This window comes from Ciconia boyciana, chromosome 3, assembly GCF_034638445.1.
Source record: "Ciconia boyciana chromosome 3, ASM3463844v1, whole genome shotgun sequence".
Taxonomy (NCBI): domain Eukaryota; kingdom Metazoa; phylum Chordata; class Aves; order Ciconiiformes; family Ciconiidae; genus Ciconia; species Ciconia boyciana.
In genome coordinates, this window is record NC_132936.1 from 58,796,113 (window position 1) to 59,949,545 (window position 1,153,433).

Consider the following 1,153,433-nt stretch of genomic DNA (forward strand, 5'->3'; position numbering starts at 1 on the left):
GAGAAATGGGGCACTTTTACATTTCTACCTTTGTCAAACACAGTTCATTACTGCTTGTTTTGCCTCTGCCTCATGGAAACTTTTTCCAGGTACATGTGTCCAAGTGGATCACATTCTTGCAATGCAGAGTACCACTGTAACTACTGTGGACCTCAGCAGAAAAGATAAAGTGCAAAATGTGAGTGATCACAGGACTCAGTTTCTCTACTGCCCTGGTTTCCTTGTCTTTTTCTTGGAAGTCTTAGAGTGAGTCTTTTCTTCCTTGTTTGAAGGGGGGTTAGCGGGAAATTGCAGTCCAAATCCATTAGGTCCATTTAGGAAGACACATTGAAAGTAGCGGACAGGAGCTAGGAAAACAAGGAAGAGATGGTTAATGTTAATGGCCTCCAAACTGGCACTATGAGTCTATTCCATGTTCTTTCAGAAAGCATCTGTAAAATTTTATTCCCATTAACTGAGTTCTAACAGCACAAATCTCTAGTATGATCACAAGCCAGGTTCGACATATCAACAAGATTTTAACTAAAAGGGTCAACGAGATATCTTTGTAGCACAAGATTAGAAATTATTGACAATTTCATATTTAAATCCGTTATTCCACTCAGTGTTATAGTCCTACTTCTCCCAGAATATTTTCATTTTGGGATAGCTGAATGGAAGTTCCTGAAACTCATATGTATATTTTCTGATTTTATATTTCATAGCCACTTTCAGATACATTGAGGAGTTCCAGAAGGACTCACATCTAATGGTGGTAATGGCATATTTTATTAGGTTTCAAATGAATTATCTTTTATTATAAATCATAATCACAAATGAGGGTACATCTTTCTTAGTTTTACACAATCAGGGAGATTTTGTCCCTTTCAAATTTTGAGCCCTAGCCTGTGTAGTCACACTTAGTTCCATTATGTTTTAAAGGCTTTCAAGAACACTTACTTTCAACATGGACAGAATTGACCCAATTTGTTTCAAAAGTTATGTTTTGCACTCTGAGATTAATGTTGACAAGATTTTAAAAGATAACTACTAGTTAGTTATGTGTTTAGGAAAATGACTGGAGAAATGTTGGCATCTGAAACAAGTTAGTTTTCATGCAATTGATTTTCTGATGCCTTTTTCTTTCCTCTGCTGTTCATTCCGTATTAAAAAAATTAACTGTTCCCTGTGATAGTTCTAATCTGAGATGGACTCCAGGGCTCCCTGTGTTATAAACTGAGGTGCAGGGTTTATCTATTGACTGCCAAGTCACAGAAAATGGTGGAATACAGAGCGGTGTGACAGAAATGCCGGTATATTCAATCCAGTTATATTATCCTCCGTGGTCATCTTGCCTGAATCACATAAAGGTTAGTCTTTGTTATCTAAAAAGCACACTTGAAAATGGAGTTGGAAATCAGATCCTCCTGCAAATGACTTACTGCTTTCCCACTAAATCTGAGAATGGAAATAATTTTTTCCCCAAAATTTTCAGTGTTTCTGATATTCCTCTGTGAGATGAATCTGAGATTTCTTCAGAAAACAGAGACAAAGTGACTCCCATGACTAGAGCTCACAGCCCAAATATGACAGACCAAGGCTCCCCTGCAAGGCCTGACAAGCCACGGACTAGGTGCGTGGTGTGGATGTGCTATGTCCTCTACTGTTGGCCATTTTACAGGGGCACTTGGGCAGGACCAGGAAGTTTCTGGGATATGTTATAGTTTCAACAAATAGACTTATTCCATCCTTAAACTAAGGTAACTTTTGTGAGTAAAGCTAACAGCAAGCAGTATATTGCCACAAAAACTGCTATGACCGAAAACAATATTTTCTTACCAAAGTACTCTGTCAGAGATTTCTCAATCAGATCTTCTTTAAAACAAAACAAAACAAAACAAAACAAAACAAAACAAAACAAAACAAAAACCACAATCCCCTAAAATTTACTCGCAGTGGGTGGTGGTTTGATAAAGAGAAATACCTTCCAGGAAGAAAGCTGAAAATTAAGAACTCACCTTTCTCTGTTTAAATGGAAATTATTTCTGCATACTCCTCTTATGGATATAAAAATGAAAATAAAAAAGTCAATAACTCTCTCTTGTTTATGAAGAAGGCAAGTAGGGTATTGTGCATTTGCTAGCCCAAATAAATACCAATAAATAGTTTACTTAAAGGTAATAAGAATGGTTGACCCCCCTGTATTTTACATGTAAGCAGAATGCAAAAAATTAGCTCTTTTTCTTTACATACATTCACAATGTCCTGATACATACTAACTTACATAGCTACATACTTACAAGCATTTTAAACATGATTGTATATTGTAATTATAGCATGCCTGACACCACAGCATTTTCCAGAGGCATTAACTGAGCATCATTCTAAAATCACCAGTATTACTAGCCAATGCAACCATTTCACTTGAAAAATCTGGCTTACAGTCTATTATTAAAAGCCACTAAATTCATGGAGGGAAAGGGCAAACTTTCAGATTTTTGCACTTGGCCAACAGCTACAAACTAATTACAGTGGGCCGTAATACTAAATTTGAAAAATAGGCACAGAAGATAATTGTTGTTTTAAAAGAAATCTAAAATGTATGTGTATTTGGAATGTGTAATGCTAAAGATCACCCTTGATTGTGTTATTTCTCAGATACCTGTAGTGTTTGTGAAGTGAGCCCTGTTGTTTGGCTAACATGTACTATGTTGAATGCAACATTTTGAAGTGACATTCAAATGTTTATATAGCCTGTCACTTATCATCTGTCTTCAGGAAATATCGGGAAAATATCAGAAAAATCAGGATAAAGAAGAAACTCAGGAGAGATAGGAATGGTAGTAATGACTTTTTATTGTTTGCCTGCTACTTCCTTTCATAAGACTCTAATTCCAGTAACTTAATTTGTTACCATATTTAACTATCTGTGGTGAAACTTTCAGTGCTGAAATTAGCTGCAGGCTGAGCTTGTTTTTTGGCAAAAAACTCCAAAAGAACAATGTAGGTATATTAAAAAAAAACAAACAACAAACAGCTAGGAAAAAAAAAGGTTTTCTTTTCTTGGTATAAAAAATCTTTTCTTTAAAAAGTGTCAGTATCCTAGGAGGCTAGAGGGGCAATGCTGAGGGCAGAAGACATCTGGCTTTTGTGTCAAGGGTGATGAGACTGAGATGGGAAGCCGTGATGGAGACCGTGACTGCTCAAGCAAAAAAAGTGGTCTGCTATGGTAAGAGACCAACACTAATCCAGCAAAGTGCATTGGCCAGGTGATTCTTGGGGTGACTGGAAGAAAAATAAGTGATGTACAACTTGACCAAAGAGCTTGAGGAGAAAAATGGACATAGCTGTGTCAAGAGATTGTGGGCAAGTGTCTGGAAAGTGATAGGGGAACCTCATGGTAAGAAGGGAGACAAGGGCTGGAGATTACCACAGATAAGAAAAAAAAAAGAGTAAGAGTTACTTTGTGGACAATTTGAGAGTGGGAGAGCCTGAAGAGTGGAATTAAGATAGGATAAACACTGCAAATGGGATGGGAATAAGAACAAGAGGACTAGAAAAGGCAGGACAGGTACAAGAATTTTTAAGATAAGGAGGAAAAAAAAAATCACACTTTTTCCAGGAGAAGTGTGTAAGGGGTATGAAGCTCAAACACCTATGAATATTGCAGCATACTGTCTTCCAAAACCAGTGTTTTGGACAATTGTTCTGCTGTCAGCCAGCAGTCAAAACCACTGGTAAAACACTTTATTCCTCTTCAGTGCTCCTACATTTTGAGGATGACAACCTAATGCTACTGACAAATTTCCTTTAGTGCAAACGACAGGAGCCCTTGCTAAGCATCCAGCCCTTAGGGTCTGTGTGGCCTGTAACATCTGGCTCAGAACTGGCATGTATTAGTTTGCAGAGCCAAAGGACCCTTCCACACTGACATGGACAGAGGTCTCCTCTTCTTTATGGTATGAGTGAAGCAGTAAGAGGAATTAACCTGTAGAAGTTTCTTCTTGTCTCTGAGGCATAGGCAAGACTATAGCCAATGAGAAATTCAGCTGTAACAACTCTTCACTGGAGAAAAGCTTTCTGACAAAAGGGAAAGATATAGATTCTGCTTTAAAAAAAATAATCCAAGTCCACAAAAGAATCAATTAAAACCCTTTGTCAACTGTTTCATCTTGAGGAAGGATAAACTGAAAAAAAACAAGTGCTTTTTTCATCAATAGTAAACAGGCGATAGCAGAGGATTTAAAATATTGAAATATACAAAAGCAATATTATAAATAAAAAGTGATATCTGAAACAAAAATTTGGAAACTCTATCTTTTGATTTTAAAAACTTTTAAATAAAACTTTTCTGAAATTCTTTGAAAAATCTACAAATACCTGAAAAAAGTTTAATTTTTAACTGGAATGTCACTGGAATGAATCTGAAATATCTCATTCTGAAATGAAAAGTCCGCATTTTCTTCAAAATTTTTTTTTGGGGGTTAGACAAACTAAGGCACAATGCTTCATGGATTTATCCTAATATTAAGGCAATGTTTATACCTGAGAAAATGAAGCAGATTCCCTTGCTAAAAGACTGAACTGTTTTGGTACATTGTATTGTATGTGAGATCTAGTAGCTAGTGTTATCAGAGTATAAGATTTGGTAAAGAGGGTGTTATGCTTCCAAGTGTAGGTATAGGAAGAAGGCATCTTCAGGTTTTGTATGATATTCAAACTATTAAAAAAGGCCTTTTTTTCTATACTATCTTTGTAGATTGCTTCTTACTAATTCTCCCAGTACAAAACTACTCATTTATAAAAGAAAATTCCATTAGCATGCCTTGCTGGGATGGATCTTTTATATTTAACCTAATCAAGCATAGTGCTTTTTGCTATGTGCTCTTTCAGTATTTCCCTTTCATATTGTCCTTCTTAGGCTGCTTTATCATGCAACCCTGAGCTGCAAAACATGGAGATGAAAACTTTATTCAAATGAATACCAACATCTTTGGAACTGTGTCTGTATCAGAATCTGCAACAGTGTTATCATACAATCCATAGCTGGGAGAACAATTTGAATTTTGGCATGCCTACAAGACTACAAATGCATCCCATTCTGCCTTCATAATTCCCACATTCAATGTGAATACGGAATGTGCCTTTTAAACTGAAGAGGGTTCTCACTTTCAGTGTATTGTCTCATATCTTTAGGGCAAATGTTACCAAAAAAAGATGAACAGTAGGAGTAAAACATGTGGTTTAACACTAGTTGTCTTTTGTCAGCTTAGCTGAGATAAAAAAAGCCTTATATCTGGCCTTATGCTTTTGTTTAGGATGCAATTTATGAGAATACATATAATTACTTAAATTTTCTTATGAGTATTACTGAGGAAACAGAAGAAAGTCAATGCTGGAAAAGTGTAGAAATGTTTTTTTTTAACAAATTGTAATTAATGCTGTTATATAAGGACACCTGATGCTTAAGACTAATTTGTTTCTGAAAGGCTGGAAGAGGGGGTATTTGCTTCTTTGCTTTTCACTTTGTGAAAGGAAAGGGCACTTTTTTTCCCTCACAAAAAGGGAAATCTTTTAAAGTATTTTTGATCTTTTAAAATGATTTTTGCCTGGATGGAAATCCGTTTGGAGTGAGAACAGCCAAGATGAGTTCCAGAAAGCAGAGAAACAAACAAACCCCCTTGGATTCAGGTTTGTGTGAAGCTGTTCAGGTCTAGTCAAGATGAAATGCTAAGTACATTCCATAGATATCAAATAAATTATACAAATATTCCATGGAGCTTATGTATGCTCTTGAGCTCTAAGTGACATGCATCTCACACAGAGGGCTGGTTTCAAGAAATGTGAGGAATACTGCAATAGCACTCTCCTGGTTCTTTCAGTTCTTCAGCAGAAAGGAGAAAATCAGCCTGCTGAGATCCCTTTGGATGGCAACATGACCCTCTGGTCCATCAGCCATTCCCCCCAGTATTGTGTCATCTGCAAACTTGCTGTGGGTACACTCTACTGCATCATCCAGATCAGTAATGTAAATGTTAAATAGAACCAATATTCACCCCTGGGTTACCCCACTAGTTACTGGCCTCCAACTAGACTTCCTGACACTGATCACCACCCTCTGGGCCTGGCAGTTTAGCCAGTTTTCAATCCACCTCATTGTCTGCTCATCCAGCCCATACTTCATCAGCTTCTCTATGAGGATCCTATGGGAGACAGTGCCAAAAACCTTGCTGATGTCAAGGTAGACAAAGTCCACTGCTCTCCCCTGGTCTACCAAGCCAGTAATTTCATCATAGAAAGTTATCAGGTTGGTCAAGCATGACTTTCCCTTTGTGAATCCATGCTGACTCTTCCTGATCAACTTTTTATCCTTCATGTGCCTGAAAATGGTTTCCAGGATTAGCTGCTCCATCACCTTCCCAGGGACCAAGGTGAGGCTGACCAGCCTGTAGTTCCCTGGGTCCTTCTTCTTGCCCTTTTTGAAGACAGGAGCAACATTTGCTTTATGCCAGTCCTTGGGCACCTCTCCCAATTGTCATGATTGTTCAAAGTTTATTAATTTTGCTTTGAGGATCTAGTTTAACATTTAAAGAGCTAGAATGCAAATTACATACTATTTGTTGTTAATTGTTCTCTTTAAGCCTATTGAATGGAAAAGGTAACAGGTAACAGATAAAAGACAACTAGCTGACACAAGTCCCAGTAAGGGACTAGATGCTAGAGAACAAAGACAATGCCAAAGCCATAAGATTGTTGGAAAAGTTAAACAGTGATTTTCGACACTCTTCCATTTCCACATATTCACGTAAGCCAAAGATACCAGCAGAATTGACTTGGCTGAGAACCAGCAGACAGGCTCACAGAAGTCCAATTACATCCAAGAATCAGATCTAACTTTCAAAGCATGCACATCTATCATATCCCCTACAGGTACTATTATGGTGTCATCCACAAGTCCTTTACCATCCCAAATAGATTGATTACTCTGTGTCTCATCCCTGGCAAAGGCAGTGAAGAGTTAAATCCATCTGTATATGGCATAAATAATCAATTTATGTGAGTCTGTATAGAATATTAGAATCAATGTATAAGAAAGCTTCATTCTCAGGTTTGACTATTGCTTAACAGGTGGTTACAGTTTTTTCCCTTATGGTGGCTTATATTGGTTAACAGTCTTTATTTACTGTCTGGGCAGAAAGATTCACACTCAACCATTTACATTTCCAAAGCATGAGAAAGCAGACACTGATGAAGTGACAATAAGATCCAAAATCTCTTCGGGCTGAGAGAAAGATTAAGAAATTGCTGGGAAAGAGAGGAGTTTCAAATCTGAATAGATGACCAGAAGAACCTTCCATACAAGGGGAATAAAGGGAACCTCAACCAAGGGTCCCCTTCTGTGACAAATCTGGATAGAGAAAGATTTTCATGAGAAGCCCAGTCAGCAAGCCAAAGATTATTAAGCATCTGTCAGCTACTTAAATGAACCCTGTAGTGGAAAAGACACTATAAAAACTCAGTGCTAGATAAGTACCAACTTCTTCATTTACATTCTGCATATTTATGCCTTTATAGATCCTTATATCCTAAGCATTATATTTGGAATTGTTTCTGTGCTCATTTAGCTGAAGTAGTTCTTTAAGAAAACTGATGAATATGAGGGCACTCCATCCTTAGAGATGTAATGGATGTTAAAAGTCAAGGTGCTGGGACACTGGAAAAGAGTTTGGCTTCCAATGCATTGATCCAGAATTTCCAAAGGGTGATAGGCTCTAGCTCCACTTAAGCAGCATGTCTGGTTTGGGAACTGGTAATTCACGAACTAGGTGGAAAAACAATTTTCATTTCCTCCTTCAGCTGTGTGCAGTCTGATTGGGAACATATTTAAACTCCAAGGATGTCCAAGGACCTTGTGATAATTTTAATGAAAACTTCTCCTGAGTTAATATCATTTAGTATCATTTTAAAGAAGACTACTTTTGTGTAGCTTTCCACCATTCAAAGTGCCAAACTACCACTCAAGTGCTTACTCAAGCAATTAATGGGAGTTTCGTGTAACGAATTATGGTGATCCAAGCAAACAAATAAATGTATTTTTTCTCGATAGTCTTTTTTAAAATTAATCTTATAAGGAAAGAGGGTAGAAAATTCAGAGAGGAATAAAATTTACTAATCCTAAAGAATGTAAAGGTATTCCTGTTTATGCGTTACAATGGTTAAAGTCCCATTTCTACAAGGCTCAGATAGCTGTTTTTTAGGCAAGTCACCAAATAAAATATTCATTAAAAAGCAATAGCTTTTAGCAATAACAGTTTGGTTATTAGGGAAAAATTACAGAGAATGTGTGAGGAAACAATTTTTATTACTGGTGTTTTCTAGTTTGAATCAAATTTCTTCACTTAGAGCCTTTCCTAATAGAACTAAACAATTCAACAAAGCACAAAAATTCAGGCAATCATAGCATTAGAAACAACTAATTAGTAAGCAATTATAAGTAAGAGAAAGCATTAACAATTGCACTCATTCCTTTCTGATTGCTTCTCAGGAATGCACATACTGTGTTTTGGTTCAGCAATCAAAACTGAACCACACAAGAACAAATAAAACTTGTTCCAATGACTGAGGAGCTGAACTTTTTTTCACTTACTAAAGGGCAAGGAAGAGAAGCAGGTGTTTTCCCCTTTGCTCTGCTTCTTTCCCTATCAAGCAATGTGGGCTCTTTCCTTAACATCTCAGTAAAATTACAGTATGACAAACTGATCAGAGAAAGCACAGGGGCAGATGGGGAAGGGAAGTGGTGCGGAATCCTTGCTAAATATCACAAATTTTTGCCTTCACACTTTCTAACACAAGTATGTAAGTCTTTGTGCTTAGCTGCACTGTGTAACTGACATTTAATTAAATCCCATTTCTCTGAATAGCAAAGCTGAATGTTGAGGGCCTATGCATAAGACCAAATACTGTTTTCTTAAATTCACAATATGGTCCGTGTTGAGATACTGGCTATTCAAAACAATATGGTTTGCTTCAAAAATTACATTTATCTTTTTTTGGTAAATCCTTTTCAACTCCTTTCTCATTATTGAGCATGCTGTACAGCCACACGACTGCCATTCTCAGGAAGTACAGTGGGAAGGAGGAGGGGGAAAAGAAGAGGAGAAAACTTTTATATGTCCATTACAAATAAACAAGAAATATCACTACCAGTTTAAATCAATTCTATATGTCTAAAAACATCCCCTTAGAATCAGATTTTTCTAGCATTGTATAGACAATGTGTAGACAGTAAAGGGAAAAAAAGAAATTGTCCCATGAGGCAACTTCTTTTGCATCTTATTTTGTGTCTTGAATAAGGAAAGAAAATGAAGAATGGTCAGAAAGTAGCTCTCAAAGCTACTTTCAAAGTGTCTGTGATATAATGCAATTAATTGGCTCATCTTTGCAAACACCATGCAAGTTTTTATATCTATTTTAGCAGGGGGTCTGTCAGATAATAAGTTATTTAATAAAAAAATATTAAATGTGTTTGAGTAGCAGAGTTAAATACTAGCAACAACATTGTTATTAAAGCCATGAGAACTCAGATCACATGTTCTCCTTAACAGCTCTTTTTCAAGCATCATGGGACTGCAAGGTCTGGAGAAGGTAAAATAGTTATACTTTAAAAGAATGAATATACACCTCTTCGCAAAAATAGTGCTCAACAGTGAGCAAAAAACACCCAGAAGATTGTTCCATTTCTTAAGTGTGTCTGCAGTCCCAACACTCTCAGGAAAATTGCTAAATACACAAAAGAAACCAGCCCTTACCAGTGTTTCAATCAGTGGGACAAAACCAGTATCAGTACAAAGTCAATAGTACATGTCTTTAATAACAATTTCTTGGTATAAAACATGTTGTAAATGTATCAAATCAATAGTGCTAGAAGGTCACTCTGGTCATATATAATGCCATTAGAGGGGAAAAAAATCACCACAGTAAAAACATATATACGATCCCAAGACCAGAACTGGTTAAAATGAGTTATGATTTGTTACTTATCAAAGTCAGTGGTCTTTTTGAAACACAACAACAAAGCTCAATGAATGAGATCTTTATTCTAACAAAACTGATTTTTACAATAAAAAGTGAAACATTATTTCTATCTTTCACCTTGAATGTGATAGATGACACCTAACAACCATTTTAGGGAGCAAAAAATTATGTATTTTGCTAAATGGCTCTTGCATTGTCTAGTAAGAAGGCTTAATGGATAAATAAGCTGTGTGTTTAAGTGTTATATTCCATGTTATGATCACTGCACACAAACCACCTAAATCTCACATAAATGTGTTAATATACCCAAAGTGTGACGATCTCCCAAAATTATTAAAAAATTATTTTTGTTAGACAGTGAAACCATGCAAGATGTAACAGTGCGACACATATGTGGTAATACAGACACTTCCAACAAAGCATAGCGGTGATCAGAGTACACAGTCTTTACAATTTTGCTAGCACTGAGCTTTCAAAGGAGTCTGGTACTGCATTATGTGTTTTTTTAGTGAAACATAGGAGCAAATGAATGAATCATTCAAGGAATGATATTTAAGAGGGACCAAAAATTAATGCAGGCCTGATGCAAAGTCTATTAAAATCCGTTGGATTTTTTCACAGTCTGCAGTGGTAATTACGTCAGACTACAGTGGTATTTGGTGGGCAGCAATATAGAATTGGATTTTATTGTTATTGCTTAATAAACAATGACAGTGTCTTGATAGGATGCACTGTGTGCTGATCATGTACCTTAGGCATGTTGAGGGGACATGGTCTCTGTTGACTCATTCCTATGGCCAGCATGTTCAACTAATGTAATTACAACACATTGCATTAAAATAATTGTTTCTAAAGAACAGTCAGTCACTAAAAGATTGGTTTAAACCTTACCTACAAACACATTTATGCACACTAAAAACATATAAAGCCAAAGAAGAAGGTAAAAACGATCAGGGATCTGATTATGTTAACAAGAATGGATAACACATACTGGAAGTTAATACCAGATATTCATTCTGCTGTGAAGGCATGTGATGGAGAGAGGAGGGGAGGAGAAGGGAGGAGAGAGGAGAGGAACAGTGAATGATAAGTCATTGAAGCAACTAACGAAAGTGAAGCTGGTATTATTTGAATGATACAAGTGCTTTCTTTGTTTCAGTTGTCATTCTAACTGAAATCTGTATTAAATAAAGTTTCTCTTTTTTTAATGTGTGTAGTATTATGTGTACCCATTTATCTTCTTCAGTGAGAACTTCTCTACTGGGAGTAGCAGCACTTCTTTATGACAATAAAAACTCAGGAAAGAGACAGTGCTTGAATGTGCTACTGACAAACACTGATAGGCCCAAATTCATCCTGCTTAACGTCAGACGCTAGAGGCACTACCTTCTGGATTTAACTCTAGCCACATGATGTAGTGCTAGGACGCAATTCAGATTTTGAAGGGATGAGTAAAGCATAGGAGAAGTTCCTCTCTCATTGACCACGGAACTTGTGCAAATATGCCCTTATTTAAGTGCTTATGATTAGGAGGATCAAAACTGTGCCTGTGTGTTAATTACAATGAAAAATGAAGCTAAATTAGAATGTCTTCCTCACTCTGCATTTGCACAGTTCTAGGAACAAGGAAAAACAGAAATAAACTGTAGGAGCTCAATAGGCTGGCTTCTGTAAAATATTTCACAGCATCTGCTGTCAGTTCTAGTTTCACTAATTAAGAATTTAATCACATAATTACGATTTGTCCACTGGATTTGACTATACTGATGATAACCTGGAAACATGAACTCAGTCCAACATCAGGATGCCTGTTTTTCATCTGATAAATGTCTAAAAACAATATCTATGTTGATAAAATGTAAGACAGTTGCTTTGTCCTCTAAACAACATCCCTGTTAGAAGAGAAGGAATATGACATTAGAGGAATTACTTTCCTCAAGTTCAAGAGGGATTTGAAGAAATGGCCATTTATCTGGAACAAAGATAAATAATCTCTGACTCAGAAAACTGTTGAAGAATTACATTTTGTATAGAACTATGCTTCCATGAGATATGTCATGGAAATATATAATATGTACTTTTCTTCTCTTTTCTTGCAGTGTGATTTAAGAAGATATACCAGTCAAACTAAAGGGCAAAACCAACTTACCAATGAGAAGCATTAAGATACTAGTTATTGATATTTCATTTGTGGCAAAATAATTCAGAGATTTATACTGAGGTGGTTTTTTTTCATTTGACTTGGCACAAATTTTGTACATACTTATAAATGCTTGGAGCTACTTAGTTTAATTTTAGCGAAATGTTTTGACCTAGTTAAGAGGAAGGGAATGAAATCATTGTCCAACAGGCAGAAATAATATTACTAATTGGATTCATTTTGCAAAGTTAGGCAAATCAGATTCTTATTACTGGATCTAAACCAGCATGCTAAAAAATAATACTTTTTTTTCATAGTCTTTTTTTTCAGTAGGCTGAAACCCTCATATCTTGTTTAGTTAGACCTATTTGTCTCTACATTTATAGTAAATATAAGTGTGTCTCTGATAGCTTGCTAGGCAAATCATTTTTAGGCTTAGCATGAGAAGTAATCAATTAATGAACTAATTGTAAAAAACCCAACTTTTGACTACCTTGTCCGTTGTCAATTTCTGCTCATCCTCCAACTCATTTTTTCACCAAAGATGCCTCTTTGTTTTTGGGATCTCTCCCTGGGCTCTGAGTTTTCCTGTATATACCCTGGTAGAATTTTGCTCATTCTCTTTTGATGTAAACAGTCATTCCAAGCTCAGAGGGCAAGTGTAATGGGAGAGGTCCAATAATGTTTGTGGACCAAGATTTAGAGTGGACTTCAGACACCTTGAACATGATTTAGGTTGAATGACTGCACCTGCATTTGAAGTCATGTTCACAAACCAGGTCTCCAATGACAACAGAAAATATCCCTCCCTTATGGACTGCAAAACTGTCCAGGTATTAAACTTAGTGCTGTACATGTGCATGAGCCACAAGAGCTAGGTAAATACATTACTAGATGTGCCTGATAGTACAAGAATTAGTCCAGAATTATTTCTAAATTTTACTGACTGTTTTGAAGTATTTTACCTAAAGAAGTATCTGAAGCAGAAACAGACTTTTATATCAAATAGATAATAGTGGAAGGTATAAAGTTGAATCTTTACAGGTAAAGAGGGCTCTGAATGAGTGTCAGCTAAATCCCTTGGAGACTACACAGTGATTATAGGAAATAGAGTTACATCAGGCTGGCAGCCAGTCACCAGTGGGGTTCCCCAGGGCTCAATTTTAGGGCCAGTTCTCTTCAATATTTTTATATATGATCTGGATGCAGGAATCGAATGTACATTAAGTAAGTTTGCCAGTCATACTACATTAGGAGGAGCTGTAGAGGGGCCTTACAGAGAGATCTGGATAGACTAGAGAGCTGGACAATCACCAACCGTATGAAATTTAACAAGAGCAAGTACCTGATTATGCACCTGGGATGGGGTAATCCTGATTATACATACAAATTAGGGGATGAGAGGCTGGATAGCAGCCCCGTGGAAAGAGATCTGGGGGTGTGGGTTGATGGCAAGTTGAATATGAATCAACACTGTGCCTTGGCAGCTAAAAGGGCCAACCACGTCCTGGGGTGCATCAAGCACAGCATAGCTAGCCAGTGGAGGAAGGTGATGGTCACACTCTACACTGCACTGGTGTGGCCCCACCTCGAGTACTATGTGCAGTTTTGGGTGCCTCAATATAAGAAGGACATCAAGCTATTAGGCTGTGTCCAGAGGAGGATGGCCAAGATGGTGAAAGGTCTCAAGGTCAAGACTTACACAGTGTGTCTGAGGTCACTTGGTTTGCTCAGCTTGGAGAAGAGAAGGCTGAGGGGTGACCTCATCACAGTCTAGAACTTCCTCAAGGGGGGCAGCGGAGAGGGAGGTGCTGATCTCCTCTCTCTGGTGACCAGCGATAGGACATGTGGAAGTGGCATGAAGCTGTGTCAGGGGAAGTTCAGATTGGACATTAGGAAAAAGTTCTTCACTGAGAGGGTGGTGAGTCACTGGGACAGGCTCCCCAGGGAAGTGGTCGTGGCACCAAACCTGTCAGAATTCAAGGAGCATCTGGACAACACTCTTAGTCATATGGTTTAGTTTTAGATGGTCCTGTGAGGAGCAGGGAGTCGGACTTGATGATCCTTATGGGTCCCTTCCAACTCGAGGTATTCTATGATTCTATGATACACAAGGATAGAAAAAGTACCGTCTCCACCATTTTAGAAGCAAAGCAATTACAGCTGCATTTTGTCAAGGGCTTGATGTTGCTGATGCATTAGTTGTGCTCAAAGCATGTCTGGCAGACAGGAATTGTTGGAAGTTTCTGAATCCTAATGAAGTTTTTGTAGGAATTGGGCTCTAGGCCAGCAGTTTTCCCTCTTTCAAAAACAGGGATGTAGGGGCCAAAAAATTCTGTGCTTGCATGGGAAGGTACTTTATGAATGTAAAAACCTTAGGCTTTATAGAACCTCTTTGGCAGACTATTTGGGATGTTAAAATCCTCTAAAATAATGTCTTGGGTCTGACCTTATATTTTTAACAGTGGTTTTCACTGTTGATTGGCAGGAACTCTCTCTGCTCATTAATCTTCGGGATTTATCTCATGGATTTTAGATTAGAGTCTATCAATGTGGTCTATAAAGCACATTCACAGTTGCAGCACAGCTAAAGCTTGCATAACAATAAGAAAAGGTTCTCAGTAATTTGAAAATTGAGCTAGTAAAGTTCAAGTGCTATTAACATGTAGCTAACATTTAGGTGCTACATAGAAATTGAACTGAATCAACCCTTCTTTTGTCACTGTGTTGATTACTTTGAAAACTTATGATTGTTTATTGGGGAGGTGGACTTTAAACTGAGTCCAAGTAGCTCTCATCATAATGCAAAGCTGATTGAGAATCTCTCTCCGTAATTCCTAATTGTAAACAAATCTTGACAACAAATAAATTCAAGGTAAAGTAATGGAATTACCAAATATAGCCAAAGACAAAAAAAGGAGATGAGTTTAGAGCTAGGGATAGATGTCCCTGTAGAAGACACAGCAGGAACCTAGAGATTCACCCCATGAAGTTCTTTGTTTCAAAAGATAAAACTTACCCTTTGGGCATTTAAATAGATTGTCTGTAATTCATAATTTAGATTGCAATGTCACTATGCTGACAAGCTATTTATAAGCTTATAATTAACATAAAAACTGATGTTTTGTTCTGATTTGTGGTGTGTATTTACAGATTTTGAGTTTAAAACCTTATTGCAATCTGTAAGAAGTTTTCCAGTGACATTTAATCAGCTTCATACCAGACCATAAAGCTTTTATTTTACCTGTCTACCACAATATATGTCTGATATTTTTCCCTTATATGGCTTTTCTATGTAGAAACAATCAGGAAGATTAATTCAAGTTAACTTTAAAAATGGATTAATTAGGCCATATAAAAGCGTTGTGTGGGCACTCATTCAGAATTAAAGCAGCCTCAGTGAAATTTACGTTAATTCAATTTCAAAATAGGTTAAATCAAGGTCACCGTAGTTCTTAATAAGTGATCAGTCAAGCATTCAGCACTATTTAACTGAGCTCTTTAAACATACACCTCTTGTTAATGCACAGTATGCCTCTGGTTAGACAAGCCTGCTGAGATTTAGTCTCTAAGTATTTATTTAAAAGTCAACATCAGAATAGTAGAAAAACGAACAGCAAGTTGTTGAAAAGTCTGCATATGCAGCGTTGGTCCTCGCAATTCTAAAAAACATGAAATGTTGAGACATTCCTGTATATCTGCAGAACAGAGGCTGTTCTATAAGGACTCTCTTGCAAGCAGCCTTAGTGCGCAGCTCGTCCTGCTCTCAAGCTGAGCACTTGTACTGCAGAGCGATGAGCACCCTGGAAAATCTTACTGAATGAGAATATCCTGCATAGACACAGGTCTTGTAAATTAATGAGTACAGATCTTATACAAAAAAACCCCTGAAACTTGTTAGAGTGCCAGTTCCTTCTATTATTTTCCAGCCAACGGCACACTTTCTTATGTCTGGAAAACACAACATTAATATTAGTATTTATTGCTGAATTCTGGTGAGAAAAAAATGATGAATCTCTAATATAAATTGTTTCAAGGATGCTATTACTGTTTTCATTATTACTTTCAGAGACACAGCTGTTAGAGTTAACGGTCCATTCCTTGATCTATATTTCTATTTTGAGAAAGGACATCATATCTTTTCTCCTCAACATTTTTGTTCAGCTTCTTTGATCTAGTTGCATTCAAATGGTCAGCTTCAGGAGTATGAGTTTATACAGAAGTTATTCCGGAATTTCTGGAAGAAACTGCTGACAGAATAAGAGAACCATCATACATCTGAGATACACAGACTACCTGGGTGACAAGGAGAGTAGAAAATATAGTAACTTCAGTTCATCACCTATCTATAGATGAGAGCTACCTGTCCTGCAGTGATGAAGTTCTTGCCTTCTCCTTTGAATATTGTGCACTATTTTAAAAGTAGTTCTATGCTTCTATTTTATAGAACAGTACCAATATGTTTGTGCTTAATGAAATTGACAAAAACTGCTACTTCAGAATAATGAAAAAGATCATATTTTCCTCCAAAGTCTTCAAATGCTTCAGAACCAAGGAAAAAATAAAGGCAAGCGGTCTCATTCTCTTTCAAAGTAATGACCCATGGAAAAAATCTTACACATTGCACTGCTGATAAGTTTATGTTCCCTCAGCACTGAGGAAACATCCTTGATGGTCTCTCAAATGGCTCTCGTATCAAATCTCACATTAAATAGAACTTTCTGCTTTTGCAGATTTGGAAATTGTCTTTGCATTGGACAATATATTACAGGAAGACAGAAATACAAAGCAATAAAACAACCTTACAGTAATAAGCCAATCACCACATGCTAATACAGACATGTAATGAATTAATCCGCTGGAGTTGCTGAGGTTTTCATGTGGTGATCAATATGTGCCATTGAATACCTTTTGGTGATAATATGATGAAATGATTCTTCTTTATGCTAGAAAACATCTGAGAAACTGTATTGCTCTCTATCACTGCAGAAGCAGAGGAAAAATCTAGCCGAGAAATGCTTTTTTTCATAAAAGTGCTAGCATATTATGTTCATATAAACAGTGTTCCAACTTTGCTTAGTGATAATTTTAGTTTTCCCAGATGTACAACTTCTTTGACTAGACAGTAAGTATAGAAGTTGTCGTGTTCAAGAAAGTGTTAAACCTCTAATAATGTATGAGGGTAGATGCATGAATTATGTAAGTCTATTTACAACACACCTATTTACATGGAAGTTAGCATGACTAGTTTGATTTCTCTTAACCTTGAGAATAATCCACATATTTCTCAAATTTAACAAATAAATGTATATGGGATTAGTATCAATCTCATTATTTCTCACTTTTCATGCTCTTCCATCACAGCCTCTCTTTATTTCTGCCACATTTCCATATCTGTGGGCACAGTAAAAACATCAACCTCTTCAACTAGCTGTATGACAAATGCAACATACATTGTTTCCTGAGTTTTCAGCCATGAGGACAGTTACAAGGTAATTGCAATAAACATAATCAACTTTTGATTAATTTAGATTTTCATACTCTGGTATAAGCCTTGAAACAAACTAGGACTTATATAAAAGTATACAGCTGTTCATATAAAGGGTGTGGTAGATAGTCCTCACCACAGAGCTGAATTTGTACACTCCTCAAATTTTACTCCAAGAGTTGAAAAATCTGCTTCTGGATGCATACAAATACATTTGTTATAAGATAGAAGAAAAAAAATGGAGTTCCAAGAATTCCCTTTTTTTTTGCGTGGGTAAGTTTCAGTCTGGGTACACGTGTCAATTATGACATTTAGGACAGCAGAAAGAAGGAGAAAGAATTCTAAGTAAATGCTTGCAGCTCTACAAGGGAGTGAAATTTAGTGTCTACTGCACATATTACAATTGTTTAATGAAAGGTACAGTACTGCTTAAAATTCAGTTTAAATGCAGAGCATTCTAAAATTGAAGATATATACAGCTTTTTAAGTTGTTTATTTGTCTTTATTTGATTGCTTTTTAGTATCAGGGAAAGGTGGAAGGACTCTGATTAAAATCTAAGAACTCGTGAATCTATTCAGCTTTTGAAAGCTGAAAGAAGATTTCCTATTTAAATTTTCAGATTAGCTCAGAATGTGTAAATCCTTTTCTACTTCCATTTATCAGCAAAAAGTATTAGTATTCAGCGCACTGGGGAAAATGTACTGGCTTCATCTGCAAACAGAACAGGCAAAAGCTATCAAGTTCCAACTCAAGTGTACATGACCTAGGATTTGGTCTCAACTTTTAAATTCCCAGTGTGAGCAAATAGCAAAGAACAACATTCATAAAGAGAAATCACTTTGATGTTTTTCTGCAAACCTTTCATCCATTGTCTGAAAACTAACTTATTCTTTTTAGTGGACAAAGAATAGTCTGAAAATAGTAAGTTCTGTTTGCAAAGCCAGTTATGAAGAACTGTTTGCACAGCCAGTTATGAAGAACTGTTTGCACAGAGCTGCTTACGATCTGGGAAACATCCCAGAATAATCAAGAATAATTGCACAGTGATAACGCACAATTAAATTAACCAATCATAACAATTACTGTAAAAAAAAGCCACAGTAACACAGTTTTTGAATGATGTAAATTTTACAGGAGTGTGGTGCGCAGGGGAAAGTTCACAGGCAGACAAGTTTTGGTCCATTCCTGTTTTACACTGAATTTGGAATTTTGGTCCATAAGATAATTCTTTTATCTACGAACAAAATCTTTGGTTTAGCTTACTGGTTATTTATTATGATTAGCACTACTTGATCTGTATGAATTCTATATTAATAAAATAATATTAACTTTTTGCTAGCATAGATTCTACCTTCTGTATCTATCAGTTAACAACAGAAACATTAAGAGGAATTAAAGTCTATATCTGACTCTATAACTCTGTATTCCTGATTTTAAAAAAAGATGAAAGTAAAAGCGAAGCCATTCTTATATGTAAATGTAGTCACCTTTACACAACGAAGGCTTGTGAGCCATGTGTGTAAATATTTTCATACAAATACACATGCTAACATTTGGATGCTTGATCTTAGCATTTCATTTGCATTTTCTCTTCCTTGATGTCAGATTACTCTGTACTTTTTTTATACTTAGCTACCTTTTTTATTATTGTTCAAATATTTTAAGTTTATACATATGGATAAATAGATGTTTCTAAATACACAGATACATATAACTACACATATATTGCACATTTTATGTCATGTATATAGGACTTTAAAGCATTCTACATATAGTACAAGAGGTAAGAAAATTGTATACTGCAAAACAGTCTAGATGATTAGAGGTGAAATTCTTTTCTCAGTAGTTTAAGACAACAAAGTTGCACTGGGAGGATCCATATTAATATTTAGTTCATATTTTCTGTGTAAACCAGTTACACCTCACAGGTGAGATTAAAGACTTTGATCCTTGTCTGTCATGAATCAGTGTAGTCCCACTGAAGTTACAGGGATTGATTTATACTTGTCAAGAATTTGGAACATATCTTTATTTTTACCATAAACTAGGAAAAACATGGAGCTAGCTGGTGACACAATGCAGGGACATTTCCTCCTAAGATGCCCTAGCTTTACTCACCTTTTTTGTGGGGGGTGGGGTGTGGGGGAGGGCACACAGTGATGGGAGACAATATTTATTAATGTGAGAGAAAATAAATTGAACATGCTTCTCCAAATGTGGCTTTCTATGAGGAACAGATTTTCTATGAGCAGTATATATTTGTTTTAAATAATGCACTGCCAAATTAATTACAGGCCACTTGGTTTATAAAAAGTAATTAGCTGAGTATATGTTTAAAAGTTTAGGAAGGTGGTAAAGCAATACCATTTGAGCAAATCATTCTCCACAGGAACAATATTTATAGATTGGATTTACTTGGCTCGCCTCACATCTTGTCCCCTAGACTTGAGTGAGAGATGTGAAAAGATTGCAAGAATTATCTCCTTTACAAAAAAAACCCAAACCAACAACAAAAACCCAACCACAAAAAAACCCACAAACAAAACCAAAAACAAACAAACACAAAACCAAAAAAAACCAGACAAAAAGGAAAGTTTTGGAAAGCAAAAGGAAATTCCTTTACAATAAAGGAAAATAATATACCTGATGTCAGGTTGTGATGTCGTGGAGCTTCTTTTACTGGTGGGACTCCTAGAGAACAAAACAGATGACAAATTAATCTTCAGTTTCAGGCCAAAATATTTAAATAAATTTCAATAAGAAACCTGCTATTTTATTGGAATCGACTCACAGATAGGAATCTGTATAAAACAGATTGGCTTTTTAAACATGACTTTCCTAGTAAATTATTCAAACATAAAAATTTTATGTCTAGTAAAACCATAGAAGCAAACTGCTTCTGGATACTAGTTTAGCAAACTTGCACCAGTACAACTAATTAACTGTTATCCTTTGAGGTTCCAAGACTTCAATATACAACGTTTATATGCATGTCACTGTCTTTAACCAATGTAGAGAAGACATTTATGTCTTAGACCACTAACTTAATAAATTAGTGGAACTTATTACTATTAATTATCTTCAGAGGTATAGCAGAAACAGTTTCTCTGTCTGCATATTACTGTAGGGAAACAATCAAGACAGTGCTGTGTCCAACAGATTAGACAGAATATAGGTGACCACGAAGTCTATCATATGTATAGAAAGCGCTTCTTGTTATCAATGTAGTTATGCTACAATATGAAGCTGGTGATCTAAAGCGTCACACAAGCTATGGAGATGAACTTTGCACTACCTCACTAGGAAGCATAACAGCAGACTAAGTGGGGACTACTAATCCACTCGTCTGTGGATACAGTGCTGGAGGACCCTACAGAGAGGCTAATGTGTTACCAGCCAGGGAGGGTGACAGGCCGGGCTCTGCTGCAGCCAGATTGGATGTGCCGATGTAATCCTTCATGCTCACGTGCAGAGGAGCCATCACACATTCAATTACTGGGGATTTATGCACAATTTCATCATTTCGTCTTACTTGCACATATTTATAAAGACTAACAAAGCTCTTCTTTCCAATCCCATGAAAAAACCTAATGTTTGCATTTTCATTGCTGTTTGCAGATATTTTAATCCCTTTATTACCTTTGGTTTTTTCATCTTTCAGATGTTTCTTCTCAATTGGTTTTTCTAGCAAAGAAAAAGTAGCACAGTTCAAGGTTGGTAAATTGACTGCTGAATAGATTATTACCTAGAGTTTTCAAGTAAAATTATTTGAAAATTAACACAGATCTTTTAGGGGTTGTTTCAAATACATGCAAAATTGTAATCTCATACTATTTTTATTGTGATCTTCTACATATATATGCACACACAGAGTAAATTCCTACCTTCTTTTTCCTTAGCTGTCTTTGGTTTTTTTGTGGCTAGAAAGATTTGCAAGGAAACAACATTAAGTGATAGGCATCAAAAATATGGGGCTCTTACAATAAGTACATTGCACAAAGCTGATCTCCCTAGTAATGTCCCTGGAATAATAACTGTGCTAAATGTGTCTCATGGCATGCATACAATGTATCTAATATTACAACAGTGGCTGCTACCCTCAGTGGCAGTAGCAGTTCTGGGCTTTCTGAACAGTCATTGGAAATTGTTTGAATATTGCTGGTTGCAGAGTAGTTTGGAAACTCCTGATAAAGGCATTAGGCACTAGAATTCTGTAATTCCCTAACTACTGCCAGAATTCCCTAATTACTTGTTCCCAAAATACATCAGAGAAGGATCCCTCTGCCTACTGCCTGCTTTTTACCCTCTTTCCTGGAGCAATCTCAATGGTCTGAAACAAATAAACAAAATACCCCCCCCCCCCCCCGTATATGGAGCTAGATGGACCTTTAGAACCAACAAATGTGACCATTCTGAAGTCCTGCAGTACTAGATTCTGATTTATTTAGTTTATTTTTCTCTAATTGTGCATTCACTTAGAACATGTTCTTTTTTCTTTTTCGCATCCTTTCCCCAGCCCGCAAACACAGACATTTGGTCTGTAACCATTCAAAAAGGCAGTCTGAAATTAAGGTGTATTGCTTAGGCATCTGAGCTCATTTCAATATTCCCTGTTGACTACAGCAGAGAACTGGCAGGCTGCCTTCGAATTGTTCATTTTCTCTTCATATCACCCAACTGGTTGTAATAATGCTTTGTTCAAAGTCTTCTGGTGCATGTGTTATCTGATTAACACTAGCTTGCTCAGTGCTGATCACCTGTGTCTAGCTCACCAAAACATGCTGCAGAAGATGAACAGTGAAAATAACATAATCAGCCGATCAGAACAGTCTTTGGTAGACAACTGCATAGCTGCAATGCTGTCAGTTTACCAATGCTGGTTTACATCAGCATTGTTCATTGTTGATGAACAATATGTATTAATCAACACTGGTATGTTCATTAATTCTTTCCATAAGACATATCAGAGAAATGTAATATTTACCTGTTGTTGGGATTTCACCTGTTGGCTCTCCAGGAAAATAATCAGAAATGAAGAGGAAGAGGGGAAGGAAAAGAATATGAGGTTCAGTACCATGTTTTTTCAAGGCAAGTAACCATTTAAATATATCTCTTTCATCTGCCACTTTTCTGCAGGATATTAATTTGCAAAGAAATGTGCCTTAGCAATGGGCGTGTACACAAAATTTCACACTGAAAGCTAAGAGTCCCACTCTGAAGTACTATAATCCAGCATGCAATGGTTCCTGCAAATGCAAACACTGTGCCAATCAAAGCTTTCCAGCAAGCAAATATTTAAAGAGAGTTCTTTTTAAATGTGCATTCAAGGTTATAGCTGACTATGCTATTTTCAAAAAAATTTATTCAGTTTAATTGTTACCTCTCTTTTCTTATCATCCACACATCCCAACCAAAGACTGACACTGACCTTGAATAGCTGGCATTCACCCCTGTATAACATTTTCTCCTGCATTATCAATTTGCCTTGCCTTTTAAGAGGAAAGGTTCTTGAGAGCTGGAAAAATTTTGACTACATCTTTGCACAGCACCTAGCACAAAAGAAGCATATATTCCCATGCTATTGTAATACCCATAACAATAAATGAAAATTGATCAATGAGATGGGATAGAAATTCCCTGGTAAAACCATCATTACGCTTTTTAAATTGAAGGAATGAATTATATTGTGATTTGGAATCCAAGAATTTTTTACACATCGTTACTTCATTAGTCCCAGTTTTATTTTAGAACCCAATTTTAAGGAAAGAGAATAACCTTACTAGCCAGGCAAACCCTTTATTCTTTGAACCTAGAGCTGGATAAAAAAGGAATATGCTCACAAAACATTTCAAGGTCCCTTTTGATTGAATCGTCTTTGTGTGTTCTTCATGCAGAGTTTTGGCTTCAGATGAACATGAGGTTCTACAGCTCACACCAACGTGAAAATGTTTCAGTCAATGCTTTTTCAACAGGGAGACTGAGCAATTAAGCATGGTTTTCACTAACACATCCCAGGAAGCTTTAATTCAGGTCTTCATTCATAAGGAGATTCATAAATGTCAGTGATAAATACTTAGGCACCACAGCCATTCAGCAAAGGCCAGGTTTGCTGCTATTAAATGTGAGCACACTTAAGTCCTTTAATATTTACATTTCTGCTTATGATCATGCTCATACTTGCTGAAAGCTGATACATTACTGCATCATGACCCATGGATTAATATGCCTCCTCATTTTCACAAGGAAAAAAAATTGTCTGAGGCACCAAATCTAGGAAAGGGGTTCATGACCTTACTCCTTAACTGAGGAGTTTTTCCTCTTGTTTGCAAAACATGGTTTGGTATTACTTCTTGCATGAGTAAGAAATGCCACCAGTTTTGTCCTCTGTTCAAGGTAACCTTTCATAATTTGAGAGTCTTTAGTCAGTATCCAGGGAGTAAATTCTGAGTTTCATTGCACATTCAAATTTGATACAGGATCAATTGCTGTCAAAGACCCCCCTGCGTGCTAAAACAGAAATAGTGAAAAATAAGATAGTTTACTAATTACTTTTATAATTACATGGTAATTCACTTAGCAGGGTACTGTAAAAATGTATTTGTTGTTAATTTGGGGACTTTTCAAACTCAAACTTGTATTTCTGTTTATAACCTGTCATTCATTTAATGATACAATCTCTCTACTGATTTAAACCCCATTTGCTTTTACAGTAAGACTGCACAGGGTGTAATGTGTGAATAAATTTGGCCCAGGAAAAGTGTATGGATTTATTTTGCATTCCTACTAGACCTGAACTCCAAAATCAGTGAGTATTTTGTGTCCATGGCTACGTCTTATGCTGAATTACATGATAGCTATGTTCATGTTATGGCAAGCATACTGTACACCTGACTGAGAAATATATGAAGCAAAGCTATAAGAGCTCTAGAAATAAAGAAGGCAGTGATCCAACTAAGTGTTCTTCTTTGAGTGGAAAAAAGTAATTTAAAATAGATAGCTCTGGTGCTTAAAATTTTGAACTAGATATATTCAAGGATGGTTAGCTCAAAATAGGCACTGTAAACTGTACAAAAAGAATTACTTTTGTATATGATCATAGGTCTGCTTGTTACTGTTTTTTATTTTCTCTAGATTTTTTGCTTTTCTTTTTCTAAAGGCACTGTTAACCTTTATAATGATTTCAAGCAGCAGGATATAAGCTCAAGTATGTGCTACAAATATCCCTCTGCAAAGGTCAAGGGAAAATATCTTGGCTGTTCCTTATATTCACAATATGCCAGGGTAATATAGCTCTTGATAAAAAAACATTGTAGACAGTGATTTTGAATTAAAATGACCCTTACTGCAGAAAGCATGAGGAATTAGTCACTTAAATCTTTGATGGTTCTCTAATAGAAGAGAGTGCCATCAGTGGCTCTCTCAGATAAATCAGTGCAGAAGACATAAAATGTCAGTGAACAGATCCAGTGAACATAAGACTGAACAAATCTGAATAATGGAATCAAATAGAGGAAAATGTACTTAAAATACTGGCAAAAATGGAAATAAAACCCACCAGTAGCTTCACAGGAAGTAATAATTTTACAATGATGACTTGAAAACTGAATACTGCAATTCAGGACTGCAGGAAATCCTTAAATGTTGGCACGTTTCATATGCTTCGTGTTCCCCCTTTCCCTTTGGAGCTCAGGTTCAGAATAGCACTGTGTCTTGTGACAGGTGTTTAAGAGCAAGTATTCATCTTGTCTAACTTCATAGTCTCCTAACATAGGAGACTAATTTAGGAAGCTTAATGGAATCAGTTTGCCTTGCCTTGTTGTCAGCTTCTGACCTGGAGCAGGAAGAGGTCTGTGTCTCATGGGGCTTGGCCTTGGTTTTGGATACTCTTTATAGATTACTTTGCATCAGAATAACACATGGTTTGGTCTTGATGTGCCAGGCACAGTACAAAAAAAGAAAACAAAGATCCCGTGCTAAAGAAGCTACAAGTAATTAATCTGTGAAGGTCCATACTTCAACATTTTCACAATTCAAAGCATGCAATGTAAACACTGTCCTTCTGATTGTTGTCTGATCATGATTTGCAGTATGTAACATGCAATGACTTGCCACAATAAGCATAGAACCCAGTCTTTATCTATTCAGAAGTCTTACCGACCTTAACAAGGACATTATCCAATGACTTCAGTGGAAGTCTTTGTTATGCAAGAAATTCCCCTTGAATCCTCCTTAAAACTCATCTAAAATGGAAATATTCCTTTCTCTTCTTTAATTTAAATCAGTTTTTTATTAAAGAAGGAAAAAAAAGCGTATTGAACAAGACCAAGAATGTGCTTAGTGAATTAATGAAATAAGTCATTTCCAAATGGTAAAAGAAATAATGAAAAGGTTGTCCAATTCAGTTATGCTACATGCCATTTTGTTATTTTTAGTAAACCATATATTTGCATAAAGATAAATCATGTGTCTACACTCATCTAAAATCACCAGAGCATCAGTTATGCTACTAGCATAATTTACTTTGCTTTTATAAAAAGTAAAAATTGCAAACAGAGTTTGCGTGTTGCAGCTTCACAATATTAAATTATAAATGTACTTAGTTTTGGTGTGTTCAGCCGTTACTAAGCAGACTGAGTGCAAGAGTATCTGTAGTATAAGCAAGAAAATAGCATTATCTAACATGACAAAATGGCAAAAATGCAAATTGAGACAACATGCATCTGAAAATAAGGTTTATATTCCATAGGGACCAAGACATGACACATACTTGCAGTGTTTTTCTGTTTGGCTGGGAAGTAAAAAGAGGAAAGAAAAATGGTCAGAACAGTCAGGCACAGCATAATACTGTTACAGCGGAGAATGGCTTTATTTGTTTTTATGTATTTACTGCATATCAAAACATAATTTTTAGTAATCTCACAGTAATTAATAACAATCTAATGAGGGATAATAAAAGTAGGGATATTCTCATCTACACATGATAATTGCTGTGCTAGAGTTAAAGATGAATAATGCTAACAATAAGAATTTTAATTCTTCACTAATTTCCTTTCACTGAGAAGCATGGAGAAGACATTGTTTAAAACCCATGGTGATTGTTTCACAGTGAAACTGAACAGTGCTGCTTCCTATACCTGCAGTAATTTTGCTCTGTCTTGTACAAGTGAGGCTGCATAGGAGTTATGATATGCAGAGACATTGATCATAGACGATGGATAGTGCCTGGTCATGATCTGAATAGTATATTGTATAATACCTGCTATAGAGGAAAATTAAACTGTTGCTGTCCTGAGAAGTTGACTCATACAGAAAGGCTGTGAAGTCCAAATAAATGGCAGATACCCTCAAATAATTAGCAAAATGAAGCTATTTAAAGCAAGCACTTTCAGAATACAGTTCAAATTCTCTGCTGGCATAACTTCTTTAACATCAGTGGAATTACAGAAGCAGAAGTTTGACCTTTGATATATATATCTACAGAAAATGACATCAGGGATTGCAAATACGTACTGTGCTACCTTAGCTATGGCATGACACGTCAAGGCCATTCTATACAGTAAATAGATCAAAGGGCCATGATTTTGACATTTGTCATATGCAATTGTATTTTGCAATTTCTTCAAATAACAGTTTCAAAAGTAACGAAAGCATAAAATGCAGGAGTGCCTACCTGGTTTTGTAGGCGGAACGTCTTTTTCATGTCTGACTGCTTCATGCTCTAGATAAAAGGAACAGCATAACAAAATTGCTTCTAAGTTACATTTTGTATGTCTTTTTTTTTAACTAAGAAGGATTGCATGTGTATTTTTCAGGAACAAACATTCGTTTTCTCTTGCTTCATGCTGTTATTTTGGAAAAAAGCCACATGACTAGTTACTAACAGATTATCCACTAAGGGGTCTGCCACAAAATAGCGAAGTTCAGTAGTACTGCACATAGCTCCATGCATATAGCTACTGTTAATATTACTAAGAGTTATACATGTATCTTATGGAAGAAGTCAGTTATCCTCAATTTCTGAAATGTGATTTGTATCTACTCTTCATTTTTGTTATTTGAAAGGAGAGTACAGAGCAAACTCAGCAACCATTGACTTGACCTTTATGTTGTTGAATCAGAAATACTTGAGCTGAATTCCCAAAGTCTCAAACACATCCTATTCCATATGAATAAATCATATCTAACTGTGGAAAATTAGAGAACTAGCACTGCTTGGTAGGCAATGCAACTTCTTTTTTTTCCTGCTTTCCTTTCTACTTCATAATTATTACTGGAAAAAAATGAGAATTTATGTTAGGTTGCTGGAAATAGAAAAGATGAAGAAGCTTTGTTTTAAAAACAAGGTCTAGCACTACATAATTTATACAAAAGTCACACCTGCTTAAAAGGAATTGAAAAAAACCCACACCACAGATCTCATAGCATAGTAGCAGCTATGCCAAATGCATGCAAATAGGGGCCACAGTACATTTTAGAGCTGAGGAATCAATGGACAGCTATGCTGGCCTTGTTTCCAGGTGATGTTTCCCACAGCTAAAAATCTGTCCATCAGGTTCTTTTTGAGTAAGAAGAAGGACACAAAGGTGGGCTGTAAAGTGGAAAATGCTCAAAATGTGAGTAGCCCCTGAAAAAAGGGCAATATGCCTCAGCCCTTCTGCTACTTAGATGAATAATTGAACTCCTAGCAACTGTGATTTCAGATGAAGATATATGCCGGGAAATGCCAAGATGAAGACATGATAGGGAATTTCAAATGGGAAACAGTTTTATGAGGTGTGAATTAGAACTTGTGTCAGTGAAGAGTGATATTTTTCCCATATCTGAGCTTTTCTTGAGTGTGGGTATTTGGAGGCTTAACTGATTTTTTTTTTTTTTTTTTTTTACTTTTGCACTTTACCTTGTGTGCTGAAGGCATAAAAGATATAGAAAGTTAACAAGCAGTCTGCATGGTAAGTTAAGGTATGGACTCTCTTCAGTTCTTTTTGACTTAGAAAAATTCTAGATGCAGTTATACTAAAATAATAAATGATTAGGAAGAAAATGTGATGATGTCTTTCTTCTTCTCTTTTTCATTCAGCAGTATTTATTCAACCCAACTAATTGTTAATAGTGATTTTTTAAAAACTTGTCACTCTTGTATTAATTTTTTTTGTTGAGACTTGTGACTATATGGGAAGCATAGAATAAGTTGACTCCTGTACTGAAGCAATTGGTTATGGCAAATGGACTTTTAAATAGCAAAGACAAGACAGTATGTTAAATGAAAGTAATGGAAGGCATGGTGATAAAGACACTATAGTTTTAAGCAAAACTAGAAATTGCTGAGGGACAGTTTCCATGTGTTAAAGTCAAAAAAGCTACACATATCCAGCTATATTACAGGAATTTTTCTGATCAAGGTAGGTACCACGTACTTGCTGGCTTCTTTGCCTGGACTACAGAAGACAAAAGAAGGTAAATTGTGATATTTAGATATAAAGAGAAAAAAGATTCTACTTTTGTTTCTTTTTAATATTCAGATATTTTTATGGCAGTCAGTTCTCACTTGTTCTTAGCTTCCTCTACTCATGTGAAGATGCACAGCATTCAGGCCCCTAAAATGCAGGTAGGCTCTAAAACGTTTAGACCTTTGCAAGTCCCACTAGCTAACAGCTCCTGCTGAAATAATGCACTATCCTGTCATTTAGCACAGTAATACATTTATGTATTCCAGGACCATTTCTCCCTGTGTAACAGTGTAAATCAGAAGTAGCTCCAGACCAGTCAATAGATGACTGGAAATTTTGGCTGGGATTCAACTAATTTGCAACATCAAGAAAACATTCGTCTACATTTTTAGTCAGGAGAGCACTAGTCATCTCCAGAGGGTAATTCATACAATTATAAAATGCTTGTTAAAGAAAGATGGGATGACTTACCCACTGTTCGAAGTTGCCTGTTTCAAGCTCAACAGGTATTGGTCTGAAAACTTACAAGTTATTTTTGTAGTGGCTTATGTTATGATGGCCAGCCTGAAATACTGCATTTTCAGTTTGGTTCCAACAAACAGGAAAAAGACTTGGCAAGAACCTGACTCAAACAAATCTTACAAAAAGTAGTCAAGTCATGATATTTCCAGCAGTTTTGTTTCCAACCACTGCTGAACCACAATTTGAGCCTTCTGATTTTGCTCACAAACTAAGAGTCAAGCTTAGCTGACCCTAAAAATAGTTGTGAATTTAGGTGTGAAAATCCTGTAAATTCAAAGATTTCATTTCTTCCTTCTCCAGACTTGTTTGCCTATCAGTAATTGCAAACTCATTAAATGTTCAGGTTAGAAATATACTGAAGTGTTTTGCAGTAATTTCTCCAATTCTATTAACAGAGTCATAATTTATATGGTTTTGAACAAGCTACAGCAGTATATGATCAGATAAAAACTATCAAAACAATATTTTTATTGGATAAACAGAGTGCTGCAAAACATCACTTCATAGTAAAATGATAAATTATCATGAGAGTTCTTATAGAAAGCAATATAAACTTACAGATTATATGAATGTTCACAATTAGAGACAGAACCATACTATTCTATACAACATCTATTCTGCTACTGAAGAGAAGAAAAAACATATACAAAATAAGAATAGAAATGAGGTAGTAAAGAGCACCATTCAGCTTAAAACAAAACAGCATTTTATTTTATTGAAAATATTCATCATCATCATATCAAATGAAAATCTGTTGTTAGCATCATTGTCTAAGATTTGGCAATCTTTCATTTTATGTTTGGATCAAGGCTACCCCCAGTAGAAATCAAGAGGCTGATATCCAGAAAAAGCCTTCAAAACAACTTTATGTAGACTGTCAATGATGATGAGAATGTTCTAATTCCTTGGGTGACCCTTCAGGGCTTCTATAACAGTCAATATTACTTTAATCTTTTCTGTCAGCATTATTATTACAAAACCTACAAGGTATAAATCATAGAAAAGACCCAAAGACTTAGAAGCTAGTTCCAAAAACATTTTCCCCATGAGAAAGCCCATTTAAGACCCATCCAAGTCGCTAATCCAATTGGTGATTCACCCTCCTGCATCACTCCCTACTTGGGCACTGGTCTCTGTGCTGTAAATTCAGTTGCTTGAAAGATCTGAGTTTTTTTTAAAAAAAAACAAAGCCAGCAATGCCTTACAAGGATATTTGGGATCATTTCAGAGATCTGATTTACAGCTCCACCCCATTTCATTAGCCCAGCTCTGTCAGAGAGGCTGGAACAAGCTGTCCAAGAGCTGAAATGTCTTGACCTGGCTTTGTCGTTGGCAAGATTGTTCATAGAATGGTATCTGCAGTTGCCACTCTGCTGGATTTGCTCTAAGAAAGCTTTATCAGTCACATATTTGAAAATACTGTAAAAAATGATTGCAATGCAAATGTACTACATTAGGAGTCCTGAATAGTGTTTAACACCCCCTCTCCCCCCCCCATAAATCAGGAGAGAATGACTTATTCCTACCTGACTTCTCAGTGGGAGTTGTCTTTTGTTGTTTAATTTTCTCCTCTGTATTGTGAAAGCAGCATTAAAGTTAGAAATTCACACTGTGTTAGCAAAGGTGCATATAACTGGAAAAATATTTCTATATGTGATGTTATACATATGGTTCACAATGACAAAATAAATGCATGTCTTTAGCATCACTATCCCACTGTGGCACTGTAAAACAGCACATACACATTATAAATTCTGACTGCATGGTGAGGTCATACTCCATGGAAAAAATAAATTACTGGGCCTAATGTCTCAGCCACCAGAACACAGCCACATACCTGGTAGTGTCTTTCAGGTAGGCAGTCAGGTAGAAACTGTGTTCTAATAATACAACTATTATAACTTTGTGGACATCACCTTGCTAAGTGTTTAAGTTCAACAATTTGGTATTACACAACACTGAGAACTTCTGCTCAGATACTGCCTAACCACAATTATGTACGGATGTATCCACGTGTATCTACACTCTGAAGATGAGAAAGGTACAGAGACCCCCAAGCACATGCTAACTCACAGAGACATCTCCAGGTAGGACAGTGCCAGTCTGAATGCCAGTTCATACCACCTGCTGCTGGACAAGCTTACCTAGACCCAGCTGGACATCTGTCACAAAACTAGAGCAGCCCTGAGCTTCTGCTAATCTCATGGGAAAAGCTGCCCAAGTTCACATGCTCTTGAGCTGCCTGTGGCTTTGCTCAGCACAGTTCTCAGATGATGTGGACCCATGTCAACATCAGCCACCAGATCTGAGCTGCCTCTCCTCCAAGCAGGCTGGTGGATGAAGCTTCAGGCAGAGGTGCAGGCAGGACAACACTTTCTGATCAGGTGGGGTTTGTCTTAACTGCCCAATGGCCCAGTCAGGTGGGAATTGGGATGTTTGTTTTTGGATCTCTACTCAGCCCAGTTTGGTTGACTTGAACTTTCCCCTTTCCGATCCTTTCATAGCTCTGCTCCCATTTTCTCTTTTCCTTTACCTGAATTCAAACCCCTCTCCTAACCCCTACCTTTCAACATTCACATACATCACTACTTTTCTTTTTAAATATGTTTAAGACACATTCAGAACATATTTCCCCTTCCTGTCCCTGATGGAAGCAGTTTACCATCACATGCCTCTGGCCCCTTCCTTTTTCCCAAGACCTCTGTGACGCATCAGATTCAAGCTGACAACAGGTGGGTGGAGGTCTGGTCATGCAGGGATGTCTTGTACCCTGAAGCCATTCAACTCATCTGAGTAGTAGTTGGCTAGAAACCCTCCCGGGTAGTCTGTCCCTGCATGCACAAGGCTGCTTGGCTCCTGAATGTGAGCAATGTTTCCAGCCTGGCAAACTTGTTCTTAAACGAGCTGATGGAGGGAGGTACTGGGAAGGTGATGAGTGGCTAGAGCCATCTGTGAATTAACAGATCCCTCGTTTACCCATCCCCGTACCTATGTACCCTCAAACAGTCAACCTCAAGAACTGCTGCTTTTTTTGTGGGGGCTATTTCTCTGGAACCCAAATGTCCAAGTTTGGATCCTAAATCCTAATCTGCACTCTGACTAAATATGTGGATAGTACAGTATTTAGAAGAGCAGACTGTTGAGTGGTCTCACCATACATGACATTTCCTTTGAATTTAGCATGTAACTTCCAGAGGATTTTTTTTCTGAGGGCAGAGAGCAGATTTATCTTCTTCTCTGTGCTGATTTCTTTTTAACTTAGCTCTCTGAGATTCCCAGAGGTATACACTTGCCAAAGAGGCCTAAAAAGACATTTATCATATGTCAATAGATGGAGAAACAGCCTCATTGCTGTACAGTCCATGTTTCTCATCCATAACACAGCAATATCCAGCAAAGCTACAGTGCACGTATGGACATGAAACATACAGCAATTGTGGTTTGGGTTTTGTTTGTTTGGTTTGGGTTTTTTTGGTTTGTTTCTGGAAGGAAATCAGTACTGATGGGGGAAAATACAGGGAGGAATAAAGCTCCATGGTTACAGATCTTTTCTATTCTTTGGAAATAAAATATAGCCCTGCATTGCTATGCTTTTCAGTTGTCATCTGGTAGGTGGCAATTTAATTTATCTTCCCTTGTATTAAGTTTAGGGCTTTTTTTTCCCCTTACTCAGCTGTTGTTATTGTCAGCTTCTTATGAAAGCAGTGAATTAAAAAAATCTCATCTCCATTTCATGGCTGTCTGTGAAGCTAGAAGTTTTTTTATAGCACAACCAGCAGCTTGAAGATGCAACTTCTTGAGATAAAGTGTCCTCTTTCTGCTCTTAGATGAGCTTTAGCATATAACAGTGCATTTCACTGATTTAGATTCAGGTATTAAGTTTTCCATGTACCAATATACAAAAAACCCCAGCGTGTTGACTTTAAACATAGGCCCTGTACCATCCACTGGATTAATGACAAGTAAAGCTCAAAAGGTTAGGAGCTTCTCTTTCTTTGGCTATTATCCCTGCTCTTTTGAACACTAAATAGCATATTTTTGCTTTTTCTAATTCTGGTGAGAATTTACAGCAATGTTTGCTCTGTAACTCTAGGAGTCAATCAAATAAATCTGTGAGTAGATGGCATGTCTGATCAATTTAAAAGTATGGGAGGGATTTTATTTTCAAAATTAATTCAATCCTGAAAACAGAGTGTCTTGGACAGGCCTGTGGACTTGCATTCATCTGGGAATAAATACAGTAATTCTTTGGTATTAATCCACCTACGTATTCTGCAACCTAACCATGCAGCAACTATTGATCTGCTGATTCCACTGGAGAACACCCTGACCCGTTTCCTAGCAGATCTCCAGGAGGTGCCTGTATGGCCTTTTTCTCTGAGTTTCTATCCATTGATTGTAATCAGAAGAAAAACTGAAGGAGCAGATTATCAAAATTTAAGAACACTCTCTGCAAGGGAACACACTTCAAGACATCAGGAAGCTTCACAAAATCATTTCTATTCACCAGAATTCAGTATGAAGAAAAGCAGTGAAAAAAATCTGGTAATACATAGTATTTTGGCAAGAACAGAATAAATATTTCCAATTTCTTATGTACTTTTTGTTTACTATATCATGAGGAGTCTGGAAAAAAAAAAAAAAGAAATTTCAATGACCTCATAAAGCTACAAAAAGTCCAAAATATTTTTTTTGGTGAATATTTCAGAAAAAATCAGATTTTGTTCCGATTTGGAATAAGCCAGAAGTTTAAAGTTCTGAAATCTTTCATTGGAGAGAATTTCTTTCCTCTGCAGAGCTCTAGTTTTGCAGCACAACAAGCATTAATATTCATTTTTTCCCTCATGTATCTGATTTAAATGGAAAAATATTAAGCTGTAAACATTTCTCTGTGTATTTCAGGCAGTTTCAGAATAATTACATCAGGAATTAATCTCTTGCTTTACTTGTTCTCACACACATACACAAAACATTCTTTAATTTAAACGTTTCCCTACAGGATCACTATATTTTCTGAAATTCTCTAGTTTCTCAGTCATGTGATACTTCTAAGTCTGATGGCGGGAGGCAGAGGAATAATAGTTTGAAGCTGCTCTGCATCAAGGTGAGAAAGGAGGCCACCGCTTTGTACAGAATGAGGCTTTTATAATTCAGTCTGCTAACTCAAGAGCACTCATTGGCACACAGCAGGCAGAAGCACTATTACCACCAGTGCTTGCACATTAATACTTCCAGTCATCAGCTGAAACTCAAAACAGCCACTGCTCTCCAAAGCAACCATTAATCACTTGAGAAGACATCTTTTATGCTAAAGGAAATTTAGCAAGTCTTTTTTTTTCTTTTTTTTTCTTTTTTTTTAATCCTTCAAGCATTTAAATTCCCAGGGCTTTAGTGTGGAATATACTGTGCTATACTAGAGTAAGCTCCTAATCAGTCTAATGTACTGGTTTGTGACATGATGCTCTGACGTTTGCAAATGCCTCACCTATAAATTTACTTTTATACTGCTATCTGGATGAGATCAGGCTGATTGTGCAGCAAGACTGATTTCATTTTGCAGGAAAGGTGAGTGTTCGTGCCACCTGCCTGGGCAACCCACCGTTTGCTCACCACTGACCCTTCTCAGGATGCACAGAGCTGGACAGGGTGGCTTCCTCACTAGGACGTTCCTGCCTTGGCTGAGCCCATCCACACCCACCTGCTGGCTGAAGCACTCTGCTAGCTGTTAATACGCAAAAAGTGGTCAATGAGGCAAAAAAAAAAGCTTGGCCTCTCTGTCTTTGAAGACTGGAGTGAGAAACACTGCTTTTTTTTCCTCTGTTGACTCAAAACCAGCAACACAACTTCACTAAATCAGCTACTCAAGGCTTGCAGGAAACCTCAAAATATCTATGGAAAGACTTAGCTTATGAGTAGAATATTGTATTATAAAAACAAATGAGAAAAATAGTAAATGCATAGGAGAAATTGTTTTCTTTCTTTCAAAAAAATAAAAGCAGGAAAAGCAGCATAATAAAAAGAAAGCTTCCTGCTTATCATTGAACACATAAGGTTTTAAGTGGTTTATCCAATCACTTATTCATGAGCACTTCATTTTTATGTGAAGTTCAAACAGCAGCACTGCCAGCAAAGCTCGGTGGGACGCTGCTACTTGCTTTTCAGTGCCCACTGCATCTGGTAAGACCACTCAGGAGCGATGTAAGCAGAGCACCAATACCTGACTTTTCTATGAGGATATCCTCTTAGTCTTGTTTCTTCACACCAGACCCAACCGTGGATCCCTGAGTGTCTTCCTCCTCAGAAAGCATGATGAGGCACAAAGCCCTGGTTTGAAAGGGGACTCCTGTCCTGCTCACTGCAGTCAGTTGTCGCTGGTTATTACGTACAGTTTACCTGAGTGCATAGTCAGCCCAAGATTTTTTTTTTTTAATTGTTCAGCCTCTGTTCTTCTAAGATTCAGAAACTGGAGGCTGCCTCTGTGCAGGCTATCATGTACCTGGTGAGATTGTAGCTCCTCCTTTTTGGGGACCAGATTCACTTTATGTAACAACTGGTATTCAGAAAAGGCTGAGATGGCCTAACTCCCAACATTCCTCTTTGATGTACTGAAGGACAGTAGAGAGCTCCTTCCCCAAACTCTGGAAAACGGGTTTTCCTAACTCTTTATAAACTGTACTGCACCAATGAGAGTCACAGGAACTACGAAAAACTGTGAAAGCTGAATCTTTTTAGTTAAATTTCACCCTCATTTTTGCTCCTCTCCCAATTCTGAAAAAGCCAATGACATAAAGCAAAAAGAAAAAAACAGTGCCTAGCTCAAGAAAGTCTCCCAGTTTTACAAACCACAAGTATCCTTATTGAATGGAGCCTGGAGTAACTGGAAATTAAATTACCAAACCTACCTGGCTTAGTCTGAGAGATAGTTTTTTCATGTTTAACGCGTTCTGGCTCTGCAAATAAGAAGAACCCTTACATTAGAGGGCTTTTTAATTTTTAGGAGATTTTAAAAAGAAGAGATTCTCTTTATGATTTTAAAAGATGACTTTGCACTACATATTCACACTAGACTTGAGAAGAATTTTTGATAAATATATTTCTTGAGAAAAGGTATTTAATTTTTTTTTCCTAAAAAATAAAAGTAATGCCAAAGAAAAATAAATTTTTAGTTTTTAATGTGGTTTAAGAAATCACAAAATTCCATTCTGTGTTTTTTAGAAATATCATAGAATGTCTAAAATTGTGAAATGCTTCCACTACTAATTTTGATTGCTGTCACCTATTTTCTATATAGAAAAATTCTCCTTGACGTTTAATATAGAAATCATGGAAGTATTTTAATACAACACAAGTAGAGTTGTCTCGTATAGAATGATAAATGAAAGTTCACTATACTGCATAAAGCAAAAACAGCTTTCCATATTTCTCTGTTAGCCTGGATCCCATAGCTATATTGTGAAGCAGTAACAATAATAAATACTATACTGTATTAAAATATAAGCTGTGTGCAATTTTGTGCTATTTAAAAAGAGTGTGAGAGCCAAAACCCAACATTATGAGGCAGAAAAAAGAAGCTATGGAATTTCAGAGGAATGTTAAAAATATGTTTCATTCTGATTTATAGCAGCTATGTCTAAATTGTGTAGCAGGTGAGGGCTGCAGCATACCAAGAGATAAATCTCTCTATTGCCTGGATCAAGCCCTAACCAGAAAATTGCAATGACCCTTCCTCATCTGTGTCTCCCTTGATTTTTTCCAATGAGAAGCTGCCATGGAGGCAGAGGACACAGGCAGGTCTTACCCCAGCCTGAATTGGAAAATAGCTTCCACGCACACTGGGACCTGTGAAACACACCTGGTCCTGCATTACAGAGTAATTGAAAACCATTTTCATAAGTCAAAATTTCCTGTGAGCTTGTGTTGATGAATCTCATCTTAAGCTGCTAAAACTTTGGCGACATAAAGGAATACCTTCCTCCTAAAAGCTGAAGTAACAATATTCTTTATCAACTTGATACTTACTGTGTTCGTGAGGTTTCTCTGAGGTAGCTAGAAGTAAAAAAAAAAAGTGTATTTTACTATTTTTGTACCTGTAATGCAGGATTTAATGCATTTATTCATGACATTTGTACACAAGTAAAATAAATGTTCAGTGAAATCTATATTAAAACGTGCAACGGTTAGCATTGCTTCACTCATACTATCCACTTCGACTGAGACACTTAATTTAGGAACCCGGGCACCCTAAATTCCTCATTTAGCCAATGTTTGGTACAAATACCCGTGGAAGGCTCTGCGCCTCCTCGGTGGGCTGAGTCACCCTCACTAAATAGTGACTGTGTATTAAACCTAGGGCAACTACCTTGCTAAGTGAGGTGCTCAGTTCAGTGCAAACTAAGAGACAGGACAAGTTCAGACCACGAGGTGTCCAATATTGGACAAAGCCAGACAATTTTAGGTTGAGTGAGAAAAAGACACCTAGGGCAGTCTAAATGTAAGAGTAAGAGTCCCTGACAATTGCACCTGCTCTAGTGAGGTCAGTGAATTTCAGATGGATTCAGTGATACTCCAAGGAGCAGAAGGACGTATTTGAAAATGTAATTAATGTAATTAGGGCACATCTAAACAAAAGGACTCAGTCTTTCAGTGCCGCAGCTCCTAAACCTTGCGCTATTTGATTTTCCACTTTTTTCCAGAAAAAACAGATGAGGCAAAACTGAAAACTGAGCTAATACTTTCCACAGACCTTAAGAGAACATTTTTCAGGTAAAGCAAGAGCTCAGGGAGCTGTACCCAATGCCACTATTGGTGCTACAGAAGGAAATGAAATGCCAAGGCATAGCCCACCAGCTGGATTTTTCTTCTTGACTTTTACAAGGCAGCTGTTGTTTTTAAGAGAATAAAGGCTCTACCACCTGCATGTAGCAGTCCTCTGTGTGTGAAAGAGCGTAATCCCACAGAGAGATGCAGCAGGGCTGGGAATGAGCTGCCTTTGCAGGCTCAGCACCACAAGCAATAATTCTGCTGCTGTGAGCTCCCGGGCTGTGATTCACTGAGCTCCCGAGCTCCCACTCAGGGCAAAAAGTAAGTAACTGCTGTGCAAGTGGGGTTTTGTTTTGCTTGTTTTCCCTGCAGTATAAAAATGCTCCCATTTTATATCCAGTCTCTATTTAATCCAAGTTGTTGCTGTGCATGTAAGAAGACAGCAACTGGAGATGGTGTGCAGAGCAAAGCAAAAAGAACGGAACATTTTTGGGGGTAATAGAGACTAAAGATACAAATTAAGTGTATGTACTTGCTCCTAAGTGAGGAATCAGAAATAAGAAACAGCAGGAAAAGAGGGATCCTATAACGAAGCCACATTTGTTATCTTTATGTGTGTAAGAAAAACTGCTTGTAAATTTAGGCTCAATTGTTTTGCCTAAACACACTGCAATCCACAAAAAATAGTTCCAAAACCATCATAAGCTTAGGTAAATTCTATTGTAACTGAGTATCCATTTCTGAAATGTGTAGAGGAAGTTAATTTTGTATTGTGTCAAAAGACTTAGTGAGTTATGCTCATGTAGCTATGAATTTCAAGTTGCAAAAGGAAATTCATGGGGCAAATGTTAAAAAAAATCTGAACTTCAGGGGCTGGTATAATGACTTACATAACTATCACAGAATATTGTGTGTCACATAACACTTTCAGTAACCATTAATAATGATCAGAGCTGGGCCACATATGAAAAGTATTAATTTAAAGACTCTTTACTGACACTGCTTAATGAATTTTACAAACAAACTTTTTTTATAGCATCCTTATCTCAGATCTGCAATTTGTTTTAAAACACTAAAATCAAAACAAAACCATTATGCCTTAACTTTCTATTGAAGCCAGTGCAGTTATTTCCTTTTTTCTGCTGGTGAATATGAGTCACAGAGAATGTTTAAAGCAATAGGAACTCAGCCCAGGTCTGGTCCCTCAAGTTTAGGAAGGCATCTGTGTTGCCTTTGTCCATATTTTCTGTGGAGGTATTAATTAGCCAAACTTGTATAGTGTCAGTATCCAGCCAGAGCTAGAACACTGAGATTATTGCTATCAGAGTTTTGACTAAAAGCCCAGCCTTCTTTTTTCTGGCATAACACTCAGAGATATTTCTACCGCATATTTTGATGAAATAATGAAGATCTTCCAAAGTTAAAAGTTCTTACAGGATGTGTTGGCTATTCTGAAACATATCTATATTTTGTTGGAAAAAAAAAACCTGAAGTGAAATTTTGAGATGGTTTCTAAGCCATGAAGATAAACTTTTATGTTTTGCCAAATCTGCTCACTCTGATTTCAGTCCATTCAATATTAATCCTGTCCTTCTTATGTGTCATATTATCTCATCAAATGTGTAATTCAAATGACTTATACAGTAAGCAGAAAGCTGAAAAATGAAATCCCAAGACCCTTAGTTTCATTTTTACAGTATCACAATTGTCTGTAACACAGGTATCCTGATTTTTAGTCTACTTAGTGAAAATGGGAAGAAGATAAAAGCTAGATGTCAATGACCTAGTCAGACTTTCCAGAATATTTAATGGTATATTATATGGTATTTAATCTAAAGGGTGAGAAATGAACAGCTGTATTCTGCTGCTCTCACTCATTTCATGTAGTATCTTGCACTGAAAGTAAAGCAGCTCTATTCAAATTTTGTGTTTAAATAATATTTCTTTATACACTGCCTAGATAAGCTGTGAAACTCCATGCTGCAAAATGTGCGGATGTTGAAAATTTTCACGATTTCAAAAAGTGACTGGGCAAATTAAAGAAAAATCTACCAAGTGCTCTTAAACATGAAGATACAGTTTCTGGCTTAGGAAGTTCCTGAGCTGAGATTGCAGGAGGTCACAAGGTGATCTCTGTGTGGCTGTTTTATTCCTGTACTCTACCCTAGGCGTTTGCTGGTTTGGCCATTGGTGGAGAGAGGGTGTTGGGTTGGATGAACTCTTGGCCTCACTTCAAACGGCTGTTCTGATGTTATTAACTAACAGGACTACCTTTTGGGTAAATAACCGCTTGTTGTTCATAATGTTAGAAAATTCAGTCCTAAGTAAGTACTTTATCTTCATTTGTTTAACACTTAAACTACATTAGAGGAGGAAAAGGGTCAGATTCGGATCTAATGAAAACAGATGGATCTTTGATGAAATACTTGAAGCTACATAAGATCTGAACTGGATCAATGAAATTATCTGGTTCTATCCTCAGCAAAAATGTTTTTGAAATTTTGCTTGTGTCATTCTAAATTAAACTTGGTAACCAGGCTTGGTAGTTATCTTGCTGTTTTTCACGTTCACTTCAAATTTTATTTGACTCTTGCCTGCTATTCTGAATGCCAGAAGGGTATTAATTATATACAGCATATTTTTGTAAATTAGCTTCTGATATGGGTTCAGAAAAGAAATCCTCTGGTTTATTGAACCATAAATTGGTGAGGCTAAAAGCAGAACGTGCTTTTTGATTATAACATGTCTATTTTCCATCTGGATAACAGTCATTTGCTGTTCAGACAGCAAATATGTTCGTGAGTGTGCACACTCTGTAAGAAAAGAACATGTTGTGCAGGAAATGAAAGCAATGCCATAACTATTTGTTTTAGTGAAGAATAACAAAATAATAATACATGTTGTAGCTGAGAAAATTATTTCTAATTGGATAGTTACATGTGTATTATAAATAAGAAAGTTATTTTCCATTAGGCTAAGTAAGAGCCTGGTTCATCTCTCATTAAAGAGGGCACAAAGACTCTTTAACAGGATTTGGACTGGGCATTAAATGAACACACCCATGACGTTAATCTGTAACAACATTACAGGCCAAAAGAAGAATGAAGATCAACAGGACTCTTTTAATGGAATTTGCAAGATTTATGCCTTAACCTTCCAGTTTATACATCATGACAAAGGATAAATCTTTGATTTCCTTATTCAGGCTAACTAAGTCCATTTTCCCTGAAAATGAACTCTAGACAAACTCACAATTTGGCCCTTAGACAAACTAATGGACATAACTCCTTCAAGATTCAGTGGGAATACTGTAGTCTGCAAGAATTTCAGATGCCACATCGTTCTGCCTAATCGTCAATGCGCTTGTAATTTAAGGTTGAATAAAACAGTTTTGTTCTAGTCAGTGCAAAGTTTTTCGGACTGTGGAGCAACTGTGTTATCAAAAAGTCAACCAGAATAAAACATATTCCTTACATTGGGCCAGTTCAGAATGTCTCAGATGATAATAACTTCAGAAAAAAAAGGGATTATTAGGATTTATCAGTGTTCAAGAGCAACTCCCTGCCTTTGTGAAGTTATTGTCTGTACTCTTTATCATTCAAAGGAGAAGTCAAATGTTCCCACAAGTTTTCTAGGTCAGCAGACCTGATCCCTCACATCTGCCTGTGTCCTCCTTAAGTCCTGCTGGCTGGCTGAGCAGCTGGCAGACTGATTGCAGAAAAAAACATCCAATGAGCATATGCCTAAAAAAATTATTCCTCACAAAACAGATTAGCTGCAGCAAGCTTCCTATAAAGAGAATGGCTTGTGCTTGCCCTGACCCCTGCTCTATGTTAGGAAATTGCCTTGACAGTATATGGCCAATATGGATGGTTTAGAGTAAAGAAAGCAAGAAGAGTGTGATGGTGGCACAAATAGAGGAAGCTAGAGTATGATTATTTTAACATGCATGCTGTGCAAGCCTTGTCCTTACAGAATCTCTTAATTCCCTACAGCATCCATTTTACATTTCTGGTTTACTTTGAACCTAGCATTTTCCAGGGTATTTGTCCGGGTTTCTACATGTTAAGGAAGTATTCTTCCAAATTAACATGACAGGTATGAAATACTAAGCTATTTGTCTAAGGCTATCTGGAAGGTTTGCAGGGAAGCAGAGAACTTGAGCTTCTAGCTAGCGGTCTCACTCTTATTCATTATCAGGGAGTGCTTGTCTGGGTCTGTGCAGCACCACACACTTCCTTGGACCACTGTCAGCAGGTAACTTGTGACTAATGGTGACAACAGGGTAAACGGTTAAGGCAAACCCTCCTAAAATGCCATGGTTTGCCATTATAATTAATAATTAACAATTAACCACTGATATTAGAGCCTGTAGGGTATTCACTTGCAACAGACTGATCTTTCTGTTGCCACTTTCCACCAAAAAAGCTCGCAGTCTGCTCTCACAGTTCCTTCTGCTTTATTTCCATTACCAAAGCAGCCAGGTCCAAGATATCTGCCTTCATACAGTTAGCATGTTTGTGTCCTTGCTGTTTGGTTTGCCTTATACCTCAGGGCTGCCTAGTGAAGAATGAGCTGGCTCTTGGTTTTGGGGGATTTTGCTGTTGTTGTCTAGAACAACTTGTTTTTTAAGACTTATTTTTAACTGGCAATTCAAGAGTACTTTATATAACTGGGAAAAACAAAAAAGTTCAGAAACAGGAGGGAAGGGAGAAGCTTTAGCATGGGGTAAATATAGTAGAAGTAGCAAAGAAGTACAGACATTTCCAACATTTTAAAATTATTTTTAATGAGAGGAATTTCTTCAACTTGAATCTGAGATGCATGCCTGTAGGGAGCATCAGTAATGATCCCAATCTTTCTCCGTTTCCCAGTTTGTCAGTTAAACAATAGAAATGTACTGGGAAATGTAAGTCTTGTTGAAACAGTGATCTTGTATGATAGCACTGAAAGTTAATGTCTTTAAAATACTATAAGTTTTAAAATCCTAGGAGGACAAATCTTCCATCGATGGAGCTGGAGAGACTAAAATTTCAATCAAATGTAGATTAGGTACATGTGTTGCATTAATGCATTTCATCTTTAGGCACATGTGGTGAAAGACCTGAAGAGCTTCCTTTCAATATCATCCTCAGCTTCTGACGTTTTCATCTGCTCTTCCCTGAAATTATGGGATGGGAACATACAGATGAGGGAGAATATACTTTCACTTTTAGTAATATCAGTTTTACATTTGCATATAGCTAAGACAAAACACAGCCAAGCTCAGGTCATGCTTTACTGCAACACAAATTATTGACTCATAAAGGGTAACTGAGTGCAATCGGACAGACTGAGGTATGTAGGATGTTAGAGTGATGACATTTTTTTCTGAATGTTGACTTTAGTTTATGCAAAAATAGTGTTGTTCACCATTCTGTGTAAACAACTGGAGCCAAACGGAGCACCTCTTGAAGATGTTAATATTCATTAATATTTGAATCTTCAGTCTATTTCATAATTGTTTGTTATTGTGAAATGTTATCTGTGAAATGTGCCAAACTAACACCCTGGGTACAGATTCCATGCAAATACTTTGAATATGAACTTCTTTGTTGAACTCCTTCTTAACTATGACTGGATTTGTAAAAGTATAACATGGTTGAATACATATTTACATACGCTATTAAATAAATGTAAAATAATCATCATTAAGACAGGAATAAGATGACCTAATGAAAATCTAGAAAAGAAAAATTTTGGAGCAGTGATTAGTTGATATTAAGAGTGGAGAACAATAAAAAATAATTAGCTTTTGAAAAGATGGACTTTTCCCAGTGTGATACCCAAATTAGTATGGTGATTAAAGCAGAGGGCTAATGACTAGCTTCTAGAGGCAGAACATCCTGAGCCATCTTCGTTCCTCATGAAATGCTTCTGATCACTGCTTTTGCTTTAATTACAACTTTGTAAGACCACATTTCTGAAAATTATGTTTGCGTAGATAAAAAAGCAAATGAAGATTACCACTAGAAGGACTGTTAATTCTGGAATTGCACCTGAATAGAATGCCTCTGAGCATTCTTTTGCAGACATCTTTGCACAGAGCAATAAAGTAATAGTTTATCCCATGGGGAAATTTTTAGCCAATTAGCCATGTGTTATATGGATAACCAGGTGTTTAAGCATATTATGCTGATTGACAAGTGAGAGTGTTGCTGACATGATGCCAATATACATGTATTACACCTGACTTATAGTAACAACACAGGCCGCCAATTACACAGATCACTCTTTCTTCAGAAATCACAGCTGTTTCATAATCATTAAAATACTAGTTTAACTGTCTCCATTTATTGGTAGTCAGGGCTGAATAAATTACTGTTGTACTTTAAGGCAAGTAAGAATGATTAACACAACTTGTAATCATAACTGCAATTGAAATGCTATGCCAGATCTATCAATATGAATTGTTTTGCAGGTTTGTTATCACATAAGACATACAAAAAAGTATAATCTCAATTTTACCTTGAATGGATTACAAAGGTATAACCCATGACAAGGTTTAGATTAAATCCTGTTGAGAATAAAATTGTGGGTATTTTTTAAAAAACATTGATGCAAGATAGCATCATTAGTTTTACGTGTCTTAACTATGAGTACACTGAAAATGAGGTGCTAGGGAGCTAAACATGGATTTTGCAGCTTAATGTTAAGAATTCTAGATTAAATATTTGCATTAGCCCCTCCATCTAAGTACAACGAGAGTGGATATTCAATCAGCTATTAAGATCTATAAATGACTTCCTGCTTTTTCTCACCTTTCTTCTCTTTCAATGTTGTATTCTTAAAAGAGAAAAATTAATTAAAGGTTTAGGGCGGGTTGTTAAAATAAGTAACAACAAACTATCCTGATGTTCATTACAGTTTGTTTTCTGTTTTTGTTACTAAACCTAAACTATGTTCCTTGTTATAGTCAAGTCAGAAGTATAGGTATCTCCAGGGGGCAACTCTTTGCATTCTGACAGATATATAAGACAAACAGATGAAACACTCTCTGCAGATGCTTATTTCTCTCCATTAACTCTAAAGGGAGACTAAGGTGAGTAGCTTCAGTGTAGATGACTAACTTTAGACATCTAAATTTGTATGAGTTAAAGGTTCTTAACGATTAAGTTCATCTGAGGATCTAAAAAAGTTCTTTAAATTTATGGATTCAGTGAAAAGTGTTGAGCCCACGCACTCACCATTCCTCTGCTTACTTTCTACTTATATTGAATGGGTACTCTGTAGGGTTTTTTCTGGTCATGTCTTATCCTAACTGAAATATCTGCAACATGGAAAGTACATGAGCCTGGTCCCTCAAGATCTGGCCATCACTTAACAGAGGTTGTACAGATCATTAAGTCTCACATAACCCTGCAAAATGGACATAAATTATTTATACCCCCCCAAGATAGCTGAGACAAGGTAAACAGAGGTCAAACAAATTTCAGCTAATGGATATAGACTTTTCAAAGCATTTTCCGTATTTCATGCAAATTCTTCATTTATCAATTATTCCTTGAAAATCCCAGGGTTTTGTTGCTTCAGCATGGGAAGTCAAAGCTCACCAATGTATGGCCAGTCATCTATTAAATGAAAAATATCTTTAGGCAGGAGTGGATTTGCATTGAAGAATACCTTGCCTGTAGCTTAAGACTCCTGCAACGTGTTCTGTAAAACCACGTTATTTAGTTCTTAACCTGATTCAGGAAGGCAATGTTAACTACTGGCTCGAAGATCCTTTGGGCTCCATCTCGTGGCTAATTCAATGACTGTTACCTCTTGAGGGAGATGCCTGCCTTCAACTACGGTCAAAATAGCACTGCTACTTTAAACAGCGTAGTGGCATGTGACTGTTTTAATTTTCTCATACATAATACTGAATTTTTGACACTATTTTAAGAAATGCTTTTAAAAGTATTTCTACTTTTTTTCCCCTCTGTTTAGGAATACACATTCTGTTAGGGGGCTGTGTAATACACTTCGCACTTATAGAATTAGGTAGTCCACTTTCTTATCCTTTCAGGCATGTTAGAAAACCACATAATGAAGGTGTTGATCCATGTTGCAGCAGTGGCATTTGCAGCTGAGCAGAAATCCCATGCTGCCGCGCCCATTTGCTTTATGAATAAGAAGGCTGCCTTCCAGTTTTTCCGGTCAACTCCAAAGTTAAGCAGTTCTGAAATGCACTACTGTCCAGTTCTTTTTCAGTTTGGAAAGCATATTGATTTTTATATACATTGAAATGGGACACTGCTGTGCCTTGGCCAGTTTATACCACGCTCTGTATGCAGAGCAGCAGTTTCCAAGCGATGGATAGGGTACCATTACCAGGAGTAATTGAAAGAAATTGTCCTTTACTGGATTGGAAAAAAGATGTACTTTGGAGCTGGAATGTACATGCCTTGCCCATTTTCTGCATTTGTTTGATATTAGCTGTGCTCAGACTATATGCAGTTTTTTACACCATGATGTGTTTATAGGGAAAAGGTCAAAATGCGATCCTGCATACTCTCCTGTCAATTTATTATTGATGAAACTTGTCAGATTAATGTGTTTTTTGGCTTTCTAAAAAGTATCAAATGAATTGAAGAGCAAGCTGCCAGAGCGATAATGCTGAAAATCAGAACAGGAGTCATGTTATCGACAGGGAACTAGCTTCTGCATCTCACTAGCTTACAAGTACTCATAACATCTAACTGTAGGCAGCCTATGTAGGAGATGAGACTCCCAGAAGACAACTTCCCTGAAATAGATGCTCACTCTAACTTGCTCTCAGAAGCAAGCCAGAGCAGTCTCTCTCTCTCTGTGTGTCTCGTTCATTAGCTGTAGGGAGCCTGGAGAAACCAACATCCTGGCAACATCCAGATTTGTGATTCACTTTAAACAATGAAACGGTTCTTCTTACATCTATGTATGTGAATGTGTAACCCACAGGGATTATGTGATGGTTAAATCCTGTTCGGGTTCACTAGAATCACAGAAGTAACAAATCTTCAGGCAAGCTTTCCTGAGACTGACCTGGAGAGAGAACTTACTAAGCTTGTTAAGGTTGCTTGCTTGACACCCCCATCTCAGTCCATGCCCTCTTCAGTCAGAAATCAATAAGGTATGGGAGCTATGAACTGAAATGAGAAATTCCATTTCATGCAGAACTAGGAAACCTGGAAATTGGCTTTAATCTGTCTCCATTTCACACAAAACATTTTTGGAACTCTATAATTATGAACTATTTTTGAAATATAAAAATACTGGTTTGGTTTAAAAATATTAACATTTTCTTCCTTTATAAAGGGCACTTAAAATTGAAAAAATGCTGAAATATTTTGGTGTTACAGCTCTATTGTTTGGTGGAGATGCCCTGAAGCTGATGGGCTTTATCTCACATCACCAGTACCTGGGTCTATTGTAATTCACTTGAATCGCTGCTTGCAGTGCTTTGAATTATGAGCAAGAGTTAAAATTTTTTGTGTACTGGCAGCCGGATTTGCTCTTGGGGATTGTAGGAAATGCCTTCCTCATGCAAAGGGTTGCTGCCTCTTGCCCTTTAGGAACTGACAATTTTTTACACATTTCTATGACAGGTCCTCTATCCCACACACGTTGAAGGCATAACATGATGCTGGAAGCTGAAGCTGACTATTTTCTAGGACTTCAGTCACAAAGTCTTAGAAAGTTAGCCTTTCAAATAGAAACGGTTAATGCATAAGTTTCATGCATAAATTGTGCCTTAAGGTTCCTGTTAGCATCACTCATATTTGGAGAAATCAGTGAAATACGTAAGCTTTCTCCATTTTAATTTTGTTCTTTTCTGTCTCTTTCAAACTCCTTCATGTCTGATTTATGCTATGCACAGAATGTACCGTCGATAGAAAGTATCATTCCATCTTCTTCTCTTCTCTTTTTATGATGGCTTGTCACTCTCTATTTCTCATTATTCTTGTTTTTCTACATGAGGGGTGTGTATTTGAATAAGACAGAATAATTGGAGAAAGCTTTGTATACAGTACAGTGCATATGTGGTGCATGATTCGCATGAGGAATGATAAAGTGGTATTGGAACGGCGTGTGCTACTACCACAATATATTTTGGATAATGACCCAGTCAATTTAGAGCACTGCCTGGCTACTTCTATTATTTTTGCAGCTGGGCAAAAAATACTGTCTCCTTAAGCAAAACCGGCAAACATTGCCCCTTTTTATTGCAAGTCAGAGGAATACACATGCAGCCTGGAACAATTTTTGATGATAACAGAATAAGCAGAAATAAAATAAAACCTGACGATTCTGGGAGTTAGCTAGTAACGTGCAATATTTTCTGTGTGGAGCCTGCAGAGACTGTGGAGCTAGATAAGAAAGCTAAAGCATGGTATGTTCATTTTTGGGAAGAGGCCTTGTTACTTCACTCCAATTGTCCAGTTTAGTGCATATCTACTGAAGACAGTAACATTGTTGAGCCAGTTTTCCTTAGTTACTGGACAATTTCATTGGACTAGCATGTTTTTCACTACAATCACTGCCTTCCTTGCTGACAATGTTGGTTATGATCTCAAAAAACCAGAGGGAGATTTAGTCCAAAAATAAATAAAATCATGATATCAGAAGAATGACCAAAGCTGACTTTCAGTTCACACTCCCATGTTTCTGTGAAGTAGGTTGGTGGTAATCAGCAGGACGAGGTATACCCTGCCCTGAGCCAGGTGCTTGAAAGTATCCTACCTATACTTGTTGGCAAAATCCTTTCAACAAATTAAGAAATCAGAGGAAAAGATTTTTTAGCAGAAAATATATAAAAAGGAAAATGAAATTGAAAAATTGATCCAACTTCAAAGAATGTTCATTAAAAATGCATTTTTAATCAGTTTTGTTGGAGAAGATTATGGTTAAGGAGGAAAAAAATCCTAACCCATGAAAAATGAACCAAGGGCAAGTGCTAGGTATTTCAAACAAATTCCTTTGATGTTCTTCTGTAAATGAATGGACCCATAACCTGTGGCAAGGCTGACAGACATAGCACCCTTAGCAAGTACCTCACTCTTTTCTTTCCATTAAGGATGTAACAGTCCATGTGATAAATTCAAGACTGTGAAAACAGCAGGCATTTTGATGTCTGAAAACCAATGTCTGTAAGCATAGCTGCCAGTTTTCTGATGCTCCCTCCTTTGTGTGCTACCTTTCATGCCTCAGTTGTTGCAAATTAATCTTTGGACAAAATATTCTGCTTAATACCTATTAAGCATGGTTGTTTTCAATAACCAAAATGAATTTTATTATTCTGTTAAACACATGAGGTGAAATTTTGGCTCCAGTGGAGTGAATGGGAATTTTGCCACTAACATCAACACAGCCAAGATTTCACTCATGAGCTGTTAAAACAGTTGAGACTATCATTTTTTTCCAGTTCAATTAACAACTCTGTATAGGGATAACAGAAAAAAATAATAAATTAGAAGGATTGTAAATGTCTTCATGTATAGACAGCAAAGGTCGGCTTCATTGTTCAACTATGTGAATCACAGAATGTCCAAACCTTTTGGAAATTACAAAAGACACCCCCCCCAATTTACCCCCCCTCCCCCCCCAATCAGGAAACTTCAGAAATAAAGGGCCAATTTTTTTCTCACTCAATATTAAATCTCAAATAATCCTCTGGAATCTATGGAAAAGTTTTGGAAATGTTCCCAGTTTAGTGAGCAGGATATGGTTTATAAACCAAATAATAAAGTTGAACAGATTAAAGAAAAATATCATCTTAGTGCTAATATTTCATTATTTTTGCAGTTGAAATAAAATTGTCAGATTACAAAAAATGTTTCAACTCAGCAAATCTTATTCTGAAAGACATCATTATAAATAGATATTTAGGGACTGATAGATACAGTATATTTATCTTTAAACATTTTAAGTAATGTTTTAGGTTCTGATTCAGGGCAAATTTCTCTACTAATCTGTTAGTAGAGAAAATACCAAAGAATGACTTCAGCAAAGCTTACATTCATGCTACATACATATCTGAAAAGAGGAAATTAAATGTCCCTAGGAAAACACCTTCTGCAGAGAACAAACAGCCAGGTCAGCATGCACGGTGCACTGCAAGTTTTGTTCTCTTTGACAAATCCTAACACGGTAACAAAAGCCTTTCATTTTCTTCCCAGTCAAAACGATGAAGTGTCTGATACTGGGCTGTGTTGGCCTGTGGTAAAAAGGAGCTAACAATACTGGAAATGACAACTGTGTTATCACAGTAGGACTAGATAAAGCCGGCTGATGGTAGCACATGAGGTGGGGTATGTCATCACAATTGTATCACTGAATGAACGAAACGTTTCTCACAGCGGTCACAGCCTGAAAGATGCTTCAGTCAAGGGAAAATAATTGATTTACCTTTCTTTTCCTCTTCCTTTTTCACCGCAGCTGAAATGGAAACAAAAATACTGTATTTTCACAACCAAAGTTAGTAACATGTACTATCAGTAAAAATAATTCAAACACTTGTATATGAGCCTTTTGTGTACATATCTCAAACCATACATATATTATGCAATATAGGAATAGATTTATTTGCGAGATGAAGAAACTGATAATCAGAAAGATAAAGTGTTTCATCACAGACACCCAGCTCTGCTATTGATGAGAACAAATTCCAGCTTACTAGATTCTCACACTTAACTTTAGTCACAGTCATCGTTCCTCCCAGACACTAATACTGGGAGATAGAGGCACAGAGTGAATATTTAAAAATCAACAATGAAGAAGGAGCATAGATTGGAATGGGAAGGCATGAAGGAGTAAGGGGAGGCTAGAGGAAGGTTATGAAGCATCACTTGTTTGAGAGAAACATGTGCTTTTTTGCTATTAAAGCTTGTAGTGGCAAACAAATGCATAAAATAAGAAGTAAAAAACCACCTGAAGTCACGTTCAGGTTTCTAAGCCTCTGCCTAACATGGAGAATTACAAGACCTGATCAAGCAACAATCCCACCTCCAAATCCCACAGCGTGAGTTTTGTGGGAAGGAAGATTGGACAGAGACTGGAAGGAAACTGTTGCGTATCGCCCACTTTAAACAACCTGGAATCAGTTCCCCAGAGCAAGCTGTGCTGTGTGACCAGTATTCAAACTCTAGAGACAGAATAAAAGTCCCCCAAAAGCTCAGCCTGGGATTCCAATAAAACATTGCATGTATCTGCAACAGGTACTATGAAAACATATCAAAATTTTACTAAAAGGACTGTCTCAAATGGGAGAGTTACCTGCATTTGCAGATGACTGCTGCAATCCTGATGGAGCTGAGCCAAGATCATACCTAAGTCCATTTGAAATCCATGCACTACCCATTCCCCAGCCTACATTGATAAGACTGACCCTTCTAAAATGTAGTTACAGATGTTACTTTATTTTGAAACATGTCTGCCAGAAGAGGTCATAGTAAGCCTCTGCCTTAGGCTAGCATTTGCAGTGAAAGAAGACAGAGGAGTTTAAATTCAGAGCTCTTATCCCCCAGAAAAGAGCAGTTGGCACCAGGCTGGCTGTATGAACAGAACTGATGTGGCACTGGAACTTGAAAGAAAAGAAGCAGAAGCAGAGCTCTGTCCTTCCATTGGAGAATGTGCCCTGGTGCAGGACAGAAATCAGGGTCATGAGGCCAAAAGAGGGAGTAGGCACAGTCTCAGGTGTTTGCATTTTGGGTTTGGGTGCTGATCTCTGCCTCTTCAGTGTTCTTAAAATGAAAAGTCCTTTTATTTCAAACTGTTAGTACATTTGGATAAAGCAGATCAAAAAGGAAAAAGTAAAACCTGAAATTACTGAAATGCTATCAATGGCCTGCAGCAAAAAAAGATTCTGATTTCAATGATTTTTCAAGGTTTCTACCACTTACTCTCCTTTGAGAATGAAATACATTTTTAGTATCTCAAGAATGTGCTCAGTGGTGGAAAAAAGGTTTCATGCCTAGAATTAGTGAAAATCAGGCACAAAGTTTCCAGGATCTGGTCCTCTTTGCAATCACTTTGCTTTCATAGGTGATGTGCATATCAAAGCTGTGAAGTGGGCCTTTTGCAAAACTTTAATTACAGAGGATTTAGTATTTTTTCGCCCAGAAGCTGCTATAGAAGCCTCAGTGGCTTTCAAAAGGCATACTTACTTGCCACTTGAAATATGTTGGAGGGACTCCCAAATCAGCAGAAACCCCAAATATCAAGATTCTGTGTAGGGCTTATAAGCCAACATGCAGTGCATCTCTGGGCTCCTCCTGACTTCTGTCCTGCCAGCTTATGGGATGTGGCTCACCACAGTTCTGGTACCAAGGCAAGCACAGGCAGAGCAAGGTCTGTCTGTGCCTGCCACTGCACTTATGGCTAGCTAATTTCTGTTATTATGCTATTATATCCTGTTGTGACATCTGTTCAAATTTTCACCTTGGCAATGTTTTTTCTGATGGAATGTACTGTAAATACTAGACAAATCTTAAGAGACAGAAGAGACCTCTTTCTGACTACTGTTGCCAATAGCATTGCTCTGATCAAATCCTGTTATTCAAACTCAAAATGACAAGGAATAAGTGAAAAAGAGCACAAACACCATCATTTACATTGCTCTTTCAGAAGCTGAGAAATGTGTTTGTATCTGAAATGCAGCAAAAAGATGGATAGATTAGCCAAGGAGTTTGGTCTACAACTGATAAAAAGCCAGATTACCTGCTGAGAACAAATATGAGTAGTATATTGTAGCTGGTTAGGGAAGGACATGAAATAACGTAAAATGATGAAGTAGAAACTGTGATGCTCAGATACAGGAGATGCTCTTGGCTGTGTTCTTTTTTGCCTTGATTATTTAGAGAAAGAACAAATTCTTAAGCCAACTTTTTTTGCACTGTACTGATGAGAGGTATCATCTAGTTCTTGAATTAGGAGTTTGTACCTACAAACCTGTTCAACTGGGTTAACAGCTTTAAATCACAGTGACTTCAGTTAGCCACCTGTCTTCCTTTCGTAGACCTATCCAAATCCAACCATACATTTCCAGTTAATATAGATATGATACAAAGCAAAATATGTTTATCAAGGATACACAACCCATTTTCAGGAATCATGAATCCAGATTGACAACTAGTCCAGAAACCAGAAGTGAGCACCATTGTCTTCTATGGTTTGGGAATGGGAAAAAAAAATCATTATGAACCAGACTCATGGCAGACCTTGTTCAAAAATTTTTCAGTGGGGTGGGAAAATAAAGACAAATTTCCAGTGGTAGAAAGGTCACAAAAGTGTGTCAATGTAGTAAGTATTTTGATGGAGAAAAAAAAAATCAGATTCAGCATGGTTGTATTGTTTTTAATTTGTATCAGAAACTTGAATGTAGATCACCAGCAGTCCTTTGACCCCATAGATAGTGATGGTTCTGAGACACTTTTTTCCTGAGCTGTTCAACAAACAGAAACATTTCTGAAATCTTGAAAATGTCTTGAAAACACCATTTCCTGCTCAACAGTAGTCCGTTCCATGTAGCTTTATAACTCAGTAGTAGCCAGGAACATATATTTAGTTGAATACTGTCAAAGAAGTGATTTCTTCCACAAATTCTCCTGTTATTTTCTTGTAACAAGCAATTGGTTTCCATCCTGAGGCATGAAATTTACTTCCTTTCTAAATTTACAGTAATTAATTATGAAAATTTGGGCTATGAAAACTGCATTTCCATATAGATATCCAGTTCTTCTGTGGTGTTTTTGAAGAGCCCTTGACTTAGATTTGTGATTTTCAATCTTATCATGATCATACTAATTAATCACAAAGGTAATCTGAATCTTTCCTATTTCTCCTTCTATGAGACTTTTGTTGCTCTTTCCTAGCCCACTCCAGTGCCGCTTTATCATGTAAGAGTTTTGCACACAACACTCTAGACAAGATGCATCTTTGATTTACGCAATGGCCTTAAAACACTGTATGCATTTTTCCTAATGCATCTGCATATGGAAGAAAGTTCTTCACTGATTTATCTGCAGTAATACTTAGGTCCTTTCCTGAATTTATGTAGTAAATTCAGAGACAAATTCTTCTTTAATATTTTCCCTCCAGTATATATTACCTTCTATTTAGTGACACTAAATTTTCTTTGCCATCATGCTGTCCATTCAGCTTCTAAATTCAGTGTATCATAGCTCCTTCTGATCCTGAATTGTTTAACTAATTTTATGTCATCTGAAAATTTCATTACATTACTATTTCTATCTTTTCCTGTTAATTAAGGAATATAACATGAGTCCAGATATGGAATCATAAACAATTATTCTGTAAACGGGCTGTAAGATGAAAATGAATCAATTGCTCTCTGCTTCCTAATCAGGTATTTATTTCCTTCAATACTGTGCCTCTTAGGCAGCAGCTATTTAGTTTCTGCAGTAATTCCTATACTGGAACTTTCCAAAGGCCTATTTAAACCATCCCATAAAGGCTGTGCTTATTACTTTATTAAGATCTTCAAAACACTTATTACTAAGACATAATTTCCTTTTACAGAAATGATGCAGGCTAGATCTCTGTCATGTGATTTTCCAGATATTTGGTTTTGTTCTAATTTTAATTATGATTTCACCAATTTTATGACTGATTTTTAAATCTCTGAATAACCCTGGAGTTATTTAAAATATTGTATTTACCCTAACACACTTTGAGACAGACAGTAACTGATTTAGCTGAAGTTGGTGGAAGTTTTGACTAAGTTCTTGGTTATAGATGAACTTGGTTATAGATATGTAAGTTATGGTAAAACAAGATCAAGTGCAGGCTCATCCCCTGTGTCAGGTACTCTGTGATAACTGTTCACATGCATGCCCTCATGCTGAAGTGAAAACCACCTCATGTAGGCAGCTACAGCAAAGCAGCTGGCATTCACTAAGTTGCTACTGTCTTTGTCCATCTCACCAGAAGTTGTCCATCTGTTCATAGTTTGAGAAGAAGGTACTGTTTTAAAATATTTAAGAACTGTATAAAGTGATCTTTCTCTCTCAGGTCTTCCTAACAGATATTTTATCACTCTGTTCAAGTCTTTCTGAGTTCAGAATTTCTCTTATGCATGTCAAGAGAAATTTCAATCATGTTAAGAAACCACAGTTAAAAGAGCCAGTAGAGTGAGCAACAGAGAGGAGAAATTAGCCTTTGAATTGGCTGAAGCATGTGTGTTTACAATGATTCTCATTCAGTAGCAGGAAACACCTTTCCTGCCCTTTTCCTCATCTGGTCCAGGTTTTAATGAACAGGTTTGGAGAAATAACTTCTTATTCAATTATCTTCATACATTTTATTATTAATGGGCAAGGAAGATGTTGCAGTTGAAATTCCCTGCATAACCTGACTATCCCTTTTGTCCTAATTTGTAAGGCATAGCTCTCAGACCTACTAAGAAGAATTTAATTCACTAGATAACCCCCCCAAAAGTTTACAGTGGTTTTTTCATCATTACCAGCAATGCCTTAATGAGAATACACAAGCACTTTTTGTCTAGAATGAAGCAAGTGTGCAAGTTCTGCTTCAGACTATCAGGATTCACACTATATGTATTATCAGGCCCCCTGTAAAGTCACTGGGTAGAGGCGGTAAGAGTGTGGTTATATTCCTGAGCAAGTCCCCTTTGACTGTGTGTGGAGTCTGGTCCAGCCTCTCATCATCAACTAAGGAACAGGAAATACTGACTACTGGCAGAAGCCTGACTTCTCCCATCCCTGTCTGAGTCCTTGAAACTCAATACCTAAAACGCATGAGGATTAATTCAAGCACACTCCCAAAGATAGGCACAAATCTCTGTTTGAAAATACCTCAAAAGGCCAAGGAGTGGGGCTGAGCTACCCAGGGATCTGATCTCTCTGCCACGTCAGAAGGCGCAAATCTCTCTCTGCCAATCTCACTTTTCAGAGGGAGTGCCCAAAGTACAAAGTGTTTTTGGAGAGGGACAGCTTTTCACTGGATCTGTGCAGAAAAGAGTGCAATTGGGCCATAAAATGGCAATAAACCAGAAGGAGCCTGATTCAGTGAGCTGTTGAGAAGCACATTGTCCCAGTCAGAGAGAATCCTGGTTTCTGATCTCAAATATTATGTGGAACAATAACATTATGCAACAAGAATTTTGTTTTATTGCATAAGTATGTATAAATAAAAAGTTATAGATATACATTCAGAGGACTTCTCAGAGTGCTATTATGGAGATCTGTGAGTCCCAGCATGTAGCAGTCCCTACCTCCAGGAAAGATCTTAAGTATCAGTAAACATACTTTCATTTACAAACCTCTTTTGACTACTGAATGTATATTTCTCCATATATATGTAGATGCTACTTATTCATCTTGAATATTTTCCTTAAAAGAAATAATTAAAAAATCAAGTAACAAACCATAAGGGCAATGTTACACTTCATAGTTTGCCATAAAACATGCCTCATCTTTAATTTATATAAACTACTTTTTGGAATTAAAATTTGATCTCCTTCTTTTTATAAAATTATATTAATTCATATTATGTATGTTATTTCTGTTCTTTTGCTCTTATTTTCTAATGTCTAGTGAAGATTTTTTACAGAGGAGTGCTGACTCACAATGGGAATTTTATACCTCCCACTACGACTCGGTCTTGGTATTTATATATCTGTCATTATCTTAGTGTCTGACTTTTAAAGCTCTGATGTTTTCTTGAAGTATTTCTTATCGACAGTGTTCAGCATTGAGGTTCTGTAATGGATGGACCATTTGAACAGGCTGATATAGCAATTTTTATACACCTAATATATCTACCTTACATTTAAGTTCTCTATTATTCAGGATTTTCTATTGCAATTCTATATCCAGCTTGTGTGAATTCAACTTGGACATTTCAAAAATGTAGTTATCTTAACAAAGGGGTTACACTGTGGCCGCTTCTATTAATGCAATTTACACTGGATTTGAGAGATCTCTGTAAAGTGGCAAGTGCTAATCGAACCACTGCTGCTTCTCAAGGTGCTTTTTGGTTGGCTAGTTTAAACTGAGATCTCCACTGAAAAAGCTCCCTGTGTACTCTCAGTTGGCTAAAAAAAGTACCAGTGCTCATAAAGGTGACCTCCTGTTTGCACTTCTTTACAGGGCAATGGCCACAAAATTTGTGGAACCCTTTTCCCTACAGAGGCTTTTCTCAAACTGTCTGTCTGATCTACATGACATGTCACTTATCATTGTTAAGAAAGAGAGGTTCAGTGAAGCACAGCATCCCACACGGATGCTTAAAGCCACTTTATGCATTGGGGTTACACTCTTCTGACAAAACGTCAATGTCTTGTCATACATATTCAGTGTCACTGAGTTAGTTGTATTTGCTTTTGGAAGTGCTGCATTCGTATGAATCCCAGCAGCTAAGAAATGGCTTATGAAGACTTGTCACATGGAACAGAAAAGACAGAAACAACTTTTAAAAACCTGCAGCCACTGAGCTGAACTGCCTTCAAAGTGAGCTTGTATAAGATTTGCTGTGTCATGGACTTTGGTGACTAGAAAATGACTGAATCCTGTTGTACACACTAAAGTGGTTTCACTATACACACGTATACAACCTGAGATCTTCTCGCACTTTCCTGTTGCAGTCTTGCTCCAGGGGCCTTGAAGGATCTGTAGTCCTGCTCAGACCAGCCACTTTACAGACCTAACTAAGATACACAAGACTTAAAAAGAAGGCAGTTGGCCTGATCATGTATCTGACAGCATCTAATCCGAATATTTTAAGTTCTTAGAGCCAGTTAGAGTCGGAGAAATGCTCTCACTGCTGTGAGAGATCAGTTGCTCTCAGTGAGCCGTGCAAGGCAGCAAGTACATTCACAGGTGGCATGCAAGGTTGTATGCTAGCCACTAGGAAAAACTGAAGGCAGTAGTGCTCGTCTCACTTGGGAAGCTGGTAAAGGCTGTGCATACTCAGCACTTTTAGTCCCCACTAAACTACAGCATTGCTCATCCAAATATCTTGCTGTTACTATAAAAAACAATCAGTTCTAGTTCAGACTTCATCCAAACCATTGTTCTTTATCAGAATAATCACAGGTGTGTCTCTAATGTGACCTTGTACTGCAGTGGAGTTAAACTCAGCATACTCTGCACTAAACATTCAGATCTTGGTTCTTGTGTCTTGACAAGTAGGAAGCTATAAGACTGTAAGATGGCACAACAACACAGAACCTTTTACGCCTCTTACAGTGTCTAACAGTGTTTTAATCTATAGGTTAAAAAGTTAGCCTGTGTGGAAAAATTCTGTGTGATATGAATGTTCACTGGGAACATAGCTCATGTTTTCTACTGCCATAGTACAAGGAAAATCTTGCATGTGTCCTATCATCTACTATGGGAAGAAGACTTAATTTTATAAAAAAAAGAAAGATAGTGGAGTTAATCACTTTGGGGTACTGAGTTTCATTCTCAAATATACTAAGCATAAACCACTTCAAGTGCAGTCAGTGAAATTCTCCCATGTTTAATTAAACATGTCCTTTCTTGAAAGAATTTGATTTTGGAACTTGAAAGGAGCTGTTATTCACCAGTTGTTTCACAGCCTGATCAAGCTGAGTTAATTAAGTCCTTTTTAAATACTTATTTTTTTTTATAGTTCGGTGGGTTTTTGACACTTTACTGAAGATTGTTACTTTACTTGGGATTGTTACCTTTTTCCTTAGTTGTAGTTGAAGCCTTAATTTCTTTTCCTTTTGAAGAGTCTGGAAAAGATATCAAACATAAAAATGGAAGGAGAAAGTTAGTAATATAAGTATACGCTGTGTCCATCAGTACTATAACAAATGTGCATAATAGCAGATTAAGCAAAATGTGCAAAAGAGGTAAGTGTTAAGAATTAGAGTTTGTTTACTTCAATAAAAGGCTCAACTTAATATTTGATAGCAAACCAAAAATAATTCCTGCTAAATTAGCTGGCAAAGTTTCTGCAGTTCAAACTATGCACTCATTCCTGTGCAGTCTATCATTTCAGCCTGTCATGTGAATTCAGTAACAGCTCTGTAACTAATTCACTCAGAATAGACAGGCATTCCTGCTGCAGTATTGACTGTGCAGGTCAGACAGCAGTTAAAGAACACAACAATAAGGGTTATGATTTTATTATATCTGAATCGTGTCAGGCACTGGTCCTTTCAGTATATCAGATCTATTAAGTGAGAAGAAGCTAGGTTTAGTTCCTTTTCACCAAAAGCATGTAATTCAAAATATATTGAAACATTGAGATACCAGCAGACCCTTTCATGAAGATGACTTGTTATTTCCCAACCACATAATGACAAGACATTACCCTTTTCCTTTAAGGCTGCTGGAGGCTTCACATCTTTTCTTTTACCAGTCTCTAGAAAGAAACATTTATCACAAGTCAGGTTAGAGATATAAGATGACACTTGAAAAGAAAGCAAGTCAAATAATTTGATATGTAGAGAGCACAAAAGATGTGATAATTAAATGGATTTAACAGCACAGAAATAAAGAACAGGACAAAACAATGAGGTCATTCATTTATCCTTTTAGACTTGGATATGCAAAATAATAAGCCTTCAATATGTCATTAGTTTCTTTGCATTTTGAGGAAACTGTTAAGCTGTCTCTCAAGTAGGCAATGAAGAATAATAACTTACAAAGAGAAAAGCAATTTGATAGAGCAGTTGGCATCAATGGATTTTTCTTTTGCTGAACCCAAATAAAAAATTAATCTACATTGATACAATTAAAATATTAGGAATACTGGTCTTGAAAGCCAGAGGCTGCTGATAAAGGTAAGTGGGAGTTTTCTTTATTCAGGAGTGACAAAAGGACCAGTTACTCATTCAGGGCTTCATTACTCTTTTAATATCAAAGAGGTCATATGGGTATTGCCTGTGAACAGAATTTCACTTCCTGCATATATATAGCCTTTTAAAATGACAGGCAAGCTGGGTATAAAATAAGAGCAGTGCTCATCTTTTGAATGTACATTCATATATTTTACGTCACAATGAATAGTCCAAGAACATAATTGTGTCTTTAATTTTTCTGCAGTACATGACAAAGTATTAAGGGTGATGAGAAAAAACTTTGAAATTCTAGTTCTCTCTTTCTTGTACCTGACATGGCAGAACCCAAGGACAAAAGAAAATCCAGAAGCTGGCTAAGCACAAATAAAGGAAAACTATGATCTTGTTGTGGTGCACCGGTGAGACGCAAGGACTGACAACAGTGATGACGTGGAGAATCCTGAGCCCCAAATGGCTTCATTCCCTGGAGTCTTCACAAGGAATAATACATTCCTCCCAGAAGACCATCACTTTGCTGTATGTCTAGTCAGTACCCTGCACTATGCCAGCTGTTATCTGGACTGCACTGAATATCTCCAGCTTCCAAAAATATGGGACTTTGTCACAATTTGGACCTCAAATCTGCCTTTATAGCTCAGGAACCATGCACAGTTCTGCTAGCCTTTGCAGTTTCCCTTAAATTTTTGAGCTGTTTCAGTACTCTTCAGAAAGTCATCAGTGCCCATAAATCCTATAATTCTTTGTATTAGTGTTCAATGCATGTCACATTGCAACAAATAGGGTTTTCTCCAAATAAACACTATCAAACAATCTGTCACGTCGGTGTGCACAGCTAGCAGGCCATCCTCCTGCAACTGAAAAGATTAGATGTATGTGTCCGTGTTGCCAACAAATTAGGAAGAAGACCTGACTTGTATCAGTCACCCTCAAACACCTGGATCTGTCAGTAGCCTCAGGAGTCTCATTCTCAGTCAACCACATTCTTGAGCCATAGCCACATGGACCAGATTTAGTCTAATTCCCTGCAGGAATGTCCCCACTGTGGGATTTAGACAACTTGTTTTTGATAGACTAACATCCCAAGGTGGTATAAAAATATATTTTAGTATGTTCCCCCAGGATGCAAATTAAAATCTCTGCATTTAAAAGAAGCCTAGGTAGTTACTAGGATCCCTACTGGCGATCTGTACAGCACAAATGTTAAAAACAATATCATGGATAAAATAATCTAAACATGAACCAGGGTGGGTTTGGTTTTCCATTCTCGTATATTCCTACTCAAGACCTGTTTCTAGCATTGACTAGCTGTTCTAATATTCAGTTCTGAATTTCTTAACTTCTTCACTTACCTTTTTCCTTTGACCCCTCTGGATTCTTGGGATTTTTTCCTTTCAGAGAATCTGTAGGGAGATAATTAAGTTTTTGAGACTTAGAAGATAGGACTGCCCTTCTACACTTAAAAGAAAAACCAACAAATATTTAAAAATTAAGATTAAAATTGTGAACATAAATGGAGGCAACCCTGACCTGTCTTTACATCCTCTCTAGTGACCACCTTATATTTTTTAAGGTGCAATAATTTTAGTAGCAAATGCAAGAGTAGAAGTTACTATAGATCACTCTGTCTGTAGAGATCTCACAGAAGGGAGAAATTGGAAAGAAGGGGAAAATGCAAATAATGACACAGGATTAGAAATTCTTAGGGCCTTATCCAAAACTTCATGAAGACAGAAAGGATTATTCTGTTTTCTCTGATGGGCTGAAGCCTAATTTTTTGCCTCAGTCCTTCCGGGAGCACACATTCAGCATCAGCAAGAACAGGAAAAACATACATTATGTTGTATAAACAAGTAATATTTAATTTCTTTTTTTTTAAAGCAATACCCTCTTGACCTCCTGAGTGTATGTATCAGGGAACATTAGGAGGAAATTGTTTTTTCCAAAGTGAGGAAGTAATTTCATAGGCTTATGAATGTATGTGGTCTGAGTGAAAGAATATCACAGCTTGCAGGATGCTGAGTAGACTCAATTGCAATCCATCTGACAGGATATAGCACCTAAGCATCTAGAAAAAAACATGCCATTTATTCCAAATAAAAGTTAACCAAATCTTCAGTAAAACAGATAAAGCTAAAAGAAGATCCTTTCCAAAATAAGTTTAACTGTGATCATCCCCCTGGCTGTCATGGTACCAGGAAGCGATCCCACTTATCCATCTGGCTTTAAGTGTGAGTTGTAACAGAAAAAGTTCACTTCCAGAGTGGCTGAAGCCGTTGGAGGAAACACACCATTCAGGGATAGGTACTTTAAATTAGGAGCCTGGTCTTCACAGCAGCAGGTGGACTCCTTCAGGGGACTGAGAGAAAACTTGCAGTGTGAAGACTGCAACCCTTTGAAGGAGCCTCTGTGTTGACTATATAGGAAGCCTTGAGACAACTGCTACCCAACTTGACCATTTTACTCTGTGTGCACGTTTGTGATCTCAAAGATCAGCAGCCACTGTTACAGGCACAGGCACAAACCATTGCCTTTGGCCTAGTGGGTTTGGTGGCATTTGACCATGAGGCTTTTTTTGTCATCCATGCAGCAGGTCTCCCTGAGATTTCCTACGATTTGTAGCTCCTAAAGCAAGTTCAGCACTTTTGACTCTTACAGCTTTTGGATGCAGCTATCAGTGCAGGGCGCTTTCCATGGTGCACGGACTTCCCCACCCTCTGAGCCAAGGCTACTGAGATCACCAGTCCTGCTTCCCTTCCAGGGAGCAGGTTTTCATGTTTAGGGGTTTAAACAGGGACTCACTGAAGACTTTTCAAACTTTTGCTCTTGACTGACCACTTTCCTGCTGGTCCCAGAAGGGGAAAACCAAAGTTGGCTTAAAGCCAACATTCACCTTGCTGCTTTCCTCCCTCATCCTTCTCCAGGGGTGAAGCTGGGTCAGGTTAGGAAGATGGTATAGAAAGATGCAGCAGCAGCAGTAGCAGTATGTGAACTCTTCAGGATAAAGATCTAGTTCGCATGCAAATTACAATAAATAAGTAGCTGGAAATGGGAGGAAATATTGACTGAACAGACACTACTTTTCTGTAGGTGAGTCTCACAACATAACTTTCTACTTTTAAAGAAAAAAATGTGTGTTATAAGTTAAGACAAAAAATGCTACAGGCAAGATGTTATTTCATTTTACTTTTACTTTAAAGGAAGCACAAGCATTGCATAGCAAGTGCAAATCAGCACATTTGTTTCTTTAATGGCAATGTGCTATTATGTATATGGCAAGAAAAATACACACTACTGACTTATTTCCCCTACCAATCTGTGCATAGAAATAAATAGGCTTATTATCCACACATAACTGACATAAGAAATGATGCAAAGATATCCCAAAACATGGCAAAAGCAAACAAGAGGGAAAAAAGAAGCATTTGTTTGGAAAACAAATCATGGAACACAGGGTAAGAGTGAATTTACATGATCTATACAGCACAAATGCTGTCACTTTAATAACTCAGCATAGTGCTATTCTCACAAATTTCTTAGAAAAATTCAGTGAGGAGTTATATGTGATATATCGTGAGCTTTTAGTGCCACTGTTAGAGACTCTGGATGAATGAGCTTCTAGTCTGATTAGCTGGGTAAGATATCTACCAAAAAAACACATGGCAAATTATACTTTAGAGCTTAATTGGCCTCACATTATTTGAATATGCTTATGTCAACAGAAAATCAGCTTTTATATTCATTATTGTAAGTGGGCTTCTTTACTCTTCTTTACTTCAGGAAAAAGCTGAAAAGCTAGTTATAAATTCAGAAGGAATCTTGAGATGTCCTTTATCACAAGACAATGGAACGTATATTCTTCCAGTGTTCTCCTTAACTACTGCCAATAAAATTAGACTCTAAGATTGAAGACATTTTATTCCCTTCATAAAATAGATAAGGTAACATTGTAAGGTTGTGATCTATAAAGTATCCCAGCGATAACTCCAAATTCAAGGATTTGTTTTTCCTGTCTCTGCTTTAAATAAAAACACTGTGCATCTGTTTATGAAAAATAGCCTGCTTTATGATAAGGTTTTTGGTCTGGTCATCATCCTTGTTCATAGAAACTTAGCCCATCCTTCAAACAGAATGAGGTATGATGATGCCTCTTTTATTGCATAAGGTGCCAGGCAAACATTAATCATCACAAATATTTAACAGCTCAACTAAAAATGTTCCTTTATTTGGTTTTACATGAACAGTAACAAATTCCTAAGATACATAATTTGCATGTGTATGCAGTCTTAAAAAAATCCTTACTTTCCTGTGTCCTTCAATATATTCTTATTTGCCAGAAACATCCACTTTAAGAAACAGATTGTAAGACACCAAATTGCAAAGAGTGAAAACAAGGTCCCAATAACCTGGTCAACCTTACAGAGGCCCACTGAGGAGGCTCAAAGAGGTGATGGAGAGGGGAAAGAGTGGCATGCAAATAAGGCTTTGATTAATTTATGAGCTACAGTTTGGGAAAATATGGTCAATTTGGGAATTTATAGCGCTAAATATATGTTTATGTAGCAGAGTAATCCAGAATGCAATAGGGAAAGCACATAGCCCAGAAAGGCACCAAGATTTCTAAGGGTTTCTCCCATGCAGTTTTATAAGTTCTTCCTATATAGCCTTTGCTGCCAATATCTTTTGAACTGAGCTATTCAGCTCGCTAATCAGCACTCGCATTTTCAGACACAGACACTGAACTGTGCAAGGGATTAATTAGTGATTGCCCAATTAAACAAAAGTGAGTGAATGAACACAGCTTCCAGAATTTTGAAAATACGTCTAGCAATAAGGTTATTCCTCCTTTCATTTTAGATTTTTTTTTCCATCTTTCCATAGTGCTTGAACTAAACTCTTCATTCAGTTCTTTGTTTGAAATAACATATAATGACTATAATTTAGAATAAATATTAATATGTTTATCTATATGGTAGATCTTTCTATCCTGAAGAACCTAAAGAACATGTCAAATAAGACTTATCCATAAATCACTTCTCCTTTCAAATACAGCTATCTCTAGAAAGGAGGGAAGCAATAAGACAGGTAAAAAGCACCCAGCAAAATAATGGATGAAAGGAAATTCAGCTGAGCTAACCATCTACTTTGACCAAATTAAAAAAGACATGGGAACTATCTGATAAAAAATAAGGAATAAAAGAAAGATTCAGACCAACTCTCATGTTGCAGGTGGTTGACTGGATGAAGCTATGGGGTTTTAATTACAGCTTGTACAGAGCCCAGAAAGCACATTACCCACTCATATGCTCATAAACTTTACTTTATTCCTATTATGTCCACAGATTTATGAAAGCATTCAGTTCAGACCTTGTTAACTGGCTTCTATTAAACACTTTGCATTGTTCAGAAGAGAAAGTTCTTAGGAAAGTTCTTAACCATTACTCAGAGTGGTTTTGTGATATTTATTTAATTAATTTTGAGACTTCTGAATGTTAATTGGCTCACCGTATTCTATTTATGTCCTTTTCTCCCCCTTTTTTTCATGCTATAAATCCTGTAGAATATTTTAACCAATTAAATGTTGATTGGTTAAGATTTATAATGGGAAAGATTTATAATGATTATTTTTAAATTAATCTCTTTATTTTACTTTGTGTGGTTTTCAACAAGTTTTGTATTCTATTGCGTATTCTTACCTTTATCTTTTAAAGCTGTAGGATTCTTTCCTTCCTTTTCCTTAGCATGTTCTGTAAAAAATAATTTATTAATCTTCAAGCTAGAGTGATAAAAGGTTAACAGTGATAAAACATCCAATACCTCTGGAATAATGATTGATTGAATAATTGGTGGTTTCTAACTGAGCCATGATACCAATTAAATGTATAGTACAAAACTGTTTTTCATCAGTTTTAGCATGCTCACAAAATGAAACCATGAATTTTTCTTAAGTGTGATTAAAGAACAAAGATCACTCAAAACTTGTTTCATTTTGCAGCTTGTAATAGCAAATGTTAACAAGTGTTCCTAAATTCTGAGTTTGGACTTCTAAGTTTTCATACAGAGGCTTTGTATTACCATGGCTCTGTTTGCACTTCTGATCCAGGTAATGTCAGTTAAGTTTTATCATAAATTCACTGAAATAGTATTATGCTTATCAATTCCTGAGTAAACTATAGCATAAAAACAAAAAGGCCAATGCATTGCAAGATTTTTTTCTTGATGTACATAGATCTTATGTTTTTATACAATTTTGTCCTGCTGTGTTACCTTTATCTTTTGTAGCAGCTGGAGATTTCAATTCTTTCTCTTTTCCAGGATCTGTAAAAGAAGTATTCACACCGATGAAGTGACAGTCAGAAGCCATAACTGAGAGAAACTATGAGATTTAATCATAAGAGAGAATGAAGCATCTAGATCATATGAAAGACTGCAACTGTATATTGGAAGAAATAGTGAAAAACTGAGTGATTGGAAGAGTGTATGAAATTCACCTGTTTTAGTTCAGAGTTTGGTCCACAAAATGTGTTTTATCGATTTAACTATGAAACAACCCTATAAAATTTGCAAGCTTCGACTTAATATGGGATAAGGATAGTTTTTCAACTTTCTTAAGCAGAAAGGACAAAACTGACCCTTTGCCAATTTTGACTATCAATCAGAGCTGGTTGTGGCCTACTTCCCTCATCTGGGATTGTCCGTTCTTGCTGAGCAAGTCCAAGAGTCTCCTTATTGAAGCTATTCTTTTCTAAGGGTCAGTTGTGTATCAAATTGAGAGCAACACAATAGTGATAAATAGGAGGATGAAGAGTTCTTTTTATTCTGCCTACAGACAAGTAGTGAGGACGGTTAGGCCACACCATCCTTGATGGATACTGTATGAGGAAGGGCAGTCGCCTGTAAAAGGCATAAGAAATAATTTCAACCAGACAGAAAACAAGAAGTCTGTTTCAGACAAAATGTGAGATCATCATTCTGGGCTGATGAAATCAAGGTCTCTAAAGCTTTTCCCACCAATATAAAAAAGACAAATGAGATTGTCCCAAAACAGGCTAGTCAGAAATAACAGAGACTTGGATTTTGAATTCTTGCATGTTAAATCAGTGTTTTAACCATCTGACTACTGGTTACACTGGTTTATACATGTTATCTAAGAAACACTAATTAACAGGTATTTAATGAAAAAAAAAACCAACAATGTTCTCCATCAGATATGAAGCAAAAAATTCTTTATATTGAGAAACTCAGCAGAAATTCAGTGCCAGAAGATCTTAAAGAACTCTATTAGAAGACCCTCTTAGTCTCTGCACGTAGGATAAGAGGTCAAGACTCCTAATGAGGAGGAGGTTGTGTTTAGCAGGTAGATAGATATGAAACTTGCAGTAGCTACAGCGGGTAGCTGGAGTGATAATTGCTTACTCCCATAAGCACACAGAATTCACAAATGGCCACTTTTGTTATAAAAGCATGGAATGTGTCCAATAGTAATTTATCATGGTATCAATAAAGCTTCTTGTTCATGATTTAGTATTCATCTCTGTGTAAGACAAACTGAATATGAATTGAAGGAATCCAGATATAATAAAATTTTATTTATGGTAGAAGTAACTCCCAAGTGGAAAAACTTAATTTACTGTTGACATTGAAACTCCTGTTCTGCTGGGGCTGACATCAAGGGATAAATGTTTCATTATTTTTCTCTTTCTACACAGTGCTTCTAAAAAGGCAATACTTCCAGATGATATAATTTCTAAAAGAGAAGACTTGGGAAAGGAATTTGTTGAACAAGGTCAAAAGTGTAATTTTATTGTAATAAAGCTCTCTCTTTCCATCCTCACTACATCCCAGACATCTGCTTCAGAAGCTACCCCTGCTCTCCTGCTTCTGCCTTCAGGTTTTGTACTCACCAGTGTATGATTCAGTCACTAATTTTCAAAGCAAGAAAACAGTTTACTGAAGAAGTCTGTGAAACATGCACAGTGGAACTAATTATCTCTAATAGTCCTAATAATAAGTCAACACCAATTTTTAAATATTAAGTTAATGACAGAAATCTGTGCTAACAGAAATAAAACTGAGTGAGAAGACTGAAAAACTTGTACTTCTGTGCTCAAGAGTTATGAAAAATTCCCAAGAGAGATTCCATGTTCAGTGCAATGGTCTAATGGTCTCTACAAAAAAAAGAGGAGAGTGGAAGACACAGACTTTTTTTTTTTTTTTTGTGATTCGCAATTCAAATAAAGATTTTGTGATTAATACAAGAATACAAGTAACATAGCTAAATACTACACTATTATGCCTTTACCAAAATAAATCATTTAATGCACAATATAAACCCTTTACTTTCAGGAGCTTGCCTGTAAGAACTTAAAGTTGTTGTGCACCTCCATTAAGAAGAGTTACCCAAACTGTTGCAGAAGGTGTTACCTCAATGATGCATTTTCAAAACAAAAAAAGAACATTAAACAGTTCTGAACTGAAAGCTTAAGTCATTACTTGACAAAACTGACTTCAAACAAACTTTCTTTGTTTTATCCCCAAACAAGGAAACCTTTGGGAAGGTGCTTCAGAGCCTGTTGTCATCTCCAGGAGAAAAAATGCCTTTTAGGATGGTGTGGCATGTGACACAGATGCTGAAGAATTAAAAAAATTATCCAGGACTGACCTGGAAATGGGAAATTAAAGTGTAAATAAACACCAGCGATATTCTGTAGGACTGAACTTACTGAGGCCTGTTAGAAAGCCTGCCATAACTTGACAAAATGACAACCTGTAGCACAAATCCCATGACAAGAGCCTTGTATTACTTGCTCTCTATTGATTTGCAGTGTTAAGCTCATATTGACATCAGAATACATAACTGAGCCCCGTAGTGAGCCTAGTAGGTGTGGAGAGAAGAATTTTGTGTGTAAAACAATAAATATAAACTTTATAAATAGGCTTTTCATGCTGGCATTGCACAAGGCTCTTCCTTTTGTCAAGGAAAAATATACAGTGTTGGGATGAAACTTCTTTGGCTTAAACAGACTAGAATTTCTCAACATATCAATTTTTACTATTATCAGCTTTGTTGTGTCAATTCTAGTCTGTCTAATCAACCATAATGTACAATTCTGAGTAGCAGCTGGAGCTTTTATACATTTTTTTTCTCATTTATAGATCTGACATTGATTTATCAGTTGTAGGGAGAAACAATATGTAAAACTATAGCTTACTTCCTTGTTTCGTCTTTGGTTTATCTGAGGAAAGAGAAGAGAAGGGAAGCAAAAGTGAAAAGAGAAAAGAAAAAGCAAATATTAGAATACATGTTCATATAGGAAATTATTTTTAATACAATCAGCTAATGAAATTGTATTTAAATATATGTTGTCCCTAAGTGCTTAAATATATCTTGAAAGTGATTTCCACTCCATTGTCGCTTGACAGTGTATGTGAAAAAAATTCATGGTTCCTACCTAGTACCTTGCAGATGTGCAACCAGAGCATAAAAAACCCCAGTCTCATATGACCTGCTTTAACTGATGGTAATTAACTCCTTTGTTACTACTACTGGATGTCACAGGAAAAAATCTTTGCCTTTTCCTCATTTCTTTTAAGTATTAATTCTCAGTTACCTTAATAACAGGCAGTAACTCACTGGTAACCATCTGACACTTGCTCATGTCAATTCAAGCAAATAGGGCAAAGAGTTAAAGCACTGCCTTTTCCCAGACACTTCTGGCGGTTCTCTGCTTTCTTGCTCTCCTTTTAACAGTTGAAAATGTCACATGCAACTTTGCTTTACTACCAATGAAGGATTAGTGAACTGAGATGTTGTTACAACCTTTTAGCCCATTTCTAGCCTGTAGGGATTTGAGGTCAAAGCTGCAATAGCATGTTTGATCACTAAAACCTTCAGGTTTGAAGCAATGAAGCTATGTCCTGAATGCTAAACTAATAGACCAGCCAACACTCAAAATTTTTCTGCAGGTCTCCTTATATTTAGTGTTTTTCTTAAATCGCAAATCCTAGTTTTGACCAGGTCAGTCTATCTACTTGTCAACATCTTTCCTGGTGTACAATAGCTAGCAGAAGAAATTATTTCATTTCTCAGCCTTAAAGGCTCAAAAATCCCTTTCAGTTTAAAAACTATTTCCTGGTGCATTCATACTTTCCTGATTAAGAAAGAGAGTTGTCATTTTTTCTCAGAGCTTCCAGATACCTGGGATCAGCGAATTAGGTAGTTTTCTCTTTACTCAAAACATAACTCAGAGCTGCTTCCATCATCTTATTTTTTTACTCTTCTACAAGAAATGTAAGTACACGCCAATATTCAAAGAACTTCCTGAAAGTTTTTTGGCTCATTTGTCTTTGAGTGATCAATGTGTTGTCACTAGCTCTGTACATATAGGGCGCAGAAATGAGAAGCAGAGGCAATTGCTGTCTGAAAGTGTTTATGTTCGCTTCTGTGCAGCAGAGGAACTGAGCTGCTGCCAGTTCCTGGAAGAATCTGCAGAAATAATTGTGATAGACATTACACGTTGCTCTTATTCCTATGACTTGCAGAAACTAGCTAGCTGCTGGCATGGGGAGATAGTGCTGCTGCTGCTGACTGCTGTCATGGGAAATAGCTTATCCCCCTTTTGAGCTCCCTGGAGATCACAACCATTGGTTTAGAAATCCCTGCTCAATGCCAACTACGTGAAACTATGGTTTGTACTCAGTCTGTGCTCTTTATGGCACAGTTAAAAAGAGCTCAGTCTGTGCTCTTTATGGCACAGTTAAAATATTTTGCAGATGAAGTCCCATCTAATGGTGGGGGGACATCATTGTAGAAGGACAAATCTTACAGCAAACACCACCTTACTGCTGCAAGAGATAGCCAAACAGGAGGAAGCAGTGCACATGGCTGGGAAAGCACTTGTGCTGGGAAAGCACATGGCAGTGGAAAACAGTGTGGAGATACCCAGAATAACAATGACTGAAATCTAGGCCAAGGCCCACCTAATTATAACGTTTTCCATGACAACTAACAAGCAGCTGACAGCTGCTGCAAGGTGCCTGCGCTGGCTTGAGTAATGCTGAGTAAAGCTGAAGCTGAAAAACTGGAGACAAGAAAGAAATAATAGCTCAACTGACCAAAACTACATTAGTAAATATGTCTTATGCGTTACTCGAAAGGTTACTGGCAAATTTGGAAAAACTCCAATATGATAAGACTGAAAACGCCAAATTCATGAGGGCTCTAATTGCCAATTTGAGCATGAGTAAATACAAAAGCACCTTGGTAGACAGTAACAAGACACAATAGATTAGGATGTGTATCAAGTAAAAGAAGCCAGGGCTGATAAGCTTTGGGTATTTACGCCACTGTTTTACTACTTTGTTCCTTACCATACTAACCTAAAAAAGTATGGATTGCTTTTAACAAGTGTACAAGAAGCAAGTATGCAGGATATAATGCTGAACGTAAAAATAATAATAAATATAAGTGTATATAATGGGAAAAGGCACATCTTTATCTAGATGCTTTAAGACTCCAATCCTTTTCTTTTTATGTTCACCATCATCACTCAGTGGCTTGAGTTTTGCTTTAGCCTGGGTGTAGACTGTCCCTTGGTGTTCCTGCTCTGGTTGGCTTGGGAAACTGTATGTAGACTTTGTGACCTTCTGAACTATGTGCCATCAACATCAATGTGCCGTCAACATCAACATCAACGTGCGGTTCTTGTACCCCTTCTTCTTCCAGTGTTCCCACTCCCAGACGTTCCCATTCATGCCTCATCCATACCAGTCCTAAACTTTTTGCTACAAACATCTACAAGTTCTGGTCTCAAAAGCTTTTGAGTTTCTCTGCAGTGGACCTTCGTGGCTTTTCATGGGGCTTGTGTTTCATTTGGGGTAAGAAAGACAGCTCAGCTGACTTTAGGGGGCCTCTGCCCCTTTACCTCATTGCAAGTCACTCTCTAAGACTGAATAGTAAAGGCTGATCCCTGCCAAGGCTACAGGGGCAGGAAGCCTCTCGCAGGATCTGTGGGACACAAAGTCCCAGCACAGGACCTTTAAGCTGAACTGGGTGGTCTGTTCACCTGAAGCTTTTGTGGGGGCTGCAGTTTTGTGGAAGTGGGACAAAGCCAGTTTCCTGGTGGAAATTCCCTGTTGCTCTGATAAACACAGCAGAGCTCTGGCAAATACTAACAGAGCAATGGATTTAAAGGTTGCTGTCACCCAGCTGTCTGAATCCGAGGTTTTTGTTTCTGTGCCATTGTCTTTTAAGAGAGATAATGCCTACATGCTTTGTTTTCTTTCTACCTTGCTCTGCTGCCTTTGTTGCTTTTTCTTCCTTCTTTTCAGGTACTGCTGCAAAACAAAGATAAGGTTTAAGTAAGATTTCTAGTCTGAAGTGTTGCTCCAACAGACAAAGCTTTTCTTAAATGCTTACAGATTACTTTGAGGCAAATGATTTCAAAGACTTGCAACCATGAGATACCTTTTCCCCCCCCTATATATGACTACATAATAAGTATTTTTTACCTATCTTAAAAAGAAAGGAGAAAGAGCAAACAGGGAACTTTTTTCTTTCAGAAAATAAATAGCAACATTGTCTTCTAGATCTCAGGTGCAACAGGGGCTGAACTGCATTGCATACCACATAACGGAGGAGAGAGCAAAGCAAGCAGGTCTCGACTTTGCCAGCCACATGAGGGTTCCCCATGCGAGAGTGGTTTTCTGTCTGCACCAGCAGAAACCTCCACTCTGCATCTCTGACACAGCAAAATACTTCCACATAGCCTTAATTTTAAGCATGTAGTTAGTCTCAATGAGGATAGTGGGCCACAGTCGGACTGTATATTACAGACACCTAACCTAGTCCTTATGAATACTGCCATTTCTGCATGCAAGAGAGGAGTGAACCAAACCACTTGTGCAGCAGGGCTGCTAGGCATTTACTGATGCCAGGGGAAGCAGCTGTTAACAGCCCAGGTCAGGATGTCTGAACATATCCAACTGATTATTCGCAAGCTTTAGCTTGCACAGTTGCTAAATTGATTTGCACAGCTTGAGAGACAAGGGACAGAGATTATTTGTTCACAGCTCCACGGTAAGGATTAAATGATCTAAGAGGAGGACGTGCAGGAAGGAACCTCTTCAGGCTTTGCTCTCTTAGGAAACTTACATAAATATGGGTATCTTTTATAGTTTCTGACAATTTACTTGGCAGGTTTGTCAATATGCAAGATTTCCTGTAGATTGCTGAATATCTTTAGGACGACATATATATTTTCTCATCTAACTGAATTATTCAGGGTTAAGTCTTGCAAATATGTAAACATATTTGTTTAGCTGTAAATGGCACTGCCAACACTTCACTTTTGTAAAACCAAGGTTTTGTAGCCATAATTTATAACTATTATGCTGCATGAGAAGCGTTGCTGTAGTTTAAAAAGGTATCCTCTTACAGTGTTTGTGACAAAAAATGTGTCATTAAGAAAATAAGCCTCACTGTCATTGCCTAGTTTAAAAGTAATGCAAAGAATAAACAATCAGCATAAATGGCAGGCTATAAAGTGGATGCTGAAAATTAATTTACATCAAATGACTGATAAGTATAGAAATGTCTTTGCAGCTACAGAGTTATCAGCACATAACATCCCCTCAGCTTGTTATTTCAACCTGTCAAACACAGAAATAATTTCAACACAATGTTTTATTACAGCAAATCACAGCTGTAAATTAAGAGCTTGGCTTTTGGAGCCAAGGTAAATACTGAGGGTCATGTTCTGTTGTCATTATTTATGCTGAGAAATTCAGGGAATTCAAAGGACCTATGAAGTGCCTCCAGGTGTGCTCGCTGCTCTTGGAAGGATGTCATAGTGGCCCTGGTGGGGCTGTGGTTGCAGCCCAGGCAGCAAGGAAGCCTTCTGAAGCTGCTGGGCATGATGGCCCAAGCAGGCCAGTTGAGTTAATAAGCCTGTCTGCAATGTCTGCAAGTGGGCTGGAGGCCAAAAGAAGCATCTTCTGTTCCCAGCAGGAAACCTTTCCCAAGATTCAGTGAAATGTCAGGTATGGACAGATGAACTGCTTCACACTGAGTGGGATGGACCAACTCACACACACCAATTGCTCCCTTGCCACTTGCTCTTGTTTATCCCAGGATGCTGTAGGGTGAGTGGGTGTTTGTGAGCAAACTCCATGAAAACAGTGAAATATTGCACCTCTGCACCTCAGTTACCTCAGGTAACTTGTTTTATTGAAGATAATCTTCAGTTTGCCTGAAAAATCAAGTCTATGCTGAAAGGATGACTGACTGGATCCACAGAAAAACAAAAGTGAGTACTCTGTTTCCATCCAAGTACCTAACTTTGGTGGTTAGCACCTTGAAGAATAAGCTTATTTTAATATGGAAAAAAGGTTATGAAAGGGGGCACCAGAAACCAGTCCCATATGGGTTCCAAAATGTATTTTTAGTGTCTAAAGCTGCAAAAGCAGCTATGATAAGAGTAAAATGAATTCTTGAGAACTGTTTTTTCCTCCAAAGCATGTTTATCCTTTTCAGCTAAAACTAAAGCAGTTTTCTTTTGTTTAGTTTCCAAAAACCAGAATACTGATGGCATAGAAATTAAAAGTATTTTCTGGATACTGAACTGCAGGCTAGAAGACCAATACAGCTATCTGAGAAGATCAGGTATTTAGAGTAATCAAATTCATGTGGTGGTGGTAGACCATGAGTGCAGTTATGATGAAGGAACCAGCCATCCTTGAGAAGTATTAAGGCTACTATTTAAAAATAACAGCTAGTACTATTAATAGTATTCTGGCTATCAGTGCATTCAGTAATGCTACAACACTTCTGTGAGTGTTTGTAAAGAAGAACTTGCTGAGACAGATCAGAGCTTTAGTAACTTTTGTGAACTGCCAAGTAGCATCATCTGGACATGGCAGAGCAGTATCTGGAAGGACAAACAGGACATTGCATTATTCCCTTTGCTTTTTGAGAAGGGAAGTGTGAGCTACTTTGATGATGCTGAGAGGTAGTAATTGTCACTTTAACAGCCTGTATGAATAGAAAGCCTGCACACATAGAGTTGGTGTTTGGAAAAAGACTCCAAAGAAGGTTTTGTTTTGTTTGTATTTGAACAGGGACAAGTTTTCTGAGTAGCTCAAGATTTCATCCCCTCCACTCAGCATTTTCAAAGTTATTGCCACTTTTGAGTGGCAGCCTGAAAGATGATCTCTTTGTAAAAAAATGGTTCCAGTGCTGGTGTTCCCAATTTGAAAAGCTGATCCTTTAGCCATATAACTTAAATAACATGGATGTATTATAATTTTCTCCTCAGCAGAATATCAGTGTTTAAAAAAAAAAATACAACAAAAAACCCCCCAGAAAACCAAAACCACCAAAAAACCTCTGCCTGAAATAATACAAAATGAATGCACATAAAGGCAAAAGTAGAAAATTGTCAGGAATCCATATTTTCAGTAAAGTCTAGTTAAAAAAAATAGATGAAGTAAATGCAGTCTGGACTCCCATTTATATTTTGTCATTTCTCAGCAAAATTCTTGACAACTTGGCATGATGTAGATCAAACGGATGGTTTCTATGATAATTATTTCTCTGATTCTATCATAAGGTCTTTGGAATCAAATGAGAAAGAGCTTAGCAGACATTGTTTTGTGCTGAAAGTAGCCAGGAGAGCAATTCATCAGTCAAATATTTCTGCAGTCTTAATAGTTGTAGGCTACAATCAAATTTGTCAGAATATTTTTATCACAAGAGAGTCAGGTTGCATAACTAACATCTATATCAGAAATGTGCATTCCAAAATGTCACTGATTTTAAAGCTATTTTGAGATGTTTGCTCGGTGTGAAGGAAAGCTAAAAGAAATCATTCTGACTGGAGACAACAAACACTTCACTCACTGAACCCTGAGGTCAGAGGCAGGAGCTCCTCATCGTGACATCACTAATATCAAGAAATCATGAACCTAAGAAGTGTCTATTATGATTTAGAAATTGTTCTGTTACATGGAGAAATGAAAAAATTCCCTGCCATGGTGGCACTGCAGAACCTTTTGTGAGAAAATGCAACAAAACTTCATATGAGCTTGATAGTTCATCAGAAGTACAAGCCAGTGGGAATGGCCCAGACCTCCTTCTATGCCAGCAGATTAATTTTTTTTAATTACCAAAGAAGCGAATTTCATCAAAAGCCTCACTTGTTTTCAGAACAGGACTGTTTGCCTTCCATGAATATGCTTAAAAATTTTAAAATTTACCAACAGCTACTGAATATTGGAAACCACATCGCACCCAGAGAGCTGCTAAGTCTAAATGGATTAATAACAGAAAAACGGGAAACAAGTAAATAAAGAGCAGCAATAAAGAACAAACAAATACAGATTGAAAAGCAATGGTTTTGTTCAAACTTAGTGAAAGGTATAGCTATTAAAGACAACGAGAATTTGTCTGTCATCATAAAAAAATATATTTAGAAGAAAATAACAACATTCTTTTGTGATTCTCACTAAGAGGCAAAAGGAACAGCTGTAACACTTTAATATAAATATAATTTTTCCCCTGGAGTACAGGCTATGTTTGAGTTTCAAAACTCACAACATAAAGTTAAATTTAGATCACTTGTTAACAAGTAATTTTTCAGAAATTAACCATTACTCCAGAGCTAACTACATCTATTTCTGTTTAATGGGGATTGGTGACTGATTAAAACAAAATTGTTATTTACTTAAATACTGGAGAATAATTTTGGACCAACTTTTTCAGTAGTGAGACTGCTCTTTTGACAACAGAAATAACAGAATGATTCTTGCTTTATATGATAGAAACCTACAATTTCTATTTATCCTTAATGAACTGTGAACTTCCCACAAAATTTTTTCAAGTGCCCCTTAATTCAATAACTCATAAGGAAGGGTTCACTTCCATCCTGCAAAATGCTGGACAGGCGATGAAGACCTACTACATATACAAATGTTTGCTTTTTATCTAAATAAATATGAAATATGATATTCACTAGAAAGAGTTGAGGCTACTCACAGCAATAAAGCATAGAGGTAAAGGCTCTGTTTTTTCAAAAACCCTGCTAATTCTGTTCATAAACTTTACAAGTGACTTAAACAAAATAACTTCTAATAAAAGGGTAAATATAATCAGTGGGAATAACATTTTCAAAAGGTATATGACAACATTTCCCAGTAGTGGCCAAAGAAAACGTCAAGTTTGCAGAAAGGGATTTAATTTTGCAAGAAACAACTGCTTCATTTCTTTTCAGACCCTGATGGACTCCGGCTTGGCAGAAATGGGTTCACAGATGTTGAAACATTGACTTCACACGCACAGTACAGCGTTACAGAAGAGATAATAATGTATCAAAAAGATTTGCTTAGAGGCTTCAAGCAATAGAGGAAAGCTTTATCCAATCACCCATAGCAGTGAGACTACCTTTATTTTCAGCTGTGGCTGCCTAGAATTTGCTAAAAATGCAAAAGCTTAACTCAACATACTTTTTTTTTTTTTTCCCTTTAGTTTCTCTGTTTTGTCTGGTGGGAGTATAAAGAGAACAAAGGTCTAAATTACTTTGGTTCCTGTTTTGCTCAATACAATTAGCTGCAGAGCAATGACAGCATTATGAATTTAGCCCATGAAGCAGGGAACTTAAAAACATCCAATAAAGGGAATAATGTATCAGCTTTGATTTCCTTACATTAATCTCCACAGTTGCAATCCTGCAACCCTTCCTCATGCTCCAGAAGAGCACGCTACTGCCTTGCAATTCAGCCTGACTACTTGGGTCAGTATTTACTGCTTAATGTGAATGAGGCTTCAGAGATGAACTCTAAAGTAAAAGAAGATGCTTGAATGATAGCAGGGCATTAAAACCTGGAAAATCTCATTTTCCTGCCTTTGACTTGTGGTGGATGTCTCGGAGACCACAATTCACAAGTCTGAGCAGTTGATACATGCAGTCCCAGTTGTTTGAAAGGGAATGTTTATAAAGCAAGGTGGTCAGTGATATGAATAAACATGGACTGAGAGTGAAGTGCAGTTTGTAACTTGCCATCCCATTTTCCATTTGCATCTAGGATACAACTGGCATCTGTAATGTTCTTGAAGGCAATTCAGAGCTAGTATCTTGCATTGTATATATGTAAAAAGTCAGACACTGACATGAACAATTAAATATTTGCTCAGCTTGAACTTAAGCCCTTGAGGTTTCTCACCAGTCCCAGTTCCCCATGCCTTCAGGAAAGGAGCAACCTTTGGAGCAAGCACTGATGCTCCCACACCTCCCACCTTCTCACATCAGCAATTCTTGTATGAAAGAAAGGCAAAAACTCTTTCACGGAACCTCCCTGTAAAACTTCCTGGACTCAGTAAATAAAACAACTGTTCAGTTAGTGGGTTTGTGCTGCAGCTGGACTGGCAAAAAGAGAAATATTACTCTCTGTGTCATGACTCTGTAGAAGGTTGGTTACTTCTCCTTTCTGCCTTTCACAAAAACCTTATGGTTTCAGTTAGGCTTAGAAACTGAATTTGATATAGTTGAGAATTAGAGTTTGTTAGTCTATGGACAACTCAGGGAAAAGACACCTGTCTTCTAGATATCTTCTGAGGTGCTGAAAGGAAGGAGCCATTATAATTTCAAAGGTCCACTTTATTTTAGGTAAGTCACACCTGTTAGCAGTTTTGTCACAGAAGCTTTTTCATTAACAGTGGAGTCAACAATAGCATTCTTCCATTTTAATTTTAAAAACAAAAAAAGTTACCCACCTTTTGACTTCAGAGTTTCCACAGATGCTGTAAAATAAAAGAAAACATTCCAGAAAACAAATTTTGCAAATGCATAAAGAAATTAAGATTGATCCTAACCCCTCTTCCCTTGGTCAGTATGCTACCTATCTATGCAGAGCAGGCATTCATTTTTTTTTATGCAGAGGAAAACCAACAGACACATATGTTGCTTGTTTGGATAGTCTCATGGAAGATGACTAATTAACCTGCTGATTAAAAGCAATGGAAAACAAGGTCAATAGGTAAGTTATATATGGAGCTTCAATAGCTCTGCTCTTTTCAAGTAATGAGGATAAGAGAAGGTATAAAAACAGGTTTCAGAATAGGCACATATCAAACATAGGTGGACGGTAACGATAGAAATCACCTTTTAACAATTTCAGTAATTTGGGCAAGTTAAGCATATTTCTTTTTTGAGTTTATTGAAAAACTCAAAGTACAGAACTCTTCTAGCACTGATACAGGGGAAGATCCACTTTCAAAAGTCTTCCTTGAACATATATTTTTTCAGTTTGTTTATTATTTTTCATAATTGCATTAACTAAATCCAAATTAATTGAACTAACACATTTCTCTTTCTTTATTATTTACACCTTCATTCAGAAGCACCGTGACAGGTTTTTATGCTGTAGAAAAGGACAGATTCATTTTTCTATAAATTGACTGTCTACTGCAGGTATTTTTTGCTCAGAATTTATATCTGAGAAAATAGAGTCATCTGATGAATGAGTCATCAAGCTTGGCTGTAAAAGGAGTTGAAAATCTTTATGCTCTCCCAAATTTGGATAAACTGGAGAAGTAGATTCCAGGCAGGAATAAGAAAAGCATCTAGCTACAACAATAAAATACAAGGGCATGGGTGCTTGGAATAAAACCAAAATAAAACAACCTACATTTTTCCTCCCCTCCACACTCTGAAGCTCCTATTTTGTGTTTTGTTCTCCATCCATTTACTGTAACCTCCAAGCAGGATCCCTTCCTCCTTGAAAAGATAAACCTTTTAAAAGCTGAAATAAAAAATTCTCACCCTCATTGTTCTTCTCAGCAACATTTGATCAATCTCAGTTCCAGAAGACCAAATGGCTGCATGCCTTCTCCACAGCCATTCATTTGCTCAAGTAATTTTGATTAAACCAGCAAATCTTTATCTCTGGCTTCACTTTTTTGTCCCTTTACCTAATCCTGTCTCAACTTAAAATCAAACCAAATAAACGAGCCTTTAAAACTTACTGTATTTCGCAGGTCTTACCATGTACTTTTACTTCTTTCTTTGCTGTTTTGGCTGTAAAAACAAACAAAAACCAAATATTGACTTCTGACATGAATTAATTTAAAACATTAGGACAATTGAAAAGTAAGATAAAAAGAGGAGAATATTCACCAGTTTCCATAATTTTTTCTTTCTTGTGTGGTTCTGAAAAAGAAAAAAATCAAGTACACTTTTATCTTCTTGTAATATTTTGTTTAGTTGCCCTGGACAATGATTTTCATGTTACTAGTGGCTGTTGGATGTGCCGTATTCCTTTGGACTCTCAGTTCAGGTGAGCCCTTCCCTACTTTCCCACATGTCAAAATAACACCTTTATAGTTGCGATCAGTCTCTTCAGTGGTTTTCACACTGCGCAAACAAGGTCAGATTAGCTGTTAATAATGGACACCAAAGGATATAACTCTTATAATAAGGTGCTAGAAGGAAACTCTAGCAACAATGTAGGTTAAAATAGCTGCAGTTTTACTTCAGGTTGGTCTAAATGGAGGCCTGTGAAACAGCCTTATGTGCCTCAGGACATCCGTGATACAGTCCTTGCCTTTCTTCCCAGATACTGGAGAATAGGCAGAGCATCTGGTCCGGCCACTGCCACTCTACAGCCGTGGACGAAGGGGAGAGGGTCCTGACCTCTTTTACATGAAGGCACAGCATGAGGGGAGCCATGGCCCACAGGACCTAATCACCAAAACAGGATCTGGGACCTGAAGCTGGAAAGCTTCATCCACCTAAACCCTGTACCCTCTGGCAAACTATGACTGGGATTTACAAATTTGTAATGATAGTTTCTGTAACAGCTCTTTCCATCTTGCCAGGATGTGCTTCAAAACCCCCTCAGAGAAGGAGTAGGCGGCTTACCAGAGGGAAGAGGGAGAGACTGAACATGTCTCTCAGAAAGTGCGCGTGATCTACCAGCCAGGGCTGGCGTTCACAGTAGCAAAAATATAGATAAGCTTTTGCTGTCTGCAGATGATGTCTGCAGATGCTTTTAAACAGCATATGTAAAAGTTCCGTGTGCAGGTTTGGATACACACAGGCACATTACCTAAATTCAAGAGTATCTGAGCTGACTGATTACAAGCCAAAGGCAGTTTCTATTACATACATACATTCGCCCGTGCTCGTTGCTTACTGGTATCTGATGATTATATTTTCTCCATGCTTATTATAGGATATATTTGTATTAATGCTGTGCTATACAGTTGAGGAATATTAATGTTTAAACAGTTTCCACTTTAGAATCAAAATATAAAGTTCCATGTTCAAAGTCATTCTGAATGTTCTGCCCTCACTAAAAGCAAGCTTATCCTTAAATTTGAGCTATCCTTGAATTGAATAAGCAAAAAGGAACAAGAACTGCCAATAGGAATTAAATATGCTGATCAATAGCATTAATATGAGTAATAGTCACATTAAATATTAATTCATAATCAGTATTAATACTGAATGCAGAGCAGACATCTAAAAGAGGTATACTACATGCAGAGCTAGGAAAATAATTTATATTAGAAAGGGCAGGCTGATCTGAAATATGAAAAAAAACCCTCAATTGCTAAGTTTTAAACAAAATATGCCATTGCTCCATACTCCCACTCCCAGTAAGTTTGTATTGAGCAAAGCATCTATTTCTACCTGAAATAAAATATTCATTTTTGTCTGAGTTTTTAAATCTGAGGAACCAACTTATATATATTTTAAAGCAAAATGTAGTTTCTAAAATAAAGTTTTGCTCTGAGTTTCTAAAAAAAAGAAAAAATAATTTGATTTTTATTTTTCTGTTTTTACCAAAAATATTGATGGAATTTCATCACACTTTCATAAGCAATATCTTTCAGCCAAAACATACACTTTAAAGCATCAAGACTAGTTGACTGAATTCAGGGACTCAGCTTTAATATGGTTATATAAAACACATTTTAATGTCTTTATTATATAAAGTATATGCATTTAAAATATCATAGGTGCTTTATAGTCACATTATACACGAGACATGAGATTCAGTGGAAATGGTCATGAAGCAGGTTGATGTAATCAAAACAATGAGCCAGGAATATGATTTTCCCGGCAATATGGAAAAGTGATGGAGCTAGAGAGTAAGCTGGTGTTAAATAGTTTATTGCCTGAATAAATGTTACATTTTCTTGAAGGCATTCTGCCTTGGGTGGCAATCCTAGTACAGGTCAAGGAGGAGAAACATAGCAAAAAGTGAGAGGACAGAAGTTTGGGACTCAGTAGTTTGGCTGACTCAATGAGTTTAATCATAACAACAGCTGCAGCTTTGGTTTTGTGTAGCCCAAGTGCTCTTCAGAGTGTCCAATTTCATATAGATATTTTAGGAGTCATTCTGTGAAATGAGAATTTTGATTGGTTTCGTGGGGTTTTCTGTTTTGCTATTGCTCAGGATTGCTTCCTGGAAACTGAAGGAAATGTAATTATGACTTTAGTGGTTCTGAGGCAATTATTTTTCCCCCTCATTTTAAGATCTGTCAGCTCTCATGAGATCAGGGAACAGTATGACATTAACAATACTCAGCAAGTGTTTTTGCAAAGTATAAAATTTTCCATTTATTTAGCTTTATTTCCTGTTTTTCAAAACTGCAAACATTAAGGAAGTTCCATAGAGCTTCTTTTATAATAGTTTTACTTCCAGAAGCATATGAAATAAGATCCTTTCCCATGGGGAAAAGAAAAAAAATAATAACACAGAATTTGACATCAAGCATTTCTGGTGAAATCTGATATGGTATGAAATTTCAGGTGATTCCTGCTCTGATATTTTAATGGAATGAACTGAAACCTTTCATTACATGAGCTGCAAACTTCAGACCTAGATCTTTCCTTTTTGTTACAGGTTATCATTGCTTGATCTCAATGTCTTTTTTTTCTTTTCTTTTCTTTTTTTTTTTTTTGTTACTTATGAGTAGTTACTATGACACATGAAAGGATATTGCCAACTGTAGACAAATTAGGCATTTGCCATGACATTTGTAATTCTTTTTATCTTTAACCATTTTTGTATGTATATGAGACTACACAACATGATTTTATTCAGGAAACTTTTCTGGTAATATATTATTTTTCTACCATGCATGGAACTGAGATTTGATTTAGTTTGACATTTCACTATCTTTATAAGCTCTGATGCTTTGAACAAATGATTTTCTTTTTTATGAAAATTGGCAAAGTTATGTACAACATGCCCATAAAACCATATAAATGTATTTTTTGTTTCATTACTAGTGACACACTCCTAGACACCCCTGGAGCAGATGGGAGACAGAGGAGAACCTGAACCTGCCTCTGCAGTTCTTCCCTAAGCCACACTCTTCCCTAAAGTGCAAACAGTGCTGAAAAGCATCTAGGCTGGCACGTTTGCTGTGGTGCACTTTAATCTTTACTACCAGGATGGATAGTCACAAATCGCAGACCCTCTGCCATCTGCCAGGAGACAACAACTTATATCCCATCCTAATTTGTATAGCTATGTGTGCACATATATGTGTGTGTGCGTACATGTGTTATTTCCTAATTCAGATAAAGCATTCATGTCCAAGAAGTGTTCAGAAAAGTAAAAATTATATATGGAATCACACAGATTGAGAAAAAGTTTAAATAAATGGCATTTCAAGTGGATTTGCTGTTCTGTGGTATGCACCACATGTTAAATAACCAACACCATTGTTTGCACTCAGTAGCTGCATAAAAATGGTGTTTTCTGTACTGTTGTTTAATTTTTGCCACAAGTATTTCAATGAATCTAGTTTTATATTCATTAAAGCCTACTGTTGTTGTATTCCATGCAGTGTCTTGAATACTTAAATCCTTAGAGAGTAGAAAGTTAGCCTGGTCTTACAGTCTTGTAACCTTGGTTTTATAGGCTATATGCCTGTCATTTCCCTTCTCAGACCTTCATATCATGTCGGTTAATTAAAACCAGATGAGACAGGATGGTAAAGCTCTCCAAGATATCCTTTCATTAAGAATATTGTGAACATAGCAGCTAGATATAGAAAAGGTCCCTTTAGTCCCTCCTGTTAAAGGGAAAGGTTGCAATATGAGCTCAGTCACGTTATTAGACCTGAGATAACCCACATGAGAAAGTTTTGCATCAAACTAGATTTTTCCAGTTCTCCTGTTCCCAAGAAGTACTTGTTCTGTTATATTTGACTGCCATTCTACTTACTGGATCAATGTAGAAAAACTCACTACCACCATATGCTTTGATTTATAAAGAAAATGGACTGGACAAATATATTACTTTCTGGAATAAGAACACACCAAGGAAACCCCTTACTTGGTGAGATCATGCCATGCATATACCTGCTCCTCTATGAATGAACATATTTTGAGGGGGGTAACAAACAGTTTTTCTGATGGATTTTTGTGAAGAAAAGGAAAGCATGAGACAGTTCTCTGTATCAGTATCCTTGTATTAGAAGTCTGCTACTATGTTGGGAAATATTTGGGAAAAACATTGTGCAAAGAAAAGAAAGAAAACAGGCCTGGATGAAATGCAAATGCTTTCAGTCCAATCTATTGGATCCGTAGCTTTTCTTCACAGACAGAAAGCAAGGGCATCAAAACTGAGGATGGAAGTCTTTACCACTGAGAAATGTCTCAGAATCCCCAAATAAAGTAGAAGCCTCCAAAAGGATTTAAAGACTTTTCTGCAGAGGATTATGCTTTTATTCAAGCTTTTGATACTGGAGGGTTATACTTGGGTCATTTTGCTTAACAAAATAAATAAGTAATTGGGGGGCAGGAGATGAAGATGTTGCCTCATATCAAAACACTTGCTTTCACTAGTTGCCTTAGCCTCATTTTAATACAGCTCATTTCTTGTTTAATACAGCTCATGCATCATTCTGGATACATGACTGAAACTCAGAGAGGAAGCTAGTATTAGGATAGACACCATCACATTGGCCAAGGTCTGAAATTTTGGGTGAATGGGGTCAGTCCTCAGCAAAGGCAAGCTAGACACTTGTGTTTTCAAAATCCTCCCACATCACCATATATCAGTTTTGCTAGAAAAGTCGTTATGAGGAAGAGGCTGAACTGGTCATATCTTGGTAAACCCCTCTTTATGTTTTAAAGGAGTCAACAGGCTCTGCCTTTTCCTCAGAAGGTGTATACAACCAAAAAACCCCATCTTGAAGTTAGAATAACTGCAACAGTGCATGGTCTTTCATGTTATGTAGACATACTTGAACACAGATTGCTAGAAACCTTCATTCAAGTCTAGTACACCTTTTCTTACTCATCGGCAAGCTAGATGGAAAAAAAAAAAAGAAAAAAGAAAAGAGGTGATCAAAAGAGGTGCATTGAGCATTGTCCCTAGGATGTGAGACTAGAAGCTGGGGTCATTCTTAGATTTCAGATCCTTCTTTGAAGCTGATGGGAACTGTCTTCCTATACTTGAGAAGGCAGAAAGTCTATCTTCTTTTTTTAGAACATCAGGTTGCATTAACACAGAGGGAAAGCAAACACCTTTTTTCCACAAGGCTCCAGTATAATTATACTGAAGCCTAAAGACAAAGCTGTCTGTTAGAAAACAGACAGGTACTTTTTCCTCTCCAGAGCCTGAAATGATCTGTTAGTTTCTGCAAAAGTTGCGATAATCAAGAGAAAAGGAACCATCATAAAGAGGAAATGGAAAGAATGCAGATTTCTGTCTGTCCTGCCAGCCTGGCAAAGCTCCTCTCAGAGGAAGAACGTTCCCCAAGGACTCAAATCACAGGCAAATCAGTTAGTTGCTCAAGTCAACACTCTTGAAGTGCATACTTATGTAAATGTAGAGTGTATTTGATCACTCCTAGGAAAACCCCACACTTTCATCACTTTTGCCATATGAGAATGGGAAGGTGTGCGTCTTACGGTTTCCTATAAGAAGGAGCAGAACCAGTACACAGTGTGGATGTATTCATAGACATTCACAGATGCCTAATTTCCCATTGAAATAAAAATCTTTTTGATTTAGAATCCCTAAAAAGAAAATTAGGTTAATCCTACAATTCTGACTAGGGAACTACCTGTCTTCAAAACTGATGTACCACCCATGAACAGCATTCTGTGAAATCCTTACACGTTATGAACAAAGCCCTTGTGAAAAGATCAGTTCTTAATGCCTATCGCTAGCACTAATTTGTTTTAAGAACAAATTAATTTCACTAGTCTCAGGATTTCTGGCATGGCCATTCAGGCTAAGGCTCAGCTGGCAAAACAAGTAATTTAAAGAAATGTGATTCTTTAATGCAGAGAGCTAGTGTCTGCCAGTAGATCTTTACTTGTGAAAAAGCTTAAACTGTTATTTCCTTTTAAATAGGGATCTAAGGAGTACTTCCAGCCTTTTGAGGGCTAAGATGGCTAAGCTGCTCAGATGCAGAGTATTTCCAGTCAATCCCCAATCAGTAGAAGGAGACTTTATTGGATTTAGAAAAATCCTGTGTTCAATCACACCTGTTTGAACCAGGAGCCCCTCTAGGGAGGCATGTCTACATCTCTCCAGGTGGAACTTTTCAAAGGAGGGCAACAAACAAAATGACACATTACAGAGCATAAGATCAGGTGCATCAGTTATACACATGCTCATAAACCACAGCAAGGTGAAAGTAATTCAGTTTTCTTAATAGTCTCTCATTGAGAGGTAAAATGAGTCATATTGGTTTGTAATTGATTTATGACAAGAGCATACCCACTGAGGGTGGTCATAGCTTGGGTGGCTACTTGCTCATGCTTTAACTTGTTCATACTCCACCTTCTTTTGACAAGGGAAGGACTTCTGCTTCAAGCTCTGTAACCCATTGAGAATATGAGTCTGGAACAGACATTGCAGAAGAGAAAGAAAACTTTGAAGTAAATACCAGTTCTAGGTTTTGCCTGTCATTAGGCAAATATGGTGTGCAGATAAATTAGCTAATTCAGCAACAAAAACATTAGACCCTAAAAATTAATGCAATGAGATCCTAAAGGAATAGATTTAATTCAAAGTTAATGGACTTAGTACAGGAACTCTAACTGTAGCTCCTGACTTAGAGCTGGGTACTGATGTCATTTAGCCCAAAGGAGTAGGGTAGAATGAGGCAGTGAGCAAAAGCTTTGGTATATTTGCTCTCAGAACATAAGTCAAAGGATGGGCATATGGTTGAATATTTCAAAAGGCTTCTTTGACTGCCTTAACCAGGACAAGAGCTTCTTCAAAGGGTATTTGCAGAGGCAGCGCCATGAAGGAGGACATTGACACAAAGCGCTAGAAGTGTGCAGCTCAGACAGTCAATAAAATGCTGGGAGGAGTCTACTGTATGCATGAAAGAAACCCAGCAACCACTATTTGTGAAATATGTAAAGCTCCAAACTTGGGCACTCTGAGCAGCTGTTATAGAAGAGAAAAAACAGATTATTTGTGGCACCCTGCAGACTAAAGTGGTACTGTGCATTGGTAATGACTTGGTTTGTACTTATGATACTGGACTGCAACTTCTTAATACAGAAACTTTCAAATCTGTAGTTGATATAGACCTGTATGATGATATGAGAAAATTTATATTTAAGAAACACCACAGTGAAGCATATTGTGTTTTCACGTGCTCTCTCTCTAAAACATAGCACTGCCATATCCAAGAACATCATAAATTGTAGATGTCATATAATCATATACGGTATAGAAAACTGTAGTCCACACCACTGCTCCCTTGAAAATCAAGTGCTATTTTTGTAATGGTCTCAATGATCAAGAGGAGGCCCATTTATTCCCTTTCTAGCAAAGTGAAGGTGATACCACTTCCAAAAGACTAACGCCAGGGAAGATAATCATATATATAGTGTATGTGATAGTCTGGATTCAACAAAGCTTAAGCATGCACTTAAATGCTTTGCTGACTCAAGATAGAGTTAAAGATATGTTAAAAGTTTTGCTGAAATTGGGCCAAATTCTTGCCAAAAGTGCACTTAAATCATGAAACAACTTCAGGGTTATGAAAGATTGCCAGGCTCAGAACAAAACACTTTAAAATATCTTTTCCATAAAGAGTGGACACTTAAATAATCCTTTTAGCTCTGATTTGTATTTAAATAGCATTTAATTTTGACCCTTTTTTATCCTTATTATTGTTACTTTCATGTATTAAATAATTTCTTTTTTGTAGTGAACTTGCTCCCCCTGCCTTGCTTTTAAAGTAATGCCATTTTTGTGTTAGTAATACAACAGTACTTTGCTGCATTGCATAGACTGAACTGTGGCTTTTAATAATGTCTGGTAATAACAAAAGAAACAAGGCTGCATTTTTAGTACAAGTGTCTTCAAAGTTCACTATGATGTGAAAGGAAGTATAGGAAATTATTTTAACTCTATATGATCCTGAAACAGGGGACACTGTAAGGAAGGTATAAACATAACAGTAGTATACCAGGCTATGAGACTGGGCATTTCAACATCCTAGCAAAAGTAGCAAAAGTATCCTGAATTCTAGGCCATTTACTCAAAAAGATTTTAAAATTGGTGAATAAAAACTGGATTTCAGATTAGAAAGCTTATTGTAAAATAAGCTATTTCATTCTCCATTTAAATAAATCCTGTATGTAAAGAATTCAAGGTTGTAAAGTAAAATCTTCTAACATAGGAAAATTCTTCCCCTTTGAGGGCATATATTGTGACATTAGTCAAGAATTCATGTTTCCTTTCCCATTCAGAGTCAGATAACGATCCAGTTTACATAATCCTGTGGACAATTTAAGACGTCCTAGTTGCAATAGTTTCTCAGACTTGAGCTGGGATGAAAAGGTCAGTGGGTTGGAATGATTTGTGGAATTGGTCTCCATCCACATAATGGATTCCTGCAGATATTAAGAAGTGGCTGAGTGATGGACTACTGCAATAGCAGCAAGGTTTTAGCTGCTGAGGGTATAGTGCATTCCTGGCAGACCAGGACCAGAGTCATCTGCGAGGCTTCACTAAGCCTAATGGAAGCTCTCTGGGACAAACAGGTGAGAACCAAGACCCAGTTTCTCCTATCCTTCTACAGGTTGCTGGGGACTGAGATCAGATAATTTCCACCTACTGTGCAAAGACAGCCAAGCCTGTATCTCTCCCTTTAAAAGCAGAAAGAAACTGAGAAAGTCAGAGAAGATAGGATATTTAACTACCCAAAGAGTTAAAGTGGGAGAGAGGAAGAATTATGTAAACCTGGACCAAAAGGAAAGCCTCTGTGATTCAAAAGGACTATAGAATGATCCTGAACCTAACCCCAAGGACCCTGAGCAGCAGGATTAATACAAGTAGGGTTTCATTATTTTGTTTACCACTGCATATTTATCTGCTACCTGAGTGAAGATTTATTTTGTCTGGAAATAAACTGCAAAGCCTATCCTTATGCATGCAATAAGCTACCTCTATCATTTGTCCCTGAAGAGTTAAACTGTAAACCCAGAAAATAAAGCCTGAGAATGGCTGTGCTTACTTTATGAAAAACTCTGAGAGGGTTAACAACAGGGACTAGAAAACTGAACAGAGTATGCCAACTACAAGAAGAATTTGCTGGGTAACAACTATACCACAGAAATACATGCAGAAATGCAAACCAGGGGCAGTGGCTGCTTATAAAGAGAAATTTCAGGGCACATAGGGGCACTCAAACATAAGATCCTGAAAAGACTGCAGGATGGCAAATTGTACTAGGGCCATGTTCATGTATGGTGAAAGAGAAAGAAACACTGTTCCTCTCCTTTTCCTCTTTCCAAAAGTACTTATACGGGGGTGTGTAACATACAATTTATACTGGGTTTTGATGCCTCTTCTCTTGGGCAATATACCTACACAAGAAGAGAATAAGTAGGTGGACGGATGATGGAGGGGGTGTCGTGTTGTGAGCAAAATATATCCCTGATGTGTGACTTAAGAGAGCTACCTGACTGTGAGAAACCCGAAAAAGAATCCATGGTAATTTTGCTTGTGCCACTACGTTGGTAAATCATTCAACAGATGTGCTGAATTTTATTAATCTTTTGTAACATTTACATGGTTTTAGCATCCTTTCTACCTAATTCTGTCCTGTAGGTGATCATTAAAAGACAACCAATGAGCCCAGCTCTTTAACAAACCTTTCCTCCATTTTAAAGCATACCTGCTGTCCCATAAACTTTGTGTTATTTCTTTCTTTTTAAGTAGAATAGCACCGGTTATACTGTATGGCAAGTACAAAGATTCTTCCCTGTTCCCATTTTAGTTGCCGTTGCTCACCTTGAACCAAGAATTAAAATAATTTGTATGTTAAGTAAATACTTCCCATCATCAGTAGATACAGTTCTTCTTGCATTAGGCAGAGTGATCTGAACCTCTTAAACCAGTCTTCTGACCAGTTTTTTCAGTATAGCGTGCATTCTAATATTCTGTACTTACCTCATGAACTTGTTTCCTAGATAATGTCCTGTTTGTTTTTTTTTTCTTTCTGCTTCTTACCAACAGTGGAAAAATCACAGACACAATAATATAATAATAATAATAATTCCAGCACAACTGACAGAGTCAGTTTGAGAGGTTGGATGCAGCTGACATCATAGAATCATAGAATGGTTTGGATTGGAAGGGACCTGAAAGATCATCTAGTCCAACCCCCCTGCAATGAGCAGGAACATCTTCAACTAGATCAGGTTGCTCAAAACCCCACCCAACCTGGCCTTGAACACTTCCAGGGATGGGGCATCCACAACTTCTCTGGGTAACCTGTTCCAGTGTCTCACCACCCTCTCAGTGAAGGATTTCTTCCTTATATCTAATCTAAATCTATCCTCTTTCAGTTTAAAGCCATTAGCCCTTGTAATGAGCACTTAAAACTGGCTATTTGTCTGTCATACTTATTTTATTCTTTCTGAGTCCAAACTAAATTTCACTGATTTTCAAAGGGGAAACGGTGCTCAAAAAAGCGTTTCTATTATGAACCCAAAGGGAGTAATGAATGAGATTTTTTTTTTCACGTGTATGGAGAGGAAGATGGTAAAAATTAGGCATTAAATACCAGTAATTAGGCAGTTAAGTGACAGTACAAAATCTGTTAAACATACTGTAAAATTAAATTAAAAATTGCAAGACCATTCCAGGGAAATTCTAAGCTGTAATTAGGATTTAATTTTTACAGTGTTGAAAAGAGTTAGATCTGATTTTTAAATCAGGCAAATCATCAGGGAAAAGCACTATCACTGGTGCTTAAAGAAGGTGCAGGAGTGTTGTGTATAATGTGAGGTTATCCCATGAGAGGACCCACAGACTTCAGCCACAGTTCCCATCCCTGACCCTAGCTAAGGGAGCGTGCGGGGCTCGGTGGCACCGGGGTTCCTTGCTGCCTTGACTGCCAGGGAACACAGTCACCCTTCTGTTAATTCAGTTGCAAACACTCCCTCCAGGGTTTGAGCCTGTGCTCCCTTCTCTGCCCTGCACCGCCATGCGCTTGCTTTCCTCACGGTGCCAAAACAGACCCAGCAGACTTACCAAGCTGAGGTGTAACGTGTCAGTGCCCCACCGCTGACACCTGGACCGCTTACCCGGCAGAGAGTTAGCGATAGCTGCGGGGTGCGATATGCGGCGCGGTGTGGGAGCTTTTCCCGGGGACGGGGGCAAGGGGGGAGGTTTCCCTCCCAGCCGCCTGTCCTGCCAGAGGATGGCAGGATGACTCAGGTGGTCACCACCTACATCCCAGGCTCTGAGGAACCCTCCAGTGAACGTGGTGGGCCCAGCACACACCGAGTGCCTGAGGAAATCCTGTGAAGGAAACCTGTGCTCCTCCTCAGGGAAAAGAGATAGGTATTTTGTAAGGCTAGGTCACTCTCAGACCTGTCCTGCTGGTACAGCTGGGGAGGCAATGCACCGTGGTGAAAGAAGAGGAAATGGCAGCGGGATTTGGGATGGGGACATCATAAGACAGCGTAACTGAAGATGACTAGTGTCATTAAATATCTTCAACTCTGGTTTCTCCCTTCAGAATAGCATCACTTGCATAAATCTGTTTGCTTTAAAGCCAAATACTATGCTCTCCAGCCCAGCTTCAGATGGGTGCCAGAGAAGTAATTTTTTTCCAGTTCGAGAAAACACTACATTTGAAAATATCCACTTTGAAAATCAAGTAAAAGATATTCATTGAGGCTGGTTTCCTAGAGCAGCCATCAGTTTCCAGATGCAGAAGTTCTCATAGATTTGCAAACTCCACATTCACTTTCTTTGCTTTCTCTGTATAAATATATGGAGATAAAAATAGTGCACAGTGTATTAGGCAGGGTTTTCTTCACCAGTGACATTAAGACCAGGAACATACGCGATGTAGAAGCACTGGAAGATGACCAGCTGTGCTCTCGGTCTGTTCAGTCTGTTAATAGGACTAAACCTTCAGCTTTAGGCATTCTGAGGTACAGGTTGTGATGTACTAAGATATGTGGAAGAAAATGAAATATGAAATTGGATAATGTATTTAATTTACTGTACTAATAGGCAGCAGTCTAGTTACGATATTGCCAAACAAGCATATTTAATATTTTGCTATGGTGAGTTATTCTGGGGGTAAATTAATTTTCAGAGAACAGTGCCATTTAGGGAGGGGAACAAAAATGGAAAAGTCAAAACCTACTGCTCTTTATCACTTTTAAGGCAAACTAGATATTTAGAAATGTGTCAGAACAGACAAACTAATTTTATTTTTCCATAAGAAGCCATGCCAGTTTTTGCCCTTTTCTTTATCTTAAGCAGATTACTGTCATCACCATTCTTGCCAACAAGCAGACTCATTGGAATATTTTTCAAAAATGAGCACCAATATTGGATGCAAGCAGGTGGAATGAATTAATTATAAGCATGTGGTTCTAACAATGATTTCTGCAGTGTACTGTCAAGACATCTAAGGGTCTAGCTACACAATGCACTTTGGCAACAAAGCTGCTTTAAGAAATTATCAGTTACATGGATATAAATGTTTGTGGAGCCAGACTTACTGAAATGATCCAGACTGAACACCCTGGCACACACACACACATTTCTAGGACAGTTTTTAGCTCCAAGCCATGACAATGGTGTGGTTTACACTGTTTTCCCAGTTGTGTTAGCACAACTGAACATGGTGTCAAACAAACACAGCAGGCAGGGACTGGGAGCATGGGTGGGGAAATGGCGCTTCTAAGGCCAGCTTCACACAATACATTGTACAGCTGTACATTATGCCCTATGCTAGCCTATATCAACTGCAATTCCAGGCTACAAGTCCTTTTGTGGTAGAGGCAACTGAAGATTGCACTGATCCTTGACCAATTCCCAATTTCCCCTACTGATGCAAGTTATTATTCCCTTATTCGGTGGAGGTGATCTCTGAGATAGATCACCGAAAACGTCTGAATTAGAGAAAGACAACTAGAGAACAATCTTAAAGAAAGAAAAAAGAAAATAAAAAGATTCCAGATCCACTTAGATCCAAATAGCCACATATAGTGGGATCAGCTGGAGGCAAGAAGCAGCAGAGGGGGTGGGCTGGCCACTCCTGTGGTGCCAGCACCAGGCACAGCTCAGCAGCACAGACCCTGGTGCAGCAGCGGCCGCCCTACTTTGGAGTAGAATAATATTATGGGTTTATATTGATCACATTTGACATGAAAATTCCCATATTTTTGTTAGTTAATTTAAAATGTAGTAAAACTACAAATATCCTGAATATTTAATTGTTATTCATTATATTGGGTTTTATTAAATTATGCAGAAATGTGACTTGGAATTTTTGAAGATGGTTGTGAAGCAAAACAGATCAGAAATCAATAAAAGCTTGTAGATTTTTACAATCCAATCTGAATTCAGATATGAATTTATGTCATTATTTTGTTTAAAAAAGTTTGCTTGTCTTTTCAGAGCATATTTATGATTATCTAAGAGCTCCATTTTTGTAAAACCTACTGTGAGACCAGCACTTTGAAAAATCAGTTCCCCTTCTTGAAAGGCTCGAATACAGTTTCACATGGAAAGTAATTTCTGTAAATACTTCTTTTTAAAATCAGTCTTTAGATTCAGGTTCATTTCTTGGTCTCAAGCCCTGCAGAGTGGCCCAATATGACACCTTGCAGCTGCCACGAGAGGACAAGCAACCATAACATTAGAGATCAGTGCAAATGCTGTTGTTCTTAACAAAGATTTCACATACAAGTTATCACAATAATTTAGAGCAAACAGACAAAAAACCCCAAACCACTGGCTTTTGTATAATCCAGCAGATGGTGCTATGATGCAATGAACTGGTTCAAGAATACAAGAAATACACTGAATGTGAACATTTTATTTCTTTACCTGGCGCTGCTGCTTTTTTGGTGGCTGGTTTGGCTGCAGGAGCTTTTGCTGGCTCTTAAAAAAAAAGAGAACAAATTAAACCAATTACTACAAAGCATTGTATCTTAAAAAAACCAGAAATCTGAGGAAAGGCTTCCAATGAGGTACAGCCTATAGCAATTATTTCACTGGAGAGTGAGACAAAGAGATTACCCAAGGAGAAAAAAGCTGAGTTGCCTTCAATAAACTCAAAGGCATCAACAAAATAGCCAGCCGAAGGGCTAATAAACTCTTGCCTTTAGGCACTGACTCACTTCTTTTAGTCTTTTCTGTCTAGTAATTCAATATCTATTGGCAAAGCAGAGTAAAGAACGTATCTAGGGGTTCGGGCACGGCCTCGCTGCTCAGGCGGCAGCTACGGGCTGGGAGCCTCCACATTTGATCTTGCAGCTGTGAGAGCAGAAGGTCCTGAACCGGCCTACAGCAGCTGGCAGGGATTCACTGCTGTGAATTCAGCAGTGGTGTTTCTTGGGATCCCACAGCTATTCAGGGTGGCATCCTTTCCCCTAATCTGAATCTCTCCCTGATGAGAAAAGGTACAATTGGTCTACTTCTGCAAAGTATATTCACAGACATGGCTACACCAGGAATCTCTCTCCATCCTGAGAACAACTTCATGTTTGATCCTCCACTTGAAAGAGCAACTGCTGTGTTCTCCTAGCAGAGAAACAGGCCCTCTCAGGCTGCTTAACTGTAGTTGGTCTTTTCATGAAACATTTGCACTATCCTCTCTTTGCTCAGGTAGGACATTTCATTGCAGAATGAAGGTCAAAATGATGACAGGTATGTGCATCCCCAAGCAGACTTGGAGAATCTCAGCCCTGCATAGAAGAACCTAACTAGCCTACTGGATTTATTTACTCTTTACTAGTTTTTAGTTAATTGTTTTTATTCTCGGGAGCTATTAAAACAGACTGTACTTAAACCATGATAATTTAACAAATATCCATAAGCTAAACTCCACCCACTTCCATAATGGATTTTTTATATCAACTAGAAAATCTTCTAACTTAAAATTCACATTTCCATTCTGTGAGAGGAAATAATTAATCATTTTAATCACAATCTGAATTACAGAATGCCAAAAAAATGTTAGTTAATCCTTCACATCTGTCACTGTGTTATTACAAAGAAAAAGAATATGGCTAAATCAGGAATGTAATTTTGAGTTCTTCCCCTCCAGTCTTTTGAGAAGTTCATAAAAAATGCATCAGATTGTCTCATGAAACAGAATGAAAACAAAATATAGTTTGCATGTGTGGGATTGTTTTGTTTCCATCCATTTAAAAGTCTGTAGCAGACAATTATAACCTAACTTAGTTATTATCACAGCATTGTAATTACTTGGGGCGTTCACCCCTCCTTCAGGGAAATATGTAGAAGACCTTGAAGAATAGTTTACTTAGTATTACTTTCCTGAGTGCCTGTTCTTGCAGAAGAAACAGGAGATCCAACAGGCATTCTACAAGTGACAAGATGGACTTAATACAAAACTGCAGGACTCCTGCATTTGTTCCTTTCTGAGCTCTCAGCTAGAGCTTGATGGCTAGTGAGACTTTTTTTTTACTTTTTGTTTGTAATATCTGTGAAAAAAAATTAAGCTAGGATTTTTTTTTTGTACCAAGATTTTTATTTTCATTTTAAATATTTCATTTCTGAGCAGCTAAAATAATTTTAATTGAGGAAAAAATTTAAAATTAAGGATATTTTTGACAAAAAAATTCTGTAATTTATTTATTTTTTATTTAAATTTTCAGTAGCATTGAAACAAAAGTGCCAAATCTTTTAAACTTTCTTTCATAAGTATATGCTTTTTAGTTTGTAATTCACAAATTATTTCAGAGCTAATGACTCTGCATCTTTATATGAACAAGTTTCAGCTGAAAATTTCACCCTGCAAATTCCACTCATGTGATGGAGCTAGGAAATTTTGCCATGACAGCTGCTGGGGAGTTCTCCCATGAGAGGAATCCTGTGCCCAAATCAATAGATCCTTTAAGACCTGCTTGTAAACAGGCAGTTATTTCACTAACGGGGCATTACTTGTAGAGTAAGTCCATTGAGTCTTTTATTCAATGTTTCTGCAAAATTTGAGTAGGAAAGCAATGTATAAGCTTTTCTTGATTGCCAAAAGAAATCTTTTAATAAATTCCTGCAAAACTAAGGATGGCAGGGAATTCTTCTGCCATACAGGTCTGGAAAGATCATATATAGAGACGGGAGTCAGTGCATTCTTTAATCATGAATTTGAATAAGATTTCAAAGCCCCATAGCTTTCCTAATTTTTCTTATATACTATACTTTCAGAACAGATATCTGAGCAGATGAAGTCTTGCCAGTGAAACTGTCTTATTATCCTTACTGTGTTGAGGCATTGATGCTTGCAAATTTGCAGAAAAGGAAGGTGTAAGAGTTCCCTTGTTAATACTACCATGTTCTCAGCACATTCTTTGGTTATTTACACAGAAGAGTCCAGACCCTACCTCTCTTCTGCCTCAGAAGTCTATGTCTGAATCTGAGGTAACTAGATAGGCAGGGCCCTTGTTTTGCATTTGTGAAGATAAATTTGGTGGTCCTCAGCATGTTGGACTCTCAGTCTTCTCAGCCCATTTACCAAAATTGCTGCCACTGAGCGCATGTTCAGCTGAGACCTCATGTGACATTTCCTTCCCAGTGAAACCTTTGTTTTTGAAGACAGTGATAGAAAAGAGGGGAAGGCAAAACTGTCAGTCACAAAGAGGAGTGTGGAATTAGAAGCAGGATAAGAATGGATTTAGAAAGTAGGAGGCAGCTGAAGTCTAAACATGTCATTTTTCAATTATAAATGGTGTAGCTACTTTCTTTTTCTTTGAATTTTCAACAATTCAATAACTATTATTTTGGATTATTGAAACATGCTGTTTGAAACTATATGACATATGAAAGAGATCACAACCTATGGCACAGTAGTTTCTTACTTTTGAGTTCTTTGGACACAGCAGCTTCTTTTCTATCTGTAAGATAAAAAAACCCCATATGCATAAAAACATAGTTAGGAAAGATATAGGTAGATAGAAAATGGCAGTGTGTGCTTTACAACAGTGTGTGCTAAACAACTTATCTGCTGCAAGGTGCATTTGAATGTTGCAGTGAATCAGTTCACTTCTGTTTCATGGTACAGTTGCACTAATTTAACCTTTAGTGTAAATGCAACAAACCCTGTGTGAACGTGAACATTTTTGTTTAATTTCCGTATTGTAATAGGTGAGATTTGACATGTGCTTGAGTTACCATGGCTTACATGTACTATCTGAGCCATGGTTGCTCACCATGTGCACATTGTCAGGTTGCAGAAATGCAAGGGAAGATGCGCTAGGAGCCTAAGAATAGAGACATGTAATGAAAGGCATTATCTTCCTACAATTGTTATGGTTGTTCCATACAATTGAGGCCTAGTTTGGAAGGCTCCACCTAGCCAGAACTCCAGCTGCCACATATTTCCCACATGCCAAAACAAATGGAAGATTTACTGCTAAAGAGAAGAGAGGGAGAATCCAAACCATCCCTCCAGTCCAGCCTGAGGAAAGATCCCTGCTTCTCCAAACTTTTCCTAATGTTCAATTAAAGTTCAAGCTAATGCATTTCTTTCATGTTTGTGAAAAAGAGCACACGTATGACTCTTACAAAAACTGCGTCAACATGGAATAGCTTATGAACCTGAAGAAACTCAGTCAGTCCTACATATTGACCATGTAAGAGTAGGCAAAATCTGTCCCTGGTTGATTTAAATAAAGTTAAAATAACTCAGGTATATCAAAATACAGCATGGCCAGGCAGCCTACCAGAGAGACTTAACTGAGCTGTTCAGTCTCATCTTCAGTTAAGGTGGCATTTTTGTGCCACTTTTTTGTAGGACTTTTTTCTGACGGCTGAGAGAAGATTTGGAATCTTTACTAAGTAGATGTAAGTGGGCAGAAATACTCAGCAATAGCTTCTCTCTCCATTATAATTCTTGGTGCTATTCTACCTCAGGGCTTTTATCTGGGTACAAAAACCAGTCACTTTTATAACCATAATTGGGGCCTTATGTACCTTTTTCACTAGTCTCACCTGTACAACTAAGAAATGGTTCATGGAGATCCTGTGAGACAGGAAGCGAAGAGATGCATAGAGTAGTGGTAGAAGTTACTTCCCCAGGTGCCCATGAGGAAATGAACATCCTCTCTAATAATCTATAGTGTGCCTAGAATATAGGCTGGATAATGCTTATGTCCACAACATATATGAATGAGAAATTAATTGTGCTCTTAAACACTAATACAAGAAATACTTCAGGGCAGAAGCTGCCAAAATAAGTAGCTTGGAAAACCAAGACTATCCCATTACTGATAATAATACAAAGTTGCTTCAGTTTCTGTTGCTCTCTAAATTGCTGTGAAGAAGTTGATATGAGATAAGGTAATGTGAATGACTGCCAAGTAGTCTAATAAAAAGTCTTGAAAAATTCAGAGGAAAATAAATTTCTATTTGGGTGATATGCTGCTCTGAACGGAAATGTTTCTAGGTTAATCCTCTGCTTCCACTAACTCTCTGTGAAAGCATGTTTTGCAGGCATTACTTCAAAGTATGATAATTACCACATTTAGATGAAATTAATCATGAGGCAGCTTTCAGCCACGTTATCTGGCTAAGGAGCCTATTGAAGCCTTCAAGAAGTGCCTATTAGTTGCCAGATATGGAAATTTTAAAAGGTGTATATTGCAGCGATATGAATCATTTATCACAATAATCTTCTATTGCTGGAGGTTATAAAAAAAATAAATAAATTGGTAGCATCATTTACAATAACAGACTGGATCTAAATAAAGCCCTCAAGTTCTTTCTTTCCTTTTTTCATATAAGTCATCATTTATTAGGACAACCTACTTTAATATATTTTAGAGAATCAATTTGTTTTTCCATCCTCTGAAATACATAGCATATAGTAAATTCTGAATAAATAGCTGGACAATTTTTCCAGTAAGAAAATCTTATAATTTGGGGGTTTTTGGTGTATTTTTGTTTTGTTTTTTAAGAGCAGAAAAATTACCAATAGCTGATTCCAATAGCACATGTTGATATGAAAATGTGAATATTTTTATTCTTAGGCTATTCTTTTCAAGCCAAGGTTCCTAAAGTTCAATTTCTAATGCCATACTTGTGCAGCTAGGCTGAAATGATTTACAGAAAATTGTCCAGAGAAGATTTTGTAGGACCTTGAACCATGGATGTTCCTTTGAAGGTACATAGCATTTACATCTAGGCACTTCACGCTTGAATTAAATAAATGACCTAATTGTAAAGAACTGAACAATTGGTAGATCTCACAGAAGGAGGTAAAACTGATCAGGACTTCTGAAGTCCCTAAATGTAGTTACCTGCTATAAGGCACAAATAACACATAACTAAACAACTCAAAGGAAAATAATACCAAAAATGAATTGAACTATGAGTTTTATTAGTGTAATTTAAGTGAATGAGCATTTTGCCTCATTCATTTTTGTATTGCACAGGCCTAGAGTTTAACTTTTAAACTATGGGAGTGTGGTTGGGGAACGCAGCTGATATTACATCAGGTTTTTATAGTCATCATGTCTTTTTCTTAAAAACAACAACAAGCTCTCTGGCCTCTCAGTGGGCCTGGTTTTTCAGGCTAGTTAAGAAGAGGACTTTCCAGAAGAAATTAACTTTTTTTCAAACACCACTGTTAGGCAACATATGAACATTATCCTAAACACATCTTTGCCAGTCAGCCTAGGAAGTATAATCTCCAGAGCTTTAGGCTATTTTTAAAACTGTAAAACTTTACATCTGAAGTCTGATAACAGGAAAGGCAAGTGTGTGACATGAGAATGATGCCTACACTTCTTGCAAGCCATGTAACTTCATTAGGACCCATATAACACATGCACATCAGTCCAGGCGCTCTAGAAGCCTTGACCAGTAGTACGGTCAAAAGCACTGTGACTGTCCTTGGTATTGGTGACAGAACTATTTGATATCCAACAACAGGGAATGCATTTTATTTTCAAGAAAAACCCCACTTCTACAACAATGTAAAGCAATAAAAAACCCCTTTAGTAGACTTAGTATAGGAGATAGGACTTCAAAATCTGATGCTTTTGATAATTTGGTGCCCAATCTGAAGCAGCCAATTTTTCAGAAGTTGTTGAGAACATGTTTGATATTCACGTCTCCTTAAAGGGCTTATGTAAACCACCCAAATACTGAGCAATCCAAAGTTTTTGGATACCTCTGACAACCCTAGCCATGGGCTTTTTTGAAAGCACCTGCAACAGGCTTTAACAGGCTAAACTCCATAGCTAACAAAATCATTTGTCAGCTGTGGAGGACTGTGAAGCACCCTTTTCTTTTTACAGTTATTCTCAGGAGATATTTGAAGACAGTTGTATTCTGGTCTGTATTGTCAAAAAGCAAGCATGATTGTACAAGCTCCCCTCTTTCTGGGTGAATGAACAGGTTTTTCTTTTACTGACTCTTGAAAAAGATTAAAGTACAGTAAAACTTTTTAAAAATTATTTTATTAAAACCCCCCAGATATTTAAACAAACATGATCTGACTTTGTTCTTATCTGTACAGGCTAAAATGATCAATTTTGAATTTAAACTAGGAATGAGCATTTGGCAGCCAGCACAGATGTATCTCAGCAGAACAGCAAAGCAGTACTTTATTCTTTCGCCTCTTTTTAGCACATAGCTCGATCTTTTCCTCAGGCCTCGATCAGCATTCTTTTGAAGTAAACTAGCAGTACACAGTAACTACGAATGACATCTAAACTACACATGGGGCAAGAAAAAAAAATCCCTCTAAGCTTATATAGTGCCTTTTGTGCCAGTGAGTCCCTAGGAGGTTGGTAATAAGCCATTAGACAAGGATGCCCCAGTGCTCTGATACAGAGTGTGGTTGGCTGAGTTGGAATATTCCAAAATGGAATATTTCAAACATTGCTCTGAAGTGAATTCTAGATCTGAGGTTCACAAAACTTTTACACCTTTTTTAGCAATGGATTTATAATACAGTGTACATTGTACATTTGAGAACAGCAGATCTTCAGCAGCTCCGTACAACCTATAATTTTTATATATAAAAAGAAGTTCTGGGAAATAAATGGGCCTCAAATTGTACTCTCTTGAAAGGCTTCTCTGTGCTCTTTCTTCCTGGAAATCTCTCACTCAAATATATATAAGCGTATAAAAAAATCTTAAATTAAAAGTGTTATTCAGATAAATTAATATTTCAGAGACAATATATTGATAGCTCTGCTAATGATGCAGTTTAAAATAGCTGCCTAAAACCACTTTTACTATTGGAAGCATTATTTTATATGTTGTATCTAAAACAACCTTTCTCTTTGGAAGCTTACCAAAGAACGTGACAGTAATATCAAACTTACAAACAGAAACTAATTTCAGCATCAGCTGGCAATCACAGTGTCTGAACCGAACGGTAGCTAATATCCTAATCAATCATTGTGTAACCCAATAGCTAAGGTTAAGGATGCTAAGGGTGCAAGGATTCCTCTGTACTGACTGATCTGGACTAAGCACCAAGACACTGGGGAATTACTAGATGCCTCTGAAAGACATGATTCACTGAATCAAAAACTAAAGAGAAATTTAAAATGTTAAGCAGTTACTAAAAGAGGAATTCTCATTCTAAACCTCAGCTAGCACTGAACATCTACCTTCTCTATCTTTTAGCTGATGATCATATACTAGAATGGACTTAGTAAAACCCCACTGATTGATTAAAGATCTACATAGGCCCACAGAAAATAAGTTGTGTCATGAGGATGCCTCACACAACGTGACCATAGCTCTACCGCCTGACTCAAAGAATAATATTTCTAATAAGACTCACACAAATGTTGCATCATTGCTTGGCTGTTACCACTTATTTTGACTTCAGTATTCAATTCATTTTGTAATTAAAAGTAGGAGAAGAAAAAGAGAAGAGGGCAGAAAAATGAACAGAGATTTCAAGAATCGGAGAGAATTGTGCTGAAAATTGAAATGATATTTTCCAATGTCTTGAAGTCAAAATTGTGCTGGTTGTCCAGAAAAAAAAGGCTTCTGACTGTTACTACTGACCAAAGCACGATGGAGAGCATGCTTTGGGAGCTTGGTTCTGGCTTTGCAAATGCAATACAGCAGCACAGCTTTTAAGACAATGCACGTTACAAGTACGACAGCTAATGTTCCCTTTGTTGCCCTGAGCAAGAGTTCACGAGTGGAAATAAAAATGATAGCAGGTGGCATCTGATGGCTGAGAATTTCCATCATGTGAATGAAAAACATAATTAAAGTCGCCTAGAGACCAGTCTCAGTACAGTCTGCTCCCAAGCTAGCAGATGTACCAGAATTTAAAAACAATTTATTAAGTAGCAAGATTTGCAGTTAATGTGATTTACAGTGGTAAAAGAGCAAGACACCCCAGATAGCTGAGCATTATGAAAAATGAACTGCTATTGAACATATAGCAATTAAACAAGCATTTTCAAACCTCTTATTGAAATATATTGTGGTCTACCATTTCTTTTTTTTCATTTGCTTAGAGTTCTTAAAACTTATTTCCACAAAGTAGTATTGATTTCAACTAATATTCCAACATTCTGAGAAGCGTTCAATTCTGAACTGTCTTTAAGAATTTGTTACTCAGTTGCTTTTTAATTTATACTATTTTTTAGAATTTTACACTAATTGTATGGCATTAATGAAGTAATTGTCATCTTACCACATCTCAAAGCTTTTGGGAGTATTTTTTATTTTGATTTCAGTCACTTCTGAAACAGCAGATGCCCACATATAGAGGCATTTTATCAGAGTGCCTACAATTTCTATTGCAATGTCTCCATTTTACAATTAAGATTTAAAAAATTTCCTGTTACAGGGAATTAAAACAATATTGTCTCTTCTTTTCAGTGGGCTTAAAATCTAGGAAGGCCCTATCAAAACTGCTCATATTAATGTAAGATACATTTTTTTACCATACTTTCCCAGACCCCTAAAATTTGACATTGGCATAAAAGGTCTGTTCAGAAATACCAACATTTCTCCCACATGGAATATTCTGTGTTTGGACCAACACTTGATTTTGTTCCCCGTCTTAATCACTGAGCATGATATTGCCATATGTTCTGTGACAACTACTGACAAAATCTCCTCTTGCCTTTCTAAAATATCATTTCTTGGTGAGCATAAGAAAGGCATCTCACTGCACCAGTGAAGCTGAAGATGTGCACAAGGAAAAGCAAGGTACTGCACCACTGCTGCTTCAAAGCTGTTCCCTGACCCATTCGGTGACAGCAATAACTCCCTGACCAGAGTTTAACTAGCTTCCTTTGAGAATACCTTGGGAATAACAGGGAAATTTATTGGCAGAGGCCAGTAAACCTTGAATCCCAGATTGCAGGTTTTGCTTTTCAAATCTCTCTGGGCTGTAGGACACGAAGTGAGGGGAAACTGCACATGACATTACTATTGCTGGGTGAAAATGGGAGGAAGTGGAGTTTCTGGAAGGTAAAATCAAGTTTCCTCAAGCAACATGAAACTGGACTATAAGGAATAATTCTCAAAAGGTGATGATAATCAATGTGGGATACGAAGGGGTTTGAAGAATTTAGGACTATGAAAAACTAGCTAACTAACTGACATTCTACTGTTGTTGATTACAATAGAAAATTGGTGATAGTACTCTAAAATTGTGACAGATCATTTTCCATTGAAGCAGGAAAAATATTCAAGCCTGCCCTTCCACTCTCTGTGAAGGGTGCCCTCTCTCCTCACCGTCATCTCTATTTCCTCCCCACTCACAGCAGCAGGCTTTTTGATAATTTCTCAAATTCTTTGGTGTCTCCAAGTCCCTTCTGATCACCAGCCCTCGTGTGTGTTGCTTCCCCACTGCACTGTCTCCTTGCACCACTATGTCCATCACCATTTACAAAGGAGCTCTATATTCTGCACAGCCACCGAGTGCCTGCAAGCCCTGAGCAGCACAGCATCAGAGGCAGGTAGTAGCCTAAAGCCCACAGAGCTTTCCAGAAAGTTGTGTGGCAATGCATGTGGCTGAAGTACTAACTGTTACCTCAAACAGATTTCCCAAGATCATTTTAAAAGTTCACTCAATAGAGTGAAAAATAAAGCAAATAGAGAGGGAAGGGAGCAAACAAGTGATTCAGCTACACTTGTAGTAAGAAACAGCCTGCACTTTGGGAATGGCCAATTTCAACTGTACCGGTGATTCATGGTTCCACTAATTAGTGATTTCTCCTTTCTACTTTGTAATTGCTGAAATGGATTCAGTCTCCCCTACTGCAGAGCAGGTGGAAACATGTTCCATTGCCTTCTGCATTCATCAGGAGTGGTTTAAAAAAGCAAAACTCTGGAGCACGATGTGAGATCACAGTCATCTACACACAGGAAGCTGTAAGTTCAGTTAATTACACTAGCTGCAGTCATTTAGGGAAAAGGTAATGCTTTTTGTGTAGCAAATGCAGGTAATAACATTAATTCCTAAAATTTAAGAATCAGATCTTTTCCTGGAATAAACTGTCATTTGAATTAATGTAAATATTATAACACCTGAAAATATTCTTCAGCATTTTTTACCTTTTCTTGAAACAGCATGGGGTATATAGTCCCTGTATTTTTCTTATGAAAGCTCAGCACCAGTACTTTTTGAATTATTCACAGGAGGATTTTTTTTTTTTTACAGTCAGAATAGGCTTTGTTAAGTGTATGTATGCTATGCGTCCTTGCAATATCTCTTTCTGTACTTCTCAACACATTTCAATTTCTTTCTTTCTGTTGGATAGATGGATGTACAGATGGCATCTGTAGACATTATCACTAGGATGAAGTTATTTTTTTGTACTTCTGAACAGTCAGCATTCTCACTCTGTGGAAAGGGAGATCTTGAATAATGTAATGTCCATCCGTTCATCTTTATAGGTGACACATTGCTCTAATTACACTCTTGTAAGTGAAACAAAATCTATGAGAAAGCAACCTCATGCAGAACCTACTGCAATCAAGCTAAAAATCAATGCACTTATAACCACAGCTATGTATGGCTCTTCCGCTTAAGAACATCTGCCCATTCTATTATCCTAATCATTCAATAATACTTCATCCGACTTAGTCTCTTGGAGTTACGTAGAGGAAAGCCACAAAGTTGGCTCCACTTCTTGAAAAACAGATCAAAAGAACAAGCATGGCCTTTGGGAACATTTACTGAAAGGTTAAACAATTGTAACTAAGAGTGAAGTGTAAAGGATGCCCTATTATAAGTCAGGAATACCTCTGGTCTATGAACCTTTCTAGGGGAAATGCATCCAAGAGACTGAAGTATACTTGCAAATAAGTGACATGAAAGTCTTTATCAAATATGTGTTCATTAAAACTTAGTAAAAGCTTTTAAAACTTTATTTCAAGGTCAAGGGAAAATTTACTTTTTCTTTTTAAGTGTAAAGCAAAAGAAAAAGAAAATCAGTCTGATCCCAAATTCTGAAGGTTCCTACTAGCTTTATTTAGCTGTGGGTCAAGCCTTCAACTTGTCCATTGAGTGACAGCAGAAAATAGATAGCACTGCGTAGGTATGTCATTGCAACCTGGCTGATGTGTCTGTGCATGGATGTTTCACGTAATTATCCTAAATATCAGGCCTGCTGACTCAGATGTACATCTTATTTTGAGGGCACAGAACTGCTTTCCTTCATTAAAAAGATTAACTTTGCGTTGTTTGAGGCATAGACATATTCTAATCCTGTTATTTCTGGATGTGACTGGAAAAATAAACATTACATTAATCCCCAGACCAACATAAACAGGGTTGATGCAATAATTTAGATTCTTTAATTAAAGCCATGCCACCCAGCTGCTTGCACAGCACAGGTACTTCATTCTACGTATCTGAAAGCCCAAAGGCAAACTGATTATTTGGTTACCTGTGTGGACTTTAGATTGAATATGTATCACCTTCAAGCTTGACTATTTCTAGTATCACATTTCCCCAAAAAGTTCTTTACAAGACTGATAATTCAGCATCAGAAGAGATTGCCTGTCAGACACTAAAATGACTCCTGTGCTTTGCTCAAGGAAGATTCTCTTGCCAACTCATCAAAAAGTGAGTTTGTAGTACAAGCCCAAGCCTCCTCCCATTTCTCTGTGTTTATTAAAGGCTTGGCATTTCTAATTCTTTGCCAACCAGATCTCACCACCATCATTCACCATTTGCCTTTCTCACATCGCTCCCTGCTTTGTGCAGTCAAAGATGGAAAAGAACAAACACGAAGAAACAGGTCTGGGCTGAGCAATACTCAGCATAGCCTTAAAAGCGCTCAATTTACAGTAGTTAGCAAAGGGGCCACTGAAAGGTGCTTAAAGCTTATTCATCTGCTGCTAACATTTCACGGACAGAGCAGGTACCTCAGACAGTGAATATTCACCTTCTCTTCTAGAGCTTTCTTTGCACAACACATGGAGGTGGGCAAGGATGGGAAGGGAGAGTTTCCTCTAAAGCTGATTCATACTAAATGAAAGAGGAGGTAGGTCTTCCACCTCAGAGTCACCACATCAATCACAATGGAGAATCAGCCTTACATTGAGCCAGTTTTTACTGCGAGATGAGAGAGAGACAAGGGGGAGGCAGCAAAAACTTGTTTCTAACTCTTTACCTCTTTGCATTTCACCTCTTTCCTAGCTCTTGAACACTAAACCCTAACCATGTCCTGGAAAGGCATAAGTGTTTGGTTTGGTCTTGGTATAAATAATGTTACCATTCCCAGCTGAAGAACTCTTTCAAAAGGCAATAAAGGGCAATATTTTCAGAAACACCACAGTGACCTTGCAGCCTCTGTACTTTTTTCAAAAGTGGTAGAAGGGTTTAGGAGCTCAGTTCTCACAGAAAATCAATGGGAGTATGTGCCTGGCCTACTTTGACGTGTTTGTAAATCCCACCAGGTGCCTTGCTACATCTTTAGGCACCTAAATATCTTTGAAATCATGCTGTCAATCACTGCTGACGATGGAGCATAGAATTCAAAGTCCAATGAGTGCTTTGAAACTGTCAGTGTAGGACATATTTGAGCTGCCTTTTGTCTTGTTTCAGGACCAGACTCCCTTAACAGCCATTCACATGGAGACCATGGGAATTGCTTTTCTGCTGTGTTTGCATCTCTACTCTGCTGGATTTTTTGCCTTGTCCCTCACTGTGACCCGGTTTTTATTCTTCTGTTTTTATCTGTTTGGGGACATAGATATAATTTGATTTTTACTAAATAGCCATATCTGTCTCTTGATGATTTCTGGAAATATCAATTAGAAAAACAGGCTTTCTTATTTTCCACGGAAGACTGAATTCTTAGAGGATGACTACCAGTCATGTGTTCAGCTTACAAAGGCTTATAAAAATAATGCAGAAAGGAATTTCTATTTTTCCAATGAACCTGCAAGATAGTTGTCTCCAGCTGCATTCCTGCACTGACTCATTCCTGACTACTCTCTCTTTTAGCTTATCAGTGTGTATCTCTGAGGATATACCTCCATAATGTTCAAGGCTAGAACACACCATCAGGTTATCCAGTCTGCCACTTTGTTGTCAGAGACTCCTATATTTCAACTAGGCACCTATTCAGCTGATGTGTATCTTCCATTAGTTAAACAATCATCTTCTGCAGACATCAGGGAAAGCAATATCCACCCTAAGGTGTGGTAGTTTATCACTCTTAGTGTTAAGAACATGTACCTCATTTTCAGTCTGGATTCAGTTAGCTTCAGCTCCCAGTCATCCATTCTTGTTAAACTCTTCTTACTAGATTAAAGGGAGCTATACTAGCCAGAATCTTTTTTTTCTGTGAAGGTGCTTAGTATCCACAATAACAAAGTCACCTCTTTCTGAAGAGATGAGTAGAATACTTTATTCCTCTCTGTGAAGAATATCCTTAATTTGTAAATAACCTGAGTGACTTCTTTCTGTTCTTTCTCCAGTTTGGACGCCATATCAACATGCAAGTTCCAGCCTCTCCAGCGCTTGTACACAGGTGATGTGTCACCATGGTCTGCGTTCCCTGTTGCAAGGTTTATAATTTCGTGGCTGTACGAAAAAATATCAACCTCAACTTGCCATTCACCTTGTCAGTGTTAAAGCTACTTTCCAGATGTAAATGTAAGTGGCAGTATAACACATGAGGCAGTAGGGAATTGGGCCCTGAGGTTAGAAAGACTATATTTGGGTGTCATAAAAGAATATAACACTGAGTAATGGGGTAAAATTAAGCAAGGAAAAATTTAGGCAGACTGGAATGAAATACTTCTTAACTGTGAGATCTATTAGGTTGTAGAATAATCTTCTGTGGGAATTGATGGAGGCCTAGTTACTTCAGACATTTAAAACTAAACTGGATAAAGCACTTGAAGATATTCTGTAAGGAATTATCCTGCATTGCCAGAGGGAAGGATTAGATGACCTAGTAGGTCATTTCCATCTCCATTTTCTGTGATTTTGTTGTACAAAGCCCCACAAACAGGAATTGTTATCAAAGTCAAGAGATGCCACTAAACCCTGTCTGTGTCAGAGAAAGAAGAGTGAATAACGTTGCCTGCTGGTAACTGTGCGGGAATCCTAATCCAGTATTTCTGCGGGTTAGTAAATACAACCAGTGCTGAGGGCTGGGTGCATAGCTTGTGTGTGAAAGCAGAAGCCTCAACTAATGCAAAAATGTCAGGAAACAGCAGGTTAGTTACGAATAAGATCCAGGAGAGGAGGAGTAGGAAAGAAAAAATCAGGATGGGCCTGACATGCATAATAGTGTCATGAGCAAGGTATTAGTCAGGAATGAATCAGCCTGTAGTACAGGATATGAAACCTGAAGCTCCAGTCAGCCAGCTGGGAAAACTAGATGTTTTTTATAGGCTTTGGTGTATGAGCATTGATTCATATAACCATATTACCAATTGAAATCATAGTTAAGGTGAGACCAGATCCAGGGTCTTTGCTAAAGGTTGTACAAACACACAGCAAGCCAAGCAGTGGCCCCTGCAGAAATGTACAAGTGGATGAGCAGTCTAGCAGAGAAAGCTGACAAAAGAATATTGGTAAGTAATACCCTAGAGAAGGATCACACAGTTCTAAGGTCCATAACTTGATCTTCCTTTTTTTCTGTGTGTGCTTTAACACAATTTGTTCCTAAATTTGCTCTCAACTCATAACACGTTGTGCTCCCTTAATTACTGCTCTTATACATTAATTTGTCTGCATGAGGAATCACTAGGCAACTCATTGCTTAATATTTCTGTTACTTAATTTTTACATTTGTCTCTCCTCTTAATCTCTCTAAACCTAGCTGCAAATAAACATGAATTATGGGTTCCTGTACTGGGTCTGGCTGGGATAGAGTTCCTTTTCTTCACAGCAGCCTTTGCAGTGCTGTGTCCTGGATTTGTGACTCAAACATTGTTAACACACCAGTGTTTTGGCTATTGCTGAACAGTGCTTGCACAACACCAAGGCTTTCTCTTTTTCCCCACTTTGCCTGCCCCCACCAAGCTGGGAAGAGGTTGGGAGGGGACACAGCTGGGACAGCTGACCCAAATTCACCAAAGAAGTATTCCCTACCATATAATGTCACGCTTAGCAATAAAAACTGACTGTAGAGGAAGAACAGGGGGAAGGGTGGCTGTGTCTCAGATCGGCTGGGCGTTGATTTGCTTGTGGGAGATGGTGAGTGATTGCCATTGCATCACTTGTTTTTTTCCTCTTTCTTTCACTTATTAAGCTGTCTTTGTCTGGACGCACGACTTTTCTCACTTTTGCTTTTCCTATTCTCTCCCCTCCCCCGTCCTGTTGGTGGGTGGGGACTGAGTGAGCGGCTGTGTGGATGTTTAGCTGCTGGTCAAGGTCAACCCACTACCATGTCTTTTTTTCATTAAAAATAAAAATTAAGCAAAGAAACAGTCAGACAGGGTTCTACCCTTCCAAACTTCTACCTTCTACATGTGGTAGCAGCCACTCTGAAAACAGGCCTGGCCAATCCAAAATGCACAATAACACGTATATGTGCACCCCAGTTCCTCACCACTTCAGTTTTAACCTTTTTATCATACTTTGTCTAATAAGCCACAAGAAAATTCATGAATAAACATGTTTTGTTTTCTGTATGTGACCAGCCACTTTCAAAATACCTTGGTCTCTCTTGGTCTGGCTTCACATCTCCATTTTGCCCTTGTAAGCAGCCTAAATTGAGACAGCCTCCACACCTCACTGGCCCTTGCAGATCTGACATTGGGGTTCTTCTGAAAGCACCCATCACCCTCCCATCTGCTGACATCTATTGTGTGACATCTATCACATTAGGGAACATGAGACACATGGCAGTGCCCAAGCTGGGCTGCTGAAAGCTGTCAGTACTTCACTTATTTCTTAGCTGGAAATACACTCCTGGGAGCGGGCAGGGTAGAGTGAGGAGTTTAAAGCCCTGCTCTTGAGAGACAACAGAGCTGTCTTCCTACAAATGTGTGCAAGCACAACCCATTTGCTCATCAGAAAAAATCTGGGATGAACATTTGGATCCCATATGAAGCATTCAATCCATTGCAGATGGATCAACCCAACGCATTTCAGGCAATGTAGTGTGCATCTACTCCTCTAGATCAGTGGGTATGCCAAGCATGGGTTTTTTCTAAGTAGAAACTTATGTCATAAGGTATATTTTAATTCATTTTTACTTTTCTGGCAGTGCTGAAAGTACTGTCGTTCCAAAATGTTTCTTCTGAGAATGGTGTTGCATTTGGATGACATTCTAACATCTTTCTAACCATGAAAGCAATAGGATAAGGATCGTAGGGAGATAAGTAATAGGTTCATAATTTCATCAGCAAACTCTTTAAATAGCCACATTTGAAAGCAAACAACACAAAACCCAGGCATATAGAATGAAAGAAAAAAAAATTGGCCACCAGGTGTCAGTAGTTGTTCTCTTATTGTAATGGAAGGATTACTATCAAGACTGCACGGGTAACGGTTGAGCCAAGGAAGTCGCAAAATTAAATTGATTTTTTGTTGTTGTTCAGACCAGGAATTTAAAAATGGTCAGGGGAATTTGTTTTCCTGTCTGTATAGAGCACAATAACAATGAGCACACTGCTGTTGTATAAAATGGTCTTTTCCCTCCATTTCCTATTAAATAACTGATTTTTTGTAAGTTACAAATGCTGTCCTTTAAAGCAAATAAAGTACAGTTGATGAAAATGCATCTGTGGTCAACCCATGCAAAAAAACACTGGGACATAGTAAGTCTTGCTTGCTCTTGCCTGATCACCTCCACTCTGCTCTGCCTACCTAGTACTGTAACATCCCTCCTCCTAAGCATGATTAAACATAGACTTTCCCCCCAGCTACATGATCTCACTGGATGACAGGGTAGCAAGAATAACCTGGTTAACCTGGTTCTGTGGCAGTCATAAGGTAATGTTTTCAATTTTTACATCTAAGATTAACTTTCAGTTTATTTTTTCATGACTGCAGAGCGAGTTTGCTTGACTGTTACGGTGACATCATTAAAATGTACCTCAGCGTTTGTAACTTTAAATGCCCAGAGACTTTTCCTTTTCAGGAGGCAAAGATTTACTTTGGTAGCTAGAGAGACATCACCACTCGCCTCCTCTGCTAACACTGCCTGGTCTGAAACATATGACATGGTATCATGCATCATAGATATATGTTTATCATAGTCATATCTTTATCAATGGTCTGGATGAAGGGATTGAGTGCACCCTCAGTAAGTTTGCAGATGACACCAAGCTGGGTGGGAATGTTGATCTGCTTGAGGGTAGGAAGGGTCTGCAGAGGGACCTGGACAGGCTGGATCGATGGGCCGAGGTCAATTGTATGAGGTTCAACGAGGCCAAGTGCTGGGTCCTGCACTTGGGTCACAACAACCCCATGCAATGCTACAGGCTTGGGGCAGAGTGGCTGGAAAGCTGCCTGGCGGAAAAGGACCTGGGGGTGTTGGTCAACAGCCGGCTGAATATGAGCCAGCAGTGTGCCCAGGTGGCCAAGAAGGCCAATAGCATCCTGGCTTGTATCAGAAATAGTGTGGCCAGCAGGACTAGGGAAGTGACTGTCCTCCTGTACTCGGCACTGGTGAGGCCGCACCTCAAATACTGTGTTCAGTTTTGGGCCCCTCACTACAAGAAAGTAGTGTACATTGAGGTGCTGGAGCATGGCAAAAGAAGAGCAACGAAGCTGGTGAAGGGTCTGGAGCACAAGTCTTATGAGGAGCAGCTGAGGGAACTGGGGTTGTTTACCCTGGAGAAAAGGAGGCCGAGGGGAGACCTTATCGCTCTCTACAACTACATGAAAGCAGGTTATAGTGAGGTGGGTATTGGTCTCTTCTCCCAAGTAACAAGTGATAGGACAAGAAGAAATGGTCTCAAGTTGTGCCAGAGGAGGTTTAGATTGGATATGAGGAAAAAATTTATTCACTGAAAGGGTTATCAAGCATTGGAACAGGCTGCCCAGGGAAGTGGTCGAGTCACCATCCCTGGAGGAATTTAAAAGACATGTAGATGTGACACTTAGGGGCATGGTTTAGTGGGACTTGGCAGTGCTAGGTTAACGGCTGGAGTAGATGATCTTAAAGGTCTTTTCCAACCTAAATGATTCTATGATTCTATGACAGATGCATCTGTAACACTGGATGTGCAACCACTGCAACCTAGCTCCCTGAGTTAGATAGGAGCTGCAATGGTCCTTAGTAAGGGTTTGGATGCTCTGTTGGGTGCATGCATGTACCAACACAACAAAATACGAGTCAGATCGTGCTCCCTGATCTGGGGTGAGTGGATCTGCACACCAAGACCTTGCCTTGTTTTATCTCTCCTGAGCAGAACTGCTCAGAGAGGTGCCTAGGTTTGACACCCTTAAAATGTTTGTCACAAAGGGTCAGAGTCTAGGGATACTTGAACACTTGTCCAGCTGATCAGACCTTATGTTTTTAAGCAAAAAAATTTTCTTCTTAAACATCATTTGCATTGCTTGGTGTCCCTGGTTTTTCATTAGGGAAATAATGAAAGTGTATAAAAGTTTGGGTTCTTTAATCCAGCTAGCATTGGTTTGGTGTTCAGAAGATATGTATTATAAGCCCCGTAGACAACTGGCCTGGGTGACATGTCTATACGTGAATTTCCCTGTGTGGAAAGTGGAGGAAAAGGCACTGACTACCCTTCTAAAGTGGTTCTAAGATTTACCATCAAAAAATGCTGCACAAGACCTAGGTATTTTTATTACCGTTACTATTTGAAATTATGCAGCAATAATGGGAAGGCAAGATCATCAATGACAGCTGAGCAGAGCTTTAGTTAGGAAATGGTGTGATGATCCAGGCTGACATTTTCATTGCTTTATAAACTCATTTATTACCTGTGTTATTTCTTACGAGAACCAAAAAAAAGTGGGAAAGGAGTTTGCAGCAATCAAACTTAAAGACAAAGGCTGCGTGTGAACATCATGAATTTTTAGGAAAGCTTACACAAGAAACAGCAGAGAAGCTCCAGGCTGTTGAGCTGCTGAGAAAGGGACCATCAGGAAACACTCTGCAAGCAAACTATGAGTACCTGAAAACACCAGTCTCTGCACATTCATTTTCATGTAGGGCTGGGCACCAAAGCTTTAACAGAAAGGATACCCTTTCTCAGTCAGATTGCAGGCTGGACCCCTCTGAGCCAATGCGTCCCAACTACTGGGAGCTTTGGGAGACCCTGGCAAAGGTTTGCCTCTGCCGAGGCTCAGCAAGCCCCTTCACGGGGATTTGGAGATGCAGCTGCTTCTTTATCCAAAGTAGCGCTGGACAGATTTTTGTAAAAGGTTTTGAAGTGTGACTGTGCCAGACCCTTGTGTCTGACAATTATGTTTGTTTAAGCAAGACCCCTGAGTTTGTAACAATGGAATTATCTATTTTTCAGGACAATTAACACAATGTTTTTGTACGAGTTGAAGGTCAGAGGATTAATGTGGTTTTATCTACAAGGCATTTTTAAAAGCTAATTAAGAATCACTCAGTTCACTCTGTACTAAAGCCTGAGAATATTTCACATTAGATGACTCTTGCTCCTCTGCAGCAGAAGAAAAAGAGAGAGAAAGAGAGAGAGAGAGAGGAATGAAGGAAGAGAAGAACAGAGAAAGAGTGAGCTGGCATGCAAATAAACAAATACATCACAGGGATGGAGTTAATGGAGAGCAATAAAAAGCTCCATTCTGGTAACACTAGAGATAAAATTGTCTCCTGGACAAAAGAGCTAATCTAAAATATTAATCAGCAAAAATATTCAGTATTTGCCATCACAAGCATTCCTTGATAGAGAAAGAGAGATGGAGAGGATTAGAGGGAAGTGCTGCTCTCAGAGCATTATTTTAGAGATGTTTTTATCACCTAGTGCTTACGGAGCTTCTCATCCTCTCTCTCTTGCGCCTGACAGCCTGTACACACCACCATTCCTCTGTGGGGAAAGCCTGGTTAACGGGCCTCTTGTCAGAGGTGAGTATTCTGGGAGGAGGTACGCGAGGGCGAGGAGCAGAGGTGGGACCGGGGTGCCAGGCAGCCAGCTCCTGGCAGAAGGAGCTGCCCGCTGGCACGGGGACGGGTGCGGGTGGCGGGGAGGAGGCAGCATGCCCTGCATGCACCTCGGCTTCAGGGATTGCGAAGGCTGGGGGAAGCAAAATGAGACACAAAATCAGGGGCATCCAGAAGTAATGCGAGTAATATGAAAACCAGGGCGAGGAGTTTATTTTTAATGCAGTGGCCTCTGCCTAGCCTTTTAATGCGAAAAGGTAAGAAAATTGGAAGCTGTTCCTACACTCTTGCTTTTGGATGCTTATCTACGCTGCTGATTCAAGTGCTCTGAGGTTCATATGCTGTGTCTGCCCAAAGCATGTCAATACTATCAGACATTGAGGTGCCTCATTTTAAAACTGGGCTATGCACTACGATTCTGTTGATCAAATGTGGCAATTATTTCAGGCTTAAAACCTTTTAGGGATAACAATAAGTGCTGCCAATCAAAGCTAGAAAGTACACATGCCTTCAAAGAGCAAGCTGAATGAGGAATAACAGCAACATATGTAGCTAGAATATATTATGGATTACCATCGTCTTATGCAAAGGCTAGTAAACTCTTCAAAATACAGCAACATGCTTAGCTAATAAAAGGGACAGAAATGTGTGGATGTCTCGGTTTGTCTAATTTGTGTCTTTCTAGCATTGGTAGGATGACTCACTGGATTTAGCAACAGCTTGTGAAGATGAACATATTAATAACTTTATGCTGCAGCTCTGCCATAAAATGTAATCTTTTACAATTCTGTGTTCTCAAGTGAAATACAAGCTTAGAATCAGAATAAAATTAGAAAAGATATTTGAATTGCCAGCTTATTTTTGTTTTAAATCTGTGTTTATACATTTAAATATGCAACTTGGAAAAGAGTATTCCCTTTCATCCCCATGCCTTCCCCAGTGTGCCACTCCTTACTATAAAAGACTGAAGCATATTTAAATACAGGGCTACCAGGATAGTACTCCAAGGTATTCTGTGTCATTCGGTGTATTTTTATATTGTACCAAACATAAATTAACATTTTTCTTCCCATCCATAAACACTTTAATAGGAAAACTTATGTAGACCATGCACGACTCAATGGCAAGGAAGCCAGTTGCATATTGAAATTTGCATATGTAATCCACAATGTTAGTAAACAATGGGATATATATCCTTTTAGGATATATATCCTTTTAGGATATATCCTTTTAGGATATATATTTGGATATATATCCAAATTCAACAAATTTGAATAATTAGATAACAGAGCACAAGGCTTGCCTTGAGGACATAGTGACTATAGCCCTGAATCTTTCAATCCTCTTTTAAAACTTTCTCCATGGTTTTAGGCATTACTCTAGTCTACAGAAAGGTTCATCTGAGTACTTGATGGCTTGTAGAAGGTTATATAGAAAGTGTCTGACAAAGCAGCAAGTAGAACCAGTGTTTCTAGGTATTAAGATGATGACCAAACCACTAGACTGACCATTTTGTTTCTCCTTGATTTTGATGAGACAGTTTCACAGACTGTGTCACTTACTGGAGATATGTTTGCACTGGTGCGTTAAACATACTTGCAAATTTACTGAAGTAATGGGAAATAAAAGTTACAACAATTTTAGTGTAGACAAGACCCAAATGTTAATTTCTAATGTTACTGAAAAAATTATCTTTTTATGCTAAATAGCATGACACACAACCGATTAGGTTCAGGGTATTTCCTAACTTTATTTTTAACTTTTAAAAAAATTATTTTCTGGGTGTGGATAAAGCCTCAGAAAGATAACTATCTATTTTCTACCACATTAAGTGGTTTGCTGTGTTGATGTTTCTATTTATTACTTAAAATGAGCTGAATTTGTGAAATAATTAATGCAAAAATCTATGCACTCCATTCAGTCATTCCATGCCATGCACTCTTTGAAACTACTTATGCTCTTGATTGATTTAGTGTACAAGAGAAAGCAGTGTTTCTAATATTTTTGTAAAAATCACAAGCTCACAGAACTGAAAATTACATGCGTTATATATACACATATGTATATGCATATATATAATATGCATAAAATACTATATATATAATATAATGAAAACACATTACACATATATGTATTAAAAATATACTGTGATATATATATATCTATCTCTCCTGCTTGGATTCTTCAGTGATAATGAATTACATGCACTCCTATCTCAAATGCTTAAAACCTGAAAGTGCTTACACTGAGCAGTCAGATATCTACTGCAGAGAAAGACAGACTTCAATTTCTTACCTGCTTTTTTAATTTCAGGGACAGCTGTCTTCTCATGAGCTTTCTCTTTTTTTCCTTCTTTTTCTAAGATTTAATTAAAGAAAGTCATTTGATATGCTAGAACTCTGAATCATACACTCAAATATGCAGTCAGCCAAGTCCTGGTGGGCACATGCTGAAAAAAATGTGACTTATTTGGGAGTTTAGTTCAGATTATTCCCTTATAGCACTTGCACCCAACTAGCCACAGAGCAATCAGCTGAAAATGAAAATTAATAAGTATGCATCAACTATGGATGATTTGGACCCTTAATAATTCATCAAAGGCTAGGCAAAAATCATCAGTGCATGAATGTGGTACCTTTTAGCTTAAGCTGCAGTCGCAATGAGACCATTAAAAAATAATGAATGACATAAATATTTTCCCATGAAAGCAAGACCTTAGTGGATTTTAGATGCTTCCTGGGAATGAATGATCCAAAATGTTATTTAGATGGATATCAAGGCTGTGCAGTTTGGTCACTGCAAGTTTTGGTTGTGATTCTATTAAATAAATAAATAAAAGTGGTGTACCATGAACCGAGTGATATCTCCCATGTGTTTTGTGTTTGGCAGTATCACTATGTCCTGTTACATATAGGGACTCCGTTAAATTGTTTAACAAGCCCATAGACGGCACCAAACAGGACTTTTTATTTGTCAGAAAAAGAGTTCAGAAAATATTGGACACTGAACACATCAGACATCAAATACCGAAGAAGCGGTAACATGCAAATAGTGACTAAGCAACTAAGAGAAGGACAATACAGAGCCAGAAGCATAGGATTAACCGAACAAAAAACAATGGGATTTGAGCCAGGAGCAGGAGTAAAAGCTGAATGAGGCCCATAAGAAACATTCCCAGATCATACCTTTCTTCTTAGTTGCAGTTGTAGCCCTCTTTACATCAGTCTTTTTCTTTTCCTCTTTTCTCTCTAAAAGAGGAAATAGAAGTTCAGCTGACTACTTTTACATAGATATATATACACACATACATGTCTATATCTATGTATATATATTTGGGATGGGAATCCTTGACTAATTGCAATAGGTTCTAGATTTGATAAACTGGTGACTTAATTTAGGAGTTTACTATCAGCAGCTCAGAAATACAGCTTAATAGTCAGAGAGTGAATGTGGCTCTAAGGATAGAACTGGAACCAGTACATACACCAGATAATTACTTAAGTAAGTACTCATTCAAGAAATTATGCCCATTAACCTGGTGTAACTAAGAGTTTATCGTGATTCAGTAGCCATGCATCTGTTCTGCTTCTTTTATAACATCTGCTTGAATGGCAGAAAAACTTGCAAGTGGTACTTGCGAATAAGTGCAGAATGCCATGAAAAGCCTGCATATATAATATATCTTTATAACACTTTTTATGAATTGAACCTTTGAAACTGTCATTACAGGACTTCTGTTATTCATGGAGAATTGCAGTTAAAGCATCATCTACAAAAGAACATGACTTGTTCTTTTAAAAGCATCTGCCTCTATTTTGTCAATTAATTGGACAACGGTAGGAATAAGGATAGTGTTTTTTCTTTTTTTACAAAAAGCTACAACAATTTAATTACTTATTCCATGAATGTTATTAATTAGAAAATTGAGAGCTCAGTAGAGGAAATGAGGTAGTTATAATTCTTATTTTTCCTTTGGGAAATGAATCCCCATTTTGATGGGGAAGAATACAAGAGTACAAGAATAGCTAATCTAAATGCTTTTTTTAACTGCTCATCCACAAAAAGCCAAATTTATTACCTTCAGTTTGTGCTGCATGGCTTTGGGTGTTGATGTAGTTAGTGGAACTATAGTGTTCTTTTTGTGGTGTCTTACTGTTATCAATGTGGATAAGAAAACAAGTTTTATTACCATACAAAACAGCATAAACACAGGACCATAAACCATTGGGAGTCTTTTCTTTACTTGAAAAATATTTAAGGTATAGGAATATTTTCTGAAGCCAGCAGATCCAAGAAGCAAATATGCTATTATCCCTTGCATAAATTAACATGAAGAGAAAGGAAAAATGAAGAAACTTACTTTTCACTTCTCTAGCTACCACAATAGACTTTTCTTCTGCATGAAAAAATATACACAAACAGGGAATGAAAAAAATTAATTGAAATACTGCACAGCGTGCTTCATAAACCAAAACAATATGTGTATGTTTGATAGAAAAATTGCTATTTTCATGGAGTACATGAATTCCACAGTCTGTCCATGGTGGTTTCATAAATAAAGTTATTTTGCCTATCGTGGAAGCAATGTATTTACCAATATTCAGGGTCTTCCCAAACCATACTTCTGCTGATTTTCTGACAATAGTGTTTATTGTTAAGCATCATCTTGACGTGTTCCAGTTCTTTCTTGTTTTAAACAGATTTCTTCAATGCGTTTCCCTTGTTATTGTCTTGACAAAATGAAGCAGAAAATCCTTGCATGTGTTTTACAGAATGTTTCTCCCAGTGTTTTGAGTGCTTAATTCTCCCTGCTGAAGCCCTGAGCATACTGGACTTCAAGCTACAAATTCCTTTGTGTCGTGTGTTTTATGATACTCAGGTTTCTTAAGCACGTATAGAGCATCAGAGTAATGCTCATGCTCCACAAGCTTGTTTGGAGCTCCATTTCCTTGTCTGTTTTATTATTCTTGTTATTGTCTATCTCTAGTATTCCCAGGAGTCTCTCTCTCTCTTTGACATGCCGTTCCAGAGACATCCCTCATGCAAGGGACTGTGCTGCCTCCTCAAAATGGAAGACTCTTCAGCCTCAGATTACACACAAGCTGTTCCACAGCTCCACTTTCCTGTGCTGCCTATGACTTTTCAGTGTTTCATTTCCACATGCAATGTACAACTCTTCTAATTTCTAAAATGTGGTTAAATTGTTTGCTTACTCTGTGTGATTTAACTGAAACTGTTAAACATATCAAGTCTATCAGTTACTGTCAGAAAAAAACTTCTTTCTAACTGTCTTCCTTCCATTAGCGTTTAATCCTAGTAACTAGAGACTGAAGTGCTGCTGGTACTTCTGTGATTTCCATTTTTTTCTGAGTGCCTCAGTTCTGGTGGAGCTGTTAACAGCTCCACTGCTCCAGTTAGATTAATTTTTTTGCTTTCTTATACTTCTGGTGCTAGGTGATGCACAGGAATAATTTATAAGCCCAAGGTCCTTACAACCAACAAGATTCTCTTTAATCGGAGGCCATTTCTGCCTTAGAATTTGTAGCATTTTGCATGCTTCTGAGGCCCAACTAAGCCACATGAAATCTGCTCCAAGTTTCACAGCAAGGTTCAGAGCCATTTTTGTCCTGAGAGCCATGAACTGAGACATGGAGCTTTGAGAAATGGAGCTTTGTATGGAGGATGTACAGGAAGTAGCAGGAATTTTTACTGCAAATAATCTAAAGCACAAGGACACTACATCCCTGGCTGCAGAGTTTTTATTGCTGAGTCGTTCCACCAATTAATTCCACTGACATAATTTTCTTCCATCAAGCTCTCAAGTTGCAATATTCAGAGTGTCCAGGGAGCCTAGAGACATCTATATTCATTATGAATTTTCTAGAGGATGATTACGTAGAGGTATTAAAGGTCTGTGGCCCCTATTTCCTATTAGTGCTGCCCAATGCAAAATATGTACTCTTGGTCAAGTCTGAGAAAAAGAGTCACAGGGCTTCCACTCACATCTCAGCTATATCTAGCCCCATTGATGCCCCTCACAGCTCCTACTGACAAAAGTTTACGTAAATGAGAGTGATGGACTTGGTAAATGGATATTATGGAAAGAGCTATTTCTGATTTAAGGAAGAAATCCCGTTTTTTGAATAAGTTTATTTCCTCTCAATCTGAGTAGCTCACATGTAGATTGTTGCATATTAAGTGTATATTTAACACCAACAAAAATTGTCATTTCTGAAGTAGTAAATGTGGTGGGTTTTCTCCCGATATGTACACAGCTAAATTAAGAGGCAGAGCAAATAATTAAATAGGAACTTATGCAGGTCTTTTGCACTGTAAAATATGAACCCTATCTGTTAATTGAAAGTACTTATTTTTTTAGCTAGGAACAGTAACAGGACTACAAATATCCATGGATCAGCTGCATAAAGAGGGATCATAATATGCATGAACAGTGGGTTACACAAGGAAACACAAGGTGGTTTTGATGCTTCAGGGTTGACTACAATATGGAATTCAAGTTCAATTGACTATTGAAAAATCTATTGTTATTGTTACTGTGTCTTGATAATGTAATTAATGCTATTTTTTTTCACCAGAAGCACTAGTCCTGGACCATATTTTGCATACAGGGTGTAAGAGATATGCGTACAAAAAGACCTCACCTTCAAAAGACTGCAATGCCTTTACAAGAATGAAATAGGGATATATGCAGATGGCAGAGTACAAGATGACAAAATCAGTCAGCAAGACAAGCAATGGACTTTGCATTTAGTCAAGTTTTTCTGTAGACTCTATGCAGAAGTGGGGCTTTATGTAGTACAAGGAGGAATCCAGTGAGCATGAGAAATGTGAATTAAAGCAGTGATGTGCTTCTGAATGGGAAATTCAGGTAAAAATTTTTTCCTGGGGGAAAAAAAAGCAGCAGCATAGAATAGTTTTTTTGGGAAGTGATTGGAGAAAGAGAACAGCCCTAAAGCAAAGAAATATCTTAGATGGAATTATTTATTTCTGAATAAGGGGTGAGGGACCAAAGACACCAGCAGAAATCCAAGTAAGATTTAACAGAGATCAAGAAAGAGGTGTTTCAATCTGAATTGCCTCTACCAGCTTTGACAATGTCTTTGTGTTATTCTCATGGGACATCAACTAATTCTTGGACAACAGGGGGAGGGGAGATAACAGAAACATGCTAACAATGCAGCACTTGAAAACAGGCCTGGTAAGACCAGTGTGCTACTGTGCCAGTGCTGAGTGGAATCTAAATTTAGGGATGCACATGAGTTACTGGGCATAGTGTCATGGGGATGACACCCAGGAACTGGAAGAGGAAGGTGCTCTAAGGGTTTATTCTCCGTGTTGCTCCAGATGCTCCATGTGCTTTTGGAAACACTGACTCTGGAAGGAATTGTCAGCTCATCCCATCCCCTCTGAGAAACTGAGGTAAGGAGGGCAGCAAAATACAGCCACCGGTACTTTCCTGTGGAGAGGCATGTGTATAACAAACACTAACTAGTGGGACTGAATGCCAGAAGTTTGGAGATGTTTTGGTTCAGATAAGCCTTCTAAAGTTCAGATACTTACATGAGGCTTATCTGCATTTATCTAAAACCCTGCTGTCAGGAAATCTCAGGAGAAAAGCTCTTGTGAGAGACTTTGAATATTGCCTGGCTTTGTGAAATACTACAACAGCTTTTCTTGCCTACTGATCCTGGTCCTGGCAGAAATGAGGAGCAGCAGAGATATGTGTGTACTCACATGCGAAACAGAACAACACAAACATTAATTTAGCTTTTCCTGAGAAAGTGTAATTCAGACTGAGCTCAATAACTTCATTCCAGGTAAAACTTCATTCCATTTTTCTGCAAGTATCTCTGTACACCTTCAGCTGTCACCAGCATAATTTTCAAAGACCGTTCCAAAAAAACCTCCAAGTTGTATTTTTAAAATTGTATTTCCTTATTAATTTTGAAGAGATTATGGTTGTTCTTCCTTTGTTTTAATTGGTGACTGAAATCCTTTCCCTGCTGAACTCAATGAAAGTTTTGCTGTTGATTTCAGTGGGACCTGGATATCCTTTTAAATATTGAAATAACTCATCACCTTTCAGTTTTTGATGGCAGTTCTTTCCTCTTTGCATGTTGCTTAGGGTGGAGACTGACAATGACTAGTCGGTTGCGCTTTTGATTTTAAACAATTTTACACACGTTCACACAATAAGGCCCCTTTAGGGTTACAAACATTTTGGAGGAATTAAAAAAAATGCAAGGAAATGTTTCTGCTTAGTTTAGAATGTCATGGAAACTCATACTTTTAAAATTAAATCTAAATTTCAAGTAAAAATTGACCTAATTTGTCTCTTTGAAAAAAATCCCTTTCTGGGGTAAGAGTGTCCAGTTATTTTCTCTATGAGAAATAATTTTGTCTTGTCTCATCCAAACTACTGAAAAGTCAAGAAAGATCAAAGAAACCTGAACAGTATTAATCTAAAGTTCTTAGAATTGCTTATTTTCACACACAAACACATATACGTCCGCGCGCACTTGCACACACACGCACACGCTCATGTACTCTCTCTAACTTACAGGTGAGTGCTTAGGCCAAAATTAAGTGCATATTTTGCAAAGCTCTGTTTAAACCACACCATTTCATTTCAGCAGAGTAATGCAATACAATTTGTTCTCATATTGAGCAAGTGAAAGACTAATGGGGCACACAGGTCATTGGAGATATAGTACAGCCTGAAGTCCTAGGCAATCTCTCCAGCCTGATTTTGCTTTTTGAAACTGCTTCACTGCAAATCCCAATCTGAAACACTATTTGACAGCTTTGAAGATTGCTTATGGAGATATTTTTGAGGTCTGCAGAAAGTATGTAATAGCAATATCATGCTTGAAATTCCTAGTGCTTTCATGTGACCCACATAAGTGTTCCTCATTTCTTCCTGTAGTGATTATAAGCTTCTTTTTCATGGCTCTGTTGAATTAAGCATCAAAAAGGTTCATTAATAGCATGGGGCCATATGTTGCCCTCACTAAACAACGCAGTGGGGAGCAAAGGAGTACAAATACCAGTGTAATGAAGCCAGAGTATGCATGCCAAGGGAAAAAAGAAGGGGCATGCCAACTTCCATGACAAGACCAGCAATAGAAACTCCATTGGACAATGGCCAATGGCAAATATGATGCAAATATGATTATGATGAAGAATTAAATTCCCAGGGGAACACTGACTTCTTATGGTACGAACTTCCCTAGCAAAAGCCAAACCAACACAGCTAAGGCAGCAGGGTTAGCCTTCTCCCTCCTTGTGCCTGACATTCTTACTAGGCAACACGAATCAACATCAGCACCAATTGTGTTGCCGGTGCTGGGAAGGGTTTTGATGATGCTTTTTATGGGGCATGCTTTTGAGCAAGAACGTCTGAGGTCGAGGAAAACGGGATGACCAGGCTATGCAGGACCTCTTCTGCAAGGGTTTCCCTTTTCTTTCCAAAGAAATGTGGAATTTCTGCCTTTGAAAGCCCAGAGAATCTTAATCCAAGTAAGTATTTTCTATTTGCAGGTGCAACATATGCAAAAGATTATTGTTTTTCTGTAACAGTTAAAAAACATTTTAAAAAGTTAAAATAATCTTCAGAGTTATTTGGTTTTGTTTTATTGGGTAGATTTTGGTGAATATTTATTTTTAAATGCATAATCTAATATTGTAAATTGGATTATTATTAATAATAATGAGGAAACATAGTAATATGTCTAATCAAAATATACATATCTTTGTACATATTTTTTTTACATTCTAGTAAGATTTTTTCACAATATCTGTTTAATTTTTTCTGTCTTATGCTAGAATAGAAGTCATACAGAAGACCCTCATGTCATTAAGTAAAATGTCAAGGGCTTTCTGAAACAGTGAAGGTTCAGGCTTTTTTCATCATAGCTAAATCATTAGCGTTTACTGCTTAGATGTCTAATCTAAATCATTAAATAACTCACTTTGAAAACTTGTGCATATTATTCAAAGGTTTTACTGTCTTCAGTACAGACTCATGGAGATGTAGGGCCCATGTTTCTCAAAGAAACTTGTTTTTATGCTGTATATACAGTACCCTGTTAAAGCTACCTAAACTGTTTCTTCTAATAAATTAGAATAAAACCTAGCCCATTCTATTGTGATATATCTGACAGAAACATTTTTCTTATTTCTTTTTATTCTCCCTTGGATTAAAATTTATCAGAAAGTGGATTTAATCCACAAACCATGTCAGTATTATTAAAGATGTTCTAAATTTGGAGAAAACTTCAAAATTCTGCATTTTAAAGGTTTCTGTTGTATCTTGAATCACTATCTTTCACCAGAATAATTTTTTTAAGGCTAATTGATTTTACAGTACAAAAAAAAAAGTTTTTTATAGAACAATCTGTGTACAGAACAGAAGAAGGCCATTGACGGACTGTACAGAGGCAGATTGATTTGTACAAGATTTATACACTTCTATACATCAAGGGAGCTTTGTCAAAATTTATATTGGCTTTAGTAATTTAGATACTCTTGGTTATATCCCCTAATGTTATATTCATGAACTGAGGTATAAACTAGAAATTCTTCTTAAGATAGTGTACATTTTATACAGCAACAAAGATAGATGCAGATTTCTATTTCAATGCCAATTTAGCCTCCGCAGGAGTTTTGGAGGAAGTTAAACATATTTCACAGCAACTCACTTTACTCCACTCTGCAAAATCCGTAATTAGAGGATTCAAACAGTGATCTAGAGAAAATATTTTTTCCTCAGAGATCCTCTGAAGATATTACAGAGATTTTAAATTTTTATTTTTTACCTCATTTAATATCACAAATGCCAGAAAGATGGCAAAGAATAGCCAGTATACTTTAGCTAAAGGAGGGGATTATTTCAGAGCCCATCACAATCCATTAACAGGTCAGAATGGTTATGTTGATGACTCTTCCATGATAAACACTCTCCCACTCAAAGACACAAGCACAGATTTCTAGGACAATATAACCTGGAAAATCATAATCAGATACAATGCTGTTCAAAGTTTGTGATACAATGCTCTTCAAAGTGCAAAGGTACAAAACATACTGTCTGAAATCATGTGTAATATGCATTAAGATGCCTTCCACTGAGAGAAGGATTTTGATACAGGCTTCTCACAAAGGTGCTGGGATCTTGTCAGAAAGCAAAGACATGCTATTCTGGAACAATTAATATGAAGCCTTACTAATAACTAAGCCTCGGAGCTTAGTTTCGAAATTTCTTGCTTAACTGCAGCATCTTCCTGAGAGATTACCCTGCCATGTCAGATAGCGTAACATGGGAGGACTATCAGAACGGAGAGTCCTTCTCAGGTGAATGGGGAAATGGAGGAAGCTAAAAGCTATGTGAGTTGAGAAAAAAAGTCAAGACCTGAGAGAGAGATTCACAGAGAATCAATGTACACTGCAGAGAAGTTTTAGGATGTCAGTGGATAACAAAATACAAGAAAGCTAGAGTTAAAAGAGTTGGAGAAGACTACAGTCAAGAAAGAAGCATATTAAAGTCAAAGGTCAGATAGCCATGGAGAACAGATCTGTTCAAATTACAGCCTGCACCAGCATCCTCCCTAGATGGCAGCATCAGAGTGTCAGCCAAGCTGAGAGCTGCTTCCAAGTGCTTGTGAAAGCTCCAGAAAAAGATAAGATAAAGAATTTAAAATTAGTTATTTTACTTCATGGTTTGCCAAACAAGGTTTCCAAGCTTGAAGTACAAGTAGAAGTTATGTATCGATGTCTTTCTCTTCACAAATTCCCTTTCCATCTTTGTCTTGTTTATTGTTACATGATCTTTTGTCTTATTTTGTTTTGTTTCTCTTCTGTTGGTGACCTGAAACTTCAAACTCTTCATTGAACGTTGAGTGTAAGATCTCAAGACAGCAGTGCTTTTTGAAAAAAACCAAACCATCATGAAATAGGAGAGCAATGATCTGTTCTTTTCACTTCTGACCAGATGACTACAAAGCATTTTGCTTTCCGACCAGGAGATATCTGAAAAGTTGAATTTACATGCACACACTTCAATGCAATTTATTGCGTACTACTAGAGTATAGTGTACAAATTGGGATTGCCTCACATAATGACCCCTTTTCCAAAAAATTTACTGGGGAGTTGAAGGAAGAGAAAATGGCAATGACAAGGAGAGAAAGGTTGAGATTTAATACATAATAAGAATATGCTGTTTTTCTAAGACCTCACGAATTCAGCAGGGCCTAGTTTCTACTGGGCATTGGATACTATCCAGGAAAAGCTTTCTATTTGAAAGTATTAAATAATCTAAAAATGTTAGAGACATCTGGCACGTATACTGCCACTATTTTCACCTTATCAGAAATCAGGAATGGTCCAAGATTACCTAAGAAGGCAGTGGCAAAACAGGGCAATAATGAAAACATCTCAATCTAGAAAAAGAATAAAACCTTTTCAGCCTTTACCAGCTGCATGGTTTTGTATCTAGTGTCTGAATATCACTGAGTTGGAAAGCCTAGAGTCTAAATAGATTGGTTTCATAAATTTTCTCTGTGACAACCCTTCTGTTACTTCCTACGGTTTTACCTTTTTTCAGAGCTGCTTGCTTCTGTCAAAGGCTGGGCCAGTCCTTCCATGTTATATAAAGTACATTTCTCAATTAACAAATGCTTGTACTTGTTCCTTATTCTGAGAACTTATTATACTATCTTCAACTATATTTAGATAAGAAGAATCTTTTGTTTCAATCTGTCCCTTCACCTGATCAGTGATATTTAGTGATGTACCAGTCATAAAGGTATTAAGCATTAAGAAGTCACAGACAGATGTGTCTTCAACTATTTCAGAGATTTAAATTTCTCAGCCTACTCCTCTTTTTGCCTTCTGACATAGTGCCAAATATTCCCATAAATTACTTAATTATTTTCCCCAGGGCTGAAATAAAGCTTCAGGGTTTAGGGTTCCTAAAGGCACTGTGGCATATTTTCTCATATATGGAAACCACACAATAGCGCAATGTAACAGCTTTTCACAGCAGCATTTTGCAAGTAATTCTTCCTTCTTCAATTCCTCCAAAACTCTTGCATTAACAGCATTGTATGCTAGTGACTGGCCTTGAGCCTTAAAGGAAATTTAGCTGTATGATTCTGAGCAGATGATCTGCCCCCAATTTGTTTGCCAAATTTGTGTCTAATTTACATTCACAATTACTTCAATTGCATGCATAAATGAGCTAATGAAACACACAAATGTGTAACTGGTCATAAATAGTCATTGCCATGTGCAATTGCAGTAATTGCATGCTTCTCATGATTTTGAAAATCAAGAACTTAATGTTAATTTGATGCTAGTTCATGTTGTATAACAGTTATATTTAAAGATTAAGTTTATCACTCAGCAAATACATCAGTCTTTTTCTGTTATGTCTTTTTTCCATTATGGTTAATTGGTGAATAACAGTATTTAACATCGCAGGGACTTCTTTTTCCTAATAAGCAGAGTTCAAATATTTCCCTAAAATAAGCAGGACTGCAAATCTATTTACATAATATATTGTGTCACAATAACCACAGTTTTATATTCCTTTAAACAGTGTGTTTATAAAGAAATATTCATTTGAGGTAAAAGAGATTTTGGGGAAAGAGATAATAAGTCACGTAACTATTTTTATCCAAACATTCTTATTCAGAATAATCACATTACAGAAATATCTACTTAATTTAACTCTTTGTTTTAGTCATAGGTTCTGCCAAAATCTAACTCATTTTCTGTTTCCAAATGCAGGCAAATCTTGTAGCTCTTGTTACTTTTTATGTTGCCATCCCATCTGTTTTTCTCTTAGATTGCAATTGCTTTCTGGATAACATAGAACTAAGGCCTCTGTGAGAGAGATTAGCAAGTGCCATGGTGTGACTGAATGACTCCAATGTATTATATGAAAATGGCTATATAATTGCACGAAAAGACTCACATATTTTGTACTATTAAATTGTATGGTGTAGAGACCAAGAATGTGTATTGCAGTAGTAGTTTTAAGTCATCGGACATAGTCCATTTTAAAACTAAAATGCATATTTCAAACATTTTACTGATATGATTAGGCTATAAACAATATCATTCAATGCAGGGGTTAAGTTTTAATCTTCTGAAGGTAAGATCTGACTTTTTATTTTTCTTTCAGTGGTTTTAATAATAGGAACAGGGTTGATAAATGAAGAGCCAGAAATAGTGTGTTAATTATTGCAGATAATACATAGAAACATTATGGAATAACAATAGCTGAAAAAGTAATCCAAAATATATTAAGAGGATAATGTTGATTATGTTTACAGTTAGATGGCAACTTATGGCTGAACACCGTCCAAAGCATTTTACAGATTGGGCCTCGATCCTGTAATTGATTTCACTCAGGAAATCCCCTGAGCCATCTGTGGGACTACTATAAGGAATATTTAGGTCTTGTCTTGCAAATATGATTGTGCCATTCATGTCCCAGGCCTAATTGTTTGATCAGTTTTGTAATATAGGTTGTATTTATAAACAAAATCCATTAGAACAGAGAGTCAAGTTAATGAGTAGAAGCCAATAAAGGAGGAAAAAACTCAAACTTGCCTTCAATAGCTGCTGGTTTCTTTCTTGGACTATGTTCTAGAAGAAGATGAGGTGGTACCATTTCCTTATGTCCTGCACATGAGTATACAGGTTAAAAAGCATAGAAAATGTATTCACTAACAGACTGAGCAGATTCACTGGGAGGCTGAGTTCCCTTCAGAATTGTTCACGTTTAAAATATTACACTGCGCATAAAAGCTATTATCTTCCAGACACCATAGGAAGGAAATGTATTTCTCAACAAATAAAGTAATTTATTTTTAAGAGACACATTTTAAATCAGTGAAGTCCAAGTGACTCAAGCATATGCTGAAATGCTTACAGTTCTATTTTTCTTCATTAGACTAAAAAACTCTGAAGAATAATACTGTGATAATAAGGTTACATATTCATGATGCCTCTTCTACGGTAAAAGCTTATTTTCTTCTGTCAAACAAATGATCTTCAGTTGTTCCCTCAAGTCCACTTATTATGAACTTCTTGAAACACCAGTAAAAATTATTATGTTTCTCATCCTTAAGCATTATTCTTAATTAGCTGATACCAACCAGGTCATGCATTGTAAACACTGACGAGGTTCTGATTCCAGCTGCTGACTGAAACACCTCTATTCTCTCAAGAGTGTTGAACTGTACTCTCGAGTAGTATTGAACTGGGACTTTCTGTACTGTCTTAGCCTATGTGCAGATACCTGCTTTATCCAAAATATTTTTCACTTCTTTTCCTCAAAGATTCACAAACAGATCTATTGCACTCTTATATTACTTATGCTTCTTTTCTGGTTTATAACTCCTGTTTGCAGTCTCCTTATTTACTTTTAATTTATTTCTCTGACATTTATGCTCAGTAGCTATCATGTCATTGTCGTTTGGAAAGCACAATTTATTGTGACCTGTGAAATGAAATTAAGTAGTTAAATATAATATCGCTTCAGTCATATGCACCAGCATACATTCACTGCACCAGAGTCCACATGCAGTCAGGCTATTAAATCTTAGCTCCAGCTCCCCATCAGAAACTCAAAGCCATGCCTCATGCTTGGTGATAGACTCAGAAGAGAAATTAAGATCTTAATGAGCCTTGGAAACTGCAGTATCATACTTACCCCTCTCATTTTACAGAGGTATGTATACTCATGGGAAATGCATGAGAAAAACATCATCTTGAAGACAGCAGTGGGATTTGAGCACCATGGTCTTAATGTTATTGCATCTCATCAGCATATGTACAATTGCAGGCAAATGATCTGCAAGCATGTAGTTTAGTTCATCCGGTAATTTATATAAAGTATCACACACGGAGCCGCTCGAACTTGATTCACATGCCTAAGCCACTGACAAAATGTCGACACATTGACAAATCAATGCATTGAAGGTGCTGTGCAACAAATGGTAAAAGTCTTAGGTTTTACATGTATTTCCTGTCTTGGCAATAATCACAAGTGGATATTTACCAATCTCATTACAGAATTACTCTAGCCTTAAAATGAACAGTAGGCAAACTTCAGAAATCCAGATGTCTAGCATGATTTTTCAAACACTTTATGTCTGAAAAAAAATTGTATTGAAATTGCAAACTGAGCTAAGGAGATGCTGAGTACCATTTGTTGCCAACGAGAATAGAAAAGTTATATCCGTAACCTCTGTCAACATACAGAAACTTCATTAATTGAATTCCTAGTTCATAAGGAAAACAAAAACAATATAAAAATTAACGAAGAATGGGTAAATAATCTTTCTGCTAGTTTTGATTAAAGTTCTAGACTAAAGTTTAGGTCTTTTTCTTTCTTTTCTTTGTTTTTGCCTAAACTAGATCGCCTATCCCTAGATGGAAAAAGTGATAAACTTTATAACTTGGGCTAATTGTTTTGTGTCAAAGATGATAAAGGGCAGTGGCTCAGAATGTTGAGTAGATCAGTAATGAAGAAGGATAGTCAATAATTTGGACTGCAGTGTGTTATCTACTGTGTGGGGCAATGATCTAACACCTCTAGGTCAAAGTATAGGCTGGCCCCATTATCTTCCTGTTCTTTGCCATAGAAGCAGTTTTCTAATGATTGCACCAGTGTTAGTATAATGCCAATGTGAAACCACTTATTGCTAATGACTTGTCAAGTTCTATTTTATAGTTTTACAAGTTTTAAGCAAATCATTTATTTCATGCAAATTGACCACATGATCCAATATGAGAGCGTTTTAAGCGCCAAAAGCTTAAGCTTCACAGATCAAAAACTTTCCCTTAGGCCAGAATGTTTGTTCTGAGCAGGTTCCCATCCACTCTGATAAAAAGCTTCTTTAATGTTTCCATGTGTTATTAAATGTCTCTCTATTCACTTTGATGGGAATGCAAAGGACAGTAGCTGAATAAATATTTTATCCATTCTTTTGATGAAATATGTTAAAGGGGATATCCTAAGACAAATTTCTTTTTTCTTCCTTTTTCTCTCTGTAAGTTATAAAACACAAGTGGTTTTCTGCAGCACAGAGAACTCATAAATAGAAATGAGGAACTGGCCTCAACAGATCAGACCATTAGGATTAATGTGTCTACTACCTTGACTCCAGCAGTGGCCAGTTGGACACATATCCATGATGTAAATGAGAGGCAGGCAGGATGTTTTTAATGATCTCAGTGGACAATCAGATTAGTCCATGAATCATGAGAAGTCATTATACAGATTACCACTGTTATTATTGGACATACAGTTATCTCCCTGCTTTAAAAATGTAGCCACAGAAGAGCACTGAAATTTAGTGTCTGCATATTTATTTGCTTCTCATTTCAAATGTAGTCTATTTTTCCACTATGAGATAAGCCAAAAAGGTTCATTTGACTTGATTTTTTTTAAATTAGTTTTATTTCTCCAAAAGACATAATTGCAAACACAAAAATGTGCAGTTTTCTATGCCTAATCTGTCCATGTAGTTGTGCCACAACATTTCTATGCCTAATCCGTCTATGCAGTTGTGCTACAGATACCTCCTTCCTATATGATATCGTAAACAACTCTCTGACAACAAATTACAGCTGATGGAAACCGAAATAGTGAAATGTTTTGACTTTAAGCTCATGGGAATGTGCTCACCAGGAGAGAAAGTGTCACACTAAGACATGAGTAGCTTCCTCCACTGCCTGAAAGGAAAGAAATATGCTGCAAAGATGAGTAGAAGGTTTAAGACACTAGATGGTAACAGGAATACTTCATTGAAAATAAGCTACAGTCCTTAAGCTCTGTGAAAATTCTGTCATCGGTGTTTATTAAATCACTTGAGATGTCATGAAGAAATTAATTCTGACTTGGTTTATGAATATTTTAGATTTTATATTATATGATAAGGAATACAAGACAAACTTTAATTACCTTACTTTTCTCAATCTAGGAAGTGTCTTTCTACACGTGTCAAAAATGTCATGTCTGAGCATTGAGGATAAATTGATTTCTTATGATAACAGCAAATCATGTGGGTTTTCTTTCTTCCCTGATCTGCCCAGTTCAATTTGTCTGCAGTGACCTTAATTGACCTAGATAAAGTCTCTAAATTTATCTTTCTAATGCAAAAGATCATGGGATAAAAGAAAATCATAGAATCATAGAATGCTTTGGATTGGAAGGGACCTTTACAGGTCATCTAGTCCAACCCCCCTGGAAGAGCAGGGACATCTTCAACTAGATCAGGTTGCTCAGAGCTCTGTCCAACCTGACCTTGAATGTTTCCAGGGATGGGGCCTCCGCTACCTCTCTGGGCAACCTGTTCCAGGGCCTCACCACCCTCATTGTAAAAAAATTCTTTCTAAAATCCAGTCTAAATCTGCCCTCCCTTAGTTGAAAACCACTGCTCCTTTTCCTGTCACAACAGGACTTGCTAAAAAGTCTGTACCTGTCTTTCCTGTAGGCCCCCTTTAAGTAAGTACTGGAAGGCTGCTATAAGGTCTCCCCGCAGCCTTCTCTTCTCCAGGCTGAACAAGCCCAGCTCTCTCAGCCTGTCCTCGTAGGAGACGTGCTCCAGCCCTCCTCTGGACCTACTCCAACAGCTCCATGTCCTTCTTGTGCTGAGGGCTCCAGAGCAGGATGCAGTACTCCAGGTGAGGTCTCACCAGAGCAGGGTAGAGGGGCAGAATCACCTCCCTCGACCTGCTGGCCATGTTTGAGGTTCCACACCTCGTGAGGTTCACACAGGCCCACTTCTCCAGCTTGTCCAGGTCCCTCTGGATGACATTCTGTCCTTCTGGTGTGTCAACTGCACCACTCAGCTTGGTGTCATCTGCAAACTTGCTGAGGGTGCACTAGATCTTGCTGTCAATGTCATTGATGAAAATATAGAACAGCAGTGGTCCCAGTACGGACCCCTGAGGGACACCACTCATCACTGATCTCTATCTGGACATTGAGCCATTGACTGCTACCCTCTGGATGCGACCATCCAACCAATTCCTTATCCACTGAACAGTCCACCCATCAAATCCATATCTCTCCAATTTAGAGAGAAGGATTGTTGGGGGGGGACTGTGTCAAAGGCTTTACAGAAGTCCAGATAGATGACATCCATTGCTTTTCCCTTGTCCACTGATGTGGTAACTCCCTCGTAGAAAGCCACTAGGTTGGTCAGGCAGGACTTGCCCTTGGTGAAGCCATGCTGGCTGTCTCGAATCACCTCCCTGTCTTCCACGTGCCTTAGCATAGTTCCTAGGAGGATCTGTTCCATGATCTTCCCAGGCACAGAGGTGAGGCTGACAGGTCAGTAGTTCCCAGGGTCATCCTTTCTACCCTTTTTAAAGATGGGCACAATGTTTCCCTTCTTCCAGTCACCAGGGACTTCACCTGACTGCCATGACTTTTCAAATATCATGGAGAGTGGCTTGGCAACTACATCAACCAGTTCCGTCAGGACTCTGGGATCCATCTCATCAGGTCCCATAGACTTATATATGTTCAGGTTCCTCAGGTGGTCGTGAACCTGATCTTCCCTTACAGCGGGAGGGGCTTTACCTCCCTGGTCCCCAACATGTTGTCCATTGACTCGGGAGGGGTGAGGAGAGTGGTTGCCAGAGAAGACTGAAGCAAAAAAGTTGTTGAGTACCTCAGCCTTCTCCTCGTCTGTTGATACTAGGTCACCATTCTTGTTCATCAGTGGAGGTTCGCTTTCTTTAACTTTCCTTTTCTGGTTGATATACCTGTAGAAGCCCTTCGTGTTATTCTTTGCATTCCTTTCCAAAATACTTCCAAAATTATTCTAAAATTATTATTATTATTAAACAACTAAAGGTATTGTAGACAGCTGAATATTCCAATTGGATATGGGCAGAAATAATGCCACCACAGAAAGCAATATGTGGAAACATCGTTCCTATGACTGTGCACTTCCTCATATGCATATACCAGTTATCGGAACAGTGGGAATCCTACAATCCAACAGCACCAATACTTTGTTACAATGTCTCTCAAATAGCACAATAAAATGTCTTCAGATAATTCTCATTCTGCCCAGATGTGGCATCTTTCCCTAATGGTAGTAGAAATAATTGAAATAAAATAAGTGTGCTCTTTGCAGAGTCATTTGTTATGAAAAGTAAATTCAAATCAAATGTTTCATGAAGCTTGGAACAAGACATGGATCAGCAGAATGAGGTAAGACTGCCAAATATGCTTTTAGAGGATTGAAACCTTAATGGAGTCCCATGGTTCTGTCCAGGCTTCCAGTTTTGACGAGTAAGTTGCTTGAAGTTAAAGATGAGCCTCTCCCTTGTTATCAGTTGTTACTCTTCAGACATTACACTGTCACTATTCTGAGGAAGGTGACTCTTAGTACATGTGCCTGAAAAACTATGAGCAAACTGTTTTTCATTAAGAAAGAATAGCTGAGGATCAAGAGGTGAGATTGTGTAACTGTTTTGAACAATGCAAATGCTTATTTTTTGGAAGGAATGAATTGAAATACAAGTGCCCCGAATAGGCAGTCTTTCTAAGTAACACATCATAACACGATGGTTTTATGTACACTAGTAAATTAAATGGTGCCTGGGAATGTTACTGGGCTCTGGAATTCAGACGTACATATCCTGCAACATTATTTTTTAATAGCCTTCAACAATTTTGACCTGTAGCAAGTAGCAATGCCTGAAACAATTCATTGGCTCAGTTCAGGAGTTAGAAAGTGCCAGGGAGCACTCTGAATAGACAGCCAGGATGCAGCTGGTCCATTTTGACCTTGAGGAAGTGTAATGGATGCAGATGACTCTATGACAGAAGTAATCACATTCAGAGAACAGTTGAGTTGAGTTTGATTTACTAATCTAGATGTAGCCCACAAGTCTTAAAAGTGATAACAAAATTGTTAAATGGAAAAAAATAATTTAAACAGAGTCTTAATGGCCTATTTGGAACTGAATTTTTGTCAGTGGCAAATGGAATTAATGGATAATAAAATGAGACTTTTAAGGAGGTCTATCCTAGTAGCCAACATATATTTCAGTTTTTCAGTTATGCTCAGGATCTGGCTTTTTATTAAATGGATAATTGCCCAACATACAGTGAAACTCTCATTTTGCATGAGGTTGTTATTACCTAAGGAAAAACACTGCTACAGTATATGCAGTGATTACCAGTAGCAATACAATCCTTGAAATTTTCATATTCTGTTACACTGGCTATCAGCCAGTTACTATTATGATGCATAACAAAAGAAGAAAAGGAGAGATTACATGGATAATGCCCAATCTATCTATATGTTCCACTTGGGTTTAAAATACATTAAAAATATCACAGATAATATTGGAGGTCTACATAGTGTCTAACTTATGTGTAAAGTATGTTATTGAGAGGTACTCCTCCCTCAACACACAGACAACAAAACCAAGCCTATTATAAATAACCTAACAGCCTTGGGAGGCCATCCATCTATTAAGCTAAAAGCAAGGACCAGTAGGTTAACAGGGAAGGTGTAGGAAGGATGATAATCTAAATGCTCTTTTGAGTGGAGCAGGGGGAAGGATTAAATTTCCCTTCTCACGGCACCAAGCAAAAAGTAGCAGCAACTTGATAGTCTTCTATTTTTAATACATAGAAATTTGAGTTAATCCTTTGGTTTTGATGATGCATTCTTATATATATTTATGTGCATTTATACCTATATAATATATACTATTTATATGTGCACACACTAGCATGTGTGTACATATGCATGCACATATATACACAAATACATATAGATATTTATTTAGTGATGTTTTTGAACAGAAAATGCTTTTTCTAGCCCTACTTGATTTGGTAACTGAACAGGTGTGAGATTCCATCAGCACAGATTCCTGGAGGTTGTGTGAACATCAGTTAGTCAGTGTGTTTTCACCCAGCCACTAAACCCAATTAAAGTCACAGCTGGGAATTTGTTTGATATTTTTTTCTTTTCCTTTGGGTTTGTATCTCACATGATGCAAGTGTGCATAACAAGTGTACAAATTAGGCAGGCAAGAGAGGTATGGCTATGAGTGGGGTTTTTTTTGCTGTTTTAACCTACAGCTGATGCTATCGGTCCCAACCAGAAATGTATGCAGTGTATCTTAGCTGCACAACAGAGCTGTGCAGTTAAATCCATTTACAACTATATATCTGTTGAGAATTCTTTTCCAGAGATTTTCACCACACTGAGCCTCCAAAATCCCTCTTTAGCTCAATCCATAACTTGTTAAAGATGTTGTAATTTTTGTGTTCAGAAGACTGAAGTCATTAAGGAGTTAAAAGTTAAGTTTTAACAGTTTTGTTGTTACACATTAAGTAAGAAGTCACACAGCCTTTCCTGACATTAAAAGGAAATTGAAGTGAAAAAATTGAAAATTGAATTGTCTCCACTTCCTCTTATTATTTATCATGTGCATTTAGCAGGTAAAAATAATCCTACATGTTATGTTTAGAAATATTGAAAGATGGATCTCAAAGAACTAAGTCCTAGGACAGTGAAAATGATGGGTTATTGTGTGGAAATGATGGGTTATTATAGTTATTGCTACATACTGAAGTGTGAAAGGACTGTAAAAGCAGATTATAAAATGAAAAGACATATTCAGCCTTCCTGTCTCTCCCCAAATAACCTTTAATAAATTGGTATCATATACAGTGATCCCTAGCATAATTAACATGAATATCAGGAGTTGGTATAGATGCATACTTTTCACAATATGAAGTATCCACAGGAAAACAATTAAAACTGAGAAAAGAAAACACTGCAATTAAATACTTGCTGCTAATAATTAAACTGAATGGAGGGGACTGATAAGCTGTTATGATGAAAGGCAATAGACACTGACTATACCATGGGATCACTGCTCAGTAATTTATGAGTTATTTGTATTTGATTTATCTGTACCTGTTGTATCTGACATAATTTCAAGTGTCATAAGTCCAACTACATCTCTGAAACATTCAGTGCTAAAGTCAGAAAAGCTATCTAGACATTACTTCAGAATGCTAAAACTTTATGCTGTCTTCAAGAAAAAGTGCATATGCCAGGTCTTGCTAAACAAAAGCAGTCTAGCATTGATAAAAACAAATTACAGATATTATAATCTCTCACAATTAGAGATATTTGTAGATAATGAATGTTTAATATAGAAATCACTAGAAGTCCAACTGAATCCAAATTGCTGTGACCACAAGCCAAGAAGTTTTTCACCTCTCTGAATCTTTTTGCTAGAATGAAACAAGAAGTTTATGTAATCTTGTATATACTTGACAATCACCTAAGAGAGTGAATCTATAACCATTTTTCTGAAGTTAGAATTTCAATAATGCAGTTTGAAGTTAGAGGGAAAAGAATGGAGAGTTTTTATTAGATCAAATAGCAGGAGTAAGGTCCAAAAGTGTTGAGGTGTTGGCTACTAACTCCTGTTGCTCACTCCCACTGAAATCAATGAGAACTATTAGGTAGGCGTTAAGTATCTAATATCTCTGAAGGTTAGGCTCTGTGTAATTAAGAAACTCAGTGAGCTTTCTCTTTCTTCTAAAAGTGCCATGGCTGTAATATTTTTGGGAATTACAAGATTATGACGTAGTCATAGTAAAAAAAAAAATTGAAATTTGAGGCTAAAATTTACATCCTTTAAAACATATGGTGATGTTAGGCTTGATGCAATACTCCTCAGCAGCTGTGGTTTCTAAAGCAAGACAGAATACATGGCCTGAACTGTTTCAGGCTGAAACAATTTCAATTAAAGCTTCTGGTTTTGCGCAAAGGGTAGGAAGAATTATGGGAAATACTGGAACAAAAACCCCATAATACTGGAGATAATGATTACTTTAAACCAACCACATTTTGGTAACTTCTGATTCTTCCTTCCCTTTCCTTTTCCCAGGAAAGATCCTCTTTCCTGTAAGGAGGTTATTTTTAGGACAAAGAGTCCTGGGATTCACTGTCATGAGTTCCAACCCTTGTGCTCAGGGCCTCCTCTATGATTTTTGTGAAACTGACTTAACTTACCATGCCTTTCTCTTCCACCTATAAATGGATATAACAGAAATTTTCTAAAAAAACCCCAAAACTGAATGTTGTAAGCATACAGCAACTAAAAATTCCAAAGCTTACATTCTATGAAAGTGGAAGCTATAAAACCTGGGGCTTTGTTCTGATGCTAAAATTAATTAGGCTTCTTTTGTTTGGCACATTTGGACAGGGAATGCCCTCCATATATATTCAAGAAAATATTTCCCTCTACATTTCTTCCTTTTCCCCTTCTCTCACTCCAAAAATGCTATAGCAATGCTATTATTGCTATTCATACTTTTCAGAGTGGCACTGCTGGTTTCTTGGCTGAGCCAACAGCTGCTCCTGATAATACCATTTGAAATCTTATAGAAAACATTATTTCAGGTCTTCATTTGAGTGAAATCCTTCCTTGCAGATTTTTAGCATACTTCTTGAAAGTATGTAGGCTTTTTCTCAACCAGACATTTAAAAGTTAACTTTTAGACAGTTAAATCTAGATAAGTCACCCAAGGGATCCATTTATAGTCAATGGAGAGAAATTGGTACCTTCAAAGGGTGATTCATCTTTTTTATCTTAGGCATCTTTTTTAGGATGAAATTGTCCTCTGGAGGCCTCCATTTCATACCATTGGCTATAAACACAGCTAAAGGTTAAATTTCGGCAATTAACTTTTGGGTATCTAAGTGAGGTGCAATGAATTGCAAACATCTCATTTTGGCATTCTACATAAAGATCACACTACATGCCACTAAAATATTCCAGGACTAAAATCAAGAGCCATGCATGATTTTTTACACTGTAACTGCTGCCTAGTAACACAGTACTCCCCAAACCCCCAGCAATTATATGAATGAATATCACATAGAGAGAAAGGATTTTGTTGTCAAGCTTAACTAAAAAAAAGATAAAATAATTGTTTAAGTTTAATGTGTGTGGGCATTGAATGCCTTTTGAACTCTATGTGCTGTTTACTCTGTCAGATAATGCTGAGTGTATTGAAGGACAAAGTGAAACAAGAATAAGAAAAGTGAAGTACCTGAGGGAAGAATAGCATTTCCTGATGCAGAAAAAATAAATTAGTCTTGACTCATTCTAGGTGTATGTCAGTAAGTTGCATGTCTTTTTTGACAAAGCAGATATATGCAAAAAGAAAGTGGGTGGCAAAAGAAAGAAGTGCCTGGACAGAGAATGGCAAAAGGAATGGACCTGCCACAGCTAACTGTCACAGTGGCTGCGGACTAGATGCAGAAGGAAGTGGACGTAAGCAAGGCAGGGGGAACACATGCTGCTTAGGCCACAGCTGAACACTCTTTTGTCCTCTACATTGCATGTTCTCACAGCTGAAGAGGTGAAGAATTATTGCTAAGCTGGAAATCCTTCATGATGGAATATATATCGTCAAAGCATTTGTAGATCCTGTCTATGCTCTTCTTATCTGTGCGGTATGGTGACCGGGTACTGTTTCTGTTGTTAAAACTGAGCTTCATCAGTTTCCAGCAGAGACAACAAAGAATCTATATTTGGATGAGGAGAGTAACTTCTCTCAGTCCCATAATGGAGCTATAGGTTTTGCCTTGTTAATGAAAAATTCAGAAGAAAACTGGAAGCCCTTCAGTATACATTTTTCCTTCTTCATGATGTTTCACTGTATGCAGCGTCAGGAGGTATTTAAAGGTACATTGGCATAGGTCTCAGCTACTTGCTCTTCTACTAAAGTTGAGAGACACTCGTTGTGTGGTGGTTAACTTCCTTAAGACAGTTTCAGGAGTATATTCTAAAGGTAATGAATTCATTAGCTCACTTATAATTTCAGAAATATATATATTTTAGAGATATATAACCTGGGCTTATACAACTAACTGAAGGAGAAGATTGTGGGTTGTCATGTCTCGTCAAAGACAGATGTTCGCTTGTAACCCATGTAAGTTCCTAGTTTCCTGAAATGGTTGGCATTTAAGATGTAGTTGGCTGGCTTGGTTGGCTTAAGCAACTCCACGATGGTCTTTATAGCTTCCCAGCCATTGTGTGAGGAGATTAAGCAGTTGGTTAAGGTCTTCAGAGACTATTAGGTTGATAAGTGTTTAAAATGCAGATTCTGTAGTGCTCAGTGTTACAACACCGAAATCTTTCTACAGGTCAAGCTTGCTCTCCAACATTAGAAAATGACAGAACCAAGGGGTACATATGTGGGTTCATGTAGATAATCCTAAACCTTTTTTGACTATGCTATTTGCTAACAGCATGTTGCTGAGCAGATGTTCCAACCTGTGAAACAAATAAGTCAAGTCTTTTAGCGAGTCCCACTTTTCGCTAGTTTAGGAACAATTAGAACATTTGAAAGGGAGGGACTGAAGGAGACAAATTTTAAATGGTCAACACAAAATAATCTCTCTAAGTGTTGGAAATGGCTGAAATATTTTGCCTAAACTAATCATCTTTACTGGAAGAATAATCTGTTATGGCAAGTTTTGAACCCTACCAGCTGAAGTTCGTCAGAGCTATATGTAGCTGACTTCAGTGATAGTTTTTTTGACCCACATTGCTTATAACGTAATCTCAGCTCTATCGACAATTGTATCCCATCCCTTTAAGTAACTAATCCTATGTGTGTTCCAAATAGAAATACTGTCAGCAAAATCTGCAATATACATAATCATTGCCTGGGTTCCTTTGCAATATAATGATTTTTAAAAGCTAATAAATCTAGGCTTGAAAAGGAGGTGCTTCCTTTTGGGAATTGTGTTTTTCCCCATACTCGAAGCCATCCAAGCTCTAAGAAAGAAACATATGCTCTTATAGGCTGACATTTGGAACTTATGGTTTTTAGGTTTCTAAATTGTTTCCTTGCGAACTATGCCTCAAAAATATGGATAAAACTACTTTTGGCTTAAATAATTTTCTGCAAATATTTTTCATATTGAATTTACTTCTGACGATATTAAGTACTGAAGAAGGGTTGTGTAGCTCTATAATGCTTCCATTTTTTAACCTACTTGAAATGCCATCAGTATTTGTTGTAATAATTCTAACTGGAAATCAGGGATGACAATGAGTCATTAAATGTAATAACTATTTTACAAGGTCACTGCTTAAACTTATTTTTACCTTTTTAATATGAAACTCAGTTTGGTTATTATTAGCTCTTTTTTTTTTTTTTTTTTTTTTTTTGCATTTAACTTCTGCCTTTACTTTCTAAATAGCTTACTTTTCAAAACTAAAGTGGTTGAGTCTTTCGATGATCCTCTACAACATATCTAGCTTTTTTCAGACATTGTTGATGAATCTTTTGAAATTACACTTGATTTTGAAACTTGATTACTGAACTGTATGAAATGGTTATAATATGAAATAGTAGTAATAAAATATAATGCAAGTGTGAGAATACTTTTGTTAGTCTAGTCTCTCTGCCTTCATAGATTAGATTGGTTTATTTCCATTAAAATCCAGGATTCAGACTAATTTACATGAGCAAAGGTTTTGTCTTTCTTTTGTATCACATAATTCTGACTCCTCAGAGTGGCTTGCAGTGAACTATCAAAGAAAGAGATCTGTTTCTCTCTACGGAAGCAGAATACCACGCATTCCCTGGGTAGCTGCTTCTGAGAGAGTGAAAGTCGTTTTAAATTTTTTTGGCAAAGTTACAATAAAGTGCCATAAGAGTGTTGACAGATGCAGCTTTGCGTGCCAGCATCTGGCTCTGATTCATGGTGGGATGATATAAACAGGGAATAATGGATAGCTGTTTTGCCTCTGTGGGATGGCATCAGGATTGTGTGCTGATAAAGTCCCCATTAAGAGATCAATGTCATTTCAGAGTTTGACCAAATAGACACAGCTTTTGGGGTGAGAGGGGAGTCATAGACAAGAACCTCATTAAAATGACATCAGTGGATGTCTTCTCATAGTTTTACATAACTGAATAGAAATGTAAAGAAGCAATATTTAGACTCCAAATGACAGCTAAAACTATTGTAAGGATTGCACATTAATAAATTAGTTAGATTTTTTTTAAGAATTAAAACTTCATTTTCAGTTTCTCATACATATATTTTAAATTACTCTTCATTACTTCTTTCCTTTCAGACTGTTTGAAAAGTATTCAGAACTCTCCCAGGAGATTACTAGAGGAATAAATGCTTCTGTCGTTCAATCATCTCCATTTATGTCATCAGCAGAAACAAATGTGTCGACAAGTGTTTCATCACATGAACAACTCTTTTATAAACTGACAATTAACTATCATCAACTCTGAAGATGAATCCAGATGAGTGTCTGCAAATTTTGGGGTACAGTACTGCCCTCAGAGGGACAAGACATGTTAGTTCTTACATACCTTTCCTGTTTAAAAAGTAAAACTGGAAAAGTTTCACAGCTCCCAAACTCTCCCTTTAGCATTTCACTAAAACAAATATCTGGTTTGCTTGTTTTCTATTGTAGGGCAGAGGGCTATTGAGTAGGTAGCATCAGAAAGCATCTCTCCATAGAAAAAAAATAATATTGTCTAGCATTCTCTCTCAGATGTGAAAGCCTGTAACTCAGTCCACATTTTGTTATGCTGAATTTCTCCAAACAAGAAGCAAATAACATGCTACTTTCTTATTTATTATGACTGATTTTTTTATTACCCTGCATGAAATATATCCCCAGAGAAACTACACTGGTATCAGAGTTGTCCCCATGTAAATATAATGTAACAAGGTGAAAAGTTACACCCTGTCATTTATATATCCACAACACATTCTAGTCTTTAATCAAGTAGGAGTGACACTTAAAAATAGTTCAAGAGCCTAAAGCGTTTTGCTATCTGAACAGCAGAGGGCAAGTGTTCAACTCCAGTGCTACAGCCCACCCACAGCAAATACAGGCATTTTCACTTTCAAAATTAGGCACTTAATTCTCTCAGGTTTTTTGCAGTAATATACTCCATGATCTTGCAATATTGATGTACTTTTATACCAGTACCTCCATAAATCTTTTTGGATATTAAATGGCAAGTAACATATCCAGTGTCTTGGAATTCTCTTACCACATTGTGCAATAACAATAATTCCTGCTCTTTGACTGAATACTTCTTGACAATGGAAGAGAAGAGACAAGCCTTGGAAGAACGTTGTAGACATGAAGGACATTCAGTCTGTCACTTCTTTCTGGGACCAAGCAGACTCTAGGGTTCCCTATGGACTCTCACTACAATTTGTCTTAATTTCTTAACTGTCTATGTTTGTTATTTTATTTTTTTTCTTTTTTCATGAGCATATGTGCAAAGGGTGAGTCTTCGATGATTTTTTAATGAGAAGGTGGGATGATTGTTTTACCCTGTAGGATACACTCTTGCCATGTAAATGTGTCAGAAATCCTGATGAATTTCTCCAAGGCAAATATTTTTTCAACAGTGTAAGATTAGCAAAATCGTCTACATCACTTTGGCTTTTAGACCCTGGCATGGAAATACACAATAAACAGACGAGGGTAAACTGATGAAAGGAAATGGTATGGCCACATTCCTTTGCAGTCTAGCTATTATTTGGAACAGTCATGTAGTGGTATAAGCTCCATAGGGTAATTGGGTGCTTCAGTGCAAAGATTTTAGATAGGCTAAATTGACAATAATATCACATCTGTGCTCCCACTGTCTTTGTTGTCAGTTAGGTAACTGTAAAGGTCATCCAGTAGTGAGTCCAGTGTACTGTGAAATGCAAGTTGTTTAACCAAAACTAGAACACAGTAAAACTATGCACGTAAGATAAACTTCCGAGTGATTAAAATGAAAACAAAATCTGACCATAAATATACAGTATACCTGAGGGAAACAAGGGTTCCACATTACGACCAAATACGCAAGAGATGCTTATCACTCCTAATTCAGCAGTATGCAGCATGCACAACCACATGCTGAGGTGGGCATGCAAAAAAACGGACATGCAAGAATCCACTTTAGGTAGCTGCAAAATAAAAAAGGCATTCCATTGGAACAAATCCTTGATCTGCCAGAGTAGTTTGGAAAATGCAAATGTATAGCAAGCTGGCAAACATTGCAGGGGAAGCAGGGGAGGAGTGGTAAAACAGGAGTATGTCAGAGGTGGGAAAAATAGAGCAGATCCAGTTAACTTAGAGAAGCATGTGCTACATGCTAAAAGAGTGACCAACTAGTGTCCCTGAAATCCATCCACATGGGTGAGGTTTTCAAACTCTCTAAGGGCAAAAAAATAGTTATGGAAATCAAGTTAAAGGTTTCTACTAAATTAGAACCTTTTCTCCTACCAAAGAAAATATAAAAATATGAATAAGAACACTAGAAATATTACTCAGAAAAAAATTCAGGAATATCAAATAAATTATCAAATACATGGAATAGACTATATCCATGAAACTGGACAGAAGAAAGTCAGTGGCCTTCTGTATCAGAAAGGCTACCTTGGACCTCAGAAATACCAGTGCCAGTAGAAGAACAGAGGTGCCAGTCAGAACCAATGTGTCCCAGCATCTCTTGAAAAACAAGCTTTCCTCTTTAGGTTTTAAAGTTTTAAAAGTAAAACTTGGAAAATTAACCCTGGAAGAAGTGCATATTAATTCTTCATTTACAGGCAGCCAAAAGGAGTACAAAGCAATTTGGACAGAGCAATTTGTTAATGCTGAGACAGTACTGCCTGTACTTGGCTGAGAAAATGTAATCCAGGGATAAATAAGATCAGAAAATCTATCCTTTGGAGGAAAGGTGGTTCAGCAGTCCCTCTGAGAAATTGTTACTTATCACATGCATGTTAGACAGAAAGTAAAAAATATTCTCAAGCTCCATACTTCATCAGATAAAATCAGAAAGCAATTTTTTTATACTGTATACAGTAGACCTCAAGAGGGCTATCTATAAATGTCTCAGTAGAATCCAGGGTAGGTCACTGTTGCAGTCATGATATTCATGAGATGGACATCTGGTTTAGCAAAACCAATCTGAGTTTATGGCTAAAACTCAGAGCTGAGTTGTAAAGGGCTGAGAACCTCAGATACTTTTATTTTATAAAAAGTAAAATAGAAGTCTCTGATGTTAACTGATATTGATATAGTTATTGCAATTTACAGAAGGATTACATGAAATTAGTCAGTATCAGGGACAAATGTTGGCCAGAGAAAACTAGCTAATGCTTCATGAAGTAGCTTAGCAAGAATTCTCCCTTCTATGGCTTCCTATGAATTCGCTGTGTACAGTTTACATACATTTCATTAATTTTTTAAAGCTAAGTCTGCAGTAACATGACAAAACTTTGAGTAAATGAACAACATTTCAGCCTCATTTGTTAAAATCAACACAGAGCATTAACTGACCTCCAATAGATTGTTCAGACGACTGTCAAAATGTATTAATTGATGTATTTTGAAAAGTGTATCTAATAAATGAAACCCAAGGATCTAAGTTTTACTTTTAATTATTTCATCATTATAAAATGCCATCTTAAGTGGTCTACTTTGCTATAAATTCTTGCACAAAATTTATATAAACCTAAAATAATCTAATGTTGCCAGTAATGAATACGAATTTTTCAATAATACAAATATTTCAAAAATACTATCAAAGAATAAATACTGAATGGTATTGTTATTACTGACATTATAAATCCATATATTGTGCCTAAGGAATCTAATGAGTGGGATACTGCTCTTATAAGCTCAAGAAGACGGAAATTCATATTTGGTGTAAACAATCCTACAAAAAGCCAATATACCTATGTGAAGGAATTTTCTATGAGAAAGATGTGTTTTTTCTCCTTCACTAATGGCAATATTGGGATTGACAGAAATGATTCCTGGTTTGAAAGTATGGCAGCGTCAGGGTGACTGTAATTAAATTCCTTAGCTGAATTGCACTCGGATCTGTTTGTTTGGACGATGTAATTTACCATAAAATATATAAACCTATAAAAGGATAAAATATAGCAGATTTTAAAGCTAATTGGATATTAGAGTTATTAAAGGGACTTAGTGTGCTGGTGTTTTCCCCACATCTATCTATTCAAGAAAATGAATTACAGTAATATTTCAGTTCACAAAGGCCAGTGTGAAATGAGCACGTTGCCGGAGAAAGGCAGTAACAAACACTAACTGAGCAGTGTTTGGTGGCACTCTCCTCAATGATTTCTATAAAAAGCACAAAGCTGGGTGTACCTGGCCTTTACCTTGCTTCTCAGAGACATGGTCTGGATGTTTCAGCATTGCCTTTCACATCTTGTGGGCTGACTAAAGCTTGTTTTGAAGGCAATGCTTTATTTTACCTCCCACAAAAATGTATCAGGCTCCATCACAACAACCATTCACAGCATTTAACTTCAGATGTCGACAAATGACTTAGCGGGTCAAAAAGCAGTTGCTTGACAGGTGGAGCCACGGGTGGACTTTTGGAGACCCCTAAGTTAAGGGGCTGTCCTCTTCCTTTTCACCTATAAATCAGATGATTTAAGCTGCTTTATGACTTATTTCCACTTTCTGGGGCCTCACGCTGTCACCCTAGTTGTTCACCTGTAAGGCCAGCTGACCACCCAATGACCATTGAACATTTTTCAGCTGTTTCTTAGCACAACTCTGTCATAGCCCACTGAAATGACACAAGACAAACATTGGGAGGCAAGAGCAGACAGCTGTGTCTTTTATCTTCTGAAATTCAAGTCATTACAGACTTCGCCCTCTATCTCCCTGCTCCCCTTCATGGTCTTCCCAGTTTCCTTGTAGCTGGAAAGGTCAAAACTGAAGAGCAATCTTCTCCAAAACTCCCCTCCTACAGTATGTCTGCTCTGCCTTAGGAGAGTGTCAAACAGCCCAGGGAGCCATCTGCGAAAAAGGGCTCTGAAAAGTGTCAAAGCTGCTTGCAAATGTCAGGAGAACTATAAGAGAGATCTTGAAGATCTCCATGCAAGTCTTTTTGTTGTGATTTATTAATGGTACATCTGTGTAAAGACAGAAACCGGGTGAATCACAGCTGGTACAGGGGGTTATTTTTTAAATCAAAGCATAACTGAAGGTCTCTGGAAGGTTTTGCTAACCTTTCTCCCACTCTTAGCCTAGACCAGTCCCTCTGTTTATAACTGGTGGTCTTTAAAAGTCCTAGAGGTGATATAATACTTTGTTCTCTTTTAATGGCACCCCCTTTTTCTCTATGTCACCCTTTAAGAACAGGCCAAATCCTCTCCCTCCAAAATCCCAAGCTTGTTCATTTTCCCTCCACAAAAATCTGTGTCCTCCCTCTCTCCATTTTGAGAGTCTTTGTTTCTCAGCTACATCCTTAGGACTTCCCAGCTCTGACTGGACCTGGGCATGTCAAGAGAGGACCCAAGACACAAGGCAGAGATAAGAAAACACATCCAATTCAGAGAAGTGCCAGTGGAGAGCTTCTTGAGCAAACAACTGACTAAACAAAGCTTGTAAGGCTTAGTGTGTCCTTAAATATTCTATCCTTGACTCTTTTCATAAATATCATTGCTTATCATTCCTAGGATTATGTCATCTCTATAGTATGTCCTCTTGGTCTGGATTTCAGAAGGAAGAGTGTCCATTAAATAAGGTCAGGGTAGATCAACTTAATATTATGAGATGATGCTCAGTTATCATCAGTAGCTCTAGCTTCTTTTTTTGGGTAAGAATTAAGTGTCTGTGTTAGAATAGATGAGCATGGAGATGTGGGAAGAGAGGAGACAAAGCACAGAAGTGATGGATCAGCTAAAATATTTTATATACTAAGAACAGCAATGGCAATTCTATTTTTGAAGCATTCTGGGGTTAAGGCTTGCTATTTGTGGGGAAAAAAACCAATAAGCTATTAACAATAAGCTCCTTCCTCTTGCATCTCAGCCAAAAAAAGCATGGAAAATTTTAGCAATTTCTATAGCTTTCCTTTGACTCTACTTTTAACATAACCTTAATTTTAATTCATGCACTGTAGACAGAAAATTAAAAGCTTTAATAATACAGCCATTAGCTCTTATGCTTTATTAAAACTATTTGCACACTCTTTGTTGCACTTGTGAGACCTTTCAACAATACAAAACACACTTTTAATACATAAAGGAGCAGAAACTCTCAGGGAAACAGAAGAATATTAGAACAGAGTTCAATGATGTAGGAAAGTACCTGGATAAAAATCCCCTTGCGCAAACATGTCAATCACATAGCGACAGAATGCATATTGATCTAACAGAGCAAAAAGGAAAAAAAGAGTAATGAAGAAAGCAAATTTAGAATGTTTCTATTTAACGGTGAAGATAAAGCTTGGCAGTGCAAAGACACATTTCAGGGATAGCCTTACTTATATGTTTGGGTTTTTTTCCTGGCCTTCAAGTAATTCACATGTTCAGAAAGATACAATTTATTTTCCAGATCTAATTCAAGCCTCTCAGCCAAGAACTTCAGAGCTACCAATGCCCCAGAGCTGCCAGCTCTTCTTCTGGGCCAGCAGGGCGCAGCGCGCACCCCAGGTCAGCAGTGCGCAGCCTCAGTTTTGGCATACGTCCTGACCCCATACACAAGTACTGTGGAAACTGCTGCCTGGCCACAAGTTCCAAAGAATTTTTCTTATCCTTGAAGATCCATTTCAAATAGTCGCAGCCAGGTGATAGAAAAATTCAATAAAGTTTTATATCACAGTATTTTGTTAATATTGTTTTAACAGTATAATCAATATGTACATTTAGAGAGTGGGAATATGAAGAGAACTCTGTGTACTTACGCTCCTGTAGCAGTGAGATTTTCCACAGAATTTTATCATTTTACTACAGAATTACTTTCCAAACACTAATTTTTACAAATGTATATATGTATATATTAAATCTGTATATATATATATATATATATCTCAAAACTATGCTGTTCAGAAATTAAGGCTTCTGAATCTAAATGAAACACTGATTTCAGAAATGTTGATTGTCTATTGATTTCTCCTATACATAAGCAGAGTTTCTAATATTAAGAGTGGTGAAGAAAAGTTACCAGTTGTAACAGTGCAAAAGAATTGCAATATTATTGCTGGATTCTCCAGTTGGCCAGAAAAAAGCATGTTGCCCCACTGGACTCTAAGGGACATTATCTTTGAAAGTTAATGTTGATGACTAAATGCCAGCTCTGGTTAGCGAAGTTAGTTCCTAACTGTCCTTGAGTTAAGCATATTCATCCATCTGTCCTAGACTGTTCTAGCACAGTTCCTAGGCTACAGAAGTTACGTCTCTTCCTCTCTCCACCTCCTGTTGCATCTCTCTCCTACTCACCTACAAAGCCGCTTACTTTCTCTTTACCAACTTAAAAACAAAATTACGGAGACTTTGGTATACTTAAAATTTCAAAAATGTCATAACTGTTACATTTAAATGCAAAATGATGTTCCCAAGTATATAACACTCATTGTATTATTTGCTTTCTTACATAGTTCACTGGAGCATCAGTGTTAGTTGATGCTGAGCATTTTGTGTGATTGCTGCTCTGTTATGTTGACTGCCATAGAAGTCCTTAGGTGGAGGACTGCAGCTTTCAAGTCATGATTTCCTAACGCAGTTGCAGAAATTAGGAAAGGGTTTACAAGCTCAGCAAATATCCAATTGTTTCTACTAGTCTATAGGAACCCATGCAGCTGTTTCCTGTTACTGAGGCAGCAAGGGTAATACTAGTCAGTATTGTAGAACCTGGGGCAAACCTTTCAGGACGTGCACAAGGCTGTGGCTATAAACACTGCTTTTAAAACTTTTAATTACTATTCATAATAGTTTCTACTTTCATATTTAGGAATTCAAATTTATCATTCTGTCTGGCTCCAGCTTTGGATTCCATCCTTAAGGAATCTAAACAATTTGGCTGCAATATCTGCCCTAAGTCTATGTGCTAATTTTCTGAAAAAAGTAGCAGCGTATGTGTGAGAAAACAAGTATGTACAAATCTGTACTCTCAGGAAGCCCATCTAAAGCCACTGAAGTCAGCAAAGTGTTTGCATTGACTTCAATGCACTTGCAAATAGTGCCTCAGTGAGTAGTAATACATAAAATGGACCGATGCCAATTCTTTGGTCCAGAAAGCAAATGGCAGGGCACAGCTCTTGCCCCCAAGGCTGCATTTTCCTTACCCCTCTTTTGCCAAAACAATCTGCCTTCATCCATGCTGTCCATTGGGAAGAGGCCCTGGACAGCTTTGGGTCATTGTACAAAAGACTGCTAGATGGCATGGGACAAAACTCTGTTGAGGACATAAGCTGTATGGATAATCACAGGACAGAGCACAAGCCTGTGCTGATTCTATTTAAGTTATGACATAGACATAGCCTGGGGGCCTAGCAGCTCACACCATTTCATTGATATTAAAATAATCAATTTTTTAAACACAGTAATATAGACCAGGATTAAAATAGATTGTGGGTGTTTGGGTTGTGTTTTTTTTTTTGTTTGGGTTGTTTTTTGGTGTTTTTGTTTGTTTTGGGTTTTTTGGTGGAAATGTAATTTGAATAAACTTTTTTAAAAAAGTCTTAATCTTGATTGTACCCGAGAAGAAAGATTTTGTATTAATCTTCTCATCATAGAATTTCTTTAGTAACTCAATCCCTGAAAACCAGGATTTATAAAAAAAATTGAAGGCAGAATGTTAAACTCTGAATAACAAAAATAGCATTTCTACTGTATATGAAAAAAAAAGGTGCACTGTAACATCCCCTTCAAGCTCATGGGAATTCTGCCAATCAGCAAAGATTGAAACCTAAGGAATTTTAAATGAATATGATTTTCTAAATGTCTCTTCATGGCTAAAAATTCATTTTAATTTAAACCCTCTTGTTAAAAAGAGAATTTCGCACTATAGTTTTCACCTTATAACTCTGTAATACTGGCACAAATATTCATCTGAGTACTAATAAATCACGTCAAAGTTTGGGACTAGATTCTTATTGATCAAAATGGTCATAGATATTTCTGTCACTGGACCTCATGTGATTTACCCTGGGAGATGACCTATGTTTTTAAATTTCGAGTAAGGAATGATGCAACAGCAGGGAAATCACAACAAATCTTCTGTGATTACTGTTATATTTTTTACATTGTTGCAGAAAAGCTGGCAGAACTACTCCCTTGAGCAAGGAAAAGTAAGGATTGCGGGATCAGGAAATCTTGGCAAAACCACACTGACTTCAAAATTATGTTCACCTTGGGTCACAGTGGGACTGAAATATAGGACTGAATTTTCTGAGAGTATCCAGCTGGGCAGCAGTGGCTTGTGGTGGAAAAAGGAAGGATGAAAGTAGAAAAGGAAGCTTTCACTGAATGTGTGTAGCCCTATCTCCAGTGATAAGGGCAGTTGAAGGGGCTCCTTTCTTCCCCCACTCCAGCTGCTCATTCCCATTTTCAGTGGCCACAGTTTGGTGCACAGTCACTGGGGTCACACTCTAAAGCAGACTTACAAAGTGATCTGTTAATGTTTGATGTTCAGATGGATCATTTTGCTAATATTTGCCAGTTAAAGGGGGCAAAAAACCCCCACAAAACCCAAACCAACAAACAAAAAGCCACCACCACTCTCTATTGCTCTCTGTAATCTTTGACCCCTACTTAAAATATTTTGCTGTCAGGCAGTAAAGTGCCTCATCTGCACACCATTGCTTTTTGAGAGCCTTATCCTGAACAGTATGGAGTGGATCCCACTGTGCACTGAAACTGTGTCAGAGCAAACAAAAACTGAGAGAGATTTTCACCTCCCAAGCGGAGCTCAGCAATTTGCTGAACTTTCCCCTTGGTCACAGCAATCAGCATGAAAGATGCTGCTTTGACTTTATGCCTCAAAGGCTCCAGTATTTCAAGTAAAAACCGAAATTAACTAGAATACAAATAAATCCTAAAAAATACTGGTTCAGCACACTATGCATGTCAGAAAGGGGGCTATATCTCAAAATGTCTCCTTTCAGATTTCTAGAAACTTATAATTTAGGCAACTCCTAAGGGCTCCAGAGCTGATGACTACGAAATTCTGAGACGATCTGCCTGGGCAGATTCAGATATCCAGGCAGGGATGGCTGCTTTGAGGCTCAGGCGTAATGATTTATCTGTGGTTATCAGCTGAGAGGATCAGATAGGTGTGCCACGCAATGCTGAGCTGCCTCTATTAATGTTAGAATAATCCTGTGCTTGCAGTGTGGCAATGTGTACAGACAGCCACGTCCTGCTGCCTTCATTTATACAAAACTGTACCTAATGCCATGGAAGAGCCACAGGGAAATCAGGGGACCTCTTGGTGCAACTTGGGAGTGGATGAACCCAGGCTGACTCTGACAAAGAGGAGCATATAGTTGACACCTGCGTTTCGTGTTGATGCATGTTGATTCTTTGTTTTATGCATTTATGCATGTTGATACTTAGTTTCTACCTTTCACCAGGTTAATGGCATTTCTTTCCTTTTTAGGAGAAATTTGGAAGCTGATCACATCAAAGTACATGGGGCAGGTATATCACTATGTCATACAATACCTGACAATATGACAATGCCTCATATAATCTGATGTAATACAAAGTATTACATTCCCTTCCTCTGCTGCTACTTTCCTTATTGTTATGGAGAACATATGCAGATGTAGAAACAAAACATAATTCCCAACAGGTCATTGGACAGTCTGTATTTTCCAAAATAACTATACTAGCAATACACTACATAAGATGCTACTCAGCAAATCCATGAAGACTCCAGCCAATCTGAAGAGAAATTGGTCCTTGTTAAAGATGGATTTAAACTAAAATGAATCTTTAGCCATGGCAAACAGAACATTTTGGTTATTTAGATTAAACTTATTTTACTCTCGATAGTCTCCTTCTAGCGGTCTGAAATTCATCTGGAATTTATTTGTGCTGCAGTTTTGTTTTTCATGGGTGGACTTTGGTCCTTGTCAGCTTTAACGTCATTCTCTCTGCTTCTTCCCTACTACCTTTTTAAGGTCGTCTGTTTCCTCCTGGTTTTGTTTACCTTTCTTTTCCGATTTAGTTACAGTCTGAAGAGCTTTCTCCTCCTTAACTTTCGGTTTGGCTTTTATTAGCCCAACTTCTGTTGTTTTAGTCTCTGCCTGCTTGACCTTCTCAGTTGTCTTTGCTTCTCCTTTTCCATCCTTCACTTCTTTTTTAACTTTCGCTTCCACTTTAGCGCTCTTTACTTTCTTCTCCTCTGCAGGTAATAAAGAGCAAGCTTTCAGTGTCATTCTTTCCCCCCAGAATGATATTCAGTACCATTTATTTTATCTTGTGCTATTAGTAATGAGTTTTTCTTCATCATTAACACCTTGCTCAGATCTGATGAAAGCTATAATCCCCCAAAACCAGACAGACTTAGACAGAAATATGAGATGCAAGCATGTTTTGTCTTCAGTCCTGTACCAAGTATTTGACTGATACTAAGCATAGTAGGCTATGGCAAATAATATTCAATGTTTCTAATGACAACATGCTAGCTTTTATGGTATAAACTGGGGAGACAAATGCTGAACATGAAGCAAACAAATATGGAAGGTACTTCCAGGCTAAATCTGAGTAACTTCAGAGATCAGAGCTAAACTCTGTTGTAAGCTGTAAAAGTAGTTGGTTTAAAGTGTGGCTATTTGTAAGGGTCGCTTTTATGCACCTATTCTAGGTCTCTGCCCAAGGAGTCTTGAGTTCTTGAGTATCTCTCTACACCAATTCCACAAGCTGAAAGAGTAGTCTGAGACAGGCCAATTCATGATGTGCCCTGCAGCAGAGTGAGAAGGTTTCCAAACATTATTACTCAATTGCAAATATCAGTGGCTGAAGCTACAGGGAGATTGGTGAGACCAGGACTATTCCTTCTGCTCGTATGTATCAGCAGTGTTTTCTCATCTGAGACACGGATGCTGACAATATGTGTGTTTCTAGTTCACTTCAGTGGAAAAGCCAACAGTAGTTTAAAACGCCACTGAATATGGTTTAAACTAATCTGTTTAGTGTGATGTTCACACTTCTGTTTTCTTCATAGCTCTAAAGGTCTCCATCCTTGAGGCAAAACTTGAATGCTACAAAATCCATGTCTTCTGTAAGGCTCTGGACTTCTATTTCTATTAAGCCTCTGGGATGACTAGACTGATTTTATCAATATGTAAACTGAATAGTTCTACCTATTCTAAAACAAAATACAGATATTTATATAAGGGCAATTCCTACATAAAAACAAGGCCACGGCATGACCAAATATTGCTGGCTAGTGAAGAAAGAATTTCCATAACTAGATATAATGAAAATACATATGTCAGATCACTTTTACAGATAGGCCTACTTCTTTTTCAGGGAAATAGTAGTTCATACCTTTAATTCTCATCTTTGAAATTTCACCAGGTTTTAAAATGGATCATGCATAGAACTAACCCTTGGATGTTCTACAGACATTTTAATTTGAATTATATTTTAATTTCATTATAGTGTCATGTAGCTGATTTTTCATATACATTATATTCTCTGCTCTGATAAAATAAAGTTTATGAATTTTAATGTAAATTCTAGTAAAAAATGTAGTATAAATAAATAAATACCTTTGGGAGGAGGTTTCTTTTCAGCTTTTTCATGTCTTTCAGGTTTGTCTTTTTGAATTACTAGAAATGAGTACAATCGTATATTAGGAAAAAAATACTCACAAAGAATGAGAAAATATTCCTAAAACACAACACCACCCCTGGAGGTTTCATATTTCTTCATGATTCCTGTTTTTCAGTTTGCAAAATTCTTGCTTCTGTTTCTCAGGTTCACACTCTGGGGTAAAAAGCTTCAAAATATCTGTTGAGGCTCACCTAACTGGAAGACAAGGCAGTCACACAGATCTGCAGCTTTGTAGGGAGTGTTTATACTGCATATTTCAGATGACACAGACTTGCTCTGCTCAAGCTCCGAGCAGACACGGGCTTGATTTTCTTGTGCTCCAGCCAACAAGAAGCCGTGTGACTACATTCGTCTTACAAAGAGGGGTTTTTCTTAGCTTGGGCTCACTGTCATACAAACACAGCCACAAACCTGGTGCCCACTTCGGAGCCCAGCTCGAGTGAGTTCATGTCTGTACAGGATACACTGTGTAAACACACACACTGCTATATCCCAGAAAGGCTGTCAAAATTTTATGTGGAGACTTCTATCTTTCCTCTCTTGGTTGCCATCCAGACGTATTGCTGGAACAAAACAGCCTTGAGCGTTAATTACACTTCTTTCAAGTGATAACTACATAATAACAACATCCTCTCTAAGTGAATTCCAGCCTGGAATTGCTGCCTATATGAGCCATGATTGATATCTAGACTTGTTTTTCTTTTTTTTTTTAAGATAGCTGTTTCTTAGACGACGTGTTTAAATAGCATTCATATCACTGAAGCTTTCTGGAGCCTTTAACAGGGGCTGAAGAAGTACCCTAAGTCTTTTTATTGAGCGTAGAGAAAATCTCCTGACTGGGGGGGAAGTAGCCACCTGATTTTCAGTACGCCTGTTCCCTGAAGTTGGCCTGGACCTGAGCGTCCTCACTTACTAGGGACTGCAAGTGGTGGCCCCTCAGCACTGCTGGTAGCTGATCCAGTTTAGAGCAGACCCCAGCCAAAAGGGAGATGAGCCTGGCAACAGATAGCTCAGCACACTGCCGGCGTAAATGTGCCTTAGGGAGCGCTAAAGGCAACAAGTGCCCTGCTGCACTGAGTCCACCCGTAGGGACTTGCATGGCATGGGAACTACTCAAGAGAGGGTAGTATGTCTATATGTCATACTGCAGGAGCAAATCTCCCTAGCTACAAAGTGGCCAAATTCTTTATAAAATTTTCCAGCCAGTGACTGGAGTCATGGCTCCTATTAAACACATTAAAGCTCCAAATGATTATTTGGTTAGCTAGCAGAAGATAAATGGATAAACAGGCTGGCTGCTCATTAGGAATATCTCAGTGATTCTTGGAAGTTATTTACTTTTCAAATCTACACAGATACCGTGGGCATTTATTTTCTCTGGATTAGTTCAGTGTGACTTCACTATATTAAAAAATCCTACACTTTCAAGTTATACACTGAAAGTAGAAAAAGTGGCCAAATATCCCTTTTAAAGAATGACTGGACAATGGCTACCTATCAAAGCCTCTTAAGGCTTTAAGTCTTCATTCCACTTTTTGTCTTTCTTCACTCCCACTTTCTGTTTTCACATTTCTCCTTAGAGTAAGGTCGAGTCCAATAAAGACTGGTTTATACATTTGAATCTATATTGTCCGAACAGATTCAAATTAAACCTAATTAATGCATGCGTCCCATCATCATGAGATTAATCTGAATGCAATAACAGATTGATATTAAGATACATTGCATAGTATTTTTTTCAAGAGTTAACTGAGTAAAAGTAAGAAGAGACAAAGACTGAAGCCTAACTTCATTATAGAAATATCTGGCTTCCAAAAAGCAATGCATGTAAAAAAAAAAAAGAAAACTTCAGAGCAAAAACATTCAAATGTTAAGCAATAATAAATGTTAGCCTTTAAAAAATGGCATAATAGGGCAAGCTGACTGGATTTTTAAATCCCCCTGTCCAAGTCATGGCTAAAAATGGAACTATCAGTCAAAAGAATACTGCAAATCACCTCTCATACACAATATTGCTTCAGAATATATATGTTAATTAGTAGATATGTAAATCTTAACCAAAGCCACTTCTGCCATGGAGGACAGTAAAAATCATGTAGTGAAATGAAAATGTTATTGCAAAAAAATAAAGGCAAGAAAATGAAAATCTAGTTTTGGATATGATGGAAGACCCAGACAGAGAGTTAGTAAACACTCTTGCATTAGGTCTGCACCAGACTGAAAACTGATACACAAGAGAAAGCCTTCTTTGCAGGCAAATTACTGAATCCCACTGTGGAGAAAAAGACATCAAGGAATGCAAATATAATAGTCATAGACTTATTTCTTTAGCTGCACAAGAATGATTCATAATTACCTCTGTGCATCAAAACAACAAAACTGAACAAGAAATATATTTTGAGCAAGACTTCACTCAGGGACTGATCAAGACCTGCTCAAGCAAAAGTGAGAGCACCCAAAAAATGTAGAGAATGGACTAGAAAAGCTTTATACTTTAAATATTCATCTCCACACTCCCCCAAACTATATAGGCACTAAAAATCTAAAATTGTACAACATCTAATAATAATCTGCATTACCTTTAGAAGGTGCTTTCTTTTCATGTTTTTCTGGCTTTTCAGGTTTCTCTTTGTGAATAGCTAGAAATAAATAACAACAACATTAATGGTTTTTAAAAAAGAGAAATGGCACATTTTAAGTGAGAAAAAGGAGAAAAAAGAGAAAGAAAGAGAAAGAAAAGAGAAGTAGGCACCATGGCTCTCCATGCAAAGAACCGGAAAGACTGATTCAGCTGCTGCTGTCTGCTGATGGTGCTAAAACATGTGATTCAAACTTTCAAAAACTTGTCTACCATCAGGTAGGGGAGGAATGGCCTTCCTGGCACAACTGTAATCCCACAAAAGAAGTTAGTCAAGAAGAGTCATGCTTATTTATGTTGTTTACTGGTTAATTTTGTTTGTTTTGTTTATACTGTCGTTTACTGGTTTATTTTGGTTTATTGTTATTTTTGAGCTTTCTTGTTTATTATTTTGGTTCATTTCTGAAGGATTTTCTGAACTCCACATAACAACAAACAGTTTTTCCAGCTACGAATGATTAAACACTATAATTAATTACAAATCTAATTGCAATGGCATTATAACTAATGCTCTTTGGGGCTTTTTGTTTGCTTTTAATTTCCACTTTACAAATTGAAATAAAGTACACTGTAGTGACTAGATTTCTGGCTCAGGTTTCAGAATACACACAAATTGTGCAATAGTCACTGAGTGGTGGGTAGTCTGGAACATTCTCCTATGTGGGCTCTGATTTGCTAATTTTTTTGCGATTAATGTTTACACAGTAACTTGTCCACGGGTGTGCAGAACTGATATTCCTATGTGTTCATATACCATGAGGTACCCTACAGGGACCAGGCGTGTGAAAACACTCAGCTGCCTATTTGACTCCGGCATATGAGTTTATACTAAGAACACAAAAATGTATGCATGAGCATTGCTATGTACTCTCCAGCCTTGTGTTGGTGTTTCAAAACAAAGTAAGAATTGTGGAAGACGAAGCAGTGCTAGATACCTATTTATTGCAAGTAACTACTTAAAGAATTAGTCCCGCTCTATTCAATGCATATGCGACAGCCCTACTGAGTATTGTATTTAAAACTTTTTTTTCACATGGCCTGCCTCATTACCTTTGTTTACAGGTTGTCAGGTGTTTTTCCTGGATGATCATGTTCTTTTAGCAACCATACTTACTGTGAGTCTTGGAAATACTCAGAGATTATTGGGAGATTATACTAATCCAGAGTATAAAATATATTATCTCCTTTCCTCAGAAAAAAAACAACAAACCTGCAGAAGGAATACAAAATGCTACTCAGTCTGTATGTCTGCAAACCTTTATATGATCTCATGAATTTTATTCATAAAGTTCTATAATATTTTTTCCAATCAAGGGTATACATAAATGGAAATTGAGTAGACAATTAGTTCTGGGGTACCTCAAAATGTAAAATAAGTTCTGACATTAAATCATTACCTGCATGCCTTTCCTTTTTTTCAGGTTTTACTTGTCTTTCCGGTTTGTCTTTATGTGTCACTAGGAAAGAAGAAATGTGTTCATATATATTAAAAAAGAACTGTGGAAAAACTTAAGAATCAAAAATAATTCTACCAAGATAAGCCTTAGGAGACAAAATGGCAAACTGTGTTCCTCCTGATCTATCCCGTGTATGTCTGCACGGCATACATCATACTACATGGGTGTGGGCAGACAAGTCTGGCTAACGAGTTACTGCTTACCATCCAAGCCAATGTAACATGCCTCAGCTGTTTACTACAGTAACATCATCACTTGCAATTGTCTGTCCATTCCTGAAGAGAGATTTTCAGAAAGCTGTCAAGGACTAAGGCAGAGCTCACAGTAAATGCTGCTGCCTGCACTAGAAAGAGGACATCACCTGGGCCACCCCATACTCTGTCAGGCAGAGGCTCGTAAAAACCCTGGAATCAATCCTGGAGCATAAGAGCATCACATGCACAAATGACACATCTGTCACTTGCCAGCTGGCTTGAAATGGATAACCAGTAATGGATATGGATAGCTGGTAATGGATACAGATAGCTAGTAATGGACACTAGCTGAGATCAGTCCCTGGCAATGATGATCTCAGAGCCTTAATTAGATGCCCAGTATGTGCAAAGTAAAAACTAACATTATGACAGTGGAAACTGTATTATGCTATCCACTCATTCAAGTAACATTTTCCACTCACTTCTCTTAGGATTTTACACAATAATTTTCCAGACAATGGGAAATAAGCATGTGGATTTAAGAGCACTTTAGAAAAATCAGCTGTGAAACTGCAAGCTAGCTTTAACTCTAACTCCTGAGGAGACTTCATCCCAGTTTAGTAAAACTCCCTTTGTCAAACATGAGAAAATAAGGAAGTTCTTTTACAGTACTGTGAATTCCATATCTAACTGGAAGCAAAAGAAGGGTAGGGAATATTCAAGCTTTCACATTTTTTTAGCAATATAGTGATGAAATACATGAGAATGAGTTCCTGACATAGCTGAGTCGCTTCTAAGTGACTGAAACACTCCTAATTATTCTCTGTGTCATTAGATAACTTTCCTAAACTTCATCAGAGAAGGTGACTAGAAATTAGAATAGGATGTTATTTACTCTTTCTGTTATCTAAATCTTGAAAAGGGAATGTATTTAAAGTAGAAAATAAACAGTTAAAATACAGAGATGCAGTGAAACTTTGGAGTCTCCTAGTCACACTACAGTGAAATGGGCCTTAGAAAGACACATATCCATAGTCATAGTTTTAAGATATAATGTACAGTCTGAAAGCAATGTTTCTTAGCACTTCAAATACAGAGAATCTCTATACGTGGTAATGTTTTAGTAGCAATTGTAGCAATAGTTCACTAAACAAAATCGATACATTCACTTTAAGATAAAGTACAGTTAGGTAGACAGAATATTAGTAGGCGTTATGACAAGTTAAGGTACTATAATAATTATTGTTCTTCATTGGCTATCTGAGATTGGCTTGGATCATTTTTTCCTATTCTAAGAAACTCTTAAAAACATTAAATATTGTTCTCCTATCAAATCAAATTGAAGAGTTTCGCAAATTTTCCACAAAATAACAGGAGAAGTCTTAATGACACATTCATGTTTTACTGTGGGACATTATAGTCTTTGCTCTGTCATTTTTCCAAATCTCAGAAAAAAATTCTTTTGTTACCACCATCCCATTTTCTAGTAATAAATATTCATTCTAACAGAAACCTGAACTTACGTGCCTGCCATTAACCTCTAGATTCAGTCTTTCTAACTTAATGTATTTTGAATTATTTATATAAAATGGAAAAGCTCCAATCAGAGACCATTAGAAAGGCCTAGTCAAGCACAGATTTCAAGAAGGTGCATGTTCACTCGGGTTGTGAAACTTGTGTTCTTGGTCTGAAATAAATCAGCAGTGGCTGGATATTGGGTCTTCCCTTTTTTGGGTGATTTATTATGACCATTGGCCTACTTGCTCTTCCAGAACAGGTTTCTTCCTCCAGCCTGAGACTTCACTAATCACATTTTTATGTAAAGGACATGTTCTCAGAAGGCTTAAAGTGTTTTGACAAGTAGGTATATTCCAACAAAATTCCATTTTGCCAAAAAATCCCTCACAAGAGGCAAACTAGATGGTGGTTCTTGGAGCCCAGAGCTAATTCATGAGTCATGGGTGGGGAGGAAGCAGTATCCTGATTCTGACTCCTGCAATAGGCGGATCTGTAATTTGTTGTTGGCATACACCAACAGCAAATTAGTAAATCCTCTCTAGCACCCTCTCCCCAACGTCTCTGAAAAAGAGCCTGGGGAAATTTTTTTTCTAAGGCAGGTCTCTGAAGCAGAATGCCTCCAGGGACCATGCCCTGTACGTTATAATTTACTCATTACGTTTTGCTCAGAAGTATTCCCAAAGACAAATATTATGCTTGGATTTATTCAAGAAGAATAAAAAAGGCACCTATTTATGCTCTGGGCGTCTTTTACATAAGTTAATAATACAGTAAAAACTTATTCATTAATCTCTGAATATAATTTTAGCCTTTCTGCAGAGTGATGAATTCAAAGTGCTTTTAAAATCCTCATTCTCCTTCCAGCTGGCTTTCACAACACCTCCTCGATCCTTAAAGATAATTAGGATTTACAAGAAGGGTCTAAGAGTCAACAGATTAGACTGTTTTGAACCACTGGTAAAACAACAAAGAACATCAAATGCTGAATACATACCCTTTAGAGGTTCCTTCTTCTCAATTTTTTCTTGTTTTTCAGGTTTGTCCCTGTGAATTACTAGAAATAATAATAATAAAAAACCCCACAATAAATCTGTAATCTGGAGGTAGTATGCACACTTATTATTTAACCAAAGTGATCGAGGAAAAATATCTGTAAATTCAAATAATGGATTTTAGCTCTGAGGCACAGGTACTAGATGACGTACAGACCTTCTTAATGTCAATATTTAATTCCAGGTCCAAGAGAAATATTCTTCCTTAAGTAAGTCTTCAGATGTTAGACCATACTTTTGCAAAATAACTGATAATTCAGCAAACTTAATCTAATCTGTGGGATCTCTTTTGGTCCCATTACGCAAACACCCTGCCTCTAAGATTTCTGACAGAGGAAATTATTTTCAGTCCTTGACAGCATTGCTTTCTATTCTTAACAAAAACCAGCTAGCATATTGCTTTCCATGCTCTTTTTTCTTTATTTTTAGCTGTTACTTCAGCCACAGGATAGATTAACAAGAAAACATCTCTTTTAATCAGAGCGTAACTTCAGGAAGAGCAGCTGTTTGAAACACAACCAACTACATGTCCTGATAGGAGCAGGCAAATATGAATCCTTATGGACTCTACTGCCCACTCAACTTTCAGACCATGTTTTTGACATGGTTGTATTCCACATCCTAATGACTCAGACAGACAAAAATGTTCCTTGTCAACCTCTGCTACTAAAAGACTAGCGTTTTGCAATTTCAGGGAAAAAATATTTTCTTTGCTATAGTCAAGTTTCTGTCAACAAGTAAACCACAGAAAATACAACTCTGATTAGAAGACAACTGTGAGCTTTATACACAAGCACGGTAATGTTTTTGCATACATTCATTTCACCAGCTTTGCAGCAAATGTCATTTCATGGAGGTGCAAGCATTTTTTTGTTGGTTAAATATTTCCTCATTAAAAAATACCTCCATGTCCTTAAGAAAAATCATTCCAAACAATCAGTAATTTCATTATGTCTTACAGATGTTTGCATTATCCAAATACATTTCCAGTCATAACAGGTAAATTATTGTTGATAACAATTAGCAGTACAGTGGAAAGAGATTGAAGGGAGATTTTTCAAAGCCTTTGAGGAATGTGGACAGCCAATTTACACTAAAAAAACAGGCTGTGAAGAACGCAGCAGCACCAGCAATGTATTATTGAATGAATTACAGACTGTAACTCATTCAATTGCTTTAGGACATCTAGTAGCATACCAAGGGAAAGCAGTCTCCTCTCTCCCTATACCGTGTAGAACTTAGACTGAACATTTTTGCAGAAACTGTAGCATGCTTTTACATCTTACATTTGTATTAGCAGGTGCTAGCTCTGTGCAAAACAATTCGAGCCAACGTGTTGTCAGTTTTGGATGGGGCAATAGCACAGTTTTGCAAACAATAGCTCTGTGATGGTCAACAGCAGTGAAACATGAGCTTCTGCCCATCGGATAAAAGCCCTTGTAGTCTCTATGCCAAAAAATATAGCTGAAATATGCAGAACAGACTGGCAATCAGAAAGCTTGTTTTTAGCCACAGAACATCTTACTTGTGTAAGGGGACTTTGTGGGTTTTTTTAAATTTATTCTACTTTCTCCATAGCATTTCCTTATTTCATGCTTTGGAAAAAAATTAAAATGAGCCTTGAAAGACACTAATGGAACTGAGTGTCAGCAGACCTTAAAGTGGACAGAAAAATCTAATTTAAGGTTCCTTCACATCATCAAACTGGTATAAAGGGCTAAAATGCAAGGAAATATTAATATTTGTGTGGACTCCAGGCTAAAAACATGGAGAAGGGATCAGCTGGCTCCTTCTTGAGAAATAAAAGCACCCTGATGTATCTGGGCAGGGAGCCTGGAACGTGGATAAGAAGAGACCAGGCTGGCATAAGCATAAACTATTTTTCTCTTCCCAGTGATAGACTGAAGGCAATCTCTGGTTCATCCAAGGGCCCTATCCTGTGTGTTGATATCCCCATAGCTTCAGAGCTTGCTAATCTCAGATTGTAATGTTTACCATTACCTCATATGGACGCTGTCAGAGCTATGGCTTTTGGGTAGAACCTTATCCGGGAAGGGCAGGTGTTGTCAAAAATTAAAGGGTTCATGTTTCAGGGCTGTGATGACTGGCCATTTTTGACTCTTAAATCCCAGTGCAGCAGGGACACCAAAATCCACTGAAGCTTTTGGTCTGACGAACTTAAATATGATTTTTCTTTTGCATATTTACTCTGGTTTTTCCCCTGAAATGTTTTCATGTTCAGCTTCATATGTAGTCCTAAAAGCTCTATCATAGAAAATACTTCACTGGCTACACATCTTTTCCACATTTAGTCACTTGGATATCTATTTCTTTGTAAAGGGATTAATAAATGCTCTTTTTCAAGCCCACAGCAGTTAGGTGCAAGCATTAGGTTTTAGAAATAAGCCAGGCGGCCATACCGCCATGTTTCTGTGAAACAAACTAGAGTTAATAAGATTTTCTTTTCTGCATGTAAAAACCAAACAGAAAGCACATTAAAATGTTTTTAAGGCTGCGAAATCAAGCACTCTTCAGCTGAAAAATGCTGGAACTAAAACTGCTCATTCAACTTTAATTCAACCATTTTATTTGCTTTATGACACACTTTGTAATTAAAAGATCACCTCTTTTCTTTTTTTAATAGGATGTTGGATTCATCCAGAAAAAATAAGAAGAATAACTAAAACTAGTTTTATGACAATTGTGTAAGCTAAAATTTTCTCACAACTCAAATTTTATTGTACTTCCTTGCAAATACCAAAAAAGCATAAGCTCAGAATGAACTGTTATTAGCATTGGAAAAAATATAACACTCCAACCTAATTTTCACTAACCTAGATTTTGGAAATTGCTGAAACATTTTTATATGACTTTGAATGAAAATTCAGCCTGAGGCAAAAAGATGAGCATGAAAAATTTCATCCTCAATGACTGGAGTGTGGTAAATTTATAAATAATCTAAAATAGGAGCTTATAATGGAAAATGTTAAGGTAATTTAACAATGTATTCCAAACTTAATCTATAAGAATATTGCTATCTACTTCACAGAAAATTAAAAACAAGAAGCATAGCATATATGTGAGAGATTTTTCCAAATTTCAATCATCTAATAGTACATTTAATTTGCATCAAGTGGAAGCCATAGTGAAGGGGGATGTGATTTAGTTTTTCTTCATTAAAGTGTTTGAGACAGAGACATTCCCCACCCCAAAAAAGCAAGTGCAAAAAGAAGACATGTAATAAGGAGGCACTAATTCCATACCTAAGGGAAGTAAAAATAGTTTCCAGCTGAGTAAGTCTTCAGTCTGCTGCTTTGTATAAAGCTAGGTGATGAGTGCAATAAGCATGAAGTAGAGATTGCTTGCTCCAGCTAACTGACTAAGTGCTTGTCTACAGAGCAACACTCAGGAAAGTTAAGATAAATGAACTAATACAATGAAGTCAGAGTGCCTTAGTCAGAGAGCATTAAATCTCTGTGTAGATGCTTTTATTCAAAAGTAAAGTAACCTTAGATGGCTATAACTTAATTCTTCTTGAAAGAACACTCAAACAAAAAAAAAAAAAAAAAAAGGAAAGGGCTTGATCTGGAGAGGGGCACAGGCTTCCAGGTCCAAAACAATAATCTAAGGAAATCCCAGGAATTAATGAACTGTGGAGGCGCCTGCACTCATTACAAACCACCTCAGTTACCTGTGAAGGGGGAAGAGGCTTGCCTCTGAGTTTGCCCAGATCTTCCCCAACTGGCACCAGACATGCACACGCTGCTCACTGCAGCACCTAACCCTGTGCTGGATTTGGCCCTTCAACACTGAACGTAAATGCCTATATAAGAGTGAGACAATGTGTCATGAGTTACATGTTTGTACAATTTAAAATTAGATTTAATTGCAGCAGTCAGACAGTGTTACATCCATCTGAACTGAGATTTAGGTTTGACAGCTACTGGTCGTAGTCAAACTGCCCACAGCATTGGCTTCGCCCTAGGCTGCTGAAAGTCCACACAGCTAAATAAATACTTGACTGCTGTACCTGAACCACTACAGCTACGTTGCTATGTGTACCATGTTACCTAGTTTAAAGTTAACTCAGGTATATCTGTAGCCATACCTCCAGAAATCAGGGTAGACAGCCCCTATGTCAAATGTAAATATGCCATTTAACTTGCCAATTTTGTCAACTTATGTGGGTTTCTAGTACACTGTCGATTTGTATGGCCCAGCTCTGTTTATCTACTTAGCTGTCTCAAATACCTTATCTTTCAGCTACAACAAATTAAATTATGGGGACACATTATATTTGTCTTTATAATCTCATAATTTATCTATATGCTAAACCACAGACAGCTTTATTCTGTGATGTTTAATATTTGCATTATCAGTACGGCCCTATTAACAAGTCAATAGGGGTAGGAGGGACAGATATGTGCTACGCATAGTAAATAAAGTAGTTTTGAAGGGCCTGGAATCTGTTTATCATATCAGGCTGAAATCAGAGATACTTTCTGCAAAAAACCAGAGAGACTGGTGCTAATTCAGAGGCACCCGAGTACCTGTCCTAAAATCACTGTGATTTAATCTATGGCTGTCAGAGGTAGCATTTCATCATCACATTGTCTTCTTCCATCCCTCACTCCAGCAGCAATGTATTAGTGAAATGTATTTGGGAAAAGCCACACAGTAGATCAACCTTCTCCCTTCCCTATGCCTGTTGTAATAAGAGATATTTCCCAGAAATGCAGGACAATTCATTTCACTGCTAATATCAGTTTTTCATAAAAATCAGAAATGATCAGTCCATTTGGATTATCATTGGACCTTCCATTGGACAGAAATTATATACTTATAGACACCTTTATCTCAATATATTTTATTATTGTTCTTCCACGTTGCCAAACTATTGCATAGTTATCTCTTATTCATTGATAGTAATAGTAATAACAAGTGTAACACCTACTTCTTAAACAGCCTTCAGGAGCAGCTCAGAGTCTTGCAAGTCTGTGCATGTCACAAAATGACAGCCTCACAGGACAGCTGCCCCAGGCTGAGCCAGCTCCATCCCTCAGCCTCTCTCCTCAGGACAACTGGTCCAGCCCTGACCATCGCAGTGGCCCCACACTGAACTTGCCCCAGTTTATGGATGACTTTCCTGAACTGGGAGGCCGAGAACTGGACACAGTATCTAGATGTGGTCTCATGAGAGCTGAGTACAGGGCGATAATAAATCCCTTACCTCTGCTGACTGGCCGAGCTACTGCTCATACAGTCCAGGGTGCTGTTGGCCCTTGTGAAAGTAGTAATATGTCAAATACCAAACTGGAAAGACCCTGTTTTGTAGTGAATTTGTGCTTATGTGTACACGTAATCATGAAATAATTTAATTTCAGTACTCTTAAGCATGAGCAAATACTTTGTTGAATCATTTCTCAGAGTATTTCTTCTTTTCAGGATTAAATTGACTAAGTACAATAATTGAAATGGACCTTATTACTAGTAGTTTAGCAAAATATTTAATTAAAAGCAAATATTAGGGCACAAGTTTGCCTGGCTCTTAATACTGTAAAAATATTTCTTATAATTTCAGCCCACTTCCATCTGGGACTTCCATTCATTGTATCTGTTCCTGATATTTCAGACGGTCTTTTCAAAATGAAGCTTATGGATGGAACTCCCTTGTAAATCTTGGGACTCGGATTGACTACTCAAAAATATACTTTAAATTATTTTTAAAACTCTATTGTCCCCCTATTTTTGGGTGAGAGACTGAAATTTGTTTGGGGTGTTTTCTTCTGTTAAAAACATTCATTTTAGCTGTAGATTTTTCCTATTAAAAACAATAAAAGATTGTATTTGCGCATGCTTCCTGGAGGTACTTTAGAAGGTAACAGCAAAATTCCCTAAAGATTCATGCCTTTATCATGCTCTAGCTTGAGGCCAGACAGAAGGTTTTCTTGTAATTGTTCCTCCTGCGTACAAGATGCATTTTTGAGACTAAATATGAAAACAAAAAACAGAAAAAAAATATTTGTCCTGTGCTTCAGTAAGTGATTGTATAATTAAAGACTGCATTATCAGGCATATGCATAAAAGGACTTAACTAATGACACCTGAATGCTTTTTTTTCTGGCATCTTATAACTTCTTAGTAATCATTTCTGCGACCTTAATGTTCTTCTATGTAAAGCAATGCACTTTTGTACAGATGAAACGATACACAAGAGGCTGTTTTGGTCAAGGCTGCAACTTCATTTGTGTTTCTGGAATACTGTGCTTGAAAAGACCTTAGCTGGAATCCCTTGCTAATGGATCTGAGCTCATTATTGCCTGGCTAGCTCACTGATACCCTAAAAAATTCATTTTCATACAACATGATTTATTAAGTATTTGAGAAGCAGTTCTAGGCACTCCAGATGACCCTGATTAGCACAGAACTGGAAAGCTAGCACTAGAGTTGTAAAATACTATAAAAACAGATAAAGAATATATACAGAAATGAATATAACTGTGTGAGGGAGGGTGTATACACACCATTTTTAATAAGCTTCCTTCTTGCTTCCTCCTGCCATTACTAAGCACAGCACTGGTGCATCAGAGAGATGCTCATCAAATTTTATGTGGCCTAACCTTTACAGAGGAGGCTTTCTTAAGCAAAAAATCTGCACATATCCCAGGAAACTTCTTTGTTTACATGACCTCTGAAAACCAGCCCAAACCAGTTCCTCTGTGGATTTTTGGGAAAGGCCAGTTAGAGGAGATTAAACACTCTGAAAAGAGTAGGTTCTTCAAATGGAGGCTTTTCTTATCTCCAATACACACCTGGCTCACTGTTAACTATGACTTCCTAACGTGGATGGCACCCACTGGCCTATAAATTTGCTTTCTTCCTTGCCCAACACACTTCACGCCTTTTGCACCAGAAGAAGTTCATCAGCACTCTACTTTCTTGCACCTTCGCTACAAAAAATATTCCTGGATAAGTTTGGGCAGGAGAATCTTATTATGAATGTGCATTTAGAATATAGCCACACAAACATAAAATTACACTATTTGTTAATGCTAAGGTATACACGAATTTTTGATCATTTACAGTCTGTGCCAACTGATCTTTGAATGCTTCTATAATGCAACACTGGTAACATATGTAGTTAACAAATACACTGTATATTACATACATATATATAGGTAAACAGACAAAAAAAATAAAGTTACCCTTTGGTGGTGTTCGTTTTTCATGTCTCTCTGGTTTTTCTTTATGAATTTCTGAAAACGATGCAATGTAGAGTTGTTAATATTAAAATAATTTTAACACATGAAAATATCATATATTCTCATAATAAAAATAACTAATTTCTTGAAATATTATAGCAGAGCCATGGCTTTATCATCTGCATATTCAGAATTATATACAATAAAATTCAATTTCATATATATATATATACACACAGAGAATGTATATGCACAAAAATCATAACATTGAGTGACTTTAATAATTATTCTGTTTTAAGTTGAGCAATACAGCTACTTTCAAACTCAAGAATAGGTTTTGCTGATCTGCAACAGCTATACAGTAACATGTGTTGGTCATGAATCAGAAAAAACATGCTTTTACTAAACATTTTTCTGTATGTACTTTGAGTTGTTATTCAGGTTTAGTATTTTATATTTTCCAAATTACTCTGGGAAGGAAAAATGTTCTTTTTACTACATATGCTACATTTTGTAAAGCTCAAATGCTCAACTGGTAGCTCCAACACACAAGAAAAGGTAGACTCAATGCTGTACACAAATTACAGAGATAAAAGTTCCCAGGTTAGGGACTGTTGTCTTGGAGAATGACTCATTTTAATCATGCTGTATACCAATACACTGAGAACTCCCTTGTTAGAAGAGGAAGTGGTGCAGTATTTACCTGCCCTTGCTATGCCATCTCTTTCGAACAAAATTCCTCACCTGTGACATTGATATTAAACTACTGCTATATATGTCTGTAACTGATTTTTTCCTACTGTCCTTTTTGTGCCAAAACCAGGATAATATAAAAAATGCAAAATGTTGAATTTCAGAAAAAGCAAATGATAATTTAATCAAGGTTGCATAGCACTATTTGCATACAGTGGTGAAAATTTAAAGGCTCTTTGTTATAGGTGCACAATAAAGTCATTAAGACTATATGGAGTGTCTGGTTTATGGTACTGTGCATATATTTCCTGCAGTAGGAAACTGGTATAAAATACTGGATCGAATTAATCTTTGACAAAATCACATGCAAATCTCACTAGACTTTGTGGGAGGTGCCTCCTTGTATTTTAAGGTAAGATTTGGTCTGCACAGTCTAAATAACAAGAACACTAACCCCAAAATTAATCCAACAGAGAAAAAGTTATGCATATTACATCTCAAGTCTAAGGAGCTGCTTTAATGCCTATTGAAGACAACTGAAATCTTCCACTTACACCCTTAGTTATTTGCTCAGGTTGTAACAGGACACACATTGCCAAAGAGATAAAGTAGAAAATGGTATTTTCATTTCCCAAGACTGATTTTTGCATAGGTCATTGAAAATAAATGCAGAATTATTTTATTGGGTAGTATTTGCATCTGAAATAATGACTGTGTCTGGTTCGCAAGAAATGTAGCTATTCTAGGGCATCAGCCTATGTTGTCTTCAGATAGAGAGAACATTATTTCATGGAGATAAAGGGTAACAAAGGCCAAAATATGTATCACTGCTAGCCACTTATGTATGGTAGCATAACTAAGCTAATTATACGATGTCATTAAGCTAAAAGGACTTTTTATTCAGTTTTCATCTTGTTCTTTGCAGCCTGGGTGAGTAGTTCATTTGTTGTTCTATAAACCTCAAAGGTTCTGATTAGGAAGAAATCATGCCATATTGATTTACTGTATTTCACCTGAGCTTGGATTATTTTTCTTTCTGCAACTATGTGAGGATTTTTTTTGCTATCAACTGAGAGAATCCAGTTGCTGGATTTTCAGGCTTTTCCCACCTGTTCTGCTTAAAAGGATGCATAAACTAGCTTAGGTAACATAACTGGTAGGAATGGTGCAAGACAAGAACAGCCGGAGGATTCCTGTCTGGTTCTGAGCCCATCTAAGTGCTTCTCCATGCTGCTGCTCCAGACTGCTTCCAACCCTGACTCAGTGCATTTAAAGAAAACTGAGTCACTTCCTCTGCATTGCAATATACAGTGGAGACATATCTCACCCAGCTCAAAAGGTCATCCTACACACAGATACGAATATGGCCCACTAAGTGATAAATCACATTATTCAGGCAGAGTCATCTACAGGGACACATATTCCTTGCTTGCCTTAAGATACCTCAGCTCTGGTGGGTTCCCACTACCTATTATGTGTCTCACTACAGAAAATAGGCCTCTTTTTCTTGAAAAAATAAGTATAAACCTTTGTTATTTAATAAAAAGGCTTTTTAAAACTACTGTGTTTTTAGGGAATTTCTTATTGCTAGTTTGACTGCAAAATACATATGGAGCAATGACTGTTGAGCTGGCCATCTAAATCAGCCTCACATTGTATCAGCGGTGAAGCTTACTTGACACAACTACTTCGGTAAGATACACAAAAAGATACTTTCTAAACAGCAGCACTGCGAATCTCATCTAACTTGCTGCTACAATTAGGATACCACACATCACAAAACCCCCTACACAAATTCCTTGAAGTGAAATGCATCTTCATAACATGTAAAATATATGTGTATACATATATTTTATATACTGCAAAATGGGCCATCATTAAGGTCTCTTCACAAGCTCTCCATTATAGTTTGAACCATCATAAAAAATTGCAGCCTGGAACACATCAATTCTGATACATTATGACTTAAATTTTCCCAGCACAAATAAATCTAGTCTCAATATATGGTGATCTTGATCAATTTACAAGGCAGAAAATAGTGACTCTTTGCTAACTCAAAAGTATTTAAAATAAGGAAACACATTAGATTATTGGAGATTTTTTTCTGTTCTGAGAGTGTTGTCACTCTCTGCTTCATCTTTTATGACAAATGGCTTTAATTTTCTAGTAATCACATCATATCTTATTGCTGAGTTGACAAAGCGGCTATAGTATCATAGAATACTTACATGGCCAGTTTAAAGCATGTAATTTATCTCTATCAATGCGACACATTGTTAATAAATCCTAAATATTATGAATTCATGTTTAGAAAAATGACAGAATCAAGCAGCAGCAAGGATAATCTTTGTCACCACGGCAACCGTCCTGATTTTTTATGAGATGACAGCACGGTTTATTAAATTATTGTAAGGGAGTATATATTTTAAAAGCTGTATTTCATTGTTTGTTTTCTTTGGTTATCAAGCAGACATGAAAAATTATCTTTCCCCTTGCGTTTTGTGGGTTTTGAATGGATAAGTGCTTTATTTCCTTAAATATGAATACTGCTTGACACCGACTTCTCTAGACCTCTGGTCTTGCGCAGATATACAGAACATGCAGGGTGATTATTTTAAAGAACTCCAAGAAGGGAAGCTAGTAGTCTCCTCACTGACCATTTCAAGATGCTGAAAGGAGATATATTAGACTATATTGTTAGCAGGCCGATATATCTATGTACTGTTGACCCAAAGCAGGCCCTCACAATCAGCTGAGGATCAGTATCTCAGGCAGTTTTACTGAAAATCCCTGCTGAACATGCAGTTTGGGCGCTAGCTTCCCTCACCTGTCACCCAGCTAATTTTCATGAACAGCAGTTCAGTGTCTAATGACAGCCTGGCACTGGCTGCGCACTATGAAGCCCCAGCTCTAGGAAGATCGGGGTGGGAGAAAGAGAAAAAAATTACAGTCCCCTGAATCCACGTGAGCTAGCAGTGCAGCACTGTGCAGATTTACATCAGTGTGAATGAAGAGCACAGCCCCTCATGGTAGGGCACGAGATGATTCTCCTGGTTCCTGAAACAGAGCTCCCTTCTTTGTCTGCTCTCATGTTCCTGATTTTGATTTTTTGTTACCTCCTTTTTTAACATAGTAAAATATTGTCCTGATTTCGGCTGGGATAGAGTTAATTTTCTTCCTAGTAGCTGGTGTAGTGCTGTGTTTTGGATTTAGTATGACAATAATGTGATAACACACTGATGGTTTAGTTGTTGCTAAGCAGTGCTTACACTGGTCAAGGACTTTTCAGCTTCCCATGCTCTGCCAGGTGCACAAGAAGCTGGGAGGGGGCACAGCCAGGACAGCTGACCCCCACTGGCCAAAGGGCTATTCCATACCATAGGGCGTCATGCTCAGTATAGAAACTGGGGGGAGTTGGCCAGGGGGCAGCGATCGCTGCTTGGGGACAGGCTGGGCATCAGTCAGCAGGTGGTGAGCAATTGCATTGTGCATCACTTGTTTTGTACATTCTTTTATCATTATTATTATAATTATTATTATTTTCTCTTCCTCTGCTGTCGTGTTAAACTGTCTTTATCTCAACCCAGAGGTTTTACTTTTCTTCCGATTGTCTCTTCCATCCCACCAGGGTGGAGGGAGGGTGAGCAAGCGGCTGTGTGGTGCTTAGTTGCCAGCTGGTGTTAAACCATGACAAACACATAGCATTATTCTTCGCTATTTTATTTGTATTGTGTTATGATAGCACTTATGGGCCTCAGCCCACATGAATTGCTTTAGGTACCACATGGAGTTATAACACGATATAGTATCCCATTTCTGTAAGACAGGAATTCAGACTTTAAGAGGGCTACATTTCTTCTCTTAGTTGGAAAGCACAGCCCTGCATCTTGCTTCATTAGAGGATGAAGTAGTGAGTAGCAATCTGGCATTGCTAAAACAGCTCCTACACCTCACCCTCTGCTGAGTTTCCATCTTATGGATTCAATACACCTTAAAAGAACCAACCAACAAATAAAAAGTGTCAATGATATGAGAGGCAAAGTGAGAAAAAAAGGGATTATTGTCCCCATCTGAAACACAAGAATGCTTTACTCAAGGTAACCCAGAAAGTCAGCAAAAGCACTGGAAATTTAACTCTGATCCCTGACATTCCATATTATACCCTCATGCTTAAAGCCATCCTGTTTCTACTTAAATATTGCAGTGAGGATGGAATGTAGGTTTAAGGTATCTACTCTTTTAAAGGTATAATTGAACAGATGGAATTTCACTTGATAATACATTGTTCTTTCTAAGCAAATTTTACCAGTTGGTCATCTTTTTCATAACACAGGTAACACAGCGATACACATCTTCAGTGCTTTGACAGTCTTTCTCTTATAAATATCTATGTGTGAAAAGAAAAATGAGTCCTATTCAGAGTCCTGGTGAACCAGAGGTTAATAATTTGCTTTTGAGCATTCATAACCCTTACAGATATTGCCAGCAATTTAATGGGGCTATATCCTTGCTAGTTTATCAAGACTAATTGGTAGCAGGCAGCTGATTATCCTGAAGAGTTGGTGGAAATAGATACTGAGGGCAAGGCAAGAATGAGTGGTGTTAAGAGCTTTAGAAGATGAGAGGGATGTCATTTCTAATGTGTTCCTAGATGCTGTCTGTATGAAGAATTGTAGTCAACTCTCTTGCTGTTGGTATCCTCAGGAGAAATTTGCAATTGTGCAGCTGATGTCTATTTTTAATCTAGATAGTACCAGCTGGTGAGGGTGACAGTTATCCTTGTGGGGCTAGGAGGAGAATAAAAGAATTTGTGCATTAGAGCAACTTCCAGCTAACTACTAATACATCATGTAGCTGTACTCTAGAGGAAAAATAAAACAAATTTTGCAACAGGAAAAAAACACGGGGAAAAAAAAGAACAGGAAATTTTTAATTGGGGAATTAAATTGGTGTATTATCCAGGAGCCAAAGACAGTGTAACAGAAGGCTTTAAGTACCAGCATTCAGTGTTGGAAAGTCTGAGTGACACATATGACTAATTTAGGTGACTTCCCTTTTAGCTTGCTAGTAGCACATTCTTATCCCCAGTGTTTTCTAAGATCTTGCCCTGTTCTGAGGATTCACAGCAACTTCAGGTTGGGGTATCAGAACAACTTTTCCTGAAGTCATGTGTCTAAGGTCTTTCTTGAAAATGTGACAGGAGATGAATTGCCTCTTACCGATGAAAATGCTGAATGGTTTGTGTGCTCATCCACTGTGTGAGATACCAGGCCACAGTGACTCTTAAGTATGGTTTCAAAATTGTTTCTCCATCTCTTTGGAAATCACAACTACAATTTAGAGTGAGAATGAAGGTTTCTTTTTTCCTTTCTTTGTTCTTTCATATTTTGCAGAGTTATACAGCGTCTCTTTCATTTGCTGCGTAAGACCACTTTTGACAGAGGTCACAGAAGACCATTTCTCATTCTTCTTGGTGAAAACCCTCTGCTCTGGTATATATTTACCCAAAACAACTTGTTGTCCTAAACGGTGAATGTTGCTGTGAAGTGACATTGATTGGTCCTAAACCTATTCAGCAAAGCTCAGCTACTTCACCTTAGTTGCCTGTATTCCCTCCACGTGATACTTTGTTTGGCATCACTAAACAGCTATTAGAGATACAGAGAACATGGCCCTCAAATATTTCTGAACAATTTAACCATCTTGAGTAGCATACAGCAAACAAGTAGGCTTTATGTTCCCCCAAGAATACAGGGACTTAACATGGCCTTCCAGATTGTTAAGCCTTCTTTATAATGCCAGAACAGGACAAAAATAGACTAGATTCCAGTTCAACAGATATTCAATTGTTTCCACATTACTGTAGTTTCGCTGGTCTATAACAGACATTCACTGTAGATGATCTGCTGACATCTTTATCATCATGCTGAGGAGTGCTTTGATTCCAGGGTGATGTTTTATCTTATTTTTATTTTTACAAGACTATACAGTGAAGGAGATGCATTGCGAGGAAGGCATTTTCATACCAGTGTGCATGTTATTTTCATAACAGCAAAACATCCCAGCCCATGTAAAGATTTTTTTATAAGCCACTCTTTCATAATCTCCAACTTTCTAAACTGAACTTATTCCACTCCTCCTTTTCTCATTATGTTAAAGACAATTAAATATGTACATATTTTCCCATATTGCTATGTTTGAAATAGCATTCCTTTTGCTATAGAATAAAATAGCTTTATCAATTAATGGTGAGTAGAAGGTTATCACTATATTACTATGCACTTGTTAAAACAGTTTTATCGCAAAATCACTGATTGATTGGTGTCATTGACCTTTCCCCTTTGTTTTTATATGTTTAGGCATTTTCGTGTATCTGCCAGGGCTGCTTAAAAACTTAATCCCGCATACTCTTTCAATACAAAATTGTCTTTTAGAAAAATAGGAAAATATTTATTTTTCTTGAAAAGCTGAGATGAGGGGGAAAGTTTGATAGAAGTCCCCAAGGCTGGAGTATTAGCTGTAAACATGGGAGGTGTTACATAGTTCTCTTAAGATTTCTTTCTTTGAGATAAATCCAAAAGTTGTACTACATCCTCCACCAAAAAAAAAGGAAATAGTTGTGGCTAATTCCAGTTTGAAATCCTCAGTTTACCAAGGCAAATGGAACTGGACACAGTGCACAAACATTTGTTTTCTTTTCTTTCTAAAGCCTAACTGATTTTATGTTTTGAGTTTTCTTTTCAGTCTAGTAAGGTTTCCGTTTGCAGCAGAAAAGCAATATCTTAACAGAAAGGTTTTTAAGGGGAGGAGCTTACTTAAGGGGAGGAGCAATTTAAGGGGAGGAGCAATTATCTTTGACTAATTATCCTGTAAGCAGCACTGGCATCCTTCAGGAAGACCATGCACAGACAGTTTTACATGGAGGAATTCTAAAGACTGGGATTTTGAAAGAATTAAAAGTGGAAGATATTAAAAGAGCTTCAACTCTAAACATTTTTTACATAAAAGTAATTTTTATTCCAAATCTATAAATATGTTAACTGTTTTTTTCATTCCCAGACTGCAGTTCTGTACCTTGGTTCTGAAATGTAAAAGCAATGCTAATTACACTTTGATTAAAAAACAACAACAAAAAATAACCACAAAAAATCCCCAACCCAAATGAATCAGAGATAGAGCCATGTGATCAAAACCAGGTTTTTCTTTTCTTTCTGTGGAAAGTAAAATTGTCTTGACATGCTTCTCTTTATGGATTCCAGCCTGAAAAGATGGTATTGGACCAGTTTTAAATTATGTTTTTCATAATCAATTTTATCAGAGTCTGCATTTAATTTAATGTAATTTTATGCAGACAAAATGCAGACAAAAATTGTAGACCTCTAAGTAGAGCAAAATGGTATATACGGTAATACATAAAATCTCTAATCTTGATCAGCATCAAAGAAATCTTTTCCATATAAATATACAGAGTAGGGGTTTTTCTTGTGAAAGGAGGAAAAAATAGGAAAAAGAAATCACAAGACTAACCACAGTTCCTCTGTTCAACTTTAAAAAATGTCAACTCTGCAGATCCTACCTTAATGTATTAGTCTGCAAATATATATTCCTATAAATTCAATCACGTTTAGATCCAATTGATTTTTTTTTTAGGGGCCTGGCATGCAGAAGAGAGATACTGTTTCTGTGGGTGCTGAGAATAGGGCTCCACTTGCTATATCCTCTCTTTGGCACAGTTCTCTCAGAAACATGCAGGCTCCCCAATTTTGGTGCTGTGGGTTTAACTGAGTTTTGGATGACCCTCTCACTTACCAGGTCAGGCATTTACTCTGTCTCAGGCACAGCAGGCTCCCAGCCAGGGGGGCATCTGCGCAACACTCCCCTCTTCTCTTAGAGTGAGAACCTCCCCAGTGCTGGGGTACAAATGAATATTTCCTCCGAGAGAACATGGGTAGGTTTGCTTAAGTTTTTCCCTGATTTTAGAGGATAGCTTAAACAGCTGCAAACATCTGTGCTGCTACACTTCTGCCCAGGATTCCTACTCGCCTTGCGGCTCAAAGTTCTCTCTGTCTATTTTCTAAAAAGTTCTATCTTTTAAAAGATAGCTGGCAAGTTTGGATTAAAATGTTTCAACTCAGGTTGAAACCCAATCGCTATTCTTCAATAGGCAAAAGAACTATAATTGAACATCCCTATTCCCTAGTGGTATATGGTTTTGTTTCATCTGGATAATATGGAAAATATTTTTTTTTACATTATAAAATGCTATTTTATAGTGGATGGACTATTACTGTATTGATCAGAGTAAGTAAAACAAGGTGATATTGTTAAAAGCACATTAGTAACCAAAATGGATGCCACAAAAATACAAAATGCAAAAAATACGTATCTGGAAAAGTAGTTTAACATCTGAGAATTGAATCAATCAATGATTTTCATCCTTTAACATGGGGTGTACCTTACACAAAGATAGGCAAGATGCTTTGTAGTAAAGTGTAGCCTAGGGAGACAGTGAAAGCCTTTTAGAGAGATCTATAATAGCAAGTCATACACAGAAAAGTGAACATTACCATATAGCAACATAAAAGAAACTGAATTCAGAAGGCATTACCAGTACAAATAGATATATACTTTAGGGATGGATGGAACTGCATAATTAATTTCTAAGACACACATATAACAACCACACTGGCAACTCATTTTTCAAGTTACATCTATGGTATTCTGCATTTCTTTTCTCTAGTGCATTTCCAATTTTTCAGTTGGAAACTGTTTTATGAACAGGAATATTACCTCCGGAAAACCCACTCATTTTCCTTATTTTTCCAGATTTGCTATTTATAACAAAAGGACTTCTAAATGATAAAAGATGATGTTCTAATTTCAGTATTCTACCCAGAAATAAAGTTAGTTGCCATGTTAGCTAACAATGTGAATTTTTCCAGATACTCTCCGGATGTAAACTATAGTAATAACAAATTATCATTTATATATAACTTATAGTTATCTTAAACATTATAAAACCCTTTTAGTAAAGACTTTTAAATGCAGGAATCTTAATAGGCACCTGCTGGCATTTTAAACATCCTAAGGTACTCTGGTATTCACCAGCTGTCCTATAACGGTGCACTTCTCCCATAGGTCCTGTGTCATTCCTGTCAGTCCCATGCTACGTCAAAGATACTGTGTGGTATCTAAAATGGCACTAGTCAGCTATGTTTATTCACCTGAATCCTGCCCTCTGTTTCTAGTGTGGGAAAAATGTTGGTGCTCGATGATACTGAGTTAAAAGTAAAACTCTCTAATGTATACAGGACTTCTTTAAGATAACAGATAGGCGGGACTAATTACTATGGGAATTTAGGAAAGAAAAATGTCTTTTTCAAAATATTGTTGTGAAACCTAACAGGTTTCACCAACTTACTGCCATGGTGGTTTTGCTCCCTAATTTTAATGTATATACTGCCTGTAGCCTTGGGTTCATAGAAAGTGGTAGACGGACTACAGCCATGCAAGAACTGTATCCCTGTTGAATTCAGTGACACCATGGTTCAGGGAGTCCCAGATGGGGGCAAATGTTTAGAGTATGGAGAACTGTTTTGGGAAATTACCAGTATATTTTCAACAGTTCTTATACCCTTCCTGAGGCATTTGTATTCGTCACTCTTGGGCAGTAATAAGGACTTCTGTCCTATCCACTGGGTGGCCTGGACTTTTGGTCTGATCATATATAACCATTCTTATGTACTTAATAGATAAAAACAATCATCTGACACACATTATAAATCGTAGGACTAAAACCTTAAATATTTGTGCGTAAGTTTTTCCCTACCCTGTTTGAATACCCAAACCAGTTCTTTTTAGGCTTATACAGGCCATAATATCAAACCTACTTTCAAATCCAAATTAGCAAATGCTCTACCAATCTTCTCTAAGCAGCTTGTTCCTACCTCTCCTCTTTCCCAGGCAAAGCTGTCGTAGATGTTTGTTTGCTTGATCACTCTTAGAAGATGTAGGAAATTGGCTGGTTTGAGAACTTTTCCTTTCAGGAGCATTTTGTTTGTTGTTGTTAGCTCAGATTAATACCCAGTTCTGAACAAACAAATAGTTTGTGCTGAATAAATTCTGACTGTCTTAACCTTGGAGCAGAGAGGCGTTAATGGGAGTGAGTGTCTGGAACTGCACCTTGGCCAGAGCTGCTGAGGGTAAGTCAGTGTAACCGACTGTACCCTTAGAAGCTGCCATGTCTTTTAAGAACAGTATGATTTTTATGTCTTCCACATATTAATAACCAGCCTAATACTCAGGCAACCATATTCTCATTTGAAGTGAAGACAGAAGGATAAGGTGCTTTGCTGAAACGTTTATTTGTAAGCAAAGTTTTTTGCAACCTGTAACAGAAATTTCTGTTGTTTGTGGCTTCTTGTTTTAATCTATGATTTGTCAACTGCGTTTTTCTAAAAAAAAGTTTTATAGCCAAATAAGGAGAATAGGAATATTTCACATAACTATTTTATACATCTTTCTATCTCATACATAGGCTAACTCACAGAAATTTAGAGATCCATCTCTACTTCAAGGAAATCAAGTTTCTTTTGATAGTTTGTATAGAATAATCTTATGCTAACAAAAACCTATTTGGTAATACAGCGATGGTAACAGTGCCATGACAGTGCTTTATTTCTTCCTCTGCTTTCTAAGTTCATTGTATTTATTGAAATGAAAATTACTTACAAAGTTACTTGTGTGTGTGTGTGAGTGTGTGTGTGTGTGTGAAAGAGAGTTCAAGAGAGAGCAAGAGAAAGAGATAGACAGAGAGACAAAGAGAAGATTTAATCTAAGCCCAAATATAAAATCAAGGAAGAATACCTTACAAAACAATTTACTAAGCTTCAAAGTATAAAGTAAAAAATTAAATAATTCTGACCTTAGAATCTTTTTCAAAGGTTTCCAACAACTTACTCCTAAGACCACATACGAGACTCATGTTTCTCAGCCAGAATGCATTGGCTGTTTTGAAGCAGAAGATGCTACTTTAACATACAAAACCCACTGCTACATGTGCACAGCTTGTCAGGCGTACCCTGGCTAGCTAAATGAGGAATCCATGTTCACATTTTAAATTTTCAGTTACCCATATGTAAACTGGAGTAAAGTTCCAGAACAGTTTAATAATGACATTTTTAGCCATGGATGACAATGCTGAAGTGTCTGCACTTGTCTATATTTTACAGATCATTATTTCCAGTTTTGTGCACCAGGTTTCTCAGCTCTTCTCCAAACTCACAACTGATGCCAGTAACGTCCACCAAAAAATAATATATATTTCTCTCTTTTTCTATAACAATAATTTCTAGTAAAAAGGTCCAAAATATGAGAAAACATACAGCTGTCAAATAATTGGATTTGTCTTTAAAGTTTAAACTAAGCCTGAAAAAATGAACAAGATTATCCATCATAACCATTGTCCTAGAAAGAAATGAAGCCAAAAACATATTAAGCCTGCAAGAAACTGTTATTAGGCTTCTCAATATCTTTTGTGAGTAATATTCTGCAGTTTTAGCATGTTGTGAATATGTATTGTTAAAGACTGTAAAGTCCTCTACAGAATAATCTTTCACTACCTCCACTGAAGAACATTTTTTTTTCTGGACAATATCAAATGTTCACTCTTTTCCAATTATTAAAGATAAATATTAGTGATAAGACTTGGACTGGCAAAAATAATTGCAATAAAAAAGGCAGTCAGGAGGCATTTTCATCCTTTCTAAAGGATTCTGATTAGTGCTGTTCCATGTGCAAGCCCATTGTCATTGTTGTACTTTTATTATCTTTGCTTTCAATTTACAACTCTAGGAAGGTGATCTTTGCTTTCTTTGGGCTTGTAATTATCATTACACTTTTCTCTGCTTCCTTCATCACTACACAGTGTCCTTACCACTCCCCTTGAATTTTTTTCAGTATGTAATTGTATCGTGGTACCAGCAATCTTCTTATTTTTTCAGTTACTATATTCCATTATAAAGTAAATTTTGTGCTAACATTTTAGCATTCATAAAATCTGCTAGTCAACAAAGCAAAAGATTGAAGGCTTGTCCATACACCAAAAATAGGTATGGAGATTTTTCAAAAACTCTCAGCCTGTTCATGAATACCACAATAACTGTGAGTTAGATCCAATACAAATACTTAAAAATCAGGCACAGCAACCATCATGCACATTTCCAGAGTGAAATTTGAGAGAGGCTTCCTGTAAATATGTGCAAAAAGTCAAACTGTTCATCTTCTGGAGACAGCAGCAGTGTACTGCACAGTCTCACTGGGTCATTTTTTTTGTTTAGGATGTTCAAATGCCACAAGCATAAGAAGAGCCACCTAAAGAAAGATCATTCGCAAAGCTATAGTTAAGAATGCTGTGCAGAGTGGAAGGTACTTTGATACAGAAATGGTCCTTTATATGAAAACAGAGAATACTCTATAACCTAAAAATGTGGTTCTGATTTTGTCGATCTAACTACTAAAATTTTGATACCCAAAAAGTCTCCAAATTAATTTCTATAGGTGGTCCTCCTTTGGGTCCAGCCCTAACAGCAGTCAGATGGGAAAAAACACAGATGCAACATCTTGTTTTGTTTTAGAAAGCTTTTCTTCTGGAACTCTTATTTCTGGACCATAAACATGACAGCACACATTAGTTAGGAAAAGCTGCTCAAAGGCATGTGCATCTTGTGCTCAGAGGAACAGATTGTGATGTCTGTGAGAGTGCTACCTGCATGAGCTCATCTGAGACCTCGCCTCACCTCCCAGGGCTTTGCCTTCTGCGCTCATGAGCTTTAGCCCTGGGAGCGAATTCCACTGCGCCTAAGCAGAAAAGCTGTTGACTCTAGACTTTATCACAGAGCTCTCAGAATACTTCTATATAGGCTTAGACTCAGGCAATTCAGCTCCTTGGTGTTTACACAATTTTAAGAGAAGTCTGCAAAGAGAGACAGTAACAGCTCTGAGGAACTCACAGCTGCCTGTCACTGAGCAGACACGTGCAATACTCTGCACTAGCCTTTCTAAGGGACTGGTGGCTTCAGGCCACATATGTTGCATTTCTGTAGCCCAGAAAAAGAGGTGATAAAAGCAAGTATAATCAAGGCCATATCCTAGCTTCCAGGATGAAATGGAGACCTCTAGTCATCTGGAGATGGTAACTAGTTATCTGAGGATATATGAAAGCTTATGGCTATACCCAGAAAGGGTCTTAGACAGCTTGTTGCAGGGAGACAAGGAGGGGTCTCCTTATCCTCTGAAAGATGGAGGGAAAGATCTTGAGCACGCATCCAGGAAGTGGAAAACCCCATTCAAAATCTGTGTTATAGCTCAGACAGATGAAGCATGTCTGAATTTGGGCACTTTCACATCTGTGTGTATGAGTTATACTGTAAGATACCAGCTCCAGAGGAATCACCAGCTCCTTGCCCATTTCCTTCACCCCAAAGATAGAAGACTTTCTCAGGCATTTATCTGCAGAGCAGGCTTGTGAACTTTGAATACTGAGAAAAATATTTCAAGCTGGCAGTTAGATAGCTACTTGGATGGAGGACTTTTAGGTCCAATCAATCATCTCATCCCTTCCAACTGACTAATTTAAGCAGATTCCAGTTTATTTTGAAGGCTTCTCTGAATTCTATTTCTACAACTTAGTGTCTCAATGTAAAGTGTAAAGCATGAGTATGTCACTAATTTCCAAAGAAGCAGGCATTGTAATGCTGAGCATGGTGTTGTCTATAACGTTTTTATGGATTAAGCCTTCCCAGCAGTGAAGTACCTCCACAGTACTCCCAACCTGGTCAACTACACTGGCCCATGGTGAGTAGACACCTTCCAGCCATGTACCCAGCGTCTCCGCCAGCAACGCACTATGGCTTCAGACTCTTCGTGCCCACTGTAAAACTAACAACACATTTCTCTCTTTGGGAGAAGAGACAGGGCAATGCTGAGCCTTTTTGAGATTCTTACCAATGGATTAAAGAGATGGAGTGTTTTCCTACACTGTCTATAAGTTTTCTTCAGTCTTAACATGAAGGATCATCCATAGAAAGATGAATGGTCCTGGTCTTCAAGCCTATTCATTCTTTGGATGTCCTATTGAGACTGACAAAATGTGTCGTTAAATAGAAGCCTGATTCAGTTCCTATTAACTTCAGAGAAAACTGGATTGTAATCTCATCACCAACTGGGGTGATAAATTCTTCAATATAGGCATTTACCTATTGAGAATTTGATGGATACTGAATTCAGATCACATAGGGCTGGTTACACATCTTATTATTAAGCTGTGCTCAATTTGGAGAAAAAAACACACCCTAGTTTTGAAAAGCTTTACATCCTATCACCGATATCTCAAGCCTTCTAATACATTTTCATTTTGATTTAATAGAAGTTGAACTTAAGTTTTATGTTTCAGCATAACAATTTTCATGTCTGAAAAGATTTATATTATAAATCCTACTTGCTTCACTTGTCTGCTCTAAAAATTCAATGATAACTAAGTAATTTTTTTCAGAAGATTCAGTAGCCCTTATTTTAGGGTTCTGCGTTGGCACAGGGTAAATGCGTTTACACCACCTCACCATTATTTCTCACTAAATATCCTTGCTATATTATTATTTCTAAATATTATTTCTATCCAGACATACACGTAACTCATATTGGTATTAATAGGAGTCCCACATACAGGGCAAGGGTACAGATAATACTATTTCTGTAATTCTATTGTTTTTTTATGAACATTTTTCAGATTTTCTGATAATAATGAAACAGTCAAGAATTCTCACAGAGCAGCAAACAGTACAGTAAGTATTATTACTCGAGTTTCTTATTTAATGATTTTGTTAAAGAACAACTTACATCGTTAGTAGACTGACGTGTAACTAATGACAGAATCTATACCACAGATATACTAGTTAATTCTTAAAATGGTTGCAAAACATTTGCCCTCTATAGTAAGGCAACTGACCAACCTTTTTTCAGGGAAGGTCCCACTTCACCTAAACCAAGAGAAAAGAATAAATGTCAGAGAAGAGATATCATAATAATAATTTAAAAAATCATATTTTTCTCATGTTGGCTCATTTTAATTTTTTAAAAAAATTCTATTCTTTATATGCTAAATGGCAAGCACTCTATTCTGAGATTTTGGATTTTTCATAACACATCTCTCTTACCATAGAGGTTTTCCTGGGTCTGGGGTAGATAAATTCAATGTGCAGTAGTAACCAAGGAAACGTTCAAATCTGTGTTTGTGCTTCTGAATGTTAACCTGTGACTACAATTTACAATTTGCTTGATTTTATGCATTTTCCCATGTTTTAAGGAAAGGCTCAGCGGTTCTGTTTTAGCTCCAAATAATAAAATGCATATACAGATTAGCAAGGTTGTAAACCTAGCAACACTTCCAGTGAAATCCAAGGCAAAAAATACTCAGTTTCAGTGGAACTATGAGCATTTGATTGCTGCAATGTATGACTCCACCTCCATGGAATTTAAAGGATTGGAATTTAAAGGATTTAAAGAATTTAAAGGACATGGAATTTAAAGGATTGAGCCTGGATGACTGTGGCAAGTGTGCAGCCTCAGCTGCACTGACTGCAGCACACAAAGGACAGAGAATTCACATGCACTTACTTTTTATGATATAATGCAGTAAGTTGCCTACTGCATTTTCACACTCCTGGTAGGTATTGATGAAATTCCACTTGGGCCAAAGACTGTGACTGAGGTTTCCAAACACTTCTTAGTGAGCATTCAGATCTTGAATTTTTGTATGTCAGGTATTTTATGACCTTTCCTACTTGCATTAACACTTATCCACTCGAGTATTTGAAAGCTTGCAGGTGGTTTGGGAGTTATGAAATGGTAAAAATGAACACTTTTCAAATTGTAGTAAAGTCTCCATATTTCACCTTTTCTGTTTCTCAACCATATGAGAGATTGGCTTTCTGGTAGTTGTAAATCATATCTCAGAATAGGATGCCCAGTTCACAGACTCACATGTAGCAGCCTATCTATTAGTATTCATATATGGTGCTAATATAAAAAGCTCATGCACACATTTAATAGGTAGATATTTGATAATATCTCAAGTTTCTGAACAAAAGGGTAGAAGTCAGTTTCAGTACATGTTGCTTTTTAATTATATTCTGGTATAGCCAAATAGAATATAAAATAAACTACCGTGAAATGAAGATGTCACTCCTACACTCATCGCTTCTCAAAATGACCAATATGATGTGACATGATGATCTACTACTGCTCTGCTCATACTAGGGAACTGGTTTTTTTTATAACAGAAGGATAGTTATTTCCAGACATGAAATGTTAGCAATTTACTTTCATTTATCAGATGACGTCAGATGAAGAATGTTACTATGTCAGAACATAATTTCTATTGAACTGAATTATTTGCAATATGCCATCCAAAATCTCCTTAGTTCCACCAAAATGCTTTTCTTTCCTTTTTTTTTTTTTTGTTTCAATATATTGTCCTGTCATCAATATATCAAATAAAAAAGTTCTAAGTTTCTTGGTCTGTCTTGTATATTTACCAGGTTTCCTTAGATTCTTGCTGATTAAAAGAAAATAGCTATTGCCATTCTCTGAAGCAATATCCTGATGCATATTTTGGTTGTGGCTTTGAAGTCTTGTATAAATTAGTGCTCTTTACTTCAAGATGTACTAATGGTGATATTTAATTCTGACAGCTTTTCTGTAATGGTACATTAAACACAAGATGAAAGCTAACAAAGAGACCAATTTACTGATTGGAATAGCCAGTAGATGCTTTATTAGCAACAACGTTCACTTTTCATTTTGTTTGACCTTCTTGTCTGTGAGGTTAAAAGCTGAGTAAGCCAACATAATGCATGTAAAACAGCAGTTAGAGCAGTTACAGAAGCCTTTACATTGCAAATACCTTCATCACTGTCATCATCATCACTCCATACGATGTCAGACAATAAAGAAATAAAGCCGTAAAGCCAATCAGTGGATTCTTCCAATGTCTCATGAATGATTCTCAGTGGTTCTGTGCTGAGCTTGTTAACAGATCTTCCTGAGTGCAGAGTTTAAAACAAAAGCAGTTTGGAAAAAAAAAAAATACTCCTTCAGTGATTAAAGTTAATCTTCATTTTATACAGGACTAATTATACTACCTCCTTTAACAGAAACAAAGATTGTGAATGTTAATTTTTATTATTCAAGGGTTTGAGGACAGCTCTCCTTCCTGTGCAAGACTGGTATAAACTGTATCCTACTGTACTTGCTGTTCGCAGAGTGATTCAGGAGCCAGTGGATAATTTGGTCTGATTCTGTGCTCCAAGTTCTGGCTCTTCTTCTGAGGCTTGGTTGGGTGAAGGATAAATATAGATTTGATTCTGTGTAATATTCATCGTTTTAGGTAATCTCTTCCTTTCAGCCCAGTTATTTTCCTCTGGCCCAGGTCCTCTGCCTCTTGATGCCTGTTTAGGATTCACTGCCTTCTGTGTCCCACTCCTCATGTCACTTCTCCCCTTGAGCCCTCTCCTTTACAGAAGTCCTGTCTGAGGAAATTGCTGAGCCTTGGCTTAACGACACAGACAGGTTGTATCATTGCCATGGAGTACATGTAAAGGATGGAAAGAAGAAAGCTCTGTATACTTGGGCCAAAATAAACCTGAGTCTAGAATGAAGGAGAATGCGAAGTCCAAATTGTGACAGACAGCTACTTTCAAACACGTACTCCTGTGTATCTGGCTCTTCTCTTACAACCTTTCTAGAGTTTCTTTCACATACACTCGTGCACATCTGCATATTTATCTAGTTCTTGTCTTACTGCTCCTGTAGGCAAGCAAGCTGGCAAACAAGGAAGCTGTGCAGTTTAATGTGCTCCACCTTGCTGGGACCTCTAATAGAAGTGAGGCCCCTGCTCCCCACTGCATCCACACCCAGGGAGGGCAACTATCACTGGGTAATACAAGAATTCCCTTAAAGGCTTTTCGAATTGTGATTTCAGCAGATTTCTCCCTACCCTGTTTATGCTGACATAGTATTTCAGAGGAACTTTCCAGCCTCTGACAGAGTATGTCTTCTGACCTTTCTGTCCAGCAAACTTTTATTTTCTTGAAATCTGTATCAAACACTGCTTAGGAAGAGGGACAACTCTTACTCAGCCCATGTTACCATCCACTGTACTTGAAATAGCAGACTGAATGATTGCCCTATCTGTGTGAAGGTTTCCTACAAATGCAGACAATTGAAGGTAGATCACAAATATGATTTGAGTTGTTGGCCTAGTCTTGTTCCTGAGTTTCAATAGAAATATAACCACTGAATTTAACAGTATCAAGATGGGAACCACATCGCTGTTTACCACTATCTTTCTGTATGCACATATTTTAGTAGGAAGTTAAATACAAGTCTCTTCAGAACTACTTCTGGTTGCAGTGTTCTGACTCACAAGCCAAATCTTAGCAGTAATCAGAAGTAGTCTCACATGGACTTGCAGGTTACAAAGACAGGCAAAGTGCAGGCTTGAAGCAACTCCTTTGATGGCAGCAGTATGAACAGTTACTTTCTAAAAGTGCTGTAATGAAATATACAAGTAACTTTATCTGAAATATAAATGTATCACCAAATAATTCCTTTTATTTCTAATTAATTAATCTGAAACAGAAAAGACCAGGCTGATTTTCTATTATTTTGCATGTGCTTATTAATAATATAGACCAAAGAAATATTTTGGTTAATGTTTTTTTGAAGATTGTATTATATAGATATATGCTACTGAACAATCAGGCACATCAAATAAGTTAATCGTGTGCAGTGATGAAATGACATAATTGCAAAGAAATACGCATGATCTCTTCATTTAGTGTACTATTGTGTGCAGTGTTGTATTCAGAAAAATTGAGTAGTATAACGGGGAATATTTACTTTGCTTATCATAAGGCATTTATTTATTTGCATTGGCCTCATGCATTGAGATGTAGAGATTTTATTTTTTTAACTGATTTGCCACAAATGCTCTTCTCAAGTGTTTACCAGGAGAATGAATACCTATATTTAGGCTATTAAAAAGTAAATCTGCAACCCGACCCTAATGTCATTTGCACTTTATTCTAACCTAGAGGTGCTAAGGAGTCCAAGTGGACTAATGGAATGGACATGGCCAGAGGGGTCTTAGCATAACTGAGGTTTTGATTCACAAGCAGGGATGGTTTAACTTTGGACAGCTGCCTTGATTTCCACTCTGGCTATCCACCTACGCTTTACCCACTGGTTGCTTAGGGATGGCTCAGTTGTTTTTACAGCCAGAGGCTTTTACAACCACAGGGACTACAGCTGTAAACTAAAGAAGAATTGGTGTCAATTTATTTTAATATACTGGTCTATCAACTAGCAGTTGAAGAACTGCTTCACAGGTAGCAGAGCTGTCCCCCAGGGCAGGCAAGGGAAATGCTCAGAGAAGAACAAGATCAAGAGCAGTGGAAATTATTCCAACCACCCCAAGGCAAGCCATCTTTGCTGATGAATCAGAGCCCTCAACGTCATATCCTGGTCTTTAATTCTTAACAACTTCATAGCAAACTATGAAAAGGGATTAGAAATTGTAAGTGTCCAGAGGCGAAATTCTCCAGTTACGCCTACACTAACAGGCCCAAGTTGCAAATCCTGTTTAACATAAAAAATTTAGTAAAATCAGTTTGGGGCTGTGTAGAGGACACTTTAGTGGTATTTGCAAAATTGAATTTTGTATACAAACAGATACTGTGAGATCCACTTGCGGTCTGATGCAAGTGACACAGGCCTGGAAAGTTGTCTCCTTGTGCATAGATCTTCTGTTTAACTTTTGTTGTATTTATTTCCTACATTTTTAAAAAGTAGTGCTAACAGTAACAGTGTGTCCTGAAATGCTTAAGAACACCATGCCAGGTAATGCTGAAGTGAAAATTACTACTGATCAAATCCATGCTTTTAGCTCTCCCCGCAACTTTGACAAGAGCAGGTGCTTTCCTTTGTAGAACAAAACACACAAGAAACAAAGGAAGTAAAGCAATTCAGGGGGTAACAAATAGAGAGAAAAATGCCATTTGCCTCACACACGTGCAAGGAAAGACAACCATTTCCACAGGATTTGCATACTCTTGCTTCAAGAGTGAAGCTGAAAGAATGCAGATTTTCATAACAAAGTTTGAGCTTGATATTTTGATGTAATTTAGATTTTTTTTTTTTATTTACAGATGTCCAGCAAGGGTACATTATGATGAAATTTTTAGTATAGTCTTGGATTCAACATATTCGGACTGGATTAGCTGTCCTCTGTCTGACTTTTCATTTCTTGGCAGACCTTAGAACACAAATTATTTTAAAACTAAGCTCACAATGTACATAAGTTTAGGCTATAATACTTGCTAGCATATGTTATATAGTATGCAATATATAATTTGTAACTGATCTATAACTATAAACTATAATTAATATATGAGATATATCATCTATTGTGCTGGGAGTAGCAGGGACAGAATCTTGAATTTAAACTATAAAGAGCCTTTATGAATACAGAGTATTTCTGAGATAGATACAGGCTGTGAAGTTCTACCTTTTGCTGAACTTGTAAAAAGGGATTGAGCCAATCGTTCCTCTTAGATAATACAGGAGAAAAATACTAAATGTCTGTCGAAGAAGGAAGGAGGAAGGAGGAGAAAGGAAGCAAATGGTTACTCAGCAGGTTAAGCTCAGGGATGAAACATGCAATTAATATTGAAGACTTTTTGTTGACAGTATGTAATTTCATTTAATCACAGCTTAAATTCAGATTATCCTATCTAGCCAAATGTACCTGAAAGCCAGGTGTTGAATCCCTGGTGGTTTCTAGACTCCCTCAAAAGCCAATGCAGAAAGACATATTGTGACCTTCAGAAGGAAAGTCTCTCACCTTCCTCTGACATTTTTTTTAGGGTTCTAGGAATTAATTTCCAAAGATGCCCATCTCTTTTCATTGACTAGGAAGGAAAGGAAGCCTGAAAAATTAGCATGGACAAGATACCTTATTTTCATATGCCTGAGGTATGTAACATGGATCCTATTAGTGGTGCTGTTTCATATTTAAATCCTTCTTGTCATTGTATACTTTGGCTAAGCATTTAGATTTCTACCTTTACATTCATAATTAATTCCAGGTCAACATGACTATTCACCTTGATAAATTACTTGCATTCCAAAACAACACTGGTACCACTAACAATGCTTTGCTATAACTTTTTTTTTTGTCATGGCCTTTTATTACTTGGTGCAATATAAGAGATGTTTTACATTTTTGTAAAAGTTCATCTCTCTTTGTGCTGGCACTTTCACTGCTATGAGAATAATTAACAGTTTTGCCTTTTTTTTTTCAGTGGGAACGTCAAAATTTTAATTCCAGAACTTTCTGGCAAATGCTGAAATTTGGAAGAGTTAAAGCTGACAGAGAAAGAATCTGAAATTGAAGGGCTTTCTATACTACCTTTCAACAAAACTTTATTGTAGGAAAATTCAACTGAATTTGGTTGGAGAATGTTTTTTACCTGTTGTAGGTATCTGCAAGAAAATTTGGAATCTTGTTTGGATTTTCTTTATTAAACATATGTAAATTCGGTTAAATTAATTCTTTAAGAAATAATTTCAGGTGTGTTATAGGTATTAAAAACTTCTGAAATCTCCCTATGTATTTTGAAACTGGCTTTTGTGACTATTACATCAAAATTCAACTGCTACAATTCTTTGTAGCGCACCAACATTATTGGTACAGAAACAGTAATTTGATTCAAAATGTGAGAACAAGAATTCTGACCAACTAATTTCTTCAGTTTTGTACTCTCCTTGGCTCACAATTTTAATGCAATTGATTTGAAAATAGAATTTGTACCTTCAATGGTAATTAATAACTCACACTTAACACAACTCTTTGAAATCAACAGGCTTCCAAAGTCTGTTGAATGACAGACTTCCAAAGTCCTTCAATCAGCATTAGGTACATTCTTGGAACAGAAGATAATTTTCATAAAGTGACAAAGTCACTTCAACTTCAGTAAAATTGCAGTATTTTGTGAACAGAAGAAACCTTTTTTTCATCAGGACTGATAATGGGTCTTTTAATAGTGGCTTTTGGAAATCGGAATTGATTAATCACATGGTACAATTTGTTGTAGCGCCTCAAGAAAATTTGGTTATGTTTCATGGTCTGTGTCATTTATTCCTGTGAAGTGCACAACAAAAAGTGACTAATTGATTTATCTGTGCAAATCACTTCAGTCATTATTCCAGTCTTAATAACTCTGCCAGGAATGTAGTCTCCTATCAATCTTTTTTGCTTGTCAAATAGTTAAATATATACTCAGAGTTCAACCTATTTTAAAGTGGGTTTTTTTAATGAATTGAAGTGAATTACTTAATAATTGTTGGATTTTCATCTATCACATATATTGACTCCAGTGAATTGAATGCAATTAAATTACAAATGATGGTAATTATCTGGTGTAAAGATTGATCTGTGAGATATAATCTAATTCATTGATACTGACAAGGTACAGATGATGAAGACAGAGAATTTCTGTCATGTTTGATAAAATACAAAAGCCTAATACTAGTTTGTGATAATAAAACATGTCCTAGTTTTAGTACAATATTCTCTTATAAATATAGACACACCTGTATTTTAATTTAAAATTTATATATTTTTAAGGTTTGTTATTATTATTATTAGGTTCTTTCTACTCTGTGGTCTTCTGAAGAATAGTATCTAACATATAAAACTCAATACACACATAAAGTCTTCTATTATTAATATTTCTGTTTATCAGCATAGGTGTCCTTATGTCTTATCTTCCTATTTCATAGACTAACATTTTTGTCATGCTTACAGCACTAAGCTTAATGACAAACTCTGGTGGGTATAATTGAATTATAAGTAAAAAAAAAAAATTTAATTTTGAATTATAAGTATATTGAAATATAAGTATAAAAACAATGCCAAAGAAAACTCAGACTCAACATTACCCAGTAATTTCCATTTTTTAGGTACTTAAATTGTAAATATGAAGAGTATAGTCTGTAGTATAAATCTTCCCTGGCTCTTTCTAATATCAGGCTTACACAACTGTATTGAGATCAAGTCCATAGAGAAAACCCCACCTGAAAGTGGACAAAGGCATTTTACCCAAAATTAGAACAAAGTAGTTATAACTAGAATCTACTTGCCAAAATTTAGAAAGAAATTCACAAAGTGTCACAAAGCATCAAGTAATTTCAGGTACTTTTGATATAGCCATACACATGGACAGCAATGTAGGTTTAGGATGGGCTTTACATGTAATTTATATGACTTGAGTTGATAGCAGCTGAAAGGCTTCTGATTTGATGGATCAGACCCTAATTAGGTGGTGTTTTCTGAAACAGCCAGGCATTTTATCTAAAATAATTTGAAGCTTTATTTTTTCTCATTCTAAGGATTCAATTCTCTGACTAAGAACACAGATCTTCACTTCAGATTAAAAAGGCAGTGCTGTTAAATAATTGTACAATGGCATTTTTAAAGGGCATTTATGAGGGTAAAATGAGTTACCTCTCAGCTTGCTACCATTTCCTGGGAACCTCCTGACTGAGGGCATCTCTTAGCTGACAGATCTATTTCAAGCATGATGTGAAAATCGGGAGGAGGCTATTGCAAATGAACTTTGCAGCCCCAGCCAGCTGGATTTGGGGGTTAGCAGAGAAGCAGTGCTGCTGCGTCCTGGCACTCTGCTCGTGCCCATGCTTTGTTATGGCTGGCCAGCAGACCGCACACGCACACGCGTATTCAGAACACTGCAGGCAGAACGTCTTTACCAGGTGGTAAACAGGGATCATCGCAATGTTGTGAATAGGTGGCTATGGCCGATGGCAACAGGATGAACCCCAGAAAGGCCAATAAAAAAAAGGAAGAAACACCGTTAGCAATAATGAACATCCTCAGCTGTCGCTTGACTAAAGGAAGCAGTTATGGAGTGAAGTAAGGAGTTATTTCATCTCTGTGGAGCTGCTGTTATGAAGCAGAAATTGGAGTTCATTAAAAAGAAAAACAATACACTGTAGGTGTGAGATAACACAGTACGAATCAGAGCAATGTAAAAACATGGTTAAATAAGGCACAGGTATTTTCACAAGTTACAAACGTATTCCATTTCTGAAAAGAATATATTACATATAGTTGATTCTAGTTGAATTGTTTCAATTTCTTCAACAGCAAATAACCAAAGAATTACATTACTGCAATTGTTACTGAAATGAATTACTGGTTTTGTTTGTTTGTTTAAAATCAGAAATTTCACAGATACCATTATGGGCCGGAAATTTGGTTTTTGTTTTGTATCCCATGAAGAGCATTTAAGCATGCAAGACTTATTTCTCTTCTTAGGTCCTTCCCTATTCATTGAATCAGTTTCTGAAATTTCATATTTTCAACTTCATGACTTCATGAAGTTTGATCTGTCACAATTTATCATCTTATACATATGCTAGACCATTTGGGATGAATGCAGTACTTGCAGCACCTCTGTACTTCATAGACTGTCATTCTTTCCAGTATAAACTCATTTTCTAGGGGTTTATAACTCATCTGTAAGATTTGCTGCAGAGTGAAACATGGGAAATAAGATGTCATCTGGGCAGCTCTTCTTTAAACTGGAATTGGGTTTAAATCCTTTTAATTGTTTTTATCATTATGGAAGATAGTGAATAAAATTATTTTGTAGATTTGGGTACATTAGTGGAAGTCCCATATAATCCAATTAAGAATTTCATTAAGAATGTTGAAATGCATAAGCTGTTTACTCATGCTCTGGACTCACACTTGTAAATACAGTAAACATTGTATTTCAAAAGACTATAGTGCTTTTTTGATAGTTCCAAGGTGAGCACAGCGAGGGCCCACACCTTTTTTTTACATCCCACTCCTTTGTTCTGTGGGAGATTTGCTTAGGGTTTTGCATGTATGGAAAAGATTTTACCAATTATTTCAATTTGATGAGACTATGAAACACCTCTTACACTAAGAGACAAAATGATTTGTTCTGTTAAGTTTGCTAGTCCTTTAAAGTAAGCCAGAAGTTAATTATTTTTCCTGAATAAGTGCAAAGGTATTGCCAGTTTTAATACTGGTGGATATACTGTCATAAAATACAAGAGTAAATAAGTACACTCTTCTTTTTGCAGTTCTTAAAAGTTTCCAGTGAACATGAGCCCAACAGAATGACTACAGAGTGATAACATTCCTGGAGAAAAATGGATGTATATATTCCTCATAATGATTTTTTCACCAAAAAAAAAAAAAAAAAAGAAAATAAGAAAAACCCAGTAGAATAGCCATATTTTGCTGATTTCCACCTCTCTTAATGATGAAACAAACACTGCACCTAACAGGTTTTGCACCTTACAGTTTTATCATGCAGGAGACTGGGAAAACAAATGTCTGTGCATCAGTTATACAGTACAAGTTTTTTGGAGTCCTGTTCTTTACCTTCTGTCTTTTTTCTCCAAAATACAGATGTTCATGTGAATATATCGTTCCTAATTATTTGCTTGTTTGTTTTCCTCTACCGGAAAATATTAATAAGTATATCATCCTCACTACCCAGCGCCAGACAAAAGCCAGAACAATTTGGCCAGACATTTTGCCATTAACTTAAAAAGAAAAAAAAAACCCCAACATTAAAGAGAACATCTGACTGGAATCCCTGTGGTTTCTTGTGGAGCTGGGAGCTCCTGCCTCCATGCCCTGTTTGTTGCCCATTCCTGTCATTGACAGGCATTACCTCCACAGAGATCTGTCTTTGCGGCAGGTCTCTAAAAAGCCTCTTTACGGTTGAGCAAAATGCTCTATCCACAACAAAGACCCTGCTATTTTTTCTTTCATGAAAGCAGTTATGATAAAACAGCAAGCTCACCATGCTGACTGTGTGTTCTATATTTTCACTTAGATTATTTTGTGGATAGTGTTGGGTTTCATAGATTTGGTGAGGTTTCATTAGGTTTGATTTAGTCTGGCCTTTAGGTGACTAGCTAAATCACTATCAATTTACTCTGAATATTGAACACTCTGGAGCTGAAATTAGGGTGGTGTTAATTAGCTGTAATTGGTCACAGACATAGCAAGGAATTCTGAACACTTTATTAGCCCATTAGCAAATGTGGATTCCTGGGCAATCAATCTTTAGGACTAAAATAATCTTAAATTATTTAGTTACATTTACCAATTAAAATATATAATCCAGTTATGTGTACAAGAAATGCGTGAAATACATTCATGAATTATGAAGCCAATTAACAAGGTGTATTTTCTAACACAAAGGATAGTAGTAATAACAAACTGTTGCAAAGCGCACATCAAACCAAACTGAATCTTTTTTCTGCATTTCTGAAAATTCTGAGAATGTATAAGAGATCTTCCAAAGCAGTATGTTGCTTATTGCATATTCATACACGCTACATACTGCATGAGATTCATATTTTCTTATCTCAGGCTTTTGTAATGCATGTCACCTTCAAACCACATTAGAAATATTTTAGTCATGTTTATAGTTGTACAGTACAACATGATAGGAATGCAAGCTTTCATTTCTTTCCTCAAAGGAATGAACATAACACACTGAAGTGAAACACTGCAAAATTTAATTTCCTTCTTCTGGGTAGATAGAACAGGGGTGAATATTTCAGCACTGATCTAATTCTTGGTTCATGCTTTTCTCAAATTCCACTGCCAAAGCTGACTTGAAAATCCTGTCTCTGTTCTAACCTCTGAACAAACTGACATAACCACCAAGGAGGCACAGGTTTACACGTGCATCCCATAACACAGGGTCCTCCTGCAATATTTTATATCATAACCAGCACCTCCTGAATACTACAGAGTACAGAGAATTTACAGTAATCATGTTCTGGATGTGTAAAATGACACAGAATATATCTTAAATCTTTCTATGAGTGTAGCTTAAATTTCATGTCATCTAACTTCAGCTACCTAAAACCTACGTGTTATGCTCCCTCAACCTCCCTCAGTTCTAAAGGCTCCTTTTCAAACACTGAATAGAGAGGGGCCCCCAAAAAGTAATTTACCACATCTATTTTAGAATGAAGCCAAACACCTCATTTTCATATAGTTACTTCTGGGACAAATTTCATCTTATATAAATTGTCAAAATTCCCAAACTTGATAGTTTACTTCTAAAAGAACATGAAACCATAGTAATCAAGAAGCAAAACCTATGGGTTGTCATTCTGTAATCATAGCGGCAACATGAAGTTTATATTGATAAAAGAATACATACATATACAATATTCTGATACTTTGGCTTTTTGGAATTATTTACCTTTAAGATAATGAGAACAAAATTGTTAATAGTGGAAATAAGAAAAAAATGCTTGAGTTCAAGTCTAAAATTATTCCTTTTCTGCTGACGTGTTGTGTTTCTATTGAGCTCTATGAATCTCTGTATAATCTAGGTAAACTCATAATTTAGGGCATTACACTTCCTTTATTGGCCAGAGGCTAGCAGCTCTGTAATGTAATCAGGAGGAGCAAATCTGTACATATTCCTCAGCCACACAGTTCCCAGCCTGGTCTACTCTGTCAACCCACTACTGTTTTCTGCTGCAGTCAGTCCTGTGCAGTAGTCATTACTAGTGGCTCTGCTATGAAGACGGTCATTTCTGGCACAGAAACATAGGGGAAGTCTCTGGTGGGACCCTGTAGGTCAGAGCCAGCCCCAGTGTGGAGGTGTGTGGCACTTTTTACCCAGCTCTCCCAGAGCTCTCCCAACTCAGGTCGTTGCTTCCCAGAAATCTGGCAAAGGGCTAGCTCTGCAGATGCGCACAGTATGCTTTTAAGTCATCCTACTAGGAATCTGTGTGAAACACCTGCATGAAAATCAACAGGATTAACTGTACAAATGAGTGAGTGAAATCCTGACTAAAAGATCCATAGATCCACTCCTTGAATGTGAGGATGGGAGAATCTGCCCCTTAGTTATCTTTGTATCTCCGCTGAGATCTCTGGCTAGGTGCTTTCTAAATACCTTATTCTAACAGATGTTTTAATGAAATCTTGCAATCACGTAGATGTTGATCAGTAGGCATCTCCAAAGTTCATCTAGTGCAATCTTTCTCAGTGAGAGACTGTTGCCAACACTGGATCTGGCCAGCCATGGCCTTCTGGCCAAGTCTTGAACACTACCAGGGATGGAGAATCTGCAGCCCCTCTCAGCAACCTGTTTCAGTGCTGCACTGCCCTCCTGGTAAGGAATTCCCCCCCACAGTGTTCAACATGAACCTCTTGGGCAGCAGCTTCTGGCCATATCCCCCTTGTTATATCACCTGATACAACAAAGACATCATCTTGGTAACTGTTTGTCATCTTTCATCTTTGTAACTGCCCTTCAAAAAGCTGCAGGCTGCTCTTAGGTCACCCCTCAGTTTCCTCTTCTCTAGACTAAGTTCAGCTCTCTCAGCTTGCCTCATTCATATGCTATGCATGCTTTCTAAACTTGAACTTCATGGAACTTCAGGTAAAGAAATGGGAAAGAAATTGAATGCACTGACTTATGAAAGGCAGGTGTTATGTAAGGAAAAAATACACTGAATATTCTGTGTTTTATAGATTAAAAATATACAGTTGAATATAATTTCTTTGGCATCTTTCATTTACATTTAAAAACTAGGAAATTAATTTTAATCATGCTTGCAAAATTAAACTTACAGTCCTGAAAATAACTATTCACTACTTTTATGCAGTTCTGGTTGTTCAAAGAGCAGTGTCAAACCCAAGAGAAAATATCATCGAGTTTTAGGTTTAAGGAGTCACATAAAAATATGTTCCAAATTCTACTTTCTGTATGAAAAGACCACATTTCCTCCACTGGAGGCAAAGGGCCAAACTGTCAGAGGGTGAAAATCATTCTAGTATCAGTAATGCCAGCCGGTGAAATCTTCAGCTATTTCCATGGAATTTTTATAAATCGGTGAGTTTCACCTGGAAAAATCAGACTGAGTAGAAACTCAAGAGTTGAAACGCAGGGGTCATGATAAGAGCTACATAGCCATTGTTATATTTATGTAAATATAGAAAACAGTCTAATAAATCCTGGTCTGAAGGAGCACGGCAGTTCCTTCTCTTAAGATTTCACCATTGAGACCTGATTTAAATGCTGGCTTAATTAATCGTTTAGAAACAGAAATATCTTTGGGAAGGAAAAGAAACGAACTCATTAACTCAAAATACGAAAGTATCATCTCTCGGAGATCTCCACAAAATACAAACTCACCTTGCAGATTAAGTTTTACATTTTTTTGTTTCTACAACGTGGTCTGAAAATGTCAGTTTCCATCAACACCTTTGTGATTTAAGCTCATTTAACCAATATAACATGAAGATCAGATTTCCCTCTGCTTAGAATGTTTCCTTCAGTCTCCACTACAAATACAGATTCTTATTGCTTAACGTTACCCTGACTAGTATATCGAGCATGCATGAGCTGACAGCCAGTTCAGGAACCGCTTAGTTTAGGGGTTTTGCCTGAGTTATGCCCTAGTTCCTGACTGCTTATTGAAAACATATTAAGAACTTGATTGATTGGTTGATTGATTGATAGATAGTTAATATGGAAAATTAAAAGCAGAATATGGTGGTTTCTCTCTCTTGGTTTACATCTATGTTGTAGCATTAGGTGTGTTGTGTCCAAATTAAAATCTGATGCCTTTTTTGGGAGGATCACTCAAAGGGAACTTTATGTTTTGCTGTGACTCAAGTGAACTCCTTCTGAAAACAAGGGCAAATGAGAAACAAAAAACTTAACAGAGGTTCGTGATACGTTTTCTCCACATTTCAAGCTTCTATGTCATCCATTGATCCAGGATTGGGCGGTTTCTTTCAAGCTCTATCTATGTCTCAAAAGCTTTTTAAGTAAATCTTGAAGTCAATATTGATATATAGCAGGACAAAAATCTATGGATTTATCAGTAAACTAATAAAGTCCAGGAAATTAACTTTGAAACATCAACTCAATTTGTTTTGAATTAAAAGGCTGAAGTCTGAATTTCAAGTCCTAGTTAATTACTGTGACAGATGTGATAACTTTAGAGCTGGAGTTCTTATTTAAGAAAGAAAAGGACCCCAATTATTTTTTTTCTCTTTCACTTACGTGTTTCCCAGTCATTACAGCCTGTTTACCTCACAAAGGTTTTGCTGCCAAAGTGGCTTGCTGAACACTATGCCCCCTTTACAAACATAGTTAATTAGTTTATTTTATTTTCCATATATATCGCCAGATACAAGGCATAACAAGCAAGTAGCAATGAGGTAATTTCTATTCACTGTTCTTTTCTTCCCATTCCTCAACCACAATCACAGTCCTTGTACCACACACTTATGCCTTCATTTTCATCTTTGCCCACAGTAAACAATATGTACCCCAAAACTCGATCTTGTTCAGTCAGTTTGCCCAGTTTTAAACTGAGCTAGAATTATTGCCTTATTGAAAATAAGGGTGTGACTTAGCTGATGTTAAGACTCTGGTCCTCTGTGCTTATGGTTTTTGAAGATGAATTTAGAGTTAAGAGTTTATAAATGATCTTTTGCATATTTCTTGTTATTGAACTGTGTAAGCAGATGTCAGAATACTCAAGGCAACTATGAAAGATTTTAAAATATATTTCAGAAAATGTGAATTAATAATTAATTTTATTTTTCTTGAAATAATTTTATATAGAAATTGCGAAACAGAAATCTGACCACACATGCTCATATACATATTATATTACTGTCAACATACACATTTTCCAGGATGAGGATGGGCTGCAAAATGGAGAGATTTAAATTATAAAGATGTATGAAGTGTAAACTAATATGTTCTGACATTTCTCACAATATCTCGTCTCTTTGTAAACTCAGCAGAGACACTGTGCTGGCTCCAAGAAGGTGAGAGACATGCATATTTACATAATACATACTCCTTAATAAATTTTTAAATTTTAATATACAAGATGTCAAAAAGAATATGCTGAATTTTACCTGCAAAGGCTTTGTAATCCACCAAGTCAAACATTACAATAGCTACCGCTGACCAGGTAACAATCAGAGCAACAACAAGAAGCCATGCTGCTGGTGAGCTGAACGTTGTCACGAGGTCTTCTGTAACTGATTTCTTGCCCACTTTCATGGATGATGAGGGAACGGATCCGTTCTTACCATCTATTATTGTCGTGGTTGCAGACATACGTCCTAGGCAAATAGTCAAAGCAGAGGAAATAGAATGTAACACTTGGAGCCTAAAATCAAGAATATGAATATTGTTTTGAAATCACTCTGTAATCAGAATATTCAAAATAAATGTAAATACTGCATTATTAGAGACAGGCTTTTGTGTTTCCTGGAAGGAGTTTTTCCTGAACTGGGGCCACTTTTAGAAAAGTTAATTTTGGAGCAAATATGGTAAAATAGCTACAACCAGCCTTTTTGATTAAAATATGACATTTTTTAGTCTGCCACAAATAGCTACAGACCTAGAAGAGTGATTGATGAAAGAATAAAACATTATTACTCTCCAAAGGACTGTCTTGTTACGGGCTGTAGGCCAGATTCTCAAGTGATGTGATTAAGTGTACTTCCATTGATTGTAATGGAGCTAATGCGTCTATGCCACTCAAAGTTTGGTTGGAATCCTGCTGTCAAGGACATGTATCAGTGGCAATAGGAACATATACACTCCATTTCATCTAACAGAACCACAAATGATTTACATGTCCAGTATCCTTACAAGTTGTGAAGAGGCTTGTAGCTGATTTTTAAATACCTTTGTTTGTGACATTTTTCACTTAATGAAATAGTTGCCAAAGAAACAAGAGTTACAGTGCCAAAGAAGACTTAATTCCAGAAAGCATAGGTTTGGTACTAGAAAGGTGAGTACGTATGTTAGCTAAGTCAACAGTTGGCACACATTAACTGTTTAATGGACAGTTAACAGTAGTGACTTAATCTACTTTTTCCTGGGGTATTAAGAGATGTTAATTCTGGACACAAACCAAAACTATGGTAACTGAAACCTGACCACATCTGAAAATTCTCAAATTACTCTTCTTCACCAAAGAAAGTGATAACCTAAACAATCTTGTTTTCCAGTATATACAATAACAATAATAAAAATACTCATAACTCCACAGTCAAAAACAGTAGAAGAGCACAGTATCTCCACTTAGCTTAGTTTACAATATCTGCTTGTAGACAACTGTTAAAATATTAAAAGATATGTTACATATGTTCCTGGTCTGGTTGATAACACCAGCTCTCTTAAATCAATGTCAGTGATTTCAGGGACTCTTGCCCACACAGAGGTCTGAAATTTCGAGGAATCAGGTGATGCCTGGTTTGCTCATACCTTTGCTTCTCACCCTGATATCACCTATCTTCTGCCACAGCTGCTACAACCTATAAAGCTGATAATTTTCTATGGTGATGGAGGTAAGGAAAGTGACAGAGCTTCTCTATACAAAGACAAACAGATTTAGTTTCACTTTTCACATAGAAAATGGAAAATATGCATTTGGAAACTATCACTAGAGCTAAGGTACAAGGCTGTTGAAGACTTCAGATATTTGCCATCACAACATGTATGTAGCCTCTATTTGAGAATCCCTATATTGATATTCTTAAAGAAATAAATGAAGAAAGGATTAGATCCTTGATATTACCCACAGGTACATATATTTGTCCCTAAAAAAAAAAGATGGCATAACAAGTCTTCCAGTCCTTATACTAATGGGATATTGGTTTTATTCCTTTTCCTGTAGAAAGTGAGAACAATACTCTAAAGTGATACTGAAATGACCTTTATGTATCTCACATATATCTGTAGAACTGGGAAGGACAATTTTGGTATCAGAGGTTCCCTAACTCTTAATCTATCATATCCATAAAGTGTTAAAATTCATACCCTGAACTATTCCACATTTCTTTTGTTTATTATGTGGTGCATTGCATTTGTGTGTACTTCCCTTAGCTCTACTTTTTAAGCTTCCTTCTGTGAAAGCATCCGGGCACTGATCAGTGCCTTGCTTCAAGCCCCAGAAAGCTGCTCTGCTACAGAGCAGTGTTGTATAAGCAGAACAAGATTGGCATATTACATGTCTTTTGTTACTTATTTGAAATTTAGTCTTATTTAGAGAATGTTTATTCCGCTTATGAATAATGTCTATCTACTAGGATAGAATTTATACACTTTTAAAAAAAATATTATAAAACCATCACTGCTTCCATTTCTCCAAACATAAATTTTAGATCAAATATTTCACAGCAGGAGGAAAAATCTGCCAAGTGACAACTAGCAATAAAGATCAGCTTCCTAAAGTCAAATTCAAAATCAATAGCATTTTGTTATCCTACTGCATATAAAATGCAAGTAATTTGTGCATGCAACAGGTCATAAAAGACACATTATGCATTTTTTTCCCTCAGGGATATCAGTCAGAGTTTATGATGTGTAAGCGAGAATAGAAAGACACTGTCTCATCTTGACAAATCTAATTAGTACCACAGCATACCTCCAAGGACATACTAATGACAGACATTTGCACAGTTATAATACAAGCAATTAAAACTCTATGTGTGTATATAGATATAGACTTATATATATAATTACCATTCAAAGGATCATTCATCTAGGTCTGTTGCTATGTAAAAATAGTTCCTTCCTATTTAGTATACCTAACTTTTCAAATTTAGACTTCTATGTGTCTTCTTTGGTGAAGAAAATAGTTTCCCACAATTTATCAATCTGAGCAACGCTGCAGAGACAAAGCTCAAGTATGATAGAAGGTTATCTATTGCATGCTTTTGGCTGTTGATATAGCCAAGTCAGATTTCCCCTTAAAAACTCAGGATGTTGTACAATAAAATCACCACTGTTACATTCATTGAAGTGGGAGTGAACAGCTATTGATGCAAATTTGACTGGAAGTCAAGCTAAGAAAAATGCTGTTATACTGCTAGAGGTTCCCAATGCAGGTGCTTGCAGTATGATTCAGGCGCCTAAGAAAGGTCTCCAGTGTTGTTATAGATGCTTTACAATATCAGGGACATCCTCACAGGACTGGCAGGCATCATCTACAGGACAGTAACTTCTAAACTGCCTGGAAGATCCCAGACAGGATGTCCTAAACCACTGAAAACAGAAATTAGATTTTTATGTCCCTAGCTACTAATATAAACAAAATTGGCTGCAGGAGTTTATCTGAGGACTCCGGAGGAAGACATTGTTTGCTACTACATAATCTCATGTGGGGTGGATTGTATATTGATACCACTGTAATGTCATTATTCCAAAAAGAAGAGGCAATAACACCAAGATGATTGCTCTCCCCCCTACAACCCTACAACCACCCTGTTACTGCAGTACCCACAGTGCTATCCTGATGCTTTTCTCTGCCTGTTCCTTGCTTTGCAGTGCCCAGGTGTTGTGTATATTTTTGTCCACCTCCTACCAGTGCTAAACTCCTCCCCAAACCTACAGTGATTGTATTTACACAGCTAGACCAGTAGAGAAAGAGGGGACCTACAGATGGGCAATGTTTCTATCAATTCAGCCAGCAGCAATTCTCTTTTTTCTCAGAAAAGTGCCAAAGTTAAGCAGAGCTCCTGCCAAGAGGTCAGTGGGGCTTCAGGTGCCCAGTGGGGGAATGAGAAAGACAGGCATTTTTGTTGCTTTGAAATCACCTGATGGAGCCTATTGAGTTTTACTTTTACAATTGACAGGGGTCATTCAGCAACAGGTTCAAATCAGATTCCTGAATTTCTCCAGACATCCTTGCCACCCATATAATACACATTCTCTCTCCCAAGACAAATTTCACTGTCTGTATTACAGCCAACCAGAATCCAAGTCAGTTTACTTTAGATGAACACTGCAGTGGATCAGGAGATTCATGAGCAGATCAGTTGTCCCTGCTTCGGGGGAGGCAACATCTGTCACAGGAGTGGAGGGTGCAGCTGAAGGCTGTTACAATTTCAGCCATCCAATTTTAATCCACCACTACATGTCTGCTAGAGCCTCCTGGCACTTTGGGTTATGATTGTTATTGATTTTCAATGAGGATGGGAACTTTAAAAAGTTATATATACATTTCTGTAAAAAGATTACTCAGAGAACATATACCTCTGACTCCACATCACAATTTATCATGCACACAGAACTACCCTATCAGGTCACAAATGTCACCTTTACATCAACAGATTGATTTGCTAAATTCCAAACAGCTAAAACTCTGAGATCCTTACTATTCCTCTGGTTTCAGAGTTGTCACTTAGGATACAATCTGAAGACCCATAAGGTCTTGTAAGTATAAATAAACCTTGACAACTCTGAGGAGAACACCATGTGACTTTCAGAGTCCAGAGTGAGCTTGTAGTCCTGGCAGCTTGGATAAAATACCCCTTGTATTTGTGAGTTGAGCTCTCCTTAAGGCATAATAAGCATAGCAGTCCATGGTTAAGGATGGGGACTTGATTTTACAGTTCAGCAGCTATGCCTTCCACTACCCCAGAAGAAAAACAAAACAAAAAACCCAAACCAAAACAAAAAAAATTACCCCTACTCCATTCAGACTCATTCAAATGTAAAATAGTAATTTTCTATATTTATGTTATTTCATAGGTTTTTTTATGTATTACAGTGCTGCTTCTGCTAAGAGCACACACTAAAAAAAAATCAAATAAAATATTTAATGTGAAATGCCTTTTTAACGCTGGGCATATTAAAAGCAGAGGGCTAGTCATGCTACTAAAAAAAAGAGGTTGTTCCCTTTTAAATAATAACATTGTTGCTAGGGCAATTCAGTTGGGATGTGGGAAGCCTCAGAGCAGTCTGCTCTAAATGAGAGAGCTGGTAGGTTTTGCCTTGTCTGTTCCACTCCCCAGATGAACACTCCAATAAATAGGCTATAGAGTATTCTGGATTCAGGTCATTAATGGCTCCTGTTCGACCTATTCCACTTCACTTGGAATATTTAAATACTAATTAAGGGAGCAGAAAAGAGGAAGAATGACTGTATAAATCGACACTGTATGTTAAGCACTGGCTCGAGCCTTGGGCTTTAACCTGGTGACCTTATCAATTCACCACTGTTGAGATGAGGCAGGCAGGAGTATCTGCCTATGGTAAGGAGGGTACCACAGGGAGAAGTCGACCAGGGATTAGAACCCTTCAGTGAAGGACTGGGCAATGGATATGCGATAATCTGCTACATTTTTTCAGGCCCAGCACATCACCCTTAGTGAATCCACAGACATCTGCAGCTCTCAATAATCACACTTTTCCCATGCAGGGAAAATGCTTTCTACCACAAGAAAAGACTATACCTATGCCTGTTGTTCAGGTGATACTTATGCCTGACTGTGGTGTCCTCCTCTTTTTATCACTCTGCTGTGCTTTCTGCACCCTTGGCTTATACAAATGGAAAGGAAAAGACAACATTTCTGCTGTGGTTAATAGCTAGTAGCTTGCAATAAAATATCAGTAACAATATTCTTTCCTGAAGTGGTCTAATGACTTTTGTCCAGAAAGCTCTTGCCTCATCATAAGCATGTAGCCAATTTCCCAGCACTTCCATAGGCACAGGGAGTTGAAAACTGTTCACTGGACTCATGCTTTTTGCCTCCTTTATACATTTACGTGGGAATAAAATGCAGAGCAGAGAGAAGAAAGACCCTCAGAAGCCACTGTACGCACCTGAACAGAGACTGTCCACCATCTTGTCTGGCCAGCACCAGAGGCCAAGAGATGCAGATACTGGACGGTGAGTAACGGAGTGCGGAACAGCTCAGAGGAAGAAGAGCAAGAGGACTCCAACTGTCAAAACCTTTTGCTTTCCTCCAAATGCTGCTAAAGCATGTGATTACAGTGGATTTAAAACCACTTACTATGGAGGATCTGTAGTGCTGGTAACCTTCAATAGGTTAGGAACCTAATTAGATCCACTAATATGGATCACGTTTTCTGTTGGACATACATAGTGATATAAAGGCAAGACTCCTCCTATCATTGAGAGAGAGGCAGATGATGGAAACAGGGAAAGACAACTTAAATAGGAAAATTCAGCTTATCTTTGCAAGCTTCTCTGTCTCACCATTATCTGCAACAGGCTCTGTGAGTGGGGCAGTGATCTACAGTTCAGCACAGAAATGGGTGGCGGGCACCTAGCATAGGTCTGAGTATGAAGGAGCTTCTGCAAGCTGTTGAGCAGAAATGTCACAATTTTAAGAAAAGCTAATTTATTTACAGCTGCAGCATAAATCTTCTCTTGAGATGGCTGACATTCAGCTATTTCTTTTCTTTTGTATCGTATTACGTTCCCATACATGTGAATGAATGAATGCAACTGGAATAACTAAAAGGGAATAAATAATATATAAAAGGAGTTTCACAACTGATACCAGAATTTACAGACTTCTAAATTCATCGCACATAGTACTGAAGCGTTGCTCTACAGTTTATGTAATTAAAGCACAAAGAGAAAAACCTTTCAACACATATCATGTATATATTGGCAAACTTCTCAAAATTAAAAGGTAGTCTTTCTGCAGACTAAAGGCTTAGAAAGCTGTGACTGGGACTGTCTGTGAGGGAACATTTGCAGATTTATTGGTGACTGATAGTTACAAAAAGGTAATATTCTTTATGAAATGTGGAAAATAGGGTTGGAGATTATGCAGCAACCAATTCTACATGACAAAAGAAATAGAATAGAGATTATGGAATATGAAGAGGATGGTGTATGAAAATTAACCGAACAATTGAATTCAGAAAAGGCACTTATAATTACATATGGTGCTGTGTACTTTTTTAATTTCCTTTTCTGTTATTATATCTGTATTGGTTTTATTTTTGATCAATAGAGAGCATCTGATAATTTAAAGAAGTAAATTGTATTAATCTTTTCCATTCATTCTCCAAGAAATTAAGTACACCAATCTTTTGATCTCATTGATTTCAATAAAAAGTTTGTAGAATAAAAGATACATCCTATCAAGTCATTTCATTATTTAGTTCAAAGAAAATATGTACTTCATAGAGTATCAGTAAATAATACTAATAGCAGTACTACTACTAATAAATACTATGAGGTGAAACTAGAAGTTATTAATGCTGTATTTTAAGGTGATATATTTTTTGGGATTGTAATAATGACTGTTTCTTAGGATACAGTACACTACCATGTGCTATATGGAAAAAACAACAAACTAAAGAATCTCTGAAGAAAATAGTTTGACTAATACTAATTAGAAAACCTCTATAACACTATGAACAGAAAATTACTTTCCAAAGATGTACGGCCAGATTAAAATGGGGATGGGGCAACTGCATGAAAGGAAAAAGGACTTTTGAATACAAAGAGATAATCTCTGACTCAGGAATTTCATTCATTTCATATCCCTAAATGCTGAGCAAGTATTTTGGCAGGGCAGGGGTTAAGCATTTGATGCCTGAACTTAAACTTTTCCCTCAGCTAGTGGCTGCTGACGAAGACAAGATAATGCACCAGCTAGACCAATCCTCTGACATGTTGGCTGTTCTCATGTTCTTGCAGAACTTATTTTCATCAAGTAATACCAAATAAATATCAAAGTCAAAGAAAAACCCATTTTAACAATATTTTATTTCTGTTATTGCTTCTCCATTGCTCTTTATTTGCAATGCTACTTTTATGGAAACAGGATCTTTTCACTTTAAGAACCTGCTGTTTATACCCTCCTTGCAATCATAATTCTTCCATCGTGATATTACAACCATTTCCATGTCAATCTATTGTGAGGATTACAGTGATTCCAAATGGGAGGGAGCAGCAAGAGAAAATGAACTTTTAAGAAACAAATCTACTATTTTTATGCAAATGCCCTTTATAATAAAAAGGAGAAATATAAAATGTATGGGAGGATTTCTTTTCCACATGGAAAAATTTTTCAAAACCTGCTGTGAATTGCTAGTGACTCTAAAGAAAATAAATATGGAAAACTCAGAAATGAAGCTCTATGTTTTTAAATAAGTTTCTTACAATATTTTCCTCTTTTTTATATAATGCATCGTATACCTGGTATAAATAACTTTTTGAAATAATTAATCATCTGAAGCACAGCAGCTCTTCATCATACTCCAAGAATACCAAATCAAAATACTTCCAAACCCCACATTTTCCATCTAGCTACAATTATCTGAATTCATGTATCTGATTTTTTTTTTTCTGAGGACAGCTACAAAGATTACTTTAAAGATACTTTTGTGTATATAAAAGATTGGTTGTACCTCATGTAAAAAGTTGGCATATGTGGTTAACTCCTTGCCATGCAGATTCAAATGATGGATTTGGAACATTGCTATATGCAAGGAATCAGAATCCCCTGAGGGCAACCTGGTCTTCCCCCCCCACCGGAGCCCTCCTGATCAAGGGGAAAAATCCAAGTAGTAGCAATTCAGGATAGTTTCTCTAGAAAAGCTCAGAGCGTGAAATGTGATAGTAGGGAAGGAAGTCTTCTACAGCTGGGAAATTCAATTTTCTCTAGCAACAAGTGTAACTGAGAAAAAAGATCTTCAAAAGATTTTTAAAAGGAATAAGGATATATAACTGAGAAAAGGTCTCTTTGCTCCAGATAGATTTCCCCTGCAGAGAAGAGTGGGAACAAAAATCTTACCAAACACTTCTCCCTCCCCCCCCCAAAAAAAAGAAAAAGCCTTGATGCTTGCGAACCTAATAGGCAACCTCTGCATTTTGGGGAAGGCATCATTGGATCCTGCTGAAGAAATACTAATACTAGCTATTACTTGTTCTGGAATAGGCCAAGGTATGAACTGTAGTATTAGATAAATTACATATGAAGAAGAGGAATTCAGTCTATTTGTACAGATGTCTTGAAGCAATCTGAGAACTTCAAGGAGGGGAAGTGGAAACCAGTTTCAGTCAGACCACCATTACACTGTGTTTTAAAACACAATCAGCAGTAAAATAAGTTAACTCCCTCTCTGCTGACATACTTCTAACCTTTGACTTCAGAGAGCCCAGTTAGGTCAGCAGATGTCAGCAGGATTTAGGAGCGCACATCCCATTGAAAATTCATACAAGATGAGTCCTAAGTCACTTGAAAAGTTGAACTTCAGTAATTTGGAGCCGAATTTCCATCTTTCCTTACATGTTTGAATTTCATAGTCTAGTAGAGCATTAGTTGATACTTCAAATTAAGTGGACGAAAATTTGTCTCATATACCTTTGCAAGGAAGTGTAAAAAATGCCTTCACTTCATTCCAAAATTGCTTATAAAGAACATTACGCAGATATGACCTTCAACCTTCTGTCTCTGTGTGTTTTTTCTTGTATGCATATGTATTTCGAAGAGCTTTTACATTATTCTGATTATTCAAGTACAACAGACACAGAAGGGATTAGTGGTTTGTTAGTAGTTAAAAGATATTCTGTGTTGTTGAGCCTGCTGAAATAGTCTTATATGACTTATTGTATTGCGAGCCTCTCTGCAATAATTCATACCTGAAATGACTTTAGAAAGAAAAGTAAGGGAATGCCTAAGAACCAGGTTTAAAAGATAACAGGTTTTATTGGGAAATTTTATAGAACATTTTACTTACAACTATATCACTTTTTGTAGTAATTTCTTGAGAACTTAGCAGACCGCAGGGGTTAACAATAATCAACACAGAATAAATTACTTCTATAAAATCAAAACTGCAGGAAGTACAGTTGATAAGAACAAGAAAAGTGCCAATTACTGCACTTTAAACCAGCGATCAACCATGGCAAAGAGACATTGAGCTGCTCCCTTTCCAAAAGGCAGTAGGCTTCACCTCTTCATGATCTGAAAGCTGGACATTTAATTTTTTCTCTTTGAAATAACTCTTCAGTTTGAGATGTTTTTTACATTTTCTTTTAGAAATGCTGAGATTTGTTCAAAAATCAAATGTTTAATTTCCAGCTTCTCAGTATGCAGATGAGATAAGAGTGTAAATGAATTCTGAACTCACAATCCTAAACTATCAGCACCCTGAAAAATCCATTATTTGTTCGGTTCCACAGTGGAATATTTCATTGATCAATAGTAATGACCTTCCCTTCTTTGGAAACAAACTGGTACTCTAAAACAGTAAAAAGAAGTTTTACCTTCCTGTTCATCTTAGAAATCTGACATTTCAGAAAGAGATGCCAAAGGGATATTTAGACATACTTGTGAGTTGATATAAACTGAGAGGTACATCTTATCTTTTAAAATGTCAAAATGAAGGTTGGAGGAAAATGGTTGCCATTTATCTTTAAATAGCATGAAACCTTCTGCAGCAAGAGCACTGTATGCATTCCCTTTGTTATTTGGTTTTGGAAACTCCACTCTACACATCCCTGAAACCTTCAGAGGGAATTAGAGAAAAACACTGACTTTTTTTTGTTATGGAAAAAAAGAAAAAAAATCTGTTCCCATTTGTAAAATAATGATAGTCATAATAAATATTGAAGGTCACTGAGATAAATAATACGTTACAAATACCTCTGTCTTCACTCTGGGAAAGTGTACTAGTATAAAGAAACTCTGTGAAGAAAATTCCAGATCTGTGCTTCCTCTGGTGGAACTACAGTTATCTCTCAAATAAGTGTGTCTAGGAATGATTAATAAGATGATTTGCTTGATTTCTTCTATTCCAAGCTAACCCGACACTGGAGGTAGGACCAACTTTGTTTGTCTTAACAGACTGATATCTACAGCCTCTGAAAATGAAAGCAGTTCTAGCAATAGTTCAATATACTCTCCACAACTTATAGTGCAAGTCTCACATCACAAGTCTGCCAAGTGTTCCATATGGAGCTATCCAGTCATTACAGCATGCAAAGATGGAGATCACCACATGGATACAGTTTGAATATATATATACATAAGTCATATTGAAGACACCTGGTCCCAACTGTCTTACCAGAGACAGAAGAAAAAGGCATTTTTAGCCAACAAGAATACAGAAATTTTTACATTGGGTTATGCAGTGAAAATATATATATGTTGAAAAGACCTTGTTAAAAAATGAAGAGACTAAATTCCTCGTTTGACACAAGGGGAAAACTAGAGTAAGTGCTCGTGGCAAGTCAGTCATCTATGTTACTGATATATCTCATCTGTAAATGACAATTTACTGTGAAACTGTATTACAAGTTGTGCTGTCTGGGAAAGAGAAAACTTAAAGATGCTGAAGAAAATTGTTATGTGTCTTGCAAAACAGTATAACCAATTTTATGAGAGACAGTAGTTAGCTACAGTCCATAGTAAACAGGAACAGGTGAACCAAGGTCCATCTTCTGTCAAGGGCTAACTTTCTAATAAATATGAGAGTCCTTCATCTGTATACTTACAGAATAGCTAAAGGCAAGTCCACTACATAGGCACCTAAAATACTAGGGAAACAAGGTTTTCTAAAGCATGCTTTGAAACTTATGTGGCTATCAAAATATACCCCCAATATGCTTTCTGATATACTATTTGTATTCAGTGTGTGTTCCCATAAGAAAAGAATTCTAGGAAGCAGTGGCAGTCATAATAGAAATGGCTCCTCTGAAGGTTTTGTTTTGTTTTTTCTTTTCTTCTTTTTTGGTCTGAAAGAATCTTTTGGAAAATATCCCTTCTGTTTTAGGGCATGAGAGGGCTCTTGAACTGATACCAAAGAATAGAACTCAGTGTTTAGGTAAAAGTTAATGGTGTGTCGTATAATTTTCTTTTTTCAATACCAATTCCAAAAATGGTAATCTGAAGTTGAAGTTTAACCTTGATAGACTACATTAATATTATCATTCATCTCTGATCTTTATTTGGAAATAGGTGTGGTGTCAATGGGCAGCTGAGACACATAGCATACGCTGTCACAGTGAGGACAGTTGATCTTTGTTGAGGGTACATATTCACAATACATCTCTCATCTAAAATGTGTTCTGAGATTCGCAAGAGCTGGGAAATCTTTACACCATCTTACAAAGGTTTCTTTAATAGCAGCTAATGCCAGATACTTATATCTTAGATGAAAACTTCGTTTTGAATCAGTATTAAGTAATCTGGAGAAAATGGGATATGTTTTTGAGCCTATTGAGACCCATTCTAAGTAGCAAAATCTTTGACTGAGTAGGAAAAAGTCACTGTGCCCTCCCTTACTCACAGTCATTCCTGAACCAGCTACCATGAATTAGCCATGTCTTAATCCATTTTATTCAGGATTATACCATGGCCAAGTTTTGGAACATGTGAAAAACTTGTCAATTCAAGTCTGATGAGAAAAGATCACTACATGGTATTCATGTACAGGTACAGAGACTTAGATATCTTTTCTTTTCTCCCTATACAGATATTTTTATGGCACTTCATCTACACACTGAAAAGAAGGAAAACCAAGAAGATTCTCTGAAGGTTACCTGAGGAAAAAAAAAATCACTTCAGTAATCATATCTATTCTCTGCATCCATCCTCCTGCCTGCCCAAATCAATCAGCACCTGTCAGCAGAACAAGGTCATAGCCATATTTTAGAAATTGTTAGTGATACCTGAATTTTACCCACAAGTAAATTAACAGCAAATGAGACTATTAGTGAGTCTGTCTTGTACCCATATCTAAGCCTGGAGGACTTCTAATATTGCTAATTTTCACACTACCACATTCTGAACAAACAAACCCAGTAGAGTTCCTCAAGAGCACAATGAATAGCCTACAGATTTTATCTATTAAAATTTTATCACCTAATTTTATCTATTACAAGGGATCCAAGATTGACCTGCAATTTAAATCTTCCTATCACAGCTCTTCAGATCTCTGCAGAGTAAATGAGGTAAAATAAAAAAGACCTCAAGTGACCAAACAGATATGAGATTCAGAGTGGTCTCTAATTTATCCCAGTGATACATGCCAAGAAGTGGTTACCTGGCTACATTATTTAGCTCCAGAAATGGAGCCATTCTCTATAATAATATCTAGAAATATCCCTTGCTAGGCAGTGAGATATCCATGTGGCATATAAAATGAAACGTGAAATTATGGGTAAGTGAATTAAAATGTATGCGCAAGTAAGTACAGTTCCGTAACTCTACACTGTTACTTGTCTGAAGAAACTATGGAATCCAAATTCAGCTTTTAGGGGTCAGTTATGACTTTTTCCTGTGAAAATGAGTGCATGAAAAGCAACACTTTGATGTGTACACTTAAAAAGGCTATTTGTTTTCTTTCCAAAGTGCAAGTGATGTCCCTATTTCTACATCAACTCTAACTTGAAGTGTCATGTAAGTTGTATGATAGCCATGGAAATATGCATAGAAGATACCAAGAAGTGCAAGGTTATTAAAGGAAATATTTTTGTGTGTGTCTTATATTATTGCTATTATATGGGCAGAATATTTTCTTTGCTTAATCTTTTTTTGGTGTATAATAATGGCATTATATAACTTTTGTGAATTACAGAGAGAGAACTGGCAGGATTATCAACTGAAGAATGTAGCTCAAGATTTTCCTGTTTCCTACAAAAGATGCTAACTTATTTTCCCATCTGGCAGAGTAGATCCAAATCCCAAATGAGTGTTTTTTTCAAGTATATACGCCACAACATTCTGTATTAATGGTTTCCACATAAAGCAATAATGACATAATTTTAAAGCAACTTTTTTTTTCACTAAGCACAAGTGCTGGTTCTGGCTGGGATAGAGTTATTTTTCTTCACAGTAGCTAGTATGGGGCTATGGTTTGGATTTGTGCTGAAAACAGTGTTGATAACACAGGGATGTTTTAGTTACTGCTGAGCAGTGCTGACACAGAGTCAAGGCCTTTTCTGCTCCTCACCCCACCCCACCAGCGAGTAGGCTGGGGGGGCACAAGAAGCTGTGAGGGGACACAGCCGGGACAGCTGACCCCAACTGACCAAAGGGCTATTCCATACCATATGGTGTCATGCTCAGCGTAGAAAGCTGGGGGAAGAAGGAAGAGGGGGGACATTCGGAGTGATGGAGTTTGTCTTCCCAAGTAACGTGTGATGGAGCCGTTACGTGTTACGTGTGATGGAGCCCTGCTTTCCTGGAGATGGCTGAACACCTGCCTGCCCATGGGAAGTAGGGAATGAATTCCTTGTTTTGCTTTGCTTGCATGCATGGCTTTTGCTTCACCTATTAAACTGTCTTTATCTCAACCCACGAGTTTTCTCACTTTTACCCTTCCAATTGTCTCCCCATCCCACTGGGGGGAGTGAGCGAGTGGCTGTGTGGTGCTTAGTTTCCAGCTGGGGTTAAACCACAACAGCACAAAATTACCAATGCTAGTACAGAACATCTTCCTAATATTGTGAATATATCTATTTTTTCATTATTAATTTGCTGAATCATAAAAGTAAAAATGGCTTTTTCCCTGCCTCCCTGAAAATGTAAATGTTTATCCACATAAAAGCTATAATACCTGAGGAGGATGTTTTTGGTATAGGATTCAGGCCTTAGAAAGAAAAAAAGAATTTTTATCCGTGGTTTAATTGTTAAGTGACTCAGAGAAGTGACATGTTAATCTAGAAAATGATTCATATGAAAGATTTACTTGTTGGCTAACAGTGCTTTAAACTTATTCAGTGACAGATAAGATAAAAATCTTCTCTGAATTCAAAGATATCTAAAACAGAAAATTATTTATTTTTAATATCTATCTGTATAGAGTATGTCTAAAATATCTCTTTATCCTACTTACATTAAGCTTTTAAGCATATAACCCAAAACAGGGAGAATGCATTAATGATAAGCCTGTGTGTTTGTAATATACATGAAATAAAAATAATCTCTACTGAGACATGTTTGTGAAATTATTTTAACAATGTAAGATTCCAAATTTTAGAAAATAAATTCCAACTGCACATGCTTGTGCAGAGCATAGAATGTTGCAAAATTATAATTAATTTTAACTTACTCCCATTACATTTTTCTAATGAGCACTAGCATAGAAATGGAACAAAAGTGTTGAAACATCTCTTAATTGCCCTTTCTGGGCACGTCTCTGCCCTATGCATGGATGGAGCATCCATTTACTTACATTTTTGGAATGTGAATCTTTCTGAAGTTCATAGCCTGTCTCAGTTCCTGTGTCTGCATTAAAACACTAGACACCGAGACAAAATAGAGTTCCACCTTATTTGGTCATGGAAGACTAATTAACATCTAAGTGGGCTTCAGCAGAGCAGTCCTCAAATCTTAGTGATACATCTTAGGACAGAGGAAAACCTTTCCACTTTTTTAATGGCATAATCAGTCCAAAAAGCATTCATAATAGTCAGGTCTCACCTCAGTGCAGTTTAAAAGATCTTATTCTGAGTTAAGAAAAGCCTCCATCTCGAGGTGGCTCCTCCATGTTGTTATTGCTAACTGGAACAGAAAGTGAGCTACATCAGGGAAAAATTTTGACCTGGTTGGAATGATAGTTTCCTTATTTCCTCCCATGGATTCTAAATCAAATAATCTTTAGCATCTGCTGTAAACATGCACAAAGTCATCCCCAAACCATTCAGCTCTCATCCACAAGCTGTAACACCTCCCCACGTTCTCTGTAATAGCAGATCCACAGAGTAGGAGCTCCAGTATTCCTAGCCCACAGTAACAGCAGGTGCTACAAAGTTTCCACCCAGCCTGGGTGCCTTGCATGCACATCAGACACTTGCAGGACCTCTATAATGTTCCTGGCATCTCACCCCAGTTTTAGTTCTTTTGTGCTTCACTCCCTGACTCTCATGGTGATAGGAAAAGAGGAGAACAAAGGTGCATACCTATGCCTGAAGTTCAACCATGACGCCTGAAAAGGATATTTAGGCATATTTGTCCTGATTTCATCCCATTCTCTTTCATCCAACAGAAAAACCCTTTTGTTCCATATCGATGAAATAGAGACAGCAGCTGAAAGGACATTTTTCAACCTGGTATTGCTTTCCAAACTGCCTGTGCTGTATTGAGAAATCTTTGAGTTACGCTCAAAAATGTCCCTATAAACACAATGTTTTCCTGTTTATTAAGCCTTCACGTAGTCTCAGGTCATATTCAAAATGCGCAATTCTGTTCTGGGTGTTTCTATAGATCTTCAAATCTGGACTTATTTGCCCCTAGTCTTCTAACATTTATCTTCCCTCCCACTCAGAAGGGCCTGATGTAAGGCCCTACTACTTTCATTCGAAAGAAAGGAAGTGATGGAACAATTCAGTAAAGAACGAAGGCCATACTGGAAGTCTGGCAGGAGACAGCTGAACCCAGGTCTCCTGTTCTAACTTCTGGCTCTTTGCTCCTCTACACTGTGTAATGTTTAAGCTAAATCTATTACAGGCTTCCTCTAAGTGTAGTTGTTCGTATTCTTTGCCCATCTTTTCAAGCCCCTTATACACATTCAGCATGTCTATAAACTTTCTTGAAATCTTTCCATCTTGGATTTTAAGAATACCAAAGCTACTGCTATTTTCTAATTTCAGGAAACTTTCAAGCAATTCTCTGAAGTTTCTTTAATATTAATACAGCAGTCTCAACTGATAACTTTGTCAGTATAACTAAAAGAGATAGAGATGTCCTCCACAGATGTAGAAGTTGATAGTCCCTTCTAAATTTTTAAGAAAGCTTTTGAGAGCTTAGTTGTTCTAAATACATCTTTGCAAGATTTTGCTGGCTGTTGTATTCTGGTCAAAGGCCTATTCATCATCTAACCTTTCTTTATTAATTTCCTTTTCTATTATATCAATAGAGTGCAGCTTCAGCTGTAATTAGATAAGTGCTAATAAATAAAAAATGCATACTTTCATATTTATTGAAGATGAACATTTACATTACAGTCGATATTTCAGCCTTACAGCTTACATTGACTATATTCTTATGGTCGCATAACTGATAATCTTTCACTCACTAACACAATTCATCCCCCCAAAAGTACACTACATTCAGAATGCTATTAAAGTATTATTGTGGAAGACAAGAATAGACACAAAGTGTATCTAAAATAATTAAATGACTAATAATGAATAACATTCACAATATGAAATAGAAATAGGCCATAAGACATTGTACTACACTCGCTATAACTTTTCTTGGCTTTTTATTTAAGGTTGTGCTTCATTTAAACCTTAGGCCAGGCGCCACATAGGAAGTGTGAAAGAAACTGTATAGGATGATGTTCTTAAAGAACTCTACCTACATACTGCACAGCATCCCGTGCGCTCCCCAGGACCTGCGCAGGCAGGCTACTTTTGATAGATTAGTGGAGAAAAGCTAAAGTGCCTTTAGGGTTCTTCCACTATCGGGAACTGCAACAAAAGTTCCACACCACCTAACCAGGCAAATAAGATTTTAAAAAGACATCAGTCTTATTTACAGCTGAGCCTGTTTCCAAGTCCAGATCAACAGTTCATTCCTGCTCATCCTGCTGACCCGGGCAGGAGTGGTATTGTTAGCTTTTAAGGGACATTCCCAAGACATCTGTTGTGGGAGAGAGCTGGAACTTTTTCTTTGTCACCAAATGGGCAGGTGCAGGTTAGATTTTCTTCCCTCCATTTCTAGAAATGCTCAGACCTGGCAGACTACAACCTGATGGAGTCCCTTGGGTATTTATTCCTCAGAGGGTGCTATTCCCTAGCAAACCACTACACAAATGGACTTGGAAGACCACTAAACATCAGGGGCTTGTTAAAGTCACTGTTCCAGTGGTCAAGTGCTGAAAATGTTGTTATTAGGTCTGCAAGCATACGAAAGTGTAAGATCTGCTTGTCATGGAAAAAGATTGTCAGGATTTGTGTTAGGCACAGTGTAGTTCTGTCCCGGCTGATACTTCAATTCACAGGGTCCTGCAATTAGTATCACCTTTAGTTAGGAGCTACTTCTCTGAAGAAAAAAGTATAGATTAAAAAGAGTTAGAGTGATGAAGCACTTGCAGATTCATATAGTGGAAATTTGGGGCAGGTAACTTTTATACAGAATAAATTCAGGTGATACCTTCGGAAGGGCACAAGCCATGAAAATGCTATTTGTACAAGAGATCCACAGAAAATTAATGGTCCATGTGTTGGGAAGTTCACATTATTCATATCTATGTCCAAAAAAGTGTTCATGAAATGTTGGTTATAAAATCAATGAAGAATAAAATAATTTATGATTTCCTTATCTTCCCACTTCATTGCCCTAGCATCTAAGTTGGAAACACAAAACAAAAGAAATGTTTCTGCAACCAAAAGTAAATCAGCAACTTACTAACTGATAATAAAGGACTAAAAATATATGCTCTTTCACATAGAACATGTGCTCTTCTTTTTCAGCTGATGAGACACTACTGTAGTTCTAGTTTTATTCAAAACCATTGAAAATATTCTCTACAATCACTGGGAGAATAAAAGGTAATATTTCTACATTTAATGTAGCAGAAAAGTTTGATTCTACCAATTAAAAGAATGAAAGGCATAAAAGAAGAGGAAAGATTGAAAGCAAACATAGATATGAAGTCTTGACTGTAGTTGAAAACAAGAGAATCTTTTCCAAAACCAAATTCAGAGATTTAGCAAACTTCATGTTGGCAACTTTCATTAAAGACCTAAGTAAGTGCATCTACTTTTTGAAGACTTAGAATTATTCAGTTAGACAAGTGAAATAATTCTCAACAGAAGCTTAAAGATAACAAGGATTGTGTTAGTAGTAATAGCAACAATAGTGATTTCAAAGATATTGACTTGACTTATTCAATGAGTCCACAAATGTAAAAGAGTTTACAGTAAATGTAAAAACTGGAATAAAAATAGGACTGAGACAGAGAAAAAGGTGGAATGATATCTTCAAGAATATGAGTGTAGAGAATGTATCCTGTAAAAACATGAACACATTAGCTGAGTTTTCATTCACACTAACTTGAACCAGTGAATCTGTGGGAAGGTTGTTTTCACTTGTATATTCCTTAGGGACAGCTGACAAAAGCTGTTTTAGTGGGGAAACTATTGAGACAACTATTACAATAAAACATACTTTCAAAAGTACACTGAAGTTTTGGAAGTTTACAGTATGATTCTGCGAAATCACAGACTTTGAGACAGGGTGCAGTTCTTCATGAAGTGCACTAAGCCTGAAGATTTTAACACCTCCATTTATCTGTCTGCAGAATACACAGAATATTCTATTTTAAAGCGCATTAATGTTGTATCTCATGTTTAATTTATATTTACTTAAATAAAGCACACTCTAAAAGAGAATGTACATACCTTTGGTATCGCTTACATTCAAAGATGAGAACTGAGAGAAGAAAGAGGAACATGGTGTACAACCAGAACTTCACAGGCTGTTGTAAACACTCAATTTTTTTAGCACATTTTACACATTTTTGTTTGTTTTGATACCTATTCTTGTGCAAAAAAGAAAAATATCTGTGTTTTTTTGGTAAGTTGGTTGGTTGGGATTTTTTTGGTTTAGAGATTGATCTCCATATTACATAGTGAACTACAGGCTGTTCATCAGGTATCTGAGAAAATGAGTAGTGCAGGGTGGGAAGAAGATATAAGGAATTTTTTTAGGGACTTACTATTACAAACTTTATTTCACCCTTCTTAACACAAGGACCCAATATTAATCATAACCATTTGTTATGTCTTGTGTGCCTACATGAGCAGGAATTCAGACTTCTGCACAATTTTTTGCAGACGTCCTACAGGACAAGAGGAAAGATCTCCCTTCCTGCTTATTCATATAAACATAGAAAAACAGGGAGAGGTGGAATTAGCTGAAAATGAGATTGCTGGGCTAGAAAACAGACACATAATAGCATTATAAGGTATTTTTTGTTGCTAGTTAAATAATTTCACCTGGAAAACAGCTGCCTCCTCCAGTGGGATAAGGTTGACACTGGAATTGCTCCAATGCAACCTATGTACATCTATTTTCAAGAGAAGATGCAATCCATATCTTTCTACCTGGGCATTTTCAGGGGAAGAAGGAACATCTGGAAGTTAAAATTGTGTTCACATTTGAGAAATGCCAAGAAAATGTGAACAGCTTAATGAAAGAATAAAGGGGAAGTGGCTGAGTCTGCAGATACAGGGAATCAATGGTTACAACTTGATGTTTGTAAATAAACATTATGCTGCATTCAACATCTCTTAGAGCAGCTCAGGGCCACAGAGAGAAGAATGGACATGGGTTGGTTGAAATTTTACATAATGTTTGCAATATCTCAGAAAAGGTCACATTATGAAAGAAATCTTGGGCCTTAGGCCTGCAAAGACACTTGTCTAGTTTTAAATTTAGGCACCTATATTCCAGGGTCTGAAGCCTTATTGTTAAAACTCATTAAAGATGAAGATTTATTTAAAGACCAGTTTCTGCTGTGGGGAAAAATGCTTTTGGAACATGAAGATTTCTGAGACTCAAGAATAGACTCAAGATCACTGTAAGTACAAGAACCGAGAAGTACTCTTGCTGCCTGTCCTGCTTGGAGTAGTGGTGATTTGAGACAGCAGAACTAAGAATCTAATAGACAGGATGATTAGGGGGAGAACCAAAGGTGGGGAAGGGGAGGAATGAAGGCGGGTTGGAGAGGTGTATGCCCATGGGGAGCACAGGCTCAGCCGCCCTCATCCCTGCACTTGGGGATGTGGGATCACCACAGCCATCTAGCACTGGGAGGAGCGGCATCCCACTGCAAAGGGCTCTGGCGGGGGGCAGTGAGGAAGCTCATAGGTCCTGAAGCCCCCCACATCTGGCCATCTCCAGCAGAGTGGAGAGTGGAGTAATCTCTTTTCTTCTTGTTTGGGTTACTTATGTAAAAAAACCCAGTCAGAAAGCAGAAAACATAACGCGTGATTTATATACCTAAATAGAGCTGGTAAGCACTAGAAATACTCTCGAGAATTTCAGTGTTCGCTTTTGGAGACTTGTATAGTTTAACATTTACTTTACTAGAACATTAAAGCTTAAAAATATTAAGAAGTAATATTCTCTAAAATATTAAGGAAATCAAAGAATCTTTACAAGTTAAAATTATTGTAAGATTCTAGTGTAGAGACTATTGCTTGCTACGTGAAATACAGTGATTAGTCCAATGCAGTCCTGACCTCTAGGCACTACCACAGTAAGTAATAATAATAAAAAATAAAATAGATCCAATGCTACTTTATAGTTCTGGCAGCCTCTGCAGATGCAATATTATTTCTGGTTTTCTACGCTTAGCATGACATACTGAAGACTGGATAGCAAACATGTTGTAAAACTAACTTAGTCATTTGTACCTCTTTTGTGAAACTGCCTTTAGCACTTCACAGTGTGAAATAATACATTAGCCTAGAGTGGGCAACAAATGAAACGATAGCAAATATATTTTAAAAGAAACTTCCTGCTAATTAGTTTTTAAGACAAAAAACTAGCCCTCATCATTGTTTTGCCTGTATAGTTGAAATTATCTTAATTCATCAACTCAGGCAAAATTGCACATTGCTCCCCACCCCGATACACTAATATCTGGATATGCACATTTATTTCACATTTAATTTTAATTTTAAATGTGTGCTGAAGCCTCATCAATATTTGTAGCTAACCTTGAAAAGCAAAAAGGCTTTCCTGAAATTGCATTTTCACGTATTTGGAGCTATTTTCTCCATGGTTTCCAAAGTTAGTAAGGTCCCTTCTTTCCAGAATAACAGCCACCTAGCAAAGTTTCCCTTGTGAACTTTCTTACACGAGCTCTGTATAGATCACTAAAAGAAAACAACAACAAATCACTGGAAACCTCTGGTTCAATAGTAACTTGCAGGCAAAATATAATAAAGTTGTATTACAAAATCTATGGATTTCTCACTTGTGATAAATGCAGGGGATAGGCATGGAGGTGTGTCTCTGGGCAGAGGGCCCTGATGCACTTGCTTCTGGAAGGGGAAGGAAGAGAGAGAGTAGGCTGGGAAAGTAGAGTTTTGGCTGTTACTGATCTGGAAATTCATCTCTTCATCTGGTTTACTAACAGCAGAACAGAGCACTACATTCTCCAGAGCATTTCAGGTGGCTTTTATGTAATCAATACAAAATTACAATGTCTAGAACAAGAGATGCATTTTAGGATAAATGTATCTCACATGGATTAATTCTGCTTGGGCGTCTGATAACAGGGCTACTCTTGCTGTGAGAAAAATGCTTGTATTTAGTTCTGAGTTGACATGCCTCTGACTAAAGTGATAACTTTATCAAATATATTTACAGATTAAAAAAAAGAAAAGAAAAAAAAGCGTTTTGAGGCCTTCCTTTTTTGAAGCAGGAGAAAACCTTGAATCCTCAGATTTCACTCTCTACTACCAAAAATAACGTCTTCATCAACTTTACAGGTTGTGACACAAATTAAGAGCAGAGTATATAGTGATTCTGCTCCAAGTGATAGGATGTAGTCAGTCATCTAAGTCATGTAGCTGTCCCAGGCAGACAGGAGGCACATTCAACCTCTATCACGGATCTTTTGCTATAATTAGTGTTATGATAATACTGCTGGTAACAAACCAAACCAAACCAAACCAACAGTAAATATTTAAAAGAGTGAGCCTAACTTTGGGTATCTCCTTGTGAAATGCTCACATTTTTTAATCCTATCATGAACGGTGATGCAACAAAATCTCTAGGACGAGGAAGGCTTGAAGTTTTCCCTTAAAAAAAAGAAAAGCAATTGAAATTATACTAAATTAATGTTACAATTACAGTTTAAATATTGGGGTTATAAAACTATGAAACGTATATAGCCTGAAATGTATCATATACATGAGATATCACCCCTTTGGGGTGTTAAGTTGTATCCTGCATCATACATGCCTATGTACCAATTCAGTTGACTTCAGTAGGAGTTACATAGATAGACTTGAACCCAAAATTAAGATCCTACCTGTTATAGGAGGAAAAGGTCAAAGCAAAATGAGGATCTTAACATTTGAATAGAAGTATTAAATTATGCCTCTAAAAACAGTAACATAGTTACCAGAAAACTATATTTATGGTAATTGTGTCAATTGTGAATAACCTCTTAGCAAAGATTGAAACAAGATTTAGCCTTCCTGACATGCATAGAGAGTGCATGTCACAACTTAAATCTACATAATGGAATATAGGAAAAAATTGAGTTCATTTACATACCAAAGGAGGCTACAAAGGCTTAGATTCATTGTGCCTTTGACAATTTGACTCCAGGCAAAGGTACAGAGATACTTTTGAAGTTGTGAGAACATAAGCATGTACAGGGAGTAGCAGGTCTTTACTCATTACATATTTGTAAAGGATTTTTTAAAACTATCTTTGAAGACAGAAAGAGGAGACTTCTCTAGTGAGAAAGTTTTTCTGTGCTTGGCATTTTATGTTTTTCTTTCTTATGGCAAAAGTCTTTGCATGGCAACAAGCAGAACTTTTAGGCTAGAGACAAATTCATACTGAGCTATAGGACTGATTCTAAAAGAAGCCCGAATCAGCCACAGGACTCAAGTGAGGCTTATTTAGGACTTAAAGCCACATCTTTTTCATTCTGATTTCTAAGGGCAAAACCCAGCACTGACCCTGATTTTGAGCAACTGATTTGACTGAAATTGTAACATGGGTGAGTTGTAGCATATAAGAGTTTGGGATGAAAATAAAAATCAGTATCTTCTGCAGCTTTTCTGTTTAGCCTCCTCTACCTTACATGGTCTGTTTTGTTAGCTCAGCATTTTTTCTCAAAATCTAATGAATCTGAAGAATAATGTAGCTGCTCACTGTGGGTTTTACCACATTTTCCTGATTATGCTTTGCATTTAGAGAAGGGACCAGAGTTACATCTCCTGCATATTACCTGCAATATTATCTATCAGATCTTGGAATAAGGAGGAGAAGAGAAAGAGAAAAAGGAAGCCTATTACAGAGCAAAAAAAGTATCAGAGGCTATGAAGAAAAGGATAGAATGTGGGACAGGACAAGACGCATTGGCAGTGTCATCTGGTATCTCTGCTGCTACCTATTGGTGTCGCTGTCTCTACCGTTTGTCAAATATTCAGTAGCCATGTACTTGCTTCATAATTCCGGAAATAGACTTACTTACATAAATCAACTGTGCTGTAGGCACATATTAGGAATAAAACTAGGAGCTAAATCTTGCTGGTCCCTTTTGACCACATACTGCTTAAACACATTCCCACTCAGGGATCTAAAGTCTGAATGTTCATGTTCCAATGCACCAAAGCAAGATTTCTATAAAGACACAGGGCTAAGACTAAAATATGAAATAATCGTAATTTCCATTGAAAATGTTTAAAGCTGACAAGAAAACATGACAGTGGGATCATATGGATAAGAAGTATAGACAGTTTTCCACAGCTTTAAGTCTTTAGATGCAGTGACTTTACAGTTCAGGTCTGCTTATCTCCTTCATGTTCCCTGTTACCAGTCTGATCTGCCAACGCAAAGCAGTAAGGATATTAAGTCTGTACTTCTCTGTAAAGTTCTCTTTGACCATACCTTTGAACTGGTTTTAAATTAGTGTGAAATCACTGTAGGAAAAAAAAAAACATTGTTGCTGTTTTACACCTATCTGCAACCACTGAAGACATTTCAATATTAATCATTAATAATGCTCCTTCAAATGATGCTGCAGTGGGGGAAGGCAGGGAATATAATTGCTGATGCTTTTTGAATCACAAACTGAAGTTTTCTTTAAATGCTTTTAAAAATACACCTTTTAAAAATTAAATATGAAATTAAGAAAACCTGTGCAAAGGACTACACTTTTACACTACTATCTATTGAAATAAATAACTTTTATTTAAACAAAAAGCTATGATCAAGCCATTACAATTGTGAAGAAAGTTAAAGAAATCACTGAGGTGTTGAAAACCTCAGAGAAAGAGGTTTAAAGGCGTTGAAATGCTAAGAGGATAGAGTCAACTTAAGCTAGCCTTTTTTTGAGATCATAACTTGTTTGCAAATGCAAATAATATGTTCTTAATTTCAATTTATTTTATTATTTGAACTCAATTATTATCTTATTCTATGTCAAGAAGTAATTAGGATTTTTTTAAAAAAGTAGAAAATATGTTTTCTTTCTCTAACCTTTGAATAAACATTACATGAAAGAAAATTAGCTCTATCAGTTATATATTCTTGTAGGAAGCAGTGGCCAGAAACTAAATTACAAATAGTATTATATTTGTTTAATAAATCACTTAGCTTATCAGAACAGATTCTATTTAAAATTTACTTTTCCTATATATCCAGTACATTTACAGTAGACAAATAAACAATTTTTAAATGCTGGGTTTGTACCATTTTAATTTAATTCCAATTTTGATCCTAATGAAGCTTGACAGAAATCACAAGTAAAAATGAAATCATTATCTAGTAAAAAAGAAATGCATCATTTACCTTTCTCTATCATAAAAAAACACCATGTAAAGACTAAGAATCTGTATAAATGGCTCCTGAACTAATAGACAGACATTTAGGTTATCTTTCTCTCTAAGAGTAAAAGGCACAAATTTAGTGAGAAAGGCTGTATTCAGTCACCATATTACTAATCAACCAACAGGAATCAGTGACTCTCTTCCATTCTTTTGGGAAAAAGAATAACAGATGACATATGCAAAAAAGATTAAAATTCCTGTTTTGAAATCCAGGTTTCTTGTTTGCTGTTTTAAATCATGATTAAAATTGGTGATCTAAAAGGTTTTTCAATCATTTTGATTTAAAGCAATCCATCCTCTGCTGCTTTAAATGTGGTTTAAGCTCGTAAAATGAGCACTGTCCACTAGTTCAATCTGCTTAAACAGAGCAGAAACCAGGGAATTTCAGCATCAGAAAGAAAAGGAAAGCTTCTGCATTTCCGTAAGCAGCTGTCCGGCCTCAAAGAGGGCAACTCTGGTTTCTCTGTCCTCAGTGTGTCCTGGACTGAAGCCAGACCTGCATTATGAAATGTGTTTCAAACTAAACCAGTTTCTGCTTTCCAGAGCAGAGCAGTAAAAGCAGCATGAATCTGCCTCTTACTCAGTGTTTACATTGTACGCAATGGGTAGAAGTACTCAAAGTATTTGTAGACTAGATTTTTTTTATTTTTTTTAACGATTAGGTACCTGAAGGTGTAGATTGGGACTTTTGAGAATCTAAGTAGTTGCACAGATTTCATTTTTGAATCAGAGGGAACTGATCACCCCAATAACTTGAAAACACTACTAGGCTTTTAAACATATTTCTCATTATATAAGTAACATTAAAATATGTTCCAAATACTTATAAGCACAAGGTTCTTTTTAAAAAAGTGAATAAATCATCAGACCTACAGTCCAGCTGTTTGCACACAAGTAAACACAAGTTAACTGCACGCACACACACACTTTTAGCCCATCATGGACTACCAACACGATGCATTAGCTTAAACCTCTGGTTTATAGATTTTAAGGCTTCCTGCTGTCCATAGCTAGCTGACTTTCTAAGGGGCTACCTAAGGTAATGATATGTTAGAGTTTCTCTGTACCAACTGAACATGCATAGATACCATACCAGCTGTGAGTAACATTGCCCACAAATTCTTAAACCTAAAACTTAAGCTAACAGAGTTGACCTCATGCTTGCTTGCCTTAACAGGCTACGAGAAAACACCCAGGCTGCAGCCAAACTAACCAGCTCACCAGGCCCACAGGCACAGGGGAATCCAAGTTTTAAGGAATTTCAGTGAGAATTTGGAGCTTCTATTCTCTCCAAAAACTTACTTTTTTACAGGCAGTCCTGGGGTTTCTGACTTTCTGTCTCTCCGGGTAATTAGGCTGTTGACTTTGCCTGGTATTTCTGAACAAGAGCAGACTGATTCCTTAAAAAAATCATTGCAAAAATTGTTGTATTTTCCTTACCCTGCTGCAAAAGGTATACTATCTGCTTCCTTGTCAACACTGAAAGCCAGAAAAAGAAGCCATTTTTTCCTTTTGGAAATTTGCTTGTTGCAAATAAATTCTATAGAAACCTCCTAACTCAATGCTTAAACAGCAGTCTAACTGAAGGCTAGGAAACACCTAACATGCCTTTAGCCATCAAAATGAATCATCTAATCTTATTTATTCATCTAGGCCCCTTTTGCAGTCGGCACAACTAGCACCTCTAGCAGCAACTCATGAATTACCATGAGCTCTCTCCCTCTTGCCTGTAGTGTGACTTTGCTAAACTTTTTGCCAATTGGAGACTGCTGTTAGCTTCTGGCCATCACCCTCATGAAGTTGTTATGATTTTACCCTCTGGCTCTTGTGTGTTATTTCTCATACATTATCAGTTTCACGGATATTAATCTTCAAGCGTACAGATCCTGTTAAATCTGCCTTTTGAAATGGTTTAGATCTTAAAACTTTTCGTAGTTACCAAATAGCCTGAGAAAAGGACTGAAATCCAGAAGCTAATTTTGATTTTGTCACTGACAAGCTGTGTGTGGCCTTGGGGCTAGCCTGTCTCCTTGCAGCCTGCTCCGAGACTGAGGAAATGTGCAGTTGCACAGCTCTCGGCAGCAAAATAGGGACCAAATTGTGACTCATTGTCACATTTCTGTTTGACTCCTGCTTCTCTCTTGCTCCACTGGGGAAATAAGTTGTGGCAGACAAACAGCTGGCATAGAAACCTTGTCTTTCTCCTCTTCTCACCTCCCTGGATTAGATCAGTGCACAGTCTCCAGTGCATTGCAGCAGGCAGAGCTGAGTCTCTGTTCATTCTTCCCTGCATGGGAGGATAAAGTGGCAGGGGACAGCCATCAACCTTGCACTGCGACCTGCAGTAGATTGGGCTAGAAAGAACCAACTATAGGGCTGCTGCTGGAACTATTGTGCACATACAGATTAAGCTGTACATTGGTAGAAGCCATTTCTCAGAGGTGCTAGGCTTTTTGTATCCGTATTTCAGCGGTGGCAGCGCTAACTACATCTGCCATTGAGTCCAGTCCAATCCTTGTGTTCATAAACACAGCAGAGTAGCATAGTTAGATACCCGTGGCTTTCTAGGCAAGCTCTTAAGTGGATCACAGTAAAGTCCCTGGCCATTACAGAATACTCAGTAACAGCTGAAATGTAATAATAATAATAATAATAATAATAATAACAATAACAATAATAATAATAATAGATCCTGAGAGTGTTGCAAAGACAGAGTACTTAATATCTGTACTGAGATTTTTTTGTATATAGTTTTAAGGACTTCCACATTTTAATAGTACATTTCTGTGGTTGCAATTACATGTAATATGAGGATGCTGAAGATAATCCTTTGGAATCTTCTCCTAAATATTTGCCAGCAGGAGACCTAGGTCCTGCCAACTTTCTAAGGACATTTATAAATTGCTGTCTTCAGAGATCTCCTTGTATCTTTCGCCGGGTACACTTCACCAGTATTTCCACAACTAACAATTTGTAGCTGTGGAAATGAATAGGCAGTGCATGTGGCTTGCGATGCAAGTAGGCAGGCCAGGGCCATTGCTTGGTGGCTACATTTTTAACCTACTTAGTTTTATTGTCATTACCGTGATGTTGACTTGAAAGAGCACCCCATCGGCCCCGTGCATCTGTCTCTGGATAGATCATGGTATTGACATGGGCTGTCAGAAGAAGACACCTTGAAATATGCACCAACAGTATCTCTTCCAGGGCTGGACCATCTCTCTAAACCAACAGCCACACTGGCCATGAAAGTGTTGAAGCCTGCATCTTCTTGTGCCGTGCTCTCTGATGTGTCAGCATGGTACCCCAAAAGGCAAGGAGCCCGACTGTCTAGCTGATGTGTGGCTGACAGCGTAAAATAGAGTTAAGAATACCTACCACAAGGAGCAAGTACTTTAATCCTAATAAAGTCACAAAGACCCCAGCAAATCATGGGCTGGGATGTAGTATGACACAAAATAAAATCAAAAAGGAACTGTGTGAGGCAAGAGGTATTTTAATTGTTTTTTATTTGTCCAAACTATATGTTGCTGAAGTTTAGATCTGAAATTTCAGACTGCCTTGTGAGTGCCAGCAGTAGCCCCAGAGGAAAATAAACTGCAGTGAAACATTAGCCCCAGGCTGAATTCTTAGTTTTCTGCCATAAGTAAAATTTCCATCTTGTGGATCCAGAGTTTAAAAATTAGCCAATCAACATAAGCCCATTCCAAATATAAGAAAGAAAAACAAAACAAAACAAAACAAAACAAAACTAAACTAAACTAATTATATGGCTTATTTACTTGTCATGCTGAAGGTCAGGTTACTGTGGAGCTGATGCCCCTTATCACCTAAAGTCTATTGCTTTTCACAGAAAAAACACAGAGGAAAGACACACAATATTACAGTTAAGGAACACCTGTAAAAACACTATAAAAGCACTATAAAAACATAAGACATTGTTTTATTTTTATTTTTTGGGGGGGTCTTTTATTTTCTTTCTTGAATAAGATAAATGACTGAAAAGTCACTTCCAGACTGATTGAAAAGTCTTCTAGTTTTGCTATTAATTTTGGACTAAAAATCTTGTTAATTTGGGGGTTTTTTCGCTTGGAGAACCTCTCAAGAGGTACTTCCATACTGCTCCTCTGACACTGCATTAATGCATGCATTTTGGAAGACAAATATAATTTCACAGATTTCTCTGATAGCAGCTACAAAATAACCAGTGTTTCCAACAAACCTGGTTAAGAATATCCAAATAAACTAGTGCTAGCATTTGGGTTAGGGCTGTCAGGCTGAGCCACCTGTTTTGGCAGTATTTGCTGCCAGAAGCAAAATATAGATCCGTCCAACTGCTGATTAAAAAATCATACGCACATCATCTCCTTGCTGTGGCTAACCAGACATCAGGCAAGGATTGTACAATTTGACTTAGTCCTAACATCAATCCTTTAGAAGACAATGGGCTCACTCTCTAATAGCGCTTAATGCAGATCCTCTTGCAAATATTAACAATGAAAAATAGAAGATGAAAAGTACAACTTCCATACACTGAAATGCCACGTAACCTTGACAAGTAGAATAAAAATAAATTTCAGAAGACTGTTTAAAAGCATTTTTTTGGTAGTGTTATTATTAAATTCAGATAAACAGTGGAGTAATCCACACTGGAAAAGAAAGGTTGGAATGAAATTCAACTAAAATATTCAGTATTAAATTTAAAGAAGGTTGCATTTTAAATATATCCCCTGTCTGACTACAGTTGATAAAATATTGTTATGCATCTAAAATGTTATTTAAATATGAATGGTCAGGAAATATTAAAGTACATGAAATATTCATATTTTAGAATATGTATTTATTGGTTAATACAATTGCCTTTCATTCTTGCAGGCCTAGCTCTGACTTACTTATTTCAGCACAACTTTCACTGACTCCTTTAGAAGTTTACCTGAATAAGGATTGCGGAGTTGATAGCTTTTACCCTTCAGCAACTTCATGTACAGTTCACAAATACTCTGTGCTTCCTAGTCAAAAAATCAGGGCCACCAAACTAAGCTATTCTGACTCTGGCAAATCTCTGATTATAAGGGACTACCAAAGCTTTACCTGAGCAAAGGCTTGAGGGTGGAAACACCTGGCATTCAGACATTCCCCTCATATCACTCAAATGGAGCTGCCTAAGCAGTGTTGTTCTGCAAATGAGACTAATGCTATTTTTAGAGGTGTACAGAGATCTAGCTTCAGTAACTGGTAGAAACTCAGGCTACAGGAGTGAAAAATTAAAAACAAAAAACAGGAAAGAAAAGTATAAAGCAATCCAACAAACAAAATGAAATGATCCTGGAGTGAAAGCGTTATTTGCTAAGAGCAACAAATCATATTGACACACTAGCTCAATTACACTGTCAAAATACATATCATTTTTGGTTAATTATATTTGAAAATAGTTAACGTACCTTCTGCTGTGATCTCGGCCATGATGATGATGGTAAGAGATACTCTGTTAAAAAGGTCAAGATCTACTGTGGCAGCTTAGATAATACTTCTGGGTTGCCGGCTCTTGCAGGAGCTGCAGAATGAGAAGGAAGGAGGTCCTCTGCTTTTTCTAATTCTGTTCCTTCTTCTTTTGCGCCCCTCTGAACTTTCTGTTTCCTCTGCAGACTCCTGCCCTGCCAGAGCAACCTAAGGCCTCCAGAGGCAATACTTAAAGCTCAGTCTAAAGTATCAGCTTCTAACAAAAATAGCCATGTCTCACAGTGAATCTTCAGCATGTTTTGTCTAATGTCCTAAGAACCATGCACACTACAAATAAAAAGTAAAAAAGCCCAGCTCTAAACAGGACAGGAACTCATGGAAAGGCAGCAAAAAGCAAAAGAACTGGGAAAGAACTGTTTAACGCTCCTGCAGCCTCGCTAGCATAATTGCAGTTCTTTGGGGGGTATGTCAGGAAACATGAAATACAGAGTTCAAAGTAACCTTATCCATCCCAGCTCAACTTTATTCTTAGCACACTCAGTGCTTAGCACATTCTTCCTGGCCTTATTTGGTTTGGGGAGGGTCCTATGAAGCTTACCGCTGACTAAGGGGGAGGGTAAATTTAGGTGATTTTCTCCACTTTGATTCTTAGTTGCAGTTCAGAGCCAAATAAGACACCACTTTAAACCTATCAAATTGGTAACTTCTTCAGTTTGGATTTTTTTGGTGCTCTTCTGATTTGCTGCAATTATCACACATACCTGTGAAGTTCATCTAAGTATTACAGAACACTGCTAAAAATGTAAAAAGTAATAGTTTGTATAGTCTAAATGCAGGAAGGCAATTTGCAAAAATATTAAGCAGATCAGATTTTTTCTAGGTCTGATTCATGGAAACAATTAAACAGCTCAAAAAATCTGTGATTTTAAACAAGATTTTATAAAACTGAAAACAAGTAGACCTTTAAAACAATTTAAAGGAACAAAAATATTAACAATTTAAATAAGAATAATGATTTTAAAACCTGAACAATCTTTTCATTGCATTGCTTGCAATTTCAGAGCTGTGGAATGATGTATGTGGGCAAGAGCTTGAAAATGAAATTAGCAAAAAAAGTGCCCTCGAGCCAGCATACCTCTACATAAATGTCATCGTCACATGAAATCAGAAACCATCTTAAACAGTTCTTACTAGGGAACCTATAGTCAGCTCGTCTCCGGTACATGGGCTGGCATTTGCACTTCTCATTTTCCCCCCAGGAGATATAAGCACCTGGCTTTGTGGCAAAGTATAAGGAAAAGAATCAATTTATCCAGTGCACAAGATGCAGAGGTGAAGGTTCACTGGACAGTTTACAGTCACCACCAGGATTTTTCTCTTCTCTCTACTCTAACACACTTCAAACCTGCCACATGTCTGAAAATGTTAGCCTTTTCCAGCCAAAGCTTACAATCAGTGCTCCATCCCCTTTCTTCTTCAGCTCTGCTGACCAAATCTTTTGCACTGACAGGTTTTGATTACTCGATGCTCAGTAGTCAGTGCTTTTCTGATCATTCTCCTAACCCTCCATTTGCTCCTTTAGCCTGTCTCAGAAAATCCTCCTCACTAAGGCTGATGAAAAGATTTTAGACAAAAACCTTATTCCTTCAAAAATACTCTTTCATGACTACCAAAATGTTCCGTGGAATCATATTCACATCAACAAAACAGCTGCCCATAATAGCTCAGTGGTTAGTAAAGGGCACTAGGATGTGTCATACTAAGGTAAAGCCCTTGTCCTTCTTAAGTACTTCTTTCTCTTCTGCTGGAGCAGTTCCATTTTACATGAACAGTTAAATATTTTGGGTCGTGTATTTTGACAGCTATGCTACTTGCTTGAGATGTGAGAGATATCATCTCAGCTGACTACCTGAAGCACAGAGCTAATCAATATTGTGAAGTCAGGATTGCTTTCACTTGTATTACTATTCCAAGTGAAATAAAATAGTAAAGGCTCAGTTGGGGTATATAAGAAGAGAGAACTGGGGAAAATATTAATGTCTGAATTTTGTTCTTGTTTTATGTAGCAAAATCCTGACATTGTGGACTATACCCAGACATACCTGTTTGTGTAACTATACGTGTATGGCTGTCTGTCCCTCACTGTTTCCATTTCAGCTCCTACCACCTGCCCTCTCGCCTCCATGCCTTACTTCCTTTGCTGCTATTTATGCTCACCTTCAATTATGGGCTGATATTCTGAAACCAAAATATAAGAGCAGAGGAAGTGAGAGAATCCAACTGGAAATCAATTTTCCACAACATCAGCCCAGTGGCCAGAAAGAGAACTGCTTGGTAGTCTCTGCACCCCTTATATATGCAAAACATTCATTCTGCAAAGCAGGCTAAAGCTGTCATATGCACAAATATCTTACAACAAGTACAGCTCTAGGCAACTGTATTGGAAGTTACACAGTTGCTCCCTGTAAGGGGGGCAAAATCAAGGGAGCTGGGTGCCATATTTACTGAAGATAATCACGGCCCTTGCAAAAATACACAGAACTAAGGTAAACCAAGTTCTGCTTCTGTGTATGTGCATGTACATTTATTTTGAAAAATGAACATTACCCTCTGAAAATTATACAGAATATCATATTTCTTCTTTAGGAGTCTAAGCAAGGGAAATTATCAAAATTTTGTTTAGGGCTGGTTAGAAGTTTTGTTAAAATCTGAAGTTTAGTGCCTGCCTCAAGTTTAGGAGTTTCTTCTACACTAATCTGTGAAATTCACATTATGTAGAAGGCCTGCACAAGATCTATACAGCTCTTCATCCAACAATGTAAACATTATTTCCCTGACCTAGCTTAGATATTGAACCTGACCCAGAATGCCTTTTGGTGGGAGCCTTCTCTGTCTAACCTGGTAGGAAATCTTCTTTTGTAAAACGTCCTTTCTCTCTTCTTGTTCATATTTCAAACAATAACTACTTTGATTCTTGCAAGCGATATCCAAACCTGGACACACACAATTTCTCTTCATTTTGTTCCCAGGTCTCAGGCACAACGTGAAAATGCTTTTGGCTCAAGTTAGCAATAGGTGCTCCCTTCCAACTCACAGGGACTACATGGTAAATGAACTGTCCTGGGATCAGATCTCACATTCAGTGGGGATGGAGGGAGTTGTAGCAGCAGGTTAAGTGTCCCTCCTCACACCAGATTCCTGAGATATACAAGTCTGTGTTAAAGGAAATAAAATGAAGGTTCTCTTTGCTCTATAGTTGCCTGGATAGGGAAAAAGTAACAATCTTATGAAGAGGGGAGAAGGAAGTACTGTATGCTGCTACAGATGTCTGCGTGTAACCATGTGCCTTGATCTCAGATAATTTGTGTTTCAGTGAGATTCCTAACTGATGAATCACAGAAAAGCAATTATTTGAACATTTTATTTTAGGAAAATATCAGAGGTTTACTATTTGACAGACTCTAATACAAACTCCTTCTCTTAGATGAAAAGTTGCGTTGTTCATATAATCAAAGTAGGAGTATACGAATACTTTTGAGCTGATTTCTGGGTTGCCTTGATGATGTTATTAAAAAGGGAATAGGGAAAGACAATAGATCACATTGAATTACTAGGTAATGAGATGAGAGACTTTCCTACTGATACAAGGAAACATTTGAGGAATTGAGTAAAACCGTCAGTCAACAAGAAAATGCAGAACAATATTTGAGCTTGTCTGCTAACACATTACTCAGGAATTCTCAGAGTTCAGTCCTACAAAATGAAACTAAGCAAAAGAAAAGGGCTTTGTATCTCATTGCATGCTCAGCAGCACAGCAGGGTCAAGGAAAGGAAACTTAACCTTAACTCTGATATATCTGATGAATCCTGAGAGTACGTTGTTATCAGAAACAGCCAGTAATCAACTGATAAGAACTAAATATAGGATGGAAGTGTAATGCTAGGGAAGGGGTGGATGGTACCGAATCCAGTGAATAGTAAAGACACATGCAGAAGCAAATATAGTATTAGAGTGATGTCTGTCACTGAGCTTTGATGTGCATATGAAGAAAAACACTAATATTTGTTTGAGGCATCAGCTGGTTTCCACTGAAACAGACATTTCCACTCCTGGTTTTGTTTGATTTTTGTTTAGGAATACTTTTACTTCTAGAGGAGATTTTCATTCAGTCCCAGTGGTAATACCCTGTGTTTTTCAGTATGAGTAGGAGCACAAATTCATATTCTGATGCCCTTGAAGTCCTGATCAGTCAAAGATGTAGTTCTGACGTGTTACACAACTCTAAAGTAATTGTTTTCCTTTTGTGATTGATATTTAATGAATAGCAATTGTAAGATTTTTGGAATCAACATGTCCAAAGTATAGACTTATTTTGGATACATTAAAGTACACCCAAAGTACAGAACTAAACAAGACCTAGGTAGCATAGCTGATCTAGGTTAAAGCCTGGTATTTGTTTAAACATTCTCCTAAATCAGTCTGCATAATTTTTCAATTAGAGAGTTGCATACATAGTACCTTTAAACAATTTATTTAAAATATAGGAGACAGTTAGTTGAACTCCATAGTAGATCTGTCCTACATTTAATGTGAACAGCTGACAGCCAGTTAAGAAGCCTTGTCTCTGTAGGCAGACTGGTCTGAATTCAAATCAGCCTCTGCCTGGGGACAGCTGACAAGCACACTGGGGTCACATCACCTTGGCACTCTGAGCTCATTAGGGGGCATTTGGTAGGTTAGGTTTCACAAAAAAAAATTACTCCAAAGCTACATGATAGAAACTCAGCAGGTACAAAAGAAAATATCTATGATACTGAGTATTCCACTTTACCACAGACAATACTCCCGATTAGACACCATATTGCAAAACTGCTGAAGTAACCTCACTCTGGGTGTGTGGCTGAATAATGAACAATTTCTAACATCCAAAAAGACCCACTGATTACAAAACTGTTTCCAGGAAACAAGAATGCTACAAGATATCCTACTTGGTCTTCTTGCAAGCTGACTGAGTAGACAGTCAGTGGAGGGAAATGAGGCTAAAACAGCCCCCTTGTTTAGGAGTGGGGTTTTTTCAGGGTTCTTTGCTCTAACTGTACCAAGCATTACTATGACCTAGGTTCAGGGAGGGCATCCATTGCAGCATGGCAAGGTGGACTACATTTGGATGAGCTTTAGCAGTTCCATATGACATGCTGTTTCTTTTCCTTTGATCTGCTTTATTCTTGCTATTCTTAAGGAGTATTGTTTTATTATCACGCTTGTGGCTCTACTTTCACGTCTGGGAAATTTCTCAGAAGCTGTCTCACAGATAAGACAACCTCCATGATAGTGAAGAAGGGATATCTGGAACTGACCCTTTTTAAGAAGCAATGACAAAAAGTCCACTTGAATTGTCCTTTTCTTCAGAACAAGCTGTATCCAAGGTTGATGGTGTACAGAACATAAAAAGTAGCCAAACAATTAGTAGAGATGAGGGTTGGCTCTAACATAGCATGAATTACCCCGTCAGAAATATTGATTGAGAACTGTTCTAATATCCTAATGAGCTTGGTGTGCTGGCTGGTCAAAAATGTTCTTTCACTTCTGATTTTTTCCTTGAGAACAGGATTTAAAAAAAAAAAAAAGACTGCTTTTTCAAAATTTCATTTGAAACCAAGTTTCTATGTTGAAAGAACAAGACTCAGAAATATATCACACAAATATATGTAGCAAAAGAACTAAATTTTTCCTGAACTTCAAATTTCAGACCCAGCTCCAAATTTCCACTGATACATTTCAAGTTTGTCTTCAGAGCTTACTCTGAAAAAAAGTTTCAATAGAAATCAGCATTTTTTGGTTTTTTTTCCAGATATGATCATAGTTGAGCACACTGCCAAAAACAGATGAAAAGAAAGACAATTCTGGACAAAAGTCTGATGTGAAAAGACAAAAACAAATATAAGTTCTCATGCCAAGTACTTGGGAAAAAATATGGGGTAAAACTAACACTCAAGTATCTTCACTAATATGAACCCTTTTTGGGATGCTCGAAACTTTCTGCTCAGCCTGACCTTCACAACCAAGGGGAAATCTCAGCTTCTTTTCCATTTAATAGCGTATTCTTCTGCTTGATGTGTTATGTTATGTACCACGTGTTCTTAGACACTCAGGCTTGACTGGAGTTGTCGTAGTCACATTAGCAAAGGATTCCCCTTGTAAATAACTTCAGTCAAAATCTCACGAGGCACAGCTGGATTTTGGCTCTTTCCTAGCTTTTCTGAGAGCAGACACTCAAGATCTAGGCACAGTGAATTAAAAGCCACTTCCAAGCTAAGCACCGTTTGTTTGGAAATGCAATAGTTGGAAATAGGCTTGGACAATAGAAGGTTATACATCCTAGTCCTTTCTCGCAAGTTTAAGCAGGCCTTTTTGTCCTGGACATCCCTGTGTGTGTGATACAGTTGCACCTCTACGAGTGGTCCTGCAGACAGCGTGCATCTCCTGTGGGTTTTTTTAACCGCAGGTTTTTCTGTTATCCCCAGGTCCCTGTTTGCCCTGGGACAGTAAGACCTGCTTGAGTTATGCATTTCCACAGATGGGATAGACATTAGCTCCTGGCAGTGGATAAATCATTCTTTGACTCCTGAAATACAAAAGTCCGCAGCTGGAATTAACCCTTTTTGCATCACAGTCAGTCACCCACTCAGCAATACACAAACCTATAATGCAAAATACTTAAGAAAAACTGGCTTCTATTATTTGTCACAAGTACACAGACAGACAGATACAGAAGAAAGGAGAAAAAAATGCAAAGCAGGCGAAAAATGTTGGCAATTATCAGCTATAAGAAAGAAACTACATGACAGAAACCAGATTTATAAAAAATATGTTTGTTTCAACAATAGCTATAATTTTTCATTGTGTTTTCTCTTTCTTTCTCCCTCATTCTAGCCACAGTCTTGGACAGATCAAAGTCAGGATTGCATATTAAGAACCCACTTTATTATTATTATCACTATTTAAAAAGAAAATCTAAACGGGGAGCTTTTCATTAGGCAATTTAGCTTCTTTACAGAGTGCAAGTGGAAGATATGAATTAGTAAATTCAACGTTGTCAGTGCTGACAGCTGCAACTGCACTGAAAAATGTATGTCTAAAAAATAAAGGATCTTTTAAAAGGAGAAATAAGTTTGAGCATTAACGTCTTTACCACTCATCATAGCAGATATATACTAATTTTCCTTGAATAGTACGTCACCATTTGTCACTGTCAATCACATTAGATTCCTGTCCGAGCTCCAACATATGTCCAAAGTCAACTTCCTAATGCAAACCATAAAGAATATTTGTCTGCAAAGCAGTTACTGAAAAGACTTGCTATGCTTCCTTACTCCTCCCCATCTCCCTGAAAGACAGAACACAGCTAGACCAAATGTAGAGGAATACAATGATCCTAAAGAGACAGTTAAGCCATTTCTTTTTTCCAAATTCACAGTTTAAATGCAAATAAAAGTATTACCCCAGAGACACAGAGTAGAAGATCCTCAGCTGCGTCCCCAGAGCTCGGAAAGCAAGGCAAGGACATTGGGGACTTTTGGAAGCTCCCCGCTGCATTCCCAGGGCCTGAGGAAACCCTGCAGCTCTGGTAGCACTGGCACAAACCGCAGCTGCCAAGGAGCTGTTGGCAGTTGTTCCCTGTGGGGTGAAGTTGTTCCCTGTGCAGCCAGATTCAGCAGCACAGCATGTCAAGCTGTTGTGCCACCGTAAAACAATCCAGACTGGGACACAAGTATGTTCTGCATCAGGGGGATTTGGCCTCCAGTATAAAGGTTTGTGCTTGAGATCATTTTGTGGGTCTTGGGAATAATTGTAACGGTACTCGTACCTTTTAAATTCATAGACACTTTTTGAAGCGGGCATTTGGCTATAAAACCCCATTTTATATCCCTGATGTCTTTAAGATTTTCCTCTCTGATCACCTGTGGTTCTTCCCCCTTCCTGAGCTACTTGGAGAGTTCAGACTTTTGCTCAAATTCATGCCTGGCAAAAGGCTTTGTGAAGCACATGTAGCCTGGATATTTGGATTCCACTTCACCTGACAATGCTACCTTATGATGAACAAGGAAAAGCTACCTTTCTTGTTACTTAGGTAACAGACAACTGAGAGGGGCGGGGATTTTTTGTTTGTTTGAGAGAGGGAAGGTAGCTAGGGTTTTACTTAATCTCTGTAGAAGGTAGATATAACAATAAATACTCCTATTCCCCACATTTCAGAGTAACAACAAAAAAATGTTATCTGTTCTACAAATAAGAAACAGAGCATGACAGTTGGGGAAAGCAACCCTTTGGTTCGGCTGCAGTAATAACAAAAGCAAGACAGCATCAAAACTACACAGATGTAGGACTGGAAGTACAACCAACCAGAATGTGCACTTTTCACACATCACCAAATTCAAGCTAATGTTCATGATCATGTTTATGTCCCTTATACTGCAAAGAGGTCCTGATGGAAATTTGGGTGCTGTGCAGTCCTGGGGGAGGTTATGCACAGAGGCAGAAGACCACAAGCAGTGAAAGGTGCATGCCGCAAGCAGAATTATGGTCCCAATCCCCTTCTTTTGCTACCTGACTTGACAGACCTGCTCTGAAAATGACACCATCCCGCTTCCCTTACAGCATTTGTCAAATGAGTCCGTCTTATCCCACTTTCCCCAGCAGTCCATTTCTTTTCTTAGTTAAAAAACAACTCTTCATTTGTCGTAGTAGTGCCCTGACAGTGACCAGCAAACACTACTGGCAGACTCAATCCTAATGGTCTTTTTAAATCACTCAGAGTAATGTTACCAGTTCTTCCGCTCCATACTAGCACAAGTGGGCTGGGAAATAAATTTGTTCCTGTTCTTTTCCTCCTAAAAGACTGCTATCAATGCATATTAGGAAGAGAACAAAAGCTCTTTTCCCTTGTCTGGCCATGCAAGGTCTATCAACCCTTTCACTGGAGTCAAAAGCAGTGGAGGATCAGGCACTTAAAGCTGGTGGTCCTGAAGTAAATTCATGTCTTGAATAGTCCGGGTGGTTTTTGAGAGGTTAATTTAAACACACCTGTCACTCTTAAGCAGAAGGCAGTTGGAGGATATTAATATTCTCTTGAATTATTTAAAAGATATGACTAATGCTTCATGTACCATAAGACTGTTATCTGCAAAAATAACATCTGTGTCAGTCATTGCTGGGCAGCTAGGATTTTGTCACTAATATTTATCAGTATTTCTGAGTCCTGACTGTGAAGGATTCTGCCAGGTTACCAGCTCTCCTTTACCTTCAGGTGTAAAACCCAACCTACAGACTCCTTCACATTGTTCCTTTTGATCAGGGATGAATCAGACAAAGGTATGGAGTCTCCTTCCTGAGTAGAATCTCACATAAAAAGATCAAAAATATTTCAGAAATATTTCTGATAAACTATTTATTTTAACCACCAAAGACTGGAGTAGATAAGTTAGTCTGGCATGATATAAGTCTTTTTTTCAAGAGGGCAGAAATTGATCATACAAAATTTTTGTCTGAGTCCTGAAGAAGAGCACTAGTACCTAATGCAATAACTCAGGGAACTGAACTGAATACAATCTACTAACTAAAAAAAGTTCTCACAGTTTACACTAATAAATGCCTCCTGTGGCAGTGGTAATGTGGCCAGGTATGTATAAAACAGTCTTCACTTGCACACCAGCAATGAACCATCACTGGGAGGAAAAATGAAAGGGCATTAAAAAGTATGAAACGCAAATTTTAGTTCCTTCATTCAGCATACCTGTCTCCCATCATATGCGCGTGATGCAAGAGGAAGAACATTTTGCTATGGAAGTTATTTCTGATAAGTATCTGGTTCTGTTTGAAGGAGTTCACGAAGGAGACTGTTTCTGCATTCTGCTGTTTCCAAATGGAATGGCACCAGCACAGCAAACTTTAAAAGTGTAGCTGTCTCAGTGGTTCATCAGACAAAAGTCATGTATGAAGTACAAGAACATTTCAAAGAAAGCAGTTCCTTTTCTGCTACAGCATGAATGGAAGGAGCTTTTTATCACCTGTTGCTCATGCACTAGAGGAGGGTCCTGGCACTCTTACTCTTGCTCACCCAACTCGATCAGTTAGAGCTCAATTTTCAGAGTGTCAAAGATCTCAGTCAAAGCAAGTGAGAACTGCTGGAAATTTCGAAAACAGAATGCAGGCTATGTACTTGTATTGCATGTATACTTGCACTGCATATGCAATCATTAACTGTAAACATAAGTATTTAATTGAAAGCATGTATTTGCTATAATCATACTGAAAAACAATCATTTGTTTAAGTTATCCAGGGTTTTGCAGTCAGTTCACCAACTGTCTTTGTTTAAATGCACAACATAGCAGAGAATTTGTGTCAGGTTATGGAAGGAACATGTGAATGAATGAATGAATAAATAGTAGCCACGCATTTTAAAGGTCTAGTCCTTTAGTATTTGGTATTCTCAATGTAAAAGGACATGTAATATCTCTGTTACATTTCTTTGCAAGCCTTGCTGTCCTCTTTTATTTACTTCTAAAATAATCTTGTAGTACACTCCACAGAACTGAAACTTTATTTCCATAACTGAGAATATCAAGACATTGGCTCTCAGATTTCAGGTGAATTTTGTAAACTTTGTAAGTAGTTTGCTTTGCACTTCTTTGTGCCATTACAGATGTAATGTACAAAATCCTGTAATTCATCAACAGAGTGTTAGCTAATAGTCTCACACAGTGGCAGCTTCATCATAGTCACTGATAGGAAGAAAATGAACTTCAGTGTGCAAAATACATTCCCACACACACACATCAAATACATTTCCAGAGAATTTCTAAGGATTTCATTTTCACAGTAATATTACACTAATAATTTTCATTTAGGTCTTGGCTAGATCCCGATGTGTTGCAGGTAGCCAGTGCATAAGCCCTGTGCTACTGTGGGGATGGGAACAGTTACATTGCTCCAAATCTGCCTAAGCATCTAGTCAGAGCTTTTGATTGGGCCTGCTGTTAAAATCTGGGGTGAAAGCATGCCTAAAAATTCCTGCTGGCACTTTCTGGATGTGTTCTGGGAGAGGCTGCCTTGCGATGGCTGGCTAGCTGTGTGGGATTCTGGTTATGTAAATCCCAAGTCAAAATACTTGAAAATTTTGGGACTCAAGAGTTTGAGCAGAGGTCCAGATGTAGAAGCATATATAGTCCCAGCTTGAACAGTAGCAGCATTGTGGTTCCTGCTGGCTAGGCATGCTTGAAAGTGAGATCTACTGCTACAGCAGAGCTGGAGGAGGCACACTGAGGACCAAGAGATGGTCATCTCACTTTCTGGACTTGTGCTAACCTTCACCAGAGGAGGTATTTGAAATAAATACACCTTTGGGACACTAAATAGATATGGGTATATCACATAATTTATGAACGAGAAGTTCTGATCCAAGTGAGTTCCCGTGCCCTGATCTTGACAACTGTTTTCTGCCATATTTTCAGATTAGACAGCAATTTATGTCTGCAACTCTAAAGAAGAGGTCAAATGCCTCATTTGAATGCTTCTCACTTAGTTGTTATACCTTTTACAATTCCATTAGGGTGATTTCTCTTGTGACAAAGGCATCTAAAATGAAACATTAAGATGTGAAATTTAAATGATTATTTTACAAAGCTTTGCAAGAATCTGGAACCCAGTGTAAGAAGTTTACACCTGTGATCACCTACTGTGTCTGTTGCTCAACACCAAAATAACATAGGGAGTATTCGTCTGTCACTATTAAAAAAAAATAAAACAGAACTATTAAAATGTAAGCTCACCATGAGAATTTTAAACACTTTGACACATTTCTATAAAAAAAACACTTAAAAGCTATTTTTCAAGTGATTAACATTGATTAATTCACCACTAAAAAGATTATTTGCATAATCTTTAGGATATATAATTAACACAGCGATTTGTATGAACACTTTCGTCTTGAAAGAGTTTTTAAAGGTTCTCCTTCCAAATCAAGCTGCTATTTTTGCATTCACAACCGGTAGGGCAAAATTAAATATATATGCCTTGCTTTTTATACTGTCCATACTTACGTTACACAGAGAATAAGAAAGCGTATTTTGAGGCTGTTCAGAAGGAGCTGCTGGTGAGGGAAATAGCTCCTGGTGCTGGGAGGGCTGCCTGAGCCTTCTGATAGCTACACAATATAGTGTCATTAAGGTGGAGGAATTCCAGTGGCAACTGCAATCTTACTGGTTGTCATAACAGACCACTGCTGCTCACAGCTGACCACTGCTGAAAGAAAGCCCACTATTTTGTAGCTGTTAAATTCAGAAGGAAAGAACCAAACTTGGTTGTATGAGAAAGTATGTTTAGAAAGCGTGAATGCTAAAATGCAAAACCAAAAGCACATGATATACCAGTATATGCAAGATGAGGGTGGCACGCTTAGTTTTCTCCTACCATTTCTGACTTGGAAGAAGACAAAGAAAATGCAGAATGTGAAATTTTCTTTGTTATCCACCAACCCCTTTTAAGATAATCTAGTGTTAGAGCCCTTGTGATCCCAATGGGCCAAGGCAAGCTGGTAACAGAAAAAATGCACCTCCTTTGCTTATTTAATCTTTGGCTGCTGTGAAGCTCATGCACTAATTTTGCAAAGCGAGAACATTCTCAAGAATACCCTAACAAAAAGGGGAGCAAAGCTACCCATGAATTCAGCACAGTATAGACACAAATTGCCTGGCTGTATCCACCAAGTAAGTACCAAATGAATGGCAGAAAAAAAGGATACTTCATGTAAGCAGACTGGTGTTTTTCTACTGCTGCTAGAAAAATCAGTCTGTAGCCAAAATGCCAGTTCATTGATCAGATTGTATCAATAAACCCCAGCTACTTCACAGATCAATATCTAAGCTACATTCCTTTCCTGACAAATTTTAAAACCTTCACCATATTTTGGAGGATCAGAAAGTCTACTATTACTATGCTTGATGACTTGTCAGCAGAAGGACTTGGCTTTTTATTGCAAAAACAGGCACACACATACTTAATCGCAAAGATTTCCTTTAAAAGTTATTTATAAAATGACAACCTCTCTTCTCTCTCATTTCCCTCTGGAAAAACCTAGCATTCACAAATTTGATCTTTTGTCTTCCAGATTTTCAAACATCTCCTGAATCTTTACAATGTCAGGTTGATTCTGTCATTGAGTTTGAGATGAAGTTAGTCTCTTCTTGATATGCATATTTCACTATTCTATCTCAAAGTCTTTATTAAAAATCCCTTGCACTTATCATTTATTCCTTTAGCTTTAGAAATCATCTGACACAAAAGAAATGCTGGAATATAATATTCCCCCAGTATTTCTCATGAGGCTACCCCTGTCCTCCTCTGGCAGTTTGAGTATGCTGCAAGGACATATAGACCAGAGGAGACTGGCAAGCCATTCTGCCTGATTCTACAGACCTGCTTCATCTGGTCCTATCAGGTTTTGCCCTTACTCATTTGGGAGCACCAATACTGGTGGGCAGTTGATACCTGTGAAGAACTACCAGCCTGCTACCATTTTGAGCCTCGTTGCTCCAGTGAAAGCCCTCCACTACCCAGACGAATCTATTACTTAGCTCTATGGAAATGCGGTGGATTCCCATATATGCAGGGCGATGAAGAACAATGGATTGCTTTGTCTTACAAGGGCCATCAGAAATAAGCTGTACAATTACCCTTCACATGGTTGCTTAGACAGAAGGTGATCATCACAACACAAAATATCTCTAAGTACATCAATAGTTAGACTAATCTAACTTCATCTTGGCAGCAGAAGAAATGAAATAATGTCATGCAGTTCATTCAGTCTCTATCAGCAAAACTCCTGCTACAGACATTCACCAGATAGAGGCAACACTAGCCACAGGCCTCTTCTCCCCTTGTGAGCCTCCAGGTACTGTTTCTTACCACATAGAGCCTCCGCCTGTCACTTGAGGCAGGCTTTTTTTGTTACTTGGATAATATCACTGTATCAGGGAATATAGAGCCAAATATCAACAAACAGCTTCTCTCTGGATGACCACAGCACCAGGTAGGGGAGCTGGCAGCTCCCCTGCAGTGTCTTTACGGTTACAGTGTTCTCATATAGAGACCACAGTTTCTTTAGTGACTGCAGAATCTCCAGTAACAGATGAAGATGTAAGGCTGAATATAAGCAACAGCCAAAACCAGAGGCCACAAAATACCAGTTCCCCCTATTTCCAGGTTTGTCTCTTTTTGAAAAAGAAAATTATGGGGCTAGTAATCCTATCCATCCTTTGAGACCTTTACTATCTTCTCACACCTACCTGCTTCCAGCTGATTTGACAGCTTGCCTAATTTATGAGACAGTTTCATCAGTGTTTCTACTCTTTCCATGTTAGCGATTCAGCACACTCACCTCAGTGCTCCCTGTCATATCTCCTTAAGGTTCAAAACTCAGAATGCAAGATATGGACATCTCCATATTTCAAATTTGAGCCTAAAGTGGAGACTAAAAACGAAATAAAAGAGAAAATCAAAAATCAAATTAAAATTTATATAAGAAGGAAAGATTTATCATTCTGAACCAAATGTTGGAGCACTGATGGTCAGTGGTGGGGACTAGCAAAAAATTCCATGGAAAAGTTTTGCTATAACACCAGTAGTTGGCTGTACAAAGCTATGGTGGTCTTTCATTGCAAAGACTTAAATACAGTCTAGTAACAGAACGTATAACATTGCATATCAGGACCAAAGGGACCTATGAACCTACTCTGGCTCTCACTGTAAGGAGCTGAAATGTACCAGGTTTTAACTTTAATGTGGATGAGTAGTGCTATTAATGTACCTATGTCACACTTCATTGCAGTCTAACACTTGTTTGGAAAGAGGGAAAAAAGCTTTCCTGAGAATTGTGATAAATAGAAATATTCCCTTCAAAAACAGTCCTGTGGCTTTGTCCTTTGTTTAAGCCTTCTCTCAGGACTCCTGATTCTTACATATAGTTTACCCCTGACTCAAATTGTCCTTATGACTCAGAGCATACTGAAGACGCCTCTGATAGTGACAAGGTTCCTTTTTTAAGTTGTATTAATTATTTTGGTAGTTTGCCTATTACTGAAATCAGTGAAGATTTCGACTTGACATGCATTTCTTTGCACCAAGATAGAACAAGTTCATGAATTGATTTACTTCTGCTGTATTTCTTCCTAAAATAAAAATATGTAAGCTGTGTCTCTCTCTCTCTGCTTTAAATATGCACAGACCACTTGGCTGAAACCGTCTTGGGATATCTGAGAACTGAATATAAATAATTCTATTAATTTTCCCTGACTAAAGACTAAATCATAGGGTTCTCCTCCTACCCGCTATCCACATTAGTCTTTGGTGGTTAGAAGCTGACTGAACTTATAGATAATATATCATTATCTTATTTTTTTTATTGTAACGAGTGCAACTAAAAAGGAACTAAAAAGTTACATGGAATGAAAAGGAAAGTTTGAAGGCAAAAGATTAGTTTTTAGCAGTCTCCTCTTAGGTCACTGTTGAGTATCTCAAACCTGAACACCCTAAGGGATTTAGGGTTTTGTTATCTTTGTATTGCTCCAAACCTAAATCCAAAAGGACAGTGCTTAGCGTTTCAGCAAAAAGGTGGGGTTCACCACCCTGCAACAGAGCCCCCATTTCTGTACCTGACCTCTCAGAGAATATGAGAGAAGTACAGAGGGAACAGACAGTGGAAGGTCTCATCCCCAGCAAAGAAGAAAATAGAGAAAATGACATATGGCTTCAATATTTACTCAGAAAAAAATCAAATGTAGCTTTATTTCATTGGAGCAATCTCCAGGGCTAGAATCCTATTTTAGGGTGGAATTTCTAAACTTGCCTATAGACAAGGATAGTGTAAGAAAAGTAAGCTGAGAGATCTGAGCAAGGAGGTATTCCAAGGTACTAGGCTGGTGCTAAAATACTGTCCTCCTTACACATGCCCACATTTTCTTGAAGAGTCTCGTATTCTTGTATTTGGAGGCTAGTTTTTGTGATCATTCACTAGTGAAAGAAAACACATTTGTACCCTTATTCAAATGGCTTGCCAAAACTGTAAATCCCAACTGTTTCTCCCTAGCAAAGGATGATGTGGCTTTCTAACGGCTGGCTGATCAATTAATTTTAAATGGCACACACCAGTTTTCACTTTACCCTAACAGGAGTTAGTTACAGATCAAGAGGAATAGACTTTCCCTGACCTCATTAATGTTTAGAGTTGTAGAGTACATCATCAAGCTGTACTCCACAACTAGACTTCTGTGGGTTTAAAGAAAAACTTCAAAGAGGTTAGAAACCATTTATTTCAATGTATCGGGACTGGCATCATGCTTTCTAATCATTAGAGAAAGTAAAGCAGCAGCACCATCGCATGCACTTCATGGCATTTATTGTTGGGAAAGGCCCCAAGAAAGAAGCAAATAAATACCATTTCTTAAAAGTTATTAAAGTCAGACTGTAGTAAAGTGCAGTTTTAGAAAACAGTGGGAGGTATCAACAGGAAATGTGATAACAGGGAGCAGTAGGAATTCATTTTGGAGGTAAGCTGCTGTATCCTCCATCTGCACTGCCATTAGAGAACACCATCTTTAAGTTTTTTACTATAGGCACCCCATGCCCAGAGGTTCAGTGAACACTGGCTAGGAAAGATGGGTTAGAACTTGTTAGGGTCAGTAAAAGGTGAAGGGTTTCCAGTGCCTGAAATACAGTAGGAGTGTCTGAATGTCATTTCTAAAGTCAACCCTTTTGCATCCTGAATTAGACTGTAATTTTTTTTCCACAGGGCATTTCTTATGATATTTTTAGTTTTACTAGTAACAGAAGATAACAGCTTGAGTAATAAGAAATTCATTTCTCATGTGTTAGTGACAACCAGATGTTCAGTTCTAGGCAGCTAGAAGAAAGAAAAGCAATGGCAGACATGAAAAAATCTCTTTAGAACTTCAAGCACCCTGATTCCTCTCGTTCTGCATGAGTGTCACTATTCCATGTAGAGACTTTTAGGATATACTACTTAGGCAGCAAAGAATAGGAAATAACCTTGTGTCACATTCACTAAAATATATTAGAAATGTATTTGAGCCTGGCAACTTTGAAAGAGTGATTGCTTTTTGAGTATGCAAGCACAACAGATATAAAATAGAGAATTTTTGTTAGCTTTTGCCCCCAAATATTAAATAACCATATCAGAACTGCATTCTTTTGCTATTTCTTGCACAGATAATGGTTGATCTATAATTTTTCATTAATAACTATAGCTTCAACTCTGTAAGAACCTTGTCCTTACTTCCCAGAGGAACAGAATCAGTCTAAAGAAAAGGTAAAACATGAAGAAGAGAGGATGAATATTTTTCTGTGAATGAGACGAATATCTCTACTCGGTCTATTCAGTGCTCCAAACTCTGAGAATATTCCAGTACTGAACTTTTCTTCTATGTTAGATCAAAGTTGTACACATTTTCCTTTTGCTGCTCAAGACTAGAATATTGAAGATACGTTAGCCTTAAGTAAGTGACTGTATTTGTTCAGTCATGCTGGATAACAGATTGTATCTCTCACTATTTCTTCTCCCTGCCAACTCATTTCGCAGTGCGCTGGTACAGAGTTTGTTGGTGGAGATGGAGTTTTGCCAAAGTGGTCATTACTGGCCATCAGCATCTGCTCACTGTCCTGCACACAGGCTAGAGGAAACAAGGGAGGGATTTCCAACTCCCTGTTGCAGATATGCAGTACAGCTTGTCACTGAGCCCTTCACAAAAGATCAGCCTGTATCAGACGTTAAAAGATCCTCAGTGAATGGGAAATCTAGGAAAAAACCAGGCATAGGTCAGTTTATTTCTCTGTTTTGAGCTAAAGGTAGGACAAAGTGTAACTTCTTAGAGTGGTAATTCTCGAGTAGGAGGGTCAGTACTATGGAACCATGGCAGGTAGCTTGATACTGAGTAGTTCTTGTCAGCCTCATAACAGAAAGAACTGACAATTTAAAAATGGTGTCCCCTGACCTCCCAGTTGGAATAAAGATCAGGATCCAGGGAGTACTACAGGAGCCTGAGAAGGGAGGATTTCTCTCCTCAGCGATCGTATTATGCACTGTAAAAGAACAGCACTAGTATATATGTTCTGAAAGTCTTTCCAAGGACGAACTATTAGAAATGGTATGGAATTAATGACTGAATGCCAAATTCTGAAGAAGACTAAAAATCTTTATAGAGATACATGGCAACTCTATTTCCAGTTACATACTAATTTGGGGATTTGTAATAGCTAATAATAAGCCCCTGAATACCTTTGACACTCCTAAACGATAGACAAAAATTATGCCTGCCCACCTCCAGTGATCCTCACTGTGGGTAGTGGGATGGCCCAGATCAATCACATGCCTGCCACATTCTGTCTGCCTCTGTCCCCAACATACCTCAGGACTACTGTAAAGTTTGTAAAAAGCCTGTTCACTTCTGTTTTCCTTAGTTTCCGAGTCACAGGAATTATCCTCAACCTGGACCTGGAGTTTCATAGCCCTTATGCATGACTAACCTCAGTTGTTACCTTGAAATCGTGGAACCAAAGTGCGGGTAAGCTCATGCCAAATAACCAAGATGGACTTTTCTTCTCTCTTGTTTTTCTTGATTATCGTTTTTTTCATTTAATACATAAAGGAAATAATATTCACAGACTGGAATATGCCATTTTTGTCATCATTAACTATGTTAGATTAGAAGTCTCATGTTATTTCCTGTACATTAATGTATTAACCATTCTCATGATCAATTAACATTAAATCACACCAAGTAAAATACAAAGTAAAATAGATATAAACCTTGAAAAGTATATGGAATTGTCTAAATAAGAATGCAAAAAAAAAAACCAAAAAAACTTTTAGGAAACTTCCTTAAATTTAAATCTCAAAAAAGGAAAAATAATTAATCAATGACACACAACAGGGAGTTTGATTATCCCATGATAATAATTCCCCTCAGGCCTTCCCAGCAGTTTTCAATCCAAGATATAAATAACATCACAGTAAATGCTAACGGCTGAGTTTCACATTCATTTTCCATGTTATCACTGTGCAGATCTTAAGGGATGCATTCCGGACAATGTCCATCATGCCCTTCTGCAAAATGAGCAGAATTTCAGATGGGGATCTGAACAATAGGTTTTAGAGAGAAAAATATTCAGAATTTTTTTTACCAAATCTTGAAATAGAAAGAGTTGCTATTATGGAAAATCTCACACCTTCTTTCATATGCAAAGTGTAAAAATGTATTTCCACCTCTGAATCATATTTATGAGAATACCAGAACTCTAATAATAATCATCATATTTCCATTAGTGTTTATATTTTGTATCCAGATTGCAAAAGAACATTGTGTCGCAGCTGGAAAGAATATAGGTTAAAAATGTGTTAAACAGTAACTCATCGGACTGTCTATAAGCTTTGGGAATTCCTGAATCAAGAAAAATTAGTGAGTTTTCAATCAATTTACAAAAACTGATAGGAGGAGATAAAGGTTTTTAGCTGGAAAGGAAGAAGCTGGAAGGAGCTGGAAGGAATAGGAAACATTTGCCATTAGATAAGCAGATTTCAGAGACGGTTTTATATACAAACTATGCTTTAGTACTTTTCACCAGTGTATATTTCCACCCTCAAATTCAGTGCTCTCAATTTAAATAACAAGGTAAGGCAGCCATAAATATATGCTGGGAAGGCATCTTGACAAACTGGAACTCCTTAGAGGCACAGCTTACCATGTGTGATCAAACTTGATGTATCCTAATTAATATACAATCCCAGTAGCTTTCAGAGACAATGTTTGACAGGGTCCTGTTATCATTTTTCAACTTGCATCTCATGCATGGGGATATGAAAGGTAGCCCCACTTACTTGCTTGAAGTTTCTCCTTTCAGCAAAGATGCCAGAAGTGACTACTTCTTCCTATTCTAAAATTATAATTTTGTACCAGAACAGAAGTCCACCCAGAAAAAATGCTCCTATATAGCTGTATATAACTTTGAAGACACTTTTCATATTCTCAGCCAACATATGACACTGAACGTTCATGGTTAACAAAAAATAAAATATAGAAAATATGCAAACATTGGCCATAATTTATATGTCTCTTGCAGGTTGCTTTTCATTGGTGGTTCTCAAAGCTCTGAATCATGAGATAACATTACTGACTGCCGTTTTCAGACATGAGAAACAAAACCACAGAGAGGAATATATATTTACAAAGATTATCAGTTACTAAACAACAGAATTTGGAATACAAACCTGATTTCTTCGGTCTCAAGCCATCACACTGTTTCTAGTTATTTCTTTGATAACCTCTATACACTTCAATAAACATTTAATAGAAATACTTTATCATCTATGGTTCAGATTATCCAATAAGAACTAGGTGCATTTGATACTGTATTGCAGTGCTAAGCTTGTCACAGGATCAAATCCACCTACAAATTATTTCCATTTCTGTTTTTCCTCAAAACACATGCTTACTTTCCTTTGTAAGTTGTAAAGAAAAACAATTCAAAAATATTCAGAAAATAAATTTAAATAATCACAGGAGGAACATAATTTCCTGTTGCAAAGACATCCACTTACCTTCAGTTATTCTTTTTCTACTCTTATAACATGCCAGATGTTAATTTGGCTCGCAACCCCGTGCATACAGCCCTATTGCAACTTTAATCAAGTGATTAAGAGAGCTGTTATTTCATTAGTGCATCCTTTTACTGATCATTGTGACACATTAGTCATAGATAAAATGGTACCAGAGGCTTGCTTCAAAAATTGCACATTGTGGTTTCAACTGCAACAACACTTCTGTTGCCTTTCAACCTGCAAAAATGTAATTGTTCTAAACAATCTGGTCTAGCAACTCTTCCACCTCTGTATAAAAGGCCTTTCATTCTAGAGCAATAACTATTCCTTTTGTCTGTTTTTAATATTAAAAAACAAAAAAGAAAGAAAGAAAGAGAAAGGATAAAGCAATGCAGATGGGTATTTTATTTTGTTATATTCAAAGGCCTCTTGACAGGAGGGAAAGACTTGTTAATAGTAATCAGCCAGATACCTCCTCCATCACTTGTGGTAAAATTGTCCTAACTACTTAAAAAAGCACTGTGCTACAGTTTTCAGTTTCCTGCATTTGCTGGCCCATGTATGCAAATCACTCAGGAGAATGGATATGAGGAGCTGAGTATTTTTTATGATGGATTCTAACAAGAAATGGACTCCATAGTGCAATCAAAAGTTTATAGGGACTAAAGCAATGCTATTAATAGTGAGACTTAAAGTATTTGTATTACCAGCCCATTTTTGAGCTATGTGTGAAAAATATCAGAAGTTTCCACACAGATAACACAAAGACAAATTATACAAAACTTAATCCTTTAGTGAATGACATACATCACAGATTTTAAAAATTCAGAAGTCTGTGAAATTCATGCTATCTTCCTGGACACCTTCAGCTTCATACTATACTAACATAATTCAGCATATAATGACGAAAACCTTTTAGGTATTCACATACAGTCATGATTTTACCTTTTTGGAGTATACTGACCAAGAGTTTGGGGCTCAGCAGCCCTGCAGTTGACTCCGGTGTCCTTCTCAAGGGCCACCCCACAGCCAGTGTCTCTCACTTCCCCAGGGTGGATCTGTGACTCTTCCACTGCCTTCGTCTACAGAAATCAGATTCGGCATAACAATGAATGGGTCACTGAAGAATTCCCTGATATTAATCCTTAAAAGATGTGTTCAAGGAAGAATTTTTAACAGTTGAAAGAAATAGCTTTTTTCTTCCTGTATGATCAGCTACACAGCTCAGAGACCAGTGGAAAAAGTAACTGAGTTTTTTGTCCAAAATTGTATATGATCTAATCTAAGGAGTATGTCAACTTCCTTCAACAGAGAAGCAGGCCTTTTAATTTTGAACCAGCAGGAGAGCCTAATTGAGCAGGTCAATCTTTCTCCTCAATTTCAACCAGAATTTGTAAGATGAACGGATTTGTAAATAGTCATTCATTCCACCAAGAAAAGATGGCTTTCAGAATCGCTATTAAAGCAGCATTTGACATCCTATTATTATAGTCTAATTGCTGCACACATTCACAATGCCACAAATTTGTGAAAGGGTATGCTGTTACTTTTTGCTGGCAAGTGTATTGTGATGTAAAATGTGCGGAAGTATAGGGTATGAAAGAGCTATAGTGAAATTCAATTACTGTAGCATACATATAAGCTTTGAGAAAAATGTAACAGGAACATGCAGTTCTGTGTTACTGACAGATAATCAAAGTACTGGCTGCTTTTCACAAGTGTTGTAAGAAAGGATTTTCTATTCAGGTTTCTTTTTTTTTTTTAAAGTAGAATATGTACTGCTTCTTTAAAGATTACACAAACAATCAAACAAAAGCCAAAAGAATGAAATGCATTAACAAAAATCACATTCAGTCTTCTGTAAACCCTCCTGCCTCCAAAACAAATGCAGGATAGCCCTGCATTTTATTATAGGTTTCATCAGTAGATTCAGATCCAGAGCTGTGATTAGGGCCTGAAAATCTTAGGCTGAAGCTGAAAGATGCACTTCAGCTGCAAATATGTAGCAATTATCATGAAATGAAGTTCATTCCACGTTTTAGCTAATCACCATGGAAACCTATACTCATTGGCTCCTAATTGGAAATGTTCCAGACCTGGAAAACATTGTAGGCTTAAGACTGCATAATTTCTTATTTAAGCAATTGTACTGTTCTTCTCCGTTTGTGACAGTACGCCATGGCAATTTTGGCAATAACCCTAGAAAAAATATATTTCTCTGAGAAGCCTGTCTTCGCAAGTATTTTTCACACTCTGGTGGGACTTCTGCCCCTGTAAGATTGCTTCATTAAGCCACTTCTACCGTTTGTGATATTAATACCTGAATACCTGGACACAAGTATTATAGAAGGCTGCTGTACCAGTTACTCCAAGTTAAAAATTAATACTTGAATATTGCTAAAACAAAGAAGTTTTTTAAATCCTTATTATATACTTTTACTGCACTTTTCTAATAGATTTAAGGCTAAATTTTCAAACTTCTGTGTCAAATGTTAACTATCTCTAATGCAATTTTTAGAAAAATGCTTGGACTGACTTAAGCAGAAATGACACACTGATTTCCATCGATGCATTCCTAAATCCATCCTCCAGATTTGAAAATGTTCTAATAATCAAAAGTGATGAATACTTGCAGGTTTCATTAATATTACTAGGACCCATGAAGACCTTATCTAAAAATCAGTTATTCAATTAATTCTTTTATTTTCCATCACCCCTCTACCTTTACTTTCCTGAATATTTTGATCAAAACCCCAAATCACCATTTTATATGCATATCTTTCGTGTGTGTGTATAAGTATGATCTCAGTTACATAATTTTTGTTAAAGATGGCCACAAATTCCAGTTGCATGGATCATTTCAGAAAGGAGACTTTTAACTACAAGTTCCTAGATGACTTCTTTCTCTTTTGAACTATGCAATTACACTCTCTGGGTTTCATTAGGACTGCAGCAAGTAATTTTCCCTACCTTTCAAAATGAAAGGTTCAAGCAAGAGTTGTTTTTCTAGAGGGAAACATTCAATGAATTTCTAGGTTAGCTTGCTTGAGAAGTTTCCATCTTTTTAATTCCCAGAAATATGTACATAACAGCTCACCTATTTCTTCTCAATTCCATTTGTATAACTGTACTCTTTTTGGATGGTATAGAGTTAATTTTCTTCATAGTAGCTTGTATGGTGCTGTGTTTTGGATTTGTGATGAAAACAGTGCTGATAACAGAGATGTTTTACCTATTGCTAGAGCAGTGCTTGCACAGAGTCAAGGCCTTTTCTGCTTCTCACCCCACCCCACCAGCGAGTAGGCTGGGGGTGCACAAGAGGTTGGGAGGGGACACAGCTGGGACAGCTGACCCCAACTGACCAAAGGGCTATTCCATACCATATGATGCCATACTCAGCATATAAAGCTGGGGGAAGAAGGAGGAAGGGGGGGACATTCAGAGTGATGGCGTTTGTCTTCCCAAGTCACTGTTACGCGTGATGGAGCCCTGCTTTCCTGGAGATGGCTGAACACCTGCCTGCCCATGGGAAGGAGTGAATGAATTCCTTGCTTTGTTTTGCTTGCATGCATGGCTTTTGCTTTCCCTATTAAACTGTCTTTATCTCAGCCCACGAGCTTTCTCGCTTTTATCCTTCCGATTCCCAGCGGGGCGGAGTGAGTGAGTGGCTGGGTTGGGCTGAGCTGCCCACCGGGGTTAACCCACAACAATAATGAAGGCTGTATCTTTCTGTTTGAAAGAAAACTGTGGTCCAGTGAAGGCATTAGGAAAACTCATGCAAAAAAGTGTTCTCCAGGGATTATTCAGTTTGCCGTAACACAGTGCACCATTGGACAGGAAGGAGTAAGCACAAGCTGGAAAAAAAACCCTATGTAAAGTATCTTCTAACTTGAAAGTCATGCCACTAGACCAAACTCAAGAGTATTGCCACATTACAGAGGTATTGGTGTCTGAACTAGCTGTTTTTAAATCAGTTCTGGTTCATCTGCAACCACATTGTTAGATTACAATGTAAGTGCTTCCCAGACTGATATCAAAAGCACTCAACAAATGCATATCTTTCATCCATTACTATCTTCAAGAAGTAAAAATGAATCTTTGTTAAGCAGTTACAAAAAGGGCACAAAATCCTTCAAATTATTGGAAATAGTTCTATTTTTTTTCCTTTCTGTGACTAAAAAGATTTAGCATTCCTGTTCCCCTTCCTCCCTGAAACTCATACAAAACACACAAAGAGCAAAGGAATATCCAGATACTTACACCCTTATATGCATATATATGGTTGTCATACAGTGGTCATTAAAGAGAACATTTACATGTGAGTTCCATGGAGTCTGTTATAACATTAGGTGGCATTAGTCAGTACAAACTGATAGCACTAGTTTGTTGGAATAACATTAATTCGCACAGCCTAATTTTTCTCAGTGGAGTGCTACTTCTTTCTAATCCCTGTTTCCTGCTAGAAAATTAATTAAATGATGAGTCAAAAGAACATATTCCTCAAAATTACAAAACTAAAATGAAATGTGATTGTGTATGAAAGCCATGATCTTCAGGTGGAGCAGAGTATGTTCGAGTTTCAGATATGTCTTCAAGTAATTAAACTAAGAAATAAATAATTCTTTTTCATTTCCACAGGGCTAAAATTTGATCTTGTGTGTTGACAGGGCAGTGTGCGACAAAGTCATTGGTTTGGTTTTTCTCTGTGTCAAATCAGCTTTCGGGGTTCAACCTCCCCTGACAGTGGGAAGAATGGAGAAGTAATGCAACTGTTTCAGCATCTAGTGAAAGCTGTTTTGGATCAGCTACAATGAAGGTGTGGAAGCATATGAAAACACAGCTTTACTCTTTCTGTTCTTCAGCTCTTGGTTTGGACTTAGCCTTTGGCTCTCAGTCCATACACCCTCCACATTGCCTTCTGTATGTCAGTCTCATAAGCTGCTGAGTATGTACTCCTATCTTTACTATGCAAACTGTTTGTCACAAGGATTCTCAGTATTATCAGGTTCTTTGCAGTACGCTTTTAATTCTCTGTTTTTCTTACAATGGAAATTGCCTCAAGTTCATGTCCAGTCTTGGGTGGTTTTACCTGCTGATGTTGCTGCTGCCCCAGGTTAGCTATGGCCAAGTCCAGGGTTTCAGGGTCCCTGACAAGCAGCACAGCCTCTCCAGTGCAAAAAGCTGCTGCCAAAAGCTGCTCCCATCCCTTCTTCCTCCCACTAATGACTGCAGCCTCCTGCTGTCACTCTTGCAAAAAGCAGCTTCTCTCCCTTTTTTCCCAAGCCCTTCTCTTTCCCCTAACCCTTCCTCTTTCCCAAGGAATAATCACCAAATAATCCTGCCTGCATTTCCTCTAGTGATTCTGTGGGCAGGAGATGATAAAGGAATGGGGCACTCATTTTCCTATTAGGACAGGGAAGGATGGGGTGTTTAGACACCAGGGCAGCATTGTTGTGTGAAAAGCTGATGTTCTTTTTCCAAAAAGTGGCCATTGTGATACCTATTGCACCACACTGCTTTAGCTTATTTGCTAAATTTGAGTTTTCACCAGGGTTTTGCTGCCTCAGTAGCTAAAAGGCATGAAAAATATTTCTTTCTAATTTGTTCTTTCAGAGAAGCAACTTCCTGTTGGCTGCTAATATCTTAAATGACTGTTTTACATATCTCTTACATGGTCTTTAAAACCCTTCAAGCTTTAGGAACCATTCTTATTAAACATCATGGCCCAGCATACTAATTTATCTGGCATTGAGAAAACCTTTAAATTTTGTTCTAAGCACTCCTTCGAGCTTCGAGTCTTGATATATCTGAGAGCTAAAGTTTGGATACATAAGGCTTCTCCTGCTACATCTCCTGAGAACCTTACGAATAACCAGTCTTCAGATGACTAAATGTATTAATTAATTTTATTAATGCTTCCTATTTCTGAGTAGTGTTCCTTCTTTAATGCAAATGTTTGGCAAACTTTGAAGTTTTCTGTTATTCTAGCACTTAAGAGCATTCAGAGAGCGTTGATAGCTTTTGCCAAGGTATTCTCCCCAAGTCTTCTTATTGCCCTCAAAAGAGCCACTTTACTCCTGTAAATACTTACGTGATGAATGAATGCATGTTTACTGCTAGTTACATTACAAAATGAGCATTTTTTGAGTTCATGCTTTGAATTCTTGTTCTCTAAAATCCATTCCCATAAATGGAACTCCAGAAAGACCGATGTCCCAGGATGGATAAGGTAAAGATTTACTTTAAATCCCAGTCTTTAATGATTTAAACAATAAACCCCGGGCTGGAATATCCCAGTTTAGGCATAATATGGGAAGTTTTTAGTTTTCATGCCATACGTAACATGCCATTTTGCACCAAGCACTTTAATATTCATCTAACTGCAGACAAAATTACCAAACCTTTCTCATTTTAAAAGCCATCACAAATATCCAGGTTACAACATTCCCCATCTTGGGATTTTCTTCCCCTCGAGACCAGCTGGGCAAGATCATGTCTTGGAGCCACTGTTGTCCTGCTGGGAGCAGCTGCTGGAGGTCTTCTTCAGAGGGGAATATTCCTCATTAGAATTTAACTTTTTGAGACCAAATTCACCATAAAAAAAGAAACAGTGAACAGTTAACTGAACCACAAATAATGTTTATGAAATGGAACGGCTCCATGCTTTCCAGAGTATATCCTTCTTTATACATTCTTCTGGTGGTTAATCTTTCTGAGCGTAACTGAGTTTGATTTATGTCAGGTACATGCCTTCAAATAATGAAACTTTCCTAAAATCAGCATTTTACTTTCTGGAGATAAAAAGTTGATGTGTGAGCAAGATACATGTGCATCTAACTAAGCTAAACTCTTTCTCCTATGGTGGACAAAGAGATGCAGACAGGGGGATTGAAATCAATGTATTTTTTTAAGAGAGGAATTAATTTTAAATCTTACAAGGAAGAGATAAGGGAGGACATATATTAGTAGGATTCTGAAAACAGAGAGGGCACTACAATTTAAAAACCTTAAAATACCCATTTTATAAGGTTAATTTATATCCAGCCTGTTATTGAAGTCATTTAATGGCACTCTCTTTCTAAAAAGACTGTTTAGAAGCTTGAATAGTACAATGATGACAGGTGCTAATAGAAAACCTAGAAAAACATAGTAGTGCTGCATTAATTCAGATGGAATAGGTTGGCTGGGCTTTACAAAATTGTTCTCATAACCTTGTTACTTTATAATACCATGAACAGCTAAGTAAAGTTCAGAATTTGAGTACCATGGTAATAAACGCTATCCAAAATCTTTTAAACTTTTATTAAAGATACAGAAATGAAAAGAGAAAATGGTTAAACTTTATGACTTATAAGGAACTAAACACTAAACAAGGCTAATTTTAAACATCATTTTTTTCTATTACTCTCTGCTTTTGCTCTAAAGCTTTTAGAAATAGACTTCTTATATCACAGCTTTTAGATGGTAATAGCTGTCCATTTGGGATAGAGAAAAAAAGTAAAAGCGGTTTAGATAGATGCTGTTGTTGCAGTCTGTGTCCTTCAGAACAAAAGAAGATAAACACAGACAAAAAGAAGACAAAAAGAGCGGCAAAAAAAGGAAAATGCAGCTTCTGCTTCTGAGCTTCAGTTTTGAATTATGGACTAGAGTTTAACAACTTTTTAACTATGATGAAGGCCATGCTCTCCTTTTGGCTAACCTGAAGAGGGCACATTCCTCCTTTGGGCATTGCATGACCCTGTGCAAGACTCAAGGCTGGGTTGGGGCTTCCCTTCCCTAATTGTTTTTTCACAAGATGTTTGAGAATGGGTAAATTCCTTTGCCCATAATGAGAAGAGGATCCTGTGGTCTGGACAGAGGTCATGCTGTTCTAACCTGCCCTTCAGAAAGATGATGTGAACCTTCTAAAACATGAAGGTTCCTCAAAATCATTAGCATACTTGGATACAGAGAGAGCTAAGAGGCTGCCTTAGCTAATCCATGATGTCCAGTCACCCCACCAGAGATACACGTCCTTTTCTGCTCACAGCTGTGCTGCCTGAAAAGGTTACTTCTGTCAGACAGAAGAGGATGAATTATTTGCTCACCAGATAGTTAGTCTGTGTGTGGGGTTGGGAAAACCTCTACCCCGGATTATTTCAGAACATTTCTTTAGCAACCTCTATGACATAAAGCTGTGGCTGGCAAAACCTGGCTCTTTTTTATACAGAAGATCAAAAGAGAAAAAAAAAACAGAAAAAGAGAAAGAGGATAAAAAGACATGTGAGGGAAAGAGTGGTGGTATTAGGGCTTTAGCTCATACTGTGAAGCTGGCATTTGCACTTAGTTGTCTCCATCTGGCATGGTATGTTCAGGGCATTTCTCACAACTGGTTGTGAAACTTTTGGGTGTTACAATGGAACCATTGTAAGGTGCGGGACCCTGGGGGGTGGATCTCAGTTATTTCAGTAAAGAAACTGGTTATGACAGTAGGAATATCCTATACTCTTAGCTTTTTTTATCCACCAAGTAAAGTGCAGTAATTTTTGGTCTCACACTCTTGTTTGTCAGACATGATCTTAGCACAGTCCTCTGTGGACAATTTTGTGATAATTCTTTTTTTTTTTTTTTTTTTTTTTTAAGAAAAGAACAGCTTGGCACAGTCAGTATAATACTGGTTTAACAATCTCTGTATGAGATGAATTCAGAAAGTCACAGAATTTGCATAGTAAACCAATTGCAATAATTACATTGACAAACCAAAACCATTAATTGAAGAACCTGTGTTTGAAGATAATGCCTTTAATTATAATGAGGTTAAATATTTCTGACAAAAGCGAATCCTTCCAATGACATGTGAGTTGGGAAGAAAATGGTAATCTACATTAAGTTCCATGGCTGTAACTTATTATTCTTCATAGACTCAAACATGCAAGTGAGCTGTATCAGAAGTTGCATAATACTGATCTTTTTGCCCTTGAGACTGTTGCAAATATCTATCATTAAGGCAGCTACAGCTACCCAGTCAGTTAGTGTCAATCAAAGCCTGTGAGGCATTTTACAAATTAGTCCCTGTTGATATATAATGATATATGAATTAAAAGCAAGAGATGGAGCCATTTGTCATTGTAACAGCTAAGTTTCCAATTAGCCTATTTAGCTATTTTTATTGTATATGCTATGTGTACACCATGCATTTTTTATTGCTTAATGCATTTTAATTGAATAACACAAATGCTTGAAGGAGCTGACATTAAATCAGAAATCTTTGGGTTTTTTTAATCTACTGTGTGCATGGAGGAAGGAGGAGAATAACATTTCTTATTTTATTCTTAACTTCATTTTGCCTACATTATTTACTTCACATTTCTTCATGTGAAGTAATGTTCTTCTCTCTTCATTTAAGTTATAACATTTAAGTTATAACCAAAGCCTTTCTGACAATATTTTGGGGCCAAATCTGGTGATAAAAAAAGCTAATTTTGTTAAAAAATTAATGTTAAAAGCATAAATGTTAAAAGCATTCTTGGACAGAAAGAATCCAGAGTAGAGATATCTATCTCAGCGATGTAGACTAGCTTAAATCTGATGATGATAACTGAGTTGCTCTTACATTTTACCAGTGAAGCTGAGATGAGAAGCTGATATGAAATAATCCATATTTTTCAAACAGTTCCTTGGGGTTACTTCTGCACACCTGTAGTGAACCTAGCCAAAACTATATTCCTTTGCAGGTGTGTTGGTGTTCCCCAAAATGCATGGTCAATTTGTTCCCCAGAATATTTGACAGGGAACAAGGGAGCAGAAGAGAAGGTAGAATGACATTCTTGCAACTGTATTGCAGCTTTTCTCTATTCCCTAGCTAGGCATCACCCAAAGCATACAGAATCAATTGAGCAGCTGGCTGATAAACTGCAAGAATGGAAAATTGATGCTGTGTCAGGAGCTGCTTTTCTCTAGTTAGAGTAGGAAAATACTATTTTAATTACTCTGTATTGCTCTAGAATTTAAGTGGTGAAGTATTTTATCTCAATTTCTAAAATGTAGCTCTTTCACGTATAATATTCTCTATCAGAACAGTAATCCTACCAAGATTATTCTTGAGTTATTTGAATTCCACATGCTGATTTTTGCATATCAGATCTTAAGTATTTTAGACATTGATCTGTCATTTGTTTGGCCTCTTGTACTCAGAGAATATCATAGCTCCATTAAATGACTCTTGGGTGATTCTGAATTTTAAAGTAACATAATACCATAAAGATTTTCAAAGAACAAGAATAAAGAAAACTTCAAAAATTAAAAAAAAATAAAAGGAAATTATGCATTTCACATAATGATATCAAGTAGTTACACAAATCTGCTAGAGTATGGAAGAATAACCACAGGTAAAAGAGGGAATTGTTAGAAACTCTCTCTTCTAGAAGATTTCTACTCCAAAGCTTCTTGCCAGATACTCTGTTTTGAATTTTCAAAAACAGTCAAGGGATGTTGAAGTCCCGCTGGAAGTGCCTTTGAAAGTCCTCCCTAGGAGAACAGCCTGGAAGGAATTTTGAGCAAGGAGTAATTAGGAGCTAGTGTGTACCTGCAAGCTGAGCAGATGCAGAATAACACCATCTGTATAGCAACTGTAATTCTGCAAAGAATTTAGGCCCATAACATCACCTTTCTTTACTTATTATTCTGATTGTCCCCATTTACTGCTGTACTTTCCCCTGTGCATATTCCCTCTACAGGAAGAACACCCAAAGTTAACTGATTGTATTGGTTTTTTAATTCTTAAAAAAACTCCCTTTAATGAGAGTTAGGCTATTTACTGAACTAACAGTGCTTGTTTCTTTTTAACATCCTGCTACCACTTCTTGACATGAGGCTGAATATTACATGAATGTGATGGAGCACAGGTGCTGCAGGATACAGGCGGACTGAAAGGTAGAAATAAAGGCAGGTAAGAGAGGATCACAGAGAATGTTAAAGCCATGGGAGACAGCAGAGAAATAAGCGGGACAAAAAGAAGCAAAAGAATCAATATGAGTCAAACTCCTTTGATGAAGGTGTTTTAAAAGGTTTTACAGGTATGATCTGCCTTCATGCTAGTCGGTACTGCCATCAAAATAGTGGCAAAATTCCTGAAACAGTTTACAGGAGATCTTTATTTTCTAGACATAAATTAAGAATAACTGTGTCCTGGTTTCAGCTGGGATAGAGTTAATTTTCTTCCTAGTAACTGGTATAGTGCTGTGTTTCAGATTTAGTATGACAATAATGTTGACAACACACTGATATTTTACCTGTTGCTAAGCAGAGCTTACACTAGTCAAGGACTTTTCAGCTTCCCATGCTCTGCCAGGTGCACAAGAAGCTGGGAGGGGGCACAGCCAGGACAGCTGACCCCCACTGGCCAAAGGGCTATTCCATACCATAGGGCGTCATGCTCAGTATAGAAACTGGGGGAAAGCTGGCCAGGGGGCAGTAACCACTGCTCAGGGATGATGGTGAGCAATTACATCGTGCATCACTTGTTTTGCACATCATCATTATTATTATTATTATTATTATTATCTCTTCCTTTGCTGTCCTATTAACCTGTCTTTATCTCAACGCACAGGTTTTACTTTTTTTTCCCGGTTCTCTCCCCCATCCCACCGAGAGGGGGAGGGGGAGCGAGCGGCTGTGTGGTGCTTAGTTGCCAACTGGGGTTAAACCACTACAAAACGCCATTAAAATCATGAGGCTAAAAAGAGAGTTGATTGTTCTCTCACAGGGTAAATATGAGAAAGAAGTAAGAGCAATTTACAAAGAAGGACAGAACTGGCATAAAACAAATCAGCATACATTGGTGAGGAATGAATTCAGGCTGGAAATTAGAAGCTATCTAACCATCTCAAGAGAAGGCTTCCAAAAGGCTCAGCATGTGGCCCAGAAAAATAATCCATTTTATGCTGGAACATAAGAAATTTATGAGGGCAGTTGCATGATAGTTTCATATCCTGGCAAATGATTAGAAAGTGGGGGAAAAAAAAAGAAAAAAAAAACAACAAACCCTCCTGTCAACTGTTCAGTTGGCCTGCTGTTTATCATTACATACTTAAACTTTAAGCAGCAATTATCTTCTCACTATATATTTGGACACAGCAAAGAAGAGTCTGAATCAAATACAGCTAACCTGGTAGAAATAGTAACGAAATAACACTGAGGTTTAAAGAGAGCTATTTAGGGAGAAGATTAAATTATGATAATATCTTCCATGGAAAATTTCAATAAATCTGCTAGAGTCAGGTAAGTTCAGAATCAGTGAGATCAGGCTATGACCACATTTATTAGATAGAAATGACCCAAGTGAGTGGGGAAAATAAAGGAAAAAATGGGAAATAGCTTTTTGGAAAAATGAGAACTTGGAGTTCACTCAAGATAAACATTCTGTGTTTTCTTTCTAAGCACAATAGTAGGGTTAAACTCCTTACTTTGCAAGCACCAATTTATCCCAGATATAGCTCAAGCTTCAGATTTACATTAAAATATTGGTGCAGTAGCCAAGTAACAAGAACCACATAACGAGAAGCATCTCTTCTTTGAAAATAAATGTTTCAGTGTGCCTTTACTATTTATTCAAATGCCTTAGCATTTGTGTAGAAGCAAGAGACTATTATCCTGTGACAATGTTCCGTTTGATTCATGTTATCTCTTAATTAAATTAATGTATGCTGTATCGCAGACACTTATTAAAGTAATTGTTTGCGTAAAGCAGGGATAGAATAGATACAAACATTCCAGTCATCTTGATATGATTCAGAGACCTTTGCTAATGACTTACTTGAGTAAAAGTCTGGATTTCGCTTGCCCTTTGTGATAATAACTTACTAGAAATTGGGCTAAATTATTATGCAAATTCATTACTAGGCTTACAAACCTAGCTAAAACTATGAAAGGAAGATTAAAATAAATATTTTGCAATTGTGAGGTTTGGTGATCCTGTTTCCAGACTCAAATATCTAGGCAAAGTTTTAATTCATACAAAGCAAATGTAAGTAAATGAGTAAGAGCACTGCCCCACTGCCTCAGAACACGATATAATAGATGGTCAGAGACAGTTTCTACTCTGGAGTCATGAACCTGCATCTTCACAGTGAGCTCAAAGTCAAATTTGACTCAAATTCATCAATAGCTTTGAGATTTTCAGTACCATTGTCTCCAAGATAAATTTACCTGTTGTATATTTCTCTTTAGCAGGAGACTTTCTGAAACAATGATATGGAGAGTCACCTTTTTTTTAAATTATTCCTCTCTCCCCAAGGCATATCTGAGCTGTCTGAAGATTAGTGAACAAACTGTTTAATTACACCAAGAATTTGAGGGAAAACAAGTGATTTTCTCCACATGTAGAAGTTTCCTCCAACAACTATTAACTTGGTAATGTAATATTAAGTGAAGAATTGTCATGACATGTTCTTTGACTAGTACTATTTAACAAAGCAATGACACTATTGTCTTGCACGTCATCTCAGATGTCTACTATACACAATGCTTAGGAATCAAAATCAGCCTTTGACTGAACAATTTTCATTTTCACTTAAGTGGACATTAATCGCATGGATTCCTGAGCCAAACTTGCCTTACTGATGTCTTCTATGCAGCCTCGATAATAAACTTAACCAGACCCCATCTTCTAACTTTTGTAAGACTGGATCTAGAAACACACCAGAAGACTTTCACTGATGAATTATACTATCGGGTGATATCCTTGTAATGAGGAAAAAAACCCAACAGTTTCCTCATACTTAGTTATTGCAACCTTAGTCATGCTGAAGATACAGAATTTTCTTTTCGTATCAACTGCCTTAACATAGCCAAATGTATATTCCTGAAGTTTAAGATTTTGCTGAATGGCTCAACTGGCTTTATAATACAGGAAAAATCCCCACAGAATTGCTTATAAATTGTGGAATTGGCTCCCAACCCAGGAAGAGATTGGTTGCTATGGCTGCTGCTTGTGAAAACAGCTGGCTTCTTCAGCATATGATTATTGTAATATATTAAGTGGCAATCTCCAAGCACCAGAATTAAGAAATATATATATATTTAAAATAAAACCTGCATAGATAACATTTGAATATTCCATGTCTCTACATTCCTCTTTCTGTAATGTTTCAGTTACTGGGCTCAGACAGACATACTTTATAGGACTTGATGGTCAAATTGTCTCTTTCAGTCTTGTAAATTCTATGCTCCTACTTCTGATAAATTCAGGTTGATGCTGTGACATTTACTTTCACTTGTAAGGAGAGGTAGGATAATTCATTCACATCTATTCCTCGCAACTGCTACTTTCTTTTTTTACCATGAAACTGGAAAGAAAAAAAGAAAATGAGGGATTATCTGGATTCAGGGTTAGTATAGTCTTAATTTTGAAACAAACTATTAATTGCTAGCATCAACCTGTCTTTTGAGTAACTTTTGCATACTATTCTAAACCAGTATGTTTTAGACTTTGTTTTGAGCACCCTTGTGTGGTCAATTTTTCTTTAGGTAATTTTATGGGTCAAAGAATCAATTGGAAGCAAAAAATGAAGTAAGCATATCAAAACAAACTTCAATTCATAATTCACTTAGACAAAGCTGATTGTCCTCTTTTTTTTTTCCTGTTCTAGAACTAAAAAACAGAAGTTGTTTTGTTTCTTTGGTGCACATGTCATTACTTATGCTTGTGTGATGTCAACTTGCTATACTAGAACAAGAATTTTCGTGTTCAGCTACAATGACTTTCAGAGGGAATCAGTTGTTTTCTAGGCTTAAGCTGCAATTGGAGACGTTCCAAATCATTACCTAAATTTACATTCTATTCTGTCTGGAAATATATTTTTATAACTTGCAGACCTTGTCCTATTCCTTTTGAAGTCAATAGGAATTTTCAGTGTGAAAAGAGCATCCCTGTAGTTTTTAAGGGATAACTGAAAGTCATAGAATCATAGAATCACAGAACAGCCCAGGTTGGAGGGGACCTTGAAAGACCATCCGGTCCAGCCTTCCATGGGAAAGGGAGAGGGAGCCTAGATAAGAACTGTTCCATTCTACTGTTAGCCTGCTTAGATATGACTCATTATCTATATTTTATATTTTATTTTGTTTTAAAATTGAAAGTGTCACAACATCTAGAAAAGACCTGTACTCTTGCAGAGGATGAATGGTTATGGACATAAGAGTAATGTTCTCTCAGAGAAGTATCTTTTATGCACGTATACTGCTGAGACTTATTTCTTACATTTGAAGTGCAATATAGCAGCCAGTAAATATATGTAGGAGCTCTTTTGTATGACAGGGGGTAAAATCCTGCTTCCCTTAATCATCAGGTAGAATCCTTCCGGAGTAAAGGACCTGACTACTAATTCTGCTTTGAAATGGAAAATTTGGAGGGCAGAAGATTTCACCATTTAAAAGAACAAGGTATACTGATATCAGTAATCTTAGAGTTCGGATGGCTCCCTTGTTGCAAAGGTTGTGCTAAATATAGGAATGGTTTTGAGCTGAGGAAGAAAACCTACAAAAATCTGCAGAAAACCATGGTCTGGAAAAGGTTTTTTGCTTGTGAGACTTCCCACATATTTGAAATTAAACAAATGCTTAATTAAGACCAAATTTCACCAGTTTACAGGAATCCTTGTTAGACCAAAATCTCATGATGTAGGAGAACAGTAGAACAATAGTTGCCAGATTTGGCTGATTTGTACTGTGAGTCAGAAAGAACAAAAAAAGGAATATTATTTCTTTTTTTCTGCAGTCACTCTCATGATATCTTTCCCTCCCAGCTTAAGAGCATTAGCTCAAGAAGCAGAGAGAGAAAAGGAAAGCAAGCATTCATCTAAAACAAATTTAATGATTTTTTTGGCCATAAAGGCAGGTTAATATTTTTGGCAACTTACATTTTTCCCTCTGCAGCTGGAATTCAGCAGCTCATAGCTGTCTGCCAAAGCAGATGCATAATCTAGGCCATTGCCTCACAATTGCTTTTGTGAGTGTTGTTAAAGGAAACACTTTCTAGATAAATACTGTGAGAATCTTAAAATTAGAGAGTTTGAATAAAAATGACAGGATTCACTTGTCCAAGTTGGATCAGAGGATCCAGCTGGCTGCACAATGTAGGTATGGAGATATTTTTTCTCAGTTCTAACAAATACACATTATTATTTCCTCCCTAACTACCCATAAAATAAAGATCTAGCTGGTAGCTCTAATTCAGGGGATGCTGTATTGACAAAATCAAGCATTTTCACAATATCCTATTAATTTGAATGCAATCATGATGTTATCTTGAATACGGGAAGAATTAAACCACCAGAAGGTTTACCTGTTCACAGTCCCAAGGATTCTTCAGCTGGTGTCCTGACTTTACAGCTTTCTTTTCGAGCACACTTACACTGCTGGGATGATACTTTTCTCTCCCTTTTTAATTTTGCTACTTAGTTCTCCAATTGTTCTGTTATTCCCTCACTTTCTCTCTCTCCACACACACATACCATGCACATGCATATATGTATCTATTCAAGAAAATAGTTAGCCATGTCCTCCCATTTTTGACCTTGGCAGAAATGGGTGGGTTTTGTTGGGAATTTAGATACTGCTATTTATTCAGCTGTCTCCTGTGAAAACACTCCCACTAATATTTCCAGTAAAACAAAACCATTAAACTCATCAGTTTCAATAATGTTTTATCCAATGCAATATTTTTATAGTGCTGATAGAGATCTCCTTCAAATCAGGCCAATTTGGTGGAACTGTCATCTGCTACATATAATTTAAACATTTCTGTATTTCGTTCTTCACCTCTGGAGATCATCTTTGCTCAAAGTACAGGCAGCTTAGAGCAGGTTGTTTAGGGCAAGATTTCACAATCTTTCTGGGAAACCTGCTCCAGTCTTTGATTACACTCACTCTAGTGTTGTTCTTTCTAATATATACTCAGAATTTCCCCTATTGTAATTTGTGCCTCTTGTCCTTTCATTGCTGACTTCCAAGAATAGTCAGGCTCCTTTTTTTCTACACACCCTCATTAGGTGGTTGAAGACAGCAGTAAGATCCCCCTTAGTCTTCTCAAGACTACACAAACCCAGTTCTCTCAACCTTCTTTCATACATTATGTGCTCCAGCCTCTAATCATCTTGGTGGTCCTCAGCTGAATTCACTCCAATTAGACAATGCCTTTTTTTTGCAGCAATGGCACGCTGGAAAATCCAGCATGGTAGGAAGTCCCTGATAGTGGAAGCCACAAGCTTACTGCTTCTTGCTCTTCCACAAGCTCTATACTATCCTTCTGTCTGTTCCAGCTTATGGGATGGCTTTTTAACTAGGGACATTTTAGGTCCAGAAGCAGTCTGCCCTCTGCATAGCAAAGTTCCCAAGCCAATACTCCTTCCCAGCACCAGAACAGCTGAGGACCATGATACCAACCAATTCCATAATGGTCTGGGAGGGTCTGCAAAAAACTGAAGTCAGTTAGAGCTTCCTAATAACAGCTGGTATCTCATGGAGTAGCCAAGTTTTTCTTTGCTATCAATTCTCAGTCTTCTGAGGAAACGACTGCAGAAACTGTATGGACTGATCAATCATGCCAAACTTCACCCATTCTCCATTAAGTCAGTTTGGGTGCATCTATACCACAGATGGTGAATGTCTGGTTTCTGCACTGTCCAATAGTAATTTTCTGTAGATATGTGGATTCACATAGCTGCATATCTACACACGTATCTAGCCCATGGTTTACAGAATTACAGTTAATCTAGGGGAAAAAGAAATACAACCCAAAACACTGAATTACTTCTTTGTGGCCATTAATAGTGAAATAAGCAGGACATTATGTGTGAATTAAACATCACCTCTGTACCAGCTGATGCAAGGAAGACCTTGGCGTCTACTTTGTCATGCTTTTCATGCTAAAATATTAATTCTGTGTAGACACAGTGTGTGGAATGACACAGACCTTTTATTCTAAAAGACTCGGTCAGTATTCTCTAAAAGCTTCCCTAACTAATAACTATTTCTGACATCAATTGTGGAAAAAGTCAATATGTTTTAATGGAATATCCTCTCTGAAAAAAAAGTTAGTTAAACTCACATAGTCCTACATCATGAATAAAGGTGTTATAAAAAGAAGATGAGGAGAGGAGAGGAGAGGAGAGGAGAGGAGAGGAGAGGAGAGGAGAGGAGAGGAGAGGAGAGGAGAGGAGAGGAGAGGAGAGGAGAAGAGAAACCCAAAACTTCTAGATACCAAGTTAAAACCTTTTTGATCTCTCACTGATACAGGGTTATCAGGGAAGGAGTCAGAAACTCTTGAGCATGGTATTAGATAAACCTTAACTATGTATAACAGAGCTTGTTGGCCAATTTCATGGCTGCATTCATCAAGCTGCTTTCTCAAGCAGTAGTGTAGTGAACATATTGTAGTTAACATTGTCTTAAGACAAAAAAAAAAAAAAAAAGAACTATAATGAACCACAATGGGCATCGCTTAATGTTTTTATATTCCTGCCATGAAGACAGATGTGTTCCTGTTGTACTGCCTGATACACGTATCCCTGAAGCAACAGCCACACGAGGTCACTGTTGTTCATACGTGAGTCATAAGCTTGAATCATGCTATTTTCAGTTGACTGAAGCCAAAATGTATGACTAGAAAATAAAATTGTTTGTACTATACATTAACAAAAGAATGCAAAAATACTTCATTAACATGGGATATATTAAAATGCAAACATTGATTGCATAAAATACAGCATATAAGTTACTAGTTTCTTTGAAAAACAGTTAAAAATTATCTCATAGTGGCTGAAAAGAAGCAAGGGTATTATCTACTATATTTACTGGAACTTTCTCTGTAGTAGTTACTCTCCTCTGTACCTGGTTATAGAACATTTGATGGGCTCTGCTGGCATGAAAACAACAGAAGAGTTTCAAGAAAGAATTAGAAGTTTGCAATTGTTTCACTGCTTATCTTTCATGAGAGAGATTTCTTTTTTTCTTTTTGCTTTTACACGTGAAGTTTAGTGTCTTCAGAGGTATGAAACTGTAAAAGGCTGAAATATTATGAGTAGTGTGAGATGCTCTGGCATTAGAGAAGCAAGCAATTAGAGAAGCAGTGTTACAGCAAACGTGCACTGAACTGTGGTGTGAAGCCATTCTGACTGCAAATTTGCGTACCTTTTTTTTGTCAACACTTATATTTTATCTATTAAGCTGATAGAGTTTTTTTGAATGATTCATCCATTCATTGATTATATCAATGTACATTATCATAACATCTTTTCTGAAAAGATTACATAGTATATATGATTAATTCAGTGTTATGAGATTTCAGAGAAGGTACATTTCTTTTTTACTAAATTCTTCTAATTAAAGAATAAGGTGTCATATTCGCCAATGCTGTATAGTCATGAAATTAAAAACCTTATCGCGATCAAAATCATCAAGAGAATAGAACTGAAGCAGCAATCAAAAATGTCAGCTGATTTTGTAGAACTGCATAATTAAAATCTTACTCCCCAAACTGAATCAAATTCACATTCATATGCTGAAATTCTTTCAGTAAGGCATGTTTTTATGCCAGTGTATTTATCAATGTGCATTTAGATGCAAAAACATGACTTGTTTTACTAATAAAATAAAATATAACTTTAAAAGTTTATTAATTTTTGCAACATCTTTTATCCAAGTACCATGCATATTAACTTGTACATTTGAGCATAAAAAAACCTGCTCTGTATAATGTACAAAAAGACTGCTTTAATAGGACATTAACATTGCAAAAAACCCAGTCATCTGCTCAACAGTTCTTGCGTTTATTACTTCATCTTTAAGCAGGTGAGTAAATAAAATTCCTCATATTATGTAATTATTTCATAGCTTTGGATTCGCACATGGGATTTAAGAGACCACGGAGAAATCTTAAAAATTTAACATATTCATCTTTGGTAAAAGAGAAACACAATAATGAATCTTAAAGGACAGAGCCTGTATAAAAAATGGATGAAAAAGTGGGTCAATACAGGACATTATCCCAAATTTCTATGGACAGTATATTGCCTTAAAACTGCAAAAATAAATTGTCCTCATAATTAAATAACCATTAGCTTAAATTCTACAGCAGATCTGAATACACATAATGCGACCTCCATGTTTATAGAAACAAAACATAGTATAATTACAAAATATAATTAACTGTACTAATTAAGCTATAAAATAGCAATAACTCTCAATATCTCACTACAGTTTGCTGCTTAGCTGAATTTATGACTGTAGAGGAAATCTTAAAGGACTAGATGCAGGAGTGAGTGCAAGAGTTCATCCTGCCCCAGAAGTCAACTAGATTTAGAAAATCTGTCAGAAGAGTTGGTGAAAAATCAGTAGCAACAGCATGTGCAGCAGATGGTTGTTCAACAGTGGGAAAGAGTTTGAGTGTGCAAGACTGCAACAGCTCTTCTGGTAGCTGGTGGCACTACTGCGATCTGAAAGGACAAGAAGGGATTTACCTCAAGATTTGTTAGCTGGGTCCCCAAAACAGCAGCTTAGCCAGCACTGCTGTCAAAGAGGAGCCAAACCATTATCCTGAAAAATGTTTGATTGATAGGGAAGCAATAATGGGGTGTTTTCAATTTCAGAGCACAATATATAAAATTACTTGATAGTGCCATCATGCAGGAAGAGAGAAACCTGTTGCACCCCCAACTCAGATCACTACTGTGAAACAACTGAATACTTTTGTTCTGGCTCTTATATCCAAATAGGTCTTGATTTATTGTACCAACAATTGTCCTAACATATCTGACCTTTTAAACCATACCAGCTGACAATTGTTGTACAAGATAAATCTATGAGAGGTGTTTTCAGGAACAAGCCATATGACAAACAATTTCAACTTAATATTGCTTAGGTGTTTATCAAGTAGTGAGTTGCTTCTTTCTTTTGCTATTTTTTCTAATAAAGTATTTCTACCTAAGCAAGCAAATAAGCTAACACACCTCCTGCTACCTTGCCTTTACTCTCTGTAATAAAAATCCTTACTGAAAGAATTTATCACAGGGTAAGGAGCATATTTTTTGAGTGGAATCCCTTCAAGACATTGGCAACACATCACTGGATTCCCCAGGAAAGAAAAAAAAGTCTTCTTTACTAGAAAATACATGTTTTAGTGCCAGCTACTATTGCACCTAAAAGATCAGCAACCCAGGAGACTACTTTTGATCACTGAGTGTTGTTGCCCAGTGTGTCACTCCAGCAGATGATGATGGGGCAGGCGAAGGGCACTTCTATTCATTTCTTTCAAGTGAGTTTTAATTTATTCTTCACCTTTTCTTTCACTGAGAACTTCTCTCCCTTGCCTCAGTAATGTACTTCATTCAGCATGTCTGCCAAACCAGTGAAGAGGAGATGGGATAACATATTTTTGTGTGAGTCATATGCTGGTAATGGTCTGAGCTATTTTACTGTCTGCAGCAGCGTAGCTCTTTCATCTCATAGGTAGTTTTACCACCACTGGTTAAAGGTTTAAAGGAATGTATGGCCGGTCTATCTAAGGGGCAGCTGACACACAGTCAGAAAATACATTGGGGAAATTTTAGATCAGTGAGGTTCAAATATCATTCAGAAGAAGCAAGCAAAAAAAGCCTTTCATCACAGCCCTGTGATCTCGAATGTAGCTTTTGTATTGTATCTCTATAGCTTGTAACTTAAAAGGATCAAATTTGTAGCATCCTTTAGAGAAATTTTTGAGATTTCATCATTTTAGTTGTTCTTGATTACATTTATAAGAGAAAAATTAGCACAGCTGGTGTCAAGCCACTCATAACTCTTTTATAAGAATCCACATTATTTAAACAAATGTTTTATAAATTTTGGCTTTCTTTTTTGACAGATTCATTGTCCATCCTTAGAGATGTAGAGATTCCTGCTGACACAGGCAAATCAGGACTTGAAGTCATTCAGAAGTCTAACAGGATATTATAATAATAATGCCATGATTATCATCATAATTAAACTTGCATATAACATTAATATGAAGTAAAACAGTTTGTTCCAACTGTTGTGGAGATTTTTGGAACACCTTACTCTCCGTACAGAAGTTTCTTCTTCCAAAGCATGGAAGCCAAGCTTCAGAGTCACAAAAGGCACCAATTCTCCAATCACCAGAAAGTTTGACCCTATTTCTGTGGTACATATACCACTTGTATATGCCTTCCCTTTAAGTGAGTGTGTTTTTTAATCTCCACCTTATCAAGACACCTGGGACATGTAAATATGCAATTAGTTATCATGCAGGCATTTTTGTAATCCATTTTTTTCTTGGGAAATGTGTGTGTGCTTGTGTGCATATTTTTGTGTGTGTAAACAAGGTCACAGAATAATTTAGATTGGAAGAGACCTCTGGAGGTCATCTTGCCCAGCCCCCCTGCTCAAGACAGACATACATTCACTAATTAGGCTAGAAACAGCAAATTATTTATTTATATTAGCATCAGGATGGCTACAAAAAAGACAGACATTCATGATAAAATAATCTAGTAGCTTGCAATTATGTACAATAAGCAACACCATTTTTCAGTTACCTTTCTAACATATTCACGTTTCTCTTTACATGCATATATATATATACACACACCACATATAAAGATACACATAAGTTGGAAAGACATGTGAAAGGATGTATATATATATGTGTATATATATATATATAGCAAAAATTGCATTTGTAAGAAGGAATATGCTTACGTGAAATGTTCTAAACTAATGTTCTTTTCCTCCTGAAACAAAGGCAAAGCCACAGAGCCTACTAAGAGAGCTAAAAGAGGTCAGAAGATAAGACCACTTGTCTTCTACTTAGACCAACCTTTTTAAACAAGTCTCATATAATGGAGCCTGGATACAGGATGTGACATTTTGAGAGCACATCAGTTGCCCTTCAGTGCATTCCGTACGAGCTTAACAAGTCAATGCTAACCTAGGTGACAACTAATTAAGACACTACTAATGAGGCTGTAAAAATCAGGGTCCTTAGAGATTTCTGATTACTGACATCTATTGCTCTTTGGTCATTATATGGGGAGAAACGTCCCTAAGTGAAAGTTTGAGTGTTTCAAATATTTTTTCCAGAGCACAGCTTTCTGTGGTAAATAGAAAACAAATGTAGTAAATCATGCAGTTATCAGCAAAACATGGAACATTATGCCTTTGTGTTCATGCAGAAAGAAAATGTGTCTGATGTAGATGTTTAGCTTTATAATAGCTTAATAGAACCAATATTTGGCATATTCAAATACCTAACTACAAACAAATGTGCTGTCACTCTGAAAGCTTTCATATGGTTGCAACTTTAAAATTAGCAAACTGAAAGTTATCTAAAAGGCAACATATTGTTATACTCTAATGGGCCATTATGGCATAACTTATTTACTTATTTAGTTATCTGTTCCAGCTTAAATTCATTTTCTCCAGATTTTGGACTCAGAAACCCCACAGGGCTTTTATAATTTGGCTTCTGCAAAGCCTACCCCTTTCTCAAGAAGGAGACATTTTCTTCTGGACTGTATACAGGAGCATGAACACTACAGGGCTTGGCAATACATCTGAGTAAATGTGACCTGTATAGGCATTTTTTTTCTGTACTTACCACCCCTATTACAAGAATAGTGTAATGCAAAGACTCCCTTGTCATAGTATACCCTTGCATACAGTAGAACACTAAGACTGACCTGAGCCTATTCAGAGAGAAAATATTTGATCTCAGCACACAGGGAGAAGTTGAGTGAAGCCAGATTGCAGCCAATTGACCTAAAAGGAAAACATCCAAGCTCCTATATTAGTTCCATTGATGCTCTACTGACTGAAAGGCATTTATATTCATGAAAATTTCCCTGTGATTTCTCTCCTGACATTTTATTTTACTAGTTTTAAAGCAGAGAACACAAAAAAGGTTGCCTTCTTTATCCCATATAGATAACCCTAACTCAGTAATGCTGTTTTCTCAGATTCAGCATCTTTCCCTGATCCAAACTTTAATTGCCCACAATGTAGATGTCTATATATGAAATAGTCACTCTAAACAAACTGGCCTTATATTCAATGGAAAGCTAGCCTGTGTAGTCAACACAGAGTCTACCTGAGGAAGAACTGCATCTATAGCTTCTTTTCATTGTAATTACCAGGTCTCTGTTGACTACAGAGGTACTGCATGATGATTTTTCAGACATCCTTTTTTTGTCAGATGACTCCCAGAATTACCTCAATTTTTCTAATAATAACCCACTGCTCAGTGTAGTTACATCTGGAAAAAAAAGATTGAAAACTTTATCTCGTTTCTTTGACTTTCGTCTGAAGGGCTGTTTCTTTAAAGCATCAGATCTTTCACTCTTACATATCAAAGTGGCTTTCTGAATTCATTTTGATCTTCATTTACAAAATCAGAGTACACACAAGTGAAGAGGTAAAATTCTCATCCATGAAACTCAGAGATAACCACAGCTGGAATATTAGACTGAGGTCTAATTTAACATTTTTTGTTTATCTACAAGCATCTAAAACATTCAATTCCATTTTGGAGTTTTAAGCAGAGTCTACTGCAGTCTGCTGAAAGATTTGCATTGATGTCCACATTTACTGGATTAGGTTCCAGATATTTAGATTCTTTAAGACTTTTTGGGAAAAAAAATTGAATTCTGAGTTAAATTTGGTATTTATACTGGTCAGATTTTCAGTGCTGTTGAATGATCTGGCTGTCTTTATTTCTACATGCATACTGTATAAGATCTTTGACTTTCTCTTGGTGACTTTTCTTTCAAAGCTGTCTAAAAACTTTTTAAGATTCTTCTCAGAGCTGCCTTCAGGGTTTTTTTTAAATATATTCCTAATATAGAGATGTCCAGAACTGGTCACATTATTTCAAGTGTAGCCAGGACAGGAGTAATTGTGTCCCTGTTAATGCATGTTCTTTACATATGTCAAACAAATCTTTGTTTCTCTTCATAGATGCAATATTGAAATTGCATATCTGCTTTGCTGCCTACTGACATCCTTCCTCTTTTGAAGAATAATGAAAATCAGGCTATTAGCTACTATGGATTATATTGTTTTGTACTGTTTCACAAATGAAACTGTATATGTCCTAAGTGGTATCTGCCAAATGTAATATATTGTCTCCTGTATTATGAATATGCCATTTATTCTACTTCTGAGCTTTTGTTTTAGAAAGAAAAAATGACTTATTTACCACTGATCCAGTAGGAGACATCTTACTAACTTTAGCTGTTGACAATGTAGATAACCTTTTCAATTCACAGTTATATAATTTTTCTTTTATAAAATCATGATATGATTTTATTTCTCTTTGTTTTAGACCTAATTATAGCATATTTGTTAAGAAAAAACCCACTGTGATTATATTCAAGTATTTTCAAATTATTTAGGTAGGGTTTGCAGTCCCTAATCTAAAATTGTAGTTGAAATCCAGCATAGTCCTCAGGACGGAGTTGGAGATTTAGACCTCATTGCTCCCAGTACTGTGTATTTAATAATAATAGGATAAAATACACCAATAATATTTGGAGCAGGAACCAGAAGCTGGAATTATCTTCCCTCCCAGATAAAGACTTTTGTCAATGGTTTGTTACAGCTTTCCCGTTTCTGGGGATTTTACAGGGAAAACCCCCTACAGGTTTTCCCCTTTCTGCCATCTCTTTGCAGAATGGCCCATTTTTACCACAAACATGAGAAAAATCTTACTACTATGGTATAACTGGTGATTAGGACAGTTTCCTTGACAACAGAGTAGTACGTAGCTGTTTCTCCAGATTAGTCACACAAGATCTAGTAGCTACAAGCTACAATACGAAGTATGTGATTAACAGGAGAAAAAAAAGTTATTTATCCATGCTATGTACAAGAGAGGTTCAATCACATTTTTCTCATCGGCTCACACTTTATAGGACAACTATGACCCATTATACCTTTCTAAACAATATTCATAAAAGCCTAATTGCAGAAGAACATTTTTTGATTCTCTGTTTCCACCTTCATATGTATGCCAACTGAAGATTTCAGGGAAGTGGCTATTAGCACGATTTCAGATAATCTGCTCTTTGTAGTATTTCCTGTTGCTTTGTAGTCACGTAAAAGATCTAAGAAACTATTGCTTATAACTATATTACATGACCTGTACACAGACCACCTCTTTCAGACCTTTTCCCAGAGCTCTTTTTGAAGCTATCAGTGCTCTCAGTACTCTTGGAGGCAGGGCACTGCAAATCAACACTCCTGATCAGCAGCCCAGGTTGTTCCCCCTGTTTACCAACATAAACACAAATCAGACCCATAAAATCTTCAGACAATAACAGCAAAGCAAGGCTTTTCAGGATGCTGTCTCACCTACACTTGCAGCTCCCCAAAACCCCCTACACAGGCATGACTTAATGACTTCTCTGGGGTGTATCATCTCTGCTGCCTTCTGCTGCACAGCATGCTGAGCCCTGAGGCCTGCAACGTGCTGGCTGGTATTGCTTGGAGTGCATCAGAGATCCCATCTGGAAAGTGCACTCAGATTTCATTTGCAGGGAAACTGGAGTCTGTGTGGAAGTGTGGAGAGGAGAAGAAAAGCTTGGAGAAGAGCTGGCGCATGCCATTCTCTTGCCCCACCAGGGTAACCTGATGCATCTATTCTTGGGCTTTGTTTTCTGTAAATCAGGAATCCAAGCCCAAGTCATAATGCAGCACTCATGACTTCCACCTCATTATTCATTGCTTTTTGCAAATTGAAACCTTTAAGCTTTTTAATATATATTTCATTTTAAGAGTGACCTGAGAATTAAAATCCTGGAGGAAGTCCCAGAGGCATCCTTTGTTACGTTGGTATTCTGTATTGTATCATTCTAGGTTTGCCACTGTTTTCCTTTCCTACATTACATCATTTGGTCTCACCCAACTGCAAGTAATTTATCACACAAAATGTACTGTTATTCACTATGCCAAAAAATAGAATGCAAATATTTCCCAGTTTGGCACATGGAGCATGTGTCACATCTTGTGACCAAATAACAGCAGCACACTACATATAAACAAGAAGATAAAATTCCTTGACAATATATCAGTCATCAGTTATTACCTCTCTCTCAAGACAGAGTAATATAAAATCGCTTAATAATCACCTGCTTTTTTTTTTTTTTTAAATGAATAAGCCACACTTAAAAGTCTTCTCATTTAAGATAAAATGTACTCCTCCACTATTTTCTCATCATGCCTTTTCCTCAAGGAAACATCCGAAAATCTTGTGAAAAGAGGTTTTGGCCTATTTGAACAAGACTATGTTTCACTAATATATGTCTCGGCATCCCACCCATGAGGGAAGTTTACAGAAGTAATCAAAAGAAGTTTTCATGGCCTATTTGTTCTGTGACTTTGACCTAATCTGTTGGAAGATTAAAAATCCCTGTTCAGGACTGCAGTTTTTGGAAAAACCAGGGAACCTGTTATACTATAGGGTAATTTTCTAAGATGTTATAAATCTTCACATTGCTTGTATTAGGACATGAATAGAAAGAACACTCTTAAAGAAAAATATAATGTTTATAGACATTTATATGGCATTTATAAAGATACATATAATGTTTATATGGCAGGTCCAATGGAAAAATTATTCTGTTTTATTGAGAGATAATGATTACCTCTTATGACTAAATTTTATAGTGCTGCATTATTTACAAAGCTTTGGACAGACATTAAAATAGTCATTACCAAGGGGAGGATTCTCCTTTCATTCTGTCTCTGTTCTTTCACATAAAAGAACATATTGCAAATGTAAACACACTTTGAGCTGAATATATACAGTATTCTTAACACTCTTTCAGGCATCTTGCTGGCAGATGACTAGCTGTGATATAAAAAAATGTTTTTGTGACAATTGTTTTATGCGCTTTTTACTGAAACTTTCTTCTGATATATGTTCTGTCAGAATGCACATGCACAACATATTTATGCTCTGTTGACCACCCATATTTAAAATATACCAGCTGGATATAAGACAATGAATGCAGTCAATCTCAAATGTCTATGCATCTCAGCCCTGCAAACTGAAGAAATCCAGGTAGCTTTTTAAAACTTACACACCTCAACCCCTCTGCGTTTCTATTTTCTTGCCCGTGTCTATTTACTCCATTTGTATGAACAAGAAGGAAAAAAGAAACTTGCACAGTTTATTATTACAGGTGGGATTAGGATTTTCAACATAGACACAACTGAGGTGCCCCCTTTTAGCCAAGATGCCCCATGAGTAGGCCCTGAAGACAATGTGCTCCTCTGAAGCACCAAAAACAGCCACCAATAAGTCACTTTGCCCCTCTGCTGGTTGTTCATCTGAGCTAATCGAAAAGCCCGTGAACCAAGGAAAAGCAGATGCTAAGTGCTCTCTTCGTGCAGCTGCGGACAGGTTAGCTCAGAAACCAAAGTCGTGCCCACCACAAGTGCAGAGCTGCTCTGCGTCCCAGCACATGAAGGCGTAACTGTTAATCAGAAGTTTCAGTTGGCTGCAATGTTGTTAAAAATTGTGTGGGCCTGCATGAAAGGAATAATCAAGACAGAAAAGGGGTGGGAGGCTGAGCTCCATTTACATCTGTAAAATGTAAAAAGAAGGTCTTACTCCTTTGCAAAAGCCACAGCCCACAGGGGAGCGGATTATTGCTGTGCAATTGATGTATTCGTAAGCCGATTGCATGGTGTGTGGGGTGGATGTGCAGAGATATGAGGGAGAGAAGGGAAGCCTATGGTCTTACAGAATAAATATGCTTCTGGTTAGGTAACGGTTCTTAAAACTGTACCTCTATGTTGACCGAGATGGTGGCTGCCATATGTATGCTGTAAAAAGATCACCTTGAGTGAATCATCCAAAATAAGCACATGAAGGAGAGATAAAGCAGGCAAATTTGGAGAGAAATGAATTCAACTCAAAAAAAGTAACACTGATCATATTCTTTTATTCGTGATGATTTGCATTATCCCAGTCAGCTCTATCCATTCCTAGAATCTTGTTTGATGAAATGAAAGTCGCTTTAGTAATATAGTTTGCAGAGGGCATGGAGAACAAGATTGTTTATTCTTACGCTATAACTTTATTACTCTGCATATTTGCAGGAGAAGTTGCTTACTATAAGGAGAAAAATGAAGGTTTATAGCTTAGGTATTCACATCTGATACTTGTTTTTTTCACTTACATTTCATTTCCCGTCTCATTTTTAGATAATTAAAAAGAAAGCTACAAATAGAATCAAGTTGAAGACTCATTTATAATAGGGAACTTCGGCAATGTCAAAACCTGCATGACTTAAGTATCTTCATTTCTTGATTGTATTTTCAATATTTTTTGATCAAACTGATACAAAGGGAAAATAGCAGAAGTGGGAAGAATTTCCAATATCTCTGAATCTTCTGTTTTACCCTGTAGCCACATGTTGAATGTACAGCTGCAGTGATTTTTTTCCCCCAGTGCTGTTCAAGCAATGATCAGAATGCTCCAACTAATGTTTTGAGAGTCAAGAAAAACAAATAAAAGGGAAAGAAAGCCCCAGACTAGCAAAAAGATCACCCTGAGAGTTTCCTGCAGGAATTATCTGCAAATGAACCACAGAATTCTTAGGAAAGTTTGGGGTATGGAAGGGATTTTAGCAAGTGAAGAAAGAACTTCAGTGAAGTGAAGAAAGCTCAGTGACAGAAGCAACACCTACAGGCAGTGAGAGCAAAAAGAAAGTGAGTCAATATGTGTGAAAAGAACAGTGTCAGGGAGTAAAACAGCTGAAGAAAAAGTGATAAAGAAAAAAAGAAGAACAGGAACAGGAATAAAATGTCAGTGGAGACTATAGCTTTACTATGGATTATTTATTTATGTGAAATCTTCCTAACGAGTAGTGAAAGATTACTCCAGGCTGGTTAAACCTTCTTAGACAAAATAATCTTGAGAAACAGACTGGGAGATTCATTTTGGACTTTTACTGAATATAACGGTAGAAATAGTACTGAACTCTTATCCTCAGAAATAAATGGTCTTTTCTTTTACATTATTTATCATTTTATTCACTATCATCTACCACACTGTTTCTTGAGGGTCAGTCAAAGGGAGAAACTTTTTTTATTATTTCCAGGGAACTGTAGGAAACTGCTGCTAAAATTCATATTTGCTGAGAAGTCTTCAAGGCAAAGTTAGTCTGCCTTGGTTTGTGGTGCTTCTAGCACAGATGCATGGGATAGTAATACTCAGTAGCTGGCTGGAGGGATGGATGGGGAACACATGGGAGGTACATATGTATTGTTAGGTGAGGGCATGAGGAATTGAAATGTACCTCAAGAACTTAAATACCAAACAAGAAACAACACACATACTTTCCTAAACACAAAACCAGAGATAGGTGCTTTGCATTCGCGAAGAGAATGAAACAGGTGTCTCAAGGAAGATGGCTCTCTCCAGAGAGGAACGTAAAGAAATACCCTGGACTATCAGTAAAAGGCATAGGGAGAAGGGAGCAACAACAAACCTTAAAGAAAAATTACAAAATGTAGGAAAAACTACAATAAAGCCCCAGATCTGGTGGCTGCAGGAATTGACAAACCTTTCTCGTTCAAATCTAACCTCAAGGCAGAACATGAAAAATTGGAAAAAGCATTAATTGCAAGAAAACTGAGAGAGCTGACATCTGCCATAGCTAAAGAAAAAAAAAAAAAAGAAATTAAATCCCTTTGAAATACTCGGTGAATTTAAGAGCAACTGAAAAATTCTGCAATAAATCTGAAGAGGATACGCAAAATAGGAGCTTAAAGAACACAGTTCTTTAATGTTCTAGCCTTTTCAATGTTCATTTTTTAAATGCCCAAATGTATTAAACATTTTATGATACAGTTAAAGGCCCAATCTCTGTCCTGAAGAATTCAATTTAGATTTAAAGCACAGCTTAGAACAAAAGTATTTCATAAAAAGAACTGGAATTGGTAATATCAGGCTATGCTGTTCAGGTGGTTGCTTGTTAAGCTTGCATGTGTCTCAGTGGTTTGTGAAATCCATGTTTCGTGTTGGAAAAAGCATGTCAGAGATTAATTTTAAAGAAAGGTTTAAAGAAGGAGAAGCTAATGGGATGAGTGAGAGAGAACAAAATAGACCCTAAATTTCTAAAAATAATCAGAGACTGTTACTTCTAAATAATTAGCTTGGTGGAAACTTCAGGAGCACATGACTATAAAGAAAAAAGAATCATAATTAAAAATCAAAGCTTAATCTACCTTCATGGCTCTCTGGTGGGTTGGTGATAGCAGGGAAGAGGTTTACTTCACAGTTTTTATGATGAGATGATAGGTTTTTTACAGCTTTGTTATAGCTACCTTCCACCAAAAGATCTAACTCCTGTCCTGAGGAACTGTTTGACCTAAACTTTCCCTATTTCACTCTGACAGAAAAAGAAAATAAATCTGAAAAAAATAAATACTGTTTGGAGGTTATTATTATAACTAAATTAATATACATTTAGTGGTCTGAAAGGTTAATATTTTTCCAGCATGTATCTTCTTTTAGCACAATAACATCTTGCTACTAACATCTCCACATATTAAATCTATCTCAAATCTCTGTGTCAGCTATATAGTTGAAGAAAATCACCATTCATGAAAGATAAATGGAAAGGATCTTCTTCAAGTAGCACATATAAACCACAGCATAGTTTGCTGTTATCTGAATGCGGACACACAAGATGTGACACTGATTTTTATGCCAATGAGCAAAACCTGATCCATTAAAGTGCTTTCCCTACTCTCTATGAACTGAGTAAATTACACAGCTGGAAGCTGTTCCTGTGCTCTTTGTACCAGCTTTCCAGGCACAGGAGAGGAGCATCACCACAAGAGAGACCTCTTTGCCTATGTCTCCCCCATCGTATAGTGCCGAGGACTCCTGCCCAAGAGCCAGCAGGACCTGCAAATTCAGATGGCGACCCCGAGCGCTGCTTTCCCCCAGCACAGAAGGGCCCTGCGGTCACTGTGCAGAAGGGAAGGCACAGCTCCTGCCTCTGTGGCTCTGACCAGAGGACCTTCAGCAGCTGACCCTGACGCCAACAGGGCTGGGGCAAGGACTACCGGGGCCCTGCTCCCACCTGCGTGCTTGCTGTCCCGCTCTCCCGCAGACTTTCCCACCCTCCCAGCCTGCTGCAGAGGAAGGCTTTTGGAAAGCTGGATCTCTTCACAGCTCTGATTTACAGCCTGATTCTATGTGAGTTGTACAGCGTCTCTGGTGAGGTGGTCAAGCGTGGGTGAGGCCTTGGTGAGAGGAGAAAGGAGGCACTTCTTCAACTGGTCTCACTACCAGCAGAAACATAATGGGAAATTATACCCTAAAGGATGTTTAATGGATGTGAATCATGGCAGAAGAAGATGCCTGATTCTGGAGAAATTTTTACTGCCTATCTTCGGCAGCACTCTGCTCTTGCCGTTGGGAATTCGATTCCAGCCTCTTGACATGCGTTGCATTGGGAACATCTAACTTCCCCTGCACATTTTACCAGGCAGCAAGGCACCAGGGTCCTTTTGCAAATGTTGCCTGAGGATGAGAAACTAATAACAAAAGGGGAGGATGGAGGGGGGATGGGAACAGAGCAGTCATTTAGCACAAAATCAAGACACTAAGAACAAAATTAATCAAAGCTCCAAGGGATGTGAAGAAGAAGGAAAAAAAAATCTTTAATTGCCTATACTCTAAGGTTAGGAGCCTGGTTAGTAAACAAGAATTGGAATGGCTCATTTATGAGCATGAATTTGTCTTCATTGGTATTACTGAGACTTGATCGGGTGATCTGCATGACTGGAATGTTGTAATCTATTTAGGAAAGTTGAAGCAGGGAGGAAGAGTAGGAAATGACGCCTCATGTAAAAAATGTCACTACCTCTTTCCAAGTGCTGACAGTGTAGAAGCAATCAATATCAAAGGTTTATGGGTGAATATTTAACTGGCAAAGCACAAAGTACCAGCTGGGATTTGCCGCAAGTTACCATATCGCAGCAGGAAGCCAGGTGGTCAGCTGAGTACCTGTCTATGATGCAAGAAGAATAAGTGGCTGTGTTATCAGAGGGACTTCAGCCTGAGTGACATATGCTGAGGAACTTCTGATGCCAATGTTAAAACTCTTCTAGAATTTCAGAAAGTTAGAGGTGAAAATTTCTAACATTTTACTAGGTAAAAAGTCATGGTTACATTCATGCAAATTCCTAGATTTGCTGTTTGCACAGAGAACAAAGCCCAGCCACCACTGTTTGCCTTAAATGGGTTGATTTCAGAGAGTTGATAGCAATTAAGAACCAAATTAAATGGAGGGGAAAAAAACAAAAAGAATACCAAAATATAATGAGCATACATTGAAGTAGGCACTGGAGAAAATAGATAAAGGAAACAAAAGTAAAAGAATACACAATCATTTTATAATGGACCTCACCAGATCCAAGTAAATCAAGATGAATCAATTACAAAAGTGAAAAGGCAGTAAGACCTGCCATGGCTGCTAAGATCAATAGGAAGAGAGGCTATTTGGGCTTTTTAAAAGGATATTAAAAGCAAATAAAAGAGAAGAACAATATTGGCTTTGTAGTAGCAGATGGGAATCACAGAATAAAGAATAATAAAGCAGGCAAGCCACGTGTGCTCAGTGCATAGCTCCGTTCTGTGTTTAGGAGGGGAAAAAGTAGAAATTTTATCATAAGGTAATGCTGAAGTACTTTCCATTCCAGTGGTCACTCCAGAGAATTAAAAGGCAGTTACTAACAGCACACATTTCCAAATAAAAAGGTCCAGATGATTTTCACTGAGGAGTTTTAGGAAAACCTGGCAAAGAAATTCTCTGGACCATTAATGTTGATTTTCAATAAGAGTTGGAGCACCAGCAAAACCCCAGAGAAAAGGAGGAAAGCTAATGTTGTGCCAATATTTTAAAGGGGTAAATAAGATGACCTGGACAATTATATACCTGTCAGTCTAACATTGATCCGAAGCAAAATGATGAAACAGCTGATATAAGACTCAATTAATAAAGAATTAAAGGAGGATAATATAATTAATGCTGATCAACAAGAGTTTATGGAAAACAGATCTTGTCAAGCTAACTTGATGGCTTTTATAGATGAGATTACAAGTTTGGATGATGAGGGTAACTATGTTGGTTTAAAAAGTTTAGACTTTTGTGAGCTCATTTTGATGACCATTTGATTAAGAAAACTAGAATGATGAAAAGTCAACATAGAGCATATTAAGTTAGACAAAAAGGTAGCTAACTGATATGTCCCAAATTGTAATTTTAAATGGAAAACAACCACTGAATATGTCAATAGCACCCTGTACTATCTACAATTTTAATTATTTCTACATAAAAGGAAAAGAGAAATTGCTATTAATATAGTTTGAAGACGAAAAATAGCTTCAGTGGCATGTTGTGAAGAGGATTGGCTACTTTCTATGCAATTTGGGTAACTTGGCAAGCTGAACACAGAGAAACATATCTGTCTGAGCAGAGCAGAATGCAAAGTCCCATAGCCAAGAATAGACAAGGTAATTCAGAGGGAACACCTGGAGGAGCCTGTCCCAGGAAACAGAACCAGAAAAAGAGCATTACACGTCATGGGAGATGCACAAGACGGACAGGATCTCCCATCAGGATGATGTAAGCAAAAATGCTATGAGACTTTTTGCATTTGATAATACCACATTCACTACTAATACACTGTATACACTTCTGCTGCCCACATCTCTAGAAAATATGAAAATATTGAACAGCTGGGGATTTCAAGAAATGCTGAGGATTTCAAGAAATGCTGTGAGAATGATTAAAGGATTGGAAAACCTACCTGGTAGTATAAGACACAGGGAGACCAAGGTCTTTAGCTTTTCAGAAGGAAGATTACATATTGAAGTGGTGTCGTGGTTTAACCCCAGTTGGCAACTAAACACCACACAGCTGCTCGCTCACCCTCCCCTCCCCCCGCAGTGGGACGGGGGAGAGAATTGGAAAAAAAAAACCAAACAAACCCATGGGTTGAGATAAAGACAGTTTAATAGGACAGCAGAGGAAGAGAGAAAACAAAAATATACAAAACAAGTGATGCACGATGCAATACCTCACCACGCGCTGACCGATGCCCAGCCCGTCCCTGAGCAGTGATCGCTAAACCCCGGCCAACTCCCCCCAGTTTCTATACTGAGCATGACGCCCTATGGTATGGAATAGCCCTTTGGCCAGTGGGGGTCAGCTGTCCTGGCTGTGCCCCCTCCCAGCTTCTTGTGCACCTGGCAGAGCATGGGAAGCTGAAAAGTCCTTGACCAGTGTAAGCACTGCTTAGCAACAACTAAAACATCAGTGTGCTATCACGTTATTCTCATACTAAATCCAAAACACAGCACTATACCAGCTACTAGGAAGAAAATTAACTCTATCCCAGATGAAACCAAGACAAATGGTAACAATCTAGACAAGCTTACAGAGAGATCAACATTTTTAACTTTTTAAATTTCTGAAGGGAAGTCTTCAGTGCTGCAGACAGAAGTTGAGCAAGAACCAGTTCTTGAAAATGAGCTTTAGACTAGAATTAAAACGCAGATTTTTAATTTTATATCTTCTACTGAATTCCTAGGATATATTACATAATGCTTTGTGCATTCCTCATTTTTAGAAAACTTTAATTCATGTCTGCATCAGTATTTCCCCAATATTTAGTTCAATCGCAAATCAGTCCAAGGAAGACTTATGACCTCTTGCAGGAGGCCAGACTGGGTAAACAAAGGGACTCCATTTCACCTAGAAAGCCATAAAAATGTTATAAACAAACACTAATAGGGTTATTCTTCTCTCTGATCAGCTGTGTGAGTTACAAGCCCACCCATGCTCTCAAGAAAACAGAAGCGTTTTCCAAGACTAGAGTCCAGAAGAGACCATTAGATCATCGCATTTCATTTACATTTCCTTCCTACATTTCACTCTTCATGGAGTCCATTGATCTGCTTGTGTGACAAAGTGAGACCGCGTTAGACACAAGCTGCCTTCTGTAGCTTGGTAACTCTGCACTGGCTTCCTCCGTTCTCCGGCGGCCGGGGGAAGCCGGCAGCGCTGCCGGGAGCGCGGCTGTGCCGGCCGGGCCAGCGGGCAGGGAGGCGAACGCGCTCGCTGGCTGGAAATCTGTGCATCCACCAGCATCAGCAAGGACGGCCGCCTCCGATTTCGGGTGTTGTGTCTATACATGAACACAGTGCCCTCTTTTGACAGGTTGCAGTTTATAAAGACTATCAAGGTTCAGCTGTGGCTGAGAGCTATTAGAGCTCTTCCAACTGCTCAGATGGTGACGAGATCTCTCCACAAAGGCAACATGAAGGTTCCTTCTATTTTTCTATTTGCCCATCGAGTTTCCTCTTTGAAGATGAGCCTTTTTTTTCCCTTTTCCCACAGGACTTTTCTTCTCCATTTCTAAGACTGTAATCACACTTCTGTCACAGCTTCTTCACAGAAGAAAACATCCTTGTGTTTTTCAAATGTCAGGATTTTAGTTTCACTGGTAATCAAAATATTTGCTGAAAACAGAGCCTGTTTAGTTCAGAATTAAAATACTTTAAAATATTTAGTTAAAAAGATTATATTAAATAAAAACTTAATAAATGGAAATCAGATTTGACAGTGGCTTATAGAAAAGGCAACTTTCAAGCATATTAATAGTAGAATGCTTAAAAATATATTACTAATGGAAATGCATCCATGATTCCACAACAATGAAGCAAACAGAAAAAACAATGGTCTCAAAGAATAATTTGACCTCCACATTGGCCAATTTTAAAAGTGAAAGGAAATTCCAGTGCTAGGAAAATGATTTCTCCCTTGTGTTACCTTGCCCTAGGCAAAATGCGAACACATTTATTTTCCAGATGAGGTATATAAGAAGCAGAATGTTTAAGCAACTTGCTAAGGGTTGCACAAGTTTATAGGAGACAGATAACAAAAATCTACTATGTGAATTTCCAAAGTACCTAGCATATGAAATGTTTCAAATCTCTGTGCTCAGATCTACTGAAATGTAGGATCAATAATATTCATTTACCTATACAATGCTTTAATATCCACAAGTGAGAAAGCATCAACTAAAAATAAAGTAGTGATAGCATTATTAGAATCTTTTTTCTCCCCAGAAAGGCACAGAAAATTGAGGTGTTAGTTAAGAAAAACATTGTACAAATTATGTCCACAGAGAGCAACAACAATTTTGCTAACCCTGCCCCTGTGTGAAGCAACACAACACGGCGAGGCGTCCCTCCTCCCCTCCGATTCCTTCTTTTTCCCATTCACCTACAGATGGTGGAGCTGTCTGGGAATTGCCAGAGCTGTTGCATCCTTGCTTTCTCTCCAGCCTGGGTGGAGAACGAAGTGGCAGAAACCTACTCCGGGGTCACAGACCAAGAGCAGCAAGGATGCAGTGACAGCACTTGGCTGCTCTTGATCTGTGGCCCCGGAGTAGGTTTTTGCCATTTGCAGTGTGCCACAGTTGGTGGCCCAGGAAGGTGAAAGATGCCCTTGGGCACTGCTCTGCTGAGCTCTGCCCATATCTAATGGGGGCCCTGTGCTGCACCCCAGAGCAGGAGGTCAGCTGAGCACCTGGCTGCAGCACCCCTCAAGATAGGTTCAGCATTCAGCCTCGTGTGTCATTTACTATTATTTTTTACTAGCATTCATAATAGCAGGTATGTGATGGCTACATTGTCTACAAAGTCAGTGTATGACAGAGTGCCAGGGACATATCATTCTCGTCTTCAATCTAACAGCTTGCTGAGCTTCCCTATCCTATTCCCGTCATATTTTGAAAAGCGGCTTGTCCTTTGCCCGTGTGCAAGAAGTTAGAATGCTACTACTGCTACTTCATCCACTCATTAGCAATAATAAAATGCCCAGAAAATTCCCTTACTGGTTAGCATTGTTAGGTAGAAATGACACATCACATTAGAGAAATGATACAACACACTCAAAAAACTGACTACGTTAAATGAATGGATTATCCTTATTACTTTTATTAGTTATATCTTGTCTAAGGTATGGATATTGTAGAATAAGGAAGTTAAATCTTATTCTTCTCTTCACAACAGTTCTAGTGACCCAATATTTCTGCACAGAGGGGAAAAGGCGCCTGTTTTTTCTCTACAGTAGCCCGGGTGCATGACATGGCCTCAGATCTCCAGTGTAGGTTGGTAGGAATAACAGGTTTTCCAAATATGAGCCAAGCACTTTTTCCTCTTTGCAGCAGCTGGGACATATCACTAGGCTTCCTATGTCTGTCCTCCATTTCATTCATGAAACGACGTCCCTCCTAATTTGCCTCACCCTCTGGCTAGTTGCTCTCTGGTGACTTTTACAAGTCTTAAATTCATGCCTAAAAGGGATGATACTGGTCTTCTTGTTCAGTTAAAACAAAGACTTGCTTAGGAAATGTACACATTTAAACCCACCTTAATGTTTCAAATATTATTTTCAGTAGAAACTGCTTCTTAGTTAAATGGCTTTCAGGCATCAGACTATTATATGACAGACGATTTTGTCACTATGCAAAATGTGAAACCTGTAATCAACTTGTTATGGCATTTCACAAAAGTATGTGACAGTAAAATAAGTAAACTGTCATTTGGGCAATCAAGTCTTGAAATCCTGCAGGAGGGAAAAAAAAGTACCTGACACTCAATCTTCATGGTGGGGATGAGGTTCAAAAAGTAATTTAATACTGCTACAGTCTTACAGGTTTGAATAGAATTCTTACTGCAGTGTGCTCAAGCCTGCAATAATTTTGTATTATGTTTTAATAATGTATTTTCCCCCCTAATTGATTTTTTCCCCAGATAATGTATATGCACGTCACACAGCAAGGTCTGCTCTGTTAACAAGGTGTTGGTTAAATTGAAACAATATTTTCCCTTTACTATTGATGACAACATTATCAATTACCAAGCACTCTCAGACTGGTTTGATAGGAGAACGGATACAGTAGGCAGGAGCCCACACTGATTTACCAGCGCCTGGGACAGCCTGGGCAGACAGGGTGCTGGCGGCGAGGAAGGGCAAGCTCCTACATGGCTGGAATGCTTGGGATGAAGCTGCCAAACCCGCGCTGTGCTGGCTGTAACGGAGTTCACATAAAAGTTTTATTAAAGGAAAGGGATATACAAGCTGCGGTTCATGAGCCACTCGTGGCCCTTCATGCTGGTTCGTTTGGCCTGCGGCTTGTTCTCGGAAGTCCTTGTTCTCCCCTGTGGCTGCAGGTTTGACGCAGCGGGCTGGCAGCTGCAGCCCTCCCTGGGCTCCCCTCTCTCCCAGGCGCTTCCCCAGGCTCAGGGAAGGAGCAGACTAGGGACAGGCTTACAAGCGATTAGTAAGTCCTGTCAAATCACAGGAAAGGCACTGTGGGGGGCACAGGCTTTCTGCCATTATGCCATTGAAAGGCATGTTCCCCACTCCCCCCAAAAGAGCAGACACCATGGGTATACAGGCAGTGGCAATAAGCTTTTATAACTGGGATTGTAAAAGGAATCTGTAGCCTCCTGTTTCCAGTCATCGGTCACAAATTTTGGAACTGATCTCTTCCCAGAGATGAGTTATAGAAATAAGAATAAAATTACACTTGATTATGAGAAGAGTGAAGGGAAACAGAGAAACCTATTTTTATCTTTTTTTTTTCCTTGTGGCCTCTTTATGGTTACAAACCAACTGGTGAAACCACTGAAATCTGCAAGTTAATATTTTGCATGGAATAACCTTCAGTGAAGAGCACCGCACAGCCTGGCTTCACAGAAAATGGCTTTTGTTTTGACAAAGTTATGAACGTTTGGAAATTACTCACTGAGCACACACAACAGGCCTTTTGTTAAGTCTAACTAACTGGGAACCTACAAAACAATATTACTGTATGTACACAGCTGATCTCGCTGCACGCTGAAGCTGTGGGGCCCCAAGAACAGGCTTAGACCGGCCTGGGAAGGGCCCTGAGCATTTGACCTAAGGAGAGCTGAATCCCGTGGCTCACCTCGAGTGCTCGGGGAGCAGTCTAAGAAGGATTCAGGGGTAGTGCTTTACTCATCCTTCCCCGCCTGCTCTACATAGTCATACCATAACTTTTTCTTCCCTCCCAATATATAATTTGTAGCTTCTCTAATTGCACACAGCAAGCAAAGGCAAGCCTGCAGCAAGCCTAACTGTGGTGCATCTTGTTGGCTACAGGGAAGAGGAATCCTCTTTGACACCTCAACTGCAGGTTACAGCTGGAGACTCTCACAGAGAACCTAAACGTCACTACTGTCAACAAACTTAACAGAGATGGAGGAATACCTTTCTCTTTAAATCTCAGCTTTTAGGAAGGTTCATGCTTGGAAAGGTAGAAAGATGGGAACAGCAGCAGAGGGAAACAGTGACAGAGGCAGCACCAGAGCTCAGACAAAGGTCAGGGAACAGAGCAGCTCACACAATTGACTTCTTCAACTTCATCTGCCTCTGCTGAGGCCTTATTCTGCTCCTAAGAGGGACCTTACCAAGCAGCTCTGGTCAAAAGCAGAGATAGGACAAAATGCAGTCCATACCCATACATCTGATATTGTAGGACACAGCGAAAAAGGCTACCCAACTCCTGCTGAAAGACAGGGCACAAACAACCCAGAGAAGCCCAAAGGAAGGAGAGGTTGAATGGATAAGAGTGACATGGAGAAAGGCAGCTTGTGTGGAAAGGTAAACCATAGACCGGGTGAACTGGAGAACAGTGTCAGAAAAAGACACAATTACTTTGAAGCTCAGGAAAAGGTGAATAAGTAGAGATTCTTACTAAAAAGCAAAGCTATAGGAGAAGGTGCTAAGAAAAGGATCAGGGAGCTCTGGGAAGCTATAGGAGTCCATGGAGATCATCCTTTTGAACTCTGTCACTGCCGCCCACATTATCCTTAGGAAACCTCCCACTGTAATAAACCACCAGATCAGTTATGGACACACAGAGAGCACTAGTGTTAGCTTCCTCTCAAGAGTCTAAATGAGTACAAGTTGCCCCTTCTCCTGTTAGCTTCCCAGCTCCCAGTCTCAGATAATCAGATACACCGTTCTTGCCACTTTGCCACTTTTACCAGGAGACAATTGCTGTGGGTCAATAAAAAGTGTTTTTCATTGTTTTTTGACCACACTGACTCCTCAGTCGGGCAAGATTCACTATACTAGAAGAGATCAGTACACAAAGGCTAACATGCCTGGGATGAGACAGAAGTAATTATACAGCAACTGCAGAGTCTACTGCCACATCTTGTCTAGTTCAAATCTAAAGTTCAAACAACCATAACACCAGCTAATACCTGCACACCAATGTCACTTCTGTAAAATGCATGAATGGCATGCTGAAGAAGTCCAGAAAGACTATTTGAGGCCAGAGGTACCTGAGATATTCTCTGCCACTTGCTGGACGTCTCTGCTCTCTGAGCCTCAGCAGCTCCACAGCTTTATTTGTTCTCAGATACAGCTCTCCCTAGCTGTTGCTTCCTTAGGTCCTAAAGTGAATGTGTTCACTGTGTTTGGTACTCTGCATGACCAGTGATTTGACAGGGCAATGCTGTTTCCGATAGCACAGAAGCTGACAATCAGAAGGATGTCCTTATGGAGTAGAGGACAACCAGTGTCGTCTTTGTGTGTGTTTTGCTCCCCTGTGGAGTGCTCATTACATTATAAGGCATTTGAGGAATCATAACTGTTCATTTGACAGGCTGCCAACAATTTTGACAAACCTGCTTGGAAATGGAGAGGCAAACTACATGGGGTTCTAAGCTTCCAGAGAGCTCCCAGTTTCACAGAATATTTGTGCTGCAAACAAATATGCGCATGTGCTCAGAACACCTGGTAATGTTCCTCCAGTTCATAACTGTTGATGTCACTGCTAAAACTACCTCTGTTAATGGGCAGCTCAGCAAAAAAGTGACCTGGTCCGAACGCAATGTCAAGGCTGCTGCTGATGACACAGCAAGTAAAAGCCTTTGGAAGCCGATTGACACACCAGAACTTGACATATCATTTCCCACCAACTTCATGTATTCTGGATGCTTTTGATAGCAGAGAAAGGCTGGACCATGCCACTAGTGCAAACGTTCCTCGTCATGATGGTGAGCAGAACCAGCTCTCTGAAGCCAATTAATATTTTTTTCTAAATTTGCCCAGTCTTGTCCTTCTTTTCCTGCCCTCACCCTGCAGCTCCCGGCCTCTGCTCCACATCCCTCCCAGTCCTCCAAGTCAGCCTCTTCTGATCTGCCTCCGCCTCTGTCCTCTGCTTTGGGTGAGAGGGAGACCGGTGCGGAGCGCAGGGTGGGGGCCGCGCTGTCCCTGGAGGTCTCCGGGAGCTCTCCCCGGTGCCGGCCGCAGCGGCGGCAGCGGCCGCGGAGGAAGAGCCGGCTGGGCGGCTTCCCCCTGCACCGCCGGCCGCGGCCCGGCAGGCGGCAGCAGCGCGCTCACCGCGGGCCCGGGGCCGCGCCGGCTCCGCTCCGCTCCGCGCCCGCGCTCTGCCCCGCCGCGGCTGCGGGCCGCGCCGCGCTCCGCGCCCCTGCCGCCGCCGGGCCGGCGGAGGGGCTGTGCCTGGGCGGCAGCGGGGCTGCGGCGGGCGCCGGTTGGGCGCGGCGCTGGTGGCGCGGCGCGGCGCGGTGCTGTGCGGGGGAGCCCCGGGAGGGGTGGGCGCGGAGAGGGGTCCCGCCGAGACAAAGGCGCCCGGGAGGGTGAAGCCACCCTCGCCGCGCCCTCGCCGACAAAGCGGCAGCCGCGCCGTGCCGCGCCGCTCCTCCGCGCCCTCCCGCGGGGGAGTCCCCAGGCGAGAGGTTTCCACTGCTGGGGCTGCCTGAGCCCTACCAGGAGGAAGAGGAGGAGGAAGGAGGGCGGGGGAGCGGCTGTGCCGCGGGCAGGAGAGAAGCCGCTCTCCGAGCGTGCACTGCGCTCAGCACCGCCGCCTGCCTCGCCTCGCCTCGCCTTCCCTCCCCGTCCCTCCCTCCTCCCCTCCTCCCCCCGCCTCCCCCGCCGCAGACGGCTGCGAGCCCGGATGGTTTGCGAGCGGAGTTGAGGGGGCAAACTTTGAAGCCCAGATGCCTCTGGGGCTGCGCGGCAGAGCGCGGCTGCTCCTGCAGGCACCTGCCGCCGCCCTCCCCCCGGCGCTGCCGCCCTCCGCGGGGGCGGCCGGCCCCGCTGCCGGCGGCCGCCGAGGCGGCGGGCGCTGCGGCCGCGGCTAGGGCGGGCAGGCGGGCGGGCGGGCGGCGGGCGCGCCCCCATGCGGGTCCCGGGCTGGGGCGCGCCGGCGGCGGCAGGCGGGAGCCGGGCGGCGGCCGGGCAGTGCTCTCCCGCCGCCTGAGTGGGCGCGGCGCGGCGCGGCGCGGGACGGCGGCGCGGGGTGCCGGGAGCCATGGGCTATTGCAGCGGCCGGTGCACGCTGGTGGCGGTGTGCGGCGCGCAGCTGGTGAGTGGCGGCGGGGGCGGCCCGCGGAGGAGGGGGGGAAGGCGGGAGGGAGGGAGGGGGCGGCGGGGCGGCTCCCCCGCTGCCCGGAGGGGGAGCCCGGGGAGCGGGGGGGGCAGCGCCCGCGCTTTGGGCGAGGAGGGGGGCGCGGGAGCCGGGATGGGGGAACGCGTGAGGTAGCAGGGTGGGAAACAGGGGCTGCGTTACAGGTAGTTTGGCGGGAGCTTTGCCAGGGAGGCTGCGGTGGGCGCACGGCGGAGTTGATGAACTCGGGCAGTTTTCCCGAGCGTTGGCTCAACTTGGTGCCGGGTTTCCTCTGGCAGGCTGGCATTTGGCTGGCCTTATGAAAAGCAGGGACGCGGCCGTGTCAGGGGTGATGCCTAGCTTGCAAACAGTTTGCCATACAGGTGTGCGTGTGAAGTTGTTATGCCTGAGCTTTTCTGCAGATGTGGCTTTTTTTTGGTTTTGTGGTTTTTGGGTTTTTTTTGTTTGCTTGGGTTTTTTTGGTCGTTCAGACTCATTGGCCAGTGTACGTTAACATTGTATCGTTATGTTGTTACAGAACTAAAACAATTATATATTTCTACTTACCTATAGAGGAGACATGTGGCAGCACTTGTAAGCTTAGCTACCAGCCAAACTAGACTGAGTTTAAAAAGTAGGCACTGAGATACAATAACAAAGAGACTGCCTAAAAATAGATCTGCTTAGCAAGACGGTTAGCCTGTGCAATTGTATTTTGGCACCTTAAAAGGGACTGGGTTTAAAGTTAAGAAACTAAAGAAATGTCCCTTTCTGTAATATATACATGGATTATTTTATTGTTATCAAATCAGATGCTTGATGTATAGAATTCCTATGGATTTGGATGCAGTGACACACAGCTAAAGACCTATCAATGGAATATGCCCCATTTCTTATCTTCATTAGACCAAGTGTTTGTGTGCTAGCAGAACAGGTGCTGGAAGCACCTTTGTTAAGCAGTTAACCTTATAGCAGGAAGGAAATAATTCACGGTACTCCATCCCTCTACCTCTTACTGAATAGTTTTGCTGAGAAAGTGTTAGTCGGTATCAATAGCAACCAGCGTTGTCGCCAATTCTTCTCCTGCAGACAGGTACTAAGAGAACTACAGAAGAAAAAACCCAGTAGATTTCAGGGACCAAAATCAGTAGAACAGTACATAGAAAAAGGGAGATGTGTTAGCAGATCAGAAATTCAAAATGCCTGTGGTCTTTCTATAGGTTGTAATCAACCCTTAATCCTTTTGTATTCTGGAAAACATTTTATTTGTATATGCTGTTCTCCACATAAGTTATCTGATTCTTTGTAGCTGGATGTATCTTATCAGATGTGATTTATTCATGCACACTGTCTAAAAAACGAATCTTGAATAGAAGTAGTGAATCTTGAGTGGAATGGTAGGAATGTAACCTTTTCCAGCAATTTGGAAACATAAAATTAATCACTGAAGTTCTTCAGATCCATTTAAGTTTCAGAGGCATACTTTTCATTTTTTTGCTGCAAAGGAACTAAAAATGGTTTAAATGGTACCTTTTACGGATAAAAGGTTGATTTTTTTTTTAATGCATTCAACAAACAGGAGGTTATGGTGACTATGGAATGTGCTAAGAAGTTAAATTATTATTGTTTTGAAAATCTGTGAAGGAAAACATATTTAGTAACTCATGGTGACAAAAATACATGCAAAACTTACAGTAAAAACATCAACAGAAATGCCCCATAGGAAGGTATCAGCAGGTGGATGAGCAGGTAAGCTGACATAGAGTTGTAGCATTACTGTAAGCTTTCTAAAAGTAATTGTAAACTACAGGGTCAAATATATGTATTTTTTAAAAAAGTAAATATTGTATCCTGGAGTAGCTTAAGCGAACTTTTGAAATATTTTCATAAACTGAAAGCAAACTTGGAATTTTTTACTGAGCAAGAAAAGGACGTGCTAGCAGCCACATGAACCTCTGAATCATGCTTGGCCTATGTAATGACATTTAGATAGGTTCAAAGCAGGAATAATCATTTACTTGACAAAAAATAGTTGGGAATGGAAAAAATGATGCACTTTATTAAAATCGTTTGTCATGTTCCTTCATGTGCCACATACCATCAGATGGGAACAGGTCATGAGTTTGAAGTCACGGAGACGTGACTCTCCTAAGCAGGCCTATGGGTGATTGATCAGTTGTCGTTGCTTTTTAGGTAAAGGCTACTTAAAGGTGCAAATGCTGTCAAGATTCATCCTCGAATTAGCAGCCATGTTAATGCAGATACAAATCAAAAACACAGGATGAAGACGTTACCTGGCCTGAGGAGAGGGGTGTGGGAAGCATTTCTACAATGATAACCATACTTAAAAAAAAAAATTGCGTAAAACTTTTAACGTGAAGATCTTTTATTACTGATACCTGGGTTTCAGTTTTAAAATGGTCATGTTTGAAGTAGAAAATATACTTTTGTTTGAGGAAAAAAGTTTGTAAAAAGAAAGTTTCCTCCATTTTTAAAATGAAAATATTTTATTCCATCTCTGCAGAGCTAGGGTGTGGTGATCTAATTGGTCTTTGTAGGCACTGTACAATAAATAATATTGAGGAATACTGCAGAGAAGTATTGCATATTGTACATACATAGTTGATGTAAGTATCTACGAATGGGCAAAAAATGGTCGTTGTTTCAAATACTGGTGTAGGAGTGGAGCTACATCAACTTGAGAGACCCTGTGCAATGAGAATTATTTTCATAAATACATTTTAAATGCTTATGGCTAAGGCAACATACTGTACCATCAGATTATCAGAAAGCTCAAGGAATGTTTCTGCTCTCAAGGGCATACTGATCATTGCTCCCCTGCTTATTAACATACATATACCTTCCTGTTTGTGGTCTCATTTGTACTATGGAAAACAACCTTTGACAGCTCATTTTCCTCTGCATTTGTAGCCAATGAGAAGAATTAACAGCAAGTAAGAGCTAATTTTGCTGATGTTAGGAACAAGGCATTGCCTTCTGTATATGAAGCTAATTATCTCAAAATATCTTTTCCTTTTTTTAAGATGATAATTTTGGTCTCTCTTGTCCTTTGTCCTTCTGAAGAGAACCCTGGGCACAGGGGCTCTGATGTTTTTTGTTGTATGTCAACCATCCTGGTTGCATTGAAAGAATTCTCTGCTATTGCATTTTGTCCTTTAAACCTCTGTATTTTTGGATGTCTCCTTTTCTATTAATAGCTTATATCAGTAACACTAATATCTTGTTGCTTAGACTTTTTAATAGCAAGAGCAGCAAAGGTGAAACTGCCAAGATTATTGTGCTTTCTGGAAGGCTTCAAGAGCCCCATGGAAACCAGTTTGAAACTTTCTACGTGTCCTGTATTGCTGCTTGGGAAAACTCAGTGCAGTGGCAAAACAGTAAAAAGTACTGCTTGTTTTCAACTTAGAAGCTGTCTTCCCAAGTGCAGTGATGAAAGGACAACATTTCATAAGGAAACTTCAAGTCTCCAGAAATCACTGTCTTATTGTTTCTATCCATCAGGCAAAGATTGCCATACTCCCAAGGCTAATTAGATGACAGATAATTCAGCCTTTGCACTGCCTTCTCTCAGTTTCCATCTGAATTTACTGAATTTATTTATGTCATTCTTTTTGTACATTTTGCCTGTTCTCTTTTTCTTTTTTTTAAAAAAGTAAATTGTTATACAGTTCAGATATTCCAGCTACGTATTAAACATTATATAAAATTTGTAAACAAGTTGCTTATATACCAGGGTTCAGCTAGTGATTCTGGAGTATTCAGTCTGATGCTCTAAAGAAGCATGTATTATAATGGGTAAAAACTCCCCAATTTCTGAAAATCGGTGTCTTTCACAGGCATTGATTTATGACATTTGCAGTCTCTCCTTTTCCTCACTAACACCTCGCTGTTTGGGGCATAAGCACGCTGACACACAACCTGGCTGTATCTCTCTGCGACCTCTTCCAGTTACAATTCTGGCTGAAACCACTGTCCGAGGCGTGGTGTTGTAGCCAAGCAGAATGACAAAGGCACCTGTGTTTGGTTGCTTTTGCTAACATAGGCCCAATCTTTATCTTTGCTTTGAGCTAATGAGAAAAATGATTGAAACGCTAACAACTTGTATGGAAATGTCCTTGTTCCATGCTTTTTCCACAAATGAACAACGTGAATTCAGAGAAAAGTCAAATACTTTATTTCAAAAACTGTATCAGCTGAGGTAATTTCAATACTTATCTGTGATACCAATGTCCATAAACACATGTTTAGTTACCTTGTTGCACATGAAGGCACATATTTGATCTGCAGCAAATAAAGTGGGGGAGCCACTCAAACCCAGGAAATGAATTGCATACGAACTGGGAAGTAGTATCTACCGTATGTCTTCTGTAACTTCTTTCAGTGTCATGAGAGATGCCCATACTCTGTATGGCATACCTGATATAAGAACGAGGAGTGTTCTGCTCTCTTCCAATTCTCACACGCATTATAAAACAACAGTACATGTAACTACAGAGAACAGAGCTTGGTTCTTAGATGAAAAAGTCTGCCTTAGTGATCAGTCCTGTAAAGTTTTGGTTTGCCTTTTTTAAACATGAACAGCAAACATTCTTATGCTCATTCAAACACTTCAGGAATGGTGATCTTGGCAAGTTCTAGTCTATATCACAAATCTACCTACAAGGTTTAGCACAATTTAATACTATGAATATCCTTGCTTGGGGAAAAACTCATGTTTTAACAGTCTGTAGATTGACTTGTCTCTGGACCTTCAGGGAGTGAGGTTTGCTAGCTTAGAGCTGAGGTCCCTCTGAGAGCAAAGTGAAGGCATTCACACCAGGTACTCCCTAGGATTAGCTACTCTGCAGTTTTATGTAGTAAATAACATCTTTTTGTTAATATAGGCTCTTATATCAAGCTTATCATCAGGGTACTTTCCAATAGCACACCAAACCACTTAACTAGGGTATGTAGCATGTTTATTTTTTTTTTCATTTTTTCTATAGAGAAGCGGTAGTGAAATTTTTGGTGTTTGCTTTCAATTGCTGTGTTTTGGGGAGGGTTGTTTTTTCTTTGTGTGTGTGTTTTAATTGTGTTTCATTGTCACTGTTGCCAACGATTTTCAATAACAGCTTTAAGAGAGAAGTGTCTCCAATAGAAAATTCTGATGATGTGTACATGTTCCTACATTTTCTGCTAGCAAAAGGGGAATTAAAGACGTGGGCTTTCCATGTGGAATGGAAAGTGATGTTGTTACTGCTCTTAGCCTGTGGATCTGTAGGTTTATCAATCTAGAAAGAGAGTAGAAAGAATTGGTTTCTGTGTTTTGGATAGTACTTATGTTTAAGTACTACCTTTGAAATTGTGACTACGTCAACAACTTGTGTCTGTGCCTTCTGTAAAGTTCTGCTTCTTGCTTTGTTTCAATTTTGATAGGGAAGAAAGTGAAAGTCTTAGTTTCATTGTATCCAAAAACATTGTGATCCTACTAGCAATGAAAAGGAAGCAGTCCTGTGAATAGCAGACTTTCAGCAGATGTATGTTTGAAAACTATTGTATAACACTAAGGAGTAGATTTTGAGGTGTTGCTGGGAATACATAAAACAAGGACTTGATCATCAATTCAGAGAGCTAACATCTTTTGTTGCTATGAAAGAAATATGTAGCAACCTTTTTAGGTTTAAGTGAGACCTTGGTAGGAAAGTAAACAGTCTTTTTCTATTCTGTTTTTGAGATAAAATACCGAGGATTCATAACCAAACCGGTTTGTTTCTGATAACTTGAGGTCAAAAATAGTGATGCATACAAAAAATGGATGCCAGAGGTACCAGTCCATTATGTAATTCAATTTTGGTGGCTTGATGTTCACTATGAATGGTATAGTGTTATTTTTCATAGAAGTATGAATGAATAATAATTGTGAATAACCATCATGCACTTCAAGAAAAGCAGAGTATGTTGTTTTAAGTTACAGGGGTAAAAGATTTCAAACCAGCTTAATAGCAATTTTAATTCACTGCTTTTTGAAGCTGAACTTCTTTAGAGTTCAGTGAGCAGACTCAACATTCAGATACTGTGATGATGGGTAGGAGGGAAAGGGTTAAATAGATTGAGAGCAGAGGAGTTGAATAAACTACCTGAATATAGGGACCTAGAATATCTAGTGAAGTTACTCTTCTTGTATAGCCATGAGGCAAATCTTTGACAGTAGGAATTAATTTCATATTGACAGAGATTTGAGCTAGCACCTTGAATGATGAGCAGCAGGGTGTTTTTTTTTTTCTTTTTCTGTTTCTTTACGAAAAGGACTAAGTAAGCTTTTTTAAAAGACATTAAAAACTCTCTGTAGTCAGTCTGTAGTCAGTGGAGAAAAATCTCTCATTCTGTAGTCAACAGAAAGGAACGGGCTCCATTCAGAATGGTTCAAAGCAGAAACATAAAGTTTTGAGTTGGTAGTGACTTTACTGTCCCATGCTGAGCTGTGGGAATGTAGACAATGCAAGTGCAGCAGATAAGGTTTGTAAACAAGTACTTGGTGACTTGTTCCAGGAAAGAATCTAAATCCATTTGAGGTCTTCTCAATGTTCTGGTGCATCCAATGACGTGGGTCTTAATATCTAGTTTCAGTTAGCATGAAGTTTTGAGAAACTTCCCTGGGCTTAAGGACTGGTGAGATTCAGCCAGTGTCTGCTCTGGAGGCTGATGTCAGTGCCCAGTGAACTACCTGGGTGTCCCCATACACTCCAAACTGCCTTTTTGGTCCCATGGTTCCACTGAGTTCAAGAGATTATCCCAGGTGTACAATGCTGAAAGAGACAGCTATGCCCAATGACATTTTGTAAGAAAAGGCGTGTCAGAAATCTTGAATGCCTACAGGATTTATGGTTCTGAATTTAAGTGGCATTTAGCGGAGAATAACAATAGTGAGTATTTTCATATTTAGGTGGGGACAAGGATATTGATGGTCTGACTAAACCAGAATAATCTCTTTAGGCTCCTCTGCAGTCAGAAGAGGGACTCCTTCGGGGGCAGGTCAGGGTGCCTAACGGTGTTGCTTGCCCTAAACTGCCCTTTAGAGTTGTGTCTTAAGTAAAGTGGTCCTTCAGCTTAAGTAGGCTTTTTGGGAGGGGCAGGGAGAGAAGAAACCACAGACCCATTGTATGCTGTTTTGCCATCCACAGTACTTGCTATTTACATTTTCCTCCCTCTTGCATTTTCATGAGTCATTTTACCGAGGACTTTTTGATTTTAAGGATGACTGTGACCCTCAGATTGAGAAATACTGTTTTGGAAAGGTGTTTGTATCTTCATTGACTGCAGAAGGAAACTAAGGAGCTTGGTTTCACCAGAGCAACGTCAGCTTTTGTGCATACATCCCTGTCGTAGTTTAACTCCAGTCGGCAACTAAACACCACACAGCCACTCGCTCACCCTCCCCAGCCCCCAGTGGGATGGGAGAGAGAATCAGAAAAAAAACCAGTAAAACCCGTGGGTTGAGATAAAGACAGTTTAATACGACAGCAAAGGAAGATAAAATAATAATAATGATAAAATAATATACAAAACAAGTGATACACAATGCAATTGCTCACCACCTACTGACCAATGCCCAGCCTGTCCCCGAGTAGCGATCGCTGCCCCCTGGCCAACTCCCCCCAGTTTCTATACTGAGCATGATGCCCTATGGTATGGAATAGCCCTTTGGCCAGTGGGGGTCAGCTGTCCTGGCTGTGCCCCCTCCCAGCTTCTTGTGCACCTGGCAGAGCATGGGAAGCTGAAAAGTCCTTGACCAGTGTAAGCACTACTTAGCAACAGGTAAAACATCAGTGTGTTGTCAACATTATTCTCTTCCTAAATCCAAACCGCAGCACTATACCAGCTACTAGGAAGAAAATTAACTCTATTCCCGCTGAAACCAGGACGCTCCTTTAAGATCTCCTAAAAAAAAAAAAAAAAAGCTAAAATCAAATGGATAAAACCGATTTGTGCTCACTTTGGTTTTTGGGTCATTTTCTGTAGCTTCCAACAGGAGTGAGGAAGACAGGGACCACTGTAAATAATGTGTGATCATAAAGAGTATGCCGAAAGCACAATAATTTTAAAGCATCAAATAGTTTATTGTCATCCAGATTAATCTTCATTTATTTTATTATTATGGTGAGTGAAAGAGAGGGGCCGTTGAGTGGTACCTGACTTGTAAAGTAGAATGGACACAGTGGCTGAAATGACATTTTCTTGCCCCTGTGGCAAATAAACATTTCACAGTTTGTTATTTTATCCCCTATCCTCAGATATACATGTACCAGCTGGACGGCATCTGAGAATTGTTTCAGCATTTTATCATTCTATAACCCTCTGATAGAAATGACATTTAGAAGAAAAATTACTGATTTCTGTGTTCACTAAAAAGTAAACATGCATAGCTAATAGTTCTATTCACCACAGATCATACTTATGCATTTTTAATAAAAACTTGATTTTAATTCATACATAACTTATGAGAAATGTTTATCAGTTTAGAGCTCTGCTGATTCCCTCTTAAATGTTTATATATATCTGGATACCTTGAAAATGTCTTTCATTTGAGGCTCAGATTTACCTTTTATACACAAACTCGCTTCTCTGCTATGTAATCTCTCATCTATGTAATGATGTAATGTATATAAGAAATGCTGATTATTATACTGATTGCTAAAATCAGCAAAAGTACCATTTATATGATGTAAATGAATCTTGGATTTTCCTATGCTTTTGCAGTAATAGCTTCCTAACATTGGGGTTTGGTTTTTTTTTTTCCCCAATTTTTTTTTTTTTCAGTTGGGATGTTAGGCTGCATCTGTAGTGGCAAGTCACCAGTTACGTGTAACCGGCAAGTTACCAGTTATGTGAATGGGAATAGGAAAAGTCTGTCATATCCTATATTTGTACCATAACAGATTGAGGTCTGGTTCCTCACCCTTCTTTTCTTATGAAGGAATTCTCATTAGTAGAGTTTTGTACAGAAGGCAGCATATGAGGTGAATTCTATTATTTCTGAGAGGCATGTTGAAATGATGATGCCTGTCATGTTTATACGTCACGTCACCTTTCAGAAGGCAAAAATGCAGGACCATTTGCAGATGGTGGAAGAGAGATTCATGCTATCTCATTTAAGCATGTAATGAATAGGCTCTGAACCACCTTCTGGAGGTGGCTGCCTCTTTCCATTGACTATAATAGGGATCCTTGAGTTGCTGCCCAGTTGGGAATGAAACTCCAGCCTCTCTTCTGCATGCAGCTATATTTATTTCATTATATAGTTAAGCCTGCTCACCTCTGATGGTATCTTTGTACTAAAGAAGAGAGGATAGACTGTGAAACTCTTATTTTGTAGAATTTAGGCAGATAAACATGAGTGGTGCATAACGTTTCTTCTGGATGAATGGAAGTTGTGCTAGAGGCCTAGAACAAGGGTTAGAGTGCTGCCCCTGTTCACCTTGAATAATGTTTACTGTCTCTGAGTAGTAATCTCAGTAGTGAATGAAATTGGTCTACACGAACAAGATGGTATTACGAGATAGAGGGTCTTGAATCTGAGGTACTGACTAATATTTGTGTAAGAACGCTTAACTGTCTTAAGGAAATTCTGTAATTCCTTTCTAGGTGACTCACACCATGGGTCAATTTACTAATTAAAAATTCCTTTAAACTTCTTCATAGACGGACTACTAATTGCCCTCAACAAGTTTATTCTTCTCGTTTGAAGATAAAAAGCTTTTGTGAGGAAAGGAAGATAGATGCTATGATGTCTCTTTAGAACAATGCATGGATCTTTGAAAAGCCATTCTTCAATAATTAAACAAAATGTGAAGTTTGCAAATTTTTGGCATGACCAACAATGGCCCAGCATTTTTCATTATCCTCTGGTCACCGTCTCTGTGGCAGGCTGTTCTATTACAGAGCACAGAAACAAAAGGAGAAAAAAGCCTGTTGTGTGTCATTGCTGCCTTCACAAAGCCACAGATACATTAAACTCAAGATACTGTTCATTGTGTGCTTGAGCCTCCAGTGACAAAGGTGCTGTGAGTACCACTGAATATCAGGCAGTCATATGTCATTACATCACTGTTCAAATTGGCAGAGCAAATGACAGTAAAACAAATGAAAACATTAGCAGCTAAAGGAATGCAAAAGAATAAGAGACTTGTCTGAAAAAAAGAATGGAAAATATGGATGTTATTTTTGCCATTAGCTATAAAGTTGATTTTCCCTTTTTTCTTTCTTTTTTTAAACTTATTTTTAACTTCTTGGCTATGCCCATCTCATGCCCTTGAGGCCAGCTAGCTTTTATTTTCTTTGACACTAGTAGCAGTCACAGGCAGTGACAGCAGCTGGTAACAAGCCAGATGATGGCACTGGTAGTGTTACCATAAGACATGGGCTTCAGTGTATCCTGAAAACAGAGTTCATTGTCTTGGATTTTATCAGACTGGCTTTCCTGAGTGTGGAGCTGGCAGTAAATTTGGTACTTGCAGAGGGAAAACCACAACAAACTGGAGCTGGATGCAGTATTCAGCAATATACCTAGTAATGCCTGTTTGTGGTCCTGGCAACCTCGCAGAATATTTAGAGGAGCTGCTGTCTAGTATGATCTTTTTTTTTTTCCTTTCTTTTTTTTAAATGAAAGCCATCACCCAGGGGCACAGTCATAATGGCAGGTACAGAAGAAAGTTGTTGGCCTCAGCCGCTGGAAGAGATGGTGCCTGTTCTGCGTCGTGCTAAACTGTGCTTTTTCAGATGCATAATAAAAGTTATTTATGGGCACCGATAAAGTGGTATCTGTTGTATAATATCACAGATAGGCATAAGGACAATAACAAAAGGCAGCTGGTTTAGTAAGCTCTATTTGCTGCAGAAATGTGCTGTCCTTTGCGAATTGAAATAAAAAAAGTGGGGGGAGAATGTCGTGTTTTTTTCTGGTTCCTGGCATTTGCAATCATTCTTGCTTTGCAGTGTGCTTATAAAGACAATTATGTGGGTCCCATGTCAGTATTATATTTGTCATGACTAGCGCCTTATTAGAGGACAGCTGCTCCTCTCTGCCCAGCACATATACATAACTACCACTGACAATAATAGAAGTTATGAGTGTAACCCTCTTGCGTTACACCGATGGGGGATGCTGGAGCTCTCATGGTTTCAGTTAAATAACTCAGGTGTAAAACCAGGAATGAAGCAGTGATGGATCTGGGACTATTCACCTGCTTGTTCAGAGTGCAGTGCCTGTAAGGAGGCTTTGAACTTCCAGCAATTATTACTTGGCCCTTGTAACAGGTAAGAAAGGTACTGTCCAAATGCACATCTGAGTCTCTCAGATCATGCTGAGTTCCTTGACTAGAAGGCCACATATTCAGGTCCCCATCAGCCTAGAGCAGCCACAAAGAAGATTGGTGTGCAGGGCATATTTCCAAGTTGTAAGTGTTTTATGGTAACTCCTTGGTCTCTCTCTAATTCCATCAGGATTAAAAAAGGGGTGACCGACAGATTTCTCCAAAGCTCCTCAGATGCTGTAGTGGTGCTTTGGCTGCTGTCACTTCTGCTGAGAACAGGACCAATTTGGAACAAAGAAAAATACAGAAGTAGCACAGTGCCATCATAATGCCGTTAAGAGCTAATGTAAACTCAGCTGGAGAAAACCATTTGCAATGAACAACAAGGCTTGTTGGCCATGCCAAAACCAAGAACATATTCTCAAGAACCACCTCTTGGCATTTTAGCTATTGTAATGAGTGTACATCCTTAACCACTTGCTTCTCTCAGCTCAGATCTGCATAGTGGGCAGCTCAGACTGGCTTAGGGAATGTAAACCCATGCCTCTATGTTCATGTAGGTTTCTCTTTTCTTGCTGTTTTTTGTTTGCTTTTCAAAATTGAGTAAATTAGAAGTTCTGCAGTATTTGGTGTGACTAATTGGATTTCTGGGTAAGCACAAGCCCTGACTTTTTTTGGAAGGTGAAAACTATTAGTCTTAAAACTGCAGCATCTATTCCAGTTTCCTTACTAATTTAAGACAAGACAGTTATACAAAGCTACAGTGATGAATGGATTGAACAGTTAATATTTGACATTTCATTTTATGATTATACTATTTAAAAATAGCTGGCTTTTGACACACTGCTAGTATGTTTTTATATGAATTAGAAAGCCTAGATTTATGGTAAGTTCCGTGTTACTTCTCAGTTTGAGGTCTCTGGAGAATGACTGTACTGAAGATCCTAACTGCTCTGATGTTCGATGCACATATTCAATAAAGATGGCTTGGGGAGGTGGGGGCGTTCCTTTGCCCTCACAGCTGGACCGGTCAGGTGATGGAGAGAGAAATGTGGAATAACATCACAGTCAGTGGTAAACTTTAAAAAAAAATTAAAAAATAAAAAAAGTTTTTAATTGTCTGAGATATTTTAAATCTCTGTAAAAGTGAAAACTGGTGATACCAATGAGTGCCAGAAGAATCCTTTAGAACAGCCCTCTCTGAGGCAGTTTGGAAGGTATGTCTGTCATAACTGGAATATATGGGAGATGCAAACCTTGTATTTTAACCTCTCCAGATCTCAGGAGAACTTGATTCCAATCTCTGCACCCCGGGCCTGCGTGCACAATTTAGGACAAGATTTTGTCTGCTCTCGTAAATGTCTCCCTGTGTTGGTAGTGCCCAGCTGTGGCTGGGATCTGGGGGAGACTGACGAGCACATACTCTGTGTCCTCCGTGTAAGCTGTGAATGGTGGCATCCAGGGGGCCGAGCCATGCTGGCACCATTCTTACACCAACACAGTGCTGGCCACTGAGTTGGCCACGTTCTTGCAGTGTTAAATGATTTCACAGTGAATTGCATAAATTTCTCACACACATAATCCAGTAGGAAGGTGGAGGAGAAGGTTTGTGCTCGTGCAGAGACCTGAGACTCTGGCACTGGGTTGTCTCTGGTCTTCTTCAGCGGAGCGTTGTAGCTTAGAGCTTTTATCCCATTTATTTTGAAGATGTGAAATTTGTTGAGAGGAGTGTGCTGAGGCGTGCTTGCTGAGGGAAGGGATGGGTAATCTTCCAGGAGCATTTCCATGTAAAGCGTCAACTTGCGGTTGTGAGGAACTTGTCTTGATGAATGATGTGGTCCCTGGCAGTTCTGTCTTCCTAATTGTGCAGATCTGTCCTAGAGCGGCGCGGCTTTGTGCTGCCTCTTATGTAAGGTTCAACCTAGACCCAAATGATCAGTGTGTGATGGTGAGTAGCTATGCAGTTCTACTAAAAGTATCGTGCTCTACATCATAGCCATCCTAGAACTTGTATAAGGTCAGTATGCTAACGCAGCCACCTGAATCCCTTTAGAACATCAAATTTGATAGAGATAAAATGTGCTTAGTGAATATTTTTTAAAAGGTCAGAAAGTAAAGATTATTTATTTACTTCAATTGAAATTCAGCAGGTCTTAGGTTAAGGTGAGGGACAAAGAAAATAAATCTCTAGAATTATGTTATACTTGACAGAATATTGATCAATAATTGTCTCAGCAGGAGATGATGGTGAGCTGAAAAGTAGTTTTACAAATTTACATAAATATTTCTGATTGGCACTTCTTTTTGTTACATTGCTGTCATGGAGGTGCACAAAGTCAAGTTAGGCAGGTGATGAAACCAAAAAATAAGATTTATTCTAATCAACAGTGTTTTGGTACTCCAATGAACATTTGTAAACCACAGGTTCAGGATGCCAATGGAAATCAATACTACACAACTGACTTAAGAATTCCTAAACTTTAGAATGATGACCCAAGATGCACAATCACTCGCCTAGTAAGATGAGGGCGCTCAACCTTGAGGAGTTTCCTTGGGTGGCATCCTGACCCCAGGGGAGAGTCTCTGACTGCAGACCCACTGCTCGGAGGAGGGCTGACTCCATTTGCCCTGTGGCAGGGCTCCACTTATACCCTGGTCGAATCTGACCTGTGGTCATATATGGCCATGCCAGTTCCATATTGGCTGACGGCTCCATCTACCACCAGCTGTGTACGTGACAACAGTCACGGTAAGGGCATGAGGGCGCGAAAGTAAGGGCGCGAAGAGAATGAGCAGCTGCTATGTTAAAGCCCTGGTCTCTGTCAGGATGGGTGAACCTGCCACAACTGCTCTGCCTAGATTTTTGTTCCACACTTTGTCTCCACAGTATTGTTTCAGGAATGTTAGACTATCCTCATTTTTGATTAAAAATAGGTTAGAAAATCCTGTCTTTCAGTTAATGTTCCTACAGTGTAAGAAAATAAATACTTGCTTGGACATTATTAGCTTACTAATTTCATGCAGAAGAGTGTTTTACACTGTGGTCGTTTTACTGGATACCCCACACCGTGAGTAGTGCTACCATAAGGAAGTCAGCCTTGGAAAGGGAAAGCACTTTCCATAGGCATTTACTAATCATTTAGGGAAGATGTGTGCCTATGAAGTTTTTCTAACAAGAGTACTCGTATTTGCAAAATATCATACAGTTATTTTCTTTTATAACCCCTTTCTTCTTGTGTCTACTTTACAGTTTCCCTATGATTGCAGAAGTAATACAAGCTCTTTCACTAGCCAGCTAGCATAATCTTAAAGTAGGTATTTCTAGTGCGTGTTATTGGAGATCTGTGTCATTTTCTGTATCTCTTTCTTTATTTGCTGCCATATTTTCCCATCCATGCAAGCACCTGGGAGGAATTCTCACCCGGTACCTCAGTGCCTATGCTGCCTATCAAGATGATGGAGGCAGGCCAGTGCCTCTAGGGGGGAACTCACTGCTCTTTGTTAGCATTTAGTAAACTTCACTTAGGTGCTCTAAATCATGCTCTGGAAGAACCAGTATTTCTACCAACTTGATACAGAATACCGGGTCCTAAATTAGGTGCCTAGAGTACACAGAATACCTATGCTTTTTCTGCCCCCATGCACATCTGGTGTATACTTCTTTGTGCTAAGTATAGAGTAGGTTAAAATATGGACAAAACTTTTTTTTTACTTTTTCCTGTTTTTTTCTTTCTCTTTTTCCCCCTCTATATTTGCTTGCAATGCCTTCATCTTTGTAATCAGCTGTGCAATAGCACAGGCAAGCTCTCCTCATTAGGGAGCCCATGATTTGCCTGGACCAGCTGTAGGTCCCTAGTCTCTTTTGGTGGCATGCTAACAGAGGATCTGGAGAATAAAAGAGTTCCTTTGCAGGGGCTGTTATCACTTATCCTGGCAGATGCACTGCATGGTAGAGTGTGCTGCTTCTGAAGCAGGCGAGGTCTAAAGCAAAGTAGAGTTGAAAGTTAGATACTCACACAATTCTCCCCTGCCCCTTCCACACGCACACACACACACTCTGCCATAACCAGATTTGTTAAATTATAGCATCTCTTTATGGATCTGCACAATACATCAAGAAAAAACAAACAAAAAAGAGGCTATTTCTTCAGGCTTGCTTATGTAATAAGATGGATATAATTGTAAACAGGAAAGCTGTAAAATAAAGTTAATAAAATTCATCCTTATAAGGACTATTTACTCTCATAATGGTGACTGAGTCTCTGCTTTTCAAGAGCTGACAGGCACTAATGGAGTATGCGAGAATGGTTTTCTTTCATACCCTGTTTTTGTCACTGTTCATATCTTTTCACTACTCGGGTCCTACTTGTGTTACTTCCTTGAAATGACTTGGTAGTAAGAAGAGGGAGATAGAGCCCCTGCTTAGTTATTTGTTGTATTCGCTTGCCTTCTGCTGCTGCTATGAGGAATATTGCTTATATAGCTATAAACAAAGCTATATAAGCAGTAAGAATTCCCTACTAAGTAGCTACTAATAAACATGAAATATTTCTGGAAGAATCACTCTTTCTGCTTCTTTTATATGTTATTGAGGCTTCATGAATCTTCCTGGTTGCAGTTAGTCAGTGATCTGTTTGGTGACAAGGCAATGTCTAGCCAAACAAATCCACCTACATTTCACTGGACTATCATCTTTATTCCCATAGGTGATTGTGGTTAAAAATGTACTGTTGCAGCAAAGCAGGAGAAAAAGAGGTAGAGAGGTTCCCCCAAAATACTGCGCATCTTGGGGAAATGCATCCTTAGTGAAAGAAAATCCATTGACAATAAGTGAATGGAATGACAGTAAGGCTTATTGAATTCAAGAAGTGCAGTTAGGAAAATAAGAAATGGTCTCTGCCATAGTGACAGAACCATCATGAGATGTGGGGATGAAGGAATGGGGAGAAGAGATGGAGGGAAGTGAAAGGAAAGAAAATACATTACAGATGGGACTGATTTTGAATTTTGGGAATTTAATTTCACAGGGATGTCTTTCCCCTAGACCAACCTCTTTTTATACTGCTCTGAAATCCAAAAGGTCGAAATGAATAACAGTTTTTCAGGGATTCATGGTTCAGATGAGATAAAGAGGTTGAAGGAAGCATGCCAGTTTGAAACATTTATTCAATAGGTGTATACATATACAGGAAATGTATGTGTGTTTATCTAACAGGAAAAAATGGGTATATCTCAGTGATGTGTAAAGATGTCATATTTGACATCAAATTCATATTTAAAGCAGTGATGTGTCAGGTACTGCAGGTGTACTGCAGTGCATACATGATGACACTCAATATATCATAGAACTGGGGACTTTCAAAGAAAAACTCACATAACTACAGCTTGAGTTGGAGAACTGGGCTTCTTGGGGAAAAGATTAGTAGATGTAGCTTAGGCACAGGCAGAGTTTTAAACAATATGTTGAATAAAGGGTACGTATAAGCAATGGATTACATATCCATTTTCAGCTCAGTGTTGCAACAAAGGAGACAGAAGCTTAAGCAAATATGCCTGAATGAAGTCATAGCTCTGAATGTGTGTGCTGTGAGTTTTTAAAATAGAATCCTGTTGAATTGAATAGAGTCATCTTCTCCTACGCTGCATGGGTGGTACTCAAGACTTTAGGAAAATGGATGATAAATCTGATACTAATGGAAGTATATTAGAAAGAGATATGAATTTATCTTGATACATGTGTCACAGGTGAATTTGTCTTTAGCAGACCTATGAGCTGAATAAATGATAAATGTTTCATATTTATGTCATTGAATTAAATGGGAAAGGTCATTCATTCTGCCACTTCCTACTATTATTATCAATGCTAGACTGCTAATTTGGGAGAAAAAGGAAGGGCAGCAGAAGAAAAGAAAAAGTAACCTGGGAAATGAGTGGAGGTGGCAAGACCCAGGACCCTGCTGGGAACACAGAAATACAGAACTCTTCTTCAGAGCTGGTGTAAACTCCAGAATTGAATACAGACGGAGAGCATCCGCTGCTGGATGTTGCTGACCAGGGATCTCATTGGTTCTGGCCATTCTTTAGAAGCATTAGGACAGCGTCCCAGGGAACAGAGAGGTCTGTAGAGACAACAGGGATGTCTCTGTTATGCCAGTAACCAGTATTGCTGACCATCAGAACGGATGTTTCCTTTGGTGGAGAAATACCCTGCATTTCTGTTCATTCCACTCACCTGTGGCTTGCTCACCCAGGAGAGAAATCAGTCGAGCCATTTGAGTGGTGTGGGTGGAAAAACCCCATACTTTTAGCTTATGTGCTCTGGCAGCAAGCACAAGCACTTAAAGTTCATTTTGTAAAAAACCTTAAAAATATGCTTAGCCCAGTAATATAAAGGTTGAGCATAGTCTGTAGTTTATATTGGATATATTTAGAAAGTCGACTAAAATTCAAGCTTCAGCTCAGATTTTACAATAAAGAAATCAACATAAATTGAGGACCCTGTGTAATATCAGTAAGACAAACTTCTATTCATAAATTGTATAAATGTTGATTTTTAAAGCAAAACTAAGCCCACACTAACAAGACACATGATAAAGGAAAGAATGCATTACAATTGGGCAACCATAGTATTTTTAAGACTATCCACAGTGAGAGACCTTTTGGCTGAGACAAAGTGGTAGTTTGCAGGTTTCTCCTACTTCTGAAATCTGTCCTTTTTTGCTTTCATCAAATCATTTTCCTTTTCCATTTTTCTTTTCATTTTTTGTCAAGCAGTACATGCTTTGTAGTTGCTGAATGTATAAAAATTTGTGTTATTTTGATTTTGTGGGGGGTTAATTCTTGCAGATGTGAGCTTTTAACTTTGATTTTTCCTAACTTGATTTTAGTACTCCTTTAAAAATATCTGTGTTTGTTTCCTGGAGTTTATCAATCTCCACAAAAAAACTCTGTTCAAAATCTAAGTATTTACTAAATTCCCCTGAAGCTTTACTGGTATGATATTGATATATTTAGGCTAAGTCATTTTCCCTTAGTTTGCTCTTCTGTACTTGTCCAGCCTACCTTAGCTCCTAGTCAGGCCTGAAGACTACATACTTTTGCTGCGTTAGCTACTTGGCAAGCTAAGAAATAGTCAATATAGTGAAAGCTGTTTAAATGAATTCCATGGGCTTGCCTTAGGTCCTGACATAGGCTAGTTGCTTGGTTTCTCTGCAGTGAACAGGGTGAGCAGGGCAGGCAGAAGTACTCCTGGGGTCATGCTGAGGGTGGGGAAGGTGTTTCATCTACCATCCTGGCTGGGTTTAGGTGTCCACCCACTGCCCATGTTAGATGCCTGTGTGGGTTTAGGATCCACATTTGCAACCTGTGCTGGAGTCAGACACTGAGCTTGCTCTTTTGGTACCAAGCGGAGGCTTGGTCCTTTCTGTCATGATGTGTCTGGAGAAGGAGTGGTGGTAGCTGTAGTGCTGCCCATTTTTCACATAGTAAGTGACTTGTTGGTTCACACACACAAGAAAAAAGCATCTGTTCCTTGCCCTCTTGAGCAGACTGGGGCTGAAGCCTTCATTTCTCAGCCATCTTGAGAGAGAGTACCCTCACCAGCAGCCCAGGAGCAATGGGAACATCTATCCATCTCTTATTCAGTCTGGGTCAAGAATAGGACAGAGAAAGGAAAAACAGGCCTGAGCTCCATATATGTGAAATAGAAGAGTTCCCTAAAGAAATGTACCTGGACTCAGCTCCTTGGACCACTCTACCCGCTTTCTGTGATGGAGTTATAAGATCCATAAACAGTATTAAGAGCAGATCTATACTGGGCATTTGTTTAATGTGGTATTGAGTCAGGTGGAAATAATCTCAGTCAATTGCCCAGAGTTGTTACATCAGTCAGTGGGAACGGGATCTGAAGCCTTAACCCCTGATGCCTTCCCTTTCAGGAGTGATCTTATTTAATTTCTTCTTTAGTAAAGTGGTTCAAAGATTAGTTACACTAATCATCGCTGTTACCAAAAAAGTAGATTCAGGCCCCAGGACAAATGCCTGTTTATGAAAGAAAAGGTCTTATTAAAAACATTAGCTAAACTCCTGAGAAGATTCCTTATAAAAACTACTTTTATTACAACACCAAGATGCTTTGTCAGGAAAAGCAGGATTAAGGTAGAAGGATCAAACATAACTTTTACTTCTTTTTTTTTCTTGCACTCTAAGGTACGCTTGTTTCTATCCTCATCAGTAGTTATCTAAAAAAGCCTTGCAAAGGGAAATTTCTTAAGCTTGCTTTTTTCTGCTAAGTTACTGGTCATGGTCTGATTTTATTCAGTGAGACTTTAAAGCCAGTTTCAACAATAACAAAAAATGAGTATACCTGGAGTTCTCTGTGCCTAGGAGAAATACTGAGTAAGCCTAAATCTGGGCAGCCTGATAATTGTCATAACATCGCTCTTTTCTGTTCCTTCTCTTAGCTCTGCGCCCTCTCTGCAGAGCAGCGGCATGCGTGCATAGCCTGCCTCAGGCTGAATTTGAGAGTCCCCTTCAGACGTGGGATGCCACGCGTGAGGGGCCAAGGGTGGTGCGCAAAGCGCTGGCACGCTTCACCGGATTGTGGTCTTTTGCCTTTGAGTATCCCTCTATGGCTCTTTTATTTCTCTGAATAGCTCCTTACAGCAATTTCCAGAACAGCTGGAAATACTCTGATGTTTGAATTGAGATTATTTTTTTTGGCGTCATCTTTCCTGGGTGCTCTTTTCAATGTGCCTGGACCATGTTTTGCACAGAATGGAGTTTTTGCTGACCGTTGTCCTGTGTTTTACATCCCTGGTATCTCACAGGCAGAACTGAGCTGTTCTTTTCTGAATCTGTCCTCTTTGGCTGCGTTGTCCTTTGAATCTGGGGGAAAAAAAAGGATGTTGTGGTTTATTTGTTGCATATCCATCTGATTACTGTTGCTATGATCTTACTGCCATCTGCCAGACAAGAAAAAAAACCGCCACCACCAAAAAAAGCCCTTTACAGTTAAAATGTATTTATTTATGACCTACGATCTTCATAAGCACGGTTCTGGTGCTCTCAGATGGTTGGTGTGCTTTCTGTGCTTATCAAAGGTCAGTGACGTTTCTTCATGTCTCCAGTGTCTTTCAGTTCAAGCAAGCGTGCTTTCAACAGACCAATTCTGAGTTTGTAAAAGCAAGACTCAAGTTTTTGAAAGCTGCCCCTGTTTTCAGTCACCCAAATCTGTTAACATTTAAATATAAAATGGACATCCAAATGCCTTTCTGGCAGCTTTGAAAGTCTTAGCTTATGGGAGCTCTGCTGCAATTACCAGAGTAACAGTCCATGAAGCCTGTATATCAGCCAAGTGATTCAAGGAAATTATTGGTAGCCACCATTATGGTTTTGTTTTCATTGGCAAAAACATTAATGAAGTAGCTTTGCTATCTTGCCTCAGTTTTTCATCCAGACTGCCAGTAATAAAAAGTATGATTACTTCATTGAAAATGTGCTACTTGCTATAATTCCTGGAATCTTCTCTGTTGTATTTTCTTTTCTCTGTCTTATTTTTATTTCTGTTATTGTATGCATAAAAATTAATCAGATGATGAAGTTTGGCATTTGTAAAGCTTAGACTGCTCCTTATATTTGGCAATACAAAGCTCAATCGGGGATCTTTTCCAGTTTTGGTTACTTTTGAACGTAATGCGTTCTAGCTTTTACCTCCCCATTACTCACCTATATTTGCAATTGTAAATATTGCCAAAAAAGAAGAAATATAGTAGAAATCAGTTTCCTGACTACTTTTTCATTTGTCCCTTTTTTCTTCCATACCATCTCCCAATAAATTTTTAAAGCATATGTATCTGACTTCCTTTTCCATAGGAAATGTTATGTTAAATGTAATTTATAGAAACAGATGGGCAATTATATGCATGATATCAGGTGCTATCTCAGTATCTTTAAAATATATCCTTATATGAATATTTACTCACATACAAGTTATTCTCTCTTTAAGGAACACGAATAAGTAATACTAGTAGCTAGAATTTGTATGTGAGGAAAGATTAATTTAAGAAAATCTTAAAGCCTAATTTTTGTTATATTCAAAGCATATTTTCCTTCTGTTTATCTAGCACAGGCACAAGACCAGTTAAACTGAGTTTGTGAATAACTGCATTTCATGTTGTGACAAAAAATGTAGACAGTGTTTATCACTGAGTTTAAAGAAAACAAAAATAGTTATGGTGAAAAAAGACATGGAATATCTTCAGTATTTGGGGACATCTGTCCTGTTAATTTGTATGGCAGTACTGAAGTTAGACTACAGCTGCATTCTCCTAGTCACTGTATAAAAATATCAGATAACATAGATCGCCGTCTGACAAAGCTGTCAGAGTGGTTATGATAATATGCAAGTTTGGGTAAATTATCAAAGGTTACAAACTTTCCAGCATCCCTAGTCACCTGGAGGAATATAAATATAGACTGGAAGTGGTTATTGCTAGTGCCGTCTCCTTAGGTGGCCATTGAGAATCTCCTCCGTAATTCTGAAAGCTCTTCCAAGAACTGGTTGGAAAGCAAAAGGATCCTGTTATTTTGCCATTTATGTTGCCTCGTCTTTTGTAGCCTAGAATATGAAAGATTTATGGCAAACAATAAAGTATTTAAGATCTGCTTTTATATATTTGAAAATTTTCTTAAGGAGCATAGTTTGCTGCTAGTGATAATGCCTGCTGAGATGGAAGTTCAGATGCTAGAAATATTGAAAACAGAGCTGAGAAGGTGACTTGGCTTTAAAGTGGTGATCCTTTAAGTAAAGGTCTAGTGAAAAAGTCATTGTGCCTGTTCATTTTAGAAATCTGTTGAAGGGTCCCAGCTTGTTATCGCTAAGCTCTATGATAGCATAAAATGGCTTTGTTTTACTACCATCTATGTAATGTTTTTACTGACTTGTAGAGTTTAACCTCTCGGGGCCTATCCCGAAAAGTATAGATTTCTGTTGTTCACAAACACTCTGGATCTTGTTATATATGTATACTCTTACAGTGCATTGCATCTTCAGACTCTTTTACAATGCTCAGCTAACTCATAGCAATATTTCGAGGACAACAGTCTCTCTGCATTTCACATGAACAGAAAAGCTGAGGTTGCAGCATTATCATTGATTAAGCAGTAACAAATAATTGTACCAAAGTATGGTGTCAGCTTCATATTCAGCTCAAAATGCCAAACTTGCCTCTGAGAAGTTTTTTCTTCTATGTTAATATAATTTTATTTTCCAGGCAGCTTCAGAAATAAATATTGTTAATCAAAGTGAATCACCCATGTTTTCCAATTCAAACAAATATTTGGAAATGTTCATCATTAAGCTATGCGTTAATTTGGTCTAGTGTATTAACTTTTGAAAAATATTTTATACAGGCATGTTTAATCAAGAGCAACAGCAATCAAACCAGTAGCTATACTGGTAGCCAAACTCAGTCTGGGTTAACAGCTTTATTTTGGGCTGTATTCAGTCCATCTTTTTCAAGGAATCTCTTCAAGGATAGTGTTCAGGTTTTAATTAAACATAAAAATTGCAATTGGTAGAATGAATTTTATTACATACTTTATTTTGCTTCACCTAATACCACGTATGTTTAGCTTCAAATATTTTCAGGTTTTCATTTATTCCTTGACTTTGTCCTAGAAAATGTAGCACATACTGTAAAAGTTATAATTGATTAATACTGTATTCTTTTCAATTACCACTATACTTTAAGTAATACTTAGATATTCTTACCAAATGATTATATACTGTTCTTAAAATATTTACTTTTTTCAATGGTTGAAGTGATATTCAGGAAAAATTTACATATAAATTACATCTCTGGCTTGAAAAATGGCAGAACACACAGGACAAAAAGAGGAAAAAAGTGATTTCCCAGGTTTGCTCCTCTATCAAAGGTGGTTTTCAAATTTGTCATTGGCAAGTGCTCAACTTTGCAAAAAAATTTAGACATTGGAACTGAAAAGTGTATGTTTATTCTACAAGCTGACTTATTTTTTGAAGGTAGAATCACTGTAGAATTTTGTAAACATGGAAAATGCTGGGTTTTTTTGACAATTGTTTTGGATATATTCTGATTATTATATGGTGTGAAATCAGTCATGCACCAATAAATGTGGTTTTTATCCTCCTGTCTGTGCTGCAGAGAATCCTAGTTCTTTATCACTAGAAAGGAGAAGTAGGATTTCATGCCCAGTTCCTACACAGATTTACACCCCTGGACAAGTGTCTAGTTTAGCTCTCCTTCCTTCTTTGTGGCTCCTTATGCTGTGCAGGTCCTTCCACTTCACTGCTGCGTGAGTGTCGGTGAGGACTCAAGTGCTGTTGGCTTGCTGTAAAGGCCAATGCAGGGTTCCACTGTCTCAGTTTAATTCCTCTAAAGATGCAAAGATTTTTTTTCTTTTTTTTTTTCCTAACAAGATTCTGACTTGAAAAAGTTACCAGAGCTTTTGATATATGAGGATACAAGAATAACAGACTTCTGAAGCAACAATCCAGAATTCTGTCTGATTATTCCTGCTCTTAGGTGTTTTTAAATGCAATTTTTTCCACCTACCTTTAGTCTTCATCATTTTTGAAATATGTGCTGAGAGAGCTGGGTGATCATATGATTAAAGACAATATCATAATGCATATCTTAATGGTGTATCATAAGATCAGAAGATTACATCTGCAGAGGCTGCCTCTTGACATTTTTCTAAAATTTGCATGTGCCTTTTCTCCAAACTTTATCAAATTTTTTGCAATTTTTCTTATTAAGAAGCATACGCTACACATATGCACACAAAGAAAAGACACTAAATTCCTCCATTTCAAACCCTATTAGCTGCTAGTTGAGTCTGCAGAGTCACTGATAGCTGTTGTAGGCTGCTTGTCCTCCCTTACGTCAGTCACTAGTAGTGTCTAGTGTCTGCAGAATGCTTTGTGGATGGGTTTCACAGCTGTGTGCTGACAGCAGAGGAGCATTGAGACATGCAAGATGTACGGTTCCTTTGACTCTGGGTCATGCAGACGTGTCCATCCAAAGCCAAAGGATGCTTCCTGCTGAACCTGGAACTTGACTCTAGAGTTGTGTTTACCATTATCTACTCTTAGCAAGCAGTTAAAAAGCCTTTTGTCAAAATGTCTCATCTCCAGAAACAGTTGCTCAAAATAGCAAGATCTTGCGATCGATTACATGCTATGTTCATTCTTCTGGCTGTCATATGATCTCCTGTTAGTGACCTTGTAACCTCTCTTATGAACCTAAGGGTTGAGTGAAAACTTGGGATGGGAAAGAAAGCTTACATCTCCTGCGTAGGCTTTCTTATTAATTATGATTCCAGTTTCCTGAGTCTTCAGCATCTTCAGGGTCTGGAGTGATGCTCAGTGTATTGCCAATGCTCTGGAGGACAGCTGAACTTCAACACCAGCATCTCCTGTAACATAATGAGACCTACAATATCCAGACCATGGATCCTGCCTCATACTGCACCAAATGTCTCCCTCCTTCATCTCTCTGTGCTGCACAGGGTGTCATTTTTCCCTTCCCACTTCTGTACTAGGTTTGTCCACATCCCATCTGTTGTATCCTTGCAACCCACCTACTCTTTACTCTCTTACTTTCCTAATTTGGCTCTCTTAAAATAAAAAGGCAAAGAGCTCTGCTCCAGTATATGGTTCAGTATTAGAAGTGATAAACTATGATGTCTCTCTCTCCCAGCATCAGATTACTCTACCTGAACCACATCATCTGAGCCCTGATTCATGCCTCTATATAACTGTTCTGCTTTTCCTGCTTTTCCCGTTCCCTCCCACCATGATCCTTCCCATTCCCCTGAGCCTCCTTCTTTATTTCAGTCCTGCCTTATTTTTCATCTTACAGCCTGTCTCCTTCCCTGTTCCTTGTTCTGCTTTGTGGGAGTCAGGCTGCCTCTTCCTTCATTTGGTATCATTTGGCATGACTGAAATCAAGTAAAAACAACATTTTATTGCATTGACACAGAAAAAAACCCGAGTGGATTGAAGTCAGGTGGTGCTGTCATCTGTCAACCTCTTCTGGATATTGCTTTTCCACCTCAGAGACATGTTTGAAGCAGTTCCTGAACTTCAGTGTATATAGGCACATCAGGTGGGCTGTATGCTGTAAAGATCCTGGTACTGTTTCAAGTGAGGTCTGATGTCATTGCTAGGTCACCAGCTAACGGATGGAAGAAAGAAGTGGCTAGTGGAGCAGAAACCATGTCAGGTGTCCAACTTTTAATCATAAATCAACACTCTTAGAATGGAAAACGCATAGTGTCTAACCTGATAATGTTATAGCAAATGAAGAAGGTTTGACTGGTGAGAGAAACGGTGATTTGGAAGCAAGAGGAGTAATTTCTGATATGTGCTTGTAGTCTCTGGCATGTGATTTTCTTCGATATATGAGATGTGTTTCTTTAAAATACGAAACAAGCATGTGAACTTAAGATGTGAAACTTTGAATTGCATGATTAACGTGTGGACAAAAATGTAATTGCTGGCATGTATTTTCATCTGTCTTTAAAAACTGTTAGGCAACCTTCCAGTCCCACATTTTGAAATTAAGATTCCTTTGCCTCTTTCCAAATAAGTCAAATGTAAAATAGGAAAAAGCTTGTAATGTATTCTGGTAGTTCTTCTGCTGATTATCCTGACAGTGTGATTAATAAAATCGCTATGTGATTTTACATCATACAGTCTTGGATAACAACTTTTGAAAGAATGCTTCATTCCTACTCAAATTGAAAATACCTCTGTGTGACTTATTGTACACCTTATCAGAGAACTTCACATGGTTTCTTCTATCCATTCTTGACTGCAAAAACCACTGGTTGCACTAAAGGAATGGGGAGAACACTGAATTTTGTAAGATACTGGAAGTCAGACCAACAAGCTCTTTTAATGGACTGGAGTGACAGACATGGCAAGTATTTGTTATTCTCCCTGGCAGTTTCTGAGTCACAGAGTGGAAGGGCTTTAGTGTTGCTGAGGCCGAGGGAGGTCACAGTGGACATGTCTATGGTGGTGGTGAGACATATTATGTGGGATTCCCACGTGTCTGGCTATTCACAGATATAGATAGGATTAAGGTTGGGCGATGAAGCAGTTACTTGGTCCCTGGGGTGCTGTTTTCAGAAGAGCCCTGACATCGTGTGGGACACCGACCCCGCAGCACAGTAGCCACACAACGGTACTTGAGTCTCACTGTTGAAGTGATTGGTCTGGATTCTGGGTGAAGAACATCCTGAGTCCAAAATTTCATCAACAGGCACAAGGTCTGTAGTCACAGTCCCCTCCATGAGTCACGCAGGGGTTTAAACAGTGAGGGAATTACAAAGCAATGGCCACAGGTGATACTGCAGCTGTCACAGTGTCTGAATCTCACGGATTCATTAATCACAAAGTTTGTCGTAATGTGATTGTCCCTGATCTGGGGATGTGTGGTTGCCAGCAAGATCGTCAGGATTGCACTTTGAGTCCCCACGGAAATAGTCTTTATTTACTGTATAATTAATTGGTAAGTTAAATGGCTGAATAAAACAAGGCCTGGCATTAAGTTTGATGCTGGTTTTCTGGCAGCCCCTCAGGGCAGTGCTCTCCCTCTCAGTGTTCCCAGCATAATTAGATATCATTCATCCTTTGAAGGACTTCCCAGGTAGGAAGGAAAGAGAAGAGAATGGTGGGAGCAGGGAGGATGTAAGGGAAATAGAGAGAGCAGAGTGAGGGACCTTAGCATGGGGGAAAGGGGGAAGCGGGGACAGGATAGGGACAGCATTTGGGACAGGTGGATGTGGTTAACACAGGTCCTCCACTTGTAGCTGAGAGCAGCTGAGGATCTCAAGTGGTTCAGAAACACAAGCAAGTCATGGTATCAGCTGAGGCACTGTAACATGCTCTGCATATTTAAAAACACTTATCCCTTCGGCTTTCTGGTACCTTTTTTTGGTAGATATACTTGTAAGTGCTAGGAAGGTGTTTCAGAAGGATGGGGGACCATGTTTTCAGAAGTGGCCACTGCTCAATTTTAAATGTATAACCTGAAATACACCAGGATGTAATTTCACAGGGGTTTGTAGCCACAGGTCCTGTTCCCTGTGCTTGGAATTTTGGATACAACATTTGTGGAATTTAAACCACAAGTTTACGTTGGATGCGATCCATGAAATTGTTGTTCCCCTGCAAAAATACTGGCCCAAAGTGATTTTCCAGTCCCCATATGACGGCATTAGGAAAATACTACTAGATTCTGAGTGCAATCTGTACATTTTATTCAACTCTGAAAGAAAGTAAAAGAAATATTATACTGCAAGAAGAGCACATGATGTTAATTTGCAACATCAGAAGTTTGTTCCAGTGGAGTTTACAAGTTCTGATGATGGGACTGTAGTTTGTAGAAGTCAAAAAGCATTTTGTAGCTTATGAAGTAAGTTAAGAACTACAGTTTTGCAGTTTTCATCAAGAATCATTGATGATAAAGAGGGTAGAAATTTACTCTTAACTGAAGGCCTATGACTAATTCAGGCTTTTTTCTCTCTCAGCAGGGATAAAAGGGTAGGCAATAGGTGGCACAGGATGTATTGAATTAAAAAGTTAAAAATACAGAAGTAAGTGTAGAGTGAGCCTTAGGGTAACAATCAGAAAGCATTCAAAGAACAAGTCTGTTGATGAGTTTCTATCTAAAAGGTAGGTACTTTGTAGACAGATAGATTAGATATGGGATCAAATGCTGGAGCTCATGGATTTAAACTAGCTGAGTTTCTAGCCCAGGGGGATTGCCATTCCTTTTGGGTATCTGTTTTGCTGCTGTTCTTCAAATACTACCTCTCATCAATTACACTGAATAGTAGTGGCAGCATGTGGCAATCCTGGCAAGGATTTGGTAATAATTTTATGGTAACTTGCATTTTCTGCAGCTTTGCTGTTGTCAGCCTTCATATATCTGTTTAAAGTACCCGATTTTTACTACGAGCGTAAGTGCTCAGAGCTAAATTGGGGCTGACTGCTGCCACCGCTAAGGGCGGGAGGGCCACAGAGCAGAACGTTGCTGCTTTTGACCTGAAAACTTGCCGAGCGCAATCTCCGCAGGGAGCCGCAGCCGAAGGTCTGCGGGCCCCGAGCACAGCAGTGCCACAGCTCTGGCGTGTCTGTCTTTGTGCCTTGCTAAGCGTGATCCCGAGCGGGGGGCAGAGGGCCCCTTTACTGGATCTTGCTTTTCTTAGATACCTTCATTTCAGTGCTCTGACTGAGCGTCAGCTAAATGCTGTACAATTTATTTACGATGCCGTATGTATTCATTAGATGTGCAGAATAAAGTAGATTTACAGTGAGTCTGTGGTAAAAAATAAATAAATCAGTGAATCAGTAGCTGGAGAAACACTGTTATTAGGCTGTCAGCTGTTCTCAGCAGAGACTTTCAGATACATGGCACAGCGAACTTCAGCCAAGTGACCTAGAAAGGCATATACTTTATCTAGGCATCAGCCCACTTCTCAGCAATAAAATATTGCAAGTTAATGGTCGGTGGCTGTGTGCTGACCTCTGACGGGCCTGCCCTGCTGCAAACAGATTTCTTCTCTTGCCCCGTCTCTGCTAATAAGCAACACAAGCTCTTACAGCTCACATGCACGGGGAAGGAGTTATTTCACTGGGACATTTTTTATTTAAGTTGGCCTCTTTCATATCTTTCCACAAAACTATCGAGGCTGTTGCTAGTTTACCAGCAGGTAGGCTGAGGCTGCAGTCTGCTGTGCTGACCAGGGTTATAGCTGCCTGTTTCACTGAAGTATCTTGACTGTCTGTACCCTTCTGCTATCTTCCATACATGCCATATGCTCTTTGGCTCATTTACTATCATATTCTGTGTTTGCATTATGCCAAGTCCTGAGATCTGACTTGGATTTTACACACTACAAGAATACCGCTATTACTATACTCTTCCTTATATAGGAGCTGCACACAGCTGTGTTGTAATAGTCTCTCTGTTTAAGGCTTCATTTCCAAAGCAACACTGTAATATTTCATGCTTTGAAATTAGGCTAATTGGAATGTGGATACCACCAGCTCCTACCTCATACAATCACTAACCCTGAAGCACTGCTAGCGGTAAAAATGGGGAGGAAAATATTCCTGGTATCTTTGGTAGGATATGGATTCTCCTGGCTCACCACATCTGTTGGTTTCTAAGCACAACAGCAATTCTTAGATCCTTCAGAAATTCAGACATGGCAGCAAAATCCAGCAGGAGCCCACACTTTTCTCAACAGTAAGATATTACCAGTCAAAATGCCTTGATGATGTAGGAATTGGGGTCTGCTTTGCCCCCAGCCTACCGTCTGGTGCTCTCAGGATCTTAGTGGGACCCACAGCCCTCTGAACGTGTGCATTTTTTCCAAAAAATATGATTATGTTCAAAGACACACGAGTGCTCTGGCATACTATTTTCTGCTGACCTGCTTTGAGTAGTAGGCATGGTTTATCCTGAGCACTCCAGAGGCCCCCTGGAAGGATTATAATGCAATTAATTAACTAAAAGGAATATCATAATGAATAAAGAACAGGATGTTGAATTTTCTTTACACGTGCATCTCCTAGCTTCATAGTGTGTGCAATCTGAGTATTCATTTAATGTAATTTTTCTGTGTATCTCATTTTCCAGATTTCTTCACCTGCCTCCAGAAAGTTCATAATTAAAGAACATAATGAGGCCCACATGTTCATCAGTACTATTGAAAGCTCTCATAATTAATAGCAGAAGAAGCGTGTTACTGTAAGTGCAGATCGACCACTAGTGGTAGATGGGGCATACGTATTGCCAGCAGGTTTCTGGAGACACAGTATCAATGGTATAGAGCAAGTTGGAATTCTCTCTGATGGTTTTGAGGGGAATACATGGTAGCATTTGTAGCTAAGAGCACCAGCCGGAGAAACTCACTTTGCTCTGTAAAGAAAGAATGTAATCAATAGTGTAATGCATACCTATAGACGTATAGACGCATAGAAACACATACATACCTGTGGACACATATGGAGCTGGGAAGTTCCAATATCAAAGATAAACCAAAAGGCACAGACTAAACTTCGACATAAATCCATTGCATACTTCTTTTGTTGGTTAAGCAGAATCTGGCTCATGATTTCTGATCTGACAGGTTATTGATACCTCAATGCCAGATCGCCTATGTCAGGCCTTCAACCCAAGCTCTTTGATCAGTTTATGATGATATTTTCCCCCTCCCCACCCACCCTTACCCTTCTGGATATCAGCAAGGCTGTAATATTTTTCTTTTACATTTGACATTTGAGTATTTTCACATTGACAGTTTGTTTTTGTGCTACAAGAATGGATGTTTGTGCCCCCTTTTTGGCTTTTTGGATTTTTAAGTACCTCCCCTGACTAGCCTAGCCAGCTTGTTCCTAGCAGATTGATTCCTTATCTGCCAAGAAAGAGGCAATCAAAATTATGCAGAACTTCTCTGTACAAACTGGATTAACATTACACCAAACTCAAGCTTTCTGTTTTATAAAAGATTTACTTCCACAGCCTTTTGCTTTCTTCCCTCCCCCCGATCCTTCCCCATCATTGTTTGTGGGACAGACAGGCTTGCTGGAAAAAAAAATAATCCTGTCCTTCATTGCCCTTTTAAGTTAATTCTCTGTTGTCTGTGAATGACTGAGGCAAATAGTACTTATATTAAAATCTGTAGCCCTGTGGGTTCTGATGATTTCAGAAATCTGTTCAATGCATAGTCCTGGGAAACCATCATATTATCCTCCTGGGCATCAACCTTTTGCAGATTTGTTTACTGTTTTTCTCAGAATGGAAACTTAAACAAGGATCAGATGACTTCCTTAGAAAGTTGGTGATGTCTTTATTAATATACTTACAGCATTTGGGCTGGCCTGTACATTTCCATAAAAATATCTGTTCTACTCAGGTGTTTACAATTCCAGGGACATTTTGTGAAATTTCTAAACTGAGAAGCTGATACAGTCTGAGCAGTACTTGCTGATCTGATGGTTGTATTTTTGTTTGTTTGGATTTTTTTCTGGAAGCTTTTAGCTGTATAGAATGTCGCCTGGTTTATTTGCTTCTGGTAAATTAACTGCAAAGGTTTCTGATTTTCAGCCTCTTACTCTTTAATACTTTCTTCCTTTGTTTCCTGATTCTTGTGTGCTAATGTTTGATTTTCATGTATTTTCAGGCTCACATCTTCTGTGCTTGTCCTTTCAAATTATTTTAAAACTGTTCTTCCAAACTGTCTTTTCTGGATAGTTACTTAAACACATTTCTCCAGTAGAAGTTCATCTGTTCTTACCTGAAGCCAGATAGCATGGTTTGTTTTTTTCTCTCTGAGGCAAGTCTGTTGGCTCTTGTGCTCTTACCACTGTTTGTGGTGATATTCCTAGCATTGGACTAAAATAAAGACTAAAATCAAATCTTTGAGCAGGCTTACAATGGAAGCATTTTTGTTGTCCTCTGTCTTCAAGTATTACAGACGAGAACAGATATTATGATTTGCTCTTTTTAATAGTAACATGCAAAGGGATACTGGAACAAAAGATTATGTTCAGGGTAATATCAATTTCCTGGTTGTTTTGTAACAAGATTAAGGGAAAGGGTGGGGGAAGGCCGCTCTACCTACTCCCAGTAATGATCTGTCATACCCACCGTTACTGGGAAAGAACATAAAATGGAGAGAGGCGGCTTAGCAGAACAGCAAACTGCAGTGATTGGTATTGTTAGGAAACTGTTCAGTTTTTGGAGAGCTTCCCCATGAAGTACAGTTACCAAAGACCAAGGAATTTTCTTCTAATGTGAACCTTGTGGTTTAGGAAGTTGCTCCGCAACTCGGTGTTTCACTGATAAGAGTATTTCACTTTTATCTTGATTGTACATCCCTTCAGTGCCACAGCACAGGAGCACACGACTCCTGTGACTTGTGATTCACAGGGGCTTGTGAGCTGCTCAGATGCTGTCCCCTGGTCTGAGCCCCTCTGTGTGACCTGGTCACCCGAAAGCATAGCTGCACAAAAAAGCTAGTTTGCCCCAAGGTGCCATTCGTACCTCACAAAGGAGCAGAGACATGGCAGGGATGATAAGGGTTATCCCCATCTTATAAACTATTTCCTTTGGCTCCCTGAGGTCTAAGATCTGAGTCTTCTCTTCCAGTCTGTCTTGCCGGATAACTGTTTTGGCATGACTCTTGAAGGCAGGTGGCTTGGTCGTCCCTTCTCAAGTGTGTGTCATAGCTAGCGCCATGCAATCCCATCACATTCCCGTAATTGCATTTTATCAACAGGTATGGCTTTTCCATCAGACCAACCAATTGCCAGAAATGGATCAGGTTAGCACCTTAGCTATCTATCCTTAATTAAAATAAAATCCACAAACCTTGAGTGATTCGGAGCCTTAAAAACAAATGAGCCAGAAAAGTTAATTACCAAGAAGGGCATGCTTGGAGTAAGATGGAAGACTGATTGTGTGTATGTATATGTGTTGGGTTTGGTTTTTTTAATCCCTAATGGAGGTGATAAAGAAGTTAAGATGAAGTTTAGGAGCAGATAGGATGAGAGAGCAAAAGGGGCAAGTGTGGATTTTGTCACTGACATTTTAAGATCAGGGTCCAGGAGAAAGGTAAGTCTGACAAGTTGTGAAATGGTAGCTTCTCAATATAATGTGGTTGATATATTAATTAAAATATATACATTTATATGTTTTGACCTGTAATAAAGTTGGAATGTGCAAATGTGAATTTTGGGGCTTTCTAAGTGTTAGGTTTTCCATTTGAGGCATTGTGTTTTTGAAAGCAACTATAAAGGGTAATTATAACATCTAGTATATTCTTATGCTAGTTTCCATACTCAACGTATTTGTACATTCCAAAGTAAATGGCTATCATGGGGAATTCTGTATCAAACTCTTATGTTTTAAGTTTAATGAGGCTTTTGTTATGTTTTGCTTTCAACTTTAAATTGTGGCCATTTATAATTCATCCTTTGTATGATAATGTGTGAGGATAATCCACTAAGAATATTCTTCTTCAATTAAACTTGGATGGATGGATGGTGTTTTCTTGCTTCTCTGTAGGATCGCCTATAGGATATGCATGAAAAGCAAATGAGTTTATCTAAAATACAGCTAAACTTAATTTAACTAATGTAGTTACTAGCTGCTCCTAACATCTGTGAAAATAATTTCACTCCAGGCTATTTTAATGTCAGCTTGCTTTTTGGGACTAATTGTAAACATGTGATAATTGTCATGTACTGTGTAGAATAAGAAAGGACAAGGTATACAAGGTAGGTTTGCTTGATATCCTGAAATTACTTACTCTTCAGTGTTGCTTTGTCACTTTCCCTATTCATATATTTACAGTTTATATAAATAATCTGTGTCTGTGTTTCCTTTGGCTTGGTGTTCCATAGAGAAAAAGGTAACATAATATGTTTACGTGAGAGGCATAATTTTCTTTTCAAGAGGAGAGCAACTCTGTTAAGGTGGATAACAGTGAAAAGCCAATTTTCTGAAAAGACCATAGTCTCTTGCAGGCAGCTCACAGGAATTCTAGTTCAATTTTGTATGAAGAGCATAAACACTTGAAGCCGAACTAGAGCAATGGTCTGTTTGTGGGTGTGTGCACACTTGTCAAACAGTATGTTTGAGTCTTCACTGAACTTTCTATCCAGCACATGGCGATGGAAACAGGCTGTATTGGCCATCTACAAGCATGATTCTTCAGCTAATGAGTGTGTAAATGTGCCCACTGTGTTCATTTCATGTAAATCATCTGGACATACGATGTAACTGATGGTGGAAGAGGGTCCATAGAACTCATTGTTTAATAACATGAATTGATCAAGAGTGCCACCTTATTGAAAGTCAAAACACCTTCTGAAATAACTGTAATAAATCAAAGTATAAAACCTCTCCTGTGTGTTACTTCTAGCCTTCCTGTGCTGGAAGTGTTGGATTTAGTGCGATTCAGATCTGAAAAGCAATTCTCTGAAAATGACATAACAGGGTTCCATTTTATATCATCTTTTTGCCTCTTGTAAGTGCATAATTTACAAGTAAAGCAGTATTATTATTTTTTTCATACTTTTTTTTAACCAGCTGCCCACATACCTGGGATTGAGGACCAAGATCCCCACCATGGACTGTTAAGAGTGCTAAAAGGTCTTAAAAATGAATCATGTATTCAGTACCTTCATATTTGCATGTTTATAACAGATCAGAATTAGTAAGCAGTTCTGTTAACTTGGGAATGAAAAGCTCCAGTTTGTGCTGTCTGTGTTAGCTCAGAAGGTTTCATAGGACTAAAATGCAGTTTTCATTTTCATCTCGGTTGATTACATATTGCTCTAGTGCGCGTGAAATGTAATACGAAGCTGCACCCTAGTTCTGCAGTGGTATTTCTTTAATATTTCCCTATGGAAAGCTGTGGCCTGCCTTGTGGCCAGTTAGCTGCCAGGAACTGGGGTGGGCTGGTTGCAGCTGATTCTTACCTGCAAAAGGCACCAAGTGGCATGAAGCTGCTGGTAGAATGAGTGTGCTGGAGGAGTATAGTAAAGAGACTACAGAAAGTGGTAGGATGATGCAAAAGACAGGGTGAAGACAGATGTCTTTCTAGGATTAATGGGGCTGAACTGTGGTGCCGAGTGCAGTTTGTTGCTAGAGAGAGCAGTCATGATGCTGAATACTTAAACAGAATGGACCTGTTGAATGAGAACTTTCCCACAGACAATCAGAGTTTTTAAAGGTATTTAGGTGCCGACCTAATCCTGATTTCAGTAAGAGTTAAATGCTTAAATAACACATCTGACGCACATTGACATCTTTGCTGTCTTGTGTGCTACTATTATCTGCATAGGCGTCTAAATGGTAGGAAGTGCTGTGCAAATAAAGATACACTGAAAGAGAATATCCTCATTCATTATAAAAATGACCTTTGGAAAATACATGGTGTATTAAAAAATTTGCTGTCAAGGTAGTATGACCTACTACACCGATGCTAGACACCAATTTAAACAGAAATCCTGGTTAAATTGCATTTTAATACCAATGTCATTTTATTCCTCCTTCTCCTGTGTATTTATCAAGCAGTGATGTACAACTGACAGTACTACTCAATGGCAGATAATTTTGTTGTTAAGCATCAGTGTCCTGGCTAGAATTCTACATTTTCCATCAGTCTTCGTTGTCAGGTTATTATAGATTATCCATGGTTGTTACAGTGTTTCTGTTACTTAATGGCATGTGGTAGATATGACACAATATCTGATATGACGGTAGACACATGCATTTGTGTTGTGCATTAAACATCACTACTGTCTGACAGTTTAGCTCTCCCAGCATCTGGCATGCAAATGTTGCTGGTCAACATCTTAAATTAATGTGAAGCTATCCTACGTAGGTGTTCATTTGAATGCCATTACCTTAATTGGTCTGCATAGACTTACGGCAAAATTATTAAGGCTATTGTAATGTTGCAGAGGAGCAGTAGGTTGAACACTCTGCTTGTAACCTGTGACTGTAAATGCATTCCTAAGGAATTACGAAAGATACATAGTTCTGGGAGTTTAGGTAGAAGTATACTGTGATCCCTCAAAGTACCTGAATTATTGTAATGCCAAATGACCCATAATTTGACAGTTAGTTGTTGGGAGGAAAAAAGTGGAGAAATCTTTTTTTTATTCACATGAAGATTAAGCTGAATTCTTCAATAAAATGCATTCTCCCTACTCTGTTTGGTAGTACTTGCAAGTTAAAAGGACATTTTTGATCCCAAACCACAATTGTTCTTCTAGTAGCATATCCCTGATGTTTTCTTAAGGATTTTTGCGAGTTCCTAGAAAACATGAAGTGTTCACTTTAGCTAGTAAACAGGCTTTCATTGTTATTTTAAGAATATAAACAATGATATGGTTTAATTAGAATACAAAATATGAAGAAAGGAACTGAAAAGCTACTTTAAATTATTCTTAACTCTGAATATTTTGTCACTTTTACAACGTGCAGTGTACAAGCATGTAGAAAAGCATTTTGTCTGATGCAAATTCTTTGCAAATGTTTCTCTGAAGGCCCATGAGTGATTGCAATCAACTCTTAATTGATGATCTGCCCTATATGGCTTTCACATATGAAAAATGCATGGTTGGTCCCATCCTTAATGGATGCTATTCTTTTTTTACTGCATGTTTTACCCATGGACCACTATGTCAAGCTAATACAAATCAGTTTCAGGGCATGTTCCATCCATACAATACAGTCTCTTAACACTTCAGATTTAAACTTCTACATAAGGCAGGGATTAAACAGACTGTTTTTGCAGTCTGTTTGTGATTGACCAGAGTAGAGCAGCTGTAGCTCTGGGCACGGGAATGTACTACACAGAGAGGGAAGTGAGTCCAAGACACAGATCTCTGAGGCTACAACCATTGGGGTTCCCTGTTGACTTAGCTAAAAGCATCGAGCTATTTAATTCTTTACCAAACTTGGGCCTAAAGCCTCAGTATTTGACACACACCTGAATTCTGGAATGATAGATGCAGGTATTCATCTTAGCTTTCTTGATTGCTTATGGCAGAGAATTTCAGAATGACCCTTTTATATCTTTTTTTTTAAAATTTATTTAAATGTATTTAATTTAAAGTATTAGGCTTAAATATCTAAAATATTCAGCTGACATCTTATTTTGTCATCACTGCATATAAATGCAGCCTGTAACTGTGAGCTTTTCAGCCTATATATTCTGTAGCTGGTAGTCCTTAGTGACTATAAAGGAGTTGTAATCATGTAAAAAATGTAATTAAGGAATTTTTTTAGAAAAATACATGTACTTTTTTTCAGATTGCCCATAATGGCTCCAGTGTGTAAACATGTAATTATGGAGTTTTCTTAAATGCTTACTATTTACTCAATAGGCCGTGAGGGCTACAGAAGGAGCTCTTTATTGCTTTGCAGATCATTGAACTTATAGACTGCATAATAGCTCCTTTGAAGCCAACATGCGCTATTTTAATGTGGGTGCTGTGTGGAGTCCACATGCCCACATCCCATTTTAAAGAGAGAATAGTAAAATGATCTTCTCCTAATAGAAAAAGCAGTTGTTCCACACTATGGGAGGCTTCAAATGTTGTTTTGAAGAACAGAAACCCTTACTGATTTAGGGAGATAGGGTTTAGGTTTTTGTTAGGGATTTTGTGACTTTTATTTTTAGGCTGTATGACCCAGATCGGCACTTTTGCAGCTGAATAGTGACTAACTGAATATAGAGCTTCATAAAAGAAAATGTTGGCATGATTTAACATTTGGGACACGAACAAACCAATTTTAATCTTTAGGAATCTGATGCTGTTAGGCTTTCAAGTGCTGGTATGGGAAAGTTGCCAAGCTGGGGATCAGGAAGGGCAGGAATGGTATCAAGAGTATATCTCTTCTGTCTGTTGTTACTGGTAGTAGTCAACAGTGTTTTCCTTCTGTTCAACTTCCCAATTTCAGTCCTGGAGCTGCCTGACATGCAGACCACTGAGGTGCCTGACATGCAGACCACTGAGCCTTTGGGGCCTTGGCCATAAGAAGCCTAAATAAGTCTCTTTCCAGGCCAGAGGTGAACAGGGAGAAGGCAGGAGAAATTTTCTGCATTAATGGGGGAGAGAAATGCTGTGGAGATATGTAGAAGAAGCAGGGCATCAGGGAGAAGGACCATGTTTGAAGCACTTGCCAAACTGGAGGGTGAATCTAGCTGGCAGTCTGTGGCAGGGAAGAAAAGCATCCTGCAGGTGGTATGGAGACAAGGGTGGGAGGAATGAAACGCCTTGTTAGTTCCTCAGAAATCATAGTCTGGTTGATTCTGTGTTCTAAGAGCTGGCAGCAAATATAAGTTAGTTTAAAGAAGCTATTTCTGCAGTAAAAAGGGGAGAAAATGCACAGTATTGTGAAGACCTCGGTAGTGTTCCCGGGCAATGTGGGAACAGAAGATCAAAGCTTCCATCTTCATAATTTCATTTAACTTCTCTGATATGTAATTAGCTACATCCAGTTGCCCGAGAAATTATGTCTGAAGAGTAAAAGTGATATGAATTCTGAGTCTGACAAGACTAATGAGCTAAAAAGCAGCGCGTATTCTGATGACTGAGAAGAGGGTATTGCACTTTTCTTCTTTCATAAGAACTTGTGTCTACCGAGTGCCTCAAAGCAAAATCAAGCTCCATCTCAAAACAAATCTTTTTGCAAGGGAAAAGAGATGGGTCATTTCAAGAAGTGTATTGTAAATACCTTAATTTCATGTGCAAGTTTAAATTAAAAAGTTGCTCACAAATGAGGAATGGATGAGTTTGGAGAATAACTGTGCCTAAATATGAATGCTAGCATTCAAGTTAGAGAATTTAATTAAGATAAAAGTTCTTAAACTGCAGCAATCTGTTAAGATATTTGAGATGAGTGTATTGTGAATGAAGAGTTTTCTGTAATGTCAACATGCATGTCAAAGTTAGATACAGCACCATGAATTAGGAATAACAACACTGTCAAATTTTATGTGTCTTTCATTTTGTTTTTATGATGTAGTATAATGATGTTTCGTTAGCTGACTAATTTGTTGATGTTCTACTGTATACAAAAGGGCCATTAGAGGCACCAACATAAAAACATTTCCAATCAGTCATTCACAGAAGAGTTTATTAAAAGGCAACATTGTGAATATCTGATTGGTTCCTAATCCAGTTTGTAGTTTGTTACTAGTGGCACTAATTGGCATTGGCTTGGTAGAGATGAATAATGTTCTCTCTCTTCTCAACCCTTGAACTGGCTTTTCCAGAACCATCAAATCAGCATACAAATTGCACTGCTTTTACCTTTTGTTGAAACTGTTGCACTGATAAGACGGGCCCTTGCAGTCTAGAGCTTTTCAGAATTGCACTCTTTTAAAATATGTAACACAATCATATGTGCAAGTAAAATATAAAGAAAAGAGATAAAAGAAGGTAACTCCTCCTATACTCAGCTTGGTTTTTTCCCCTCAAATGAACTGAAAATTGCTAGGATTGAAAGTGAAAGAGGTAAAAACAATGACATTTTAGTCATCAGACTTCTAAGTCTATATCTCATAGGGACAGGTGAGTAGACAATTTCATGTCCTTCAAGATGATGTCCACATCCTGAAGAGCCCTGCTACAAGGATTTTATGGAGAGAGGACTGAGAAAAACCAAAATCTCCCTTTCCCTAGGAAGTGGCATTTGAAATGGGGCTACATATTTAAAGATGACCCATCAAAATAAAACTACTTACGGCTGCAATGGAAGAGGAAAAAGTAAGTTGTTCTCTGGAAGTGTCTGTCCAGTTCAGACATCTCTGTCTTAGGTTGAGATGACTTGTCCATAGGATAAACCTATTTGTTTCCACTCACCACGGGCAGCACAGAATTTCTAGCTTAGATATAACCAAATTATTTATACAGATTTGAAGTCAGATGATACGCGTTTCACTATAACTGTGTTACCTATGAAAGCCCTTGTCCGTCACTTTCAGTGCATTGTTTATTGAATGTATCACTCAGAAATCTCCATAATCTTGCATACAGCAACTTTTAGAAATGAATACTGTTGCTGTTTGTACGGCAAACAAAGAAAATCATTGTGTGTTTGGTATAAAGCCTACCATGTCAATGTAAGCAACGTTTCAAAATGCCTCTCAATAGAACACACATCAGTAGAAAGTGTATGGAAAGCCTTTCATCCTAGCAACATTTTGCTAATCTGTTGTTTATTCCCACACTGATTCTTCCTTCAGCTACATGGATAAAATCATACTCTGTTCCCCATCTCCCAACTCTGTTAATCCCCTTTTGTTTTGTAAGCAGCTCCAATAAAAGAGATAGAGTTGTATTTCCAATATCACTTAAATCAATCAGTCTTTAGAACTGCTGTTTGGGGATTCCCTATTAAAAAAATACAACAAAAAATAACATACACAGAAAGATCACATTCACATCCTCAGACTGTGCCTAGTTTCAAAATACTCTTGTTTGTAGCATATATAAACATCAAAACCATCTCTGAATTCTTCAGCTGTGAAATTTTGTCTCATTTTACTAAGGAGTGTTTTTTCATAGAGGGAGAAAACTTCTCTTAGACATAAAATCTTTAATATCTCAACCTCCAGATGCAGACAGGCGAAGCACCCTTTGCAGTGCAGTTCATAATAAAATAGTGTCATGGGGAAAGTATAGCCGCTCGAAATGTGGGTGGCCTGGAAAGCACCAGGACACTGGACAGGACCCAAAGGAGAGCTGGGGCTGGCAGTCTCCTCGGGAGGGGTGGTCATCCCAGGCCACAGGGGACCACAGGAAAACGCTGAAGGTGTGTAGGTAGAGCTGCACATTTTGAGAGTGATTCAGTCAGACAGACTGACATGGTGGAGAGAAAGGCTGTCCTTAAGCATGCCAAATGGTCAGTGTTGTGTAAGCTGGGCGCATGTAATGAGATTCCTTCTTCCTGTTTGTACTCCTTCCTGCCTCCACCCTGTTTTCCTTCATTCCTTCCTCTCCTACTAGAAAGCAGTGGAGGATGGATTGGAGGAAATAGTTGGGGAGGGTCAGTCACTTCACATAGAGTTGAGATTCAGCGTCTCAGTGCAGTCACTACATTTTATTCAGCTGCAGTCTGGAGAGCTTTTCTTCCCTGGGCTATGCACGAAGATTCACTGTGATGATTCTGTTTCCATTTCTCCCTTATGCCCAAACTTGTGGGCTTCCTTATATAAAGTTGTGTGTGTTTATTTTTATTTTACTTTAAGCACTACTGAGCACTACTTTATTCTTTCTCTGATTCATCTTTGCCTTTCCAGGCCTACTGATTTTGAAAATGGCAGCACGCTACCGAGCTCCAGCCATACATCAGATATGTTTCCCTGTGTTCATGACTTACAAGCCTGTGACTTGCCCAGGGTTGCCAAGAAGCTAATTATATCAAGTCATCATTTCCTTCTGGAGTATAATTCTCATCAGCGCGTACTGGCATTTTTATGAACTTACTGAAAACCCAAGACAAAGAAATCTGAACCTGTTCATGGAATAGTGGGATTAAACCCAGTCCCCACTAAATAAAAAAAAAATTGTAATCAGCCTCTTCAGGTTCCTTAAGAGTCTTGAAAGAAAGGACATACAGTATGGATTGGTAAAAAAAGAGAAAGAGTTGGGCTCCCAGTCATATTTGGAAGGCATTTTGGAACTGCCATTAATTTTATTAATGGGTCTCATGATCAGCTGCAAAACTAACAATGCAGTTTGATGCACTGGGAAAAAAAAAAGTGATTAAGACATTGTAGAAAGTCCCTTGTCTGAGTACTAGGCTAGGAATGAAAAAGAGAGAGATTTGCAAAATTTTTTTTTTTATAAATCAGGCTATCTGAATGAACATCATCCAGACTGTCAGTTACATGTCTCAGTTTATTTAAAGGTAGATTGGTAGCCAGTAGGTTCTTATGGCACTTTTGTCACTCTGAATTTAATTTAGTTGTCCAGATCCTCTGGGACATTTTAGCTCTGATGACAGAAAGGTCTAGGATACAGTATCATCCAAGCCAGTTGTGAATTTCCTACAATGTGCCCAGCAGCACTGACTAGGCAATAAGTTGTGGTTTCAGGTGTACCAGCAGTAAATTGGCACAGACATTTTCTGTCAGAATGGTTTTTCGGAAAGTGCTTCATCAGAATTCCAGTTTGGGTGAAATTTGGAAAGTGAACCATATACAAGCACCCACACGCTCTTACCCAGATGTGTCTTGCTGGGATAGCTGGTGTTGAAACCACAGGAGATGAAACTCAGGTTAGTGTCTCTGCTGTACTTAATTTAAAACTTGGTCTCCCAGGTCTTGTGGAATTGTTCAGATCTCAAGACTATTTGCTGTTCAGTATTGTTGCCTTAGTTTGTTTTAAGATTTTCTTTTAGTTCCGGTGCTGAATGTAGAAAGATTTTGAAACCTTGATATTTTTGTGGGAGTAAAGCTCTGCTGCTCTCCCCATTCTGTATTTGCCAGCTGGTGTATGGCAGAGTGGTCCCAAAGCTGTACATGCGACTTGCCAGTTGAAGAGCCAGTACAGATTTCAGCAGTCCTTCCCTTCTCCTGTGCCACCTGGAACCTGGGGACAGCACAGGAACTCTGCCAATGCTGTCATTAATGCTCTTGAAGAAGCATACAGTTTGTTAACTGTGTTTTGAGATTGTATGAGACTGGAAGGAGTTATAAACACTACTGAGGGAAAGAAAATTATTAAAAAAAAAAGAAGAAGAGAAAGTGATGGTATCATCATTCAATTTGACAGGGGAACAGCAATTTGTTTTTGAGCAATGTACCTAGAATGGTTGTCACATCCTGGCTCAGGAAGGTGACAGTTCAGTTCTACATATGGAGTATTGGGGCATGGGAACATTTGACAAGGCTGCTTAATTTATTGGTATATTTTAACAAGCTTGTCAGGGAACTCCAAAGCTTGAAGTGGGGAGGGGTTGCTGAATAGTGAACTTTTGATATAAAAACTTGTGCAGTGTTGCTGAGCAACACACAGAACCCTGTCTTCAGGTTTTGGCACCTGAGAAATTTGTAAACATTCTGATGCAGTGTCAGTGTTTTTGTTGTTTTTTTATTTTAGGGTGGTTTTTTAAGTGATTTGTGAAAACAGGATAAAAAAGTTAACTGTTATGGGCTTGATCTTCCACTAGCGATGTGTAGAAGTGGGACCATTACAGTTAATGAGCCACATAAATTTACCACTAATGTGCATTCTGGTCTGCATTTTCTTACCAAAATTCCAGTCGTTAAACTGGAATGAGTTTTGTCCTTATGCTGTCTCAAGTAGGACTTGGGTGACTCATAGGCTTTGTAGTGATTCCATGCATGACTTGATTTCACCTCCAGCAGAGAATAGAGCATAAGTTAGATAGCTATATGACCTAAACAGGAGCATATGGAAACACTATTCTATAAGTTTTAAGTTGTGTTCTTAGTCTCCAGGTTGGCAGAGGTGCAGATTATCATATGTGCAAGACAGCTAGGGAAGGAACTGGGTGGCTCCTATGAGAAACAGATGGTCGATCATGCCAGAATGTGTTTCTTTAAGACCCTTTATTCAGATTCATCTCTTCTGGTTTCTGTGTCTTTGCTCCAAAATATCTACAATAGAATCTATGAAGAAGTCAACAGCTTTCTCCCCCCTCCCCCCCCCTTTTCTTGTATTTCTGTCACATCAATCATGAATCTCAGGAATCTAACTAAAATAAAAACAAGGCATCATATGATTCCAATGGAAGATGAAAATTTTCATTCTCATTGTCAATTTTAAAGTTTATCTTCCTTCCACTTGGTAGATCTCTGATCCTTTCAGGTGTTTCAGAATTTGACAATAAAAATGTTTACCTACAGGGAAAGGAAAAAACCCCACAAACTTCCAAGACTTTAGCTCCTTAGGTGACATAAACCTTAACATAAAGGTTCAATTAACATGACCGAAGCTCTTCTTTAATAGGCTGCAGTTGATCCACCCTATCCAAAAGACATTAGTGTGCCCAGTGTCTGGAACACCATCTTCTGCTTTTAGGAAGGTTATTGTACCAGTTGTTACATATTTTCTGTTGAAGGACAAGTATTACATTTTAAAATCTTTTAGTCTAAACAAGCTACCAGTAGTCATAGAAGTGTTTCGCCCTCTTCCTCAACTCTCCATCTCTGTAATTAGGACTGGGTTTGAAAACTAAATGATTGGCTTTGGCATTTGTGTCAAATCACTAGAGGAATAACGTAAAATAATTTTACCCTGCCAAGAAACGTCTCAAAAACAGTAGACAGCTAACAAAGTGCTGGTTAGAGTACTTGAACTGGGAGTCAGGTGAAATTCTTGAGCCACATAAAATGACATTTGGTGATTGCTGAGCTTAACGCCACTGTGGGAATTATGGCACAACCCTCAGCAAGAAGGACAGATGGACACTACTGCGGCAGACTCTTGGTCAGGAGGTGAAGGGATCTGTAAGAAAAGGATCTCTGTGGAACAAATATGGACTTCTGAAGAAAGCATAGAATTATATGTCCAAATAGTTGACAACTATTATAGAAGACACAGCTGGGAGGAAGCCTGTATTACTGATATTGAATATCTTATAAGAAAATGCTGCTCTGTTAAAAGAAAAGTAGGGGCAAACACTTTAAACTGCTCTATTACTCAGAGCTAAAATGAGCTAATGAGATATCATATATATTATGCAAGGAGTTTAATAAAAATCTCATAACAATTTGTGTAACTTGGCAAGAGAATTTGTCCCAAATGGAAGGAAAGATTATCTTCTAATTGTTATTTAAAAAAAAAATAAATTGAAATAAATGCAGGATATGTCCAGGAACTATGCAACATATCTTAATAGACTATTGCAGTGAAGAGGTTATGTGGGGTATACTTAGAACAGTTGTACCTAAGTAAACAAAGGCATGCCTTTCTAGCTCACACTCCAAGGATTTTTGTCTATTCTGGATAAACCCCAGCTAGTATTTGTGCATTGCTCTAAGCATGAGAGGGTCTAAATGTCACTTTTGGGAAATACTACAACCAGAATGAGACATTAAATAAAAAACAGGCTATGAAGGCATTTGCAGTAGGAAAATAAGACAGTGAAACTTCTCACCTTATGAAGACAAGAAAAGTGAATTTGACAAATACAGTGAATTGCTCCTCATTCCCAAAAAGAGCGGTTCTTCTGTTAAGAGATAGTACCCCACTGCATTTGCAGTGTGATTTTATACCACCAAGGCATTAAAAAAGGGCCAAATCCGTGTTCCATACAGAGAACACTAAAACAGCAATGTTATTGATTAAGACTGCATTTCCTTTTCTCTTCACATATTTGAAGTAATTGCTTGGAATAGATTTTTTTTGAGAGCTCAATAAATTAAATATAACCCCCCCTACACCTTAATAACATAAAAAACTGTGAGACAAACAATAAAATAATAGAAATCTCATCTTTTTAATGTCTCATCTTATTCCTATTTCTGACCTGTATAACTTTCTGATCAGTCAGCTGGAAAATAGGACTAAAATAAGCATGTTCATTGAAAAAGTCAGGATCGCGGACTACTCATGCTGTTTTCCCACAGGACTTTGTAGAGGTTTCATTCTTTGGTTCCAAAATGAGTTCTTATAGAATCGTGGATGTTAGTGACATGAAAGATGTTATTTGGTAACAAGTCAGCCACTCTAGTTTAATTCTGTAGCAACATAGTTATTCTTTCACAGTCAATCACCAAGTGAGTTATGATGGTTGAAGGTGAATCAAGAATTTCCTTTAAGACAAGGATTTACCAGTCTTTCAAAAGTTTTGGAATGTTTTTCCTTTTCATTCTCAGACATTGCTTCATTTTTTTGTCATGTTATGTAAAATGCTTCAGTATCAAGGTGTTCACAGACAAGGAATGGAAAATATTTACCCTCATGTATATCGTAGCCTAATGGTTTTCCCTTCTAATGTCTATTATATCCTGATATCTAATCTTTCCTTTGCCTAATTTCATGTTCTTATTCCTTATTAAGCATCCTTTTTCAGAACTAGTCAGTGTACTTAGCCTGGGTACTTGTTTTTCTCTACAAGTTATACTGAATGCATTTGTAATAGTGTTTAAGTTTGCATCAGGAGTGTGCTTTTGAAGTGAATCTCCTGTTCGTTCCCAACTTCAGGGCTATGGTTCAGAATGAGGATTTCAACTGGATCCCATTTGGAGCAAATTAAACCAGGATTGCCAGGAACAAACCTCACGTGCTCTTGTTACGAAAGCAAACTCAGGCCTTGGGACAGGATTAGGGCTAGTTGAAAGTAAAAACTTCTCAAATGTGTGGGCATCAGGTCCTCAGCACTAACTGTTTCGCGCAGCAAATCTGCTCCTATTAGTCTCCACTACATCCTGGTGTAGATGGAGGCATTTAGTCCTGATTCCAGTCACACTACACCTAATGTTGTCTTATGCAGACGGATTTATTCTTAGAGATTACACCTCTGATAGCTGTGTCTGGTTTCTGGATATCCCAAGTTAACATATGTGAAACGTTCTTTTCGTTTTCTTGTCTATCTCATAAGTATTTTCAGTTTCTTCTCTGTATTCTTATTACTGTTATCTTTTTCTGTGCATGTTATAACTCTCCATAGTATTATAGATGCATTATTTGTAAGGAGAAAGGTTGCAGGGCTGTATCATGATATTGGCAAGGATCTACAGGCACTATTGCTTTCCCCTCCTTTAAGTCATTATAAACTTTTTTCTCATTTGTCTTTCATTAATATTCTTAACATCTCTAGTGTAGGCTAGAACTGAGACTCAAGAAAATTGCAGTCTAGGTCAGGCTGTGCCATGGGCCTCGTGGATGACCTTGGCCATATCATTTACTGCCCTGTATGGCTGTTTCGGAATCTCTGAGAGAAAGAAATAATTTTTGCCCAAATTGATTAAGTTTTGAAATGTATAAATTAAAATGCAGGCAAAACTTTGATGTCTTAATTACTAGTGATTTTCAGCCACCTTGTTGAATACATTATTCTCTTAAAATGTAAGAAGATGATGTTTTATAGTGTCCTGAGCAAATACATAACATTAAAAAAATCAGACAATGTAGGCAACTTACTACGTTGTTGTATTTATGTCACTCCTCTAATTTTTATTTTTTCCCTCTTCTGTGAGGATGGATTAGTGATATTATGTAGAGAGCAGTTCTGATAAGGCTTCAAAGAATAATGTCAGACATTAGTATCATACAATAAAATTGTCTGGAAGAGGATTGGTACTTTGCTGAAAGAAATAGAAGTGGATGCTTCTTGGTCAGTAGGTTTTCCTTTTCTGTATTAGCTCCAAGGGAGAGAGAGAATTGTGTAGGCAGAAATGGTAGAAAAATGGTAGAAACATTGTCATCTGTGTGAGTATTTCCTGTGGGTTGTTTTGGGTGGGTTTTTTGTCAGGTTTTTTGGTGGTGTTGGGGGTTTTTTTAATGCATACTTTGTGAAGTTAATGGCATAATTTAACGTAAATCCTTGCCTTTATCTCTGTGGTGAAGGTGGAGCTGACTGAAAATATTACATAACTTAGGCAATGCTAAAATAGAGCAGCTGACACTGGCAGAAACAAAACCAGGCTTTTTTTCCAGGCAAAATTACTGGTACTGAAATAACATTTCAACAATAAAACATAAAAGTGATACACAGTGGGAGATCATTAAAAAGTATCCTGTCACTTGAATCAGACCATGTATTGTAATGCAGATTATATTGATTTGCTGCAAGTTTGAGACTGAAACTAGAGTTTCCCCCAAGTGAACACAGGTACTAAATCTCTTTGAATTATGGTGGCAAGCAGCAGGGTAGTTGGTACAACGTCTCTCTTACCAAAAACTTGAGATCAGAAGGTTATTAGCAGGAGGTTTTCAGACTTATTTCCGAAAGCTCAATAAATTATTAATCAACTGTATTCATACTATGTGCAGTAGTGCCAGTGGATAGTTTTTTTAAAAAGAGCAGTGCTGTGCTGTGCCTTTATTTTCGTTGTAAAGTAGAATATTATTCATGTTGTTCTTTTCAAAGATTAAGAGACACTATCTCAGATAGAGGCAAGATACCCTTTCCCAAGATCTCAATTCAAATCTTCCATGTTATGGTTCCCTGCAATTACCAAGGCTGTAAGAACATTTCTTGTTGTTGCCTTTTGAAAATGTCCTAACTTTATCAGTTTTACCTTTGGTAGATACTGTATCCCACATCATCAAATGATGTGAGCAGGAACAGAAAAAGCCATAACAGAAAGGCATGTCAAGACTATAGATGAGGCTGCTGGAATTATCCTCTCAAATGATCCGCTGTGACATTTGAAAGTATCGGATGCGATAGCAAACTTCTCAGAGTTAATCTGATCGGTCTGCGTCATGCAAAATAGAGGTTTTCTCCCATTTAGGTGCTGTGATCTCTCATTCATATCATGCCAGCTGAAGCCCATGGCAGTACAGCCTGTCCCAGTTTCCATGACGAGTCACAAAAAGTTCTGTGGGAACATGTACGGTGGCTAATGTCCTGCTTTGGGGAGCTGAGGGACAAACGACTGAGTAAATCTACTTCTGCTGAAGGCTAGTGGCAAGAAGCCTGATTCAGTTACATTAAGGTCTCTTTAGGTTACCCTACTAGTATGAAGCAACCTGACGGTCACAGAAACAACCCCTGTGTACAAGGAGTAGCCTACAGCCAGAGCAGAGAGCGTAGTACTGTGTGAGTCTGCTTACAGCCCCTGATGGGTGAGATCCATCAAAGACTGAACTTAGGGAAGAGGAAGCAATTAAAGAGAGAATGAATCTAGGGCTGTACTGGGTGCCACTTTTGCAGCCTCTGACAAGGAGAGGTTGGTTGTTGAGGAAGACCACAGGAAGCATAGCTTCAGGCAGAGCAGCCCGAACCCCCACCGACTTTTGCTGCTAAGGACATGGTCTCAGCCCGTGTCAGAGTGCTGGAGTACAAAGTATTGGTGATTCAATGCTCATCTCGTCTCCTCAGCTCTCTCCTCTGTTGCAAAAATTGCATATCAGAGAGCTGGGACTAGGGAGTGGAATAAGATCAGAATTGCTCAGTAGCTGGTGGTGATACCTTTGAGGATCACACCATCAGTACTAAAAAATACTGTAGATTTTAATCACTTTTCAAAGAAACTGCATTCAATTTCTGCTTTGCCTTGATGTATCATATCAGATCTGTAAGATTCTGTTTCACATTAGATCTGACTTTGAAAATATTATTTCACCATTTCTTTCCCTGAAAGACTTCCCAACTAAAGTGAAGGAGTGTGTTGTGATTTTATTTTTCAGCTTGATTTAGTACTCTGGAGCAGGCTCTCTCTGTATTCGTATATTCTTGCTGTTATTGAATTTAGCCTTATAGAAGAATAGCCTTTCAGGCTGTGTCCCTATTGCAGAAGAGATACGACATGAGCATCTGCTTTCCGTCCCTAGCATTACTCTGTCAGCATGTTCACCTTCCGTCTCAAGGAGCCCTCCTTAATCATGAAGAACAGTTCTTTCTCAGAGATCTGTTTCATCTTGGGCTTTTTTGTTATGCCTGTTGTGATGGTACAAAGTTGTAGAGGTGGGTTTTTTCTTGTGGCATTTTCTTAATTGGGTTTTGGGCTGAGTCTGCTATCTTGTGTCAAATAAACTAATGAATATGGAACACGGTGCAGGCAGTTCAAATCATCCTACAACCTTAAGTAGCCAATTTCTGTCAGTTCCTGTCAAAATTATACCTTTTATAATTTTGGAAGGATTTCTTACACTAAAAACGTTGCTGAGCTGTACACCCATATTGTGCCAGAACTTCAGCCGAATGTGTGTTGCTTTGTACTAATATGGTGATTTTGCATAATCTGTGGATTTCTGAAGGGAAGGAGGGGAGATGTCTGACCAGGTGCAAGTCTGAAAGCCTTTCAACATTGTTAAATTACTAGTATTTCAGTACAGGTTACAGAATGTTGATTGAAAGGAAGTTCAAAAGGATTGCAGGAAGAACTAAATCTAAATTGTGGACCTTAAGGTAATAGGTTTGTTCTTAACAGGTGTAGGTTTTTATGGATATAATGACATCTATGAGGTTACACCTTTATAAAGCTTTTAGTCTTTAGGCTAAAAGGTTTTTCCTCTTAGATTATGCAGTTTCCTGCAAACACAAAGAAGAGAGAATCAGTACTATTTGAAAATGAGCATTCGTGATTTTGACTTGTCTTCTCATATGTGATATACTGTGTCCCTGTTTGTTTCACATTGTTTTTATTTTCTCTGATGTTCAAAATCTGCTGGAGAAATATTCTAGCTTTTGCCTGTTTTTCTCAGTAGATCGGTGTCTTTACCAAATGTTAGATTTTCAGCACACTATGGGATCATGCCAAAAGTAATCATTGCCTTTTTCAGTTTGGATCCCGGATTTCAATTAATTGCTGTTATGTTATTTATTACTGTCTTTTAGAAGACTTAGTAATACATTTGTACCATGCTGTAGCACTTCTGGAGTAGAGCTAAATTAATGACAAATTCATGGAAGAGAGCTAACTGGCAAGAGAGCTAACTGGCAAGAGAAACCACTGAATTTATCAGTCTGAATTACAGCTTAGGAAGGATTGTTCAATGTGGAGTTCATACATAGCGGACTTAGACGTGCCAGTAGAACAAATGGCATTAGGGATTTTTGTTCAGTAATTCTTTGATGTTTAAAAAGGTCAACTTGATCTGCACAGTTACGAGAGATAAATTCATTTCTGTAATCAACGTATTTTTGTTTCAAGCTCTCACCCCTGATAACGTGGAACTGCATTGAGAAAGAAGCTCATATTTTAGATTCAGGTTTTCCTGGAACATATTCGTATCAGCTGGGGCCACATTTGCCTCCTTTGCAGACATCGAAACTGGGATTCTTTTCACCCAGTAAATGCTAAAAGCTAGTCATCTCACCCTAAGTGACTCACTCACTCCTTTGACCCAATGGGGAGAAACAGCTACATCAAGCCAGGGCAAGTATCTCACATCCTTACAATGAAATGAAGCATATTTCAGAGGTGCCTATTTCACTCCATTGATTATAGAAGATCCTAGTCCAGAGCACAGCTAGTCTTAGCTAACCCGTCAACGCCTAATTTAGGCAGAATGATTGTACTCTTGATCCTTACTTCCAAGTTCATAATTTGTCGCTGAAGCTTCTCAGAAGAGCTGAACCATGCAACCAAATTGCAGGAATGTTTGTTAAAAAATACTAAACGCCATTCAACCAGGAACTGCAAAGCACTTTCTTAGCTGGAGGTTAGGCATGTCCCCAGTTTGAAGTCTTCCTTAAAAATGTATGATTAAGCTCTGGGCTCTGGAAGAAGTCTTTAACAAATGATGTTCTTGAATCGCACGAGCTGCACCATATTACTGTAAGAACATGTTACTGAAGTGAGAGAACCGAAAGGAAGTGGTAAAGGAAGACCTGAAAACTTAATGTGAGTTAGCTGTTGGGTCAGTTGGTTAGATTCAAAAGAGATGTAGGGAGGCTTCATAGGCTGGAAACCCACACCATAAAAAGGAAAGACAAAAACAGTCAGTGCAGTCAAAATGGCATATCTTGCTTATTAATGACCCTTTAATAAAAGATTCTGGAAGAGAGTTTCTCTGTAGTTCTTTTATTCTTTCAGTTTAGAGTGTTAACTGGCAAAGCTTTATGAAATGGTTTTGCACTCAACAGAAGTTTTGCTCATGTGATGACCTCCAGTTTTAAAAGGAATATTTTTAATTAATAAAGTGAAGGATACAATTTATCAGCTAAGGGTAGAGGTACTAAAGCTGCTTTCTAAAGATGAAGTCTATATTGAGGAAGAAATTAAGCAGCTTGATGTACACTTGTACATATTTTTGAAAAGGTAGAGGTATGAGAAGTATGAAAGACACAGTACCTTTCCTTTCCTAATGTATTCTGATAGTTAAAACTACTAGACCCTAAGAAATCCAGACTTGCTTATTTGTTCACTGACTAAGCTTAACATGTTCTTTTACTTGGGACTCATAAAATAATCTGCATATTGATAAATGGGTAGTGCATTTTCACAGTTGCTTTCTATAAATAAACAAGCAAAGTAGCATTAAAATATGGTAATAGCAGCACCAATTTTTTACAATGACGTATTTTGCCATGTTCCATATCTCTTTTCTTGCAGTAATTGTACACCACGCTGCTTAGTTATACAGACAATGAAATCTTTGTTTCTTTATGTTTTGAGGAGTCATCATTGTGTTCGCTATTCCACCTATACTGGAAGATTGCCCTTCTAGCATTAACCAAAAGAAGTTTTCCCACTTCTTTCATACTGGAAGTTAGTTCTTTGCCTTTCCCATGCAGAATATACTTTTAATACTGCCAGAAACCAACTGGAAGAATGCCCTCACCTTCAGTTCCAAAAAAGTAAGAACCTCACTATCACCCCCCAAAAAAAAAAACAAAGCAAAAAAACAAACCCCAAAGCAATAATTGAGCAAAACCATAGAAAGCCATAGTGTTTTACAAGATTTTCATATTTTAACTTCTGGATTGCTTTTCAAGAGACTGGCATGTTCTACAGGGGATTTTCAGTAGGCAGCCACCACAACCAAAAATTTAATTGACAACCAAAGAATCAATCTTATCAACTTCATTTGTATTTAAAAGGAGTTGATATAGAAGATCTCTGTGCAAGCTTAGGGAATTTTACAACTTCCTTTGTTGTTTATTATTTACTCTACAAATATTTTGCAGTTCATCTTCCCTATCTTGCCAATGTTGTAATGTTGGTGTCAGTAGCAAGGTCAACCAGAATTGAGAGTTCAACAGAAAAATTTGGGAACAAAACCCTAAGAATTTCTGCATAGTAAAGCAATCCAGCATAAGCATATTGGCAAGCTCTGCATGACATGGGTTGGGATGAAGCTTCACGCAATGCTGAAGTATTTCTTGTTTGGTGAGTGGAAGCAGTGTCAGTTCTGCTGTGCTTCACTGTCTCAGTTACTAAGAGTTTTGAAGTGCAACCCTAATCATAAAAGCAATGTTAATGCTTTGTGACAAATTTGAAGTTGATTAAATGTTTATTTACTTTACAGGACACACAAAGAATCTGTGTAAGTGGCTGTCATTTATCCCAAAGGGCTCAATTGCAGGAAAGCAAGCAAAAGGAGAATGTTAGAGGAAAAAGGCTAAAGACAATGTCAGCCTTCCTCCAATATTTCCTAGTCTTTCTTACAGTTCTCTATTGCTTTCTTTTTTTAACCTCTTTTCAGCTTCCCAGTGATATCTTAATGCTTATAGCTATGTAATTTCTACCAATATTTACTTATTCCTTTGCTTTTCCCCTAGATCTTTGCTTTTAATGTGCCCTGTTGCAGCACAGACAGTACAGATTGCTCAGTTTTGGGAGAGGACTTCAGGCACGACAACAGGCAGATTTTGAACTCTCTCTTTGAACTGCCTCTTTTATGAAATGTATCACCTATAAAAGAGCTAAAGAATATAATGATTGGTTTATTCAGAGGGGATATAACTGGTTCATAGGCACTATTCTGTGCCATTCAGAAAGCAGCTGTCAGACTAAATAAAAATACATGATAAAACAAACTCATCTTTTTAATTGATTTTAATCTAGATGCACCCAGCCATAAAATGCTCCCCATTGATGATATGGCAAACAGTGTGAATGCAGTTAGTTAACAATACAGTGTGCCTTCCAGAAAACAGTCTCCAAACCTTCCTGGAAATAACTTTCTTCTGTCATAATGACCAAAATTTTTTTTGAGATGTATGAAACCACCAGGTTTTAGAATCTCTTCAGATCTGTATTCTGACAATTTGTATGCTCTTTCTGAAATTAATATGAAAGCTTTGGTGGGTAAAGCAATGGATGCAGGTTTTAAAGGGAAATAAATAACCGTGGCATACCCTAGCATACAGAAACTCTTCTGAAAACATTACTGAAGGGAACATTTATACATCGTGTTATCTTTTGACAGTCCTGGCAAATGGGTGATCCTGGAGAGTGCTCTGCAGAACTGTAATAACTTGTTTCACATTATCTTAAAGGTACAGTTACCATGATTTAGAGATAGCCTTCTGTTTGTATTTCTAATTTTGTAGCATTTTGTGATCAAAAGGAACAATATATTACAATTATTCACTAAAAAAATCAAACCACAAGTGGTAAGCAGTCCATTAGTGTACCACATGCCATACCTAAGTGATTCTGGAGCATCCTCCGGTAAAAGGGAAAGTCTTCACTGAACTTCTCTGCTTCTGATACTGATACTGCCAATTATCTCAAATTGATTACACAGATTATTCTTTTGGCATTGAATCCATTACAGGCTGGTTTTAAGCATCCTCAGCCATATGAAGTCCCTGACCTCAGCCACTGTGCAACCCTACAGTAGTTGTTTCCTCTGGATCATCTGCAGATTATTTGCTGCACGTGTTGCTACATTCAGGAGGGAAAACAAGCACTTTCTAACATATAGCAACAAAACTAAGATCAAAACACCAAAAGCTACAACTGAGAAGAGCACTGAGGTAAGTTGAGAGTGATTGCCTCTGGTTAGCTTCCTTCTGTTTACCCACCAACCCACCGCTTTCCTTTCTGCAGTGCAAATAGCCTTGTCATTGCTGATGACATGATAAACAACAGCTTTTAATTTCCAAGCTGATGTATCTGGATTTAGATTTTTGGATGGCTATTATTACCTTTGTTCCTTTTTTTTCACCTAAGTCACTTTGGCTAATGGGAGTTATATCAAAGCATGAAGGCAAAACTGTCATTCAGTTTTTCTCAGTGGGAGATAGTCCTCCCAGGCTCTTACTGAAGGGTCGAAGGAAATTGTTTCCTTTGGAGTTTTTCTTTTACTGTGATTGTCTCAGGTACTAGTGGCTAATGAGATGGCTCCACAAAATGACCAGAAATGAGTAAAAATCAGACACCCAGTTCTTCTCAGTGTGTGTGAAGATTATGCCCAGTTTTACAGCTGGTTCCCCAGTTTCCATCAGTTTCTAACAGACCAGCACCAGGCTGCAGCTGATTCCCGTGGTAGGTAGGAGCCTGATACATTTTGGGCTCGTACAGGAGCTTGACTTCTGGTTGCCTCATTGCTTTTGTGCCAGATTGAGGTACCTGCCTTGTTGTTCACTGTGCTTCAGGGGCAGCCTGGCCCTGGAAGTAACCCCACTACGTATGTTTTGTTGCCTTGCTCTTTGAAAGTACTTGAAAGTCTGCTAAGTTACTGAGCCTACCTCGGCTGCAAACCATTTCTGCTCTCGTCAGGGGGAAATACCTCTTCATTATTCCTTAATCTCAGTTGATTTGCACCGCGACATTTGACTCTCTACTGCAACAAGGTTTGAAATTTTTACTGAAAAACTCTTGAGACTTTTTTCATCAATGAACTTTCACAGCAGAGTGAATCTATTTCACTTTCCCAGCACATGCTAAGATTTCTTGAGCCCCTGGTTTGTGATACTTTTAAAATCATTTTACTGTTGTTGTGTTGAATGAACTAAAGACAGTTTAGTCTATGTATTTCTACATAGTTGCCATTAATTCCAGTTGTGGTTGTACAGGTAAGGGAAGGTAAGACTTCCCTTAGTTCCCTAAATTTATCTTTATGGAGGAGAATTGAATGACCTTTATTAATGTGGTAGTATTACACATTTTTCCTTTTCAAGAAGTTTCTTTGAAAGTAGAGTTACAGGCATAATATATTACTGTGACTAGGCATAATTTAATATCACTTTAAGAAAGAATTATTTTTAGTTGTCACCTAATGATCCCTACCTTTAGTTTAAGTACTCTCCATGGAATAACATGAGATTATTTTTGCCTGAAGGCTATTTCTACTAGATATATGAAAAATACCTGTAATTTATATAAACTAGCTTCTCTCCTTATTAATGATTTTTGCCTATAGGACTTTCAGCACTTCACATACTTCTTAAATGTATTGATTCATTTGACATCCTCTGGAAGTCAGATATAATTAAAAAAATTTGAAAGTGTTTGTTTACTGGAATAATTTTTTGAAGTGTAGAAAGAACACAGCGCTCATGCTAGAAAAAATTCTGATTATGAATCTAATGAGGATTATGTTGCTAAGTGCTTCTGTCTCCTAAAAGGCAAGAAATGGATAGCCACAATATGACATCTTAACACCAATGGATGAGTGTAACCGACGGCTTCGTTTCTCTGAGTTTTGAACTGTTGTTGAAAGCAATGAGTCGCTTTGCATGGTCTGTGTAATGCAGCATCCTTGGGTGGAAAAATGAAAATATGGAAATGGAAGATATTTTGAGTCTAAAAGCATAAATTTCCATTAGGTCAGCAAAACTGCAGTGCAAAATTGACCATAGTGACTACATATAGAGTGCTTTTAAGGGCTCAAAAGAGCCAAATCTTACTGCGTTGGGTTTTTTTTTTTTCATTTGAGATGGGAATAAAATCTCTTCACTAATTCATTTGAGTGGTTTCAGGTTTTTTTTTTTTATTTTGGATTTTGGGTGGTTTGGGGGTTTTTGGTTGTGGGGTTGGGTTTTTTTGGTTGTTGTTGTTGTTGTTCCCCCCCCCTGCAATAGGTAATAGATTAAAAAGAGTAGTAATTATTTTGTGAAGCAGAGCTCCTCCCCTCTCTTGCATGGCACTTAGTGCCCGTGTAGTGACATATTTTGTGTTAGCTGCATGGGCTAGGAATGTGAGGAAAGAAAATACAATATAATATATGATTTACGTAAGAACTGTTCCTATTCTGCTAATTTTGTAAGTTTACACAGATGAAAAACTTCACTTTCTGAAGACAAGTGAAAGGACTGGAATGTTGATTTTATGGGAGTAACTGCTCTAGTTGAAGACAAATGTATTTGATTTTTAGTAGATTCTAGCAGTGTGTATTTATTTTAGATTTATTTGACACATTAAAAAGGACCCATCCAGGATTGGAAATGCCACTGACATTTATCGAAAATACAGCCGTGCTCTAAGCAATTGTTGATTCTTTCCATAGTTATACAGCCTAGGACTCAGCAAAGCATGTATATAACTTTAAGTACACACTTAAATGCTCTGATGGATAGGACAGCTCGGCTACTACATGGCAGTGAGGAAGAATGAAATGGAAAGGTCATGTTCTCCTCTCCATTTGAGTCAATCTGCCAGGGCAAAGAAACCAGAAATTGGACAAATTTTACTATGTGGATGTGGGTCCAGCAGAGCCAGATTTTATTTCACTCTTTTTCAGAACAGTGCCAGAGAAATGTGAAGAGGCACGTGGCAGGAACTCGTCAGCCTGCAACACATCCTATGGCTGTTAAAACATCTGATAAAAATGAGATCTAACGTGATCTATGAGAGCTTAGGAGCTGATCCAGTCAGGGAGTTGCAAAGAATATCCTTACCCTTGCCTTAAGCATAGCTCAAACAAATGCAGTGTTACAATATTCAAAGTTAAGAAAATGTGGATCACTTAAAGATTTTTTTTTCCTACTTGATTCATTAGGAAGAGACTGTGCACTCCAGTTAAATTGATGGATGCTTGAGACCAGTTTTACTGCTTCTACAGCCTCTGTTCAAGGAGTCTTACTTAGATGAATGGCCCGTTTAAAAAAAAAAAGGGGGGGGGGGGAATTCCTGGTATGATTCTCTGTAGATCTTGCATATTCTCAGTTACCTACATAATTTTTTCCACCACTTTATGCCTTTATTATACATATAAACACTGGGATTTAGGCCTCTTTCTGAAAAGGAGATGCTGCTAACAAAACTGTAAAAGTACTACTCCTGTTTCAAGTGTCTTGCTGCAGCCATCTGAGGGGATAAAGTGAACTATAGGGTCTCCTTAATTATCATTTTAAAGGAGAAAAACATAGGTAACACTGCTTTAAGTCACAGCTTAAAACAGTGACTCTGAAGTGTAGAAAACTGGCAGCCCCATATTCACTTCATGCTTTAGATCACGTGTCTGAATTCTCAGTAGTTTCCTAGTGATCACTAAAGAAGAAATCTTATTTGGTGGGGAGAGGAAATGAGTAAGTTTTATTAAAAACTCTTCGGTTGGGAAAGTAACTGACCTTGTGCTGTGCATTGAAGCCAAAAAGATTGGTGTCACCAGGCCTACCTATAGGGGCTTGTCATCTGAAAAGTGAGGAATCCATAGGTGAATCTCACTCCTAAGATAATGAAGCCTTCCAGTGCATGCTGTCAACAGGGGTCTTGGATCCCAGGCTCTGACCACTTTTAGTTTAGAACAGGTCAAGACTGAAGCAGATGGGTTCTGCTGAATAACTGAGCTAAGCACATGATGTGTCTCAGTGACCGGAAGAGTACAGATAAATATGCATCCTTGTGGGAGGCTGACGTCTAGTTTGGTGGCTCTAACCAGTCAGTATAGAAAAATAAATAGCCTTACAATTAAAGAAGGAAAAAGAAAAACAGACTCTAGGATTATGCTTTCATTTTATTGAGAAATTTTTGGGTCACAGGATCCTACAGCATGGCCATAGTCCTCTTTGACAGAAAGGAACCCCTTTCATTTAGGTACCTTTCTTGAAAGTGTGTTTTTAATACAAAGTTTTACAGGCTTTTGAGAATATATTCAGCTTTAGCCTTTTCAAGGAGGAGTAAATAGTGCAGGTTATCTTCAGTTTATAACCTCTTGCAAGTAAGCTGTGACCGAAAGAAAGAAGTGTCTGTCAGAGATCCTTAAATTTTTTTTCTGTGGGGATTTCCTGACTGCAGGCTGCATTACAGTTGATTGGTTCCTATCGTATAATTCTACCTACCCTACACGCATGCACAAACGCAAAAGGATATTGCAATTCCAGCATGATACCTAGGAGTTCATTGAAATGGCAGTAACTGATACCTCTAAAATGACAGTGCTAGTAGTTCACATTGGACTGTCAAGTTGCCAGGAATGTTTTCTTAGGAATGAACACAGAGACAAGAACTCAAACAATATATAACTTGTCCAGTATTACTCTATCACATTCATACTAAGCTTCTTTAAAGCCTGTGCTGACATATCTACATATTGCCCTGCTCTCTAACCACATTCAAGCCTTGTATCTAAACCCACTTTCTTTCCAGGATTATTCTGAGAATTTTCTGTAAACCTCCTTGAGGTTGATGTTCATATTCTTTTGCTTTTCTGGGTTTTTTCCCTCTTTTTTTTTTCTTTTTCTTTTTTTTTTCCCCCCAGCAGGTGAATTCCACTATGGGCTGAAGTAGTAAGTAAGGATGTGCAGTCATGACAGAAAAGAAAGATCTATTGCTAAGTATTGAAAACAATAAAACATGACACTAAAGGAGACTATCTTGCCTTTACTGTCCTCTCAGAACAGAGGATTTTGATAAGGGACAGCCATGGGTAATTTTGAGGGTTGGTCACGATCTACTCATCCAAAAATGTAATATGCAAAAGGATTCAGGAAATGGGGTGGGGAGCCCTTCAAGGATTCTATAGTTACAGAAAGATCTGAGTGAGAAACAATTATTTGGCTTTCTATAAAACAACAGTACATTAGAAATAATGCTGTCCTCAATAAGGATAAAATGTCAAAATTTTTATTCTTGGTTCTTTGTTTGAAATAAAATGAAATAATTTCTATAATATCATTTTAGTTTTGCATACTTTTGCATTGCTATAGATAGATTAATTTCTCCACCCTCCAAATGTTATTTTAAATCAAAGACTGAATTTTTCAATCAAAGAAATAAGAAATAAAATTCTAGCTTTCTTTCTGGAGTTTTGAATGTCAAAAGCTGGCTTTAAAAATCTGGCCTTTTAAAGAAAATGTTTTATAAAACCACTATGTAGCACCCTAGCTAGATTTGCAAACTTCAGTGTTCTGAGATGAATCTGTCCTGCCTTAATCTTAAATGACACATTAGACTGACTTTCTCAGAAAACTCTGCCTCAGGTATTGGTACAATACTTTCATTTGTTAGAACAATTAAGAGAACAGGTAACAACTCAAGCAGAGAATCTGAGATGCAGAGGAGTAAGTACTGGATACCAATAAACAAATCCAGAAAATGAATTAGAGAGATAAGAATTCTTGTACTAGAAATTTTGTACCTCTGGGCTTTTTCAGTTTAATAAATATAGACAAATATAGCTTCGATAGTATTGATATTAATAAATGGAGACAATTGTATTCCAGTATATTGAAAGCCTGGAAGTCATTCCCCTCCCTAAATAAGATATTGACAAGAAAGGAGAAAAAAAAATGTAGTTTTTGAAATACCTTGAAATGTTGAGGAGACTCCAGGCACTGGACTTCCATTATTCATTTCATGAAATAAGCTATTGCCTACTCATCCATTAAAACACAAAATAGAAGTAACAGCTTAATTGTTACACAGGATAAGGACTAAATAGCATAGTAGAAACTGAAACAGAATGAGAGGTTGACTTAGAAGTCTCATGCTAGTGTCAATGCTTATTGCCACATGGGGTAGATTAGCACAAAACTATTTCTTAGCAGTGTTTCTACTTGCTTTATTTTACCCTTTTCTTTCATCAGTGTGTTTTTTCTTCCAGTGGTGTGAAGTACTCTTGTAAAGCTGTATCACTTTCCTCTTGACATTATCTGCTGTAGCTGGAAGTTCTTATGAGTGGGAAGTATACATGTTTTCATGGAGTCTCATTGTGTAGTGTTTACATGTAAAAGATGTATGCTAATCCCCCTCCTGCAAACTTAGCTCTTTAGATCCTTAAAATAGTCACCATAAAATAGGCAGATGCAAATACTCCAGAGAGGTGCCTATGTGGAAAGAGGAGAGTAGAATTATACCACCCCATTATATAGATTTGGCAGTGGCTATATAGCTGCTACCAAATTTTCCACAACATAGAATCATAGTATTGTTTAGGTTGGAAAAGACCTGTAAGATTGTCAAGTCCAGCCATTAACCTAGCACTACCAAGTCCACCACTAAACCATGTCCCTAAGCACCACATCTACACGTCTTTTAAATACCTCCAGGGATGGTGACTCAACCACTTCCCTGGGCAGCCTGTTTCAATGCTTGACAAGTGTGTTTGTGAAAGTTGCAAAATGGGAAAGTAGCTGAGCTCAAGAAGAGGAAGAAGTTTATAATGAACAGTACGAAAGTGATACAGACATTTCCCATATTGTCTGACAACTTAGTCTCAGTTGATTCCGATATACGTACTGTGGGAGAGCAGAGATGGCCAGAGTTTTCATGGAGATCTGGCCACACCTATTCCTTCAAATGAGCAGCCCAAAACCACTAAAGGCGAGTAGTTCTTGAAACAGAGAAAACTGAAGATTATGGGTTGAGATGGCTTAAAATAAAGGGTTTGACAGTAGATCTCTCTTATCCCTCCCAGCCCACTGTGTTTGTTGAGTGGATCCTGTCCTGCTGTCATTCCAGCAACTTTCATCAGCTTTCTGAGCTGCAATGAATTCTGCATTGTCTCTTCTGAATCTCTACGATAGTATCTTTTTTATCATCAGCTCTGAGGTTTGGCTTTGAGCCTGTTCCCTGCTTGTCTTAGGAGTCTCTTAATCTCTGCTTTTGCTGGAGGCTCCTAGCTTTTTGTGTGTCTCGATCATTCTGTGTGCTCCATCCTGCAATCAAACACATGTACTCCAAGACAAGCATCCGCTCCCATCCAGGAAGCTCCACACCCGTTCTCAGCAGAGCTTATGTGGTATATGTGCTGCAACTGGCAAATGCATAAACCAGAATGGATGCCTTTCATCAGCCTCCCATTCAGCCAACTGAGCAATGGGTTAACATGGCAACACCACAGGAGAGGTAGCTGCGCCGTGAGTTTGAGGAGCCTGGTGGTACCAGGAGTCAGAGTACTTAGGAGGAGAAGAACTGTAAGTGGAGTTATAGCCTGCTGTTGTGCCCAACATTTAGGAAGAGGTGGAGATACAGACATAATAACAACAAGAAATTAAAGAGACAGATCTGAAGGTCTGTTTCCTTTCATAATATATGAATATAGTATCAGTTGTTTGTGTTAAAGGGTTTTGGCTGTCATTTCCTGCAGATTTATTGAGTGTGGGAGGCCAAGCCTCCTGTTCCAAGTAACGGTGAATGATGAATGACTGCTTCCAGGTAAATTCTTCCTCCCTCAGATGACAACAGAAAGGACCAGAATGATGTGTAGAGTCTGACACTTGGTGATATGATTTTGTTAAATAAACAGAATAGTTCACCTATCTTTTAAAATGTAGCATATAATAAAATAACTGAAAAGAATAAAAATAAAATGTTTCTCAGCTTGGTTGCTGATTATCTAGCTCATTCGCATTGGTAAAAGCTTGGGAGGAAATAAGCCCTGAAAAAGAGTAGAGCCAACCATCATGGAATAAAGTATAGCATGATGAAAAAGAAATTTTGAGTGAACAAATTTACAATTGACCAAAGCATAGCTGCCATCTGTCCTTCAAATAAATGAGAATGCAGCTGCTCAATGATGTTACATTAGACTAATGTACCAAGGACTACAAGACTAAATGATGACATCTGAGTCATTTGGCATACATGACATAGACATTGAAATAAATCACTGTCCCGGAGCAAATATCTCTTTGAAAACAAATGATCCTGGCTCAGCATTTATACTTGATCAGTTCCTTGTTCCCACCTCTGCTCTGTAGTTGCAGTACCATTTGTGTAGCCACATACTATAAAAAGGCATGAGTGTATGTGCCCCACACAGGCTGTGTAGATTAAGCGGAGGCACATGATTCACTAAATGGCAAAGGGACTTAGTGACTTCATCAGAACCAATACAAAAGTGAATGGGTCACTTTTAGCCATTTGACAGTTCTGGCTTTGTAAGTAGGTCACAGCATTGGAATATTAACGTATTACAGTGAACTTAATTACATGCAAGAGCAAGATTGTAAGGAAAGGATTTTAACTGTAGCTTCTGGATCTGCATTGAGTTCTATAAGCAGAGAAAAGCAGATGATTGATTTCCTTTCTCGTTTCTTTTGTAAAGGAGCCAAAATCATTTTATCCAAAGCCCTTTTTATTTGGATATATAGACTGCAGATATCATTTTATAATGCTTAGTCTTAATGGTTAAGTGGAGGGTGTCTTGTTGAGTGTATGCCCGTATAGTTGGTTTTGCTGCTACATTGCTTTCTGAAAAGCAAATGGAAGTAATTTGAGAGAAAGAAGTTGTCACAGAGAAAACCTGACCAGGACTTCACTGAAATACACAAACCTTGTGGAGAAGATAAAATCTGTGCTTTGAAAGATCTTGCTTTAAAATGCAAAGCTTTCTCCCACATTGATGTCACCGATGAAGAGGTTATTTCACAGAGGGTTCTGCTTTTAATTGTAGGGCACTACATCAAATTCTGGAAGATAAATGAACATGGAACAAATTTGTACTGGCTCTGTCAATAAGTAATCTGACATCAGCATTTTAGCTCTTGGACAAAGGGAGCTTTGAGATCCAGAGAAGATGACAAAAGGGCCTTTTCTTTGTGTTTAATTCAAATGTTAAATTTCTATCAGCTCAAGCACTCTGTTATTAATTAAAAAAAAAAAAGAGAGAAAGAAAGAGAAGAAGCTGATGTTTGCTTCTTTTCCAGAACGTGCACACATGCTGTTTTACTGAGACCTTTACAAGCTGCTCTTGGCTAGCCATACACTCCTGAGGCTGTTTTATTATTGTTCACCCTTTCTGCAGAAAACAAAATACAGCAACTTATGCCATGACATTTTGTGACATTTCCAGATATGAACATCTGGGAAGTTTAGTGTGACAGTGACAGCAAAGCTGACAATGATTTTCCAGTGCCACATACAGCCTGGGCATCTGCAGTCATTGCCTTTGCATTTTATTTTCCTCTCCCTCCCTCCCTCCCTCCTTCTCCCACCCAAATGCTTAATACAGCCCTTCTCTCTTTTGGCCTTGAAGATAGAATAATATCCCACATTTATTTCAAAGCTGTGCGTGGAGCATTGTACATCAAGTGCATCACAAAGCGGTTCAGAGCAAAAGGGAAGTGCGTTCCAGCTAGCAAGAGGAAGCGCAGCTGCACAAGTTGGTCTAATTGCAGACATTGGGTGGATTTGATCATCAGATGTCTACTCTGCATAAAATGGAAGTTAAACAGCTAAACATTAATTAGTTCTATTATTGCATTTATATATTGAGATGCAAGGGAAAAAAACCCTAACAACCCACACATCTTGGGTAGCAAGCCAAAGGGAGAGAAGGAAAAAAAACAACAAAAAAAATGCCAAACAGTTGCTGCATTTAGAATGTAAAATGTCTGGTTTGTGTGATGAAAGGTGCACTGAAGGAAGGTAACGCTTTTATAAATGACTCAAACTGCAGCACTAATATGGTTAGTTAATAAAATAACATAAACGAAATCACAGTACACTGAAACTTTTGAGAAATGTTATCAGGATCATCTCGAATTAAAATGCCATTGATAAACATTGATATGGAAGACTGTAGGGAGTTATAGATAGCAAAAGACAGGGCTGTGTATGTTCGTGTGGGATTGAAGCACTGCATCTAACAGCCTGCGTAAAGGAGGAATTTTTGATGTGAAATTATGATTTGCTGTGACCTAATGGTATGAGGCACAAACACTTATTCAACATGTTGTTATGTCAACTTCATTTTCAACTTAAACTATTTATTTGCCTTTTCTGGTCTCTTAGACATCTACAGAAATTGTGTTTTGTAAGGAACAGCCTCTCTGTTGCTTTGAGAGCCAATACTGAGTGGCATTAGTGAAAACAAAAATTGCATAACCTATCTGGTGTGTTGTAGCATTTACAGCCACAAGACCGTGTGAAAGCCTCAAAAAAATTGCAGCAACCAGGCCTTAAAATTACATAGTGTCTTTTAAAGATAATTTCAAAGACTAATGGCTCAAATAAATACCCCCCTACCTTAAAAAATATTCACATGGAAGAGTCAGTATCCACCTTAAGTTTTATACTGTGAGAACCTCTACTTCAGCACAGGGTGACAGCAAAATAGTTTATATGTAATTATTTTTGTTTGGATTTACTGCAGTCAAACACTGTCCTGTGTTTGGCTGTGTTTAGACAGAACATGGACCTTACACGCATTTTTCCTGCAATGAGCAGCCTTGAAATTTTCATAGTGTTGCTTTAAAAAAAAGTGCTAAGATGAAGAAAAAGGTAGGGTACAAGAGGAAAGGAGTAGTGTCTGTTAGGTGAGCATTTTGTTCATATCCTCTGGGAAAATTTATATTAATTTGTTCAGAATTGCTTTATTGGGAGAATGGAAACAGCCATATCAAGTCCAGTCCACTATTCTGTCCCAGATGGACAGTATTCATAGAAACAGTGTCAGCTTTGCAGATGAAAAATTATCTTCCTAATCTTTATTATCAGAGATCTCCTGAAAGATAAGATTTTTCTCTTCCTTGAAAAATGCTGCATTTCCCCTGCTCTTCTTGTGAAAATCTCGCTAATAAACGAATTTATTAAAATATTCCCTGAAGGCAAATGCTAAAGGAGTGTGGTAGCCGAGTGCAAAGGCCATAACCTGTCAGCTGAAAAGAGAGAATTGGCAGATTGGGCACACAGAGCATTTTCTTGCTCAGACCAGAGAAGCTCCTGGAGGACAAGCGGAGCTAGAGGACGTTTCCATGTTGTGTTCTAGCGAGTGACTGCCTGGCCACGAGGCAGCAATGACTCCCGATAGCTAGGTGATTTTCTACCTTCCCCTAGAAATATATAATGAGTCAGAAAGAATGCCATTAGACTGCCATTAGCCAGTGGTCATTTCAGCCTGAGACAATTCTGATTGAAATAAAGTAATTTCCTTACCCAGCTGAATATATTAAAAGAAAGGAGATTATTATAATCTTAACTGGAAAGTGGTGTGATGACTCAGATGCCATAAAAGGTTTCTCTTTTGCCTCTTCCCCCTTTCCATCCTCCTCTTCCCCCAGCTTTCTCTACATTTGAAACTCTCACACATCTTCCTTTTACTTTTCAGAACCTTTGTCTTATTTTGCTTTCCCCCTTTTTATCCTGCTGAAAACCTAAGCAAATTGATAGAGCAAAGTCCAAATACAGTGTCAACAGCCTACAGAGAGGTTTCCTTAGAAGACAGCAGGCAGCAGACTTGTATTTTCTGCTTCACAGTATGGGGATGCAGCAAATACAACCAGCTGTTCCATGGAGAGTTTTGGCACAGTGAAACCACTTTGTGCAATGATGCTCTGGCCTAGCCCCAAATTTCTTTCTCCCAGGCTCCCTTATGCAGTGTACTGGAGAGCTCAGTTGGCTGGGGGATGCAGTGTCCCCTTTCCCCTCACCCCAGCCCCTATGCATCTTCTCTACAGTTTGAGCCACCTGTGGAGAAGAAATATTCTTTCTATTGCTTTCTGTTGCTTTTGGCCCTTGCACATCAACGTCAGCAAACACAAGGTTCTTTGTGTCCCCTTCCTTGGCTGGTGGCTGGTTCACAATGTTGTATCATCTAAAACACCTACTCTGCATTTTTGGCTTGGCTGTGACCCCCTGTTCATCCTGGCCTTTGCTTCCTCCTCTTGTGGCAAGAAGAGCAAATTCAGTCATGTTCACTGCAGCTCTGTTTCTTCCATTCCTAGGCATTTCTCCTGAAATGTTCACCTTTGTGAACTGGAAAGTACTTTACAACATATCTAGAGTTGCTACTGCTCTTACAGTGTGTCTTTTCCCATCTGTGTTCATGGCTGGAATCTGTTCATAGAGGCATTTTTTTTAGTTAAAAAAATAGTTCTGAATTAGTTCTTGAATTAGTTCTTGAATTTAGTTCTGAATTAGTTCTTGAATTGTTTCTCATGTTTTTGTGTGAATGTTGCTACACAAACTTGGCTGAATTCCATGTGACTACTGTGTTGTAGTCTAACGGAGGACTAGTTTATGCATGTACATGTGTGGAAGTTTAAAAAGTCCTAATAGATGATTCTTGCATCTGTTACGGTCCCTGGATACTGCCATAGCAATGTGTGGGTATTATGGGTGCCCATGGGTGACCAGGCTGTAATGCCACTGGCACAGGCACTGTCTGAAATCACTTCAGTTGCCATGTAAGAAGTTGCCATCCTAGAAAGTACCAGTGCAGATGACATACCAGAACTGAGTCTGAAAGTAGGAAATTGAAAGAAGTAGGAAATACCTCAAGCATTCTGGTGATGGGAGACCAGCTAATCTATCTCAAATGGACCATGGACATTTATGGAGTCAACCAAAATATAAAGTGATGTTAGAGGATATTTTGGCATCTGGTGGAGCCTGAAACTAAGAAGGTTCACTTGGGTTGTGACCCTTTTGCTACACCTTCAGGATGCTGGGCACAAAATTTTACACGACTCTAACCCTTTAGCTAGTTTCTTGTGCTCCACTTAAAAGAGAGACTCCCATAGACTTTTTGATTGACATTGGTTCTCCCCCACCCCAAAAATAATAAAAACCACACAGAATGGTACTAAAAGTAGGAATTGCATCACATTGCTTATAAAACTTCAAAGATTGCAAAGTATATATTAAGCTAGTTTTGTTAACTAGCTTGAATCTGAGTTTTGCAAACAATTTAGCAAAATATATGATATGGAAGAACACAGGAATATTACAAAAAAATCAAGGAAAGTTTAAAAACCCAAACAAACAGCTTTGTGGTTTTTCAGACCATAGCACAAGTGACAACTGTTAGGTTTGGTTTGTGTGCTTGTTCTGTCAATCCATCTATTAGGGGCCTGAGCTGTCTTACTGAGCCCCTGCCTGGGACTGCACACACACTGTTACACTCTTTGATTTTCCCTCTGACACAACACTAGCTTTCACCCTGAAGCTCAGTATTATTTTATGCCATGTGTTAATTTCTTGCATGAATGCCTTATTTACCTTCATTTAGAGTATGCTGCAGGTGGAAACAGAACAGTACTTACTGGCAATATTTTTGGTGGCAAAAAACTGAAGGACAGCTCAGGGTCTTGCGTAGCTCCAGGGTATCACCACAGTGAAAGCAATTTGGAGGTGTGATTTGTCATTAAGGAGGACTGGTTTCTTAAATATTGTTGCTTCATAGGACTAGCCACGAGTATGAAGTTTTGCAGTCTCTTCAAAGCAAGCAGATCTAAGAATTTCTGGGCTCCATCCAAAAGCCGCTCAAGTCAATGAGAGTCTTTCCTGGAATTTCAGCCAGTGTTTGATCGGCCCTCAGAAACATCTCTTTTTGTTTGAAAATGTCTTGTAAGAACAGCTGAACTCTTAGTGCTAAAATTACAAATTTATGTAATAATTGAGTAGGGTTCTGTCACTAAGTTGTTATTAGGTATCAGTAGCTGGTTTTGCTACTTTTTTTTTTCCTTCTTGTAAGATACAGTATTTACTGCACATTGTTCTGTTTTATAAGCATTATAGAAGTTGTATCCATACAATTTATATCAGTTTTCCTATAACTCAGGTGCACTGACTTTAGTAGTTGTAGTTATAGTGTGTATTCAACAAGGGTAGCTAGATATGCGTATACATTAAGACACTTTCACCCAGTGCAACAAGCTTTGTAGAAGATCCATTCAGTACTTCACCATATAGAGGGATCATTCCTTTTCAGTGTTCCTCATTGTTTTCCTTTGTTACTTGGGTAGGTTTTGATTTTCAAAGAGGTCTGTAAGACACTTGCTTTGCATATATGACTTTTCCATAATCTTGAAGGTTTTGTATCTGTTTTGCTCTGCAACCATTTGATCCTCTATTAATGATTCTCCAAACAATGGAGCTGGTATTTTCAAAGTAGTAGGATACACATTTCTTCAGTTAGTTTTAATGGCTAAATATATGGCTAAATTCCCTTGGCTGTTTGGGAAAAGTACATTTAATTTTTATATTTTTCCTTTTTCTTTTCACCGTTCTCTTCAAAGGCTAATAAAACTGCTTCTCAGTGTTTAAAAATGTATTCAGCAATAGAGAGGTTTTAATGCTTATGTCTGTGTATGTCTGTGTTTGTGGTATTGGATGATTATCAGAAATAGATATTCACATGTGTATGAATGCATGTATACATATATATATATATATAAAGCTTAAACCATCATTGTGATAGAGTAGAAAAGGAATGTAGCTAGATGTAAAGTGTTTTTAAGCTTCTGTGTCATGTGCTTCTCTTTGCTTCTTCTTCTAGGGATGCAGGAACATGGTTTACATTTGCCTTGAGGATGAGTGCAGGGGCTGCTTAAATTGCAGCTACAAAAAATTCTTATTACCTTTGCATTTCAAGAGCAAAAGTCCAGCAAAAGTAAAACCACAAGGAAATATCTTTAAAATGAAGCATATACAATAACAGTACACTAATACATTTGAGCAGTATAGAACTTGCGACTCATAACATATGAGTCGAAAGTTTAGCACAATTTTTATGAACACTGACGCTTCAGGGCATAAACTAACTTCTAAATTCAGATTTAAGAAGCAACTTTACTTATTGAAAGGTTAGTCCATAATTGCCAATTTCATGGTTTCCTGCCCTTTCCTCTGAAGCATCTGATGCTGGTCACTGTCAGAAAGAGAATATTGGACTAGACGAATTGGTCTGAATCACTCTGACAATGGCTCTATTTGTTATTGTAAGGAAATGATCATTTCTGCTGGTGGCTTACCAATAAGAGCACTTCTAACATGTAGGCGCTAGACTGAGAAACAATCTGTGATAACACACTTACACATTGTGATGATTTTAGAATGTACAACTTTAAAATGCAAAATTGCAAACTGATCAGCCTGTTTTTATTGGAGAGAAATTAATTAGTGCCTTGTACCTTTTTGAAAAGAAACATGATCCAATGTTCTGCTCAAGCTAATGAAAGTTCAGAGTTAGCAAATAATGTACAATACAGGATGGGTGATGTATTTCAGATGAGCAGCTTATGACTTTCTCAGGAAAACAAACCTGAATCTTCTCCCAAATTTCAGACCTTTATTGCAGTGATGTCTGGTCTATAACTTGGGCTTCTAGGTGATATGATAATACAGATAATAAACTGGAATAACACTTGTAAATATGATATTTTTATCCAGTTGTTTACTCTTTTCCTAGTTTCAGTAGTAGTGACAAAATTAATAGTCCTTTTCAAGCAGTGAGTGATGCGTCAGAGAGAAGCAGATATGCTTCATGGGAAACCTTTCTGCTGTAGGTTACACAGAGGGCCTTGGCAATTTTTTTTTATTTTCTTCTTCTGTAAAAACTTTCTCCACTAGGTGTCCCAAGTACAAGGAATGTAAGATTCATGTCTTCTAGTTTTAAACACTGACCTTTTTTCCCAAATCAAGCGTTCCTGTTAGGATATATTCAGTGTTCCTTTTGCTTACAGTTACAGGATTTATTGTATTACAGCCTAAGTACTTTTATAAAAAGGATATCAAAAGCTAAAAAGGTGAGACTCAGGATACTTTGAGTAATCTTTTTCTTGATTCCTGCCTCATATCCATGGAAAATTGACCTCCAGGACATCACCGGGGCCTCTGTAAACACTTAGCTGCAGGACTCCACAGAGTTGAAACAAATACCTTTGAAGAATTTTGTAAGGGCTGTCCTTAAGACTTAGGAAAAAGAAAGATTCAATCCTTGTCTTAGAGCACAGGCTGATCCTTCTGGTACCTTTGCATCAGATAATTCTTAAAGTTTCCAGAAATTTGTGAGAAGAAGAGCCAAATTGCTCCAAATTCTGCATGAAAGTATGAACGGAACCTGTAAATTGTTGGACATGCTGCCTACGTCTGTGCTGTGGAGAAAAACGCTTCCATTAATGAGGCCTCACTGGAACCTGCAAAAATGTTTGGCAAGGACCTTGAATTGTCATTGCTGATTCAAAGGCAGCAGACAAAATATACATATACTATGTGCCATTTGTGAGGACAGAACAGACTGATGCAAACTCCTGCTGAGAGGGAGCCAAGATGATCAGATCTGCTTGGTCATAAAAGTTATTCACTGGCAAGCTTGCAGTTTAGAATATCAAATTATTAGGTCCTTCTGGCATGTTATGATTTTCTTAATTATAATAAGTTTACAGATTTTGTTGATGAGGTCACCACGGGAGCATAGAAAAGAATTTAAATCCCTAATTGCTGAGGGACAGTTAGCAGCAAGAGCACCTTTACAAATAGCTCTAGATGCTGCAGTTACCACGTTATAGTCAATGGAAATATATGTGGTAATGAGCCGCTCTCTTCTTGGCTCTGGAGTTCTGAGATCCCAGGAGCGGTGTAGTCATCAGAGGAGGATCTTCTGTTTGGATGATGGGAATTAGTTCTGCATGAAAAAGGGCAATGCCCTTCACACTTTGGAGGATTCCTTTGCTGCATTTTTTTCTTTCAATGTGTATATCACTACAGAAAAAGAAAACAGAATTTTCTGATAGCTGGTCCACGTACAGGGTAGGACAACATAGAAAAATTTGAGATGGCAGAAGACCCTAGTGCCCGCTCAAGGTATGAAATACTCTGTTTCTTATTGATTTTATCAAGTAACAATCCTTCTGACAAGACTGTTTTGAGTTAACATTTTGCCATGCTTATGGATTTTAGTCACTTTTCCTTGCATTGTAAACTACCTTTTCTCATTTTTGGTATTGAGGTACTAAACAACATGGACTGCTAGGGCAGAGCATATTGTAGGTTGTCTCATACCAGTCGCCAGCTGTTTTATCGTCCCCTTAGGATCCACTTTTGCCAGGATCTGTTGCCAAAGGAAGTGAATCTTCTCTGTATTTTGCAACAGGGGAAGAAGTTCCTCATGAATAAGAAGGAAGAATTTCTGTTCACCTGTTCCATGATTTTCCCCCACAAAGGAGAGCTTGAGAGTCCTCCCTACCTTCATTCCCCTGTTCTCCAGAAAGTTCTCCAATACTTTGTTACATTCTCAGATGACAGAATTTGACAACACCTGCAGATCAACTTCCTGATTTTTTTTTGTCTAGCAGCACTCCTAACTGTGTCTATGTTAGATAACAACATTACCTGAAAACACCATATGGGCACAATTTGGACATATATCTAACAGTTCTGTCCTTATTGACTTCTGATATAAAGATCCTGGCAAAGTAAAAAAGAAAAAGGTAGTTTTGACTAAGACCATGATGACCTGTATGATTTAGGACATATAAGCCCTCGTGACATCTCCTCTTTATGTAAGCATTTAGTGGCCATGCAAGGACGGACCTGGACTCCAAGTAGCCTAGCATGCTGTTTCCAACGCCTTCCCAGCACATATCTTGGGAATAATACAGTTACAGATCAACCATGTAGTGATACTTCCCCAGAATATTCTCAGACTCCAGAAGTTAGTAGTCAGAGATGGCATCTTTATCATTAATATACCTAAAAGGATTTCTTGAACTAATGCAGTCTTTCCTGGAACTCCTGGAACTTCGGTCATTCCTGGTTTTCTTAACCGTGCCTTGGGTTCTTGCTAAAAATGCTATCAAGCTTCCATATAGATCTCATTAGTCTGCATAATTTCACTGGTCATCATCTGATTATGGAGGCCCTAATCTCAGTGTTTAGATGTTCCAGTCTTTTTATGTAAAACAAATTAAACCCTTCTAGAGTTTCCATCAGACTTACTTATTCCTTATCAAAAGAAAGACCGGTTTTTCTCTAAAGATTATCTAAACAGTTTTCAGAGATTATAAAGCTATGTTATTAAGGTAACTGGATCTCCTGGTTTCATCTGGGATAGAGTTAATTTTCTTCCTAGTAGCTGGTATAGTGCTGTGTTTTGGATTTAGTATGAGAATAACGTGATAGCACACTGATGTTTTAGTTATTGCTACATAGTGCTTACACTAGTCAAGGACTTTTCAGCTTCTCATGGCCTGCCAGCGAGAAGCTGGGAGGGGGCACAGCCAGGACAGCTGACCCCCACTGGCCAAAGGGCTATTCCATACCATAGGGCGTCATGCTCAGTATAGAAACTGGGGGAGTTGTCCAGGGTCTGGCTGGGCATCAGTCAGCGGGTGGTGAGCAATTGCATTGTGCATAACTTGTTTTGTATATTCTTTTATAATTTTATTATTATTATTGTTATTATTATTATTATTATTATTACTATCTCTTCCTTTGCTGTCCTATTAAACTGTCTTTATCTCAACCCATGGGCTTTACTGTTTTTTTTTCTGATTCTCTCCCCATCCCCCTGGAGGGGGAGGGTGAGCGAGCGGCTGTGTGGTGCTTAGTTGCTGACTGGGGTTAAACCACAACAGTTCTTTTTGGTGCCCAGCGTGGGGCTCAAAGGGTTGAGATAACAACAGATCTGACCAGAGCGTGTTAAAACAAATTTGTTACAAGCATGCATTATATTAGCTTAGTAGTTGCTGGTCACAATGTTGATTGATTTGTTCTCAAAGTTGTTGTATTTGTTCTCCGAGTTATGTAACACCTTACTTGCCATATATACTGTTTATCAGTATTTATGTGCTGTTTATCACCTCTGGTATACAGGGGTATATCACCTCTAGTAAACAGCCCCACATTGGGTGCCAAAAAGGACTGTCATGGTTTAAACCCAGTCAGGAACTAGGCACCACACAGCCACTCGCTCACCCTCCCCCCGCCCCCGGTGGGATGGGGGAGAGAATAGAAAAAAAAAAGTAAAACCTGTGGTTTGAGATAAAGACAGTTTAATAGGACAGCAAAGGAAGATATAATAATAATAATAATAATAATAATAATAATAATATGATTAAAGAATGTACAAAACAAGTGATGCACAATGCACTTGCTCACCACGCACTGACCGATGCCCATCCCATCCCCAAGCAGCGATCGCTGCCCCCCGGCCAACTCCCCCCAGTTTCTATACTGAGCATGATGCCCTATGGTATGGAATAGCCCTTTGGCCAGTGGGGGTCAGCTGTCCTGGCTGTGCCCCCTCCCAGCTTCTCGCTGGCAGGCCATGAGAAGCTGAAAAGTCCTTGACTAGTGTAAGCACTACGTAGCAATAACTAAAATATCAGTGTGTTATCAACATTATTCTCACACTAAATCCAAAACACAGCACTATACCAGCTACTAGGAAGAAAATTAACTCTATCCCAGCCAAAGCCAGGACACTGGACTAGAATCTCTGGGTGATACACAGTTCCATCAAACTAGATGTAGACAGCTTTTCCTACCCTTTTGAGAAGCATCCCAGTCACTGCTTATAAGAATTTCAGAGCTTATAGGCATACCAGGAAAGGCACATTTATTTAAAGTTGCATGGGCTATTAATTAATTCCACAATATGTACTCATTTTGTAAGAGTAGTATTTTGCAGTCTATTTTTAGGGTTGCTCCAAATCCCCACGGTGTTTAGATCAGGTCACTGCATTTAAGTTGTAAAGCAAGCATTAGAAACTCTGAATAAGAAAGAAAAGTTACTTGCTTATACAGCACCAGAATTTCTTAGGCATTTGTTGTCCATAACTTTATAATAGTGCATGCTATTCTGCTGCTGGCTCTCCTTTCCCTGTATTACAAAACATGACGAAGATTGTATTCTGCAATGGAGAAAGACCTGAATGTAGCTTCACCTCTCCTCTTCCTGACACAGAGATCACACTGCAACCTCTGCCAGCATATTCCGTAACTGACACTTTGAAGCCTGAGAATACTGCATTGAGGTATACCATCCTTGGGATGAAGAGTGGACATGTCAAGAAACTGTATTCAGCCTTTCTATTTATCACTAAAGTCTATTTTGGTCTCAGCTCTGAGCATTTGTGTGGTGCTTACCAGCTCAGATACTTTTGTTATTCTTTTGAATGTGTTTACACTTTGCTTGACTCTCAGAAAAGCGTGATTGCTTTCTCAGCCCCGGGAATCATTTATAGTTTCATATATAGAGGAGTAAGCGTAACTGATGATATGTAAATTAACTGCTTGTTTTACCTCAAAGAAACCATCTTTATATGAAATATAATTCTTAGTATTCTAATTCTGCTTAGTGCTCTGCTGTACTAGTTGGGAGAGTTAAATGGTATAATCTTCAGTACTCATCAGAAGCTCTGGGCAAGGAATGAACATTTTATGGCTTATCAATCAGTGGCTGCCAAAGACCTTGCAAAGAAAAAGGAGTTTTGATTGCTTAATGTATGCATATCTGGAGAATTCTAGCCTTCTGAACGTAATATATCATATTGCCTGAACAGGTGAGTAAAATACTAGCTACCACATTAGGAGAAATCTGAAACTGCACCATCTACAGTTTTTTAGAAAATCTTTACAGCTTTTCTTTTTAAATAGTCTATATAGAACATCTGTATGAAGAATGGCTCTAAAGTACCCCTGTGCAAATACGTGGCTGTCTCTGGCTAGATCCTGTTTTTCAAATGACTTTCCCATTGTTAACAGCAAAGTTTAAAGGTCTCCTTAAAGCCTGTTGATCTGTGGAGCTAACTTGCCAAGCCATTTTCAGCAGCCAGTGCCACACAGGTCCAGATGTTGGTGCTTTGGGGCTGGGTTCACTGCGGCTTCAGCCTCGTAGCAAAGCAGGATCTTTGCATCCAAACAGAGCTACCTTAACAGCTTTGCTGCTATCATTTATAACTATGGAAGTATCAAAATGACAATGTGTGGAACAGCTGCACCAAGTGTCTGCACAGTGTGGCAGAGACAGTACGCTGCTTGTCCTTACAAGCACCAACATCAGCTCGGGTTAGAGCAGTCAAGTGGATTGTGCCTATAACTGAGGGTATTGAACCTTTACTAAGAGGAGCTACTGGCTATTTCTACTTTGCTTGATGGGCAAGACAAGCGCTAGATGTAGGAGATGATACCTTTCTACTTGTGGTTCATTTATATCAGAGACGCTCAACTGGTCAGATTCAGATAGCGTCCAGTATCTTTACCCCACCAAACTGACAAAAAGTAGTAAGGTTGCAAGAGAGTATTTGATCCAATAGATCAAATCCAATACATCCAATATCTGAACCTCTTAAAAATATTTTTTAATAAAACGTCTTTCTAAATAAATGGCCATTTCAGGAGTGTTCTTCAACAGAATGTTTTAGAAGATGAGCCTGGTGATTACAGCAGTCATTGTCAAGGTGTAAGGAATTCTAACTTATGTGTCAGTACGCTAGCCAGGATTTTTAAGAAATTAAACCTTTGTATTAAATTTCAGCATAAAATACCATGTAATAAACAGAGGAAAAGCTATTACTCATTTTCAACTGATAGGTGATTTACTTTATGCAAATTAAGTACCACAGTGGAAAAACATTCAAACACTTTAAAAAAATTAATGAAAAGTTATGCCTCCATAAATCATCATGTTATTGGTTCATTTCATCATTTTCCTATCTTATTCTGATGCATTTCAAAGCTTATAGGCATATGAGGAAAGGCAAACCAGAGAGGTCGTTGGAGACTGAAAACTCTTCTCGTTGTGGACACAGCTAATCAGGAGCTCCAGGCCCTGAGAACAGAACAGCTCGTTCCGAGATTTTCCTTAGGAGGGAAGGATGGTGCAGCTCAGTATCACATTCAGCAGCTGGTATTCTGGAACTGGCCATCCAAGACAAGTGGGATAAAATACCTGCTTCTACAGGAATGTAAAGACAAGATCGTTTGGAACAGAGTCAGAAATGTATCAGCTTTCAAGAGAGGTTCATATTTCAAAATGAAGAGGGGAAAAAAGGCTGTGTGGAGGGCTGTAACCTTGTTGAAAAGCTTTTTTTGAGCAATGCAGTTGTGCTAAAGGCATGGGTCTGATGTCTTAAGAACTGTAAAGCCAGATGTATGCGCATCTCCACTTTCACAGTTCTGTTGCCTTAGATTGCAGCTATCACTTTCAGCAATTGAAAATGCATGTTGGCAATTGTAAATCCACATGTGACATTCTAGTAAGGAAAGACAAAGCTGTAAAAACATAGTGCCATAAATGCACTGACTTGCCTCCAGTGTCCCATTTTCAGCAACAAAAGGAAATAAGTCTTAAAACTGTACATAAAGCTCTCCTGCCGTATATTGTTATTATTCCTGATTCATTAAACACTTTCTTGCTATAATCAAACTTGTGGGAAAATAGCCATAGAACAAATGTGGAAAAATAAAAGCACAATTGCTTGTGCATTATTATTGCTATTAATCAGCACTGTGGGACTAGTACAGTAGTATGATGTTTCCATAGTATATCTTACATGTTCATAAGCAGTACTTAGTTTATGTAAAGTATTACAGACAGGATAGCAACGAGAGAAACCAGATAAAAACAGTAATTGTATGTAGGCAGGTATTTCAGCTAGGCCTCAGTTTAGTGCAAAAGCATGTTCAATATTTGCTAGAATAAACCCCACGTTGTGCAAACAAATGGGTATGCATACTTGGATGGTCACCTGGAAGATATCTGTGTTGTAATGGGGCAAAAGGCCAGAATTTTTGGTAGCCTGGCAACAACACTATTCTGGACCAGAACCACCAGGGCATTGCCAGGCCTCTGTGATACCAAACTTAGGAGCCCCTAAGCTCGTTACACGTGAAGCCCCAGCAGCAGCAGAGGAAAAGGGAGTCTCCTAGCCAGGGAGCTGGCAATCTTAGCTCAAATTCTCATGAAAAGCAAAGGGGTGAAGTCAAATATTTTAAGCACTTCTGCCCTACGTAGCTTGGAAAGTTATGCTTTGGAAATTGAAGATGGTAAGTTTGCTAAAATTACAGAAACAACTCAGGTAAATGGTACTGTTGAGTAAACACCCATTCTGTGTGTGCTAGGGCTTTCCATACACTTCAGAAGGAGATGTGGCTGAATGACATTAATCTGGAGCAGGAACCAGAAGCAACGTAGGATTGGTCAGGAGCACAAGTCCTTTTTTTGCAGAAGTTATTTGTGCAATGGTTGCTGTGGTATCAGGAGATTAAGGGTCTGGAGAGAGACGTTATTCCTTGAGTCAGTAAGTCCATAAATATAAATTGTAACCTTATGGCTCTTCACTTTGTGTAGCAGGAAGGACATCTGATTACAACAGGTGACGAAAGTAAGAGATTAAAAAGCTTTTCTCCTACTTTGATTTAGGATTAATATTCCTAATTAGTTCCTAATCCAAAACCTGATTAGTTTTAGTGTGTCTTCACTCCATATTAGCCTAAGTAATTTGCGGTCTAGGGTGAAGGTGTTAACTGACCTTTGTTCAGTGCTAGCAGAGGTTGTAACAGCTACTGTGTTGCTGCTGTGTGGTAGGTGAACTGCTTGTGTGGAGGGCTGTTGCTTGGGGTATTTTGTACAGCTGTTAGTGACGGCGTTTTGACTGTCTCCTGATAGATGATTATAGAAGAACTAGCTTGTTCTTCTGAGCTTGGATTAAAAAAAAAAAAAAAAAAAGTATTGTGGAGAGGTATTCAAATGCTCTCAATTCTTCAGTGATTTAGTTTCATCCTCACAGAAACTAGACTGAGTACCAGTCTGAATGAAAGCAGGACCTAAAGGCTCTACCATACTTCCAGTTGCACATGACTAAAAGCTCCAGCAAACTCAGGTTAGTGAGTTTTTATGTGAGAATGAGAAGGATGAGATTCTCCATGTGTGTAAGACTGGCTTTGAAACGGTGATAATGTCATCACATTATAAAGGATGTCTCAGTGGCCAAAGGTTTTAAAATGTTGCAGGTATTTATTCACCTGTGTTAAGGGTGAGTGGTTTGTATAGGTGGGTGGATTAAATTAAATTCCATTATGAGTTATTCTTCTATCCCCCTTCTGCAGCTTTCTCTTATCACCTCAGGACTGTTACTCAGAGTGTGTGGGAAGATGGCTGCAGTAAGATCGTGTTTTCTATCTGGGTGTGGGAGGTTTACCACTGGATGTGGTTATTTTATGAGTCTTTTCTGTGGTAGAAGGTTGATGCATGGGAACAAAGAGAAGCTTGTTGAATATTAAGGTAAACAGAGGATTAAGGACTTCAGTAGGTGTTATTTTCCACTGCCATCTTCCCTATAATCTTGTAGGGCTGATTTGCCACAGGAAGATAGTGTTAAAATAAGTGCTATCCTAGGGTGAGAAAACCAGGATGTGAGTGAAGATCTTGAATAGTAACTGCTACTGAGGGTTTCGCTTGTCGTGGAAGTTGCTGCTTCATTTGTATTACTCCTTATTGACAAAGACTGCAGTTGGACTAGTACTCTGTTCTCTTGAGGCATGGAGACGTAGTGACCCATGGCCTCCCTTGTATTGGGAAATCCTGAAATAGGTCATGTAATGGTCCTCAGATTTTCGAATGCAAGAACTTTGATGCTCAGTGTAGTGGTAGGAAACAGATGAATATATGGTAAGAAGTATCAATGCAGTATTATGTCCACTACTAAATCTCTATGCTATTAGACAATAAAGAATATTATCAATAATCTATGCAAATATCCCTAGATCTGTTCCTCTTGAAACACAGTGTTTATGTATGTGTCTAGGTATGTATGTATACATAGCATAAGGGTGCTTTGTTTGCTTATATAGGCTTGAAACCTGTCTCCCCTGAAGCCAAGAGAAGAAGTTTCCCTGACTAGTAGAATTAAAACTTTATCATATTGTATGGTCTTTGAATGTTCAAATACTTTTTAAAAAGATAACCACTTTTACATGAAGGTTTCTGTGTTATTTTTAACATAGACCTGACATATTTTTGAGGGAAAGGTTTTCTTTCAAATAATTTGTTGCTTATTTAAAATAATAACACATTGGTGAATTAAGCAGTTGACTTGTTTTCTCAAGCAGCATGACTATTATGGTCAGAGTTTACCTGTCATGAGAAGTCACAGAATCACAGAATTGTATAGGTTGGAAAAGAGCTTTAAGATCATAAAGTCCAACCGTAAACCTAACACTACCAAGACCACCACTATATCATGTCCCTAAGCACCTCATCCAAACGTCTTTTAAATACGTCGGACTAAAAAACTCAGACTAGGCTTTGGATAAGCATAAGCCAGAAGTGCTTGGTGACCCAAACAATTTCTGCATATAGAAAAATACTTAACAAATATACAGTTATAACAATAACTGTTTTAACATCTGCTAGTTTGGGTGTGCTTTAACAATAAGGTATGTTTTGTTGATGCTTCTACTCTAAAACCTTTCTTGCTTTCCATGTGAATTTGTTAATATCCTTTTCATGATCTTTGTCTTCTGCAAGTGAACTGAGGAAGGGCACAAGACCTTAGTTTCATCAGAATCAATTTTGTTCTAGGTTATTAGTTGGTTGTATCTTCAAGGCTGAGTGAATCATGAATCAGGTTTAGTGGCAGGGAAGAGGAGAAACATATATAGTTGGACCTAAGATTTCACTTGGGAGCAAGAAGAGATCAATATAGAATTCCAGCTAGGGAATTCTAGTCTGTGAAAGATGTGACCATGATGTCAGTTATTTGATGTAAGGTGATAAGATTTTTCATTTTTAAGAAATTGCCCAAAGGCTATTGTAATAAAAGCTCTTCTTTTAATAAGGAATCACTAGATGAAATTCCTTGGCCAGTGTTCTGCAGTAGGTAACACTAGTTAATCACACTTAAAGCCTGCAAAGCCAAAGACATTCTTTCTTCCTTGGGTTCAAGCTAGTAAAAATATCCTTGCTGAGGATTTAGAAAGTGAGCATTTGCGTACAGATTTATAATAGTTTTTACATTGAGCAGAGAAATGGGAGCACTTCATTTTGCATTATTGAATTCTATTGAACTAATATCTGTATTGCTGGTGGTCTAGAAGGTGATCTAAAGAAGTCTTCAGATGGAAAACTAGATAGATTAAGTAAAGATTTCCAGCTTTATGACAAAACTAGAAATGTCACAGAGAGGAGGAAGAAATGCTTCTGATCAGTTTTCAAAACAGTGGCATTTCTTTCTTTGACAGCAGAAAAGATCAATAGAAAATTGTTGATCTTGTATACATAGTCCCAGTGTTAATGCTCTCCATCAAGAAAAGTGGGTAACTTTTTTTGTTAAATTAGCTCATTGATAAATGAGCTCTCTGAATTGCAAGATAGTGTTAGAAAAAAGAGCTGCCAGCCACTGAGAAGAAGCTGTGGAACAAAGGAAATGTGGCAAGCATGGCTGGAAAAAATGGTCTTGGTTAAGAACTTTGCTCCTTCTATCTTGTTTAGCTTTGTGAAATGAAAGCAGGTCTGCAAAACAGAAATTTACAGTGTGATCTATGGTAAACTGGAGAGTGTCGTACTTTGAGAGCTTATTTGTGTATGCTAGAACACAAAATTAAAATGCTGAAAGTCTTCAATGTAAGGTGGCTCATTTGCTAGTCACTCTAATGTAGCTCAGCTGAAATCAACTAGTGTAAATCAGTCTCCTGTGTTTACTTGTCAGTCTGGGAGATGAGTGCTTTTTTTTGTTTTGCTTTATGTATAATTGAAATGTTGCATTTTTTTTCAAGAATGTTCTGGTTACAGCTGTATAACATTTTGCATGGCTCTGGAGTCAGTGTTCAATTTAAAAGATGTATTACACCTAAGAAGCATTTAAGATTAAAAGGCTGTATTTTTGGGAAATAAATGACTATAGTGCCATTTAAATCTGCAATGGTGTTTGCAATATAAAAGAAAAATCTTTGGGGTTTTTTGTGCTACTGGAGACCAAAGCTTCAGAAGGCTTTATAGCAATACATGTTCTGAGATAAAACTGTATTTTTATAGCTAAATTCCCAAAGTGGGAGATGCCTAGCTTTCCAAAGTAATACTGTAGCTAAAGAACTATAAGAGACAGGAAGAGTAAAGTGCTTGGAAAATGAGGATGATTAACAGAGCTACACTTCTTTGTGTGCGTATAATCTTTAATTAGCCTTAGGGTACATACACTTTACAGTATTATTCAGCCCATAATCATATACATTAGTATTTATAATCTGACAATAATGAAAGATTAGCTGTAACTGAGAACTGTTCATCTTAGTGGTAACTCCATTCAAATGAAGGGAGAAGCAGCTACTCTTCTGTACTGGACCAAGCTTTACAGCAGTGTGGGCCATTTCCCTAACACTGTGGGTGTTGTGGCTTTCCGTTTTCCATCTGGTTGCTCCAAATATTGTACTTTTCCATAATGATAAAGTGATTACACACATAAAGAGGAAAACAGGTAATGTTCTTACTATTTTTTTTTTAACCCTTTGCTTCCTGAGTAGGCACAGCTGAAGGTTTGACTGTTGTCAGTGCTTTGGTGTGGCTTGGGCTGATGCACTTTCTGGTGGCTGAAATGAGAAAACCCTTATGCTTTCTAGGGCTGATCGGAGGTGCAGGAAATACCAAAGAACTGATACTCAAATGCATTTAGGAAGCCAAATCCTAGTTGATATAATTACAAATGCTTAAGCCCTTTTTGAAAATCTCAGCTTTGTGATTTGAGACATGTTCTTTCTCCTCTCACAAACACCGTGCTTATGTGATGGAAGGGGAGGATAAAACATCCTCCTTGAGATGGATGGGGAAATTGGCAGAATGGGAGTCTCTCTGATAACAACATGGTAAATTGAAGAGGCCATCCTTCAGCATATGGATATAGCATTAGGGAGGTGGCAGCTGGCAGGAGAAGAGAGCAGGAAAGCAAAGCTGCATGCTCTAATGCTTGATGTGAACTACATCGGCTGGAATTTGTTGCATCATCTTGCTCCAACTCCCTCCTCCAGTTAATTGCTGAGGGAGAGGGACCCAAAAGCAAATTAACTTTCAGGATGAAAAATTTAGACTAGTGTAGATTGTTTCATTTAAATCAATGAAGTAGCAAAACAAAACAGAAAATTCTAAAGCTTTCAGTGCTGTTGTATTTCCCAAATTATCTAAAGGTCCATCCTGTCCCTGGAGTTCCTACCTTACCTGCCTTTTCAGAGAGATTTGAGAAGAACAGGCAATCAAGAAGATAAATAGCAACATCAGTGTTTGTATGATTAAGGTTTTGGGGAACTAGAAGTGTTTTCAGCCATAGTGTTTGCATTTGCTTGGGCTATTTCTATTTACCAAGCAATTAATTCTGTGCTGTTCTTGCTGTTTCTTCTTGGAGAGATGCTTGCAGAAGAATGCCTAAATGAGATCTATTGCAATCCAACTGTGCCAAACCCTGTCTCTCTTTATAATCAGGACAAAAATTGTCTACTGGAGGAGCCTAGATTAGTCATTGGATGATCCAGAGGTCTGACTCATCCATTATCTTCTTAGACTCTGATTAGCTGCCAATATGTCTGGTCATCATGAGGGTAGCCAAAGGGTTGAGGGAGTTCTGAAGTGCCATAGGAAGGGTATGTAGAATAGTTCCAGTGCACCACAAAACCAGCCAGGATCTTGACCATCACTTGAGACATGTGGTCCTGAAAGTGTTTTTTTGGATAATGTGTCTCAAAAGCTTGCAGCTGCTGGGAATGTGATCCTCACTCTGAAACAACAAAACCACACCCTGCATTTGGATGCTAATTGTCAGATGGATGCTGGTAGTTAAATTATCTACTGGATGTAAGGTTTTTAGTAAATTAGTTGAATAAAACCCAGAATAACTGACCAACTTCTAGTTCTGTCAACCTTGACCTAGATGATAGTACTACCACTGAGACAAAAGGAAATTCAGTAGCAGGACAGTAACTGAGAAGCCAACAAAAGGTTGGTTGTTCTTTGTCTTGATTCAGCCAAGCTTATTGTATGACTTCCAGTCTATGAAGGTTGTCCTTGTCATATGTTGATCTCTTAGGTATTTAAATGCTCTGCAGGATCTTTAGAAAATTTTTGTTCTGGTTCCTATTTGGTAGTTAAAAACACAAAGCTCCCTTTGTGTCTTTTGCTGGTATTATGCTATAGTCAGCCCATTGCCTGGCTATACAGGAATTCTCTGTCGCAGTTTGGAGGAAGTTAGTGCCAGTAGTGGGCACCAACTACAGCAGATAAAATGGTTTGAAAGAACTGTGGAAAAACTTTGACGTTTCCTCAACAGCCCTAACATCCGCTTTACTTTCTCATATTTGCTGCCTGTAAGCCTCTTGCTGGCTGAGAAAAAGAGGGTATTGTCTCTCATCAACAGCAGGACTGTTTGCCAGCCCTTTGACTCAACAGGATAACTTTGAGCTTTTGCAAAATTTGCAGTTGAGCAGATGGACAGCACACAGGAGGCCAAAATGACACAAAGGGAGCCCTTAGTTTGTAGAGCACAGTTTGGGTCTGTCTCTAGATTATCAGCTTTGTGTTCTCTGCAAACAAGGCTGGTACAGAGAAAAGAGTACAGGGCTGAGACTGAAAGAAAATCCTCTGCGATGAGTGAGAGCACAAAATGTGGGTCAAGACTTTTAAACCTCCTCCCTAGTTCTTCAAGCTGGATAGAGAATGTGAAAATTGGAAGACTGAGACACAAGGTTTGCTGTCCTTTCTTACTCAGCACATGCCTTACAGTTAGCAAACACGGAGAGAGTTTTTGAATTGTTTCCACCAAAAATGTTGAGGCATGTCATTGTGACCTTGCAAAAGACATGGGGTTCCTTTCTAGTGCAGCTTCACTTAGGATTTTCTGAGCAGAAAGAGCTTAATGCACTAGCAATGCAGAATCTGGCTCAGACTTCACACAGTGACCCTGAAAAAGTGATTAATGCAAGAGGATAGTCTTTCCTCTCCAGAACTAGGAATAGAAAAGAAATTTAAGTCATAGGAAAGGGAAGGAAAAGGAAAAAAGAAAAAAATTAAGAAACACACTAAGGCTTGAACTCATCTACTTCTTTCCCTCCTCGAAGGCTTCCTCCTTTGTTGGAGGCTGAGGCATTGGCACTTGACCCACAGGACTTTAAAGAAGAAACTCAGGACAGATTGTTCCCAAAGGATTTCTTTGACACTGTGGTCAAATAGTCATAAAAATTTCAGAGCTGCAGCTGGCAAAGGGGGGCGGGGGGGAAAGTAAGCTGAAAAAAGAGAAATACTAATAGTAAAAAAGAGTCTGATTCTTTCCCCTTAGGACAAGACTTACAGATAAATTCAGAGGTCCTTGAAGGAAAACTCTGAAATGTCAACAATGTAGTATTAAAAAAACAACACCCAACCTTCCACTGATTTTACTAAAGCATTGCTCTTCTGGTGTAATGTATTAAGAAGTAAATTTAAAAAAAAAAAAAAAGGGCTTAACTGACACTCTATTGGATCTCTCCCTAGCAGTAACTCTCCACTTGATATTCTTCTGGAAGTCGGACATCAGCAGAGGCCTTGGCAGTGGAGTATTAACCCTGCCCTCCGTGGTGCAGTTCCTGTACCTCTAGAAGGTTAAGGTCCATGGGGAAAATATATCTGTCAAAGGGAAAACAAAAAGTTTAATATAACAATACAAGAATATCTAAACCATTATTTTTTTCTTTCTTTCAGCCCAACCATGCAATGAATGATTACCGGTATACCAGGCAGATATTAACCCCAAGGGGACAGAGACTGGGAAATTCAGTCATCTTTTTTCCCCTTTCTGTTTTATGGAGAGGGTTCCCCAGGAGGAGAAACTGTCCTGCTTTAAGTCAACATGGAGTGTCGTTTGCACTCAGCAAAAGGAAAGCATGCCCAAAGTGGGATGAGATGGCCTGTACAAAAATTAATGAGCTTTCTTATAACTTAGAAGACATGCAAAGGAGACTTCTATCAGTGAAGTGACTGCCTTCAATGGGATCGGTGTTTTACCTCATGCCTTTCAAAACCTTAGGGCCACTTGTGTATTTCTGGAAAATGTGATTTTTATTTAACTAAGAGGAAATATTAAGGCCAGGAAAACATTGATAATAAGTTTCAGAAGGCTTTCTGGGACACAACTGCTATTCTGGTCTCAATCCCAACATGGGTCTTAACACAGTGTTGGCATCTCACAGCATTCAAGAGCTTATTTGGGACCAACGCACTGGTGCAGGCAGACCCACTGTGGCAATCCGTAATCAACTGACTTATCTTTTGAATGTAGCAGATATGGATACAGTTCTGACAAATGTTTCTGAAATAAATGCCATGTTGAATAGTGAAAGAAGGCTGGAAAATTAAATTCTCTTCCGTAGGCCTTCAACAGGGGTCAAAAAAAGAGGCTGGGGAGATGAGGCAAAGAGTAAGCCTGATGAGAAGAGGGCTAACGGAGGGGCAGTCTTTCAGAGATTGTCACCAAACTGGTGTGTATATCCATAGCTGGTATTTAGTTGGTACTTGGGCCAAGCTAGGTGCATGAGTACTATCCACTTCTCCCCCTCATCTTCCGATCACTTCATCAGAGGTTTTTTTGGTGACTCAGTCATTCCCTTATTTTCCCAGGAAATCTGCCCTTGCATTGGCTGATCTTGATAGTATGCACTGTTAAGGACTCGAGTTCAGACATTTTTCCCTGCTGCCCAGGTGCATGGTATGGAGTTTACCAGCTAATGCAAGGAGGTATGGATTTTGCATTACCAGTTCCTGGGTAGTGCATGCAGCTCAGGGGAGGACATTCTGTAAAACTGAGTTACATGGGGCGCTGGTCTTGTGTGTTTGCACTCCTTATTGTCAGGTATCACTGCACACAATGTCTTTCTGCTTGCCAGACTACTCTAACAACTCTCGCTTGAAAAGACTTAGGAATAAAATTGGCCTGCTTAGGTGATTTGATTAAACAGATTTGTTAATGGTACAAAATACTTTCTTGTTTTAGGGGAGAAAAAGGTGAAATACACTATTAAGATTGTGTTCAATGATAAAATCTTCCTTAGTGGCCCCAGTGCCATGGATAGTTGTAGTGGTGAAGAACCCAGCTTCTTTTCTCAATGCTGATGTCCTTGGAAGACTCATTGCAACTATAGGTTTTTCTATTCATGTTGTTGGAAGGAAATATTGGGGCCACCCAGGGCAATTATTCTGAGCAGGAGTTTCCTGAACCTAAGCTAGAATAACTTCCTTTGTCTCCCTGTGTATTTGCCCCTAGTTGTTTATCATTGAGTTGTGATGATGTTGCATTAAGTTGTTATACGGTCATGATGATGGCAAGAGGGAATGAAGCTACTTCCTTCCTTAGCCTTCTTCAAGGCGAACACAGACGTTCTAGTTAAGAAACTTGCATGCTTTAATAGCAAGCTAATGTAGATGCTCAAAAGTTTGTTTTCTGAGGTTTTAAATATTAAGACCTTCTACCCACTCATTTCTTTGCTGTCAGCTGAGATTTTTATGTATGCAGTGACTTACTACTTCTGGATCCTTCTGAACTGCACAGAACCCATGACAATTCTCAAGTGAAAAATTCTCACTGTGGGGGAACACTCAATAAGTTATAATAGGATTTTTGCAATGTTGGTTTTGCCGTATCATTCATGTTTTCATCTTCTCTACATAAGTTTTGTTTTTTCTTCAGTTTTAGGAATTACTTTTTATCAAAACCCAAAAGACCTGCTGTACTTGATATATAATATGCACTCTTCTATTCACAGAAGCTTGTAGTTTGAATCTCTTGGTTATTGCCTCATACAGCTTGATAAATGCAATATATCTATCTTCCTTTAATTACAAGTTCATGAGTCTCTTGCTGATTTGCCCTTTATGATAACTGTTTGACCATGGTGGAACAGGAGAGATGAAGAATGAGAGACTGTTAGAATAATTGAATTTGAGATTAGAATTTGGCACTGGGCCGCAAGATTAAGCGGATGATAATTAGGCACCAGATTAAGAGGTAGTTATGTAATGACACAACTTTATTCCTGTTGTTTTCATGTAGTGCAAACTACACGTAAGTGTTGCTAGCTTAGGGAGAAATGTAGTTCTACCTCACCTTGGCAAGCATAAATATGCACTGAGGAACACTCTCCTATTATGCCTGTGTTCTTGTAGAAGCTGGAAGAATGCTTGCAGGCAGCCTTACTTTGAGGAGTAATAATATGCATATATCTGAAGTTATAATAACAATATTTGTCATTTTATACTTTCATCGTATGCTGCTCAAGATCAGAGTTTCACACATTGACCTGAAATGTAGTTGTGCATTTAAAACCTTATGAAACTCTCACGATGTAGTGGTACTACCTTTGTGTTAACTATCTAAGAGCATAGATGTCCTCATTTTGGTTATTGCTTCTGTTGAGAGTTCAGATGAAGATTCAAATAAAGAACAAGTCATTGTGCAGTGCATCAAACCCCTGAATTATCGCATGGTTTCTGTGCAACTTATTAACAAAGGTAAATGCCTGTAAGTGGGATCTATAAAAGCAAGGTGCCTGCTTACTACCCGTGATCTCTTTCTCATTCTCTGTCTGAATTGGTTTGGTATGACTACCCCTAAATGAAAAGCAAGGCTTTTGGACTATGGGAGACCTTAGTTATATATATTTTGGGAATTAAGTGATAGTTCAAGACAAGCTTTATTTAGGAAACGGCTGTCTGTATTTCTAAAGCTGGTCAGTAGGTATATTTACAGTAGTGTTTTTAAATTAAAAAGTACTCTGTTTATCTGAAGCTAATTTTGTGATTATATCCACTTACATTCTTTGGTTAACATGTTGCAAACTGGTTTCCTTTTGGATGAAGCAGACCTGGATGTGCACTGTCACAATAACTAACATACCACAGCTGCTAATGGGCACCTAGTTCATTGGAGCACGCTGTAGCTACTTTGAAATAAAAATTCCCTATAACATCCTTTGTTTCAGTGTGTAAGTCTGTTCTTATTGGACTGCAGTATTTGCTAACATAGTTGTAATAAATGATGCCAGTGCTGTCATCAGAATTCATGACTCCAACCCCTGGAAAACTCTGAACTGGAACAATTCACCTAGACTCCAAGGAGACTTTTACTACCACTTGCTCTCGTGACAGCATCTCTCGAATCAGATCTGGCAGTGAAATTTCTGGATATCACACAGGGGTACCCATGTTGGTGCCCAGAGGACTTGAAGCAGGATTAATCTCAACTAATTTTAGACATCTACAATATGAAGATTTGTCTGCAATAGCTGATTTATTGAAAGTTTGGGCAGTGAAAATAAATTAATTCATTGGGGTGAAATTTGATCTATTTTAGATGCCTACTCTAGGATGAAATGAATTGTTCCCAAGTTGTACCTGTTTCTCGCCCTGACTTCAAAGCAAAAAAACCCCAAAACCTAGGGTAAGCAGCTTAAATATAGTCAGCTACAATGACCTACAAAATAGGTTTCTTAAATTGATGTGTTTTTGAGATTGAAGTCAGTTATGTTCCTTACTGATGCAGAGTAAAAGGTAGCTGCTCCAGAGTTTGTTTTGGGGATATAAACTTTCAATTTGAGCACTACAAGGACAGGCATTCAAGGTCCACCATGGGTGGAATTCAAAATCTGTGCCCTGAAGTACTTGTAATGTAAGACAGCAGTCCTATAAATGAATGCCCTGCTTGGTATTTTATGTTGTCAGGATTAAATAGATGTTTTACTCTGTTTGGTCAGCAAAACATCTCTTAAGAGCTTACTTTCCCAATTTATTTGAACTGAATCTCCATAAATGTTATGTCTCTATTTATAGAACGCACTGTTGTATTTTTCTGAGCCTGTTTCATTCTGAGGAACGTGCGGTAACAACAGTTTTGCTGGCCTCTTGATACCATGGCAGCATGTTTCTCAAGCAGGTGTTTGTTTGTATGCTGGAACTACTCATTTAAATTGATTATCAAATCACTTCTTCACAGAATATTGGGTACAAGTGTGTTACTGTAGCAGGAAATGAGTCAACATTTACAAAGATACTGAAATACTGTTTCAACATATTGTATTAAATCCTCAGCAACAATAATAGTGCATTACTTGGCACTTGCAGTCTTTGGGTCAGGGCCAATGCCTGATGTTGATCTGTACAATACATTTTACATCCTAGAAGTTACAGGAAACAAAATGATTCATCATTTATAATTCTTCCTAAAAGTATTTGTGAAAGCTTAGTAAAGTGCTATGGCAATTAAAATAGACTTCAGGTTTACTAGTTGTAGTTAAGATTGTGTGAACTATGTTTTCATTCCAAACTTCTGGTTTGTTGCTCATAGACTTCTGTAACATTTTGCTTTTTGTACTGGCTTTTCCCACTCATCTTTCCTGCCTGAAGGTGGTTCTGGTGGTGTTTTATTGTGGACTTCTAGCAGCAATAACAGTTCTGCCATTTTTAAGTGTATGAAAGCTAGGGAAAAAGCCTTTCACCTTCAGTGACTCTTTGTATCTGTGTTTAAAGCGCTCCACTAGCCAACAAGGCTGGAGATAGAAAGCTGAAATAGCCTCTACTGTGGAAAAGCAGATTTCAGTGTTCTGGTGAAAACTGGTTTTAGTTTGAGCAAATGAGGACAAAACTGCAAAATACACACATGCAGTTCTTGTGTCTTTTAAATAACCATTTTAATGTGATTTTTATCACAAAATATGCTCAAATAACTGTGGATATTAACCAAGGACTTTGCAATAGAAAAACTGTCAGTTTTATATCCCAAATAGCATACTCAAATACTGAGCAATAGCTGTTTGCTTACAGTGTTTCCGTAGTTCTTATTTTATCAGTGTCAAATAGATCACTAAATTTTCAATATGTAGCTGTTCCACATTAAACCTGAATGCAGCAGGCAACTAAACTTTGTACAAGAGAGAAAAACTAATATGCATTACATCATATCTAATTTTCATGTGAGCTTGCATGTATGTAGCTCTTTCTAAACTAGAAAACAAGCTTTATTTAATTTTTGTAGGGTTTGAATGCAACTTTTTAAAATATTTTTCACTGGAAAAAATATTGCAGCCTTTCAGTGTTTGTACAGTATCTCTAAATCTTCCTGAATGGTATCTAAAGCTGATGGCAATAAGTTTGTAGAAATTCACTTCATGTGACTGATGTGGATTCAGTCCCTGTGGTAATGATCTTAAACTTTTAGCTCTTTGGTATCAAAGGAATTGTAGCGGAAATGTTAGTCGATTGTTGGAACAAATATAGTGATATTAGAAGATAAACACCAATGTTCTGAAAGCTAGTGTCTCTTATTTTGTGCAGTGCATTGATAAAAGATGTTATTTATGTACTTAAAAATCCATGTTATGAAAAAAGTTAAATATTCAAAATCAGTCTTCTACAGGCACAGTTAACGTACTGTGTCTGGGATTCCTGGTCTGTGATCAATGGTCTGTTTTGGTGTTTTTGAATTGGAGACCTGAGAACTGAATTAGTGAAAGAAACTTTGTTAAGCATCTCTGTCCTGGGCTTCTGATTCTGTCCTGGGGTTTCTGATAGCACCTATGACAGTAATATATTTTTTTAAGTGCAATATCTTTCTATGTATCACATTAATATGTGCATTCGATTTTAAAAAAAAAATCAAATGGCGAAATACATTTTTATGTATTACCCAGATCTTTCAATAACAAGCTTTGTATTTTTTTCCAAGGGTGGGAGCAGGCACAGGGAATGGGAGCGGAATTGGCCCAAAATCTTCTGTAGAAATAGATGGGTGTGTTACTTATAAGGCAACATCCATCATTGCTGACCTACAATGAATACCCATTGTCTCTCATTAACTTCAAGGGGAAATTGAGACCTTTCTAAAAGCCACCAGAAATAAAGAATATGAATTGGTTGATACAGTATTTTGAAGAATAGAGTGCAAAGCTGTTAATGAGCTGTACTGGCTGCCTTCTGTAAGAAAGACAAGTTGCTTTAATCAGAAAGGTCATGCGTGTCAGATAGCATTATTGTTTCCTGTGTTAGCTTGACTCTACCTCAGTCTGGGGGAATTAAGATTTCAGTGAACATTACTAATAGTTAAGACACATGTCTGGGGATGTGGATGCTTCTGCATTCAGCTCTGCTGAAATTTTGCTTTTGAATTATTGGCATTGCTGTTAAATACTGCTTAAATACAACCAGATTATACGTGTCACTGAAGCCTCTAGAGTCACGCAAGTGTTAAATTTATGGCACAGAAAATGGCTTAGGGATCAGTGAAGCACAGCTAGTTCCAGCTTGGGTTTGAATGCTGAGAGCACCTTCATCATCCCCAAGGTTCAAGTGATGTAGTCATATTTCTTAGATATGCTGGAAAGAAAATGGAAGGATTGTGGTTCAATTAGGCTGAGACTCAATTCATTTGGGAATTATCTGTAGATAACAGTTCTCTGCAGGTGGTCAGGCCCTCCGAGAGGTTTTCTACTTATTCAGTGATCTAGAGGGGTTAGAGAAGAACCTGTTTGGAGGGAGTGTCCCAAAGACAGTGTAAATACAGACTTTGCTTTCCCCCCCCCCGTTACGTTCCTCATTTTTGTGGGTGTGTAAACTGTATTATGGCTAGCAACTATTAGTCACTGCATTAAAAAAATCAGTGCAAATATAGGCAAATACCTTCAGGTCTATCTTATTTTGGTATAAAACACCAATTTCTCCAAATACATTAAACCTTCTTGATGCACTTTTGTAGTATATGATCCAACCCTGCATCAAACAAGTTTACAGTTTTCAGTGGAGTGTTGATTGAGGACTTGTGGAGCAAGTTTTCCTTTTCACAAGGTAGTGGTTATCTGGATGAATTCCATCCTCCTGGGTGTCAGCAAATGGTTCAGGTCTGTTACTCTATCCTGCAAGTCTATCTATTGCTATCCAGTCAGTCTGATTTTTGTCATCTAAGTCATGCACTAGGATTGAATTCCTCTAACTTGGGTGGTTGTTGTTCCAACCTGTGATTTCTTAGGCAACCTGAAGGGCTTTTCTGGAACAGGAGATCATTGTTTCTCTCAGTTCTGGTATCTATCTCTATCACATTGTTTCCTGACTCCTGAGCATCCTGACCAGCCACAGAATTCCTGAAAGCAGTGTCAAGTTATTTTTGTTCCTTATTAGTCCTGTCAAGGAAATGGTCAGATTGAAAAAATGTTTTCTAAACAGTATTTCACAATAGGGTCTCCCAAATAACAGAAAGCTGTATGCAGGATAATCCAAGATAATGTCTTTATTTTCTGTCATATTTGGGAGTTTTCTTTCCTATGATCATCACTTTATTATACATGTGTATGCAAAAAAAAAAAAAAAAAAGATATGTTCTTCCATTAGGAGTTGACAAAACTGGTTTTGTCCCAAACACAGAAATGGAAAAAAGTTAAGTGGGGAAAAAAAAATCCACCACTCATTAAACCTGAAAGTGTTTGGAGAAATGTATCCTGATGAGTGTTTCACCAGTGCTGGCCAGACTATCTTCCTGCAAGCTCTTCTAGCCAGAGCAGCAAGGAATCTGTGTGGTTCCACAGGAATCCCCATCCTAGCAGAAACAGTAGTGTTGCTGTCTCAGTGCTGTTGACTTGCAGTGATTCTAGACTGTATAGAAAGGCGTTTATTGTAGCTTGAGTGGGAAGGAGTATAGTCATCTTGTATATAGATATAACAGACACATAGAGTTCACTGGGAGGAAAAAAGGGGCAGAAGAATTAGGTTAAAATATATTTAGCTCATTATTGCTACTATAAGCCTTTTTACTGGACTGAGGTCAAGATTCTGCTCTGTAGCTACAGGAAAGACTGATAAAGGGTAACATGGGAAATTATTGTTTTCAGAAATTGCATGGCAAACTTGCCATGTTGATTCTTCTCATTGCCTTGGAAAGACTGTGTACTTTTTTTTTTTATTCTTACGTTGGTGATATTTTCTCTACTCTGATTCACTTGAGTGGAAACTGGGGGCGTCCTTTGATTGATTGATTGATTGATTTTTAATCTTAAGGTTTATTCTGCTCCCCTACCTAAGCCCTTTCTTCAAGTGCAGTAAAAGTTGGGTATTTTTAACTCAACACTTGAAACCCAGGTTATAGAATCTAGTTTGGTGGTACAGGAAATAAGATGAATATCCAGATACCTGAAAAAATATAGTCAAGAACAGGGTCAGTGCAACCACATAGGAGGAGTGTATGTACGCACACCAATCGCTTATTAGAAATCATACAGATTGATTCAGCCTTTACCTGTGGGAGCTATTGTGCCTGCGTGAGGTGTGCATCTAAAAATTACTGACCTTGCATTCAGCATTCCTTTTTAACTAGAAAAGCATCGCTCAGCACTTCTTGCCATAGCTTCTGCCTGTGCAAAGGCTGTGAAGAATACTTTTCAGAGATAGGACTGCACTCAGCAAGGTAAGTGTGGGCTGGCCACAAGTACAGCATCTTTCCCTTCAAGAACTACAATATCATATAGGAAGGTCAGTACACTTTTCCTGGTGCAATCTGTGTCTTCCACTCCCATTTAAAGGTATTCTGAAATATGTTTGGATACACAGCCAAGTTTTCCCTCCATTTTAAAAGTCTCTTCTTATCTGAGCACTTTGCAGCTCTAATAGAGATCTATATCCTCTATACAAACTATTTTTCATCTCTTTTCATCTTCTCCAAGAAGGATGGGGAAGTACCTGTGCAACCACTAATTAGAGTGATTAAAATAGACTTCTCAATAAAAAAAGAAGCTCAGCACTACTTTTTCAAGCCAAAACAGATAAAGAAGATGACAATATTAGGAATTACAGGCCAACTGGGAGCAGCAGCAAGAACAAAAAAGTAGGGCCTGCACAAATTGTCATAGCTGTGTCAGACACACAACAAATATTCCTTTTTGGATGGCCAAGAGGCAACACCATCTTTGAATGTGCTACTATCTCCATGCAAGGGCTGTGTGCTTAGGATGTGACAACTCTGATTACGTTGAAACACCAAGAGTGTTTTAGCATCTGTCAGCTCATTCCTGTTTGTGATGTGACAAAGCTCTTCACCAAAGGAAAGCTAGGAAGTATCTACATTAACACTGCCCAAGTCTATCCCTCCCTAATTGATTTTTTGATTCTGAAGAAGAGAACAAGAAAAGCCATACCAGCAAGCATGGTTATAGGTTGACTCTTGGAAGGCGAAACATTAAATCGCACTTTGGCAGAGTGAAAACTTGAAGCTTCCCAGTATAAATGCTCTAGACCATGAAGAAAAAAGAAGAAATTGTAAACCTCTTCCTCATGATGTCTTGTGCAAGAGTGGCCTGGCTTAAATGCTTGATGAAGGAGACGATTGAAGATTAGAAATGGTAGAACCTCTTTTTTTTTTTTTTCTTTTCTCTTTTCCCTTTACTTGTGCTGTATTTTGTAAGGGCCTGGTGATTAAACCAGGGCATGCTATTCAATAGCATTTCAACCTTAGACTGATTCTCACCTTTGCAAGGGAGGTGCCAAAATGTCACTGTTTAAATTTCTGTGGCCCTGTGTTATGGTAAGACAGAGAGGAGCAAAAGCAACATTTTACAAGTTGCCTGAGAACTTCCCTCAGGGCACCTGAGGTGCTACAAGTCAGACTAGACTTGTCCCAGAAATCAAAACCCTGAACCTGATACTTGTGCTAACACCTACTCAATCTTGTACCTGTGTGATCAGTGGTGTGATTTATTTAAAATGTAATTGTCGCCTCATGTCCTCTGTCTTCAGTGCAGCTATTAATAATATATAGGTGCTTATTCCAGTGGATTATGATCCCTTTTTTCAAAGTTTAAATAGTTACTTTTTTAGATTTCCTCTCATGTCTCTGTCTGCACTGTACGAGTTGTACTTTATTACAGTAAAAAAGTAATAATAATGATAATTCTGTAAGCAAAAGCCCTACTCATCTATAGTCCCACTCAAGCAGTGTTAAAGTATGCTAAATTACATTTGCATCCCTCATTTTACTCCTCCTATCCCTCAGACTTGTCCAGGGCAGCCTTGGTACAAATGTGGTACCAAGGTTGCTGCTGGAGACCTGAGCATGGGGAGCTTAGTGCTTTGCTTGCCCTCTAGTGGCATTTTAATGGCTGGGGATGCCCGTTGGCTTACACTGCTGACATCCCTGATCGTGGGTGTGTTTAGTCAATGAAGATGCAAACCCAAGAGGTTTTGTTAGCAGAACATCTTCGTTCTATGTTGTGTTTGAAATTGGAGTCTATAAGGTAAAGGATATATTACAAATGCAAAGAGCTTCCTGGTCTTGCATGTGTCAAAGAAAATGCTTTGGCTGCAAGGGGGAAAGCTGTTCTTCCAAATAAAGTAAGTTACTCTGTTTACAGGAATGCTCAACATTAGAGGCAGAAAATTGCAATTGAAAGTGATATGAACATTGTCTCATTCTTGTGTTACTAGAAGACTAATTTTATATAACTGACAGATTTTTTATTGACATTTTCACTTCAGTGATTTCTGTAAAATAACGTTAATTACAATTAAGTAGCTGTTTTTAATTTAAAGACATAATGAAATGCTAATTTACTTGCATCTCAGAAAATTCCCTTAGCTTAGTCACAAAAGAAATGAATATTTGTTGATTTGCCTTAACATAGTATCCTTTTTCTCTAAATTGTGTTTTGGTATGTTTGATAGCTAAAACTATCTTCTGCCACCCACACTTAAAACTTTCTGTCTGCAGTGAGATGGTTACGCCCTGTTTTCTAGAACAATGATCAAAATGCCAAATCAGCCTGCGATCATGCAGCTGAATATCATTCATTGCTCTTATGCAGGAAAGTCAGCTGCAGAATAATGCCTTCCGTTCATTGCTCTTTGGCACTAGATAAGTAGCAGTGGCAAAAGGTATACTATTAACTATTGTTATCCTTCAGTTCCTTCTTTATGAGCTGTGACGTTCACTGTGCAACTACATTTACCAAGCATTAGCATAAAGTAAAAAGAACTGGATGCTTTTATACTAGTTAATTACATACAAAATATCAAATCTGCAAAACCAGCCTTCAAACAGTTGCATGCTGAAGTAAATTCATTAATTCAGCTTTATTAGATGTTTGCTGAAAGTACAAGTGAAGGGGAGAGTGTATATGTAGCAGAAAACCCATAATCCATGAACAGGAGAGTGGAAGTGCAGGTGACTGTCCCCATGCTGTATTCAGAAGTTCATACCTACCACAGAAGACCCATATGTCATACTCTTGCATAGACTTTCTCCTCTGCCCACTGCAACCATCTTGCTAAAACACAGTAGTGGACTGAAATGCTGGTGAATTTGTGACTTAGTATGACGCATTGATGCTCCAGTGACATAAAATGCTAACTTGGTAAGAACCTCAAAGCTGTACCAAGCTTGCTCGTGACCACCGAAGTTGGTTTTTTTTAGGATGGATTCTATGATTGTGTCTGTATTAAAATTAATTTCCCAGTCTTTGGAATGAGAACATGTACATTAAAATTAATTTCCCAGTCTTTGGAATGAGAACATGTATCTCGTTAAAATGTTCACACATTTTCAGGTGCTCCTTTTTCCTGTAACATCTAGCATGCTCAGGTATATTTTGTGTGTGTGCGCACAATTCAGGAGATGGGATGCCTGGATGAACATTCCCAATGTGCAGATTGCATGCAGTCACCCTGGCCCAGTAAGCCAGGAGTTTATAGGGTAGATTGCTCTGTGCCAGTAGGCCTGGGTGTCCAGGAACAAGTGGTGTGTTGCATTTACTAACATAGATATAGCCAATAAGAATCTAATAATTTCCTGGGATATTAGTTAGTAAATCATTAGGTTGAGATTGGTAATAATTAAACCAAAACTTGGTGGTCTTGATCTCCGCTCTGTAGAGGCTCAAGGAAAAAAGTGCAGCTGAGGTGCGTTTGATTCCCCTGTCTGCACTGGAGAAGGGAGCAGTATTTGCATGTCATTTCAGAAGAAATACCCATATCTTCTTCAGGAAGTAATGGGGAAAGCATAGCAGAAGAGAAATAGCTCTTTTGCAGCTGATGTATTTTTATTTATCCCCTCAAAACACAAGACTTAATATCAATTCCAAAGTTTTGGTTAGTGCAAGCAGCTAGCAAACTAGGGACTCCTTTTAATACCTGAATAACAAAATGTCCACTTTCTTTTTGAGTCTGCTCAAAATTTCTTATTTGTAACCAGGAAGAGAGGTGACAGCAGACTGTCTAAGTTTGCCTGTCAAAGGATTGTTGCACCTTTGTTAGTCACCAGCAACAGGCTACCTGACTCTCCTGAACCTTGAAATCTTCAGGCACTCGTCAGCTTCTGTGTTACCATGAGGCTATAAAGCAGTATTTCCTTCAGGTAAGCTTTCTGATTGCTTTATAAGAGTGAGCTAGATAACTTTTTGTAACAATGGGGATTTAATGTTTATCCTGTGTAAAGCCTGAATTGTTCCTAGTGAATATACATGTAAAGCAGTTCTCAACGTTTTCTTTTTTGTTCTTTGTTTTCATCAGATCACCTCTCTTTCTGAATAGTAGGTGGTGTTTACCTGTGAAGTCAAGTGTTGCCACAAACCCAGCTTTTCCTGTAATTTGGGAAACTAATATGGAAACTCAATGGATTTGAATTTTTTTGTTTTGTTTTCCAAGGCTGTTGTATGCTTGATTCATAAATAAAAAATTGTTTACATGCTATACTGTTAAATTATATTTCTGTTCTTTTCAAAGACTAAGTGCAGAAAAATGCTTTATGGTATTGCATATCTTGAAGCTATTTTGCCTGAACAATATAGTACTCCTATATGTCCCAATTTTTCAGACACCTTACCTTTTCGTGCATAAGACATAACACTGACTAAGACTCAATACTGAGAAGGGCAAGGAGATTGGTATGCAGGAACTGAAGATCCAACTAGAATGATTTAAATGAATTTTTTGCCACTCCTATTATCATCTGAGGAATGTGACAGCCTTTTTTTCAGCTTAGTTAGAGGGAGATGCCTCTTGGAAAGCTTTATTGCCCCTCCCTTTAACCAAGCTGAAAGAAAGTTGGAGCCAAAGGTTAGGGATGAACCCTATCTGTTAAAAGGAGGAGGCTCTTACTTAAACTTATGAAGGTTTATTAATAGACAGGGGACTGATATTGCTCAGTTCTTCAGAACCAATGAGAACTTTTATTCAATTACGTAGTCATTTGTCAGTCAAGACTAGATCTACAAGTAGTTTTAAGTATGTGCACAGGAAGGATATACAGTTGAAAGGTAGTTTCAGGGTGTTGGTTTAAAATACATGGCTTGATGTAGCATTGATTATGTTCTCCCACATCCACATTGTGCACCTTCTGCTGAAATACATCTGTGTTTCCGCCTTCTTCATAGGCATAGCAAGGACAGCAATAACAATGCAGCACGTTTAGGTAGGTGTTACAGTCCTTACTGAAGACCTTGATTAAACCTGATGGCCAGCCCAAGGCAGCCCTCTTAATTGCTGTAGTTGCACCACTGTCAGCATCTGCTTGTCTGGATAAGAGTTAGCATATCTGCATGAACTGTAACTGCATTTTAGTTACTGTGTTGAAGTATTCTTGAACAGCTGGATCTTGAAGTATTCTTGAACAGTTGGATCACTGGAAAAATACCTTTTCTACTTGTTTTCAAAGCTCCCAGTACAGGGAATTCTTGGTAATAGGCAGGTTTATGGAAAAGCATATATTTACTACTAATAGAAAGTGTATGCCAGAATTCCTAACCTGATTTACTAGCTTTAAGCAAATAGTTTCCATAAAATGTTGCATATAAACCTGCTTTACTGGGGCCTTTGAAGTTGGCATGTGATTCATTCGTATCCATGTATAACTTGTGTGGGTTTTTTATATGGTACAAATGTCAATCTTAGATTCTTTCTTCTGCTTATGAGTTGACCTGTTTAATTTCAGTAGTAGATGTATGAACAGAATCATGTGGTCCTAGGATATGTATGTCTGTGTACAGCACATCAATTCCAATCAGAAAGCAACAGAAGCTCAGATCATAATGACAAGAGAAAGGTGAAGCTATGCTAAGTCTACCCAAAAGTCTGCCTGGAATAAATACCCCAGCCATAAAAATGTGCACAGGATTCCAGAAGCTAAAGACACTGTTTCAAAGGAGAGCCTTGGTAGGAGGGAATGGGACAGTGTGGAGAGGCTGCTTGGAATCAAGCAATGGTTTACAGGGAAGGTCAAACTGTGCTTAGCTGTCAAAGCTCATCACTTCGTTCTGCCATGCAAATTGCTAATAGAGTTTGCACTTGCAGGGATAACAATTGCACTATTTCTTTTGAAGAAACATAAGAAAACATCAGATCCAGTGAAAGTGAGCCTGACAGGATGCATATGACTGTTATGCTGATTATAAATAAAATACAACTAGAAGAAGATAATCCATTGCGATCCAAAGATCAGGAAAGATCCTGCTGGACACTCTCAGAGGGATGGTCGCAAAGAGTAAGTTTAGCCTATTGAGTTGAATCTCCCTAGATTGCCAATGTGACTGATGCAAATAAGGGAAAGAGAAAGTTTAGAAAGATTTGTTTCAGTAGGCCAAAGTTAGCCTTCTGTGATTAATATCTTTCTCTGTCTCCTCTGGGAATTCTCTAACGGGTAACACACCAAAACCAAGAGAGATGACTGGTAAACTTCATTAACATGGACAGCCTCCAATACTGCTACTTGGGTCATAAAAACTCATAAAGGATTTTCAGCGGGGCCTCTGGGAGACAACGGGTAACAAACACCTTTCCTTCAGAAACAGTTATTTCTTCATGATGCCCTGGAACTACCTTTCTTACCTTGCTAGCATTAACGTCGTACATTGCCATTGCAAAGCAGCAGCTTTGAAGGTAAATGGGCAAGAAGCCCAGTTGAGTCAAAAAGAAAGGAAGACCATGTCATTGTAATACACACTGAACAGCCTGATTTGGAGGGATGGAGGTCCTACTTGCTTCGTATCCAGTAATCAGGGTACAGAAACAAAATTTCCAATGTATAAAGAACACTTGGCTATAATGAATGTGAATTAATGCATATATTGATAGTTGGAGAATTTCCTGAGAAGAAAACTAATTATCTAAAATATTTCAAGTAAACCATGAAATGAAATACAGCATATGGCCAGCCCTGTGGGAATTTCTCTTGACCCTTTAGGTAAAACCTAGAGTGTCTGTCATTTCTGTGCCAATTTATACAGCATGGCACCTGACTGAATTATAAGCTTAAAATTATTTTAAATATTTCTCTGAACAGGTTTCTTTTTATACCTTTGCTCACAGCGTGTGTTCTGAGTATGATGAAGTAAAGATAGACAAGTAGAGAGAACTCCGTTTTCATGAGTGGTCTCTACAAACTATTATTTTAAAAAAAATGCTTAACAGTGTTGCTTTTAATATTTTTTTTCTTTAAAGAGGAAAAAAAAGACTTAATTTGGGGTTATATATTTACATTACATCTTAAAATAAAGTCTGCATAGTAAGAGGGATTTCTTGTATATGTTTTACTGCTGAGGATTTAAAGTTTAGTCACTTTTAAGACTTGAAAGCATTTCAGTTTCTGAGACATAAATAATGTTAGTGTTTTCACACCCACTATTTAAATAGGTTTAACAACGACGCCATCAAAACTGCAGCTACTATGGCATTTAATATTGAGGCTTCACTTAAGATGAGACTTCTTTTCAGTTCTCTCATAAATTAGCTTTTATCTATCATCTGATTCTGCATCTCCAGGGAAGTCTGTACAGAGTTTGGTTCCCTCAAGAAAGAAAACATGGGGTTTGGGGTTTTTTTTATGTTAAAGTAGATTCTCTAGTCATCAGAGTTAGTGCAGGACCTCACAGGTGTTGTCACCTCACAGGAGTTATTAACATAAACCAAAGGACAAAGGTGAAGATGATGATGGGTCTTATTTCTATATATATATTTTTTTAACATCACTAATGAAGAAAGACTTCAAAGAAATGGAAAACCAACATTTAATTAACATGAGGCTGGAACGTTCATAGCAATTGCTAGCTATTAGTCCGAGTCATTAACAGTTAACCAGATCTAAAATCTGCATCATGTAGAATTCCAGTTTGAAACGCATGAAAAAATTTGGAGCAGTCACAAAGTTTGAAGGCACGCAAACCAAAACAGTAACCTTTTCCTAATGGTAGTGTAATTAATTAGCAAAATTCTACTATGTCTGCATTTCCTTTATGCTTATTTAGGAAGTATCAGATAGCTAGTTTGTTTTTATCCTTTTATCCATGGCTGGGTAGAATTTGAAGTGTAATTCAATAGGCTTAAAAAAGCAAAAGAATTGTATATAGCTATCCTCCTCTGTAAAATCAACAAAGACTTCCTAGAAAACAATAGAATTGATGCTGGCATTTGTTTTCCTCTCCAAATGTCATGAAGTTCAATAATATACAACCCAAGAAATCAAGTAGGAATGTATATTCCTATTGGGGGAAAATAGCAGAATAAAGTTTCAGAGAGACATTAGGGACAGACCCATGAAAAAGACCTAACTGAGATGGGAACATAAGTGTCCTCATGAACACAATAGCTGCAACAGCTTTTGAGGGCCAGCTAGTATGTCCAAACTCTAGCAAGCCATTAGCGGAAAGGACAAATGCATGCATTTTTAATGTGCCTCATTTCGATCCTTCACATTCTGGCCAGTGTTTCTGTCTCCTTGACAATAGTTTATGAAGCTATTATGACATTTTATTTAAAAACATAATTTCTGCTTGGAGAGAAGCCTCTGAATAGATCAAGAACGTTGTTCGGACCTTTTTAAGAGGTTGCAGGTAATTGAAGAAGTCCAAAGCGGGAACTTCAAAAAGTATGCAGATAACTCTGCATGAGTCTTGCCTTGAAAAGAAAATTCTTTCATGACTCAGTTTGCAGCTGTGTGCATGCATTGCATCTATTTTTGCTGAATGCCTTTGTCATTGACATAATGTTATTTTAGTATACTTTGCAATGGTGGGGTGAGGGGGGAAAAAGCACAACCCTCTCTTTACCCTCTCTGAACATCTTCAGAAATGAGAAAATGGCAATCTCTGAATAAATTCAGAGTAGTATGACAAAATCCTGACCCTGCTGAAGTAAATAGAAATTTATAAAGATTACAATAGTATCAGGATTTGACTTTTAATTATCAGTACTTACAGTATGTTCACACAATGCTCTCCCAGTATAGTTTAGTAATTGCTTGCTGCCTCAAAAGTCTTTGTTCAATTATATCTAGGAGAAAAGAGTTCCCTAGAGCAGCTGATATGTGATGATCTCTTATACAAGCTAACCAGTGTTGCCAAGGATTTCACTTATGCTATCAGGTCAGATTTTTAAAAGGGATCAAAACCTAGTGTGATAATCATATTAATATTTGGTGTTGAAATGGAGCTGAACATATCTGAGAATCTTGGCCCAGGTTTGAGTTGCAAACTGTCTTGTGAATTGTATAGCTGAGAAAACTACCAAGTGAGATGAATGATCTTTGGAAACTAATGAAATGAATGTTCAGTAAGAAGCAAAAATATCTGTACTGCCCAATTAAAAGTTTTTAAGTAAAAGTACTCTTTTCCAAATGAAGTTAATCTTAAGAACACTGAAAGATTCTTCACAAGTGAGAGTGTTCTCTATGTATAGCATTCAGTTTAATAACCTTATTTTTATAGAGGCAAGAGACATGAAATCCCACCCTGATAAAGTGAAAGGGAATATCTTAAATGTTTTGTAGGAAACAGGGATTTTTTGCTTTAGGTCTTCAGCTTGCACTTTTTGAAAAGCAGAGGAGGGGAGTGTTTCGCCTTTTTTTTTTTTTTAATGCTTTTATTTACTAGAAAGTAAAAGAGAAGAAGAAATCAAACTTGTCTGAAGACAAAATATAAAATTGCTTTTGATCTATCCCAGTAACAGCTTTCTCTTCCAGGAAATTGAATGCTGATTTTAAAAATGTGGAATCAATGAAACCTAGACATATGTGGATACCTGTATGTTCACTCAAATGGCTCGAGTGGTTACTCAGGTGCTAAATGAAAAGGAGCACATAAAATGTTCCAGGCTGGAAGGTTAAAATATTAACAAATCATGAGTTTCAACATCATGAGAGCTTTAAAAATATCTAGATGTTTTATTTAGGTTCTGTTAAAAGGATTTTAGGTGGAAAGTAACTTTCTTGCTTGCTTTTGGTGCTCTCAAATTAACGATGGAGATGTACATAATCATATACCGTCTTCACAACGCAATGTCATACTTAAACCAATAAAGAGTCTCTGCTTGAAGTTTCTGTTCCAAATGGGGTCTTCCATTTTGGAGATGTGACTAACTGTGGAGAATTTCGCAGTATAAAGTGTATTGGGATACCATGAATTGGACATCTAGTGTTGAAACTTTTGTTATTACTTTGGGTTTTGTTTTTGCAAGAAGCACAGTAGTTGTGAGGGAGCAGAGGAATAATGCTAAGGATCTCTGTTGGAAAGAGTTGACAGCCCCTGCAGATTTATACTGAATATGAATTCACAAGCCCACTGCAGATGAGAAGGTGCATTCAGTTGGATTATAAATAGACTGTAGTTAGCTTTGAAATGCATCCATTTTATTCTGAGCTTCCAGCAAAGTCCTACAGATATGCAGCTCCAGTGAGAGCTCTAAAGTTGGTAATAAAGAGAAAATGTCAGGGGTTTTATTTGGAGTCTTCTGACAGCTGTGGAAGAAAAAGAAATCCATCCATTGTTGTGGCTGTTTTTTTTTTCCTCTTCTACAAACATGAAGGAGTAGATAAAAAAACTTTCTGTTCTCAGGAAACAAGTCCTTGTTCTGAGAGAAATGTGATCTCTGTGACTGGAGATGTATATGATTCTTGAACCCTTTTCTTCACTGTGTCCTTTCTTATGCTCAGATGCAGTAATCCCACATGTGCTCCAGAATAAGCCAGGTGCTGTTCTTTTCTTGCAGTCTAATGGAGATGGGATGGCAAGACCTATGCCTTTGCTTTTGCCAGCAGAGCAGAAGATATAGACCCACAAGCTGGTACTCACCTCAACACGCTGTTCAGTACAGGGCTTTTCATGATGCCAGCAGTAAAGGCAGTGCTATGGGCTGCCCAGCCTGAATTAATAAGTTTTGTCTTGTAGAGGGTGACTAGGATGACTTGAATCCAAGGCTAGCAGGGTCCCTGTTTGACTAGAGTATCTGCGGAGTAGACTATTGTGCAGTGTAGCCCTGTGCTAGGTGCAGCAGCAGCAGTGTACCGTCCTAAAGGGTATATAACAGCAAGCATGTTACTCTTTGCATTTTAAGGAATAATTCTTTGTAGATCTCCCTGGCTACCACCTCAGGAAGAACTACGTTTCTTCAGCCTCTTTTTAAGTATATATTTTAATCACTGAATGGACAGCATGTTCTTCAAACACACATCTCACACGTGGGAAGTTTTAAATTCAGATGGTCATTTTAGCTTTTTAGAATGTGACTGAAACAGGCAATCCCTGTCCCATCACCAAACATGAGAAAGGATAATATGTGTGTTCTGCTGCTAAACAAAATCGGAGCACAGCCCTGTAGATTCTCCAAGTAATTTGATGTTGCATCAGGAGACAGATGGCAATAATAAACCAGCAGAGAGTTGAGTCTTCAGCTTGCATGAGGACCACGTTGGTCTCTTAATTGTCACCAGTTTTGGAACCTGTCTAACAACAAACTATTCCTAGAGGGGGCATAAGGGTGAAAGGCAATGCAATTATTGCCTTTACATTGAGTGCAGAGGCCTTCAGCATACTGCTTTTCACTATCTATTTTTCTGCATAAGAGCTATGATGGCTTTCCCAAACAGCCGTATATGAGTGCTTGCACACTCTGGAATTTGTCTTCACATGGTGAAGAGATAAAATGAACACAATATGCAGTTTGATATTACAGATAGTTTGCCAATGGAACAGAGAAAGGATCAGTTTGTGCAAATCTAGTAACCAGCCTAGGTCCTTCAGCTACTGCAGAGGACCTCCAGGCAGTAGGTGAGCTGGTGTGTTCCTAGGTTGATATTGCCTGACAAACTCTAGTTCTTGTGAGCTTTCTGCAATGCTGATGTAGTCACTTAGGCATAAAGTAAAAAGACACATCTTTAATCTGTGAAAAGGAGAGACTGTTCCTCCTAAGAATTTACATACTGTGTAACTGAGTCCAGGTGTGCTATTTGTCCCTTGATAAGATCCTTTATTATTGCTTCTGTGCTGCTACTGGATTTCCATCATAAAATAACTAGATAAACTATTTAATTTGCTGCACAAACCTTAAATCTTACAGTTACATTAGTACTTTTTGATGGAATTCTCAATAATAGTGCTGCATTCATGTTAGCTTTTGGGTTTAAAGGCACTTTTATTATTCCCAATTCCTAAGAGCCCAATTAAGAGCTTGTCTTGGCAGCTTTCGGTTGCAGCCGTACTTGCTAAGACATTCTAGGACTGAGCCTGCCAGTCTTTGGTTGGCCTGTATTTTTCATGGCAAGTGACTGCCCTCTATCTTCTCTTGAGCTGGACGTGTGCATCTCATTACTAGAAAGTGAACCAGGCCCTTCAAAAGCCAGTGCTGCATGTGATGGTGGTGTTACAAGTTATGAGACCTGTTAGGTCACTTGGCACCATCTGAATTGGATAGAGTATTTAGGCAGAGCCAGGATTTAGCAGGGCAGAAAAAATTCCTATGTTCCATGTTATGTGTCCTTAATCAGCAACAAGGAACTACCATCATGTACATGGCTGCCCCTCCAGCAGAAATGTTTGGGTTGGTCCCACAGTTTGATCTACATCCAACAGATTATTTTTGTTGGGTTTTGTTCATAGTAGCTTTTGCGGCAAGTGTCTGAAAGATGTGAAAATTAAATAAATAAAACCAGCATCATAATTGGAAAGGAATTTTTAAGTATCAGATTGCTTTTGGCACTATTATAAATTACTTGGTGTTCATAGATTCTTTTTTGTTTGTCCAAAACAAACTGTGAAATTTGCAGTTCTCTAGGTCGTAATATCCCACATCACTATATGAATCCAATTATTAGACTTGTTAGAAGCAAAATAACATGAAACATTACAAATCTAATATTGAACAAAACCTAGCAATAATCATCTCTGTTCTTTCACCTTTCACTGCCTTCTGAACATTTTTCTTACTGTTTCTCAAGCTTCCAGGCACCATTTTCTTCCAAGAAGTCAGATCTTCATTCTCTCTGGGTGTTTATCAGTCTCTGTTCTGGTACTTGTCTCTCTGCTTGTCTCATTCATAACAGATACCAGTGCTGTGAATTTTTTAAGGCAACTGCAATCATTGTAGTTGATGAAATGTTTTGGGGCAATATCAACTCTTTCATGCTAAAGCAAAAATATTGTGTTCGGTTTTCTTATTGCAAAACACTGAGAACAAAAACATACTATTGTTGTAAAATATTCTGCCAGTCTGTACACAAGGTCATATTATCTTGAAAGTATGCTTCTTGTGATTATTTTCCAAAATTAATAACCATTTTCTTTTACATACTGATTTTTCCAGTGTGACTGTTCTAATGCTGTTGTGCCACTGCTGAGTGTAGTGCACATTTACATAACAGCCTCCCTTGTTGAGTTTACTTTGCTGGAAGTTAGACCAAAAAAATATTTTTTATATGTAAATTGAGCACATTTGGTCATTGAGATACAATAAGCATGGAGCATAATGATACCACTTTTATAGCCACATTTCAAAGTACAAGTACACTTCATCTTTTTGACCCCTTTGTTCTACTGCTGGAAATAGATGTTAGCTGCTGAATGAGCTTCCATAATGTCACATGCAAAGTTTTTTAATCAAGGACTTAAGAATCTTATTCCATTGAACAAAAATAATAACAATTCTGCAGGAGGACTGAAGCTTTAAGATATTTGTTCAGCTTTTGCAATAATTACTTGCAGTGGGCATCAAAGAGTTTCTGCTTTGCAGTTTGCAAGGAACTCTCAGCTGTCACTCAAAGCAAGTACTGAATCCATATAGCTACATTGCAATAGCTGATATGTAATGATGACAGATATTTCCTCTGTCAAAATATGTTTGCTTAGCTTTAGAAAACCTCCCCTCCTCCTAGGAAAAAATCCTTCTATTTTGGGGACCTTTGTTTGGCAGCGTGCACAGCAAGACATTTGAAAGGAAGTAGATGTCCAGGGTGGGATGGACAGTTAACAGTTCTGGTAGTGAGACTTCTTACTAGGATCTTGGGGTTCATACTCATGAACCTTAGACACTTTACGTATCATTCAAATACTGGATGGTGCAAAATCCAATTGCTCTGACTGCTTGTAGTATTTCTCTTCTCAGTGTGTGGCTTATGAACAATGTTTTGCATTTCCCATAATTTTCTCCCCCCTGCAAGCATTTCCTTTTTCCTTGTACAAATGAAGACAATAGTTGACTCTACTCGGTCTAGCACTGTTGTTTGCCTTTTCTCACAATATCTCATCAAAAGTGTAGAGAAACTTCAGGAAGGAGTCTGTAAGGAAAAAAACCAACCAACCAAAAAAACCCAAAACAACAAAAAACCCAAACCAACCAAACACCCCCCCCCCAAACAACAACAAAAAAAACCCCCAAAACAAAAAAAACCCAAAACAAATGAAAAAACACAAAACCCCAAACTATAAGCATGGAGTAACTTGTTTTAAGATGCTACATAAGAAATAGAATTTAAGTTTAAGGCTGAGGTGCTGTCACTCTACTTAGCATCTGTCATGTATCATTTGTCTTTTATGTGTGTGTATATATGCATATTTCTTAGGCATATACTATACTAAGTTTTATTTCAGTGGTGGTAATTCTCAAAATATCTCTAAAACTGAAAGACACATATTTGAAGAAGTTTTTGTTCTTTATTTTCCCCCTCTGCTCAAGAAAACTTCTGTACCCAGTCCAGCTCCCACCCAAGTAAGTGAACTATGCCAGGCTCATGTGCATTTTTAGGTTATAGTTCCTCTTCTGTACTGTTTTCCCTCTTTTTAAAGATGGCAAACTGAGATGCAGAGAAAGGTTAAGCTGTTGGTCAACAAGGAAAAATACATAGTTACACTGTGCTGAATTTTGCATGGTAACGTTGCATGATTTGACTGAGTTGTTATCCATTGGGTGGTCTGGGTATCATCAACAGCCTTTGATACAAGGGCTTTAATCTGTCTGTGGTTTTGTGGTGTGTGCGGGTTTTTTTGCTGTTTGTTTGGGTTTTTTTCCTCTCTCTACCTCTACTCAGTGACCCAAACATTCCCTCCAGAATGTTGTTTATTCTTCCTTTGGCCTGGCAAAGTGTAACAGCTTCAGCGGGAAGCTGAAGCCCTCCTGAAGTACCTGATGATATCAAGTCTTAAGTTCTCATATGCTTATCTACTCATGAGCATGCTTATCTTTAAACGTGTGATTTGCTTAAAGTGATATTTCCTTTCAAGAAGGCTGTTTCTGTAATTTGTCCATTTTATACTGTTTCTTGTTAATTTTCACCATCTCTTCTCTGCCTTTGCCTCATAATATATTGTGTTTCCTGTTGTTACTATGACTAGCCCAGGAAGGCATGTCTTCCCTGATTTCTTTTACATGGTTTATGAGTTTATAAAGACTGAGGGAGTGAAAATACAAAGCAAGCAAGGGAAATTATCTGATGGGATTCATGTGTGAGAAAAAAAGCTAGGTGGTCCAATTAGTTCACTAGCTCTTGCTTGTGCTCTAGTATCAGAGGATAATTTTATTGCCAGTTGTATTAATGTACAATTAACCTGGCTGTATTTATTCAAAACCAATTTTGATATTTTTAACCTATAATGCTTGTATATTATTATTGAGTTATCTGAGACTATAAAAGGAATGCCTGACCAAAGCATTGAGGAGGTGTTCAGAATTGTTCTTTGTATTTTTAAGTAACAGACACAAAAAGGAAAAATGAGGAACTGTATCAATATCTGGAAAGTGTAACTATAAAATTATGTAGCTAGATAATTATTCTGCACTGGTTCTTGGAAAATAAACTTGGTGGTCTAAGGAACTTGTCTGTAAAATTTATGAGCTGGATCATCATGTTTTGTGTGGGTAGAATGTGGGACATGTTTTACTTCAAAATGACTGAAATATTCTGAAGGCCATTTGTCAATTTTAACAAAATGGAGATTTTGGCCTAAAAGGATGCATGTAAGCAGCTCAGTCTGAGGTGTCTGAAGTACTTACTACTAAACCTAAGAAATCCTGAGTAGACGTGTGGCAAAAAGCCTCTAGAACAGGTTTTTGTCTGCCCTCTTGGTAGTGGCTATTGAGTCTTCATTTCCAGAAGACAGTCTGTGCTCCTGTCTCATTTGTGAAGTGGTCCGTACAGCATTAATCTCCTTTGTGCTCTACTACAGGCTTGAGAAATATGCCCGTCTGTGGACTAATTTGGGCACAAGCCCTAAATCAGGGTACTTACTGGGTTAAAGTCCAGGACTCAGGGCTCGGGTCACTCTCTCAACCTACATGTCATTGCAATTAGCCCAGAAATATGGATGCTGCTGCTGCTGCCAGAGAGAGCCCAGCTGGACTTCCTTACACGTCTTAGCCAGAAGAGGCTGGTAGTTAGAAGGAGGATCTGATTTACGTTGGGAACCAAATTTTGTGTGGAGTCACTAAAGAAGAGTAATGCAAAACCCTTCCCTCTCTCTGCCTCCCACTGGGCTTTCTGTGAAGTTAAGAGCAATAAAACATTTTAAAGCTGTCCTCAGACACCCTCATTTGCCTCACAAAGCTTTTTTTGGTAAGTATCTGCGGGCTGATACTGTAGTTTTGCAGGCTGAGTTCAGTGTACCATAGTAGACTGAACAGCACCTTGCATATATGATATATCACCTTGATACTAGTCAGCCTGTCTCATAAGCTAAAGTGTTTTACTGGTTGATTTCATAGTTCATTAAAAGACTTGCATTTTCCTCCAACAACTGAGTGGCAAATGAAAATACCATTGGGTTGCAGAGACTATGCTACTAAGTAATTCTAGCCTAACTGGCCATGCTTCTAGTAAGCGGTAAAATCATTAACTGTGACAGCACCATTATTAATAACGTCTCATTCATCTCATATCCATGTTCCTTGACTTCAGCTGCTTTTTCTTATGCATATTATTTAACACTCTTTTACATTATTCCCTAAAAAAGAAAAGGGAATGTATTTAATTCATCTCCTTATAAAAAGCTCTGATGCTCTGTCTTCAAACAATTATGTCCTCAAAATTTAGACAGAAAATAAAAATGAATTACTCACTTATTTCCAAAAGGCATTCTTATGCAAGGCTTGATTTACCTTGATTAACATAGCAATTTACCACACATTTCAAAAAGTGTTGCTAGTATTTTTAGCTCAAAATAGATTTAGATACCTTAGAATTTCCTACTGAATTCCATAAACACTGTTCAGACTTCAAATGCTATTTAATTTTTGCAGGTACAATAAGATTTCATTTTAAATAGGTTTTGATAATAACTAACTTAATCAATGAAGTGATATAGTGTTAAAGCTATGTTTATTATTTTCATTTTTTTATCAACACTTCCTTGGCTAACCCCTTTAAAGTGCATTTTCACCTAAATAGTGTGTTTCTTATGAGGTAAATATCCTTTCCTCCTTTTCCTTGGAAGTGTTTAGGGGCAAACTCAAATGGTGTAGGCAAAATGTTGGCTTCATGATGTTAACTAAAAGCAGTCAATGCAAAAAACTGAAAATACAAGGAACAACCTGAAGCAGGCCTTTAGCTTTGTTTCTGAGCAAGAATAAGGGGGTTTGGTTTTATTTTTTGTTTTCTTCCTTGCAAAAAAGTCTTCTAAAATGGCTTTCAGAGATCATAAAAATAAGTGTTGCTGGTATAAAATTACAGATTTAAATAGCAGAGATTTTTTTCTTGTTTTTACTAATTCCACTTCTGCATATAGTGCTTATAAAAGATTAACTGGGAGTATGACTACAGTGTTTGCCAGGGACCATGACTGTAGTAAGTACTGTTGCAGTGTAAATCTACAATGTGCTAACAGTTTTGGAAATTTCTTCCACAAATATGAATTATTTCTGTGCCCATTTTCAAGAACAAGCCTTTGACTATCCCTGAAGGTTGTGCAAGGCATGCAAGTTATAATATGGCTCTGAGTCCAGTAAGATTGATTTTTTTACACATTCTTGGGAAGTAGCTTGTTGTAGGCTAGCGTTACCATCCTTTCTGAAGTTCTCCCTTTTACACTAAACAAACAAAAAGGAAAGTTTGGTGCAAGCAGGTAAGCATGAACTGAAGAAGATGATGCCAGTGAGTTAGAATATAACAACAACAGAAAAAGCAGCAGCAATCCCCCTCTCCCCCAAAAAAGGAAAAAAAAACCCAAACACAACCAACCTGCTAACCAAACAAAAAAACACTCAACAACAGATAGAAGTTAGGGCAAGTCAAATGTTTGTTATGAGGTTTAAAGGAGTAAAAGAAAGAAGCGGACACACCTGAAGTCTCACCTGAGGTCTTCTTTCCTTTTTTTTTTTTTTTTTTGAGAGAGAGTATAGAAATGTGTCTGTATTATAAACATACACACAAACTATCATGACTCTGTCCTCAGGTCGGTCTTAGTTGGTCACTCATTTTCAGAGGCACCAGTCCTTCCAATGGGTATGTGACTGTCCTTATACAAATGAGTTACCCTGCTAATCTGGCAGGTAGGTAGATTTGGTGCGATAGGGGCTGGGTGGTTTTTAGGACCATGTACAGTAGTGCTTCACTTGTCCTTGAGTCATGTCCATAGGAGCATGGACAGCAGCAGTGATTAGGAGCCAAAACAAGCCACTTGATGTCTTTGCTTGCTCCCTTAGCATTGGTTTGTGTAATAATTGCTACTCTGCAAACTTTCATAGGGGCAAAAAGGTGAGATTGACACAACAGTGCTGACTATTTCTGGATACCTGGTTTTGAAATTGAGCCCATTAGAAAGCTGGAAATAAGGAAGGAAACAGCAGATATCATTTATCACAGTAATTCATCTTCTTTTTAGGGAAACATTTGACAATATGCTACACAGCAGGTTAATCTCTGAATAGTGTACTGTATTTTCCCCAGAAAATCTGATGACAACCACTGAAACAATTTCTGCAGGGATTAAAAGTTGGCTTAAGGTAAGAGTTGAAGCACATCTCCTAAATGGTTGGATGTAAGAGTAGGGATGAGGCACTGAAACATGTAGATTGCCATAGGAGAGTTACTATGTTAGCAGTAGGGTGACTTCAGCCTTATTTTTTGTCAATGTTTACAGTGTTATGACCAGATTGTGTGAAGCAGAGCTCCACTGAGTGTGTTAAGGCTGGATACAGAAGTGTGCATTTAGTTCCTGTACTGCTTTGACGATTAAACAATGTTTTATGAAGTGCAAAACCCAGCCTGGCAGGGATGGCGGCTGGGTGCTTGTGGTAGTAAGACCACGGTGCTTTGGTGAGATCTGAAAGAGAAGCCAGAAGGAAGCCAGCATCCAACCAGGTCATCATAAGAGAAAAATAAAATAGTGAACTTCCATAACTCTTAGTGCTTAGCAAAGGAAATAAGATAAATGAAGGTCTTGTAGAGATGGGAATCATTCTGTAAGTAACTGATGGACATGCATAGCAACAATGGTAATAATGGTCAAATAGTTGAAAATGATGGCTAATGCACTGTTTCTTAGACATTCTTGGACCACTTTTTGTTTCTTCCTACTGTTGCATATAATGAAGTTGATTTTTTTCATATTAGACATGAAAACATGTTTTAAAAGTATCCAGGAATCTTACTGCTACTGATTGGCATATTCAAAAATCTAGGTCGAATCAGAGATTTTGGGTTCATGTTTATCTTTAAATGGTCTGTATTAAAATACATAAATTTTGTGACAGAGCATGAAACATCTTCTCATGGCACCTTTTCATAGACTGCAAGTGTCTTACGCAATTCCCAGAGGCTTCAGTGGATCAGGCTCGCAGTGAATGAACTTGGAAAAAGATCTATAAAAGCAGTCCAATACATCTTTGTTCTTTTTAAAAAGAAAAAAAGTATTTTTAAAAAAAGCTTTTTTTATATATATTTCTGAATTAATTTTATTGTTTAAGCCTCTGAGGTTTTTGCTGTGTTTTTTTTTTTTTTTCTACTTTAGTATTAAGCAGGCTTTAGCATATGCTTATTTCTGTAAACAACTTAAAATCCCTCCAAGAATTGCTCCTTTGTCCTATTTTTATTATATAGTGTACTACTTCTGCTTTAATTCATCTGATTTTATTACTAAATTGAATGTTAAAAAAAGTAGGTTTTCATGGTGACATCCCAATTCATTAAACTGCATCTCATAGTTCACTGTCAATACAGAAAACTTAAAGCTGTTCCTGAGGTTATTCTGTCTTTTCATATGCACTTAAAATAGTCTGTCTGCACTTAAGAGGTTTTCTTCTAGAGCTCAGCCTGAGCTACCTGCCTAGGAGATAAAGTACATTTCCTTAGGCTCAAAGTCAGTTTCTGATAGACCGTAGCCAGACCTCATTTCTTATAATTTTTTCAACTTAATTTTTCCTAATGTTTCTCCATATCATGATTTTTCTCATTAACTCCTATCCTAATGGTACCGCACCACCTGAGGTGCTTTGACACTTCATTTCTACTTGGGCTGTGTATTCTGGTTCAGTGATGCAGGTTGATTCCCATTCATCACTAGCACAGTATTACGCCTTCCTGAATAAACCCCCTACTTTCCTAATGTACCAAATTACTGAAACCAATTTTGGCGGCCTCTTCACGTTTCTTAGACTGATCAGTGACTCTTGAAACCTCTCCTTAGCTTCACAGAGCAGCAGACCTTGCTGCCTATCTTTTTTTATACAGGCAAACTAGACTGAAAGGGAGAAACCCAGGTGCCTAAACAGGGGCATCAGAAGAATACACAACATAGTATCTAAGACCTCAGCAGAGGCTGGGCAGGTAGGATATGTGATTAATGGGAGACACTTCTGGAGTAGCAGCTGGAGAACACACAGGATACCTTAAAGCACTAGATACCTGTTTTTAGGCTCCCAATTCACTACCCAGAATTACTGCTCTGAAATAAATCGTTCTTGCAGTAAAAAAAAAAAAAAAGAAGTACTCAGTCCAAAATATAAATTTGATTATTTTTTTTTTTAATTCAGTGATTTTAATGGTTGTAGTTGCAATGCCTTTTCTAATGGCAATGTATAAAGTTGCCAAAATTGTATCTGTACGTGGTCAGGTCTGAAAATCACAAGAAATATTTGAATAAAGATGGCCAAAGCAAAGAAATTAAGGCACAGGATGTCTGCAAAGAGCCCATTTGTTCTAGCAAACATGAAAGAAAAACTTTTAAAAACAGTAAAGGTTCTGAATATGCTGTGGTCCTGCACTGGAGGGGGAAAAAACTGGTATTCACATGTACACACACATACACTTTAAGCTTTACTTTTTTTTTCCTCTTTACACTTCCTTCAGCCTGAGGAGTAAAATAGCACTGAATCATTCATAGCGAATTTAATTTTCTGGTCTTTGTACTGCTGGACTATTTTAATTTCCTAATAGTAGCAGAATATAGCCACTTTGAAATTCCAGGTTTAATTTTCTTAAAATTGTGAAGGCTTTCGGAGGATCTTTTTCTTTTCCTTACAGAAGATCCCCATCTTGAAGGGGGAGGGTGGGGGAATGAATATCCACTTGTATTAATGTTGGAAATATAGTAAGGCTGAGTATAATTTTCTTTCAGTGAAGCAATGAAAATGAGAAGGGATGCTTAAAAAGTGCTAATGAAGGACTTGGTTATGAAGAAGCTGCAGAACTCAGAGAACATCCAGGAAATTGCCACTTATTCATATTGTGGTGGAACACATTTGGTCCTATTGGTTAAAATTTTTTCATGAGCTGAAGATATCATTATTTCAGCTATTGCATAGCCTTGACTCCCACACACAGCTGCAGTGATATTTGGGTTTGGGCATACAGGAATAAGCATCACTGTGGCAAATATCTCCTCTTTACCCAGAATGGCTAGAAAGGGGAAGGGAAAAAGCTGGTGTATCTCAGGAATACAAGGAAAATAAGTAGGAAAACATTCCTTGAAGAGTCTGATGCACAGTGCTTTCCTTGTTCAAGGCTTTAAGAGCACTGTCTACCCTTATGTGTTGTTTCATCTGCTCTGTTCAACAGAGAGATTACACAAAAATGTGAAGCATTATGCTGCTTTTAATAAGTTCTGTGTCAGTGAAGTGACATTTCTTTGTTGGAAAAAGCCCGGTAACAATGGCAATTAGCTGATACCTCTATACGAAGTATTTTCACATACTAGTTTGAAATAAAACACCACTTAAAAAGGATAGAGCAACTAGTGATAACTCTAGGTGTATTCAAGGCATAGTCTCGATGAGAGCAGAGCTCTTGTTCTTTGTTTTTACTATGGTTCCAGGCAAAGACATCTGAAGAGATTTGGCTAATTTAACAAATGTGGTGTTACCTCACACTGGTCTCATTTAGGAAATAGATGAAGAGCTGTTTGCTGGTGGCTCTATCATTAATGACAAACACCAGCCCACAAAAGAGAGAAACATCTAAATTATTAACTGCCTGATCAGCAACTCAGTTGGGAATTTCGTTGGGTCATGAATGCTGGCAGGTTGTCAGGGAAACGGGAATAACTTAACCAACTGCTTAGGATTGAAAGATGAATCCTTTTTACATTTTTTTGGTGGCTAATAGCTGAGCTGGATTTGCAAATGGTTGCTGAAATGGAAAACACAGTAATGCTTTTGATTCAATACAGACAACTTAACAATTTAAGTCTTAATTTAGAGTCTTGATATATGGGTTTCTGTTTTGATTCATGAGAAACTCCTCGGGTTTTCATCATTCTCCCCCTCCCTCACCTTTTCCCTGCTCTAACCATTCATTAATGCCATGTACGGAGATTTCTTGATATCTTGGCAATTTGCAAGCGATTAAATAGTGCTCTGAAGCTCACTTTAGATTAGCTTTCGAAATATGATGAGCCAAAATTCCAAGCGGTTCAGGTGCCACCATTCTGCTTAACTTATTTGAGGCTGGCTACTTTGCCAACCATAAACCCTTCAGGACCAGCAATAGGTACTTGCAGTGGCTGGGGCAGTTTCCCTTTGTTCTGGATAATAAAACAACCACCTGGAAAGGCAAGCTGAAAATCATAGGCAGGAGAAAAGCTGTGTTCGACTGGGAGTTAAAGTAGGATTCAATCTATGATTTGGAGAGATGGGGGGCTGTTCTGGTTGGCAGGAGCACTTTCCTGCATGCATTGCTGGCTGTTAGGCTGTAGTAAGTTGTGAAATGGAGTCTACGGCTCTGAAATTCTCAAAATTCTCTGTGACAAGCTCATTAGAATTAATTGTTAGTCCATAGGGCTTGTCTTTTCTCCTGAGCATTTGTTCATCTGGAAAGCCTCGTGGTGGGAGGGGGAAAAACAACTATTGCAACAAGAATCTCTTTATTCCAAAATTTTGTCTGCTAAAAGAATTGGTCCCTCTTCACCTGTTTATTTCCTGGTTCTTAGCATGTCTGCTAGCACTGGTCAGCAAAAATAGGCAACGGGTTTTCAGTCACTGAATCATAGGAGTAAGGGCACCTGGCTACTGTAGGTAGCATCATCCATTTGACCCCTGCTTAGACACTTAGAGAGTAGACAGTATATGACCTTCGGTGACTATAATCTGTATTCACCAAATGTTAGAAGATCTGTTATTCAGCAACTGATCTCTTGAAGTTTTTGTGCTAAATAGGAGCAATCATGAGCAATCATGCCACTGAACACTTATTGAGAAGACAAATATAATTCTCAAGTCTCAGAGTGGTCTCGATTTCCTGGGACAGTCTGCAAGAATAACAACTGATGGGAAGCCTGGAATCAAAAGGCATGCAATAAATCTTTGACCAGCAAAATATCAAAGATGAGGCTTTAAAGTATTAGCTGTCTTCAGGATTTCAGATTAAACCATGTTAATGTTACACAGCAGTCCTATGCTATCTGAAGTCATGTTTTCCTGAATTGTCATAATTGTAGTTAGAATAACTATCAAAGTAACGTTTCTCTTCTGCATTCTTTTATGAAGTGTTGTACCAATCTGATATTCTCTGGGTGGATAGATTAAAATATGTGGGGAAAGTATGTACATAGTGGTGATCTTTACCATTCAAATGTACAATTGAGAAAATGATATCTTACTGTTTTGACTATTCCAAATCACTGCTTCTCTTTTTTCACCCCTTTACAGGCTCCCATTCCTTTACAGTGCTTGAAATGGCATAGCTTGCCATCAGCATAATTCTGCTGTATTCCTGGGTCTGAATGCTGCCTTAAAAACAGAGAACTCATGTCATTTAACTCAGCTAGTTGTCTAGACCTGCTTTATACTTAGTGGAGATAAACAAGCGCTTTGAGGAAGCAGTTTGCTCCATCCAACAACGTAAATACCTGCCTTTGGTGTGAGTCCGCTGACTTCATGGAAATGCACATTTCCTTCTATTGACAACAAGTGGAGTCTGGACAATCAGCTCAGATATCTGAAGTGTTTAAATCTATATCTGGGCAGATGAAATGCACCAAACTGACAAAGGGTAGGTAAAATTATACTTTGTATTTGGGTATGAAAATAAACCATTTCTCAATCAGACTTTCTCAGATCCTAAAGCATTTCCCTGCCGGTTAGGAGGCTTGAATAAAAATTATTCTGCAGGTAGCAATCTAGTGTTTTGCATGACAGAAATTTCCTTTGGTATGTATTGTGATATGTACATCACTGGATCTAGTTCCGGCTGGTTTTTTTGTTTATGCCACAAATAAAGTTATCCTGTGCACATTCACAAGAGAAAATGTCACTTTCTTGCCCAGACTGATTTTCTATAAGAAAAATAGAAAAATCAGAATTTTTTTTCTCTTTTAGAAAAAAATATACTTCATATCTTTTCTTGCTTAAATGTAGGAACAACTTTCCTTTTAGCTGGGCTAGCAAGATAAAAAAATTCTCCAGCTTCTCTTGTTTATATTTTTGTTTGGTTCTTTTACAAGCAAATATTTTACAAGTGTAACAACAATAAAATAAACTGTTTACATTGCCTGTTAGTAAAATGGGAAAGCAAAACTATACCCCATAGTATTCAGCATCATCAAATCCATTTCAAAGTAGTGTTTTTTTAACTGCTAATGAAAGCATTCTAAAGATTGGCTTCTGAAGGGGAAAAAAGCTTTCATTTTTTTTCCTTCTCATATTCTCTCTACCATCCGGTTATGGTTCAGAAACACAACCATTTTGCTCTTCTGGACTAAATTCATTTGATGCACTATCAAAGTGCATTCAGATTATCAAAGTCTCATTCTTGCCCTAGAATATGGTATTGAAGTGAGAACACTGATCTGCTGGCATTTCATAGATAGCTTGAAAATATTGAGCTAAGAAACTGCAGATGAAATTACTCATAGTTTCTGCTTGTAGGTGATTATCTGTTTTCCCCTCCTACCATGTATTAAAGTATTATTTCCCTGCAGGTTGATTGTTTTCCCTCTTACCATGTAGTCAAAAGCTTCAATTTGTTATTCTCTATAGTGATCACTTAAACTGGGGACACTGAAGCTTTCACAGCTGAAGAGCTGCTTTAATATCAAATACAGTTAGAGAAAGCCACAAAAGCCTTGCATATAATAGGGGCTCACAGAAGAATGCAAATATATTTATTAGTGAATTTTAATGAGAACTGTTATGGTAAATGAAGATCAGATTATCAAATGAGATTTGAATATTTTTTTTTCCAAGTTGTACTAGCACTGAGATATAGTACATGCCATTCATACCAGCCTGTAACTCTGGTAGACCTCTACAACGAAGTCTGGATTAAAGAGAAAAGGAGCTGGACTATGGATGTATGGGAGAACAATAAGGTCATCAGCTTTTCATGTTGTTCCAAAATCTTCATGATCATCTACCCCCTCAAGTTTTCCATGCTCTGCAGAGGTATTACTCAGCCACTAGTGTACTACTCCTTGGTATTGTAATACCCCCACAATATCATATGATACTTCAGCTTGTCTCCGGTAGTGTCTGAATGGTAAAGTGCTTTTGGTCTGTGTAAATTAATGACTTGCATGACTTCAGTGTCCTTCACATTTTGTTTCTAATGCTCAATCTCTGTTACTAAAGAGGGCAGGTCAATAAAAAGAGCAGGTTAAGTAAAAGAGAAAAATGCAGAAGTCAGTCAGTAACTAATAAGAATTAGTATTTTTCAAAAGCAGATAAACACCTACCAAGGTTTAGAAACTTCAGAGATATCTAGGCAACTTAATGCCATTAATATAGTCACTTGTAAAGCAGTCAACTATTAGTGTTCTTGTGTCAATTACTAATGTTTCTGAGTGTGTGTCTCTGAACCTCTTGGTGGTTTTGGTTGGTTGGGACATAGGTCCAAAACCAATGATGTCTTCTACCTCTTTGACAAAGTGGCTTACTATCCATTGAAGGTAGTTTGTGTCCCTTAGCAAAAAGATTATTGTTATGTTAAGTGATACCAGCTACTCTTGAGTAGCTGGTAATAGAAAAAAAATCTTTAAATAAAGAAAATCTTTAAATACTAACTTAAAAAATCTTTTTATATGCATTATTAGACCTGGCTGGATGATGCTCCTGGAAGAATTTGCACACTTCTTTCTGTCTAGACATTTGCTGCAAAACAAAGAAAAGAGACTATGAAGTACAAATTGATGGTTAGAGGTCTTGTGAGGTCAGTGTGAAAAGCCCAAGGTGTGATTAGCACAAGGATGCTTTGCATGAAGCAGAAAGATCAAATACTAAGTCTGAATTTTGGGTGACAAAGATCAAGACATTGCACAGATGAAGAGGGATAACAACAGAAAGGAAAGTTTTATGTTCCAGCACTTAATAAATGGTTATGAGAGCTTACAATCCACCAAACTTTCTTAGAACGGGCAGTATCACTTTTCCAATTCTGAAAAAGGGAAGGGTGTTATTAGTTCACAGCTCAAAAGCTGAGTCATCAACAGGTGGAAGATTTCAAAGGAAAGCAATGGTATCTGGCAAATATTTGGATTAGAGGGACCATTGGTCCCTTGATCCATGTGTGCTTACTGCAGAAAAGGCTCCCAAGAGCTTTTCTTGTGCATGTAAAACTGCTGAAAATACTTTTATGTCTATTTCATAGTGCCTAGGCAAAATAGAGAAATAGGAGTTTTACGAGTTTTACGAGTTATAATTTCCATATTTATAGATTAAACTCAATAATTAGGTATTTATATCATCTACAGTAATTAATTTTGTCTGCCTAGCGTTGTAAAATATTCACACTTGACATGTTTAACATCTTTTCCTTATGACTAATTAGCAAAGCGACAATATTCACTTATTTCAGTTTTATGCAGGGAAGTGGCATTATAGTAAAATGGTCATTTATCATTAATATGTGTAGTTGAGGAGGCTGTTTCTTCATTTTATAATACTTTCAAATTACATATTACATTATATTAATAACATGTTACGCTGGTATTTTTGCAGCTCTTTTTGTGCAGTTAGTAGGCATCCCAGTTTGCAGTCCATATGCCACTTGATCCTTGGCACTCACTGAGTGACTGCTGCTCTTATTGGAACTAATTTGGAGGGTTGAAGGGATCATGATCTCTGCCATCATTTGTCTTACTATGTTCAAGGATAAATCAGTAAATAAAATTGTGCTCTGATGATTTTCAATACAGACCCCTATGAAAGTGACCTGTTCCTTGCTTCTATGAAACTTTGGAAGTCTTTATCTACTAGAGTTCCTTAGCTGCTATGTACGTCTAGGCCAATAGTAGGAAATTTTCAGACTGTGGCCTGTAATTCAATTTTTTGGCTTTTTTGCCACTTTGGTTGGGGGTTTTCTCACTTTCTTGTATAGAAAATACTATCGTGTATTTGTTAAAGTCTTTGAGAAAGCTTTTTGACTTCCAGTGAGAAAAAGGATTTCTACTTTTAACTTAAGTGACTTTTTCTGGTGCTTCATGTGCTTTAATTTTCTCTTTCAAGTTCTGGGAGGGCTCAGCAACCTTCAGAAACTGAGGATATATCCTACTGAGCAGTTGTATTTGCTGTTAAATTCAAATAGTTTGGGTTTTGTGTGTTGGTTCCCCCCTCCAGGGTGCGACATTCATATTTACATTCTGCTGTCTTTACAGAAGCTTCTGTTGGCCTTCAATTTGTCCCCAGTGCATACAGCCAACCTCTTTAGCATTTCAGAGGGACAGCCTCAGGATATCTGAGACCACCTCTGTAAGATACGGTATTCCTCCATATCTGCCTTTTCCTCTACAGATGCCCCTTCAGGAAGCTTCTTATATCTGTAATTAGCTAAATAATGACAAAACGGAGTCAAAAAGTAACATACTTGTTTTCCCATGCCATACAAAATGAAAATACTCTTTTAGAGTTTAGGGCCAGATTTCATGGCCACACACATTAAATGGCAAGTCACTGGCCTGTGGGCTTTCTCTGTTCAACAGAAAGCCAGGTCAGTTCGTGATGGTAGTTGGTAGCAGTGAGATATGGACTCATGGGAAATAAACTACAGTGCTAATGGTTTATTGCAAGCTTGTCAGAAAGATTAAATAATATTGGCAACAAAATTCGTTCTTTGGGTTGTGTCTGTTTGAACACTTACAAAATGAATCAATTTCCACTTTTTCTTATCATACATGTTTGCCCTTGTCTGAACAATCGCTGCAGACCTCAGGCACAAGAGCTTAATTCTTTACTGATAGAAAACAGGGATGGTAACCTAGTAACCTTTGTCTCATTCAGAGGCTTAAAAATGAGGCTAAGTGGTTCTTTCATGGTGGTAGTGATTATAGTGTTTCAGCTTATTCTTTTTAAATTACATTGAACTCACTTTTAAAAAAATCAGAATTGATATAATGCAGTTTTCAAAAGGAATAAACCAAGAGCAGGGTTACTACAGCTAAATCCTTCCCTTTTTTGCCTGCTTGCCCCACCCCCACCTCCCCAAGCAATATGTAAGTAGTATATAAAATTAAGATGTTAGCATTGTTATGAAAATACAGTATGTGCCTATGTTTCGTCTGTCCACCTCATTGCGAATGCGATAGATGACAAAATCCAGCCAGTAAGTACTCTCATTTCTATAGATACCTAGATACAGACAGAGAACATGGAATAATATTGTTGACACTTCCTCAGATATTTAATCCTTTTCCTTCTACAAGTAATTCACCATTTTCTTGGAACTCTTTTGCAGATCTTGGAGTCTTAGCCAAATCTCATTCAAGACAACAAGATGAATTTAATGGATTTCAATAGCTACACAATCTTTCATCAGTACTACATTTTGGAAGCAGCATCTAGCTTTTGTTGCTAACAAAATTTTCAATACAAAAGCTTAAACTACAAATTCTGGCTGTTCCTTGTCTACCAAAAACATTCTGCCAAAGATGGAGTCCTACAGTAAGGCAACGTTTTTACGAAACATAATTAGAAACAAATACATCTTGACATGCTTTTCTGAGGAAACATCTGTTTCTAGGGAAAGAGATTTAAAATCTTCCAACAATCACCTACACCTACTTCTTTTGTTGTGTCATGTTGGAAGAGCTGCTGAGAGACATGAAGGGAGCACGAGAACAGAAAAACTCATTTGAATACTTGAGTTTGGGTTTTTTTTCCACTTTGCCCATTGCTTGATAGACATCAGATTTTCTTTTTAAAGATTAAATTTTTTTTTTCTTATTTACATTACTAAATGATTGAGCATCATCTAGCGATGAATTAATAGAAGGATTAATCTGTTAAGTTATAGCAACTCATTATTTTTGCTTTGGAGTTTCTTCCTGTTTTATTTATGAGTGAAGACCTACAAGCAGAGATCATGAGTTACTTCCTAAGAGATAAATAGAAGAATCACTTCATAAATTTAAGAAAATATTTTTTTCTTTAAGGCACATTTTGGCCACTCATGCATTATCTATCTTATTTAGAAATGCTGAAAGGTTCCTCTCCTCTCCCGCCTGCCCTGATATGTTAGTTACATTAGAAATGTTACTTTTGCAGTGTGGAAAGCACTATAAGATTAATAGATTTTCATTACAGTATAATTCTAAAAGTGATTAGAGAATTCTGAGGAAACTTTATAGCACAGTCAAAATAATAATTCTAATTTATATGCATGCTTATAAACTTTCTGGGAAAAGTCTCTGCTCATAGGTAAATAACTTGCTTTTTTAGGCTTGAATGAATAATAGAAGCTCTTGTGAAAGTGAATAAAATTAAACAAAGACATTCACTAACACATTGAAGATAGGGAGTGAAAGTAATTCATCTACTGTAGGTCATAAAGAGGATAACCATATGTGGAGAGCAGTAAGAATGCTGAGACAAGTAACCTGATTTTACTTGTGAGACAAGTAGTGTCATAAAACCTAGCAGAGCATAAGTGCATGGACACTAGAAGTACTCGGTTTAAAGCAATGTGATGTTTCATTTATGGAGAGTACAAACCCTTAAGAATCTACTTGCCCTTTTCTCCTACTAGAGCAAGACTGTGAAATCTTGATAAAACAATATTTTGGTAAAATAGTCCAACACTGAACCATGGTAATGTGAATTACTACAAGATGGGCCTAGTGATGTAACAGTACTTCTACAAGATAGACACTCAAATTTATCTTCTATATATTATACAAGGCTAGTAAATTTTCCAGTAATTTTAGATTTTACTGATCTTATCCCCGTTTTGCTTATTTGTTTGATGATAGCCCAGTCAATAGTAGAGGAAAATACATGATAGCTATTAGGCAGTCTGTGTGTCCTTAAAAAACCAAACAACAAAACAAACAAAATCAAACCCCCAAACCACAAACAAACAAAAACCCCTCTAAAAATTGTAGGTTTCATTTATTTACTAGAAATTATTATCTTATGATTCTTCAATACAAATTAGACATCTAACTTCAATGTAGATTTAATATCATCCTAAGCATTAAAAGTACTTTTGGAATAAAGTAAGACCACCTATAAAATTTGAATAAGTGAAGCAGCAGCCTTACTTTCCAGGTCCTACAGAGCTCTGAGTCCAAAACAAGTTCTGACAAATAGCTGGGAAACATGCGTGCTTGAAGGTGTTTTGGTGGGGGTTGAGTTTTTTTGTTAATGTTTGTTTAATGATTATGTGGTACTGGGTAAGTGTTTGTGAATTTACCAGTTCTTAGGAAACTGGGGTAATAGCAGTGACTAATATGCTTTGTGTAATTGTAAATCTGTTTGGGTCTAGGAAAAGAGACTATAAAGTGGTTCTTTATGGGAGGTACCTCTTCTGAGTATAGGAGATTATTTTTAAGAAGGAATCATGTAAATATTTATTAATTCATCAGAAGGAGAAAATAAACAAAGGAAGTTATTTCTGTCAAAGGCACTGAAGATGTTTTGGTTTTTTTTTCTCATGTTTGAATCATGTTCAGAAGGGATGATGCTGGTTAGATTTATGGAAGCTCTAAAACATAGAGATTTTATTTCCACAAGTATATGTAGTGGAACTACAGGTTTTACTTTTTACTAATACATTGAATCTAGTGGACTAAATGGAAATACAGCAATGACTTCCAGGCCATTAAGTAAAGAATACTAAATGTATAACAAATATATGCTATTCTGTCCTCAGTTTCCAAGCAGATCGTTTTTGAGTGGCATCACCTTGACTGTCCTACAAGCATAGCTGCTGTCAGTCTTTGGACTCTGTACATTTGTAACATTCAGGTGACAGTGAACAACCAAACATTTTTTTAACAATCTATTTTAAGTTAATTCTACACTTCAATGGATGTGATAAAGGAAGTTTGTATGCACATATGGAACAGCTGCTGAGGTGGGCTTCTCAGGTATTAACAGAGATAAACAATTTTAAGTATGAGTAATCTTACTTAATGAGTAAATGAAGGTGTAGGACCCCTGACTGAGTGCAGAGGTCTGCATACTGTATGAAGCGACAGGGCTGCTGTGATCAGAAATAAGAACAGGTAATTTCAGAGGTTTTAAAATCTGAAATAGGGAATATTTAATTCCACTTGCAAATTTCTATAAACTGCTCTGTTGAAAGTGTCTTTGTAAGGGGTAGATGTCAATAATAATAGCAATAGCAGCAACACAGGTGTAACTCTGTGCCTGTAGGGAACTTCTTTCTGAAACAGTGAGCTAACACTTGGCTGTGCTTTAGTCAATGGCAGTAATTCCACTGGCTTCAGTGGTTTCTCCGTGTAGCCCTCTACATCTGCCGTAACCTCTGCATTGGAATAACTTCCAATTTTTCTAATTCTCTTACCTTTCTTCATTTCAGAAGGGCAGTTCACCTTAGACTTCATGAATTAATGGTTTTGTTATGGATCAAATTAACATTTCTTGTCACATATCTTGGTTGCTGAAAGAGGAAAAGATCTTTTAGGATGAATAAGATCAAGTGTCCATCTAACCTACTTTATGGGCAGAAATCACCTATCCTCAGGCACATGCAGCTCTTACAACATTTCCGAACCTTAATTATTTCCCTTTGTGTGAGTATGGTATATTAAAGTGGCTTTAGTATTTCTCAGATTACAAATGTAGATGCCACGTAGAAATTTACATTTAAATATTGAAAACTTTACATAGCCTGTCTCATTGGAAGTGCAACCATGTAATCAGCAGATCCATATGGATTCTTGCAAAGAACACAGATAGTACTTCTTCATATAGAACAAGTTCAGTTTGCTGTGCATCCAGAAAGTGTATTGGGGTGAAAAGGCAGAGGGACTGTAAATGTAGAATAAGCCATTTGTACATGTTAGCAATTCATACAGAAACCATTTGTGGTCACTTTCCCAGGCAGCTTTTGTTCCCAGGGTCCCTTGGCTTATTGCATTGTGTGATGCTTGTTCCACCCCATGGTCAGGGCTGGGTGACAGCGCTGCTGACACCCTGGCAAAGCACGTTTGTAGTCCCCTTGCCTTCACCTGGGGGAAGCTGTCTTCTCCAGGTATTGTACCATTACAGCTGGGATCTGTCCCTGTGTGTGTTGAGGTGAAAAAAAGATCCTGCTGCTTGAGACATTTTAATCTATTAAAGACAAAACACAGTGCAGAGGTGGTTTTCCCCTTTTTCTTTCTGCGTAGAACGTGCTATGTCTAAAATAAGCAAATAATAACTGTGTATCATTAATCATTAATAGGCTAGTAGCAAAACACAGGATCAACTTAATCCTTTTGGACATTGACGAGTGCACACTGCCACTTTAAATAATGGCATAAAAGGCATCATTGCTACCCAGTATGGATTTACCATAGTAAATGAGTTTGAATTACTGTATATATTTTGTACTCCATACCCTGTTATCAATAACAGTCCTCAGGCCTCACAAAGGGCAACACGAGCAGGAAAAGAATAATTGCCATTCTGCATGGAGCCAGTTTATTGATGAGGTGGACAGAAGTAATATTTTTAGCCTGCTGGGTGTCCATCTGTAAGCCGTTTCCTGGAGCTGCCACTTCTCCTTTCTCTGGAAACTCTTATGGCTTTGTCTGCCCAAGGAAAATAATGAGATCCATCTATCAAACAGAGAACAAACAATAAACTCTATACCTTCCAATTAATTTGTTTTTCACCTCTGTTTACCAATGTGCATGCAGTTAACTATCCATCATATTATATGCATGTAAAGAAGTACATTTTTCAAAAGGTTGAATCTATTAACCCTTTTGCTAGCAAAATATATCTGCATGCCCTGCAGCTAAACAGGAGACTTGGAAAAAAATCAATCCTTTTGAAGTGCCAGAACCTAACAACACAGTGTGCTGTAAAATCATGCTGTCCAGTCTTAAGTGTGTATCTTCTGTTATGTTAATAAGTTATAGTCCATTAAAAAACAGTTTCATGCAAAGAAAAAAATGCTTTTCAGTCTGGCCCAAAATCTACTTTAATGATTCATTTCAAGATGTAGTATGTCTGTATTAAATATAGAGATCCCTCAGAAAATGCGTTGAGCTGGTACTTGAAACTGGAGTGGCTTCTCACTACATTACGACAATTTACTTCTTTGTCCTAGCTCTACTTTCCTCCCTTAGCTGTTTTTCCACTGTTCTTACATAGGAATTTTCAAAGAATGTGGGAATGGCCATACCAGATGCTGACCAAGCTATATAGTCATTTTTGCTATTGATATGGTAATTTGAGAGTTTGCGGGTTTTTTTATCCAGAACATTGGTCTGTTATGGGCTTTTGCTTTTGTGTCTACAGTCTTGCCATTTTCATAATTAAGAAGCACTTGAATCCAGGTATTACTCATCTGCTTAGACAGGTTTGTGTGCTATTTCCACATGTAAAACATGCAAGTTCAATTTTTCAGGACACAGATGGCATATGAAAAAAACCTAAGAAGCCAACTAGACAGAAACATTAAAAATCTGGCACTCTACCACCACACACACACAGACAAAAAAACCCCAACAACTGAGGAAATAGGCTCTTAGGAATCAACTTGTTCCTAATATTTCATTAGCTTTTAGTGCCTAAAAGGCTTGAACACTGAAGATGATTCAAAACAGTGTAGTCAGACTTCTCAGAATATGTCTGGGGAAATGCCTAGTGCTACAAAAGAAGTGATGCTTTAGATCTTGGGAATCTGGCTGGCTGACTATGAGTAACGTTGTGTGAATGGCTCAAGCACTGTATCATTGCCATTAGCCCCTCTGAAATACAGTAAAATTCTACTGGGGAAGAGCTTGCTTGCTTTTTAAAAAGGAGAGGAATCTGTTGTGAAGGAAAAGGTTAAAAGGCTCCAGAACTGGAGTGTGACGAAAGGAAAACAAGATGAGAAAGAGATAAAGCCAAGAAGAAAATGTCTTCCTATGTATTTCTCCTAAATCAAATCAATTTCTAGCTGCCCTAAGTTAAACAATTGGTAGATGACATTTTATGCAGATGAATCAACGTGTTCCCAATTATAGTTGTATATACAATATCCAACACGCAGTCAGCATTTTAACTAGTGTTTTTTAGCAAGCTGCTCTGAGCTCACCCACAAATATGTCATAGAGAGAAGTCTGTACATTCTGAGTAAGTGTGAATTAGAGAGGCAGATGTATAACCTGGGAAGACTTCCAGATTTATCTTTCTTAAAAATGAATGTGTTCAGCCTTGGCTACACTGATCAGGATTATTCTTTGTGCCACAAGCCATCATCAGCATGATGATAATTCAGAAATAAGCCCAGGCTCACTAACAGATCATGAGTTTGATTGGTCCTGGCCTCAGCCATTGGAAATGGGAAGTCTTTCAGGAAGGAATGTCTGATCTGGTGCTCTCTTGTTATTTCTGTCTTGATATTAGGTGGCCAAATACTCAGCTAGTATAAATTGGCACCACTCCATTAAATTTAATGCTTAGCTAATGATCTACATTAAAAAAAAAAAAAAACCAAACCAAAAAAACCCCCAAAAAACAACACAGCACATTTATTAGTCATTAATTTCTTATTAAACATCTGAAATCATGAAAAGTTCTCCTGCGTTTTTGGCTTCTGTCCTCCCATCTGGTCATACGATTGTGGTTTTAACTTCTATCCTTTCTTACTTATGCATTGTTCATCGCTGCTAGTCTGCCTTTTTCTCTGAAGCAGCAACAACAACTGTGTATATAAAGCTGCTACACAGCCCTGGATCCCAGTGTAGTTAATTTAGTCTGAATTTCAACACAAGTCCTTACATCCATACAAAGTGCTTTACAGTAGGATCACACTCTTATTTCAGTAGGACTGGAATTGTTTGATAATGTTGACATATACATACCACTTCACTACGATATCTCTCATACATTGTAATGTACCACAGGGGATTTTAACGTTCATTGCTATTGTTTTAGTAATATCTCACTGAATAAAGGTTGCTGATAACACAAGGTGCATGACTGCTCTAGATTGGCAAACAGCTATTACCCTCAACAAGACTGCTGTGGAAGGGTGTGTTTTAAAGCAATAGGTTTGGAGGTTCCAAGTACTCCACTCCTAAAGTTTCAGTATCAAATGGGGGGATATAATTTACTGAATTTACTTGTATACATTTTATTCAAAGTGTGAATTTACATTTTATTCATTTTATTCAAACATACATTCAACATATATTCAAACATACATTCAACATACATTTTATTCAAAGGTCTCATAAAATGAAGACTAGAAAGTAAATGTTGATGAGACTCTTTTGCCCATATGGGGGACTACAGCTGAATTAGGCAAATCTTATTGAAAATCTTGTTCAAAATAAAAGGATTTTAAGACCTGATTGTCAGCTGAAATAACTCTGAAGAACTTCACTGAAGTCTAGAGAGGATACATGAATTTATACTTTCCCAGACTAAGGCCTACATTTTATAAAGGCTTAGAATATGACATGGTGAACTGCGAAGAATTTGGCTTAAGATATTTCTGTAAGATCAATCTGTTTCATATGGTCAGACTCCTTAAAGCCAAAGTGTTTAACAATCTGATTCTCTCTCTATTTATAGTTCACTTCAGACCATAGGCCATCAAGTAATGACAAGCACTTTTTCCTGAGTTATTCTGAACTGGCTTTGGTTGCCAAGATATTAAAGGTTTTTTGGCACTTAATGAAATTTTACTCATGACATTTTATATCCACTACTCAAGAGGCTGACTAAACTTGCATGCATCTACTGTCGAGATGCAAGATTGATAACACTAGGTGTATGTTGCCACAAAGAAAAGAATATTTAGTGTGGGGGTTTTTTTTTTGGTTTTTTTTTTTTGTTTTTTTTAATTTAAGATGATTTAAAGAAATAGTGCTAACTAGGGTGGAAGTGCTGCACCCCTGCCTAGAGACAGTATGTAGAAAGCACAGTATTGGTGTAAGGGTTGTCTGAAGGGAGAAATGCATTAGTCTGAGTAACATAGGCCTGTTTGTGCAAGATTATTGTGGTAAAGGCTTTGCAGAGATTTTTAATATGTGTAATGTACTTTCCAAAAGAAGGCTTACTATGATAGACTGGAATAGCTTGGTGTCTCCAGGTACTGTAATATTATGTAGTGGGTTTTTTTCAAGTGCTTCAAATATTTCATAATTGATAATTGACTGATAACCTTCTACAAGTAAATGTGTAAAAGGCAGGTTTCCAAGCAGAACACAGACCCTTCAAACTCTCCAGGAGATAAGCCACCTGGCTTCAGTCCACTAAAGCACTTAAGTACATATGCAGCTTTAAACACCTAGCAGTCCCATCATCTCACATTTTAGGTATCAAACTACTTGCATCAGCGAGACTACTTGGGTACTTAAGTTTATTCACATGCTTAAGTTGTTTGCTAGATCGAGATAGGTTTGAGGAACTAAGCCCAAGAAAGTGCTTTCTTTAGGGAGAGAGTTCTGCACGGTGGGAGGGAGATGCGAACCACGTCTTGGATCACTTTGTCTCCAGAATGAAGTAGAAACTTTCTATGGATGATACAGCAAGAAGCTCTGTAGGAAAAACAGATCAGAAATTGAAAAATGGATGCACCTCCTGTTCTTTCGTATTTTAGTTTGATCCTTGTATGATTTTAATTAGTTTTTCTAAAGGCTACCTTAAAAATGTGTCATGAATGATCCTTAAGCAATATCTATCCACTGCTGCATGATTAATACATTTCTAAACTAGAAGATTAGATGTGGTGCCCAATATGGTGCCCAAACTGTCAAGAGAGAGAGCCTTTGAATACTAAAAATACGAAAAAGAGCATAATTTGTTATGAAGAATATTCAGATCTGTTTCAGATGATATATCAGGGTATATTAAGAAAAAAATAGAAGTGCAGCCATCTTGAGTTACTGTTTCTTTTAAGTTTGTTTCTTGGAAATAGAAAATATTAATCTGTTGGAGAAATACTTTCATTGAAAAAAATAAATAGATTGTACTATGAAAATGGAATCTGATTCTGATCTCCTTTATACTGATGCTAATTGCAATGTTTCACTTAAAGTGGGGACTGTCAAGAGATTCTGGACAGCCGTGGCCCACAGCATATTGGCAGGAAACTGAAGAAATACAGCAAAGAACAAAATAATCAGATGACAAGTTTTGATCAGTGGAGGAAAGCTTTCAGCATTCTGTAAGAAGATGTAGATCTGGAGAAAGTATGACGTTAGGAGATGGGAACCAGGAGTTCAGGCATCAGATCAGATGGCACAAATCAGGCATTGCAAGATGGAAGAAAATCATCAAATACATAGGAGGAAGTGTCGTATCTTTGTATTCTTTTATAGTATTTTGACTTTGCATGTCAGTTGATAAAAATATTTCTGGGAAATAAAATCCAAAGTAGACAGTACTTGTAAAGATCAAAAATTACTTTAAGCCTATTACCTTGGTACTATATATATGACTTAAATCCATTACTGACCTGATTTATTAAGTGTTGTTACAAGCCTGCATATGTATACTTACCTTGTGCTTTTATATCTTAAATATTTTTTCAAACAAAAAAATTATCATAACGTGCAAGTGTTCACAAAAGGAACTGCATAGATATGCTACAGAACCTGAAATTCACACTTTGCTAATACAACTTCATCATGAGACAAGCCCTGGTTAACTTTATAGTAGATGCTAAAATGACACGGTGGGAGGGGTTTTGTAGCTATAATTTCATCACCATTTAAGCAGGATAGGTTATTTTCAAATCCGTCCAAATTGATACAGAACGGTTAGCTCATTCTAAGTAATCATTCTAAGTAAAAGTCACAGGAGAAATCATGAGCTTTAGCAGACAAATGGAAAGGAAGAGGGCATAAGCGCACAGACAAAAGAACATATATTTCTTTAAGGACATTAGAAGCAGGAAGGCAAGGAAAGATGCTGGCTAACCAGCTCTGCAGTGTCCTTACTTTTCTTACTTGCTCATGATCCTTTGGAACACCCAAATCGTTGATCTGACTCAGTCTTCACCACAGAGGATGATGAAGACAGACATGCTTGCTGTTAGGTGTTTCAGCTAGTAGAAGTGAAGTACAAACAGACACTGAAGCCTTAAAAAGAGATGTTAACCAGTTCAGTTTAAGGTTGTAGCTTACTGGTGATGATTCACTAGTGTTTCAAAGGAATGGGTCACAAGGAATGAAGTACGAAAGATGCTATAAAAATCGGCCCCTATTGACAGTCTTGTGCCTTGCTTAAATGATCAGAAGATGCCACATGTTGCACTTTTTTTTTTTAAAGAAAGTTATTAACAGTTAATATAGGAGTTAGACTCTTTTAAACCTTACTTCAGTTTTTCTGAAAGTGTTAGGGGAAAAAAAAGCCAAACATAATTTTAACAGGAGGAGAGTTAAGTTCTTTACTAATGGAATTATGATGTATAAAACTTATACTGTTCAGAAAAATTTAAGGCAAGTATATTTATCCAAGCTGCACTAAGAAAATGTATAAAGTGAGTATGTTTAATACTTACTGCAATAATTTCTGGCAGGGAGAGTAGAATTAAAACAATTCTGTACTAACCGTTACAAACACAAATGCATAACTTCCTGTGAGGGTGATCAGGTCTAGTTTCTGCAGTTGTTGTCCGCAGATGTTAAAATAAACATTGCTTGGTTTACATGTGTAATACTTGTGTTCTTGAAAGAATTTAGAAATCAAATTTTTCCCTTGGAGGTGTTAAGCTCGCCTGCTTGGTTAACAGAAGCCAATGTCCCAGCTATTCCCACCAGGAATTGGGCTCCTGCTATTTACCTCTTAAGGTAATTAGAGTTTCTCATGTTTACATCTGAGACCTCAGACACATAAATGAATTTATCCTTGCAACATCCCTGTTGAGATCTGGTGATCCAGACCTGAGCTTACCCCCAGATCATTGTACATGTTGATCTGCAGGGGCCCCAGGAGACTAATCCTCCCTTCCTGCAGAGGAACCATACTGCTTCTCTTGCCTGTCAGGTTTTATGCATGAGAAATAGGGCGAATTTTACCCATAGGGTTTGCCTTTTTACTTTTTAGAAAATAAGATGAAACCTTGTTACTGAGCATATTTTCAAGTCACCCTTGTATCCTTCTTCTGAGGTATATTTTTCCTGTCCAAAGCAAGTGATAATAAAAATTTCACTTTGAAAGAATGCTATAGATGTGAAATGGTGCCAATAATTTCAATGTTGTGTTACAGGGTTTTGAAAAATGAAATAAGATACTCAAAGCAATTAACAAACATCAGATTTCCATTCTAGATGCTGAATGTGATTAGAAACTGTAAATGAATAATGCTTCATTCCAGCTGTTCTGGGAGCAGATTTTCATACACCATAGCCGTACTAAGCATAGCTGTACTTCTATTAGCACAGCCCATCAAAATACCATTTTGATTAACAGGCTTTACTCTGTTAGAGAATTGCAGAGCTATAAACTATAGGTCTCTTTGTTATAACAGAGAAGACTAAATCTGTGATATATGGTGAAAGTTGTAGAGATTCTGTTTGAATCAAAAAGTCTTTGGACAAAATCATATTAAAGTTCTATTTAGCAATAAAGTTCCAAGATGCATTTTGGTTCTTTGTTGCATGGAATAGACATTTTTTATGTGTATAGTCTGCAGCAGTAATTGCAATAGAAGCTAAAGTTTATTGCCTTCCAATTCTTCAGCATAGTGTGTTTTCACTCATTTAAAAGTTGGGTTTTTTTAATATCAGTTCCAAAGCCTACTCAAGGAAAAAAGAAAATCCTCTGGCAATTTTTTTCATGGTGAAGACTCTCTGCCTTTGCTGCCAGTATACTGAAGAAGCTGTTTTTATTAGGCAAGTGAGGAATGTAGCAGTCTTATAAAAACAAATTATGGACAAGCTCTTGGCATTGCCTGAGATATCTCAGATTTTAGTGCTAATCTTATGGGAACCCTTTTCAGTTAATCACTAGTCACATTCTAGTGATAAAATCATTGTAGTTCTTTGTGGTGTGTTCTTTCCTGTCGATTACATGATACTTAAACTATCAAAGACTATATTCCTATTTAAAGTAGTGCTGTCAGTTTGGAGATGGGAATTAAAGGTCTTCCAAAGAATTTTTCCCCGTGTACTTTTTCTTCATGTTAATTGTGTAAAACAGCTTTTGTCTGAATGTGCTTCTGGGGCTTTAATCATTCATGTACTTGCTAGGAAGCAGCAGCCTCTCACTTGATCATGTATTATCCAAATGACTTGAAGTGATTTCCATATTAACTTTTCCATTTGCTTACAGTAGCTTTATGAATGGCTGTTGTGTTGATTCTCCCCCACCCGCTTCTTTTCCTTCCCCCAGTCCTTCCTTTCTTTATGCACAGGGGTTAGCTGAGAGCCTGCCTCCTAACACATTCTCTTTGTGCTGCTCCAGGAATAAAGCTAGGGCTTCCCTTGTCATCCAAGCTAAAGTTTTATGTCATAGCTGCTTCTGCTCACTGATAGATGCAGTGAGCAGCGCATTGCAAACTGCTTGGGATATCTTCATCCCTTTATGCTTTGTACTAGGTCTTGATTCTCCATTGCATTGTTCCCTTTGTCATCTGTTGCATCACTGCAAACGGGAAAGCTGTACCATTCCAAATGGAAAAAGTTATTAGTTGTGTAAAGTCATAGAAAAAGGGGAGTAAAGCTCATCTAGTCAATCATTCTGTCCCTGGAAAGCATCATATCTTCATCCATCTTACTTGAAGATTCTAAAAGCCTCTGATGATGGAGACTATATAACATTTGCAGGCAATCTGTTACAGTACTTCAGTGTGTTCATCAGTAGGACACGCACACATGCACCTGTGTGTATATATATATGTGTATGATTGTCACAGTTTAACCCCAGCTGGCAGCTAAACACCACACAGTGGCTCGCGCACTCCCCCCCGGTGGGATGGGGGAGATGGTCAGCAGAGTAAAAGTGAGAAAACCCGTGGGTTGAGATAAAGACAGTTTAATAGGTAAAGCAAAAGCCGTGCACAAGCAAAGCAAGACAAGGAATTCGTTCACTCCTTCCCATGGGCAGGCAGGTGTTCAGCCATCTCCAGGAAAGCAGGGCTCCATCACGCGTAACGGTGACTTGGGAAGACAAACGCCATCACTCCGAATGTCCCCCCCTTCCTCCTTCTTCCCCAGCTTTCTATGCTGAGCATGACGCCATATGGTATGGAATAGCCCTTTGGTCAGCTGGGGTCAGCTGTCCCAGCTGTGTCCCCTCCCAGCTTCTTGTGCACCCCCAGCCTGCTCGCTGGTGGGGTGGGGTGAGAAGCAGAAAAGGCCTTGGCTCTGTGTAAGCACTGCTCTAAAACATCCCTGTGTTATCAACACTGTTTTCAGCACAAATCCAAAACATAGCCCCATACTAGCTACTGTAAAGAAAATTAACTCTATCCCAGCCAAAACCAGCACAATGATCATACATCCAGGCAACTTAAAATTCCCTCACGGCAACTAAAGGCCCCCTTGCTATTTGTTCTGTCCACAGTGGACTTAGAGAACAATTAATTCTCTTGCTTGCAGCAGCCTTTTACATGTTTTAATCTCTTGTTATACCTCCAGTTGACATCTTATGAACTGGCCTGCCCCTCTTCTTTATATCAGTTCATCACAAAGACAGAAGCACTGGAGAGTAACAGAGTTTTAGGTTTCAAATTCTGTGGGGTTTTTTGTTTTGTTTTTTTTTTGTTGTTTTTTTTTAATTATTATTTTGTCTTTTTACAAAAAAACACAGATCAGTCCCCAAAAGACTGCTTTTTCTTTTTTTCCTCATCTCTTTTTGTCTGCATTTTTTTTCTGGTACCAGCATTACTCTATGCAGCTTTGGGGACTATTTTTAATTAACTACTGCTTCATCAAGGGTGAAGGCCCACATACGTTGTGCTTTTGTGGACAGACATCAAAATGGAGGCTTGTGCTTTAGTTTCTCTGCAATAACACAGCTTTGCTAGGAATCAAGGTGATTAGGTGGTGATTATATAATCTTAGATATGTCTTCACAATCTGAATTATTTCAGTACTGTTTCTCTACAAGCAGTGCTGCTTTATAATAATTTGGTATAAAACATTGACAAGCTAATTCTAAAATTTGACTTTCAGAAGTAACAATATACAGGTTAATCTGATTCATCAAAGCACTTTGGTTTTTTTTAAAGAGATCCTACTTGCCTTGGCTATTGTAATTATATTTGCAAAACTTAGAATTTTAGCACAGAGAATAATTATATGTTTCTTGGCATTTATTTATACATACACACTACACATACAATATGGTGTGTATTGCTTCATTTTCATATTGAGTTGGACATTTAGTGAGTTTGAAGTGAGGGAAGCATAACCTGTTTTCTCCTTTCTCCAAAAGACAGTTGTCATATTAAATGCAGGCACCTCGTCCCCAGCGGGGTCTTCAGCTGGTGCGGCAGACGAGGCACCAGGCACCTTCCGGACACAGGCTTTCTGTGCACGTTCGCAGCACCCAGTTTCCTTGTCAGGCCCCTGCTCCTCCTGGGCTGCACCCGTCCCTCTGTGCCTGGGATGGGAGCCGACAGCCCCGGGCAGAGGGAGGGAGCATCGGTGGGGCTGGGAGCTGTGTCTGCGAGGTGGAGGGACAGAGCACACACACATCTCTGCTGTGTTCGTACACCTCAGCCCCCAGCTCCCCCAGATGACATCCTTTCACTGCATGAAGAATTATTCTTCAGAGGCTTTCTTTTCTTCTGCTAATCAACAGAGCTGACGTTATATTCTCCCGTTTTTGCTTTTATCATCATCCACTTGGCTTATTTTCCTCTAGCATCAAACTCTCTCTAGCTTTAATTCATCTCACACAGATAAGTCAAAAGCTGCAATTATTTACAGTGTGTGAGGAGGAGGGAGGGAGTGCATTAATTTATAAATCATTTTAAATGTACTATTCATAAAAGGTGGCGTATGGAGAGCTCTGGGCCTCCATCCACTCAGCTTAGCCAGAAAACAACAGACCTGTTTAGTCAGAAGTAGTGCCAACTATTCCTGTCTTCTACAGCTGCCTCGCTCTGCAGGGACCACCTGAAAGATGAGAGGTCTGCCTTTCCCTGACCCTGCACAGTTCGTGGCTTTGCTGCTGGAAAAGTCAATATCCCTTCTAGTTCTAATGCCGAGACCGTTTCCCTGCTAGGGGACTGAGTTGTGACTGTTGGCTTGTTTTGCCTAGATCAGAGAACTGCTTCAGTGGTGCTTTCAGAGTGGTGGTCTGGGGAGTGGTGGCCAGGAGACAGACATTGGAATATTCTGTACAGGGTATTAAGGTTGCTGATGGTCATTCAGTTGGAACTGTGGGAAGAAAAAAAAAAAATAAATCATCTCAGCACATGTTCTTAGACTGTATGCCATTAAATTACAGAAGACTGGATGAGTAATTTTCTGAGATAAGCAACATATAAAGAACACGTGTGGAAGAAAGAATATGTGAGTCCTACCAAGGCTCTTCTCAAGATATGAACCAAGTGTCACAGTGGTGGGAACAGCTGCCAAAAATATCTGTTAATGGCTGGTGAGAGAAAAGTTACAAGTGGGCAAATATCCTGTTACTCAGAGAAGAAAATTGAGAGTATACAGCTCACAAAGTATCCCCTGTGTATGGAGCACGGACTGGTGATAGCTGTTATCCAGCTGGGCTTCACACAAACCCTAAAAGACGTCAGAGAAATATCAGAAATGTTCATCAGTGCTGGCATATGCAGTGTGCTTATATCTAGATATTTACGTGGGCTTGTGCAAAAGAGCAATGATTCATATGACACATCCAGAGAAAATGCCAGGAACTGGGTGTTGTGATACCCCGTAAAGGCCTGCGCCCTGTTGGCAGCTCTCTTAGGCTGGATCCCAGTTCTGGTAGCAGCTGGTGGCAGGCAGTTGTCTGCCAGCCCCACATCCTTGCATGAACACATGCTGTGCAGTCAGATTGCAACCTTAAAACATGAAATGCATGGCAGCAGCTCTGGCATTACTCATGCTGGCAATCACTGTGATACTCTTGGTCCTCCTTCCCACCTGTAGGCCCACGCTAAAAGAAGTTTAAACTATTGTGTTTGCTTTGGGGCAGTCTCTTCAATGGCACAATGCCTGAATATAGGCTGCCAATATCTACCCAGTTTTTAAAGGAGATTGTTAGCTTCTTCTTTGAGTTCAGCCTTATTTTAAATGAGTCTTTTTTGTCCCAGCCTTTCACATGGGTGATGGGTTAGGCATGGCCAGGGCCATGCTCTGTAGCAGTTAGCTCTGACTTTTAAATTACCTGGATTTGCCACATTTCACCTCTAAAGAGCCTTTGAGATCATTACAGGGACAGGTGCAGTCTTCCAAATTCACCTGGGCTCATTGCAGACAATACTACCCAACTGTGGGTTGATGCTGAACTTGTACCACCCTTAGAGCTCTACAGTCTAAAATTAGCTGAGCTGGTTCATCTCTGTCTGCTGATAAAGTAAATGAAGTCTGCTGGGGAGATTTCTCCCTGCAGAGTTTTGAGCTGTGGAAAGGACCTCTAGACAGAAGAAGATAAACACACATGAATCCTTCTGCTTCAGTCCACATGCACTTATGGTCTCCCACTCAGATGTGTCTCCCTATAAGCAGGGAATTCTCCTTGTTCCATAAATGAGGGATGATATACATTTATCCCATATGGGTCTGAAACTGGTCCTTTCTGTACTGCCTAGAATGTATGTGGAAGCCCTTGGGGAAAAGCAGTGTAAAATGGGGATCACAAACAAGCAATGCTGAGACTTACTGGTACCACTCTCAGTGAATCAGTTCTACGAAAACAAATTGCTGTGGGATGTTCATTACAAGAACCTCCTTTGCAGCTGCACTTAGATAACTCTCCTCCTCTCTTTCTATCAACAAGAGCAAAATTTGTAAATAATGCTCTGTGACATGGAGCAGTGGATTCTGTGAGAGTTTTAAACCTAGGTATCTGATGCAGAAAGGGAGCTTTGCAGCTTAAACAGTGCACCATGCTTTTGTAAATGGGTCCCTATAGTGTTACAGTAGGAAATGAATGACCTGCAGTGGACAGCAGGGTTTTTGCATGGGGTTTAAGTACTGCAGCCCGTAACTAGCAGTATTTTTAGAATGCTATTAACCTCAGCGAGAGCACTTGCATGTTTTAAGTGCAGCATACTCTTAAATGTTTTGCTAGAGTAAAGGGGTAGTATGCTCAGCATCTAGTAATTTCAAATATTGGATTAGTGCTAAGGTTATACAAATCCTTTTGTTTGGGTTGAGTATTTTGAGTTCCAGACTATTTCTTTGCAAGGATACGCACAGGAAGTAATTTCAGATCTGTGTTTTGGGAATTGTGCATTTGTTTTAATAATGTGAATGCTGAGGTGCAAAAGGATGCGTTTGGAAATGAGTAAATAAATGATGGGGGAGTCAGGATATTTTATTTTCTTAATTAAAGTGAGAGTTTATGGTGCAAATGTGTAGTTAGAAAACAGCTAATTCTTGGCTGACAGGATTAGAATTTCCACAGAGAAATGTGCTTTAGAGGGTGTATTCAACTGTACTATTCCAGCATCTTATTTTGCAAATTGAACTAAATTGCTATCGCCGGTCATCTTATAAATGCTGTTAGAGGATTGCTGTAGTAGTACTATTATTACTGTTTTCTTTCTGTTAGATGGTAATCTTTGAATAGAACTAAATATCAGCCATAGTCCCCATCAGAGACAGTGGAAAAGGGGAGGTTCGTCTTTTGATGCACACGAGGGGCTTAAAAAGTTACTGTACTACTTTTCATTTTAGCTAGTTCATCTAGACCTGGAAATCATTTATGCCAACACACAATTGGTCTTAGAAGTATGTAGTGATGCTCACTGGCAGGAACCTCAGGAGCAAAGCTGGAACACTCCTTTACATTGTAAAGGAATGGACTCCCTATGGTTTTATATAATATTTCAAAATCTGAGAAGATGACAAGTGTAAATATGAAGATTGTGTTTTATAACTAATTTTACTGAAAACATCAGTTGTACAGAAGTGTAATGATGGGAATCCTTAATTGTCTGTGCTAATAGAAAGCATATTTTAAAATTTTAAAAATAATGAAATTCAGAGCAAAAAGCTAATTGACAGCCAACAGTGGAAGCTTCAGTTTTAAAATATTGGACCATAAATTCTGAAGAAAAATGTATATATATGGAAATCAAATTTCTTACTATAGGCAGTAATACAGAGAGTGTGTCTTACAAGTGTTGCCCATTAATGCTAGTTTCTTATCAGTTTTAAATTCAAATTCCACAAACTAACCATAAATAAGTGCAAATAGTAAATTTTCACCATCCAAAACTATCCAAGTTTTAAAAGAAATTATTAGAAACTGCATTTTTAAAGGCCGTATTTTTAATCATCTATGCAAGTCAAATAAATGCATGCTCTTTAAAGGTTTTGCTAAATCAGGACTTTAACTTATCATTTTGCTTACGTGAGCAGTTAAACCCAATGAATCTGCTCCAGAATGGATGTTACCCATTAAGACTGATTTAATCTAACAATTCAAAACTACTTAAGTGGTAGGTGATGCTTCTCTGTCTCACTGCCTCAGTCCTACACCTGGTTGTCCTTCCCCCTTGTTTGCTCTGGAACTTATCATCGGCTTCGCTGGGTCCAATTCAGCACACTAACTTAGTAGAAAATCATACACTTCAGTTTTCCAGATCACTATTATTACTTTTAGTTTAGCAGCATGAATCAGAGTGGGACAGAAAGTGGCACGGAATGATGAGAGATGGAAGTATAAAAATTGTATGAGCAAGGTCACTTCCTTTCAGAAGCTCACGGTGGCTCAAAATAGGATGTGTAATGTCATCTTGAGCAGAACAGGTGCTCAAACTGCATGATATGGTCTCTAAACTCTAGATCTTTGCAATTTTCTTTTTCATTTTAGAAGCTAGATAAAGAGTATATAAAACAATATGTAAATAGCCTTCCAATATACAATGGGAGGCTCATAAGAAAGATGGAGAGAGACTTTTTACCAAGGTCTGACAGGACAAGGGACAATGGTTTTAAAGTGAAAGAAGGTAGATTGAGATTGCACATAAGGAAGAAATTTTTTACAATAAGGGTGGTGAGACACAGGAACAAGTTTCCCAGAGAAGTTGTGGATGCCCCATCATTGGAAGTGTTCAAGGCCAGGTTGGATGGGGCTTTGAGCAACCTCATCCTAGTGGAAGGTGTCCCTGCCCATGGCAGGGGCGTTGGACTAGATGATCTTTAAAATTCTCTTCCAACCCAAACCATTCTATGACTCTATGAAATTCTGAAATTTTAGAAGCTAGGTTTTTTGGGTTTGGTGTTTCTTTTCTTTTTTTTTTGTTTTCCTTCTAGCATTTTTTATTCTTTTACCCTTTCTCTGTTACTACTGCATATGTGTATAACTGTAAGCATTGCTGTCTGCGGTACGACTCCTTGGTGTTCTGAAGCACCCCTGAATTTGAGATACCAACCTATATTCCCTCCATAGGCTTGCTTGAGCTACTGTTGCTGTTTTGTCCCTCTAACTGCTGTGTTTTAATCCATTGAGTATAAAAAGCATTTGGAAGAGCATCTCTGAGTTTTGAGACTCATTCCTGAGGAACATAAGCTCTCTGTAATACCTCTTCTCATGGAACACTGATGAGACACTGATCTGGCACTAGCCCACACATTGTTCAGCTGACTGAATGACCGGCTTCCACCAGAAGGAAGAAGTCTTTCTTCCCGCTCCTGGCTGAGCTATCCTACCCTGTGGGCTGTGCTGGTCCCAAAGGGAAAGCAGCAGAAATTACCCAAGGAAACACGGCAAATTTTGAGGGTGGATGGATACACAGAGTTCAAGTACTTTATTAAAAAATAATAGATTAAAAAAAGTCTCAGTAAACCACAAAATTTGTGGAGGTATAAGGAGGAGAGTGGGGACAAAAAGGCAGGTGGAAACCAGGCACAGTGGCTTTCCATGATATAGAGCCATTAGCTCAACTGCAGGAAACACTACAGCTGCAGAGATGGTCCAGTGTTTTTGCATCTCCAAAGAAGTGCTTTGCTAGGTAGCATGCTCACTATTAGGAGGCAAAAAGAGGCTTAAAGATCCAAGAAACAGCAAAAAAAATCCCGCAGGTTAAATATTTCCTGCATGTTTACCAGTCTGAGGCAATCAGAATATTTTTTGTCAGTGGTTGCAGGTATCCAGACTCCCCAGTCTCCCTGTTCATGCCTCACTCGCCCTGTCTTTACAATGCTACCTGTGTAGATCTTGTACCTCAAGCAGTAAAAAACCATTCCCTTGGACTTGGACTGTTATCTTCTCTGAATATCACAGTAGCTACAAGGTAAAAGTGTTGTCGTGGTTTAATCCCAGCCGGCAACTAAGCCCCACACAGCCGCTCGCTCACTCCCCGCCGGTGGGATGGGGGAGAGAATCAGAAGAGTAAAAGTGAGAAAACTCATGGGTTGAGATGAAAACAGTTTAATAGGTAAAGCAAAAGCCGTGCACAAGCAAAGCAAAGCAAGGAATTCATTCACTCCTTCCCATGGGCAGGCAGGTGTTCAGCCATCTCCAGGAAAGCAGGGCTCCATCACGCGTAACGGTGACTTGGGAAGACAAACGCCATCACTCCGAACGTCCCCCCCTTCCTTCTTCCCCCAGCTTCATATGCTGAGCATGACGCCATATGGTATGGAATAGCCCTTTGGTCAGTTGGGGTCAGCTGTCCCAGCTGTGTCCCCTCCCAACTCTTTGTGCACCCCCAGCCTACTCGCTGGTGGGGTGGGGTGAGAAGCAGAAGAGGCCTTGGCTCTGTGTGAGCACTGCTCAGCAGTAACTAAAACATCCCTGTGTTATCAACACTGTTTCCAGCACAAATCCAAAACATAGCCCCATACTAGCTACTGTGAAGAAAATTTATCCCAGCCAAAACCACCACAAGTGTGAGGAAAGAACTGAGAGTATTTGTGTGCTCATTTCCCATTCCTTTTAACTCTTTGTTTCTCTTTTTTAAGAATAATGATGATTACCTATTGTCTTAAGCTCATTCATGCAGTCAAGTTTTGTAAGGGCTCTGCTATCTCATTGAGTTTTTTGTTGTTTTTTTTTAATTATTATTTGAAAGAGTGACCATTCTGGTGAACCACGTCCATTGTTCCATGTTGGGACACAATGTGGCACAAGATCTTTTGAAATTTGGGGACTGAAATATTGGCAACAGAGGCCCTTGAAATTAAGACGATGTTCAGAAACAAAAATTGAGTTTACAATTTTATTTTATTTATTTATGTGTATATATATGTTTGTGTGTGCATGTACATATGTGTATATACACACAAAATTTAAAAAATGTGCACGTGAACGTCATACATGTACACACGCTAAATTCTAACACACCTTAATGACCTGACAAAGTCAGCAGCTCTAAATATAACCTCCAGATCACTATTGCTTACTTTATGATTTTGCTCTTCAAGTAAATCAAAGAAAAGCACATTTACAATCGAAGGCTACTGTTTTCACAGGAGCTCTGGATGAGCAGCACCTCTGAAATTTAGAGACTGGAATAACTTATTCTTGTCTAATGATAGATTGAATTAGTTTCGTTTAGGTATTTGAATTGGAGAATTTGTCTTAGTCTTCCTTTATCTCTCCAAGATATATACTACAGCACATTTTTCAATTAAAAACAAAGACTCTTGGGCTGAGTTGCTAAATTTAAGCATAAATTTTTATTCTGAAGTTATAAGCCCCCAAAAATAGCAAGGGGGGGAAAATTATAACTGTCTGACACTACCTTATCTATATAGCTGAGAACAGCATCACTACAATAAAAGAAGATAGCAGTGTCTCCCATTGATTGTTGTTTGATGAATGTAAAGCAATTTACTGGAATGCAATTAGCATTCGCAATCGCGTTACCGTGGGGAATTTTTTTATGCTGGCTTTGAATTGAAAATCTATACATTTTCTGGCCATGAGTCACTTCTAAGGAAGCTTTCTTTCTTGTTTCTTTTTTTTTTTAAGGTTTCAGAACTATAGTTTGTGGAATGCTGAAAAGAAGTAAACCTAGAATTTTTATGTTTAAACTATGCCGAAGGACAAATTGTACAGTATATCTACTGCAGTAGATGCCTTGGATTTAAATTTGTAATGCTGTGCATTGCTGGGGAATTAGTTTTTCAGGGTTTTTATAGAAAGAAATACATCTCTTGAAAAACAAACGGCTTCTAGATATGGATATATTAACAACCTTGAAATAATTTTATAAATGTATGAATTAAGAACCTTGAAGTACGCAAATTAAATAAGCGAATCGATATGCTGAAACAATAAGATCTGTGTATGATGGCAGGGCAACAATACTGCAAGAAGTAACAATGTTGCCTTTTCACAAGCATCCAGATCACCAGTGTGTAACATACATGCGTGCAAGTGCTTGGTTCTGTTTGCACTTTAAATAGCTGTAAATTTAGCTATGTCCCAGTTGTGAGTATTTCTGCATCACACAGAAATTATATAGAGATTTAAAAAAAAATACATACAGATTCACAATTGATTCACAATTTTAATTTTCTGTGGACACGTATGTGAATGATTGTCAGTGTTACTGGACAAATCTCAGCTGACACGCAGAGGGTATCAATGAAAAATGTGTGTATGTTGTAGTGGGCTGTCAACATCCTCCTGATGATGACACATGAATACAATAGCAAAAGTAATCTGTATGGTGCTTTTTAATGGCTTCTGTATGTTATGGACCAAGTGCTGCTATCCTAACTCAAAGACTACCACAGAGAATTATTTCCACAGAGATCTAGCTGTGAATGTTTGTTGTTTCCAAAATACAGTTATTTTTAACACTTTCAGTTAATGTCATCTTGCTATAATGGTATATAGTGTACCTTAACCACTTTAGGAGAAGCTTCTCTTTTATGTGTTTGACCTTAGAGGTCTTACGAAGTCCCATTCTCTATTGCACCTTGTGTACCTTAATCTCTGTGAGGTCTAGAAAGAATTGCTACCAAATTCCTGGATGCTATATTAATTTTCCCACTGGGCCATTATCTTCTGAGCTTTCAAAGGATTTTTATTTTTTTTGTAATGAAAAACCTTTAAAGAGAACATAACAGATAGGAATAGGAACAAAGGCATTTCTGTGTTTATAAATATAATATAGTGCTAGATCCTGTCATTTCTTTTTTTCCACTGAAAACTTCCTTCAATTTTCATGGTAACAATGGCACTGTAATGGTAACCTTTTTACTGGGGTTGGCATTAATATTTCAGTGTAGTTAGCATTGTCTGTGTGCCCCATCACTGCCTTGCTTAGGAAAAAGAATGCTGTCCCCATTTATCCCCATTCACTGCTGCGATCAGGCTGTGCACTGGCATGGCTGACATCTTAGGGAGAAGCTAGAGGCTTTGGGACCCATCTTGTGTTGGTAATAAGCAAACGTAATTTAGGAAGGCTCACTAGAGTAGCAATGCAGTCCCCGCTTCCTGTAGAATTAACTCTTTGCTGCATTTTCCTTTAACATCAATAATCAGTTAATGACTTCATATTTTCCATGCTTTCTCCTTGAGGAAAAAAGCTAGATAGTTTTGCCACATTGACACAGCCTCAAATTTTCTGTCACTTTAGTTGGGTGAAGACCTAAATCAACCAATATGAAATGCAAGATGCAAGGAACAAGGCAAAATTTTGACTGTATGAACAGAAACCTTAATAATTTTCTAAAAATAAAAGAAAAAAATAGATTTTCTGTTTCCCTGGCTGAAATACCAGAGACTTTGTATTGCCAAGTTTCAAGGCCGAGTGCGTTCCAAATATAATTATTGCAAACAGTTTTCTTGAGGAGGGAGATTTGTGTTCTTTATATATTAAACTTTTAAAGTTAACCTCTTTATGCATCACCTCTTCTGTATCACTGTCTTCCTCAGGCCACAAATTGCATTGCTGTGCCTTTAGTTTCCTCACCAAACAGTCCTAAGGCTGAAAGCAGATAGTGGCTTTGTCCTGTATGGGGCAAAATATTTTCTTTAGGTCTGTGCTGTCATTTTGTGTTTGTAAGGCTGGCACGGCACTTTCAAATATATTCATCCAAATTCCGTCTTAGTTGCTATTCTTCTGGAACACACATATTTCCTGGGCTTCAGCGGAGTTCGGCATTTCGTCCAGAAACTGCTTAGACTAAACTGTGTGTGTAATACTTGTAATTGACTGCTGGGTGGTATCTACCCAGTGTTCAGACTGGGGAAGATGCTATGCCGCTGCTTTTTCTATTCTATGAGCAGTGACACGTTGTGGCAGAGGGACAGGCTGGCTCAGGAACCATCACCTGGCACGAAGGCAAGAGTGTGCCAGGCAGCTGTTTAAGTTACTCTGCTCCCATGTGAACAATGACCCCTGGCTTCTGGTAACTTTAACTTAACAGGAACCAGTGCACAGCAGGGGATAGGAGCCACTGTTTGTTGTGCTATTGATTATCTGATTAGTCTTGTCTTGTCTCTGTGAAGACAACAGCTCCTGTTTCTTGAAAAGATAGGACTCGCAGCTTCACACAGAGCCTTCTCACAGGGCCAAAGGCTGGTCTCCTGCCCTGTGCAAGCTCGCTGCCTTCATAGGAACCTCTGCCTGTCGTGAAGGAAGGCGGTATCAGTGGAAGCCCAGAGCCATCGTTTCACATGGAGGCAAGAATATAAAGATCATATGGGAGGGAATATGAGAGGCAACTGCTCCTGTACATGCAGGAAATACGCAGGAAGCAGGAGCTCCTTCACAGTAGAATTTGAGTGACTTCAGGAGCTCATAAAATACGTTTCCACTTCCATGAGGCAGGCATCCTAACTTACCAGGCTTAGTGCCACTTTTCCTCCACCCACCCCATACCCTTCAAGCATTATGGACAAGGATCCTTTTGACTTTTTTTTAGTTTATCTTTTTAAGGACCTTCACCAGAGGTAAAGGGTGACAGCTGTTAAGCGGAAACTTCGTGGTGTGCTTGTAAGAAGGTTGGTCTGTGCTGAGCCCATGCAAGCTCTGACAGTGCTTTGATTTCCTTTTGACCCTGGTTTTAAAATCATTAGAAATTACTCAGGGGAAAGAATGGATTTTGGAGATCTTACCTCTCCCTAGCAGCTATTTTATGCTGTCCAGGCCAGGGAAGGCTGTTGTACAGTTACTGCAAGGGAGTAACTGTACAGTTACTGCAAGGGAGGCAGACCAGAGGTATTTCATGTGGAAACTGGAGGACTTTCATTCAGGCTAAGCGATAAGCGCTCAAGACATGCCAGTGAGTCTGGGTGTTCTGAGAACAGATTGCAGCAAACACAGTTGGCTTTGATTAAATATGCAAGCAAACCACTTAAATAATGAACATTGGTAAAAATTGGAACATCAGGAATCGCTTACCTTGCTGGGGGTAAAAGACCAAATTGTGTATGTTATTTTCACCAGTGCGAAAGGGAGTAGACAGGAGGAGGAGTCATAACAGGTTGGAGCTACTTAGAAATGGTAAACTGAAAACATTTAAACCTGCTTTTAATGCAGCATCTGAAACAAAGGAAGTAGCCCGGCTCCTCTAAAAACATGTCATTATCACTGGGGAAAGTGGGATTAATTTATAAAAATAAATAAATAATAAAACTGCTGCACAGATTGGCATTATCCATCAAGAGGACAGAGTAAACATTATCAGTTCAGCTCATCAAATCAAATACAGGATTTGAAAAAGGTACACTGAGGAAGAGATCATGGAAGCTTCAAGCACAGCATTTTGCCCAGAATTGAGTCTTGGGAGTAACTTGGAAGAGAAAACTGAGCTCCGTCTGCCAAAAGTGATGCATATCTTGAGGTCTCATTTGCATCTTTTTCCTGATAATGAACTTTACAGGCATCTATCAAGAACAGAACAAGAGCCAAAAGAACCACCTCAGGATTTATTAGTTAAAAGTCCTGAATGGGAACAGTAAGTGCAATTTGTTTCAGAAGTATATTCGCACCTCATGTGCGTTCCTCTGTTTCTATCAACTACATTTTTTTTGGTGCTGTTGGGATTTCAAAAACATAGTATTCATTCATAGATGAAAAATAATTTTAGCAACTTGGTGTTAACACATTTGAAAGATACAAAGTAGAATAATAACAGAAGATGGAGAATGAAGTGGAGGCAGGAAAGTGGTGTCCTTTGAAACCACTGTGTGCTGAAGTCATATCAGTAACTGAAGCAGTGGGAGTTTTTCGCAAAGGGAAAAATGTCTCAAAATGTAATTCATATTGTGAATGAGATAAATGAACTAAGGGCCACAGAAATTAGGCCATAAATGCAGAAATTAACATATTAAAGTTAGTTGTCCAAACACATAAGAGGAGCACATCTGGGAAGAAGCGTCTGGCCGGGGGTCATGATGTATACCTTTTATGGAGATGCTTATGAAACCCTTTCAGAGTGAGGGAAAAAGGTATGGCCGTCAGGTGCTGTGGAACGAGGACCATCAAAGAACTGCTCTCAAGGGGAATGCCAGTGTCTCTGGATCTGAAAGTCAAGTTCAGTGCCTTGCAAAGAAAACTGCTGGGTAGAGGGACAAAATTGAGAACGCATTTAACTTATAAGGACTAATAGGTACTTGGCTGTTGAATAAGACGTAAATTACGGCAAGGTCTCAAGTGACTGACAAAATAGAAATTTCCTGAGGATTTTTTGAGAATTCTTATTAGAGCACATATTATTCATAAACAATGGACTGAAGTCCTCTTTCACATAAAAACGATGACAGCATGACCATTTCTGTTATACATAGTACACGTGAAAGGAAGGTAGATGGTCAGATATTCAAAACTGCCTTAAGGAACAGGAAAGTTAGAAGTGGCCCTATGGGAAGACTGGTCTTCCTCATCTGCTTTGTGTTCCCCAAATTCACGTCTCTATTGCATTGTTTTATATGCCATCTACAGAGCCTGCTGCAGTCTGAACGAGAGCAAAACCAACTGTGCACTTGGTACTAGTAACTGTTATGTGTCTTCCCCTATTACGGTTTATCTTCTGTACCTCCCCCAATAAGAAGATGATGCATTTAGGAAGGTAAACCAAGAATATCTGACTGTGTCAGAACGCTAACTGCAGCTAAAAAGTATCATTAACTTTGTTTAAGAAGGCTGAAGTTTCTGCCTTTAAGTTTGGCTGTAACTGACAAATGTCACCCTTACCTCCACAATTCTTCACACTTTATAGCCATAACAACCTGCTAACCTATGTTTTCACTTCTGCAAGGCTGAACGCTACAGCATGCTGGTGGGCAGAAGAATTACCTGACTGCAACTTTGAGATCAAAAGGAAATCTAATACTGTGCTTTATTCATTATTCTCCTCTTGCTATGAGAGAAATTATATATGACAGAGAAATGAATAATGGATCTTTTAATGTTGCGTAACATCCTTGGGAATACCATAAAGTGCCAAGATATCTTGTCTAATAGGTGTTGCTACCAACCATCATCAGTAAAAAGCTTCTCCATGGACATTAAAGCTGCCTTCAAGCCTATTACACAAGAAGATGGCTGAATAATACCAAAAAGAAAATCAACCTGTTGTAAAAACGTTTCACCATAAATCACAGATCACAATAGACAGTTGTAGACACTTGTCTAGGTAATCAAGAGAACACATGAGACTGGTAAAAACTCCTCATGACACAGGAATGGGAAGGACTGTGTTTGGGAAAAGGTGATCTACTTTTCTGTGACACCAAGTGATGAAATCAGCTGTTACAGACTGAAAGGTACAAGTGGAGTCAAGTCCTTGAAAATAACTTATGTGTCTAATTAAAGAGTAAATAATAATTGTGGAACTGGTTATGACATCTCAGCTGCAAAGAAGAGACCAGAGGCTTGGATGCACTCAAAGTGAAAGTCAGCTTTACACAGCAACCAGAAGTGGTATGTTTGCAATGTATTCGCTAGACACCTGTTTCTGTCTTACCCATTCGTTAAGAACTCTGAAGAAACTGGAAGAATGAACATATGAATATACGTTCTAGGGAAAAATAATACTCGTGTCCAGCAGGACTAAGGAAGTGACTGTCCCTCTGTACTCAGCACTGGTGAGGCCGCACCTCTAATGCTGTGTTCAGTTTTGGGCCCTTCACTACAAGAGAGACATTGAGGTGCTGGAGCGTGTCCAGAGAAGGGCAACGAAGCTGGTGAAGGGTCTGGAGCACAAGTCTGATGAGGAGCGGCTGAGGGAACTGGGGTTGTTTAGCCTGGAGGAAAGGAGGCTGAGGGGAGACCTTCTTGCTCTCTACAACTGCCTGAAAGGAGGTTGTAGAGAGGTGGGGGTCGGTCTCTTCTCCCAGGTAACAAGTGATAGGACAAGAGGAAATGGCCTCAAGTTGCGCCAGGGGAGGTTTAGATTGGATATTAGGAAATTTTACTTCACTGAAAGGGTTATCAAGCATTGGAACAGGCTGCCCAGGGAAGTGGTTGAGTCGCCAACCTGGAAGTATTTAAAATATATATATATACCCTGGAAGTATTTAAAAGACGTTTGGATGAGGTGCTTAGGGACATGGTGTAGTGGTGGTCTTGGTAGTGTTAGGTTTACGGTTGGACTCGATGATCTTAAAGGTCTTTTCCAACCTGTACAATTCTGTGATTCAAGTAAAAAAAAAAAAAATAAAAAAAAAATTTGGTCCTGTTTCTCTTGTTTCAGAAAAGCAAGTTATTGAAATGGAAGTATCAAGCATACTTTGCTTCAGTCTTTTTTTTTTTTTTTTTTTCCCCTGAAATAGAACCATCCTCCATAGACAAAGATAAAAAAAGAAATCTAAAGAAAAAAAAGAGACAAAAAAAGCACCACAAAACCAGGGGAAATTAGTAAGGAGAGCAATCCAGAACACAGAATGGACTTCTGGCAACTAAAATATGTGATAATATGAAAACCTAACATAGCAGAGGAACTGTGAATTGAGAGACAAGGGTATTTCATCTGCCTCTAGGAAATGAAACTCCAACAGGTAGCTCACAGAAGTTCACAAAACAGGAAGTATGGCAGAGTAAGTGGAGGTCTTCTGACCACTTAAAAAAGAACCACCAAACTTCTGATGTTTGAATATTGGGACACCTACCTATCAGCATTTTAGTGCTTTTGAGGATAGCAGATCATGGAATTGTATTTGTGTTTTGACACACTCGATATTTTGTAGTTCCTCCTTTGTATCACCATTCATCTTATTCAAGACTGATCTGGTACTGATAAATGACATGACATTGATTTGTTATAAATGTTTTTCTAAATCAAAGGTCCGATAATTATGAGTAATTTATCAGAATGATTTGGTCAATTTTTTTAAAAAAGTAGTTTCCTCTATACCCATCAACTTTTAGAAAATATACCTGAAATATGTAGTATGATTATATTATTAATATATGGGGAGATTAAATTGTTCAGGACAGATTATCCTTTTAAAAGGTGGAATTACAACTGCCGTCATACTTAATATGGACTAAAATGAAGAAAGATGCACACACATTCATATTGTCATTAGCAGAATTTATAAGGGCCAAAAGAGAAGGATGCACATCTGAACTGTCATCTCTTAAAGCACTGTAGAACTTGTGGAAATCTTCTAATGAATGTTAATGTAAGCAGTAATGCTAGAACGATATTGCACCATGAGTGAGGGGCAGGCAGTAGCATAGCAGAATGCTGGGACTGTATTTAGCCTTCACACGTTAGGTGCACCCATGTCTGCAGACGACATGGAAGGAGACTCAAGGTGTGCTCCCGGAAAATGAGGAATTTTTTAGGAAATACATTACAGTGAGGCTTGGATTCTTGTGTTTGGCTATTAAAACAATGAAAACTCAGTAGTAACCACCCCTTCTCTGAAAAAACTGCATGTTTGCTAGATTCTTCTAATGAAATACCTGTAAACATGGGAAAGATGCACTAATAGGACCATAAACAAAGGCTCTTGAAAGGGACATATAGCTTCAGAAATTTTAGGAATGAGGATTGTTAAGAATTAAGGATGACTGAGATAATCTTTGATGTAGTACTGGTTTGCTCATGGTTCCCAGGGTAAAAGTTCCCAGTAAAAATAAAATAATGAACTTTTTCCTTGTATCAGTATAATCAGTCTGTCATATTAGAACTTCAAAACATGCTTAATCCTCAGTTTGTGTCTGGTTTGGTTTTTGGGAGGTTTTTTTAAGTACCAAAAGCTCTTCACAACTTCAAAAGTTTTAGGGCTTAATTTTGATTATTATAAGGGTTACTGGTTTTTTTAATCCAATTTAAACTGTATTTCATATCTTAATGACTCAAGAAACATGTGCCTTAGTTGTTCTTGATCTGAGCAGTATGAAACATGAAAATATACGTATCATTCTCCAATATTTAGTAAGATTAATCACTGTGTAACAAAGAAAAAAAAAGTTACTTTAAAGTCCAGGAGCTTGTGCTTCTGCAGAACTAAAAAAAATAATTTGCATCTTGACTACAAACTAGAAAATTCTGGTTTCTTTGGGTTTTTATACTTCATTCAATGTAATCTAGTTCTACAAGACTGTAAGATCACACCACTTAAATTGTGTTTGATTTTTTTTTTTTTGTTAATATTAAAAAAATCTTGCAGTGTTCCCAGGAGAAAATGTATGTGTTTTTTATTTTGTGTAGTCTCTTGAAAAAAATGTTTAATATATGGAAACTTTTCTGGATGCAAAAGGTGCTATGAAGCTGTTTAGTGATTTGAAATGTTAAAACATCTCTCATGGGAATGGATGAATGAGCCGTTGATTTGATCAGGCAGGTAGGAGACAAAAATTGTACAGATGTGGTTAATTTGTTCTAAATGCACCCATATCCTCCAGCATCTACTACCTAGTTAGTGCCTCTTCTTGTGAATTTGCTCTATATTATGTGAGATGATCTACATATTTTACTGAAAATTCCTTCTTTTGTAAGAGTAGTATGGGCTCTAATAAGCATTCAGTCTGTTAGTGTACAGGAAACAGCTCTTAAGGACTCCAATTTTATTTTCTTCCTTTTGGAAAAAGAGTAGGAAGTGATCATATTTTTCAGCAAGCTGCTTTGTATTAAACATCAAATTCAGTAGTTCCCAAGGGTGCTATTAGATGTACGATCATAACGGCTCCTGTACTTTTTGAAATAGCAGTTCATGAAACTACAGTGTGTACGTAATAATATGAATGTTCCTGTTTGTGTGAGCTTGTGCACATTCATACTCATGCACAAACATTTTTCAAATCTCTGTTCATTCTTTGATCATATTACTTTCATGGGTAGCTTATGAACCAGACAAGGTCATGCGTAGGAGCTGGAAAGTCTTGGTTTGGAAAACACAAAAGAAAAAGAAGACACCCCCCCCCCAAAAAAAAAAAACAACAAACCAACCCAAACCTGAAACAAGTAAGCATTTATCTAATGAAGTAAACAATGGTGTTTGCATAAATAAGTCATTACTCTGTCTATTTGTTAAACTAATTGACAGAGGAAACGAAAGTGATATGCTAGAGTTGCAGCATTCCCTCTGCCTCTAATGTCTTACAGTACTCTGCCTTGCATTAGATCATGATGGCTTGTAGTGTAGTCTTTCAAACTCTGAACTCTTTGCAGAGTTGCTTGAGTTGTTGTCATGACTTAATTAGACACATTAGGATACAGAAAGTGATAAACAGCTGTGTAGCCCCACCTGCCTGTTTATTCAATTGAAAAAAAAAATCCTGATGACTAGGCAAACAGCTCATGATAGCCTACATTCACAGCCATTTTTTTAAATGGGAGCTTGCTTTATGCTAATTGTCTTGGTATAAGAGAGGTCAAGCCATTGAATGGATGAATTAGATGTTTTACGGTATTAACATGATCTTGTTGCCTTTTTCTATGTCATGCATATCTTCTTCAAATATATTGCCCAGTACGTTCATAGACACCATCACAATCATTAGAGTCTACTATGTGGTGCAGGGTTTCTGGAAACAGTCGGTGGTTTTGGCCTTATTTCCTATTTAATGACCATTTAATGTTTGATATGCTGCCCAATTTGTCATTTTAGTTTTCCCATCTGCAGTTGAACTTGTTTACCTTCAGATGCTTTACAAACACATCATTATCTTATTGTAACCATTATCTGAAAAATTAATCTATAGTTGATTTGTTCTTCAAAATATATGAGGTTTTCATACTCGATTTTTCTAGATATAATTCATAATGTCCACAACTGAAAAAGAAAATTAATGCATTTCTTAAAAAAGAAAATAAACACGGTGCTTCTTGTCTTAATCTGTACAAGCTGCAGATGAGGTATGGTATCATTTCATAATCCATCCTCTCAGTTGTGCTGATTTGGCATTATCTTGCATCATACTGGGATTGCGCTAGCCAGGGCTGTATCATAAGGCGTACGAGCAGTGGGCAAACCAGCTCTCTGTGCTGGTAATTCCAATTCTAGCATGCATATTGTGTGCCGCGCATCTTAGTCTCTCTCATGTTTTATTGGTATGGCAACTGTCTGATTAGTATAATTAGTGAGTTGCATTTGAATTATAAACACTGTGCCATTTAGGGGACGTTTCGTTTTCTAGAAACAGGGTTACCTTTGAGGGGTTTCTGCTGGTTGAGACGGCTGTAACGGTCCCTGACAGCCTGCCTTGCTCAGTTCTTTCCCTGGAGCAGCAACTATGCTGCTGCTGTCATCCTCTGTGAGGGGGCAGGTTTTTGTGCTGATTGAAAGCCTGTTTTTTGCAAAGAAAATGCACTAAAAATCGGAAAGCTGTTTGTATCTTTTCTGCACCTGGTGTTTTAGATTTCCACTGAGTAAATTGCAACCTTTTTTTGCTACTCTTTTTTCCCCCTTTTTTCTCCCAAAGGCTTAGCCCTTTGAATTTAAATAATAAAAATCATAGAATCAATTTGCCAATGTCAGAAAAAAATTGTAGAGTCTGGAAAATATCTACATTCACTATAAACCACCTGTAATTGCATAAATTAAAATGAGTGTTACTACTAGTAGTTTTTCTAGTAAAACAGTCGTTTTACTACAGTGAAATTACTATTCTGAATATTTGAGAGTTGTGTTGTCTTTCAAGGTAGCTCTTTGGCAGACATTGATGCTTTAATATTAATCTATATTTAAAGAGCAGTATCTATAAGTAATAAATATAGATTTATATCTGGCTTCTCTGGGGCTTCAGAGATTAGGTTGGAATAAGGTGTTACTGTACTTTAACAAGCTTCAAGGAAAAAGCCATGCCTCCTTACTTCTGTTTTGACAAGGGAAAAAAAAACAATCTAAGGAACTCTAAACCTATACTTAATCCTTACATTATCCTTGAAGATTAAAGTAAACAGCTAATTTTCAGCTGGCCTACACAATTTTTCTCAGATGTCCTACATCCTTCCTAAGTACCGCATGTGCACTCCCTGGTTTCCCTGCAGAGTTGCTCCCTACCTGTGATAATTGTACTTTGGTTTTGTTTTTTTCATAGCACAAACCTACAATCCCAGTGAAGTAACTGAGGTGCAGTGAAATCTGTGAACGACTGGCAGTTCTGAGATCCTTTATACCTTTCAGCAACTACTCTTATAACTAGACTACTGCTTTTGTCACTTAATTAAATTATGTTTCATGGCTTACTTTGGGGAACTTCAGTGTTTTAGTGCCGAGAAAGCTTTTGTCCCTGATCCAGAGATGGCACTGCACTAATATGATTTCATGGAGCCTCCAATTGGATAAAGAAAATGCAATCATGTAATTACAGCAGCAGAATTTCAGCTGTGATGATGTTTTGAGAAAAGGGAGAAAAAGCCTCTCTCACCCAAAGCATCCAAGTGGCCTAAAATGGTAGCGTACGTAACTGCTAGAGTATGAAAAGCATGATATACTAGAGCCATCAAAGAATGGACATCTGAACAGATGAGGAGAAAGAGTAAATGTCACTGAAATAGAACAGATAATGGCTTTTTGCTGCCACATAAATGCTGAGGCCACGAGGTGAAGCAGAAGACATTTCAAAACAGGCAGCATTGATCCTGTGATAACAGTCCCATTACCATGATTTTATTTCTGTGGCACTGCTTGATTGATACAGATGTAATCATTTCATTTCCCAGTTGCTGGTGCAATAGAAGGGTATTTCCTTAGCATGTGCACAGTACTCCTTTCCTTGCACAGTCAGAACTCCCACTCCTATCTCTGTACCAATACTAACATAGCAGGACGTAGCCTGATGACAGAATACATCTGTATTTTGCTTTGAGGCAACCATATGTAATGGTGTGTGGTGGTTTTATTACATATTTTTGCGGATAATCTAGATGCTTCCTGAAGTTTCATAATCCTTAAGTTGCACTGTTAGTAAATTATGGATGTCATCTAGCAGTATGATAAGTCATAAATACTGAAACTGCTAACAAATATAAAGCAGTCATTTTGTCAAAGCCAAAACCAAAAAGAAATGAAGAATCAGTTTTCAAATGTAGGAGTTAGTTAAAACCAGAAAACTCACACCAAGCTATATGAATTCTACTTACTCCAGATCTAGCCCTAAAAATTTTGTGGTTGTGGGACATTTTCTTTTTATATTTTATCTTAAGAAGTAAAAAAAATAAGATTTTTCTTTCTAAGAAATGTTACTGTTATTAAGGAAAGTGATGATAAATAAACATCTAACAAACATTTAAAAGGAAAATGTGAATTGTGTGTGTTTATGTTTTTTACAGAGTGATTGACAACTGTATAGCTGTGATTGTTTAAGGATGTAAGTGGGGAAATGCCTGTAAGGAATATATATTTTATTAAAGCAACTGATACAGGTGGAGGAGGGAGGGAAACAAGATTCCTGGCACACAAACACTTTTTCCTGCATATGTTTGTTCTGTCATTCAGGAGTGCAGTTCAGAGACTACAAAATATGCCATACGTCTTTGCCGAAGTGATTATAGTTTATGTCTTTAAAATTAATTTCTCTAACTTGTACAAACGTATTTCAAGTTTTGAAGAAGTTCAAAGTATAAAAGACCTTTTCAGTCTTAGAAGAATTTATTTCATAATTTGCCTTATCCAAATGACTAGTACAGCTGTTAGAAAAAAAAAAAAATTGCACTTGTGCAATTATTCTGGAGCTCCTGTTCCAGTGGTGGTATTTCTTTAATGTCTTTCTGCAGATATTCTAGCTGGTACCTTCTCCTGGTCTGTTTGAACAGTAATAAAGATCAACATGCATTGGAACAGGACTAGAAGAGAGATCTCCTGGTCACTACCCAAGTGACTCCCAAGTAGCTTGATAGGTACAAAATCAGAATAAATAATGAAATAATATGAGCCACTAACTTATAGGTGACGTAAGTGTACCTAGTTTGTCCACACTTCCATTATTATAAAGACATTGGGCAATTAGGCCTCTATATTATTTTCTCTTTTTTTCCTGTGCAGCGGGGAAATGCTTAACTGCTGCATCTAGGGTATTGTCAAGATTAATTAGTTAGTGTTTGTTCAGTGCTATAAAGAGTGTTATTGATATTAACCAAGCATGAGATGGTTGAAGTTATTTAGCGCTGCTGTTCACTACAACATTTACAGAGGGAATTTACTGTGAACATATATGTTCACGCAGAGTTAGTTCTCATTCATTCTGGACAAGCCAGTCAATGAGTAGAAGATTTAGCTCTTTGACATGTCTTCTAGTTCAGCTAAATATTTTTATGTCTTTCTACAGTAAACATGCTACCTACAAAAAACGTGTTCCACATTCGCTTTTAATTGAATCTGAATTCTTAGTGAATTGGTGCAGTTACACCTTTGGAATTCAGTTCAGTAACAACCTCAATACTAAGGCAATGTAAATTGTGCAATCAGAGGGAAGAATCTGAAATACTTGAGCTGAATCTACCACAACAAATCAATTAAAAAGGCATATGGCATCCATTTTTCTCCAATTTACATCTTTTAAAAGCAGTTTACAATGTTTGATGTAGTCAAACATTAGCTTAAGCTTAGGTTCTTAATTTTTCTTCTGGTGGAATCCTGAATTTATGCCTCATCTAATTCAGATTTTAAATAGGTTCTGCAGCTTGTTTCCCAAGACCACCATGTCCTAAAATGCTCTTTGGTTCATTGTTGCCATGACATTTCAGGGGCTGGCATTAAGTCTTTTTGCAGAAGTAACTAGGGCACATTTTATAAAAGGGGCTTTATACAGTTAAGAACAGTGTACGAAGTGTTGAATTGTGTATGCATTTTCAAAACCATTGTTCCTGTTTTGCAGAAATAACAACTAATATTACAGTTATTTGCAGCATTCTCTTAGGAGAATCGCTGAATTCCCAGACACTGTTCTAGAGTATTCCTGTTATCATTTACACAGGAACACAGAAATGGCCTGCCTGTTGTTTTGAGGTTTGCATAAAATGTGTGATCATTTTTACTAATATGAATGGGGGTTACATAGACCAAACATCTAAATTATTTGGAGATCAGTCTCTAAACATAAAGGAGGTTCTGCAGTCTTAGAATTAATGAAAAGTGTAAATCAGGATGTTGCATCACAGACCCTGAATATGATGAAGTACTTGCTGAGATTTCATCTAATCAATAGAAGAATTTTTGGAAGGAGGTGGAGCTTTGAACCAATATCAGGGTGTGTTCTGCATGGCCTTACCAAAGACAGTTAAAAACACATGAAGAAAAAATTACAACATTTCTGAGGTATACCATATCAAAGGTATTTCTGTTTTAATACTTTTCAGGATATTTTCTGCCTGATTTTTAAGACAGATGTTGTGTTTTAGAAGATGACAGGCAAAATAGATATTCTGCAGAGCATGGTTGCCTATATAGCAAAGAATGAAAAATATGTTGCCAAGACTGCTTCTATTTGAGATAACTCTTCTATTATGATATTTAAATTTTCCCCTGACCCTGAGCTCATATGCTGCTCAGTTCCATAATAAATAGAATCAAGGAAAAGTCACCAAATTCATGGTATCTCACTAGTAGAGCTCTTTCCACTTCTAGGCCATTGTTTTACAGAAAAAAAAAGTGAGGAAATAAACAATAATTTTCTTATAGCTGAAGTGTTTCAGAGAACTGGTAATGCCTAATTTATTCAGCGTGTTTATGAGAAAGTCTGAGGACAAAGAGGTCACAGACAAACCAGTAGAGCAAATCAGTCTCAAGACTGCTGTAGTGGTGAGTCTGCGCATGGATGGGTAGGGTGAAATTCATCGGAATAAAACCTATATCTCCTCGAGCTCACTGAGTTTTCGTTTTATTTGTAGTAGTTTCTGAGAAAGATATGTAGTGTTGTTTTGTAGTTTTATTAGTGTTAATAAATAATACAAAGAATGGCCTTATTTAAGGAAAGGAGTAAATTTTTCAACAGTGCAAGAAATTTTTCCTGCTAGTGATCATAGCACTGTATTTAACCAGGTTATGTTAAATTATTTTTATTCTGAATGTGTCATATAGGACTATGTTTAGTATATGATACAGGATCCCAGTTCTGTAGATATTCTTTTTATAATGTGGCCTGTTGCACTGATTAGGTGCTCAGGTAGACAGGTTCCTGGTTTTGATGATACTAAGTTTTTAAGTTAGTATCTGTATGGGTTGTGCTAAATGGGTGTATATGTAAATCCAAATAAGTAATGAAGCATATATACATTCTTCTTTATAATCTATATTTAAGATCTCCTTTACTTCATGAAGGCAGGTTTCTGGATTGCTATTTATAGTGGGGTTGAAAACTTATGAATATTCATGACATTTAATATGTCATATATCTGATTATCCTGGAAGAAGTACAGTTCCCATAAATAAGTATTCGAACAAGCAAATGAACTGCAATAGAAGTATAATGCCTATCAGTGTTATCCAAAGAGCAGTGAAGCAGGCATTTCTAGTGAAAGATAAACCTCTGAATAAAACAACTTTTTTTTTACATATCTCTTATTTTCTGAATAGGAAAGGAATACATCATATGGAGGTGAATATGACTTGTCTAATTAAAAAGCGAACATAGAAAAGTAGTCTAGAATCACATAAATAGAAAGAACACAGATATTCCCTGAAAAGTCCTAAACATTTTTTTTTTTAAATCTATATTCACCATGATGTCTCTTGTGCTTCAAGCTGTATCATAGTTTATATCAAACAGAAGAGTTGCATGAATTTTGCTTACCTTAATATGCCCTAAATAGAAATATTCAAGATTGAGTGGGAGATGATCTCTGGAAGCATAAATTGAAAGCAGATTAATATTTCAAAGTGTAGTCACAAATAAAATTAAAGGGAACTAAATACACGGTTCTCCATTCTAAAGTAGTATAGAAAGTCATTTAGGAACAATTTAAACAGCTAGTTTGTAGAAGATTTTTCAAAACGTCAAAAAAAAAGGATCTGGAAAAGCTGAGGAAAGCAATTATGTTCTTGTGGGTGTTCTAACTGCTTAGGGTTCTGGTAGTGCACTGCAAATTCAACTTAGATATAGCTCCTGTAAATGCTTTCAGATCAAACAAACTTGACTAATGGGAATTGCAAGTTATTTTTATAATCCTTTCAGCGATAACCATGCACACCACACTTAAAAGATAAAATTTCTCTCTTAAAAGAGGTGTTTGGAAAAAACTCATGGTTCAATTTTTGCTTCCAGTGAATTAAAGAGTTATGTTCCTTTCTGCTCTAATGACTGCAAAATGAAGCAGCTACACTGCCTTTGGAGGGTTTGGTTTTGTCTTTTTCTTTTTTTTTGGGGGGAGGGCTTTTTTGCTTTGTGTCATGTCCTTTATATCTTGTGAATGAGATTAGCACAAGGGATGCCCATGGCTGAATTCTCACTCTCCAAAACAGTTTACTGAGGAAGAGCAACTTTACTATTATTTGTATCGAGTGTGTACTGTAGCACACGTACACAATTCATTGCACCTTCCTTCCGAAGGTACTACCAGCTGCAAAGGGGAAATTAGAGAGGCTGGGGGCAGGTACCCACCAAACAGCCGGCTTGGCAGCTTCTGGCTGTGCTGTTCTCAGGGAGGTGCTGATGGTAGGGCAATCCCAGATGTGGCCACTGCACCCTTCCAATAGCCCTTTTACTTGGGGAAGCAAAGTGCTCCCTTCTCGACTTGGAAAGTTAGGGTGCTTGTAGGACATTTGGCTAGGAGTCCTCCCGTCTCTGTCTCATTTGACCCAGTGCTCTGTGAGGATCAAGCAGACACCATTTCTGAGGCAGTCTCTCCGGTATCCCTGGTGCAGGTTGTAACTTCAAAGACACAGTCTAGCCTATTTTGCACATGTGTGAACAGCTGGGTTGCTCCAGACCAGAGCATTGCAAATGAAACACTACAGTTTAAACGTGCCCAAGTTATGCTATGGGTTAGAGTGCATATAGGTGAATAAGACACACGAGGGACAACGCAGTAAGACTCAGCATGGATTACTCATAATTAGGACGGGGAGAATGAGTGAATGGCATACTAATTACAGGACCCTGAAATACCAGTGTTAGCATCCCTTTGCAATGATGGCAACTACCAGTTCAGAGTGCTCAGTAGACAGCCTGAGCAAAAGCCATGGATATGTACAAAAATAAATTTGGTGAGTTAGTTTTTGGAAAATCCTTACTACTGCTGGCCGGGTCTGTTTGTGCTATTGCCTAATATGACGTCTACTTGAATCTTCTTTTACTGTTAGCTTGACATAATTTGCCTAGTATCAACTTAAACACTTTTGCCAAGTATAATAATCAGAAAATGAGGAACTAGTACATTGGGGTCTTATTTTAAGAAAGCAATAATTTCTTGTTCTTCAAAGTAGCAAAAGGACTTGTTTGTTAATATTGGAGAGAAATGACCCTTGAGAGATAATAATTTTCCATACAAGTTTCAGGAAGGTTTTATGAGAAAGTATTATGCAACCGAAGAAGTGATCGCTGAACTTCTGATGACAATAAAAGGACCAGTTTCTTAGTTCATATCTTCTGCTGTATTGCTGCTCTCTGCATCGTATCAACTTCTTTTGCCTCTTCTGTTCAGTTAGCTCTAGGATTATGGTAGTTTACAATGCCTTTTACAGATTATCCCTACCCTATTGTCTCCCATTTGATGCTAAAATGTCAACTGACTCATCTGATTAGCCTTATATCCAGTGTCCACTGTTTTCTAGATGATCATCAAAGAAGTACCGCCTTTTTTAAAAATTTTTTTCCATGCAGCCCTTCATATTTGTGCAAGAATTTTGTATTTTAATGTAGTTTACCTTAGTTTTATGAGGGAAGGAAGACACAATACAAAATTTGGGACTAGTATGAAAAGCAATACTTTTTAGCTTTTATACCTGGTTTTGCTTTGTTAATGTTCAAGTCTTGCACCTTGGTTCCTTCAGAGTGATTCAGCAAACAGGTCTATATGGAAACACAGTCTCTGCTTTGGGTCTTGCCTGAGAACCTTCCAGACAGGATCCACTCATGTGGCTTTTGCAAAGTACTCCAACCTAGTCCTCTAGGCAGCAACTTATTTGTCAAGAAGACCAGAGCTTCCAGAGGACAATTCAATTCACATATTTTAGACACTATTTTTTTTGATTGAATGAATGGCCCAATAGAAGTCCCTGTTGCTTTCTCTTGGCTATAGAGAAAGTCCAGAGGTCTAGGTCAGAACAGATGCCTCTCTAGGAGAGCTGAATTTAAGATCAATCTGCTATTTTTCTTCAATATTCTCTCTTTCCTGATGATTCTGACTTTTAGCTTGAAACACTGACATGGGGGTAAGGGCAGTTTATTTTTATTAATGGAGATGTTTTTAGGAATCAGGTCTCTCTTCTATATTTGATCTCTCTTAATAAGGCAATTGTTTGACAAAGGTAGAAAAGTTGTGTAGGGTGGCAAGGACTGGTGTCAGTGCCGGCTCAGTGACCACAGGAACTTCAGGGAGAAGCCTCCAGTACCCCATCCTTCCCTGTAGACTGTGTCTTTCACACTTACCTGTATTTTTATTGTTAAGAGCAGACATCTAATTGTTCTTTTAGCCACGATCCCCAGGTTTCACTACTGCTGTCACATCACTCCAGTTCCTTTTTAACATTTAGCTGCTAATGACTCGTCTCTCTTGTTTGTGAAAAGACGCTCTTTTTTCTCATCACAACTTGCCTTTTCCATTTCCTGTTTGCTTCCATCCCTTTTAAAACATGTTCACAGTGTTTCTTCTTTTCCTTGTTTGTTTTTTTTTAATGCATTTGCATATAATTCCCAGTAATATTAAAGGGTCTTAAACAGGAATGTAAAAAAAAAAAAAAAAAATTGGAATATCTTCCTTCTCTTGCTTAAGCTTTTTTTTTTTTTCCCCCACTTGATTCTGTGGTTCTTTTAAGGTATTATTTTCTTCTTGCTTTTTAAAGCTAAATGCAGCTGTCTAATAGACTATGTTGCCTTCTCTTAGTACTTTAATTGGTATTATACCTCCTTGACCTAGAAGAACAAGGGCACTTTTTCTAAAGCAAGCAAATTATATACTTCAGGTTGTGTAGCAACATGATGCTGATGAGCAACTCCTTTAAAGGAGTTCTGTAGAAAGCACTTTCAAATTACAATATACTGAACTAATAACATCTACATTTTTTAGTATGGTATTCTTATGCTGCTGTTAACAATGCAAATCTAATCCCATCATTAAAGTCAATGTAGTACAATTTTCTATACCTAAATTTAGATCTAAAACATTTCAAATCATTTCCAAAATATTGTAATAAGAGTAATTATTATTAATCTATTATTTTCATTAGTTAAAATCCAACTTTGGGTATATTAAGAAAGTGAGAGATAAAACAAAATAAAAAATAGACTTAATTAAAAATAGGGACAAAGATAAGTCAAGATAGAGTGTACAGTTTCTAGAAATTATCAAGCAAAAGCTATCTTCTTGTGCGATTGGAAGTGGAAATACATGTAAACCTATGCTTCTTATTTAAAGTCTTCAGCTATGTGTATGGAACAAAAGCAATGTTGGTTAGTCTCAAAACTTTGATGTGGCTGAATGTCAGAATTATGCAGCAGTGTTAGAGTTCAAACCGTCTCTTCAACTCCGTGGGGACTGGGGTGGTAATTAAAGTCCCCTTCCATCCCCCCGAGGTCTAACCATTAATTCCTCTTTCTTTCCAGAGAGGGCTAAGATTCCCCTTCATGCTGCTCATTGCCACAGATCGGCAGAGCTTATGGTTTTTGTAGCCAGGGACGGAATGTAGGAAAACAAGAGCTTTGGTGACTGGAATAAATTGGCTGCCAGCATGGGACTGTAATTGAAGCACAAAGCTAGACAAAGCTCACCCTCCCTCTGCCCAGCAGAGAGTCATTTGCAATGCTCTGTGTCACTAGCACAGGCATGGAAGAAGATGTCAGCCTCACCTTTTTTAATTAGGTGCTGAAGGCTAAAAATACTCTCCTTGTATGCGATAGAAAGACAAGATAAGGTACACATGCTGACTCCCACATGCTGCAAAACTAGTAAGGTTGCATTTGCTGAATGGCAATCGAGTTAAAACCAGGAAAATGTAGCTTCAATGCAAGCTTCACAAGGGAAAGACGGAAAGAACTGTACATTTTACTTGCATACAGAAAACTTCACCTCCCACACGCTGAGCTCTAATAGCAGCAGCGTGTCCTGGTCCAAACCTGCAGACATGCACGGGGTCATATGGTTCTCTTGAGCTCTCTCCAACTGCAAACCATTGAGAGAGCTGAATAACACCACAAAGGAAAGAGAGCTATAGTTCTGCTAGCAAAGACATTCTGTCCCCTTTTGAAACTGTATCTTCCTGTAGCAATTCAGAGACTTTTTAAGCTGGGAAATGGTATATGTATTTTGGCAGGAATTAAACTTTCTAAAGAAAATGTAGAGCATTAGGCAGCTAGCAAAACAAAGATATTTCAGACTTAAATAAAAAGACCAACATAATTGTGCCATGAAAAGTCCCCTGGCAAAATGCTGTTAGTACTTTCTGTTCTTGCTGAGTTTTGTCTAGTTTAAAACCATCTCAGCTACACTGTATTGAAAAGCGCTACCACGCTTGAACTTGAATGTTGCTTTATTTGCATTCTACTGAGGGAGGACCTACATCAAAAGCAGTGGGCAAAACACCGGACAGAGCAAAATATTTAAAAAAGGCCTCCTTCTCCTCAGATATATTGGTTCATGTGGGAGACTTAAGTAGAGTTATGAAAAATTAAATGTGTTGATGGTGATCTTTTCCCTTTCCTGACACCAGCTGTCTAGTTACATCAGTGTAACTACTGTCTCAAAAGGGTGCTGAAGTATGTGATCTTTCGGGTCAGCTTTCCAGTAGAGAAGTGATGACATTAACTTCACAGGGTTCTTATCTTTAATATAACTTATTTTATTTGCACACAAACATCAGTGTTTGACCAGAGGTGGCCCATTAAGATGCAAGGCAATAGTTTCCTCTGGTTATCTCACACCCACATTATGTTACATAGTCATGGAGTCTAAAGCTAAGAATAAATTCTGGTTTCGGTATATCTCTCCCATGCAGGACAGTGTATAACCCAGCCAAAAACCACCACATGCTTTCCCTCCAAGGATGAAATCACTAAGCAATCAAGCAAATCAGACTATAGTTACCTTCATCTGGTGTCACCTACCAGATCAAATGTTACAGTCCAGTGTATACAGGTTGCCTTTCTCATGGGGATGGCTGGCATCTTCAATCCCTGATATATTTTCTACCTTTAATACTGGGAAAAGAAAAATCTCCTGAGAGGAATATGCTGTTCAAGTATAGGAGGAAAAGAGTTATGTTAAACTGGATTTATGCTGATGCTGATCTTGTTGTTGTTGGTTTTGTTTTTAAAGGGGTTTTTTGGAAGGGGTGGTAGTGTCCAGGGTTGGGTCGATTGGCACAGGAAGGCCCCGTCAAAGTTTACAGCTGAGTAGGAAATGAAAGTAAATGTAATCAGATGTCAACGGCTTGGGACAGCTAGTAAGGGACTCTGGGGTACAGGTTATTTTCTCCTCTCTCCTTCCAGTTGTGGGTAGTGACACTAGAAGGAACAGAGGCACCCAATCTATCAACTCATGGCTCCGTGGCTGGTGTCATTGCCACGGATTTGTTTTTTTTGACAACGGGATGGCCTACACAGCACCAGGTTTGCTGGCGTCTGATGGGATTCATCTTTCTCAAAGGGGAAAGAGAATCTTTGCTCAGGAACTTGCAGGGCTCATCGACAGAGCTTTAAACTAGACTCGAAGGGGGAGGAGGAAAATATCAGGCTTGCCCGAGGGAAGCTGAGGAACGACGTGCCATGGTTAGAGGGAGCCGGTGCCAGCGAGGGCACTCAGCCTGTGTCTCTGAGATGTGCGGGGTATGCTGGGGCACAGCCGAAGTCGAACAGAGTTGAGCTAGGGGATACTGAGGCAATAGGAGCCAAGAGGGAAATGCCAGAGAAACACCTCAAAGCACACAAGGGGTGTTCTTCTATGAAGGAGACATGGATGACAGCCCAGCTGAAGTGTCTCTACACCAATGCACGCAGCATGGGCAACAAGCAGGAGGAGCTGGAAGCCATTGTACATCAGGAAAACTATGATATGGTTGCCATCACGGAAACATGGTGGGATGACTCGCACAACTGGAGTGTGGCGATGGATGGCTATAAACTCTTCAGGAGGGATAGGCGAGGCAGGAGAGGTGGTGGGGTAGCCCTATACATTAGGGAGTGTCTGGATAGTTTAGAGCTTGATGATGGTGATGATAGGGTGGAGTGTCTATGGGTAAGAATCAGGGGAAAGGCCAACAAGGCAGATATTGTGGTGGGATTCTGTTACAGACCACCCAACCAGGATGAGGAGACTGACGAACTATTCTATAAGCAGCTGGGAGAAGCATCACGATCGCTAGCCCTTGTTCTTGTGGGGGACTTCAACCTACTGGATGTCTGCTGGAAATACAATACAGCAGAGAGGAAACAGTCTAGGAGGTTCCTGGAGTGCGTGGCAGATAGATAACTTCCCAACACAGCTGGTGAGTGAGCCAGCTAGAGAAGGTGCCCTGCTGGACCTCTTGTTCACGAACAGAGAAGGTCTTGTGAGCCATGTGATGGTTGGAGGCCATCTTGGGCAGAGTGATCACAAAATGATAGAGTTTTTGATACATGGAGAAGAGGCGAGGGGGGTCAGCAGAACTGCCACCTTAGACTTCCGGAGGGCAGACTTTGGCCTGTTTAGGAGACTGGTCGACAGAGTCCCCTGGGAGGCAGCCCTAAAGGGCAAAGGAGTCCAGGAAGGCTGGACATTCTTTAAGGAGGAAGTCCTAAAGGCACAAGACCAGGCTGTCCCCAGGTGCCAAAAGACGAGCCGGCAGGGAAGAAGACCGGCCTGGCTGACTAGAGAGTTCTGGCTTGAACTCAGGAAAGAGAGGAGAGTCTATGACCTCTGGAATAAGGGGCAGGCAAGTCAAGAGGACTGAAAAGGTGTAGCAAGGCTGTGCAGGGAGAAAATTAGAAGGGCCAAAGCTGAGCTAGAGCTCAATCTGGCTGCTGCTGTAAAAGACAACAAAAAATACTTCTTCAAATACATTAGCAGCAAAAGGAGAGCTAAGGAGAATCTCCAGCCCCTAGTAGGTGGGGGAGGGAACACAGTGACCAAGGATGAGGAAAAGGCTGAGGTACTTAATGCCTTCTTTGCCTCAGTCTTTAATAGCAGGGCCAATTGTCCTCTGGGTACTCAGCCGCCTGAGTTGGAAGATAGGGATGGGGACCAGAATGGAGCCCCCATAATCCAGGGGGAAATGGTTAGTGACCTGCTGCACCACTTATACACTCAGAAGTCTCTGAGGCCTGATGAGATCCACCCGAGAGCACCGAAGGAACTGGCAGAAGTGCTCACCAAGCCCCTTTCCATCATTTACCAGCAGTCCTGGCTAACTGGGGAGGTCCCAGCTGACTGGAGATTAGCGAATGTGACACCCATCTACAAGAAGGGCCGGAAGGAGGACCCGGGGAACTACAGGCCTGTCAGCCTGACCTCGGTACCAGGGAAGCTGATGGAGCAGATCATCCTGAGTGCTATCACACGGCATGTAGAGGATAACCAAGGGATCAAGCCCAGCCAGCATGGGGTCAGGAAAGGCAGGTCCTGCTTGACCAACCTGATCTCCTTCTACGACAAGGTGACCCGCCTAGTGGATGAGGGAAAGGCTGTGGATGTGGTTTGTCTAGACTTCAGTAAAGCCTTTGACACGGTTTCCCACAGCATTCTCCTGGAGAAACTGGCTGCTCATGGCTTGGACAGGTGTACCCTTTGCTGGGTAAAGAACTGGCTGGATGGCCGGACCCAAAGAGTGGTGGTGAATGGAGTTAAATCCAGTTGGCAGCCGGTCACAAGCGGTGTTCCCCAGGGCTCTGTGTTGGGGCCAGTTCTGTTTAATATCTTTATCAATGATCTGGATGAAGGGATCGAGTGCACCCTCAGTAAGTTTGAAGATGACACCACGTTGTGCAGGAGTGTTGATCTACTTGAGGGTAGGAAGGCTCTGCAGAGGGACCTGGACAGGCTGGATCGATGGGCTGAGGCCAATTGTATGGGGTTCCACAAGGCTAAGTGCAAGGTCCTGCACTTGGGCCACAGCAACCCCATGCAACGCTACAGGCTTGGGGAAGAGTGCCTGGAAAGGACCTGGGGCTGTTGGTTAACAGCCGCCTGAATATGAGCTGGCAGTGTGCCCAGGTGGCCAAGAAAGCCAATGGCATCCTGGCTTGTATCAAAAATAGCATGGCCAGCAGCAGTAGGGAAGTGATCGTGCCCCTGTACTTGGCACTGGTGAGGCCGCACCTCGAATACTGTGTTCAGTTTTGGGCCCTTCACTACAAGAGACATTGAGGTGCTGGAGCGTGTCCGGAGAAGGGCAACGAAGCTGGTGAAGGGTCTGGAGCACAAGTCTGATGAGGAGCGGCTGAGGGAACTGGGGTTGTTTAGCCTGGAGGAAAGGAGGCTGAGGGGAGACCTTATCGCTCTCTACAACTACCTGAAAGGAGGTTGTAGAGAGGTGGGGGTCGGTCTCTTCTCCCAGGTAACAAGTGACAGGATGAGAGGAAATGGCCTCAAGTTGCGCCAGGGGAGGTTTAGACTGGATATTAGGAAATTTTACTTCACTGAAAGGGTTATCAGGCATTGGAACAGGCTGCCCAGGGAAGTGGTTGAGTCGCCATCCCTGGAAGTATTTAAAAGACGTTTGGATGAGGTGCTTAGGGACATGGTGTAGTGGTGGTCTTGGTAGTGTTAGGTTTACAGTTGGACTCGATGATCTTAAAGGTCTTTTCCAACCTATACGATTCTGTGATTCTGTGATTCTGTCAACACTTGCAGAGTAGAGAATTCCTCTCTAAGGGTTCAGCGTTGGTTTGTTCGTGTGAATTGCTGTTTCTGTCTGTTTTCATAAACATCTATAGTGACCTCTAAAGAATCTCTGTCTTGTCCCTGTACTTAACTAAACTGATTGGTTTTTTTCCTACATCATTGCAAGCACAATCTGTAAGGTACCTGAGTCTATGCTGACAAGTTATAAAGATGTTTTAAAACCTTCTTTTCTAGTATTGATATTTCCACCCGCTCTTCAGAAAGGGAGCGTTGTCTTTTTCTTTTTTTAATTAATTTTTTTTTCATTCAGCTTTGTTAAAGGTAATTAATTGAATATCATCCACAGATATTCAATCTGCAGGGTAGATTTCCTGAATAAAAGATGGCATTTGAAAGCTCTGTATCTTTAGTTGATTTTGTAAAGTCAGTGATGGTCACCCATATATATGATGGTAGGATCAAACCCTTCAAAGTGCCTATACAAGGTTTTCTGATTGTTTATAACTCTTGACAACCTTTAGAGTTATAACCAGTTGCACAGTCAACATTTTTTGCTACATCACCTATATGTCCTTGTCATGGAGTGTTTCATCCATAATAATCAAATTATTTTCTTTCTGGTAATCTAAATACTTGTTCTCCTTCTACTCAGCCCTTCTTTGACTAAGTGCTTTTTTTACAGCAAAAATAACCATGTGTTTAAGATTTGAAGTCAAATCCATAGTTATGAGGAAAAACCAACATTTTTCTCAAAAAAAACCCAAAACATGGATTCTTCAGGAGATTTCTTTCCATACAGATTAATAAAAGTACTTAGGGCTTAAAAGGAGCCCTTCAAGAATCAGATAAACCTTAGTTTAAGTAATCTAAAAAGTGGAAGCAATGTTATCCAAGGGGTTGTAGTCAGTAAAAGGGTAAAGTGAGGATGTACAATACCACCTCATTTATTCAACACAGAGACGGCAATGAGAAAGGTGGTGGGAGGATTTAGAGAAGCTTTCAAGATGAACGGTAGATTTTCCAGTAATCTGAGGTATATGGATGATAAACAAACAAGAGCAAGAGTGTTCTAGTGGAGAGGGAGAGTGTTTTATTTAGGTTGAAAGTTTGGTATATAGGCTTGGTTATTATCCAAGACAGTAAAGAAAGCCCTGGCAAGTTTATCAAGGAGTGTTCAACTTTAATATAAAAATCTATCTTTTGGAGGCAGACTGCAACACCACCAGATTTTAAAAAATCTATTTTATGTTTTAAAAAGACACTTTAACCTAGGTCTTACAGAGAAATGTTGAGAGTTGTATGGCCACTGAAGAAGTCTTATGGCTGGGTTAGTTTCATAAGGAGAATTGTGTAATAGAAAATCTTATCAACTAGAAACAGAGTCAGCAAACTGGAATTTGTGATGAGATGAGAGAGACAATCATTCAAGGATGCCTGGACAAAGAAGAGTACAAGTGCAAATTAAGAGGAGTGAATGAAATTGATCACCCGTCACTCAGAAAGATTGGTGATAATTAAACCACCGTGGCAAGATCTGATTTATCACAGCACCAAATCTCAGAGCAGTTATGGTTAGTGATGAAAATAATGGTTATCAAAAGTAATGTTTACCTTTAGGAAATCATTGACATAAATTAGTTTATGTCTCTTTAGCTAGTTGATGGAGCCCTGCACGCCCTGTATCCTATCATGCCAATGTCTGAGTGGTGTCTACAGTAGTGACTGGTGCAGCATGAAGAAAGAAGGACAACATTTTTTTTTTTCATGTTCTGTTACTGTTCTAGGTGTATATATGTGTAATCTGTGTTTTCTGGAAATGAATTTGATGCTAGATGCTAGTCTTAGGCACACAAGATGAATCTGTATCAAACAGACGACACAACGTAGATTTCTGTACAGCCATCCCAGATGACTGTCCCCGTTGCCCATGCTTTTACTAATAGAAATTCATGCATATGTAGTGCGTACACTGTTGGAGGACCTCCGAGAGGATGTGTTTTCCTCCTGAGGAAGGCACCCTGTGTCCACATAGCATGTGGGGCTCTACCCTGCAATATTACTTCAGCCTTGGTTCCACCTGAGGAGAAAGCATTTCAAGTGTATTTCAAGCACATTTCAAAGTGCAGTTGAGTTCATACCACATGACTTAAATATAGATGCAGTACAATGCATTTCTATCACTATTTGCAAGTGAAAAGGATAGTTCCAGTGCACTAAGTGGGTTATGTAGATGCACCCTGTGCAGCATGCATTCCTCCTGCACTACCACTTTCTTTGTCTTTTTGCCAGTCCTGCCAGATAGATAATTAGGAACCCCTCTGGTTAATTTCTGGCCTTAGAAAATATTATGATTGCCTACAGAATGGAAGTTTTCTTATTATTCTGGCAGGGCAATTCCCAGTTTTACATGCTTTATCTATAATATGCTGTATTCCAGTTTTTCTACATTTTACCATAAAAGTCTATTCAGTGAAGTGTCAACACAAGATGAAGGACAGATTTGTTCTTGGTACACTAAACCAGGTTTAATCTACAGAGATATGCAGATAAGGGGTTGGTTCTCTTTGGCATATACAATATTTAGATCGGTACAGCTATGAATGGCAACTTGAGCGTATAAGCATCTTATCTGTGATTGCTTCCGTCAATGGCATGACATAGTTTTCCAAGAAAGCAGTACAATATTACCCCAGATCTAAGTATGTAGCTGCCCTTGTTCATTTTGTGGATGAAATCTTTTAAAATGTATGTATTTATGGTGTCTGTTCCACATAAACCTTTTCTAGGGTATAATTCACATTTTGAAAGTAGCATTGGGCAGAGGGACAATCTCGTAGGCATACACATATTTAATCTGGGGAGCAAGTTCATTTGTATCACATTTATATTTCCCCAGGGTGTCTATCCACCATCAGTGATTTGTTTAATGAATGCATTTTAGCTATTGCTTCAAATCTCACAGGATTAGAGTTCTTAAATATTTTAATGTCATTAGCTACCACTGGAAATCTCAGTGTAATTCTGAATAAGATGTACCAAGGTGTTCAGTGTTCTTTTCAGTCATGTATATTTTTCCTAAATGTAAATTTTAATGGGAATTCTGCTTCTACATACACATTAGAAGTTTGATGGCTTTCTCCTCAACACACAGTAACCTTCCTTAAGACAAAATACAGTAAATGCTCGTTGCAATTACTCTGTATGGATTATGTTTAATTCATATGTCCTTCCTATCAGAGTTTTTGTTTTGCTTTGCTGTGTGGATTGTTTAGAATTTATTCGTGATCTAATCTTTTATGTTTTTTAGTGGAGCTTCTCTTTTTTGTATGTAGACCTTTGCAATATTTTTCTTGAACACTACAGCATAACGCTGTCGATGATATTTCCTGCTGCTGGTTCCTATGTTTGGCAGCACACAGCATCACAAGATGATTCGTTTCATTGAAGGATTCAGTCAGTCACCGATGAAGCCTATGAAGGCAGTGTCTTTGAGGAGTCACAATTAAGTAATATCCACACCAAGGAGATGTCTCTGACAGGAAGAGATACTTACACTGCCATCTATGCAGGTTGATACTGTTGATCATCCTCACAGAGCCATTATTTTCAAATTCTACTAGGTTTGAAGATGTTAGTGGTCTTTCTTCAAATAAGTAGAATAAGAGGTTGAAAACAGCTGTAGTTGCAAAAAGCAGGAATAATGTCTCTGTTAATAAATCTTTAACCATGGGGATAACATTCTTTACCTTTACTTGAGGGGCTGTACCTGTGCAGGGAATGATTATGTGAGTTTCAAAAATGCCCTGCTGAGAATTGTTGGGTTTTCTGTCCTTTTTTTTTTTTTTAATTAATTCAGCAAAGAATTTGTGGAGAACCTGGGTTTGCTTTCCTTAACCTCTAAATACCATTTATATGGCAAGCTCTGCTCCTTTGACTCAAGACACTAGATATCCTAGTGGAAGTATTCTTAATGTTCTTCTCTGTATCGTAGTGTAAGTTCTTCAGAGCTGTAAAGACTAGAAATTCCTCTTCTGACTTAAAGCAAATGTTTAAGTTGTGGGAGGTATACTTTTCTGAGCTAGCACTGAAAAGTTTTCATCTACAGGTGCGCAGGTGGATGCTTCCTTGTCCCCTTGATTCTGCCTGTGACAAAGCACTCGAACTGTATATGAGTGCTGAGTGATGTTCTAATTCAGGAAGCTTTTTTTACACTGCTGTGCAGCTGTAATTCGGACATACCTAATTAGTCTGGTATAAGTACGCAACAGTTCTATCTTCAGGTTCTGTCCACAAATTTCCTTTAGAATAGGATTTCTTGATAGGTCAGTCTCTTTTCTTTTGGTATGGAGGATCATACAGTTTCTGAAAATATAGAAAACCATGATGGGCTGAAGCAATTCACGGGAGGAAGTAGAACAGGGAGAAAAAAAATCAGTATAATACCAAAAATCTTATCTACGTACAAGTCTTTCAAAAGCATTGGAAGGATGCCTGTCAACATAGTACTTCACCATATTATTCTATTTTTATTTAAATATATTAATCTGTCTAACTCCATTTATTACATATATAACAAAATGAGGAGTCACTTTTTATTTTGACTTTTGTGAACATGATTGACCAGAACTGTATACAATATTCAAGGTTGAGTCCTGCCAGTGCCTTGTAGACTATCTTCAATACTTCCTTTACCAGAGCTACAGCAGGGTTTAAGTTCCAGTTTTTGTGCCCACATTACATTGATCACTTATACTTTACTAATCCATCTAATTTTTATCACCTTCTATTCTTAAATTTTGAATTAACTGCAGAAATTCTATTAGTCATTAGTTGATCTTATGCTTTTTTCCATTTCTATTACTTCTGCTTTTGTGATCAAATAATTTTTCTCCTGTGATACTCCAGTTATCCTCTGAACGTTTTTCTTTTTGAGTAGAAGATACTGCCTGTTGTAATTTTCACCAAAATTGAGGTTGTAGGAGGAGGAGGACAAAATAAGAAAATAAGTGACTCCAGATATTCTCAGTCCTTTCTTTTCCAAGTTGGTGTCCATATTTTGGTGAAAAGGGTGTTAGGGAAGCTAACCACCTTCTGCCATCTGGAGAGCTCTTTTGATGGTGCATAATCTAATACAGTATAGTTTCTTAAAGTAATACATATTTTTATTGCCATAAGGTAAAAGCAAATTAAGAGTGCAGAGAAGGTTCTGGTTTTAGTCTTCAGGATTCTAATTTTAAAATTTTAGTTGCAAACTGATATGGTATTTGAAACTGATCATGTTGTTGATGATGAAAATCATTCAGCATCTGGCAAAGTCTATCCACTTGTATGCACTTAATGTTTCATTTATGGATTCATTTGTTTTATTTAATTAGCTGGGCTCTTGTACTCATTCCCCTGAAACACGGCATGTAATGTTTATGGAAGTGCATGTGACCTTGGAGATATACTTCTAGCCATTCCCTTGTCTTTGGAGAATACAAAATCCATATGGTGCTCTCCAAAAAGGAAAGTGTTTATGCTGCCTTGATGCCAAATTAGTTGTCATTACATTTGAATAAAAGGTGAACAGTTTGAGGCAAAATCTAATTATAATCTATTGCTGCTTATATTCTTTGTGCGAATTGAACATTTACATTTTTTGTAATGCAGAAGGTCAAAGTACATCTTTGTCTATTTTGCTTATTATTGCCGTTTCTGCTGGTGTCATAAACTCTGGTACTGACAGACTGACTGACAGAATAGCTAGAGAGCTAATTACTTGAAATAAATTTCATGAAAGCTATTAATAAAGTGTTGTCACCATTATCACATGTAAAAACATGAAAAGAGTGCTGTATTGGAGCATTTTGTTTCTGTTGAAAACTTTGTTTCTATTGAAGAGTTAACACAACTGAAACTATTTACAAACTTGTAATGATTTTTTCATTCAAAATAATTCATTAAGAAAGTGGATAGCTTACATTTAATGAAGGAAAATTTTCAACTTTTCAGCTACAAACATTTCATTTCAAAATGCACTTTTAAAAAATTATCAACATTATTCACAAAAATCTACTCCTAAACTAAATAAAGTGTTCAATTTCTAACTAAGTAGTCAAGTTTCATTTGATATGAACTGGTTGCTTGAACAAGCACAACTGTTTCAAATTGATGTAAAAAAAAAAAATCCTCCTCTTTTTAAGCCTACTAATCAAACCAATATCACTAGAATAGAATAGTATTTCAAAGGCTAAGGATGTTCTTGGAAGAAATGTTGACATTTAAGAATACATTTGATCAATAGTAATAAAATTAATATAAAAATTGGTAGGAACAGAAGGCCATAGGAGACCATTATGTAGATCTTAAAGTTCAGTACTCTAAAACAGCAGATAGACATCAAGCAATTACACAGTTCACGATGGTCCACACAACACCTGCCCCATACAAAACAGGCCACAAAGTATTTCCCAGTATTTTATGTCAATTCCAACACTTAAAGGATTGAAGATCAAAATAAAAAAAATAGTGGGCCACAGGGAGGGAAAAGAGATCAAAGGTGTTGCCAGTGTCCCACCTGCCTCCAGGTCTGCCTGCAAGAGCACTGTCCTCACCATGGCATTGAAAGTTGGACCTTGGACATAGCCCCTGACATGACTGAGGCTGCAATTCCATCCTGTCCTCAAACCTGGAGATCGAAGACCCTAATCATATGATCTATACATTGACCAGATAACTGTGACAGCTGAAATCATGTGTCCTTTGTTTTGTATATCTACTTGACTGCCAGTTTCTGGAGTGTTTGATGCAACTAGCCAATCATACAGTCTACAGATTGAAACAAAAAATTCCCAGATTATGAGGATCCTTCCTGGTGATGCTGGTACTCTTAAATATTTGGGAGAAGCAAAAGGACACAGTGAAGTTCAATGCACTTTCAGATTCAAACAAATATTTGTGGAAATGTTTTCTGTTCTTGACTCAGCTCTGGCCAAAAGAAAAATATTTTCATTGACATTTGAAATGATGCATTCAAAACAGTTCAGGGCCAGATTTCTAAGCTCTCAATATCCATTTGTGGGTCATGGAGCTTGAAAAAGTTAAACTGCTGTTTTCAGTTTATCAAAAGCATGTCCCATGGTGACACTGATGACCAAATTTTTCAGAGGTCAGCAGCTGACATGCTGATTTTCCCTTGAAAATCCTCTCTTGACTGTGGGAGTTGGAAAATGCTGGCGACGGTGCGGTCCCCACAGGACACACCAGCTGAAGCTTCAAGCAGAATTCAGTTTGAGGGATTTTTACTTGTATAGCTTTTTAACTAGGCTGCATCAAAAGAAGATTTCTAGAGTGTTGTGTTCACAGATGGTTTCATCAACAGCTACATTAGTGATGAGTAGACTTGATATCCTGTTTGGGTGTGCTTTCACATTAGGACAATGTATTTCTTGAGAGGAGTATGGCTGGACCTCTCTGTTCTCAAGTAGCTAAGAGAATTCTCAAGCTGAGCATATTATGTGAACATCAAATAGTCAGCTGCCAAGTAATGACACTTCTGAAATTCCTTGAGCTTGTCACACATAAATAAGTTTGCAGGTAAAATTAGATAAATACTATCTTGCTTGAGCTCCTGAAAGCCATATTAATATCTTTTACATGTAAAATACATGATTGGACTCATTCTTAACATCTCAAATACAACCTTGTAATTTAAATGGATTTTTTAATGTGCATTAATTTTAATGAATGACTGGGAGGTTTATAGGAGGGAGGGACATAAAGTAGTGTCTCTGAAGCCTCACTGGCTAATCAAATTGCTATAAATAACCTTTGATAGTCTAAGCCCCTACCCCTAGATGATTTCTCTCATCATTATCCGAGAAGTTAAAGAAGTGACACCTGCAGAGGTTTGCTTTCAGCTCTTGGGAATGGTCCTGAACATAAATCCTCCCCCTGTGACAAATACCTTTTAGTAGAGGTTGTAAGTAGCATGTAGTACGCCGAATCTTTGCTCTGTGTGCATTTGGCAATGACAAGTCATCTTATTTAAACTGGTGTAGACTGGCATTCATGCTCATGCTTAGGTATTGGTTATGGAAGGAAGACTAAGGGAAAAAAGTGTGCGCCCTTGCTCAGAGGCCTAACTTGTGCTTGCTCCATGCAGTCCATACAGCAAAAATAGAGAAACTTTCATACAGCTCTCACAGAGATTTCAAAGGGAATGCCACAAAAGGTGGGACAATGCAAAAGTGAATCAGAGGTATGTGGACTGGGAGACTTCTTTCTGCAACTGAATGTTGCTGAGAATGGCTATCCGTCCCTCTACATCAGCTCCAAACTCTTTTCTTCTTCTTTAAAGTAGATCAGTACCATAGTTTGATTTTTCAGAAAAAAACTAGATAAATGTTAATGTAAACAACTGCAGTTATAGTTTCCATTTTGAAAGCATGAGTTTGATACCAGGAAGTTGATTGAGTTGTCCAAAATAATGACAAAAAAGCCAGTGTGAAAGCTGGCCAGGAGCAAGAATCATTCGAACCTAGGTCCTACATATGTTTAAACAACCAACTAACTAATTTCACTTCTAGTTTCTATATTCTTTATCTTGGATCATTCTGACAGACTGCACTCTGGTCCTGTTTAGATTATGCATTTGTTCGTATTGTATTCATGGCAGTCTGTGATTCACATCTACTTTTATATATACTTATGTTCATACCTTCTTGAAAATGTAACTAAGTGTATTAAATATGTGTGCATGTATATATATGTGCATGTGTGTACATTCACATTTCTGTGCAAATACAAAAATTGGGAACTTTGGAGGGATCACAGCAGGTTGAAAGTAAGTTGAATTAGGTAAAATTTGCTATATTAGTATGACATTAAGGTATTTGGAATTTTACTAGTTTAGGCCCAGAGTCACAAAGCTCACTCTGTTTTCCTAGCTTTTTTGCTTGTAGTCTTGGCTGAGAAATTGGGTATTGAGTGGGCTACAGAACAGGACTCACCTGTGCACACTGGAGATATCAATTTAAAATTAGAGATATTTTGTAGTGGTGAACGAATGTGAGCTGATTGGCAGCAACAGGGCTCGTAAAGGCTGGTCTGCAGTTTAGACACCATCATGGTATAAATTGAGGGCTTAGTGGTCCAGACCTGAAGTCAGAAATCAGTGTCTTTGTATTCACACAGTTATATCTGTCTGAATGAGAGAAGGAAGATGCGAACCTGTTTTGCAGTTGTCTGTGGCAGCCTTGGGGTTGAAACTTTGAAATGAACAGTTCCCTCTGGTCAGTGTGGACACTACATTTCCCAAGAAAGGTTTCAAAAGTAAGTTTTCCCTGGTGTGCCTAGTTAAATACCTTCCTTCTCATCTTGCTTTGTTGTGCACTGGGCTGCACACCAAATTGGCTGTATTTCAGTGCTGCCGAATGTGTACAGTTTGATAAGCACATTGTAGCAAATCTTCAGGACGAAAGGCACTGTATAAATGTCAAGTTATTTACCCATTTTAAAGCATTTCATCCTCCAGAGCCATAAATCCAGCACCATTTGCTAACACAAAATTAGCTTTTTAATGCTGTAGGACCCTGCAACACTAACGCATATAGTAACATCCACATCCTTGCTGCTGGGGAGGCCAAAGGTTGATTTGTCTAGAAGGTAAAGCTTCAGCAATTCAAGTGATTTATTCACACCAGATTTAGAATCATATTAATAGGCCATACCGGGTCTCAATTCAGCAGTTCTGTCACCCTGCCTTCTCTTACAAGCAGTGTGGACCAAATATGCTCATGTACCTATAGTCATCACTCACAGAAATCAGAAGGAGCAGTAAGCATGCAAGCAAGGGTAGAATAGGACTCAAGTTTCTTACTGATAAAGTCAGTGTAGGATAGCGCATCGTTTCTGTCTATTACTATATTTGCTTCATAGAAGATTTATGACTTCTTTTTCAGCAATTAGTTGTGGTCGCCTGAAAACTTGAAAAAATGGCAGAAAGCCTCCTTGTTTATTTCCAGTCTGGTGATGTATTACGCACCTTGTGTTTTATCTTTGTTGGTGTTCCATCATGAATTACTTTTTTTTGTCAGACTATTTCCTTCAGTTTTCTGTTGCCTAAATTTGTCTTACTACTCTCATGTCCTTTTCTTAGAAGAAACAATCAATAGAAAGTGCTTTTAGCAGTGGCACAGCACAGTGGTTTACTGCAGTGTAGGTGCTGGGTGGTGTCAACACTGCTGACCTTCTAAATATTGGGATTTTGGTTAAGCAGCAGATATCGTGTGGTGCTCCTTTAATATGTGTCTTTATGGTGCCTGGGCATGTCTGGAGCTGGGTTTTGTTAATACATGTTTGCTCTAGATTCTGAAAGAAGACCTAAGACAGAATCTTACTTACCATTTTTTAAATGCTTCTCAGAGAATATTTGTTCACATATAAAGCATTTCTATTAACAAAATAATACTGAGAAAAGGGAATACTAAAATATCAAGTATGAAAATACATTCTATCTTCACTGGATTTTTACTGTTACTGCCAGTGGGGCAGGGCCTTTATTGCTTATTGCTCATTTCAGACCCGTAGATATACTTCATATGTTAAAAAGCTTTGGGATAAGGTCCATTTCGCATTCAAGCTGGTATGCGTGAGATTTAAACTCCTGAGACTTAAGCTCCGGAGAGAATTTAGTCAGAATTCAGAACTACTTACAAGTCATAGTCAAGAAATACTCCTTGCTTGGCAATGGCCCTAGTATTAGTACCCCCAAAGAGGTGCAGTTCGGCAAAGAATGGGAGCCACAGCCCCATCCGCGACATAATGGAGGTTTCTGTCTCAGATGGAAGACCTCAGCTCTGGGCTTTCTTCAGCTCTTGCGGGCTTGAAACCGTAGTGTACCCAATTGCCTCAGCTCTCCCTGTGGCCATGCAGTTGTAGGCAGGGGGGGAGCATGCTCCAGCCCTGGCTGGAATTGGGCATCGTGCAGCTGAGACTGTAGGAAGCAAAGGGCGAGGAAGAGAGGAGCAACAGGGAGCCTGGCTTCCGCAGTCTGCAAAGGATCTGGCATGAATGGGATCCTAGACCAGTTCTTAAGGATAGCTCTACACTTTGCATAGCACTCACTTTGAATGAAGAAGCAAACTACTGTCTCTTCTGCATCTTATTAGTTGCTTCTCCACAGCACAGTTAGGCAGATTCTTGGCTTTCTTAGAGACTCCCAAGAGGACTTCAGAGTTAGGAAAAAAGCCTGAACTGAGGTAACACTTAATATAATATCTTATTATAATCTGGTTTGTTTGATTAACTCTGATTTAGATCATGGCTTTCATTACCTGCTTCAGGAAACACTTAGGCATGTGGGCAGCAGAAGAAAGGTGAGGGCAGCCTGTCACAGCACCTGCACCTGGGTCTTTTCCAGGAACTGTTCAGTGTTGAAACTCAAGGAGTCAGGCTGGGTTCTCCTGTTGTGGTGAGAATCTTGTCTTTCTTCTACTCAGTTCATCCTCCGCTATTTTTACGCTTCGGTTTGTTGGGGGTTTTTTGCATAATTATAGCAGCTAAATATCTTTTGTCTTCGTTTGAATTGTAATGTCTGACTGATTAGGAGATGTCAATCTCCAGATGGTTTGAGATTTTCACATGCCTAAGTTAAGTTGCAAGAGAGAGAAATTTTAAAAAATATTGTCTTAGAAACACAAAACAGAATGTAGTGTTACTACACCAGATATAATTTTTGTTTTGTAAGGAAGATGTAGCTTGTCACAAAGCTGTGAGATAAAGCCTCACAAATTCTAGAGCCTTCATGCTCGATCTTTTTCGCTGCTGAAGTTACCTAGGATTGATGTCTGCAGAGGCAAACAGTAGAAACAAAGAACCTGAATGCTAACTGGGGGACTTCGGGGAGGTTCCATGATGAAAGCTATAGTCTATTTCTGGAACAAAATAAATGATGATAATGCAAACAAAAATGACTACCTGAAGCTATCTTTTAAATACCTTTGAGAATCAGTGTGAAGTCATTTGGGAGATTTTTTTTAATTACTTAATATTATCTGTTTGCCTTTTTACTTCCTGCCTAATGAAGGTAGCTTGGCTTCAGAAACTTTAGTAAGTGCATTCTGTACAGATATGTGGGAATACAAAGAATTTGAAGGCATAAGAAACAGCTACAGTAATGAAATGCCTAATATAGATAAACACAGGAAGTGCTGTTTTGCATTTTGCCTGCTTATTTATTGTTCACAGAGACAAGTAAAGGTCATCTTTTGCTAATGGCATTATAACCTTGGCCTCCTTGGTATCAAAATATTAAATATTGTAAAGAAATGTTTCTGTGAGAGGAGGATTTTAATTATAAAAAGTCTTTATGTTTTCATTTTAGCACCAGTCCATTTTCTTTCCATACTGAAGTTCTCGGTAATTTATTCATGACCTTTAACTGCTTTTAAGAAATGTAGATTGGGAATTATTGCTCTCCTTGCCATTGGAAGTGCCAAGGCAGGAATGCCTTGAGAAGCTTCAAGGGATTTTATTAATGAGATCCACTTCTCACTTTAGAATAAAACAGCTGAAGCTGCTGGTTTTGCTCATCCTGGTATATATGTGGAGGATCAATGTTTAAAATCACATGGAGATTTTTGATCTAAGATAAACAAGTGGTCAGACCACATAAGGATATGCAATTTATGATGAATAATCTGGTTTGTTTAGGATTAATTTTTAGCCTTGTGATTCTGACTTCCCTCTCCCTAAAAGTTGAGATAGTAAAAAAAACCAGCTGAGTTCAAAGGCTGAGTAAGAAAAGAAAAAAATTCTCCATATGTGTGAATGTATGGGTAGGAATATATAGTGTATCCACCCATGTATGTGTAACATATGTTCAGAAACACAGATGTAAAATGTATTTCTTCCCAAAATACCTTCATCACAATGAACTAATACTGTAGATGCAAACTGCAAAGAAAGATTTAGAAAGTTGGCACCTGGGAACTGTTAACATTTCTACATAGCTTTCTTTGCCACTAAGCAAAGCCTGACAACCTGGCAGGCTGACAAGGGTGGAAAGCTCAGGAACGCTGTCTCCCTTATGTTTTTTTTACTTCTCATGCCATGATCTACTCTGGGTAACTCCTCCATCCTCTGATGGGAGTGGCTTGGAGACAAGGGGAAAAAGGGCAGGGAGAAAGAGATTGATGCCAACTGACTACGTGAAGATGGAGGCCATGAGCGGGAGGAAGGAATACTGAGAAACAGGTATTTAGTTTATGGGACAAGACTAGAAGGGCAAGCTGTCAAGTCTTCAGAAATTTGAATTTGCATGTGGTAAATTCTTCAGCATTTTCACAGGTGTTGAGAGTGCCTCCACCAAGGTCTGCAACAGCTGTGCACTACCTACAACTGCAGCTCTCACCACTTGTAGGAGTGCTAGGGACACAGGAACTGAAACACTGGGATTCGCGTCCCTAAACCTTCTCTGCAAGCTTCCAGACGGCATGCATCAGGAAACAACTTTAGTAAGGTATTAATGGATGTACCGGCTTGGGGTTATAAGCCGTCTTTGAAATAATGAATTCAGATTAGGGAGACTAAGACTGCGTCTGCACCTGCAGGAGACGGAATGGCAGTGGGAGCCTGACTGACATTCAGAAGTGAAGGTCCCGGAGAAGGATGCTGGAACTCAAAAGGGCGAAAGAGATCAGGAAGAGCTAAGTGAAGCACATGCTATCTCAGACCTTTTAAGTTAGCAAATAATTGTGAAATATTGACAAAATGTGCATCTTTCTCAGAGAGAATAACAGAAGATGGCAATATCTTGGTTTACTTGGTTCCAGCAGGACATTCTGTCGTGGATCTGTACTGTCTAACCACTTTGATGACCTGTACCTCATATTGACTATTTGAGTTTGTGAACTTAATATTTTATCTTTGGAGATGAAAGGAATGATTTTAATTATTACCAAATACAAGTTCAGATCTCTAGTGTTTAACACGTTCTAGAACTGGCAATCCTTTTTAGTATACTTAAATTAATAATTAATTCTTTTTGACATAGTCTGTTCTATGCATTAGATTTTGTACAGGAAAATGTAGTTAACCTGCTTTTTTAACTTACTTTATTTGCTCTTATTCTCTACCTACTTACCACTCTGCAGTAAAGTAAAATAATATGTTTCAGAAACCTTTTCTTCAACTCACTTCAAGTTTTATAGAAAAATTTTCTTTGGTCCCAGCTATAAGTTACCACTGAAAGAATAGTGCACTTTTAAGAAGGATTAATTTAGACTTATGATAAACTCAGTTGTAACCTTTTTTAGGGGAATTACTGTTATTGGCATGTTTTGTTAGAGGTCATGAGAAGCTCATGTCCTATTTCTTTGCTAATGACTACATGATATGCTCCTTGCAAACAGTAGAAATATTTTTTCCGGTATAGTGTCTTGTGGCTAAAGCAGAGTTTTATTATTTTATCAATGTAAGGTGTGATACAGTGGAACTGAAGCATAAGGTTTTGATCTCAGCAGTATAAATTAGTAAAGGTACTGTAAAAAGACATTCATTGTGATGCGCTTTATTCCCTGAATATGTGTATGGTTTCTCTCCATTTATGAATGCTTTTCAGAACAGGATTACCTGTGCATCTTTGCTACTGACATGAAATATTTCAGCTCTTCTGAGGAAATCCTTAATACTGTAACAAGTTCTTGAACAGCATCAGGCCCATACAATGCATCATATCAGTACATTTTAGACCTAGTTGCAAAATTTGGTTTGAGCTTCCAGATTGAAATACTTGTCAGGTGTGCTGAAATTCAGACACACAACTCTGAATCATTTTTACACAATCAGTTTTTACTGTATTATATGCATGAACAGTAAGCATTTACCATTAGATGCCTGGCATTTAGCATTAGAATACCTGATGACTAGTTATTTGGCAAACATGTCCTATTTGGGTTTAAATTTTACATATTAGGGCCTTCCTAAAAGAAAATCTCATCAGAATTTAATTGTATAAAAATCAGTATCCACCAAGAATGGAGAGAGAGAACACAGGGGAGTCTGCAGATAGGAAGGAGGAAACTGGGACAAGGGGTAAAAATGGAAATGAAGAAGGGGACTAAGACATTTCTAGGAGCAAGACAGGGAGCAAATGAGGAAAGGAGGAGCACAGAGCTGTCAGGGCAGGGCTAGTTCTGGCAAGGGATGGGTTTGAGTGTTTTGGATGATGAATTAGTAAGGGCAGTGACTGAAACGTATATGGGATCAGGAGGGAAAAGTAGAGAAAATAGGGATGGGTAAAGTGGGAAGTATTCAACATGGGTCAGAGAAAATTAAATGACCTTAAATTAGTTAGTTTAGATATTAAAAATAACATCTCTGTGGTAAAAGGCTTCTCAGTAGGAAAAAATACCCTCTGCAGAGCAGTCAGTATGCTTCCTCTATTAAGTGGGCTGCTTCAACTTGCTCTATTCCTCAGTATATTATGTGGTGTAGATAGCCTAGAATTCAATGTCTGAAGGAGCATGCTAACGTTGGTTGAGTAAAGAAACTTGAAACTGAGTTGATAGGCTCATATGGGTCCAGTTTAGTCAAAAAGCAGGACTGAGAAAATGAGCAAAGATTAAAAAGAAATAGAAGTGGGAGAAGAACAGATTGGAAGAAGAAGAGAGGAAAGGTCAGGCCTGTGAAGATCAGGCAGAAGAGTCTGTTTCCCAGATTGTCAGTGCCTTGGGATGGCCTTCAGGGTCCCTGAACACAGCTGTTCTTCTGCTAGCTGTAAATGTTTCTAAAAACCTCCAGCAGATTCTGGAGTGGTGTTTCAATTGGTGGTGATCCGACAGTCACCTGCCCGCTACTGCTGTGACTTACTCTGCTACCTCAAGTAGAACTATGTGGTGGATCTAAAAGCGCCCCAGATAGCTGATGTTGGAACACTGATATGAGTAAAACATCAAATAACGGGGTTTGGTTTTTCGCTCTGCTTTTAAAATCAAACTAGACAACTAAGAAATAATTTGCAGAAATAGCTTAAAAGGACACAACTAAAGTGATGAAAGCAGAGCTTAACATTTGCAAATGACAATTGCTCAGGATGCTTCTGCAGCTTCAGCTCCTTCCCCTTCTAACATGCTTGTAAGGTTTTTTTCTTGTTTACACTTCAAAGAAAGAGCAAGATGGGCCTATTCTGGGAATCCATCACTACTGAGTAATGAAAGGAAAGTATTTTTTTCATCTGACTTTTGCCTCACTTGTTACAAAAGTTGGAAAGCATACTCTTTAAGTAGGCAAAGGACTGCAGAAGAGAAGGGATTATTTCAGGATAGAAGTAGTTGCCACTTGCTCTGAGAAATTGTATTCTAAGCCTGCCACTGACATCAGTTCCTATCTTTTGCCTGACAGGTGATTAAAGCAGACTTTTCCTAGGTGTGATTCTATGTTCCTCATTTTTAAGATCCCTAACCTAAGATCCAGATTTGCAGATGTGAAGCTTGTCCTCTTTCTTGGAAAATGGGCTTCAATGTATGAGTTGCTGCATGTGCTCAGAACCTTGAAAATCAGGTCTTAAGTGTCTCATCCTGATCCTCTGGAAATAACGGATGCCTTGACCTTAATCTCTCTGTGCTACAGTTGTAGTAGCCAGTAGCATAAAGGCTGTTGTGAAAATAAATTAGTGAACTTTTCAGAAGATTGTATGATGCGTGGAAAGAAGCACCAGCAAAGTAGCTCTGAGAAAATTAATAACTCTGGGAGGAAATTAATAACTCTGTCTTTAGAGCAGGATGTGAATAGTATGCTGCAGGTAATGCATGAAGCCACATGTTGAACAACAAAGAGAAAACAAAATATTGAATTATCACCTAATTAAGTGGGTACCGTCCATCAGGAGCCCTGAATAAGGTGGAGATTACGCAGAAAAAAACAGAATGCAAAGACATAATCATACTGTATATGCAAAAGGGGCTATGTAAAAGTTGCACAGTCAGCCTCTGGAATTGCCTTACATTTGAGTACTCAACCTTGCAACCATTTTAATGTTCTTTGATTAGAATTTTGTTTCATAAAAACTCATGTGCACATAAATCTGTGTATATTTCTGCACAAATGTTTATTACACAGATTCTAATTGGGTGATTACATTCTGTTTCTGTAACAGACTAGATTTTTCCTATTCAAGCTTTAGTTTTAGTAGACCCTAGAGGCCTAATCCAGGCTTGAATTTTACTATTGAAGCATGATTATAACAGTCTTTTCACCACAAGTGTTAATTATTTGGGGTTAGCGCTCAATATGTTTCGTACTAAGTTTCTTAATGAAATAAGTCGGTTTTCTTAGTGTTTGACTGTTAAGGTCTCGTCCTGCAACTGGTGGTAACATTGTGTATACCAGATGACCTTTCCTGGACATTTTGAAGTCTCTAGTTTAGAGGTTATTATTATCCCTCGCCCCCCCTCAACTTCTACAGGTTAAAAAAAATGAGCTGTAAGATGTCAAGGTAAACCTACATTCGTTTCTATTGCCATGTTTGTCTGTGGATTCTGCCAAAAAGGTGATTCACATGAAGTACAGGATGATTCTAAAAGCCACACTAAAAACTCACACAGAATTTTTATATAGATTGGCTTGCACCAGAACAGCGGCTTTCTTCAGTTTGAAGTAGCGTCAAACAAAGGAAAAGGAAAGTTTTTCTTCTGTGTGTGCGTCTCGGGGGCGTTAGTCTGTCTTTTACTTTTCTAAGTGCAGTAGAGAAAGGAAGAGCTTGATTTGTGCAGGTGATGCGGCAAGCAGTGCGGGCACCACTGTTACAAAAAGTAATTTAGAACTGGAAGAGAGAAATCTTTAAATTGCTGCTGCTGGAGGACAACTTAGCCAGAGAAAGGAGCATCGTGTCCTTATTTTGAAAACATCTCAGTCCCATCTTTTGCCAGCTAGTCATAACTGCCAGTTATTGCACAGTCTGCCAGAAATGCATGTAGGCTTTCCATCTAAGTCAGTGAAAGATTAGCAATCGGTGTTTCTGTACATTTTTATTCCCATTATAAGAGGACTCCCAACCAGTACATCTTATAAAAAAGTATAATAGCAGTACAATGGTTTGATTTTTAGAAACTGACAAAATCCCTTGCAGTGACTGCAATCTCCTTTTGACATAAGTTCTCAAGAACCTGGAAAGCTACTCTGTCTAGAATTGTAACAAACTGAATTTTCTGTTTTGCAGAATATTCTGCAAAGTCTAAATTGGCAAGCTTCAAAGTCAGAAAATTGAAATTAAAATTGTAATAAAAATTTAAAAAACATAATTAACGTTAAAATAATGACATTTTGCTTTAACATGGAAATATGCTTCTGAAACAAGAAGCTTATTCTGAAATTAAAAATAAGTGTTCCATTCCCAAAATGAAATTTCATCAAAAAGTGTACACTGCTGTAATAAGTTGCAATATTGACAATGTGCTTTTCTGTGTAGTTTTTCCAAAATCAAAGATACTTTCTGATGGAAAATTGTTCTGTCAAAACTTTTCTAATCTATTCAAGTTGTACCACCTGTTTATCTAAGCCATAAGAATAAATTTATTTCTTTGATATGGAAATTCATTTCTAACTAGGAATAGGAAGTCTTATTCTGAGCATATAATGCTTTCATTAAAAGTTATGCAAGTTTACCAGTTGTGCATGTTGATGTACTTGAACACAGTTTTCTCAGTCCTACCAAATTGTATGACAAGATTATAAGATAAAAATATATAGGAAGCCCTGTTTTTGTGACAAATGTTCAATTTTGTTGTAAAATGAATTTTGTTGTAAAATGAATAGACTGTCATGAAGTAGAAATATACAGAAAGGATTTTTTTTTTTAAGTTAGAGTTCATTCTGATTTGAAATGAAAGCTAAAAAAAAAAAGAGAGAGGTAAATTCTGGATGCCTGAGAGCAGAAGCACCATTCCCCATTTCAGATTCACAAGACAGGGAGAATCTGAAAGTGGTGTGCTCCACCCAGCCTTGAAGTCTTGAATTTGTTTGAAACCATGTACTCCAGGGCTTCCGCATTCCCCAAATCGCCTCCTTGGCTTTTTAGCTAGACTATAGTATAAGTGAGAGCTTTTGAGATGGCCCTTAGTGTCTCAGCTCTTGTCTTCTTTTCTGCCTACTATAGCATAAGGCCTGGAAGCTCAAGATATTCGGATGAATATCTGAAGCTGGCAGGTGGAGTTGGAAAACATGGGTTGTCCTGTAAATTGACAGAAATTGAATAATCTCCATGAAACACAGTTTCAGTGAGCCAGTATTCTCCTACAGAAGAACATACATCATAGAACCGCCAGGGACATCTTTCTTCCGTGGCACAGCTGTTTTGGCAAAGCTGTCAGCTGAAGACTTTTATTACAGTAGGAGAGCTACAACTAGCCAAATGTCTCAGTGCTCCAGCTTTATCTCCTTGGCTCTGTCAGATGTAGCTGAATACAAAAAAATGGGCCCATTTTCAGAATGCATAATACTGACAACCAACGGTGACTGGAAAAGACCTACAGCGAGGCACGGCAGTGCCGGACGAGTGATTAGCTCAGTGATTGACGTGAAAGTTAGGGCTCATTGGGAGGTGCAATTTGAGCGAACCATACACATTGCTGGGTTCTAACTGAGCAGTAAAGACCTGATGTTGTCAAGGATTGTTCAATGACTGCAGCTGGAATTGGAAAAGCAAACATGGTGTTGGGATGTTTAAACAGACAGATAGAAAATAGTGCTATGTTACACATAAGTCAATTATAACCACTCAGCTGGAATACGACATTCAGTTCTAGTCAAAAAAGACAATTCAGAAAATAGAGTAGGCATATGAAGGGAGGCTGAGTAGAAAGACTTCCATATAAAGACTCAACATATTATTTTAATTTAGAAAGGATTAAAGAGAAGAAATGATAGAAGAGTGTAAGTAGATACATGCAGGGAAGATAAAGCACGGTCTCATGCTTACCTTTTGTTCTTGTATAAGAAAAAATGCATAACTGAAACAAAATGAAGAACAAAACATACTGTTGTAAAATACAAATTCTGTAAGCACAGACTATGTGTGAATCTCATTTTCATAGGCAGGATAGAATTGAGGCCAAGATCTTAATACAGTTTTTAAATGAATTAGACATTTGCATGCTTCTTTCAACTTTGTATTATATCAAAGAAAGATTTGGTAAGCAATATGCCTTTCAGGCTAAAGAGTTAAGAAGAAACGTCCCCAAAAGGCAGATTATTCCATAACTGTTCATTACTTTCCCAAGGCATCTTGTCATGCTCTCTGTTTGAGACAGGCTACTGGAATAAACCAGTGTTACAACTTGTTAATAAAAGTACACTGTCCAGTATTTTGAATGCAATGTTTTTAATGACATTAGGCCTGGCTATGTTTAAGCACTTTTCAGACATTGTGACTTAAGCTTCGAGAAATACACAGGATTCCTATAAATTCTTGCCATGCCTCCTATCAAAGAAGACTTTCCTCTCTAGCTCATTCTCTCTATATCAGTGATACAGATAACAGAGAGTACAGACAAGAAGCAACACAGAAAACAAGAAAAAGATTTATCAGCCAAAGGAAATATGACTCAATATACAGTACAATGACTGGCTTGACTTTATAGTCCTTCCCATTTACGAGTCTTCTCCAACTCAAAATTAATTTTGAACTCTAACAAAGGCTCTTAAATGTTACCTAAATGAAAAGGTCATTTTTAAAAGGTTGTTGTTTTAGCACTTCTTTTTCTTTAAAATTAGGCTGGGAAAATAAAAATATTATTCACCTGAAACATCAAGGCAACCAAAACATTCAAAAACATCATCAAGCATTTAAGATACTTATGATTAATTAGCCAATCTATTAATGAGAGACTGAGGAGCAGTCAGAAATATTTGAAGTGTGCTTAATTAATAGTTTTTATGATCCCTTGTTTTTTTCAGTGCTGTTTGCCATTTCAGGCTGCGAAATCAAAGATTTACAAGCTTGCTACACTTTGCACATTGAATTCTGCAGTTACTCATGTGGACTGCTACACAAGAGCATAAACTGCTGTAGTCTGGGGCCCTTCACAGCAATAATCTCTCCTGTTACATGTCCGTACTCAGGAAAATAAGGTCTATACCTAGTTCATGCTTCAATACTAGATACAGTAAATAAATTATGGAATGAAATCCTGCCTTCGTGAAACCATTTGAATGACAGTCCTGTTGGTCACTTCAGTGGGATCAAGTTCAGAAGAGAGGTACTCTAATCTATTAGACTCTTGTTTCTAGTGATAGCCAACTGTAAAAGGATATAAAGTCAGAAAAAGCCTGTTATAACATTTCTCCAGAATATGAGCAGCCACTGAGTTTGAGGTGTTACTTTCATATTTACTAGCTCTGATAGTTCTTTCTCCTTTAACTTGTTTGGTTTCCCCTTATATTCATCTAAATTTTTATCATCCACATACTCTTGAAGAAGTATTCCCACAGCTACACATTGCATCAACATCTCCCTTGGCTTGCTACCTCCTAGGTTTCATTTGATACCCCCTAGTTCTTGTATTTGAAAAGATGGTGAATGACATAATGCTCTCTACTATAGTACAACATAAAGCAAATTAAACATCTCACTCTTGCTTTTCTCTGTTAGGGACAGACCAACGTGTAGTTCTGAAAGGAAAGATACAAGTTGTCCCACTGAATTTTAAGCTGAAATTGTCACTGCAATAGAGAATGTTGCCCTATTATTGATGGTATGATAGGGCCCTGTAAATTCCATTTATTAAAAAGAAAAAGGGCTTAAAGCCTCCATAGTACTTGTTTTAATTATAATGCAGAGCTTTTCTTTAGGGAGGAATGATAACATGGAAAGTACATTTATTGAATTGCATTGAGCATGGGCAGGAGTTCTCCTGCACCCAGCCCTTCAGCATTTGTTACTGGTTTGCTGTGGGTAGCTCCTCTGCCAACGTACTTGTTCTTGCTGATTGCTTACCTGGAGGCCCCTAATTTTCCTTAAGTTTTACAAAGGCCAAAGAGGCAGATAATGCTCTCTTTAACATTTCACGTGGGTGTCCAAGAGAATAAATTTAAGTGTTGAAACACCTCAGATCAACACCTTTGATATCACGGTCGTTATATTCAGTTGATACCTTGAGCTAGCATAAGCAGATCACCAGCTGCGGGACCATGGCAGAGGGTGGTAGGACAGTGGAGAAGGGAAAGAACAGGCTTGGGACAAAATTAAACAGCAGTGCAAGTTCTCTAATGTACGAGAAATAGCTAAAGGTGCCATGCCGTAATGTTATGGCAGACCAATATGAACTGGATACAGATATACACCCACGCAGAATTCACAAGATGATGTGGATTTTAGGACTTGAATGTTGTCTCTCAAAATTCAATGGGAGTCCTTCCACTGACTTTAATGAAAATTAAATGAGGCTACTCTTCAGCAAGGTGGTTAAGAACAGGCCTAGTTTTCAGGCACATGAGTAATTGACTTCAGAGAGACCTGGTACATATGTAAGTACCTTAGTGAATTGAGACTATATTGAATGATAGGCTGTCTGTTAGGACTAACTAGGATGTGAAGACCATAAAATCTAATGGCAATGGCAATATGAAAGTAGCAGACTTTAGTCTCATAAAATTTTTTGCTAAACATGCTGCATTGGATTTCCTCATTTTCATGCAGGAAAATCTTCTTTAAAACTCTGTCTTCTAGAACTCAAATGTATTGTGAAATGGTTAATGTTATTTTGACAGAATTAAATACACTCTTAAAGGCCCAAAAGGAAACAGATTTCAAAACCAAAACACTTACAAATGATACAGAACCCAGTCCTTGCTACACCAAAAAGGTAAATGCTGGGTTTTATGGCTGGTTGGTTTGAGTTGGTAAGAAATGTCAGAAAATATATGCTTTGTAAAAAGTTAGCGCAGGGGGGTAGGGTGTTGTTTAGTGCCTGTTTTTATGCTGTCTGCACTCATTTCTGTTGTAACTAAACAATGGAATACAGTATCTGTAATTATTTAAATAGGCACATTTGCAGTTGTAATTAATTTTCACAGGCAAAACTATTATTCAAAAAAAGAAAGGGAAGAAATAAGCTCTTTATGGCTTTAAATGAAAAATACTAGTTAATATGATAGAGCAATTTAGAATTTTCAAAAAAATTAAAGGTTTTTCTTTTGATTTTGCTCGTCTTAAGTTGATTTAAAAGTATCAGCCAACTAGTAGCAACTAAATTTAAGACAGTAAGGGTGATTCTGGTATTCTGTACTTTTTAATTAAGAATTTTTTTATTGGGAATACTTATGCTAGTTGATTTAAAATTTTGGGACAAGAGGTCTTTCTCTTACCCTGTTCAACTCTTACTGGCCAGAGCTTTTAGACATTTCATCATAGCTGGGAAGCCTTTCGCTAACAGACGGCAACAATTTCTATTCCATCTCTTTTTCTGTCTGTCAGGACATACTTGTGAATGCTCTGGTTTTGCTTGTACCTGATCCTGTATTAGAGCAGTTCTGAAGCTGCTCTAAAATGCATAATATCATAGTGTTTTTTACAGAAATTCAAATGCTAAAAGCTTAATAGTTTCTAGTTTTACAACAGTGTAATTTTTTGCAGTGACAGCAGCATAAAACTTGAAGAACACAGCAGTGACACATGCTGTGAAGAGCACAGCCCTCCTCATACATAAGTTTGTAAGAAATAGATCCTGAGTAAAGGGAGGTTCATCCATCGTTTATTCAGTTTAAAGTAAAAATCTCTATTGACTTTAACTTTCATAGGCAGTTATTAACTGTAGGTGATGTCAATTTCTGAGAGTTATTTTACAAAAAGCCTGGAATTAACATGATTATTGTTAGGTCCTGTTTAATAACAGTTTTATATTGTTTACTAACCATCTGGGCATCTGATTAGACACTATAACAATCATTTGGTTTGAGCTTCTTTACTTGCACTAACTGCGTGTTATAAAAGATAATGACTTGGAAGTGAAAATATACAGCTCACATGGGTAACACAAGCAATTGCTTTAGCTAGCCATGCCATTCTTTGTATTCTGATGCTTTGTGTTCAGAAGAGGAATAAACCCTCAAAGTCTTGTACTCTACAAAGAATCTGGTGTATGGTGTATGAGGGTTTGCTTAGCTTTGTACACTCTGCATGACCAAATCTGCAAGAGCAAAACAAAGATAAAAGCTTTTTTCTCTTGAGCTTTTTGTGTTCATAGAGACTAATAGCCAATTAAGAAAAAAGGAAATATTTGATAGCTAAAATCCAGTAATATTATCTGTCGCAAGTCAATTTGACATTTAATATGTTTTTCCTCTTCAGCAATTTTACTAACAAGGGGCAATTTAAGCATTTAAAGAGAGGGACTGAACTGTTTCCATCATGCATAGTTGTTTTTTTCTACATAGATGGTGTTTTATCATTACAGCAGTGATGTTTATTTATGTACATAGATGCTCCATAAAGAAGATTCATTTGTATAGTAAGGGCTTTATTAAGACTGATAATGACCTCCTGAAGAATTATTATTTTAAATAATTTAAGGCTATTGAATTGTTGGATTCTTCTTTCCAGAACTATGAGTAAAAAAGAGGGGAAAGCAGTTATACCTTTTTGTATGTGCATATGTTTTGGTAGATTAATGCAGGATTATTGAATAGCTTTGTAAATTCAATAAGAATACCTAAGCTGTCAGAAACATATCTAAGTTGTCAGCAACAATAATGACGTAGACTCATGAACAATCAATAACTACTGAAAGTTTTGATTTTTAGTTAAATAGTTTCTCTGAATCATTGCAAATCCTTGCGTGGCCAGTAGTTATAATAAGGGGTTTTTTTGATGGACCAGTGTGGTGAAAGGGAAAAATGAATGTCAGTGATGATTTTTTGTAACGGTTAAATAATTACTTTAGACCGTTCCTGAAATGCTAATTTTTTTTAAAGTGTTACATATAAATACAAGTCACTTTTCAAAGCAAAAGCAGCAAATGGTAACCATTGGGTTAGAATTAATAGCTGTAGTTGGTGACAACCAAAAACTACTCATTTGGAAGTCCATAAATCTGAGGGCATCTTCATTTTATCTGGTATTACTGTTCCTTACCATCTTTTATAGCTAAGCAAAGACTGGCAAAGAGAAGCCATCTTTTTACTGAATCCCCCTCCCTTTCAACAGGTAAATACACAGTAAATACAAAACTGAGCAGAGCTATTTATCATGTACTTTTGCCAGTTGAAACAGTGAATGTACCTATTTAAGTAGCTCCATATAACGCATCACTGGCATTTAAGGCATTCATTAGGTCATGATAAATAACTGTTTTTATCTGTTAGGTACGGAAAATCACTGCTTTTAAAATCTTTTTTATAGCTTACCAAAAAATTGTTTGTCACATCAAGTCTTCCTTTGGTTGAGTGATAATCCAGAGAAAACCATAACATGCCTTTTTTTTTTGTTAGCAGATTTTTTTGTTTGTTTCAAAAAGCAATTGCAACTTATCATGGTGAAAAAAAATTAGGCTCACTAACGGAATAAAAATACCAGCAGACACAAAATGTGTAGACCCTGACCTGTAATATTCTGGAAGCAGGGAGGTTGTACGAGAGGAAGGGTCACTGCACACTGCTCCCGTTCTTAGACTGTTCTCTCAGCATCAGCCACAGGCCACTGTCAAAACAGGGATAACAAGACAGGCAGACCTTGGTCTAGGTATAGTATAATTGTGTCTAGTTATGCCTTATTTAATATGGGCCTGAAGAAAATCTCAGGGAAATTATCGGAAAGGTCATTGGGGAAAAAGAAAATGACACCTTCTCCTCTTAATGCTCTATAGAGGTGATCATAATCTTTGGCAGAAATTTGTTTTACAGGTGTGTGCCTCTAAACAGGAGTCTTTCTTGAAATCCCTCCCTGAAATATCTATCATCTCCATTATGATTCTGCAAATATTCTTCAGTTCCTATCCCCTTATTAGACTATAATTACTAAGTTAGAGATTACAAAAATTAAAATGTATCTTTTGCCCTGTGCATAGGTAGAAATGTCTCTATTACTGTTTAGTTATGGATGTAGAATTCCCCGGTCACCTTCTTCTATACAGGCAAGGATGTGCCGTGCCCTGTTCTAGTATTCAGCATTCTTAGTCATCCCTAAAAATGTTCCCTACCTTAAATCAGATTCCTAGTCCTGCCTCTCCGCAGGCTTTCTTACACAGTCAAAATGGTTTTTAATTGGTTAAAATCCTCTCGGCTCCTGTGGTTTGCATTGCAAAAAATGTTGCCTGTGGAGTTCCCTGGTTTAATAGTTCAGGTCTGGTTTACAAAAGCACCTCTGCTGTTCCCCATTACAGACTGAGAAAGAAAAAGTACTCAGCTAAATCTCTGTAAATATAATGATTAAGTAATTCATATATATAATCCATGAGTTGGAAATGCTGGCTTCAGTCCTGCAAATACAGATGTCTTTTCAGATGCATGCTTTTTGTTTGTTATGCTTCAATGATTGCATTCCTGTTGCAAAATATTTCTTCATCTGGGGACAGTGAAAAAGACTCAGTGCTTCTGTCTAATTTTCTATCCAGTATAAATAAATTATTTTGAGCATCTTCTTTTGATTCTATCACTTGTGCTTATTAATGCTGAGTTATGAGAGTAGAGCCTGGGAACAAGACATTTGCAGCATCCCTGTCTTTGCCACCTGTGACAAAGGGATTTGCACGTTCCCTTCTACATCACTTCTTTTGATAAAGCGGGATCGACAAATATTTTGTTTTTCTTTGGATGTTGAAGGACAGATCCTCATGCATATTCGGTGTTACCCGATGGCTTTGTAAGATACAGAATGGCCATGGTACTGTTTCCCCCTGCACTAAGGAAAATCCTCTCCCCAGGGGCAATGGAGAGAAGACATACAGTTCTGCGCTAGAGGACTCTTGCAGGTCCTGGTTAGCACGTCTCAAGGAAAGGAAAGAGTGTTAATAGGGCCAGAGCTATAACAATTAAGTCTTCTGCAGTTGTTGTGGGGCTGCTGATAGTGAGTAGTGTAAGCCCTACCCGAAAAAAATTCCTCTTTTCTACCCAAGTTTATACACAGGTTAACCACAGCTTTATGCCAAGGCCCCGGCCCCCAGCGGAGAGTGCTATTTTACAGGCAGACTTGCTTTCATTTTTCTGGGGTGCTGAACATTTTGCTCTAATCAGGGAACAGAAGCTCAACTCAAAACAGCAAAACACTTGTATTTATATATGTTTTTATATATGTTTTGTCAGTATTTGATTAAAACTTACTTTCTCAGTCATGCATGAGAATCCTATTGTACCAAGTAGTGTATAAACACGGCATGAAAATATTGCCCTTGCTCAAAGAGGTTATAAGACAAGAGATGGCAGGTTGCTACAGACAGATGGGGAAGTGGGTTGAAACAACGAGACAGAGCTGCTCAGCTGAAGAGGCAACATTACCAGCCTACCAGCGACTTAATCACTGTCAGGCAGCAGAAAGTTTCAAGGAGGGATTTAAAGGAGGTTAAAGAGGAGTCTCTGGGGTTGCTTACAGGGAACTCCCATTAAACATTAGAGGCAACTTTGAAGACTTCGTACCTTTGAAAATACAGCTAGTAGCAATGCAAGTGTCATAACTCCATCAGGGACAGAAACTGTGACAAATGAAAAGAATATATAGGAAAGGAATAGTCTATATAGTGCTTTGAAAATTGAATGAAGACAAGTCAATTAAAGTTTATGCTTACATGGGCTGCGTAGTGGTGGTATGATCAACACAGTGCCCTGGGAAAGTGATCCTTGCAAAAACAGTAGATATTGGAAGGATGTAATTGGCTTTGTTAAAACAAGACTTTAGTGCCTTGCTGGATAGCTCTTTACTATTGTGAAAAAGGGTTTCTGCTAAATCATGTGTGAAATGTAGGAAAAATCCGCATACAATTTTTTTTTACAACTGCAGTTCAAATAATTGTTCTTATTTCTATTTTCTTTCAAATCAAACATAAGTTATTTTCCTGTGTTACTTAAAAACATCAAATTAATGTATTTAGGTTTTTCCCACATATTTGTACTCCATTATGACTAAAGCTATAACAGAGACTTTCTTATCATTCAGGTATTCCTACAAGATCAGCATGAGTACCTTCATAGAGCTATTTTCCACATACTTTATAGGAAAAGTAGTTTTCTGGCATACCACTTTCCATTGAGGTAAACAATTTGTATTGAATTTAGCAAATTGTTTTGACTAAAAGGATTTGAAAAAGTGAAAATGTCAAAATAAAAACTTCTCCAGATCTCTAGAACAAAGTATTCCCATTTCTCATCTCAAAATACTATTTTCTGAAGTTAGTCTTTATTTCTCAAGTATTTAACAAAAAAGTGAGTTTCAGATTAAATCACCTGAAGCACCTTTGCTCTATTTTTTTTTTTTAATTCTAACAATTTTTTGGCCTAGTTTGTTCGTCTGGTCTAAGAGTGAGGCCTTTTTTTATTTTCAAAGTTTATTATAAATAAGAGTATTGATCTGTCAAACATTATAGTGTGATGGTGGCTCAAATTTACACTGGATGCAGAATTGCTATGTATATTGTCTAGATTCTTACTGTATCAAATATCTTTGGATACTACGCATCAGGGCAGATGACTATCGTAGTTCTCTAATTTTCATATGCTTGTTTAGCTTAAGTTTATGTACATACTGGATTTTGGGTGATCTAGAAGTTGTATACAGCAATGAAAAGCACTTGTATATCAACTATTTATTTTTGTCTTCTTGTCTGTCTATCATGAGAACTCTTATGCTACCCCCAACAATAAGAGTGCTTCATAGTTTTTAATCTTTAATTCACCACCATATGGGATATATATTAGCCAAAACTGTCAATAGAAAAAGTGTAAATTTATTACAGGACTACTTTTGTAAGCATGAAATGTATTTAAGAAAATCTGGCAAGAATCCACAAATCTATTTTTATAGAACTAAGGGATTTTGTAAATGGTATGAAAAAATTGAAGCAGCGTAGGCCTGAGTACTATTCCTCATGTGTATCCCACACACTAATAATAACTATGCAAAAAATGTTTCACTCATGATGCAAGTCCATCTCACAGCTCTGCAAGAAGAAAATCAGCACTACTCTCTTTCTTTGTTTTTAAAGCATCCACATTAAGTGCAAATTATTATCTTGTGCCGAATACTGAATTGCTGCAAAAGCTCTTTGGAATAGAGGCGTCACCCTCTTTCTTTGCTATTTTCTGCTATCTGTGAAGATGGTTCTGCATCTTCTAAGTAGTGCACATGTGTAGAGCTGATGTAGTGGGAATAAGGAATGCCATGTCTGATTCATTAGTTGCAATTACTTATCATTATTCATTATTTATTTTGATTTATAATGGATAAAAAGAACCTACCCAGGGCCATTTTAGCATGAATGATAAATGGAGTCTCATAAAACGATTAAACTGGCAACTACTGCTTGTCTCTTAAGTGGACAATAATTAATGTAAGATTGAGAAAATTCCAACCAATGCTTGCCTTAGTCTTTTTTATGCAACTCTAATTACAAAATCTGGCCAATCTTCCCCAAAGCTAGGAAACCTCTGGAAAATTTTTAGCAAATGGTGAAGAAACAAATTAAGGCCTTGTATAAAATCAGGCACTTTTCTCATCACAGTCAGCAAAACTTATTCTTCAATGTCAGCAGTCAATTCAGTCCAGAGTCTGCAGGGGACTAGAAACCTGTCACGGAAAGGTTTGAGTGAAAAACACTTTTGTTCTTGCTAAAGGTGTCTGTCAGAAGATCTAGAACCTCTTCTACAAGCTGGAAATGGTCTTTCATGATACTAATGTAGTACAGTTACACTTTGAATAACTAAAATTCCCCACCAAAACCAGGAAAGGACATCAGCTATTAGGATGTCAGGACATAGTTAAATACAGTAATACTGTATACCAATTAATTCAATGTTTCCTAAAGCATTTATATTGAAAAGTTCCATATATATACATATACTAGTATTTTTCAACAACCTTATATCAGAATTATACTGGAAAGGGAAAATATGTCCATAGTTCACATACTTTCACTGATTCCATTGCTGTTGAGCATTTAGGTGCTACAGTATTTCAATTTCTATCTGCCTAGTAATGCTATTAACTTTGCTCTCCTTTGTAAAAGGAAATCCTGGTGCCTAGGAAAGCCTTGCAAACATAAACATAAACAAACATAATTGGGCTTGCGGTGACCAAGAAAGCAGTTCTAAATATCTTCAATTCAAAGATAAAAAGTTTAATTTACCTATCATTATGCAAGTATTCTTTCTCTCTTAGGAGCAAGAAGAATTTCTTGAAAAGGGCTGCCTGCATGTCCTGTGGCAGGCACATCCTTATGAAATCCTTAAAGGAAATTAGCTGTCTATTGTTGGTTGCAGTGATTTGCAAGCGCAGCAGTTCTCTGTATTGTGACTCTCAGTACATGAAAATGTGAAGCAGGATTTATCCTTGGCAGACAGACTCCAATGAAGCCAGGCCTCAGTATTTTGTGAAATCGTAAGAGCTGGAGGTCTTCATGTCTGTGCCTCGAAGAGAAGTGAAATTTAGTGACCAGTCACATGTGGGACATTCCTTTGGCAAGATGAAGTCAGTATAGTTGTAGGTAACAGGATTATGGGTATTTTTGGTCAGTAAATCTTGGAAGGGACAACATATCCCCTGGTGCCTCCCTGAGTCTTTCCGTTGCCCATTGTGGCCTTCAAATGAGAACAATAGGGGCACCCCTCAGCTTGTGGGAACACCATGCATCCTTCTTCTCTGGCAGTCACACAACAAAAAATGGTGTCTTCTTAATCAGAATTATCTGTCAATGTATACACATCACCTATACAACAGGACATTGAAAGGATTCTACTCAGTCATGTAGGAAGGCGGTATGTCTTAAGCGTGCTAGTGAATATATGTAAGTATAATAATATTAGTTATTCTACCAGCTGAAGAGCTAATGAGAGTGCCTGGTTTCCTACAGACTTTTGTCCTTTAATCTCTCAGATCTGTCTTCCATGGCAATAACATCTGTTCCTTCCTGGGTCTGTCTGTGACACCCCTGCAGATAAAGCATTTTGTCATTAGTCTGCAACTAGATATGTGCAGATTGCCTGGCCCAGCTGCCTTCAGATGGGGTGTGTAGCTGTTATATTCTGCCTACCTTCCTCTCAGGAAATTGTATCTCAGGATGTAGCTGTGTCCACAGTTATCTGTTAACCTCCCCTTTTTCTTGTCTCCAATTTTATAAAATCTTTTAGGAAGTCAAATTCTCTTTGAGCCTTCTACCCTTTTGGTAAATCTACCTGAAATTAGCCCACTGGCTCAAAAGTTATTTGAGGGATGACAGGGAAAGACAAGAAGATAGCATAAGTCTTCTGTTCTGAGACATTTTAAAATTAAAGCTTTTTCTTAAAAGTCTAGCTTTAAATATATATCTGAAATATCTTAAACTTATATGATAAAATGTAGTAATATTTATATCTATAATCGATAAAAGGAAAACAATCTGTATTCAGTACATTCACAAATATGTGTAGGATCCACTGTATACTGTTTAGTCTGCAGTCTTCACCACATTAATCCCGTAAGTAAATTTATGAAGCTCACTCTCCCAACAGGAGTAGCATGATATTTGAATAATTTTTTTCAGCAGTATCTTGCTTGGATGTTTTTATTACCGTTTATTGACCAACATACAGGATTTCGATTAACATATAGAATGCCAGGATTTGCACAGAGTTTATGTAAAAGTGAGAGAAAGGGTTGTGACTTGTGTCCTAGAATCATTGCAGAATAGGCACTCAGACCTCTGCTTTTTTTATAGCTTGCCAAGTTTTCACACTTTCTGTATTCCAGGACTCCTCTGAGCAAAGGCTAGTGTTGTAGACTTCTCAGTCACAGATTTTGCTGTATAAAGAGTATAAACTGGAAAGCTGCTAGATTTCTGTTACACATGCCTAAGAGCACAGATTGTAGAGGAGGTAAAGAAAACAGTAATGCAGATGAGAATAACTGGCTTTATTTAATACTAGATAGGTTTTTTTTCCCTCTGAATTAAGAATTAAATTATGCATAGACGACATAACAGATTACTCCCCTCTGTGCCCTGACACTTCATCACTTAATGCATAGATAGGTGGAACTTCAGAAATAAATTATTACCATTAAAAAAAAAAAAAAATCAAGTGTAAGAACTTGATTACCACTGCAAGACTTGTCCTAATATTAAGTCTGCAGCGTGTGCTGCATATAAATGCCTGGTTTGTGTGGTAAAGGACAAGATGGACAGCTCTGCTACCATGAGCTTACTAATTAACCAGCATTGGAGATATCCTTGTCATGAGAGGATAGTCATCTCCAGTACAACTAGGAAGCAAATGCTTTTGCTGCTTAGACCAAAAGATGAATACAGAAGCAGGGTGGATGCCAGTGGAACAAAAGAAAAACAGCTCACAGAAGACTATTAGGTGCCAAGAATACTTTTTCATTCTGTATCAAGAGTTTGGGCATTATAACATTACTAGACTTACAGGTTTTTCACTAGTAGCCCTCAACTGAATGGACAATGAAAAAGTAAAGCAGAAAGGAAGAGCTTAAGCAGACAGTGCTGCCAGGGTCCATTAGTTTTATTCTATATAATCAATTTTCTGCTATTCTTCCGACATCTTATTTAATGCTTCCAACACTTGCAATAATTTTCGCCTGTGCCTTCTCTTAAAATGTGTGTATTTATATGCAACAGTGAAAATAAGTTAGGGAATTGTTAGAAAATGAATGTTTTATGATCAGTTGTGATAATTCTGTTTTGTTTTATTTTATTAGAACAGCCTTAGCTGAAAATCAGACAAATGTAATACAGTTTTCCCAGCCAGTCTCATTTTCCTTACTGGGGCTAACAACACATTTGTGTGTGAACACCTGTTTTTAATAAATAATTGAAGCTGCTGATCTTATGCTTTTCAGAAGTGTCACACTAAGATAACTGATATTGGAAATGTACTGTGAAGCAAGCTTTAGATTTTAAGAAGCCAGCTATTATAATAGCTTTTAATAGGAATCATAGCAGTTAAAGGAAATTAGCTATCTATTGTTGGTGGCAGTAATTTGGCAGTGGTGCAGTTCTCTGTATTATGACTCTCAGTACATATAACTGTATTTCCCACCATTTCTATCCCAGCCAGCTGATAAGGCTAAGTAATTGAAAACAAAATAATCCAATACATTTCTACTTGTGGGAAATATAAATAGTTTTTCTGTTTTGAACATCACAAAGTATTAAAAAATATAGTATTTTAATCCTGTGAGGATGCAGATTGTAATGATAATTCCTACAATAACTGTTGTTTTTCTTGTAAGGAGTATGGATCCCTCAAGCAAAGAAATGTTGGGTTTTTTTCTTTTTTTTTTTTTTTTCATGAACGACAAAAAAAGTCTTTTTAGCCTACAAATGTCGTTCAGTTATTAACAGTGTAATGCCTGGGCCACCCAGTCACAAGCTCACAGCTCCTTACAGAGCAGTTATACCACATGAAGCTCTGCTCATGTCAGGGAAGATCTCCACTGACGACAGGGATGTACTGCCAGGCAACCCTTTCCAGTCTAGTGGGTTTTATTCGGTAGAATTTGTGCACGGTTTTCAATAAAGACTTAAAAAGAGTCTTTAGGAAGTGTGTACTATTGTGAACTTAACAGGGAAAGGATAAATGTCCTTAGGCCCAAGATACTAATTATTTTCATTTGTGTACAGTATGGGGAACATTTTTGGCAGTAGGAAAATTGCTCACTAACCCTGCCTACAGTATTAAGGAGAGGCATATAGTTTTCCTAAGAACTCTCTCCCTTTGCTGTCACAATTAAATATCACAATCTTTATCATTTACAATGGATTTTAGTGATTCTTGTATTGTATTTACTCCTGAGCTATTCCTCTGTTTTACCCTACCCTGGCTTTGTACGGCTTGTATAAGAGGTTAGTAAAGCTATGTGTCCCATCCAAAGGGTCTATATATGTGTCCTTCCTGTATCTCGACCTCCAGCCAAGGTGGGATCAGCATGAGTATCAGCCACACATTTCCAAAGATGGAAAACTTGGGTTCATGAGCCATAATGTAGTCTATTTAGATCCCCAGTTTCTACAATTAGGGGACCAGGACCAGAGCATACAGCTGCATCTTAGTCTAGATAGAGCCTTGGAGAATTTTGGCTTAACCCTGTTGTTATTATTCATTACCTTTTAAAATACTTGTTCTCCTCAAAACAAATGTGATAGAATGGTCATAGCAATTAATGGTAATCTGTAATAAAAAATCTCCAGTAATATTTACAGTGGAAGCGTGAGCACTCCACTATTATCTTTGACTAAAGTTTATAATTGTTATGTGATTTCTAGATTGCTAAACTATAAAATGGCAAGCACAGAAGTGTTGCAGGTGCAGGTTACACATCATATAAATATTGTTTAACTCCTGAGAAACAGCCAAGAGAAGAAAGGAGAAAAATAACCACATAAGGGCCCTATGCGTTGAATGAAGAAAGGCTTCCACTCCTGAAGACATGCGGTTCATGCAATTCAACAAGAGGCAGTCCAGTCCTTTTTAAGTCAGATATCTAGCTCACCACTACAGGTATGGAGAGACAGTAGTCAGTATTTGGTGCATGTCTCCTTGACCTTTATTTTGCATAACCTACTGTGGATGTGCACCTGACAGGGTGTGGGTTGTACCCATGCTTACCGCTTTACTACTGCTACTTCTGACCTCCTTCACTGTCTGGCAGAGAGAAGCCCCACGTACGAGCAATGGCAACCTGGGTTCTTGTCTCTATTCATTTCAAGAAAGATTGAACTCATCATCTTATGTCCTAATACCTATTCTGAGTGAGCACGTGCTCCTCCCTCCATGTTATACGTAGGTCACAGTGAGTTAGAAGCACAGAAGTTGTGACGGATAGCTTCTTGGAGGGGGGCGAGTCTCTCTTTATATCTGGGGAACTTAGAACAGGCATTACTGGGGTTCCAGGTCAGTCCCACGAGCAGGAACATATTCTACTTAGGACTGCTTTAGACAAAGAAATAGCACCGCAGCAGCAGCCAGGAGCCAGCTCAGTGCCAAACACTTTGCTAGAGTTATGTTTCCTGATGCTCCTTCTGGTCTTCTGGCTCTTGACTGCTCCCTGCCTGGCTACCCACAGTCTAGCTGAAAGGGGGAGGGTGGAAGACACATTCACCCCGAGTTAGAAAGTGGACTATATTAGTGTGTGGACCTAGATGAATTTGAGGTACTTAAACAGCAATTTAGATAGGCGGATCTGGTTTGTTAAATGAGCATGGAATGATGACTTCTCTCCCACACCTGGAAATGCATCTACCTGAACAGGATTACAGCTGCTGCCCACACTCTCTCCCTTCTTTGTCAGTGATAAGGAACTCTTGAGTCCTTAGCAGATGGTCTAATACCTTGATGGATTGCTGAATTAAAATTTACCTGAATATTTAATCTGCTTTTCTAACTTTACTGAAGTTTTATATAAAGTCCTGTATTAGCAACAAAATAAACATATTGGCAGGTTAAGATTAGGTTAGTATAATTTATTATTAGTAAAAGGACTAGCTTATAGAAAACAATCAGGAATTTATATTAGCTGTATGACATGATAAACAGTTTTAGTGTAGGACGCTAAGGGAAAAAGACAATAACGTTGATATTAAGGAAAATAGAAAACACAATATTTAGGGGATTTTTTAATGCAGAGAAACATTTTACATAATTTTTAAATTATCTGTATATATGAAACAGCCTTTGTGTGATGAAACACACATAGTAAATCTTGTGAATCTCACATAGACTTTCATGTATGTTCCTCCACATTAATGTATTCCAGATAACTGTTGCACAAGTTTTTGGTTCTTGTTTCCTTATACAGTGGCAAGGATAGCACACTAGGAAATCAAACATGTGACTCCATTAGTAATACCAGTAAAGTAAAAAACCACCGAAGGACCAGGTTTTTAAAGGTATTTAGATACTCTTTGCTTTCACTGTGGGCCAGATAAAGCCATTGGTAGCTTAAACCTGCCCAGTTTCTTTGACATCGGTAAAGTTTCATGTGATAATATTGGCAGTAGACTTCCATCATTTTGTTGAAAAAGGACAGCAAATATCAGTTTTGGCCTAGGTATTAATCTTTATTATTGCAGTCATTCCAAACCACTGTTTCTAGAAATCTGAAAACTGTGTCCCCTCAGTGTATGTCTGATGATTACAACTGAAAGGAAAATTTGGGACAATTGACAATTCTGTGAGTATATTTGGGTATTGTAGGTGAAGTTTCATGCCTATTGAATGAGATGGGTTGCAAATCCATTTGTTGCATTATTCTGTGTGATTATCTTGAAAAGAAATACATATGAACAACCTTCCCTTTAAACTGGGGGGGGGGGGGTGTGTTGAAAATTGTATTAAATTCCTTTCCTTTAAGCCTGTATGAGAGCTCCAGAAGACAAGCAACATGTACAGAACAATCCCATGTAATACATAGGTCAAATTGCTTCATACACAGCTGTAAGTGAGTAAGGGTGCTTACTAATTATGGTGCAAATGATTATAGAAGAACTATAGCGATTAGGGCAAAATAGAACAGAGGCATCTGACAGAAATGAACACTGTACTCAGAAATGACAGCATGAGAAAAAGCCACTGTCTTGGATTCTTATTCATAGGTTAGTCAGATAGTTACAGTAAATATTTTTCATATTTGTCAGACTAAAATGCTGTGGAGTTTATTTTTAGAGTATTTATGATTTATTTAGAATTAAGACCTATAATTTCCAGCAGCTGTCGTTCTCAGTATAAGGATGCCAGTGCTTGCGCCCAAGTGGCAGTCTCATTAACAAAAGCTCTGCTAATTTGCATATCAGCATAAATGTACTATAAATCGTCTTTTGCTGTAGTCTAGATAACATTTTTTAAAGACTGTTGCTATCTTGGGCGGGGGAGAAAATTCTTAAAGAATGGTCTGTTGGGACCTGTAACCATGGTAACTAGAAAGCCGACTTGCTGTAATTTGTTGTAATTTAAGAAATCTAATACTGTTTTACTTTTTACTTCAAAAAATATAATGGAATCTCCAATAAAGAATCCATACTAAAAGGTGTGCTTCTACCTAGTGTTGAAATTCACTAAAACTGTATTTTTGGAAAATAATGTGGTTTATCTCTAATATTTAAATAAGTTTTTGTTTTCAATTGTAAGTAAAAAGATTTTATCAAGATGATACTACCTATGAAGTTGAGTCCCTCCTAGTGAGTATCCTAGTGAGTCTTGCTCCCTCCTAGTGAGTATCTAGGAAATATTTGCATAGGGCACTTTTAACAACACTGTAATGAAAACTCTAGCTGTATGTCCTTGCATGTTCTCCTTCCACCATTGACAATGCCATAACCTTCCATGCTGTTGTTATATTTCCACTTTGCGCAGTTGTTTTGCACCGGTACCTAAAACCTACATCCAACACAGCTAGAAAGGGTAAAAACTAAAAGCTAGCACGGAGAGTAGCCCTACCTCCCCAAGCGCTGTCTGAGCAGCTGAATGGGAGGGAGCGATTCCTGCGAATCAAGACTCTTTTGGAAACAGGGAAAGAAAGGAAACAGAAATGTTAAGTCAACTCTTCCCAGACTGAAAGAAAGAGTTGCTCTCTTTAATTACATTTTAGAATTTGAGAACTTTGAAGTCAAGGATTAGCAACCTTCCTACTTCGGGATTTAAATAAAATAGCTAATTAGCCCCTAAGAGAGAAAAGGAATCCCATGAAGTTGAGCTTTTGGCTTTGTTTTATGTTTCCATGACCTCTGAGGATTATGAAGGTTTTGTTTTGGAAGTAAAGGACCGTTTTGTGGGAAACTGTAACTCAAGCAGATTCCTGCACGAGCTGATTAGAACCTGTGGTGTCTTTGTGCAGAGATTGACCAAGTGCAGATTTCTAAGAATTAACGCCCAGATATTGAAACAAAATGACTTCTGTCAAATGCTTGGACTCTCAGTGCTTGCTGAACAAAACATATATTCTCCATATACCTTTCAATTATAGTAATTGCCTTGTTCAAGTAAAGACATTTTTATATTTTGCTCATACTTCTAAGGCAAGGATGACATTTACTGTTAATTCTTGAGGGAAAGACAAATTACAGTCTCTTATTATGCCAGCCCTTTCTCTGACATTCTTTGCAAGATCTCTCTTCTACTGCAGTTGTGAAATACCAGCCTGTTTCAGTCTCTGAAGTTCACAGGTGGGTTCAGACAGCATACACACAACCCTTAATCCCAATATTTGCAAATTTAATGGAAAAAGCTTTTGAATACGCTGAGTTAAAAAAAGGGTGAACTTCATATCACTATTTGTCACATCCACATCAGTAATTGATGGCAGTTTCAGAAACCACCATTAACTTAGAATATCACAAATGAAATGGAGAGTTTTTTATATCAATCAAAATTTCAATATAGGAATAGATTAAATAGTTTCTATGTTGAAGCCTATCCACTTGAAGAATCACCCAAAAGGCAAGCTGTCTTTTTTAGAATTTATATGCTTTGAAGCATCTTTCTTTCTATCAAGAGTGAATATATGATATAAACTCAGGAAGATCGGTTTCTATAAAATATATCTAGATTTTATGAGAGAGTCATAATGGAAGAAAACAAAGTGATGCAATTAGTGCAAATCAATCAGCCTGAAGCTATAAGAACTAAGAATATCTTCTACCCATATTTCTACTCTTCAAAATTTAGCACTTTTTCCAACACAGTTTCATTTGGGATCTCCTTACAAATGAACCTTGAAGTGTAGTTCAATGTCATATATAACATTTTGTCAATAACTATCTTTGAAAATCAGTATGACCGTGAGAGAAAATGTCAGCAGGATTTCTCCTGCAGGTGCATACCTGCCATTCTGCTAAGTTCTAGCTCTTCTTGGAGTTCTTTGAATTCCTGTTTTATTATGTTCTTTTTTGGAAAAAGGCTTTCTTCTATGGTAATTATAATCTTGAGACAGCTCAAAATATTGAACTGGTTTAAAAATAACACTCCCTTAATAAAGAAAGACCTGAGTCAAAGGGTAGTATATCATTATGTAATTAAAAGGTACATAAAAAATTCATATGCACAAGAGATAAGACTTCAAAAGTTCAAATTTAACTTTTGAATCTTGATTTTTGATGAGGGAAAATTAATTTTGCATGAAAGTAGATTCTTACAGGGAACTTAACTTAAAAAGAAAAAAAAATAATCTCCATTGCCCTTTTTACAAAAATACTTGGAGTTCCAGTTTTGGGGGTTTGTTTTGGTTTATTTTTTTTAAACCATCTTAGTCTATTTTTATGCTATTCTTATTTCCCTTTGGGTGCACGGTTAATTTAAAATGAAATTGTTCTAATTTAAAGTCAAATTGCCCTCCTTTTCTCTATCATGATAAAGCCTGTCTCTCATATAACCTTTCTCTGGAAGAAAGCTTTTACATTATTGTGTTTCAACAGTGAGTCCGGCTTCATATAAACACATTGTTTGAAGCAACAACAACCAGAAGCTTCATGAACTACTGAAAGTATAGATTTTTTCTACAACTAGAGAGGAAAAACATCTTTTCTATAAATAGTATTCAAATAATTTATTTTTTCTGCTGCTCTTAGCTGGAATATGTCTTGGTCCTGACAGTATTGCACCTGAAACAAAATGCACTTGGATAATCTTCTATACTAGGTTTTACCAAAATTAGTTTAAAGAATGATAATCAATTTAAAGTTCTGTCAACCAATTATCACTTTTTTCTCAAAGTCTGGGAGAGAACATCCTGCTTGAAAAAGCTACTGGTGTCTCCACAGGGTGCTGTCTTTGCTGCTATATTTTTGGACCAACCCACCATCCTCCCTCCCTCCCAGTTTTCAGGTGCCAATACCCACTCAAAATCTGTGATATGTTATCAGTAAGGTAAATATCAGAAACCAGTTCAGGTGAGATAAATGCGGATAGTAGGAAAGGAAGGTTTTATGGCAGCACTGTTTTTTGTAGTTGTGGACAAGGTATATGAGAAAGGAAAGGTCAGATAGGGTGGGGGAATGTGAACTCAACATGAAGAGGACTAGTGTCAGGAGCTAGAAATATAGATCAGGAGGACAGAGGAGGAAGGCATCAAGCATAAGGTAAAAAAACAATCAGCAGCAACAGGAGTGATTGGATGGCATGGATGCTCAGCAAGTCTACAGATGACTCTGGGGAGAGTAGTTGAACTGATGGACGGAAGGGCTGCCATACAGAGGGACCTCAACAAGTTAGAGGAAGGGATTGACAAATCTCATTCAAGTTCAACAGAAACAAGTGGAAAGACTTGCTTCTAAGATGGAATAACCCATGCAGCAGCACAGTCTGGGGACCGACTGGGTAGGAGCAGCTGTGCAGAAAAGGAGCTGGGGGTCCTGGTGGACACCAAATTGAACATGGTTCAGCAGTGTGACTTTGTGGCAATGAAAGCTAACACCATATTAGTAGCCCTATCTAATAATGGTCTATATTAGCAAGAGTGGAGTCCGCAGGTCAAGGAAAGTGATTATTCTTTTCAGCAAAGGACTGATGAAATTACATCTAGAGTACTGGTTCCAGTTTGGGACTCTCAGTAGAATAAAAACATTGACAAACTTGAGAGAGTCCAGAGGAGGATCACTAAGACTGTTAAGTAACTGCAGCACTGGACACACAGAAAAGGCTGAAGGAGCTGTGGTTGTTTAGCCTTTGTCTAAAGGAGAAGAGATGTGGAAAGGGAATATAGCTCCACTCTTTACTCCCAAATGCAAATAATGGACAGTCGCTGCAAAAGTCACTGCACTCTTTGTCACTGCAAAAGAAGAACAGTTGCAGGTTGCACCAATGGGAATTATGATGAGTTATGAGAAAAATGGGTCTTACTGAGAGTGGTTTGACAGCAGAGCAAGTGTTCAGATAAGCTGTGGAATCTCCAACCTTGGAGATTTTCGAAACTTAGCTGGAGACTGCTCTGTGCAACTTGATCTAACTTTGAAGCCATCCCTGCCTTGAGCAGGAATTTGGACTAGATGACCTTCAGAGGTCCCTTACAAATTACTTTATCCTATGTTTCTATGATTCTGTCTTTCTACCTAAAAAAAAAAAAGGTTTTTCTGTTTTGTTTTTTTAAGTTTATGAATTGTGATTGCAAGCTGCAACTCCATACATGTAAAAATTCCATATCTCAGTCAAGTCAGGGGTGCAGACTTAAGTCTGTGTGCCTTTGTATTTTTGACATGCTACAAAACAGTAATTGGAAAACCTGCTTTAGAAAAGCTGAAACACCTCTGCATTTCTATGATGCTACGTTTTAGTACTCCTTGCCTGAAGCGTTTAGCTATTGTAAGCAAATTATACTCTGCCCAGTGCGTAATGACTGTATATGTAATAAAAGTTCTGCTGGCCTGCTAGTTGGCTGTAGTTGGCAATCTTGTATTCTGTCACTGCACAGCTGGCACTGCATTTCAGGGAGGTATCACGGACATCTCAAATTTTTGACCTACTGGAAATTTTCTTTAAAAGGTATTAGTTTACGTCTCTACTTTATAACCAACCACACAAAAATATTTCTAGAGATGAACTTTTACTAAGTAAGTAAAGTATAAATGGGCAACTGATTGTCAGGTTGCAGTAGGATATGCACATCACTGGCATTGGCAACTAGTCAAGCTGACATCAGTGAGTCCGTGCACACTGTGGACTAATCTGCTGTAAAATTGTGACTATAATGAAAGCAAACTAGTTCATGACTTTTTTTTTTTTTTAAATACCTGCTAAATTGCTGTTAATTTAGAACTGTACAAGTACTTCTGACTCATTCACATCCTTAGTATGTACCACGTATGTACTCTTTACCAAACCAAGCCATTATCTGATTTGGGGGGAGGTCATTAGTGGTTAGGAGTATATATTCTTCAGGGAAATGAATATGGTTCTTCCAGGGGAAAAAAGGTTTTTGTAGTATTGTAGACTAGTTTCTAGAGGACTGCTGTATAATAATAACTTAGTGCTGTGTTTTGCTTCTGGTGAAATTCTACTGCTCCAAGTTCCATTCCTGCCCTGACTTGGTTGAAAAGTTTTCCCTAGTCTTCAGCAGTTTGTTGTCCTAAAATGATGCCATTCAAATGGGAGCTATCAAGGTTTTATTCCTGGTCTAGGAGATCCATGGCATGGCCTTGATTCCATATACTCTGAGGCATTTAACGATGCAGCAACTTCATACCCTCAATTAGAATTCTACTTGCATATAGAGAGATTCCCTGAATTGTCATATCCTCAAATCGCATCTCCTCTGTTACGTAAATGAAGTGTAAAAATGGCTTACAGCTCCTGCAAGATGCACTGCTGTACAAAGAGCTGCTCATAAAATTACTGAATAGAATGAATGGATTAAGAACATTCACGCTGTTACTTTCAGTGGATTAAATCTCCGTGCTTTTTATTTCAAGTTAATCAGCACTTTGTACTGCAGGACGAAAAACCAACAACCCTGTTCACTAAGCCTCAATAGTAAGAATCATTATCATGCCAAAGAACTTTCATTGCCATGAATAAACTGCTGAACTTTTAGAGATGCCAAGTTGCACTTCCTAAGTATGTACTATTTCTGTTCTTTTTAAAGTGAACATAGAGGTTTATTAAATGATGTATTCACAAGTTTAGAATTGAAAAAGTTTCACAAATAATCTAAGCCATGTTATTTATTCTGTCTAAATTGTAGTACACACTCTTTATAATACACCTTAATATACTCCCACACATGATATTAATTTTTGCTGAAGGTGGCTGGATGACATAGTGTGGTTTTTTTTCAAATTGCATGTCTTAATAAAGAAAGAGATTTGGGGTTTGACTTACTGAATGCACAAAAATCCCATACTACTTCGTGTTTTACCCTAAAACACTTAAGCATGTAAGGAATATTTTTCATAAAGACAGAAGACACACAAATGTGAAACCATAATAGAAGCCCTTGTGCAACATTAACTCTGACATGCTACATGAGGTGGCTTTCATAACTATTTTATCTTATACATATTGTAACTTTTCAATTGTAATTTTTATTTACAAACTGTAGGCAGTCTTTTGAAAAATACGTACCTGCTAGTTCTTCCTAGCAGAAGGAAGTATAACATTGACTATGCCCTTATTAAAAAAAGCATAATAAACTTCAATTATTTTCTCTAATAAAGGCTCACAGATGTGCCACATTAGTATCAAAACCTGAAGAACGATGAATAGATGATTCTGAACAAGTATCATGTGTATAATACCAATTGTATCAAAATTGCCAGATCTTTTCAGGGTATTGCTTATTTTATCAGACTAATTTTAAAAAGAGGGCTGAGGGCTTTTAGGAGTTTTAAGCCAAGGCATGTTTATGGCAACTAAGGTATTCTGGAAATACTATAGGAGTTGACATCATTTCTACTTCACCTGTGCTCTGTTATCCCCCTTTTCACCCCCCTCTTCTAAAAGTAAATGTTTCCCTTGTCAAACACCTTGAGACTAAATCCCTGTTTGGGCACTCAAACAGGTGATGTTTCTGCTCAGTCTGTACCTTATGCCACAAAATGGAAGAGAGCAGGGAAAATCTACACCTGTTTCTCCTCACCATGCATAAGTAATTATTTCAAATTACCTTGGGTAAAGTCTTGGGGACACTCAACCATCCCAAAACTCTCATTCAGCTATTACTAGCTGCCCTCCCCAGATGAGTCCTTCCCCCTTCCTCCCTAAAGTGAAACTTTGCTTGTAAGAATGACCAAAGTTACAGTCATAGCTTGTGTAGGGCCAAGACTAAGATTTTTTTTACAGTTTATAACTACATTATATTTTATTTAGAATATTTCCTTAGCTTGAAACTAACCTAGGCCATAAAAAGAAAAAAAAAAAAAGGTCTATAAATCTGAACTAATTTATGTGTAATCTGAAGAAAGCTCTATATAGGGTCCATAATTTAAATGCTAGAATTGCAAATGTCTGTCAGTAAGGTAAGGTCAGCTAGGTAAGAAGTGTTAACAAATGGTCCAACTAGAAACCCCATACACTTCACACATTTGCTGTATGAGGCACTGCATGAGACTACCGGATGTTTGAGATCACATTCAGCAGAGTTGAGAACAGATCTCTAAATTCTCAGTTCAGATAGGGTATTAGTTTGCTCATGCGACACAACTAGCTAGTACTAATGTGGGGCCATGGTGATCATCCTTTTAACCCCAGCTTATCCTCAACAAACCTCTGCATGGAAGTATAGACAGCTGCCAGGAAAGATAAGAAGAGAACACATTCTTCTGGCTTACAGCTCAGTGTGCTTCCCATAGGCTTCAGGGCATTTATTTCTTGGAAGCATGTAGCTGAAGGGTACTAATTTTGTCCTGGCTAGCCAGACAACAGACAGTGGGATTTGTTTGAAGACCTGAGACTTCTGAATTGTGAAAGCCTTGATGTACCTTTTCCTCCTAATCACTAAGCACCCGTGTTGTATTAAGCACAATTAAGCTCTTGAGATTTTTGTCTTCATCTGTGTTTGATGTAGTATTCTGCTAAACGTTTCCATTTTGGATGGGAAATAAGGCTCAGAAGTGGGAGGACCTCATATCTGTTTCTTCTGTCTTCCTAGGCAGTGTCAATGTTTACTTTTTTTTTTCCCCTTTTAATTTTATTTTATTCAAATTGTTGTTCCTCTAATGTTATTTCTCTAGTGCATCTCAAAGGTTACAAATATAACAAATATTACAGGGTGGATTTTTATCTACTTGATTTTATCTTGTCTTTCTGAGTTTGTGATATCTCTGTATAATTGCCGTTAACATCATGACAGATGGGATCCATTAAATTCCCAAATCTGTGGCAGGTCAAAATTGCCCTGGAATTCTTTATCACCCTATCACAAGTCATAGTGTCATCCTCACTGAAAAGTGTTAAGTCAAAAAGTCAGTCCTGTTTTCCCTGATTTTAGCAGCTGTATCTGGGTGCAGGGTAATTCTTGACCCTACTCCTTGCCGCTTCCCAGAGGCTTGCATGCTTTTAGATCTGCCCGCATAACAACATAGATTGTTGCTCTCTAACCCATTTCTGTCAAAACGAGACAACATTAACACTAAGGCTGCATTGAACCGGGCCATGATGGCCAATTTAAGAACGACAATTTACGCACTTAGGTCCACAGATCCGTGCTACACTGTGTTTGTGATGAAGGGCAGTGAGGCCTGTATCCCTGTAACCCAGTTTGGCTGTAGGCAGTGTATAACATCCTGTCACAGCCTGAATGATCATAGCTTTTGTAACTTTCTCTTTGTATGTGCACTTAAAAGGTGTCCCTGGACTTATGATATGGATTACAGTGGTCAAGCAACGCTTAACTGTATCACTTCTGCACCAGTTCTTCAGTCACTGGATAGATCTGATGGTTCTTTACCAAAACACCTAAGCACCTATGTATTTGAGAACAAGAGCTCTGGGATATCATCCAAAAGCCATTAGAAGCAGTGGAAGGTCCTGTTTACTTCAAGCTTGACTAGGTCCCTAATAGGACATGCCATTTTGGTGCCATGGTGTTGATGAGGCAGGGGAAGAAGCTGAGCTGTTGCAGATTAGTCAGGGCAGCTTATGGTCTTTATGCTTCAAAGCATGTATGCAGTTGCCAAGCCAACAGAAGAGGTCAACTTTTTTTCATTTTTTTGCTGAGGGACACGCTGCCAGAAGCAAATAGCCACTAAAATTACAATGTAAGCTAAGTGTGGGAAAGTTCTTACCACAAGAAGTTTCTCAAAATCTCTGTCCTTCAAAAATATTACAAATACTTTGTGGAATAAGCTAACGTGCATCTTTCAAAAAAAATTTAATATTCTTAAAGGAACTCTTTTGATACTAAACATTAAGAACAGAGCTTGGTTAGTGTTTGCAGTAAATCTTTCCTTTTTAGTGCTATTTAGCTGAGTGACTATTTACTAATAAACATTGGATGAAGAGCGGCACAAGTAACCACAGGCAGATACCATTTAAACCCCAACCTTATTTATCGGAGAGTGGCAATACTTTCTTCTTGACACAGGACCTTTCCGTGGTGCTTGTAGCTGCATGGACAATTTATTTAAATTATTTGGTCAAAAATACTTCCCAGATAATAAAGAAATGCCATGAAATATATTGTCTTGAACACAATTACTTTGTTTTAAAGTGTTCTTACGCATGCCACCCAACAAAATTAAACACCTTGCATTCATCCAGAACACTTCCCATGCTTTGCTGTTACTGTTGCTTGTGTGGCAAGAACTGATCAACCCATGTGCTGCTTTCCCATTGCTGAACTCAGCAAATGGTCTGTGCAGAACTCCAGCAGATGGGCCTATTCTCTTCTGACGACACATGTTACCTTATCGACCATTTTATAGCTTGTGCTTGTTCAGTTTGTACCTTAATAGATACACTAATAAATAGACTATCCATGTAGTTCAGCTCTTCACTTCAGAAAGGTGAAAGGTGTCATGAAAAATAAATAGCTAGAAAGAAGATGAGGCCAAATGCTTTGATTTCAGTGAGGCCATGAGAGATTTATGCCTGCTGATGTATACCTTTTTTCTACAGCAACCCCAAATAAAGAATGGTATATATTTTAAAAATAAAGAACACTGTTTTATATTCTATTAAAATACGTTATCTTGGTATGACTTACAGTCCTGAGCTGCAGCCAGATCCCTTTCCTGGGTATAACTGAATTCCATTCTGCCAGCCCTTTTTTGGGGAGTCTCTGAGATGTGGATTAAGCTCACTGTGACACAAAAATCTTAATAATTTATAAAAGCAATTAAATGTTACTTAAAAACACTATGTGTAAGACCTATTCAGGAGGGGATTTAAACTGTAGTCAGCTTGCTTGCTTCTGTGGTCAAATATAAGTGTACTTTGCAAGGAAAGGATAACAACGCTAGGGAAATTTGTACAGTAGATATAAAACAAAGAGATTTGGAAGATAGTAGCAGCTAATAAAGAATAGAACAGGAATATAAGAGAAAAACATGCAGGCATCGGCTTTAGAGAATCTCACCTCAGATATGCCAAGCAAACAACAACAAGATTATTCAAATTTGCATGCATCTCTGTCACTCAGAATATTTTAAGGTATTTAAAGCAATCTTCTCCCGTTTGAAAACAGAACAAAACAATGTGAATACATTCCTGCACATTCCAAACACTATTGTTTGAAATAATGTCTTCGAGGATACAGCAAAAATGGATTAGGCATCTCTTAATTAAAGCAAACTTTGAGTGAAATTATGTTTTGACTCTGGGTTTTGTGATAGCAGGGCTGTGGGCCAGGATAGAGGTTTGGGGGTTTAGTAGTTCTGACAGCTCTCTAGTAGCTACTGTAAGCTCTGATTCATTCTGATTTGCTAGTAGGGATGTACTTCCATCACTTGATGTTAAAAAAATGTCCTATAATTGGCAGCATCAATTGTCTGGGGACTGAGAGGGAGGAATTTTAAATACATCCTTTCAGATTAAAAGGATACTCAATGTTTATTCAATTTTAACAGAGATACACTTCCAGGAGCCTTTATTCTAATGTTGTGGAAGATTAATCTTTTTTTATATATATACTTATTTTGGGGGGTTCAGAATGTGTTCAAGGTATGAGGTAAAAGCCCACAGCCTTGTCTGCCATCATGTATTGTGCTTTTGTGGGGTTTGGGAAGTTACTGGGAGGCTGGGGTGAACATTCTCTAGGTCGCTGTAAGACCTCCGTAATATTTGAATCTATACAGGTATGTCTCTTGATTTCATGAAGGGCAGTAATTTTGTTCATGTTTAACCCTTAGACTCATCCAGTCTGATGTCTTAAAGTCAGGGAGTGCAAGGACACACACAGGGAAAAGTCTTTCAGTCTTTTAGAAAAGCCCCATTGGTACTGCATGGTTGAGAGAAACAGCATTTATTGTTGAACAGCTTCTTGGTTGTTCCTCGCCATGCTGTGTGGCTGCGGCAGGAGTAGGAGAGAGGAGCTGGCATCCTTTCCCTTTCTCCCAACTGTCAAATTCCTCCTACATTCTTGTGTTTTCACCAGAACTTTCTACCACATACTCACCCATCACTCGGCCTCTGCAGCATATGTCCTTCTATGAAATATGGAGTTTTCTTGGCTTACTAAGTCTTTTCATGTTTGAAGTAGAAGTACCGACTTTTCTACCTTTCTAGAGAAATTTTGACAGCTGTAAAATTCTATCAACTGCAAGAATACAAAATATAATCCAACCTGAATCACTGACAATCCCTGTGTGCATACAGAGAGAAAAAAATATGCCTGTTTAAATACCAAAATCTTTGGTAAAATGATGTGAAGGGACAGTTTGAAGCAAAAAAGTCAAACAGTATAGAGTAAAAAGCTTTTCAACCTTTAATCCTATAACTGTATCTCTGTATTTCAGTTGACACACAGCAATGTATTGCTATGTAGCAGTGTAACTCAAGAATCAGGTGATTTAGTCAGAAAAGCAATAACTGATCTTTCATTTCTTGATTTCAATTTCTTCTTTTTATGCTCTAAAGAAAAATAAATAATAAGAAAACTTGAAGAAAAAAGTTTAAAATCAAGAAGGTTACACATATTACATTAGATATTAGATTAGAAGGTTACCTTAGATTTTTTTTTACTCTGTCATAATGTATATATTTCTATTATTTCTTCTAAACTCAGAGTTACATCTAGAAGAAGTTGAATGAAGTGCATCTATATATATCAGCTATGAAAAAGATTAGAAGTGTTTAGGAGACTGTTCATATATAGAAGGTTTTTAAGTCCTTTTTTGACAGGTTAAAAAGCTAGGCGTCCTGTTTTCTTTTCCCAGAGTTTGCAACTGACTTTACATTGAAACTCTGTATTGGGCAAATAGGGACCTAAAGATAACAAGAGAAGAAGAAATGTCAGAAATGATGATTGTTAGATTACTAGATTCCCTTTGTGCACCCGTGTGGACAGGGATGCTTACATTATGCTCATCAGCCCACTACACCCAGTAACCGGTAAGGAGCCCGTCTTATAATAGCTTACTGACTAAGCTGCAGCATCCTCACAATGGACAGGGGCAGAAATGACCCAAAGGCAGATAAGTTGACAGAGTGACTCAGAAAATCTTCCCATTGTTTCATCAGTCCTAGAAAGTTACCTCTGTCCCTGAAAATCGTGAGTATTAGTTTAGGTCCATTATTTTCTCTGAATTTGAACGAAGCATAATTTGAATGGGTTATTTGGTGGTAAATACCAATCTTCCAGACCCAGCCTTGCCAGTTATTCTTCTGGGAGTTGCACAAATACTTATGTTTTCAAGATACCCAATTTTGAAACATCAGCTTCAATAAAACATTGGGTTAGCTAAATGCACCATGCAAACTTTAAGTTTTGAATTTGCATCTTTAATGTGGTAGCTGTATAATCACTTTTCCCAACAATTTCCAAGTGAGATTTGGCCTGTAGATCTTGGATCATAGCAGTGAATGCTATGGAACTTAAAATTCATCATGTTTCATCAGGGTACAGAATTTTTCCATTGTTTCACCTCAAACTTGCACACTCTAAAGGAAAACAGTGCTGTTCACAGAAATGCCATGAAAAATTATTCTCAGTGAGAAGGTTCACATGGTGAGGGTTAAGTTTTTCTTGCTGGCAAATTATCTACAGAACATTTCACTGTTTATCAGTTTGTGAGGGATTCCAAATTCAACTCATCTGTTGTGGAGTTGTATTTTGCTGCCAATCATTCTGACACTTGTTATGTGCTACAAAATATCAGCCTGCAGATCACTTATGAGGTCTTCTCCTGTGAGAAGTGCCTCCAGTATTTGCTATTTGCAGTCTATGATTAGCATGCTAAGTCATATGGTAATTTTATGTGATTTTAATTTATATAAAAGCAAAAGATTGGACACAGTGTCTCTTCCCTGGAAAAATATGTATCAGTGCTTCTTATTGGCTTGGATAGGAATAAAATTAGGTCGATTAACTACTAGCCATATCACTGAAAAAATATAATGGCAATAAACATATTTGGGAAAGGGTCTTCTGTAAGCTCTGCTTTTATCTGTAGTAATATAGAGAATTAATGTGCAGCTGCCTAATATTAAATCAGGATGAACGGAACTCTTAAGGTTTCTATTTTTTTGTCTAGTTTTGCTGGTTTTATTCATTTATGGTTTTTAATATTTTGTAGAAGACCCAGTCATGTCTTAGGACTCTGTGTGAATACCAAACAAAATGATGGTCCATGCCCTCAAAGTCTGACCGCATGTCAGGAAACTGCCTCACCAGAGATGAAAGAAGAGGCAAGGCTGATGATAGGCAGCATGTTAACAATCTAACTGTTATCAAATTTTGCGATGGCTTCAGAACAAAGAAAAATTCTATGAAAGGACATGAAGGAGAAAAATAAGGTAGTTCCGCATGTGTTTACAAGGAAATCTTCCAAAATCTGAAAAGCGAAATAGGAGAAAAGAAACAGATGTTTTTAAACATGGTAAATGGATAGAGGTTTGGATCATGAGCTAATCGGTGGCAGAAGTCAGTCTTTGAGGCTGATGAGAGAGAAATAGTCTTGATAACTGAGGCTGATATTTGAGTCAACAGTGAAGGAAAGGCAACAAGTGGGATGGAGTGAAATGGGTGTCCCCAAGGAACTCACTGAAAACAAAGATCCTTGCAAGTGTTATGAACAGAGATAACAGAGGAAGATCACATGCATCCAGGTGAGAAAAAAGGATGATACTGTGATTGAGACTTCAGATGACAGAGATCTTTATAATTTTTATATGCATGTGCAGGTGGAAAGGCAAAAAATATGTAAGATGGTATGTAGTGAGAATCTGTAAAGTTAAATCTAAGTAAGTACTTAGGTGTTTGCAGGATACTCTCTGATTTAATATCTTAATTAATGATTTCAAAGAACTAAATAACATGTTAATGAAATTCATAGATAATGAAAGTTGACAGGAGATGCAAACATATTTAGGAGAGAGAAGGTATCCAAAGACTGGAAGAACTGGTTAGCGAGAAAATATGTAAATGCAAATGTAGTAAAGCAGGATTGTTTACAAGGTGCTGGGGTATTAGAAAAAAAGGCCCAGGATCATTAAAAATTGAATATCTTTAGGTCAAGATATGCGACAGAAGTGTAGAAAAGATTCAAAGGTCTAATTTGAGAGTTTGTTACAGCTTGCCAAGTGTTAAGTTATAGAAAGCTTGGTGTAATATTGTTAGTATTACAGGAAAAAATGTCTTTTGGGAGATTTGAAGTTGCTGATTAAAGAACAACTGCTGTAAATTATAACAGGTTTTACATATTTTTACACCACATAATCAATATACCAACAAAAGAGTACTTTATATTGTACATTGGCAAGTCATTGTATAAGACCTGTTGCTTAAAAACAACCCTGCATCTGAGTGTTCCTAAAATGGATCAGTTTGGTGGATTACGTAAAGAATACATAAAATCTATACAAGGTTCTTAATTTTAGAAGAGAAAATGTGAATAATTATGTAGACTATCTAGTGAAGCTAAGTGGACTAAACAGTTCCAGAATTTAAAAATCATGAATGCAAAGGATACTTGAGCTAAGGGAAGGTATTTCATAAGGAATAGTTGAACATCACAACAGATAAATAACTTTTTTTTTTTTAAAGGAAGAGTGTAAGCAGATAACTTTTTTTTTTATCTAGCCAACATGAAATCTACATGTTAGAATGTAGCACACACCAGGAGTGTGAGAATTGCCAAATATCAAACCAAACTACATCATACAAAAAGTAATCAAAACAAGAGGTCTTTAACCATGCAAAACTGAGAACAAAAAAAGGAAGAAAAGGGCTCTTTCTTCTAGGAACAGGCAGATGTTAAAAGTGGCCTATTTGCCCCCAATTCTAGATTAAAATCTTGTCAAAACTTTCACTAAAGGCAATGGTATGGAATATGGAGAAAATGATGAAAATGAGGACATGGAAATGTGATTTACTTCACAGGAGAAAAAACAGCTTAAAAAATTCTATGTGATCCAGATGGGGGAGATTAGATATTCTTCATTCCAGAATTTTGAAAGAACCATATTTGAAACCACAGGTCTATTTGGTCAATGTATCCCTAGTCAACGTTTCCCAGCTGATATCATATACAAGGAGAACAACAGTAAAGCCTGCATTTAAAATTTAGAGGGAGACATTAAGTGATTTAGGATAGTGGGTTCATCTGGCCTTAATAGCATAATAAGTTTTAGAACAAATTTAAATTGAAATTATAATGAAATGTATGAAGACAATTAGAAATGGGACAAAACACATGTTTTTAACTGCAATTTTTCTTTGATAAACAATTTTCTAGGCAAATGACATGCAGTAAAGCTCATCTATTTGGACTTTAGTTAAATATTTGATACAGTGCCAAAGAGTAAATTAAAAATAGGATTACTACAAGAATTTTAATGTGCTACAAGGAAATTACTAAAGGGGAGAAAACCATGTGTGATATTGAAACAGATAAGATACACTGGGGGGTTATTGTGGAAGATTTTTAGCATTGGTTTGTAAGGGTTCTCATTTAATATTTTCCTTAATGACCTTAGACCAAAAGGTAGGAGGATGTCATTGGTATTTGTCTACGGTACATGCTTAGAAGGATTTTGTCAATTCAAAGAAAAACTGCCATAGGAAAAGGAAATAATTTAAAAAAATTAAGATTAAGAACAGAAACATGGAATCAAATTCATCAATGCAGTGGATAGTCATAGATTTAGGGACTGTTATGAATTTGTACAATAAACTGGGAGATATTCAGTAGGTGAAGAGGAGAAAAAGTTGGGTGTATTAGACGACTGAATCACCAAACTCATTCAGACGTGAAGAAAGCAAACTCAGTTGAGGGGTTGGCTCTGAAAATGAAAAAATGCTAATGTTGTTGCGTAGGGAAGTATTAAGGCCTCCTCTGAAAAGCTTTGTAAAATTGAGGTTACTAAGTCAAAAAAAAAAATGAATTCACAGTGTAACTGGTGTATGAAAGCATCCCAAAAGAATCAAGCAGGGGAAAAACATAACATAGTAGAAGATACCAAGAAGCTGAAAAAAACTAAAGCTGAGAGCAGATATGATTGTTTCCTATAAATCCACCACAAGGATAAATACAGGAAGGAAGAAAATTACAAAGTTAGAAAGTAGTTATACCAAGAGAATTAATTGGATATAAACTGTCAATTATTTTAAGCTGGAAATTAGAAAATTTCTAACCACAACAGCTTTGTGTTTAAAGCTTTCCATGAGAAACAGAAAAATAAGAAACTAACTTCTTTTAAGACAGTACATATTTACTTCACAAAATAAATTACATGGAGTAGCACTATATTAGAGTCAGTAAGCCATAAATTCTTTTTCAATCCAATGTTCCTTTCATAACCAAAGGGAAACATGATACAAGTATCTAAAAGATATTTCATTTTTCCTTTTCATTATTGTTTTTAATGCGGTGCATAGTGATAACATTACTGTGAGAGTACTGGAATATAATATCAAAAAGGATTAAATTCCTCTCTTCCTTTTGGCTCTGAAATAGCTCTTTAAGAAAAGTGATGGTAGCTTCATCTCTTGGGACTTTTACAACCAGATTCAACACGCTACTGAAGAAAAATACTGTAGGGAACAAACTGACAGTGAAAGGAAGTGGCTTAATAAGCAGTTTTTCCCCTCCCTGCTTCCTGGAGTGCCAGCCCTTCTGCTGTTCCTTGCTCTGCTGTGGCATCTCCAGGTCTGCGCACAGCGCTACTGCCCTTCTGAATGCAGAGATTAGCAAAGTTGCTAGCGCAAATGTTCAGTAGCTATTTTCAGATTTAAGTAATTTTCTATTTCACTTTTTTCTTTTAATTACAACAACCGCTCGTCCGTAAATTGTGCATACCCTTTGATTGTTAATGGGAGATTTAATTTTCTGGTTGAATATTCTGTTGAATATTCATTCTGATTGAATATTTGACTCAAAGAAAATAGCAGTTTCTGGAAACTAATAGCATATATCCAAGAACTATTGAGAAAAATATAGAACTACGGAAGTCTTGTCTTTTCTTTCTTTTTTTACTATGAAGCCAAAAACTGGACAAACTTGTCCATGAAAAATAAGTACATTCAGTTTTCTGTGAGAAACTTTACTTGCAAATAAAAGCAAAGCATCTTCTAAGACTTTTCTGAATGTAATCAGTGTTGCTTTGGGAATAGAGCAGAAAAATCCCCAGACTGTCACATCAGAAATATCTGCTTTTACTCTCACAGAGAAAGCAGTATTTAAACAACAAAATATATCATGAATGTAGACTTCTGGAGTCATTGTCTTTTATGTATAGCTAAAGTTTCACAAGTTACAACCTGCAACCAGACCGTTCAACGTTCACGGAGCCTTTTAGTCTTGACAGTGTTTCATGGGAAGCCCAGCAGTCCATATGTACATTTTAGCTTTCAGAAACATTTATACTGTGGGGAGCAATTCTGCGCTGGGATGGAAAAGGAACTAAATTGTAACCTAACAATATTTCTTATCATCGCCCCTTTTCCTGGATTTGTACAAAACCTTTATCCCATTGGCTCAAGATTTTACAATACATCTTTTTTATACTTGAATAGATTAACCAAGTTAACAATTTACACTAGGATGATTGAATTCTCACTTTGAAAGGTCCAATTTTGAAAAAGAAAATAAATTCATTGTGAACTTTTGTTAACACTGCTGGGGGGAAGAAGAAAATTTCGCTTCCTGGGTCCAGCACTGAACCACTGAAATTTCCCAGTTTAATTCTCCAGATGTCTTTGTGAATTACTAAACTGGCATAAAATGAAAGCAAAACTTAACTCTTGCTTTTACTGCACCTCTTACGAAGACAATATTCCTTCCTATCTTGAAGAGAGTGTTACAGTTTTAAGAAAGCGCTTAGTCTGGCCTTGTGTTTAAAGTGTATGCTTTTCTTTAGAGATGTGTGCTATCACAATGCTAATTTTTATGTTCTTTATAGAGCACTGAGGAGTTCATTGAGGTCAACAGGAAATAGTAGAGTTGCTATTATTTAATGGCACCATTTTCAGTAAGACCGAGTTGCTAGGCAAAGTATTGTTAGGTGTACTATAAATTTAACAATAACATATTATTACATGTGTAAATGGCCTAGAAATACTCCATTTAATAAGTACATCTTGTTAGTTGACATGCAATTATGTTAATGCAATAGAATTGGAGAGTAATTTAAATGTAATTATCATTTTAGGGCTTAAAAGATAAATCGTACAGAACATGAAACTTGTTCTCATAGAGTATGTCTGAAATACCATTTTACCTTTGAAATTTGTTTTTTTCAAATGGAATAGAATAAGAGTGATTTGTAAATCAAAATACAATCGTGCTGCTCAGTGCTTCAGTTCAGTTCCAAGTTTAGACTTGCACAATTAAGACAATCAGAAAACATATCCATTACTGAGGTTCAGAGTAAACATATGTGTATCATGGCTTCAGTTTTTCTGTTTTACTAATGCATAACCTAATAATAAATAATAAATAATTTACCTGCATTTGTAACCCTACATTAAATTTCTTAACAAGCTTACTTCAGTATCTGTCTGTCTATCTATGTATATTCATGTCTTTCATTTTTATATGGATAATTAAAGATTAATTCGCTGCCATCAATATTGTGATAACACAAGTTCTGGAAAAAATTAATAATAATTGTGGATCATTTACTGATTTCACTAGATCCTTGTTGTTTAATGTTGGTATTTAGAAATTTGATTTTATTATGGATTTAATTATTACGAGATACATAATTATTTTTTATATTTCATGTCTTGTTTTGTATTTAAAAGTCCTCTCTTCCCTTTTAGAATATCTTAATAGTCTTTTTTTTTCCCACATGAATTTTTATCACGTACAGTGTGGCTAAATTTAAGGTGCTGTAATCCTTAATATTATTATTTTTTTGATGAATGAGTGCTTAAATTTTCAACCTTAGCACCATATGATTATTAGTTCTTTTATCACAGAAATAGATAATTAATTATGGTTAGTCTTCAAGGACCACTTTTATTCGCTTTGATCTTTTTGCTAATAGTTCACTAGTGAATAGTTTCGCTAATCGTTGTTGGATGTGTACAATGTTTTTTTCAGGCTTGTTTTCCTTGAGGAATCCATTTCTTTTCCAAAGTATTCTTGTTATTGGGAATACGTTCTTTAATATTCTGCTTAAATTTTTCCTGTCGTACCCACAGGCTATTCCTCCTTCCTGTGTTCATACATACTTTTTCTTTTTCTTATGTTGTTAGCTTGAATGTATTTATAGACTGCAATCATGATTTTTCTTTTTGTGGATTATAAATTTAAGTTTTTCACCCTTGGCTCATTTTTCTCATTCTCCTCACTCAATAACATTTTTTTTCTGCTCCTCTTCTTATTTTCTCATGTTTTGCTATGTCCTCCTTACACTGAAGAGCCAAGAATACGAGATTTGTGAAGTAAGAGTGAACAAGGAGAAACAGATACAATTATAGTTATGAAGACACACCCTCTGTCAGTAAGGACCTAAAAATTTATTCTTTTTATGGCAGTCATATGATTATGTACTTGCTCTGTATTAGAAATAAAATCCCCTGCATGCCTGGGGCAGAGACACATTCTCTCCCCATTTTCTGTCTCTTGTCGTCAGGTGTCCCATTTCCTCGATTAGTGACTAATAATCATTCGGCTGTTATATAATGAGGTGAGGTCTGCCACCAAATCCAGTTACTTTAGCCTTCCTGCCAAGTTTTTTACTAGAGGTGGCTGAACTGCTGTAGTTTGTGCTGAATTCTTGGGTATTTATGCCTGAACACTGCCATAGGACCAGGCACTTCATGGGATTTAGGCACCTGGTTTGCAAGTCTGAAATGGACTGGGCTAAGAGAGAGGCATGGATTCACTCACCTCTGCAAAGATTATTTTGGCACTCAGTATATATCACAGTAGAAATTCAGCTGTCTGGGCAATTTTATTCCAGAAGGTGTAGGCACTTTCAGTCTTTCAGACTTACTTTTTTGTATTGTGCTTATAGACTTAGGGCAAAACCCAGTCTAGTCTTTTAGATGCCTAATATTAACGTCCACCACACATCAAAACTTTAGGTGTCTATCTCAGGTGTCTGTATAGTCAGAAGTTGAGTAGCATCTCTAGCTGACAGAACAACTACCTAAATTCCTTACAAAGTAGGTGGCAACAGGCCGATACATCTGAAGCCTTGGAGTGTTGGTATGGATGCTTTAGCCTGCCTAATGTGAGTGTTTTCTCTGTTTCGGTCATACTTAGACTCAGCCAGCTGCAGAAGGCAGCATGGGTTGCTTAAGCTAATTTTCTGCCTCTTGTGCATGGTGTTTATGAACCCAGGAAGAAATGTTAGTCACCTCCTGGCTACCCTCCTTGCATTGCCACCTTTTCTTTGCCATATAGCTTCAGCAGAGTTCTTAAGTTCAGGATTCCACTGAATGGGCCTGCTCCATGTAGCACAGTTTTGGAAAAACACCAAAGGCTGTACGCAGCTTAGAATGAACGTTGGCCGCTTTCTGGATCAGTGCTTAACCACTAAGCTGTTAAACAAGTGATAAGCTCCAAATCCATCTTTTTAAATGGAATTTAAACAGACTTCATGTCTGTCTGCCTGATTCTGGATCATAATGGAGCTTTTGGTAAGAAATGTCTTCTCCCCTGCCTTTTGAGGCAATTTTGAGCATGCACAGATGAGTAAACAGGGTAAGACAACCTGGTTACTTTAACGACCTTCAGAATTAGTCTGCTGGAAAGCAGATTTGTTGGAACGCGGTTTGGGGACCACATATGGGGACCACATCCTTGGAATACTAAGCAAGGTCTTCTTAATTCAGAAAAAAAGAAAATTATTTACAATTGTGTGAATCTGTACTATAACAAATGTTTGAAAAATCTAGAAACTTCGGGCAAAATCCTCAGCCTGATGTTAAGGCTGCTCTGCTCTATTTTGTTTTAAAAATTCATTTGCAACACTTGTTTGGCAAATGGAGAGTTCGTCTTGTGTGTGACATTCTTGTACATGTTTTTAAGCAACAGGGATCTCGGGCTGTCAGAATGGTCTATAGGCATAAGTGTTTTTCACTAAGGGCATTGGCATTATTCCAGCCATCTGTGCTAGAATAAATTGCATCCAGTATGACTTTTTAAAATCGGTATGCTTTTTGCTGTTTTGGTTATGTTTGACTGAATATTTTATTTGAGAAGTGTCCATCAATAAGTATTGGCCAATCAGCACAAGCTACTATTCTCCTCAGGAAAGCCTGGTCTGATTCAGGTTTCAAGCTGGAGTAGATGTAAAAATGAAGTTTAATAATGAACTCTTACAGAATCAGAATTGTATTCAGAACGTATTGTTATGGAGGAGGTAAGAAGAGGGAAACTGCAAGACAAGCAATCCAAAACCAATTTAATAATCCCAATGGCTTAGTATAAGCTCATTCAAATGACAGAGTATCTTTTAAGGGATATAAATTAACATTGTACATGAAATTTTGAATTCTGTCTGAGGTGCAAACCTTGTTTTCATCTGCTTAGTATAGCTTTCTGAAGCATAAAGCAGTTTCCATAAAGTGTCCTTGAAAAGTCACTCAGAAAAATTTACCATCATAACAGCAGTACATACAGAAAAAAAAAATTAAAAAGAAAGAAAACAAAGAACTTCTCAATGGAAACCAAGGCTGACGGAGGGAAATGAGTTTGGCACAGGGATAGTTTATGTAGAGTGGCAAGGGGAGGAGGAATGAAATTGGAGTGATATAGCTTGGCAAGTGCTTGTCCCTCCAGGACTCTGAACAAGAGGTATTTGCCTCTAGATGACAGGTTTAAAAAGCCTGCTGACATTCTTTAATATTTCTTAAAGCATTATCATCTTCCCTCACACAACAGTTACAGTCTCAGAAACAGAAGAAAACTTGCACATAAGGTGCTTTCAGTTCTCTGATGGAACTTCTATATATAGCTTATATGTACACAATATAATGTGATGTATTGGATTTGGTCAATGCTACCTAAAACTCACTTAATTTACTTCATACATGCATTTCCTGTATTTCTTAATTGCTTACATTATTTTTTCCTAATACACTATTTTCCCTAAAATAATATTGTAAGTTTTGCAAAGTGCTGGCTAGGCAAAGAGGAAAGACACTGAGTTAGTGGCATCATTGAGGGCAAGTCTGCAAGACTGCAAGGGAATTTAATAGCTATCAGTTCTTTGATCTCCTTGATGGCCACAGTGTACATGCACCCCTCAGTGCATATGTGACTCAGAACCGCCACGGCGTAATCTCGTCTTTTCCTCAGGTCGTTGCTGGGAGCCCTGGGAGAGGGGACATACAGAGTGTATATGAAGCTTGAGGGTTATCATTAGTATCTGGATGTATTGCTGGACAATCAGAAGGTCATGAAGGACAGGACAAAGAGCAAGGCTATTGTGGCACTGGTGGTTTAAGGACGGTGGTTTAGATGACCTGCCTGTCACTACGGTTGGTCAGATTTAATGTCTACATATCAATCCTTTTGCTCCAGGTCAGAGAAGTTATATTGAAATACCTGGGTTTGACTGGGGCAGCAGTGTGTCACAAAGAAACCTGGGCTGTAAGTGTCAATGCAGCAATGGGCTGAAGGATGTATCAATTCACCTTCTGTGCTTGCTAAAGCAGCGGGTTAGGCCTGCTTTAGAAAACTCCAAGATAGGGATGTTTTGGTTACCCTTTTTCAAACCTATGCAGTAAAACAAAGTAGATCTTATGGATTAAGAGACTATTCCTGAAATGCTTGGCTGAGGGCTTACCAAAGGTTCATTGGCACCAAAGTACAATTACACAATGACCTTATTTCAACAAAGATTATTAAAAAGTTCACATTTTTACTTTATGCAAAGTGTATACCAGAGAAAAAAACATAAGCCTTCCCTTTTTTTTCCTGAGTTTTATATCTGTTGATCACAGGAAGAATTCAGAATTGAAAACTGTTTTCATGATGTGTAATTCCAAACCATTAATCCTTTTTTTCACTGTGAGGTATTTTCTTCATCAGTGAAGGGAAAAAATATTTTAAAAATCTCTTCTCTTCACAAGAAGAGCAAGACAACAGGCTTTCTTCTGTTCCCTTTTCAGATGTTAGGTTAATTTTGTTGTTCCATTTTCAGGAGGAGCAGAGACAATAACATCCACAGTATGAGAATTACAATTATCCTCATTCTTACAGGTCTGCAAGTTGTTAGAGTGATCTGTATCCAGAGAAATAAACTATAAAACCTATTCAGAAAATCTTTTACCAAAGGAGCTATTTCAAATCCAGAAACTTCAGTCTGTAAAGAAAAGCACCACAAGATTATCTAATTGTTATGCTACAGATTTCTTTTTATCTCAGCTCTTTCATCAGTTTGTGAGTTTGCTTTTTTGTTTTGTTTTGTAACAGTACCATTTTCAATCTCTTCTTGTCTTTTCTCCTTGAAGAGTAATACTCATCCACAGTTTAACCTTTTGCCAAAGAGCTTTGTAGTCCATACACCCTTTTCTCTCCTCCTACTTTCTCCAGAGTGATAGCTCTCTGGGAAATGTATTGCTTCCTTCCCAGGCTATCAGAACTACTCCAGTCAGGGACCCCCACTCCTTACTAGACATATGGCAGGTGCTGCAGGCATTTAAACTGGAACGTGCTTCACCCTATTGACAGTTTCTTGGTTTGGCACGTGGGAATTATCATTGATTTATCTCATTCAATGTTCTGACTCTGGCAGTGGCTTATAACGCACAATGCCAAAAGGGAGATCATACACATGGCACCTGAACAATTGGGTTATTCTGAGTGAAGTAGGATAAATTGATTCTTTCAACCAGAATGTGAATATTTTTTTCAATTATTTTCTTAACTGGTCTATCTATGACTGCAGCATGCCTGAGAGTCCCTTGGCTGGAATTCCTTTGTCTGAAATAGAAAAGATGAAGCACTGGCCCTGTGTGGTGACATAGGGTATTCTGGAGAAAGCCAGATATGAGATACAGGGTGAGATTCAGACAGAGCCTGTCCTCCATGCAAGGTGCGAAGAGTGGAGCGTCCTTGTCAGAGTCCTTCACAATCACAGCATTGGTATGAAAAGCACTTTTGGCCAATTAGGTTAGAAAGATCACCAGTGCTTAGTATCATGTTGAAATTCATTGCAGGTAGGAAAGATTAAAAAAGGAAGCGTCCAGATCCCTCTTTCTTTGGGACATGTTTAAAGATACAAGGCTTTATCTGTAATAAAATATCTGACCAGAACAAAAATGCCGTTAGCTGTTAGCGTGTCTGTGTTTGAAAACATTTCATGATTTCATACAGCTGTACTTAAAAAGATATCCAAAACCAGACTAATAATTTGTGAGCATTGCACACAGTAATCACATATGGATTTTTCTGATTGCAAATTGAAGGTTGTTTTATGTTTACATACAAGTCAGATTTTGATTTTGGCTTTTTTTCTGTGATTTAATCTTGTCATTTGGGGCCTTTAGGAGATAACATGGCATCATGTTTTCAAATGTCAGAGCCAGAGGTATTTTTTTTAGCTGGAGTTTTTTTTCAAGGGCGGGGAGAGATGGGCTTAGGACTTGACTAATTAAAAGTGATTTGTTTTCATGATCTGGATGAAGTGTTTTTGCCAGATGCCTAAGATACCTCTGAGATTCAGGCAGAATTTTGTCACATCATCCAGGAAATCCTTATCAAAACACAGCTTGGATCTCTGGCGGCACTGGGTGTATGGTTTGATAAGTGAGTCCTATTTTCTTGTCCGCACACCAGTCCTTTGTAGCAGAGGGCATTTATTAAGGAAACAGATGGGGAAACATCAGTTATCTTTTGTGCCTTCTGTTTTCTATAAAGGCCAGCAAGACAAGGCAAGCTCAACCAAAATAATTGAAGGCTTCGTAGAATAAGTCAGGTAAGTCAGGGGAGAATAGATTCACTACAGCTCCAGTAGCAGCATAATTCCTGATAAGACAAAGTGTTTTCCAAGTAGGTTAGTAAAGAAGCTCAAATTTTGAAAAGCCATAGATCTTATTTTTCAAATAAATTTTGATCAATGAAATTACTTTATACTGATACAGGCTGCTGTGCTAAGTATACACATAACTGGTATAAACCAATCCTGAACAAAGGGTATTAAAAAATTGAGGGCCTCAGAGGTGGTGAACCACCACCTGCAGTTTTTATGGACTTCCACAGAAACGGTCAATAATTATAAAAATCCTAAGAAAGTTACCTTTAATCAGAATCATCATCATTAAGAGCAATATTTTTGGTCCAACAAATAGCTTCTATAGTAGTAACTCAGGGATAATGTGGTTATGTTTCTCTTAGTTTTGTGGCGGGTTGACCATGACTGGCTGCCAGACACTCACCCTGCTGTCCTCACTCCCCTTCCTCAACAGGACAGAGGCAGAAAATAAGATGAAAAAGCTCGTGGGTCAAGATAAAGGCAGGGAGATCATTCACCAATTACTGTCATGGACAAAACAGACTCAACTTGGGGAAAAATTAACTTAATTTATTGCCAATTAAAATGGATTTGGATGGTGAGAAACAAAAACTAACCACTTCCCCCCCCACACCCTGTTTCCCAGGCTCGCCTTCACTCCTTCATTCCCAACTCCTCTACCTCCCCACCCGAGTGGCACAGGGGATGGGGAATGGGGGCGTGGGGTCAGTCCATGACAGCTTCTCTCTGCCGCTCCTTCCTCCTCGTGCTGTTCCCCTGCTCCAGCCTGGCCTCTCCAGGGACTGCAGGGGAATCTCTTGCTCAGGCACCTGGAGCTGCTACTCCTCCCCTCCTTTTGGTCTCACCCTGGGGCTCGCAGGGCTGTTTCTCACACTTTTTTACCCTCACTCATTGCTCCCGGGCAGTGTTTTGCCCTTCCTTACCCACGCATTCCCCAAGGTGCCGCCATCTTGGCTGCAGGGCTCAGCCGTGCCCTGTGGTGGGGCCGTTGGAGCTGCCTGGAACCGGCTGTGTCCGGCATGGGGCAGCCCCGGTCTCTCCTCACAGAGGCCGCCCTGCAGCCCCCCGCTGCCAGCACCTGGGCACCTGCACCCCAGCACAACTAAAATGTGAGTTAATTAACAATACTGGAATGGAGATGATATGACTTGGAGACGATTTCTTTCATCTGAGCTTTGTTCATGGCTGGGCTTCATACTTCTAATAACTATGAAGTTTTTATTTTTGTTCACTAATGAGAAATTTCTTAATTTATAGTGTTGAATTAAATAAATAAAATGGTAATCACCAAAATCTGAGGTGATTTCTCATAAAAATCCTTCTGAGAAAAATATCAAAGAAAGTGAATGGTACAGGTTAATAAGACTTCTCTGTTTTTTGAGACAGTCTCCACTATATACAGGCATGGAATTACAATCGTTTAATTTGATTTAGTAATCAAATACTGCCCTAGCAGGTATTGCACAATCACACACACTTGTGTTAGGCAATAGGCCATAAAACAGGCTCTGGAAGGAGGACACGGCGTTCCTCAGCTGTACCTACTGCCACCGGTGAAGGACAGAGCGAGGAGCACAAGTGACATGGAGAAACAGCACGTTAAGAAACAACGAGAATGAGAAATATCACGTTAATATACACGATATCACCATAACTTTCTCTTTCTTTTTAACAATTTCTTAACACTATCTCAAATGTTTGTGCAAAAATGTAATGATAATTTTCTACAGTGTGTGTATTATTTTGACTATGTTGAAATATCTGATGGTGTTATCCCTCAGGCAAAATTACTAGGTTGCCTGCTGCAGTAGTCATAATATCTAGGTACAAATAGAATTATTTTTCTTGTTGCCTACATTAATGACCCAAATGGTTAAAAAACACAGAGGTAAAAAGCTCAGATTTGTAAGTCCATATTAGGCATGTACATAAGTAGCCTTTTTTGCAAGTACTAAGTGTCTACCTAGTTCAGCTTACACCCATGTTTGCTGGCTTTAAATAACAGGAAAAGAAGGTTGATTCCCTACCTTATTACTTTCTGTGCCCAGATCTCTGTCTTTTTTTTAATCATTACCTGTTTACCATTGGTATCACTGCTTCTTTCCAAGGCAATGAAATTGTCATATCATAGCTACAATAATGCAGTTTATCCATAGACTTCTGATACCAACTAGCTGCGTACTGCTTGCATTTTCTGTTATCTCTAGTCATTTCCCTTTGTGGATTCACAACAAGAACAAAGTGCTGTAATCATGATTTGGAGGTCTTTTAAAAATAATCTTTTTTATTTTTATATTTTCTTTTTCTAAGAAGATATGTCTTGGGTAGCATAACGTAACTGTAGAAGGTAAAGGAGCCTAGAACTCATAGCTACCTGCATCTCAAGGAATGTGCGCAAAGTCCTAGCTAGATGATACAGGGAGAAAACTCCCTTATCCAACCTGCTTGCCACCATCATTGGCATAAAAATAAATGTCTCACAGAATTCATGTTCTGTGGCCCACAGCAAATAGATTGCTAGTTTAGGTATGGAAAGCTTCGAGGTGGAGATGAGGTGTATCGGAAGACTTATAAGGCTAGTTAGCGACAAAGTCTTGTGTGCCTTGCCCAGCACTCATTTCAGTTACCTCTGCTCTTTTCAAAGCGGAACTTGAATTTCTTATGCTTAGTGTAAGCTATACATCATTACCCAAAATTGCTACATTTTACCACTAGTGCCACCTTCACCTTCTATTTTATAACTTAATAAGGGTTAGCTTTTTTACTGGCTGCCATTCAGTGGTTGGCAGGTGGCTGATGAAGCACTCAGTAGAGTTTTCCATCTGCTGTTCCATCCTTCCTATCCAGGCTTTGTAGAGCGTGTATTTTCTCCTCAAACATTACACTTTAAGCTTGCAAAAGACTTTTTCTGTTTTGTGCTCCAGCTTGCATGATGTTGCACTAATCTGCCATATCTGAGTGATATTTTTTCATTTGAAAATACACTTGGTGATTTTTCTTGTTGCAGTGACAGTTTTGAATGCGGTTGTATCCTGTAGCAGTTACCAGATGTGTCACCTCTTGGTGCCATGCCAGCTAGTGTTCATCCCATTAAAGGGCTACTTAAAATAAGGAAGTGTTCATATTTTGGATGCGTTTAAAGCATCAGGAACACCATCACGTTATTATTAATGTACCTCATAGTCTTACATTTTTTCATGGCATACCTTATCAGACCCAGGTAATAATACAGGTAACAGATGTTTATTAGAAACAGATAGATGGCTCTCTTCTGGAAATAAAAGGAAATAAAAGGAAAGTGCTACCTAACAGTTGTCTTCAGTGCAAACAAAGGCTATGTCTGTCACTGGTTAAGGCTCTCAGCAGGACTGAGGACATGTCAGCTATTCCCCATGCTGGAGTATTCAGCTGTTGTTTGGGTGAATTTTGGTAGGTCTCTATCCTTCTCATTCTTCAGGTCCTTATTTTTAAAATGACAATAGTGCTGTTTCATGTCCTTCTGCAAGAGTCTTTGGATAAAAGGCACAGTAACAGACTTCCAAATTTATTTATTTATTTATTTAGGCTTGCTAATGACCACAGAACAGCAGAACAATTGAAGAGGAATAGCTGAGTAGGATCAGCACAGCAATACCTATCCCAGGATAGACAAAAGTTACCCGTCCCAAAGGATGGATAAATCCAAACTGGGCCCAGGGTTTCTTGTAGTCTCATTTTATCCACGAATACTTGACTTGTGCCTCAGTTTTGCCCACCCTCTTTACCCCCCTTTGTCTTGACATGTAAATGGAGCCTTTTACAGTATTTTTCAAAATTTTTGAACTAGTGTTGGTCAACATCAAGGTTATGTAACGTGCAATGAGATTAAAATGGAAATAAATGGATAAGGAGTTGTAAATAAAGGCAGTTATTTCATTTTATACTCTCCTAATTCTTGGTCTTTCCCACTAACCACTAGAGAGCAGCTTTTTACAGGACCTGAGAAGAGATTACTGTCCTGCAGTGTTACTGAAATGTAAAGGGGGGATGTCTCTGAAATGATAGTATTTAAAAGTAATTTTATAAATAAATTTAGGCAATATGATTTTAGATCATATGGGTTTTGTTCCTGACCCAATTTAAATCTTAACACTTTCAAAAGTCTGAAGGCATAATATTCTGTGACTTAAGCATAAGTATACATATGCTTGTATGCTGTCAATGGGCATAATTTTAATATGATTCGTGATTTTGCAGTAATTGCATTGCAATTTAAATTGAAAAAAGGCTGTAAGCTGCCTCAAATGGAAGATAAAAAAACCTTATTAGATGAGAACAAAAGATCATCTAAGCATAGAAACTTGCCTCAAGAGGCAGCCACTAGCAGTTGCCTAGTGAACATTGCAGGACCCTGTACAGCATGGCCATTCCTTCAATTTACCCTGTCAGGTTTCAGCAATCGGTAATTATGAGACTTCTTAAACCAAAGGCTGTGGCCAGACCATTGTTTTCAACTGCTATCAATGGACTAATTTTCCATAAAATTCTCTAATTTTTTTCTGTCTAAAACACAAAAGCCTGTGGCAATATTTTTCCCAGTTTCATTATATTCACCCTGTGAAAAAATACTTGCTTTCTTTTTGTTTTCATTTTTTCTCACATCATTGCAGCTGACTGCCTCTGTGGCTAGTACTAGGAGAAATAATAAAACTTGTTCCCTACTTATTTACTTTATATCATCCTTGATTTTAAAGACTTTTTCATATCCCCCTACAGCACTCTCTACTGACTTCAAGAGTCCTAATTGGTTTAGTCTGTCCTCAGTAGAAATCCTCCGCTGTTCTGATCATCTCTGTTATATTTCTTTGTACTTTTTCCAGGTACTCTATCTAATAGTGCAGATCTCGGTTTCATTGCCCACTCTTTCCTAAGGATTTCTAAAATTTGGGGTTTGTTCATCATCAAGCTGACATTTTATGCTAACTCTCTGGAATAATTTTGTAATTTCCTGAGTAGTAATAGTTAATTTAGAACCATTCACTGTGTATGTTAACTATTCTTTCCCAGGGAAGTACATCATTGTGCATTTATCAGGAATTTATTTCATCTGCCATTTTGATGCCTAGTCATTCAGTGTTGTGATATCCTTTGCAACAATTTGCTGTCAATTTTAATATTGTCTACCTTGCAGATTTTGAATAGTCAGAAAACTTCAGCACTTCCATACATAACCTCTTCTTACAGCATGCTTTCTTCAAGTGTTCAGCACTGCTGAGCTTTATGAAAGAACAGATATACTGGGAAGGTTTGGTCACTGATTCTTAACATCCTTCAACAAAAGTAGTGTTGATTCTCCCACAACAAATTATATTCATTAAGATGTTTTCCCAATCTAACCTAATTGTAGTCTGCAATATAGGAAGAGAAGAAAGTGGTTGAATAGCATTTGATCAGATTTATACTCCATCACACTGACTGTTGATAGCACATGTCGTGGTTTAGCCCCAGCCAGCAACTAAGCACCACGCAGCCGCTTGCTCACTCCCCCCCGGTGGGATGGGGGAGAGAATCGGAAGAGCAAAAGTAAGAAAACTCGAGGGCTGAGATAAAGACAGTTTAATAGGGAAAGCAAAAGCCGCGCACGCAAGCAAAGCAAAGCAAGGAATTAATTCACTCCTTCCCATGGGCAAGCAGATGTTCAGCCATCTCCAGGAAAGCAGGGCTCCATCATGCATAACAGTGACTTGGGAAGACAAACGCCATCACTCCGAATGTCCCCCTCTTCCTTCTTCTTCCCTAGCTTTATATATTGAGCATGACGTCATGTGGTATGGAATAGCCCTTTGGTCAGTTGGGGTCAGCTGTCCTGGCTGTGCCCCCTCCCAGCTTCTTCTGCACCTGGCAGAGCACGGGAAGCTGAAAAGTCCTTGACTAGTGCAGCAACAACTAAAACATCTCTGTATTATCAACACTGTTTTCAGCACAAATCCAAAACATAGCCCCATACCACCCACTATAAAGAAAATTAACTCTCTCTCAGCTGAAACCAGGACAGCACATTAGCTAGTGTCACCTCTGGTTCTTGTCACCTCTGGTCCCTCCTTTTACAAGGGTGGAAGAGAAAATCCGGTGTATAATAATGCTGAAAACTAATATTTCCTTTAAAGACTTTTCACCTTACAGATTAAACTGATACACAGAATAGCATATTCACAAACATTTAAATAAGATAGGAACTTAATAATTAGAGAAAGTTAATGAAATCTACAGTTCCAAGTGACTTTGCCTTGAAATCAGGATTTAAATACTGCCTAGGTGTGTTACCCTGAGATTAAAAGATTTTGTCTGAACCCCATGGGGAATCTGTCAATCCCTGGAACAGCATACCAGCCTGACAGTTTATTCGTGGACTATCATCTATCAATTAATTTAGTAATAATTATAACTCTTTTAGATTAAATGAGTGGATCAGATTCAGTTTGTCTCACTTGGGTACCTGCACTTAGTCAGACCAGATGTCTCTCTGGAGGCCTTCAGAGACACATTCGTTCATTGAGTATATCAGAAATTTGGTGGAGGTTCAATACCTAAAACGTAGACAGAACTTAGGGACCTAAATTAGGTAGATTGGACCTCGCCTCTGCTTTCTAAATAGAAGTTATGACTGTGATAGGCCAGTGTCTTCTTTCCTAGGAAAGCAGTGTCACTACATAGGGAAGGTTCGTTTGCTCAGCTGTAAGGGTTTTACGTCCACGTATGTGGTGAAACTGACTTCTGGGCAGGGGATGAAGGAAGAGACTTGATCGCAGTTTAGCAACATTCACCACAGCAGGGAAGGCAGTTTCACCTAGGGGAGGGCAGCTATGCAGGAAGCAGTTGTTCCTACCTGAGCTTCTCACAAAGCAAGGACATGAACATCACTCCAAAAATATCGTAGACACTGACAACCATTGGCAGCTCTGGGCAGAAGTCCGCTGGCACTTTGGTTAGTTGCCTACAATAGAAAGCTGTCTTTACCCTGGAGTTTTACATTTTAGCATTATTTTCTTTGTATAGTGAGATAAATTCAGGGAAAATTTGATGACTCCTGTTTTTTCTTCATATTTTCCCAGATGTGTGCAAGATTTATCTATTCCTTTCTTCTCTCCAAAGTAGAAGTACCTGTCAATAGCAGGGCATTTTGAATGGGCATTGATCCTTTCTTTCCTTGGCTGCAGTAACAGAGCAGCAGGGGTGAAAAAGGTTGACTTTGCTTCGGTTATTTTTCTCTGCTCAGTTCTCATTAACATAAGTTCCTTTTACACCTCACTATACTATTTGCCAGGGAGGTCAGTTGCCTGCATCTTCATTGTAAATGGAGTTCTAATCAGTATGTCATTGGGCTAGAGGTAAACCACAGGGTAAACCATTACCCCAGTCAAAACAGTGCCATGCAACACAAAGCAGGAACCAGCAGGTGCAGCATTCATTGCATAAAGGTATGCTCTTGCTTTAGCAGAGAAACAGCATGCACAATATTATCAGATTATCTTTTCTTGAGTTAAAAATACTCTCTCTAGAGGGGTCACCTATACCACTAAGAAATGTGTGGACATTTGGTGTTATGTAAATGTTATTTTTTTCTATTGTTTCATTAATAATAGGAGTCCATTTTGAAAAAGACATTGGAGTTACCCTCAAATAATTGTATTAAAAGCTACTGTCTAGCAAGGGTTAGAAAGTCAGTAGCTCTGCATCATTTAAAACACTAACTAATATGATTATAGGAAAAAAGCTCCACTGTTTGATTTTTTACAATCTTGTGTAAGATAGCATACATTATGAAATTAAATTGAACACTGTTAGCCTTTCTCTCCTAGTCTAATCCACACTAAATTGGTCAAAAACAATTATAAACACCTCTTTTTTGACAGGTTATGATTGGATAGTTGATTGGCTTTTGTATAATTTGAGGAGGTCATTTACTAACAAGACAGAGCATTTAAAATGGCTAGATTCAAGCAGCTAACCTAAAACTGTCAGCTCTTTTTTGGGGTGGGTTTTTTTTTTTTTTGCTAGGCACTGTAGAAAAGTCTGGCTCAGGCAGGACTTAATTTGCCTTTCATAGTCTATCACAAGGCTCATGATTATTTCTTACAACAAAATATTCAGTGCAACAAATTAGTGGATTCTGCTATGTTGGTTGGGCTGCATTCCAATTCCTGCCTTAGTGATGCTGGCTGCCTTCAGCACTGCCAGCACAATAATTATTGCTGAGTTTTCTAGACCTCATCAAACCAGCAAGGTGATCACCCCCTTGGAACCGCTGGGGATATGAGGTATGGAAAAGTGGAAAGAAATTGCTGCAACTCTGTGCTATCATGCCAGCAAGTGCCACTTGAATGATGGCAGCTATTGGCAGGGGTAGGGCTCTGCTGGAGGAGAGCTTGCAGCAGTTCTAGATTATAGCTTTTGCTGCTTCCAAGGAGAATTGCTGTGGGCACTGAATTAAAGGAAGCAAATTGGAAGGTGGCAAAAGCAAAGATTTGAAGGCAAATGTGGAAGGGGAGATGATGATTTGTGACAATGAAACAATTTTTTTTTTACTATACGTGTATGGAAGCAAAAAACTTCCACAAACACCATAATGTCAGCTATGCAGGTTTGTTAGGCAGCTCTCTCCAGCCTTCATTACATAATTAAGGTACCGACTGGTGTCAGCAAACTGATGTCATTCTTGTTCCAATCCAGAGAAGTATACTACTATTTATCAGTATTTTACCATATGAAGTACAGAAGCAAAGTAAAAAAAAAAAATCTTGTTTTACATATTTAACAATATTGTCATCATCAAAATACCTGCCGAGAGCCTGCTACTGTGCTTGAGTGCCAATTTTGGATAAACAAATGGGTTTAATCCAGGACACTCAACACTAACCTTTACACAAAATAAGCACCAGTAAAAATCAGAGTTTAGCCTCAAATTAGTTGATGTAAATTATCTCCGTGTTAATCAGAGAAACATTATTGACTGCAGTAAACATTTATGCAAATAAGAAGGCCCATTATATCCCCCTTTAGTATCTCTGTTTCCTTTCCTGTTTCTCCCTTTGGTTTGAACATTTTAATTTTGATCCAACTACATTTTGTTTTCTGGACAATCTACTCGCATGGAAGTGTAATATTTTGACACCATTCTCATCACTGGGATACAGTGTCACCTATTAGTTCACTATGGAATATAGCAAGCATTCATCACGTGTGTTTAGTCTTTTGTCAGAGGTTTGCATCTATCCTTTTCCTTGTCCCTCACATTTTTAACTTTTCAATCTTAACATACTGGGAGTAGAGCTTTGTGATTCACAATCTCTTAAGCCAGAACTTTCTTATAGTACTCCATTTTTCACTATTTGTTACCTTGTAGGTTGATAAGGCTTGGCTGCAAACAGATAATATTTCAGAAACAATGTACTTAAGGAGATATTTGTATGCATACATGAATTGGCATACTAAAAAGAGGTCAACATGCAGTATTAGTACATTAGTCATTACAGACTAGCTTTTTATTCATTACATTTGTCATCAGGGCTAGGGAAAAGGAATGGCCAGTCTGCCTCTTAATTTTATTATACCTTTAATGTTGGAAGAGGCAAGAGAATGAGACTAATCTGTGCTGCTTACTGATATTACAGAGGCTGTGCTTGCCAGGGGCGGGTGATGGGTTTTGAATTTCTTTAAAACAGAAAGCTTAGGGTCCCACTCATTTAAACATATAGTTTCATAAAACCAGAAAAAACTTCATGTTTTCCTTGAAATGTTTAATTGGATCTTTTTGAGGGCAGTGTCTGACTGACTCACTCTAGGTGTCCACAGAGCTTGGAATGGGGACAGCTACCCCAATTGCCCAATGACCTAAGGTTTTCCTGTAATGACTATGACAGCATAGAGTGTTTCATATGCTGCCTTTTTTCCTTATAATCATCTTCCAAAGCAGATTGAATACAAATAGAGACATATTGAAAATTGCTGCAAGTTGACTGGTTCTAATCAATGATTCTTGAGTTGAATCAACAATCTTGAACTGGCCTATGAGAATACTCCATTTTCTTTACAAAAAAAAAGCTTCACCTTTAGGACAGAAATTTCTATTTGTGGAATTGGGTTGTAGACAACGATTGGTGTTCCCCAGCTGTGGTTGAATTTAAAGGTGCTGGACCTGGGCCACTGGGCATCTGGAAGATGAGATCTGAGACCTTGTGCTTGACCCTGGGACTCTGGTGCAGAGAGCAGATGACAATTCTGACTCTTAAGGTAGCCACATTGCAGAGAAGATGCACTGCTGCCTTCAGCACTACTTGGAGTTCCCTAAGGACTAATGGCTTTATACACCGATAATAGGCAAATTTTAGCAGCTACAAACTTTCCTGACTAACTGATGTCAATTATCTCTCTTCCGTAAAGTGGTCTGCATAGTTTAAATGTCAGTTTTCAGGTTATGCCAAGACATGAAAATGTAGCAGGTGCTTCAGATATGCTATATAAGAAAAACCAATATTCCAGCAGGAGCGTATTAAGAGAGAGATTTCTGTAAGGTCAAAGTCAGCTTCCTGCTTATCCAGGTTTAGTTGTGGAATGAGTGACTACAAAGCAAGGAGCCCTCTGTGCCTTACTGTTCTGAAATGGATTAGTTGTCATTCTCTCTTGCTTTGTGGACACTCTTACATGTCTGGATACAAGTAAAACCACCACAGTGACTCTAGATTGGCTATTTTCACTTGATATAGTCCTCTGATACCAAATGCCCAGTTCTTATTATCACAGGACTCAGTCCTGATGTGATAGTGAGTGATCCCTGACAATACCACTCAAAATTATTTGGCTAATGAAGTTTCTTATAGGTGTGCCTTTCCTGCTGAGGAGTAGAGACTAATTTTTTGTTGTTGTTAGAAGGTAATTTTTTCCAGGTATTAGGCCACATTCTACTTTTGGCTGAAGAAACATACACAGAAGATAGTTTTACTACTTCAAGTTAAGATACCCTAGATATATCCGCTTGTCAGCTCCAGAACAGTATTATCACATCTTTGTTGAGTTTACAAATGTGGTATACTGTAATTGGAATCACTGTGTAGAAACTAGTTGTATCTTTGTGAATGAAAGCAAGACCTGTTTTATTGTCAAATATTTCCATAAAGACAGAAACGATTTGAAAGTATTAGATAAGGCTAATCTTTCTGAATGCTCTCTGAATGCTTGATTTTGCCTTCAGGCTTTACTGCAGGCAAATTCAGATTGTGCAATTATAAAATATTATTAAAGCTTAATTCAAAAGTATTTTTATGCGCAGAACTGGCTCAAGGATTCTCAGTAGCATCAGTAAAATTGAATTTTACCACCTTAAAGATGAGGTGTGGGAGCCAGCGCTTTGATTCTCTTGCTAGTAGAAGGATGAGAAGGGGAGAGAGAGAGAGAGGAATAGGGCTAGGGCAGAGAGGTGGAAGGGAACCCCTGAGAGATCAGTCTTGATCTTCCCATTGTGAATTGTAGAACTGGAGAAGATGGGGTTGAGCATGTTGGCAGTGTTTAAACCTATTCCCACCTGTGGTCACTAACCCTTCTATCATGATCCCTCGTTTGGCCACAGTCACAGCTAGCCTGTCTCTGCAGACCTTTGACATAAACAAAATAGGCATCAAGCCCAAGACCATGCTCGTGACCTACCGGACATCGTACCAGGTAGTCATATGAAGCTAACAATACAGAGCACTGCCTCCAGTAAATGCTAGTGGTTTTGTTAATCCTTGATCCTATCATAAGCTTGCACCAGTAAACTGGCAGAGCTTTTGTAGCAGGGTCCTGTAGCTGGGGCAGGCCCTATGTTGCTGTACTGTTTCCAGGCCTGAGCTGGTGCGCCAAGAGACGTCAGCTGTGTCTGCCCTGCACTCTCTAGTTTCAGAATCACTGTGGGAAGAGGCAGCCCTCACATCTCTGCCCCTGTGATACAGGCCTGCGCTCACCAATTCTGTAAAACTGGCCTTCTAAAACTAAAAATCACATCTAAGCAAGTATATTAAACTGTTCTTAAATATTCTGTATTTGTTAATACAGATATTTTTTTCTTGTGCATGCAGCTAGCTCATCTGATTTTGAATGTTCCTAAAAAACACATGGGCAGGTTTTACTAAATGCTTATTACACTCCTAGCTGGGACCTGACAACTGAGTATTTTGTCTTATAACATTATCTTGGTTTTAAGGTAAAAATGAACCTCATAACTTGACCCAATTTATCAGTCTGAGTCTGAACCACTTTTGTGCACATTCTATCCTTACCTTCCTGGATTAGGTGGAGTGCAAATATGTCTTATTAAAATAATGCACAAATTGCTATTATAAATATTAATGAACAGGAAATAAAATAATTTATAGGGATTAAAACTCTTAGCACCTCTAAGTTATTATTACTTAAGTTCATCCTGTAGCTGAAATACTAACTTCATGATATTTAGCCTTATGGGTAGAACAGTTTACGTGAGATTGATTTTTCAAATTTTCTTTCAGGCCTGCAAAAGGATGTGGTTCTGATACATATCTAAATCTTGTTACTGTTGGCCAGCCAGAATTAAGAAACTCTGTAGTCTTAAAACATATACACATGCACACACACAAAAAAATTTGCTGTAACATGATGTTAAGATTTGCGATCTAAATTGTAGCATGAACTTAAGACCCCGACCCTTTTAAGTTCGTCATTGGGATCAAGCATGCAGTTGTATATAAAACTTTGCTCTGAAGACAAATGAATGAACTGAAATACTCTTCTGGTTTCAAGAGTATTGAAATCTACTATGCCTCACAAATTCTGAATTTGTGTTGTTGTTTTAAGTTCTTAGCAAAGGTGAATTTGGTCTTGTACAGTAAAAAAATCTGTAGACATCTGAGACAATTATCTCTACAGCTCTGTGTAGCTATATAAAAAGTTGCCGTGAATTCAAGTATTTGCTCCAGGTTTCAAACTTTTACATGTCTTAAGTGCAACACTTATTTAATTAGGTTTTTATCATAGTTCTAGCAATATGGCTCCTGTAAGGTTATTCTAAAAATAATTTGGGGAAGCAGTATTAAAAATACATCATTCAATGTAAAATTAGGGACTTCCCCCATTTTTTTTCCCATAATTTATCTCTTTCATGGATAATGGTGTTTCATAACTTGTGTGGAGAAAGTATTTTGCAAGAATAGAACTTGTTGATCAAGCATTTTGCCAGCAATTTCCTCTTTTTTTCTGCCTGCTCACACAGGAGGTGATTCTTTCAGGGAAGTACTTGGAAGACAGGGTTTTGATTTTGTTATTGTTTGAGTCACTGGGTCTCCATGTATGTATAGTGGAGTCTAAATGTTTATAAATCGTGAATATAATACCCTGCAGATATGTTCAGTGCACAATAAATTATTTTTATTTAAACCACCTGTCAGCCTCACCAGCTCAGCTTTAGCTAGAATCTTTCTTATTTTCATGTCATGAGTAATAATAACTGAAGTGTTATTTAGATAACAGTTCTGCTTTTCATTACTACATAACAGAAAACCTACTGTAGAAAGCTTGTATTTACCATTTTTTTATTAGTACTATGTTCAGTTAGAGAAGGCAGCAGCTGAGACTTAGAATACACTTCTGTACCCGTGGAGAGCCCTGTTGTCCTCAGTAGGTCACAGCAGAAATCCACTTGTACACAATATGATGCAGGGATGTGGTCCTACACAGGATTTTTAAAAACTGTGATTACCTTCTTATCAAGTGCGGTGAAGGCCTATTCCTTCTCTCAGCAGCATCAAACGGATTAAGGACAGGGGCTTAGTATTATATATGTGATTCCTTTAAGGAACCAATGGACAAGTGGAAACTAATTCCTTCTTGATTTTAGCTTGAATTACCTGTGCTTGTGATGGGTTTTATTAATGTGCTGAGAACACCATTGTGTCCACAGCTCTTCACAGAACTTCATTTTAGATTTGCCTTTCTTCTTAAAAAAAACATTAAAATCTTTTTTTCTTTCCCTGCTGTCTTGCGGTAAAGGACTTGACTCACATGCACATGCACACTTGCAGATGTGTAGGTGTATTTTGTATGGATTTGACTTTCAAAATATTATTCTGTTTTTCTGCTGGGTAACTGTGGAGAATTTGTTGAGTAACTGGGCCCTGTATCTCAGGATACTATCTGAAATTTTGATGAAAAATTAAATTAACCTCTCTAAGGAATGGCACAAATACATGCATTCTGCCTCAAAAAGATGGAAGCGCTGGGGGAGGGTTAGCTGGGGATGTTGTATGTGATGCAGGTAGGCTTTAGCATTACAATTCTTTCATAAGCCACAGGCCTAAAATACTTGCATTTATTGGGCTCTTTTTAACTTCCTATGCCATAGAACCAAGAACTGAAAGTCATTAAAAAACTATATGTCTAACTTAAAAACACAAGCAAATGATTAGAAACTGTGGGCATCTGATGCAACACAATTGAGCTGAGGGGACTTAATGAGTTACTGATTAGAGCTTAATTTCTGTAGCTCATTCTTAGCCTGCACCAGTCATGATATAAACCACGGCTGCTTAATTCTCCTTCACTGCGATTTAAGCTAATACTCTCTTCTTCCTTTAGAGTGAACTGAGAGCCTCTTACCAGGGCTCAGCTGGTGAGTCCATCAGTTGAGCGTGACCCTGTCCCAGGCTCCAGCGTACTGGGTGCCTCTGTGCTGTGTGTGCTGTCAAAGGGCCCTGGCTGGTGGGGACTGTACATACCCGCTTGTATGTGTGTGTCTGTGTGCCCTTTAATTTATTTCAATGCAAAGTTTTGATTCTGTATCATTGTGAAGTAGTCGTGGTTGAGTTTCTTCTCAAGGAGGTTTCCGAGGAGAGGCACTTTGTCATTTTCCATTTTGGAGTTTGTGTTATAAATCATCTTTTGACTGGTTTCTCCTTTGTGGTTCCTGTCTGAAATTTTAGTCCAATCATACACTTTAAGAATCATCTCAAACTGGTTTTCTTATCCTCTGGAAATTCAATTCTTAGATCCCCAAAGGTCAGTAACACTGTTAACCTATTAACAACCAGCCTCTGACAAGAATCTGGAAATAGTTTGAGCTATTCCAGCTTGACAGTATACAGGCTGATTTTATTTTGTATTTATTTTTAAAACAGTTAGCAGAAGTCTGGAAAAAAATAATGCATTAGTAAAAATGTTTCACTGTAATTACACTTAACTCTTCCATAATTTTATCAGTGATTACATAAGATAATCTGTCTATGATATTTTATTTATCTGGAAGCCTACAAAGACGATGTGAATGGTGTTTATTTTCTGACATTGGGAACTGACCCTCCATAACCCTACATTTTGGGTTCACTGCATTATTAAAATGGAGTTGAATTTAAACTTATTTTTCTTTCCTTACCATAGTGTACTTTTTCATCCAAAGCATCCATTTTTCCTCTTTTCTGTTCTCATTTTAAACTCTTGTTTCCAGAAGAAGAAGAAAGAAAATGGACAATTCTTTGTCTATTCCTAAACTTTAAAGACTAGTATTTCTTTGTCAGACCTTTTCTTTTCTCCCTGTAAGGTCCTTGAAACATCATTAAACATTTGAAGCTGGTGGTTATGATTTGGAGAAAGAAGTGCAGCTGTTTAACCAAAAATGTTAAGTTTTTAAAGTAAAGGAAAAAAAATCTTTCAAAATCAGGTCTATATTTTCTCTTTCTATGTAAGGAAATCCCTTATGATTCTGGCATCTGTGGAAGAGGAGGAAGCTACATAATACTGTTTTTAATAGATTTTTTCAGTACTTTGTCCTACTTTTCACTTTTCCCCTTTTAGAAACACAGATCCAATGAGATTTTTTTTGAGTAACTGCATGTAGTAAGTCCATATTGTTTTTCTGTTTGTTTGTGGGTTGTTTTTATTTTCTCTCCACCTTCATCTCTTCAGGAAGTGGGAATAAAGATCTAGTTCTGTCCTATATTTTCCATTTGATAAATCTGCTATGCACCTTGCTGTGGTAGTCTCATCTTCTAAGGAACAGCAGCTGCGTTTCTGCAGCATTTTATCTCTGCACAGCCTACCAGAACACTGCCATTTCACATATCCAGCAGTCCCCACACACGGCTGATTCCTTGGAGTGACAAGAGAAAGTCTAATAGCAAGTCTGCCTATGGCAAACGTGAGGTAGATGCCCAAGGACAGAGGTGGTGCAGACTCGTCTCCTTGTTCTGCACAGCCAATATTTACACACTGCTTTGTGTGCCATATTTTCAAGTAGGTCCCCCCACCTGAAGTTTCAACATGGCCACGAAATCTGAGGGAGTGGTTGCTTGGTACTGAAGAAATTGCTAGTCATCAAAAAAAAAAAGTACATTGGCACGTGGGAAGTGAAGATTCGCACAGAATAGCCATTTATCCAGCACACAACCATAAACAAGTTTGGTGAAACTACCACATCTTTCACCAAAAAAACCCCAAACAAACAAAACAAAACATGCTTGATGCATGATAGTGCAGTTTCCTTTTAACCTAAAAGTGCAGCAGGAATATTAGGTTTTCTACTTTTTTATATAATTAACTACCGTGCTGCAATTTTCCTCTATAATTGGCACACTTAACTGTATGATTTCCTACTGGTTGAATGATTTGCATCATCCTTTGTATTTTTTTGCTTGCTGAATCCCTACTGTTACTATACTAGAAGCTTGTACAGTCTAGACTCTTTTTGCGACTGCTTTGCTATTGTCATTTACTCTTTGTTCAGCTGATGAAAATAAGAGCTGTGTTCTCAGAGTGAGCATTTTCCCTTTGTTACCTGTTTAACAGCACTTTAGGTGTAGCAGGTCTTTTGCTGATACCCCTAATAGACTTCACGCAGACCTACATAACACCACTTTGTGCCACACGTTGGTCTTTTTTATATAAATGACTATGTCAATAGTCAAGGAAATATTTCTTAATGATAAACTTAGAAGCATAGGGAGTCTGAGATTTCATGAAGTTCCTAATACAGCTTGGCCTTCCTGTTCTTTCTTCATCACATTTTCTCCATTAGAGTGTTATGTCTTGGGATTCTGGGAACCCTTCTATGATGCTGCTTTGCTAGGGAGAGTTGTAGGATAGCACAAATGAGTTCATTAAGCTCTTGGATGATGTAGGACCAGAATCTGTTTCTGTCAATAAATCTGTAAAATAAAATGCTGGGTAAAATACCAAGACTGGCTATAAGATGGATGCATTGTGTGAAAGGAATCTTTGTTGTAGAGAGGAATTCAGTGGTTGACGTGAAACCCTGAACATTCACATTCAAAATGATATGGCTGACAAACTTCCCCAGGGTTATTTTGAGAATCCCTGTCTTAAAGTTCAACATATGCCAGTAAGTACTATATAATTAACACTCTTTACATTTGCAATGCTGGTGTAAGTGTAGGCTGTCTTTTTAATAGCAAGTTTTCTTACTTAATTTCAAAAAGAAAGTGTTGATGTGGCAGTGGACTGTGGCACGAAAATTGAAAAACTCTCCCATAACTATATCATGCAAGAACAGTGGTGAAGAGTAGTTAATTATTAATTTAGTATTTGATCTCAAAAGGTGTTATTTTTTAAATGAATGGAGTGTGTGGTAGATATACCTAATTAAATTAATCCACAGTGTAATATAAACTGAGTAAATAGTCACCTGTCATTAATGAAACTTTATAAAGAAACAGCCTGCTTTTTCTTCTTCCTTTTGTGTGTGTGGTGCTGGCGTTGTTGTTGTTGTCATTATTATTTTTATTTTTTTTTTTATTTTTATTATTCACATTTTCATTAAACTCTATTCAACGTTCCAGTTAGTGTAATTATTGGAATGATGTCCAAGAAACTCCTTACCCTTTCTGTTTAAATTCACTTCACCATTACATTGCCTTCTAATATTCACATCAATATTATTTTTATCAAAACATGCAATTCTGCCTATGGGTTGGGGTGCAGTGCTGTGTTTTGATATAATGTCTGAACACCAATTAAAGGGAACTTGCTGTTTGAATTATTAAATTATTTCTACTGATACTGTTAGAAATGCAGTTTTTCTACTTTCTGATCTATCTGCTTGGAATGTTATTGCTTGAAAACAGTCATCAACAGCCCAAGATTGTCCCTTAATTTACTTTTTAAAATTAAGTATCTAGAGTCTTGGGTAACAGCTTATACTTCAGCTGATGTTTGTGACAGTGGGAGGAGGTAAACTAGAGTCATTATCAGTAGAACCAGGTGAAAAAGTTGCATGCATTTAGTTATGGGTAAAAGCCCACTGACAGGATACCTGGGGATAGAGGGAAGAGAAAAAATCAAAAGGCAGGGAAATAACGGAAGTAAAGAGAGAGGACTAGGCTGAAGGATAGTATTTGTGAATGGAAGCAAAGTAGCTGAGAAAATCTCATAAGCCTGCCACTTATTTTCAGCACCGATATCCTAGAACATTATAGCATTTGCTGGTGTATGTAACAAAATGATTTGTGTTTCTCCTCCTGCAAACATACCATCCTAGTGAACAGTTTAGTATCTCAGTAGAATTGCCCACATGAATATTTTAGCTAACTGAATATAATTCAGTAAACTGTCAGTGAGAAATGCAGCTTTCATTAAAACAAGAAGGTGAAACATTGCAAACTCATTTCATTTTACTGCCGACAGAAGTATGTTTTTAACTCAGGGCAACTATCTTGGGTATGGGAAGGGGAAATGCCCTAATAGATGTTTTCTGGTCTGTTCTAATCTGTTTATGCTTTTGCTTTTTAATCATAGGTTTCTGTGCTCGAGAGGCAGATATTTGACTTCCTTGGTTATCAGTGGGCACCCATCCTGGCAAATTTTATACACATTATTATAGTCATACTTGGCTTATTTGGAACCATCCAGTATAGACCTCGTTACATAACAGGAGTGAGTATTTAATTTTATTTACTTATTCTGATGTGCATGTAAAAAAAAAAAAAAAAAAAAAAAAAAGGTGTTCCAAACTCTATTGCTTATAAATCAAATAGAAATCTTATCTTGTTTTAACTTTCTTCTGTAAAATTTTATGTTTACTTATTATACTTTTGAGACACCTGCAATAATTAAGTGGTAACAACCTACAAAAGTTGAAAGTCAATATAATCACAAACTACATGACAATACGAACTTTCAAGAAGTGAAGTCAGTTTAAAGAATTACAGCATCCTCAGAATTACAGGGATTTAGAGCTAGAATAAATGCTAGCCATAACTTTCTAGATACACTGGACCTCCCCAACAGATCCATGATTTATTATAGTTACTCATTATTGTTATTAGCCATTATTGCTGCAGTGCCTATCTGTTATGTATATCCCTCCTAGAAATTACAGTCCAAGTTGAAAATGAAGTATGAGAATATGGTAAGAAATGCAGGTTTGATGGTTATGGACTGAGGGCACCAGAATAAAAGTAAGGATTTGGATCTTTATATTTTTAATCCATTTCTTTTCCTTATTCAGCTGCCCCTCATACACATACTCAATATTGCTGTACTCTCTGGTACAATACAGTATTAATGAAATCCTCATTTCATACTCTGGGTTTGTTCTTTTCCCCATTTGTAGGCCTATAAAGACAGAACAACAAATCTGAAAGCTGTCGTTCAGAACACCTTTTGTTAGAAATAGATTTGCATTACAATATTTCTATCAAAATTGACTGCTAATTCAGTTAAAGCTTGTATACTTTTCGGAGACAGACAGCAGTCAAAAAGATTTGCCCGTACACAATCATATTTTCATGTCAAATGAAAATAACTCCACTGAATCTGTACCCACTTCTGCAAAGTCTGTTTCCTCTTACACTGTTCCCTCATATACCAGTAATCACTCAGGAGACAGAAAGATTTTCCTTGTACCCCTGTGCTACCATCCATATTGCAGTAGTGTGATGCTAAAAGTAATACATTAGCATTTGTGTCTGTGTTTCTATCTCTGTGATTTCCTACACGCAGAAAATGTGTGTCCACATGTATAATGTCTTTATGCATGCACACAATTTAATATATTCCAAAACATGTATTAGCAACATTGAAAAATATATTGCAAGCCTTCAATATTTAGTCACAACTCTGGGAGTCACACGAATGTGAACGGGAGTTTTCTTCTTCCATTTCTAGTGCTTTGACCAGTACAAAAGTCTTGAAAATAAAAAACCAAAATTCAGTGAAGTGTCAGTTAAATAAAAAGAGTAAAAGGTTCCATTGCAAGACTATTGCAAGGCATAAAAATGAGCATGAGCATAAAATGCTTAGCTGAGCTAAACAAGAAAGCTAGATTTAAATGGCCTTTTCAACAGGAGTACAGACAATTACCTGCTACAATGATGAGTGCGTTGTGAATGGGGAGGAATACCAGCCTTATAAATAGGTACCATTCACATGAGTTTCTGGATTATACTGTTTGTGCCACACCATCCTACTAATTTTCACACATATCTTTTCTTAGAGCTCCCCCTCACCCTCACTGTGTAGCCCATCTGGCTTTGTGAGTTTGCCTTCCTGCATCCTCTCATTGAACTGGATAGAACTAATCTAAGACCAAATTGTTTGTCTTGCTCAGATTTTATAATAGACACCTGAATCTGTCATCTATCACAGACTGCTTAGATAAGGAAAGGATGAAACTTTCATCCTTCATTTGGTTGGATCAACAGAGAAGTGCTGTGATTTTTTCATTTCTACTGCTGCTCTCTTTGAAGAGTATCTAAAGTCAGGGTGAGGGAAATGATACTGAACACTGGAGGCAGAGATAAGGGAAGTGCATCCTTTTCTTCAGTTCTACTGGGCCCAGAATAGGCATCTTGTTGAAGCTGGGCAAAACTCAGTGGTGTCATATGACGTCAGGATTAAAGTTATGAGTTCAAAGGCAAGAAGAAAGACAACAGCCTGTAAGCCTGCAAGGGTATAGCTATGAGGTTTTCAGGTGAGTGGATGTAAATACTCAGACTTCAATAGATTCTGCAAGGGTCAATCTATCTTGAGTGGACCCTATAGGACCCTTAATCCACAGTCACATTAGTACCTCAAGTATAGCTTGCTTCAACGAGACTACAATAAATTTCCTTTTTACTGTGCATGCTTCGTAAAGAATATCACAAAAATGTTTTCCAGAGGTTGTGAATCATAGGTTAAAGAGAGCAGGGAGGTTTTAAGGTGCGATTTAAAGAAATTATTCAGTGGCCTAGGGAGAAGAGGAAATAAGTTTTAGACAGATGGGACACCACAAGTGAAGGTGTGTCCTTGAACTCACAAGAGTCACAGGGAAGTTTAGAAGTCGATGAGGGGAATAGGTGACTGCGTGATTTCAGGCCTTGGAAAATAGTTCAAATTACATGGGATGCAGGAGTTGTAGTGGACAAAAAGGACAGGAAATTGAAGTTTAATATCATCAGAAGTATTAATCTTAATATAGGTTTGGCAAGAACACATTCATTTTTGCTTGTAAACCTATACCATTAACCAATAAATGAGCAATTGATGCAGGAGGTGAAACATCTGTTCTGAGGGTGGGAATGAGTGTCTTTTCAAGGATGTCTTTTCAAAAGATAATAAGTAAGCCATTTTTTTGTGAAAACAATAGAGATAAAAAGACTGCTTAACAGAACTATGCTGAAACAGACAGTAAGGATTTCAGTAGGAACAAAGGTTAGCCAGCATAATGACTGAGATGTAAATGTGTTTTTTAGCAGTACTATCATAGGATCCATCAGTGCAAATGCCTGAGAGGTAATACCAATGCAAATTATTAAGGGTTCTGGAAAGAAGCAATGTTGTTCACGTGGGTAGGCCTGGGCTTGGAGGCTCAGTTTCTCCCCATTCCTTCTATAGAGAGATTCCAGCTGTGCTGATATGCTCAGCGCATATTCCTCACTCTGCTATGGATTATTAGTCACCTGACTAATCTAGTGACCTTCTACAATGGAATAACTGCATCAGTAGACAAGGGAAGAGCTGTGGATATAACCTATCTAGACTTCTGTAAGGCCTTTGATATGGTCCCCCACAATATTCTGGCTGCTAAATTGGAGAGATATGGGTTTGACAGATGGACTGTTAGATGGATAAGGAAGTGGCTGGATGGCTGCATCCAAATTGTTATACTCAATGGCTCAATGTCCAAGTGGAAACCAGTAATGAGTGATGTCCCTCAAGGGTCCGTACTGGGACCAATAGTATTTAATATCTTCATTAATTACATAGACATTAGGACGCAGATGGCACCAAGCTGAGTAATGTGGTTGACACACCTGAGGGATGGGAAGCCATCCAGAGGGACCTTGACAACCTTGAGGAGTGGGCCCATGTGAACCTCATGAGGTTCAACAAGGCCAAGTGCAAGGTCCTGCTCCTGGGTCAGGGCAACCCCTGGTATCAATACAGACTGGGGGATGAACTGAATGAGAGCAGCCCTGCGGAGAAGGACTTGGGGGTACTGGTGGATGAAAAATTGGACATGAGCTGGCAATGTGCGCTTGCAGCCCTAAAAGCCAATCATGTCGTGGGCTGCATAAAAAGAAGTGTGACCAGCAAGTCAGGGAAGGTCATTCTCTCCTTATACTCAACTCTCCTGAGACCCCACCTGGAGTACTGTGTCCAGCTCTGGGGCCCACAGTACAGGAAAGACATGGACCTGTTGGAGTGGGTCCAGAGGAGGGCCACAAAAATGATCAGAGGTCTGGAACACCTCTCCTATGAAGAAAGGCTGAGAGAGTAGGGGTTGTTCAGCCCGGAGAAGAGAAGGCTCTGGGGACACCTTATTGCAGCCTTTCAATATATAAAGGGGACTTATAAGAAAGATGGAGAAAGACTTTTCACAGGGCCTGTATTGACAGGACAAGGAGTAATAGGTTTAAACTGAAAGAGGGTGGGTTTAGATTGAACGTAAGGAAGAAAATTTTTACAATGAGGATGGCGAGACACTGGAACAGGTTGCCCAGAGAAGTTGTGGATGCCCCATCCTTGGAAGTATTCAAGGTCAGGTTGGATGGGGCTTTGAGAAACCTGATCTAGTGAAAGATATCCCTGCCCATGGCAGGGGGGTTGGACTATATGATCTTCAAAGGTCCCTTCCGACCAAACCATTCTGTGATACTCTGATTCTATGAAAGAAAGAGTATGGAAATGCCACTGAATGAACTGATGTTTTCTGGTTCTGCATTACAGAAAAGCTTGGCAATCGCTTTCTACTGTTCTTTTAACATTTTTAGAAAGCATTCTCAGAATACATAAGAATGACAAAAAGTCCCATTTGTACTGAATATCATTCTCTTCTCCAAATAGAGGAATCCACCTGACAGGTGAAGCCCATGTTATGGTTCTCCACACTGTAAAATTACCTACTTTGTTTCTTCACTGCCATGGGAATAAGATAAAGGAATGTCTAGTGGACCTTGACAGTGACATGAACAGATAGAGAAAAACTTTGAATTATGAAATGTAAGAATACAAGGACAATCATGTCTGGAAGGTAGATTCCACTGTAATTTCCACTGCTTATTTGTACCTTCTAGATCTGTTATATTCAATTCTTCTAGAATTAGTTCCAACAAAGAGAGCATTTTTGTACAGTTCTGTAGGTTTTATTGAGCAGTCTTACAGACAAAGCAAGAGTGATAAGAAAGTGAAAAAGCATTTGCACTGAAGAATAAATTCTCCTGCCTTGAGCATAAAGTGAAGATCCAATACCAATAAGAGAGAAAACTTTTAATCCAGAAGGAATTACCTTGTTTCAAACCTGTGATAGTAGTATATTTTACAAATTGTTTTCTTGTTATGACCTATTCATTGCACAATTCAAGTGGATTTTGGTTGTGTGTGAAGCAAAATTATGCAGTGGACAACAACGTTACTAACATTTTCCCAGGGATTAATTTATTCAGTTCTAGTATTTTCTCCTCTTAGACATAATAGTAACACCCCCTAATAATAGTGAACATAATAGAGCCTCATACAGACCACAATATACTAGCAGAAGAGAACAAGGATTCAGTTTGACACAAAGCAAATTTGCAACCTTTAAGAGCAAAAAGAATCTTGTACAGGATAATACCTGGTCACATTAAGTCTGGAGAAAAGGATAGATTATTACTGGTACATTACTTAACACATAATTGCTGATATATATTAAAAAAGAGAAAGAGGCAATTACCTTATGTCTGAGCTTCCTGCAGCATCATCAGTCTGCCAAACCATTAGGGCCCAGAGAGTATAACTGAGTTTATCTATGTCTTTTTAAAGACTAGACATTGTCAATGGCTTCAACACCCCTAGTGGGATCTACTTAATGCCTTATATGACAAATAGCCCTGAGTCTACCAGGTCTGTTTTGGAGTATTTCAGTTGTATATTGCAATTTAGTATCTTCCATGTTTTTTAAATGTTTAAAGTAGTACATGAAAGTGTGCAGCAGTTCATCTGTCATATGTACATACCAGGATACTATCAACAACATAAACCATGCCATAGAAAACTTTAAAGCCAAGAACAACAGGGAATCTGCAGTTCTAGAGCCATGCTCTTTGAGCTACTTTTTTGAATTTTAAAGACAGGATCTGTATAGTTAATGATTTGGCCAGAATTTTTGGTGAGAAAACATTTCAGGAGACTGTTTTGCTAAATCTTGTAAAAAACAGTTTTCGGTTCTTTTTCCTGATGAAACAGTTATTTATAGTAAAAGAAAAGGATTCTTATGCTTAACATTTTTTAATAACTGAATTCTTCTGAGATTAATTTGCCTTATTCACCTAATCCGATTTATTTTCCAGATATTTGTTTTATTTAAAATAAGAAAGTGCATGTACTCAAGCTCACTACAGGAATTATTTAAAAATATATTTTACTTCTGCTTTCTTTATAGCTGTTGGGAATAAAATATATATAAACCCATTTAATAAAGAGGAAGATGAAATGAAATTGAATGGTCATTGTACATTCTGGTCAGCCTGCAAGGCACAAAGCTCTTGAAGTCTATGAAGTCAGACTCCTACCTGAGACTGCTCTCTATAAAGGAGTTTCTCAGGAAGTACTTTTGCCTCCATTCTGAGACAAATCATTCACTGTTTTACCTTAATTGTACTCATGTGATGATTTACTGTGTTGCAACTAAAATGTAGACATTTATTTATAGAAGGAGGCACATAGTCACACAAACTACTTCTATGCTCTACACACCTTTTCTGAGCAAATGATAATTTGGGGACATAAGCAATAATCTTCTGCATAATCATTTTGAGCTAATGCCCAATAATACTATAAATACAACTAAGTAAATAAAGACCTTGAACATTTTAGTAGCAGCTTTGTCTGTTGGCTGTCACAGGAGACTGTGAATCAGGATACTGATTCTGTTTCAAAATGTGCCATTGGCAAGATGTTTTGTTTGCTAACATGTCGTTCAAGCACACATAATGATATTCCTCAGTTTGTTCCTTGATTCAGTAGTTTGCCATGGATAATAATGAATGTGAATATTTATTCTGTAGTTTGTATCTATGCTCTTTCAATGTATTCAGTTACTGAATACAGTATTGCTAGTACTCAACATAGATTTCTGGTAATTTTAATTGTAAATTAAGCAACAAAATAGTTAGCTGTATAAATAAATTGATATTATATCTACTTATCTTTCAAAGAAGACCAGTCCCTTAACCTTGCATTTTTTGCACAAGTGTGTTTGAAAAAACAGGATTTATTTCCTGCAAATATCATTAATACCAGCAACAGAATGGTTATTTTTTCAGGATATTCTGTCACTATATTTACTAAAATCTTTGCTGAATGTGAACCAGAAAGCAAGCTGAACAAGACTGAAGTAAATCCACTTAAAATTGGAAATGGTACTTGAAGGAAACATTTTTCATTGTCCGTGCCGTTCTCAGTGTAAAATTTCCAGGATTTATTGGTTTCAGTCAGGTTGAAAATACCATGATGCAAGTTGATTTGTATGTTAGTACTTACAGGCCAGATCAAAACCAGGAAATGTGTGACCACAGAGGTTGTATTTCCATGTTAGTAGAAAAATCTGTGTCAGTAGAAACTTGAGTAATGGCTAAAAAGTCAGAGGTAATCCAAATGTATATATACCCACTGGAAAAGTTAGAACAAAAAAGAGAGGTGTCTCAATGACAAGCAATAAAAGAGAATGTTGACAGAATAGTAATTTCCCCAAATAGTAGAATACCAGAAATTAAGCACTATATAGTGACTGTGTGGCTTAAGTAGGGAGGACAGAATAGCTATTTTATTTGGGAAGTGCATGTGTATAAAAAAGTTCTTACACTTGGGAAAGAAATAAGTGGAGATACTCATCCAGTAGTTTCAAGTCACAGTAATATAAACACACTACCATTACATTTTCAATCAGAAAGATCAAAAAGATTCAGAAAATACAAACTATACAAGATCAAGGAGATGATAGCATCCCACAAAGTGGTCATTATGGAAAGCTTTGTCTGCACCTAAATAGAACAAATGCTCAGTCAGGCCAAACTTTAACAAAATAGTTCCTCAGTGCTTACTCATTTTATTCTTGGGGGTGCTGATTAAAAATTAGTCAAATAAAGTTTGCCTTCAGTTGAAAGTAAATCAGATGAGTTTGTAAAAAAATAATTATATCTGAGTCATCAAATAATAGTGACTACAATATTGGTGGTCACTGTGCCTCAGGAAATATTAAGAAGCAAACATTTATTACTAATCCTCATCTTGATGAAAAATGGGGAATAAAATCTTGATCATAGTTTAGGATCCCCAGAGACTCCCAAATTAACAAGGAGACAAAGCAAAGAAGAAACATCACACTCATATGGCTACTTAGTAGAGATGGTTAACTAAAATAAGCATGTCTGTAAGAGTTTGTGTCAGATGAAGTAAATGAAAGAAAATTACAATACAACATAGGGTTGTATAGAAGCAAGAAAAATCTTTGAAGAGCAAAGCGCATGACCAAGAGTATGAGGACAAACAAAAAAGTACAGAATAAAAATAGAAAACTTAAAAGAGCACTAGTAAACCTTAAAAATGAGTATTGCAGAGCCATTTTTGGGACACTCCTGTAAAGCTCCAAATCATAACATGAATTAAGACTATTACAGTGCTGGAGAATCCACCTCGACCCTGAATTAACCCCAAGTTTCATTCATGGTTTCATTTTCATTATGCCAGATAAATCGATGCTAAATGAAGCACTGGTATTTTATGGTATAGTAATTACTGCATAGGGGCACTTTCATGAAATGCTTTCCGTGCCATGAATAGCAACCTGAATTCTCCTTAGCACTTTCCATGATAAGTATTCAATATCATTAACATTCTTTTCATTACAGAATATGTACTATTTGCTGTTTGTCGAAGCTCACCTTCCTAAAAATATCCTTTGTCCTGGTCACCTTTTCAGTCATCCTCTTTCAGATCTCGTCAGTGTTTTCTGAAATATCTCCACATTCAGAAATACCTGGAGCAAGAGCATGTTATTACAACTTTTTCTCTTAAAAATTCTTATAAAAGATTACTGATAACAATTTGGATGTCACAGAAGAGTAGAGATTGGGATTCTTTTTACAGTCTGCCTTTTCACTACTGGATGCTACCTCCATAAGAATGACCTTTGTAAACTTTGCTAACTGCTATTTTATTGGACAGTTTTGCTCACTTTGGCAGATGCTGTGAAAAATCGGTAGGGATGTAAGTAGAAGACTGCCCTTTGGACTTTAAACAACATTTGCTGAAAGGGATTTCAATTCACAGGGAGGTATGCTGTTTAATAGAGTGCTTTTGCTGCTGTTGTATTAAAAGATTAGATTTTAGTATGTTGTGGATTTAAATGTTCTTTCATTTATATTTAAAAGGACAGGCTCAGCAGTTTACTTTTGAAACTGAATCTAGCCTACTTTATGGTAGGGGTGGGAATGTGAAGGGAGTAGAAGTTAGTGAATAGCTAGCTGGTCAGTATCATACCTGTAGGGGTTCGACTAATCCAAATTTTGAGTCTGACACCTTGCACACATACAGAACTTGAACAAAGAAAAGCTTAAGTATTCCAATGGTCAAAAAGTCTTTCTTTCTTTATGCATATTGGTTAGTTTATTGATGGTATATTAAATATCAGTTTAAAACAGATGGTCCGCTTTTTTTACCTGATAATCAGTCCAGAAAGCTAGTCTAGGCTTCGATTACACTGGGTTTTTGATTTTGACTTCTCCTTTTAGAAATATTTTGATAACTTGCAAGAGATCTCAACAGATCTCAAATTCTTCAGCACTCGAGATTCAGCTGAGCCTTGGGCAAATATGTTGGAGAATCACTTCCAGTATAATATACAGAGTGCCTCCATCTTGACTGTGTGGAAGTAGATGAAAGAAGGTAGCCTACAGTAAATTTCTCTGGCATTTTCTGCCTTTTTTGGCTCTTGACTTCAAAATTTTCATACTATTTAGAATAAAGACCACACAAAGTAATTTTTTTTCATAAAAATTGTCTGAGTAAAGTTTGACTACTTTCATCTGCTCTCTTCACTGGAACATATTTAGGTGTGAGGCATTGAGGTACAAAAGGATTAATCTAAAGGAAATTATTCTGTGTTCAGAAAACCTGACCAAACTTCTTCTCAAGAAAGTGTAAAATATTCTTTCAAGATTAAAGAGTACCCAGACAGTTAGTCTGCCAGCTTTAGGGAAGCACAATGGAAAAAAAACCCTGTTGATCAGAGAACTAGTCAAGACATAAAAAGGGAACAATCCCAGTTAAGAAATCCTAAGTCTCTGATTCCTCTAAGTTTTGTATAGGACATTACTTTTTCAGAAGTCCCCTACTGTCAGAAAACAGAGTTCTAAAGAGAAAAAATGTACGAACCCTCTGGAGTTTCATTGTAGATAATTGAGTGAGAAGGTGTCAGACTCCAAGAGGCCTTTTAAATAGTAAATATTTTGAAAACACAGTAAACTCTTCTCACTTATTTGAGCATGAAATCTATTAGGTTCTTAGAGCCACTGAATCTTGAAAATTAATTTGGGATGTTTTCAGAAAATATGGTGAAAGGCAGCCTGGACAAGACTTCAGGACAGAGTTTACTTCTACAACAGTTCTGCTTGGAGTTTTGTTTTCTTTTAGATTGAGATGGATTTTCATTAATTTTCAGAATGTTTTTTAAGTTTTTCATTATAACAAATCCTTTTAAAGATACTTAGCTAATACTATTTTGTAAAGTGATATATATGTTGAGCATTAGAAGATGAAAAATTATAATTTGCATCATATAATGAAGTACAGCATTGATTTCCAGGAAATTTTATGTAGAACCTGTTCAGCTCATGAAGCTGTCTGATATTTTTAATATAAATCCTTAATTATTAGTTTCATAGCAGGTTTAACTGATGTAGAATTCAGCTACATTCATCCTTTCCTAATGCTTTTATCCCCTTTCAATGAATCGTATTCACATCTAAAAAGTAGCCATTCAAAATGTCTCTGCCTCATCCATTCCACAGAAAAGGAAGAAGGTTTTCCAGGGAGTCTCCACTGAGGAGTACAGTTCCGTGTAGAACTGCTAATAACATATAACGTATTCTCTTTTCATTCAAACCAGAGAGCTCACTAACAGAATCCCTGGAAAGGTGCCAAAACATGAAGTTCCTCCACATTTCATTTTCTCTTTCTTTAGAATAGATCCTCTGGTTTGTCACTATAATGATGAGTGGGTTTTATTCTACAGGGGTTTTTTGTGGTGGTTTTTTTTTTTTTAAGAACAAGCAACCCTTTCTGTTAAAATAATGTCTAATTGGCACTTTGTAGTTGAAATACTTTAAAAAGCATGGAGAATGAATGATTTAGCTGGTGATGTTTTTAACAGATACTGAGAGGAAGAGATTAGAGAAAAAACCCATGAGTTTTGCTACCGCTACCTAAACTGCAGCTGAAAGCATTAAAATTCTCTCAAACACCCAATAGCTCTGGCCAGCTAGAGATAATTAAAAATCAAGCAAGGATAAGGTAATGTTTCCACTGCTCTGAGATGACCTCTGTAGTTCAATGCCAAATATTTCTCTTTATCTAGAGTAATCAGATTTCCTTGTATTTCCCACAGTTGCTCCTATACCTGTTACTATGGATCTCCGTATTGTTTATTTAGTATTTTTTCTAGCTGGGATATATCAATTACTGCTGACAGTCACTTGTCTAAGAGGTTATAGCTCTATCTTTTTATCTTGCACGTTTATAGCATGCATTCATGGAGTATCTGTCCATCTCAGAGCTTTTAATGTCTCTGTCCTTGTGTCACACTACTGAAGTAGGGAAGTACTCCCCCCACTGCTTTACAAAGTGGGAACTGAAACACTAAAAGGCTGAGAGATTTTCTCAGTACCAGAGAAAAGGCTGTGACAGATCAACATGTGAATCCATTTTTCTCAAGTTACAGGCCAGTGCTTTATCCTCTGCATCCTGCAAACATAGAAATGCCCCAAACTCTCTGTAAAGAATAAAGATTGGGATCACAGCTACGTAACAGTGTGGAATATTTTGTAAGAAAAAAGAATAATAAAACAGTCTTTGGACAGTATCTCTCTCACCACAGGAAAAGTCTGCTGATGCCTCCAATCTGTCTTTGTGATAACTCTTTTGTCAGACTTGGTGGCTGTTACGATGGTGGCTGGGACCCACAGTTGCACTCCTTCCAGGAAGATATTAATATATTTTAATTAACAGCTTATATCACAATAAGATAAGCATTAGAAAAGAACAGGAACATTACCTCTGGTCCAAACTACCTATCTGAGTCTCACATTCCTCTGCTCTGCTGCCTCTCCTTGCAACAGGCTGCAGATTCAGAGCTTGTTCTGGAGTACAGTTGCATAACAATGGTTCTGCTGCTGCTCCTCTTTCTATTCCAGCTTCTTCTGTATTCCTGTCTATGTTTTCCTCTAGTCTCTTCACTTTGATTCAGCCACTAATCTCTACTTATATTTAAAATGGCATTGTACTGCATGTAGCTAGAACAAAGCTGTCCATTTTAAATTAAAGTAAGTCTGAATAACAGTACTTATCAATACATTGCACTGAAACCCAGTTCTTGTTTTGGCCAGCAGATTAAGATTTAGGCAATCTCAGGCATTCAAGTGAAGCCAACTTTAGTGATAGTTGTTTTATATCTGCACAGGATGACCTGCCAGTAGCGGGAGTCCGTCCTTATCTTTGTTTCCACGAGTTTTTTCTATGCAATGTGACTGGTTCTCTTTTTTTGTGAGTTTCATTGTCACCCTGAGGTTATGCTTCAGGAAGGGTGCATTGAGAATCACACAGAGCTATACTATCCTATTCATTTACAAATCACCATTTCCAATTTTGAGAGAAGATGGAGATGAGTTTCTTCAGTCATATTCCAGATGTGACTTTTTTTTGCCTTCCAAACAAGAACCTACATAATAATCTTTCTGTAACTCTCCTTGTCACAAATCTCCATTTCAGAACTTCAGAGAAGTTTCTCACTTCCCATCTGTACTTATCTTTTTCAATTTTTAATGCTTTCATTATGATTTTCAACTCCTGAAGCTCCACAAGAAAAGGGACACATTACTTTTTTCAAGCTTTGGCTGTTGCTATGAGATCCATTACCAATGAAGATACAGTTTCTGAATGACAGTGAAAGGCAAGGTAAACAATGAGTAGAGCTGTAAAATGCACTATTAAATATGTTCCAAAAGTTCCATTGCTCCCTATTTCTATAATTTAGCTGTCAAGTGCACTATTTATTTGCAGTTTGGTTTTATGAGTTATTGTGTATATTTGGGCATAGATGTTAATGCCACATACATTCGTGTTGGATAAACTTAAGTATAAATAATATATAAATTTAAAATAATAAAGATCATAGTGAATCAGCATTTTATGTGCTGTGAACTCAGCAGGTATGATTTGAATTCTAAATGTCTCTAAGGACAGAATTTTGCATATCAATATAAATTTTACTTTTAAACAAGTCTAGTACAGTAACATTGTAGCTTTACAAGTAAACACTATAATTCCCTCTATACCAGTTTGAGCTACCATTGGTCCTGCTGCTCAGATTGGTTCCTATCTGCAGTTTCTTCACTATTTCCAATCATACTGTTCGTTAGATTATTTATTTATTTATTTATTTATTTTATGAAGCTGTGCAGCTGTTTTCATTTATTTCAGTATCAATTTTGGGTGAGTGCAGACATAACCAATTTTGATTTTCATGCTGCTTTATTCAGCCAATAAGCCACTTAAAGATTCTGTGGTGCTTCTGCTCTGAGACCAATGGGTGTTTTGATTGCTTTCCTTTACTTTATGGGTCAAAAAATATTAACATTTAGCTGTGGTGAGTTGACTGTCCAACCAGAAAAATACAGCACTTATTAGAAATAGCTACAGAGGTTTCCAAGTTAATTAAATCACCAGCTTTGGGAAGAGCCTAGATGTTGGTCTTTAGATAAAAATTTTTGTTAAAGGATAGCATCGTGTAACTAATGCATAAACAAGCACAATTATTGCAGCCATGTTTCCTTCCTTAAATGTTTTGAATTGGTGATAAATCTGAAAATAAAATAATGAGTTTTAAGGTGGCATCATTTATTTTAACTGTTTGCTGTTAAGCAATTTGGCATTTCTAGTCTAGATCTAAAGTAATCTTCTAAACTTTTCTATCGTATATAAAAAACAAAAAGTTATTCATAGCCTGTGGCACTGGGCACTCTGCATATTTCACCTGAATTATGCATTTGCCTGAAGAGCAAGTTCCTGTTTGAAATTGAATGTTGAAACAAGTTTGTCACTGGTTTTACTTATTAGTTTGGTTTTATCTACTCACTACTTCTGCTTTCCGTGAAACAAGAAGCAATCATCTTCTGTCTTTAGTCTTGTTGAAATACCTATTCATAGGTGATATAAAGGGTACAAAGTTTCTGGGTTCTACACCACTTACTGTACTAGTTAAGCCAATTTTGGATTTTGTCTTGATGTGCTGTATTCTGTAAAAAATTGAGATCCAATTTCTGTCTTGAGAGACTTAACCTTGTAATAAATTTAATTACTACCAATATTAGTGGTTTTGCCTGCATGTCTTAGGTTGATTGACAGTGCTTTGCCCTCATAAAGATGTCATTGTTAAATTCACATAAGTATAGACACAGTGTGAATAAGCAGCCTTTTATGATACGTGTCTGTTTCTAAGATATGTCGCTATTTCTATGTCAGAAGTCTCTTTGAGATGACTTTATTGACACTGACTTTTTATCATTTGATAACTGAATTCTAGCATAACTGATTCTAAAAGATGTATAGTTTACTTTATGGCCCCAAAATGTCTGAAAATGGGCATTGGTCAACAGTCTACATTTCAGCTCAGATACAGATAAGGCCACAAACAAAACTGCATATATTTTTCAGAGACCCAAAACTGATATTTACGTTTATTCAAAGTACTGCACAGGAGTTAGATTTACCACAGTAATTCAGGAATCAATATTTTAGTTTAATAGGTGCAATCTCTAATCAAAGTGCAAAAATGTGTAATGTCAAACAAAATGCAAAATGGAAACAAAATCCAGTCCACTCTGAACTTACAGAAAGTCACAGGATAAAAAAAAGAATCCACATTTTGTTGAGTAAAACACCTCAGAAGGGCTGACCTAAGAAAAGGCATACACTGTACACAACTGTAAATAAACAATTCCACTCTGGAGAATTTACCCATAAAAATGCAGTAGCCATGCTACTGGTTATGAAAAATTGTCACTATATGAACATTAAATACATATATTTAATTTTTGTGTCTTAAGCCTGATGTAAAAAGTAATAATTAATGTAAGCTGGAAGTTATAATAAGTTAAATAATATGACTACAATGTCTGAAGCATAGCCACTGACATTCTTTTTAGACTTGAAGATAAAGTCTGTATGTTAGATGACATAAAAATTAGCAAAATGGTCATAAAATGAGGTAAAGAAGTCTTAATCCTTATACACTGTTATTTGGACTCCATTGCACTTTAAAAGATGTGGCTGCATAGTAGGAGGATTCCTGTACAAACCATATCACTGAGAGCGTGTAGGAACTACAGAGGTCTGATTAAGTCAGGGTAGTATTGCGTATGTTCATGCATGACAATGACTAGAGATTTTAAATACAATGTTGCCTTCCCCATAACACTAGAGGAGTTGGGTTTTTCTTGTCTTCAGAGGAGTTGGGTTTTTCTCTCCGTGTGTCACCAGGTGTTAGCTGGTGCTAACACCCATACTCTGCTGATGCCAAGTATCCACATTCTCCTAGCCATTGCTCAGGGGCTGCATAGGCCTCTTGGCAATCCAGCCACTGCTCTGCACACTCAGACAAGCGTACCCAGCATCTCACCTTTCAAAAAAAGACAAATCCTTTTGTAAAGTACATAGGCTTTCAGGCAAGAAGCACACTTTAAAACAACAAACTTGCTGTGGAGTTACACAAGGAGAACCCGGGCTTTTCTTAAAATTTGCAGTTGCACTAGTATGCCTTGTGAAAATGTCATATGGACAGGATATTATTTCAATTCTCTGAACTGTTGAATGAACCTGTATAGGTAAGTCAACCAACCTGACAAGGGTAGTTTGAAAAACTAGAAATGTTGTGTCTTCAAAATTATTCATTTTCAAAAGTTACCCATTGGAAATATATTTATCTATGTGTTTTAAAAATTCATTCTTATCCTACTTAATTTGTTTATACTGAGTGGTTGTGGCTCTCTTCAAAGAGATCAGTTGGTTAAAATACTCAGTGTCATGGGTTTTTCCACTATTCCTGCTTCATCTGGATGCAACGAAATGGCTATTCCATACCTGATTTTATCGTCTATGAAAAGGGACAGGCAAAACATTGCAGTAATGTAAAGCACAAACCAACCAACTGAAAAATGGTTGTGAAGACAATAATTGTGGGATCAGTGAACAGTTCATAAGTTCTTAAAAAGTATTCGAATGATCTTTCAGAAAAAGAAGCTAAACTCATATAAGATAGTTACACTGTAGGCAAGTTAAAATGCTAAAAAAAATTAGTAGGGTAACAGATTTTGCAATAGGTTTTATATTTAAGTGGTACCTTGTCAAGTAGGATAGAAAAGAATAAAATCATAAAGAGTAAATTAAAAAAATCTGGGTAAAGATGAAGAAGTACAAGCTCAGCAACTTGTATATATTATTTACTGTAAAGTATATGAATATTTTCCTAAATTATTTAATGTTATCAGCAGTTCTTTCTTTCTTTGTAGGAAGTCTATCCACACCTGTGCCTCATCATTTCAAAATAGGAACTGTTCCTAAAAGAAAGAGAGACTTTCAGAAATGTTCGAGTAAAATTTTCTTGTCTTCAAAGCAAACAAAATAGAATATAGACTTAATCACACTGTATTATTCTTGGCCTTGCTTCTCTATGGAAAACCTTCATTTAGTAGTTACAAACCTTGGTGAATGCTCTCTCCTCACCATTCATATACCTGAGGTCTCTGTATTAGATCTTGTGTTCCTTAACATATGCTATGTCTGGGTGATAATTAGATACTCTGCCATCTCTGGGCTCCTGGGCTTAGCTGTGGTGCAAATTCTCTACTCAGTTACCCTTCTCAAAAATGGAGTCCGCACAGTTCTGCTGCTTATGGCCTCATGCTCTAGTTAACCTATCTGTAAAAACTACCGCTCCAAGGTTCAACTCTCTGAGAGCTTTTTGGGTCTTTTCAGTTTTTCTAAGTTCCTTCTAAGGCTCTTATCAGCCTTCATATCTCTGTCTGTCTTTCTCACTGGATCTACAAGGCAAAACAAGTCCCTAGGATAAAGGAAAGCAATTTTTCAACATCTTTCCCCATCTTCTCTTGTTATGTTTTGGAAATTCAAGTTTTTATACTTATCTCTACAAACAAAATGGGATAGCAAATTTATTTTTTTATTTTTCTTTTGTCTTGGCTGTCTCCTTGGCATAATTACTACTTCCTAAGGCTAGGTTATTCCCTGCTAATTTGCTTCGAGCCCTGTTTAGATAGGGATGGTGTGCATGTTGAACTTGACTGATTCCAGTTCCACATCTGAATATACTCTTATATATATACCAGACAAACCAGCAGACTCCCTAAGTTTCACATATACATATTCCTCAGACCATTAAAACTATGCTGATAAGATGAGCAGCAAAATATTGGCTTAGTGATGAGTGATCTGGAGTGCTCCAGTCACAGACTCCCAGGGAGTTAAGGGTACATTAAAGAACAGTATGTTGGACTGACACTATTTTTTAATGAGTTGCCTAATAGTACATAAGTATTTTCCCATTATTAGAATGAGAAAATATTTCAGTATGTTTCTGTGCTTGCACAACACTAACTCAGATGTCCAATATCAACTTTAATATCTAGCAACTATCCAGGTTTAATCCAATCAATCTGGCAATTTGCTTTCACTACCAGTAATGTACATTTTCACAGAAACTGGCATTTATTAACATTAGTGATTAGCATTTGCTTACATTAGCCTCTCTGTGAAATCCAAGGAGAGAGAGGAATTCTTCAAGCTGTGGTTGACTTTACCAAGTCAACCATGAGTTTACCTCATGATAAAAACGAAGTAGCTCACATTCACTAGCATTTTTCAATTGGTTTATTGCTAATGCTAGAAGCCTAATTTTATTACAATTTAAATTTGACATGGAAATATATTTGTTTTGACAATGAATTACTTTCTACCAAGATATTTCAAGTCTAGCTATGGGGGGGGATGGTAGGTGAAAGTAGTATAACTCAATACATTACTGACTGCTCATCTGAGATATGAGGGAATAAAAGTTAAGGTTCTATAGGCTCTGAATTGCTCCTACCCATCCTGTGCTGGTGCTGTATTATAAGGCCATTGTCTGTTCTTGACGACTTCTGTTTAGTTGTTAACTTTTTAAGTGTTTTGTATTTTTTTTCTCCAATACACACTGAAAAGAAAGCTGGTATGTCAAATCTCGTTTTGCGTAATGGGAAAGTTTTTTTCTGGGCAGCTTTGTTAAGTATCCTGTGGCGGATTTTTTCCTGTTTTGGGTTTGGTTTTTTTCAGCGAGGTCTTAGACTAGGTAACTATAACATTTGATGCTTCCCATCTCATTTAAATCTATCAAAGTAGTCACAGTCAGACCCTGCTATTACTTGAATGGGAGGACAGTTTGCATTTCATTACAGTGTAACCTTTATCATGAGGGAGTACAAAAATCAGAGAAATGTAAGCCCTCTCCCTGTAGGGATTGACTCTCAATGAATCTGTCATCTGTCTCTCCATCTATTTTATGTAATCTATTTGAAGCTCCATGGTGAGTGGTGAGTGCTGAATGTCAATGACAGCTCTGTTAAGCCATCCAGGAATATTCATGAATATGCTTCTGTGTAGTTTTGTGTTTCATTTCTCTGATATTTGGAACTACTTCTACTCACTTATTAGGAAACATTTATACTTATGAACATTTACGTGGGAAGTTAAATATGAAAAGCAAAGGGACTTTTGAGAATTAGTGTTTTAGTAGAATACTATTTGTTTATGCCATTCTTCAAAGGTCCAGTGCCCATGAGGACTAGTTAGCTTATCAGTCTAGGATAGACAAAGCATGCTATTTTCTTAGCCAACAGCACATAAAGTAGTAATGCAATACTATCATTGTATCTCTGTTTTAATTTCTCTGGGCCAAATGAGCAAATATTTCCTTAAAATTGGGTGAACTCAGGAGGTCCTTCAATGCAACTTAGGAGTGAGGCATGGTTTCACCCCTTTTTTTTGTTAGCAGAATGCCTTTAATTGCTGTATTGTTATGGCTCAAGGCCAAATAAAATTCTGAAAACAAACAAAATGAAAAGGTACGTTTCATGCTTAATACCAGTTTAGCAGGTGGGTGCCACTTTCAGCAGAGTTACAGAATTAGTTCATAACCAACACTTCCTTTGAACCTCCAAATTCTTCTAGGACAGTCATTTGGAGGTTTCCTACAGCTCAAGAGATGTGTGTTAAAGGCTTTTATTTTATTGGGGAGAAACAGATGAGAGAAGACTGTGACCACTTTCTGTAGAAAACATCTACAACAGAAAACAGCCTGTAGAAGGAAATAGGACCATGGGCATGTGAACTGCAACATACAGACAGCATTATGATGCCATAATAAGGCCAGTATAGTACAGAATTATACAGACATTGTGGTTGGAAAGGACCTCAGGAGGTCTCTAGTCTAACCTCCTGCTCAAAGCACGGTCAACACCGAATTTATATCAGGTTGTCCCAGCTGGGTCTTGAAAACCTCCAGGGAATCACATTACTTGTTTTTGATCTTTTATACCAAAAGTAAAATCTGTTTTCAAACTATTCTAGGTGGTTGAGATTTGCACTAACTCTTGTGAAAAGAAGGTTGCTCCTGTAGCTTTAAGGACAGGATTGTGGCAGGATGGGTAAAGATCTGGATAATACAGCCATGCTGAATCCGTGTTAATATGCCTCCCTTTGAAGCTAGACTGCACTGCTTTCAGTTATACTTCTAATTAAATGTACCAAGAACAAGAAGACAAGGGGCATTTAGAAAGTCAAGGCATATAATGACTGCTATACTGCAGTGAAAACTGATTTCCACCCTTGTAAGGCTTTCCTGCTGTAAAACTTCTGGGAGGAGTAGCATGGTAGGAGAATGGAGAATGATATTGTTAACAGTTTAACTGTTTGAAGTTTTCCTGAGCTATAGATGAAATATTTATATCTACCAGAGGGAGAAACACTATTAATCCATTCCTCATGAAAGGCTTCTAGTCAATAGTTGTGTGCATGCTGCGGTTGTCACCAGTGAAAATGGAAAGCTTTTAATATACATAACGGATAACAGTTGTAATTGAAATTCTCTTTATTTCCTTTCACTAATCCAGGGAATAAACTGTATCTTAAACAGTAATAGCTGCATTTTAGCTAGCTACTTATTTTAAAATGCTTCTCCAATTGTAAGTTTACTCTTGCCATTTATGTAATTCTATATGTCCTTCCACAATAAACACTTGTCCAAAAATTTGCCTCAGCTTTTACCAAATGAGCAGAGTTTTGCTGTAACTAAATAATATATGACCTCAATTTGATTCTAATAAAAATTGCAGCCCACAAAATGCAAGGCATAACTGAATATTCATTGCTAACTTTTTCTTTAGAAGTTTAAAAGTTTTGCTTTTGAAAGCAAAAATGAGTACAGAATACCACTATTTCATTACTTTGTACAGTCTTAGCAAGTAGCGCAAATATTGTGAAAAGGTACTAAGAATGTTAAGGGTAAAAAAGGTTAATGTTGATGCTAATGCAAGATCTAATTAGAAGTTTTTCATTTCACTCATTTATTAAAATAGTTGAACTAACTATTCTTTGATTTTCTGTGGATAGACAGCTGTGTGGAGTCATGAGAGGCTTGCTGAAGTGAACAAAGGTATTCAGACAACTAAGGAACCAACCCTACATACACCTATGTGCATGTTTTAACTTTTTACATCTCAGTAAAACACTGAACTCAGCAGGACTACTTTACTTAGGCATAAAGATAAGTATGAACACATTTGAGGAATTGTGGCTATAAATTATCATCCACAATATGATTGAATGAAAAGAGGATTTCCACTGGAATTTGATACAGACCTAAAACAGGACAGCAAAACCAACTTATTTTAAAATTAAATCAAATCTAAATGCAAATCTACAATGTGAAGGGATTTTTGCCTACTGAGCTTTCTATCCCTGATAAACAGAATGATGACTTTGCATTTTAGATCTATGGAGGATGTGCACTTGCAACAGGAATTTTGAAGACATCTTACCAAATAAAGATGTCTGGTCAACCTGGAATATATATCTGGAAATATCTGGATATCTGGAAAATATTTATACAGCATATCAAATTAATTTACATTGCTCCCTATGTCTTCTCTTCCTCGCAGTATTCTCATAAATGACCTTCAGAAGCATGAAACTTCTAGGCTGAGAGACAAAAAAACCCCATGATTATAATCATGTACATTTGAATATTTGTTGAAGTTTAATGCAAATCCTACATTCATGTATAATATTCTTAGTTCACTGTATTGATTATTCAGGTGAATAAAGCAGCCATGCACACATATAATTTCATATGATTTATGAAACAGCCTAAACAACAGAAATACATACTATCTTCACCAAAACTAAACAGAAGGTCAAAGTATTATTGTTAAGCTTGGTATCTAGTAGCCAATGCATCAAAAAGTTCTCTTGTATGATGTTAGAGTCAAACTTTTGAGTAATAATGTATTTACATAAATATCTTTTGATTAATTGTGAAGTAAAAAGGTCCAGTTTACAAAATTTTATTTCTATGCATTTGCAATTTTGAAAATGCATTTATGAGCATTATCACCTGCTTATGCATGTAATAAATTATACATTCTCTGGAAAATTGCAGGCTAATTTCACACCTTTTAGTTTAACTAAGCTTTCTTGGCAGAGTGCTGGGATTTGAATTATCACCCAGTAAAATGCATGGTCTGAAAGGTTGCTGCTGTTAATATCATTATTAATCACTTTTGTTACAGTAATTTCTAAAAGCCAACCAAGAATGTGCTCTACTGTGCTAAACAGTGTACAAATACAGCAATGGTGGGATAAGACAGTATCTTGGAGAGAAAAGTTAAAAAGTAAGGAGAGAAGGACGTAGCAATCATGGTGACAAAGGCAGGAGTAAAGCTGAACTGAGGGGACACTTGTGTTTTATGGCAAGGACATACAGTGGCCATACACCAGGCTCCCATTAGGGATCCCCCATTTAGATTCTAGCAGCTAATGACCATGCACTAAGTCAGACTGGACTTTTATTATGGTTTCCTGGGGGTGTCAAACTCCCTGGAGGGGCTGGGAATGGGAGCATCACCCCATGCACACCCTTAGCATGCTGAAAGACACTGCTGGAACAGAAAAGAAAAGCACATCCATGCAGAGGCTCAGCTCAGTCCAGACATAACTGCAGAGAGGTCTCAGAGGCTGATACTCCCTGTCTGGCTTCTTTCTGTGATTGTTAAAGCAGGACAGTCCCTCTGAAGTTTTACCTCATTTGCCTGGGGAACAGAGAGGGATCCCTGCAGCTCTGTTTGTCCAGTGTCTGCTGTTTGAATGCAGCCAGGATACAATTATTATGGAAGAGTTTATTGATTATCTTAAAATAAGAGCTTGCAGATAAGTGTCTTTTCAGCTTTGTCTCCTTTTCTAACAAGATGACACATTAGATGCCACACAAGTTATTAAATGTCTAGCCTGTATCAGATACAGGACGTCACAAAAAGATCACACAGTTATCACAGGCCAGCAGACATGTGGATTTAAAATCCTTGTCTGGATTATAGCCCTGGTGTAAATACGTGGGAAGCTATTGCTTTCAGTAGAACTTCACTGAATGTACCAGCTAAGAATTTGGTGTTAAGGGATGAAAGTGACACTGATAGGATGCTTTTTTCCCCATGGTAAATGAAAAGAACTAACAACAACAACAAATCAGCAGCATACCTGTAAGAGTAATTGTATTAAAGCCTGAAAATAATCAGTATGTATTTTGTCAACACCTTCTTCCCTTTCAAAAATCTCATGATATTGCAAATGCAGAACTTAGTTGAGGTCTTGCTTTTTGTTTTTATTACATGAATTTAATTCTCATGGAAAGAGGCAACTTGATAACATTAGAAAATTAAGTCATGTTTTTTATCCATTGAACAGACACAAGCATACTGGAGTCAACGTATGTGTTAGCATCTGCATTATAACCTCCTGTGTACCTCATCCTAGGCCGACAGATGAAAGAGTAGTTTAGTTCCAATATTAATGTATGTAAATTTTCCATGACCATATATTTAAATCTTTGGCCTATCTGCCACATATAATCTAATAAAAATAGGTATTTTTACAGCACTCACTACTGTAGTTTCTGAGTGCCTTACAAATATTTTACTTTATTAGCATTTTAAAACTGAGAAAATTAGGTTATATTTCTATCAAGAAATATATAGATATAAAGATAACATCTTTCTTCCAGCATAATCTGCTGCTTTAGGAAGTTTTTTTAACTTCTTTATTTAATCCTTTTTTCTCTTTTTTCTTTTTCTTCTTCTTAGTCTATTGTTTTTATAGAGGAGAGTACATAACATCATTGCAAGCACTGGTAGGGGAATTCAGTTTTGCTGAATACTGTCTGTTAGGTACCCACTACATTTAATAAAACCAAAACCCAAAGTTCATCCTTCAATAGGATTACATTTAACATTACATTTTGTTCAGCCAGGTATCTCATGCTTAGCGAGTACTTAAGTTCTGTTGACTCCAATGGACTTTGCTTGCAGTTAATCATATATGTTTACATGTATTTTTGAATGAAGGTTAAATTAATCATGCTAGATTAGAGCATTAGATCTCAAAGAACTGTAGAAGATTTCTCCCCATGCAATAGATACTGCCTTATGACATCCCCAGGATTCCTTCACTTATTGCTGTTAACTAAAGTTAAGTTGATTGATCCTGTCACAGAAGAGAAATGATTAAGAAATCTTTGATTTGTCCTCCTGAAATCTTCATAGGTTTGGACCTGGATTTAGAATCCATTGTGAAATTCCTGGGTGTGCTGGGCAAATGTTTTCTGCACCAGCTTAATATTTTTCCACTTTACTTATCACATAGCAAATGTACTGTCAAATTTTGCACTGTGTGGTGCTTGCTAAAGGGGAAACACAAATGGACATGCAGGAGTAACGTATGGCATGCACACAGAGAGAGTGTAAACATTAGTAAACAGGTTCCGCAGCAACTCCAGTATAGGTCATTAAGAAATTAGAACTTTGCAGGGAAGTCATGCTAAATTGTAGCATTGTGTCTCTAATTTTTAGCCCTTGAAACCAGTGAACTGTGAGTCAGGTTTAATTACTAACACATTTGGGTGACAAAGGGGAAAATACTAAGGGATAAGAAATTAAACAAAACAAGACTGCTTGTGTGGGTGGTGAGAAACAGCAATGTTTCTATTATGAAGGTAGAAACAGTCGTCATAGATACAGAGAGAGCTGGTTCCGGAGCCAGTTAAAATGTCAGTGGAAAGTCAGCCAATATGTGACAATATTGCTAAAAGTGAAAGGAAAAGGATAAATGTGTGGGGAAAAAAACAACATGGTGGAGTTCGCAGTCTACAGCTATCCAGTTTTACTTTCGAGGGTAAATAGAGCAGAATTATTGCATCTCTGATTCCCAAGAATTCGTGATTTTGCTTAGAGCTGTGTACTCTAGGAACAGGACAGACACCATGAACTGAGGTTCTTGGGTCCCGAGCTAACACTAGAGCAACAAGTGTTGCAGTTGAAGTAACTGCAAACATTTTAATGCTCTTCAAAAATTCTTTCAGTTCAATAACCTTTGCTGGCTTTAGAAAAGGTTTTAAAAATTTCTGCCAGGAAGTATGATAAGGTTGTTATTTGGGGTTTTTTTTAATTTGTGGAATCTGTTCAAAAATATGGCAACATTTTTTCTGATTCTTGTGCTTGCAAATGAGTCGATAAAGCCATCGAAGCTTCTCAGACACTTGGCCACAAAGCAACAGGAGTTTAAAGATAAGACTATAGATTTTTTAGTAAGGAAATTACAAGAAGAAAATAAGCAGATATCCTTTAAGAAAAAAAGAAAGGAAGAAAGAAAAAAGTAGTTACTATGCCAGGGAAAACATTGAAGACTGCTTACCTGATCTTTCTTAAGACAGCAACACAAGGCAGGAAATCTCATACTACTGGGAACTCTCTAAATATGCCAGAAGCAACTGACAAGTGTAAAGCTATTAATGGGTACAGCAAAGCTACAAACAAGCTAAAAAAATATTTCAACAGTATGTCTGACAACAGATTCAAAAAATTAAAGACATGAGTTCAGTTGTTAAGTCAACCTTGGACAGAAATAGTGTTAGGCTGATATTTGAATTTTACTGCCTGCTCCGGTGATGTTTGGATTACTTGCTGGGTATATTTGTACAGTTTTCATCACATCATTCAAAATGAATCTGATCTAAAACAAAAACATCCTTATAAATAACATTGGAATAGGAACTTCATAGTAGTATCTATAATTCTTTTTTTTTTAAATCACATTAACTGGAAAGGAGGATAACGTAGTAATGAAGTAGCATTTATACTTATGATCTAACAGCAGCCATGTAAATGTAGTTAGCTATATTTTCCCCTTCAAGGTCTCAAACATTTCCATTGAGAGCAAAAATAAATCCTTATTTGAATGGTGGAGCTAAAATCCTTTTTTGTTATTATTAGAAAGACAGAACTCTGTTTTTTTCCTTTTATTCTTGCAGTGCCGTATGCACATTTAGAATTTATTAACATTTTGAAGTTTGTTCTTCTGGCTAGAAAACACTGATCACAGCTTAAAATGTCATAATAGGAGCGCTCTTTGAGTAAAACAGCATCCCTTCTTCTCTGGAGGCATCTAAATCGGTTGTGCAGCTCTCCCACTTGAGGATAATATGTAACAAGCAGGAATAAAAATGTACTTTTTTACACTGGGATCAAATCTCCAACATGTTCTTTTGTGTAATTAATTACTTTTCTATATCTGCAACACATTTTTTTCTTTGTTTTACCTTAGACTTTTCAGCCCTGATTTGAAGTCTTCAGAATTACAGGGGCTACTGCATAAGACTCTTGTCCATCCATAAATTGCCTTCCTTAGCATTTATCTTGCAATAAGAATTATCTTATCCAGATAGGGGGTAGTTAACCTTAAACAAGTGCATTTTAAACACTTGGGCAACTGATCTTTTACACACATCTTTCACAACTGATCGTCAGTTCAATAATCAGAAAGAAGTGTTATTTGTGTCACATAATAGGCTCCTGTTACGTATCTGTTACTGAAAGGGTTAGAGCAGGTCTACTCTGCATTGTTTGGGAAAGTTTTACCATTCCCTGAACAATCTTCTTCTTGATAAACTGCCATTTAGAAGTACAATGGATGTCATAGCTATTTCCAAACAAAGACTGGTTTTCATAGAACTGGTCTTTAATAAATGTTTGTCTGTGGAGGCGCCACAACCCTTGTGATATATATCTTTAAAAAATATAGCTCTGTGGATAATAGTCTTGGTATCTTCCAGCTGTGAAACTAAATGAACCCGAGCCTTCTTTTCTGCTTTCTAATTCCTAAGAATTAATATAAAATGAGAAAATTAGCCATAATGCCAACTCATACAGCATTCTGTTAATTACATCTCTGTGTCCCAGACATGCTTACTTTACATATCCAGTTTAGGGTCCATTTCTTACTTGCTTTCTAACATGTAGAGAGCAAGGGAAGCAAACTAATCATACAAAAGGTTATGAATTTGCTGGACAGCACGTTGTTTCTTTCCCTTGACTTCTTGTGATTTCTTTATCACTATACCAAATCTACAAGATTTGGAATAGGTTGGGTATCAAAAGGCATATGGGAAGGAGCTGCAGACTTGCCACACCGACAGATATTCTCACCCAATCTGTCACGGCAGTGATATTATACATGCTGGCTACAGATCATTTTGAGAAAGGATTCTGAACAGTGCAATTCATGCCAGCGTCAAGAATTTAGGGGACTAACATGTTTCTTAAGACAAAGATTCAGGACTTTCCTGTAGTTAGGCAGATGTTCCCTTATCTTTCTTTCATCAATAAAAACGTTAGGCTGTAGGCTTTTTAAGGCTTAACTTCTGCGGGTTTATATATAGTGGTCTTTCAGTTTCCACGACAAAATAAGGTATTAAGACAGAAATCCCTGCTGAATCAAAACAATTGTACAGACCAGCCTCTGGCTTCTTTCCAGTGAGAGTAAGGGGATCACATCTGCAATCTGCACTTGAGACCTTCTATAAGACTTGCCATTTATTAGTTTGAATGTTCTGCAAGAATATCCCATGGGATAACTAAAAAAAGATCCACTTCATTGCACCTAATACACCTTCAGCAGGCAAAAGCATCAGCACACTTAGAAGAGCAGCTCTGGGGTAAATAGGGAATGTGAGTTAGATATCCCAGCCGCACAGCAGCCTCTTATGATGCTTCATCTGCTTTCTGCAGCATTTTGTTCCAAAATGAGCACCATGGGAATGTCATCATGACAATAGGTTCTCACTTAAACTGGGAGCAGAGTTTAAGTGAGACAAGGTTGTCACAGAATTAATTCAGCCAGAGACACTGCAAATGTTGGAGCTGGGCAGAAGACCAGGGTGCACTATCCTTTTCTCCCCATCCATTCACCCCTGGGCAAATGTGGTCTCAGGTTGAGTGAGACAAGCGAGTGTTCAGTAATGGGAAAGGACAGAGATTTCTAAGGATTCCTCTCTTCCTAGGTCTGTCTTCTGCTACTCAGCCCAGTTAACACAGAAAGCATTTGCATAAGCCCTGAGATGAATCCATGTTGATACTGCTAAGCCAAGACTTTCAGATTCCTTTGGACCAATTCTGTCTGGTGAGGGAGACTTGGTTTTCTAATTTTATAGCTAGATCTATGTGACAAGTCTATGGGTGTTCTAGATATCCATCTTTTCATTTTAATACCAAACTGCTTTGCAGTTATTTCCATTGCTTTTCTATGGAAGTGTGGTCCTGAAGCTAAGACATTGCAAACATAAGCTAATTGTTCTTTTATCTTTCTTGCCATTTCATTAGTGTTCTGGGACAGAATCCAACTGCCATGGAAGTTTTCTTAATCCTCCAACTCTAATTTCTTGCTGACCACTACTGACCTGATAATGATACTCTGACATTTTTCTTCCTTTTTTTTTTTTTTTCCCCTTGGCGTTTTATACTTATCTTTCTGGCTTTTGTTCCCAAGTGCTTAAGTGAGCCACAGATCCTGTCTACATTTTAGAATTATCTTTTTCTTCTGTCAGTGAAATTACCCTTTTTATGTCTTAAAGATGTGACCATATTCTCCAATGACCTCTTGTGGTTTATGTATTTGAACATTATCTTATTTACTTAACCTTTCACTCACTCCTTTCTGTTTTAAGACTTTTTCTCTAATTCTTTTTACAGTATTAATATTCCTATCTTCCTTACCCTCCTTGCTTTGGAAATTCTCCTGTTTGTTCTCTGTATTACTACTGCTATGGAATGTCTGTAATGAAGGAATGAGGGGAAAAGAATTTCTGACAATGAGGAGAGATGACCAGCAAAAAGCAGCAAGATTTGGGCAATCCACTGAAATTTCTTGTAGACAAAAGGACAGCAGAGCTTTTCTGTGGGACTCTGTTGCTTTTGAAGTATCATCAAAGACTAGAGACATATCTGCAGAATATTACTGAAGTCCCAGCAGTGCATTTACTCAGCATCTGAAGTTCTAAAGGAGGATGGGGAAAAAGAAATTAGTGGATCTATTTAATGATTTACATAATGATAGTCAGGTTTGGCAATAAGTGTTTACACATAAAGTTGTCTAGCATTTGCCATTACAGGACCTTGATATTTAACCACTTTTATGAATGGGCTACAGTTAAGCCCTTCAAACTAATGTTTTGCCTAAGTCTATTTATTATTTTACAGTTAAAGCAACTCAGCCTTTCTGATCATCTAGATCAATGGAATTAAAAAAAAAAAAACAATGGATTTTTTTTTATACAGCCATTACGCTAATGAGTTATAATTCTTTTTTGCAATGTCAGTGTGACATTTGACATGGAAAGGAAGAGGGAAGAGATGCCACAGGGCATCATTTCAGGCTGTCATTTGTCCCCATTGCAAATTCATCTAGCTTAGTTTGAATGGGCAGTGATTTCAAATGAGGGTATGGCAGCAAACTCTAGGCAAGAGAGCCAACGTGCAGGCGTCTGTCCCACAACCGAGCTGCAGTGCTGAGGGAGCAGGCTCTGCTCCTGCTGAACAGACGGATGAACCCTGGGGGCTGCATGGACCCTCACTCTACCCCTGCCTCTCCTGGCTCAGGCAACGGGCACCTGTGTGGGAAGAACAAAAGAGACTGTCCTTTCTTTGCAGCAGCCATGTGGAAGAGAGAAAGGAAGCTATCGTTCACTGCGGGGAAAGGGAGGAAAGCAGAGCACAGAAGCCTCTAGCCTATGTAATTGTGGCTGGTGGGGTGTTGCCTCCTGTGATTTTGTTGCCTTGATTGGCACAGGTCTGTTCTGAGAGGCTGAGGGTCTCTAATGGCTCACATGTAGATCAACACCTCTGTGTAATAGTGTTTTAGGATTTCTTTTTGTTTTCAATGTTTCTTTTAAACAAGATAGAAGTATTTATTCCTAGGTATTAACAGAAGACTTATCTGGGAGCTAAAAGAGCATTATCCTCCTGCTATCATCGGCTCATGTGGAGGACACAGCTCATCACATGTTATTAACTGTGGCTACCTGACTGCGTAACACCCACTATCCACAGTATAAGCACAGTTGTGAAAATACCTACACACACTCTTCTACATGCACTGGAACAAGAGTCTATTAAAGCTGCAAATGCAGCACCTGAGACTGAGAAAGTTCCAGAATTGAAGCTGCCTCTGTGACCTTTATTTAGCCACCTGTGTTTTTGAATTATGCTACAGTCTTTAATTGCGTGATCAAAGTGAGCATCTCCTTATTAGTGCACAACACGGGTTTGTCTCACTGGTAATGAATAATGTGGTTGCCTTCAGCGCCCCAGACTCATTTGCGGCAGAAATTTCTCATCTGTAGCATGGGACTAATAACTATTACCCTGCCCAGCCAGGGTCTTAGGAAGGTAATCCATGCTTAAGATGTACTCAGAAGCTGCAGTAAGTCATCTAGCCTAAGAAAATCCAACAAACAACTGAATGAGGATGATATTCAGTAAATAAACCACAAAGCTGGACTGGGTGATGAAGGTAAAAAGAAATATTGAACAGCAGCACCCAGTGAACCTCTGCTGTGATACATGAAAAAGAATTGGATGTTGATGTAAATTAACATGGGTAATGTTAATTTACATGGTAACATTCTCATTCTCACTTTTCTTAATTTTCCAGTATTTTACTTTTACTTACAGTAATTTCCTTCGGAAGCTTGGAAGCATCTTTTTTTTCTTTGTATGAAATACATTATTGTGCTTGGACAGGAAATTATTTTTGAAACATCTAAGCAATCAGGCCAGCAGCATATTCTAACTTAATTCAAGCATGAAATATAAGCATGAACTTTAGCTTGCATAGTTACAAATTTTTTCAATGGTCACAAAGTTATCCTGTTGATCTTAAGGCAACAGCAGTTAAAAAATGACAGTATTTTCCTACTGGGTGTTTCAGTACTTACTTCCACATACTGGGAGTAGTATGCACTTGATCTGGCACTCTGAAATGGAATTGGAGAGAGAGAGAAACCTGTTCAATTTTCATTATACCTTACAGAATTTGGAATAATTCAGTCCAGTCTCTTCAAAAACCCATTGCTTTTCCAAGCAAAGTTATCACTCTGTCATGCTGTTTTCTCCTGTCATAAAACTGTCATCACAGTCTCTCTGATGTGGCAATGCTGGGGGCACTGGCGAAGCTTCTTGGCTCGGTGGTGCTCAGATTTTCCATGGTAAGCTAGGCTGATGCAATGAAAGTCACATGGCTCTTCTGCCACAATGTGGGAGCTACCATGCCTTTCATTACTAATGTCATCAAATACCATCTTGACATCTGGATATATTCCCACCCCATTTGAAGTACCAGCTGTTTATTCCCTCACTGTTGACCTTTTTTACCTCCTTATAATTTGTTGAGCCATCATCCTTTTGACAGCCTGCTTCTTTTTTTTTTTCTGAAAAGCACTGGGAAAGAGTCTGTGTAACACTGAGTGTTTATCAAAATAATGGGTAAGCTTTTCCATCTGAGCTGTGTATAGGGTCATAGTGCCAAGAAAGATCTGTAAGAATCAAAGAGTTGGAGGAAAAGCTGGGTTGGGAGGAACCCCTGAAAGTCATCTCACCCAACACCCCTCTCAAAGCAAAGCAAAGTTGTGTAATCTTATGTTTCAAGGCAGCTTTTGGACCCTATAGTCATACCATTGGGTTTCTTGACTGTATTTGCTATATCTCCTAATAATGTTATATCAGAAATTATGCTGTAATTGATTGTATTAATGATATATGACAAATTCATATGTATCTTGTACCTTGCAAGTCAGTTTAATTCCCTCATCATGTAATTCTCAATAATTTTTTTAAAGACTTGTTTAATTTAAAGGTTAAAAAATATCCTTAGATTCCAATTTGCTGAGTTAGGATTGCTATAAAAAGAATATGTAGTCTAGCCTTAGCTTGAAATAACATCTATGCTGAACAATGGTTGTTTTCAGGTGATACATCCAAATAGAACTGTAGCTATATTTTAATTTGATTTTCTACACTATCCACATATTTTAATGATGGATTTACAAGAATCCTAGAACACTATACTCTGGAGGGGTTTTTTTCCCTAAATATTTTCCAACAAGTCCCCAGCCTTTGGGTCTTTCATTAATCACCAGTTTGTTGTAGAAAATAATCTTCTGAAGTTGTAAATGTTTCTTGCCAAGAACTATTTTAACTAGCTGCTTTCACCTTGTAATCATCACTTTGTACAATTTGTTTTGTTTGCTTCATCACAGGCAATAAGTAATGATTCCATGAACCATTTTCCATTAAATTCCTCTTGAGAACTGGAAAATGACAGATTTTATTTATGCCTAAAGAAATAATGTGATGTTTTTACTAGGGACTACTCTGTGATTAAAGGTTCACATTCCAAATAGCTTCAACTTCTTTTACCTTTATGTGTAGATGAAATTTTATTCTGTTGTAGTTGTTAGTTCTGATGCAGTTATGGTCTCCATGGAAGTTTGTGACCCTGACTCATGCAATGAGGGGAAAAACATTTTTAAAGTAAAATGTTTCTTAATTAAAAGATTGACTAAACTGCTGACACAAACTGGGAAAAAAAATGTTTGTTAAATTTCTGTGGGAATGGTGTGTCACCTCTGTAGGACAAGCTAGGGCTATTTAGAATATCTCAGCTATATGTTGCCATAAAATAATCTGTTGAATCCCTCTCAGTGTGATCCAATTCCTACATTTGCAAAGCTTTCCTTGTTTCAAAATGTGTAAAATGAGGTGAGGTTGTATTTTTGCGTGGTTTTTTGTCCTTTGAATTAGTGGCATACAGTGCACAATACTTAAACTATACTCCTAATCTGCCATACTCTGAATTTTATTTTAAAATTGACTTTTTGTCCTTTATTTTATATTGTGATTCATCTCATAGTGGCTTTGTTCATCAGTGTCTTATCTGCAGATACTGCTTTCTTTCCCTTTGACTACCAGTACCATATCTTTCTTTGTAAAAGAGATGTAAAAATGGTTTTGGCAAAACCCATCTTCAGTGAGTGCAAAAAAATGCACAAAGACATGGTCTATTAGTATCTCAGCACTAGCATTTCTTCCTACAAAAGAAATGGCACTTTCAGGGTTATACAGGCTACCCATGTAAAACCTTTATTTGGCACCTCTGCATACTGAAACTGTCCAACTAGCTGATAAGCAGGCACCACGCCACTGAAGCAGATGGGCATAGCTGTAGAGAGCCAAAAGACAATGTATGTGCATCAAGTGTGGATGTTGGTGGCAGACTTCCCAGTCAGTGATGTCTTAACGATTAAATGTCCTGAGTTTTTTGCATCTGTAGTTACAGAGATGCCAGCCTTACTCCTGGATGGTCTTTGAAAATCTCTCCTGTTTTATTTATAAATTATAAAGAACTTTTTGAGAATGCTTGATCTAGAAAGTACTTGAGACTAGAAGGTTAACAGTAAAGGATATAGTAAAGATAACCTTTCCCAGTCCAAAAAGGCACATGCTCTCACCCAAAACTGAGATGCAAACTGGAGTTCCAGAGGAAGGAGAGCGAAAGCAGTATTTAGGGTATTTGAGATATGCCATGGAGAGAAGCAACAGGTACTTTCAGAGAAAGAAAATCAGATACAATCAGAGAAATGCAATTACCATAATTTTACCAATAAAGAAGGATTTAGAGGTTACATCATGAATGAAGGAGACTCAAAGCCATGAATGAGGAATATTATGCTATTCTTTGATTGTATCACATTTAGGGAAATAGAATTTGGCTAGTCTGTGTATATTAAGAGGGCTGGACCACAAAATTACCTGGTTACATCACCAGTTTATTCTCAGAACTGGAAGAACCTGTTGCATGCAAAATTTTTAGTTAATGTTCTTTGATGCAAGTTGAAAGTGAAGAAAAAGACAGTTTCCCTAAGATATGCTAAGAGAAGGTTTTTCTTTGTTTCCTGAATAATACAGAGACAAATATACACACAGAGCCAGGTATAAACCTTCCTGAGGAAGGCCATAATTCATCCAATAAACAAACGAAGTATAATGTGTTCTGGTGATTTGAGTAAAGTCAAATATTGATTGATTGATAAGTGAGGAAGATATTTTTAGTATTGTACTTCATTTGAATATATGCAGTCTGGTTTCAGTGTGAAATGAATGTTTTTTAGACACACTGTCATGGTTTAACCCCAGCTGTCCGCTAAGCACCACACAGTGGCTCGTTCACTCTGCCCCAGTGGGATGGGGGAGATGGTTGGAAGAGTAAAAGTGAGAAAACTCATGGGTTGAGATAAAGACAGTTTAATAGGGAAAGCAAAAGCCGCGCACACAAGCAAAGCAAAACAAGGAATTCATTCACTCCTTCCCATGGGCAGGCAGGTGTTCAGCCATCTCCAGGAAAGCAGGGCTCCATCATGCATAATGGTGACTTGGGAAGACAAACGCCATCACTCCGAACGTCCCCCCCTTCCTTCTTCTTCCCCCAGCTTCATATGCTGAGCATGATGTCATATGGTATGGGATATCCCTTTGGTCAGTTGGGGTCAGCTGTCCCAGCTGTGTCCCCTCCCAGCTTCTTGTGCCCCCCCAGCCTACTCGCTGGTGGGGTGGCGTGAGAAGCAGAAAAGGCCTTGGCTCTGTGTAAGCACTGCTCAGCAATAACAAAAACATCAGTGTGTTATCAACATTATTCTCATCCTAAATCCAAAACACAGCACTATACCAGCTACTATGAAGAAAATTCACTCTATCGCAGCCAAAACCAGCACACACACATAGTCTTAAATTTCCCTGAAGAAATTAGAAAATTAAGTCAATTTTGCATTTTATGCTCTTTTAGAAAAAGGGATGTTTGAGTATCTACTTTTATTTTATTGTTATAGCTTCAGATTTCTTTTTTATCTCATTGAATGAATACATTCAAGATGATTGAAAAAGACTGAAAAAAGCTATGATGTATTAAAACATACTAATCTTGCCAAATCAGGCAGTCTTGCCAATCAGATGTATCAGAAGGCAATAAAGGAAAGGGCAGTATGTTCTTTGTCCTCCTCCCTCCCCTCCCCGTGGCTCATTGGCATCACTCAGTGAGTCAGTCACACTCATGTGGGCACAGTGACAATCTCACAGGTATGTGCCCCCTACACAAGGAAGTTGCATCTAACCCTGTGCTCACCATACAGTTTCACAAAGCTAGTTTTTGTGCCTCGAATTTGGCTCCATCCACTCCAGCTGTCATAGCCTCCTAAACTAAATTCAGTCTGGCTCCATAGTACAGTTGGCTCTAAACAGCTGTGCTAGTTGGGGACCCTTTAAAGGTGAACACTCTGCAGATTCAATTTATGTATGTTTGTTTTCTCCAAAGAATGGGAAGTGACCTTTGCGGTTGACTGGTACTTTCAAAACAGCCAGCAACCTCCCAAAACAGAGCTGCCAGCCAGTGACTTTGAATGTCTATGTGCTTTGCTCTCCAACCCTGAAACACAAACTCTCCTAGTATCTTAGCCACCTCCCAAGTTTTTTCCAAAATTTTGGAGTGGTCTTAGGAATTTTTGAAAATTTAGTGCTTTAGAAAACAGTTCAGAGAGAGGTAAGAAAGCACCTGATATAGTCCTCACTTATTTTTCCTATGACAAATATATATTTAGCTTCAATTAAATCTCCTTTGGAATATGAACACCAAGGACGAAACTCAAAGCCCTGTGAACTCAATGGTCAGGCTCCTCATGGCTTTGACTGTTAAGGCATTAAGTCAAAGAAAATGGAAGGAAGAAAATAATACCTGGGAAGCTGAATAGAAACCTCTGAATTTATCAAAAAGATCTTATTGTAAATTGCTTAATTTTAGCAAGAATTTTGATGTATTCACTGAGGGAGATGGATTCCCTTTATAAATAGTTGCAGTTGGCACTCAAATACTGAGGCATCAATAAAAGAATCTAGATAAATGTCAGTAGAGTTCTGTTCCTAGCAACAGTATCTATTGATTTTATTTTTTGCATTCTGTTAAAAATGAACACTGAAAGCATTCTGAGTGTCCTGATTTGTATTTTTAATAGGGAATTTAAATGGGCACAGCTGCTAAAAACTCCATTAAAATAAACTGTTAAATGACCGAATTATAATCAAGATTTTTCTTTTTGGGTGTTTCTGAAAAGGCCAGAAACACCGAGGAAACAGGCAATACATGTGTAGCTCCACCAATGTGCCGATGTCTGAATCAAATGATGGCTTCCCACCTTTCCAGTGAGAAGCCCTTCTCATTAGATTACAGCAAGAATATATTTCTTATGTTTATTTTATCTGGACAAAACCACCTTGCCTTCCTGGCTGCACATTGTCCAGTTCAAGCAGGAGGGAGAGACAATGTTCCCACCCAGGTCTGGTCACTCAGCAGAATAGGTAAGTTCCTCCTAGGGCTGCCTGAGGTTGAAAAGGACCTAGAAAAGTAGTCCTCAGCTGGTGAGGCTGGTTTGCCCTGGGTGAAATGCAAGCATATGGCAGGGTGAGCACAGCACAGAGTCCACATGGAGAAGCACTGCTACCCTGCAGAGGGGTTGGACAGTCAGTGAGGTTTGTTGAAACACTCTGAAGAACTGGTACCATCACTGGAGCCTCTCAGGAGGGTGGTGGTCCTCAGACTGGCCAAAGGCAGGGAGGGAGCAACACCACTTCTTGCTAAGGGGCTATTCACATATTCTGCAGAAAAACAATGACACAATCTATTCTTGAGCATTTTTCCAAATATTTCTTAACAATTGAGGCAGATTTGTACATACAAAACCATTCTTCCACCTATCACTTTTGTGCTAAATGTGTGTGATTTTTTTGCAGTGAGTTCATTCCATAGTAAGAGTCACTCTCAGGTGAGGCCTTGGATAAAACAATAGCAGTTTATAGTAGCCAGCAATCTTGTTCATGTTTCTGTTTCATTGGTAATTCATTGGTAAAATGTTCTGTGGTGCTACAAGTTGCAGTGAAATTTTACAGCAACAATTCCTGCAGTTTTCCTCTAAGATTTAATAATAAAAAATATCCATAGAAGACAGCTTGAATTCTTGTGAATGCAATTTCTACACTGATGACTATGTACAAACTCTGAGGAAATCCAGGGCTTGAAATGCTTACTGTCTTAAGAATGGTCTAGAAGGCAAGATTTGGAAAAATTGTTTCAAAATATTTCTAGCCCATGCACTGAAGAACCAAATGACCTCCAAAATCACATCATTTTGATTCCTATCTTTCTTTTTTTCTGTGTCAACTATAATATGAATTTAACAGCTGATAAGAACTGCTCAAAGAGTAATGACATTTCAAAGCCATGATTTCAAGTTTTTAGATCTTGTACGTATTGATTTCTAGTGCTAGTAGCTCTTGAGGTAGATCCTGGTAGATTCATGTTGGAACTGAAGCAGAGGGGTAGAGGAGGATCTCAACAGCACTATCTTAAGGTTCACTATTGCCTGATGAGATCAAGTTAAGTCTTGAAAAACAGAGCTATTACTAGAATTCCGATATAAAGAAACATTTTGAGCTCTATTTATGTGAGAATTGTATGTGTATATCATTTTCCTGTTACTTAAATTTAATTAGTCATTTTTATTGTGAGAAACTTTGTAATCTCTTCTACAAACAAAAGAAAGAATGCTGAAAAAACTAGGAAAGTAACATAAGAGGAAAAATATCAATCCATCTGTGAATATATGCATGTATATGTATGTGTCTGCAGCTGGGTGGATATGTACTGTGGTGTTGCAGTAAATTGAGTATTCAGATATTTGAAGTTTCTTCCTGCTGGTAGATGTTTCACAACAAAGATGTGATCAAAAGAAATATAGGAATTGAATGATGAGTGAAGCCAAACCAATTACATCTCTACTGCTAAGTCAAAAAGATAAAATAAATATGTCCTGTTAAAATTTCTGCTTTACCTTACTTTCGTTAGTACATAAAATGCACTTTTGTTAAAAAGGTCATGAGCTTTAACATATGGATGCAGAAGAAACCTAAAAAAAACACCAAAAAAAACCCAAGAAGAAAAGAATTTTAGACGACAAGAAGAAAATTTCTCTGCTCCCCATTTGTAAGAAGAGTGGCAGAAATACTGTATTTTTAAAGAAAACTCTTTTTAAAGTAACTCCTTAGTTACAGAATACTTTGATTTGGGGATCTAGAATATTTGTAACACTGTAGTGTAACACAGTAGATGATTGACTGAACAATGCTCAAATGTAAGTTATGTATTTCTGTGTGCTTACTTTTACATTTTGGCCATTCACCCTTATAGCATCATATGAAAATAAATCATTATTTATTAAGAATAGAGTGACTACACAGAGAAAATATTGTATATCTTTCTTATGAAGGCTGTATGAATGGGCCAATATGTCTCCTGAGTTGTTCATGGGTTCTTGGAATGGAGGTTTGTCATTTAGTGTATAGGGTAATATTTTAAGATGGTACAGCTGGACACTGAAACAGAAGCTGAAAAACAAACTAAAGTGATGCAGTACCCAAAAGCAGCTGCCATGTTAGCACTTCTCCCAGTCTTTTCCACTAAAACCTTAAGAGCTGTGAATCCAAGAAACAGAAAATGAACAAATGAATGATTCAAGCTTAAGCATTAATGGACCATCAGTGTGTTTAGGATACAAGAGACAGTAGTTTTCAGAAGATGTCTCTTCAGCAGTCCTTTGGGGATATTTTACACTGGTGACATTTAAATTGCTTTGTTCTTTATGTGGAAAAAAGTGAGTGCATATCTGCATAGTTCAGCGTTACTATCTCATTTTTGATGTCACCAGTATGAGATTTTTAATGGGCTCTGTGACATTGGGAATTTTGCATTGGAAGAGTTTAGCTTTCCAAACAGCAAGGGTGGAGTGATCTGTGTCAGACACTGAGAAATGAACCGAGCCCTGGAAGTGCCTTTTCCTCTCAATTGACTGTAATGGGAATCTAGACACTGCTCAGAGGAGGATATCTGCATTGCAGACATCTAAATGTGGGCAGATGGATACCACTCCGGCAGTAATGTGCTCTGTAGAAATCCAGCTTCTCTTATGCAGAAGGGGTTGGAGCTATGTCTTCAGAAAAAAAGTAAATCTCTGCCGTGTGTTCTGGGCCCAGCATAATTCTGGCACACAAGAAAATGGAAACAAAACAGAAGAAGCCAAAAGAAAAAAGGAGCCCAGTGAGTCCCACCCAAGCTATAACTCCTGATTCCTCTTTGGAGTCAGGCTGTGTTTTCTGATCCTGTTCTGCACTGTAGGCTTCCCGCTGAGGTGTGGCTCCTGCTGGCTTCTAGAGCTGGACTCTCCACCATGCTGTGCTGCCCACACCCTCATCAGCTCTCAAGGGAAAACCTCAGGCAATGGGAATGGGAAGGAAACAGCAAAATGCGTAGGGCAGATTAAATTAAAGAATGGTGCCTACTAAGTGGCCGCGTAAAGTCACCCCGTAGACTGCTGTCATTGCCACTTCAAATGGACTTCTCCCAGGGGAGTCTAGGTGAGGTCTTTTGCTAGTTCCAGGAAGGTGGAAACAAGAGAGGCAGAACTTTTGCCGTTTGGTGCTGAAGAGGTTCGAACAGGCAACACCATAGAAAGTTATGACAACTAAACCATGGGCTTCGCTGTTCAGGAACAGCTGACTCCACCAAATAGTTGTTTCTATTTCAGAGGGGCTTTTCAAAGGTAAGCAGAGCTGTAGGCACCTCAAAGATTAGCTGAATGTTATCAGTAAGTTTAGATAGTATGCTGGTGCCAAGTATTCAGAATTCCACTTGTTATCAGATTTGATAGGGAAAAGATAAGTTTGAAAATTGTATTTCTAACTGATGTATCTCCCTAGACTGAGGAAATTAGGGGAAAATAACTTTAGAAGCAAAGATAATGATAATTGTGGACAGTTGTTACTGTGTTATTTGAAAGAGGTGCTCCTTTCCAAACATGCTGGCCTCAAGGTAATCTTTGAACAACTCAAGTACTGTTGCCCAGGTAGCATAAACAATCACATTTTTAACTACTATGGCAAATGTAGCTATCATTTTAGAAATGTGTTTAGTTTCTTTTTCCTGAATGAAGCATGGAAAGGTCTTGGGGCATAATATTTTCAGATTTGGAAGAACCTAAAGCTAAAATTGTGTACATTTCTAAAAAGAAAGTAAGTAGCAAATCACTAATCACAACAACGATTCAATTGCTTTGAATTACGCAAGGTAGTATCTTGTAGGTCTGGAGCCCTTGTATTCCTGTCAAATGTGATTGAAATTGACTTACATATCCAAAAAGGATTTGGGAGCAAGAGAAATGCCATGTAAAGTTCTGTGAAAAAAATGCTTAAATTTAAAATGCTCATAGCTATCAGATTTATACTTGAAAGGTATGTGACATATTTCTCCTTCAGGCAAAGTGACAAGAGTATTAGATGTCAGTTCTGGTGACCAGGTTTATATTAAAGGCAGTAGTGGGCTACCTGGACCTTTGGCTCTTGTGCCCTTGTGATCATTTTTCTATTGAGCTGTGGAATTAAATCTAGTCATTTAATTTCTTTGACCTTCAGTTTCCCTGTTAGTAAAATGGGGATAATGTGACTTAGCCAACTCGAGAGAAATGTGAAGAGGAATCTATGGATTCTTAGTACTGTTACAAGTATTTTAATATTTCAGTTTCCCATTTCCCAAGAAAAAAGACATCCTATATTAATTTGTGATGATTCATAGCAAATTTTCAAACCTGTAACTACACAGTATCAATAAATAATAAGTAGGTAATTCTCATAATCCTTTGTAGAAGGTTATAAATTCATGTTTACTTGAAAAATGGTAAGCTTATACTACCATATAAGAGCTGTATTTATAGAACTTATTTTACAAAAAAAAAAAGTAACTTTTACCGATTGGCTACAACTTTGCAAAATAGTAAGTATTTAAATCTTCAGTCTTAGCCTTCCAGTTATACCTTTTTCCAGTGTGTATTTCCACAAAAATAATAAGCTGTGTTGTCATTGCTATGCCTCCTGTCAGTATCTCCTGTTTGGTCAAGTGTGTGTTCATCAACGTTCTTGTCTTGTTGATATGTTACTGCTGTAGCATTGTGGTGGCTTCTGTCAGATAATGCAGCTGTCTTGAACTCCCACATATGAGAAAAAAATACAGCTATAGCCCTTTGAAGAACTCTTATAAAATGTGTTTCTAATTAGATACATATAATAGAGAGTACCAGAGGGATTTGTTCATTGTCACAGACCTTCAGAGCTGAATTTCCGCAACAATTTGCGGAAGCACATAGACAACAAGAGGCATTTATGACTGCATGTGATCCAGAGATAAGAGATGTGCTAGATCTGAAGCATCTGAAATAAGAAGCAGTGGGAAGCAGAAGCATCCTTGTATTTCAAGATAATTATACTCACTGTTTATCCGCAGAATTCAGGCAGCAATCACTTAATATACCATTTCAAAAAGAAGCAGTTTAAAACATACTTTTAATAGACATTTTTAAACCTTATCTGTAGTCCAATAACAGCAGATGCTTTTTAAAAGAGTGTATCTGAAAGTCAGACAAATTTGTCATTTTTTTGGTGATAGACTAGAGAGTGGAAAAGAGAAGTTTCACTTCTTCATGTAAGCATAAGGCTCTCTGCTGGGACAAGCAGCTCCAAAGTGCCTTGGAGTGTTCTGCTGGATGTGGTGTGCACAAGGAGCTTTTTAATCAGCTGTTGCTTACACACAATGTGATGAGTTGTGCCATGAACAGCCGATCAAATGAAACCTAGTTTCCAGTGCCTCTCTCCCACATTTTTTTCCCCTTCACATTGACTGTTAAAAGACAATCTTGTAAGTCTTTCTCTGTATGAGGACTTAATAGAGTATCTGTTCCCATTTGTAGGCCTATTTTCCTGAAACTTTTGTGAAAAAATGTCTTTGAATCTTCTAGCCTTTTGTCCAGTTTGCTTAAAATCATTCATGAGCACAGAATTTATTTCAAGGGAACAGACATCGCACATGGATATTACTGCTTAAATCTCATTTCTTTGGGAAACCAGTCTAAATGCAATATTTAGAATTTTCACTATAAGAAATCCAATTATCTTTGTGTGTCAGAAGGAATACTTTTATTAACTCCATCAGAATATATGTATACTTGTATATAACATTACAGTATTAAAATAATTGGCAAAACCCAGCAAGTTAAAATGCTGCAAAGTTAGAAAAAATGCCAAATTAAAGTTATTGAATCTAAATTAGGGTTTCCTTCTCTTGTTCTGGTAGTTATAATGCTCCATGTTACATGTGAAGCCAGGTATACCATGAGCAAGCTACAGGAAAATGAAATACTCAATATACTTAATAACTCAGAGATGAGTTTTTTTAAAAAATGAGTGTGTTAAGACCATGCATCTGAATTAAGTTCCTCTGTTCCAAAGTTTTATGAGCAGCCTACACTCAAAGAGTAGATGTGCATTAGAGAGGCCATGAAATCTCCATCCCTGGAGATATTCAGACCTCAACTGAATAAATCCCTGCACAATTTGATCTATGCTGGTTGTGCTTTGAGCAGAGATTGGACCAGGTGACCTCCAGAGGGTCCCTCCTGACTTAAATAAATCTATGAGCTGTGACCAGATCTATAGACCAGAAAAAGCTGTCCTATACAGTATATGTAATATGTATGCTTTAAATTACATAAAATTACTTCTGTGTAAAGCAATTCAAACCTTTAAAACTGTGCTAGCTTCCATTAGTTCAAAACAATATTTATCACAAATCTTTAAACTCTATACATGGTCTACCTAATAGCTAGGCTGGTTGGCAATTATTTGGTTATCTATAAAAATAAGGTTTCGGAACAGGCCTAAATTTTACTCATGTTGGATATAGTCTCACTTTAGATCTCCTGAGAAAGGACAAAATTGTATTATTTTCACAGTATCTAGGAGATTAAGTAGAAAATGGCATGTTGAATGATAGACAATCTGATGCAAAACAGCACTTCCAAGAGAAATGCAAGAAGAATCCTACGTAGGTTGTTACTGAATTTAGAGAATGAGATTGTAATTCATGACAAACAATGGTTTGTCATACATTTTTTGTAAGGGATGGATAGTGTACAGTCTAAAATATTGTCTGCTTATTCAGAAGGTGATATAATCAGAGGTGTGCAGAAAAACATTGTTTCCTAATTTGGAAAAGTAGTTTAACAAAATTTAATCAGTACAGTTTGGAGAAAAGACAACAAAACAAGTCTGTAAATACTTGAGAGAAATGGATTGGTGATATAAAAGGAGGAAATAGCCCTCAGCTATAACAGGTAGGGAATAGTGTCGTGTCTCTGTCATATTTCACACATATGCAGTGCCATGCGTCTGTGGAATGAAATTAGCAAACATGCAGAATTGAATTGTGAACAACTAGAGGATAGCTACAACAGGCATTAGAAAAGCAGTTGTAGATCCTAAGATTTATTAGATAATGAAATAATTTGTCAAAGGAAGTTCTCAAGCACAAGCATTAGGTAAGAGTAGCAACAGCAGGTCAAATTTTATTGTACAAGATCCTCCAGCATTGCATGAGGAAAATGTAGTTTCCACTCCTAGCACATAAGATCTTATGAATACGAAAAAGAAGCAAAGTAGTGGACAGAAGGAAAGAAAACATGTACTCCGTTACTCACATCAGATATGTGAATAAGAAATTTGGCAGCCACCAATGAACAGATATTGCTTAAGCATGAATACTTCTCCTATACACTGTAAAAGAAAACAAAACAAAACCAAAAAAACCCAGAGAAATTGGCCATTTAAAATACAGTCTGCTCCTGAGGGTGTTGAATAATTAGGAACCATGCTTTGGAATGTCACAAAACATATTGATAGAGGCAGCTGTCATGACCAAATCCCTCCATATTTTGTAGAAATACCACAAAATAACCTCTATATGTAGGTTTAGTTTCTTGAGGTTATATATAGGTTTAGTTTCTTGACACTAAATCCGAAGTGTTGCAGAATCCAGTGCCTGCTTCAATTAGACTCTGTTATTTAGTAAATTATATTTGAATAACCGTTTGAATAAACAGCTCCGCACTTCTTGCATATAATTGATATTACATGCCTCTCTTGATATTGCAATATTCCCCATTTGAACAATAATAAGAGATCCAGATTAGTCCCAAATTCAAATGTCAGATCTATCAACTGTTTTCTCAGATACAGATTTTCTGGTGTGACCGAGTACTCGCTAGGTTGCTCTAGATTGTGTCTGTGAACGGGAAGAATTTATTCTGGATTCTCTTTTATATGTAACATTTTTATTCATATGCACCATATTTATAGTCTGTTTTTGTCTTGGATTGAACTAATGGTCTAATGAACTAAGTTTAACTCAGTTGATAGTGAAATTATTAATGCACTGTTTCTCTCCCTTCCTACAGTATGCTGTCTGGCTGGTCCTTTGGGTTACATGGAATGTGTTTGTTATCTGCTTCTATTTGGAGGCTGGGGACCTTTCAAAGGTAATTTACCATTGGATACATTTAAGCCATCAGCACTGTGTTAACATGCCCCGGTCAAAAGGCTGCATTCTGTTTTACTCATCCTCTTAGTGTTATTAGAATGCGGGTAGTATGATGGAAATTCGGAGTATTCTGGGTATGTTAGAAACTTTTAATCTAAGGCAGTAATGAGCATATACCTTCTGATGCCCACAACAATAATGGTATATATGTTTTAAAAGAAAATTACCTCTTTCTGCCCCCTCAGTAATTCTGCAATGCAAATTTCGCCTCTCTGAGAGACATTAATTAGTGATTTCATGAATACAAGAGATTACTATCTCAAGCGTAAACAAATATTTTTTGTACCTTTTAGCTGTTACTTAGCTGGATTCCTTTCAGGGATCTTATACTACAACACAATAATTGTGAAACAAGGTGTCTTTCATTAAATTAAAATGTAAACTGAGGTTGCCATTTGGCTACAGCAGTGTTTTTTAACTTTGTGCTTCTGGTAGGAATGTTATGATTGAAGACACAGTCGAAATCCATAGGTGTGGTGGGTTGATCCTGGCTGGATGCCAAGTGCCCACCAAAGCTGCTCCATCACTTCCCCTGCTCAACTGGACAGGGGAGAGAAAATATAACAAAAGGCTCATGGGTCAAGATAAGGACAGGGAGATCACTCACCAATTACTGTCACAGGCAAAACAGACTCGACTTGGGGAAATTAGTTTAATTTGTTACCAATCTAATCAGAGTAGGGCAATGAGAAATAAAAAATAAATCTTAAAAAACCTTCCCCCCACCCCTCCCTTCTTCCCAGGCTTAACTTTACTCCTGATTTTCTCTACCTCCTCCCCCTGAGCGGCACAGGGGGATGGGGAATGGGGGTTGTGGTCAGTTCATCACACGTTGTCTCTGCCGCTCCTTCCTCCTCAAGGGGGAGGACCCCTCACACTCTTCCCCTGCTCCAGCATGGGGTTCCTCCCATGGGAGACAGTCCTCCATGAACTTCTCCAACATGAGTCCTTCCCACGGGCTGCAGTTCTTCACAAACTGCTCCAGCACAGATCCCTTCAACAGGGTGCAGTCCTTCAGGAACAGACTGCTCCAGTGTGGGTCCCCTGCAGGGTCACAAGTCTTGCCAGCAAACCTGCTCCAGCATGGGCTTCTCTCTCCAGGGGTCCACAGGTCCTGCCAGGAGCCTGCTCCGGCATGGGTTTCCCATGGGGTCACAGCCTCCTTCAGGCACATCCACCTGCTCCAGCATGGGGTCCTCCACAGGCTGCAGGTGGATATCTGCTCCACCGTTAACCTCCATGGGCTGCAGGTGGATATCTGCTCCACCGTTAACCTCCATGGGCTGCAGGGGGACAGCCTGCCTCACCATGGTCTTCTCCACGCGCTGCAGGGGAATCTCTGCTCTGGTGCCTGGAGCACCTCCTCCCCCTACTTCTTCACTGACCTCGGTGTCTGCAGAGTTGTTTCTCTCACATATTCTCACTCCTCTCTCCGCTTGCTATTGCTGCTGTGCAGCAACGTTTTCCCCCTTCTTAAATATGTTATCCCAGAGGTGCTACCACTGTCACTGACTGTCTCAGTCTTGGCCAGCGGCGGGTCTGACTTGGAGCCAGCTGACATTGGCTCTACTGGACATAGGGGAAGCTTCTAGCAGCTTCTCACAGAAGCCACCCCTGTAGCCCCCCGGCTACCAAAACCTTGCCATGCAAACCCAATACAATAGGAAAAATATATTTTCCTAAGAATGACATATTTATAGGGGTTTATTGACACTGTAAGTGATAACACATAAAGTGGCAGTTGGCAATGGGCTCAAACCAACATCTCAAAACAAAACTCCTACTTTCTAAGGTGTTCCCAGAAGACTGGCAATTTGTGGGATAAAAGATTAGCAGTGGTAACAAATTATTTTGGTAAAGTACTAAGCTTCAACTAAGTCTAAATATTGCTGTCCATGCTGAGTTATGCTCACAGTGGTGTGAACTGACCATCAAGGAGAATCCCATGTATAGAGAAAGAGATCACATTCTCTTCTTGACTCAGATATTTATTTGCTGCTCCTGATTAAAGGGAGTTTAACCCAACTGTAAATTACAGATGTGATTCTCTGATCCTTTGTGAGTTACTGATATGTTATGATGCACAAAGTTAAACACAATTATAGGAAGAATAAATGAGGCAAAGATACTTCCTTACCTGTACTTTCTCTCAAATCACCCCCGAAGTACAAAAAATGCTAGAGAGTGGGATATTGCATCCCCATGTATTCTGTTTCTTCAAAAGATGCAGACTTCAAAATGATCAGAATTTCATTTCCTGAGAGTGTAAAGTAATTTTCTGCAGGTAAAACGTTACACTTTCTGGGTTTTATACCTTTAGACATGCCCAATCTCATTAAAAGCTTGGCAAAAACACAGTAAATAAAAGAACTTGCATATGTTATCTTTTATTTGGTTAAAATGCTTTCTGTATTACTAAGTGAACTAAAGTATACAACAAACCCAGCACCTATTGTACAATTATACTCAACTCAATCCACCCTGTTTCCACCTGCTTGTTTCAGTCACCTGCATTCCTAAACTTGTAAACGTTGGGATGCTTATTGTGTCTGGGGAAGAGAAAGGGGGTGGGAAGGAAGGGAGAAAGGAGAACCAGCTGTTTGAGCACTGTGTTTTAATGGGTATAAAAACAGCTTAAGAACACTAGTAAGTGCTACTTGGAGTAAAGATGGGCCAAAACCAGTATCTAAACCCAGAAATGATTTTTTCTGAATTCTAGGGCTGTGTCACCTAGAGTATTTCCCAACCAACCATATGGTTCAGGCTTATATTTGGATGCAGTTAAAATTTTTATTTGGTCTTCAGAGGTATTATTTGTTCCAGTGATATGATCTGCCTTGAAATACCCAGTAGAGTATATTCCTTCCACTTCAGTTGGTTCTCAGATCAACAGCACTGGTAAAGAGAGGGAGAAAAAGAAAAGTTCCTAGAAAATGGACTGAAGAAATAGGTACAGACTGGCTTATTATCTCCAAAAGGTCTCATTCACACACAGGACATCACTCTCCTTTCCTCTCCTCTCCCTTTCAAAGGCTCATGGTACATCAAAACTCCCCCACATGATCAAATCTTCTGCAAGATCTAGGGCCTAGAAATATATGTCTAATGGAAAGATACCCAACTGTTTGGATGGATAAAACTTATCCTCCTGTTCTAGATCCTTTAGACGCTCCAACTGTTTTACAGACGTAGGTATCTTACAAAACAGACCATTTTAAGTTTTATGTCTCTCAGTCACATTCATATGTCTTGCACTGAATCTTCTTTATTATTTATATTTTCACCTGGGAATAACTGCAACTTCAAATCTGTAATGATACTCCTGTGTATTTTTTTGTGTTTGGAATGGGACGTAGAACCTTGAAAAAAGCTCTGGGTCTGAATCAGTTCTAAATAGAGAATAAAAAATAACCTTTAGGTAAGTACCAGAGGGATGCCTCTGAGGTTGTAAACCATGAGAGAGGATCCTGCACAGCATGGCTTTAGGAATTGATAGATTAAAATTACAGCCTAATAATAGTTCAGCTGGGTATATTTTATTTTTATTCATATAATTTATAGCTTTTTACCAAATAAAATAAAAGAAAGGCTTATTCTTAAAGTTTTGAGAACAGCTTTTATTCTATGTGTATGTACATCAATTTTTCCATCATCACTTGCTGATACAATGAAGAGGACATATTTCAATTGTTAATATACTTTATTACAAAAGGCTTGCTAGCTTCATCGTTTTTTATTTTAGTTGTGGGGGCGGAGGTCATGACATTTTTACAACTTCTCCTTATTACACTGAAACAGACCTGCAAAGACTCAGAAATTTTTAGAACAATGAGGTAATCATCTCTGAAGAAACTGAGGAGGCTCAAGGATTATTAGTGAAGAGCCATGCAAATCTGTTTCCAATATACACCTTTATAATCATATACATCTTTTGGAAAATGGCATCACACTAAGTATTTTCTGTCCTTGAGGCACAGTTGTCTTTGCTGAAACTCTTTCACAGCAAACTGGAATATTTATGGCTTAGAAGGTTTGTAACAAAGAGGAAGTGTAATCATTTGTTCTTAACTTTGATTGTTATGTGGATCCGTGAATGAATGCCTAGAAAACCCACTTCTCAGACTTACTTTTCAGTAATACTCTTCAATAATATTTAATTAGTCTGTGTGTTGTTTTGCTTGCTGGTGAATGCCATACTCAGTATAAGTAGGACTTTAAGGTTTCAGGAGTGGTAATATTTATTTTGGCCTGTGGCTAGGCAAATATAGCATACGAAAAGCATAACCTCTTGTCTTGAATGAGGCACATCTGAAGTACACCAGTGAAACAAAAAAGAAAACATAATAGAAAGCATCTCTGAGAAAATGCAATATTTCAATGATTTCTTTAAGTATATCAAGAAAGGACACAAAGAACTAGATTCAGCTATCTCGGGGGGGGGAGGGGGGCGGGGAGGGAAGCCCCAAAAACCCAACAAAATGTTAGTAGTCTGTTTAGCATTTTTTACTTTCTTCTTCAAAGAAAATTCCCATTTACTTCTGTGTCATTCAGCTGCGACCTCTGAATAAAGACCCTCAGTAGAAAGAGTACTGCAAATACTCATGCAATGACGAAACAGCACTCTTGCTTCAAGTAATTTAAAAGCTTCCCCTAATGATGTCTAAGGATCCCACAAGCAGAACAGAAGCAGAATAAGAACTATTGAACTCCCATTTTTAGTTTAAAAATGAGTAGACAATTTTTCACTGCAAAAAATGCATGACTGAGGTTGCACTGTTCCCATCACAAGTGGGGGAGTATAGAGCTGCTGCTGCTGTCAGTTACTGGGAGTCACTGCAGAGGCTGGACTTGGGGTGCTGAATGAGGGGGACCAGCTGGGGTTCAGGATCCAAAGCAGCCCTTGCTTCATATGGTCCCAGCCTCATGCCGGTACTTTTGGTTCTCCTTGCATGCATCCCTACTTGTCTGACCAGATACAAGAGCTCTCCTCTCACTGCCACCTGGCTGAGCTCCAGTATCGCTTTGCTGTAGTCCCTACAGTACTATGTGAATGTGAACAAGAATACACTTTTTAAAAATTCATTTTAACTGTCAAAATTGACTTAGTTTCTATTTGTGTGACATTCTTGACATCTTCCTTCCTTATTTATACCAAATAAAATACAAAGGTTACATTTAATATATTAAATCATAAGGTTGTACTTATATGCCTTTTGACACAAAAATTAGGTGTTTGAAAGTCAAATACTCCAGTATCAAGAAATGTCAGAATTAAGGTTGCTTGTATAAGCATAATTTAGCTCTCTCTGTACATTCATTTTTATATAGCTTTTAATTATGCAGTCACAACTGTATTTTTTTCTTTTTCACAATCCTTTCCTTAATCTCTATACAGCATGGCCTCTTTTAGAGATGAATCAGGTTTGGGAATTGAGTGAGGCTGCCATACTGGATCTTACTCCAGTATTGTAGCAGTCAGAAAAAGCTTAATAAAGGTGCAAGAAAAAAAAAAAGTGTGCTTTCCTTACCATGTGTGTCTATTACATATGATGTTTTCTCCTCATTAGCCATTATGTAATTAATTTCCATATTTCATACAAGTAAATCCTGTACTTCAACTCTGCTCTGAAAACATGTAGAATAATACTATGAAAGCTTATGTACAGAACCATGGCACCTAGGAACCCTAAGCACAGTGGCGGTAGTATGTACATAGCTCACCATGTGTAGTTAAAGTGCAGTTCCTCATGATTTTAGCACTCATTCTACAGATCTGAGTTGCAAGCTACTGTTCTTTAAAAAAAAATGTTGCTATCTGCATTCAAATGAGGTTACTTCTTTTCCTGTATTGTCCTGAGCTGCAACAGTGGGAACATGAAATAATAGGAAAGATTAAAAAAAATACTTATTTAAAATTTAAATTATTAAATGTGATACAAAGAATTAAATGTATTGTAGATATTAAAATGTAAACTAAAGAAAAATATGTAATCACGCTGTTTTCTGCCAGAAGTTTTAAGGGAAATCAAATGTTTCTGAACACATTTTCTCCTACCTGCCCCAAATATCTGCAAATATAAGATAACTTAGACTCAAAATATCACAGACTGATTCATGTTGGAAGAGACCTCTCAAGGTCACTTAATCCAATCTCCTGCTCAGAGCAGCACCAACTTCAAAGTTAGATCAGGTTGCTCAGAGTTTTAGCCAGTCAAGTTTTAAAAGTCTCCAAGGATGGAAAATTCACAACCTCTCTAGTTCTTAACCATTCTCATTGTGAAAAATTTTCTCCTGACATGCAGTTGAAATTTCCATTGCTGAAATCTTCAACACTGCCTCTTGTCCTTTCACCATGTACCTCTGAGAAGAGTCATGCTCTATCTTTTCTAACACCTCCTTTAGGCTTTTAACTGAACTTGAGCACTTCAGCTTTCTTTTTGTCCTTTCTGTAGTTGAATTCCTATTTCCAACCACACACAGCTTGTAGCACCTCATAAGAAAAAAGCTAATTATCATGTAATAATCAGTTCACTTTTCACAATTTTCCATGCTTCACCATGGAAGAAAAATGAAGGGTCTTCACGTCTATGTAAAGCTATATAGTATCTTAAGTAAAATGTGGGAAGATGAAGGTTATCCTTGTTATCTGGAAGAAGTAATAACATATTCAAAAATAATTAGAATCCTTTAGTTCAAAGACAATTCAGTTTATATCAACATTTAATTTGCCTGATGTTGTATTTAGGGAAATACAGAAAACATTGCATATAAACCTTGCAGTCAAATAAAATGCTGAAAATATTTAACTCTTCCCCTTTCCTGCTGAGGTAAGTATGAATCAGGAAGGTTAACCAAAACTTGGTGAAGGCTCCCCAGTAACTGATAGGGAGCAGGAGGAAGGCAATATAATGGCATTGCTGGGGAATACTCCTGGGGAGAGAGACAGCTCTGGGAGTGCAGAGGAACTACTGGAGAAATGAAGGTTTAGGAAGAGACTTTGCTGCTGTTTTATTATCTGCAAGTATTACCCACTCTGTAGCTGAACTGTAAGTTTGTTTTCCACATCATGAAAGCAGAGTAATAAAGACAAATGTAAGAAATCATGTCAGTGGGATTTCCCAACTGCCAATGTACACTGTGATTAAAATCAGTGTTTTCATACTCATAGTCATGGTTCATAGTAAAGTAAGGCCCGAAGGGACTTCAGGTTATGGCTAGTCCATTCTCCTGCCTCCAGCCAGGTTCAGCAACCAACCTGGACTATGGGAGAGCATCTGATGCAAAAGATCTTAAGGAGGAAATGAGCAGTTCAGAAATCCACCCACACGTGAAGTTCATACATTAGCAACTTTTCACCACTGATAAGTCCACTTTTCCCTTGTTCACCTGAGATGTTAGCCCAGGATTAGCCAGCTATGGCTGACTGCTAGTGGCTGTAGTGCAGTCCATCCCTTCTTTTTTCCTTGTCCATTGGATGGCACAAATGGGAAGAGGAAGAGGCAGCAACAGCCATAGCACTTCCTGCCAACAGGCAAATTAATGTCAACCCTACATTGCTGGTGGGGATAAATGGAAGGGGTGGGAGGAAATATGGAGCCCATGTTTCCTCCTACCATTCCCATTTGTCCCCACCATGTTATCCAGCAAAGTTATAAGGATCAACCAGAAATAGGCACCTGCTAGTATTTTTCCACTTGAATATCCCAACATTGGCAAGCACACATCCACCTATGCATCTGACTTTCACATGCCACTGCTTGGACTGATACCTAGTTGCTCTGAAGTGCAGTTTATATCCATATGCAAATTAACTGCAATAATGCAAATTACTTCAGGATATGATTTGCATAGCTTGTCACTCATGATGCTTAAAAAACATGCTGGCTATGAGTGCTGAACATTTTATGCAGCTAATATACTCTGATTTTAAAGGGACAGTTTGATACCTAGATGAAGCTGATGAAAGAAAGAAACAAAAGAAATGGGTCATTCATCTTCAGTGTAACTCAGTTGTAACAAAGCAAGGAACTTGGCAACAAGACTGAACTTACACCAGTTACACATTCATTCTACATTACTTTGTGTCCATTAGTACAATCATTATACTGCTTTGATTCCACATTTAGAATCATAGAGTCATTTAGATTGGAAAAGACCTTTAAGATCATCAAGCCCAGCCGTTACCCTAGCACTGCCAAGTCCACCACTAAACCATGCCCCTAAGCACCACATCTACACATCTTTTAAACACCTCCAGGGACAGTGACTCAAGCACTTCCCTGGGCAGCCTGTTCAAATGCTGGACAACCCTTTTGGTAAAGAAATTTTTCCTAATATCCAATATTTTCTTCTTGAAGAATGTCCAGCCTTCCTGGACTCCTTTGCCCTTCAAGACTGCCTCCCAAGGGACTCTGTCAACCAGACTCCTAAACAGGCCAAACTCTGCTCTCCGGAAGTCCAAGGTAGCAGTTCTGCTGACCCCCATCCTGACTTCTTTAAGAATCAAAAACTCTATCATTTTGTGATCGCTATGCCCAAGACGGCCTCCAACCATCACATAACCCACAAGTCCTTCTCTGTTCGCAAACAACAGGTCCAGCGGGGTGCCTTCCCTAGTTGGCTCGCTCACCAACTGTGTCAGGAAGTTACCTTCCACACATTCCAGGAACTTCCTAGATTGTTTCCTCTCTGCTGTATTGTATTCTCAGCAGACATCTGGTAAGTTGAAGTCCCCCATGAGACCAAAGGCTAGTGATTGTGAGACTTCTCCCAGCTGCTTATAGAATATTTAATTTGCCTCTTCATCCCGGTTGAATGGTCTATAGCAGACACCCAGCAGGATATCTGCCTTGTTGGCTTTCCCCCTGATTCTTACCCATAAACACTCAACCTTATCGTCACCATCATTAAGCTCTAGACAATCAAAACACTCCCTAACATACAGGGCTATCCCACTGCCTCTCTTTCCTTGCCCATCCCTTCTGAAGCATTTATAGCCATCCATTGCAGCACTCCAGTTGCACGAGTCATCCCACCATGTTTCTGTGATGGCAAAATGTCATAGTTTTCCCGCTGCACAATGGCTTCCAGGTCCTCCTGTTTGTTACCCATGCTGCATGCATTGGTGTAGATGCACTTCAGTTGATCCTTTTAGGGGGAGAAACCCTTTTGGGGGGAGTTGCACTCTTTCACCTTTTGGGGGTAGAAACCCTAATTCCTACGTGACCATTCTCAGGCGCTTTCGTGGTTTCTAACACATCCATAAACCTTGCATCTTCGCTGCCGCATGGATCTCTATCCCCTACGTCTACTGAGACGGCAGACTGAAGGACCTTGCTAGCACACTATCCTTCAAACATTGGCATGCAGCCCCCAGGCTTATCTCTAGTGAGCCTGGTTTTATCCCTTTCCTCCTTCAAATCTAGTTTAAAGCTCTTTCAATGAGCCCTGCTAACTCCTGTGCAAAGATCCTTTTTCCCCTTTTGAGACAGGTGTACCCTGTCTGTTGCCAGCAGGCCTGATGTCATGTAAACCGACTCATGATCAAAAAAACTAAAATTCTGCTGGTGACACCAGGCTTGGAGCAAGATATTGATCTGCTGGCTGTTCCTGTTTCTTCCCTCATCATTCCCTGCAACTGGAAGGATAGAGGAGAACACTACTTGTGTTCCTGATCCCATAACCAGTCATCCCAAGGCTCTGACGTCTCTCTTGATTGCCCTTGGACTTCTTGTGGCAACTTCATAGCCACCTACCTGAAAAATCAATAATGGATAGTAATCTGAGGGCCGTACCAGAGTAGGAAGCTTTCTCTCTAATTTACTAATTATTTTTGTAAGGTGGTGGTCATTAACTGTTAAATGTTAATGTTGCACATACATACATACTCTAATAAAACAACCTGCAGGATGTTTAATTTTGAACATATTACCTTCCTTGGATGTTGTTTTAACAGATGTCCTGTTAAGATAACAGAGAAATTAAATTAACTTTCAACTCGAAGCATCTGGTTAACTTTGTAGGTAAATGCCTTTGAGCGGTAAATCTGACCAGGGTTTTCAGATAAATAGCTATCAGAATGTTTTAAGTAAATGACTTTATTTTTTGCACTTCTATTACTCAGGGCAGATTTGACATGCTTGATCATATATCTAACAGATGAAAATTGAAAATAGTGCTGGCAACCAGCAGTGTTAGGTTATTCTGAGGGTAGTTTCATGGGTAGATACTATTAAGCGTGCTTATGGGTTCAGATAATTTAGTTTTGCAGCAATTTTTAAACCTCAAGGTCTTTACCAGCTAGAAGATAACTGATTATAAAATTTAAACTGTTTATTACTGTAGACATAGCATATGGTGGAAAACATTTAGATAAAAGTGGAATTTTTCATCTCTTTAATGGTGAAGCAAATTATGATAGCAAATCATTCAAAGTACAGGAAAATATGAAATATGTTTGTATATATTCTGCTTATTGTACAAAGTTTATCTTTTAAAATTCTGGGATATATTTTATGTTGAGTTCATGAATAAACATATATCTGCATATTCATTCATATATGCACACTTTTCCCATAATCTAGTAGTTATGCACTGAATACAGGAACATGTGAAAATGAGTAAGTGTAGTGACTGATCAGATGATAATTTCATATGACAATTTACATATGTGTGTACATATTGTATAAATATCATATATGTGTGTACATATGTATTAAGTACCTTAGTTATACTGTTAAGATCAGTAAGCACATATTTTAGCATATGCCTTACAACTGCATATATTATAGTTACACGGATGTTTTAGTATATACGTAAAGGCAGTGCCATGGATATTTCTGCAAGTCTTCCAAATGCTACAGCCAAGACATTGCAGAAAAAATGAATATATGTTTATAAGATTATTTTTTAATATTTATTAACTATATTGCAGTACCATCTAGTGGCCCCAATTTGATATCAGGGTGCCATTATACTGTGAACCCTAGACACACATAATATAAATAGGGCCTGTCCTAAATGGTGCATAGTCTTAGTATGTGATGAAACAGAATAAGAAGTGGGAACCAACAAATAGGAGACTGCAAGGAGAATGCAAACCAGTGTTATATCTTTGAAATTCTTAATGAGGTCTGGATTTTCTCAACTTTCTCATCAGGTTTTTCCCATGTTTCTCATCCCTGTGAGGATGGATAGGCAAGTGACACAAAGCCCTACTTTTCATTGAGTAGCATTTCCTGGTCCGCCTCCGTAAGGAAATCACTTTTGAATGCTATAGTGCACCATTGCTAGCATTTCACCTATTGTTTAAGGCACTGGGGGAAAAACTGTTGATTTTGCTTAAAATGAAAAATCAGAAGATAAATTTATTTCCAGTGAAGCAGATGCTCAGAAGATCACAGCTACAGAATGCACGTTTGCTATGACAGCTCTTCTAGACAGTTGTTTATGCCTCTCATAGACAGGACCTTTCCTATGTGTATACAAATCAGGCTCTGGAATCAGCTATGGACAAGGGCTGAAGGGTTATTTACCATAGTTGAAAGCTGGGGAGTCTGCCAGAGCACCCGCTCATCTTTTGTGAAAGTATGAAAACATACAAAAATATGTTCTGCTTTTTAAAACTGAGTTAAATTTCACTGTCTCATCATGTCAGCTTTTTGTTTCTTTTTTTATTCTTTCTGAGTAGATATGCAATACTTTAAGGTAGTCCTTAACAATTTTGTGTTCTAAATGTAGGTGCAATGACTAGAATATACTTTCTCCACATTTACTTTTCTTCTAAATATAAATAAATAAGTAATTGACCTACCGGATAAGCTCCATCTTGTGCACCAGGGGTCTACCAGAAATTTCAAGGCAACAGTAAGCCCATACAGTTTCTGAGGAGCTTTGTATTACTTGGAATTTCTGAAGGAAACCATTTTGATCCTTATGTCACTGAAAATTATGTCAGTGTTAATCCAGTAGGAAATAAAAATTCTGTATTGCCTTCAGCATCTTCTCACATATGAATAAGCATTTATTGAACCTGGGAAAGCAACATGAGCTGTGAAGCACTCTCCTTTTTTGATCCTGCTTAGTATTTTTCCCATCCCATAGAACAGTGTGAGTGCGGCCAACAAGCAGTGCAGCATCATTTTTACCATACTACTTTCTCACCACTGCAGTGGTAGCAGCGAGCTCACAGACCATAAGGCCATGCACTGAAAATGTCTGCAGTGGCTGATCATCTCTTATAGCGGTTCATCATCTTATAATGCTTTGTATTTGCAGTTGCCTTTCTGCTGGAGTGTCCCACTCCCATGGCCCTGCCAGAGCACTGCAGCACTTAAACATTCATGATCTATCTCTGGGCTAAAATATACAGGTGTGTCGTAAGCCACTTCTAGCAGCCACATAAAATACATTCTTACACACGCCCAACTTTGCACTGAAGCAGGTGAGTAGCTCCTAGAGAAGACACTAATAAAAGCTAAGGAGGCAGTAATATGTTTAAATTGTCACAAATATTTCAAAGTGAATGTCTGGCCTGGTCGCAGGCCATGCTATGTTTTCTGCACCCCAAGAGAATTTACACTTACTAGATAAATCTCCTTAAACATTTAAACAGATATTTCCAGAAACATGGTGCAATGTGAATATTCAGGATACAAAAAAAATTAATTTTTCCTCCTGTAAAATTGCTACCTGAAAACTGTATAATTAATTTCAAATATTAGTAATTTTTTCTTGTCATTTTCTTCCTTTCTCATTCCAATGAAAGGAATGTTTCCAAAACTGTTACTGAAAGGCGGCAATCTGTGGTATATGGATAAGTGAATTAACTAATGTCAACTTTGATAACTCTGTAGGAATTGATGATGAATTTTTATTAATTGTCCATAATAAACCAGAAAAATTATTCTCTGCCAAAAACCTCATTGACTTCAGTGCTGTCACACTGCAGCTGACAGCACACTCTCTGTTTGTTTTGTTTTGTTGATCCCATGTGCTCAGAATGAAGGACTAGCTATGAAAAATATTTGGTCTCCTTTTCTAATAACCCACTAAACTCGATGATTACCTTTGTGAATTTATCCCCAGAGTATGAGTTCGCTCTAGTGTTGATGTTTTCAACACTTGCTGCTACTATTTCAATGACATTAATTTTAAGGGGCATCCTATCTATTCAGAAGTAGACTGCTGTACTATGGCATTATATCCCACTTATCAGACTACCACAAACACCTGTTTGGGTAGAAATTGCATTCTGTGTTTTGAGGGTAGGATTTGATTGATTAAATAACCTTACGAATTGAACAAAAGTGTGGTTTATTGTGGGTTTCATTCTAAAAGCCTGTTCTTCAGCAGGCCACAGTGTAACTGAGGCTATTTTTCTTCCACCCTACAATAGTTGGCTAATTCAGCAATAATGAGGTGATCAGTAACATGCTGTGTCTGAGTATCTCACCGGTATCTTTAAACTGCCAATGAACCCTTTTATACAAAAACTGCTGTTTGCAATGTAGAGGGAGAGTAAGATCAAACTGCTCAAAACTATGTGAAAAAATATAGTTCGTCCACTACAGATAATTGAGACTCACTAATACCTCACTACTCAGATTTTTAAAAAAAAAGGTGTTGTGTTTGTCAGGCTTTTGACTATTTTTGACTATATCTTAAAAGTGAAGAGGTCTCCCTATACATATAAGGGTCCCGTCTATGACTTCCAATCAGATGCACAAAGAAATCTCTGACTTCTTCTTTCTTTCTTTTCTTGGCAATTTTATATTTGTCACTGCTCTCTTTTCCTCCCTCAGTTTATTAAAGCTGAACACTTTTTTTAGTCTTGGCTTTGCTCACCACTGGCCCATTCCTCTGATGCTTAGCACATCCAAATGTAGTCTAGCTGGTTTTGGCTAAACTGGCAAGTTTTATTTTGCTTTGGAAGTATGGGGAAACACTGTATTAGAGTGCGGTTTCATTTAGGTATTTCTCTTTAACTGCCACTTACAGAATACACTAAATGTTGTAATTCTGTACTTCACTGCCCATTGTAACCACATGCACCTGATTCGTAGCGTTCCCACGGATGTACCTAAAACCCAAGCACAAGACATCTGTCCTGCAGTAGCAATGATGGGGATTGGTTTGCATTAGGTGAAGTTAAACAGCTGGAACATATTTGTTTGTCTTAAAGTTTGACTTAAGGAAATTTTCTAAACATTTTTTTCTTCATTAGAATATTCAATATCATGTTTATGTAGGTGTGTTTATTCTTTCATATGTTGCATATAACATTATAATATAAATTTTAATTAAACATTGTTAAATATATTGCAGATGTAATCTAGATAATGTACAGTATAAAAACTATTTGCATAAGTATTCACATAAGAATAATGTAAAAGTTGATACTATGGGTTGTGCAAAGGTTATCCATGAACATTAGCGTCTACCCAACACAAATGCAGTTAATTGTAGCTGTTCAAATGGCCACATAAGAAATACCGCTATGGGCAATACTGAAAGGAATTCCTCCATTGGAAAAGCTTCTCCTTAAGCCTAGGGAACTAATCACTCACTTTTATTGAGAAACAAACATATACATACATGCTTATATACATATATATATATGATCAATGTTTTCCATTTCATTTGATAGCACATATATGCCATTCTGTGTCTGATTCTTTTTCTTTAATTTTATTGTTTTATTTCTTTGCTCTTATAGGCATGAATTCTACAAAAAAAGCAAATGCTGTTCATAGCTCTTGTTTATTTTACTTTTCTTGGTTTCATCAGATGTTTTCTTGTGTTACGGGTGCCCTAGTTTACATTGTGCAAAAATATCCCATCTTCTTTTATTCTGTCTTGAATAGTTCCTATTCTACTTGCCAAATACTATCAGTGCCTTTGTGAATGGTTTAAAGTATTTCAGTTGCAGAAGTAGTTTCAACTCAGCACAAGGATATACAATATAACATAATTTGTGTAGAATCAGAAAGATTTTGAGCTTCTGACTGTGCATTTTTCATGATTGACAAACAATGATGGGGTTCAAAGCATGAGATGTTTCCTAAAACTACAACTTCTGGCTATTGTGTTTGCATTCCTGAATTCTGTAGTTTTAATTTTTAACAACGTAAAAAGTGATGAGCTCAGACAGCTGTTTGGAAGAAGAGGTTACAGGAGACTTTAGTAACAACAGACTATGATACTATGTAATTAGGTTTTTTCTCTTCATTAGCATATGCAACCTGCTACAGGAATGAGAATATAATGATAATTGCCAGACTCTTGGGTTTTCACACTTAGAAATAGTGTAAAGTACAAATCTGAAGTAATTGAGATTCTTTCAAGAAATGTCTCTCTCTGCATAGTGAAAGCAGGAGCTTGTAACAGACTATGGAGACTTAATTTTGATGTTACATTTCTCCCAAAGCATCTCCAAGAGATAATAGTCTCAAAGTGAAAATAAGTGTAGCAATCTTTAAATTATCATTAAAGGATGTTTGTTTGTGTCACAGTATGTATCGATAATGATAGATTCTGCGGAGGAGAGTTGCCTCTATATGAAAAGTCACTGAACACTAAAGTTTACTGAGAGAGTTTACATGGAAAATTTGTTTGATTCTTGTACCCATTCTGTTTAGTTGTAGGCAATGTTTTCTGTTGTTTTTCCCAAGCATAAAAATGTGTCCGTTAAAAAGAATATATAAAAAGTAATATAATTTTTTTACACTGATATCATTGTGTACTATGTAAGACAGTACTCCCTTGTTTCCTATCATAAAGAAGCATGCTTTCAAAGTTGATAAGTATTAAGTACCATTTCTTCCATGTCTCATACATGGACAGTGCAAAATATTACAAGCATAGGTGGCAAATTGCATATGAGTGTCATTTCACATATGACTTAGGTCTTTGATAACCCAAACTCTAAAAATTATTTTCACATAATATTAAAATAATCTGCTATTTATTTAAGATGGTGGGTTATAGACATGAAAACATGGACTCAAGAAAACCAGCAAGCAACTGTGCGTCCTGATGATGTGTCTGATGATGTGGCTGATGATGTGTCTTCAGCTCCTTCTCAGCAGAACATGTCACTGAGTGCTGCCATCCTCCCATGCCCATGTGACAGGCCCCTTCCAATGTGTAATTCTTCAGTCTCTCTCACTCCTTCTTTTTACACTTCCCCTGTTTTCCTAGACACCTCCCTAATGCAGGTGCTGATGGGCTGAAACACTCTTTGGAGATCCCTGCTTCTCTGCCTAGACTGCCAACATAGCTCAGAGTAGACACCTGACTTCTAGACAGCTAAAGTTAAATGAGCTGAATCCAACCCTAAGTGCCGATCACCCATTGAATTCATGGTAGTTAAGCACAATGGGATGCCTTCCTTTAACACCAAGCTCCTAATATATTTAAAAACCTGGTGCCATGGAGCCTAAATTGCATTTAAATTGGAGTTTGAGTGTTCAGTCTGTTAGTAATTTCTGAAAATGGGGTTTGAGTTCTAGCTAAAAACTCCTTATGCTTTTTTGAAAATCCTGCATTTATTGATTTGCCTTCAAGGAAAGAGAAAGAATGGCAATGGTAGACTTTTCATTTATAAACATACTGAAAAGCTGCTTCATGTTTTCAGTTGGAGTTGCATAGTGTATTTGATTCTCCTCCGTCATTGATTATTATTTTGTTTCAGAGTAAGCCAGTGATGCTGCACATGAAATAAATTGAAAAACTGCCTACCATGTCCATGAGACAATGGGAGTCAGTTTTGAAAACCTTATACAAAAAGTCATACCAACATGCAAATGAATAATAAGCATTTGGGGGTTCAGTTCAGAGCATGGAATAGTTGAATTTCAAAAACTGAGATCCTTAAAAAGGCAAAGGAAGTAAGTGCACACTTCAAAGCAAAGAGCAATGTCAAGAATTTGTGTCTCTATATTGATTGGTTTTATAGAAGACACTCATAACAAGAAAAATGGAAAGACTGCATGAAAAATTCAAAGCAAAAGATCTGATCTGAAGATTTCCGGTACTGAGCAAGGGATATATATCCAGACTACTTAAAAATTTAAGGGTATATTTTTATTAATGGCTTTTCTTTTCTGTAGTATTTTCTTTGTGATGGGCTTCACGGTACATGTTAGATAAGGTAAAATGGGGAAAAAGGCCAACTGTTGAATATGTAAGTCCTTGAGCAAATAAATATTTTATTTGACTTTTTTAGAATTAAATATTAAACTGTAAAAATATGAAACTCCTGTACTTTATACATAGAAAGTCACGTGGCACTATGTTAAGTATAAAATCCTTTGGGATGATTATTTACTTTACCATTAGAGTGAAAAAGAAAAAAATAAAGATAAGCAAATTGCATATTCATATGTTTCTCATGTATTTAGAAATATATACCCATGAGTCCAGAATGCCCTGTCTTTTTTGCTCTTCTACTTAGGTGATGCTAAATTACTCATAGTAGAATTATAGAAACATAAAGATGGAAGAGATCTCCTTATAATATTTCTTGCACATATAAATTAATATTGAATCTGTCTTTAACACTTGGTTAGCTAAGTGATTCTTCATAAACTAATAAAATGGATTGCGTATCATTACCAAGTAGCCTGTTTTTGCATGCAGGAAGTTTTTCCTAGTATCCAACCAAAATTATTTTACTGAATATCTTTGACCTTTCCTGAACAGGCATGACAAACATTGTCTTTATTATACCATCTACGCGTTGAAAGACATTTATCATGCTGATTCTTCATTTTCTTCTCTTGTCCAGGCAAAGTAGATACATTTCTTTCATGTTTCCTTATTGCTCATATTTTCTAGGTCTCTTATTCTTATTGTTCTCCTCTAGATTCTTCCCTTATACTCTGTAGGTTTTTTTGCATGCAGTATCAAAAAAAAAAAAAAAAAAAAGGATATTCCAGCTGGGACCTCACCAGCACCAAGTAAAGCAGACCTATAGGACCTCTAGTATTTTACCTATAAAGCTGCCATTAAAGCTTTACTGAATCAGATTTTCTGGGTTTTGCACAGTGCTACAGTGTTGATTCTCTATTACAGTCTCCTGCAGTTCTCTTTTTGCCATATTTTGCCACCTTGCCAAATGTTGCTTACTTTCAATCTGTCTGATTTCTCCTGTCTACAGGAAGCACTTTGCTCTTGTCTTTATTTAATTCACCTTGTTGTTCTTGGGTCATCTCTTCAATTTGCTGAGATCATTTGGATTGCAGTCCTGTCCTCTGCAGTGTTTGCTATCCTTCTTCTGCATGATATAAACAGCGTTCAATTCTATCACCCAAATAATTCATGAAAATATTGAGTTGAATCTGGAGTGGATACCCACCTTCCACTTCAAACCCTTTCTCAGCTTAACAGCCAAACACTGATAAATACTTTCTGTGAACAGGTTTTAAACCAACTGTGCAACTGTTGCATGGTGATTTACATCCATTATGCACTTTCTTAATTTGCATGTAAGTGACATCACTCAGCCCAGTGTCAGAAGCTAGAATAAAGTAAAGTATGTCCTATCTACTGCTCCGACTCCTCAAAACTGCCACAGCCAAGTCACCTGTCATAGCTGAAGAAGGAAAATTATTTTAGTATGAACTGATCTGGAAAGCTCATATAAGTATCTTTTTCATCTTACAATTTCATAAGAACACAGGGATTGATGGATTAGCAATTTTGCTACAGAACCTCAGGATCGAATACAGACTCACTATTCTAAAGCTGTAAAAAAAAATTCTATCTGTCTTTCTGATTCTCTGTGGTTGCTCTTTCAGCTTTTTAATTAGTTCTGCTTTTTCTTTTTCTTTTTTTTTTAGGCAGAAACTTCAGGTGAAATCATGTCCCTACTGAAGTCAATGCATTTTCTTTTTTTTTTATTCCCTTGACTAAAATGAGGCCAGGAGCTGACATAGACTCTTCAAGGGCTTCTCAAAGTGTCAAGTCTTATCCCTAAAAGCATGGTGATATCTTGAGAATTCTGCACATCAAAAACAATTTCATAATAGAAGAGAAGATTTTAGTTTCATTGATATGGAAATGATGTTATGGAGCATGTATCATGCAAGCATTCGGTGTCTAAACTGACACCGTGTAAGGCATGCATAGATAATTTCCATCCTCACCAAAATGTTGTTAAATTAGATTTAGTAAAAAAGACATACTGGTATTTATCATCACAAAACACAGATAAACATATGAGTAATGGTATGAATTCTGTTTTCTTTTTTGGCTTTCATATTTCAGTGAACTTGGAATATAAAAGATGTACAAATGTTAGAGGATCTGAATCTGTACATGAAGAAGTAAACATTTATTAATCTATTAAATATCATCTGATTACTGAATGAGCCAGTTATTTAACTGCAGAAAAGGAACATAACTTTGTAGTTCAAATCACTTGACTGAACCTTGGGAGATTTGAGCCCATTTTTCAGCTCTGACCCAGATTTCCTGTAAATCAGAGCTTCTACCTCAACTTCTGCTCTCAATTCTTGCCACTGTAAAACAAAAGATGATTGCCTGCATGAAAGAGACAGCACCACAGTGAGGTTAAACTCAGTATTCTGCAAGTGCCTCACAGTACTAGTGGAGACACCTTACTCTGATGGTTCATCATGTGTAGTCCTGTCCACATTGCAGAATTACTTGAAGCCTTGCTCATAGAAATGGGTCCCATTAAGTTTTCTCATGTATGAATTGTTCTCTTCCTCAGTGAAATTACAGCCTATTGCTAACAAGACAGCTAGTCATCAACACCTTTAACCTTTCTTCTAACTTTTATGACGACTATGGTTATCATATATATTCAAATTATTTATAGAATTTTATGGGAAAAATATTCTCTTATTAGAAACTTTACTTCACCACCTAATGACTTACAGTTATTTCGGTTCAAAGATATTTTTCTTTTTACTGAGTTGATGAGTATAATTGGATTAGATGAATCTATTTGGCATATCGACTTTCCAACCTACAGGGCATTTGCTTTCTTTAAGAAACTGGTGAAAGTAATCTGAAAGGTAAGGAAAATCAAAAGCAAGATTAGTCACTTTTACTTCTTCTTTCTGTATCATTTGGAAAAAAAGTGCTATCCTGAGAAATCACTCATAAAAAACTAAAGAATTTCAGGGTTCCTGAAAGTTGCATATCTACATTTTTTTAAATTATATTTTCTTGGGTTTTGCTCACTAATTCACAACAGTCAGTGAAAAAATATTGGTAGGAAATGTGTGCAGAATCCTTGTGATGATTTCTTTTGTCTGGGTTTTGTGTGAACAGATCTGGAAAACAGGCCTGGAAAACAGATCAACAATTCAATCTGTTCTATATTAACTAAATGCAGTTGTAACTGTACCTTCTTTTACTAGTTATCCTTGGGTTTGATGTTATAGAAGCCATATGAACAATATTTTTCTGGAAACAGTATACTCACCCACTTAATTGAAGATAAAAACTGGTCACGATGCAGTCTGCCAGTTTAAATGAATCCTTACATCTATGTTTCATTTTTTGTGGCATGGAGGAAATGGGAAAAAGGAGGATGATAAAATGAACAAGTTTCTTTTAGAATTTCAGTGACAATTGCTTAAAGGTTATTCATATATCTCTTAAATTATATTTACTTTGGGGATTATGCAGGCTAAACATTCGTACAATATTCTAGGTTTCTAAAACAAATATGCTGGCTTAAATCATGAAGATTAACTACAATGCACTTAAATGAATACTGATGCACTGAAAGTTTCTGTTTGTCATAATTTAAGGTGTCATATTTTGCTATAGAAAAGGTGATTGTCCCTCACAAAAACTACAGGAAATCACTTTGAGTAAAGAAACTTTAACAGTCATTTTTATGGCATGAAATTAAGTACAGCTGATTATTTTTAAGAATCTCAGGGGAAAAAAAAAGTCTGATTTATGTTTATTCATCACTTTACATTTCAAAGTATCCAAAATAAATTTGTAAATAATAGATACAGGAATTACATAATCCATAGTTGAACCATAGCAGTAACTGGAGATGGAGGTATAAGCAACCATGTTTACATCAGAGAAGAAGAGAAGAGGGATATCCTACCCAAAAAAGAATTTAGATATGCAGAGTGTGATTAAATCCTTCTGGTCATCTACCTTAACAGAGAGGCCAACACCTCCCTACTTTGTCCCAACAAAAATATGTGACCTTTAGCAATCACAAACACTTAAGCATTAGATGATTCTTCAGGACTATCAGTAAAGGGATGTCGATCAGAAATATGATTATTTTTCAGCCCAATGTGGCCTCCACCTACAGCAACCCCTCCGGGATACCTGAGGGCTTTATGTGAGAAAGAACAACATACTGAGTGTAAAGTCATTTCCAGTGGTGCAAATGTAATCAGATAGAAAGCCAGAGATTTTGCTATAATGTTCTGTCAGTAAAATGCTCCTAATTTCCCTTTTTATTCTTTTTTTTAGTAGTAAAACATTACTTGATAATCAATAAGCATATAGGAAAGCATATAATCAACAAGCATATGTTAGGGAGTGTTTGGATAGTTTAGAGATTAATGATGGTGACAATAGGGTTGAGTGTCTATGGGTAAGAATCAGGGGGAAGGCCAACAAGGCAGATATTGTGGTGGGAGTCTGTTACAGACCACCCAACCAGGATGATGAAGCAGATGAACTATTCTATAAGCAGCTGGGAGAAGCTTCACGATCACACAAGGATCACAAGGAGGAAGTCCTAAAGGCACAAAAGCAAGCTGTCGCCAGGTGCTGAAAGACAAGCCGACAGGGAAGAAGACCAGCCTGGCTGAATAGAAAGCTTTGGCTAGAACTCAGGAAAAAGAGGAGAGTCTACAACCTCTGGAAGAAGGGGCAGGCAAGTCAAGAGGACTACAAAGGTGTAGCAAGGCTGTGCAGGGAGAAAATTAGAACGGCCAAAGCTGAGCTAGAGCTCGATCTGGCTACTGCCGTAAAAGACAATAAAAAATACTTCTTCAAATACATTAGCAGCAAAAGGAGAGCTAAGGAGAATCTCCAGCCTCTATTAGACGTGGGAGGGAACATAGTGACAAAGGATGAGGAAAAGGCTGAGGTATTTAACACCTTCTTCGCCTCAGTCTTTAATAGTAAGACCAATTGTTCTCTGGTTACCCAGCCCCGTGAGTTGGAAGATAGGGATGGGGACCAGAATGGAGCCCCCATAATCCAGGGGGAAATGGTTAGTGACCTGCTACACCACTTAGACATTCACAAGTCTCTGGGGCCTGATGAGATCCACCCAAGAGCACTGAAGGAACTGGCAGAAGTGCTCACCAAGCCCCTTTCCATCATTTACCAGCAGTCCTGGCTAACTGGGGAGGTCCCAGTTGACTGGAAGTTAACAAATGTGACACCCATCTACAAGAAGGGCCGGAAGGAGGATCCGGGGAACTACAGGTCTGTCAGCCTGACCTCAGTACCGGGGAAGCTGATGGAGCAGATCATCCTGAGTGCTATCACATGGCATGTAAAGGATAACCAAGGGATCAAGCCCAGCCAGCATGGGTTCAGGAAAGGCAGGTCCTGCTTGACCAACCTGATCTCCTTCTACGACAAGGTGACCTGCCTAGTGGATGAGGGAAAGGCTGTGGATGTTGTTTGTCTAGACTTCAGTAAAGCCTTTGACACTGTTTCCCACAGCATTCTCCTGGAGAAACTGGCTGCTCATGGCTTGGACAGGTGTACCCTTTGCTGGGTAAAGAACTGGCTGGATGGCCGGGCCTAAAGAGTGATGGTGAATGGAGTTAAATCCAGTTGGCGGCCGGTCACAAGCAGTGTTCCCCAGGGCTCAGTTTTGGGGCCAGTTCTGTTTAATATCTTTATCAATGATCTGGATGAAGGGATCGAGTGCACCCTCAGTAAGTTTGCAGATGATACCAAGTTGTGCAGGAGTGTAGAGGGTAGAGGGTAGAAAGGCTTGAGGGCAGAAAGGCTCTGCAGAGGGACCTGGACAGGCTGGATCGATTGGCCGAGGCCAATTGTATGGGGTTCCACAAGGCCAAGTGCCGGGTCCAGCACTTGGGTCACAACAGCCCCGTGCAACACTACAGGCTTGGGGAAGAGTGGCTGGAAAGCAGCCAGGCAGAGAAGGACCTGGGGGTGTTGGTTGACAGCCGGCTGAATATGAGCCAGCAGTGTGCCCAGGTGGCCAAGAAAGCCAATGGCATCCTGGCTTGTATCAAAAATAGCGTGGCCAACAGCACTAGGGAAGTGATCGTCTCCCCTCTACTCAGCACTGGTGAGGCCGCACCTCGAACACTGTGTTCAGTTTTGGGCCCCTTGCTACAAGAAAGACATTGAGATGCTGGAGCGTGTCCAGAGAAGGGCAACGAAGCTGGTGAAGGGTCTAGAGCAGAATTCTTATGAGGAGCGGCTGAGGGAACTGGGGTTATTTAGCCTGGAGGAAAGGAGGCTGAGGGGAGACCTTCTTGCTCTCTACAACTGCCTGAAAGGAGGTTGTAGAGAGGTGGGTGTCGGTTTCTTCTCCCAGGTAACTACTGATAGGACAAGAGCAAATGGCCTCAAGTTGTGCCAGGGGAGGTTTAGGCTGGATATTAGGAGATTTTACTTCACTTAAAGAGTTATCAAGCATTGGAACAGGCTGCCCAAGGAAGTGGTTGAGTCGCCATCCCTGGAGGTATTTAAAAGATGTTTGGATGAGGTGCTTAGGGACATGGTGTAGTGGTGGACTTGGTAGTGTTAGGTTTACGGTTGGACTCGATGATCTTAAAGGTCTTTTCCAACCTATACGATTCTGTGATTCTGTGAAAAAAAAGATAGAAAACAAAGAGATAATTTTCACAAGGGAAGAACCAGCCAATGGATCCTAGCAGGATTTGTGCTAGAACCTTTGCTCTAGCAGAATATTCAGCATTGGTCAAGCAAAAGTGATGAATGAAAGTAAGGTGACAGAAATAGCTGAGTGTACAGAGAGCTTCAGGTTAGTCAAAGTTAAGAGGCTGGGTAGAATTGCAGACAGATCTCACAATCTTTGTATTTTACAAAGTAGCCCTGATAGGACAATTTGGCCCTGATGATAAATATACAGTGATAGGCTCTAAATTAGCTGTTACCACTTAGGAAAAAGTTCTATCATGTGACTAGTTCTCCGAAAACATCGGCTCAACACTGAAAAAACAATGTTAAGACCTGCTAGGAAAGGAGCAGATCACCAGGCAAGGAATACCATACTACTGTCAAAAAACGTGGTGAACCCCAGTATTAACTACTGTGTTCAGTTCTGTTCATTTGCATAAAAAATAATGAATAAAATTGTTCAAGGAGAAAGGACAGGGATGCTGGAATGGTTGTATGAGGGGTGAACGACTGTCATAGCTTCTTGGAGTAAAGAATATTTTCCTCCAGTATCTGTTTTACACTTACAGTGTCGGCTGCAGTTTCAGCTTAGGCTATGGTTCCCCTGCTTTTCTGTTTTAAGGAAACATGATGTGTTTTGATTTGTTGCTTGTAAATATTGCCCTCTTAAAAACAGCAGTGAAAAAAAAATCTACAATAAAAAACTGAGTGACAAAGACAACTGGCCAAAATTATTTAGGAATTTTCTTGTAATTACTTGTTTTTGCTTTTGTAGCTGGCGAGTCACCCTGCCTACCTTCCCTCCCTCTCCTCTTCTGCTCCAGTAGAGCAGAGAGGAAGACAGTGGTGACAATCCTCTTGGACTGAAATATTTTACACTTGTTTGGTAGGTGATAAATGCTGCATTCCAAGGGGATTAGCACAGTGAAACTTCACTAAAGGAGTGAGAGTTTCTGCATTCACACTAAACAACTCAGGGCCTTGTTGGATCAACAGTACTTTTTCTGTGGGAAAAGCTAATACAGGAACAAGAGTCACATGAAGTTAACCAGAAACCATTTTTTTAATAAATTATACTATTGTACTGCAGCTACTGTATTGTGAACACATTCAGTTGTTGTGGGGTTGGTTTTTTTTCCACTCATTTACACTAACTTGTGAACTTCTGTTCAGTTAAATCCGAACTGAGTTAATAACATGTATTGTGCCTTCTCAGGAAAGGAAGGCAATTTTGAGCAACTTAATGTTCTAACCCAGATGAAACATTTGTAATGATCAGCATTACAACCACCATAAGACCTTAACAAACATATATCCTAATAAATGTAAAGGGTATAATATTGCAAGTGAAACATTTCTACTTTTAGTGGATTCCTATAATTTCTTTAAGTATATCAATTTCATTAAAACCAGTCCTTGAAAAGACATGCTGAATTTTCAACAAAGGCAACTGAAAGAGCATTTGGCATTTCCTCCCCAAATCCATAAGCATTTAAAAATACTGGTGAGAGCATTCAGATTTGTTTCTTACCATAGTGAAAATAATGTAATAAGTACAGCATGCCTAAAATGAGAAATCGATTTGATGATTACAAGCTTTTTTAACTCCCTTCTTCCAAATATGTCAAATATATGGTTTAAAAAATGCCGTTGCTTGGAATTTGTTCAGTCTACATAGAATAACAAGGCAAATAACCTATTCTAACATTGATTCCAAACAATATGAGATTTAAAGAACCATATGCAAAAAGAAAAGTGAAATTGTTTTCTGGTTTCTTGATGTTTAAACACAGAATACAATCAAAAGTCTTATGGAAAATGTTAATTTATGGATATTTTACATTTTACTTAATTTTTCTTAGTCTGTCATGTACTATCCCTAGTCATGTCCTAATGCCCAGGCAGAAGGCTGCAGTGGAACACCAGGAAAAAAGAACCCACCAACCCATCTAATACTAGATATTTCTACTACCAGGTATCATACAGATTATTTTAAATTGTGAGCTTTATGCTAGAGCTGAGTGCTCCATTTGTGACAGAATTCTAGCTACCCAAGATGGAAATACTGCTTTTCATCCATTTCCCTGATAGAAATTGAATGCATTATTTTTTAAAAAGCCATGCTTTGAGCACAATTATATTTACTTTGAAGCACCATTGCAAGATGATGTCCAGTGAATTGATGCCAACAGATTGAGGTGTGCTTGCTCCCACTTGAAGATTACTTGTCTTTGTACTCATTATACAGGTTATTGCTGTACCTGTACCTATTTCCCTATTAAAATGCAGTTTATGTAGTTCTTCCTTCAACAACATAGGATTACAGACTAAGGAAATGTAGCCACTTTGCATGAACCTGCTGATATGTGATGTAGTGTAGAAGATGAAGGAATGATAGGCCAGAGTGATAGAGAGCATTCAGCCTGGATGTGAAATGATTGCAGGGAATATTGATATACCTTCCCTTGAATATTGAGATACTTTCCCTTCACCAGTCCCTTTTGCAGGTTTTGTCTTTAATGACTTACAGTGTACAAAGTGCTCAGACTATACATAATGTAGGCTATTTTAGGAGAAATCTCAATTCTTTTTATAATTTCAATGATATGTTAGAAAAAGAACTAGTGAAGGCAGAATCCAGAAAACATTGAATGTAAGAGTATTTTCTGTCTTCAGTGCCTTGACATGAATTGCACAGCTTAAATGGCAGACAGTGCATTTAAACCAAATCTTAAGCTAGGAGAGGAAAATCCTAATAAGTCACACTACTGTGTTTTTCTGAAGAAAATGTCATTTTTACTATTTGAAAAAAGGTACTTGTGATGACTAATTAGACCTTGAATTTAATGCTAAAATATTGTAAATTTTTTTAAGCTATCATATATAAAAAGCCATCAAAAACTGTGTTTACAGTGCTTGGCTTAGAATAGGTTGTTTCATGGCTTGTTCTGGCTTTCCAATATGAAATGCACTTATGATGGCAGAAGATAAAACGATGCCTTCTCTGCTGATTTAGGCTATAACATTTAAATGCCGCAGTATCTGGAAAAACTGTCTGCATCTTGGTGGTAATTGTTAGTAATTTGTTGGACTGCTAGAAATCTTCTCGACACATGCAAAATAGAAGAATAAAATATTTCTATACTAATGCTGCGACACTAAAAATATCTAAATATTGTCAGAGAACTGATTTGAAGGTTAACACCAAAATTTTTCCTTTTCATGGAATGTAAGTTCTTAGCACTTTAGACAAAAATAATACTTGTGGCAATTAAAATGCACAGTATTGGAAAGTCCGTTGAATATATTTCCATGAAGATGAAATCTTTCAGATTTGTGCTCTTAAAAGTGCAATAAAATTTTTTAGCATAGAATGATATCTCATAGCCAAAGTTACACCTTAATCACCAACCTCAAAAGCTGAGGAATGTTCAGTGGAATTAGTCAAAGTTTTCTTAAACAAGTCCTCTAATAAAGAGGTTTACATGTTTCGTCTCTTTGCTTAAGACACATTTCTAAGTAGTTCAAATAATGGATATAGGATTTTGGAAATGACTTTTTTTGCTTTTCTGTATAAAATTATGTAGAAACTGCGTAAGTACTGTATCTGTGTGCGAGAATGCTGAGGGTTTGTGTCTGGGGTGACTTTTGTGTGGTACACACACTGGCACAAGCAGTATTTATGTGGCAGGCTAAAGATAAAAAACTGGTGTAAAAACGATTCTATGCAGAAAAGCATTAATATAAAAAATATTTTTCCTCAACAGATCTGATATTTTGGGGCATTCCTGTTTTATTGCCAAAATCAGTGTTTGTTCCTTTTTATTGCCTCATTACAATGTTCGTACAAATATGAACAGGTAGACAGGATTTTTAAGTCTTTCCCTTGTCTAATCATTGGCATTATTTAATGAGTTACACTTTTAACCCCCTTTGAAGGTTGTTAGACACCATTCTTGATTCACAGTTACTGACAATTGGGAGCTATAAAGGTCATAAATTATCTCACCAAATCTTTGCCTGGGTAGTGGCATGATAAGAGAAGGCACTGTTTGCCTTCAGATCCTATACTGAATTTTGTGTTTCTTTATTCTTTCATCTAGAAATCATTTAGAAAAAATAAAATTGTAGCTGTCTATTTAAAGTCTTTTGTAATTCTAGGACCACATGTTAACAGTTGTGGTTGTAGTAGATACGTACATATCTGTTGTAGCAAACCCTTTGCTGAAATACTCTAGCATCTTCCTTTTGCATTGAGGATCATAGAAAGCAATGTAGTTTTCACCAGAATGTGAGGTAAAGTTTTTGCTTCTGAGGATGAAAAGTATGACTATTAAATGTAGTCATTAAATAATACCTTTTTTCTTTTACTTATACATTTCAAATATTGCAGGAATTAATTTAAATTGACAATATTCTCAGTAATTATAATATGATGATGCTAATAAGGGGTGTTGTAATGTCTTTTAAGTATATAAAAAGTGTGACAATACTGTGAGCATTCACCTGCCTGTGAAAATTTTAGCTTGTGAAAAGGAAGGAAAGTGAGGAAAAAAGGGAGTTGGAAGTGTTACAAGAGAGGCTGGATGCTGTACAATAAGAGCTATAAAATATTTTTAAATTAGAAGGATGTAGGTTTTTATTGTTACTGTAAAGATAACATATTTAAGTAACGCAGTTTAAAAATATGTGACTTGTCTTACCAGAAATATGAAATTCATTAATTTCTGGTGCTTTTTAATGGGAAAATCTTTTCATTCAGTCCAACTTTGCATCATCAGATACGTTGTCTGTCAGAAAAAGTCATTACAATGCTAACTCCTGCTGAGGAAGAAAATAGACACATATTTTGTTGGGGGATAGTAAAAAGGTCAAAGGCATTTCTTGGAATGTTATGGCAATTTCTCCTTTATACTTGCTATGTACTCTTCTGTTGAAAATTACATACTTGTGATCTGAGATGTAAGTAATCTGTTTTACAACTGTGAGAGCTCATGATGATCCTCTAGTTTGATCTTTTGAGTAACACAGTCCTTTGAATTTCACTGAGTAATTTTTCAAATTCTGATGGAGCTTCTTCTTATCTTATAGAAAGAAACTCATTCTAGTCTAAAAGATTTAAAGTGATGGAAAATACATTGTTCTAGATAAGTTGTTCCACTGAGTAGGTATCTGTAGTGTCAAAAAATTGCTCCTATCTCATCTGAACTTATTTTGCTTCTACTTCCAGCCTGTACATCTTGTTATACCTTTGTCTGGTAAATTTAGCATCTTCCATCATCAGAATTTTTGTGTTCGTATTTATATTGTGTTCCTTCTTACACCACTCATACTGTATCATGTTTACCAAGCTTAAACTATAAAACTACTATTAAACTACTAGGTTAAATTAAAAAGATTGTGACTCTTAAATCTCTCACTGTAATTCAGGCTTCCCAGATCCAGAATAACTTTTTGAGCTCTTCCTGGAACTCTTCACTTTTTCAGTATCCACTCGAAAGTGAGACATGAGAGCTGTTTCCCAGTAATGTTCTCAACAGTGTCAAGAACAGAGTAAATAAAAAGTCCAGCTCAAACGTGCACATCCTACATATATGTTCAGAGATTGCATCTATTCTCTTCTCTGTGATTTTAGTCTGGGAATTCTAGTTCATTAACCACTATAGATCTCAAAATCCTGTCTGAGAATGATTTTCCAAAATACCGGCATTAATCAGAAAATCTGTGACCTGCATTCCTAGTTCCTCATTGTAAGATATTAAAATGTATTATTTTGAAAAGTCCACCTTACTCTGTAATTCAGGTATATGTGTAGCACTGTCTGCTGCTTATTACTGTTCATCATTCCTCCATTTTTGTATCAACTGCATGCTTTTGCTAACATGAATGTGCAATTTCTTATGGATAAATGAATATTGGATAGTAATTGGTCAAGATCTTTGCATTAGCCCACTAGAAATTACTCTTCGCACAATTGTTCCCTATTAACAGATGTTTTCTGAGATTTACCAGTGAACTAGTTTTTCAAATGATTAGTATGTGCTACAAGGAATTTTGTATAGTGCTAATTTTTGATCTGGATGTTGTGCAGACAACTGCCCTTACAGAAGTTGTATTATGTCAGCATACTTTCCTCTGTGAACTGAACTTGTCACCTCATCAGAACTTTTGACAAGATCTGTTTTCCATAAAACTGTGCTGATTGGCACTAATTATGCTACCATCCTTTAATTCTTTAGTACTTTTATGTTGCATCAGCTTTTCTGTGACTTTGCCCGGAATGGAAGTTCAGCTAACCAGACTATAATTATTTGGGTCATCATGTCTACCCTTTACAAAATATGCTACAATAGATAATTACAGGATTTTTTCATTTACATTATGTTTTATAAACATAGCCTTAGATCTCCTTGCAGAATGGAAAGTACGGTTTTGTGTAGTATGTCCTTGAAAAGGACTCAGATTTGCAGGCCACAGAACAGACTGTTCCACACAGGACAGAGTACCTGCAATACACATGGAGAGGCTGAATATCGCTTACTTTTTGTATGACATAGAATGCATGCTGATTATGCTACTGGAAAGGTTACAGCCTCCTTAAACTCTCTGCTCCATTAAGTCACCCCGTATATCAGATCATCTCTTTCACTGGTATGTTTTTAAAGCCTCTGCCATAGTTCAGTATTGTTATCCCTGTCCTGTCTGTTATGGCAGCACACCACAGAATATATGCCCCGGAGAGACCATGAAGATGGATGAAGATCACTACACAGAATGTGTTGCGTTCAATGATGAAGGATCAGACAGACTTAAATGTATTTAGAAAAGGCACCATAGAATACTTATTGATTCTGGATCTTTAGTTCTCAGTTTCCTGATCTTCATGCAGTTATAATCTCAGGGCCAGATCCTCAACCAGGGTAAACCAATGTCAACAGGCAATGCTCTGTTGAATGCCATGATGCCACTATGATTTCTACAGCAGCTGAACAGCCATCTTCATTCTGAAATGGCATTAACGCAGTATTTTGCTTTTACTCCTGCAGAACATTTGCAAGAGTTGCATGGAATTACCAAAAACATTTCTGATGTCTTAGTTTAAGTATTTACTGTGCATTTGGAATGTTTCCAGTTTTTTTCAGATTAATACATTGAGGTGCCCTGTGTAGTCTTTTTTGAAGAACAAAAAACAGAACAGTGGCACAATCAGAAAAAACATCTAATATTTTCATGCCTGCTCTTGCCCCTTCAGTGGTGCACTTTTAAGAAACAAAGCTTAATTTCTCCTAAACCCAGCCTTCTCTTGTGTAATAAATGAGGTTGGCATGTATAAAGGGAGTAGGTATGATTTGTCATGTTATTTTACCAGCTAATCAGATATACATTTTGTTGTCATCTTGATCTTGGAAAATAATTGGAGGACAAAGTGTTCTCGAAATGTGCCAGCAAAAATGTTATATTGGAAGTTCTTTTATTTTGAGGTTGCACTGCAATCCATTGAAAATCAGCAAAACTCTGTATATACATGGATTGAAAATACAATACAATAACCCTGGTTTCTGTGTGGAAGAAGAAAAGTGTAAACAAAATCTATTTGATTATCCAGATTTATAAAAAGTGTATTAAAATGTGTAAGAGGTATAAATAAATTTGGGAGAAGGTAAAATGCGATCTGCATATTATGCCGCAATTGAGGATTCATAGCAGATGTCACCTTGAGCAACTGCTAACCTATGTTCATGCACATGTACACATACAAAGCTTAATCAAGTTATTTTTACAGATAAAAATACTGCCAATTAAATCTTTTGATTGGAATTATATGAAATAACACAGAATAGCTTACGTTTTTTATGTAGTTCACATTGCAGTGCAAGGAATCTATGAATTGTCTCTGGTCCAGAATGCTCCTAAGGAGATTTTGTCTTAGGAAATTTCTAATGCTTGTTGCTATTAGGAATTGAACAGGTCACTTTCATCAGATGTTTCTGTAAGTTTGCTAAAATCAAGAAGGAAAAAAAAAAAATATAAAAATCCCACCTATTCTGGAGGCAATATATTTGTGTTTGATTCCATGTCCTAGAAAATGTCCTAGGAAATTTGTTGTGCTTTTCAAAATGTTATTGTAATTAGTTTGCAAATTCCCTGAAATAGGTTTAAGGTGTTTTCTTTTTAAGTGAATCCAGTCAATATTAATTTAGTAATTTTTCTATTTATCTATCATATTTGTTGGTATAAGTAATCTTCTGATCTTTGAACAGCTCTTCTGAACAGCACTGAATTATCTGTGATCTGTGAACAACATATGTATTATCTGTGATCTGGGCCAAAGTAAGTTCAAGATGAATTTAGATTGATAAGTTTGAAGCATAATGATTCTCCTCCCAAGCTATGAAAATTTGTGATTATCAGCTGACGAATCCAGTTCAGCTTTCTTAATCGATACACAATTTTCCTTTAGCCTATTCATTATAAAACACCATAACACATGTAGTGGAGAAATTCAAGTTCTAAATTATAAAATGTCTAAAAGTCCTTGAATTTCAACTTTTAAAAATAAGTGTTTCATACTGGTCAGTCATTAGAAAGGTTCTTATTAATTCACACTTTTAGCTGAGACCTACTTGTCAGTTCCTCTGTCTATAGGTTATGTTTGCCTTCCATCCAGAATTAGTCTGCATTTAGTAGTGCTTATTTGTGGCCAGAAGCTGTTGTGCATCCTTGGTAGTAGACCTCAATGTGATGTCTGACTTCATGTAAGTGTGCTTTGCATTTTGATGGATGGTTTCATGTTTTGAAGACAACTATTTAACTTGGAAAGCCAAACAAACACAGTCTCATCCTGTGCAACACTGGATCAAGATAGAACTTGATCCAGTTTGTATCACCTGAAACTGTACCTCTCTGTTCACCATGGAAACTGGCTAAATATTATTACTGTATGCCATATCAATCTGCTTTTTATATAAGTACTATTAATGTATTAGCCTTCCATTGTGATCTAATGAAGATGGTAAAATTTTGCCTGCAAACACTGCTGTCTCTCAATCCTCTTTCCTTTCTGTATTTTAATTATTTCTCAATTCCAAATGAAGGTGAAAACAAAGCATTCTGTATCAATATTTTTATTCCCTTCCCTTTTTATCTCCAAAAGTTAAACAAACAGAAATATTAGCAATGTAGCATAAATAAACAACACATACTGAGATCCTAAGTTTAAAGGTTTTGGTAGTGTAATAAAAAGTAGGTGAAAGTGGGGTCTTAGAGCTAGTGCAAGCAATAGAAAATTCACCATGGATAAAGCATTGTGTGTCAATGCAGAAAAGAGACAGAAGATTCCTGGACGTTTTAGATTCTTGTATGTGAGACTAGTTTCTCTTAAGTAGACTAGTTTTTCTTAAGTCTAATATATTTTCATTAGTGGTGGTTGGAAAAACTGATGAAAAGCTGCATTAAAAACTTAATACCTTAAAAATCGCCCACAAAGGGTTAAAAAGAAGACCTATAAGTGGAGTAATTTCCATAAGCTACTGTGCTCATATATTTTAAAATTATTAGTGTGGGTTTTATAGTTAGACTTGTATTATTCTTTAAAGATCTGAAGAGCAAAAAGTCTTGGGCCATGTTTGCTTTTTTAATAGGTAAACATTAGGAGTGCTTTTCCTCCCTATCTTCCTTTCTTTAGAAATTCAGTGTTTAGAAGATATTTCAGGGACTTGACAGCATGATGACATAATAGGTGTGAAGGAATTGAAATCTATTTAATTAAGGTAGCATGCTTTTTCTTACTCTGATTTCAGTAATATCTGTTTAACCACTTCAGAGGAAAGGTGAAGGCTAATTGTGTCCCTTGGCTCCATTTTAAGGATAGGAAAACAGACAGTTTTGAGGGAAGAAGAGAGTAAAAGCACAGAGAAAACAAAAACAAAGGACAGATTGCAAATAGCTGGGAAAACCTGGTACATCAACAGGCAGTTTCTTCACTGGTACAAAGTTAAGGAATTTTTCCTTACTTTTATTCCTTTCCACATTTTTGTTGTGTTTGGGATCAGATTCTAGCTGTTGGAATGAGTTTTATCATATTTTGCTATATTTTTGTATCATAGACTGAATTATATTTCACTTTTGGGAGGTGGAAAGGGGAAGAACAAGGAAAGCAGGAGAAAGTGAAACACCCTCAGTGCTCATTTTGAGTCTTTATTCCTGAACTTATCTGCTATCCAATTTCTGAAGACAATTTACAGGGACGGAGACTTGGGGTTTTTTTACTGAGTCTTAGGTAGAATAAAGGGAAGGAATTCAGCTGCCTTTAATTTCATTTTTTATGTTCAGTGGAAAGCAAGGGCAAAGAGAAAGAACAGTCATGTCAGGACAGGGCTCCTTTTTTACAGGGTGACTCCCCATTTTTCAGCTTTTGAGATGCAATCACTTGACTATGAAATTCCATGATGCATATGCAACTTAATGACTTGAAGATGTTACAGTTCCAGACAGTTTTGGTATCAAGGAAAGTAATTTTTCTCTTCCATTTTTTATTTGATTTTAATAAGATGACAAACCTGCTTAATTATAATCTCTTTTTCTGAGAGCGCCAAGAATATTGCTATTTTTAACAAACAAGAGAAAATGGAAGGTATTAGAATGAACTTCTTGAGGAACCATCACAAGCCTCAGCAACTCTTTCTACAAAGATGGTACATCTTTGACTTTGTTTGTTCTTAATGTAAATACAGAGCAACATATTTTTGAGGACATGCACATACAACAATCCTTTTCAACCATAACAGCAATAATACTGCCAAAACATGATACTCCACTGCACATTTATGTTTCATTTCCCTCTTCCTTAGGTCAAGGTCATTAGGGAAACACATGGATAGCTGTTAGTTATGTTGCTTAGAGTATACTCAACACAAGAATCAAAAAGTATGGAAAGACTAAAATTATGTTTCATTTGCTTCTCCCTGAAGAATTATTTCTATAATGTATACATGTAATTTTCTCTTCAGAAAATGAAATCTAGAGAAGTGATGGATTCATGAGGCTAATGATAATTCATGTCTTAAATACCTGTCTTTACCTAACCATGTATCACCTTTTCATACAGATAGCTTCTTCTAGTACATGTACATAGAAAACACGTGTACTCTCTATGCTTCCCTTTCAGTCTGTCCTTAAGATTTGTGCTCACTGTGCTGCTATCAAATAAATGGTCTACTAAATGTTAAATACAGAACACATTATAATCAATCTTTATATTAAAAATTTTCAGTTCCATATAGATTTACATATACCTCCAGAAACAAACACGGCCAACCCTACTGTATTTGAAGGAATGCTATTGAACTTTAAAGACTAGCATTCAGGCATTTGGAAAGGGAAGTCTCAATTTATTGTTCTTTTGTGAAGGCAGTATTACACAGAATGTGAATAGATAGTCATACACAACTTTTACATCAGGCCCACTGCCACATTAAGTGCACACAGTGCTGGTTATGGTCTAAAACAGTAGCACAGTATCTCTGTTCATGACATAACTTATTTGTTGCACATTATCCAGTCTCTGCATAGAGTAAGAGCAGTATTCTCTTGAAGGCTGCCTTTATAAGTATAAATTTTCCTTTAGAACAGTCACCCCTTTGATAAAAAAGAGTATGTATAGTGCTTAGCCTTAATAAGGACACTTTTTTCTTCCCTCCCTGATGAACTTTCATTTGCAAGCAATATAGTAATTATGAATTAAAACTCATTATATATCAGAAACTAATGCATGCTAAGGTACTCTGCTGAAACATCACATGAATAGATTAGAAACAGTTGTGCAAACTGCATCCTGATAAGGCAGTCCAGTTTTCTTTGCAAATGGCTTGCCACAGGCCCAGTATTAACAGAACAGGAAGACAAATCAGGCATTTCAACTACCTGGTTATTCCTTGATCTGATGGGAACTGTTCTTTTTATCTAAATTACATATTTTAAGGGTGCCTAATAATCCAATTACATTGCATCTAAAAACTCTGACCTATCTTTCTAGGAAGAATGGCAACAGTAGTAACAATAGTCCAGAGTAGTTTTCAAGAATTGTCCCAAAACACTTCACATACATAAGCTTGTGTGCTCATGTTATTCATTCAATGCTCTAAAATAGTCTTTACAATGGCATGTACCAGATCCTCCCAGACAGCTCAGCAGTTTACCACACAAGCAAAATCTTGGGTTTATATCCCAAAACGCTATTTTGCCTTCTCACATTGCATGAAATTCCCCAGATATTTCATAACTGCAAGTCTTGTCTGCACTGATTGTGTCTCCCCTGGAAGCTGGCACACTAAGTTACCAAATGGTTTCTCAATATTATGCTGAGACATTGGTCTGCTACTGAACAGAGGGAAGAGTGCCAAATACTGAATCACCAGTGCTACTTTCCTTAGCACCTGGGATTTTCTTTGGAAAGTTCCCAACCAATTATTATGCAGGCCAGAATCTCCTTACCTTATGAGATCTGACAAGTTCACAACCTGAAGAGACACAGATGGTAAGGCATTCCCATCATCACCAGCATCCACAGGCAAATGAACTGTTTTCTGCTCAGATCTGCTTCCAAAAAGACTTAATATTTGATGGATATAATTATGTTATGTGAGCCTGAATCCAGGACTAGATATGGAACTATATTTGCAGTGCATAGACAATATATCTCAGTTATGGATATATGACAGTGATAATATCTAAAATATATGTACACAGCAAAGGGCTCCCAAAGGAAGATGTATGAGAACTCTATAAGTCATTAATTTGTTGGCCATCAGTTATAGGAAAAAAAAAAACAAACCAAACAGTCCTACCAATGGAAAAAAAAAAAAAAAAGACTTTGTTTGCAGGGGGATTTCTGTACCTTTCAGAGAATCTGGAAAGAGGCCTGTATATACATATATATATATGTATATGTATATATGAATTCAAAGTCTATGGACCTGAAAGAGTCATGGGAGAGATACACGTCTCACTGTCAGAAAAAAAACTTTAGCTCAGATCTCCCCTCTGAGACAGCTAAAGTAACAGTGGAGCCCACAGGAGTGGTTCCACTCAGAAGGCAGAGGAGAGATGAGAATAGAGACACCTTATGATAATATGGGAAACCTAATCTCAGGGTCATGGAAGTCGTTCCCACTTTCATTTCTGACTCAGTGAATACCTTATAATTTTACAAATTGGAACAGCTTCCAAGTATGGACTTACAAGGAGCTACTGCTATGAGTTCTACCCGAAATTTCAGCAGGTGAGACTGAAAGACTTTATAACTGACAAAACATGGTATTTATCTGAGTGATGGGACAGTCTAAATCAGGCCAAGGGGATTTAAACCCCTCACATTCATTTTAAATTGTCTAATCACTATACTATCAAATACAGAAGAAGAGGCAAAAAAAGAATCTTTTCAATTTTACAAGTGATGTATCTTAAGAGAACATTTTGTTAGGAAATGCTGGAATCAGTTGTTTACACATGCTTCTCATTTGGTGTCCTGCAAAGATGGATTCTGCAGCAAAGATAAAATGCAACAAATTAAAGCAATTAACAAGACTGAAGAAATAAAATATGCAACAGGTGAAATGTTACTGTCCATATTACGTATGCATAAAGTCAAGCATTTGTACCATCTGCCTCCTCTGTTTTTGAACTCCACATATTTTTGAATCCCATCTTTTCTGACAGTTGTTGCTTTGTAGTCTGTTAATCCTTCCAAAATCTCTCTGGATTTTCCTTTTTTTAAAAGATCTAATTTCTCTTTCACAGAAGTCATTTTGCAATTCTTCTCCCCCTCCATATCAAGATGCCTTTCTCATATAGTTGAATTGCAGTGCTTTGGCTCAGAAATTTTACAGTCCTTTTCATTGATCACAACTCGTGACCTTCATGGAGCACCTACAATTCATCTACAGCAACAAAGATGAGTCTGCCTTGATATCATTTACCTGCCTCCTTTTTCTGGTAGCTTTGTTGTCCTTCAGGGCTATCATTTCACCAGCAGTGAAACTGTGCTTATAATAGACATATTTCTATCTGGAATGTAGATGAAAGGAAAATCAGTCTGATTAATATGCTAAGAAATGTTATTCTTCTGACTCACTTTAGGGTAGGAGCAGATGAGTGTCTGAAGAAAGATGCTTTTTGTTTCTCTTGTGCTTTGTCCCATCCATAAATAAATACAGGGAAGAATATCAGCTACCCAAAGGAAGAAAACCCTCCCATAAAATGCTAAGACAGACTTGCTTGCATACCATTGTGTGATAGCCATCATCTCAATCCTCTCTGCAATTATGATACCATTTTGCTTTACAAAACTGCTGCAATTAGCATCTTTAAACATAGCCCTTTCAAAGTATGCTCCTTAGCTCAAATTTATCAGCATTTTCATTGTATAAAATTCCATCTTAATAATCCATGAAGGTCAAGCTATTAGCAAGACGCACACAAACTCCCAAAAAGCATGCCTGAAGCACAGTGGAAAATTCATGACACTTAAGTGACTTGGCTATAATTCCTTTTCATCTCAACAGCCCTTAAAACTCTCCACATGAAAACAGCAATAACCTTATGACAGTTGCAGGGCAGTGTGTTTTCTGGACATTTGCTCACTTGAGTTTTTTTTAACCCAAGGGTAATGTACAATGTCAGCATATTTGAAAAAAGTTAAAGGCAGAAACAGACTTCAAAACTGTTTTTTTCATAAGAGCCTTACAATATTTTCAAAAAATAGACAACTATGTAGATGCACTAAATTTGCATATGTGTAGTATTTTCTGTGGATAGCCTGGATTTTTATGAACAGAAAAGAAAATCCATTTCAGTTTGTATGTCCTTTTTTGTGCCCCACAATATTATTTCTTACAAATATTCAGCTGCCTTTCTGAAATCATTTCTTCCTACAGCTCTGAAGTCTGCATGAGGCTGTGAACTTTATATATTAATTTATCTAAGAGGAGAAATTCTATCAGGATTATTTTAACAATTTGTATTTCAATAGTAAGACCTGAAATCAAAGCATTTGACCACAAGTGCTCCCTGTGTTTTAATTTTTACAATGTAAAACAAACAAACAAAAAAACACCACAGACATTTTTATATATACTCTTCTCCTGCAAATACCACCATTAAGGATACAAATGCATTCAAATTTAATCCACTCTTGGTTTAGGTTCATGTCATGGATGTAAATTGCCTTCTCAATGCCTTTAGCATGAGATTTAATAAGAAATTTTTGAAACACTTCATGAAGTGCTGTTTATGGCCCTAATCTTGACCTCCCAGGGATCTTCATATTTTATTTTTAGCTTACATTTAATTTAGATTTGTCTCAGGTTTTTTTCTGCATACTGTGTACACATTCTTCTAGCTTACTGATCCATCAGCGGTGCAAAATTCCATGTCATTAGTAGAGTTAATAGGGCAACCAAGTGTCCATTGTCTAATGATACATGCACCCTGATACAAAAGCAAAAGAAACAACATTTAATGGAATTTAATAAGGAAAGGTGGGGGAGGTTGCTGCTGCCCAGGTCAGTGTTAAGAATGACAGTAGTCAGTGCTAAGGGAGTAGAAAACAGGCAGCTGATATCAGTATTCAACCATGTAAAATATTTAAGGCACATGCTCATTACCTGCTGTGTTACGAGTATCAGATCTGAACACCTTTTCACTTGCAACTTGCTGGTATTAACATGCCTTCTAAGGGGAACAGCTTGGTGGCTTGTTGCATGAAGTTTTGCTCTTGGAGAACCACTTTTAAGCTAGGCTTAGGCACGCATTACATTGTGGCCTAAATGTTAACAACTAAATGGTTTCAGTTTTCAGCCGTGTTATCTACTGTGCTGGCTTTAGTTTATTATTCGTTATAGCATGTTTTCTACTGTGAATTTTGCCATGGTCAGTGCAGCTGGTAAGTAGGGAGATCTGCATGGTCCCTCTCCATAGAGCTGCATCTTGCTAAAACGAACGCAGTGAACAGGGAACATGTTAGATCACACCAGTTCATTATGTCATCCACCTACAGAAATGATACCTCCTGTCCCGTCACCGATGTAGAAGGGTTTACATGTTTGACTACCTACCCACAGGGATCAAGAAAATCAAATTTTATGCAATAACGTCAAAAGCTAAAAATAATCAGTTGGAGAAATTCATTCATCCTAGAGCACAAAAGAAACCAAAATCCAATCATTTGAGCTTAGGTCATCTTCTGTGCTCCACTTCCAGTGGCCCAAGGAGACAAATTTCAGTTCAATGTAATCAAACAAAAAATCCTGGCTCCTAATTGTGATTTGTATTCCTAGACAGTGGTCATCAAATCCCTAAGTGTCCTTGAAGTTATAATGAGTAAAGTCAGAAGTCATTTTATTTTACACGCTTACATATGTTTCTAAGTGTCTGTCCTTTGTTGCTTCATGTAGAGACTTTGTGGGCCTAGCTTGATATTTTTTACATTTTAAATAGAGATGGCTATTTGCTTAAGGACACCAAGTTCTTCAGTGCTGGAATTAATGAATAATATTTACATAGTGCATATCAACTCATAGAGGATTTTGAAAGAAGATGAATCAGTAACATAACTGGCTGTCCTGTACTAACTAAATAGCTTCAACATTATATAATTCTGATTGTTGGTCATTGTCTTTTACTTTTCTAAATAACAAATTCATAAAAGAGTTTCAAGATGAGAGTAGCAATCTACAGAGATACTTTTAGTATACCCACCCTATTTTTCCATTCTGCACTTTATTAAGAATGGAAACAAAGGAGAGCAGAAGGTTTCTTCTTCCCTGAAGCAGTATGCTGTAGTGAAGGATTTTATTATTTTTTCAGTCAGGGAATATATTAGGAGACTTAAAAGTCAAAATAAAAAATTAACTAACCAAATTAACTTACCAAGTTTTACTGAAAGTAAATGTGGATTGTAGGTTCACAGGAGTCATAGGCTTAGATTATTTGCCCAGTAGAAGTGAGCCTGATCAGCATTCCCTCTCTGTCACCATGTCAAGAGTGTGTGTATACATGTATGCATGTGTCTGGTTAGTGGAAGTCAAATTGCAATTTTTTATGGGAATGTTAAACCTTGCAAGATGCAGTGCTCTCCAACAACAAGATCGACTGCGAATCTTATTTCTACCACTAGCCTCTATGACTTCATATAAAATTCCAGAATTCTGATAAACTGTCATGGGGAAAAATGATAAAGTGATTTATACTCAATTTCACTGGAAGGGAGAAATGCAGAGGCTGTCAGTCTGGGTCTTCAGAACAAATGAGTTACAGTTCATGAGGCAGCTCAATAAGGCTATCATTTCCCATCAGCTCCTATCACTGACAGCCACAGATTTACTGGATGGGGAAAGGGAAAATGGCTTAGTTTTGGTGCCAGGTGAGTCGACACTATTACTCCATCAACCAGACTTGTGTAGACAAGAGGCTACCATGAATATTTGATAGAAGCTTCTTCCCAGAAGTGCCTGTAGAAAGCAGTAAAGCTGTTCTTTCATTTGTGTAAAAAAAAGCTCTCTGTCTCTCTGTTTGGATCCTGTTGAAAATGTCCATTTGTAAACCGCTAAGGTTTCTCTGATTTATTTTGTGTGTGTGCATTTGTTTCATTCAGCAGTCTGTTTTGTGCCACATGGCTTATTTATAGCCCTCGCAGAATGAAACAAAAGAATCCTCAACCTGCTGGGATTTCATATACAATGCATTTGTCACTCTCCGTCTCACAAAATGGCAATACAAACACAGCCTCAGAGCCACCTGTGCATGCCCAGAGGAAAGAGGCCTTTGATCTGCCACAATTACAAATCGTTAGAAATATGTATGTTCCACTTCCAGGCAGAAAAAGATTCAGGTCAAAGCTGAAAATTTGCTCTGTATATATTCATGTTAAAATAGATCAACATAAATGACTTCTATATTATCCCAGCTTTCTGTTGCACAAAACTTTCCTGGCAATTGTTGGCATCTGTTCAAAGAGCTACTATGTATGCTACCTGTATTTTTTTGAGGATGTTTGCACAGTAGGATTTATTAACAGAAATCCAGATTTGCCTCGCTGATACTCAGATGCTAAAATATTTAACTTTTTTTAGTCTTAATGATCAGTAATGGATTTAGTTCCTAGATGTCAGCATTAAACATTCTCTTAGGCTGCATTGTTGTGCTACAAGGGTGGGATAATACCTGCAAGTGTTATTGCCTGTTTGCTTTTTAAGACAGAGGTATATACTTCCAAAGGAGAATTTAATATGACAGTTAGAAACAAGGCTCTGATGTTCTCACTCACACTGATATACCTAATCCTATGTGCAAGTCTAAGTTGTGAGTCAAACACCACTATACCTGAATCAGTCATCAGAACTATCTCTCTGTCCCATAATTACCTACAGAAATGAGATATTCTCTCACCCTTTGCTTGTACCTGTAGCTTAGACAAAATATTTTTTAAATATCTGTTCAGTTACAGAAAGTCCTTCCATCACCCACCCACTCAGAAAAAAAGAGTTGAAGAGTTCAGAAAAAAAGAATTCAAATTATTATCAAATATGACATTAAAAAAAAGGCAAAACCAAACCCAAACAAAACTACCAACCAAACAAAAATCCCCAACATGAAATAGCATTTATATAGTTTCTCAGAATCCTCTAGGCCACCTATTCAAGAAAATCTCTATTCTGGTCCATAAATCATTCCTCCCAGATCTGCAGTTCTTCTCCTAGATACTAAATAAATATGCAAGTAAAAGCATTATATCCCCAGAACAACCATGGACTGTCTTAATTTGTGATTGAGTTTCTGAGTTTCCACAGGAAACTTAATTTATTATTTTCATTTTAGAAACTGAGAAGGCTATGGCAAGGATATCCAGGCATTGCTGCTATGAGTAAACTGGCGCCAAAAGTGTTAATGATGTCAGATTTGATTTGAGACAGATTTTTTTTGTCTTGCAATGAAGATTTAGAATAACCTTAAACCTTTCCACAATTATGGAAAAGTACAGCTAACACATATATTGCTAATGATAAAATGATAGTTTCTTAGCTGAATTTTTAAACCAGGGCTAACTCTTTTGTTTTGTTTTGCCTAGAAACCGAATATGTTTCCAAAATATTCTTTGGGTGTTTCTTTTTTCCCACGTGCTTGAGCCTTTCCCATCATTGCTAATAGGTACCATTTCTATTTTCAAATACTTTCCTGTTTTCATTTCTTTTAATGATTGAAAGGTGTGTACCAGCTCTATCTTTAATCTTTTTCTCTTAAGCTTGGAGAATCTCAGTAAATCCACTTTCTAAAATAGAAAAAAAAATTGCAAAGTCAGATCAGATTAATGAGTTTGTCATTTCATGGACCATTTTTCATCTAGGAATAATAAATACAAAGAAGTATTTTCTGATTCGTATTTCTCTCTCCTGGAGCTAGAGATGCAGACTGATGAAAACCAAAAGTGTGCCATAAATGGATCAGACTCTGTGTAGACAGAGTAAGGGAAGTGCAGGATGACTGCAGTCATAGAGTCATGTAGTATTTGTCATCTGTGATGTTAAACTCTCAGAGTACATAGCAAAATACACACTAGTGTAGTCTGAGAAATCCCAACATCTATTGCCACATGTTTTTCCACTCCTTTTTTTCTTTTTTTATTTATCTAAATGCAGGAGATAGAGATGTTATGGCAGAGCCTCAAAATTCTCTGTGTAGGGAGCAGGAACTCATAGGAATACCTGCATCACTTCACTTTTTGTCTTGTTTATGTTCACATAGCTGACCATAAAAAGGGATAACAAACTAGGATACCAGGGCTCCATGATCCTTATCACTACAACAGTTCCCTGCTGTCTGCAGTGGCTGACGCATTAAGTATGAACTGGAAGAACTGCATTTTTCAGAATGTCAGATGATTTTTTACAACCTGGAGCATCCTGTATCTCTCTGAGTGAATATTATGGCAGAAGGGCAAGGCAAGGAATGAAAAGGAAATGGAGAAGGGATGAGGAAAGGGAAAAATGGAAAAAGCAGGAGGAAAGGGGAGGAAAGGAAGAAAGGGGAAAGGGGGAAAGGGAAAGGGAAAGGGAAAGGGAAAGGGAAAGGGAAAGGGAAAGGGAAAGGGAAAACCATACATGGCAGAAGGTTTCTCAATTAGCTGATGGTTCTAGAAGAATCTTGCATTTTCTGACCCTTTAATTCTAACTTGAGTTAGGGTTATTGGTCAGGAGTGAGTTCTCTTTGAACTTCACTCAAGTTTTAAATTGACTTTTGTTTCTTGTAGCCTCAGCTATGAAGCGTGAGCTACAAAACATAGATTTATGAAGTTTTCCAAAATTTGAGGTGGCTTGAATTTCTCATTTGAATCAAGATCTTGCCTAATTTTATCCTGTTTTCCACTTCCCTAATGAGGTGCCCACATCAACTGAGAGTGCTAGGAAAGTATTTTTCTCATAGTTTCCCCTCCCATCTTGCCTAACTATAACTGACTGTCAGACAAATTAGAAGTTAGAGATCCCTATGCTTTCTGAAACATTCTTCAAAAAGCTCTGATGACACCTGGTACACCTTCAATTTGTCATAGTTCCTAAATGAACTGGATCCTTTCTGAGCTTCTGGTTTCAAACAAAGACCTGAAATGCAAGAGCAAATGAATTTTCAGTTTTAGTCCATAGTTCACATTTGAAATCTATTTGTATCACAAAACCACTATGAAATCTGGCAAGAAGAAAACCAGAACTGAGATAATCAGGGATGATGAATGTATAGCTGAAGAGTATCACATGGGCAGTTTCCACATTGCCTGCCTGTCTGCCTTCCCACAATTTCTGACACTGGTTCTTATATTTCTTTGAACATCCTGTTGCATAAGAGTCTTATTCTCTCCCTCTGATTTTGCTCTCCCAAGGACAAAACAACCAAATATGTAGGGGTTTAACCAAAGTCTGTGGAGAACCAAAGGATTTGGAGTCAGTGCAACAATACCCTGTCTTCTGTACTTGCAGCAGTCCTTCTGTACAAATATTGCACATTAAAGTTATCTTCAGCAAGAAGAAAGTGTCTTGTGAATCCTTCATTTACAGTTTTTCAGGTGAATATGTGCATGATTATATGACATTATTTCCATTTTATTTTCTAGTAAAATTATAAGAGCTGTTAAAGGTAGAGAGCCTGTGAAAAAAAGATAAGAACTTACTAGAAGGATTAATTGCTGTCACAGTTATTCATGGATGAATTATATAAATTCTGCTGTAAAACTGGGCTTGTAAGAATGCAGCTGCTGAGCCGTTTTCAAACTATATGCAGTTATATAGCTACTGATAGGCGAATCTGGCTATTTGCCAAATAGCATCACTCTACATTTCTCACATAGGTTAACATGGATGCTAGTTTTTTACAGGATGAGAAAGTGTATCTCTTGCTCAAGGATCAAATAATTTTCTTTCTAGTAGTTGAATCACCCTACAGATTTCTTTATTATATTCTCCATTTTCCAGTAAGAGAGTGCTGTTTCTCTATAGCAATTCAAGGTGTAGCACGTCAACTTTTCCATTTCTTGAAGTACAATCATAAAGAAAAGATGGACCTAATCCATGGTCCAGCTAAATGAGAACCACAGTAGGCATGATGTTTTATTTCTTTGAGCCTTAATATTCTGAATTTTCCAGTCCTGTTCAAGAAAGAGAATAGAATCAACAGTGAGGAAAGACATAAGTGTTAATAAAGATAATTCAGGAAGTCTTTAGATCACACTAAATTATCACTGGTGCCAACAGAAGCCTTGAATGTTAACTGTCTAATGATACCATGTTTAATCTGATAACTTAGAAGGAGACTATAAAAATTACTTTCTTTTAATCCTAAGAAAAAAATAAAATTAGGCAACAATTAACAACTGACAGACATTAAAGGCAAAGACACATCCTGACATAGCTGATTCTTGTAAGGGTACCTTCATCCTTATGGAAGAGAAAATTCCAGAGAAAGGATGATTTTTGTTCTGTCTTTTCCCCATCACCAGATAAACAAACCATAAGGAAATTACACAAGACTACATTTATTGAATTTATATTATATGAAATCTAGCTATACGTATACACCAATTCTCAGACACAGTTCTGGCAATAACTAGAAGGGTGCAAAGCTTTATGAAATACCTGTTTGCAAGGAGTAATTCACTTGAACATTGCAATGCCATACACACTACAAGATCTAATGACTAAGAGTCAGGGTCCAAAGTGGAGTCCACATCCCTCAGTTACATTTACTGCTTAGGCTAACATATTTCTGGAGGTAAAACAAAGGATGCTGATCATCACCAGGAGGCAAGGGACAATTCCTTCTGTGTGTTTCTTTTAGCTAGTTTCAGAGGTGCAGATGTAACAGCAATACCTCCGTCCCGTCCCGTCTCCAAACTCCTTGTATCCCACAACACCAAGCCTCCACTGCCTCAAACTTGTTGCAAGGCCCAGTCAACCACCCCTACATGTAAAGATCTCAGTCCTCGGCCTCTCTGTTTTCTGGAGGCTGCAGTCCATCCCAGCCCTTCCCTCCCTGTGCTCATCCATCATTCCCTCACTTGTATAGCCCCTCTCCTCATACCTATTCAGTATACCAAAACTACCCAGGCCTTTTCCTCTTCAAACTCAGTTCCCTGCTGTACAAATCTAACCACTTCAATACGTGTCCCAGCAAGTGTTGCTTGTTGGTCATACCCTGTGGCTACCTCAGGGCTAACTCCCTGCTACATTTCTGCTGCCCGTCAGCTCTGCTGATGCCTTCCAGGTAGCTGCTGGAGTTGCCCCATCCTCCCCATTGCATGGCTCCACCATGTCTCCTGCTTTCTTGTCCACAAGAACTTCTGCTTATTCAAACATTTGGGCTGACTCAATGCACTTCGATAGGTGGCTCAGAGAAAAAATGTGGAATGTCTGGCAGTCCTATACGATACCTGGCAGTAGGCTCCTCAGAGCATGATTCAGACACCATCAAGGGGACAAGCGAGGAGGGTAACTCCTGTAATATTAATGATGGGCTAGAGGGGAGGCCACACATCACTACAAGCTTGCTGTCGTCTGCTGATGTGAAGCCTGTGCCACCCTGGGCAGTTCTCACAGGATCAGGGAGAGAGCCAGCCCACAGGAACATTGACTCTTCATTTTGCACAGTAGCACTGGGATTACATGGGTGACATGGCAGTCACCTGCCACGGGGGAGATTTCAAGTTTTCTTTCTGTCCTAAGAAAGTCAACCCTAAACTTCCAACCATGCTAGAAAGTGATTTGGCAGCAATATTCTCTTTAGAGGTAGTCAGACTCTTGATCCTTCCAGCACAACCTGTTATACAGGTTAATCTGAATTCAAGATTATTTAGACTTGAGTCTAAATAATCTTAGAGAGTATGGCCCTGTAATTCAGAACATAGGGGCCAAGAGTCTCAGATGCCCACAGGAAGATCAGGGGATCTGAGGAGCTTTGTCTCCCTCCTGATCTTCAAAAGCCTCAGTGGGAAATGCCAGGTTTGTATCAAATCAAATCTTGTAATCAAATATCTTGATTTCTTCAAATTGACGCTTGCTAGTGGCAAATACTTCATTTGGTGAGTTTGCAATGAGCTCTCCTTCTCTGCGAGATGTTGAGAAAAATCTGACAAGAGACCAAATTCATGTCAAATTTCTTTTGTAAATGGAAATCTGTCAGTTCTTTTGGAAACAAGGACTAATTATTTGATTGTCACATAGAATTTGCAACAATCCAGTTCCAACAAGCTGGAAAAATCGCTAACATGCAACACTTCTTCTTCTGCCTAAACATACAGATATATACAGAAAGCATTGATGCACACCAAATTCCATTATTTAGTTTTCTCTAAAATACATGTTTAAAAATAGAGATTGAAGGTCTCCCTTTTTCCACAAAATGACAGTCACCACATCTTCTAGTTCTTCACTGACTTTTTGGTATTTAGCATGACTTACTTCCTTCCCACTTGCATCTAGAAATAATTCTTTAACCCTAATCAAACTACTCTTTTGAGAATCATTTTTTGGCTGCCTAAAAATGATTTGATAACCAAATTGATTTCAACAGTAGCCTAGTGCCCCTGCACATGCTTGGCCATATTAATATACACTATCAAGTCTATTGAAGATCTTACCTGAAACACTTACATCTGTTCTTGCTTGTAGCTCTTAACTATTTAAAAAAAGCTTTTGATCTTTAACAATGGAGTCATGGGTTCTTTAGAAGTTTAGTCTATTCTTTCTTAGAAAGCTTGCTATGCATAGTATGTATTACCGGAGCTGTGAAGGACAAGGAATTTCAGTGCTTTCATAAATACTATATTATTAATAGTTTGTTGCACTGGAAATAGAATAGGAACATTTAAAAATCTTTTTCAGCTGAATATTTTGCTTTCTGTTTCAACTTTTTAATTTTGGGTTAATAATTTGCAATATGAAACTTCAACTGCATTTCAAAACAAATAAAAATAAAAATATTTTTCTTTGTGCCTAAAGCAAGCTTCCCTGAATCTGCCGATGTTTTCATGGAACATTTTCATCATAGTAAATGAGTATTTCACAACAGAAAATGTTTCAAAAATCTTGGTATGTTTTTAATTGCCTTTGTGCATTTCTGGCTGTGTTATGACATTTTCTGAAATTCCTCCACCTTACTCTGAGCTTTTGATGATCCCATTATGTTCTGTTTAGACTTTGTTATCCTAAATTTTGAAGAAATGAGTAAGGTAGAATACACTCTTATTTCAAAATTCTGTGCAATTTCTCCTGATATTTTCCAGCTGTCTTTCCGGCTGATGATCGAGGTCTTTATACTAAATCTATGTAGTTTCTTTATGATATGTCTTTTGCTTTTCTATTTGCATTTTCATACTGGCTGTACTATGCTTTACTACCTTTACTGCTTTCTTCTTTAGTTTTGCTTTTCTATCTTGTATTATCACACTTTTAAAAAATTGTACATATCTCTTACTGTAAGTCATTCATTCATTTTCTTTAACTTTATGATTATTATTTTAGACATTTCACTTTTCTTAATTCATGACACTTTCTTCATTAAAGGATAAAACTTGACTACTAATACGTGACAGGGCAATTAATGCAGTGCTTTTTGGGAAGATAAACTGTGCTTGTTTAATATGCTTGGCTTGCAGTAGTCGGAATTTTATTTTTCTGATTACATTGGCAGTGGAAAAAATCAGTATTAAATCTTCAGGGTAATGTCAGATTTTACTTCCTTTTTTATGACCTGTATCCTGCCTTGTCCCTTATATAAGTAAAAAAACCCAAAGTGCATGTTATTGGACTATGTTAAAGCTTGAGGGTTACGGGTTTTTCCTCTTAGTGTGATTTAAGCTATCAAAGTAGGTGGCCTAGTTGCTCAGCATACTGTTCTCTGACTCAGATAGCAGCTGATTGAGTGAAATGATATGAATTTTCATCCCCATACTATCAGACTATTTCAAAAGTGGTATAAAATGGGCATGTCTGCTCAGAGGAGCCCCAGGAGTTAATTTTTTCCACATAGGAATCAAACAGAAGCTCAAGTAAAGCTTGTCCTTTTTTCTTTCCTTAATTCATGTTACTTTCTTCCCAGTGGGATGGAATAATTTTCTTCAGTTCTTTAAGAGAGAAAATTGTTTTGTTTTCCTCATTGGAAATGAGGGCCTCCATGAATGCCTAAGCTTGTATAGGGCTGTGAATCATGCTCTGAGAAACCTATGGCCCTATTTTGGTCTGACTTCAGGGAAAGGCAGCAGATTTCCAAGATTTACTTCAGTGCCCTTGAAATCAGAATCTGGATCATCCTGGTTTTTAGAATTGGAGGACCTCAACTCATAGAATCCCAGAATCACAGAATGGGTGAGGCTGGAAGGGACATCTGGAAATCATCTAGTCCACCCCCCCTGCTCAAGCAGGAGCAGCTATAGCAGGATGTCCAGGACCACGTCTGGTTGAGTTTTGAGTATCTCCAAGAATGGAGATTCTTAAGCCTCTCTGGGCAACCTGCGCCAGTGTTTGACCACCCTCCCCCCAGTAAAAAAGTGTTTCTTGCGTTCAGGTGGAATTTCATGCATTTTAATTCATGTCCATTGCCTCTTGTTCTTTCACTGGGCCTTAGACAAAAGAGCCTGGCTCTCTCATCTTCATTCCTTGCCATCAGGTAAATTATTTTCCTTGCTTGGTTAATGAGGAGTCTCTCCCTCCCCCATCATTTCTCGGGACTGCTGTGGGGAAGATGGCTCTCCACGAATGCCTAAGCTCATCTGGCACAGTGAATCAGACTTCAGGCAATGGTTAATGCATTGTGGGTAACTAAGAAGCACCAGTCTCATAACATAGCCAGTTCCTTTTGGAAAAAAAGGAAACTGGAAGGAAAAAAGTAACATGTGAATCCTTTTATCCAAAATCTGAGCAGGTTATACATATTATCAGTGTGTCATTGCTCTGTAACTCAGAAATTATAAACATTAATAGAAAGTAGACTTAAAGAAACTGCAATAGTGTCTGCTTGTACTTGACTCATTCTAAGCCACCTGTAGTAAGTTCTTGTTCTTTAAATTTGTTTTCAAATTGCAAACTCAAAAACATGTCCTGAGCTTAAGAGTGGAATTTCTTTTAAAATTAGGTCACAGAAAAAGGGATCTGAATCATTAAATGGTGCTATCCATACCAGAAGAGGAAAATCAGAATCTTATTATTTACTGTTCCAGACTTTTAAGAGCTGAAACCTGAAGCTGAATTTTAGCTAACTGAAAATATCTTTTGAATTTTGGAGTAAACCAAAAAACAACTGTCAGCACAAATATATGGATCTTTGATAAACTCATCTCTCGATCCCTATGATATTCTGGACTCAGTGCACACATAGACTTCTAGGACTTTCACACAAATGTCAAGGGAGTATTCATTCCAAAGGCTGCATAGATATATCAATTTATTTCACATCTCTGAGTCCAATAGTTCAAATGCTGAATACTCTGATATATATTTAGGATTAAACATACAATCAGAAAATATCAATCTAGATGGTGAAATCAACTGAGAGAAATATTATTACTGATAGAACATGTTTTTTGTAATGCAAAATGCTTTGGAGAAAACATTGGGGGTTTGTTAACAGAAATGAAAAGGGAATGGGGAAAGCATAGCGGGATGAAGACAATTGTTCAAAGATGTTAAAAGTTATTTTTATAGGACAGATTGTTAGAGAAAATAAAATATTTATGCTATTTATTTGGTGATTTGCTATTTCCCAGAGTTTCATTTAGACTTTTGCATAATGCAAAGATATTTACAGCAAAAATATTTTTAATTTAATCTACCTGCACTTTTTATGAAAATCACTGTACTTCTTAAGTGGCCTTATGGTGTTTGAGAACTTAAGTTATATATGTTTCAAATTGCTTAAGGGTTGGAAATCTGCTGCTTAGGAGCACAATGTAGGAGTTCATAGTGATGCATGAAAAATAGATGTAGCCCAGCTGTGAAGCAATACAGGAGACAGCTAAAATACATGTCAGCAAAACTGGAAATGGAAAAGCCAGTTAAAATAATGATATCCCTCACTGTAACCTCAATTTCTCTGTGTAGTAGTTTTATTGGGATTTTGCAAGTTCCCTCTACATATGTGTATTCATTGAAATAAGATCCAGTTACGTTCAAAAGTAGAACTCTTAGGTGTAGAGTTTTCCACAAATTATAATATGTATCTTCCTTTATGCTGACATATCCTTTTCATTAATGCACATGCAACCTAAAGATGTTGGGAAACAAAGCGCTCTATTCTTTTTACCACTTTGCTGCTGCTTGACTTTGGGAAAGTCATTTAATACTTCAGATGAAAATTTTGAAGAAAAGGTCTCTAAAGTTTAGCTCCTACATATTTCAGTGCTGGTGACATGCTTTTAGAGCTATTGAGTACCGCTGGTTGTTGTGTTATCTTTTTTATCACTATGGAAAATTTTGACATAAACAATCTGTTTACTAAAATTCACAGAGGAATGTTTTGTCTTCCCAGTGAAAGACTGGAAATATGACTTTTAGAAACACTGCTTTTGGTTGAAAAATTGGAGAGATTTCCAAGGAATACATTTATGGATACATTTAATAAATATGTTTGCCTAATGGAAATTATTTTTCCAGTTAGAAGGGTTTGGGGATTTTTTCCCATGTCTGTGCTTTGACCAGTCCAACAGTAACGATTCCTCTCTCTTGGCTGGGTTTTTCTCTCACATGGAAGGAAGCATGCAAATAATATCAACATTCTTACTGTGCACTTTATATTTGGATGATTTCAAAATTCTTGCATATTTCAGAATGCTGTCTGCTACAGGAGCTGGTTGAAGGCAAGAAAAGGATATAATGCAAAAATGCAAGAGCATTCCCTGCCTCTCTGTCTTTCTTAACACAGATTCAGAACAGTTATAATATGATGAAAACTAACAATGCAGTAAAAGTCGTTAGCCATACTTATGCAAATAATGTTTTACACTGTGCCAAAATTAATTATGTATGTAAATTTGAATACTGTAATAATGGTATAGTAGATGGAGCACTGGCATGTCACGTCTATGGTCATTTAAATCTAACCTGAGGTTTTAACCAAAATTAGAAGAGTGTTTTAGGATTATTACCTGTTAGACAGTAGTCCCCCGTTATCTTTAATAAAGACAACATAATTTATTACAATTAGGCTTAATTGGCAATTCTCGGTCTGTGTTCAGCAGAATATCATGACTGAGACAGCATGGACAATCACTTTATTCCTTCCATCCCCAAAGGTGATTTTCCTCAGGTCATTTCCAAGCTCAGTGATAAATAGTATGAGGATCTCATTTGAAAAAAATCAAAATTATGAATTCTGCATCAGCAGCTATCACACATTTAATTCTTCCCCAAGTTAGGTATTCTAGGCAATTCAGTTAGCAGACAGGACACTTCAGTCAGAAGATATCTCAAAGTGTATGACATCAGATATGCAGAAATCAAAAAAATATGCTTTACAATACTTACATTCATGAATAAGATTATATTGGCGAGTGCTGTTGAATACAATGATGGGAAATCTTTGTGTGTTTCGAGAGAATAAATAAAACTAACACTATCTTGAATTTTGTGAGCTAGTCTGTCCACCACTTGGACTGTATTTCTGGAAAAGCTGTAACCCCATTCAAGCTTTTTCCTCTGTTCTGGAATGTTTGAAATCCTATTCCACCACTGCTGAAAGTGTTACAAAACTGCAGCTTATGCACAAACAGCCGAACTGACTTCACTGCATTTATTTGTCTCAGAGGATATCCTTCCTTATCAGCTACATTTAACTTTCACCGATTATCTACTACAGCGAAAATTTATTTTTTTTTTTCAGCAATCTCTGTGACCCAGCACTGAAAAATGCAAAATGTTCACAGGCAAAGAAAAATCTCTGGCACACATCTGCCTGTCGTTTGTGCAGTTGCTTCATGGGTACAAGGGAAAATGTGGGAAAATGAACAAATCTAGTTTTTATTCTTTTTATATATGTAATTTCTGTGTTCCAAAATCCTGCCAAATGTTGTTGTTCTAGATCAGTGTTAGGGTGAAGCATGAAAGCATGGCTCTATTTCAGAAATAAAAGAAAAGTAAACTCCTGGCCTAGCCTATGATATGCTCAGGTTGGACTAATCTAAAGGACAGTCATATTCCTGAGAATATGACAATAGATGTAGACAACTAATTACCTTTGTATTACTTGAAATGCAGTAATTACTCTCTTCTGGAAAAATTAACATGAAGTGACTTCATGGTATACAGGACTTGCTTACTGAATTTGGTATTAAAGATACCTATGGATAGTGATACATGGATAAGACACATGGTATGAGGAACAATAAAATCTGCCACTCTTTCCTCATAGTGAATACTTAAGCAAGAGCAGTATTAGATCTCAGGATAAGTTTTGTGTTCAAATTATACGATTTTTAAATTTTCTTTCAAATACAATGAGTGACCAGAATAGAATTGAAGTGTTTGTGTTTGTAGGGCTTTTTGTTCTTAAAGGAAACATTGAGAAGTTATAATTTCTTCTTGGGGTTTAAACACAGTATTCACTTCCAGATGCTGTTCTCCCTAACAATCCATTTCCATTACACCAGCATCACCTCTTTCAACCTCTGTAAGTACACTTGTTCAGCATCAGAAGCATACACACCATCCTTAAGAAAAGTAAAAATACATGCAGATGTGGGGAATGTAACCACATATTTTGATAAGAATAAAATATTATACGCCAGAATGTATTGTTTTGCAAACTGATGGAACGTGAAGGGAATAATCTGCCTCAAAGCACATAAATGCATAGTACAGTATCTGAAGAAATTTATATAATGAAGAATCAATATTTTACTCTTTCACTTGAGATATAAGATCTGTGTCTTGAAATGTGCTGGTTTTGACCTATGAGAAATGGAGAATTTAAACAGTCTCTTCAGTGCAGTAACAACACAATATATTTATATAGCATCTTCCCTAAAAGAGTCACAAGGGGCCTATCTGTGATCTTTCAGCATGTCAAGCATACTGGCTCTGACTAATTTCTAGTGTGGTGAAAGGAAAAATGAATGTTGTTTAGGTCTCCTAGACAACAGTCTATGCTTCGAAAGTAAACTATGCAGTAGGTATATATTTGATTCAAATCTAGGATTCAATTTGGGAGTGAAAGAACATGAGTATCTGGCATTGTTTGCCTGGGCTGCTTCAGATGGACAAATAAAAGTCAGCCAGGCTTCAGTATTATTCAGTTCTGATAATATTTTTTTTTATATAGATATCTAGACAAAAATATTTCTCTTCTATTTTCCTTATAGAAAAATTAATTCCATCAATTTTAGTGTATTGATCTTTCTTATAACATAACAGTGAAGCTTGCTATGTGTAAATTCTATTTTACAAATGGGCAAATGCATACTATAAACCAACAACTAGTAATGCATTTCTTTGTTGCTCTTCAGATATTATTTTTAACAAAACATTATTTTCCATGTTTTAAACCTATATTTCTCCTTATGGATAGTTTAACTTTCCCAATAGATGTCTGCTATCCTCAATTGCCAACCCAGGTACCATAGTAATATGAATTAGACTGAAATTTTTGTAGCAGGCTACAGAAAGGGGAATATTCTCCACAGAAAGTAACAAAGAAGTAATTAAATCAGCAGTGCTTTCCTATATACTCATGATGACATCTTTAAAACCACAATTATGAAACGACCTCAATGTGATTTCTAGTATATATGTTATCATATATAAACATTGTTTTGCAGGGTTGATTTGAACAACACCGCATGGATTAACTAACTAAATGAACTTATTTTCAGCTGCATCAGATTTTGGGGGAAATTCCAATTAGCTGAGCCAAATTTAGCTAAACCCTTTTTCCAGGACTACTCCTTGGGGAAAGAGGGAAGAAATCAACCAAAATATTCTAAATTATTTAAAATGTAAACAATTCTTCAATGGCATTTTTTCCTGAAGAAATAAATTTTCTACATGAATTGCTGAATTTTGACAGTGGAAATTGATTCAAAGGCTCCACTCTGCCTATTAAATAATGCTACAGTAACATAAAAGAAAAAATTGTGTTCTCTGAAAATTAATGTTTGAGGTCCCCCAGATTAAGAGAAGCATTTTATGATAATTTGCCTCTAGACTAATATTGCTTTTCTCTAGCAGGCAAAATAATTAAGTTTGCTTCTTTATTCATTCACTGTTTTTAAATTTGTCATAGCCACAGCCACTAAAGTTTAAAAATATTAATTCAAGAATCCATAAAATTTAAATTATGCCTTTATAAAATTAGATTGGCTTCCTAAATTATTTTTCATTTGAAATACTATATGTGAATATATAAGTAGATATGGTGGTTTGTAAACTAAAATCTGACACAGATAGACATTTTAGCAAGTAGTCTGAGTAGAAAACAGGCCAGTCTGTATTCTCTCATTTACTTTCACAAGCAAAAACTTGCCATATTTCCAAGTCTGTAAGAATTCTGATGCAAAATAATTAGATAATTGTAATTAACAGGTATCTTTTTTCTCTCATTAAAGGACTTGATATATCTTTCTAGAGTAGCTGTTTGGCTGTCAATATTGGCCAGGTAGCTTTTTCCTGTTGAGGAATGTTTGCAGGAACCGTTTTACTTCTGAAAATAGTTTGAAAGTTCTTTCAGCTGTTTTTTCTCAATGTTAACTGCAGCATACTTATCCATAGGAAATAAATTTAAATCATTTGTTTTATGGCTTTTTAACTGGAGAGTATGTACACTTCAGGATCAGAAATGAAAAGGTAAAGTCGGAATAAGAGATAAGATTTAAGCCAAGTAAAGCGGTTGATAGTAAATTACTAGTAATTTTTTAGATGAGATCACTTTAAAACATACATATAAAAATGGACTCTCTTCTTCCCTCATACCAGCTTTGATAGTAGTGTAATTCTACAGTATTTGGAAGATTTTTGTAAAATCACATCTCAAGCCTCTGTGCCATAAATCCCTGACATGAAGAAAAGAAAACCCTTGTAACTTCAGTGGGACTCTCTCCTGGTATTCTGCTATTGGACTGCATTTGCATGGGGAAGAGGTGGGGAAGGGTAGGATGCAGGATCAGTGCCTAAATAAGAGGCATCTAGCCCAGTGAATTAGGGAATACAAAGGATGACAGACTGTCAGGTCACTGACAGTTTTCTTGTTGCCCCAGCCCCATGGGAGAGCCGTTGCCTGACCTGGAGCATACAAATGCTGTGCATTCTTCTACAATTTCCACATTTCACAGCAGCATGTCAGAGGCTGGTGCAAGAGAGCAGATCAGTCTGTAAGCTGCTAACTGCTGAAAGCTGGAAGAATGCACCAGTGAAGAATGACTGGATACATGCCTGCACATGTTCTCCTCTGAAGCTTCCAAAACTGGTCTATGTCATAAAAAAAGACACAGGATGTTCTTACAGTTGAGTGTCATATGGATGGAGAGGGTTTGTTTTCACTCTCTGGGAGGTGAAAGCTCAAAGCAATACTGCATATTCGGCCACCAAAATGCTATTCTAGGATTTTTTAAGGTAGAAAGCTTTGCAGTAGCACAGCCTTCACATCATATTGGCACGACTTAACTTATGTCAGGTTATATTTAAGAACAGACTGTTAGAAGAACTTCAGAGTACACATGGTTTAAGCACTGACATTTGGCCACAGATGCCACTGTGAGATCCCAAATTGCCATTGCAAATAGCTAGAGTATTAATGGGGAATTAAATCTCTTCCCAGTAAAAGATGGAGACAGCATCTTCTTTTATGCTTCCCTGCCCTGTCTGAACTAATTCCCTTTTATAATGGCTGCATTTCTGCCAACTGCCTCATCTTTGCAGCCAGGAACTATAAAAGCAAAGTGTCCTTGCCATTTGGGAAAGATGTTGACAGGAGGTAGATGCAATGATCCCCTGCATACTTATGGCATCAATTCCTTTCCAGTAGTATCACATATGAATAAGTGACTAACTGCCAAATGCCATTCTCTGGAATGGATACATTTAGACAGTACTGGAGAGTCTAGTCTGGGTCCCTAAAACAACAAAACTCAAGTTCTCATCTCTGCATAAGAATGAGCTTAATTAGTATTAAAACTGAGTTTATTACTGAACAAAGTAAGTGGGCTTAAATAAGGCATTGAAATGAATGTTCACACTTTATAAACTTCTATGATATGTATAGTGCATAGGAACGACGTAAGTTAAAACATTACATTCAGCAGTAATTTGGCCATTGAATTTAATGAGAATATAATTTATTTTGTGAGGCTAAGAGGGCAGCATGGATCAGTCTTTGGTCCTGAGAGTTAAGCAATGCGTTTCAGTTTCATATTGGCTGGAAGAATTCTACTAAAATTTGGGTAAGACTTCCAAGTCATCCTGTGCCTAAGTAAAACAGGTCATAATATCAGACTATCCCCTATCCTAATATGTAGTGAGGATGAATACACTGAAGTGATCTGGGTTTTCAAACATTACAGTGTAGACCTGGTAAGTACCATCTACAAAGTGAAAGCTGTGTTTTCTCAATGCTAAATTTGGGCATGCAATGTGATGTAACTAATGCTTGGCACACCAAGCAGATGGTAAAACAGAGCTCTGCAGGTGTCAGTATACAGAATATACAAGGACGGTTGATCTAAGTGGCTGAGAGCTCTTGCAACGTACAGACAGTGAAGCAACACGTGAGTTCTTCAGGTCATTGTACTTAAAAAATTGTAGTATGTCTTTGTATTAGTAATAACCTATTTTGCATGGATGAGAGTAATGCTAATGATAGCATTTGGAAAGTTATATTGTAATGTAGGTACAGTTTCCATGGAAGTCCTTGAAGCTAGCATGTTATTTACTAGGAATCATTGGATAGTACATGCCAAACACTGCCTACTAGCTATTGGGCAATTCAAATGCCATTCTCTGGAGAGAATGGCAGAGGCAGTTATTTGAGAAAAACAAAATTACGACATCCTTAGGCCCCCCAAACTGCATTGATGGTTGTCCACTGGAAGCAAGTTTGCTCTCCTTACAGGAATTTGTGTAGCTTCTCTTTCTAGATGTAGTGTCACAAGGTATCAAAGCTAAACTCCTCCCTGTTCTTGCTTTCTATGTAGCCTGTGTTGCCTCTTAAACGACTGTAACTTTTCAGTGAAGAAAGACACACATCCTTAGAAGATACTTTTAGAAATAAAAATGGCAAACATTTCACACTGTAGAGGTGTGATGTTACAAGTAATCTTGGAAGAAATGGAGTAGTGGGCAGAGTGCAGGTGGAGTGTTCAAAACTGCATGTATAATTCACACTTAGCGTGGTGGGTGCTATAAAAAAAATCAATACATAAACTCTAAGGCAGATGGAATTTATCACATACCTCTGCTGTTTGTCACCTGAATATCACCAGTATGTATAGATGCATCTGTATAATTTAATCTTATTTCCCTTCTAAAAACACATACTAAATGCATATTAATTTCTGTACACAAAACTAGAAGTGTTTAGTGTAAAATATGACTAGGATGTTGTAAGGTTTTAGCTGGAGATAACTTGCATAGTGCCAGAACCAAATGTATCTTTTCCAAATATCACGTTTACTTCTCAATGAGAGATCTGTCACATCAGTGCTTCATTTTGTATAGCTCATTCTGTTGAAATGTACAATAATTACTTAACCTGTAATAAAATATGACAAGACAACAAAATCTATTAATAGTGGCAATCATTATAGCACCCTAATTAAATATATTATGCTTCATTCCCATAGCTAGGCCAAACACCGATTTCTGACAAGCAGAGCATTCTGGTTTTGCCATTTGATTGAGATCTCCAGGGTAATCCTAAAAGAAGGAGGAATGATTGAGCTATCTATGTATGTTCTTGCTAGGGTAAATAAAAAATGGCCTTTGGGACTTTGATGTGAATTGAAAAAATGACCTATTAAAGGGGAAAGTAGGAATTTGAATGACAATATAGAATTTTCAGTTTTCTGAGAGGGACCTTCCTGCTAGTTTAAATTGTAAACACCTGAAAATCCAGTGTAAATTGATGTTATATTTACTGTGTAGCAGTCACTTTAATACGCTTTCCTTGAAGCCTCAAAAGCAAAATCCTGTGTATTAATACTATGACTTCAGAAAAGCAGGGAGAAAAATAACCATTGAAGCTTATAAATATGAAGCCTGCAGAGTATAAGCAAAAGAAATTTATAGAGAAAACCTTGAACAATTCCTACAGCAACATCAGCCCAGCTTCATTCTGAACTGTTGAGCCAGAAATGTGAGAAAATGAAGTGACTGAAGCCTGTCAGAAAAGAAAAACATCTAGTAGAGTGATGATATGAATCCACAGACAGCAGCATTGAATCCGTTATCTTCACTGCATTGATTAAGGACTGTAACTATTCAGGTGAATTGAAACCTTCACTGAAGCCATGGTGGAGATGAGCACAATAAAAAGTTGTTTGTCATTTGTAACTCAGTAGGACCCTGAAGTAAGGAACTGATTTCTTCTTTTTTTGCTTCACCTGAGTTATATTAGATGGCTCATGGAAAGAAATATGTATTGTGTATGTTTCTTCCCATAAATACCTTGGTTTATAGTACACGTTAGAAATCAGATTAGATAAGATCTACAAGGCTAAACTTTCCCAATATAGCACTACCTTATTGCTATAGCTTATAGCTTGAGTTCATCCAGCTTGCGTAAAACAGTGCATCAAATTTGGCCTCATTTGGAGATGAATCTGAACCTTGCAGACACCTCAGGTTTCAACACTCTCTGCTCTCTCCTGATTCAAATTGATATCGGTATCTCATGCCAATTGTGATAGGAAACAGACCTTTTTCTTGACAGGAAAGATTTCAAAATTTGTTCAGTAGCTGAAACTTAAGAGTGTTTGTTTTTTTGTGAGAAGACAGCAATTTTTATTAAACCTTCATCTTTTTAGCATTTCACAGCTTGAGGACAGATTAATTGATCAAAGTCAGAGACATCACCCCCGGGATTATTCCTGTGGCCCAGATGACTGCCAGGGAGGAGGCATTTACATGGAGCTTTTTTCCTGACTCAGAACTAAGTACCTAAGCTGGGTCTCCCACATTTCAGTCACACCTCCTACATATACAGCTGCTTGGTGCTATGAGTAGGTCTTCCCAGCAACTTGTGTAGGAACTGCTCCATTTTGAATAGCTAGGGAAGTTATTTCAAAAGTTAAGTTTGACCTGGTCTGCCTTCATTTCAATGAAGATAGTCTTCTTGCCGTAAAAAAAATCTTATTTTAATACCATTATTAAATGTATTATTCATGACAACCCAGGACCTGTAAACATGATGTATGTGGAAAATGCCCAAATAGCTTAAAAGAGTTATCCAATATTGGAGGCTTGTTAGGAGTTTGACATTGGTTTAAGTGAGATTCAGCAAAACTATAATAAATCTTTCTACTGCCTTACGTGAAATAAGTCCTGTAGTTTACAGCATACCACAAAGAATCACTTGGATATACTGTCAGGAACACACCAGAGCAAACCTCTGCTCTGTCACTCACGTATGTGTAGTAGCAGAAATCAGATAAACAACATTCACTGAAGTTTAAGGGTAAAATAATGATTTCTTCCAACAGTTCTTAAATTAAGCTGGCATTGTTTTAAATCCATGAAGTTAAATTAATTCAGAATCCTTTTTGTCTCAGTCAGTTATAAAACAGAACATAAATGTTGTTCCTTATCCCTCCAAAAAACATGACAGTGAACCAAAAAACCTTCTAATTTCTGTGAAACTGCTTTGAAATATGACTTATAATAGTAGTATTTGACAAAGCATCCTCAGCCTGACAAAATCAACAAAACCAAAATAATCTGCTATGTTGCTGTCTTGCTTCTACTGAAAAACTTTCAAAAATCAGTGGAGAAATCCCTAGTGATTTTACAAGATAACCACCTTTTAGCAGTCGAAAACTCAGATTTTTCTGTATACTTTATCCTCTCTCAGTATTTTTTTTGCATCGCTGCAGAAGAGACTGGAAACTTTCAGGAAATATTTGTTAAACTGTTAGAATATGAAGACCATGTTTTGAGTTTGCAATGTGAAGTTATGAAAGTCAATAATTGTTCAGAGCTTTGGATGGAAGGAGGTTTTGTTCCAAATTACATCACCTAACAATACCATATGATTGTAAGCCCCCACTCTTCATAGAATAAAATTGTGAGTAACTCAGAATTCTCTGATTAAGTTTATTTAATTAAATATGATTATTTAGAATTTATCAAGTTGTGATCAAGAAAGCTGTCTCTAGCATTTTGTAGGATGTTGAGAAATTTTTCTCTTTTCCTATTTAAAATTGTTTGTATCATTTCAGTTGACTTTATCCATCCTTACACAAAGCTTTTTAAGTATAGCAGAAAAATGTCAATCCTACTAATGCAAATTCATGTATCAGGCATAAAGCCAAAGCAAACTGGCTGTTGCATATTCCTAGTTTAAACCTGATGCACCTGAATGTAATTAAATGCAAATTGTTAGTTAAAAACAAAATACTGATGAAAGAATATCCCTTCAAAGCACTTTCCCTAGTCACAAAATTTTGCAGGTTTTTGCAAGATCTTAAAGATGAAAAATGGCCAAAAAGAAACCTGATCAGGCAGTCGGGTCCTCTTCATTCCTTCTGCACGAGCTGACCTCGCTTTGTCAATTTAAGAAACTCATTACGGCAATGAGTTATTCACATGGTAGCAACAGATATCATAAACCAGATTGCTAGCCTTCTCAGTCAGCTAGAATGTCAAGCATATATTTTGGTGGTGATGTGTATTTTCCAACAACTACCAATTAACCTTAAGGTGAAATTCAAGGTGTTGGTACATAACCCTAACTGTTTAACATCCCATTTCCTGCAAGACAGCTTTTCAGTCTCTGCATAGCTGTGTTTCCTATGTTCAGTTACCTGTCCCATGGGTAGTGAGGTTAGAAATCACATGTTATTCATAGTGCTGGGCTCGCATTTCTGGAATTGATCCTTGCTGGATAAGTGTGTGTTAAGTGTTAATTGTGACTACTTTTAGAACATGACAAAGCTGTGAGCTATGTTCACGTTTTCTGCTTTGCATCCCTTGCCATTTAGATTCCTGACAATTTCTTTTTCAATTCTTTGATCCTTCCAGGGATTTAGTTCACTAACTAACAAGGGATCACACAGTAAAGTATTCCCTATCATAGAGAAAAATGACCTTTGTAATTTTCTTCATGTTTAAATCCTATAAGGATCCCAGATCATGGAATGGGAGTTTTACGAATGTGTGTCTTAATAATTACAATTAAAATTCATTAGGATCTGTGCTGCTGTATAAGTTTAAGAGGAAAATTCTTTGTGCAGGCTAAGCAAGGAGAAAGAACAATGACTCAGTCACAATACAGGTAGGGGGAAAAAAATGAAAGTTTCTTTCACAGAAACATGAATATTTGATATGATCTGAAGCAGTTACTATTGGACTTCGAGAGAAATGCTTATTATTAGTAAGCCCACACCAGCCACTGTTATAATACTCACACCAGTGCATGTGATACCTGGCAATAGCTTAAGTGGGAAAGAATTGAGAGATGAGAGCATTCTGTATCTTCCAGATTTGAGCTTCTTATCACCTTTAATGAATTTGGTGATGATATTCATTTTTACTTCTTTACTTTTATTTACCTGGTATAAGATATAAGAATGAACAAAAATCTCAGCAAATGTACATTTTGTCTGGTACTGTGTCTGTGGTTAGGCAATGAATATCACAACAGAACAAGTAGACTTACTTCTTGTGTATCCTCCCAGCTTCAGTTAATATTTTAAGGACTTTCTGAACAAGAATTTGCATCCAGTTTATTTTGTTCAGTAGCCTATAATGAACCTTTCTTCCATAAAGTTCTGTAGTAACTTTTCTAGTCCATTTAAAATTCTGGCATTCAAAGAACCTGATAGCAATGAATCCCACAAGTGAAATGTGTGGAGCATAAAAAGTCCTTCCATTTTTTTAGTTCTCTATTTCATTTAGCATTCCTAGTAGGAGAAATAATTAAAAAAAATAATTTCCTATTCACTCTTTCATCATATCTGTCATTGCATATAAGTTTATAGCGCTGTCTTCTCCAGATTGTAGAGTCATAGGCTGTCAAGTTCTCCCTTCCACAGTTATAGCTTCTTCTCTTATGGAAGCCATTCCACTTGTTTGATCAGCCTTATCCCATTTTCTGCATCTTTTCAAGTTCTTCTTTCAGTTTCATGTATTTGAAGATCAGGTAAATAGAACTGTGGGTATTATCTGTAGTGAGGCTCCACCATGGCTTTAAAGTGGCATAGTGCCATTTTGGTTTGTTCTCTATTTCCTTCTAATACTTTCTAGCATTTTATTTGTCTTTTAAGTAACTCTGAGTATTGAGCTGAGATTTTCAAAACTATCCTCCAAGTGCTCTTTCTAGACTAGAAGGACTAGAAATACCCAGATTAGAAGCTACCTTCAGGTTTTATCAACACTGAATTTCATCTGTTATTTTGTTGCTCAGTTATTCAACATTGCAGTATCTTGCAACTCTGTTGCACATCTGTTCCAGTTCGAACTATCCTGAAATTTTTTTTATTGTAGAAATTAGGAAAAGTTTTGAAGTGTCAGACATTTGCACAAACTGCATGTGTTCATTCTTCAGTGAATATAATTCAGTTCAGGTGTTTTGTTTCTATTCAGTTTATCATGTATTGATTTACTTTACCACTTTATTCTAAAACCTATTCTACTGGCTTTCCAGTAGAATGACATTTTAGAATCATGCCCAAAAGGAAAAAAAAAAAAAAAAGAAAAGAAAAGAAAAAAAACCCCACCTTGTAGTCAGCACCATTAGAAAGATAGAATTAGTCTAGTTTTTCTGCTGTGATCTTGTCTTCTTTGAGTGCTCATACAACACACTGATCATCTATAGGCACTGAAGACTTTTTGGCTGATTGTACTCTTCTAATGAGTCTAGAAAAAAAAGGTTCTTTTCTGAGTTTCATGCATTTACAAAGTACTTCCTCACACTCTCTTTTTGGCCTGTGTTATCATGTTTTTGCATTTAACTTCACAGATATTATATTCTTTCTCTTCTTCTAGTCTGGACACAAATTACAATTTCTGAAGGGTATTTTTTACTACTAATATCTTCTTTTACTTCTTTTGGTCTGCTTAACATCTTACTGATGAATGTTTTCTTTTCTGACCAGCATACTCTTTTGGGGGCATACAAAGTCACTAGAATTTATGTAGACTTAGGCAACAGACAGCAAGCCAAGAATAAGTCACACCACAGCCCCTGGGTCGATAGACCACATCCCTAGCTAATGTAGACACACCCATTGTTTACTCTGAATTTCCTTGCTGTGTTTTGAACACTACCCATGATAACAGCAAGCATTTTATCTTTTAAGCTTTTCCTTTACATTGTTTTTTAACAAACATCCTTGCTTTCTCTTTTAGAAATTAAGTATTACTCTATGGATTTTATTTTTTGAATGTGTTTCCTTCAAGGATGCAGATAATGAATATTTTACTATGACTATTATAAAATGGCTCATAACCATTATGCCTTAAATCAGATTCTGCACAGCTATACCATTTAACACAAAATGCTAAATAGAGTAATTTATATATATAGATATGAATATATATAAAAAATAAGAATATAAACAATTGGAAAAAAATAATTTACCTAACAATGGAATATATCAAAGACTCAGGATTCCACACTGAAAATTGGGTATAAAGTCTGCTAAGATGATAGAACACCCTCAAAGAAAAGCATTTTTAATAAAAGCAGTTACACATTCATCTACTACAGGCAAAATCCTAAATCCATCATAAATATAGCTGCTATTATTATATGACAGAACACTGAAAAGCAGATGGACCTTATTTGCAATAATGTAGCTGGGCTGAAGGTATTTTTCCGCCTCTCTTCCTGCATTAATAATGACAGGTGGTGTTGGAGATAATTTTAACCAGATTATGATGAGCTGTAGTTCAGATTCAAAGACTTTTTTTCCAGCTTCTCATGCTTGGTATATGACTGAACATACTTTTAAATGCAATTCTTCAAAAACAGCATTTGAAGATTTGTGTGCATGAGAGCTGATGAGGTGCTTGCCTTTTCTGAAAAGAATTCTTTGAAAAACTTAAAAAGGACTATTTCAAAAAAAGGTTCCTCTGACTTTCATGTGAAGATACCTATTTTGATATGAAAATGCTTGTAAATGGAATTTCCAAATAGAAGATTCCCTCCTTCTGAAAAAAAGGATCACAAACTAGATGAAGAACAAAAAAGAATCCTGTGCTTACTTTAGACCTTGCAAGTTAACCAGGTAGTGTATTAATTGCAAACTGATTCCAAGGTAGTGTTTCTTCTTTTTAAGAAGGAAATAAGTATATACATTTATGTGGTACTTGGCTTACCTCACAGATCAGTGAGTTACCTTCAAAGCTAGCTCAGCCCTTGAAGAGAATTTCAGTTTCTTAACTTGCATTCTTTGAGTTTCACCTTCTGTGCTATGTGTATTTATGCATATGAATGTATGCAGATATGTGCAAATGACTGCATATGTTCAAACTTTCTATAGTTGTTTAACTGTATGTAGTGGGAAAGCAAAGTAAAATAGTGCTTAGACTATAGTTTATAACTTAAGTGGGGGAAGAAATTATTTGTGAAAGGGTTAATGCCCATAACAGCCCTATTCAGCTGAATGAAGATACATATTAATGAAATATTAAATAGATAACTTGTGCTTTCTGTCATTTGTTTGTGATAAAAAGTTTAATTTTATGAAAAGCAAAGTCTGTTTTCAAATACATGAAACTGAAGATACAAACAAAACAAAAAAATGCATTGAGTCCAGCCACAGATTTATTTTGAATGACATCTGAATTACCAGGCTGCGATAGTTGAAAAAAATGGTAGCTACAGGTATTTGATCATTTCAAAAGACTTAATTTGCTTGGGAAAAACAGTATAAAGAGCAGTGGTAATTGAGCATGTACCCACTCATTGGGTCTGAATAATTACAACTTCTATGAATGTTTGTTTATTCTGCCCGTTGAGGCTAAAATTTAATGCACTTTGATTCTGCCACCTGAAGTCCCTCTGCAAAAGTCTATATCATTGCAAATACATTAAAGTAATAATATGGTGCTGCCTGAGTATATGTTTGAATTCATTTTTGTCATCAAGGAACTATTCCTGTCCTGAGGGAGAGCTGGTGGCAGATTCCTGGGAGCCTAAGGCTGAGGCTAAGGTCATGGGCTCCTCCTTTCTTCTGTTTGTATATCAAGCGACTTTCTTTGCTAACTGTTTTGCCCAGCTGAATCTTCACCCATAGTTGTAGCAAGCTTACAATCTGTTTAAAAATGCAGTTTAAGCAAGAACAGGTCTTGCTTAAGAGCTTGCTTAAGTAGCAAGCTTGCTACTCTTGCTTAAGAACATGAGTAGTGAGTTCTCTTCACCTGGGCTAGGGTTATACACAGTCATGTCTCTAGACAATCCTTAGCGGAGTCATAGTAATGTTTGCTCTTCTCAATGTGAGCTCACTGACACCACTGGAAAATGATTCAGAAAACAAAGATGTTTCTCCCAAACCAATTCCCTGTCATAAAGAGGATCTGCATAAGGCTCAGTTTTCCTTTAAAACACCTTGATGCATTTGAGGATTGTTCCAATATGGTATTTTAACTTGTTCTTGGTATGAAGTGTTTGGTAGATCCTTGTAACATGCTGTTAAGTCTCATTCACATGCAGCATGCAGTTGTTCTGTACAGTAACCCTTTTCAGATATGGGCTTTGTTAGTTACTGCCCAAAGTAGCAAGATAATTATCAATACCAGTAGATATCTACTGCTAAAATTGATAAACTTGCCAGGCTACATGTTAGATTAAAATTTCATCCTTGAATCTGTGATACTGTTAACTCGGTTCAACCAAATGTAATAAATCTAACTAATTTAACTAAACTAGTAAATGAAGTTGTGCAGCTACTTTTATTGCAATTTAAATGAGGCATTTTTCAATTAGCATAAATTGGAATCTGTTTAAGCTAAACTGAAATAAACTGCTTTTAAACTGAGTTATACTTCTGCAATGGAGTTTAACTAATTCACTTTATAAAAAAGCTTAAGTTAATAAACCACAAATGTCTTATGTGTACAGAACTTTATTCTTCCTGTACAAAACTGATAAAAGACTGTTAAATAAGGTCTCCTTGCCTTAATAGAAAAGTGTAAAAGGAGTCATATTTGACACATGGTAATCAGATCACATCTGTACTTTGCTGAAATATGCTCAGATAAAAAGTAAAGGTAGTGAACAAAATATCTTGGTTCAGGGGATGGATTCTTTGCTGTAATGAAGACAGTAGAACTGCAATGATTTGTTTATATTATCTAATGATCTACCTTCTTCTAGTATATTACTAAAATGTGATTTCTTTCATACACAAACCTGAATACAGGCCAACAAAGTTTTTAAGAAAAACATTTAAGGTAAACAGTTATTAATCTTCAAGCATGCACTTCAGTTCTCTCAAACTTCTGAGTAAAGAGAGACTTAAGCACATACTTATGGACTTCTTCCATCTGGGACTCTGCACCCTTATTAGCTCTAACTATGTAAGTACAGGTTCTCTGTGTTATAGCGGAGTATAACTGAAAAGAGAAATTGCTTTTGACTTCAGAATAGCAGAGTACCTCAGAAATATTTCTATTATAGCAGCCTGAGGCCTCTCAGTGGACAAGAGGAGTCTGGAGTAGTACAGCTGCAAAAAAAGAGCACGTTCTGCTCTGTATAGACACCATGGATCATACCTATAGGGAAATTGTATTGAAGATCACTTTCATCAGGCTTTGATATTTTTTCTAGATCTGACTTCACTGAACTCTTCCCCAGCAAAGACTAGCCACATTTATGCTAGGCAGCTCAACAGCACTCTCACATGTGCCAAATGCAGCAAGGTGGATCTCCTCACTGTGACACCAGAAAAGGAAGAAGGAACAAGAGACCCTTCACAAAAAATCACAAACATTTCATGTCTGGAGCCGTGGAGTGGTTCAGGCACCATTTATTCATGACTTAGATTTATCTTGAATCCTTCACATGAGCAGCCCTGCCCTTGATATTGTCTTGCTGAGCTCTTCAGATCTTCTGGAGCTAAAGCACACTGTTTGCACAAGAAAAGTGTGGAGGAGAAAGTAATGGACAACTTCTCATCAAGAGGAGAGTCTCCCCTTTAAGAGAGAAGCCTGGCCTTGAAGAGGCATGGAGCTGGAGATTGTATGAGGACAATTAAATGGAGGACTGTGGCTGTATGTTGTGGTTGTCCTGTAAGACTCTATCAGACAATAAGGAGGAACAAGTCTGAGGCCATAAGGAAGATCACAAAGAAATTTTGGTTGATTAGTCAGGAGGAAAAAGAAAAAAGGTCAAGATCCATCTTAAGTAGGTACTGTGTTTCCATAGGAGAAGGCTGACATGGAACATCTAACTCTTTTTAAGCTGTGTTTCATTCAGGATAAAATGTTGCCAGAATTCAGTTATTTAAAAATAAATAAGCAGCAGCTTGAATGCAGATAAAGGTACCCAACTTAATTAGGAAGGAATTTTTTTTCCAAATCTGAAAGCAGGCATTATCCTCCTTCGATAGAAAAACACAGCTGTGGAGTGCTGAGATACTAATGCATTCTGCATTCAGCAGATTGTAGGGAAAACAGACATTCTTATTTTGGATACAATTCAAACTTTTGGCGGTGTCTTCCAGCTTCTGAGGTCATTTACATCACTTCATTACAATGCACACACATTGTTCATACCTTGTTATATGCCGATTGACTATAAGTAAGTATTTGCATATTATTGCTCCATAGCTTATTGAGAGGCATTTCATTTCAGAATTTTAAATATTTAGTGACCAGGTGTTTAACTACCAAATACAAATTATCATGTCTGTTTCTTATGAGGAAAAAATCCAACTAATCCAGTAAGACATTCTCAGTACCCAACCAGTGAAGTGTGTAAAAAATGTAGTGATCTAAATTCTGTTCTCATTTAAAACAGCACAAATGTGCAATTATTCCTCTGAAGCAAAAAATACACCACCAGATATATTTGATTTTAATTAAAATCAGAATGTGGACTGTAGTGTATTAGTATGTTAGTGATATTTTATGTTAAACACAAATACAATGAATGGAATCACTAGTCATGGGATGAATAAAGAAAATAAAAGATAAAACATACTTTAAGCTTTTTTTCTATTGTTGTTTTCATCTTTTTCCAATTATATTTAATATTTATTCTGCTTTGTTTTCAGTGGTTTTGGTTTGTTGTTTGTTTTGTTTTGTTTTGTTTTGTTTTGTTTTGTTTAATTGATGGTTGACTGTTAGAGTCTTTAACTTGTACCTAAATGAAAATAGCTTGACTTTCAAGGTCATAAAGCATCTTCTGCTCTCCTTGATTCAGTAGCTTTCATTATTTGGCCATGGAATGACTATTAAGATGAATGCAATGGGATCATACAAAAGACAGATGTAGCTCTGGGTTATGTCAGGTAAGGTATTTCCACTAGAAACGGAGAGGTATTGAAGCTATTTTAGAAGGCATGGCTGAATCTTCATACAAAATACAGGGTATAGTCCCAGTCTTTGCATCGAGAAACCAAGAATTCAAAAGCAACAGATGTAAACAGAATTTATTGGGATGATCAGAGGTTTGGAGACCTTGCAAGTACTAACTAAAAGATTTCAACTTATTTAGTTGAATAAAGAAAAAAATCTAAGAAAGAGGGCAAGAGGAGGATGTTCTTTTCCTGATACCTCTTCCTGCCTCCATGAATTAGTGTATTAGAGACTTCCTGAGCTGTAGAAAACTGTTCCATACTACCAGCCATCCTTGTCATTTTATGTGTACTGTGAATAGTATCATAACCTCATGTCTGAGATAAGTGGCCTGAAGTGCGTACACAGTATTTGAGATTTCCATGCATTATGTATTTGTACAGTGACATAATTATGTTTTCCCTTTTGTCTTCTTTTGCTTAGTTTCCTACTTTGTTTATTAAAAAATAATTCAAATTTTCTATTTGTCTTTTTATTGTTATTGATGTTTCAGATCTGTAATCATTCCAAAATCTCTTTCCTGACTGGTAATATCTAATTCAGAATCCAGCGATGAATTTATAGAATTAGAGATATTTTTTTTCCTTCCGTGCTTTACTTTGCAGTAGTTGGCACTGAATTTCATTCATGTATTATTTATCCAGAGAGCTAACTGGTTATGGTCCTGGTATGCAGGCTACGTCTATATTACTAGACCAAAAAGGATTCAGGCAGGGACTAAATCACTGGCTCAAGTCCATATCCATGCATTGTTTAGCCTGGTCCCTGACATACCTTTTGTCCTGTGCCAACCAATCATTGCCTAGACAATTGACAAACACTGTTTGGAAAAGAGGGCTGTCAAGAGGCTTTTTAAATGCAGCTATAGGGTAGGAAATAAGTAGTAAGCAAGTTTAGCAATCTGTGTACAAGCTACACAATTTCAGCTGTCCTCTGGGCCAGAGAGCAGGCCCTGATCTTTTTTATTTACTGCTATACACATTGTCATAACAAACAGGACTGGAAGAGACCCAGAAAATCAAGATGAATTTTACACATGAAACTCCTGACAGATACTTGTCTAGCCTAGTCTTAAGTGTCCAATGTTTTTACAGTAATTTGAATGGAGCTTCCAGATCATGACTGCATAGCTTAGCTTTACAATTAAAAGAGGTTTTATGATATTGAAGGAATCTTCTTCTTCTACTTAAACCTGCTGCTTTTGTCCTGTTCTCGTAAAGAAGTAATAGATCAGTTGCTCAGCAGCAATTGTTACCGTGTCCCCCCTCAGATTTGCCTTTATGTTGCCAAAAGTCCTGAACTGTTTCCTCAGATTTTCATGACTGCAGCTCTTCACCTCTGCTCTGCAACGGGCATCTCTGCCAGCCCACAACTTTTTTGGGGACTGGTGCCCAGAACAACTGTTTGAAATGTTCCAGTTGAGTCATTGCCAGTACTGGGATGAGAAAAAGACTGCCTCGCATGTCTTACAGAAGATAATGGTCTTTTGCTTCTTAATATGGTTATTTGCTACTTCTACAGCTGTGTGAGAAAAAACTGCTTTCTATTGGCCTCATGGTTCTGAGATCTCCATCAAAAGTAACATCTGTTTTCTTTGCTTCCTTTAAATTGCCCAGCCGTTTTAAAGAGAAGCATCTTGATAAATTCTGGATCTCAAAACAGGTGTTAGACATAATTAACGTACAAGTCAATACTTCCTCTACTTCTGTCTACCTGTCCTTCCTGAGTTAGCTATAACTGTTGGCATTAGTTATTCCAGTCAATGTCCTGCTGATTCTCAATTATCATGTTTGACCATATAATAGGATTTCCAGTTCAACTGCATGTTTCCTGTATGTCTGACCTCACAGTACAGATATCCATCAGTGAATTCCTCACTATCCAAGCCTGTGAAGAATAATGTAATCTCACCACCACCACAACCACCACCATGACTTTAGCCTTCTGACCAATAGCCAGTGTTTATACTTATCTGTAGGCTTTTGTCACTGGCCACCACTACTGGTTTTCATTAAAAGCTGCAAGGTGGTGTGATATTCTCAAGGTGAAGATATTCTTCCTCTTTTTCATTATATGACCTCTCTCCCTCCTTACCAGTTCATTGAACTGTATCCCAGCGTCAGAGCAGCCAAAGTATTCTTGTCAACATCATTGCACAATTAGGCATTCATCTCCACATTTCACTTGCTCCTCACTGTGAATGTCTTATCTTCGTATTCTCTCCTAGCAAGTAAGGATAGACCAAAATCTCAGAAAATGCAGCCTGTGATGTGATTTAAATCATCAGATCTTCAGGTCCTCATTTCTTAATCTTGGTACAGCCATTTGTAAAACATAATATACAGAGAATAAATGTAACCTATATGAAGTCAAGTAAAGGCACAGGGCTGACAGGAAGTCCATCCCGCCCTCCCCTCCCCCATATGAGAGAGATTGTACCAGTGGTACGTAGGAAATGGTTGTACTTTCCCTAACCTGAAACTGTTTTTCTTCAGGGATATTCCATTACAAAAGCCCTTCAGAAGATGTGCAGAGATAAAACTCTTTTTATTCACTGTATTTCTTATGTTTGCAGTATAGCTGGTTCCTACCTATCTCCGAGATTCCTGCGTGCCAATACTATCATTTAGTTTAAGCAATCTGGACTATCTTAATCAGATGCCTATATTTCATTACAGTATATAGGTATGCCTTCTTTATTCACGGACTTTGAAAGAGAATGATTGATGAATGGAGTTTCTTAATCAGAGGTAATGATTAAAACTTCAGCTTTTAATACTTACTCTAGATTATGGACTCATTTCTCTTACTATTTTAACTTAAAGCACTGCAGTCATAAATGTTTCATCAGACAAGTTTAGAGAGTCTTCAAACTAGCAAAGTATTCTGTTAGGTCAGATGACAGCTAAAAGTTTGAAGGATCTCTGGTTGAAGTGCTGAGGGCTGTTTTATGTTCCTTTTGCATCACAATGCCTTATTCTGGGACCATTTTTCAGCTAAATAAAAAGCACATTTTAGTCTGGAAGAATTCTAGACATTTTCTTTCCTTTTGTCTGAATCATTGAGGCAAAGTAGAGAGGAAAGTGTGTGCATATAGGAGGAATGAGCTCTTTGTATAATAAGCAACCCCTCTGTGAATTGGTAGCCTAATAACTATGTTCTCCTATATCTTCCAAATATAAGTGAGTAGATATTTTGTTATTCTGAAAATAATTTTTCTACAGTGGTTTAATCTTTTTTTTTCTTCATCTGATGTTCCACTGCTTGAAAAAATACATATGTTTAAATCTTCATCTGCTGACAAGCAGTGATCTGGTTTGATATATAGGCTCTAGCAGACACCATTTCTTTAAGGTAGGAATGCCAGTTGTTTCTTGTTGGTTTATTTATATCTGGGATTTTTTTATTATCAGTATTGTATTTCAAACTTTAAGTGTTCTATGTTTTTACGTACCTGCCATGCCAAAACAGAGGATTTTAATGCATTAAATAATTTTTTAAATGTAAAATGAATCTTAAGGGCTAACATCTTATGCTTTGTTTAACAGCAAAACAAATCTAAACCAGTCAAGCTATAAGCAATTAAAAATAGATTTTAAGATGAGCTTGATAAAGGATCCATAAGAAAGGCTATAAAACCATTGAGCACTAAGCTGCTGTAACTTGATATATATTGAGAATTATTTTCAACATTTTTCCTGAGTTTCCTATAGAAAACAATTGCTTTTATAAATTTTGCTTGTCTAATTTTCTTTATTTTTCAAATGCACAGTAATACAATCTAAAAATAGGTGTTGCTGGATTCATCTTCATGCCTCCTGTTTTCCATACATTTAGAAATTTGTCATGTGTGTATTGTCACACACACCACACACAGAGGGACAGAGCAGCTATGCCTCACTGGCTGAAGACAGTTTATTTGAACTTCCATAAAGTTTTCTGCCTCTTCTATGACAAATCATTCAGAATGGTTTTTGTTAAAAAGTTGCCTCTTCATGAGAAAACCTAAAGTAGGTCCTGTACATAGCTTCACTAAAACTTACATCTCACCTTTCAAACATTAAACTCCAGGGTCCTAGCATTCATTAGCCTCACAGGGAAAAGGAGGTGCCCTTCTTTTAAACTAAAACTATTAGGATGCAGTATTGTAAATATTGGACTGTCAAAAACGTGATTGTTTCCCCACTAAGCCTTTAACTGATCTTGGTTAAAATTATAACTGTTTCTGAAGCCTGACATATCTTAAATACTGTAAAGGATCCCATGAAGCCATCTCCAAGCAGAGTAAGATAAATGGGCTCAGAAAGTTGTCCTATGGCAACAGATACTGTTCTTACATGTGCTTACTAGAGTCCTGCTTTGAGTTGTTTTAAGTTTTGAATGCCAGCAACCACTCATGTGCACAGAATATTAGAATATTGATTTGAAAAACAGAAATAGATGTTAACATTAGCTGTTTTTCTGCTTCCCTCTCTATAAGGCTTATAAAAATGTCAGTAGGTATGCCGGGGCCTCACTTTAGCTTCTGGTAATTCATTTGCCTTGTTGGGCTATTATTTATGTCTACTTGATTGCCAAAATAAAGAGGATGCCCAAGTTAGGTTATGTTTTATTTTTATTTTATTAACTCCAGCCTTGGTCTTTTGTTCCCTTTTTCTTGCTTAGTGCCATTACAGACATTTCATTTATGAGTACTATCAGCAGTTATGAAAGAGCAATAAAAATGATTGAGGGTCTGGAAGGGACTGATTTATGAGGAAAAGGAGAAAAGCTAAATATGGAGTGCCTGTCTAAATAATGATTCATGAATGACGTGCTAAATATCTGTAAGTGTTTTAAGAGGGTAAATCAGAGAGGAATCAGGTAGGGTGGTTCAAAGAGAAGTAATCAGGAGTGACTCAATGGAAGTAAAGGAAGGATTTAGGCATATTTTTCTTTATAGCCATATTTTTCTTACAGTAAAACTGCATGCAATAAGAAACAATCTCCCAGGGGTGCTTAAAGCAGTGCTGCAACTTGACTGGATCAAACACACCATCAAGATGCTTTAAGAAACCACCCTTCTCTGAATCAGTAATAGCTCTAAGAGTTGCTTTTGTATACATATCTCAAAGTGCTCTGCAGCCAGTACTTAACACCTTATGACACCTTTTGTGTCAGGTGAGGAAAGAGTGTTAGTGAGCAAAATCAGTCTAGACACAGATGTTTACAAATTTTGACATAAATCACTCACGACTTTCATCTTAAATGCTTTAGTTTGAATCACAAAATTGAGAAGAAAGAAATGCTTTGTCTACCAGCCCAGTTACAGTGCTCAGAAAATCTCAGATCCTGGTTCCATCCTCTCCTTTATTTGTAGGTATTTAACACTATGTCTGTTATCTCCTAGAGGAAGGCGCAGTCACCCATGTATAGAGCTAACAACGATGAAGTTTTTGAGGTGCATTATTTGTATTTTCAGCTAGTTAAGCTATCCTGCTTCCTAGAAAATTCTTCTGCATGAACTGCAGAAAAGCACTGAGAGTGACTCTGTAGCATGACAACCCTGGTAGTCCTCTGGAAGTTGGACAATATGTGTCAAGTTTCCCAGAGCATAGGAGGGAGGGTAACTTTCAAAACCTGGTGAGTATTCTGATACTGGTCATTCTGGTCATATCACATGGATATTCTGAGACTGTGTAAAAGGAACCTAGAGAACTAAAATGTTTCATTCATCCCCAACAACATTTTATTTTCTGTTTTACACATAATATTGTATTCACTTTGATCTGCAATTTTTTTTCCGGTTTGTCAGTTCAGCTTCCAAACAAAGAAACAAAAAAATCAGACTGCCAATCATATACAAAAATGCTGCCATTCCCTTATAAATCCCAAACATCCTTCTGCCTGCAAAGCTGGATGACCTGGAAACATTCACAGCACTAAGATTAGTGAAAGAAAGCCAACTGTAAATACCTCACAAGAATACCAGTGAGACAAGCAGGAGAGGGGAACTTTGAATCCTTGGAAGTTGCTTTCCTCTTTTTAGAAGATCCAGCATGATCTTATTTTTGCAGTGTGGAACTAGAAAGACGAGGAGTAGTGACTGTGTTTCCCCTGCTCTGACATTTTATAACCTTATTTCCCTGTTAGAACATCCTGCTGGGTTGGTAATGTTCAAAAAATGTAGTTCAGTTTCAGCCCCTTCATAAGTTGCACTTTTCAGGTGGTGAGGAAACAGTACAGGATGTCGTCTCTGTAAGAGGACATAGAACAGAATTGCAGAGTAGCTTAGGTTGAAAGGGATCTCTAGAGGTCATCTGGTCCAACCCCACTGCTCAAGCAGGTCCACCTACAGCCAGTTGCACAGGACCCTGTCTAGGCAGCTTTAGAGTATCTCCAGGAATGGAGATTTGACAACCTCTCTGGGCAACCTCTCTGGTCCTGTCACTGGACACCACTGAAAAGACCCTGGCTCCATTCTCTTTGCACCCTCCCTTCAGGTATTTCTACACTTTTATAAGAGCCCCCTGAGCGTTTTCTTCCCTAGGCTGACCAGTCCCAGCTTTCTCAGCCTCTCCTCATATGAGAGATGCTCCAGTCAATCATCTTCGTGGCCCTTTGCTGGACTCTCTCCAGTAGGTCCATGTTTGCCTTGTACAGGGGAGCCCAGAACTGGACCCAGCACTCCAGGTGTGGCCTCACCAGCACTGATAGAGGGGAAGGGTCACCTCCCTCGACCTGCTGGCAGTTCTCTTCTTAATGCAGCCCAGGATACTGTTAGCGGCCTTTGCTGTAAGGGCATACTGCTGGCTCATATTCAACTGGATGTCCCCCATAATCCCCAGGTCCTTTTCTGCAAAAATGCCTTCCAGATGGTCACCTCCAGTATATATACTGGTGCCTGGAGTTATCCTTACCCAGGTGCAGGACTTCACACTTACTTTGTTGAACCATGAAGAGGCCAGGGTAATGATGTTCAATTTTTAAGGGAAGATTTTTTTTTCCTATCATTCCTTTTTACAGACATTCTCTTCTCAATTTGCACTTTAAGTTTGGTCCTGCACCATTAACAAGGAAGTTCTCTTTTCACAATTGGCCTGCTAACATATACTCATTCAAATCTTGCCATGGATCCTGCCAATTTGGACTGGACAAAACCCAGTCAAGATCTGTGAGCTGGTCAGGAATCAATATGTTTGGTGTGATTTTTAGTTTCTTCAGGGAAAGCTGATATCTGAAGGTCTTTTGATTCTTAGCATGTAAGGACTATTAACTTTCTCTATGGCTGCTAATTTCATGTCTTGCAGAAAAGATTCTCCATTAGCTTTCATATTGTTCTTCTTTTACATCCTACTTCTTGCAAGAACTAGAGGAGTTGTTATTACCATAATAAATTATTTCTAACAGTATCAGTGAAACAACTTTGAGGAGAGGAATGATTTTTTTGTCATCCAATCCTGAATCCTAAAAGTTATTTTGGACTTGCATTGGTTTATGTACCAGTGTTAATTACAGAACGAAGTAATATATTAATATTTTCTTTCTAGAATACAGCAATAGGTGTAGAGGTTGCACCATATATCATTTGTGTTCGTAGATAAGTATGACTAATGCAGTGTACATCAAAAAGAAATCTATCCTGAGGTACTATGCATGAGTCACAGAAGCCATAGTATTATATTTAGAACAATAATCAGACAAGAAGTAACAGACTCCTAAAATTTAATGAGGTCATTTAGTTAAAAAGTGTATTCCAAGTTTGTGTCAAGCTACAGGCCAGTGTTATATGTATTTGGTTCTTTTTCTTTCTTTCTTTTAAATTCTTTTAAACAACCATGTGCAATGGAGCTATAAATTACCATAACATTAGTTCATAACCTTAACGAGGGATTATGAGGTGTCTGCAGTTTTGTTTCATAATCGTATTGCCTGCATATTATAGGAATCATTGTGGTGAAAATAAACATCTCTAATATAGACTGCCTTATAGGTGAGTAATCCTTATTGTACCAGTGTAGGTGATAGAGGCAACCTAAAAAAAAAAAAAATGCATCAAAGATGGCCAAGCCCAGATACTCAAGTACAAACAGGTAAGACATTTACCTTTTAAAAAGGTCAGGAGTCAGCAAAGGTACATTGCTTCTTCCTTCTGCTTGGAGGAGAAGTAATGATGGGTTAAACGCCACAGGATCTGCTGTCATGAATGCCTCTCAAATGACAGTCTTGTCCGGTTTCTGAGGAAAAGGGAATACATGTTCTAGTAACTTAAGTAAAACAGCAGGTTACAAATATAATTCCTGTTCTTTGGGGGTTTAGGGTGTATTTTTTTTTACTTTTCCTTCTGGAATCGTATAGTTTCTGAAGAAAGGGTGTTTTGAATTAGTTGCTTCTCCTGTCCCCTACATATATCTGAAAAAAAAAACCTTTCTCTTTTTTCTTTTTTTTTTTTTTTTTTTTCCCAAAAAAGGTACAAGAGAAAAGTGGTGGACTGCCAATAAATTAATATAATTTTTTACTATGAGTTGCAGTGACATGTTCTTTCAGCTTGGTTTGTACCAAGTACTTTCAGTACTTAGAGAGGGCTCATAAGAAAATAGGGACAAACTTTTTAGCAGGACCTGTTGCGATAGGACAAGGAGTAATGGTTTTAAACTAAAAGAGGATAGACTTGGACTAGATATAAGGAATAATTTTTTTAAAATGAGGGTATTGATACACTGGAACAGGTTGCCCAGAGAGGTGGTAGATGTCCCATCCCTGGAAACATTCAAGGTCAGGCTGGACAGGGCTCTGAGCAGCCTGATCTGGTTGAAGATGTCCCTGCTCATTGCAGGGGGGTTGGACTTGATGACCTGTAAAGGTGCCTTCCAACCCAAACTATTCTATGATTCTATGATTCTATCTCTAATGTACAGGAAAAGTGAATACTGCAAAATCCTGCTATTTTGAACTATTAGTGAAATTTTATATGGAGAGGAGACCTAGGTTTATTTAAGAACATGCTTGCTGAACCACAAATAATCCACTATAAAAGAAAAGGCTCTCTAAATGTTAATGTAATCATTCTTTTACACATTCCATAAACTCGAGGACTGTCAGGCTACAGGGCACCATGTAGGATTATTCAAGAGATAGTCTCTTGCCATAGAAAGATAGAGATATTTCAGCACAGGATTTGAAATAATAACGAGGAATCCTTTTTCACGTGTCAGTGTTCATTCACTTTTTGTTTTTCTGACATCTCTTTCATCTGTTAATAGCTTAACCATACACACAGGGCAACACAAATTAATTATCCTAATATTTCAGTTGCAAATCATATTCTTTACTGCTCCAGTCCTGGAGCTAGCTGCTAGTCCTGAGTTAGTTGACATTGCTGGCTATTATCTAGCACTGCAAAATTGGACAAATTGCTTTAAAAACAAACACGCAAGCTAAGCAAAACAAACAACCAAACCACAGGAAAAAGGAGGAAGAGGTTCTTTCTAGAAAGGTTTTCTATTTAGGCCATTAATTACCTCCTAAAATAAATCTTAAAAAGTCACCTTCATGATGTGGTGTTTGCTATCCTTGACATTGGACATGCGAAAACAGGAGGTTAATTTGAAGATTTTTGTTTAGGATGTTCTGCACTTTGCACAGTATACTAGATATACAGAATCTGATTTTATCATGTAGCAGAAAATGAAATGCATTAGCATTGAGCAAAGTACTTTGTTGATACTTATCTGTCGTGGTTTAGCCCCAGCCGGGAACTAAGCACCACGCAGCCGCTCGCTCACTCCCCCCCGGTGGGATGGGGGAGAGAATCGGAAGAGCAAAAGTAAGAAAACTCGAGGGTTGAGATAAAGACAGTTTAATAGGGAAAGCAAAAGCCACGCACGCAAGCAAAGCAAAGCAAGGAATTCCTTCACTCCTTCCCATGGGCAGGCAGGTGTTCAGCCATCTCCAGGAAAGCAGGGCTCCATCATGCGTAACGGTGACTTGGGAAGACAAACGCCATCACTCCAAATGTCGCCCCCTTCCTTCTTCTTCCCCAGCTTTATATACTGAGCATGACGTCATGTGGTATGGAATAGCCCTTTGGTCAGTTTGGATCAACTATCCTGGCTGTGTCCCCCCCAGCTTCTTCTGCACCTGGCAGAGCGTGGGAAGCTGAAAAGTCCTTGACTAGTGCAGCAACAACTAAAACATCTCTGTATTATCAACACTGTTTTCAGCACAAATCCAAAACATAGCCCCATACCAGCCACTATAAAGAAAATTAACTCTATCTCAGCTGAAACCAGGACATTATCTTATTGAAGAAGAGGACTTCGGAATGATGCCAGCATGTTTGGTAATTAATTGTGGTGGTCAAAAACCATGATGCTGTCAAAGAGTCTCCGCTTCTATATAATGCTGGGGCATTTTTATCCCCCACAGAGATAATGATTGGGTTGCTAGGAAACTTATATGAGTTTAACAAAAAGGAATGTAGGCATCTCATCTGTGGAAATGATGCATGAGCCAAAAGCTGTGTTACTTAAGGAGCTACTTACCCTAAAATGCCTTTATTTTTTGTTTACAATGGATGGACAGGTGCACCTGTCTCTTCACATAAATATTTTAATGTATTCTGGAGTGCATAAATGTACCTTAATCTAACTCCAAAGTGCAGACTTCCCTGAGACTTGATGGGATCATTTCATTACCAGAAACACACAAGTGTTCAAACTGTAAGTATCAGTAAAAGAACCAAGGGACCCTACCTGCCTGAGTTTGTCTCTAACAAAATAATTCTGCAAATCTAACACCATGTAAGCAGAGAGGGGGATGGGGAGAGAGTTATTCTTTGGTTTTGTCCTTTCAGAAAGAGAGCGTTAGTTCTGATTCTCTTTGTCTTAGCCCTGAAGACTAGGCTGTCTTTCTGTGTTGTTTGATGCTGTCCCTTCACCTATGTCCCTTTCCCCTCCAGCTAAAGAAGAGGCAGCTTCAAAAATGTTCTTGTGCCTTCCCCACTCTGAAGTACAGTAATCCCCAAGATCATTCAGACAACTCCAGGGGCAGGAGCCTCACCTAGATAATGGGGTCTCTTAGATGCTGCCCCCCATGTCAGCACCACCCTTACACAGGGTTTAGAAAAGGTTTCTATTCAAGGCTATATGAACCTATATGAAGGCAGTGAAGACACTGATATACCTCTCTTCTTACTCTAGGGACATTTCCCACCAGGCCACAGCTTTACTCTGATTCATTCCTGTTACCCACAACTTTAGGCAGACACAGCCAAGGTGATAATCTGACTTTGTAAATTTTTTGAAAAAAACCACTATATAAACATTCTGTGTCTTCATTGAATGCTATTGGTTTTATCCTTTTTGAATTGTATTAAAATTTTCCATGAGCTTTCTCATCTCAGAGTAACCATGGCAGCATAATTACCTCACCTGCTATTTCATTCTTTCTCTTGTTATCAATATTTTTTTTGTAGGGGGTTGTAAGTATATATAAAAATAAAACCCCACTTTAAAATAACATTAGGATGCTTTGCTGACATTTCTACCCTCCCAGTTTTATAATCACTGAGAGCAGATTTGCTTTTGGCAATGGGACTATGACAGCTATCACTTGCTCTGTGCAGGCCACTTTAGCATTGTTGAGACCATAGAAATAGCATCAAAAACTGATGTCTGACGCTCTTCAGTAGAACAATTTATTTCTATTTCTTGCTGTCAAAATAATAATGGTATAAGTTTAAAATAACAAGTCAAAGAGAAAACGAAAACAGACCTTATGGGCTTCAGCTTATTTACCAGATTCCTCATAGTCAGCATCTGAAATCATAGACATTCAGGATATTGAATATGGGTTCCAAGTGTGCTTGTAAATATAATTTTTTAGTTTTAAGTATCATTTCAGAGGGAAAATTATTTCTTTAAACTTCAGTCAAAAGTACTCACTTATCAAACTGATTTTCCTACAGACTTTGGAAATGCATCTGTGGAACTCGAGTCACAAGCTTCTTTCTGTTTTTTTGGATATATGCTGGCATTAAATGTATGTTTTGGTCAGGAATAGCTCCTTATAGAAGAAATATTTATATAGTCGTCAACAAGATTAATCTGAAACAGAGTGGTAGGGGAGAAGTATCCCAGTCCTCAGGCATCCCAGAAGAGGTAAATATAAGATTTAGAGATATTGTAATCTATATAAATAAACTTTCAGAATTAAAACTATGAAAGTAATGGGAACAGCATTTTTATTGTTATGAAAGCAATTGCAGAATTGAGATCTCATGAAGAAAATGAATATAGCTATCCTGACTGTAAGAGAAGATCTGAAAAGATGAGAGAGGGAAAACTTGTGAAATATTGGGGGATTAAATCTGGTAAAATAAGAAAGGTCCTCTGAAAGGTAAGAAGTTTATATCATACCATCTCTCTGTATATAATGTAGGCTACACTATTATTCAGATTTTGTGGTGTAGGAATGTAACTGTTCTAAATGTAAAAGCAATAAGCGATATTGTAAATGTGATTATTGTTCACTGATTATCATAAAAATCAATTTGTGAATTTGTCCAATTCTGCATGACTGAGTTTGAAAGAAGGAGAAAGAATCAAGGTATTCTTGTTTTGAAGAGATCTGAACTAAAAAATGCTGGTCTTCATGAGACTGAAAGAATTCCTGTTGAACTCAAAAAGCCCAGAAAATTGGTTTATTTGGGTTCTTCAAGATCAAATGTGTCACTGACTGAAATTTTGTCTAGTGATGAGCAGAAAATTGATGAGTCTGATGATCCTGAAAAAGAGACATTTTTATTTCGTCGTCTTCATTGAAACATAGTCACAATCTTAACTGATGTTTCTTCTCCAGAGCTTTCAGCAACATTTTAACATCTTCTATATTCAGGAGTAGTTTTTATTCATTTCTGGCATCCAAAACACTGCAGAGATCAAACTGTGCTGTATGACATAAAAACAACTGAAAGGCAAAACTTCTACTTGATCAAAAAGTTAAAGTTTACTTTTATATTAATAAAATTGCCTTCAATTGAACAAAATCAGCATTAAAAATAGTGAATGGAAGGCTTATATTCACAGATGAGCTAATAAATTTGACAAGCAGAAAAAATATAGGTAGTGATAAAGGAAGAACTAAGGCTTAGGTCTCATGAAGGTTGTGACCTTCTAAAACATGTATTGAGCAAGAGAAGTACAAATGGTGACTTAAAAAAAAAATAATAATTATTCAGGTTCATCTGACCACGAAGGCATCATAAGATGCATCACTGACTCAAAAATTCTTTAGTGCCCAGTGACCCTGCATGTGTCAAGAACTGCCATCATTTGAGGATCCTGTTTCCTACCTAAAATCTATGATATGTATGCCTGTATTCTCTAAAGGGCCTAGTCTCTAACCTAATATAAATGGAATTTTTGTGGCAGTCTAGTGGCTAGATTTCTTGTATAGGAAGCAGGTCATCTGGATTTAGTTCTTTCCTTTCCATAACAGCATTCAAAACCAAAAAAAAAAGTCTCCCAAATCCTAGAAAGGTGCCTTAGTCAACAAGTTATGCAGAAATACTTCAGAGTAAAAATCTCTCCACCATTTTGAAGCAGACACTCTGCAGTGAAGAACTCAAGAGAGGGAGTTTACAGAGGAGGGAGCATAAGTCTACAGCCTTGTGATTGGTGCATTCATTTTATGAGAAAAATATACTAGTTCTGTTCTGTTTGTGCATCCTGCATTTCAAAGTCACTGGCTAAAATATTGAATGACATCTTAGATAACAGATCCAAACTCTGATCTCTTCTCTCCTGATGAGCATCTTATTACTGTACTTCCTAAAGCCCTGTGGATCTAAATTCCTCCCTGCAGTGATACAACTTCAGAAAGACAGCATTTATGTATCTCTAGCCTGAATAGCAAATAGCATGACACCTGATGCTTTTTCTGGAAATGCAAATTTTAGGTTGGACTTCCTCTCACTTTTACGTTCAAGACCTGACAGAGGGGGTTGGATACCAAATAGAAAGAAATTACTTAACATAGGAGTTGATGTAAGATTGATAGAAAGTATTTTTTATATAAGGCCTTTTTTTATATGGCCTAACATTCCTTGTTAGCTTGTTCACTGTGTGAGATTTTTAGGTTACAGTTCTAGTACTAGCCCAGCAAGTCCAAATTTCGTTGGGAATCAACATGCTTAAAATTTAAGCGCTCCAACACCCAACTTGTAGTCACCTAAGTTGTTCATTAGAGCTATCACTACATAACTCAACAACTATAGTAATGCCAGATGGTTAATCAGGCATGACGTCAGGTCTAAAAATCCATACTGTCATCCATACAGTTAACTGTTCTCACTACTAAAATACCCCGTGCAGAACTCTGTATCCAGGTTGCTAAGGACGCAGTTTGTAAACCCAGGGGTTGCAAAACAAGCTCAGTGCTAATTTGGCACTACCACTCTATTAGCCACAAGTGCAGTCCAGTAGGAGAGATTTTCAGAGCAAAGCTGTTGGCGCCGAGAACCTGACTTGCACGCTATGGAGGGTTCAGGGTCAGATCCTGTGGATTTAATGCCTGCAGCAGTGGGAAGTCATTGGGAGGTTCCTAGAGTACATCTGGTTTATTTTGCCCAAAAGGGCTCCCATGCAGGATTTCTGGGTCTGCCCTGCAGTGTGAACCGAGACACATCAAGTGAGGTGATCTGCAGTCCTGTCCCAAACTGAATCACTAAATTATTCTCACCCTTGTGATGTGAAAAACTGGAAAACTGGGGGATTTCAAATTGAAGTCTAAAAGGATCCTTGGATCTTGAGCCAGCTACATGAAACCATGTGGCCTTAGAAATGCCCTGGGGTGTCTGGTTACCCCTGCAGGCCAGGCAGCCCTGACAGAGACCCATGAGAGGAGTACCTATCTCTGCAGCAGTAGTTGCACACCAGGCACCACAACCCAAGCTAGATCAGCACCTACATTAGGGAAACCCTACCATCCCCTTGGCAAAGCCTTTAGTTCAATATTAAGGCACCACAAAGGCACCAGAATTTAGGCATCTTTTATACATAGGTGTCTTGTGTGCCATGCTATGCAACTATGCTGTCAGTATTGTCAATGGACACACAACACTGTGGAGCACACAATGGCATCAGAGCAAGTCTTTTCATCCGAAAGTAGATACCTATCATCTGGTCATCTGAATCACTCCTTAGGCTCCATTGACTGTATCTCCATTGACTGCAGCAGAGCAGTATCACAGAATCATAGAATCATAGAATAGTTTGGGTTGGAAGGGACCTTTAAAGGTCATCTAGTCCAACCCCCCTGCAATGAACAGGGACATCTTCAATTAGATCAGGCTGCTCAGAACCCTGTCCAACATGACCTTGAATGTTTCCAGGGATGGGGAGTCTACCACCTCTCTGGGCAACCTGTTCCAGTGTTTTACCACCCTCATTGTAAAAAATGTATTCCTTATATCTAGCCTAAGTCTACCCTCTTTTAGTTTAAAACCATTACCCCTTGTCCTATTGCAACAGGCCCTGCTAAAAAGTTTGTCCCCATCTTTCTTATAAGCCCCCTTTAAGTACTGAAAGGCTGCAATAAGGTCTCCCTGGAGCCTTCTCTTCTCCAGGCTGAATAACCCCAACTCTCTCAGCCTTTCTTCATAGGAGAGGTGTTCCATCCCTCTGATCATTTTTGTGGCCCTCCTCTGGACCCGCTCCAATAGGTCCATGTCCTTCTTGTGCTGAGGGCTCCAGAGCTGGATGCAGCACTCCAGGTGAGGTCTCACCAGAGCAGAGTAGAGTAGCAGAATCACCTCCCTCGACCTGCTGGCCACACTTCTTTTGATGCAGCCCAGGATATGGTTGGCCTTCTGGGCTGCGAGCACACATTGCTGGCTCATGTCCAGCTTTTCATGCACCAGTACCCCCAAGTCCTTCTCTGCAGGGCTGCTCTCAATCCCTTCATCCCCCAGCCTGTATTGATACCTGACCCAGGTGCAGGACCTTGCACTTCGCCTTATTGAACCTCATGAGGTTCACGTGGGCTCACTTCTCAAGCTTGTCCAGGTCCCTCTGGATGGCATCCTGTCCCTCAGGCGTGTCAACCTCACCACTCAGCTTGGTGTCATCTGCAAACTTGCTGAGGGTGCACTGGATCCCACTGTCTATGTCATTGATGAAGATACTAAACAGTACTGGTCCCAATACGGACCCCTGAGGAACACCACTTGTCACCAATCTCCAGCTGGACATTGAGCTGTTGACCACCATCCTCTGGATGCAACCATCCAACCAATTCCTCATCCACCAAACAGTCCACCCATCAAATCCATATCTCTCCAATTTAGAGAGAAGGATGTTGTGTGGGACCGCGTCAAAGACCTTACAGAAGTCCAGATAGATTACATCAATTGCTTTTCCCTTGTCCATTGATGTAGTCACTCCATCAAAGAAGGCCACTAGGTTGGGTCAGGCAGGACTTGCCCTTGGTGAAGCCATGCTGGCTGTCTCGAATCACCTCCCTGTCCTCCATGTGCCTTAGCATAGCTTCTAGGGGGATCTGTTCCATGATCTTCCATGATTATAGACCCGTATAACAGGAATGTAGATACTTATCACAGAACCAGACACGTATGTGAGACATGAAGTGAGGTGCCTTAATCTTGCACTGGAGGATTTGTTTCTTGAACTGAGAACTTGCCCATGCTGAAGTTCCCAAAGAGCTTTACAAGCATGAGCAGAGTATTCTTGTTCAAATCATTCACATTAGGATTATTCAGATCAATAGAACCTTTATAAATGTTGAGCCTTTATGAAGGAGTAGGTTTTGAAAGGGCAAATAACTTCAGCAAGAGAATGTCAGTGCCTCAGAATAGACTCAGAAAAGCTGGCTTCCCTTCACAGTGAAACTAGATTACTTAATGCTGTGTGTTATTTGCAGAATGGTGAGTTTTTCATTTACAACATGAATTTATTTTTGGTTTTAGAATAAATATGCTTATGGAGTAAATTTAGGATTTTCAGTGCTACAGGATTTCAGTAAGATAGTAATTTTTAGAAATGATTGATTTGCAGGGAAATTTTGCAGCCAATGAAAAATTCTCCCCCTGCTCAGCTGCCGTTATTCATTCCTCTCTTACAGAAGAGCAGTAATTCATTTCTCCATGTGCTGAGGTACAGATTGTTCCTCTTCACATGCAACAGACACAGATAGTGCCTCATATTTCGCTATACTTAAATCACTTCTGTTAGCTTTACAGCTTTTGTTTTACTCCATCCGCTTCCTCTTACTTCCTTCTTCTACATCACTCATCCTGGAAAGTGGAGGATAAGATCTCCCTGCTTTACAGAGGCAAGACTCCCTCTGTAAGCAGCAAAGAAAAATTTTAGAGCTATAGATGGGAAAGGGGGGAAAGGCTGGAAGATGATAAGTGGGGACATCTGTGTTTTAAGAATGAGCTTAACTCGTGGGAGAATCGAACTTCAACATGATATTATTGGAAGGCTAACTGCAGAATGAAGGTGTTTCTTAAAATGTAGCTGATAAGGAAGTGTAGCATTTGAAAAGAAAAACTGTTTCAGAAACAGAAAAAGGAAATGTTTTGGAGGAGATGAAAGTGATAAAGAGGGTAAAATGCTGAAAGTTTTTTGGAAAGGAGGTAGATGAGTCAAAATACAGATGGTGGTATCTGAATAGGAGAAAATCAAATCCACAACACCCTTACATCTTTTCTGAGGAAAAATGCATCAGTAACTCCCTGGGAGTAACATTCATAAAGGGTGGGCCATATACTCACAGAGGAGGAGAGAAAAAAGAGAACATGGTTTTGTGCCTGTATTTGAGATTTTTTTTAATATGGCTAGAAGTACCCTTTCTTTCTGCTCCAAGTTTGTCCTTTATACTGGGGGGTGGGGGTGGGGTGGTGGGAAGCTTTTAGTAATTAAAAGCCCTAAACCAGGAAATAAGAAACCATGAAGGATAAATTTTACCTGAACTACTACCTCAACACTTGAAGAAAGACTGAATGTCTTTCAAAAGCTTTGGTTGCCCTCAAGCCTTGATATAGTACTGTGGTCTGATACTCAGAAATCACTCGTAGTTTTTGTGGAAAATCTGTATATGCTAGAATGAGAAGCAATCATTGCAGTCCCATCAGGGTGTTTGCATTTTTAACACAAAGAGTAATGTTGTAACTGAAAATTGGACTCATTATTTTTTTCTCTGCTGTTTTTTATATATGCTGCAAGCCATAACCTACAGCAGATTACTGCTGATATAATTGGCACAGGGTTTAGAGAGAAAGGGCCTTCCCTGTTTTCTATTCCTGAAGATCCAGATTCTGATTTCTAACAAATCAAGAACTAGAAATATTTATCTGAGATAACTTTATGTTAAAATTGTTTTCAGAACTAAATTAAACTAATTTAGTATTGAGATTATAGCTGAGCAATTTGGGTTTTCTCATTAATTCATATAAATTTGTTGAAAACTGCAGTTTCACAGTCTAGACATATTCAAAGAGTTGGGTCAAAATTAGCAAATGGTTTTCATCAAAAAAGGGGAAAACATCATTTTGTAGTAACTTTGTTTAGGTAACTGTTTTGACTTTTCTCTTTGAAAAAAAGAGGTTTTGTCTTTAAGAAATTCTAGAGTATCTTTTCAGAAGATCTAAGCAACCTTTCAATGTGAAACAAATGCTTTTGATTTAAATCATATTAAAAATTATAATAAGGGTTTGATTGTTAATTCCATTTTTGCTGACAAAAATCGAAGAAATTACTTTTGTACGAGTTGAACCATATTTGCACACTTTGTTGACGCTATTGTTTGGCCACTGATTTGAGAAGTACTTTTCAATTTATTTTTGCAGCTGACATCCATGTATAAAATACACCTCTTTATTTATATTATTTCTGTGACCAAATAATATATAGAATGGTTTCACTGAAAAAGAATGTTTCTTTTTCAGAGTCCAATTACTTCAAGGTATCATTTTTGCACTTTGCATATATAATAGGAATGACTAATACCATTCCTTGCTTTCAAACACTTCATCTGTGCTTGACACGGAGAAGATGTCATTCATTACGTGGCTGCTAACAGTTTCTGTTCATTGACCCCAATTATACAAGCTATCACTTGCTCAGGCTTAAGAAAGCACTTAGGTGCACACTTGAGTTCTATTAATGGGACTTGTTGAATGGGGAAAGGCAGACACAGGCTTGAGTGCTTTGCTGAGTAGGGGCCACCTTAGGCACTAGCCCTACCAGCATTAACATCTCGTGGTACAAGAGTGATCTCATTGATTCCAGCAGGGCAGCTCACACAAATAAAAGGTCAAAATTAAGCACGCATCTGAATACTGGAAGAATCAGAAGCCTAATGTCTGTCTGTGTAGTTAATTGCAGATAACTGCAAGCTAGCCTCATCCACAGTGCAAACTGGCCACATACATACCAGTTCAAATCCTATGGTTGTTGTGGTAAGTCTGGGAGGATACTGCTAGACTATTTCTTGAGTAGCACTGTCTCTGCTACTTTGGGCCACCGTACACCATTGCACAACAGCAATGCACATCACAGGTTCAGTTCTGGGATATAGGAGAGGGAGAAGCCCCGGCAACAGAAGAGTCCGAGCCTCTGCATTAAGCACCTATATCCCAGTCAGTCTATGAAGAAAACAGAGTGGCTAAAAGCATCGTTCACAATTGCACGGTTCATGTGGAGCTGTCGGATGTAAGACATTGGAAACGTCACTCCAGCTCTCACATTGGACAGCATTTCCCCAGTAAGGGATTCCTCATGAACCACTCACTGACATTAGGGGCCAGGGCCGTACAGGTGCTTTCTCATGAAAAGGAGAAATGGTGATGGTGGCCAGGGGAAAACAAGGAAATTAAAATAATTTTATTAAAAAAGTATTTTTTCTGTAGTATACACACATCCCAGAGAAGAAGGGAAGCTAAGCATAAACATCTATAGTTAAAAAAATGTTAATCATTACTTGTGTCTGCACAGTTTTCAGATGGGCAAAAAATCTGTAGGGAGACAGTATCTGTAATTCTGCACCAAATCATAAGCCAATTTTACAGTTTGTCATTCACTTCACTTTGCTTGTTCCATGTTCTTATTGCTGAAGTAGTTTTTAGTTTCACATGAAAGTCCATTGAATTTAACACAAACATCTAACTCCTGTCATTCTTGACAGACTCACCCATCCTTGTAGATGAGATTACGCAAAACAGCCTTTCTCTCCGTTATGTTACCATGAAAGCAATGCATTGATGCTTCAGGTGCAGAACTTGTTGCTAAAAATATAACCTGCCAACAAGGAAATAAATGTATAAATTGCCTTTGGCCAGCCATCATATTTAATTGTTTTCCTAAACTTTATTACCTCCTAGGCACATGCTGCAAGACTCTTGTATCAGGACAGATAATACAGCATCATGATTTTTCAGGGGGAAGAAGGGGATTTTAATGAAAATGCCACGTTTAATAAGAAAACTCAATAATATTCAGTCTTGGTTGTTCCAGCTGAGATATTAATGTCTCACACTTCTTTCTGGAATTCAATAACTGAGAGGGAAAAAGGAAGAGATGGCGAGTTAAAAAATACTTGGCTGTGCTAAGCATATAAGGTCACTGGAAATGTTGGTGGAACTGATCTAACAGCACTTGCTCTTTAAAGATTTTTTGCACTATTTTTCAAGTTAGCTAGAAGGGAACTCCTCAGCTGCCCAAAGGCTAAAAATGGTAATGCAGTTTTACTGTGAGGCAGAAGCTGTATCACATGGAGTCCCAGAAAATTCTGAAACAATTTGGAGTGCAACATCTTTGTACTACCACCACCTCATACGCAGGGACAATGACTGACTACAACTGCACTTCAAAGCCATGGACTGGAATTGGGAAAGGCCTGGTAGTCAGACACTGAAACAAACAGGTTTTGCATCCACCAGCTGTTTTCTGGTTTAAGATGCTCTATTTGACCCAGAAAGCCCTGTATAGAGCCTGCTGACTAGGCACCCATTCTGTGGAGTTATGTGCTTAATGTAACACACATGAGCAGACCCATTCACTTTCATGAGACTGTCCTATGAATAAAATTAAGAATGAGTGCTTTTAGACCCCGGGAGATGAAGTCCATTATTGTCATATATAATTGTGATCAATAGAGATATTTCAATCAGGTGTGAATTAGGAGAGCCTCTGCTGAGGAGGTATTTGAGAGGAATTGACTTCTTTTCACTACTTGCCCCTCACTCCACAATTGCTGAAGTAAGATTGCTGCATATGCAGCAAATCCCCACACGTCAGAAAGAAACTGTGGGCAGCAGCTGAAAGGTATTTTGGTAGAAATTTTAGCATGTAGGGCTTCCTAAATTTCCTTTTTTTTCCACTGAAGTCATGCTATTTTTGGTGTCTGCATTTTTTAAATGGCAGGTTCACAGTACTTGGGAAGACCAATGTTTTGCTTATTCTTTCTTTCCCCTTTTAATTCTTATTGTGGGATATATTTTAATGCTTAAATGAATAAAAGAAAAAAGAATAAAGAAAAAAGAAATGTTGACTGAAACTGAGTAAATCCTTTCATCTCAACACTTTTTTATTTTTGAGCAAGAGACAAAATCTACAACACTACTCTTTTTCATATATCACTTTGTTTACAAAAATTTGTCAGTTTAAAAAGAATAAGTCTGAACATTTTAGAGTGGCCAGTTTTATACTTTCAAAAGGAAAATCTCCAGCTTCTTCTTTTGAAATATTTTTTCATATTATAGCCTTCAATTCTAAAAGTAAAAATTAAACAATGTAAAAAGCCAGGTTATTTTAAGTTATTTTATAATCCAAAGTAATGTGTTTTTTCTAACCTTGGCAAGAGAAAGCTTTTAAAAAACAACATAGTAGAAAGTAAAAAACAAAATAATTCTGTGGGAATGTGGTTTCTAATTCAGGGCTGAACATAAGCATCACAGTTTACTCAAGCTGAAGAGTACAGAGTTTAGGTAAATGCCCAATGGACCATGCTTCATTCATTTCAAAAAGTCAGCTGCTGGAAAAGAATATTTGGGTAATTATGATAGTCCTCTATCTTTTACAAATAGTGTAATAATTAAAGCATTTTCCCAGTTGACGTAAAATCCGAGTTATAAGTCTCTACATCAGATTTCAGGGTTTCAAATCCTGATCCGCTGCTTCCATGGGAAATTTCTTTAGTAAGTGGGGCGCAGAACAGCTGGGAAAAAAATGGGAAAACCAAAGCTATGCCACAGTGCAGCAAAGTATACAAGATTTATGAAGCCAAAAAGAGAACAAGAAAGCATCTAACTCCTTAAGTCAAAAGGTTAGCTTACTTCCCTTGACGGGGGAAGACTCAGTTCAAGTCCTTGTCCCCAGGCTGTTTTATATATTATTCACTAGAAAATTATTGCATGGAAAACAAAAATAAGGTATGTAAATCACTGCAAGATAAATAAGCTACTTTGAAACAAAAAATTGTTATTTTCAGTAATTTTTGTTTGTTTAAGGAAGAGAGAATATTTGACTGTTCATTAGAATGGTGGTGCAGGATAGCATGACATCGATGTTGATGTTGCTCTTGGTCTCCACTCATACTGTATTTCAAAGATAGTTATCCTTTGGATAAGCACACTTTTGGGTTTATCTGAAAGGTATGTAAGTAGAAACACTTTGAATGACCTAATCACAGAATAACTCTGTTTGGAAGGGACCTCTGGAGGTCACCTAGTCCACTCCCCTTCTCAAAACAGGATCAGCTATAGCAGGTTGCCCAGGAACATGTCTAGACTGCTTTTGAATACCTCCAAGGATGGAGACTCTACAAACTCTCTGGGCAACGTGTGCCAGTGCTTGGCAACCCTCACAGTAAAAAGTGTTTCCTGATGTTCAGAGGGAACCTCCTGTGTTTCAGTTTGTGCTCATTGCCTCTGGTCCTGTAACTGGGCACCGCTGAAAAAAGCCTGGCTCCATCCTCTTTGCACTTTCCCTTCAGGTATTTGTGCACACTGATGGTTCCCCTGAGCCTTCTCTTCCCTAGGCTGACCAGTCCCAGCTATCTCAGCCTCTCCTCATATGACAGATTCTCCAATCCCTTCATCATCTTAGTGGCAGTATGTCCATGTCTGCCTTGTACAGGGGAGCCCAGAACTGGACCCAGCACTCCAGGTCTGGCTCCAGCAGTGCTGAGTAGATGGGAAGGATCACCTCCCTCAACCTGCTGGCAGCGTTCTGCCTAATGCAGCCCAGGATACCATTGGCCTTCTTTGCCATGAGAGCGTATTGATGGCAGGACCCCAGGTCCTTTTCTGCAAAGATGCTTTCCAGATCGTCATCCTCCAGCCTGTACTGGTGCTTTGGGTTATTCTTCCCCAGGTGCAGGACTTTGCCTTTCCCCTTGTGGAACTTCATCAGATTTCTGTTCATTCCTTTTCTTAACCATATATACAGAATATAATTATCCTCAAATTACAGCACTTAATCTTATGTGATTGCAACTTTCCAAGTGTTTGAAGTAACAAGTCCTCAGGTAGCAGTGAACCCTTGCGGCAAAGTAACGACTGGTGTTTATTTTCTTGTTCAGATCTCAGTTGTCTCAAAATAGAGCCACTGAAAGGTTTTGAGCTTTTCAAGTATAGTATGTGTTATGGATGTCTCCTTTTGGCTGATTTAGAAATTATATAAACAGAGAATATCTGCTTCTTTTTTTCATTTAACTGTCTGTTGTATCAAATGCAATAAATAAATTGACTTGTCTGTAGCAGTGAAAATCAAGGATCAAACTGGAGTTCTTGTAATGATGACAAGCAGAGCAGTCATTGAAGCAGAAAGGCTCCCCTACCCCTATTGAATTGTTTGTACCTAAGTAGCACTGTCACCCTCCTCGGGATTTCATATTCTAGTGCAAGCAGTGATTTAGCTATGGTGGCTTAATCAACCCCATCCTGACATCAGTCTAGTTTTATGAGCTTCAATAAATATATTTCAAAAACAGATGTAAGGTTCCTCATCTTGTTATTCCCAAAGTCTAGGCCAGCATCCGAAGTGTATGCACAAGCATCTTCTTAAAGTTGGACATGGGCAGCATGCTTGAAATTTGAGTGAAGAAACACCAATTGCAAGAAAGAAAGAGGTTTGGAGGAAGAGGCAGGACATCAGTCTGTGTGCACAAGGCTAGGATTCTTCCTGTAATTCTATCACTCTTGTAAATAGCTCTTATAAATAAAGAAACAATTCAGACTTATAAAACACAAGTCCTCTAATGTAATTAGGCAGTGCACAATGCGTGAAACAAAGTAGAAGGGATCTGTCTACTAGCACTCACAGCAAGGAAAGGGGGTGATTAAGAGGAAAAGAAAGCAACATATTGGAACAGAGCAGCAGGAAGCATGGAAAGACTCGGACTACCTGTAATCTTTATTTCCAGGAAAACAGAGCAACCTTGCATAAACAGGAAAGTGGTGGTAACAAGAATTAAATTTGTAGCCGGTTTTGGGGACGAGGGTATAAAAATGAGAATATGAAGATAAAGTTCATTACTACCCCTTTTAAAGGACTGATTAGGAAGTCAGTGAGACAGTGTGGCTAGACATAACTTTCTAAATATCAAAGAGCTGGCAGACACTTGAGTACTGCCACATAGGAGAGAATAGATTGGATATGACCTGTCTTTTAGGGAAAATTGATCTGCATCCGACATCGGGTGCCCAGTCCAAATGTAAAACACTCCAGACTTCCTCTGTAGTGAATAGAGAGAAACAAAACTTCTCTCCAGAAGCAGTTCATCTCATCCTAAAAAAAAGTCAAAGATTATTTATCTCTACTTTTCTTATAGAAATCTTCAGTTAGTTCAGATTTAAATGTGAAACTAAAAGGTTGGGTGAAACAGGTTTCATCAAGAAAGGCTAGAGAGATACCATTTTAATTTTTTTCTTTGACTTTGGAACCAGAAATGGGTCTCAGCAAATTATTTATCCCTACAGCTGCCTGATTATCTGATTATCCTGGCAGGCCTGTGTGAGTCTAGCATCAACAGCTGTGCTCCTTCTCAGGCAGTGTCAAAGTTGCCCAGGGATGGCCAGGCTCTTAGAGCACAGTACAGTTTGTTCAGAATAAAAGAACAGAGGAAATAGATCACAGAGCAATAAGTAGCTTACAGTCACGTCTTGCTTTCCTAACAGTGCCTATTGCACCTGTAGGAACTAATTATCTTTAGTTTGGGATTTTTTTGTTCTGGTTTGATGTCCCCTATCCTACCAAAGCAATATGTATTATGTTAATCTCTATCGGAGTTATGGATAGATTATAGGAACAGGTAACACCCATGTACTGTAACACATGTATATGCACAGAAACATATATAACACTTGTAGCCCACCAATGCAATGGTTTTTGAATATTTCATGTGCGCATAGCATCTGTTATATGTCAATAGAATATTCATTATTACATGCTTCCAAAACATCTCATCTGTTACAGAAAGTGACATCCATTCTACTACTGCATTTTGCAACTAAGCTATTAGATCAGTGAAAAATTTGATTCCAGCCGATTTGTGGAGGCAGCTGCGATGTAACCCCTGCCACACTGAAAAGCAGAAGTATTATACTGAAGGAGTATGACCAAGTGCTAGCGTTTTAGAAAAAGAAAACATTCTGAGGCCAGTGGCCAAATGCAGTAATTTGATAAGAAAATCCCGAGAAAGAGAAGGTTTATAAATGTTTGCAAACATCAGTGGCACCAAGTGCTAGGGAGCCTGACAGAGAAATCCATATATTTAATTTCAGTGCAGCACCAGAATATTCTCAAACTGAAAAAGAAGAATTATAAGGGGGTTGTACAGCTTGCTAATAGATAGCAAAGGCATAGTGCTAGGAAATAACCACTAAGATAGTAATAAAAATGTGAAGTAGATCCTGAAGTGTAGTCCACATGAGACTACAGTATGTAGCACTTTATTGTTTTTGATGAAGCTCAGAAGGAAGAAAATGGCAAATCTGTAAAGAAAAGGAAACACTGGCCATGCTGAAACTTGCACAATATTCTAGGAAACAGTGAGAAACTCACATAAAGTGAGGTTCTGCACTGCACCTAAACGATTTCTCAAAACATGCAGATGTCATAATGAGTCCAGTTGATCATGTTCACGCTAGCCAGTCCATCCAGGAAAAAGTGTTTTCGGTATGTGAATAAACAAGGTTAGTTGGGTAGGTAGAGTGCTTCACAGGGGAGGAGAATGCCCTACAAACACAGAAGAAGGGATATTGGAAAAGCTCAACAAAGTCTGTCAGGAATGACAAAAAGGGCAAAACATTTTCTCATGCTAAAGAGTATTGTACAATGTCCATCAGAGGAATCACAGACAGTACAAAGGAGCTGTTAAGATAATGTCAGGCTAAGCAGGCACCCTTTAATAGCAAAGGAGCTGAGGAGCTGAGACTGAGGAATCCTGTTTGGTTCAGCCACACTTCAGATAAACCAAGTGAAAGGCATCAGGCTGACCCTCAAGGGCTTCTTATGTGACAACACCACACATTAAAGGATTAAAATAGGGAAAACTGCCCTAGATTGAGAGCAGTCCCTCCTCAGTGGCAATAGCACAGCAGACAAGAAAAGGGATATTGTTTTGATCAGCATAGCTGAAGAATGATCTTGATTATTAAAGGAGAAAAGGTGGAGAGTGAAGATTATTTTGCTAAATTAGCTGTATACTTGTGTAGCTGATCCCAGCAAGTTAGTTAAGAAATTTCAGAGCAGAACACATTTTCAGGAGTGAAGAGTAGCAAAGGGTAGGAAAAAGGATTGAAGGAGGTGACTGGAGAACAGTCTACATGTTGTAAACAGCGGCAATGCTAGGCAGTTGCAGTATCCCTGTAAACAGGTTTTGTTGTATGAAACTTGTGCTTTAGTCTTACATGTTCTTGTACAATGCAAGCAACAGACATTGAGACAAAGCTGAGTACCTTCCAAACATGAGACTAGAAAACATTCAGGTCTTCTGTCAGCCCCTTGCTTTCCCGAGGACAAGCTATGCCTGTCCAAACCGTCATCTGGTGCAGGCTGGGTGAGGGAGTAGCAAGAGCAAGGCTGCATTGGTATGGGGGGATGAGCTGAGGAGATGAGGGTGACCACAGGACAGGCAGTGCCCTCAAGGGCCTGGGCACAGTCCCACAGCTCCACGCAGGGTCCACATGGTGGCAGTGACAGGGCTTGTTGACAGCCTTAGACAAGAAGAGGTAATGGGTCAGGTCCAGGGTCCATCCAGCTGAACAGCAGGACGTGGCCAGAGTCAGGGCTGGAGATGAGGCTATCCAGTTCATAATCCAGCAAGGCCAAGGCTTAGATGTGGGCTGCCCTGCTCCTGGTGCAGATTTGGTCTCTTGCAACTTCAGGTATTTTGCAATAGGACTATGTTCATTAGTCCAGAAATGTTTAGTCCAATGCCAGCAGTGCTCTGTTTTCTAAATGTACAGGACCACACACTTAGGATTCAAACTAGTGGCAGATGGTCCTACCATGCTTTACTGAATTTTTTTAACTGATGAGGATACATTATTTAGAAAAATGTAGTCAATAATTTATCACAAGTCATATGGTATTAAAAGACCAATGTTGTAATAGTGCATCAGAAAACTTTGCTTTCCCTGGGTTAAAGTAGGAGAAAAGTGTGTTTTATTAATATTTAAGAACTGTTCTGTAGCTGACCAGACCAGGTTCTTATTGATAAAGTGTAACAATATCAGTCATATGGGGTAAGAGTTCTCAATGTATTCTATGGTTTGTAATGTCAAAACCATGGATTTTCAGTTCTGTGAGATTTTAATACAACCGAGTGACCTTAAATCCTTTGAAAACTGTGAAAAAGCACAGTTTTTATAGTTTTGCATAGATTTATGGTTGGTACAGATTAGTGAAGTGCAAATCAGAGAGGTTCCACTTCATAAATGCATTCATTTGTATAGGCAGAATATGCAGCCAAAGAGACCTCTTGGGGGTGTGTGGAGCTTGTGTCGAGTCAGTGGAAGCCTCTGACTTTCCCAGAAGAGGGAAGGATTGTGGCACGAGGTGGTTCAGTTACCATTCCTGGAACAAGTGAATGGGAAACTGAGTATTATGCAAAGATGAATGCAAGGATTTGCCGCTATAAAGCCCCACATAAAAAGTTATTTCTGCCTTGTATAGCAGCCCTGCAAGTGGCCCTTTACATTTGGCTATAAAAATATTCGGTCTCAAAATAAGCATTTTTCTCATGCTGCACGCTGGAGCAGCATGCTTCCTTACCACAGTTTACACAGAAGCTGATAATATCTTAATAAGTTTTCTCTCTCTTGTTTCTAAAGCACACTTTGAATTGTACATGAAGACTGGATTAAACACCTTGTTGGAAATTAAGAGCACCTAGCAGTAGTTTCTTACTTCGAAAGCAAGATTCTCTGTCTGGACTAAATTCTTTCCAATAGGAATTACCATTGATTGTATAAATGACTCTGGATGAAGCATACTTGCAGATACTACTAATAACAATAGGTTCCACTAATGCGCCTTAGCATTGAATCCCAAAAAGCACCCCAGAGGACTGAAACAAAGGAATACAAAATTAGCTGAAGCACCAAGCTGGTCACTTGTTAAAGAATCATTTGCTTTCTTATCTGACTGAGCCTCACCTACCCTCCTTTCACGACTAGACATGTTCACTCTCTTTCTCTTACCTCCCCTCCCAGCTGAAATAAGAATTATACTTGTGTGCTTAGAAGCTGAAACCACCATGTACTGCAGCACTAGGGAAAACATGTATGATGTTGAAATATTTACACAACTGGATTCAGTGAGATGCAGCATCTCCTTTTATGTTAACAAGCTTCTGTCAACTGCTAGATAGAAAAAAAAAAAAAGACATCTTTAGAGGCAAACCCCCTCAGACAATTTTTGTGTAATCTTATGAACCATGTAATTCACAACATCATTTAAAACACTGTGCAGTGCCACATCCCAAATACAGACCAGAATATGCACATAAGTGCATGTAGGCACGTATACTATTCTTAAGTCTCTATGCTTGGAAAGATTTTGCTTTAGTTCTACTTATGGGAAGAGAAAACATTTCCAAGAGAACAGGAAAATAATTTGGTCATTGTCAAGGTGAAACCAAAGTTACCCATTTGTTCCTCTGTATATACATTCTAGCTGGTAAGATTGGAGAAAGCATTTTCCTTATAGTAGCAGTCAGAGCTGGATTGCTTTTATGTGTCTTAGATAAAGCTATTATGCCAGGAGTAAATTAAAGGTTAATATACAGTATTTATTCCAGTCAGCCAAGTCATTATTTTTGCACTGACAATAACATCTGAAATTACTGATTTGAAATCACTAATTTAGAAAACAGAAAAAATTCTTTATGCATGACCACAAGACCTTGCTACTGCACAATATTGTTGGCATATTTCAGCACACACAGACTGGCTGCTCACATAGAAAACCTAGAAAACATGAGCAGTGGAGGCTAGCATGCCACAGGCTGAATAGAACCCCCTTAAGGTGTGTGCCTGTCTGTCAGACAGGTGCATATACCTATATCTCATGGTTTGGGAAACTTAATTTTCTGTGTGAGCAGTTGGGAGGAGACTACCTTTCCAGACAGACCCTAGACAAGCCACTGTTCTGCTCTGGTCCAACAGCAGGCACCATTCATGGCCCCTTCCCTCTCTTCCCTCCCTAACTAAGAGTCTGAACATCACAGGCTGTGCCCAACCACTCCTGCAAGCCCCTGGAAAGACCTCATCTCCCAAGGCAGTTTCCTAACAACCTCTCAAGATTAGCTTTTCATTTTTAACTCTGTTGTGTAGTTCTGGCAATGGGGTCTGGACGGTGTTAGTGCCCAGTGCTGCCCATGAATTTTTTTGCAGTACAGTTCACCTATTCCCCAGAAGAGATGATACAGAAAGCCAAAGGCAAGTATTTGTGCAAGCTTTCTTCTCTTTGGTTTTGGACAATGCTTCCTATTTTAGATGCTGAAAGGCTGTGCAAATTTTGAGTTTGGGATTTAGATGAGTTCACAAAAAAGTAATTGTGTTAGGCCCTCCCTAAAGTTAATAAAGCAACTACATCTATTTTTTACAATTGTAAGGATAACAAATAGGTGGACGCTCAAGAAAATGATGCTCCTGACAGTTTTACTGCAAACAGTGGTATGACAAAAATGTCAATTTTATTTAAAAGCCATAAGGGGTCATTTGTGGGGTCAGTGCCCTGGAGCAGACCTGCCAGTTCCATGTCTAATTCGGACATGAGTTGGGATCTGATTAGGACAGAAACTAAATTGTAAGCAAGCAAATAAAATTCCCAGCAACTGAAAAAATGGGTTTTGGCTAGCTCGACTGATAAATAATGACAGGGTCAAGTCAGCTTTATGGATTAATCTGGACTGCTTGGTGAAGCAGGCTCATTTGAAAAATGCAAACAATACCAAATCCAAGGTCATGCATCTAGGAAAAAAAAGATGTAGGTTATTCCTGTGAGATGAAGGAATATCTTGGATTGCACTGATGCTGGAAAGAATTTGGAGGCACGAGAGATTAAAGAAAGTCTCAGTTAGGCACTGTACCTCTGAGGATAAACATGACCTATGGATATAGAATAATGCATTTGTAAATGCTGTTAGTCTCCTGAATGCAGTTTTGCTGTCGACATTTTTTAAAGGATAACAAACAACAAGAGAGGAGTGGGAAAAGAGTGGTTAATAAAACATAGCAAGAAATATAGGAAACTCAATCTATTCAGTTTGTTCACAGAAAATAAAAACAAACTGGATAATGAACAGAGAATTTCTAGCAGATATTTTTTTAATCTAGGAGAAAACAAAGTTGCAGTAAAAACTAATGATTGGAAATTCTAGGTAGATAAATTCAAAGTGCTTATTTATAAAACAGAAGTAATTAACCTTCCCTAAAGAACTGGAGAAGCCCTCATCGATGAAGTAGTTAAGCCAAGATTGTATACTATTTTGAATTTTGTACAAAACACCACTGGACAGTATCTTTTTACTTGGTGAAACTGTCTGAAATTCTCTGTCCTGTTCTACAGAAAATGAAATATCACATCAACACTCCCTTCTGACTTAAAAAACTACATTTCTGGTAATCTTGAGCTTTTTTTCCAAGGAGCTCAACATCGCAACTTCCTGATATCCTGGTGACATTTAGCATCTCCTACTTCCCCTTATATTCTGTGGGCTAGTGAATAAAATAGTAACCAAATTCCACAGGAGAAGCCTTGATTGTATGCACATTTATAGGGAGATTTCTCTATGGATGTGTATGACAAATTAGGATATACAGCTGTTTTGAAATCTTACCTAAATCCCTGGATCATTGTTCACTCTGCATATTGAGGTCTGGTCTGCAGCTATCAGCATTCAGACAGGAAATAATTACATTTACATATGCAAATGAAATCATCTCCAGTAACCTAGGTTTTGGAAGCAAGGTCATTGTATTAAACTGATTACTTTTATCAAACTATATTTAGGGGAAAAAAAAAAAAAAGGGAGAGAACAGACTTCTCTGGGCTTCCATAGTTCTTCAATCAGTGCTATATTTAGAAGCAAGGATCACAAAGTTTGAGTGCGTTTTACGTGGTTTGTTGTGGAGTCTGATTCTAATTGGTTCTACTATCTTTCAGGATGCTTTTCATGAAGTGAGGCATCACTCATCACAAGCAATAGTGCCACAGTTATGCCTTTCAACAGCAGAGTCAGCAAGGTGAATTACCCATAGCCGGCAGTGAATAAAACTTTGTCTTTTTGAGACAACTGTATTGACAGAAAACTGAATTTGAGGCAAGATTTTGGATCATAAAAGGGTTTTTTTGCCAGATTTTACCATGACTTCGGGAGCTGCAAGAAAAAGAACAAAAGAAACTCAGTTTTAAAATACTGCACAGATTAGCAAGATTTGTTTATTATTTTTTTATTAATAAAAAACTAAACAGGCTTGCTTTGATATTCCTGAGCACAGAGATCCTTGACTTTGCATCCTTAACTAAGACATTGAGCACAGCAGTGGTCTCAGGCATGTGACATTTTAACTTGTGTTCATCTGGTAAAAGTATCAGACTTCAAAAATGTATTTCTTCAGAAATGTTACTAAATGATTTAATGTTAATGAACTGTTACAGTTTTCATGTCATCTTTATAAAGTTATAACATCCTGTCATGCTGTCCTTTATACATTAGAATTTCAGAACTGAAAGCCACCCATACATTAAGCAGTCTGGCTCACAGCAAGGTGTTCAACTTGACATTTTGAAGAGCATGGATATTTCTATCCTCTGTTTTTTCAGCTTAATGCATGATAATTATGCATTTTAACGCATTTTTACCCTAATTTGTTGCTCTCCTTCCAAGCAGCATTGCTCTTGAGTCTCATAGAGTGTGTATTTCATGACAAGTATAATTAATATTTTTTTCAAAGCGACTCCTTTGTGTATACTCTGTTGTATCCAGTGTTACTTCTCAGAATTTAATATAGGTAAATTTTGGGGGAAAACAAAATACCCCTCAAGCTCTTGTTTATCTCTTGCTCTTTACATACAATAGGAACAGAAATATCTGTGCTTCTGTGAAAATTAGTATCCTACATATGGTACATTTCTCAAATGTACTGTGTACTATAAGATATTCACATTATGTACTTATTAACGATGCATACCTGGGCTTCCTTTGTAACTTAGGCTGTGAAAAATTCTGATTATCTCTCTTCTTGATTGTATAGGGGTTCTGTCCTCCTAATTTTAGGAACCTGAGTTAGTCTAAAATAGCCAGCAGAATTAAACTCCCACTCTGTTTGAATTGGAGATTCACAAAGTAACAAGATATTTGCCTGTGTTCTGTGACTATATCTGCTGATTTATTTCAGTCACACTCACAGTGATTTTATTCACAAACATTTGTACGAGGAAGACTTTATTCATCAGAATAGTCAAGGAAAGGGAATAAATCATGAATAGTAGAAAGAATAGACTTATAGAGTATTCACAGCTAGTAGAAGGCATCATGGTCCTTTATTAAAGCCTCTTTTTTGCCTTTATCACAGGAGGCATCAAAAACTGTGGATATTAATGTATAATTCATTAACAAACAAGGCATTTTTCCTGTTTATAATACATAGGTCATCCATTCTTGGAGCAGAAATAATACCATCTGATTTTGGTGATAAATCAAAGTGCACAGAGTAAATAGGAAATAATCATACTGACCAGTTATGAATAAATTCTACAGGAGGTTAAAAACTGTGCATACAAACTACTACAAATAAACAAATACAAAGATTTAATTAACAGCTTGCTCAGGGATAATTTGCAGAATGACTGTATTCATCAAAAAAATTGTTCTCCATAGTTAGTAAAAGCAATAAATGTTCACTTTTTAACGTTCTATTGCAGTGCTTGGACAAGCAAAATACATTCATATACTCAGCCCTCCATGAAGTTGGTAAAGTTTTGTTTTACATTGATAGTTAAAAAGGGAGGTTGGGTAGTTCCACTATTTAGGACATAATCTTAGACATTGAAAAACAATGTGCAAGTGCAGAACCCAAAAAGGATGGAATATAAATGAACAAATAAAAACCAAGTTGTTGCATGGGGCAGAGTAACTCATAAGACCTGATTTCCTATGATTTTGCATCCTTTACAGTCATCATTGCTGTGGCTGCCCTCTGCCCAAACAACTTATTTTTCCACAATACTCTCTGTTTCCACTTCAATGGCCTCCACAAATAACCCTCAGATCTTTCCCAAATCATCCCTACCCTCACTTCTCATCTGTGATAATACCTCAGTTTGCCAACAACAACAAAAAACAAATAAAAGCACTTACATAATGCTTAGCACCCTGTCACCCTGTTTGCTGCCTACCTGGCTGGGCAAGAAATGCCAGTCATGCTGAGTTGCAAGCTACTTTTGTGCTGGTTACCTGCTCCAGGTATACATGCTGCCGGGTGAGCCACCAAGCCAGCCCGCAGAAAAAAAAAGTAGACACATTTCAAGCTTTCCCTCAGTGGTTATAGTAATAGGTTGTCTCTCCTCTTCCCTGTTTCATCTCTTCATGAAATTTGTATGATTTTAATATCTAGATGTCTCTGTCAGATTTGGCTAAAATCTGCCAGCGGGCTCAAAAATTACATAGGAGAAGGAAAGAAGGAGTTATACAGAAAGAGAGAAAAATAACAGACAGGCAGTAGGATGCTGGAAGCTTTTCTTATTTTTCCCTTAGAAAACTAATCTAAAGATGTTCCTGTAATACATAGTTAAGTACAGAGCTTTAAATATTTATTTACTGGCTAATTAATACAAAAGATATGGGATTCAGGACACACATGCAGTTTATGTGAAACACTAGCTGCAATTGAAAATAACAGTTTTCCAAAGACAGATGATGTTGTATAAGATCTGTGGCAGGTCTCAGCAGGCAGGTGGTTAGTATGAAGTATGAAAAGCCTGCAGAAATGTTAGTAGTAGTCGACTAAGAAACTCTCATTTAATCTTCAGGCTGGTGGGAACTCAAAGTGGATGGCACATTTAGCTTTGGTGGTTTTTCACTGCTTGGCAGCCAGGAAGCCCAGAAGAGACATGAGCAGACCTGGTTATTGAGAGCAAACGTGGACACAATAGATCTGTCAGGTTCTCCATCTCTGTGCTGAGGCATCCTTTGATGCAGTCAGTGAGGTGCCTGCCTGTCTCTCCATTATAAATGTCTGGGCACTTCCTGAAGAAAAAAAAAAGAAAAACCAAAACAAAAAAACCCTCAACATATTCTACTACTGGAAGTGTAAGTAAACTTTTATGATGCTTATAAGAAATCACCTTCTGACTGATGGAAATGCCTACCAGTGTTCACATACAGCATGCAGAGAACAGAGAGTGGTTTTTGCACCTGTGATAACACTTTTCAAATTTCTTACTGTTAGAAGAATAAAAATATAAAACTGAATAAGCTCCTCTTCTGTTCCCCCCAAAATACCCAATAACTCCACCTACTATGAATAAGTTAGCCAGATGCTTTTTTATTAATGACACCTCTTCTTTGTGTAAGCATATCGGCTAGGAGTATCAGTCATCGACCAAGACTTGCTCTGCCAAGTGCTGTACAAACACAGGACAAAAAGATAGTCCCACGCAAAAGTGCTCACTATTTAAAGTATAAGAAAAAAAAAAAACCCAAAGGCTAGGGAATGTAAGATAACATAAATGTTAGAGGTGGGTAGAGTTAACTTTATTTAGGATACTTTAAGCCTGCAACTCTGTGCTTTCCTGTTTTTCCCATATTTCGCTTTGGATTTGGTTAGCTCGTTGCTTTTGTCTAGTTTCTCTAAGATTTGTGGGTTTAAGACTGCAGTATTCTTGTATTTGTTTCAATTTGTTTTACAGATATATATTTACAGTCACACTCAATTTTAACAAAGAGTTGGGAGATAGAGGTTGTCCAAAAATAGTATTTCTTTGTGGTTTGTGACTTGTAATTCTTATCCACTCCCAGCCAAGGACCATTTTCTCCTCAGGCAGCAATCCTTAATATTTTCCATGCAAAAATACTGCACACTTGCAAGAGAATAGCATACCAAGGAATTAATTTCCTGCACGCAGAATTTAGTATAAACCTTCTTTACCTTCTCACACTGTGTCTTGAAAGTACAGAAGCCCATTAACTTCAGAGTGTGGTTCTGTGGCACCACCTGCTTCCTTTGCTCCTGCAAGGACTACAGTAAACACAGCACTAACAAAGGTGGTAGATTTTTTTTATCCACTCCAACTTTAGATTTCCATACTTGTGGCTTTTAAACTAGTTTCTCTCCAACATACAAGTGTGAATAATTCCTTGTGTGTTCCAATTTTTCCACAGAGCTGGATAAAAGGAAGGATGCAGTATGGGTATCATACTGTATATTCCAGTGTTGGTTCCCAGTGCAAGCAGTTACATTTGCTGATAACAAAATGCATTTATCTTCAGTGGCATTTTAGATAGCTCCACAACCTGCTGCGTATCCTAATGAAACCTGTATCACTACCAATTAGACACCTGCAGAAGAAGTGGGCTATGTAAATGCCTTGCCCCCCAAATGCTATTTTCCCTCTCTCATTAAGCTTTCAAACTAAATTATATCACAGTTAATGGCTAAAGACTTTCCCCTCAAATTTCAGTGTTGCATGGAATTTAGCCAAACGTTTCCCGCTGGTTTTAAGGAGTTGTGTGACTGCAAGTCTTTGAAAATGGATTTGCATTTCTTCCCACATGTCTAACCTAACCCTGCACCTGACCACCTTCCTTTCCTTGCACACACGCACAAACAGATATGCACTCCCTCCTTCCCTCCATCCCTCCCTCCTCCCACCCTCCGTCACTGCGACAAAGCATTCTGGTGGGCTTGGCAAACTGCAGATTATGGTTATAATTTTCATCTCTGGAGGTCCTTGAGTTCAAATGTGACTAGATATAAGTCATGCTTGCGGTAAACAAATATTTGTTGGTTATATACACAAGGTAGAGAATAAATAGCGGGTATCTTGCTTATGAGGTTATATTTCCATCAAGGGTTTCCAATGGTATCATAAACCATGAGAGAAAAGCAAACATGATTTATGGCGTTGCCACAAGTCCCAAGATAGAACTGTATCTTGGTAATTCACACTTACTACTTTGTTTCATGCGCATCTCAGGACCTGTTCTAAGCCCTGCCTGGGACACAGTCCCCGTCTTGCTCTCACGAATGTTGCATTAACCTTTTATCTGCTCCTGGCTCCTGCTGTTGCTGCCCCATATGCCAATTTGTCTGGCTCCTGCTCTGGTTGCTTTCATCTCCTTCTCCAGAGTGCTCTCTGCTGAATGGCTTGGCAGGAGCTGTAAGCATTACCCCATATCTTTTAATTACACATGCAAGCATATTTCTGAAAGCAAGCTGCGCGTTCGTAAGTCAAAATTGGATTATGAGATGCCTAAACAGTTTGTGCTCACAAGTGAGTATAAATACGTTATCATCTCTGAAAATGTGGACAACACAGATTTGGTAGTAGGCTTTAGATTCCTCTTTTGCAATTTTGGCCATATAGTTTTAAGCATTTGTTGAACAAAAGTGTCTCAAGAACAGCTAAACAGAAACTTAAAATCTGATTTACAAAGCTAGAGGGAGGGTAGTGATCAAGTATTTTACTGAACCTTGACGTACTATCACTTAAACAAGATGCTCTTCGCATGTCAGTAACTGTAACATGCCACAGAAGTCGTCAGTGCTCTGCAGAAAGAAAATGCATGTCTTTCCAATTTGGCCTATCCCAGCCACAAAAGTGAGGGTTACTTCATTTTTGTCTATCTGTAGTTATCATAAAGATTGAACATGCCTATGACTTACACTTTTTTATTGGACAATTTCAGTGAGACCTGTTGTAAGAATACCCTTGGTTTGTGTAAATGACAATGCAAATTAATGTCATTCTATCTTCACGCACATTCTGTACTCTAAAACCAGAAAGTGGAGGACAGGCTGAATCTGGTATTGAGCTTCGCTTCCTATGTATGACTTTACATTTTAAGTCATAGCCAAAGCTAGAATGAATTTAAGGCATTATAGCACACTTTAGCTGACCCTCAAACAAGTATGTTGTGGGTTAACCCCAGTGGGCAGCTCAGCCCCTCACAGCCGTTCGCTCGCTTGCCCTGGGGGGTGGCGGAGACAATCAGAAGCGTAAAAGTGAGAAAACTCATGGGTTGAGATAAAGACAATTTAATAGGTAAAGCAAAAGCTGCGCATGCAAGCAAAGCAAAATAAGCAAAATATGAAGAATAACTCCATCCCAGCCAAACCCAGTACAAACATGGATCTAAAATCTAAGTGGACTATACATATATCAGTATTACTTTTACATCAAGTTCTGTAACCTGTTGACAGTATGCATTATACATGTATTTAATTATAAAACATATAATCTATCAAAACACAGGTCTCTCTAAGTTATTATTTTTCTAGAAAAGAGGAACAAATACTTTTTAGCTTCTCATTCAAGTTCTTATTTGAGATTTGGCCTTTTTATTCTCACTATGGTATTAATAAAAAATTTCCAGTTCTAGTAGCTTTGAAAAACATGAGCAGAAGATTGGACAGAAATATTACTCTGATAGAAACATCAGCAGTGTAGTCTTTCTAGCTATCTCAAAAACGGCAAGAAATTTGCACAGTAATGTTAGCTACAAATATTGCCTTTAGCACAGTTCACTGTAGCTGGCTATAAAGTAAGCATTTACAATGTGAGCTTATCTTTATCACAGAGACCCTTGCTCAAGGGGCAAACTCTGTGAAAAGGGATGTCAAATGACTATTTAGTGAGCAAGGCTTGCGTTTATTCTCTGGATGGGTTTTTTTTGGTATTTCTTTTGTTAGCTTGCAGTAACACCTGTCTAGGTGACACAAAACATTTGAGTTTGCTTTATTTGCTACCGCTTACAAAACCTCAGAGAATAGAAGTGTGCAATTATTTTGGGTCTTAAGAAATTGAAAATTTTAGATACTGCAAGAAACCCTATTGCTAACCTTCTTACCTGGAATGTTTTCCTGACACCACACAAGATTTTCCTGAATCACAAACAGGCACTGTTGTCTGTCTCAGAATGAAATATTAATTGTTATTGATTAAAATATGTTTCTGTTGTTAATTCAGTGTTGAGGAAGATATATTCCTTTTAAGCTTGTTTTCTGTGTAGCCTGCATAAGAAGATGAAAGAAGTTTAGAACATTAGTCTGGGTGGACTGGTTTTTCTGTCACAGTCCTGGCCAAAAACCCAGGGCAGTGAATGGAAAGATTCCTTGAGTGAGCATAAGGGAGTTCAGCACCCAGAACCCACTGAAACAAACTGTGCTGCTTCATAGCAACAGCTTCGCCTCTTCCAGCTATCAGTGTAGGGTGGCTCAAATTCCTAAAAACTGCAAAAAGTTGTAGTTTTAGCAGTCATCTCTGTAATATTTGGTGTTTTGCTTGAATTCCTGTTTCCAAAGTCAAGATTCACCATGCAGATACCCTTCTATCATTTGAATATCCTAATAAAGGATCTCAAAAATATTAACTAAAAAAGTTTGAATTACAACCCTGACATTTGTTAAGACATGCTTGAAGATGTGATACACTTGCACCCAAAAAGGTTCAGAAACCAACAAAGGGAAACAATTCTTTTTTTAAAACAGTCCTAATGTTTTTAAACTTAATCTCAGGAATCTGAGAGACAAGTTCAAGATTTTTATATGTTTGACATTGAAAGCCAGCCTAGATATATAGGGAGAAAATTGGGTTGGACTTTTTATCTCACAATTATTTTACGTATTTCTTAAGCCAATATGTGTTTCTTCCTGAGAATGCTTATAGAGTGCATCAGTGGAAGGGGAGAGCAATAGGAGAAAGAGATGATCATCCTGCTACAGGAACTTGTCAGCAAACAATTTTTTTTTTTTGGCTCTCTAATAAGTTTTTCCAACCTTGTCCCCGAAATACTTAGTCATAGACAGGTTAATAGTTCTGTCAGGGTCCTTTTGGGCTATCTGGGGTACTATGACCTGCTAGCAACCATCAAAACACTAACACTTCTCTAGTCATTGAAGAGAGATTGGCATCTTCAGAAGGTGATACATTTCATCTGCCTTGGAAGCTTATCCATTACCCTCTGTAGGCCAGCTAGCTAAGAAAGGAGCTTAGATGATAGACTGAAATCTGTCCTTTGGATGACTAAAATTAGGTGGGCTACCCCCCAATCTTTGTTGGTAGTGTTACATAATGATTGCATATTAAGAAGCATTTGGTGCTCTTCCTGTACAGCCAATACTACTTTATCAATTTTTGGTTTGTTTTATGGAACAACTGAAGGATTGTTTTGACAATATGCTATTGATGTGGAATAATCATCATCAATAAATATTATAGCTACTCAGTGACTAGCTTATTAGAAAAAAAAATTAGGAACTATCCTGCTAGCAAATAACCATTATTTCACATGATGGGTAGAAAAAATTGTATACATGTCATGGCATATTGTTCATTTGCAAACACAGAGACCTTATCTAATGTTATAAATTTCATTTATTGATCAGAGATCATGATAAAGTGGTTTCTTTTGGAGTGTTCTTTGTCTAAGCCTTCTCTTTTAAATTAAGAATCTATTTTACATTACCACAACCCAACATAAAAACTATATGTCTGTATGTGTACAAGCAAGTCACTTCTCTCTTTTCTGTTTCAACATAACTGACTTGGCAACCCTTCTTACTAAGAAAAAAAAATCTGTTTTTGTCTTTCTCCAGCTGATCTTTGTGTTCAGGTATAGCAAACATACTGTTTTCTATTGTGGCTTATGCTACAGGCGATTCTGACATTTGCATTTGTACTTCATGTGCATTTTGAAATAAAGAAGTGACAGCTTAACTCCATGTTGAAAGCAGGCTTTTGTATTGGTATTGCTCTGTAGTTTGTTGTTCTACTTTGTTTTGCTTTGCTTTGTTTCCTCTGGAAGATCTCACAATCTGCTGTGAAGAATTTTTGTGTTAAAGAAGGAGAAAAGAAGTATAAATCCACCAAGAGAAAGCAGTTGGTGCGGAGCAAAATTGTCACAAAGCACCAGACACTGACAGAAATTCAAGCCCTTGGGTCCGCAACAACAAAACTACACCGAGGTAGCCATAGATTCCCTATAGGGTAATTTACCCTTTCCAAGCACACCTCACACGTTGTTTTAATCAAGGAATGACAAGGTCTGAAAATACAACTGCTCATCCTTAAACAAAGTAGAAAGGGGTTATGATGGAGAAATACACAGAATTCAGTATACAGGAAGAGGTTTCCAAACTGTGACATGCACAGCTCTGGTCTCCCTTGTAAATAGAAATAATCAAAAGCATCTGGCTGCCTGTGTATATGCATTTGCCTTACTTGGTACTAGGCAAATGCCAACTGACAGATAATCACATATGAACAGCTGACAGAATTAAAAGTAAGTGGATAGAGGCAGAGGGATGAGGATGGGTTTGTGGAAACTGGAGAAAGTATGGAGGCTGACACTGTGGTACAAAGGAGAGAGATGTTAGGAAAAAGGCTTTAAGGACAAAATAATCCATACGCTGTTATTTTCATGAGGTTGTTTTTAATGCAAAACTGTCTAAAAATTCAATATCTACAATGTAAAAGTTTGGAAGCCAAATCAATACAAATCATTGCTGCTCAGGTCTGTCTCAGATTCTCACTGAACAAGAGGAGTTGAATACTGAACCTGAAGCAAGACATATCAACTGCCTTAGCATAGTTACAGGGAAATACCAGGGCCAAGAATTATTAACAAATGACCACAAGGTTTAAGAGAAAAAAGGTTAAAAATGTGAGGCTAACCAATTCCATAATTCCAACCATTTATGATAATGCAGCCTCAAGAGTAAAATTATGCATCTGTGGTACAGAAAGGTGTTGAGGACAGAACCGAGGTACAGGGAAGCACAGTGCCTGTCCTATGTCAGCCCACATGGCTCAAGCCCTTCATCCTGTGTCAAGCACAGGAGTACAGTGCTGGCAGCATGTCCAGCATAGACCAGTCCTTCCAGTAAGTGGAGCAGATGGACCACAAGTGCTGTAATGTGCTGAGAGGAGACCCTTTTATTTCCATTCCCTCACAGAAGGTGCAGCTGATCCCTGAAATTAGAAGTCCCAGCAATTAAAAATCATGACATCTCAAAATCTGATCTAGAAATGTTGCCTTCCTTCTGTTCTCCCACCCCTTCCACATCTGTGAGTAGAAGAGCTTTGTCAGAGCCGGCATGCTCTTGACCTTTTTGTGAATAAGACAAACCTTTAGTCTTGAAAGATGCACTAGACTTTTAGTTCCCCTTTTCAGCTTGCTCATGTCTAGCCAGATGTGCGCATAGCTATCCCACTGGTTCCTGCACTCCTAGTAGGAAAACTGGGGAGAAAAGAGGAATTATTCTGCATCCAGCAGCAAATGTTCCCCAGTACACCTTTAATATATGCTCTCCTACTTTATGGCTTGTTGCTGCTGTTACGCTAATCGCTTTTTGGCGACATGGGAGAAATTTTCTTCTCATTTCCAAATAAGCATGCATTTCTTTTCTCTCAGAACGCAGTGACCTGATAGGCAGGTTCAGTTACACGCCTTTTGGTTTTTTCTTCCAGTTAGAGAAGTGTCACATACCAGTGCCCAGAGAGAGTTTATGAAACACTAGATTCATTATTGCCTTCAACAGACGTTTGCAGACACCCTTTGAAGTAACAGAGATGAGCTTGAGGCACTAAGAAAACCACACCTTTGCTGTGGTCTCAGTGATTATCCCAGGGTGAGCAAGGGGAGCTACATTATAGGAGGGCCTGAGAACAGCGTTCATACAGAGTGAGAGCAAGCCTACTGCAGTAGATAAGTTACAAAGAGTGCTCATAACACCATGCTCACAAAAACGCCACAGTGTATATACACCACAAAAGGTTTTCTCTTTCTTTATGTGGTTTTCATTGAATAAATGCAGGATTTTCTATTTTTCTCCCCTTGTTAGCTTAAATCTTAATGTATTAGTCTGTGGCACTAATGTATGCTGTAAAATATGCAATATGGCTGACAATACTGCCAAGCCTTAGCTTTTCATAGATGATTTTTTGAGTCTTCAACTTCAGAAGTTTAACACTACATTAGTTCTAGTGTTTGCATGTAAAAGATAAGACCTTGTTAAGCAATATTTTGCTTGAAAATGGTTGAACGTCTCGCTCTTTTAGTGGAATCAATACCACTTTGTAATTTTTTTCAGGTTTGCTTATTATATCATTCTTTTTGAATTAAAGTGAGTGTAGCACTCAGAAAATGTTCCATGTTTCTAATCTACAGAATAATGCAGGTAGTATCTATTCTCCAGTCTACAAATTTCCTCGTCTGGGTTTTATGAAGGTACAGATTCTTGAGAACAGCGAAGTAATTCATTCTCTGTACTGATCCAGTCCCTGGCCTTGCATCAAATGTTAAAAGCAACTTTCACAAAATATTTCTTCCTTCCTCTTTTCTCTGATAGATTCCATAAAATAAGTCAGTGGGTACTGGTAGCAAGCATCCATAAGGGACAAAGAAAAAAATTATCTTCTTTTCTGTGTTGTAACAAATGTAAGCAAGGAGTGAAGCAGCATAATAGGAAAACATAAGGACACTTTGAGAAATTCTGTTCTCTACTGCAGAAAAGTATATGGTGTCCTGTTCTTAAATAGTACTTTGAGGTGTTCAACATATGTGACTAAACATCATGTTTGTGCACAGATCAAGAAGTAAGAAACAGGTGAACCTGAGGCCTTTTTTATGAAAATCTGTATTTTAGGGTGTAACGATATAAATGGCAGATGCTAATGACTAGATGTGTCAAATCACCACCTTCCCATCTCACCCTGACCAATATTCTTATCTTTAAAAAAAAAAAAAAAAAAAAAAGGCAAACCTTCCAGAAGATAACATCTGCCTCCTGGAGAATTTTGCTTCCTTTAGAAATAAGATTTGCAGATACTCTACGTCAGCACAAAATGAATGTCTTCTCTGTTCCTGTGCTTATTCATCCATTTGCCACTACTCCCTGCAGGGGAGGAGAGGTCAGGAAGTGATTCCTGCTATCTACCTGCAGCCTCCTCTCTGGAACACCGCATCCTTACAAACACACTTTCTCTTTCCTGTGTTACTGTGAGATAAGAAAGTACTATCTCCCGTTTAGGAATAGACAAGTGTAAGAAAGACAACTGGGATTTTTTTCCCCCAGTTATTAATATACTTTTACCAAATCTTGGAAATCTGCACAGATCTTTTGCATCTTGGGCCAGTGCTCCTATTAACCATGTCTGGACACAAAATCCAGGTAGCATCATGTTTGCTTGCTTAGTTCTTCTTACCTCCTTGTACTCTGGTAAAGGAGAATATACTCTGAGAAAATTTAAAACAATGGGAATACTCTTTTCTAATGACTGAGTACTACAGAGACCATCAAACTGAGAGTCTGTATGCTGAGAACGAACGACCTGTCTGATGTTATACAGGACACTAAAGAAAGACACATCCAAAATGGTAGTGGATAAAGCTAGTTTTGTAAATGAAATACACTGCCAGAAGAATTAAACCAAGTCACCTTTTGTCTGATGAGATGGTCTCCTTGGGAATCCTGTTAAAATTTCGTTAAGTTTCCCTGAAAAGAAGAGCTTGCCAATTGAATACATGGGTTACAGCTCTGCAATACTTATTTATAGCAGCAGAACTCAGTCTATAAACAAGCACTACACCCCACGTGATTTGTTATGTTATCTGTATTTTACTGTGATTAGGACAAACAGCCAGATAAGTCCTACTTCTTGTATTTACAAAGTAGCCCGATTGACAGTCGATACGGCACTTTTCTGTAAGGGATAAGGACAAACTGTGCAAAGCAGGCTTCTCCCACCCCCTTTTCTCTCTTTGATCATTACTCCTTTCTTTAACATTGTTTTCAGCCAAAAAAGCACCACATGACCTTTGAGAAATGCGAGGAAAACATTATTTTCTCTGCGCCGCTCCAGTTTGCAGACATCAGGTACATCCTTAGTCCAAGCCCTGCTCAGCATAGCAGCTCTGACACAGGTCGTGCTAAAGTGCCTCTCACTGCACTCTCGGGGATGCCGTGCACCCCTCCTGACCTCCAGCTGCTAAATGTGGCTGTGGGAGTTTTGCTAATGAACAGCATCGCACCATCCTTTTGTCTCCCACCGTTGCACCTCCTTAGGGTGAGGGAGAAGCAGCAAGCAATGCCGGTCCAATACCTCAGTCTGACTCACAAAGCAATACAGCTGCTGCTCCTGTGTTTCCTGCCCTTTCTTTTTCTTTCAGAATGACTCAGATGCATTCTTTTTCAAAAATACCCCAAAAGTATAGATGTTTTAAATGCATGTAGTAGAAATAAAATCATCAAAGTATATCTGATAGGAATAAATAAAGGAAAATTCAACTAATTAAAAATTGTAGCTTTTCTGCATGCATGACTTTGTGTGTGGGTGCCTGTGTCTTTAGAATGTGAATTTCAAACTGGATAAAAACTTGTCTGTGAATAGTTACAGAAGTACAGGTTTCAGGTTTTTATGATCCCACAAGTTTTGACAGCTGAACCTTTAAAAAAAATCTCTTGGGCATAAATTGTGTATCAGGGCTTTTACATTGCACTCATTCAGTCAAAACAAAAAAAAGAGATGTATTCCATATCATGATTGCACTTCCTTTTAAATTCCTTGGGACAAATACTCTCTTCTCTCTTCTCTGTGTAGTTTCTAGTATGTTTTTACACCATTATAATATAGCATTTGGCATTTTGAGGTGCCCTGTGCCAGAAATACACATTTTATCTTGCGTTCTATGATAGAAGGAAAGATAATGATTTAGTATGGTGCGTAGACTAGCGTACTCAATCTTTATCTGTACCAAGTAAGGTATTGTCATTCCATAACTATTTTAATTGGCCCTTAGGCAAGTGAAGGAAAATATTTCTTTATTGGTGTTTTCAAAGGGAAAAAGTCTAATAGAGGACTGGACTGGTGCCCTGTCCTTTCTGATGAACAGCAAAGTGTTGCTGTGCTCCCCGTGGAGCAGCCTGGAGGGGGCTGGTGACATAAAGCATGCGCACATTTACCTGTGCTGGTCAAACCATCCCCACTCAAAATAGATGTGGTCATCTGATACAAGGCCCAAATTAGTTTAGCCACACCTTGTGTGGCCACAGCAATTTTTCAGGTTTGGGTTAGGGCGGTTTTGTTTTGAAACTCCTGCCTCTCCTACACACAGATTCCTTGTTTACTGTCAGCAATGCCTGCGTTGGCTCCGAGTTGGATTTACACAAAATGGCACTGGGCTCAGGTCACCCACATTGATGTCAGCCCTGAATTCCCAATGGACGAAGTTTTCTTTCTTCTCCGCTGGGCAGGGCATGTCCTGGCCCAGCCCTCTGCTGACATGCAGGTCCTTCATCCAGCTGCCCCTCGCTTGGCTTTGCCCCGGGAGCCCCTGCAGACCTTCCCGCTGCAGGGTGTAGTCGTGCCCTAGCCGTCCAGATGCTCCTCCCATATTCCCACAGCCTCTGAGAAAGAAAGAGCTGGTTTTGGGCCTTTCGCAAAGCAGCATGACTCCTTTTGCAGGGCAGCATGGTGCAAAGAGACACGAGGAAGAGGAAGCAGAAATAAAAGTCTTCCTCGTCCCAGCCTCTTCATGTCACTTCTGGTCACGGGTGTACAGACAAAAGCAATATAGCAGCTCTGCAGAGCAGTTTTCCCTGCTCTCCAGGGAAAAGTAGGAGGTTAACAGTAATGAGGAAGCAATTTTTTGCCTTTCTGGTAGGACCAGAGTCTCAGCTGGATTAGGTGGTATAGGAATATATTTTTCCTTGCTTTCTGCAGGCGTGTGTAGATAGTTTAAAATAAGCAGAGCCATGACTCCAGTAAAAGAAAATACAAAATGGAAACAAACCATAGTACTAACAACAAATAAAAATCATGTCGTGGTTGTGCCAGATACAGTCAGAGACACAAAAGAGATGTTATTTAGTTACGTGTTCCTTACTTTCTGATGATATGTTTGCTCTCTGCTCTGCATTTTGCAGCTCTTTATAGGGTTGAGTGTTGTGCAACAGGGTGGGAGCGGATTCCATGCTTCCTTTGTGAGCCGCTATGCCAGTGACAGGATTTGAGCATATCGGGCAGATGTTTTATTCACTAAGGCTACAAAGCCATTTTCTGTATAGTTGAATATTGAATGATGGGAGTGGTATCTTGTGTTAATTTTTTTTTTTTTTGGGTGCCAATAAAAGATCAAATCTGTTTGGCACATGAGATATAAGAACAGCTGCGTTTTGATAACAGTGCAGGGAAAGAGATGACCATGTTAAATTGTATCTCCCCAAATCTGCCAAAGCAAGAAGCACAATTACATTAGAACACTACGGAAAGTCAATAGGTTTTCTTGGATTTTTATTCAGTCACATGCTGTCCAACTCTTAAAACCCTGTCCAATGGACATGACATTGCATGATATACTTCAAAGCCAGAGCCTGGGCTTTAGGCACTATCATAAAATGATTTATTTGGGAAAACAGTAATGGTAAAACACCATTTGCAGACTGTCTACATGAAAGTTCCTACACACATCTCTTTGGGCTTGATTCAAGATCCATGAAAAACCTGTTTTAGTGCTCAGGCCTTTGAAGAGCCCTGACTATCGGAAGGAACAAAGCAAGAGGAACAGAGAAAATAAAAATAAAAAGGAAGGATTGACTCACTGCTGATAGACCAAGTCTGTATTCCGTATAAAAAGGCAGAAATGTTTCATTTGTGACTGATACTGGCACTTAGCAGATTTTGGTGGTTTAAGTTTTTGATTTAATTAAAAACTGTGCAGTATAATCTGGACTTATAAATTTCCCAGAAAAAAAAGTATATGGTCTTTGCACTTGCTGCACACAAGACAGATAATTTAATCAGTCCCCCTGTCACCTGCATTTGTCTGTCTACAGGGAAAAACAGGGATACCATCAGCAATTTGAAATAATCATCATTTAAGTATGAGTTGGATGAAAGGTCATTTTATTGATGATAGGTGCATAGTGCTCTTACTGTTGCACTGAGAGCAGCCTTAATTTCTTTTTTTTATTGCTTGGATTAAAAGAAGGAGCGGGAGCAGGTGTAAAAAAAAAAACAGATCACAGGACACAGGACTCCCTCCTCCCCTCTGCCTACCTCCTTTTGCTTCCCCAGGACATGAATCAATGGCCTCAGCCAGAAGAAAGCAGTTCATCTTTCTTTTCTTTCTGTGACACCAAAAGGACCTGATCTACGTAGCACTTTTTAAAGCTGCTATGGTGAGATCCTATTTATGGTTTCCAGCTATGATAAAAAATCAGACCTCCAAGAGCTTTGGCCCTGCAGTGGGGAGCTGAGCAGCACCCAAGATGAAACACAGGCTTTCTCACTAGGGTGGGATCTAGAGTGTTAGCAGTCACTCAACAGCAAGCTCTTTAAATACCACTTTTTGCTCAAACATGGTTCCTGAGCCTGCTGTGGGATAGCATTAATAGGAGAGGAGCCTAGAAAAGTTATTTAAATAGATATATCAGATTTATGTAGCAAACAAAATGTACTAAATTCTCCTAGATGAGTAAAGATCTTGTTTTAAAAATTCTTTACATGGTAAATAAGACACTGAGACAAAAATTACATGGAATTTATATAAATTGTGGAGTCCTGTTCAAATAAAAGGATTTATGCAGGTAATTCTATTAATGGTATTGATAGCTCTCTGCATAAATCTCAGCTTCTTCAACAGTAAAAAATGTTTCTTCATTTAGAAAGCATCTGGACATCAAATAATGTACTACTGTGATCCTTACTTTCAGTTAGGAAGAGAAGGATGGTGTTTTGTATGCAATTATCATATACATTTTTAAATAATGCAGCAAGAGGTTTTTAAGGGATTTTTAAATAGAGTGAAAAATAAGACCTTTGGTTATCTTTCAGAAAGCCAGAGAAAATTTGGCATATGAAGTCTCATTTTTTTTCTGCCCAAATCATCTGTAACGCTTGCAAATTTAAAAATCCCATATTGAGATGAGTTAATTTTTATCAAACAGGAATGAGTTTATGCAGAAGAGGTATTGAAGAATTCCTAGATACATTTCTTAAAAAAAACTATGAATTCTGCACCCAACAGTTTAAATAGTTGTGTGGGTTTTGATAATTGCTTATGAGTATTCACAGTACTAGAGCTCTGGCCAAATAGTGAGTAGAGAGGGTCTTACGATCCAATGCTAACATTTGATTAAGTTTCTCTAAAAATTTTCCTTTGTATTGGATCAGAATCCTACCTAACTAAGCCTGGAGGAGGGATGTGTTTTCAGAAAATGGGGGGAGGGGGGATGCGGGGAGAAGAACATTCATACATTCATTATTTTGTCCAAATATGCTACAAAAAAGTTGGTTTGTAATTTGCAAGTTGTGGATCTGAACTCAAAATTGGAAGGAGAACCTGGGTCTTCATCAACCTTATCATGACTCCTGTAATTTAGCGAATGTTTGTGCTTCCAGAAAAAGATGAATGTACCCATAGCAATGTAGCTGTACTGGAAGGTGTATGCCTCTCCCACAGCCTGCATTTGGCTAAGTAAGTGACCCACACTGAGTGCTATGATGCTGCAGCTCAATGGTTAACCAAGCTAGCTGAGACCTACTCAATCTGTCCGTGCACTGCAGCTGCATCTCTGATGTACCCTTGGAGGGCCTAGAAGTCCATCTAATAACACTGCATCCAGTAGCAAATCTCCAACTGATTTCCATGCAGAGAGACTCATGCCCAGCTTACTTTTGTCTTGGTGTCACGTGCTTGTCTCCTGCACTGATTGCATTTTCCCTTTTAGACTGTAAACAGTAAAAACGCTATGCTTGATGGTCAATTGCTAGCGCAGGTCTTAGAGATGCACTTCTCAGCACAATATATTTCTCAGTGGTGGATGTCAGGTCTATGCTGGGCAGCAGAGCAGGAAGCAGGAGCAGCAGGTCCTGACACTGAGGTCCTGAGCACTGGCTAAGGCTCTCGGTGCGAGGTGGAGCTCACTGCCCCAGGCGATGCAACGTGCCACAGGCCTCCTCGCTGCAGATGTACCTGCTTAGGTGGGCATTAACACCTATGTTACTGTGTAGGTTTTTTTGCCTTGAGAAAAACTACCTTTTACCTTCCACTGGCCTAGATAAGGTCTCTTCAATACTCCTACACATTTAGCTAGAGATTTGCAACATTATTTCAACAGACTTTTGAATCCTATTTCTGCTACCTTTGTTAATTGAATAGCTTGTGTTACATCTTCAAATAATATTTATTAGATTTAGTATGACCAGAACAATTTTGTTGCTCTCTATTGTATGTTAACTTGGACGTAGTAATAAACCAAGTGTTGAAAATTACTCTTTGCTGAGGGGGAGGAAACATAATGACACCCAGAAACTCTGGCTGACTGCTGGTAGAGGTGGGGAAAGGAGACCTGTAGGCACAACGTTCAGGACAAAATATTCTGGGAAGCCTTATAGGCACACCGAACATCTTCTGGAAAGCCTAAAAGGGTTGAGCTGAAAAGGAGCAAGCAGAAGGAGAAAAACAGATGATGCTCTTTATGTTTGTCTCTTACAACTGACAGGAAAGATCTTTAAGAAATATTCTTTGAAGAAGGTTATTTATTTCTGATTATTTTATCTCAAGTCCGTGCCACTGATGTGTGTTTTGATATCTGTTCCTTCTCTTAAATGGTTCAACCTGTTCCAAAGTCAGCGATGCATCTGTTTCTGTATTCCTCATGCTTATATACAGCGTGCAATCATTAGTGAAGTCTGTGGCTGATATTTTACACTCCTCCACACCCAAAACTAATGTGAAACTATTTTATAGCCACACATATCTTCTGGTTGTTTACTTTACAAAAAGAAAATTTTCACAGAAGCTGACAGAATCAGAAAAAATACTGAAACTATTATTAAGAATTATATTTATTCCACTAGGATTTAGGGCACAATTTCTTTTATAGCTCATATTTTATTAAAAGCTTTGATAGCAGTAAAATATACTATCAATTATTTTGCAATGTTCATTTATCTCTAAGGAAATTTTCAAGGCCAAATCTAAGATGAAGTATCTAAACAGAAGAAAAATGCCAAAACTGCAAATATCCATATCTGAAGTAGCAAAGGGTTTTCAAGACTACCTGTAAGGTGTCTGTTTTATTTCGCACTGGGGAGATTGTTCCCTACCTCTGAAGAAATGGTGTGTCTTCTCCAGTAAGACCAATTTGCAGAGCCATAACAGGAAAAAAAGAGGGTTCTGCATTCCAGGTGTAGGATTTCCAGGGGTTCACTCATGACAGGGCTGATTCATTGGTTTCAGAACAGATGAAATTCACCCCTTCAGGCAACCTGTAAGCAAAAGTCACTTACTGCATTCAAATCTGCCTTAAGCTCCCAAGTGTGGGTAGTTACTGATATCGTAAGTAACATGCAGGAAGCAATTTTGTTTCATTTATATGTAATTGTCTGTCTTCCCAAAGCTCCAAGGAAGACTTTTGGAAAGGTTAAATATGAGGCACAAACTTCAGAGGAAGAAAACAAACATGGTACCCTACCTCCCATGAAGGCCACTTTCAGAATAACAACTGTGCTGAGCTGTACCCACTGCTGAGTAAACCCATGCCAAAGCCTCACTTTGTTCACTCAGAATTACTTTGGGGTTGGGGTTTTTTTCAGTTGTTTTGCACTCCAAAGTTAGAGCAGGATACATGGAAACCAACCCCAACCAAGTCTTGCTATCAAATGTCACATCAGGGTTTCATCTTATGTTGCAACTAAGTGAATAATTTCTGATGTACTTTAATATATACTGGTGCATCTGCTCAGAAAATGAGGTAGTCTTATGAAATTTTATAGGAAAAATATATTTAATTATCTCATCTCTACTAGGGAATGTACTAGGCTGAATAGCTGTAAAGTGTATTTAATGCTATTTTTAAAGATAAAAATAGTGTGCAGGGGGGAGATTTACATTTAAATCATATTTCAATCAACCTTAAAGGTGCTATTTACACAGTAAGGGTATAAAATGTTAGCTCATTAAATATGCACAATGTTTTGCATTGCAGAAAGCATGTGGATTGTACTTTTGATTTCCAAGCAAATTAAACCTGCTGTCAGCAAGCACACTGTAGCAGGATACAGTGGGCTCTGTGGAAACCAATTTAAACAATTTATTCTAGTGCTTAAAAGTTGGGTGAATTGGATTTGAGATAAATTCTCAGTGACAAGCTTAGGTTCCTCTTACAAGAGTAGCAAGAATCCTCATCTCATGTAGGCATGGGATATTTCCTCTTTTTCTGATCACAGATTAAGGGCTATACTTTTACCCTCCTTGCAAAGAGTTTTAACCATGAGTTGAAAGAGTTGGAGTGGGAGATCCTACACAGAAGGCACAAAAAATGTAATGCAGTGAGACAGCCTCCAGGACTTAGCAGCAACCGGCTACGTCTTGCCACGTACACATCAGGGGTTGATCAATTAACGTATGTAGCTTGCAGACCAGCCCACTCATCCCTAGCCGCCTCCTGTGCAAATGCAGCCAGCCCCGTCAGTGACCCCATGTTATACTAGCTTCCTTTCTCATTTCAGTTCACAGCCACATATAAATGGTTTTTCAAGCCTTTGAAGGCTGCATAAGGGGACAGAATGTGCATCTTCAAAATTAACTCATTCCAGTCCATCTGCCTCATCGTATGGTTTTCCTTGATCCCTATGCTATGAAAAAGAGGAGAGCAAACCCTGCCTATCCAGTGCCTTGTGGTTTTTTTCATAAAGTGCAATTAGTAAACTACAATGCAAATGAAGTTTTCAAACACCAACTTTCCACTCCTTTCCAGTGCTCTAATGAACAGCCAGGGACATATCTTCACATATAACTTTTTACGGTATTCACTGTGCTTAAAAAAGATATACTAAGAACTTTCCAAACACTGATTCATCATCCAGCTGAGAATGCTGAGAATTCATCTGTTGGGAAAAATGTTTATGATGAAGATGAGGCCATGGAGTAACTGCCAGCATTTAATTGAAAAGCACCTCAAATAACTGTATGTGTAACATAAACCAAAACAAAACAATTCTGAAGATAACCAAATGTCTAAGGTAAAATAATTTTATTGAACAAGTATAATTCCTTAGTAATAATGCATTTATGTCTCTAGGTTAGAGGATTCTAAAGTCCTTTACAGACTGCAGGCACTGTCTTCACTGTATTGGTAAAAATAGGCAAAAAGTTCTAGATAGTACTTTTAAAAATTAAATGAATCAGTGAAGTCCTTTTATGATTCTTTCTCAAAAGGAGTCCAGGAGGCTTTATATTGCTATCATATCCTCCCAGTCAACATATTGTTAAATTGCTGCCACTACCAAATAAATTGGGTTCTATTTGTGCAACACTCAACCATATTTTCAGCCATCTTATCTCTGGACAACCATCACAGCAAGTCCAATTTCTAACCATAAAGTCTATTTTTCCAAAAGTGGCATCTGTCTCCCAAAAGACTCCCATCAGACACTTCTGTTAGCATTCTTCAAGTTTCCTCTGGATGAATCTGTCATGCAATCAGGTTACTGATGGGCTGCCGTGACAAATAGGTTGCCGTTTGCCTTTTGATGTACTTTTGATTTTGATGCTTTAAGTATTTTCTGCTTCTAAATACTGTCTTCTGGGAGCTGTACCCACTTTATTTTATGTTTTGAATAAACTACTTGCAGCAGCATCTTTTCTTTGTGATCCAAAGAGCAGACTATAATGTGTCATATTTTTCCCAAGAGTGAATTTTATTTTGAACAATACTTATTGTATTGTCAAATAGTCTGTAGACTAAAGAGCATATTTAGTTACTGCTTTTCCCTGGCCTGAGAGAGTTAGCCAATAATTCTCAGTCCATTACTAGTAATGTACAACTGATTAAATAGGCCATGAAATCTTTCAGTTGGTAAAATAAATGTTCTCATTTTTCCAAAATATCTAAATAGTAATGTTTTCTGTGCAGCCTTCATTTGGCTCTGCCGCCTGTGGCTTACGATACCATCTTTAATTATTTTATGATTTACTATTTTTCGTCAAGATCTCTGCCTTGTTCACTGCACAGTGGAATGGATCTGCAGATAAATCACATCCAAGCAATGAAAAAGACTATTGTCTGAAGGACCTCCTTTGCTGAAGTTGGAATAGTAAGGCAGGAGCCTGCAAGAGAGGGAAAAACTAAGAAAGACAGCTATTGCTGCCCTGGAGGACTAGGTTCTACTCCTATCTGTACTGCCTAAGTTTCTGAGTGATGCTAGTGTCCAGTGTCTAGCATACCTTTTGCCTAGTAACTGTATTCTTTTTCTTTCTTGTTCCTTTTTTTTTTTTTTTTGCATTAATTAAGTTTGCACTGAGATATTTTTCTAAGAGAAAAACAAATAGAATGCTATCATAAAAATTTAAAAGACAGAAGGTCAAATTTATCTGTTTATTATTTGAGTAATTCTACAGTTAAATTCAGCAGCTAGTTCTGACTTTATAGCTATGTTGGAAGAGTACTAACTAGAGCAAAGCATGACGGCCTGTAAATTGAGTTATAGAACTGCTTTATTGTACAAGATCAATGCTAAATAATTGTAGAATACACTCCCAATTTCTCACTGATGCAATTTTCCAATTTCTTCCTGTCTTATTTTTGCCTGGCTTTTCCTACACCAGTATGGAATAATTCAGGTCAAAGAGACTTAATTCATTGTTAAAATTATTTATTTAAATTCCAATCAGTATGAGCTTTTATAAAACTAACTTCAAAACCTTGTGCATTGCTGCTTTTCATTACAGAGTTTAATGAATAAATTATGAATGCAGATTTTAATGACATAAATGTGAGGATATTGCTTTTGAATTTTGCAACACATCTAGAGGCAAAGAAGTAAAATGGCCCCTTAAAAGAAACGTTTGGTACTGCAGGCGGTTAGGCAACTCCTTAGCTCTTCTGCACAGGATCAGTGACTACTCCTATGTTTCATTTATGCAAATGCATAACACAATTCAGGATCTGCCCCTAAACAAGTCAACTGATCTGCAAATAAATTTGGGTTGAGTAGTGAAGAAAATTGTTATCTGAGGGCTCCAGTTCTAGTTTTATTGTATTCTTTTCTCTTAGTTGCTTAACATCCTTGTAACTTAAAAACAAATTGCTTTGGTGTTAATGAGGCATAATTACTTCCACTTTCTAAACACTGACTATTTTTTTTTAAGTTTCTAGGTAGAAATACTAACACTTAAGAATAGTCTACATTCACACTCTTCATTTAGACAGTTAAAGGATGGGTTTTCTTGAAGCAGGTAAGTGATTTAGGAATGCAAGTCTTACTAGTTTTAAATGAAAAGTTCTGGTCAGCATAAGGTAGCATAAACGTTTTAGACCTCTTGATACACTGGAAGTCAAGTGTATCAGAAGATATCTATGGCCTAAAACCACTTTTTCAATATCCAGGTTATAAAAGAAGAAGAGATAAAGAACTAGAAGTAAAAACCAGAAAATAATAGAAATTAAAATCACTAATTTTTCCCAGATTGGCCTATATTCCAGTCTTTCAGCAGGTGAGATATTCCTCCACCTTCCTCCACCAGTCTTTCTTAAGTATGGATGTATCCTACTTTATTTTTATGCTGTCATCTTTCTATTGCAAGTAAGTAATTAACTCTCCAAAAGACGAGTTTAAGTTAAAAGAGTAAATATTGAAATTTAGGAGAGAAGACCTCTAAGATTTTCATACAAAAACTCAGCTTCTCTGTGAACTTGTCTTTAACACTGAAGCTGCTGTCTATTTCATCATAATGTTTACCAATGTGTTCAATGTCTTCTGCACACTTCATGTTATCAAAATATTGTTACTTTTATGAGATAAGTAGGCACAGGTAATTATGGTATATACTACTCAAAATACTTTTTTTTTCATCTGCAAGAAGGTGCAGGCTTTATGTATTAAGGATATTGCCTTTGTACTGCATATTAAGGAAAAGTAGTAGAAACGACACTAACTAGCAAATATAACTGCTTGTTCAAATATTAATGTATTCCCCATATAGCCATTATAACTAAAAGGAAAAAATTGCTTTTGAGCATTTCATGTTCATCAATAGTTCATGAAAATACATAACAAGTTATGACACATCTAATAAAGATGAAAGGGATGAAAATCCTTGTGAATTTTTAATATGGATAATAAAGGGCATTAATACAGCTTAATTATATTGATAAATAATTAAAATTACTTTTTGAACTATGTTTTATTTTTATTTGAAATAACTTTATGTGGTACTCTTGGAGGAATTATATACAGTTGCTCTATAAGAGGAAGTAAAAGTTGCTCTATTGATTATCTGAGTAAATATGGCCATTTAAAACATTCTTAGGACATTTCAGCCAAGATGCTGTATCTTTTTAAAATATCCTTTTAAATCCAAAGTTTAGATAAATATTAAATAACAATGAAGAAACTCAATGGTCTTTCCTGAGGTTAGATGGCTGATTGAGCTGCCACTCTCAAGGCAAATCAATTTCTGTACATACCATCATACCAAGGAATAATGTATCTGGCTTTGCAGGGGACACATTTGGTTTTCAGTCAGCTCAGGTACAGCTGAGTTAAAGGAAAGGTAGGTATTTCATACAAAGTTCAATACTAAGTCCCTAACTTTACCCTAGTGAATTATAATAACTTTATTCCCACAGCAAAATAAGTTATTTCATAGGAGCATTAACTACTTGGCAATTCAAGGTTGACACACTTTTAGCAAGATCCGTATCAAATGCCCAGGTTGAAATTTGTCTTCTTCACCTTTGCTGCATTTTCACAGGGGAGTGCACCAGTGCACTTCACTTTCTCTCTTTCCTCATCTCTGTCTGCATTCCCTAGCTGGAGCCTGCTGGCACTCACCTAGAATCATAGAATCATAGAATCATAGAATATCTCAAGTTGGAAGGGACCCATAAGGATCATTGAGTCCAACTCCCTGCTCGTCACAGGACTAACTAAAACTAAACCACATGACTAAGAGTGTCGTCCAGATGCTCCTTGAACTCTGACAGGGTTGGTGTCATGACCACTTCCCTGGGGAGCCTGTTCCAGTGACCGACCACCCTCTCAGTGAAGAACCTTTTCCTAATGTCCAATCTGAACTTCCCCTTTCATTCCATTTCCTCATGTCCTATCGCTGGTCACCAGAGAGAGATCAGCACCTCCCCCTCCACTGCCCACCTTGAGGAAGTTGTAGACTGTGATGAGGTCACCCCTCAGCCTTCCCCAAGCTGAGCAAACCAAGTGACCTCAGCCGCTCCTTGTAAGTCTTGCCCTCAAGACCTTTCACTATCTTGGTCATCCTCCTCTGGACACAGCCTAATAGCTTGATGTCCTTCTTATATTGAGGCACCCAAAACTGCACACAGTACTCGAGGTGGGGCTCCACCAGTGCAGTGCAGAGTGCGACAACCACCTCCCTCCACCGGCTAGCTATGCTGTGCTTGATGCACCCCAGGACGTGGTTGGCCCTTTTGGCTGCCAGGGCACAGTGTTGACTCATATTCAACTTGCCATCAACCCAAGCCCCCAGATCTCTTTCCGCGGGGCAGCTCTCCAGCCTCTCATCCCCCAGTTTGTATGTATAACATCTACAACTTACTATCATAACTGGTTTGGGCTTACCAGCTACCTGAGTTTCTCCCCTTCTGGTGCTGAGAGCCAGGGAAACAGTTATTACAACCACCTGAATCAGCCAGTGCAGCAAATTTTTAAAGGGAAATATATTTTTTTTATTTTTTTAAAAAAGAGACACATGTATTAGTTGCAGTACTGCCACGTGATGACAGCTTCAACATATCTAAGTGCCTCCAAAGCTCCAAAGGGATTTTGTGACCAAGACTCAACTGAGGCTGATTTCTGCCTTCTCCACTTGAAAAGTTCCTTGGAAATCTGGCAGGGGTCTTTCTTAACAGCTCTAGAGACCTTTAGTCCTTCTCTTCAAAGTACTCTCCTGGTCTCAGCAGTGATCAGAACAAAGCCTCAGAGTTACTAGTTGTGTCCTGTCCTGTGCATAAAGGAATCACAAGTGTTCACTGACAGGTGACTATCTTGAACTGTCCCCGTCCTCCTGTTTGACAGATCCCTACGGACAAATACTTGAACTACAACACAGAAAACATTATGCCAATAAGCAAGCCAACATCTGTATTAATAAAACATTGAAATCCCTGCATGTTTATCACAACCTCCACATAGTTAACTTTTGAAATATTTATTAAGTGCATAACACTTTGTGGAGTTCTCTGTATTCTTATATTAAAAAAAGTAAATCCATGTCCAAAGCAGTGGATGCTGACAAGAATTTTGAGCTTTTGGTAGGAGCCAGACTGCATCTTTGCAACAGCTCAGCAACACCTGCTTTCCAGAGACAGAGTGTGACTGGTGCACTTTTTGCGCCCAAGGAAACATTGCCTCCGTGGCCTCCCAGCAGAGTAAAATTAAGATTTCCCCCCCCCCCCGTCTACTTACAGCTGAGGGTAATTGAATGGGTCACAAAGATGAGAGAGAAGGAGAATCTCTCACTTGCCAATGATCTTACACGTCATGAAAAACTTAAAGAAAAAAAAAACAACACAGTTGCCTGGAGCATAACAGCTTCATAGACATCTATAAACTCCCCTCCCATGTATAAATATTCAAGGGAATTATTTAGTCATGTATTAGAATAAAATAAGCCACTACAGCTGTGGCAAAAGATTTAGGATCAAGGTTCAGTGATTTTATTTCACAAAAGATTTATAAGTCAAAAAAAATGCTTGCATTCAAATTAAGAGGAAAAAACATACAAAAAAATTTACCTAGGAAGCATACAAGAAGAGGGGGAGAGGAGCAATAGCTGTCCTTGCTTTTAGAAAATTGAAGTCTTTCATCCAGAAACACTCAAATTTGAAAAGGAGAAAGGTGACAGAGTGTGTCCACTCTAGTGAAAGTGGATCATGCCATTTCAGACTCTCAGCTGGCTCCCTTTGCAGCAGATGACCTCCAGAGGTCCCTACCAACTTCAACCATCTATGAAAGGACGTGTCCCCTCACACAAAGAGACCTCTTGCCAGCCAGACGGAGACTGAGGTGCCCCATGGACTAGACCGCCTGCTGAGCTGGCCCTGAGGACATGGCTCAGAAACACTTCATAAAACAAGGCGCATGTCCATGGTGTAGTTCATCATCTCCTGGCTTGTACCATGTTTGGGTTGAGAGAGAGCCCGCGGCCGCACATGTATTAAGTGCAGAAGGTTTCAGCCCCTCATCCAGCTCCACCTCAATCTCTTCTGCACTTCTCCCTTCATCTTTTTAAATTAGACCCTCCACATCCAAGGGTCCTCTGTAACACTTGTAAATGATTACATGGTCTTCGGTAACCATTTGTGTCATTCATGTTCTTCTCTTCTTTTATCCCTTTAGAAAGACCTTTGAAAAGGCTCTGAGGTTTTTGATAGGGATAGGATAATTTTAATGGAGGCAAGCAATCGTGACAACAGCCAGCACTAAATACTCTGAATTTGCAATGGGGATAAGGCACATGTCTTTTGGCTTTTCCTCAGGAGTCCCTCCTAGGTCCCCACCGACTGCTGCTTATGGAAGTCCTCAGGTACTTGTCATGCCTTTGCATTTTTCCATTAATTTCTACATTTCCCTTTTAAGCTTATGTAAACTTGTCCCAGAGGTCAATGTCCTGCAGCAATGAGTTCCCCAGCTGAATTACAGTTTGTGTTACAACAGTTTATGTTTGAACCTTTAACTACCTTTTTTCAGCAAATGTTTCACGACATAGTGCCCAGGGGTCCATGCAAAGCTACAAGATAAGGGGGTCATATCTGTTGATGAATTTCCTTCCCCCGCTGCTCATACGATCTTATGGCTTCAAGCCAAATAACAAAGTTACCTTCTTTGGCATCATATGCTTTCAACTTTGTACTGATATAAAGATTGAGGTTACAATAAAGAAACTTGATTTTTTCTTATTTCTTTGCCCAGACCCATGAACAGAACTTGGTAAGTACCATTCAGTATTCAATGCCTTAAAGGCAAAACTATATTTTAAAATTAGGTGAAGTTTATAAAACCTTGTGTCGAAACATTTTGATTTTTGTATTGCTAAAGCTCCATCTTAATATGACATTTATCTAAGATTCAAAAGACCTTGTGATTTTCCCACTGTCTACAGTATTTAATTAAAAAAATAAATTCTCTCTTTTGATGAATTTGCTCAAAACATAAATACATAGTCATCACAAAAGGGAGCTTCCATCTAAGGTATGTTTGGGGTTTGCTCATGCACTTGCACACCTTTTAAACAATTCAGCTAGATGACACTAATACTACTGCTTATGGGAGAAGTTCAGAACGACAACACTATATAAAGGGATACTGCCAAAGCAATAAAGGAGAGCAATGTCAGTAAAAGTTACATAAAGTCAGGACTGAAATTCAGGTTTGGTTCTTTGCTAATAATATTCAGCATTACCACACCTTAAAGAAGAATATATTTCTCAGTGCACTAAAATTGAACCCTGTTCTTGATCTTATAAGCAGCTACATAGAATAGTATTAAAATATCTCTGTTGACACAGTAAACTCTGTAATCTCTCCTTTCCTTTTTTTGTTTTATTTTGCTTTTTTGAGCCTGTCTGTAAGAACTGCATATCAGACCATAGATAAAGCATTGCCTGCGTCGTTCTCAATCATTTAGTGCATTGCAAAGGTCCAGAGTTGAAGGAGTTTGAATTTCTTTACTTCCTTTTGCTGGATTTTGGAGTGAACTATGGGTACCTAGAACTCTGGGAGAAGGTTGTCTTTACAAAATATAATCTCACAGGGAACAGTTAGGAGACTTTTTCAGAGTATTCAGACATGCCGGTGATCAGATATATCTCAGCTAAAATCCATGCTTCTGAAAACAATGAACAACTATGTATTTTATGTGGATTTGAAACATCTAATAATAAACACCCATTGCAAAATAGAAAAACCTTGCCTTTCTCTTCTCAAGATTGCTAAAGCTATGTTAACATTGCATATGCGACCCAGGGTCAGAGCCCCAGGCTCTCACCTGCCAAGTCAGCTGTCATGGCCAATTTATGTCTGTAGCTTCATTCCCAGCTTGGTCTCCCTGTTCAAGCAGTGCAATTTAGGGCCAATTCCTCTCAGCAACCGGTTGCTGTTAAGGGGCAGTGATTGGGTTCAGTCGCTCACAAGGATTTTCTGGAGTGCAGGCACAGCTGTTGCAAGAAGGGAGCTTTGTTTTTCAGAAGGAAAAGAGGAGTTCAAAGCAAAGGTTTAGCTGTTTAACTTGCAACTGGGTGCTGCTTGGTCAGATGGGAACTTTGCGGGAGAATCAACATTGCTAATTGTATTCAGTATTCCTATCACTTCATGGTATTAGGCTGAAATTTTACTTCATTGTGTTTTTAATACAGTCTACTGTTTTGGTTTATCTGTTTAAATAATATGTGTGGAATAACATCCTATTCGGTTTTGAACTCTGATTTATTTTTTCTGTAACAAATTTTTTATATGTGTGGTTCGACAACCTGGGATCTGAGGGATTTCCCAGCCTTTCTTTAGGTTGGATAGTTTAAAGAAAAGTGAGAATAGCCCAATGAAGAGTACCCCTTAAACTCAGGGGCTAACGTATTCAAATTAAGTAAGTTGGTAAACTCCAACTCACCCACTTATGCTATCTCTAAGGGTAACACATGGTTAAGAAAACAAACCTAGGGTTTAATACCCAGCCTAAACAGTCTAAAATATAATTCTGCAAAGAGAGGTAAAGTTGCAGCCTTCCCACCATGAGAAAAAAAACAAGTATAATCAGTATGCAGTTGCTGGAAGGTGCTTGTTGAATGTGAGGATCTTGACAGGACAAACCACTTTGACTAGTACCATAAGCATTGCAGTGAATAATATCCCAATTACACTCCCTAAGAGCAATTTTGAGGAATTCTGCTGTGGATTCTGGTGAAAGTGAAGCATTGCATCACTGGCTGACATATGTTGGCATAGCTCTGACCAGAACATATGGTTAGGATTCAAAGCCTTTGTAATATTGTTTTACATGTCTAGGATTATATTACTTAATCTTTCATCTCTCTTCTGTTTGTTCATTTAATGTAGGCAAGAAGAAATTAAAAACTACCTTTTGGGCAGTTTGTAGAAAAGATTTCAACATAAACTAAGAGAGAAGACATGAAAGAGAGTTGCTGAGCAGTTAGATTCACCAGCAGAGTGTCTTTTTGTTGGCATATAGAAGATAAAAAGCACATGAGATCTGAAAGTGAGAAAAGCTGTAGAATTTGAGAACCTAGTGATTAAAAACTGAAGAAAAACAGAGGGAAATTCTCAGCCAAAAATTTAAAGACCTGGGGTGACCTGCAACTAGAAATTAGTCTAAATTAAAATCATAAACTTTAGATAATTCTGACCTTTGGAAGGCAGATTATTTCTTCTCAGTAAAATATTAAATCTCTGTTCAAGTCTTTCAAATGCCTTCCATGACCAGGGGAAAAAATCTTAATTTTAAACCTCCATTGAATCTGGGAGGTTTTAAATTGTGATTTCATTTCCAAACTTAACACTGTCAACTGTTTTCCCAATGTGAATTGGGTTCATGGGCTTGACTTATACTGTCCTTGAAGTTCTTAGACTCAGTCTGCTGCAGCTGTCTAGCTCTGTGTCTATGTCTGTGTGTGGCGGGGTAGATATGTGTGTTTTAAATAAGTGTCTACAAGGGAGGGAGTGCATCTTAGAGTAAGATATCTTAACCTGGAATGCATGTCTCTGTTTAGTGCTGTTACCTGCTACTTTAGACTTGAATATTTCTTTTTGTGAAAATTAAAATTGAGTTTAAATTTATTATTTCTTGAACATATTTGTTTCCATTTACCATCGTGTTTTCTCATTTATGAGAAAAGCTTAACCTAAGAGAAATGAGTTAGAATATTCTACTTTTGTACTTTTACTGAAGATAGCAGAGCAAAGTTTGCAGAGAATTCGGGCCTTTATCATACGAAATGGAAAAGATGCTGTCAGGATTTCAAATACTGTACTCCCGAATCCTTTTCTGAGACAGGCACACATTCTCCTCTGTAGTTCTTGAGAGAGTTGAGCCTTCTTCCTCTCGTCACATGTATTATTTATGTGAGTGCGCAGGAAAGCTGAGAGGAATAAATTGGCAGATCCGCCATTGCACACCATTCAGCAGAAAGGCTAGGTTGCACAGCACCACAAAAAGTGCACCATAACTTTCCAGATTTTGTTGGGCACTTTGGAATATTTTACCTCTTTATGGGCAAGATGTCTGGCTTCTGCCAACATACCTGGAAATTAACCATGACAACAAATACTTGTAAGACTTGTACACTGCAATAAAGGAACCAAAGCAGTAGCAATAATACAGAGAACACAAGATTTTCCTTTACTACTTTTAAATAAGAAAAAAGTCGAGTAAAGAAAATGCAAAGGTAGACTGTGTTTCAGGTAAGATATTTTGTGCAGGTTATTCATATCTTATATCTTCCCTAGGCAGAATTTTCTGTCTGGCCACTATGTAGAAAGAAGAGGGGAACAGCTATTTTGGGAATTTTGCCTACACCTGTTAACTAGGTGACAGGAATGGTGGGAAAAGTAGACTTCTGTGAATGTAGGCCAGCAGTGAGTTGCTAGCTTTCTGCAGAGAAAGAGGAGAGTGTTAGTATAATCTCTTCCCTGGGATGTTCCTGGAGTGGAAGAGCACCATAACATCTGCTGGAATAGGCATTCCCGCATGGCTAAAGAGCTGCTTAAGAAACACATTCAATCATAGCAGTCCCCAAAAACCCTCCTTGACCTAGTCTAACTCTAGGCAACTGCAATTCAAGCCTACAACCGAGTGCTATATGCAGCAAGGCAGAAAGTAATGCATATCTGAGCTGAACTACCAACCTGAAGGTGCAGTGTACATTGGTACGTGCAACTGTGAAATCCCTGAGTCAAGGCACAGAGTGGCTATCATCTGAAAGAAGCATCCTAAAAATGTAAAAGTCATTGAAAATATGAAATTCAAACAAAGTTGTAATTGCATAAGAAGAAGTATAAAGCTCTGAATGGTGTTTCTAAAAGGAATTATGTACACGTAGGTAAACTGCAGGAGCCATAGTTCTTCACAAGTGTTTATGGTCTCTTTCACCGTGTTTTCATTCTTAACTGTTACCAATAAGAGAACAATGCAACAGTGACATTTTATGAGGGAGAGAGAAAGCTTTATTTACCACAGATGAACATTTAAAAACAGAAAGCTAGAAGATATATGAGGAAACTTCTCCTATGAGCATCTCCATTAAAGGGTTTCTCATCTTTAATGATTGCCTTCTATATTCATAGTCTCCTTCAGAGCTTTGCACACCATTTAATTCAAGATCATTTCTGGTAGACTGTTTTTGCGGATAATCCTTTACTACTATTCATATCCCAAGTGTTGTAGTAATATCCTATCAATCTCTATCAGAATGAAGGCTGCATTTTTCTTATGTGCTTTACAAACACATATAAAATGCACATACACACAAATACAACTGAAAAAATTGTTTTATTTTTAATTATAGTTTTTGTCACTGTGAGCTTCCCATGTTTTTCTTTAGACTTTATTCAAATGTTTTCAGGTCATAAATTAGACAGGACAAAACCCTAGAATATAATTTCTGCACGGGCAGGTAAACAGAGCTGCACAGTTAAGTTTTAGTTAAGGTTTTCTTCTATAGTCTGCATTTCCTCCTGTATCTTAACACAAAGTAAAATTGGGAATGCAAATTCGTGTTTTTACCCTGTACTACTCACTCTAAAAAAGCAATTTTTCTAGATTACTGAAAGCAGACAACTAAGATGGAGAAAAGATTAAATTATGATATGCTTTACTGCTGTGTCTAAAGCTATTTGTGATGGAGCAAACTAAAAAGTCAAGTTACAATTCAAATTCCCTGTTCACAATACACAGTTCTTGTTTACTGATTTAATGAGTCTATAAAGCTTAAATTTAAAGAGTTGTCATTAATTTAAAATCAAATGTTGGTCTTGGATGTCTTTGCAAACTACTGATGTAAAGGATGAAGGATTGTGCACTATTTTTTTCCATTGATTTTGGACTTTTGCTGCTTGCGCTGTCTTTTGTCCTCTGCATAGTCAGTTATTCAGTTGGCTTTGTCTATTACCAATTTTCTATTACTTTTGCTGTAAGTTCTAGCTGGATGTAGGAGAAAGGTTTGTTAACCAGGGCAAGTAGCTCAAAGGATTTAGCAGGGCATATCAGGTCGCAGTTATGTGCCATGTTCTGATCGCTACAATTATAATTTTCCTGACCTGAAAAAACTTTTCTAACTGCATGTATTTTCACATTTTTACACTGGATGAGAAAAACTTATGGACCTCCATTCTGCCTGCGGAGAGACAAAAATCTGCATGAGAGGAGAAAAGGCAGAGAAAGGACAAATAAAGAGAAAGTGGAGCATTTGTTTCTCAGTTATTGCATGCTGAGAGATTCATCTTCCCTAATGTCTCCATCTGACCTGATTATCCAGATTACCATTTTAAGTCAATGTAGAAAAAAGAACCTCCGGAGTATGATTTCTCTGCCCTACCTTATGTAGGGCAGAGACCTATACATATATAAAGGAACAAAATGTATTTACATTTACAAGGGACTGTTTCCTTTGATTGTAAAGGGATTCCAGTCATCTTGCTTAGCTTGGCTTTGTTATTCCAAAAATTTTTACATTTTAGATGTATAAAAATAGGTGAGACAAATCCCACCCTAAGTCCCTAGAAAAGAGTTAGAACAAGGCAAACCTGCACCTTACTTCAGACCCAGGAACTACGTTGAGTAAATAAAGCCTGCCTATATGACACTCAGGTGGGATTCAGCTGGTGGCAATGCATAACTCTATGTTTATGTCAGTCAGCTTTCTCTCCTTTGACAGTTACTGGAATTAAATTTAATAGAGTTAATGGGCTCTAGGATACAGTTCATCTCATCTACCAGTAATCATCTAATACAGGTCATATAAATCACAGCTTAAAAGTGAATGTTTGCCTCATTGGCTGTAAAATGGGAGTCTATAACATAGCAGTGAAGGAGGAGCCTAGCATTGAGGTGAGAGCACCAGGCTTGTAAATGCCTGGCTCCCAGAATGCAGTCCACAGTTTTGGTTACAGACCAAAGCTACACGGTATGGTCAAGCATTAAATAGCCTAGAAAAGTTATTTATTCTGATGTCTTTTGTTGTCTTCACCCTCATTCATTCATTTAAGCTATGTTATACTCTCCCATAATTAATTGGGCTAAAAGCATGCTCATGGACCCTTGTAGCTGCTCAGCTGACAGGAGGCAGCTTGTTAAGTCACCACAATTCAATTGTGTTTGATTGTACTGCTATAACCTGAAGCTTTGGCTTTCCTCTGCTGTGGGTTTAAATCACAAGTAACTTCCCTGAAGACATTAGATTTATTTCACAGAATGAAACCAACATGAGAAGAGAATCAGGGCCTCAGGCCACCCAGCTTATACAACAATAAAAGGGAGAAGGGGAATTTATGGATGACATCAGCAAAGAGGGTCATAAAACCAAACTTGCAGCTTGAAATAGCTATACTAATTAAGAAAGTGGATTGCAGAAGTTGGAAACTGTAATGTAGATAACAAAATAGTACAAAACCATAAAGAGTGAATTTTTCTTTTACTAGAAATCCAACTGTTGAACAAGAGCTAAAACCCACATGAGTCTTGAATCATGAGTGGTTTAACTTAATCAGAGGCACAGGCGTATGTATCCTGCACAATGGAAACATACAGCTTAGGCAAATCACTTAAGTGAATATGAAGCCTTCAGATACCTATAGTAAGTATTTCCTATCATATTGTAGGTATCTGAGGCATGAACACGATTTGATTATTCAGTTAAATACATTAAAAAGCAGAAGCAAAACCAACACACCATACTGTTCAACATTACAAAACAATTATTCTATTCAGTCAGTGATTTAAAAACAAACCCATTCCAGAACAGCTGGAAGCCTGCAAGTGACATTTATAACAATTGCAAGCGGTAGTTAACATAATGTAGTAAAAGAAAAGATTGACTCTTTTGGTCTTTTTTTCCCATGTATTTTACTTTTAAATTTATATTTGGTTTATGATTTTTGTATAATATCTTGCCTATTCTTTTGTCTCCCCTGAAAAGTTCTAATTAGCAATTCTCACTGGCTTTGGTGCACCTGTCACTAGAATTCCTCCTAATGCATTTTAACGTGCCCAAAATCTGGTCCAGAGTGCTTTTAAACCAGTATGTGTATTTTGCTTGTTTGTTTGTTTCAAATTCAGATACATCCCTGCAAGCACAGGTTTCTCTACCAAAATGAATTGTGCCAGGTATGTTGGTATCATGGTGCTCATAGCTGATGAATTACTTCTAAACGTACCTGTAAATAAAGAAGCATTTCTATGTTGTTTTTTTTTAAATCTTGACAAGTGACCTCTCATGGGTTTGTGCCATTTAGGGCAGATGTCAGTAAAAATCAAAGTAAGCCACGCCAAAGAGATACTCCATGATGACTCATGCCTGAAGAAAAAGAAAAGCATCTGGGAGCAGAATGTAAATCCTCGGTTTGAAATCTCTAGCCTGTTCTTGTTATCTCAGTGAAGATGAATCATTAGACTGACTAATACCAAAGCAGATCAGTTCAGACTCAGATTCCCAAAACCAGAAATGACCCACTGAACTGGATTTATTGTGCTAATACATCAAGACATGGTGCTGACTATGAATGCTCCCGTTAGCAGTGCAGTAGTATGAATGGATATTTTACTTAAATGACCAGCCAGAAGCTATAAAGTCAGACGAATGAATGAAAATCATTCATTCATGAAAGGCCAAAACGCATCATAGTGGGTGGTCAGTCACCTCATGTATCTTTAGGCAACAAAATTAACAGGTGAAAAAGGCGTCCAATGGACTTCAGAAATGGAGAAGAAAGGCTGAAGCTGCTCTGCTGCACAGAAATACCTCCAAAGCCAAGTTCGTGGCCAGATTCAGCCATTGCGGAACCAGTCCTGGAAATGCCTTGCCAGTTCTGGGGAAAATCGAGGTAATGCTACATGCCTTACAAGACACCTCAGGTTGTATTTACCTGCCATGTGGGTAAGCTCCAGACCTCATCCATCTCATCTGCTGTTACTAGGGCTTTTATGTAACTGACATCAGATGGTCATAAGGTGCTAGGATTTGTCCTAGAGAAGCCCTGTGCTGCTTATTGCTGAAACACAGACTGCTCCAAGGCTGCCTGCGCAAGCAATGTAGGTGCAAGCTATCAGGTCTTGAGGGTGCCCAGGACCTCAAGCACTCAAACCAGCAGGCTTGGCTGCCCTGTACACATCTCGATAAGCTTTTCCACAGGGTAGTTGTCACACCTAAATTAATCTCCTGCTCTGAGTGTCCCTTTAGAGGTTTCAGCCATGCTCCAATGACTGTAGAAGAAGTGCGGGGACATCAGACTTCTTAAATTAGATGCTTCAGCCTGATTCCCTAGTGGGCAATGAAAATCTCCACCACCATGCCCATGCTGTCTGATTCCCAGCACCACAGGTTGCTGGAACAAACTTGTGCAATAGTCACAAACATGAATTTTAGCTGTTGCGCACATATACAAAGTATCTGGGGATTTTTAAAGCTTCATATTTGAGGGGGAGGGTATATTGGGGGTTTTTTGTTTGTTTTCTGCTGATTCCTTCCAGACCCTCAAAGAAGCATACCAGACTTCTGATTTCAAGACAGCAGGAGAGTGATATGGGCAGCCCTAAAGTACCATGTAGTAGTACTTTTATTCCTCCCAGACCCACTTAGATTTCTGCATGCAATTCCGCTCATCTGAGCAAGAATTTATTATAGAGTTTATAGTGCTCCATCCACATTCTACATGCAGGAATTTTCAGAGGAAAAGACAGCCAATGACAGCATGTTGCAGAGATCAATAAGAAGAAGATGTTTTTAGAAATCTTTATCCTTAAATAGATTAGTACAAGCCTAATGTACAATTAAAAGATACTCTGAAATCTTAGTGGATTCTTACTTCTCATGTTGCCAAACCAAGAGTTTATAGCTGTTGTGACTTCCCTGACGTACAATTTTATTTTGCTGTTGGATCTGGTCCAATTCCCCTAGCAGTCAGGAGAAATCCAGCCACTGGCAGTGGTTGAACAGTTCTCATGCTGAAAAAAGCAGAGTCATTATTATAGCTGTTATTGTGGAATAGCCTATATTTTAACATATAATTTTCTGTCATGTAACACCAACTAATGCCATCCAAAGCTCTTCAACATACAGGAAGCTACAAGTGAATTTTACAAATTTGTATCAATGCAAAATATGGTACTTCATCAATTAAATAATTCCAGTTATTTAACAGTAACGATAGGCATGTCCACATCTTCATATTTGCTTTTGTGGGATGGAAAGGTCCAGAGATCTTTTCTAACAGTGAGACAAAAAAGAAACAAAAAAGAGAATTAATCCACTATTTGACTTTCTGACTGTTTTTTTTCTTTTTACAGCCTGTGCTAGGAAGAATGAGACACTGTGCAGCTTTTAATAAGCTTCTGGTGGTCAGTTTTAGCCTCAGAAATAACTCAGAATTTCTTTCCTTGCCTTTTTATTTTCAAAGAAATTAATATTAAAATTAAAAGAAAAAAGTAATGACTGAACTTTTTCCCCATGGATTTCAGGATGGTATTCTTTAAAATTCTTTTTTTTTTCTCACCTTAATCATTATGGTTGGGAACTTGTTTCTCCCCTCCTTTCATTCACCTGACAGAGCAAATTATAGAAACTGCTACCAGTTCAGATTTTACTGCAGACTAAGACTTGGCTGAGATTGTTCATCCAGAGCACAGCTTCAACTTGCGATAGCTTCTGAATCTGTGTAACCTGGGTTTTATTTCAGACATTTTGGGCTGTAAATCTCTCACATCTCACTGAACCTTATCAAAATTAGTGTTGATGTCTGTAGTACTCAGAAAATGAAGGAAAGGTCAATACCATCAATTCAGCTTCAACTGAGGTCATGCCAACATCCAAGACAGATCCTCATATAAGATATGATGACTCATCTCCTTGAAGGAACCTGCAGCGTGGTTCATTTCTTGGTTATTATAGAAAGATGTATTTAATCATCAAACTCTGCTGCTGCCAAAGAAAGGAAAAGAAAGAGTTGTCTAGCTCTCAACTTTGGGAACAAAGCTGGTGTAGTTCTCCATCAGCAGGCATCTGTATACCTGTCTGGTCACAAAGCAGGTGTTGTTTATTCAGGGGTGTGATAGGTCTTACTGAACATAAAAGCATTATGCATTTTGTCAATATAGTAATGTTCAAAGCCAGATAGTGCTGTGTACAATAAAATCAGAGAGAAGCATGCAATCCCTTACCAACACATTCTACAATCTGATAGATAATAAACATCCAGAGAGTGAAAAAATGAAAAAAAAAAGAAAAAAGTCGATACAACTTTTGCATTTGACATAATGCCTTCTTTTCAGTTGTATCTTTCTCTCTTTTATTAAAAGCTTCTGGGCAAACCTGTTGGCTCCAGAAGTTATGACCCAGAGCATACAAAGCCCGTCTTCCCAGAGAATAACCTGTACAGGGGTCCCTTCCACAGAACGATGAGCCTGAAAGCTGTGGGAAGGAAGGAAACCTCTGAAGGAAGCTTCAAATTCTAGGAATCAAAAGAGCTGCTCTCAAAAATGTTACTTTTCTCTGTTTCAAAGTTGCTGATGGTTACCTGGTGTACCTATAGTCATGTAACCTGGTTCAGTATGTCCCTTTATTCCATGTGTCTGTATAGATTTAAAGAAAAATCTTTTCTTTTTGTCTGAAGTTGCAGGACAGACTCAGATATTTAATAGGAAGGACATATAATTTTACAAGACAATGCAATGTGTAAGAGTACCAAATATTGTGTGAGTTCTAGTCCATAGTGAATTAAACATATTTAAAACCATGAAGTCAAACAAAATACTTCCTACCAATAAAATTAAACTTTATGGGAACAAGTAAGGTCTAATCATTTGATATATTTAGATTGTGTTTAAACAGGAAAATAAGGCATTAGAAGGCTGGAAAGTAAGGCAAGGCATCTAGAGAATGAAATTGGTGAACAAGCAGCATGTACTGAGGAAACTCCATTGATCATTTGATAGTTGCTGTTGTGATAGTTGGTAACGCTTCCCAGCTGTCTTTTGTTCAGTCTCGAAAGGCTGCTCCTAAATGTCCTTTTCACTGTTTGTGGTTTCTGATGGTGCTGGAGAGCTGAGGATGAGGCAGCAGGGACAAGAGAGCTGGTCAGAACACTTGCAGTGGGATCCTCAAACCGAACCTGATCACTTGTGGCACAGGGACATGGAAATGTTGTGCCTGCTTATACAGGTGACAAAGAGAGAAACATCCTGTTTCCTTGTAACATCTGCCTGTGGGCTTTTCAAAATGGCTAAATATTGCCTAAAATCTGTATCACCTCCTCTTTTGTTGCAGTCTAATGCTATGAAGGTCTGGCTTTACTTTGAGAAGGAGTCACCAGCTGCAGCTGTCTGACAGTGAGTTGTTTAAGGCAAAGCTAATCAGCTTGAGGTAATCATCTGGGTGGGTGGGATGATTCATCTGCCGGAGGTGGCAGTCACTCCTGAGTCCTGCCAAAGGAGCCTAAACAGCTAGCTTAGTCTAGAAACTTAGCAATTAGTCAGCCAAAGATAGGTGACATGAATCTTAACCTCTGCACATAAAATTACTCCTATCTAGTATAGAATAGAATAGTATAGAAGCTATCCTTAGTCACAGAGTGTCTTAAGATGATAGATGCCAGCTGGTACCTTTTACTGAAGTAGGTGCAAGAGTATTTCAAAGAAAGAGTGATTCGAAGTTGCACCAGGGGAGGTTTAGACTGGACATTAGGAAGCATTTCTTTACCGAGAGGGTGGTCAAACACTGGAACAGGCTTCCTGGAGAGGTGGTTGATGCTCCAAGTTTGTCAGGGTTTAAGAGCCATTTGGACAATGCCCTTGATAACTTTTGGTCAGCCTTGAACTGGTCAGGCAGTTGGACTAGATGATCACTGTAGGTGCCTTCCAACTGAAATATTCTAGTCTAGTCTAGTCTAGTCTAGTCTATTTGCAGTCATGAACTCTCTGTGGGGTCGGCATTTTGCTGCTGAAGGCCAGCAAGAAAAGCTCAGGGTCTTGTTAGCTGATCGTTTTTACACTCTTTAAATGGGATTACCAGCGATCATCCTTAAAATAGTTATAAAATTAGCCTCTTAGTAGTCACAACTTTTCTAACAAGCTGCTCCTGTTCTCCCAGTTTGGGAGAAAATCCTTGGGCAGACTGAGCCAGGGAGCCCAGATAAAGTTTTTAAGTCCATAAATTTTATTTCTTTTGACCAGTGATCTTAAAATGGTGACATACAGTAGTGATTTCTTTGCTGAAATTTGTAGATTATCTCCCCCCAGCAATGAAAAAAAAAAAAGTAATGATATATGCTAGGTTGTTTTTTTATCTATCATCAGCCTTTGACACCAGGTCTGCCTTACTGCCTTGCTCTGGAATTTTCTCTCAGACATGTCCCACACCCCGTTGGGCAACTACCAGCATAATTAAGTGAACCTTTATCCTGCTGTCTGTCCTGCTGTATGGCTGTATCATCTGGCAACATCTGTAGGAAAAAGTCAAGCTCTGTCATTAATTACAGTGTGTTGATAAGACTAAATTATGTTTGTATCATTTGTCTTGGAAGTGCAGGTGAATACATGAACTGGTGTAAATGTCCCAGGTTAGTGGATAGTTTTAAATTTCAAACAGACTTTTCTCAAATGATCCCTGGAAAAAAAAATATTGGTTTTGGATGCACGTTTGAAATCAAATCCCCACAGATTTTCAATCCTTTTCATTGCACTCCTTTTCCTCACCTGCTTTCCAGGGGCAAAAAGGGAGTGAGAACATGAAGCAAATTATACAATCCGTTCTGTAATTTGTTCTGAAAACACAAATCTGTTTTTAAACAGCTGTACAAAAATGACATGTTTGAATGAAATTAAAAATAACTGAGGATAAAAAGGATATTTTTCATTGTGAAATTGTTTTTTTCAAAATTATTACTGACTTCTTGCTGCTTTGATAAATCAGCCAAATGGTAAGAATTGGTGATGGTGAAAATTACAGGTGAAGGGGTATGTACGCTATTAGCAGTATAGGCTGATATTCTTTCTATTGGTAGTTGATATATTTTTCTGCCTCTTCTTCACAAAGAATCTGTTCATGTGATTTCTTCTCCACATACTTAGAAGTCTGCTGTGCATGCATGTGCGTCAGAAGAACAGTGCCTTTTATTTTTCACATTATCCTATAGATTGTACAGTTCACCTGTGTTTCAGTATTTGCAGTGCTATCGCTCCAAGGTTAAGGTTAAAAGGAGTTGATTTTAAAAGAAAGAGAAGCATTGTTATTAATTTCCAGAAAGTATTAATTTCTGTTGGGATATTGGGCAGCTAGAAGAAAATAAGGTAAACTATTATGGGTCTCCCTTTATAGAGGATTTTGCCTTTTATGGTTGTGAGCATCTACATGTACTGCAAAGTTTCTGTGAATACCGAAAGTGTCTGTGTGGGAAAGGATAAAAACAAGCAGTGGAGTGGAGCCGAACTGTCTGCTTAAAGAAACCTCTTATGTCTTTCTACATTCATTTGTAGAGCTACATAGCACTACTTAGCTTCCACTGAGATATCCAGAAAAAACTTTTTTATTACAGCTCAAGGTAATTTAATACAATTCAGGGTGTTTTCTTTTAGAGTGTCTTGCAATTGCCTTCTGTACTTCAAAGCTGTGGAAAAATATTAGAGTAGAAATAGTCAAATCTGTTTATATGTTAAGAAGCTTTATATGTAATATAGCTTTGTCATTTACATCAGTTACCTAAAATAAAATACCACCTATATTAGCTACCAGAGAGAGCTATAGGTAAAATCTGTTTTCAAAGATCAGCTTGATGGTCTTTTGTAAGTTACCAAGATCATTAAATCTAGACCTGATGTTAGAAGAAGCGAGCTTGGAGATAAACAGAGATCCTACCAGTCTGGAATTGTATTGGAGCTCTTTGATTCTATTACATGCATCACAGACTCCCTGGTGTAGCCCTGTAGAAATCTGTTCTGAAATGAGCCTCAAGGACCATGAAGAGATTGATCATTTATATAAAATAATGTTCTTTTCTGGGTTTATTCTGTTTGTGCAACCACCAGAAAAACATTTCCTTTCTTGACAAAAGCATTGTTCACCATCCGACGGTCTTATGAAGCTAAGAGAAATATTTTCTTTTGCACCAGTAGATAGAAGTCTTATTAAATACTTTGCCATTATGTTAAGTAATGTTCTGTGTGCCTCCTGGCTTCTAAATTTTTTCTTGTAAAGGCATATTAATTGTACCTTCTTTTTCTGTACAATGGATACAACCTGATTTGAGGATTTATAAAAACTGATTCATTTCAAGTGTATTAAACAGAGTTTGACCACTTAAGTTTACCAAAAAAAAAAAAAGAAAAAAGGAGAGAATTTCAGAAGGAATGACTTCTGATATATGTAAGTCCTTTAAGAAAACCCTAACAACAAGCTCTGTAAGTATAAGGAAAATTGCGGAGTCCCCCCTGCATCCTGTATCTCCTCTTCCTCCTAGTTGTTGCTTTGGTTTTTGTTTGCAATTTCAGAAACATTAATATCACACTGGAAAGAGGATATCGATGTGTTTGAAAGAAAAAAACAAACCAAAAACAAAAAAGGAAATGTCATTCTTCTCATTCTTCTGACACTAATTCAGCAGGATGTTTAGGCTTATGCCTAACTTTTGCCGTTGAAAAGCATTAGACTACAGGTCAGGCTGAGGTTTGTTGGAGTTCTAAGTACCTTGCTTCTCTGAGCCTCTGAACAAAACAGTTTTTATAACATAATAGTTTTTTCAACATAATTCAAGCTTAAGGAATTTCAGGTCCTCATGTAAGGTTTTGATCTTCTCCATTTCTGTGGGAGTCACCACTGGCCATCTGCAGTAGTTAAAGATGGTGGATAAAGTTGCCAGAGAGTTCCTTAAAGAGTTTGACATTTTAGCAAAATTGCTAACAAATGAGCACTGTTTTTCTGATGCAGCTAATCCTCTTTTCTCTAGCAATACAATTCCTTTTGATCTTTAGGTGAAACATTTACACATTTGTAAACAAAAATCTAGTGGCGTGAATGTCTGCCTGGGATAGCAGATGTGATATGCACTATACTTTCTTTCATGGATTATATTATTATCATAAACATACTCTCAAACTCTTTAATAATTTGACTTTAAAAAATAATCCTATCATATTAACAAGCAAAATTGTAATTTTCCACAAAACCAATAAACAAAGTAATGTAGTAATTTTTTACTGTCATAACTCTGATGTTATCATGAGAAAGGATATATAGACTCTTAAAAGGTCATTTCTCTTAAGCTGTAGAAGGATTAACAAGCTAATTATAAATCTAGCTGAAGGGAAGACTTATGGACTCAGTCCATAATTATGCCTAGAATTCATTGTTTTTATTCTGAAAGGATGGTGAACTCAGTGGAATCTACTGGGATTTCAGGCACTGTACTTAGACCATTAAAATAAATCCTTAACACTGTTACCTAGGATTTTAATTATTTTTTTTCTCTATAGATCAGGTTATTCCTCAGGTAGAGATTTTGTTTTAATTATTTAATTGTATCAAACACTTAATGATGCAGTTTTGTAATAAAATGTATTCTAATGGTTATACACATTTCAATATATAAAGGTATATAAAATTTGACCTAGATTCAAGGGAGGACATGCTGATATTTTGAACCCAATAGGAAAAAAGGATGTGTTCAGCTATTTCCTGGACTAGGGCTTTAGTTGCAGCATAGATGAAGAATAATGGGAGTTGCAAAGGGGAATATTTCTCCCCTACTGCAAAGTGACTGGGAAAATAAAAGGAAAAAAAAATGGAACCTCAGAGGTTTTGATAATAAACCTTAGAAACAACATAGGGAACATAGGGAATTGTTTTGAAAGACCGAGCTTTTAAAATTATTTTTCTAATTAAAAAAATAATCTTTTTTCTCTGTTCATTTTAAAGATAATTTTAAAATGAAACGAATTACCTTTTTATATACACTCAATATTTCCTGAATATGTAAATGATGCTTTCTAATCAATATATAGGAATAAGAGTTAAAGTAGAAATAGTACCATTGACAAAAATATCCCCATATAGCTGAGAAAAAGTGGAGACGAAAATTTATTTTTCTAAATATAACCTCATAGTAAATTTTTTTCTCTGCAGTGTGAATTAGTGATTGGTACAGAAGGACAAACAAAAAATTAGACTTGAGATCTACAGGCACAATAATTATACTAAAATTAATATCAATATGAAAGATACTAAAATGTACTAAAAGAAAAACTCTTCTTTTGAAACCTTAAACTGCAATTCAAGAAACCTGCCATATTTATTGGTTGATATGGGAGGACTACAGCGAAAGCTTTAAAGAATGAAAACTTTTTTGAGGAATAACATGTAATTGTCAATAAACTGAGTTTAATGTCCTTACCTCATCCTGAACAATGCTTCTTTTTGAAAGAAATTAATGTAATTTGAACCATTTGTCAGGCTGATCAAGGCTGAGCTTTCCATTAACATATGAAGAAAAAAAAAGAACTCCTACAAAGAACTGGACACGTTGACAAAAGTGGGTGGAAATGTGGTTTATGATTTTATTGAATATGTAGAAATATAAAAACCAAAAACCAGAATTTGAGATAACTTTATATTTTCCCCAAATGCTTTAATAAATGCAAATGTAAGAGAAAGCTTTGAGACATTATTGAAATACATGTCCCTGGTTACTTTGCAAAGTCTAAAATTCCCATTCAAAAGCATGGCTTTTGTCCAAAGGCAATTTCCCTAGATAATCAAGGAAAAGGTTTGCCTTTGCTAACACAATTGTGTAACGCACTTTCTGTATGTAGACTGACACATGCATTGAAAAGAACACTAAATTTGTTCTGTTTTCCCTGACCCAGCAGAAAAGTTCAGAGGTTTTTTGATTAAAATGCATGTTTGACCTTGGATTATTAAGTAGGGAAAAAAATGTGTGTGTATATATATATATATGTATATATATATATATATATAAAGGTTTATTTTGATAGTCTTTCTGTTCTTCAGCCTGTCATCCGATAAAGCAGAACATTTAAGTCTTACTATCAAACAGCTATAACTACGCTGTCAAGCGTGACTTTTTAAACCTGTCAAGCAGTCATTCCTTTTCCATTGCAAAGCATCTAACTTCAAGCTTCCTAGCCTTCTTCCCAAACAAAAGTTTCAGAAAAATATGCGGTAAAATCCCACTTTATAAAAACCTTTTTACAAACTCTTACTCAAAGACAAATCCTGAAAGATGGTCCAATTAATTAACATTTCTGATCAGAAGCTCAGTTAATTGATGTTTCTGCACTGAGGTCAAAGCAACTTCTATAAACAATAGTTCAGTGGGGAACTGTGTGAAAAAGCTAATATTTTGGCCCATTGGTTACCACCTGTCAAGAATTAGAGTGCTATGGTATTTTGTTATCAAACTGTCAACATTTGATTAAAAGTTGTATTCTTTAGTTGTAGCACAGGTTGTGTAATTAAGGTGTTGTCTTTCTGTACTGCCATCTCAGCAGGAAATTTTAACATAAAATCTGTATCATTAATAAGCTACTGAAAGCAAATGAAAGTGACTGTCTCTGGCACTGGATAGTGTTAGAAATTTATATATGAAGCTGCCTAATACATTCTGCTAAGAAATCCCAGTTTTCAGCAGCTTATGTCTTTGCCTTAGCTCAACTTTTCATGCTGAAACTTTCCATACTTGGTCTCAACTTCAGGCTTTTCTTTTTCTTTTGGAGAGACGGGTGTTAAATTTCAGCAGATGTTCAGGTACTTCAAAGAATGATAGTAGACAAATTTCCGGGTATTTGTCTGATGCGTTCTGGCCTAGTCATACTCTAGAACAGCATTTTGGCAAGAGAAGTGAAGACTGGTGTTGGAGATACACATCTCTTCTCCATTTGAAAGTCAGATTTGGCCAAATTAGTGGAGTCTTAAAATTTCCTGGTGCACCTGTTCAGAGGGTGCTAACAGGATTTGCCACGAGTCCCCTGTGGGTGATCCAGGCACTTTGCTCCTGCCCTGGTCCCACAATGTGCCAACTGCACTGAGCCCACCAGGGCCCTCCCAGGAACAGAGCACATGTCCGAGAAGCAAAGAGGCTTAGGATCCGCAGGTCCTTCCCATGTGGCCTGGGGCAACTGTGAGTTGTGAGCCAGAATTCCCATTTGCATGATAGTCTAGCTTTTCCAGGAATAATAGATTACAGTTGTATTCCTTCAACTCTCTTCATGATTCTATAGGAGCTCCTGTCGACTGCTATGTTGTAGGCAGACAGCAAACATTGCTTCTGTGTCTTACAAAAAAACCCCAAGAAATTACACAAACTCTCTTCTGGAACATCTGAGGCTGTCACTCCATAATCCCATGGCAAATTTTCTCTACTTATCCATGGAACTGTAAGAAAAAATGAACCCTTTCAAGAAGATCCTTTCAAGAAATAAACCTGCTAATTCTTAACTGAGAATGCTCTGCTTTTTGAAGATCAAATGGCTAGGTAAAGATTAGCAAAGAGTCTTTATATACACTTGGTTTTGACTGTCATAAGAAGTTGGGACCATCCAGATGTGTCCCCAGCTGGGGTCAGTTCCAGGTTGGGATGTTGGAGGGAGCACCCACAGTGCTCCTTCAGGGGCAGAAAGTACCAAACTGCTGAAGCTTCTTTCCACAGATAGGGATAATAGGAGATATTCCTTTCTGGAGGTTCTTTGTTTCCCTGCAGCCATTTTCCAGTGCCTCTGACCCTATCCTTTCTTTTCTCTAACAAAAAACCACCAACCACAAAAACTAGGCATAGAGTTATTTTTTGCACAGACTATGCAGTTATACTAACAACCTTGGCAACACATAAAGAAATTGATATAGTTTTGTGAAGATTTACAAAGTCATATGACAAAAGGGACCAAAATGTTCTTCATGGCTGGATCCTGGGCTTTGTTCTAGTTGTCCGCTGAGGAGATGCTAGGAAAACCAAGTAAGAAACAAAAAACCCAAGCCCAAGATCATTTGTCTCTCAGCTCAGCGTCTCTGAGCAACATTGCTGACCTTTAAATCACCTTCAAAAGCTCAAACCCCCCTACCCCAGAACTGCATTGCCATAAGCTTTGTCTCAGGACCCTGTGATAACTAAAATGAGAGAGCACAGTGAATATGCGAACTGAACTAAAATTATACAACCATTTTGTTCACAGCTTAACTACAACAGTTATGGTCCTCGAAAAGAAGGGCAAAGAGCTCTCTTAAAAATCCTGCTCACCTTCACACTTTACATCCCTCAACATCTTGCCTTTGGGGACTTGACAAAGTATAGCAGTGTATGGAAAGACATACTTGGCTTTAGTTGAGTTATTTCTGATTTGTGGCCAACTTCACCACCAAGGTAGAATGAGGCACTCTATTCCTCATACCAATTGAATACTCAAACAAAAAGGTTTCTCACAGTACAGAGTTTTTCTATTTTACCAGTATGGCAAGTTAACTGTTCCCATTGTCTTTTACACAAGGGAGACATGAAATCAACCTGGACTGTGTTTTCTGAATACCACAGTGAGCTCTCAGCTGAGTTTATGGTCATCTTTGCACAGGTAACAGAAGAGGACAGGTAGTGACTAGTGACTGATATTTGCAATCAGCTGGACACCTACATTTCTGAAGTTTCCCCCTCTATTTCATTGCAATAAACACATTTTTTGAGATGCAAAAGGCCCCAGGAGACTTCAGTCCTCAAAGTAGAGACTTGAACTTGCTTATTGAAACAAATTCACACCATCTCCCTGTAATTTTCAAAAACTGTTTTTACTCTTCTTTGAAAAGCATACTGTATGTGGGCAGAGGCAATATTAACAACATTTTTCTAAAGCATAATGAACTCTTCTAAAAAGTGCAGTAACCTATTCCATTTTGAATGTGTTCTGTACTGCCCTAAATTATTGCAAAACTTCCCAAGTTCTTAGTAAAACCATCATTCTCAGGGAAATGAGCAGAATATCAGAAATAACATGTATAAGTTCAAGTGTGCTTTAAAAAGTATCTGCCTGCAATTTCAGAACTGCTGACAGTGGTTCAGAGCAGGGAGGCAGGTTTCTGCATCCGCTATAAAACTGGGCAAAGCCTTCTACTTTGTTCTGCTTGGCCATAACATTTTTTAAGGGCTGGTTTTATCAGAGTTACTCTGAGTAATTAGCAGAGCGGGATTTTCATCATTGCACAGAGTGGCACGTAGGAAAAAAGATTGCAGATCATCTCAAAATGTGTCAAAGCAGGAATGTTTTCCCTTGGAAAGAGGAGTACAGCGTATTGTAAATGCCACATTCAAAGCAGTTTTACAGCTGCGGTCAGGCATCCTAAGACCAGTAAATACACACCACGTCATAGAATATGCAATTAAAATGATTTATATACACAAATAGAGAACAAAAACTTACTTTCCACCCACCCTTTTCCCCTCAAAACAATAGGAAAGGAAACAAACCGCATATCACAGATATGAGTCATGTTGTTTCAGTCACTACTGGAGAACAGCCAGAGATTATAATGATGAGATCAGTATAAGGCTCTATATTGAATGAAATGGTATTGCTTAGCGACAACAGAGAGGCTGAATTTATGCCAGCAATTCTGGAGACTTATACTGAGCACAGAGCAAGGTGGAACAAAATAGTCATAAAAGCATCCACAGCCATGTTTCAGCTCCATACCTGGTATCAGTGGCAAGTTGCTTTGCTTTGTTTTGGGTTAAACACGCAGATACTGTCTACATCATGATTCTTAAAAACTTCATGAAGCTATATGAAAGCACCAACCTATAAATGGAGGACTGAGCAGAAACACAGAAAAGCAAAGCTCCTGATTTTAGAAAATAAAAACGTCTTTTTACTCTTTGTACTGAAATACAAAACACAGACAGATTTCATAATGTTATAGAACATGTTACAGAGAGAAGAAAGAAGCTGTTAAAACACCAGGACATTCTCACCAAGTCTCTGGAACTAGTATGAAATTATTTGCTGGCTTTATAGTGCTTCGTAGATTTTCATTCACAGTGAAGGTCTGAATTTGCATATAATGGTTAACTCTTTGAATTCCCTTTTCAGCATGTTATTATTCTCTAATCCTTTACGTTTCTAAGAAATTAAAGTGGTCTTTGGTAAACTGTTTGCATCAGAGAGTTGCCTTTGCAGATATCTAGGCTTTGCAGGTTGGCGTGTATTTCCCAGACTCATACAGAAACAAGCACCTCCAAAATGATAAAAAGACAATACCAAACCACATGTCTAGAATATATTCCTACTGGGTTTCAAATCAATTCCGTGTAGGGTAGTATTAAGACCTTTCTGAAAAATCCATATTATTCACTAAGCTGAGCACATGGTGCCATTGAAATTTATGTGGTTCATTCTTTAACTTCTGCATGGGGCAAAGTCAGCTGGGGTAAAGAATATGACTATTATATTCGGAGAACAGATACAAATGAAATATGGAGCAAATGGTATAATGAGTTGCTGAGAAGACAAGGTCCAATTCATTATTTTTAGTGTCACTGAAGACATCCTAATAACATCACTTCTGGATTTCTCTGAGATCAAATGATAAAATGGTATATTTTATTTTTGTTCTTGGATAGAAGAAAGGAACCCCAGGAATGGAACAACACCCCACCATGCAAGACCTTGTACAAATAGAGAACAAATTTTAATTCTGAAAAAATTTAAGTATAAGATAATATTTCAATTATTTCAAGAAGTTTTATCCTATAATGAAAAATGTTAACATTGCATTCAGATTAATTTAGTGGCAGATTGTATTCTAAAGGATTGGCCTAAATAATTCTGAATGTACACTAACAAGCTGAAGCTGTAAAAAAGGTTTTATAATTTTGTGGTGCAACATGGTTTTAGGCAGTTCTGAGGTCATGAATAACTGCCACACGTTTTGGTGTAGGCTCTGTATTACTGCATCTTATTCATACATTGATGTACTTCATGTAGATCCATGGCGTCTGGGATCTGGAAAACATTACTCCTTTTTGAGATCTAAAAAAAATCACAGAAATTTTGGATTCCTTGTTAGGTTTTGGTAAACTAAAAAAAATAATTAAATTGATTTGAAAATAATTATTTTCTAAATGCTTTGTCTACAAAGTAAAATAAGATTAAATTCTAGCCATTTCCTTGGAAGTAATCAACGGTGTGCGACAAGTTTTCAAGTTACAAATCTTGGGGGACAATTTTTTTTATGCAGTCGTTATTCGGCCCTGCCAGGCAGATCAACAATCAAAATGCAGCAAAAATCACGTGTATTTTGGCTGGTGAAAAATGTATGATGTAATTCCATGTATTTAAAGCACATTGCATTAGAGCATTGACTGCTTCTTTTCTGGCTGTAAGAGTTTTGTTCTCTCTGTATAGATTTAAATTCTTATGTCCAAGATATAAGACAGTGCATAGTTGCCCATGAGAATATGGAAGTATGTACAGTGTGAGTTCTACAAAGGAACAAGTAAACTCACATGGGAGTGCTCTGTGCTAAACCATGGGTGTATTGCTAATTCATTTAAAAACATAAAAGACAGTAATCACTGGTCATGACCCTTTCCCCATGATTTCCAAACTTTTCATAAAGTTTTAGTCTTGTGACTCTCATTAACATTATAAGAGTTGTCTTTTATGAATGGATCTTTTCACATAGAAGCCCAGTATAACAGTTTGAGGAACCTGTATATGTGTAGGACTTCTGATGTTGATTTCACTTTATGCAATGTCTGTAGCCTACCTTATCTCTGAACATAACGTTTCGCTATGAACCCTCAAAGCTTTTCAGCGTGTGACCGACTCCAAATAGGGTGTCTGTGAAGGGCTGGGGCTGTTCAGGAGATGGGACTGACCTGACAAGAGGATATGTCCCAGGCACGTGACCCTGCCTCCCCATGCCCCTCAGATCTGCAACAAACCTTGCACTCATGGTTCTTAAACCCTTCTAATTGCCAAAGTAATGGGCATCCACAGCATCTTTTCTACAGCAATGGCAGCATCAAATGTCTGGAGCCACAGAGACCATTGAACAGCATGTCAGACCCAGCCCAGGGCCATATACAGGGAATTTCCTACTGAGGCAGGGGTATGTACTCTCAAGTCCCACAGCATGCTGTAGCTGCAGGAGATGGAGCAAGGGGTTGAACACTTGTCCTTTATATGACTCAGAAATTTAAATTTCGTTCCAATCTCTCAGAGCCTGCAGTAATTACAGTATGTCAGAAAGGCCTGTGGGAGGACCCTTGGCATAAAAACATGAGCTTTGACCCATCTTTGTGTTCTTTCACCCAGTAACAATGAAGATCTTTTAGCAAAAGTCTCTTCCCTGCAGATTATAAAACTATATGAGAAAATAAGGACCTTCCCCTCAACTCATTTGCGCATACTTTCTCCCTAGCATTAAGTAACAATTGATAGGCTTTCGAAAAATTTCTGTAGTATTCACAGTCTTAACTTCATTCTTATTCTATTGCTAGTATTAAATCTCTGCAAATCTCTCATAAGTAAGGAGACATGCTTCTTAAGCTATGCAGTAGTGCTACTTCCTTGTTCACAGAAGGATGATATGGGGTTTTTTTAATTATTTCATTACTACAGGCTTTTTTGCTTTTATCCCTATAGTAGGCATATAATTAAGCTTGATATAATAGCAAAGTTTTGTTCCTTATTAAAGTACTGTCATCAAATGAGTTACGTAGTTGGAATAAAATTACAAAGACATCTCCAGTAAAAAAGTTAATAATATGACTCAGTAACTGTTGTGGTTTTTTTCAAGGAGTGGTATGATAGAAAAGCAATAAATTTCAGTTCTATGAAGAATAAGCCAAAAAGTATGTTAATGAGCACAATAATTTATCTCTGTTTTTAGTGTGCTTGTGCCAACATAATGTTCAGCCTCATAGCGAGGAGGATAAGGCTGGTTTTACCATGACCCCTGGTGGAAATTGGGTACAGAGGACCTTCAGTTTAGAAGGAGAGTTTGGGATCTTGAACCTCTTACCAAATAGGCTGGAAAAGCTCACTTTATTCTCTGAATGCACTCAACTGTATTGAGAAAAAAAAAAGAGCAAGAGAAAAGTAAAACTTAAAAAATGAGAACTAAGGGAACGCTGGATCACATAAACATAATTGCTACATCACACTTCAGCTACAAATGTGCCATGAAGCATTTTATTGCACCTCGCATCCTAGTTCTGCCTGTGAGGTTTGTGCAGAAAGTACCGTTCCAGCAGGTTTTGTCATGCAAGCGCGCTTTTGTGTCAGTAATTTGCTAATGCTGTCACCTTACAGAATGCAGCAGCATTAATCTTAGGAGTAGCATGTTAACATTCCCCAAATGATCACAGTAGTCGGAGCACCTGCATCTGGTCTCTGCCTGCTGCTAGTGCTAAACCCTCATCTCACATAGATGATCTGCCTTTTCATCTTAGGTTTGATCTTAGAAAGGGAGAATTTCTCATTATTAGAGTGACTCCAGCACAAGGCTTCTGGCTCAAACAGATCAAAACCTCCAAACTGACCAACACACCATTATAAGTCTTTAAAATATCAGTCTTATTGTGGGCTTTCCAAATGCACTTATGCACCTTATTTTATAAGATATGTTTATAAGACATAAGATATGACATTTGCGGGTGCCTAAACAGTGGCACTTCTACTAAACAGGAAGGAGTGTCGTTAGCTCCAGCTGACCTCAACTGCAAAGCCCTTGTTCCCATCCGCATCCTGGCTATGTACAGCCCTTGTAAACACTGTTTAAAATCTGGCCCTTTAAAGGGCTTCAATCACTTCTCAAAAGGGTCTAAGACCTATAGAAAATAGATCTCCTAGTCCCGTCTATATAGAGGTGAAGAGCATGACTCCTTTTCTAATCATATTTTTATTCTTTAGGCAGGGTTACCAGAAGTTTTTCTTTGATAGGTAGAAAGGTAATTAGAATGAAAAGAAACATTCAAAAAAACCTAAACAATCATCTCTTAGTAAATATATTTCTAAAGCTTGCAACAGTGAGATCATATGCTTTAACTCTGTTATACAAGTGATGACACACCTAGCTGCCATACATCAAAAATCTGGACTCCACAGTGGTGTTATAGATTGAGTTGGGACCAGCAAGTTGATCAGCATGCATACTAGTAGCATAGAAGTAAGCAAACACTGTGCCTAGGCAGGGAACAACTTCCTGGGTTGAGCACCCAGCGCTAATTTCACAAGTACTCATCACTTTCTGTAAATTCTAGAAAAGGCAACATTCAGCCATGAGTCCATGAATCCACCCATAAATTTGGATTTCTACAACAAAAGAAAAAATCTGAAGAACAGATAAATATACCAGAGCAAAACCAGATTTCTGGCCCATCTTAGAACATATGCTGTAAAATATTGAGACAAAACCAGCCAGCTTTATGAGTTTAGAACTTTTCTCTTAGATTTCTCTTAGATTTCATGGTTACTCCACTGTAACTTGGAAGAACTATGAAGTTATCGGAAGCTACATTTCATTTAATTTTTTGTCTCCTTCACATTTGTGACCAAAATTCATATAATTCTGAAGAAATGCAGAAGATTTTTTAGCAGATGAAGACTCGGCAGCAGATGTCTGGCAATATCTGTGCATGCCAAAATAAGAACTGTGAGGTGTATTTCCATAAAAAAAATCCATGTTTTTGTAAGGAATGATCTAATAATACAAGATAGATTAAAAAAAAAAACAACACTCAAATTTGGAATTCCTTTTTAACATTATTTATGGAGTTTTTTCACAGCTTCACATGAAATTTTCACTAGTGTTATCTAAATCATTTTTAGGTTGCTGTGGTGGTACGCAATTGAGAAAACTGTGTACCACATGGAGGTTATATTAATAGTTCATATCTTGATACGGTTGTTAAATTTGCCTTGTAAATATAGCTAGTAATTGATCTGGAATGGTAAAACATTGATTATTGTTCTCAATGTGAGAACAATCTAGTGAAGGGTTTTCATACAGTCAGTTAGAACCAGGTACAAACACAATTCATTTGGTATTCAGCGCTGTCAATGGAGCAGAACTGCTCACCAGGAAAGAGGGGTGGGAATTGCTTATGGTGGTGATGCTACCACCAGAAGAGGAAGTTTTTATAAGCTCTGAGTATCTATCCCTTTGCAGTATTCGTTGTTGTGGTTTACTTGAAGAAAAATGAATTTAGGGGCTAGAAGCCTGTGGGCTGACAACTGACATTCATAGCCACAGACTGATAATATATTAAATTGAGATGTCATCTGTTACTTTATAAGCAACATGGAGTATAAAATAGTCTTGATGTAGCAAACTGCTTTTTCTGAACTATAAGTGAAGTGCTATTGAAGAAACATCCTACTGTGTACTGTACAGAAGAGTTTACAACAATTATGTATACTTGCAGTGATAAGTAATTTCAAGTCATTTGACAGCTTAAAATGCAACGTGGTTGTCCAACATGGATCTAAGTGGGGTAACTCACAAACATACAAAAGATAGTACAGTAGGCTGTGGATTGTTGGTTGTTTGTTTTTTTTTTTTTAAGGAGGGCTTTTCTCTAGAAAAATATTTTGTCAGAAAATGTTGGAATAAATTCAGGCAGTATATTCCCCTTTGGAGCAAAGCTAATTCCTCTAGCATTAGCAGAAATACTGCAAAGGCCAATTTAGTTACTCTTATGGTTATCTAGCCATTAGTGACAATAATCTAGAAATGTACAATATTAAATACTTATGTATTCACCGACATCCTCAGAGGTGAGGATTTAAAAATAAGTCAAAACTTCCTGTACAGAATGTACTTTTCTAAAAGCATTTAATTTACAGTACCACAAAAAGTGATAGAAATTGCATTAAGACTTTATTTCCCAACCCAATCAAGCTCATGAAAAAAAAGGCTTCTACTTGCCTAAAATACATTATGGATCTACTCCTTATTCACTTGTATTAATTGTTAATATGTGAAATAGATAAATTATTCTCACCTTTGCCTTCTGAAGACAAAGACTTCCAGATTACTGTTAACTAAAGCAAATTCTAATCTTGTATCTTCATTAAGCAAAATAAGGGAGAAAAGCAATTTGGTCTAACGGCCCAAAAACAAAGTTGGAAAAGAATAACTCTTCAGTCCTAATTTGGCAAAATCAAGTCACTTTCCTGCCTCAGTTTCTCCACCTGTAATGATTTTAGTACTGCCACTATAAACCTCATGCTATTCATTAATTCTAAAGTGCTTTGAAAATATAAGGAGTCATATGTTGTTATTAAATCACTAAACAAAATAATTAAACTGTCTAAACAGAATTACAAAGAATAATTAACAATTAAACAGGATGCTATTATCTGTGCAGTGTGATGATGAGAGCAAAACTAGGAGAATGCAGAACCCATCTGAACACAGAAGAAATAAGCAACAGTGAAAACTTATGTAATTTTCAATTCATTAAAATGCATCTAAATGACTTCTAAATACATTTTTGTCTCATATTAAATGATCAGATTTAAGACTTTGCAAATCATTTTCCCTTCTATTTACAAAATAATTTTTGTTGTTCAGCTTCAGCTCTACATGATCAAGCAGAAACTCCTTCCTGAAAGTATCAATGAAATGGAAGCCTCCAGCAATTTCATCAGTGTCAGTCATAGCTAGTTAGAATATATAGGTAGTACCACAACTGTAACATATCCTTAATATGTGTGTTCTTAAAACCAAATATTCCCTTTAGCTACATGCGTTTACATCTCAATGGAAGTCACTGGGACTTGTATCTGACATCTCTGGGCAGAATATGACATTTATTTTAGAAATATGTGCTTTTACAGTTTATAAGTAGGCAGGTGGATTATTAAACACCATGTCATTGCAATAGTTGTATTGACAGAAGAAGAAAAAAAAATGAAGATATGATCTGCAACTCTGAAAGAAAACCTAGCAACTATCTCAGTTATTATTCTCTTAAAATGAAAAGACTAATTCTCTTTGGATAAACAACAGGTGTGATTTTCTGCATGGGTGTGGTGACCTCTTTGAATCATCCTATTGAAGGTAGTAGTAAAGTATAACATATATATTTACAGAATCAGAGATTATTCCTAGGAAGTCCAGTTTGAGAATAAAACCCATCAAATGCTTAAATCAGCAAGCTGGGATCTGGGAGGCTGGTTCAGATCCATGCTTTGCCACAAACTTCATCAGTCAAAGTCTCTTCGATCCAGATTTTTCAATGGATTTAAAAGCCCATCAAAATGGATGTAGGCATTTAAATGCCATTAAAATCCTGGGCAATTCTCATTTCCCCACAAAGAAAAAGTTGATAAGAATGTTCTTCTACAGAGACAGGAAACTGAACATAAGTACAAAAACTTGATTTCTTCAGACACAACAACACTACCTAAAATATGTGAAGTTGCAGAATCTCATGCTCTTCTCTGCAGTAAATGTGAAAATACCAATATTTCTGTGCTGTCCCAAACAATAGACATATCAGGGAGCTGCAATGTCAATAAAGAGATGCAAATACTACACAGTTTGCATATAGAGTCAGGCTGCAGGAAATTGAAATGAGCTGCCTTATACAGGCACCAATCTGCTGACTTCTCACCAAAAAATAGGCATGTGGAGGAGGCATTCAATTCTCAATGAGTTTTCTCTTTTAGAAGCTTTTCCAGATTGTTGTGTCATCATTAAACAAGTAAAAACAAACAAACAAACAGCAGAAAAAAGGTTTTTTCCTTTGGGTACAGTGGAGAGTGGAAGCAATACAACAGGACATCTCTAGACTGTATTTTCAGATTGGATAGCTTCAAAAATATTCAAAAGAAAATTATTTGGTGAATAGACCTGATCACCAACATGAGATTAAAATATTATACAAAACAAAACTTGATGTTGTTTCTTAAAACAGAACATTAGAATCTATCTTAATTGCCTGTCATAGGGATAACCGGGTGAAGGCCCACAAAAAATGGGGTAATTTCACAAAAATGCTTGTGTGACCTGCTGACAAAAGTCTCATTTTCACAAGTGATGTAAATTCTCTAAAGACTTTCTCTGAGATGCTCTAATAAAAGCGTGTTTGATAATTTAATTAAACATGCCAGGGAATCTCAGGAAAGATTTAAAGAATATTTAGATGTTAGCACAAAAGTGCAATTACCTATAAATCCCAATAAACAAAAAAATAAATATTAGTACTTTTTAATCACAAAAGCACATGATCTAATAAGAACTCTTAGATGAGTAACTATCATATGAAGTCTCAATTTTGAGTAGTTCACCAGTTACTCTAGAGACTAGTGGAAAACATATAAAGGTGAGTTCTCTCACTTTTTTAGAGTGTTTAATCATACCATGTAGACATCAGATGGTCCCAGCCTGGGTAGTGAGAACCAGTGAGCACACCAGTGAAGTGGTTAGGCAGAGACAGCTCAAGGCAATGGAGGGAATCTCAATGCACTGTCCAAGGGAGATAAAGAAAAGTAAGTGCAGAGCACAGCTAAAAGTGTAAATGCTAGTCTGGCATCCAGGTTGCAGAGCAGGATGCCAGGCATGTGAAGAGCTGTGATCAGAGATATATCTTGGGGAAGGCATGCAGTCATGAGTGAGGTAACACAGGGGAAAGGCAAGAACTAGGAGTAGGAATAGACTGTTGGAAGCCACCAAAGAAACCTTGTAATGACCTGGAAGAGGCAACCAATGAATTTGCTGGATATACTATCTCTCAGGAGCCAAGCCAGCCCTCTGGGAAACTGACTGTCACTGCTGGTTGACAGATGATGGTAGTTGTCTGATAACTGGTCAGAGCACTCGAGACATACTTATTTTCTTTACAAATTAAAAGACAGATACTGGTCAAGGCTGCATCCTTTTATTATTTGGCTTAGGGGCTGCAGGAGGTTGACTGGCTTTGCTTAACCATCCTTTTTTAGCCATGATTATACCACATGTGTCTCAGCTGCCCAAATATGCTCCATCATCCAACCATCTGCCAAAGTTTATTGTATCTTCATGAAGCAGTTCACCTGTTTCAGTTTAAGAGAAGCAGATAAGTTTAACTGACTGATATCGGCAGAATTGGTTTTGACTAAATGACAGATCTGAGAAGTTGGTAACCTCTAATACACTGTGGAAGTGAGGAGGTCTTCAGCCAGCCCAGATCCAGTGGAAAACAAGGTGTTTCTGAAGCCTACCTTACTTGCTGTTTATTTTGTTATTAGGCTTGATATAATTGACTGAATTCAATTGACTGAGCTCTAAGACATTTTTGAAGGTTTTCAGGTGCATGCAGATGAACATTTTTAATTTTCATTTCAAAAAAACCCCCCACAAATAATCAAAGTTTTAAGGCAAGTAGAAATAAAATTCTTTAATAAACTTCCCTCTTGAAAGGCAACCCCTGAAAAGCATTAGGACAAAGTGCATTACAGCTTCAAGAAGCACAATGGCTTCAAGAAACACTAATGCTATACGAATGAATGATCAAATGTACTGACTACAAGCATAAAGAAGTCACAGTAACCCATGCCAGCTCAGCCCTCTTGCACTGTATCATCCTGTCTAGAATGTGCACACTCTGTGAAATACAAAAGGATGGGCAGAAATACAAGAATTCATTTTGTCCCATTTTTTAGTCAGCTCCTGGTTTTCTAGATAGTGCTCAATAATAAGGGAATATTATTCTCTATCTCTCTTTATCTCAGATTAATTTCACATGTTTCATAGAATTGTGCCCAAAGAAAGACCTATTACATGAAGTGCTGAACTGAATACTGATGTGGCATTAACAGCCTTTACAAATAAAGCTTAGCGGTTTAGATGACAGAGTAAGCTAGGTCAAGTCACGGCAAACTAAGCCTTTTAGCATTGTGTATGTTCAAGTCAAATTTATTAGTTTCTAATGAAAAAACTGGCTCAAAAGCTTGGAGGGTTTTCTAGTGAGTAAAAATAAATGAGCACAGCCTCTTGAAGCTAGAAAGATCTAGTTTAAATCCCATAAAAGAACACTAGAAACAACCTGCCAGAGGGATCAAAAAAAATGTTTAAAAATAGTAGCGACAATAGCAATGCACTTTATGATCTTGATGTACCAGAGGAGGAAAGTTTGGAATCAGTACCTTCAAACAAATGGAAAAAAAAAAAAACAAAAAAAAAACCCAACTGGCCTATGTGAAAATTTGCAAGGACTTTTCTGCAACAATATCTGTAGTATAGCTTTTATCCCTATAGTTTATGAACAACCAAGAAAGTCTAACGAATGTTTGCAGAAGTTTGTATGATAAACACGAGACTATTCACAACCTACATCCATTGCAAGAATACTTGAGAAGTTGAAGTGTTGCATATTTGGAAACCCTAGAATTAAGTTTGTTACACAGCTGCAATTCATTCCTTATTGTACATAAGCATACATACATAAGCAAACATACATAACGTTTGCATCCTACTATTTTCTGCAAAGGTATGTCTCACACCTATGTTCACACAAGGTACAAAGCGTTAACTTAATGCTCATCTGTTCTTTTTTTTTCCCCTCTTTGTTCACTAGGTGTCTTGTGATGTAGTTATTTTATGCCATTCAGAATCTGCTACTTCTGCCTCAGTGGATGGCTATCAAAAAAGGAGGGGAGAGAAAGAGAAATGGCAAGACATTAGGCCTTTTGTTTCCTCCTTACCAAGCATACTGCTCGAATACATATTCAAGTTGTTTCAGCCACCCTTTCTACCAGGAAAAGGGTAATATTATACTTACATGCCAGAACAAAGGAAGCAGAAAATGAAGTATGACCATAAAATTTTATTTTAATTGCAAGAAAGATGTGAGATGGCATTTTAGGTAGTCAGAACCATGACAACTTTATTTTGTTTAGGTTAAATACTGATAGCCATATAAGTCACAGCAATGTGGATCTTACTGCACAAGCCCATCGAGAGCCTCTAAGCAAGTGGCTGAATTATTTTTTGCACCTTCTTAATTAATATTGTTATGTAAAATTAGTTAAATTAAAGCTAACCAAGGCACATACATCTCAGCTGCAAACTCACACTGAATTTCAGTGTCACAAGACAAATTTTTCCTCTTTGGGTGGTTCAGTTAGTGTAAGTCCTCATACAAAGCCCATGCTGAAATAACTCATATGTCAGTTTGTAACATAATTATCATAATGACTAGAAGATAGATGGGATTCCAGCAGAGATTATAAAATTCTTCATTAGACCAATTGCAGTATGGTTATCTAAGAAAATTCAGGGTCTGGATCAGTTAAAATAGAATTAGAATTTACTTATTTTTTAACATACAATTTCCTGGTTACAGAGGAATCTACAAGATGTACTCAAGATTTCTGAAAATAAATATTGCTTATGCCGTATGGTCCTAATGGTGTTGAAAGGAGGGTTGAATGGTAAAGATTCTGCTCTGAATATATCAGATGTGTTGAAGTAAACTTTGTATACCAATGTTATTTTTTCTTGTCCATAGTTCTTTTATATAGAGGTGCTTCTGGTCCTTCTACTCTGGTTTTCAGTGTCTACAGACTGGTCCTTCTACTCTTTGTTTTCAGTGTACATATTGCATGTACAACATACGTATCAGTATGATCTGTTACCTTCCTCTTCTTGGTCAGATTGCAACATCATTTTACCAGACCTGTAGTTTTCTAGGCCAATGTATATTCCTATATTCAAATGTTACTAAAGTGAATGAAGCAGAAAAAGAAGTCCTATTTTCAAGAGATTTCCCATTAAATTAGACAGATTTCTTTTTACTGATCCAATTGTGATGGTTTGAACAACATAGTAACATCAGGGAGTTTGCTAATAAGTATTTTCAATAAGCTTTATACTCTTTCTGCATACTAAACTAAGGAAAGAAGTTCATTGTCTTAATAGGAGGACAAGGAAGAGATTTCAATATTGCAATGCATGGAGCTTAATTCACGTACATTACATTGATACGAACTTTTCCCCTCATATCAGTAGACCTTGGATAAGGCTCTCTTCCAGCTTCAGGAATATTAAGAAAAACAGTAAATAACCCAAATTATCTTGTACCGATTTGAAGTTCAGGCATTTAGATTATGGTAGTCATCTAGGCCAGTGGAAAACTGTTGTTTCCTTATGAGACACTTTATCACAACTATCTTTGGCACCTGTAAAAGCAGGAGGGTTAGCAGTTGCCTTCTAGTGCTACCTGCTCCTCTCCATTGACTATAACTCAACCAGAGAGGTAGCTTTGACTGGATACCTAACTTTTAGAAGGTTAAAGTTAAGTGACTTTAATCCTGCCCTAATTTTTACTACTATAAATTTTAGGGGAGTTTACTGTATTTGCTATGCTCATTGATAGCCTAGTACGTAAGTTATACAAAATGGAATCATATCTAGTAAAAGATGTAATTAAGATATAAGTAAGAGAAGCTCCAATAAGAGACTGCAATCTATTCCTTGGTGTAGATTATTGTACCAGGAGGTTGATACCATGGACATACGATGGGTCATTATCCACTGATTTCATTCATTGCCCTTCCTTACATATACAGAGAAAGTGAGTGTGAGTATGTGTATACATGCTCACATACGTGTATAGAGGCAGCGATACATATCTATATGCATGTATCTCTGCATCAGTTCAGTTCTGAGAGTTTTTCCTAAAGATGTTTATTCTTAATGGCATAGAGACAGAGCCGGGCAGATTTTCAGTTATATTATGCAATGTAAAGATGGCAGCTTAAAGAACTCGATGCCATTTTCTAGCAACGGGAGAGGCCTTCTTATATCCTATTTCTGCAATCCATAATTTTGGTGTGAGTTATTAAACAATGCACAGGGCTTCATAAATAAATGAAGCTCTAACTGTATAAAATATATCCAGTAAGTATCGCCTCACTGATAAGATTTTCCATCTCATCTGATCAAGGAGTTTACAATCTTCCGTTTGGGTTTTATCAAAGATTTAGTTCTACTTGTTATAAATCATTTCCGTGTTTAGTCAAACTGTCTGCTCTGTGTCAGAGGAATAATATACCACTAAGAAAGTAATAACTGGATTTTAATAGGAAATGTAAAGCATGATTGTTCACTTTGATTCATCATTCAGTGGTAATATCAGAAACTCCATTTCACAGAATTATATCCAGAGATCCAGTGAAAGTGTTTATCACTACCGAGCAAACACTGCCACTAATAACTGATTTAGAGAGTTGCAATATTGAACAGAACATGGCCCTTGCACGTGAACAGGAATCATAAACTTTGATCTGCTCGTTATCAGGAGGACATATTGTATGTTAGTCCAATGATTAACATCTAGTTTGAAGCTAGAAATAGGAGCCTTACCTGCTGATATTTCAAAAGCATATGAACTCTGTGCAGGGATCAAGAGCCACTGGATCTAATACATCCATAGGCATGTTACATGAGTATTGGCTGATAATTACAGCTAGTAGCAAAGGACGTTAAGTAGAGACTGGAATTATTCAGGATAAAGATCACAACATGTATGATGGCACCTAAGAGGTGGAATAATACTGAGTAAGAAAGAAATTAGGACTTAACAGATATGAAAATCATCATCTGAACATGGAAACTAGGAAAATTACTTTCAGCTTCATACAAAGAAAACAGAACTTATACACATGGTTACCTGTCTCACTAATCACAGACTGAATTAATTACAGGTAGGCTCACCTTTGCAAAATCTAGAAGATATCAAAGGCCACTTTGTTTGCAAGCAGATTTAAATTTAAAGATTCAAAATCAAGTGATATCATATTTTAATCTTCTGAATAAAACATGAACCAAACATGCTCAATGCTACTACAAGCTATTTCTGATTCCAAAATTTTTCATTTGTGTTACTGTATTTAAACAAATCATTTTAAGATTACAATGAACATTAAGAGAAGCTAACCTTCAGGAAATTTCACTAGCTTCAGGTTTAGGTGGGGAAAACAGATTTCTGGAACCTGTTTTATCCCTATTCTGCCCATGCAATAAAAACACCTTATCAAACTTATTGCACTTTATTTTTTAAAGTCTGACTGTGTCCTAAATAAAATTTGTCCTTTTCATCTCTCTGAATGCTTGAATACTTGTTTATAGCATTATTTTTCTGCCTACCAGTAATATCTTAAATGTCGTTTTTTTCTTTATCTGAGACGGTTTTATAACTGAGCATTCATTGCTTCCTTTTTTTTCTTTATGGCAATTTAACATTTGTGTTCAAGCTAATGCTGTCAAAAAAATCCCAGGTGCATTACATTTCCATATTGTCTCCTTTTACTGAGTCTGTAGTTTTCAGTTTGCAAACCAATTGCTCTTTACAGAATTAGGTAAAAGTTAGTTGCCTGCAAAATTTATTGCTTTTTAATTTTTTTACTTTTTTTGTGGCTACTTAAATCAACTTTGTCATGCCACATATGAATTCTACAGAAAGTTTTGATATTATTATGAATACCATATCTCTCTTGTCTTCTGTCCAGTTTTGGGGTGGGTTATCAGAAGCTTGTCAGAGTAGTTGGTGGTTAGTTCCTGTGGGAAAGTTTGGAAGTTTGAAGTTTTAATCCAGAACAGTACAGACATGACAAAATGCTGGCAGAAGGCTGGGAACAGACTACAGCACTGCCGCAGTGGAGTCGCAGCACCCATCAATCAACCATTTAGTTGATTAACCCAGAACTCAGTTTTCCAGTATCACAGACCCGCAGGAACCTTGTCTCAGAGTCCTCAAATTTCTCAGGCTACATGAGTTCATAGTTGGTTAATGCCAAGTTTCCAAAACGCTCAAGAAATTTTGGAATCATACATATGTGTCAAAGAAAATAATCTTAATTTTCAAGCAGAATTTCAGTATTCTTCCAAAGGAAATTCCACATATTTAATTAAAACAATTTTTTTTATGCATGAGGGAATTTCCAACTTATCAAATAGTTGTTCTAATACCAGTTATTTCTAGTTGAAGTGCCTTCTTAGCATATCTAACTGCAGAAAACATGCAGTTGGCTCGCAGGTTATATATATATATAAAATATTATTTATTTTTCATTTGATTTATACGTATTCCAGGGTATCTATACTTCTGATTTTATTTCTTAAGTATATGGAGTTGAATTGAATGCAGATATCTACCTTTGGATTAGTATCTAGATCTGCTCTAAAACCAAAGGACTTGCAAACAAAGGACATTTTAAGGTGTTATTCACCTCATACTGAAGAAGACTTCTGCACCTGGTGAGATGACTCATACCCTGAAAGTGCCTTTTCAGCTCCATTGACTGTATAGGTGACTAGCTCAGAAGTAGACAACCAAAGCTAGAGAAATGCATTCCAGCCATTACAGGTCATACTCTGTTTCAAGACTTCCACAGAATGGACTGTACAGTACTACAGAAATCATCCTATCAAAAGTTGGGAACCTAAGAAAGAAGAAAATATTTATACATAGTCATTAATTTAAAATTACTTCTATAAACAAGGCTCCCTTTTCTTGCATTAAAATTGCTCTTATCTGTTAGAAAACTCCAGAGAAAAGTGTAATATTTAAATTCAGTTATGTTTATGCTTCACATGTTGGGTACTTCCATTTATTATATTAAATATATCAAATCTCAGTGGAATGACTGGTGATAAGTGTCACATATTTATAAATATTATGTATTCCCAGAACCATGCTTTCAGTCATTAGAATCATAGATTCACATTGCTGAATGACTCAGTAGGTCAATTAGTCCATGTCCCCAGCCTAAATATGTATGCAAATGTGACAGAAGTTTGTCTACCTTGTTCTTAAATGCCAGAAACAATAGATCACACAGACTCCCCAGGCAGTCCTTCCCAGCGATTTCCTCTCCCTTGGTTTCAGAAACTTTTTTCCCCAAGATCTAATTTGTATCCTCTTTGCACTGTAGTCTAGTTCCTGGGCCAATGATGGATGTCTCTCCATTATGGGCAGGGAATCAGGTTACTCAGTTCTTTTCAACAGCCGGTTGTTCTCAGTCTTCTCTATTCTGAGCTACGAAACTCCAGTTCCTTCTATCTTTCTTCATAGGTCTTGTTTTCAGACATCTGCTCATTCTAATTGCTCCCCTCTGGCTTGTCTCCAGTCAGTCCACAGTTTTTCTTGCAGTCTTTTGAGTTGAAGCCTTGCAAATACAAAGCTAACATGAATTGCATCAGTGCTGCAGACTGCCCTCCTGTTTATACAACCCAGAAGGATGACTTCTTTTCTGCAGCAACACGACAGTGTTGACTTCTATTTAATTTGTGAACCGTGGTAACCTTCCACTCTCTTGTGAGAGAGCAATGGCCAGGCTGTTGTTACCCATACTGTGTTTCCACATTTAGTTATTTCAACCTAAGTGTTGTACTTTCCACTTGTCCTTGCTGAATAGCACTTTCCAGGACAAATCTCAGGTTTCTCATTATGATTTTGAATGCTACTCCTTTCCTCAAATGTACTTGCAATCTCTCAGTGTACGCTTAATAAGTCTTTTCTCTTTTCAATCACTCATGTAATTAATCAAAATATAATAGTATTGGACCCACAACACACCACAGCATAGCATCACTTGATACTTCTTTCCATTATGACCATGAACTATTGAAATTTCTCTCTGGATATAGTTTTCCTTTTTGCAGAATGCTTTATGGGTAAGTCAGAACAGAAATGGTTTTGACAACATTAAACTTTGTCTCACATGACATTCTCTTCACTAAGCTAAAGAATCACAGTATATTTACCAAAATCAGCAGGAAAACCATACCCAGAATGAAAAAGATACCCATGTCACCATTAATATGGAAAGATATATTAATGGGTTCAGTGTACATCATGGAAAGTGTTTATCTGAATGTCTGGTCTCAGTGTAACAAATTTAATCTCACATACTGTGAGAGTCCCATTAATTTAATGGAATTATCAGCAGTACAAAAAATGAAACAAATTCTGAAGTTATCTTGGGTTAAGCTGTAAGTCCTTACAGGTTAAAAGACTGAAAAATATGTGAAGGTAACTTAATTATGAAGTTTTACAGGATGCTGTGCACTCAGCTCAGGTGATAAAATAGTCCGTACTGTCATGCTGAGGTGCACTAGGGCAGAACCAAGGAGCTTGTCATTTCCTAACCTTTGAGGACTAAACTATGTAATCTTTATTTTCAAACTTAACTCTGCCATTCATTTCTGAGATTAGATCCTTTTTTTATTTAAGAGATGTATGCCTTAAATGTCATAATACTTTATAGATCACACTTTCAGATTAAATTAAAGCATTTATTTTAGGTTGGAAGCATATAGGGCTTTACTGCTATCTTCTCTGGGCAAATTCAACTCCCAGTGAAGTCAGAATTGCACTAATGCACATCGTAGAAAACTGCTCTGGTACCAGGAATTCAGGGAAGTTTTAATACTTTCAATGCTTTTGTTCAAGCAAGAAAGAAACAACAGTGATGTTGATGTAAAAGCTATGTGTCCTTGTGTAAACAAAAGATCCCTCTTGTAAGGATTTTATGAGAGTTTTACTCCAAAGAGAGACAGAGCACATGTGGTATAGTGCTGGCACTTCACAGTGAAGTGATTATATAGATACTGCAAAAATGAATTCTTTATTGAAGTTTATATATTTTTCCATTGGGCAAATATAAATTTCCTTGAAAATATTTTTACCCAGTCTGTATTTAATAAACCAGATATACTATGTTTATTCCTTGACCAAAAAAAATGAACTCTACTTCTTTGAGTTCACAGTGTTTTGCAATATTCTTAAGCACCAGGAAATCAAAGAAGAGCTCTTTGTATCATTCTTCCCCCTGTGACTGTTCTATTATGTATACCAGCTTTCCAATTCAAAGTAATAAAAGCATCGATCTTCCAGCATCTTGACAGTGGAGTTCCTCTAATTCTGCATTAGCACTAAACACAAACAAAAAATTTAGTATAAGCAGCCCCAAGAGATGCTTCAACCAGGTTTCTGCATTTCCCTGGGCTAAATCAGCTCCTGAAAACTTAATTTAAGAAACTGACACAGACACTACAGTTAGAATGGTAAATCTACTCCCTGTCAGTTTCTTAAATAAAGTTTTCAATCACTGATTCAGTCTACAGAGATAGAGCTCTGTTCTAGTTACTCCTCTCAAGCTACGCTCATTAAAGATCATTGCTCCTAGTGTTGCATCTTAATCCTGGCTGGAAACTGGTGGGTCTTTGGATACAGAGCTGGACACTGAAGAGATTTTCTTAAGTGAAATTTTAGCTAGCCAGCATGAAATGCTTGCAAATAAAGTATGCACACCTAAGTACTGTGATGATATGATTCAAATGGAACGAATGCAAGAGACAGAAAACATTTTGAAATAAATTTCCTAAATTTTTGAGCACTTTCATTTTTTTTATTCCCCGTTACTTGTGATATTTCATTTGCAAGATAGAGAAGACCCCTAATTGTAGCTGCATCATTAAAAATCTCTACAAAATCTTTGGAGCCAATATTTATGCCACTCCAATGTAACTTTTTCCTTCCCCATCTCACTGAAGGAGACACATCCGGGTTGTATCAAGGCAGAAAGCATGCAAGTTAAAAATCTATTCTTGAGTCCTGGAAGTATGTTTTCCCTGCAGAGTAGCAAGTCAGATTTGAGTTGCTGTGCATTTACTATTGCCGTGCCCCTCGGTATGTTATAGGAGGATTTTGATATTCATGCTGCAGGAAGGCAATCCATTCTGTAAGTGGGCTTTCTGGATTGGTTTTATGGCTGGTTTTTTGTTTGTTTTTTGAAGAACTGCAACAACACCCCTAAGTCTTAAAGGAAAGATACTTTGAATCACAAAATTATTTAGGTTGGAAGGTCATCTTGTGCAACTCCCTTCTCAAAGGAGGGCCAATTAAATGGTATTGTTCAGGTGCTTTTTTGGTCGAATTTTGAATATCTCTGAAGGATGGAGTTTTTATTTTGAATATCTCTGAAGGATGGAGTTTTTACCTCATCTCTGGGCACCAGTTCTAGAGCTTGGCCATTCCCATTGTTAAAATAAATAAATAAATTAAAAATCCTTACATCTGGTCAAAGTTTACTGTGTTCCAGCTTGTGTTTGTTGCCTCTTGTGCTTCTGCTGTGGACCTCTGAGAAGAGCCTGGCTCTGCCTTCCCTAGTTAGGTAGCTATGGGCAGCAGTAGGATCCCCAGTAGAAGCCTTCTGCTGTTAACACTGAACTGGCCCTGCACCCTCAGCCTCTCCTCAGAGGTCCGGTGCTCCAGTCCATAACTAGCTTGGTGGCCTTTGCTGGACTGGCTCCAGTATGTCCATGTCTCACTTGTACTGAGGAGCCCAGAACTGGACCCAGCCCTCCAGGTGTGCTCTCACCAGTGCTGAGCAGAGAAGAAAGATCACCTTCCTCGAGCTGCTGGTGACACTCCTCCTAACGCAGCCTGGAATGTTGCTGGCCACCAGGACCCCCAGGTGCTTTGCTGCAGAGCTGCTCCCTTGCCAGTCAGTGCTCTGTCACAGAGAGAGCTCCATTCTCATTGAAAGGTGAGCAAACTACTGATGGTCCCGTGTGAGAGCAGCGCCAGAGACCCCCCACATTCAACTGTCTTGGGACCAATCAATGTAAATTTGAACTGAAAGGCAATCTTCCCTTTTGCACAACCCTGTGAGATGGAGCAAAGCATCCAAACATGTCTTCAGCGACAGTGGAGCTAACACCAGACATGAACTGTCACTGAACTATCATCAATACATAGCTGTCGTGGTTTAGCCCCAGCTGGCAACTAAGCACCTAGGAATCTAGGAATTAATTTTTAAGGGTGCCTGCCAGATACTAGAGCCTACTCTTCAATGAGTAGGGTTTTCTGTGTTGTCTTTTTATAAAATATCTCTTATATATTTGCGCTTTAATACCTGAAGTAAAAAGCAGGGACAAAGACTGTTTAAAAAAGGAAATATTTGAAACAGTCTGCATTATTTTTCTTCATATTAATTTTAATTTAACTGTTAAAAAGAGAATAAAGCTTTTATAAGACTGCACTGGAAAATACAATACCAAACAGCATTTGTTATATCATTAAATAACATGGTTTATTTGTTAACCACCATATCTTCCAAAAAACATCAGATGAAAATATTTGTATCTAAGAGGAAAGAGAATTAAATCACAGGAAACAAAAGCTGATGTAAAGAGTTTTAGGAAGAAATAGTGTGATACCTGGAAAATTACTTGTTACCACCTAATAGCACCATCAGTTCAAAACTGTAACACTGCACACTGAATATGCATAACAATTTTTGTACATCTTATATATATTATACAGGCTGGTATATATGTTGTACAAACTGGTGCTAAGTATAAGATTAGCAAAATAATGGATCTTTTTATTGAGGTGATTTTACCATCTTAAATTTCATGTTCTTGTGTTATATATAAGAACACATATATTCTTATATATGCAGGTAGTCCTCTCTGCTTTAGCAGCATTGCATGCGGCATAGTAACATGTAAAAGAGTGACAGGCTATTTATCTATGGATTAGTACCTTAACTGGTTTAAATTGCTACAGTTTCTTTTGCAGTACATGAGGTACTTTCCTTCATACTAGCTAAAAAATCTAGCATGGCATCATAATATCATTCCTCAGGGTGTGCTACTGAAAACTTAATAAAAACCATACATTTACTCGAAGTTATGCACTGAATCTTTTTAAATGGCTTTGAATTGTTCATAGGAGGCTGCAGTTTACTAAAGTGGTGGGCATTGTCATGTCTTAGCAATAGCTCACAAGAGGAAAGGACATGCACTTGGAATGTTTGCTAACATCAGCTTGTTTGATATTGTAGTTTGTTTATTAATGCAGGTGACAAAGTTTCTTTTTAGTCTGGTTCCATGAGACTTGTATTGTCAGAATAGAAGCTTGTTAATAGCTTATTTTTCATTTCTGAATCAAGGAGATTTGAACCTGTATCACCCACACTGGATATGTGGGAGTGCTAACATTTTCCATTCCAATTCACAAATGCTGCCTAAACGCCCTAATAAGTCAAGTTTGGAAAAGTGTAATATTTTCTTCTGAAAATGTTGAAACACATTTTTTGCAGTGGTGTTCACTTTCTTTCTTTTCATTTTGAAATCTAAAATTAGCTAAAACTGGAATTCCTGAGTAGTCTCGTTATTTGAAATTATTTCTGAGACACAGTGTAGAAAAGAAAAGAATTATCAGCTCTAGAACAGGAGAAACTGCATGTTGTTTCTTAAAAATAATTCAAATAATTCTCAAATGCAGGAAGCAGCCAATGTACAAAATATCTGTAATTCACTCTGTGTTCAAGCTAAGTTAGATCTTGTTATTTCTGTACGTAGATGACAGTAGTGCATAATGAAATTAGTTTTAATAAAACTAATCTGTGGTCCATGCTGAGTGACATAATATCACACCACAAAAAGAGAGAGCAATTTCACCTACTGTTAAATTAATTACTGCATGTAAAGTGAAAAGAGTTTGTTTTATCAAATCTGAATATAGCCTTAGGTATTCTAATAACCATCATCAACTGCAAGGACATGAATGAACTCTTTATGAACTAAAGTTTATCAGAGTCACATAACATGGTCCTGTGACAAATGCCTTTTTCATTTAAAAATATAAATAGAACCTTTCAGACAGGAACTAAAGGTGGTTTTCAAAGTCTGTGGGGTAAGTATAGCTCAGGCAAATGGAGCTCTTGCCACACATGAGCTGAACTGAAACCTGTGGCAGAGTTTTTCCTATGTATGTCATCTGGTGGAGTTGCAGCTGTGCTATCCCTTGAAACTGGTAGAAGTCACATTTAGGTGTAAAACACATCAAACTAATGGTCAGAAACATCCTTGCTATAAATATTCACAGTGTTGCAAGAAACTGCTACGTGCAGGCTTTGTGCACATCATGCTGAGTGTGTATTGGTGTGGCTTCACTGATGTGACTTTTGTTTTGGTGTGCCAAATTTGCAAGCTACATGAATGCTGTAGAGCTTCAGATCTGAATCTAATTCTGTGGATGATGACATCTATCAGCCTGGTCAATAGTGGTCTAAGTAATAGTGAAAGAGCCTGAAATAGTCGATGCAAGGACAGTTATTCCACACAGTATCTTGAACAGGCCATAAGGGCTATGTGGAGCTGGCCCACACTTCCACTTCTGCCTCTGTCCTTCCTCACCACCAGTCTGTGGCTGGCTTCCTGCTCAACATTTTATCTAGATTCTCTAAGCAGCTTTTCAGAGTCCTTCAGGAATGCTTAGCACTCTCTTTCAGCTGGGTCTTTTCTCTTGACTGCAGAGGATTTCAAACCATTTAAATCTGGCTATTTTATTTCATAGTGAGAATGCAAGTGGGTTGTGAGGACTAGCTATGCATTTTCAATTGATGCTTTAGCTCATTGCCACCTCCCCACAGAAGTAAACCCTTCTGAAAATATTCACCTGGGCTAGATTTGAATCAAACTGACTAAGATGATTCCACATGCTTTTTAGTAATTTGTTGACTCATCGAGGCTTCTTTTTCCACAACTTTGTTCCTGTGGTATGAGAACTCTGTGCAAGTCTACTTACTGTTTCCTGCACATGATGCAGGTGGTAGATTTTCCTAGATTTGACAGCAGAGGCTGATTCAAACAAAAAAAAATATTCTTCATTGTAGACATGAGCTCCACCCTAGGGTCATGAATGAATTGGGTTGTTTAAAGCAAAAAAAGATAGACAAGATAATTATTTACATTTTAAAACAGAACAAAAAGTCATAGGAAACAGAAAACAAAGGTTTGTCATTGTACACATGCATTTTGTTTTACTGCACCTAATACTATGTAATAACCAACACTAAGGGACACTGACCAAACCACATCAGCTGGAATTTCTTTCTGCATACACTCTATAAACCCGCTGATGTTTAAGTTCTACACCATACACTGCCTTACTAAATGTTGGACCATGATAAAATTTTGCCTTGGACAGAGATGATCAAGCAAAGGTGTTTCGGCAACTCAGTAAACCATTTATTCTAGAAAAGGGAAGCATTTTAAGGATATTCATTTCATCCTGTTATTTTACTCAAGGCCTAGACTTTTCTGTTTGCAGCCTGCAAAAATGTGTTCCCAGTTCACTGGATGCTCTGAATCGTCTTTTGGATATCATCCAAATATAAGATGTCCTTGTGCTTAGAAGGGTTTTATTTAGAATTAAGAGGTTATTTATATTTGTGTCTGGAAATTCTAAGCTCTATTGATCTGTGTATTTGCCCGGGTAAACCAAGACAAGAGACATACCTCCTTTATCATTTAAAAAGAAGAGGAAAAAAAATCGGACCCAAGAGGCTAAAGAACTTAAACTTCTTTAAAAACATTATGTCTTACTCATTAAAAACTAGTACTGATATATCACAGAAGCAGTGAAATCATGTGTTTTCAGCTCAGAATGAATAACCAGGGTTTAGGAACCATTCAGAACATTCACTTCACCTTGGAAAGAGATCCAGAACCACACTGAGTTTAGTACAATCATAAAATTCTTTGCTAGTTTTGTTTCGTGGAACACAGCTTTGGTATGGGTAAAGAGACCATGTGTCACCACCCTGCTTCCAGCTCTGGATCCCTGCCCTGAATCAGGCCGCTCAGTTCCACTCTGAAGCAGAAACTTTACTCCCTAAGACATCTGTTGGGATCACCATCTTCTGGTATCCCAGTAAAATATTTAAATTGCATCTTTGTGCCTCCAGATTTACTCCAAACCTTAGAATAGCTTTGTCTTTTGAAATGAAATAAGCTAGTTTTTGTTGGTTTTAATAAGATCTGGTAATAATCCCATGCCCATCAGTAGGGACAGAGCAACATAGATCACCTGAGACTGGAAAACTGCCCACTGTACACCCACATTAGCAAAGTTTGGAGGCAAGCTGTTTTCCTCAGAGAACGGCAATTTGTCAAAACAGAAATTTTTCAAAACAAGATATTACATTTAACTCAGTTTCCTTCAACAAATTTTCTCAATTCCAGAGTGGTATCCTTGATTACTCCACAGCGAGAAATAAATAAGAACCCACAAAGTTAGCTACTACTCTGGGATGTGAACGCCTCTGGTCAGCTGCCTATTTCAATGTATTTTATCATTGCACAAGTTTAAATCCTCCAGAAAGTAATTTTCCAAGAAATTACAAAATTTCTAGTGCTCAGGATCTTCGCTAAATATGTACAAGAGCCAAATTAAAATTTCTGTCTGATAGCACAGGGACTGCAACTTCTCAGTCCTCATTATAAGTGACATTGGGCTACTGGGATGGGCTTAATTCTCTCGTTCTGCACAAAAAAAATGCAAAGGATCTTAGCCCAGAACATTCTTAGTCTAAAAATATTCTGTTTAAATATGAAAAATATTCATGGGATAGTAATAGTCATTTTAACCTTGCAATACAAACTGAAAGTTTCTATTTTCTTTTTATGGTATTTTTAATTGAAGAACTATACAGATAGAAACTTCTTGAACAAAGATGTTAATGAAAAATATTGATGTTGCTGAACTGATGAAATTAATATTCTGAAGTTTAGGAGGTATCTTTTTTTTAATGAGTTGAAACAGAGCAGAAAAAAATGTTAGGTTTGTCAATGTACATATTCCATTACTAGAAAAATATGAAGATCTTAATTAAGATAATATTGATTGCAGCTCTGGCAATTTCATAAGATTATTGATAGGAATCATATCACAGAATAGTAAGTGACAATGTTAATCCCTGTATAGTAGTACCTATGTTTTTTGAGGACTATTTTATATTATTTTATTAATATAACACTCTAGTTTCATTTTAGAAAAGAAAATCAGGACACCTGAGTCATCTCTTTCTTTCCTGCTGGTATCTTTAGAAGTAATTCTTTGAAATCTTTGGAAGTACATTGAAAATCACTTAAGATACTTTTGGAACATTTTTAACAGAATACTGAGAAAAGCTAACACTGAGGCAACTTTTGCCCGTTTTCATGGATGAACTTCGGAACTAAATCTGTTGGGTAGATTCAGACTGGTTAAATCTTACCTGATTAATGACACATATGTAAATCAAACTCCATATCCAATCTGGAATTATACTGGTACAAAATTGTTTTGTAAGAGGAAATTAAAGACCGGGATTCTATGTTACTGAAAAAAAAAATGTTCAAATGAAAGGGAAAGAGTCACATACATACAAAAAAGTGGAGAGGTTAAAAATCAGTTCAGATGCAACAGGATAAAAAAGATCAGGAATCTTAAATATCCATGACTCCTACACAATTATACAACAATTATTTCCCATATATCAATTGTGGAAAGGAAAGGAAAGGAAAGGAAAGGAAAGGAAAGGAAAGGAAAGGAAAGGAAAGGAAAGGAAAGGAAAGGAAAGGAAAGGAAAGGAAAGGAAAGGAAAGGAAAGGAAAGGAAAGGAAAGGAAAGGAAAGGAAAGGAAAGGAAAGGAAAGGAAAGGAAAGGAAAGGAAAGGAAAGGAAAGGAAAGGAAAGGAAAGGAAAGGAAAGGAAAGGAAAGGAAAGGAAAGGAAAGGAGAGGAAAGGAGAGGAAAGGAAAGGAGAGGAAAGGAGAGGAAAGGAAAGGAAAGGAAAGGAGAGGAAAGGAAAGGAAAGGAGAGGAAAGGAGAGGAAAGGAGAGGAGAGGAGAGGAGAGGAGAGAGGAGAGGAGAGGAGAGGAGAGGGAGAGGGAGAGGGAGAGGAGAAGGGAGAGGGAAGGGAGAGGGAAGGGAAGGGAAGGGAAGGGAAGGGAAGGAGAGGAGAGGAGAGGAGAGGAGAGGAGAGGAGAGGGAGAGGAGAGGAGAGGAGAGGAGAGGAGAGGAGAGGAGGAGAGGAGAGGAGACGAGAGGAGAGGAGAGGAGAGGGAAAAGAAAAGAGAGGAAAGGGAAGGGAAGGGAAGGGAAGGGAAGGGAAGGGAAGGGAAGGGAAGGGGAAGAAGATAAAAGAGAAGAAAGGAAAGAAGAAGAAAAAAGAAAAAAGAAAAGAAAAGAAAAGAAAAGAAAAGAAAAGAAAAGAAAAGAAAAGAAAAGAAAAGAAAAGAAAAGAAAAGAAAAGAAAAGAAAAGAAAAGAAAAGAAAAGAAAAGAAAAGAAAAGAAAAGAAAAGAAAAGAAAAGAAAAGAAAAGAAAAGAAAAGAAAAGAAAAGAAAAGAAAAGAAAAGAAAAGAAAAGAAAAGAAAAGAAAAGAAAAGAAAAGAAAAGAAAAGAAAAGAAAAGAAAAGAAAAGAAAAGAAAAGAAAAGAAAAGAAAAGAAAAGAAAAGAAAAGAAAAGAAAAGAAAAGAAAAGAAAAGAAAAGAAAAGAAAAGAAAAGAAAAGAAAAGAAAAGAAAAGAAAAGAAAAGAAAAGAAAAGAAAAGAAAAGAAAAGAAAAGAAAAGAAAAGAAAAAAGAAAACACAGCTGCCAAGCTCTATTTTGACCCTTCATTGAGGGCAGTTTTTTACTTTAGACAGGAAAAGCTCTGCTTGCATGAGAAAATGGTATTGCCTGATGGGAGCTAGTTTTAGTGGAAAAGTGAGATAACAGAAGAAAAAAAATGCCTGTAGAGGCCTCTGTGCATCCAAGGCATCCGGAACTACAAATGCTTTCAGACCCTGATCTTTTATCACTGAAACCTTGTGTGATTGTTCAGTCTTCAAGCAGCCTGTTCTTGCTAGTTTGATTTTGAAAAATGAAACAAGTGGTTACATGGTGGTATTTGACGAAACTTGTACAGAAGCTTGGCAGGTTTGCACAGATTTCAGCAATTCCTAATTAGAAAAATGGAAGAAACTTATTTCCCATGAAACAGCAAGCCACAACCATTGAAGTCAGTACAATTTAATTTCCCTAAGTCTGTGAGATCTGGACTTTCAAAGAGAATCGCCCTGAATCACTGCTGCCTCTTTTTTCTCTTGGCACTGTGTTTGGGATCGGCTTCTCTAAGCTGCACCTAACAAAAATCATTGAAACAGTAATATATTGTAATTACCACATAGAGATAGAGTACTAATACGTACTAGTAGTAATACAATACACACACAGCTATCTTCATTTTCAGCGCTGCTGTCCTCCTGCTGCTTCTTAATTCAAAGAAGGTTGTATTCATTTCTGGCAGCTCTCACAAAGCTTTCTGCTGCCATGTTCTGTCATCAGCTGTACTCAGCCAGAAAATGTTATGTACTATGCAGTCAACCCCAGCAAAAGTTGTTATCTACCATATTAAACATAGGCACAAAACCATCAGAGCTCAACATTTTTTACAAACTAAGCTGAAATAAAATTACAGCCTTAATTTGAAGATGCCTTAGTTTCTAATCTTTGAGATCTGAGTCTCTGAGACCTCCAAACTCTAGCCTTTGTGTAATCCAGCAGTACTTCTCCTGACCACTACAAATACCAGCACATCTTAAGATGTCAGCAAAGATATCCTACTAAATATTTTCCTCTGTTTTTTCCTCCTTGATGAATAGCAAAATCTGCTTTAATGCACCAATTTTCATTAACAGACTTTACAAATACCAGCAGGATTTACAAAAGCAGCACAGTGATCATCAATAAAGCTCATACAGATGTATTTCTGTGCCCATGAAGGAAGCAGCTGTTTGTTGAATTTAGGATAATGAAATCTTCCTTGACATACAGACTGTGAACAACACCATATCGGCATGCCCAATGTGTATCAACAGTTCTTGTTAGGTTTCATAGCTTCAAGGCTTATCAGACCATTTCTCTGCTTTTCCCTGAACAATGTTTGAGCCACAGATGTTGGAAAGAAAACAGACGGCAAATACACTGGAGAGTACAACAAATCCCCAGCTTCCAGTGTAGACTTTGTCTATGTCCACTAAAACTGTATTCAAACAGTGAACAAAGTAAATAGCACGCAGAGTTTGTCCAAAAATAGCTCTAAATGTTTTCAGTATAAGCAATGTTAATGATAGATATATCATCCCCTCCTTGGCTTCCACAATTCTACAAGGAGATTAAAGTCCTTAACAGTTTTCTCACTAAGAAGTAAAACTTTTTCGTAAGCTGGGTGACCTTCACTACTAAGCAACAGGAACTGTTCTGCTGATGTGGTTGCATACAGGGGGACATGGTTTGAAGGTTATAGGCAAGTTCAAAGCCCATAACAATTTATACCTGAGAAGATTTAACTGTGCAGCAGCTGACTTTGTAGTGAATAGGCTCCTTCTGTATCTATTCTTATCCCACGTATTTTGGGGATAGGAATTTACAGGATCTAACTTACATGTTGGCTTGTCAAAATCTGATTTCATTATCATTCTTATTCCAGCCAAGTTTGACCTGAGCCATGAATGATGTCTAATCTTACCAGAACCAGATTTCATGTCTGCTTACTGTTTTGCTTTCTGAAGTTGACCTTGTTTGTTAACTGGTTCAATATGTAATAGCTATGCTCCTTGAAAGCTTTCTCAACCACATTATTCAAAGTTCTTTAAGATTTGAAGTTGGGGCTTTCAGTAGGATTTATTTGGTTTTACTGTTACAAAGAATTAAGGAATATAACATTTCTGTGACTGGTATCAGGTCTAATTTATGAGCAGAGGAAACAACACAGCGTTTTACTGATTACTCAGAGATAGAAATAAAATATAGATCTGATAAAGATCTGTAATTTTTTACTGGTAAGCACTAAAAGACTATTCCTGAACAAAACAAGATTATTTAGTCCTAATCACAGCATTCAACTTAACAGCCAAAAGATGATTTTAGGGCAAGGGAATTTTCTAAATATAACAAATTATTTCAGAAAATCATCTGGGGATAAATCCAGGGATGGAAGAAAGCTGGACTTTGTGAAGTTTTATTTACATATGTAATTATAAATACTGTAATGTGTGATTATATTTCCTGTGTAACTTGGAAATTTACTTGTGCTTTTAACCTGTAAAGTTTTGGATTACTGCACCCTTTGTAAGCAAGCATAACTGTCTCTAGAGCAATGATGTTCTAACCACAGAGCCCAGTTTTGATTTTTATGTTCAGCTCCTCCTGATCCATTTTAACTTCATCTGGCAGATGCATAACAAATACTCAGTTCTTGCAAGCCAGTTTATCCCTTTCTTTTTCAAGGAATACATTTTTCATCCCTTGTCTGCACTTTGTTGAGTATTTTTAGTCCATCACGATTCTTCTGAAGGTATTGCAAATGATAAAATAGAGCCAGACAATGAGTCCTGTTCATTCATGCTGCGTCTCTGATAAGAGACTAGAGGTTAAGCATTTTCCATGGTAACTAGAATGGCTTAAAGGTCTTCTGACAATAACACGATGGATTCCAATTTTAGTCATTCAGGAATAAATCTATTACTTTAAGCAAGGTTACTCCAAACATACCCATTCTTCAACTTCTTACACCAGGTGAGAAGGCCAGTGTGCTACTGAGGGGCCGTAAACCGCCCTGACTCCAGAAAGAAAAATAGTCTTCTGGCTTGGATGTAAGGTAAAAATGCCCATTTCCAAGAAACATCTGGCAGACACTTTCCAGTGTCTGCAGCTTTGGTAGGGAAGGGTCCAGAGAAAGGAGAGTTTTGTTGAGTGTGAAGACTTATAGCCATAGGTAAACATATCTATTTTGGGGAAATCTGTGTAGTTTATACAAATGTTCACTGTTGCTTTGATCACCTTCAAATGCTTGAAGTTAGTTGTATGACTAAATTAATGTGAATTCATGTCATATGTTTTCTCATACAGCTTGTTATTTGCTGGATTAGGCTGTTGTGAGAATATAGGGTAATTACTCATTGAAAAAATATTTATGGTCCTTCCTGCCATCTGATAGCTGGGTGAGCTTATGCAGGGTAGTAGTTGATTATTTTTTTTAAATGTACAAAATTTCTGCACTTTTAGACAAGAATTGCAACTCAAAGAAAAAACATTCAGCTACACTACAGTGTCAGGTGTAATCACGGATTGATTGACATGTCAGTCATGACATTATCCAAAACCTCCCTGGATGGAGTTACCTTTGCATGAGTGAGTGCAAAAAGATAATAAATAGTGGGGAAAATAAGTGGGACTGAAAAAATTAATATTTTTGAATGGAGGGAAATGTGGACACAACATATCTGCTACAGAATGACATTCTATTCCTTTTGGTGTGGTAAACCTAATTAAATAGTTACATTTTAAAATCTTCATAAGAATCTTAATTATTAATGTCATCAACAGGCTGAAAAAAATGTAGGTTAGGTGTGGGGAGAGTTTGGCTCTGCAAAGACATTACTTAAAAGCAATTTTTTTTGCATGACTGAGCACATGTGCACACAGACTAGATAGTCACACTTTACAATGAGGTTAGACTTATAAATTATTTATAAAGGGTTGGTAAACACTGTAGGCTATTACAGAATCCACAAAGTCCATAGTTTTTTTATAACTATGTATAACACCCTCAAGTAATGTGCAACCAAGTATAATTTATGAAAGTCATATCCGTAGTATTGTTTATGATGTATATTAATCATTTATTAATCCTTTATGAACTATTTATAAATGCAATCTTAATGGAAAGCATGGCTGACTAGTTACTCCATTACTAGCTGCATGGGAGTTAAAGGTTGCAGGCCTCTGCCCCTCCTTTTTAACAAGCTAAGCAGTCTTTAGACAAGGCAACACTCACTAGCTGTTTCCTTACAGACCCCTAGGAAGTTAGAAATCTAAGAGAGGCATTACAAAGAGGTTTTGCTTGTAAGCAAATGTAGAGAATCCTTTTTTTACATCTTCTCCAATATTTCAGTCGAGCTACCACAGGTCTGCTCCACAGGGTCCATGAGACAAAACTCCTTGTAGATGACCCACACATATTAAAGTCTCTGAAGTCTTGGTTCCTGAGGACTCTTGTATAGTTTGGTACATCAGACCACTAAAATATGGGCCGTATTTCTGGGAACTGAGCAGAGGAGGGTTGCTGTGTAAATCTGGATGTCCATCAGTCCTTATGGTTTCCACAGGAAAACGGGCAATGTAACAGAAACGACTGCTATAGTCTAGGCTACCGTAACGTCCAGGAACAGATCCTGGCTTGCAGGATTATTCTGCTGCTCCAAAGCAGTTCTGCCTGCCAAGGTACAGCTACTTGTGCTTGCTGCAGGCAAGCTCCACTAACTTTCATGTGACAGTGCAGTTTTATCACTGCTCTTTGCTTCTTTATGCATCCTGTGAAATGTCTTGCTGAGGCATTTGATACCGGAACACCATCCCAGCGTATTAATTCTTCACTTGTTCTTTTGCAGGAAACAGATCTCATTCTGACCTTTAATATCTCAATGCATCGTTCTTGGTGGATGGAGAATGGGCCAGGCTGCACCGTGACCTCAGTAACCCCAGCCCCAGACTGGGCACCAGAGGATCATCGTTATATCACTGTCTCGGGGTGTTTTCTTGAATATCAGTACATAGAAGTGGCCCACAGTTCTCTTCAGATCTTCCTTGCAGTAAGTGTTTACAGATAGCTTCACTTCCACCAACTTTTCTAGATTTCTTCTTGCAGAATGTCATTACCAGAATAGCGGAGTATTGTCGCATTCATTCACAAACCCGGGCTCTAAGTGTTAGTTTTGTTATGAAACTCTGTTGTCTTGCAGCTAGTTCGAGACACCTGTACACAAAAAGCTCCAACATACATCTTTATTGCTGTGAGAACTGCCGACATGACACACTCTGTTTTCCTGACCTCCATTTTGACCATTGACCATGCCACAAAACATTTATAGCAGGTTACATTCAAATTACACTATAGCATATAAGTTGTGACATAATAAGAAGTTACAGCTATTGCTGTGAAAGCTAAATTGAATATAAAAGAAAAGCCAAAATGAAGGAGAAATTTTCAACAATAAAAATGGATTCACTATCAGTTCACAGGACCCAAAACTGATCAACTTGTCTTTAACCATATTAATCAATATACACTGGAGGAGAATGGGAAAGGTTCTTCTGTTGTACTTGTATGAAAATCAAAACCAGAAATCTTATATCTTTTTAGAAGGATAAGAATCTACTGTTACACTGCAGAAAATTTATAAGGAATGAAACCAGCTTGCTTTGGGGGAAATTGATAGGTTTTTCAACCATATTTGCCTGTACTAATCATTTTGCCTTGTGTTATCTCCAGCCTAGGTGAAAAGATGACATAAACACTGAATTAATTACATTGAATGACAATCTGCATTTTTATGTTTGCTCTAGTGATACGTACATGTTTATGCCCAGGTGGAGATATATATTACTGCAAATAAAACTGTTACTATACATATAAATTTGGACCAGTGCCTGGGTACATGACTCCCTCTATATAAATTTTTGTTCAAGAGATTCCAATGTTTGGTCCAAAGGGGGACCATACTGGCAAAACAGAGAGCAAATTTGGTTAGTCAGATCCAGAAATCAATGTAAGGTAGTTGGATGGTCCATAATGTATAATGTGGCCCTCAGCTACCCAAAAAGTAAGCAGCTTTTCCATCTGTCTATTTCCCAGCCTAGCTGTAAATGGCCAAGCACCAGGTGAGTTCAGGACAATATATCTCTGTGTCAATACATCTGTGTGGGGGCTCTGTGTGTAAAAGGTTGGTGGCTGATTCACTTGAAAGCCCAGCTACTTCCCTTCAGTGGAGCCATCCCAGGTCTCCTCCCTGCTCCTCAGCTCGCCATGTTGTAGCACAGCAAAGGGACCCTGACCAAGTAGATAACAAAGCAGGCACTAGATAGGTCTGGAAGACAAAAGCAGCCCTTTCTCCATATAGTTCACACTTGCAATTTTGACAAGCTACAGCTGGTGTAAAAGATACAAAGAGAAAAGTGGAACAAAATCAGCGTGAATAAGTAAATAAGATTAAAATAGTTTTACAGGTTTATTTACAAGCAATTGTTATCACTCAAGCTTAACTCATAGAATCATAGAATCATAGAATCATAGAATCATTAAGGTTGGAAAAGACCTCTAAGATCATCTAGTCCAACTGTAAACCTAGCACTGCCAAGTCCACCACTACACCAGGTCCCTAAGCACCACATCTACACATCTTTTAAATACCTCCAGGGATGGTGACTCCACCACTTCCCTGGGCAGCCTGTTCCAATGCTTGACAACCCTTTTGGTCAAGAAATTTTTCCTAATATCCAATCTGAACCCCCCTGGCACAACTTGAGGCCATTTCCTCTCATCCTATCGGTTGTTACTTGGGAGAAGAGACCGACCCCCACCTCTCTACAACCTCCTTTCAGGCAGTTGTAGAGATTGATAAGGTCTCCCCTCAGCCTCCTTTTCTCCAGGCTAAACAACCCCAGTTCCCTCAGCCGCTCCTCAGAAGACTTCTGCTCCAGACCCTTCACCAGCTTCGTTGTCCTTCTCCGGACACGCTCCAGCACCTCAATGTCTCTCTTGTAGTGAGGGGCCCAAAACTGAACACAGTATTCGAGGTGCGGCCTCACCAGTGCTGAGTACAGGGGCACGATCGCTTCCCTAGTCCTGCTGGCCACACTGTTTCTGATGCAAGCCAGGATGCTATTGGCCTTCTTGGCCACCTGGGCACACTGCTGGCTCACATTCAGGCGGTTGTCGACCAACACCCCCAGGTCCTTTTCTGCCAGGCAGCTTTCCAGCCACTCTTCCCCAAGCCTGTGGTGTTGCATGGGGTTGTTGTGACCCAAGTGCAGGACCCGGCACTTGGCCTTGTTGAACCTCATACAATTGACCTCAGCCCATTGATCCAGCCTGTCCAGATCGCTCTGTAGAGCCTTCCTACCCTCAAGCCCTCCAAAGGAGATATCCAGGCTTATTTTTCTGCCTTATTTTTCTGCCTTATTTTTCTGTATGTAATGAATGATGAACAAGAAACTCAAGGAATATACAGTTCAAGCTCAGTGCTCTTCCTGATGCAACAAGGGTTTTTTGTGTGTATGTGCCTAAACAGAGCTGTGTTTCTAGATAAGGTCATTCTTTGCAAGCCAGGGGAATGGTTCAGAATAACAAACCATTGGTAATCCGCTAGCTGTAGCCAACTACAGCTGGTTTTATATTTCCATTCATGTTACTGTGAATGTGATTATCATAGGTAAAGAGTTACAACAGTATAAGTATGGATCAATTTTCCAAACCTGCTGCTTTACTGTTTATATCATTTTCACAATTCCAATTGTGGGCATGGGGTTCTTTTTCAAATAGAAGAGCTAGTCTAAACTCACTGTCATATTAAATAGGGTGAGAAACAGAGGAAATACCTGATACTGCTCAGTGACATATAACACAAAGTTAGAAGATCAGATATTGCTTGGTTTTCAGCAAATTAGCTTTCAACAAAGCCAAGCCTTAGGTCAGATTTATCTCCAGTTAGTACAAAGAAATTAATCTTTCAATTTTCTTTTATGGGCACTTAAGTGGATCTTGCACTTTAACTGTAAAGCTATGAATGGCAACCCACAAATGGGTTACTTGCTTTCTATTTGTGTTTCTGTATTTTCATGAAAATTATCAAGCTAATGTGGATCTTGGCTTTTTCACGGGTTGGTGGCACTGCGGCATGTTTTTAAGGATGTTTTCTACTGCTTACAGATAAAAAGTTACAAAGACATTCAGCTTCATTGGGGACCACTTTTGTCAGTCTTTGAAAACATACTGAGTATATTTTGTACAGCTTGCCAGTAAGATCATGAGGAATCCAGCTACAGAAGGTTAGGCTTCACATAGATGTGATATTTGCTGTGGATTACTTAGTGGAAAGAATATGACAGCTAAGACAAAACCTATAAAACCCCCATGGTTTATACTTTCTAAAAAGCAAGTCTCAAGGTGGGCTGTGGAATATTTCAAGGATTGCAGACAGATACTCTGCTGAGGAGATGTAGAATACTCATAGCCTCCAAGAGACCTTCTCTCCCCAGAGGAACGTGTCCTAGAAGCAAACAGCACCAGATTGTGAACTATACAAATGCTGCTGCTAAATTTGTGCAAGTCAACACAGATTTTAGGTTTTTAAGAGTGAAATTTTGGAGAATTTTAATTTGCCCTACTGCTTAAACAAAGTAGTAATCAAAGCAACTGGAAGGTTAAATGATCCCAAAGGTCAGGAGAGTCCCCAGTATGCAGAGTGGTGGTGTTCATTGCATAATACCGGCCTTAGAGACTAAAGAGAGACAGATGGGATGATACACAGATATTTTGCCAGCTTCTTCTGAGGATTGGATTTTGCTCAGGATAAACAAACGACTGGACAAAATTGCTAGTTTAGATCACACTGAAGAAGTAACAGAAAATTCAGTTTGGTGTTCTCTATACTTTGACCAGCTGAATGCTCATGGTTTAGAAAATCTTCAAAATGGGGGAAAACTATTTGAGAACTAATGTGTGCAAGAAAATGCTCTGATAAAACAAAGATTATCCCAATTTGGTTATTTAGCATTTATGTATGCAAAGCAGGTCTGGAATAACCCACAGTGATAATAGGAGCTGCAAAGCAGCCACAACCGCTCCTTTGTCCCATGACACAGAGCACTTAGTGCATTCAGTGATGCTGGTGGAAGACTACAGCCTCTGTAGAGCCTATCAGTAAATCAATCCTTATACCACAGATATAAAAAATGACCATATAATGCACATTTATGTCTGTCTTTTAGCCATTCCCATGTCAGCACATTACTTCTTGCTCAGCCGCTGTCTGATTTTTTTCATGTTTATGGAAATCTATTTTGAAAAACTTCCACTGATTTTTCACTCAATTATTGTGGTAGTTGCCTCTTCAGAGAGGTGGTGGTACACCTTTGGTGCTACACCACCAAAATCTCAGTGCCACACACCATGTTTGTCAGTTTTTACTCTGTGCTCCATACCAATACCTCCCATTTGGTTCTTTTGGGACTGAGCCACATTGCTATCACTTTATCTCTACATCTTACCATCTTCTTCCAGCAAGTTAAAAAGAGAGAGGGGTTCCGAGTGAAGAAGGGAGAATGCAAGGGAGGGGAATCCATTTCATTCTCAAGTGCAGCTTTGCAGCCTGCAGTGTTGCAAAATAAACAAACATATTTTTAGGGCACCACCTGCAGCACACAGCTGTATGGAACTGAACAGAACTGCTAAGGGTGTGATTTGTTCTGCTTTGTGTGAAACCCTGGGGTCTGGGAAAACATGTGGGGAAGGTATTTCTATGGAAGAACTCCCTCTTTTCCTGCCCTCCCCTATTCTTGGTCAATATCATAGCCAAATCATGATAATATAAAGGTGAGATCTTAGCCTCATTGCACTTTGACAGCAATACATGTGTGCTGATATATGGAGAAAGCATGCATGATTTTGGCCACAGGTAATGCATTTGTTTTGTTGCACAAAGCTAACCCTCAGTGCAGCCTGTGCTCACATACTGGGCAAAATTCTCCACTCAACTCTTCTCTCCCAGGGAAGTCCTATTTACAGGGCTCGGGCATCTCGAGCACCTGGACCATCCAATGTGCTCTGCAAGGACCACATCTCTGCCTGTCCTTGGTGCCTACCTATTATCAAAATGAACTGATCTGGTGATGGCATGACTTGGATACCCATATGCTTCATACATTAAACTGTCCTTATGTGCTTAATGGTTATTGATTCTTGCTGCTTACATCAGAGAAGCTCTTTCATTTTCAGGACTACTGGGTTATCAAGGATAGATATACTTAAATTACTGATCTCTGGAGAGAATTGTTCCAGGTAAAGAATGAGGTCAGTGGTACTAATGGAGATTTGATTTGCTACTGGTCTGTGACATTTGAGTTGCATTCTGTATAATATTTACAGAGTGGAGGCTGAATGAAAGTTCCCACCCACCCCGAAAAGATAGGAGGTCTAAGTGCCACTTCACCATGGGGAGGGCAGTGCCTGGGAGGGACACAGTACAGGGTATACACCCCTGCTAACCTTGGCATGTAATGTCAGTGCTTAAGGTGGTCATTGGCTCTGTGTATAAAGAGTATATGCATCCCAGCTTTTCGGTCACACGGCTAAAAAAGAGTCACAAACTCACAGTTTCACAGGCACCCACACCCATCAATGTCTAATTCTAGCTACGGATCCTACGTACAATTTTCTTCATTTGCACTTTTTATCCAACTCTCATCTTGTAACAGAAGGTGGAAATCTTTTCCGTTCGGGCCCTGAGCTGTGGTTCAGGTCAGTGGGTTCTGCTTCCAGGTCTACCACAATGACCTTAGGAAAGTCAAGTCATCTCTCTGTGCCTCTTCCCAAGTGTTGCAGAGAGGAAAGCATGCCCAAATTTTTCATGCTCAGTTTATAAGACACTGTCCCTTCTGCATAGAAAGGGACCTCTTGGATCTCTCAAAAAGCTTCTAAATGTGGATGACACCTAGTAGAGTAAGGCCTTTGTGTGGTACAAGGAAACTATAATAATGGTAATTGCATTTCATACAGAAATGGAGCTCAGATTCTCTACATCTTCCTTCTGCCTGTGTTTTACTCTTTGATTATGCATGACCTGCCCCCACTCCCACAAGGCTGTTCTTGCAAAAGTCGACAAATTAAAATCCATTTGTAGATCAAAACTCTGAAAATATGCAAATAAAAGATCAGCCTTGGAGATAAGTGTGACAGAATTACATATCTATTTGCCAACGCAGGATTAAAAGTATTTATTATGCTTGTCTTTTACGCCTCACTTACTTACACACTCACAAGTCTATTGATTTTAGTGGAACTAAGTGCCCGAGTTATGGGAATAAGACTAATGTGAAGGCATCACCTTAGCCAATTTGGTTTTTAGTTATATAGCCCTCGAAAAGATAAACTGTGTAATATTATTCCAGTAAAACGAGTGGGGAAAGAGCATTTCTTAGGTACTGTATCTGCATTATTGATGGTAACTTACATACCAAATAAATAAAACCATAAGTAAACTGTTACATAAAAGTATTGACCATTTTCATAGTGATCCTGTCCACTGACTTTTATGTGCTGTATATTAGTCTTAATTCCTTTTTGTTCCTTCCTGTATTTATACTTGAGTATATGCTTCATGCAATCATTAAAATTATTATTTCATGCTTTAAAATTTGTAATATGTAATTATCCATCCATACTAGTTACGGTAAATGTATACTATTTGGGATTCTGCAAAGTCTGTGTCATGCATAATACTTTTCAAGCTCTGATGCTGTCGGATTGATTTAAAACATCATGAAGCATAACTGTGTTATTAAGATGTAATAATACAGCTATGCACTTAGAATGCCAGCTTCAAAATCTCTGCTCTGTTGCAGACTTACAGTATGACCTTTGGCAGGGTGCTTAATTCATGCCAATTATTGTCTGTACTATACAAACAATGGTTCTTAAATATTTCAGAAAGATGTTGCCAGGATAATTCCATTAAACATTGTAAGGTAATCAAATATTACAGAAAGGTGGTCTGTGTATGTATTTAAGCACTTAGAACAGTAGAATAGCATTAAGGTTCCCTGCTTCTCTCAAGGATTAATAATAATTAGAATAGGGTACTCTTAAAATCCTTAATGTTAGCATAGCACAGGTGACATTAAATAGTCTCATGCCCTTGTGGAGAGATGGGAGTAGTGAGTAATAGTGTACTCTCATAGGAATTTCTTTACTGGACTGCCTATTTGTGCTTTAGACCGATGTGCTCAAATATGTTTCTAACAGTGTATTACTCCAAAGCCCCCAACAGCACTGAGGACAGTATGATTGCAAAGCAAAGCAGCAGTTCCTGTCCAAAAGAACTAACCTTCAAAGCACAAAACAAGCCAGCCAACACATACAGACAGAAAAGAGGGGAAAGACAGGAAAACAGAGAGGGAATACTAGTTTGCAGTTTCAGTGCACCTCCTGTTTGACCATTGTCAGCTTTTTTGTAGGCATAGTAGAAAAGCCCTAAAAAGGGCTATGAACCAGAATAATGAGTAAACTTCGCATTATCTGGTGGAGAGTTCTAAAAGGCAGCAAAAGAGGAAAGCATGTGAAAGTTTGAAATTTATTACGTGGCTGACAACAAGCTGGTGGCTCACCAGCGGTGCACTCTCATACTGACAAGAGGGGACAAGCCAGGTGGGACAAGCTGCAGAGGGCCTTGCAGGTGAATGGAGTACTTGAATTTCACTGGAAAAAACTAATGAGAAGAAATGGAGGGATAAAGGAAGCTGTGGAAAATCACCTCTGCAGTAGCCTTCCAGATGGGCTTAGTCTAGACTGAGGCATTGATCAGGAGCAAGGAGAGGACATGGCACACGTAGAGGCAGGATGCTCCTCTGAAGCTGAGACTCACTGAGTAAGAGATCAGGAGGGCATCAGCAGGACAGCAGAGGTTAAAGGAACAGAGAGCTTGTAGAACTTCTGCATTTACAGCAGCAAAGGGAAATGAGCCTTCTGCAAGGGAAAAGAAAAGTACATTCTATCTCTTTTTTCTTTTTCCTTTTAATTTGTTTTAATTTGGGAAGACATTGATGAGACCTGAGCAGTGAAAAAGACTAGCGGTTCCTCCAGAGACACCAGCAAATGACAGAGCAGAACTAAAAGAAGCGAGCAGTGGGTGTAAAGCATATGGGTGGGGGTATCAGCAGGACAGACTGCATGATAGGAGGAGGGGCAAAAGAGCGAAGGCAGGAGAGATGAGGGAGGGAGTCATACGAATGCATGAAAAATAAAAGCTGCCTGACTAATGATGTTGTTAGAAATGAGGCAAACAGCAAAATGGTGTTTCTGTGGGTCCCAAAATATGCATGAGTGGAACCAAACAAAACATAAGTTGGCCCTGGTTTGTCGAGGTTGAAATGCTAAAGGCGAACAGGCAGGTCCTTTTGTCAGAGCTACAAAGACTCAGGGCAAGGAACAATCTAAGAACTTGTACTGTATTAAAGGTCTTCACTGGGTTCAGATGGATAATACTAATCTTTTAGGAAGTGTCAACGGTTATGTAGGCTTTGGGTTCTGGTAATAAACCAGCATATTCCATTCCTGTGCTCAAAATACATACAATGTGATATGCTGGGGGGGAGAGGGAAGGGAAGATAAAGATCAGATCTACTTGCTGTTAGTGCAAAAAGCCAAAGCTCTTGCAAAACATCTGACCCTCAAATGTAGCAGTAAACTAACACTGGATTCTTAATTTTCCAGTCCTCAGTTCCTTTGTGCTGACCAAAAGTGGCATATATTACATCTATTTGGAGTAATAAGCCTGATGCCATTTTCCTTTCTAGCCAATGCAGAAGTCTTCAGTTGTGCAGGAAGCACATCTTGCACATAAAAGCCCTCGCTCAGATTTACCCTTGCTAATTTTGTTTCTCCACCTCCCCTTTGACAGCAGCCTCCACCTCTTCCACACACATACACTCATGCACATACCTTGCACATCGGCTGCCTCCTCCTGTGCTTGTAGAGTCGTGAGAATATCTGTATGTGAGAAAGGAGACAAGAGCTCGTGTAATCAAGTTTTGACTCTTTGAACCTAATGGGGAAAAATAACATTATTTAATTAAGGTGGAGTTCCTTTCTAGGGCAACACAATGATTGAAAGAAAATTGATTCTTAATGATATAGATTGGTACTTTGGAAAGACTGTTTTTTCACTGCAGGACTGGGCAAAATCAGCACAATAGGAAGAGGGTATGAATCATTGTAAAGTGCTAATTTAATAACACTGTCGTGCCATGTTAGCAGAGGAGCAACATCAGGTTCAGGCATCTTTGACATTGCCTCAGAGCACAGTATATTGCTGTTTCTCTGTTTGACAATAATGTTAGAGCACATGTCATTAGTGTTTTGAAGGATTACTCTAAGAAGAGATTTCTCTATGCCTACACATGTTATCTGTTGTTGCTTCTATCAAATTTTACCTGCATTTCTTCTCTACTCCTTGCAGAAAACTGAATTGTACACATCAAAGCATAAATGGTTTTATAATGAGCAGGGAGCTTTGTCAGTAGAATTGTACTCATTCATTTCCCTAAAAGCTTCCCTTCTTAATGAACTGGGCTCATATAAAGCTAAGTTATATGATAATTGTCTGAAAACAAGTTTGCTCCGACTCAGTGGAGAGAAGTCAGCTTTAAATAGAGTTACCTAACCAACGCACACAGGGTTGTCTCTGAGAGGTTTATTTCCCTGATGGAATGAAAGGCAACAGCACCAGCATGAGCTGAGACTGGAAGAAGCAGTTCTGCTTCTCACAGATCCTCTTGCACTAGCAAAGGCAAATAGCAAATGTGATTTTTTTGGGGGGATCGCAATTGTGATAACCAAGAGCTGAACATTAGACTCATTACTTTGAGGCCTGAGGGGAGTTTCCTGAGAATTTGTTTTGACCATCTCATATGTATTCCTTCACGCAGGGGACTCTGTTTCTGGCTGACCCTGTAGGGTAGATAGTTATATGATACAGCAATGAGATTATGGTTCCCCAGGTTCAGTGCCTCATGGCTGTCCTGGAGCTATGTGATGCTGGTGGTGCTGTGCTGACTGGTGATGCCGGCTTGCTGACTTGCTTCCTCCTATACCCGGGATTTAAATTATTCCTTAGTTCTGGTACTAGTTAGGTACTAACTGGTACTAACTGGCACAGTCCTGTTACTGTTTTTATGACACTGTCATAGCATAAGAGCTGCCTGTGAACACTTCCCAGCTATACACAGGTCAGATGCCTTGGATTGGGGTCTTTTTGCCTAGTTTTGGTGAGCTTCTACAGGTTTTTTATGTTTTGAAGAGATGCTGGACAAAGAGCCTAGTCCATTCGATTTTCTTTCTCTACAAGTGAATTTGCATAGTAGAGAAACCAAATTACACGTGCTTTAGATGTAAGAATAATATTAAGAAGAACAGTAGTAACAATAAATAGCACAAGCTTCTGTAATCAGAAGTATTCCATTACAACATGTAATTAAACAAAAAGGAATCCCTCTTCATACTGAAAACTCATAGTCAAGTGCCAGGTTCACCAACTCCATTCCTGATCTTATTCTAAAGGTAAAATAAACACATTAATGCTGCTCCTTAGTGTCATGGTTTAGCCCCAGCCGGCAACTAAGCACCACACACAGCCACTCACTCACTCCGCCCTGGTGGGACGGGGGAGAAAATCAGAAAAGTAAAAGTGAGAAAACTCATGGGTTGAGATAAAAACAGTTTAATAGGTAAAGCAAAAGCTGTGCGTGCAAAAAAAGCAAAACAAGGAATTCATTTACTACTTCCCATCGGCAGGCAGGTGTCCAGCCATCTGCAGGAAAGCAGGGCTCCAGCACGCATAATGGTTACTTGGGAAGACAAACGTCATCACTCCGAATGTCCCCCCCTTCCTTCTTCTTCCCCCAGCTTCATAGGCTGAGCATGACGCCATATGGTATGGAATAGCCCTTTGGCCAGTTGGGGTCAGCTGTCCCGGCTGCGTCCCCTCCCAGCTTTTTGTGCCCCCCCAGCCTGCTCGCTGGTGGGGTGGGGTGAGAAGCAGAAAAGGCCTTGACTCTGTGTAAGCACTGCTCAGCAATAACAAAAATATCCCTGTATTATCAACACTGTTTCCAGCAGAAACCCAAAACATAGCCCCATGCCAAAACCAGCATGCTTAGGAATATAAAAAAAATCCACACTACAGATATACTTCAGTATCACGATGCTCGCTATTCTTGCTGATATTACAGTATTGACTTGTGCTGCCATATACAAATGTGACAGCTATTATTTTGCCATTTTGCTCCACACCCCATAAAGAACGTCCACTTCTGGAAGCAAGAGGCCTCGGTTCATGAGTTAAGGTAATTTTTCCTGAATATAAGAGAGAGAGTGATAAAACACACAGCCAACTTCTTCACTTGGTTATGGAGAATAACACATTTTCCCCAAAAAATGCAGAAAAGGCCAGGACTATGGCTGGTTTTCAGGTAAGGCTTTCAAATTTGTATCGAAACTTTTATAGTATACTTTATGTAGTATACTTCATGTTTCATTTCTGTGTGCTGTTAGCACAGCTTCCTGTGCAAAAGATGAACTGAGCACATAAAAGTATAGTGTTATCTATGAAAACGTAGAATTACCTGTTTTGCAGCTTTAGTTATGACAATTCTGGTCACAATACCTTGGTTCAGAAAATCTGATCTGTTAAATGCACCAAAGACAAACAATGTCAGCGACTGCAGCTGAGCCAGTATTGAAGGTACTGCTCAATTATAGATTCCTAAATTTCTATAGTACAAGTCGAGTGCTTTTGGTAGAGCTAACTACCCCACTAAAAATACTAACTATGCCTAGAGAAAATGGAAATCTAGGAAGCATTTAGATGCCTCTTATCTTTTAGACTGTGTAAAATAAAAACAATAATATTACATTATGAATTCTGTAACTTTCCCCATTTTCTAGCACAGACAGCATAACAAGGCTTTTGCCTTCCAGAAAAAAAGTACCTAGTTTTCTGTGGCAACTGTGTACCTTAGGACCCTTGGAATAAGTGGCCAAGGCAGGCCAAGAACATGGGGTCAGAAAACTGCTTATATTATTTTTGATGACTGAAGTTTTTCATGCAAACTCAGAAGTAGAGCTGACTGAGAATTTTCTGAAGAAACATTATGCTTTTGGAAAATGCATCAGCCCTGAAATGTTTTGTCTTGACATAACAGTGTCAATGAACTTCATTTAAAGTATAGGCTAGTGACGATTATCATAGTACCTGGTTTTCTGCTAGATTTCTCGGCTGGCTGCTTGGGCTCTGGACTTTCATGGTACATTTATTGTATGGGACAAGACACATCCTAAACACTGCAACATGATTATCCATAATGTTTAACATCTGCTACAGTCCCTGTCATGCATTTGGCCCAGACCAGCTATCACTGTGGCAGACGTTGTCGGAGCATGGATGCAGGGGTAGCACAAACCAGGGAGCATCTGTGATAGCCAGTTTGTATCTGCTTATCTTGTTCTGGAGGATAAAAAGAGCTTATTTGTGTGAACACAAGCTGTGCCATACTATTTGGCCTCCAGGCCAGAAGACAGTCTCCAGGTTATTTCAGTTGCTTCTATGTCTATATACACTTCTGTACATCCACAATGCCATGGCAATTACACACTTAGACTCTGTGTTCCCTAGAGATGTGGTAATACCAACACTAACCAGATCTCCAGCTAGTGTTTGAGTCATGCTGTGGCCCCACAGCTTGGAGTCCAGGAAAGGAACATGAACTGTAACCTAGTAATGTGGGAGGAATATTCATTATTTGTAGGAAAAAAAAATCCTAATATTTTAGTACTTACATAGCATGCAAAACAACGTATGCAATAGAGAAAGATCCTCTGTAGATATATCCTAAGGAATCTTCGCTCTCTGACTTCTGCAGTGCTGCAATTCTAAGGAGAGTGCAGTCTGACATAACTTTTTGTCATAAATTTGCTGAAGCTTCCACCTGAAGCCCGGATTTTAAATGACAGGTAATATTCATTAGTGAAAAACATCATTGTTCCATCTAACTGAAGAAAATGACTCTCTTGAAATCAGAGGTAATCTGTTCTTTGCACATATTCTCAGTAGACATCAGCCAATTCTCACCACTTCTCTAACAGACATTATCTTCAGCACTGGTTGGACAGGTAGAGAGCACATTCGTGCACCACTGATGTGTTTGGGGGGCTTTCAGGATGTGCTCCTTAGCAGCATCGTTCACCTAAACTGCAGCACTATTGAGATACCAGGCTTTCAGTACCCAGCTGCTTGAAACTGATTGGCATAAAGTGATTCATGTTTTCAAAACCAATAGAGCAGATTTTTTTCCCAGCAGGCAGCATTCTTTTAACTCTACCCTTGAGCTCTGCCAACTTAACCTCCATTCTTTTCTGAACATGGTAAAGGAAATAATAGCTATTTCTTAATGTATACAAATTAATAATGAAATGTTGGGACTTTTCCTCCGCTTCATTTTACTTTTGGATGTCTGGGTTTTCTGCGAACAGGTCGGTCACTTGTGCATAGTCACAACCTGAGGAAAAAAAGCATCTGCAAAACCACAGGAACGTTTGTCTGCTGGTAACGATTGTTGCCATAGATGGGAATTCAACATTGACACGACAGAATTTATTTTTCCTTATACGTAGACAATTATCAAGTAGTGACATCTGGAATCTACCCCAGAGGTTCAAGTCAATAAAATATTAATGGCTGCCATTTCCAGCGAGGAGGGGGTAACAAGAGCACAGCAGAGGAATCTCCGACATTTTTGCACCTATTGTTCTTCCTAATTAGTCAACCGTTTCCCCTTCCACGGACTCTTCTAAAGATTAGGGAGAACAAGTCTGGGACTTCCCTGTCTCTGATTTAGATAAACTGCTGTTCAAATAGCCCTGTTTTCTGCGCGTGCTCTGTTGGGAAGTGGCTACTGACAAGGGACTGGATCCTCTCTGGTCCTCCTTGCTCCCACCGAAGCTGGGAGGAGGGCGGACTGACCGCACATAGCTGATTCACAATGAAAACCAGGCACAGAAGTCAAGGCGATGCCAGGCAGTCTCATGTGAAGCACTCGCCATTTTACCAAGAGATTACCAAGGCTTTCCTTAGTAATTGAATTCAGTGTATTCAGTCATGACGAGCAGGGAGAGTAGGTGGAAGAGGACTGTCGAGCCTTGCTTCAGACAATCCTATTCTTCCCATTCCTCTCATTCAGTGAGTAAGTATTAATAGTCACTTATGCATAAGAAGAAATAATGAGGTTTAATGAATCTCCAAAGATCAGCTACTTCATAAAAGCAAATGCCACGCTTTTATCAGTTAAAGGCCTCCAAGTCCAACATCAGCAGCAGAGGGAATTTTTATTTTAAAGCAAATTGCACCCAGTTTCGGTAAATTATCATAGAATGATTACTCGACTTTTATCCAGTCAATGTTATGCCTCCCTAGTGAATTGGTTTATTGTCAGTATGTCTGCTTCAAAACATGTCTTCCCTAGAAAGCACTCCTTCATTCAGCTTCTGCCGCTGGAAGCAGGCAACAGCTTGAAGCTAGCAGCTGCTCTTGAACAAAGCAGGTAGAGATGCAGAAAGGCTGCCGAATCCATAACAATAAGCACATCATGACATAATAACAGTAAATCTCCAGAGTGGTCTGTACACACAGAATGCCATATGTTTTGGGTAGAGGAAGTGTGCATCAGTAAAACCATAGTATAACATAAGCATTTTCCGGAGTAGTCCTGTTAGCATGAAATTGATTTTTTATCTCGTAAATTAGCATTGACAGAACAGAGGATAGTATTTGAATGGTCAGCTAGTTAGACCGGGGGGATATAATTAATATCCTGAAGGGCAAGAGCAGGTGATAGAAAGGTTGGGGGGGATTTTCCAGTTGTAACTGTGCATAATCTAATAGCTGGTGCATCCGTTTAACCTTTCTTCGATATGGTCTTCTTTCACCACTGCATGTAATAGCTGTTCTGTTTTCTAAATGTCTTCATTTGACTTTGTACAGGTTAATAGGATTTACTGCTTCTGCAGCCTGCCTATACAAAACAGATTGTCAATATGGACAGTACTTTGTGGTCTGTCAGGGAACAATAGACTGCTTTCTCCATCCCTGCTTTTAGGAAGTGATTTAGTTTCCTGAAGATTTAGATACAAATGGGAGAAGGGGGGGAAGGTATTTTTTCTGTGTGAGTCTAGGGTGAGCTGGCACTGCTAAATAGCCACTTGGCATTTGCTGTATCAGCTGATGGTGCTTGCCTCATTTTCAGATGGCAGCCTCCTGATTCTCCGTTAGAGATGTCTGCAGAAATTTCTCTGTGGCTAGATACCAACTGTACAAAATACATAACCCAGATACATTTCAAAGATTGCAGTGGACTCTTGCAAACATTTTCTGTTACAAACTGCATGAATTGATCTTGTCTTCAAAAGCATTAATCTCCTAAATCATTGTTTTGTGCTCTGTCTGAACCTGCATTTTAGATTTCAGTGGCTTTGTGTTTTATAAAGATGCTTCTAAAATCACTGTCTGTCATATCAAAAAGGGTTTTTTACGCAGCTGTTAGCTCTTTCTTGCCATGATTATTGCTTCCTGCTGCAATGATCAGAATATAATGATGCAGCAAATTTTACAGGAATGTAAACTTCATGAACTAAATGAATTGTCATTTTCTAAAATATCAGGTGCTTTCCAAATGCTCTCTGCACTTTTGCACTTTTATGAGTTGTGAAGCTCTGACTGAAAGAAGTTAGTGTCATTAAAAATGATGATACTGGTTATATGTGAAACATAGGTAAGGAATATGTGTTGCATTTTCGGTCTCTTTTTGGTCTTGGAAATAGTACTGCCAATGGGAGCTTCACTGTGATTATAAGAGCCTAAAAATTACCAGAAGTAGCAGTCGTTTAATCCTATGATTTTTAAATATTGGGGATGAACAAAATCCCACCACAGTACATTGTATTCTCTATCCTCAAATGCTCCTTTTGTGTAGTTGTTCAGCTTCCTTAAACTTGCTGATTCATTTTAATTAAAACAATCTAGAAGAACATGAGCAAGAAAAAGGAATGAGCTTTTTGTTTCCTCGTTGTGTAATTGTCCGTAAACTAAAAAAAAACCAACGGATTTGTTTACAAAGTCATACGAAGGTATTATCCTTTTGCACACTTACTGGGAATCACCTTGGATGGTGGGAGATGTATAATCTCAACTCGGATACTAACAAGAGCTGATGTACTTCCAGAATAACAAAGTTAATCCCGCCTGTTTCCAGGCAAGGGACAGCCACAGATGATAGTTGCCATCAGTGGACTGAACTAGCGCCCTGCATTTGAGCAATGTTTAATCTGGGGAGTTTGATTCCAGCCCACCTCTGAACTTTGGGCTGAACTTCGCAAAGGCTGCTTCTTCAGCACTAGCATGCTTAAGAGCAACAGGCTCAGTTTGATCCACAGCTCCTTAGAGAGCTCGACTCAGCGCAGGAAGCTTTGAACAAGTCTCGGGGGAATTTTGAAGAGGGTATGAAAAGCGATTAGACCATTAACCGCCTCATAGAGTGATTCAGTGGCATTTTTGAGTTAGCTTATGCAGCTGCATAGATCATTCAGGAGCTTTATAATTCTTCCTCTATCTTCAGGTGTTTAAACAAAACTTCACTGAAATTAAAAAGCAGCACTTTTCCAAAAGACAGTTAAAAGTTTTTTCTGTCCCAAACAGACTGCCCACTGGAAAAGTACAAGCAGTGTTTGCAGCCTCTGAAAGTACGGTAGGATCTAGAAGGATATAGTTGCCATATCAGAACCTTTAGCATCTAATACACGCTAGCTCAATGCTTTGTGTCCTCTAAATACTGAGTCAAAAGCTAAACTGCTGTAAGATTACAGAATCGTAACTCCTGGTTTGTGCACATGAACACAGGTGTTAATTTATCATCACGTCTGAAAAGCTAACCCTTTTCTTAATTTTGTTTTTAATATCTTGGGGTGGTGTACATGAACCTACCATTGTTTTCCACTATCTACAATTACCTTCAAAAATCCATTCTTCAGATAATTTTCAAAATGGTTTTTAAGAGTCTCTGTGATTTCATATGAAGAATTTTTTTTATAGGAATCTAGTATTTTCCTATACACAACAGTTAACAAATCAAAGACTCAAATGGTGAAATTCACAATCAAAATTTTTCAAAGAATGTCTGAGAGACTTAAGTTTCACATGAAGAAGACCTATCAGCTGGAAATGGTAAATGCCTGAATTGCTAAACCATTCAACATTCCTCTCTATGGCTTGCCTACAGAAATGTTTGAAAACATTACCTTAGTTCACTTAGCATTTTCTTATTCTAAATTAAAAGTTACTACTAGTGTTGTTTGTTGCAGTTGTTATTGCTTGATTGTTGATGCTGTTGTTGTTGTAATTTGATTTTATCATGTATAATTATTGTCTCTCAATTTGATTGCTTAGAATATCAAATATCATTCAGGGTGAAATCAGAAACTAAGTATCACATACTGCCAGATTGTCTTTGCAGAACTGCCATCATATACTATAAATGTATGTTTGTTTACCAAAGCTACCTTAGCGTTCCAGATACGTGACATAGCATCTATTGAACATTACTGAGCTTTAGATGACTTACCAGTACAGTAACGGTTGTTTGATTTTTTTTTACCTTCATTTAACATAAATGGCACTTGTCAAAATTGCAACCTGTTAACATAACTTGGGCATCATTCAGCCAACCTCCACACGCAAAGGCACTTTGGCTGTACTTCATGCAATATGGGGCCTTTGTTTGCTCTCCTTCCTGACAAACGACCCCACTAAAGCTACAGAGACAGACAGACAGCCGTGGAAGAGCATACAGCAATTTGGAACATGCATGGGGCTGGATTTTTTCAAAGCCATCTCCATAATAATACACCTGTGACTAAAGCAGGTGATTGGAAGTGGAGCGGATGCATACAGACAGATGGATTAAGACAGTAGTAATTGTGCTTTCACTTGATTATAATATTAACAGGCTCCAGGTGATTTCTATTTTTTACAGCGTCACTCATCTCGACAAATCCCAGCAGGCTTGGAAGCAGAGTAGAGATGCATCCTGCTTTTCACATGAACCTGTTTCCAGTGTGAGCACTTAAGAGAGTTCTTCTGTCAAAAAGCAATTAGCTTCTGCAGTCTGGGGTGCCATTTAGAATATCCAGGCTCATGTGTTTCATCATAAAATTGACCTTTTTAATTTTTTATGTCTGAGATTCCCCACTAAAAGAGTAAGCATTAAAAAAATACAACCCTAGAGAAAATACTGAAGGCACATGTAGAATTTATTAAAGGATGTCTGGCCCTGAAGTGCTGCAGATAGCAACTCCATCTGAATATAATAAATATGAAGTATGCAGTATTGTGTGCTTAATTTTTAAATAATTGGTGTCATTAGGTAGCATAATGATACCGATTACATAAAAAGCATAGGAAAGTAATATGTGCTACATTTACAGACTCACGTTTTTCCCATAGTAATTGCTTTTCCATACAAATAGTGTCTGCTTGTTGATACCTTTGAATAACTGTGTACTAATTATCCTAATGTTTCAGAGTTTGTTTTGCTTTTTAGTAACATTGCCTATCTTGGGAGTATAATTTTTTGACAAATTTTGCATCATTTTGATGTAACGGAGCCTTTCAAAAGACATTGACATTCAGGATAGGCAAAAAATACCTCTTCTGCCCAGACAACTTGAGTAAAAATATTGCCAGCAATAGTAACATCTTCCCTCCATCTCTGGGAACTATCAAGTTTCCATGGAGACATTAGAGAGTTTCAATAGTACAAGAGTACTCAAGATTTAAAATACAAATAGATGTTAAACATTAGGAATTTCTAACAGAAGCTGACATAGTTTTAGACCAGTCCTTCAGTACTTTTGCTCTAAAATTTAGTGGCAAGTTTCACTTGTATCTCTACTCCTTAGAAAGAAAGAGAACATGACAGAACCTTTAGCTCTGCTTGGAAGTGGTTTGAGGTCAGCTAAGATTCTTGACGCTGACATCTATTCCTACTTATGATCTAGTATTCAATATCCCTCAAAATGATCCTCAGTTGTAGCAGGGTAGAGACACAGTGCAGAGAAGAGCAAATTTAGAAGGAAGCAAGGATATACGTATATACAACATACATACACACATATATGTGTGTGTGTATGTATATAATGATTTTATAAAGTTTAACTTGGCTGACTGCCTCACAGTCACAGTATTTCTTAGAAATGAATGAAGCAGAACTCACTGCAGTCTATACAGAAGAGATCTTCAGATGATGTGCTGTAGAGCATAAATATGACCTGTAAAGAAATTGTAAAGATTTATGGCTTGTGTCACTCATTTGGCTGTATTCAGCTTCAGACCCAGCCTGTGCTGTCTGGATACTAAGTTGTAGAAATTTAGCAAAGATATTGTTATATAGACATTATATACACATCAGAATAACTCAATGGTCCATCAACATCAAAACCCTATCTCTGAGACTGCCAATAAACAATGTTTCAGAAGAAGCCATAAGGTAACTCAGTTCCCATAATGAATTAACTGGGTAATATTGTACTCTGGTCTGAATCATGACACATGAGAAATAGATTTTGCTTGAGGATGGGCCATCCTTTAAGAAAGTACCAAACCACTTAATTTTCCAGGAGGAAAAACAAACAAACAAGCAAACAAAAAACACAAGAAAACCCATCTATCTTGTGTCATTTAATCTCTTGAATGTCCCTCCTCCTCACTGCTGAAATTTTCCCATGCAGCACACTAGGTCACTTTTCTTTCTTCTTCTTCTCACTATGGATGCTCTAGCTCATTAAATCGTATGGCCTCTTTCTTTTTTTATCATTTCCCAAGAGCCCAGTTTTGCACTTCTAAAACCAGTTTGTACTTACAACTTTATTTTATAGCCTTTCTCTTGTCTTCCTTGCTCTTCCTGCCAAATGGTGCTGTTTTCCTTGCACCCTCTTTTTTGATGTTTGCTGAATCACCTTGAAGCCCTCTGTTTTGCCTTAAAGCTTTTCAAACATTTGAATTTATGTAAATGACTCTGACTGCGATCACTCTAACCTTTTTCCTAGTTGTGCAACTTATACTTTGTTTTCTAACAACTCCTCCCCAATTAGCAACTTTTCTCTGTTCCAAAATCCTCTTTGAAACTCTCCGTTGCCTTGTTCTCATGGCAAATTCTTCTTCTTCTCAGTTTTTACCCCATGGCGTATTTACTGTGTATGTTTGTTTTGTGTTATTTAGACACTAAGTCCTTTGAGGCACAGGATGTCACTTTATCTATGTTCATAACACACAGTGTAAAATTATTGCCCTCTGTAAAGTAATAGTGAGGGCACAATTATTTGACTGATAAATCAATTTGAAGGAAAGCTTCCATGATTAATGACTCTGTCATATCAACTGGGACACCTGCTAATTGTTTTTGAGGTACTGGCAAATATAAGAGTTGTTAATTATACCAGCCATAGCTTACTTAGTGCTGAGGCAAAGTTTTACTGTCATTGCAATGGCAAGGAGTCTCTTAAAGTTACTTTGCCATTGTTTCCTTCCCTTTGCAATACCTGCTGTAATAAGGAATTTTGTGTTCTGGATTTTGCTTTTTAATGAGTTATTTAAGCTTAAGCTCCCACAAGCCACATTGTGAGAAGGAGCACAGGCAAAGATGGAGGACTGAAGCAGCCAGCAGAAGAAAGCACTGTACTTAGAAAATTCATTTTCCTCTAAGTATGGTAGATTGCAGCTCCCTGAAGCAGAGTCCTTGCTTTCAGAAAACCAATTTCTGGCAGATTGCAGAGGTTATTCCCCTTTGGTTTTCCAGCATTAGACAGGAGTTGGGAATGGAGGAGCCTCTCTCAGGGGGCTGACAGCTTCACAAAAAAACAGATGGGACCTGACAGGCTATTTCCAGGAGATGGAGTCTCTGAAGCAGGAAGCAGGGATGCCTGAACGACTATGGGGAAAGCTCCTGCTTTTACACTGGGTGAATCAAGGACTCTTTTGACAGGAAGCAGCATCCTTTCACAGGCTACCAACTGTCCTGCTTGTTATGTGACAGTCTTATCAGTCAAAGGTTGTATTTAGAATTGTGAAATATTTGGCTAGAGTAATGTTTGACCTGTACAACACAAGCTGTCTCTACTGGTTTTTGACAAGGACTATTTGTTTTGCTTTGTTAATTTGTGCCCCTCCCTTGATCTCCAGCCTCCATCATGTAAAAGACCCACCTCACAGATAACATGGTATCTCCTCACCCTGTGCCTTCGTTCAAGTTTCACCCACAAGGGACTCAAAGCATCCCACTTTTTCTTATTTCTTACAAATCCTTTAAAACTAAAAAGAAATTATTTTCTGAAAATACTTGAAATTTAAACAGTTAGACATCTGCTCATGCTTTGAAATTCTAATCTCTCATCTTGAAAATGTAATTGAGTGTTTGCAGAAGCTGCACACTACGTCTGTCAGAAAAGGGCCGTCCCCAAGGAGTTAGCTCTGTGCTTCACAGGCATGGAAGCAGGTACTATTCTTCACCAGCTGCAGGAAAGTGTGCCAGCTTTTTAGCAATTGATGAGAGTAAGCTTCTGCAGAAAAAAGAAGGCTGGATGAGAAAGGCCAATATGTAGGTCCTGACCTAGTCTGCTGAACAAAGGTGATAATTTTTGTAGTTATTGGAGAAAGACAGAAAGATAGATACTCCAGAGGACTATTCAGCTCTTAGATGCTCATTCTACTTAAAACAGAGATGTACTGAAAATTCAGATATAGGTTTGGGCCATGGTTTGTGTGCAAGACAATGTGTATGGGCTCTTTCTCGGTGCAGGAAAGGACATATGACCAGAGATTCAGGTCTCGTATACAAGGGGTGTGTGAAAATCCACATCAGAACCAGCGCTCATTTCAAAGAATTGACTTGGAACAGGTGCTTCCCACCCTTGGAAAAAAGGGAGATGGCAATAAAACCTAACCAACACAGGAGGCAGGAATCTAAATACGGCCTGAACACAAGTGGTGAAAGTTATAGCAGAGGATTAAGAGTCATGAGTCCATGCAGTGACTCTGCAGCTTCCTCCTGTCTCCCTGTCCCTGGGCTGTGCCAGGGTCTGATGTGCCCCCCGTTGAATCACTGCTGATGCTATGGGTGCCTCTGAGAGCTGATCTATGGGTACAGCACTTGCAACTCTGTGCCCCATGCTCTCATTTACAGCTAGGGGAATTCTTAGAAAGCGACTTCATCACTGCATCTTGCAGAGCTGTTCCTGGGGATCCCTTCCTCACCTTGGTCTTTGACCCAACCAAAAGAAGCCATTGTTATGGCCAGACATCATTATATCTTGCACAGGCATTCAATAGGTTTTTAAGCAGCTTTCTGTCTTCCAGGAAAGGCACTGCATCCTAACATGGTTAATACAGTTATTGCTTGTTGCAATATTAGGAACAGGTTTCTAGTATTTTTTGCCATCATAAACATGTATTTTAATGAATTTCAAATATGTAGGAAATTAAATCTGGCATAATGTAAACATTATGTAAAGTTGGATTTTTGATGCACACCAATGTATTTGTAGCTGCACACCCCTTCACATAACAAAGATATGCATATGTTCGTCGAGTTTTAATTAATAGAGTCCTTGCCAATTCCTCTTTAGACCTTTAATATCCCTTTCTTTTAATGCACTTCATTCATCACTTTTAAAAATTAGACCAATTTAGTAACATAATTTGAATCCATAATTGAATTTGCTAGCTACTCTCAGACTTTACAAGTTAATCAAATGGCATAGTTTTAAACACATTTTCAGCACTTGGGAAAAACTATGTCGGTGACCAATCAGCCCATTTAAAATGGGAAGCTCTTATATCTCATTCTCAGCCAGGTTCTGTACTGATTAAACTTTCTCTCCTCACAAATAATAGACTAGACTTTTTCCGTTCCCTGATAAAAATTAATAACGTAAGGCAATGCGGAAGGATGAATAAAGTATAATTCTAGTTAAAAATGGGAAATGACAAATAAATGAAAAATGCTAAGTGAGGTGGAAGAGAGATGTGTAATTGAGCAGCACTAGAACCATATGTCAAATGCCTTCACAGGAAGAGGCAGGAAAGGAAAATCCCAACAGTAGCTCTGTGAAAACGCCAGAGCAACTGCTTCACTTTCTTACCAGAGTGCTGTGGACTCACCAGGGATGCCTTACCTGGTCTAGCATTTGACAAGTTAGCGTCTCTGTTTATGTGTGCTGTCACCCAGACAATCTTCTCTTTTCCCATTCTCTCTCTCTCTAGGCCTAAAAAAGCTATTCAAATTAAGCTAGCAGAAAGTAACTCAAGTAAATTAGGCTGGACCGACATGTGTCTTCTAGCAGAATAAGTCAATATACCAGGAAGTTGGATTGTTTTAAGCCCTGATATGTTTGAACTGTTGCTTCTTTCAGATTTGCATGGATTTGTGTCAGACGTGTTTTGAAAAGTCTGGCAAACAAATAATGTGTATATATATGTAACATAATTCTGAGGATGTGCACGTGTCTGGAATAGGAGAAAAGAAAATGTTGGATCTTCATGGAAATACAAATGGAAAATAAGGACTTGAAAATTCGTGCAATGCCGTTATGAATGTCTTTAGAATCAGTTCATTTTCCTGCCCCCAGCTGTATAACTTTACAAGCAAAAGCATAGATGTTCATGCCTTTATATTTAACAATAAGAAATCTGAAATCTGCTCATGAAAATGGCTTAAGCTATAGCAGCAGAAAACTGATTTTGTGAATACATTCTACATCTATTTTGGAAACCTTTGCTTGTGTGGCTGTATCGATTCTCAGTGCAGATATATACTTTCATTTTAATATTATCCCTTCCTTTGTTGGCTTGTGGGAAAAAATGTTGAGCAAATGATTCAATGCAATCAACATAATCCTTTGCCCTTCCTCTCAACAGAAGAAACGTTGTTTGTAGAGCATAAAATATATAACTTTTAGCAGCACCAGAAAGTCTTGCAAATGACACGTTGTGGCTTCACAACATATTTACCATTAACTCTCTGAACTCCTTTCTTAACAGCTTTTCTGGGCAGCCCATAAAGCCACCCCAGCTAATGACATGGAGGCAGCATGGCTTCACTGGAGACAACAGGCAGTGAGCTCTAGATGGCAGGAAAAAGAAACTGGAAAAGGAGAGGTCAAGTGCTGGCAGTGAAATGAGAGGCGTTCCTTTCGACTGCTCTTACTTCTCTTTCTTTGGTTTTTTCTCCTTTGCCGTTAGCATCACCCAAATCTTTTTGTGCCACTTCCTCTTCCCTTTCCTCCTCTTGACAATTTAACAGAACAAAACAACAACACAACAGCTGCCTAACACATGTGCAGTCAAATCTTCACCCCATTTATGTGAGAAAATGTTCAACCTTTCATCAGCTTCAGAGCTGTAAGACCACCTCCCTCTCAGAGCATGCACTTCTTCAGGGTTTTGATATACCTTTGATACTGGGGCACAACAACAGTAACTATTGCTAAACAATTGCTGGTCGAGACTCCCTCCTCCGTGCATGCAGTTACATTCGTTGGCTACCTCACCTAACTCAGCATTGTCGTGAACTCAGGAATTATGCTGCTGCTTCTTCAGCAGAAAAGGAAATTAGTAGAGCATCATTGCACAGTGATGTTTCACCACATTTCGACATTTCTTTTAATTGGTAAAAGCCTAGAATAGTTCCAAATCACTGTACTATTAATTTAAATGTTTCTGTATATTTTTATCCTAAATAGAACATACAATAAGTATATTAGATATAATGAAGAGTACAGTGATTCTTTGTTGCCCTTTATTTCCATTAAGTAACTAAAATGGTGGGAAAATTACATTTAAATTCCCTTTTATTATTTAGTAGTTATTGAAAGTCTTACAGAAAAACTGGTGTTCTGGCACTATTGCTCCTGTGTAGCCCACAACAGAAAGAGGCAAACTAGGAAACTTAGTTATATTATTCTACCTTATTTTCTGTCCTCATTTAGGATTTTCAATAAAGATCCCAGAAACATTGTACTAATTTTATCTTTAAATAGCAAGAAGAAAAAAGTCTGAGAGCATTGGTTGTTATAGAAAAGACCATTTAATTCTCTGTGGGTGTCAAAGTAAGTGAAATAGTACTTAGAGCTTCAATTAACATTTGGCTAAAGGCCAAAGAAAAATTAACAAGATCTAGAATATACTTTTCAGATTGATTTTTTTCCTGATAGAATTATACTTTTTAAAGTAAGTCCTACCAGACTCTAACTCCCCAAAACCTGGGCTCATTTCCAAATTTAAGCTTTAAGATTTATTGCATTTCTAACCTCTATTCTGCTTCCCAGGCACTATCTGCTTTTGGCAATTAATACAAACGTTATGGGGTTTGATTTGCTTCACTGCAGCATGTGAACTCAATTTGTTTTCATTTGTAGCTTTGAAATAGCATAAGTCTCTTTGTGACAGACTTTCACATTGCACCGGTACTGCTTACTGAGCCATGGCCTCACACCATCAGAGTCAGCTATACAGACTGCATCTCTTTTGTTTTGTCCCAGATATGCTCACTTTGTGCCGTGTCAAGGCAGGAATTTAGAGACAAGTGTTATAACTGGGTTGGAAATGGGTTTTTCAGAAATCTGACTAATGACACACATATCCTTAGACGGGTTAGGATGGAAGTGGAGGAAGCCCCACAGCTAAGAAGATTACATGACTACTCCAGGGTCTCTCATTCCTCTCTGTTGCACTTTTGAATGGGTTGCAGGAGTTGACTCTTCTTGTGTTGCAGCATCCATTGAGAATTTTGAAGATTACAACCATTCCTCCTTCATTATCAGTGTGTTTCTTATCTGTATTGATCCTCACAAGACTTTTCTACGGGGTGAGCAAAAAGTAACTAATGATGTTTAAGTCAGATTAATGTAGCTGCATCCCTTTGTGCTCTCCTTTAAAATAATAGAGTGATCATCAGTCCAGTGTTAAGGGAGCTGTAAGAAGGAAATGAGGAACTTTAGAGACAAGGTACATCTACCTCACACAACAGAAACCATCCAGAAATGCCCAAGCTAGCCCTGAGCAGCCTAGTTCAGAAGCTAAAAACACTGTGCTCTGTCTGAAGTTGTCTGCCTGTGAGACAACCATTTCTTTAGTCCAGTTGCAGTGCATTTTAAATTGCACAGTTGTTACACTCAAAGTCTTACGTGCTTGATATATGCAGCTAAGAATTTGTTGAGACCAATTAAAGATTTAACAGTCTTATCAAAACCACGACAGTTATTATTAGTCCAGTTACAATGATACTAATAGTCACAGTCTAGATTACCCAGTTATTAGAGGAAAATCTGATTAACAATGCAGTTAAAATTGTTATGCAAAAATTTTCCAGTACCTACTCCTTTCTCTGGTGTTATACTCATCCTTCCAATGTTCTTCTTCCGGGTCTTAAGGCCGTGATGTTAGTTTTACTTGTACTGTGTCACAGTCTGAAAGAATGGTAGCTGAAATACAGCGTCCTTTCTCCTAGACCATCCTGCTGTTGAAAAGACAAGCTTTATAATTAAATACACTGGAAATATGGAAAGGTGATAGAAAGAGTTATGCTTATTCCCAAGATACTTTTTTTCAGAGGTAACCACTTTTCACAGCCTTTTTCACAGCCTGCTAGGGGAAAAGAAAATCTCCTTTTATCCTATTTTCCTCTGAAGAATGAAAAGGTAGAAAAGGCAAGAATGAAGAGACCTGAGGGACAAGAAAAGCAAGATTAAAATATAGTATTTATGTGATAATATATGTGAAGAAAATTAGACATTCTTGAAAATTAAACAAAGAAGTTTAATGTTCCATTTATCTCTACCATTAACAAATATAGGTCTAGTGGTGGGAAAGACATCTGAAAATGTAAACTTTACCAAAACCCAATAACCCAAATACTATGGAGAGTTATTAAAGATGTAGGTTATTCGCAGATCTAATCTGACCTTAGATATGCTTACACCAAATCATCTAAGTTACAAGCTTCCTCTTAGTACCGTACTCTGGCTGTCCTCATTGATACCACCTGCGAGATAATGGGTGCACAACTTTAGTACATGGTAAAGACTTTTGCACTCACCTCAGTGAGTGTTGTTGTTTATAAGGTTTGTCTCCATCCTGAGGGACTGTGGAACTCTTTTGGCCATAGCATTTACAAGTCCTTCAAGTTAGAAAATATGCAACCTGATTTCCTTTTTGAATGAGTAAACACCTGCATACTCAAAAAGCATAAGCATCACTGCAAATATGGGTGTGACGTGAAGAGCCAGAAAACTGGTCTTGGCCACTGAAGAGCCAGAACTGAAACTTGAGTTATAAGATACTTACATAGTAATCTCCCAAAAAACTCCAAGTATTTGTGTTCATTGAGTTGTACAGCGAACAGCTAAATGCAATTTCTATAGAAGCAATGTAAATGTCCTCTTCTCAGGACTGCGAGATAGATCTCAGCTCCTGTCTAAATGGTCAGTATAACTGGCTCGGTAAGACCTACTGAGAAGGAACGCAGACTCTCTCAGCTCTGTACATATTTCAGAATATCCAGGCTGCTAGAAAAATGAGTCCTAATGTCCAAAGAAGTGTGAGTAGGAACCCCGCTGTGAAAATTTTTTTATCGTAGGTTGGAGCTGACAGTTATAACAGCAGTAAAGCAATTGTTGGAGCTTAATAGCATGATGCATTCTCAGTTACTGCTATGTACACATATCAGCCAAGATAGCCTCCGCTATCAGCCAGTATCATCCAATCTAGGTTAGCAGTCAAGAGACAATGATGTGTCATCTTGTCACAGTTAAAAATAATTCTGTGAAACTTAGAGTATCACACAGTTTGTCAAGTATACTTAATTGAGTTAAAGCAGCTCAGCCGCTGATCAAATCCCTGTGGTATCATAGTGACATAACAGGCAACAACACATGACAATACAAATTATGGAGAGTCTTAAGTGATAGGTAAATAATTTGAATTACAAGAATGGAAGTGCATCAGGGGATGCTGGGAGTGCTATAATAAACCCTAAATGCAATGCTCCAATCGTATCATATCTACTTGCAATCTTGATCTTGTTCCTAGTTCCTTTTATGTACTGATGAGAAATACATGAAATTACAAGTGCCAAATGAGCCAATTTTTTTGTTCTTTTAAAATCTGAATTCACACTGGTGTGATTTCTGTGTGATGCCCATTTTCAATTTACCACAGATATTTTAATGCATCTCCTTTCTGTGTTTCCTGTTTAATGAGACATATATCACACAGTGGTAAACTGTGAGCTGGCATTGTTTTTCAGGTTTTATTCAGCTTTAAAAAAAAATAAATCTGGTCTGATTCTCCCCTCCTTGCTTTTGTATTGCCACCATTCGTTAATTCTCCACGGGGCTGACTGGAATATTAAGACTTGTCACATTCAGCAGTACAGGGGATTCTTCCTGGATTGCATCCACTCTGAAAGGCACTTGCAAGACCAGAAAACAATTGCCAGCCTCGTGAGCTGTTGCTTTTCTGTAAGTTAGGAAGGAAAAGAAAAAGAGTCCTAAAAATCATAATGAAATCTCTTTGAGTCCAAAGGATGTCAGGCGCACATCTGGTGGGAGGAAACAGTTCCTAAGCTAATTTTATTATCAGCTTATGCAATTTGTGGTAAGTTACTATTCATTTATTTCAAGTCAAAGTCGTTCATTCTTTGACAACTTAGTCCAGCCCATGCATGGAGATGTATTACCTGATGTCTGGTGTAGGTCGTTGATATGTGCATATCCAGTCGCGTGACCTGAATATTTAAATCATCAAAGAAGCTACAGAGATTTTTCTCGATGTGCTGATAAACCAGGGCCATTGGCAGAGAAGGGTGGACAAACTGCCATATGTACTTTTTCCTCACTGGATTAAAAATGCTTTTCTAAACATGGGAAATTGAGTCTCGGAAAATTATACTATTTTAGGAGGACTGTATTTTGGAGCACAGATAAGTAATATGAGAAATTCCCCTACTGCCAATGCCTGCCCTCATTTCAAGAAAACAAATGGTGGCTAATGAGCTCTGTAAATATGCCAGCTTTCAGTGATATTAAAGACAAATACAGTTATAATGACTTTCCAGTTGCTAGTAAAGCACTGTTAGTTGCTCCCGTTTCACCCACCGTGTAAAAAAAAATAAAGAAAGAGAAATTTCTATGTCACATCAGAGGGTTCCTCACCTTGCAGCTCAATGAGTTATTAAATCATCCAGACACTCTTGAAGAGCCTTCAGTTGGAGGTCTTGTAATTCCTCCTCATCTTCAAAAAGAGATTTTTTTCTTTCATTTACTCTTAGTTTACTACGTACAAAACTGAAATCTTATTTTCTGGTATAAGAAAAGGTATTTAGGAGCACACACAGCCCATAGGTTGTGTTTCTCTCTGCTTCTGTAGCTGGGTTCAGGTTGAAGAAGTAGTTCTTTTGATCTTTGAACAAGCTATCCTTCTGGAACATCTATATTTTTCTGTTTCTAGACTATCAAGTAGAATCAGGATGTACATCAATTGCACTTATTCCCAGGTTAGCTGTCCTCTAGTATAAGTCAATAAAAAAAAAGGAAGCAGAGTAAGCGGCATAAAGGTAAGAGGGTTTTTCTACTTGAGTTTTATCTTGAGTGTGCATATAGTCTCCTCTTGTGATGACTGAAAAGCACAAGGAATATTTATCTGGTCCAACATCTGGCCTCATGACATCATAGTTTAGATTTTTCATTTCTTTTCCTCTAAGGAAGTCTTTTCTGACATGAATAAATTGCTTAGCATAGAAGTCCAACAGCTTTGTGAGATATTCTTTATTGTTCCTCTATCATTTGGAATTTGCATTTAGTTTTCATTAACTCATAAGGAAAGTTACCTGCAAACTGAAAAATAATTGCATGCCAGTTTGACTGGTATCACTGATTTTATCCTAGTTCTTGTGCTTTTAAATATGGTATGCTTATCATAGCTAAAAATATTCCTTCTCTCACTTTTTATAATAGGCTTTCAGTTGTGGTGTCTACCACAACTTTTCATTTACAGCCTGCTAATACAACACTCAGAAAAATCACTGTCAGATTTCACTCCTCTTTTTTCAGTGTGTTAGAATGGCGCAGTCTCAGAGATAAATGAATATGAATCATGCTGATAAATTATTATTTTTACCATTCCAAGCAAAAAGGTCTAAGGCACTCTAGACCCTCTCTCAATAGAAGTATAGAGAGGAAATAATCTGCAGTAACAGATTGTGAACAGCTATTGAACAAGGAAGCAAATCGTGTAATCATAACAGCACTTAAACCAGTGATAGCTGGTTTATAATGGAGGAAAACAGAAGACATTCCAAATACCAGGGACAGAAAGACATAGATTGCCTTCATAAAATCTTCTGTTCACAAGGGTACTTAAGTACTCTTGCAATGTAATTCATCATCTTAGACAATACTGTAGGATGATATCAATACCTGCTACATTTTTCTGTACACTTTCAGTTTCTTCCCTTTGAACTTAATTTGTATCTTCATACTCCATTGTTTAACATTTTCATTTTTATCTGTTTATCAGGTATAGCTGAAAACAGTAAAAGGGCACAGCCACTGTATAACTACTGATGTAATAAAAAAAATTGAGGATTATTTGCAAAAAATGTAAGAAAAAGATATACGAGAGGAAATCAGAAGAAAACTTTTTTTTTTTTTTGCAAAAGTAGTAGGATTTGAATTTCTCTCTGATATGAAAATAAATTAGGGAAGAACAATGTTGCTGTTTGCAGACAGATTATCTGTGCCAGAATAAAAAATATCAGATACAAATTCAAACTACCACAGTGCTGAAAAACAACTTTGTATGAACTGTTTTATCAGATATTGAATAATAATTTTGCCAAATCCAGTGTACGTATACAAATATTGCTTTATTTTCAAATACATTTGTAATCACTGGTATTCTTTATTAGTATTTATCATATTAATTTTGGAAGTAAATGCAAGGTGCTGTAGAACTTCCAATAAAACAAAGATTTGCCCCAGGATACTCACAGTGTACAAAAAGACAATTATTAGGGGACAAGTCAAGATTATGTCTGCTGCAGCACGTTCAGAATTGCATAGATGTTTGATTTTCAGGTTCCCTTCAAAACCAAGAGAAAGGAAAGGAAAATATTTTGTTTCATTCATAATTTATTTTATTACTAAAATCAAAATACTGTCTTTAAAAATAACGTGAAACTTTTTAGAAAATAATTAACTGAAACAAATTCAGTGAGCTTCACACAAATTGGCCAATAGTTTCAATCAGTTTGAATCTGTATTCTTCAGAAAATAAAACATGAGAATGAAAATGTTGCTGAGCTCTACCACTCATCTCAACATAGCTAACAATTTTTGCTAGTGCTACTAGAACAACTACACCATCTGTTGATGGAAGGTCACAAGATCATTTTAGCGCTGAACTACCTGAAATTATTTCACAGAAATAATAAACGTAGCGTAAAGCTGAAGCATCACTGATATCTCCTAAGTTTGCACAAGTGACAGGGGAACACAGTTATGGGGATGGAAGAACATTCAGATGACAGTCAGTCTCATGCCGTGCCTTTAATCTTGGAACAGCCTCTGTTTAAATGTAATCCATTTAAGAGCATAAAGTTGAAGTATTTTCTATTAAGCATCCAAAAGACAGTAAAATTCAACTGGGTCCAGTACTATTCAAGGCTAAAAGAAGTCTTTTGCTTACTTCCCAGTAAAGGACAACTGTCTCTCGCAATTAAACTAGATTTTCAACACATTCAAGAAATGTTGAGGACCAGAACATTGATTTGAGCCTTAACCAATTTACAGCTGCTGAAGTGTATCGGGGTGATTGCAGACTCACTCGTCTACAATTTAATTGGCAACAGTTCTCTAGCACTGGTGGGAAGCAAAAAAAGGAAGAATTGTATGTTCTCAAGCCACATATTATAGAATATTGTTTATCAGTAAAAAAATTCAAATACTGATATTCTATCTGTGCCAGGCTCAAATCCTGGACACTGCATTGCTGTAAAGGTAATGCTGTACATACTTTGCTGTGCTGGGGAACAGTGTACATTAGAGAGGGAGCATTTCAATAAGTCTATAAAAACCTCTAAGACAATTGATTTCCTTTTTGCCTAATAGAGTAGATTTGTAGTTGCCATCAGCGAGTCTAATAAACTACAACAACCAGTGACTCAATGAATTATTATGCAATTTATTCCATGGAATCATTTTGAAGTACAAATATGATTTCTGCCCTCAACAACAAACAAAAAAAAAAGAAACATGAATTTCTGTTATTGCTGCTTACACTATTACTGCTATTTTCATAGGACCAACTCTGGCAGTTAGATCTACAAAGACACTAATCATCTAAAGGGGGGCTTTTGCAGAGTAGGGCTATTCACGTTTGATTAGTGAGCTTCAGACTATGTCAAACAAAATGTAAAATTCCTTTACAGACAGTGTAGAGAAGGCTCAGAGGTGATTCCGAGCATCAGTCAGATGCCCATTGTCGGACAGCATGATTAACTATTTGCTGCCTTTGCTCTGCTGATGTCTCACCCGATGAGTGCTTGGCGCCTGCGTTTGCCCGAGCTTTCACCAGTAGACTTCCCTTAACATCTAATATTTTGGTTTTGCTCAGAAGTATCAACCTTGCTGCCACTAAGCAATTAGGTAACTATATTTAGTTTGTGCACCCCTGGCCTCTGATTTTACAGTTAACTGCAGGTGATGTCTGGCTGTGAAACATGGTTCTGATCATCTGCTGATGCCACAGTGCCCATCCCAGGCACTTGAGAGCCATGCAGCTGAGGAACAAGTATAAGGGCTGAAAACTGACCCTGCAAAAGAAAATGGTGGTGTGTTTGCTTCTGACTTCACAATTCCAGTGCTTACTAAAGGTGGAGGCAAGAAGGCTGCAATGAGTCTGATGGCAGCCATGCTAGAATCACAAGGTGTGAGCCCAGACCCAGCTGGAGTCCAGGACCGGACCCTCCACCAGGCACAGCAGCTGCGTTCAGATCAGGGGCCAGAACCCAGGCCTCTTCCCTCTCCCACCTGCTTAGAAAATGCATGTTTCAGAAGTGAACACTAGGAAGGAAAATGGGAATAAACTTTTCAATGTCTAGGTTTACTAGGTCAGCAAATCTTGGGTTTAAATTGCAATGAGGAAGATGATACAGAAGCAGCATACTACTTCTATGCTGAACATAGAAGCACGGAGTTACTGGCATGGATCAACTAAGCTAATCAAAGCATTGCTACCAGGGGAGGTTTCTAAGACACTTTTCCACACCGCCAGCAAAATATCTGTCAGGAACAATATAGGTAGAGCTGACTCTGTCTTGAGGTTGGAAGAGGCAGTAGATGTGTTTCCCACCCTTTTTTCATATGATCCCAAGTGTTCTTTAAAAATGGATTATAAGCCTGAGAGGTGGGATCCAGGAAGCAATTCTGCACATATACATCCATGTGAAACAGAAGAAGGGAATTTATGTGATTATCAGAGCAAAAATCTTACATCACCCCATGAGAGGGGACAGAGCAGGGTATAGTACAGTTGTTGCCAGCCTTTTTCTTAGACTGGCCCCAAGTTCCTACTATTGCTTCACAAGGAGCTTTCTCCAGGCTCCTACTTTTGGCTTTCCCTTCCACACCATTTTTGGACACAGCGTGTTACCTTCAGGACAGTCAGCATTGGGACCTGGACAGGGGATGGGTGAAGGCACATGGAGCATAATCAGTCTGAGCCTTCCTCTGCCTGGCTTCTGCCTCCCATTAACTCATCGTTAATGGGGGTGTGGGGTGGGGGATTGCAGACCAAGGGGGACAAAGACAACCGAGAGGATCCATAAGGTGGATGTGGGGAGAGGCCACCTGCAAGACAGATTGTACACCATGGCTGTACTCGTTCCTTGAACACAATCTTACTTGAGTTGAAGAGACAGAAGTAGCACTGAAGGGCTAGGGAAGATCAGGGCAAGAGATGAAGATGAATGGAGCATAATCCAATTTGCAGCACTGCCTCTTCCTTCCCATACTCCCCTTTGACCTGCAGCGCTGCCTTGCATTAAAGAAAACATAAATGAGGGGCTTGAAAGGAAAGAATTGCTTGGCGTGATACCTTTGAGGGAGGTTCTAGGAAAAAACTTTCAAGAGTACAGGCATGGCGCATGGGTCCCATTCTAAAGAGAAGAGATGATGGTGCTGCAGTATAGCTAGAAAAGGAAATGGCATTCTAACAATTGGATTCAGTGTGTGCCATATGCACTTAAAGGCATCATGGCCTTCTTCCCTGGTATTCACACATACACACAAAAACTGCAACATGGCCCATTTATTTTAAAGCACTGCTGCAGTTTAACACTGATTCCAACTCCAGTGGAGCAATGTTAAGTAATAGAGTGTTGGTTTTAAAGGTACTACACAGGAAATATGTCCAAGGGATTTATGTATATAACTCCTCTGCACCGCTTTAAACACTTCGTCCCTAAGGGCTCTTATTCACTAAACTGTTTGTTTGGTTTTTGTGCAGCACAGACATTCCAAAAACCCCAACACTGCTAGCATGTTTATCAAGTAGGGTGGCCAGATGTTCAGAAGCACCAGAAAAGAGTGAGGTTAAATATCTCCCTCAGGGATTCCTCTTCTGAAAATATTTTATGACTGTGGGTTATTCTGAAGAGTATTGAACTGCCTTTTTCTGTTGCCTTCCCGCAGCATCACACAGAGCAGAGGGAAACAGAGGCAGAATGACAAACAGGGAAACTGAAAGACCAGGAAAGGGAAGTTCTTTACATTTCAGAAGCACCCTATCATTTCTATTAATATAAAAGACTAGAACCTGAAACAGAAGATAAAGAATCATAGTTTAACATACTATATCATATTATAATGTAAACTGTCTCTTAAGCTCGATGCTTAACTCAGTTATGAGGTTTAGCTTAATGAGGTTCAGCGTAAGTTAGAAAAAGATTAAGACAGCTAATGTGAATACGGACAAATTATTTCAGTTGTCCTGTTAGAAAATCAGGAAAAAAAAAAGTAGGTCTTTCCAGAACTGGAAATTTTGTTTTGTTTGGGGGTTTTTTGGTAGTTTGGTGGCTAGTTATGTGTTTTCTGTCTTCACATATGTCCTTTATATATGCCTATACTCTCTCCTACTCTATGATTATTCACGTTTTCATGATCAGGCATAGGGTGATCATTTTGGTGTGGCATACACTTTCTGGCTGAGAGCAGTTTCAGCCATGGCGAGATAGCTGTCCATTAGGAAACTTCCTTCCTGGTGTTTTACCTTTAAAATGTTTCCAAAATTATTTTATTAGAAAAGAGGTTTGTTTCTTTTTTTTTTTTTTTACTCCTGTGCTTTGGGGTTTCTTCCAAGAACGTATTTGCAGTCATAATTAAGAAATGTGTTAAACCTTCTGTCAATTAGCCTAATTGATGTAAAAACCTGATTGGGTCCTGAGAGATATGAATTTCCCCAGCTGAACCTTATCAAAGAACAGCTTAGTGCAAAATAAGGAAGAAACCAAAACATGCAAGACTGCCAGAAAAAATCTTGTGATCCTTTGAGATAAGGTGAAAGAAAAATTTCTGTGTGCAGACTGCTGTGTAGGTGTTTTAAAAATAAGTCAAGTGTTTTTACAATGCTTTCCTTTTAGTGCATGGGCCTAATATAAAGCCTTTAAAAGTAAGAGTAGAAATGAGGACGAGATGCCTGTGACATAAAAGATTTATCAAGAAATAATATCAGAATGGGGAAAGAATGGGGACTGTAAAAAGGCAGTTATTAACAGGCCAGAAAAGCACCTTGCTTTATTCTTTTTTTTTTTTTTCCTGGAAATGTCTATTACAGAATACAGCGAATACAAAGCACGTAGGGGGTGTGATAACAGAGGCCTTCAACATATGATGTTATCAGCAGAACTGTGTGTAAACTGGTAAAACCACAGGTAATGGTGAGCGCACGAAGCTCAAGCCTGAATGAGAAAGAGCTGCTGCAAACTCAGGTGTGCATGTGTGTGGTGGAAAACTCTTAGTGAAATAACAGGCTCAACTGACAAAGTATTTCTAAAATATTCCAACTTTCCCCTAAGAAGACCTTCTTTTACTTCAGGGCTGATGAATTAAATATTGGCTGAGAGCCAGGTACTAATGAGTTCCAATTTTGCTGATAGAGAAGTTTTATTTGTACCTGAAATTCAGTCTCTGAGTCAGGATTAGAGCCTGTGTTCTTAAATTCTGCTCAGAGTATGAGGACACAGTGACCCCCTGGTAAACCACTTCATCTCACTGTATCTCCCATTCCCCACTTGAAAAGGGAGGTAATAAGCTACCTGCTACTCTGCTATGACCTTGTTGTAAATTCCTTGGCTTATGTGGAGGGAAAAAAAGAAATTCATTGGTATTACTTATTTTTGTCTATGTATAAACAAAAGGCTTGAAGGTATATGTGGGAAAGACAGTTCAGACTCATAAATTCTGATGAAGAGCTGGACAAGTGCTGCTACATGCAGACCAGCTTCTACTGGGCAGATTTTACTATATTTAATCTAGATCTCAAAAATGTCTCAAGAAGTTGCTATATTATTTTGTGTGTTCTGATTCTTCCTAGTGCACTCTTTCACTGCCATAAAATGCCTATGTCACATCCATTTACATTTTTCTTATAGTGAGGACAGAAAGGTTAAGCAGACACAGCAGGAAACATTCTTTTTGATGGTAGTGTCTACACTGAGCTCTCCTTGACTCTGTGTTTTAATATTTACTTAACTAGTTACTAAACTAAAGCTGGACATAAAGCCTAGGTTACATTAATGCTCAATGTTGGTGTGCCATGATATCAGAGCCTTTAAAGAATGATGATTGAATGCTGTCAGGCTGTGTTTCCCATAACATCTTTTTCACCACGATTAGTCTGAAAAGGAAACTACATTCCCTGTATGTAGAAACTCATAAACTGTAAGAAGCAGGGAGAATGGAGCAACAAGTACGGCCTGTCTCTTTGCACCAAAATCTCTCCTCCATCTCCCTCACACGCATTCACATACGCATGTGCACACACACACACGCACATATCTTTTGCAGAGAAATATTTTAAAACGGCAAATATCTAGCAAGTACTTTCACCATTATTTCATCCCCTATTGAAAGGTGACGGGGGAGGAAGGGAAGGGATGTCTGAAAGGAAATCTTAGCATCCTTGGAAAAAAGAAGTGGAGGAAACACTATGATTTATAAGGAGCACCATCTATTTTATGCACCGTAAAAATGAGTGAGTAGCTCACAGGGTAAGGTGAATGCAAATGCTGGAGACCTAACTTCCAACTGAGAGAGGGGGTACGTCCCCACACAGATGCAAGGAAGATCTTAAATGTGGTCAGTGGAAAAATGTGAAGGGAAATTAGGCTCTTCCTCTGTCTGACTGGTTCCAGTTGTGCAGCAATTGCTTGCACTAGTTTGTATTAATATTCAGGAGACCATTAATCTCAGCCAGGCTGTGGGAAGTAAATACTACTGTAAGCGTGGAGATTTGGAAAATAATAATAATAATCACACTAACAATATGTGGTTTGAGTATGTTGGCAATGCTTTGGATCATAGATGTTGAAAGGCTTAAAAAGTGAGTGTCCTCAAAGGGTACATCTGTGGTCATAATAAGAGAGGGCCAGAGAGACTGGAGATTTGTCAAGCACTAGACTCCTGACAAATTACATTACTTATTTTTTAGCTTATGCCCTGCCTCTGTTTTGAGTACTCCCACAAGCATTTTCTATGACAGTACATGCACACATTTCTGGAGATAGCTCCTTTCAGAGACATCTCCCAAAAGGCAGGAATGGATAAGACAGCACCATGTTTAGTTACTTCAAGCTTACACAGTTTCACAGTGTTATCCCCAGCTGTTCTGAACCCTCAAGCACCCCTTCATACCCTCCTGCTACTTCTAAGAGACATGACACAATCCTCAGTTTTGTAACCAGGAGTCGTTTGCAGAGATAAAGACAAGACAAAATCAAGGGAACATCTCAATGCAGACATCAATATCAAAGAAGAATGTTTTCTGCTGTCTCTTCTCTGCCTTGCCACCCTCTCTATGAGAAAAACTTGGATGAGTACGATATGACACAGCCATTTTACAGTACAGCAACAGTATACTAGAAGGCAAAACCTCACTCTGTTGGGCTGTGACACAGCCCTCATTGTTTCAGACACTTTGGACTGAAAAAAAAACCCAGAGAAGATGGCATTTCCTCAGAGCTGTAAGTCCCACCATGTAGGACTGATAGGAGTCTCAGTTAAGTGCTATGCAGCCTGCACACAGCCCCTGTGCTCTAGCCGGAGCAGCACCAAAGCAGTGCAGACAACAGCCAGTCTACACAATTGGGCCTTGAAGCCAGAGACTGGCCCTTGACCCTTTCCTATTTAGCATATCCATAGCCAGAGTATCTTTCGCTGCATCATTAATTACCCAGGTCGCAAGAATGTGCTCTACTTTATGAAGATAAAATATTTCCAGTTCTTTAGGCAGTGCGGTGCCACTGTCTCATTAGTGTGGCCCTGTTCTATAAGATACTTGATTTATGTGACTGTACAACTTCCTGTCATTGCTGGTTCTACAGTTCACTTCTTTTAATACGTTTCATGAAGGCTACTTGCGGATGAGGGAGGGCTCTACCAGCGTTGTGCTGCCCCGGTGTACTCATAGCCTTCAGTCTCTGCACCTGATCATTTCATAAGGGCAAATGTCTGGCACTGTGGTTATGTGGTGACTGGTGGAGAAGAGCTGTGTTTGCCTCAGGCAACCTCCTGCCAGCGGTACAACGCTTATTTTGAAATTTCGTCCCTCTGTACATTTCATAGGAATCCACAGCCCTCTGTAGAATGGAGAAGTCAGAAACACTATGCTCCGTAAAAAAATGAAAAATTTTAAAAAAGGAAGAAGTGAAAGAAAGTCAGGATGACATGTTCCCTCACTCTCTTCTCTTTCCCGTACTCCCAAGTGCACTTTACCTTCTTTAAATCCTCTGCATTTTGTTTCGGAGGTGTATTTTAAGATACTACTTTATTCCTTTCTGGATATTCCAGATGCAATTCCTGACATAAGGGTTGAAGCTTTTGAGGTGTGCCTTCGTTCCCCATATTTCCATATTAAATATTAAGCTTAGGTCTGGAATAAGCTGGTTACTCCTCTCCTGGGATTCTTTGGATTTAATTCAGCACTTATATAAATAGCAATGTAAATTACATATCTAGTGAATTAGGTGTAGTAATAATGGTGTAATATGCACCGTGCTACTTATTACTGAATGTGCAAAGTTAATTTACTCAAGAAGAAAATAGTAAAAGAAATCGTAATACAGTTGAAGGTAATTGTACTCTGCTGTACCTGAGTGAGCTAGATACTAATTGCAAATACTTTACTATCACTACAAGTTTCTCTGCTATTCTTCCACTAAAGCAAATGCTCATTTTTCCCCATTTGTGGAATGAATTTCTTTCACAAATACTACTATACACTAAAATTGTTGTATACCAATATTGCATGCACCATATTAGAGTAAAAAATCGTGAAGCCAGAAGAAAATGCTGCGATTACCTAGTTTGACCTCCTACGTACCACAGGACATAGGGATTCCCTGAATTAATTCCTGCCTGAACTACAGTTAAAAATACATTTAATCTTGATCTTAAAATGTCCCACGATGGAAAGCTCGCCACAATTCTTATTAAAATTTACCTTTAACTTGTCTAAATTTCTAGCTTTCGGTCCAGATGCTTACAATACATTTATCTAAAAAACTGCATCATCCTATCATTAGCAACATTTTACCCCCTGTTTTTATGATCTGTGATGAAATTTAATCTCCTTTGCTTAGCTAACCTGCTTAATCTCCTCCCCCTAGTCCCCTAATCATTCTCACAGTTCTTCTCTGAACCTTCTCCATTTTTTAAAAATCCTTTCTAGGGTGTGGACATAGAAAAATATTTTGAAAACTAGCATGAGTGGTACCACTGTTAAGTACAGACAAAATATAACATCCTTGTTTAGACTCAGAGGTCCCATTTAAATAACCACAGAACACACAATTTGTTTAACTGCTGTGTTAAACTGGAAATCTATACTGAGCTAATGATGCACTGTGAACCACAGGTCTGGAGTCACTACTCCACAGGCACCCCATCTGTGAGCCAGGCTTTCCTGCCTCTCTGTGTTCAAACACTTTATCTGCTTGTACCTGGAATAACCAGAGGTCCAGATCACTCTGAAGGTGTGTTAGTCCTCTAGTCTTTGCATATTCTAAATTCAGTTGGTTTTTAAGATTGTTGTAGACATATAGAAACTCTGAACCTCCTAATTTGTTCTGCTAGAGTAGGATTAACCTCAAATCACCACGCTTCATTCATCTAAAAGTTAGTATCTAGCCGAAGCTAGACAGCAATGGGGCTTATTTCCCAGACATGGAAAAAAACAGACACTTACAGAGAGATTCATCCCAACCTAATTTAGATAATTTAGATGCCTGAAATAGGTGGGAAGATTTGTTTGCTCTATAGGTGCCTGTCTCTCATCAGTGATTACACAGGAAAGCTAGACAGCATTTGTTCCTGCATTCATGGGGAAAAAAGGAAGATAATTATAATTGTCGTGAATTATGTTCATGATTCTGGAGGTGAAAACTTCAGAAGCTGCTAGAACAATGCTGAGCAAGTGAAACTTGAGGGCAAAACTGAGGTCTGACATTTCTATCATGGCCATTCCCCTGTGCCACAAAGAATGAAGCAACAAGAATATTTGGCTCTTAAAAGAAACATCAGTACAATGGTATTCCATTAGTCTCTCATTAAGCACAGGGCTTGCCTCGATACTACCTTGCTGGTTTTGGAAAAGTGTGTAATTCATGGCAAAGATGGTGTAACTGGAAAGTATTTCAAAGTTAGTACTCATACCACAGCCATTACATTCAAACAATTACATTACACATTACATTAAGGTTAGTTGTAAATGTTGCTGCTTGTTCAACATTACAATATACTTGTGACTAGATTACATCTTTCCATGTGTGATATAGTGGTTGACTGGGGGAAAAATAGAGTTGATGGAAATAGCACAAGAATTCAATAGATAGATGGTTAACAGAAACTCTATGACCACAATTTTTGCTGCTTGATAGCAGAAAACAGAGTAATTGACCTATGGAAGACAAAAGATACTATATTAGAATATAGAACCTCCCCATGATAACATCTGTCAAAAACAAGATCAGTGTGAAGAAGCCATACATAATGAAAGCATGCAAAAGGGTGCATGTGAAAGATGCAAATGATGACCCTAAACTGACTGGAAAAAATATTGTTATCAGGGAAGAACCTCAGTGGTGAAAGACTGTGCTTGACTGAGGCAGCAGCAAGGACAATGAAGACAACTTCACTACTTAGTGGGCTCAGTAAGACCTCAAGATCAAGTAAATCAATATAAGAATGAAGAAAAAAATATGCCATCATCAGGACCTTCATATCTGGTACAGAAATTTAACGATCTAAAAAGAAAGCTAAAAGGAATTTGGAAGGATGTCTCCAAAAGAACACAAAAGAGTGTTAGGATGACTCTGTCAGATTCAAATCAGATGGATGGGGACTCATTATCCAGATTCTGTGTTGAAGTTCCATGAGATGGCTTGACCGAATGATCAGAATGAGGAACAAAAGGATCCCAAAGCAGGCTTTTGTGCTAGATGCCATCTTCCAGATAAAATAGATATCTTCACAAATCATGCAATTAACATCTCTCTGAATACCAGTAGGGTTTCACATCTGTTTGCTGCCCAGTTGTTTAAAGTCTTCCTTCATGGATAGATTGCTGCATGCTGAAGATCAGAGTGAAATTCAGAGGCAAGCACCTGCTAATCAGGTACATATTAAGCACAAAGTCTAACACCTTGTTGTGGAATTATGCCTTTGGTGGCAATTTTGTGGACTTTTCACAAGAAACTTGTGAGCATCCAGGCTTTCTGGGCACATAAACAGCCACCTGCCCCTGCAAATTTTCTGCTTTCATTGCAGAGGAACAGCAGGCATCTGAAAATGTGAACAAAAGACTGTGAAAGCTGTGAAAGAAAGATTGCCGCTCTCATATGCCCAGAATGAGGTCAGACTTAAGCACACACTTACCTCCTCCTTCCTGATGCCCTGGTTTCCACAGAAAAAAAATCTGGGCACACGTGCTAAGCAGGAGCCATGCTTGTCCCAGCCAGGTGCCCAGTCATTCAAGTGAAGGGACCAAGACCACCAGGTTACAGCAGTTTAGCCAAACTGGTCATTTAGACACAAGCTGTAGCACTTTTGAAAATGGGATGTTCCTGCCCTAACGAATTTTGGGTTTGAAGTCTGTTGGCATTTTCAACTTTAATTTTGCCCTGTTTCTTCAGTTCTGCTTCAGTTCTTTGGGAAACAGAGACCTGCTTATTGGGCCTGTGTCAACTCTGGTTTGTAGACATCTAAGCAAAGGACCTATTTTATTTGAGTAGCACATTCATATGTCAAACCTTGCAAATTGTACCTTTTATCTCTAATAAGGCCTGCTGCCACTCCAGTCCCTGTTCGCTGAATGTTTGGATGCTGTTTCATTTGTCTTGGCATAAAATATTGGGTTTTTTCAGGCTCTGTTTGCTTTTTCTCCATTTTCTATAACTCTAAATTTATTCTGCAATGCCTCTGGCCTTCCACTGGACTTGCATACCTAATGTGTTATATACCTTGTACGTTTCCATGTTCATGCTGCAGACTTGTGTTACTGCAGATTGATGATTTATTGCCTGCTAATACTGTGTTATACATTTTCCAAGAACTATGTATCTTTTTGAACATTCAGAAGATAGCATTAGTGTTTTACTGCACTAAATGTGAAAAAACAAACAAAGCTATGACTTTATGAAAGTGTAACTCATCTGCAACAAGAAGAACCTTCACAAAGATAAGGTGGTTTATTTTAAATCTCAGATCAAACAATATATTAATGCATATCTTCAGAATTACAATAACATTCCCAGTGATGTGCACAGCATTTAACAAAGTAATAAAGCATAACAGGGATGGAGTTATTAAAAGACGATTGTTTTCCTCCATAGTGAAGGCTTCCAGGACCTGTTCACCCGATTACCTAGGACTATCAAGAAATGTTATTATTTAATTGAAATTTTCTTGAGTTTGTCTGTGTGGACAAAATACGACTATCACTTTGCATTCACCACTATCAAATAGGATAAAATAGGTGCCTAAATTGTTATGATAAAAGATACCTTTATAAAAGATAAAATTTTGTCAAAAGCTCTCAAATCCCACTTTCAAAACTCATTCACACACTTCTCGGTGGTCATCAATGAGCTCCTGAGTCTCTTGGTCAATTTAAAAATGGGGCTTCTATGTCAGGTTTACTTTATATAAAATATTTGCCCAATCTGAGCAATTCTTTTCTCTTATGTAAGTATAAGTGTGGAAGAACTTGCTAAACTTTCTGTCTAAATCACAGAGCAGAATTTGGTAAAATGGATTGCTAGTTTCCTGCAAATACATGGCCTATAGGAGTAATCACTTTTCACAGTGATTCGTTACAGCAGGACATACATATTTTTGCTTCAATTATCATCTCTGGCACCTTGTCACTCTGGAAGGCAAAAGTCCAAAGTAGTTGGTAAGGGCTGTTCTCTAGCTCAAAGCAAGGTTTTTCCACACAACATCATCAACTGTTTGTCAGATTCTGTCTCCATTCCTCCTAACAGAGAGCTATTTCCATATACCTGTTAATGCCAAGGTATCTAAGAATGATATTTGTTGGATATATTATATTTCAGATGATTAAGGTTAGGTTTGGGTTGGGTTTTTTTACTATTTATTTGTTAACTTCACAAATTATGCAAAAAGGCATGATCCATGGTGCTCCAGATGTGACATACACAATGGCACAAGGAAAGATGAGGATGCTGAGAGTAATCGGTTGGTGAAGGCACCTAGTTTTGTCTATTCTGTAAAGCAGGATGGTTTCAGAAATAAATATCCTAGGTCAATAATGTTGTAATTTCCTAGCTATTGACCTGATAATCGCATAATCATTCCAAATAACTAACTTAACCTCCTAACCCATGAGTTTTGATGAAGCAGAATGTCTTCATGCACTACCAAACTACAGATCTAGAGATGGGGCCAAACTGTAGTGTCACTTGTGTGTCAGTAGATGGTTTAAGGTGTCCATGATTAAAGGAGATGTAACAGACAGATGTTAGACAGTATGGACATATCTCCTAATTCCCAGTATTCTCTTATTCACATTACATGATATAGTCTACCACTAGGGCACCAGTAAAAAATGAAGGGCAGGTCACTATCCCTGTGTGCACCTGAGCACCTGGTCTCTTTTTCCATCTGTGCTGAAAACTCTTCCTTCCCCTCTGACAACACACTTTATGCCTTCAGGTACTGTTTCCTTTTCCTCCAAGCTGTTCTCCAGTGCATTATACTGCAATTAATGGTTTTCACCTTCTTTTGGAACATTCTCCTGATTCTTCCTAGTAGGTACAACTTTGTTGCTGACTAGCATCATGTATCTGGATATTTGAAAATGGGCTAAACCATAGACAACATTCCATATGAAAGCTGTTGAATTGGAAACATGATTAGAACTGACCTGCGACACCAGACTTTTTGTTCCTTCTTCTGAGAGGTCTAACTCAATCATTATGCATATTTTCCCTGAAACTCTTATACCTCTTTCTAACTTTTAAAGATATGAACAGAAATTTGCCCACTTACGGTGGATACATAAGAAACCAGGGAAAAAATATCTCATTAAATATGACATGTTTTGGCTTTACACTATGTTTAGTGTTGTTATGCAGCTGCACAGCTCGGCTGTCTTCAAAGATGGCTGTGCGAGTTGGACATCATTGCACAGTGTTGTGTTGCATTCTCTCATGTCTTGCCAATTAAATTATCCTCCCTTCCCTTTCTTCTGCCAAGGCAATAGAACCAGATGAAATAAGGTCATAATTCTCGATTTTGGCACTGAACTGGTGATGTAGGAGAACCAAACATCTAAGAATCATTTCTTCTCTGACCCTCAGTGGGATATAACATTGTCTTTCATTTTTCAAAGACTTGGTGCATCTGTTCAAGTCAATAACACCAAATCTCTATCTACCAAAGATTCTGTGCCAGAGCTGAGTCTGAGAATTACAAAAAAAATGACAGTTGGAATTGTTGGAATACAAAATTAAATATAAACAATATTAAAAATACAGCATTAACACACTGCTGTGATTCTTCTCAGAGTAATCTAATATCATGGATTAATAACAATGTAGAATAGAATACATAGCTGTAGCACTTTTCATGCTTTCCATCCAAAATCTCAAACCAAAAGTCATAATGCTGACTTTAATCTTACAGTGCCCTGGTGAAACACGCAATATTATCTCAATTTTACAGATTTTGTAAGGGAAAAAAAAAGGAAAAAAAAATTTATTGCACTGTTTTGAAGCTCATTTTAGGGAGCACTGTGGTTCTGTATCACAGAAGTGGGAGCTCCTGGAGGCAAAAAGAAAGGTAGAGCATTTTCAGGGACAAAGAAGGAACACAGCTGCTGTACCAGCATGGTGGCTACTGTGTGTGCTGCTGCCAGAGCAGAAGGGCTATGGCCTTTTCTCTCACTTCATGCAGTCCATTGCCAGTGTGGAGGCTGGATGGAGATTGTCCTTCTCTGCTGGTACAGAAGCTTCCCCTCACCTCTCCTGCAGGGGCCAAGGCATCCCAGTCTGCCACTGGATGAGTTGCCCCGAGTGACCTGTGCCTGGAACAGGTGACAGAGCTGCAGCCTTCACCACATGTGGGTTAAAAAAACCCACAAACCTCACATTTTTCATGAAGACTAACATGTCAAAGTACTGCTGTCGTTTGTGCTCTTCCTACCAGAGCAGCTTCTGCATCAGCATGTTAAATAGCCTCTTACTGAGACCTAGGGAAGAGATGTGTGCTGGCTACTGAGAGCCACACAGAGCTTCAGAGCTTCAAGCTGACGATCGCTGCTTCAGAGTATAACAAGAGACGTGCCCAGTTCAGATGAAACATTTAGTTTTAAATGGGCATCTGATGTCTGTCGATGGCAGAGGTCTAATTTAGACTTCCTTGATCACCGTGGCTGGCACACTCCCAGGTACTGCATTATATTAACAAGGTTCATAAACTGTCAGATATAACTCATCCACTTAACTCTCTGCAATGAGGCACAGACTCTGAGGACACGGCCTTTCCGAGAATGTTCTCTCTTTATAATTCATCATTCCCCCCCAAATGCCTCATGCGATATGATGTTACTGGAATCTTCAGCTAAAAGAATCAAGATTTTTTGGTCACACATAGTGCAGAATTTATTCATACATCTTCTGCCACCCCAGGCAGTGACTGGGACCTTTGCCATCAAGCTATTTCCATTCAGGCCAAGGACACCACTATTTTTCATGCTGAATAAACAAGGGAGTGATCCCCTGCCGTTCAGCAGAAGGGCTGTAAGGGGAAAGGTGCCTTTGGCCATGGAATTTAAACTGTCCTTCCGCTTGGAGGCTCTAGAGGGTAATCTCTCTTCATACCAGCCTAGGCTGCATGGTGTGATATTCCTTTAAACTCTCCAGTGGTTCTCCTTTTGCAGGAAAGATTTCACAAAGCACTTTGGCATTTGCTTTTTGAAGCCTGCTTAGCCGATCTTGCTGAATGGAAAAGGTAGCACTGAAACATACCTTTTATTATAGATTACAATGGTGGAAAAAGCCTGCAGTAGGCTAATGCTGAGAGGAAAATAGAATTGAAACATGAGCTGAGTTCAGTTACTTTAAACATTAGATGCCACAGGAAGAGGTTCTATTGACCTTGAAACCCCCCTGACACTTGATGCTGTTATAGTGTGCATCTAGAGCAAAACGTGTGGCCTAAGCAACGCATTTGCTAGATGTATGGATCCTAGGGAGATGCAATGATGTGGAGCACCCATGCAGACTGCTTTGTATTTTCACTGAGACACCTCTCTTTCTTTACTCCAGAGCATGAGGCTTGAGGAGCTATTTGATTAAGATAAGTTCATTCTCCCTCATCTTCCTTACATGCATTGTCAGAGAGAGAGGCTATCCTGTCAGACAGCCCACCTTCCTGTCTTGTGCACGGGCACAGACAGCCACAGAGCACAGGCAAAGCCTCTCCCAGACTTAGTCACCTTCCTGGCGGCTCTGTTGCTGATGGCACTGTCGAAGAGATCTGTCTATTCCTCTGTTGTTAGTCCACAATTCCCACTGGGTTTGTGAATGACTATTACTGTATTTTAATAATTGATCAATGTTTGAGTTTTATCACTTCAGGCCCTATTCATCTAGCTCACACCATTTAGAGCTTTTCCTATGAATGCCTTATTTGGTTTTCTTTTTGTAAGTGTTGTGGTTTAACCCCAGTTGGCAACTAAGCACCACACAGCTGCTCACTCACCCTCCCCCCCACCCCAGTGGGATGGGGGAGAGAATCGGAAAAACAGTAAAACCCATGGGTTGAGATAAAGACAGTTTAATAGGACAGCAGAGGAAGAGAAAATAATAATTGAAATAATAATGATAAAAGAACGTACATAAGAAGTGATGCACAATGCAATTGCTCACCACCTGCTGACTGATCCCAGCCTGTCCCCAAGCAGTGATCACTGCCCCACGGCCAACGCCCCCCAGTTTCTATACTGAGCATGATGCCCTATGGTATGGAATAGCCCTTTGGCCAGTGGGGGTCAGCTGTCCTGGCTGTGCCCCCTCCCAGCTTCTTGTGCACCTGGCAGAGCACAGGAAGCTGAACAGTCCTTGACCAGTGTAAACACTGCTTAGAACAACTAGAACATCAGTGTGTTGTCAATATTATTCTCACACTAAATCCAAAACACAGCACTACACCAGCTACTAGGAAGAAAATTAACTTTATTGCAGCTGAAACCAGGACAGTAAGTTAAAGTAATGAACTTGACTGTTCAGGTTGGTGAAGAGCTGCTTCAGCTGAGCTGTGCACTTTGCACACTGTACATCAATCTGCCTTGTCAACACTGCCATCACCAGCCATCATAGGAGCACCTTGATCAGAGCATTGTGAGGCTGTTACACCATGACCACCGCCATGAAGCCAGTGTAGTGCCAAAGCTGTCATGTACCATGAAGCTTCCTGACCCTACATCCGCCACCAGAGACTTAAATAAACAGCAATTCATCACAGGGAAAATAAATAGCATCACAGGGAAAGAGTCAGTTGTTATTGGAAAGTCTCTCTCACCAGTGACGAAATGTTCTGGCTCTTGCCATTTATGTGACAGCATTGCTCTAACTTACTCTAACATGTAATGATGGAGTAGAGCAAATTACCTGCGCTTCCTTTCTGAACTTTTACTCTACACAGTTTTCATGGTTGGCCACAATCCTGAGAAACTGGCAGACACAACAACATATTACTCCCTTTCTCATCCTCTACTCACCCTCCTCTGAATGCTTCTGTTTCCTGGATCCGAGGGCCCAGTGTTCACACTCACATCATCGAGGTTCACTTGCCATATGGGTGCCTCAACATGGAGGGATGGGTTTTCACTGAACAGAAGCATTCATATGTGTTTGTTTATCAGGAATTCAGAGTTCTCTTGTACCATCAAAATATTTCCCCCTGTACAATCTGCAAAAACTTCAGATATGCATATTCTTTTTCCTGCTGCCCCTCAAAAGAGTGAGTAGCATTGATAATCAACTGTTTCATCTAATGCAGTTCAATTTAAAATGCTAGGCATTCATTTGGTGGGCTGTGAGCAGTCTGTGGCTTTGTTAGATCTGCAGCATAAAGAACGAATTTTTCTTATCCTAATCCTATGGCTGTCTGGAAAAGGTGACACACAGTTAGACATAATGATAAGAAAAGCTACTGCTGCCAAAGGCAGTCAGATACCAAAGCCAGATGATTAAACCATTCCAAAGCATTCCCAGAAGACAAGAGGGGAAGAAGGTCCAAAGTTTTTTCCATAAAAGTTTTCTTGCTATAAGACCTTCAGAGCAAAGCCCACATACAGACACATATACACTTTTGCTTTAATAATCCATTCCTATTATTAACAGAATGACCAGGGTGATACGTATTTTAAAGCCTTTTACTTCAGGTTTTTCTGTTTCAACTTCATTCTTTGTTTTGTTGTTTTGCTGTTGCCAAGTGGACAGAGGCAGCTGGCCTTGTTTTAAAAACAAATGTGACGATTTTTCCCAATCTACACAGCTCTAATGGCTAATGTGATGCTTTGATGTGAACAGCAGTCACTGCACACTGTTGACCCCAGTACAATCAGAGCTTTGTCGTAACAAGGACAAGTTGGGTTTCAGAGCTACACAGAGAGAGGAAACAGAGCAGTAGACTTTTCCGTTTTCAGGAATTCCCATGTAACCAATTATATCCTTTAACCCTGCTCAAGTGAGAAAAGGTAAAGTAGAGACAATTCCACAAGAACAGAAAAGAGAAAATTAAGAGTTCTCTGGTTTTTAACAGGTTTTTTTTCAGCACTAATGCCTTCAGCCTGCACTGAGCAATGCACACTTGAGCTGCACCCAATACCTGCTGAATGCAGCTGGTGGAGAATTTGCTCCTGGCTTCCCAGCCTTATCATTGCTCTAAGCTGTGATCTGGGGATTAACACAGGTCAGCCTGCTGTGACCCCCCTCTGCCCCGTGAGACATGCCTGCTTCAGCTTCCTGCGGGAATCCGGCAGAGTCCCACCTGGGGCATTTCACCTGCGGGAGCAGGAACGTAAAGTTCAACGCTGAGCCCGAATCTACAAGATGCTCCGCAGTTCAGTTAACACGGAGGTCAGCAATAAGTGATCCCTAGTTCCATCTCATACAAGCTGGTAGGCCCTGTATTTTGTGTTGCCTTTGATGTCTGAAGCAGGAAAAAGGACATCCTTCTCTTTAGCTGTGAGATGAAATCATGGAAAAGCGCCAAATATCACATGGTTATCAAAAGCATACATCACACTGAAATACCTAGGAAGAGGGAAGATTTGCAGAAAGTTTTAGGTCAGATTTGCAGAAAAGTCTTGCTAAACTTTCAGGAAATTTGGGTCAAGCTGAGTGTCTGTAATACAGCTTCAAAACAGGTAAGTATCTCTTGCTTTCTAATGTTGTTAAAGGTTTGCACAGCTCTTATCTGACAAGCTACAGTGCTGTGATTTTCAGTGCCCCTGTGGTCTCTTCAATTCGTCAGGTGAAAAAGCTTGCCAGGGAAGATGCTAAGGGAACGGCTGCCCTGAACAAGACAGAACCGCTCTCAAGCGCCCAGCAGCATTTCAAATGAAAGCATTCTAGCTGGTCTTCACGGTGATCTTCAAATGCTTATACAAAAAGGAAATCTCCAGAAAATTGAATAGTCCACTGAGAAATAAAGACTTTATGCTAAGCACCTTCTAGACAGCTGATATAAAAAAGATTATTATGCCTTAGTTGAAATAAATGCAATTTTTATCACACTTCTATTTTCCAATGTGTTTAGATTTATGTGTGTTTATGATTCATGTTTTTACTGTGCCTGCTGAAAAAAAAACCCATAAAGATCTGGGTCAGCTTTCAGCTTAAGAAAAGAAAGAAAAAGAATTTGACAACTACATAGGCTATAAAATTATGTTTTTGTTTTAGTTTGATTTTAAATTTCATGGTTGTCCACTAGGTATTATTGTGGACATAGTAATTTAACTGGCTTTTTTAATAATTACTTTATTGCACATAATATTTTATTTTTAATAATTATTTTATTGCACAGAATAAAGCTACTTGGCCATACTAATGAATTATTCTTTTCAGACAGCACACAGATAGTTAATTCTGTAGAATAATGACTGTAAGGTCCCACAGTCTACGTTCCCCATCAGGAATCTGGTCTGATACCAATAGGTTTCCAATGATCCTTTTCTGATGAAAGACAGTTAAACTTGGAGGAATGACAGAGTTCTCATAATGGTAAATGTAAGCACAAATAAAAGCACACCTCAACAGAGTAGTTTCCATGGAACATAGCTTGAGTTTTATATTAAACTCTAGCAATGATGTTCACTCACCGACGCTGCACTGCTGCAGGCAGTGAAATCATGCTTGAAAGGGTTTTTGCAGGGGGCAGCTTTAGAACCCCCATGACACTGACCTAATTCTACAGATATTGAGAGAAAGATCTCTGTCTCACCTTTTCTGCTAAATAATGAGTATGATTTTTCTGAGAATCAATACACTAGAAGCTTTCTAGATAGTATTTCTCCAGTTCTTCGGTTGCTCATAATGTACATATATATCACCAGCCTCCAAAAATACATTTTAAAGAAACACTATTCCTTAAACGCACAGTATTACAAAGCGTCTATATGTGCAGCCCCTGTAAGCTTAAGAAATATGATTAAATTGCACATGGGTAGACATGTAACATCACAGCTTAGCCATATAAAGGTCACAGGGCCAAAATTGACCTCAAAGTAATTCTGTATTATTATTGTTTGAACTAGCCCATTTCTTTTGCGAAGATCTTAAAACCACAGTGTTTGTAGAATCCTGCAAAAACTTAGTAATCAAAAATAAAAACACAAGCCTTAGCATTAGCTGTTTCAGAAGATACTTTAACATCTTCCCATAGGAAAACACAATGGTTTTCTTTTTTTTAAGTCTGAAGTCCATTTCTCCTGACAAAGACCAGTTATAGAATAAATCATGCTCATTCAGTGAAGCCAAGACCATGTGCTATTTCAATAACCCTTAACTCATTCATCTTCATCTTGAGCCTTCTCCTCATCACCTTATCCCACTCAGATCTTACGCACTTTTAGTTTTTGTTTCTTCCTTGCTGTCATTCTTTTGTTTCAAGTGTCCAGGTTAATAAAGATAACTCCTAATAATTATCTATATAGATATTGCTTTAAAAGAGGGAAAGGTGGGGGCCTTGACCAGGAATGATGGGTTTTCATATAATAGCTTTTTTCCCAAATCTGATGCTATTTGCAGTGTATGAAAACATTCGTCTGCATAAAAGAAGTGAGAAAAAATAGCAAGACAGGATTTTGATCAATACCGATTCTGATTAAGCTTGATCAAAGCACTTGACATTTTGAGCAAGTCTGGAAGTACACTCACAGAAAACTCAGGATCTAAGAGTCTCTAGCAGTGTAAGAGGACACTGCTGACTTGGGTAGGGAATATTCTGTCTACTTTTTTGTTTGCCTTATATGGCTATAATAAGGCAATAACATGCATTAACATAATTCCGTAATTAATTTCATTGCCAAACCTTCAGTCGTGCTGTTATATTGCTGATTTGTTTTAGGCTTTTGCTTGTCTTCATTTTTAACTTCGCAGAAGGAATAGTGGTTTTATGAAGATGAAAAAAACTAAAAAAATTTTTTAAAGTGTTTGAGATCATTGTATATAGAAAAGGTCATCAGATGCCATCAAAGTAACACCCAGGGAGCTGGTGCAGGGATGGGCAATGTGTCACTTTTAGAAAGAGCAGTGTTCATTTATACTTTCATATGGACATATCAGGGAAAGTTGTAAAGAGCAGATTTTTTCAAGCTGCAGAAAATGAGGTTCATAAAAACATGCATTCACTAATCACTATATGTATAAATGAGCAGGAGTGTTGTTAATGGTTCCTTCTCCTCTGGAGGCCTGTACTACAGCATTAAAATGTGAATGGGACAGATGCAGACACCTAATGTGGATGGGTCTGGGATCCAGATCCGATCTTCTATTCATTGCACCTATTTCTTTTTATCACTACATGTTTTATAAAAGAAAGCTTGGTTAATTAAAGAAAAAAAAAATAAAAAAAGGATGCAAAGAAACAAGAGTTTTCAAGCTAGCTTTCCTGGTTTTAAACTGATTTTTTGAGACAGTCAGGGCCCTTCTCTTCTTTATCTCTGAGGACTCATTCCCTTCCTTCTCACATAAGACAAAAATCTTTCTGAGATACTGAATCAGGAAGACTCTGCTCTATGTAATTCTTATACTGCACTCAGCAGTGCTGTGTTTGAGGGCTTCCCAGGAATATACTAAGCAATATGACTAAGCTCTATCAACTAACCTCTATCATTTGGGTTTGTTGTTTTTTTTTTTTTCTCTCATCATCTTCTCCAGGGGGAGAAGTGTGTTCAGTGGAGTGTTTTGTTTGGAATTTATTTTATTTATTTTGTGCTGTACATAGGTCCATTGCAGTGTGTTTTTCTAAGAGAAACAAGGTCAAAGAAATGCATCTTGCACTATAACAAAGGTGGTAAATTTTGTGAGGGGCCTTCATCCATGTGGGAATTCATTAACTAACATTAATTAGCTGACTGGTCCCCAAGAAAGCACTGCTACATGCGTAAATGAGCTGCACCCTTCCTACAGTAAGTCTCAGTCCACCAGGGAGGAAGTAAGTTCCTCGTTCCAGCCCAGAGGTCTCTGTAGTCACCATGGGCTTGGGCCATTGAGCATCCTCAAAGTAAAAACTGACACACTCAGCTCTGAATGTGTGCCCTCTGCTGCTGATGCAATTAGAAGATAAATCTTGAATGGCTATCACTGGATCAGAACTGATAAATTGCTTGGTTAAAAAAGAGAAAAAACAAAAAACTAATTTGATGTTCAAATTAAAACACAATTATTATGTGTACCAAGCAAAGGGTTGGATAAATGTGGGAGAAGGGGAGGTTTATTTTATGAACTCTGATTATCTCATGGGAGACAAACTTCCATTTGTATTTAGAACAGAACAATTTCTAGCTTTAAGGCACTCTTTTAATCAGCAAACTCATCTGATGAAATGCTGTAGGATTTACTTATATATCAAAGGAGTTCCCTAGACATTTAAGGGATGCAACTGAATACAATTAAAAGATCAGTTGTAAGCACAGTTTGTGATACAGTTTGTTTGCTGTGCTTTGTGAGAGAAGTTTAGTTAATAACATGTGAACTTGTGGTGTTTCAGCAGATAGTAAAGTGTTGAACTGTATTACAAGAAAAGCTTTACCATTGCGGTCGCCTACTAGAGATGCAACTATTCAGCTATCTTGGATCTGATGGTCTGTAAAAAGAGAACAGAGAAACTATTAAGCCAAGGTTCACATCCAAGAATGGAATCATTTATGAACAACCTTTCTGGGCCTAATTCGTTGCTGAATTAAACCTCATGTAATGTCATTGAAGTCAATGGCTTTATGCAGGGCATAAGTCAGTGGAGAAAATTAGCCCTCTGTCTTGAAGCCAAGAAACCAAAGGAAAGAGTGATCCAATAAAACAGAGATGAAATGCTGATATTAGCTGAATGCCACTGTTCTTGGTACAGAGCGTTCTTTGTGTCCAGTGGTGAATATTTCATCCTTCCCAGGTGTAAAATCTTCCCAGCAGTACTATAAGGCAGATTTATAAAAAATGACAAAATTAATGATTTAGTTCTGTTGTAATGCAGCTTCTGGGCTCCCAACAGGAATCTATGCTGGCTGCAGTGTGATCACCAAATCAAGTCTTGATCTCTTCAGAAAAGTCTTGGGGCTGGCTTTTTTTCCCTTTAGCTGTCTCTCACCCATACAGATGTTAGAAGCTAGCTTTCATAGGTATGGAGAGCTTTCTACATAGAAAACTGAGAGAAATACCAGGAATATCTGTGTAAGTGCTGGAGTAAATTAGGCACAGTCACTGCCTCAGGTATGAAGGCACTAGGACACAATGGATTTATTTGCATTTCATGTATGCGGGTAATATTAAGGGTTCTAAGAACCAACAATATTGCAGTGATTGTAGGTGTGCCTTGGCTTAATGAAAAGAATATCCATTTGCACTAACCAGCATTCATAACAATACGTGGCCTTCTCTCAGATTTCACCCTTTTTACTGTCTGACCAACTGATTACTTTGTCTGAAATTAAGATCATCATCTCCCTCAGCTGAAGATTATGGGTTTTGCACCACACATACAGAGAGCTCAGTCCTGGCTGGAGCCTTTAGGCTTTTTTTATTATCCGTATAAAGAACTAATTCCCAAAGTCTACAGTTGGGTTTGCAGCTCATGAAAAGATCTCTGTGAGGAGACCTGTACAGAATAACACGTTTCGACAGCACCGCTCACTTTTCACTACACAGAGATCAAACAACATGAATTCTTTTGACGTCCTACCATGCAAACTTCAGTGATGACCTAAAGGATGAAAAACGGTTTGTTGGTGATCAGTAGAGAAAACTCTCCAGACCTACCTGTAAGGGAAGCCACGTAAAGCATGCAACACATGGCACGTGCTGCTGTTCCAGCATTTGTTCTGTTGCTTCTGGTGTAACTTCTCATTAATGACAGAACTTTGTGGAAGGACTAGCAGAGGACTCACATGATACTTGGCCCATGGCATGTGTGATATTGGCTGTTTATTCCCTTTTTTTATTTTTTTAGGAGGTATTGTAAGATAAGCAATCTGCCGTGGTACTTCAGAACCACTCCAGATTTTCTTTTTCTTTAAATCCTGTTGCTTCTGTTTACAATTCACTTCTGGGCATGCTCTGAGGAGAGGAATGAAGGGAACGAGTTACAAATTTGCCAGCTGCAGCATGAGATGCTGATGTAAACACATCCAGACATATCCAAAGTGCTAGATACGTCTTGAGGCTTGAGGGCTATTGCAGATACGGGAACAAGTCCCACTAATCCACAGCCCTAATTTCAAGTGATAAAATATCACTATAAAGCCAGTTTACAAGTGCACTGAATTCATCCTTGGTTTAGCCGGCAAGGTTCTGCTAAAAAACAGAGTTCTGCTAGAGGGTAAGGTTTTGTTGGATAATAAATCTGATTTTGACAGAAACATTTACTTTTTCAGTGGCTAAATGTCCATCCATCCAACCACCCATTTGGTTTTCTGGTTTTCAATAATTAAAAAGAAGCCAATTCTGTAATGGAAAAATTTTTATCAATTTTTGGAAGTTTTATTGAAGGGTGTTTTTTTCAAGAAAAATGCTAAATTTTCCTGACTATTTCCAAAAGAATCACATAAAATAAGAAAGTGCAGTTATTATTAAAATTACCAAACTGTTGTAAAGAATTATCATTACCTCATCAAACAGAGTCTGGTGAATTTTGTTATTTCTGTTTCTGTTGTTACTTTTCTAAAACCAACTCTTGTTTTTCTATTGTATTTGCTTTACATCTAACACTAATACATTTTGTTTCAGCTGGCGGGATTCATCTATGCCTGTTATGTTGTGAAATGTATTACTGAAGAAGAGGACAGCTGTAAGTACTAAAGCTTTATTACATACAAAATGAATTCTTTTTTTTTAAATCATCCCTCCACTATGTTGGCTCTTGCTGACTTCAACCTAAATGCTATATTATACTGTAGCCAGAACATGCTTTCTGTCCATCCTTCTTGTTCTAAAATTTGCAAATGCCTGAAAGACAAAGGAGTAGTGAAATGCAGCTTAAAAAATACATACTCGTTTCTTCTGAAAAGATCATTGCAAATTTTTTTCCTCACAGCTTAGCTTAAGACAGAAAATAAAAAAAGCAAAAATCCCAATTGGCAAACACAAGCTTTTTTTGGTTTGGTTTGGGGTTTTTTTTTTATTCCAGATTATTATTAACTATCTTCACAGTAATTGGTTACCACTGAGGGTATAGCTCTTCTGTGTTGGCTTCTGTGTTGGCTTGTAAAAGCACTTCTGGCAAAAAAATAGCTTTAGATCATTGCAGGACCTTCATTTATGAGAGGTGAAACTGTGGAGTTCCTCTTTGTTCCTCCCAGGGTACAATTACAAGGAGCGAAATGATTTCATATAGATGTGTGTTTGTGTTTCTTCTGCTTATTTATATCAATAGAAGCCTGTTGAGCAGAATTTGCTCTTATTACATGCTATAGAGTCAAGCCATTTCATTTTTTCTCTAACCTTGATTTTTTTAAAAAGGCCACTGCAGCATTTCAGTACATCTTGGGATTCATGCTAAAGCACTTTCAAAACAAGTATCAGAACTGCATGTAACTTTGATAAAATATACATGAATCCTAGAGAGAGCTCTGCAACAGGAAGCTGAAGGGTTTTTATTTGATTGAGAGCACTGCTAGGGCTGGTGGGGGTTCCTTTGTGTGTTCCCCTGCGTAGAAAATAGCTGCAACCCTATAATCTATTGGCAATACAGTGCCACTGTGAGCCGTCAAGGGGAGATTTAGTGCTGAAATCAAACCACACTTTGGAGGTTTTTCAACTGTGCTCGTTTCAGTTGTCTTTGTGTTTCTGTGGAGGCAAGGAAGGCATGAGAGTAAAAAGAGTTTGGGAGAGGCGTGTGGAGCAGGGGTGTGTCACAAATAGGTCTTGTCTTTTTAGGGAAGGACCCAAGTCATATGTACTTTCTCCTGCTTTCCCATTAAGTGCATTCACTATCCACAGAGCTGGGGGAGAGTGATTCCTTGCCCCCCAAAACGAAGTCCCCTATTCTGCCCTCTCTTCTAAGGGCTTAAATTTTTTTTCATTCTTCTGTAATGCTTTAGGGCATGATATAAGTAAAAAGTGAGGAAAGGACTTGTGACTTGGCTCACCAAACAAGCGCAGAAGTCAGACCGCATTTGAGAGATTTCTGCCATGGTCTGTAAAGCGGCATCCCTGCCAGCAAAGCGCTGTGGCCAATATGGTATTGTGTTCTGCTCACTGTGGCATGAGCTCCCTGTTGTTCACAAGCCACAGATTGTCATGTTTCTTTGAACCTTTTCTTGCCATCGTCTTGCCTATTTTGAGGCTTTTATTACTTTGTTAGTACACCTCATCCAGGCCTCCTCTTCTAGCCAAAGAGCTATCTTACCCATCTGTGAGCATCTCTCTGAAGTACCAGGGCAAATCCCCACCCAGTGCAATGAAGCCAGCACAAGCTCAGGTGCTGCGGCTTCACCTCTGGTGAGGTCTGGAAGCATGGCTGGAAAAAAAGAGAAAAAGGGTACTTCTGTGGGTGACTCATCTCAACACTGCAATAACGTTCAGATTAGATTTGGTCCCTCAAGGTATCATAAAATTAAAGCAGCTTTAATTTCTACTGAGAGGCTGCATGTAGCAGAGAGTAAGAATGATTCTAGTTCTCTTTGCTCAGACATCCACGGGGATGTATTCCAAGCGTTCACTCTGACAGCCAGGGGCTGCAGACTGTACGGATACCCCCTGCTCAGGTTTAATTTTGGATTCTTTTATTTCCATTTAGATATGTTTTCTCACCTTTTCCTTCCCTTTTGGAAACACATCCATCTATCTTGCTCCTCTGAGAAGTAATGTATCCCTTATGGATGCCATGTTATTTAGTATTTATATTCCAGAAGAAGATGCCTAAGCATTAATTTCCTCAGTACTTTCACAGATGGAGTCATCTCATGCAGACTGAGTGAATGCAAAGGAGAAAACCTTTCAGGAAAAGTGGAATATATCCCAGAGCCATTGGTAGAGCTTCCTGCATATGAGTCTTTGGTGTGAGGTCACTTCAGATCCCCTAGCTGTGTTTCTCTTCCCATAGTCTATTCTTCCACTTTTTCAGTTCCTCACCCCCACATGCTGCTATGGAGCAAGCTCTGTGGCACAGAGGGATGAAGACACCCCTCCTGTCCATGGTGTACTCCCTCCCCCAGACTTGCTGGACATGCAGCAGAGCAGAATAAAGCTTTACTCTGCTGCCCACCAACCCCTGCCTAGCATCCATACCTGGTAAGAGGTGAGGCTGGGCTTGTGCTTGCATGCAGTTTGGCAGCTGGTGTTCCTTCTGTGTGCTAAAGATGTGTCAGCTGTGAAAGATCCTCTGGTAAAACCAGTCACCACAAAGCAACTTTCCCACACCACTGCCCTGCTTTCCCAGCTTCTGAAGTGGTCCGTGAAGAACAGAGGGCCACTGCTGTCTTCTTATCCACCTCCATATTCACAAACATCATAGGAGAAATCTAGATCTCTGGTTTTCAGGACCACCATGCCTGTAAAAATTGGATGCCTCACTGCCAATCGCAAAGTATCATAAGGATAATTATATCGGGCCACACCAAAGGGGCATTTAGCTCCAAGTCTGATGAAACAGAGGCAATAGAAAAAGCCTTTCTGATGAAAGAGAGCCAACAGAAAAAGCCTTTTGCACCTCACAATGGACATGGTGAACACCCATACATCTATTCCATTTCTTCTGCTTTGTTAATGGGCCATGGGAGCAACAGCAGTCCAGAAGAGGAGCGAAAGAGGCAGAAGCACTAAGCCTGGCAGGAGCATGCAGCAAGGCATGAGACTAGAGAAAAAGTCATGCAACATCCAAGAGCCAGGCAGGGACATGCTCCAGATTTTAACCAGAGGAACATATTAACACTGCTCCAGAGCAGAGAAGTTGCCTCATCTTCTGTTGGCACAGAGCCTCAACTGTAGAAACACAATCAAGTTGCTCTTAAGCTGCTTCAGCTGAATTAGCTTTGCTCTCAGAGTAATTGGAACAAGCTGAAAGAATTACTATTTCTCCATTCTTTATGCAGATTTTATTAAGAGAACAAATGAGCGAGGGTAGAATTAAGCAAACATTTCACTAAGATTAACCTGCTCTAAACTCACTAAAGGATTAGGAACAGAACAATACAGTGATCAAATCAGGGTCATAACTAGGGCTGAATCAGCAAGTCTAGAGGTTTTAATTACTCAAACACCAAATAAATCCAGCAGCAGGCCCCCTAAATCAAAGCACAAGTCCGCACTACCTTTCATGAGAACAATCTGCTTTGGGTTAATTCTGCATCAAGGATTAAAGAGGAAGCTCCTTTCCCTCCTGGTACAGTCCCAAGCAGTGCTCTAACGCTGGGCGCACCAGAGCCAAATTGCAGCACCCATCTCCAAGGGTCAGACAAGGGTGGCTTTTCCCCAGCTACTTCTCTTGTCGGTGGTTTGTGACTCCCAAAGGTCCCTTCCGCATCGTGTTCCTTGTGGCTGCACAGGGCAGAGGAACTCTGGGGCTTGGTGCACCTCAGGTCTCCATCTGGGAAAGACAAGGCAGGACGGGTGCCCAGCAGGGCTGCTGCCAACTCAGTGCTCTCCTCTTTGCTATTGGCACTGGTATGCCTAAGCCATTGTCATTCTTACCTCATTAGCATTATTAGCTGGAGCAATTAAAAATAAAGCATGAAAATGTCAGCAACGATCATTACTTGCAGGCATTCAACAGCTGTAAACTTATTGGAGCTTCTCATTTGTTTTCCAAAATCGTATTAGGCCTGCATTTTTCAAAGGCTGCACATTATTTTTAATAACATTGAAATGTTTGTTTAATGTGCATTTCCTCACTAGCAATTTGGCTCCCTGCTATAAGCTGTTGCTGCCTTACTAAAAGAAAATTCAATGTATTTTCGAAAATGTTATTAAATATACAGATATTTTGTGGAAAACCCTGGAATGTAAGCAATAAAGCAGAATCCTCCTGGGGCTTTTTGTCTGTAAGCAATTAAAAAAGAAACTTGGGTTACTGAAGTGGGAGTTTTGCACTCGCCTTGCAGGTTCTGTTGAGGGAAAGGGGACTGGCTCAGTATTAGAGGGACAGCTTTGGGTGGCAAGGAACCCCACCCTAGAGAAAATCACCAGTTCAGTGTGTCCCACAGTGAAATCCTAATCCAGAAGGCTTCCTTGCAGACCCAGACAGGGAGAAGAAACAGCATTTACCTACCGTAACACAATGGCAAGGCAATAAGAGAATAAATATGGCCTGTCTGACTGTTCCCTGAGTACCATGAGGTACAACCTTTGCACTATCTCATACTAGCAGGGATCCAACTTGCACATACACTATCTTCTTTTCTCTTGGCATTGTTTCCAGGTAAACTGCAAAGCAAAAGAAATTGCAACTAGGTTGAATAGAATTTTGCGGCATATTCCCTTGAGCACAGCTTTCGGGGATGTCTGGCACAGAAGTAAAGCTCTAGATAACCCTTTAAAATTATTTCACACCCCCCATAAAGACTTGAATTCAAGATTCTATTTGAATTACTGAAAACGTTCAGGAAGACAATACCCCAGATAGGGGATATCCACTGGTGAGCAATACAGCATAGCAATTATGTGCCAATAAATTCAGTGCCAAACAACAGTCCACTCTGGGATCCTAGGCCTGACCTGGGAAGTACAAAGGTGATGACAAATATTTTCTTTTAAAAGACAATATTAAATTCATTAGTTGTGAGAGATGTGAAATTTTGACAAACATATGGGATAGGTAGAAAAGCCTTTTATTTTTAGCTCTGTTACAGGCTGCCTTCCACCTCTGGGCAGGTTATTTAACCTCTCCATACTTCTGTTTCCCGTATTTAAAATGGGAAATAATCACAGGGACAAACTCACAGGCGTGTTGCTTCATAACTTTGAGCTTCTGGGATGAAAGGCACTATTGAAGTGCAGAATATGCTCAGGTATCACTTCATTTCTGTGCCAAATGCTTTTCACAATCGGCTTAGCAAGACATTACAGAGAAATAATACATCAGCTTCTATCCCTGCTTAAAAATCTCTAAAACAAAGACAAAGAGAAACTGGTAGCAAACGTTCAGCTATTAATTCTGCTCTTTTATTTCCCTTCCCATTTTCTGGTGAATATGGCTGTAAATTCTGAGACTACCAGGACAGGAGAAAGATAGGAAGGAAACAGAAACTAAGGCTGAGGGAGATGGCTGAAGATGACTGCAACCATCTTTCTGCATCAAGGCTGGGTTTGAAGGCATCTCTGGAGGCTGTTGTCCTGGACAGCCTGGCAGGTCACTTCCTCTCCAGCTGAAAGGTGACACCACAGCTGGACACCAATGCAGCGTTCTCTGTTACACTTGTGTATCACAACACAAGATAGGAGGTACCAGGTCTATCCAGCCCAATATCCGATATCCAGCAATGAAGAACATCTGATGCTTACTTCCATATCTAGTTGCCATATAGGCATATAATAGCACAGCAAGTTTGTGGTTCCCCAAAAATCCTGTCTGTAATTTGCAGTTCAGGGACTTCCTTAGCCAGAAGTGGACTCATTGTATTTCATTGCCCACAATGATATTTTCTTCCTGAAAGTGTAATCCTATCACAGAATCACAGAATCATATAGATTGGAAAAGACCTTTAAGATCTTCGAGTCCAACCGTAAACCTAACACTACCAAGTCCACCACTAAACCATGTCCCTAAGCACCTCATCCAAACGTCTTTTAAATACTTCCAGGGATGGTGACTCCACCACTTCCCTGGGCAGCCTGTTCCAATGCCTGATAACCCTTTCAGTGAAGTAAAATTTCCTAACATCCAGTCTAAACCTCCCCTGGCGCAACTTGAGGCCATTTCCGCTCATCCTATCACTTGTTACTTGGGAGAAGAGACCAACCCCCACCTCTCTACAGCCTCCTTTCAGGCCGTTGTAGAGAGCGATAAGGTCTCCCCTCAGCCTCCTTTTCTCAAGGCTAAACAACCCCAGGTCCCTCAGCCGCTCCTCAGAAGACTTCTGCTCTAGACCCTTCACCAGCTTTGTTGCCCTTCTCTGGACACGTGTTTGAACTAAGATGTTTGAACTAAGAACATTTTTATCAGACACAGCCTCCTGAGAGAAGGAGTTCCAGCACCTCAGCTATACATTTTGTTAGTTTTGCACCTACCATTTGTGTAATGTGTCCTGCGTCTTTCTCTGGAAAAGAGCAGTCATTCCATCTTCACCTTTTCCATGCTGCCACAGGTTTTATAGACCGTCACCAACTGCCTCCCTCAGCCTATGTGGCAATATTACAGAACTTGTGATCATTTTTTGGTAAATGGGAGGAGGTTTCTGTATCTTCAAACCCTCTACATCATTGAAATAATAGAAGCGGAATCTGTCATAAAGGAATAGCGGTATCATGAGGAAGAAACACATTTGCATTTTTGGGCCCCTCACTGATGCCACAAAAAGCCAAGGATGGTATTCATATCACATACCTACAGCCACATGTAACCAGGCCTGCAGTTGAAAGCAACAATCAAGATTTCCACCACCATCAATGGAGGCAGGGATGTAACTCCAAAGAGCAAATTGCCTTATGTGCCGCAGACGCCTCTCACAACAGGGTGAAACACAGGTCTGACTTGTTGGTTAATGCTAGGGACAGCCTAGGCAGTCTGCAGAGGGAACGTAGGAGCAAATAAGCATAGGAACAAATGCAAGCTAATATTTAAAACACAATTGTTCTCCAACTGTTGAACAGGTCATTCATGAATGAGAATTCAATGAACAGGCTACAAAAGCTGAAGCTACAGCTTGTTTTTGCTCAGCTGCACTCTCCAATTTACAGCCTGTGGCTAAATTAGAAGCTTTTCCCATTTACTTGTTTCATTTAGTAGGGTGACTGCTACGTGAACTAAGTAAACCAAAGGGAGGGAAATGGGATGCCTTTGGCTGTCAGGATGCTGATGGAAGCATGGAGAGAGAGAAGCCTTTGAAATCCCATGGTACTGCCTCATCCTTGCCATCCTAAAGAGAGCTGTCTTGGAGAGCCACGGTGCCACCAGGAACGTTTAGGAAATTCCCGGAGATGCCCGTACAGCATCAACTTGCACATATCAATAGCTGGTTCCTGTGTCATTGTTTCCAGTCATGTCCTGTCTTGGAGGAGACCTTTCGCAGAGCAGAAGGCTGGCGTTGAGCATCTCGTTCTCAGCGGTGCAGAGCACAGGCACTCCGCATCCCACAAGGCATGCTCGCTGGTTAGAAAGCACAGGCTGAAAATGTCTGAGCTGCAGAGTGCGAGGCTGAAGCGCAGGGGGGAAAGCCTATGGCAGGAAGATATGACAACTGAAACCGTCTGCGTTTGAGAAGCAAATGGACCTGAGCGGTCCAAGGTGTCATAGGGCTTGGCAGACGTTACGCAGCCTGGTCTGTGATCATTTGGCACTGCACTGCAGAGAGAGAGACAAACTTAAAGCTCAGAGGAGGTGCAGTTTGTTTAAATAATAGCAAGTAATTAGTCTGAAGACAAAATCAGTGATGGCATTTTATAATTACAATTAATTTAAAGGTTAATTTCCTTTGGTGCTAAAATCTTATTTAAAACATTTACCAGGAAAGGAAATTAGGATGTTACTATCTAGATGCACAGAATGCTTCTGGGAATCCATGCCTATTATCAGTAGAAAATTAGGTTAGACTCAAAGTGGGAATTTCAATTCATTTTAGTGTATAATAGATGGTGGTCAGGGCCTTGAGTCAGAAAGGTTGCTTAGGGTAGACTGTACAATTTGCATTTTCTTTGTTTGTGGGATTAATTGCAAATGTTTCCAACAAAAGGGCTGGGTTTATACATGAACAAGCTTGACATGAAAAGAAAATTGGTTATGGATTGCTGCCTTCGTAACTAATGAAGTTGATGTTCAAGGAATCCCTAGGAGACAGGGCTGTGGTATATGGAAAATATATAAATAAAATCACATGGGGGAAAATGGTGGTGTTGCTGGCTCCATCTATGACAATTTCTCTTCTCCCTCACTGTCTTCCCTGCCACTCCCCTTGCATCCATCACCACCTCCTGTGGTGAATGTCAACCTCAAGTTTAAAAAATGTCTAAATAACATAATGTAGAGCTTGAAGGAAGTAACATTTCCATTCCAGCAGCTCATCACAATGGGATACTGCTTAATAAAATCAATGCATTGTAACAGCCAGGGGGATGTACTTACCTTGCATCATTTTTTTTTAACTATTCACCACCCATGTTTTATCTTTTCAAGAAAGACAAGTGGCAGAAGTATTGGAAAAGATCCGCACATGTGAAAAGGGAATGAAGAGTTAACATCTCTTACAAAGAAAGATACGTTTCATACCGAAACATTTTGAAAATATTACTTATCTTGTCATGAATTAATTGTTTCAGGAAAGGAACACAAAGACATCCAAATCCTGAAACAATGCCCCACATGGTTGCGTCAAACCGGTAGCAGAAATGAGGTAGTAACTAGTGACAGTTCTGACAACAAAAGCCATAGATGATTTGAAGAGATGCTCAGGTTGTTGCCACAGCTGAGTAGGATGTGGTCTTCCCAGCCATGGAAATGTTTTGACATTTAAAAAAAAACAAAACTCATATTCAAAATTAGGAAAAACCAGCAAAATCTGAGACTCTCCACAAGCTGAAAATTGCATGGAAAATGTTTTCAGGCAGACCGCTGTGTTTTGGTTTGATGCCAGTGAAAGACTTCGTTTTAATGTCAGTCCTGTATTGCTACTTTGGGCTGAATGTGGAGGGCAGGCTTTGGAGGCAGGCCTCCTGTGCTGTGCCCAGGGGAGCATCTCCTCCTTCGCCCTGATGGAGGGAGGGCAGCTCGGACCCCCTTGAGCACAGGCGGACGAGCAGCCAGCAGGCAGCCATGCAGGGCTACCGGCCCCCTTCCCCACCCTGGTTTCTTAACCTTGGAGGGCAGCTGGCTGCCTCCTCGGAGATTCAGCCAGAATGAGCGGGTGTAACAGAGCGGGTCCTGGCCAGCCAAGCTCAGTCTGGACTGAAGGACAGCAACATCTAGGAGAGGAGCGGTGATGAGCTACTGCAGGTGGTCTACACTTATTAACCATTTCCAGTGGCCCTGAAAAGGACACCTGTCCACAGCCTCTTAGTGTCTTCCCTGCTGAGACAGTCAAGATGAGCTCCTTGCAGTTTTCTACGTGCCTGAGACATAGCTTTGTACTAAATTATTTTTATCAGCATGCCTTCTGTTAAAGTTTTCCTTATTACTTTTCCTTTTAAATATCTAGATAGGTCTTCATTAGCATTGGATTGTTAACTTTCATAGATTTGGGCCTTAATTCTCCACTTTGTTGCACCTACTAATGAGTCTTATTCTAATTTATTAGTGTGATGGTCACACTTGGAGGACAGTGCCCCAGGTATTTTCTTTTTCCTCCTTTTTTCTTTTTTCCTCTCTTTATTGCTTGCCCCTAGCAATGATCTGGCTAAGAAGAATTTTTCCTAATGATTCATTTGATAACTTCTATGATAATTCAGTCTACCCCCCATTTTCTTTAATTCTTAGAATGATTTGTCAGTCAAAAACTTTCAGGGCTATATTTTTTTGCTCAGTACTCAAGCATGAAAATTTGAAAGCAAATGGCTATTATCCAGCAGCGTCCAGGTCTGTCCAGTTTAGAAAAATAATATATTCTTCAGATTAATAATGTTCTCATAGCTGAGTGGAGGTCTTTTACAGACTCTTTACTGAGCATTGGACAAGTCCCACTGCAAGCTTGGACAAGCCTTGCAAAGCCTTGCAGGGGTCAAGCAGCAGCCTGCCTGACCGCAACCCTATTTCCAGGTCTGTAAGCTTGACAGGTGGCTTGTTGCATTTATCAGCTACAAAAGGCAGTGCTGACCGTTTCAGTCCAGTATTTCTCATTACTGCAGCTATTCTCCAGCCATTTCCTCCTGGCCTATGGCTCTTGTTCTTGCCTGCCCTATATCTGGTCCCTGTTTCTGCCTTCAGCCACTGAAGCCTCGCTCGTGCCTCCCAGCCCTTGCTTGGTTACTCCTGGCTGCTTTCATCCTGGCTCCTTTCTGCTCAGCCATGACCCTGGTTCCCACCTCCCTGACACAGCTCCTGCTGCTGGCCAGCCCTGCCTTGCTGAGGCATTGCTCGAGAGCATAGTCTTCCTTGCCTCCTGCCCTGAGGCTCTGCCGCTGACCACCCCTTCTCCACCTGGCTGAGATGCTATTTAGCTTCTCTAATTTCTGGACCTTCAGCATCTTTCATGCTGGTGTTTTCTGCTGGGTACAACCATGAGCTGGGCTCACCTTGAATGCAATATCTGCATCCCTGGTTGGTCCTAATTATAGGGAGTATCAGGCTGAGGTCCCTATCAGTACCTCTGTAAGGGTGGTGACACCAGGTGCTGCTTATCAGATTTCACAAACCTGCATACTTCCCCAGTCCTACATCTTATCGCAGAAGGACTGATCAAAGAATTAGCCAGGGGATCAGCAGCAACAGAGACAGAAGATGACGCTGCAAGCCCTTATCCAACAAGAAATGTGATAAGAGGAGAAGAATCTGGAGGAAAAGACCCTGTGAAGCAAAAAATTACAGAATAATTTTAACTATTATGAAAGTAAACTGCATGGAAATAGCAGCAATGGGGCAGAATCTGAGCTGAGAAACTCCACCAAAATTTGTGTAGAGGTTTCCGTTTGCTGCTCCTGTGGACATCGTAGGGCTCAGAAATGCCATGAGGTTACAGTTTAAAAATCTGAGGTTTTAGTTTCACCTTGCAAATGGGTGAGCTAAGAGCACTCACAGGCAATTACTGGCTGTTTGGCAGAAATGCAGTTCATTCCACCGCAAGAACCAGATCAAGTATCCAAGTCCTTATGCCCTTTCTGAACCCTTCTGTGCCGGCAGGAAGGGCATAGCCTCACGTATTGGCAGATGCCCTCCTTCCCCCTGCTTTCCCAGGGCTTGGCTCCATCCTGTTTTGCAAGTCTAAATGACTGTGCACTCAGCACAAAGACCAATAACGTTTGGTTATCATTGTAAACAAACTTTATTGAGATTGTATTCAAGCAAACCTCCTCCTGTGTGCTATATTGTGGAACAGCCACCAGGCCATGCTCACAGCATAAAAAGGCAGCAGCATTAAAGTGTTTGGAAGTGTCTTCACCAAACAGCAAGGCTGGTAGCAGGATGCTGGCAAAGCTGCAGGAGCAAGGGTGTGCCCATATGTTCTTTTATATTTTTTCCCATATGTCATTTCCAAAGTTATTAAAACCAAGCCTAATTTTAGTCCCCTCCATTTTTCCTGAGTTTGGCCAGGTTTTAGCTACCAGCATTTGTGCACAGCTCTCTCTTGTCTCACATGCTCACTTCTGCACTTCTGCATTTGTGCCTCCAGTGATGTTATTAGCCGCAGTTTGTTTGCCATCTCTCCGCTCTCCCAGCTACTCGTGCAGTGGAGTGTCTTGCTGTGGTAGTGAAGCTTAATCACTGCACCTCCAAGGCCTGAGTCCAGGGGGCCAAGTCTTTGGCCTCTGGAGCCAGTGTACATAAGTTTAAGACCTCACGTGTCAGATGTAGCATATGTACACCACGTGCTCTCTCTCTGCTATACCACACAGGAAATATACTCCGTCATGACATGCATGTGCAAGAAGCATCCATATGCACATGCACATACACTTCCCTGGTCATTAGCACTTTTTCAATGGTACCATCTTTATCATGGGTGATAGTAAATTTTTAATCTTATTTTGTGCTTTAGATTCATGAATATATTTAAGGACTACCATGATGCCAAGCACTGTACAAACATGAATGCCAGCCCTTGGAGCTTCTTGGAGCTTGCAATCTATGTATTAGACAACAGGCAACTGGTGGGTACAAGCAGAAAGTGAGCACAAAGAAACTATGAGCAAATATTATTCACTGTGGTAGACAGGAATATAAGTGCATTGGCATCCTAATTATTGACAACAGAACAAAGAAGAGTTTTAGGGAAAATAATGAGACAGCTGTTTTTGAAGAAGTTCTTACAAGGAGAGAAAGTGTTTGGAAATTTTGCAAGTATGGAGGTCAAGCTGGGAGCATGGGGGCAGAATTTAGCTTTTAGAAATGGAAGGAGGAGAGATTAATGTGGAGTCTCCACAAAAAGCTTTAAATGTAAAAAGATTTAGCTTCTACTTGATGTAATTTGGAAGATGATATCAGTAGCAGGATGCAGAGAGGAGTAACCTAGCCAAAGAGGTGAGTCTTTGCAGCTTTCATCTCCTTAATTCCACATTTGGTGAGTTCAAAAAAAAGGAACAATTGTGGTGTTTGACACTGAGAGCCCTGGGTAAATGTTATAGCTGTGTCAACAGATAGAAAAGTCTTCCTCTTCAATATGCAAAAATAATCTTTGGAAATTAAATCGTGCACAGCCCAAACCAAAGTTGACATCTAACTTATATCGCCAAGTGACAGGCAGACTTGAGGATACAAGTGCCATCATTCATTATGAGAGGTAGCAGAGAAGGTTAGGGAGGAGCAACTAAGAGTTCTGGTTTCAGCCATGCTGAACTGGAATTGATGTTTAATTATCCATGGGTAAATATCACAGAGAGAAGCTGAGATTTTCCTTTGTATAGAAGGAGCAGAGTGAGCACAAGCCGGGTACTCCGTGACACCCCAGAGAGCTGACGATAGCAGAATTTGCACTTGCGAGTGAGACTACCCAGTTTACAGAAGGTGGAGAAAAATAAAAGGCAGAGGTTACTGCTCATGGGACTCCAGCAGCATGCTGGAGGGAGAACCATCAAGAAAGGAGATGAATGATGAGAGGAGGAAGGTGAGAACCTGCAGAAGAGAGTGGAGGCCAGTGAGGCAAAGGTTTCAGGTAGAAGAGAGCAGCAGCTGTGTGAAAGGTGGCTGGGTGACCATGGAGGGGACTGTGTGCGCTGAGTTACCAGTACCCAAATTTGGATAGGAAGAGGTGATCCGACTGCAGTTCCAGCTGTGTGCAAGGGACAGAACACAAGATGGGAGAAAGTCTTCTACAGAAATGGAGGAAAGTAGCCCCAGAAAGTGTTTGAAAACATCAGGGGAGAGAGAGAGAGAGAGAGAATGGAATAAGCAGGGATAATAGTGGGGTTGATTTTTGTACGAAAGGAATTTACATGTATTTGTATTGGGAGAGAAATGCAAAAAAAGAGATCAAGAGAAGAGTCTGTCACTAGGACAAGCAGAAGTTTTACAGGACAAAATTCCTGTGACTGTAGTAAAAGAGAAGGGGAAATGGACTGTAAAAGGAGGAGTGAAAGAGGCTGGCAAACTGAAGAAAGGAGGACTACTTTATCAGTTAGCTCATACAAGAAATAGGAGAGATGGTGTGGAGAGAAACAAATGGAGATGGGAGGAAGGAAGAGGTTGAGGATGTGATGGAGTTGTCTGGGATGGAACTAATAAAGCTGGAGGGCCCAAGCTGCTTCATCAGGGAGATGGACAAAGTGAAGGAGGAGAGGAGAAATCAGTGACAGAAGTCACCCTCATTACAGAATTACTACCAAAGACATTTTCACTTTTAAAGAAGGAACCACAGGCAGGAAGTGGATGTTGTGGTGCAGACAGGCTTGAGTGCCTACAGTGCATTCACCGCTGTGAGAGGCAGGACCTCATGCATCAAGGGTAGGGGAGAGATAATCAGCAAAACAAACAATAGTAGCAAAGGAACAAAGTAAGGAAATAGTAGCAATAGTAGCAAAGGATAGTAGCAAAGGAACGCCCAGCCAGCATGGGTTCAGGAAAGGCAGGTCCTGCTTCACCAACCTGATCTCATTATATGACAAGGTGACCCACTAAGTGGATGAGGGAAAGGCTGTGGATGCTGTCTATCTAGACTTCAGCAAAGCCTTTGACACGGTTTCCCACAGCATTCTCCTGGAGAACCTGGCTGCTCATGGCTTGGATGGGTGTACTCTTCGCTGGGTAAAGAACTGGCTGGATGGCCGGGCCCGAAGAGTGGTGGTGAATGGAGTTTACTCCAGTTGGCAGCCGGTCACAAGCGGTGTTCCCCAGGGCTCTGTGTTGGGGCCAGTTCTGTTTAATATCTTTATCAATAATCTAGATGAGGGGATCAAGTATACCCTCAGTAAGTTTGCAGATGACACCAAGTTGTGCAGGAGTGTTGATCTGCTTGACGGTAGGAAGGCTCTACAGAGGGACCTGCACAGGCTGGATCGATGGGCCGAGGCCAATTGTATAGGGTTCAACAAGGCCAAGTACAAGGTCCTGCACTTGGGTCACAACAACCCCATGCAACGCTACAGGCTTGGGGAAGAGTGGCTGGAAAGCTGCCAGGCAGAGAAGGACCTGGGGGTGTTGGTCAACAGCCGGCTGAATATGAGCTGGCAGTGTGCCCAGGTGGCCAAGAAAGCCAACAGCATCCTGGCTTGTATGAGGAATAGTGTGGCCAGCAGGAGTAGGGAAGTGATCGTGCCTCTGTACTTGGCACTGGTGAGGCCGCACCTCGAATACTGTGTTCAGTTTTGGGCCCCCCACTACAAGAGAGACATTGAGGTGCTGGAGCATGTCCAGAGAAGGACAACGAAGCTGGTGAAGGGTCTAGAGCAGAAGTCTTCTGAGGAGCGGCTGAGGGACCTGGGGTTGTTTAGCCTGGAGGAAAGGAGGCTGAGGGGAGACCTTATCGCTCTCTACAACTGCCTGAAAGGAGGTTGTAGAGAGGTGGGGGTCGGTCTCTTCTCCCAAGTAACAAGTGATAGGACAAGAGGAAATGGCCTCAAGTTGCACCAGGGGAGGTTTAGATTGGATATTAGGAAATTTTACTTCACTGAAAGGGTTATCAAGCATTGGAACAGGCTGCCCAGGGAAGTGGTGGAGTCACCATCCCTGGAGGTATTTCAAAGATGTTTGGATGAGGTGCTTAGGGACATGGTGTAGTGGTGGACTTGGTAGTGTTAGGTTTACGGTTGGACTCGATGATCTTAAAGGTCTTTTCCAACCTATATGATTCTGTGATTCTGTAAGGAGAGGGTTTGAAAGCAGTCAAGAAGTCATGCATACTGCAGGTCACAGGTTGGCCAAGCACATGGCTGTTTCCCAACCTTTCCCTTTCCTTTTCTTTGCAGATAAAGCCAGTCATCTCCCTCCCCATTCCTAAACTCTATATCCTTTCATATCTAGTCTGCACTGATTTTTGCATACCTACTAATATGCAAGGAAGGCCATAGCGTTAGTCATGTTTCTATACACATATGCCCTAAATGACACTTTGGGTCAGATCCTAAGCTAATGTAAATTATCATTGCTTCAGTGAAGTCACTGAAGCTATAAATATATATATTAGCTGTGGACCTGAATCTTTATGCTTTTGCACTTATATCTTAAAGAAGAAAATTTCTATAAGGCAAATAGTGTCTAGTCTTCTGGTTTCTATATAGTATCTTTCCTTTTGCTTTCTACAGGAAGATGTTATTGCTTTTATTCCACAGTTTCCTTTCTCTTTGTCCGTCTGCTGATTTCATCAGTTTCATTGTTTCTCGCTGCTAGTTTTCTAGAGAGTCCCTTCTCCCATATGCACAACCATGCTAATGGGGTCTTTTTTGTGCATCCCAATTTAACGGTCCCTCTATACACCACAAACTTCCAGAAATTAAAAATGAGAAACCCTCTCATCCTGTCCTGATATACAATGGAGACAGTGGGGACTGGGACTGTGAGCAAAGGCTGAAACTTCACATCTCTGTGAGTACTTGGTAATAGAAAATATGTCCCTATTTTGAGCCGTATGTCCTGTTTGTGTTACAGTTGTAACAACAGTCATATGCCTGACAAGCCCCTTAACACCAGTAAAGGAAGAAAACACTCTGGCTGAATTTCTTGTAACACATTTCACAAATAAATAGTGCTGTTATTATCCTGTTCAAGTCCAGCCAGGAAAATAAGCATCTCAGCACCCAGTATTTCAAAGGAATGGGATTCTGTGTTTGTTTGTATATGTACGTGTGCTTTTACTAAAGCAAAACATGGCAAAAGAGCCACTTCTGATAACAGTGACATGTAAGATGAATGTAAAATAGAACAGTCAAAAATGTGTTTGATGGATGAGGTTAAGGATGGAAGCCTCTGTAGCGATTCAGCTAATGAGCCTTGTTTTATTCATCTCATGTTACTGCTGCCAGGAATGTATCAGTCGTACAACACTTTTAGTGACCTTTCAGGCACAGCCAGGATAAAATGCCTGCAGAAAGGGCAGCATTTTGCATGCTTTAAGAAACTAGCTCAGAGTCTACAGGGAGCTTTTAGCACAGTTTGGACACCGCAGGCTTTGCAGTGCTGAGAAACTGCCATCTTCAAGAAAACTTGCTACAAAGAAATTACTGAAGTCATTTTGTATTGGAGTTCACTTTCTATTACGTACTTTTTATCCCTTGCAAAGTTTGTTGTTGTGTGTAAGAAGCCATTGTATGTCTACAACAAGGTCGCAATAATATCCTCTGCCCTACCATCATTTGGTTACACACGTGGGAACTTCCACTGTCAGCTGAACGCAGAAATGTCTCTGCAAGCATGCCTTGTTTGTCACTTGACAATCTGGCTTGTTAACACACTGTGTTTACTATGTGCAACAGGGCAAAGACACAATGCATGCAGAGATATTTGTCATGCTTCTTTCCCTCATGCCCACACAAACTCGTTTTACTCAAAGAAATCTGTTTCTTAACACGTTGGTTTAGCTTTCTGAAAACAATCCTAAAATCACTCTTAAGACCTTTTGCCCCACGACTGCAAAACAGAGTATCTATGCCTGCAGCCCTCTAATAATGTTTCACTGGTTGCTTGAAGAGTCTTGGGAAGTACACAAGAAATGCAAAGCTGGACAAATGCATATAAGCAACATCCATAAAGTGACATGGGTTGACACCAGTGAGACACTCAGTCCAACACAAGTATTTTCTGACTTGTGTTGTCAGAGGTCAAGAGTAAGAAAAAAAGGAAAACTGGGCAAAAGAACAACAAACCATAGCTACAGCAAGGACATGTCTGTTCTTTTTGCTGCAATCTTTGTATTTGAATAAGAGGGGTTTTATTTCCCCCCAGCCTAGCACTTCACTCAACAAAATTCCTATAGTGAATTCTTCACCCTGTGCCTATAAACTTAGTATGCTTCCAAAGACATGATCACGTGGTAATAAAGTTATTCTGATGCTTACAGACAGTGAGTAAGTAGGAAGCAACAAATGGCATTTGTCTTGATTTTAGCAAGATTTTGACCCTATGAAAGGTTTGTAAGCAGGCCAGGGAAGCACTGTCCAGATGCAGTCATCATAGGTTGTGTGCAGAATTGTTTAAAACTCTATTTGAAATTTAGTTATCAACCAGCTGGGGTGACATTTCAGATGGGATCCCACTGGGACCTCAGCTAGGGAAATAATTCTCTTCATTATTTTTGTTAACAGCAAGGATGATAGAGGAGAGAACATTTGTAAAAATTTCAGATGTAACCAGACTGGGAGGGATACAAGCACTTGTGAAGATAGGATTAGAAGTCAAAATGATCTTGAGAAGTGGCTTGAAATCAAGACGATGAAATTCAATACAAACAAGTGCAAAAGAACTCCTGTGGGGAAGAATCAATCAAATGTCTTCAGATAAAATATGGACTACTTGGCTAGACTACAGTTAGTGTCAAAACATAAAAATAAAGATCTGGTTATTAAGTGTTTGTATGATGCTGTTGAAAAAAGAAGGGAAAAAAAAAACCAACAAAAAACCCACCATGTTATTCCAGCTAATGTACAGAAGACCTACATGGCATTTGTTCCAGTAAGTCCTGATTTGTGCACCACACTGTAAGAAAAACATAAGCAGACTGAAGAAGGATCTTTAGGCTTGGAAATTTAGAGACTTGGAAAACATGGGCCACAAGAAAAATTTGAAAGAACTAGGTATGCTTAAATCTGGAAAAGATTAATAGCACGAAAATACTTTTTGAAAATGCTTAAAAGTAGTTATAAAAGAAAAAAAAAAGGCTCATTTGTCTTCATATCCATAGGGAGAAAAGTCCAAAATGTAGAAAATTAGTTAATTTGCAGGAAATTACATTTAGATAAGACATTAGGAAGTTAGGTGCAGGGAAAGGCAACACAGAGAGATTATAGAACCTCCTTCATTAGAGATGTCGGGGATTAATTTAGTAAAACATCATTCTGAGATAGGAGTATACCTAATGTTGCCACAGAGCACAGAATCAGCTAAATTATTTCTGCAGGGGCCATTCTTGCCAGGGAAGAAGGTGAATTACAGGTTCAACATGTCTGTGGTTGCAATGGAGACATACTGTACAGGTCCAGTCTAGTCTTTTGGTGAATCTTTGCTTGCAAGGTAAATGATGGACAGAGGGGTACAAGAATTTGATTTTGTAACATGTCTGGAATGCGTGTGACTGCATTGATAAGTATGGCACACATTGAGGGGTACCTTGGTATAAAACAACCTCATAAATGCAAGTTTTAAGGACTCCAACCATTGTGAAAGTTCTCAAACCAAGGGTTATAAATTTACATTTTGTGATTTTTATGTGAATGTTACTGCATTTTAGATCCACAAGCAGCTATCCTCTATGAAAGAACCATTTGGGGTTTTTTTTTTTTGCTTTTAATGTACGCAGAGCCAGTCTGCCAGTAGCAGTGCCCAGACCTGTGCAAAACACACTTCCATAACTGAACTCTTTAGCCCTTTTCTGTCAAAGTCAAGTCAAATTCACATCTGCTATGTACGAGACAGTATTTCAGGAATGAGAGCTGCCCACAAATAACCCGCAAAAGCCAATAGTTGGGTCTCCTGGTGCAAAGGAAGCAAAGGGTGCGCTTTTACCTGTGTAAAGAAACTGTTATAGCAGAAAAACAGGGGTCTCGGGCTCAGATGAGATTGAATTGCCCTGGAAATTGTTTAAAATAAACATGAGAAGACCATCCGGAACTGGCAGTCGTGTGAATTAATAAATAACTCCCACCCTACAACCTTCCTGCAGACCCCCAGCACCATGAGAGAAACACTGGTTTCCTTAGATCTGTGAAGCTCATCTCTGAAGCTCAGATAAATTGTTCCTACCCTCTGTGCATTTCAACCCAAATGTCAAAGCAAGGAATCAGAGAAACTTCTGTCTCTCAGAGTCAGATCAATGTGCTCTCTCCTCTACATCACTGAACCACAGTATGACAGCAAGGCAGACACAATAATCACAGTCAGAAGCAATGCATTCATACCAATAAGTAAATCGTTTCCAGCATTTGTAACATCTGAATAACAGGTTGTTTTGTACACCAGTGAGGTGGTCTACCTGAAAAATGGGGATGTGTGGCTATTTCTGATAGACAGATGGCTGTTATAAATCCCTCTTTGTCTTGCTGTGATTTTAAAATTAATTTGATTTTAAAATTTAAAAGGGAACTTTGCCTTTCTCTATTTTTTTTTACCCTTTTTCTGCATCTCCACAATTAGCGGGTCCAATTTTAACAGATTATTAGGTGGTCTATCAAAAGTAATCTGTGTGCTGGGTGGTTCTTGAATGATAGTGCCTATCACTTCTGAAAAGCTATTGCTAATGAAAGCAATTTTCCCCCCTTTCAGTTGATTTCATAGGTGGATTTGACTCCTACGGCTATCAAGGTCCACAGAAGACATCTCATTTACAGCTACAGCCCATGTACATGTAAGTACTTAACTTCTGAGATATTCTGCAGAGTGGCAGGCTGATATTAAAGGATCATTAAGCTGAAAGATGACGTGAGTTAAAAATTCAGAATAGGCAGAAGCCTTTTTCGAGAGACTGAATTCATGCCACATTTAAGCACCAACATTACTCTTCTGTTTAATAATAATGATTTCTTATGGCAGGATAAAATGTGTCACAGTTGTTTAAATAACACCCAGCTCTCACCTGATTTTCCCTTATTTTCATTCAAGTAGTTTCCACTCAAGGCAATGAGAATTCAGTTTAGTAAAAAAATAGTCAAATCTGACAAAACTTGGTTGCAAAAAAGTGGTTTTTATTAAATTTTATCAAAAGTTCAGCAACTTGCTAATTTAGTGGATGCATTTAGCATTTGTCTTACCAGCACATCTATTCACTAAGGCACCTCTGTACCTCATTTCCAGTCTCCACATTAAAAAAAAAAAAAAAAGTAACAACTTACAGCTTTTAAAACCAGTTTGCATAGAAGACAGTATTCTACCTAACCAGTGAGAGTGACAATTCCATCCACTGCCTAGAAGTGCAGCCTGATATATATGGGGATTGAATGGGTAATCAAATCTCAGCACATACACACAACAGGAGTACATTCACACTAGAGCTAACACCCAACAATAGACCAGTCCAGGAATAATAATCTCCAAATATTTCTTCTACTGATGCCAACTGCAATTCAGAACAGTCCTGACTGCCCAGATAAATCTTACCTCACTGCTGCAGCCTTTTGAAATGTTTTTTATTTACCACCACTGGCCTACACTGTAAAAGCACAGCACAGAACAGCTCACAAAGGGGCAACATTTACTTCTTTCCTTTGTTCCTCTTCTGAACACTTCTTTTGAGGGAAAGAATGGAATACAGGCAAAGAATATCCATCCCAACATACACTTCCATTCACCCTTGAATGTAATTTCATTTATTCTGATTAGTGGAAGCAAGTCTGCTAATGGATTAGTGGATTTTTGCATGGAACTGGCATTTACTCCTTTATCAGTGGTACAATGAATTCTGTGGTAGTGTTTAGGATTGGGCCCTTTCGGAGCTTTGCTAGGAGCTTTTTAATAATCTCAAATTACAATAGTGCATATCTCCAATGCCATCTTAACTTCAGCTTCCCATCTGTCTGTGCTCAAGTAAAGATTTTTCACCTGCACTTTTGGCACAGTGCTGTGTATTTAGAAAATGTTATTTCCTTCCTAGTATTATGTGTGGCTCATAGGTACTTAGAACAATTCTAATCCTATTTCTTTCTCAGTATACCATACCTTGTCATCAACATATGGAGCCCTCTGGCTGAGATATTATCCCATTCTCTTCATGCTCTCAGTGTTTCTTCCAGAACAGCAGATTGCATTTACTGAGCATCTTCATACTGACTGGAAAGAAAGCTATATCTGTGGAAAAAAAGAAGGCAATATTTTTAAGCTTGTAGCTGAGACAAAGAGATATCTGATTAATCCGTGTAAACTATGTTCCACCTTATTTCAATGCTGCATTCTCACTGGAGTATAGGTGATTTCGCTGTCTTAACTGAGAGACAGAAATGAGTATGTAAGCTGACGTTTTGTCCAATCAACCCACAAAAGTATTGCCATGTCTCAGCCACTGTCAAACAAAGACACTTCATGTTTCCCGCTGACTGTATAGTATGTGACAAGGTTCTCTAGAATTGCTACAGTCTGTTCTTAAGAGGCTTTTACAGCATTTAGTAATACCTTTCTGTTGTTTACAGCTGAGGTGCACCAGGAACATATGCATATGTATTCACTCTGCAGTTGTTCTGTAAATGTAGGCAGACCACTAGGTAGCGGAGTGACAAATTCGAATGTCAAATTAATCAAGCCATGGTTTGATCTGCTTGTAGCACTATTTACAGCAATATTACATACTGCAAATCAAAACACACTGATATGATAACAGCAGGCCATACTCAATGTTTTAAAGCTTTATTTATTGGGAGGAAGGGTTTGGTTCCCTAGGGATCTACTTCACCAAAGAACATCAGTGTTAGCCTCCATAGTATTCAAGAAGAAAAAAAAAAAAATACAGGACTTTACATTACTCTCTGGCCAATGTCACCTGCACGTTACAATGCTCAGCATCTCTAGGGGATGAGTAAAAAATAAGAATAATTTACCATAGAAAGGCAGAAGATAGGATAGGATAGGATAGGATAGGATAGGATAGGATAGGATAGGATAGGATAGGATAAGATAGAATAGAATAGAATAGAATAGAATAGAATAGAATAGAATAGAATAGAATAGAATAGAATAGACCTTCTGCTTTATGGAGTCCATCGCCATACTCTCACCACTGTCCAAGGAATAATCATATCCATCCAGGATACAACTATACCCATACATACCCATATAGCTGTATTCATATAACTATTTTCATAACTTCTACAAAATGTCTTTGAATCCATAGGCAGTGGAGGATATATTAAGCATCATCCTGCCTAATTCCTGCCAAAGATCAAGAAAATATAAAGATAGCTACTTGCCACCTCTGCGTCCTCTACTATTCAGGCTCACATTGGGTGCAACTGATGTGGAGCTCTGGGTTTATGAGACATATAGGAGACAGTTGCCTTTAAATCATCTGGTTACTAGGTATTTCCTAAAGCACAATAGCACCTCTTTTTGTTGTCTATGGTGTCGTAGTACCTAAAGGTGTGCTAGGCATGCTACGAAAGTGGAGGAGAACATACGGCCTCATCTTTGAAGAGCTTACCAAAACAGTATCAGCTTCTAATGGTAGTACAGATTGTGACAAAATGCAAATTTCAACATGTATTTCAGTAATAAGCACAGAGAACCTCCCATATATTTGCCAGATCGACTCATATACAGAAATAGTACAAATCTTAAAGACTTATGGAGTTGTGTGGTAGCTCTCAGTCATCATCCATATACTGCTTGCTGACATGAATTGATTTAGTGGGTTGTGATGACAGAATTCCATCAACACAAACTTTTATTTCAATTCAAGCCAGACAGATTTACATCCAAGTGATTTAAATCAATTTTAACTGTTTTATACACACACAGTTTAATTATTATCCTGAAGGAATGCTGGGTTTAGTAATTGCTAACTGTTAAGACACACTGTTTTGCAACCAGTTTCCTCCTGTGTGCTAAAGTTAGCACTTCATTTTGTTAATTTGGAGGTTATACTGAACCTACACAAACTTACACATACGATTAAATAATTATACTGATTTATTCAGGCTCCTCATGTTTACACTTTTATTGTGTCAAGACTTTTTTAACTAAAGAACTATTACTTTTTATTTGTGATATCACTCAAGCTCTACTTATAAGAACATTCAAACTAATTTTAGATGCACCCAGTACATTTGTGTGGAATATCCTCAGTTATGCAAAACTACCATAAATGAACAGGATACTTAAGAAAAAAATCTTGATTTATGAAAAGGAAGCGTTATCTGTAGATAGTGAATTGAGGTGACTATCTCTGACTACTGTTTCCTTAAATAGTGTAGAATTATTAGATTCAGGCTCACTTTGTTTCTTTTCTCTATATTTTAGGCTTTGAATTCCAATCACAACTCTCCTTATCATCTCTCCCAATTTCACGTTTAATTTAAAGGAGCTTATTTTTTAAAGAGAAAAATATATTCAATTTAAAATTATGTTTTAAATAAAACACTGGTGTTTTAGGGGAGAATTCTTATCATGACATTTATCTACCTGTTATAAATGGCTTTTTTTATTATTTAAGTGCCAACAGCGTGCTCTATGCTGTACAAGCCAAGAAGCCTACACAGTCCCTTCAAAACGAATATGCTTTTTGAACAGAACAGGACAGAACCGGTGCTCATGTACTTCCTTGCAGTGTGGCTACAGCTGATGTCCTAAACAGCACCTTCCTGGCATTCTGTGCTGGAGATGCCAGTGCTTATTGCCAGACCATGGGACAACAACACAATAAGATGGTGGAAATCAATTGTCAAGAGAAAATTCTGCTCTTGGGAGGTGATCGAGGAAGGTGACTAAACACGGCACTGATTCTGATGCACATGAAAAGACACAGTTATAGTTGTGGAACAAGACTGCACTGCATGATCACTGCTCTAAAAACAGAAGGAAGGAGGGAGGGGAGACAGATTTTTCTTTATGTTTTTCACAATAAACTTGTTTGCTCAAGAAAGGAAGAAGTGAAGCAAAAAAAAAGCATGCATGTCTGATGCTGATGCCTAATGCACTGAAGAAATTGCTCAAAAGCAGTTCAGCCCTGAAGTGAAGCTCGCTTTCCTCGTATTCTGTGAAGTCTGAGAATCTTTGCATTATATATATATATACAAACACACATACTATATATGCACAGAAACACATACACACACCTATGTGCACACAGACCCCTGTATATATATGTGTGTGTAAATATATATATATATATATATGTATACACTCACTTATGTGTATCGTTACACAGGACTAATGGTAGGCATTGCTTTTCACTAGAGGGCACTTACGATAGTTTCTGGCTAATAGGATCCTACCTTGCACCAAATGTTAGAGGGAATTTGAGTCAATACCTCAGGGACAGAAGGGTGTAGGAGGGGTTAATGTATTTGCCTTACTACCTGGTCCCATATTTTCTCTCTGTTGTATTTACATATGCATTATGCTGGCCATGGTCTCCTAGCCTAAAGCTGTAGGTATTTGTCTAGATAATTTCTCATACTGAAGGTACCTACTATTCACTTGAAGTATAAGCGAAACAGAAGCAAGACACAAAAAAATAGCACCTAAAGTATAACCACCGTGATACTCAGCAAGTTCATGCAGTACAAATCTGCTGTGTTATTATCTCCTCACGTTTGTGGGATTCAGACATTTTCAGCAATGTTTCATTTAAATAAGCTACCAGCTAAGCCTTGTCTAGCAACCAACAGCATCTCGTCTGTTTTAGACTGAAAGCTGGAGTTACAAAACATGGGTTTGGGACAGGACTCTGCAGGTGTACGGGGCTGTGACACTCGCACATGCACTCTGCTTTGCAAGTCAGCCTTGGGCGACTTTCCCAGGCACCTTCGATTCAGTCCTTCTGTCCTCATACTGCATCACTTCTTGCTTTTACAAAGACAGCTACATTTCTGATGGATTATTATAGGTCAGGTCATCTTCCAGTTGATGTCTGAATATATAGTTAAGACTATAATTAAATAACACTCCTGCCTAGAATGGTTTAGAAAACCTGTGCTGACTTCTCTGACGGTGTTCCAGAGAGATCACCTGAGCAAACACCTTGCCTTTCTGTCCTCTTCATCCCATGCACAGCTGAACTGTTACTGGTTGGTCGATTACACTTGCTTGCAAAAGGGCACCGGAGCAGCAGGTATATCATGGATTATACGTATTTTTCTTTTTCTGTCTTTCTTCTAGGTCAAAGTAAACATGGGGACTTCTCAACGTGGGCTGGAGGACCTGTCAAAGAAACTTTCAGGATGGCCCCCTGGTTCTTCAAAGAGCAAAAAAAATCCAGGTTTTGTGCTAAAAAAAAAAACCCAAACACCAAAATAAAAAGCTGATTGAACAGTGAGACAAAAAACAGACACCTTCAGCCCCTCTTTCTAACAGGTACTAAGGGAGATGTCCCGGACCCCCACCTTGGACCTCCTGCCTCCCAGCACCAGACGGCCAGAGCAGAGGCGTTGGTGCCATCTTCTGGCTCTTCTCTACCCCGGCCACCGCCAGCATGGCCCATCTGGATTAAGACATGAACCCAGCCAACTCGGTGCTCTCAGAGCCCTATCCTCACTCCTGGCCATGTCGAGTTTCCTTAGTCAACACAGCACTAAAAATACCAGGACGACCTTGCAGCAGAAGTCAATAGACAGCACGTTGTTTGCCCTGAAGGCTGTACAGTTCATACTTGCCTTAACCCAACTGCGTTGCACATCAGAGAAACTCAGTGCAAGCTTTCTGAAGTAACGTCCTTTAGGCTCAACATGCTGCTGTTAATTCTGAACGATTTCTAAGTCAGTGGTTTTCTTTTGTTTGGTCTTGTTTTGTGTTCATGTCAGGGAATAAGGCTCTGTTGCTCCATAGCTCCAGAGCAACTGAGTAGAAAACTGCCAGCTGTCTGAGAAGTGCTTTACTTTTGAGGCTCCACAGTGGTCAAGAAACAAACACTTTATAATGGTTAAAAAAAAAAAAAAAGGAAATGAGACCTTTTGGGGGTTGGGGTGGGGAAAAGGGTAACATAGACTAATAATTGAACCTACTGGAAATAAGCAGCAGAAACAGTGCTTCTTAATCCCGCTGTTTTTATTTATCGCACTGTAGGTGCTTTTATAGCTATCTCTAAATGTCTTTTACTAACTACAGAGACATCCGCAGATTTCTATCGACAAAGGCCAACTGAATATGTACTAGCTACGTTTACTCTTTTATATCTAATTTCAACTGAAAATTCTCTGTAAGTGAGCTTTTTTTTCTAATTGCACCATAAGGGATCCATATATTTTATTTTTTGGTTTCAGTTGGGGAGGGCGGGGAGGGACTAGTTGAGTTGAAGAAATATTGGAGACCTTTTTGTGGTATATTTGGGGGATCTGTTGTGTGTTAGAATGTGTATTTTATCTTCCTGTATTATTGTGGCTGAAAAAAAAACTGTGCTGTTACGTAGTTGGCAACAAGATGCCTTTGGGAATTTTGCTAGTAGGTCAATGTGTATATGAAATACTCTGAACTCCTAGGAACATATGTTTTGTTCTACATCTGATCTGTATTTTCAAGCACTTAGGTGGCTTTCATTAGGAAAAACCCAATATTTTGCTCAGGCTTTTCAGAAACTTGGATTGTCATTGTTTCTTTGCTCAGACCTTGCATAGGCAAACACACGCACCTACCACACCTGAGATGACCACATAGCTTTTGAGGGCAAGAGGGAAGGTCAGCGCTTGGAAAGGCTCGAGCTGCCCCCAAGCAACTCCCTTTTCCTTGCTGGCCAAACCATCATACCTGCACGGCTCCCGAGCTCCCACGGCCTGTGCGCTCACGCCACTCATCCATCCCTGTACAAACCAGTGCCCTTTGCTGTGTCTGCATGGATGTACGGTGTCACAAGCAACAGCTCTGGACAATGACAGAGGAACAGGCGTTCACCAGTGAAAACAAGATACGGGACATGTTCAGGAACTATACCTGCATTTATTCAGTGAGATTTTTTTATATATATATATATATGTAAGTGTGTGTGTGTGTGTATGTCTATGTATATAAAATACACAGGAATAACTATTGACAGGGGCTGCACAACCCAGGAAGCATCTGATGCAGGGGGCCCAGGGCTCCAGCCCCAGATCCTGCTAGGAATTTCCTGCATGAATTAGGCATGTCCCCTAGGCCTGATCCCATAAAGCATTCATTGCTGATTTGGCTATCAAATCTAAATTTTCAGACTTGGGTACCTGAAATTCTGAGATCATTCTGGGTAGAGCCGCTTTTCACCCCCTGGAAAATCATGCAACTTCCAAGTGCCAGGCTGAAATTTCCCATAGCTTGAAAAATTTTGAAGGTTTCTACTTTTATGTAGTATTATATATAGCAGATGTATAGTATTAAACACAATGTAGAGGTTTAAATGGAATGAAAATGTCATGGCAGGGTATTTTAGCTTTCCCTGTGTACCAGTTAATCAAAATCATATTTCTATAAAAATCATTTTTTAACGTGAAAAGAAACCAGTTTAGGCACCTAAGCAGCAATCCAATTTTCAGAAGATAATTTTTCATACCTTTCAGTGATTTCCCTTGGAACGGTGACTACTGGTAGTTAGCAGTTTTAGAATTCAGACAATTTAATGGTCTACACGTAGCTTTTAGGCCTGATTGTAATTTAGAAAATTTGGGCCTTAATTTCTCTGTGTCTTCGTCTTCCCATCTATAAAAAGGGAATAATATGTGCCTCACAGGCTTTTTGTGAGGTCTGAATTGTTAATGTTTGTAAAGTGCTTAGGAAATAGGAAGCACGTCTAACTATTATGGATTGCAATATAAATGTGTATTCATATATTACATATAGAGTAGATATACACACACTCACATACACACAGTATACATATATATACACATACATACCTATATAAAGTTGGTATTCATAACCCTGCTTAAGTTGCAGTTAGAGCACCACCATTAAAAAGAAATTAGGACTGTTGACTACTAAACTAAATGATTAGTGGACAGATCTCTTCTGGAAGCAGTTTAGAGCACAGTACTGTGAGAATATCTGGATGACATTTTTGATTTGTACAGCTGTATCCTCCTCAAAATCCAGTAAAGAATGTTATTTTTCTAGGCTGGGCTTTTGTTATAAACTTAAATATTCAGAAGGCAAGAGATACAATCCAAATGTGTCTTTTTTTCTTTTCTTTTTGGCATTTGTTAATTCTGAATGTATTTTTAACAAAAGTGATTTTTTTGACTTACTAGTGTAATTTGCATTTAAAAAAAATAAATGGAAAAAATATAGGTTTCCAAGCTATTCATGCCCCCCTGCTGCTATTCACAACGTACAGAAAACTTAGAATTACTGTTCCCAGCTGAGCAACAATGCAGGATAAAGAATCCTATTACATTTACATGATGACAATCCCAATCTGTGCAGTGCATGGATGTGACAGCACTGAATAGAAATTGCCAGGTCATGACACCATTTTAACTCTGTCATAGGTAGCAGGTATTTTGATTATCGCTGACACTAAAAGGTTTCTTTTACAAGGCTGACTGCAATAGACTCTTCATTTAGAAAACAAGGGGGGGGTTGCCCACTTATCAGGAATTTTAAGCCTGATGATAGGTTTACAGTTGCCAACAGTGTTAAGTATTGCAAAAATAATCCGTGTTAAGAGGGAGCTATGTAACATGGATAATTCCACTGCATTAATTTTCTTTTATATGCTGTTCATTGTCCCTACATTGAAATGATGAAATCCTGTCTTAGGCAACGTCTTTATAGAGCTCACATACATTGACAGCTGGCCTGAGGTCATTTAATAAAAGCAGAGCAGAATGGTATACATTTCAAGATACTCGGTCATGCTCTTCTAAGACTATTCCTTAGAAAGAGAGTTCATTAATTATTGTCATTAGGATTTTTTATGCCATAATTATAGTGCAAATGATACTTTTCAATCAGGTAAGAAGAAACAGTTTGTGCTCCACTTGCTTAATTTAAGTACTGGTTGCAATACTCAGCTGCCGTACAGCATTTTGACAAAGGCTAGTGCAGTATGTATTGATCCCTGGATGTCTCTGGATAGGAGTGGCTATTAACTCAGTGTCTGAAGGTTTTGATCACTTGCACTCTCACCCTCCATTTGAGCACACAGAGAGTATGCAAAGCAAAACTCCATACACCGTGAATCCTTCCAGCTTGTAATATTTTTATTTCCAGTCCTCTGTTTTCTTTTTCAATGCAATTACTCAGAGGATGAGGATTTTTCTCAGAAAGATGGAAAGCCTCATGAATAGTCTATGTATATGTATTGCTTGCTTGCTTTCTACTGATGAGTCTCTTCAACATAGCTGAGATGAAATTGATAGACATTTTGAGTTTGTTTTCTAGCTAATCTGAATCTGGCTTCTTCCCAGCACATGTGGATTGGCAACAGACACTAAAGGTGAGACAGGTTTTATTAAGAACCGATGCATAGAAATACCACACAGAGCACTGTGTCCACTGCTCCTTGGAGAAAGACGTAGACAGTTGTTATGCTAATCAGCCTGCTCCAAGCTATGTGCAATGTTAAATGTAATTACCATGCATAAAAGAAACTGCCCTTTAGACTGCAGTTATTCATCACACAACACAGAATGAGTCAGTAAAAGATGTTTCCTTCCTGTAGTCACTAATACGCTTCATCCCCAGTCATGGACTGGAGAAATCACATCTGTTTGATCTCATGTCCTGACAAGTGCCTCTGTTCAGACTTTCACCAAGAGGGGCAACCGCAGCCAGTTGGAGTTGTGACCTTTGCATAGCTGAGTGGGATAGAAAGAAAGATATTGTACCAAATGCGGAGTTTTAAGTAGCATCATACATGCCTTTGTTGTGCATCTCTCTCCATAAGTACAAAAGAAGGGTCTTTTAAAATGCAGTTTTCCTTTATCTCTCAGAAACCAAGGCAGATAATGTCTTTTACAAGCATCTTCCAAATCCTGCCAAGAGCACTCAAGAGTTTTTTCATCAGGTCCTATCAAAACACTATCTTTTCTGCTCTCTGTTGAGTAAAAGACTTAGCTCTTGGGACTTCCAAAAGCCTTGGGATTATTATTTTGGGTAGATAGGAGCACTGTGAAACCTGAGAATTAAAAAAATTGTTTGTGGTCAGCTTTGATTCAAAATTAAATCTCCTGTACAAAAGCCACACTTCTGCATCCATCAGTGGCAGAGGATCTTTGCTGCCTTCTGTCACCTAACCACTTCCCTAGCCTTGCCTTCATCCTGCTGGCAAATAAGTTATATGGAGCTAAATGTGAAGAAGCACGTTCATATTCAGCTTGTGCTCTTCAACAGTCTTCTGTTCTGCCACCCAGAATGCTATTTTGTACATACTTAATTTCTTTCTCCCTGTCACCATCTTCTTGTCCCATTCTCATTCTCCCCCTCTGCCTAAACACAACCCCAAATACCCTCCCCAAATTACGTACTGCTCTTTGTCACATCCATTGTTTCAAAGTCTTCACATAATGATGTGATGACAGTCATGGAGGATGGTGTCACTGTGGATATGTGCAGAACTGGAAGAAGAGAAAGCACAAAGGTTACGTATGTCCTCCAAAGGCCCCAGACACGGGGAGAGACTTAACAGAACAGTAAAGGTTGGCAGTGTTACAGAAGCCGTGAGGTACAGCAAGCCCTAGTAGGAATCATTTTTAAATGTGCAATTACATTTGCTAAAGCTATAGTTCAGTAAGTACAAAGAGAGTCATAAATATCCGGAGCTACAAAAGGCACAGGTGAACTAGAAGAAAATTCATAGAAAATGTGTTTGTGAACACGTTGACTGAATCAGATTCACATTTCAGTCTCTTCGAATTTATCTTAGGTTTTTTTTTTCCTCTTGCAAACATTTGGATGGTTGATTTCTATGCACACAGGTGAACTTTTTGTTCCTAGGAGAACATGTAAGTATGTGCAATTGTATTAATTTACATGGGATTCTCAGTATTCATGCATCTATGTGCATTTGTGCTAAATGTTGGCTCATTTCTCTCAGTCATACATACATACACACATATGTACCTGAGTATATTACATGGTGGGGTACAAAACCACACACACAGTCCACCCCTTTTCTACTTAGTTTTTCCTGTCCCTCCTCTCAAGACATTCAAACCCCAAGTGTTTATTTTCCAGATGGGCACTCTGTATACAAAAATTACAATTTCTGATACTTACAGGTCATACAAGCATGGTGCAATCTATGCAAATTGTTTCCAATAAGACAGTCCTTTCTGCAAAGAGTTTATATGTTAAATAAAGTAAGTAAATGAGACCATTTCAATTAAAAAAAAAGGAAAAAGAAAAATATGATCTCACAGTCCCACTCTGTTGATAAATTTTGATTAATTCAAAAAGTGGATGCCAAACAACTTCAGGAAAAGGAGAAGGGCAGGAAAAAAAGGGAACTTGGAGTACAATTATAAGGTGATACAGTTAGTTTAAGCATGTACATATGAGAGTTGAGGAAAAGAATCAGCCAATTGTATCTCACTAGAGTATCCAACTAATTTATGATAGCTCCATATATATGTATTATATCATATCCTACATTTTAAAGGCATCTAAAGCAGCAGCTATGGAAGAAGAACAACATCGAAGGAACTGCAAATTGATGCCATCACAAAAGGTTGATGGATTGATTCAATTAATCAGTAAGTCATTTCTAAGAGTTCTGCAGGGATTTATTCACCAAACACTTACATTGTTTATTTTGTTCTCTGGAGGTATGTGTACTGTCATTTTTCTTCATTATTATTCTTGTTTCATTCATCAATTTCTGACAAATATTTTCATGCCAATATGTGGCATGTTACGCATGTAAATTGTCCATATTTACTGATTTAAAGCAATAGACTCAGAGCTTCCAGTAGCCAACAACTTTTGTTTATTTCCCTCAGGTCCTGAGAAATACTAGCCATCTATAATTAATACAAAGATGTATTTTCCATTTAATCTTTGCTTTCACTGTCTGCTTAACATAACACGGATGTAAGGTCTTGTCTAGCACAACCTGCTTAAACTTTAGACAGAAACTTACTGTGAAAAACATTTTGAACACTGTTGACGCTAAATAAAATAACTGTTCCATCTTTGGTTTGGCCTTACATTTTGTAGTTCAAATCCAGGAAAACAATGCAAGAATAGTTTAAGAATGTCAGCAGTTTCACTATGTTTTCCATAGGATTAGATAACTTTTCTATTTTAATATTGTCATAGTATGTGCTTCAAAGTCAATACATAGAAATGGCCAAATTAGATCAAATCACAGATTAAAAAATGGCAGATGATGGGCACAAGGGAGGTCTGTGAAGGATGAAGAATTGAAACAGAAAGGAAACCATGCTTTGAAAGTGCTGAGTCTCAATTGGACAAATATTTTTATTTTAAACTATCAGGTACACTGAACCTCTAAACAAACAAAAAAAAAAAACATTTCTCGTGTTCATTGCATACACATATGCAGCATGGGTGTGATTTTTAGGCATCTTCAGCACTGGCCAAAATCTGACCCCACTTTTAGGTGGCTAGAAATAACTTCTCAGGAAAAGTAAAAGATCACCATCCCAGTGACAAGAGCCATGGCAGTCTGCACTGTGTGACAGCCTTCCCCAGGGATTTAGAAAAGTCCACCCTACCTAATAAACCAGAGGGCATCAGAGGGATGGAAGCAAAAAGAAAGAAAGTACAAAATTTAAAGACTGATGAAGATGTTAGCAGAGTGAAATCATGGTACAAGTCTGATTACAGTCAAAAAGTTTGTGGCGCAAAGGTAATGGTGAGGAGACTGCCAAAACCAAGGATAAGACATCAGAGGAAACCATGTCAGCATGAATGAGGGGCTGAGCCCTATACCAGATACTCCTGGCTGACTTAAAGGAGTAACAGTGCCTGGACTGCATGAACGATGATGCTGTGCTGCTCCTTGTGTCCGCAAAGGTGATCTGGGATCAAGAAAGGCAGCACATGGTCGCATTGTAGGTGGTGGTAACACACAGGCAATGATTTCAGAGAGCCATATAACATATGGCCAGCACCATTTGCTTCTATCTTCCCATTTTTCTCTGTCCATCAGTTTTGTTCTCTTAGGATTGTTTCCAAACATGCAAATAGTTGCTAGAATTCTTGTTATTACCTTTGATATTTTTTGAAATTATTTTTGCATCAACAATCAAAAACTATTTCCTTCTTCCTATGGAGTTTGAAAATTACACCCCCTAAAATAAAATGGGCTTTAGTCGTAGGTACAAAATTTTTAGTTCTGTCCCCAGGTCTGGTTTATAAGTCAGATGGAGCCAGCCACTTCTCAGTGGTACCCAGTGACAGGACCAGAGGCAGTGGGCACACACTGAAACACAGGAGGTTCCCTCTGAACATCAGGAAACACTTTTTCATTGTAAGGGTGACCAAGCACTGAAACAGGTTGCCCAGGGAGGTTGTGGGGTCTCCATCCTTGGAGACAGTCAAACCCTGACCGGACATGGTCCTGGGCAACCTGCTGTAGGTTGCCCTGCTTGAGCAGGGGGGTTGGACTAAATGGTCACCAGAGGTGCCTTCCAGCCTCAGCCATTCTCTGATTCTGCAATTCACCTCTCATTTAAGCTACATTTGTTTCCCATTTGAATTATTACTAGCATCTCAAGAGGATGAAAAAATCTTGCTTGTTGTGCTAAGGGAGTCTCAGAATTAACTTTTGTAGTGAAAATAAGAGTTTTATGTATTAAAAAAAAGCTTTCAGGAAAAACATCAGTTTCTAAAATATATTGGTTATTATTTTTCCCTTTTTTGAGTCTTCTGCAGTTGGCTACCTGGATGAAATCCCAGGTCCGTTAAGGTCAGTAGGAATTTTGCTGTTTGTTTCAGTGAGAATTCACTATCTCACTCTTTGCAATTAAGATGCCTGAATATTTGCTTTGCCTGAAAAACAAAAACCCACAGCAATTACCTCCAATAATTTTTAAATGCGCTACAAAATTTCTGATTTTCCCCCCTTTCATGCTCAGCATTTGCAAAATGCATGGTCTGGTGATATAAAAATTTTATCTATACTCATTTGTGCTGACCTACATAACTTGCTCATTGCCACATTTGTACCAGTAAAAATCTTTCTATCATTCCCACTCTTCTGTGTATTTCATTTCATGTGAATGAATATCACTCCAGGGGATTAGCACCCTGGGAGACTTTCTGCAAAACATGAGTATTAAGGAGGAATCAAAAGACATTTGCATAGCTATTTGGCCAATGTGATAGTGGGAATCTGCTACGTGACCTCTTTTCCCTTTATAAATAAATGTTAAATATTAGTTGTAACCTACAATTCTCAGTCTAAGTATTTCTCATCCTTCTAGCTTCTTGCTCAATTGCACAGAGCTCTTCAGATTCGATAAGTTTTCCATTGAGCAAACTAATTCAGCAGCAGGGAAATTTTTGCACATAAACAGAAAGATAAAGCACCACCTCAAAAGATGGGCTAATAATATTCAGTGCTTCTGGAAATCCAATACTTTTGCCAAAAGCATCACTCGGTCTGGAGTTTCTCCTGTGCAAAAATGCCTCTTGTTCATTAATTCACAGCTTGAAATGTAGTTCCTGACAAAACTCTGTCCAAGTGAGACCCCCACTCTGACAGTACAACCTCATATTCTGCTCCGTGAAAGGAAATATATGAGAAACTAGCACTGCTTCTTCAGGCCTGTTCCCTTGAGCTTGTCTTTCTCACACCTGGACGCTTGAGACTGTTGCCCCACGACAGTCTTGGTTCTCATGGGCATGCGGGGTAATTAAACTGAACCACTGGTCAGTGCCAATTAAAATTAAGCAGGGTCTCTACGCCCTTAGTGACAAAGCATCCAGTGTGTCAGTGGTGCCGTGCCACCTGAGCAGGGACAGCTCTAGGCACACATGGAGCGGAGAAGTCCTTCAAGCAGTGGCAGCCTGGAAGGGCAGCAAGATCTACCTCCCTGCTCCTGCCAGAGCCCCAAACACCCGCACCCTGCACTGGCTTCAGCACCAGCAGCACCCAGAGGTGACCAACGGTACTGGCCAAAAGGCCACATCCTCCTGGCACCAGCAGGAAAAGCAAGTCTGGATCTGCAGGAATCTCTTCCCAAGTCTCTGTTTTAACTCGGATCATGCCCTTCTTGTAGGAGAAGCAGTCAGACTTTTGTCTGGCTCCAGCTTTTTATATTTGAGGTGACAAAGCCCTGCCTTGCTTCACTCCTCAGAGACTTTGCACTTGCTAAAGTTAGTTCAGTTAGAGGAGGGAGTTTTGGCAAGCAGGGACAACACTCCAAAACTTTTGTGTTAGGAAAGTTATAGCTCAGGTGCGCTTCTGAAAAAATAAACGTTAGGTGGGAAAAAACCTAAGATGTTTGAACTTGAATATATTAAATCATCTTTTATGGATGTGAAGACAACTTGAGTCACGTGCATAATTATTTAGTGTCATTACTTTTATTACTGCTTATTGATGTATTTATTTGCTTTACTTATTTATTATTTGATAATTCCCCATTTCAGTGAGGAACATTTTACATTTAGAAGTACATTGTACATTTAGAAAAATCAAATGAAACAGCAGGAAAAAATTACAGGAAAGTATCATACAACACGGGAGGACTGCCATGTTAACCATCAGGATCAATCTCAAAAGCCATCCCCAAGCTCAGACCTACAGACCATTTACACTGACAAAAATTTCTCAGTCCTGGAAGCCATCCAAATTATGGCCAGAAGCTTTGTTTAACTCAGGTTGTTAAATTCCGTTTAACTGGGTTGACTGATCCCTCCCCCAGATCATCTCCCAGTCCTATCACCTTTGCTCTCTTAAGGGCTCCAAGCTTGTGAAATGGAAGTTCATCATGCAGTTTTTGCCCCTGAATTATTCACTTTTCATCTGTATTGTCCATAACAGAACCTGGAGAGAGAGACCAGAGGGATTCCTAGAAGGACCTGTTGGCACGTAAAACTACAGGACTTTCTGGGGAAATACAGATGGGGAAGGGTCCCTCAGGCTGAGCCTTCTCAAACAGTACAGGGCTGTTTGCAGTTGTAAAGAACTGGACTCAGCAGCCCAAGCCGTCCCTTCAGGCACCTTATTTCTGTGGTGTCCATAAGGAGAGTTAACCTCAAACCAGACCCCCAGTTTCACTGAAAGTCAGCAGATCTTAGACTCTTCTTGGGTATTTAGCTTCTTAGGCCTTTTTGAAAGCCCCACTGATGATTATTTTCATTTTCAAATTCCTCTGAAATGGAACAGAAGGACCATTGAAAATCAGTGCTCTGTGATTAGACCCTGTGGACAGGTACACCTTGCTTGTCAGGGTAAATAAATGCAGTAATTTGATTCAGCCCTCAAGTTTCAGGGCTCCACGTGTATTACATTCTGCTAATTTCCCTGAGATTTTTCACAGCTGGTATGGAGAGAGAAAGAGAAACTTCATCCACATCTGTGCTGATACTTTTATTTTGCCACTGGTGACTTTTATTTGAGCTCCTGATATAAAGGATGCATGTCAGTAATAACAAAAATAGCTGATCTTCAACAGCCCACGCACTGCGACAGTTTGTACAATACTTCGTTACCCTCTAACTCCATCACTTCAGAATCCCTTCCTCTCCCGTCTGTCCTAAACAACTGGGAGAGGCTTTTTGCTAGAAAATGTATTTTTTTTAAGTACCTCTCTGGAGGATAGCATAACAACTCTGCCTTAAGAAAAATGCTGTTAGTCCTTCCCATGTGTCAGAAGGGAAGCTTGCTACCAATTATAACGAAGATCCTGGCAGTTATCTGAATTTGCTGGTAATTCTCGTAAGATCCTGAAGAAAGTGAGCAAACACATTAACAGGAATGTGCCAGCAGCAAGTCACTATAATTCCCTTCCCAGCTTTCTAAAACCTACTGCGGGCTTACAGCAGTCGCAGCTTTGTGCCGCAGCCCACGAAACACCTGGGGCCGGCGCGGGCGGCCTGATCCAGACTAGCAGCTGTCTCGAAACAGGCACATCCATAGCAGGCGAGCAGTGTGATAGCTGACAATTTTTTTGACATATCTGGAGCATACTGGAGATTTGGTACAACAGAGGGAAAAATCTGTCACTCAGGTTCCTTTACCTGAGGAGCTAAGTGGAAAAAACCCCTTCCTAGTCCTGCTCTCCTAAGTAAAGCAGGGTGTGCATTAAAGTGTTGCACCAGCCTCCCTGGGGGTTTCAGTATAGCCGGTTATACCGTGCTCTTTGTAGGATCCAAAAGGACAGAAATCTTTCTGCTGAGACGCTTAGGTACAGTCAGTGTTTTTGCAGAGCCAAGTCTTCCCCAGGGGCCATTCCTGCAAGCCTGGGCACACAGGACACACACGTAAACCAGAAAGGACTGCTTCACGTGAAATAATAACCCAAGCCATCTTCATTACTGGGACCCTCTCATACCTCTCTGGAAGTGTATATGGGCCTTCAGGGGAGTGAGGGTGTAAAACACACCTGCCTGAAGGCTCCTGCGCTTGCTAAAGGAGCACGAAGGGGGCTTAGTGAAAACAAGAACCCCATCCAACGCTCAGCAGGAGGGCAGATTAAGTACCCTCCTTCTTCAAAGCTTTTTATTACTCTTCATAAATAACAACAGGTGCAGTAGGTTTTTTTTTTCCAAAATACACAGCAATGCCTATATGACGAGGGTTTGAAAGATGGGATTACTCAAGCCGAATGCAACCATGGAACCTTGCTGCTGGGTGCCGGAGCACAGCAGCTCTCTTACTCTGGCCATGGTTTGATACAATTCACATTCCTGCAGAGAGGGAAAGAGAATTAGGGGAGGGGGGAAGAGAAGCAAAGATTAACAGACAGTGAAGAATGCAGTATACTCAGTAAAAGCTTAATGAGAGAATCCCATGGTAACCGTCAGGCTTTGGCTTTTGTGCGCAGCTATCTGCAGAAATGTCACTGGCACGTGTGTGGTTTGCTGCTGACACTTTCTGTTAAAGAGAGAAAATTTCTGAGAAGCTCTGGATTACCCACAGGCTTGGCAACAGGACATAAAGCTAGGGGCATGGCACGTGCGTGTGAGCATGGTACACGTACTCTGGTGTGTTCTGGAGAAGGTGATTTCAAGGTATCAGGTAGTATGTGCAGGAGCTATAGTATGGTATGGGCAGTTAAAATGGAAGATAGTGAGCTTAAACTGCTTTTAAAACAAAAGGATTTTTTTTTCTTTTTCAAAGAAGGCTTGCCAACTTTTGTAGAATCTGAACTTAAAAAAAGAACTTCAGAATCCTCCAACATTTTTTACTGCATATATAGTATTTTATTTTCCCAAGTAGCAGATACATACCATTTAATATCAGGTACCAGGTCATTTAATAGCTGTCTGGATTGAGTCCAGAGTCTTTTCTCTTTTTTTCTCACCTTGAACAGCCTAACTTCACCCTAACTTCCATCCAGATTAGTACCAGGCTTTGGTCTTAACTGCACTGAAAAGAATAGCAATCAACGGTGTTGCATAGGAACAAATTACCAACACATGCAATGACAGTCTCAGAACAGAGGTCTTCTTCCAAATCCCTTTGGCTGTGACAGCTGACAGTCTCACTGCCCTTGCTACTGCACTGGCTTCTGGGAGCAGTGATCTAGGATCAGACTAGCCTGAAATAAATGCTTTCAAATTAATAAAGACTTAAAAAACATTCTGTTATTAGCAACTCAGGCTTGCAAATGCTGATAGTAACCAAGAAGCACTATTTAGGGGTCGCTTACTATGCCCCTCTTGAAAAAGTAGCTTTATAGAAACCTAACATCATGAATTACCGCAATGCAACTGTATTCCGTCATGCTCTGCCACAAACACGAAATCTGCAGATGCCAGCTCTCGCGTTGCTGCAGATGAACTGCAGTGGCACATATTACATGGGGAGTTGGAGAGTCTCACTGCAGAACCTGGGAGTTTGGGGCACTCTGTCGCCGAGGAAGTTGCTCTCTTTACACATCCATGATGGGTTTGCAGGTCTGAGTCACACCAGTGAGTCACGCCGTCAGCCAGGAGTAACGTTAGGTGTTGAAGTCACTACAACACACAGGTCTCAGGCCATTCCGCGTCTCCCCACTGCTTGCTCCCTGCCTTTAGCTGATAGCAAGGGATATTTCTAGCCACCAGCTTGGCAGCTCATGTTACCAGTTCTTGTTGGTTAGTAGACAAGTGCCCTGGATACAACCAGCATCTTCCAGGGACCTTTCCCAGCCTGAAGAGTAAAATGTTTAATATTTAACAGGCCAGCCTGAAATAGCTCCTGAAATGGAAGAACACATAATGTTAAAGAGCAGATATTTACTCTAGAAAAGATGGAAAAAAGTCAGGGAACTATTTATTGGCTTTGGAATTGAGTACAAAGAAATGAAACGACAGCACACCTTAAAATTGCTTCATGTGTTGGCTGAGTCTAGGGCTGTGTTGTCCAATTTGCTCAGCTGGCAAAGCTGACATGACAGTTTCACACTCGTCAGAATTAGGGCCTAATTCCTTAGACAGATCACCTCTCTTGGGTATTGCCTTTCCAAATAAGACCCTAAGCTGATGTAAAAAATCTGCTGCTGTATCTTCTTATTCACAACGAATCCCTTGGACTGGAAATGCATCCCTTCCTTCATCCCACCACTTGTAATTTCGGTACTTAACTGAAAATTGTGATACCAGCTCTGAAGTTTCTTGACAATGAAATGCTGTCTGTCACAATGTAAACCTCTAATATGTAAAGGAACTTCAGAAACCAAACGAGAACCAGCCCTGGGCAACCTGCTCTCAGTGTTCCTGCTCAGTCAGGGGTTGGGCTAGCCCATCTCCAGAGATGCCTTCCTACCTCAGCCATTCTGTGATTCAGGAAAACATGTCTTCTTGCTGGGCAGCAGCAGGCATCCTTGTCAGCCAGTAAACAGAACTTTTCATATAAGACTAGCATGGCCCTTCTTACAAACTCAGGGCCCATATACTCCTCTGTTACATAATTTAAGCATACAAAATTGTAAAACGTGCTGTGCCAGAATCACTGCTTGTAGAAGATTTAAATCAGAACGCAGCTCAGTACCTGCCTTGAATGCACAAATGGTGATGGGAAACAATTCAAGCTTTAAGGCAGTAAGGTGTCTGGAATAGACAGTACCCCCAAATCCGAGATTTAGAGGACCTTATAACAGCGAGTTGCTAGATCTTGAGCTCCTGTGTAGGTTGAATTCTCCTAGACACTCCGAGGAGGTGGCTGGTGCTGTTCCACTTCTTTCTTAAGAAGGGTACCAGAAGGTCATCAACAGCTAAATGAGGAAGGCAAGTACTAGAAAGGAGATGTGTTCATGGCAGAGGAAGATCCTTAAAGAGTGAAAGTTTTAGAGCAGGTGGAGAACCAGGTGAGTATGTTTCATATCAAGAGAGAGCCTGGTCAGGTTTTACAACATTAAGTCATGAGTTGCCTCACTGCTTACCCAGATGCAGGTGGACACAACTTTCGTTTCAGTTGATGTGACAGTGAAGTTCACTCCTTCCGTGGGTTACACAAATCCAGGCATGGGACATTGCACTTAGGAAGCTTGCTGTGTAGAGTAAACGTCTCATGTTGTAAGTAAACGCATCTTTGGAGTCTCTGAGCAAAAGCTCTGTGTACATGCTTTCATAGGGAAGATGGAGCTCAAGGAAACCACAAGCTCTGAATCAGGGTTAGGATGCTAGGAATTAACGTGGTTAAGCCATGGAGGGGAGGCACCTCAGCAGATGCTGTTGTAGTGCCCCTGACTTTTAAGTTTGGATTTTCTCCCACATACGTATCAAGGTCGGTTCTGCGCATTCCTATGTATTGCCACTAGGTCAGCCATGGAGTGCGTAGGCTGTGAGCTGTGTTGCCTGTTTTCTCCCAGAGGTAGGTGGCTTGCTGGGAATCACCTTCCACATGTCACAGGGCTTGTGTGGTCACCACCTGCCATGCTCATACTGATACAAACAGCCCCTAAGTGTCTGCAGTTTCACCTAGAGAAGAACCCCTTCTTTGGCTTGCTAACACCCAGCCCAGGGTGTTCAGTTACCTCACTGAAGTGGCACTGGCCCTTATAATCCTGTTTTGGAAGGGATTTTGTATACTGGCATTTTTATCATTAATAGTATTTCTACTTTTTTTCCGTCTGTTCATTCAGCTGTTTTATTTCACCTTGACGTGAGGTTTTGGAAAGGAAAAGACACTTTGCAGAGGGGTTACAGCTTTGCGCTTTCTGCTTGCTAGAGCCTGTGAAGATGAAATGTTTGACTCCAGAGGTGCGTTTTAGCAGCTTAATAAACAAAGAGGTAGCACTCTTGACCACCTTGAACCATATCAGAATCTGCTTGCAGATTTGTGTGCACTTCAGCCAGCCCCTGGGACGGTGGGCAGTGCTGGTGGCTGGCTCTGCCTCTCCTCGTCTGTGTGTGCCTGCGCGTAAATGAAACACCAGTGCTTTGAAATTTTTCAAATGTGCCCTGTGGTTCACTGTGTGAAGCGAGGTCGTTATTGCTGCTTTAGCTGGTGAACATCGCCTTTGTTTCACCCAGTCCAGAGATCAGCAATGCATTGTCTATTGGAGCTACTTCAAAAATATTTTTGCAATAATAATCTAGCGTGAGGTTAAGGATGTCCTCTAGATCAGTTATCCCTTGCTCCTGGGCTCTCTAAAGTATGTCATCTGTTAGTATAAGAGCCTCTGCTTCTGCCTCTAGTCATTTCCATAGTGGAAGTATCTATTAATTCATTAATGCAGATTAGCTTATTCAAATGTTTCAAATGTTGCCATACACTTTTTATTGCCATATGAAAGAAAAAGATAGAAAACGTCAGCATGTCCTAACCACGTCTAGTCTTTCACACACATTTGGGACCGGTGAAGTATGTTTGATCCCCAGACTTCCCATAACATCATTTTCAGGTTCATAAATCTTTTCAGATGCCTGGAAGGAGTTTTCTTCAGTGTCACTGCTTTCTTTCCTTTCATTTTCCAGGTTAACTTTGTTTTTTTACACTCCAGAAGTCCTGATAGGCCAGGAGAACTTGTCTTTGGGCAAGCCATCCTGACCTATTCTTTTAAAAGATTCATCTCACTGATGCTCTCTATTTTTCCTCAGAGCTTCTGCTCCTTTTTTTGCAGACACCAGTACATGTTGCTACAGGAATTTCTCTTCTGGGCTTGTATTTCACTTTGAAGTCATGCCTTTGTAGGTTTATCATCATGTGCGAAGTCTAGATGGTGCAGAAGCTTAAGATTTGTCAAGAATATCCCCTAAGGTTTGTGATCTATTTCAGCTATACTGCACAGTACGTACTGACATCCAGTGACAGTAGTAAATTCTTTTCTATTTGAGTATAATTTTCCTGTGATAGTTCTACATTCTCACTCCTTATGCCCCCAAAGTGTCTCCTGAAAAATACTGCTTCGTCCACTATTTATGGCATATCTACCTTTTCAGTGTCGTGACCTGAATTTCTAGGAACATACCCTGGAACACATCCAGTGACTTTGTTGCTGCCATTTATTGTTGCCATTTATTGTGGTTTAAAAATGATATAGCCCCTGTGTTCTCAAAGTTCTCATCAAATTTATCCAATAAGATGTGCTTTTTGCTTTTTATTTTGGGCTTCATAGCAGGGATCTGTATTAATCTGCTAGATAAACCATTGTGATTATTATGGATTCTGATTTTTCCACCAAGAAGTTGGAGACTTGAAAATGCTTTATTGTTTTCACTGTGTTTGAACAGGTCCAGAGGTATTTTTTTCCAAGGTCTGATCAAAGTAACTCACACAACACCAATTTTTATTTTGCTGTGATTCAGTTTTAGATGGCACTCCATCTTACGAGTAGTGCTATTAAGTTTTTGTTGAGTGTCTCTATATACTAGATTGTCAACAACAAGGACTCCTACTCCATCTAATATTTCACTGTACCCTTTCCGGACTTGTGCAGATGCTATACGAATATACCAGAAGGCATATTCTGGAAGAGCCATCTTCTAGACAGACAAGTGAGTGTACTTTGACTCCTTCTTTGTCCAGTCTGACACAGTGTCCAGAAGCAGACTGTAAGTGCTGAAGAGGGCCTGTAAGTGATGTCCTCTAGGGTGGTTAGACTGTAGCTGGGCTGTAGAGAGGAAGAAAAGACAAGTGAGACTCTTGCCCAAAGGGACGTGTCCTGTGCGATCACAGTCTAGCAGAAAAAGGGAGAAGAGTAGGAGCTGCATGATAGCTCAGGCTCAGCAGAGACAGTCTCCTTAGTTTTGATACTTGATTTTGGTAGCTACAGGAGGCCCATGCTCACTTATCTCATGCTAGTGTTGGTAATCTCAACTTCTGAGGTTTCTCCCTTTTTCAGTTACGCTCAGCCTTATGTTGCTGTCCCCTGTCACTAATGGCAGTCATTATGGCACCTGTGCTAGTCATACTGCATTTGGAAGCAGCTGAATCCTTGGAGTCTGGGAGGCATCAGGTATCCTTTAGACACACCAAGAAAAGCTTCCTCGATCCTTTCTGCTGGAAGAAGAAGTTCATAGGCATCCCATAGACTATAAAATTGATATCATGCTTCCTGATGCTACGGCAAATATTCTTAGGAGTGGCTCTGCTGTCATAGCTATCACACAGGCATCAAGATTTGTCCAAATACCTACATCTAAACCTGCATTTCCCCAGTATGCCTTCATGACATTATCAGCCTTGCTGAGATAAACCGTATGAATGTTGTGGCTTAGACTTGACATTCTGAGTTGTTCTGCCTATTCTGGCAGACCAGTTCAGCTAGCGTAACCATGTGGCCTAAGTACATTTCCTCATACTGCATTGCAGCAAAAGTGCAAGTAGCTGTGCTGCTGCTAAATTCTCCATCCCTGCTCTGCAAGGACCTGGATTGTATTTTTCTCTGTGCCTGTGTTGTGCAGAATGCTTTGCTCTTACACACTTCATGAATACACTTATCTGACAACAGTGGCACAGCTTTCCTTCTCTATTGCCTCTTCCACCTTCCAGAAAAGGATGAGTTTGGGCTCGCAGATGTCCTGAAATCCTAGACAAAGGGTCACTGTCCTCACACAGGGTAGCTCTATCTCCTTAGAGCAAGTCCAACATAACCAAAGTTCATTAAAACCACTGAGCATGTGCTGTCCGATTGGTCTGCGCATGCACTGCAGATCTGGGCAACCAGTGCATGCACAGCCATTGCACAACACGTGCACAATGTGTCAGATGCTTGCTGTTGATATACTGCATTTGTATGCTTCTTGTCTGGGGACTTTTGATCAGAAAAATGTGAGGCCCCTAGCCAACAGCAAATTTATCTGGTCTTGGAACATCAACTGTTTGGCAAGAAGCCCTGCTCGGGGCATTTTTCTTTGAATGATGTGGTCTGGCAGACACTACATGCTTCCTGTGATTGTGCTCTGCCACATGCTTTCCTTCAACTCCTTTTCATACCTTGATGTTGTCTTTGTACTTTTTTTTTTCATTTATACATCTGGTTTCTGGCTATACGGCTCTCCATCATATATATTTCATGAATGATTCTTATGACCCAGGAAGTAATCTTTGGCTCCTTTCCTGTATTTCTCTGTTCATATATTCACTGTGTCCTCCCCTGTCTGAAATTGCTCTTTTTTCTCCTAGAGATGTTTCATCTGACTACTGCAGCTGTTGTCGCTTTGTTCCTTCTATACATATTTTCCCATTTAAATTCATCTGATGCCTGAGAACTTCTTTTGCATATCTCTCAGACTCTATCTCTTAAATTGTTCCAAGAAGTCTCTTTGCATCACCTTCAGATTATTTCCTTTCTGTTTCCTATAGAAAATATCACCTTGCCTGTATCTGACAAATAATTGGTCTCCTTTCCCATGGTTCAATTCTGCTCTGTCACCAAAGCTTCTCTTGACAAACTCTGACTAGACTTTTCTCTCATCAGCACTTTGTACTTTCTTCCATCCTAACTCTTAAGTTTTGTATGGACATCTCCAAACTTGGCATCAAGTCATTTCTTTCCTTCTACCAAATACTGCCTAAAATACTTTTGTCCTGGTCCTAAAGGTCTAGTCATGAATGGCTAATTAGATTCTTCTTTTTTTAAGGAAAAAAATTAAACTTTTTCTTCTGACTTATGTTGGTGTCACCTTATGTTATTGTCATTCTCGTTTTTCTTCCTTCTCCTTGACTGTGCTGCTTTTCACTTGTGCCAATTTTAGTCTCTGCACTCTTTCAAAACATTTCTGTAAGGAAGCATTATGCTTTGTATTGGTGGAATTACAGAAAAATCAAAATGACCTAGCTGTGCACACATGACATTTCCAAAAGACCACAATTTAGCAAAATGAAGATGAAATTTAACCGGCATTATGCAAAGTCAGTTTTCTTTGAACAGGACTTTTGGCCCCTGACAAATTTCAGTTCTTTAATTCAGTGGAAGAGCAGCTCAAACTTTGCCTCAAAACCAGTCATCCCCAGTAAACTTATGACAGCTACATTGACACTCTACCACTAGTTCAAACAGTGGTTCGGGAGCAGTCTTCGTTCCAGAGAGCCATGCAAAAGCAAATTTCAAATTCTCTCAAAGCAACTTATTAGGAAACATGAAAGCATGAGCTGAGCAACTCAGCTCTGGAGTATGCTGGTTGCTGTTAGGATGATTTAATGGCAGGAAAATAGCTCAGATTTCCCTGTAACTGTGGTAATACAGTCTGTACAGCTGATTACCAGGTTGTCATCTTTAATGAAGTTGAAAACATGCTGACAATTCAGTAATGTTTTCTTTTCAGCTGTACAAATGCTGTGGCAACAGATTACAGCTGGATTGTAAGTACTTAACAAGAGCATTATAAAAAGAAAAGAAAAGAATAATTGGGAAGAGAGAGGAAAAGAGAGAAAAACATAGAAATAATTTAATGAAAAAGAAATACTTTTTGTTACTCTAATATTTAGAACTACAATAGCAGAAAAACTAGTGCACAACATATTCCCCTTACTATGTACCAATTTTAAAGCTGTCTTTCTGCTTTTATTTTTCTTTCACTACAAAAAAAAGTAGATAAATGAACTTCTGCAAACTGTAACTGTTAAATAGAATGATACACCAACCATTTCACTGGATGCATTTTAGATAAATCTTGCCGTTATTCTGAGTTCCAGCATAACCCATAGTACTTTAATTTTGTTATGGTGATGTGTGCTTTGGAGATCTAGAAGTCTGTCTTGAGCTCAAAGATTCTCGTGGGTGAAAGCACAAACCTCAGCTCTGATTTGCAGTAGAAATTTAAAAGCAAAATTTAGTTAAATCCATTTCTGATTTCATGGAAGTATTTTTACCTCAGAAGGTGAATAAAGATGTTCAGTGCAGGATACAAAGTAAGAGCAATGCCTACACAAGAAGATTTTGAAAATATCTGCAGAAATTGAGTGAATGTGTGTGTTTGTCCATTTGCGCATGCATATGCCTGTTGCAGGGAAAAGAGAGTTAATTAATAAAAGTATTGTAGATGATCCGTTTATCAAGAGTACAATTCATCTGTCATCTCCATGCTGTCCAATAGCCAGCCAAGTACACAGATCTTTTAAAAGGTTGCCAAAATGAAGAAACTTATCCTCAACATGGAATAGGATATAGATCCACAGTCTTTATTCTAGCTCCTGGTATATGTAAAACAGATTTTGTCTACAGGAAGGCTTGGGATCTCCACCCCTGCTTTTCTGGTCTCTTGATGATGCCACTGACCAGAAAGCAGGTACAGATACCTTCTCCCAGACCTTCCTAGACCACGTCTACCATCATTGGTCTGAGTTCAGGATAGAAAGTGTTCTAGGAAGCAGGTAAATAGCTCTACAAAGAGTATATGGCATGTTTGCCCCATGCAGAAGACGTCTTTCATTCTAACAGGTAAGAAAAAATGGCATGCAAAAAATTAGTATATGCCTCTCTTGTCTAAGCTGCTCAAAACAGCTGCCACACTGTGCATGAGCAGTTTCTATACAGACACAAAAAAATTTCAGTGCAGCTGTCCAGCCACGTATGCATCATGCTAGCAGGTTTAATCAAGTTCTACATCAACACAACCATGGCAAATACAGCAGAATCCCCCATTCATTTCTGGGCAGTTACAGTGAAATAAATAATGAAATAACTGGTTGTACATATTTCCAAATGTCCTAGATGTCTATCAAGGTCCTTGAAATGGAATTCAAACCATATGCATTTAAAAAAAAGAGAAACAAACACAGGGTAGACTTTGTAACAGAAAATGTTTTCTAGGATGAAGAGAATGGTCAATTTGGAGCATAAATGCAAGGAGAACACAATACAGAAGGCACTTGATTAATTACATTTATATAATATTTAACAGAAGTTGCTATGCTGTATTTCCCATTTTCTGTTTTAAGAGTGCTAATCGTAAAGTATATTTACAGCAGAAAGCTAAATATTCTCCTTCCATCCAGCCAAGCTAGCAGGCAAATTACCATGCAAGGAGAGTTGAAAGTTCTGGTATGCTGCTATTTGCTATGAATCATACACAGTCTTACTATCTGACACCCTGTAAACAACTATTTTAAAAACAACATCAGCAGTAAATACATTTAATTCCCAGAAGACCCACTACAGTTTCTTTGCTTAGTGTCAAGGAGTTTGATTCACAAAAGAAACAGGTGGTGCTTATCTGTAAATCTATTTAGCACGAGAAGGCAGGCCACCATTTCAAGACTTGTTCATCAGTTTGATATCGGATTTATTCCACCTCTTTGGATATCGTGAGAGGGAGAGGAGGGCTTTCTTGGGCTTTTCTGAGTCATCCATCTACATGGCAAGCACAGGTGAACGCAGGGCATGCTGGCTCAGTGCCACCCCACCACCAGCCTCTCTAGGAGCAGCCCCTGTAAGCTCTGCGCTGGCAGCAGCAGCCCATGGCCAAAGGGGCCAGGAGCTCAGCGCTGGCGGGGAACAGCCACAGCCACCTTCGTGCCCAGTGGCACCTGGCAACCAGCTTGAATCACCCAGTCACCTCTTTTCTCCTGGCTAAGGGGAAGACATTTTGGGCATGAGTTCGAGGCAAGTTCAAACTTAGGCTGCTGGATTTACAGTGCAATGCCACATTTTCTCTGGCACGCGCGTTTGCAGGTTGCAAAATAACTGGGAGAAGAGTTTGCTGTTTTTAGAGTAATCCAAGAGCCTGCTTACAAATGCACCATGTTCAGGTACTTTGAAATTAGTATCTCCTAATACTCTGTCCCATAATACATTTTCTATCAATGGCTTCCCTGCTATTTTGCACAAGATTACTCTACAGTTTAATACAGCCTTTGGAGAACTCCATGTTTAAAGAACTCTGGCATAAATCAGTTGGAAATGGTTGTCGTGTTATGTTGTGGCTCAGGTTAAGTAAAGCCAATCAGTCAGGTCTCTGACCAAACAGACCTCATACTCCTTGGCTCTGCTTGATTTCTGAATATTCAGGACATTTTGCAGGCATCCATAAGCAAACTCTGTCCATGCTGCAAACTGAACAAAGGCTACGTAGTTGTGATCTACTGGTACTTTGGCTACTTTGTCTCCCTCAGCTCCTGTCTGCCTGCAGAATCATCTGGAGACATGTGCATAGTTCATTTTTGCAGTTTGTGATCATCTTTAGCTTTCTTTACCTCAGAAAACAAAGCTTAAGCAATTCTGAAGCCTGTGTTTAAGTGAAAACTTTTGAATTTGTTTGAAATAAACTGGCCAGAGGGGGAGAGATCACAGTTCTAGGTGAATCCTATAAAGGTGGGTTTTGGGTGGGAGGCATTTCTAGACAGACAGCTGGGAAGGCTTGAAAAGAAATTGAGGGAGTGGCTAATATCACCCTTTTATTTGGCATCTGCAATTAAGACAGACACTAAAACCAGGTTTCATCAGTGCTCAGAGAACAACTTCTTGGGCCCCTGTGACATTAGACATTATGTGGTGCCTGAAGGATATAGTTGGAGAAATTGTGATACAACGGTGGTAAGCACATGTTGCAAAATATATTATGTAAGTTTTGTATATTGTAAAAATTTTACTTCGTATATTTATTTCAGAAAAAACTTGTTGAGGACACTGTTTCCCAATAATGATTTGACTGTTCACAGCAGTAGCACCACAAGATGCTCAGAGCATCAGGATGAACAACCTGACTGTAACAATAAAATCAGTCACTTCGTAAAATGCCTGAATGTTTTAGGCATTTTACAAAATGAGTGTATTGAAATATGGGATATTCTGCCTAGAATACACCTTGGTCATTTTACAAAATTATTTGTTTCACAACTGCACTGTCATATATGCAGCCTGAACTTGTGAGACCCTGGGAGCAGTACTGTTTTGCTGTCTGCCATCCCCCATGGGTCTCTTTCAGCTGTGGTGCTACCCACATTCCTGTGTCTCACTGAACATGCTTTAAATTGCACCCACCACTTCCCCAGTGTCTCACTGTGAATTTTACTGAATGGCATTTTGTTGTTTTCCTAGCCTCATCCAACCAAAGGATGTTAAAAAAAAAACCTAAACAAACAAACAACAGAAAAAAACCCCTGTGATCGTCTCCTTTAATTTTATGGGATTTGGGGTCAGGTTGTTATTACTGTTTGCATGTTTTTCTTTGTCTTTCTGGGTGTTTGCATTTATTGCCAGTATCTACATATCTCAGCAGTATGTATACTATCAATGTAACGCATTGCCGCATGAAAGATAAAAACCCCTCTGGTACTTCAACTTGCAGAGCAGAGGAGTTGTTTCCAGCCCCCATCCACAGTTCAGGCTGTGTAGCAACCTCATGTTTTAACTCTAGAGACTCTCTGTTCTAGTCCTGGGTTTCAGCCAAGGGACGATTATAACCTTTGCTCCTCGCTTTAGGTTATTCACTAAGTTGTTAAATGGTATCAGTGCTCACAATGGCCACAAGCCTTTGGCTTTGAATGGGGTATATCTATATTTACTATCACTCTTTGTTTACAGTATTGCAGTCAGCTTTCAATCTGCATGACAAGTTTCCCTTTCCAAGTCAATTTGAATTAATTTTGAGATTACAATTTTGTGCGACACCATAATTAAAGGCGGGAGTGCAATCCAAACATAGAGCATCTACAGCTTTTCCTTCACTCGTGAATGCTGTGATTCTATTTTTAAAAGCAGTTAATGACTGTGGCAAGGTGTATTCCTTCCAAACTAAGGCTGCTTGTTGCTTGTAGCTCTTTTATACAAGAAGAAGAGAGGAGCCAGACCTAGCAAGTATAAGCAAAAGAAGGCACCTCCTGATGCCTTTTTGATCTCCATCATTCATGATAGCATCAGAGTGTCATCACTGTGAAATCGTAACGCAGGAACAGTCCCTAGCACATACTGTAGATAGCAGTAGCTGGGACGAGGGAGAGTTATCTCTCAGCCCAGCACTGCATGCATTTAGACAGACCAAAATGCCTTGCCTTACTAAAATAGCAGGCAAAATAAAGAAATGGGAAACTTACACCTTCCATTGAGCTCTTCGTTATTTGATTCCAGGTTATTTTGCACTCACCATAGTGCCTGTGATCTGACATGCAGTCAGGCTCCAACACTCAGATTAGACTGCCCTAGAGAGCAAAACGTATGGGACAGCCTCATCAGAAAACAACACCAGCAGCCAATCCTAGTACTATGTGTTTATCTAGTTTGGGGGAAAAGTAAAATTAAGTTTGCCTTAATATTTTGTATACATAAAACAAGCTTGCATGGATAAAATAGCTTTGGGTCATTAACAGAGTGCTGCATATGCAGTCTGCTGAGACAACAGCTGGGTCTGTTAACAGACCTAGGCTAAACAGACTAAACAGCACTTTGTACCTTGTGTATCGGACACACATAGAACGGTCTGCTCCCATTGGTCTTATTGTACCTTCTTTGGGATTTTGATATACTTTATCTTGATCCCACCAAGGAATCTTAATCCTGGTCCATAAATGGTTTTTACAAGAGCTAAAAGTACCTTATCATCTCTCCCCTTGCTTTTCTTTAACAATCACACAGTTACAGAGTGAATGAGACATGTTGCAGAGGGATTTAACTACTTCGACCTGATGGAAAAAACTGTAGAGTTACAGGCGAGATTTTAATACCTGTCTCTTCTCAGAAACCTGGTGATATCATGTCTGCTCACCCTCCTGATCGCATGTGATAGATTCACATTATTCATGGGATCAGTAATTCATGGGATTCCCCCACTATCACATTTTTCTTTCCCCCTCTCCTTCTTCACAAGGTATTTTCCAGTATACACCGTTAAACTGGAAAATGTAGCCTGTGAATAGCTTCAAAGTGTTCCTTGCAGCTCAGGATAGTGCTAAGGAGCTTGATCTGAAATTATGGGTATAAACAAAATTCAGGCAAATCAAGACTGGGTCAGAGTTTTCACAGAGAAAACTACCATTGCAGGCCATGCCTACAATCTTAATTAAAGAATCTTCATGCCTACCATTACTGAGGCTCTTTGTCAGAACTGCCAGCTTCTTGTCACATCTTTTGTCCTTTATAACTAAGAAAACTTTGAAAGAGTGGTAGAATCTGTGAAAATATGATCATAAGTCATATAAAATGCATGGTACTGAGTACTGAAACAGATAGTCTACTTACTGATCAAAAATGTCATAAACAGACTTGGTTCTTGCTAACTGCCTAGTGCCATCTATTGATGAAAGAGTAAAAGTTGAAGGCATTTGTTGCAAAATGTATGCATGCAACGACCTTCAGCTAGACAGCACAGGAAGGGGGAACCAGCTGCAGAGCCTCCACGGTACTTCTGCTGAGGTTGGGCATTATGCCTGTTCCTCTTCCCAGACTCGGAAGAACTCCTGGGAGCTGCAAGAGGCAGGAGCTGTCCTTGTGCTCACTGTATGCCTTTGTACAGGTTTGGTATCCACCCGATTCCTGATAGCATTTCTCCCTATGCTCAATGTCATAGGGAATGGAGGGGTCAGTACTCCCCCAGGATCCGTGTCAGATGGCAGGAGGCTTTTCCCACTCCACACAGGAGAGAACTGTAGCCATCTAGCTGTGCTTCATTTCTCACCGAGTATTCTCATAGCCAGGAAAGAAACATTACAGGTATGAATCAGTTCCAGATTAGGAAACCTATTTAAGCCTCTGCACATGAGCTAGCTATTGGTGGAATTCAAGGGTTCAGTACTTCTGCTGAAACATTCATGCACAGAGTCAAGTAATACACTGAGGAGTGCCCCACTGGCCTCCAGCTGTTCTTCCAGAAGAGCATGGGTTTCTGCAGCTGGAAGTCATATCTGCCAGACCATTGCGGACATCTCAAGGGACATTAGACTCCTGTGCTGAGTCAAGGCACTAGACAATACCACCCACAGAGTTTTTTGGTTGATTCTTTGCCCCAAAAGAGACACTTGTGTTTGCTCTGTTGAATGACATCCTAAATGCCTCTGACAATACTGGAAGTCTAGACACCAAGCTCATGTGTAGACATTTGAATTTAGATGCCTTCATCTGGAGCTGAACCTGAGCTCATGTGTCTGAAAACCATCCAGCCATTCAATACAATGCCACTTGTTCAACCCCTCCATTTAATTCCTTCCTTGATACCTCAGGGTGATTGCTGCCCTGGCTCTGGTCAGAGACAATGAATACCTTCACTGGATTGTTAAAGCTTCCCATCTGAGAGGTTTTATTTACCTATTAATAAGGGATAAAAAAAAGTTTTGGAAAGATAAGCATAAAGGCTGTGGGATTTCTGGTGTAGATTTGTAAAACAACATTAGGAGCTATGCAATTCACAGCTCTTCCATTCTGTCTCCATCATGTCGCAGGACTTGTATACTGTTGCTGGAGGTAGTCATTGACAGCAGAAGGCTATAGACAGCTAAGCAGTGGTGGCTTTATCTAAGTGAAGAGACCAAAGGACCGGGCTAGATTTTAAATGATAAATTTCAGAGCAGAGAGACAATTTTACATAAAGCAGCATTCAGGGACTCAAGGCTTTGGGAAGTGAAAGTTGTAAGCTAGAAGTGAATGTGCATGACTGTATTGCTTTAAGGTCTGTGATTTTGTATAATAAATAATTATGCAATAACTTTTCTTTCTGAAGCAAAGTTATTGCTCCCAGAGTGTTGCAAGCATGACAAATAAGTTAGACCTCTCAGGTGACCACAGGGGCATAGGAGGCAGGAGTCCAGGGCATGATCTGAGAGCAGTGCAAGTCTCCTGTGAGAGAAAGACATTGATAGACATTGAACTGGGAATGCACTCTGAGCGACCAAGAAAGATCAGAAGAACAGTTTAACCTCACCTCTACAGTATCTAGACCCATGTAGAAAAACACCATGGAGGCAGAGGAAACAAGGCAAGGGCACGGAGTCAGCTGAAACTCTGCAATAGCCACACCAAGCATCCACGAAGCGGGAGCAGAGCAATGGATGAGTTCTACTAGTCCTCCATTAACCCAAGTGATTGAACAGTTACCAAACTCCTTAAAACTGGTCAGAATGTTTTGCTGCCAAAAATGCTGTCTCTGAACCTTTCCACTCACATAGTTAGGCCCTTTCTACTAATTCATAACCTTAATCTATTCATGGCTAACTTATTCCCTCCCAATCTGATTGTGTGCAGTGATAAAATATAACAGATACTTCTTTTCTGAGCTTTTAACTCTGCTTCTGTCTTTGAACCACATTAGAGACTCTCAGCAAGTATGAGAGCCCCATTGAGCTAGACATCCCACCAGGATCATACATAACAAAACTCTGTCTCCAAGTTTTAGAGATGTGCTACACACAACACTATATATTTCCAGACCAGGGTCAAAATGAGCAGTTGCCAAGGCAGAATTAGTCTGGTTAATGAGGCTTTCATTCCAGGAAAATAAGAGAAAGCAATTCCTCATATCTCTGCTTCCATATAATAGCTACTTTTGTATAATGATCAGAGTAGGGTAAAATATTGTTAGTGATTCAGAAGAACAAAGTAATAAAAGGGCTTGAGTAGCTTGGAGGGAAGAGAATGCACTGAACTTTAAAAGATACTTAATGCATCCATAAATATGCTAAGATAATATTATATACAGCTCATGTGGACTCTCATAAGGAGCACTAAGAAGAAGAGAGTAATGACTCATAAGAAAATAAAAACTAAGACAGACAAAAATACACATTTGCTCTTCCCCCCATCCCCCAATCTCAGTAAAGATCAGGAGGGTGTCCTAAAATTGTACCCTCCACAAAAACCTTGTGGTACTTATTTGGCAAATGAAAAAGCCTTTAAAATGTTCCTAACGCTACATTTCATTGCTATGTGCTTTTTTCCCTGCTAATGAATACCAGGATATCCATAATGCATAATGTATAGGGATACTGTTTTCTTTATATGCATTAATTACTAGTCCAATTGGTCAGAAACTTTTAAATGGTGCAACGATTTTTGGTTTTACAATGCCTTTTCTCCAAAGCAGTGATTTTTAATAGCAATAATTGAACATCTTCAGCCTCCCAAAATGAAGTGCTTTCACTAAAACTGAGATGTATCCCCTATCTATTTTTCCTTCATTCATAGCATAGAAAAGGAGAAGAAAACATTGGGGGAGGAGGGGAAGGAAAACCAGAAGAAATATGATAGGGATTGATGTTGACAGGGGAATCCCTGGGTTCCCATCTCTCCTCTGAGACCTCTCTATTCATGTCATTCATGCCTACGTGTTTACACAGTATGAAGTCAGTGAGCAGCCCTTGGAGCCAAGAGGGGAAACCATAGGGTTATCCCAACTATTCGGCTACAACAGTGTTCTCTTTGTCTTCTGATTCCTGTGAAGCACTTGTTATTTCATGGAAGCAGTGTAACTTCAACAGGAGGGATTTAGGTTGTTCTCACTGGTACGCTACCACTCCACAACCTGGGCCAGATATTTCTGGAGAGGGGGGCTTGTGTTGCTTCAGGCAGAAGAGGGCACTCTTCTGTGTCCCAGATCACCCTTTTAGTACTAGATAAATGAGGGTGTTCTCTTTTCATTTGATTTTTAAGGTAAAAGGCGACTAACCAGTGTACTTCCTCTGCAGCCTCATTGGAGATCACCTTCAGATTAGCTTCACGAGGGCAGGCATACGGAGGAGCACCGGGTTTGGGGCTTTCCTGAGCATGATGGATGAGACAGAAAGTGAAAAACACCATTCCGGAAAACTCAAGAATTCATGTCTAGTTTTTGCTTAAAATTTATTGACTTAAATCATGTTCTCCAAAATAGTTTTGACTCCGAATACTAACCAGAACATCTCTGAGCCACAGTTGGGATTCCCAGGGTGCACAGTACAGGAGAGGACTGGAGCCTGGGAGGGAGCAGCAGGAGGACCCCCAGTCCGGCAGCCTTGTGGCTGGCTGTCCTGACAGCTACTTGGCAAAGCTGAGTTTGGGGACACTTACGCTGTGGCTGTGAGCAGCAGAAATAACAGGGCCTCGGTGTCAGGGAGCAGCACCATGGTGGGAGCTTCCAGGTCCCAGCAGCTTCATCCTGGCTGCCAGCACCAGCTGTTAGTATCAAATGAGCTGTCTTAGCACTGACCATGGTTTGTCCTCATTGGCACTTAGGGTCATGCATGGGTCAACAGCAGCGGTGATAAACCAGTTACCAACAACAGGCAGTAAATCACAACAATTTCATGGCCACAACAAGGCTTTTCTCTACCTTGGTGCTTTCTTAAACTGAAATGTCACTTTGCAGCTCTTCATATAGATCCATGCATACTAACGGTGGAGTCACTGTCGGAGTGTCCTACACCCAGGCTCAACGTAGGTCAAGACTTCCCTCGTTCAAAGCATGAAAGTCTGTTCTTTGCAGTTCACATGCAATGCTGCAGCCCCGGCAGAACAGTACTGCCCTACTCCAGCAGCAGAAAACAAGAAAGGAAATCATGACAGCATGGGCAAACTTACAGTTGTAAACCATGCATTGCAAGGAAAAGTCATATTTAGGAGTGCAGCTGGCCCCTCTATTTTAAACTATGATACAGCCAGAACCCAAATTCCTCATGAAGAAATGCTCAGGATTTTAATCTGCAATAGTACTTCTGCCACTAAAGGTGTCATGGTTTAACCCCAGCCAACAACTAAGCACCACACAGCCGCTCGCTCACTCCCCGCCCCGGGTGGGCTGGGGGAGAAAATCAGAAGAGTAAAAGTGAGAAAACACATGGGTTGAGATAAAGACAGTTTAATAGGTAAAGCAAAAGCTGTGTGTGCAAAAAAAGCAAAACAAGGAATTAATTCACTCCTTCCCATGGGCAGGCAGGTGTTCAGCCATGTCCAGGAAAGCAGGGCTCCAGCACGTGTAACGGTGACTTGGGAAGAGAAACACCATCAGTCTGAACATCCCCCCCTTCCTTCTTCTTCCCCCAGCTTCATATGCTGAGCATGATGTCATATGGTGTGGAATATCCCTTTGGTCAGTTGGGGTCAGCTGTCCCAGCTGTGTCCCCTCCCAGCTTTTTGTGCCCCCCCAGCCTACTCGCTGGTGGGGTGGGGTGAGAAGCAGAAAAGGCCTTGGCTCTGTGTAAGCACTGCTCAGCAGGAACTAAAACATCCCTGTATTATCAACACTGTTTTCAGCACAAATCCAAAATATAGCCCCATACTAGCTACTGTGAAGAAAATTAACTCTAACCCAGCCAAAACCAGCACATTCTCCACCCCTTGTTCCATACCATTTACATCATGCTCAGGTCCCACACTATCCAATACATTCTCATTACCCACCACCCCCTTCCCATTCTTTGATATAATACACAGTTATCTTTCCCCTAGACATGGACCACCACTTTGAAATGTCTGTAAAATGTCCACAAATGTCCACAAAATGTCCACTGAGTTCATTTAGTCCATTACTTTGGGTTCCATCTGTTATGGTGGTCACTCAGGACAGGAGAGGTGGTGGGCTGCGTGGAGTTACTGGGCACCAAAGCCAGCTCAGGTCAGGTCACTGCTGCACTTGCACTGCTTCTTGTAAGGCTTCTCCTCCATTGGTTCAGGTGGCTTCTGCTATAGTAATTCCTATAACATGCAACTCAGATCATGGGTTACAACAATTTAAAGGTATTTGCGTTACAGTCTCCACCCCTAGTTCCTTTGGACCAGACCATCAAGTTTAACATTGCAATGAACTTCTCCCCTTGTCCCTGCTCCAGCTTGGACTTATCCACAGACTGCAGTCCCTTAAGGTTGTACCTGCTCCAAGTGGAGCCTTATCTATGAGCCCCAGTCTCTCCAGGGGTATACCTGCTGCGGCATAGACTTATCCACAGCCACAGTCGCTTTGAGGCGCACCTGTTCCAGCGTGACCTCCTCCATGGGCTACAGTGCCTTCAGAGATATACCTGCTCCAGCGTGGCCTTACCCACAGCCACAGTCCCTTCAGAAGTAAATCTGCTCCAATATGCCCTTACCCATGGCTGCATGGAACTTTTATTCCCTTCTACAGTATGTAAAATTTTTGATTCGGCAGGGAATCTCAGTTGGCAGATCTCCTAGGGCTGACTAACCAGGTGGCCTTTGCTAAATGTGTATCCCAATGTTTGAACGTCCCACCACCCATTGCTCGCAGTGTAGTCTTTAACAGTCCACTGTATTGTTCGATTTTCCCAGAGGCTGGTGCATGATAAGGGATGTGATATACCCACTCAGTGCCATGCTCTTTGGCCCAGGTGTCTATGAGGTTGTTTCAGGAATGAATCCCATTGTCTGACTCAGTTCTTTCTGGGGTGCCATGTCACCATAGGACTTGCTTTTCAATGCCCAGGATAGTGTTCCAGGCGGTGGCATGGGGCACAGGATATGTTTCGAGCCATCCGGTGGTTGCTTCCACCATTGTAAGCACATAGCACTTGCCTTGGTGGGTTTGTGGGAGTGTGATACAATCAACGGGCCAGGCCTCCCCATATTTATATTTCAGCCATCGCCCTCCATACCACAGAGGCTTTAAACGCTTGGCTTGTTTAATTGCAGCGCATGTTTCACGTTCATGGATAACCTGTGCAATAGTGTCCATGGTCAAGTCCATCCCTTGATCACGAGCCCATCTATATGTTGCATCTCTTCCTTGATGGCCTGAGGTGTCATGGGCCCACCAAGCTATAAATAATTCACCCTCATGTTTCCAGTCCAGATCCACCTGAGCCACTTCAATCTGAGCAGCCTGATCCACCTGCTGGTTGTTTTGATGTTCTTCAGTGGCCTGACTCTTGGGTATGTGAGCATCTACGTGACATACTTTTACAACCATGTTCTCTACCCGGGCAGCAATATTTTGCCACAATGCGGCAGCTCAGATGGGTTTGCCTCTGCGCTGCCAGTTGTTCTGCTTCCATTGCTGTAACCACCCCCACAGGGCATTTGCCACCATCCATGAATCAGTACAGAGATAGAGCACTGGCCACTTTTCTCAATCAGCAATGTCTAAAGCCAACTGGATGGCTTTCACCTCTGCAACCTGACTCAATTCACCTTCTCCTTCAGCAGTTTCTGCGGCTTGTCTTATAGGACTCCGTACAGCAGCCTTCCACCTCCAATGCTTTCCCACAAGATGACAGGACCCATCAGTGAACAGGGCGTATTGCTTCTCATTTTCTGGTAGTTTATTGTACAGTGGGGCCTCCTCACCACACATCACCTCCTTCTCTGGTGATATTCCAAAATCTTTGCCTTCTGGCCAGTCCATAATTAATTCCAAGATTCCTGGGCGATTGGGGTTTCCTATTCAAGCCCATTGTGTGATCAGTGCAACCCACTTACTCCATGTAGCATCAGTTGCATGATGTGTAGAGGGGACCCTCCCTTTGAACACCCAGCCCAGCACTGGCAGTCAGGGTGCCAGGAGGAGCTGTGCTTCAGTACCAACCACTTCCAAAGCAGCTCGAACCCCTTCATATGCTGCCAGTATCTCTTTTTCAGTTGGAGTGTAGCGGGCCTCAGATCCTCTGTATCCCTGACTCCAAAACCCTAGGGGTCGACCTCGAGTCTCCCCTGGTGCTTTCTGCCAGAGGCTCCAGGTAGGGCCATTCTCCCTGGCTGCAAGGGAGACCACATTTTTTACATGTTGTCCTGCCCAGACTGGCCCAAGGGCTACTGCATGAACTATGTCCCATTTAATTTGTTCGAAGACTTGTTGTTGCTCAGGGCCCCATTTGAAATCGTTCTTCTTCTGGGTCACTTGATAGAGAGGGCTTATATGATCAGACTGTAATTTGGAATATGCATTCTCCAAAAACCCACAACGCCTAAGAAAGCTTGTGTTTCCTTTTTGCTAGTTGGTGGAGACATGGCTGTTATTTTGTTGATCACATCCATTGGGATCTGACGACATCCGTCTTGCCATTTTATTCCTAAAAACCAATCTCCTGTGCAGGTCCCTTGACCTTACTTTGTTTTATGGCAAAACTGGCTTTCAAGAGTGTAAGGTAAGTAAGAATTTTGGGCTATTTTCTTCCCTTTCTCAAAAGCCTCTTCTGTTGTGTTGCCCTACACGATAATGTCATCAATGTATTGTGGGTGTTCTGGAGCTTCACCCTGTTCCAGTGCCGTCTGGATCAGTCCATGGCAAATGGTGGGGCTGTGCTTCCACCCCTGGGCAGTCGATTCCAAGTGTACTGGACGCCCCTCCGAGTGAAAGCAAACTGTGGCCTGCACTCCGCTGCCAAAGGGATTGAGAAAAACCCATTAGCGATATCAATTGTGGCATACCATTTGGCTGCCTTTGACTCCAGTTCATATTGAAGTTCCAGCATGTCCGGCACGGCAGCACTCAGCGGTGGCATGACTTCATTCAGGCCATGATAGTCTACTGTTAGTCTCCACTCTCCATTAGACTTTCGCACTGGCCATATGGGGCTGTTAAAAAGTGAACGAGTCTTACTGATCACTTCTTGGCTCTCCAGTTGACAAATCAGCTCATGGATGGGAGTCAGGGAGTCTCGGTTGGTGCGATATTGCCTCTGGTGCATCGTTGTGGTAGCAATTGGCACCTGTTGTTCTTCGACCCTCAGCAACTCTACAACAGAAGGGTCCTCCAAAAGACCAGGCAGGGTGGACAGCCTTGAAATACCCTCTCCTGAGGTAGTCTGTGCCAAGGATGCACGGAGCCTCTGGGCCAGTCACAATGGGGTGATTTCGCCACTCATTCCCAGTTAGGCTCACTTCACCCTCCAATACAGTTAGCTGTTGGGATCCCCCTGTCACTCCAGAAATACAGATGGATTCTGCTCATATATAGCTTTATGGCATTGGGGTACACTGTGCACCGGTGTCTATTAGAGCCTTATACTTCTGTGGGTCTGATGTGCCAGGCCATCAAATACACACAGTCCAGTAAACCCAGTTGTTCCTTTCCTCCACCTGGCTGGAGGCAAGGCCCCTCTAGTCCTGGTCATAGTATTTCTTGTAAATACTTGTAAATTTCTTGTTCATACCCACTTCTTGTAAATACGAGTCAGGAGTTTCTTCATTAAAATCAGAAATAAGATCAGCCCTTTTACTCTGTCTGGGGAACTGTCCACTGGAAACCAGAGCAGCAATTTTCCTGGAAGAACTCCTTTGTGTGATTGTTTTTCCTTGCAACTCACGTATCCGTGCCTCTAGGGTCAAGGTAGATTTTCTATCCCACTTCCTCATGTCCTCTCTGTAGTCACGCAGGTAAAACCATAGGGTGCCCCGTGGTGTGTACCCTCTGTATCCTCTCTCTTGAGCAGAGGAACGCTGACTCCTAATAGCTGAGATACTGGTCCATACAGGTGGGGAGTAAGACATATCCTTTTTGAATTGCTGGAATTCCCAGGACAGTTTTTCCAGAGCCAAGATGGAGGCCTGTAGGGAGGAAGAGAGACTTTCTTCATATTGCCGGAGTTGGCCAGCCAATTCATCCACCGTTTGTCCCTCTCCATATTTCCAGGTCATTACTGCCAACCAGTTGGCATACGACACTGGTGCACTCCATACAAACTTCCGCCACATGGGTCGTGCACACTTGACTTCATCTGGATCTTTGGATAACTGCTCGTTGTTCAGGTCACCATAAATCACCTCCAGCATGGCTAATTCCCTTAGGTACTGGACACCTCTCTCCATGGTGGTCCACTTGCCTGGGTGACATATAACATCTTCCTTGAAGGGATACCTTTCCTTCACACCTGACAGGAGTCACCTCCAGAGGTTGAGGGCTTGTGACCCTTTTCCAATTGCTTTGTCAATGCCCCCTTCCCTAGAAAGGGATCCCAGCTGCTTGGCTTCCCTACCCGCTAATTCCAGGCTATTGGCCCCATTATCCCAGTATTGGAGAAGCCAGGTGATAATGTGCTCTCCTGGACGATGACTGAAATCTTTTTGCATGTCTCACAGCTCACTCAGGGATAGGGATTGTGTGGTTACCATCTCATTTATGGGTTCTGCCTCTTCCTCCTCCTGTTCTCGTGATAGCCCTGGTTCATCTTCATCCCTTACTAAACAAGCTGATTGTCTTGTGTATTTCTTCTTGTGTATAGGGGTAATTGATAGCGGCACAGGTTGGCTCTCTGGTTCAGCTGCAGTACTTGTTGGGGGGGTTGGAGTATCTGCAGTGCCTGTCACCAGGGTTCAAATAGCCGCAGTGCCTCTTGCAGGGGGTGGAGTATCCGCAGTGCCTGTCATTTTGTCATCAGATCCAGAGACCTTCTCTCCCCTTGAAGGTTCTGAATAGTGTTGAACAGGGTTTGGTAGGCTTGGGCCAGACCCCAGCACATTGCAGTGATTTGTGTATCTCTGGAGTTGCCAGGGTGACAGCATACTTTTCCCAAATACTTTACCAGTTTTTCAGGATTCTGCACTTGTTCAAGGGTGAAGTTCCAAAACACTGGAGGTGCCCACTGTCCTAGGTATTTGCCCATGCTATCCCACACACCCTGCCACCCATAACTATCCAGCCTTGGGGCAGATCTCTGGATGACATTCTTAAATTGCTTATTAACCTTAGACAAAACCAAAACCATATTCCCAAGCAATACCAATAGAAGAATCTTAACTACCCAAGATGTTCAAGATACTGAAACATAATTGTAATGAAGGAGGAAACATCATAGAAGAAGGTAGCGAAGGTGCCATTCTGTATTTCCTCCATAAAAAACCTCTGAGGAAGACGTATAATTGCTAATTGTCTCCACGAGGTGGTACCCGAAGTACAGTAAAGGCTTCAGTACAAAGCTTAAATAGCAGATTAAGCTCAAGGCCAGTATTTTAATAACAAATCTCCCAGGCAAAACATCACTAATCACTGCAGAGCACAGCAAACTGCAAAAACCAACACCAATCTTTAACATGTACAGCAAAAAAATGAGCATGGTGCAGATCAGATATAAACTAATATCGAGAACAGATGAATCAATATTGTGACCAGCAACTGCTAACAGATATAAATCCCTTAATACACTCTGGTTAATTTGTTACTATCTCAGACCCTTTGTGCCCCACATTGGGCACCAAAAAGGATTGTCGTGGTTTAACCCTAGCCAGCAGCTAAGCACCACACAGCCATTCACTCACTCTTCCCCGGTGGGATGGGGAGAGAATCAGAAGAGTAAAAGTGAGAAAACTCATGTGTTGAGATAAGAATAGTTTAATAATAGAAATAAAATAAAGTATAATAATAATAATAATAGAATATACAAAACAAGTGATGCACAATGCAGTTGCTCACCACCTGCTGACCGATGCCCAGCCCGTCCCTGAGCAGCAATCACTGCCCCGCTGGCCAACTCCTCCCCCGGTTTCTATACTGAGCATGATGCCCTATGGTATGGAATAGCCCTTTGGCCAGTGGGGGTCAGCTGTCCTGGCTGTGCCCCCTCCCAGCTTCTTGTGCACCTGGCAGAGCATGGGAACCCGAAAAGTCCTTGACCAGTGTAAGCACTGCTTAGCAACAACTAAACCATCAGTGTGTTACCAACATTATTCTCACACTAAATCCAAAACACAGCACTATACCAGCTACTAGGAAGAAAATTAACTCTATCCCAGCAGAAACCAGGACACACAAGTACAGCAAAGACTGTTGAGTTTTTAGCCAAATAATCTGAATATTCCACCTGCAGTGGTTATGTCGGATACAATATGCCATGTCCTCAGAATGAAAAATCTTATTCCATTTTGGGCTATGTCAGCTGTGTTATATTTTCTCTGCAGTTTCTCTGCAGTCCTTCTGCCAGGGTTTTGTGGGAGTTAAGAAAAGAGTCTTAAGACTCTTTAAGAGTCTTAAAGAGTCTACACTCTTTTTTCTTTCCGCAGAGTTCAGTATAAGGGACAAACCTCTGAGGGACAGTGCTGTGAAGGGTAGCAGTATCCTTACAAATCTTCTGCTGCAGAACTGAAACTGTGTGTAGTAAATGAGGTTGGTGGTTGCAGGAAGGGACAGGGGGGGTCTCACAGGAAAGGGACCTGAACATTGCCCCAGTGCTATCACCTTCAAAGCTGGGAAATGGATTCTATACCACCCTCCATCACAGAGTTTATGTGATCCTGACAAGGGCATTTAAACCCAATTGCTCACTGCTGGGCACTCACTGTGCCTAACTTCTTTCTCTTCTGGTTAGCCATCATAAGACAACCAGGGCCAGGCTTGCAGAAACACTAAATACTAACTTCTGACACTTTTCCAACCATACATCACCTCATCCATTGGTACTCTCTTGCTCACTCTCTTTTTTGATCTTTCTATCAACAAGACAGGTCTTTCTGTGGGACTCCTGGATTTCACTTTATTATAAGAAGTGTATATAACAACGGGTGAGAAGTCTACCAGTCTGGCTGGAGTCTATTTTAGGCTGAGTAATACTGAACAGTGCTAAGTAATGCTGACACTACCAAGCTAAATGTTCAGGTAGTGCTGTTGACTCAAGCAATAGTTGCATATAGTGTTACAGGTAGTACCTCCTTTAGCAGTTGTTTGCAAGCTGGGACAGCTCCAGACCTGAGCAGGCACATGGCACCGGCTCTGTTGTATGTATCTGTACGTCACACACATAAGCATCCCATGAAAACAATGGGAGAATAAGTACTGCAGTAAATTGGGATGAATTTGGTACATAAGAGAAGCTTCAGCTAGGGAACAAAAGGCTCCACTGGCTGTCGGCTGGCCAGGAGTTTGCCACTGTTGTGCTGCCTGTTGTGCTGCCTGGGTGAAGGAAGCCTCAGTGACAGTATTGACTGAACTGTGTGTGACAGAGAGGTCAGAATCCCTGGCAGAGGTGGCTTTTGAGGGAGAGCCATCAGCCCAGTAAATGAAACTATAAAATTAGCTTCAGCTTTTACCTAAGGAATGACAGCTTCCTGATTAAATCCCTGGTTTAATCTCTGATTCTACCAGGCAAGTTCTGATTGACCTTGGAGTGACACTGAAAAATGAAGTCCTGCTCTCAACTAGTTTAATGCCTCCACCGGAGCCTAGACATGCAGCTCTTCTCCCGCAGACTTTCAAAGGTGTTTAGAAGCCCCAGGGTGAAGGCTGGCATTTAGTAGACAGACAAATAGGCATAAACAGGTTCTAATAAACTCCCTTTGAAAATTAGAAACTTAGCCTGCTCAGGCATTTCTGAATAACCCAGCAGGTGCTGATCTGTATCTTCATAAGTTTTTGAAAAAACGTAGCTGCTTCTGCTTCCTTTTTAGCTGCTCACTTTAATAGTACTCCCCTAGTGCACTGAGGTGCAATGACTATAAATTCACTCCTAGCTACCAACTGTTCAAACCTGGAATAATGAGCAAACTTTTAAGTCCCTACATAAGTATGCAAGAAACAAATGTTACAGAGCTGACCTAATTGCTGTGCAAATTTCTTGCACTGATGATAAATGCACAGGAGAGGGGGCTGTAGGACCAGATTGATTTTCACTATAGGAGCCTTGCAAAGCTGAACACAAGACGATGGCTAAAGGATGATAGACCTAATGAGAAAATAGCTTGAACTTTAATGTCAGCCTTTTTTTTAAAATGTTTCTAAATAGTTTTGTGTTATATGTAGCCAAGACATAAGGGTTTTAACATCAATGAATGCGCTTAATCTTACCTTATGTTCCAACTGCAGAAATACATCTTACAAAGATTCTTGACTGCTTTGTGTGACATAAACACCTTCTAGGATTATGAGATCAGCCTGGCATAAGTGTTGGTGAGTGCAGAAGGGGCGGCCAGGTGCAAAAGTGGCTCCTGGAACTGCTAAGATAGGTCAGCTTGAAAGATGGGAACTGGAGAACAATCAGGATAATTTTACATTCATCCAGTAGAGACATGGAGTTTAGAGATAAAAAAGAAAAATAACTTTCCTACCTTAATATGTCTGTTCTTGTCACTTTGTTGTGTGCACAAGGTCTGTTACTGGTTGCTCCTCTTTAGACTTTTTTAAACTTAATTTGCAAATGATATAGCAACAATGGTTGCATCCCCCAAAAGTTACAACTTTTGTAAGATTATCCCCGATCTGATTACAGTGGCTCAAACATTGCAACATGAGATAACTTTCTAAAAGATAGTCTAAAAACTGAACCAAGAAGATGGCTTCAGCAGATTTAAACACAGGAATCCACTATAAATGCTCCCTCAAGTATAAAAGAACTAGTAAAAGAAAGCTCCCAGCAGCATTTACCAGGAGTACCTATCATGACTTTACGAATAATCTGAACTGTTGTCCAAAACTGTACTATATGTGCTGATGTTTTTTTCCCACATGCAGGGTACTTTGTCTTGTTCAGACACAGTTTGTTTTCTTAAACTGAGCTTTTGGATGCTATGCCTTCTGTAGTGCCTGACTTACAGACTGTAATGCAGCCTTGGCATCGCATTTCAGGTGCCTCTGATGCCATTATCAGACTTAACCCACATATTACAGATCTCTTTTGCTAATATTTATGATGTGCTTGGAATCAGAGACATTCTGTCTTTAAAATGAGAAAAGATAGAAATGTAAATGTCTTTTTCCATAGAAAACTGACCCTGTGGAATTGTATTTTTTGCAGGTTTTGTCACTTTATCTTCTATGGTAATGACAAGAAGGTGCTCTTGATTGAAGGGCTTCACCAACAACTAATTCATGGAAGTGTTTTGGATTTTTTTCTACCTCAGAGTGAATACTTGGATTTTTTGCATTTTTTCCTAGAGACCAGTAATGACTCATGGTTGCTTTTTATCTGGCCATTATATTTTTCAGCCTGTGCATACTTATAACTCATGATGCATAATTGTAAGACCATCTGAATAATGGATATTTAGCATTAGTGAAATTCTACGCATAGAAAGGTAGTCCTGGACCTGCTCTAGAGAACTGGCAGAAGTGAAGAAAAGGGGGCTCGTCCTACCCCAGCCCTAAACAGGGACTTAAATGAAAGGGGATGACTTGTCTTCCTGTTGAAAGGTGCTTTCTCCATTGCTTGGGAGAAAGTCAGGACTAGACCAGACGCCTCCCTTTTAGGCGACCGATGTTAGATGAAATGAAACTCCTGGTCAGGGCTAAATCAAACCTTGTTTGAACTGAAAAATCCCCTACGTATTTTTTTTGTAACCTAGGTAAATTTTGGCTCTTATTTTCCTCCCAAGCCCTATTATGAGATGAGACAAGCTATGCCCCTGAAGGCTTGACTAAAGCAGATGCCATGCTTATTTTCATTAAAAAATACAGTGGGAGGAGGAACTGTACTCAGCTTTTACACAGTAGGTGACTTATTAGATAGCTCACTCAAGATGTGGGGGATCTACATCAAAGCGATTCAGTGGGAAACAGAAAAGCAGGCAACCAAAGCTGTCATCCCTGACAGCATGATGACTACAAGCACAGCTCTGTTAAGCTGCGGTTTCAGTGAGGCCAAGTGATCATGGAGTATGATTAAGACAATCAAACACAGCACAAGATAGCCAAGGATACAGATCTTTCATTAGTATTTGGTCATGGACATAATTGAGGACGTTGGAGCTGTTGTGAGCTGTGACTTGCCTTTCTACATCATGGTGAGTAAATCCCTTAATTCCTCCCTGCCTGCATTCCTCAATTTGCAAAATAGTTTTGCGAATGTGGGACTGTCCTGGCTATGCTTATACTGCTTGAAACAGTAAATTTCAGAAAACTGAAGACAGGAAAAGCTGTGGCTCCTTGCCCACCTTTTACACAATCTCCCCACCTCCTGAGACAGCCAGCAGTGCAGATGAAGCCCGCAGTCTGCTCATCCCAAGGGGCTCCAAAAGACACGTGCTGGCTGCCCTGAGCCCAGGCTGGCCAGGGGTCTGTCTGAAGGGGAGACTTAATAATCTATCTATGACTGCCTACTGAATATACCGACATTTTCTTGCTGACAGTTTCTCATCTTAGGTTCCCTATTCTTTATTTTTATGAAGTCCCTATAAAAAGTCCCGATGTAATAAAGCCCCGATGTAAACTGTGCACAGAGGATGGTTGCAGAAAAATGTAAATAGTCTTGCAGTATCCAAAAACAGTGCTGAAATCTCTTGCACACAATCTCCTAGCACCTCATCTATGAGATCCCTAACAGATACAAGCAAGTTAAGTGAGGCATGATCTCCTGTATTAGACCAGCTGGTAGAGCTGCAGAAAACAAGCAAGCTTTCAGGCACAGAAGCCCTTGTCCCGTCTCCGGGAAAAGCTCCTGATTCAGAGTAAAGAAAGGCCTGTGTGTCCCAGACAGAGGCATCTGTCCGAGCCCAGAGGAAGAGTTGTGTGCCCAAGGCCACGGTGCCTGGGTTCCAGCACTGCCCGATGGGTTTTGCTGCTATATCAGTCAGCCTAACAAAAAGTATTATTTCTTCTTCAAAAATTGCTGCATCTGTATCCTTAGACTATCACAATTACAACAATGTTGCCATTTGTATTAAAAAAACTCTAAATCATCCCACTAACAGGGAGCAATTTGTTCTCTGCTTCGGTTGCCTTTTGTCTTTCAGTGAATGTAACCCTGTCCCCTATTGCCCGTGTCTGCATCCAATGGATGCTAAGGGAGCATCACGGGAAATTAAAAATTTCCTTTTGGAAACACCTACCTTCAGTGATCATGCAGGATTTGGTTTCCTCCCTCCTCCAAATAGCAGCTGCTGAAAATTTTAAAGGTCTGTTTAACCTTCAGTGTTTTTACACAATTCTTGCATTAAGGACAGTAGGGAGGAAGGAAGGCAGGAAGACAGTAGGGAACAGTAAGCACTATGTTACCCATGCTCATGGTTTATTTTGTGTAATGCTTGCTGTGTAACTGTCCATCTAGTTCATTGTGCTCTTGCCAAAAGTAGTCATAAGAGATTGCTCAGGGAAGGGTAAGAACAGGACAAGTATGTGCAATGCATACCCCTAATGCTCTTCCAGCCATCAATTATTTCCAGCTTGGGGACTTTCAGGGCTAGATATAGCTTCTATGCATTTAGTATCTCCTCTATGAACTTTTTCCAGCTCCCGTTTTAACATCAACCTCTTTGGTTGAGAAGTTAGATCCACATGTCCCAGTGGAAAGAACCACCTCCTTACTTTACATGTACATACATTGAATTTCATCTGCCATTTTGCTGCCACGTCACTCAGTCTTGTGAAGTCTTCCTGCATCCCACAATTAGCCTTACTACCTTAAACAAATCAGGGTCATCCACAATCTTTCTTTGCCACTGACTGAACTATGGTTGTCTATGAATATGTAGAACAGTACAGATCTCTGGATGGATCTGAACTACATCGGTAAAGTCCTCTTGCCTTGAAGGACTGACTGTTTCTTCCAATTCTGTTTCCTATTCTTAAACAAGTTTTTTATCTTTTCTTTTCTATGGTAGCTGCCTAGTTACTGTATTTTAGATATTTGGTCTGCTGCTAAACCAGAATATATATGGCAGTCAAAGTAAAAGATGGCAAAGAGTATACAAGCAGGTATGCAAGCACAGGAGCAAGGTGAGATGACAAGGTTGGTATGATCTCCTAGGCTGTCTCTCCCAGTGCCTTCAAGGATAACTTCTGCAACTTCTGACTGCATCTAGCCACCTGGAGTCAGAAAAAGAGCATTCTAGCTTGATTATTGGGAAAAAACTTTGAGGGCACCTAGTCCTCCACCTTCTGAGGTGGCCTGCACACCCCATAGGCTTAAGGAGTGACAGAAGCCCAAGTCCACTGAAGGATCCACAGAGCAGCACAGCCTGGCCAGCCTGGGTCTGCACCTCAGCACTGCCACTGCTCTCACACGTGCTGAGCTGCTGAGCCTGGTCGTACGCTCTGCACAGCAGCAGAGCCCCACTTCCCTGCCACGCACAGTTGCAGGAGAACAGCTGTGCAGAGATGTCCTGCTCACTAGAGCTGAGCCAACACGCTCTCCTCACCAGGGGTGGGCTATGGCCAGAATCAGAAGGTGCCTTCCCCACACCATCATGGCAGATACCTGCCTGGGTAGTATGGTTGCAATGGCTGGCCTCCCCCCAGCTCCTTGCCTCAGATGTACAGCACCTCCCCTCCCTTCTCTGTCCTGAGCTCTTCTCCATTACCAGTGATTATCAGCCGACAAAATCTCCCTGGCAGCCAGTTTCAGCGGAGCTGGAAAAGCTCTAGACAATAACATCGTACCTCACTGGCTGGCACCCCACAAGTGTATGAGTCTGACTCTAATTTTGTTCCAGGGCAGCTCCTTGTTTTCCTTTCCTTCCCACCCCCAGTCCAAAAGAAAATAAAAGTCATCAGAGCTTATTCTAGCCAGCTGGCCACCTTAAACAGACACCAGCCCTGCTCATAGCCCACATGCATGAATACTCAGACAGAAACAACTCTAACATCCATGGTTTTTATCTGGATACAAAATACTGTGTTGTACCTACCACGCTGCCCCACTCCACTGCCAGCAGTGTAAGTGCCACCTGCTATCAAATGCTCTGTCCTCCTCATCCTCACCACCCTCCTCTTCCTTCACTGGCCTTTGGCAAGGGTCCTAGTCATGGTAAAGTCCTCTTCTCCTGAGCACAACCATTGCACTGGCATTCCTGGGAGCAAGGGTTTCCTCTCAGACAATCAGTCTTGTTCTGGAGAGCAAGGACATATGGAAGATATATAAAGAATATAAGGGATGCAGGGGAGCAGGTTTTGGACCAGTATTTCATTTTTGGTTCCATATGCACTGCTGAAACACAGAGCAGACCCCTTGCCCCGGGATGCCTTAAGGATGGCATCCCTCTAAACACTTCCTGTAACTGAGGGTTCAAAGCTCCTCCTGGACCAGAGGAGAAGACAGGGTGGGCCAGGAAGACCCTTCAGGAGGGTTGACAGGTCCTGGTTACCCTGGGGGACCCTGCAGTGCTGCTGGAGGCAACTGAGGGGGGCGGATGCCTGGGCAGAGCTCGCCCACATCTCATGGGGGCTGACCGGGTGGGCTGGAGCGGAGAAGCATGGCTGTCCTGCAGCAGAGGAAGGTTCCTTCAGAGGACCAAACCTGGAAACATGCTAAGCCTAAGGCCTGCTCTGTTTTCTCGTTAAATGACCCACTTCAGGCTATTCTAGAGTTGCTCAGCAACTCTTTTGTCAAAAGCAGCTGGTGTGGCTTCTGCATCACCCTGGGGCACGGAGCCTGCAGGGAGGCTCCTCTCTGCAGCATTGGGGACATCTTCTTCACCTCAGCCTCTGTGGGAGAAAAGAATGCAGTTATTTTGAGAACTGAATAACAACAACAGGTTTTGCCTCTTGCCAGAAATAGTGCGGAGCACTTGTCTGCTGACTTGCTACCCTGAGGAGAGGACTCGTGCTCAGAGCCCCAGCCATCCCACGCTTACCCTGCATGTAAACCCAAGGGAGGTGTTCACAGCCATGTTCCTGGCACTGGTCAGCTCTGGCTGGCCCAGGCCTGGGTATACTTTGAAGAGTGGTACCAGGTGGGGTTGCCTGGGATATAAGAGAGGGATCCCACAGGTCTCTGGTTCTTGGGCTTTCAGGGTGACAGCTAGGTTTGCAAAGCGAGCACTCACCACATGGAAGTACAGGCAAGTCCTGAGGAAAACTCAGGAAGAACAAACCTTCCAAGACCCCGAGTTTCTTCTACCAGCACCAAGGAAAGGCTGGTACAGGCAGAGGTCAAGGGGAGCCAGTTCTGTAGGTGGCACCATCAGTTACGGTCTGACCTTGGTGCAGACAAGTGTTTCTCTGTGCTAATAGGACTTTTGTGAACCAGGGCGACAGGAATATCTGGTAGCCACAACAGCACTGCGGGTCCAGCTGGACATTTTAATGCAGGATAAAGACTGTAGGACAGACACGGATGCTTGTGCCTGGATAGACATGGGACATGCACGGTGATATTTACCTACACTCATAAAGCAATTTGAGATTTATTGAGAGCTGCTACATTCAAAGTCTTGACAAAACTTTGAATTACAAAACGGTTTTCTCTTCATTTCTAAAATAGCAGCACTGCTTAGCAAAACTATTTTGGGCAATGTACCTAGTGTCAGGTTGGTCCCTGTATGAGTCGGTAAACTTAAACATGGCATAACTCTAGCTCTTGGACTCTTTTAGTAAGTTAAGATAAACTATAGCTATGTTCTTTCCAATGTTTAAGCAATATAACAATTAAGAATTGTTAGTATTATGTTTCTTCCTTTCCAAATTGAAAGAAATCAAATTAGGATATTTCTACCTGGTAGCAAAGAAAAATAAAATTAAACTATGTTCTTTCCTTCCAGTGATGTAGTGATAATTTTTTTGAAAAAAGACAAACTGGTTGTTTGGTAAAAAAAAAACTTAGGTAAACTTGCCTATTTGATAGGTAGCAATAAATAAATAATTTCTTTATTGCTCCATATTGAAGTAGATAAAATCCATTTACCCATGTTTCTCCCTGGCTACCATCTTGGCCTTATATTCAATGCATAGTCAGATATTTTCACTACAGGCTCATTTATTCTTCTTATTCTGTGGCTAGAAGCACACCACACATGAATTTAGGTACTACTACTGAATTTCACAGGGAATGGAAAAACAGACAGAAAACTCAGATTAGTCACCATTAAGTCCCTTCCAAATAATCTGGCAAAAGCATTCCACATTTTCTGTCACTAAATAAACAGAGAGAAGCCAAACGTTTTGAAGTTTCAGTCACTAGGGACCCCCAGTGATGTTAATGCTCCTGGAATGTCATTTGACCGGTTATACCAAATGGGCTCTTTTCTTTGTCCCTGAATGGAGCTTCTCCTTTAAATAAAATAGTAAACAATAATCATGATTACAGTTCTTCATAAAACCTTCTAAAACAAAATATTAAGATTTTACTCTCTTGTGTGCTTTTGAGGATGCTTAGCTGAATGTACGAAGTAGAAAATTTCCCTACAAAGCAGAAAACACACCAGGGTCAAGGGGATGCTGAGGACAAACGACTGAAAATCGTCTATCAGATCCTAACTAATACTTTTTCATAAAAGGCACATATAGCAGAAAAATAATAATGGAAACCATCCTCCCTCTGTCCAAATCTGTAGAAAAGCAGGGGAAAAAAACTTTAATTGCATCTGCAGCAGGAAAAACAAGGTGCAGTACTTGTTGCCTGTGCCGCATGAGCAGTGATTCAGAAACTGACGTACCAGGGAGAATCCAGACCTTCTCCCATGTACATATATACTATCCCCTGTGGTGCCTATAGTGTCTCTCCCATTACAGAGTAAAGTGAGGTGGTAGAGCTTCACCCTGCTCCCCATGTAAATCCTGGCTCTCTCTGCTGCCAGTACCTGGGAGGCTGGGAATGACCTGGAGGCTGAACCTGCAAGGCAGGAAGATGGGAAAGTCCCCAGTTCAGAAAAGCATTTAAGGAAATTTACAGTTGAAGAAAATGTTAAAGTTTCATTGAAAGCAAAAGGGCTGAAGAACATTTTTAAACCCCATTAGCTTCAATGAGAATTAAATATGTGATTAAAGGTAAGTGCATAATTTTGTGAATAAAAATTCTTTAGTGACCCTTAAATCTACAGCTGTCTCATCGACATTATCTAGAGTGGAACCAGAAATTATTTCTGGTAGTCTGAGGCTAAACTACTTGAAAATTAAACTTTATGATGAGCAAGGGACAACTGTTCATGTTAGAGATCTACAGTTCCCTCTCTTCCTGTCAGTCAAAACTGAACCTAAATCTTCCCCTCGCACACACAAAAAACTTAAGGGTTTTTATTATTGCCCATTTTTATTACTTTATCTGTAGTTTTTATTTTCTTTTTAAAACTAGATAGAAGTTATCTAATAACTAGGTTTGCCCGGATCAAGACTTCATAAAACTCTCTTAAAAACTGATGGTCTCATAAAGTAGCAGTCAAACATGTAGAAATTGTATTTTTCATAGCTTAACTGAGCAAATCTACAAAAGAAAACCTCTGTAGCTTTACAACATCAGCAGCACGAGCCGCCAGCTCTCATCCCACTCCACGCAGGTGTTGTACCCCGCAGTGCCCCATCCACCAGAGCAGAGTCAGCGCAGAGGCTGCCGTCCCACAGCACAGCTGAGCGAGCTGAGGGCCACGCGTGGGGCAGGTGGCCACATGACAGTGGCCAGAGGTGGGCAGCTGCAGAGCCCTAGTCCCATGTCCCAGCGCTGTGTTGAAAACACCCCAAATCACAGACCCAATAGTCAAGGTCCTGTATTTACAAGCAGTGTTAGTCAACCTTTTCATAGCGCTGGCTTCTTATTCAAGTCAGGTCTTTTCAGGGCTTTCACTATTCCCTACATACTTGTTGAAAGTAAACTGTGAGGGGAAAAAACCCTGATCTTATAATCTTTGACAACTTCACAGTCCATAATTATAATAGGGGTTTTTTTTCCTTTAAAATTCTAAGGCAGGACTAGAACTGCAGCTCTTGTCTTTTTTCATTGTCTCATCTCTAAGCTTCATTCACCTTTTGAGATAGAGAGATCTGTTAATAAAACAAAAAATTGCAACAGGAAATGTGAGTAAATTTATTGAGTGTTTTGGGGTTTTTCAATAAAATAAGAAAAACCTCCAGAATGTTTATACATTTAATATTTGCCTTTTGCCCTTGTACTCCTTCTACCTCTTTTCCCATTCCACTCTGGAGAAGAGAGGGGGAAAGAGCTGCACTATAGAATGAGAGATCATTAGTATTTTTGGCTGTTCTTATTTTTTACTATTTTTAGGGAGAAAAATTGCTTTTTCTCCTGAAACATTTATCGTATTCCACAGGTTTCTATTCTATAAGGTTCTACACCTTTATACTGTGGAACTCAGACTTGGTTGCTCCCCAACAATATCTATCCTTCTAGTAGTTCTTACCTTAAACACAAAATGTCAGGTTTTCAGCCTAAACATCTTTAAGCAGGTCAAAAATATTTTTGGCATTGGATAAACTCCGGTATTACTGGAAGGAAGAAAAACACACAAAAAAATAAGCAAATAATGATTGCACAATCTCTCTGACTGGTATAACAAGGCTTTGACTATTAGTTCTTTGTGTTTCTAAATTACTGCCTCGCTGGAGATGCCAGACTAGGAAATTGGATCTGACTCTCCATATCCTGAGACTGGCAAAAGGCAGAACACAGCATCATCATCTGATGTTGGTAAATTTTATTTAATTGCTGGAGGCCTGCTGTGTCCCTTCTATGTCTTTCTGAAAGACCATACAAATGGGAGACACAGACCAAAACATATATGTAGAATTACGGGTTTGGAATAAATCATAAAATCTTTCTGTTCAGATAAACTCCTCTCTGAAAGCAGAGATGTTTTAAAATAGGCTCTTGTCCTTTGCACAAAAGTAGAAATGGTTCTGAGGCATGAAGCAGGATCTAGACCTAAATGTTCCCAAAGCTTAAAGCTATTAACGTACAGCTTTGTAGAGTAAAACTAATGCTACAATGGAAAAGTGCTTCTGTATTTAATCTTGTGGCCTCTGATCAGATCCAGCTCTAAACACACGCGACCTGGCTGCCAGCTGAAGGAGCACTTAGCCCTTGAAGGAGCGTATTCCTGGTTTGAAACTGCAGAATGACACTCACATGCATCATGCTTTCTTAACAACCACTCCGTAGCTTTTACTAAAACAAGCATTTAATAAAATTGCTTTTTTGCATAAGTTCCATGTTGATTTTACACAGGGTCCTACATTTGCTAAAGGTTTCCTTTCTAGTCAACTGATGCGGTTCACTGATGATTTTGATTACAGATCTCGGAGCTGGTAGGGAAAGGAATTCAGCCTTGTAGGTATCGACTTGGTAGGTGGAGGAAAGCTCTCACACCAAGTTTTTATATATTGTTTATAATATAATCTATAAAATATTAACCAGTAATATATATATACTAAATGTATTTAAAAACTAATGTTAAATGCTTCTATGTTTGGTTTCCTCTAGGCTACAGCCAAAGCTATTTGAATGCTTTAGGATCTGAAATTATAATACCCTCCTGTCTGCAGTGGAGGTTTTTTCCCCCAGCCCAGAAGAGAACAGAATTAAAGCACTTACAGTGGTTCGTTACTTTGGTGCAGAGCTTAAAGATGATCAGTGGAGGAACAAAAAAATATGAGTACTACAAGCAAAATCTGCAAAGCAAAAATCCGCAGCAGACAACAACTTAATCAGTTAATATATGGCAAGATATCAGGAAGGAGAATAATGTCCTGGAAACCTCCACTTTCAAAAATGGAGAAAGAAAGTTCAGAAACAAAGAGATCTGTGCTGATAAAGTCACTGAAGTGGTGATTCAGGAAGCAAACCTGTAGAGGAGCAGGGGCAGGACTTCCAAAAAAGAGGGGCAGAACAGGCAACCTATTTGTTTTCCTCCTGAATTCTCTGCAACAGGATTTCCTCATCACATCATGTGGAGCCATGTAAATATGCCCCCTTTGGCTACGTGACAGGAATCATTTCCTCCACTGTGCTTGCAGGGAAGGAAAGCAAAAAAGAGAGGTCAGGATCTTGGGGATTTGTATTAGCAGATAGCACTTAGTCAGGAAAGGGATAAAGATTACAGGGGAAGTGGTGCTATTGGTCTGTAATCCTTTTCTGTCACACATACTTTCTATATTAATCATAAGAAATATGTGGAAAAAATTAAGCTTTACTATTCTTCACTTTCAATTTCTAATTGGTGCCTAATGCAGGGTATAAAGATTTCAAAATGTACCTAGAACAAGCTCACAAGCTGAAATTTTGTCAGCAGCCACAAATGTGAAAGTAAAAATTTTTCTGCCTGAGTTTTCAAATGTTTCTGTGCATATGTCCACCCCAAAGAAAGAAACATGGGAAAACAGGCGTTTTAAATCATGGCAAGTTTGTTGGCATATTCTTAGCTGTGTTCTCTCTGCTTCACATATTTAAATACTGAGAATAGCTTAGATTAGATAGTCTAGTTTTAGCATTACTTCACATTGTACCACACAACCAAGCAGAGTTAAAATGGTATGACTGTCTGCCGAGGCATCTTCTCAGGTTCTGAACTGCAAGTTCAAGACATCCATTTTCAGCAGCCTAAGAAGCACGGACCTTGCCTAAATGAAAGCAAGGCAACAGCTGCGCTGGAATCCTTGAAGTGCTGTAACCCCATTCGCATGGATGCAGTTTTGCCAGTTCAAAGGCTTAAGCTTTCTAAATAGGAAAGAGAAGAGACTGCTCCCATATAAAAACATCCAACATATCTGCTTCCACACTAGGAACTGCATCAGTATAACTCCTAGGCAAAAAATTGCACTGCAAGCAAAGCTGTTAACCTGGAAGAAGCACATCATCTTCCTTAATGGTCTGTTTGCAGGAATTGCTGTGATTCTTCCCAATAACACTTCTGGGCGCCTCAGTGCTCCAGCAGAGCTGGGACCCTAATTCATGCTTAACACGGTCACACAGAAAAAGCCCAAGTTCATTGGCATTGATGCAGATTATACCAGTTTACCTTCACTGGCTCTGAATTGCATCAATTTAATTTCACTGATTTAAAATCATGCTGTTAGTGCTGTGTTCAGATCAATTTTTAGCTTACAAAAATTTACCATATACCTTATAGTTGTGCCCTGAAGGAACCGCAGATAAATGTTTTCATTGGAAAATAAGAAGTATTCAATAAATGCACTTCATTAGCATCAGCAGCATAAAGAAAGCCAACAGCTGTTTCACATACGAATTGCTTAACCAGTAGTCTTTTCACGTTAGACCTTTTCACATGCAAAAAGTTCATAGGTCACAAAAACTTAAAAGACAAATCTGATTGCTATTACATGGCTATATGTTGATCTCCCACAGTTGCTCTCTTCTCTTTATTTTTATACTCTCCCTTATAAGCAGATCTAATCATTCAAGTAGCAGGTGAGGTCACACTAAGTCAAGCAATCATAAGTAGTCAGATACCTCCTGATCTAATTAATATAAGGAACACTCTGTATTGCAATTATATTCACTATTTTTTATAAAATCTGCCACTGTTCATGTAAAAGTGAAACTTCTGAGTTGGCACTGAAAAATACGATGGTGAGAATTTTCTCCATGAGTCTAATTCAAGTTTGTCTGAGGTTTTAAATTTATACCAATACTTTATATCCTGGTGCTCCAAAGCTACACCAAGTGAGTTGGTCTCGGCTCTTGTCCTCGTGAACAGAGATTCATGTAGCAAGCACCCATCACAACTGTTGGCTTCCCAGCAGACAGACGCATGAGTGGCTCCTTGGGAAGGCTCCTGTGATAGCTTGGCATTTTTGAGATTTTTTTTTATGTTGCTGATAAGCATACCAGATCCACAAAACAAACTGCAGGGCTTTCTCCGCAACCTTGGCTTGCCGGCAGTCTCAGATTCCACTCTGACAGCCTAAGGATTTTGTTTTCTGTCCAGACAGCATCTTCAAATGTTACATTTTTTCCCCCAGTTATGCTTCCCTAGGATAAGAGGTTTATTGATGCCCTTTCATTACTCCAGTGATTGTTTCAACATCTCTTTTCCTTTTTATATAATTCCATCCAGGACTTGACTTAATCTGCAAACCAAGCAACCAACCTTATTGTTAGGGCAAGACATACTAATGGTGCTTCTAAAATGGCTACTAAAAAACCAGCTTTTGTAGGGAGAGTGCAAACCGTTTCTCACCTATATGTATCAAGTTCCTAGCTGAACTTTTCTTTTCTTTAAAGACCTACACTTTTAATATTATTATTTTTGGCCTGTTTTAAAACAAGCCATGTTAGATACGCGAATATAGAAGAAGACTTTTAGGAACAGTTTTTTCAAGGCTGCTGAGTACTACGTGCAAAAAGACACATGATGTTGTGGGCAGACTTATTATTGGCATATGTACAAATGTATGGCTGTTTTCAGCTGTATACAGTAATTCCTAAGGCAAAATGCATGCCATTTACCAACACTTTTTTCAATGTATGCAATGAAGTCTTTAAGAATCAGCCTTTAGCTGATTTGGGGAGCAAAGAATTCCCCATGCAAACAAACAGTCCATAGCAAAAATAGTGAAATTACCTTTCAAGGAAACCATTTAACTGATTCCCTGTTAATTGCTATGTCTTAGCAGCCCTTCAGAAAAGACGTGCCACCTGACACTGTGTTGTGTCACACATTGGATGTGTATTGCACCAAGTAAACTGCTAAGTTTTGTCAAGGCAATTTGCTGCCTGTTCCCATTTCTGATGCTTCTCAATCCCCATTGCAGTCAAACTATCTATAGAATAACCAATACACCACTACTTTAGTTTTGCAGAATCATAATTCAGCCTCCTTTTTTCCATCCAACTGTGAAGATTTTCTGAGCATGGTGCCTTTACAGTGAAGGTAACCTCACAGGCTGGAAAACACAAGGGGTTTGCAAATTAGGGTCAAAGTCATAAAATGAACCTTTATTTTGACCTGTGACGGTATGAAACCGGCATCATCTTACTCTGCAGAATGACTTACTGAGTGTAAGCAGACGTTACTTCTTGTGGCAGTAATAAAAATACATTTGTGGAGAGGAATTACAGTATTTTGCTGCTGCTAGTGAATTAGATTTTATTCTGGCTTTTCTTTCCTTGGTAGAATTGTCACACTTGTCCTACCAAATATTTGCTTTGGTACACTAGGTAAAATCCCACTGGAAATCTGGACACATTATCTGAGCAAGGGAATATGTTTAGCCTCCTGCCTTCTTACACAAAAAGAGCGCGAGGTTGAAGGTGGGTTAAGTTCCTGGTGTTAGCTTATGCATGTACAACTCTCACAGCACACACGTGCTATTCAGTAATGACTACAGCCCAGCAAGGAAATTCTTGTGAATGTGGTGTTCCCCTGTCAAACGAAGTAAAAATAGGGAGAAATATCTGAACATATATAACTTTACTTTTAACTGTAAAATGTGCTATTAATTAGCTGGATGTTGAAATCACTGCATTTTGTCTGTGGTATGGCAATACCTCGAATCCTCAGCCGAGACCGGGGGATTCACTGGGCCACACAGTGCCACAGCTGCAAACACTCCTTGTCACACATGGCTTACAGTCTAAATAATTGAGACAGGCAAAGGGTAAAAGGGGAAACAGAGATATAGGAGTATCTCGTCCAAGGTCACACGGCTGGTCAGTCACAGAGCTGAGATTAGAAAGGGGGCCCCCAGGCCCCCACTCCAGCGCCCTCACCGCGAGACCGTGCTGCCCGTCCCTGCTCGGCTTGCGAAGGCAGCTCTATTTGTTACAGCGGCTCCTTGCAGAAGCGATAAGTCTCTATGGAGTCACAAAGCGTGTAATGGGAGCCTCTGCCGATAACAGCGCGTTTGGTTGAATTACAGAGATGAGCATAAGGAAGCCTTCAAAATCATTCTGAAATTTGGCTTTAAGAAGTAAAGAAGCATAATTAAAAAATAGCTAATCTGAATAGATCTATGTATCCCCACTGTCTGATCAGGTTAATTACTTAATTTTATTATTTTCTGAAATCCTTTTAAATTATTAACATTGTAATAAAACCCCTCTAGTACAAAATGATAAAAGCATAATTTGATAATCCTGTAATAAGGGTAGACAATTGTTTTAACAAATGTTCAACTGCTTTTCAGGCCTGAAGCTAACAAGGAAAAGATAGCAATTTGCACATCAGAGAATTACTCGCGATATTTTCAAAAACGTAGCTGCTAAGTCTTTATTTTACAAAACATTCCATTTGTGTGTCATTCTGTATAGTTAATTAAAACAGTAATAGCTATAAAATATATTTGCCCTTCAGCAGAATTTACTCTTGCTGTGCTGTTGTCAGGTAAACCTGTGACCAGCTATTACTATAAAAATAACTTCAAAGGCATATTAATAAAAATAATGCAGTAAAGAAGGATTCTTTCTTTGGGAGAGTCTAAAAATGCTGATGTAGTTTGGAACGATCTCATGCCTGGACTGCTGCTGACGGTGGTAAATAACTTCAGCTTCCTCAAAATGACTGCATCGCATACAGGCTGTGCATGGAGGCATTTCATTCCAGCTTAATGCAGATAAATGATTCAGGTGTTGTCTGCTGTTAAGGAGAAAATCGGTGATTGTGGGATACATAAAGAGTAGCTTGATTCAGGTGTGGTTCTGGGACTAACAGCAAATAAGCCCACCTGGGGAAGCAATCTGTGGTCATGAGATTCCCAGCTCAGTCTCTCACTTTTAACCTCAAGAACTTAAAAATATATACTGCTGCTCTATGAAAAGTTTGACGTTTAAGTGCCTTGCTCCACTCAAGCGGTTCTTTGCATTTGCTGAAGATGAAAGTGATTCCCAAGTTACGAACCCAGGTGACATAAGGGATGATAATGTGGTAAGAATCTAGGAAGAATAAAAGACTTGGGTGAGGAGGAAGAAGTCATCTCCATCAGCTTAAACTGCTGGTGAGTCTAGCCCTCAATGGGAAACTGGATTCAGCAAGATCAGGAACAGAAAAATGGTCATGAGTCTGTCTACAAAGCTGTAGGCTAAGCAGAGAGCTTTGTGGTATTTTTAGGAAGAAAAGATGTGATAGGAAAAAAGAGAAAGACACTAAAAATTAGTGATGCAGGCAGAGAACTAAGAAAAAAACAGTGCTGCAGGTGTAAAAGAGGATTTTGAAGAAGTGTGTAGGATACACCATTCCAAAACAAGAGAAGCATTAAGGAGGATACATCGAGGTAGTAGGTGCCCTTTAAAACATGACTTGAAACATTGATAATATCTGTTTGGAAAGTTCCATAAATTTCAGAAAAGCATTTTCTCTCCCTAGCCCAGATGTGGATAGTAAGCAAATATGTGGTCCAAAAGGTTTGATTCATTCAGGCAATGCTTCCTCTGCTTGAAGAAACTCACATACATAAATATATCTATCTTGTAATTCCAGTGATGTGCCAACAATTATGTTCTCCCAAAGGTTTCTAATGAATGCATATGCAAAAGCTATTGGAATTTCTGGAGATACTTTCAAGATACATAGTTATATTTTGAAGGTTGTTTCCATAGTGCTAGATAAAAATAATGGCACAGACTGTTTTCAAAATAAATACTGTAACAATTAAACTAGGCACACAGTCATTCTTCCTGATTTAATTAGGATGTTCGTAATAAATTATTCTAGCGCATGCCTTTTTCTAGCCTACACTTTCTGTAGAACTTACATGACTCTTTCACCTCACAAGATGAACAGAAGCCCAAGGAGATAACTATATTTTCCTTCTAGCTGCAGAAACATACTGCATAACTATTAAAACCAAGTACTGTTAAGGATACTTTCTTTTGTGTACTATAATTCAGATGCTAGGAGGATTTTTCTAGGTGAGTTATATGACTACATCTTCTTTATCACCAAATAAATTGTGCCCATGTATCCCACCTAAATTCAGACCTGCAGATGAAGGAGAAGCTTTAAGAGTTCTGTTCTCACTGGGCAGTCCCAGAAAACTCTTGTCATGACTGCTATACCATTGCCACAAGCTTTTGTCTTGTCTAAAAGGTTATAGATATCTTTTGGTGAAAACTGTCAAGCCAGCATAGCCAGTTTATAACGTTTGAAAGCAAGACCATGTCCAGAGTGTAAGTGGTATATACAGGATGTATTCTGGAGAATGTAAGACAATATATTACATGTGGAGTGTACAGAATAGTGAGAGTTACAAGTATTGAGGGGCAAACATGACAACCTGAATTTTTATTTCATTTTCAAAATAAATATAAATATTTGGTTAAAGACATTTCATAAAATACTCAGAATACATTTGCAATGGTAGGTAAAACAGAAAATTAAAATTTTAAATACTTTGAAAAAACACTTAATAGCAAGGTAAAAAAGAATCCCCCTCCAAAAAGTAAGTTCTACACCCTATGACCCAGTACCATGCTGCCAGTTACTTACTGCTATACATAGGAAGTCTTCAGAGGCCATAGGCATAAGCCCAGAAGAATGAATGTTAATTACTCATCCTAAAAATATTAATTATTTTTAGTAAAAGTAATTTTACTGAAGTCTCAAGAACTACAGCCTTGGGAAATGGAGTTCTCATTTTATATATGTGTATACACACACACAGAGATATATAGTCATATATATATATACATAGCTGGTACAGACAGCACAACCTGCTTTAGCTCTGCTGTATTGCTAAAAGTATCCAATCAGTTTTTAAATTCACTATAGAACTGCTTCAGTGATTGTGCGTAGTAATGAATTCTGCAGTTTGCTTCCATGCTGCATAGCCTAGTACTTTCTTTTGCTGAACTTTTATGTAAGCTTGTGCTCTTTGATTAAAGGCAACAAAGGAAGGGAGGAAAGAAGGAACTGAGGGAAAATAAGGGAGGATGGAAATTCTCAGGCAATACTTTGTAAAATTCCACAAATTGGGAAAAATTGAATTCATTGATGCAATAGCAACCACAACCTCTCTGTTCAGTGTGAATTAAAAAAAACCCCAACCCTAAATTCAGGCATTACCAGAACTGTGGCAGTCAATTAGATTTATTGTTTGAAAATTCAAGTGCCTGCCCTGGATCTTGGCCATGGAATTTAAAAATCAGGCATGAGTAAAAGCACCACCTGTAAACATACCTATTCAAACCGAACCCTCCAATAGTTTTAACAAAGAAGAAAAAAATGATGGACTTTGCTGCATTCCCAGAGGTAAACAAATCCAGGTTCTGGAGGACGACGGTGGATAGAGCTTTCCAAAATTGGGGATCCCTCACAGAGAATGAAAGCCTTGCCAGCTCCAGCTGCTTCCTCATACTTCATTTGCAGAGCTCAAATGTGTGAATCTCCGTGGAGTTTGACTTGGCAGTATATCACAGGGAGAAAAGTAACCTTTCAAGCAACTAGACTCAGTTTCACACAACTATGCTCAAACATGATGAAGTTCTCATAAACCAAACAGTTTGGCAAGAAAAAGGTTTATCTAAATTATAATTTATTTTAATCTGTTATCTTATGCAAATCCAGTAGTGCTGCTATCTTTTTAATATCTTCCATAAGGTTTTATTTAAAGTCTAGACATGCTCTACAGAGAGTGTAAAATGTGTGGATCTAAAATCGCATTTTAAAACAAGAAGGTTTTAGCAACAGAGTCATTCTGGATGCAAATCTGACTCATGGTTTCTCAAAACCTGGGCAACAGCTAGCCTAAGACACATCATATAGGCTGTCAGTCAGCGGCAGAGCAGCCTGTTTGGGAACCACGCGTTCAGCCTTGTACGGGCTCCTGCTTCATGCACCCAGGCACCCACCAGCAGTGCACCGAGCAACAGAATCAGCATCCCTCGCTGACCGCTTGCTCTCTCACCAGCTCTCTTGGGGAATAAGCGAGTGCCATGCAACACAGCATCCTATTTTGTCAGATTGTTGGGGGCTTGTGGATGGTTAGGGTGGTCTTTTTTGGAAAATTCCTCTTCCTTGAGGTGGTTTGAATATGAATCTGTGTGAAGGCTTGACATAGGTGGGAAAGGCAATCAGTACGTACTAGCAGGTCATGGTACTGACCTTTTTAATATGCCTGATAGAATATATACAGAATATGGCAAAGACTTGTTGCAAAGCACACATATGTCAAGGAGCCATGTGGCAGGGAGTGGCGGGGCCCCTTCGGGAGCTGCCAGGCAGGACCTCACCAGCCAGGGCTGGTCCCACCATCCCAGCCAGAAGCAGGGCAGGATGAGGGAGCACTGGGGGCAGCTGGAGCCGGCACGTCTGCTCACTGTCCACAGTTGGGACCAGCAGGACCCATGGCTGGGCACAGGCCACTGAACTGTCCTCAGTCCATAGTCTGGTAGGGCACGGGCAATGCTGTAACTCATATCTCCTTAACGCTTCCCCTCAGCTGAGTACGATTAGCATTGCCATCCTGAATTCCCCAGGACCATTTTTCCCCTGCTGTGCTTTAGCACACACATTTCTGAATTAACAGCTGAGCAATATTGCTTGCTCTTGCAATGACGTTGTCTTTCTAGGTTTTTTTCTTTAAGCTCCAGCTTCTTGAATGGCAGGGTTGTAGGAAATTCTGATGTTTATTCATTCATTAGAAGTTTTACACTGTGTATTTTCAAAGTAAGCTTTGGGAACATAAACTCTAGAGGCTCAGATAAGAAAAGCTAAATAAACATATTGTTTAAAAGAAATAATTCCTCTATATGATTTTCCTGCAGGTGTAACTACAGTCTGACATTGCAGAAATTCATTCACACTGACTTTCAGGTCAGCTCGGGTCTGGAACAAATACACCATTTTCAAGCCGAAGGGCCGCCAGGCCAGCAGATGCTGCCAGTTGTCACACGGAGAGCCTGGGGTGCCTCCCTTTCCAGCCTTCAGCAGGGTAGGGCAGGCTCCCCGTGTGGCTTTCTGGGAGGCTCAGCTCCTCTCCAGAGCGCACATGTACTTCAGTGCCGCACAGGGCCCTCCAAAGCTGGGCTGGCCCCATCCAGTGCCCTCGACACCCCACGCTCTGGGAGGGCTGGAGGGCTGCCGAGCTCCAGCATGGAGCCAGACAAATGCATGGAGCTGCTCCGGGTCCTACGGGGCCTGTGTGAGCCTGAGCTGACGAGCTCATGGGGCCTGAGCTGGCAGCACGCAGACACCCCTGGTATCCCCCCCGTCATCTCCCCCCTTGCAGCCCTCCTCCTCCCCTCTCACTCTAGTTAGCCCAGCCGCATGCCCTCTCGAGCAGAGCAGCTGATGAACTTCTGATTAACACTCTAGCCACAGTTCGGGATGGAAACAGGACAGTCCCTGTTAAGTTACTCAGTTGCTGCAGGATCAGCTCCACGACATCTGCCCTATGTGATGATGTAACTGATGATGTCAAGGTCTGGAGATACTGTCTTCAAGCAGGGGCACTGGCATACTGGCAGACTCCCAGAGCAGAGTCCCTCCCCTTTATTGCGAGCACCCCAATAACCAGATACCATTTTGGACCTACGTGGATCCACCCGGTTTTAACTGCTTAAATGATTTTTGTGAACGTCACTTGTTTCAGTGCTTGGCTTTCAGTGCATGGCTCTGAAAGGCACAGGTTATTCTGAACGGCACACGGCGAGGACGGCGCTGCTTCTGCCCGCTGTGATCCGTTTTCTTTGGGGATGGATTTTACCTGGAAGCTCACGGTTTGTTCAGAAGACGTTGCTCTCGGAGCATAAAGGCGTTACGAAAGTTAAACCGGTGTTTGCTTCGCAACGCCCCCTCTTACTTCGCTCTCCGTGCTTTCGAGCAGGAGGCGGTTTCTGGGGCGCGGCGGCAAACGCTGTCCCCGCAGGAGGAGGAGAGGAGGGCGCAGCGGGGGGCAGCCCGGCCCCAGGTAGCGGCACACGGCGAGGAGGACAACCGGGGGCGCGGGGAGACGCGCGGGGCCGGGGCCGGGGCCGGGGCCGGGGCCGGGGCCGGGCCGTGGCGGGCGGGCAGGCACGCGGTGTTTACGGTTGAATGAAGGGCGAGGCCAAGGAGCGCTGCGTCAGAGCGGGGCGGTGGCAGGGGCGGCCGCGGCGGGCAGGGGCGGCCGCCGCAGGCAGGGGGCGGTGACGCGTGGGGCGGGCCGGGGCGGCTGCGAGGCGCGGCCGGGCGCGCTGCCCCGCGGTACCAGGGGCGGCTGCCCGCGTCCTCCCCGGCATGGGGGTCGGGCTCCGGCCGGCACCCCGCGGGCGGCGCTGACCTGAGCGGCACCCGCCGCTCCCTTCCCCGCAGCCCCGCAGGGAGGAGGCCGGGAGGCGGCGGCCGGCGCCCGCGGGCGGGCGGCGCGGGGCTCGGCGCGGCGGGCCGCGGCGCGCGGGGCTCGGGACCCGGAAGCAGAAGCGGGGCCGGGAGGCGGCTGGATGGGAAGGAGCGGCGGCGGCGGCGGGCGGCGATGGGGGAGCAGCAGAGCTCGCTGAGCGCCCCGCGGGCGGCCGCCGCCGCCGCGCCGCCGAGCCCGGCCGGGGCCCCGCGGGAGCCCGGCCCGGACGAGCCGCCCCCGCCGCGAGAGTCGGCCCCGGGCGGCGGGGCGGCCGGGCCGGGGCGAAGCGGGGAGCCGCCGCCGCCCGCCGCCAGCCCTGAGCGGCGAGGGGCCGAAGAGGAGGGGGAGGAGGCGGAGGCGGCGGCCGGGCCGGAGCGGCCACCAGCCGCGGGGGAGCCGGCGGCCCTGGCGGAGGAGGGGCCGGAGGGGGGCAACGGCCGCCGCCGCCCCCCCCGGCGGCACGTGTACTGCACCGTCTACTGCGTGGAGAACGACCGGCCGGCGGCGGCCCCCGCCTCCCCCCGCGGCGGCCCCGGCGGCGGAGGCGGCCCAGGCGCAGGGCAGCCCCCGGCGCGGCGCGGGGTGGCGGCGGGCGGCGACCCGCTGTCGGCGGGCGGCAGCATCGAGGTGGTGGACTTGTTCCTGCTGCCCGAGCCCTTCTCCGGGCTGATCGCGGGGGAGCTGGGGCCGCTGCTGCTGCTGAGCTGCCGGGTGTGCCTGGAGGAGAAGCCCATCAAGCCCCTGTCCTGCTGCAAGAAGGCGGTGTGCGAGGAGTGCCTCAAGCGGTACCTCAGCTCCCAGGTACGGCCCGGCAGGCGCTGCGGAGGTGTGCTGAGGGGGAAGGCACTTCGGCGGGGCAGCGGCAGCTGTGGGGCAGCTGTGAGGCGCCGGCAGCGCGGGTCGCGGGCTTGAGCATCGCCGCGGGCCCGACTGCGCGGCTTGTGTGCCTGGCGAGCTGGGCTCGGGTGGGGCGGGGTGGGGCGGGTGCCGAAGGAGCCGTTCCCGTCCCGTACGGAACGCGCCTGGCAGCCGCCCGCGTGTGAGCTGCTAATTTAATGACCGTTTGTTCCCGAAGTGTTTGCGCGTTGTTACGCAGCCTGTCGGGTCGGTCACTTATATTCGCAGTCTTTCCCCATCTTCTAAAGGATTTTCTCCTTGAATTCTCAAACTCTTGCAGTTACGTGGCTGGCACCGGGTTCCTTCGAAGAGGAGTGCCAAGACTGATAGGGAACGGAGTTTGGGAGCGTTAGCAGCCGCCTCTGGGGCGACTGCCGGAGCCAGGGGCTGGGGGTTTTGGCCGCCATCCCGCAGCCCCTCGCACCGCGCGGCGCCCGTGCTGCCGCTTCTGCCCGCGGGCGTGGGGCGCGCCCTGGACGGGCTGTGCGGCCGCTCGGCCTGTTCCTCTCGGAATACACCGCGCTTGGGATTCCGCCGGTTATGCAAGAGTAAAATAGTGGGGGGGACTGTTGTCCCAAAATCTGTGCCACTATTCGTGAAGAATCGCAGTTACAACAGTAAACAAGAGCTTCTTTGGGGGGAAGAAACCAAAACACAACAACTTTTCCATCCTGGGCAGATGGCTGCTCACGTGTAGGCCGCTTATATCTTCATCAGTGTTTTGTCAGTCAAAACTGCTGTTTCAAACCGAAATCAGCAGCTTGAAAGCAGAGCTCTGTCCTCGCTAGTGTTTTTAGTAGCTAGTTTAGCACCACAAAACACTTGTGCATTGTTTCTGCCGCTAGTGTAAGCATGCCCTGAACCCAAAGAGCAATGGGAGAAGTATGGGTATGTGGGAAAAACAAAACCAAGTAAACCCTTTGCTTACCACCTCTATGTTTTTATCCAACAGAAACTTTTGGGATGTGCTCGGTGGAGACATGCTGATGTGGTGGTAGAATGAAGTTTTACACCTGTTGGGGCTGGGAGCCATGCTGGGGCAGTCTGTGCTCCCGCTGGGCTGCGTGCGTAGGGGCGGGATGGATGGCTACAGCTACCCCCACGTGCTATAAATAGTTGTCGGGCTGTTCTGACCAGGGAGCATTTCACTGCTTGGAAATTGCACGTGCTGGCCGAAGTGAAGCACGTGCTCCTCTCCAGGCATTGGTAGCGTACATAGCATTTACTAGTGCTGGTAGCGTTTGTTCTGGCTAATAGTAAACTCACTAGCATTTTTATGGACCACCTTTGTTGTGTTTAGATAACAGGGAAGAGCTTAACGTGGGAACTGATGAATAGGAGAAGCAGAGTTGTCTTTTGTATGTCTCCTGTACACTGAAACTCAGGAACACTTAATAAGTCTCCTCAAGACTTCATGCACAGAGCCCAGAATGGTTTGGTTTGCAGTCAAGTGGTAGACTGGAAACTCTCAGCAAGTTTTTAGAGTATATTGCCAGTGCACGTTTGTGCCACCTTCGTATTTGCCACTGAGGTTGTGTATCAGACTATTGTCTTGCTCTGAAGCTGGAAATTGCAAAGTGGTGTGATGTCAGGATGGTCTTCTCTGGCTTCTGCAGGTGCCTGCAGCCTGCTTTACAAGTTGACACAATGAATTATGGTAGTTCTTCCCCATTAGAACAGGTAGTAAAATATTTCAAGGAATGGCCAGGCAGGGTCATCAGTAATGACCTCAGATGATGAAATTCAGATGTCTGCAGTGGAGGCATAAACATTGAATTCAGTTATCTAAGCCCCTTGTTTTTTAAATCAGTGATGAAAAAGAGGTGGGTTTAGGGTATACTTTGTCTAAAGTAGTTGAAATGCCACTAGATGTGCCTGTTTTGTCCTGTTTGTTTCCTTTGAATAAGAAGGGGTGTAGTATCTTACAAGGTTTGAGGAAAAAGCTGTATCAGAGCAAGATTCTGCCCAAACCCAAAATAGGCTCAGTATTAGCTGTGAGCTAAAGTGATACAGAAAGTAGCTTACAGTGATCTATGGAAGTTATGTGATCCGGTAGCTAAAGCCATACTGAAGAACTCTTCTGCCTGGTTTAGGCTGGACTCTTGGAGGATGATCCAGCAGCTTGGTGGCTGGAACAGCTGGCTGGCCTGGGAACCAGGGATATGCCTCATGAAGTGGGTTTAGCATTGGCCAGCTGTTGGATGCGTATGCAGGGATGCCCTCTTCAAGGAAGCCACTACTATTGCTGAGCACTCTGCAAAGCTTATCCAGCAGCTGTTAAAAGGTCTGCTTGGCAGGTAGCCATGTGGGTACTTACTCCTGTGCATAGAAGATGGGGCAGGGATACAGATGCAGAGGAGGGGATGTCTGCAGTGGGGATACTGATCTTGAAGAGATTCACAGAGCACTTCTGTAGGCACGTTGTTACCGATGCTGTTATGACCAGGCAGAATTTTAGTTGCTTGACAAATTTGTTCAGGGAAAAAGGAAACAAAATACCCTCAAATAACAGTCCAGTGTGTTCTTCCCCTATCTTCCTTTTTTGAAAAGAACAAGAAAATGATATTTCTGTGAGGAGAGCAAGAAGTGATGTATCTTTCCTTTGTGCTGGGGAAGGACCCTGTGACTCATCCTGAGGAGACAGAAGAGGCTTCTCCGTGTCAGTTAGAGGAGTTTCTGGGAAGGGTGAGTGGAAAGGCAGTATAAGATAGAAATAAAGTCACCTTTCATCTTTGAGACTTAGCACTTCATGTAGCAAAGAAAAAATGAAAATTTACCAAAAGTTCAAAAGGAGTAAATGTTGAAAAGCTGTTTCTGTTTGAAAATTTTAACAGGTTTTCAGTTTGGATACAGTCAGCTTGATTTAGGAATGTACCTGAAATTGGAAACAAACAAAAGCAACTGAAAAGCAAAACCCCAAGCAGCAAGTATGCATTGTTTAGATCTGGTTTCCTTGTCCAAGAAGTAGCAATCTGTGCCCTTTGTTTGAGAGAACACTGGCTGACTAAGTCTCTGGAGAAGCAGTGGTCTTTCATGCTGAAAATGTGGAGTATGTTGGCAGAAGTATAACGCTTAAAATAATTCATGTTGCCTGTAATGTCTGTGTGTGTTTTCCCACTGAAGAAAGCTGGATTCTTGATGATGGTTTCATCGTAATTTCTGAAATGATGCTTAATGGAGTAGCAAAATAAAAACCCTGATAATGCACTCTGTCCTCTTCTATGCAAACATAGAACAACATCAAAACTCCTGCCTTGGAGCCCTTTATAGATCAGAAAATCAACTGAAGTTTTAGGCACTGTTGAAAAGAAGATTATCCAGATGAAAATACTCCAACTGCAGAGTTCGCTCATAGTGTTACCGGCATGCTGGAAAATGAAGGTAATTGATTTAGGAATGTCGCATCTGAAGGTCCTTAGAGGTCAAATCCAGTCTTTCTTATCACCAGCACCTTGCTGCATAATCCCTTTCAAAGATTTAATGGCTGGAGCAGAAGCTTAGCAGGCAAGCCTGGAGCGCTCAAGCTGATCTGGAGCCTGACTTTTGGTAAATTGCGTAACTTTACCTCTGCCTCAATTTAGCTTTTCTTTCTTCCAGCCTAATACTCGCAGACCCCTCAGGGCTTTTCAGGATCTGACTATGACCAGTTTATCTACCATTCACCAAAAAAAAACCTTCTATGACTTTATTCTCTTGGACCCAGAGAAACTGAGGGAGGGGTAAGTATGGGTGATGGGTTAGCATGAAAGAGGTTGTGGCTCTTGCACTTCAGGACCTGGTGTGGGTCCCAACAGAGCCTGGGTCAGGTCCCAACAAGCCCTGTCTCCAGGAATCAACGCAGCCCAGAGCAGTTCTTTGTTATGCTTAATCGTGAATGTGAAATGGATGAGGCTGAAGAGTTTGAAATGTTAGTGCTTTCCAGGACCATGTTGCTCACAGAGGCCATCTCCATGGGCTCTAGGTATGTGCCAAGTGAGGTCGGGGTCAGAAGGGTGGAAGAACCATTTGCCCTTCGGCTGGGAGCTGTGGGCTTCTACGCTTGTGCATCCAGCTTACAAACTGGGGACAGGGCAGGCAGAACTGGGATATTCAGTCTTACAGATGTAATATTGCATTTGCATCTCCTTCACTTCCCATATTCCTCTCCATTTAACATGGCACCAAACCCAGGTTATTCCAGGAACTGTGTGCACACATAGGTTTGCTAAATGAGTGATTCACTTCCTAACCTCTCCCGGCTGCTTGTACGTCTGAGTCAGAGGGAGTATTTGCGCCTGGTTCTGCTTTTTGTCCATTTGTGTGTCTGGGGGATGGTGGGGTTTGTTCGGAAATTTTATTTAAAAATAAACAGATAGGTACGGGAAGAATTTTTGACTTAAGAAGAGAGGAAGAAGACCTAAAGTTTAACTAGGTTTTTATATTTAACTTATCCCAGACTGGTAGAAGGACTAAGGTTTATATGTGTTTTCTCATCTCCCTAATCTGTAAACCTGACAAGTGCTATTCAGAACAGCAATCTCACTCCTCACTTTTTAGCAAGTATTGACTAGACCAAAATAACATTTGCTGTTTCCTAACATCTATAAAGTACAATGTGTTCTCTAATAAATATTTGAAGCTATATATATATAATTGTATCTATGCTTGTTTCACTTTTCCTATAAAGTGGCTGTAAAAGTTTTATAGAAACCTTGGTGATTTGACTGCCTGCTTTTTCTACATGCAAATTGGGAAACTTGGTAATCCAGTTTTGATCCTATACTCATTAGTGATGCTTTATGTTGTAAATCTTGTAATTCTCTTGGAGCAGTCATTCTTATATTAAAGGACTTTGGGTGAGTTAATTTAAACAGCATACTATATTCTCAATCAGATATTATGGTGCTTTAATTATAGGAAGTCTAACAAGATTAGTGGCCATGAGTAAATTGGAAGGGATTGTTGGGGGTGGGGAGGGGCTGCATCCAACGGCGTTCTGTGCGTGGCTGGTTTTGGTGGGACTAAAATCCTGCTCTCTTCTCCTGAGCATGAAATGTGGAGATTGTCTTCCCTCTGCCCGGGACCTGTTACCAGTCTTCCTCTCTCTGTGGCCCAACATCTTGTTTTCGACCCCTTTCTTTTCTGTGCATGATCTCTTTCTGAAAGACTTGGAGAAAAAAGCAGCAGACTGTTACAGTCAGGATTTTTATGGGGAATGTGATTATAAAACCACGTAGCAAAGAGGAGAATTTAGGAGCAGGCTGTCTTGCCTAAAACTAGTACCGGCTTGGAGCCGGAGGGACCTGACACCTGTGAGCCTCTGCAGGTGTCCGATGGTATCATATAAATGATACACCTTCAAAGCTGTAGTCTGGTTGCTGATGAAAACCAGCCAGCAGAAATGTAGGCACCAAGTGCTGAATCATCTCTTGGTTAATGAGCTGCTTGTGCCCTGAGTCAAACCAGAGCTCAGAAGGGCCACTGTCATTCACTGGGGGAGAAGCTCTCTGTTTGCAAGGGTTATTAATCCAAAACTGTGCTCTAATGCTAGCTAGTGAGTTGCCAGGATGGCTGCAGACTGGCTACCAGGAGGTGGTGGCAGGGTGAGCGACCACCCTCCAGCTGATGTTGCAAGAACACAGAAGTTTCCAAAGGAGGAATAGAGGTGAAGGAGAAGAGAATATATTACCTGCTAGATTACAGGCTTTCTAAACCAAACCAGCCACTTCAGCCACTGTAAGGTTCCTGAGTAGGAGGAGGAGGCAGATAGACCTGGTCCATCAGCTGTGAGCAGCCTGTAAGGTGCAGGAGCACCTCAACTTCTTCACTGTCATTTTCAGCAAACAGCTTCTGAAAGTCCATTCCTATTCTCCTGACGCATTGTATGCAGTGCCAGCGCCGAAATGCTGCTGTGTAGCCAGCTGCCCAAGGGTTACTGTCACAGTTCAGGATGACACCCAAGTATCTTTAAGATTGTAAGCATTAGTCTTTAAAGTTGACTAGGCATATAGCTGGCTTTTGGTCCCTCTTGAATGCTTGTTGATGGATCCAGTTTGGGCCAAAACTTAAGTTTGGAACAAAATTTTACAAAATCAAGCATTGCTGGAAATACTTTTAAATTCTTTGTAAAGAAAACTGGTTTTGTGCAATGTTCTTGAATGATAATACCGGTTAGTTGTCCTAGTGTGTGTAGGCCTAGATACTCTGTCAACATATGTCCTGGTTTCAGCTGAGATAGAGTTAATTTTCTTTATAGTGGCTGGTATGGGGCTATGTTTTGGATTTGTGCTGAAAACAGTGTTGATAATACAGGGATGTTTTAGTTGTTGCTGCACTAGTCAAGGACTTTTCAGCTTCCCGTGCTCTGCCAGGTGCAGAAGAACCTGGGAGGGGGCACAGCCAGGATAGTTGATCCAAACTGACCAAAGGGCTATTCCATACCATATGATGTCATGCTCAGTATATAAAGCTGGGGAAGAAGAAGGAAGGGGGGGGACATTTGGAGCGATGGTGTTTGTCTTCCCAAGTCACCGTTACGCGTGATGGAGCCCTGCTTTCCTGGAGATGGCTGAACACCTGCCTGCCCATGGGAAGGAGTGAATGAATTCCTTGCTTTGCTTTGCTTGCGTGCACAGCTTTTGCTTTCCCTATTAAACTGTCTTTATCTCAACCCTCGAGTTTTCTTACTTTTGCTCTTCTGATTCTCTCCCCCATCCCACCAGGGGGGAGTGAGTGAGCGGCTGTGTGGTGCTTAGTTGCTGGCTGGGGCTAAACCATGACAACATCCCACCACTTAGTGTGGTATGTTTGTTCCCTGTGTAGAAGCAGCTGCAAGCTTACTCTGCATGGATAGTTATGACTTCCTCTTGTTTGGATAAGTCTTTGCCAGATGTAGAGCTGGAATATGTGGCCATAGTTTCTTACCCATGCTGTTATGAAGTGAAGGGGAAAAAGAGTGGCTGTTCTTACAGCTAAGAAGATTTCTGTTAAAACTCTGATTTGTAGGATCAGAGATGTTGGGACTAGAAAAGGTGGTGTCACCTTTGAACAGTTGCAGGAAGGATTTTGCTAGTGGGAGAAAGCCTGAATTCCTGGGGTGAGGATAAATAGTGTCATGAAATTGTTGATGTTGGTAGCAAGGGGTGAGGGTAAATGGTGGGTCCTACAGTGGTGCCATGAATTTGTTGGTGTTGATAGTAAAACTGATTTTGAAGGGTAAAGACTTCCTATGAATGTGAAATTTCAGTGGCAGATGAAAAAGAACCAGTTTTGTTTCAGTTTGGGTTGAAATCTAATTTTGAAAATGTGGAATTTCTGTGAAGCAGAAGCCGTGCTGCTTGTCAGCTGCCTCCCATAGCCAGTGTGTTGCACCTTGCTAGTCTGTCGGTGGTGTTGGCATTGGGGACCAAAGACAGGCTGAGCCATGAGGAGATAGTCTGCCATGTGCCTTCCCTCCCACTGCTCCCACCAGCTGTTCCCAGGAGCTTCCAAGCACGGGTATGGACTCAGTCCAGGGATTTTAAAGTTAGTTGAAAACTGAACTGTTGGGTTTTAATTGCCCAAACTAAGAGAAATTAAGGAGTTAAACAGGGTTGGGAAGGCCATCAGCTCACCTCTGCCCCATTCCTCTGTTTCTCCACCCAGAACAACTGTTCTTCCAACTGCTCTGGGGCCTCTTGGCCCTTCATTCCTCTCATCTTCTTGTACAAATATCTTGCTTCCTGCTGTCCAAACCAGCCAGGCTCGAGGAAAGTACATATCTTACATGGCCAGGATGTAAGTACATTGTCAAAATGATTAAGAGTTGTAAGGGATGTAATTTCTTCAAAAGAATTTAAACTGGTGAAGAAAGGCATTACTTACCCACCCAGTTACACTGGTTTCTCTGTCTTTCAGTATGCTTTAGCTGCTTGCACTTATGTTTCTCTTGCTCTCTTTTTTTTAAATACTCCCTCTATTAATTATATTTTTTAAAAAGTCCTTCCCTATAGGATTTTATTAGCCAGGTACCTATGACTTTTTCTAGTATAGAAAAAGTGACAAATCTGTCTAGTGATGAAGAGGCTATTTAACTTTCGAGTCCATTTTAAGTACTTGAAAAATTTTTGGTAAGGCAAAGAAATGAATTTTATTCGGAAGTTAATGTGAACATAACAATAACAGCATTCCTGTTGAATAGCCAGTTCTTAAATGTATGCTTTTCTACTATGGCACACATACATTTATTGTATAGGTAAATAAGCCTTGAGAGTAGTTGCTTAATATAAGTGAAACAGGAAAAAATTAGGATGAAAATCAATTTCAAGACTTTACTCATAGAGAAGAAAACTTTATGGATTTCAGTGCAGAAGGTCAGAAGTTTAACAGTAGTTTAAGCCAGATTTGGAAGTGAATCTGAAATGACTTAGAGTTCATATTTACCTTAGTAGCTACCTTACTGCTTCAATGTAAGGTCAGTGTATATTTTCATTCACAAGCTTGTTGGGATGTATGGTTGCTCCTGTTTATTTACTTAATTGTGAGAAAGGCTGTGCACTTCCTAGATTACAATTTCATGAAAAGAGAAAGAAATTTCTAAAGCTATGCCACTTCCTTTTCCTTACGAGCTTGCTAGTAGACTGTAGTGCACTTATAAAACTGCATAAGTCTTTCATAAGGAATATCAGATTGAAATAATAATAAAGTACCTTTCCCCTTCTGTGAACCTTTTTTTTTTGCCCCAGTGGTATTTTTATTAAGTACAGTACAAACTATATTGGATATTGTAGTGGAAAATATAAGGGGTGAAGTTTAACTTTCTCAAGCCTAGTCATGCTGATGCCATTGTGTATTGTTTTCTACCTCTGACATGATATGAATGGCAGCAAAGGCAGGTACCTCTCTAATTTAATTGGTTTGGCTTCTTGATCTCTTAGGAATGGTGGTGTATCAGCTCGGGGGTGTAGGACGGGGATCTGAATGACTCTGTCCCTTTAGCTTGTAGGAAAGGGAAGTCCTATCCAAACTGTTTCAGCTGTGATGTGGCTCTGTGGGGTTGCTCACACAATACGAGGAAGGAAGAAGAGCGAGAAGACGATTGCCAGGATGGGAAGGGCTTGGTGATGTTGTAAGAATCGGTTTGCCCCAGAAGGTGGGCTTGCTCAGGGTGAGCTTTCATAAAACAAAACGGAATCGTGAAGTCTGGTGGCCTCCACATATAAGGTGGATCTTTGGCCTCTGTTTAAACCTGCAGCTGAATACTGGCCAGTTATTCTGGTAAATGGTGGCCAGAAAGTGAAATGGGACTAGCTCTATTTCTGGTTTCCTATTGGATGGGTGTGGGCAGGAAATAAATCTAACCTGAAAAAGGAAAAAAATGTAATGGATTTTAAACACAGCTTAAAGTACAGAACTTCCAGGAAAAGAATGGGTTAGTGCTTTACTGGACTGGGGTGGAGTAGGTAGATGCAGTGTGCCATCTGTGACATGATTACAGAGGTGCTGTGAGAAGTGCTGCTTTCCTGAAAAGGCAAAAATAAGTGCTTTGCCATTGTCAGTACTATTGCTGCTGTATGGGGGCAAATAAATGGTGGGGGAGGGCTTCTTAATGCTTTCAGCTATTTTAACATTGCTTGCTGTGTGAGTGCGCTTTGGGGAGAGGACACCTTGTGCCTTTCCATTCCAGCGCACCTGTACAGTGCCAGCTATAATTTGTCTGCTTAGAAGTACTCCTTTGGAGGCCTTACGGAAGCGACTATGTAAACTGCTCAGTGCTTTTTCAAGTTCACATGCAGCTCAGTTGTGCAATAGCTTGGAAACTCTGCTTAGTTAACTTTATGGTATTAGCGTGCAGCTTAAAAAGAGGAAAGAATGTGCAACTTAAAAGTTTTTTGGAATGGACAGATCCACAAAAGAGCAAACATGCCCCATTGTATTTAGATGCCAAGTGTTGCATACCAACTGCAAAATGTAGATGTTGGGACTCCAGGCAGAATTATGGTGGCGATAGTATATTTTATTGTGGTGAACTAATCCTACTCCGATTAAGGCAAAATATCTGTTGTAATACACTGGAGTTCTGTCTAAATGCTGTTGCTGTTAGACACTTACGGGTATTGACATACATGGCCACCTAGACTTCAAAATGGCCGAAGTGAAATACATTATTAAAATCTGGATATTTCAAAGTATGCACATATGTATGATCCCTGTTTTCGTTACATAGGGGCAGTGGAAATTAAACAACCTTAGAAATTTTCATCTATTTGTATAATGGAAAGTAAATGCAGCCTTGCTTCTGTTGTATTTCTCAGTAAAACTTAAAGGAGTAATTATCAGACTTCTGAAGATGCCCATACTTTCAAGGCCTTATCTGGAGTTGTAACTTTATCTTAAATTACTAACACCTTCCCAGTCTCTAAGATTTAAACCTTCCTTGTAGTGAGTTGTGACTATTACTGATGGACATTGCTGAGTGCTTTTGCCTCAGTGAAGTAGGTATTGCATGTGAAGGCTTGATTTGTCATTCTTTTTGTGAGAGTAACACAGCAAATCCTGCCTGAAATATTCCAGAGTGTAATGCTTTGTGAGGACCTCACCCAAGCCCGAGACAGGTAGTGAGACAAGGCCAAGCCATCACTTTTGGTAAATTAGGGACCTAAAATGAGTTCTGGATCTCATTCTTTTTCTTTCTATATCAAGAAAAGCAGACCTTGCCTAAAGCTGAAGGTCTACAGTCATTTTAGCTAGCAGCGCTGCTCACCCCAACCTGCAACTTGTTTCCTACCGTTTCTGCATCAGCAGCAGAAAAAAAATTATCTGGTTTAAAAGTAACCTTTCACAACCATTTTTTACTTTTACTTTTTGTCTTATCCAGTTCCTAATTGTCTCATGCACAGGGTGCAAATGTTTATTCCACCACAAGGCGGTACTGAATAAATTGTCCATGGCTAAGCAGGTCCATTTATTTGGCAACTGTGACAGCCTGTCAGAACAAAACGATTGAAAAGGCAGTGCGAGGGAAAGGGACAGAACACGTCCAAGATGACGGCACGTGGAGGTTTTCATTAGAGCTTGATGAAATCGAACCTGCAATTTGATCCTGTTGCTGCATCATTTCCTCTTTCACAATCCAGACGGAAGTCGTCGCTTGTCCAGCGCCCAAAGGTGCGTCTGCACCCACAGCTCTTGGACAGGCATGATGGCACGGTCCAGCGCATTTCTCTGAGCTGCTCGCAGCACTGAGGTTCCCAGTCTGGCTCAGGCTGGTAGCCGCCAGTCCTGTCTCTGCTGCCTGTGGCATCATTAAATAAGCACCTCTCAACTAGCTGGAATTTTAAAGCACCCCCAAGTGTTTTATAACATCGAACTGATTGTTCCTACGGCAGTTTCACAAGTGAAGTTTTACATGTGAATATTCTTGCAGATGAGAAACCTCTTTTTTGATCTTGATTGTTTCAACAGCTTTAGTTTGCTGCAGCCAAGCAGTGCCAAGTATGATCATTATTTTCTTGAGAGAAATTTTTCCTGCACCAAAGAGCTCTCAAAAGAAGTTCCTTGTTGCTCCTTACCTGTTTGAAAAACTGGTGAAAAGATGCAGAGTTCAAAATGATAGAAGGATTTTTGGTTTTTATTGTGTGGGTTGTGGGTTGGTTTTTTTTGGGGGGGGTGGGGATGGGGGTGTTGTTTTTCTGCAAAGACACAAAATGCCTGAAGACTGTTATTAAATGTGATGTTATTTAAAAATGCACAACAGAAGAAGGTACAGCACTGTCATGGAAAACTGGTATGTATCAGCTTGAGATCTCTGCTGGTGAAGGTCTGGTGAAGGTTCTTTTTGAGCTTGGTCATACAGTCTTTTGGTACAAGTACAAAAAAATAAACTCATTTTGAAGACAACCAAAATCAATTTATTACTATTCCAGTATATTCTTTTCCACTCTAATTGACTTTTTATGTTTCTATAGATGTACTGCCTTTGACCCATAAAAACTTTTAAGCCTATTTTTACAATCAATATAGAATTTTTTTAAGCTGTATGTAATCCACACTTCTAGCATGTGCATTGGCACGAATGGCCTGTAACTACAGCTTTCACAAGCTAGAAGCATGTTTCTTAGTGAGAAGCATTGAGATGTTTGTTTGGGGGAAGGGGAGGAAACAAGGAGAGGGTCCTTGCCTCAATAATGAACTGGCACCAGGTGGTAAGTCCTCTGATACTTGCTTACCATTTAGCTTCTGTATTGAGTTTTGATCTAGGAAAACTTTGTTTTATCAGTCCTTATTGTGAAAAGAAAGAGCAAGGAAGAGGGTTTTTTATTATTTTCATTTTTCAAGTAGGAGCCCGCCTGAACATTGGAACATTAGTAGGAGGCAGCAAATCTGGGTTAATGATGACAGATGATGTGAGCGGCTAATAATGATGGAACCACTAAAAAGGTGAGTGCAATTTGAGGATGTAGGAGAGAGAGGAGAGCAATGAGGACGTTGGATGTGGCAACGCTTTATTTGGAATCTTGGGCACCAGGTTTGTTGTGGTTTAACCCCAGCTGGCAACTAAGCCCACACAGCCGCTCACTCACTCCCCCCCGCGGTGGGATGGGGGAGAGAATCGGAAGAGTAAAAGTGAGAAAACTCATGGGTTGAGACAAAGACAGTTTAACAGGTAAAGCAAAAGCTGTGCACAAGCAAAGCAAGGAATTCATTCACTCCTTCCCATGGGCAGGCAGGTGTTCAGCCATCTCCAGGAAAGCAGGGCTCCATTGCACGTAATGGTTACTTGGGAAGACAAATGCCATCACTCTGAATGTCCCCCCCTTCCTTCTTCTTCCCCAGCTTTCTATGCTGAGCATGACGCCATATGGTATGGAATAGCCCTTTGGTCAGTTGGGGTCAACCGTCCCAGCTGTGTCCCCTCCCAGCTTTTTGTGCACCCCCAGCCTACTCGCTGGTGGGGTGGGGTGAGAAGCAGAAGAGGCCTTGGCTCTGTGTAAGCACTGCTCAGCAGTAACTAAAACATCCCTGTGTTATCAACACTGTTTCCAGCACAAATCCAAAACATAGCCCCTTACTAGCTACTGTGAAGAAAATTAACTCTATCCCAGCCAAAAGCAGCACAAGGGTTTAAGAAAAATGGCAGGAACCAGGAAGGACTGCAAGGAGAAAAGTGCTGTTGCGCAGATTCAGAACTGTTTATTTTAGCATAAGGAGAAATGGGAGGAGAAATGACTGCTCTCTAAATGCAAGAAGGGGGTAAGTTGGGTCGGCACTTCTAAAGTGCCTGCAAGCAGCGCACTTCAAACCATGCTTTGTGTCTGGTGTTTTTTGGTCTGTAAGGAATCTGAAGTCAAATGTCTTGCACTGGTTTTAGGAGAAATGGCTTTTAAATAAATTTCAAAACAGTGTTTTCGAGACTGTTTTGGGTTAGACCAATGGCTGAATTGGAGAAATTTCCAAGTGGTCCCCTCCCTCCGCTGGCAGAGGAGGGACTGCATTGCCGTTACCTGAGTTGACCTAAGCTATAGAGGATGCCTTTGTGAAATAACTCTCTAAGGGAATTCATGCAGGCTGTTGTATAAAGAAACTTATGAGAGAAAGAATAATTAGCAAAGACCAGTGATTGTTTTAGTTTCCACAGATTGCTTTTACGTGAAAACAATGAACAGAACAGATGGTTAAGGTACCAAAGAAAAGCTGTGTAACATTGAAAAACAATCCCTGAAATGGGGATCCCAATTTTTCCCAGGGAAACAATCCCAAAAATTTTGAAAAAAAAAATTTTTTTTTCTGGTGAAACTACAGTTACCAGCTGGGCAAATGTGCTGTAAATTACTGGAAGGTGGTAGCTGGTTGTTGTTGAACTTCTTGTCTTTCTGTTAGTCTTTAGTTTAGCTGTATACTTCACTTGGCAGGCTGCAGCATCATCATTCTGGATTTATCTCCTGATGTCTCATTCTAAGTTTGTTTTTTTTTTTTTCCTTCCAGTTTTTGATACCAGTATCTAACAAGTTTTGCAGGAGGATTTTAGCATCCTTAAAGTACTTATGTTGGCTGCCAGCTAGTCTTTTGGTAGCTCAAGGTGGTTGTAAGGTGATTTATTGGGGATTCTGGTGAAGTCCATCCTGGCTGTGTGCCTGGCCTGGTGCACATAGGGAGGGCTTTGCTGCTGAGATGCAATAAATGTTGAGTTTCTGTATTCATCACAAAATATACCTGCAAGCTGCCTGCATGAACTTGTTGAAGCTCTTGCGCTCTTTATAGCTGCTATGTGCAGAAGCTAGATCCACAGGGAAGACCAACAAATCTTGCACAGAGGTAGAGGCTGGGTAGCCAAGCACGTGTCTTGTGTCTTTAATGTCCTGTATGTGTTCGCACCTTTGAAGACTGTGTAGCATTAAATAATATTTTTATTCAATGCTTGTGAAGTTAGGTTTATACCAGACTAAACTGCTCTTCTGCAGGGTTTTAGTTTCACATAGTGTCTGAGTTCACCAGTGAAGTCTGTCTGGGAAGATAAGTTTCATGGAAGCACTAATTGATTTAATTTTTGGCTCTGAAATTGGTATCAGGCACTAACCTGATCACGACAAGCCTACTTCTGGATTTGAACAAACCTTGCACAAACATGAAGACTGATATATGCTGACGCCAACAGGCATTGAAACATTAAAAATATTTCTGAAAGGTGTAAGCTTGTAATTTTTAATGGATTACTTCATATATGTAAGCCATGGTGGAAAAACTGATGAGAACTATATCTGGAATATATCAAATAATAGTATATCTTGTGTAATGGTCTATTGAGACACTTGAAAAAATGCAGAAGTATTGCCCAAGGAATAAGAAAAGGCAGATGAAATTAAGTAAATGGCTGGCTGATGTGTATTTTGAGTGGGTTATAAAACCTTTATTTATGGCAGGAAGTTGAGCTTCTTCAAAAGGTATATGCTTACAAATGAGTGCTGTAAAGAACCTGGAGAGTGACCTCTATTCTCACAGGCTTCCAACTTTTGCTCTCTTTCTTCTTCCCTTTCCTGGATGAGCTTCCTTTCCACTGTCAGGAGCTTTTTAAAATGGTATTTCCTTTCTATAGCGATCCTTTTGCTTACAGTCTTTGCAGTCGTGGTCTGGAAAGGTAGAGGTTTATGCAACTTAAGACTAACTTGGTCACATTATAGATTATTCATCAATGCCTTTAAAGTGAAAGTTTTGTACTGGAAGAAATCTAACATCTGTTGTATGCTGTGTGACTTTGGGGGAAGGAATTGTTATTCAACCATGGACTCTGCTTATCTCTGTCATATTGTTGGAGTGTTTGTGTTGTTTTTCTTCCTGACAATGTATAGTTGCCCAGGAGAGAAAGACCTCCTTGCAGGAGGATCTTTGTAATCGGATGTCACATCCTTTTGTCTGTCCAGCTGCTTTTGAGCAAGTATGATCCACGTAGCAGACTTCTGAGAGCTGGCCATACTTTGCACTGGTGGTGTCACTCTGTAATGTTAAACGAAGACACTTAAGCCAAGGCTGAACCTTCATGGCACATCAGTTACAGCTGCTTTAAGAAGCTCATCCCTGTTCCTTGCTATCCTTGTACACCTCTGGAGGGGGGGCTGAACTGTGTTCACAGCAGTGAAATTGCAGCTTTTTTTTTTTCCTTCCTCCCTTTACTGTAGGGTCATGGGAAGTGTTATTTGTGGCTTAGAGAAGGTGGGATTTGTCTCTCTTCTGGACTAGCCTATGTTACTCTGTTACTTAACTGTGATTTCAGCACGCTGATTTTGAAGATCAAGCTCGGTAGCCTTGTGCTTGTATCATACAGATATTTTTGGTGGTGAAGTGGAGCAGTTGTGAAATTTGGAAGTATAAGATCATAAAAGTCTGTAACAGAAGAGTATCTTGCTGTTGCATTGATCATTACAAAAAGTTTTTTGAAGACACCCCCCTTGCTCAAATAGCAGAAGAGTTATTGATTTTGTTCTTCCTTTTCTTACCTGTCTCTCAAGCTCTAGAAGTGAGGAGAAGAGGGTGGAATAACCATGAGACTAAGACTTCATATGTCTGCTTTTCTTCCTTTTTTCCTCCTCTCTTTCTTTGAATGTAATTTGGTTGGGGGTGGAAGGGCACTGGGAAAAGGACTTAGTCTCTCTCTGAAGCAATAGAGTTCCTATCCAGAGTATTTCACAGGTGACACCTTTATATGTGATGGCACAGGGGACAGGTTTGCTCAACTGCAGCTTTATGCTTCAGTTAAACCTGTGTACTGTGTTGGATGGAGTAAGAGGTGTTTTGATTCAGAGTAGGTGTTCAAGTGCTTGTGTAGGAAGTGACTAATACGGCTGGGCAGGTAGGGCTGCACTAACAACACCAGAAAGAAAATGGGCTTTACTTAAAAAAGAGCAGCTGTGACTACCCAATGTAGAGAACATATCACATGGCAGTAGGAAATTTAGCGTTGATTTAGCATACTATTGCTTTGACCACTTATTTGCATTTTAGAAATTATATTTTTGGGGGTTTAGGATTTAGATACATTATTTACATATATCATGTCTTGGGTTGTACAACAGGTATATTAAGCTAATAGTACATGTTGCAAATCCAAGCAAACAAGAAATTGCTCATAGCTTTTTTTTAAACTGGAAAAATACAGAATTAGGATGGCTGATCAGTCTTAGCTATCCTATAGTAACCACAGTAGAAAAACCTTGCAATCATGCCTACTTGTAACTCCAGTTTAAACTACTTTAAAAATCAGTTTTGCCTCAACTTTTGGGGTAAAAGATGGTGCTTTTTGGTACAGTTTCATCTGAAACTAGTTGCAAACTTGTAGAATTCTAAAAATGCTGTTTTGCTTGAAAACTGTAAATTTGGGGAAGTGCTACCTAATTGCTGAAATTTCCTTGAACCTGTAAATACTGTATTGAATGACACTGACTACTGTAACAATACAAATATCTGTGATGATAATTAAACCTTCATACTGAAGTTAAATTACAGATCATTCCATGAAAGAGGAAATATATACATTTTGCATAGCTTCCTTTCTCCTTTCAAGTTTCCTTTTGGATTTTTGTTTGGACTCTATTAGTTTCATTCTGAATTTGCACACCTCAGGAAATTGTAATACTCCTGGAATATAGGCAGAATTGTGATGGTCCCATCTTAGTGGCGGTTAAATAAAACAGTCCTAGTCTCTTCTCATGGGCTTTTCTTTGTCTTTTTTTGGTTGGTTGGTTGGGTTTTTTGTTTCACTTTTCTGGTTAGATCTCTTGAGCAGTTTCTGCTGGTTGGCCAGGTTTTCTTTGCTGTACTGCGGCTGAATTTGCGGTTCAATGGGTTTTACTTTCCCAGTGTCTCTTAAAAGTACTTCTGTTGCGCGGTAGTCAATGCTGCATGTATGCAGTTTGTCTAGTCCCATGTAGGACACGAATCCACTGTTTATCTGCTGTTTAAGATGTTTATCCGCTGTCATAGCTAAGGAGGAGAATCATTGAAGTCCCGTGTGAATTCAGCAAGTACATTTTTTTTCCTTGAGAAAAAGTATTTTCCATGTATTACACTTGCAATTTATTGTCTGCTGTTAGAATTGTGTGATCCTAACTCAGATTTCTAGATTTTCTTGGTTTCTTCCAAATGGAAATGTTCCATCCCACTTGAATCTGTGGGGAAAATCCTAGCAAAGAGTTGGTTTGGATACCTCACAAAGTGAACTTGGGAGAAACCCACTTATTTTGTTGTTCCTGCCAGTATATTTAAAAAAAAAAAAAAATCACATTTAGGCTATTTCACTAAAAAAATCTTTAGTGTTTCAGTGATTGAGTGGGGAACTCAGAATTGCAGGATGTCTGTCTTCATGTTTACAAATGCTATACACAGGGAATGAAATGATACATGATGAAAAACTGCAGTTAAACATGCAGATTTTTCATTAGGTGGCTTAACTCACTAGCAACTCTGACAGCATCGAGCTGTCCCAGTCTTGTGGGACTTGAGCAAGATTCACTTTTTGTCCATCCTGGCTATTTTAGATGCCTGTAATATCCTGCAGTGGATCACGGAGCAGGGTGGCACTTTTCTGGTGTGCGTACATGTTCCTTTCCTGCTGTCCAGGAGGAGTGGGCGAACTGAAATGCAGCCAGAACAGCAGGGTGGAGGTGGCAGAGGAATTACATTGAATGGGATGGGAAGCCTTGTTTCTGGATGCAGTGCCACAACGTGGGAGCTGAAGGCAGTCTGCATGCCGATGGCAATCCTGTAAGGCTTCTGATGTGAAAGATGAAGGCTAACCAGGCTTGGCGAAGAGGAAGAACAATTTGGTGTGGGGAGGCCTGGTGCAGGGAGACCAGAAGAGATGTGGGAAGCAGAGGCAGCAGGGCAGGGGAGGGGAGAGGCAAGGTGTCTGCTGGCTGGGGCTGGCTGCCTGCAGGCTGCAGCTGAGGCTGCAGGGGTCTGCTTGCTGTCTGCATTTGCTCTGCCTAGGATGAGATCTCTCCTGGCAAATCTCTCTAGCAGCTGGTCAGCATAAAATAACTGCCTAGTACTGCTAGTGGTTATTCCCTAAGTTCAAGCATCAGGTTTTTTCCTCTATCCATGACGATTGACTTCCAGTTTGCTGGAAAAGTACGTAGAAGCTGATATTCTCCCGTACTACTTGTTTTGAGGAGGATTATTAAGGCTTTCCTGAGCCTAGGAGCTGTGAGATGAGAAAGAATAATGTAATAGTTCAGGTAGAGAACTGTGTCATCGGGTTTTTTTCCTGGCACTATTAGAGCTTTCCAAGGTGATCCTAGCCAAGTCCCCTAATCCAGACTTCTCACAGATGCCCACTGACTGCAGTGACTCAGTTGGTGAACTCACCTTTGGCACTCAGTCACGAGGAGCCATGCTTTGAGGTAAATCAAGGTGACATTAGGAAAAAGACATTCTTATTTGCAAGACGTTCATATGCTATAATGAGAAACTAATAACTTTCTTTAGAGGTTTGGTGTGCAGAAATAGCTGAGGAAGCACATTAAAAAATGCTTTTATGATCTCTATTTTATCATTCTTCCTGTGTGGTGAAAGACTTGCTAACTTGTTCTTTCTTACTGATTACATTTTTGCAAATGATAAATCAAACGGAACTGCAATTTGCACTTACTTTTAGGTACAGCCATTTGTACTTTGAAAATGTGCATAGTATATGGAAATCAGCACTGATGTGGAGTTTCTTATTTTTTTCCTAGTTTTACTAATGTTTACTGTTTTCCTGATGTATATAACTTTGTCAGACTTCCTCATATATAGTAAGTTGTTAATCGTGCAAAACTTGCACAATTGTTCTGCATGTGAAAGCATGAGATGTAATTGATCATTTGGGGAATCATTGATCAGTTGGAAGACTCAAATACTTTTCTGTTCCACTTAAACTATATATAAGTCTTTTCTTCAGTCTTCTATAATTCTTATCATGCTTACATTAAAATGTTCGTACTAAACATGTATTTCAGTAGAGGTTGAAAAGAGACTCCAGAGATCTCATTATTAAAAATGGCTTTATAATTAGGATACCTTATGCACTGGAATACAACAAAGGATTAATTTTGCCTTTAATAAAAGATGTTTCATTGAATCTAAATGATTTCATAAAATGTTCTTAAACTTTCCCTTGATACTGCCTTACTTGACAACAAGTGGCTTGTGGATTAAAGTGTAAGCATCCTTTGGCTTTTTCAGATTTGGCATTTTTACCTGAGTGGCCCAGTTTTAAAGGATTATATTTCAATATAAATTTTAACAGATTTGTTTAATTACCTTTTTTCTTGCCGTCTGGGTAAATTACCCTGTTCCCACATGAAGTTTGACAAAAAAATTAGTCTTTTATATGTTCTTTCAGCTGTTTCAACTATGTCACCTTCAATTTACGTAGGGAATACATAAAGTATGGGAGGGAGGAAAGTCAGAGTGACTTTCATTCAGTTAACGACTGAATTTCAGAGGTGCCATCTTAATGTTAGTATCATTAGTTACGTGGTACTAAGAGTTTAGTAAGCCTGTGCGTTTGTAGGAAATGATGGAGTTGCACAGGCACACAGCAGGACGTCAGCTGATCATACTGGGCAGGGAGGAGTGCCAGGGACTAGCTCTGGAGGGATGCTTCTGCCATCCCTCCCTATCCATTTGGGAATAAGGGGGTGGGAAAGTCACTGAGCCTGATCTCTTGCCACCTAGGAAAGTGCTGAGACGCATTTTAACAAGTACTAGAAATCTTAACTATTGGGGAAAGCCCTTTATTGGGGACTGTCAAGCTGTTTTTCTGTCCCACTGGTGCTGCCAGAAATTCTCAGCTTTTGTGATACTGCTGGTTCAAAAACCTATAGCATATTGGGGTGGTGGGGGGGAATCAAAAGTAGGCACACATGGACAGAAATTCCAAAATTGCTGAATTTATTAGGAAATAACACGGCCATGTTTGTTCTCATGCAGTGATGTTTTGATTCTTTTAGAGAAATGTCAGTACAATTCAGAACTTAGTTCTGCAGCAGGATGCCACCCATTTCCCTCACTGCAGGCAGCATTTTGGTGAAAAGTGCATGACAAACACATTGCTTATCTTCGTGTTTGGGTGTGCTCCCAAAACTACAAAAGTCACAAATACAAATATTACTGCCTTTCTTTTGCACAGAAAATCAATGTGCTTTGGGGCAGCAGTTTCCTGGGTGGCAGCAACAGCAGTTCTTGGTGGCAGCTCCTGCTGTTTGGTACAGCTGCAGTTTAAAAGGAGAATTTACAAGTGCAGAGCCTTCCCTGGATGAAGGTATGGGGCAGCAGGAGCAGTTCAGAGGGTAGCCAGCCTCTGTGTGTGTGTTATTAAAGTGAGGTAAAGTAGGTGGATTCAGAAAATTTTGAAGAGTAGACTTTTTTCCCCTTGTATGTCAGGCAAGAGGACATTACATTCCAGGGAAAAACTGCAGGAGAGAAAAGATGTGACTTGTGGGAAAGGCAGGGACTGCCTAGGAAAGGCTGAAGTGGGTGCCTCTTCTTCCTTTTTCCTGAATTTTCCCTTCTCATTTTTTGCCTCTCCCCAAACAAGCTAGAGCAGCTGTGACTGCTTTCCCCTTTCTGAGGTAAACCACTGCAGCTAGCCAGACCTCTACAGAAGCTTGTATTGGTGGCAAATGATTGTCAATGATTGCTTAACCATAGAGGGTAATTACAGTCTGCAACTACTAGGTGGAAGTATTTGCTGTGGAAGAACTGTTGGGTTATTTTTCTTAAAAAAAAAAAAAAAAAGTAGTTCTTATCCCATTAAATCTGAAACAAAACTAGTATTTTGAGAGAGGTCATATTTGGATAGGTAGGTCAGTGGTGTTTAACATCATGTGGCGTGCTTCCATTTCAATGAAAATATCAATGAAATGCTAAATCAGATACTTTGGAAAAGTTTTCGTCTCCTTGCTAACAAACATTCTATTTATTTTCTTGTCTCCTTGTCACAAAAGCTGTCGATCTTTTCTTTTTGGTCTTGCAAAATCTGGAGTTGGAGTGATGCGTGTCCTTGTGTACAGGCTCTCTTGTGTGTTCTCTGTTACCATGCTTTGTTAACGATTCCTTTCTCCTCCTGTGTTGCTTCAGTTCCTACCTGTCAACCTCTCTCCCACTGAGGACTATATATATTCTTTGGAAATAATTAATGAAACTAGAATTTCCTCAACTAGTATTGAATTCAATTACTACTGGAGTCTGTGGCTTCAGAAGTGGAGATGGATGTAGTTGACTTGATACCTCCTTCACCTCACTTCACCTGCCCACCCCCTGGTCCCCAAGCTGCAGTCCACCTACTGGTGGTGATTCAAAAACTCTGATACCTACTGGTAGCAGCAAAGCTGCTGCTTTAAGTATTCAGTGTGGCAACCTAGTTTCTGGCGCCCTGCAAAAGTTTAATGCTGGCAGAAGTGATGTTTCAAGGTATCTGACCACCTGTTCATCACTTTACAAACCCACGTAGTCAATAATCCTTGATTTTTTTTATTTTTTTTTGGGGGGGGGGGGATAGACAAATTTGAAGTAATTCTGTTTGTAAATATATAGCCAGTATCTACAGAAATGATAAATACTGGTCTTCCTCCAATTGTAACCAGTTTTTTCCTACCATAACAATTTTTAAGTTGGAGTCTCTGGAGGCGATATCTTCACTCTTGGAACAGAACAATGAAATGTATTTAGTAAAAATTATTTGCAGTGTATGTCAAGTTAATGAGGTGTCCTGTTCATAGTATATCTTTTATAATCATTGTTTTATTCTTATAGTTAACTGCTTCATAGTGTTTTCTAGCCTGTGTGACAGTTGTTGGTAGAGTTCCTCCCTGCTTCTTGGTCCGAAGTTGCTGAGGATACCAATTAACTTAGTTGTTTCATTACAAGTAATGCATTTCTTCATCTTAAAAAGTCTAGTTACTTAATAACTATTCCTTTTGCTTTAGCTTCACAGATAAGGCTCTTGTATCCTTCAGGAGATGGCTGAGAGGAGAGCAGAATTAGTGCCAACAGAGAAGTGGAAAGTATGAAGACCATCTGAAGGGCCGTGGGGCAAGTGTCAGGGCAGATGCTGGGTTCAGACCTGAAGCTCAGTGAAGGATTTCCACGCATGCCATTGAGCATTTTAAGTACTTGTACGGAATGGGAAAATATGCATTAGTATTCATAAACTGAATAATCACCTAGCTATGCCAAAATACAGGCTGCTTTCTGAAGAACAGTAATTTTGGGACATGTGTGCAGGAAACACTGATGCATAGACTCGCATGGAGAAGGGATTGGGTGCAGCCCTCCAACCCTGGTACTGTAGTTGCCATTAACTGTTTTTACTGAGGCAAGCTGCTGAGCCTTATTTCAAGCTTGTAGCTTCCTAAAGGTAAACAAAGTTAACGTGAGAAGTACCTGGTACGTGATCTGAAGGTGTAGATTGACATGACAGGTAAGATGACTGGTAGCCAGCTACCTCTGCAAGAGTCTCTCTCCTTGGCTGTGCATTTCCCACTTTTCTCTTGGGTTGCCAACTAGTGATCGTATGTCGCAGGGAGAATTAATTCAGCTGCCTGATATGTTGGAAAACTAATTTAAAAACACTTCAGTCTCCTGTGTTAGCCAGCTGAAGCTTCTCTCCTTGCAGCCTCGCAATTGCTGTCTAAAGCAGAGGGAGAAGGGAAAGCTATATTGACTTCCTCCATAATTTTTTAGCCATTAGGCAGGGTGCAGTCTGAGATAATGGCGGTCTTGGCTGACTGTGATCCGATGGAATGGCTGAAGGGGTCTGCGACCTGGGGAGGGATACCTGGACCAGCTGATATGTGAGAGGTCTGGCTGGACCTGCACCCCAAACCTTTCAGGCCCATGTAGGTGTTTGATCACATAACTGGAGATCTTGGGCTAAACTCCCGGTGATACAGGGTAAGCCTGGCATAGTATGCAGAAAGAGAAGTCTGTGTGGGTAGTAGTTGTCTTTTGTTGTTCTATTCCAGGCCAGTCTCTCTAACCAGCCAAAAAGAATGGTTTTAGGGAACCGAATTAAGTGATTACAACAGTTATTTCCACTTTTCTCTTCATATTCAGGCATTGACTAGGACTGTCATCCTCAAAGAAGCAAAAGTAATTAAAAACATGATGAGGCAAGGAAGGGAAGCCTTATTTTACCTTGTGGTTTTTTTCCTACATGCAAGTATTTCCACAGCCTTATCTGATCATGACAGTATTTTTGCAAGAATCAAATCTCTTCCTCACTGTTAACTCTGAAATTTTAGCCAGGAGTCTAACCTGGGGCATTTTGACTTACTCTACCTCTATTCTTCACTTGTGCCTCACAGCAAAAGCAGGCTTTTGGAGCACAACGCTACATGCCACAGGTTTGTCAAATCCGTATCAATGTTTTGAACTAGTAAAGGGTTTGTAGTAAAGGTCATATTATGTTGTTATACTTTTTTAAACATAGATTTACATATATAAACAGCAGATGAATAAGTAGTAGTGTTTTTGGTTTGTTTTTTTAAAGAGAATTTGGAACAAATGGGAGGTCGTAATTTCTTCTCTTGTGGCAAACCTGATGTGAAAATGAGTATTTTAACAGCCTAATCAGCTGATAGAGTTGCCTTTAGGAATTTAAATGAGCTTGCTTGATGTTTTCTTTGCTTTATGAAAAAATGGTAAGTGGAATATATTGTTCTGAACACAGTTATGGTTTGTTTTTCCTGTTGTAACACATCTACGTTGTCTGCTTCCCCCCTTGTTTTGCTGTTTCTAATGATTTTGTGATGTTGTAAAGATTCTAGCTACTTGTGACAAACAAAATCTGCAGCAATCAATACACAAACACTCTCAGTTATCAAGGTGAAGGCTGTCTTCCAGCTTCAGTTGGGACCCAGTTCTGGCAGACTGTCTGGGAGACTGACCTGACACGGTAACAACCCCCAAATTACAGCCAGAGTTTAATCAGCAGGAGAATTAACTCTGATAATTTGGCTGTTAAATACGCTGTTTAGAAATCACTATGCACTAGATGAGTGCAGCTCTCTACTGGATTAGATCAGTTGTGGGGCAGGATTGTTCTTTCAACTTTCATAAGAGGATTTTTCTACTGTGCCATAGTTTTCTGCTGAGGTATCTTAGGTAACAGTTTAACTGTTTCATGGGTAATTTGTTCCTAACTGGGGTGACACTTTTGCTTTGCTTTCACTTCTGCTTCTCCAAGTATGGATCAGAACCACCACTTAAGCTTTTACCTCAGACAGCTCCCTGAAGAAGGCTGTGCTGTTTGCGCTTCTTGGTCTTGCACGTTTGCTCCCTGTTGTGGCTGTATCTGTCATTGTGTTAAATATGTATTGAAATGTGGTTTAAACTTACAGTGCATTATGAGAAATAACTTCATAAAGTCATGGGAAATTGGAGCTTTAGCACAATATCTGGGGTTTGTCCAAGTGACGGTATGTGGGGAAAAGTTTGGAAGTCTGTTCTGCATTAGCCTTTCCTAGGAAGTATTTATCCCTGAAAATGGGTCAGCATGCACACCCATCCTCTTATCGCTTAAGCTGTGTAAAAGTTATCAATTTGTTTCACTTTGTGGTAGCTTCAGTAGCATAGCTTTTCACCAAAAGCAGCTTTGTTTATTGTGGATAGGTACGGGTAGGATGAGATAGGTCTCTTCAGGAAGGCATAGCAAAATAACTATTTATAATTCAAATCTTAGCTATTTTGTAACAACTGGATTGCATAAACAAATTTCTTTAAGTTACCTTGTTCCCTTACGGGAAGCCGAATGATGGTATTTTAACCTCATGTATTCCACCTTGAATCTTAGATATGAGGTGTGTTACTATCATTCCTGACAATCATCTGCCAGTTAAAAAATACTTTTCAGGCTTTCTTCTGCTTTTGCTTGCACCTCTGCAACTCTGCTGTTTCTATATTAAATTTGTCAAGTAAAGAGGGCACAATTTGGTTTCATGTCTGGTATTCAAGCATGAAAACATTGATTATTAATACGTGCACATGAAAACTCACCTACAACCTCAGAGCTAGCAAAGACATGGAAACTAAATAGTTGTCGGTAGCTTTCTTAAGAATTCTTAAGTTTAAGAATGGCTATAAAATGCCTGCCCTTTTTTCTACAGGCCAGGGAATGTAGGTGATCATGGTGGTCAGGAGAATAGTTGAGAGATTTATGTTAAAAGTTCTCGCTATTTTTAAGTCATCACCCACATCCATAGCAACTCTCAGGTAGGTTTTGTAGCCATCTTCTGGGATGGACTAGTGAGACAGGTAGGAGCATACTTCTCTCCTACCTCCTTCCCTCGATTATGAGAGCTTTTCTTTATTTTACGCTAAACGCTACTTTCACTTGGGAAAATATTAAATACCATGAGATGTTTCTGTAGGTACAACAGTAAAACATAACAGCAGCCATTGCTGGTGAAACCAGAGGTTTGATTAACTATTGTTGATGATACCAGCTGGGCTTACCTGCATTAGAGGCTCAGTAATACAGATTACTGAATAGGTTGTGCAAATATATGGCGGTTTGGGCCCTATTTTATTTGAAAGGGGAACGCTGGTTGGCAAATGTGAACGCAGGAGCCTTTTCCAGCTTTTGTGTCTGGTTGGGACCCTGCCTACTAAATAGTAGAAGAAAGCTATTGATCTCCTCTTTTTCAACATAAATAGTTGTAGGATAAATGGTCACTGTTGTTGATGGATTTTGCTTGGCTCCACCTGAAGACTGAAGTGATGTTTCTTAATGAGGATTGAGGTCACGTATTTTCACTCTTCTGTAACAGCTTATGGGTGCTAACTTTTTGTCCATCTTTAAGAAAAGCATGGGAAAGGATTTGGTTGTGATACTAACTATTGTTAACAGTATTATTCCATTGGAATTGATCTGAATCTGGGTTAATCCAGTCTGAACCCGGTGGAGGTTGGAGTTTGGCTGTTCAGCACTTCTTGTAAGTGAGACGAGGAAACAGCTATGTACCTTTTTAAGCATTGCTCCTGTAAGAGAGCAGCATATATGTAAAAATTATCTGCTAAAGTAACTGCGCACACGTTGGTTTAATCTTCTTAATTGGAAAGGGAGAATAGGATTTTGGGGTTGGTTTTTTTTTTCAATGTATTGTTTTCTGAGGTAAGTATTTAAATGAATTCCAGTAAACACTCGTGTCATGACTTCCCTGCTTTTGGGAGGCCAGGCATGCTGAAAGTGAGGGGCAGGGAAGGAGGAGCCTTCCCCCCCATGGCAGGGGGAAGGCTCCTGCGCTGCGTGGTCAGTGGCTGCTGCTGTGCCTGCATCCCATCCCGTTCAACCTGTTCACTCCTCGCCTTCCCAGGGTGTCAGTCTGGGCTCTCGCAGTTTGTCTGTGCCTCACCAGGGCACTCAGATGGGCAGGATAGAGCTGGGTTAGGCTTGGCTGGTAACAAATTCAAACACAGATGACAGTTTCTAAAAGTCTTATGCTGGCTGTAGCAGAACAGGCTGTTCTCCTTTGAATTTAAGGCTGTAGATGAAAGAGTTAACTGATAAATTTTTATCTTATTTGTTTTACAAGAATCAGCTGTTGGAGTTGGCTTGCTTTGGTTCTGTGTTATTTGGCTGTGACGTTTTTATTCTGATGCTGGATGCCCAACAAACCATTACCTTACAAAGGTCTTGCTTCTTCACTGCTTGTGTTTCCTAATGCTACTGAGCCCCTGCGAGCAGGACTCACTCCCGAGATGGACAGGTTATTAGAGCGTATCATGGTATGCGGCATGGTCTCCTGGCCCTTGCTTCCTTTCTGTAATTCGTTCTCACACCTGCTTGGTTTTAGTGTGGTCTTTTGGTCCCACTCCTAGGCAGGAGCAGCTGCCTCTGTTTTCCACCCCAAAAAGGGCAGGTATCCAGCTCGGTCTGCTGTCCTCAAAAGCTCTTCTTTCATGAGCATCTTTGGGTCTTTTACTAAAAGTGAATGTGTCTTCTAAGGAACAGAAAAATTACCATACTCATACCTAGCTAGCATTGATAATATGCACACCTGGACAAAATAAGAAAGCTCTTGTGCATTTCCTTGTTCCCTTTAATGAATGCTGAGACACCTGTGGGTTTGGGTCAGATTCCTCCAAGGTTTGCAGTTTCTGCCATGTTTCCTCCCAGGTTATCTTCCTCTGCTGGGATTTCCCCCTCCCTCTGCCCCCACACACGCCCCGGGAGGAGAGATGAAAGATTGCTTTATCTTGCATGCTCCAGGGCTCCCAGGGGTTGTGAAAGCTTTCTGCCAGCCAATCTCTTGGACTAACTCTGGCATGCCTCTTTGTCAGAGAGCATCCCAGCTCAGCGGGCAGCCCCAGTTTTGTCTGGCCACGGGACATTGCCTCTGCTGTGGGTTTCAGCTCACTGTGGATGGCAAAAAAACAGAGCAGAAAGCATGTAACCTCCATACATGCTGATGACATGCACTAGGTTTGATGAGTGGTAGCAGGCAGAGGCATGACTTAATGCAGCATAGTTTTTCTAAATGCATTACTGAGGTAAAATCGTTTCCTTTTTTTAATTCACTTGGTGCTAGAGAAAGTAACAGGAGATGAAAGGGCGGAGGGGGGGAGCTCATGCAGCTTGATAATTACTTGTTTACATCTTGTGAAGGAGAATTTCAGTATTAATTTGTTTTTCTACAAGTAATTTTCTATAAATCCTATCCCTATGTGAACAGGACAAATAAAACCTGAATGTTCCCATTGATGCCAAATCCATGTGAGCAGGTAATGCCTGGTCCTGTGGAAGGAAGGGAAAAGGAGTAGAGCTTCACATCAGCATGTTGTCAAATGAAAAAGCAAATTAAGAGGCCTTTAAGAAAAAGGTTTTGGTTGAGTTTAGGTGTATTCTGAGGAATATCTTGCTAGTTTATCCTCACAGTTTTTTCGGGAGAGTCCTTTATGTGACTGTGGAGGGAAGAAGAAGAGTTTGAACGGGAAGCAGACACCGTGGTTTGGGGTTTTGCTCCAGGCTGCGGAGGCCAGTTTTGCCAGTTAAGGTTTTGGTTGGTTTCTGGGGCTAAAGCCGCTCTGGTCGATGCCTGTGCAGGTGGTGCCGGCTGCAGCCCTCGCTGGTGTGTGGCTGCAGCATCCCGCAGCACCCCCAGGGACGTGGGTTTGTGTAAGTGTGCTCCCGAAAGCTGTCCTCAGTGTTATGGATGAAGCTGGAATCTCAGCCTGTGGCTGAGGTTGTGAAAACTAGGTGAGCTTTGAGAATTTAAATTGATGCCGCATTTAAATATGCATTGTAAAGCATTCAGAAGACATGCTTTTGGAGCAGGAAGGTCAAACCTTTGATGTACTGGTGGCAGTCGGATTGCAGTTATGTATGCCATGATTCCCTCCCAGCTTCCTGGTTTCAAGTGCCTTTCCTCCTGAAGGATGAGATACTAACATGTTCTTCAGACTTTGCTTCTTTTTGTGTCTTTCTTAGCATTGACAATGTGATAGTTAATGCAAATCACATTAAGGGATTCAGAAAGTAATTTATTTCAAGTCTGCTGTATTGAGAAATGAATAAAAGGGGGAATAAAAGTGAAACATACCCCATGGAGTATGGTTTGTGAAGTAGTGAACGACAGGCAAGAATTTGTGTGAAGATGTCCAGTGGAGGAGGTGGCACACAAGAAACCCAATCTCTTTTCCTATTTGGTGGTGATACAATTTAAGTAGCCCCTAATCTAATTACTGTTAGTTCTAGCTGTTCATTCTTGCTTGTCTTGCAGCACTGAGGATTTGTACCATTTGACAGTAAGGAGAGAGGATGGATGGACTGAAAAAGAGAATCTGTTTCATAGGATTTTTTTTTTTTTTTTCTAAAAGGAGTTAGATGGAGAATGCCAGGATATCACTGGCACAAATCAGAGGTAGGGGATCCAGACTGCTGAAGTTAGTACTCAAACCACAGAAATGGTCATGGAACCACAACCTTAAAGACAGGTGCAAAATGCTTAGTAAAAGTTTGCACTGTCTTTGGTTTGCACTTGTTGAATCATGTCTACTTGGATTTCATTGGGTTAGCACCTACCACTATGGAGTCCTGAACCATGGTGAGCCCTTCAAGTATTTTCCACGATTCTTTTTTTTTTTTTAAAGAAAACAAATTCAAAATTACACTCTCTGCTTCCCAAACCTACAAGAAAAGTAATTCTTCACTGATTTGCAACTTACCAGCAATGTTTCCAGTGAAATAGAAAGCAAGGGGATTTTGCTTATAAATAAAGGGAACTTTAATCGATTTGTTTCTTCCCCTGTAGAATATGAAGGTCCTGTAGACCAGACTGCCCCATCACTTGCATCTGTGCATTTCCAAAACACTTTTTTTTATGCATTACATCCTTGGTAGTTTACAGGGGAGAATTTGGTGCACTGGTAGAAATTGAATTCTTTACAGAGGTGCAGATTAGAAGTGGCACTGTTCACTTCTCTTTCAGCATTAATAGGTGAGAAGTAAGAACAATTTACTGGTTTATTTAGCATATGCATCTCTGAACTAAGAGTAAAGTTTCGGTTAGAAAATGCTTGTTTGTATGTGTCCGTGTTAAAGTAGAATGCCCCCTTCTTTAAGGAATATAGCTATAATACAGCTGCCCAAGTACAGCCTGCACAGGTTATGTTACATCCAGCTTGGGCCAGGCTAAATGACAGGTATAAATCAGTGCTTCCAGTGTAGTTTGAACTTTGCTTTCTGTGTAGCTAACAAAGATTTCCTTTAAAAGAAACCTCGGGGGGCGGAAATAATTTTCTGACGTAACAGGAACAGATGGCGTGGTACTTTTTCTGTTGCTGGCATCACTGCATTTTGGGGTAGTAAGTGGACCAGTGTAGAGTCTGGGTCCCATCCCATCTCCCCCCAACCCCCACCCCCTCAAAAAAAATCTTTTCAAATAAAATGTCAAGAATTCCGGGCGGAGGGGGGGAGGTATGTATTGCTCTCCTGATAGTTTAAATGTTACCTTTCTGTAGGATGAAAGTCACGAGAGCCTGCTTTCTCCTTATGCCCCTTCCTGCCCCTCCTGAGATGCATTACAGAAGTGAAGCACAGCTGGGTGTAAGAACTGGATGCTGCCTGACATTTAACACTGTACTGCAGCTTGGCTGCTTTTAGATATATCTGAGTCGTTCCTCATGCTGTGAAAATACACCATGCTGTTGTGTATACCGAGAGTTCTTAAGTTCTTAATACACAGTGCTATTTTGAAATTCAAAGACTTTTTAAAACTCGGGGGTTTGACATTGTGATAAGCTGATATTGAAGGATAAGGCTCTTCAAAATTTAAAAAGAAAAAAAAAATCAAGGAAAATAATAAAACAAGTTATTTTTACCCATGTTGTAAGAGGTTTGTTTGGTTTTGGTTTGGTGGTGGTTCTTTTTTTTTCCCCATTCCATAGCACCTCCTGGGTCTGCAGCAGCAGGTAGCCTAACAGGCTACCTCTAAAGCTGTTACTTACATCAACTGCTGATGCTAGTGCACAAACAAAGATGGACTGTTTTGGTAAGACAAGGCTCCATTGAAGTTACTGCTAATAAGCAAACTAGCTCTGTTCACTTCAGTCCCATTCAAAACACAGGAAAAGGATCAATCTTTGCCAAACTTGAAAGGCTGAAACTATTACAGAGGATAAAAATGATTTACTTTAAGTGGTTGTAAAACATGTTTTCAAAATAAACAGTGAAATGACACTTGACTCTTAACCGCATATATTAATCATATTCTGTGTGGGCATGAAACATAGAAAGCGTTTGGCTTTGTATTCCTTTGTTTTATTAATACAGGTTTGTTCTAAGTACCAGCTTATATGCCAGATACAATGTGCCTTCTCACTGTGAAGTGTTAACTTCGTTGCAGCTTAGTTTACTCTTAGCAAAAGGGCTTGCCTCTTTTAGTATTTCCCTAATGCTTGAAAAAAAAACAAAACCCAAAAAAACCCCAAACCCCGAAACCCTGAAGTAGTTGTAGATGGGATTAATTTGACTATTTGATTTTGCATTTTTGTACATACACTTCTTCAAATAGAAGCTTATACTAATACGTGCAGTAGTGCAATAGCTTTTTATATTTATTAGCAAATTGTTTTCCTAGTTTGGTGTGTTTGAGTGCTCTAGTGTTGGATTGATCATCTTCTGCTTTTTAAGCACAGCTTCATGATGTACTGGGTGATTCTTCTGAGAAGAGTCACTCTAGTGATGCTGTATGCTCAAGTTCAATTTTCACATGCTGCTACAGGTGAATTAGTGTCCTACAGGTATAAAATGTGGACATTCCCCAGCATGTAGTTTGTGGGGTTTGGGGCTTTTTTTTTTTAATACTTTTGAGTACATACTCCTCCTGTACTTAAACTGGTCCATGTAGAAGCCAAACTGTTTGAGCCTAGAGTTGTTTGCATGTGGTAGGGCTCTGCACACCTTTTAGAGCTGGAAATTAAATTCAGGGAAGTTCCCTCCTAAAAGTGGGTGTATTGTTGGGGGAGCTGCCCCTCCTCTGTACCGCAGGCAGATCTGCCTGCACCCTGAGCTGAGGCTGCGCAGGGCACTGCCGCAGCGGTTGCTTGCTGAGGTCTCCTCTGCCGTGCTCTGGTCTGGGATGGGCTGCTGCTGTCCTCACCCTGCTTTTCTCTAACGTGTACCTGACCTCTTTGCTCTGCTTGGGTTTAGCTACATTGCTGAGAGAACAAAGGTAGTGCAATAGGGATTTTTTTGAAATTGGTATGAGCCTTGGGTTTTATACCATTTTGTTATGACTCTTCTAATCCTCTGGCTCCTGACTAAATTAATTATCATTCAGTTAGAGCCCATATGGCTCCATTGCTGAGGCAGCAATGACAGGGTTGTGTTGGTTTGGGGTTTTTTTTCCCTCCTTTCTTAGCTTAAGTACTGCATTAATGGAATCTCTGAGGTGTCTTCTGGTACCACTATGCAGCAGTGAGATCTGCATCCAAATATGAGGTGTTCTATTATATTTAGTGTGTTGTTTGGCAGATTCCCATAATGGAGCATGTTAAAGAATAAGCAGTGTAGGGAAGTCAAACTTCCCAAACTTGAAGCAGTAATTCCTAGAAAGCGATGCTGATTATACCATTAAACCCCTTTTTCTCTGCATGGAGATACTCACTAAGGAAGGAATTGAGCTGGTGGTCAGCTCCACTTGTACAGTCAACACTCGTCATTCAAGATTACTTGAGGCAGATATAAACATGCTCAAGCCAGGTCCTTGCAGACTCTCAAGATCCAGCAGGGTTTATTAACTCGGGCTCAGTGCCAAGCAAATGCAACTCTGCTGCTCCCAGACCAAGTAGGATCTGCTGTTTTGGCATGAAGTCCAAGCTGTTAAAGCCTGCCAAGCGTGAAGGGTGCAGACCTGGGTCCAGTGCTGTTCTCAGATCCAGGAGCTCTGGAAACATGTTGCAGATACCTGACCATGTTGATCAGCTTGGGAGCATCAGGGATCAACAACAGTTTCAGCCCTGTTAAACTTGAGCTTGCTTCTGTGTGTGTTTTTGGTTTGGTCGTCTTTAAGTGATTTTTTGTTTGTTTGTTTTTATGGTGTTTTGGGGGTTGTTTTTAAACTCTAACTGAGTTCTGGGAAAATTTATTAGCTCGGTCAGCCCCAGGCTCAGCTAACACTTTCTGCATGTGCAGTGTGGCATATAAGGAGCTGCTTGGAAGCAGGCTGCAGAGGCACTGAGCTTGCTGAGCAGGAACTAGCTCAGGGCTGAGTCAGAGCTGCTAGACTCTGATGATCCTAAACTGACTTAATTTCTCTGTGCAGTGATTCCCAGCATGTTTTGCAGTGAAACAATATACAAATGTTTCCATTGCCTGCTTTCTCACAGCCTTTATAAGCCGTGATAGTGGAGCACTGACCATCACACACAAAGCATGGAGTGCTGGATGAGTGCTGCTAGTTAGGGCTCGTGTTCTGGTTTCGCAGAGTACATAGCCATGGTACATACGCTGAGACTGTACATTTAATAACTGCAGTTGTCATAAGGGTAATTAGGTTTTCTGTTTGGATTTGAAAATACCTTCTGGAAAAACTGCAGTGTGCTTGGAATAAGTCAAAATACTTTTAAGACAATATGCTTGATAGTCTGTGGATTGTTACAGTACTTGAAATTAAATTTTCTCACAAAATTCAAAAATGCTTGCTTATCCTTTCCAAGCAAAAGGTCATACAGCTCTTCTGGGTTTTTCCATATGCAGGTGCAGCTGGGACAAGCGGATATAAAATGCCCGATCACAGAGTGCAGTGAACACCTGGATGAAACAACTGTCCTCTATAACCTACCCCATGACGACATCATCAAGTATAAATATTTCCTGGAACTCAGCCGCATCGACTCCAGCACCAAGCCATGCCCTCAGTGCAAGCACTTTACAACCTTCCGGAGGAGAGGCCACATTCCTACCCCTGCCAAATTGGAGAATAAATACAAAGTGAGCATGCTTGCCAGGGCCGTGGGTTAGATGGCACCGCAAAAGTAGGACAGCATTTGGTGGGCATTAAATGAGCTTTCTTGCATCACTGGGGCTGTGTGCAGGCTGTGATTAGGAATATGAATCTGTAGTACATCATTGATTAACTACTTAATTGATTTCTAACAGTCCAAGCAGTTGAACTTTAATCCTTATTTCTTTGGCAAGTGGCATAATTTTGTCCTGACACACAATTTAAAGAGTGTTTTCTCTCTGACTTGCAAACAATATGGTCACGATCAGAAGAGACTGGGGAAGGGAAGTTATCACTATAACTGATAATTTTAGACACACAGCTCCAGCAAAGATAAGTTTTCCCTGAAACTCTGAGCAAATGAATTCTGGGCATTTATGGTGTTAGGCTGTTGGCTTGCTCCTTCCTTAGAACTAGAGTTCTTGTCTGTCCTGCTTCTTGGTTTTGATTTCTTCAGTCCCTTACCAGAGGTTATATGTTACTGTAGTCTCATCATTCCACAATACAGAAAACTTGAGAAATATGGAAAAAAAACACTTTTCCAGCATTTCTCTTAGTAGAAGATTTGCTTATACTGTGATTTCAATCAAATCAAAAAAGCAAGAGATTACAGTTAGAAGAAGTTTTGAGCTACTGAATGTCCATCTCTGTTCCAGAAGGTGAAGGTTCTGTCTGCAGCATCATGCTCTGTGTTAGTTTTCCGTCCAGTTATTAGATTTGTTGTGGTTAATTTCATGATTGAGCTGGCCTTTCCTGGACAAACCAGTTCTCCTCAGTAGGAGTTTAGATGACTGTTTAGATATCCCTAATTACACAGTGTAAGATTCAGCCTAGTACGGAGATTAAAAGGTAGAAGGTTGTGTATCCAATGGAGTTGAAACCTCGATAAAGCTAACTCTGAGTTATGAGCTACTTATGTGTATCTGTGCAGTGCATGAATTACATGCCACCCTGTCTGTTGGACTCGGCGCTTTCAGATTTTTGGCATTTTGCGTGGAGGTGGAGAAATTCGAAACTGCAGGTAAAATTCCTTCCGCCCACAGCCATTCTCCTTCACCCATCTGCTTAGCATTCCCTCAGGTGTAGACAGGATGTGCGGTCCAGGGTAGATCAGATGTTGTAATGCTTCTGCAGCAGCCTCTCTTAAGGTGCCAGAGGCTGTTACTGTCCCGCCGATGTGGGTCACAGGTGGTGCAGCTGTTGTGTCATGGGGTGCCAACTCTGAGAATGTTCCTCAAGGCACAGAATGGGTCGTTCTGCCCACCACTGCTCTTTTATGAGTTAAAATGCTATAGTTAAAATATTCCCACCGCTTTCCTACAAATCATAATCAGAAGGAGTGGGAGGCTGTGTGATGCATGAAGTAGTGCAGGCCGGAAGCAGTTCCCTGGTCCTGTGGTGATGCATTATGTGTAGCTCTGATCTGCAGAGTTTGTGTCTCCTCCTGGGAGCAGACTCTGGCAAAATGTGTCCTTTGAGCTGTGGGCAGGTGTTGTCTGGAAGAATGTCTAGTTGATGCTGGTCAGAAATACAATTAGGAAAGTGCTAGCAAACAGCATGGACAATCATAGTCTGGGGCTTCAACGTACTCCCTGAACCTGTGTGGTTTTCTGGCATAGGTACAGTTTTAGTGACTTATTTTAAGCTTAGCCCAAGAAGGAGTTTTGCTGCAGGGATAAGGTTTAAAAGGAATACTATATGAGATTGTGTATAGGTGAGTAATTACATGCACACATAGCTGTGGACCATTATTTTCTCAGTTTTCTTAGGTTCTCATGTGATTGTTTGTATGGTAACTTGTCTGTGCCTTGAATTATAGGCTCTTTGGAGGTACAGACTCATTTTCTTCTGCATATAGCATAGGAGACATCTGACTGGAGACTGGGAGACTCGCATATTCACGTGCAAGCAACGTAAACAGCAATTGCACCAGAGGAATTCTGCACCAGCACTGGAAGTGCTGCCTTCAGAAGAACTGAGTCACCCATGGGGAAAGTCTATGCACAAGCCTGCTAGTAGGATCACTGCACACAAGGGCTCAGTGCCAGTACCCTTGCTCTCCTATACACTGCAACAGGAAAACACTGTAAAATCCAAGAGTACATTTGAGCAGATACTTTTGAAATGTTATTAATGGCATTCCTAAAACTTGAAACACTACTTAAAATTATAAATAAACTTAACATCTAAATTTAAAGAGGTAGCAAAGTTATTAGATAGATTAATTTTCCTTACTTTAGCTGTTTTATGTAAGCTAAACTGATCTAAGCCCAGCAGTTCAGTTTGCTGCTGCTGTTTTTCATTTTGAGATCAAAGTCTTGGTGTGCTAAGCCTAGAAAGTTAGCTGGTGCCTGTATGTTGAGAGAGAAGGAGGGGAAGAAAAGGGAAACTTGCTATCCAAACCTTTCTTCGCCCATTAGTGCCACTTAGGACAGCACAGTACAGCAGTGTGACTATTTAGTTTCCTATATCAAATATTTGTATCCCAAATGGATCCAGCTTTAAGTAAGGAAATAGCCCTGCCCCCTCTTTTATGACCTAAATTGGGAGTGTAAGACTTGGTTGTAGACAAGATCCTAACAAACCTTTGGTCAAAGCTGATATGCCAAAGTGCAAAGGAAATGGACAAAAATTGAAAAATTGGTAGTTCAGTTCCCATGCATGGAACAAATACGGGTTTCACAAGAGTGAGTATGTTGGCTTGTTCTGTGAGGTTTGGGTTTTGGGGGGGCGGGGGGGAGTTTCTTTTTTTTCTCCTAAGCCCTGGATTTCACCTGTTGTTTTAATGTTAGTTCTTTGACCAGTTCTTGATTCTTGGACTCTTTCTGCCTTATCAACCTGTGAGGTTCATAATGAAGTTTTCTTGTTCACTTCTGTCAAGAGATACACATCACATAAAAGAAGGGCTTGAGTGCTTGGCTTTGGAAATGTAAATGTTTTTTCTATCCAGTTGTTATATAAACTATCTTCTGTTTGAACTACTCAAGAGTTTCTGAAATTCATTGCTCTACAACTAGTAGGAATCTGTACTTGCAAAGATGCTGTGATAGAGTGGATCTGTGTAGTTCATATCTATCAGTTCCCCCTTTTTGGATCAGATTTTAACCTTGAGTAGCAGATATCTTCATGGCTACACATCGCTTCAATCTGCCTTGAGCCTGAACTGCTGCGGACGTGGTGATTTTGCCGTGTTCTCCCTCCTTGCTCTCAGCTGTTCATTCCTGCCAGCTTGCTTTTGCTCATGTTGATGTTTTGGTGTCACACTGGGAGCTGGATCAAAGATCAGCTCCAATGGGATACAAGATTTGTTTGTTTTGTTGTTGCTTATTTTCAGCTGGTACAAGAGAGGGGACGGGTTGGTGATGAGGAGGAGGCAGCTGTTTTGGCAGGAGCCCATATTTATTTTGGAATAAAGCAACTGTGTAGCTGTAGCTAGAGATTGTAATTCATGTAATCAGTTAGTTGCACAATTAATTCAGCCATCCTGTTATATAGCTAGCATTCCACTAAGCAGCAGAAAATGCCGTTAAGTTTTTTGCAGCTTCAGGCTCTCAGAATATTTTTAATGTGCAGTCAGTTTTGCTGTTGTCGTCTCACATCGAGCAGTGTTTTGTGTTGCTGTTACCTACCAATTTTGAAAGGTCTTTTCCTGGGAGGTGAGGAAAATGATAGTTAGAATAGTTTGCAGTAAAGAGGCTAGCTAAGAAAATGGAAAATGTTAGCCTCAAAGGTCATTGTTTCAGAAAGCTGAGAACCAAAAGGCTTAGTATGAGATGTTGTGTAATCTTTTCTATTTCAAGGGAGAGTGACCTCCAGATGGCATAGAAGTTTGTGTATATATCCATCCTCTCAATTCTGATAGACTGAAATGGAAGTCGTAAAATAAATGGAAAAATGTTTGTGTGAGGAGAAACATACTTGAAAAAACACTAGATTAATGTTTGGGTTTTTTTCAGATATATCTGCTTTGCTGGACTAATATATTTTACTGCTTTAAATTATATGTAGATAGCATTTCTGTGTCCTCATTATGATGATTTCATGCACTAATACTGAAGCATAAAGCAAATCATACTTGAATTCTTTTCTTTCAGAAAAGCAGAGAAAGAATGGAATAAGGATCTGAAAGACTGCTGTAATTGCTCTGTTGTGTTCCTATTTCTTAAAGCACACTGGTGTCACACTACATCCAAGTTTGAATAGGTTTAGGGGGGGGTTTTGCGGCCACTAGTTCCAAGAAAAATAAGGTCCATAAATACTTAAAAGAACATACTTTTCTTTGCCTGCTTAATGTATGTTCAGACAGTATTGAACAACAGAGAAGTCAAGTGGCCCATTCAAAATGTGAAAACTATTTACCAGTTCAGTTTTGTGGAAGGTGCTATCAGGGGTGGCAGGTGGAAGAGGAAGCTAGGAACTCCAAACCTGGTAGTGAAGTAGACAGTTCCTACTAGTTTACTTCAGTTAGGGCCATTCATGGTAGCAAATGTTATTCTGAGTTCATGTGGTTAATAGCCTCATCCTGTATTTCAGTACTTTCTAAGTAATGTATTTGGAAACATCTGGTGTCAGTGTGCATGTGTAAGATTTATCCTGGTGGCTGCTATATTTCTTGCAATTGTATACATGCTATAATAGAAAGTTAGAGCCTGCAATGAATTTGTGTAAGATTTTCACCCAAAAAAAACCCCAAAACCAAACCCACAGAACTTATGTTTTAAATTGTGTTGGCATTTTGTTTAAGACAGAAGCTTTAACTTGCAGCTTCCCAAATCTGTTGGTTTGGGTTTGTATTTTTTAACATTCATGCTCCAGCTCAAATGTCTGAATACTGCAACTGGTAAAAGCTTTCAGGTTGCAGAACCCTTAATGGTGGCTACAAGCTTCATCTTTGGCTGGGGCATAACAAATACTGAATAATACAATGCGATGCCTGCTATAATCTGTCTTCCCAGGAGTAGGTCACTGTGACATGCATTATTGAAAAACGTAAATTCAAAGCTTGGGGGGGGGGGAGAAGGAAAAAAAGATAGAGAGATATTGGGCAGGATAGTCGCTAGTAATCTAGTCTATCTTGTGCATATTGGTTTCTAAGGGATTGTGGAAACATATATTAGTGCTCTGTGTTAGTTTGGTTAGTAGCAATAAATATGCTGTTCTTTAGATTCTTCAGAGTGGTTTCCTCTTTCCTGATAATCTGTTTTTATTAGGAGAATTCATCTGGGAAGCAGAGATGCAGGATAGTGTATTTCCTTTGGTTTAGCACCTGGGCCAGCAGACCAACAAATCAGAGAAAGGGCACTGGTGATATTTTGTATTGCTTTTGTTTTATATTTTTTCTTGGCCTTAGACATTACTGTGTTTTCATGCAAAAAGTAATAATGTTTGTAATCCACACATTGCAGCTTTAATGTGTTGTTTCCCTACAAACAAGTTTCATTTGTTGTTCTTTCCTGTTTTTGTGCTGCCTACCTGTGTCTTCAGTAACTTATTTCATTGACAGAAAGCATGTGATAAGTGCAGTTTTCTTCTGTGTGAGGTATCTTACTGTGTGCCTTAGCAAAAATGTCACTTTGTAGCTATAGAAAGCAGTAAGTCATACTTGCACTTGCAGGTACAGCATATCAGAATTTAATCAATTTTAATATTACGCTCTCTTTGAGTCTACTTGATATGAAGGAGATGTATGTATTCTAACACTTAAATGCACGTACTATTTTTTTTTAGAAGGAAAATGACTAGTAGATGGTAACTGACTAAAGTGTTAATGTGTTGAATAATAAGAAAATCTGTCAACTTCTTGATGCTGCTTCCCTTCTCTGCACTTTAGCCTTATGCCCAGGCAAAGGATCTTGGAGGGGGAAATGCTGTCTTATGGGAAGTGAAAAAATTATTAATTCTCTTGATCATTAACTCCCATTCTTGCACTTGCCGATCTATAGATGTCGATCGGCATAAAGAGGTACGCTGAAGTGATGCATTGAGCAGCACATCATATAGCCCACCATTAAAGGTAAAGTACTTGGTTAAACAGTGCTGCACAGACAGAGGTACATCACTGTATAGAAATGAAGCTATGACTGTTAGACACGGCTGCAGTGTAGAAAAATATTTGCTTTCTACAGGTGAAGTTTTAAAGACAACCACTGAAAAATGGGTCAGCTAGGGTCATAAAAATGCTCAGCTTGAGCCGTTATGTCAATTAGGTTTTTAATGTGAGCCATTAAAGACAAAAAACCTAAATGCTATCTCTGTCTGTAGAACTCTAGGAAATAGTATTAAGGGTAGCAGACAGCATCATTTCTCAGTCATGCATCAGAGACCAGATCAGCTTTGTATTAGCATGCTGATAGTGATGGATGGAGGAATTGCACATAGAAATAATTTTTGGCTGCCCCCCAGCAAAATACTTAGGGGAGATCAGAGGGCCTGCTTTGGACTCTGACTGGAGCTGAGGCAGCACCACCAGTCAGTGTGTCTGAGCAGAGGGCATGGCAACTGGTGGGAGTGAGGACTTTGGAAATACGTTTTGGGGGCCTCACATGTGAGTACACCCTAGGAAGTAGTTTCCTGAACAGCACCTCCACACCATGCATGGCCAGCACAGAAACGTCTGTAGTTCAGTTGTGAACCAGGTCTGGACACAGATACAAACAAAAAGCCTTTTTTTGTCTGATTGAATTCCTCAGTCCTGTCCATCCACTGGTACAAAGCCAGGGCAGTGCCAGGCGTGGGCTGCAACTGGAGCTGGTGGACAGGGCTCAGCAGTCACTTGAGAGATGTGCCTTCCCGTCTTTCGGCTGAGACGTTTTGCAGCCAAGCGCAGCAGAAGTGAAGATGTTGCAGGAGCCTAGATGTGCCTGTGTCTAATGCGGCTGCTAGTTCTTGCTTTCCTTAGTCATGATCCAGGTAGGAGGACTGTCTTTCATCAGATAAGCACCTGCAATGTGCCTCTATTTATTACTTCTACAAACACAGCAGCTGCCGTAGCTTTTTTCAAAAAAATAGCCAGGCTCTGGAGGAAGACATGATGATGGCGATGGTACCTGTTTGACACAATGATTTAAAAGCCAGGGAGTGGGAAGAATAGATCCTTTCTCAATTTAAGGAGCTTGGCTTGTGGTTTTTGCCGTTAGGTGTGGTCTGTAGCAAGCGGGCTGTTTGGCACAGCCTCAGCTCACCCTTATGCAATCAAGAGCAAACGGAGGTGCCCGACTTCCACGTGGTAGTTGTGGCCTTTGGTTGAGATCCTTGCTCTTGGCCCCCTTTTTAGCAGGACCATTTCTAATAGACGCTTCATAACCCATTCTGTGCTCTGTAGAGCCCCTTCAGAAGACCAGCTACTCCCTGGTGATAGCCTTGGCAGTGAAGTTTATAACTAGAAGACTGAGATCCACTGCACTGAAAACTGGCTGCTAATTTTTAGGTGATCTCATGCACATATTGGAGGCAATTGAATAAGCTTCCCGGATTTCGCCTTTTGGCATTTGAGCCACATGGTGAATTCAGGCAGCAGTTCCTATGCTTAAACTAAGCTACTTGTGCTTTGTTTGACTGGGGCCTTTCTTGGCTTTAGCAATTAGTTCTGTATTTTCTCTCTTTTAAAAAAGAAAAAGAACAAGTTAGCTTCCACAACTTCTTGTGTTTTTAAAACAGACATTTCAAAAGGTGTTAGACCTTTACTGGGCAGCTACTCTCTTCATTGAAGAGCAGTGGTTTTAAAGCAGGCTTTCCAGTTGGGTCAGCGCCCAGCTTGCAGACATGTGGTGTTTTCTCATTTATACAGATCCAGTGTCCATCTTGCCAATTTGTCTGGTGTTTCAAGTGCCACTCTCCCTGGCATGAAGGCGTTAACTGCAAAGAATACAAGAAGGGAGACAAGCTGTTGCGTCACTGGGCCAACGAAATCGAACACGGGCAGAGGAATGCCCAGAAGTGTCCAAAATGCAAGGTGAGCTGCTCTCCCTTGGCTTGCAGGTAGTGGCTTCAAACCATTTAAATATGTATTTAAAGTAAATATTTGTACCTTCTGCTCGGCATTGGAAATGGAATTCATGCTTGCTGTGCAGATTCTTGTCGATGACCCATTGAGAAAAACAGGTCAGATGTATTTACTTGCTGGTTCCCGCACTGATTCTGCAGAATCTCTGCACGTAAAAGAAACGTTAGGGAAATCCTAAGAGGAGGCTTTAACGTATGCTTATAATTAATGTGTGTTACAGTACCAATTTTTCCTAAAATAAAGCATTAAAGCTGTAAAGAAATGTAAAGCTTTAAAGAAATATGGTGCCCTTTGTCAGGTTTTCCAAAGAGCTTGGGTGAATTGAGTTTGAGTAAGGCAGAAAGTACTCTATCAACAAGTTAAGTAAGGGAGACTTTAAGATTTGGCAAAAACAGAGGGGTTTTAGGATTAAATGTCAATTCTTCACAAGCCTTTCTCATAAATTAGTTTAATTTTCAATAGACTGAAGTGCACTCCCATGCCCTAAAAACATCATTAATCCCTTCCAGGATAGGAAATATTTCCCACTACTCAAATGGGATGCAACAGCCCTGCACACCCCTGCCCCAGCTGGCCTTAAACAAAGGTGGCCATTATGTTTGTTCACTATTTTTTTCACAGCACTTATCTCCAGCTACTGACAGAGTAGTCAGTCAAAACCTTGCGAGCACTATGATGGTGGGAGTCTGTCCCTCTTTTTGAAGGAGTGCCTAACCTGAACCTATTTATTGCTCTACATCTATTTCATGGAGAGGACCAAGTAAGGAAACTGGAACATTTGGTAGGAAACAAATATTGAATGGGAAGATTTACTTCTAAAAGTCCGAAGTATACTTTTGTCACACTTTGAGCCTTACCCTGTGCAAATAAGAGAATGTTTATCAGTTTACTGAATGTCTTATTTTGGTCTTGTGATGCCATAGCTTGAAATTGAAAGATTTGGAAACACTAGGCAAAATTCAGAAAGCTCTGAAATCAGCAGTTGGTCGTTTACCCTTCCTCCTGCACACACGTGACACATGAACAGAGTTTTAACAGCTTGCCATTTGGTAAGACTTGATAGGTTTGAGCCAGTTCTAAAAATGTTCACTTTCTGGGAAGTCTTACAGTAAAATCCTCTTAGAAACTTTGTTCCTTTTGGAGTGGGAAGAAGTAGCTGTTTTGGTTTTTAACTCTTTGACTTGTGTCCAGACTCAGATTTTATGACAATGCGAATGATGTAACTATTGAAATAAGTTGTCCAAAAAAAAGAATAAAATGCACCAAGCAAAAAAGTATGAATGTGGAAAAACAGGGGAAAGAGGGCTGCTAGCTGGAAAGAGAAAGGAAATAAAACTGCTAAGCCTACAGTGTTTATCGTTAATAAGTTTTAAATTTAAAATGCCCAGTGATGGTTTTCACCATCTTCAAAAGAAAAGTCTGGACGCTTGAAACTTATGCAGGTTAAGTCACTAATTTTGAAGCCTGAAGTTGCATGAGTTTGGCTATTAATTCCAAAAAGACTTCAGGTTTCTTTTCATAATCAAAAGAAAATAAAACCTCCTCCATGGTGGGAGGCAGTATGGAAAGTTAACAAAACTAGCACAGAAAAAGAACCTGTGTTAGCAAGTCCTTTCTGGTAATGTGGTATTATAAGTGAATATCGAAGAGGGAGTTCAACCTTTTCATAAACTGTATCGCTACCCCTGCTCCTGATATTTTTCTGCAGAGGTGAAAAAAGTTGTTCTTGCCTACAACCTCCAAAATATTTATATCAACACATTGTTTGTTTATTTTTAAATCAAATCTATAACCAGCAAGTAATCAAAAGAACCACTTAGCCAGTGGTTATTAGTGGTACTGGTTTTGGGGGTTTTTTGTTTGTTTGTTTTTTGGTGTTTTGGTTTTTTTCTCCTTAATACGTTATTGAGTAGTTATAAAAAACACATTTTATGCAGCCTTCTTCATCTTCATCACAGCATGAATAGATGTCTGGGCACATGGGGATAAACATACCAACAGTTACCAATTTGGGGTCAGGGGACTGGAGCTAATACTTTCTCTGCCTCTCTCTCCAGCCATTCCCCCAAAACCCCTATATAAACTAACATTGAATCAGATGACTCATATTTCCGAATAAAACAGAGAAAAGAGTGACAGAGAAAACAGAGTTGGTAACATACTATTTGATTTATCCTTGTTCCAGATCCACATAGGCAATGTTTCAGGTGACAACATATTTAATGTTGCTATGTGCATATATTCTATTTAAAGAACCTCTTTCATGGTTTGGTTAAAAATTTGCAGCAGCCCAAATTGACAGATTGAGGAAAAGTCAAGAATAAATTGTAACTGTCAAGATATTAGTATTTAATCTTTATGCTAAAACGGAAGCTAACAGAAATCAAAAAGGTAGAAGCTTCAGTAGAGGTAGAATTTCTTTACTGAGATAACTTGTAAAATTACTGGTAACTTCTAAAGTGTGATACTGATTACAGTGTACACTGTGACCATACTTTACAGATATCTCCTGGAGATAATTATATATACACACAGACTCTTTCTTTAAGTAGCTGTACCACAGTGAAGTAGAATGCACAATTATTATCTTGTCTGGACATGCAGGTGAGAAAACAGGAGCACTCTCATGGTGTGTGTATATAGGCAGATCCTTAGGCAAGTATTCACAAGTTTTTCGGTGGTTTTCATGAGTGCTTTGAAAGAACATAATCCTTTGTAATGTGAATACTAGCAGGCACTGTTAAATAAGCTTAAACTTGATTCCTTTTTCCTGTAGGTGCACACAGCTTTAGTGTACCTAATAGAAATAGCTCATAGTTACCTGGTCTCTCTAAGATATGCTTACCTAAGCAAATAAAAATGTTACACACTGTCAAAATACATAATTGTGGATTCATTTTGTGACTACATATCAGTATGGAAATATTCCAAAATGCTACTTTTTTAAAAAATAGATCTTAAATTAATTTTGACATATTTTTTGTTTTTAATAGAGCCTTTTCCAAATTTATTATACACTATTTTGAGAAACTCAGCATAGACCGTTTTTCTCAGCAAGACTTGTCGAAAAAGTGCTGGTCTTGTTCTAGAGGGAGCTGGCTAATGAGTGCAAATTTGATACATGTTATTAGATGCCTTTTCATAAAATCTATAACCTTATTTGTCTTTCCCACTAATGTTTTAGGGTTTTATTTTTTACAATTTCTTGCAGCAACATGTTTGCAGCAAAATGCCTTTCTTTCCACAAGTGTTTTTACAGTACAGCAAACCAAGGAAGTACTTCATATTGGTGTTATCTTACCACAGATTTCAAAAACACCACTGTCTGATGGAACACCAAACAGAGGCTCTAGCTTAGCTTCAAACAGCAGCAGAAATTTAAGTAAACAAGGATGTCAATGCAAATCAAGGAATATGTACTTACTATCTGTGGATTCACTGTTCTGATTAATATGAGCGTTATCAAATAATTTGGGGCATAGTTTTTGAAGGTGCTCTGCAAATTTTCTCATCCTCTGGAGGAAGGAGGGTCCTTGCTTGTATATGAAGGGATAAAGCTGTGCACCAGGTTTTCTTCAGAAGGAGTGGAGGAGAAGTGGCTACTCTCATCCTCAGATCTCTTGGAAGTGATTTCCCTGGAAGATATCTGTGAGAGGGCATGTAACATGCAGAGGGGCTACAGTGAGGGTCTGAAATAGCCACTGTTGTTCCCTTAAGAGTCTGAGCTCTGTGTACTTTGCCATTGGTGTGTAATTTTTACCCTTTTTGTTCTGGGGGCCATTCTTGGGTTTATGAATAACTAAACCTTTCCCCGTAAGGTGAGGGTACATCTTTGGGTTGGAGCAGGCTCTGGGTGCAGGATGAAGCCAGTAGCGCTGACTGAATGCTTGGAGGCAGAAACTGGGCTTGCAGTCGTCGTCCTCTCACCTTGCCTCCTCCACCCCACTGTGCTGCTGAGGAGCCTGCAGTTACAGGGCACCGAACCCCGCACAGCCGCAGCTAACTATAGCGAGCCGCATTCCCGGCCCCGTGCATTCCCCCGGCTGCCTGCTGCGTGCCGCGGTATTGCCAACGGAGCAGGAACACTTGTGTGATATCTGACCCATCGGTGATTGCTTTCCCAACCTATAGATTTGTAATCCATATCTGTCAGTGGATTATCCTGAGGGGAGGGAGGCATGTCCATGTGAACCAAAGCTGAAGTTGATCTGGTGAGATGTCATGTCTTGGGCTCGAAAGCAGCCTGACCGAATCATACAAAGTTCATCTGGCATTGTCAGTCTGTGTGCATGTGATAGGGAGTACAAGCCCCACATCTAAGGTTGTTTGGTTTTTTTATTTTATTTTTTTAATGAAGTCTCCCCTCACTAAAAAAGGGAAAGTTTTTGCAACAAAAAATATAGGCAAGTACAACCAGTTGTTCCAGATTTGCAGCTTTTGAAGACAGTTATATAGATGCAGATAAGTATTCACTAAAATTTTTTTAATACTTTACTTTTTGAAGAAGCAAAGATAAAGTATATGCAATTGCAATATCTGTCTGTAAGAAAATAAATCCTGTATCAACTTCTTTCTGGACAGTATGCCTGGAGGATTTAGAGCAGAAATAAGTAGGTTCAGACGTGATTTAGGAGTGGTGCCTGCCTAACTGGAGCTGGGATGCTTCTGGGAAAGCATGGGTAGAAGGATGGCAGGCAGTGTCTAAGAGGTGGGTACTTCTGAAAGGTATTGATGGTAGAATGTATTGCCAGCTAGCTATTGCTAGCTATTGCCAGCAGCTCCTGGAAGTTCTTACTACCAAAGAAAATTAATTTATTTTTGAAATTTGAAGTAGTTTTGGTTTGCATCTAGGATTTTTATAGGCTCCAGGCTTGTACAGATTTTCATGGATGGATGGTAACTTAATAGATTGGGTTGGTAAGTTGGAGAAGAGAAAGGAGAATTCAACAGTCTTGATTCAAAAGAAAAGAAAACAACCAGTTAATTCTTATTAGTGTCATAAGATCTAATTCCCTTATTTACATTTTTAAGTTGGAGATATGCCACTGAATCAGCAGATAAGGAAAGATACCTCTAAAGTTACAAAATTCTCTACAGTTGCTGTCTTAATTTCAGTCCCCTGAAAAACTAATCAGAATTATATTTTAAAGTTAATTTGTTAAAATACATTAGGTTACTACTAAAATTCCTTAATTTCAGTTCAAGTTAATATCTTAGGAATTAAATTAAATAAACTATGGCTCCATGAGTAGGGTCAACATTTTTTCATATAAAACCTGAAAAGTAAAAGCAAAAGTCAAACTGACAATATCCCTTTTAGAAGAAAATAGTGTATTACTTCAGAAGTTATGCTTAAGTTGGTACAATATTGGGTAGACTTTTCTTTCCACTTCGCTTGCAGTCAGTGCTTAAATGTGAAAGTTTTGAAGTCAAGTGGCTTATAAAGCTCATTCAGCAATGGTATTTTTTCAGGTGGTTCTGGAAGACAGGGCACCTGTGATACAGCAGGCTTCCTCAGGGTAGAGGGGGGATAATTGCTTGGTCAGTGTATTTGCATCCTTTCTATGGGATGAATGCAAGTCCACTAGAATACTTGCCCACTAGAAAGTAATGTTTTATAGCCCAGTCCTCTCTTTGTGAACGTCTTTCCCCTCTTACGTGTAAAAGAAGCACTTGAAAGTGCAGAAATATGAATTCTGAGATCACTACTGTTGGCACAGAGATGTTGGCAGGTGTACCTGGAACTACTGTTAACTACCTCTGCCCTGGAATCTTTTACCAGAAGTATTGCTGGTGGAAAACATCACTTTGTTACATGTATGAAGTGCCAGTTTCAGTAGCTGTTCAGGTGAGCGAGATTTCTCAGACCCCAGATGGACCTGGATCAGCACCAGAGAACAAACACACTTGACCCTCTCAAGAATGCTGGATACCCCAGGAGTCACAAGCCTCTCTTGAGGTGAGAGGCTTCAGTTGTACGTGAGCTTTCAGCGTCTCTGGTGCTTGCAGGGCCACTGAGTGGTGGGTGATGCCTTGTCTTTACCTGTACCTCCCTGCAAAATAAATACATGTAGATATGGATAAGAATTTCAGGAAGCATTCATTCATCTGTTGCAAGTTTCAACAAATAAAATTCCAATTGGATGTAATGGAAAAAAAATATTCCCAGGGAGGGTGGTGAAGCATGGGACAGGTTGCTCAAAGAGACTGTGACATACCCATACTTGGAAATTTTTCAAATCGAGTGGGATGAGGCCTGGAGCAATCTGATCTGACTTTGAAGTTAGCCCAGCTTGGAGCTAGGGGTTAAAATAGATGACCTCCAAGAGTCACTTCCAACCTCAATTATTAGGTAATTTTATCTGCCATTCCACTGTGGAGCATGGTCTCGGGGCAGGGAGGTCTTCAGCAATTTTGTGAGCTAGGAAAAGTGTGTGTTTACCACCCCGTTAGCTATGTTTTTAGTTGGCAAGATTCAGAAGTAGCTGTGTAATCATAGTTGATTTAGTGAAATACTCAGCCCCAGAACTACCCTCTCTCTTAAGACTCTCAGAACTATTAACTAAAACTGAAGCCTTACCAAATCTATGCAAAGTAGGTAAATGTACCAGTTTTGCAGAAGAGTACATGGAGGTACAGGAACGGAGCTGTTTATGCAGACAATCAGCAGAAAGATGGATGTAGAACTTAGGCAGCCCAGCTTCATGCTGTACTGTGGGCATTATGAAAGCTCAGTGTAATTCTTTTATACGGTTTGTGGAATCTTTCTTTTTTAAAAAAAAAAAAAAAAATCCCATACTTTTCAAATAATCCGCTCTAACAGCAGAGCCTTTCTGGTGTTTATTACAAAATGCCAAATCAATTTGTGATGGTAATGGGAAAGGGAGTGGAGCCACAGGTGGGATAAGAGGGAAACCCACTGGTGGAGGGGTCAAACTGAGTTCATAACTATATTTACTGTGCTGCTTTTATTTTTAATAAAGTTTGGTGCTAATGTGTCTACTTCAGTAATAAAAACAAGTTTTCAGTAAGGGCAAAGATCACTCAGATTCTCATCTGATACAAAGAGTGTTTAAACAAAGAAGGAGGATTATATAGAAAATTATGTGTGGAAATTTGGAAACAACTATAACTCACGTTTGATGCTCTGAAACATGCATTCGAAAACCATTATTGTCTTAGGACAGCTGCAATATTAATTAATGCAAATGCTGAGTTAAGCAGGCGGATGCTTGCGGTGTCTTTTCATCTGACGCATGGACTGCACGGAGTAGTGTCTACTTTCCTGTGCTTAGGGAGGCGGAAAAAAAAAATAATTTTTTTTTTCTGCTCATACAGATCCACATCCAGAGAACAGAAGGGTGTGACCACATGACCTGTTCACAGTGTAACACTAATTTCTGTTACCGTTGTGGGGAGAGATACCGCCAGCTCCGGTTCTTTGGAGATCACACCTCAAACCTCAGTATCTTTGGATGCAAATACCGCTACCTCCCCGAGAGACCACATTTAAGGAGATTAGTGCGAGGCTCTGTCTGTGGTGAGTGGATAAATGTTCCTTATGGAGAGCTGCACAATGAGGTGATTGGGTAGGGGGGGGCCAATAACAGTGAAATAAATACTGTTGGTTTAAAGTATCAGATGGGCAGCCTGTTGTTTCGTTCTGTAAAAGGTGGTTTATTAAATATATTTAAATAGACAGCATTTGCAGTCCCTGGACTGTGTATGAATAAGTATTGTGTCCTCTTCTGATAGCTTCTGTTTCCTAACCCTTTTTCATAATATGTAAACAAACTGGAAAAATACCATCAATATGCATGTTGCTGGCTGCGATGGTTATTCTAAAAGCATATAGGAGAAATGGATCAGAGCAGGAACCTTTTTTTAAATGAAACTCTGTGTCAAGGATTTGTTTGAATAAAGCATTGTTTGGATTTGAACCTGACCTGCTTTTGAAAAACCAGACTACTCAGGTTAGCCCATTTAAACAGGACACTTACCTTTTAACCGTTAGCTTTGGTTCAGATAAAATCCAGCTTAAAACAAAATACAACTATATACAGTAATTTATCTCACAGGAATATTATGCCAAAAGCTTGACTTTTCTTTTTATTTAAAATAAAAAAGTGGCACTTCTAATTTGCTTTTGAACCAGGTGTATACCTGTCTCAACTTATAGAAACACAAGAAAAATAGATAACAAAGTAGATTATTACCTTATATCTTGCATATGCATTAACTTCAGTCATTGTAGTGAGTTTACAGCATGTAAAGCTATCTATAACATTATAGGAAATGGTTGTATTGGGTGTCAAAAACTGGGGACCTATTAAGGAAAATAGGACCTTTGGTACTTTGAATAAAGGCATAGAAGTAGTAGATGACTTGGAATTTGCCTAGGATGAGGAAATGCTTTGAGCTTATCAACTGGTGGTGTTGAATGTAGAGGTAAAGGTAAGAGACTGAACGAGTGGAAGTAGCAGTCAGCAGACCTGTGGTGAAAATAATACTCCTGAGCCAAACATGTTCCAGTAAGAAAACTAGGTGATTTCCATTTTAGAGCAACACAAGAGTTGGTACACAGACTCATAGGCCTGGTAATAAGAATGCCGATCTTGCTGATCTGCAAAGTTGTGGGAGACTCGCAAACCTGGAATGCTTGTTTAACAAATGGCAATAAGTCATCCAGGCCCATTAGTTTGACCTCAGGAACTTGCAAGGGTTTAGAACAAACTTTGAGAGAGGTGAATTAAAGATACAGAAATAAATACGAAAGTGAATAAAAATTCAGAATTATTGGATGTGCCTACTCTGATCCGTTTTGTAGAGATAAATTCCAGCCCATGAGAAGATCTAGTCTAGATTAAAGACAATGCTCGCACTAGAGCACATGGGTATAAATTGTTCATGAATAAATTTAAGCTTAAATTTCAAGGGCCGTTTCAAAGTAAGGTTTCGGAAGAGCTTTCAGTAAAAGCCACAATGGCAAACAATGTAAGCTTTTTTAAAATGGAACGTGGTACATTTGGTGTAATTAGTATCTGTGATAGCAAGGGATTGTGCTGAGAGATGTTACCAATTCTGTGCTGCTCACATGCAGAATCATGGGTAACGTTATTCCAAGATTAAACTTTCTGTGTACAATTGATATACAAATATAAAATAAGTGTTTCTTATCAAAACATAGATCTTCCAAAACCAGCATTATTATTGTCTTAATTTTTGCAATGGTTTACATGAAGGGTATCTGAATGTGCAGTTGGCATGTTTTAATGCTGCATACAAAGACCGAAATACAGGTGCATGCACCCTACATGTGCATAACTACTATTATTTTCTATTTTCTCTGTTAGGTTTTTTTTTTTAGGAAACAGTAAAGCACAATAATGCACAACCTTTTCCTTTTTAAAAGAAACAGCTTTTACTAGTAAGAAAGAAAATTAGTTTATTTGGAAACTGACTTGGAGGCAGTAAAGAAATGCAGAAGTGCATATATCAATTAAAGTTCAGTGGTGAAGATGTATATGTTCATATTTATAAAAACATGCATAGAGAAGGTATAAGATATTTAACTTTCATTTCCTCTTTGCAAGTTTACTTGTGGTTTGCCTTAATTAGTGTAAACCAAGAAAGATTAGCAAAGCTTAAGGCCTCAGTTTAAATGTCTCATACGGTTTTCTGTTAAAAATTTCTCTCCAGGACTACCTCTGTCATACAGTGTTGTTTTCTACAGGAATGGTCATCATTTGAATAGAGACCAAGCTAGCTGAACCTGCCAGCACATGTAGTAATTGCCCTCATTTTTACAATAGCTTAACACCCAAGTTAACAATGATTCAAAGAATTGTTCATTGATACCCGTGATGCTAAATCCCTCAGTCATCTCTACAGCTCTACATCTTAATGTTGATCCTAATACAATGTATGAATAACTACCGAAACACTCCAGACCCCTAACAGAATTCACGCTTGAAAATATAAAAAATAAAAGTTTAGACAATTTAAATCAGATCAGGATTCAGGCTCTTCCTCCATTGGATTAGATTTTGGCTATGATTGGTATATGTGAGCCAGTCTTGATTGATTTATTTATTTATTTTAAATTTTTTTTCCACACAGTCACACATGTGGGCGCACACCCACTTTTTTAAGAAGGCATTATGTTGTTGTAAGGTTCTATCTCCTGACATTTTTCTTTCGAGACAATAATCCCAAATGGTGATACAGTGTCAGTTCAGTTTGTGGATTCTGCCATCCTGAATGGTGGAAATTTGACAGGATCTGCTATCCTTGTACAACTTCAGTAGAATTGATCTGTGCAAATTGGGCAAATGTAAAATTGGGGAGGGGAAGTAAAAAAAATAATTAAAAAATCCCAAATTACTTGCCAAGTGTAAAGGTCTGCATAGTGAGTTTGTCCCCAACAGTGGTCAGTTAGAAATAAGATCTCACTCACTGTGTATTTCCAGTAATCGTTGTTTTAGACACTTCCTTAGTTAAGGTTTGTATCTGAACCTTTGCTTAATAACTATCAATAGATGTATCCTTCACCAATTTATACAATTCTTAAATTATTTGTAGTTTTGGCTTCCACATTATCTTTGGTAGAGGCTGTAGGATTTCACTATGTAGATTTCACTATGTTGTGTAGAGAAAGTACTTTCATCCTTCTGTTGTGTGTTTGTGTGATTTGTTTTTTTTAATAGATTGCTGATAATTTCATTGGTTACTTCTTTTATCGTAAAATTGAGTAAATATGAACAGCTTCCTAACCCTCTTGTATCTTTCTTTTATAGACCATCCATCAGATTCTTTGTCATGATCTTTAATATTTTTTGGTTTTTTTGTTTCTTTGTGTTGAACTGAAGCTTCCTAGTCATAATCATTTAAGATCAACTTGAAAATCAAGAAATGTTTAATGCCGGTTAGGTATTATGCCTAGGCTCAGAGATGTCCTGGTAGCTAGAACTGTAAATGTAAATACATTAAGGCTTTACCAGGCAAGAGTGGAGCATTATCATCAGCAGGTGTTACTGTACATTCTGAGAGTCAGCAGAAGACGTTAGAAAGAGGAGATGGTAGCAGAGAAGTAGGCCATTAGAAGCGTAGTGTCTAAATTTAAGTAACATGTAGCAAGAAATAAAGGTTGGGTTTCCTGTAGTAAAATGCCTCTGCTACTTAGCTAAGTAGTGGAAATTAAGAGGACATTACCTTGGCTGTCAGTGGGAGAGTGGTGAGGTGTTGCTAGATACGTTTTCTTCTATGACTTTTTATTTTATTCTCTTGCTATGGAGAGGAAACACTTACTTAAGCAAATGTGGTGATTTTGTAGTGAAGGTTCTTTGGCTTGTTTCTACCAAATCTGGGTGGGTGGGGTGTGTAGAAAGGAGAGAACACTTCATGGCAGGCTGGCCATGCTATCATGGTTTCTGTTGAGAAGCAAATGTTTGTGCCTACAATCACAAACTGTTCTGTAATAAAAACAAGGGAAAAGCATTTATGGCAGCATAAATTAAAACATACTTTTCTTCATAAAACAATGGTTTTGTAAAGGTCATAGAAATCACAGGGAGAAGAAAATAAACTGGGAGCAGAAGTGGTCTCTGAATTTGATGACATTTCTCTCCCCTCTTTAGCCAGCATATTTTTAGAGAAACTTTGTCTGTGACCAGTACAGTAAGGTGAAATTGCTTTTATCCTTCAGTCCCAGTGGACTTAGAGATTTCATTCTCATAGTAATTATTTGGCTAAGTTCTTTAAGGCAGGATGTTTGGTTATAACTGGAGTTAGTGATGAATTGCACAGAAAGGAAAAACATGTTCAGCTGTCTTAGATGTACTTAAGATGCCACTTAAGTACCACCTGAATTCAGTTGGGTGAATTATATCCAAAATCAATTGCTAGGTACTTCATGGGTATGTAACAGGACACAACATGTAATGGTGTTATTAAAGCAAATTAAGTTTTTTGCATGGTAAACAGCATTTCAAATAAGGTTCTGAAAGCAGCCTGTTCTCAGATCTGACTGACACACACTCCTGTTCCAAGACAGAGTGCAAGATTCACTTCATGCATGCATGGCTTTGAGCACTGCAGAAGGAAGAATGCATTTCTAGGATCCAACCTTCATTAGCAACTTTATAATTTAAGTCGGTCTGATTTGTAAGAAGTCTCCTATATACACTTGATAGGACTCTTTTAAAAACAGATGCAAAGTTGTATTAGAACTTAAATCTACAGAGACGTGACTGGTTTGATTTGTAAGTAGATACTTTTAGTGGCTCTGTTGCCTAAACATGTAATGATATTTAGACTTGGAAGACAAAACTTTTTATTTCTTATATGCTAGTTATTAAATTTGTTTTCTAAAACTAGTATATTAATTTTTTACATGGCAAAGAATTCTCTAAGGATTTATGGGGGTTTGTATATACTACCCTAAAACCCACAACCAAACCTGAAGTTATGCAAGGGAAAAATATTCCCTCCTATTTCCCTAAACGTTTCCTCATTTTGCAGAAGAACATTATTCTCTATATCGCAAGTAATGCAACCCCCGAGACACCTGCAAATACAGTTATTAGATTACCACAGATGTCTAAATCTTCATGCTGAGTAACCCAGTAGAGAAATTGTTTACCATTAATTTGAGTAGAATTGCAAAAAGGTTCCCTTTTTAGGTCTGTTCTATTTACAACCATTTCTTTTTAAGTTATCCATAAAAACTAGCTTTGAACATTACCAAACTGGCTATCATAACCTACTGCTGAGTTCACCGCATGGGCTAATGACCCAAGATTTTATTCCGCTCTGAGGCAAGTTTTACATTTGGGCTCTCTGCTAGCAGTCTCGGAGCTAACAGACATAGGACAGTGGATCTTTAGGAAGTTTAGTGCCTGCATAAACATCTTGGTCTCAGCAGCATTTCTTGGTGTGTGTCACGATTCCTTCTGATTAAGAGCCTTGTAATCCTTCACACTACGACAAACAATGTGTGTCAAACTGGAATTGGATACAAAGTAATGTTCAATTCAGATGTGTAACATGGAGCATTTTATAATTGTTTCATACAATGCTGATAAAAATGATTGGAGTAAAAGGTACATAGCTGCTGCTTTGCAGTGATTGCTGCTGTTTGTACTCTTACTGATGGTAACTTGCGCAAGTCTGGTTCACCTTGTGTTAACTTGTTCCTTAATTTTAGTTTACAAAGGTAAAGAAAGATAAAGGATTTAAATGTGGTAGATATATAAGGAGAAAAGGTATTTTGTTTTTAAAGTTTAACCTTTAGAAGGTATGCATTGATAACCAAAAGAAGATATTGTCCCATTATGATGAAAGGTCATTTTATCCTGTAATATCTTGGAACTACACAATACTCATAATTTCATATTCAAAGGCAGAAGGAAAAACACAGTCACGCAAGCTTTATTTCAGCTCTGAGTTAGTTTGTCAAAATGTAAGTAAACAAGTTCTTAATTTGAATTAGCTTAGGAACCGTTCTTTGTGTCCACAAAGAAATTACTCCAGTCAAAAGCTAGCTTAGCCCTTTCTGCAGACTCTGTTTCTGTGTACTTCACAGTCACCAGTTCAGTGGTTTAAGTTTTTAATAATTTTGGTACCAAACATCATAATTTTCTAACATTCTAATTACATGGTTATTAATAAAGTAAAGAGAGTTCATACCTTAAAACAATCTTTTATAAGCTTTACTTTGAAATTGTTAAAGGCTCTGGTAATGTTTTTAAATGTTTTCAGTCACTAATTTTCTGGAGTTTTCTTGAGGTTTTCCATCACTCTACATTCCTTCTCCTGTCTACACTTGAATAATTTATTTGACAACTTCTGTGTGTATAGAATGTAGCACAGTGGAGTCGCAAGAAGGTCTACCATTAGGATGCCTAGCAACTAGAGCAATACCAATAATATTTGCAAATTTTTTTATTCTAGGAATTAATGTTTCCCACCCACAACACTCCTATGAAATTTAAAAGCTATCAAAATGGCATGAAAAGGACCAATTCATTTAACTGCTGTAAATATTTCCAAAATATATCATTTTTCCTTCAGACTGCCCAAATTAGTGGCTCAGGTTATGGAGAGGTTTACATCATTATTGAATGAAGTAATCCATTTACTGAAATCTGATACAAGTGACTTGAGAGAGGGAAGGGCAGGAAAGAGAGAGGTAACGAACTCACTTTTCCTCCCTTTCTAGAGGTGATCTTTCAAACACACGCTTAACTTAGAGAATTCCTTAATTTCAAATCCCTGATCAGACTGCTGGTGTATCGGTAAAAATGCTTGTCCTGCTGCATTTTCAAACACTGAAACGAGTGACACCTTTGATCCAACTGCTCAGCCCACACAGCCAGAGAGATTCTGCCGTTCAGTTGAAAGCATGCAACGCAAGAAAGATAACTTGGATTCAAAGATCGGTTTCAGCTTCACTGTTTCAGAAGGAGCCCTGCCTTCCCTCCATGCTTTTCTACAGATCATGAACTCATCAGAAGTAAAGAATATGAGCATGCTTTATTTGGTCTTAGTCTTATGTTCTAGCCAGTGTGCTGCACAACCTCGCCGCCTCACTCATGTAAGAGCAGCAACATATCCTTTTAAATGTTGATCCAAAATAGACTTGGCTGTGGTCTGATTTAGACCTAAATCACAACTGTACACGAGTACTTCACCATAGCCCTTTAAAGTGAGCAGAAGCATATTTAGATGGTCTCATCACCTTGAGCTAACCTAAACACTCCAAGATGCTGGTTTGCTTGGCATCTTTCCAGGGTGGTTGCTGTGCAGTAGGATTCCGGAGAAGCCAAATGATAGCCGCTTTATAGCTATCACGTTCCTGTCGATGCCTGAGGGATTTCAGAATGGAAACAGAAGTAAATGCAAGCTAACTGTTAATGTACAAGACGAGCTGTGCTCAGAGAGTTGTGGTGGGTGGGTGAAGAGGGCAGAGAGAAATGTGTGCAGGGAGCTGGCTGAGTGGTGATAGCTCCTAGCTGGATTTGTAGGATGAATTTACAAATAGGAATCCTGGTGAAGTATTAAAAAAATGAACCAGCTTTTGGGAGTCTGATATTGCAATATTTGTGGATGGTTGGAAAGGGGAAACTAAAATGCCTACTTTGAATTGTTTAATGAATTTTGCATTTCAGCTGGAAAACTACTCATTACACCCCTAATACTGGTTCTGGGACTGGCACTGGGAGCCATAGCTGTTGTAATAGGTAAGAGTTACATATGTGAATGAGTCTAATTCTGATTTTGCAGTGACTTTCTGTATGACATCTCAGTATTTTCATCTCAGAGATGGACACAAAGTACAAATTTCATAGATACCACTTTAGTATAAAGCACATGACTTTTTTCTAAAAAAATTGTCTTTAGAATCTTCTCTTTTTTTCTTGCACTTTATGCCTATTAGCTTTATTTCTGCCCCCCCCAATTATTTGGTTTTCTGAACTAAAATCTTTAACTAGTATAGTTAAACTAGTAAAAAGGCCAGAGTAATTTAAACATAGTCCTAGTGGCTGGCTGACTTGGACCCTCCCTTTAATCACCCCAGTGGATCAAAATTCTAAGATCTTGGAATGTGCATGATAAGATTTTTGGGGCACTAGTCATAGTCCCAAGAGCCCTCTAGCTTGAAGATGCAACAACAACAAAACAGCAAATTGGGATGAGTCAATCTCAAAATCTGATTCAGTGCTTAGGCTGCCAAATTGGATTCCATCACAAAAAACGGTATTGTGAACTCATTTGATATAGTATCAAAGCTCTGTTAATGTGGTTGTATTAATGTGGATGTAGTTATTCTAGCAAATCTGCTCTTTGCCTGGTTTAACTGAATTCTCCCGCAGAAATGAAATAAGCCGTCAAGATAAATGTGTAATTTTGCTCATGTAAGTGCATATCCACTATTTATGTTGGCAGTAATATGTCAGTTGGGGATCACACTGCTTCACAACTCTTCACCAAACTACTTACTCCATTAAAAATTTGCAGTGTATGCCCAGCCCTGAGGCATATTGGGATGTGGCACCTTTATTTTGATATAATAAAGCCAAAATATACCAGGATAGTTACATTAATAAGATTGTACATAACCAATCAGCATATAACCAAAATACTATTACAGCTTTTCTAGACTACATCTGACCAAATAAGGAATATTGCTATTAATTTCCGTACTTAGGCTAAGAATACATATCCTTTTCCTGTATCAATATTCTGAGTTGGATTCACTGAAGTTATATAGATTATTTAAGATAGATATCTATCTTAAATATTCTTTTTAGTGGCATTTTTATGCTAAAAATATAGGCAATAAAGACTTCTTACTGCCAGTAAAGCTTATTTTGCTCAGCAATCTGGTATAATGTATGCTGGAAAAAAAAAAAATCACTCTTTTGCTTATATTAAAAATTAAGAGGGATTTGCAGTAATACAATAGCAATAATAGCAATAATACCCAGTATGCCATTGAAGTCCCATCCGAAGTATGGCTGAATAAGATACGATCAAGTAGAGCAGTATGAGCAGTTCCAAAAACATAGGTTATTTGTAGGAAAGTTTTGGGTTTGAGGTAATTACAGCAATATTTACTGCCAACACAACAGTTAAAGTAATCTCAGTATCATAGCTTAAAACCACTTTACACCATTTTACAAGGCTATTGAGCAAATCAAGGACCCTGGTGACTATAGTAGTCGCTTGTTATATGTTGTTACTGTAGTGGAGTCTGAAAAGGGAATCTTTCACCATTTCAGTCAGCTGGTGGCAAGAGAAAGGGGGAGATGCTTTTCATTTGGATTCGAAAGAGTACCTCTTATGACAAACTATTTTTCACTTGAATAAATCTGATTTATTTATTTTTCCTTTTACAACTTCCTTTCTCTCAAAAGACTTTTAAGATTAAATAGTTCCCTGCCCAGGCAAGGATAAACATTTGGTGGTATTTCACAATAGATGAGAATGTTTGTAAAAATAAATAATATTTAAAGAAAAAAAAAAAGTAAAGCTATAACATGCTGCCTGTATTGCATGTCAAACTGGGTGAAAACTAGTTTGGTTAAATCAGCCTTGGATTTAGATCTAAGGATTGCCAAAGTGGTTTTAAAAGTTTTAAGTTTGTCTTATACAAAACAGCATGGTTCAGGAATTAATTTGTCAGAGATGGGAGTAGGGTTAGCGGGAATTTGTTGTAAGGTAAACAGAAAGTGTAGCTTAACTCGCTACCAAAGAGGCTGTTGCAGGCTAATATTTTTTTCTGCTTGTCCAAATGCCTTGTCTAAATTCTCAAAACATGGAAAGCTGCATCTGAATACTCTATGTACATTGAAAGAACACAATGCATACACAAAGGATTGCATTTAATTACGGTTTTCTTCTTGTTTTCTTCTTTTGGCAGGTTTATTTGTGTTTCCTATCTATTGCCTTTGTAAAAAGCAGAGGAAAAGGTCACGGACAGGTATGCCCTGGTGAGGATGGACATTACTCACCTGAACTGAGCTGGTCCTGCAAGGGCTATATGTGCTTTGTGCAACAGAGCAATACAGTGCTGGTAACAGCGTCAAAGCCACCGCCCTGGAAGAAGAATGGGGGATCTCCTGCCATCTTCCCTCAGCCGAAAACACTACTGCAGACCAGAAAGCCTCTTTGCTCTGGTGCACTCTGAACAAGATGGGCCCCCTGACTGCTGCTTTTTAAATGTTTTGGGTTTTTTTTTTTTTTTAAATTATTACTTTGGAGGGGTTTTTTGAGTCTAAGTTTCTGAACTAGACAATCAAAGTCTGTATTGTAGCCACAACTCTACTACCGATTTGGCCTGTGAAGAAAGCATTTAACTGCTAACACGTGCTCCGTTTAACTTCAGTGTCGGCCTTTAAGGGGGAAATGCTTAGAAGTGTTTGGACTCTTACTGTATACTGAGCATACTACTTTTGGTATTAAAAACTACTTCTGTAAATAACTTCCATCACACAGCATTCTGTTCAGCATACCGAAACCCCGTCACATGCCAGAGCACGACAGCTGGTTATCTTCTGAGTCCTCCCGCTAGTGGGCAAGAGTGTAGATTGCCACCGCCAAACTGCAGTGCCTCAGATGGAAATATCCTTAGTATTGAAGCTCCGTGATACTTACAAATATGCCGATTGGTTTCACTTTAGTGTTTAATTTATGACAGTCTATTAATATTGACTGGGGGGATGACAGATTTGTTAGAGTACAGCATTTTGAAACTCTCCCAGTACAGAAAAAATTCGAAGGGTTTCGATAACAAGAAGTCTCAGTGGCCTGTTCTGTCCCAAGATATCCCTGAAGTGTGATGCAGAACATACAAGGAAATGTGTTTGCAGGGAAGCTGGAAACCTGCTCTTCTGTTCTGATTTGGCATATAATACACATACTATACACTAGTTGTGTGAAGATTGAGTTGATGAAATTTTATAACTGAAGTAGCATGTTTTGTTTGTTTGTTAGGCTACATAAGTCTTGGAGCATCCACTGATGTCTCATGAAGAAAATCTGTGAATTTTAAGTAAGGGGAGGGGTCATGAATTCTTAGGAGACCATTTAATTCTTATTCTCTGCTTCCAGTGTTTCTCTTCCTGGCACATTACAGAACTGAAGAGAATAGCTATCCTTGCTCTTTTCTCCTAACTTCAGAGTACCAGTGTTTGCTACCAGACCGCTTTCTCAGCGCATCGCCACAAGAGCAATGTAATTCAGCGTTAGGAATCAGCTACCGAGAAATTTTTCACTTTTAGTTATAATCCAAATTTATTATACAAATATAACTTAAAAGAAAAAAATAGAATAAAATAAATTTGTGTAAGCAGAACACTGAATAAAGAAAGGAACTGAATAAGAGAAATATCTACTTTATACTTTAAAAATACAATCTGATCTTAAAGAAAAGAAGATTGGATTTGTACTGTGAAGGTACTTTTTTTTTTTTCCAGTGTGTGTGTTTGAAGATACATATGTATATGTGCGTGTGTATATATGGGGAGAGGGGGAAGCAGGGAGATGGGCAATGTCCTAAAGAGTCTACAGGCTTCAAAATTTAAGCCCACAAATAGCATATCATTTGAGATGATGTGCTTTGCACCGCTTTCTTTGAAATTTGTTATTAAATGTGAGTGTAGTTGTAATTTTTAAGTAAATAGTATTCTGCCCCACCAAGGTAATACTGTTATAAGATACACACTTTGACTTCAAAGCCTCAGTGGAAGAAACTGATGAATTTTGTTTACCTGGAGACACAAATATCAGCTTACCATAGTTGGCTAGTATGCTTGTTTTCTGTCAGCTTCTGGTTTTGTTTTCTTGAGTTTTTTTCTTGTTGAAGCAGTGTGTGCAAGCACACCATAGTAGTCAACAAGTACTTAATATTTCTACTTGAATTTAAGGGCATGTTGACCTTATTGTCCTAACGGTAGAAATAGGACCTTTCTAAGACTTGCAAATTAAGCGAGGAAGCAATGACATTTAGAAGTAAGGTTCAAAGCATGTTGTCAATGCACATCCACCCATTAATTAGATTTCTTCTTCTGTGACACATCCGTTTTCTATTTGTGTTCTATCTGAGGTTGGAAGCTGCCTTAAAATTGGTCTTGTTTTTGAGTGTGTTTTCTGAGGCTATACATATCAGTTATCTTTGGCTTACTCAGGGATTTTTATTCCTTTCTTTAAATGTCAAATAATGAAGATATTTTTGTATTATTTAGAAAAACCTTCAGACCTCAGAGTGTGAGATATATATATAGATAGATTTGGGTTTGCAATGCAGTCTGTAATATGGTGTCAAACTATTCCACTTGAGAATATTTTAGTACTTGAGATTATCTGTAATTAACTATACAGTGGATTAATTTCCTTTTCTTTGCCTGGTTCTTTATAAATATGTGAGATATTCTTACAGTCTTTGTAGCTGTTTTCACTCTGCTGTGTCTGCCATTTTCAGTTTCTGATGGGGGTTCACTAAGCTCTGAAATTAAGATGCTAGAATAAAGAGCATAAAAGGGAAGATAATAGATCTGTACTTATTTATATTCAGAAAGCATGCCATTGTGGGTGGAGGAAAGGAACACACATTTCGGCTCCTACATTATTATTTCATCTAGGCCATTTTGATTTTTATCGGAACAGATTAAATCAAAGCAAAATGGTTCTTCATTTTCTACAGATAGCAAAACGAGGCATCTTTGACCTTGTAAAGATGAGAGAGTCTAATCTTGCTTTCTCTGTAGAAAAAAAAAAATAGGTATGACAATAATACTTGCTTTTACTTTCCTGTAGAACAGGAACAAATTTCAAGAGCCAGGCAGAGTATAAGGATATGGAAGTCTTTTTCCATCCATATAAAAATATTCCCACTTGAATAATACATAAATAGAATTTTTACCAATGTTATGTGACATAACCAACTGAAATATGAAAAGTAATTTAGTACAAAACTTAATTCAATGAAATGTTAGCTTTTAAACAGCTCTTCTCATATCATAGGAAATCTTACATATATCAAAGTCATGTCATTTTTTTTTTTTACAAGAAGTAATTTGTCAGTTTGAATGAAATGGAATGAATTTTGTTGTAAGGAAATTCAAGGATGGTTTTCTTTATGTAAATGTGTTCTGTTTTTTGTAACTGTACTCTAAAGAAATCATTAGACTGTTCTACTCCATCTTTATTAGCAGAAAACTTCATCGGGCAGCTGAATTAACCTGCTAAGGCAGATTTCATGCTACTGTACGCTGATCATTGGGATTGCTTTCACCACATTTAATGTTTAAGATTGTTTATCCTTGCACGAAGTTCTTGCTAACTGATATCTGTATTCAGAATAGGAAATGCTGAAATCCATTCTACACTAGCCTTCTACACTAGCTTGCCTGGAAATGGATTTGCCCACGGGCTCAGGCCTCCTTGCAGGCGTGCATTCGGGGCAGTGCCCTCCCCACGGCGCCATGCTGTGTGCGCCCAGTCCTGCTCCCGCTGGGGGGCTGGCTGGACATGCCAGTCGGGAGGGGGCTGCTTTCCCTTTCTCCACTAAGAGTAATTAGTTGTATTTCACTAATTGGATCAAGTTTCAGGGCTGCTCAACCATGTCAGTGGCAGGATGAGTCCGACTGCTGTGGCCTCTCAGAGCGTAGTTAGGTATATTTGCAGAGCTTATCCAGGAGCTTGCGACTGGAAAATAATTGTGCTTTTCCTTGTGCCAATCTATTAGCCAGTGAGAAGAAGAAACTGAGTAAGAATACAAATGAGAGGCAGAAGTGCAATTCTGAGTAGCCTCATGCTCTAGTTGACCCATCAGTTTTAGTTCCATACAAAAAAGTCTGTTAGTCTTCAGTTCTCACCCCCTCTATAATAAACAGCATATTCATATCTTTCAAATGTCATTAAAATACAGTGCACTTTGAGTGATCTATTATCTTCTTTTGGGGCAGTGCAAATGTGTAAGTAAGGGAAGATTTTGACGTTACTAATGCTGACTTCGTAACTCTTCCTGGTATGTTAGGGGTTTTTTTAATTTGCATCTATTTACTGGTTCTGAAAATTTGATCAACGTGAAGTTTTACTTTATTAAAAATATTAATTTGCAGGGACTATTGCCAATTTGACTAGAAGGTGTTTTGGAACACCGTCAGGTATTCTTTTTAGCCAAGGGGCTTTCTGCTCTTCCAAAGACTGCCAGAGCTTGTGTGATGTTAAGTGGTGTATAGGTAGGGCACTGATTCTGTCAGAGGATACAAATTCTCCAGTGATTGAATGGTTTCTCTTGCCAGTTAGATTTGAGAAACTGTTTCATATTCAATGGCCAAATAGTTTGCCATGCAGACTCTGAGTTTTTTAAAATTTAGTTGTGGTGTTTTGTTTCTTGAGCAAAGCTTGCATCATTCATAACGGTTGGTATGATAATTGTGTAGCTCCCAGTGGTGCATAAGAACCATGAATTACTGTTACTTTTATAATCTATATTAGATCTCTGATTTTGCTGATGGAAAGGATCCTACCTGAGGAAACCATTAGAGAGATAATTTATTAGTTTCTTTTAACTTTGCAGCCTTATAGTTGAAGCAGGTCAGCTCCATTCCTGACATCAGTTATAGCCCTATTAAACCAGAGAAGTCTTACCCATTTTTATGCCAGCATGGAATTTGGCCCCAAATACTTTGATAAAAATATGTGGGAGGACGTTGATAGCCATTGTGCAGCAACTTGAAAATCTGGTTCACTTCTGAAGAAGTGCAAACTACTATGGAACTAGTACTAGTTCTATACTAGTACTACTAATACTAGTTCTACTACTAGTACTACTACTACTAGTCTCACTTGCAGAGTGATACTAGTGCTGTTTAACAAGTGCAGGAGAGGGCAGGGAGTGGGGAAGAATTTCCAAACAACATTCTTATTAAAGCAGATTGTCAGGGGAAGGAATACTAGCTTTTAATATAATAAAGAGACCTTCTTAATGCTTTGAGTCACCAATAAAGTTAGAAACAACATCCATAGACGGTGTTAAATAACTTACCTCACATTCTGCTTTCTTCAGTGTAACAGATATTAGCACAGTGTAAGAATTGGAATTACAGCTGTTCAATATTTTTCGGACCTAACACATAAACTTGAAAAAGAGGGCACACAACGCTTGAAGTTATGTTGCTGATATATTTGGTGGCTTTTCTTGCTACTATGAAAAACCAGTTGAGCCTTGATTCAACTGCAAGACTAGCAGTGTTTTCACTTAAATACTGCTCAAGCTATAACACAACACCCCCAAACTTTTTTCTTAATAAAACTAACAAATGCAGCTTGTTGCAGTTACATGGGACTGTAGCTTCCTGGCTGATTCTTCCTTATCGTTCTGTGCATTAGGGCTCAGGATCTGTAAGTTCTCTCTCCAGTAAGGAACGGAGTGCTCATATTAGGCAATTAATCACTGATGCTCCTCTTAGCCTGAAGGTGAAATACCATAAGGCAGGGAAATAAAAACTGATCTTAGAGTGCATGCTCTGATTTCAAAGGTAAAAATGTGTAGTAAGCTTTAATTACTTACTCCCTAGTAAAAAATAAATACATAAATTTCTAAGCATAATTCCAGCTGTTTATTTCTAAGTATATCTGTTTAAAAAAAAAAAAGCGTAGTTATAATAGCAATTAGTTTTATTTTGCACAATAGGCATTTTAAAATAAACTTTTGGGGAGCTTATTTGGCTTATCAAAACTTGAAAAATTAATCTGAAGTGCTTTGGATGAATCAAAGTCAGAAGAGGAGAAATTTATTGTGTAAAAATATTTTATATTTTTAGCATAAACATGGATTTTGCATGTACCTGCTTAAACTCAGTTGCATGCTAACCCCATTCAGTGTTTATCTTGTTGAAAACTTGACAGACTGAAAACAGTGTTGTTGAAATTTTAACTTACTGTCACTGAGCATGATGTTACTAATACAACGCCACATTTACCTCATTTTTAGAAGGAAAATCTACTTAAGAGAATCCAAACAAGCTGTTCAGGTATTTTAAACCTGTCCTGTAGAAGTGCTGATGCAGTCAAGAAACATTTTTATGCCTTATGCAAGCTCTGGGTAAGCAGATGGATTCAGTCTTTAGTCATGCACTATATTTTTGCATAAAAAATGCACTCTTAAGAGTTCTTCATATCAATTTACATTCTGCTGCTTCGTGTCCAGAAATTGCAAGGATGGGGTAGATTTACATTTCACTGTGTTTACCATCTCATAATAAAATGTTTACTATATTTCTATTTGTTACACACTTTATTTCCTATGCTCTCCTTTTCCTTCCAAATTTCATAATTTGAAACTGACTTGTGAAAATGGCTGAAGATTAATTTGGACCTGGAAAACGTGATCTCATAAGAAGTCATTTCAGTAATGCTTTGCTAAACTATACCAGTGAAAGATAATTTGTTGTATTTAAATTACTTAAAAGCAAAATGCTGAAATCTGTTTTTCTTCAAGGCTTTTCATCTTGCATTTTTCACAATTTAACCACCACAGTCGTCTTTATTACATAACTAACCATCTGAGTCCAAATTACTTTTTAAGGTATTTGTTAATTTTTTTTACTATAGTAGAGATGAGAATAATAGTTGCTGAGAAAAAGAAAATATGATCTCTGTTTCCTAGGAGGTTGTCCAAGCTGAACTTCTTAATTCCATGACAATTCAATGAGAAATCTTCCCCTGCCCCATCTCTTTTCTTTTATGTATTTTAAGGTGAAGAATTCCCTTTAAAATAGGGTTAATTTGAATGGGCAGGAGGTGAGGGCAGTGAGATGATAGATCACATCCTTTTTAGTGTACAGGTTTCTGGCACAACTAGAGTGCTGGCCAAAACACAGCGGATTCATTAAGAAAGCACTTTCTAACTCCATGTTTGGGCTATCTACAAACTAGACGCATCAGTGATTAGAACTTTCTGTAGTATATTTATTTGATGACTAAGAAGTTATAAAAACTGGAGGTAGGCAATACCCGTGTAATCAACGCTTGAGTTCCAGTATTCAGTGTGTTTTGTATAATGAGAAATTTTAAATGTGTAAGTGCCTTATTGCTTGAAACAAATGAAAGGTGTTCCCCTCCATAGAGCAATATGGGAATTTCTGTTACATGGACTCCTACAGACAGACATGTTGAGCCAAAGTAACCAATACTGGTTTGCTCAGAAAGTTGAAAAACATTATGTTAGTGAAGAAGTTACCTTTTAAAAAATGATGAAAGTAACCTGGCATGCCTATTTTAATTCTGATGGTCTTGATATCATTTTTGAGTTTTTTAACTTGCTGTTCACCCTCCCCTCCCATCTCCCTTCAGACTTCTGCAGAAATGCGTTTTATACGTGTTGTCAGAATGAGTTTGGTCTTCCAGGATAACCAGCCAGGAGTTTTCAACCACTTAAAGAAATGCAACTTTTTGGAGAAGAGAATTCAGCTGAAGTTAGGTTAGACCACAACCTGTGGTATGCATACCTTCAAACTCCAGGGCTCAAATGGGCCCTCTTTGCACTAATTCATGAAGATGGAAGCGCCGAGGAACATGGTGCACAGAGATGAGCTTGTAGCTAGGTTGGGACTTAGAGCAGTTTAACAGCAATTCAGTGGTATCTAACTTGAACTAACATATCCTGTTACTGAAAGTCGGTAATACCTCTGGGGTGGGTATCTTGATGGACTAAACCATCAAACAAGCTTGGTGGAGCAGCTCTGGGATCTCTGCCCAGCCCTTCATTGCATGGTGGGAGGTATGATCTGAAAAAGTAGTGTTTGTTTTACCATCTTCAGATAGCTCCAAAATGGATGCTGTAGGGTTTATTTCTTCTTCTGGGATTACTTCCTTTCCCAGAAGACAGTGGAATTTTACCTTTTATGATCTAGATTTTCTAAAGGACCTGTTTTTTCCTACTAACCTTGCTCCCACTTTTGTCCCATCTATTGGAAGTCAGGTGCCAAGAATAAGCTACTTTTCTAAAACTATCTTGAATTAATTTATACCAGAAGTTCATATATCTTTTTAAAAAATTGAAGTTATAAAAAGGTAATTATCAAAAGGAAATTGAGTTGTTAATGGGGGGGGTAAGAAGAAAAATTATGCTTAGAAGTTCTATTTATTGTAGATTCATGATCATAAAATGGTTTTACTATGTTCAGTTTCCTCCACTAAGAATTTGTGAAGGAAGGAAGGAAAAGAGGGAGAAATTAAGATGAAAAGAGTATCTCTTGGAACATTTTCTTCTCCTGAAATTCTCGAGTTTCTCAGAACTGTAGGAGAAGTTCCCCCCCCGCCCCCCCCCCCCGGAGATCTTAATTAGTAATATAGCTGTCACTTGCAGTGTTATTTCTTCATGAAGCATCACACACTAGTGTTTAATCAGGATTCAGCTTGCATATCTGAAGGTTTTGGTGATAGGGAATTTGATTTAGAGCCATACTGTGATAAATTTCAAGTGAATTATCACTCTTACAGATATCTTAACTTCAGTATTATCTCCAATTTTTAGGCATTAACTAAGTCATTCTATAACCCGTTGAATAGGAGGCACCATGTATCAAAATACTTCTTCAATCTTGAGTTAGTTTATTTTTCAAAGTTATTTCCTTAAATGAAATTCTTCTCTCTTACAACCAGCAGGCACACAACCAAAATGCTGATAAGGTTTTTCCATTATCTTGCATTGAGCTGATAACTATATTTTTTTGTTGCATAGTACTGCAACAATGGTCTTCATGCTGTAATAACTTGATAAAAATATTCAGTAGTCTTGGGCAATATTTTACAAATAATCCATCTTCAAGTTGGTATTTTAAATGTATACCAATAATCACTGTTGAGTGTGCTACCTTTGTGGCTGTTTTAGTTCGTGTCAATGTTTTGTAAGGATTATTTCTTGCTACCCTCTTCAGAGTGCCTTTTAATTTAGGAGGTCTAGAGATGGTTCACTGAAGACTGCTGTTGAATCTACCATAGTAATGTCTGATTTTTAAACTTGTCCTGATGAATGTATAACTAAAATCCTGTTGTTTAAAAAGCTATAGTAGACACAGGTTGTATATGCACATGTACATGCATGAATACAAGGGAAGGTGTTCTGCCAATGTTTGTCCTGCTGGACAGGACCTTTTGAAAGTAAGTGAATTTTTTTAACAGTTTTATTTTCAAAATGTTACCTCACTAGTATTCAGTAGTAGGTATGTCTCTGTACTGCTTCACTTTGCTGATTACAATCACGATCATGGTAGGCAGTTTCATTTAAAAGACTTTGCAATGAATCTGGTGTCCATATTGAGAGTGAAGTTCGTAAGTCAAAACTTACAGTACTTTGTTTCCTTTAAAGGCATTCCTTTCACTTACACTGATATCCCAAGCCCCTGTTACCAACAAACTGAAAAAGTGCTTCCCCGTGATGAAGTGGAAGAATGTAAAGTAGCATTTGAATGCACTCCAACTGTCTTAGAATCAATATTCAGAAATGGGGGGGAGGGTGTGGATTTAATGAATTGTGGGAAGACCTATATTGTAGAGTTCGTTCACTTGCACACAAGGGGTTTTACAATGTCATCTAGTAACGTCTACCTAATAAAGTTTTGAAAAAGAAAAATAAAAATTGTCTGAATGTTTAACTCTTTTTTTTTTTTCTTTAAACTATTGTATGCATGAATGATAGCTGACCAGCTCCAAGGAGTCTTGCTTAAATCTATAATCTTTTTTGATTCTTATCCTAAAAAAATCCCACCGAATGATTTAAACTTCAGAATCTTTGTGTCCACAAACACTGTATTACAGTCACTTCAGTCTTTAACTGCTGTAACACTGAAAATGAAACCAGATGTAAAAAGCCAGTTTACTATGATGAATATTTTTATGTAAAATACTCCCTGCCATGTGGTGTAATCTCTGGGCTACTGCTTTCATTTTTAAAAGCATCTTAATGTGCAACACAAAATTTTGCCTTCTCATGAAATGTTAAAATGTTAGCTTAAAACAACCCGATACAAAATGAGGAGAAACTATGCTGGAATCCAATTTTTCCACTCCCTTATAGGACTACTTGCTAAAGCTCTATCTCTTTCAAAGACAGTTTTTAGAGAAAGCAGTCTGTAGCTGTAAACTTGAAATATGTAATCCATTAATTGAACCAGGTGCTTCTTTCTCTGAAAAGGAACTGTTTTCAGTTTCCCCACTTTGTGAACTGACAATATTGATGGAATGTTTTGTCTGATGCGTTGGGGATTTTTAAACACTATGCCTAATTATGAAATTGCGTTTGCATGTTCATGCACAGGCAGACAAGGTGGCAGACAAGGTAGGACACTTGCCTACAGTTTGTTTCTGTAGGAGATACAGCGGAAAAACAATTCACTGCAGTGAAATAGCACAGGCCTCAAGATTTTTGCTGTGTAGGTGCCTCTGGCCAAGGACAAGCCTTTCAGCTGTCTTCCCCAGCCCTCTGCAAAACAGTTAAGATTTGCAGCCAAAAGTTAAGGGCATCATACCAGAGGTTCTTCATCTGCAGGAATTCTAGCATGCAGTCTGCAGCAGTGAAAGGATGGTCGGGAGGCCAAAGAAATCAATATCCCTAGAGCTGAAACTGAAGCTAAAGGCTAACTTTTCATTTGCAATCTCAAACTGTTTGACAAAAGACAGAAAAGCAGACTTCAATTATAAACGTGGTATCTCTCTAGGTAAATCGGACTAACGTGCTCCACAGAGATTACAGATACAAAACCATAATTTTTAGACACTTCTGTTCAGATGACCGATGTGGTTTTGCAGGTGCTTGAAATAGTGATTATAGGAAATAGATACATGTTTTCCCTAAATCACTAATGCATTTATGCCTGCCTATAAGAAATTACACATAACCATTAATAACTAAAACTAATCAACATTCAAAAAATGTTGAGTGAACATTTGAATTTCTCATGTGTTTGCTTAGTAGGTTGGCTTCAGCAGAAAAAAAAGGCACCGGTGTGTTGGAATGTGGGATATGTGAAACACCGGCTAATGAGAACAGAATTAGAATTAGCAGCCATGTGGGTAACGCTGTCATGCTTTGGAAAAGTCAGCATGGCTTTTAAGAAGGAGTCTTGCCTTACCAACCACAAAGTTGATTTGTCAGGTCAGCAAGTCATCTTGTTGATACAGTCTATTTGACGTTCTAGAGATCTTTGTTGGAATTCCTTACTAATAGCCTCAAATGAAACCAAGTAGACATGGGCTAAGAAAGAGGATCTCATGTGGACATTGTGTGGTCAGAATATACAAAACAGTTGGAGAAAATAGCTTTTGCAGTGAAGGGAGGATGCCAGTTGAACTCTGCAGAGAGCTGTGCTGGGACTTTGCTCTTGAACGTATTTGCAAATAATGGGAAGAAAAAGGTAAGTGATGGGGTAACAAATGATGCTAATGATGGAGAGTTACCCAGGGCAGTAAAGATGAGAGCTAGTAACAATGATTAAATGAATGTTTTTTTGGACAATAACAAAATAGAGGAAGGCTCTTCAGCATGGGAATGATACAACTGATACATAACGGTTATCCTGATTGTAACAAAGGTCTCTCTATTTGAGTGATGTGGAAAAGATAAAATAGTGACTGAATATTCCTTTATCTGAAGAGATGATGAACCAGGGAGTGTCAAATGAGGCTAGCGGGAGCTGTAGCAAAAAAAAAGGGAATCTTTATGCAAACACTGAAAGACTGGTGAAAACTCCTGCCAAAGGATATTGTAGATGCTGAGGGGTGGAAACTAGAGCAGTTTATAGGAGAGAAATTAGTGTCAAGTCACTAAATGTACAGATACCTTGTCTCTATGTTTGGAGGCCTGGATAGCAGTCAGATGGTAGTATTTGTTTGCCTTATCTTGCATCTTTCCCCAGACATCTGATTTTGCTGATTGTCAGAGATAAGATAGTGGCTCCCTGAAGTGTCATTCTGACCCATTATTTCTAGGTCATCCTTTTTTTATCTTTATATTGAAAGTCACTATGTAGGGAGAATGTCATAGTAGCTTTCAGCAGTGATCCATTGGGGATGGTTGGCAAATGGCCTCTCCCATCCTACTTGGCTGTGGAAAACACTACTCCACTTCTCCTCAGGTAGAGATGCTGATTGGTAAGATACAGATTTGCAAAGTTAAGTGGTGAAAGCCTGTCTACTTTGTAGTGTGCTATTCTCACTGTCACCTAAATTTATTCCACCTGATCTGAGCAATGTTCTTGCCTCAACCTAGTTTCGACCTAGCTTGTCCACTTGCCCTCTTTTGGATGTGCTCACAGTCACCTCAGCCTTTCCCAGGCTGTTTTTTTCCTCTTCCTTAACACTTCCCAATTGGAATACTGAAATGATCTGAAGCTGAGCTTTGTTTTTGCTACCCTGTAAGAGTGATGGACACATCCACATCCATGTTCTGTGCTGGCCCAGACTTCACCCCCTTGACCAACTTGGAAATAAATAAATAATATTGCTTCTTTCTCTAAACCTTTATTTCTTAATGAGACAGCTGCAGTTCTAGGTGCCCATTGCCCACTTTTGTCTGCCTTCTCTCTAATCAGTCCCATTCTATTTTTTAAATTATGGTTTCTATTTTGTTCTCTTTCATGCTAAAAAATGCTGGACAGTCTCCCAAATCTCCTAGCAGCTGGGAGGAAAAGTGCAGTAAATCAAAATAAAACGGTAAAGCCAGTTAAGCCTGAAAAGCAGCATTGTGTGATTAAATCGGACTCTGCTAGAGATTCCCCTGCTGATTACTGCACACTTCTACACTCGTTTTGTGATTTTTATTTGTATTTTTTTTAGTATGTGTATGATGCATCTAAAGAGTTACCCGCATGCTTGGTTTTGGGTGGGATTTTTTTGCTTTGGGTGGGATTTTTTTGCTTTGGGTTTGGGTTGGGGGTGGTGGTTTTGCCTTTTTTTAAAGGAATACATACGAGCCTGTGGGTTAGCGAGGGGTGGCATCGACCTTCTGAAGCCTTGCTGTGGGTGGGTTTTAGCGGCAATACCTGTGATGCGCTGCTGCCCCACTCACGGTCCCAACGGCACCGTGCGCTCTAATGAATAAAGGATCATTTCAGCACCCACGCGTGTCATCCAAGGCACCGCGGCCTTCAGCCGCTGGGGCGGGAACGCGGCCGGTTCTGGCGGCGGCTGTAGAGGACAGGAAAGAGCCGGGGCCCGCCAGCGGAGACCGCCGCTGGGGCCGGCCGGTCGCACAGCACGGCTCCGTAATTCCCGGCCCGCCTGGGAATTCCCAGCGAAGGGAGAAGCCTCGATCCTTCCCGGGGCGAGGCGGGCCGGGCCGGGCCGCATGCGGAGGCGCCGCCGCCTCGGCCCCCCGCCGCGGGACGAGAGACCCCCATCGGGGCCGGGACGGGGGGTCCCGCCGCTGCCCGGCTGCCGCGTACGGCCCAGGCCGCCTGCCGCCGCAACCAGCACCGCTGTGGGGAACGAGGGTGAGGCGGCGGGGGGGGCGGGCGGGGCGCGCCGCGCCGTTAAACGGTCCCTCGCGCGGTGGGGCCGGGCGGCCGCCTCAGGTGTTCCCGCTCTTGAGGGGAGCTCGGTCCGTCGTGAAGCTGAGGAACCGCGCGTCGCCTGGGCGCGGCGAATACCGCGCGGTCCCGGGCCGAGGCTCACCCACACTGGCGGCCCGCGTCGCTCGGTGGCCTTGGCGTGTAGAGGAGCCGGATGGTCTAATGGCTTCTCTCCTGGAGCCCACGCATGATCGAGGTCATTGTCCTCAGCCATCCTGTGCCTGCCCCTTCCTGCTTAAAAACTGCGATGCAGAGTCTCTTCTTTTAACTCATATCTTGTCAAATAAAAGTAATGGCAGGCTCAAGCCTTCGGTGCATCACACCAAAACAGCTTTGCGGAGCAGAAAATGTTTGGCTGGGAGAGGGAACTGCGGGAAGGACAGCGTGTCTACATGAGCAGTGCGGTGTAGCAGCACCCCCCCCTCCGTCCCGGCCCCTGTGCTGGCAGGCCCCTGGCTTCTCACAGCTCTCCGCAAGCCTTCTTGATTTTAACTTTTTTATTTTCAAACGATGTCTATTTTAACCTTTAGTTCGACTGTGTGTTTATTATTTATTAAAAATACTTCCAGAAACGTGGCTTCATCTTAATTTCATCTGACTTTCATGAGGTGATGGAGAAGTCAAAGCTAATGATAAATGGGTAGTGGCAAACCTTTGCCAGATCAAACAAACATTAATTCAGCAGAGCTTTCCAGTAACGCCTTCAATGTCTCAGACCTTCAGTGTCTGCTGTTGCCTTTTTCTCAAATTCCTTTACAACAAGCACTCTATGTCACCACTCCCCTTAGGGTGCTATTTTTAAAAAAACAGGTTACTTAGATTACAGGCAACATATAGCCTCCATTTAACTATCATTTATTTGTTCATTGTAGTCTTGAATTAGCTATTTTGCGGCTTTGGACCTGAGAAACGAGCGTAGTGATGTTATCTTTCCTGTAGCAGTAAAAGGAGACAAGCTAGAGAAAGGCTGACTTTTCCTCTCCCACAAATGAGCATTCAAGGACTAAACGTGATTGTGAGAATTGTACTTCATAACAACCAACCTTCGTGGGGACCCCTTGTCAGCCTGATCGGGGATAGATGGAGCAGCTGTCTCTACCAAAGTTATTCATTCAGCTGACAGCCTGGCAGATGAGGAGTGCTCCGAAAAAGGTGGCTGAACGCGAGCTGCAGTAATTGCTTTGGTTGTGGCAGCCTGTCCGGAGCTGCCATTTTCCCCAGCTACTTGAGGGATAAGTGTGGGGTATGTGCACAGGAACCCAGCAGGTCCCGGAGCCCTGGACTCGGTGTGCACACGTAGGGTGCCTGCTCCTCCTGAGCGGTAGGTCCGGTCAAGTCATAGCAGAGCTCTGTGCATCCTGTTCTTGCTACTGGAAGAAGGTATGAGACCCACTCCCATCAATATGCATAAAGGTAACATATTACTGAGTATTGTATTTTGGACTGCCATCTTTTCTGAGCACTATGTAGATATGAAAAAAAGGGGATCCTTCAGCATAGAATTTCTCTGTATACTGTAAAGTTAGCTAACAAATATTTCCTAAGCTATGACACATGGATTTTAGAAGAACACATTTACACCATGCAGTTTATGGTACATGTGCATGATCATAGAATCACAGAATCATAGAATAGTTTGGGTTGGAAGGGACCTTTACAGGTCATCTAGTCGAACCCCCCTGCAATGAGCAGGGACATCTGCAACCAGATCAGGTTGCTCAGAGCCCTGTCCAACCTGACCTTGAATGTTTCCAGGGATGGGGTATCTACCACCTCTCTGGGCAACCTGTTCCAGTATTTCACCACCCTCATTGTAAAAAATCCAGTCTAAATCTGCCCTCCCTTAGTTTAAAACCATTGATCCTTGTCCTGTCACAACAGGCCTTGCTAAAAAGTCTGTCCACGTCTTTCTTATAAGCCCCATTAAGTACTGGAAGGCTGCTGTAAGGTCTCCCCGCAGCCTTCTCTTCTCCAGGCTGAACAACCCCAACTCTCTCAGCCTGTCCGCATAGGAGAGGTGCTCCAGCCCTCGGAGCACCTGGAGTGTGGCCCTCCTCTGGACCCACTCCAACAGCTCCATGTCCTTCTTGTGCTGAGGGCTCCAGAGCTGGACGCGGTACTCCAGGTGAGGTCTCACCAGAGCAGAGTAGAGGGGCAGAATCACCTCCCTCGACCTGCTGGCCACGCTTCTTTTCACAGAATCACAGAATCGTATAGGTTGGAAAAGACCTTTAAGATCATCAAGTCCAACCGTAAACCTAACACTACCAAGACCACCACTACACCATGTCCCTAAGCACCTCATCCAAACGTCTTTTAAATACTTCCAGGAATGGTGACTCAACCACTTCCCTGGGCAGCCTGTTCCAATGCTTGATAACCCTTTCAGTGAAGTAAAATTTCCTAATATCCACTCTAAACCTCCCGTGGCGCAACTTGAGGCCATTTTGATGCAGCCCAGAATATGGTTGGCTTTCTGGGCTGCAAGCACACATTGCCGGCTCATGTCCAGCTTTTCGTCCATCAGTACCCCCAAGTCCTTCTCCACAGGGCTGCTCTCAATCCCTTCATCCCCCAGCCTGTATTGATACCGGGGGTTGCCCCGACCCAGGTGTAGGACCCTGCACTTGGCCTTGTTGAACCTCAGGAGGTTCATGTGGGCCCACTTCTCCAGCTTGTCCAGGTCCCTCTGGATGACATCCTGTCCTTCTGGTGTGTCAACTGCACCACTCAGCTTGGTGTCATCTGCAAACTTGCTGAGGGTGCACTCTACCTCATATTACTACGGTGTGAAAGCTTTTGCTCTCTTACATTTTTTAATATATATGTAATATCTAACAATAATTTATATATTATAGTGTAATAATAAACATAATTATGCCATATATATTCATAGGTAGATAACCACAGCAAACCAATAGCATTAATTATTCCTTGCTGGTTTGTCATGTTACAGAACAAGAGAATTGCAGTGAAATAGTTTAACTGCTGCCTGTTTTCTTGTCCATGTACACTTCTAGGGTTGTTGTTGTTGTTGTTGTTATTATTTTGCTAATTTGCTTATCTCAGTGGCATTCTTTGGCACTGAATTATCTACATTCTAGTGTGGAAATGTATTTCTTTGCTTCAGTAATTGCCTTTTTATATAATTATTATCCACCACTTTTAAGAAAAGAACAAGGAACTGGGAGATTGTTGTGGATGTGAATGTGTGTATACTGAAAAGTGAAACGAGAACCAAGAGAAGGCTTCGAACTTGTAAAGATGATGGCAACCCAGGATTAGCAAAAAAGGAAAATTACTCTTGTGAAGGTGCATCTGATGAAAATTTTATGTTGTTGTTTAGGTTAGAGACTGACCATGTTAGACTGATGTACCTGAAAACCTTAACCCAACTCACTGATGAAAAGCAGAGTCCAGTCATTGTTTCTGCCAGTTCCCGTGTTTGTTAAGGCATACAATATTTAAAATTAGTTGTTCCATGGACAGAAAGATTTAAAAAGTCTGGTTTTTTGTGTATTTATTTTCTGTGCCCTTCCACCATAACCTGCCTTCACCTAGTGCATGCTATATGAGCACACTTCTTCCCATTAAATATCTCTAGTTCTGCCCTAGGTTCCCTAAATTCTCATCCAATGTCTTCTCCTCCTCTCTAGCTCAGCAAGAAGTAGCACATGCTCTACCTTTTTCTGAAGTACGGAGGTGCCAATTGATCATTTGCTAGAGCTGTGCTGGTTGCCAGACCAATTTTCAGGAGCTGGCAGGCTGGCTGGCCTCCCACCGGGTAACGGTGACCTGGTGCTTCACTCTTTCTCCCAGCTGAAGCAATCCTACTTTAGTCGCTCTTGCCCAGGTACTGGTTTTCAAAAATCATATAGGATCTTGACATCTTCAAGCATCGTTACTCTAGGCCACCATACAATGTGGTGTTATAAGACTCATTTCTTTAGAATCCCAGGATAAAGTGCAGATTTTCACACATGCATATATTAGGTTCTCCCTTTAACTTCAGTGTGAGATTTCATTTTTTGAACATTAGTATTAAACCACAGCAATGGTAATTAGATCATTGAAAATGTGCCAGCTGTATGTTGAATACTGCTACTAGCAAGGAGTATGAAAATATATAAAGATGAGGAGAAGAGGTACATAGACAAACACAGAATAAATTCTGGAGCTAGGAATAGAAATTAAAAGGTACCGATAGTTTTGACCTGATCTTCCCTGGCTATGGAGACTATTTCTTCAAGCGTCGAGTCTGAATATATCAAGAATCTTCAGCAAAAATTTCCTGGAACTGGAATTTTCTAATTCCTTTGTGGTGCTGTGTGTGTCACCAGCCAAACAATTGCTAGAGAAGGATATCAAAGAGAACTGCTAATAAAAATAAATTATATTGCTTTCCATTTTTTATTAAATAAAAATAGATTTTTTAGTTTTAAATTTTAAAAAAATGTGACATTTATATAACAAATGAGAAATTACTTAACAAACTTAACTTTCAATCATCGCTGTTGAGCAGACTAAAAAAGCCATGGATCTTTAGTCATGGATCATTTCTGAAACTGCACAAATGGTTCAAAATCTCCAGATAACTTTTTCTTAGTCATTTGAATGTATTCATTGCAAATAACTCCATTGATTAGGTTTTTTTTCTGTAAATGCTCTAGCCTTAAATATTGCACACTTGTGTTGTTTTGGGGTTTTTTTAATAGAAATAAGCTGTTTTAAAAGGATGCTGTCAAATTCTAAGAACCTGTTAAAATAGTTTCAAGTTACTGCTCTTCCACTAAACTGAACTGTGTGTTTTTATCATTCAGTTTATCATTTTATTTAGGTCAGAAGCAGGGACTTCTGGATGAATAAGGCTTTGATCTGCAAAGACACCGGAGCAGTTGGGCTACCTGTGATGTTGTGCTGTGTATCTGTGTACAAGTAAGCATCTGTGTACATCTGTTGTGTACCTGTAATAATTAAATATGCACATAAAGACTATACAAAAAGTGATGTCAAATGCATTAATGGGCCTGCCTTCACCATTTTTTCCCCTGGAGTATTTCTGTTGTCACAAACTTAGATGCTACAAATAATCTTATCAATATGTGTTTTTTAACTTTCTTAAAATTATTTTTCTACCATTGTAACAGTTTCCCCTCTGAGATTTTCCCACATTGGGGAAAGAGAGTTTTCAGCTATCTCACCTGACCACCTTCAGTTAAGGCCTTGCTCTAATTAAAAGAACCAGCCAGAGATAGTAACTAGGGACTTAAGAAACTCAGGACAAAGCAATAGACCAGCATAGCTAAAACAGAGCACTTATGCTGTGATAGCTATGGCGGTGTAAGTGCTTCTTAGGGCCATTCTGTTCTGGAGTAAAGTTACTTTATCTTGGAAAAATCCCTGTATTTGCTTTTTTGGAATACCAGTCTAGAAGCAAGTGCTCACCCACATGTTCCTTTCTGACCTGGCGATAGTGGAATTACTAGTTGACTATAACCTCACCTGTCATTTTGGCCTAGTAGACAAGTATCCACAACGGTTTGGTTCAGCAGGAGCCATGCAGTCTACCAAAGTCTGTCTGCTTACCTAGATGGAGGCTAAAATCAGTAAGGTAAAGAGTTCACTTTGAAAAGCCCCAATATTATAGTTCAGTATACCTATATGTGGAAAAAGCTTTTGTATTCAGTTTGGTTATGTTGGCAACGATGTGAAGCCTTAGGAGACAAAGCACTTCATTTTGCTAGATCTCTCATGTTCATGCCCGCTTATTTTATTGACAGCCCACCGTGCCAGAAAAAGGAAATGATCAAGTGGGTTAAGAGACGTGACATTAGATTTATTGTGTGTTAGTGGTTTACATCATGTTTAAGTAATATTGTATGACATGCTCTTCTGTAACCAGGCACTTAATGAATTTGTGCAGGAGTTAACGAAAGTTAAAAATGACCCAGTAGAAGAACAGCATATTCGTTATTATAAATCAAATTAAGGCATTTTTATGAGACATTTTGCATGTAATGAAAAGGAAAAAATGCAGCCATTTCACTGAATAAGAATATTGTGCTCCTTGCTCATGAACAGAAAACTAAATTGGAGTAGACATAATCACTGGAGTACTGTTCAGAAATGCATTGAAATGGGATAGGGTCGCTGTATGACCAACCACAGTGGATTTGATGGATGTGAGTTATTTTTGAAAAGGTGCCATGTACTTGGGAGCCTAGCGTCGGCCTTATCTGTTTGAAGAATGCTGCCCAAACTCATATTTAAAGGGGAAGGAACTGCTTGAAAAATGGCTGGTAAAAGCATACATCTTTGAAAGATTTTTGCAAAATAATGGACTATAATTATGTTTGCAGAATAGATTTTAGCCAGATGCATACCCTGCATTTTATTGTGCATAAGCTCAAAGGTAGTTGAAGTTAGAATTACCTCCCTTTTTTGTGTGTAACTGCACAAGAAAGATGTATTCACCCACCACATGATTCTGCTGACCCTGGAGAGGCTTTTATCAGAGGCAACAAACCATGTCTCGCACGGCCCTCAATATGTCACTGCCTCAGCACAGAAGCTCTGGCCCGCTGCAGAGTTGACCTAGTCCATCACAAACAGAAATTTTTGCCTGCTTCACTTCTGGCCTCTGAACATGTTTCTACGCCAGAGAGCCACAGCATAAATACTGCATCTTGAGAAGCCTCAGATATCCATTGACATAGTTTGATGCAGTGTGTACAAACAAAAGCTGCTCCACGTGTAAGTCGTGATGAGCCACAACCAGATGTGTTCGAGTGGTTTGAAGTCTACACAAGTCCCATTCCTACTCACCCTGAAGAATCCGGGTCTTTCCAGAGCGACTTGTAGGAGCCAGGAAGGGCTTTTAGCTGGGAGCTGTGTAGCACCAGCTGGGAATAAACAAGCATAAGAGTTAAGGCCAGCTGAAAATGGCCCAGCGTTCTTAAAATATGAGGAAGAAAATTACATATCACTCCATTATTTGTCCTAGAAATTGCCTTGGTAGCCAGTATTTTTTAGACTGATGTGTTCAGATGTTATGTCTAAAATAATTGTGGTTTTAGAGAACTGATACAACTCACAAATAGCAATCCTTGTGTGTCACGTTTTATCAATCTAACTAGTTAAAACTACTTTAGTTGAAACATTACTGCAGGAGTACAGAGGCTGAGACCAATGTTATATACTCATAATTCAAAGGTTTAGCATGTCTGAACATACTGCTCTCAGCAAGAAGGTGACAGCACTTTGATGTTGACTCTGTGGAATGCTATCAGGCACTAGGCATGCAAATTTCTATCTGAATGCATTTTTTTAATATGGATTTGTATTTCATTTTTTAAGATTTATTTGTTTTACCTGAGAGACAATAAGGCAGATGACTAACTGCTTGCATAGAAACATTCAGCTAAAGAGATTAATGAAACTTTCACCATAAAACACCCTAAATATTTTCTTCTGGGCATTACGATCTCAAGCTGGCAACTTCCATTTGGCACTAAAGCAAAAAGAGGGTGGTTTAAATACTCTGCAGAAAGAAAGAGCATGTGTTAATAACCAGATTGAGATCGTAGATTATAATTATTTTTTTCAATCTCATCAAATGCATTTTTTCATGACCTCTCCCCCCGCCCCTGCAATTTGACAGACCACTTAGATTTTTGTAAACTGATTTCTCTACTGATCATAAATAGCCTCTTCTTTGCCACCAGAGTGCAACATATTTGCTTCCAGTCCTTGGTCACTCACAGGTCATTTTTCTCCTAGATTTTCAGTTCCTTTCTACTTCTCAATAGGAAGCGATCAATATTTCACACCAGACTGTGGACATTAGGACAGCACAGGACAGCCACTCCAGGGCTGATCCTCCAGAGACTGTAGTGTTCAGCCAAGCAAAGGCTCACCTACTCACAACAGTCTACCTGAATCAATAACTTCTGTACTTTACAGTTTGTGTGAACAGCTGTGCTGGATCAGACAGCCTGATAACATATGACTTGAGTAGTGTAAGAACTTGTTAAGCACTCTCCCAGACTCTGCAGGGTCTTCTGGAACAGAAGTGGTATTTTTGTATTTTGTTGCCCCTACAGATATTTTTAAATGAAATTTCCTCATCATTTTTGAACAAATGCAAATTTCCGTTAATCACAATATCCCACAGCAGGGCATTGCACAGCTCAGTGCACATTACTTGAATCAGTATTTCCTCATGATTTTTTGGAAATTGTGACCTCCTACTAACACTAGAGGCGGATATGTGTTGTATGGGAAGAGACAGTGAACCATCAGCCACTGTTCACAGCCTCCATGCCACTCATGAGACTTCGGTGACCCTGCTGTATATATTCTGTAAAATTGTCCGCGTTCTCCCTTGCCCAACATTTCTGTTCCAAGCTGAGGAGCCCTAGCCTGCGAGGTGCTCACAGAGGAGAAATTCTTCCAGTAGTTTGACTGTCCTTATAGCTGGTCTTTGTTCCTTTTCCAATTCTGTCAGGTCTTTTTTGAGATGGGTAGTATGCTACAGAAGGTAGATGAGACATGCACATGGTCCTGAATATCTGGGAAAATATGGAATTGTATAATGGTTTAATCATTCTTCATGTATGATTGGCTTTTTTGACTACGAATGAGTAAGGAAGTGAAAGTTCTTTGAAAATATCTGCTGTAACACAAAGGTCTCATTCCTGAATCCTAGTTAATCTGTACTAGATTGAGATCTGGGCAGATTGCTTAACCCAGTGAAGAGATACTAGAGGTAAGAAGTTGTTTCAATTTCCTTCTGATTAGCTTTTTTTTTCCTTTGGGAAAAAGAAGAAAATTCATTCTGACACCGGGTTTTTTAGATGAAGTTATTTGTTACTCCATGTTTTCTCAAATGTACATTTTTTTCAATATATATATGTCTATATATGTATGTCCTATATATATGTCCTGTCTCTTCAATATTATGATCTGAAGAATAGCTCTAGTAGATTAAAGCAATTATTCTTTCTATTTTAGAATCCCGCCTCCAGCAGTGAAGAGCCCTCTTGATTATTGCGTCCAAAAGAGCTGCAAGAAACTATGCAGTGGGCAGATGCTAAATAATCTGGCAAGAGGAAAAATCTTCCTTCTGAGTACCAATAGCTAAAATACTGATGTATGTCCAGATGGGAAAGGGCTTGGGTCCTTCCCAGTCCTTTCTCACAGTTCTGGTATTCTTGTATATTCAACCAGTTTTCAAACCCCGCTTGTCTCTTACCTACAGGGATAACCAATGTTTTATTAAATGATTCAAAATGTTCCCCTTTCACCTACCCACCGACTTCTTATGCAGCCTGAGAACTAAAGGGCAGATTTTTTTCCAGAAGGAAAATTCCCTGCTTGTCATTTTCTCCACCCACAGTAGGAAGTTAACTCATCGGAAAAACTTTCAGCCTGCTTATTGACATTGTGGACATATATGTATAGCCAAACTCTTAGAGTGAACGAGTTGTTTTGCTTTGGTGGTTATGTAAAATAGTAAAATAATGAAATAGTCTATTTCTTATATGCAGATTATTTTTTCCTCTACCTTTTATATATATATGCATTATTACATGTTGCAGTATTAATTATTATATTGAAATATATGTTACTATGTACATATTATATATGTATATATATAATTTGAATCCTGTTAAGTACTGAATTTTTTCTTCTTAGTCCTGTTCATCTGATTGCAGTAGGTTCATGCATAGTTATGGTAATTCTCACACACATGTTTAAGCAGCAGCACTGACAACAATGCTGTATTTAACTGTACATGCCACTAGGATGAGGCATATATGCTAACAAATCCTTCCCACCATAGGTGACCAAAGATTAGGACAGCTCTATGTATTAGCTGAGAATGGAAGTTTACATGCCAGAGCCCACTGGAAGTGCTAGCCTGAACCAAGGATCCCATCCCAGCTAAGCAGGGTGGGTGCTAAAAGGGAGAATTGGGTAGGAAAGCGGGTTGGCTTCCACAGAACAGACAGCAACGTTCTTTCAAACAAAAGGCAGCGTAGCAGAGCCTCAGAAATTGAGCTTTTCATTACTACGTCCTGCTTTCAGCACAGCAGATGAAAAACTGGAACTAACTGAGCAGTTGGAAGCAAGACCTGTTTTCCAGGAAAAGCCTGCCTTGAAAAGTGCTTTGTGTGCACATTGGAGTTGGGGAGGCAGCTGTGTGATTTTGCATTTGATTCTAATTGTGCTCTGACAGGCTTGTATCTTCAAGCTCTTGGGTTGGGGCAGTGGCTGAGAACAGGCACTGTTTAATATGATTTGATTAGACTTTTGTGAAGCAGTTTAAAAATACAAAAATAGCAGATAGATGCTGTAGTGAGATTATTGTGCCAACGATTGTTTTGTTTGTGTAAGGTATTAGCATTTTTGAACATGGTTTCTGATACCAACGTCCCCCCCCATCAGAAGTTAATCAGGAGTAAATATGATTGCAGACACATGGCTGAGACACTTCTACCATAGTTCAGATGTCAGAAAGTGTAGTTACATCCCTTTCCCAAATTGTAGTAAGTCACAAGGCATCTTTCACAGGACTGGTAGATAATTTCCCATGTGCACAGAAAGGTGCACACTCAACAGCTAGGCCTGCACCTCAGTGTAACTCTCTTGCAGCTAGACAGCATCCTAACATCTTCAAGGTGTCCTCAAGACAGGTGCCTTCTGCACTTTCCCTCCTTACATTATGTTCCTTCTGCACCCACACTCAGCATAACTTTCACCGTTTCCCTTTACAAATCTACCTTGATGCACATTTTTTTCCCTGCCTCTGAAGACAAAGTACAGCCACTGAGGGCACATGTGCTGGTGTGCAAAGGGAGGAGATGGCTCTCCATTGGGTTGTGCCCTCGGTGCTGGGGCAGAAGGGTGACAATGTGGGCTGACCTGAGAAGGCGTCAGGCTGCAAGCTCTTTTGCTTCTCCAGCTCTGGAGTTCCCGTGCATCCTGTATGTCATCCTGCCTGACTCCCTATTGAAGGCTGACAAAATGTTCATTCTGTGCATGCAGTTGCTCAACATCTTTTGTAAGAATCAGGAGTGTGCAGGTCTCCTCCCTTGGCTAGAAACACCAAGCACTGGTGATGCCTCAGGAGCTCAGTGGAGGCCGGACATATGTTCTGGGGAGCAGGAATGGATTCCACTGGAAGGGTATGGACCCAGTGGTGTTCCTGAGGCACAAGAGCCCCATGCATGCTGGGACAAACAGATGAATGATAAAGGTTCATGCTGTTAGATTCACCAGCTGTGTGGGGAATTATTCCATACTCTCAGAAGGTATCTACAGACTTTGTTAAGCATATAGCCTACAAACTCTCTGTGGGCTGAAAAGAGGACCTGCGCAAGATACTTACTGCAACTCTAATTATCAGCCCTCAGGGAGAGCATGATGAGTGTTCCAGTGAGTTTGTAAAGGCACAGCATGTTGTTCATGTCCATCCCGAAGCAGACTGAGCCAGTGGAGACCTTTTCTCTAAGGCCTAAAAAGTGCTATGGGCAAAAGGTTAGAAGTAGCAGCACCTGGGCGGTCTCCTTCCTGTAACTTCTCCAAAGAGCAACCATGCTATAGCAAAATGTCAGCTTGCCTGTAAATTCTGCCTCCAGCCTCCTTAACGCAAGTACATACAAGCTCCTCTCACCCCATCCTTGCTGTCTTCCACCACGCTCAAGTCCTAAGGACCAAGCATGGATCCCCACCCCCATCCTTTCTAATTACCAAGACCGTTCCTCTTCTAGTGCTGAATTGCCCCTAAGCCCTAGTATTGCTCTCTGTCCCGCACCAAATCAATCCTACCAATTGCACCGTGCTAACCTAAACTAAGAGCCCCCTGAAAAATCTTGCGCTTGCTCTCGCCTAACTCTGCTCCTGGTGATGCTAAGCCAAGGGCTAAGACTCAGCCTCATTCTACTGATGAGTAAACCTGCTCAGATAAGCTAATTTTTATCCTAGACTCAAATATAAATGAGAGTCTTGCAAATGGTGAGGACATGATGCTGATTTTGGAACGGAGATGGCAGTGGGGTAGACACACTGACAGGGATGTGTCTGTGCAAAAGGAGCACATGGGCAATCCGTAGGTGCCTAGTTGTCCTTATCTACTGGGTGTAAACACCAAGTGGGTGGGCACCTGAGAGGGGGAGGCCAGATGAATCCCTGGCAGATACACAGATTTAAAACAGTTTTCAGTGCTGAAGTTAGAGCAGGTGAACGGTAATGCCTCATCTTCAGATATCGATGATATCGAATGATAAATGTATGTTTGCTATGAAAATGAAATACAATTCAAGCTTCAACTTAAACCGTATTTCAAAAGGTGACCTGGTTTTAAAGGGTGTGTTTATAGCTTTAGTTAAGTGTGTAAAACATTTAGCACCATCAAGTGGTAAAACGGTGTACTGCTTATTCATAGTAGTCTCGATAATAAAAAAGGGGGCAATTATGCAGTTGCATGTTATAAATGTGCCTAAAGAATCTTTGAATACATTTCACTGAGGTTATCTGAAAAAGTTCTTGAGGTCTTCTCAGGAAAAGTACCGGATTTAAATGCTTGTGTTTCCAGCAAATCTAACTTGGATCAATCATTGTTTCAGCTGGAATATATCATAGTAATCTATGTTGGTATTTTTCAGTCTAAAGTACTGAGGTTGAGTTTATTTCCAGGCGTCAACACGGAAATAATGTTCATTTTAGGATAAAAGCTGGTATAGACTTTTCTGTTATTCTCCTTTCTTTGTGATGCCTTAAAAATACGAGTAACCTGCATTGTTCCTAGGCTTGCTTCACTTCTCCTTGCTGGCCATTGAATGGGCTTGAATGGGGACAGCCACTGGTAAAGGCAGACTGCAAAAGATACAACTGTAGGCAGACAAAATGAGTAGAAATGAAATACAGAATTTAAAAGAGCACAATTAATTTGGCTCTAAATGAATAACAACAACAAAGTCCTTTGCTAGGCCAAACCCAATTCTGCAATCTGAAGAGATTTTAAATTATGCAGTAATCATGCATCATGTCAATTAGTACCAGCCTTGGTACAGATAACACTTAAAATATGCATAACTTGATTAAAGAAATAATTGACCTACCTGTGGGGTAAAATGATCTATAATTATCCTGGTTGATTGTTACATAAATGTTTGTAATTTTGGCACTGTGTGCTTATCAAATAAGGATAAAAAAAGACCTTTTGTTCTATTAAAAAAAAAGAAAAAACCTTGCCCCCATTAAAATAACCTTTTTCATTACTTAAACATTTATTTTAATGAGAAGCAGTCTTTAGTGGATGAGATCACACAACTGAAGAGAAAGAAAAGACAGGCAGACGAGCTGATCTCTGAGAAGGAAATGGAGATAATTTGTGCCAGGCAGGAATTAAAAGAGCAGCAAACCAACCTGAATACCAGTGAACAAAAAATCCTCACATTACAGTCAAAGGTATTTTTCCTGCTATCACTGAATAACTCAAAGCATTTATTTGGATTGACTCCTCAAGTTTATCTGAGGAGAAATATCTGATGCAGAAAACATCTTCATTTTGCTGTGGATACAGGAGATGAAATTCAGCTAATCAGAAAACAAAATTATTACTGTTGCAGTTTAAATTCCTTTCTTTAATCTACTCTTCAGTCACATAAGCACAATATTTTAGTAACAAATGAAGACTTAATTCTCTACTGTTTGTTTGAAATCAGTGTTAACTGAGTCTAGGATTCTGATAATGGGAAGTAGAGAGCATCTGCAGACTCTGGTAGGCTCCTTGAAAGTCAGGATGCTCAGCATCTTCCTACATCCACAGCTTGTAATGTTACACTTCTCATATATCTCTTGGACTTCCAAAAAAGGGGCATGAAACTTTGAAGGGCATTTTGTGAGATCTTGACCAAATTTTAGGAAGTTACATGCAGAAAAAACCCTCAAAATTATTTTTTTAATAGTGGATAGACTTGACTGCAGTAGCTTGTCCAGCGTCAGGAAAGGAGAATGTGCTCAGAGAGGGAGAGGCCGGTGATTCCAGCAGTAGGCAGAAGTGCACAAAAACCCTCTCTCAGTTTGTCCCAGTGTTAGATGCTAGAATCCCAAATACAAATACAAAGAAATACATGGTACTTAATAAAATGGCACTCGTTAATGATTAATCAAGAGGAAAATATGTAAGGGTGCCTCTTTTAAAGTATCATAGAAGAAAGAAAGAAAGAAAGAAAGACACCTCTCAAAGAACACTGGGGACAGAGACAGGGAGATATGCTGAGTTTTACAAAGCCTACAACAATTCTTTTGTGTAATTCCCTTGTATAGACCTCAGCCACTCATTCTAAGAGAACGATTGATAGCAGCAGTCTGCTGTCATCCTCCAAAACGCAGCGCTTAGGGGAAAAGGAAGGGTTGCTGCAGGCTTTGTTGTCAGCAGGGACGATGATCTGGTGGATGGCAGCACACTGCTCTGCAGGCAGAGGTGTCTCAGCTCCACCCAAATGCCAAGTCAGCTCCGAAATGGGAGCCATGTATCCCCACGTTAACACAGCACTGAATCCAAGCTAGTGTACTTTGCCTTCAGCTCAGCTTTCTGGCTGGCTGGGGCTCTGTGTAGAGCTGGCTTGTGTCCCTCTGAGCTGGAGTGCAGGCAGACTGCACTGAAAGGTGCACAGACTGCACTGCTTTTCATGCCGGCCTCGGAAAGCTTTTGTAGGCTTACTCTGAGTAAAGGAGTGTTTCATTTCAGGGCTTTGAGAGGAGTCTGCTCTATAGATCACGCATCCTTTGGCTTGATCCTCATGTCATCTTGACTCCTTCTGAATTTAGAATTTTCAACACCAAAGGAGCAAGCAGGGTTGTCACTTTATCACATGGATAAAACCATGGGTTAACAAGTGGAACTTGCTTTAAGAAAAACACGAAAGCACACAGACAAGTTAAAAAGGAATTATGTAGTCTGTGGTTTAATTGTATTTGTAAATTAGGTGAAAAACGAGGAACCATTAGAGCCTTGTTCTGTTTCTAACCACTCATGATTAAGCAAAAGATGAAATCAGAATGTGCGGCAGTTTTTCAATAAGCAAGCTATGTTTTATCCCAGAGTACTGGCATCCCAAACTAGTGGTATGTTTTACAGGTAAGCTGTCAGTTAAGCAAAATTTGAATACTCATGTTGATGTTATTTTGCCTCCTTGTATGTGTACCATTACCAAGCTAAAGCAATGTGCAGAACAACAAACGTCCGTAGAGCAGCCACTTTCTAAAAAGAGAAACGAGGTTCTGAAATTGCAAATGGCTGTGCCTGACATGAAAGAGAAAATATTTTTTAAAATAGTGATGGTGCAAGAGCAGATAACAAGCAGTATCAGGTGATTTGGTTTATGGTAGTTGGGATTTTGAGGGCACAGGACTCAATTCTAGACCCATTCTATTTTCAGTCATCGGTTGTGCTCTTAGGGAGGCTGAACTCACTCTAACTGGGCACCCAGTTCTCTGAAAGCACTCTGCTTATCGTGATGGACTGCTGACAGTTCTTCCTTATTCACTTTTTTTTAAAGAGAAAAAATAATGAAACTTTATTTTGATGTTTGCTGATTCTATGATTGGTTCTGCAGAGGCATCCTTCCTACTGCGAAGCCCTCTTAAAGAAATCTTATTTTTTTTCCATTTTTTAGAAGTGTTTCTCAAGTGTTTTGCATAAGTTAGAAAATCTTAGAAAATCTAATCTTTCAGTGAAGTGTGATTCATAGCTTTGCATCATGATGCTAAATGAATGCATATGTAAGGAAAGAAAACAGAATTTATATATAATCCATTTCTTCCTGTTGGTTAAAGTTATTTGTTAAAGAATTACATTTTTCTTTTGGTGATCTAAATAATAAATAGGCAGGAATGTTGTCAGGTCGGCTCAGTTACTCCCAGTCACGTGGCAGGATGCACTTCCACTTCACTCTGGAGATGTAGGATTTAAGCCCTGGAAATGGGCATGACACCCTGCAACACAGCAATAATTACATGTGCTAGGCCTTCCATCAGTATCAACAGCACTTCAAAGAAAGAACTCCTTTAAGAGGTTGAATTAAATGCTTCTCAGCAATAGCTTGTGTACCAGCTTCCCAGTGCATACATACCTAGATGAATGCTTTCTAATCCAACAAAGGGTCTAAACAGTCCCAGTCAATAATTCCACTTCTGAGCTACATGTGAGAAATAAATTCTAACCTTGCTTTTAGGATAGCTTCTTTCTTACCTTTTGGATATAAAGAAAACATTCTAAGAAGACACAAGTAACCGCATCAGTTCTGCTGAGTTAAAATTAAATCGCAGTGGATCTGCCATGATTATTTTACCTGTATCAGAGATTGGTTTTGACCTATTAAAATTTTAATTGTCATAATATAGATTCACCAAGTTGACTTTCTTAATAAAGCATCATTTGGCAGTATTTCTCAAAACCGAAAGTTTATTGTACAGCGCAGTTGGCACGTAACTAGATAAATGGACAGAGAGGTGGACTGAAAACTGGCTGAACTACCAGGCTCCAAGACCTGTGATCAGCAGCACGAAGCCCAGCTGGAGGGCAGTTACTAGCGGTGCACTGGGCTGCATGAGGCAGAGCCATGCCAGCAGGTCGAGGGGGTGATCATCCCCCTCCAGACAGCACTGGCGAGGCCACACCTGGAGTGCTGGGACCAGTGCTGGGCAAACATGGACATACGGAGCAAGCCCAGCAATGGGCTGTGAATATGATTGAGGGATTGTTATTTGAGGAAAGGCTGAGAAGGCTGGGACTGTTCAGCCTGGAGGCTCAGGAGGGATCTTATCCCTGGCTATAAATACCTGATGCTTGCAGTTACTGGGGCAGCCTCTGCGCTTGGCGTGGTGCTGTGGGACACAGGCAACGCTGTCTGCAAAAATGGAAAACCCAAACAAAATGTCAAGAAAGAACATGTACGTGGGGACAACACAGAGGAGCTCCAAAGAGATTCCAAAAACAGACCCTGTGAACAAGAAGAACCAGCTGATGGGCCTGTGAATCAGAAATTATGCTTTAAGTTTCACAGAGGGTGGTTGGTGGGGGGATGTCCCTCTGCCCACAGCTCGGGGGGAACTTACAGCTACCTGTGGGGCTATTACGGGGTGCAGGTTGGGGCTATGTGTGTTTCCTTATCCTCAGGTCAATGTCCTTGTACAAAGTTTTTGTCTGCGTGAGTTAAATCAATTGCCCAGTGTTTCATTTCTGATGTGCGTAGTAGCCATGTGTCAGTAGACATGTCTACGCCACCACTTCTTTGGAAAGCTATTTACTATGCTCTTGGGGAGGTAGGAAGCTTTGGAGGTATAAATCCACTTTTGGAAGCTGCTAAAAGGTTAATTGCTGGTCTGAACAAAAGCCTACTGGCAACCTGACTTGCAAACCAGGACACTTACGGCTTACACAAGGTGGCAAGAATGTCCTTTAAAAGAAACGAGGTGATTGTAGCAGGGGTGGATGCACAATGGCACGCAGACTTGGTGAATATGCAGCAGTTCTCCAAACACAACATGGCGTTAAATACATCTTAACAGTGACTCTTCTACAGACCTTTAGCTCGCATCTGGCTGCACAGAGCAGGATTCAGTTGTCTGAAAACAGGCTCTGCCATGTCACTTCAGGTATTGCAAGGGGTCTCACCTGGCCTGGAGCTGCTGCTCCTGAGCAGCACTGCCCTGACATCGGGGCTGTGCTGCACCTCTCTGCTCTGTTGAGGCACCTCAGACCCCCCAGGAACTCCCAAGTGACGCTGGATGTTTGTCTGTAGGTAACTGAATTTTCTCCATACAGAATAATTCAAGTGCTTACAGTTCAATGTCTAGTAGTATTTTAGACATCCTAGGGTATCCTGCCTGTCCCAAGATGCCACTTCACAGATCTCCCACAGATCCTGTGTCATACATGCCAGGTCATGTGGGTATCTCAGGTCTTCTGGGATACCTAAAATGGTTCTATGTGTGTAAGTTTAGGCATTTTTAATTGCCTTCCTACATTTAGACACCTAAGTTTAGTTGTACGCCATCTGGTGCTGAAAGATACCATGAGGGATTCAACTCTGAGCTCTTGTGGTTGCAGTTCATCTGAACCACTCTGGAGCTCTGTGTCAGGATTGCACGAACCCACGCCTAGAAATGCTGGGTTTCTTTTTACTTTAACATGAGAGATGACCTTTTATTTTGATAAATAGAGTATTTCATCTCACAAGTTATAATTATATGAATGAATGTTGAATTGCTTATTGCAGTATACATATCCTTCAGAAAGTCCTAAAAGCATAATGACTACTGAATTGCCCTGTAGGAAATAAAGTCTCAATGCTGTAGCAACAACATAGCAACACCTCATACGAAGGAAAGATTAATTTATTTTAAAATAGACTGATTTCAGTCCGTCACGCTGTGATATCCACAAACACCAGGATGCATGTAAGCATTTGCCGAGCATTCAGGCACTAAGGCACTATGTGCAGGCAGGCTGTCCAGGATTGCTTGCAATGACATGGGGGACAAGGGGCATCAGGTTTAGAGCCCCTCCTCAGACTTCCTGGGTTCTTCTTAGGAGCATGCTGGGTTTGGATGTTTCTTACTGTGATTTCTCTCTCTATCTTGTCCAGCCTCTGTGAGTCCCCAGGATTTAGTCGTTGTCTCCATTTCAGATCTGCCACCTATAGGTGTCAGCAACACATGCCATAGCCCTTCTCCTGCTGGCGTTTTGCTCTCATGCATTCACATTTGCTCTCCATTCATATCAGTATAAACATTTTAAATACAATTTTCCACAGCCCTAGAAGATTCCTGAGCTTCTCTTTTCTAATTAATTGTAGGCACTTTGGTACCTGCTGGCAAAAATGACAGTTAGTTAGCTTTTCTGAGTCGTAGGTTTTATTCCCAAAACTCTCCCACGCTTCTGGTGTTGCCCCTCAGTATTTCAGCAATATATTATGATAAACTTCCCAGTTTCCTGGCCCAAAATTACAAATGAAGATTACAATTCACTTACTTCTATGCAATCACTTAATCTGTAATTTCTAGTCTGAGCCAAACTTCATATTCTCTCTCTCTGTTTTATTGGATTCTGGTGAACAGTCTGGTGTGCCTTCTCACTTGCTCAGCCTCCTTTGTTCACCTTACATTATCCCTTTTCATCCCAGACAAACTGGGAAAAAGTTTGAGAGGGAGGGGAAGAGACACTTTCCATTGATAGGACAGTCAGAAATCTGTTCAGTAGTGGGAAAAAGTATTTATTTCACTTCTAAATAATCTAACTGCTCTCTGTGAGTTGTCATATTACTCTGTCACTGACTGTCATGTTATATATTTATCAAAGACTACCTCAGTGGCTAATCAGAACTTTATTTGTTATAATAGAGATGTCAGTTGGCATCAGGGAAAGATCTTGGTCCAGATTCTCTATGCAGCATTTACAGTTGGGAGCAGCTGCTAAGTTTCTCCTGAGATTAGGAGCACAGTGATCAATGCCAGATAGCTGATAATGAAGTTCAGTTCCATGGATCCCTGTTATGAGGAAGTCAGGATGTTTGAAGGAACACTGAGCTGTGGAAGAATCAGGCAGACATTTTTAATTCATATTAATAAGAAAAAATAATTTTCTGCACATGATTCCATCACAGAGCATGTTTCATACAATGCTAAGCATTGAAACTTAACTTCAAAAAACACGCAAGGTTTGTATCTTCATTCTTACATTCTGTTAGTTACAGCTGGAGGAAAAACACCTCATGGTAGGAAAAAAAACAGAAAAAACCCGAAACTACACAAATACTTAATCATCAGACCATTAAGATAATTTGGAAAGTAGTTTCAGAACCATTAGAACAATCATGAAAATCTGCTTATAAAGGTGGAAATGTAAGATTTCAAAGTCAGATTAAATCAGTAAAGAGCAACCTCTTCAGGCCTTTTTATTGGTTAGAATTGTCGTCTTCCGCTGCAGGCCTGGCATGACATCCAGTTCCAGGTACTATGGCTCACACGAAAGTAAAATAAATACATAGAATGCATTCCATATGCTTTTGCATGTTCCTAGTACATCTCATGCATCCTTACAGCCTGGAAGAAACCTTAAGAACATCTGCTAGTGCCACGAATGAGTGGAATGCATCCCAGCAGCAATATGTTTTATTGAGGTAAAATAATAATTTGACAGAGTTCAATGAATTTGATTGAATTTAACAAAGTTTAGTGGGGGTTTTCCAAGGCTCAATAAGTTTGATGGCAAGGTTCACCTTATTAATTACTGCATGGAAGAAACGTAGAAAGGAAAATTGAGTTAGAATTGAGTTAGAATGATTCACACAGAGACCAGAGACGCAAAGGATAAGGAAGACCCTCCCATTGAGTCATGAGGTTCAGAGTGGACCCCCTTGCTTTCTAAACTCCTTATGGAGCCTAGGTGCGGCTAGGTCCAATCTTAGTCTCAGACTTGGACAATGGTTTATGTCTAATGGAATTATCCATACAAAGTTTATAATAATTAATATTGAGTAGCTACATGGATTAGTAATGTTTCATTAATATTAATTCAGCATGCTATCAGTCACTTACCGAGGATCTGTCACAAGTAAGGGATCTCTCCGCCTTGGGCAAGGAAGGATCTCTTAGTCTCAGGTAAGGAATCTCAAACCTTGAGAGGCGTCCCTGCTCAAGGGAAGAGTCACCTCGCGTGCAGTCCAGCTGCAATTCAGGGAGAGCTCAAACTGGACTTATCCAAAGATCTGCCATTGGTAAAAGGTCTCTGCCTTGAGGAGCAACCTTGAGAGGCGTCCCAGCTCAAGGGGAGATCACTGCCATGCAGCCACGCAGGGAGAGCTCATAGAAGGCTCACTTAGGTTGTCATATTTATGGAACAAAGTGGTTGGCTCGTAGTCAAATCACATGCAATGGCAAGGTAGGCATGAGACTCCTTGTACCCACAACTTGCTTTGTTCCTTGATAAATGAGTCTTGGAAAAACCACTTGCTATTCATGCATTAATCGCATGATTGGTGTTTCAAGCTCATACGCATCAGTGCTCACTGTGTCACTCTGCTCTTTGTGGGTTTTCAGAGAACAGATTGAAACTAGAGGAGTTCTTGGCCCGGCTACGGCTCAGGCTTTTGCCTCCTACTGTTAGTTTGGTTAAGGGGTCGAGTGCACCCGTCACAGCTAGACCAATAAGAAAATCCCGTTTTGCAGAACTGCAATCTCTTAATAGAATCTTATGAATCAGGAACACGTGTAAAGGAAAGTATTGTCCCAAAGCAGACACACCAACGTGAGAAAATTAAGGTAGTGCTTTTTACTTCCACTATGTCCTCAGCCCCAGCTCTGTCTTCTGCTACACATGATTTCCTTGTTTACTGAGGAAGGAGGAGGAGAGAGGTTTTGGGAGAGGTTTCATCTTGATATAAGAAAGAATTTTTTTACAGTGAGAGCAATTAATCACTGGAACAACCTCCCCAGGAACATGGTAAGCGTCCCCATCACTGAAGGTTTTCAAGATGCGATTGGATAGGGTGCTAGATAATCTAGTCTAGGCTCCCTTTCCCATGAAAGGTTGGACAAGATGATCTTCTGAGGTCCCCTCCGACCTGGGCTGTCCTATTGTTGTATGATTCTATGAATTAGTACCTAGTTACTGTGGTGGGTTGGCACTGACGTAAACAACCCCACCACATGCCAGAATATCAGTCAGAGAAGCATATGGTGCCTCTGCTCAAAGGTATATAAGAAAGGGTAGTAGTCATTAGGGGTAGGAGGCACAGGAGAGGACTTGTGGAAGGGAGCATTGTTGGAGACACCACTGGAGATGCACTCTTGGGGGGGAGACGCTCTTTGCTGGAGGAGATATGGCTCTGAGGGACTGCAGCCGTGGGTAGCCCATGCTGGGGCAAGGACACCCCCAAGGGACACCCCCTGCGACCACAGGTGACCTATGCCAGGGCAGGGACTCCCCTGAGGGACTGCAGCTGTGGGTAACTCACACCAGAGTGGGGACACCCCCAAGGGACTGCAGCCCCTGGAAGAATGCACGCTGGAGTAGAGGAAACAAGTAAGAAGCAAGGAGAATTGGAGGAAGAGACTAAGAAGCAAGGAGTAGCAAAAAGAAACCATTATGCACTGACCCCAACCTCCTGCACCACTCGTTGCCTCACCAAGGGGACTGAGTGTGATGTGTGGTGTTGGACTGAAGTTGAGTCTGGGGAAAGAGGAGGAAATGTGTTTCCCTAAGTGTTTGCCTAGTTATCTTGATGGGCACTTTTTTTTCTCAATACCAAATCAGTAATTAAAAGTTTATGTTAATTGGCAATATATTAAATTAACTGAAATTCCCTGAGTTGAGACTGTTTTGCCCATGACACCTACCCATCCCTGAAAGTAACAAGGTTTTACCAGTGATTAGTGTGAAGAGCTTGCTCTGTGCAGCCTTTCACTTTGACCATGATGAAGTTACTTGGTCTCCCTGAACTGCATTTTCCCATTTCTAAAGTGAACATTTCTTTCAAAAGAGACAGTGTAAATATATTTCATTTTGAGATCCTGAGGTGGAATGCGAAATCATCTGACAGTAGAGTGGGGGAAGACCCCCAAGTTTGGGGAAGTTATTTATTTTTTTGTTAAGCAGATGGGAATATTTGCAGAGCCACAATGGCTGGGCTGCACATGCACTCAGGGTCATTTGGGGCATGTAAATACAGACAGAATTGAAAACACAAAGAGTAGAACAGTTACAATTGTCCCTTAATTTCCTCTAACCTCCATGGCAATGAGCTAGCTATTTTCAAAACCTTGCCTAATCTAGCTCACTAAAACTAATTTCATAACCTCCTCCCCCTACCCTCTTGAAATACTTTTCTTTAAATTAATCCCCATTTTTCTAAAATAGTTTTCTCTTTGGCCACCCTGTACCACAGCTCTGTCGAACTGTGGATTTTAACTCTCCACATTTCCAGCCTTATCTATTTTGTCACAGACTCATTCTCTTTACAGTGAGCAGTATGCCTTGGTGGTAAGCGGCAACTAAGCCTTCACAGTCCCATGTTCCATATGAAAAAGCCCTGTTGGGTCTGTCATCTAAAGCAGGCTGAAGTGAAATGTTACTTACTGTTCCTGCAGTTCCAATAGCTCCATATATTGGACGAAGGAAACATTTCTTGATATAAATATATAGTTAAACAACTGAATTGAAGGACTGGCTAGACAAATATAAACTGAAGAAAGACTTTAAGTGTGTAGAGATCCTGCAATTCATTCTCCAGCAAGTCTATTTGAAAGTCATTCTTAATTTGAGACCACAAGTTAGCAGAGAAATGGAAGGATGACGTTATTCCCCTCACCGGTGTTGCACATGAATTTACACTGCGTGCGTGCAGCCCCAAAAGTCTGCCTCTTCCGAAGATTTCAGGCTCCTCTGACAAAAGCATGTGTCCCTCCAGCATGTGACACCCACAGTATCCCAAAGAACCACAGTTACCGTTTCCTCTTCTTCGTTTTCTGCCCCCCAAATGGAAAATGTTTTCATTTTATATTTGATACCTGCCATTGTTAAACATGTAGAAAAGACCTGTACTCAGCTATTTAAGATTTCAGTAATACCTTATGAATATCCAATCTTTTGAAGATTTACCAGTTATATAAACTATTAAACTAGAACTGTGTTGAAAAGAGAAATGTATAACCAAAGGCACAGCCTAAGAATATACCAAGAGTAAAGTTTTATTACAAAAATAATTTTAAGATAACTGAGTAGGTAGCATCTGCAGAACCAAATATTTCTATCTACTAGATTAAAAAATGGCTATTTTTCTTTTAAATTGGCATGTGTTTTTAAAGGCAGGTTACTTTAGTGCCTTTGGACATTTGCAACAAGCAAATTATAAGAATTTAAAAGTATGGGAGAAAAGATAACTGACTGACTTTCTTTGGCTAAGTTCCTTACTTTTTTTTTGGCTCTGAATTTTATCTTCATTTTTTTAGTGATAGAGTAACTAAAGTGTGTTTAAGGCAGCTAGTTGTTCATCTGTACTTAGCAATTTTAAATGACATTCATACATGAAGCACATTCTGATTAGTTATATTTCTTCTGGTATTTTTCTGTAAGAAGGTTCACACCAAACAGATATTTACATAAGCTCAGTCCCGTTGCTGCTTTGAACAGCCTGTGGGACTGTGAAATATGTTTTCTTACAGCTGTAAGTGGAAGATGCTGACCCTCTCTAATTGTGTTTTCATTTCTTTTAATGCAGTTGTGCTTCATAATGCATTTCAGGAAAGGGCACTCAAAGAAGGCAATTACTCAGCTCACTCTTCCAGCATTAGTCAGCTCCTCCCAGTGACGGGTCATGAAGATTATGTTCAGCATGAAACCAAGAGATATCAAGAGGTTTTGCAGCAGAACTTCCAAGAAATTATGGAAAAGGTTATTTGAGACTAACCTGACTTTCCAAAACCACTGTCACTGTTTTTCCAAAGATGAGAAGTCTGATTCTTTTCTAACAGGAGCGGTTTTAGGGGCGGTTAAGTCCAATTAGATCCCTATGAAGGTCTTTCAATTAAATCAGGTTCATAGTGGTCTTCTGCTCCTATGTATTGAAGAATATCAGTCAGAGTCTTTCTTTTCCATGGTCAGTAAAAATATATTGGACTTTTCAGTTCAAGTGAAAGTAGTGGTAACCAGCTTCAAAAGAAATGAGGACCTCAAGTACCAGGTTATTAATCTGCGGAGCTCCCTGCCAAAGGATGTCCCTTAGAGGGCTCTAGAATTTGTGGGTCTGTGGAGGCCAAAGATGTTCATGGAAGAGAAATGCACTGAGATTCTCATCCCTGAATTAGAAATGGTTGGAGGCTGGGAAGTGTAAGGGAAAAAGCACGGTTTTAAATAAATACTGTACTAAGTGGATCTTTCATCTGACCCAGTGCAGCTGTCTTGGGTTCACATATCTTCAGAACCATGACAGAAAAAAATCTTTTACAGCCTTCAGACTACATCTGAGACCCCTGTGCAGGAGGGAGACAGAAAGACCTAGGAACATTCTGTGCTTCCAAGCATTTCTGATATTGGACATCCTAGTGCCGATATAGACATCACCGATGGCAACATCCCGGTGTCCCCAAAGCTCACCTGGCAGTTAATGTCTTTCCTCATATCAACATTTATCAATTTCAATACAGAATTGGAAGGTATTAAAGGAGCTTGTATGGAGATATGTATGTATGTAGTAGATGGTAAATGATGGAGATAAATCTGTTACTTTCTCTCTTGTACAATAACAAGTTGATATTTTGGAGAAAGGAAGCAAATGACTTCAATGTTGCAACAAAGTGCAGTGAACAGATGAACTGAAAGCTATGTTGGACAATGGGGACACGGATAATATTGAACTGCAAAGAGTGTTAAAGCTTTGTTGATGGATCTTATATCTAATTTACAAAACAAGGTAATGCCTTTTCCTTTATCTAACCTATGTGATAAGAGTAGGGAGCCTTAGAAGAAAAGACATGCAACTTTCAATAAATGCAACAAAATCAACTTTCTTTGAAGTGGGTGAAATTCCCGTACTTCACATATTCCCTCTACAGACTTTCTTCATGAGTTTTTGGGATGCTTTAGGCAGAGAGTCACACATTTCCTCTTACTCAAGCGCTGGTGGAAAATGGAGTTAAAAGTATTGCTTACTGTTAAGAGGTAAGATCTAGTGAGTGTTACATTGTTCTCTAATAAAATAATTGTATAATTTAGCTTAGTGTTATTTTTTATATTGTTTTGTATCGTTCTAGTACCTTTTGACCCATAGAGCCAGAACCCCACTGTGTGAAACTGCAGACTAAACTGAAGTCCCTGTCTATAAAACTTACAATGCAAGTAACATCTTCTCACTGTTGTATGCTGTAGTAACACTGGCATTTCATACTTTGTAGTTTTAAATTGCAAGATTGCCCTGAACATTAAGTATACATAGAAAAAGAGATGAAATTCAAACAAACTTACTAAAGGCTAAGGAAAAAACTCTGAAATAATATTGAGCATATTCTATTTTCATTTTCAATATTTCATTCAGAAATTGGAACCCACAATATGCCAAGAATTGAACATTTAGCATAGAACATTTAGCAAAGAACTCAAGGACTTCTGAATGGAAGGAAATAAATTGTAATGTCTGGTCTGAACACAAGTCAGTGTGGTTTTCCAACCTTTTAATGAAACAAAAGAAACACAGCATATCCTTGGCCTTTCCATCCATGGCGTATTACTAGAAAGTTTTAACCTGCCCATTGCTGGGGGATCTAACTTTTTATTACAACTAGAACGCTGTGCTCACTGAGGCCTGCCATTTTACTTACACAATGCATGTATGCATATGCTGCAGTTTATCCTACTAAACAATCAATCAGCCTGAAGGACCAACAATTTGCCCTGGTATTTCACAGTTCTTAGACTGTTTGCACTTATGTGAATTATTCAGTACAGTTTTTCCTCATTATTTTCCATGTAAATTTAATAAGAGTTTAGGACATTCAGCATCATGCAGAATCCTGCCTTAATCTCCATCTGCAAAATGCGTGTAGTTACTCCCTACAAGCACAGAGAGATCCACTGAAGTCTGACACTAGATTGAATGGTGTCACTTTTGTGTTGGAGGACAAAAACCAGTCAGTGTAATGCCATAAACATAATAAATGTATTTGATGCCTTTTACTGTTGTATTGTGAAAATGGTGTAATCTGAAGTGTACAGTAACACATAAGTATTTCAAAAATTGCATAAATTGGCCTTTGTTTTATTCTATCTGACCTCTTAAAAAAACAGACAAAACCCAACTGTCTTTAATTCCAGCATGATGGGAGAGACAATGACCTTTCTCAGGCAACAACCAAGCTGCTACAACTTGATCAAGACCTTTCAAGACAGAAAACAAAGTCTGAATTATGTCAATCTCTTCAGACAGAAAAGTGGAACAAAATCTCTCCCAAGGCAAATTCGATGAGGAATCTTACCAATCAGTGGTATATGCGGAAGAATATGAAAATAGGTCCTACTGTACTGTAGGTAGAAAATGAATCAGTTACTTTACAATTAAATGACATAATTTCAATGGGATATTAATTTTATAATCAGGTTTACCTTTAAAATGCTGATTTCCTAACTGTATGTTACAGGAGAATATTAACTTGTAAATGACTGATTTCTTTTCCTCTGTAACATGCCATGAAATGAACATGTTACTAGGGATCTCATAAAGATTATAGGTTTGTTTCCTTAAAGACATTTATGGATCTTTTGAATGTAGAACTAGATTTGTTGATTGCCAATACTTGTTAGGTAAAACACTGATTGGATTTTCTTTACAGAATAATGCATTTCCGGTGTGGAAAAGTAAGTAATATATATGAATATAAAGAATAAATCAAATACAACATCTAAAAATTTAGTAAAATTTTCTATTGTTCAGTAAGTTGAACAGCATATGCCCCTGTAAGATTTTTAATTATGCTTCTACATAAACAGTGTTGTTAATATTGTTATAGCCCTGTAAGTAAATTGGGTACTCAGTTTTCATTATGCTTCATAGAAACTGCTTAGGCTGCTTTAAAAACCTCTGCCTATATTTACAGAAAAGTACACGTTCTAATTATACTGATAGTTTCACATGCTGAGAGAAATTTCTCAGCTGTTTCATGCATTTGTGGCTGGAGTTGGGTTTGGGGTTTTTCATGTAGAAGTTGATGGCATTTCTGAGCTCAAATCTTGTCACGGTAGGATGTCTCTTTATTTGAAATGAAATGAGTACAGGAATTCATTCTTCTGACAACCTCTGTTCTGCTTTTGTAAGTGGTAAATTCCAGCCTAAGGAGATGTCAAATCACAATGAAGAGAGGCTTGCCTAGAAAAAATGATCATAATTCATGTTTTACAATCATTCAAATTCAAAACCACTAGCGTGTGTACATTAAAGCAAAACATGATTAGATGTATAAAAATTAAGGCTGTCTTGGCCTTAGTTTTCTAATTTGTTAGAAAAGCAAAGTTGAGAAATAAGTAAATTTGACACTTTGCTATGTTCTACAATATTTTAAGGAAAAGAACTTACTTTCTACTTATAAATGTTCTTTTTCTTCAACCTCACTGCATAATCATTTTCTTTTGGATTTGTTTTTCTTCAGCTAAAGTATTACCTGTTTGTATAGCTTCACAAACAAAAGTCCAAGACTTCCTTCATCTGCCTTTACTCTCTTGCTTTGTTATTTTTAATATTACAGGCCTTGAGAAGCTATGTGTCCTCAGTGTGTCCTGGAAGGCATTCAGTAGTATCATATACACAAATTAGATATGGTGTCTGACTGACAAATATATGGATAATCAGCCATGGTGAATGCAGCATTGCTAAAAACAAGTATTCTGGATCCTTCCAAAAGTGAAGTTAACATGGACTGGTAACGAAGCATGGAAGTTATGCTGGTATGAGCAAAACCTAGACTAAATCTGCACTGCACTGTGAACTACGTATTGTGACCCTGGCTTCCAGCGAATAGTAGGATACAGATCTATGTACTGGAAAAAAATCAGTTTTTACCTAAACTGGTAAATACACACGACAGCATAGGTGCTGTATTCCTTTGAATGTATTCCCATGCTTCTATCATAGGAGGTACTACTTGAAACCCACAGGTACTCAAGTAAACCAAATACTCGTTCACTTCAGGCACCCGATTGCTTCACCGTGCCGCTGTTACACCAGGTACGCCTGTTTGCTCAGGCAGGGACCTTGCTGCCGCCTGCTTCCCCTGGGGAGAAGCCCCGGGTGCCATCCCTCGGCAGGGGACAGCCATGGCCTGAGGCGCAGCACAGGGAGGATGGCGAAGAACAACCGTGCAGCCGAGGAAGCTGGGTGCTGGCCAGGGCCAGCTTCAGAGCTGAGGGGTCGGCCCAGGCAGGGGTCCGAGGCACCACCAGGCTGTGCGAGAGGGTCGTCGAGGCAAGGTTTGTCCTTGGGACGCCGGGGTCTTCTGTGGGGAGGTAACATCTCCTACCTTTGCTACTTTTCCCGTTAGCCGGAAGCTTTGCGTGTACTCTAGCCTCTGAGTCCAATATTTACGATTAGATTTTCACATTAAAAGAAGCAGGAGACCGTACAGCCGGCGGTCGGGCAGGGGAAGGGCACTGAAGAGGAGCTCCCCTTCTCACACCTCCCTGGCAGGCATGGCAGCCACAGCAGATGCGACCTTACCCAACGGGGCTTGCAGGCACTACGAGGATGGCTCTCGGCCCGCCGCTCGGAGGCCGCAGGGAGAGGCCTGTCTCCCCGAGGGCGAAAGCGCAGCAGGTCGGGCGGGTCTCTGCCCCCGAAGGGCTCTTCTTCGCGGTCATCCCCCCCACACAGGGGTCATCACCGCCGGGGTCCCACCGCCCGTCCCTCACCAGGGCCGGCCCGCCGCTGAGGCGAGGGGGCCGGGGCGGGGGCGGCCCCAGGTGAGCGGCGCCGGCGCTGCCCGCGCCTGGCCGGCAGGTGGCGCCGCCCGCCCCGCCCGGCTCCCGCGGCGCGGGGGAGGGGAGCGGCCCGGCAGCGGCAGCGGCAGCGGGAGGCTGGCGCCGGCTGTCAGCGCCGCAAGAGCCGCGGGTCCGCGCGGGGCGGCGGCGGACGGCGGAGCCCCCCGCGCCATGGAGCCGCAGGCACAGGGTGAGTCTCGTCGGGACAGAGCCCGCCCGGGCGGCGCGGGCGCCCCGTCCCTTCCGCCGCTCCCCCCGGGAAGGGCCGAGCCCGCGCGGGGACAGCGGTGGAGGTGCCCCGCGGCGGCGGGAGCCTGAGGACGAGCCGCAGCCCGGGGCGCCGCCCGGCTCTCCGGGGGGCCGGCGAGAGGCGCGGGGTTTGAGGGACGCGTGGGAGGCTCCCCGGCACCCCGCTGGTGGCGGCCGCGGGCTCCGCCGCGGAGCGCGGCGTGGCCCGGCCGGCGGAGCGCCAGGGCGTCCTCGCCGAGCGCCCTGCCCTCCGTCCCCACCCGGGCTCCTTTCGGCTTGCCTTATTTTACTACGCCGTCAGGATGGTGGCGTCCGTTTTCTCCTTCGGCTGGTTTTAAACGTTTCACGGTCAAGCAGCTGGACTACAACTTTGCGTTAAATTAATCTCGGTAATTTAATTTAAAGGGTGTGGGGTTCTCGTAGGTTGTTCGAAGGAGTTTTGTGTGCAGCGTCCTGCCTGGCTGCCCGACAGACGCGCGGCCGAGCGCCGCGGGAAATCACCCGGTCAAACGCTGGCTCGGGGGAGGGCGGGACAGGACGGTGCGAGCCCGTGCCGCCACGGCCCCCTCTGCCTGGGGCCCGACGGCTGCACTCCCAGCAGCGCTCTCCGCTGAGATCGGCTTAAAACTGGATGCGCTAAAGCATTCCTGCAGTTTTGCAAACACGGCTTTCATTAATTTAAAGCGAACGTTTTCTATTGCAACAGTTATGATTAAGTCAGCTATTCATCTCGCTCTCTGGGTAAAGTTAATTGGCCTCCAAAGAACAGAAGCAGCTTTTCATGCAAGGTTTAGATGATGTTTGGGTCAACCTAAGGTGTTTAGCATACACAGATCTTGCTCACCTTTATGGTCTTGCTTATATTTTCTGAAGAACCTTATGACTTCGCCACACATGTCCGTAAGCCAGCAGTGCTAAGCAGGTGGTACAAATATTTCTGCAAAAGCAGAATGTTTAGAAACTATCTTATGGTTCCTAAACTTCCTCTTATTAGAAACCATCTATAAAATAAGGAGATGAAGTAAGGGGGAGACATACGCTCATTGAAATTAACTGACAAAATAGCCTTCCAGAATAGTTAAAAACTGTCTTAAACAAATACACATAAAAGAGGCAAATCTTGATTGCAAATATGGTTGTACATAAAGGAATACAGTGGGAAATTTTAGTTCGTTATGCTTGTGAAGGAGAAAGCCTTTCCGGCAAAAGTGTTGGGTATGTGCTATCCTAATGGATACATGGCTGAAGCTGATTGGCAAAATAAATAGATCTGTGGCTCTCTTCCCAGGGTTCTTAAAAGTCAGTATTAAGGTTATAGCATCAGACTGTAATTTAAACTAACTTTCTGAATACGTCTGTACAAATACTACAGTGGGAGGTCCTGTTCTTTAAACAGGAACTTCATATGGTAAAGGATTTGGTCATTTCTTGTTTTGTAGAACTGATGGAAAACAGTATCTGATTCTAATTAGCCACATAGTGGTATATGTGCATGTGAATTTTTAACCTTCCCTGACTAGTAAGATGAGTAAATATGTTCTTAGTACATGTTAAAAATTCAAGCAAATAAGTGTGTTTTGCTAATGTATGTTTTGGTCAGCAGCTCTGTTACTGCCACAGGTCTTTAATAAATTCTTCTGGATGAATATCTGTTGGCTAGTGAGACAATATAAAAGCATTTTGTATTGCTTAATTTTATATAATTAGGGATTCTTAGCCCTTCATTTTTCTACATGCAATGCAGGAGCTTTTTTTTTTTTGTAATCTTAAACTTAGTTGGCAGAAAGACAAATATGGTACTTTTCAAGGCTATACTCAATTCTTAAGTCACTTTTTTCTTCTGTTTCTCACCTGTGTGTTTTATTTCTACTGTTTCTCAGAACAGTCTCCCATTACTTCAAAAATATCTTTCTTTGATACACTAACAGTACAAGCTAAGATTTTTGTGATAGGTATTTGCATGCCAGCAAACCTTTGTTCCAAAATGTCCCTCTTTCCTTCTAGACTTAATTCAGTGCATGCTACTGCAGTTATGGAGCCTTGCTGGCAAAAAGAGTTTAACCTCTATGTGTCTAATGCAGTTGAATTCAATTAAGTATATCTAAGCACTGGCCAGAAATCTGAATTTTTCAATCCTACTATGCAATTTGCAGAACATAGTTATAGGAGGTTACTAACAAAACAGTAGCAATTTGGAAAAAAACCCACTTCAAGTATCTGCTTAAGCAGCAGGAGAAATGTATATACATTTTAATGAGTTTATGAATTGCTTCTAGGGAACCTTTAGATGCCCACAGAGAAATGAATCCTGAATGATTTGTTCCCGTGTGCTCTGCTGGGGGATTGCATTCCAATTGAAAAGACAAAGTAAAAGCTATAAATTTGAAAGCACTGTCGAATTTCTCATATTTAACACTTTTCTTCAAAAGGACTTTTCTACATAATTGTGTTGTTTGTGCCATTTTAAATTGTCCTGAAGCGAGGCTATGCTTGGGTAGATCAATTTTGTGTTCAAGAAATACACACATGCAAGTATAAAATGTAGATTTCTTCAGAGCACAAAAATAATTTTTGTCAGCATTTTTACATAGCAGCATGAATCAACTTTATGAATCTTAATGCAACTGTTGACAGAAAAAAGTATTATTACGTGTAACTGTACCAAGGTGCTGCATAGAGGTCACAGCTAACATCAGGAGTTTCTGTGTGGTTCAAGGCACAACATAACATCTGTCCATGCCCCAAAGACTGTGGAAGTTAAATGCTCTGATACTGATCTTAAAGCAGTAGAGAGATTTCATGGACTGAAACGGAATTACTATTATACTTAAGTGTATTGGCTATGTCTTGCAGCATTCATGCTAACTAGATGAGACAGTCTACCAGGCAGAAAATAATAGTAATTAATGTCAAAATATTTTCTAAAGAAATAACTGTAAGTTCAATGTAAACAAATTCATATGTGTAATAAAAATCAAATTCTACTTCACATAAATTGTGCCTTCAAGCCTCTGGGTGCTTTTATCTTTGATCACTTTTTCCTCTTAATGGTCCCAGAGCTAGCTGATCCCAGGAACACACCAGCTATACTTATGCAAGGTGCTAAAAATTCCACGAGAGCATCTTTGTTTTCCTTCCTATGTCTGTCAGTCATTTTTAAAGTGAAAGGTTTGGAAGTCTGAAGAACAATGTTTCTCTCTGAAAGACAGGAAGATCAGAACTGTGTATTTGCCTCTCATGATACTCATTCTGCTCCAGGTCCAGATTAACTGACTAGCCTGCATAGTCCTGCTTTCTAGTTTAAAACTGTGAACGTCCTCTAACAATGACAATGCCATGGATGTCTTTGTCTCTCATCTGAGAATCCCATATGACTTTTAACACTGGAGCTTTGCTCTTAACACATCTCTCTCCTTTAGCAATACTTCTCCCTTTTTTCTTGTATCCAGCTATAATCGTACCTCCTCCTTTCTCTGCCGTGTCTGGTCTCGAGTCTTACGCTGATAAAGCTTTGGTCCTTTCTGCTCTTCACCCTCTTACCGACACAGGTAGCTCAGCCAGCTTCTTGCACTTCTAGCCGCTGAAAGGGTTTTTGAAGCATCTTCCTGTCCTAGCAATTCTTACAGGTGTTCTGCATCCTCTGCTAGTTGTGCATTGTAGCCATAATAGCTTGCTGTGGCTATGCATACACCTGTAAAGTATTGTGGTGAGAGCCGTAGTTAGTTCAGATGCTAGACTCCTTCTCCTCCTTGAGGCCTGTGTCTCCCAGGCCTGCAGCACGGCACTGCTTTCTCTGCTGCGTGCGGCTGACGTGCTTCATTTGTGGTCCTCAGGTCAGTTGCATCTGATGAGAGGTTACAGAGCGGAGAGGCGGCACCTGGGTATGTCCCATTTGGCTGGAGCTTATGATCAGAAGAAAATCCTTAGAAGTCGCACCAAAGCACAGTCTTGCTGGAGAGGGCAGCATCTTCCGTAGCCTTGTGTTTGGGGTTGGTGGCTTTACCAAGGAGCACTGACTGTTTTGTTCCATGTTCACTTTTCCCCTAAGGGCAGAGTAAAACTAGTGGCTTGGGGCTGATTTAGTGTAATCGTTCTGTGAGAAGAAAATCCCTCTGCTTGGGTCCATCAGCACACAGGTTGGTCAGTGTTGATCCATGTGAGAAAATGGGAAGGATGAGGAAAGGGAAACCTTAGTTTTCTTGCTTAGCAGCAGCTGCTAGTTCCTTCCACTGTGAGAAGTGCATTTACGTTCCCCACCTATCTTTGCAGGGGAAGTGCCTGGCCGTACATGCTTCTGAGGCTTCAGAATTCACTCTTGTTAACCAGGGGTTTGTGCTGTCTCCTTACTGTCCTCTGGAGCTCACCGTTGCCCTGCTGTGGAAAGCAGGAGAGAGGACTTCGCAAAGGGTCAGGAGTGTATTGGGGTAATTGAACCAGCAGGTGATAACCTGCATATTTGACTGCATGATGGAAGTCTCAGCTGCCATGTTAATAAGATCACAGGAAGATGAGGTCAAGTGAAAATGGTAGGGTTGTAATTTATAATAGGATTCTTAAATATCTAACAAGAGTGCCCAGAGCTCGAGATAATTGCTCTTTCATCCTTTTTATACTAAAAGGAGGGAACATATATGCCTGGAATGAGTTATCGGGTATATCAGATTTTAAGCAAATAAATGTCTGAAATCAAATGAAGTGCTTCTGTTTTACCCTTTTGAACCTGTACCGCTTTCAGCTTTATGACGCTTGTCACAGGACAAAATTCAGTTTGCTGAGGCTGAGAAAATTGGAGTGGTTTCATGGTACACATGAGAACTGAGAATAGAATACGGTGGGATTTGGAGAAGAGATATAAAAGAGAATCCTCCTCTAAAATCTAGGGACAGTCTTATGAGGCGTTGTAATTTTGCCAGTTTTACAACCACGAAGATATAAAAACACACAAAACCAAACACATCAAACCCTAAAACGTGTTTTTAAATTCTTGCTCTATTTTTTCTCCTGTATCTTCTGATTTTCACAGGACTGCTGGTATGAGTCCTACTGTGAGGCAGCACAAGTGTAGTCTGAGTCTGCGTCTGCTCTCAGTGTTCTCAAGTGCATTAGTGGCAAGTTGAGTCTGCTGATGTTGTTCTGATGTGCCTCGCTGACTTGGGCAGTACAGAAATGCGTGGAACTTTTGAGCTGCTTTGCTTAGGCCATGTGCTGCTTGAAGGTCAAGGATGTGGCACAAGCTTGCCAGAAGATCGCAGAGGGGTTGCAGTATGTTCTGTGTGGCCGTTCTTAGAAATGTAGATGTTGTTTAGTAGTTTGTTTTAGTGTAACCCTGGAATTTGGGTTTAGAAAGACTGTAGTCAGCCTTTGTTTCAGAAAGTGTTTTAAGGGTAAAATTAGATCTTTCTTACTAATCAGAAAATACCTCTTGGGGTAATATACAAATATGAGATCTGGGCAGGCTAGTTTTATCTGGTTTTATCTGTATCTCATAGAAATGCACAGTGGCAATGACAAATTTTTAGAAATGTAGTCTGCTGTAGTCATATGGCTGCTCTCTAAACTGGGCATTTTGGCTGCTGCATTCTCTAAACCTGTCGTGCACGAGAAATGGTGAGAGGGGACTGACAAATCTGGATTCTAATATCAGATGTCACACTGACCTTCTCCAAAACCTTGGACATATTAGCTGATTTGTTTGATTCTCTAGGACAAAGGTGACACTGCTTAGCCATCTTTGAGATCCGTGGATCAAAGTCATATAATAGCTAATTAGGCTATCATCATTACACTTCTGCATCCGTGGCGTGGTTAAGCGTCGCAGGTGGATAACTGTAAAAGACACAGTCATTTAGCAAGTGTTTGTATTACACTTTAGCACTAAACCTCCTTTTCTTTCTCTTGTGCTGTCTCTCATTCCCTCTCTCTCTTTCACTTTGTAAAAAGAAGTAGAATGTCAGCAGTGGGGATTTTTCTGCAAATGTTCTTTTCAAAGTTTCAAAACTTCTTATCTGAAAGTGTAAAACAAATTCAAGAACGCGACATATGTGAAGTGATACTGCCTCAAGTACTATCTTATGATGATGATAAAGGTCTTATACTGAGTCTTCATTTTCCCTCTCCTGCTTGGCACATTTTACCTTTTCTGTGCTTGTAGGACTTAAACTCTCTGGATAATAAAAAGGGCTTCTAAAAGACTGTTCTTGTTAATTACTTCTGTGCAAGATTTCTTGAACTTTTTGATTCTTTTTCATTTATTCCAGTAAAAAGATACTGTGTTTATATTAATGGCATGGTAAAGTGAAGGATCCACTATTGGATCCCCAAGCAGACAAGAAACTTCCCACCGCAAATAGTTGCATAAAATACTAGGAGTTTCGGTGTTCTCTCCACACTATCTGTCATGAAGTTTTCTTATGTAAGGCTGGTTGCTGAAAGACATCTCATTTTTGTAGCTGAAAACCAGGGCTTATTTGGCTTCAACCAAAAAAGAATAATACAACAGTAAAATTTATAAATACAGCATTACAGAAATAAGGAAAAGTCACAGTTACATGTGTGTGTATCGTGTGGCCAGATACAATAGCCTCTCTCATTTAGTCTGTTATTCAACTATCGGACTTTCAGATGCTTAGGAACTATGTAGTCGGGGATCCAGTTCTTGGGCAATTTTTACATTTTTGCGTTTCTAGTCACTGAAGGAGAATCCAGGGAGCTCAGAGCAGCAGGTAGTGAGTATAAAGATCGGAAGGAGGTCCAATGCCTTGTGTCACTTCCAGAAAAGGGAAGGTAACACTACGCCTTGAGTAGTCAGTTCTTTCTGAAGCAATGAGGGCTGTCAGGAAAAACGCTTTCTTCTGGGTTTTTTGGTTGGTCTTCTGGAGTTTGGTTTTTGTAAAGTTGTCCTGCTGTCACTACTATTTTACCTTAGCATGCAGTTATCCTTGCTGTCCACCAAGAACCTAGTCAGTAAAGTTTTATAGTAATGAAAGTACTTAAAATGTGTACTGGAAAGCAGTCACTTTTCAGTTTTGCTGTTCTAAAGGCAAAATTAGACTTTTAATTTTTTTGTAAGATAATAGAATTTAAAGTACTTTTAACAACAACAGATTCCTCAAAATGCAAACTCAAGATTCAGCATTTAGTGTAACACAGCAGCTAGGGCTCTAGCGGTGCTTTTGGCAGAGAGAGATATAAAATTACACTCTGAAAACATTTTTCATATTCATGCTAGCACAAAGTGTCTATAGATATGGTGTTGGTTTCCCCAGTAAAAAGTGTTTGCACAGAATGTTTTTGTAGCAGGCAGTGCAGTTTATTTTCATGTGGTTTCTTGCTGAAAGGGCTACTTTTGTTTGCTGGTCAGTGAAGTTGTTATTTGCTTTCCCAGGCCCCAAGGGGCAAGATCCTGCCCAAACTATTTCTTCCTCTTTTGAGAACCATTCTTTTTGTTTTTTCTTTCCATTTGTACAGTCTGATTTCTGTCTGGGTTTTGCTTTAACTTGTGAAACACCCTTCCTCTTTAGCCATCCAAATACATAAGTTGTCTCTCTTTAGTACCTGTGCCACACTTTAAAGTTGTATTTAATAACTGTCTAATAATTAAAGTTACTAATTTATAAATGGTAAGTAAAGTATAGAAAGCATGATTAAAAACTATGTATGCTATTAATTTAAAAGGCTGTATGATTTATATTCTGTAAATATTTATGAATCGTGGCTGAAGGGAGCTGATGCTTTCCATGTTTGCTTCTTCAGTAAAGAGTTAGGTTTTTCTGTGTTCACCTGTTTGTTCAGGTGTTCTCTTTTCACCAGGACATTGCCTTGCCACTAAGGTGGTGCAGGTTTGTGGTTACAAAAAGGTTGCTCATAACCATCTTAAAGTTTTAAAATACTTTTGCATAGTTTCCTTGGAATAATTGTTTTCATTGTGCTTTAGGTGGATTTAGTAATAACTTGTCATGCTGATGTTGGCTCAGGCATTTTAGGTGCTTATCTAATTCCTCCTTCTATGTTTCACACTTTAATTAAAATGTTCTTAACTCCACTGAGTAGATCACAGATAGGTCACTCTAGGAAATGCTGACAGATTTTTAGAGAATCATGCGGAGCGAATGTGTTTAGTTAGAATACCTTCTGAAGGCCTGAAATGCTTTATGTTGTTTCTCTGCTAGGTTGGTGCATGCTAAATTTTCATTAAAAAGTGATCAGAGATAGTTGTATCTAAACACAACCAGATTTTCCTTAGAGACAAGTGAAATGTGTGTACATTACAGAGTTAGAGGGGCAATTATGCCAGGAACAGAAGATTATCTTCTGCTGAAAGTATTTTAATAGGCAGATGGCAGCTATTAACTTATTATTGTGGGAGGAAGGAATCAAAGTCATAATCAGGGAGAATGATGTTTGCCATGTAATTAAGCTATCTAACCAGTGCTGTACCCTGGTGCATATGAGAATACTGAAGAACCAGTGAAGCCATGTGGTCTTGCAAGAGTAAATCCTTCAGTCGTGTTGTGGGTCAGGTGGTGCAGAAGCTTTGATAGCAAAGAAAAGGTGATGGTGAAGAAGGAACGATTACTTGAATAGCCTGTCTAATTAAAAAAAAAAAAAAAAAGGCTGCTGAATAATGTCATTCAATATAAACTGAATCACAATGTGGTTCTGAAGATTTAAATAAGGTCTTTGCAGAGTTAAATAACAGATATTGTCAGGAAACTGGAAGTCAAATACTACAGGTAGAGGAAAAAATATGTCTCCCCTTGTGGTTTTAAACTGCTTCAAAAAATAGAGGAGCATAGACAATGAGCAATATAGATGAAGTCTGCATTAAGCACAAGGAATAAAGAAGATTATGTAATGATAATAGTTTGTACCCATTCGAGATAAGTTCAAAGATGGGAATTTGATTTAGACCTAAATCCAGAATTAGAAGGCTGCTCAGTTGGGTCCAGGTCTGCACAGAAATATGGAGCATGAACACGTCCTGAAAGGGGAGCAGCAGCATTCTGGCCATAGTGATGTGCTGCACGTGGGAATCAAGGATGGGGGAAGGGTAAGAGAGAATAAGATTTTAGCAATTAAGTTGAATAGGGATGAAGTTGTGAAGTTATTAGCAGAGATGCAAGCATTGGAATACTGGTTTATTTCAGAAAAGTACGTTGTGTTATGTCCGTCCTGCGACAGCATCCTCAGAAAAATCTTCTTATGTAAGGTAGTAGAAGAGCAACGACAAGACAAGGACTGTCTTGCGCTCTCTTTCTAGACCTTCTTAAGGTACTGAAATTACAATAGGCATGATAACAGACTGGGTGATCTGTGTGGAGTAGGGTAGAGGTTTGAGTGATGTTCTTACTGCTGAGTGTGATCTACTGCAGCCTCGAGGGGGTAGCAACTCGTGCCACGTGCCTAAACCCCTTCCTTCTCTTACCAATTGTTCTGCCATTGCCTGTATCCAGAGCAGCTGTCAGAGAAGCTGACCCTCTGTGGATCAGGGCTTGTCTTCCCTGTTGGTCTTCAAGGAGGAAAAAACGCACTCTATCTGTGACTGCTGCCATTTTGGCTGGTATTTGAGGGTAAATCAGGGACCTCAAAGACTAAGACGGTCTTTCCAGTGTGGCTGGAAGCGCCAGACTCTGTCTCCTGGTCTGATAAATAGCCGACCCTCCTGCGATGTGGTCATTTGTGTAACTCAGGCCAACTGCAGAGACATGCCTCCTGTCTTCAAACCCTACCCAACAGCAGGAAAGGCTGAGAAACCTGTTTCTATAGGAACTTCATGGATATCCAGGGCCCTAAACCCCAGATGTCTCCACCCACAGCCTCACTAAGTTAAACTCATTTCTTTGTAATGGCGTGCTACAAAACACTGAGTGTGCAAAGCCACAAAATTAATGATGCCAAAAACTCTGAAGGCCTTAACATGGAGCTTAACATTAAGAGCAGAATAATAAATACCTCATTTCACAGTTCAGGGTGCTGGTAAAAAAAACTGGAGGAAAAACAAATGAAACTTTAAGTTGAACAGGCCCGGCTAGATGGTGCTATTCTGATGGAGAAGTATTTTGTGTGGCCTGTGTCCAGAGAATTAGTGTCACACTAACTCCAAATTCCAGGTTTATCAGAGCAACCCGCCGCAGCAGTGGCTGCCTAGCTGCAAGGCAGTGCATTTGCAAGAAGCAAGGTGACACAAATTAGAGCTGCTTTTCAATATATTTGGAGTATGTGTTTTAACAAATAAAAATCTGTTTTATCTTAAACAAAGGGCCTGTGCAAGGGAATACATGGCCTTTGTCTCTGGTAAAAGGGATTGTTTTCAAATAATATTTGTATAAATGAGCTTTATTTTTATTGGTTTTAAATGGGAATGCAATTGCATTGCAGGTAGATGCATCCAAGAGCAGGTCGAGTTTGTTTAGGGAAGCTTGGAGGAGGTCTACACTGACAGATAACCTGCCTTCAGAAAGCAAAAGTGCACTGCTGCAAAGTAGCTAGTCTTAATTACAAAGGGGTTAAAGTGTATTGCATACTGAAGCAGGTGGTGCTTAAAAGTTGGGGGGGAGGACACAAGATATGCCTGCTCTGAGGAGCATGTTGATTCACTGCCTCTTCTTGGTGACTGTGAGCTCTTACGTAGCTTAACATAAACATTTAAGAAAAACTCTGGGGACAGGAACTGTGCCTTTATCCCAAGTTAGTGAGTGATTTATTGTTGTTAATTTATAATTCTGATGTTGCCTACAAAGCTTAGTCAGAGATCATAGACCTTTTGTGCCAAACAGTATGCAAAAAGACAGTCCTGGTCCTTAAAAACGGTAATGTTGACTTTCCCAATGTGAGAGATTGAGCAGATATAGGGGACCATAATTTGTCCCTTCTGTCTCAGCATTCCTAAATGTGTTATTTGAGTATATGTGACAATGCCGAGACATTTAATCTGTATTAAAGCAATGGGAATAATGAATTTGAGCCTGAAGAGAATAAAGAATCTGTCGTGTGCCCAGTTATAATGTTTCTTGTGTATTTTCCCTAGTAAGTTTACAGGATCAAAAGTGACATATCTGCCTTACATGTTGAGATAGTAGGATGGGAGTGGGGAAAGCAAAGCAACCTGCTGGCTCCAGCAAGGTTTTGCTCATTTTTAAATTAGACTTATAAAGATCTTGTTACTTATGTGTTTTGTCATCTAAAGGATACAAATTATAGCTACTTGAATAATTTATTTTTTAATTAAAAAATATAATTTTATCACTTCTTGCAGCACAGATACTTTGTTGGAAGTTAATTGAGGAGGCTTGTGAATTTAACTATACTGCAGTTTAGTTTAACTCTGTACTGTACTCTATACTGCAGTTTAGTTTAACTCTGCACTCTACTGCAGTCACTAGATACTAGATTGCTATCTAGTGATATTCTTTTGCACCTGGCTTTAGAAAAGTACAATAAACTGATCCTTTCTTAGGAGAGAAAGGTTATTAAATCCTGCCATTAAATTTCTGTGATTTTGATTCAGTGAGGCAGATGTGTAAGCTTAATTATACAGTTGATGGGATTGCAGTCACTTCTACCAGCTGAGGATAGCACCCAAGGTGCCTGTCTATTCTGAGATTAGAAAAATGTACCTTCGTGTATTTTTAGTATGAAGGGGTGGGTTAAAGAAATTTGAATGACAACTTCCACCTCTGACTGCCAGCATTTCCATGTCATCGCTCTTATCTTCCTCTACATGGCTTTTTCTCTAGTCTGATTATATATGCTTTATTCCTTCCTTTGTTTTATGCAGTCTGTTACAGTTTCTAGGGTACCTTATTTGTAGAGAACAAGTCTCTTTTGTGACTCAGTGTCATCCACTTTCTCATTCCCTATTATTCCATCGTGACTTCATCTTTTTTCTTTTTTTTTCTGTTCTGCCTAAAGAAAGAAAAAGAGATGATAACCCTTCCACTTGTGGCATCTTTTTCCTACCCTTGACCTCACAGAAAGTTGTGCAGAATAATCAATAGAAAGCACAGTAAGTGGTACAATACTGTCATTACTTTCAGTATTGACATAATAGAAAGAAGCATCTGCTGTCTTTAAACTGTTACAAAGCAGTTGTTGTGAAATGTATTTCCATAGCTACAGCTTAGAAAGCAATGTTGCCCTTGTCTTCCCTAGGCAGGCAGGATTATTATTTTATACAAAGAGAGCTAGCTATTTGATGCAATTCATGAGATCATGCCTACTGAGCATTTCTGGACATTTCAGATAATTATTTTGTTTGCAAGATCATTTCTCAGGTTGAAGCTTGGTACCTACTTTTAGTAAGCGATATATATATTTTTACCACGATTGCTATTCTCACTTTTATCCATTGCACTTCTGTCTTTGGGATGATTATCAAACTCCTTACCAATGTGTATGGCTTCTCGGTGCAGTGGAAGCTGTGGAATCCATTTTCTGCCAGTTATTTGTGTGTAGATTGTCTTTCTTAGCTGGTATAGATTGGCAGCTGTGTCAATGGTGTCTGGGGGAAAAATAACAGAGAGACATCCTCAATGTATGATTAATTTATTTTTATTTTACTAAAAAAGAGAAAAGAATTAGCACACTACGACCAGCTGTTTATCCAGGAGCTTCAAATAAAAGTGTTCCTTTGTTTGGAAACCTGCCAATCTATCTCATAGCTATGGATAGATTTATTAGTGCCTGGTTTTGCAGGGCTTAACAGATGGAATGGAAAGCCTTCGTAAGGTCTGTAATGAGCTGCTCCAGGACGACTGGGGACACTTATTCTGAGATGACAGACTACGTCCTAGAGCTCTTGAACACCCAAAAGCTGTACGCCCTCCCTCTCCTTGACACCACCCCCGACCCAAAGCCCAGTGGAGAGGGGAAATGCAAAGACACTTTCCCATCCTTATCTCTCTTCCAAGAGAGCATACTCAGAGGAGAAGGAAGATTGAGCCCCCATGGTCACAGGAAGTATAATCTACAATTTTGTTTAATATTTACACTTTTGATCTGCATGACCTGTGTGTCTAGAGTTCTTCCCTCTCTGAACCAAGATGAATCCAGCTTCTAGTTTTATTTTCCAATCTTAGCTTCAAAATCAACTTCCCTTCTATTCTGAGTTCTAAGTCCTCTAGGAGAAAGGCAGGCTCCACAGTAATTTCTAGGTTCAAGCAGTTCAGACTTGTCCACAGTTAGAACCAGACACAGAAGGGAAGATCTTCAAGTAGTTTGTTTTCTAGGTGGATCTTCCCATAATAACTTCAGAGTGGAAAAAACAGTACTGGAAACCCTTGCAATTTTTAGTAGTTTTTCTGATCAATTTAATTATTTACTGTACATGCTTCTAGTCCCCCTTTTTCCCCCTTAATCTCTATATCTGGCATTAAGACTACATTATAAAGAAGATCAAAGACACTAATGCAGTGTCTGGACAGTTCCTTTGTTCTACTTACCATTTCATCCCTTTGAAGACTTAATTGCCATTTAAATTTGTAAACAAGTGTTTTCAATTTTAAATAAGAAACAGTTATTCTGCATACCTTGCTATGCTGTTAGCAGCAATATAATGACATGGCAAAAGAAGCTGTAACGTCATTTTGTTTACTAGAAGGGTTATACAATTAGAAGATGTTTTCTCACTATTTGATATGAATATTAGATAACAAGGTAGGTACGCTATCTTCAACTGGTTGAGAAACAAAAAATTAGAGCAGTAAAAGGGCTTCAGTTCTTAACTGTTTTTTCAGAATAAAGGATCGTCTATATATTTGCCTGAAATGAATATCAGAGAATGTACACGAGCAAAAATTTGGTGTTCTTGCCTTTAATTTTGCTGTCATTATGGTTCATTCAACAGACATCGCTGCCAATAGTGTGTGGGGTTTTTTTTGTTCTGTTTTTTTCTAACAAGGTCAACATACAAAAATTAGCCTGATACGTAATACTCTAGAGCATGAGCCTGAAATGAATATGGAGAAAATACATAAAAAGCACTAATTAAAACATCTTAATCCAGTTAATCTTCAGATAGCTGAATGAGTCTAAAAATCTGTCTTGGATTTTATAATTGTATTCTTTGGTTAATTTAAATTTTGTGGAATAGTTATAGATCCTGTAGTTTCTGAGTGGCTTATTTAATTGTCATCCCTACAATTCTAGTAGCAAACATATGCACAGGTACAGATCAGTGCTGAAACAGTTTCTTGCATTAAATCAGATTTAACAGCAGACTGTAAAACTAGTTACTAGTCTCAGCTGCAACGACCATGAACTTTAGAGGAAAACTCCAAAATGCCCATGAAGTGTTTCAGCATGCTGTAACTCCTTGTACAGTTGTTGTATTATCTTGTCATATGAATCTTTCAGAATATCACATTAAATGTGTTCTCCCAGCTATCCATCGCCTACTTTTTTGTGTAAATATCCTAATACAAAGGGTTGTTAGCTCAATTGTTTTGAGTTGGATCCTTCTGTATGACTTGCAGTTCCTAATTACTGATAATCCCATACTTTTCATATTTCCTGCGTATTTTATCTCATTATATGTGACAGTAAGTACTAAAACTTTCTTTAAAGTAAAAGTCAAATAGCTCTCTGCACTGATTTATACCTACTACATGCTTTCCCATACTTTATGGGGGCTTTTTTTTTTTCTTTTGAAGTAACATATGTCCAGACAGTCACTAGTCTGCCTGTTTGTGGAGGATAAATGAGTTACACATGGGTATATTTTTAGTGTAATTTGTTGTAGGTATATAAGGTTGCATGAGACCATAGGGACCTTTAGATCTTGTCCCCAGCAATCTTAGGCCACAAGAAGAGGGGCTGTCTGGAAGAGATAATGAGGGAGGTGGGCTGCGTCTTTACATCTGTCTCTGGGCAGAGTCCTGGGATGGCACATCCCAGAGCTAAGTCTTGATTGAGCTTGATTGCAACTGGAAGAATTGGAGAGAAGGGAGTAGGCAATGAGGACTTCTCAGATGACCATGGAGTATGAGGGGTGGGAGGTTCACGGAACAGTTTCCAAGATGGCTTCTGCTCCACTGATGCCTCTTGTGTGATTTTTCTGTGGAAGAGAATTGCTGAGCACCAGGTACAGCAACTGAAATTAAATTCAGGAGAACCAGGATTGACTTAATCTGGATAAGATGGAGGAGGAGAAGAAAACAGATGCTAGTAAGCGGTGGTTTGTGGGCTCTGTCCTCATGTCCTATCTGTTAGTGGCCTGCCTGAATGAAACTTGGAAAAATCTCTACTTTAGACGAATACGTGGAGGTCAATGCCTAAAATATTGTGTCGTTAGTAAAGGACATAAGAGATACAGGACATCACCAATGCAATGGGTTCTTGTGATGGCTGGTAATCTGTTGGATGAAGCTCCTAATTCATTCTGGGAAGTCTGCAACACCTATGCTACAAAGTGAAGCAGAAGCCATTTACCCACCCAGCAACTAAATTGCTATTCTAAATGGGTGTAAAATCAATTCCTGATACCACACCTGGATATTGGTATAATTCTGAAATCATAGCAGCTGTACATCTGAACAATTTTAATAGCCATCACAATTCCAGTTTTTCCAGTTTTGACCACAGCTAGAAACAAGGCATGATCTTCAGTGTTTCTGGGAAGAGGGGAAGGGGAGCAGGGAATGCAGCTTGAATGTGACTCCTCCATGAAGAAGCACATACATACTAGGCAGGAAAAGGAGGAGCATTGGGAACCTCAGACCTTTTCTTTTTTTTTTTTTCCTTTTTTTTCCTTTCTTCTGCTACCAAATATCCATCAAGATTTTATGTTAATCTTGAAAACATCTCAGCTACTTGTACAACTCCCTTCCCAAAGTGACCAAACCTTCCATGGCTCATAACCACTACCTATGCATCTTTAGGCAAAAATACTGTCTCTCCCAGACCAACTAGCTGTGTGTTGTCAGGTTACCTAGCTGGGCAGGAGAGGAAAATGCCTGCCCAGGATTTTGAGACCGTATGAGAGCAGTACTTACAGGTGGGCTTATATGACATCCCTTAAAGCGCACTGCAGGGTTCTGGGCTGCTCCTTGGAAACCTGCCCTTAAAGGGTGGCTACGTCATTGGCAGGGACTCAGAGCACTCCCCTGGGTCTGGAGACTCCAGTTGTAAGTGTGTGAGATGGCAGTATCTAGAGAGAGAAAGCGGTAACTGCAAGAAATGTTCTGCTGTCTTTGCAGTGTAGCACAGTGCAGAGATACCCATGAGCCCTGAGCAACTGGTATCCATGTGATCCAAAGCAGAGGTCCTAGCTCAGGGCTCCAGAGCAGCATGTTATGTTATCAGCGTGCCTGAGCTGATAAGCTGTGTAACTCGGCATGGCTGACTAGCAGAGAACGAGTTTGTACTGATGCACCTGTAGTCTGAGCTGGTGGATGCTGACCTATGTTGTGCTCCATTTCAAACATAATAATGTCCTAATCGTAACCCCTCTGCTTATTGTTGCTGCTTTAGCAATGCCGTTGACTATGTAGAACTTGACTTTCATTTAGCGGGATTAAAGCATCATTATGTATTGGTCTGGGGAGTATCAGATATCTTGCAGTTCTAGAATTACTACGACTCTCAGTGCAGTGAAGTCAGTTAAATTTAATAATCAGGGGCAGGAACCCTAGCAGAGTAGGTTCTTTTAGTGTCTTCACTTTTGTGAGCATGCAGGTAAAACTGCTTTAGCTCCCTGCACATAAAACCAGTTGGTAATTTGCCAGTAATGATTCTGACCAGGCATATATTTGTCACTTCATATGGAAAACTAATTTAGCCATTGGGAAGTGTTTCACTTTGAAATTTTATGCTCCCTATATTTTGTCAGAAGGAGCCTTAACTGAGAGTTAGTAAGTAATAAATATTTTCCCTAATCCTGTAAGTTAAGAGAAAGAATGACTTAAATTAATTTTACAGCTTCCCCATACCTTCAGTAAGCTATTGGGAAAAAAGTGCCTTGAAATGTTACCTGACCAGATTTGCAACTTCCCAACAAGTTTATTTTAATAAGCAGCTAATGGTAATTTGAATACTATTATTTAAGATAGCCTAAATTTAAAGGGAAAGACGGGTTTTGCATAGAGATCAGCAAATGGAAATCGAGGTGCACTGTAAAAGCTATCATATTCCAATGCTGGAGGAAAGATTTGCCTTGGACATCTGATCTGTATTTTAGTTTCTGTGAGAAGTTACAGATTATTTATAAAACTATAGATACATTACGACTATGTATAGATATATAGTTATCTATATAGATATATACTATATAGATATATTTAATTCCAGGTGAATTGGAAGCAGTTAAGTTCCTTCTATCCCCAAAGGAAGAAGTGTGGAACTAACAAGAAGAGCTGTGTTACGTGCTCAGCCGCAGCAACTGTATGCATAAACTGAATGTCTGTACATGCACACAGATGAATGTCTGCCTTGCTAAAGTGCAGATTTCTTTTTTCCTGGGTGAAGTACGTAATTGTTGGAATTGAATGTACATGGTGAAATATAAAAATGCAGCATTATCTTAAAATTCTGGCTTTTAGATGCCTAAATCTGGCACTCTTCTATACAGTGTAGAAAAATACTTAAATTCGAGGACTCGGCTCTGTTTGGCTGAGTCAACTCATCCTTGTGTGTGTTTTCATGAATTGTTAGCCTAAGTGTGTTTAACAAAATGTGTGGCTAAACACACTAAATAGGATCCTACCTTGTTCCTTGATTCTTAAAGAATTACTCATGTGGTTAATTCAAGACATATCAGCAATCCCACTGAGCTCTTGTATTCTGTTATGCTTCTGTACTTGGTGCATCTTTAACCAATGTCTGAAAGTTATATTGCCCAGGCTGCCTAGTTGAAAGGACCCTACAGGGAAGGCTGAGAGGAGGCTGTGCTTCCTGCACAGAGTAGAAGGTAGGAGAATATTTTGGGGTCAGCAATACTAGCAATAGGAGCTGTTTTACTACCAAAATCATTACCAATTCTTAAATATATTGGTGTGAATTTTGCTGCAGGTTCCTGTTCTCTTTGGAGACTGCAAAACTAACAAGTTGTCTTATGAGTAGGAAAATGTCGATAGCCTAATTTCCTATGGTTTTGTGTCTTGTGGTTGGCTGACTTCCTTGAATCAAGTTAATACTGTAGTTCTTCCTGAGGCTGTGCTGAACTCCTCCTGGGTAAGGTGCTGTAGGAACCTCACAGAAGGTGTGCTTTGGAATGGATGCTGTGGTGCTCAGAAGTACGAACTTGGACTTTTTTTCTGTTTTTTATTAATAAGATTTTATGAATGACCTTTCTTCCCTGTTTGGTTTCTCTGATACCTTATATAAGGATGAGGTCACCTAACATTCTCTCTATCTGTGAAATCACTTTAAATCTTCTCTACCAACTGATTGTTTTCATTAAACTTGTTTTAAGAGACCTCTAACTCTGTTTGAAATCTATTGAAGTACTCAGTGGTTATTAGAGGGGAAACAGGGACAGGCACATAAATTAAAAAAAAATACTAAGAACAAAGTCTTGGGAACCTTGCCTGCATACTTTGCTGTGCAATTGCTTGAAATTGTGGATGCTAAATTCTCTAGGATAAAAATCACAGGGACAGAGTTCTGTGTTTACATTCTCAGTAGATGGAAAAGGTTGAGATCTCTTCTGCCTCAGGAAGCCTGTTTTCTTCCTAATGTGTTCAGTTTTTTATTCCCCCCTTTCCTAAGCTGAAGGCTAAGACAGGCAAATTAGAGAAATGGTCTGTGAAGGTAGCCCCAGACACTGGTGAAGAGATCTTTTCAGGTCGGATTCAAGAAATGAGTTTCTGTTGATCTTTTCAGGTCGGATTCAAGAAATGAGTTTCTGTTGCTCAAGTGGGGAAAAGGGGCTGAGAAGTTCAGATGACCTAGCACTAGAAGTGAAGTATACTAGCTATGCTGATAGACCTGGCCCAGAACTGAAGGGGTCAGTCATAAGTGGTGAGAGGATACCAGTGAAGCTGTCTTCAACAAAGTAGAATGGCAACAGAAGGTGAAGTCCAGGACTGAGAGCTAGTAGGTGTGGCTGGAAAAAACAAGGATCATAAAGGAAAGACAGAGACTGAGAACAGCAAGGGAAGAGTGAGAGAGTAGGTTGCTCGTGATAGTGCTCATGTGAGGAAGTTCAGAACTGAGACTGACTGAAAGAAGACTGCAACCCACAGTATGGTGGAGAGATGTTCAGACTGGAGCTGTGAGGTGACTGAAGCAAAGCCTTTGCGGAGGGACAGTGACCATTGGGGAGGACTCTGGTAGTGGCTTGAGCAAGAAGGTGGAGGCTGAAGGATCAGACTACATTTTAGAGGACTTGGACGAGAAGCAAGAGATAAGAATTGGGACTGGCACTGGATGAGGTTGCAGAGGATCATGCAGAAGACTGACATGCATGTGCTCTTTTGGAATGGATTGTAATTTCTGTTCAATCTTGAAGTTTGAACTTGACCATTGGGTCTAGTTAAGCGCTACTCAGTTGTCTTTGGTGATTTTGGCCCATGTTGGCTTCCATATCTATCTAACCATTGTCCAGCAATTCTGGCCTCTTTACCTAGCTAATCCCAAACCAATGCTGTCCCTTCAGCACAGATCTGCCTTCTTTTTAGCTCAAGTATCTGTTGCTCCAAGATCACCTCATCTCACATCTACCCCAAGACTTTTCTTAAGGGTTTTCAGCCTTAACCCTGTTGCCCCTGAGATTCTTCCTGGCATTTCCAAGAGCTGCCCTGTACTGCTGCTCCTTTATCCATGAAAAAAGAGACTGCTTTCAAGACCATGGGAACTAAGTTTAGCCTGATTCCCATAGCGACACTATTAATCCTCAAACAAATACCAAACAATTGTGTTTAGGGATGGAGGGGTGTTAATAAAGGTGTTTTGGGGGTATTCCTACTGGATAAATGTGCTTTTCTTTTGTTGTGTCTTCTGCAATCTAGGTTTTCCTGGCAAGCTGCTTTTTGGGTAATAGCTAAGGTATCAACTACTTCTGTATGCTTTCATGTTTTTTAAAAGGTTTTGTGCTTAAGGGTGGTGCTCTGTTCTTGTGTATGGTGCCAGGCAGGGGTTCAGCACCTGTGTTGCTGGTCTTTATCTTCCCCCTCAGGGGAGTTTGTAATTAACAAGGCTGAGTTCACCACATTGTGCTCTGCAGTGAAGTTGATGGTATGAACCAAATCAGTTCTGTTCAGTTAAATAGGAGGAAATCCAGGTACACTGGGGGACTCCAGGTGGAAGAAATGACAGAAAGCTGGAGGGAGTTTTGCTTTCTGCATGAAATATTAAGTACTCAATTTCAAGTTGTTGAATACTCCAGACTTGCTGCTTGTAACCTCTATTCCCTACCGCCAAAACTTAACAAAGTTAAATTCTAATCTCTGTGTAATACAGGCCTCTGTGGACCTGGGGAAGAAGTTGTTCTCTTCTGTATTAAGCAGTATACAGATGTCAAGAGTCAGCTGAGATAGCTGATTACCCTGCTAAAGAACTGAAATACAGGGAAAAGTGTTGTCCCAGATGTAGCCTGGAGGAGAATTTTCTTCCGCAACAGAAACAGATTGAGAACTTTAAAACAAGTTCCAAAGGAGCAAGAATGTTTTCTGTTATCTCATGTTTTGCATTGTTCTGTTTGCAGACAATGAAGAATGAGAGGCAATTAATGGCTGGAACCCCAGCAATCATTCTTCTCTTTACTGAATGATTGGGAGATAGGTTATATTTTGTTTCCTCTGTATATATTATAGTAGGCAGGCCCAGGTCTCACAAACATTTATGTATATGCTTATCTTGGTTATCATACATACTGATCCTGATCTTGGACACGCAGAAGAAAGTAACTGGAGGTCCAGTATAATTGTTCACCCTTCACAGGTTTAGATTGAGCAATCAAGGTATGCTTCTGTCTAACATTTAGAAAATTCAAACAGTAGGTATGGCATTTGCTTCTGCAAACGCTGTACATCTGTAAGGTTCTCAAATTTCTGCAATCATAGGTACTTTTAAAGCAAATTTGGGTCAGTTATGTGCTTCCTTATTGCTCAGTGTACTGTTCACTATTCACATCAGTGATCCACATTAACCAGCTTTCTTATTTTGAAGAAAAAGCTTTCTTTTTTTCCTTTTTTTCTTTTGTATTGTTAGAAGCAAGAAAATGCCTCGTCAGGGACTAGTGGGGTCCAAGGTGATTGCTTTCTGGGAATGAGCGGTGCTTTCACATATTAAATTGCTTCTGTGCAGACATTACCATCTGATACCTCCAATAGCTTTTCAGAAGCAAAGAGGAGCAGAATCCAAATCACTTTTAGCAGGAAAAAGTTGCTTTGTTTTTCTTTGTTTTTTTCCTAGTGGGTGAATATTATATAATTCTTAGATTTTAGGGGAGGTCAGTATAGCCGAAATAATTGATAATGCTTGTCTTGATCTTTTAACTCTTTACTTTAAGGCCTGTTGGAAACCCAGTCTTTGCATGAAGCAGATGAAGATGTGGTCACTGATGTTGATTTCACCAATATGATTTCTGAAGAAGAAAAAGAAGAGTTAAAGATTGAGCTAGCCAAGGTAATGAATTTGAATTTCTGTGAGTATTACTGTTTCTACTTCCTTAAACTGGGAGATATTAGTTGTAGGATGTAGTACACATCATAACAGTATGCTCTTCCTTTTTAGTGAAATTATTCTAGGCTACAATAATGTGAAGCAATTAATTTCCATAGATATTTTTTGAAGATTAAATATCTTCTACTTGATGATCGTAGAGAGAAAGTTAAATATACCTTACCATTTTAGTCAAGATATGTCTTTATTTATAAACCTTCCTTTATAAAGAATGAAAGGTGTTCTTCTTACTAGATCTATGGTATTTTTGTTACAGTGGTTGTGACACCTGATGGAAAAGATTCTTTGTGTGGTGCTCAGAGGAAGAGCTGGTGATAATGGTTACAGAAGTGACTGATGATGATGAGCAAAGTAATTTCACCACATTTTTGTTTCCTTTGTCACTGATGTGTTTAGAGAGGGTTACATTTTTGCTTTGCATTTGTTGTTTGTTTAATTAAAGAACTTGAGGAGATGTCATGACACCATGAAGAAGTTAAAAAATAATACTTAATAACAAGTAGATGGGAGGAAAAAGGTGTGAACCATGTGGTCTTTTTATTACAAAGATTAAAGAGATTGTCTAGATTTGGTCTACAATGGGAGGGTGGATTCAGTTTTAGTTACTGCTGCTGAATACCACATAAACAGAAGTGAAATTCCAAAATGGAAAAAGAGAGAATGGGAAAAAGTGAGGGTCTACTTATTTTAAATATGAGACAAATAACAGAAATCACAGGTGTATGAAGGGGGGGAGTTGTTTTTGTCTTAATTGAAATAATGTCTTTTTAAGACAGTAGGTTGGAAACTTCACATAGCAAGAATATAATAACCCATTTGAATAGTAGGAGACCCAAAATTCGGGACTGTGAGCATATACCCTCGAAGTGTAAACTGGCTAGGGAAAAAGCATTCCTTCATAATTGTTCCGCAGTGCTCTGTGAAGCATTTGCTGCTATTACACACAAAATGGGCGCATCCAGAGGACAGTTCTTTTGCAGAGATTGATCCCTGTCTTTCGTACAACAGAAACACTTAAATTAAAATTAAGTTGTAATATTACATACTCTAAAAAGTCACATTCTTAATGACTCTCAAGTCATTTACCTTCAGTGCTGATTTAGGATTTTCTAGTGAAACAAAAACCAAAAAATTGAGGTTTTGCTTTAATATTTTTGTCAAGCCTTGGGTTTCTGAGTTGCTGGTTAATTTTTACCTCTTTGCTGATCCTGTCATATCTGTAAATAATAAGAAGGAAGCGAAACTTTACATGTGCAGTTCATCACATAGCGATGAGGTAGGAGTTGGGATGTTCATTATTGGCTTTTCATCAGGACCAGAGGCAGTGGGCACACACTGAAACACAGGAGGTTCCCTCTGAACATCAGGAAACATGTTTTTACTGTGAGTGTGACTGAGCAGTGGTGCAGGTTGCCCAGAGAAGTTGTGGGGTCTCCATTCTTGGAGATATTCAAAAGCCATCTGGACGTGGTCCTGGGCAACTGGCTCTAGGTGGCCCTGCTTAAGCAGAGAGGTTGGACATGATGACTTCCAGAGGTCCCTTCCAACCTCAGCTGTTTGTGATTCTCTTCTCTTTTCTGGTGAAAGGGACTGAAGAGGCAGATGGAAACAAGGAAGAAAAAAAAGGACTTCCTGCAGCCAACTGAGAATGATATACCTCTCTCAAGAGAATTAGTTGCAAGAGTTTCTGGGCATCCTTCCTGCTTGCTGATACCTGTGGGAGCAGAGAGTTCTCAGTGGCTCATGGTAGAAATGCTTTAATTCATGTACCAACACACAAGTGAGAGATTGCCTTTCAAATATTCTGATCTTGGCTGACCTAGAAATTATTTTCTGAATTGCTCGCAGCAGTTTACTGGCATACAGCTTATGCTTAAAAACAAAGTAAAACTGGTAATTATGTTAAGAAAGGTTTGGAAAACTTGAATTTAGAGTGAACAAAGTCTAAACTTAAATGAGGCTTATGATTCTTAGAAAAGACTATAAAAAACGTGTAAGACCTTGCCTCCTTCAGAAAGAAACATCTGTGGGAATTGGCTAATATTTCCTTTTGAAAAGCTGTTAGTCTTTACTTTCAAGCCCCCTCTGCTCCACCAGTGGTAGTTTTGTTTTCTTCCATGTCCTTATGTGTTAGGTAATACCTGTTTGAGCCTGTAGGAGCAGGCACCTTTCTTCTTATTGTTCTGAAAGGTTCAAATCTTCCTTAATGCTGCAATTGCTTAATAGTTGATATAACGGGGAGCTGTTGTGAGCACCTTTGTGCATGTATTTAAACAGAAAAAAGTATGTTCCATCTCTGTGTTGTGTATCTGCTGTATATATTCTCTGTCTTCTTCCTCTTTCTCCTTCCCTAGCACTACTGTTTTTCTGACAGGTTTCTTCTACACTCTTTTCCTATTCCCCTGCTAGTAGTCTCTTTGTACTGGAAGCTTTTCAGAGCGCAGACTAACTCTGTTCTTGTATTTGTAGTCTGGCTAACACAGCAGGGCTCTGACTCTAATCGAGCCTTGGAATTTCTACAATTCAAGTAAAATGAGTAACTCCTACAGGAACTTCTAACAGTCATTTGAATTAACAGAGGTCAGTCTGACACTTTGGAATAATAGCAGAAAACTTTACATAAGGCCAGAAGCTCGTTAGCAGAACGGATTTATTCCCCCCCCCCCCTTCCTCCCTCAATGTGAGGAGCATGGTACAATGACTCCTGAGTCGAAACAGCAGCTGAGGTTTTGAGCTCTCTCACTCACTGCTGTCAGTTGTCCTTCCATTACGCTCATCAAAGTAGTCATTTACTCCTTGCTGTCTTCCCCCTCCCGTATCTTCACAAAAGCAGCTATCTGGTTTGATCTACAAGCTTTCTAGCTGATGCACAAGTTCTAAGTTCAGCTCTGTGTGTTACACAGTTATGTGTGCATTCCCAGTTTGAGGAAAGATGCAAGTACCTTTTTCTGCAAACTTATGGCTAATTTTATTTATAAGTGTCCCTGATGTCTCTGGGTGCTGTTCACCCAAGGAAAAACTTAAAAAATCAACAGATACTCAGCCTGGAGATGTAAAATTTGAGCTATATGATTTGGTGCAGAGGTGGATTGCCTGTTATTTTTTGTGCTGTTATTCTGTTCACAGTTACAACTACTTTCTTTAAAAGGCTACCGTAGTAAGGTGCTCACATTTCCTTACAAATATTTTGTGCATTTTAGTACACATGTTATAATACTCAGCAATTTTGAAAAGGGGTAACAATTCAATAACAATCACTAGTTTACTAAATACAATAGCTATTCAAAATTTAAGGGTCCATGGAGTGGCTTCATTGAGAGACAGTTTTTCTGTATATTTGCTGTAACTTTCTTTGTGTCTTCTGACATAAAAAGGATTATGTGAAATAATGGCATAGAGAAGGTGCAGTCGTGTTACGGATTTTTTTTGAAAGCCAATGAAATGAAGGAAAAGTTGATTTTCTTCCTCACAAGTGAACTTCTTTCTGTTATCAAGTACCCCCTCATAGTTGCTCTTCCCACCAGTGATATAGCTGGTCCTTCCTTATTACACTTTTTGTCTGTTACATGTTTTCTAGCTTTTCTTACAGGATATAGCTATGCAGAGAGTTGATGTTCAGTTCTAGCACAGGTGGGCAGATGCATGCTGCAGTCTGGCTGCCATGGTGGTACCAGTGGTGGTGAAGTGTGTGAGCCTGCCTTGAGGATCCAGGGTATTTCCAAGCCATGGTTCCACGATGTGAGAGGTTTTGTGGCACTGCCCTTTCAAACTTTCTACCCCTACTGTTTTCACCTGCGTGCCTCCTGGCTGGTTTTGGCAGCATGACTAGGAGGTGCCGTGCAGGGGTGAATTGTGGTGGTGCAACCAAAGACGGGTGTACCAGCCCATAGGGGCCCGTGGGTGTTCCTTGGGACAGCACTGGCTCCAAGACCTCCCTGTCAGGGGACCATGGCCTCGGTTTCTTTGCTGGCTTTGCTGTAGTTGCCTGCTCCTTCTAAAGTTTTTGTCAGCATATTATCACACTGCTGGTGTTGGTTGCGTAACTCGCTTTTTATTTCTTTAAACAATACCTGACAAAGCCTGTCCCTCAGATAGTTCTCACTCCCAAACAGCCATGTCTGCCTTCCTTTCAGTAGTGATGTATGCCTGTGGTACATATCACAGACCACGACCTCGACGGCTGTACTGCTGGTGCTGCTTGAATTGATCACTGCCTTCCTCTCCTCTCTTCTCCATCTCCAGCCACTTGTTCCTGCCCCCTGTGCTGTGCCCACACAGGTACTTGCGCACCTCTCCGCATTGGATCTGGGAACTGATCTGGCTTAAAAACAGCCCTTGTTTCTTCTGTGATGGCTTTTACCTGGTTCAGCTCCCCCTGGTGAGAAGGGCTGTGCAAGCAGCCGGGCCAGGGCACTACACATTTGGATGAGGTAGTGGTAGGGAAAAAGGATGCTTAATCTAACTTAGAAGTACACATTTAACTATGCTGGCTTCTGTTTTCTCTTGGGGCCCCTTAATATTTTAATCACTGCCTTGATCCTTAAAACAAGCATAATAAATATTCAGTTTACTATTCAGCTTACCATTCAACCCATTCATCGCTATTATTCCAACCAATAGCTGAATCTTCCCACCTCCACATTCTACATAGTACTGTGTGTATCTCAGAATATAGATAATACCAACTGACATAATTTTTTATTAATAGTAGTTTATCCAAAATGCTCCATTTTACTGAATAAGTACTTTCTGGTTTGTTTTTTATGAGCTGTTTTGTGAGTGTCTACTGGAGAAAATGAGAAAGGTTATATGTTAGAGAATTACTGGGGTGGTTTCTTTCAGGCATGCCACCATCTTAAAAGGATGTTCAACCCTCTAAAACATACCGTTTGCCCTAAAATAATCAAAAAAGGAAAAACAAGGGAAAATACTTTGTGTTTGTGTGCTGGACTTACCTGGACTTCAACTGTCCTTCTTCCATATTATTAGTCAGTCCCAGATTTCAGAGATATCTATCTATAGTTGTGGATTTTTTCCTTTGTGTGATTTACATGTTACTCATGTCAGCTAATCGTGGGAATCGTACTGTCTTAGGTGGTCAGCTCCTCTCCTTGCTTTTGCATGTCCCACACAATAATAGAGGAAGGAAAAAACAGCTACTAATTGCTGATTCCTAAGTCCACAAAAAGGGAGAAGGCAACTTTGTCCCTATATGATGCATCTCTCTTCTTCTGACTCTGTTGCACTTAGAAAGAAGGGAAACGTGAGGACTAGAAGGTTGTATTTCTGTTGACTTAAACCCTAGTTTCATAATGGAGTCTGGATTTATAACAGTGGACTTTTCAAAAATGCCTAAGCAGGTGATGCCTGACTTCCATGGGAGTTAGGTATGTAACCTGCTTAAATGCTTTTCAAGAAGCTACTGTAAGTCCCTAATCCTTTCTGCCTACTTCAGTCTTCAATCACTGCTACTTGAGCACTTGAGAGAGGCTTTGCATCTTCCATTATTTTAAAATGATGGAGCTTGAGGAGGATTTTGTCAAATAAAAAACAGAGTCTGATCTCTAAAGAAAAATAATTTATTATTTTTAATACAGTCAAAAATGTTCTTTGTACTTACACCATTGAGCACATGGTTAATGCTTGCTTAGGGCTTTACAGCTTTAGGTGTCTATTCAACAGAACAGATGGAAAGTAATTTTAATAGAAGCCCTTGAATGTTTACATATCCAGGTACCTAATGATCAGCCTAGTGCTAGCCCATATGGAAAGCATTAATGTTTAAGTACATGTAAGCATACTGGTATTGGTTTAAGTTAAGTTCTTTAGCAGTGTTACACAAGTGTTACACACTTGTGCACTAAGGGGCTTGCTGTGGATGGGAGACAACTCAGGGGAGCTCTGAACTGCCGCCTGAGGAACGCTGACATTTGTGATTTCTTCTTTCTGTAAGCCTTTAACCAGTTATCCTCTCAGAAGAGAAACTCATGCTGCCTCTTGACAGCGTTTCATTTGCAGGTTAGGAGTATAATGGAGCATAAAGGACATGGGAAGGAATAAAGCAATTTTAGATTATGTATTCTACAGGTGAAGTGTTGGCATCACAGGCGTCGGCGAATACTGGTATCTGCTTCACTGAGGTCATGATTTTGCCTTGTGTTCATAGTCTTGCTGCTTAATTCCTGAGCTGCTTGAATAATTTAGATAGCAGGTAGTGACAAAAGATAAACTGGTAACTGGGGGATTCAAGGGTGAGACTTTTCAAGAACAATGAGCTTGCAGCCAGTTTTACAGGGAAGTAGAATGCATGAGTGTGTAAAATAAAAATAAGGCTGGTATTGACATCCTAAATATAGCCCTGGAGGTCAGCAACTCATTCTGCTGGTGCTTGCCTTATTCCTTGCAGCTTATGGAGTTAAATCACAGGGAGACTGTGGTTCCAGGGAACTTAACATATGGTAATCAGATACATTACCATATGTTATCCTATTAACATATGGAGGAAGGAACACAGTTGGTAAGGGAACTTCTAAACCTGAAGTGAAAGGCAGCTTGCTCTGGTGTCAGCTTGCCCTTGTTAGCTTCAGTACCTGTGAGTGCTGCTTGTATAATTGGCTTAGGAGGCTCTCGGATGAAGAATGCAAACCCTGCTCGCCGGAGTGCTGCCCAGGAGGGAGGATCCTGAGCTGGGGCCGGCTGATTCAGCGGTCCCTTGTCTCAGTCAAGTGTTCTGGTCTTTGCCTTGCTAAAACACTGGCTTGATTTAAATGTTTGAAATAATATCCACTGCAGGGAGAGTTGTATCCCTCTGTTTGGGCTGAATGGTGTCTTTACAACTTCGCACAGTTTGGTTAATGACTGGGAGCTCTGAAAAGACTAATCTGCTGTGTCTTCTGAATGATTCTATGCTTTGAGTTCTCTCATGTTAACAGTCCATCTGCTATATAATTTTATTTTACTATTTTGATATATGTAGGGCTTAAATATATAGTTAAAACTCATGTGACAAGGATGTAACTTTTTATGATACTCTCAAGTCATATATTATCATGCAGGTTTTTTTTTAACCTGCTCCTAAGAATTTGCATCTATTTTTTTAATGAGTGGAAGACTAAAAAGCTGCAAATATGAAGTTAAAAGCCTGTGGATTCAAAGGGAGATATCTGCCTGAATTATCCAGTCTTCTCTTGTTCTGCCCATTCCCATTTTACTAGTGAATGGAAAGCTGGTGTTTGAGACTCCTAATGCTCTAAGGCAGATCTTGGTCACGTCGCTCAATAGTCACTTTCTTACTGGAGAATTCTCTGTCTTATCAGATGCTTGTGTATGATGGTGCACATAGGTGGCATAGTTCAAGACATTCATTTAATGTAGTGTCAGCTCTGTTCTGGACATGTCTTTGTGATCTCCACAAGCACTTGAATCTCTCTGTCTCTCTAGTCACCTACAAAAAATGCAAGTTTATGTGAGATTCATTTAATCTCTTAACATCGTATGTGTTTATCATCCTGTGGGAACAGGCTAATACCTTTCTCCTTTCTCCTCCCTCTTTGTGTCTCTCAGCTAGAGGATGAAATTTCAACTTTGCGGCAAGTGCTAGCAGCCAAAGAAAAGCACCTGGTTGAAATTAAACAAAAGCTTGGCATAAGTCTGATGAATGAGCTGAAGCAGAACTTCAGCAAAAGCTGGCATGATATGCAGACCACTTCTGCGTGAGTACAGACCTTGCATAAATTCATTCTTATATGTTGTGTAGCATGTTGGGGATACTGTCTTGATGAGCCCTGGTGTGAAATTTAGCAATTAAAATACCTGCCAGGAGGAGTAGATGGCAGGGACAAACATGTCAAGCTTCTCAGAGCAAGGAGACCTGGAAAAAACCCTTCCACAGCAGCAACATGCTTTGCTACTGTGTCTTGCAAAATCACAGCAACTAGAACTGTTGTGGCACTGAGAAGGTTATCTTCCTGTCCCATGACATGTTCCTACAGAGTCCTTACTGAGGAGAGAAAGGACCTTTTTAAATCTCAATGTATTATATTTTTCAACTTCCAAAAGAGACAATAAATAAAGTAAAATAAAGACAGTAAAATAATAATAATAATAACAACAATAATAATTAATAACCAAAACATTAGCAGCTATTTAAAAACATAGTACCATCATCTGAATTATAAAGAATACTGGCAAGATTGGTTGATGTGTGACTCTGTTTAATTCCTGCTTTTGGTTGTCCAAAAGAAACAAACAAACAAAAATGTTGGAGTAACTGTACCATCTTTGAGGTTATCATAAGTCCTACGTATGTCAAGTTTTTTGTTATTTTCCAGCAGCATGTTCTTAGGCAAGTCCCTGAAGCCTCTCACAGCCTTGGTTTACCACTGTGCAGAATGGGTAACAAGTTCACAAGTGTTCAGTGAAACTTGCCTTGTGTAATGTGTAAGCAGCTTTGGGTTCCCAGGGTGAAAGCTAATGCAGAAGTATGAAGAACTGTTACTCCACTGCTGTTGTTGAAATGGTTTTAACTTGATTTTTTTTTTTTTTTTTTTTTTTTTTTTTAACCAGACTAATTATACTGTGGAGGTCTGCAGTCTAAGTCAGTTGCTGCCTTCCAGGAGGGTGCCTTTTAAAAATACATCAGTTCTTGGATGAGGAAGCAGGGGAGGGAGGTTATTTGGGCTGCAGCTTGCTGCCAAGAACTATGGGTGCAAGCCTTTTGTCTCACATAAGGAAGGAGTTAAAAATACACATATAGACATAATAATAAGACCTATCCTGAATCTGCCACAAAAAATGTTCAAACCCAGGATAGGTAGTGTTACTTGTAAGCTTCAAATACTTTTTGCTCTGTATCTCTGATGGAGTGTCACTGAAAGAGATGACTAATAAAGCTATGAATTCCAAACCTCTAGGAAGGCCATGATAATTACTGAGGGGCTGGTCTCAGCTTCATACAGATCTTTATACTTACACGTATGAACATACCATATTCCTCTAAAATTTTTTGGGCTGAATTAATAGCAACATGGGTAGAAAGAACCACTCACCTTTCATCAAGTGCTGTCTGAAAAGTTTGGGGTTTTTTTTGTTTGGGTTTGTTTTTTTTTTTCAATTGACAACTGAATTTGACACTTTTAGGGAGAAGCAAGAGTGAGCTGCTCCACAACAGAGCTGAGCTGGGAGTTGACAGCAAGGCAGGCAGGGCAGTGGCATCACCCATGAAGGAGCAATCCCACAGTACCTGAACAAAGAGAGCAGAGCAGGTCCAGTGACAGTAAACAGGGTCAAGTGAAGAGTTCAGCTCTCCAGGTGACTCTGTAGTGATGAGCCAGGTCCAAGGTCAAGCCAGGAAGTCAAATCTGTGGGTCAAGATCAGTGAGGTACCTGGCCAGATACAGGCACCAGTAACGTATCTCAGGCAAGGACCAAGGGCTTAAACGCAGTCTAAGCTTTAGTGTAGCTCCCAAGCAAAGGTGGGGAGGAGCCTAACAAGGCTTCTCCCAACTCTTTCTCACACAGCACTGTCACCACAGTCTTACCCAAGGTTATGCAGTTGTACAGTTTCAGAGCTGGCCTTGAGCCCAAGCAGCCAAAGCCATGGGACTAGGGGGGAACAGTTTGCAGTTCCTCTTCGTGCACTCAAGGCTCTGACAGAGACTTGGAAAAAATATGTAAAAATGTAAATTTTTACATTAAAGTAATCATTCTTTGTATTTTAATGAGAAGTCAAATAAGGCATAAACCCCTTAATAGGAAATGTAGTTTGTATGTCTCCTGCCTCTAACTTTTGGACAGTTTCTCAGCTAGGTCTTATTTCTCATGACATGCCATTAACAGGGGCACCCATGCTGGCTTGGTGAGGATGTCTGGCATATGCTAGGAGAGGATGGTCTAGAGACACTGAGCTTTAGAAGAGAGGAGGGGCACAAGACACCTGAACTTGTCCAAAGAAGCGTGTCCAAAGAAGAGCAATGAAGCTGGTGAAGGGTCTAGAGCAGAAGTCTTATGAGGAGGGGCTGAGGGAACTGGGGTTGTTTAGCCTGGAGAAAAGGAGGCTGAGGGGAGACCTTATCGCTCTCTACAACTGCCTGAAAGGAGGTTGTGGCGAGGTGGGGGTCGGTCTCTTCTCCCAAGTAACAAGTGATAGGACGAGAGGAAATGGCCTCAAGTTGCGCCAGGGGAGGTTTAGACTGGATATTAGGAAATTTTACTTTACTGAAAGGGTTGTCCAGCATTGGAACAGGCTGCCCAGGGAAGTGGTTGAGTCACCATCCCTGGAGGTATTTAAAAGACGTTTGGATGAGGTGCTTAGGGACATGGTGTAGTGGTGGACTTGGTAGTGTTAGGTTTACGGTTGGACTTGATGATCTTAAAGGTCTTTTCCAACCTATATGATTCTGTGATTCTGTGAACTAGAGTTACTGGGAGACACTAGCAAAATTTTGAAACAAAAATTTTAATTTTTACTTGAAATTTGGTAGCAAATTCCAAGACAGCTTTTCATTTTCCCTTCACAATGTTGATATTTTCCACAAGGATAGAGAGACTTAGGAGACTTTATCAGTATGGTAGCTGCTACTTTTTATTTGAGTTTCAAAAACAACAGGCCATTAGGTGATGAGTGTCCACAAGTAGTTATGTGGAACTGAGCAGCAGGAGTCCATTTGTGCCCGAAAATCCTGATGTCTGTGGTCCAACTGCTATACAATTCTGGCTGACACTCATGCCAGTACAAATCATGGTAATCCGGCATTCTTCAGAATGGATGTGTTAAGTAATAGAGGTGATTCATTGTTGCTGCACCAAAATGGCAATGGGATAGCATTACTGACTAAGATTCTCTGATTTAGTAAGGATGAAAAGCCTGTTTTAAAAAATAAAAGTTCAAAATATTTACATGCCTGTACTTTAGGCTTCTAAATCCACAATTAGTCATTTTAAATTTTCAAAAGACCTGTTTTTAAGGAGGCGAATTTTGCTTTCATTCAGTCTTACTGGGTTTTGTAGCTGCTGTGCTTTTCTGGAAGTTAAAACCATTTTTCTTTAATGGGGAACTTTTCAAAGCCACAGAGAACAATTAAGCACCAAATTTTTGTCCTCTTATTTTTAATAATCTTTTTAAGCTCTCAATTTAGGGATGCATTCTTAGGGTTAAAGTGGACTTAGAGGCAGAGGGGTGGACTTCTCTCAGGAACAGTTCTGTAAAGTGTGTCTGAACAACTAGTTAAGACTCATGACCTAACTCACAGGATGGGTACCACCCAGAATGACTAAATTTAAACTTGAGATTCTGACCATTTTTAAGCATTTACATTTTAAATGGTTGGCCATGGGTAGCTTAGGAGTTAGCCTGGGCATGCTTGACATGTACATGTCAGAAATTGTCATTAAAGGATTGTTATGATTAAAAAGAAAAAAAAAAGTTATAAAAGTTATCGTTTTCATACTGAGGAAAGCTAGAGCTGGAGGTCAATGGGCTGGTGTCCTCCACAGACTGAAGATTATGTCAGCCTCAACATACAGTTCTGTACAAAGTCTGTTTCCTTGTCACTAATTCATGCTGTAAGGTATGCAAAAGCAATTGTAACTACCCCTAGTAAGACATTACATCTGCAACAATAATGTGCAGCTTTTTTTGTATCAAATCAGCTTTTTTTTTTTTATCAGCTTTGTTTTTCTCTAAAGAAAACTGTAATGTTGTTTGCATTTTTCAGCCTGTATGAAATAGACCTGGAAGTCATTCACTTATGATGATAACCAGAATCATAATGCATTTTTCAAGTTCCTTGTTCATTTCCTCTGCTGTTCTTCAGTGCACTGATTTTTAGTATAATCTATGTGTTAGGGAAGGCAGGGGGTTCTACTATAGAGGATATCAGTAACTAGGGAGCAAATGATTGCCTCAAGTTTAATTTGCTTTCATGGTGGTAAGGCATTCAACTGGAATGACTTCCCACACACACCTTTTTAAAGATCAGGTTTCCAGTGAATAGAGGTGGGTGGATATTCAGATAGCTTCTAGCAATGCAGGTTTTTTATTTATATTTTAAACATAGATAATTCATTCTTATTTAGATGCTAGAAGCAGGGTAGTGTTGGCGGATTTAAAGGTTATATATTTTAGCTTAGGAAATCATTAAAAATGTCTTTACAGGGATATTTACAAAGACCATAATTGAGCTTTCCTAATTAACATTTTGCTACAAAGGAAAGGTTTTATGTAACCTGAATGCAGTATGTTTACTTAGTTAAAGCTATTTGATTGGTGGTGCTTCAGTAAAGTTCCCACAGCTCTCTCTAACCTTCTGTACTTCAGATTTTCACTGCATAGTGCATTAAGGTAAGAAGATAGCTTCTATAAAGATTGACCTAGTTTTATACAGAATCACAGAATAGTTGAGGTTGGCAGCGATGTCAGGAGACTGTCTATTCCAACTCTCCCTTTCAGAGCAGGGTCAGCTAGAGCAGGGTGCTCAGGACTATGTCCAGTCAGGTTTTGAATATCTCCAAGGATGGAGACTCTGCAGCCTCTTTGGGCAACCTGTTCCAGTGTTCAATTACCCTTCCTGTGAAAAACTTTTTTCTTTTGTTTAAATATTTCTTGCGTTCAATTTGTGCCCATTGCCTCTTGCACTTCCACTAGATACCACTAAGAAGAGTTTGCCTCTATCTTCTCTACTCCCTTTCATCAGGTTATTTATATACATTGATGAGATCCTCCCATGAGCCTTCTCTTCTCTAAGCTGACCAGTCCCAGCTTTCTCAGCCTTTCCTCATATGAGAGATGCTCCAGTCCCTTAGACATCTTTATGGCCCTTTGCTGGACTTGCTTCAGTATGTCCATGTCTGCCTTGTACGGGGGAGCGCAGAAAAGGACCCAGCACTCCAGGTGTGGCCTTAACCAGGGCTGAGTAGAGGGGAAGGATCACCTCCCTCGACCTGTGATCACTCTTCCTAATGCAGCCCAGGGTACTGTTAGCCACCTTTGCTATGAGGGCACATTCCTGACTCATGTTCAACTTGTTGTCTACCAGGACCCCAGGTCTTTTTCTGCAAGGCTGCTTTCCAGCTGGTTGGTCCCCAGCCTCTACCGACACATGGGGTTATTAATCCCAAACTGCAGGACTCTGCATTTCCCTTTGTTGAACTTCATGAGACTCCTGTTGCGCCATTTTCTTCAGGCACCGGAGGTCCCGAGTAATAGTATTCTTCAATGCAGTTACAAAATTGCATTGCATTATGTATGGAGAAGGTTACAAGGGTTAATTTATCTTCCTCACCAGTCCCTCACATGAAGCACTAAGGACATAGATCCACAAGATACCCTGGCCTTTGCTAAGCATGTATGTTGTAACCATGCTCAGCTTTGTCTGTCCCTCAGCTTTTAATTTGGTGCTCTTTTGTACTTCTCTGGAAAAAAAACAGTAGGACATTATAGTGTTGTCCTCTCTGCAGATATTTCAGTACTACTGAGTTTCCAAAGAGCAGTTGTATCTATAAAATTACCCACCAATAACCTCACTCCAGCTTAATGGTTCCCAGAAGCTCCTTTGTCACTCTTTCTTGAAATGTTAGCAACTGTTAGAAGGCATAAGCCTCCTCTGTTTTAAATGGATAACCTTTCAACCCATGGATGGAATAGTAATGTAACCACAGAGACAGCTCCTAGGGAGATGAAAATGTTTGGTTTTGCTACTATCCACCCCCCCCCCCAACAATACTCCAGACGTTCAGACCACTGTAAGCAGCAGTTCTGCCATGGCCAATAAATTATTAGAATAAAGAAATATAATATTAGAATAAAGAAAGCCCATTCTTTCCTTGAGGGCTGTAGTAGTGAAATGAAATGAAATGTCTCAAAGCCCATATACTTAGTGACTCCAGCCAGGGGACTGGGAAGCCTTTGATGTGATGGAAAGTGGACCCATGCAAGACTGCCATCTAGGACAGGAATCTCACAAAGCTATGTTTTCAAAATGACTTTTCATCTTTTGCCCTCACAGACAAAAATTGTCACTTGTTTTAGAAAGGGAAAATCTCATGAATTAGAGGCCAGAATCAAGAGAAATACAGGGCTAGCTCCAAACAGCATGTCTCCTAGATAGTGCCTGGGGCTTTCTCGGGTGGTGGCTGTCTTTTGAAGCCTTTTTAGGAAGGTTTCAATATTGCTCTGCTCTTACATGTAATACTTAGCTGAGATTTGGGACAAGAGCATTCAACATGGACTTGGCCTTTCCCTCCAGAGACAGAATAAGGCTCTTTTCATTGACTACTAGTTGAAAACTATGTGAGCAAGCTTAGTTCTGCTGATAGGGAGCCTGAGGACAATTGTATGGGTTTCGACAAATAGTAGGAACTTAACGTTTTGTAATTTAAATCTCTGCCAGTTTATGAGAAAATAGAAAGTAATAGTTGCGCTGCATGTGTTTTGGACTTAAAATCTATGCTACCTGCAGTCTTCATTAGTATAACTTTAAATATATAGTATATATATTCTGTTCCAGAGGTTCACAATTTTCTCAGGAAGTCAGAAATAATTTGTGGACAACTGCAGCCCTACTGTGACTTTTAGGAATTCAGTATGACACGTTCCCACACGCATACTTGTTATGAGTGGTAGTAAAAGAAATGTGGGTGTTCCTGTTCATTGCAATGTGTAATCACCTTTTGACATTTTCTTCTGTAAATTTGCAAGTGAATGTAGCAGTTGTGCAAGTGAAGAAATAGGCATGTTAACTTTAGCAAGGACATTACCTGCACGTGAGCCTGTGCTATAGGGAGGTAAAGGGAGCCTCTGACTTCCACTGACTTTGTGTCCTTTGGGTCAGATCAGGCAATGTTCATGCCTTCTTCAAATACAATTTTTTTGCTGCTTTTCCACATGTATCTCTAGCCTTGAACTTGGAAGGGTGGAGTAATGGAAAATATGGTTGGAGAAAGGACTTTGAGAAGTTAACTTAGCCTATCTCATTGTCGCTTTTCTAAAAGATGTATGTCCACTTGTTTACACCAGAAGCTTCAGCTAATGGAAATTCTCCAGCAATGTCAGGTAAGCTGTTCTAGATCAATGAATATAGTGTTAGTTTCTCAGGGAAGAACTCACTGTAATTATGATTGAGCACCAGAAAATATATACACATATATTATAGATATCTGTATGTATGTATATCTAACTGTAAGGAGGGGAGGAGAGGCCTGAGTGTAAATTGGAATCTCTGAAATGACCAGGATTAAAAATATCCATGAAAGGGTCAGTGGAAAGGGGACAGGGGAAAGGGAAGGAAAGGAAAAGGAAAGGAAAGGGAGAAATGGAAGGAAAAGGAAGAACAGAAATGAAGCAAAAGGAAAGAGAAAGAAGGGAAAGGAAAGGAAATGGAGGGAGGAAAGGAGAAGAGAGGGAAGGGAAAAGGAAAGAAGAAAGGGAGAGGAAGAAAGATGGAGGAAAGAGAGAAAGAGGAGAAAGGAAGGGGAAGAAAGGAGAGGACAGGAAGGGGAAGAAAGGAAAAGGGAGGCTGCGATATGTTTAATCTGCATAATTTTGTTGATCTAGTGTACAGTAGAGAGCGCACAAACAGTGTTATTGGCATAGTTTAAGGTGTAATGAACTGTGAAGTTTTGGCCTGGAATGTCTTAAGCTCATCTGTGGTTAAGCCAACATATTGTGGCTTTTCTACCTGGAGATCAACTGTACCACAACTGCTTATTTTTCCCCTATTCTATGCTGCATTGCGCAAATAGTGCCTTTCACACAATTGTATCCCCAATTTTTGCCAAGGTTTTGAAGATTACAGTGCAGGACAGCACAGAATATTTGTCACCTTTATCTGGCACTTTTCCTGACCCGTGACTCTCTCCAGCCTACTGAACAGTCGTCTTAGTGTGCTGCGCACAGATTTCTGGCTGCAGGCAGGTCCCCTGCAACCTGCAGAGGTTTGGTTCCCTCAGCTCTGCCCTTCCTCTCTCTGTGGGAGAGGAACTACCTGGGGCATACTTCCTTTGACTGATTTAGGCATATGTACCCATCTAAGTGCCAGCACAGTTTCAATTAATTCTTCACATACCTGGCAAAGGGAAGAATGTCTAAAAAAATACATCTGTCATCATTTGGTTTTGAAGTTAGAATGAACTTCAGGTGAGCACTAAAATAAAACCAACCCCACAACACCTTAGAGTTCATTTGTGGGCAAAATGGCAATATGAACGCTCTTAGAGAATGTTTTATGCACATGTTATCTGCCATTCATATATGCATTTATTTCATTTGAACATTAGCATAATTTAGTTAATGCTGCACCCCATTTTTCACAGAAAATCGATGGAAAAATAGTTTGGAAAAATAGTTTACTAGCTGAGAGTTTCTCAGAGACCCAGATCATAGAATCATAGAATAGTTTGGGTTGGAAGGGACCTTTACAGGTCATCTAGTCAACCCCCCCTGCAATGAGCAGGGACATCTTCAACTAGATCAGGTTGCTCAGAGCCCCGTCCAGCCTGACCTTGAATGTTTCCAGGGATGGGACATTTACCACCTCTCTGGGCAACCTGTTCCAGTGCTTCACCACCCTCATCGTAAAAAATTTCTTCCTTATGTCTAGTCTGAAACTACCCTCTTTCTGTTTAAAACCATTACCCCTTGTCCTATCGCAACAGGCCCTGCTTAAAAGTCTGTCCCCATCTTTCTTGTAAGCCCCCTCTAAGTACTGAAAGGCTGCAACAGGGTCTCCCTGGAGCCTTCTCTTCTCCAGGCTGAAAAACCCCAACTCTCTCAGCCTTTCTTCATAGGAGAGGTGTTCCATCCCTCTGATCATTTTTGTGGCCCTCCTCTGGACCTTCTCCAACAGGTCCATGTCTTCTGTGCTGAGGGCTCCAGAGCTGGACGCAGTACTCATGATGCTTTACTTTGATTCCAGAAATGTCATTCTTAAGCTGACGGTTTGAAAACTAAAAAGAAGCAAGCTTCATAGGGCATGGCTTGTGCTACCAGGCTCTGCTCTGCTGTATGGTTTTGTTGTTAATTGTTTGCATTTTGTTGCATCTTATGTAAGCTTTATCACAGAAGAGGGTTTCTCAAATGGATTAATTTTGCCAGCAAGCATTGATGGAGAGGCACAATGCTGAATGAAGACGTACTAATTAGCAGATGTACTAATTTTAAGAAGCTGAATTTAAATTCTTTATCATTTACTGCAGTAGGTCAAACGTGCAGCTTGCCATGCAAAATATGGATATATTTGTAGCCAACTTCTGTCAGCAGTCCATGTACTGAACCTATGAAGGAAGGTTAGATTTAACTCTGCCATGTGAAGGGCAATTCTGTACTGAGTTGAAATGAGATCAAATAGCATGCAGTATGATTATCCTGTCTTATCCTGCAGATGATGTTGGTCATTTAAGCATCTAGTTCTCTGACCTCTCTCTATGTCTGCTGCCTGGCTATACTCTGTGTGGAGCACTATTTCCTTCGCATGTTGTGTTTTATGAAACAGTATCTTCTTTCATTTGCTTTTGCTGGCTGTAAAAATCAGCTAGTGAGACCTGGTTGTCATATGATAGTACAACCTAAATGCAGTATATGAAACTGTCAGGTGAAAAAGCAGTCAAAATATGCTGCAGATCTACTTTGCCTAATTAGTATGTTACAGTACTGGAGATGTGAGTTATCTTTAAAGCTTCTTTTAAATGTATTGGGCATATTATCACAATATAGCTGCAATATCAGCATATTTTATATAACCTCTAATTATCAGTTTTATAAACAATTGCTTTTGTTAAAGAAATACCCTCTTTTTAAAACCAAATTATAATTGGAAGATGATGGACAAAATTCTTAGGTGAATGTCATATAAAAAGGTAATGTTCAAAATGACACAGGTGAGTTATTTACAATTATGACAGCAATCCACACACCATGTTTGTTTAATCTTTCTTGTCTATGAAATACATTATAAATATTTAATGTTAAGTGCTAAGTGAAAAGCATGGAATATGATCCTTGTTAGCCACTACCAGCAATTCTTCTGTCCTATGGAGTATGTTTAGATGCCACAAAAACAGAGAAGGCATTTCTACTCTAACTGCATAAATCAAGTAGCCTGTTTCTACTTTTACTAATGCTACTGGGCATTTGGCATAATGCTGTTAAACTCAGGGAGGTTATGGTGACTTTGTGTTAGTGTAAGAAAGGCATAGAACCTAATGATGTATTTGTGTAAAAATGAATGCCATGGGTTGGATGGAAATTGGTATTTCTTGAATCTCTGTGTCCTAAATTCTCTGAGTTTGTTTCTGCTGGATCATTTCTGCCTTAAGATTCAGGGTCACTGACCTTATTTCAGCCGACGGCTGACTGCCTGTTGAGATGCTGTCAGCTCTCCTGATGAGCCGGGTGGTCAGTACTTGCCCAACGATTGCCAGCAATGGCTGCTGGAAGGATGATAGTGTGCAGGTATTGTAGATGACTTAGCATGTTGGAGCAGTTGGTGGTGTTAGGAGGGCGTAAGCCATACGTACAGCACTTTTTCCAGTGAATTAGTAGGTCTTACCCGGAATATCCAACTATATTTCTGCTCTTAAAGTTTTCTGAGAATTATGTAAGCTGTACAGTGCATTAAAACAAAACTGCTAACTAGTGTGTCTTACATGAAGATATGAAAATTGCTGGCTCAGATTATTAATGCTACATACAACTGAGAAGATTCCCAGAAGTAAGAGAGAATATGTTGGAGATCATTGTTACCAGCGTGTTTGGCAAGGTATCAAATGAATGCTGTAAATATGAATAACTATGATGATAAAAATATCTGAGCCAAAACACTGTGCTGTATATCAATACAAAGCATAACTAACTACAGTAAGGCAATGTGCTCTGTGGAAAGATAATTTATTTATGAAGAAGACATAGTGATATGCATAGTGCTGGAGAGACAGGGATGGGGGGGCTTGATTTTTAAGCTAACTATCAGTGAGCTCTACTGAGATGCAAACTACTGTTGTCTCTGCTGACAAATATTGCATGTTGCACTGCATTTTTACCTTTGTTATTTTTTTGTTCCTTAAAGCTCTTCTTCAGCACTGCTGGGGGGGGGGGTCATGTCAAAGGTCATTTTTGCTGAAGTTGGTCCTGAAAAAAGACCAGTTGTGTAACAGCCTTAGCTGGATTTATGCTGTTATGTAATGTCAAAAGTATTAGGAGCATAAACGCAGTCTCCATGTCTTCCTTGCTAGTGGAAATACTGGGGAGGATGTTGGGTTTACGGGGTTTACAGAGAAAACACAATATTAGTTGGAATGCCAAAATCAGTGTCATTTCAGCCAGTTCCTAGAAAGTGTATTCTGACCAACATAATGTTCAGGAATATGTAGGGGACTCTAATGGTTCTTAATTATTAAGCTGAGTCTGTGTGCTCTGTGGGGCATTTGGAACTATTCTCTTAACAGTTTTACACAGTGTGAAGAACCTGCAGCAGAAAGGTAAGACATGGAGATGTTTTTTCATAAAGCTGAATAGGCCTGTGAATAAAATGAACTCCAAGGTGTCTTTTTCAAAAAATTAGTTCAGAAGGATATCTGCGAAGTATTTTACTAGGTACAGTCAACCTGTACATAAATAGGTTCTGCTACCAAGGACCTTTTAGACCTGCAAGTCAAGTCTTGGGCTTCATTTTGTTGTCAGCAAAATTCCACTTGTGCTGAATGGTTTAGGAAACTTCTCTGTTAGGAAAACATCTAAAGACTTGTATGTAGTAATGTAGGCATTTTAAGAAATGTCCATATACATATATTGCCCATATTTTTATATATATATTTTTATATATATATATAAAACCACAGGCATTAGATTATTTGCTTTTTTTTTTTCATAGGCAACACATCAAAAAGCTGCATGCTCGTAGTTTGACTGAAGTATCATTTATGTCAATTTTAGGGTCTCATCCCACTCTAGTTTATATGAGAGTACGTCCACTGACAGCAAGAGAATGACAGAGCTATTAAACTAGTTAAGCTAGAGAATGAGGCCTCAGTGAAATAAGAGCATTGCAATCTTGCTATGTCCATGGGCAGACAGCAGGGCTGAAGAGAAAGGAGACCCAGTGAAAACAATCTTTTCGGTCTTCTCTATATTCTGCCAGGAGAAATAAAACAGGCATAACCAGTGCTCCTACCTTTCTAATTATAATTTGTGCTCCTTCTGTCACTGTTGCAATGTTTTAGCCCTTGATTGTCATTCAGCGTTGTGCATGTGATTGATTCAGCTTATCTAACTCTAGTTTTCTAGAGATTTCGTACCCTGGTCTAAGTTGCTCCCTGTAGACTGCCTTGCTAGTCAGTGAAAACAGAGACAAGCACCTTCATAGAACGAGCCATTTCACTTGGCAGTTTTAGAACTTGTTAGGTCAGTAGTCTGTAAGATATTTTGTGGCTTAGGAACATAAAATCAAACCATTTGTGTTGGGAAAAATTAATTGTTGATAAACTATTGTCTGAAAGATTAGAGCATTACTTGGCATCTGCCTTCTAACCTGTGGTTTGTAAAACACAGTCCTCAACAGAGGCCTTTCAGCAATAGGTCCTGCTAGGTCTAAAAGGACCCGACATAAAATATGATGTGCTGTATTGCAGGTGTTAATCTTCTCTTACTTCCCCTCCTGCCTCCACGAAGTTATATTGCTTTTGTATACCTAAAAGTAAGAAGAAAATACTCTGTCTCATTAATTAGGCAGATGATTTTTTATTAATCTCCAGCATATTTTGGTACACATTTACAATCTTACAGATTTTGTTCAAAGGAGAAGTAGAACCAGTGAAATTGTATTTCTGAATTTGTCATGATCGTTTCTTCAGTTCTTGTCTGCCAACGCACACCACAGGATACAAGACTGATTATAATGTGCTCTCCTTTTGTTACTAGGTCAGTGCTTCTAATTCTGAGCTTGTCTGCGTCACTGGGACTATCAGATAATTTACTTGGAAGGAAGCCTCTGACGAGCTCAGAGTTAGTTTACTCAGCAAAAAAGCATCTGTGCAGAAAAGCTTATTGATTACTCTGAGAATGCAACTTAACTGTACTGAAGGGTCTATGTGGGTCAGAGCGTATATTCCGGATCAGTAAATTACGATGATTCTGTGCTTGAATGTCTATGCTGTATGTGAAATGAGTGACTTCTAAAAGGGTTCAGTGCTATTAAGAATATGCATTCACTGTCTAGATTTTTTCATCTTTCTTTCTCTGTCTCTCCCAAAACCTTCTTCCTTTAAATACATTTTTAAAAAGTAAAATTGTAGCATATGGAAACAGATTCGATCAATTTTGTCTAATTTGAAATGTCAATAAACCATTTTGAAGTGCATCTTTTAAATGTACCTAATATGTATATGCATGGAAGAGCAGAGTTTATATGTCCTGATTCCTTTCTATGCTTTAGACAGCAGATTTTGCTACCAAGTCAGTGTCTGCTGCAAGAATGCTTATTTGATGTAAATTTACAGAAAATTTATCAAACAGGTATTCAACAAATCACTGCATTCTACTTTTAAACAGCTTGCGCTGACCCACTCAGGGGATGTTATCTGCAAAGGGGAGAGACACAGTGAAGGATTGCTCTGGAGAGCGTTTTGCTCACATTAGGGTTACGCTGCACTTAGGAAGCTGTGCAGAAGCGGGCGTCTTTGTTTTGTGCTACAGTTATTATGTTTCTTAACCTTGCAGTGGATGGGACTTTAAGATGTGGAAATAAGGGAAAAAGGAATTAATTGTAGGGGATTCCAGCCTCTCTCTTTTAATGCTTATCACTATTTCTGTTCTATTTTTTGTTTCCAGTTACAAGAAAACACATGAGACCCTGAGCCATGCAGGACAAAAAGCAACAGCAGCTATCAGCAATGTAGGAACTGCTATCAGCAAGAAGTTTGGAGATATGAGGTATAGGGATCTGCTACTTCTCTGGTCTTATTTTGAGGACAAAAAGTATGTGTCATCTGTCAGCTCTTCTTTTCCTTCTACATTAGTGTTTTAAAGGTTCAAGTACTTTGTAGTCAGAGTATTTTATAACATTCATGGTTTCAACCAAAAAGAAGGGATAACGATGAATGAAGATATAATTCTTATTTGAGTCCTGGTTTAAAAAAAAAGTGCAATTTGAAATCCTTTTGGAATAACTTTGCAAGCTGAAGGAAATGTAAAAGTAAAACGGAACAAGTAAATGTACAAGTAAAATGGAACAAAAAATTGCTGTTAGATCTTTATTAACCCAATTTTATTCATATGTGGATTCTGGAGACCAACATCATCTCAAGAAAACAAGCCTGCCTTGGAGCTGCTTGTGAAAAGATAAATCGAAAAAATATTTCAGGCTATTTTTTATCAGCTTTTTCAAGATGTACAAAGGCAAAGTTTTGTTCTGCAGTTGTATGTATAAAAATAGATATGATGAAAGTAACAACAGGAGTTGAGGTCAGGAGAACTGTCACTTAAATGCAACTTAAATGTCAGGCTTTATATGTTGATGTATGTTTAAAAGCATTGGTCTTAAAGTTCCTCAGAATGAGATCATAAATGAAGAAATTGTACACTGTAAACCAGCACTTCAGTTTTCAACTTGGTAGCAGGATAACAGAACATCTTCTCAGGTGTTTTAGGGAGTTGATTTTTTGTGATGAAATAAATGGTAACTCTCCAATATATTGTTTGATCTGCAGAATTAGGGTCTCATTTATTAGAGATACCGGTATGTACTAATTTTTTTGGCCATTTTGTAATGCATGAGGTAACCATATCCTAAGATCTGTGTGAATCCATTTTACAGTATTTCAAATATATATGGGGTTTTTTGCTGCAAATGGCTGAAGCAGAGTTCTTGGCAGCTAAAATTTATTTTTTCCACTTTTTTACTTTTAATCTGAATCTTAAGAAATCTTAGAGTCCCTCCTTTATACCTACCTTTTACATACAGCTTAATAAACCCTCTGTAGAGGGTTTATTACTACTGTTTTTCTAGGTGAAACTAAAAATGGAAAATCTTCATCACTGTACGATCTGCTTTACAATGTCTTTTTCCACATTGCAGTTTAAAATAGAAATCTAGTGAGTGACTTGCAACCAGGGTATGAACATAAACTAAGAATTGTTTGACTCGATACAGTTAAACATCCATAGGTAGTATATTTCTAGAAAAGGATATAAGAATAAGGAGGCATGCAGTTACATTTTCCTAGTACATTTTTTGGCATTCAGCAATCTGAGAGCTGAAAACTTTCTAAAACAGAGGTTTGAGCTTTCATTTAAAAGTCTTTGAAGGGTTTTTCTTCATGAATTTGTCTTTTTTTTTTTAAATTTATTTTAACTTGTATGAGCTTTTGACATTCATAACACCTCATGTCTCCTGAGATGAACAGATAGTTATGTGGTAAAGAAGTATGTGGTTTATTTGTTCGTTCATTCATTCCTTATTCTGAGTCTCCCTGGTCTTTCCTTTGATGCCTTCTGGCTCTTCTGTTATGAGAAACAGTGAGTGTAGTCCTTCTGCCGTCCTTCATGTCACTCATGATTTCCTGTGGTTTTATCGTATTTCACTTCAGTTCCCTTTTTTCCAGGCTGAGGCTCCAATTGCATGAGTTGCTTTCACAAGCCTTTTTCCTACCTTTGTTTATTCTTACTGCTTTCCCTGCATTCATAGTTGCATTCTGTATTTTTGAGAAATGCACGAAATGCATGTGCTGCATGTGGCACCAACATATCCTCTGTTTCATTTTCTGTTGTTTCCTAACGCTTCCTCCTGTAACAAAGACAAGCCCACTGCTCAGTGAACAGGTCCTGTTGCTGCTTCCATGCTTTAGATCCTACAGCAGTGACCAAAGAGTTGGTGTGCAAATACTTGAACACCAGCTCTTGATCACGGAGGGAAGGATGACTCTAGTGATTCAGTACTTCTCAGGTCCTGTTGCTTGTGCTTTGCATAGGGTTTGAGATTAATTGCAAAGGCAGAAATGTCTTCACTGTAATAGAGCATGGTTTTCCTTTAATATTTCCCTTAATTAATCACTGTTACCAAACTCCTTTGTCTTGCCTATGGGGATCAACCCCCACCCCGGTGGTGATCATGCCTCTGACTAGCGCTTGGAAAGCAGATGGGTGGTATTTATCCCATTAGCCCTTTAGCCAAGGGCTCAAAGCAGAGGCTAAGTCCATAAGCATTTTGATTAATCGAGAAGCTTGTTTCTAGTAGCTTTCTTTGATCAAAATTATTACCTTGAACCTGGTTGGGCATTTTTCAGGAAAGTATGAACTACCAGCACTGCCACTTTTTGTGGACACTTACTGTTTTCAGTTAAGTTCTCAGTTAGGGGAGTTTTCTTGACACTTGATGATGAAGCAGCAAGTGGTATAGCCAGTATCCCATAGTTACCTAAAGCATGGCATGACCTGCGCCTTCTGCATCTGCTGAACATCCTAAATCTGGAGTAATGGTCAGTATGCTTCCCTCAGCAACAAAGCTGGCCTAAGATCGTGGCTCAACTTGGGCAGGTGCAGTTCTGTGTGGGGTCACACTGTAAACCTTATCACTTAAATGACCTGGTTTTAAAAATCTTACCCTCTCCCACTCCAATGTCAGCCATGTTTGGGGGAGTAAGCTGTAAGGGGGCATGCATTCTTTGTTTCATTGTTTGCTTGCTTTTTTGCTAATCCAAATAGTTTTATTTCAGTGATCTAGTATATGGATTATCACTGCCCTCTCCCATAATGCTGATTTAAACACACATCAGACTCTGGCTTAATTCTCTTGGTTAGGCATTAAGGCTGATAGTCACCAATGGCATCTAGATGCAAATCCCTGTTCTGCTTTCATTCCGAGCAGACACTTGAAACTGATTTCTAAAATCCAGATGATCATCATAATTCCCAGTATGTTCAGCAGTCTGGTGTGTTTGGCCTTTACCCCCTGCCTGTGGCGATGGTGATTTTGAAAGGGCTTGTAGTCAGCCTGACTCTAAATATTGAAGCATGCCTTCTTTGTGAAACAAAATTCTGCTTTCCAGGTTGCCTGCTATGTCAACCGTACAGAGCACCACAAGAAACACATACATTTCTGTTCTGAAGATGCAGGATCTTAATTAATAACCTGAAAGATATTTCGTCTTGTATTATCTCTAAAAATATTTACTAAAATACCATATATCAGCAACAGGCCAGATAGACTCCCCCAAATGTGCTGTTTTGCTGTGTTAGAATTCAAGAAGATGAAATCTACAAGAAAGAAAGAAAAATGGCAAAGTTCCTTGTGTCCCAAAGAACAGAGAAGCCACCCTTTTGGGACAAAGTGCTTTTCATGCAGCTGCTGTGCTTGTCTTTCATCCCCACCCCAGGTTCCCAGTGTCGCAACTCTCTAATTCATTTTGTGCATGAATAATCATTAGCATTTTACATCTTCTAAATTTTTTATTAATTATTAGTGCTTGTAAGGTCTCTTTACAGTTGTACTGCATTCTATTTAATATTATCATGTTACTAGAAATACCAGAAATGCGTATAAAACCAGTATACACATACTTTTGCTTTGGGATACAAACCAGGTACTAGTAATATAGTTAAGATAATAGATTCTTCATTAATAGCTCTTGTGATTAATTATATGCTATCAGGATTTTTTGTTGCCCCTCCACACCCAACTCATATTATCTCCTTTAACATTTTCTGACATGCAGAAGGAAGGCAAAGGGGAAGAGGGGAGTCCCAGGTCGCTCACAGGGCAGTAGCGTGGGCTCACATCTCTCAGAAGCAGAGGTTACACTGACATTTCAACGTGGCTCTTGCCATGTAGAGCACAAATGTGATAAGAAGTTTAGGGTATTTATCCCTTGCTCCTTTGCATACTGGTAAAGTTTGGATCTTTTCATGCAATACTGCTGGACTGCTCTGCAGCTGTCTATGTGGATCTAAGAGTTTCAGCCGTGCTGATGGCCTTTTTAGAAATAAGTTTTGATACCAAGTGGGAGATTTTCTGATTGTTTTGTTTGCTTTAAAAAAAAAAAAAAAAGGAAACTACGTACACTACACTACTACATGCACACTACCACATACATTACTATTACACAAGTAAATGCATTTAAAGATCAAGCTAACAAAAGCATGCATGCAAATTAGTATGTCAGCACTTATACTGGTTATACATCCTTCATTCAGCTGTCTCATACATTTTATTTAATTACATGATCGCACAGGCCCCTTTCAAATTCAGGGCCTGGGATGAGCCTGCTCTAAAGATGAATAAAGGTAATACAATGCCTGCTTCCTGCCAGGAGTTGGAAGGCACATGTGGAGAGATGGAAGACTGCAGGGAGGGAGAGCTTGGGGGCATGGCTGTGGCAGTTGAACGTGCCCTTCGGAGATGACGGGAATCAGCACAGAAGGCACATGAGGTCGCAGAGGGGTGGAAGAAGGCAAAGTTCATCCCTCTGGAAAGGGGCAAGGGAAGTTCTGGGAAATACAAAGCAGATATGGGGGGAATGCATTAACCTGTTATTTTCTAAGCATCTAGAAGATGCTTAGCATGATGGCAAAAACACGAAAGGGTTTGTCAAGAACAATTATCTATCTTGAACTGACAGCACCTGTCGTAGAGGATGGGGGGGGAGGCAGGAGAAGTGATAGAGCTTGACTTTGATAAGGCTGTCCATACTGTGTTTGCTCCTGTAAGCGAACTAGAGAAATACAGTTTAGGTGTTACTGCTTTAGCAGGAAGAGGGCATAGGGAGTTGAAAATGATTTTCAAAGAATAGGTCTCAGTAGCGCACCATAATGCAGGATTTTGTAGGCATCTGTCCTGAGTCTGTTACTCTTCAGTATGTTCATTACAGGGTTAGATGATGGCATCGTGGGTACAGTTAAAATCCCCAGATGACTGTAGTGGGAGGGAATGCAAGCACTTTAGACAGTAGGATTAGAATTCAAATTTATTTTAAATGATAAAATAAAATTAAGTGTAGGAAAGTGTAAGGTGCTTTATTGACAGATGGAAAAAAATCAAAAGCAGAGATGGGGAGCACTGACAGGCCAGCTTTGCAGATAAGGGCCTAGCAAGTGCTAGTGGCTCACAAATGCAGTGGGAGTCAATGCTGTCATGCTATCATTGCTAATATGTACTTAATTCCAGCAAGAGTTACAGAAGTGTTGTCTGTAAGATTCGGGAGAGAATTGGTCTGCTCAGCTCTGATGAGGGCTCAGCTGGAGTATTTGGGCCAGTGCAAGGGCAGCGCCCTTGGAAGGGTGTGCAGATGAACTGGAAGGAATGGGGAGAAAAATAAATACATAAAAAATAATAATTAAAAAAATCAGCTTCAGAAAATACAGACCATGAGAGTGTTTGAACAGGTTGGCTTTTAGGCTAGACAAACGTGGCTGAATAATGAAAGGAGAGGGAGGATGTAGTAAGTTAATGTAAGAGATCAGGAAAAGTGTTCAGCTACAAAGCTGAACAGGGGCACAGGATATTTCTGAAGGCTGTGAACTCTCTCTCATTGGAGGTTAGGCCAATATCTGTTGGAGATGGCTCAGGTATAATTAATCTGCTTTAGTGCTGTGGGAGTTGATTTTTGCTGTGCCTTTATTGTTGTGCCTTTTTGGGTTTTTTGTTGTGGTGGTGGTGGAGTTTTTGCACAGCCTTTTGCTGTGCATTTCCAGGATTTCCATGATCTAGGGATTTTCTGGGCTGTTGCTGAACTCATTGGGAGGTGAATTCCTTGAAATATTGTAGCTGTCATACCCAAAACTTCCATTCTTAAACCTCTGTATCTCTGATATCCCCTATAAAGGAAATAGTAATATTGTCTTGCTTCAGAATGTAATTTCCTAAGCATTTATTTTGCTGATGGGTGAAGCAGTTGTTTTCTCTCATTTCTACCAACACTCACCCCTTCATTTGTGCTGGTTTTTAGAGCTCTGCAGTAACACAGATTTCCCTATCATATGGCTGTACAAGTATCTGTATTAGCATGGAGAAGGGGGTGGCTGTTACTGGGAGTCAGCAGGTAGTAAAAGGAGGCTAAGTATGGCAACAGTATTACTTAAGCTGGTCTAAGCAGAAATGTGTTGTGAAGTTAAATCCATGAATGTTTGAGAAGCACCAATATACATGATGATGAGCCCTGTAAATAATACTGAAGAAATCAATGCTTTTCTTCAGAGCAAGGTATGGATATTGTGCAGTAAATAATGCATCACACCACACATTGAAAAAGGATGTGAAAAATAAGTATTGAAGAGATGTTCATTAAGTGTGCACCATCTATCTGGCTCACTGCATGAGGCAGGTGTTCCCTTGAAGTGGTCTGTAATTAAAGACTACATCAATAACACACAGATGAAGGAGAGGCTGTCTGCCTCATCATTTCTCAACTTTGGAACCTTAATGACATCCTTTGAATATTGTATATCAGTCTCCCTCTCCCAGTTCTGCTGCCTTAATTAAGTTTCATATGAGGTGGAAAACAGCATCAAAGTGTTTCAAGTATTGTTTTCAACAAGGAAGAAGTATTTTAGAAAATGTCATTTTAGAAATTAAAAGCCCCCTATTTTTTCCATACCCTTCTCAACTGAGAGATGATTAACAAGTCCGGGGGGGGGAAAGACATTTGCTGCTGATGTACACGTACAATTCCAGTTTGCCTATACTTTCTTTTTAATGAGATTAAGGTAGAATTTTGGGAGGGAAACCAGTTCGCATTGTTTAAATGTGATCTAATGAAGAGAACACAAAGTTTAGCAGACAAAACTTCCGTTCTTCATTGCATACAGAATAGGTGACTGCCTAGTGAAGGAGTGTGTAGAAATTTTTGCTTTGAAGGAATCTCATCTGACCCACATTCTAGTGTGAATTCCAGCATCAAGATTTGAATGCAAATGATTTTATTTTTCTCCTCGGGCAGTTTGACATGCTACAGATATATATATTTTTTGTTACATTTTCATAATACTTTTAACTCTTGCTTTTCTTTCCTTTTGCATCCACCACAGATCGCATTCAATTGGGTAAGACACATTACTGTCCTTGAATACTGCCTCTGTATTTGACAGGATTTGTTTTATGGAATGTAATGCAGTAACCTCTTTCCTTTCAGCATCGTTATATATGATAAAAACATATGCTACTTACACTGTAATGCCTCATTTTTACAGCATGGTGAGTATAATGAGGAAAGGACTGGACTAAGTGGCTAGACTGTTTGCCTTGCTCTTGAGTAGATTAGTCTTAAATTCAAATAATGAACACATTCAAAAGATGTTGCTCTTGGGAAAACCCATTTATACGTAATCCCGTTCTCTCAACCATCTTTTTCTGTCAGAGGTTGGAAGAAAATCAGCAAGTGCTCAGTAAAAATTCTATTTAGCCAGCAGAGTTTTATAAAGATTGTATAAAGAATTTAATTACCTCCTCTTCAATAAAGTAAAAGTATATTAGTCATGAAGCGTACATGGTGACTTTTAAAAAGTCTTGAGTCCTGGGAAAATTTCCAATAGTAGGCCAAGTTCTTAACATGATTAAAAGGTTTCTTTATACTTAGAGTTTGAATTTACTGATGCTGTAAAGCACTTCAGTATATGATGAATGATAAAGCAATTTTATGTGTGCTGCAAGATTCTGTAAGAGGTCTGGCTTGATGTCAGTTCACCCAGCAGAGGGGCTGAACAGCCCCGAATCCCCTACAGTCCCTCTGGTCTTGTAGCATCGCCAATGCACGGGACAGCTCAACCATTTTTCTGTTCAGCTAAGTAATCCAACATGGACTTTTACTTCACTGAGAAAACTTAAAAATGGGGCACAGATTGACCTTCCTGTCTCACTCTGACGTGAAACCAATATGCAGCGTTTAGCAGCCTTTGTCAGGAAGGATCTCTGTTCTCTGCCTCTGCGCTGATCACCGTCACAGACATGTGTGACAAGGATGTTGTCACTGTTCCTATGACTGGCATCCTTACCTCTTTAGAGGAATTAAAAGATGAACTCAGTGAAATGTGCACTTAGCATTCAGATTGTCTGTCACATGCCATCTCTCAGCTGTGTGAATTTAATTTGGCACAATGTAATCTTCTTACTTAAACCTTTGTATTTGGAATGTTTTGCTATTAGAAGAGGAGCAGCCTATGCTGAAATACTTCCAAATTCTTATTTTTGGCTATTTGTCATGTGTTACAAGACTAAAATGGCAAGCATGCTTGTTTAATTTAACTAGGATTGTTAAAGATTTGCTGCACCTGTGAAACGTTTGGGCTAATCTTTCGTAAGTCTGGAAAATGATGTGAAAAACTGAACATGAAACATTTGCATAGTCTGCTGTGAGTCCTTGTCTATCTGAGCTTAGCAGAAGCCTTAAAATATACACAACAGCAAACAGTTTGTATAAAATCTCCCTGTCCCACCTCCTTGCCAAATAGGTGTCCCTCATCCCCCCCCCCCCCCCCCCCCCCCCCTTCCTGAATCTTTAATCTGGAATCTGGAAAAAATAAAATCTTTTGTGTGTATATGGACACAGTGCTGCTCTGAATTTGTATAGTTTAGAACAAACACATGTTCTGTTTATAGGAGAGCTTTCATTTTTTAATGCTATAATCATGCTTTGCTTGATTGCAGCCAAATGTCGGTGTCCCTTAAAGGAAAGCTCTCGCTGTTCTCAATCAGACCAGGCTGCAGCTGTCAGTCAGCACTGAAAGGAGCCACGCAGGAATTTTTGAAACAATACGTACTCCTGCAGTGCACAATTTACTTATAATGTTCAGTTCTAAATGTACTTATGGACAGTTCTTACACTTCAAATAAAGATTCATATTCAGAACAGGCTCGATGCTTCCCAGCAGTAGGGAATAGGTGATGATATGGTAGCAGAGTTGGATTTGGTGGCTCAGGTGGGAGAACGTGGCTAATGTGAGTGAAGCAGTTAGGGTGAGTGGCCATCTGCAGGGTTGAAGGCGTGCAAGAGGATTTGGGGATCACTGAGTGATGCAGAGGCCTTGTCCTCCGCTTGCCAACCTTCCGATACTCTTGCCACTGGGAAGTCTGAGGAGGGAAGTGTGGCAAGGAAAGCTGGATGAGAGCTGTGGAAAACAGCGTTCTACCCTTGGTAGTGTTGAGGTGTGAAGGAGGAGGTGAAACGTCCTAGAGAGATGGGGACAGCAACTGGTGCAGCTGAGAGACCTGCCTCTTGAAGAAACCTCTGGTTTAGGCAGCCTGTTGTGCAGGAGCCTGTACAAATTGCGGGCTATCGCTGACTGGCCTGTGTACATTGAACAGAGGCAGGCAGTTGCCTACTTACCTACTGCCTTGAACCAGCTCTGTTTATGTTCACAAACCTGAGGTGCACTGGACTCACCCGACACAGAGCTTATCGTCTGTCGCTGCGGAACATGGAGGTAGCGCTCCGTTCCTCTGTCTCGTGTTGCACGGCTCTGCAGATAGCAGGGGTCTGCGTCGTTTAAACGGATATTGCCAGGAATTGTTTTGCATCATTCTTTTGAGCCCTCTTAAATTGCCTGTCAGTTGACATGAGAATGTAGTGGTAAGACCTTCAGTGCTGAAAGTGAGCTGGAATTCACAGGTGAGTTTGACAAGCTGTTGCCATCACAAGAGGAAGAGTACCAGCACTCTTGAAAATATATATTAATTTTTTTTAAGTTAATTTTAAAAAATAAAAATTATATGTTATAATCATGTTGCAAACTGGATTTTACAGCTTTTTTTCCTTATCTTTTGCTTTCATCCCACAGTTACTCTATTCGCCATTCCATAAGCATGCCTGCGATGAGGTAATATGCTACCCATACTCAATTTGCTATGGTGATGTTCAACAGTGTAATGAGGAGGGATTTGCATACTTCAGTCCTGATCCTGCAGTTTTTAGTTGGATGAATAGTCCCGCTTCAATCAATTAAGGTTATTCATGTAGATAAGGGCGGCAGGACCAGCCTTCTGTGTTTTTTTCCTTTGAATTGTATTAACTGGTAATTTCTTGTACAAGGCTTTGAGTAAACGAAGCAGGTCTGAGATGTATTTGGGTAGTTGATTGTTACCAGGTTTGTATTACTGAATCTGAAATTCAGTTGTTTTGTTGTCTCTACAACGTCATCCAAAGCCCATTAACATCAGAGATGCTTTCCACTCCAGCAGGCTTTGGCTCATGCTCCTATGGAGGGATTTTATATGAGTGCTTTCATATTTTAATGGCTATAATCATGCTTTACTTGACGGCAGCCAAATATTGATGTCTGTTCAAGTAAAGCTCTGACTGTTTTCAATAAAATTAGGATCCAGCTTTCTTTTTACCCCCTCAGCCTCTAAATATATTAATATCCCCATTCCCTGCCAAGCATGGGGGGAAAACAAATCTCCTAACCTTATGACGGATGCTAATTCATTCAACTTCAGCAGGTGGATAGTTTAAGGCAGGCATTCACCACTGTGACCTATGGGTCAAATGTAAGTCATAAAACTCAATTTCTCTCTCCTTTTGACCCTTCTTGCCCTATGAAAAGTTTGTCACCTATTTAACAGAAACCAAAAGTAAATCTGCATTATTTTTCCAACTGGCTTTCATTTGCCCTTTCCTTAAATTAGGGTCAGTTTAACTTAGCCTGATGAGGGATATGATGTAAATGTATTTGCAGAAATAGAGGCCATCATCATGCTCCTGGTAAGTTCCCAGAATGTGCGAAGAGGATGAACTGGAACACTAAAGTTTTAGCAGCCATTGACTTCATCGCTTTGCAAAAGGAAGCGCAGGCTCCTGCATGTGTTTGCCTTTCCCCGTGGGTGACACAGAGGCATGGGCACCTGCCAGGGTAAAGTGGTTCTGCCTCACTGTTCCACTGTGAGGTTACCCTCCCTTATGGTTAAAGATCACTGTTATGTTTTATTTCACGTAGGTACAAAGGGAGGTAGTGTTTTTAGTACCTCCTGTTGGCCATGTTGTTAGGAGGTACCCTGCACTTTCAGTGGTAGTAGTTTCTATAATCTCTTTCTGGATATACCACAATAGATAGGTGAAAAAAAAGCTGAAGAACTAAACACTGAATTAAGTAACTGCTTCAGTATACTGCGCTGGGCTTAGAGACATCCTGTCACCTCTTTCTTACCGTAAAGAAAGTACACAAGTTACCCTGCTGGACAACAGTATCTGAGCTGCGGAGTCTTCACTAATAATGAAGCACAAAGTATGCTATAATTGAGCTCTCAGTTGCCAAGCAAGGAGCAGAGAACCAGAAGAAGGTCCCCTTTGCCCACTGCAGATTTGCCCAAGTCCTTTGTGCTGGCTGAACTGCTGGAGGAGACAAGCTTCTGTGCTCACTCCAGCTTGCCTGCTTCTAGCATGTCTTCCTACATGGGACAGGGATTATCAGGAGTGGGGAAGCTGCTGCAAAAAGGGGAGAAGAGACATCCATCTAAGCAACTGAGGAGCGACTTGAGTACAAGTCTCTATGGGGATCCACATTGTCACTTTAAAACAGCATATGCATTATATTCATAAAATTATGTGGCAGATATTAGTTGTGGTCAGTATGTTCTGTTTTCAGGAAGAAATGTAAAAAATTGAATGCATTTAAAATGAAAGAGAAGCTGTGGTTCAAGTTTTGGAGAGAGAAAAAGAGCAAGGTTGTCCGGCAAGCCAGCAAACCAAATATGTGATTTGCTTTAAGAAGGAAAATCACAGCTATTGCCTTATTTTAAAATTCTTTTAAGATATGTTCAACTCACAGTTTTCCCAAAAAGTGTTGTGTTCTGTTCTGTGGGGAGTGGAAGGCAAAGAAAAGCTTAGCTTTCTCAGAGGGGCACCCTAGGAACACAGTCTCCCTAAAGTCTTTGTCTTTGAAAGCAGCAGGATACACCTTCGGTCACAAAATCACAGAGTGGGGCGTCAGGATTCCTCAAAGGCGTTTGGGACCCACTTCCTATGTAGTTCTAATCTCCTTCATCCTAGCCTCAGGACATTAAACTGTTGTCTTTTTAATGATGTAGATTATGAACTTGCTCATCAGCTGAAAAAAAATGTTAATTTCATTACAGCAACAACACAAATGGATAAAACCATAGAAATGCAGCACTACAGACAGTGTTCTCTGGTTCTTCTTCTGAGAACATTATACATGTATCAGAGGGTAGGCAGGCTAGTCACTGTTTGGTTTCAATTACTAGACAGGTTCTGCTTTTGCAAATTTGTAGCTACAAAATACTCATCCGATTACCATAATTGGATTTGACTGACAGAGCACAAGTGACTGTTCATACCCTATCAGTCTGTAGCCCTGTGCTGCCAGCCAGCCTTGGTTCTGTCCTGGCATTGTTGCCTGGTAAAAACTGATTAATTTGTGGAATTACCCCATTACATTGCAACTGACTCTTTTTCTTTCCTTCAACTTTCTTTTTCTCCTAGGAATTCTCCAACTTTCAAATCGTTTGAGGAGAAGGTTGAGACCACGGTCACTAGCCTTAAGGTAAAGGTTAGAGGCAGAGTTACATGGCTGTGTGCGTTAAAGTATGACAGCTTAGTTGTCCCTATCATTAGTAAAGGAGACCGATTGAAGTTGCTGTTCCATCAAGAATTTCACGGAACTGCAAGAGCACTAATGGAAAATGAAGGCAATATGCAGACAAATAGTCTTTCTCTGCTTTGTTACTAAGAATTACTTCTGTTGTCTGCCAAAGGAAAAAAACGTTCTCAGAAATGCCAAAAATACAGCCATACTAAAATGGTAAGCAGAGACATCTCATAAGGTGTGACCATGGTTCATTATGCTGTGCAAGGCAGAGCCATGTGCAGATGCAAGGTCAGATTTTGAAAGCAGTGTGGCCTCATGAGTTTTGTGATGTGCCCTGCCAGACAGATGCAGCCATGTGCCTTGCAGAGTGAACTTCCATCCCTGAGCTAAACTCCTTTCAATACTAGAGATGTACTCACCAAGTGCCCCTTACTCAGCTGGTGGGAGCTGTCGTGTAACTCAGGTGTGATTCACACTACCTACGTGGCTCTTAGCACTGAACTCATCTTTCTTTAATGCAGGTGTGTTTCCTCTCAAATGTCAATGTTTTGACTGGATTTAAAATTTCAAAACTATATTGACATTTGCTGTGGGACAGGAAGATCTGATGGCAAAGTTACTATAGTTATCACTAATATTCAGTAGGACAGAGCATGGCAAATTTGAAGTGAGCTAATCTTTGCTGCATGGTAAGGCACATTCAAGGGGGGAACAAGAGGGTTTGTCTCCTAATGGTTCTTATTCATCAGATAAAGTCAAGTGTACTCATAAAATACCATTTTACTTTGCTGCAATAGAAAGATTCCAACGCATTCCAAGTACAGTCTGTCAGTGGACAAGGGCCAAATTGATCACCCCTCATTTTAGGGGGAACTGAAAATACTAGATTAATGTCAAAGGGCGTTACAACTTGTAAAGCATTAAAAAGGCAAGAAATGGCCTTCCACTTGGGACAGAAGGACATTCCTTGTTACAGAAAATGCAAATTACAGCTAGAACTGAAGCCGCAGGTGCACAAGGAAGGTCTGTCTTTTCCATGCCACTGTGAAATCGTACAGCACGTAAAATTTTCCAGTCAGTGTCTGAGGAAAGTAAGCAGCAGAGAGCTTGATTTATTTTTATGTTTCTAAATAAGCATGTCTATCAAAGAATGCAGAGTTGCTCTATCATTTTCAGATTTTGAGTGTTCACATTTATTTAGTGATAGGCTGTTCCGGCAACTTTAAGTCATGATAGTGTAGGGTAATGCCATCTCCATTGCACTGTGTCAGAGAAGGAAACATCATCTCAGTTTCGCAGGTGGGAGGCAGCATCCCAGGGAAGACTAAGAGCATCCCAAGGAGCTAGAACAGAACACAGACCTCCAGAGCCCCGGCTCAGTGCCTGTATACACTTACTTATTCATTCTTTTCACCTTAGCTGCAAATGCTTTTTATACTCAGCCTCACTGTAGGAGAAATAATTCATGCAGTGGGATGCATCAGCTTGGAAGGTCTGAATTCGTGTCTGTTGCAGTCAAGCATATCACTTGCTTACCCCTTTGTGTTCCTTCTACCCATTTAGATAAGGGATGCAGCTCATTGGAACACCTGAGGTCTGAAATGGATTTTTTTTTTTTTTTGCATTTTTCACCACTCACCAGTTGGAGAAGTTCAGCACTTTTTCTACCCATTTACTCATTTAGTCACTAAACCTACTCTCAGGGCTTTCAGTAATACTTCTAGCTCCCAAGTTTGCTTCTAGACTACTCTAGACTCCACAAATCCATTCCTCCTACACTTAGGCCAACCTGTGAGAGGGAGAGCTTAAAGCCTTTTGCCTTTCCCCTTTGCCCAAAGCCCTGCTTTGAGGGATAAAGGATAAATGTGACTGATGTCCTTTCTGCATCAAGGGAGGGGGTGTCTGTTTCCAGTCACCTCAGTGTGTCATTCAGAAAGAGGAAAAGTCGATTCAAACTGCACAGCTCAGAAGACCATTTCTTCTCACAGTGATCTGCTTGAGGAGCCTGATCTTATTTTGCTGATTAAGCAAAAGTGTTCTAGAGGAGACAATTTGTCATGCCAGCTCTTAGCCTATCGTGTTCAGAGTGCTCTCAGATCATCCTTTAAGGAATCTTCAATTAAGCAGGACAAAACAAAAAGTCTTGAATCTAAAGTCATTTTCCACATCCCATGAAACCTTCATTGTCCATCTTTATTGGCAAACCCACTGACATTTTCTGAAATATTTTCTTTCTGTAGTCTCTTTCTTTCTTTCATTTCTTTGTGCAAATGGAGAAAGGAAAGCTGGAGTTGTGGACCGAGGGTGCCACCAATGTAGGCTGTGGACAACTGGGAATGTCTCAGCACTGTTCTTCCTTTTCCCTGCCTCTGTTTCAAGGCTTGCAAGATTAGGAAGACCAAGGGGTAGGGTGTGGGGGGAGAAATCGTAGGCTGTCCCTTCAATTCTAGGATCCTGTTGTGGTCTGAAGAAGTGGAGAACTTCCCAGAGAGGCTTCTGAAAAAAGAACAGAACAGCAGTAGCCTTAACATCTTCCCCCTGCCTCCCATATTAGCTACAGATCTTCAGTGGCCCTACAATGTTCTGCAGTCAGCCAAAACTGCTGTTCAGATTTCATACATTTAGAAGTCAATTTGCAAATTGGATTTTATTGGCTCTTGGAGTTTGGACTTTGGGTTACAGCTTTCTTAGGAGAGTGTATTAGTTCAGCTTCCCCTGGAAATCAACGGGACCTGGGTGCCTCATTCTCTTCAACTTGTCTGAAAATCAGAACACCGATGAATTAAATGTTTGCGTAAACACTGGGGTATTGGCCAGAGGCATTCAGTAAAGTGACTTACATAATTCTTGTTTGCAGATGGAAGAGTAGGCAGAAAAGCAAATGGAAAATGAAACTGCATTGATGTTTCTGATTTTGAGGTGTCCAAATTCAGATGCACCTTATCCAAGTCATTTGAAATAGTGCAGGAATAGTCTACTTTCACAATCACTCTGATCAGTCCAAATCAATGTTCTTCTGAAAATTTTAATTGGCAAATAAAAGTCATGAGTTTTGCCATGAAAACTTAATAGTAGCTTTATTAGGCAGTGGCTGCCTTTTCACTGCAAGTTCTGGGCCTACCAGCATTTAACAATATATGTATTTTGTATTGCTGTTTGCAAAAATCAGTGATGGACCGATACTTTCTGAAAGTCAGCACAGCCCAGTAGACTGGATACAGATTTTTACCTCTTGAGATGGGAACTTTTAATAACTGTGACTCAAACTGTCAGAGCAAATATCAAGCCTACTACTACCTTATTTTATTGAACTTTTAAGCTAGGCAAGCTCCTCTGCTAGCTGATGAAACAAAGGATTATATAGGATTAATCCTTTGGAAACTTAGGACACAAAGTTCATGTAATTAAAATAATCTTCCTAAGCATTCAGTGGCTGACAGGCTGGAAAAATGCCAGCTTGTCTTCAAGTCCTGCTGCAGTTCTAGGATGGAGTAAAAAGTTTTGCCCTGTTTTCAGGCTTGAATCAAGTTTGAGAGGGCATATCAGCAAGCCAAACCACAAAAGAATGTTCTCTTACCAAGACAACCCAGTCAAAACAGCTTTGTCTCTTCGTCACTTAGTCTTGACCATTTCCAAATCTTTAGATAAGGCTATCTCTTTGTTAGGAAAATTCTATTTCAGAGATTTAGTCATTGTTTTTTCTTTTTAATACTTATATTTACAAATTCAGCAAACTGAAGCATTTTGAAAGTAGATAACCTGTGAGCACATACTCATATGTTTCATTAATGTAACTGGATATCTCTTCCGCCCCCTCCCCACAGGACAATGCTGTGGGCAGTTTTATATATCAGTATCTAGACAGCTACAAGTACCTAAAGGGAGACAAGCTGCTCTTTTGTTCTTTGGTTACTATATGCTTTCTACTGTCTGAAATCCCAGTACAGTTTATGTATTTTGAGAGCAGCTGTGTTACCATTGCTGGCAGATGGGCCACTTCACTCAGTAAATGAACCAGTTCATTTTAATACCCTTCTCTTAGCCTGCGTAGAACTGGAAAAAACATTGAAACCAGTGTGAGCTACTCACATAAAGAACTGTGCTAAGTTTACTGGTAGGATCTAGGATCCTGCCTGGGATCTACTTAGGGACTGGTTTCTTTAAGCATATGATAAATGCCCCTGGCAGATTTTATGATTGCAGCCTAGAAGTTTAGAAACTGGGGGAGGAGAGGGGTTGCTTTATTTTACTGTTTTTATAGCTTTTGTTCTAAGACAAACCCAACCCCACATGTTCTCTGCCTGCTTTGAACAGTTCCCAGCCCTCCATGGCCGTGGGGTGGAATGCAAATAGGACTTGCTACAGTGTGAGCAGAGGAACTTGCTGTTCTCTTTGTTTGCCTTGTTTCAGACCAAGGTTGGTGGGACAAGCCACACGGGGGGCAGTTTTGAAGAAGTTCTCAGCTCTACAGCCCATGCCAGCGCTCAGAGCTCTCTTGCTGGCACCCGACTCCCTGAGAGCGAAGAAGAGCTTCAGTGTTAGACCGCAGGCCCTCCTGAGCCTCACATGCCTCTCTTCAAAGACTTGCCCAGCCAGTGATTTTTAGACCTCCCTCACCCCCAGCTTGTGCAACAAGGTTTTGTCAGCTTTGGAAAACTGCCTCCCTGGCCTTGTGCTGGAGAAACGTTTCCCCTCTCTATTTGTATTTTGGATGGGCCACTTTATCATCAGGTACTTTGTACACCATAGAAACCACACGCAAGCCATCGACTTACAATGCTCTAAATTCTATGTTAAGTGACCAAAATAGTTTTCATTTTCATGTAACTTCCCTCCAACAATCTCCCAGTCCCTGTTTCTTATTTCTTTTAGTTTACTGTTTTCTATCTGTTGGTTTCCAACTCCCCTCTCAGTGCCACATCAGACAGATGGACCTAGAGCTGTGCAAAGACTTCTGCTGCCAGCAATAGCCCATATACCAGCTGTCTACCAGCCATACCACGTGCCCTTTGCTCAGGAGTGTCTGCACATGATCTGTTGCCTAACGGAATTAAATCACTTACTGTCACAAAAAGTTTTTTCTCCTTCACTGGTACAGTCTGGCATTGCCCTCCACCCGTGAGTCAGCAGAGTTAAGGAGGATAGGAAGAGACACCCAGTTATTCATATAGAAATGGAACTGATCACAGCTGCTGATTTAAGATGATCATTGTACCTGGAAAAGCTTCAGTTTAAAAATATGTTCCATTGCTTGCTCTCTGTGGTTTGATAAGACTTGACAGTATAAGTTAATTACAAAGGGAACTGGAGCAGAGGGAACTTCTAATAATTTTGCCTCCATATCTTCCCCTCAAAAATAAGGGAAGGTAAATTTATGAGCCTCAGTCAAGACACAGCCTTAAGTGAAAGAATAGAAAACCAACAATTGGCTTCAGATGTGCCATAGGTTAGAGAGCCCATGCCTTCAGTCCGCATTTCAGAGCTGCTAGCATAAACCCTGTTACCTTACACAGGAGGAGTAGGTACTTCACTTTTGGTGTCTAATTTTGTTGTGCTTCACTCCAGGACATAATTCCACCAACGGCATTATATCTGCTTAATCACCAAAAGCCAGTCATCTCTCAGCTTTGCTTCAGCATGTTTTCTTGCATCCTTTTAACATTTTTTTCTAAGAAAAGAGCAGCACACTTGTGACGCTATCTTGCTGTCTAGTGAGCACATGTCAGTCTGCATGTTGCATTACTTAGCTCACCAGGCTGAGATGAGCACAACTTTATCAAAGTATAGAAAAACAGTCTGGCTACTTTCAAAATAGATGCATTTTTTTGAGCATAAGCCAAAGCTTCAAATCAGTGTTAGTGAGTTTGACATTACAGACTGCTTAAAAATCTTGTGAGGAAACTTGGCTTTAAGTGATTTTTTCCTATGTGGCTTTTGTTATAGTTTTTACAAAGCTGGAGGTCTTTTCATAATGTTCTACAGGACGTAAGTTAACTTTGGACATTTATATCAAATGCCTCTTTAGTGTGATTTAGCATGGAAGCAAATTTAATTAGTTTTTTTAGTACAGTTTTCTTGTGACAGTTTGCCAGCTTATTTTGTGGTTTTGTGCATAAAGATGAATTTATTTAAATAAACAAGATATTAATGGTCACCTTAGTTTGTGTAAATGAAGTTAGTGTAAATGAAGTTAGTGATATTCTTGTTAAAAATAAATTTCTCTCTTACTCTTTTACGCTTTGTGATGTTTTCTTTTTAATTCTGTGTATTTACCAGCATTTCTGTGCATCTCTAAGCCTTGCTATGTCACAGCAGAGTATTGAGGTAAATTGCAAGAACATAATCTGCCATTCCTACAGTTTTTAAAAAATCTGTTCAGTCCCTTCTGGACCTGAAATTCCCCATGGAAATCTGTGGCCAAAGTTTTGAAAATTTTGAGGTTCAAAGGAGAAAAATAATTGAACCAAGTTCAGTAAAAATGAAACACATGGCAGAAAACACCTTCTAGGGATAAAACTGTTGACCTTCTTTTGAGCAGGGCCAGCAGCCAAACCAAAGTTAAAACATGGAGTCCAAGCACTGTTATCTTCTACAGGACACTGACTTAGACCTCATTTTATTTATATATTTATGTATGTATGATGTATATACATATACATATAGAAAAATGCTGCTGGGAAAGCAGTAAATTGCTTTTAACTGCATTCATTAAGAGCATCATTTAAAGAGCTTGTGCAAGTAGACTTAGTGGAGGTAGGTTGGCCAGACAAGCTTCTCTTCCATATAAATCCTTGCCTGTTATTGTCATTACAGCAGCTGCCGCTATGTGTAGGCTCAATGCTGGTATGAGTAGGTCAGGATAAAGACATGTGAGGAGGTGATTTCCTCCCATAGGTCACATGTCCAGGGCCTAGCACGCTTTCCCGACACATGAACAGCACACTTCAGTATTGCATTAGGAAGCCTGAAGCCCCACAGGCTGTTTGCTAACCTTTCTATCAGCCTGTCATCACAGCTCATGCTTTCCGATCGCACTTTGTCCTCCAGCCTCTTGCCAACCCATTCCTACTTCTATTAAAATGCGGTGCCCAAAACTGACACACAACTGCACCTGCAGGACGTAGAGGGGAAAGTAATTTTACACAAAGTACCTGCTGGATTTCTTAAAACAAAACCAAACCCCACACAACGCAAGTCAAACCATGTCTCTGTTTCCCAGGATAATAACTTTCCCTGCACCATTGCACTGCTGCCTGGGGTTCAGCGCTCCGTCCCCTGGCCCCCCTGCAGAACAGCGTATTGCCAGCCAGTAAAGCCTCCTGCTGCGTTGGAGGAACCAACTGTTCCTGCTGGGGTAGCGCTTGTGCTGTGTTTCTGTCAAACGTCTCTTTTAAGGCCACTTTTCTTGTTCATGGAGAATGTTCTCAGTTCTCTTCCAATGCATCTGTAGCTCTTTCATGCTTGGCATTCAATACAAACTAATAGAGACTGTGGTTTGTACGCATCTCAGTATAATAAAAATGCTGAAGAATGATGGACCCTGGACAAAGCTCAGCAGGCCCCACTCCATCACCCTTGCAGTATGACGAACAGCCAGCAATAACCACTAATCAGTTTCCTATTGCTCGGTAAAGCGCAGTGTGTTCTTCCAGGGTCTCCACAGGGCACAACTGCTGCCTTGTGGGGTTCCCTGAGCAGAGCAGGCATCCCATGTCTCACCTGGACCAATGTGCCCTGCAGATTTTGTGCACTGCTGGCTGCTAAGGCAAGAGCTCCCAGCAGCTCTGCAGAGCACTGCATGCCTCTGCCAAAGGTATCAGCCGCAGAACGCACCAGGAGCTTCGGTCAGGCCTCTGAGTTTGTGTAAAGGAGACACCTCCTGGGAGTGATGGTGCCTGAAGATGCATGCTCAGCTAGAGTACCTACCTCTAAAGGGGATGACAATTGCATTTAGGAGACTGCATCAATCAGAGGCTGATCTTAAAAAAAGGAAAAACCCAAACAAACTCGTTCTAACTACTTGGTCCTTGACACAACCTTTGATCTGGGATGTCACTATCCTACCTGCTCCTATCTAAGTGGTCCTGGGATTCTCACCAGTGAATGCACAGAAAAAAATGTGCTAGCAGAATTAGCGATGTTATGGGAGGAAAAGTAATGCACAGAATGTAAACCAAAATATTTATTATAGCTACAGCATTTAGGAACACTTCAGGAATTTGGATGAGATGTAGCAGCTATTTTTTTATTCCTTTCTGTGTTAATCAGAGATACAAGCTGGAGTATTTCTGGGTGAACGAACTTTCCTGCAAAACAAAAGAATGGGAAAGTTAATGAAAAATGCTCTCATTTCCCTATGTGTGAAAGGCTGGCAGTGAAAGGTTAGCAGTGATGTTGCTTTAGGCTCAAAACAAGCACCAAGTTACTCTTTTAAGAAAGAGAGTACTCCCATTTTACTCCAACTATGGAGTAACTGTAAGAGTAGTTACAGCTATTTTCCCCTCAAAACTTATAAAAATATTTCATGCTCCATTAAGACACTTCAGAGCTGAAAAGAGGATGCACCCTGACCAGGACAATCCCACACTATGTATCCAGCTCCAGGAAACCACCCCAATTACAGGTGTATGTAGGGTATATGCTCTAGGCTCTACTGAGACACTAGCTTAGTTTAAGTTACTGAGTTCTAGTAGGAGGGCAAAGATGTCAATTAGAAAATTAAGTATTTCAGCTATGCTGATGTTGTCCTTTTTCTCCTTCTTCCCTAATCAAATTATTGCATTTTTCAGAGAGATTATTATTTCCCTGAAGAGTCACCAAAGTATAAATGGGACTTGTCAGGGACTCTGTCTGGCGATTGCTGGTCCTCTCCCCGAGTTTGTCTGTCCCTAGTTTTTTCCCAGGATAGGATGACTTGGAGTCACAGTCCTCTTCTGGTGTTCAATTCCCTTGCTAAAATAATAAAGACTATCATTTTACCTATTTTTCCTTTCCACTATCAGTTTATTTCGGAAAGGATGAAAAGCAGTGGATAGAATAAAAAGTAATACAATTGCACCGAAAACATTTCACTGAGCTGGTTCTCACATGTGCCTTGAGCAGGTCACACAGGACCACAGCTCATGTGGGGATAACAAATTCTACTTCACTGGTTCATGAAACACTAACAAAGTAGAAAGAAGCTGCTGTCAGAGCATCAGTGAAGAATGAAGCCTCCTGTATACCTGCTCTGATAGTACGGGGAGATCCTTAAACACATGCAAGTGTAATGAAAACTGGCCCTCTCTCTAGGTGTCCAAAGCAATGTAAAAGGAACTTCGTGTAAATGAGATTCAGGTTCAATACATACAAGTAAATGTAAGGTATGTTCACACTGCACTAAGTTTCCCCAAAAGTATGTAGGGTACTTGAGCGATAAGTAAAATAACTAGTTCTCACTTGTTCTGAATGTCTATTGGAAAAAAGAAATTTATATATTTCATTTCATTTTCGAAAGGAAAAAAAAAAAAAGCCCAATGTCATACCAGCAGTTGAACTGTAAAAATCCTGCAGTCTGCCAGGTGTGTTTTCCAACTCTTCATACTCAAATGCTTGCAGTATCATCTCACACTGATCCAACTGTTTTACAAACTTGGCTTCTGCAGTACACTGGTTTTCATATTCCTGAACAGATTTGCAGTTATAAGAAAAAAATTGTGTTATTCTGAAACAGAGTATTAGAAGCTCTTTATATATCTAGAATTTTCTTCATTAGTACAAGCCACTCCATAAATATTCATGACAGTTACGTCTTTCACTGTCTTTCCAAGACTGCTATTCAGCAAAACACTTGAAATAAGTACATGCTAAATTTCTATTAAATGTAATAGGACTTCAGAACACAATTCTTTTGCATGCTCTAACTTAAAAACATACCAAGTATTTTGGCTGAATCAGGGATGATGTGGAGACAACCCTACATGATATACAAGTTAAATAATAGATTCCATTTAACAACATTCTATATATATAAAGATCTTTTCAGGCCTGGCTAAGGCTATGAATTACCATACTGTGTGCCTATGCATTACCATTACCTATTTTTAAGACTTATTTTGCACTTTTCTCCACCCCTTGCTGTTTTTATAAGGAGTTGTTCTTTACATTTCTCCTGTCACTCTTTCTTAATCTCTTTGGTCTAATCTGTCTGAGCTGCTTATGTCTTTATGTCTCTCCTAGGAGATAGGGAGGGGAGCTGTTAAAGTCTGAAGGGGAGGAAACCCCTTAAGTCCTTTAATCTCTCTGCTATCTTTTCCCCCTCTCCAGTCATCATCAGCATATATTTGCGAGTCATTCACATTTCTAGTCAACTTGAACAATCTTCTTGTCATTTGCTTCCAGTGATGGTTGCAGATGGGTTTGCCATTTCATTTTTTCTTTTCTAAATCTACTGCATTGTATTTGTTGTCTTATCAGCTGGTCTTCCCCTGACTTCCAAAACCAACCACAGGCAAAGGCTTCTTTCTGTGCAGGTTACCATCACCTTGATACCCTCGGCAGGTCTGACCCCATTCGTCATCACCACCACCAATAATCAGACCAGAGGCTTAAGTACACCCCAGGCCCATCTGTGCTTTCAGATCCACACAACCCATGATGCACAGCAGTTCTGCAGATGAGAGCAGCACAAGCGCAGGAAGAGTTTTTCCTACTGACCAAAGAACATGGCATCTCTTTCTGCATCTTAAGAAGGCTACTGTGGGTGTGGTTGTCATCCACAGTGGCAAGATCCTGGGTTGTAATTTCAGCGCAGTGATGCTCAGATAAGTGTCACAGTCATTTCCTTGTCTGACATACTACTAGGAGCCTGTTTGTTCTTAATGCTTATTGCTTTACCTTTGAAAGTCAGAAGTCCAGATTTTGATAGCCATGATTGATTCATATACTACTCTATTGGGGTTTGAACGATGCTTTGAATTTTCAGTTACATTTTGATCATTATTTTAGTAATCAATTTCATTTCAACTTTTTTACCTTTTTTTCCTCATTTCAGTCTGAGCTTTGCCTCATCTTTAAATTGTTTAAATACTACTTCTTATTTTCTTAAATCTATTTATTTCTACTCTTTTTTTTTTGGACACCAAAGAGAACAAACTCTTGGCAGCATTACAAAGGAGAACTTCAGGAGAAGGAGAACTATGGCTGTTCGCTTGTAAAGGTCTGTCCCACCTCCAGCAATTAATTGGGAGTATCAACCTATAACCAACCCCTTTGTGCCATACAACCCACCAGATCTTATTCATACCACAGCTCACATTAACCTCAAGAAACATCAGCTATTATATGTGCAACTGTGCACAGTACTGAAAGAAACACTTTGTTTCCTCCCCACAGGTGTTTAAGAGCGTGAAATAGCAGTATACTTTGGAAAAACAGTAACTGGCCTCTCAAACACCACAGTCTGTCTTTTAAAAATGATTCCCGTGTTTTTGCTCTTGAAAATATAAAAAGCAGGACGGAGCTGAAGTGTGCCGATTCATTTACTTTAATGTTTTTTCAAAGGTATTCTGGATTAAGTTATAAAGTGAAAAATGTATCGCAGGCATCTTTCTGCTACCTTTCTCCCCTACACTACACTTGCAGAGTGCCCACCAATACAGTCCAAAGCGATAGTCCTTGAAAGGCTGAAAGGGAAAGAGGGGCAGAAATTAGAGCAGAGCAGTGCAGGAAGGACTTGCGAAGAGTGTCAACAGATCTTGTCCCAGCCACTGTTCAGCGCTCGGCCATAACTTCCTTCACTCACAAAAAGAAATCAGAGGGAAATGCCTCTGGCTAGCTGAGAGCAGAGTATCATAAAGTGATCAGAGACTTCTTATTTTCTGCCCTTTTTTTTTTCCTTCTTTGTTTTCTTTTTAAGCACCACCTAGTTGTTCCACTTAAAATAAGACTAGAGAGACTACATGTGAGTATTAGATTTTTAGGTTACACTCGCTATGTGGGTTACACTCATACTGCTGCATTGGAGACTCAATGCCAATAAATTATCCTGAAGGTAGAAACAAAGAACAAATGATCAAAAGTGTGCATATGTTAAATTACGGTTAATGAGAATGATAAAGAGCTAACATGCTGAAGAACTAACTGCATACTGGACCCGCTCTTATACAATCATAAGAGAAGACTGAGGCAAAGAAAAAAAAAAATGTCCTACAGGACTAATCTTATCTATTAAAAACTCCTTTTCCTCAACTATAACAGCTTCCCAAGGGAGAAGGGACCAGTGCTCACTAAACAAATGCACACACATTATTTCCCAGATCTGGTTATGCTGGTTTACCCCCTTTACCTTGAATTATAGCACTGAAAACCCATCCCCATTGCCAGCTTCACCACACAACTACAGTAAGAAAAAAAAAGAAAAAAAAACAAAAACCAAAACGAAAAACCAAACAAGGTGCTGTTCAAAAGGCAGAAATTGGCTGCAAATATCTGGAATTTAAATACAGTCCAAGTGGTAAAGAAAGAGTATCAGCATAAAATACAGTTTCAGGTCACAAAGTCCAAGAAACATATAATGCTTTGTTTGCAACAACATGTGAACAAGAGATTGTGTATGTACTTGTCCTCATGCGACTATATGCCAGGAGAAGATAAAGCACAGTAATTATAAACGTGAATTGTTTGGAAATAATCTAATCATCCCTAGTTTGCAAGTATAAAAGATCAATTAACAGCATGAGTTCACATCAAAAAGTTAAACCACCTTCAAATACAGAAGATACTTTCCAATACAAACATCTGAGGTACTCAAGACCAGCCAGCAATCTGTGTTGTTTGTAGAAAAGCACTGTTCTGTGTCAGTACACCACATTTAAGTTTAAACCAAAAGTTACTACTAAATATTTTAGCCTAATGGGCTGTATAATAAAGAAATGGAAGCCACATAAATTATTACTTGCATAAAAACCAGAAAATACTCCATGGTATCATCAGCTCCCATTATTTTTTCCTGTATTAAAAGATTATGAGCTGCAAATGGCCAGATGTGAACAGAAGAGATAATGTAGTAAAAAACCAGATTTATATCCCAAGAGGGCTGGATGTAGAGGACAAACCCTTCCTTCAGTTGTACAAGCCAAGCCCTGGACAGGTTCATCTGGAACTCTGAGAGGCCAAAGGCAGAAGCTGGTTATTTTACCAAAGTTTGGGGTTTCTGTTTGAAAAGGATTCCAAAGTGACCTTGACTCATACCGTTAGATTTATCTCCCAAGCAAATGAATCTACCTTGCTTAAGGTCAAAATAAGAGATGACCCAGTTTCATAGGTAAACAGGAAAAAAATTGTCCTCAATGGGTTACCCTGAATTTTAGCAAAGGATTAAAAGAATGCAAGCTTACTTCCCAGAGTTCATAGATTTCTTTTCCAAGGTCCTCTGATAGAAGCTGGGTCAGTTGTTGCATAGCTGCCTGGAAAAAAGAAGCCATTTCCATTTATCCATTTTTTTGAGAAAGCACATTTTTATCATGATCTTTTTTTAAGAATTAACTACTTGTTACCAAGTTTGTAGAAACATATGCTACACAGTATATTATTCTAAAGTGCACGTGTACATAAATCCGCCAGAGGAACAGTAGGACCACTCAGTGAAGAATCTTTTCTGGGAGCTGCTTAAGTAAATTGTTAGAGAACTAGTCTAAAACACAAGAAAAACAACCTGGAAGTGCATCCAATATCTTCAAGAGTCCAAAAAGAAGCCCAGAACAAAACAGGCAAGTCAAATGCCAGGGAACTGCGGTCAATTATCAACTCTGCCTTACAGATTTAACTAGTGGAAGGCAACATTTGAACTTAATAGGTGCAGTTCATAAAAGCAGCTTCAAAATACTAAATCCTAGTGTTGACAAGCAACTGCCCCCTCCCAAACACTCCATTAGCACATTTCCACTAGCAGGGCTGAGATCAGTACTGACTTTCAGGCAGGCAACACAACATAAGTCTTTAAAAATCTCCAATTTTGAAAAACAGAGGAAAAAAATCCATTTAATACCCTGCAGCAATAAAACATGGTGCTCCCAGACTGAGATACCATTTGTTCAACAACAAAAATCTTGGTACAAGGTTTAACACAGTATAAAACTGATGGTATAACCAGCAAGCAGAAGTTGTTCTACATGCTCTTCATGCTCTCCCAGCTGATCAGTCTCATTTCTGTGCTATTTCTACTGTTTTCTGAGTAACACTAAGGGCTGCTTCCAAAACAATCAACATCACAGGTAAGACAAAGGTTTTGCACCATGATTGTTTCTCCACTTCAAATACAGGGTATAGTTTCACAATATGGCTGAACTGAATCAGCTGCTCCCCACCACTGAAGCATCAAGGTCTCATTCCTTCCCACCTCCTTCCAGCTCTGGAGCTCATCAGATTTCAAGGTTGGCAGGCCAAAATTACTTACTTGGCAAAAAAAACCAAACCCAAACAACCCCAAAGAAAAAACCCAAACTTTTTTTTTTTTTTTAAATCAAGTTCATTTTCTGTGCCCTAGCCTTAGTGAGGCTAGCTGATTAAACTTACTGCACAAGCAGCAAACTTCAGAACCAGCTCAACGTCAGCTGTAGAGCAAAGGGAAAGAAAAGGAGAAGTCTGCAGCGGAAGCAGCATGTTGGTAATTCAGCTCAAGCCACCTCATGAAACCGTTACCCTTGGTGTATTTTTACAACAAAGTACTTCCGAGTCAGCCTACATGTTTAATGCTTGACCCTCCTTCCCACAAAGTCATCAGCAAAGTCCTCACTGAGTGAAATGGGAGCAGAAGGAGCTGCAAATACTTAAGAAAACTTCTTAAACATACTTAGGCATCAAAATATCTTTTTCATTGCCTAAATACAAATGAGAATTCCCTCTAGGCAAAGTTGAAGCCTGATCCTTGGTGACAAAACAACCTTTGGAGGCTTCCAGGAAAGAGGGGTTTTTTTTGTTTAGTGTAAGAACACACTAGGAAGTATACTGAAAAAAAGAAATACCAAAATTGCAGTCAGTAAAGATAGTACTTCAAAGAATGCCAAATACCCCTTTGATCTTTAATTTCCACTTTCTTAGAAACAAGCTTACTCCTAGACTTAGTCATAGCCCCTCCAACCCCAAGTTTTAACCACATAAGCATAAAAACATGTGTGGGGGGAATAATCACTGCAACGTTTTTTACACTCTTTGAAGAGCTAATTGTAGCCTCTAAAGAGTTTCTGAGGCATCACGCTGCCCTCTAGCTGTGGCTGGAGCAGTGGTTTACATCTTCTTCAAATAATGCAACAAACCAGAAATGACAAACCAACAGTTTGGATATGTGTAAGGCCAAAAATAAAATCACTCCAGCCATACTGCACTCAAAGACTCATGACAAAAAAAAAAAAAAAAAAAAAAAGACACCTGTGTCTGGAGTCCTGTGCAAGTGGTTTAAATAAAGTCTCTGTCACAACCACATGATCTGGCACCACACAAATGATCCGCCATGAACTGTCATCCACCCCTCTCAGTGCACCTACTCCCGGCTCCCTGTCTCTTGGTAAGGCTGATCAACATGACTAATTCAGGCTACCAAAAATCCAGCCCCTTCAGGAATAAATGGCCAACGTGAAAATTACTTCAAAGGTTCTCCTTCCATAACTTTGTACTTGGTGATGTTACACGTACAAAAATCACAATGAGTTGAAAACTTTGGTTGTTTGTGGCGTACTTGTCTAATTCCAATGACAGTATCATGTTGCTTAGAGGGTCCCTTCACTACCACCAGAACACTAGAAAGATGCAGAAGGCTTTGCCAATGTGGCTTCACTCCTTATGTCCATACCTCTTCTCTCCTGTGTTTCTCCTCTTTTGAGATATTATCTGCAGGAGCAATATCTCCAACAATGCATTCAGCCATATCGTGAACCAAAGCTAACCGTATGCATCTGACAAGAAGCAAAAACAGAACAATTAGGTTTTCAGCATTTTAAGTTATATCTTGTTATTAATAAAGCTAAGAGACTTAGTTTAATTTTTAGCATAATTTATGCCCTTCATATATTTTACAGGTTGGGTTTTTTTTTTAAACTTCACATAACATTTTTCATTTCTTTGCTAAGGGAAGTAGTTTCCACCTAGACGTGATTTTAATGCCTGATTTGTAGCTACTGCTGCTTGTAAACATAGATTTAAGTATAAATATACTTTGTACCAGAGAATAGCATTCAAAAGTAATGTACTTAGTTTTTGTATGCTTGCCTTCCGGAGATGTTGTGATAACTAACTACATTATACACGTCACGTTAACGCTGCAACAGGCAGAAGGTAATCTGATTGGAGCCATCCCAAATTCAGTACATAATCTGACACTCACAGCTCTGTAGCTATGCCAGTCTGCAGCAGAATACTCAAAAAAGCCTTCACATCAGCTCCTGAAGGGACAAAGCAACCATGATCTGATACTAGACTTGACAACTCATTCAACAATGATGCTTTCTCTGCTACGCTAGATGATTTCTGAGGTTCCTTACTGCTGCTGAGTGCTAACTCAGTCCACCAAAATCCACACAGTGTATGGATTTGCCTTTGCTGTCTGTTGCTGCAAACTGTGTTTTAACCGAGTGTCTGCAGCTTGCTAACTCACGGCTTGAGAGAAGGCCAGCTCAGAGCCTCTGCATTAAAGACTTGCCTCAGCACTTGCAGTTTAGCAATAAAAGTTTTTAGCCCCTTTCAGCTCTCCAGGTAAACAGCACCCTGTCCAAAGGATGGAGGGAAGAGGGGAAAGGATTTCAAACTCCTTCAGTGTGTTTTAAAAGCTCTTCCTCAGGATGACAGCTATTTTTAGCATTTTGGCTGCAGCTCTCCCACTACGTTAACATATGGTCATGATAACCAGAGGCAGTCTCACCTGTCCTTGTTAAGGCTTTTGTCTTCGGTCACCAAAGCCATCATCGCCATCCTGTACATATGATCAGATACGCTCTCTGGCTTCGCCACATTCCTGTACACCCATCCTGTCCGTGGTACTCTCTGCGTGAAGAGAGTGTCACAGCAACGTAAACATTAACACCTTAGGGTATGAAGGACCTCACTTGAGAGACACCAGTAGAAATTTTGCCCCACCGTGACCTCCATGCTCCGGCGAGCTTTGATGCTTCCGGGAAACACCTGCCCCAGCGACCGGGCTCCCCCAGGCCGTGACGGGATGTCTTCACGTTGCTGTTCACCGGCAAGGAAAACGCACCAGCACTAGCAGCAGCAGCGGCCGCCCTCCGCGGCCTGGCGGCCCTCACGCCGAAGCCCTCCCCCGGCCGGCGCCCACGTCTCCCCGCGGCGGCCCAGCACCGGGGCCGGCCGTCTGAGTTTCGCAGGCGCCGCGGCACGCCGCCACTCACACGCCGGAGGCCCCGGCTCTCCGCCGGCCGCCCCGCTGCCAGCCCCCGGCGGCCGGGCCGGGCGCCGCGAACGGCGCCCCTGCTCCCATCCCGGTGATTGCTGGGGAAACCCGCCTGAGGGCCCCGGCCGAAGGGCCGCGGGCGGACACCCCGCCAGCCACCGCGGGCGGACACCCCGCCAGCCACCGCGGCCGCCTGGGCCCACAGCGGGCCCGCCGCCCCGGGCCTTTCCGCCGCGGCCCCCGCACTCACCTTGAGCTGCCCCAGCAGCCGCAGGAAGGGCAGCAGGCCGCCGCCGCTCGCCCCCGCCGCCGCCATCCACCGCCCGGCAACCACCGCCTCCGCCCGCTCCTCCTCCTGCCGGCCCGGCCGGCGGGCGGCGGCTCTGGGCGGCGCCGGGGGAACGGAAAGGAGCGGCGGGGCGGGCGCCGCGCTCCCCGCCCCGGAACCGGCTGCGGAGCAACGCGGCTCCAGCCGCCGTCCGCTGGCGCGGGGTGGGAGAGGTGCCGCCTGCGGGGTGCGGGTCCCAGGCGCAGGACGGAACCGTATTCCCAACGCGCTGGCTCCTCAGGGACTAATTAACCACAAACCGCGCTTTAATAATAACGACTCAGGCTGCGATTGCGAGGAGGAAAGCAGCAAGAGAAGCCAGGCTGCTGATGGGCATGGGCATGGGGAAGGGGACAGGGATGGGGAAGGGGATGAGGAAGGGGATGGGGAAGGGGAAGGGGAAGGGAAAAGGGAAAGGTCCTCTCCTGGGATGCAGAAGGGAGGAGAAGTCCCAGTTGTGAAGGAGGGGAAGGGCATTGCGCAGGCAGGAATAACTCATACCTTAGTCAAAACTGATGATAGCAGTGACCTTTAGCATACTTTAAAAAAACCCAACAACAGTAAATGGTGTAAACTCATGTAATTATTCACAGAAGAGAGGGTAGTTGTCGGAGTTGCTGCACTCAGAGTTTTAAATTATTTTGGGGGCTCCTGGAGTCTGGCTACAAGCACTTCCATCACTTTTGCGAGTTGAATAAATAACACACTGAATTACTTTACAATAGGTGGATTTTCAAAATACATTGCATTTCTTTGCTATTTTATATTGCCAACTGAAATAGCAGATAACGGTTTAAATGCGGCAATGAAATACTCTGTTTTCAGAAAAGAACATCTGCAGTTCGCCAGATATGAACAGATAGCAGAGTATTTTTAATTTTGCTCATGTGTATACTTAAATATATTCCCAAACTAGTAATAAAGCCCAGACAACATTTTGGTGACCGTTTTAAGGCTATCTTCCCACAATAAACAAGAACTATAGACCAGGAAAGTCATCACCTTTACATTTGCACACAACCATAAACAGGTTGGTTGGAAAGGACCTCTGGGTGTTGCACAGTCCAGCCTCCCCACTGAAAGTAAATCACATCTCTTGCAGTTTTGTCTTGACAGCTCTTGAAACCACCCAAAATAAAAACTTCATAGTTTGTCTAGGTTAACTACCTTCCAAGTAAATAATTTGCTTCATAATGTCCTCTTTGGACCTCTGAGCCACTTCTGCCCATGGTTTCCTGTTGTATTGCCTGCCGCTACCAAGGAGAGTTTAGCTCTGCCGTATTTGTAAACCCCCTTCATGTAGTTGTAGGCTGCTGTTATATGACTCCTTACACTCTTCCACAGGCAAGACAGGCCTGGGATCCCTCAACCTCTCCTTCAAGGTGGTGTGATTCAGACCCCCATCATCTTGGTAGCCCCGTCTTGATCTGGGGAAGCACCAAACTGGGCATTGTGTCCAGCCAGGGCCTCACCAACACCAAGCAGAGGGGGACAGTAACTTTCCTCAGTCCATTGGCCATACTCTTTCTAAAGTAGGCTACTGTGTGATTTGCCCTCTTTGGGATGAGAGCATACTGTTTGCTCATATTGGACTTTGCTTTCGCATAACCCCAGGTCCTCTTCGGCAAAGCTGGTAGCCAGCCTGTTTCTTCCCAGCTGGTACCAATGGAAGGGTTTATTCTGCCTTAGATGCAGGGCTGAGCGTTTCTCCTTGTTTGTGTTTCTCCTTGTTGAACATGTTAAGGCTTCTGTCAGCCCAGTCCTTAAGCTTCTCTAAGGCCCTCAGAACTGAAGCTCTTCCATTTAGTGTGTCAACCATCCCCCCTAACTTAGCGTTATCTTAAAATATGCTGAGGATGCATCCTGTCCCACGGTCCAGGTTTTTGATGAAGACAATGAACTATATGGGCCCTAGTATCAACCCCTAGAGTACTCAACTTGTTATGGCCATCAGGCAGATTCCCAGGACACCAGTTGCCACCCACTGAGCCCGTCAGCCTAGGCAGTTTTCAATGCACCTAACAGCCAGCTTGTTCATGCCATATTTCCTCGGGTTGTGAGTGGAAGTGCTGCGGGAAATTATTTCAAAAGCTGTACTGAAGTCAAGATCTGTTGTGTCCACTGCTCCCTCCTTGTCTGCGTAGCCAGCCATTTCATCACAGGATACAATCAGGTTGGCCAAGTGTGATTTGTCCTTCATAAATCCATGCCAGCTGTTCTTGATTGCCTTCTTGTCCTTTACAGGTCTCTTTCTAATAGAGCTTCATCAAATTTCTTTCTGTATCTTGCAGTCTCTGTGGCTGCAAACTGAATCCTTCTGGTTTTCTGAACGGTTGTCAAATACCTTCTGAACTCAGACAATCAAAAAAATAACACAAAGTAATTTAACAATTTGCATTTTAGATAAGATGCTGTATCAGGATAAGATGCTGGTTCAGGAACGCTATTTTTAAGGCTAGCTGATAACAGATGCTTGTCTTTTAACCCTTCCTGAATCTTTCTATTCAATGTACATGTTTAGTATTCATAGCCCTTTAAATCCAGTAATCTATTTGCTTTTGCAAATTCTTTAATAATTCTTTAATATGGATGAGTCTTGTACAGCACACATGAGGAGGCATGATTTTCAATTTTATTGTGTGACAAGTTCTTTGCCACTGGTGTCCTTAAGATATGTTTCTAGAACAAACTCTTCTATGGCATTAATGAGGCTGAGCTCACAAGCCCTGACCTTGGCTGTCCATTTAGTTTAGAGAACGCTATCAAAAGCAGCATACCCGCATTCACAGATTGAATTTCCAATGCACTTAATATCTCTGCTCCATTTGAACCCTTTGGAGCTGTGAATGCTCTGGAGACCTGAGGTTTCCTGTGGTGTTAGGAAGAGAACTGCTGGGTAACAGGATGGCCACAACATCATTTAGCATCGTGGTGGAGAACAATTTCTCAAGCGTCAGCTATAAAAAATGTCTTGGTTTATTTTTTTTGGCACAGATTTCTTTCAAAGTGTACGCTAACATATATACCATTTATGTGGGATAAAATGTACACGAAATATACTTGTACTTAATACAACCTTTGTAATTCTTTTGTATTTGTGTTTATGTAATTTTTGTATTTATGTAATCTTTGTCATATTTGTCATATTTTGTAATATTTGTGTTTATGTAATTAAATGTATTTGTGTAATATTTATGTCATGTAATTTTGGTAATATTTGTAAATTTTGTAATATTTGTATGTATATAATTCTTCTGCATGCACTTTGTATGCTATTTTTGCATATTGCTTATTTACACTAGTTTTCTACCCAGTCATTCTGGGACAGTACTAGAGGTATCATTTATGAGTTTTTCCAAGTGCTTATCAAATGCATCATATGTAGTATTAGATGCATAGACTCTCTGTAGGCTGGAGGACCATAATATAGTACAAATTTTAGCTCTATTAAAGTCCAACGTGATTTTGTTCTTGACTAAGTAGCCTGCAAACAGAAACAAATTTGGGATGCTCAGCTCCTTGCAATTTTAAGCAGCTTTTTTATTTAATTCAGAAACTTTAGCAAGGATTTGCGAAGTCTCCCTGCAGGATATTAAGATAGTGTTAAGGCTTAAAAGTCAATCATCAGTCTCAGATGGCTTTTTTCCTCCATCTTTTGGCGGAGTAGATGGCAATTCCAGAGGAGAAATACCAAATTCGTTGTTTTGTGACCGCAGAGTAATTATTATGGGGTAGCTGAAGATGGCGCTCTCTGCCCACAATTTTCTGCTTCGTCCACATTTGCTGCTGCCCAATGCCAGGCTGAAATTCTGCTTCAATTTCTTTAAGAAATAGCGCTGGGGGGAAGGGGATGCTTTACACACTTGGTGCAGTAATATGAAAATCATCTCCACAAATGCCAGCTGGCTGGGGACAGACCCATTAACTACTCATAAGGTGGATCTTAATCAGCTTGTGGTTTATGTAATGTAACGCCAACAACAACACGTGGGATTTCCAAAACTCTTTAAGTGTTCTGCCAACATGGACACTGCAAACCTTGTGTTGGCAAAATATCTTCAGGAAAAATAACTAATTGATTGGGTTCATTTGTTAGCATCTGGCAGGGGAAAAAAAAAAGAAAAAAAAAGTTGTGTAGTTCACTGGATGTAGCAAAATGATCGTGTATCACAGACCCAACAGGCAGGAACAACAGCCCTGATGTCCTCCTTAAGAGCAAAAAGATCGAAGAGCACCTGCCAGACGCTGTAAATGGAGATTTTAGTTCCCCAGACTGTATTACATCTTTCTTTACCTGAGGCAATCTTAGCAACGATGTAGCAGTAGCCAGTGCAAATCTGATGCAAGAATCCTTGGTAATGGCACAGAAAAGAGCAAACCGCTGGAGTGACAGGTACGTGTGTGCCTTGTGGCTCCCTCCCCTCCGCCACACACCTCGCAGATGCTGGGCTGCGTGTCCTTGTGCCCAGGCAGCCCTTGCTGCCCTACGCAGGCTCCCGAAGCAGGTGAGAGGCACCAGGCGCTGATGTCTGTGCCCAGGGCTGGGCATCTTCTGCTGAGACTTACGCCACAGCTCTACAAGCAGGAAAGGTCATAGGAAGTAGGTTAACATCGATAGGGTTAACTATAGGTTGGTTGTTATCTGTAAATACTGGCCGAATCCAGCCTAGGGGTGAGTGAAAGATGCTTAATTTGTGCTGGCCACTAACACTCATCTGACCGCAGAGCCTAGTGTTTCAGGAGGGTCCAGCCTTTGGGTTTGTGCAGGAATGCAGACACCCATGTGTTGCCTGTAGGAGCGATGGCTGTCGCCAGGCTTTGTAGAGTTTTAGTTCCAAACGTGTGCATGGGAACTGATTAATACAGTTAAATGCACATGGCTTATAAACTGGCTAGGCTCCCCTCGTGTGGCCTTCGTTAGGGGATGCTGCTGTGAAGGTCGGTAGACGCAACCAGTGCTGATGGTCTATCTGTTGGTACTTGTAGAGCTCAGGAGCTCTTCTGGTGTTACAGTGTCAGAAACCCTGCCGAGTCCGACAGGCTGTGTTTGGGGGGGTCACCCGGCTGCCCCCGTCCGCGTGGCAGCGTGAGGCAATCTGGGTGTGTAAGCTATCAGTCGTTTGTGGAGCAACCCAGCAGGCTGTGTTCTCTCCTGCGGTGATCCTGCATGTCAGGTGTGGCTGCAATCTGCCATCGACCCGCAGATGCACGGCCTGGAGGGAAGGGGACGTTGCAGAGGGGGAGGGAAGGGGGACACAGCAGCCCCTCACATGAGGCAGCGCACCAGGGCCACCACATCAGACAAAGTAGGGGAACAAAAAGGCAAACAGGAGATTGGTTCAGTCTTTGATGAAACATGCAAACATCAATGGAAGGTATATCTGAAGGCTGAGGAGAAACTATACTTAGGGTAGCCTTCCTATACTTGGCAATAGCTGACCAGAGTAGCCCCATTCAGTGTGAGTAACCTGTGGGATCACCACCAAAAAGAAAAATGTTCTTCTCGCTGCTGTTGCATAACACCTTGGGCTTTCTGTGATTAACAGGAGATTTTCTATCAGAACCCTTAGGATTAGCCTATCTAAACCTACAAAATGAAGAAAAAGTGGTCTTCCCTTATTCGTGTACCAGACCCGTGGAGCCAGGAGTAGAACTTTAGAATAGCGCGTTTACCAAAAAAAAAAGAAGTCAATTTAAGAGCAAATCAATCTTACATGAGCAGAACATTTCTAATGTAAAAAGGCAGCTGAATTAGAGGATTAGGTCACACTGCCCGATTAACATTAGTTGATCTTCTGCTATTGAAAAGCCACTGGGCTTCTCAGAGAATGGAAGCATTCAAACTTTAAATGAAACCACAAGCCTGGCTTAGAAAAAAACTGCTAAACTGAAAACAACTTGCCTTGCTTCAGTAATTGTCGGTTTCTCTCTGCTGCTGGGGGATGCATCCAAATCAGGATTTAGAAACCCCTCACCTTTCGATATACAAAGAAGGGCTGCAAAGCCGAACGAGGGCACCTCGGGCACTACCTGGCAGAGGCTTACAGCATGTGATGCTTGCCTTGCTTTGCCATATCATATTCGTTTCTTGTTTAAAGGTGGAAGAAAGATACTCAAAGATGGGTTTGATGTTTGTTTGCTTTGTAACGCGTTCACTGTCGGTTTTGCGTTTTTAACTTTGCGGGGGGAGGAGGCAACAAAAAAAATGAAGCTCACCCTGGACTGCAAGGCCCACTCAGGATCTGAGCGGTACCCACTGATGACATTTGATAAGAAAGCAGGAGAGGAAGGGAGTTCTAGTTACATTTGTTATTTTTTTAAATGATATTTGTTTTAACTTGAATGACTAATGAACATTTTTAATGAAGGAAACTTTTGTTAAAGTTTTAACTCTTGCTTGGGAGCCTCCAGGCAAAATCCTAACAGATCAGCCTTGATCTTCTGGAATTTTCTAAGGTAAAGCAAGAAGGAAGGAACCTTTATATGGTATAATTAAGCCCTTTGTCACTGAAAACACGAAGAACAACAGTAAACCCCACATAAAAAAAATCCCCTCGCTACCTCTCATATCTTTTCTGTTAAAAAGTTTATACTGTTTTCACTTACTGTACTTAAATGAGTTTTGAAAAGATTTTTACAGTCCCCTGCCACTGTCAACACCTAGTAAAGTAAATAGCAAGCAGACAGAAATTAAAGAATTTATTTCCTATCTCTAATGACCTGATGATCAGTTTGCTTAAAGGGTTTTTCTGTGCTCTTTGGAAAGTATTAACCAGTGTTCACAAGCAGTGTCTTTTTTTTATTATTTGAAAAAATACTAATTTAAGATTCATGATGTTATTTTCAGTCATGGTGTTATTTCAGTTGCTATATATGGAGAAAAACAATATTTTAAAATATGGAAAAGCTGTGAATATTCTTGTTGTTCCCCCCAATCATACTTTTAGGCACTGCGTGTTCATATAATGAGCACACAGATCCTGCTCAGTCTACTGCATTTTCAGCAGTCTCACAAACGCCAGCCAAGTCAGACCCTGCTTAGCTTCCAAAATCAGATGTGATCGGGCATGTAACAATGTAAAGAAAAATAAACCCTGAAAGGCACTCTGAATTATAATGTAAATTTTTTTCTGACATGCAAGAAAGAACAAAATGGAAGTTTTATCACAGCTCTGCTTCCTTTTGAGTGCCCCCACCCACCCTTATTACTGTGAGCAACGTTTTCTCAAAATAAAGGCACACTGATGTGTTTGTTATTTTAGGCTCTGAGAAGAAGGTGAGACTGGAACGCTGCGCAAATATATGCCTCTGGTCCCATTAAGGACCTATAAGTGTCCTTATCTCCATCTGTTGCAAACCAGTTCATTGTCTTCCCGGGAGAGCTCATGATGGAGAACTCTGTATATCACTTTATAGCTGTATGTGCTCATGCAGCTTTGCAGGGTCTGAATGCGCTTCATTCCCGTTGGTTCTCACGCAGGGAGAGATGCACGTAATTCGCAGCATTAGCCTCATGCTCCCCCACTGCTCGGCTATTATTTTGCCGGCTGGTGACACGGCCCTGCAGCCTCCCTTCCCCTCTGTCACCCTGCATGGCAGCCGCAGCTGGGTGGCCTGGTTTGGGCTCTGCCAGCCCCGGGGGCCACAGCCCTGAGGCCACAGCTCTCTGCTGCAGGGGCTGCAAGGAGGCTGCTGACGGCAGAACCCGTAGCCACAGCTGGGGGCTGCGCTCCCTCCCCTCTCGTGTGACCGATGCAGCTCCTGCGCTAATAAAAAAAAGAATTCTGCTTGCTATTTTTGTCCAAATATTTGAGCTCCTCAGACATCCCTGGACAAAACACGCCAGCTATCGGCATGCTCTTGCTAATCCGAAGGAACCTTTTGCACAGGCCTCTGCTTTCTAACCTGAGACTGACTTCAGTTATCCATTATTTTGTCTTCCTCCCTGTGAGCCCCTTGCTGAATGCATTGTGCCACCCAGCATATTAGTCCATCATCGCAGCTTACGGAGCGCTGTACTTTACGTCTTGGCTTCAGTGTCATTCATGTGCACCGAGGGGAGACAGCAAGCAGTTTTAAGACGCTGGGTAGATTTAAGCATGCTAGGACCTGTCTGTCCCTATAGTAAATAGCTTTGCTGACATTTAAGCTGCACATGGCTTGATGTTAGGTCAAACAAAAATGTCACACTATAATCACTTTTTAAATAGCTGTTTCCGGCTCAGTTAGTACTGTAGAGTTCCAGAAGAGAAAGCACTTACAAGCTGACAGACAGAAAGAGGAACTGTCTGTATAGGATGTTTGCCTAATCCCATCCCTGCCCTTGCCTGTCAGGCTTGGAGGCTTTGTTTGTTAAAAAAAAAAAAAAAAAAAGCGTATACAATTTAATGCCACCGTACTTTTCAGCTGGGCAGACTCTAAAGAAAACTCATGAATAAGTTCTGGGGAGAGTCCTTTGATGTAGCTGTGAGGGGTTTGGGTGGCCCAGGGGGGACCCTGCCCTCAGCAGCATTTGGGGCTGGTACTGTGTCTTGGGGCACTATGCTGCTGAGATGCCATTGCTGGGAGGAGACATGTAGGTAAAACCCTAATGAGCTTTGACAGCTGAAAATGTGAGGGTTTTCACATTCCCTGATACCACTCCTTAAATTAGTCTCTACCTCTGAACCAGCCTGTGGAGGACATGGACCGCAGGGAAAGCCAGGCAAGACTAGCTTCCTCTCTCAGCCACCTCAGTTCGGTGTGTGACGGTCTCCATGTGGTTTCAGTGAGGCTCTGGCACCCTGCCCTGCCCTAAGCGGGCACTGGCATTCCCACGGGGCACAGCGATGGCTTGCCGCCGGGCACAGCAGTGCTCCCCGGGGGTCTTGGTCCCCCTGCCACAGGGACGGGGCAGGGGGTCAGAGCACCGAGGCTGAGGTGCGTATGTGGCTTTCCTCTCCACAGCCCAAAAAATGGCTGGAGGGAACGCCTGCACCCCACCACTTGGAGGCATGTCTGAGGTGGCTCCTTCTTACCACTCCCACTTTCCCCAAATCGGCTATGTGTGAAAAGCTACGCACCTGCAGCTTTTGTCTTTTGCCCTGCAAGCTCTTCTGGGGGTTATGAGCAATTTGCTTTGTGGCAATGGATGGCAGTAATCAGAAGGTGACAGGTGAAGTTTTCCATCGTGGAACAGTTGTAGAAGGCAAAGCATGAGAGATCTACAAAGACGAATGACAGCACGTGAGCTTTTGTCCAGGAAGAACGGTGTTGGAGGAGCCGTGGAAACCCGTGAGGGAATAAAGCAGTCTTGTCATCAGCGGGTTAGCAGGAAGGAGGAAACCAGCCTTTCTTGACTTCCACTGTAACCTTTTTCTTCTTAATTTGATCTCTGGCTCTATTATTTCTAACAAGCTGGGAGGCTGAGAAGGTGCTATAGACGTGACTGAATGCCACCACAAAGAGTCGAGCCCAAGCCTCGAACACCCCTGACCGCTGCTTCACGGAGCCTGCTGACCCTGGCTTGTAGGTCTCACTTGTAAGTCATTTCCTCTCCTGATTAGGTCAGAACGGTGGCACCAACCTGAGTGTGTCAACATGGGGATTTCCTGTTACGTTGATTTTCCTCAGTATTCTGAAGCAAGGTGTATGCTACACTTTTTAAGTTGAAAAGCAAGTTTATTCCTGTAGAGATGTATTTCCAAGCTGCATTTAGACAGTAAGCAGTAAATCTTCACACATTCCTCATATCACATCATAGTTACAGAGGGTGGTGGCTACTGTCTAATCACATAATAATGAACATGATAGATAAGCAAAACTCTTCCACATTCAGACGGGAAGATAAGCTTTTGCCAAATGCAGTTACAAACCATGGGGCGCTATGAAGGGGGAGCCAGGAAAAATATTATAGCCTCAAAGAGGTAGGGCAAGATAATCTTTTGTTTACAACTACCCAACATTTCTTAACCCAGAAGTAACTTTTGTTACAACTTGAATCTGTATCAGCAAATACTTTTCTTTTAGGCACAGTTTAACAACTGGGAATGACTGCAGTCTTGCTCAACCACTGATGTGAAGGCAAGTGGTTGTCGTTGCATGCAAGCTGGGGGAAGCCACTTCAGGGCTGGTGGAGAGTTCATCCTGACTAGAAGATGGGAAAGGAAGAAACGGAGGGATGGAGTATATACAGTGCACAGTAAATTTATGAAAAATGACCATGCATTCAAAGTCCAACCACTTCTCCCTGTTTTAGGCCATCTGCCAGTACAAAGAATGAAATGGGACTAGAGGAGCCAACTGTGGGTGAGCGTTCCTGAGAAAGCATAAAAAATGGCATGCACTGAAAAACAAATGTGTGATTTGTGATTTATACAGATTCACTGGCCAAGAGGACTCAGGCTGGGGAAAAGAAAAGGCCCCACTGATGGTTCGAATTGAGACTTTCTAAATACGAGCTTACACTTTGTGTCATGTTCTTCTTTCTCGTAAAAAACACAGTGCAGAGTAAGGGTGGGCAATGGCAGTTTTGTTACATGTTACATGTAAAATCATCATGTACGCCATGGTGAACCATCAATGAAATGCAACGTTTAGAACTGTAAGCTATCCCCCTTTGTTTTGGCTGCTCATCATCAAATAAAGTCTTAGAGAACTCAGGCAAGGGAAAATTTTCTTCAGTCTTACAGCATTTAAAATGCATTAAGGCATTCAGCTGAAGGAGACTTTCTAGGAAATCAGAATTTAATAACTGAATATTATTTAAACCATGACAGTAATCTGTTTTTTTCCTTGTTAAAAACATTTCACTTCCTTTCTCTTGTACAGCACATACACAGTATTCAGTAGTATGTGATTAGTAGACACGTTCTTGCAACATCACACATCACTCTTGTTAATGAAGATCACAGAATCACAGAATGGTTGAGGTTGGAAGGGACCTCTGGAGCTCATCTGGTCCAACCCCCCTGCTCAAAGCAGGGTCAGCTAGGGCAGGTTGCCCAGCACCATGTCTGTATGGCTTTTGACTGTCTCCGAGGATGGAGGCTCCACAACCTCTCTTTGTCATCTTCAGTGACAAAATATCATCCCTTTGTGCCACCTTTAAAAAGAGAGGAACTTCCCATATGCAGCTGTTTAAGTGAAAAAAAAAAAGACACACTAGAATGAGAACTAAAAAGATGTTAACGTTTCCACTTTTTGCTTTGCTGACTCCACATTCTTTAGTTATATGTAAAAATTTATGCAAGGACTTTATGAAGTGCTTCTTTACACCCACAATTTTACTGTTTCTTTGCAAGTGGATCATAAATCCTCAAAATTTTTTAAAGCTAAGACCTGCAGCCATGTGCCATTGAAATTCCCAGGGATTTTTCAATATTACGAATTGTCTTCTGAGGTACCACTGCTTTTCATATGGGAAATTTTTCATATTTTTCATATGGGAAATCTAATATGGTTGTATCAACCTGAATTTCTGCTGTGCAGAAAAATACTGATTTTAACTTACCTGTCTTTTAAACTAAGGTTCTTTAAGCAAGGCAAGGCAAATATGCAGACACTTCCTTTTTTTTTTTTTGCCAAAACCCTCTTAATTTGGACACTTGGTATTGAATATATTTCATATTTTAATGCAAATTTATAACCAATTTACAGGTTGTGTGGACATATCTAAATAGAAGACATGCTTTTTTTGTGAAGTGTGTATCTCGGTTAGGCTTTTTGACCGAGTACATTGGCAGACGTTATATATGCCTTCCTAGATGCAGTTGTGTTTCTGCTCTGTGAGAATATGTATTTTGTTTTTTATTGCTTTGCTAAGAGTAAAATTAGTGAATGTTTTCATAAGCAGAGGGGCAAGATCCCTGTCAGAGAGCTCTCTGAGCATGCAAGTGGCACAGTACGCATACGAGGACTCAAGAAAGCATTTCAAGACTGCTGGTAGTTGCAGTACCCCAGTGCAAGGCACCCTGATAAACGGCTGTGCAAAAGTGTTCCATTGCAGGGCACCGACAGGTCAGGGCGGTGACATTAGGAAGACGGCAGCAATGCTTGAATGATGATTCAACATGAAAAATATTCACTGCTTTTTGGCTATTTGGAGGGTCATTCCAAATAATGCTACAAAAGAGTCACATTATAAAATTGTTGGGGTGAGATTTGTAATTGTCTTGGATAACATAGTTGGCTGACCTTTGTAAACTAGTTACTGTGCAATTCACAATTCACAATAAAACCTACCCCAATAAAATGTCTGTATATTGGCTTCTTTGTCTAGCTGGGTTTTTTTGGTTAATAGGTTTGATTTTTACAAAGCTTGTCAGTAAGATCCTTGCTGTCTCAAAGTTCTGGATTTTTTTTTTTTTTTATTATTATGTGAACATTTCAATCAAACCAAATATGACAACTTAAAGAGGTGCAGATGGCTGTCGAGCTGGAGAGGACTGGCTGTCTAAATTAACTGGTAGAAAGGGGAGTCTTCTACTTGGCTGACTGAAGTCATCTCTGCTAATTTAGAAATTACTTTTTCCTCAGCCTCAGTTCATGACTTAAAGTTTTGTACCTTCCCTGGTGCAGACTGTGACTCTACTAATGGTAAGCATTTTATTTTTTTTTAAGTTATTCTAAGGGGCAACTGTAAATCCCCCCCAAAATCCCTGATTTCACACGTATTTTGGATTTTTTTTTTTTTTTTTTTTACACTGGGGTGTCAGTTATTCATTGCTGTTATTTGACTTTCTCTTGTGAACATTCTGGTATAAAAAGGAAAAAAATAATAAGCATGTGCAGAAAGGTGAAAGATAAATCCTTACTTTCTCACAAAGTTTTTTTCCATGATCTAAGATTTATTTGCTTTTTTTTTCAATTTCAATTTTCTTTTTTCTTCAATTTCTTTTCTTTTCAGTGTCTTTTTCTTTCTTTTTTTTTTCATTTTTTTTCCCCCAATTTTTTTGCAAATTCCTGTTGCCTCATGACTTAGCAGCTATGTTATAAGGTAAGTGTTTTAGGTAGATACTGTTCTGAAAGGAAAAAGTGTTCCACTCAAGAAAAGCTGCAAAACCTAGTTTGTCAGCAGAGGAAAAAATATTGGTCTTACCCTTCCCGTTCTTACATCAGGGATGTTTTAGTGTCCGAACTAGAAGGCTAAAGTACTATCAAGCAATAATATTTCAGATAATTGAATTTGGTTTTTTGTGAGTTTTTTGTGTGGTCGTTGCATGGTAATTAAGGGCTGGTCTTGGATTTTAACTTTTCATTTTTGAAATATGAACTCTTTTTTTACACAGATTAATCAGACATTTCTTTTATTGTGGCCGATGGCCAAGTCACTCAGTTTATAATTGAGTTACACATTTAGATATAAAGTTACAGCTCCATTTCATGCAACTTTTTGCTTTAAATTTGTGACTTGCCATATACGAAAAGGGAAGACCTTCTACAGTAAGCGGCTGCCATACGATCCCATATTTCATTGCTGTGAAGCGCTTGCACGGCGCTGTGCATCCTCCCTGCTGAAGCCCATTCCTCTTCAGTCCTTAGACCCAGAGAAACGTTTTCTTCACCTCCGAATGCAGCTGTGAGAAACAGGCTGTACTGTACCAAATACAGTTTCTTGGTGTCGGTTTGAACTTTATTCTGTCCATTTTTTTCTGTTTTCTGCATGGAAACATTTCAGCAAACCTTTCTGTTGGCTTCTTGGCTGCAATATTCCTGAAAAAAAGTAGATCTTTCGTGGCTTGCAAAACGTGGAAATGGGAGTTTCAATGAAAGGTTGGAAGCAGTGCCTCCAAAACTTTGTTTGCAGGTGTTTTTCAGCCGCTCAGCAGAGCACAGAAAATGCCACGGTCACTGTCTGTGATGAACACAGCTCAGATATAGGCTGGACAATACTCACAGCTTGTCTTAAACAATCCCCTGGCCAAAAATATTCTGGAAAAGAGGTTATGAGTAATTTTTACTTTTGAGTGTCTTTGTGAATTGAAGAGTTCACAACAAGAAAAGACAAATGTGTCACTTTTAAAATACACTCATTGGAAATCATTTTCAATCAATCAGCCTTACCAAAAATAGCCTATGAAAATAATTATGAAGGTCACATTTTTTTGGGAATGGTCTTCACTGCTCCAGCTATCAAATATTTTTTAAAAAATGTTGTAAAGAAGGATCCCAAGCCAAAATTTTCAGGATGCTTCCCGTCCCACTGGAGTTGTGCAAGTTTAATTCAGTGCTATTCTATTATTATACTCAATATATTTTTCACAAATGACATAAAACATTTAAATGCTTTACCCAAAGCATTGTTATGTCTTCTTCTTTGCTGATAAGATGCCTCTGTTTAAATTTCTCCCTCATTCAGTCCTTAAAACATTTTTATGTTCTGTGGAGGACGGACACTGGGAGCATGTGCCACTATAGTTGGGTGTGAGAACTGGAAAAAATATTTATCTTCAACAGAGTACTTTGGACTCGGGGATTTCTTTTTATTTTTTAATTAAAATAGGAACATTAGGTCATGAGCTATCATTCCAAAATTAAATAAATCTTTCTGAAAACATATTTTTTTTCTCAATTCTATCTCTATTTTTTCACCCAAAACTATTTGTTGGATTTGACATAAATTCTTGCATAGTTTCAACATGTCTCTGCTTCTACTGACAGATAAACTTGCATAGGTAAAAAAATGACTCACTCTAAAGCTATCACTTGCATGTTAGAAAGGTATCTGTTGCTTAAACAACAGCAATGGTTAAAATTACAGTCAATTTATCACCCAGTCCTATGACATAAAACCATGTTATGTTTTTAAAGAATAATATATATGTACATGTTCTGCTGTTTGCTTTTGAATCACCCATTGCTGCTGCTTGATCACAAATTTTAATTACGGAGACAGTCTCCCAGACCCTGCTAGTAATTAATTGCGGTAACTTGTGTGTCTTTGTGAAGTCCGCAGTGTGCCTGCAGATAAACAACTAATTAACACTTTTATACAAGTGAAATGGATTTCCAATTATTGCTGTCTTCCCCCTCCCCCCTATTCTTCACAGGCATTTTGCTTAGGCATTAGGGATACCTCATGGCTTACCAAACTGGAGAGCCTTGTCTCTCTCCTTCCACCATTCAGAAAGGGCTTAATCCAAGTCAGGCTGCTGAGCTGCTGCACCTGCCCTCGTGCTGCTGTGCTGATGGGAGAAGCCTTTCGAAGGATAGAATGAGCTTTTTATAGAAAACAAGGGAACAGTAAAGAGTGTTTGGGCAAGAACAGCGGTAGTAGTTTATAATCAGATGTAACACTGCCAGAGAGTCTGTACTGGTGTTAAGAGCCTGTAGAAGTATCCCAGGTCACTAGATTAGCTCAGAGGACTGAAGGGAAAAAATGTGACCAGCAGTATCCAGTGTATATGGGCACAAACAAGGAAATCCAGAGGAATCTGTAACACGGTGTCTTACAAGCAGCACAGAGGTGCAAACTAGTCCTGTGATCTGCTTATCTGCAGAAAGCTGGGACTCGGTCCAGCCGCTTTGATCCTCCGAGAAAGGAGGGAATGCAGCATCATGTACAGCTAATTTGGTAGAGTTCACCTAGAGTACAGCTCCAGTCCTAACGCGGGCCGGACAGCGTGACCCCGCTGCTGTGCGCGGAGAGCTGCTTGCCTGCCCAAAGCACGATACTTCTCTTTGGCAGGCGAGTGCCTTTCCGCAGGGTGGGAATTTTGTCTTCAGAGTTGCTTTAAGGAAAAAATAAATGCCTTGCACTTCTTTTGCTCCTAAGAGGGACGCACCTCTTGAGCACAGTAGTTCTGTTTCCACCGATGTATTTGGAAATCTTTACAGCGTTGCACTGGCGCCAGTGCAACTTCAATGCTTTATTTCTCAGAGGCACAGGGAGTATGGAACATATTACCTTACCGGGGAAAATCCTGACTTGGATTATTGCTCTGGCACTTTCTGAGTGGTCTTCTCACACTGTATCCCAAAGTGCCTCACAGGGTAATAAATTACATTACCCACAACCAGTATGACCTCAGTAAGATCCACTTATGGCCAAGAATAGCTCCATGTTACTGTCAGTTAATTAGTGGTGGTATTCGTTAACTGAGGAAGTGAGAGCCAGGAAGCTATCCTTTACTCTTTGTGGCCGGTGTTGTGGGATGGCACAAAAGCCATCTAACCAGTCACTGGCGGCTGGCTGAAGGGAGGTTAGAGATCTCCTGGAGTTCATTCCTCTGGCCCATGAGAGGGGCATGGCACACACACGACCACTCTTGTGTGCACACCACATGCATGGTCAAACTTGGGGTTGTCATCCCACCTTCCTGCAAGCATGGCCTGAGCTGCTATCACCTTAAGTTGTGCACAGCTCTGATCTTAAACTGTAACTTTGTGTAATCTGATGGGGATGGCTCCCCAGTCCTGCAGGCTGGTGCCCTCTAAGTTTGGGCTAAGGCCCACGCAGGACTTGTTCCTGGGGCGTAGAGGGACTGGTATGTTCAAGCACACTCAGCACATTAATACAGCACGAGGCAAACCCAGTTAGGCAGTTTGCTGCCTTTCTGTGGGCCATCCAAGGAGCTTTTCTGGGAAGGAAAATCAAATAGTCCATATTCTAGCGTGGAGTGAAAAAGGTATCTCTGCTTGCGCATTGTTAGTGTCCGGGCTTAATTCTTGCAAGCCTAAGTGACGAGCTGAGACGCAAGCTGATGGAGAGCTGGAGGAGCAGTGTGCAGCTGCTTGTGCTCCAGAGGAAAGAGCCCACGCTGCCCCTCTAGCTGGAAATGCTGGGGTGGGTGCTGGCAGCAGCATGCAGCACACAGAGGGGCTGATGCCACCCACTCACTGTGCCACACACGGCACAGCCAGTGCCCAGCGCTGCCCTTCTAGCTGAAGGCATCCCTCCCCTGCAAACAGAACGGGAGCTGAGGCATTAGGAGGATTTTGGTCCATGTGAAAGGCAGGCAGAGAGCATGGCAGGGACGTGTGTGAGCCTGAATGCAGCTGTCAGTCTGAAGATCTTGTAGATATGCAGATGTGCTCTGATGGACTTCTCCCTGAATGCTAGCTTTCTTGGTCTTTCAGCTCCTTCCTGACTTTTGACAGCTCTCTGACAGCCTACAGGGCTCTTTGGTATCACTCCTTGTTCCATTCAGAGTTCATCCACCTCTCTTAACCCCCTTTACTCTGTCAGCAACCTTCTTCACCCTCCCACAGACAGCAGACACCCAGTTCCCTCCTGGAGAGCTTTTTTTTTTTTTTAACCATATGGAAAATGCCTTCATGCTTTTCCCTCTCCTCCTCCGCTCTGCTCCACACCGCATATTCTGGAAGTCACCTTCAGACCACACTGGAGTGTCACCTCTATTGCCCAGGGCTGGGATCATGTTACAGCTTTCCTCTTCTCACTAAAGTTGTGTGCTCTGATTTGAACTTCTCCAAAGTTCAGGGATGTTTGGAATCTGGGCTTTTGGCTTGGACCCCTCTCAGTGCCTCATGTTGGCATCCGGGAGTTGACAGAAGTTGTTTGTGACTGGGGAAGCCAGGCCTGCAGGATGCAAGTGACCAAGAATAAGAGAAAAAAAATCCCAGCACTCTAACGAACAAATTAAAACTGGCCCTGCAATTTGGAGACATACCAGCACCTCTTTCCACCCAAGCCAAGTGGTGCTCACCTGGCTGCTGGAAATCCCAACAAGCAAGGAGATTGCAGGAGGCCAGGGTCCCACACCCTGGCCCGATGGCACATGCTTTCATATTCTTGCTTTCCCCGCAAGGAACCAGAACTCGAGAAGGTGATGGAGAAGATCCTCGCAGAGACATAACCCTGTTTGCCACGTGGCTGTTTTCCCTTTGCAATGGCTCTGGGGAGGCTGGTCTGTGGGAGAGAAGGGGTGACGGGCAGAACAAGCATTTTTTGCTTTTTCTTTGTTTTACCAGAGTAGGGTTGGACAGCTCGGCTTTGTCTCCGGGTCAGGACCCAACATGCACGGGGGGAGGAAGATGAGGCTTGTGTCAAAGCCCTTACCACAGCACAGGCCGCGTTCCCCTTCGGGCAGCGTGGCATCGTGTCCCTCGGGGTTACGCCTGCCGCTGCTGGGGTCTCGAGTGAGGCCATCCAAGGCCGTGCTCTCCCCACGCCCCCAGCCCACCCCTCGGGGAGGGGGTCCCGCAGCGCCAGCCGGGTGTCTGTGCAGGCCGCAGTGAGCCCGCCCGGTGCCCAGACAGGCAGAGCTGTCATTTTCTCTCCTTCTGCCTACAGGAACCGAAAGCTTCCTTCCTGCCCGTCCCTCCTGGCAGAAAATAGGCAGCTGAGAGAGGGGCCAGCGAGGGCAGGGAGGACCAGCGGCCCCCGCACCCCCCTGCTAGGAGGGAGCCGTTGCGGCCCAGGCTATTTTTAACCTGTTTTTGTTGCACGCCGGCAGCCGCGTCCCCCGTTACTTTCTTCCTTCTGTGCGTGTCTGTGTGTCTTTGCAGCGCTTTCCTGCTACCGTGAGATGTGTGAACTATATATGGCCTGGGAAATCTGTGGCAGGCAGTATTTTTAAACCCTCCAGGCCTCCGGTTTGCAGGCTGCTGTGACGCAGTTTATCTGACTTTGCAAGTTTCTCATGGGAATGCGGGGTGCCCGGCGGCAGCCTGCGGTGCTTGGCTGTTTATTTTTTGCCCTCCGCGACGCAACCCTTGGGGCCCGGGCTGACATCTTGAGACTTGGGAAGCAGCAGACCTTGGGTGTGCGCAGGGGAGGGTTTAAGCCCGGCTGCCGTCACGGTGTGGCTTTCTGGACGTCGGCTGCGGGTCTGCGAAATGAGGTGACTTTTCTGGCTGGCCAAGCGTTGCCAGCGAACCTGGTGGGCTGGGTACGGCGAAGGCCTCCCTAAGCGCCTGCCCTCCTGCAAAGCGCGCGACTCGGCTCAAAGTCCCTGTTCGTACCCTCTGTGGAAACGGTATCGCTTCGTGGTATTTGCGAGTTAGCACTGCCAAATTTGTTTTGGTTTGGTACCTCACTCAGTCCCCCGGGACCTGCCCTGTAACCTCCGTGCCCTGCTCCGAACGCGGTGAGAGGCTTACGGAGGGCGGTGTGCTGCTCCTGAGAGGCGGCACCCGCGAAGGCTGACCGTCGGGCCGCGTCCTGCGGGGTTTGTTCGTGGAGCTTGTGCACGGCCGCAGACGGCTGTGTCTGGGGCAGTGCTCTAGCTAGGCAAAAGCCCCGGGTGGGGAAAACAAGCAAAGCAGAAGGGAATGTCCGGGCCACTGGGAAGGCTGATTTAGCAAAAAAGAAGGGGCGGGGGGGACAGGACTCCGAAGCCTTAAGATAAGCCAAGGACATCAAAATCAGATGGAAGGTGAGGCGGAACAGGTTTACAGCGATGAAACCCTGGTCAATAGCCATCCGGTGTAGAAAAGACTGAATAAAAATACAGAAAGAAATATTTGGGAGCAAAGCCTTTGACTAGGTCCACTTGCCCAACAGGCCTTTCTTCTTACCTCTTCTTGCACAGCTAAAATTCTCCCTGAGTAAAAAGGTGCTGCTGAGGACAAAAAGTTTCATTTTGGTTTTTTTTTCCTCGTTGCCACCGTTTAATTTCTGGTTTACATTCAATGGAGAGAAAGTAAAATGCTGTTTTGAGACTCTTTGCTGGAAGCATCCTGTCCAAAAACATTCTTTGAGCATTTTCACTGTGAGAAAGGGCAGGAGCCAGTTGTATTGTCTACAGCATGAGCATCCATTTTTCTCATGATGCTATTTTTTTGTTGAAGTTAATATAAAGATTATTATGTTTATAGAATATATTTATACAAAAGATAAATAATATGTTTTAGTCATTCACAACCTTGTAGATTAAAAATTCTCTTCATCAGATTTTCTTCTGTGAGAAAATGATGTCTCTCCCTGTGTTCTTCTTTTAGTATTTATGATGCATATAGACTCAAATTAAATAACCATGATCTGAAGTATCTTGTATATGACTTTACTACTGTAGAATAATGGACTTGCCTGCAAGCATATAATATATTTGCAAATATATTTGTGTTCCTATATAAATAACATGCTTTTATCTACTATTGTCTTTTGTACTGTGTTTCCTCAGTAAGAACCTAACTCTGGTAGTGAGGAAGTTTACTCTCAATCTTTGGGATGCAGTAGATTCTATAGATTTCACTGGCTTTGGACCAGGCCCTTCTAAAAGCTAATTTTATTTGAGATGTTTGATTCTAGGTTCATGAAAGTAATTTGTGAAGATTATGCTTTCAGGCTTTAAGGATTTACACAGTTTAAGGAATGCTAATCAGTGTTTATACGGTAATAATCTGACCTCTGCACTGCTCCATTAAATATATTTTAAGTGCTAATAAGGCACAATATTTCAGTCTGCCAAAAAGTGAAGGATCACAGATATTATCAGAAAACCACTGGTTTTGGTACCGTGACACTAGGCAGCATCATGGAGAAAGCCAATTTCTCAGGGGCAGTTGAACCAGTGTCAGAAAGCCTCTGGGTTCAGGAAACTGTTTTTCATGGATGATTAACTCCTTGGATTTATAAATGTTTAGGTAAAACAAACAACACCAAGGATGCGAGTTTAGCAGGATTAAAAGAAAGCATGGGATGTGTTTATCACCAATAGGTAAGACGAAAGACACAGATAAATCTTCATGACTCCACTGGTGAGAACCATCCCGCAGGAATGACTTAGGAGCCCAGTGATGTTAGTAAAGATGCACTCCCATTTAGTAAAGAAAATTCAGGATAAAAGTCTGTTGAAGGTGGAGTATTAGATTAGAAAGAGCAAGGATTTTCTCTTGCTTGGTGAATGTTATTTTCCAAGTAGATGTTTGCTCTTGAAAACTGGGGTTTTCCTTAACGTGGCACTGTATCAAAATCTGACTTTAATTGTCTTCGTTCTGTCAGAGAAGGCCTTAGTTTAAGCACACACACATTATTTTGGGATCAAAATGGCTTTATCATTCCAGAGATACTTTCCCAAGTGTTCCCATGACATGGAGTGGTCAGTGGACTTTTAATTCTGCGGATGCCAATTAGAAAACAAGGCCTAAGAGGAAGTTCATTTCTGGGCAGTGAGAGCACATCGTGGGTGGCCGTAGATGCCACAAAGCCGAAGACTTCAGCCACCTGAGAAATTAAATAATGAACCCTGACTGAGGAAGCCTGCGGGCATTACATCATTTACACATAAAAACAAAAAATAGATTTGTAGGGCACATGGGTGGCTGTGGCATGGTGGCTGTCACACGGGTGACCAGCAGCCAATCTAGAAGTCTTAGCTATATCCAACAGACTAATGCTCTTTAATACCATTCTTTGTAGAAGAGGATCCCACAAACCTACCTCTCTGCTTTGGGTTTCTGTTTTTCGGTTGTTGCTACAGACTGACTGTAACATATTAACTCTGGGCTCAATTGCCTAAGCTGCAGCTGTACGGGGTGTGCTTTGCATTGGAGGCATAGGATGCATGCCGAGAGTTTTTCCAAACAAGCGTAGCCCTGGAGACATGAACTGCTGCTGCAATTTTAACGGGGATTGGGAACCAACTAAAGGGGTTTCTAGAGATCTAATGTGCTTGAAATACTGTATTATGGTGGTACTGGCTGCTCAGAAGTTGGTATAGGGCTGTTCTATTTCAGAAATTATCCTAAAGAGTTACTAACAGTCTGAAAAACAATTATCTGAAAAAAAAGTATTGCCTAATGCAAAAGCTTGAGAACAGGCACTGAGCAGCAACAGAGCTGCAGCCGGCGGTGGCAGAGGGCACTGCTGCAGCGCTCCTCGTCGGGAATGGTGAGAGGAGAGCCCTAGGACTGGCTGTAAACGAAGGAGGAACCATGGGAAGAATCAGGTGATTTTGCAAGGAGAAGGGCAGCGAGGCTGATCAGCCATGGGAATAGCTGCTGTCAAAAAGAGGAGGCAGGTGGGAGGCAATGGGATCCTTGGGGACAGTGGGGATTCCTTGGGGTCTGGGCCTCCATGTATGCAAACGCAGCTATAGGGTTCTTCTGAGTGTAATCTGTCTCTGTTTCTTTAGGCTCTGTGCAACTCCTCCCTCGCCCCAAAACACACCCGTTACCTCAGGGAGCAGGTCGGACCATAACCAGCTCATATCCCTCTGCACACTGACCCTGGGCAGTCTCACTGAAAGCATCTCTGAGCTTTCTTTAATTAAAACTTTGATTTGGGCTCAAGCAAGAGGAAACAAATATTGTCCGGTTCCAGCATTCAGATCCCTCAATGTAAGCCAGATGTCACAGCTGGTTCATACAACTGCTTTCGGTGTGGCAGCCGTGACCTCCTGCTGCACACCACAGAAGGGCAGCAGTCAGGGACGAGCCTGGTAGCTGGCTCGATGCCTCTTGCTTTCATATTTAGTCTCAAAATATGTTTCCTGGTCTTCATATTCTCACTTCTCTCTCTCGCCTTTCGTTTTTTCTTCCTCTCTGTTCCCTCCCACCTTGAGACTTGGCACACAGCACATTACCCGAGGAGCAAAAAGAAGGGGGGGGGAAAAAGAAAAAAGAAAAAGAAAGGAGGAAAGAAAAAAACCCTATGTCCCTTTGTTTGTTTCTAAGGCAACAGGTAGGAGATGCAGAGCACTGGCATCCTCCCAGCTGCACGCCCGCGGTGCCGGGGCTGCTCGGTGCCCCACGGGGACTGGTGGGAGGCTGTCTGTCTGTCAGCACGGGCGCTGGGGAAATGGTGTGAAACAAATAAGCCTCGCTTGTGCTCCCATGTCAGCCCTTTGTGCGGAGCTCCCGCTGCGGCTGCCCAGTCCCCAGCTCCGCTTGCTGGGCGACTGGAGGCAGACGAGCCGGCAGGCAGGTGAAAAACATGTCTCGGGTGGCCGCAGATGCCGGCCTGAAGGCTGAGACACATTAAAACAACAAGGCTTGAAATAAATTACTTCCTCCTCCCAGGGCTACAGCCAGGTCACGCAGGAAGGGGGACAGGATTATCACTTCAGGAAAGAGAAGATGCATTTGGCGGTTACAAATTTTACTGAAATAGATAAAAGAGAGGGCTTTTCCTTCAGTTTTTTCCTTCGGTCTCTGAACTTCCTTCACCCGCTTCCGTCCGTTGTAAGCAATCATCATGGGAAGATCCGTGAAGCAGGGGTCACCGTCCAGTAACGGGGCAGGAGGACACGCAGATCGAAGTGAGTTGAAGCTGGGCAATGCTGAGCCCAGCTGAGCTATGTAGGCACAGCTGAAAACCATCCTCGCGACTCTCCAGGACATTGTGGGTGCAGTTAGGGGCTTGGGCTAAAGCAGAAAGGGGCATGCGGAGAGGTCGGATCACACCAGCCAGCAGGCTGGGTCCTGCCCCTGCCTCAGCAGGAGGGCAGCCTCAGATCGCTGTCGGAGTGGCTGGCCAGTAACACTTTTCCAGCCTTTCCACCGCGTTAGGGCTGGGGAACGTTTTCATACAGACAGGTTGCTTTGAGCTAGGCTGCTGGCACATACAGGAACACGGCAGAGGAAGATAGAAGTTGTGATCAAAATGTGATGAAGATGTCTCAGGCAAGAGGAGATTTACTAGAGGCGGGCTGTGAGGGCTTGGCCCCTTCCCTGCCTTTCCTTCTCTTACTGGTGGGGGGGACATGCTCCCGCGCCACGTGGTGTGGGCTACGCCACCAGCCCCAACCCGATAGACTGAGGATAGAATCGTGGTCTGTCTCACTGATTATGACCTTGGTGCTCCAACCCTGGCTTTGCCTGGATGCTTTTGAAGGCTACAGTTACTTGGAGAGGCTTCATTGAGCTGACCTGCCTCCATTTGCTCAATATTGAGCACCCAAGTTTTCACTGTCTTCAAAACTAACAAGACTTGCAGAAAGCTCTGCAGAATTTATTTCTGTTTTCTGAAATATTAAGCAGCTGACCTGTCTTCATAGCTGTTGCACTAAATCTCAGAAAAAGCCCAATCAGTATCCTGAACACTTTTTAACAATAAATTTAACTTCATTTGACTTCAGTTGATGTCAGCAGAACCACTGGTGCCTGAAAGAAAACTAACTTTTTTGCAGGATCCATAAAAACTGCAGGAATACTATGCCCAGCAATAAATAATTGCAATTGCTGGGTAATCTATGGCAACAGAAATGATGCTGGATTTCAAAGTGCCAGTCTTTGTGCTTTCAGAAGCTACAGTAGGAGTTTCTCTGCAGGCAAGTGTATTGCAAACCTGAAATTATTGTCAAGGAAATCCAATGGAACTCTGTTGCAAAGAATGACAATATTTCTTTCCTAGATTATGATGATTAAATTTAAACATGAGGCTAATAAATCAGCTCTTGCTCAGTCTAGTTGAGTCTTCCATGTGTAATAATGACTTTTGCAGGCAGAGTGGGTTAGGTATTGGTAATGAATAGCGGGCTGTAAATTCTCTGAGATTGCATCTGGATGTATATGTGTGGCTATGGCTGTGTGTCTGGAAGGTGTGAAGCATGTATGCGAATATGTGCTTGTATTGTGGGATGTTTAATGAAAGCAGTGGCAATAACAGCAGAAACAAAAATACCCTCTATGTGATGGTTGCAGAGATCCACCAGCATAGCTGCACGTACCTGCTGTTCTAAGAATTGCCTGTCATGTACATTGTACCCAGGACATGTTAAACAGATTGGGTTCTATCTCTATACCCAAATAACCTCATATGAATAGATAAAACCACCAGGAATTCTTATTACATTTACTTACCATTTGTTATATATGTAGGATGGTTAGTAAGTAATTCTTGGAGCAGTAAAACTTTGCTTGTTTTAGAAAGTTTACTTGACTTAGAATAATAATGTCTTCTATTTCTAATTTAACACTATAAAGACATACTTGAATATGCATTTTGAAACACTCTTACGCTAAGTTACTTAGATTTACAAATTAGAAGCAAGTACACAACATGACTTCATTCAAGCTCCAGACAAGGTTTAGAAGGTGTCTTGAAAAAGATCATAGATTCGTAGGAGCAATCTGTTATGTACAGAGACCTAGAACTTCCACTCATTGGAACGATAATGTAAAATGTTATGAGTTGGGGTTTTTGTGGTTGTTTCTTTTTTACATTTGGAAGATAATGTGTCCCAGATCTGTTGTACCTCATCTTTATTTATATCCAAGCCTTTTGTTTCTCTGCATCTGTTATTTTGTAGTGTGGCTCCTTTTGAAAGAAGCATGATGAAAGAGAAAATTGAATCTTTCATACAAAAAAAGTCTTTCAGCTTGTCGGAGGTAAAGAACTGTAGCTTTTATTTTACTATATGGAGCATGATTACCTCAAAAAAACAGTTTATTTTCCAGCACTGAGCATTCTTATATTCAAGATGTCTTTGTCTCTCTGTTTTTCACTTTCTGTCATGGGATCGTTTTAAGATTTCGTATTTTCTAACAAATCTGCATATTGCAGACATGAAACCCTGCCTACACAAAAAAAAACCAAAACCCAAGATGATGTTTTTCCTTTACAAGATAGATATAAGTAATTCTGGGACAAACATGATGAGCAATTATAGCATCGTAACACTGAGGAAATGTGATGTTTTACCTGGTAAGAGATAAACAGAAATCTGCTCTTTGCCCTAAACAATGCTCACCAAAGACACGCGGAGAACCCCTGTGCTTACAGCTTGCTCACAGATCAGGCAAAGAGGAATCCAGATCTGCGCCATCCCATTCTTGAGAGACTCCAGCATGATCTAAGCCACACGGAGTTTATGTTTTCCATGGCAGGAGGGGAGGTAGTAACTGACTATATGACGCCAAACTCAGGAAAATGTTGAAGCGTGTCCCAGCTTAAGCACTTGAATAATCACATTACAAGTCAAATGTTCATACAGAACTGCTTTACGCTGTCTTGCTTATAATATTTGGTGTTGGGCCAAATGCATAAATTAAAAATAACTTCTCCTGGCTCTCCTAAGGGCACCAGGACTTTTCTGTCAAAGAAAATATCATTTGTATATCACATATCCTTTGATTGCCCAAAAGGCCTGTACTGAGACGTGCGGATTCAAAATGTGGCTTCTTTTTCACAAACAAGATGATACAGGAGGGCTGCTTATGCATCCATTGCATTTAGGTCACTGCCTTTACAATGATCGTAATGGAAAAAGACTATTCCCCAAGGTTTGGGAGAACAACTGCTTCCTAAGACAATTCCCCTGCAAAGGCTGTTGGAGTGAAGAATCTCTCTGCTGTTTTTATAAACCAAGTAGGGGTGCTCAAAAGTCTGCGAGGGCAGCTGCCTCACAGCTGCCCAGGAGGGGGTTTGTAGCATCTCTGCTACTTTGGGGGAGAGCATTGAGGCTAGTGCTGAGTATGTTTTGGCAATGCACAGCATAAGTGCCATTACTGATAGTGCCAGCTGTGGGACTGTGGAGACCCCATGGCCAGTGTGGAGGTTAGCTCCCCAGGGATGCCCCAGCTAAGGCTGGGAGCCCTGAGCGAACATGCCCAGAGGACCAGCCTTTTTTTTCCCTGGACAAGACAAGGCCTCAGAGGCACAGTACAGAGTATCACTCGGGAGTATCCAGCCCAAGAACATCATTCCCCTGAGAACTAAATGGCCTTTTGAGCAAGACAAGTGCCTTTGGCAGGAAACTCGCTGGCAAGGACATGAACAAGCCGTCTGCTCCCACACTGGCGACGGGACCATCGCGAGCAGAATGACAGTCCCGTCCTCCTGCCCCCTGCACGTCCTGCTTTAGGTTTCATTGGAATAACAGTAACCTTTAAACTCTTTTAAGAGTTAAAGTAATTTCCAGATCTTGAAAGATGCGGCATTACCTGATGCTGAGAGGGCAGAGACTTCTAACTACGGCCGACACAGCAGCAGCATTTGCTTTTTACCCTTCCTGACCCTTGTGCCTCCACCTAAGCTGAAGGGACCATTGCTGCGAATGAAAGCCCACTTCTGTTTCCATCAGCTTTCTCTGAAGAGACAGGAGGAAGGCAAAACAACTTCAGCTACAATTGTACTCGTTACAGGGATTTTCAGCCACTTGAATGGCTGTTGCTTTACTTTATAAACTGCATCCCATTGCCAGCTTATAAATTACCAGTATTATTATACCTCTCCTTTCAACATTGACTATACTCTTTGCCCGCTGAAATGAAGATGGAAAAATAGGGGGAGGCACAAACACCGTTTTCCAAGGCCAGTTCTCATGTTCTCAGGATTTCGTGCCCAATAGCTTTCTAGTCAGTGAGGCATTAAAATGCTGAGCTTTCAAGCCAGTAAATTGCAAAAATAATCTGCTGGTCCCCTCAGCACAGAAAGAAGTCTGTCCAGCTGGACTGTTTCTACATATCCTGTCAGGCAGAGAAAGATGTCCACCAATTGTCGCCTCCTCCTTTGGCTTCTGAGGAGACTCCGCATAATTCACAGAGTGTGCATAGATGTTGCTGGCACGCACGGCAGCGCAAGCAGCAGGGAGGAAAGCAGGCACTACCAGAGGAAACGGAGCATAATGAGAGCACAGCTTAGCACCCTCCCACATATGTGTATGCACACACACAGATACACGTCGTGAAATACGAGAAACCGGAGGGCAATGAAGCATAGCAGGTGTCCAGGGAGAAGGGGCTTGACTGTTGTGGCTTCTTTTCAACCGCAAGGATTTAATGCAACGTTAATCTCTGGTGCTCTTGACATCCCTGATCACAGTCTTCTGATTTCATCTGAGTTGGCATTTCCAGCACAAACGTCTATTTTCTGTGGGAGAATTGATTCCATGGGAAAAAAAGACCCTACATCGCAGCTGGATACTGATTTTTATTCTCCAATTAATTAAAACAGAAAACTCTTTCCACCCTTGAATGACGGGATTGCAAAAAAGCTCAGGGATAGCTGAGGTTGGTTTTAATTCACTTGATTTCTGGCATTTAAGGGGTAACATAAAAGTGACCAACTTAAGTATATTTGAGAAGAGACATTATTTGAAAGCAATTACAAGATTTCAAGTGGATTATCAGCCAGGTGCCTGAGAATCAAATCCCTTGCTGTTGATACCAGCGGCAAAGCTAATTTGGCTCAACAGCAGCAGGCAGCAATCTCTATGTATGGCCACAGTCTGATACCTGGTGCTATGATTATATTGCATTCCCCCAATTTACCCAGGACTGAATAGAGCCAACACTTAACAAAATCTACCAGCAAACCCTGAGGCTCCTACCTTGCCTTGCCATGCAGCCTGTCTCCGCTAGCAGGGAGCTTGTGCTGTCAGGGCTGTGTGTTGATGCAATTGCTGTGTTTTGCACAAGGCATAAGTGCTTCTGCTTCCGAAGAGGAACCGTTACACCTTCATACTTGAAAACACAGGGTGACTGTGGTGGTGCCTTTGCAGTTGCAAGGGCACTTAACTGAAGTGTGACCAAAAGAATATCTCAGGCTTTTTAATTGTTTTCCAAAGCAATACTGTAGTCCTGTAAGTTCGTCATTGCCATTGCAATAAACAGAACACTGGGGTGTAATTTAAGAGTGGGCAATATGTGAATATGCTGAGCTGTCAGAGGAAATGAGGGAGAATTGACCACTATGATTTTATCTACCCCAAATATTTTTATCTGACTACTTTTCAGAAAGCATACCTGTAAGGCAGCAAGGCTGAGTGTCTGTCTAGCTGTGACTAGGTTTTAAACTAAGGGAGGCAGATTTAGACTGGATTAAGAAAGAAAATTTTTACAATGAGGGTGATGAGGCCCTGGAACAGGTTGCCCAGAGAGGTAGTGGAGGCCTCATCCCTGGAAACATTCAAGGTCAGGCTGGATGGGGCTCTGAGCAACCTGATCTGGTTGAAGATGTCCCTGCTCTTGCAGGGAGGTTGGACTAGATGACCTGTAAAGGTCCCTTCCAACCCAAGGCATTCTGTGATTCTGTGACTCTGATCCCCTGCTCTGCCAGAGAGCTCGTGGAAGTGATTTTGCAGCTAAGGAATTACATCTCTGCCAAGGGATGTACTGCTCTTCTACTCTGGTTTTTTGGATGTATGTGATATGGCTCCATGCTGTTAGACAACAACAAATTTCTGCTGCATGTGAGAACTAATGAGTAAAGTGACACTTCTTGTCATTTCTGAAACATGACTGGTAGCTGTTTACAAAATCCCAATGAAAGCAGCAAATTATTTGGAATATTATGTGATACTACCAAAATACTTATGCTTGTCTAAGCTGTAACCTACTTTTTTGGTCCAAAACCTTTCGAGTAAATATGGTCCATCCGTCGACACGGTTGTCATGGATGGTTGACAGTGGGAGTTCAACTGCTGGAAAATGTGCTGTATGCATGCTAAGTGGCAGCTCTGTATATGTTAAAATTATCATTAAAGAGAGTCACGGAAAAATTCCCAAATACATATTTATTATCCAGAAAACTATCTTTATTACAATGTATTTACTGTGCAGTTTGATGTCGTTTTCACATAGCTATGTGAATAGGATTTAAAGCCACGTGGAAAAAAGTTCAAACAAGACAAAAAATAGTGACATTAGAGAATAAATTGGGAGTGTAAAGTTATTATTTCTCCCTTCAAGTTGTGGTTTCTCCTGGCCTGCTGGAGCAGACTAGTAACCTGAAAGCTGAAAAAAATATGTGTACTTGAAACATGTATCTGAACACTTGGGGTAAGCTGTCCTTTGTGCCAAGTTTTCTTTCACATACGCTGTATGAGAATTGATTGCCTTTGTGATTTTTATCCTAGCTGAAACAAATGCACATGTTGTTCTTATTTGTATGAATGGCTAATCCATTTTAATATGCTGTTTTGACACATGTTCATGACTTTTGCAAGTTAATAGAGGTGACTCACATCCGTCATGCCTTCCCTTCGGTAGTTTTTCCTCTATACTGGCTTAAATTAATGATAACAGGGAAATATATGCTTGTGCCAATGCTAATGACATGGAATTTTTTGAGGCCTGATATGCATCAACTTGGTAGAGTACCAGTAACCCCAACATGCAACCCTTTTGGAATGACCTTCTACAAAATCACCAGAGTATGAAATTCCTTTAGGCATTTTGTCTCACTTCCTCAGCTTGCCCCCAGAATGCCTTATGCTGGAACTCTCTGTGTGGGGGTTAGGATGAGGACAACCTGTTGGTACCAGAAACAGTCAGGGAGATTTGCACTGACTCCTTGGTATTTTTTCTTGCCACAAGGTAAGGGTGAATCAGGCATAAAGTGGCAGCTAGGAACATTTCTTTCCTGCTTTATTTGTACATATCTAAACCATTTCTCTGGATATTAACTGTTTTATCTGAAAATAAACAGCTAGCTTAGCAAATCTCCTGCAAGTTGGCCCATTAGTCATCAGAAAGAACCAAAGGAAAGGATTCACTCGGCGTCATCTTATGCACCTAATTTCAGTGTCATTGCCAGATTCAGAGCAGGAGCCTGAAGCGGGAGCTGTGAATCATGGGCTGGAGGAGCATCTGTCATTCCGCTGATTATAGTGGGAGTCAAAGGAGAGTCACCTTGGGCAAGATGTGGGTTTCCTCCCCAATGAAGTCAACAGTTCTATTGAATTTAAATCCATACTCCCAAACTTGTAATCAAGATGTTCTTAGGAGAAGAGGATAATCTTGTGCTGCAAGAGATTGGAGAACATCAAAATAAGAGTAATTGAACTATAAGCTTTGGGGACAAAAAAAAAATATCTCCTAATGGAAACTGAATATTTTCCTGAGCCCTGATTGTTTCCATCTGCACTATACCCTGGCTATCCCATGCGATTGTAACTGATTAGCGGGGAGAGGGAAAACAATTTTCCAGGAATATTTTGCTGCACTCATGCAATAAGTACATTCCGGTTCACAATTACTTTGTATGTAAAAGCCAGGTCCTTCTACAGTATTTGTATGAAAAGAGTTATCTAAACAGGGGCTGTGTACAATGTAGCTGCCAAGGTGCTGACCACATGAATACCCTGTGACATAGATTTGGCAAGAATGAGATTAGCCTTGTTATCTTGGCCAAATTCCAGAATAAGTAACTAAAGTTGGACAACCTAATTTTCTCTCAGTTTCAGCAGGAGATACTGAGCGTGATGTTGCTGCTTTATATTTTAGGTAGTTGTTCTCATTATACAAGGGGAATATAGAATATTGCCCTCTTGACATCACATTTACTCTGGCTTTCCAGAAGTAGAAATTACAACTAATCGTACAGGGCAATCACACCATCACATGGATCTTCTAACTCTTTCCTAGTGCTGCTTAATAGCTGCTTCCTCCCAGTTAGGCAAGGGGAAGGTGGAAGGTCCCTGTACCTTCAGCAGCAATCCGGAATGCTTCTGTTGACTTCAGCAAATTATCTGCTTGCAAAGTTGCTGAAAAGGTCTAAGGAAAAGTTTGTCCCAGCACCATTAAGTCTGAGAAGTAGTACGGAGTGTACTGAATCTCATAACAATATAATACACACTACTAGATCAGAGGTCTCCATTTAAATTTTTCCTGGTGCTGTTGGGAAGCACATGGCATCCTGTCTTCTCATTGCAGGGTGAGTCCTGCATCAAAGAACAAAGATCAGAAAGAGCTAAGTAGCTGTGACTGACAATTAGAGACTGTAATTGCCATAGTAGGAGGCACTAGATGTCCACAAGAGAGGCCTGGGATCCTTTAGGCAAAAGGTCTGTCCCCAAAATACACCCTACACATGCCTTTGTGTAGGCAAAGACTTCATGCTAACAGCACATGCTATTGGTGCTGTTAGTTCAAGAGAGCTGCTGGATAAATGGAGCTGGGCACGAACAAGGGAGACTCTGCGTTGGTCTCTGATTAGAATCAGTGCTTGAGACAATGCTGGTCTCACAGAGCAGGCATTGGCATGGAGTTAGGATTCCTAGGAGATGGAAATTACTTTTTCTCCCAGGGCTACCACTCCCATTAACTGGAGACATGAGACCACCCCCTTGCTACAAATTTGACTTGATATCAGACTCATTACTCAAGTTTCCTACATTCAGGCAGTGTGACAGGCAGCAGAATACTGGCCAAACATCAAGCAATGGGTATAACACCCTGCAGCTAGGATCCAGAAGTCACTAGCTGGTCTCTCTATATAAACAAAATACTTCTAAAATATAGTATCATGCCTTTGCTAATTAGCTACGTAGATGACTGTACACATTTCATACGTATGCACAGTAACTACTACACTGCAAAAATAGCTAATCACGCAAATATCCTCATCGTTGCTGGTGGAGCTCTTCCTGCTTGCAGGCATTTTCAGCTAAAGCTGCAGGTCTCTTTGGGCTAGCTAGGTTGTAGACCTCTTGCTTTCATTACCTGTCAACATCCACAGTACTTAGTATTATTCAGCACCTTTGCTTAATGCAGAGTGGGTAGTAGCTGACAGGTTCCCTGCTGGTAGTCACGTACCATTTTTCTGAGCAGCAAAGCCCCAGTTTATGTCCCAAGTGGTCTTGTAACGAGTTGGGGGTTTGTATGTAAATAAAACCTGGATTAAACCCAAATCTGTACTATTTGAAAACCAAGTTGCCATTTGATGCCGTGTTACAGCATAGCACAGGACAGCCTCGTCGTGCCTGGCATCGACAGCTGCTCTCTGTAGATTCCTCTGCCCTGGGGACGAGCTCTCATTTCGGAGCAGGTCAGCAGTGGCTCTGCTACCTCCTCCCACCAAACGCTCCCGAAGGGAACCGCAGGGCTCCTGCCAAGCCTCCCACATGAACCTCACACCAGAGCCTGAGCAGGCTCTTGGAAATCAGCCCACACCTGAGGTGAGCTCTGCACCACGACTGTTGTATGCTGGTAAGTACCCTGGGCTCAGCAGCGAGAAAAGCTGGGGGAAAACTCAGTAAACTGGAGTCTGTAAAAGTCTGAAAGATTCACTGTTCTGTACGGTTCAGTTAAGCTTCATGTTGACAGTGAATTTGTTTGAATATGATGCCTAAAAGGTAAAGAGGTACAAGTTCACGTGAACCAAAGTGAAAGAAAAAAAGGGGTTCAGTTTTAGCATTAATGATGATGTGTCACAATTTAGCACGAAAATTTCCTGAACTCCCTCTGACATGAAACTAGGTATTAAAAAAATCAGTATTTTACATGCAGGTTTTAAAAACTTGGAAATGGCCCTAAACCAGAATATCTTATAGGCTTGCAGTAAAAAAACTTCTGGCTTAACTGTAGGTATTTCTTAACATTTATTCAGTCTACACTCAGTCAAGGCTTTCACTGATATCAGTGGGAATTGTCCTGAAAAACAATTTTACAAAGATTGTGAAAACTGTTTGATTTGATTCATTTTTAATTACCAGAAGAAAAATAAAATCTGTTAATTTCATCTTTGCTTCAGTCATGTGTTGTAACCCGTAGTACTTCTCAATGCTGCTTAAACAGGGATTTAGATGAAAGTGCTTTGTGGAATATGGCTTTTGTTAGAGTTAGCAGAGCTTCTAAAATTCCATTCTTTCAGTTTTAAATTGGACATTTCTTTGCAGGCTAATACAAAGTACCAATATATGCATGCAAGCACATGGAAAAAAAAACCAAAAAACAAAAAACAAAAAACCAAACTAACCCAAACCAAAAAACAATGCAGGCAAAAGAACTGGATTGTAGATTAATTAAAAATTATTTTTGAAAAATGTCATAGAGCATCCCTGTCTGTTCATGTCCATTTAAGTTCCCACTCATTTTCATTCATATATTTTATTTGCTGTTCAGGCTCTATCCACTTTTTCTATTTAATTAAATAGAATATTTTCTTCCAAAATGTTCCATGTGCCAAAAACTAATGAAAGCCACAGCTTTCCCAGCTATGGACAAACAGACCCCATTTTCAACGGTACAAATTCACCTTCTGATGGAAACCCATTACAGCAGCCTTCCAGTACTTAAAGGGGGCCTACAGGAAAGATGGGGAGGGACTCTTTATCAGGGAGTGTAGTGATAGGATGGGGGTAATGGTTTTAAACTGAAAGAGGGTAGATTTAGGTTAGATATTAGGAATAAATTCTTTACTGTGAGGGTGGTGACACTGGAACGGGTTGCCCAGAGAAGTTGTGGATGTCTCCTCCCTGGAAGTGTTGAAGGCCAGGTCAGATGGGACCTTGAGCAACCTGATCTAGTGGAAGGTGTCCCTGCCCATGGCAGGGGGTTGGAACTAGGTGATCTTTAAGGTCCCTTCCAAACCAAATCATTCTATGACTCTATGATTCTGTGAAATTACACTATACATAAATGTTATCCAATATACATAGCAATGTTGCCTCAGTGTCATCAATCCTAAGTGGTTCATGCCCCTCCCCAAAAAACAACTTATGTAGAAAAGGCAATTTTCCAAAAGTCCTAAAAGTTTATGATATCAATTTATTATACAACAAGTAATAGAGAGCATTTCCTCAGCCATATTATTTTAACTTCTGGGAGCACGTGTTGCATACTCAAATCCTTAGCTTCCCTCTCAAGTCAGAGATGTGGCATGATTCAGATAAATGACGTTCAAAATGTGGGCCAATTTTTTCTCTGACATTACTTTATGGTATGCTACATTTATTGGTGAAACAAATATCACACTTTTCCAAGATGTAGATACCTCTGTACTACATGTCTTATCCTCTTTGTTTCACACAATATTTCCTTGTAGCTGTTTGAAGCCTCAGCAGACTGGTGAGACATGTCTGCTGCCTTATTTTCCTTTTAACTATGAAATTATGTTCATTTTTAATGCATAATTTCTTTATGTGAAAAGGCAATTCCAAACGTGGAAGATCCACCAAGGATCCCACCAAGCCTTCTCCTCTTAACATTGAACTGGCCCAGCTCCCTCTGCATCTCCTCGGAAGTCCTACGCTACAGCCCACAACCGGTTTGGTGGCCTTTGCTGGACTGGCTCTGGGATGTCCATGTCTCTCTTGTACTGCGGAGCCTGGCACTGGATCCAGCACTCCAGGTGTGCTCTCATGAGTGATGAATAGAGATATGAAGGATCACCTTCCTCAACCTGCTGGTGACACTGCCTAATGCAGCTCTGTATGAGGTCGATACATACATGGGCAACTACAGAAGGCAAAGAATCTATTGTACTGCTTGTTGCACAGGTAAAATAACTAAGCAAGGACAAAAAAGGTAGGGGTGAAAAATGACTTCAACAACAAGACGGGGCAGGATTTCTGGAAATAGAAACAAAAATGCTTTTTCAGAAAAATGCGTTTGTAATACCTCTAACAGTCACTTCAGAAAAAGAGTAGTGATATGTAAAGAGGGATGCTGCGACAAGACTGAGAGACACACTGATTTTATTCTGATTTCAACATTATGGTATCAGAAGATGGAGGAGTGATACTGTAATGAAACGGAGATCAGAATCACTGCAGCTGCAAAATTTGCAGTAGTTCCTATAGCAAATAAAGGCCAGAATCCTAAGGAGCAAATTCAAAACAAAAATATATAAAGCAAACCTGACAAATCAAGAAACAGGCAAAACACATTTTCTACATGCAAACAAGAAAAATACACATTTTTTCCTCATGAGTTTTACCTGGAAGTATCAGAATTTCATCTCCTTCCTTCCTGCTTTCAGATAAAATCTTCTAGATCATCCTGTTCAACTGTTTATATAGAGTGTTTGCACTAAACAGATATTCACAACAAATAAATACAGAATGAATTAAAATAATCTTTCTATACTGCTGAGACTTTACTTAGAGACACCTTACAATATTTGTTCTCCATTCATGCAGATAATTCTTCAGGAAGAGAAATATAGTCAACTTTGAATTTGTAGTGTGAAAAGCGTGCATGTGCATGCGTTCACACACATGCAAACATATTTAACAGCATTTTAATATTGGTTTAACTATTATTTTCTCTCTTTGCCTCAGAGTAAATAGAAGAAAAGAAGATGACAAACCTTTTCATCTCGTTACACAGTGATCACTTCCACCACCACCTCTCTGATGTCCTCCAAAAGAAGGCCAAACCCTATTCAGGCTTACATACCTGCAAATCACTTAGAAATGTATGGGAGTTACTGAAATTGCTGGTGGTAGAATCATCACACAGACAAATTACAGGAACTAAGAGGCCTCCTAGGATGGCTTGCCTACTTTGCATGAGACTTTGTGCTTTCACCAGCTGTCAATGTCAATTTGCCATTGCAGCAATATAAAAGACGCGAGAACCCTGTAAACGTGTCAGTCCTAACAAGCTGTAAGGCAACTGAAAGAAGCAAGGGCGGAAATTATAGAGAAAATGTCCCTTATGTGGGCAAAGCTTCTGGAAAGTGAAGTGACTTGCCTGGGGTTGCATGCAAAACCGAGGGCAACCCAGCTCCACTGCTGGCTGGGCCCGTGTGCATGCCTCAGTCACATATTTCTTGCAGGAGAAGCTCCTCAGCTATGGTCTAGAGACTCTCGCAGACTTTCTGATTCAACCAGTATGGTTACCCATAACAATTTCATTAAACTATTTCTGTACAGTCTTTTGCTTGTTAGTCTTTCCCCTGGTAGAAGACTATGTTGAAAATAGTATGTTCTATGCTCTACTCCTAAAACAAACAACATGCAGATAAATATGGTGCAAAGCACTTACCACAACTGAAAAATAAACTTCTAACCACAGTGAGGGAGGGGAAAAGAGCTGGGTATTTTGCGGTCCCTGAAGGAAATTGAAATCTGCTTTTTGGTGGAGACATGCTTCAAAAGATGAAACCAACCAAATGGGGAAAATGTCTCTTTTTCTTGGGTATGCGCACAGCACATATTAATGGTTGCCATAAGTTAAATGGGAAGTACTATTGATATTATTGTCTGTTTGTTATTAAATAAAATCATTTAAGCTTTGTTCTCTTCTCCAGTGGATTAAAGAAAGACATCACCCTGAATCAAATCTGATCAAGTTGCTTTTTAGCATATCATGCCTTGCTACAATACGCTTCAGACAGTGGCTGCTGCAAAACATTTTGTTTAGTGCCTTGTTTATTATTGTTTTTTTGAGAGGAAAAATAGTCCCAAGCATAATTTATTTTTGTCCAAAATTCCAATGGTCTGCTATACTTTAAAAGAAAACAGATGATAAAGGCTTCTTATAAATTTTTGTGACTTCTTTAAGGGTCTTCACAAGTCAACTTAAATTATTTACAAAAGAAAGAAAAAGAGAAAAAGAGAGAAGGTGGAGGAAAGAAAGAAAGGGCAGGGAAGGGCAGGGAAGGGCAGGGAAGGGCAGGGAAGGGAAGGGAAGGGAAGGGAAGGGAAGGGAAGGGAAGGGAAGGGAAGGGAAGGGAAGGGAAGGAAGGAAGGGAAGGGAAGGGAAGGGAAGGGAAGGGAAGGGAAGGGAAGGGAAGGGAAGGGAAGGGAAGGGAAGGGAAGGGAAGGGAAGGGAAGGGAAGGGAAGGGAAGGGAAGGGAAGGGAAGGGAAGGGAAGGGAAGGGAAGGGAAGGGAAGGGAAGGGAAGGGGAGGGAAGGGGAGGGGAGGGGAGGGGAGGGGAGGAGAGGCGGAGGGGGAGTGAGGCGAGGCAAGGTAAGGAGAGGAGAGACTTTTAATTGGTGCAGTTAGTGAGTTTATGTTTTAAATTAAAATTACTAGGGTTTTCTAGACTAGTGTTTGTATAAACATTCAGAAAGATGTTTGTGTTTGTGTGTACTTCAGAAGTCCCGAAAAGGATTATAAGAAAATAATTTATATATGTTAGTGAACTAGCCATTTTCATGTCTCCACAGACTCTCAGATGTTTCATGTCTCCACAGACTCTCAGATGATTCATGTCCTTTCCTAATGACAATAATACAGTAGGCTTTTGGCCACTAGTGAGCAGAGCTGGCTTGGGCTGGTGACCTGAAGATGAAATGTTTACTGCCAATCTCCTGGGCAACCATCTCCCCCTACAGGCACCTTTAAATAAATCTTCCCTTCCTTATTTCCAAAAGACACTTTGGAAATATGCCATTTGAAGCTATTGAGAAAACTTCCAAAACCCCTTTTGTTTAAGACTTGTTTTCATAAGTATTTTGTGTAAGACAGGCAAAGTTTTCTTTCCTTAAATTTTAAGTAACTTGCAGATCTTAACATTGTTTTCTTCCTTTCATTTCTCAATGTCTTATGCCGTAGCCTGTGTCATGGCACTTTACCCGCGAGCATTCCCACATTAGACGCTGCTTAGGTGCACGAATCCCAGCTGTCATCTCTGCTCCAGGGAGGAACCAAAAACGCACTACATGCTCCCACTCCAGCTTCCTCTTCCAGCTTCCTCTTCCATATTGCCTTCCACACCCCAGGTACCCATACCTCTCCAAAGCCCATATTAAAACCAAATTCTAAGAGAGAAAAGAATTATGGAAATATAAAACTGGTCCTGATATAAGCTACTAAATACAATTTTAAATGAGGGAGTATGAGAGTAAATTGCTCCACCATAGCCCAGCATACATATGCAGTATTTATGTGTAGAAACAGAGAAAACAGAACCTGACACAAAGCTGTGTTCTTGGAGATCAGCTAATAATCTCCATGTTTAATATTCCCAGAAGGCAATGCTTAATATTCCCATTGGTTTCATTCAAAGACATGCCCATCTGTTTGAGAAACTATCATATAAAAACAATGGTTCCAGTTCTCAATGCCTTACTCGGGCCTTTGTGAAACCAGTTACTGGAATTTTTATCTGGCAGAATAAATAAGTTATAATTCAAATTTTAATATGATGAAACACTGAGAATGAAAGTTGAGTCTAGGGTTTTTTTATTATTTTTCTAACTTTCAGTGCTAAGAGGAGATACCTACCATACTGTTAAATGCTGTACTGTAACACTCACAACACGTAGTTTCTCTCTCTATATCTCCATACGTGCAGAGTAAGTTATGTCACTCTACTTTCAGATTTTTACAAGTTTGCATCTCTTAAAGACATGGATGAAATACTTAACTAAATGCAGACTCAGATACCTTGTGTTTTGAATTTCAGCTACAATTTTAGTAAGTTTGTATTCTGCTAAGAAAAGAACAAAGTGAAACAGCAAATTCATTTTATATGGGCGATCCCCTCACAGCTTTGTCTTCTCTTTAATCATCTGATCCACAGATGCCTAAAACAGACCACTGTAACTCAGCGTGTTTATGGCGAGGGCAGCAGCAATGCTCCTTCTGCCATGTGCAGCGAGCTCATCCCTTGGTAGAGGGAATGAGACACTTCCCCTTTAGGCTCCAAGCTTTGAGTTGACTCCCATTGCACTTCCCTTGCCAGTTCAGGACCTGTGGTCTAGTCTCATCCCATCATTGCATCAGGCTTACCCACAGCCACATCTCTGTGTACTAGTCAAGCTTGTCTGGGCCAATGCAGCTCATCAGCCAGTCATGCACATAACAGCTCTGCACTTAGAGGATTTGGGCTTGGCTGATGCCTGAAAATCCAAAGAATTTACATGACTTTCATTGCTGACAGCCACCAGAGCAGACTGCACACCCCTCGTCTCTGAGGAAGCCAGTGTCTCACTTTGAGGATATTTAAACTAGAGGGAAAGGGAAAGAAAAGCTCTTGCTTTTCCCTCACTTTCCTGATGAGATGCATGCAGCGTCCCATGGGGAGGGCAGAGACAGCTCTGTTCTCCTAATCATCTGGGTAACCTGGCACTGCTTCCTTGCAGCTGGAGGCAGAAATCGCTTCCCAAAGACAGCTGAACTCACTGATTTACCAACCAAGGTTATGAGCGTTGTTGCTGTAACAGGCAAGGATTTGTAACCTACGGTGAGCAGGAACTTAGGGGGACCAGGGAGCAAGGAAACCACAAGGACTGAGCTGAAAGGAAAGAATGGTCTAGAGCAAACGGTGTTTGCTTTGTTGCCTGCGAGTGGTGACCAGGGAGAGCCGCTGGTAAATGGGAAGTGATTCTGATGGTCTGATCTTCCTGGGAAACTCCATATGCATCTTCAGAAAGTGAGCAGTGATCTCCACCAGCATCATTATATGCCAGAAAAATGGACAAAATAGCTATCTTTGTGGCTTCTTTCTGCCTATAAGGGGAGCCATCAGCACTGTAGGGGATCTATTCTAGTTTGGATGCTCCACTCAAGAGGTTATGAGAGCCACCAGTGCTCTGGAGCAGGTGATTTTTAGAATCTGAATTGGATTTCTTGTTTTCATCCAAATCCCAGTACTAAAAAAAGAGAAAAAGTGTGAGACCCAGACTGTGTGATCCTGTTGTGAGCAAACATCAGTGAAGGCAAAGAGCATCTGAGCTACAGGTCTTCCCTTGAGTTGCATAAGAGATGCCACAAACAGCTCTCATGCAGACCCAGGCTTATGGTCACTTCAGCAGAAATGTTCTCTTAGGATACTGTTTCACAAATGCACAGATTCCACTACACAGGGACATAGACTCAAATCCCACCTGATTTTTGTTGCTGTGACTCATTTGCTGAAATTATTAGGAGTCTCTCTGGTACAAATGGAAACACAAAGAATTCAATGCCTATGTAATGTTATTTTCTCTGGATCCAATCTCCAGGATGATAAAGCAACCATATCTTTGATTCACATACCTTCACTTCTGACAAATTTTACAACAGATTGTGACAGACTTGGGTGCAGAACTGAGCTTTTCAATGACAACACAACATAGAGTCCTCCAGTGAATCCCTAGAGCATTTCTGTAAGTGCTCCAGACAATACAAACCTGTTTAACCTGTGGTTCTGCTGAGCATTGTCTGTGCTGGATGTTCTGGAACAAGCAAATTCATGTGTTGAGGACCTAATGCCTTTGATACAAAGAATATTGAAATGGAGATGTGTGGAATACATGTAAAGAGAAAAGATAATTTTTATAATTAACTGCATAAGGATCATTTCTGTAGTTCAAGGTGACCAATTTCTGAGCAAACTACAACCCTTGATTAAGATCCCATTTTGAATGAGAAGATCTGTCAAACTCAGAGGAAAGGACTTTTGCTGGTCCAATAAACTGTGAATGCTGCTGAAAGGAGAGAGTAGGGGACAGAGAGCTAGGATGCTACGGAGAGTCCCAAACATTGTTAAAGTGGAGAAGACTGACAGGTTGTTGATCAAGAAAACAAAGTATAATATAGGAAGAAACTTCCACAGAGAAAGTGTGCAGGAATCTCAAACACTAAGGAAGAATGAATGGATTACAGGCAATTTTTTGGCTTGACATGCCCATTTTCATATATGGCAGCATGTCCTGAGGTAAAAAGAAAGGAGGAAAACCAAGGAAAACGTGGCTTATAGTTACTGGGAGTAACTTTTTAGCTACAGTGAGATGGTAGTAATATAGCAACACAATAAGGATTCTGAAATGATAAAATTACTGAAATACAGCATGCCGTGGCAAAGAGCAACAGAATGCGTTGGGATACCATCTTTGAAGAAAAGCAATGGATTTTACATTTTAGAGGAGAACCAGGTATTTCATTAAACTGCCTGTGTATATCATGATCAGATGAGGAGTTGCACAACCTACAGCTTGCTCCAAGACAAATTTGAAGAGACTGGGGCAATGGCTGTTGGCTGGGGTTGTTAGAAATCACGTACTTGATTGCTCAACAATGCAGTTGTAATAAGAAGAGTAAAGACAACTTTATGGAACAAGAAACAATTTAAGAGTTTTATTCTCCCCAATGGGATGGTGAGAACTGACGAAGCAGAGCTTGGTGGCCTCCCTGCATTGCTTCTCACAGGGCATTCATGTATGTTCTGTTACAGGCCTGGTGTGGGACTGCAGAGCTTTTTGAGACATCCTCACAGACCCACCATGGACAGGTGGGTCTCAAAGATAGTGATGGAAAGGGGAAAAAAAGGTTTAATTTTGAATAAGAGACTTGGAATCAGTCACATTCACAAAGAATATTAGGAACTCCTCTGATCAGGCAAGTCAACAGGGATCTCTAAGCATGGAAGACAGCTGAAGGATATTAAGTGAGCTGCACTAGCAACAAACCATTTCTTCTTTTCTGTAATTGCTTTTCCCTTTTTGAGCAGCATTACAAGATTTTCAGTTTGGTAAATAAAGAACAGGTCTGGCTTGGGAGGCTACTAGAAGAAAGAAAGACCTAGCAAGAAAAAAGCACAATTCTAAAGAACCATCTTCGTTATCAACCCTCAGAACTTAATAGCCAATTTCCTTGGCTCCCAATTTAGTTGTTTCTAGCTGTGTAGTGAGTAGAGACACATAAGATTCCTCCTTTATACAGGGCACTTTTGATATTTTTTGGCAAGAAGACAAAGGATTGATAAGACAGTAGAAAATGGAAGCTGTAAAATTTAGGTTTTCATTTCAGGCAGAAGGCTGGGAAAAACATCAGGGAAGTCTTTCTGTCCCAGTTGGACAAATATGGTCAAGGCCTCGACAGTAGCAGATGATGAATGTAATTGCTAAGAAGGTTTCCAAGATGGACAACAGGAAGAATAGACTTTGCTCTCACCTGTGTTCGCACCTGGACACTTTGTGTCAAGCCACGGCATTTGTATATTAAAACTAAAAGGTTCTGGCTGGCTGGCTTGATCTTCCATCCGCATGCATTTTATTACATGGCTGTGGATTTTTTGTATGTAGCCTTTTGCAGGTGGTTGAAGAGAAGACAATACCAGACCCTTCCAGGGTGAAATAGGGTTATCCTGGGTATCTATTAGCGCACTCTCTCTGCACCCAGTAGGCATAGCAAGGTTCTGTGGGGTGGCCAAGGTGGAAGAGGGTCTATGATCCAGCACTGCAGGTGCCATGGGTTTTCCACAGAGGTGGGAAGGCTGCTGAGCAGCTTTGGAAAGAGCAGGGTGCTGCTGGAGACCTTACATATCTCCAGAAATTAATCCTAGAATCATACAAATAAAGAGCTGCAAAGTACCACAGGGGATTATCTATGCCCTCCTTTTACTCAGAGGTAGGATGAGTAAAGGGAGGTTTATCTTACCTCCTTTCAAAAATCTCCAGTGGAGGAAACCCTCTACCCTCTCTAAGCTGTCTGCGCCACTGTTTCAATATTTCTTTAATAAGAATTGCTTTTTCCTAATATGTAACTTAAACGCCCTTTACTTAAAATTAATCTGATTATTTCTTGTCCTAAGACTAGTGAACATAGCAAACAATAAATTAATCTTCTTCATAACTGTTTATGTAGTAGAAAACTGCCATCATGTCCTCCCTCATTTTTGTCCATTCTAGACTAAACAAACTCACTTCCTCTGACCCTTCTCATAGGTCAAATTTCCCTAGCCTCAGCTCCTTCTTCCTTCTATTCTTCTTACTACATGCTTCACATGGGGTAGTGTCCCAAGGTCCCAAGGTCAATTAATTTCCCTAGGTGAGGTTTGGACTACTGAGGTCTCACCAAAGGAAGAGGAGACAATAACCTCCTACATTTTACAAATAAAAGTTCTGAAGTTATACTCCAGAAGTCTTTCTTCTTTGCAGTAACACTGTTCATCTGCAATAAATAAAAATAAAATGTAGGTGAGAATTCTGAGGTCCTCCTTTGTCTTGCTGGTGGATGTAAGGATCTTGGTGAACTTTCCTCAAATTGGGCTGTAACTTCATAATACATATTGGTCACATTAATATTTTACAGCTAATCTTCAGTTGTGGTTCAGGAACTGAATTGTACTGTGAAAATATTTTTGCCTCCAGACGGGGCAAGATGGTAGAGTAACAGAGATATACCTGTAGTACTTTCACAAAATCAGTCACTGTTGTGTTACTTCTTTGTATTCTTATAGTGTCCTATACACCACCACTGTAAACATGCTGCCTGAATTTGCAGTGCTTTTGATTTTTTTCAGGTTCTCTCCAGCAGTCCATGTAACACAGTAAAGAGAAAAACAATTAATCTGGCAGTTAAGGAGGGAATGGCATGCAGCTTGGACTTTAATTTTCAGAAAGTTCATGTGTCAAAGAGTAAGAAATGGCCACTCATCTTTCAGAGTAACTAAGCAGCGCCATGAAAAAAGAAAAAGGATTTCTACAGAGAAAAGCCCATACAAAGGTTCTTGTCCTTCTGCAGCTCACCAGGCTACTTTTACAGGTTTTTTTTTTTTTACTAGAGGTTTCTCTATTGGAAAAATTCAGGCAATTGTACTCTACCACAGGGAGCAAGTTCAAGAAATAGCTATATGGAAAGATCCTCAAGGAATGTTTTTCAGAACATCATCAGGCAGTCTTGTATTGATTACATGGCTGTCTCACTGGGACATTTTGTGCATTCAAAATAATAGTGTTCCCTGTAAGTGCAGGGATAATAGTGACAGACATTTTTAAGGCAAACTGTTTACCAGAAACAGCCTACAAGAAAAGCACATAATAGAAAAGACTGCCCCTCAGGCAGTCGCTGTGGATTGAAAGAGACTCAGAAGTTTTTTGGGTTTTTTTGTACTATTCTGCTCCTTTACTAGCCAGGATGAAACTGAGAAATCCAAGACCAAACCTGTATCTTTTGGACTTTTTGAGACCTCACAGGATACCTTGCTTTCTCCCTCAATGAAAGTTATTTTTGCCAAGTACTTTGTTTCAGATCATCATAGTTATTATAGAATTTATCTTACCTATGGCCATGCTGTTATAGTTCAAGCTGGTTCTTCAGTTATTGGCTAGCAAAGTCTGGCAAAATGACAGCTCTGAAGAGGCTGGTAGACACAGGAGCAGAGGAAGAGAGAAGCAACCTTTCTTCAGTCTTGATGTGAAAACAGAAAGTGACACACTGCCCTGGCATCTCTGTAGTGTCCATAGCTGTAGTTTCATTTTGGACATTTTGGTTTCATGAATATTAAAAGGAGAGAGGGAGGAAGGGAGGGGGAAGAGAGAAATACTCTGAGCAGAGCATCCTACAGTAGGAAAGCGCCCCAGAAATGCCAGAAAGGCCTGTTGCAAAAGCAACATATTAAAATCCACAGGATGCTCCCCATTTACAGCAGTCAACACTGGGTCATGTCCTGAGCACACAGATACAGGGTTTTACTTCATGTGTGAATTCCAAAACCTCACACACCATGAATTAACTAACCATAGCAATACATCACCAAGATGGAGGAAGAGGGTTTTTTATCTGTTGTTCATGATTAGTTGTGTTGAGGACCTGCAGTAATTTTGGGTTTAACTCTACAGCATTGAAACCGATAACAGTTTAGTCACTGCCATTATTAATAAGGGAGGGGGAGAATGATTCTTCCATAATTCTGAACTTGGGCAAAGCCCATGTTAAATAGAGATATTAAACAGGATGGAAGAGGACAGTCTGAAAGCTGTAAATTATTGACTCCCATTTAAGCCCCTGCACAATTGCTTTTTATTAGAAGCATTTTCTGGAAGCTCAGGCATCTGTGACTTAATAAATAAAGGCCTTCATTTAAAAGACATGAAGTTTGAGAGACTAAAGGCAAAGCATTCAAAGGAGGGACATATAGATTTGTCCTCTGCATAAGTTGCTCTGGAAAAGCAAAACTCATGCAGTGTCACAAGTTGAGTCTTCATTTTGAAGATGAAGACATTTCCCACATTTTTCTATGTTAGCCTTTTATATGTGTATCATGATGTTTTTCATAAACACTTTTATTAGTAGACAAGTCGTTCCCTCCTGATGTTCCCCTAAAGAGGCCAGCATATCTGGTAGGAGCCTAGTAACCAGAACTCAGCTGCTTTTTGCTAGAACCCCACATGTACACCATCACTGTCTTATCAGACATACATATTTGCATGTAGGATAGCAAAGATGTAAAACTGAGTTTCAATGCTAAACTCAGGTTTCCTTCTGCACTCATGAAATTTGCACAAAGGAAACACTGGTGTTCAGACTACTGGGTTAGACAATTTTGCTTTGGCCACAGACATATTACATTTACTAAGATTTAAGGTAACGTTATTGTGAGTCATTTAACACCAACTGATTTAAAATAGGGTACTACTAAGCTTTCATGCATTTCTAAAATGCAGTTCCTAGCCTTTTCTCTACAAAGAAACACAATGAAAATATAAATTATTCCCCCAGGGAGAGGCATAAACAAAGAAAAGGGAATAGAGTATTAATTACAATGGTAACATTAAAAGATAATTAGTGTTTATAAATCAAGGGTGAGGTTTCACGACTGGCTTAGCCCAGTCTATGAGCAAACCTGTGCCAAAGCCATGGTCCCTCCTTCACTACCTCCTGTTACACATCTCCCTGTGTCCCTTTACTGACAATAGCAATCTTGGGACCACACACCAACTTGGATCAGCTAGGTAAGAAAAAGGAAAGTGAGAATAAAAATTATCCCTACCAAACCTCCTCCCTGCTTAGTGGTGTATGAGGGTGAAGGAAAAGCTGCAGGAGCTTAAAGGAAAGCAGGAAGATGGAGAAAAACGTTGAACACTTTGGGCAAATAACTTCAGCTGATATAAATCTAACACCGATAGATTCAAATATATTTGTATCAACTGAAGTTGATAAAAATCAGCTATTGTTGTCACATTACTTTTGCAGCTAATCTCCAGTAACCACTCTCTTCATCGGAACCTTTATTTCACATGCTTCCGCACACGGTGATGTGTTTCTTACCTAACATTGCTGCTTTTCCAAGCTGACTGAGAAAGCAGCATTCGATTATTTGACACTGAAATGAATCTAACTATAGCACACTAACCATGAGTCATCCAGCCTAGTATCTAAGTTAGTCACCCATATCCCCCTGTAGTCAGCGACAAGACAAGATAGCCAGTTTCAGGACTGGTTTTAAGATAGGGGAATAAATTCCCTTGGGGTTGCCTGCCCTCTCCAGGTATCATGACTCCAATGTGCTCAGATTTGATGTCTTTCAGGACATCATAGGTCAAAAAGTCCAAAAAGTTGTGCTCAGCTTCCAAATGAGAACTATGGTTTGTTTTTGTTTTTTGTTTTTTTGGGTTTTTTTAAGAAGCTTGTTAAAAAGAAGCTAGAAGATGGAGCTAAGAATGTGATGGGTATAACAGTGCAGGACTCAGTGCTGAAATCTTGCTATAGGTTCCTCACTTGTCATCTATTAGGTAAGACTTGAAAAAGGTTAAAGGGAAGCTGATGTGATTAAATGGCAAAATAGGACACTTTATTAGACACAAGATACTCTTCAAAATGATGAAGTTATATCCAGGCAAAGAACACGTACAGTAATATGTATTCTAGCATATCGAATATAAAAACATAAGTAAGCCAAAAGAGAGCAAGAAGTAAATGCTGAAGGAATCAAAACCAGGACTAAATTCTTCTAGCACATCAGGAAGGAGCAAATGCCCTCTAGAGAGTCCAGAAAGCTACGTGATGATCACTCAGAGAAGTTAAATGCCGTATCGGTGTGTGATGTGCTAGTCCCCTTCTTTTGAAAAAGTTATATGAAAACTGGAAAAGAGCAATAAAGATGAGAAAGGCATGAAACATCTACATGAGGAACAACTGAGTTGGAGTAGGAGTCTTCAGGTTGGAAAAGAGACAACTTGAGCGAGTTATGATAGATGTCTACAAAATCATGAGTGGCCTGAAGAAGATGCTTAGGAATTAACTTTTTCCTGTCTTTTCCAATATATGAACTAGGAACCATCACACAAAGGCAGTAAGATCCAGGTGTGAAGCAAACAAAAGGAGATGGCTCTTCATGCAACATAGATCTAGAGCTGTTCTTGTCCAAGGAAAGAGTTCACATGGGCTCAAAGACAGACTGGACAAGTAGTTGGAGGAAGGATCCATCAATGGTTACTAAACAGACAAACTGCATCAGGTCCCCAGAAATTCTCCTCACCCAAAAAAAGTTGGACATGGCAGAGGACTTAAAGAGGGAAGAATCATACATTCTTGTCCTGTCCTTATTTACCCCTAATCATCCATTTATGGGCTCTGTTGGAGAAGGAAGACCAGGTAAGCGGGACATTTGCTCTCAACCAGTACAGACATTCCTGTGGCCACTCTTGCATCCCATGCTGATAAAGTGAGATGAAAGCACTACCCAAGATAGACACCTAATTTTTATACAACTAAAGTAGGTAAAGTGAAGCCCTCATCTTGTATATGCAAGATGCAGAGGACTACTCATCTTTTTTCTTGTGATTCTTTGTTGAAGAATGAGTTGATCCTTCTTCCATTTTCAAGCAGATCACAGGGTCACAGGGTCTTGGACAAGTACTAGTCCCTAGTTCTTCCCATCTACTTTCCTCATGTTTTCTTGTTAGGTTTTGGAGGGGTTTGGGGTTGGTTTTGGGGGGGTTTTTTGCATTGTTGTTTTCATTTCTCAGGAGAGTAATTTTCTGTTTTCAAATTTTCCACTTCCAATTGACAAATATTATTTCATCCAGTATCATTTTTAACACATAAGCCAGTCTAGTGCTGTTGGTTTCCTAGCAGCCAAGCCCTAAGGATTTTAGCAGCATAGTTCAAGAGGTGTACTTACTTGTTTAAATGTGTTCTCCCTCTGCATGAGGTAGAGGGTTTGAGTGTGTGTACCTGCATAGCTCTGCAGGAGAATATACACTTCAACTCTTGCAGCAGCAACTTGTACAATGTGCACAAACTGGCAAGGTTCTAGACTGTTCTAGACTGTGAGGTAGCTCTCTGCTATGATATATTTTAAAAATAATTTATACTCAAAATTCTGTGTATTAAAGACATTTTTTTTAATAGGCTCTCTGAACAGAAAGCACCAGCTACTTGAAAGCAGTGTCAGAGTCAGGACATGCATTTTTTAGGATAGATTTGTCAACAACTCATAAAATCTAATTTCTAACCCTGATGGACTATACCATGGAAAAGCACTGATTAGTTAACCTTATACACATGCGTAGGCAGATGACTGTCAATGTACTTTAAGGAACACTGCAGGTACATCATGAAGAATATGACATGACTATAGAGGCGAACAAATGAAAAGGGCTTTTTAAACGATTAAAAAGAATTCCAACTTCACATAGTGGTTCAGGTGTTTTTCTTTCATTTGCTTTTATGTGTGTGCATGTGTGTGTATTTCATCAGTGCTGGAGGAATTATTTTTGAAAACAGAAGACTGTAACTCCTCAATAAAAGAGCATATACTCTTCAGAAAAAGTGAAAATGGGTAAAGCCTTAAGTCAAGATGTCCCACCTTTCCTTCCCTAGCCCTAAACCCCTCCATCTTGCTAAGAATGTCAGAATTTTACCACAGAGGCAATGACGGTATAAAGTAACTAGGTAAAGTCAGTAAAAGCCTATGCATGTAGTTAGTTGACATCAGCAAGAGGTGTCATGCTCGAAGTATGCGCAAATAATGTGTGTAAGATTGCACAGCCATCTGGTAGAGAGAAAATTTTTACTTACATCCAGTACTGAGACAGACAGTAAGATTGCTGTCTTCAGAGCTATAAAAAAGAACTCATATGGTTATGCTGAACATGTGGTTGCTCAAGGAAGATATTTCTCAAAGACTGTCAGGAAAGGGAAAACACAACCAGGACTGCTTTCGTATTTCCATGTTTAGTGGTTTACAATAGTGGAATTTGGGGCCTGCTATCTATTATAATGGAGGGAGTATGTAAGTCATGGCATCATCTGGTTTAAAGGCCCATAGCTGTTGTTCTTTTCCATCTACGATCAGAAAAAGCGGCATGAGGCTCCACATAATTAAGAGCAACTATCCCACAGCGGCAAGGAAAGCAGAAGAGATTTCATTGGGAAGCAGGACTGACTACAGTACTTTAGAGACATGCTCGTAAACAGAAGAAGCAAACCAGAGAACGTTTAACAGGAAAGTAGCACCCTGACCCTCTCTGGATTAAACGCTATCAATCAAGTTTAAATTTAGCTCCTACGTGGTCCCAGATGAAAAGAAGGCAGTAGGGGCAAGGAAAGCTTAACGCCTGAGAATATTTGTATTGCATGGCAAGGAAAACAAGCCTAAAGTCAACAAAGGGCAGCCTGTAAAAACAAATAGTCCTGATGAGAACAGCACTGCCACCAGAAAGCTCATTAGCAGCCAGAAGCAGAAGAACTGTCTCTCCGCTGTCTCTTTGCTGGCTGCCCCCAGCCCAGCGCTACCGCAGTGCTTCTGACTCAGCTGCTGCCTCCCTCCTAGCGTAACCCCTGAGCACTTGCCAGTACCCACACAATGCACGCCCTCAGCATGAAGAGTGTTTCCCTGGGGTGGGCTGGGCTATAGTGGGAGGCAGGAGTGGAAAAAGAGCAGGAAATATCTGAGGTTTTTTTCAAATAATAGTAATGTATACGTACACACATAGTAATTGTCTTTATCTGTTCTAAGATAAACCAGCAGAGGGAAAATTTGCATGTAAAATGATGAGAATAAACACTGCCATGCCCACCAGCAAGCACATGGGATTTCAGAAATCATGTGAATTCCAAAACCAATGTCCCATCTGTCATCACCTATTCACTGCGGGGGGAGCCACAGCTGTAGGGCAATGAGACGCTCCATTTCCTCCCGGTGCATGGGAAAACACAGCCGTGCATTTGGACAGAGCTGAAATATTGGGTGATCAGTAAGGAACAAAACATACGTTTTTTAGCCTTGAGAGACTAGACATAATTTTCACAAATCTTCATTTAGGTACCTGAAAATGAGCGGTTTGACAATGTCAGAGCCCATTTATACAGCAGTTTGAGATTTTGCACCTGTGGGTTTTATACTGGTTACAAAGATCTGTTTTGGAGATCAAGTTCATCTTAACGTGGTGGAGTGTTAGGTGTCCAAGGCGACAAAGTCATATCTGCAAGGGTTATAAAGGATGTCGGACATCATTTTTTTGTTTGCAAATGCCATTTTGTCCTTTTGTGTTCTCTGTTCAGACAACCAAACTGCTGGACAAATGGACAAAAAGGTAAAAATATCTGGGAAGTTCCTCAAATGTAGCAAGTTGAAAGGGAAGCTCTGCTCTCTACAACAATCTGAACACTCTTCTGCATCATCAAACCACCTGTCACCTTCCCAGCTCTACTGCACTGATTCCTTTCCTCCTCCAAACTCACTCATGCACATTAAGCAGCTTACACCTGGGCAGTGTCCTAGTGCCTTGAGTACTGGTATATATTTATGTACATAAACATATGACCGCACACAGTCTTTATTTTTCATGAGCTTTGTGCGTTTGCCTGTATTAGTGGAAACTGAGGTTAGTAGATGCATTGCCTAGGTCAAATGCATTGACTTAGTCACCATTCCCTCATGAAAAAACCCACTGGACTGTGTATAATCTGGAATAGGTGTCAGAGCTAGACCCTGTGCAGTTGGGGTAAATGCTGGTTCAGATATGTCCCTTGTAAAATCGGTGGCAAAGTTCCAGTCAATCCAGCAGAGAAAACCCTGCTCCAAGGCTGACTCCTCATTTCCTTACCTGTTACCTGTTTTCTCAGGGCTCAGTGGGAAGATGAAACTCGAGATAAAACTCTTGCATTTAAAGCACCTATATTTGTATAACACACTAGTACACAGCTTTGAGTTGGCTTCATTTTCTAATGTGTGTATCATTTATTTGCCCACTTATATGCAAAAGTAGAAAGGATATCCATCAAACTAGAGGACCCACCCACCATACATGCAAATTTAGAAATAAATTTAAATACGGTGTAAGAAAAAAGCAACTAAGACTCAAATCCAACCTCTTGGAAAACACTTTTAAAGTGACATAGTAAGAACATAGAACACTATTCTATAGGCAATTTTCATTTTACGAAAGACATAAGCTATAGCAGTATAATTACAATTATGCAGCTGAAGTATCTAGCATTTCTGACAATTAAGAAAGTTTGAGGTTCAAGAATTTGCAATGATACTTATAAATCTATCACTTTAGGGCTTTGATTTCATACATCTGCAATCTACAACTGGATTTTCTTAACTGTACCCTATAGATTGTACAGTTAAACAAAAGTCATCCTGACACCATTCATGTTCTTTTGGGTTTTTGGCATTGCTTTCAATGGCAACAGGAGCTATAGCTGAATTGCATTTTCTTTTGCAAACAGAATGAGAAAATTAAAAAACAGGGCCAGGTACCTATTGTGCTGCATATGTTGAGATGACTTGGAATAAAGAAGAAAGAAAAAAAATTAAATCTACAGTATTAATTCATTTGTTCTGATTCCTCAGCGCCTCACAATATTTGCATACTCTTGCTTCAGGTTTAGAACAACAGTTCTGTGAAAATGAATTTGAGGCTTTTCCCCTAAAAAAACCTCAGATAATAAAAAGAAAATATGAAACTAACAAGGAAGAAAGGTTGAAAGTTCCCTGTGTTGCTGTGAAGAATGTGGGAAAATCACAGACAGTATTAGTCTGACATATTATTTTCCAGAGGTATTTAAAATAAAGTCTCCTTAGAAATCCCATGAGAAACACCCTTGTCCTGGTATGTCTAATGGAAAGAATGCTGGCAAAAGTCTTTGAAAAGTCACACAAGTGGTAAAATGTCCATAGGTAAAAAACATTAGATGAGTCCATACTCTCCTTCCCAGCTCTACGGCATGATACCAGGCTGGCATTTGCCTTCCAAAAAGGTGCTCTTCTGACTTGGCAAATATGATGATGAGGAGGAGAGAAAAAGAAGACATACAGGTTGAGGTTATTTCAGGCTCCACACGTGTTCATCTTTGATTGCTCAACAGAGGCTGTGAGCAAGGGTGCTGGCTCATCTCAGTGCTGGTGGCAAACACAGTGACAAATGCAGAAAAGCACCTCTGGTTTTTCAGGGCTGTAACCAAACTCCTACTGTCCCGGTTTGGTAGCGGGCACTGTAAGATGTGGCGCAGAGCAGCAGAAAGCACCTCCCGTGGCTCCAGTTGCATGGCATTGCAGGGTGCTCCCAGGCCAGCTTTACGTGCCTCCCTGGCTGCAGACCTGAATGGGAATGGAGAAAAAAAAGGGCAGAAATGGTAGAAAATCGTGGCAGACATTCAGGATCTCGCACTGTTTTACTGATGTTAACTAGCCTTCAGACAGGCCCGCCAATAGAAGTGTTTGGAGATCTGTTAGGGTGAAGGTATGCCTCCGCGGGGTGCCCAGGACCAGCTGCAGGAGCACAGCTGGTGGGTCTTGACCTCCCTCTCCATCCTCTTCCCAAAAGGCCCGACCGCCATCTGAGGCTGCCTGACTGCCCTCAGGAGCTGGGCGGCTCCGGGAGCGTTTCTTGTATTAAACCCTTGTCACAGGTCAGTTACTTCCCCCAGTTGTAGTTCCCCTAAAAATACTCATGTCTTGTGGCTTCTGTAGTCACATAACTTCATGTCTCTGTTATTCCTTCCCCAGAGGAATGAAGTATGTCAAGCTGCTGGCAGTTAAACTGTATTTAAAGACATTTTTATTTTCTGAATCATATTCAGTGTGATGCTTGTTTTAATTATATTTTATGCAGAGTGCTGTAAGATGCATGCATGAAAGCCTGTCCATAAATAAACATGTCTTTAAAAGTCCTTATTTATTTTCCTGGAGTCAATTCCTTCTCCTTTCCCAAGGTGCACAAAAGGCGGGATATATGGTCTCCAAAGCCCAACCACAAAACCCAGACACCACACGATCTCAAGCAGCCCCTTCGCACCACTGCTGTGAGGTCTCGCCCATGCCACAGCGCCGGGGGACGCCTGCCCTGCGGACGTCCGCTCTGGGGCCTTCGAAACGGGGCGCACGCAGCCAGGACCGCCTGGGGGGTCAACTACTGTGCCTTCTGGAGGGGCAGACTCTCTCCAAAAGCTGCTCTTAGGGCACTTCTGGGGGGAGAGAAAAAAGCCTAGCCAGGGAAACACCCTGTAAACACCCTGCAGGTGGCTGTCTCCTGCCCCTGGAAGCCACGGACAGCCGCAGGGGCTGTGCATGCGGGATGCAGGCCTCGGCCCCGAGCACAGGTCCCAGTGGAGGTGCTGTGGCCCGGCCGTGCCCCATGCAGGGGCCTGGACCCCCTTGGGGCACCTGTGGGCCAGGAGAACGTCACCTGCCATGGGGCCAGGGCGAGGGCAGGGGCACCAGGGTTGGCCCAGCAGCGGGGGGATCAAACAGCAATGGCAGGCGTAGGCCGGCCCGTCAAAGGACCTCTTTGAGGGCAATAAAAAAGCGATTCATTTTCTGTTCCCGGCTGGGCCCTGTGGAAGAGGCGAGGCTGAGAACAGGCCTGTGAACGGCCCCGGTTGGAGGGCGGCCAGGGGAGGCCACCCCGCCAGCTTTCACAGGACCTCTTGCTGCCGCCAGTCACCCACAGGCAGCCTCCAGCGCAGCTCGCGCCGCCCGGCCATGGCAGCCCTCCTCCCCCCCACCCCACACCCCCGGCGCTGCCTGCGGAGCCGCCCCACGCTCAGCTCTGCCAAACCAGCTGTCTCCTGACAGGAGAAAATAATCTGGGATCAAGGACAGGAAACTGGATCCGCACACGCAGGCGAGATGAGAAACTCATGTTTTGCGGCAACCCCCGCCCCGTCGATGCGCTTCCCCCCCAAGCAAAGAGAAATGAAAATAAAACAGATGAAACAAAAGCAGGTACGCCCCGCTAATTTTTTTTTAACCTTTGTGTGAAACAAAGAAAAAGAAAAAAGGAAAGCCTCCAAGCGCATTTTTTTCTGGCATCAGTGTGCTCTCCTGCTCCTGTTCCCACGACAGCTCCCTCACTGCAAACACACGCGGCTGTCCAAATACCCAGGGCTTTTACGGAGTGGTGTGCCACATGGAAAGCCACCGGCGAAGGCCAGGGGGAGGGCAGCAGCCCTGTACGGCTGCGAGCCCCGGCGACCGTCTGCCTGTTGCTCCTGCCCCTTGCGCATCTGTGTTTCAACACCCCAATGATCCCTCACACTGCTGCTGCAGCCCGCGCTGCCTGGAAATACTTTGAGCGACTGAATGTGCTGCTTAGAAGAAGAAAATGGCCTTTGATATGTTTCTCAAAAAGAAGCAGTTAAAGAAAAGCAACCGGCAAGCCTTCTGAGCTAGCCGGCAGGCTGGAAAGCGGCTTCCAGTCGGTCCTGTGCAGAGCAATGGCCGACTGCCGGGAATGAGTGGAACCATCTGGTCCCACTGCCCTCCATCCCTGTCGCCCTTGGAGGGGGTGTTTAACGGGGGTGTGCTCGCTGCTCCAGTGCCATTGCCCTAGCAACACCACCAAAGTGTTTGTCAACATGCAAGCGACATGAATGATGGTGCCTTGTCCGAAGGGGTCTGGATTGCGTGTGTGGCTCTTCTTCACAAAAGCCGGTTTCACCACTCGCCTCACAAAGAGCCTGAGTGGGAAACCGGGAGCTGGGAGGGAAACTTTCCTGGGAGTGAAAAGCATATTTTTCTTCTAATTGCATAGAAACTGCCCTGGCCTTTCAGCATCAGTGGCGTCTAAACTAATAAATAGTACTAGTCTAAAGCTGAGGAGAAAGAGCTACAATTTTAACAACTGTCTGCTATTTTTAGATAATAACAGATCTCCTGCAGAAGTGCTGGAAGCCCGCTATGCCCTGCCACTGGATTGTATCAGCCTTCTCAGGGCCTTTCTATTTTCTTAAACCTTTACTGAATTAGGTCTAAGGAGCTGCTTATATCTCCTTATTGTCTTGCTGTCACTAGGTTTAAATGGAAATCTATTCACTGAAATCTCTTTTTTCATCAGTGATTTTTTACCAGATTGGATCAGATGTCAATACGGTCTTTAATGGGAAGGAGCAGGGTCATGCCTGAACAATGTTGTGTTCTTTTAATGAACAAAACAGGTTTCTGCAGCTTACTTTTCACCCCTTCATGTTCCCACAAAAAAAAAAATCAAATTCCTTAGTGTTATCCCTTATGACACTTTCTTCTTCTTCTTCTCTCCTTTTCTTATCCTGGTTCATGTCAAAGTGCATGTTTTCCCATGACCAACTCATCTTGATGCACATCTCTGTCAATTAACAGTGCAGTTTCTCTCCATAAAAAAAATTGCAGCAAAACTGGTCATAAAAAAGGCACAAATACATGAAAGCTTTCCATTACCCGGCAGCAAAATGACACAACAGATGAACTTTGCAAGAATTCGTTGCTTCTGCAAGACATAGCCCAGTCCTTCCTCATTCAGTGAACAAATCTAAAGCAGACAGATCTAGTGGAATAAAATAGAACTCGGGAGAAAATTGATCAACTAGATGGAAAGATAAAATCCTAAAGGTCCTTATGCAGTTTCAGCCTAATCCAGGTGGCACCTGAACTTAAAGAAACTTATATCTTAAAACTGTATAGACACCTGAAAGGTCTACCATGGGGAATGAACAAAAGTATCTTGCCTGTAACAGAGTTGGACAGCGAAATTCCAACTGACATCTAAGCCTAATCAAGGTCCAGAGATGTGTCTTTCCTTTGTCTAGGTCCTTAGAGACGCTCAATCAAAAGGTGTTCTTAGAGCAGTCTCAAAACTCTACTATGAAATGGCTATCTTCAAAAAGCAGCATCACTGGATTTTGGGTTTGGTTTGGTTTGGTTTGTACCAATCCCTTTAAATAGTAACTTAGCAATTGGATTACACAGCTAGACTGTGGAGGACCTGAGCTTGGCCTTTTCCTTTAAAATCCCCACTTCCTATGAGGCTGCACTGACTGCCAGACTATAGTTTAGTGTGAGAGGGGCTCTCTCCGCCTCTCCTGTTGGTACTGGATTCAGAAGGCTGGGAAAAAAAAAGCAACTGGAGAACTCGGAGAGCTGCTGGTTCCTGCTCCAAGGAGCGTATTTGATGCAATGGCTGTTCCAAGGCAGAAAGCATGCCCTCCCTCTGATCCACTCTAGTTGTAGCTGTAGGTAGGGTTAGCATGTTAACTTTATGCTGTTCCCTGCTTTGGGTGCCATAGGGTGGGAAAACCAAGGTTTGCTACTTGTGAGTGCTACTTGTAAGTGTCCAGCACCTTAGGCTAATGCTATGTATGTACATCGCAGGGAGTCTGAGGTGACACACAAGGATTCTGAATTTCTCCGTGGGGTAGAAAATTTAGGCATTGTGATGCCCAGATTTTTGTGTACATAAGGACAGGACACAGGTACTGCGACCTAACTCCACGGTCAGATTAACAGCTCCTGTGAGGATGGAGGAGCCACCAGCATCACCTGGTGTAGCACGTAGTTGCATCACTCCTCTGCGCAGCCTTCTCCCCACCACCTTCTAGATTCATACAGCCCTGTAGCTCCCACTGAAGTTGCTGAGAGGCAGGATTTATGTGCATAAATACCTCCTTTTCTGCAAAGAGCCTAAAGTCTCTGTGGGTCCTCTAAGCACCCCTCCAGAAGTTTCTAGTGTCCCTGTAATTTATACTGTAAACTCCCTATAGCGGAGCAGAGGGCTGAGCGGAATGCAGAGAGAGAGAGAGAGACAGAGAGCAGAGATTGTCAGTAATATTTCTTGGTAGTCATCAGAGTGCAACATGAGATGTTCCCCATACTGTCCACACTAACATCTGTATACAAGAAACAGAGAGAGTTGTAGCCACAGAGGGAGGTGTGTTTTATGTGGTATACTTCTGTTTGGAGTATGCTGTTCTGGATGACTTCAGTGCATTTTCACAAGTAAACGATGTTCTTGTGTTTGTACTAAAATGTTAATTCATCTTTTTTAAGTTTTAAGCCACAGTTTTAAAGAAATATGAGAAAGACCTTGCCCCCTACAGATGTGTATCAATCTACAAAAGATGTAATATGGCTTGCAATGCCAATAGGGCTGGTATAGGTTCTTTGATGCTTAAGTACGGGAATTTATGAAGCGTATTTAGTGTTCTCCCATGTGGTCTGGTGGAAATAATGTCAAAAGAGTTGAAAATGGTTTTTGGATGTGATAAAAATGAGTACAAAAGGCGAGTCAAGTCGTCAGGATCACTAAATTACATGAACAGGGAGCTGCTACAGTCAGAAAATACTGTAAAAATGTTGAAGGGAACTGTTTTAGGAAGGAATTGCTGTATATCATGAAGGGACGAGACTGGCATAGAACAAAACAGGAAGAAGCGTAACACAAAGTCTTTTGATGGATCCACTTTATTTAGGCTGAAAAATAAAACAGAGTGCTGGCAAGACTTGGATAGAGAGCACAGTTTCAAAAATGTTTTACCCTTCACATAAGTGGGCAATCTAGAAGTGACAGAGCAACTGAAAATTTTCCATCACTATCTTTTAATTGAAAAATAAAATTTTAAGTACATAAGTACACCTGAAAATATGAACATTTTGTAAAACAAAACCAAAGAAGCAAAAAACTACAGACCTTGTTATGGCTGGGACAACAATACTTGCTAATCAAGAATTAAATACTTTTAGGACAAAAGTTACTATTTCAGAGAGAGAATATTTTCTTTAATTTTTAAAGCTTTAAAAATTGGTGAATGTACTGCAAAGCTGCCACTAGATTTTATTAGATCTTGTATTGAAGTCTAGGCTATACAGAGGGAGGTGACAAGAATGAAAAAGCCATTGTGTCCTATTTGTCTACCTTGCTCTTAGTGGTATTTGTCAGTGATGTCTATAAACTGTGTATGTCTGCGTTTCATGCTTTGTACAAATGTTTCTCCATAGATGAAGTGCAACTATAAATCATACTTTTGGACTAGTTGGCATGTGCTTCAGGGGCTT

At 38.9% G+C, this 1,153,433-nt stretch overlaps 5 protein-coding genes and 2 long non-coding RNA genes across 12 annotated transcripts; 5 read left to right on the plus strand and 2 right to left on the minus strand.

The window, feature by feature from the left end:
- Positions 1-204: 204 nt before the first annotated feature.
- TRDN (triadin) lies at positions 205-201,940 on the minus strand. The gene is made up of 38 exons (XM_072857718.1): positions 201,736-201,940; positions 194,523-194,564; positions 187,597-187,734; positions 185,645-185,671; positions 169,947-169,997; positions 162,684-162,743; positions 159,918-159,977; positions 158,462-158,521; positions 155,819-155,878; positions 154,252-154,446; positions 149,407-149,466; positions 129,820-129,891; positions 118,370-118,432; positions 117,480-117,542; positions 97,536-97,571; positions 94,540-94,593; positions 80,352-80,384; positions 80,220-80,252; positions 78,950-78,976; positions 72,472-72,519; positions 69,396-69,419; positions 66,451-66,501; positions 65,880-65,930; positions 61,536-61,586; positions 59,697-59,747; positions 59,062-59,112; positions 50,781-50,810; positions 37,632-37,658; positions 36,515-36,562; positions 31,139-31,183; positions 29,058-29,078; positions 27,314-27,361; positions 26,411-26,431; positions 22,628-22,654; positions 21,528-21,563; positions 21,283-21,327; positions 20,287-20,334; positions 205-347 (listed from the first exon to the last, which is right to left on the minus strand). Exons 1-38 carry the CDS (start codon positions 201,938-201,940, stop codon positions 205-207), a joined length of 2,205 nt encoding a protein of 734 aa, XP_072713819.1.
- On the plus strand, positions 110,254-115,881 carry LOC140650031 (uncharacterized). Its single transcript, XR_012041828.1, has 3 exons — positions 110,254-110,335; positions 115,090-115,148; positions 115,870-115,881. It is a non-coding gene; the product is annotated as an uncharacterized lncRNA (long non-coding RNA).
- Positions 201,941-296,490: 94,550 nt separating the features above from the next.
- On the plus strand, positions 296,491-859,407 carry NKAIN2 (sodium/potassium transporting ATPase interacting 2). Of its 4 annotated transcripts, XR_012041465.1 has the most exons (8): positions 396,706-396,837; positions 547,802-547,939; positions 591,879-591,959; positions 774,405-774,605; positions 830,965-831,025; positions 850,880-850,961; positions 856,418-856,517; positions 856,597-859,407. XR_012041465.1 is itself a non-coding variant. In XM_072855778.1 (7 exons), the coding sequence occupies exons 1-7, from the start codon at positions 296,709-296,711 to the stop codon at positions 856,425-856,427; spliced, it is 627 nt and encodes a 208-aa protein (XP_072711879.1). In that variant the 5' UTR covers positions 296,491-296,708; the 3' UTR covers positions 856,428-859,407. The 4 variants fall into 4 exon arrangements, 3 of the variants coding, with proteins under 3 accessions (XP_072711879.1, XP_072711878.1, XP_072711880.1); XM_072855778.1 differs by lacking the exon at positions 396,706-396,837 and adding an exon at positions 296,491-296,762 and having other exon boundaries at positions 856,418-859,407; XM_072855777.1 differs by having other exon boundaries at positions 856,418-859,407.
- Positions 859,408-917,240: 57,833 nt separating this feature from the next.
- On the plus strand, positions 917,241-985,792 carry RNF217 (ring finger protein 217). Its single transcript, XM_072855781.1, has 6 exons — positions 917,241-918,232; positions 952,020-952,253; positions 960,053-960,217; positions 967,607-967,808; positions 975,436-975,507; positions 977,691-985,792. The coding sequence occupies exons 1-6, from the start codon at positions 917,564-917,566 to the stop codon at positions 977,762-977,764; spliced, it is 1,416 nt and encodes a 471-aa protein (XP_072711882.1). The 5' UTR covers positions 917,241-917,563; the 3' UTR covers positions 977,765-985,792.
- Positions 919,807-922,911, plus strand: LOC140649096 (uncharacterized). Its single transcript, XR_012041466.1, has 3 exons — positions 919,807-921,013; positions 921,163-921,709; positions 921,926-922,911. It is a non-coding gene; the product is annotated as an uncharacterized lncRNA (long non-coding RNA).
- A 35,139-nt stretch (positions 985,793-1,020,931) lies between the features above and the next one.
- TPD52L1 (TPD52 like 1) lies at positions 1,020,932-1,083,469 on the plus strand. 3 transcript variants are annotated; one of them, XM_072855782.1, is made up of 8 exons: positions 1,042,569-1,042,684; positions 1,042,998-1,043,092; positions 1,044,329-1,044,487; positions 1,050,305-1,050,453; positions 1,064,559-1,064,660; positions 1,074,492-1,074,530; positions 1,077,152-1,077,212; positions 1,081,668-1,083,469. In XM_072855782.1, exons 2-8 carry the CDS (start codon positions 1,043,078-1,043,080, stop codon positions 1,081,797-1,081,799), a joined length of 657 nt encoding a protein of 218 aa, XP_072711883.1. In that variant the 5' UTR covers positions 1,042,569-1,042,684; positions 1,042,998-1,043,077; the 3' UTR covers positions 1,081,800-1,083,469. The 3 variants fall into 3 exon arrangements, with proteins under 3 accessions (XP_072711884.1, XP_072711883.1, XP_072711885.1); XM_072855783.1 differs by lacking the exons at positions 1,042,998-1,043,092; positions 1,044,329-1,044,487 and adding an exon at positions 1,020,932-1,021,064 and having other exon boundaries at positions 1,081,668-1,083,468; XM_072855784.1 differs by lacking the exon at positions 1,044,329-1,044,487.
- A 1,954-nt stretch (positions 1,083,470-1,085,423) lies between these two features.
- Positions 1,085,424-1,095,382, minus strand: HDDC2 (HD domain containing 2). The gene is made up of 6 exons (XM_072855785.1): positions 1,094,888-1,095,382; positions 1,094,149-1,094,270; positions 1,093,084-1,093,186; positions 1,090,634-1,090,702; positions 1,086,782-1,086,920; positions 1,085,424-1,085,563 (listed from the first exon to the last, which is right to left on the minus strand). Exons 1-6 carry the CDS (start codon positions 1,094,951-1,094,953, stop codon positions 1,085,469-1,085,471), a joined length of 594 nt encoding a protein of 197 aa, XP_072711886.1. The 5' UTR covers positions 1,094,954-1,095,382; the 3' UTR covers positions 1,085,424-1,085,468.
- Between the last annotated feature and the right edge of the window lie 58,051 nt (positions 1,095,383-1,153,433).

Coding starts and splice junctions, on each gene's coding strand:
- TRDN (XM_072857718.1), bottom strand. CDS start 201,940: ATGTCTGCAACCACGACAATAATAGATGGTAAGAACGGATCCGTTCCC. Junction 149,467..154,251: donor AACTAAATCGGAAAAGAAAG/GTAAACAAAACC, acceptor TTGCTCTGTTAG/ATCAATATGCATTCTGTCGC. Junction 59,748..61,535: donor AGAGGGGTCAAAGGAAAAAG/GTAAGTGAAGAA, acceptor GTTTCTTTCTAG/AGACTGGTAAAAGAAAAGAT.
- NKAIN2 (XM_072855777.1), top strand. CDS start 396,721: ATGCATATGACTGTTATGCTGATTATAAATAAAATACAACTAGAAGAA. Junction 591,960..774,404: donor AGGCTGGGGACCTTTCAAAG/GTAATTTACCAT, acceptor GTTCTTTTGCAG/GAAACAGATCTCATTCTGAC. Junction 831,026..850,879: donor TACTGAAGAAGAGGACAGCT/GTAAGTACTAAA, acceptor CCCCCCTTTCAG/TTGATTTCATAGGTGGATTT.
- RNF217 (XM_072855781.1), top strand. CDS start 917,564: ATGGGGGAGCAGCAGAGCTCGCTGAGCGCCCCGCGGGCGGCCGCCGCC. Junction 918,233..952,019: donor AGCGGTACCTCAGCTCCCAG/GTACGGCCCGGC, acceptor TTCCATATGCAG/GTGCAGCTGGGACAAGCGGA. Junction 960,218..967,606: donor AGAAGTGTCCAAAATGCAAG/GTGAGCTGCTCT, acceptor CTGCTCATACAG/ATCCACATCCAGAGAACAGA.
- TPD52L1 (XM_072855782.1), top strand. Junction 1,044,488..1,050,304: donor AGAGTTCTCAGTGGCTCATG/GTAGAAATGCTT, acceptor TGTGTCTCTCAG/CTAGAGGATGAAATTTCAAC. Junction 1,064,661..1,074,491: donor AAGAAGTTTGGAGATATGAG/GTATAGGGATCT, acceptor TTCATCCCACAG/TTACTCTATTCGCCATTCCA.
- HDDC2 (XM_072855785.1), bottom strand. CDS start 1,094,953: ATGGCGGCGGCGGGGGCGAGCGGCGGCGGCCTGCTGCCCTTCCTGCGG. Junction 1,094,271..1,094,887: donor GGCTGCTGGGGCAGCTCAAG/GTGAGTGCGGGG, acceptor CTCTTCACGCAG/AGAGTACCACGGACAGGATG. Junction 1,085,564..1,086,781: donor TTTTTACAGTTCAACTGCTG/GTATGACATTGG, acceptor TTTGTTTTGCAG/GAAAGTTCGTTCACCCAGAA.